General features: G+C 40.2%; 15 protein-coding genes, 2 long non-coding RNA genes and 4 other non-coding genes across 54 annotated transcripts; 9 read left to right on the forward strand and 12 right to left on the reverse strand.

Annotated features, from left to right (window-relative positions):
• The first annotated feature begins 68,304 nt into the window (after positions 1-68,304).
• On the forward strand, positions 68,305-75,896 carry LOC134537531 (uncharacterized). 6 transcript variants are annotated; one of them, XM_063378054.1, is made up of 6 exons: positions 68,305-68,952; positions 69,482-69,624; positions 71,797-72,401; positions 73,635-73,771; positions 73,863-74,066; positions 75,221-75,896. In XM_063378054.1, the coding sequence occupies exons 1-6, from the start codon at positions 68,729-68,731 to the stop codon at positions 75,444-75,446; spliced, it is 1,539 nt and encodes a 512-aa protein (XP_063234124.1). In that variant the 5' UTR covers positions 68,305-68,728; the 3' UTR covers positions 75,447-75,896. The 6 variants fall into 6 exon arrangements, 5 of the variants coding, with proteins under 5 accessions (XP_063234124.1, XP_063234125.1, XP_063234126.1 ...); XM_063378058.1 differs by lacking the exons at positions 73,635-73,771; positions 73,863-74,066 and having other exon boundaries at positions 68,331-68,952; positions 71,797-72,051; positions 72,130-72,195; positions 72,271-72,401; XM_063378056.1 differs by lacking the exons at positions 73,635-73,771; positions 73,863-74,066 and having other exon boundaries at positions 68,316-68,952; positions 71,797-72,195; positions 72,271-72,401.
• Positions 75,897-95,262: 19,366 nt separating this feature from the next.
• On the reverse strand, positions 95,263-114,194 carry LOC134537533 (alkaline phosphatase-like). Its single transcript, XM_063378059.1, has 9 exons — positions 114,004-114,194; positions 107,318-107,520; positions 106,464-106,656; positions 105,620-105,783; positions 104,033-104,246; positions 102,864-102,997; positions 102,135-102,342; positions 100,209-100,430; positions 95,263-99,395 (listed from the first exon to the last, which is right to left on the reverse strand). The coding sequence occupies exons 1-9, from the start codon at positions 114,092-114,094 to the stop codon at positions 99,220-99,222; spliced, it is 1,605 nt and encodes a 534-aa protein (XP_063234129.1). The 5' UTR covers positions 114,095-114,194; the 3' UTR covers positions 95,263-99,219.
• A 4,126-nt stretch (positions 114,195-118,320) lies between these two features.
• On the reverse strand, positions 118,321-131,272 carry LOC134537534 (alkaline phosphatase-like). The gene is made up of 9 exons (XM_063378061.1): positions 130,498-131,272; positions 128,825-129,027; positions 127,951-128,143; positions 127,226-127,389; positions 124,195-124,408; positions 123,543-123,676; positions 121,825-122,032; positions 120,735-120,956; positions 118,321-120,137 (listed from the first exon to the last, which is right to left on the reverse strand). Exons 1-9 carry the CDS (start codon positions 130,571-130,573, stop codon positions 119,956-119,958), a joined length of 1,596 nt encoding a protein of 531 aa, XP_063234131.1. The 5' UTR covers positions 130,574-131,272; the 3' UTR covers positions 118,321-119,955.
• Positions 131,273-144,226: 12,954 nt separating this feature from the next.
• Positions 144,227-168,497, reverse strand: LOC134537535 (sialin-like). Its single transcript, XM_063378062.1, has 12 exons — positions 168,061-168,497; positions 167,372-167,537; positions 166,823-166,900; positions 163,850-164,048; positions 163,104-163,337; positions 161,244-161,418; positions 154,414-154,541; positions 153,817-153,940; positions 148,035-148,168; positions 147,217-147,359; positions 145,569-145,689; positions 144,227-144,518 (listed from the first exon to the last, which is right to left on the reverse strand). The coding sequence occupies exons 2-12, from the start codon at positions 167,377-167,379 to the stop codon at positions 144,273-144,275; spliced, it is 1,590 nt and encodes a 529-aa protein (XP_063234132.1). The 5' UTR covers positions 167,380-167,537; positions 168,061-168,497; the 3' UTR covers positions 144,227-144,272.
• Positions 150,557-150,629, reverse strand: Trnak-cuu (transfer RNA lysine (anticodon CUU)). The gene has a single exon. It is a non-coding gene; the product is annotated as a tRNA-Lys (tRNA).
• A 1,678-nt stretch (positions 168,498-170,175) lies between the features above and the next one.
• Positions 170,176-191,282, forward strand: LOC134537537 (vesicular glutamate transporter 2-like). Of its 2 annotated transcripts, XM_063378082.1 has the most exons (10): positions 170,176-170,366; positions 172,249-172,429; positions 174,486-174,719; positions 179,313-179,487; positions 179,918-180,054; positions 180,238-180,361; positions 182,641-182,774; positions 184,281-184,423; positions 187,782-187,902; positions 190,464-191,282. In XM_063378082.1, exons 1-10 carry the CDS (start codon positions 170,362-170,364, stop codon positions 190,665-190,667), a joined length of 1,458 nt encoding a protein of 485 aa, XP_063234152.1. In that variant the 5' UTR covers positions 170,176-170,361; the 3' UTR covers positions 190,668-191,282. The 2 variants fall into 2 exon arrangements, with proteins under 2 accessions (XP_063234152.1, XP_063234153.1); XM_063378083.1 differs by lacking the exon at positions 187,782-187,902.
• Positions 191,268-205,466, reverse strand: LOC134537538 (beta carbonic anhydrase 1). Of its 4 annotated transcripts, none has more exons than XM_063378085.1 (5): positions 205,336-205,466; positions 203,514-203,598; positions 202,457-202,596; positions 200,258-200,497; positions 191,268-193,260 (listed from the first exon to the last, which is right to left on the reverse strand). In XM_063378085.1, the coding sequence occupies exons 1-5, from the start codon at positions 205,426-205,428 to the stop codon at positions 193,051-193,053; spliced, it is 768 nt and encodes a 255-aa protein (XP_063234155.1). In that variant the 5' UTR covers positions 205,429-205,466; the 3' UTR covers positions 191,268-193,050. The 4 variants fall into 4 exon arrangements, with proteins under 4 accessions (XP_063234155.1, XP_063234154.1, XP_063234156.1 ...); XM_063378084.1 differs by having other exon boundaries at positions 200,258-200,519; XM_063378086.1 differs by lacking the exon at positions 191,268-193,260 and adding an exon at positions 197,902-198,781.
• Positions 196,199-237,722, forward strand: LOC134537536 (uncharacterized). 16 transcript variants are annotated; one of them, XM_063378066.1, is made up of 14 exons: positions 196,199-196,280; positions 208,414-208,556; positions 212,358-212,414; positions 213,813-213,872; positions 217,594-217,808; positions 218,488-218,608; positions 225,458-225,711; positions 226,818-226,931; positions 228,073-228,233; positions 230,285-230,490; positions 231,468-231,705; positions 233,128-233,261; positions 234,728-234,983; positions 235,566-237,722. In XM_063378066.1, exons 1-14 carry the CDS (start codon positions 196,260-196,262, stop codon positions 235,683-235,685), a joined length of 2,100 nt encoding a protein of 699 aa, XP_063234136.1. In that variant the 5' UTR covers positions 196,199-196,259; the 3' UTR covers positions 235,686-237,722. The 16 variants fall into 16 exon arrangements, with proteins under 16 accessions (XP_063234136.1, XP_063234138.1, XP_063234133.1 ...); XM_063378078.1 differs by lacking the exon at positions 196,199-196,280 and adding exons at positions 205,725-205,840; positions 209,761-209,807 and having other exon boundaries at positions 234,728-235,972; XM_063378068.1 differs by lacking the exon at positions 213,813-213,872 and having other exon boundaries at positions 217,621-217,808.
• A 12,496-nt stretch (positions 237,723-250,218) lies between these two features.
• On the reverse strand, positions 250,219-289,722 carry LOC134537249 (glutamate receptor ionotropic, kainate glr-3-like). The gene is made up of 10 exons (XM_063377518.1): positions 289,626-289,722; positions 276,702-276,849; positions 273,375-273,545; positions 270,388-270,691; positions 266,488-266,591; positions 263,301-263,474; positions 257,361-257,584; positions 255,642-255,859; positions 253,599-253,858; positions 250,219-252,939 (listed from the first exon to the last, which is right to left on the reverse strand). Exons 1-10 carry the CDS (start codon positions 289,720-289,722, stop codon positions 252,627-252,629), a joined length of 2,013 nt encoding a protein of 670 aa, XP_063233588.1. The 3' UTR covers positions 250,219-252,626.
• On the forward strand, positions 281,769-558,444 carry LOC134537539 (spectrin beta chain). Of its 5 annotated transcripts, XM_063378088.1 has the most exons (69): positions 321,547-325,082; positions 340,386-340,505; positions 423,254-423,411; positions 436,437-436,604; positions 444,291-444,407; positions 445,331-445,439; positions 445,991-446,155; positions 447,445-447,557; positions 448,570-448,757; positions 450,162-450,387; positions 451,499-451,630; positions 453,114-453,335; positions 454,247-454,455; positions 455,773-455,950; positions 457,564-457,764; positions 458,425-458,637; positions 462,303-462,503; positions 463,591-463,816; positions 464,642-464,739; positions 465,408-465,557; positions 466,510-466,700; positions 467,500-467,691; positions 469,484-469,565; positions 470,084-470,161; positions 470,611-470,738; positions 472,799-473,036; positions 475,140-475,279; positions 476,449-476,719; positions 477,598-477,861; positions 479,139-479,269; positions 479,832-480,117; positions 481,670-481,888; positions 482,673-482,969; positions 485,797-485,942; positions 487,636-487,689; positions 490,638-490,869; positions 494,162-494,335; positions 495,850-496,050; positions 496,965-497,117; positions 498,377-498,667; positions 502,277-502,439; positions 503,656-503,843; positions 504,666-504,868; positions 509,953-510,181; positions 512,178-512,462; positions 513,267-513,536; positions 514,664-514,927; positions 515,889-516,173; positions 517,926-518,182; positions 520,174-520,360; positions 521,563-521,763; positions 522,883-523,113; positions 525,451-525,825; positions 526,544-526,726; positions 528,150-528,340; positions 535,333-535,501; positions 537,600-537,719; positions 539,191-539,373; positions 541,458-541,580; positions 543,713-543,810; positions 544,414-544,499; positions 545,573-545,794; positions 546,864-547,002; positions 547,546-547,684; positions 549,541-549,790; positions 551,229-551,348; positions 552,583-552,702; positions 555,826-555,857; positions 556,979-558,444. In XM_063378088.1, the coding sequence occupies exons 2-69, from the start codon at positions 340,409-340,411 to the stop codon at positions 557,174-557,176; spliced, it is 12,450 nt and encodes a 4,149-aa protein (XP_063234158.1). In that variant the 5' UTR covers positions 321,547-325,082; positions 340,386-340,408; the 3' UTR covers positions 557,177-558,444. The 5 variants fall into 5 exon arrangements, with proteins under 5 accessions (XP_063234162.1, XP_063234158.1, XP_063234160.1 ...); XM_063378092.1 differs by lacking the exons at positions 321,547-325,082; positions 340,386-340,505 and adding an exon at positions 281,769-282,012; XM_063378090.1 differs by lacking the exon at positions 552,583-552,702.
• Trnae-cuc (transfer RNA glutamic acid (anticodon CUC)) lies at positions 317,646-317,717 on the reverse strand. The gene has a single exon. It is a non-coding gene; the product is annotated as a tRNA-Glu (tRNA).
• Positions 558,445-567,875: 9,431 nt separating the features above from the next.
• Positions 567,876-714,043, forward strand: LOC134537540 (single-minded homolog 2). 2 transcript variants are annotated; one of them, XM_063378094.1, is made up of 11 exons: positions 567,876-567,996; positions 652,307-652,488; positions 673,203-673,285; positions 680,161-680,250; positions 685,508-685,622; positions 687,959-688,101; positions 692,634-692,833; positions 696,709-696,815; positions 702,812-702,959; positions 706,364-706,646; positions 708,635-714,043. In XM_063378094.1, the coding sequence occupies exons 2-11, from the start codon at positions 652,314-652,316 to the stop codon at positions 708,986-708,988; spliced, it is 1,698 nt and encodes a 565-aa protein (XP_063234164.1). In that variant the 5' UTR covers positions 567,876-567,996; positions 652,307-652,313; the 3' UTR covers positions 708,989-714,043. The 2 variants fall into 2 exon arrangements, with proteins under 2 accessions (XP_063234164.1, XP_063234165.1); XM_063378095.1 differs by having other exon boundaries at positions 687,962-688,101.
• On the reverse strand, positions 587,584-587,655 carry Trnae-uuc (transfer RNA glutamic acid (anticodon UUC)). The gene has a single exon. It is a non-coding gene; the product is annotated as a tRNA-Glu (tRNA).
• Positions 589,134-589,205, forward strand: Trnae-cuc (transfer RNA glutamic acid (anticodon CUC)). Its single transcript has one exon. It is a non-coding gene; the product is annotated as a tRNA-Glu (tRNA).
• Positions 714,044-734,605: 20,562 nt separating the features above from the next.
• On the reverse strand, positions 734,606-793,204 carry LOC134537541 (SR-related and CTD-associated factor 4). Of its 3 annotated transcripts, none has more exons than XM_063378098.1 (21): positions 793,045-793,204; positions 790,467-790,595; positions 789,673-789,834; positions 788,411-788,779; positions 788,095-788,217; positions 786,024-786,259; positions 782,556-782,709; positions 770,386-770,762; positions 753,865-754,056; positions 752,755-752,900; positions 746,465-746,673; positions 744,709-744,880; positions 742,242-742,625; positions 741,695-741,835; positions 741,014-741,256; positions 740,070-740,178; positions 738,989-739,744; positions 738,303-738,529; positions 736,879-737,535; positions 735,872-735,934; positions 734,606-735,295 (listed from the first exon to the last, which is right to left on the reverse strand). In XM_063378098.1, exons 1-21 carry the CDS (start codon positions 793,102-793,104, stop codon positions 734,814-734,816), a joined length of 5,391 nt encoding a protein of 1,796 aa, XP_063234168.1. In that variant the 5' UTR covers positions 793,105-793,204; the 3' UTR covers positions 734,606-734,813. The 3 variants fall into 3 exon arrangements, with proteins under 3 accessions (XP_063234168.1, XP_063234167.1, XP_063234166.1); XM_063378097.1 differs by having other exon boundaries at positions 735,872-735,931; positions 741,695-741,843; positions 742,241-742,625; XM_063378096.1 differs by having other exon boundaries at positions 741,695-741,843; positions 742,241-742,625.
• A 657-nt stretch (positions 793,205-793,861) lies between these two features.
• Positions 793,862-798,591, forward strand: LOC134537542 (uncharacterized). The gene is made up of 3 exons (XR_010076002.1): positions 793,862-794,098; positions 795,080-795,169; positions 797,823-798,591. It is a non-coding gene; the product is annotated as an uncharacterized LOC134537542 (long non-coding RNA).
• Positions 798,592-801,613: 3,022 nt separating this feature from the next.
• Positions 801,614-805,937, reverse strand: LOC134537250 (uncharacterized). Its single transcript, XM_063377519.1, has 4 exons — positions 805,849-805,937; positions 803,527-803,700; positions 802,099-802,513; positions 801,614-801,776 (listed from the first exon to the last, which is right to left on the reverse strand). The coding sequence occupies exons 2-4, from the start codon at positions 803,693-803,695 to the stop codon at positions 801,614-801,616; spliced, it is 747 nt and encodes a 248-aa protein (XP_063233589.1). The 5' UTR covers positions 803,696-803,700; positions 805,849-805,937.
• A 178-nt stretch (positions 805,938-806,115) lies between these two features.
• Positions 806,116-821,020, forward strand: LOC134537543 (acetyl-CoA acetyltransferase B, mitochondrial). Its single transcript, XM_063378099.1, has 10 exons — positions 806,116-806,218; positions 807,341-807,493; positions 808,835-808,949; positions 809,406-809,599; positions 810,392-810,596; positions 811,550-811,635; positions 812,948-813,136; positions 814,500-814,657; positions 816,066-816,182; positions 820,385-821,020. The coding sequence occupies exons 1-10, from the start codon at positions 806,192-806,194 to the stop codon at positions 820,644-820,646; spliced, it is 1,506 nt and encodes a 501-aa protein (XP_063234169.1). The 5' UTR covers positions 806,116-806,191; the 3' UTR covers positions 820,647-821,020.
• Positions 821,021-822,631: 1,611 nt separating this feature from the next.
• Positions 822,632-835,702, reverse strand: LOC134537544 (cyclin-dependent kinase 8-like). Of its 2 annotated transcripts, XM_063378101.1 has the most exons (10): positions 835,456-835,702; positions 833,922-833,997; positions 832,081-832,191; positions 830,817-830,957; positions 830,185-830,374; positions 829,889-830,102; positions 829,732-829,804; positions 828,519-828,616; positions 827,439-827,544; positions 822,632-826,658 (listed from the first exon to the last, which is right to left on the reverse strand). In XM_063378101.1, the coding sequence occupies exons 1-10, from the start codon at positions 835,584-835,586 to the stop codon at positions 826,419-826,421; spliced, it is 1,380 nt and encodes a 459-aa protein (XP_063234171.1). In that variant the 5' UTR covers positions 835,587-835,702; the 3' UTR covers positions 822,632-826,418. The 2 variants fall into 2 exon arrangements, with proteins under 2 accessions (XP_063234171.1, XP_063234172.1); XM_063378102.1 differs by lacking the exon at positions 822,632-826,658 and having other exon boundaries at positions 827,416-827,544; positions 829,732-830,034; positions 835,456-835,686.
• Positions 826,665-830,995, forward strand: LOC134537545 (uncharacterized). The gene is made up of 2 exons (XR_010076003.1): positions 826,665-830,480; positions 830,820-830,995. It is a non-coding gene; the product is annotated as an uncharacterized LOC134537545 (long non-coding RNA).
• Positions 835,703-841,237: 5,535 nt separating the features above from the next.
• LOC134537546 (cyclin-dependent kinase 8-like) lies at positions 841,238-852,572 on the reverse strand. Of its 2 annotated transcripts, none has more exons than XM_063378103.1 (10): positions 852,276-852,572; positions 851,802-851,877; positions 848,411-848,521; positions 846,963-847,103; positions 845,979-846,168; positions 845,683-845,896; positions 845,526-845,598; positions 844,120-844,217; positions 843,924-844,029; positions 841,238-843,136 (listed from the first exon to the last, which is right to left on the reverse strand). In XM_063378103.1, the coding sequence occupies exons 1-10, from the start codon at positions 852,401-852,403 to the stop codon at positions 842,912-842,914; spliced, it is 1,362 nt and encodes a 453-aa protein (XP_063234173.1). In that variant the 5' UTR covers positions 852,404-852,572; the 3' UTR covers positions 841,238-842,911. The 2 variants fall into 2 exon arrangements, with proteins under 2 accessions (XP_063234173.1, XP_063234174.1); XM_063378104.1 differs by having other exon boundaries at positions 841,239-843,133; positions 852,276-852,569.
• Positions 852,573-854,496: the final 1,924 nt, after the last annotated feature.

Below are 854,496 nucleotides of genomic sequence, written 5' to 3' on the forward strand. Positions count from 1 at the left end.
TGTACGCTTGCGCCGCATCTATCTCTCTTCCACTCGCTTGAAACAACCATCGATTTGACTTTTTCGAGGCACATTAAACTTGAAACACTCCCATTCGTTTCCTGCTTTTCCTATCATCGTCCTATCCTTAACAGAATAACACAGATTGGAAGAAGTTAAGTAGCAAACATGTATAAAAGTTAGAGTTAAAATTATCTGTTCGTTAAAGTAATAAACATATTTGAATTAATGAGTGCAAATAAAAGTAAATTTATCAATTAAATTGTAGATTTCATTTCACTCCTTCTTTGTATCCATACAAAATAGTGATAATTCAATAAAAAATGATTCAATTTTATTCATAAAAGAATGCAATCATTTCATCAATGGTTTGTTATGACGTTGTCACGTTAAACTATCGTCCGTAAACCGACTTTACAGACAACCAAATTTGTCGGTGAGATTGGAAGCACCGCGGAGAAACCCACTCGTTCCTCGCGCGCGGTAAAAACAACAATCCGGGTCGACGTGACCGCTAGCCCGCCGGGGACAGCGCTAGCATGAAGCCAAGCGGCAATTGTTTTTCCCTCGTTTCCCTGCGCCGTGCTGGAGACTTGAACGGTTGATTGGACGCGAAGCGGGAACAAACTCAGCGACACCTCGACCCCTCGCCCCGTCTCATCCGTCCGTCAATCACGTGACATTCAACCAATCAGGCGGCTCGAATAATCCCATTCATCCGTCCGTCGAAACCCCCTGCCAAGCTCTAACTTTCGACGTACGGTCGGGCGGATTAAATTATAACATTTAAAAAATATCTAAACGAATTTGTCTTTATTTAAAAAAAAAAAATCTTTTTAAGTTTGTTTGATTTTCTAAGCTGTTTCCGTATTGTTTTTAACTTATTTATAAACGTGTTTTGAGTTTTGTATTATAAACAAATATTGTTTTAGACACATAAGTAGTTAATAATGCACGGTAACTCGAAAAATATATTCGAATACATATTACGGAGTTTGTTTAATCATTTATAAGTCCTTAACGTACATGATCGTCAAACTGGTAAACCTTTACAAAATAGTATATTTACTCATAAAGATAAGCCCTTAATAGGTTTTGGGAGCATCCAAGTAGAAAAAATATTATGACAGACGTGTGGATCATTGTCGGTCCAACTTTGCGCCCTCAGCAGAGATTTGTAATGGCCAACTCTCACCTATGAGCATTTAGTTAACGTTGAGATTTTTTTCCAGTCATATTACCTATATACTACCATCATCAATTCAATTTCAGTTATGCTAAATTGTTTAATATTAATATAAAATGTAGGTAAAAGGTAAAAAAAAATTATGGACGTGAATGAGTGTAAGAAAAGGTGTATCGCCTTAGCCTCGCCACCAATACACTGTAATAAATTTTTTGTACTTTTACGAAGCTCTGCGTTGCAGTCTTACAATTGATATCGTTGGCAACTGAGTTAGCCAAGGATTTTCCTTGTAAGAGTACAAAAATGCGGAATGGTGCAGAGACGATGGAATAAGTGAAGCAAATAGACCGCGCAGTAACAAAGGAGAACCCTACCTCCCCCCCGGCGACTGTGGTTAGTGCCAGGACAGCGGCGATGAAGGCGGGTCGCGGTGTGTGGAGAGGCTCGATGGTTGGTGGAGGGGGGACCCCGTGTGGGCGGTTCACCGCTGCAGCGAGCCGAGTCGGGGCGGTACCGTTAGGCCCCTCCGGACCGGCGCGACGCAGGCCTTGACCCGTATTCCCGACACACACGCACACACACACACACACACACACACACGTGCGCGGCGTTGCGCTGGACATCCTGGATGGACCCCGGCCCTGCGCCCTTCCTTCCCCCCCCCACCCTTTTTAAACCCTCCCAGTGGTGGATCCAGGATTTTGGTTTGGGAGGGGCCTTGACCCAGCTGAGGCTAGGCTTTATCAAGGCAAACACTAAAACAATAGTGTACCCAGATGCTTTTGGAGGGGGCTTGAGCCCCTTAGCCCCCCCCCCCCTCTGGATCCGCTACTGGACCCTCCCCTGCTCACAACCACCCGATTTTTATTTGGAGGCAAGAGCGCAAACCAGGAGAGGATTTGCAAAGGAGGGCCCCGACGAAAATTCACTTTGTTGGGTGGAGGGTGGGAGGGGACAGAGAGTTATGGCGCGTGGGTTTTAACATACACAAGTCATCTCTGGATAGGGTGCTCGTTTGTTATGTACTGCCCATACATGTATTGGTCTTTATGCGCGCAATAAGCAGGAATCTTTAAATATGCATACATTTCCCGTAGAACATAGTTTTGGGCGTTTACTGTTTTTCAAGATTTTGTAAGCGCAAGCGGGCCCCCTCAGTGAGGGGTGCTTAATTCCAGGGGAACCCCTCCCCTCCTAACCAACCCCCGGATCTACACCTATCTATGTATATTCGCCGTAGGACGTACACAAAAATTCATAACGTTGAAAGAAACTTTACAGCCTGTGGGATAAAGGTGGACTCTTCGATGATCCGTCGCGTCTGTCCGTCAACGATTCAAAATGTTCCGCACGTCCATAAAATGCTTTTCCATTATATTTCTGCCAACTGACTAGAAAGCTTAGTGTTGAAAATTTATCTCATATATATATACATATATATGTGTGTGTGTGTGTGTGTGTATTTATTGGCGGCCATGAAAGTTAAGCGCTTGTAAATCATTAGACACAACTTTTTCCTTCGCTGTTGATATTTATTAATATATATCTCAGGTTTCACCTTACGTAATAAAGTACAATTCATTGTCTAGGTCAATCATCAAACATCAAACTTTAAAAGATGTTTAAACGTAAGTTTAAAACCTTTTAATGGAAGCAGTTAAACAAATAAATAAACAAATTTCAAAACCTTTTAAAGACAGAAAAGGTTGCCGGCAATATCTTTCTACCATTTTGGAGGTTCTTTTTATCCGTCCGTAGAGATTCAAATTCTTTTGACGGACGGATGGAACTTTAGGGTCTTCTGATTGGCTTGAGGTCACATTACGGACGGATGGGAAACGGACGGACGCGACGGATCATCGTGAGTCCAGCTTTAGTCGACGCGACGACTCACCAGAACGTAACAGATAGTGCAACGCTCAGGAGTGGGGAGCTCGATGGGGGAGTACCAAGTGAGAAGGAGAATAACGAATAAATGAGAGAGCCAAGCAACTGTATTACTTTTTGTTTGTGACCATAAATTGCAATTCTCTAGTGTGATCCTTTATTGTTTAGATTTATCGTGAATCAATTATATAGTATTTGGTTTTATCGTTCAAGTGGGTTGTAGACGTGATGTCACTTCTAACGGGTGTAATATATATCTTATTTGAGTTTGAGCATACACATACAACAGAAATGGTAATTATAGAAATCGTTTTTAAGTAGAAACTGGAAAAATTCGCGGTTTCAATTACCTCTAGACTCCACAATCCCCTACATACTCGGGCAAATTCCACTTGCTCATTGGCTACCGAATTGTGAGGCCTTCCAGCTGTGATGCTTGCGATTGATTATTTCTTTGGTTGAATGGTATTTCATTGGCTCAGAATCCTTCAGACAAACTGTGAGCCTATCACAGAAGCAACACGAAGGTACATTGCCTTTAGATTCTAGCATAACGCGAAATGAATCCGCGAATTTTTTTCGGTCTTAGTCATAAGTCGACATTTTTGTTAACCTGTCAATTTTATACTCTGATGGCTAGAGTTTTTCCAGGTAGCCAGTTTCTAGAGTCTATACGTAATCAAGCATTTTAGAGTTTTCATTGGTGGAGAGCTCCATCACGTCCTTCGACTGGTCACACGGGATCGGGCAACACCCGTGGAGGGTGTGTCAAGGGGACTGTAGACCAATCACAAACGTTAAACAAATGCACGTGTACTTCAAAGCTGCTTCGATGCACAATGAAATCACGATTGGCATAATCGTGGCCTTTTGGTTTCTTCGTTACTTTCCCGTATACCTTTAACTTGGGACGTCCGTCTCTGGTTGACCTCACCACTGGAATAAACCAGATCAAGCGACAAGGCAAGCAAAAAATCTAGCTTCCTTTAAGTACAGGCTGAAAAAAACATATTTGTAACAACTACTTACCATGACCACTTCGCCGCTACCCCCTACTGCTTTAATCTGTGTGTGAATGTGCGAGTGACTGGTTTTAATGTAGTAGCACCTATTTTTTTTAATACATTTTGCTGTATGTTTAATCACTTTCTTTTTTATGTACGTCTATGCTTAATTTTTAATTACTTTAAATTAGTTATGGTTGAATCTTTTGTAATAGCTTATATTTGAACATTAAGTAAAAATTTTATTTTGTTCTCTTAATATTTAGTCAACATCTGCTTATATCATGCTTATTTTTTTAATATTCCACTATTTGATGTAATTGCAGAAAAGTGTTTAAGTGTAAGAAAAGGCGTACCGCCTTAACTTCGCCACCATTAAAGACGATAAATAATTAAATAAATAAATATTGATTTCCGCGTGGATACCTCCTCCCCCCGCATCCCCTCCCCCGGAAAAAACTATTGGTCGCTGCAGGTTGGTAAGGAACGTTTGGGAGAGAGGGAGAGAGAGATAGAGAGAGAGAGAGAGTGGTAGCTCTTCTCGAGGAGGTGCGAAGGGGACCCGGAACGCCGTCCGTCGTTCCTGGAAAAGGTCTGAGCCACCGAGTCCCTGCGACACAGTTTCCGCACGTTGCGCAACATGGCGGCCGCCCGCTGACCCACTGCAGCCCGCCGAGGCAGAAGCACCCTCGCGAAGTAGTCGCCGGAATACTTTCTCGCGACGCCACGAATAAAACATTGTACATTTTTTTTTTAACACACTGCTGCACGGAAAAGAATTTTTTTCGTATTTTTACAAAAAAAAATTGGTTGTCTGTAAAGTCGGTTTACGGACGATAGTTTAACGTGACAACGTCATAACAAAACATTCATGAAATCATTGCATAATTTTATGAATAAAATTGAATCATTTTTATTTTAATAATAAAAGAATAAATACTTGAAATTATACTAGTAATCAGATTTTCAAAATGCAAGAATAATTAACCTTTATTGCCGAAATTGTTGTTGTAATAAGCAATGAAAACCACATTAACTTTTCAATTCACTTTATGAACAGTCGACGGAAACAGTTCACGTGTAGATGTAAGTTGCGTGCTGCCGCTGTATTTCTTCTCCTCGGACGCATAGGCCAATCTAGTGGAAGAGAGAGAGAGATGCGGCGCAAGTGTACAATGGGCGTAACGGGACACAGCGTAACGGAACAATGTGCGTAACGGGACACATTTTCGTGCGTGCAGCCGGCGTTCATCGATTTATTAGACGTTGTCACGTCAAAAAAACATTTGCCAAGAAAGATATTGTAACTTTGTACAACACGTGGCTATGGTTATTTTTGCATATATATTAAATACGTTTCTTACAGTATTTATTTCGAAAATTGACACATTATGTTATATTTTAATTGATATTTCATTCAAGAATAATTTTACTAAACCACGGGAAAAAAATGGTTATCGAATGTTCAATAATTTTACTTAGTTTTGTTTTATTATGATTATTATTGTGCGCAGTTAATACTGGAGAGCTATTCAGGGAACGGTTTGGACTTAAAGTCAACGCTAATGGAGGTACTTTGACAGCACAAACCATGAATTTCCGGTTCATAATACGGACCCTGTATTGCTGCGAACATTATTTTGTCTTCTCGACTGGGTATCTCGATATTCGAAACTTCTTCAGGCTGAAATTTTCTCATTGACATCACAGAGTCCTCCAGAATAATTGTTACCCAACAGCTGAATCTGCACAAAGATATAAGCATAGTTATGGGTAGGGACTGGAAAGATTCGCGAGCTGAACGACTTCTATGATATAATACACGGTACTTTGTATTCTTTACGTGTTCATTGGCTGCTGCCTGTCAGACGTATAAACTGGTGAGTGTGTGATTGGATAGTTCTTTGGTTGAGGGTTGTTACATTGGCCCTGAGTCGTGCTGATAAACTGTGATCCACTAGGAGAAGCAAAAAAAAATTATATAAGTTTGAATTTTTACCTACTAAAAAAAGTTTCCGCGAATTTTTCAGGACTCTAGTTATGGGATGACGAAAGTGATTTCTGGGAACCACACAAAACGCAAAATCAGTTGGGGTGGTCCGAGATTCGAATCCGGGACAACCACTGCGAGTCTAATACTCTACCATTGTGTCACCTCGTTCAGTATCTCTCTCTCTCTCTCTCTCTCTCTCTTTCTTTTGAACCGCTTGAGCGGGACCATTAGCCCAGGAAATAAAAAACTAACCTTTGCCACGCTAGGTTCGCCCTTGTAATCCAAACTGTTACGTAAACATTCCCACATAACAAGTATAAAAATAATTATTCTATTTTTATCGATCTACTTTGAATTTTCGTATTTTTTTTGGAAAGGTTTTCAACTTGTTTTGTCAGAAAAATGTACGGTATGTTGTCAAGAGACACGGAAAAAATGCGCGAGTTTCCGTTTAGCGGTAGGCTAAAATTCGAACAATTTTACCATTGGCCCACTTCCGCGATGGACATACAGTTTATCTGGTGAGGGTTGGGAATTGAATTGTTCTACTCTACAACTGTGCCAAAATAATTCGCATGTAGAAAACTTTGTCATATTCTTGGGTTACTAAACTGGAGCTGGGCAGGTATCGCTATTAGACTATTTTGCTTTTGTATTTTCATGTTTGTGCTCATGGTTTAAATATAATTTTTATAATAGCTTTATTTAATAGTTAAAACGATTTTATAAATTAAATTGTTTTTTTTAATGGTTTTAAGAATGTTAAAGGGAAAGTATATTTAAATCCAAGTATGAACTGAGAGAACATAATGAAATATTTTGCAGTTTTTATTAAAACGTTCGTGTGAAAGTTTTCACAAAAACATTTCTGGTTTTAGAATACTATAAAAAAAAACCTCTAAAATTCGGGTTTTTCTAATTACACAAGAACTCATGATCTACGGTTTTTTTTTTTTTTTTTTTTTTTACATTTATGAATGATATCCTTATCCTAAAAGTTTTCGCGTTAAAATCTACAAGGAAGTAATTATTTTTACAAATTTATAAAATACTTGATTAAGATTTCTCATTTCATGTTAAGATTAGAGTATAAATTGAACTTAACATTTTTTTTAAATAAAATAAACACTTACAGTATTGTATTGTTAAATAAATTTTAAACTATCAGCGATAGCTATATTATTAATTCAGTTTAAATAACGGGTAAAATCACAAAATTATGGACACAAATTAGATGGAATGTCATTAAGTTAGTCACAAATTGATGTGATACATCCTTGAGTTGTAGCATGTACTTTTCCGAGAATGCTGGCAGGTGGCAGCATCTTCCAGCTTCGTGAGATTAATTTCAGATTTACACGCACGCGTCATTCAGTTTCAAGATGGCGATGGTGCCCGATGATCTTACCAGAGAATAGCAGAGTGTCGTGATGTGGCTGTCAGCAACTCATAGAATTGTATGCGCCTGTTAACGTAGGCCTGATAAAAAAGATTGAGATGAGTGCATAGCTATTGGTGAAGGCTTTTTTTACAATTAAAAGTAGTTTTGGAGTGATAAAAAACTTTAAGTTATTTTTTAAATATATATTTGTGACTTAATTACCAGGGACTGGAAAAATTCGCGGGTTCAATAAACTCCGTGATAAACTCCACGTCACCGGTGATTGTCTGCTGACTCGTGATTCGACACTTCTTTGGCTGTGGGTCTCTAACAGTCCTCCAGATTAACGACGAACCAACAGCAGTAGCAAGCAGCACAAAGGTATAACTAGGGACTGGATAAATTCGCGGTTTCGACGGCCTTCAGGATAGACTACACAGTCCTCAGTATACTAGGGAAAATAACGCCTTTTCATTGGCTGCTGACTTGTGAGTCGTCTCAACTAGTTTGCTTGTGATGCGATACTTCTTCGGTTGAGTATTTCCCATCGGCCCAGAGTCGTCCGGATGAACAGTGAACTAATAACAAAAGCAGCTTAAAGGTATATGTATTTGGATTCTAGCGTATCGCGAAATGAATCCGCGAATTTTTCTGGTCTCTATGTATAATTATTTTAATTTTTTTTTGCAGTATCACGAAACGAATCCGCGAGTTATTTTTTTTTTTCCCCGGGCTCCTTTGACGACTCTCCGTCGTAAGTCGGAGCTGTTCGCCCAAGGGTCGACGAAGTGGCGGCTGGGAGTCGCGCTGCAGGGTTGCGCGGCGAAAGTGTTGGTGATGACGCGGGCAAACACGCCGCGCTCCGGGAAAGTAGTGCGGAGTGGGGGGGGGGGGGGGGAGGAGGATGTGAGACGTCCCGCCGGCAAAACCCCTCCTCCTCCCGTCTCCCGCGCATCAGCCACCCCGAAGACCCGCTTCCCACGAGCCGAGCTCCCGGGGAGAACACTCGCCTGTAGGCAGAGACCTGAAAAATTCGCGGGTTCATTTCGTGTTACGCTAAAATTCAAATAATCATACCTTAGTGCTGCTTCTGTCTATTGGTTCACTGTTGATCTGGAGGACTGAGGGCCAATTAGAGACCCTCACTCATAGAAGTGTCGAATCACAGGCCACCCAGTCGAGACGACTCACAAGTCAGCAGCCAATGAACAGTTGGCATTTGCCCGAGTGTGTGGAGGATATTGGAGTCCATCCTGGAGGTCATTGAACCCCACGAATTTTTCCGGTTTGTACCTATAGGCCTATCGACATTTTTTTTCTTATAGAGTCCTTCGTAACCTCCTTTACTCACCCCTTCCTCTACACAAGAATCCTGACTACGTCCTTGTTTGCGCGAAGAGATCCACACCATTAGGGACCGGGCGGTAATCTAGACTGCAAACGTGCATGCATTTTAATACCCTTACTATCGGAGTTTATGACGTGGAATTTAAGATCGAAACAAATGCTGGATATTCGAGTAAGTTCAATAATTTAAGATATTTTTTTGTTCATTTTTACCATTTAAAATTATTATTGGTTTTTCAAAAAAAAAGTTTACGTTTTAGGGGGAAAGGATGGGGGAGGATGATTCTCTTTTGGTCCTTCGATTTGTAAATGAAAAGAGCATGTATTGACAAGTTAAGTTTGTTCTCAACCTGTATCCTTATTTATATAATTGCTCCAACGCCTGGGTAAGTAGCTTAAACTAATACGTAACTACCTCAAAGCGGTCGCAAAAAAAAAAAAAACAAAGCGCTACGCTGGTTGCCTACGCCACCAGGGGAGGCTAGCGGGTTGCGGGCCAGCCAGGCGCAGGGGCTTTTCGCCGTCAGAAGCGAGAACGCGAGACGGCGCCGCCGAGAATTGTGTGTAAGCAGTGATTGCGGCTAGCCACCCACATTCCAGCCGCCACCAATTAGCAGTGCGCATGCGCCATGAGCAGGGAGGGAGGTTGGGGGTGGGTGGGGGGGGGATGTGGCACATCCTTTCACCGAGAATACCGTCTCGCCAGCTCCGGGCGCAGGATACGCATCGCCCACCCACGCAAAAACAGTGGGGTGCACGCTACGGAGTCTATTACGGACGCAACCGAAACTTAATATTTCAGTTGGGGTTCGCAAACGCTAGGTGGTGCTGAAGTAGCGCTCTTGACCAGTGTTTTTTCATACCCCCTCCCCCCTCCTTTTACCGTTCTAGATTAGTTCTGTTTACGTAATTTTTACACGTGCGCGAAAGTTAAAATGTATTCGGAAATGCAGTGCTTAAATGATTGTATTGATTGATGATTGGCTTTTAGTGACATAGTTTATTATGATCTGTGATTAACTTTTTTTTTCAGTAATTGTTATTTTCTAGTAATGCTAAATGAAAGACCCTGTTGTGTGCGGGAATGTAATGACCAAATTTCTGCGCGACCCCAATTTTTTATAAAGAACGACAATGTTTAAAATGTATGGTTAAAGAAAATTTTGAATCCAAAAATTAATGGTTTAGAAAACTGATACATATGTTGTATATGATTGACATTTTAACCAAGATTGCAAAAATGTACAATCGAAGTATCTTAAAATTTATTTAGTGACAACACAGTAAAAATATATCTTGTTTTTTTTTTGTATATTCATGACTTGTTTTCCAAATAGTCTCTTAGAGGGAACTGTTATAATCAAATATTTTAGCAGTTGTTAACCCATATAAACGAGTGATAATGTTAGGTTTGCTATGTTTAAAAAATATTAAAATCATGAGAATTTTTTGATAGGTTAGCCTAATTAATGCTGTGAAATCGTGTTTACGGTAGGTTAGCTTAGGTACATTAAAAGTTCCACGAAAATTTATGAAGTACCTTGAGCTAATAATGATGGTTGGTTCGATTAAATTAGCTGTATTTTAAATGGTTGAATTCTAACCAACTGTTCTAACAATGTTTTACAATATTTTGAATCTAGTTAACTTAACCAAACAAATTTTTCACACTATACTTAACAATTTTTAATGTAGCTAACTTAACTGAACAAACCATTTAATATTTCCTTTTATTAAAAAAAGGAAATTAAAATAAATTACAATAAACTTTGACTTTCTTTCTTTTTACGCTGGAATAACGTTTTTCATATATGCAAAAATAACCATAGACATGCGCTGTACAAAGTTACAAGAACTTTCTTGTAGTTTGTAGTATTACAAACTATTTCTTAGCAACTGGTGGAGAATTTATTTTTCTGTCTACCAACTAGTCAACGAGAATTTCCATTATCCGCTTGAAAAAGACTATATACCATATAAAACTGATGTCACAACAATAAGTTACACTGTTCTGTAAAATATAGGGATATATATACACCTATTCACGATAATTCATCGTCTCTAATGATGATTTATCAGAAGAGAACCTTTTATAACGAGTTATTAGAAGAGTTTGGTACAAAATTTGTGAATTTAATTCAGTTAAAATTGGCAGACAGCTACAATTTGAGGCTGTATAAATATGACCAATCAAACATTTTTCAGACTCAGTGATCAAACTTATATAACTTCCATATTATTTGCAATAATTTTTTTTAGATAAAATTTTAAATGGCATGGACCAGCCTTGGGAATAACTTTACACCGTCAGTTGTACTATGATTTAAAAGTTTTTTTTTTCATACGCCATTGATAGAACTGGACAAATGCGCAGTTTCAATTACCTATATAGGATGGACCCCACAACCCCCAAATGCCACCTGTTTATTGGTTACTGACTTGTGAGACCTGTCAACCAGGATGCTTGCGAATAGATACTTTTTTTGGTTGAAGGTTTTTTTTCCATTGGCTTAAGAGTCCTTCTGATGAACTGTGGGCTAATCACAGAAGCAACCATGAAGGTACAAGCGTTTTGATTCTAGCATAACGCAAGAAATAAACCCGCGAATTATTTTTATCAGTTTCTAGCCATCGCTGGTCGCACTCCATGTCATAGAGAAACCTCACTATTTTATTATTGAGGTTTCCCTGTGACATAGCGTGTAAACATAAATGGCGAAATGTCCCAAAATAAAATATTTTTAAATAAATCTTCCTCTTTGCAGGAATCATTCGAAGAAAGTTTTATTGTGATTTTATGGTGGAGGGGGGGGGGGGGAGGGGAGTTTGTGAAGCACCTGCAGCCGAAGTCTGACGACAGAGTTCTGACTCCACACTGTATAGCGAGCAGCACACGCATAGCAGCGCAGTCAGAACAGATCCCCTTGTGTCAGCGCGACGCAGCAGTCATGTTCCGAGGATGGTCCGGGGTGGGGGGGGGGGGGGGTGAGTGGTGCTTTGAGGTCTCGGGGGCGGGCATGTTCCAAAAACCCACAGAGGGCAGCCGGGAGACATTTGTCACGTCCTCGGGCTAGAGCATAAAGGCAAAAAAAAAATTATGTTTTGTTGCAGTGTTGACGTGTCAATGTCAACCTTGAGGCGAGAACGCGGAAGGGAAGATGCTCGAAGGCCAGGAGCCTTGCCGAGATGTTACGCCAAAAAAAAAAAAATTGGAAATAGGGGGGTAGGGGGTTATTCTGTCCCCGGGCCGACCGCCCGCGAGGGGGAGAAGTGAGGGTCCGGGGAGGGTGATGAAGCTCTTGACCCACTTCTCCGGCAAGGTCGCGCCTCCTCTTCACGTGGAGCCCTCCGCGGGGGACGTGGGAAGCACGGAGACATCCCGTCCCAGCCTCCGGACCTTTTGTCTCCTGCCCGTCCCCCTCCCCGTCCCCCTCCGAGGTTCCCGAGAGCCAAGGTCGCGTGCCGAAGTAGCTCAGAGCATATGCTCCTTATAGTCGGGGAAAAATTTCGCGGATTCACTTCCCGACATGCTACAGTTCAAAAAGAAAAATAATTGGTTGTCTGTAAAGTCTGTTTACGGACGATAGTTTAACGCGACAACGTCATAACAAAACATTGATGAAATGATTGCATACTTTCATCAATAAAATTGGATCATTTTTATTGAATTATCACTATTTTGTATGGATACAAAGAAGGAGTGAAATGAAATCTACAATTTAATTGGCAAATTTACTTTTTTTTTTGCACTCATTAATTCAAATATGTTTATTACTTTAACGAAGAGATTATTTTAACTATAACTGTATACATGTTTGCTATTTAACTTCTTCCAATCTGTGTTATTCTGTTAAGGATCGGACGATGATAGGAAAAGTAGGAAACGAATGGGAGTGTTTCAAGTTTAATGATGTGCCTCGAAAAAGTCAAATCGATGGTTGTTCCAATCGAGTGGAAGAGAGATAGATGCGGCGCAAGCGTACAATGAGCATAACACGGACAATGTGCGTAACGGGACACTTTTTCGTGCTTGCAGCAGGCGTTCATCGATTTATTAGACGTTGTCACGTCAAAAAAAAAAGAAAGTATACCTGTTGTGCTGTTTCTGATATCCACTCACGACGGATAATGGAGGACCCCCTGGACAATGACACATTATAAATCAAACAAGTATCAATTCACATGTCACCCAGTTGAGACTTTGCACAAGTCGTACAGCCAATGAGCAGGTGACATTGGCCCAATTTTGGAAAGGTCACTCACTGTACCTGCAATTTTTTTCCGGTCTCTAGGTATACTCATAGCAATTACGTACCCCGAGGGTTTACTGCCACAGTCTATATATATATATATAGTAAATATATATATATATATATAGTAAATGGAACATAATTATTCATGTTAAAATACATATATTTGTAAATTTGTACATTATATGAAAACAACTGTATCACTACAAGATTTGTGTTTGCAGTAATACTGGGCTCGGATTCTTACCCCTGGAATTTATGGTTTATGTTGTCCCAGTACCTCCAATAGTTAAAGTTATTTGCAATCCGTTCCCTGAATAGCTTTCCAGTATTTAGGTACTTCGTACATAATAAGCATGGTAAAACAAAATAAAGTCAAATCGTTGATTATTCGATTATCGTTTTCCTGATTTTAAAAAACTTATGCTTCAATGAAAAATAAATTAAAATAAAAAATTATGTGCCAGTTTATGTAAGAAATATGTAGAAAAACGTATTTCATACATGCGAAAATGACCATAGCCTTGTGTTGCACATAGTTACACAATCTTTCTTGTAGTATGACAGACTGTTTCTTGGGACTGTTTTCTAAAGGACTTAAAAATACAGAGGAAATATTTTTTTACCTCCAGCGTGGCATGTTGGACTTATTCACTTCCGTGTGCGTGGATATGTGTGCGAATGGCACGAACTACCTCTTGTGTTTTGGGTTAAGACAACGTCCGAGGAAGTAATGCCGGAAATTCGGGCTTTTCATTATTTCTCGCAAGTGACCTCAACCCAAAAACCAAGGAGTAATTAAAAACTCTGTCCACGAAAAGCTAACCACCGAGAATGGTACGAATGCAATGTTCATCTCTCCTACTCCCAACCCCTCCCCACCGTTGATCGTAATGCTTTATCTCTGTCCAACTGTTATCATCTAAATGATTGGCTGGTTGTTTATTTCTAAGGACCGAAAAAAATCACGTGTTCAACGATTTCTGCGATAGAATCCACAGTACGTTGTATTCGTGGAGAAAAAGCAAGTGTTCACTGGCTTCTGAAACTTTAAGGCGTCTAAACTGGGGCTCGTGTGTTGTCCCTAAGTCGTTTTGATAAACTGTGAGCCGATAGCAGAGGCTCCAAAAAATGCATAGGTACAGTTATCAATTATAACCTATTCAGAAATGAATCTGCGAATTTTCATGTCTCTCTTTATTACGCAATTACTTTACGTTTTACGTAAATATGTTATATTTTATATTGCTTGCTTACTGATTACATAAATTAGTTAAATAATACATTTTTTCAATTATAAAAATAGACTATATTTTGTTGTAAATTTTATTGTATTTTAGGCTAAATTTACTCTGCATTTGTCATCATAGTTACCAATTTAATGTTTTACAAGTGTAAATCAAGGCGCTTCTCCTTCGTCAGAAATAAGAACAAACTAATAAATGTGTATAACCTACATAGTTTTTTTTGTATAGGCCTAAAAATAAAAATAAAATGTTCCATTTACAAAAAAAAATAATTACAGTACAATCATCTATTCCGGTTCATGCTACACATCAACACTTTACCTCCTTATCAGTGTAATTATCTCGATTCCAATGAATTGATGAATCCAATTTATTTCTTTATTTAGTGTGAACGTAGCTTTCAAATAACCTCGACCACTTTGAAATTACAGCAAAGGCGTGCCGCTGTGCTCAATCGCTGATTCGCTGATTCGCGAACACGTTCGCATAGGCGCAGTTACAATAGAATTGGCGTGTCGATCAGTCGTGGCGGGTCAACCAATCAAGTGCACGGATGAAAGTGGTCGCCGTTATACAGGCATGGCTTTCTCTATGACCACATGCTACTGCTGATGTTGGGACATTAAAAATAACATATATTCAACTTTTTGTTACTATATAATTGTTTTTTATTTTATTTTAAAAGCAGTCCAACATAAAGAGGCAGGTTTATTATTAATTTACAATAATGGAAATTTCTTGAAAATAGAGAGAAGTGACTAAAATTCTATTTGAACTTATCCCTTTGAAAATGCTAGTTTCTTCATGTAAGTCTTTTGATAGAATTTCACCGAATATTTCGAGTGTTCATTCATTTAGTCAGATTCTAATTATGCTTTCAATGCATGCTAAGATTTACATCAAAATTTATTTTTAAGTTCAAGAAAACCATTAAAAAAATTTTTTTTAGTATAAACCACATTTTATTAACAATTAGATCTGGTTGTGTTAAGAATTTATTGAAAATATTAGAAGCAAAATTATTTAGGATTCTACCCCCGTAAGCCCAATTACATATATCATTAGTAGTATAGGTTGGGGTCTCCTGTCGCTGGAGTCGGAGTGAGATGCCTGGTGCCGGTCGCCATCTTGGATTGTGACGATCATGGATGACCCTGGACGGGAATTCTGCCGTGACCTTGATCTTTGACCATGAGTTCTACCTTTACATTTGACGTTGACCTTAACCTTAGACCACCGTATTGAATTTTGACATCACGTCCGCCATCTTGGATCCTGACGTCACAGCAACCATCTTGTTTTCGTCCGCACCAAGATGGGCAGTATTTTGATAAAATTCCTTGTCGAAAATGAGGTCCAAAGCCGGGGTTTCATCGGATCCTCATCTAATAGTTTAGAATTTCCGGTTGTTTCGTGCTGCCATCTGCAGTCGATGGTGGCAAGCAACGACTGCTATTCAGGCAGCGTATCCTAGCAGCGGGCGCAGAAAGTATGTGTGTGATACTCGTATCCAGAAATTTTTGGTATTTGAAAAATGACTATTTTATTTATCACGCTCGGCATTATTAAAAATAATTCTACGTTAAATTTCGTGTCCAAGTTAGGTATTTAAAGTTTATTTGCAAAGATGAGTTTGCTAGAAGTAGCTTGGCTTCTGGGTTGTAGCCGTGTCCTTGGCGAATAATTCACCCGACTTTTCGGTCGACATTGCAGTCGCCATCATCAGGGAGCAGTTACCTAGGTAGTAGCTACGCAGGGAGTAGGTAACTACTCACCGATGATGGCGACTGCAATGTCGACCGAAAAGTCGGGTGAATTATTCGCCAAGGACACGGCTACAACCCAGAAGTCAAGCTACTTCAGACAACGGCCGTGAAAGCCTGCGAACATTATTGATGAGTAGGGGCATGCAGATTTCGCGAAAAGATTTCGAGACTAGATGAAAGTTAAAACACTATAGCATCGTCTGTGTTTCGTGATCGGGTGAGTTTGTCAGGTACATGTCGATTGTAATAACACCAATCACAGTGATTCAGTGCGGAAGCAAACGAGTCCTGAGTGACCCGGTCAAATAAGGACACGACGGCTCTCACAGACGGCCGCCAATCACAAGGAAGAAACCACAGGTGCGGTTATACCTTGTTGCAGTCTAATACGCATTCAGATCTTTTCGCGAAAAATGCCTGCCCCTATTGATAGAGACCGGAAAAATTCGCGGATTCATTTCGCGATACGTTATAATTAAAATATATCTACCTTTAAGCTGCTTTTGTTATTGGTTCACTGTTCATCTGGACGACTCTGGGCCAATAAGAAATACTCAACCAAAGTAGTATCGTATCACAAGCAAACTATTTGAGACGACTCACAAGTCAGCAGACAATGAACAGCCGTTATTTTCCCGAATATATGCTGAGGACTGTGTTGTAGTCCATCTTGAAGGTCATCGAAACCGCGAATTTTTCCAGTCCCTACGTATTGATGAGCTTGCTCATTACCGAGGTTAGGTTAGATCTTTGAATATATATACTGTATAGAAGTCGCCAGCCCAGGTTAAAATTTCTAATACGGTTTTGAGGTAGTTGTTTAATTCACCGCCGCAATCGCCACCATCTCCAGGGCATCGACTTGTGGTGGTCCCTAGCGGACAAGTGTCGAACTCTTCGAACACCCCTTCCCCCTCCTGTTGAACGACCTTGAGCTGCAGTGAATGATAGGTGGGGGATGGGGGTGCGGGGGAATGACAGCGGGCGACAGTGCTGCGCTCTAACGTGTAAATGACAACCTAAGACGACACAGGGCGTTACGGCAGCGCACTGCAGCGGTGAAGTTCCCAAGCTGCTCTTCATACGCTCCTGAAAAACGTAGAGTAAATCCTATCCGCTCGCGACTTCTATACAGTATATATATTCAAAGGTTGGATGTACTGGAGTGTGCGGCGGCGGGTCAGTGACTGCGCCGGGGAAAGCGTGACCGGCCAGGCAGCGCCGCGACGCCGCGGCCCGCTGGTTCGCTCCCCCGCGTCGCCGCCGGACAACACGGCGTTCTGCGGTACCGGGAACCCCTGGCGATCTACTTCGCAGTCGCTTTGGATGCATGCACAGAAAATAAATTTGCTCTTTTACAAGGGCTCCGCGCCTAAAGAACCCCACGCTTAAAAGACCTCGCTCCTAAAGGGACCCGCGCTTTAAGAACCCCGCGATTTAAAGACCCCCGCATCTAAATGACCCCGCACCTAAAGAGTTCTGCACCTAAATGTCCCCGCACCTAAAGGGTCTCACTCATAAAAGACCCCACGCCTAAAGGTTCCCGGGCATAAAGAGCCATGCGCCTAAAATGCCCCATCCCTAAAAAGCCCCGCGCCTAAATGGCCCCGCTCCTAAAGAACCCCGCGCTTTAAGAGCCTACCTCTAAAGGATCCCGCACCTAAAGGACCTCGCACCTAAAGGACCCCACGAATAAAACGCCCCGTGCCAGAAGCCCCCGAGTTTTAAGGACCACGCGCCTAAAAATTCCGGGGACTAAATACCTCGCGCCTGAAGGACCCCGCGCCTAAATGACCCTTGCCGGCCCTTTTAATTTTCATTTCTTTGTTTGTTTTTATTCTTGTGAAAAATATATAAATAAATAACGTGGAAAGGGGTTCCGCCCCTAGAAAGTAAACGGTTCATGGCCTGCAGTTTCCAGGGCCAACACAGCGAACTGTAGATTCCAGGTCTGCCACTGTGAATTGCAGTGCAGGAGTTGCATCCTCGATGTCCAAGTCTACTTACCGCTAGAATTAGTTACCGGAACAGCTAAGTCGGCTATTGAATCATTTTATTAACAGTCTAAAATTTAAAAAGCATATACTGGAACGGCTCCTATCAAAGGCTCAAAAGACTCGGAAAAAAATACGAAACCCCCGGCTTTGGACCTGATTTTCGACAAGAAATTTTATTAAAATACTGCCCATCTTGTTAAAATTCACCAAACAATTAATACTATAAAGTTTTCCTTGTGTGAACGTTTGTTTGCGCCAACCGCCACAGATGGCAGCATCCGTGGTCACACATTTCCGTTCCATGAGACTTCCGTTCCAATAACGATATCACTCCCACCAAATGCCATATACTGATATCTAAGATGTTACGCATCAAAAATTTGGATTTCATCTTACCGCGAAATGTAATATATTTGTTTTTTGACGTGACAACGTCTAATAAATCGATGAACGCCGGCTGCACGCACGAAAAAGTGTCCTGTTACGCGCATTGTTCCGTTACACTGTGTCACGTTACGCTCATTGTTCCGTTACGCTGTGTTCCGTTACGCTGTCGGCGAGTGCAGTAATAATAGGTTATGTTACAATTGACTAAAAAATTACGGTGATTCATATAATTTATGATAGATATTTGATTACAGTTTATTTTTTATGAAAACTTGTTCATAATTATATTTAAACTTTATAGCTAAACGCCAGTTTTTAAAATTAATTACAAATCATCTACACGTGAACTGTTTCGTCGACTGTTTATAAAGTGAAGTGAAAAAAAGTTAATGTGGTTTTCATTGCTTATTACAACAACAATTTCGGCAATAAAGGTTTTAAATTATTCTTGCATTTTAAAATCTCATTACTATTATAATTTCAAGTATTTATTATTTTATTATTGAAATAAAAATGATTCAATTTTATTAATAAAAGTATGCAATCATTTCATCAATGTTTTGTTATGACGTTGTCACGTTAAACTATCGTCCGTAAACCGACTTTACAGACAACAAATCTTTTTTCCCCTGTTTTAATTTTGAAAAAAAAATTTGGTTTGCATTTCCGTCAAAGCTTTGCGCGCCCTCTCCTCCGGGCGCAGCCGCCGGAAGAAGGTTTAGAAAGTGACGGGGTTCGCACGAGGACGACACACACGCCCGCTCCGGCGCTGAGGCGCGTGTTTGAGCAACGACGGACGACCCGTGCATGAAGCAGCCCGTTTGCCCGGCGGAGGGGGGCGCGCAGTGACGTCACAAGGACGGTTCTTGAACCGGGAACCGAGCTCTGCAAGGCAGTTAGTTAGCCGCGGCCGCCGGAGTTACGTCGCAGCGGTTTTCGCAACGTGCCGCGCGCCGGGATCCACACACTAAAAATAAATAGAGACCTGTAAAATTCGCGGATTCATTTCGCGATATAGGATAGAGTCCAAATACTTTTGACATTATTTTGCTTCAGTGATTGGGCCACAGTTTTTCTGAAGGACTCTGGGCCAACGAAAAATCTTTAACAGAAGAATTAGCGAATCACGATCATTCCAGTCAACAGGTGCTACGAGTCGTTAACCAATCAGCAGATGTAATTTGCACGAGTGCATAGAGGATCATGGAGTGTATCCTTTAGGGATTTGAAATCGCGAATTTTACAGGTCTCTAGAAATAAACAAATAATAACTGTCATAGCTTAGAAACACAAAACTTTTAAACACACAATGCCGAAATACGCAACTTAGAAATATCATAACTTAGAAAAAACTAATTAGATCTGTCATAACTCAGAAACACACAATGCCGAACCACAAAAATGAGAAACGTCGTAACTTTAGAAAATTTTTACTATAATAACAAAGAAATACACAAATTAGAATTACCATAACTTAGAAACACTTAACTTAGAAAAATACATCGCTGAATTACATAACTTTGAAACATATTAACTTAGTAACACACAACTTAAAACAGCCATATCTTAGAAAATTCTGTCTTGTGTGATCCTCTGGTGTCTCGTAACTCAACGTCAGGCGATAACAGTTCATAGTCCAGTAATTTACGGTTCTGAATTTAAAAAAAAAATTTACAGCTACAGGCATTTTTGTTTCCAAAAATTTTTAAATCCTCAACCTGCACCAAATTATTAGATACTGTGACTACAAATGTTGAATACTTGGTCTAACAACTGTTCTCGGCTTGACGTTAGATTATGGGATAACTGTACATTATGATTAGAGACCAGAGATATTCCCTGGTTCAGTCACTTCTGTAACTTTCTGCAAAAAAGTATATCCGCACCAGCTGTTTCTCCCTTGTGATTGGCAGACGTCTGCGAGAAAAGTCATTGCCTTTTTTGACCGAGCCACTCAGAACGAGTTTCCTTCCGCACTGAATCACTGTGATTGGTGTTGTAACATGTTCCTGGAAGAAGCTCACCCAATCACGAAACACAGACAATGCTTTCGCGAAATATGCATGCCCCTACTCATTGACCGCTCCCTTGTGAGATGTCTCAATTTGGAAACTTGTGATTCGATGCTTCTCTGCCGAGGGTTTTGTCATTGGCCCAGAGTCCTCCAGATTAGCTGTGAGCCAACAGCAGCAGCAGCACAGGGGTATAATTATTTGAATTTTTAGCGCATCGCAAAGTGAATCCGCGAATTCATTTCGGTCTCTAATTATGAACATTCGTTATGGCGAACTAATGGTTTGAGTTTGGATGCAAAAATAATTAACTCTTACCTAGATGAGTCTTGGAGAAAAAGTGTTCTGTTATGTAAACATCACATCCGGGTGTTCTGTGTACTTAGTTTAAGTAATTACAAGGAAAAACGTGGGTGCCAACTTGACAAAAGAAGAATTGAGACCACACAATAGGAAAGTAAATATGACGAGTAGTCTTCATGTGATATCGAATTGTTCTCTGTGCAGCCAGATTAATACTGAGAAGCTTTTAGTCGAATCTCTGACATTGTGGTTTCCTAGGACATTTGAGTTAAGTTAGTAGGGACTGAAGGAGGTTTGTCAGTGTATTTGAATCCCTAGTTTAGAGATAGCGGGGCAGACGCAGAAATTGATGACAGGGAGAAACGTTTGAGGGAGATATTGATAGTAAAGTACAAGGACAAGAGCTAAGTACATACAGTACACTCCCGATTATCCGCGAAATTATGTGGCAGGGCCACCGCGGATAGTGAAAATCGCGGATAATCCGCAAAAGAGCCGAATATGGGAAACAGAAAAGGAAACATTAATTTCAATTTAAAAATCTAAACATTTATATACAGTAAAAGTTACAATTAACAGTAAAAAATGTTAAATTATGCTAAAATTTTCGTATTTTACTGAATAATTAACATGCAATACATTTTAGTAATGTAAACATAAAAGTGCTCAACCATACGATAAAAACAAAGTGCGAAAGAGACAAAAATAGCAACGCATGCCAGCCTACTGCGTGAGTTCCGAGAAGGCCTGTGGCGTTTTACTGTGTACTGCACGCAATACACTCGTCAATAGAGTACAAATTTGCTCACTTGTAATAAAATACAGATTTATGTATGTGCTATATTTTTTCGTAGCATGTACAGTACTGTATTTGTTATTATGGCCGATAACTAGGGACTAGAACAATTCGCGGTTTCAATGAACTCTATCATATACTCACAATACACTACACACCCGGACAAAAGTCACCTGCTTCTATGGCTACTGACATAATTCTTTGGTTAAAGGTTTTTTCAGTGGCTCAGAGTCCTTCAGATAAACCGTGACCCAATCACAGAAGCAATATAAAGGTACCATGCGTTTGGATTCTATTATAACGCGAAATGAAGCCGCGAATTTTTCCGGTCTCAAACGATAGCTTGCTGGTAGAAGTGTAGCTGTCTAGTTTCCATGTGCACTTTCTTGGGTACATTTCACTCCAGGCTAGACTTATCTGGCCTGTATGTATGTATCCAAGCGCGGACCGCAAGCACTTAAGGGCGAGGGCTTCTCTCAGTTTACAACGAGTTCAAGGTCGTCAGTGGAGTTTGAGAGCACTTAAGTACATTCGCGTCTTCATTTAAAGGAAAAACTGAAAATCTACTACCCATTCTTGACGTGCTGCTTCTACTAACCTGTATTTTTTTTTTTGTTAACGGAACAGAAATATTAATGTAAAATCAGAAATATTTGTAAATTTGCACGCGTCACAGCACCTGCATCGCTACAGAATAGTTTCGAAGTAATGCCAGGTTCGGATTATTACCCGGACATTTCAGCTTTTGTAGAAGTTATTTGTGGAGACCGGAAAGTTCGTGTATTCATTTAGCGATGCGCTAAAATTCAAATACTTATACCTTTAAGCTGCTTTTGTTATTGGTTCACTGTTCATCTGGACGACTCTGGGCCGATGGGAGATACTCGACCAAAGAAGTATCCTATCACAAGCAAACTAGTTGAGACGACTCACAAGTCAGCAGCCAATGAACAGGCGTCATTTTCCCGGGTATACTGAGGACTGTAGAGTCTATCCTGAAGGTCATCGAAACCACGAATTTTTCCAGTCCCTAGTTATTAGTAAACAAATTTCCCTGGATAGCTTTCCAGCATTAACAGAGAACACCAAGAAGCATAATAAAAGAAAAGAAAAATTCTGATTAAAGAACGTTTGATAATGTTTTCCCATTGTTCAGATTCTATCGCTTGGGTGAAACACCAATATTGAAATGTATAATTTGGCGGCAGATAGCGGTAGGAATGTCGAGTGTGAGGTAAGCGCAGCTACAGCGTGTTGCCCGGCGCGGTCTAGCCCCGGACACCGCGCCGTCCCACTGACCTACATGTCCGCGCGGCAGATGTCGTGGAGGGTGGTTGGGAAGGAGGGGGGGGGGGGCGCAGCATCCAGGGGGCGCCTGGACCGCCGGCCGCCGGGACGACACCTCGTCGGCCGGAGAAAGCCCGTCCCGTCCAGGCCCTGGTCTGGTCTGGTCTGGTCTGGGCACCCAGGGCTGCCCGCGCCTTCGTCGGCGGTTCTTACGGGCTCACAGGAGGAAAAAAAAAAAAATTTTATATTTTGCCAAGAAAGGTATATTATATTATAATTATATTATATTTTTATCTTTAATATTATACATGTTATATATATTATTTATAATATACAATATATAATATGTATATGTATATTATATTATAAACTTTGTACAACGCATGGCTACGGTTTTTATTTCGCACGCGTGAAGTACGTTCTCCAGTAGTCAATAAGCAGGTAGGCATTTGCCCGAGTATGTAGGGGATTGTTGGTCTATCATAGAGTATGACTGTACCTGCGAATTTTTTCCAGTCCCTATTCATGAGTCCTGCCTGGAGTGGAATAATTCGTTGCGCTCTAGTCCGCGAAATATTTTTTCCGGTGAACAGAATTAAATGTTTAAGTGGTTTTTACGAAAAATTTATTTAGGAAGAAATAGTTTTCAATGCTACAAAATATATATTTAACATTGTACAACATGGCTATGGTTATTTTACGAAATTTGGCGCATAATTTTTTATATTAATATATGTTCCATTCAAGCATAATTTTTGTACCATGGAAAAATATTTAGAATATTAAATAATTAAGAATCATTTTGTTAATTTATGGTTAATTATGTCCGAAGTTAATACCGAGAAAGCTATTCAGGGAACGGTTTACAAATAACTTCAACTTTTCGAGGTACTGGCGCACAACACAAAGCATAAAATGCCCGGGCAAGAATTCGAACCCAGAATTACCGCGGACACAATTTTGTACCGATACAGCTGTTTTCCGTGCAAGCGTACAAATTTACACACATCTGTGTAATTTTACATGAATATTTCTGTTCCATTTACAAAAACAAATGTGTGCAGGTGCCTGGCCCGCGTCGCACGGAGTCCCTAGCGCATCCGCGAAAATCCTCCCCCCCCCCCCCCAACCCCAAAAAAAATTCTATTTTTTGATTTACCAAAATATAGGCTTGTGCCACGCCAGAGACCTCCGAAATAGATTTAAATACGCTACTTAGAAGATGTGATATCCTTTATAACAGAACCAGAAAAAAATAGCTTTGATAAATTCAGCACTGGAGTTGTTCGGCCGACGACCTTTGTGGTTCGATGCGCAAGATCTTACCCCGTGCTGGCTGCGACGACGGCCCAGTGCCGAACCCGGAACTGCTTCACTGAAGCCTGTATCACACGACGTACATGCTCCGCTAGAAGCTTCCAGAAACAATGCTGGCCAAGCCTCCGTGGCGGCAGGTGTGGATGTTGCAACGGAAGAAACTATCACACGTAGAACTGTGACTGCAGTAGGCTTTGCTTGAGCGAATTATTTTGTTATTTTAGTTGATACTTTTTTATATATTTCACGAACACGGATGTTTCCCATAACTGTCGCGTAATGCTGTAATTGCATCGACAGACCTCCAAGGAAAAAACTTCAATCCCTCCTAAATAAATTAAAGTTTTCAACAATGGGGAAACACCACCACTTCATTCGCGTTCTACGAAACCTTCCACAGAAATTCGAACACGACCAATTCCAAAAATTTCCATGAAAACGGCCAGCGCTCTGCTATTTCTTCCACAGAACCGTCCATACCTGCTACCATGGAAGACCTTCCAAGGTAACTTCCATCGTGTGACAGGGTCTTAAGGGACCCGCCTAACACGGCACACATACGGTGCGTAGAGCTTCAGGAAAAAAACAAAAAAACAACGCGATTTGAAAACTACTCGAGATATCCGAGTGGGGGTCGGTTTAAGAGAAGCATTTAAGAATTCGCCGCGTGCCGATTTGTAGTTTCATTTCCGGATTAAGTTTTATAAAATGTGTTTTTAGTAGAGTTAAAATAGCTTACAGGCGTGTTTTTAGGAGTAATTTTTCAGGCGTAAAACAACCGGTGCAGATTCTGGAAAGCACGTAAAGTACTTGCATTACACCTTTATCTTCAATGCCCCGTCCATGTAATGTCAAAGTCGTCGCTCAGATTTCACAGTTGTCCCGTGGACGACTAGAAGACTGCGAGCCGGTTCAGAGGCGACACCGCGCTAGAAGCACCAGCGACAGAGTCAGAGTCACTGACGGGAATAAGGTTTTTTTTTTTTTTTAATTTTCCTTCTAATAAATCATATCGTTATTGTTTTCTATCCGTGTGATAAAACAATAATCTAACCAATGTAAATGTTGACAAAAGAACACAGAGTGCTGGCGTGTATGTATTGTACTAAAACCATGTAAAGTGTACTACTCTATAGGTATGTAGAGACCGGAAAAATTCGCGGGTTCAATGACCTCCAGGATGGACTTCACTATACTCTACACATTCGGGCAAATGCCACCTGTTCATTGGCTGCTGACTTGTGAGTCGTCTCGACTGGGTGGTCTGTGATTCGACACTTCTATGAGTGAGGGTCTCTAATTGGCCCTCAGTCCTCCAGATTAACAGTGAACCAATGACTAGAGACCTAAAAAATTCGCGGATTCATTCAGTGATAGGCTAGAATTCAAACATATATACCTCTTATATAATTATGCTATTGGCTTACTATTCATCTGGACGAATCTCAACCAGTTATAAACCCTCAACCAAAGAAGGATCGAATCACAGACAAACCAGCTGAGACGACTTACAAGTCGGCAGCCAATGAACTTGCGTTATTTGCCCAAGTGTACAAGGGTATGTGCAGTCTATCCTGAAGGTTATCGAAACCTCGAATTTTGCAGGTCTCTCTACCAATGACAGAAGCAGCACTAAGGTATAATTATTTGAATTGTAGCATATCACGAAATGTATCCGCAAATTTTTCAGGTCTCTATCTATATGCAAATAAAAAACTGTTGAGTTGAACCTTTGAATATATATAATGTATAGAAGTCGCGAGTGGATAGGATTTACTCTACGTTTTTCAAAAGCATATGATGAGCAGCTTGGGAACTTCACCGCTGCAGTGCGCTGCCGTAACGCCCTGTATCGTCTTAGTTGTTATTTACACGTTAGAGTGCAGCACTGTCGCCTGCTGTCATTCCCCGCACCCCCCCACCTATCATTCTCTGCAGCTCAAGTTCGTTCAACGGGAGGGGGAAGGGGTGTTTGAAGATTTCGACACTTGTCCGCCAGGTACCACCACAAGTCGATGCCCTAGAGATGGTGGCGATTGCGGCGGTGAATTAACCAACTACCTCAAAACCGTATTAGAAATTTTAACCTGGGCTGGCGACTTCTATACAGTATATATATTCAAAGGTTGAACTGAACTGGCGGGGCAGAGCGCGGTCTCCGACGGGGCCTAAGGCCGCGACCGTCGTTCACGCACCCCTGGACGGAACCAGACCGCCGTCCGTCTCGCTCGGGCGACAGCTGTCCGCGGCTAGAAAGTGTCCCTGTTTCCCCTGCAGGCGCGGCCAATCGCCGTACATCACCGCAGCTCTGCCCCGCTGGTTTTCCCACCCGCGGCCCCTTCCAGCGCCTGGGGATTATGGAAGGACGTGAAACCAATAGCTAGAGACCTGCAAAATTCGCGGATTCATTTCGTGATATGCTACAATTCAAATAATTATACCTTAGCTCTGCTTCTACCACTGGTTCACTGTTAATCTGGATAAATGAGTGCCAATTAGAGACCCTCACTCATAGAAGTGTCGAATCACAGACCACCCAGTCGAGACGACTCACGAGTCAGCAGCCAATGAACAGGCAGCATTTGCCCGAGTGTGTAGAGTGTAGTAGAGTCTATCCTGGAGGTCATTGAATCCGCGGATTTTGCAGGTCTCTACCAATAGCAACATTTCAAAACAAATTCAAATAACCCAATCACACGCGATCCCGCCGCAAGGTAAAATGTGGCGGCGGCAGAAGGACAACAGACGCCGACTTGTTTGCGCACAAGTGTGCACGGAGCTCATCATGTTTGCCTCAACACTCTTGTCTGCTGATAACTTTATGATTTAATTATTTATTTATCTATCCATCCTCCTTATTGGTGGCGAAGTATAGGCGATACGACTTTTCTAAAACTTTACCACATTAAACATATACTTTCCTCTACATTAACACTGCATATTAAATAGTTCCAACCTCGTCAAGAGGAAAACTTTTTAATAATATTTAGAGACCCGTGAATTTCGCGGATTCAATGACCTCCAGGATAGACTCCAATATCCTCTACACACTCGGGCAAATGCCAACTGTTCATTGGCTGTTGACTTGTGAGTCGTCTCGACTGGGTGGCCTGTGATTCGACATTTCTATGAGTAAGGGTCTCTAATTGGCCCTCAGTCCTTCAGATTAAAGAGAACCAATGACAGAAGCAGCACTAAGGTATAATTATTTGAATTTTAGCATAACACGAAATGAATCCGCGAAATTCACGGGTCTCTAATAATATTGTAACATTATAATAATGTTGAATCAGCTCAATAAGATTATGGGTTGTTTTAAGTAATTATATACAGTCTGATTATGGTCGTTTAAGCAAAAACAAATATAAAAACATATGCTTAGTTTTATAATATGTGTTTTAAAATGTTTCAGGTTAATATTTTAGTAATACTACAGAAGTATAACTTCTAACGTGCGCGGAAACTTTATAGTATTAAATGTTTAATGAATTTTAACAAAGAACAGTATTTTAATAAAATTACTTGTCAAAACTCAGGTCTAAAGCTACGGTTTAGGTTTTATTCAAGTCACTGTTTCGGTTTATGGGAGACGTTTCTATTAGTTCAAAATTTCCGTGCGTTTCATTCTGCTGTCTGCGCATGTTGGTGGGAGTCACCGTTTACGATTCAGGCAGCGATTTCTAGCGGCAGGCGCAGAAAGTGAGCGTGTGATTCGCGTGTCGAAATTTCGGTAGGCCTATGTACTCTAAAAGAGAATTTTTTTATTGATGTGTTTATTTATCACGCTTGGATTATTTTACAGAATTATACTTTAAACATATGAATTTGCTCGTTACCGTGGTTAGTTTTTCACGCATCACTGACTCACTCGCGTTTTTTTTTACGTGATAGCGTCTTATAAATCGATGAACGCCGGCTGCATGCACGAAAAATTGTCACGTTCCACCTGAGCCGAGCGTGCAAGAACCGGCCAACCACCGTGCGAGAAAATCTTCTATAATATCAAACAGGTTAAGGCGGTTTTTTTTAACTAATTGTTCGTGATTATATTTAAACAAATTATTTAAATTAAATTTGCAAAAACTGTAAATAATATTTGAAAATTAAAAAGTATGCAATTTTACGTAAATGTATTCTAATGACGTTATCACGTAAAATCATCGTTCGTAAACCGACTTTACAGACAACCCCCCTTTTTTTGTGTTTGTGAGAAGCCCGAAAGCCAACAAGCAGCGAGTGGTGGTAAACAAAAAAAAACTATTGTTCCAGGACAAACGGCCACTCCCACTGGCTCTGCTGCCTATAGAACTGGCCATCACTCTCTTGGACACAGGCTTCCCGCTGAATCACTCTTGCGTTGATGCTCGAGCTATAAACAAAACCCCCGCCGCCTATTGTCCTCCTCTCCACTGCTGACCCAATATCTCCACTTGGGAGTCGACGCTTCTGGCTGGGACGAGGCGGTATAGCTTCTTCCTCGTACCCGTCATCCAACCAGCCATCCGCTCGCTCGCAGACGCAGAATAAGAAGTCTCGCAGAAGCGAAAAATTGGCTGGAGACAATAACATTTCATAGTAACCATGAGACTGCCATACAAACAAACCTATCACTCTCTGGGTAAATTATAAAGAAAACTCGCAGATTAAACGACCTATAGGTTGTCTGTATACTCGGCCAAATTTCACCTGTTCATTGGCTGCTGACCAGAGACCGGAAAAATTTGCGGGTTTCATTGCGACATGCTAAAATCAAATAATTATATCTTTGTAATCCTTATACTATTGGCTACCGTTTATCTAAAGGAATCTGGGACAATGAAAAACCTTCAACCAAAGAAGTATCAACTCATGGTCTGTCCAAGAGGTTTGTCCAAGAGGTAATTGAAACTGCGAATTTTTCCAGTCCGTGTTGTTGGCTGAGTGGGATAGCGACAGCGGCGTAGGTAACGTATAATTAGTTCAGGTATGAGTAAAAAGCATTTTGAAACTTATTTTATTTAGTGTTTTGCTGGTTATGAATAACTAGAAGAAGTGGTTAGGTTACATCATCACTAGGAACTGGAAAAATTCTCGGTTTTAATTACCTATAGAATACCCTAAACGCTCGGGCAAATGCTACCTGCTGACTTCTGATACCTGTCAGCTGGGATGCGTGCGATTCAGTACTTCTTTGGTTGAAGGTTTTTCACTGCCACAGAGTCCTTCAGATTTAATGTTAGCCAATCAGCGAATCAATATGACGGATGTTTGGATTCTATCATAACGCGAAACGAACCCGCGAATTTTCCCGTTCTCTAATCAAAACGTGTAACCTGCCAAAATACGTGATCTCTTTACTGACCAACGAGCCGTTATAAAAAGGGCTCGATTATTTGTAGGCAATTTGAGTCTAGTCTGGAATGAATAAATCTGTGAAATATTCGCGCATCTGGTTACATTGTACGCCCCCAATGGGCGAGTAGCTAATAATAAACCTAAGAGAGTTGCGTGAACAACTCGTAAATGTTTAAGCAAACGACGAACTTGATTGTGCACAACTTTGGGGAGTCTACCTTGGTGCCGGGAAATAACGCGAATTCCACAGAACTCTAAGTGATTTGTTCGTGCCTGAAGACATTTTGTCTAAAGCGAGTCATTTTATCACAGCTGCAACCACTGTAGAAGAGCTGCTGTGATGAAGATTCGCCCGCAGAATGCCTCCAGAGTAGATCCTCGCATGATCCAAGCTATTCCCTGGCACCAGGCTGGACTCGACATTATTGTATGCAAGTCGGGACGGTGTAGCGTGTTGATTGACTTCTGCCACATCGTTACCTTCTATCTTGGTTACAAATGAGAGGGTTATAGTAAGAGGCATGCAGATTTCGCGAAAAGATTTCGAGACTAGATGAAAGTTAAAACACTATAGCATCGTCTGTGTTTGGTGATCGGGTGAGTTTCTGTCAGGTACATGTCGATTGTAATAACACCAATCACAGTGATTCAGTGCGGAAGCAAACGAGTCCTGAGTGGCCCGGTCAAATAAGGACACGACTTCTCTCGCAGACGGCCGCCAATCACAAAGAAGAAACCAAAGGTGCGGGTATACCTTGTTGCAGTCTAATACGCATTCAAATCTTTTCGCGAAAAAATGCCTGCCCCTACTGATAATCCTTCAGGTCGTGTCAGACAACACACGAACAATTACACAGAAAAAAAGTTTTCTGGTGCTTTTACAAAAGATTCCTTTGGAAACCAGTTGCTAAGATACAGTTTGTAACACTGCAAGAAAGATATTGTAACGTTGTACCTACTACTCATTGCTATTGCTATTTTTCCATAATATAAAATACATTTTTCGAGATATTACTGACTATTTCTTACGAAAATTGGCGCATAATTTTATATTTTCTTGATGTTTCATTCAAGCATTATATAATTTTTAAACATAGAAAAGATAATCGAATATTCAACGTTTACAAATAACTTTAACCATTGGAGGTACCGGAACAAAACAAAGCATAAATTCCCGGGTAAGAATCCAAACCCAGTGTTACTGCGAACACTATTTCGTAGCGATACAGTTGTCTGCGTGTAAATGTGCAAAGTTACAAATACCTTTAATTTCACATTAATATTTCTGTTCCATTAACAAACAAAAAATTGGAGTGTACTTAGGTCACCGAAACCAAAGAGCAGTTAGGTATGATGTCAAAAAAGTAACGCGCATTTGGCCGGTTTTACTCCCCCAGAGTGTCCAGGAAGTTAAAGGATTTAGCCCAGGAAACAAAGGTTTCAACCTGTGAAAAATTTGTCCAAAGCTGAATTTTTGCACAGTGGTAGAGTCGACTATGCTTAATAACATACCGAAAGTTTACCGCTGTAGACCTTGTGCGTATCACTGAAAATTTGCAGTTAAGTCCTAGATGACAGCGACTTGCAGCAGTTCATTAAAATGCTTCCCATTTTCCAACTTTTTACCGTAGACTCTCGATAGCTATATGAAAATAATCTTAAAGCACTACTACTCACATTTATAATGAATAAAGTTCTAAAAGTTAATATTGAACGTAAGAAAAAAATGTTAAATTAATGAAATAAGTTTTTTTACATCAGTCAAGGCAATAAAAAGACAATTAACTTACAAATAAAGGGTCTTACGCAAATATTTCTTTAACAAAAGTTGTTGTATAGTTCTTAAGCTTTACAGGGACATATCTCTCAAAAGTGTAGCTTAATTTATAGGATCACTAGAGACTCCCGAGCTTATCAATGTCGTCTACGCACTGCGACAGAGCCACAGCCGCAAGCGCTGTGGCCACTCTCTCCCACGAAATCGAAGATATTTAATCTTTGTAAAATTTGCTCCTAACTGAAATTTAAAACAGTGGTAACATTCAAGTTTTCTAGCAACATTTGAAATGTTTACCTTCGCAAACCTTGCGCGGAACACCGAAAACGAGAAGTTAAGTCCTAAATAATACTTTATTGACCACTCAACAATATGACACTATAACGTAATAACTATAGTATACTTTCAGAATAGAAAACCAAAACTTACTCAAAACATTATTCTCAATGATTAAATTTAAAAATTCTTTCACTACGTTTGACTAAATATGATATTTATTCAATAATATTAGAAGAGAGGTGTTCTGGAAAAAAGGGCACAAATGAAAATACGTATTACAAAAACACGTAGAGCCCGATGTGAAAACATTAAATAAAAGTAGTTGCAAAGTTCTTAAACTTTAAATTAGTTTATTTGTTGAGAGCTTGGTACAATGTGTCTGACCGCTAAAGCGATCCGAGCCGCGTAGTGTAAACTGCTGCGAGGTTGTCCAAGTTGGCTCGGGTCGGGACGAATTTCGCCGTAAAGAAACAAAGGTTATAATACATGGAAAATTATCCCAAAGAAGAAACTTTGTACAATTGCAGAATGAACGTTTCTTAGTAACATTTCAAAAGTTTACCGATGCAAACCTTGTGCGTCACGCTAAAACGAGCAGTTATGCCCAAAATGTCAATTTTTTGCAACGAGCCACAATAATGGATATTGCAAATGCAGTTTATGGAGTAGACTGACAGTATGGAACCCAAAATAATCTAGAAACATTGCCCTATCTGAGGATAGTGATAAAAAGTACAAAGTTTAAACATCTTTCTATAAAATAGACAATTTAAATCATTAAAGTTAACGAATTCACTTTCATTCAATTTTTAGGAAATATAAATACATTTTACATAAACTTAAAGAGCCCAAAATGGAAATTGCTTAGAGTAAACGTTGTTGCATATTTATTCATCTTTAAATTGGTATATTTTTTAAGTGTCTCATACAATTAGTCTGACCGCTGAAGCGATCCGAGCCGCGTAGTGTATACTACTGCGATGTTGTCGAAGTAGGCTCGGGTCGGGTCGAATTTCGCTGTAAAGAAACAAAGGTTTTTAATACATGGAAAATTATCCCAAAGAAGAAACTTTGTACAATTGCAGAATTAACGTTTCTTAGTAACATATCAAAAGTTTACCGATGCAAACCTTGTGCGTCACGCCAAAAACGAGCAGTTAAGCCCAAAATGTCAATTTTTTGCAACGATCCACAATAATGGATATTGCAAATGCAATTTATGGAGTAGACTGACAGTATGGAACCCAAAATAATCTAGAAACATTGTCCTATCTGAGGATAGTATTAAAAAGTACAGTTTTAACATCTTTATATTAAAGTAGACAATTTAAATCATTAAAGTTGAGAAATTCATTTTCATTCAATTTTACGGAAAAGTTAATACATCTTACATAAATATAAAGATCCCTACGTGAAAATCGCTTTCAATAAACGTTGTTGCATATTTATTCTTCTTTAAATGGGTATATTTGTTAAGGGTCTCATACAATTTGTTTGACCCCTGAAGCTATCCGAGCCGTGTAGTGTGTACTACTGCGAGGTTGCCGAAGTCGGCTTGGGGTCGGGACGAATTTCGCTGTTAAGAAACATGGAAAATTATCCCAAAGCAGAAACTTTGTACAGTTGTAGAATAAACGTTTCTTAGTATCATGTCAAAAGTTTACCGATGATCCCTTGTGATTTCACCAATAACGAGCAGTTAAGTCCTAAATGATAATTTCCCAAACGATCCACAAAATTGTGTTTCGTAAATAATTTAATAACTCTATAAATACTTTTTTTAAGTAGGCTCCCAGTATACAGCAAACTTGGTTTGTCCTCAAACGCCATACTACTACGGTAATAGGAATATGAAATCACTACAGACAAGATTTTGTTCCGTTTACTATGGTGAAACCAGAGCTAACCGAGATATGACCGAACGTCCCGGAAAGTTGTGATATTTGACGATATTGCGCGAGTAGCACACCCGTACGAGACTACAGAGAATGTATAGTTTCCTTAACCGTTAGGATGTCTGGTACGAACACCCTCTCACAGGCAGGGTCATAAAATACGGTCAAACTCTTGCAAAAACATCCACCACCGCTCTTTGCCACTAGCAATCCAACGACGTCAGCTAGGCGCAGCACTCAAATACATTAACTTATTAAAAAAAACTGAATATGTAATGCTACCTATACGTTTTACAACACAACTCGTGTGTTATTTATTTTATGGGAAAAAAAACCTATTATTATAGGAATTATGTTGTAAAAGTGAAAAAAAAACTCACTCAGAGTACATTTACGATGTATCGTTTTATTCAATTTTTATGTAGTAAACTGATTTTAAAGAAGTAAATATATAATTTTTCATTTTGTCGAATACAGGCTACATTAAAATTTTGCATTGTTCTGATCAAAAATAAAACGATGTATCAGAAATAAAAAAAATAATTTTTAATAATATAATTTTTGAAACAAAATAAATCCATGCAGATATAAAACCAGACGTCCTCTAGAGTTTTTCATTTACAAGTTCCAAGCAGAAATCGTTTATTGTTAATTTTATTGTATCAAAAAACATTCATATAAGAAAAAAAATGCATATCTCCTTACATGTAACATACACCCTCTCATATGAATTAGCTATGTTTTAAGTAATCCCTAAATAAGACCCAGTTAAATGAGTGTCTAAGTACGGAGTGTGTCGCAATGCCGCGCTGGAACGGCGCGGCGGTGGCCGTGAGAGATCAGTACGGCCGCAGTACACTGCAACGCTCGGGCCGCTTTAATGAGCCAACTAATTACGTTAGACTCTTTATAAATATACTGTCTTAAAGCTAAAGGTATAACCAAAAACATTTATTTGGAAATTTTTCGCATTGGACTCTTCAAATTGGTGTAAATAGTATTTTTATCTGAGTGGCAAAGATAAAAAATAATATGTCATGAATTAATCGCTTAATATCACATCTTTAATATTAACAATTTATGCTTTTTACAACATTAATGGCTGTATTAGAGTCTCAAGATTATTATGGTGGTTTTATGGACAGTCTAAATTAAAAACTGTACAAATGGGTAGCATTTTAATGGACTGATGTAAGTCGCTGTCATCTAGGACTTAAATGCAAATTTTCGGTGATACGCACAAGGTCTACAGCGGTAAACTTTCGGTATGTTATTAAGCATACTCAAATCTACAACTGTGCAAAAATTCAGCTTTGGACAAATTTTTCACAGGTTTGTGCCTTTTTAAGTCTTGGTTTCCTGGACTAATTTGGGAAACGCCGGGAATGTCGTGAGCTCGGGGTCCGGACGGATGCGCGAATCGGCGTCTACAAAGCCGCCGCGAAGGGCTCTTAACAGCGGACAATGGCCGCTGTCAGTGTGTTTTACAAGCGGGCCTCGTTCGCGGCTGGGCTTTTGTGTTTGGCTGCAGGAGGCCCTGGGTGTAGCGACCCCCGAGGGCTGCCAGGTCCAACAGCTCCGGCGGTTAACCTCCCCCTCCCTTCGTCACCGCGCGACAACCAGTGTTTCCGTCAACCCACTTCTTCCTCAAGCTGTCCACGCCTACGCAATAGCCTGCCATCAAAACAATGGACAGTATTAGGGGCAAGTATTTTCCCCCCTAACCCCGGATGTATTGCTTGTTAAAAGCACAGTGGAATCGTCCCGATGTTCGTGTGGTTGGTTGAGATTCTTTCAGGTACACGTCTTACTGTCGGCAGCATGGAGTTAATAACTGTCAGATGACATGCTGTGACGCATTTTGAAGTCACTTTCTACCTCATCATCGACGTATTCAAACGCCTAAAACATTGCGGGAATGATGCTAGATAAAAGTCACAGTCATATAATACAGCCTTTAAAAACTGCTAGCACCATACAAACGCTGAACTTAAAGTTGCGCTTTCTGTGATCAGCAAACATGGCACGGGTCATCAGCTTTTGGACTTCATTTATTTATTTATTTATTTATTTATTTATTTATCGTCTTTGTTGGTGGCGAAGTTCTCTTACACTTAACCACTTTTCTGCAATTACATCAAAGAGTTTAATATTAAAAACTAAGCATGATATACTTAAATATTAAGAGAACAAATTAAAATTTTAACTTAATGTTCAAATATTAACTATTGCAAAAGATTCAACCGTAACTAATTTTAATTAATTAAAAACTAAGCATAGCCATACATACAAAGGAAAGCAATTAAACATACAGCAAATAGTATTTAAAAAAAATAGGAGCTACTACATTAAAACCAGTCACTCGCACATTCACACACAGAATCAAGCAGTAGGGTAGCAGCGAAGTGGTCATGGTAAGCAGTTGTTACAAAGATGTTTTTTTCAGCCTGTGCTTAAAGGATGCTAGATTTTTTGTTTGCCTTGTCGCTTGGTCTAGTTTATTCCAGAGCCTGCTACTCACAGTTGCAAAAGATCCCGACAGACATTTGGATGAGTGCACTGGGATAGATAGCATTGGGTTGCGTGTGGATCGCGTGTCATGGCTATGGTAACTATGTAGGTAATTAATACTGGCTGACATATAATGAGGTGATACCTGCTGCAGCACTTTATAAGCAAGGATAAGTATGTGCATTTTGCGTCTTTGTGCGAGAGTGAGCCATTTTAACTGCTGGTAGTATTGGGTTAGATGATCACGTAATTTAAGGTTAAAAATGTATCTTACGCAGCAGTTTTGGAGCTTCTGTAGTCGCTTAGCTAGTTTATCAGTTAGATCAGGAAAGAGGACATCGCAGTAATCAAAGTGGGGCATAATTAATGTTTGAACAAACATGGTTTTAATACTAAGTGGAAGCAAATTCACTTCAAGCAGTATTATGTATTTACTAACGACTTTATGGGCGAAGTTAAGGTTTTTAGACTTCTCTTGCACTTAAGCATTTACCCTACTCACAAAAATCGCATTACATAATCTGAACAGAATTTAATCTAACCTTACAAATTAAAAACGTTATAAACATTGTACACAAAGGCATTGAACGTAAAATGATAGTAAAAAATGTAATACAATAATTAGAGTCCTGAAAAATTCACGGGTTCATTTCGTGTTATGCTAAAATTCAAATAATCATACCTTAGTGCTGCTTCTGTCATTGGTTCACTGTTCATCTGGATGACTGAGGGCCAATTATAGTAAGGGTCGAGTGGCCAGCCCCTGGCAGAAAGTGACTGGAGCTACGCCACAGCATGCCATCTCGTCAGACGAGTCCTGACTCCAAACCATAATTTTTTTTTATCCCCCTCGCCGCGTCGAGAAGAAGACCCCGGGACAAGGGAACCCGGACGCGCCGAGAAGTACCGTTGTCGCCGCCTTCACGGAAGGACGAGCGGCCGTCACGTTTGTAAACGCAGTGTATATAATTTTTTTTTTTTTTTTGGGTTTCCTCGACGACCCATAAACAGCCCTCGGCACAAAGCCCGCGGGGTGGGGATGTGGGTCAGTCCGCCGGACCATCTGGCGACCGCCTCGGGGCTGCCTTCGGACACGCCCCCCTCCCCCCCCCCAACTACTTGCTACGTCACGTCTGGGCGCCGCCACGGAACGAGCTAAAGCCCACCGCACACTGTACAATATTTTCTACCAGTTTGCTTACTAGAATGCTTACTGGTTTCTGTACTGTGTAGGCTACTAGCTGAAACACTTAGGTGCGCTACAAGTTCCTGCTGCACGCGATTCTAGCTGCCTTACTAGTTTTGTTAAGAGAATATTCTCCACAAAAATTTTTTATTATGATAATTCACATTTTTTTTACTGCATACAAACAAGGGGTTTTTCTTTGTATGCATTTATTAAAACTAGAAGTTGGTCACTAGTCCACTTCTTTCCGTCCATGTTTATCACGACATGCGCGCTTAAAGGTGTAAACAACCCCTCGTGCTGTTTTCGTGAGTTCTGATCGGCCACTCCTTAAATATTGGAACACACCAAGCAACGAAAATAGGACGCTGTCTATTACGCAAAACCAGTAGCCCAGCTCGTACAGCTACTAGTATCCAGTTTGAATTCCAGTGAAGAAACTAGTAGTAGAGCCAGTACGACTCCTAGCTTACAATATTGTAAGGAAAATTGTACCGTGTGCGGCGGGCTTAAGTGCCGCGCTGCGCCCCACGGGTTGCGATCACGTGTACACACCGGGGGAAAACTAGCGGTTCCAGTGACCACTAGGTTTGGACTTCGTTGATTGGTTTAGTTTTTTCCAAGTGCATGTGCCCCACCGTCGCCACACCAATCGCAGCTATTCTGCGTGCGGAAGCATGCGGGTTCTATCGCAAACGGCTGCCAATCACAGAACAGAAATTAATCACTGACGAAGAAATACCGCGTTGCAGTCTATTAATCGCACAGGTTGTTTAGCAAAAAAAATACTGCTTCTACTTATTGATTAGGTAGTTAGGCTTGCTATGAATTTTAATTTTTGACTACCCTTCTGTGAGTTTTATGAGTGTGCCCAGTGGTCAAACATACTACTAAATTATAAGAACCCTAGGTACAACCTGTTAGTTTGTCACTCAATTCATGTGGTTTCTTCACTATGTTGCCCATTATTCGGTGTTTTATTTTAATTTTGGGTTTTTTTACTGGACCATGGCTAGGGCACATTTATTTTCGCGAAAAAAATGAGACTAGTTGTGTGTTAAAACACTATAGCGTTGTCTGTCTTTCAGCTACATGTCCACTGTCAACACACCAATCAAAGCCTGTGCCGATACAAACGCGTTCTGAATGGCCCGGCCAAATAAGGCAATGGCTTCTCTTGAGGACGGCCACCGTTTACGAAGAAGAAACTGCTGTAGCGGGCATACCGCAGTGCAGTCAAATCGTTCAGATTTTTTCGCAAAAAAAATACAAGCCTCTAATCATAGCTAGAGACCCGGAAATGTCACGCAGGCTTGAATTGTTGCTGTTGTGTTTTCTTGAGCCTTTGTCATTAGTTATATGGCTGCCGCCTTCGCGAGAAGAATTAAGACTTTTCTATTGTAGATGGTTTGGATGTGATTATACTCTTAAGTTACTGTTGGTTTGTTATAGGCATAGACTACCTCAGTGCGTGCAAAACAACCGTGGCCCAATTGGAGACGTTAAAAACTGTTCCGTATATTAGCTGCTGTGAAATTGACACAAGTAACGGTCAGTTTCTCGTGTCGTAGTCATGACAGAAACGATAGTGTTATAACCAGAGGACGGGAAAATTCGCGAAATCGTTTCGCATTAGGTTAAAATGCGAATGAGTGTAACTTCTTCCTGCTCCCGCTATTGGCTGGCGGTATCGAATCACGTGCAACCCAGTTGAGACGTCTCACAAGTCAGCAGCAAAAGAACAGGCGACATTTGCTCGAGTGCGCACGCAGAGAACTATGGAATCCATCCTAGAGGCCCTTGAACCCGTGAATGTTTCGAATTCCTTGCTGTAACTGTAGGCTAGGGATATTCGCAGGTTTAATGACCTCTAGGCACTTGTTAACTGGCTGCTCATTCTAAAGATGATTACATACTTTAACTATTAATATATCCATCTATTGCAGAGACTGTGCAGCAATAATTAGCGACCGGAAAAATTCGCGGTATGGCGATCTTCAAAATGAACTTCATAGTTCTCTGTTCTCTCAGGCAAATAATGGCAGTTCATTGTCTGCTGACTTGTGAGTCGCCTCAACTGGTTTGCCTGTGATTCGACACTTCTCTGGTTGAGGGTTTCTCATTGGCCCAGGATCTTTCCAGATGAACAGCGACCCGACAGCAAAAAGCATCTTAAAGCTTGAACTTTAGCTTATCGCTATAGAGTCCCGGAAATTTCGCGGATTCCTCTGGCCTCAGGATAGAATTCAAAGTTATAGGTGTGCTCGACCCATGTTTACTTTCCCATTGGTTGATTTCTTAGCGAGAACATTTTTTATCCTTGTTATTTGGCACTACCTGATTCGCTTACTTCTCTCCTAGCTGGACATCGTTGGCTCACGGTCGTAGAGGGGCGTGTCCAGATAACTGCGTTACAATCATGAACACAGTGCGACAGTGTGGAGGTTTGCATTCTAGCTTGCGACTAAATGAATGCGCGAAAATTCCGTGGCTATACTTATCGCTTAAGGAATCTGCAAAGTTTGTTTCCTGTCTGCAGAAATAGTAGAATCAGCCCAAAATAAAAAAACGAAAATTTTTATTTCAGTTTGTCGCGAAATCATTTCGACCGGGACTGGTTTTTTCCTCCTCCGAGAGTCAGTTTACCGGCTGCGGCAGCAGGCGCTGCGGCAGCTGGAGATGACCGCTGGAGAAAGTGCGGCCGGAACGACCTTGCCGCCCCACTCCCCGTCATAACTCCCCCCTCGCCCTGCATCCGCCACGTCAACACTCGCCGCATCTGCGCCGCGCGCCCACGAGAAAGTGGCCGCCGCGGGTACCGGGCACCACACTCGGGTACCGGGTACCACACACAGGTGTCAGGCACCACACACACGGGTGCCAGGCACCACACACGGGTAACGGGCACCACACGCGGGTGTCAGACACCACACACAGGTACCAGGTATCACACATGGGTACCAGGTATCACACACGTGTGTCAGGCACCACACACGAGTATCAGGCACCTCACGCGGGTGCCAGACATCACACTCGGGTGCCACACGCGGGTATCAGGCAGCACACACGGGTCCCGGGTACCACACACGGCCACCAGGTATCACACACGGGTATCAGGCACGACACACGGCTACCAGGCACCACACACGGGTACCGGGTACCACACACGGGTATCAGGCACCACTCGGACCGCGCTGACTCCTCGCCCCGCTAGCGTCGTCGCCAGCGTGCCCGAAGGCTCGCCGATACACTGTCTTTTTTTATAAACGGAACGGAAATATTCATACAAAATTACAGATGTTTGTAAATTTGTACTTTTACATGAAAAAGACCGTATCGCTACAAAATATAGTTCGCAGTAATACTTGGCTTGGATTCTTATCCGGGCATTTATGCTTTGTGTTGTCCCAATAAAGTCAAATTGTCGATTATCTTTTCCATGGTTTAAAAAAAATTATGGTTGAATGAAAAATCACTTAAAATATAAAATTATATACCAGTTTTCGTAAGAAATGCTCAGTGTTATCTCGAAAAAGAGAATTTTATATACTTATGCAAAAGAAACAATAGTCATGTGTTGTACAAATTTACAATATCTTACTTATACATAGTATTTCAAACTTTTTTTTTGGCAACTGGTTTCCAAAGGAATTTATTTTCTGCGCAGCGCGGCAGACGCTATGCGACGGAAAGTATCGTAGTATTGATGACACGTCATTTTTAACCCAGCGGCAAAAATAGAAACAAACTAGAACATATGCAACCTTTATACAATTTCCGTCATTGTTAACAAGTTTGTTCAAACTGTCGTGTTGAACGAAATTTTTGCTTGATCCTGAACGTAATATTTATTCTGAAAAAGAAACTCTAGAGACCGGTTTGACGATTTCCGATTTCTGGACTAGACTCTGAAAGTCCTCTGTATACCCGGGTAAATGCTACCTGTTCATTGGCTGCTGACTTGTGAAACATCTCAACTAGGTTGTTTGTGATTCGTTGCTTCTTCTCAAAATATTTTTAAAAAAACTCCATACCCCATCTCTGCCCCCCTCCCCCCTTAAAAACTATCACAAGGGCGCCCTTTCACCTAAAAAAAAAAAAAGTATATAACATTGAGTTGAAAAATATTTTTCTTTTGTTGTGGGGGGGGGGGGTCAACAGAATATACCTATAGAGGTGTGTTAATAATGTTCGCAGGCTTTCACGGCCATTGTCACAAGTAGCCTGGCTTCTGGGTTGTAGCTGTGTCCTTGGCGAATAATTCACCGACGTTTCGGTCAACATTTCAGTCGCCATCGTCATTACCTGCAGTAACTGCTACCTGATGATGACGACTGCAATGTTGACCAAAAAGTTGGTGAATTATTCGCCAAGGACACGGTTACACAACCCAGAAGCCAAGCTACTTCAGAATATACCCTACTACAATATATGTTTTTTATTTAATCATCAAATATACATTATTTATTTCGGCATATTTTGATGAGGCAAAAAAAAAAACAACCTTTCTGTCAGTCCTCACTGAGCCTGCAGCGACGATGCGCACAAACACACCCCCCTTCCCCCTTACCACCACCAAATCACGCCGTGGCCTACACACGGGCCGGCGCGGCGCTTGAACTTGAGCTGCGTGCTGCCCCTGCGACGCCGCGCGACGCAACCCCCGCGACACGCGCCACTTTCTCCCGCGCGCCGGCGGCCGGCGGGGTCGGCATGCATGCGCGCGCTCTTTGACGGCTCTGCGCTGCGCCGAGCCGCGGCTCTGTCGCCGAGGGCTCAGGGAGTTGTGTGGCGGTCCCCCTGCACTAAACAAACCTGGGATGGCGAACCTTCATCGGCGAACGTGCCGTTCTTATGGGGGACGTGCCATAGAGGAATATTGACTTAGTGATAATCTTTATATATATATATTTCTTGTGTGCGTGTGTATGTCACTGAACTCCTCCTAGACGGCTGGACCGATTTTGATGAAAATTTTTTGTGTGTTCACGGGGATTCGAGGATGGTTTAGATTCACAATTGGATATTTTATCTCGATTCTGAGTTAAGAAAAAACTTTAAAAAACACGCTTTAAAAGCAAAAAAACCAAGCATTGTTGATAATTAGCCTCCATGGCAACGGGCTTTTGCATTGTTGTTGCCTTCTGCGTAAACATGGGAAAGGTTTTTGGTAACGGCAGTGGCGTGCCCAAGAGGAGGGGTATGTATAATGAGAAGATACAAAATGTCCAGCGTAGAAATACTTACTGCCATATGTACATTTGGGCAGGACAATGTATGTCGGGTCCGCTAGAAAGATATATAGAGATATATATGTAGAAAGATATATAGAGATAGAGATATAAATAGAAAGATAGAGAGAGTTATAGAGATATACATAGAGAGATAGAGAATTAGAGAGATAAAGAGAGATCCTTAGTATACGTTTAAAAAATTGATTGAGGCATTGCAACGCATGCCGGGCATTATCTATTAATGTGTAAAAATAAAAATAAATTTAATTGACTTAAAAACTCTTTATTTGCAACTCAAAATATGTAAAGCAAATCGAAATGTGTACTATTTTATGTTTATTTAAACTTTTACAAACTAGATGCTAAATATCTTATATTAGGGCTTGTACTTTGTTTATTTTAGCGATCAAGTACATTGAGACTTTAGTTATTGGCATGCCAGAATTATTTTGTCGTGTGCCATTGGTTCGCCATAGACTCTTTAAAACAAAGTTTTTAAGCCAACCAGTAACTTAAATATCGACGATGGTTTTTATTAAGATGTTAAAAATACAACAAATAAATTTGTTTTTAGCTTTATTTGGATTCAGATGATTTACGTTTACGTTATGTGATAAATCGATTCGACGATTGATTGACAACACTTTGACATGGCAGATGCCTCGGTAATGAAGAGTTGCTTGGAGAGAACCGCAGGTAAGTAGAATGGGTTAAGGCCCCTGCCTACATGAGACACTTACGGTGTACAGAGCTTTAAAAAAAAAATCATGCAATTTGAAAACTGCTCAGCATATCCGCTGAGGACGGAATGTGTGGTTCTGTTTCCGTATTTCGTTTTCAAAATGTATATTAAAAAAAAAGTGAAATTGGCTAAACCGCGTGTTTTCAGAATAAAATATAGAGATTCAACATTCGGTAGAGAATTTTAAAAGCACTCAAGGTAATAGCATTACTCCTTTATTTTTTCTTCATTTCTCCGCCATATAATGTTGTGGTCATTGTTCAAATCTCGTAGTAACCCTATGTAAGACGAGAAGACTGCGCGCCAGCTCAGAGGAGACACCGCGCTAGAAGCACCGGCGAGCGTCGCAGTTATCATTCGCAGTTATCAGTCGCTGAAACAGATACACCCGTGACTACACTGTTAGAAATTTACGGAATTTTTAACGAATAATTTACCTGAAATAAGCAAAAATTTCACTTGGAGATGAATCTGCGAATTCTTCCTGTCCCTACCTATTAAGAGGTGTTTATTTGTTATAACTAGGAGCATGCAGATTTCGCGAAAAGATTTCGAGACTAGATGAAAGTTAAAACACTATAGCGTCGACTGTGTTTTGTGATTGGGTGAGTTTCTCCCAGGTACATATCGATTGTAACAACACCAATCACAGTGATTCAGTGCGGAAGCAAACGCGTCCTGAGTGGCCCCGGTCAAATAAGGCAACGACTTCTCTCGCCAGACGGGCCGCCAATCACAAGGAAGAAACCACAGGTGCGGGTATACCTTGTTGCAGTCTAATAAGTGTTCAGATCTTTTCGCGGAAAATGCCTGCCCCTAGCTTTAACTGGCTCAAGTGTTCAGTACAGGACATAAAGGACACCTGCGGGCCACCCGAAGAAGCAGCAAGGAAGTCCGGGCTCATCGAGCCAATCATAGCTACGCCTTAACTAACTCGCGAAATTTCCGGGTCCGTAACCACACGTCTCTCTTCGGAGCTTACACGAGGATCGTGGGTTGCGGTGCTAGAGTCGAGAAAGCGTTCGGAACACGTGTGGAGATTGACCTTATCGACTCTCTTCTCTCGTGCAGCCACGCTCTTTGCCGAGACAGGGTCTATGAACTTTGTCGGGGTTGGGTGTCACGCAGGGCCGGCGCCAGGCCCATGCGGCACATGCGGCCGCATGTGGCGCCACGCGGGCAGTGGCGCCAACGGAGCTATCGGGAAAAAAAATACAAAAAAATTTAATTTATTTGAGCAAAATAGTTTTATAAATAAATAAACGCCATGAACATGATTATAATTTTATAAAAGATAGAGTGTTTCTGTTTGCTAATACAGCAATATGCGAGCATCGGTGGTGATGACTTGATGTAAGTTTTTGGACATACGCCATTGCTGAGAACTTTTTCTGTTGAAGAAAAACTAATAAATAAAATAAATAAAAATACACAAGAAAGACAAAAAACACACAAAATTAAGCAAACAATTGCTGTTGTCAACAAGAATATAAACACCACAAAATATTCCGAAACAGAAATATGGTCAACAAACAAAGAAAAAACAAAGAAAAAAGTACTAAGTGAACAAAAAATCTCACAAATGATGACAACACAAAAATATTGAAACCAAAATAATTCAGCACAACAGTTAAAACGAGACAAAAACACGACAAAACGAAAAGACAAATATATATATATATATATATATATATATATATATATATATATATATTATTTTTTATTTTTTTTTGTCTTTTCGTTTTGTCGTGTTTTTGTCTCGTTTTAACTGTTGTGCTGAATTATTTTGGTTTCAATATTTTTGTGTTGTCATCATTTGTGTGTTTTTTTGTTCACTTAATACTTTTTTCTTTGTTTTTTCTTTGTTTGTTGACCATATTTCTGTTTCGGAATATTTTGTGGTGTTTATATTCTTGTTGACAACAGCAATTGTTTGCTTAATTTTGTGTGTTTTTTGTCTTTCCTGTGTATTTTTATTTATTTTATTTATTAGTTTTTCTTCAACAGAAAAAGTTCTCAGCAATGGCGTATGTCCAAAAACTTACATCAAGTCATGCACTCCCATTGCACAAATCTTTTAAAGATAACATCGGTGGTGATGCGATGGCGATGACATGTGGTGGTGGTGCGCGCCGCGCGGTGCTTCCCTGCTTTCCTGTCACAACGTGAAGCCCTCCCCACCCTCCTCCCGCTGCCCCCGACCCCTGGTAAGTGCCTGCTCACTGCACCGCTCAGTCTCAGTGCTAGTGCTATCTGTCAACTCGACAAGTGCATGCACACGCCACTGTCCAGTTTGATATTATTATTGTGGTGGTATCATGGCGGACAAGAAGAAACCTACGGGTACTTTTTATAGAAAAAGAAAAAAGGACATGGAAAGAGAAAACGAAAAACAGGCGAAAGCAATGAGTAAATTTTTTGTTAGATCTGAAGTTGGCTCTTCCGTAGAGTCTGAGTCTCATAAGAACGACACCGCAGAACAACAAACAATGCAGGTAAGAGAGCAATTATTATATTTATCTGTACTTTTAAACTAAACGAAAAATTAAGTTTTCTCCATCTTACTTACAAATTTTCTCAACTTTTGTTGTGCATTTTCTATGGGATGATTTAGTATCCAACATTTGTTACATGTGTTTCAGGATTATGATTCCGAGGAAACTTTGGTTATTCCATTACCCAAATCATCTAGACCAACTGTTCAAATTGAATCTGAGAACATCGAACAACATCCACTGCAGGTAAATTTGAATATATTTTAGGTGCTTTTTGTTCAATTGTTTCTATATTTGGTAAGTAGCCGATCATGAAATCGTAGCTTATAGCACACAATTAAGGGAGGATGAACAAAAATTATTTTTTTAAAAATTCGTTTTTAACTTTATTATTAATGTTAATCCAAATCAAAAAACGATGTAAAAAAATCACAACAATTTTTATATTATTACACATACTTAAAGTGCTGATTTTGACCCTCTCGGTTTCCGACTAGACTTCTAACAAACATTTACAAACAGCTGTTTTAATAGAGTGGCGGGGGTTTTTGTTTTGTTATTGTGTAGCGCGGGCGAGATGACTGACTTCCCTCCCTGATCGCGAGCAAAGCCTAAAATTGATCCTAACCATATACTTTTTTTTATTTGTAGTTTTACAAGTTACGAATTACGTGCGTTCCCTTGCGTTCCGGCACTCTTGGGAGGTAAGGGAACGCCGTTATGTTGCGTTCCCACTGAAATTAACCACTGTGTTGATGTGTTTTCAGGATTTTCATCTCAAGGAAAACAGGAACGATCTTGACGACTGTGGAGAATGGCCGGCTAAAATCACCGATGACACCCGTCAAGTTCTCGTCGAGAAAGGCCCTGTGCAGGTTAAACATTTTAAATTTCCTGTTGACCATAAATCTGGCAGACGCTTCACAGTTGCCAATTATAAACAAAAATTGTCAAATGGAGAAGAAATCGACAGAGAATGGCTCGTGTACTCAAAATCGAAAAATTCAGTATTTTGTTTCTTTTGTAAACTCTTCAGTAATGAAGTTATATCTGTTTCTGGAACAGAGGGTTACTCTGATTGGCAAAACATGTCAACATTCTTACGCCAACACGAAAAGTCACCTCATCATATAACAGCTGCCATTTCTTATCGAGAACTTTCCCAGAGATTGAAGTCAGGGAAAACCATTGACGACGAAAACCAACGCATCATTAAATCAGAAACAGAGCATTGGTATGAAGTTTTGAAGCGACTTCTTACTATAGTGCAGTTCCTTGGAGCTCAAGGATTAGCTTTTCGTGGCACTAATGATAAGATTTTCCAAGAAAATAACGGAAACTTTTTGAAACTAGTGGAGCACATTTCCAGATTTGACGCTGTTCTCTCTGAACATCTTCGCAGGATAACTTCGAAAGAAACTCATGTACACTATTTAAGCAAAGAGATACAAAATGAGTTCATAGATGTACTTGCTCGTAAAGTTAATGAATTCATCTTAAGTGAATTGCATAAAGCTACCTACTATTCCATCATTCTTGACTGTACACCTGACGTTAGCCACCAAGAACAGATGACTCTAGTAGTCAGATTTGTTCACGCTATACCAGGAGAAAACGCAATAATCAAAGAATACTTCCTTGGGTTTCTGCAAGCGTTTGATACATCTGGAAAAGGACTAACAGCTCTTTTGTTGGATGAGTTGTCAAAAAGAGGAATATCTTTAAACAACATGCGAGGCCAGGGGTATGATAACGGGTCTAACATGAAGGTAAAACATGTTGGGGTTCAAAAAAGGATCCTAGACCTCAACCCAAGAGCCTTCTTTGTCCCTTGTGGAAGTCACTCACTAAACCTAGTAGTAAACGACGCTGCTCTTTCCTGTACTGTAGCCGTGAACTTTTTCAGTAACGTTCAAGAGATTTATAACTATTTTTCGGCATCCATCCATAGATGGGACATATTGAAACATCACGTAACAAATTTAACAGTAAAACCTTTAAGTGAAACCCGATGGGAAAGTAGGATTGACGCTCTTGAACCTCTGCGCTACCATATTGATGAAATATACGACGCTGTTTACGCAGCCTCTACTGATGCCAAGATTGATGTTTTTGGAAAAAATACAGCCACTGGTATTGCCAAAAAAATAACAGATTTTCGGTTCCTTTGTTGCTTGATCACATGGTATGAGGTTTTGTTCAAAATAAATTTGGTAAGCAAAACCCTTCAGGCAAAAGAAGTCAACCTGCAGAGTGCCATGACCCTAATTGAAAGCGTAAAGTCGTTTTTGATCAAAATGAGAACAGAAAATGGATTTAATAATGTTGTTACAGACGCAAAGGAGTTGGCTGATAAACTCGGAATCAGCTCTGAGTTTCCTAATGAAACGGTAGTAAGGGCAAGAAAGGTTAAACGTCAATTTTTGTATGAAGGTGTCGACGAACCAATTAAGACAGAGACAGGAAAAGATTCTTTCAAAATAAATTTCTTTTTTGTGATTCTCGATACAGCCATCAGTTCATTGTCCGAGAGATTTGATCTTATGCACAACCATAGCCAACATTTCCAATTTCTTTATGACTTGAAAAAATTAGAAAATGGTGAAGAAAAAACTATCAAAGGAAATTGTCAACGTTTGAGCGAAGTACTGACAGCAGGTGATGAAAGAGACATTAACGCAGAAGATCTTTTTAAGGAAATATCAATATTAATTCCAATGTTGTCACAAGAAGAGAGCTCCCCTCACACAACACTGAGCTATCTCACAACAAACAGATTAATAGACATATTTCCAAATGTTTTCATCGCGTTGAGGATTCTACTAACATTACCAATATCAGTGGCCAGTGGAGAAAGGAGCTTCTCAAAACTAAAAAGAATAAAAAACTACCTTCGATCTAGCATTTCACAAGAACGTCTTAGTGGTCTTGCCACATTGGCCATTGAAAATGAAATATTGAACACAATAGATACAGATACGATTTTAAAGGATTTTGCAAAAGCTAAATCAAGAAAGAAAGGTTTTCTGAAGTAGAACACTGCTGATGAACGAGTGTAGTTAGGAAGTTATGAGTATGTTGATGATGATGACCTTATTAATTGTTTTGTTATTGACTTTTCAAGAAACTGTAAATAAAATAAGATAGTTGTATCATAAATTTTTAGTCTTTATTTCCTTCGTTTTTATTACTACAGTAGGCTAGTGTGTATAAGTATATATATATATGTGCGTTTGCACCAATATATGAAGTCACTAATATGTGTGTGTGTGTATATATATATATATATATATATATATATATATATATATTGGCGCCAAATCCAGATCTCGCATGTGCCGAAAAAACTCCTTGCACCGGCCCTGGTGTCACGTGAGGCATTGCTAGAGACCTGCAAAATTCGCGGTTTCGATGGCCTTCAGGATAGACTGCACATACCCCTGTACACTCGGGCAAATAACGCAAGTTCATTGGCTGCCGACTTGTATAAGTCGTCTCAGCTGGTTTGTCTGTGATTCGATCCTTCTTTGGTTGAGGGTTTATAACTGGTTGAGATTCGTCCAGATGAACAGTAAGCCAATAGCAAAATTATCTAAGAGGTATATGTGTTTGAATTCTAGCCTATCACCGAATGAATCCGCGAATTTTGCAGGTCTCTGGGCATTGCTGTTTCCGAATAGTACCAAAGTACGAGGTGTCATAAAAAAATAATACGGTAAATTACTTTTTATAACAGCAGCTGCTGACGCTTCATCCACATTTAAAGTAATAACCCCGATAGCTTGAGACAGTCAATTTCAATTTTGAGCAAGTTGTTACTTGTCAGTTGGCTTCCAGAGCCGGAAGAATGAGGTCATTTTTACCGTGTCTGTCGCGCGGCATGGATAGAATCTCGGAAAATTTGTGGATTCGTCTGGCCTCAGAGTATGCTCACTCCATGTTTGCTTTCTCATTGGTTGATTTCTTAGCGAGAACAGTTTTATACTTGTTAATTGGCAATTATCTCCTAGCTGGGCATCGTTTGCTAATAGAGGCTCGTGTCCAAATAACTGCAGTCCAATCATGAACGAACACAGTGCGAGAGTGTAGAGGTTTGCATTCTAGCTTGCGACTTAATGAATGCGCGAAAATTCCGTATCTCTAATCATGGATTTCGAAGAACTTGTCATAATTAAGTTTTCTTTGCGAAAAGGAGACCAGAAAAAATGGGTCGAGCTGAAAGGAAAACGTTTCGACACTATCGCCGACATTAAGAGGGCCACAACAGAGCAGCTGAAGGCCTTCAGAAAAACATTCCAGAAAAGCTTCCAATCATGCACACAACATTGGGATGGGTGCGCACCGCTAGCCAATGATAATATTTTTAAGGATATTAGTTTAAATTTTATGTAAGCTTATTACTTTTTCGTAATAAAATTATTCTTCGTATTTTTTGATCACACATCGTGTGTGTCATTTACCGATGTACCCCAAACCAAATACCTAATTATTTGATTTCAATGTCGCATTCAGTGAGAAACTATCCATAAAATAATATAAGACGTCTTTCCTCGCTAACACAACCTAATGTATCAACAAAAAAAAACTTTTTCGTCAGTCAAATTTAAAAAAAAATATTTTTGTTTGCTTTTATAAATATATATTTTTAGGAAACTTTAAATTTTTACACTTGCAAGTTAATTATTTGACATAAAAGGGCGTGGACAGAGTTTTCGTGGCCAAACAACAGACTTATAATTACATATACATTATATATAGGTACATGTATTTTACGCGAAAAGATTTCGAGGCCAGTTGTGTGTTAAAACACTGTAGCATTGTCTGTTTTCGTGATTGTTTGAGTTTCTTCCAGGTACATGTCTACTGTTAGCACACCGATCACAGCTTTTCAATGTGGAAACAAAATCATTCTAATTGGCCCGGCTAAATAAGGCAAAGGCTTCTCTTTCAGACGGCCGCCAATTATATCGAAAGAACCGCTGGTGTGGGCATATCTTACTGAAGTCTTGAGACCTTTCAGATTTTTTTACGAAAATGACATGCCCCTAACAATAATCCACAAAAATAATCTTGGTATCAAGCTAAACATTTAATAACTGGTTAAGACTACTGCATGAACACAACTATTTATTCCACGTGCGGCTTTAATCTGTTTATAACCCCGGGGGTTGGGGGAAAGAGACAGAATTATGAAATAGAAACACAGCGTTCTTTCAACGATGACCCAGAACGTTCGCGTATTTGAGGTGAATTCTTCGCTGTTTAAAAGTCCGTAAATTTACTGAAATTTCTAGCAGTTTATTTTTCGTGAAAAATAAATGTTCCCAGCCAACAGGCATGCACGGAGATGCAAATTCGTGTTCCCGTCAGAGTCTTCGACCGTCGGTGCACAGAAAAATATTGGTTTTGATCATTTTCGCATGTATGAAATGCGTTTTTCCAGATAATACGCAGTATTTTCTACGAAAATTGGTGCATTATCTTGTATTTCAATTCATGTTTCATTCAAGCATATTTTTTAAACCATGGAAAAGTTAATCAAATAGTCAACAATTAGATTTGATTTTATTGTCTCGTGGTTATTATGTGCGCAGTTAGTACTGGAAAGTTATTCAGGGAACGGCGTACAAATAATTTGAATTATTGGAGGTGCTGGAACATCAAAATAAATAAATAAATGCCCGGGTCAGAAACCGAACACTATTTTGTAGTGGTTCAGTAGGGGTCAAGCATTTTCGCGAAAAGATCTGAATACGTATTAGACTTCAACAAGGTGTACCCACGCCTGTTGGTTCTTCCTTGTGATTGGCGGCCGTCTGCGAGAAAAGTCGTAGCCTTATTCGACCGAGCCAATTAAGACTCGTTTTTGCTTCCACACTGAATCATTGTAATTGGTGTTGTGACAATCGACATGTACCTGGGGATGAAACTCGCCCAATCACGAAACACAGACGATGCTACAGTGTTTTAATTTTCATCTAGCCTCGAAATCTTTTCGCGAAATCTGCATGCCTCTATGATTCAGCTTTTCTTCTGTTCCTTTTATTTACAAGTGAAGAAAAAATACAGTGTGACGACAGCGATAATCGGACTCGGTCGGGGTGGGTCGTTACCACAACGCCGAAATACCACAACGCCGAACTTACAATAACGCCGAATACCATAACGCCGAATGCCAAATTGACCGCAACGCCGACAGCTGGAAAACTGCTGTGTGCCACAACGCCGAAAAATGTTGTTGCGGGGAGGGGGGGCAACAGGAGCAAAATGAAAAACAACTGAATGAATTTGTGTGCTAACCTTACCTAACCTAACCTTAGTGACAGTCCCTGCAATTACATTTTTCGGGGTTAATGTATTTCGGGGTTGATGTATTTCGGCGTGGTGGTGCGTCCCCGGTCGGGGTCCGCCAGCTGGACAGTCACGTGGTCAAGTCAAGTCAACTGCGTGTCCCGGCGTGCGTGCGCGCCTCCCCGCCGGCGGAGAAAGTCCTCTTCCCCGGCGGTCACGTGCGTTCACGAGTCCTCCTCTCCGCCCTCGAGGCCCCCGGAGCCTTCCTCCGGGTCGCGCGGCTCTGACCTTCAGCCGCGGGCAAGTTCGCTCCCGCGCCGCCTCCGAGGGACTGCGCAACCAAGCTTGGCCCGAAGAGCCCGAGTTCCGAAACCAGGCCCATATGGTTCCCAACCTCCGCATATGGTTGATCTTCCTGCCACGTCCAAAACTCTTCCCACCTTGGACCTTCCCCTCTTGCCCAGTGATTCGATGCTTGTCTGATGGAAGGTGTCCAATTGGCCCCCAGAGTCCTCCGTTATTAGTAGAGACCTGCAAAATTCGCGGATTCATTTCGTGATAGGCTGAAATTCAAACATTTGTACAATTCTGCTTGTTCTGCTATTGGATCGCAGTTTAACTGGAGCTCTCTGGGCCAATGAGAGACTATCGACCAAAGAAGCCTCGAATTACAAGCTACCCAGTGGATTCGCCTCACAATTTAGTACCCAATGAACACGCGTGTTTACTTGAGAAATGCAGAGGATAATGGAGGCTATCCTAGAGGTCATTGAATCCGCGAATTTTTCCGGTCCCTAGTTATTAGCCGTGAGCCAACAGCAGAAAAAGCACCCAGGTATAAGTTTTTTATTTTATTTTTTTTTAAATTTCAGCAAATCGCGAAGTGAATACACAAAATTGTTTTCGGTCTCTATTTATTGCAGACGCGGAAAAATGAATGCCTAGGGTCTGGTAAAAAAAAAATCGCAGTTTCAATGACCTTTAGGATAGACTCCACAATCACCCGGGCAAAATGTCATCTCTCAATGGCTACTGACTTGTGAGACCTGGGATACTTGCGATTGACACTTCTTTAGTTGAAGTTTTTTTTTTTCATTGGCTCACAGAGTCCTTCAGTCCTTCCCGCGAAAAAATTATAGAAGGAAATATGGAGGTACATGTGTTTGGAGTCCAGCTTAACGCAAAAAAAAAAAACCTGTGAGGTTTTTTCCGTCCACGTGATGGCTTATTATTATTAGAGCCCACGATTATTTCGCAGATTCTTTTCGTTTCAGGCTAGTCTCGACTTGTCTGTGTGTAATGAAGTCGTTTTTGAATGATCTTTGGTTGATGATCTTTTGGAGGGTCTTCACGTGACTGGGTTAACTGGGTAAGCACTACTTCTCCTTGTTCATAACTGGCCCAGGGTCGTCAAGGGATTGCCAAGAGACTGCAGTACAGCCATCATCAACCCGAAGCGGATGGAAGTATATATGCTTCGAGTACACTTTGCTACCTTGTGAATCCGTAAAATAACCGTGTTGCATAAACGTATTTTCATTATTACTTGTACTTTGAAGCGGTATTTTTTTTTCCTTCCACAATGATTTTGTAAACAGATAAATTGCTTTTCACCAGGGCGATTGTGTAATAGTCCGATTTTTTTGCAAGTAGGTATATGGGATTTTCTATGGGTGCTTCCCTTACACCTTCCCACGAAAATCAATTCCGTCGCTGCTCTAGCCAACCAATTCATTTCTCATACCCCTCTTATCAAGGTGTTAGGAATTATTCGGAAATGGCTCGCTGTGAGATGGTTTAAGTAATTTGCACTTCACACTTTTTTTTTGTAAATGGAACTGAAATATTCATGCAAACTTAGACATATTTGCAAATTTGTAAATTGTCATGAAAACAACTATATTACTACAAATTTGATTGGTTTATATCTGAAGGACTCAGAGCCAATTTAGAAAAAAAAATTGGTAAACCCCAAAAAAAAAAGTATCGAATCGCAAGCATCCCAATTGAAAGATATCTCAAGTCATTAGCCAATGAGCAGGTGTCATTTTCCAGAGAATAAAGGGGATTTTGGCATCTAGCCTAGAGGTCGGTGTAACCGCGAATATTTTCCAGTCCCCAGTGATAACGTATTTCGTGTGTGATTTACGAAAAAGAGGCAGTAAAATGTGGATCTGGCGGGAGTGAAGGCCTCTCCGTGCGGTTCGAGACTTTGACAAATTTTTTTTGTTCCCATGGCCCCTGATACAGGTCCCAGGATATCAAGCATGCTTACAGGTTTTTGACAAAAAATTATGTTCGTGGTTGTTTTAAAAACAACTGCGATTTTGGACTTTGACCTCTCTCCTATGATCATTCACTCGGAGTTAGCTCCTCCTGTTTTAGTTAAAAATCTGATTATTTTGGGAAAGTGTATCCACCCATCGATATTGTCGTTTTGAGTGTATTAGAGGAACATCCGGTTGGCGAAAATTTGGAATAATTAATTGTGATGAACGCACGCGGGGGCTACATGCTCCACTTGTAACGGCTTCGGTGTCGACGGGACAGTCACACCCCCGCTTGTGGTCCATTCGTTCGCCTCGCCTTGTCCTCGGTGCTGGCACCTGTGGAACTGCTCGCGGCTGTTCCGGTCGGCGGGCCAAGCTGCCCCAGATTCTCACAGCCCCGGCCGCCTCAGATCACCGGAGGAGTTGATGTAGGCACGGACCGCCCGCCAGCCGGACTTTCACTGACCCCTCCCCCCTTTTCACACTCCTCCTCGCCCCCTTCTCCCGCTGACCACTCCGGGCCCCGTAACTTCAAACAGAAACAAAAACAAGCGGGTCGGTGGTTATCCCTCGCCTTATAGTCCAGGAAACCAAGACTTAAAAAGGCACAAACCTGTGAAAAATTTGTCCAAAGCTGAATTTTTGCACAGTTGTAGATTTGACTATGCTTAATAACATACCGAAAGTTTACCGCTGTAGACCTTGTGCGTATCGCCGAAAATTTGCATTTAAGTCCTAGATGACAGCGACTTACATCAGTCCATTAAAATGCTACCCATTTGTACAGTTTTTCATTTAGACTGTCCATAAAACTACCAAAATAATCTTGAGACTCTAATACAGCCACTAATGTTGTAAAAAGCATAAATTGTTAATATTAAAGATGTGATATTAAGCGATTAATTCATGACATATTATTTTTTATCTTTGCCACTCAGATAAAAATACTATTTACACCAATTTGAAGAGTCCAATGCGAAAAATGTCCAAATAAATGTTTTTGGTTATACCTTTAGCTTTAATACAGTATATTTATAAAGAGTCTAACGTAATTAGTTGGCTCATTAAAGCGGCCCGAGCGTTGCAGTGTACTGCGGCCGTACTGATCTCTCACGGCCACCGCCGTTCCAGCGCGGCATTCCGACACACTGCATACTGCGACACTCATTCAACTGGGTCTTATTTAGGGATCACTTAAAACATAGCTAATTCATATGAGAGGGTGTATGTTACATGTAATGAGATATGCATTTTTTTTCTTATATGAATGTTTTTTGATACAATAAAATTAACAATAAACGATTTCTGCTTGGAACTTGTAAATGAAAAACTCTAGAGGACCTCTGGTTTTATATCTGCATGGATTGATTCTGTTTCAAAAATTTTATTATTAAAATTTATTTTTTAGCAACAAATTTTTTTTTTTATTTCTGATACATCGTTTTATTTTCGATCAGAACAATGCAAGATTTGAATGTAGCCAGTATTCGACAAAATTAAAAATTATATATTTACTTCTTTAAAATCAGTTTACTACATAAAAATAGAATAAAACGATACATCGAAAATGTACTCTGAGTTTTTTTCACTTAAAAAACCAATTCCTATAGTAATAGGGTTTTTTTCAGAAAATAAATAAAACACGAGTTGTGTTGTAAAACGTATAGGTAGCATTACATATTGTTTTTTTTAAAATAAGTTAATGTATTTGAGTGCAGCGCCTAGCTGACGTCGTTGGATTGCTAGTGGCAAAGAGCGGTGGTGGATGGTTTTGCAAGAGTTTGACCGTATTTTATGACGCTACCTGTGAGAGGGTGTTCGTACCAGAAATCCTAACGGCTAAGGAAACTATCCATTCTCTTTAGTCACGTACGGGTGTGCTACTCGCGCAATATCGTCAAATATCACAACTTTCCGGGACGTTCGGTCATTTCTCGGTTAGCTCTGGTTTCACCATAGTAAACGGAACAAAATCTTGTCTGTAGTGATTTCATATTCCTATTACCGTAGTAGTATGGCGTTTGAGGACAAACCAAGTTTTCTGTATACTTGGAGCCTACTTAAAAAAAGTATTTATAGAGTTATTAAATTATTTACGAAACACAATTTTGTGGATCGTTTGGGAAATTATCATTTAGGACTTAACTGCTCGTTATTGGTGTGATCACAAAGGTTACATCGGTAAACTTTTGACATGTTACTAAGAAACGTTTATTCTACAACTGTACAAAGTTTCTGCTTTAGGATAATTTTCCATGTTTCTTAACAACGAAATTCGTCCCGACCCCAAGCCGACTTCGGCAACCTCACAGTAGTACACACTACACGGCTCGGATAGCTTCAGGGGTCAAACAAATTCTATGAGATCCTTAACAAATATACCCATTTAAAGAAGAATAAATATGCAACAACGTTTATTGAAAGAGATTTTCACGTAGGGCTCTTTATATTTATGTAAGATGTATTAACTTTTCCGTAAAATTAAATGAAAATGAATTTCTCAACTTTAATGATTTAAATTGTCTATTTTATATAAAGATGTTAAAACTGTGTACTTTTTATTACTATCATCAGATAGGACAATGTTTCTAGATTATTTTGGGTTCCATACTGACAGTCTACTCCATAAACTGCATTTGCAATATCCATTATTGTGGATCGTTGCAAAAAATTGACATTTTGGGCTTAACTGCTCGTTTTTGGCGTGACGCACAAGGTTTGCATCGGTAAACTTTTGATATGTTACCAAGAAACGTTAATTATACAACTGTACAAAGTTTCTTCTTTGGGATAATTTTCCATGTATTAAAAACCTTTGTTTCTTTACAGCGAAATTCGTCCCGACCCGAGCCTACTTCGACAACACGCAGTAGTATACACTACGCGGCTCGGATCGCTTCAGCGGTCAGACTAATTGTATGAGACCCTTAAAAAATATACCAATTTTAAGATGAATAAATATGCAACAACGTTTACTCTAAGCGATTTCCATGTTGGGCTCTTTAAGTTTATGTAAAATGTATTTATATTTCCTAAAAATTGAATGAAAGTGAATTCGTTAACTTTAATGATTTAAATTGTCTATTTTATAGAAAGATGTTTAAACTTCGTACTTTTTATCACTATACTCAGATAGGGCAATGTTTCTAGATTATTTTGGGTTACATACTGTCAGTCTACTCCATAAACTGCATTTGCAATATACATTATTGTGGATCGTTGCAAAAAATTGACATTTTGGGCTTAACTGCTCGTTTTTGGCGTGACGCACAAGGTTTACATCGGTAAACTTTTGATATGTTACCAAGAAACGTTCATTATACAACTGTACAAAGTTTCTTCTTTGGGATAATTTTCCATGTATTAAAAACCTTTGTTTCTTAACAACGAAATTCGTCCCGACCCCAAGCCGACTTCGGCAACCTCACAGTAGTACACACTACACGGGTCGGATAGCTTCAGGGGTCAAACAAATTGTATGAGACCCTTAACAAATATACCCATTTAAAGAAGAATAAATATGCAACAACGTTTATTGAAAGAGATTTTCACGTAGGGCTCTTTATATTTATGTAAGATGTATTAACTTTTCCGTAAAATTAAATGAAAATGAATTTCTCAACTTTAATGATTTAAATTGTCTATTTTATATAAAGATGTTAAAACTGTGTACTTTTTATTACTATCATCAGATAGGGCAATGTTTCTAGATTATTTTGGGTTCCATACTGACAGTCTACTCCATAAACTGCATTTGCAATATCCATTATTGTGGATCGTTGCAAAAAATTGACATTTTGGGCTTAACTGCTCGTTTTTGGCGTGACGCACAAGGTTTGCATCGGTAAACTTTTGATATGTTACCAAGAAACGTTAATTATACAACTGTACAAAGTGTCTTCTTTGGGATAATTTTCCATGTATTAAAAACCTTTGTTTCTTTACAGCGAAATTCGTCCCGACCCGAGCCTACTTCGACAACATCGCAGTAGTATACACTACGCGGCTCGGATCGCTTCAGCGGTCAGACTAATTGTATGAGACCCTTAAAAAATATACCAATTTAAAGATGAATAAATATGCAACAACGTTTACTCTAGGCGATTTCCATGTTGGGCTCTTTAAGTTTATGTAAAATGTATTTATATTTCCTAAAAATTGAATGAAAGTGAATTCGTTAACTTTAATGATTTAAATTGTCTATTTTATAGAAAGATGTTTAAACTTCGTACTTTTTATCACTATACTCAGATAGGGCAATGTTTTTATATTATTTTGGGTTACATACTGTCAGTCTACTCCATAAACTGCATTTGCAATATACATTATTGTGGATCGTTGCAAAAAATTGACATTTTGGGCTTAACTGCTCGTTTTTGGCGTGACGCACAAGGTTTGCATCGGTAAACTTTTGATATGTTACCAAGAAACGTTCATTCTACAACTGTACAAAGTTTCTTCTTTGGGATAATTTTCCATGTATTAAAAACCTTTGTTTCTTTACAGCGAAATTCGTCCCGACCCGAGCCTACTTCGACAACATCGCAGTAGTACACACTACGCGGCTCGGATCGCTTTAACGGTCAGACACATTGTACCAAGCTCTCAACAAATAAACTAATTTAAAGTTTAAGAACTTTGCAACTACTTTTATTTAATGTTTTCAAATCGGGCTCTACGTGTTTTTGTAATACGTATTTTCGTTTGTGCCCTTTTTTCAGAACACCTCTCTTCTAATATTATTGAATAAATATCATATTTAGTCAAACGTAATGAAAGATTTTTAAATTTAATCATTGATAATAATGTTTTGAGTAAGTTTTGGTTTGCTTTTCTGAAAGTATACTATAGTAATTACGTTATAGTGCCATATTGTTGAGTGGTCAATAAAGTATTATTTAGGACTTATCTTCTCGTTTTCGGTGTTCCGCGCAAGGTTTGCGGAGGTAAACATTTCAAATGTTGCTAAAAAAACTTGAATGTTACCACTGTTTTAAATTTCAGTTAGGAGCAAATTTTACAAAGATTAAAAATCTTCGATTTCGTGGGAGAGAGTGGCCACAGCGCTTGCGGCTGTGGCTCTGTCGCAGTGCGTAGACGACATTGATAAGCTCGGGAGTCTCTAGTGATCCTATAAATTAAGCTACACTTTTGAGAGATATGTCCCTGTAAAGCTTAAGAACTATACAACAACTTTTGTAAAAGAAATATTTGTGTAAGACCCTTTATTTGTAAGTTAATTGTCTTTTTATTGCCTTGACTGATGTAAAAAAACTTATTTCATTAATTTAACATTTTTTTTCTTACCTTTAATATTAACTTTTAGAACTTTATTCATTATCAATGTGAGTAGTAGTGCTTTAAGATTATTTTTATATAGCTATTGAGAGTCTACGGTAAAAAGTGCAAAAATGGGAAACATTTTAATGAACTACTGCAAGTCGCTGTCATCTAGGATTTAACTGCAAATTTTCAGTGATACGCACAAGGTCTACAGCGGTAAACTTTCGGTATGTTATTAAGCATAGTCGACTCTACCACTGTGCAAAAATTCAGCTTTGGACAAATTTTTCACAGGTTGAAACCTTTGTTTCCTGGGCTATTAGAGAAGTAGCTCACGGGGTGATCTTCGAGAATCGGTCTCGCGTACACCGAGTTGAAGTTACGTTTCCTTTGTCATCAGCGGGCACTAGAAAAATTCGAGGCTTCGACTACCTCTAGGGTATAAGTATACTCCGCAAAGCCCTACATGCTCGGGCAAATGCCGCCTGCTCATTGGCTACCGACTTGTGAGGCGATTCGATGATTCTCTCGTTGAATGGTTTTTTTTCATTCGCTCAAGAGTCCTTCAGATAAACTGTGAGCCGATCGCAGAGGCGATATGAAGTTGCGCGCGTTTGGATTCTAGCATAACGTGAAATGAATCCGCGAATTATTCTGGTCTGCACGTAATGCTATGCCATTGACAAACATTTGAAGAAAAAAAATTTTTAAAGAATAAAACAAATACTTGGAAAGCTGTTTTTTTTTTTAGGAAGTCAGGTGTTGGAGGGGGAGGAAGGGGTGTATTGGGAGACGGCGCCCAGTAGCCGCGCTGGGAGACAATGGAGGCGGGGCGTGGCGGCGCGGAGACCAATCAGCGGCCGGCCCATCGCTCACGGCAATTAAGGCTCCCGGCGCGAGGCAGCGGTGAAGATGACCCACTTCAGGCAGCTGTTGCCGGAACCTGTCCTTCGCCCTCCGCGGACAGGCACTTTACCAACTCCACGTGAAACAGTTGCCGGAATACTTTATGATTAAAGGCCGGAAAAAATTTCGCGGATTAATCTCGTGATGGGCTAAGAGTGAAACACTTATACCTAGAGACCTGCAAAATTCGCGGATTCATTCGGTGATAGGCTAGAATTCAAACACCTATACCTCTTACATAATTTTGCTATTGGCTTACTGTTCATCTGGACGAATCTGAACCAGTTATAAACCCTCAACCAAAGAAGGATCGAATCACAGACAAACCAGCTGAGACGACTTACAAGTCGGCAGCCAATGAACTTGCGTTATTTGCCAGAGTGTACAGGGGTATGTGCAGTCTATCCTGAAGGCCATCGAAACCGCGAATTTTGCAGGTCTCTAATGATTAGAGACCGGAAAAATTCGCACTTTCGATTATCTCTAGGATAGACTCCAAAAACCCCTACATACTCAAGCAAATGCCACCTGCTCATTGGCTATTGACTCGTGACACCGGTCGACTGGGACGCTTGCGATTCGATACTTTTTGATTGAGGGTTTTCCACTGGCTCAAAGTCCTTCAGATAAACTGTAAGCCAATGACAGAAGCAATGTTTGGATTCTTACATATCGTGAAATGAATCCGCGAATTTTTCCGGTCTCTACTAACGATTAGTCGGGCTAACTCTGAGCTAATAGAAGAAACAGCGATTTCATTGAATCGTGAAGCGAAATCGCGAATTTTCAACTAGCAATCTAGTTAGGAGGTGGGCCTAACAACTAGGGACCGGAAAGAATTCGCGGATAGACTCCGCAATCCCCTTACACACTCGGACAAATGCCGCTCTTGCTCATTCGCCGCTGGCTCGTGAGACACGTCAGCTGGGATGCGTGCCACTCGATACTTCTCTGGTTGAATGGTATTTCATTGGCTCGGAGTCCCTTCAGAAGACATGCGAGGGTACGTGGGTCTAGATCCTAGCACAGCGCGAAATGGTTCCGCGAATTTTTTTTTCCCCCCGATTTCAAGCCACAAAGTGTTTACGTTCAGGGTTGTCGTATCGGAATGCTGGCGTGTCGGCTCGTCACAAGTCGTTAGAAAGTCGCGCGGCTTGCAGGCGCGAGATCCTCGCCAGAGAGAGAAAGAGAATGAGAGAGAGAGAGAGGTTCGTGGTTATGAAGAAGGAGGGAGAGGGGAGGCGGGGGGGAACACGAAGGCCGCGTGGTCAGTGTCGTTACCTCCGCTTCCAGCAGCCACTGGAGCTGGAGAAAGTGGCGGCCGTCCGCCCGGTTCTAGGTCAGGGGTCAAGGGTCGGAGGAGTCCGCGTGCCGTCCTCGTCTTCGCCGCCGGAACCGTCATTAATTTTTTTTTCCTCCTTTTTTTTTAATGATCATTTTTCCGCATGCCGGATCCGAGAGAAAAAAAAAGCGTGCGACAGCTCTTGTAGATCTTTCCGCCCCGTTGTTAGCGGATCTCCGTGGACACACCTTCTCGACCAGGGGCTGGCCACTCGTCTGCTTGTGTGTGAAGTAGTTTCCTTTTGCTTCAGCTAATTGTTGCGCCGCATTGGTTAGAACGCCCGAAACATTCGCTGAAGTGGAGTTTTTTTAACGTCCTAGAAACAGTTTTGAATGGATTTATTAAAAAAATAAATAAAAGTAACCGTTTTTAGAGACAAGGATTCTAATTCATTCTTACTAACCATCATTTGACGTTATCAAGCACCGATTCCGCTATGTTTTTAAGGCGGGACAACATGGCGATGGCGAAATTAATAAAATGGACTTCAACCACGTCGCATCATTCCGTCTGTTGACATTTCCTTAACTCCGTGCCTTCTACCGTAACCGTACCGAAGGTTATTTTACGGGATAGTAACATTTGAAACCTACTCTGTATGCAGTTTCAGGGATTAATTCGTGATACGCTGAAACTCATTCATAGGGACTGGAAAAATTCGCGGTTTTGATTACTTTCAGGATAAACTACACAGTCCTCAGTATACCCGGGAAAATAACGCCTTTTCATTGGCTGCTGACTTGTGAGTCGTCTCAACTAGTTTGCTTGTGATACGATACTTCTTTGGTTCAGTATTTACCATTGGCCCAGAGTCGTCCAGATGAACAGTGAACCAAAATAACAAAAGCAGATTAAATGTATATGTATTTGAATTTTAGCGTATCGCGAAATGAATCCGCGAATTTTTCCGGTCTCTACTCATTCATGTTCTCGTAGATATGTGCTTCTTCCTGTACTGGCTCACGTGTCAATCTGGGGGACTCTTGGCCGATGAGTATGGACCAGAAAGTTTGGCGGATGTGATGATATTTATGATCGAATCCACAGTTCTCTCTGCACACTCTGACGAATGTCATCCGTAGGGGCATGCATTTTTCTCGAAAAGATGTCGAAACCAGTTGTGTGTTAAAACGCTGTAGCCTTGTCTTTTTTCGTGATTGGTTGAGTTTCTTCCAGGTACACATGTCTACTGTTAACACATCGATCACAGCTATTCAGTGTGGAAGCAAAAAAAAATCTGATTGGCCTGGCTAAATAAGGCAAAGGCTTCTCTTTCAGATGGCCGCCAATTATAACGAAGAAACCGCTGGCGTGGGCATACCTTACTGCAGTCTTGAGACCTTTCAGTTTTTTTTTGCGAAAATTACCTGCCCCTAGTCATCTGTTTACTGGCTGCTGAACTACTGAATGTCTCAACAGGTTGGCCTGTGATTCGATACTCGTCTAGTCGAGGGTTTGTCATTGGTTCAGAGTCCTTCATCTTAGCCGTGAGCCAATGACAGAAGCATTCAGACCGGTATAATTTCTTAAAATTTTAGCATGTCGCTAAGTGAAACCGCGAATTTTCCCGGTCTCCACCAATGAGAAACCCTCAACCAAAGAGACATCGAATCATTTAAGTGACTCAGATGCATGTGTGTTTTAAGTCTACTTTGCTCAGTGACCGACGAACTGTTCATTAGCTGTTAGAAATCATTCACAGGGAAAAAATGTACTTTTACAAAATAAAATACAGTCAAGATACAGTTTACTGTTACTACAATAAAGATATTATAACTTTGTACCTCCTACTCATAGCTATTGTTATTTTCCCATTTATGAAATACATTTTTCGAGATAATACTGAGTATTTCTTACTAAAATTGGCGCATAATTTTATATTTTACTTGATGTTTCATTCAAGCATAATTTTTTATACAATGTAAAAAATAATCGAATATTCAACAATTTAACTTTATTATTTTGTTAAGTTGAAGGTACTGGGACAACACAAAGTGTACATTCCTGAGTAAGAATCCGAAGCCAGTATTACTGCGAACACTATTCTGTAGCGATACAGTTTTTTTTATGCACATGTACAAATTGACTGTAAAGATTACATGAATATTTCTGTTTCATTTACAAAAAAAAAATACAGTGTAGTAGTAAGGAAAAACTTAAAAAATAAAATAAAATTGTAATTGGCCTTAACTTATCGTTCTCTAGGGAGGTCATTGGAGACGGTAAATGCACAACAACCCCCAACAGGGATATTGGTAAAGGAATGGGCCACTCACTGCCTCCAGCAAGGAGCCAGCCCTGCATTTACCTGGAGTCATTCCGGGGAACTACTGGAAGACTGACATCGGTATGGTCTGGCCGGTATTCGACTCCGGGCCCTCCGGTATGCGAGTCTACTTCCTTACTACTATGTCGCCTCGCTCCATACTACAAATGTTTCCCAATCAATATCTTGAGCCGTAACGTTTCCACATAGGGTCTTGACTCGTATGTGAACTCGACCAATCCAATGATTATTAATACTTCCTGAACAACCAGAATTACGCGTGTTCCCAATTATGTGTAACTGAACCCGGATTACATACGACCACACCAGAAATAGGAGTTTTAAACTTGGCGTATGTCCAACATGACTTTCGTGCATTTCGTTTCACGTGATGTTCGCCTATTTACCTGCGGTGATCTGGATTGTGAGTTAGAATTCTGGCCAAGGAATGGACGCGTGGCTCTTTCAGTTTGGTAAGTATTTATTGAAGTTATACTTCTTATACTTCTTTAGGCGCGTTATGAATTTTCGCGTTGCGTGCGCACTAAAAAAAGACATTTTCATAGGATGAAAAAATATATACCTATACATTTCTTTACACATGTTTACAATAAAATTGAATATTAAGTATTTGATTAATTTTTTTTAATTTGATTTAATTTATTATACCACTTCAGTCATTTTATTATTTTATTTATATGTATTATTTTCATGCAAAATTAAAGTTAGATTTTTATTACGCCAAGTAAGTATAACTTGTAACGCTCGTATATAAGTACACGCACCCAATTTTGTGTGTGTGTGTGTGTGTGTGTGGAGTAACAAACACCTTCCCCTCCTCCTCTCCTCCCACGCAACAAGCCTACTAACACAGACCAGGTTGTTAAAATGTTGTTGTCAAGTCTTCGAGGACCGGTTTGACACCCCTCCCTCTCCATGCCCTCATATCCTGCTCTAATCTTCTCATCTCCCCACAACTAGCACATCCTACATCTTCTTGTCTGCCTCTACACTTCTTGCTTATCCTATACTCCTTTCTCGGTCTCTAACTTGAGTATCTTCTCATGATCATGCAGTCATAAACGTATTTCCTCTTAACCATGTTTTATCTGGTCACAACTGAGCCGCGTTATAACACACCCTCTGGAAACGCTCTAAGTATATTTTTTTTCTTCCGCAAAAAGGATTTCGAGACTAGCTAAGAGCTGAAACACTGTGGCATCGCCTGTGTTTTGTGATTGATCGGAGTTCCTTTCATAGGGCCTATACATATCTACTGTCAGCACACCAATCGCAATAGTTCAGCGCGGAAGCAAACGCATCGTGAATGGCCCGGCTTAATAAGGCAATGTCTTCTCTTGCAGACGCCCGCCAATAAGAAGGAAGTAACTGCTGCAGTATAATGAGCGATAAAGATTTTTGTCACGAAAAATGCCTGCCCCTTCACGTGGAACATACAAGTGTGACAAACACTGTACTACGACAATACAAATAGTCTGTATTTAGGCTATTTAGGACGCGTTTGCTTCCACACTGAATTACTGTGATTGATGTGCTGACAGGAGACATTCACCTGAAAGGAACTCACCCAATCACGTTTTTTTTTTCAGCTACTCTCAACTAGTCTCGAAATATTTAGTTAGATACCGGAAAAAAACATTTGTGGATTCATTTAGAGATATGCTAATAAAATCCAAACACGTGTATTTTCATATTGTTTCTGTGACTGTCGCACAGTTTATTTGAGTGACTCTGAGCCAATGAAAAAACCTTCAGCCAAAGAAGTATGGAATCGCAAGCATCATCCCAGTTGACAGGTCTCACAAGTCAGTAGCCAATGCGCAGGTGGCATTTGCCCGAGTGTGTAGGAGATTGTATTCTAGAGATCATTGAAACCTATAATTTTTTTTCAGTCTCTTGTAATAACACTCCCTTGATTCTGCTATTGGCTTACACCCCGGCCAACGAAGAACCCACAACTTACCTACAAGTATCGAATCTCAAGCTACCTAGAGCAGATGTCTAAGAAGTCAACAGCAGCCAATGCACAAGTGGCATTTGCACATTTGCCCGAGTGTGGGGAGGAATATGTTTGGTCACTGTCTATCGCAAGGGGCATGCATATTTCGCGAAAATATTTCAAGAATAGATGAAAGTTAAAACACTATAGCATCGTTTGTGTTTCGTGATTTGGCGAGTTTCTCCCAGGTCCGTATCGATTGTAACAAAACCAACCACAGTGATTCACCGCGGAAGTAAACGCGTCCTGAGTGGCCCGGTCAAATAAGGCAACCACTGGTGTGGGTGTACCTTGTTGCAGTCTAGTTAGTGTTCAGATCTTTTCGCGAAAAATGACTGCCCCTATCTATCGCCAGAGACAGGAAAAATTCGCGAATTAATTTCGCGATAGGATGAAATACAAATAGTTATACCTCAGTGCTGCCTCTGCTATTGGCTCACAACTCACCTGGATGACTCTGGGCCAATGAGAAACGCCCAACCAAAGCTTTATCGAATCACAGGCTGCTACGATGGGACGTCTCACAAGACAGCAGCCAATGAGTGGGTGACATTTGACCGAGTGTACGTAGAACTATGGAGTTCATCCTACAGGTCATTGAACCCGCGAATTTTTCCAGTCCCTATCTATCGCTAACATGTTGTGAGTGTATAATGGTTTCAACAGGAACTACACGCTGTTTCTACAGGGTGGTGTTTTTTTTTTTTTTTAACCCGTTCCTAAATGCTGACAGGCACATTGGGAAGAAGAGAGGGCAAGCATCCCGCGGACAAAGATTCCCACAGTTTCGGCTCAGGTACGGAACCCTCGCGGATCCGCCCTCACCCACCCCCTCGCCCGGGGTCACCGACCTGTCCCCAGGTAGTGCTGGCCAACACCCCCGCCCCCCTTCCCCCTTCTCCAGCGGGGAAGCACGCACTTCCCGTAGAAAACATTGCGTCGTAAAACATCCCGGCTTTGTGACTCTTCTGCAGGTGGGACGAATCCTTAAAAAATAACAGGAGTGCTTCAACCCCCCACCACCCCCTTCCCCAACGGTACACCTCCCTAGCGGGTCTTTAGGATCGTGCGGAAGGCTGCGGGAAACCACATCGCGTCTCCACCCGTGGAGCGAAACTCTTGCGCGACCGCGGTTGGTTACAACAACTAAACCAATACAAGCATACGTTAGTTAGTTCATGCACGTTCTTATAAAGATTTCAGTGTTTAAAAAAGGAGGAGGGGGATGACTGGGTGTACATGCTCTAACTTCACAATAACGAAAAATTGAGCAATGAATATAATTTATAAAGTTTCCATATAGTTTCGCTTTAATTAAAGTTCCATGAAAGTCACATAAAATTTTTTGAATTATTGATGGACGGTCATTAAATATATTGAACAAAAATTTGTGTTCCTAACATAATTTTAATCACCAGGGACTGGAAAAATTTGCAGTTTCAATTACCTCTAGGGCAGACTCCTCAAATACTCGGACAAATGCCACCTGCTCACTGGCTCCTGAACTGACTTGTGAGACCTGCCAACTGGGAACTTCGCGTATCGATACTTCTTTGGTTGAAGGTTTTACATTGGCTCAGAGTCATTCAGATAAACTCTGAGCCAATCACAGAAGCAATGAAAAGTGCAAAATGTCTGAATTGTAGTTTTTAAGCTATTAGGTTAGTTTAGTTAAGTTGCATTACAAGTCTATGACGTATGATTTTTGTGTAGTTGTGTAATACTGTGGTTATCTATAAGAACGGCATTAATTTCGCCATTAAGTCAATAAATAATAATACAATGAATGTGTTTGGATTCTAGCATAACGCGAAATAAATCTGCGAATTTTCCCGGTCTCTATTAATTACAAACGTAAAAAATCTAATTATGTGCAACTAAACGACATTTTTTAACATACCTTTAAAAATATATACTGTTTCCAATTCGACATCTTATAACAAAAAAGACCATGATGGAATTGCATCCGTGGTTTTTTTTTTTACAATAGAGTTGCAGATTTTTAGCGACAGAATAATAATTGAACGGAATAAACATTCTATGTCAATAATTCCAGCGGTTCATTTTCGCGTATGTATTAACTAGATAGTTACGACCTACTGAAACATATAGTCCATCCACGGTAACCTCCTACTTTTTTAAACGAACCTTTGAAAAAACACACCAGGATGCAGCATGTTTGGTTCGTTTGCAAAAATACTTTCCATCATATGCATATTAAACATGCATTAACACTAAATTACCGTATAATGATGTTAAATAAAATTTTACAAAAAAAGTAACTATCTATGTACAATATTATTAATATTAATGATCTCGCATGTGTGTAAATGAAACAGTGAGAGAAGTGGTGTGTTGGCAATGATTAGAACGAAATAGTTCCATAGCCAAAATATATATTTTTTGACTTTCCGCGTGTATTTAAGAATTTGTTTGGGTATTTGTTAAGTTTGAACATTTTTTTAAATCTCTGGTGAAATAAAAACGTTATGTTAACGGTAAAAAAATATTACGTGCCGAAACCGTGGTCGCGCATTAATAATGTTAATAGTCACTTGTTTGTTTTCTCTTTCAGCCGCTTTCAGCAGCTCTTTAAGCAGTCTGCAGTCTGTACGCCATTTTGCAGTGTGTTTTAATATATTACTGACCGTGAAATAACGTACAGTTTGTGTTTCAGGATTTTGTGTTAATATTGTGTATTTTAACTTTGTTATATTATTTATTATCTACTATTGTAATGATGGAATTTGTTATCGTTTTGATATTTTGTGTGGTTCTTGTGATTGCTGTAATGGTAATTGGTTCCGGGATGGGGAAAGCTACTTCGTCGCAGCGTCAGATGGACATCATTAACGTCGCTCAGAACTTATATCTTTTAATTAGGAAAGGCGACTTGAAGAAATGTGACGTTACGCAGACGACCGCGTTTCTTCTCAACATCGCAAAGTCAACTGTTCTCAAGTAAGTAGGCTTTTTTCGTTTTCATGCACGTAAAAAAAATATCGACTGTGTCCTAAGTATTGTCGGCCTGTGTTTTAACTCACGAGGTTTTTTGTGTTTTATTTCCAATTTATATTTTTTGGTGTGCGACAACACCGCCATGTGGCGTCTCTGTTGAAAACTTAACCTAAAATCATATTAGGCCTACTCAGGTCCTAACAATAACAATATAGGCACTTTCAAGTATTTTTATGGGTGTGATACACGTTTGTTTATAACGATGTTTATAAACTTTATGATAGGTTTAACTATAACATAAGGGAGTGATTTTATAATTTGCATTTAATTAGTTTTTCATCTGTTTGGGAGATCACAAAATAAATAAAAAACACTTCATTAATTTCGTGGACAAAGTCTGTAATGTTTCCATTTAGTGACCACAAAGCAAATATTTGTGACAAAATGCCATATTTGGAACACTGCCTAACTGCGTATTGTGAACGGGTCCCCGGAAAAGTGTTATATGACAAATGTTTTTTTTTTTGGTTAGGTACTACAAGAAAGACATTGAAGAAGTTTCAACACCAGGAAAAAAGAGGAAAAAAAGGCCACAGGAAGGAAAGTCACTTGACACAGTCGACGATTTCACAGTAAATGCAATCAGGAATGCAATTTACAGGATGTACGCTGAAGGTAAAAATTTGATACTGAAGAGTAGTTTCGATATCACTGGGGTAGGCCCTACTTAATTGTATTCATTTCATATATCCATATGCAGATTGACCGGTTCAGTTTTTTTCCCGATATCATCTGTCCTTTAAAAATACTTAACATTTTTGGGTGGTTTGTTAGGTTTCTTTATTGATATGGTATTGATATATAGAATATTGTGCAACATATTAAATACGTACACGTCCTTTTAAGGTTAGGTTAAAGATAGAAAGAAAATTGTTACATTCTAAAACTACAAGTAATGTTTATATCGTTATACACAGTATACATATTAAATAACCTCAACTTTTATGATGTATCAGAAGGTTAAATAATGACTATTTCCAGTATCAATAATATCCAGTTGTGCGCTTTAGCAGTAATTGGTTACAAATTAGTGAGTTGTGGTCTAAGCAAGCATGGTTATTAAAAAAAAATTGGGATACTTAATTGGCTAAATTGTACTGTGTGGCAGGGTCCAGTACAATATATATTCTATTGCAAAATAGTGTCATGCCCCGCCTAACCCTTTAGAAAATATAGGGGTATTGTTATTTTATAAACAATAGTCCTACTTCATTGTAATGAAGTATCATATGAAAACACAACTTAGCCAGACAAACTGTGTGTTAGTGTATGAAGTAACAGAAGGTTATAAAACAGTAAAAGTTTAGTATCGCGTATCCGATTCGATACATTGATCCTGATCGCATGATCCTGCAAATATTGATCCTGTGATTGATGATGCTTGCTTTTCTAATTTATTACGTTTAAAAATCCTGTACAAAACCAAAAATAAAAACCTGTGATGTAGTAATGAGTTATGATTTAAAGTTGAATAATAATGAAAATATATATGTCTTATTAAACTTATGATAATTATTTTTGCTATACCACAATATTTGATTATGTTCAGGATCTTTGATCTGAATAAATGAAAAAAAACATGCACCACACGATCAATAGGATGTACAGGTTCATGCATAAAGATCTAGGGATCACATGGGATACACGATACAAAACATTTACCTACAACACAGTGTAGAGCTTGTAACTTATTGATTGCTAAATTGAATGCTGAAATACTAATGGGTAAATATTTACTTGGGCGGTATTTCCGAAAAAAAATGTTAAAAATCCGAAAATACCTTTATTTTATGCTCTTCAACTTCCTCTTTTCATTAAAAGTGGCGGAGATAAGAAATTCCAAATACTTTAGAAGATATCGAATTTTTAAATTTCATCATATGTAGTTGAGCGGTATTTGCGAAAATAAATGTTAAAAATCCGAAAATACCTTTATCATATGCTCTTAAACTTCCTCTTTTCATTAAAAGCGGCGGAGATAAGAAATTCCAAATACTTTAGGAGATATCAAATTTTTTAATTTAATATTTTAAAACTAAAATGGTCGATTAAGTCAGGTCAGTTACATTATAAATACTTTCAAACTAAGGTGATATTAAAAATAATGTGAATTAATTTTAATTATTCTTTAGTTTTAAATTATTTATAATGTAACTGACCTTACCTAACAAACCCGTAACAAAGGATGTACAGTAACAACTCACGTAAATTTTTTTGTTACTTATTACTTGGGCAACAATATCAAAATAACAAATAAGACTTTAAAATTAGAAACGTTAAAAACTCACCTAAGTTGGAGGCGGTAATTAAACACCGTTTTAAACAATAATTGAACTAAATAATCACGTATTAGTTCATTTGAATTCTGGCCTATCACGAACAAAAACGTGACATCATTATCCAATAAAAAAAATAGATACTCGTACGTAAACAAGAAACAATGGTGCACGCACGCCACAGGAATGCGCTGGTTTTGTGCTGAAATTTAAAAATTCGATATCTCCTAAAGTATTTGGAATTTCTAATCTCCGCCGATTTTAATGAAAAGAGGAAGTTGAAGAGCATAAAATAAAGGTATTTTCGGATTTTTAACTTTTGTTTTCGGAAATACCGCCCAAGTAAATATTTACCATTAATTTAAAAGTATTTTTGAAATGTAAGTTTATTAAAACTATTTAATAAATGTAAATTGTGCACTTAAATTATCTTCTACGGGGTTGTGGTTTCGCTTAGTTTTGTGTACCTCTGTTATTTCATGTATTGTTAATGTATGCAATAAATTTACAGGTTTGAATGTTACAGTCGACACCATTTTGAAAGAAATCAGGGAAAGACAAATAGATTATTATGGTGGAAGATCAAGTCTTCATAAATTGTTAAAGAAGATGGGATTTTCATGGAAAACTGTTGATGGACGAAAAGCTTTGATAGAGAATGAAAACATAGTATTGCAGCGAATAGATTTCTTGAGAAAGTATAAAGAAGAAAAAGAAAGAGGTGCCAATTTCATATTTGTTGATGAAACATGGATTTTCCAGAGAGGCAAGGCATTAATTTATTTGAAAATTTGTTCTGTGGTCCAATACAAAGTATTTCATTTCCATTTCATATATTTTTCAGGAACTGTATCAAAGTCATGGCAGGACAAGAGTCTACAATCTGCGAAGAGACGTACTGTTGGAGATGGTAAAAGGTTTATTGTTGTTAATGCTGGAGGGCGCACTGGCTTTGTGCCAGGAGCAGGATTACTTTTTGTTTCAGGTCAGAAGACTGCAGACTACCATGGCGAGATGAATGGGGAAACTTTCTTGATGTGGTTTGAAGACATGTTGGTGCATCTTGAGGAACCCAGTGTCATCATAATGGACAATGCTTCATATCACAGCACCCAGGTATGTGCAATGGTAAAGCAGTGTCTTTTTATTGCTCAAATTGTAATGTGAAAAATTTACATGTGTTTATTATTGTGTATAAGTACGAATATTCGAGACTAATACATTTTGCCAGCAATAATTGTTATCTTAATAGTATGCCTACACTACATTTTTATAAACTATAATGTTTGAGCTGAAATTGATTACACACACACACACACACAGATATATATATATATATATATATATATATATATATATATATATATATATATATATATATATAATGTAATTGAATTACATTGTAGTGCAAACTAATTTAGTAGAGGGTTTGAAATACCAAATAAAATTTTTTTATTGCAAACAGCATTTGAAAATGACATAATTACTTGTTTGGTAAAAGGACCCACTTTATGAATGCTCTGTTGCCCTACTTAATAAATTAAAATAATATTTTCAAAAAAATTTCTAGTCACTAAACTAACATGCTTTGTTAAATTTAGAAATTCATTACGACAATATGCCAAAACACATGTTTGCTTTGCATAAGTACAGTAGAACCCTGTTATAATTTGTTTTTAAGGGGCTACAAGAAAAAAAAACATAAGCAGGAAATTCAATTTAGTACTTTTTAGTGTGGATTTATTGCCAATGGACTCAACAAGCTGCATAAAGATATATTTGATGCTCCAATTTGCTTGTAGCAAGCTAAAAACAATTTTTCTTTAACATCATGGTGCTTCCAGCTTCTATCTGCTTTGTCTTTACTTACACATTGTCTCATTGCTGTAAAATTGTCATATTTCTGTATAATTGTCATAATTCACGACAGTGTTTACAGTGGAAATGCTTAAGTCCAGTTCTTTTGCCACTTGAACATGTGATTTAAGTGAATACATTTGAAAACACACAGAATGGCTTAAAATTTATGAATTTATTTGTTTTCCAAGGGTGTCAACAGGCAGTTAACTGCTAACATACACATATACATAGACAGTATAGACAAAGGCTTTTAATTTTTTTCGTCTTCTAAAATTTTATGAAGTGAACATTACAAGCACGAAACGCATAATTTGTGAAACATTATATCCAGGAATTAAATACATTGTCCTTATAGGGAAAATATTGTACTTGAAAAATAATACATTATAGGCAGGAAAACTTTATAAGCAGTAAAATTGTAACAGGGTTCTACTGTCATGAATTCTTATCAGCTACTTGAGTATTTAGTTAAATGTTGGCACAACGTAGGTTGAGAAAACACCTACAACGAACTGGACCAAGGCTGCACTGATCGCGTGGCTGGAGAAGAATGGGATAAAACATGAAAATAATTTGTTGAAAGTGGAGCTGCTGAGAATAGCTAAACAAAACAAGCCCCGAATACGGTATATTATTTCGTTTTTTTTACAGCATTTCTTTAAAAGTGAGATAGTTGCAAAAAATTACGTATACACCTTGTTCTAACACACTTTTCAGATATGAGGTAGACGAGTTGGCTCGTAACTATGGCCACGAAATTCTACGACTCCCACCCTATCACTGCCACTATAATGCAATCGAACTAGTTTGGGCTCAATGTAAACACCATTACAATAGTAACGTGGGGCGGGCCAAGAGATTTGACAATGATGCAGTTGCAGCCATCTGGAAAGAGGCTCTTGATGCTTCCACACCAGAGAGGTATTTTCATGTTGCATGACCAATGGGGTATTCCTTTTGAAGTAGAAATTGTTTTATTTTCCTGTAGAACATTCCTCAAGCTTCAGCAAAACCCTTACCATACATTTTTACATAATACGTAAGTATTGTTGCCTAGCAGCCTGGTCCTACCATTCCTTTTGATAACTTTGTGTGCTAGTGTGTGTATAGTGTGATTATCATTTTGTGTATATTCATATACCAGTAATACAGCTTTAAAACAATTGGTAAAAATAAGTGGTTTGAATTTGTGTAGTTGTCGTTTTGAAAATGTGTTGCATGTATGTGTTTGTGTTCGTGTTTGTGTTTGTGTTTGTAATTTTATTCCCATGTGATTCATACATATCTGTGTAGTTTCTAGATCTAACAGTGGTGACTTATTTGCAAGGTTTTTTTTTTTTGTAATTGCAGTCCATTTGCAATTGTTTCATTTCCATAAATAGTTTTGTATTTATTAGTAATTGTGATATTACTTTCTGTTATGCTTAATCTTGTGTCAATGACTTTAAAGTTATGGTGGGTTCAGTGCTGTAGGCAGATTTAAATATTCAGATAAAATTTCAACGTAGAGAATTTTGAATATTTTCATCTAGCGAACTTGAATAGGTATTTACACATGTAGTTCTTGCACATTAGTATTTTCAAAAGTTATGTTATTATAGTGAAATACATATACAGTAAATCATCAAAACTATTCAAAAAATTAAATTTTCGCTATATCTCACTGTTTTTGTCTGGGACAAATTTTAACCAAAAACAAACACAAAACTTATGAAATAAATATTTTATCATATGCATTCTAAGCCTTTATTGATAACATATATAATATTTACAGCTTTATTATATCTTGAATAAACCACTATAATTTTTTTTTTTCAGATAACATAAAACAAAACATGTTACTTCAAGTATTAAATAATAGCTTTGATAGTTGAGGAAAACACATTAAACGAGTTTTGTTGTGTTTAAAAATACTTTCTTGTGGAGTGAGTTCAAAATTGTATGTAATAAAGAGCATGCCATGCATTGTTTACTATGCCGTTTTGACAGAAACAAACATATTTTGTTATAGAGTGGTTTTTGCTATAAACAGGTCATTTATATAGAGGTTTTACTGTATACATTAATTTTTTTAGATGGGCGAGGTGTGTGGATCACGTGGAGAAGCTAATTCAAGCAGACTGGGAGAGAGAAGTCCACATAGACAGCGGCACCATTCCTCCACTCATCATCCACCTCGGCGAGGATAGTTCAAGTGAAGACAGTGACAGCGAAGAATTTGAGGTTACGACACAGCAAGTAGATGGAGACAGTGAAGTACTGGCAGTTCCTCTTGATGATTTACCCGGGTGTTCTTATTGAGGTCTGTATGTAATAAACACCTGGGCAACTGTAAGTATTGGGGTTTGAAACATTTTTTTTTTCTTTTATGCATTCCCATGAAGTATGTTGATTACTGGAACTTTATGTATTAACTTTATATTACACGTATTATGAAATGAATATTAAATTTCATTTCTGGATTCGTATAGGTGTATGTGAAACATTTTATTTTGTTGTGTGTCTTCATTTTTCAGTGAACTTACTTGGAAAACAAAAAGCCAGTCCCCATCCAGGGCCACAAATAAATAATGCATATAAGTGGTATAGAAATTACTGTCAATTCTTCACCACAATTTTACTGTTCATAAAATTATGATTTTGTCTAATAAGTATACTCAGGAAAATGTATATAACCATATTTTTATTTGTGGCCTTAACCGGCAAAATGGTAGGGGTTTATTAAATAAAAGAAGAAAATTCATTTTTAAATGTTTTCATCTGAATTTGTTAATTTTATTAAACCTTCAATCCTTAGTCTTTTCCAGATTGCTTAGATGGACAGCCATATGTATAATTTACAATACTTTTTTTTATATATTCTCCTAAAAATTTACTTTAAATTATATGTTATTTCTTTAGCTAACAAACTTATTTTTTAATATTTTTACCATTGGGTATCATAAATAATGTTATGAACATATGCATGTATACTTAGATCATATTCAAATTACTTTTATATATATATATATACATACATACACACACACATTGTTTTGACAGCTGGTGATTGTAAACAAACCATTTGACATTTGTCACATGGCAATGTTTTTGTTTACATACGGCGGAAGGATACATAGTGACATTAAAGTAGATCCGGTGAAAAGCAGGGCTTCAGAAAAGTAGGAGGTTACCGTGGATGGACTATAGTATGGCTGTTTCAAAGAATGCATCGTGGTCTTGAAGCAAGGATAGTTAGGCTGTCTTTTTTTTATTGCATTTGCAGCAGTTTATTTTTTATGGATCGTTTCGAAGCCAACATCAACCGTCCTACATCAACCGTTGCTTACCGTTTTTTTTTTGTGGCTGTTCTTTATGGCTCTGCGCTTTTGAGAGCGGGGTTGTTTTCGCCGGTCGCGCGGGCACAAAGCGGAGCCGCCAGCGCGTTGTTGCGGCACCGGAGATGGATTCTTGGTTTCCCGCACGAACGCAATACACTGCAAATCTGCGAAGTGGCGTTCCGTTACCACGGTGGCGTGCGCAGGCTTCCCCTGTCAAGCCTGGGAAAATTTCACACACTTTTTTTTTAAATAACAAATCTGAAAGTAAGATTTTTAAATATTCTGGTGATAAATGTATCTGAATTAATTAATTACTACTACATTTATACGTTAGAGAGATAATAACAAAATGCTGTTTCCTTTCTTTAATTGGCAATTTGAAAGTTTTTACTCTTATTTAATTGCAGAAGGTGAATGACTATACTTAATTCATAGTAATATATATATTAATTGTTGGTTGGAATTTTTAATGTTTATCTCTTCTTTTAACATTCAACTAGAGCTAAAGTTTTTTCCCAGCCTACTACTTTTTCAATTGTTGACTCTAGCTTTGTTACGTTAAATTGTTTCATTTGAATTGCTAATGCAATGTTTCTTAACTTGCAAGTGGTTAAGTGTAAGAAACCCATCTTTCTTACTTTTTTTTTTATAATAATTACATATTTCGTTTGAAAATGAAGTTAAAGGTACATAAATAATGTTTTATATTAAACGTGTACGGACCCGATACTTTTGTAAAGTGGAAGTCAAAATTTTATAATGGGCTTGGGACCAGGCTTCATAAAATCGTTTGGATGAATTAAGTTGTTGCTGCAATCGTTACGTTTATTACTGTGTGGCAACAGAGCATATGAACAAAAAATAATATTTAGTCCAAATGATGGTATAAATGTTTGTTGTCGCTGTCAGATTTGGTTTTGGTTGGACATGGACGCGCACTCATAAAATGTATTTCCTTGAAAATTTATTTTATATAATGGTATAATTATTAAAATTAGAATTTATATTATTAATGCAATTACATTACACCTCCTAGTTTGTTGGGGATAGATCGTAGGATTGCATAAGCAAATAGGAAGTATCATTCAGGTTGAATATGAGTTGGTGCGCTTGGTCGCGAGTAAACGGAACAACGCCTGCGCCGCACGGTGCGCGCACGCGCAGACACACGCTGTCAGGGGGACGGGAGAGGGTCGTCGGCCAGGACATAGCTGGGGGGGGGGGGGGGGGGGGTGGACGGATATTCTTCTCCAGGTGACAACACCTCGACCATCCTCGACCGCCCTCCCGACAATAAGGTCGCCATTGAGCGGGGTCGCCGAACCCTGCCCCTGTCACCTGTCCACCGGAGGGGGCACACGCCGCAACTCCCAGCGACCCCCAACTGTGCTTGCCCGCAAGCACCACCACGCCACCAGTGGAGTGGGTGGGGGGAGGGGGGGTGTTGTGATGTACGAGCCGTCACCTCACCTGTGTCTTCCTGGTTCGCGCCGCGTTTTCGGGAAAGCGAGGCGGCAGATTTATGTGGCGCAGCCCCCACCCCCGCTCGTGTCTGGACGAGACTCCGGGATTCCAGGACCTCTTCTATCGATCAGGGGGAAGATTCACACGCCATAGCCCAGATCTGCTTGTTAAAAAAAAAAAATTCGTAACGACAGGTGTTTCGTTTTGAGTTCCGTTCCAAATTTTCACGACAGATATTTACAAAACGTAACTAAAATAGTAATCAAAATTGACGCCCAAAGTATTCAATGTTCTGATCTTCGGCAGCTTAGGAAATAACTGGCGATAAATTGTGTGATTCAATTTGAATAGAAAACAGCGGTCGCTATTTACTGTGCACTGTAATCTAAGTGTGAGCCAAACTATAGGGACTAGAGAAATTCGCAAGTTCAATAACTGCAGGATATACTCAATTTCTTTTCCTTTCCATAGTCAAGTGTTTTGCTCGTGATTATTTAGTGACATGTTTATTGTTTTCACAAAGATGCCCTCATTAACAGCCAGTCGAAAGTAGTTGCAACACCCACAGTGAGTCAAGATCCCCTCGATCAAAGAAGTATCGAATCACACACTCCCCAGTTAAGTCTCGCAGGTTAGCAGCCAATGAACATGTGAGTTCTACACACGAATAAAAAGGAATGTGGATTCTATTCTAGGGGTCATTTGTCACATTACTTGCTTGCCAATGAGAAAGCAGCTGTTGAATTACGGAACGTCTGCGGTTATGCCTGTGCCAGCGGTTCCTTCCTTGTGATTGGTGGCCGTCTGCATGAGAGGCCATTGTCTTATTTGTCCGGGCCATTCAGGTCGCGTTATCTCTCAGCTAGTCTCAAAATCTTTTTTAATTAATCATCATGAGCGATACCGTTATTTTCACGGATTCATTTCGCTTCCGGTTTGGATACAATACCCTCTGCATACTCAAGCCAACATAGGATGCTCATTGCCTGCTGTCGTGGTCAGAAAAAATTCCATCGTTTGGACTGTGCTGCACATTATTGGGTAACGCTGCTTCTCTTTATGTTTATTACTGGTGCAGGGTCGTCCATTACGTGTTAAAAGTGCCTGTAGGCCAATCATAGAAGGAAAGCAGATGTACAAGTGCTTCACGTTTGCTCTGCTACCATGGCCCCCACAAGGGTGGGGCTGGATGGACCCCTTCAGAACCGGGGCCAGTCCTGTTTATTTTTATCTCAGAGTGTGAAATATACATACCCGCTGTGGTTATTTTAACGTAAAATAATTTTATAGATAAAGCTTAGTTTGGACTTATAAAATAGTAACCATAATTTTACCCTGTATTTTCAGGTTAAAAAACATTCTAAAATGAGTGTAGGTAAGAAATAACAATGCAATTATAATGTAGCGTGTGATTGTGAAATTGGGAAAGGGTGGGTGTCTCCGATCCTGGGTCTAGGGCCCGTAATCTAATGTGGAGGCCGTGTCTGCTACGGAATGATACCGTGAAACCCTTGTATACCTCTCTTCATCACGCCTGGTGGTTGGACATAGCCGGTTGTTGCAGGCGGCTGAGCGGGGCAGCCTTGCAAGGACGAGCCGCGGCAGCGTGGCGGGTGGCGCGCCTGGCGGCCAGCGGCGGAACTACACCGCCTCGCGCGCGCACACGCAGGTTGCACACCGGGGAGCCGGCGCTATCGCCTCTCTGGAATCTGCCCACCGCCGCCGCTCTTTTGTTTTGCGTCTCGCTTCCTCTTTCTCGCAACGCGAGCCACTTCTGCTCTCCTGCCCTCTCGGCGAACTGGGACAAACCGCGGAGCCGTAATTCACGTCCACCGAGCGACTTTCGAAATCAACCGTCCATAAAGAATCACTGTCCCCCCCCCCCTTCATATTTGAATAAACGAACGGGCTCACACAGTCTTTTGTGCACACCGCGTACGATTATAACGAACTTCAGCTTAAAGCAAGATTATTCTGTGAAAAACTATAAAACCGAAATGCCAATGAAAAACAAAATATGTGCAACGAAATTCACGTAACGAATCATTTTTGTGTGTATGCAGTCTAGGAATTTATTTTCAAAATTTAAACAATTATGTACCATATACAAATTATACTAAGTAGAAAGTAAAATGTTTAAGAAAAAATTCAAATCTAAAACTGTGTCAGTACCAGAAAGAAATTAAAGCTACGGGTCCATATATATATATATATATATATATATATATATATATATATATATATATATATATGTGTGTGTGTGTGTGTGTGTGTGTGTGTGTGTGTGTGTGTGTGTGTGTGTATATATATATCCCCCACTGGAACGGACCACTGTTTTGCTCCATAAAATGTTTATATATATAAAATTAGACTAATTATATACATTCATCCACGAGACTATATAGTCTTGCCCCACGCTTAGGTTGCAGTATAGAGTAAATGGCAGTATGTTACTACCTAGCTTGTCACTATTAAAAATATAATTTTTATACAATTGTTAACTTAATTAGAATAATTTTAATAAAATTTTAAATGTTAGTAATTTTTTTATTGTTTAAAACCATAAATTGTTTTATATTGAAAGTATTCTTACAGTTGTAATCATTCTGACAAAAAATAATAATTATACGTATTAATTCAATAATTAATAAAAATATCCTGCAAGAGAAACTATTTATTTGAAGCAGTCGCCAGTCGATCACTATTAATAACAAGGCATTAAATTAAATAATGTGCTATTGGACAAAAACAATTATTTCATTGAATGTTATAAAAATTGTTGACGCAAACCAACATGGCGTCTTTCAGTTTCGACTGCTTATAAATAAAATAATAAAAAAAAATATCAGATGATGTTTTTGAAATACAACTGGATAATGTTTTTCCAAAATTCTCATTCCATATATTACTTTACGAAATACAATGTTTCAAATAAATTTAATAAATTTTCATTTTAAATTACAACATTGTTTCTAAAACATTTTCTCTAGTTGTAGTCATTCTGAAGAAAAAAAATGTTCAACACAAATTATTATTCTGCAGGAGAAACAAACTATTTATAGCAGTCGGTCGATATTAATAACAACATTAAATAGTGTACAAATCGAACATTCATAAAATGTCATAAAAATATAAACAATCACAACGAAATTGGTGAAAATATAATAAAAATCGTACATAATCTTGGTTGACGCAGTTGTTTAAAAAGGTATGAATAACAAATACTTTTTGTATATTGCTTGGTGACTTATGACGGAGAGAGAACAGACAGTGAGAGAGAGCAGAGAGTGATTGAGTGAGTGAATGAGAGAGAGAGAGTGTGTGTGTGTGTGTGCGCGCGCGCGCATGCGGGCGAGAGAGAGAGAGAGAGAGAGAGAGAGAGAGAGGGAGAGAGACAGAGAGAGAGAGAGCGAGCGAGGAGGGGAGGAGAGCGAGAGAGCCAGAGCCATCTTCGACGAGTGGTGGCGTTCGTAGCACCTCCAGTATTAGGCGCACAGAAATGAAACGGAGGTAGGATATCAGTACGATGTTTCATGCCGAAAACGCTTCTATTAAGAGTTTATTAATTATATAAGTAATATGAAAGGAATATTGAACTACCTGTAAAAATCCATACATTCTTCGTAGCTTACTCAATAAATCTTTAGTTATTAAGTTTATTTTAAGTCGTTATTGGTAACAGCAGCCGAAAAAAAAAACTGGACTTTATAAAAAATATACATATTTTACGCCATTTTTCAGCATGGCCAATGGTAATGGAAAAATGCGTTTCTTTAATTATTGAAACAAGAGGGCAATAAATAATATTATCTTATCTGTACTGATTGACGCCGGAGGGAGTGGAGTGAGTGAGAGAGCTTGGATGGCGCTGCGGCCGGATTTGCGCGCGCTTCAGGTTTGAGGCGTTTGAGATATTAGGAGCTCAGAAGACGCAAAGAGGTAGTAGCTGGCTTCACTAGCACGCCGAGGGAGGGCGACCCGACGCGACGGTCGATAGTCGATACTCAGTCGCGTGCGCACGACGTATGTCCCCGAACGAGGACGCAGAAGTCCGCGGGTAACAGGAGACCAGGACACACATGGAGGTGTGTGCAGGTATAACGTGTCGCTTACAGTTTCTACGTGTGATGCGGAAAGAAATACTGCATGTACATGGTCACATCGTATCTAGCTATGGATCAAATGATTAGTTGCATCATCAGTTTTTTGGATTACTCACATAGTAATATATTTTTACGTAAGAAAATAGTTTTTTTTTTTTGTTTTAATCAGCTTTTAGTAACCGTCGTAGAAAGATTATATTTCCGTTTCTTCGTAAAGCGCTCTGATACAATGTGCTCTGTATTTCTATGAAGAAACCGGTGTTGCCCGGACTTAACCACATCGTGAAGAGACTACTCTTAGTTAGATAAATATTTACAAATGCAACAATTCAATAGCTGTTGCCACGGGAACAAAGAGAGCGTCAAAATTAAATTTGTGTACAACCTATTGTTGAAAAACGCGAAATTTTAATTTTTAACACCCCACAACTCCCCTTGCGAGCTGATTTTTTAGTAAAATCAGTTCTTAGCCTATGTACCTAGACCTTACAGTTCCGGAGAATTCTTCATGTGTCAGTGTGTTTCTGTCAATTATATTGTCAGTTTTTTTTAATACACGGGTTCAAATTGTGTGTTTTTTTTTTAATCCTTCCCACTTCTCTCTCTCTCTCTCTCTCTCTGTCCCCCCCCCCCTCCAAACAGAAAAAAAAACTTTCCTGTATCCATCAATGTTCTGAGCGAACTAAAAAAAAAAAAGAGCCGGCAGCACAGTAATGCCACCCGGAAAATAAAAAATGTTCTGAGCGCGAGTGACTCGGTCGGCGGCGGATCACAGGACGCTGCGGGCGGCCAACATCTTGTCCCGGAAGACCGCTCGTCCGACGTGACGTTTTGTTACCGGGAAGCGGATGTGGGTCGCGGCGGTCCAGTCGGGTTCCCGGAGGTGGCAGCCCGCTCCGGGTCTCCCCCCCCCCCCCCTCCTCCCCCCTCCCACCCCCCCTGGCCAGTCGCCTGCAGCCGGAACTGAACTCCTCCACGCCTCTCCTCACGCCGACGGCTTCAGGACGACTTTTCGGGAGGGGCTATAGCACAAAGAAAGGTCGTAGTTGCAAAAAAAATAAAAGTGGTTAGATATTGGCCTTTGGAATATTATTTACAAATTACAGGTTTCAAATACAGAACCTTAGTATAGCTCCGTGCAACTTTTTTTGAGATAAAAAGTTTAACATGTGAAATTAAATATTTAAGTAAACATAAATATACACTAATCTCAGGAGGGGCTATCGCCCCCACAGCCCCCCTTCTGGAGCCGCGCTTGCCTCACACCCCACCAACATTCTGTCTGGCGTGTCAACACATGAGCTCTATCGGCACGCTGCATTCGGCAGGAGCCACTTCGTGAAAAAATTGCGACGGAAGCCGATGAAACGGAAACGTGTCACAAAGATGGCGGGCCCTGCGAGCAGCAACATGAACCCCGCATGTAAAGTCACTTTCGTAAAAAATTTAAGGGACATACCAAATGCGTAGGTGTATACCAAAATGCAAATTAGACGTCCCAACTTTTCATTGAAGAAAATGGGGTTACCGTTACTGTGCGTTACATCAGTATGGTGAACAGCTTTTTTTCATACCTGATTTACAAAGAAGAGGTGTGGATCTTCAAGATTTGTAGTTTCAACAAGACGTGGCCACGGCACACACCGCCAGAGCATCTATTTTCTTCGTTACCTGTTTCCTATCCGTCTCATTTCGAGATTTGATGACGTTTTATGGCCTCCTCGGTCCCCTGACTTGTCCATATGTGATTTTTTTTATTTTCTGTGGGGATACCTCAAGTCACGTGTTTACGAGGCCAAACCTAGTAAGGTGAAGGCAGCGATCCGTCAAGAAATCACTCGAATTAACAAAAGAGTGGAGGCCAATTTTCGTGAACGACTTCAACAATGCATCAGCGAAAACGGACAACATATGCGAGGTGTAATTTTCCGTCATTAAGACTACTTGGAAACACAATTCCTCTGGCTTCTGTGTATAAGTCATGTCGGACTTAAATGGGGAGGAAATCGTACATTGTTGTAGCCCACTAGGGATTACAATATAATAGGTTACAAATTTGTTTTTAATATATAAATCATGTTAACACTTGTTAAACTTCCATACAGTGAAGGAATATATAACTATTTAAAATCAAATTATTGACAATTTTTTTCTAGTGATAAATATAATTAACTTGTAAAAATAAAGCACTGGGTGGAAATGTTTTCTATTGTTTTAAAATTTTAAGTTACATGGCTGGTAACGTCTTAAGAACTTAGTGTTTTATAAACGACTATGATTTTCTTGCGTTGGTTGCGTATTGCGCTGTTGCGTCTTTACATTCCTTATATTATGTAAATCCAGCCTTAGAGCCAAATAGGCTGGGACAGTTAAGAGTACTGACATAATGTAGCAGTGCACACAGACAGTGTTTGTAATCTACATTTAATAAATGAAACTGTACAACAGCGATGCGTGTCGTGTTTGCAAGCGTGTTCCGAGCGACGCGCCATCGGCGTGCCCGGGAGAAAGTGCGCGCGCATCTTCGCGTGACGTCACGGCCCGGTGGCGCGCCGCGCGGCGGGTAGGAGAAACACTCATGAGTCTCGGCGTCTCGGCGGTGTTGCCTTGCCGTGCAGCGGCTATTGCGACGGAATGCGCGCGCCAGCTGTGTAACTGTCACGAACAATCGAGCGTATTGTTGTAGCATGCTCGATTGAAACGCTGTAGTGGTTCTAAAATTCGTGTCACTCTGTAAGTGCGAGTTTTAACGCAGAAAGTGTGTGGTAAACAGTGAAGGTTCCAGGGACGTAGCCAGGGGGAAGGATTAAAAAAAAAAAAAACTGCAACTTAGCTTTATAATTTTGGCATAACTATCGAATACAGTGAAGTTAGTATTATAGATTTTATTTTCTGGAGAATATTCCTCGACTAAAATAACTAACGACAACCAGACAGCCAAAACATTACCACGTTAAAAAAATAGATATATTTCTAAACAAATTTATTATGTTCGTATTTAAAGATCTCTAGCAATGTTTTATTTGAATACCGGACTAAAGTTATATGAAGACTGTTTGAAGTTTCAATGGTTTCAATGGTTCAGTCAGATTAACTATAATCGTTGTGTTCCTATTTTGCCATAAACACATCAGCGACAAGATATTTGTATTCAACATTAATTATAGTTTCAACTAAGTGACTGACCAATTTTGGTGTTGATATTTTAATTCATAATGCCATAAAGACATCATTGACTCAAAACATACAAATTAAATATTAACATCAAACTAGGTAGCTCAGAAAAAGATATATTATAGTAACAGAAGGTTAATAAACAGGACCTCTAGTTAGTTAGTCATTTACGGATTTTATATATTCAAAATCATTTGTTGAGCCATCACTAAAGTCAAAAGATCAGTTAACATAAAATGTCAATGTCAAATGTCAATAAAACTCAAATTAGTAGTGAAATACCTATAACAAACAAACACAAACAATTAATACATGTACACTATAACTAGGCACTACTTGAATCTTGAAGAAAGCTGAAGTCATCCATCGTCCAATCGTCCGAAGAATGGACGTAAAATCTCAGATGGACATCAGTTTGTGGACGTAGTAGGACTTAACACTATCTTCTTATTATGCAAAACTGGATATAATATTCTAGTCGATTTGCACCCGGCTGTATCTCCGCGAACTGGAATCTCGAAGTTCTCGGAGGTACATTACAAATGAAAGTAGTATATGATACCGATAACTTAGTATTAAAACAGTCCATAGCGTCTTGAAGTGATTGTTGCAGCAAACATATTAACACAACCTTTACCAGTTCTTCTATAAAATAAATTAGTGTTGAACTCGATAATCTTCTTAACATCAGTAAACATTCTTGACTAACTATTGCTGCTTATTGATAGCATTAAAATTTGTGCACCGATTTCTGTTTGTTTATTTACGTAAAACAAATTAGAATATGTATTTACTTGCGAGGAATTTCTTTGTAGTTTATTATTCCTAAACATTAAAAACAAAACGTAGAAATTAAATGCTTGGCTTTAGATAAACAACCGCTTATGTAACTGATAGCTGATAAAATTCAGACATTTGAAATTGAAATTTTCGACAGAATTAAATAAGGGGGGAAAAAATCTGTTGGAATGATTCGAGCCGCTGTGTTGAGTGCAAATGTAGTTTAGTTTCGACTGTGCTGTTTGCGTGCTATCGCGAATGTAGCCTAGGTTTTAGAAATTATGGTTTGGATAAAATTGTAATTACGTTTATTCGGAAGGGGCGACTGAAATGCTGCCCCTTGGAAGAGCAGCCCTTCAGGATTTTTCTGGCAATGGTTTGTTTGTATAGCGACTGGAAGGGCAGCCCATCCAATTTCTGAAAACATGTTTCTTTAAGTGTTTAAATAATCCTGGAAACTTGCCCCTTGGAAGGGCAGCCCATCAGGATTTTTCTGACAGTAGTATTTTTGAAAGGTTCTCTGAATTATTGCCCCTTGGATGAGCAGCCCTTCAGGATTTTTCTGAAAGTGGTTAGTTTGTAAAGCGACTGGAAGGGCAGCCCTTCCAGTATCTTAAAATGTGTCTATTTGCGTAATTTTATAATCCTGAATTGTTGCCCCTTGGAAGGGCAGCCCATCAGGATATCTTTAACAGTGGTGTTTTTGAAAGGTTGTCTGAATTGTTGCCCCTTGAAAGGGCAGCCCATCAGGATTTTTCTGACAGTGGTGTTTTTGAAAGGTTGTCTGAATTGTTGCCCCTTGGAAGGGCAGCCCTTCAGGATTTTTCTGACAGTGGTGTTTTTGAAAGGTTGTCTAAATTGTTGCCCCTTGGATGGGCAGCCCTTCAGGATTTTTCTGACAGTGGTTAGTTTGTAAAGTGACCTAACCTAACCATTGCCAGTAAAATCCTGAAAGGCTGCCCTTCCAAAGGGCAATAGTTCAGCTCCCCCATTCGGGAAGTTCAGAGCTTTGTTTACATTATGGTAGACATTTTTTTTTATTGCGCGCCGAAGTTGCCAAGCGTGGCTGCAGACGTGGAGCGCCACTCAACACCTCTTGGCGCCACATGTGCGCCTGGTACCGACGGGCCGGCAGGGGGCCGTGGACGGCTGTTCGCCGGCCGGTGGTCGGGCCGCCGCCGGCAAGATCCGGACACGGCGGTGAACCCCGTCCGTCCCTTCACTGCTGAGGCTTTCTTCTCGGCCACCTCCTCCGCATCTCATGCTTCCCTGGTAACCGCGGGAATCAGAAACGTTTGTCGACCCCGTTGGCGTTCGACGTACGTCGGTCGGTCGGATTGTATAGGAAAAAAAATAATAAATAGTGCGTGGAGTCCCTCCGCGCGGAAGAAGTGAAACTTCGTAATGTGGAAATGAAAATAGGAAGGGGTAGAAATTTATTTTTAGTGAAAATCATATTGTTTCTTTAGGACAAACTTTATTAACATTGCTTACAATTAATTCACAATTGATCGCATATTTTAATTATCATTTTCGAGTGGAGAAATAAATATCCAAATCTATAACATTTACAATGGGATTATGATAACTGAAGTAAGATAAGAAATGTTTGAGTTCTATTTTTTCAATATTTCTTGAAAAAACTGCATCAATGGTAGTTCCTTCCCCCTTTGGTTTTCCCGACGCTCACACTGTTGTTTACTTCGCTGCATAGCAAGAATACCACGCGCATGTATGTGCTTGGGATCTACCGACTCACTCTCTTTCTCTCTCCTACTTTATACCTTTGTGTATCTTTCTTTCTCTCTCCCTCTTGCGTTGGAATATTGGACGCTACTCGTTGCTAACGCTCGCGCATGCGTTCGAGTGCCACGCATTCACTCTTATGCCTCCGACATATAGACCGAGCCAGTGGCGGATCCAGAGGTTCACCTCGGCTGGGGGAGGGGGGGGGGGGGGGGTACTCTAGGATTTCAGAATAGCCAGACAACAAATGTCTTAAAATTACTAAATTTGTATTTAATCTACTCACACTACACATAACATCCAACCACCAGATTTTATGATTCTACAAGAAATTCATTAATTATATTAAAATATTTTATTGGTTTCAGAAACAATAATTTTTGTCGGCAATATTACTAATGTAGCAGACAACTGGTTTTACGGAAGGGGGGGGGGGGGCACTTGCCCCTGGTGCCCCCCCTTGGATCCGCCCCTGGACCGAGCACAACAACTTCCTAATTTGTGTTCAATTGTTTAAGTCCAGCAAAAAATTCCAATGAACTAACTACATACATAAAAAAATGTCTTTACAAACAATTTACAAAAATATGTTCGTTAAAAACTCTTTCTATACGTACGTGTGTGCCATTATAATATAATTAAACAGATAAAATCGAAGTGTCAGTTGTGATATTTGAATTATAAAATTTTTAGAAGTTATATTTCTTTAAAGCGCATTATGAAAAGAAAAAAAAACGAGAATGAATGTTTACGATGTCTGCGTACTATGCAACGAAAATTTCACACGATGAAAAAATAGAAAGCTACATACAATAATGCTACATACAAATAAAATTTATATTATGTGCTTTTAAATCTTATACTACAGTGATTGATATTGAACACTAGTCTATACCATTAAAAACATTTTTATTGTGAATATTAAAGATAGAAATTGTGTTTATAAACTTTTTCAGGTGTATTTTTATACATGAGTTTATGTTCCCGTATGTATAACGATGCTAAGTACCTTGTAAGATTCCATTGTTGCTGGCAGGGAATGTCTGAGAAGGTTATGTCTCCTGGCCGTTTTCATGGGAGTGTTTGTGATGTTATGTTCCCGTATGTATAATTTATTTGCATTATAAATTATTGCATTATAATGGAATAAATAATTAAAATTAATAAATTAGAATAAATATGAGCATATTTATTGTTTTTAAATAGTAACTAAAATTTCTTGATTATTTATTAATTAAAGAATTAATTTAAACAGTGTTTATATTAATACTGAGTATTTTTTATTGATTATATATATTACCAATCGTATATAATATCACTCCAGTCGTTTTATTATTTCATATATATTAATTATTTGCACGCAAAATTAAAGTTAGTTTTTGTATAATGCCAAGTATAACGTCTAACGCGCGTACATAAAATACACGCGCTCGCTTTTTTTTTTTTACATTTAGAAAATTACAATATTTAAACCAAATATGACATTGTTTAAACAATTTTTGTCTGGATGTACGAATTGATTTAACCAAAAAACTGCTGATGAAAATCCAGTTGCCTCCAGTTTTGTTATCTTTATTTTATCGTGATATCTCTAGGGTTCCAAAGTTTTAAGTATATAACTAAATATCTTATTTCCTAAATAATTATTACAATGCGGAGTTATTTTACTATATTTGATTTGCGTTTACTCTGTGTGTATTAATAATAAAGTAGTTTACATTTAATTATATTTTTAATTTTACACGAAAACACTCTACACATAAAAATATTAAATTGTTAGTTTGAGGTTTCATTCAGTGTTGCTTGGCGGACATAGAGAAAGGCGGTGCCTCTATTTTTTTGTTTGAAAGTCTTCTGTTAATCATTACTTTTATTTTGGTGGTGTGTGTGTTTTTTTTTAATATTGACTTTCTACCAAAATAAAAGTAATGATTAACAGAAGAATTTCAAACAAAAAATAGAGGCATATATTCCAAATTCCCCGACGTAGCTCAAAGGAGCGAAATATAGAGAGCGTGCAGTACTGGGTCGGGACAGACTGAACCAATACCTCCTTGGCAATCATGTTCGCCGGATACCGTGGGGCAGAAATGGTCGTGGACCCGCTGTCATAAGAACCTTTTTTTTTTCCCCCTTCTTGTCTGTTCCTCCCTCCAAACAGTCTGGAAGGGAGGGTGGGGGTTTAAGAAAATAACGATAAAAAAAGCCCTCAGATAACTACGAACTTATTTATTATGTATTGCATAAACGAATCGACGTAACTAACACGTACCCGTATGAGGCAGGGGTACAGATAAAGAGATAATAAATAAATGATAAATTTTACCTGGCTCTGTTTGTCACCTTGTGACCTGCGTTTCATCCATGTATTTATTTTCCCTATATATTTTATAAATATTATACGTGTTACAAATGAAGGGAATAAATAATATTTTGTATGATGTACCGCAATACATACATTTGTTATTATTATTTACTGCAGTTAATGATGACTTTTTATTGCATTCTTTATTAGCCAATAAAAATTAAATTCCAGATAAGTTTTACCTGTTGTTACAAATAATAAATGGGCTGTTTGTTTACAGTACAATAATTAATGAATAACTAACCGGTGTGACGTTTGCTGCGCTGTGTAGATTCAAGGGTGGGGGAGATTGCAAATAAATAAATGATTTACAAACGGGAAGGGAACAAACAGGTAGATACAGCGATCCGGTCTCTTGGGTGGGGGGTGGGGGGAGAGGGAGAGCAGGGATGTCGCGTGACGTTCCTCGCCTGTCAGTTAGCACGTCCACATATGCCGCTTAGTATTAGGAGCACATGAAGCGTGAGGAGGTACCGTAGCAACGTTACCAGGACGGCAAGGCTGGCTGGACGGCGCGCCGAAAAAAAAAAAAAAATTGGTTGTCTGTAAAGTCGGTTTACGTGACGTCATAACAAAACATTGATGAAATGATTGCATAGTTTTATGAATAAAATTGAATTATTTTTATTGATGAATTATCAATTTTGTATGGATACCAAGAAGGAGTGAAATGAAATCTACCATTTAATTGATAAATTTACTTTTATTTGCACTCATTAAGTCAAATATGTTTATTACTTTAACGAAGAGATTATTTTAAATATAACTTTTATACATGTTTGCTATTTAACTTCTTCCAATCTGTGTTATTCTGTTAAGGATAGGACGATGATAGGAAAAATAAGGAAACGAATGGGAGTGTTTCAAGTTTAATGTGCCTCGAAAAAGTCAAATCGACGGTTGTTCCAATCGAGTGGAAGAGAGATAGATGCGGTGCAAGTGTACAATGAGCGCAACGGGACACAGTGTAACGGGACACAATTTTCGTGCGTGCAGCCGGCGTTCATCGATTTATTAGACGTCACGTCAAAAAAACTGCTTATTTCTTTTGAAAGATGTCAGACCATTAACGACATTAAATTATTTTAGAATTATAAAATTATAAATACAGCCTGTAAAAATTTACTTTTATTTTAGTTTTAAACGTTTACTTTTTGAATGGTGAAAGTAACAGAAATATCGTTAAGCCTAAAATTAAAATAATTAAGTCAAAATCTTTTGGCTTAATATTTGTTCGCCGTTAGAGCCGAATTCGCTCATTCTAACATTTTACAGCCAAATATCTATCAATCTAATTTTACTCTGACAGACGTGTACTTGCAAACACGATTTCGCCCCCTCTTCCCCACCCCCCCCCCCCTTCACACGAACGCTTTTAGGTATGAAAAATCTAGTTACGTAGAAATTGAAGGAGGTAAACTCATTATATTTAAGTCTTGAAATGATAACAATAAAAAAATAAAAGATGAAGAGCTCTGGCTATTTTTGTAAGTACTGTGTTCCATCTGCTTTCTTGCGGAAAATTTACAAGTTATTTATTATCTATAAAGAGCTTTTAAATTTTCTTGTTTTAAAATTGTATTTTTTTAAATATCTGTTCTACTTTAGTTTTTTTTTTTGTGACCAGTATTACGATGACATACGTAACAAGTAATACGAAACAAGCAAATCGTTTACTGGTACTTTTAACTTATTCATTCCGCATTCTTTGCTACGACGCTTCACATTAGCAGTTAAATATATGAATATTTAAAGCAAAGAACTGATAAGTTAGATTTTAAAAAAAATGTGTTCAAATGATTTTTCTACGGTTATTCAACTGTGATATTATGGTGTCCGTTAGTTATTTAGGCATGTAATTCAAGGAAATAGCAATTATCATATACAATATTAGCTATGTAAAAGGCTATAAATCCTGACAGTATTGTTTTCCGTTGTTAAAAATATGTCAAGAAAACATCGCAGTGTTTGTTTTGAAAGAGACAAATCTAAAAAATTTGGTTTTTGTTTCTTACGGAGTGTGAATTGGTGCTAATAATATATCGGCGTTGTACCTTTAGAGCTAGATTACGGTATAAAATCTTCTAAGACTTATCTTTATTACCTACCTTAAATTTACTCAATTCTCTTTTCATGATTCAATAACTATCACAAACTTTTTTAAATTGTGATATCCCAAAGTAGAAACACTGGCAAGTCAAAAGATAACAAAATACTTCTCAGCTAGACATTTCTTCTTTCCGGCTATGTTATGTCCAAATATCACGTGGAATGTAGACTTAAAACTTTAAACGTGAAACATGATACTGGCCAACTTTTCTATGAGTAAACATAAGATTCATATTCTTTAAGACGAATGTAATAGGGCTCATTGAAATGCATACATAAAGCTTACTCGTATCTTACTTACTATTTAGGTTTTATTTGTTCATTTAAATGATCGTAATCTCTTCATGATTAGATAATTATGTATAGTTTTTATAAACGAATTTTTCTTTTTGTTCAGCGTATTTATTATAAATCATATTTTTGTTATTTGAGCAAGCGATTTTTAAATTAGGTAGATACATTCAACATTAAAATTTTTACTGTAAATACTTAAAGAATCTATTATATAATATATAAAGTTTTTAATGTAAGTGCATAATCATAAACAAAAAATAACTAGAATGATTTCATGTCGTTTGACAAAGTTTGTAATCTTTATGTTATATACGAAGGTCGATAAAATTTAATAAATGTGCTTTGTTTCAGTCAAGAAGGTTTTTTAAATACGAAACCTTTGTCCTAATATTTGTCAAGTTAGTGCAGGTGTTAAGAAGGTAGTAAGTAAGTAGGTTGTGTAATAAGTCTAGTTGTGTGCAAGTGTTAAGAGTGAGTGGCTGGCTGTCTGTCATTCATTGATTTGATTTGATTGACCACGCACGAGTTAAATTTTTAAGTTCCTTCCTTCGTCTTTGTTCTCTTTCGATTTCGGCTTACTTCCTTCTGTTATTAGGCGCACATGACAAATAAAGAGGTCATCAGGCACACAAAACGAAATGTCAACCGTATGTATGGTAAAATAAATCAATGTGTATTGTGCCCCAAATCTATTCATTCAATTTATTTGCAACGTGAAATTATTCCCAAACATTAACTAAGCGAAAATCAAAGTGAAGTATGTTTATAGCCTGAAGCACCATAAAAGTTTTACATTCCGTTCCAGTTTATGAGCAGTCTATAATAAATAGATAGAGACCGGGAATATTCGCAGATTCATTTCGCGTTATGCTTTACGCATTTAGTTATACAGAGTCGGGCAAAAAAACTTAAATTTTTGATTTTAGTTTTTTTTCATTCAACGACAAAAGAGTTTTTTTAATTATAAGTTTATTTTATAATCTGTGTCTCAAAAAAAATTGTCGCCATGTTTGATACAGTTCTCATTATCAATTTTGTACTTGATTGTTTACCACAGCATTACAGCACTACCACAGAACTGCCGACATGAATTAATTAATAAAAAATAAGACGAAAATGGTTTAGGCTTACCAGTTAAAAATTATTATGGAATTAAATAACAAACGTTAATGGTTTAAATTTGGTAAGACATTCAATGCAGAATGCATTGAGTTAAAAACATTCAAAATATTTTCGCTACATGGAATATGAGAAAATGTTTAATCAATCTGGTTTGAATATTGGCGAACATATTGGACTTTTTTTTTTACATTAGTTACTAAAATGTTCCAGGAGTTTATAGGATTTTTTTAAACATTTCCTGAAGAATTAGGTACTTCGAAATCTACCTATGCCTACAGGTTGTGCTGAAAGGGATTATTTATAAATGGTTTTATCACTTCAAAGAGTGATATTTTAATGCTTTTTAGAACTTTAAAAGCCAATTTATATTTCAATTCTATCACGAATTGAGAATGAAATTGTGTGTTAGATAATTTTGAATCAACGTTTGTGTGGCATTGTTTAAGGGTATCATTTATAAATCAAACTTAAATTTTCCCTAAACCATGAAAATCTCATGTTTCATGGTTTTTTGGAAAAACAAATTAATTTATATTCCAATAAATTTCTAAAAATTAATTTTTAAAACGAAAAAAATACAGACAAACATTTATTCTTGGGTTTAAAAATAAACTGGCCTTTAATTTTCTCAATACCATTTAATAAACACTCTATAAGTTACCTATACACTTAAAATCACGAGCAAAAACTTGAAATGACATAAGCATAATAATGTAGGATACTTAAAAAAACAATGGAGCCTGTAGAAATTTGATGCTCATAAATCTAAGCCATGCTTGGGAATTGGGATCGAACCGATCATCTTCACGACGTTTATTGACCACGATTCGTACTATCGTGTAAGAAATATTAGATTAGCACGTGTGCTATAATATAATAACTACTGCAAATGAAAGAGGACTCTTTTTTTTAGCATGCTAAAGATAAGCATGACATTAATTAAAAAATTGGTTGTCTGTAAAGTCGGTTTACGGACGATAGTTTAACGTGACAACGTCATAACAAAACATTGATGAAATGATTGCATACTTTATGAATAAAATTGAATCATTTTTATTTTAATAATAAAAGAATAAGTACTTGAAATTATACTAGTAATCATATTTTTAAAATGCAAGAATAATTAAACTTTATTGCCGAAATTGTTGTTGTAATAAGCAATGAAAACCACATTAACTTTTCACTTCACTTTATAAACAGTCGACGAAACAGTTCACGTGTAGATGACTTGTAATTAATTTTCAAAACTGGCGTTTAGCTATATAGTTTAATATAATTATGAACAAGTTTTCATAAAAAATAAACTGTAATCAAATATCTATCATCAATTATATGAATCACCATAATTTTTTAGTCAATTGTAACATAACCTATTATTACTGCACTCGCCGACAGCGTAACGGAACAATGAGCGTAACGGGACACAGCGTAACAAAACAATGAGCGTAACGGGACACAACGTAACGTAACAATGTGCGTAACGGGACACTTTTTCGTGCGTGCAGCCGGCGTTCATCGATTTATTAGACGTTGTCACGTCAAAATGCAGAGTTGTAGAGTCTCTGAATATTTTCCTCACAGTGCCTCTTTAGTTTGTTCGTTACCATTGTCACGCTGAATAAAAGAAACAATAATCATAGACCCAATAATTTAATTTATTTTTAACATGTAGGATACACATGAGTAAATAATTTAAAATACTGACTTAGGAACTAAACAATTTTAAGAACTTTACTATAATACTGAAGTTGTATCACACACATTTTTGACATAAGTATTTTCCGGCGTGACAAATATTGAGATTGATAACATGTTATTAAAAAAACAAATTTTCAGTGTGTTACATTTATCACATTTAAAAACAATAAGAAGTTTTTTGTAAGTAGGGATCCTCCCATTTTGTGGTATATTTTACTACCAGGTTGTCCTTGAAATAAAATGTTTGTTTCTTCTTGGTGCGTAATTGGACGATTGACACTCTGACACGCATAGACGTAAGTAGAGAACGGGTAGGGTTGGGGGGGGGGGGGGCTAAACTGGTAGTGTAATTATTACTATAGATATCGTAGTGTTAGAACATTAGAACACAACAAAATGTTGGAGGGCAGATGAACTGAATTATTTGTTTTGAAAGATACATACATGCATATCGTTAAATATTTAAAAAATGGCAATTTCTTTTTCGCGTACCATTCAACTTGCAAGGAATTAAAAGTGAAATGACTGCAAATAAATCTATTTATTTACCATCTTGGTTAAATCGCGATTTTATTTGGAATAGTATAGTGGAATCAAATGTGTAGTGGTGATGTGAAGTGTTGTTGGAAACGGTTTTGGTTTGGTTGGTTTGGAAAAAAAGGGGTGAGGAGGCGGGGAGGGGTGGGGGGCAGGATGAGTTCTTGCCCCGGGTGGGGACTAGTCTAGTTATGTCCCTGACGTCACGCCCTAGAAGACCTCCAGCCAATGGGAACACGTAGCTCTCGGATGTGCGGACGCCGAGTGGTTCGAGGAAGATGACGTCCAACACCAAAGTCTGTCTCTCCCGCTTACAGAGCACAGTTGCCAGATTGATATACTTACTACCTTGCTTGTTAACGTTAAAATTTTTAAGTTTGTATATGAGTGATAATTAGGGGTATGCAGATTTCGCGAAAAGATTTCGAGACTAGCTGGAAGTTAAAACACTGTAGCATCGTCTGTGTATCGTGATCGGTCGAGTTTCTCCCAGGTACATATCGATTGTAGCAACACCAATCACAGCGATTCAGTGCGGAAGTAAACGCGTCCTGAATGGCTCTGTCAAATCTCTCTCCCAGACGGACGCCAATCACAAGGCAGAAACCGCTGGTGAGGGTATACCTTGTTTCAGTCTAATAGGCTTTCAGATATTTTCGCGAAAAATGCCTTCCCCTAGTGATAATCATAATAAGTTTTAACTATTTCATTTTACTCTTTGTTGATTTTTCTAATACCACAAAATAGTATCTCTTGACAGTATTATTACAGCTGTATAAATTCTGAGAGAAAAAAAACTAAAAAAAATATTACTATTGAACTGGAAAAATTATTTGTAGCAGTCGGGCACTGTTAATAACAAGACAGTCCATTAATTATGTACTATGGCCAAACAAAGTCAAAATTTTTAATATGAAATGATTTTAAAATAATTGATGGCACAAACGGTTGAATAGAGATGGTGTCTGTCAGTTAGGTTTTCTTAAAGGTAAAAATTTAATATCATCAGATGAAGCTCTTGGTGAAATAAGTACAAGAAAACGTATTTACAAAATTCTCATTACAGATGTTATTTTAAAAATATTTTTTACACGTTTTTTAAAAATTTTCGTTACATTATAAAGTTTCGTCTAAAACATGTGTATACTCTTTGGGCATATCTGGCAACATAGTAGGCCTACATGGAAACAAGGACAGCGCTAATAGCAGATACCACGCATTGTAAAGAGAGAGTGGATGCCCATTAAAATGCACACTGCAATTTGAAGATGAGAGACGCTTTATAGCGGCAGCCAAAGAATGGTTTACAATCTCTAAACTGTGCACCATCATGTTGCAATATCTCAAGTCACGTTCGCAGGTAATACCTCTCTTTACTGGCGAACTGGTACCAACTCTCAGTGAGCACAATAGTTTCCGCAGCGGGAGTGGGCTATCTCGGCTTGCGAGGTTTGGCAACGTCGGACCAGCGGAGTCACACCGCTGGTGTTCTCATCTGCTTGCATCGACTTGCTTCATGGCTGAAAGGGATCCGCCTAGTCATGGGTGCATCTGTGTCAGTGAGGCGGGATGATAGGTGCGACGCTCTGTGGTGCTTCTAGCGCGGTGTCGCCTCTAAGCTCAAAGCTGTGGACTCATGCATTCCACCCTTATCGTCATTTCTCGGCCATATAAATGGTAAGGCTACCACTGTGATGGCAGTTAGTGAGTGTTACCACTCACCAATACAAATACACCCCTGACGAGGCGGGACCCCCAAGGCGGATTAGTCTTTGAAATTTTAAATATTTTGATACCGCTTGCAATAAAGATTCCTTTTTTTTTTTTTAACTTTGACATGGCACAGGATTAGCTTTGGCTATTTGTGAACGGGTGTGATTATCATGGTAGTTGTGGTCTTCCGCGTAACATAATAAGTTATTTATTTCCACGCGGAAAATTTTGGTGCAACAATGCATAGAAGGCCTGGGGTATATAATTTATGCCTGACATTCCTAAAATTTGGATAAGTAGTTAATTAAATAATGGAACTATAAAAAAATGTAAATAATTCCAAATGGGGCCTCAATGGAGGCACAGCCTCCGTGCGGCTTTGCAACACTTGGCCGACGACAGCTCGACCTCGAGGCCAAAGACCGCGTAAGTCAGCAAGTAGGGCTGTGTGATAGGTCGTTGTATGGGTCACGATACGATATATATATATATATATATATATATATATATATATACATATATATACATATATTAAAATCTGATACGGTGTAAGGGGGGGGGGGGAGAAAAAAAGCAATAACAATCACGTGACATACATCACGATATTTTGAGGTTTAGATAATGTTTCCAATGCTCATCAGCAGTACATTCCCAACAAAGTTTCAAGGTTTTACTGCACCGTATTTGGTTCTTAGTGTCATTATTTTATTATTTTAATAAACTCGATTAGTGCTGTTGTGTTCCCTCCCCTCCTGATGGTGCGTTCCAGTCATCTGTTCAGGTTGTGTGTGTGTGTATTTTTATTCTATCTGCTAGCTGCCACAGCCCATGTTATATATTTTCAGTTTTACACTTTAGCACTTTAGGGATCATCCATTAATCACGTGAGGCTCGAAAGGGGCGGGGAGGGGGTCGGGAAAAATCACGAAATATCACAAGGGGGGAGGGGGGTGTAGAGAGATATCACGTGTATTTTTTTTTTCGCCCGATTTCTACTAAACCGAAAAGCGATGCGTGACCTTGACTCGCCGTAGCCAGGCAACAATATCCCCGCCCGCCACAACATGAACCACCCGGCTCGGCTTGCCAGTCGCCAGTAAGACTGTGATTTTGGCGCCGAATACATGCGTAAATCACATACAAGCCTTTCCTTTATTATTTTTATGCCAGTGAGAATAAACCTGCAACCTAAATGTGTGTCTGGACATTTTTATCACTGTGCTTAATTTTCCAGAATTAAATTAGATTACACCTATATTTAAAAATAATATTCCGAAATTTTTAAAAATATTTTGCACCAAAAAATACGCGTGATTTATTGGGGGGGGGGGGTTTATCTGAAATCTCACCACAAATCACTAAGGGGGAGGGGGGGGGGGGTTAAAAATTTGCTAAAAAAACATCACGTGACGACCCCTTAGCGGTTTCTGCCCTTGTTGTAGTGAACGATAGATCGCACGGGTATCGACGGTCGCGCGCGCTATAGAGAGACAGGAAGAAAGAGTAGAGAGGGAGAAGAGAGAGGGGAGAGAGAATGAGAGATAGAGAGAGAGAAAGAGAGAGGAGATAGAGAGAGAAAGAGAGAGGAGAGAGAGAGAAAGAGAGAGAGGTATCGCAAAGCCCCACTAGCCGGGCCGCACCAGCCGGCGTCAGAGCCGGAAGGTGACGAGCGCGCAGACGACTGTCGCCACGAGGACGGTCCCCGCCTGAGGCAGTCCCCGGGCCCCGGAGGAAGGGGCGTACGGCCCCAGTCGGGCCGCGTAGGCCATCACGTGGGCCACGTAGTTCTGCTCGTGCAGCGAGTGGAACAGGTGCGCCATCGGCCCTGGGGGCAGGTCCCGTACCACAGCTCGTCATTTCACACACTGGTAAAACAATTTCAGCTTGAATATACGTACGACGCTGGTTACAAAATATAAACCCACAAGAATCACCTCGGAAGTAGCTTGGCTTCTGTACCTACTGTAGGTAACTGCTCCCCGATGATGACGACTGCAATGTCGACCGAAACGTTGGTGAATCATTTTCTAAGGACACGGCTACAACCCAGAAGCCAAGCTACTTCAGAAATGGCCGTGAAAGCCCCTGCGAACATTATTAATCATCTCGGAACATTAAAAAAAAAAAAATATTTAAGAACTGGCTAAGATCCATGCAAAAAACACACCTGTTTCTTCCACGGGGATGTATACCCTGTTTATTCCGAAGAAAAAAAAACAGAATGTGAAAGTCGACATACGGGGTAAAGTTATCTGAAATTACTAATTGTTCGTTGAAATCCGTAAATTGACTGTAGTTTCTAACAGTGTGTTTGTATCTCGGAGGCATAAGACACTATGTCCACTCGAGGGCAAAATTCACTTTTAACCATAAACCCGACCACCGTTTGACGTTCTTTATACTGTAGTGGCACACAGAACTAAGATCTAGGATGTGCCAAATATTCACATATTTTGGGTAGAAAATAATTGAAGTACTATTTAAAATTCTTAAAACTACTCTCATGAAAAATATGGTGTGTGACATAATGTCATATGCCTCAGCGGAAAACCTTTTGAGTGGCTAAACGTCCGTTAGAGGCTACTGCCAACCTTCCAAATACAACGACTGTGTTTCCCCCGAGAGTCTAGCAGCGCACCTGTGGCGTAGACGGCGACGTCCACTCCGGCGTGGTGGGCCTCGTCGGAGGTTATGGCCGCCTGCTGGTGGTAGTGGAAGCTGGTGGTGTCCACAGTGCTGGGGTCCGGCCTGACCACGGTGCCGTTCGGCCCGACACTGTAGTTGTAGGCATGCAGGTCGCCCGTGGCGTAGGTCAGCGTCGTGAACGGCACGCCGTCTGCTTTGGACCTCCCGCCCACGCCTGAGGGCACAGAGAACACCAACCCACGACCGCGTGACCCTGCTGTGCTCTCTGACGTGACGGGGTCAGCGACCCCTACAGTCCCCTGCTCATTGGCGGCCTCTAGGACATTCTGCAAACGTCCCCTGCTCATTGGCTGCCGACCCACGAGACGTCTCAACTGGAAACAATGTGATTCGCACGTTTAAAAAAGATATTCCTTTGGGAACCAGTTACAAAGAAATAGTTTGTAATACTAAAAGAAATACCGTGTAACTTTGAACAATTTTTTGCATATATGAAATACGTTTATCGAGATAATGCTGAGTATTTCTTACGAATATTGGCACGTAATTTTATATTTTATTTGATATTCAATCATAATTTTTTTTAAACGACGGAAAAAAATATTTGAAAGTTCAATTATTGTATTTTATTTTGTTTTATGAGCCTATGCTTATTAATGCGCGCAATCAGTACTGGGAAGCTATTAAAGAAAAGATTTGCAAATAACTTCAACTATTGGAGGCCCGGGTAAGAATCCGAACCCAGTAAAACTGTGAACATTATTTTGTAATGACACAGATGTATTCACGTGGCTTCAGAGTATAGAATACAAAGTCTCAGGTGTGCTCAACCAGTGTTTACTTTTCCATTGACTGATTTCTGAGTAGCAGCCTTTTGTTCTTGTTAATCAGTGCTATCTGATTAGCTTACGTGTCATCACTTACTAGGCCTCATTGACTCACGGTCCAAACAAATGCGATTCAATGATGAACACAGTGCGAGAGCATGTAAGGTTTGCATTCTTAACATGCGACCAAAATGAAAGCGCGTTAGTTCCATATCCCTAGTGATTCAATACTACTAAGCCGAGGGTCCCTCATTTGCCCAGAGTCCTCCTGAAAAAACTGTGAGCCAATAGCTGAGGCAGCTTAAAGATAAAAGTAAGACAGCATTTGAATTGTACCCTATCGTAAAATGAATCCGCGAATTTTTTTCCATTCTCAACGTATTTGTACTGGCAAAGACAGAGACAGTAGATATTTTGCGACATGGTAAATTCAAATACTTTTATATCTTGGAGCTGCTTCAGATACTGGCTCACAGTAAGTCTGGAGGACTCTGGTACAACGAGATACCCTCAAGCAACGAAGATGTATAGAATCACACGTTACCCGGTTGAGATGTCTCACAAGTCAGCTGCCGATGACCAGGTGACTTTTTTTCTGCGTGTAAATGGGACTGTGGAGTCCATCCTAGGGAACAATGACACCGAAAATATTTTTCCAGTCCATGCTTATTGGTGTTAATTATCCATTATTTGGCTGCTCTTCTCTCGGAAGCCACTTTTGGCGATGACAGCATTTTTTTTTTCTTCAAAAGAATAATACCTTAAATTTGGGGTCCGAGTATTGTTGTATAGGTTTATTTGCAACATGAGAACACATCTCAGAATTTCCTGGTGTGATTTCATGGAACCACAAAAAACGGAAATCAAAATGGCCGAACCAGGAGTGACAAACCAGAGCTCATGGGGACGCGAATGTAATGTCTCACAATTGCGCCACAACGCTCCACTTGTCTTGGCATTTTGTCTTATTGTTCTGAGAGAGATAGAGATAGAGAAAGAGAGATGGAGAGAAAGACGATAGTAAAAGAGAAAGAGTGGAAAAAAGAAGAAAGAGAAAGATAAAATAGAGAGCTAGAGAGGCTCGTTCTCACCGAGGATGTCGTTGCCGCGGGCCGGATAGCCGTTGATGGACAAGGCGTGGGCGTGGTCGCTGGTGACGATCACCAGGGTGTCCGTCCTATCCATGAGCCGGACCCAGTCCAGGACCTCCTGCACGGCGTCCGACATGGCCGCCGTCTCGTTCAGGGCGCGGCTGGCGTAGCCGCGGTGGTGGGCCATGTCGATCATGCCGCCTTCGACCTGAGACACGGGACGTCGCGATACGAGCTCTTGGTCTCTTATGCCAAGCTTTTATGACAATCTCGCATCATCACCTTGCACAGTTCATCCACGTTTATCTGGATGCTTTTGAAGGAAAAAAACTCAAGAAAAAGTCACAGCCCGTAACTGCATATAATTCAACATAAACTCAGCCTATTCTACAACCTGTCAAGTTGGCAGTAAATCAATTCCCATACTTAACGACTTAATGGAAGTGCTACGTTAAAAAGGCTGGCCACGGAAACAGGTACAGTTTCGTTTATGAAGAATGTAGCCTATTATTCCATCATCATAAACCAAAACTAGATTTTATGGCGCCTTTTACTAGCGCAACAATGAAACTACGAGCGAAGAATTTCTACAGATGGAATTTTACAACCCAAATTGAATCTGAAATGTAATGGGAATTGAGACTTTATGCTTACCATTTCTACATGTTTATTAGACTTTTTTTCCATTATATATTTTGCAATGTTATGCCAGAGTTTTTCTTTTCTTACCATTAGGAAGAATCCTTTCTCGTTCTTGCTCAGGACTTTAATGGCAACTGAGGTCATCTCTTTCAGCGAGGGCATTCCGTCTGGACTTTTGTCCCTTTCGAAGTCGTACATTAGGTGTCCGTTGGCGAAAATACCTGTTGGATGAGAATAAGCGTGAGCTGAGGTTTCTGTATCCATTTTTCACTTTAACAGATGACCTAAAATTACTTCCAGGAAGTAGTGTGCCTGTATATAGTAAACAGTATACATACGCAACAATATACTTAATAAGAACTTATCCAGAAGGGTGGGGGAATAAAACACGGGACTAAAGAATTGTAACTAACAAACACAAACCATTTAAAAAATTCATTTTTTTTTCTAGAAAATGATGAGTTTCCTTTTGTTATTGTTTACTTTTGTATGGCTCAATGGACCTTCCTTACCCATGAAAGACACTGAATTCTGAAAAATGCCTAGAATACCATTCTATAGAATTCCGAAAAATACTCCCCCGCCCCACCCTCAATTTTTTTTCCTGTCATGAGTTGGAAATGTCCTTTGCAGGAGCATACGCAAAATTTCATTTGGGAAGGAGGAGGGGGTGATAAATGTAACTTATTTTCTTGCTGTTTGCATTCAAATTCTTTTTTTTTTGTTGGTGGGATGGAAAAATTATTTTTTAGGATTTCTTAAGGATTTCTGACAGTTCGGACTTATCAGTCGGAACTGAACAGTCGGAACTGCCGTGAGTGAGCAAGGACGTTGAACATATCAGTCGGAACTGATGGCCTGACCAAATGATGGCTTCCCCTCGAATCGGACTGTGGGCTAGAGAGCACTCGGTCCGAACTGCCGTGTGTGGGAACAGCGTCTCGCCAGTTCAAACTGTCAGTCCAAACAATCAGTCCATCAGCTGCTAAGTGTCGTGGCAGACATCTCTGTTAATACTATCGTTTTTGTCTAACTAAAAGTACAACAGCAACTGCAGCATACAAAATTTTCTTCCATATTCTCCGATGGAGCAATACATCCAACAGATCGTGTGTGGAAGAGGCTTCAGTTCAGTACAAACTTTCAGTCCGAACTGGGAGCTGGACCGATCGTGTTTGGGGGCCTTTGGGAGATCCCTTGGCTGGTAACATTTCTTCGCTGAAGGAGTGTTGACGCGGACGGGCGGCGGCACTCACCCAGGACGTAGTCGGTGTCGTCGACGTCCATCTGGCGCAGGTCGCGCGTGTTGGCCAGGACGGCGTGCCTCAGCCCGCGGGCCTCCTTGTCCTGCCTCCAGGCGGACACCAGCTCGCGACCGTCCTGTCGGCGGCAGGACCACGTGTCCAGCGGGTCCGAGGGCCCGAGCGTCAGGTTCGTGTTCAGGCACTGTCGCCCTCCGCCCATGATCACCTGCGTCACGCGAGGCAACCGCTCGCAATTGTGGCCCGAGATAGTTCATCACATGCGGTGTACTCAGTATGCTAAGTATCTTAAATGTCATTAATATAATCAAAATTCCACACACTTCTAATGCATTTTTAGTAACCTATTTATGCAGTGAATTAAAAACTCAAAAATCTCGTACTAAGAAAATTGTTTACAATGCTAGGTACAGCTCATCCCACTAGGATTACTTACGATTAATTGTTTCAAGGATTTTCTATTACTTTCCTATATTAACTGACTACAGGATTTGCCATAAGGTCGCTAGTCACCTCGAGCTACACTGAACGGACGTTTCATCCCGCCACTTGGAGTCACAATTCGGCGACCACTTTAAGGTGGGCATCATGTTACCACTTATCATGTGCAAAATTTATCAAGCACCAAAGTTTATCCCTTGCGGTACCAGCATATACACCCTTGTGTGAATAGGGCTGATTTGGCGTGGACCCTTAAGACGAGGGAAGTGGATATGCCACTTCAGCATGGTTCAGAGGTGTTTGGGAAAGGACTATGTCCAGAGGCTGAGGGGACTCATTCCAGCTTCGACACCACCACAACCCCTAGCCCACTCAGCAACCAACAGTGACTCACTGGCTAAGCCCCTCCGTCGAGCACCGAGGGTGCCCATGATCTCTGGAATTCCACAGACAAGAGGCAAGAGACCCAGAGAGATCGTGAACCGACCGAGGTCCTACCCAACTGCTACTAGCTGCCCAGGTCCTGGGCCTTGCTCGTACAGCTTTGAGGTGCGATTCCGCACCCCACAACCTGTGCGCCATGAGGAAATCTCAGAAGGGGATCTCCAATTACGAGTGGTCGTTCCGCAGTACCGCCAAGATTTTTCCAGCACTAGGTACTTTTCCGGCGTATTAGCCCAACGCACATACAAGTAGACCATCCAATGGGTTTCCCCCGGTTTTTTTGTCAACCTATCGCTCTTAGCCATGAGGCCTTGCCGCCCCAGGGCCTCCATGGGCGTGGATACGGATCCGCCGTATGCGCGAATCGGGAAAGCCGTTAGAGAGTCGGCTATGATGAGAGGCTGAGGCCACCCATCCCAGCATCATCACCACCAGCTGGTACCCGTAGCTCACTCAGCTAACTAGAGAGTTGTCTGTGTCCTGCTTCACACTGGGACTCCTCTGTCACCCAGAGGAGGCCCCAGCTGTCGAGGCTAGTACCGGAGCTGAGTCGCCGCTCACCGCGTCGAACCATCATCGGGCCAGGGAACCCTTGGAGTCTGCTCCAAGCGATCGGAGCACCACCACCAAGTACGAGTCCTACCCAATCAGAATCAATCAGAAGCACAGCGGGAAGTAAAGGGTGTCGGGAGTGACCTTGATGCTCCTGCCCGGCTCGTCCTCCACCAGCTGGCGGGCGATGTCCTTGCAGCGCGAAGCCGAGGCGGGCATCCTCTGCTCGCACTCCCAGTTCCTGTTGGCGTGGTGCGCATACAAGGCGCTGGGGGTCGCGTGCGTCACCCGGGTCGTTGTCACGAAGCCTGCGGCACAGCACGTCTCATTCTGAATGTCGTGTGGCATCTTTACGCATAACCCAGGGACAAGACAGGTCAAAACCCCTTTATCGTTGAGTCAACTAAAATTAAAATTGTCCAACAGCCGAATAATGCCCCACAACTGATCTGCTCGCTTATTGGACTGCAGTACGGCATGCCCGCAATTGGCAGCCGTCTGCAAGCGTCCTGTTTGGCCGGGCCATTCAGGACGCGTTCTCTTCCGCTCTGGATGCCTGTGTGTGGTTGGTGCGGCTGAAACCAGTTGCCAAGAATTATTTTGTAATAGGTACTACGGGAAAGATATTGTAACACTGTAGAACACTTAGCTGAGGTTATTATTGCATAAATGAAATATGTTTTTCAAGATAATATGAGGGTTTCTTACCAAAATTGAAACATAATTTTATATTTTAATTGACGTTTCATTCAAGCATTTTTTTTAAACAACGGAAAAGCTAATTTAATATTCGATAGTTTAACTTTAGGTTGTTTTATTATGCACAGATAATTAGGAAAAGGTTTACGAAATACTTTAACTACTGGAGGTACTGGGACAACATAAGCATAAATGCCCGGGTAAGAATCCAAACCCTAGGGCTCTAGGGCTGGCCTGGAAGAATATGCAGCCCTAGAGCGAAGGCCGTCTTCCAGAGACGAGACCTCACCAGTGTCCTTGCCCGCCTCGATGGCCCAGTGCAGCATGTTCTTCAGCCTCGCCTCCGGCCTCAGCGATGCCTCGCAGTCGTCCATCTGGACGGACTGGTCGACGCCGCCCGTCTTGTAGTTCCCCTTGACGCCGCTGAACAGCGCCGTGGCGGTGGACGCCGAGTCGGGGACCTGCCTGTCCGCATTGTACGTCTGCGATGGGAGAGAGGGCAAACCAAACGTGGAGTGCTTGCGCGTCATTAACACGTGGTGCCTGGTGTTGGACCACAAGAATGGCCCGTGCTTCCTTTACTGCAAGCTGCATATATGTACATAGTGGCCAGATTAAAAGGCGTGAAAGGGAACAATCATTGCAGAGTTCATCTCTATGACTTTAAAGTAAAAACTTGTAGGACAATTGTTACATACTATATATATATCACTATTTTAAAACTACAAATTTTTTTCCAGGTGAGAAACCAATGAAACTCAATTATATATGTATTATTATTATTTTATTTTTGCTTTTAAGTGGCTTTGACATTCGAAAACTCAACGAAACAAATCAGATATATTGAGGAAGGAATCATCACGGTTTTTTTTGTAATGAAAAACTCCAAGATTGGTCAGGAATGATTTCGGGCAGCTCAGGACAGCTGAGCCAAGTATCCTGAAGGTTATGAGTCCAACTGCTTCATGTTTTCAAAAGACCCATGGACCGAAATTGTTAGAGTAAGTTTTTGGATAAGTATGACATTTGAATAAAACTGCAAGGCTGAATAATAATTTGAAAATTGACAAGGACTGTCTTAACTGACGTTAGTGTATGAACCACTGAAGAGAGAGAGAGAGAGAGAGAGAGGTGTTGGTTGACCTTGAGCAGGCCGACGTGGGGGAAGTGCTCGAAGGCCAGGCGGCCCTCCTCCTTGGCGCGGTAGATCCTGGCCGCCGTGACGGTGCTCGGGCCCATGCCGTCCCCGACGAACAGCACCACGTTCCTGGCCTGGCCCTCGTTCCACCTGACCCGCAGCGCCGCCGTCAGCTCCTCCCGCGCCGCCGCGTTCCAGCTGTCAGCTCCTGAGTGAAGGAGGGGGGACTCGCCAGCTGCTTGTGCCATCCAGCATCGTGTTCTCACGTCGCAAACACACTTGTAACACGAAACTCGGACACCAAACAATTTCCTTAAAAATAATGACGAGCGTGAAGAATGTACGCAAAAATGCGTTTTCAACTGCATTTCTGGACGCGAACCACACGTAGTGTCCGCACCCGGCGCCAGAATCCGCTGTCGGAACAGCTACATCGACTGTCAAACCATTCCACTTGCAAAGCGAAATTTTAAACTATACTCCGATAAAAGCGACACAGAATTGCAAAAATACTAAACCCCGGCTTTCGACATGGATTTCTGCAAGGAATTTTTTGTAGAAAATACTTTCCACCTTGTTAAAAATTCGTTAAACAGTTAGTACTATAAAGTTTACCTTTGTTTGTAAACTTTTGTTCGCGCCATCCGCCACAGATGCCAGCAACCGTGGTTGTTGTTGCACTTTTTCCGTTCCTTGACTTCTGTCGCATTCACGCACGAAATTTCTCCCACCAAATGCCTTATACCGAGAACTAGAATGTTATACATTAGTGAAACGTCACACTTAAATTAATAACTCACTAGTACGATGAAACAAAACATTAAAGTACCTACTTTACACTATAGATTCAAAATTGTAACAAACACAGACATAATTGTCTTAACTGCAAAGATTCTTGCAGTTGTCGGTCTATGCTTTGTTCGTTATCTTCCCGCCCCCTTTTCCCGCCATCGAGCGCCCCACTCCCGAAAGTTGCATCTTTCGTTACGCTCTGATGACTCATATCGCCCCGACTTACCCTTCCAATTGTAAAGACTGCTAGTTTAGAAATCTTAGCTGCCATAATTGGGCCACTCAAATACCCTTTTAGTTTTCAGCATTTTATTTATTTTAATAATCTGATGTATTTATTGGTTCTTGTAAAAGCACCCGTTTTACCTTTACAACTTTACTAGAGCAACCTAAATCCCGTTTTGCATTTGGATTGTGTTACCCAATTCAAGAAAATACTATAAAAGTGATGTTACAAGAATGCAAAGGTGTTTTTTCTTTGGTCAAATCTCTGTGTCGTTATGGTTGCATTTTAATTTTATGGAAATTATTCTAATGCTGGTAGTTTCTTTATATATATATATATAATTTAAATGGTACTGTGGAAACATTACTCAATTCATAAGTAAAAAATACTTATATGCCTACTGCTACACGTTTCAACTTCAAGGCTTACGTATCTCAGCTGAAATAACTCAAATTGAAAGCAAAGCTTCCAATAATAGTATCTCAGCTGAAATAACTTAAATTGAAAGAATAGCTAAAAACAAAAAAAATCGTTCGCATTTAGACAAGTTTAGTTTTGTCTTGAGATGTGCAACTCTTAATACTAAAAACCCTCAACAACTTACTTAAGAGTGTCTTTGGGTTTTGTAGTAATCCAAGAGTAGCTCAAGAGACCGAAGATAAGATAGCGACCAGATAAAACTTAAGTAATGACAATGGTTGAAGCTTGAAGGTCACAAGAGATAAATACATGCGGATGTGCACGTTCTCAAAGAAACGTAAACCACAAAAATAACTTTAATCGTTCCCAGCTGATAGCTGAGAGTGCTTCCCCCCCCCCCCCTTTTCAGAAAGTGACCGAGTCAAGAGGCTGTACAATGATTTAGAAGAAATATTTCTCTTGAAATGGAAAAAAAAAAAAGTTATCCCAATATATTTTAACGAATAGCAAAAATTTTAAGCGAGATTCAATTTCATTTCCTCATCTATACACAATGGGCAGTTTATAAAAAAAGTGACCAGAGGAAGCAGGCTCACTTGAACAACTATATCATATATTCCCGTGAGAAAGTGAGAAAGTAATGAATTTATTAGCTGAGAGTTAGACTTTAAATACTTCTGTTCCTTAGAACCTGAGATATTTGATCAATGGATAGGTGGGGAACCAATTCTCTTATTAATATAATGCACACACACCTACATACATAAAACATGCATATATGGATATGTATATATGTATAATATATATATATATATATACACATAGGCGTGCGCAGGACTTCAGTAGTGGTGGTGCCAGATTACACAACAGCCCTGTCATTCACGGACCCCGAGCCTAAAGCAGGAGGTGGGGTCCTCCCCCGAAAAAATTTGGATTTGAAAGCGCAAACTGGTGCTATTTAATGTGTTTCCGAACAAAAACATTAAATACACAGATGTAAAAATCTTAACATTTTTTATGACAAATTATGGCTTTGAACGTTATAATCACCAGGAAAACTACTAAACTATTTACAGTTTTAAGCTTTGTTGAGCCATAAAGTAAATTGCACAAATTGTTTGCACGGAATTCATGCTGGTGGCTTTGCATAACCGTACTTAAATGTTTTCTGAAGATGCCAAATAAATGCTAGAAAAAAACATTCTTAAATGCTAAGTTTTAAAATCAACAAATCAAGGGAGTTTTTGTAACATACCTTAAATATGTAAAATATGTAAAATAATAAAAACACACAAATAAGAGTGGGCAAAAGTTTTAACTTTTGGAATACAACAAAAATGTTTTGTCGGCGACTGCATATAAGTCATCGAGTAAGCCTATCCTTTTAACTAACTAACCTCTCTCTCTTTTTTTAAATAAACCCTGGCGAACGGCGGCTATTATTCCGTGCGCCTGCCGAGTGGAGTGAACAGTGGACACCGAGCGCGCATTCTATGTAATTCGAGGAGAACTAGGAGAAGTATTTACATTTCAGAAGTTCTGTAGCCGCGGCCCGCGTGTACAACACAAGTAATTGCAAATGGCTTGTTTTCGTGTGTATAGTTGGTTAGATTGATAATTGATATACTGATAGTGTTATGAGCACATATCTGTAACTCGACACGATTGAAAAACATATTTTTTTTTGGAAATAATACGGATTTTTGTAAGTATGTATTATTTATGCTTGTAAAAAACAAAATAACGTTAACCCTAATGGTGGTGCCAAGGCACCTGTGGCACCTACCGTGCGCACGCGTATGTATATATATATATATATATATATATATATATATCTTACAATCACTATGAGAGCATCTAGTGTAGTTAGTGGTTCTGTAATTTACGTTCGATACGTTCAAACTAGGTTGAGTGGCAATTCAGTGGCGTAGCCAGGATTTGTGTATGGGGGGTGTTAAAAAGCATGGCCTCACCCCCTCCCCCGGGAAAATTTGGAATTTAAGGTGTAAAATAGTGCTATTTTAGCAGTTTTCGGTACTTAAATTTAAATATTGTAACGGTAAATTTGTTTTTATTAATTTAATATGAAATTTGTTTGAGTGATGAATAAGAAATTAATTAAAGATTTGGTGCTAAGGGGGGGGTTTGAACCCCTAAAACCCCCCCCTGGCTACGCCCCTGAGTGGCATCATTTAGCGTGATCGTATGTTAGCGAGTTTCCTAGGGTTAACAGGGTAGTTGACTCACATTGTGAGCAGACCGTTCAAGATCTGTGTTGTGTATATAGCTTTCAACCCACAATGAGAGCTCAAGAACAACTGGCAAACTTAATCCTCCACCTTTTTTTGTTTGTCTACTCAATAGTTCAACACTCAGTGGCCAAGGACATGTGGTCTCTCGCTGATGGCTTACGGCAAGAACGTTCAGTTCTGACCTCTTGCGTGGTAGCGGCTTCTATTAAAATTAACTTTCAATTAATGTTACGTGTTTTATCTTTCTGCCACTACGTTTATTATTCCTGAATGTCATCAACGGTACGTCAAAAACACAGCGAGGCAAAACCACACAAAAACTAAAAGAAAGTTCAAGTGAGAACAAGTTTTCCATCACCATCAAACTGAGACCGTGTGGGAGTATCGAATTGGTCAGTTTCTAATTTTGTAATTTTTTTATTTGATAGGTATTAATTAGGAAGTATTAGTTTCGGTCTAACAGCACCGCTTTGATGAGGTTAATATCTGACATTTTAAAATTTATATTTAAAAATTTTTAGAGTTAAAAAACCGTCCTATTTTATTAAGTAAATATATTTAAAGTTTCAAACGCAACGTTATAATTGCACCACTCATCATTGAAATAATCTAATACAATTTTTTGAGTGGGATATTGCATACAATTAATTTATTTCATATGTCAGAAATAATTTATAAGTTGTTAGAAACTATAATTTATTTTTAATAGTTAAAACTAACATGATGAATTCGTTATATATACAAATAATGAAAAACGAACCTACGAACATGTAGGTAATAATTTAAATTTTACAACAAAACTAACGGATTTAACAGTGTACATGGTACGTAAATTATGATTGTTTTTTTAATTCTCCCCCCTTTATATTTTTAACCCCCTGCAACAATGGTTCATCTTATCAAAAAGTGTTTCAGACAAAAGTTTTAGATAAAAATTATAATATTTATAAACAATTTGAACGGATTTGATAGTTTACCTACTAAGGGAGGTCTGATTTTTTTTTTTTAAATTCTACCTTTTATTTTTTCAACCCCTTGTATCAATGGTTCGTCTGATCAAAAATTGTCTCAGACAAAAGTTTTGATTAAAAATTATACGAACAAAAATTAATTTGTACGAATTCGCTGTTGTGCCTACGAAGGAAGATATGATTTTTTTTTTGTCCTCCAAACCTTGTTTTATCAACCTCTTACAGTTATAGCTGGTCGTATCAAATACTTATTCAGACAAAAGATTTTGGTATTACTCCTTCGATTTATAGTAAGTTCAAATGGATGTGATATTTTTCATATTATGGGAGTTCAAGCGATTTTTCTGTTTTTCCAAAACTTTCCCCGTTTCTATCCCTTTGGTCGGGTATTGCCCATTAACGAGCTCGACCGAGATTTTCCATTACTGGATTTTATGAATTAGATTGGAAGTGATTTTTTTTTAATTGCGACAGTTATCGTGTCCACAAAATTGTGATTATATATAAACTTTTGAGTTGACGATGGTTTTGGGGTCTAGGGACCATGAAACCCAAAACTATATAAAAACTTTCCGAAAGTCGCACCATGGTAACGGCTACAATAGGTAGTAATTCTTTGAAATCTACCAATAAAAAATCTGCCTAAGTGTTTGCGTACGTGCTTTGAAAACAACAAAAATTTGTACAAGTATGAATATTTCTGTAGGTTTAGCTTTGAAACACAATAGTATGCACACACACGCACACACACGCACACACACACACACACACACATATTGGAGCAAGAGGGGGTAAGGAGGATGTGGGATGCCATTCTACCCCTCGGGTCAAGTTAGAGGATGTGCAGAATGGACCAACCACATTTTTATTGGATCTCAAATATGTGTACGATTTAGGTAATACAACAATAAAAGTAAGTTTAGTTTTGTACTTTAACAAATAATTTTTCAATATTGTGATTTTATCATTGTACCACAATTAAAACTATGTGTTATTTATATGTTGTGTGTCTCCATTGAACCTTGAACACCACATTATTGCTATAAATGAAATTATACGTGAAATTTACACTTAAAAACTGGCAAGTACAAGAGATTTCATAAAATTTAACTTACAATTTTACAAATAATGTATATTCTTGCAAAAAATAATGTCTGGTACGATTATTGCATTGGGCGATGGTGATTTTTTTTTTATGTAAGGGAGGAGAAAAGGCGCCTATCACGTATACGGGCGAAATAAATCCTAGATCCGTCCATGGCTTTTTTTTCCCATATAATAGTAGTAGGCATACACTGGCGCGAAATAATGGCACATTTATAAAACTCTCTATTTTATATTTTATTTTGTGTCGATTCTATAGATTGAGTTGAATTTATTGTCAGGGGTTCCGCTCGTGTGTGTGTGTGTGTGTGTGTGTGTGTGTGTGTGTGTGTGTGTGTGTGTGTGTAATATCAAGGTGGTTTATAAAGTACCGAAGCGCGCAAGTCGCAAAACAACTAGACATTGTAAAACTGTAGAAAGCAAATCTCTCCTTCGGGCATCTGTTGATAATTCGCACATAAGACATTTTCAACAATTTGATTTCAATGTTTTATTTTCTTTCACTGTGCGAAAGTTGAAAAATTGTAAATGTGATTATATATAATCACATTATATATAATCATATTTATATATTTATATATATAATCACATTTACAATATATATAATATATAAACATATATATATAATCACATTTACAATTTTTCAACTTTCGCACAGTGAAAGAAAATAAAACATTGAAATCAAATTGTTGAACATGTCTTATGTGCGAATTATCAACAGATGCCCGAAGGAGAAATTTGCTTTCTACAATTTTACAATGTCTAGTTGTGGTGCGACTTGCGCGTTTCGGTACTTTATAAATCACCGTGATATTCTTGCTTTGGTAGCGTTTTGCGTTGTCGTGTGCCTCGCTTAATTTATTAAAAAAATAATCCTGCCTGAGTCCGTAGCTGGTTCAAATCGAGCGTCAGAAGCACACACTCACCTTCATTCGTGTCCCTGGCGGCGGAGCGCTGTACTAGCAGACAGCTGACGATCAGCAGCGGCGCGCGCAGGTGGCGTGATGTTGCCAACATGGCGGCGGAAAATCCTGAAGTAGCAACCGACTCGTTCCAGTTCCTCACGCGACACACATCAGCTGGCGGGCCGGGCGGACTGAACTGCCGCCGCAAAGTGAATACGTGAATACTGCGCCTGCGCGTCTCGCGGAGGGGGAAAAAAAAAAGGAGACAATAGAAATGCGAAAAGAAAAAACAAAAGAGACGATAAGCGATGAGTCACCCAGCCGGGAAGTTGGCATCCAACTGACAAAAAGCTTCGGAGTTTTTCAAAAAACAACGCGTGCACGGTTCGCACCAAGTCACTCAAGAGTCATTCCGAATCTTCGAAGTCATGCCATTTCACAGTTCACACAGTAAATTACAGGAAGTATATTAATGAATTTAGGACACGTGGACTTGTTAAGTTAAAACTTAAACAATTTAAGCATGATGGACGTGTACAAACACGGCATAAAATGCGTGCACTTTAAAAGCTCTATAACGAACATAGCTACGCGCTATTTAAACAATACGTGTTCCGGGATGTCAAAACTATTCGGGCCGACTTATATGTGGATGCATATGCACGTTTAGCTGAAACGTTGATTACATTTATTTTACTTTTGAACTTAATACAAATATCTATATAGTAAGTTTTAACGCTCTTATGAATATGCTTTTGATAAAACTTATAAAATTTATAACAGTATCTTAAGTAAGATAAGACAAAATTATTTAACAGTGTGTGTGTGTATGTATGTATGTATATATATATATATATATATATATATATATATATATATATATATATATATATATGGCACGTAGTAAAATGGCTTGCATTTTCAGTTTTTATTTTTTCAACAATATAATGATATATCAAAACATTATGACATGTTATGTGTTCTCATGTTGCAAATACGTTTATAAAACTTGGGCTTGGAACACGAAATTTAACATAGAATTCTTTAAAATAATGCCAAGCATGGTAAATATACGCAAATTATGTTTTCAACTACATTTCTGTACACGAATCACACGTACCTACCTAGTTTCTAGACCCGCCGCTAGAATTCTCTGCTGTAGATGCTATGTCGACTGTTGAGTCATTTGATTAGCAGACCGAGATTTTAAATCATATAATGAAACGGCGCCGATAAAAGCAAAAAAAGACTTGAAAAAAGCCGAACCCCGGCTTTGGACCTGATTTACGACAAGGAAAATTATTATAATACTGCCCACCCCATTTTTTTTTTTTTCATAAACAGTTAATATAATACCGTTCTCCGTTGTCTTTGTGGTCTTCGGTGGGTGGACGCGAACAACACGTAGTTTTCGCACTACCGCTAGAATTCACTGTCGGAGCAGCTATGACGACTATCGAATCATTCGATTTGCAGAGCAAAACTTTAAATTCTACGATAAAATGGCTCCTATAAAAACGAAAAATACTTGAAAAAAATACTAAACATCGGCTTTGGACCTAATATTATTAAATTACTGAACATCTTGTTAAAACTCATTTAACAGTTGATACTATAAAATTTCCGTTTTGTCTTTGTGAACCTCGGTTCGCGGCTCGCGCATGACACGCGCCTCATCGCCTCTACGCGCTAGGCAGTGCCGGTATAGCACATATATGGGATTTTAGCGATGACCCTGTAGATTTTCAGCCGATCCTATATTAATTAAATTATTATATATGTTACATTTCTCATACCTATGAACTACGTGAAAGCCCCCATTAAAGACTTTACGCTGCCAAAATACTACACGTTATAAACGAATACTCTAAACGAAAAAAATTGTAAAGGCAAGTGTAGTGGCTTTTTAAGTGCCGTTTGAGATCAGAAATGTCGAGAGTTTGCAGACAGACCCGAACAAGACACTTGCTCAAGGGGCGTCGCCCGCGTCGAACTGCAGCAGCACGAGGACGTACGACGAGGCGGACACGCACATGGACGCCAGCAGCGGGAAGTCCAGGGCGAAGAAGCCTCCGCCGCTGAACTCCACCCTCCGCCTGGACGCCGTGGTCGCGAGGTCCCTGAGCCGCAGGGACGCCTCGTCGCCGACCCCGGGGTGCAGGGCCAGGTCCTGCGCGGCTCCAGGGGTCCGCCGCGCCTCCCCCGCGGCGAGCCCGCAGGCGCACGCCACGGCCACCGTCTCGGCCACATAGAACCCCGACCAGGCCATCGTGGAGGCCAGGTCGCGGGTCGCCGTCGACCCGCGCGCGACGACGGACGCCGCCAGCTGGCAGCTCCTGATGAAGTTCACGAAGCTGGTCAGCACCGCGAACATGACCGGCACGCCGTACGCGTCGTTCACCAGGCCGCAGAGGGTGTGGAGCTTGTGGTGCGCGACCCCCAGACGGGAGATGCTCCCCAGCAGAGCGCGGTTCGAAACCGCCCACCGGCCATCAGGTTTCCCGCGGACCGCTCTCCCGCGCGTTCGAGGCGAGCCCACTCGATGCGGCAGCTCGTCGGCGTATATCGCCGGGACCTCGAACTGCACCGCGGACTCGCTCTGGGTCGACCTCGCCTCCAGAATCTCCAACTCCAGGTGTATCTTCTGGTTCAGGACGGCGAATCTCTGCCGCAGCAGCAGGACCACGCCGACGTAGTTGGATATCATCGCCACGATCACGGCGTCCGTCAAGTTCAAGCCCAGCGCGGTCATACAGAACACAGACCACTCGTGCTTCAGGAAAGCGTCGTAAGCGCCGTAAGCATTGCCGCTGCAAGCAGAGGCGGTTATTGCAAGCACTGAGAATACTCCGACCGTAATCCATTTATGACATTTCTTGTAAAACGCTTGTACGTTTTCCATTATCATGGGATCCACTTCGCTGAATATTTGGAGTATTTTTTCTCTGTCTCCCTTGTTGGTACACATCTTTATTCGCTCAACTAAACTGGTCACAAACATTGTGTTGATGCTGATTATTAATGTTATACTTTCTCCATTCGTAGAATATTTATCCTCTTTTTTGATGTACAGAAAAGTGAAGTATAAGTAAGCCGCAGCTGAGATTAAAGTATTTAATAGCATGTAGGTTATCGATCTAGTAGATAGGCTGAGTTTCCAAGTTACCTTTCCTTTAGATTTTTGTAATAAAACTGGTTCGTAAGGGTCGACACCAAATACTCTTGAAACTGTCTGCAAAGGCTTGAGACAGTCGCAAATAGTGAACTGCTTGGCGGTAGACATTTTACCTGGAAGTAAAAGAATTTCTCTTTTAAAAATAAATATTATATTTACTTATTTTAAATGTTTAATGACGTGTATGACTTAAGTAACGTTGTTTAAATTTAAATGTTGTATAACTTTGCCTAACCCGAAACAGCAAAAAAGAATTAAACAACAACAAGAATATACAAGTGAATAACAAATTACTTAAAAACATTCATAGCCTAAAGAATCAGAGGATCGTTGTCGTCAAAGAGCCATCGTCAAAACGGCATAAATTAACACAAAAACCATAATCATTCTCAATAAACGCAGATGAAGACGATAAAACACTGTCAATAATAAAATAAGGAATGAAGGTCGGTAAAAAAAAGAAACACCTGAATAGCACATTTCAAATCGTAACAAAGAGGTCAAAATTAAAATAAACAACAAAGTAAGATGAAAGGGAAACATCACACTATTTCAGTAAAGTCAGTGAAAACCGAAAGTCTTTCGATCTTTTAGCTAATAATTTGATGTTTACGTAAAAAACTGTTTTACTTGTAGAATTGTTGTGTGATATAATATTCTATGTATTAAACACAATAAATTAAATATTTTTTCTTTTATTTAAGTAATGGACACTCAAACTGGTTTTCCTGAACCTTATGTGAAAATATTCTACAACTTAGCTTCCATTAAAGTACTGTTGGATGAAGCTAAGAAGAGGCTGTTAATAATGGACACACACGCAGTATGCAATTTGAATTTAAATGGAATAACGAGTGGAGGTGAGCTTTTATAATAATTTTTGACGTGAAAGATAATGAAAAAAATAAATAAATAATGCGACTAAAAATGTTAAGAAGCCGAATATATATAGCCAACTGGATTACTTTCCTCTCGAAAACATAATTGTGAACAATCTGATGTGGCAGTGAATTTTGTGATTTTTGACGCTGATAAAACGTAGGGCAGACAAAAATCACTACTTTTAAATAACGCATTTAGAAGAAGCTGCCTTCGAATTCAATTATAAGCCCAGTTAATCCAATCGTAATCCATACTTACGTTTTTGTTATAGTCTCTTTTTTTTATGACTCTTCGTCTATGTGAAATGTTTTCTGTGCCTTGTGGTTCTAAGAGCTGCTGCTTTCTGAAATGTCCCTGTGTTGCGCTGCCTTGATAAAAAAAAAATTGTCTGGGAAGTGACAAGCGTCTGCGTCGATCCACTGCCATGGTTTGTAATTTTCACGTCACCCAACGTTCAGTCGCGTCATTAAAGCACTCGGAACACTCGCTTGTCAACGAAACAATGACAGCCCTCCCTGCCTTGCCTCGATAACTCACTTCTGATTGTTTCCCGTGCAGCACTCTATTGATCAGCTTCGACCCGTTACTATTAAATAAGTAATGAGAGAGTTGAGGCCAGGGCGTGCACATAAGGGTTAAGTAAATACATTTTCACGTCAAATATTTGAATTTTTCTTGCAATACGTGCAATTTTTTTTGTAAACATGGCAAATTATGTTATGTTGTTAATTTTGATGCTAAAAGGAACCATATATTAAAAGTTTCAGGATAATATTTATAAACTATTTTTTCCCCTAGTGATCAATAGAACATTTGCTCCTAAAATTTGTAGCTATTTTTTCTGGAAAAAATTAGTTGTAATTTTCAAATAAATATATATTAATCTTTGAGTCGATAAATTTACTGACGATGAGATTTCTCTCATTTTTAAGTAGGTTTGTTTTCTCTGGTATCATATATACATGCGTTTGCATTTTGGTTGTTCTTTATTTTTTATATATTGTCGAATCAATAAATACTGTATCTAAACTAAAATTTATTTGCTGTTTTAAAGTTATAAAAAAAATACCATTTAAAATAGATGTACATTTCGTCTCGTTTTTGTAGCATGTATATATATGCTTTAAGTATTTTTTATTTTTAATTAGATGAATAGCATAATTTAAATATCGCATTTAGGACCAAGAGTAGTTGTAGCACTCATGCACAAGGTTACATTTGTAGCGTGTAACATTTCCTGAAAAAAAGTGTAATTGGATAAAGGAAAGAGAATTTATTACACACACATAAAAAAAATTCTTTACTTTTTACAAGGATTCCTTCGGATAACAGTTCCTAAGAAATAGTTTTTAATAATATAAAAAGCTATTGTTACTTTGTATTACAAATGGCCATGGTCATTGTTTAAATATATGAAATACGTATTTTCGAGATAAAACTGAATTTTTTTTTTTTTACGAAAATTGGAGCATAATTACAATTTTTACTGATTTTTTTTCAAATACAATGATTTATTTTAACTATGTAAAATAAAATAAAATAATCAATAATTTAACTTTAATATGCCTTATAGTGCTTGTTAATGTGCTCAGTTAATACTGGAAAGCTATTCAGGTAGCTATTGGAGGCACTTAGGACAACACAAGAGCTTAAATGCCCGGGTAAGAATCCGAACCCAGCATTTTGTAGCGATACAGTTGTGTGTTCGAGTAAATGAACAAATTTACAAACACCTGTAATTATTTTACGTGAGTATATCTGTTCCGTTTAACAACAACAACAACAACCAAATTGTGCGCGGTGTGCAGTGTCCGCGAAATCATGGTATCTACTCGGACACTGGTCTTGACGTCAGCTGAAAATTTTTCGGAAGTCCTGGCTGTGGATCGCAAGCCGGTGCTGACCAGGATCGGTGTTTAAGTCCATCTTCGGCGGACCAGCGCCCTGAAGACAGTCGCCACGAGGACGGTCCCCGCCTGAGGCAGCAGTCCCCGGGCCCCGGAGGAAGGGGCGTACGGCCCCAGCCGGGCCGCGTAGGCCATCACGTGGGCCACGTAGTTCTGCTCGTGCAGCGAGTGGAACAGGTGCGCCATCGGCCCTGGGGGGCAGGTCCCGTACCACAGCTCCGTCATCCCGAAACTCGTTTCGCAACTGTGGGAATACTCGCAGCTGAACAATCTACAGTAAATTTATGTGTGAACTTCCTCGTCCGAGTCGCTCGTGTGCTCCACAGATACGCGAACACAACCCCGTGGGGAAAAAAACAAACAAAAACAGATTGAAAGTTTATTTTCAGCATGAGAACACACTAATTTGCTCGTTACCGAGGTTAGATGTTTACAAATCACTGACGGGTACTGAAAGACTCTATCAAATCATATATGTATAAGTTCGATTTGAGGCATGCTGTATCACGATCTTTATGGACACTATTCTCTTTGGATCCCAACCATGAAATTAAATAAGTGCTTTTGATTTTGAAATATATATGTGTATTTATTAAAAAATTATCAAAAGCCCCTCAAATGTTTTTGCTCATACACATTACATTGGCCATCCATTGCTACCTACCAAATTTTTATGAAAATCCAATGTCGTCGTCGGACAAAGTCACGTACAGACGCCGATCCCTCTGGTTTTTTTAGGGAGACCTGGCTTTGCTCGATGGTATACCCAATAGAGTCTAGCAGCGCACCTGTGGCGTAGACCGCGACGTCCACTCCGGTGTGGTGGGCCTCGTCGGAGGTTATGGCCGCCTGCTGGTGGTAGTGGAAGCTGGTGGTGTCCACAGTGCTGGGGTCCGGCCTGACCACGGTGCCGTTCGGCCCGACGCTGTAGTTGTAGGCGTGCGATTCCCCCGTAGCGTAGGTCAGCGTCGTGAACGGCACGCCGTCGTCCAAGGACAACCCTCCGATACCTGCGCGGTGCGACAACGGTCACCGCCGGGAACAAGAAGAAACGACCACGGGGTCAAACACCTCTGATGGGTGGACTCCGCAGTTCTTCCCAAGTCCCTATTTCTCACTGGCTATCATAACAGCACATTTCTGTAATAGTTTTACATGTTAGTTGTGGCCAAACTTGAGTTCAGACACAACATGATCTGTATACAGGACATTCCTTTAGATGAAATGTGGGCCAGTTGCAGAAGCAGGCCAAAGGTAAAAACAAAAATTGAATTTTAGTCCAACGTGAAATGAAACAACCAATATTCCTGGTCTTTAATGATTGACAAAGTGATAAAAGTACTGCACACATTTTTAGCTGCAATATCCCTCCTTTGAGCTTGCAATTTTGACTCAAACTTGACTCGAGTTTTTTCTGTAACAGTCCATAAACGACCAGCATGCTGCAAGCTTGTCACTACAAGACTGCGAGCTCAGGTTGAAACATTGAAAAACATTAATTGTAGTTGCGGTTGCCAATTTGTCCACATGGAGTTCTGTGGATAAAGATTACCACTGGCTAAGAGACTCGTGGGGTGTTTTTAAAGTATGCACAGTCCAGTGAAAACACCAGTTGTCCGCAAGCACATGTCATTGACTAAGAGAGCTCGTGGAGTGTTTCAAAGTATGCACAGTCCAGTTACAGAGGTGAAAGTAACATGGAGTTGTTTTTAAGTCCAGACTGCTAGTTTTATATTTGGCTATCAGTCTGGACTTAAAAAAACAACTCTAAGTTACTTTCACCTCTGTAACTGGACTGTGCATACTTTGAAACACTCCACGAGCTCTCTTAGCCAATGGCATGTGCTTGCTGACTAACCGCTGTTGTTCCCCACTCACCGAGGATGTCGTTTCCGCGGGCCGGGTAGCCGTTGATGGACAGCGAGTGGGCGTGGTCGCTGGTGACGATCACCAGGGTGTCCGTCCTGTCCGTCAGCCGGACCCAGTCCAGGACCTCCTGCACGGCGTCCGACATGGCCGCCGTCTCGTTCACTGCCCTGCTCGCGTGCCCGATGTGATGCGCCATGTCGATCATGCCGCCTTCGACCTGCATGGGGCCGCAGAGTCTCGTGACATTGGCAACCCTGATAACTTCGAGAGTACCTGTCCCATGCCGCAGCACAGCACTACAATGAATCAAGACATGTAATCCACTTGGACCAAGCCCAGATTATTGTAAATATATCCAGCTACACCCCGAGATTAATCAGAGATGCCATGGAAACAAAAAAAAAACACTCAGATAACCTCAAAAAAAAACACATAGAAATCTTTCGCCATAACCAGGCGTGAACATCATCCAAAAATTATCCTCAGTCAAGGCGACAGGACCTACTGAGTACACTCGTGCTGATTGGCCAAATCCTCCTCTAATTACGGCCATCTACAGGAACTAATCACAGCTCGAATGAGGTTAGGCTTTATAAACACTGTTACAGAACATCATGCCTTCAGTTTTTAGTCGCCATTAAAGATGAGTGCAACAAGTCATGACGAAGCGTAAGGGCACGGATATCGCCTCAACCAAGAAGCCACTGTTTCAAACCACTGTATAAATAATCTTACGGAAGCGAAATTGTGTGACGTATCATGTGATACAAGCACGCTCGGTTGTTTATTGGCTGCGCAGGACTTCGGAAATGGCCTGGTAACTGACTGGCTCTCCACCGCTGTGTAGAGCTCGCTTTTGGGTGGGTCTATCAGGACAAGAAAATTCCGCGAATTGATTTGGTGACAGCGCAAAATCCAAGGACTTGTGTGTTTGAGTTGCTTGTGTATGGAACGATAATTCATATGACACATCTTTCACGAATCTGAGCCAATGACATACCTACAATTGAATAAATGCCCTGATTGTTAGCCAACGAAGAGATTCTGTTAGTCCGAGTTTGCTGAGGTTTGATAAATTTAACCTACATGTAATTTAACCCACAAATTTTCCACCCTCTTTATATACACGAATACCTGGAGTCATACATTGTAGTAGGTAACTAAATGTTTAGAGGAAAAAAGTGGGAAGCAACCTATTAAAAACTCCAGATTTAATATAAACTTTTGTTATTTTTATCCAAAATCAGGTGACCATGGAAGTTCGCAGTACTATCGGGCAACAGACTGGACTCCTCAATGATGTACAGTACTTAATAGAATCTACGGCAGCTATATTTAAATGTAATACGCTTTTTGGTTAGACCTCTCAGAATTAATTTCTGCAAAGCAATTTTTAAGTGTTAAATACCTATAAAAAATGTCTCCGAATTGTTGTAGCAAAAGAAAAACCTTGCTTGTTTGTAATTGAAAACAGTAGAATTTCACAGTTCTAAGTTTTTTGGAGCTTAATGAATTTCACAGACCCCTGTAATCTTCGCCAGGATAACTGACTGATCAGTCGAGACTGAGTACGAGATTGACTGGGGCCCACCGATTCTAGATAACACATCGCAAACAGAGTTAAAGAGGATTTATTACCCTAAATCCTGCTGCAAAATGTGAACATAATATATTAAAATCGTTTGAATAAATTGCTGTTTATGAAATAGATAACCAAGATCACTCACCATGAGAAAAAATCCTTTTCTATTTTTGCTGAGAACTTTTATTGCGGTTGAAGTCATCTCGCTGAGAGAGGGCATGCCCATTGGAGTCCGGTCTCTCTCAAAATCATAGGCAATGTGGCTGTTGGCGAAAATTCCTGTTGGTAACAAATTTTGTCTCAAAATGTGGATGTTCTTTCTGAAATTTCTGTAAAATAAACTGCAGATATATACTCTAATATTTTAATAAATGATACATTGTTTATAATTAATCATTACTAGCATTTTTGAGGTCGTACATAAATCACCAATTAAGTTTCTGTTAGTCAAGTTTGCTATCAGCATTTTTGATCTCATATTGAATTCATCATTTTTGTGCAGATGCACGTGTTTTTTTTAATATAGTGCAATGAATTATAACCATTATAATCACCACTTCCCCATTTCTGTGAAGAAACATTATCACTATTAAAACTTCAATAGGAGTTCAAATTTATTTTTTTTTAATCTGGCCAAGTTTGTAACTGACTCATAGAATTGGCTTCTATAGTCTGTAAACTGTAACCTCATACTTCTTGTCCTGGATAAACAACAAATGATTATTAATTAAATTTATATATATTTATGTCATTATGTCATAAAACCTTTTTCGCCATGCAGGCTCTAAAAGACTCACCCATCACATAGTCTGTGTTGTTGACGTCCAGCTGTCGGAGGTCCTGAGTGTTGTTCAGGACACTGTAGGTCACCCCTCTCTTCCTCTTGTCCTGCTGCCAGACAGACGTTAGCTCAAGTCCGTCCTCTCTCCTGCAGGTGGAATTCTCCACAGGATCTGATGGCCCCGTTAGAGGGTGCGTGTTCAGGCACTGCCTTCCTCCACCCATTATGACCTGCAAGTGTGTTTCGAGGGTATTGACCTGGCCAAAATGTATGTTCTGATTTACATTCGTAGATCATTTATCTGGTATCAGTTTCCAGATAACTGTTCCCTGTAAAATACGAGATTGACTTCATCCATAATTCTTAATTGATTACATATTTGCTCCTCTTTGAATGAGCGAGAATGACTACTTGAGGATTTCACTAAAAAAGATTCTTACTTTGAGTAATAAAATATCATAAACAAAGTATGACCAAACTAATGAACATTAGAGCTTAGTGTGATTCTTTTGTATATCTTACAGATCAGTGAACGGTGTTATATTATATCGCTGTTTTTTTTTTCTTTTTTTAAATTTTGTATTGGGGTTTTATTAGGATACAGCAATCCAGTTACTTCAGCTATTGTATTCGTCTGTGTACAGAGAAGTATGTATTGATATTTGCTTTATTATCACACCCATCTACTTCGCTGTTGAATTCAGCGGTAGTGTGGTCAACATCATAAGTATAACTGGAAGAATGTGTAGATGCTGTTACTTTTACCCATTTAAGCCGCTCATTGTTTGCTGCTTTGGCAATTAGGAAGTTTTATTGTTCACTCACCTGAAAATGATTAATGAATTAATTACTAGGTGTTTATATTGGTTTATAAAAATAAAGTGGTATACTTTTTTATGATATACTTGCATAAAAGTTTATTTTGATTTAATTGTGTGTTTCAGCTGTCGTTAATCCAATACTCGACTCTGAAATGTCTGGTACTCGAATTGTTAGATCCCTTGGTTTGAGTCAACATAAGGAATAACTTCTCTCAGAAAAAAAAACAGCAGCGAACAACTGGACAATTATCATACATGCAAATGACATTATGGTCAAATATAGTGTAAAATGGTAGGATCCAAATCTATTAGTCGTGCTCGAGAGTGAGAAACATGGTGAATATTTCTGTGAGCTGGTAAGTTTCCTAGGGGGACTCTGGCTTCTTCTGTTAGCTCATTCTGTCGATGCTCCATTCATGTCGTTGTCCTCGGTGTCGACTATACATAAACAATAATTAATTCATCAATGAATGGAAGATGATGGGGTAACAGGGTTTAATCCTCTGCATCTTGAGTATTTAATATTAAGTTGAGGGTTGCTGGAAGTTTTTTGTTTTACATTAAATTTTATGATTCAAATAAGCTTAAAGGTCTTTTTGAAGACAGCTTTTTTGAACTGGTGTAAATATTATAAATGTTGTATTCGCCCGCATTAAATGATCAGTTATTTGTTCACTCGAAGTTATAACTGAAACCTGTTTATAAATGCCACATCGTGCCGGAAAACAATTGGGGTAACTAAAGATGGTTCTGACGTGTGATTATTACGGAGCTCGAGATAAGAGATAACAGGACGATTGTATTGGAACGAGAGGCGGAGGACTGGTCGGAAGATCTTGTAACCTGCTCGATGGATGTGGTAGAGTCTGACATTTTTTTTCTGAAACATGATACTAATGAGGTCATGAAGAACCAAGATACATGAAAATAGTGGAATAGAAGAGGCTTATCAACAACCATACCCTTGGAAATTGTAACTATAAACTGGGGTTGTGATGATAATGGGGGTGAACATGAAGATAGTGATATAAATACTGAAAAATCAGCAAAAAATGGGGCGTGGCTATGTCATGGACACGGTCGTGGGTTGTACATGAATACGTGTACGTAACAGGTAATATTTTCTATATTAAATACAACATAAACTAATTTATGTATGTTATAATCATTTTTTATTATGACACTGTATATATTCACTGTAACTATTTTACACAAATACTAAATAATGCCCGGCATGCGTTTCAATGCCTAAATCAATTTTTTAAACGTATACTAAGCATCTCTCTTTATCTCTCTAATTCTCTATCTCTCTATGTATACCTCTATAACTCTCTCTATCTTTCTATTTATATCTCTATCTCTATATATCTTTCTACATATATATCTCTATAATCTTTCTAGCGGACCCGACAGACATTTTCCTGCCCAAATGTACATATGGCGGTAAGTATTTCTACACTGGACATTTTGTATCTTCTCATTATACATACCCCTCCTCTTGGGTACGCCACTGCCGTTACCAAAAACCTTTCCCATGTTTACGCAGAAGGCAACAACAATGCAAAAGCCCGTTGCCATGGAGGCTAATTATCTACAATGCTTAGTTTTTTTTGCTTTCAAAGCATGTTTTTTTTTTTAGTTTTTTCTTAACTCAGAATCGAGATAAAATATCCAATTGTGAATCTAAACCATCCTCGAATCCCCGTGAACTCACACAAAAAATTTCATCAAAATCGGTCCAGCCGTCTAGGAGGAGTTCAGTGACATACACACGCACACAAGAAATATATATATATATATATATATATATATATATATAAAGATTTTCTCTGTGTAATCGATGTATTTTGACGAGAGCTGATGATTGAAACTCAAACGAACGTCGTAGCTTCTCCGAGTCAATAGTTATACTAAATGGAAATCTCGAAAACGCAGCAAAATGACCTCAAAATGGTGGCGCTTCCCCCTCCATCGCGCGAGATGCGTCATAGTCCTCACTTAGCGCAACGAATTCTTTGATCCTTTAGCTATCCAGTGGTGTGATTAAATTTTGGATGGCGATGATAGATATGTAGCTGCAACACCAAATTGTATCCCCCGATTTTGCTATCATTCGTTTTTTGAATTGCCTCCCACTACGGAAGCAATTTTAAAGATGTATTCATGTCAAAAAATAAAATAATAAACCTAGATGGGGAGGATTAACCTCTCTTGGGGATGCCTCACCTTGATGCTCCTGCCCGGCTCGTCCTCCACGAGTTGCCGGGCGATGTCCTTGCAGCGCGCCGCCGATGGGGGCATCGCCTGATCGCACTCCCAGTACCTGCTCGGGTAGTGGGCGTACAAGGCGCTGGGGGTCGCGTGCGTCACCCGAGTCGTCGTGACAAAGCCTGTGGCAGAGGAGAACCACAGCGTGACCGAATCGCCAGTCTGTGTTGCAGTCACGTATCGAATACCTGCACGGCGCACTCCAGATGATCCGACCACTTTTGGATTCTTCCTATGTGTTTTCTTTCAAGCGAGAAGTTACTTAAATGTAAAAGCACTCGTTCAAATATGTTTTCGGTTAGAATTGATGAAGTTTATGTATCAATACCAACAGTGCTGATATTCAATAGATGTACGTCCTTACCAGGCGAATACATCAGAGTTTATTGCCACATGTATTTCGTGTTATTGTCTGAGCTAACAATACGAACTCCAAGTCTTCCAAAGAGGCACCTTCCATTAACATCAGGACCTGAGCAGGCACCACTTAACATCCTACACAGGTGCTTTCTAGGTTGGCAGCATTACATCTCACAAGTAGCACGTGGGTAAATATTCTGGCAGGGAATCTCCGAGTGGTAGGTTCCAACCAATGCATCCACCCTGTTCCACAGAATGATAAAAACACAGTCTACAAATAGCCGAACCCCCAAAATTTCGGGCTTTTAACTAATTACACTTACCAGTGTCCTTGCCCGCCTCGATGGCCCAGTGCAGCATGTTCTTCAGCCTCGCCTCCGGCCTCAGCGACGCCTCGCAGTCGTCCATCTTGACGGACTGGTCGACGCCGCCTGTCCTGTAGTTGCTCTTGACGCCGCTGAACAATGCCGTCGCGCTGGACGGGGAGTCGGGGACCTGCCTGTCTGCGTTGTACGTCTGCGATGGGAGAGACAGGGCAAACCAAACGTGGACTGCTTGCGCGTCATGAACACGTTGTGGCTGGTGTTGGAGCACAAGAATGGCCTGTGCTTCCTTTACTGCAAGCCACCTATACATAGTGGCCAGATTAAAAGGCGCGAAAGGAAACAATAATTGCAGAGTTCATTTCTATGACTTTAAAGTAGGAAGAAACTTGTTGGGCAATTGTTACACACTATGTTTATAGATATATCACTATTTTAATCTTACAAATATCAATTTTTTCAGGTGAGAAACCCATGAATCTCAATTTTATTTTGGTTTTGGCTTTTACGTCGCTTTGACATTCGAAAACTTAACGAAACAAATCAGCGATATTGAGTAAGGAATCTTCACGGTTTTTGTTTGTAAGGAACCACTCCTAGTTTGGTCAGGAATGATTTCGGGCAGCCATTGAAATCTGCTATCAGGTCGGCTGAACAAGTATCCTGAAAGGATACGAGTCCAACTGCGTCATGTCTGCAAAAGACCCATGGACCGAAATGGTTTGAGTTCGACTCGCGAGTAAGTTTTGGATAAGTATGAAACTGGAGAGTATTCATTATGCAAGGCTGAATAATAATTTGAAAATTGACAAGGACTGTCTCAACTGACGTTAGTGATGAACCACTGAAGAGAGAGAGGTAGGTGTTGGTTGACCTTGAGCAGGCCGACGTGGGGGAAGTGCTCGAAGGCCAGGCGGCCCTCCTCCTTGGCGCGGTAGATCCTGGCCGCCGTGACGGTGCTCGGACCCATGCCGTCCCCGACGAACAGCACCACGTTCCTGGCCTCGCCCTCGTTCCACCTGACCCGCAGCGCCGCCGTCAGCTCCTCCCGCGCCGCCGCGTTCCAGTCGTCAGCTCCTGAGACAACGTCCCAGCTAGAGCTACCCAGGCTGTGCAGCAGCAGCAGCACCTGTCCACTGTGTTGCATTTCATCGTGCAGTAATATCCGTTTGAGCATACATAATCCCTTGGAAACTCCCCCTTGTCGGTTTACGCTGATTTGGAGCAGATGCCAGTTCCCGAAACATCTCAATTGTTTCGTGACAGATAACCTACTTCATCGTTGTGTCATCCAGATTCATCACTAGGTTTGCTGTGGTTCGCTGTGTCACAAAGGAAGTTGTGGTTTTGCGTATTTACTGTTCTTGTTGTGTCCGTCCCGTCTTTGTCAGCCTATTGTGTCCTTTTTTTCTGATTAAATTCCTTTCAAGGAATTTCAAGGAAGGATGTAACATTTTGACATCAGCTGACATTGGCTGGTCCGGTCCTGAGAATATTTCTATGGAAATTAGCGTAGACCGTAAAGGCGTGTTTTTATGTTACAATCGATCTTCCCCACTGAAATATTTCCCAGAACACACGAAGTAATTCGAGGCCTGCTTTAATCTTAGATGCCCCTTCGTTTTACATCTTTAGATGCACGATTGTGGAGATTAAACTTAAGGTTTAATCTACGGCCAAGGAAAACCACGATGTCTCCCTTACAGATGATCCCACCGCCCTTGATCTTTAGATTTATAGACAGGCGGCGTGATATCTGAAGATGAATAACTGATTTCAACTAGCGAAATTAAATTCCTTGGCTATCACTTACAATCGATACATATATAACTGAAAGCTTGGAGACAGTCGAACTTATTCCTTGAACAAGTGTCTATGTGTCATGTGTCATTTTAGGACGCAGGTATTTCCAAGTTTTGAGTGAGTCTAGAAAACTGATCGATATTTCGTTACAATTACTTTAGAACGTGTTATATATCCAAATACAAGTTGACATTTGATTATTTTAACAACTGCACGTGTCCGTTGGAGTACCATTTGAAACAAATGTAGTTGTCGTTACTTACTTCGGCTGATTTTGACAATAAAACGTTGTTCGGGGGGGGGGGGGGGATGTCTCCGTGAAGGAGTTTGTTATTTTGGGTGATGTAGAGTGAGTTATTATAACACCTGGAATCGCAAACCCAAAGGTAGTAGTAACGATGTTGAGAATGATTGCATACGAAACCATTCAAACTCCTTGCTATTTGCAAAAGATTTTTGAATTAAAAAATCTTATATTTTTTAAATACCCTCCAGAAATAAATCCCTTAACCCGCCACTGTAGATAGTTATGTATTTAGGCAAATCGTCTTTAATCCAGTGATGGCCCCACACATAGAAGACGAGCATCTCTGAATATATATCATGTTTAAACACACACTGTTCGTTGGACTTTTTTTTTAACGAACACGCTCGTTTTTATTTTTTAAATGGTTTAAACTTTGAATGAAGTAATATATATTTTTTTTTTTTAAATTTTTATTGTTGGCTCCCGTCGCGACTTGCCTTCGCCCTCGATCCTCGCCACGACAACTGCGGTGCAGACGACGACGAAGGCAGCGACGACGGTTGTCGAAGCCATCTCGGCAGCTCTCTCGGTGCCGGGCAGACAGCACCCAGGGGGTATAACACACTGCGGCTGTAGGGCAGACCTCGACCCCCCTTCCCCTTCTACTCCTCACCCTCACACTAGCCCCGGGCGTGGACGACAAGCGGCGATAGCGGCGAAGGACGTCGCGCCACGGATAACCTACTGGCGCGCGAAGGCCATTGACAGCAGAACCCATCCAATCGGTTTTATTTGCGGAGCGACGACAGCGTGATTATCATCGCCTTTATCGCTCGCCGCCCAAGCGGAGTATCATCAAAGCTGTTTAGTCTTGTTAACGATCGTTAAACTGTTTTTTTTTGCGGCGAAATCCACGTTAAGGGTTTTTTTTTTTATTATTATTTCCCGCCGGCTTAAGATAAGCGCGGCCATCAAAAGAGAGTGTTTTTTCACCGCCTTGCGTTGAAGGCAAAACCCTTGCAGATGATCCGTTGACTTAGCCACGTGCCTTGCGAGATAAACCAAGACGTTCGTAAAGCAGCGAGGTTCCGGGTCAAAACACATTACTGCCTGTGGAGCAACAGTGGATGCCGATTTCGCAACTGAACACGATTTATTGATTTCTCGCGAGAGATGGCGTTTGTGGGTCACACGTGAACACATCAAATGTAGAATTTAAATCTAATTATATTAATTGGTTTTATTTATTACTGGCCGATAACCCGTAACTTTGCTCGTACAGTTTCAGGGTATTGCTGACATTGCACCAAAGTATGTAATTAATTCCAAACTTGTTTTTTGTCTAATGAGATAGACGCAAATCGTCAGGAGTATAATATATGTAATATCTATTAAATATTATAAAAACCATTCATGAACTATATATTTTTAAATAATTATGAGTAATCTTTTTTTTTTAATTTTTTGTTTGTATTAAGTATCTGATTTTATAAATTCCCGTTTAGTGTTTTTGAGGATAAATTTAACTTGTTCAAATCACACTTACCTCCTTTCCATATCAGAAGGTAGCCATTTTAAAAAATTGTGAAACACACACATATTATATTTTAATTAAGATTATGCCATTATTTACACTTACACTTTCATTTATTTTGGTTATAGCTAAGCTTAGAAAATGACATAATTTCAAATTATTGCAAAGTCATTATTTAAAGATTTTTTTTTAAAACAGATGTACTTTTATTTGAAATGTAGAGTACAGTTATCAAATTACTTATCCAGAATATTAGTATAAATTAAACCAAATTTCTTTTTCCGCATGGATACTTATGTGAAAATTCAGGGCTACAGATTTAGTAAATATAGCAGTATCCGTTAACTAAATAAAAACTCTGGTTTGTCGCAATAATTTTTATCCTGCCCCGTAGCCTATAATTTACCACACAAGGATTACACAGATTAAATATTTAAATATGCCACATGGAAGAGATTGGACGACGCGTTGGTAGATCTGGTGATTAAATAATCACGTTCTACACATGTGTGACGCCAGTGCACCAGAGTTCACGGACGCGACAAACTTTTCGATTAAAAAAGGTTTTTCCCCCCTTTTTCCATCGCGCCGCGTATGAACGTCAGAGTTTTTTTTTTTTTAAATTTTTAGTTTAACTGATACACTGGTAATACAATCATTATTCGTGTTTTTTTTAAGTTATGTTTAGTAAATTCGTTTCTTAAATGATCTGACATAATTTTAAATTAGTATCAAACAATTTTTTTCTCAAACTGATCCATTAAAAACAAACTTGTAAACACTGATTGCTGTATGTAGTGCAAATATAAATGGCAAGACAACATTTTATATCTAGTTGTTGGTTTCTTTCTGTCGCGCAAGTTAACAATCATGTTGTAATCGTGACAGAACAACATTGAGTTATTGTGTACACGCATTTCCCACCTACGCTACGGGGCGAACAAATAAAGACTTTTAAAATGTTTATTGCCAGTACGCACGCACTGAACATATGACAGCCATCGCAATTGCAACGTTTATTTGAGGGGGGAAAAATCACCGTGCGTGTACACATTTTAGAGATTTCTCAAATACATTTAGTGAACAAAATCTTTGACAATACGCTAATAATAGTAGTATTACCAACGCACCAGTGAAAAAGTTCTAACGTTCTAACGTCGCGCCATATGTCGTGGATATGGCGGACGTTATTGGTTACAACAAAATTCGTGTCCAACGCATCGCTCTTATAGTCATAAAGCGTAAATATTGACTCAAAGTTATCCGTGTCATTCGTCCGTCACCTGTCTGTCCGTCGATCACTTGACATGCAGCCAATCACACGGCGCTAAAAATTCCATCCGTCCGTCAAAACCTTGCCAAGCTTTAGCTTTCGGACGGACTGATGAAATTATAACCTCAAAAATCTCTGAAAGGAATTTTCTTTATTTTAAAAGTTTTTTTTGTTTGTTTATTTGTTAAGCTGCTTCCTTACTTCCTTATTGTTTTTTTTAACGTGCTTATGAACACTTTTTTAGTTTTATATTTGACACAAAAATCGCCTGAGACACAAAAGTAATTAATTATGCATAATAACTCGAAAATTTATTGAAATCAATATCTTAGAGACTTTTTTTTATCATGTATAAGTGCTTAGCGTACATTTTCGTCAAACTGGTAAACCTTTACAATACAAATTGACTCAGAAATACAAGCCTTAATAGTTTTTGGAAGCATACGAGTAGAAACACATTATGTATCATTCTGAGCTCAGCTTAAAGCGATATTTTGCTGTCGCATCGCGATATAGATTGCAGCGTGGAAGTATGTAAATGGGCGCATTCTTTCTCTTTCCAACACACGCCGACTGCCGCAAGCGCTGAGCATTTGAAATTGAAGGTATTATATATTTTTATTTGTGTATCAAGTTAACATGACAATTTTTTTTTCGAACGAATGTGTGTGAATTGTTTCTTGTTTTAAGTAATAAAAAAGAAGAGGGGAATTTATTACAGATTTATGCAAGTATAGGCCTAAACATTTTAAATTACTAAAATTGATTCTTAAATTGCTTCTCGTGCACTGAGGATTCCGAAGGAGTACGTCCCCCTGAACTTCGTCGTGACGCGCCGGAGATCTGGCAACAGCGCGCGCCGTAGGCCGTGCACTGCAGATCTAGGGCCATGGTGCACTACTGCGGCCGCGACCACGACCGGCCGTATACGACCAATGTTATGCACAATGTACATGTACCAACGTGCACGTGGCCACCTGGCCACATCTGAGTCGCGCCGGCCATAAATATTTTCATTGGCCGTAAACCCGACCAATCGGCCGTTGCGGCCCCAAATGTGCGTGCAGGTGAAGGAGACAAAGCGCGCGGTACACTCACATTCAGTGCACGACCAGGTGTCGAACAGTGGTCGCGGATGAAATGGATTTCCGAACAGAAAATTTCATTTCGCAAGTGAAACGGCGACCTGCGTCATGGGACCTAACGTGAGACGAGTACATATATATATATAAGTGTGGAGACGGTCTGCAGCCCGGCCGGACCCGCGCAGGTTCAACGGCCGTTCTCCGTCGAGGAAGGCTCGCGATGTACCCGGGACAATGGCTTCGGCTGTCTCCTCCTCCCGTGGACAATCGCCCGCGCCCAACTCCAAAACAAACAATAAGTCACCTGGCCGTTTCGCACCGGTCTCAGCGGGGTGCGCCGTCCAACTTCCGACAGGTGAGATGGCTCGGAACATCCATTACCTGAGGCCCGTGTTCTGGCGAAACACCCCCCACCCTCCCCCCTTTCACCATTTACCACGCCGACAAGGGTCGCCTCACCGGAAAACTTCTTCGCAAAACGTTCTGTCTGCCCTAGCGCGACACGACTGCACGGTCAGGTGGACAGATACGCAGCAGCTAACACAACATTATGTGTGCACCACGTCAAAAATTGCAATAATAATAATAGGTAACTGCTCCCTGATGATGGCGACTGCAATGTCGACCGAAACGTCGGTGAATTATTCGCCAAGGACACGGCTACAACCCAGAAGCCAAGCTACTTCAGACAATGGCCGTGAAAGCCTGCGTACATTATTCACGTCAAAAATATTTGTAGATAAATACATTTTGCGTACGTTTATCACGCTCGGCATTATTTTAAAGAACTCTACGTTAAATTTCGTGTCAAACTATGAGTATACTTAAAAGATGAGAGAATACACGAATTTGCTTGTTGCCGAAGTTAGATGTATGTTTACACATCTCTGGTGAGTACTGAAATACTCGCTCTGATTTTTTTATTTATAATTTAATAATTTTAGCTATAGGTTACATTATTAGAGGTTAGATATTAGATTATTCAGACATAATTTAACGTAGGAGAAAGTAAAAACTTATCGCTTGGAGGAGTTGATATTCAGTTTTCAAAGGTGGTAAGAAACCTGGGAGTTCTCTCTGATAAACTCAGCCTTAAATTGGAAGGAGCAGGTAATGCAAATTAGCAAGAAAGTTCGTTTCTCCCAGCATTGCTTACGACGATTAATTTTTTTTTATCTCCCCCAGTATTGAAACCATCTTTATTCAGACCTTAATTATGCCTCACTTTGATGCTTTGTTTCCTGATAGGACAGACAAACCGGCAAAGCTGCTTAAGAAGCTCCAAAACTTCGGTGTAAGATTTATTTTCAACCTTAAATCACGAGACCAACTAACTCAGTACCCATCAGCAGTTTAAATTGTTGAAACTCAAAGACGAAATATGGACACACAGATTCTTACTTGTAATACACTGCAGCCGGGATGCCCTCGCTATCAGTTGACCTATTTAAATTATCTACACAGCTGTAGCCATGAGACATGATCCACAAACAACTCTGTGCTGGCAATCCCCGTACATTCATCCACAAGCTTATCAGTATCTCTTGCAGCCACAGACAGCAGACTCTGGAACTAACTGCACCAGGTGACAAGGCAGTCTAATAACCTAGCGACCTTAAAGCACAGGCTGGAGAATCCTGTCTTGAACAACAGCTCAGCATGATCACTTCACGGCTTACCTGCTGTAAGAATGCGTGTGCGAATGTGTGGGAGAATTAATTCTATTAATGTTATACTGTACCACATTGGCAACTGATGACTCTTAACCTTTAATTACATTTCTGCAGGCGTGTATACCAATCTCGAGTTAAATACGAATAAGTTTTCTGTTTATCTGTTATATAATTTATATATTTAGTTTACATTCAAGTTTGTTTCATATCAAGCATTATTTTGCTGTGATTTTTTTATGCAATATTAAAGTAGAGAAATTTAAATCTTTAATGTGGTAAAGTGTAAGAAAAGGCATTATCGCCTTAACTTCGGCACTAATAAAGACGATAAATAAAATAAATATACCCTCAACTCTTCATTTTTTAAATATTGGTTTGTGGTATTTTATTGATATTCTACAATAGTCATATTTACTGTTTGGGTCTGCAAGGCTACATTAGGTTTGTCTATAGTATATACAAGAGGATCCGTGGTTGATTACTAACGGATCAAAACCTGGATTAATTTTTTTTTTTGCAAGTGGTAAACGGGGTGGTCGTTGAGGTAAGTGGGTGGATTTTCCGGAATATTTCCCATGCTTTCAGAAAACAAATGCACTCCGTCGCTGTACCGTCTCACCGCTTGAGCCTTCACCCGTCTATGTGGGGCGACGGAAGACTGCCATACTGACAGTATTCCGCCTGGCCTCTTCGAAAAAGTGCCATACGTCAAAACTCAGATATTAAGGTTTTTAATGTCTATAATAAATTTTTTTTTTTTAGATGCTGAAATGCGAGAAAAATATTTTTGTGTAGTGTAGTTTGTTGGCACAGGGCAAGCAGCACAGGCGCTCTAGGGGAGACATAGGCTCGTGCATCGAATGTTGATGGGCTTTGCACATGCTTGCAGTCTTTAAAAAATAAACTCTGCAGAAATTTAAGTATTTCTTTTATTATAAAATAAAAATATATTACTTTGCGTAGCATATTATCCTGCTTTATTAAAACTGTCAGATCAAATTGAAATTCAGTTTTTTGTGCCTTACAGCACCTATAAACGAATTGACATAAAATAACAACAAAAACATACATCAATGTGACAAAACACAGAGATGGATAAAGATTGATAAAGTTCATGTTAACCGTTACTTTGGATTTCACAAAAATCTTAAACATAAACTAAAATGGTGTATACAAAATAAATATGTAGATTACAAAAGTTTTACCAATGAATATTTGTAGATTATTCAAAAGGAGTTATAATTTTGTACACATTTTATAGTTACTAATGGTTTTAATAGTGTCACTAATTCTGTAATTGCAAGTTGGAATTCTTAATCCACACCGAGTATATAATAAAAAGTGTAACAATGATCGAACGTCTAATAAATATAAAATGCAAATAGGTTATATAGGAATGTAGCATATTCCAAATAATTTAAATGCCTGAAATTTTTAAATATTAATTTAAGATCTTTTTCTGCATACTTTCAATTCTTTTCTCGTTAAAATATGTTGATGCAGAGAAAGTTTTAAATTTAATAAGTCCTAAGGATCTTCATGTGTTGCTAATAGTATTATCTACATGTTGGTGCAAAAAAAAAGCTTGGCATCAATATAACTCGAAGGTCTTAAAAGAGGACACCACGTTTAATGTCATTACTTACTATGTGATAATTCTGATTAATTATATTAGTTTTTTGACTAAAATGCTATCGTAATTCAGAGACGTTTGTTAACTTGAAAATCAGATCCGGACAGCTGAAATATCTTGCTGAATAGTTTGACAGACATACCTATTTCCCAATTTTTTTCTTCAGCATCTTTTATTGATAAATTCTTATTACAGTTTGAATATCATTTATTAAATATTAAAGAGTAGTTGAGATAAACTACTTCTTTGCGGAACACCTAATACCATGAAATTGCATTTGCAAAATTAACTGAAAAGCGTCTATTTGTAAGGTAATTAAAACATATATACCACGCATTGCTTGACGATGCCTTAAATTGATAATTTTTTAATCATAAGATTATGTTGGAAAGTATCAAAGGCATTGCTCATGTTGAAATAAATATATTATTTTGTTTACATCTGGATTTATACTGGTACAAACACACACACATAAAAAAAAAGCGTGTGTTAAAGACGATATTCTTGATTGAAAACTATGCTGTTTTACAGAAATAAAATTCATGTGCCTATAAATATTTTTTCGTCAAACACCTCCAAGAAAACTACAAAACAAAGGTTTCTGACTAAAATTTAACCGTCAATAATACTTCAACAAAATATATAGCGATAAATGGTTGAACACACAACCACTCACTGACTGATGCACACTTAATTAAAATATTTTTGTACAAAAACAAAAAAAATTTTTAATGTTTGTTTGAGCTTTATTTATAACATGTCGGAATGATAATGCTACAAAACTAAAAAATTTTTTTTTTTTTGCAAAACTCCGTTCCCCCGGAGAAACCCCCGGAATGGCCACCGCATGGGGAGCCCAAGAAAAGAAACGGGCTCCCCATTTGGAAGCCACCTGGAAGGTTTTTTTCTGTTCCACCCACCGTTTCTTTTGGTAGCCTGACTTGTTACAAGGGATTGTATTCCTACCAGAGAAAATGCCACCATTTTGTCTGGGTAATCCGCCTTGGAGGAGCCGGGGCGCGAACCCGGGTCCTACAAGTCACAAGGCAGGCGCTCTACCCCAGAACCAGAGTGGTAGAGCGGATACTTGCAGTCTTCTTAACACTGACATGTTGTTATTACAAGAGTTTACTGTAGTTTCGTGTGTCATTAACATCTAACCTCGGTAACGAACATATTTATGTATTCTTATGTTGTTCGTTCAGCATGAATTATGTAAATTCATAACAATGAAATATAATTTGTATAACTAGTCTGCCAATTTTTTTAGTTGATTTCCTGCAAAAAAACTTACAGTCCAGCTGTACAATTATTATATAGAAATATAGACTAGTAAAAAAAATATTCAAGAGCTTGCACTGTCGATGGTAAAGTTATTTTAAATAAATGTTAGATATTATAATAGTGTGTTTAGTTAAAATATGTGTGTACTTACAAACGTGAAGTTATTGTATAAACATTTTATTTATTTGGTTTTAAAGCCACAGAGAAGTTAACTTTTTTATATTACTTTTGGCTTTCATTTGCTTTACCGTGCTCAACGTACGTAGCTAATACTGGATAGCTATTCAAAAAACTGTTTGCAAATAACTAAATATTGGAGGTACTGGGGCAACACGAAGCATAAATGGAAACACTATTTTGTAGTGATATAGTTATTTTCATGTAAATGAACAAATAGTTAAGTGTACATGAATATTTCTGTTCCATTTACAAATAAAATTACGGTGCACAACGGCAAACAGAATAATCCAACGATGAAACTTAACAGAATAAAATTGAAAACACAACGTCTATACAGAGACACAGCGATGTGACAAAACAGAGTCGATAGCACAAACGAACACCGTAAGCAACAGTTGAGCGACAAAACAGATATTTTGAAAACCACAACGATGATAGCGCAGACTAACACAGTATATGATTCCTAAAAGAACAGTTGCGACGTTTCGGGAAATGTATCTATTCCCTTCTTAAGGCACAAACAGACTGAGGTTGGTCATGACGTACAATTTAATGAGTAATGACGTATGTCCGAAACTACATCTTGAATTAATTTACCTATTATTTAAAATGTTGTTTGTCAGTGGAAATATTATTTAATGAACTACACTGAATTTGTTGATATTCAAATAGATACTGACTTTATTTAAGCAGATTTGTGTTTTGTTGGTTTTAGTGTATATTTGTTTACACAGATTTCTGACATTTTTTAATCCTTTACTTGATAAATTAACTTAATACTGAGTCTTTAAACTTATTGTTGTATATGCACTATAAAGCGTGTAACATGCGGGTAAAAAACTGTAAGAAGTCATTTTAAGTTGAACTTTACCAGGAGGAGTGGGTATAGAAGGGGCGTATGCAGGTGGAATTGGGGGAAATATCCCCCTCCTCAAATTCTTAAAAAAAAAAAAAAAAAATCTATAAATTCCACTAATAGACGAAAATAATTTGAAAGAAAGTATTTATATCTCCCCCCCCCCCCCCCCGTTTTTTTTTTTTTTTTTTTTAAGAAAATGTTGATATGCTCCCTGAGGAAAGAGGAATTCGGGAGCACACCTCCTTAAAATTAAAACTACGGTTTTAAGCCAGCCTGGAACTTACATAGATAAAGACAATTGTTTTTTATAATACTTCTTGATAATTTTTAAAATTCTTATAATTGAAATGAATTACGTTCACGTTATATCATGAATAGAGGTCTGCAGTTCAAGGACGAACTTTTTACATAACAGGTGCACCGGTAAGAAAAAAAAGTGATATAGAGTATTATGCCTCCGAGGGTTAAAGTATTGATTTGAATGTATAAGTATATTCATATCCTTGAGTATGTATGCCATTTGAAGTATGAATGTGAAATATGTTTTGGACTGCGTAGTTTGCTCGTCCTCGTTGGCGGCAATTCCGCACGACCTCCCCAGCTTGCATTTTCGCCTAATACAAATGGGTTGCTACAGGCCGCTAAAAGAAGCTCCGATTAGACGAGAAAATCGACTCGGTCGGTCTGTGGTGGTGGGTGGACGATCTCGCTACGAGGGGGACGTCTCTATTGCAACCATAATTTTTTGCAACTAGAAATTATTTCTGTATACTATAGTTTGTGATACACATTTTACTTGTCAGAACTCGTGCATTTAATTAATTAACGGATGCGTGTTCGTTCATCTCGTTTCCCCTACAAACAATCAATCAATCGACTCTGTTATTCAAATTATTTCGTTCTACTACTACTAACTAGCCTCATAAGAAATATAAATATGTGTCATTGATTATTTTAATATTAACCTATCTCTTTTTCGGATTTACCAGTATCATTCATTCTTGGCGTAAAGCAACGAGGGCGGTAGGAGGAGGCGCCCCACGCCACGCCAATGGCCAACGGTCGGTATTTCTCGGGGATACCGGCGCTATACAAATGCCCCTTTCTACCAGGAGCACATGAAGGGAAAGGAGGTACTCGAACTGGCAAGAATGTTGCAGGTTGGTGCGCGCTTGACTTTGACACCAACAGATGGCAGCAGCAGTACGCAGTTTATAACCCGTGACGCCAAGAGATAGATAGCAGCACCATGTATTTTTAAAACGCTCGATACGTCATTTTATTACTCCGCGATTAAAGTTGGTATAGATAAAGCTCGCATTATTTTCCCTCGATGGCAATAGTTGCAATAGTATTATATAAAAATCCCAAAACTAAACTACAGTAATAAATTTTACTGTTTCGGTTAGAGCAAATTAGTTACTATTTACATGAACATCTAAAAATTAATAATAAATTCGAAAATTTAATTAATCATGTAATTTAACAAGTTCAGCTGAATTTTCGTATGTGTTCAAGGTTCAGCCTTGTTGAATGTTGAAACAGAAATTCATGGGAAACAGAAACATTATCATAAACATTTTGAGCATCAAATAAATTCAGGCACCGAGAACCGAGAAGTTATGAATAAATATGCAAATTATCAGTGAATACTTTATATTACCGTGTGAGCAGCCACGGCGCCTACAGCTACTACTGTATAGCCCCATATGCCAGTGTTGATTAAAGCTAACCAATAAAAATGTAAGTGTTTTGATACATGCGTTTAAAATTTATTTGTTGTCGTGACAACGTCTAATAAATCGATGAACGCCGGCTGCACGCACGAAAAAGTGTCCCGTTACGCACATTGTTCGGTTACGCTGTGACACGTTATGCACATTGTCCCGTTACGCTGTATTTATTCTTTTATTATTAAAAAAAAAGTAGCATCTGTCGGCGAAAACGTGTTCATAATTATATTTAAACGAAAAGTTAATGTGGTTTTCATTGCTTATTACAACAACAATTTCGGCTTTAAAGGTAAATTATTCTTGCATTTTAAAAATATGATTACTAGTATAATTTCAAGTATTTATTCTTTTATTATTAAAATAAAAATTATGCAATCATTTCATCAATGTTTTGTTATGACGTTGTCACGTTAAACTATCGTCCGTAAACCGACTTTACAGACAACCAATTTTTTTCTCTAATTTTTGTAGTTATACTTATTTATGTGCGTTAAGAAAAAAAAATGATTAGAGTGAATTTTTACGATACGCGCACACCATACAACGAAATTTTCACATGATAAAAAAAAGACAACATAAAAATAAAAATTATATAATGTGCTCTTAAATCTTATACTTTAGTGATTGATATTGAATACTGGTCATTACTCATTATCATTTAAAAAAAACATTAATTTTTGTGAATATTAGTGATGGAAATTGTTTTTATAAACTTTTTCAAGTGAATTTATGTGAGGTAATGTTCCCGTACGTATAATTTATTTGATTATAAATTGACATAAATTAATAAATAGTTAAAATTTCCAAATTAGAATAAACGTTCAGCATATTTATTGATATTCATTATTAATGATAATCTATCTCGAATAGTTTACTAAATTAAATAATTACTTGCATACAAGTGTTTGTATTAATATTGAATACTGAGTATTATTATTTTTTGATTAAATTTATACTTTACCAACCGTATTTATAATTTCACGCCAGTCCTTTTATTATTTTATTTCTACTAGTTATTTACATGCAAAATTAAAGTTAGTTTGTTTTATTACGCCATGTAAGTATAACTTCTAACGCACCCTTTTTTTTTCTTTTCAAAAACCTCATGAGCCCTCCCCCCTTTTTTTTTTCCTTAGAAATAAATCCTGTACCCGCCACTGGAGAATGCATTTGTTCCGTTTGTATAAATTCGGACAGCGATGAACTTATCAAGAATACGAAGGTCGCTGAAAGAGCTAAGTGAATTCGACCACGCTCCGAAACGTACGTAAAAATATATTATACCAACCAGGTGTCCACTGGGCCAAAAGCAAAAAAAAAAAAAGTAAATGGGTTTTGATATCTAAACTAAGTATGTTTTAATGGAAAACTTTCTGTATATTTCAAAATTTTCTGCTCATTGCATGCAACAGGCCAAAATATGGGAAGTATACGAGATGCAGGTACCATATCCAGAGATTACTTGTGACTAAGGCCCGTCTACAATAGCAATGTCCTAAACTGTGTCCGAAGGACACTCGTCGCTGATTGGTCCACGTGACCCTCTGACGTCATGCGTCATGTGGGCGAAGGTCCGAACCTGCCTGGTCCGAAGACATTCGTCAATTTGAACTTTTTTCCCAACCTGTGTACTTCGGACACAGAAAAAGAACAGAACACTCGCGATATTTGAATTACCGGTTCCCGTTTGAAAACGTGTTTGTTTTTGTTATTGAAGGAAATGGAAGGTGTTGTAAGTCAAGAAGAGCCCCTTTGCCGTACTGAATAAATATAGGTGTAATATTGAACTCCCATAACTTTCATAAGTTCAATCTCAAACTACAAAAGCATCAAAACAATAAACAAAAACATTTGGTTTGGCACATTTACTGCGCTCTGGTAACAACTTTAGAAATCAATACATTCGGACATCGGACATCGCAATTGTGGACAGGGCAGTTTTCGGTGAGACAATGTGACGTCACTCGCATTCAGATAAGGACACGGACCACGCACAGGTTCGGACTACTGTAGACGGGCTCTTAACCACACTATTTAAACTCTAGTGCCCTCTCCCCTCTCTCTCCACCCAACCCCTCATTGAGAACACGACAGATTTTGCGCCCCTGATTCGTTGCAATATGAGATTGACGTAACTTTTGGATTGCTGAGTGGTATGCGCGCTGCCCTTCGTTTTCTTGAGTCACCAGTGCGGGGGAGTGAAGTCCACGCATTTCGCGTGCATTGGCGAGCACAGATAGGCAGCGACCATCTGCAGTCTTTCCCGTCCAAGGGCACCTACAGTTGAGCAGGCAGCTGGATTACACATTTACCTGCTTTTCTAGTACATATAATGTTACGGTCACCGCTCAAATTCCGCAGTTGTCCTATGCACGAGAAGACAGCGCGCCAGTCCAGAGGAGACATCATCCCGCCTCGCCGACACACGTACACCCCGACTAGACAGGCCCCTTAAATGATTTTTTAAAAAAAAACTAGTAAAGATGGAATACGAAAATTGCAGCAAGTTAGCTTCATAAGGTTACAGAGAGCTTTATTTGGAATGGATATTGTAAACTTTATAGTGGGCTACAATAAATGCATCTCCTCTTCCATCCACGCCAACATGCCTCATACATAGCAGCGACAGGAATAATTTTGTTCCAGGTAGTCTATATATAATGCCGATTTGCACACGTGTTAAGTTGCAAGCACGTCTTTCACATACAAACTTGACATGTGTGGTTCATGTATTAAATAACATTTATATGTATCAATTCTTTTAAACGAAGACATCTAACAATTGACTTAACAAAACAATTTTTTTAAAAAGTAGGCCTAAATGAAAACCAAAATATAAAATGTTTAGTTTTCTTTTCTCGAGCAAAATCATTTCCAGGTGTAGACGTTGGGACTTCTAAACGTCTACTGTTCCCTGAGATTTTTAGTGTGACATTTTTGTTTTGTTTTTAAAACTCAATTAAAAAGACAACTTACTAAGACAAAATGTTTTAATGGTTGCGCTTCGCACAGTCCTGGCTACGACCCTGCCCGCGCGGCAATGCGGTTATTGGCGGCGTCTTCCTCCCCGGCCTCGGCCAGGAGAGGGGGGCGCCCGTCCGCGGCGGCCATCTTGTCCGCGGCGGCCATCTTGTCCGCGGCGGCCATCTTGTCCCGCGCCGCCCAGGGCTGCGTCTCCCCGCTGCCGCACACGCCGTACAAGATGGCGGCCAGCGTGTTCACCCCCGCCGCTATGTAGAACAGCACCACCCAGTCCTCGGCCCGCTGCAACAACGGAGGAGGTGTACTCAGAGTGGTGGCTCGATAGAAATCACCAACTTACAAAAAAATTTTTGACGTGACATTGTCTAATAAATCGATGAACGCCGGCTGCACGTACGAAAAAGGATGACTCGAGGTCCCGTTACGCACATTGTCCCTTTACCCTCATTGTACGCTTGCGCCGCATCTATCTCTCTTACACTCGATTGGAACAACCATCGATTTGACTTTTTCGAGGCACATTAAAATTGAAACACTCCCATTCGTTTCTTACTTTTCCTATCATCGTCCTATCCTTAACAGAATACCACAGATTGGAAGAAGTTAAATAGCAAACATATATAAAAGTTATAGTTAAAAATAATCTGTTCGTTAAAGTAATAAACATATTTGAATTAATGAGTGAAAATAAAAGTAAATTTATCAATTAAATTGTATATTTCATTTCACTCCTTCTTTGTATCCATACAAAATAGTGATAATTCAATAAAAATTATTCAATATTATTCATAAAAGTATGCTATCATTTCATCAATGTTTTGTTATGACGTTGTCACGTTAAACTATCGTCCGTAAACCGACTTTACAGACAACCAATTTTTTTTTTTGTGTTACATCCTAGCCATGGCTTCACCAGGGTGGGGCTAGGTGGACCCCTGGGTCCAGTGCCCGGGCCACAGCCCTATTTATTTTTTAATGTTTAACTTTCATAAGTAGTTATTTTGTAGCCAGCGTCTATGATTTTCATAGACACTAATTTTATTTTTCTGTGACTATTTTCATTTTTACGTCAGTGTGTGAAATAAATATAGGTACATACTCGCTGTGTGTTAATTTTAAGTAAAATAATTTTATAAATAAACATTAGTTTGTACTTATAAAATAGTAACCATAATTATACCCTGTATTTTCAGGTTAAATAACATTCTAAAAAGAGTGTAGGTGAGAAATAACCATGCACGGGAGCTTTACTGGCGTTATCAAAATATTGATCCCGCTCGAGCGACAGTTCAGAGCCTCGGCGACTAGGAACCTCCCAGAAGTGTCGCCGACCTTGCCCTCCGTGACGTAGCCGGTGAGGATGGGTCCCGTGGCCCCCGTCAGCGAACACATGGTGTGGTGCAGCCCCGTCAGGATGCTGGCGTGTCCGGGGGCGATGTCCAGCTGGTTCACCCTGCGCACAGCGGCGGGAGACCTCGATGTTTGAGTAGAAACGAAACTTCACGCTCCAGCGATCCACTTCAACGACAGAACAACATGTTCCACAATTATTCACAAGAACGATAAAACTTTTTTTTTTGACGTGATAACGTCTTATAAATCGATGAACGCTGGCTGCACGCACGAAAAATTGTCACGTTCCGCCTGAGCCGAGCGTGCAAGAACCGGCCAACCACCGTGAGAGATAATCTTCTACTTATAATATCAAACAGATTAAGGCGTGTTTTTTAAACTAATTTTTCGTGATTTTATTTAAACAAATTATTTAAATTAAATTTGTAAAAACTGTAAATAATATTTGAAAATTAAAAAGTATGCAATTTTTCATCAATGTTTTCTTATGACGTTATCACGTAAAATTATCTTCCGTAAACAGACTTTACAGAAAATCCTTTTTTTTTTTTTTTTTTTTTTTCAAGTTTGCTACCTAAACTGCCCATCTTCATCGTAGTGAACATAGACTATATAGTAATTCTCTTCATCTGAAATCGTTTGCCGTTTTTACTCCCAGGCTGCCTAAGTTACATCGTGGGTCTCTGCGTTCCGGATCTTGATAACGGCTATGCAATAAACACATTTATTTATTTTTTTTGTGCTATAAATGGCATTACGCTAAAGTGCAGAACAAAAGTCTTGTGTAAGTTTTGGCCTAAACATCAGAAACTGAAATAACTCACTTTGCCTGACAGCCTTCTTCATGATAACAGTACTTCCTGCACAAGTTGGAATCACAGCCTCCCATAGATGGCAGTTACAAACATTCGTAGTTAACATCATAAACTAATGTGTGGTATAATCAAGGTGTTATATGGGATAATAACTATGTAACTATATGTATGTATAAGAACTATGCATGTATAAGACGCACTACCTTATTTGTGTTTGTAGACATGTAATGTAAAGACATGATGCATGCTACCCCTCCTGCATGAATAAAACCCTGCATGAAAATACCGTATAGCTTCGACCTGAGACTCAGTAATAGTCTACCCTGCCTAGACCTCTCTTAAATTTAAACTAAGGTTGGGGGAAAAAAAATCGTCTTGGCAGAGATCTTTATCCGAGAGCAATCTGGGGGAAAAACCTCAACCGATATTCCGATAATAATTATTTCTCCTTTCTCTCTCTCTCATCTCTCAGCTAGCACTGCTAGTTATTCCTCTGTTAGTGCCTCCACGGAGACCCAGGCGCCGTCTATACGAAAATTGCGTGTTCGACTACATTTCTTGACGCGAACTTCCGCACCCACCGCTAGAATTCGCTGCCGGAGCAGCTACGTCGACTATAGAACCATTTGATCAGCAGACCGAAATTTTAAGCTATAAAATGAAACGGCTCCGATACGAGCGAGAAAGACGTGAAAGAAATGACAAAAACCCCGTCTTTGGCAAACCACAAAGTACAGAGTTATCCCTTTGTGTTGGCGCCGTCCGCCGCGGATGGCGGCACGCCTCGGGCCGAGAGGCAGCGGGCCACTCACAGCATCATGCTCCAGGCGACGCCGTCGAAGGTCTGCACGACGCTGAGGCAGGCGAGCACGGCGCCGGGCAGCCTGGCGCGTGCCACCAGCAGAGTGGCTCCCGCGATCACCAGCAGGCAGCCGCAGATGCAGACCTTGCGGCTCTGCAACCACCACGCACCCGGTGTTGGTCCCGCGATCAGGACAGACGACATTAGGACAAATTTTTTTTAGGATAAACGACTTCAGACGACGTTAGGTCAAAAATTTAAGGACAGTCGACTTAGAGACCATTGAAGCCCAGTGAAGCCTAGTGGAGTCCACTAAAGCCCATGAAGCCCAGTGAAGTCTACTTAAGCCCAGTGGAGCCCACTGAAGCCCAGAGAAGCCCAGTGAAGCCAAGTGAAGTCCTAGCCCACTGAAGCCCAGTGGAGTCCACTGAAGCCCAGTGAAGCCAAGTGAAGTCCAATCCATGAAGCCCAGTGGAGCCCACTGAAGCCAACTGAAGCCCATGAAGCCTAGTGGACTCCACTAAAGCCCATGAAGCCCAGTGAAGCCCAGTGGAGCCAATCACTGAAGCCCCGGGAAGCCAAGTGAAGTCCAAGCCCATGAAGCCCAGTGGAGCCCACTGAAGCCCAGAGGATCCCAGTGAAGTCCACTGAAGCCCATGGGAGCCCATAGGAGTTCAGTGAAGCCCAGGGGAGCCCACTGAAGCCCAGTGAAGTCCACTGGAAACCCATGGGAGCCCATTGGAGTCCACTGAAGCCCAGGGGAGCCCAGTGGAGCCCAGTGGAGACCAGTGGAGCCCAGAGGAGACCACGAGGGCGAGCTGCACTCACGGCGGTGACTCCGGCGAGGCGGCCCCCGACGACGGTGTCCGCGAGGTGCGCGAAGGCGAACATGAGGCTCACCTCGGCCAGGTAGGGCACCGCCGCCAGCATGCCCGCCTCCTGCAGGTCGAACTGCAGCACGTCTGCGGCCGAGTCACACACACCAAGCTCTTGCAAAGTACGAAGGACCATCGTAAATGTATCGTCGTGTTCCTAAATCTACGGGTGCTAAGTTCACATACTTTGGAAATTAATTCACAAGAATAATCTTGGCATGTAAGCAAAACATATAAGAACTTCTGAGACTACTACTAAAACTAAATTATTATTTCTTCCACGTGTGTGTTTATCTTATGTAGGCCTATACATAAAAAAAAAATCTTTGAAGTCGAAATACGGCGTTGTACGAAGACATAGTTATCTGTAGACACCCGGAAATTTCGTGGATTCATCTGGCCTCAGGATAGAATTCAAAGTTATAGGTGTGCTCGACCCATGTTTACTTTCCCATTGGTTGATTTCTTAGCGAGAACATTTTTATTCTTGTTATTTGGCACTACCTGATTCGCTTACTTCTCTCCTAGCTGGGCATCATTGGCTCACGGTCGTAGACGGGCGTGTCCAAACAACTGCGTGCCAATCATGAACACAGTGAGAGAGTTTGAAGGTTTGCATTCTAGCTTGCGACTAAATGAATCCGCGAAATTTCCGGGTCTCTAGTTATCTGAAATAAAGAATGCTACGTTTATTTCAGGTGAGTTATTCGTTGAAAAGTACGTAAATTTACTTATAACTTCTAACTGTGCTGATCCCTTTTATTAACTGAGCTTAACGTCTCGCCTACGTTGACTCGATAATTAGGGACGTGTGTATGTTTCGCGAAAAGATTGCGAAAAACAATTTCCACACCAGCTGTGTGTTAAAACTTCGTAGCTTTGTCTATGTTTCGTGGTTGTCTGGGTTTATTTCAGGTGCATGTTGTGCTGTTACTATTTTCATAATGCACAGAAAGTTATGACTTATTTTAATGATACTATTATTTATAAAGTCTTATTATTTTGATTGTTATTATTATTATTATGAAATTTTATTATTTAATTTGTATATTGTTCGCCCGCAAAAGTTATTTAAATATAGTTTTTATTAATTATGTATATCTACGAGAGCTATGCTCTATGACCTGAAATGGACTTATATGGACAGCCAATTGAGTATACCCCTCTAAGGACTAATGAACTTAACGAATAAACGATGATTTTATTCTGGGTATTACTTAAAGAAATTTTCATTGTTGGAAATTTTCGTTTTAAATTTACCGCATTTTTGTGTTTTCAATTGTATTAATAAGTGTTATTTACGGTATTTATATTGTAAATTACGCTAACCGATTTTGGTTTCGGCCAATGAGAGGCCGTGTTTTAGATGTGAGGCGTCTATAACGTATTAATTAGGAGGTTGGTTGTATGAAGGCGTCTGATGCCGACGCAAAGGCGCGAGGCCTATTTTAAATTTGAAATATAGCTAGCTAGATTATGCCATCCGACACTCAGGATGAGCTTAAACGACGTATAAATAAATAATGTGTAAGATTATAAGGGCATATTCTGACGGATATGTTATTAGGAGTGAAAATCTGTAAGTAAAGATCTTGCATTTTGTATCGCCCATAGACATACCCAGCTGTATGTAATTTCGTCGTAAATAACTCCGATTTGACTAAAAACTGATTAGTTTTCACGTAAAAGGTGTCAATTATCCTGAACTACGTCATGAATTATTAGTTCCAAGATTTAAATTATTATTTTATTTTGTGATACCCAGAGGTGAAATGGGAGTACAAGTTTCGTGTCTCTACCATATAAACTGAGTTAAGCCAAGGCAAATACGAACCCAAATATAAACATAAACAGTAATCATACTAATTATTAATTGTGCTATGATTTCAAACATTTTCTGGTATGTAAGAATGCGTCCGTAAAAACATCATTTGATTTATTTTCTGAACATACACTAACGAACTTTTGTGAACGATTCATGTGTGCTACGTATTTTCCTGATGTTTTAATTTACATAAGCGCATATCCACGAGTCATGTTCAGTATCGTTAGGATTGTTTTTCTGTGATTTTTTTTTATCTAATTATATTAATATTGATTTTTATCTCTACACGTATGTTAGTTGTCCCTGATGAATAGCAATTTTTATTATTAATAAAAACCTGAATTCTATCCCTATGTGTTGATATATGTTACCTAGCTACCTGTGTCCAAGAGTGTGTGTTTTATGATAAATAACATTTTTTTTTGCATGTTTCTAAGGGTCAGAGTACAAAAGCATAACAGTACCATTGACACATATATATATGTCTATATATATATTTTGAAAAATAGTGACAGCCAGTGTATATCGTCCCGACAACACACACACAACAAAAGGGTCTATATATAAATAAACGAGTACTATTAATGGTACTGGCACCAGCAGTAAGAACACACCGAAGAAGTTTAGCAGCAGTATAGTATAGAAAGTGGCGCCCAACGTGGGGCTCGAACCCACGACCCTGAGATTAAGAGTCTCGTGCTCTACCGACTGAGCTAGCCGGGCAAATACGAACCCAAATATAAACATAAACAGTAATCATACTAATTATTAATTGTGCTATGATTTCAAACATTTTCTGGTATGTAAGAATGCGTCCGTAAAAACATCATTTGATTTATTTTCTGAACATACACTAACGAACTTTTGTGAACGATTCATGTGTGCTACGTATTTTCCTGATGTTTTAATTTACATAAGCGCATATCCACGAGTCATGTTCAGTATCGTTAGGATTGTTTTTCTGTGATTTTTTTTATCTAATTATATTAATATTGATTTTTATCTCTACACATATGTTAGTTGTCCCTGATGAATAGCAATTTTTATTATTAATAAAAACCTGAATTCTATCCCTATGTGTTGATATATGTTACCTAGCTACCTGTGTCCAAGAGTGTGTGTTTTATGATAAATAACATTTTTTTTGCATGTTTCTAAGGGTCAGAGTACAAGAGCATAACAGTACCATTGACACATATATATATATGTCTATATATATATTTTGAAAAATAGTGACAGCCAGTGTATATCGTCCCGACAACACACACACAACAAAAGGGTCTATATATAAATAAACGAGTACTATTAATGGTACTGGCACCAGCAGTAAGAACACACCGAAGAAGTTTAGCAGCAGTATAGTATAATGTAAACTGTCAGCACATGAATCACAGCCATACAGTGCGGAAGCAAATGCGTCCTGAATGGCCCGGCCAAATTAGGCAATGGCTTCTCTCGCAGGCGGCCGCTAATCACGAGGAAGAAACAGCTGGCGCAGACATACCAAACTGCAGTCTCATGGGCGCTTGGATATTTTCACGAAAAAATGCACGCCGCCATCGATAATACACACCACGTATTAGTTATATAGGAGACGAAATCGGCAATTTTATTCATCTGTAGTAAGGAACCATCATTGTATCTGACTGAAGTGCTATCTGGAAACATTGGTAAACCGAAATCAAGTTTACTGGAACGGGATTCGATAAGCCCTGACCATACTTTATTTGATCTTTCTAATTATTTTACTTTTTTTAAATTTAAAGTGTTTAGAATATTTTATGATTTCATTAAATAAATATATTTTAGTGAAATTATAACTATGTTACAAAGTCGCCATTATCAATTTATTTTGACCTTCACTCTCTATTCGAATTAGTTTTAACTGTTCCAAATGAGTGAAATTTAAGTAATAATTACCGGTTTTTTTTTACTGAATGCACCTAATTTATTCGTCAATGGATCGTTACTAATTTTTTTCGGAGTGAGTCCAGGTCCAAAAGACGATACGTCAGATCGTACAAATTGTGTACCGGGAGTTTTGACTTGACTTGAAAAGACCCAAGATGTCGGGTATCGTCCTGCTTGACCTAAAAAAAATCTGTATAATATAGTGAACTGCCCTAAGTGTCGAATTATCGATAATAATCCGCATTTTCTGTCGTGCGAGGCGTTGTGGCACGTATGACACTGTTATCTGCCGTCTTATCGAAAGTCGTTCTATTTACAGCGCTTTTTTTTCCTGCCGAAAGTATATACAACTGGGAAATTCTGCCATTGGAGTGGTTGGTGTTATTAAGATAAGTGTTATGCCTGCGATAGAGATTCATAAATCCCACACGCATCGTGGATAGAGAAAGGGGAAATTCGCTGATCCATTTCATGAATAATCTTAAACTCATAAAATGTACTTAAACATTTGTGCTGTTTCAGCTATTGGCTCACAGGTTAACCTGGGAAACTGTGGGCCAATGATATACACCTCAACTAAAGAGCCGAATCTCAAGCTACCTACCCACTTGAGACGTCTTGAAAGTCAGCAGCCAATGAGCAGGCGATATTTTCCCGAGTATGGATTCCATCCCAGAGATCATTGAACCCGGGAATTGTTTTTTGATCTCTACTCATAGGATTAATCTGAACCGATTGAAAACATTTAGTAATGCATTGGTATAGTTCTCATAATGTAAGAGTACCAGTCAGTTGCCAAATGTTGAGAGTCCTGTCGCCAATAACTTAATTTTGCATGGCAGTGCAAAGTAAAACCCTTCCCGTTGTGCAAAAATACTGAAAAATATAACACAGCACCGTGTCATAACACCTAGTAGTAGGATGTCGTCAGTACTAAACACCATACAGTTATACCATCAAGCAGGACATGAAGAAATTGTAACCTGTGTTAATAAGGGTCATACTTCAATGTAACATGAAACTTCTGAGCCACTAGAAACATTCTACTGCTTGAGTGGCGGGATTCCGAGGGATTGAATAAAATATTTAAATTAAGTCAGATGACCCAATCTTAAGTATGTGCAAACTGACTATAGGGCTCTATTTAGAACTGTTCACAGAGTAACTGTTGAAGAAATGTGGGGGAATGGAGGTAGAAAGTTAGGGGTTGGGTAATTCTATTCTTTGTCATGTTAATAATTGAGGTCAAAATGAGAATTTCCCTTCACCTCGCTTCGCCATCTGGATAATAAATCATATTTTGGTTGTAATTAAGTTTAACGCTAATATAACTTGCTGATGTGTTGTTAAAATATTTCTTTGACAATACTCACTTCATGAAGGAATTTTTAAAATTCTTCTCGGGCAGTTATTTTCGAGCTACTTCTAGTAGAAACATTGACACAGCTACGGTTTGCTTTGCTAACCAATTACAAAACCAGAGTTTCTTCAAAATCAGAGCAGACACGCCCTCAACGGACTAATACCTCCACGTGTGGGAACATTCCTCGCTGCTGCAACTAGGGTTACCAGACACTGATAATAAAAAAGGAGGACATTCAGCTCGCAAAACGAGGACATTTCACTAAAAAGGAGGACAACATATTTTCTTAAAAAGCCATGAATTAATTACAATGGAGTACGATATTTTACAATGTTTTGGCATTTAATACAGTTTCAGTATAAAAAATCAAACAAACTACGCATATACAGCATATTAAAAACACGTGCTTCTGTCAAGCTGTCATAGAACTACTTACTAGTGGGGTGGCTGCGACAGCGCATTTGCGCGCACCGCGCGCTTTACTCAGAGTGTAACTGCAGGAATTATCTCACTTTATAAAAAAGCCGGACATTTTGGAGCATTAAGGAAAATCCGGCCGGACGCAAAAAAAAATACATAAAAAGGAGGACATGTCCTCCTTTTGCCGGACGTCTGGTAACCCTAGCTGCAACCCACCTTTCAAGTAGGAAGGCAGGTGCATGGCGAACGTGTAGTGGTTCCAGCAGTTGCTCATGCCTGCGGCCAAAATCGCCCAGACAGGGAGTGACGTCAGTATGGCCACGAAAGGGATGCGGCCTTCCTGGAACAGAAAACATTCGCAGGAACTCATTTCATGTTTCTTGGCTGTCGAAATCGTAACAAATTTGAGAATTTTGAAATGCCAGGCCAAAATTAATTATTATTTTCTGAGATAAATTCAAACAATTTCTTGAAGTAGCCACCTAAAAAGTTTCAGTTCTGCAATAAATTAAATTATCCTTATTATTTGTACAACCCAAAAACGATAAAATGTAACTTTGGCAGCTAATTATGCAAAAAGTATGCGCTGTATATATTTTTCATTTCGTGAAAGTTAAAATATTGAAAAAGTCTACACGTTTATCTGTAATAACTGTAAATATAAAACGGGACACAGCGTAACGGGACACTTTTACGTGCGTGTAGCCGGCGTTCATCGATTTATTAGACGTTGTCACGTCAAAAAGGGTCCTGAATATATGACAGCGTGTAGCGCCTGGATCACGGACACGGTGCGCGAGCTGAGGGACTCACGGTGTTGACGGCGGGGCCCAGCGACCGCCGGATGTAGTCCAGCTCCTGCGGCGAGATGCGCGGGTCGAGGTGCGGGTGCTCCTTCGCGCCCGACCACCAGAAGGCGAACCACGCCAGGCCGCACACCCCTGCGGAGACAACCAATAGCCGTCCGACCAACATCGCAACTCGACTGCGAGGCGACCTGGGCCACTGTGTCTCTGTCAGGACTCTATCTGGCACTCGCACGCTTAAACACAGCCTGAAATACGTTTTAAAACACTAGTAGTGTAGTTTAGCCGGTCCTGGGACAGGTTACAGGCCGCGGTGTGTGGTGGGGTCAGTGACCGACCGACTGACCTCTGACGTCACGGCGGCCATCTTGGTGCCAAAATGCATCAAAAAAACTCCAAATAAATAAAATACTCCTGTATTTAGGGAACATTTCCCGTTTTTGCCTTTGAAAAAACGAAAATTTCTAAAAGCACCTTAAGACTCCTAAAAGCTAGCCGTCCGAAGCCTCCTTCATTACATTGACCGGAATCTTGAAATTCTGTAATTATTTAGTTATAAATTTGGAAAATTTACAGAAAATATATAAAAAAATGGTTTACTTTAATTGTTGGGTACACATCGTTTGCCCTACAGGCGTTTGCCCTAAACGTAGGGCAAATGCCTGTAGGGCAAACGACTTTAGGGCAAATGCCGTTTAGTGCAAACGACTGTAGGGCAAACGCCGGCAAGCACTTATGTTTTGGATTAACGAAACCACACCAACTTTTAGGGCAGACGCCTGTAGGGCAAATGCCTGTAGGGCAAACGACTTTCGAAAAACTTCTTTTAGGGCAAACGCCTGTAGGGCAAATGCCGGAGCCTGGTCCGAATGGGATTATCAAACATTTTGTGTAAACGCCTTTAGGGCAAATGCCTGTAGGGCAAACGCCTTTAGGGCAAATGCCTTTAGGGCAAACGCCTGTAGGGCAAATGACTTTAGGGTAAATGAAGTTTAGGTTATTTTGGGTAATGTAGGTTTTTTCAATTATGTATCGATTCAAACAGTGTTCTTGTAGTTTATATTTCCTCCGCAGGTGGTAGTACCTCAATAAATGTTTTCCCTCTAAATGCAAAGTTTACAAAAACGTCGCTAGATGGCACTAATGTAAGCCTATATGGAGGTTTGGTGGGAATTCGTTTGGTATGAACTTCCTAGATTCACCAACAGATGGTTCCCTGCGCTAAGTTCAATGTTATCGAATATTTTTTCTGTAAAATATTTCGGAACATAAGGTGATGTAAGGTCTTCGACCAAAAAAAATCGTATGATAAAAAAAACAGTATTGGCGATTTAACAAAAATATCGCTGGAAAAAGGTTCAACATTTTTCCCGGGGCTTTGCTTATTTCAATTTCAGCTGTCAGACGTGCATTACGCTATCATTACTTAAAATATTACGAGCATATAGGTAAATAATGCGAATACTAGCTGTTAAACATTTTCTTAATTAGCATAATAGTACTAATGCGGTTAAACTCCTACATATTGTTCATACTATTTTATTTCGTAATGTGTACACAACATACAGCTGAAGTACACAATGAAGTATTCCAGTTCGTTTTGTTCTGGGGTTTCCATAATTTGCATTAATTACCTCAAAATCATATTCACCCCTTTTTAACCTCTTAGCGATTGCATTTCGCTAAATGATTATAGTTTGATTAGTAGTTTTTAAGTCTTTATTATTACTAACATTTCTTTTCTTTATACTTAGTTATTTTAAAAAAATATATATACTTATAACCCTTTTTCACAGCTTATGGCTTGAATTCCACTAAATGGAAAAATTGTGGTTGGTAGAATTAGTATGTTTATTATTGGTGGTCAATATCTTTTCTTATAATAGATTATTTTCACAGATAAAAGTTTTATTTTAAAACCATATATATGTACCCCTTTCACCTCTTTAGGGGTTGAAATTTGCAAAATGATAAAATTTTTGTTGGTAGTTTTTGAATGTTTATTATTAGTACCCATGGTATTTTACTGCGCGTTATTAGATTTGGAGATATAATTTAATTTTCAAACGATATTTATCCCTTTTTCACCCATTGGGGTTGAATTTCGAAATATGATGATTTTGTTGTTTATAGTTCTTGTGTGTTTATTATTGGTTCCCATTATATTTTGTAAAACTTTATTAAATTCAAAGATATGATTATAATCATGAACACAATTTTCACCCCTTTTTAACCGCTTAGGGGTTGAATTTAGTAATTAAAATTTGCAGTTATTAGTTCCAGTAAGTTACGTTTATTATTGGTACCAAATATCTTTCATTTTGCTACATTAAATTTGGAGATTCAATTGTTAATCTTAAAACCATATTTACCCTTTTTTCACCCCTTTAGGGGTGGAATTCCGCAATTTCATATAGCATAGTATATACGATATCCGAAGACCTTTGTTTGAAAAAAAAATTATCAAAATACCACCAGTAGTTTTCAATTGATGCCGGAACAGAAATACAGACAAATAGACAAACATTAAAAAAAAAAAATTAAAAACTATATTTTCTAGTTCACAATAACGTAAATAGGCTTTTAATAGTTGTTTCGTCAGTACTTTTGTATAGACTTTTCATCTCGAAAATAGATAATCTATAGATTTGGTAGCCGAGGTAATTTCCCATGTTTCAAGAGGTAAACAAGCTGTGTAACCTGACAGACACAAAACAAAAATAAATAAATAATATTGATACCTGAAAAGAACAATTAAACAAAATTACTAAGTTAAGTATTAATTGTGAAGCATACGTTATTAATAATAAAAATAAGAAAAACATAATAAGTAATTACTTACGCATATAGCGCCTATCTGAATTGTCAAAATGCATTAGTAGTGATGATGGTTAATGTGCGAATAATAAACTCAAAACGTTAAATTATATGTTCGTTTATACAATATTAATACTTTATATATTGTTAAATATATTTTTTACTCGATATTTGACGGTTATGTTCCGAGAAAGACAACTGTCAACTCCGTTGTATTGTTATTTAATGCGTTACATTATGTCCTTAGAGGGAGAAGGGGAAGGGGAAGAAAAGAAGGCACATAAAAAAATAAAAAAAGCGCATATTTGAATTCCTGATACAAATACTTTCGTTGCAACAATGCAAAAATGTTAACTGCTTTCATATGAATGTGACATATTGTTGGGCCGGTATCAACTACAGTCTATCAGTTTATACCGATCCATATTGTTTACGATTCAAATGAGTATGACACGGAAACAAAATGTAAAAGGACAAAAAAAATACAGCCTTTATCTTCAAAGCTTTTGTGAGGTTAATTACTTTCGATTTATCTAAGTCACGCTATTTATGTGTCGAAAGAAACTTGAGATGGATAATAAGTTACCTAGTATGAACTGTAGTAATTATACTTCACATACATGGGTAAAAGGAGGGGGAAGGGTACTGTTTTCCAATTAACCGAAAATGTTGAGTTTGTTAGTAACAAACCTGCCTTATATGCGACAAAATATATTCATATTTAATAACAAATATTAAAACATAAGTTACAAATTAAAATAAATTTTATAAAATATCGGGAAATTTTGAAACTAGCCCACGCAATTAGTAATAATAATATTCAACACATGATAGTAATCAATCACTTGCATATATATAAATATAAACAAATAATATTATGTTATATATAAGACATTTTCCGAACAATCACAGAAATTTCCAAATGTCGTCCCTACCACACTTAATTAAGCAAATCTCTGCCTAGTATGCCTACTAAGGAATACCCTAAAAACTATTAATTTGAAACATTTGTGTAACTTTATACATATATTCTTATAAAAAAAACTACAAATCGCGGTATTAAATAATTTTAGTAATAGTGTCCATGAATAAGAACGAAATAAAAACAAGTGAAGCACTGCTTTCTGCGAGTGGGATTTGATGACAATGGTTTCAAGCTCAATGCTAAACCGCCCTAGCTCTCAATACTAGGCTGCCGGGTAGGGCCTACATAAGTATCGCAATAGGGCATTCATCACATAGCACATAAATAAAATTTTAAGGAGTGAACTCTTTCAGCAGCATACACGAAAAAACCTTTTCTATTACGTAATCGCATATCACTATAAATACGGCTGAGAAACCATACAATTACCATGTTATGTGTACTAAGGTTGTATACAAATTGATGTTTTGTTTTGATTCATAAACCATGTCAAAATATGAAACTAAACTAATAAAAGCTACAAGTCATTTGTACGATTTCAAAGACGACACGTAGACAACATGGCATACACTGCGCGCTCAAAAATAAAACTGTCATTGCAATCTAGAAGTCTAGAAGTCTTTCCAGCACAGCATGAACATAGCAATGAGACAAAACAAAAATAACAAATAACGTATTTATTTATTAAACATAGGTGATGGTGAAAAGACGTCACTTGCTCCTACTAAGTTATGAATAACATATTTTCCAGTAAATTCTGTTTGTTTAATTGTTTTGAAAATATATTAACTATAATTGCACTTTTTTTGCGAATATGCTGATTCATTAGCATCTGAAACAGAGTTATAATTAATGATCTGTCTTTGTGTATTATACTTTTACGTAATTCATTATTGTACATTCCACGACATATCAAAATCGTTCCTAGTTTACACTCATACCTATGACATTCATTCAAATATTGTGGCAATATGGATGATATGATTAAATGCATTTTGAAAAGTTGTACATTTCATTGGATGTCACACATTAAATCAGTCTTTTATTATACTTCACTTGTTCCCATAAAACTTATTAGGGGTTAAGCTATAGATGGTCTGGGCGAATTAGCAAAATATGCACACTCTCGATGGAAGTATTTTCACCGCATTCTACAAACATATTAATAAAACGACAGATTCAGTTGGGCACATATTATATAAAAATTGAAAATAGGCATGAAGGTCTAAAAGACTATTTTAACAGTAACTTTTAAACACTGAAAATGTTTTGATAAATGCATATGTATAATCCTCTGCCTTAAATTATTTTAGGGTCATCGTTTTTTTGGACGACTTCAAGTGAAAATTCCAGCAGGCAAGGATAATAAAATTTTGTAAGCTCCTTTTGCTAACGCTTGTTTTTATATATAGCAGCAATATTAAATTAAGTTAATTTGTTCGCTAGTTACCCCCCCCCCCAACAATGTAAAATATTAAATCATCAACATCTCTGTTAAAAAATGATTTAAAAAATACAATCCAGTCACTGAGATTGGCGCACCATCTGTTGTAAGTAAGGTTCAATTACCAGCTGCATTCTTAGACTTCAACTTTGGGAAAGCAAACCGTATGTGCTGCCATCTAATTTGTGAATTTTGAACTTTGTACTCATTTGGAGAATGGTTCCAACATTTGTCAACAGGGGCGACACACGTAAAGACATCTATCTTCGAAACGGTTCGTAGGGCAAACGCCTGTAGGGCAAACGACTTTAGGGCAAACGCCGGCAAGCATTCATTTTCGGATTATTGAAAATTCGCAAACTTTTAGGACAAACGCCTGTAGGGCAAACGCCTGTAGGGCAAACGACTGTCGAAAAACTTCTTTTAGGGCAAACGCCTTTAGGGCAAATGCCGGAGCTTGGTCCGAATGTGATTATCAAAAATTTTGTGCATACGCCTTTAGGGCAAACGCCTGTAGGGCAAACGCCTGTAGGGCAAACGCCTGTAGAGCAAACGACTTTAGGACAAACGCCTTTAGGGCAAACGCTTTTAAGGCAAACGCCTGTTTGGAATGAGGAATGCGAGAATATGCTTCGAAAATGTGTTTAGGGCAAACGCCTGTAGGGCAAACGACGCACTCCCTAATTGTTTAGTTACTTAATTCATCTCGATCGTTCGCTCGATTTAATCTCATGTTCGATTTAATCTCATTTAATCTACTGCGAGACTGAACATGTAATTTATTAGTAAAAAGTTTTTTAAAAATTCTTAATTACAATTTAAATAAAAAATTTGAATAAAAATATTACTTACATCACATATGAAATCTTTTATTCTAGAACGTTGTACTTTTCGTTACGGCCGCCATATTTAAAATCCACAAATTTTATGCTAGAAAATACGGAAAAAAAAATTGAAACTAACAAAAAATAATTTATAAAATTTTAATTTAAAAATGCACAAGACGGGAGTCTTTGGTTCGAACCCGGTGAAATTATACGATTAAAAATGGCGATGGCTCCTTCCTCTACAGAAGCCACCGGCAGAATGACCTCGCACCACTAATGCCAAGGCACATATTACATCGGCCAGTATGATTTAATGGCGCCTATGTTGTTTTCGTTTTTTTTCTTATCCTACCATCTTGGATAGGGCTCCATAGCTACAAGAACTCCAAAGTTCCAAAGTGCTGCATTGCTCCAATTGCTCCTCTCGTGGACGTCCACCCACCATCCCCAAAGCAGCTCGATGGTGGGCAAGTGTTACCTGTGAGGTTTAAGATGGCAAGTCAGCCCAGGTTACCGGCCACCAGCCCTGACATGGAAAGCCCCACGATGTCGCCCCACAGGATGCCCGAACACTCAAAGGCCACTTGGCGACTCCTCTCATGGACCGGCACCCACCGTCCCCACAGAAGCTCGATGGTGGGCACATGTTACCTGTGAGGTTGAAGATGGCAAGTCAGCCCAGGTTACCGGCCACCAGCCCTGACATGGAAAGCCCCACGATGTCGCCCCACAGGATTCCCGAACACTCAAAGGCCACGTGGCGACTCCTCTCATGGACCGGCACCCACCGTCCCCACAGAAGCTCGATGGTGGGCACGTGTTACCTGTGAGGTAGAAGATGGCCGGCCAGCCCAGGTTACTGGCCACCAGCCCTGACATGGAAAGCCCCACGATGTCGCCCCATGGGATGCCCGAACACGCAAAGGCCACGTGGCGACTCCTCTCATGGACCGGCACCCACCGTCCCCAAAGCAGCTCGATGCTGGCCGACAGGAAGCCCTGTCACAGGATCACTCCAAAAACTACATGGACCACACCATCTCATTCATATATTCATTCATCAAATGGTGACATCTGGGATGCAAAAGAAATCTTGTTCATTTTCCAGACTTTCTGAAACAGATTATCTTCGGAGGTTCCACAGAAAATCTTTGAAGTATTTTGTTCACAGAAGCAGCAGCCAAATATAGTCACATATTTCATTACAGTTCTAATTGTTTCAGGACCAATGAGACAGGTTTTTTAAACCTTATTAATTATAAGCCAGCTATTTTTAGTTCTTTAAATGTTTCTTGTTGTTTAGTTAAATACTCATAACTTAAATTGACTTAATACTGCAACGAAACCCACTTAGATTCTTTTGCTATGAAAAAAAAATTATTCTTAGGTACAAACAAGGAACTATGAAGTGGAACCCTACCTTCCAGTCAATAATATGCATTACATGATTATTTTTATTGTTATTATTTTCTTATTAAATAATGAAAACATACTTTGAATTATCGACACTTGGTTAAGTGTTAAAAAGCGTGAGAAAAACTCATTTGCTGTGGTGGCCGCGAGGGTGATAAGGGGTGGGGGCTAGTTTCCCCCTTGAAGTTATGGAAAATCATCTGATATCTCGTTGAAGACATTATGTTATTTTGGGTGATGCAAGGTGGTGGTCACAGCACCTGAAAGTACAACCCACATAGGAAGCAGTGCATGATGATAATGTAACTGTTCAAACCCTATGTTGACAATTTCTTTTGATATGGAAATTATAATTTTATTTATTTATTCAAATACACTCTCGTGAAAATTCCTGTAACCACCACAACTCATACGAGATATAGCAGGACATTCATGTCAGATTAACTTGAAAAGTCTAAGGTGAAAGTGTTTATTGGGCAAGAAACTTGCTTGTAAGCGAGAATGTTATGTTTGTTTACTTGTTCATAGTGTTTTACGCCATACAATTATGCTCTGTTGATCGGCAAGATGAGAAATCCAAGACTATAATTGGCACCTAACCACTTGGGACCGAATATTCGTTCATAAAGTATTGTCATATCTGAGTGATGGTATCGAGTGGTGGCACCCCGTGCCACGAGAATGTAATGTGATAGCGAACATGGCAACGGAGAACCCTGAGGGAAGATGGGGGAGACAGACCTGCCTCATCCCAAACATTAGGTACAGACCAGGCGGGTCTGGGTTGTAGACACTCACCTCGTGGTGACCGCCATGAAGGCGATGCCCCACCCGAACATCAGGTAAGGAGACTAGCGTGTCTAGGCACATGGTTATCTCCAGGCGGGTCCGGGTCACAGTCACTCACCTCGGCAAGACCCTCGGCGAGCCGCACGGCTATGAGCAGGTAGAAGTGCGTGCGGGCGATGGCAGAGGTCAGCAAGGTGGTGACCGACGTGAAGATGATGCCCCATCCGAACATCAGGTAAGGAGACTAGCGTGTCTAGGCACATGGCTATCTGCAGGCGGGTCCGGGTCACAGTAACTCACCTCGGCAAGACCCTCGGCGAGCCGCACGGCCATGAGCAGGTAGAAGTGCGTGCGGGCGATGGCAGGGGTCAGCAAGGTGGTGACTGACATGAAGGCGATGCCCCACCCGAACATCAGGTAAGGAGACTAGCGTGTCTAGGCACATGGCTATCGCCAGGCGGGTCCGGGTCACAGTCACTCACCTCGGCAAGACCCTCGGCGAGCCGCACGGCCATGAGCAGGTAGAAGTGCGTGCGGGCGATGGCAGGGGTCAGCAAGGTGGTGACCGACGTGAAGGCGATGCCCCATCCGAACATCCTGTGGCCGCCCAACCTCATGGCGAGGATCCCTCCAGGCAGCTGCGTCAGCGTGTAGCCGTAGAAGAACACGCTGAGAAGCAGGCCCTTGGTGGGCGCGTCCCAGTCGAACTCCCGCACCTGCGCGACACCACCGACGCTATAGCTGCTTAATGAAGCAGTCCCGGGCCGCCATTGCTAAGAGCTCTGGGCTCGGTGCCCGCGGGGGCGTACCAATACCATCACCTCCAGTGAGGAAATATTAGAGCTACGGTTTGATTGGTTTATGTTAAAAGGAGAGTACTGAGGCCTTTTAGCTGTTTTAGTTATTATTGAGGTCTCAGTCGTGGCACGAGCCTATAGTTTTTAGTAAAAGGGAGAGTTTGGTGAATTTACTGTTCATGATTTAGCATTAGTTTTCGGGATAAGTTTATTTAATGTGCAGCTTATTTAATTTAGTGTTCTGGTTATTTTAGGTATCTGCGAAGAGGCATAAAAAACTGTTATTTATGTTACAGTTTAATTTTCTCGTTATTTAAGTACCAATGAGAAAAAGAATGAGGGATTGTTGCTTCTCCTAAAAATATTATTATTTTTTGTCAATAGCTCTTCAATTGATTGTAGTGTTGACCTGACACGTGGAAATTACGTACGTAAACCGTGGTGCCGTTCTCGGCGGTGACGGGGACCTCTTCCGTCATAGCGACGACGGCGACGTTCATGTTGACCCTGAGCACGACCTTGATCATGTGGCCGAAGAAGGCGAGCAGAGTGAGCATGTGTCGCCGTCGCCTCCAGAACTTCCAGGCGGCCCCCAGCCCGTCGCTGGAGCCCGGCGCGTCCGCGCCCTTCCTGGAACACGCGGCCCGGGTCCGGCCTGTCCGGCCTTCAGCGTTTCTGGCCTTCCCCTTTGGGCTGCGATATGGATTACTAGTACTAGCTGAAGTACCCAGCGTTGTCCGGACCCCTGGCGGATCTCGTGAGCGCGTCACTCCCCGAACCACCACGTTCACCCACGCAAACAGGCACCAGCATTCCACCACAGCCACCCCCTACCACAGACTCCAGAATCGCTTACACCCAAACATCAAAAACGTACACACAGACACATGCCAAGAGGTGATGGGCGGCACCCGCGAGCCCCCTGGATCGATGCCACAGACAGGCAGGCGGACCGGGTGGCTCCCTACCGGCAATGATGACAGTGTCAGTTCCGCGACGCACTGGTCTCTCACTGTGCTGTCCGCACTAGCAACTGATCTGAGCCAGCGTTGCCCGGGCTATATACAGATTTGCAAGGAACATCACTACCGAGTTTCAAGTCGGTACAACAATCACTTGTAAAAAGGGAAGTTTCGATTATTTTAAAGTCCCATTGATGGCACAATCTCGCTGCTTCAAGGCTACGCATCAGCAAAATCGGGACGCCATCTTCAGCTTTACATTTTGTGGGAAGGCAGGTAACTCCTAGGCAAAACGTGACGGACGCACCAAACGATAGCGCGTTAAATATTCGAGGTTATAAACTATACTGTCATTAGCACCTTTAAATCTCTATCAGCCACGAGTTTCAGTAAGCAGATGGGTTTCGCCAAGGAGAAGGATGTTACCATGTGGCGGACATAGAGAAACGACACAAACTCACTGTTGGTGTTTCTATGGCCTACATTCTATTATTTTCTATGATAAAACTGAATTTACGCCTTTTTCACTCCTTTAGGGGTGGAATTTCATAATTATATGTAGTCTATGTCACTCTCCTGCCCATGCGCTATCTATATGCAAATCATCGCGTCAACCCGTTGCTCCGTTGCTGCGTGAAAGGACAAACAGACTAACACACTTTCGCAAGATTGGTAAACACGTGCCAGCAGTTTCTTCCTTGTAATTGGCGGCCGCCTGCGAGAGAAGCCATTGCCTTATTTGGCCAGGCCATTCAGGACGCGTTTGCTTCCGCACTGGATGGCTGTGATTGGTGTGCTGACAGTAGACATGCACCTGAAATAAACCCAGCCAACCACGAAACATAGACAATAATGCGTACTTATACGTACAAGGGCGTAGCCAGGGGGGGGGGGGTGTTTGGGGGTTCTAACCCCCCCCCCCCTTAACCATTTTATTCTTATCTGAAAGCGGGTTAGCTATAAGCCTGGGTGTCTTACTGCTATCACCGGCCACTGCACTGGAGGGGAAGAGTAAGCGAGCCCTACCGATTCTCCTTCCCTTCCCCTACCCCTGTCGCGAGCAGAAGCTATAAGGTTGTGACGCCGTGACGGGTCCCAAGTTTTCAAATATCTTACACCTATTGTATTTAACCAGCGCGGTAATTATAAGCAGGTGGTGACTGGGTAATTCTTAAAGCTAAAGCTAATTGTTTCCAGGAATAGGCCAGTTCTGCCGAAACCCAACCATTTCTATTCCTTCTTTTTTGTATTGTCGAGCTTCGAGCATGATTTATGATTTTGAGTGGACGTGGACAAGGCACTTGGATTGATTAAAATATCTTTAATTAATTTCTTACTTCATCACTCAAACAATTCTTTTATTAAAAAATTAATAATAATTTTACCATTACAATATTTAAAGTTAAATACCGAAAAATGCTCAGATAGCACTATTTTACACCTTAAAACCCTAATTTTTCCGGGGGAAGACCCCCGGACCCCCCGCTTCTTAACCCCCTCCCCCCTTAATACACAAATACTGGCTACGCTACTGTATACATACATCTAGTCTCGAAATCTTTTCATGAAAAATAAATGGCCCTATCAATTGCGCGTCTTTTTACACCCATTATATTGCATTTAGTAAATAGCGGTTGAGAATATCAGTTACAAAAAAAATATAAGAGAGGTATCGTGTTAAGAATTTGGAAACAGCTCTTAAATAAAAGTAATGACCAGCAAATGAAAAAAAAAAATTCAACATGGGGTGTAAAACAGACCCTAAAACATGTATTAAGTTACTCAAACCAGATAAAGTAGCTGAGACATTAACATAGTGTGTGCTCTTTTATCAGCCCGACTTCGCAGCAGCATGAATCTACGCGTTTAAATCATGCGGGATTTGTGAAATACACTCGGACAAATGCCACCTGCTCATTGGCTACTGACTTGTGAGACCTGTCAATTATTGGGATGCTTGCGATTCGATACTTCTCTGGTTGAATGTTGTCTATTTATCTAAGGTCTTTCAAATAAAGTGGGAACCAACCATAGAAGAACCAGGAATGTACGTGTGTTTGAATTCTAGCATAACACGAAATGAATCAGCGTATTTTCCCGGTCTCTAGGCTTCACAAAGTAAAAAATTCACGTGGTGTGGATTGTTGCCAAATAATAACGCCAAAATTACCCCCATGACCATATTCGTGTAGAACAGCACAATTATCCAAGCAGAGGCGAGTTTAAGGTGCTATTTGGGCTTGGCAACACATAGCTGCAACTCCGAGCCAAAAACCCTCCAGTTCGCCATGCTATTTTTGGTGAGTTTTAGTTCTTTTCTTACTGTAACTGGTCTGAATCTTGTGGAGCTCGAAGGCCCTGAGTTGCAGCAGAGGTGGTACCGTGATGTCGTAAACTTTTCTTTTTTCCTGAGCAGAACGTGTCTCTAGAGTCGGCACTCACCCCTGAGGTTTCTCGCTGAGGACACCGCAGACCTCTGCACATTCTGCGTCAGGCGCTACGTCTTCAGCGCACCCCATCCTGCAAGTCAGTTCACAAGGAGACTTAACACTTCCCACCGTAGTCCCTCCGCTGTGCCCTTATTTTTTTTTTAATTGGTAGAGACCGGAAAAATTCGTGATTTCAATGACCTGTAGGATATACTCCATGATCCTCTATGCACTCGGGAAAATTACAACTGCTCATTGGCTACTGACTCGTGACACCTGTTAACTGGGACGCTAGTGATTCGATACTTCTTTTGTTTAAGGTTTTTCATTGGCCGAGTATCATTCAGATAAACTGTGGCCCAATCACTGATGCAGTAAAAAGGCAAACGTTTTTGGATTCTAGACTATCACAAAATTAATCCGCGAATTTTTCAGGTCTCTATTAATTGGAACAATAATATTCATGTAAATTTTTGCACAATGTGTTTTTTTTTTGTGAAAACCCTTTCTTTTTACGCGTTGGTCTATCGCGTCGTTTGCGTAGCGCTGTTGTGTTCCCTACCTCAACATCACAGAAGGTACATTGTTGTCTCGGCCTCCGTGCAGTGGTGCACAAAGGCTAAGATTATTTTGCTGAGTCCTTGCGCATAAAGTAGACTTGAAACACTTATACAACCTCTTCGCGTCGATGATCGGACTTCAATGCTGTTGACACTCTCTTGATCACGCTGGACCAGATATAGACCAGGAGAAGAGATGTTTACCAGATCACGTGTAGCTCGCAAAAAAGTTGCGACCTTGTTAACTATGGGTGGGGCCATGTATTTCCCGCGAAATAATCTGATCTCTCATTAGACTGCAATAAGGTATGCCTGCACTAGCGATTTTTCCCTTGTAATTGGCAGCCATTGCCCTATTTGGCCGGGCCATTCCACTCAGCTAACTACGAAACACAGACAATGCTACAAAGTTTTAACACACAAACTGATCTGGAAATATTTTCGTAAAAATTACATGGCCCTATCTGTAGGAACTGGAAAAATTTCATGGCCCTATCTGAATAAACTGGAAAAATTGCATCGTTCTATCTGAAGGAACTGGAAAAATTACATGGCCCTATCTATAGGAACTGAAAAAATTACATGGCCCTATCTGCAGGAACTGGAAAAATTACATCGCCTTATCTGAAGGAACTGGAAAAATTACATGGCCCTATCTGTAGGAACTGACAATATTCACGGTTTCGATTACCTTTAGGATGGACTCCACAATCCCCTACACACTCGGCCAAATGCCACCTGCTCATTGGCTTTTCACTTTCGAGACCTGTCGACTGGCATGCTTGCGATTCGATACTTCTTCGGTTGAATGATTTTTTCATTGGCTCAGAGTCCTTCAGATAAACTGTGAGCCAATCGCTGAAGCAATATGAAGTTACATGTGATGTAACTTGGCGCGAAATGAATCCGTGAATATTTCATTGTCTCTAGTCATCTACCAGTAGGCATTCTAAAGAACAGCTTGTGTATAGTGGTGTCGAGTCTAGCCTGGAGTGACGTTCATCCACGCAATAATCGTGGCTCTAAGTATGGCTACCTGTTTTTGTTTTTTCCCCCCACTCGGTGCCGATGGCACTCCTCACGCAGTTAAACGGGAACTGGGTCTCGCTTCGCCTTGGCATTCCCTCATCCCAGCTCTTATTCCCTGCCTCGCAGCCATTGTTGCTGCGGCGTTACAACCTTCGTTTTATTGCGGCGGCAAAGCCCCCTTTGCGTCTCTCTCCTGACAGTTCTGTGTTGCGCCGGAGAGGGCGTTATTTACGACCGAACACTTCGTGACCTCGACGTCAGACGCCTGCACGCACTCCCCGGTCCCCGCTCTTCTCGCCGAATTGCTGTTCAAACACGCGGGTTCAAAGGCATCCGGGATAGTCTGCACAGTCCTCTGCGTGCCCTGGCAAATATTCCTACTTCACAGGGTGCTCTCTTGAAATATTATTTATTTATTTATTTATTTTGTGTAATATCTCACCTCTCGGTAGGAGTAATTTCGTGAATGGAACGGAAGTCGCATGGAACGGGAATGTGTAACCACGGTGCTGCCATCTGTGTTAACAATTAAAAACAAAAGAATTTTTTTTTTTATAATATTACCTAACTGTTTAATGGATTTTAACATGCTGGGTCCTTGTTGAAAATCGGGTCAAACGGGGGTTTAGTATTTTTTTCAAGTTTTTTCAAGTTTTTTTTTTTTTTTTTTTTGCCGTTTTATTGTCTATAGTTTAACCTTTCGCTCTGCAAATCGAAGTAGTCGTAGCTGCTCCGGCAGCGAATTCTAGCGGCGGGCGCGGAAACTACGTGTGATTCGCGTCAATAAATGTAGTTGAAACACAGTTGCTTATATTTATTACACTTGGCATTATTTTTAAGAATGATACGTTAAATTTAATGTCCAAGTTTCGTATTGTAAGTATATTTACAACACGATGACACGTGAATTTGCTCGTTACCGAGGTTAGATGTTACTCATCTCTAGCGAGTACTGGAAGATTCGCTCACTTTCTCCCCCCCCCCCCCCCCCCTGGTTGATGTGGAGTCCTTCAATAATGTGGGCCAATCGCAGAGATGACAAAAGATAAATTTATTTGAATTGTAAGAACAGCAAACAAAAGTGTTCCGCCTAGAGTGAAGAAACGTCCACGTAAACGCATTCGCCGATGTTTTAGAAGTTCAATGAAAGAGAATTAGGAAAAAAATAATATAATCTTTATAGTCATGAAGAAAATCTGCATGTGTTCATAATTTTATTCCACGTCTTCATGTCCACACACTCGTTGATTTCATCACAATATACAGATTAGCAAAACATTAATTTCTTGTTGTTAATATATGTTACAACCGTCAAGCTAATTCTGTGTGTGTAATTTGAATTATAACTAACACACAGAATGTTACTTCAAATGATTGAACCAATTTGACTCATCAAACAACCATTCAATACTGCTTGTTCTGATTCGTCACTAACATCAACTTCAATTTGTTTGTTTAAAATCCAAAGAAAAATACAAAATGTTCAAATCCGTTATGTACAAATTACTCTTCCAAACACTGTGAGTTAAAAATATCCATATGTAAGTTTTGTTTAGAGTAGTCACACTTGAAGCGACCGCCTGCAATTGGAAAGTAATAATGCTTGTAGTTTTTCAAGGTGACCTGGTTGTGAGGCTAAATGTGTGCCGTTTTTAAAAACGTATAATCTCTAGATTATGGCAGTTCGCCTGCCAAACTAGTTTTTATCAACAACAAAAATGGTTTGGTGGCGAGGGGGGATGTGAAACACTCTACATACTTCCACGTTTTCGTTACTTTGTCAGAGACAACTAGAAGTACTGTAAACAGCGCCCACTATGGAAGCGTTCGTGTCCGTGGCAGGTCATTGCTAATGGGTTGAAAAAAGCGTCCTCCTACAGCAGGATGTTTAATGTGGCTGACCAAGCAAACTAACTGAACTTCATTCACTTAAAGTTCACTATTGTGCCAATACAGCAATAAAATGAGGTGAGTTTGTCTGTGCTTTTTAACGCGTTTGTATCTGTTAAATACGGCAAATATGTTGTGGTACTCGAAACCACGTTGGAATATAGTATTTGAGGGGGGGGGGGGGAGATGTATATTTGTATTTATACCGACTGTTTTCATCTGAACTATTATGCTTCTTTATTATTACACTTTAATATATAATTATATATTTACTAAAAAATTCAATTTATTTCAATATTGCGCAAATGAAAATAATGTATTATATATATATAGATAACATATTTGGCATAAATTATACATAAACCTCTTTTGTGTTATTAACAGATATTTTTGCATCCAGAAAATAAGTGACCACAAAAGAAGAATAAAATATAAAAATTCAAAAGGGAATATTTACATCAAAGTAAATCTGTCAAAAATATCTCGGAGATTACCAACATTTATACATAAAAGACAAAAATACCAACTTTTTAGAAATAAAATTTTAAACTTAAATATATAAACATTATAATAAAATAAAAAAATTGGGTGTCTGTAAAGTCGGTTTACGGACGATAGTTTAACGTGACAACGTCATAACAAAACATTGATGAAATGATTGCATACTTTTATGAATAAAATGGAATCATTTTTATTTTAATAATGAAAGAATAAATACTTGAAATTATACTAGTAATCAGATTTTTAAAATGCAAGAATAATTAACCTTTATTGCCGAAATTGTTGTTGTAATAAGCAATGAAAACCACATTAACTTTTCACTTCACTTTATAAACAGTCGACGAAACAGTTCACGTGTAGATGACTTGTAATTAATTTTCAAAACTGGCGTTTAGCTATAAAGTTTAAATATAATTATGAACAAGTTGTCGTATAAATAAACTGTAATCAAATATCTATCATCAATTATATGAATCTCCATAATTTTTTAGTCAATTGTAACATAACCTATTATTACTGCACTCGCCGCCAGATGCTACTTTTTTTAATAATAAAAGAATAAATACTTGAAATTAAACTAGTAATCAGATTTTTAAAATGCAAGAATAATTAACATTTATAGACGAAATTGCTGTTGTAATAAGCAATGAAAACCACATTAACTTTTCGTTTAAATGTAATTATGAACAAGTTTTCATATAAATAAATTATTGTGATCAAATATTTAACAAAACCTATTATTACTGCACTCGCCGACAGATGCTCCTTTTTTTTAATTATAAAAGAATAAATACTTGAAATTATACTAGTAATCAGATTTTTTAAATGCAAGAATAATTAACCTTTATTGCCGAAATCGTTGTTGTAATAAGCAAAAAAAAACACCTTAACTTTTCACTTCACCTAATAACCAGTCGACGAAACAGTTCACGTGTAGATGCAAGTTGTGTGCTGCCGCTGTTTTTCTTCTCCTCGGACGCAGAGGCCAATCGAGTGGAAGAGAGATAGATGCGGCGCAAGCGTACAATGAGCGTAACTGGACACAGCGTAACGGAACAATGTGCATAACGGGACACTTTTTCGTGCGTGCAGCCGGCGTTCATCGATTTATTAGACGTTGTCACGTCAAAAAAAAAACGAAGATTTCTGAAAGGTCGTAAGTACAAAATTAAAAAGATCATCAAAATATTTCCAGAGACACAAACTTACATTTTTAAAACGGGAGAAATGTTCACCGTTTTTCGTTTAGAGCTAAAATTTCTCAGCTATAAGCCTTAGTAATTATAAGGACCAAGGTGCCGTTGAAAAAATGACGACCATAACGAACACTTTAATCTGGGTTACTAACCGATGATTTTAGCAGCAAGAAATTAAATGACCATTTGTTCACTTGTTTTTCGGTGTGCCTGGCCCTGTAGAAAGAGTACAGTCGCGTGTGTGTTGACGTTTGCGCACCCAGCTGTCACCCGGACGGGCTGGGCCCCGGCTGGAAAGTGTGGCGGCGACGGCGGTTCGTGCTGGTGCTGGCGGTCTTCTTCGGCCAGGTGGTCAAGATGATCCTGAGGGTCAACATGAGCATCGCCGTGGTGGACATGACCGAGGAGCGACCTGTGCCCTCGGACAACGGGACAACTGTCCAAGTGAGCGCGGTGCCTGTTCTTCCTCTTCAGCAGCCTCGGTTTTTTTTGTTGTTTTTTTTTGGTTCATTGTAACTCATGACAACTGATGGTTAAGGACACCTGTATTTCGCGAATACATTTCGTGTCAGGCTATTTCACACATAACTGTAGCTTTTTTCTTAGAGGTTTGGCGAATTGCGGGCGTGCGGCAGTACGGTAACTACGTCCTCATTGGCCCCGTCAAGCGCGGGAAAAAAAAGCCTTCACCGACCACAGCCAAAAATTACAAGAAAAATCTACAGTGTTTTGTAAAATACCTTGACACGAAATGTATTCGCGAAATACAGGTGTCCCTAATAATGGTCGATTAGGTTAGGTTAGCTACGTTATAAATACTTTAAAACATTGTGGACGGTTGATTTTGTTAGGATAGCTACATTAAATATACTGTGAAATCATGTAAACTGTTTCCTAGCCCTGGATAGCTACATACATATTAAAAAGTTATTTGCTAAGCAACCATCAAATGATTTTACAGTATTTTTAACGTAGCTATACTTACCTAATAGAACCAACCATCCACAATGTTTTAAATTATTTATAATGTAGCTAACCTATCCTAATCGACCGCAAAATTTAATGCCACACCGGTTTATACAATGAGATAGAACGGAAAAAAAGCGAGCATGAACTTCGGGGAACTTCGGGGAACTTCGGGGAACTTCGGGTGTGGCTCTCTCGTCTGTGAATTGAAGGCTTCCTCCCTGCAGTGCAGGGGCAAGCCAGGGTTCCCCCGCCTATCGGGGCCTTGCGACGGTGCTTTCTCTGCTGGGGACTACAAGTTTCGAGAATTTCGATAATTCCCCTCGCATGAGGGGAATAGTTAGGTACCTACGTGGTGGGGGAACCGTTAGAGGTGGAGACGGCAGGGGAGAGGTAGAAATGACGAAGCATGCTTACACACTCGCACACTTGCATACTTGCATTCTTACACATTTGTATACTTGCATACTTGTATACTTGCATACTTGTATACTTGCATACTTACACACTTGTGTACTTACACACTTGTATAATTGCACATTTGCATACTTGCACACTTGCATACTTGCACATTTACATACTTGCATACTTTCATACTTGAACATTTGCATACTTTCACATTTGCATAGTTGCACACTTGCATACTTGCATAATAACACACTTGCATACTTACACATTTGCATACTTGCACACTTGCATACTTACACACTTGTATACTTGAACATTTGTATACTTGCACATTTTCATACTTGCACATTTGCACACTCGCACACTTTCATACTTACACACTTGCACACTTGTATACTTGCATACTTACACACTTGTATACTTTCTCACTTGTATACTTTCACATTTGCATACTTGCACAATTGCATTCTGCACACTTGCACACTTAAGACTTGCATACTTTCACACTTGCGCAATAGCATAATTTAGCGCTAGCATACTTGCTTATATATATATAATTTTTTGATCTGCAACCTCAACCAAAGAGAATTACGTTTATTGCACCTAATAATATAAAAAGCTTATAAAGTTTCACTTCTGTCTCGCGTGGACTCCACTAGCACACAATTTTATTTTTGTCTAGTGTTCTGTTTAAAAAAAAAATTATGGACAGTAATGGGACAATGAAAATAAAATTTTTTATTACATTTAAATTTTATGTTCGTGGTTTGTCCGATTTTTACATAACACCATCCAATCTGACGTTCTATCTGGAGGTGTACAAACACGACGTGTCAAAAATTCACGAATCTTAGTTAAAAAATAGTTAAGTAAATTTTTTTTAAATACTCTCATATATATATGTATGTGTATATAGTGAATTTGTTGTTTATGCATCAGAGGTACAGATATATAGTAATTGGACGGTGTTATGCATAAATGAGTTAAACAACCAAAGGAACGAAAATTAGTTAGTAACATAGCTTTGCATATTATTTAATCGACGTAATGTGTTACTGTGGCACCCAGCGCCCAAACACCGAGACCGATGCGCAGACGTGAGGAGCGCGGCGCGGTGTCTGCGCAGGCGCGGGAGTTCGACTGGGACGCCGGCACGCGCGGCCTGCTGCTCAGCTCGTTCTTCTACGGCTTCCTGCTGACGCAGCTGGCGGGCGGAGTGCTCGCCACGCGGCTGGGGGCAGCGCGGCTCTTCGGCCTGGGCGTGCTCGTCGCGTCCGCCGTCACGCTGCTGTCGCCCGCCGCGGCGCGCGTCCACCTGCGCTGCCTGCTGGCCCTGCGCTTCTTCGAGGGGCTCTGCGAGGTGGGGCCTCGGGGGCGGCCCGTCGTGACCCTGTGTCCAAACATGTCCCCGCGTCCGTCGTGACCCTGTGTCCATCGTGACCCCGTGTCCATCGTGTCCCTGTGTCCAAACATGTCCCCGCGACCGTCGTGACCCTGTGTCCATCGTGACCCTGTGTCCAAAGTGTCCCTGTGTCCAAACATGTCCCCGCGTCCGTCGTGACCCTGTGTCCATCGTGACCCTGTGTCCATCGTGTCCCTGTGTCCAAACATGTCCCCGCGACCGTCGTGACCCTGTGTCCATCGTGACCCTGTGTCCATCGTGTCCCTGTGTCCAAACATGTCCCCGCGTCCGTCGTGACCCTGTGTCCATCGTGACCCTGTGTCCATCGTGTCCCTGTGTCCAAACATGTCCCCGCGTCCGTCGTGACCCTGTGTCCATCGTGACCCTGTGTCCATCGTGTCCCTGTGTCCAAACATGTCCCCGCGTCCGTCGTGACCCTGTGTCCATCGTGACCCTGTGTCCATCGTGTCCCTGTGTCCAAACATGTCCCCGCGTCCGTCGTGACCCTGTGTCCATCGTGACCCTGTGTCCATCGTGTCCCTGTGTCCAAACATGTCCCCGCGACCGTCGTGACCCTGTGTCCATCGTGACCCTGTGTCCATCGTGTCCCTGTGTCCAAACATGTCCCCGCGACCGTCGTGACCCTGTGTCCATCGTGTCCCTGTGTCCAAACATGTCCCCGCGTCCGTCGTGACCCTGTGTCCATCGTGTCCCTGTGTCCAAACATGTCCCCGCGACCGTCGTGACCCTGTGTCCATCGTGTCCCTGTGACCAAAAACGTGTCCCCGCGACCGTCGTGACCCTGTGTCCATCGTGTCCCTGTGTCCAAACATGAACCCGCGTCCGTCGTGACCCTGTGTCCATCGTGTCCCTGTGTCCAAACATGTCCCCGCGTCCGTCGTGACCCTGTGTCCATCGTGTCCCTGTGTCCAAACATGTCCCCGCGTCCGTCGTGACCCTGTGTCCATCGTGTCCCTGTGTCTAAACATGTCCCCGCGACCGTCGTGACCCTGTGTCCATCGTGTCCCTGTGTCCAAACATGTCCCCGCGACCGTCGTGACCCTGTGTCCATCGTGTCCCTGTGTCCAAACATGTCCCCGCGTCCGTCGTGACCCTGTGTCCATCGTGACCCCGTGTCCATCGTGTCCCTGTGTCCAAACATGTCCCCGCGTCCGTCGTGACCCTGTGTCCATCGTGACCCTGTGTCCAAACATGTCCCCGCGTCCGTCGTGACCCTGTGTCCATCGTGACCCCGTGTCCATCGTGTCCCTGTGTCCAAACATGTCCCCGCGACCGTCGTGACCCTGTGTCCATCGTGACCCCGTGTCCATCGTGTCCCTGTGTCCAAACATGTCCCCGCGACCGTCGTGACCCTGTGTCCATCGTGACCCCGTGTCCATCGTGTCCCTGTGTCCAAACATGTCCCCGCGTCCGTCGTGACCCTGTGTCCATCGTGACCCTGTGTCCATCGTGTCCCTGTGTCCAAACATGTTTCCGCGTCCGTCGTGACCCTGTGTCCATCGTGACCCTGTGTCCATCGTGTCCCTGTGTCCAAACATGTCCCCGCGTCCGTCGTGACCCTGTGTCCATCGTGACCCTGTGTCCATCGTGTCCCTGTGTCCAAACATGTCCCCGCGACCGTCGTGACCCTGTGTCCATCGTGACCCTGTGTCCATCGTGTCCCTGTGTCCAAACATGTCCCCGCGTCCGTCGTGACCCTGTGTCCATCGTGACCCCGTGTCCATCGTGTCCCTGTGTCCAAACATGTCCCCGCGTCCGTCGTGACCCTGTGTCCATCGTGACCCTGTGTCCATCGTGTCCCTGTGTCCAAACATGTCCCGCGTCTGTCGTGACCCTGTGTCCATCGTGACCCCGTGTCCATCGTGACCCCGTGTCCATCGTGTCCCTGTGTCCAAACATGTCCCCGCGTCCGTCGTGACCCTGTGTCCATCGTGACCCCGTGTCCATCGTGTCCCTGTGTCCAAACATGTCCCCGCGACCGTCGTGACCCTGTGTCCATCGTGTCCCTGTGTCCAAACATGTCCCCGCGTCCGTCGTGACCCTGTGTCCATCATGACCCTGTGTCCATCGTGTCCCTGTGTCCAAACATGTCCCCGCGTCCGTCGTACCCTGTGTCCATCGTGACCCTGTGTCCATCGTGTCCCTGTGTCCGAACATGTCCCCGCGTCCGTCGTGACCCTGTGTCCATCGTGACCCCGTGTCCATCGTGTCCCTGTGTCCAAACATGTCCCCGCGTCCGTCGTGACCCTGTGTCCATCGTGACCCTGTGTCCATCGTGTCCCTGTGTCCAAACATGTCCCCGCGTTCGTCGTGACCCTGTGTCCATCGTGACCCTGTGTCCATCGTGTCCCTGTGTCCAAACATGTCCCCGCGTCCGTCGTGACCCTGTGTCCATCGTGACCCTGTGTCCATCGTGTCCCTGTGTCCAAACATGTCCCCGCGACCGTCGTGACCCTGTGTCCATCGTGACCCCGTGTCCATCGTGTCCCTGTGTCCAAACATGTCCCCGCGTCCGTCGTGACCCTGTGTCCATCGTGACCCCGTGTCCATCGTGTCCCTGTGTCCAAACATGTCCCCGCGTCCGTCGTGACCCTGTGTCCATCGTGACCCTGTGTCCATCGTGTCTCTGTGTCCAAACATGTCCCCGCGTCCGTCGTGACCCTGTGTCCATCGTGACCCCGTGTCCATCGTGTCCCTGTGTCCAAACATGTCCCCGCGTCCGTCGTGACCCTGTGTCCACGTGACCCCGTGTCCATCGTGTCCCTGTGTCCAAACATATCCCCGCGACCGTCGTGACCCTGTGTCCATCGTGACCCTGTGTCCATCGTGTCCCTGTGTCCAAACATGTCCCCGCGTCCGTCGTTACCCTGTGTCCATCGTGACCCTGTGTCCATCGTGTCCCTGTGTCCAAACATGTCCCCGCGTCCGTCGTACCCTGTGTCCATCGTGACCCTGTGTCCATCGTGTCCCTGTGTCCGAACATGTCCCCGCGTCCGTCGTGACCCTGTGTCCATCGTGACCCCGTGTCCATCGTGTCCCTGTGTCCAAACATGTCCCCGCGACCGTCGTGACCCTGTGTCCATCGTGACCCTGTGTCCATCGTGTCCCTGTGTCCAAACATGTCCCCGCGACCGTCGTGACCCTGTGTCTATCGTGACCCTGTGTCCATCGTGACCCTGTGTCCATCGTGTCCCTGTGTCCGAACATGTCCCCGCGACCGTCGTGACCCTGTGTCCATCGTGACCCTGTGTCCATCGTGACCCTGTGTCCATCGTGTCCCTGTGTCCAAACATGTTCCCGCGTCCGTCGTGACCCTGTGTCCATCGTGACCCTGTGTCCATCGTGTCCCTGTGTCCAAACATGTCCCCGCGACCGTCGTGACCGTGTCCATCGTGACCCTGTGTCCATCGTGACCCTGTGTCCAACGTGTCCCTGTGTCCGAACATGTCCCCGCGACCGTGTTGACCCTGTGTCCATCGTGTCCCTGTGTCCAAACATGTCCCCGCGACCGTCGTGACCCTGTGTCCATCGTGACCCTGTGTCCAAACATGTCCCCGCGACCGTCGTGACCCTGTGTCCATCGTGACCCTGTGTCCATCGTGACCCTGTGTCCATCGTGTCCCTGTGTCCGAACATGTCCCCGCGTCCGTCGTGACCCTGTGTCCATCGTGACCCTGTGTCCATCGTGTCCCTGTGTCCAAACATGTCCCCGCGACCGTCGTGACCCTGTGTCCATCGTGACCCTGTGTCCATCGTGTCCCTGTGTCCGAACATGTCCCCGCGTCCGTCGTGACCCTGTGTCCATCGTGACCCTGTGTCCATCGTGTCCCTGTGTCCGAACATGTCCCCGTGTCAATCGTGTCTCCGCGTTAATCGAGTCCCAATGCCAGTGTTTTTCATTTTTATTTATTCCAGTGAATCTTATTTGGGCGCGATCACAGTAAAATTTCAAGGCCAAAAGCATTGTTGCGTCACGTCCCTGACGCGAAAAGAACGGAGAACAGGTACTTGGCCAAAGAAAGATAAAAGACAGCGATTCCATTTTCTATGCAGGATAGGTAGCATGCATCATGTGCTAGTAGGAGGGGATTGGTCAGCCATGGCTGCGATTGGCGCCATGACTAACTCCCCTCACTGACTAAAACTAGATAAGTTGGGCCCAGGTAAAACCTTGCATAGACACAGGGAAAACCCTGGGCTCATTCATGCGGGGTGTGAAAATCGTGCTTTATGCGTGCGGGTTAGTTACGGGAAACAGAAGGATGGATCTGGATGAAGAGTTGGACAGAGTAGAAAAGAGTCTACCATGCAGGGGTTGGGCACTTAGATAAAAGACAGCTGTGAGAGCCTTAAATTTTATATTTGCTACCAGCACTCTTGCGTTCGACCTTGTTCAACCAGCAGAGTTAGGAACAGACAATAGACTTACATAATGCATAGCATGTACTCACAATAATGAGCCTTATTGGCGGTGTCTGTTGGCCGAGTAGCAATTTTAACAGATTTGATAATCTATTGTTATTCTTCCAGGGTTTGCTTGGTCCAAGCGTGCAGCTACTATGGGCTCGATGGATACCACTCCAGGAAAGAAACCGCGTGGTTGGGTTCTCTTTTTCTGGTAACTCGTGGGGCTACGTGGTTGGTTTCAGTTTGTCGAGCCTCATTTCAGAGAAACTGGGATGGCCTTCCATATTCTACTTTTCAGGTAATTTCACTAAATATGCAGTAGACAGTATGGTGTTATAATTCTTGCAATACAACAAATTTAAAACACATCTTTATTAATTCTTGAACTTGCATGTTTCCCAGAAGATGCAATGTATATTATCGTGATGTTATGCACTGCAGGTATCGTGCATTTCAATGTGCCGACAATTAAACCACTTTTAATTTATTTTATGTTATGCTAATTATCTTAGCAGATTATTTTGAAAACAGCAATAGGCAGTTACCTTTTTTCCTTATTTGCTGCACAGTGCACTAAGTGTTTACCAAACAAAATTAAGAATAAATAGTATGAGAAGTACTATAATTGAAAATTCGTGTTTGTAATGTAAGAGCATACGATGATTTATTTTCAAGGTAAGAGGGAAGGAACGTGAATATTCCAAACTATAGTCCTACGAATATTTCAGGTGCTGCTGGAATATTGTGGTTTGCTGTGTGGTGGGCCGTGGTGGAGGAATATCCAGAGAATGACAGACATGTTTCTCCACCGGAGCTGGCGTATATCAAACAATCACTAGGCTCCTGGGAAAACCACTCAAAACAGGTACGTTAAGTGCTGCACGCATAGCCGAACGTTCGGTATTTCAGCCCATTTTTTTTTTGAAAGAAAAGATTTTTTCCATTTCCAAATTTATTTTTGGTTAGGTTATTCGTGACCATTGTTTGTTGTTGTGGAAGCTGAATTTTCACCACGACGAAGCGTGGTCGATTTCTTTCCTTGTCGCAGGTGGCTCCCGTCCCGTACTGCAGGATACTCGCGTCGCTGCCCGTGTGGGCGTTCGTGCTGCCGGCGATGGCCGAGGCGTGGTTCACGCAGAACATGATCACTCAGCTGCCGGCCTTCCTCAGGGGTGAGGGGCCTTTCTCGGCCGCGCCTGGTTCCCGGTACAGCGGTGCCACGTTTCCACAGAGCACTCCGCGGTCATCCAAGTTACAATATTCCCGCTGCATCTTCACTGGGGACAAGATTACAAATAGTGAATTGCGATGAAACCGAAATAACACCGAAAAGCATCGCATAACACTGAAATGCAAGTTAATACGCCATAATAGCACCAAAACAGAAATTAACCATGGAATTAAGCAGCATTTAACCAAAAATTAAATCAAATCACAAAAATTGGTTGTCTGTAAAGTCGGTTTACGGACGATAGTTTAACGTGACAACGTCATAACAAAACATTGATGAAATGATTGCATACTTTTATGAATAAAATTGAATCATTTTTATTTGAATTATCACTATTTTGTATGGATACAAAGGAGGAGTGAAATGAAATCTACAATTTAATTGATAAATTTACTTTTATTTGCACTCATTAATTCAAATATGTTTATTACTTTAACGAAGAGATTATTTTAACTATAACTTTTATACATGTTTGCTATTTAACTTCTTCCAATCTGTGTTATTCTGTTAAGGATAGGACGATGATAGGAAAAGTAGGAAACGAATGGGAGAGTTTCAAGTTTAATGTGCCTCGAAAAAGTCAAATCGATGGTTGTTCCAATCGAGTGGAAGAGAGATAGATGCGGCGCAAGCGTACAATGAGCGTAACGGGACACAGCGTAACGGGACAATGTGCGTAACGGGACACTTTTTGGTGCGTGCAGCCGGCGTTCATCGATTTATTAGACGTTGTCACTTCAAAAAAAGTAATCTTTTCATGTTTGAAACTCAAACAGACAAAAATTGTACCAAAGTATATGGATCAGAAAAATTAATGAAACTTGTTTTATTGTGCATCTATTATTGAAGTAGGAAAACTATTGAATTGAAAATCATGAAGAGTATTCACAAAAAAAATATGTTCACTGCAGAATTTTAAGGGGATGTAAGGGCTGGGTAAATATATAAATATGTATTTGTTGCTGGTTGATGTTTTTTATAGCCTTTATAACACAATTTATTCCACCTGCAACGGAAAAAATCATGCAACTTACTACTGCCAAAGAATGCAAAAATTATTTCTCAGTATGATGAAAAAGCAAAAATACTATGTCACCTCTAGTTAATTTATTACTTCTTTATGTACAATTTGTCAACCTCATGACTTTATTTGCATGGATAGAATAATTCAATCAGGTTATTTATATAGAAAAGATGGACAATGATAGTTTATTAATATGTACACTTAAGTTAAAGTTACATTTAAGCTTCCCTGAAACCTACAGTTTTGGTTTTTCGTTCAGGAGCAAGCACAAAACATCTTGTGGACTCACTTCTCTACTTGAAAACATGCTCAGTATAACTGATTATTCACCTACTTGCTCTTAAGTTGACAACAATGAACAAATTAAAAAAAAACTTAATAATCCACCATGACTCAGGTTATTGTGTGGGATTTATTTATCATTTTACATACCAATATTTGTTTTTTTTTTTTTACTTTACAATTAAAATATAGTAATTATCTTGGTTTTAGATTTTGTCTCACGATCAGTAGTATTATAATTTCAGAAACATTTGCAATATCACAATAAAACAGAGACTAAATTATTCTTGTGGTTACTGTTACTATCTAAACCATGTTTGAATTTCTAGTTAATAGAGCTGGTGGTTTTTGAGTAAAAGCAGTTTTTACAGACAGACAAAAACTTTATAAAAGTTAGATTTGATTCAGGTAAATAATTTGTTAACATCAAAATATTTAATATGTAATAATTTAAAAAAATTATAGACACTTTGATTTAATTGATTTGTATTGATGTCTTCATTCATGCCAGCCAATCGAGATCTTCTTGAGTATTCGGCTGTAACTCGGAATTCAGATTCAAATGACTGTCTTACACAGCATCTTGATGGGTCCTTGGCAGCAGGGGTGCAACAACAGGGGGGGGAAAGGGTATTTTGTCCCCCCTCTGAAACCTTGAAGTGGGGGCAAACAGGGGCAAAGAAAGTGCTGTGTGATCAATTTTTAGATAATAAAACTGTTTAAATAGCACCATTTTCCACCTTGAAATACAAATTTTCCCGGGGGAGGACCCCCAGGCCCCCCCGCTTCAATAGGGCAGATCGATGATTCTTTATAAAAAGGTATATTGACCCCCCCCCCCCCCCCCTTTTGGAAATTTAGTTGTTGCGCCCCTGCTTGGCAGCAAATGAAAGACGGTTGTCCTCTGCTTCCAGACGTGCTAAGGACGGACGTGCAGAACTTGGGGCTCTTGTCCTCGGTGCAGCATGCCGTAATGGTGGCAGTCCTGTACGCCTTGGCCCCGGTCGCAGACGCCTTGACCTCCAGGAACATCCTCAGCATCACCACGGTAGTTCTCTGTGCCGTAGTTCCGCCTGTGGGGAAGGGCATTCTCACAGTGAGAACATCATGTACATACCCTGGTAATCACAGTGTTGTTTCAGCATCTGTGCAATACTGAAGATGCTACATTGTGCAGTACTAAACAACTTCCCCTCCTCTCGCAATAGCATAAACCGGCTACCTGTACATTTTCCTCAGGCAAATGGGGTGACACTTCACTCCACATCACCATTGATCGGAGGGTTTTTTTTGGGTGATATGAATACCTCAAAGCTAAACGGGAAGCCTGCAAATTTAAAAATAGATAGCAACACATGTTTAACCGAAAAGGAAAATGTTTGTTTTGGAGTGGGAACAAAGGCATGAGCATGGGCCCCGGAATTGAGCGTTTCTGACTTCTTCCTGTGGGGTAACCTCAAGGAAAAGGCTTTCAAACATCGTCCTCACACCTTGGAAGGAATGAAGATGTCAATTCGGAAGTGTGCCGAAATGTGCCGAAAAGCTGTCAGAGTTACAAAATCACCTTCATCAGTGCATTGCTGCTGATAGCCACCATCTTCCCGATGTGATCTTCAGAAATTGATTTTTTAAAAAATGGGGATGTATACTGACTGAGTCCAGTAAAATGAACCTCATTTCTGCAAGTTGTTCGGTTATTTTTAATATTTTTAATATCTTCAATGCATTTTGACTATTCAAAAGTCTTAATCAATACGGTTTTACCTGATTTAAGAGTAGTATATTTTAAAAATTACAAAAAAATAAAGTTGCACTAAAATTGTCAAAAAAACATTTTTTCATAAAAAATGAACAGTATTAAAAGAATATGTGTGTATTGGAGTAGCTAGATTATTACCTGTTATGCAACAAGTTTTATTTTGTTGTTTTAGGATTGCCCCCATAGCTTCTCTCACAGGACCGGCACTGCACATCACTGCCGTAATAAAAACTGTGCTCTCCCCTCCAATGACGGTGACAGTTTCCTCCAAGAAGCCTAAGATGTCCATCAAGTGCTGTCCCTGCCCGAACACGCCCGAATATTCACCTTCGGCCAACCTCGGGATTTGTTATATTTTTGCGCAGGAAAAATGAATTCAAATATTAAAAGTGGTCGGTTAGGTTAGCTACATCAAAACACTTTAAAACGCTATGGACGGTTAGTTAGGTTAGTATAGCTACATTAAAATAAACAGAGACATATAAACATACATAAATAAATCCGAAGTTGGCCGAAGGTGAATATTCGGGCGTGTTCGGGCAGGGACAGAACATGATGTACATCTTAAGACTTCCAGTTTCCCCCAGTCCTGCAGCTTCACGACAGCTGAGCGCAGTGGCGGATCCAGGATTTTGGTCTGGGAGGGGCTTGACCCAGCTGAGGCTAGGCTTTATCAAGGCAAACACTAAAACAATAGTGGACCCAGATGCTTTTGGAGGGGGCTTCAGCCCCTTAGCCCCCCTACCCTTCTGGATACGCTACTGGCTGAGCGCGGCACACGTGTCTCCCCCACAGGTGCGCAAGCTGTACATGTGTGGCTTCCTGGCGCTGGCGGGCGGCGCGATGGCGCTGACCGGCTTCCTCCGCTCCAAGGCCGCCATCATCGCCAGCCTCTCCGTGGCCCAGAGCAGCGTGGCCCTCGTGTGGAACACCGTGCTGTGAGTGGCGAGTGCTCTCGGCTGGGAACCCTCACAGCGACCACCAGATCTGCGCTTGAGGAATTGGTCATTACTAGAGACATGAAAAATTTGCGGATTCATTTCGTGTTTTGCTAAAATTCAAATAATTTTACCTAAGTGCCGCTTCTGCCATTGGTTCACTGTTATTCTGGAAGACTGAGCGCCAATTAGAAGTGCCGAATCACAGGCCACCCAGTCGAGACGACTCACAAGTCATCAGCTAATGAACAGTTGGCATTTGCCCGAGTGTGCAGAGGATATTGGCGTCTATCCTGAATGTCAACGAACCTGCGAATTTTTCCGGTCTCTAGTCATTACAGGTCTCAATTTACTGAACAAAAATATGAATCATTTCAGAATTATATATTTTTTTATATGTATTTGGTACATAGTTAAGACATAGCCTAACAAATTTACTAAATTACCCTTTTTTTTAATGATTTAAATACAAATTTTTAGAAATGAGGTAATATATATTTTTTTATTATAATAACATATGAAATACTGTGAAAACTATTAAATAAAAATAACATGGCTCAGCTACACTTGTAATTCACACATGTAAATATTTTAGTATTAACTGCATCAGTTTTTTTATCTTAGATGCAAAATAAGTGAATGCAGACTGTACCCAAATCCAAACAACAAAAATACAAACTAACTTATTCAAATTCAACCTAAACTTCTGGGCCCATCACTATTGTCTCAATATTCACCAATGTAGAAGATTCAACTGTGCTCAATTAACTACTATCCTCTACTGACCCTCCTACATACATTCTATCTGATTTGAAATATTGTTTGGTTATGTCATATCAGTACGCTTGAACCATTCAAACGGTTACGTTTTCATCACGTATGGCTCTTCTGTAGTGGTTACGTAGTCTATAGGGTAAAGCATAAAAACCCCCAATAAAAATGACTTCTGAATCTTTAACATTGATTCACTTGTAAAGCTAAGGCCAATTATTAAAAAAAAACAACTATAAAGTAGAAATCAATGTGGCAAAGTTCTATACTATCATCACAGGTGAGCATGTGACAATCTAGTAGCACGATGCAACATTTATTAATTTATTATTCAAAAAATCAAAAGCACTGGAGCTTTACTTTTTCAATAAGTTTGTATAGCGATTACTATTTTGGTATCGTAAATTTTTTAACAAATACAATGATGATAGCGCATACATCTGCCATCTATTGGACTGGTGTGGATGACGCCAAGTTTTTCACGTGCGAATACTGAAGCTATTTTATGTTGGTTTGCATGGGCGTAGATCCCGGGGGGGCCAGGGGGGCCCGGGCCCCCCCTGGAATTCATGGGCCCCTCCTTGGGGGGGCCCACTTCGTGATTTTAAAGTTAATGGTGTACACAACATATATATCAGATTATTATTTACAACGATGACAGACACTTTGACATGCTTTACATTCCTACCTTCGAGTTCCGTAGTTATTTTCCCCTACCCCTTCTGCGAAAGCCATGGTATGGAGTTTTCCAGTGAGAACTTTGAAACCCTTAATTCCTAGAAACCGTTCATTCCAAAGGACGAAGCTAGGGTAGGGTTCCGTTAGCATTTCCTCCCCATTGTTACCCACACTACCTTGTCCTCTGAAACGACAGTATTATAGGTTTCAGGTAGTCTGTTTTTAAAGTGGTTTTGCTCTCGTGTGCGCCAGTCTTCTGCTTTCTTGGCAAACATCAACATGGATAATTTTGTGACGCGGAAGAAACGGAAAACAGAATCTGATTCTCACCTGGTAAGCTTGATTGTTTTATAAGTAGTGACTATTATTTAGGTAATATATTTTATTTAAGTGATTATGTAACGTTATTTTTTCCAGTAAATAAACAACTTAATACTTTAACAGTAATTATAGCAGAATTTAGTTTATTTACGAACTTAAACTTATATACCATTTTCTGGAATTTTTTTAGCTCATCTCCATTCTGTAAGGCTAGCTGCTCTGTACGTTACATGTGAATATACAGGGAATAATTAATTCCTCGTCAATATGGAATTTGAAATCACTCCCCTTTTATTATCAAACGATAATTTTCACAATTCATGGCCGATAATCACTTTATAACATTTGTTATTTGATAACTGTAACACTGCACGAGTAAACAGAAGTAAGATTGAGAAAGAAGTATTTAAACGTTACACATCCGTAGTTAAGTTAATAAGGAAGCAAACGCGTCTCTTTAATAACTAATCAAGCGGTATATTTTAACTAAATAATATTCACTGCCAAAATACTGATTATACTAAAAATAAGCCGAGAAATGTATGTGGTTCAATTAGCTGTAGGATAAATTTCATAGTTCTATCACCGAGATTTTTCATTTGTGTCATTAAGTTTTTTTCTTTTTTACCTGGTTGATGCCTTTACTAAATAAAATAGTCTTTAAGTGTTTTAATATGATTCGTTCATTTGATGTTTATCCGTTTATTAGCTTTGGAGCTTTGGGTTTTTAGGGCGCATCAAAAACTGTGAACAAAGAATTTCACGAACAGCATTTGAATCGCAGTAATTATGTGATGCGAGTCAAACTCGCGCACAAAGGGTTCTGTACCATTATCTATAAAAACGGCAAAAAAAATCATGTCTGTTGTATGGGATTGGTAGCCCCACTTAAATATTTATTTTATTCTGTTTTAGAATTTCTTGTTATAGCGGCAACAGAAATACATCATTTGTGAAATTTTATTCTGTTTTCACGTTTGTTGTATGGGAGCCCCCTTAAATATTTGTTTTATTTTAATTTAATCATTTATTTTAAAGTGAATATATAACTAAATATTCTGTGAATATTTCAAGCGTCTACCTGTTGCCGTTTTCAATATCGAGCAAAAACGAACAAAAAAATCACGTTGGTTGCATGGGAACCTCCTTAAATATTTATTTTACTATGTTTTTAGTATTTGTGTCTAACTATCACGGTTCATGAGATACAGCCTGGTGGCAGACGGACATACAGATGGAAGGACAGCGTTATATTCACGTATATTATTTTAATAGATTTTTTCATGGATATTTTATGTATTTAGGTTAGCAAATTATTCAAACATGTTTGAGAGATCATTTCTTATAGTCATTAATTAATAATTACTAAAACATATGTTGCTCTGCTTTATTGTTAAAATCACTTACGTAAAAATTAAGTGTATAACATACGAGCTTATCATCCAGAGAAGACTTGTTTCGGTTGACCTCTAGCGCAAAATTTTTAAACCACAGAATTCACGGGCCCCCCCTGGAAATCCTACAGATTTGCGCCCATGTATGGTTTGTATTATATTTGATAAAAAATTTTTGTGTGTCCTTCCTATAGCGTTAATCAACTGGACCTTGCGCCCCAATTCGCCAGCATCTTGGCATCCTTGCAGTACACCGGTGCGTCCGTCTGTGCTGTCATGACGCCGGCTCTGACTGGCTTCCTCACACAGAACAAGGTACCTCGCGCCCTCGCTGAAAAGCTCCAAGCAGGGCCGGATTTAGGGGAGGGCAACCGGGGCGAAAGCCCCGGGGCCTCCACAAACGGAGGGCCCCCACAAACGGAGGGCCCCCACAATAGAGACTTCGGAAAAAAAATCTTTCAAATACCGACAAGTAAACACTAGTAAACATCTTTTCCTTTGATATTCTTTTTTCGCTGTTTTACCTTTACCCACAGTACTTTGTACATACATGATTATATTATTGTTAAATATTAACATAAACAATTTATCTATATTTGTTCACTCCAATCAGGCATTCAGTAAAATATCGAAATGCCTAGTCAGCCTATTCCCCGTATTTGCGTGTCGATACGAGATACGACGGTACCTGTTTCCCCAGTTTTTTGTCTGTACGATCCGTCGTAGCGTTGACAAGTGTCCGCTGAGTGGTGTGCTTGTAGCAGGGAATCCCGGAATTTGATACATTCTCGTGCGTCTGAGAAGCTACAAACTTACGAACATTGTGCAACAAATGTAAATCCTTTCGAATTTTTGCGGACGTATTTTCATCGTTATCTTGTAATCTACAATATAAACCGAATGTCGTATTTGATCGTGCAATTATGAAAACGTGTTTATCATATAATTCTTGTCTCCGATTATATTTATGTATGTTTTTTTAATACGAAGAGAATCTACTTGATTTCACAATAAATTATTTACTGGAAAACTCAACTGAAAAAAATTGTTCATTTTATTTGGAAAATAATTTGGGGCCAGGGGGCCTCCGCTCCTCTGTTGCTCAGAGGCCTCCAGACCTCTAAATCCGGCCCTGGCTCCAAGACATTGCTGTAACAACTCCAGTGCACTTTTGCCACGGAAAGAAATGGCACGTTCCCGACAAATCCAGCTAACATGTAGACTGTATCACAGCAGCTTAAAAATTCAGAATTTTCAGAACATTCAGCTAAATAATACACTTTTTATCAATAATGTATTTTACTACTAACAAAAATCATATAGGGACATGACTTATGCACTGTCAATACTACATATTTGTTAAATGGTTCTGAAATCACAAATGTAATTAATAAGACATTCGTTCAAAGGGGAAATGCCAGTTAAGGATTAATGGTTTGATGGACTATTGTGCAGTTATAGTAGCCCCACTGAGGTCGACATGCCTACCGACCCAATGATTGACGAAAAATTATGCTCGAAATGAACTGGTAAGCAAAGTGTTGCTGTTCATGATGATGCGTTGAAGCTTGTGCACAAGTTAAGTGCTTGTGTATACGTAAGTTTACGGAGAAATGCATCCATTGCATTTTATGTCACATGCTTAAGCACAGAGAGGTAACTTGTAAGATTACATTGGCCTTTGACCCATTTGGGTACCATTAATTATGAGTAGGGACTATATTGTATAATGATTTGTAATAATATCGAAATAACACCGAAAAGTAGCCTATGTCAAAACAGCAGAACACTGAAATGAAAGTTAACACACCATATAGCTCCCAAATGCAAGTTATATGAGACAGTGAAAGGAAAAGTGGTGTAAGTCACTGCTTTTACAGTATTGAGTTAAATACCTATCAGTATTCTCCATGATCAAATCTATTAGATGGAAAGATGGTGCAACTCATACCTCTCTTATTGACTGCATAGATAGCAACATGTGTTTAACCGAAAAGGAAAATGTTTGTTCTGGTAGTGGGAACAGTGGCATGAGCACGGGCCCCGGAATTGAGCGTTTCTGACTTCTTCCTGTGGGGTTACCTCAAGGAAAAGGTTTTCAAACATCGTCCTCACACTTTGGAAGGAATGAAGATGTAAATTCGGAAGTGTGCCGAAACGTGCCGAAAAGCTGTCAAAGAGTTCCAAAATCGCCTTCATCAGTGCATTGCTGCTTATGGCCACCATCTTCCCGATGTGATCTTCAGAACTTGATTTTTTTAAAAATGGGGATGTATACTGAGTCCATTAAAATGAACCTCATTTCTGCAAGTTGTTAGGTTATTTTTAATAGCTCTTCAAAACTGATACACACCTTTTGCCACGCCCTGTATAAAACAATGTGTAAATAATGTTGCAGTAAAAATAAAAAATTTCTCAATAAATCATCTTAGTCTCATAGGAGAAACATTTTTTTTTTTAAATAGTAGTGGAGGCCTTACTGGTAACAAATAATTTGAAAAAAATATTTAATTAGAATCTAATATCGAATTATGTATTCACAAATATAGAATATTTTTTGTGTAGTCGCAGACCCCTACTATTGATAAGATTTAAAGATCAAACAAAATTAAAAACCACAGAAAAAATAAGAATCGATTATGAATAAGTTATTGAACAGGGGTGTGTGAAGTCATTCAACCTGGCTTGATATAGGAGTTCAAAAGGGTTAGGAAACAGTATTTTATGTTACCGTGTTGGCCAAGTCATCTTGCCTAGGTAACATTAGTTACATGATTATGTACTAGGTGAAGGATTCTTGAACCGTATTCCACTGGAAAAGTTGTAAAGTGAAATTTCACTGTGAAAATCATTTCCTCGCTGGCCGGTGTTCGCAGACGGCAGAGGAATGGCAGTTGGTGTTCTGCATCTCCGCGGCGTTGAGCGTCGCTGCGGCCTGCTTCTACGCCGTGTTCGGCAGCGGGCAGCTCCAGCCGTGGGCCGGAGGCAGAGGTGAGATACTTCACGCTAGCCCCGAACAAGTGGTCTTGCAGAGTGCTAAACCCTCGGAGGAACTGTTACCTAGCCCGTCACAACAATGAAAACGCAAAAATATACAGAACTCAGAAACTAAAGAATGTATTTCCTCATGGGTGCTCCACCACATCAGTTCGGTCCCTAAGTGTACATTTAGAGGAAACTTCTAATTATCTGTTTAAAATTATTAATCTGTCAAATGAAGTCTTTTTACTATAGGCAAATATTTTTACATTATTTGCGTTGCCTTTAGAGATATAATTATTCCTAAGTGACTACAAGTAAGCCTAGTAACTGCAGATATGTTTTTAAACAACCGTTTTTTTTTCATGAATGTTTTCGCTTCAGCTTAGATTTTAATGTTCAAAGTATGAACTTTATTATATTTTTGATTTTTGCTGTTTTAATAAACCTTTAATTTTGTGAATTCATTATAAAAAAGCTGAGCTATTAAATTTTTCAAATACTATTCTTTTGCTAGATGTTTAAAGTGGATCATGTTTTTCATGATAAGTCGTAAAAATGTGTAATAGAACTAAAAAGTTCCACTTTTCTTAACAAATTTATGATAGCCCTTATTTGTCATTTGTACAGAACATTGAATTTTGTGTGAATTTAAAGGAATTTAAGAACTATTTACACAAATGTAATGACCCAATAAAAATTTACAAAATATAAAACTTTAATATTTTCAAATACATACAACAAATATTTCCATATAATCTGTAGTAAATTTGCACTTATCATAACAACATTATTGGAATCAACTGTTGAAACATATATGGGTTGTTTACTTCATACTCCAATCAAACTCAATTGTGACTGTGTAAACGAGATTATATTAATTTATGGATTGAGAACAAAAGATATGCATTTCCGTAATCATCTTGTGCCATCCGCAGAAACAAACGTTCGTGTTAGTGTAAATAATTTCACATCCAGGAGTAAAGACTATCTTTTGCAAGGAATGTGTGTTGGAGTGTATACATATAAATACTCGCTAGGTAGTGCCCCCACATCCCTGCAAGGTTTTTATACAACAGGTGCGGCAGAAAAACTGGTAATTTTGAAAGTGCTGTAAAATAAAATATAATCATTGTTTCATAAATTTATTGCCACTAGGAAAGTGAGGTCTGGTGAAACTAGGGGCCATGCAATATTCCCATTTGGAAATGCCATTTTATGTCCTTTAAGGTGGTAGAAGTTACGTTGTCTTTAATATTTACAGCCCTTTCAAAATTGCCCGTTTTTCTGCCGCACCTGGTACATATTGAATATGAGTATAGATTTGTGATTAAAATTTTTTACCTAATTCTGGAAGGGAAATAATTACGAAATTTGGCAGGTGTGTTGAAACTTACAATCATCAAAATCATGCCTAATTTGATGATTATAGATGCCCCTTAAGTATTAAAAATATAATTGATCATCTTGAAATTTTACACTTATTATGAACTTCAAATTCATTTATCTTTACATATTATATATCCTTAACAAGTTTGAATACGGTTAATTGGGAAAATACTTATTTTGTATTTTAGGTATATGGCAGCAAGTCATCAAATTTAGAAGGTACATTCATACATCTAATTGCCTAAAACCTGCCGAATTTGATGATACTATATGCCATGATGCACAGTTTTTCATTTTTTTCAGGGGTTTAAAATTTAAAAAATTTCTCCTATTCGGAATTTTCCCATCAGTTATGGGACAAGATCTATATATGTACTGTCAAAATTGCAAGTTTCTAGCTTGTATTGAAGTGGGTTAAAATGTGTATAGATGAGTCAGTCAGTGACTCACACTGAATTTGAATTATGAATGCTGAGCTACAAGCATTTATGCCCTATTGCATTGACTTTCCCTGAGACTGAAGAGGCAAATATGCCGAAACTAATATGTTACATTTGAGGAGTCTTTCAATTTTATTTCCTTTAGGCTTAGAAAAAGCGTAGATCATTGTTTGGAAAAAGGGCTCAAATTCTTAACAATAAAAAATATTCCACCCTAACTACTAAACATCACTTTGACTCACTCAACTAAAAAAAATGCATGCTTACGGGCTCCGTGCCAATGCAACGTACTGACGGTGAAGTTAAGCAACCTCTAAAGGTACATCAAAACATTAGTAAAACAAATGATGGAAATTAAAATAACAAAAAAAAATTTATAAACAAATGACTTGACATATTAAATTATTTGTAGGTATTAGTATCATAAAATTAAAACTGCACAAGGTTTTTGCACATTAATTTTTGTTGAAGTTTCTTATAATAGTAACTAAAAATTAGTAAGAATTGACGAAAGAGGTTGCATTCTTCAACATCAGTGTGTTTCTGCTGTGTGCAAACAACTGGATAAGGCAAGAACGGACAATGTCCTGGTAACGTGAGGTGATTGTGTTCCCGGTCCGGCTCGACTGCGACCGGCGTCGCGGGGGCGGGGGCGTCACGAGTAGTAGGTCTTGACCTCGAGCAGGAGCTGCTTGATGGTGTCCTCGCTGATCTCGACGAACCGCTTGCCCTGGCGGCTGAAGTAGTAGATGTTGCCCGTGTAGATGTCGAACCAGAGCGCGTGGATGTGCAGCTGGTGCCGCTCCAGCCGCCTCTTCAGGAAGCCGTAGCTCGCGATGTTCTGCAGCTGCTGCAGGCAGTTGATCTGCGGCCCAGACAAAAACAAGACACGGGGTTCAGGCGGGCTCTCTCACGCCAGCTCGGGGCTACCCCTTGGTGTCTCCTTGCCACGACCGTTATGAGGGGCTGGTCCCCTAGCGACCACCTCGCTCACCCCCCACCTCCCCCGAGCCTACAACAATGTATTATTATCATCATCATCATTTAGTTGAAACTTCACATTGTTTATTTTCATTATCCCGGGATATTTGTACTAACCATCCTTCACTAAATGTAACTGTTTACCCTCAGAACAAAAACAACTGAGTATTACATAACAACCATACTTCTGTATTAAACAAATTAGGTAGCACTATAACTTTTTGTAATTTCTAGGGACCATGAAAACACTTTGTATTAAACATGGTTTTTACTGATGAGGTTTCACTGTTATTTAAGTTTAGTGCTGTGTGCAGTTGATTACAGGAGCAGGGGTAACCAATGGGAAGCGAGCCCGCCGACCATTAGCAGCACTTGTTGAGTCTGTCTCTCTCTCCCCCCACACGCAGCAGGTGGGACCTTGGCTGTTGTAAGTTACTGCAGCAACGTCCAGCCAGGTGCATTTTCAGATGGGTGACCGCAACTCCACCCAAAACAGTTGCCAACAAGACATGGACGGCTGGGGGAGAGGGGGGTAAACGAGGAAACTGACGTATGCCGGCAGTTGTGGAGCACGGGTACTCGTCAAGTCATCACACGCAGTTGTTATGTCGAGTTCTCTTATTGAAAGTCTTATTGCCTTCTTTCTTAAATGGGGCTTGAAAGGGATAAGGGGTTATATAAAATAAGGTCTCGACCATTAACTTTAGTTCCACTTCAGTTTACTACTAACTATTACAATTGTCAACTCTGTCACCCGTCGAGTTAAATCTATAAAATAAATGTAAGTTAATCTACGTGCCTCGCTATCACACCTGCAAGTCTCTTACCTCTGCTCTCTTGTTACGCGCTCGCGGCAGTCAGGCAAGGCTGCCGTATTTGAGACCTTGGATCCGTGGCATCGTCGACAGTCTTTGTTTCTACCCCCTCTCCACCCCCCGTTCGCTTTTCGCAACGGTGGCCAGTCTCGTTCCGAAGCGCTGTCCCAGTATTTACGCTGACGTCGCAACGAGGCCAGCCTGCACGTATGCTGCAGGTGTGTCGTAACACAGTGTGCAGAAAACTGCATACAAGATCTGCCGACCCAGAATTTCGAGAATGTACGCTAAACTCCACAGGCCCTTTATTCCGAGATGAAATCTACGTCTAATCAGTTGCAGGTGCAACAGCGAGAATCAATTTTATTTCATCCGGGCAAAGTTGTCCATGATTCTGACACTCTTTATCTCCAGGTTTTTATACATGGTTCAAAACCAATAAAATGCTGTCCAATGACAAAAGCAACACGGATACAAAAATATTAAGCAACTTAATTAAAAAAAAAATTATTGTCTTTACTGACCTACTTATTCATCTGTCATTTCACACACTAAAATAAAATGATTGCAATTTGCTGAGGCTAAAGATAAAACATGAGTCATATTGCATGATATCTGAAGTGGTATTCTTTTCCTTATCATATTTCACAATTGGCAATTTTTATTCTAAGTCACACTTAATAAAACTGCGAAGTAAGGCTGTTGATAAGATAAACAATCACAAAATGTGATAAAATAGTGCAGTGACCCATCATGAACAGTTAGTCCAGTTAGATTTCAACTTTTATTACTATGTACAATACTTACCGTCATGAAAAGTAAGTATATTGTTGATTCAAACAGATTTTTAAATAATATATCATATGTATATGCATCATAAAAAATCATATAATACATAAGCTATTTATGACTACTCAGAATGTAAATATTTTCTTTCTAGTTTCTACTTAACTTTCTCTCCTTAACTGAGACTTATCATAAGAACATTGCATATGTGTATATTTGTGTGTGTGTGTGTGTGTGTGTATATATATATAAGAGAGAGAGAGAGAGAGAGAGAGATCAACTGGGGTAATAGGGGGGAAGGTCAGCACTGATAAGCAAAAATCATGGATAATCGAATTAAAATGTAATTAGGTTATTGAATACAGCAAAATTTTAAGTAATTTATACAAAACAAATGTACAAGTATTATTGACACTAATTAATAAGTAGTTTTTAGTTTTACTTCTTTCTTGTCCCTCCTCTAATGAATTACACTTCGCGGACTTGGTTTGCCCCTCCCCCACCCACAAAAAAAAAGTTTAATTTTTAATTGATATTATTTAATATTCCTCAATAAAATTTCCACTCAGCACTACGAGGAAAACATAAACCAAAGTTTCCACTTAATTCTAATGTACTGATTGTGTGAAATTCAATGTTAAGTTAAAATGCCTAAGGTAAGGTGAGGTAGAAACTGGAAATAAATTATATTTACATTCTGACCAGTGCAATAAGAAGCACATTGACATGGTCCTAAAAATTAGAGATACTTAACTTAGAAATATCAAAGATCCAATGAATGCTTTTTTAAATTTTTTTATTGTTTTCAATAATATTAAAAATCTGTTCGGTAATGACATGGACCCTCAGTTGTAGCGATAAGGAAACACCACTGCCATTCGAAACAGTTTACAAGGCCATCACAGGAGGGAGGCCGGTTAGTGTTTGCTCGCGTTAGCACAAAACGCCCGCGACGACAATTTTTTTGCCTCGCACGTCTCGCAGCTGTAGACCTACTGAATCAAGAGACGCGATTTAAGCAGAGCAGACGAACCGAGAGAGGAGGGGGTAATTACGTATCTGATGTGGCGACAGACAGCTGATAACTAGAAGGGGAAATGGGGCAATGAATCAGTGATGAGGAATATCCGAAACCGGGGCAAGGGAAGGATTCGCGTTGTTATGATAAACAAACGTCAACTGGGTCAGGTTGAGCTTCTTAAGCAACAGAAATCAGTCTGAAGTCGTCAGTTGCAGTCAGTCATTCCTTGTTCTGTGTCAGTCATTGCGAATCGATGCAACAATGCCACCAGGACGACAAACGGTGAGTGACTATGTCATAATGGTTCAACGATAACAGTTACGACCATGGCTAAAGGTCAAATTAGAGAAATTAAGGCTTAACGAAAACTTCTTGCTCTCCTCAAGAAAAACTAAAATAGTTATAATTAAAATCATTCTTCGTTTGAAACTACACTACAGTAACTTTATAAATGGTTGAAGTTCAATAAATAACTCAGAAATAATCGAAACGTAAAATCTGGGAGTAACATTAAGTTAACAATCACGTACGGGAATGATTAAAATACAGTTGGTACGACTGTAAGCGCACGATCCGCAAAAACAACTAAGGATAGGAATGCAGAGACGGAAATGGACGACAGCATGAAGTTAACCTAACCTCTTATCCCCGCTAGGTTCAAGTATGGTTGTTTAAACAGTTGTGGCTCTGTCGTATTAGTGTCAAAGTTTAATGTTGTCCAGTCCTGAAATGTTGATTAAACACTGCTCGTTGTTTTGAAGTTACGGATTCGTTTTTTAAGGGTTAACCTCTTCGTATGCATCAGAAAAGGGACTCATCACCCTTACTTTCTTTTAAATAGGTTAAAGATGAGTGGTGGAGAAACATCCCCCCAGTATTCTGATATCCACGTAGGGCCTTAGGGATATCATGAATCAGTTTAAATAACGATCCCAGTAAAATTCACCTCCATTCCCCTTTCCATCATATTCATTTCATTATCACTTCGCATTTCCACTTCCATATCCATCTTAACGGTCAATAAGTCGTCGGCTGTTACGATATTAGTATATGTGTTACAAATACATCATCTTACACAAGAAAGTATGGCGAAATTCAGACGTGTTACTGATTTGTTGGCTTGTACGAGGAAGATAGCTGTGTACTGAGGATTTCTTGAGTATGTTAAAGAACATGCACCATCTTGATGCTGCTGTGTGTCTTAAGTCTGTATCACACGATGGAAGGTTTCAGCAAAACTGCTAGTCAGGTGTCCATGGCAGCAGGTATGGATGTTTCTATGGAATAACGTATCACTCAAGTTTCACCCATAGCATTTACAATAAAAAAGTGAACTTCATTTATTGTGGAAATAAGTACTTTTGTTTACATGAAAACATGGATATTTACTGGAAAAAATATGATTCACGCATTTAGATATTTATAATCGATAGGAACATTTTAAAGATAGTTTTTTTTTAGCCTACAATTTTTGCTAGTTATATTCAACCTTTGTTTACATTTTTGTGTTTTAAATGTAAAAATTAATTTGATGTAGTATTTTATTCATTCAACAAGTCTTGTCAATTTGTACATTGATTTTTATAATCAATATAATACACACTAAATTGATACCTTTTAATGGAACGAATCATTGACAAGACTTTGGGAAGAAAATAAAAAGGTAAATTTGTAGAGTAGCGGCTTCTGGGAAATAATCTAGCTATTTCACAATGAACTGACGTCCCTCGGCTTCAGGTCCCCGTTTTCCCGTTGAAATAAATGTCCTGTTATGCCCGTACTGCCCTCGTCGGAGAGGTGTGGGTCCAGGCCAACGTGGCCGGGACCGGGAAAGGCGGGACCTGGAGGGAGAGTGAAGTGATTGCGAGGAATGTTGGTAGGTTGTCGCAAGCAGAACACGGCATTAACGAATTTCACGAGCCGTCTTTTATTAACGCTTATAAAGTCCTGCCGCAGCCTGGCGGAACCGTCGCGGAACAAGTGCCCTACCACGGCGACACGGACTCCCTGATGACGGGGCGGTTCTCAAATACGTTTCGGCGCGAATCGTAAAGTTTATTAATGCTAGGCTGACTCAGTGAGAGAGGGCCCGAAGACGGAGCGCTGTACATACGCGGCCCGTTACGTAATGTTCCGTGGACGGCGAAAAGTTCAGAGACTCGTAGCACCACGTTCGCGTTGTAGAAACGGCCCGCTAGACACGTCTCCCGATGACTCGTAAGTTAACAATGCTAAGCTGATTCGCGGTGGCAGCTCAGCTGCCGTGACCGACTGCGGACTGAGCGAACGTTCAATCCCGAGCGCAACGTGCGCGGCTCGCGGAGCAACGAACACGTCTGTCTCCGCTCGAGACCAGGACGCGACTGCCTCTCCCCGCTCGCCCGCGGGCCGGCGCCCGCGGGTGGCGGGGAGGGAGGGGAAAATCGGCCGGCGTGGGAGAGAGCTCCGTCCCGCGGCGCGCCAGGCTGCAATTACATACTACGGCGAAACACTTCAGAAAAAGTTATTGAATTATTTACAAAGACATACACGAGACATTAATTACACAGCGAACTTGCACAATGAATAATAAATAAAATAAGTTAATTACACACATTCAAATCCCTTAATCGTTTACAAATATATACACACTGAAATAAAAGATAAAGTCACATAGAAAAAACACTCGTTGGCATGCTAGGGCGCACGCGGGTGCGTCCCTGGCCGTCGCACACACTGGGGTTCACTGGGTGGAAAACAGGCCCCCTCAGGCCCGCGTCGGTGGCCAGGTACGGCCTCTGTATCTGGGAGGGTACGACGACTGTCGTCAGAACATTCTTTCAGCAAACTATAAAAGCAGGTGTAATAATAGCAAATGATATTGACATCAAGAGACGACGTATTTAGCAATCTCGCTATGAATATACGCACGGGTGTAAAAAGCCACAAGATCTCAAGCTGAGAGTGTAGCATACATTAGCTAATCTTATTAAATGATTATATAATTTATGTTACAGCACTGTCTCACACTCTGAGATTCTTATTTCGTTTTCTTTTCATTATTTATTCCAAAAGCTCTTGCATTTATGGTCACAAATTTTCTCAATAGAGATTTACAAAAAGGTATTTTATAGCAGTAAAAGGTCCCACAAGTGATAATAACTATACATACTTGCATGACTTTTTACTGCTGTTTGATAATATTTTATATCTCTTGAGAAAATTTGAGACAAAACAAAATCCACTAAGCTGTGATAAATTTAAAAGATAAGCACTCATATTATTGTTATGACAAGAATATGAAATAGCCAACATTGTGTGTAAGACAAGCCTTAAGTTTTCGTTAATTGCCTAGGTGCAAGAAAAACTGCCAGGTTAATTTAGACAAGTTGCAAAAACATAGCTAACCGGTTTCCCTTGTTCTCTAAAGAAAATAAGTTAGGTATTCCAAATCTTTTGGTTTGATTGTAAACTACTGTTTGCACGTGTAGGCCATACTTCCGATCTGTCATCACAAAGAAAAGTACCTGTAAAAATGTATTTTTTGTCACAAATATTTTGCTCAGATGAGGCTTTAATACATAATAATAATCTTTTGATAACAGTACAGTCTGATAGCCATTTGTACAGCAAGTGCCGGGAGGTATAACCCCGGGGAAAATCTTGGGTAAAACTAGCAGTATAAGTTTATATCGTTGCAAATTCATGCATATTTATCATGTGCATAGGTCTACAGATATTTAATAAAAAAAAATCTCTTTTCTGACAAACAAAATTATTTGGTACAGTCTTTGAGTGCCTGGGTTTGAAAAAAAAAACACTCTGCTGATACTACACTAATTGGGTCAGCTGTTTTCCCTTTCTACCAGGGCTGTCGAAAAAGGAAGGGGGGGGAGGGGGGGGGGGGGGCAAAATACCCATGGGCCTAGCACCACGGAGGGCCCAGTTGAGTTCCAAAATATTTTTTTTATGCTTGTGTTTACCACGATAGTAAGATGAAAATTACAATTCTTAAGCTAGAAAAATATTCATTGGAAACTTTATTTACAAGCTATGCAGTTTTTTTCAGGTCACATGTACAGTTACGGCTACTGGTTACTGTAACTTCAAGTTTTTAAATATTTGTTTTTGATTGCACATTATGTAATGGGGGCGACAAAATTATTTGCCCCCGAACCCTTAGTTTCTCTCGATGGCCCTGCTTGCTACAAAATAATACTCCCGAAAGTAAGTACCATGGTCACGACGGTCGCCGAGGGGCAGGGCGGGGCGAGGCTCACCTGCGACAGCTTGTCGGAGACGGCGAACCTGTCCTCGGGGTCGATGTAGGCCACGAACCGCCTCATGGGGGTCTCCGCCTGGAAGGTGAGCGGGGCGTGGAAGCCCGCCGCCTCGAGCTGCGAGTACTTGTCGAGCGACGAGCTGGCGTGCGCGCACAGCCACGCCCGCAGCGGCGAGATGCGCCGGTTCTCCTGCGACGAGAACTGCTCGTCCCGCAGCGCGTGGAGCAGGTTCATCGCCTGCCCTCGCAACACAGCGCTTCTACGTGGGAGAGATCACGGGCGGGCACGCCTTTCTAGTGAGGACAGGGAGGGATTAGAATAGGCTGGAGGAGAAATGCTGGAGGTGAGAGATGAAAGTGACCCGAGGGAAAGACTAAAGGTGGGGAGGAAAGTGCGAAAGAAGAGGACTACTTGCCACCGGGTGAAAGCCCAATCGCAAGTGAAATCAATTAATCAAAACCTCGTAGGGAACCGCACTGTTGATTTAACTATCGAAAATATAACAAGCCACTTAAAATTTGTTCAGTTCTGTTTGCTTAGCTAACCAGAAAAAAAAGTCACAACCTACTTAGGGCTGTATGTCTCCCACGCCAAGTAAGTTATTTAATTTATTATTAATAAAGGAATTTTCTTGTAAAATTATTGTGATAGCTCCCTTGCATTTTTTGTTGGTTCACAAAGTTTCTCACCAAACATTTTTTTTTTACCTGTAGAAAGTGATCTTAACTATGAACATTTGCATTGAGTTTTAAGCAATATTAAATAATACTTAGTACAAATCTGCAAGCAAAATTTGATACTAAACATAAAATACAAGAGATCTATCATGATGAATTTACAGTAAAAGCCAACAAATAATAGTAACGACAAGAAAATTAAATAGCAAACATGGCGTGTGCGAGTCTTAGAGTAAAGTTACCGCAACTTGGGTTACAGTGAGCTAATGAATTTTGACATTGCAGGCTGCTAATGCCAAATGCATCACTTTGATGTGGGTCGTCTGTGGCCATGATTGATAATGCAACACACTCATGTGTCGAGGTGTTTGGGTTCAGTCCCAATGCCCCATCATGACCCAAGATTATGTTGTCTTAAGCCTGTGTGCCTAAGTAACAACCTTCACACAGGGTCTTCTTAGCCAGGGGGAAGGTCTGGACCCGTCCCTTCCAGGATTTAAAAGAAATAAACCACAAGCGATGACAGAGTAAGAAGATCACAGCTACTTTGCTACATAAGGTTACAAAGATATTAATTTGGAAGGATTATTGTAATCCTTAGTGGGCAACAATAATGAATTTCCTCCACATTATAGTCAGACATGCCTCATACATAGAAGCTACAGGAATTATTTTTCAGTGCGTACGTGTGCATGTGCGTATACGGTGTGTAAAATGTTGATTAGCACACGTGTTACTGTAAGCATTTTTTTTTTAGAAAAAACTTGACATGTTTGTTAAATGTATTTAATAACATTAATAAATATGTATTTATGAATTTTTTAAAATAAAATCATCACGGAATTGATTTAAGAACACAGTATTGAAAACAATCAAATAAAAGCCAAGATATAAAATTATCTGTTGTCTTTTCTCAAGCAAAATCATTTCTTAAATTTCTATATGTAAACTTAGTTCTAAAAGCTTACTAAAAAGCTCAAACTTACTGAGATTTGAGTGCGTTAGTAAATTTTCTTTTAAAGTTCAATTAGTAAGAAAACTTACTCATTAAAAAAAAAAAAAAGGGAATTGTCAGTAAAGTCTGTTTACGGACAATAATTTTACGTGATAACGCCATAAGAAAACATTGTCGAAAATTTGCATACTTTTTAATTTTCAAATATTAATTATAGTTTTTGCAAATTTTTACTTAAATAATTTGTTGAAATATAATCACGAACAATTAGTTAAAAAGCCCGCCTTAACCTGTTTGATATTACAAAATGATTTTCTCGCACGGTGGTCGGCCGGTTCTTGCACGCTTCGGCTCAGGCGGAACGTGACAATGAGTCGTGATTTTTCATGCGTGCAGCCGGCGTTCATCGATTTGTAAGACGTTATCACGTCAAAAAAATTACATGATGGTTATATTGGATGGGGTTCTTCACGAAATCCCGGCTGCAGCCATGCGTTCACGTCGAGGAAGCCTCGTGACTGTGAAACCCTCTTCAGCAGGAGACTCCACCCGACAACCACTCACCTTGCAGTCCGAGTGGCCGCACACGATGATGTGCCGAATGTCATTGACGATGCAGCCCAGCTCCAGGGCGGCGGGCTCCGTGGTCGTGATCTCGTCCAGGAAATGCTGCGAGTGGGGTATCAGGTTGCCGGCATTCCGCACTGCAAGCAGGCCACCGTGCTGACTCCACACGCTACTGCATGTCGGACAAATCACATCCTGCCCGAGCAATCCGCATTCGAATTCACAGATTCTGATCAAATGATGCCATTTTCCAGTGTATTTTCTCAGAGTAGATACTCCTGTTTACCACCACAACTGTATTCCGTTGATGCCCCATTATTTGATTTTGTTTATGTCACGCTATTTGAAAGGCACATTGGCATATCCAAAATTATTCTATGGAAAGTAGTTCCTGGAAATGGCAAAGCTGCAGTACTTAGCTAGTGTTTGAAAGAGTAATTTTTTCCAATTGTCCGGGGGAGGGCCTCTATAAAAGTGAATAGACCAGTGCCCTGGTCTATTCACTTTTATAGAGGCCCTCCACTGGGGGAAATTTTAAAAAAATACCATTTCAAACACTTTCAACCCAACCTGGGACTTAAATTTCGACAATGATTTTGCTCATTTATCTTAGGATATTTTTATATTCTGTCATGATGATTAGGTATTCTTGGGTCAGATTTAAAATGCTTAAAATCAAATTTCTGATATAATCACATCATCATACGTGGGAATAAAATCTTTTGAAAGTTTTTCTAATACAAACTCATGAAATGAAACAGCACATTAAGATACAAGATAATAAAAATGTTATTTTCATTTTCCCTTTAATGTCCATATTTTTAACAGAACAATAGAGAAACTAAAAGGTGTGATGCGGGGCCCTACTGGTGCGGGGCCCTGGGTGATATCCCGGCTCGCCCTGCCGTGTCGTAATGTTTTGATAAGCAGACTTAGTCCCTCATGTGAACGAAATTGAATTTTGTAATGGCAAAGGGCATACCCCTACCAAACACCTTTATGTGTTTATCCCTTAAATTTACAGTTACTTTTAAGTGCATTTTAAAAAACTCACCAACAAACATGTCACCAACATTGGTTTCCGTGAATCTCGTTGGAATCATTCTACTGTCCATGCACGTGAAGAAAACAGCTTTTGGCTGTAAAAAAAAATCAGTTATTTAGTGTGATGCAGAGTTTTAAAGGTGGCAAGAAATGCTTCCTATCGAAACCAAAAGCCCGAATTAATTGATAATTATTAGCAAAGAACCAAGATGCACATTGCTACTGTCTTGCAATGTGTTTCACATGCAGCTCAATAGGACTAAAGAGTGTGGTGTATCGTCGTGTATACTTAAGTATTTGTTCCGTATTGTGTATCTGTTGTATTTTAAAGTGAAATATTAAAATAAAGTTAGAAATTGGCTGTGTTGTGATGCAAAGCTGTAGAATTACCAAAGATATTTGATTTTGAAAATATGCAAAAAAAACTCTTGAGGAGCATTGTTGTATCATATCCAACTGTATTTGAACATAAAATATTAAAATAAAGTAAGCAGTTAAATGTGTTTGAGATGCAAAACTGTACCATAACCAAAATATAATTGATTTTGAAAATATGAATTATAAAAATTATTCAATATAAATTGGATACACTATAAGGAACAATTACCCAATTAGGTGCTCATAAACTGAGTCACTCTGGGATGGCAGGGGTGTGGGCGTTTAGGAGACTGAGATGAGACCTCCTTTCCACCAGACCAATGCTCAATACCAAGAATTTTACAATTTCAAGAAGATTATTATATCCCACATCAAATCGGCCAAAAGTGACAAAAAATAAAATGACTATATCAGCAACAGCAATCATTTAAAAACCACAAGGCACTGCCAAAGAGAATGAATGTTGCTGAACTAAATACACTGTTAGATACAAATCTGTGCACACAGTAGGTATATTGTGTGACACGAGACCATAATTACTATGATGTTCAAGAGCTGCTTTGCAAAACTGCCATTATATGGAAATAATCATATAACAAATATAATTATTGGTGGAGGCTTATAGTTAGCAATATTAAGGATGTACAGTTCCCAGGTTTATTTTCAGTAAGGGAGTTTTTATTATTATATTTTTTAACTTAAATAATGCACAGTAGGTACTTGGTGGGGCCACAAAATTGTATAGATACCTAGTACCTACATTAATTCATGTTTATTTTTTTTGGAGAGGGGGAGAAAGGGGGTGATTGTGTTTATGCTTCTGACTCATATTGATAGGGTATTTTAAACTGTAAATGTTGAACTGTTGATAAGCTAGTACATTTTTATCTCAAATGTTTCTGGCTAATAAACTTTTTTATTAGGGTAATTTGTTTTGCAATGAATTCAAATAGTAAAAGGGTTCTGGTATCGAATCCCGGGTAAGGCATGGGTGATAATCTACGTACAATAATTTGATCGATGATAAGATATTGAATAAAGGCTCCGAATACGAAATGAAATGACCCTATGGCCATTGGCGCACGGTGGTAGGCCTCCAAAAATTAATGAAGTGCAGAGACAAATACCTACAACAATATATACATAAACTATAGTATAATGCATTATTATTTTCGAGTTTTCCATCAGTCATCAAAGTTCATAATTTCTCACAAAACAATGAGCATTACGTCACAGATCCGAGGGAAATGAGCGTGTTTATATGTGACGAAAACCCCAGCTGATTGTGACAAAACAAAGTAAACAAAAAGCAGGTGTAATAATAGCAAACGATGTTGACGTCAAGAGACGTATTTAACAATCTCGCTATGAAAATACGCATGCGTGTCAAAAGCTACAAGATCTAAAGCTGAGAGTGTAGCGTACGTTATTTAATGTTTATATAATTTGCGTACCTCCGGATGATCCCGCACTTTCTCGAACTGCGCGACCATTGTCTTCCGATCCGTGTGGCGATACTTCATTATGCCCCTTAATATTCTGTCCATTTCTACTTCTTGTCGACCAACTATGGCAGTGTTTTTGTTGTGGCGACGATGCAGACGCAATCTACTGGAGTCGCCACAGCTGATCGAGTCCGCGATAGTTGTGCGGTTTTTATCACAATACAGCCGACATTTCTAGGACATATTTGGGTTCGGTAGCAGTTTTTTTTTTTCTTTTTTGAGTTATGCGAAACATTCGTAACAATAGGCTAGTTTGAATGGGTTCGAACCGTTGGTTCGAACTTTGAAAAATGTGAACCATAGAAATGTTCTGAATGATTACAAAACATAGCCTATGCCGTAAGCAAATTGTACTGTTTGAAATTTTACGTCGGCGATAACTGCGATTTTACCTGGATATCTGGTCCAGTTAAACTGGAGTTTTGCCGGACTGAAAGGAAGAGGGGTGTGGTGTGTAAGTACTGGCACTGATTTAGCGTCAGGAACTACTTATATTATTCGCGTTTAATTTTTTTTTATCAATGAATACTTTTTAGATGAGGGGTTTTGTATTGTGAACATTTAATTTGTATAATTTTTTGTTTGCTTTTAATGTATTCAATGTAAGTATATATATTTTGGGTACAATTTTATAAAAAACTAGATTAATAAAGATAGATAGCCTTTATTATAAATAGACAGCATTGAGTAGAAGGAGGTCTTCACACACTACTATCCTTTGATTTTATGATCCATCACATTAATAAAGAAAGGGGGAAAAAATAGGCTGTGCCAATTCAATTTCAATTAAATAATTCACTGGCAATTGGGCTTTTGCCTGGTGGCGAGGAGTTTGCCTCCCTACATTACTCTCCCATTTTCTGAAGCTTCTTCCATAGGCCCTTACCACCTCCCATAGCCAATATCTTCTCTTCAAGACCATTCCATTCCACTCCCATCCCAACCTCACCAGAATGAGTGCTTTCCTCTTTCCATTTTTCTCCACTCCCTTTGGATCTTCCACTCAAGATATCTCCTCCTTCTGTACACCCCTCTATCACCCAGCTTCCCCCAACCCCTCTCCTTGACCATTTTAAATAGTCTTACCAGTCCTCCTATCTTCCTCCTCCCCTGCAGTGTCCCCCCCCCCCCCACCTATGCATTTCCCTTTCTTCCTCTTTCCTTCTCCGCCACTTACGCATCACCCATCTCACTGCCCTGCTCTGTACCTCCTTCAGCTCTTTCACTTCCATCATCAGGTACGGATCCCAAATCGCTGCCGCATACTCCGTCATTGGCCCCACCAATGTGGAATATGCATTTTCGTTTACTTTTGTTCCTGTTTCCTTTGAGGTCCTGCCGATCAGCCCGTCTTACCCTTCTTTATGACCCTCTGTACCTGCTTTCCCCATCTTAGGTTGCTCACCCACAGGTACTTCTAGTCTTCTGCCTCTTGTTTAGCCTATCCCTTCCGACAAAAGACTTCCTTCAACACTTTTCTTCTCGTAAACCTAACCAGTTTATCCTGTTGATATTTATCTCCATCCCATTTGCTCTCGCTCAACACTCAAACTTCTCCAGATACCCTGCAGTTGTGCCGTCCCACACGGTTTCATACATTGCGGTCGTCTGTGAAAATTCTGAATCTGTGTCTCATTCCCTCTTCTATGTCATTCATCGTGATAATGAATAGAATGGGCCCTAATAACACTCCACTGAAGTACCTCTGATGTCACTTGCCCCTCAGCCGACCTTTCCTTTCTCACTCTCGCCCGCCTATCCCGAAAGAAGTCTCCTGTCCAGTTTACCACCCTGCTGCCCTTTATCATCCTATACACCTTCTCCGTCACTTTCTTGTACATTTTGAAAATCAATAAAGATGATATCCACCTGTTCACCTCCATCCACTGCCTCAGTTGCAATGGGTGGTTGTTCACTTTCCTTGATCTCTTCATGACTAAAGATGCTATGTGTACTTAATTTTTAAATGGCCATCTGTAAAATATACACTGTAATACCCTGAAATTTTTTGTGTTACAGTTGGTACCTAGTTGATTTACGACCTCACAAACAGGGGCTTATGTAAGGAGATACTTATGTCACCCTCCAAAATCCTAAAAAAAATCTATAAAAACCTATTATTCCCACCAACAAAAGGAAAGAAATTTAAAGTAAAGAGCTGGCAAAATGGTTCTATTTTAACCTCATCCTCCCCCCACTCTCAAAATGGAATTCTGCGTATGTTGCTGCTCATAAATACAGTTAATGTAAAACAACCCCTCCCTTTTTTTCTTGCTTATATTTATATAATAAGCATTGTATTTTTTTTTGTTAAATGTTTTTACAATAGTATAAATTTGCATTAACCATTATGAAAATTATTGAAAATAAACACTTGATCATTAAAAACGATTTAGGGATTGAGGAGGGCATGTGACATATTTCCTTAGCCAAAGTGTACATTCATGAGTGAATTTGTTATTTTTATATGAAAACTGATACTTTATTTCACAACAATGTACTTTCAAGGGGACAAAGCTAACTAAGAGCCCTTTAAAGATTAATTTAGACAGATGGTATTACTCGATAATTGGAATATTGTGCAGTATGTAAAATGTTGAGTAATTTGTTTGTGTGTGTGCAAGAATTAAATGAAAAAACAAAGCCAGGTACGAAAAGGACTTTTTTTTTATATTTCCCACCTGCAAGGTCATCGAAAGCAACTAAGGGTCCGGGTGCAAATAATTTTGTCAGGCGCTCTTGTTACTTGACGTACAATTTTTCAAACCCCACAATTGAAAAGAAAGAAAAAATATAGAGACTGTAAATGTTACTGCGGCCTTAACTGTAAACATGATGTGCGCATATGTACATAACTTGTAAGGCTTCCAATTATATAGGCAATAGACTTGTAATTTCGTCTATCAGGGTAAACCCATACATATTTCGAAACTAAGCCATGCCATCCCTGGTGTCCGGGGCTCGTACCTGCCCCTATCTTTCCGACGGCTCTTCTGCACTGAGTGAAGTGCGCGTTCTCCGTTGCAGATGCTGTACGCCGCAATGCTGCTGTTCCACGTTCGCAGGATCATGTACACGTCGGCGCTGCTGTCCGCTGTGTACGTGGTCATCCACCTCATCAACGTCCTCCGCTGGGGCAGCTACGAGAGCTTCGACAGAGAGCAGATACTGTGAGCCTGCTTGTTTGTCAGTTTATCATTGCGTTGCTGCGTGGCGAGGGGTCTTCTCCCTCCGCGGCCAGTGTGTTGCATTGCTGCTGCATCCCTCGTCTCGAGGTGGAGCCGTGGATAAGACACGGGACTCCACATCCTGAGGCTTTCTATGGTTTTTTTCTAAATTACTCTAGGCCAGAGGTTCTGACGCGCCCTGGAAGATTTACCGGTGGATCCTGTGTGGTATTCCAGAGAAACATGTGTTCAGATACATACCATTTCAGTACCGATATACCACTCTTTTTGTTAACACCATTATTGTGTGTTTTTATTGAACGACTCTGCAGGTTTTGCTCGTTGATTTATTTCAGTACGGCTCTGTAGTCTCTCTGTACAGTTTTTATTACAATAATGGGTAATACTGCTTAGTGTAGGTGAAGATGTTAATTCTTAAGCATGAGGGAATGTCTGTCGGTGGGGAAAATAGGAGCATCCTGAGGAAACACTCTGTCGCCATGTTTACCACGTATAAGTCGGACTCCGCTGGGAGTTGATCCTGATTCATCTTGGTGGGAAGCTAGTGAGCTGACCAGTCAGCCTCTGAGGCTCCTCACTAGAGAAATGGAGTAAGTGTTGTTGTGCAAGGTCTGCCACTTATTTCTCCGCTCACATCCGAACCCATTCCCAAAAGTAGATTTTAAAAAATTCAGGACAATATGCAGTTGTTTCAATTTTTGGAAGGCTTTTACAGGAGTACTATGTCAATAATGTTAGGGTTACATCATACTCTAGTAGTGCAGTTTTAATGTCCTTTATATGTTTGTTTTATGTTTAATTTTGTCACAACAAATAGGAAAAAAAAGTTTCAGAAATTTTTTTGTTTAAAATAAACTTTATCTTTTCATCTATAAAGCATTAAAAGAAACTGTTTAGAAGTTATTATAATAATAGCTGTAAAAATTCATGTACTTGTTCAAAATTACGATTACTAGGGAGATCTTGTACAGCTTGATGGTGAGGAAATGAATTTCAGGATAATTTCTTAGTTTATGGCGATGATATGAATGTGAAATAACCAACTCTGTGAGACAAAGCGCTAAGACTCGAACTGTATTGTATTAACCATCTTTTTACCTCTATGAGCTAAATTTTAGTAAATATCTGTTAAGAAAATTTTAGACAAAACTTAATATGCAAGAGCGCTATTGTGATTAATTTACAGGAACAGCCATCAGTTAACAGTAAATACAAGAAAATGAAACAAAGTAAGTAAGTACATGGCATGTTGGACTCGTCTTGCAGATCTTTTAAAATTGTTTAATTAAGACAAAAAATATTTTTTTTTTTTCACTGTTTTCCTACTAATTCGGCTGGAAATGTTTCAGTTTCAATGATCTTATAGATTTATTTGTACCTACTACTATTAAAAAGGCTACAAAATATCCCCTATGGTATTCCAATCAACTAATAAAATCTCTTAAGAAGAAATCGCACTATCATAAATTATATAAACGAAATCTGAATCCTTTTTACTATTTATTATTCTCAGATTACCGCAAGGAAACTAAATCACTTATGTGTAGGGATAAAACAAACTGGCTTTGTAATATTAACAATAAAATTAAGCAAAACCCTAAAAAATTTTGGAATTATGTTAAAATAATGAGAAAGGGTTATAGTCAGCATCCCTCAATTAAAATTAATAACTCAATTACGGATAATAATTATTTAATTGCAAATTCCTTTGCTGAATATTTTTCAAGTGTCTATGTTACTACAAATAACACAAATAACCAAAACATATCTCCTTGTTGTTCATACAATATTCCAATGTCTAATATCTCGATTAGTTTAGTCCTATGGAGTATAAAAACCTTAAAATCTACATTGTCCACAGGACCTGATAACATACCAAATTTTATCATCAAAGGTTGCTCCTTAATCCTTGCTCCTCTCTTACAGCATATATATAATTTCAGTATTCTAAATAGCATCTACCCTGATAAATGGAAAATTGCCAAGGTTATTCCTGTACACAAAAAGGGCAAAACTTTTATTGTTTCAAATTATAGGCCTATATCCCTGTTAAATGGATTTGCCAAAATTTTTGACAAAATAATATTTAAACACTTAGCGTTTAACGTAAATAATAGATTGTCTGATTCACAGCATGGGTTCAGAACAGGTAAAACAACCATGACAAACTTAGTCTCCTTTCTTAATCCTATTTATTCAGAAGTCATCACACGTGGTCAAGTAGATGTTTGTTACTTTGATTTAGCTAAAGCTTTCGACACTGTTAATCATCAAATACTACTAAGTAAATGTTCCAAAATTGGGCTAAGTGATAAATATTTATCATGGTTAACAAGCTATTTAAATAACAGAAACTTTTATGTTTCAGTACAGAATATAAGTTCAGATCTCCACCCAACTCCTTCCGGCGTCCCTCAAGGTGGCACACTATCTCCTTTACTTTTCAATATCTACATTGATGATATAATATCTGGATTAAAGAACTCAGTTGGCACTCTTTTTGCCGATGACTTAAAGATATATAGAAAAATCTCTTCATATCATGACAGCTATCTACTACAATGTGATATTACAGAAATTGCAAATTGGTGCAAAAATAATTTGGTCAATCTAAACATGGAAAAAACTGCTATCATTACCTTCTCTAGAAAAACCTACCCATTGCAATATGAATACAAACTTGATAACTCACCTATTAAAAAATCTCAACATGTCAAAGACCTAGGAATTTTACTGGATCAAAAACTATTTTTTCATCTTCACATTGAAAACATTATCTCGGTATCTAACAAAATACTTGGTCTAATTAAATTTATCACCTTTAACACCTCCAATATTGACTCTATTCTCTCCCTCTATACAGCTCTAATAAGATCAAAACTTGAATATGGTTCTATTATATGGAATAGCATCAATAACACTGATATTGAAAAGCTTGACAGGATTCAATCTAAAGTATCTGACTATATTAACAAAAAATTAAATACCATCAATAACATAGATTTAAATTCCCTCCTTGGTTCATTATCAACTAGAAGAAAGATCTTAGATGCCATTTTTGTCTTCCATTGTTATTATGGTAATCTTATATGTCCTCATATATTTGATGTTACTGGCATTAAAATTCCTTCTTTTAATAGCCGTAACCCACCTTTTTTGTGCACACTTTTAAATACAAATGATATTATATATAGACTTGTTAACAATTTTAATATGTATGTTAATCACTTACAATCTACCAGAGAGAAAAAACTTGTTAAAAAAATTATTCTTTCGGCATCCAAAGATTAATTATCTTTAGGTTCTAATGTTATTACCTAAATTATTTAATACCAGATGTATTAATCTAAGGATACCAACTGTATTTATCCACATAATATTATATTTTCTGTACTTATACATTTATTACTCTCATGAAACATTTTTGTTATTTTAAGTACTTTTCAGAAGTTAAGCACTCATATGGATATTTGTATGTTATGTTGTCTTGTCTTTGTTTTTGTCCTACTTTTTGTTGTTCTTATAATTTATAATTTATTGTTTTGTTCTGTTACTGTATTTGTTTTTTTTACATGTCTTACATGTTGTGCCCACCGTTGGAGCCTTGTGCTGTTGGTGTGGCATGTAACAAATCAAATAAATAAATAAATAAATAAAAGTTTTAAGTCTTTAATAAATTTTTATGAAATCTATAAAGTATGTCCAAACATTGTGTGTACCCTCTCTCAGAGGCCACTGCATTATATTGTGTTGTTATTTTGTTTCCCTGGCTTCTTTTTTCAGGAGAGATATCGCGAAAAGCATGCATCCATCGTCTTTTGAGGCGTGGAAGAATTTGGCGTGAGTAGTAACATCTCGGCCATACGTTGAACTTGCTGTTTTAATTCTAGAACTTCTTTCCCTGCCAATGTGGCTGCTTCTGTTGGTCACCTCTCACTATTTAAAATACTTTGTGTAATCTAACTGTGGGCAGTCTGTGTGTCTATTATTTTTTTTTTTTGCAGTATGGCCATGCTGCCCAGTCTGTTTTCATTTGTGTCATGCCTGGTTCTACCACAAACAACAAATTAATTTTGACTGATTCCCAAAGTCAAATAATATCATTTTGAGCTTAAATTAGAGTTATTTGACTGCTTAATTTTATATACATAAAAAAACTAAACATTTAACTTTTAATGAAACAAATTTTAGCCTTCATTGTTCCTCTCAGAATTCACTGCAGGGTAACAACATTCAATTTAAAAAGTAGGGAAAAATCAAACAAATTAAATTTGGTTGATAGTAAAAATTTTAATGATCTGTTTCAGTGCTCAGATATAATGTAACCCCATTCACCATTGTTCAAGGAAAAGCATAGAAATTTATTTTTTTATGCTGCTCCAAAAACAGCTAAACTTTAAAATCATGGACCCGTTTACGAAATTTGGTGGGTAAAACAAATTACGCGGGCTGCTCTGATATACTATCCTCATTTGGCACGTTTTTCACCAACCCTTCCGACCCTTAAACACCTGCTCCTCTTCTGCTATCCTCCAGTCAGTTTCTTTGGTGTCCGTACCGTCCTTCTATTGGTCCTTCCATCGTATTCTTGGTCTCCCACGTGCTTTTTTTTCCTTTTCTCATTTTCTCGTGAGTACTATGGAGCGATGTGAGGTAGTGGTGAGAAACTAGACTGCTGTTCCTGAGGACCCGGGTTTGAGTCCTGGTCTGGCCATCGTGACTTTGGTTTTCTGTGGTTTTCCCAAGACAGCGCAAGGAAAATGCTGGGATGGATTGGCAGTGCTTTTCCCAGTACTCCTTATCTGTGTTGTGTGTTACTGTATCTAATGACCTCACTGTTAACCATACATTAAGGCCAGGTTGACAAAAAAAAATTGTGATTGCAGTAATACCTCAGCTTAAGCTACCCCGTCTTACGCAAATCTGGAGTTACGCACTTTTTAAATCTTCTCGTTGATTGCCAGACCTGGATTCGAACGTAAGTTTTATTGATTGTAATGTACTCTCTTTTTCTTGACTTCTTATTTATGTTTAGAGCCAGGGAGGGTATTTTCTCTTCTACTCTCGCACAGCTTTTGCACTTCTAATAGCACTTTTTATTTGCCTCTTTACTGTACTGTATAGCATGGCAAGGATGAGTTTAACGTTGTGGACCTGTTGAAAACATAAGTAGTAGTGTTTCTGTCTGTACAGGATCTGTTAGTGGTGCATGTTGCAACAAAGCATGCTGTTTTGCAGGATCATGGCATCTTGGTGCATCTATTCCCCTGTGGCTGATGGTGTGGCCAAACTGTGTTGGTAGGTAGTGTGTTTCAGTTTGATTTCTTCCTGGGACTGGTTTTGGATTGGTTTCTCCCCCTCTACTCCCTCCTCATCTTCCTCAGCATCCTGTGTGTGGAAAATTTTGCACATTAGAGGTTTAAACTCATAAGGTGGCTGTTTGGAATACACTTGTTTCACTGTACTTTTTAGGGTATCGTACAGTTTTTTTTAACACTCTTTTTCTAGTTTCAAAGTATGTACTGTGAATGTTAAAAATGGCCACACAACTCTCCTCCTCTTTCCGGTAGAAGCTAACATCTAATGACAAAAAAATGTTTTCAATAACTCATGCTGTATATGTGTAGCTGTAAATCTTTGTGAATCTTTTTCTGTCTGTCATAGCTTCTACTTTCCTGTGTATTGTGTATCCTTTTGCCATATATTGACATCAGTATTGCCATAGCTACATTAATGCATTGTTCACTCTAATCTCAAGAATTTATTATTGATATAAACATAAATACATAACACATTAATTGCTACTTTAAAACTGAAAAAGTCATTTTAGTGGCAGATACAAATTTTAAAACATATTTTTTTGCGAATGCTCCAAACTTTCTCTCTTTTTTAGTTGATATATTCTACGTAATATTTAATTTATGTATAGTAAGGGTCATAATATTTTTCAAAGCATCGTCTCGGTAATGGTATGAACACTATCAGATAACTAACTCTGGGGTGTTAGGTTCGAGTTCTGCTTCAGTCATAGCTGTATTAAGAATTATTTTTGTTCCCTGCATCCAAAAATAAAATTTTTAATTAATTTTTTCATAAGTTAAATTATTAAAGTTTTAATTAGGGTAGTACCAATATCACCACACTGATTACTGGACGCTGCTGTATTTAATATTGTTAGACAATATATTATGATTTTATTTTTAGGCCAATTTCTTTTTTAAAACAAGAGATTTCAGTGTTATTGTTTTCATTTTTAGTGAATTCTGTTTATTCATAAAAATGTCATTATTAAACAAACAGGACACATAAATGTTGTATGCTACTACTTAGTTCACCAAAACAGTGTCATTTTGACTGATAGATGATGCACCCGGGACAATCAAAATAAATTTGCAAGTACTTGTTTGAAAAATATACCGGCCTAGTGAAAAAGTGAGTTCGTAAGCAATTAAGATCAAAAAAATATTAAAATAAATTTTTTCACTCTACTTAGTACATACATTTTTGGATAAACTTAATGATGAATTTAATATGTTTAAAGATAATGTTTTTTTTGTGATGTAAGTTAAGTTTTGATTAAAAGTGATGAATAATTTCATGATAGTAGTTGCACTTCAGGTGCTTTATGGTGTATTAACTTACAGTTCAGTGTTAAATGGTGCAGTGACATGCTTTATGTCGTTATTTCGGTTTCACGGCAATTCACCATATATTCATGTCCCTAATTATCGTTCATCAGAAACCACCGATTATCAATACCAGTTATCAAACTGGACTCACATCTCGGAGGACTCTGGGTTTTCATGGTTCCAACAAACCACTTCAGGCAAATGTTGGGCTGGTTGTAGGCCAATTCCTCTCTCAGTTTCCTTGAATGGAGTTGCTGTGTTTATCGATATCCGATGCCTCGCCCAACCAGGCACACATACGGTGTGCAGAGCTTCAGAAGAAACCACGCGATCTGAAAACTGCTCAAGATAATCCGCGTGGGGTCTGTGTACGAGAAGCATTTTAGAATATGCTGAGTAGTTCTGTTTCTGTTTCTTGTTTTTTAAACTGCATTTTTAGAAGGGATAAAATGGCTAAAACATGTGTTTTCAGAATAACATATAGATGTGAAACACTCGGGGGCACTCCTCAAGGGACTTGCATTATATCTGTGACTTCATTTCTCCTCCATCTGATGTCACGGTTACCGCTCAGATTTCGTAGTTGGCCCATGCATGATGTATATAGTGAACGCCAATTCAGAGCCTAGCACTTAAGAGGCGATACCGTTCTAGAAGCACCAGCGAGCTTTGCAGTTACCATCGTGCCTCACTTACACAAGCACACCCCTGACCTGGCACGTCCAATAGTATTGTAACGAGAATAAATTACCAGCAGGGTGGCCAGCCAACCGGGAAATCGGGAAATACGGGAAATAGCCAGGATTTCTTAAAAAAAACCAGGAATACCTGGAATCAGCCAGGAATTTTTATTAGAACCGGGAATTTTTTTTATGAAGTAACGATCGCAATAACATACGGCTGTTAAATGAGCATGTTCACCACCCGTCGAAGCACGACAGTATGCTCGTGAGCTATATTTTGTGAAAGTTAATTTGTTCATATTGCATTTAAAAACTTTTGTAGTACGTAAGAAACCGTTAACAATTCAGACTTCCATACTTATTATGTTTCTGTATTCAAAAGCAACAGCATTTTGGCTGAAAATGTTGTTGTAGGGTGGTAGTAATTTCTCGCACGGCATGTTGGTAGCACTAGTTTTGTATGTATATTTGTTTTTATTTGCGCTCGTGTTGTTGCATCACGGTATCACGGATACTTTTCTCGAGTTTTTTTAAAAGTTTAGTTGTGCGGGACGTTGTTTTGAATTTTTTAATCTAACATGTAATTGGCGCAGAATATCAAAATGTCAACGAGTTCGGTCACCACATACAATGACAAATATACGGAAGAGTTTGAATGGGTGGAGAAAGATCCAAAGTGCAGGACAAACGCTATTTGCAATTTGTGTAATGTTAAAATCAATATCGGTAACATGGATGGGAAGAACAGCATTAGCCAGCCACGCAAGAGGGGCAAAACACGTGCGTTTGGTGTCAAGTAATTTTTGTGACGTGAGATTATAAATTTTTTTGTTGGTGGTAGGTTTTGTTTTAAGCAAGTTCATTGATTTAATTTTTAAGCCTATAGTTAAGTTGTCTATTGTTTAACGCCAATAAAACATCATATTGTGTGTGCTTTGTGTAACAAAAATACAAATTGTATGCAAATATTGATAAAAACCACCCTGGAAAAAACCAGGAATTTTATTATCCCAGAAGAGTGGCCACCCTGACCAGAGACTGATGCTTGTAAGTATTGGGGGATCCCAACTCCAAGAGGAGGGTGGGGAGGCTGAAGAGAGGAAGACCCTAGGCTTCGTTTACGAGGCGACACGCGAATCTGTTGTGGTGAATCAGTGTTCAAGGATAATGGTACTCAGACAAACATTATCGAGCAAATGAGTTACTTTCTCTTTATGATCCAGTGACAAATGTGTGCATATATTACTAATATTTACATAATTGTATGTTTACACTAATATTTCTTTGCAGACATACGTAGGCAGATTTTTTTTTTAATTCCTACTTATTTTTTAGTGTGTTAGATAAGATAGTGATAGCTTGTGTATAGTAATAAATAAATAAAGAATAGATAGAATAGATTTTTAACAATTTGGACTATCCTTCAAACTTGATACCTCCCACTTGTAACAATACCAATTGAGGTGGTTTGATGCTAAGGAGTGTAAGTGCCAGAATAAAGATATTACATATGGAAATTATTACGAATGAGTATTACGAAAGAGAAACTGTTTGGTTTTACTGCCATGTAACTTATTTTCTCGAAACTATTCTATAATGGGTATGTCCATATTTTGGAGATACTGATTGCAGAGAAATATCAGCCAATTCAAAATAATGCATATTGGGATGGGTGGCTCTAGTTGTGAATTAGCTTTGATGTTGTAGGGTTATCGGTGAGGTTTCTCCCCGCAGAGCCGGGGGCCAGGCGTGCCGGCACCCGCCCCTGGAGGTCCACAACCGAGACATCATGAAGTTCATGAAGCCAGTGCCGCCCATCGACTGTGGGGAGCGGCCGGACTGGGTGCGCGTCAACGGCAGCACCGCGTACATCACAGATGAGGCCCGCGCCCGCCAGGGGATCATCGAGTGTGCCTTCACAGGTGTGGGACGACGTGCTGTGCCCGGCATGCATTGCTATGCCTCTTTCATTTTGTTTTATAATTTGTTTGAAGTTGGGGCACATATAAAAAGCATCTCTCTATATCTCCTATCTCTCTTCATACCCCTATCCCTCTATATGTCCGTCTATAAATCTCGCTATATTTCTGTATGTATATTTATGTTTCTATCTCTATCCTAATCTATCACCCTTTTTATATATCTCTACATCTCTATATATCTCCATCTCTCTTTCTGTCTAAATCTTTACCTTTACAAAACAGAATACAAACACACACACATATATATACACACACACACCTATCTGTATTGTTATCTATCTTTTTACTTGTGACAGGTGTGACATAGGTATATAAAAAGACGTGTGTATTCAAGTACAATGTTGTATCAAAATTTCAAAGCAATCAAAGCAAATCAAAATCGCAGCCTGTGCAATGCATATTGTTTTTGGGTTTGTTCTTTCTAACATTGCACTGCTGTCATGCCACATGTATTTGAGCATAATCGTATTACAATCTCCATGTTATGCTGAATTCCATTTGGGATTATGTTTTTGATTGTGTTTTAAGAAACACCACCATGTACTTTGTAAGTTTTTTTTGTTTACTGTAAAAATAATGAATTTATTTTAAATAATGTCTTGAGCTCATTTTCTTGCAGATATAATACGGGGCAGTGACCACGTCACTCATGATGGAGTCACTACGCAGACTCACACGGAGTACCACCTTGAGGAGAGTGATTTTGTGAAGGTGCACTGCAAGAGTTCGAAAGGAGAAGAGTAAGTATCCATTGCCGGCCTTGCCTTCCTAGTTCACTGGTGGGGAATAGAATACTTGATTATTTTGGAATGCCCTGCTGGAGTATAAATGGGTCAGGTTGATTGTACGTCACTTTACAACAGGTGTAAAACAAAATGCAGCTACATGGAAGTATACTCGCTTTCGCTCATTGGGGCTGTGCATCCAAATTATCACTACTGAGGATAGAAATTGCAAACTTTTGTAGTTTGCAATTTTTATCCAGCTAACTTAATTTTATTTTATTTTATACTATTTGTATTTCAGTTAACCTTGCCAACTGTTTACAACATTCCACAGTATTATTTTTGTGGCAGTGACCCCAAAGGTGCTGGAATAAAGAACTTTCATGAAAAAACTGTTGCGGAATGTCTTTGAAAGCATTATGTAGAGATGATCATGTAATATGATATTGTAGATCTTGGTCATGAGTTTTCAATATAGCCTGAGAATTGAGAATATTTCCTAATGTTGAGTTTTACCAACGTCCTCCATGACATACAAACTGAGCACCGAGTTAGGGCTTAGTATCTAGTACAGTAAAACCTTTTTGTTGCGACCCCATTTACTGCGACCACCTCTCTATTACAACCCGATTCCGAGGAACCGTGAAAAAATTGCCGAAAATCCAAAGAAAATCGGACAGAAAATAAGTTTCTTGTGGTGAGTAGCGTGTTACTGTGTTTCTCTTGCCCAGTGCTGTACTGCTGTAGCCAGCGCATATCGAAAAATAGATAGCACTTCCTGTCGACCACTGTCAGCGCTTGACAACCCCCATTCCACATCCATTTCCCGGCAGGGTGCAGATAAAGGTTTTTGTGGCAACGTGTTTACGTTTAGCTTTTTGCGAGTGTCTAGTGTGGTACGCAGTTAAGGCAGAGCTACCTGCTGGATTTCTCTTGATTTTGATTACTATCGGTTAACAATACACAGCGACCGAGGGATGCACGCCCGCCTCGACTCGTTTTAACTGCCGCAGCGATGTTTATTTTGACAGCTCAAGCAATTATCTTTTCCCGTGGGCTGATAGAAAAAGGTCGCTTCACCCAGCATAAAAAAAGGCTACACCACTTATTCCCCATGCAGGAAACACACTGGCTGCCGTCTGTCTCCCCCGCATTTATCTTTCTTCTAACATTCCACGTCTCACCTCTCGCGCGAGCAATAACGAAGCGACCACGCATTGGACCGTTTTATGCTTTGTTTGGTGACAGCAGTTTGATTTTATTCGGTATAATTCCTTTTCATAGGACCCTTGCTATTAAAATACATTTATATTTAAGTTTGAAAGCTTGTAAATTCCTTGCCAGAGATGACTGAACTCGAACTTGGTGTGAAAAGTGACATATTTTGAACCCTCCCTCACCGCTTTAGTGCCCCTTTCACAATAGCCCAAATTTACGGGAGAAGGGAGGGTGAAGTGAGCATTTTTCACTGAAGGTTTTTCAAAGGAAGCGAAGTTGGGGTGTTATAAGGGAGGACACTAGATGGTTTGTGTGTCTGGGAGGGATGAGCTAGCCTTGAAGAATGTTAACGAGGGGAGGGAGGGGTGAGCTTATGCGTCATGAAGCCGCTACCGCCAGCCAGCCGGGCGAGCTTCGTGTGCGCCCACTTGCGTTGCAGAACCTACCGCAGCCATATTTTTTCTGGAAATGTCCCTTTTTTTTTTTGTTATTCTTGCATGAACATTTTTAGAGATATTAAAGCTGACACAAAAATACGCTATGTGTTAAAATTAACAGATTTAATGATCTTTCATTTCTTTTTTTTTTTTCTTTTTTTCCGATTTTCACATTTTGGTCAAAATGTCCAATTTTTTTGACAGTTCCCGATAATGTATTCGTAAAATCACTGCTTCGTTAAATCCGGGGTTCGTGACATCGGGGTTCTAGTGTATTGTTACGATTTCCCTGCGGGTTCGTAAAGGATAGCCCAATTAATAGATTTTATTTCACACACACAGTTTTATTTATTACCACTACTTGTCACTTACAAATAATCTTCTAAATTGGCAAATAATTAACTACACTTAAAGAAATGCCAATTCCCCAGTCACTCGTTTCACACACCTCGCTGGGCCGCACTTCCGGCGCAACTCTGACCGCAGCACCCCTCGTGGGTCTCCGCCGCGGGACTCCGTCGCCGCACTCCGCCGCCGCCGTCACACCCTTCGCCGAGATCCCACACGACGCCTCACTCGGAACTTCACTCGGCTCCGCCGCGCCCGCGACTCTATCGCCCGGAAACTCCGCCGCGGGAAAACTCCCGACTCCACTGAACTTACTCACTCCCTGCCCTGGAACCTTCGTCCAAGGACTTCGCCACTCTGCCGCACCTGCGGCACTATCGCCCGGAAAATCCGCCGCGGGAGAACTCACTCAGTCACCGACTGACTGACTGACTGCCCTGGAACCTTCGTCCAAGGACTTCGCCACTCTGCCGCACCCGCGGCACTATCGCCCGGATCTCCGCCGCGGGAGAACTCACTCAGTCTCCCTCTCTGACTGACTGACTCGAAGGTCGGCCCAACCTCCTTAAATAGCCCTTGGGTTCCCATCCAGAACAATCGGGCATGTCTCCGAGATATCTCGCGACCTTCGCCGTCGAAATGCCCAGAAACGCGTCGTGAGTCCTCGAAGGACGCGGTGGCTGCTCTAAGAATGCCGATAAAGGCGTCTGAGTCATTTTATTCCGCAGTGCGGCCTCTTTTAAGTAACCCGATCTGAGGCAGGTGCGCGCTGCGACGGTCAGGATGTAGCGAGATAGTATGACACGAGATACCAGGGAGAGGATGCGGGTGGAAGGGGGCGCAGACAGGCCGAACGAGTGCGGCGATGCCATGCACTGCAGCCAAGCGCGATCGTAACATTGCCCCCTCCTTAAACCTGTTCGTCCCGAACAGGTAATGCATCTCCTCCTGGAGGTCCCCATGCTACTCGAAGTTTAGGCCTCCTGCCTTTCCTCCATCGCGGGCTGTACAGTCTCACCAGATAACCCTCTCTCTCATTAGATGTAGCTTCTCTTGTCACCCGGCGACACTTCTGGGTCGCAGATTCCCCATGTCGTTCAGCCAGCTGCCCGAGATTGACCGACCATTGCCTTGGACGGACTCGATACTCTTGAGAGCATTGCTCGTTGCCTCCCAATGGTTCGCTTGTTTCTTCCCTTTTTCTCTCTGTTTGTTCTCTCGTAGCTACTCGTTCACAAAGCATTTCTTCCCAGCTCTTCTTCGTCTCTTCTTGGTTCCTCATTCCCTCTTTGTTCTTATGAATATCGTCTGGACTGTACTCAGTTACTCCTTGCACCATCTTCTTCACTCTTTGTGTTCTCATTTTCTCTTCTCGGTCTTTCTTCCCCTGTTCTTGGTCCTTCTTCACCTCTTCTTGGTCTTCCTTCGTTTCTTCTTTGCACTTCTCTATCTCTTCTTGACTCATGTACATCTCTTCTCGGCTTTTCTTCAGCTCTTCTGTGCATTTAGCCCTCTCTCTTTGGTTTATCTTCATTTCTCCTTGTTCAATATTCCTTACTTTGTAACTCATCTTCACTACTTCTATGCTTTTCTTCAGCTCTTCTTTCATCTTCATGTCCTGGCTGTTCTCCTCTCCTTGGCTAATGTCCTCTTCGCAGTGTTCTTCGCTGTTCTCTTCACTGTTCTCCTCTCGGCAGGTCTCCTCTTCACTGGTCTTCTCTTCACTGGTCTTCTCTTCGCTAGTCTTCTCTTCGCTAGTCTTCTCTTCGCTAGTCTTCTCTTCGCTAGTCTTCTCTTTGTTGTTCTTCTCTTTGTCGTTATTCTCTCGGCTGGTCTCTTCTTGGCTGGTCTCTTCTTGGCTGGTCTCTTCTTGGCTGGTCTCTTCTTGGCTGGTCTCCTCTTGGCTGGTCTTCATTTCTCTGTTCTTCTCTTCACTGTTCTCCTGACTGGCCTTCTGTTTGCAGTTCTTCTCTTCGCTGTTTTTCTCTTGGCTGTTCTTCTCTTCTATGCTTATCTTCCCTTCGGTCTTCATTTCATTCCTCATTTCTTCTTGGCCATGCTTCAGTTCATCCTGACCCTTCTTCATTTCCTCTAGGCTATTATTTGACCCGCTCTTCTTTTCTTCATGGTGGTTCTTACTCTCCTTCCTTCCACTCTTCATTTCTTCCGTAAATTTCTTTATACTGGTTACCATTTCTTCCTTAAAGTTCTTTGTACTAGATACCATTTCTTCCTGACCCTTCTTCATACTGGCTAACATTTCTTCCTGACCCTTCTTCATCTCGTCCAGCCTATTCTCCATTTTCTCCTGGCTATTCTTCATTTCATTCTTCATTTCTTCCTGGCTACTCTTCATCTCGTCCAGCCTATTCTCCATTTTCTCCTGGCCTTTCTTTATTTCTTCCCTGTTACTCTTCATTTCATTCTTCATTTCTTCCCTGTTACTCTTCATTTCATTCTTCATTTCTTCCTGGCCACTCTTCAGTTCGGCCAAGAATGCCAGGACATTCTTAAGCTCATCGGCAGCCATCTTTCTTGTCTACAAGCCTAAATATTTTTTTTTTTTCTAATACTGTTATTAATTTTAAATGACCTAGCCGAACCTTCTAATTTAACTAACAATAACTCTATTACATTCAAAACTAACACTGACTACAGTATACTCAAACTAACTGTAGAAAATTTCAAATTCACTGAAGTTCTAAACACTAACTATATTCTCGTAAACTAAATTCTATCCTTAACTTTTAATCTAATACTGTAACTGAATCCTAAATCTATTAATTAGGGCTATCCCACTTCTGACACCAAAATGTTACGATTTCCCTGCGGGTTCGTAAAGGATAGCCCAATTAATAGATTTTATTTCACACACACAGTTTTATTTATTACCACTACTTGTCACTTACAAATAATCTTCTAAATTGGCAAATAATTAACTACACTTAAAGAAATGCCAATTCCCCAGTCACTCGTTTCACACACCTCGCTGGGCCGCACTTCCGGCGCAACTCTGACCGCAGCACCCCTCGTGGGTCTCCGCCGCGGGACTCCGTCGCCGCACTCCGCCGCCGCCGTCACACCCTTCGCCGAGATCCCACACGACGCCTCACTCGGAACTTCACTCGGCTCCGCCGCGCCCGCGACTCTATCGCCCGGAAACTCCGCCGCGGGAAAACTCCCGACTCCACTGAACGTACTCACTCCCTGCCCTGGAACCTTCGTCCAAGGACTTCGCCACTCTGCCGCACCTGCGGCACTATCGCCCGGAAACTCCGCCGCGGGAGAACTCACTCAGTCACCGACTGACTGACTGACTGCCCTGGAACCTTCGTCCAAGGACTTCGCCACTCTGCCGCACCCGCGGCACTATCGCCCGGATCTCCGCCGCGGGAGAACTCACTCAGTCTCCCTCTCTGACTGACTGACTCGAAGGTCGGCCCAACCTCCTTAAATAGCCCTTGGGTTCCCATCCAGAACAATCGGGCATGTCTCCGAGATATCTCGCGACCTTCGCCGTCGAAATGCCCAGAAACGCGTCGTGAGTCCTCGAAGGACGCGGTGGCTGCTCTAAGAATGCCGATAAAGGCGTCTGAGTCATTTTATTCCGCAGTGCGGCCTCTTTTAAGTAACCCGATCTGAGGCAGGTGCGCGCTGCGACGGTCAGGATGTAGCGAGATAGTATGACACGAGATACCAGGGAGAGGATGCGGGTGGAAGGGGGCGCAGACAGGCCGAACGAGTGCGGCGATGCCATGCACTGCAGCCAAGCGCGATCGTAACAGTATTTAACTACGGCAAGCAGAAAACGTACATGTAAACTAACCAGTAAAAATAAACTGTCTTTTGACATATTTTCTTTAGAGGTGGCCTGTAGGGCGACGGACTTGTCATGATGGTTGAAGTGGGTTTAAAGCAAATCCGTCTAGCATTGTGAGTGACAGCATCCTGCCATTGTATGGTTGGTTTCATAGCGAGTAGCGGTTTGGGAAGGGAGGGGGGGGGGTGGGTTGAAATGAAGTGAAAATTTCGGAAAACATCTATTACGACCCTATTCCTGGGAACATTGAGAGGTCGTTTAAGAGAGGTTTGACTGTATATCCTAGACTAATAAAGAGTTGTAGACTAAAAAATTTACTTGTCAAAAATAATGTTTAAGGTTTGTTTCGATACTGATGCATGTTCAAAAATGCCTTCCGCGGGCAGCTGTCACATGACTCGCACATCGGAAGTCTAAATCGCAATGCATGAGCCTAGCAGTGAATTGAGCAAAGTGAAATTGTTATGTTGTTGGATATGTGAAATTGTTTGTCAGGGCATACCCAGGCAGGGGCAAGGGAGGGTAGCAGTATACCCTTCAAAACTAGGGGGGAGGAAAAGAAGAATAGAATTATAGTTTGAAAATATGTAACTTATTCTCACAAACTACAACTAAATTTTTTTAATTTTAATAATTGATGTTTTTCCTTTCGTCATTGCTTATTATTGTATGACACTGTAGATGCTCCTCCCCAACGAAAGATATTAAATTCCATAAAATCCCCGTCATTTTATTTTGAGCTGGGTAAGTTCTTGTTTCAATTCAATGTAAAATTTTTAAAACAAATTTCAAACCCAGCAAATGTTTCACAAGACGTTTATTGGAGGAAATAGTTTTCTTGATATGCTGCCAGCCTAACTAGTTTGGCCTTGGAATGTCCAGTTTATGGGCAGTTAATGTTTTCTTCAGCTGTTAGTTTCTGAAGTGTCGATGAACGTGAACGGACTGCGACGTCGACCGGGTGTGTGCCGGGCAGACAGGCAAGGGGTTTCTGAAAGCCGCGGAGCGGTGCCTGCCAGTGTCGGGGGGCGGTGGTCGCAGGTGGCACAACGTGATGGCCGGGGTGAGGCACGACCAGGAGGTGAAGGACCGCAGCGGCTGGGACAAGGTCCCGCGCGACGCCCTCCGCCTCAACGTGCTCATGTGGGGGTTCGACTCGCTCTCCCACAACATGTTCATCCGCAAGCTGCCGCGATCCTACCACTTCCTGCGCGAGACGCTCGGCCTCGTCGAGTTGCACGGCTACAACATCGTGGGCGACGGCACGCCACAGGCACTCATACCCATTCTTACCGGTGAGTCATCGATCTTGTGGTCTTGCCATGACCATCTAGTGTTCATTTGACTTTGTGCGCAAACAACCAACTCAGTAACAAAGTAAACTCTTATTACCACGTACCTGGAAAACCCCTCTGGTACTTAACAATGAAAGAGCATTATACGTAATTACCTAGTTAACCTAAACTGTAATTAAGAAGCCCGCCTAGTCATGAGTGTATTTGTGTTAGTGAGAGGTATGATAAGTGCAATGCTTGCTGAAGATTCTAGTGTGGTATCATCTCTAAGTTCAAGGTTGTGAAATGTCATCAGGCATAATATTTGAGAGGTAACCATAACATTATAAGGTGGAGAAATGAAGATAAAGGTGTAATGCAAGTCCCTTGATTGCTTCCAAGAATCTGTACTGGGTGTTTCATGCCTAAATATTATTCTGAAAACAATTTTTTTTATTTTCCATTTTCACTTTTCAAAAAATACAGCTTAAAAACAAAATATGGAAACAGAACCGTCCTTAGAATATTCTTAAATGCTTTTTGTATATAGACCCCACTCGGGAATCTCGAGCAATTTTTAAATTGTGTTTTTTTTTTTATTATTTCTGAAGCTCTGCACACCGTGTGTGTGCCTAGGTAGGCGGGGCCCCCAAATATAAAATGACTTGTGAGGTTTTTAAATATACTGCCTATACTTTAAAATGAAAAATGCCTTTAGTGTTGCAGTTTATGAGATACACTGAACTGTATTTTATTTGCCATATGGTGACAATTGTGATGAATGTATATTAGGAGCAACTTTCTTCCTACAAGATTTGGTTTCAAATCCAGGGCGAATCTAAATGTTCCTGTCATTTTGAGGTTTTCCTGTGGGCATAATTGCAATAAAGAGTTTGTAGGTGGTTTATTTGTCTAAAAAAAAAAATGCTTTCATGCTTTAATGACACTTGCAGTTTATAATGATGACTACGTAGTATTTTAGAACTGTGATACATTAAAAGTGGTTGTGTCATAAATAGTTTTTTGAATATTTTGTGTGTCTTTAACAGTCATGAGCTGTTGCAAATTCTAATTTAACTTATTCCTGGGGCTTGCATTAACTTACAACTAGAAGACTGGGTTTTCAGGAAAGACAGAACTTGAGCTGCCAGAGACAAGGAAAAGAATGGGGGACAAGGCGAGTTACGTGAATATCTACCCTTTCGTGTGGAAGGATTACCAGGACAACGGTTACGTAACTGGTACGTGGACGTAATGTACTGTTTGGTTTGGTCTCCTTCCTGTTCATTTGTGATAAGCAGGGCCCTACAAATCCTGGGTGCCAGTGACAGGAATAGCATCTAAACTAGTGTGCGTATATTTTATCTGTCATGCGCAGCACAACATGAGCTTGTAGATAAATTGAATACTCTGTGTAGATCAGACGCCAGCTTCCTAGTTGTGGACTCCCTCACCTGCAATTGCTGTGCCCGTGTGCCCCCAACGCTTGGCAGCATCGTGTATTTACAACTACATACGTAACAACCGAAAACATGTGCATGTGTTTACTTGTCTTGTGTGCACAAGGTGTGATAAATATAATCTAAATTTGTGGAACACTGTAAAAGTTTCTCCTAGAATTTTGTGTCTGGCTCCTAAACTTTCAGAGATTTAGTAAATGCTTGCTGATAAGCATATAATTTTTTTTTATGGCTACTTATCCAAAAACCACTTTTCTGTTGAGCTAAGAAGAGAATTCTGTTTGAGTAGAATTTTATTTAAAGCAGGATGTATCACCTTTTCACTAAAAAAAATTATATAAATTCCCCCCCCATTATTATCTATGTTATTAGGGACTTTGAACACCTGGTATTTATATTACTTTCTAAATTTTTCCTACTTTTAATCATCTTTGTCATTTTAATGCTTTTGTTATAATAGTATATGTAAATTAAAGTGGCAAAGGAGGCTGAAATGCCTCCATTATTTCCTAGTCTTCTGTTTATTTTGAAAGACTTATACTATACCATTTATACAATTAATCTATTATATTTTGATATGATATTGTAGGTAAAATTTGATATTTTACCGAATGGTCCTTGTTTGCATGTCTAGTTTTTTATTGCAACATTTATTTTTTTCTTTGTACTTTTTTTGTTTTGGAATCTATTTTACAAAGAAAAATAAATAAAAGAAAGGAAAAATAATTATAGTAACAAAATTACAATGAGTGGGTGATAGAATGTCATTCCAGCAAAATATTATTTTGCTGCTTTTTATGTGTTGCAACTTGAAATTCTGCTCACCTTCCTTTCTAGCTGAGCAGCAGTTTCATAATTCAAGGGAGACAGTAATTTTTGGGGCAACAAACCGTCAATGTGAAACAGTTGCCACTTTTTGCAGCTTTCATGGAGGACTGCCCCAACATCGGTACCTTCACGTATCGCCTGCGAGGGTTTGACGCGCCGCCCACAGACCACTACATGAGGCCGTTCTACGTTGCTGCCAGTTCTGAGTTCAGGAGCCACAAGAAGTTCTGCTTGGGGTCTGTTCCCAGACATAAGGTGAATAATTTGGCATTTCTTTCGTGGGTTTCCCCCCCCCCCCCCCCTCCCCCGTATTTTGAATTTCGTATTGATGAATGTGTCTTTTTTTTCGTATATTATGAAAGAAAAGACAGTCAGTTGGATGGGAAAGGTTAGACAGTCAAATTAAATCTTTCCAGCTTATGTTACTGGAGTCATTCACTGGTCTTTTTGCCTACATTTTTTTTACTGTTTCATAATGCAAATAAATTAAACATATGGGAACATAACCTCACTTATATAAATACACTTGAAGAAGTTTATGTATAAAAGCATTTATATCACTAATATTCACAATAAATACAGTAAAAGTCCGTTATAACGTAAATTTATAACGGCGCCAAAAGTTTATGTTATAGCAAATTTTCATTATAGCCAAAATTCAAAAAAAAAAATTTTTTAGCATTTTTATAATATATTATTTTCTCGCTTGTTTTTACTATGGAAATTCTCAACAAAAGTAAAGGAAATATACATAAAACTTACTAAAATAACATTTTTAAGCTATATCAGCACTTGCCGACTGCGAAATATGAGACCGCGTGGCCGTGATAAGGCCATCATGCACATCGTGGCTAAGCACACAGCTGTTTGTTTACATGGCAACTTTTTGTTTACATGGCAACGGGCGGGCGGGGTCACGCAAGGTCATGTCAGCCGCTTCCTGTTGCTTTGACCGCAGCTGGTTTGCTGGAGACATGTGCGCTGAGCTGATGATATCGGGTGCATATTTGCGGAGTTTTGAATACTTACTAACAATATGTAAACTTAAAGATGTAGTGAAATTTATTTTAAATTTGTCACTTTATTACTCACGTTGACACCTATGAATAATGTCAAACACAAAAAAAATTTTAAAATCTATACTTACGTTGGACAACCATACAAATTATATAAAATAATTTTTCCGACAGTTGGTCAGTAACTGAAAAATAATCACTCGTACAGACCCTTGGAAAATAACACAAAATTAAAAATCACTTTTTAAAAAAGAATCAATTTTCGTTTGCCTTGATTTCACTATACTTTCGGACAAAATAAACGACTGGACCTCTTGGAAGTTCATCAAATCTTTCGTCGAAGCATTTGTATGCTGATAAAAATGACTGATTGTATCAAGTGCCTCCATCATTGATGTTTTCGACGGAACAGATACGTCACTTGGTTCTTCGTCATTATTGTCATCATCTTCAGACGCCGCTTCGTTTTGATTCGAAGAGACGAGCTCGACAAGTTCCGTGTTCGTCAACTCCCCGCACACGTCAACATTATCATCAGCCGTGGCAAATTCGTGGAACGTTAATGGCACATGCAGTTGCATGGTCACCGTGCTTTCGTCGCCGCGAGGCAAGCTATGCTCGCTGTGGGGCCCCTCCTTGTGCGGTGTTGTTGCTTTTGTCGCCGCGAGCAAGCTATGCTCGATGTGGGGCCCCACCTTGTGCGGTGTTGCCAAGACGGCCACATCATGCGCGTTGTTTCATTTGCCGGACGCGTGGAATTGTGCGAAGCTGTTTCTCATTTATTAAGAAAATTGTAGATGTTTTCTCATTGTTTTAGAGCAAAATTACAGGTGTGTAATCTATCGCTATAGTGAAAATGAGCCTACACTGCATTCGTTATTTCCGAAATTTTTATCCTACGCAGCATATGCAAAACTGATGGTGCCGATGGCAATTATCGTTATAGCGGACTTTACGTTATAGACCGTATTCACTACAAGGACTTTCACTGTAAATGTTTTTAATTACATGGTCCAGTATTCAATATCAGTCACTAAAGTATATGATTTAAAAGCACATTTAATTTGTATGTAGCCTCTTTTGATCCTGTGAAAATTTTGTTGCATGTGTGCATGCATCATAAAATTTCACTTATAATTTTTTTTCATAGCATGCCTACAGAACTATAACTTTAATAACACCGAAATCTCTTTGTTTCAAAAATGAAATTGTCCTGAAGACAAAACCATAAAATCTTGTTCATTACTAGTGGCTCATTTGTCCCTATCTGGTAGCCTTCTCACTCGCCAGGTGATGATGGACTACGTCCTGAATCTGTTCCGGGTGTACCGCGACAAGCCCAAGTTCGCGTTCGCCTTCCACGGGGAGCTGTCTCACGACTCGCACAACCAGGTGGGCGCGGCCGACCAGGACATGCTCTCCTGGCTGACGGCGCTGCGGAGCGAAGGCCACCTCAACAACACCCTGCTCGTCGTCATGAGCGACCACGGATCGCGGTGAGCCGTCCGCCCGTGTCCTCGCAGGCGGGTTGTGTCAGCACCGCTGTTTCCCAACTAAAATTGCAATCAGGCTTTGTTTAGTAAGAAACATATAACTAGTTTTTATTTCTTACCGCACTTTTTTTGATTTAGTCTCGCCCCGTCTTAGCACTAAGCAAGGTTTAGTGGTCGGATCACTTGCCTCCCACCAAGTAAATCAAGTGGGAAGCATGGCAGACTTTGCCCATGAGCTTGTGGGCTTTCTCAGGGTGCTTCTGTTCTCTACACTCATTCATTCCGTAAATTCTCCATACCCATTTCATCTCCCCTAATAGTCTGTAATGAACTACGAGATAAGTTTTTAGACTCTATATCATTAATTCTTTAATTCATTCATTCAGTCATTCATTCATTCATTGGAGCACAAGATAGTATCACAGTGGGCGAAATACTGGACTCGCATTACAGAGGATCTGGGTTCAAATCTTGGTCCACCCATTTTGATTACAGTTTCCCAAGGTTTACCCGAAGTCGCTCCAGGCAATTGCTGGGTAGGCCAATGACTTTCCAGACATATCCGATGTGTTTCGTCGTGAGTTGCCATCTCTAATGATATGGTTTTCGACGAGTCGTGAAACCACGATAATATAAAACAAAATTGGTGCATGACCACTAGGTGTGTTGGAATTGAAAATACCACCTCAGTAATCCACTTGAATGACTAAACAAAATATTCACTAATTATATTATTTAACTTAACAATAAAGTACACAATGGAGGTTCATAATTGTAACAAACATGGCGACAAAATATTCAGCAAAGAGTCTTATGGTTGTCTGAAATTTATTTATTCTTCTCTCTTTTTTACTTGGATTTACCCTGCCGCCTGTGAAGAGGGAGGTTTAACTTGAAAATAAGTAAATGAATTAATTCACCAAGCGAGGGAAACAAGGATGGAACCTTCACCGCGAGGTCTCATGGGGTGGTGCCGGCAGGTTCGAGGACGTCCGCAACACACAGCAGGGCAAGCAGGAGGAGCGAATGCCCATGTTCGGCTTCGTGCTCCCGCGGTGGGTGCAGCGCGCACACCCGGAGCTCGTCGCCGCGCTCAGGCTGAACGCCCGCCGCCTCACCAGCCCGTTCGACATCCACCCCACGCTGCTCGACGTGCTGCACTACTCGGGCGGGGTCAAGGGGGACATCCGCAACCGTTCCATCAGCCTCTTCAAGGAGGTGGGTGCACCTCACGCGTCACCTGCTCTCCGTAATGGCGGTGAGACCAAACCATCGTCACTTCATTCAGGGCTTAACCTATCATGGGCTCCGAGTAGGGGAGACCTAATTAGGCTGTTGGTTGCAAAGCTCTCTAGATAAAGACTTTATGAGACTGAATGAAGCCCTGCCCAAATGTCTGATGCTCTGAGCATCGAGTTAGGGCTAGTATCTAGATCATGGATAAATAAAGAGTTGTAGCGTGTAAACTATTTATTTCTGTAAAAATAATATTTTAGTTTTGTTTCTATACTGATAAAAGCTCTAAAATAAAAATCCTTGAAAATACAAATACTGCGTGGATAAGTTTGAAAGCTAATAAATACCTAGTATGTGGTCCAAAACTACACGCAAATGTCAAGTTACTCTTTTGAAGTTCTCTTCAACAATAAGTTTATATTGGTCATATATTTTAGTTATGTATGAGAAAATGAGGTTTTTATATTACTTAACTGCCTAATGTTTACTGTGATTTTAAAGCATACAGACATAAATAACATTGCTATTTCTCAAGGGCAGCAATTTTGAAGGGGGAAAACATACATTGAAGACATGTGAATGGTTATTGTTATTTATGGTGTATGATATAGCAATGTAAAATGATAATGTGTAGCAACTGTTTCTCACAGCCAGAAACCTAACCATTTATCTCATCTCAGGGGAATAGAGCTTTATTAAAAAATTCAAATCCTTGCTCAACAAATTTTAAGACCATTTTTTTAATGTTTATTGAGTGTTGTATACATAAACATTTAACAGAAAAAAGCAAAATTTTTGACACAATAATTTAGAATTCGTACAAAGTCTGTTTTCGATAAATTTGAAAAGTTGCATAGTCTTGCTTTTACGTATGTTGATTTTAGTTTTGCCATTTTTTTCTTCTTATTTTTATTGACAAGCAGTGGCAGTTTGTTAGCTTGTGAATTTGTCCTGTTCTTCCTAAATGTGTGGTATACAGGATGTGCTGTGAACACTAACTTAACCATTCAAAATTGTATACATGGAGTTTTCTTAAAGTTGAAAAGTATTTAAGTGCTCTTCGAATTTGTATTTGGCAAAGACTATATTATATATTCATCTTCAACTTTGACTCAAAATGGAAAAAAAAATAAAAATAAAAAGTATTTGCACATTGCTAGTGTATTGTTCTGCTTTTCGTTGTTAAATGGTGTATTGACATGGAATTTGTGTTAGTTTGGTTTCGTAACAGTTCACTACATACTCATGTTCCTAGCTGTAGCAAAGAATTGTCTCAGCACTTGCCCGGAGTGATCTCAGAAAGCGTGGAAAACTGAACGGGAATGCCAGACCGGGATCTGAACCCAGGTCTTGCAACCGAGCGACCTCGCTCCGTGCTCGCAAGTGGCGGACGTCCCTTCGCAGGTCCCGCTGGAGCGCACGTGCGCCAACGCGTTCATCGAGCCCCACTGGTGCGCGTGTCTCGAGTGGCAGGAGGTCAGCCTTCATGACGACATGGTGAAGAAGGCGGCGAAAGCCGTCGTAAAGTTCATCAATGAGTGAGTGTGCGACACGTACGTTCTTCCCGCTTGTTCCTTGGGAGGGTCGGTTTTTTTAATAGTGTGCATTTGCATTGCCGCTCACACTCAACCCAACTCAGTTGGTGAAAAGAATTAGATGTTACTTGTGGTTAGAACTTCCTTCTTATTTTTATATCCTGTTAAAGCTCAGCAACACTTACAACTTTAAATTTTGAGGGATATTTTTCTTCTGTGCTGGATTTTTTTGAAGAAATGAAGAAATATTTTGAAAATGTGATAATGGGAGATAAGTTACAATAGTTATCCAGCTGTACAAACTCAGCAAATGAGTCTTTGGAGTGTGACCGTGTGTAATTAGTCTGGCAAAAAGTTTTAGAAATATGTAATATGAGTACATGCCTGAAGTTTTACAAGCAGTAGTAGATTAAGTACAGTAAGTCCTCTATTTACGTCGTACCGATTTACGTCGTTTCGGATTAACGTCGCTAATGTTTGAGTACTCATGTTTCAATTTAAGTTGTCGCCGATTCACAATAACGTCGTTTACAATGACCGCAAAATCTTTATTTTAACCAAAACACCGTATATAATTCGTTTATAATTCTTTGTTTCCTTCGGTAGTTAATTTATGCTATGTAGCGTAAGCTACACGTTCACCGCCTTATCTTATCATACATCATGAGGGATGCTTCCTGCTCTCCGCTGCTTTATATTTCAATCAATAAAGGTAATAAAGCAGCTGGTTAAATAACCATTCTATAAAGCTGAGAAGTACTAGTTGGACTTGTTTCCCATGCTGTCGGTTGTCATTTGCTGATAAAATTGCCCGTTGTCACGTCTGTATGCCAGCGCTTCCGGCCGACCTTGGGCCGTGGCCGGCCGGTGGCATGAAACATGGCTCATTTTGCGTCGTTTCTATTTACGTAGCGGTTTTCAGGAACGTAACCCCGACGTAAACAGAGGACTTTCTGTATACAGTATTTCCACGTCCTGGAAAGTCAGGGAAGTCAGAATTGGTCAGGAAATTTACTTGGAAGTCCTAGAAAATACATGGGTAATTCCACAGAGGTAACAATTTGTGGGGAACATTTCATGCTCCAGACTGCAAAGTTTTTTTTTTTTTATGGTATTTTAGTGCATAGTCTTAAACACATAAAGGTTCTGTTTTAATTTTAATTTTTGTTGTATAATTCTAGGCCAGCTATGGGAAGGGTGAAACTGTATTTTTTTTTTTTTTTTTTTTTTTTTTTTTTTGCAGAAACCCACTAAATAGTTCAATTATTTTTAAGAAAAAAAGATAAAGGAAATTTTAAATTTTGGTCAGGGAAAAGTCGGGGAAATTGTTTTGCAGAGTTGTATGGACACCATGGTGTAGCTTATATCTGTAAGAATTTCCCTGAATCGAAAATGGCATTCAAATGCAAAAAAAGAAACATGGTGAGGCTGTAGTGATTGGATGGCGTGGCGCCGCGTTGCCGCTCCAGATACACCAGCGAGCAGGAGGACCTATGCGCGCCGCTCTACCTCGACAAGGTGACGTGGGCGGCCAGGCTCGTGCCCAACCACCAGCTCCTCAACTTCCGCCGCAACGCGGACATGGACGGCTTCGTGGCGGACCTGAGCGCCCACACCCCGGTCGCCCAGGAGGTGTACCAGCTGAAGCTGGCCACCAGCCCCGGAGGGGGCCTCTTCGAGGTCTCCGTCCGGTACGACATTGCCGACGACACCTTCGCCACCCGGGTGAGTGCGGGTCTCTCTCTCGTCTTCTTCCCTGGCAGCTACGTCATTGCGTGCACTTGTTGGTGTCCCGAGCTTCTGTCACTGCCTGGCCAGGTGACGTCGGCACTGCTGCTGGCGTGCTTTTGTACTTTACCTCCATTTCTGATGTTGCACAACTACACTCGTGTATCGTCTCCCCCTTCTCATCTACAGAAGGGGACTTGTGTTGGGCGATGAAAAATGTTTATTTAAATTCATGTAGTACAGCAAAAGACCTTTATTCCAACACGTTCACAAACACAACCAAGCCAGATTAGAAGTTGTTTCGGATTATCGACGTCAATATAGTTTTAACGGGAATACCAAATGTGAACTGTAACCAGTTAGAAAATATAAAACATTGTAATGAAATGAAAACAGACAGTAATGTTAAACGCGGAGCAAATTATTTTTAGTTTACGAAACTTATTTTAAGAATCATTTTGCTTAATCCAAAAAATTTGGTGATCCAAAAAGGGTCGGGTCCCAGTCATTTCCAATTATCGAGACTCCACTGTACTTATTGCTTTAATTGAGGTCTCTTCATTTCTTGTTCTCGTGCAGGTGTCGGACATCAGCCGGATCAACAGGTACGGGTCGGCAGCGCACTGCGTGGAGGCCTCGGCGGAACATCTCCGCAAGTACTGCTACTGCAAGACCCCGGCCCCTGCCGACTCAAACTGAGGCCCAGCGATGTGTGCCTCCTCTCCCGTCACGGCTCCGCAGTGGGGCGTTGCCTTGCGGAGCCCTCGACCAACTTAATCTCATTCTGAATCGTCGTGAACCGACAACTCATTACTGAATTTCCTTGGCAGATGAAGGAAATCAATTGATTCTCGCATGTACTGATATTTTTACAGTTTGGTTCACGACCATGACATCACGTACTGTCACAGATGTGCACCACGTTTTCTTGCCTTCGTCAACTACAAAAAAACACTAATGCCAATCTTACCAAAAAATTGAAAAAATGTTAGTAAAAACTAGTAACGGACAGTTCCACAATTTAAAACCAAAGATTTTCAATTCTTAAAACATGCTTTAATGCTTTTGATACTCAATGCCTCAAGTGGGAAATTTTGAACTGTGGATGTAAAATTGTAACAAGAACTAGTAGGCTTGCTTTCAAAATGATAGAGAAGCATAAATCAGTTCCACATTGTACCTCATAGTTTCAGAGTGTATATTTCAAAATTTGCACAATATAACATACATATATCAGTAGTACAGTTAGTTCAGTAACACACAGAATGACAACTGTAGTAAATTTAAGTAAAATATCTGTGTCAAAATTCTATTTAAATACTGTACATTAGTGTACTCAAATCTGTGGCCTGCCAGATGATTTTCTTTTTGTAACCTGCTGAAAATGTTCCACCGAGCCTTATTTTTTTTTACAACTTCCACAAGTACGTCCAAAAAAAGATTTCTGGTGGCACTTTTTGTAACTTTCCTGCTTTCATCACTACACAGATCTGTTTCCAGTTATCACATTGTCGAAATGAGACATCACAGAAATAGAAGTAAGCAAGTATATATAAGAATGCAATCAATGCAGCTAAATCTGTGCTAAAAGATACAATAAAACTGATACTCTTTGAAGTTCAGCAAGGAAGTTGCTACATGATAGATTAGGAATGTTGAAAGTATATAATTTAATTGACACAAATTGTAATTGATCCACCTGTGCTGAGAGTATTTTGTTAAATTTTATGAGAACTAAATACACTCCCTCAGTCATGCATCCCACTTCGGTATGCATAGCATTGCTGTCGCAGTTTGCAATGGAGGGCTAACTTTGTATACCATACTGATATTAATGTGTATCTGAACTACTTGTACTTACGGCAGCAAGGTAAGAACAGTTTTGTTCATGACCTTGTTTACCAAGTAAAGATATTTGAAATCAAACTTAGTTTGTGGGATGATTAGAGAGAAAAAAAGAGACTTTATTCACTTCACAATTCTATCCCAGTGTGAATGTAGGCACATACTAACTGATCTAAGGTCCAACTTTACTGTGAATTTTGAATATTTCAGATCCAATGGAAATGTGTACAGCATATTTTCATTAGATGGTAAAGGATGCAAGCAATAAAATATGAATGGAGCTTATTCAACAACTGTGTAATATGACTTAAAGACAGATTTATGAGTATAGAAATTTTTATATTTTACTCAAAATATGTTGAAAAAGAACAATTTTCAAATCTTAAAAAACATGCTCGTTTCATAGTATCACTCTTTGGCAGTGCCTATATATGTGAACATCTTTCTCAAAAAAAAAATATGTTGAAGACCACTCTTGTACATTCTCATTTGTAAAAAAAATTTACATTCTAACTCTTTCGGTTAGCTATCTGTATTTCTGGTCAGCTATCTGTTAAAAGGAGTAAGCAATTGGCCGCAATTAATTTCCATCTGGTTGTCGGGAACTATAACTTATTCTGTTGGTGGAAAGAAAAGAAAGTGTAACATTCAAGTACAATATAAAATATGAGTTTAATAAGCATGTGCAATGAGCAGTATTTTTAGTTGTAATTTAAAATGATAGACATGTAGAACACTCAAGCAAAGGGGTACAATGGACCTAAATGTGATGTAAGTGCTGTGCAAAAGTATAACCCAGAACTCATTTGTTCTATAAAGTCTCAGACTTGTGTGTTTACTTGTTACATTTGTTCTGCAAAAAAATTGTCAATTATATTTTGTTGCATGTAATATTTATGGTTTTGTTTTTTTATCTATAGCTTGGGAAAACGTGACACAGTAGAGGCGTAGCATGATTCGTTACTTTTTTCCTGTCCAGTGTGTGCATGCTTGGTTAAGAAGGCGGAGGGAAGAGAAATGGAGACCTGCATCCCATCTGTCGCCGTGTCTTATCTACTAGGAAAATGTGCAATTGCATGTTAGGGTTGCTGAGTAATGGTGTGTGTTTGTGGCTGAATGTTTTACATCAGATCTAGACAAGTTTTACAGTCATCACCCCGTTTTAAACTGAACTAGTCATCGTGGTGGGCGGTGTTTATTGGCAAACGTACACAACTGACGTGAGGAATACGACTTGTACTAAGATAATGCTATGAGTTTCCTGCTATTAGCAGTAGAGGGAGGAAGTCACTACACAATTTATTATTATTTTTGTTACTTTTACATTTGAAGCTTTAAACCACCTTAATAATAAACAGAACCTACAACTGAAAAACTATTACTTTTATTTGTCACGTGAAAGACTGGAGGCTCTATTGCAGAATAAAACCAACAAAAAAATATATGTTAAAACGTGGACGAAACTAGACTAACAAATGAGCTCCTCTTTCTCCTTTTTTTTTTTTTTAAACTACCATAAGAAAATATATATATAAACACATTAAAATAATAATTATAAATTAAAATATGCATAAACAATTAAAATTCTCATCAGTATTTTTGTTGGTTGAGCACTGTAAAAACATGATCCTTGATTTAATTATTCATAGAGAACCTTTCCATTTCAGTAACCATTACTTTTATGACAAGATTCTTAATGTGTTCGCAACATAATACTGCTTCAATATGCATTCTGTGGTTTGTTTGTTTGTTTGTTTGTTTGTTTGTTTGTTCTGATGGTACTTTCCCCTGTATTCCACCTTCATTATTTTGGGCTAGTTTAGATTTTATGTTTTTATTATTATTACTACGCAATACATAAGATTTAAAAAAATTTACCGTAACTTCTTGACGGAACAGAAAAGCACAAAGTCATTGCAGCAAATAATAATTATTCATACGTAGTGGAAATAATATGTGCAAAATACCAAATTGTTCAACCAATTAAAAGAATGGCTAAATTATTTTTTCTTATGCATTGTCGAACCTTATTAAATAGCTTAGAATAAAAGTTCAGAAGAGATGGAAGATGCTCGAATTTACTATAGGCCATTAAGTGGCAATAGTTGAAGAAAATATCATCAGTTGCTACGTTCCTGAAGATGTACAGTACCTGGAAACATTGCAATCCTGTGAACACTTTGAATCCATTAATTTGCACAGGGTGTACCTGAAGTAAGTAATGAGATGTATCGAGACTGTTTAGTTGCATTTGTGGTTTTGCAGTCGTGTGCTTAGGCCTAAGCTCAGGTTAATGAAAAATGTTGTTATTTTGTAAATTGAATTTTTTACATAGTCTTGAAGGGAACTGAATTAATTATCTATGTAAATCCAATAATGGCAATTGTATTTAGATGTCTGTTCGACTTACAATTTGTTCATGTATTGCTTAGGTTTCTTGTTAATGAGTTTCTAAATGTTCTCAATCACCTATTGCCCACCAATTGCTTTTCCTTATACATTAGGGGTTGAACATTTCAATTTTCAGCATAAAAGAAATTTGGTTTCATAGTTCCTTTGTATCGAAATCTGCAAGATTTTTTTTTTTTTTTGCGCAAAAATGTCAAACAGGTTTCTATTGTTTTCAATAATCTTTTTTGTATTTATATATCTTGATAAATTGTAAATAAATTTTCACAGAAACATTTACCAAAGATTTACTTTAAATTCTATATGAATTTTATAAAAGCTTTTTTAATATGTACATTAAAATGTGTGTTGAAAACAAATTGTACATATGCATGCAGTGTATTTTTGTTTAGAGTTCTTTAAGAACATTACGATATTAATTTTTAGTTCTATATTATTTATAAAAGTATATAGATGTAGGAGATTGTTTGTTTCTTTTAGATCTCTTTAATATGTAGAAAGTGATTATTGTAAAAATAATATGAAATTAATGTTCAATATATAATATATTTGATATTTATATGTATACATAAATGACTTATAATGTACTTCCAACTAAAATAGGTTAGGAGTAAATATTTTGTAAATCACATTTCCTGATTGCACTTGCCAAGTTTTTTAATATTTTATTTAGCAGTTTTTGCAAGAATGTGATATATTGTGACCTTGACCTGCGACCAAGTTTGTGACCCAAAGATTCTGTTGTGCTCCGAGTGCGAATGAGGACTGTCATTTTCCTTGCCTTCACTTACCAAAAAATGTATTCTTATTAGGGTAAGCCAATTCACTAGTGAAAGAAAGGTTTACAAGTATCCGAAAAATTATGGCTATTGCATTCATCATAGTTAAATAGGAATGTCTCAAATCTCAGTTGTGATTCTCGGTACTTTTGAAAGATATAAGCCTCAAGTTATGTACAGTAAATTCGAGTTACGGTTTCATGGACTTTATTCAATAATGATTGTGGAATCGAAAACATGTAAGGCTCGACATTAAACAAAAACCTATAAGCAGTCACATACATTTTACGATCTTAAAATAAGATCAAATACTTAATAATTAACAGAAAACTTAATAAACCCATATTAACTGTGAAAAAACTACATTCATGAAACCAACTGAAATTTCATCACCTCCAATTTTTGTTAAATCTTTGGTCAACGAGAATCAATTTAAAATTGTGTGAAAATTTGTATACATAAATTATTAAATAATTACTTCTTTTTGGCACAACTATGCAATCAATTTCACACAGATTTTTTTTTTTTTACTCAACTTTAGCGAAATCAGTTGTTCTGTTACAAGGTAGGCTACGGTAGCAGTAAACAATTGCTCTCTTTCTGATTTCTACTACCTGAAAGTGCTCTGGGACTATTACAACACCGGGCCTTCAGTGGAAATGTTTGGTGATTGGAGAGTGAGTTGCTTTGCAGACACCGCAACAGAGCTTCTCGAAACTTATTGCGAACTCGCTCTTGCGAAACAATAGGTATCTTGTGGTTTTGATTTTGTAAGTATTATTGTTTATCTCGGCTCACACTTTTTTACACTTTGGGCCTAGTTTAGATATTAAAAAATATCCACTTTATTAGCACGGACTGTGTTTAAGCTTTTCCACATTTTGGGACTTATCCTTTGTGACATTTTAATTTTTTTTCTCATAACAGTATTATTTATTAGTGAGAGAAGCAGCACATAGTGGTATAAATTTTGTTATTTAGTTTTTTTGCACGTTTACGTGGTTATCACACACACTTTCTGTAGCCGAGCTCAAGCAAGCTATGTGATCCTCGTTGAAAATACTTTAATGGCCCAAAGTTAAATATACTAAGAACTTATAATCACGGACTCAATTGAGCACACATTTTACATTTTTTTGTTTGTGATACCCTTTGATCTAATTCATACATGGAGTCAAACTGTTGGACATGTCCTAATTACTAATTATACTAGGTCCTGTATGATTTTATGTTGGTGCACAGTTATTAAAAAAACTTTATTTATCTTGATGTTAATTATCTAATCTTCACTGTCATTTGTCCTCATTCTGAGATTTTCATCTAAATAAATAGAATACTTTTTTTTTTTTTTTAAATCCTACAGTGATTCAGCACATAGTTGTGCCCTGATTATAATGCATATAGTTAACAACTGAATAACATTTTAACGAACAAAAATGTAATTTTATATTTGTGCGGTTTCAGGTGAAATAACACTTTCGATTTAGATTACTTCTTGCATGGTTGATAGAAAAATTTTATTGTAAATGCAGTTAGTTTAATAATACTCAACTGGATTCTGTGCTCCAATGTTTTAGTGTATGCTGGTACCTAAAATGTTTTTAATTATTCTTTAGCAAGAGTGTGAAATACTACTACTTGAAGTATTGAGGTCAGTTGTTAAAAAAAAAATGTTAGTTCTTGAGATTATGATTTCTTAATTTAATTTTGTATTAGGTATATTGAGTTTTTTTTTATAAGAAGCCCACCTATTAGGTTTGGAAGATATTTCAGTATATATCTAATTAAACATAAAAAAGTGAACCAAATGAACTAGGTACTAAGAGGTTAAGGGGGTGCCTCCCATTTCAGGTCCAGATTTTATATTTACAGTAATTACAGACAAACATGTAGCCAGTGGCATTGCAGTTTCATTTTTTCAATAAATTAAATTATCCTTATTCGTACAACCCAAAAACATTAGAAATGTAACTTTGGCAGCTAATTATGCAAAAAGTACGCAATGTATATATTTTTCATTTCGTGAAAGTTAAACAATTAAAAGTCTAAAAGTTGATCAGTGATTAATATTAATATAAAATCATGACCTAAAATGGGAGGCATGCTCTTAATAAAATAAGCGTATAACTATTTTCTTCCCCTACTTAAGTTTACTATTGTAACACTAATGACATGGAAATACTATTTTTATTTTACTTGTTGCTGATCTATGTTTATATAATTGAATTAACCTATTTATTTAGAGTTTATAGGAAGTAATATATTCTTTGGTAGTACTATATCAAAGTAGTGTTTGTATTAGAGTAAACCTCTCATAAGTTAGGTATTGAATTCTAAAAATCATTTAGTCAGTATTTAAACATTTTAGTCTCTCTCATGCTAAGTTAATATCTCAGAACTGACACACATAGTATATTTTTGAAGCAGTGTCATATTAAGAAATGTTTGTGTCATAACTTATTGTAAAAATTTTTAAAGAGGCTAGGTATCCATAATCAACTAAATTAATGTGAATACTATGTAATAGGATATTGTCAATATTTTTGCAAAGTGTTATGCTGATTTGCAAAGATACACGTATTTATATGTGTGTGTGTGTGTGTACCTATTTATTATTTTCCCTATTCTCAATTTGCTCAAGAATTGTATTACAGTGTGTATTTAACTATTTTATTTAGCATTAGCAAGTCAATGTTGAACTGTAAACAATTTGTGATATGTAAAAATCTTTAGTGTGTCTAAACTTCTGAATGCTTAATGCTGTTGCAGACATATCAGTGATTGTAGCTTGCACATGTTAATTAGCAACTAGTTAATTAACTAAGTATTTGGTTGTTAATGGAGTATTTGTGGTACATTTTAGAGCAGTATAAATACCATAAACTTTACTCTGTGTGTTTTTAGATTTAAAGTTTTTTTAGGCTGTGTTGAAAATAATCTAACATATAATTTTTCCAAAGAAAATTTTGAGTATTATTTTTAAAAAAATATATGTGCGTATATACATATGTGTTTATGTATGTGTGTGTGCAGTAGCGGATCCAGAAGGGGGGGCTAAGGGGCTCAAGCCCCCTCCAAAAGCATCTGGGTCCACTATTGTTTTAGTGTTTGCCTTGATAGAGTCTAGCCTCAACTGGGTCAAGCCCCTCCCAAACCAAAATCCTGGATCCGCCACTGTGTGTGTTTATACATATACATATTATTGGAGCTACATTATATTGTACATTGTGAATCTCCACATTTCAATAGGTAAACTAAAAATTTTCTGTTACATGTACATGCTGTAGGTTGGGTCAATTCCAACTCAATGGAGTTGCCAGATTACATTGATCCAATGGAATCATTCAGTGTCTAGTGGTTTTGGAATTAAAGCTGGTCAATTATTCCTTTATATAAAAATCTCAAAATGTTGAGTAGTGTGTTATTGTAATAGGAGTATCAAAGTCAGTTTGTCAATATCTTTGTTTAAAATTTTTACCACTTTAGTTAGGCATTCTTTGATTAGTTAGGATTTTCATATACTAATTAAATAATCAGGGAGTATTTCCAATTTAATAGGGTTTTTGTTCAGTTGACAAGGAGTTTTTGCTATTAAATATGGGTTTGTTTAGTTTATCCAATTTTTTATCATTTTATCAGAGTTTTGATCAGTCAGTTAATAGATAATCCAGCCAGTTGATTGGAAATATTTTCAATTTATCATGGTTTACTATTTAATCCATTAGGATATTCTTTTATTGGATGAAAACAATTTAATTAATATATTTCACCAATGAAAATGTATGGAGAGAGCTTTAATAATGAATAAAATCTTTATATATATACTAGCTAAACCCGGCCACGCTTTGCTGTGGCACAGTTTAATATCAATTCATTGTTTAATTTAATATTTTACCGTGCATGGCTGTGGAATGTAATAGAAGAAATAAAAATGTGTTTAGCTTAAATATTTTTATTGTAAAGCTAATGGAAGGACTACATTCCTTGTTTTCCCATTTTTTGCATAAACATATAGATCAGATGGTTTACCGACTCTGGAGCACCCGACATATAACTGTCCATGAGAGAAGCATTCATTTTCTAAATTCAAACCGCACACTTGCAAAGATTGTCCTTGTGCTTTATTGATGGTCATAGCGAACGCAAGGCGTATTGGAAATTGAAGTCGTTTGAACTCGAACGCCATATCTGTCGGAATAAGTGGCATTCGTGGAAGTAATACGTCTTCACCTTTATGAAGTCCAATCAAAATTGTTGCTTCAATAAGATTATCCATTAATTTTTTAACTACTAATCGTGTACCATTACATAATTTAGGCTGACAGATATTTCGAAGCAATATAATTGGCACACCAATTTTCAAATTCAAAATATGTGGTGGTAATCCTGGAACATCGAGTGAATTGAGAAATTCCGTTGGAAAGTTCACTGCTTCATTTTGGTGCACTACTGAATCAATAGATTTGTATGTCATTGTTTCACCTTCGATTCTGTTTATAATACTATTGTTCATATCGTGTACGTCAACATTTTTAGCCGCTAGAATGGCTCTTTCGCTCAACCATGCATTATTTTTGAATTTTGTTTCGATGTTTTGGAATACCTTGTCTACTAATTCCTCTTTTGAATCTACGATGTTGCATAAATCAGATGATAAGCTGATTTTTCCTGTTTCTGGATTTGTAGGTACAGTGCCGTTACCAACTTCAATTAATTGTCTTGAAAATATGACTGCTGTTGGATCGTTCTGAAGTTTAACTCGCATATTCGTGGTTAAATGCATTTTTTTTACTGTGCTCCAAAAATTTGAATATTTTTTAATTTAAACGTATTTTTATCAATAGAGTCGAAAGAATATACTTTCAAATTAAATAAAGTTTTTTATTCTTTCTTGAAATATATATATATATATACATATTTGTGTAAATTATAGTCGTCAAGGCACAATGGTCGAGTAGCCTGATGTGCTTGAACTTCGACAATATGGTACAGCATCGTCGAGCGTGGTCACAACTAAGTTGGGTGACCATGATATTTAGTTATAGAAACTTTTTTTTCCGACTTTTCCGGTGGATTTTCCCAAACTTTTATTTCATATAAACACTCTTCTGTTAAGATGCAATGTTCTGTAAAAATTTCAATCCAAACCATCGTATACTTTCCGAGTTTTGCGGCCAAATACATACGGAAGCTAAATTTATATATATATATATATATATATATATATATATATATATATATATATATATATATATATATATATATAAAATTAGGACAAATTTTTGTAATAGCAAGTGTCATTACAACAACATTCTTTTACTACAATAGTCATTACACTAAACTGCCATTATTTTAAAATATAAGTGTTGCAGCAGGAATCCATTCTGCATTAAATTCAATCACATAATGCATTTTTGTTACAGTATAAAAATTAAAAATACATAAAATTTATTTAACATATGTTACAGCAATGTATTACAATTTAATTCATATTGAGGGTTTCAAATACCTAATTCAATTTTTGGTTCCCTATCTTATTAACTGCAAATAATAGCTCATAAATATTTTGTAAAGTAACATTGGTTTTTGTATCTAAGTGTACAAGTCAGTAGGAGTTTTAAAAGGATTATTTGAAGGAGTATGGAATGTGATGGAATTTGAATCTGCATATTTTTGGAACCGACCCAACATCAACATTCAGGTATATATTTGTCACCTTTTTTTTTTTTAACAGAGTGTTGGCTTATAACCGCACTGGCTGCAAAAATTCATGGCTGATCTCATCATATTGTGCACATTATACTGGAGTCAACACAACCATTAATTGTTTACATTTAATTTGAAGTTTTTTTTTTTTTTCTAAATTAAATAATAAAGTAATTTTTTGTTCAATACTGAAGGTTCTAAATATGGCCCACTAGCCAACTTGATGTTGGTAACACTTGTTTCCTAATGAGATGCCCACAGACTAGCCTCAAGTATGTACACAAGTCAACCATAGATGTGGTAGTCACCTGAGTGAAATTAATTTTCATACCCTGGGGGGTGGGGGGAGGGGGCCATTTTCAATACAAGTAACTTATGTTTGAATGTTTTGTTCTCCTTTTTGTATACATATATAATTTTTTGAGGTGCAATGAATAAATTTTTTTGCGCATCTTTTTGTACTACTCTCAAGTAGTGGATCAAAATGCAAATACTTCTTATGATGAATTGCGATAAAACCGAAATAACACCGTAAAGCATCCCAGTGCAACATGTACCTAACACCGAAATTCAACTTAATATGCCACTTTGCACCAAAGTCTAACTAGAAACTTAAATCAATTAGCAGTTTCAGAAAACTTAACTCAAATTACAAAAATTTTATCTTTTATCATGGAAGTAGTAATTTTAATATTTTTTAATTTAGTAATTAATTTATTCAGCATTAGAAGTAGTGCATTACAGAGATGTAATGGCTATGATATCGAGCAGGTCAGATAGGAATATGCTTGCTCACTCTTCCTGTATGGATCAGTGGCACTTGCAGGGTTCTTAAACTCTTCTTCCTGAGTTTTCCCTGTTTCACCATACTTTTTTCCCTGTCTCATCAATATATCTGGCAAGATAACATACCTATTAGAGTACAGATTATTATAAATATACATACATTTCAACACACATACGTATGTGCTGAATTGACTATAAAATGTTTTCTTGCACAATATACAGTTGGCACTATTATAATTTACGTCAACATTACGTAACCATCACTGCCAATCTGAAAAAGATAAAAATAAATTTGTTTGATCAAACTATCATGTGGTAGTGGAAAAAACTATGTATAATGTTCGATTGTACTTCAGAAATATTCAGTTCTTGAATCGGTTACATTTAATATTAGTGATACGGAATTAACAGCACATGAATTTATTATTCTACAATACATTCCGGTTTTACAACAGTTCAGTACTGCATACTATGAAAAATTGCTGATACTCTTGTAACTAAGATGATGTCAACTTCCTTGTGTTTTCCAAGTTTCAGAACCTCATTTTGAAAATCAAGTTTTTCCAGATTTCTGGATCTTCCCTGTCTGCTGGAACCCTGCAGCTGTTTCATCGTAATTCTGTTCCTAATTCAGTTACCCTGTTAGTCTCTTTTTTTGTGTAGTTAGCATTTCGCTGGATCACAGACTGGAGGATCCTTTACACAAACATAAAAACTGCACCAGCCACACCAATCCCACAGTCCTTCCTCGCGAATGTCGTTCACACGGCCGCCTTTAATCTTTGATCAAAAAATAATAATCCGGGTTCAATTTCTAACGGAGTGCGCAATTGGGGAATTTTTGCTATAGGGGAACATGGTGAATGTTTCCATGTGCCTGTGGGTTTTCTCGGAGCTTCCATTCACCCCTCGCATCCATTCCATCGGTGCTACAACAGAATATCGACACCTGGCCCTGATGTCAACATGATGGAAGTGTTATCCATTTCATTCCATTCAGTCTTCCTCTTTTGTCCCAGTTGTTTCAAGTCTTCTTCCATATGTCTCCTCCATCTGTTCTTCCTTGCATTTTTCTCACCGACAGGTGCAGGTTTTCCTTCTTTCCCCCTTCCTTTTCAGGTGAACAAATCTTTTCAGTTAGTTTTACTCCATTCTTTTTAGTATTTACCGCTAGTTAAATTCGGTAAGTGAGTTTAGTATTGTTTCATTACTGACGCTGCACCTTGGGGTTTCATCTTATTTTTCTAGTAGAATCCACATCATTGATGTTCAATTACAGACCAAGTCTGATTCAACTAGCGAATAGAATTTTACATGCAATAAAATTTATTGTCTGTTGTGTTTACCAAAACAAATTGAAAATAGGGACACTATTTTGCCATTCAAAGAAGTGTGCCACATAGCAATAAAGAAATGTGCCATGGGTTTTGCAGCCATGTTGTTAACCACTTTCAAAGTTGTTTTTACATTGGAATTTTTCTTGAACATTCAGCAAAGAAAGCCAGAGCGTTGTATTGCGCTATATACCAAAGTTTAGTCGTAAGTTAATCCAGAATGTATTTTGATGATGTATTGCTACCTCACCAATGGAAATTTGAAACAATAGAGAGTATTATGTGTACAGTATATAATAACATTTATAGCTCCTATATTCAATATTCAATAGTCTAAAAATGATTCAGTTAATTATTTGTAAATACTAGTATGATTTTGATCTTACTCAGATTTAAAAATATTTTTTATTTCAACTTTATAGTTGAATAATTTTCAAAATTTGTTAGGAATAAGCTCAGTTTTACAGTCTAGTGATTCTGGTGTTAATTTTTTTTGTTAAAATATTTATATTATTCATTAATTTTAAGCAATACTTGTTTTGTGTTTTTGTACATACTTTGAAAGTTGCATTTGTTTATGTTAACAAAACTTGTTTTTTAAATTGACGCTATGATTATTCTTTCTAGTGTTTACTTTGCTATATTTTGTTTGAAATGAATCCAAACACGCTATATTTCAATCCATGTTCCTCTCCTGTATTTGATATTTTGTTTTTCAATGCCATTTGTTTGTGAAGAGTGTTACAATTTTATACTTGCACCCGGGCTTAAATATATTAGAACTGTGTTTAGCACTGAGTGTACATTATTGTTATTCTATTAGCTGACAGTAGTAATTGACTGACGTATATTATTGTAATTGTGTATGGTAAAGATATATTTTGTGGGCTGTTTGGTTTAAATATGTATCTGAAACCTTAATAAATGCATTTTAATTACAATTTTTTTTTTTTAATTCTGTGGTACTAGTGAAAAGGGAATGAGTGGTCCATTTAAAAAAGGTCTTTAATCCGTCATTGTATGGTTTGGCACATTCTGTAACCCGGAATCAAGTGAGGCACACGCATTCAAATGTTTTCGAGTAGATTCAAAATGCTGCCAGGTGGCATTCCTGCGTTGCTGGCGTTTCTAGTTCCTTCAAAGCTTATTTTTTTTACAGTCACTTTTCATTTCAGTACAGTTTTCTCTGTTTGGAGTGGGTTACATTTCAGTTTGCACTGGTATGTTTCCATCTCTACGTAACTGGGCAATTCTTGGTGGCCGTAGTTCAAGACATCACGTGTGCTCTTGTGGTGAGGATTTTCGCAGCCATATTATTACCACTTTCAAAATAATATTTGTATTGGCATTTTGAAGAGAAATTTCTTCAAGCTTAAAATTATTATTTTATTTTTTTTCATTCAAATCATTACATTGTCTCGGTTTGAGTGTCAAGCCAGTTGCCATGTTTCAGAGCCCACTCTTACTGGAAGTTATCATAATTCTTTGTGTGCATAACGACATCATCACTGAAACCCAGACAGTGCCTCTTCTTTATTGTGTGCTGCACAGGGGCGTAGCCAGGGGGGGTTTTTAGGGGTTTAAACCCCCCCCCCCCCCTTAGCACCAAATCTTTAATTAATTTTTTATTTATCAGTCAAACAAATTTCATATTAAAATTAATAAAAATTTTACCATTACAATATTTAAATTTAAGTACCAAAAACTGCTAAAATAGCACTATTTTACACCTTAAAATCCAAATTTTCCCGGGGGAGGACCCCCGTAACCCCCCCCCCTCCCCCCCCCCCGCCCTTCTGTAGCAGCAGCCACGAGGGACGTCACGTCCAGTTCCCGACATTCCTGTGGTGTGGACAGTGTCTGCTTGCTGCAGGGGCGACGTCGTGTTCGAAACGGTCTGAACACGCTGGGGAGAAACTGGTTCCGGTCCCAACGGGGTCAGCCCCAGCGTTTTTTTGTGGTGCATGTTTCCCTTGCCTGCGCACTCTGTCTGTGCTCCGTTCTTATCTCGTGGGTCCTGATCATCTCTAGTGACTGCAGACGTCCACCAGACCTCTGCCAGTCGTTCACTCAGTCTGCATGCTGCACTGTTAATAGCAGCCAGGCTTTACTAGGCTTATTTCATCACAACGTAAATATGAAATGTGCAGCCCAACTACAGCAGTGGCTCTCAAATAATTTTTTGGCCAACGCACCATTTGTAGATTTCCGAGAAATGTGTTACAATAACTAAGACAGATATTACAGATACATACCGATGGTCAACTCAAGGCTTTCTTACAAACATGAACGAGCGATGCAGCACCATAATGAAATGAATCACTGTTCAAGCAAAACCTGCAGAGTTGTTCAAATAACACATAATAATGATGAGTTAACAAAAAAAAAGTGATATATCTGTAATGAAATTGTATTATAGAGTATATTTGGGCACACATTTGTCTGGAATACCACAGGGCATACACAACCTCTAAACTAGTATAGTATAGTATAGAGGCTTGCCTGGTGTTTAAGCTCAGGGACTTAGTACTGAGCCTGAAGGAACCTGGCAGCAGCAAATCTTAATGTCTGATGGTCACCAGACCATTGTCCGACAGACGTATTGTTAGGCCTCTGGGTGTGGCTGCTGGAAGGGACGAAAACAGGCATAGTTGCAGTCTGGACCGAGCCTCCGGATGCTGCCCTTTGAACAGTGCGTGGTAACACAGGGGCGAGAGATAGATAAAAATCCATGATACATGGCATTGTAAGTTCAATTACCAAGATACAGGTAGGTGTCTACATCTCATGTTTATGTTCAGGCTTAATATGAAGAAACGTCTGAGCTCCAACCAACTGGGATGTTGACTCATTGATTGCTCATAAATTGAATCTTCCAAAATTGAGATTATACCTGTAACATTATGTGATAGATTTGGTTACTCAGGTTTGGGATGAACATCAGAAGAAAATAAAATTTACAGTTATCGAAAAAAAATTATTTGCTACAAATAAGATACAAAAAAGGTTTGTGATTACAGATTTTGGATTTCGTATAAGAAGTTGGTGATTCGTATTTCATATGTATGTGAAACAATCACATTTCCTCATATGAGTTGTTTTATCTCTAGCCTGCTACTCTGATTTTTTTTTTTATCAAACACCTGTCTGATATGTGTTTCCACTTCCTTCACAAAAAGCAAATGCCTCGTACACCTTGATAATTGAAAGGAAAAGAGTTGGGGTCCTTTATGCCAGTTATGAGTAGTGTAGTTCTAACTTGTGAACTTTCTATATTATGTTATTTTTAGCTTGTGTTTGTTCTTACTTGTGTGTTTCCAACTTATGACATATTTCTAAATGATGTGGTTCAGCATTGTGTGTTTAAAAGTTATGTTCATATTTTATAACACTGCTAAGTTGTGTGAATCAGCTTTATTTGTAAGGTACTGTTTTTCTAAATTGTGATTATATTTAAGTTATCCTAATTTTTTTTTCTAAGTCACATACATGCTGATTTTATAAGAGTACACCTAGAGAACATCTTTAGCAAATAAACAAGTTTATATACTACAACACACTGGCAGTGTAATTATGTGCATACTACACCTAATACAAAGCACACCATTCATTTGTTTACTAAGTTTGTGGATTCCTCTGATACAGTGCTGTGAACAAGATAGTAGCAAACTTACAGTTTCAACCACATTATCTATTCACTCTTTGGTAATAATAGCAGATCTTATTTGTGTTGTAGTGAAAATCACTGTAGGTTGGCTTTAAAAAAATTAATTCAAAAAGTCTGTTTTATGTGTGTGACCTATTTCAAAAATAATGTTTTGTAAATTGTTAAGCTTAACTAGGTTATATATATAATGTTTTAGGGGTCTGATGCAATGACATCAACATGTATGGTGAAATGAGTGGTTGATTTAGATTAGTGGCAGTCCTTTGGCGATCGGCCGATCGCCTTTCCCCCCACCCTTTTTCTGCCCTCAATAACCCTTAATTAAATAAACTAGCAATAAAAAAACTCGATATCCCACAAAATCACCCTTCCCAAAATTCTAAGTTGGGTTCTCCCCTGATTTTGATTTTTTTTAATGTCTTGTCTCATCAAGCAATTTATTGGATCTATCAAGAATTCACCACACCCATACATCTCTGATAACTAGAGCTACAGTTATTACATGAATTTTTTTTTTTTTCTCCAGGTGAGGCTCAAATAATTTAACAACTCATCGAGCCAGTTTAGTATGCTTTTCGGCAGGGGCGCGCGCAGGGGAAGGGGGGGGGGAGATGGAAGGATATGTCTCCCCCCCTCGCTCTGGAATCTTAAAACATTTATCATTCAACAAAAAAAAAAAAAAAAACAGGAAATAATTTGAAAGAAAGAAGATGCCAGCTGTGTATGATATGCAGGGCCTACGAGAAGGATTGGCAAGGGGGGGGAAGGGAATCCCTGGGTTCTGGGCACCTGCCTCTGCCCTAATATTACCAATGCTTCTATCAATATGTCTTAAGATAAATCATCAAAACCATCATTGAAATTTAAATTATGCGTTGGCTTAGAAAAGTTGCTTTGAAAAGTTTTTATTTTTTCATATTTTCTGGAAGAGGACACCTGAATACTCCTTTTTTTTCTCTCTCTCTAGGACTATTCCACGCCTCCCAGTAAGATCCTACAAAATATTAAGAGCCTCGTGAAGTCTGTGCAGTGGCAAACCTTATAAGTTTTGTGATACAGATGACATTTACAATTATGACCACGGTCACAAAATTATTTGCCGCCCCCGGGGCTTTTAGTTTCTCTCTGTAGCCCTGATGTGTGTGTGACGTGGTTTGCTGTTTGCTACCGCGCGCATGTCGCAGATGTGCCTCGGACGCGCGCCGCTCGGACCCCTGGGACGTGCGGGCGAGCGGCAGTGGCGGACACAGACCTCCAGCAGGAGCGCCACGACGGCTGCAGCGACGCCCGCGCCCAGCACCGCGAGTATCGGGACCACGTGCGTCATGTTGACGGGGACCCAGCTCTCTTGCTGCCTCTTGGCAGGGGAGGTGACGAACGTCCTCTTGAACTTGTTCCTGATGCCCGTTTCCAGCAGCAGCATCAGGCTGCAACATGCCGGCGAGTTTTGTCACCTGAGTGTTTTTTTGTTTTGATTCAGGTTAGGTTAGTTCAGTTTGACATGTACCTTGTAAAACATTAAACGTAGTCAAGTGACAAGACAAAACAGGTACGCCTCAATTTGTTGGCCGGGTAGATAAAATAAGCCAAATAAAATAAATAAATATAGCCCCTACACATTGGTAAATACGTAACAGAATCCACCTAAACTTTATTTATTTTATCTTTGAAAGATTTGTGCAATGGGAGTTGCATGACTTGATGTAAGCTTTTTTTGGACGTAACGCCATTGCTAAGCACACGCATGTCTGTAGAAGAAAACTACAAAAAAAAAACACAAAGGCAAAAAACACAAATCAAGCAAAAAATTAATTTGCTGTTGTCAAACAGGAAATGTGGTGTTTATATTCTGTTGACAACAGCAATTTTTTGCTTGATTTGTTTTTTTTTTTGTCTTTTGTGGTTTTTTTTTTTTTTGTAGTTTTCTTCTACAGACATACATGTGCTTAGCAATGGCGTATGTCCAAAAAGCTTACATCAAGTTTATTTATTTTGATTGATTCCAGAGTATTAAACCACTTGTTGAATCGGATGCGTGGTGTTGGTATTCGGAAAGGTGAATGTCGGCGGCGGTGCCAGCCCTCACTAGTGGTTGAAGATGCCCTGGTAGGGGCTGTGCTTGGCGAGCGCGATGGCCAGCGACGTCTGGAACACGGCGGTGGGCAGGGACAGCACCCGGCACGGCAGGGAGCCCGCGCTGGCCTCCGCGAGGAAGCGCGGCTGCAGCACGGCCCTCTTGCGCTCGCCGCACAGCCCCGCCAGGATGTTTCCGCTGCTGGTCGGCAGCACGGACTGGTCCTGCAGGTAGCGGCGGAACACGGCGCGCATCAGGCTGTCGTTGGACGTCTGCGGGCCCCAGGCAGTCCCACGCTCAGCTCGAGTGTCCTACCACCCCCTGCTACTTCGTAGCTTTTTACAATGGTCATTTTTAAAAGAAGGTGAATTAGCAAACGTAATTAATTCCATGTAATTTTCCTTGTTCTATATATGTATATATCAACGGCGGCTCCAGGATGACTTTTCGGGAGGGGCTATCGCACAAAGAAAGGTCGTAGTTGCAAAAAAAGAGAAAGTGATCAGATATTGGCCTTGGAATGTTATTTACAAATTACAGGTTTCAAATACAGAACCTTAGTAGCCTCCATGCAACTTTTGTTGAGATAAATTTTAACATATGAAATTAAATGTTTAAGTAAACATAAACATACACTAAGCAATAAAATTGGTCTCGGGAGGGGCTATCGCCCCCACCGCTCTCCTTCTGGAGCCGCGCTTGGTATATATAAGTATATTCCACTCACTGGCACTGCCTCTTCACGAATTCTCCTAACTTTTTATTTGGAATGTGTACCTATCCCGTTGTCTACATAGCCATCCGTTAAAAATATATTTTTTACAAAATAATCAGCTCCCATCAGAGAGTTGCAGGGGCGTTAAAGATCACGTTTTACAAACAATTATACTTTCTTCGTCACTTTTTTAACGGCTATTGCATTGATCAATACTAGTTCATAGATTATATATATATCGAAAAGCAACCGAAGAAAGGAACGAGTATCTGTCAGGAAACCCCTGCAGCTGAAAGACAAATAGCTATCCGAGCGTCGGAGACAGCTGAATGATGGGTGTTTCGTCCACGGCAGGCGAGTGTGAGGGCAGGAGAAACTTAAAGAAACCTTCGCCCACAGTTGGAGCCTCGTTACTCCGCAGCCCTGGGTACTCCAGCCAGTAAACAAACAAACAAAACAAAAAAGTATGTAACATAACTTTAATTTTTTTTCTACTAGTTGGTAAAACTGGACAGTATCATTGTTTGTATAAGTATTTATTATTTAAGTTTTGTAACTTTAATCTAGAAAATGTTTATTTTAGACAGCTTATGCTATCGTTCCAAGAGTTCTAACAAACAGAAAAAAAAATTAATTTGAAGCTATGTATAGCGTAAAAATTAAGAACCAGATAAAAGTTTTTTTAAGCATTTGATGGTGGACCCAAGGTGTGTGAGGACTTGGAGATACAAAACATAAAATATAATGTTTTCTGGGGGAAAAAAAATTGTTCCTGATCACAAGTTAATAAAGCTGCCACTGCAAATTTTTGTATTTCGCATGAGTAAAATTATGTTTAACAAAGCCTTTTTATTTATCGGCATGAGTGATGATTAACAGCAGCAGAAATCACAGGATTTCAGCCCTGTTTTTGACGTGAAAACTTATTTAGCCACGTTGAGCGATTTTTTTATTTAGTTAATTATTATTATTTTATTAAAAATATAAATAAATAAAAAAATATATTTTATGTTTTCACTTCTGTCGGCAGTCCCCTTTACTTTTCTGAAGTTTGAACACACACATTATTCGGAAAAACTCAACCTAGCATGCTGTATATGTTGAAATACTCTTTCGACACAAATAGTCTGGCTCCATGAAGGCAGCTTAGTGGTGGAACAAGTTTTCTTTTCCCAGTAGCTTATAGTAAAAAAATAAAAATTTTAGGTTCAGAGAAATAGTCTTTGCATATTAACTGGTGTTATTAGTTCAGTAAGCCACACCAATATTCTTAGATATTCATTATTGCTTCTCAAAAGCAAAATTTTTGGAAGTTGCGTGCACGCAGAACCGGCAGGCACCTGGAACAGCTCGTACTCTGCGGACATCTGGCTGACGTAGAAGTCGTAGGAGCCGTCGCGCAGCAGGCCGCCGATGTCGGCGAAGGGCAGCGTGAAGGTCTGCTTGGCGAGCGAGGAGACCAGGGCCGCGGAGTAGGCCGAGTACAGGATCTGCATGGTGAGGTACAGCGTGAGGAAGATGGCGCGGCACGACCACGACCTCGGGGGGTCCTCCAGCCCTGGGGGCACACACGCGCGCGGCGCTCTCACGCCTCTGGGACCAACCTCGCCGCTGTCAACCTGCGACGTGGGAGATCGGGGCAGGCGCCAGCAGTGCTGGTAAAAGTCTTAGGGCACAGGACACAGCCAACTGTCTGGTCAGCTGAGCGAGATACGGCGACTATGCTGGGTTGGTGGCCCTGCCTTCTGGTCGGCGCTGAAGCTCTAACACCCTCCCGATCAACAACAGGGAGGGATCCCTAACAGTTCTGTAATTCAAAAAGCTCTGGAATGTTTTAAAACAGTTAACAGGAAGATACTCCCACACTGCCCTTCAAGGGCGCATATTGGGAGGGGGATCGTTGAGAAATGCCAGCCGCAAGGTCGGAATATATCTGCTGTTAACCTGGGCAGGAAACATTGTGTTAGTCCGGCAGCATATCCTCAACAACTTTCTGCCTTAAAAAACTGGTGGCTGCCACACAGTAAATATTTGTTCGCTTGCATTTGAATAAGTTTTAGCATGGTAGCAACAATTTTCACTAGGCTCCAAGGCAACTCTCTGTGGGCATGTCTTGTGCCATTGGACCTAGTGCCTGCCAGTCAGTAAAGGACTCTCCCGTAATCTAATTTATGGGTTACTATTATTCAGTCTTTTTGGAGAAGAGCTTATAATTTATTATGAATGCATTTTAGTTAGGGTGTTACACTCCCCTTTTCTTTAATCCAGTCCTTTCAGTCAGGCTGTGTTCAGTGGTCAGGAATACTGGCTAGTGTGCCGGGGGTCTCCTTCACTTCCGTAAACCAAAATGGTCACAGTAAGAAGTAATTCCAAAATTTGAAATGCCTAGGAAAATTGGCATTATATTGATTATAATATAATACATATTGTGCTTTACCCGAACGTCTTGGAATACCGTCCTTAGACCTCCATTTAATTATAGGAGGTATCCTCCAGTTATCAGCCCTCTACCCATCTACCTCCAAAACTCGGAAGGAGATCAGCTCGTGGCAGTCTGGCCTTTGAATATATATACTGTATAGAAGTCGCCAGCCCAGGTTAAAATTTCTAATACAGTTTGAGGTAGTTGATTAATTCACCGTCGCAATCGCCACCATCTCTAGGACATCGACTTGTGGTGGTCCCTAGCGGACAAGTGTCGAACTCTTCAAACACTCCTTCCCCACCCTCCCTCAAACATGCGTTGTCCTCCACCCCACCTCTAATCCCTACAGTTTTGTGACGCACAAACTCCCGTTGAACGACCTTGAGCTGCAGTGAATGTTGGTTTGGGGGGGTGCTGGGGGAATGACAGCGGGCGACAGTGCCGCGCTCTAACGTGCAAATGACAACCTAAGACGATGCAGGGCGTCACGGCAGCGCCCTGCAGCGGTGGAAGTTCCCAAGCTGCTCATCATGCGCTCCTGAAAAACGTAGAGTAATATCCTATCCACTCGCGACTTCTATAAAGTATAGGTATATGTATTCAAAGGTCTGGCGTGCACCGCCGGTCCACGCACCTTGCTGGCAGACGGGCCGCAGCACGGAGAGCAGTGCGTAGCTGTAGCCGTGGCGCCAGCCCCTGGCGCGCTCCCGACCGCCCAGACGCTGCGCGCCCCACGCCAGCGTCGCCACGGGGGGCAGGGAGCCCAGCAGCCAGCCCCACAGGCCGGCGGAGAATGGGGACGAGAAGGAGCTCCAGTTGAGCTCGTGGCCGCCGGGCGCCGGGATGAACACCCTGGAACTGCACTTCACACCTCGAGCCAGGGACGTCGGCCGGCTCCCGGTTCTTTCAGAGTCGAGTCCCAACTACTCTGATCCCAGTCCAGGTAAATCCATTTTAACAAGTTCCTCGAGGTTCTTACAAACTTAGACTTGCCAACAGAGAAATTTTAACCCTGTTAAATGGTTAAATTCTTTGTACATAGTATGTATGTAAATTCTTTATATAAACCTATTGTTAGAGACCCGGAAATTTCGCGAATTCGTCCGGCCTCAGGGTAGAATTCAAAGTGATAGGTGTGTTAAACCGATGTTTGCTTATCCATTGGTTGATTTCTTAGTGAGAACAGTTTTATACTTGTTAATTGGCACTAGCTGATTCGCTTACTTCTCTTCTAGCTGGGCCTCGTTGGCTCACAGTCATAGAGGGGCGTGTCCAAATAACTGCGGTCCATTCATGAGCACAGCACGAGAGTGTAGAGGTTTGCTTTCGATCTTGTGACTAAACGAATGCGCGAAATTTCCGTATCTCTACCTATCGTACAGGAAATTTTCAGTGGGTTTTCTCAAGAGTGTTTTAATGTAATATACAACAAATAAAAAAAAACATATTTCCTCTGGTTTGAAATATTCAATCCTTAACATTTTCATTTCTCAAGCTAATATATTCCAGAAAGAAAACTTTATTAGTAATTGAATTTACATAATTCCATATTAAGGAACAATATCTGGTGGGATGTAATAGGATATGTATGAAGAAAACAATTATATATAGTAAGCTTTTTTAATTTGCTCATTTCCTCTTTCAAAATGTTTGTTAATATTTTTCAAGTCCAAAAATTTCACACACTCAAGATTCTATCGTATTGTAAGGGCTGAGGATTCTTCTTTATTGTTCTATATAGTGTACCAATGGTAAGGGATACAAGGGTTTTGCACATTAATTTCTCAGCTTGAAGCACATATATCAGGGGTGATCAACCTCACAGAGTGCACATATTGGAATATTTAAATGTATACTTACAGAAGTATATTAATATAACTAAAGTATGTTTACTGTAAATCTGTTGTAAAACATAACCATACACAAATTGTCATTGGTCTATTGTTCCATTGGTCTATTGGTCTATTGGTATTGTCATGTCCACCATTTTGGCCTCGGCTGGTATAATAGCACAAGCCCCAGGTGTGCCACCCCTCCTACACACTCTATGGGCAGGACATTTAGTTCGCCACCCGCCCCTAGATGGCAGACAAAGGGGAATGTAAAGTAAGGGGACTTGGTCTACCTGCCCCGTCTAACTCAGGGCAAATATGTAAATATATGGTGTTGTGACAAGAAACTGTTAATGATACAAGTGAATGTAAAGAGTTTTGTAAGTCGAATATGTATGCACAGGAAGGGTGCAGATGTGCCCTCCCTACTGAATATGTACATATTTTGTATATTTACCCTGGCTGAGCTAAGCCAGGCAGAAAGCTCCTCCCAGTATTTCTGGGCCAATAAAAGTGACTGAATACTTGAGCAGTATTGTTTTAGGCAGCGACCTCTCTGGAGGACCGCTCCTCCCCCTTCCTTCCTCTGGTAGGCAGCGACCTCTCTGCAGGACCGCTCCTCCTCCTTCCTTCCTTCTCTGGTAGGCAGCGACCTCTCTGCAGGACCGCTCCTCCTCCTTCCCTCCTCCTCTGGAAGGCAGCGACCTCTCTGGGGGACCGCTCCTACCACTCCCTGCTCTTGGGCAGCGACCCCTGCTCGGGGACCGCTCCCGCTCCTCCCTGTGCCCCTCTCAGAAGCCCGGGACAAGTCAATTTGGCGCCCAACGTGGGGCCAGTCAGCTTGGATAACCTGAGGACCACGCCCTGCCTCTACGAGAGCTATCAGCACAGCTGGAGCCACATCCACTTCCAGGAGTGCAGAAAACACCTGGTGGCGCCCAACCCAACTGAAGGATGTCTTCTGGAGCCTGTGCCGCACCTCGCTGCAGTGCACCGGATGGACCCAGCATTCCCTGTGTATGCTGCAATGCCCAGTTTCACCTACAATGCCTTGGTATCGTGGAACAAGTCAGTGAACAGGCATATATCCACATATGCCAGCCCTGCAGACAACTTCTGGTAGAGAAGAAGCCAACAGTTCCAGCTCCCCGGCGCTGCTTCGCGCCAAACTGCCCGGAGACAGCCCTAGTCCTCGTCACCTGCCAGGCCTGCCATCGCGACTACCATCTCGCCTGTCTAGGCTGGGAAGATACACCACTGGACCTTGCTGGGATGTCGTTTACCTGCGCCCAGTGTAGAGTGAATCCCACTTTACCTTCAAGTACAGGATCTGCAAGTGTACCTCGGCCCTTTAGAGGGCAGGATCATGAGGACCCTGTGCAATCTGTCCTCCAATGGGAGCAAGCCCTACGGGCACATGCAATCCACCCCACCGAATGGGTGGACCAGATAGGTCCATTACTACTTGGGGAAGCCTCTAGATGGTGGAATAACCATGAAGGGCTGTATGACACCTGGGAAGAGTTCACAGGGGGCTTCCTGAACCATTTTGGAAGCCAATCAAGACTGGCAAAGCTTACTGCCCAATTATATGGTACCAAACAAAAGGAAGGAGAGGATGTCGAAAGTTTCTTACTACAGAAAAGGAAACTTTATAAGAGGCTACACCCAGGGAGAGACCCAAATGAATTTCTTCCTACCTTGTTGGAGCTGGTGCGGCCCAACCTACGGCCATTTCTACGGCATCCGCCTCCCGAGAATTTATCCGAACTTATGGTTCGAGCCACTGCCGTGCAGCGAGACTGTCTCGAAACTAGGGGCACTGTAACAAGTAAACCTTGTTCACCACCAACCCTGGTACAAGAATATTCTACCCCCAACAAAAGGTTGCCGAAGTGTTGGCACTGCCCTGAACAACACTTTCACAAAGACTGCCCACTGCTCCGCTGCCAACAGTCTGAAAGGAACAGCCTCAACACAGTAGACCCCTGGAGGGAAAGAGTGGTGCCAACGAGCCCTACCCCTACACCGAAGGTAGAAGACCTCAACTCCCAAACTCGGCTCGAAGGTAGACCGACCCCGAGCCTTATGTGCATACAGCACCACCCACAACAAGAACTGCCAAGAGTCAAGGTGCAACTAGACTCACAGCCCATTCAGGCTCTTATCGACTCAGCCGCCACCACTAATTATGTGCGCGAGAGTGTGGTGCAGATAATAGGGACCCCTATTAATTCCCAACCCCAAATGGCACAGCTTGCCACCCAGGGATCCACCATGACCTTACTGGGCAATGCTGTAATACAATGCTGCATAGCCGATATGGAGATGGAGATCCCATGTTTAGTCGCAAAGGACCTTCGAGAAGAACTTGTGCTGGGCCGAGATTGGCTCACGCAGCAGCAGGCGATATTGGACTTTGAAGATCAAACTGTACACTTTGGACGAACGTCCCGCCGGACTCTTGACTGGGGAACCAAAGGAATGGGTGACCTGAATGCCCCTAATCAAAGTGGTGGTAACCCTAATCCTGGAATATGCACTGAACAACACAGAGACCAACTTATGGTTGTGTTGACGCAAGGGGACCAGAGACCTCAAGAAACTCCTTCCCTTCGCTCTGCCACAACCAAGCTAAGCCTAAATAACTCGGGCAGTGGTTTTCAGTGGTGCCAGAAAGGAGGAACCCCAAAGGGGAAATCGACCATGCAGTCATGGAGACAGCCGCTGAGCGGCACCCTCTCAAAGGCAAGATGCCACTGGAAGAAAGAGCCTTTTCCAGACCGAGGAATATGGTTTCCCCAGAACAGGATTCACCTGCAGCCATGGAGACGGAAAACAGATCTGTCCAAAAACCCCGAACCCCAGGAACCTACTAGCCCCTCTCCACCAGGACAACTACCTCCAGGACCCTACGACCATGGAAACGGCTGGGCAGACCAGCCCGCTACCGACTAACCTCCGCGAAGTGTAGTGGCCAGTGTAGAGGAGCCAGCCCTGGGACTGAAGCCCAGCGTGCTGACTCCTGGCATGTGCAACGATCCCAGTCAAGGCCACAGAGGGAGGGGGGCGAATTGTCATGTCCACCATTTTGGCCTCGGCTGGTATAATAGCACAAGCCCCAGGTGTGCCACCCCTCCTACACACTCTATGGGCAGGACATTTAGTTCGCCACCCGCCCCTAGATGGCAGACAAAGGGGAATGTAAAGTAAGGGGACTTGGTCTACCTGCCCCGTCTAACTCAGGGCAAATATGTAAATATATGGTGTTGTGACAAGAAACTGTTAATGATACAAGTGAATGTAAAGAGTTTTGTAAGTCGAATATGTATGCACAGGAAGGGTGCAGATGTGCCCTCCCTACTGAATATGTACATATTTTGTATATTTACCCTGGCTGAGCTAAGCCAGGCAGAAAGCTCCTCCCAGTATTTCTGGGCCAATAAAAGTGACTGAATACTTGAGCAGTATTGTTTTAGGCAGCGACCTCTCTGGAGGACCGCTCCTCCCCCTTCCTTCCTCTGGTAGGCAGCGACCTCTCTGCAGGACCGCTCCTCCTCCTTCCTTCCTTCTCTGGTAGGCAGCGACCTCTCTGCAGGACCGCTCCTCCTCCTTCCCTCCTCCTCTGGAAGGCAGCGACCTCTCTGGGGGACCGCTCCTACCACTCCCTGCTCTTGGGCAGCGACCCCTGCTCGGGGACCGCTCCCGCTCCTCCCTGTGCCCCTCTCAGAAGCCCGGGACAAGTCAGTATCTTACCTACTGTGAAGTGATACTTTGTGCAAAAAAGTTAATATGCATGATAATTTTTTTCATACCTTGAATATCGCAATTTGAAACAGTAGCATTTCAAAATATGTACTGCAAACTACTGGAGATAAAAACAATGAAACAACTCTTTAAAATATATTTATAGTTTTATTCCCCTTTACTAATAACTGTTAGCAACCTTCATTTTGCATTTTTTTAAACAAAGAACATAAATTTATTTGTAATGATGAATTACTAACCACCTTGTCCAAATAAGCAGAAAAGTTACACTCGTTAGAACACTCCTAGGATTATGAGAAATACCTACATTGAGTGCCAATGATCTGTCTACTTTCAAAGTGTTTGAAATCCAACATTGCAACATTACAAATTGCAATTTTGTGAGGGTTTTGACAAAGCAACCACTACTGTTCATTTAAGTTGGAATTATCTACATAATTTGCCTTTAAGGGGCCCGCTTAGTCATAGGTGTATTTATGTTTGTGAGGTGGATGATAAGTGCAAAGCTTCCTGGTGTTTCTAGCATAATATCATCTCTACGTGCAAGGCTCTGAACAGGCGCGCAGTGCTTGGGGCAACTATGAGATTTGAGCGATGACCGTAACATTATAAAGTGGATAAATGAAGATACAGGTGAAATGCAAGTTCCTTGAGTGCTTTCAGGAATCTAAACCGGGTATTTCACGTCTTAAAATTATTCTGTAAACATGCTTTTTAGCCATTGTCAGTCTTCCAAAAATACAGTTTAAAAACTAAATATGGAAACTGAACCAATCATCCACCCTCCGCATGTTGTTAAATAGTTTCCGTAAACAGACACCACTCGGACATGTTGAGTAGTTTTCAAATTGCGTGGGTTTTTTTTTCTGGAGCTCAGCACTCCGTATGTGTGCCTGGGTAGGCGTGGGGTCTTAAATTGATTTGTAATTTTTTTTGCTGGACTGCAGTTGGAGTCTGTGACATGTGACACGTACCTGGTGGTGATTAGCGGTATGGTGAAGTCGATCACCGACTTCCTGATCCTGGACATCGTGAAGTCGCCCACCGCTGCGTTCACTTCGTTTTTCCTCAGCATTTCAATCATTCCGTTCCACGAACCGTGACTCTCTATGCCATAGCCACGGTTTTTATTCTCGATGTACTTGGTCCTGAGGGCGAAACAATCTTTTTATAATTGTCAGGCTTGAATAATCTGAAACATCGTGCCATCCTGGAAATGTTAACTTTTTTTATCTATATTTTTTTAAAACGAAGTGAAAATAAAAAGCCTTCTTGAGTGATAAAAATGGTAATTTATGTCTGAAATATATCTATTCTCTCATACAATGTAATGTCACAGTTTTTGATCAGGGAAGGGGAGAGGAGAGATATTATGGAGGAAATCTTTATCATCAATCAAAGAAAAAATTTTCCAGTATTAGTGGGACGAAGCTGTATGTGCATAGAGTACGTTCATTCATAATCTGGAGGCCATATTCGAGTGATCTACCGCAAAATTTAATAAAAGTATATGTATTTATTATTTTATTTTTATACTTGTCTAAGCTCAGATACCAACAAATCATCACTGTGTTAAGAGTAGTTATTCAGTACACACACGAAATGATATATTTCTGTTTTTAAATTAATCACTTATTATTTATTTAAATAATTATTATAGGTACATTTTTACTGAAACATGAATTTGTTGTGTTCATTTTAGTAGAATATTATACAGAGGTGCCCCCCCCCCCCCCCAAACGCTATGACTCACCCCCCCCCCCCCCAAACCTAATGATGCGCTACCCCCCCCCCCCCCCCCGAAATTTTTTATGCCATTTTCTCAATGATTTTATAATATTATACTTTTTTATTATTATATTTTATCACATTTTTCATTCATTAAAACTGATTTTCTTATAAAAATTTTGGTCATATTGACGTCGGCCCAAAGGCCTCCTTAACTCTTACAGGCCTATATGTCACGCCAATGCCTTCTCCTGCCGAGTGTTGCTTCGTGGAAGTGTTTCTACTCGCCGAGGGTGCAGTGTAGACTTGTGTTTCCTTTTGTATGTACTTATTTTGTATTGTATTTCATTTCAGATTAATTTGTTTTTATAGTTAATATTTCATTTATTTTATTGGTATTATTCACCGGGCGCCTAGGCCGTGGTTCTCCGCCTGTGGCCAATCCGCGCGTTCCGCGGGCTCGCGGAGGGGGGGAGTCAAGGTCGCGGCACGTGGGAGAGCAGTCGCGCTCGAGAGACGCAGGGAGGTGGACGCAGGGAGACGTCGCTCCACAGCTAGGCCTTTTTAGTCGCGATTACAGTACAGGTTGGACGCCCCTTGCAGTGTGCGGGAAAATTAAAGTGCGCGGAACCGGGCATCGCCCTTATTGAGATTGCCACAGGCGGGACCGCGGTAGCCCCATGTAAAGGGTATGTTTTATCGTGCATAAAACCATAAAAACTTCATTTGGACTTTATTTCCTGAAGTCATCCTGGGCAGGCTAGATCCCTTAGGCCACGAGGCACGAACCCTAATCTACTGCCCCTGAGCAGCCGGAGACGCGCCACTAATAACAGGGACTAGCCGCGGCCGTGTCAATATCAGGTAATATTTCCATCCTGAACCGACAGATGCCAAACTGCTTTTGTTGAGGAAAGTGCGGGGTTGCCAATTTGATTTACAAGATCCCTTTCAATTATCACAGCACCAGAAACGTATTTTCACATTAGAAGCTATAATTATGTAAATAATATATACATTTTTCTCATCTTTTAACCCCCCCCCTGAAATTTTAATGACGCAGTCTGCGTCGTTACCCCCCCCTTGTGGGCACCCCTGTAATATAACATTTTATGGAAAAAAAATTTGCAAATTAGTATTTATTGGGAGACAGCCCCATTGGCAGTTAGATGCAAAGAAAATTTTTATTTTAATTTTTTTATATTTAAATTCTAAATGGTTGCCATGCTTGTGAATGTTCAATGTAATCATGCCGATTTACCTGGTCTTGTCTGGGAATGCTATTTTATACTGCAGTACATAAGATTTAATTTTCTAAACTAGATTACACCACTGAAAAATTATTGTAAATATAATGTAGCATAAAAGATAATAGAAAAATTTTAAGTGAAAAGTTTCTTGAATGTAATTGCTAACTATTTATCATTAAAAAATGTGTGGAAATATTTATGATAAATTTTTCATATTAAAACTTTTCATAATTTTATATGTTGGGTAAAAAATCCTTCTGATAAGGCTTTTTATCATGTCTACAAAATATTATCTTATTTTGTGGAGCATTGAATATGTTAAAGTGTTTACGTTGTACTGCTTTGTTCCTATGAACATAAATATTCTGAACTGGAACTTTCTTTTCCAAACCTATTTAAAAAAAAATGTTATGTTGGAATATCACATTGAAAATTCAAGGATTTTTCACATTTTAGTTATTCATGAAGTACTCAAACCTGAAGAGTGAGAACGTGTCTCTCTCTGACGGACAAAGGGAAGCTTTTATCAGAGGTCGGGCTGGATACTGAGACCCTACGACTTTGGATTAACTCAAAAAAAGGTAATATTCTAAATGAAATGGTACGGAATGTTCAATACACAAAATTTCGGGAAACAAAATCAAGGGCAATATTGTGTTCTTGGCGTGAGACAAAAAAACTTCTTGCAGGAAACTACCACTCTGCAGTCTCTCTTGCAGTATGGCAGTCACATAAATTTGCGGAGGCTAACTTCCTATGCCCATAATTTCATGCTGCAGTGACTTAAATATAGTAATTATTATTTTTTTGATAATGCTGACTACCCACTATCATAAGTGGAAAATAATAGACTTCATTGACAATTTAATATACCATTTTATATTTTTTCTACTCATTGAAAGGAAGACCATTGCAGTGATAGCACAGATTCAGTTTCACATAGCTAATGAACACAAGTAATGAAAACTACACAGATAACTATTATTATAAGTGTGCCTGGAAACATTTCAAAATTATATGAAAGGCATTCCAAAATTGTTCTCAGTTTTAATATATAAGTTAAGCAAACAGCAAAAAAAATGCTGTTATTGAATTTGTTTTCCACGCAGCAAGGAAAACCAATAAATTGTTGTAACAGTGCAGAAATGACTTAAACAGTTCTTGGGTAGTAAATTATAATTACGTGAAGTTTGCGATATCTTCGAGAGTCCTCCAAAACACTGCGAAAAATCCAATTTTCTGTTTGTGTCCTGATTCATCTAAAATTTCTTCCATGACAAATTCTTTCTGCAAAGACAATACAGCAGGTGCTTGTTACTCCAGCATTATTACTTTCGACACATTCTGAAACCCAGCTCTGATAGATAGAGACCGGAAAAATTCGCGGGTTCAATGACCTGTAGGATGAACTCCATAGTTCTACCTACGTACACTCGGTCAAATGTCACTCACTCATTGGCTGCTGTGTTTTGAGACGTTACAACGTAGCAGCCTGTGATTCGATAAAGCTATGGTTGGGTTTTTCTCATTGGCCCAGTCATCCAGGTGAGTTGTGAGCCAATAGCAGAGGCAGCACTGAGGTATAACTATTTGTATTTTAGCCTATCGCGAAATGAATTCACGAATTTTTCCGGTCTCTACTGATAGAGCCTCATTCTTGTATACTTTTAACTTTAAAATTTGGGATTAGCCAACTACTAACAATTCCAACCTGGCATTTTAGGCAGAATATATATATATATATATATTTTTTTTTTTTTTTTAATAGAGGGTTGACCATGTCATCTTCCAATATATCACTGTGGTGTGCATGAAATGGTATGAAAATAATGATTAAAAATTAATTTTCCGACGACTCCAACCAAAATGTCACTGGGTCTTTAATAAATAGCAAGGGGAGCTGAAATCAAAGAAAACAATGATAAAGAACATAACTTATCAACTTATACTTAGAACAGTGGGAAATTGCAACTCTTAAGAGCACTTTCTAATTTAATATCATCTTTGTGTTCCTGAACTACTGTGCATGTGAGAATTTCTATAATTTATCTTTAGATTAAATGACTACAGCCTTAACAAGGGTCCTTATAACTTAGTTCACCAATTAGTACAGGATGTTTATGGTGAAAGTCATCACTGTGTGGCTTACTTAAAATTAAAGATTGAACTCCAACTTAAAAAAAAATCTTTACTATAGATAACGGATGTAGCCTTAAAACTCAAAAATCCTCTGATTAATGGGTCCACCTAGTCATGAATGTATTTGTGTTGGCGAGGCGGGATGATAAGTCTCTGAACTGGAGCGCAGTCTTCTCGTAGTTCAAAGGGCAACCATAATGCTTGAGCGGTGATCAAAATATTATATGGGGGAGATATGATGATGAAGGTGTAATTCAAGTCCCTTGAGAGCAGGTATCTTTACATACCTGCTGTTTCTTTCTGAAAACACGCATTTTAGCTATTTTCACTCTTATAAAAATATATAGTTTAAAAAGAAATACGGTAACATAACTACTTATCCTCCCGCAGTGCATTCTTAGATGTTTTAGTAAACAAACACCAATCCAATATGTTGGGCAGTTTTCAATTGGCCTGTTTTTTTGACGTGACAACGTCTAATAAATAGATGAACGCCGGCTGCACGCATGAAAGTGTCCCGTTACGCTGTGTCCCGTTACGCTGTGTCCCGTTACACTCATTGTAAGCTTGCGCCGCATCTATCTCTCTTCCACTCGATTGGAACAACCATCGATTTGACCTTTTTCGAGGCACATTAAACTTGGAACACTCCCATTCGTTTCCTACTTTTCCTATCATCGTCCTATCCTTAACAGAATAACACAGATTGGAAGAAGTTAAATAGCAAACATGTATAAAAGTTATAGTTAAAATAATCTCTTCGTTAAAGTAATAAACATATTTGAATTAATGAGTGCAAATAAAAGTAAATTTATCAATTAAATTGTAGCTTTCATTTCACTCCTTCTTTGTATCTATACAAAATAGTGATAGGTAACCCAATAAAAATGGTTCAATTTTATTAATAAAAGTATGCAATCATTTCATCAATGTTTTGTTATGACGTTGTCACGTTAAACAATCGTCCGTAAACCGACTTAACAGACAACCAATTTTTTTAAAATGCTCTTCACACCGTGTGTGCCCGGGTAAGGCCCGTTCTGCAATGACACGTAATTGGGAGACGGATCACGTAAACGTAACCGGATCTCACGGAACAAGAGTTTCCACAATGGCACGCGGACGAAGACGGACCCGTACTGATTGGCTCGCCAGTGCCGAGCTCTTCCGCTTGCGTTGCTCCGTGCGACCAATAGAAGCCGAGTAGCCATGTTTGTTCACGTATGTCCTAAATGTATTAAAAATGTTTTTTCAAGTACTATAATATATGGTGTTCTATTATTACTTAGTGGTTTATTGACGTGATAACATCTTATAAATCGATGAATGCCGGCTGCATGCACGAAAAATTTGTCACGTTCCGCCTGAGCCGAGCGTGCAAGAACCGGCCAACCACCGTGCGAGAAAATCTTCTATAATATCAAACAGGTTAAGGCGGGCTTTTTAACTAATTGTTCGTAATTATATTTAAACTAAATTATTTATATTAAATTTGCAAAAACTGTAAATAATATTTGATAATTGAAAAGTAGGTATGCAATTTTTCATCAATGTTTTCTTATGACGTTATCACGTAATATTATCGTCCGTAAACCAACTTTACAGACAAACCCCTCCCCCCCCCCCCCCCCACTTTTTTTTTTAAATTTATATCTTGGAATGCAGGCTCATTGGTTGCCATGTTTTACGGAGGCGACTGAAATGCTGCCCCTTGGAAGGGTAGCCCTTCGGGAATTTTCTGGCAATGGTTTGTTTGTACAGCGACTGGAAGGGCAGCCCATCCAATTTCTGAAAACATGTTTCTTTAAGTGTTTAAATAATCCTGAAAACTTGACCCTTGGTGAAAGGGCAGCCCATCAGGATTTTTCTGACAGTAGTGTTTTTGAAAGGTTGTCTGAATTGTTGCCCCTTGGATGGGCACAGGGCCGGCGTGTCCCTACAGGCGAACTAGGCAACCGCCTAGGGCGCCAAGTAGCGGGGGGCGGCGCAGCACGACACATAACAGCTGATATAATAAGTTTAACCATTATTGAAACTAAATTAAAATGGATTTTTGTAACAGTCTGGAATGATTATATTGATATAAGTAATTATTTAAAGTCCACGGTGACCTGTTTATCATTTGTAAAAAAAAAAAAAAACACAAGCCTGCTTACATTTGATTGTTGACAAAATCTTAGGCTTACGTGATGTAATTTGAGGCAAGGAAAATTTGTTTTGGGGTGTCCGGCCCGGTGGGTTAGGGGGGGGGGGGGGTGCATTAAGGTTTTTCGCCTAGGGTGCCAATTTACCTTGCACCGGCCCTGGATGGGCAGCCCTTCAGGATTTTTCTCACAGTGGTTAGTTTGTAAGGTGACTTAACCTAACCCAGTGGCGTAGCTAGGATTTGTGTATGGGGCGTGTTAAGAAGCATGCCCCCCCCCCCCCCCCCCCCCCATATTAAAGCGGGGTGTCGGGGGGCCTTCCCCCGGGAAAATTTGGATTTTTAGGTGTAAAATAGTGCTATTTTAGCAGTTTTCGGTTCTTAAATTTAAATATTGTAATGGTAAAAATTTTATTAATTTTAATATGAAATTTGTTCGAGTGATGAATAAGAAATTAATTAAAGATTTTGTGCTAAGGGGGGGGGGGGTTTGAACCCCTAAAACCCCCCCCTGGCTACGCCCCTGACCTAACATAACCTAACCCAACCCAACCTAACCCAACCTAACCCAACCCAACCTAACCCAACCTAACCAAACCCAACCTAACCTAACCCAACCTAACCCAACCCAACCCAACCCAACCGAACCCAACCGAACCCAACCCAACCCAACCCAACCCAACCCAACCCATCCCAACCCAACCTAACCTAACCTGTCAGTAAACACCTGAAGGGCTGCCCTTCCAAGGGGCAACAACTCAGCTCCCCCGCGGGAGCAGCAGGGAGGGCGGGGGCGAGTACCGGCGTGAAGGCGGCCCTGAGCACCAGCCCGTGCAGGCCGGGCCTGCGGTGGTAGCGGGACAGCAGCCGCGGCAGCATTCGGCCCGCGCCGAGGCGGTAGGAGCGGATCTGCGCGCCGGGCGACACGCGGTACAGCTCCTCCAGGCGGTACCCCCCTCCCCGCGGGCCCCGCGCGCGCCAACACCACGTTGCAGTCGAAGGGCAGGTCGACCCTGGCCAGGAAGCCGCCCAGGTCCGGGGACTCCCCCGGGGGCCGCAGCAGCAGCCACGCCGCGTCCGCCGGCCGGCGCGACGCCAGCGCGTCCTGCGGCCACGCCGACAACCCTAACCTCGCTGATCCGCACGTCCGGCACGGGAACAGGGTCTCCACAGTTAGTACTTTCGTACTAGATCTAGTACTTTTATAACTTTATTAGTGGTTTAGTACAGATCTAGTATATTTTTCTTTAATATAATAATATTATTGTAACTCCAATATGTTTTATTATTAAGCGTAATTATTTTTTAAAAACTATGGAATGTATGTGTGTGTGGTATGAAATTTAAGTTTGAGCATTGCAATGTCATTATAACTTCCTAAATTGTTAAAAACATAAAAAATTATAATTTAGTACTTTTTTCTAATATAGTACTTTTTTCTCGCCTAAGTTGGTACGAAATATTTTTTCCTTGTGGAGACCCTGCACGGGAATCCTTCTTTTCACGGACGAGAGAGCCAAACCACCGATCGTGCATCTTCGGTTTTTGAAGTGAAACTTCTAATGCGACTTCCAACAAGGTTGCGTTAAACGTTCAACGCTACCACGGAGGGGGGAATAGAAAGAGACAGAGCGGGTGTGAATGCGTGGCACTCGAACGCATGCGCGAGCGTTAGCAACGAGTAGCGTCCAATATTCCAAGCACATTGCGCGTGGTATTCTTGCTATGCAGCTAAGTAAACAGTGTGAGCGTCGTGAAATTAGCTGAAATACGTACTTGTTGTTCTATTTCATTGTTCTATTTTAATTTATAATATTCATTATTTCATTTACTTGTTTTTTTAGTTTAATTTGATACCTACAATATGATTTCACTAAAAATCAATTTTCACCCCTTCCTATTTTCATTTCCACATTACGAAGTTTCACTTCTTCCGCGCGGAGGGACTCCACGCACTATTTTTTTTTTTTTTTTTTGTTCATTGTAAATAAATATTTCCTTGTTGATAAAACGATACTAATGTTCAATTAGGTTAGGTTAGCTACATTATAAATACTTTAAAACATTGTGGACGGTTGATTTGGTTAGGATAGCTACATTAAAGATACGGGAAAAAAACATGAACTTCGGGGAGCTTCGGGTTTTGGCTCTCTCGTCTGTGAAAAGAAGGCTTCCCGATCCACTCGTCCGACACATGCTTTGACGTTTTTGCTTCCGTAGTGGGAGGCAATTAAAAAAAAAAAAAGATAACAAAATCGAGGGATACAGTTTGGTGTTGCAGCTACATATCTACAATCTCCATCCAAAATTTAATTACACCACCGGATAGCTAAAGGTTCAAAGAATTCGATACGCTAAGTGAGGACTGTGATGCATCGCGCGCGGTGGAGGGGGAAGCGCCGCCATTTTGAGGTCATTTTGCTGCGTTTCGAGATTTCCATTTGGTATAATTTTTGACCCGGAGAAGCTACGACGATCGTTTCAGTTTCAATCGTCGGCTCTCGTCAAAATCTATCGATTGCACAGATAAAACATTAGTGTAAAATAGTTACAGTGAATATATATGGTGTTAAATTTTTTTATATAATTTTTAAGATTTTGCCCAATTTCTCCGGTAGTAATTACACATTTTTCCAGGTGGCAACCGTAACGAAAAGTGCAACGGTGATGTACTTATATACTCTCCATGGAAAGAGTACAGCGGCATTGGTACTTGGTAATTTTTTCCATCATGGTAGTTTTCCAGTATGGCAAGTATTCCGTCGCCCCCTCCCGTGAGAGAATAAGGAGCAGAGTGACCTTTGAGCATGTTGCTTCCCCCCCCCCCCCCCTAAGCCCTAATCCAAGCAAGCAGGTAAGACACGCAAGGGCGGACCCGGCAGTAGTAAAACCAGTGGCGTAGCCAGGATTTGTGTATGGGGGGGGGGGGTGTTAAGAAGCATGCCGCCCCCCCCCCCCCCCCGTATTAAAGCGGGGTGTCCGGGGGTCCTCCCCTGGGAAAATTTGGATTTTAAGGTGTAAAATAGTGCTATTTTAGCAGTTTTCGGTACTTAAATTTAAATATTGTAGTGGTAAATTTTTTTATTAATTTTTAATATGAAATTTGTTTGAGTGATGAATAAGAAATTTAATTAAAGATTTGGAGCTAAAGGGGGGGAGGGGGTGTTTGAACACCTAAAACCCCCTACCCTGGCTACGCCAGTGGCGGATTCAGGATTTTGGTTTGGGAGGGGCCTTGACCCAGCTGAGGCTAGGCTTTATCAAGGCAAACACCAAAACAATAGTGGACCCAGATGCTTTTGGAGGGGGCTTGGGCCCCTTAGCCCCCCCCCCCTCTGGATCCGCTACTGCTACCCCCCTGAGTAAGACCTTTGAATATATGTACTGTATAGAAGTCGCCAGCCCAGGTTAAAATTTCTAATACGGTTTTGAAGTAGTTGGTTAATTCACCGCCGCAATCGCCACCATCTCTAGGGCATCGACTTGTGGTGGTCCCTAGCGGACAAGTGTCGAACTCTTCAAACACCCCTTCCCCCTCCCGTTGATAGAACTTGAGCTGCAGTGAATGATAGGTGGGGGGTGCGGAGAATGACAGCGGGCGACAGGGCTGCGCTCTAACGCGTAAATAACAACCTAAGACGATACAGGGCGTTACGGCAGCGCACTGCAGCGGTGAAGTTCCCAAGCTGCTCATCATACGCTCCTGAAAAACGTAGAGTAAATCCTATCCACTCGCGACTTCTATACAGTATATATATTCAAAGGTAAGACGGACCCTGAGGAAGCGCCTGGTGTCCTTGTCGGCGTCCCACAGCACGAGGAGGGGAGCCGCGTGGTGGCACAGCTGGCCCGCCTGCTCGAAGCTGGTCGCCTGCAGCTGCAGCGACGCCGCGGCCAGGCCGGCCTGGGACAGCTGCCTCGCCGTGCGCGCGAGCGCCGCCTGCTTGCCCGGGCCCGCGCTGCCACACGTCGCCAGGGGAGGGACAAATATGGGGACGCACCACAACGCCGACAGCTAGAAAAATGCTGTGTACCACAACGCCGAAAAATGCCATTGCAATCCAAAGGTTTTTAAGATTTTTCCCTTAAGTGAAACAATTGTTAACTGTAAATAAACTGAGTGTATATGTAACTTAAATGAAAAATATGTAATTTCCCGGCAAAAGAGCACTGAGTGCTGGTATGTCAACTCAACTGTATTTGTAAATAACTTGAAAAGACAAAACAAAGAGACTTTGAAATTGAATTGAATTGACTGCCACAAAGGTTAGGTTAGGTTAGACTAGGTTAGGCTAGGATAGGCTAGGTTAAGTTAGGTTAGGTTATATTACGCTAGGTTAGGTAAGGTTAGGTTTGATTGTGGTATTTCGGCGCTAAGGTACATTTAAGAAACACAAATTCATTCAGTTTTTATTTCGGCGTTGTGGTTACACAGCAGTTTTCTAGCTGTCGGCGTTGTGGTCAATTTTGACATTCGGCGTTGTGGTAACGACCCGGGCCAAATTATATTTTCTAATACAATTTTCGTACATTCAGAATTTAAATATTTAGTTGGTTTTTATTTGTAGTTCAAAAACCTCCAGTTATCTATAGCACTGCAGTAAAATAACACTTAAGTAAGTTTGGAGAAACTATGGTAAGGAATTAGGAGAAAATTAAATATATGTATACATGTGTGTGTGTGTGTGTGTATTCCACGTTCAGGGGAGGGCCATGCCGCTATGCCCCCCCCCCCTTTCCTCTTCTGGATCCACCAATGGTCACCACACACAGGTATGCCAACCACATTCCCGTCTGTCCGACCGTCTCTATATGTGTCACACTATAGCAATGGAAATATTAAAAAAAAATCTATATTTTAATCTATATTTTTACCTGTCACAGGTGTGTGACACAGGTATATAAAAACACGCGCGTATTCGACTGCAACGGTTGTGTCAAAATTCCAAAACAATCGGTGAAGAAATTTCTGAGATTTAAGATTTCGAACGAACGAAAGTTTACATTTTTATTCATACAGATAGATAGAGGTTTAATGAAAATGTGTATTGATGAAATGTAGATACACTGAGAGTTTAATTAAAGGATAATTGGATCAAATCTGTCTGTAAGAAACTAAAACGGCAAACAAATACGACATAATTGAGTCCCAGACGAAGAGATAAAAACATTAAATTAAATAGTTTATTAATAACTTTCGCGTGATTTTTACAGTTTGTTTGAACTCTTCGTGATACTCAATTGCGGATATTGTTCATGACGTCAGATGCAGATGGTCAATCCGTTCTGCCTGACCTCGGAAGTTCAAGTATTATTAGCACCTGACGTCATAGGTCACGTGAACCAATAAAATGTCACACACGCGCGCATCTGAACCATTAGCTCCGACAAATAAGACAGACGCAGGCCTGACATATTTGCCCATTCGATTTGTCTGATTTGTCCGACCATGCTGTCTGAAGTCCGTATTTCACGAAGGAAGGCTTCGTTCATGTTCCGCTAGAAGCTTTCAGCAAAACTGATAGCCAGGTGTCCATGGCAGCAGGTATGAATGTTTCTTCGGAAGAAACTATCATACGTAGAATTGTGACTGGCGTAGGCTAAGCTTGTAGCTCGTGCAAGATGAGATTGTAAACAAATGCTAAATTATGTGTGATAATCGACAGAAATTACTTTTAAGTGTGCCAGCAATAATTATTGCAAAAGAAAATTACTGCAGAAAGGCGGGCTTAAAAAAAGTATGGTAATGATACGATAATTAATATTTTTCGTATTGTATAAACATGTATGTTTCTCATCATTGTCGCTTAATGCTGTAACTGCTTCAAAAGACCACATGTTCTCTGCATTCCAAATCAATAATCAAGGAAACTCCAATCCCTCCAAAATAAATTATCGTTTTTAACACTAGGAGCACACTGCCACTTCATTCTAATTGGGCAAAAATTTCCTCCCACGATACCTTTCACAGGAATTCGAACACGGCCGATTACAAAAGCTTCCATGAAAACGGCCAGCGCTCAGCTAATTCTTCCACAGAACCGTTCATACCTGCTGCCACGGAAACATCCAACGTGTGAAGGTGACTTCATGGTTGTGTCCCGTTCCAGGTCATCCTTTTATATTTACGTTCCACGCGGTTAAAATGACGCCTTTAAGAGTGGTTGAATTTTCACAAAATAAAACATATGTACAATTTGAATATGATTTTCATAATTAGCTCGTCAAGTATCATTTTTAACGTTTCCGTGCAGCATGAATAGGGAGAATGAAATGGAATACAAAACTGGAACTTTTTTTATGTTTCAAAATCAAATTTACTGGCTGTTGTGTGTGGTATGGTTTAATTTCTTTATATATTTATTGTTTATATAGATATATTTATTTTGTTGAAGTTCTGCTTCTCAGAAAGTTTACAATCTTAATCGGGGTAAACGTAAAACTAAAATGATGACCTTGAAACGAGACCTACGCCCTTAAACTGGACTCACAATCATCCGTCCGTTCGTCAATCACATGACCTGCGGCCAATCAGACGGCCCGGGAATTTTCAGCCGTCCCTTCCGTCCGTCAAAACCTTTCGACGGATGGACGGGTAAAATAACCTCCAAAATGTTGGCAAGATACCTGTTGCCAACGACCTTTACTATCTTATAAGGTTTTTTAAGTATAGTTATTTAACTGCTTCCGTTAAATGTTGTTAACATAACGTTTGAACATATTTTTAACAACCGAAAATATTTTTTTAATAAATATCAGAGCTGAAAAAAAATTAAATTAAATTATTTATTAAGTGCTTAACTTTCATGATCAATATAATATAATTATACAAGATAAATTTTCACCAGTATTTAATATTTTTGGTCTGTTGGCAGTATTAAAATGAAAAAAAAAAAGTATTTGATGGACGTGCGGCTGATTGTGTATCGCTCGGCTGTTGACGAACGGATGACGGGGGTGGCGAATGGACTGGTGACGGACGGGTGGCGGGGGTGACGGATGGATGACGGTGGTGGCGTGGACGGGTGACGGATGGATGACGGTGGTGGCGGATGGACGGATGACGGGGGTGGCGGACGGACAGTGAGACACACTGAGACAGCACCAGCGCTCACCGGCCGGAGAAGACGAGCGCGACGCAGACCTTGTCGTACAGCAGCGCCGCCTCTCGCACCACGGCCGCCACCTCCCTGGCGTCGGGACGCCATGCGCCGCCGCCGGCCGCCAGCAAGAGCCAGCACGCCGCCAGTCCGGCCTGCATCCCTGGGGGTCACCGTCCTCTTGCAGGCCCGTTCTGCTGCGTACACGGAGACACATCTCATGCGCAGCATTTTTCACGGGGACGCACCACAACGCCGAAATTCCAAATTGACCACAACGCCGACAGCTAGAAAACTGCTGTGTACCACAACGCCGAAATACATTAACCCCGAAAAATGTCATTGCAGGACTGCCACAAAGGTTAGGTTAGGTAAGGTAAGGTTAGCACACAAATTCATTCAGTGGTTTTTTTATTTCGCTCCTGTGCCCCCCCCTCCCTTTCCCGCAGCAACATTTTTCGGCGTTACTGTATTTCGGCGTTGTGGTACACAGCAGTTTTCTAGCTGTCGGCGTTGCGGTCAATTTGGCATTCGGCGTTATTATACGTTCGGCGTTGTGGTAACGACCCAGTTTTCACTATCTCGTCTGATGCACGAAAACGAAAAAAAAATAAAAATTGATTTTTCCATATTTTTGCTATAGTTCTAATTTTGAACTACGTATCCCGATTTTTAAGCATCTCAAGTCATGAATCATATCACCTAAGCCTTTACGTAGACCGATAGTTTGTTAGCATTTGTGGTCGGGTCACGAATTTTCTCGCTAGATATATTTACTGAACAATATTTTAAAGCTGTAAAAGTTCACAAAAGTTATCATAATCACACAATATTGCGAATACTTGCGTGCGGCTGTTTACCGCTAATAGATTTTTTTATTTTTTATTTTATTTTTAGAAAATAATAATTTGAGACGGACATAAAATGCAAGAGAGCTACCGTGATATATTTTAGGTTATGATATCACAAGGTCTGTCCGAACTGGAAAGTAAGAACGCAAGTGTGCAAGTAAAAGAATCGGTATTATTCTTAACGTACTTCGAATGAGAAACGTAGTCATATAAAAATAACTTTTTGTAGTTTACATTTGATCCAACATTTAAATAATTTAAAGACTTTTAGAATTGTTTTCATTTTATATTTTACTGGTATTAATACATTTTATTAAAAAAAATATTTAATCATGTTTATAAGATTTGCATGCATGCACATAGACTGCTGATCGTAACTACAAAACAAATGTAAAATCTTTAAAATATAAATTGCCGTAAATTTGTGTGACAATAATGAAGAGTTTAAAAATTAGAAACTAATTTCAGTACAATATTTGGTTTCCCAATAAAATGCGAACAGCTGGTTCGACTGGCTTATAATGTTTGAAGTGTAACGTACGCTGGGCTTCAGATAAACACTCAATAAATCAATAAGTAAAAATAAGGCCTTAGAAGCGTCAGCCCACAAACAAAAAAAAAACAATAATCACAGAGGTGCCCAGACGTCGTACAAAGGAATTTACTTATAACCTACTAGAAACTCTAGGAGGCTATGTGGATCGAGGATGAATAATAATGAAATAAAAAAATGCTGGTTTGATTTATATAACTGCCCTTTTACTAAAATTATTTACTTAGCTTTTACTTTTATTTTTTAATTTTTAAGCACACATGTATTAAAATACATTAATTACAAATAGAAGGGAGTCCCGGGGTGAAAAATACATATGAAAAGAAAAACAACCATATCGGAACGGAACATTTGACTCGTCTGGAACCGTCAAGTGCGCCACGAGGGACAAGTGAAGCACGCAGCACGCAAGCACACAACCGCTGTGCTTGAAGTCGGACACGGCCCGAGAGGAACATCCCTCGCCCAGTAAAAATGACAAGATTATGAAACATGTCACTCACAGGCGGGAGACCACAAGCTGCACCCGGTAGTGTCTCAGTCATTCGAAGAAATCACATCAGCAAATTCAGCCTTTTGAAATGAATTACAGGCCTTTTAGAACTCCTGAAATAATAATGGTATAAATAAACAAACGAAATTGATAAAACTAGAATAAACCTATTAAAAACAAATAAATCAAAGTAATTAATTAAAATTATTCATACAAAAAGTATTTAAATTAATTTTAATCTTTAAAAATAATATTTCGTATTAGTGAACAGGAAAATTTATTAGCACCAGAAAACGAGTGCCACACGTACGTGTCCCAAATTTCAATTTGAGATTTAAAAAATTAATTGTGTAACTATAGATTATTATTTATAACAGATTCTACCAAGTGGTTATTTAATATGCAGTTTTGAAAACCTTTTTAAGGTTCCAATGAATTGAGAGCGAGGAAGATTCTGCACGGACTGTTGGAATGTTCGGCTGTGCCGGGACCCTGGCGAAGCTTCCAGACGTCTCTGCGCGCGCCGCGAGGACTGGATGTCTGTGCCCTCGGGAGCCGGTCTGTGTGTCCGTCTGGCGGTCAATACGCCAGAGGCCGAGCTGCTATGCTTTTGTCCTACGGCGGCCGGCTCCGCCCTCAACGAGTCTGAGCGGCCTCGATGCGGACTTGATAACTTGCGTTTCCCCGTGGATACCCCTACCCCCCCTCCCCAGCACTACAGTCCGTCGGCCGGAGTGACTGGCGACAATGGCAGTCGGGCCCCTGAAGAGTTGCCCACGCGTCACTCGGCGGAACAACTTGGGCGTGTTCACTGATTCGCCAAAGGAAGCCACGAGAATACATTTTTAATAGGTCTGTTTCTGGAGAAGGAGGAAGGAATAGTTATGGAACAACTCCGAGAATTTTTTCAAGGAGGTTTAGGCCTCGCCATCTTGCAATTTCAAGTATCCTGGATAATGCTTGCGATAAAGCTTCCGTGCTCTTTTTTTTTTTTTTTGTCAACGTGCCACATGAATTAGTTGTGGCTACTCGTTGAAGTCAACACTTGTGAACTGGTATGATTATCATGGTAGTTGTAGTCGACCGGATGAAATAATGTTAGTTCCTCGCGGCAATTACAGGAATTTTCTACGAGATGTAGAAGTTCTGGGAAATATGATTCATGGCTTGACATGGCAAAAAAAAATTGGATAAATAGTAAAAAATTATAACTACAGCGAAAAGAAATTAAAAATTCCTATATGGCGGGGCCTAATCACCTTTAAAACGCATTTTAGGGCTATCTGAGAACTTCAGTGTTTGTTTTTTTAAAAACCTGAAATTCCTAAATAAAAAGAGCCACGTAATCATGCGTTGAAAACAAGACCTTTATTTACTAATGCCTGTCCATGTCTTCAATGGAATCTGAAAATGGATCAATGGGTTTATGATACGTGAACTATGAATCAGATACTTATTGGAAATGCCTATACAAACTGCCACAATTCTAATGCTAACACTGGATCCAACCTCAGAGTTGAGGCAGAAGTATTTTGAAAACATTCAAAAGCATTTAAATTACATTAAATCATGTGCCTATGTAACTGGCTGTAAATATGTTTCTATTCAAAACTTTTTTTAAAACCCGCGCCATTGAGCAATATTTGTTACATACGTTAACTCCGTTACTTATTCACTTCCGTTAGCCTGTGATTATGATATTTCTCTACCGTCTGTAAAAAAAAAACAGGTGTCACTTCAAAAAAGACTTATTGGCCAAAAGAACTTTGTCATTTTTGATTTAGTTCGTTACGTCTTGATTCCAGCGCTGATAACAATAAAACCAGCCTTGGTGTTTATTTATTTTATTTTGGTAATTGACCATACAACTGTCTGCACACTATGATATTTGACACAATACATATAAAATTGTTAAAACTTACAAACATACAATGTCTGAAATATGTACAAGGCATAAAGCTGAAACAATAATCCAGTTGATGATATTACAATGACCTTTCGAACTATAGAAATTGTGCATGGACTAAGAAATAAATTAAATTTATAAGAAATAAATTAAATTTATAAGAAAACTCCAAGTCATAGTGTGCCACAACAGTGCAAAAACAGAAATATCGCCCAAGGATCAACATGCACTGACAACCACCCGGAGTACGTGTGTATATTTTTATTTATATATTTATTCAAACAAATGCCCAGCGCAGTACCAACTTACAGCCCATAATCAGAATAATTTACCCAAAACGCTACTTTTTTTTCCTTCGGCTTGTTCCAGAAACACTCGTTTTTTGTTAACAAAGGTGATTCTTATCACTAATTGCGAGCAATTTACCTTGTTTATATAAACTGCTGGCCACTTGGTAAGGTGAATTCAAATTCAGTGTAGTTAATTCTTATTTTATCCTAACTTCCGTGGTGGTGGTGGGGAGAAAGGGGGCAGAGCGTAATTTTACCAAACGATGCCCTTCTCTTTTACGCCCCCTGCCGCGTCTATTTTCTCGGTCGTCCCGACAGAAGACGTGTGGCGATGGCTTTGCCGCCGGGCTCGGAGGCGGTGAGGTGATAACGATCGTCTTTAACAGCTGCTGGCAGGCGGCGCTCGCAGATGGTATCAGCCGGCGAAGACAGGCGAGGCCACAGCGCTACAGCAGCGCCAGCCACACGGAGAAGGCACAGAAGACAATGCGTGTCGAAAACGCCCGTTCTACAATGGCACGGAAGCGTGCACAGGCGAACATAGACTTCGCGGGATCCTAATATTTTTGTTTATGAAAGGGGCCTTACCGAGGTGACCTTGGGGGGGGGGGGTGGCGGCCATTCCTGGAAAATTTAAAAAAAAAAAATCCCTTTCGCACAGCCTACAGGCGTAGTTAGATTTCGAAATACCTATTTATTCTGTAATTATTTTATAAACTTCCCGAACTTAATGTACATAACATATTTATGTTCTCCAATATTACAAAATGATATTTGCCCATTTTCCATGCACGTTAATAACAATTTCAGCAATGCCTCTTTGTATTTGCATGAGTAATGAAACCGCCAAAAATAAAACGCCAAGCTCACTGCACGTAGCTGATGCGCGCGAGCACTTAGTTCGACTGACACTCAACAGGTAGCAGCAGCAGTACCGCCAGGCGCGACTTTTCACGTGTACTCCAGAGACAAGCGCTTTTTTTGCAGTCCGCATATTGCATGCAGCTGACACCTGCTGTCGTGGATGCTGTGTTGATAGTCTGCAATCGTGTCCCGGTTTCGCTGGTGTATATAACATTATAATTCCGTGTGTTTCGTTCGACTGAAATTACCACACGACCAAAGAGCGTGACATCCGTGGACTGGAAGGAAAAAAAAATATATTATTTTCGTTTTTACTTCCTCACGTCGAAGAACTATGCGACACTTGTTGGATTCTGCCGTCGGTGTTGGGTGAGTGATTTGTTGTGGAGTTGTGAGAGACGTGGCGTGTGTTGGAATGTCAACAAAGGCACGCAGTGTGCGCGCCGAGCACGGCAGGAAATCACAGCGACGAGCCGTGCTTTTTTTTTATTATCCAACTACCGTAACCGTGGAAGCTGGAACAGTTGTGTAGTTCACCGCTCTTGCGTGGAATTTTTGTTGGATGTGTTTTTTTTTGTATTATATTATTATTGCGGGTTTTCATGGCGTCACGGGTAGACGAGTGTGACATGAAAATTATGAGGGGAAGGGGGAAAGTCATAAAGAAAGGCACTGTGTGCGTGCGTACCTGTCAGTGGCTGGTGACCCAGACTACGGGTATAGGTCATTGGCCACTCGCGACGAAAACCTTGGGGGCTTGCCCGTCACAATTCGGCGCAGCCAACCTTACCAGCTCGCGGCTGTAGCGCGGAGAGGAGAGCCCATTCGGTACGACGCAGAGGTGCATCTGCGAGAACCTTGAACGCCATTTTCAACTGTCCAACTTTGAGTCAACGTTACACATCATCATGTTGTATATATATTATTTTTTTTAACATTGTAGGGAAAATTTTAAGCGTGGTTGGTACTCTGTGTGGACAATCAGCTTATAGGTATCACGATGAGATGCGAGATATTTATGGCCTGTATTTCTTACAGTTAATTTTTCCGAGGCAGTGAATTATTATTTCGGGGGTGCACTACTTGCTCCTTAAATTTAATTAAACAATTCCTTAACATGTAAGTACGATAGTTGTTTCAGTTTAATAGGGATAGGCCTACATAATGTGAAAACCTACCATGAATGTATATATATTTTTCCCCAGATTCTTTTCTAACTTTTCTAATCACTAAAACTGTATAATCTACGTTTAAACAAATCTCTCCTGCCAATGGCATGTCGACGGGGTTTTACGGTGGTGTTTTTTTTTTTTTTTGGGGGGGGGGGGGGGGGTTGTGAAGAGGAAAGATGATTATAGCCCTAGGGGTGCGAAGTTTTCCCGGAGATATGCCTGGAAGAAACACAATTCTGGCTAACACAGTCCTTTCTTTTCATAATACATTTTTTCTCTTTTGAACGGTATATTCAAACTGAAGTGCCCATAACTAGGTTCCTAATCTGCTAATTCAACGTGCAACGACACGCGAATACTTGAACTACGCACTCATCGAACTGTACGTTGTTTATCGCATGAAATTAAAGTTGGCGTAATTCAACTGCGTGTAGTGGATGGGTGTTTAATTACGCAGTCTTGGCAAAGGCATATTGCACTGGCACTGTGCTGTTGTGTTGTGCTTACGTATCAAACTATAGATAAACCCACGCATTTTCACACGTTCAGAATAATCCAACTTCATTCCTGTGACTTACGGGAAGCCTCTTATAAGCATTTGTAACAGCATTAGCTGTCGAAAATACCAAATTACTGAAATAAATAGTAAAAAAAAAAAGACTTGGTTACATTGAGTACGTATATACAAGTATGTACGTACATCGCTAGGATAAGTTGACCCTCCATTGTCGAAATTCCTATGTAACAAAATAAATCTATCATTGATATAAATAACCCGCAAAAACTTCTTTATCTTATGTTATCCAACGTTTATATTATTGGTAACCCAAACCAGTGGTGTAGCCAGGATTTGTGTATGGGGGGTGTTAAGAAGCATGCCCCCCCCCCCCTGTATTAAAGCGGGGGGTGCGGGGTCCTCCCCCGGGAAAATTTGGATTTTAAGGTGTAAAATAGTGCTATTTTAGCACTTTTCGGTTCTTAAATTTAAATATTGTAATGGTAAAATTTTTATTTATTTTAATATGAATTTGTTTGAGTGATGAATAAGATATTAATTAAAGATTTGGTGCTAAAGGGGGGGGGGGGGTTTGAACCCCTAAAAACCCCCCCTGGCTACGCCCCTGACCCAAACGTCAAAACTGAACTGAATTATGTGCAAATTAAATATTCACACTTTATCTACAAAATGTCAACATCAGACACAGGCTTCTGCTTCAAACCCAACGTGACGGAGAATTTTTGAGAAGAATCTAAATTAGGTAATCTTATTAGTCATATTAGTAAAATATTTTACCACTAATTAGATCTACATAGACCCAATGAAATCAGTTTCAATTAGGTTAATACATCAATAATAAACCCTAGCCGTATGACTCACAAGATAAGAGTTTTAAAGAAAATCATAACTTAAAAATAGCGATGAAAATGGTGTTGAAAGAAAAATATATTTGTGTGTTTACAGTTATAAAAAAAAAGGTAACAGTTTTCCATCCACCATTGTGATGTATTGTCATAATGAAAAATTAAAATGTTTGAGTTAGCTCCGTGAAATAGTAAACTTCTGTAGTGCTATATGTTTTCAAATGTGTTGTAGGTAAAGCTCCAACTTTGTTTAACGGAAGAATTAGGGGGAAGGGAGGGTCTTCTACTTTCGCTCGTTCCTGTCATGTTAATGAGTCATCAGGTAAAAAAACAAAATTCCAAACAAAATAATTATGTACAGTGTAACCTGAATTTGAATTTAATATCTATAAATATTTTTTCTTTCCAAAGACAATCACTCTCTAACTTAAGGAAGATAGAAGAAACCGAAAACGCCATCTTTGTTTCACCTTTTTTCAAGCCATAATAATTTTGTATAGTTTAATATTGGATGATATTTGGCTTAGTTAAAGCATAATATGTATTTTAATGGAGTAGCTGAAGTTAACAATGACTGTTTGCTTCGAATTGTTTTCTGTGTGAAGTCATTGACACTTAGTTTCACATTAATTTAGGGAATTATTACAGTTGTAATAATGCTGTTAATTGACACTATTTAACAGCCTCGGAACATCTCTTAGGGCGGTATTCCAAGACGTTCGGGTCAAGATAGCGGATAGGCACTGTCTTGTTGGGATAAAACCGTGACCTAACTCGCAGGCCGTATTCCAGAACGTGTCCAAACCGAATTCCAGTAAGGAAACACATTGGCAACCGTTTTAATAAACGGTGCCGAAGCAAAAAAAAAAAAAAAAATAGAAATGCCTTTTAATTATTTCTTGTAAAGGCCGTTAAAATGTACAGAATGTATTTCAGGATAGTTTCGCTATCACAAAGTTTCATTCGGCACACCAAAACGGTTGGCCCGCCACCCGGACGAAAAAAAAAATGAAAAAAATTAGCTCTGCGTATGCGCGGAATTTGGGATACCAAAAATCCGTTCCCTAAAAATTAGAGAGGCTGTCCTATCGTGCACTAGAGATACAGTTCTGGTACAGGTGTAGCATATTTAATATCTAAACCCCCTTCTTTTTTTTTTTCTTTTTTTGTATCTGCCTTAACGAAGGTCAATTTTCAATGTGAAAAGATGAACAATGGTTTGGGAAAAAAATAAAACTCTTGAAACCAAGATGGCGTCCTATTTCTCCTCTTTTTTATTTTTCAAGTGCAGTTGGGAAAGAGAGTTTGGGAACGCGCACGCGCGGTGAAAGTGTCTCGCGAGCCTCCGGTTTCCCGCGCCACGCTGCAACACGACACCCGCGCCGGCGCGACGGGTAATTGATACAGCACGTATGTGTCGCGCCTAACGGCCGTTTCGCGCGATCGAATTCAAGCCACCACTATCTTTGGAAGATTTGTGCAATGGGAGTGCATGACTCAGCGGCGGATCCAGAGGTTCACTCTAGGATTTCAGAATAGCCAGAGAAAAAATGTCTTAAAAAATTACTAAATTTGTATTTAATCTACTCTCACTACACATAACATCCAACCACCAGATTCTATGATTCTATAAGAAATTCATTAATTATATTTAAATATTTTATTGGTTTCAGAAACAATCATTTTTGTCGGTAATATTAATGTAGCAGACAACTGGTTTTTCGGGGGGGGGGGGGGGCACTCGCCCCTGGTGCCCCCCTCCCCCCCTTAGATCCGCCACTGGCATGACTTCATGTAAGCAAAAATTGCTGTTGTCAGCAGGATATAAACACATAAACACCACATAATATTCCATAACATGAATATGGTCAATTTATTGCTTAATTTGTGTTTTTTGTCTTTTGGGTTTTTTGTAGTTTTCTTCTACAGACATACATATGTGCTTAGCAATGACGTATGTCCAAAAGCTTACATCAAGTTAGGTTACCACGTTCGATTGCCATCGGATCCGACCCCTTTGAATTACATGACGTCACTAAGATGCCATAATCGCGGCCATCTCGTCGTCCAGAAAGTAAAAAAAAAAAAAAAAATGTGCCTATTCATTCAAAAAACTTTGATTCGGGCATGTTCCAGATTTTCTAGAATTTTATTTTCAGCCTTCATTTTTAATGGCCGTCGAGTTTTCTCAGAGATCATGTGCGTCCCGTTAAATATATAATTAATTTTGAGAAATAATTGAAAACTAAGTTTTGTGAAATAAAAAATAAATAAATATTGAATTTTTTTTTTAAAGATCGAAAAGAGGCTAAAATACAGGATTTTTCTTCTCAGAAAAAAAGTTAAACCTGAAAAAAATTATTATGAAAGAAAAAAATGTATTTTTATTAACACATATTACAACTGAACAGTTTAAGTACGTGAATTGATTATGTAATGCCTTTAAATTAACACTTTTTTATTCCAAACTTTAACGTTTGTCATGGCCGACGCTGTTTGTGCGATGTTGACGTTATGAAGAAATCTGACAGTACTTCGTATGTGTGAGTTTTATTGCACGAGGTGCTGGATATTTCATTTGATCATACATTGGAAGCAACTGCAACTTAGCATAGTTATTTTAAGGTTTGTGATTTTTCGCTTATTTCGTATTTCTATTAAGAAAAAATATAGATTTGCTTTGATTTTTGGCCACACCCTCTGCGAACGCCGATGAGCCCATCAACAAGAAAAGCAGCGTGGTTAACGAGTCACGAGCCACCCTGTCCAAGTAACAAGCGGTCCATCAGGAGTATACCAACCAGTGACGAAGCATATTGGCTCAAAGAGCGGACTACAGAGTTCAGCCCGGTGCCAAGTGAATCAGCGAATCATCCGCTAATCTCAGTACGGTTCCAGTATACATGCTTTGTTGTTTTCGTTGAGCGTGAATAGTTCGTTATACGCGGTTAATAGGTGGTGTTTTTACAGCTTGTGTGTGACATGTTTTTTTGGCATCGATACACTTTTTCCATGTCGACATCAATTATCTTCGTTTCTGGCTTCGATCGATGAGAGAAGTTCTTCGTGTACTCGAATGAGTCAGTGAGAACGAGGCTTTGTGTTATGTAGATAGAGACAGGAGAAAAAAAAATCAGATTCATTTCTGGAAAGGTTTAATTTCAAACATGTATAGTAGTTAGGTTATGCCGATCCGGGGACAGTGGTATCCCGGTGCAGGATTCAGGATTGGTGACCTTTGACCTCCTCCTCCTCCTCCCGGTCGGAAATGACGTAATCCAATATGGTGGCCGGAAGTGATGTAATCCAAGATGGCGTCCGGAAGTGGCATAATGCAAGATGGTGGCCGTAAGTAACGTAATACAAAATGGCGGCCGGAAGTGACGTAATCCAAGATGACGGCCGGAAGTGACGTAATCCAAGATGGCGGCCAGAAGTGACGTCAGAGGTCAAAGGTCACCAATCCTGAATCCTGCACCGGGCACCACTGTACCCGGATCGGCATAACCTAACTACTATGTATACATTTTTTCCCCCCAATGCTTTGGAGCATTGGAGCAGTTGGAGCACGTTAGTCTTCATTGCTGATTGTGCATCGTCAAGTCTGTAGTGTTTTCATGATGTTCTCGTGGTTCGGAGATGTCTGGTCTGTACGTTTGACATCTTACGTGATATGTTCTAAATGTATTCTAATTATCGAAAAATATGGCATCATGGCTACTAACTGTATGTACCTATGCCAATGAGAAACCCTCCCCTTAACCAAAGAAGTTTCCAATCACATTCTCCCCATCTTATACGTCTCACGAATGAACATGTAACTTTTACCCACGAATACGAGGGACTTTAATTTACCCTAGGGGTAATTGAACCATATATAAAACTAAATGTACCCCTTTTTTTCACTCCCTTAGGGATGTAATTTCATAATTATACGAAATCTATGTTACTCTCCGGCCTATAAACTACCTATATGCAAAAAAAAAATTGGTTGTCTGTAAAGTCGGTTTACGGACGATAGTTTAACGTGTCAACGTCATAACAAAACTTTGATGAAATTATTGCATACTTTTATGTATAAAATTGAATCATTTTTATTGAATTATCACTATTTTGTATAGATACAAAGAAGGAGTGAAATGAAATCTACAATTTACTTTTATTTGCACTCATTAAATCAAATATGTTTATTACTTTAACGAAGAGATTATTTTTTTTAACTATAACTTTTATACATGTTTGCTATTTAACTTCTTCCAATCTGTGTTATTCTGTTAAGGATAGGACGATGATAGGAAAAGTAGGAAACGAATGGGAGTGTTTCAAGTTTAATGTGCCTCGAAAAAGTCAAATCGATGGTTGTTCCAATCGAGTGGAAGAGAGATAGATGCGGCGCAAGCGTACAATGAGTGTAACGGGACAATGTACGTTACGGGACACTTTTTCGTGCGTGCAGCCGGCGTTCATCGATTCATTAGACGTCACGTCAAAAAACAAATAATGTTGATACATTGCTCCGTTGCTGCGTGAAAGAAGTACAGACAAACACACGTTCGCATTTATGATAGAGTTCAGGACGTGCGTTTAACTGACGCATTGCTCTGGATCCAGAGTTCGCCACGGGCGCTGACGACCAGACGAGGACGACGACTCCTCCAGTGCAGGCGCCTGTCAGCTCTTGTGCAGATTGTCCCGACCTTACGGCCGGCATTCTCACTGGTCCCCTCCCACACATGCGCGCTATCAGGGTAGGGCGAGAGAAATTACCAGTTCGTTTCATACATTCCAGGGCAATACATTTAGGGATCACTCCCTCTTTTTGACGTGACGTCTAATAAATCGATGAACGCCGGCTACACGCACGAAAAAGTATCCCGTTACGCACATTGTCACGTTACGCTGTGTCCCGTTACGCTCATTGTACGCTTGCGCCGCATCTCTCTCTCTTCCGCTCGATTGGAACAACCATCGATTTGACTTTTTCGAGGCACATTAAACTTGAAACACTCCTATTAGTTTCCTACTTTTCCTATCATCGTCCTATCCTTAACAGAATAAACCTGTTGGAAGAAGTTAAATATCAAACATGTATAAAAGTTATAGTTAAAAAAATCTCTTCGTTAAAGTAAAAAACATATTTGAATTAATGAGTGCAAATAAAAGTAAATTTATCAATTAAATTGTAGATTTAATTTCACTCCTTCTTTGTATCCATACAAAATAGTGATAATTTAATAAAAAATGATTCAATGTTAATCATAAAAGTATGCAATCATTTCATCAATGTTTTGTTATGACGTTGTCACGTTAAACTATCGTCCGTAAACCGACTTCTTTACAGACAACCAATTTTTTTTTTTTTTTGTCGATCGTGGAAGATATTAGAGCTTCGGCAATGACCAGCAGCCTTTGGGCCACCGACCCAGCACAGTCGCCGCCTCAGCTGACCTGACAGTCGGCCGTGTCCTGGGCTCACAGACCAGCACTTGTACAGCGTCCCTCCTCCCCGGCGCCCCCCTGCAGTCGTGGGGCTTCTGGCTCGCATGTCGCGTCTTCGATACCGCGGCCGGTGAGGGCGTATCTGTGCCGGCGCAACGTTCGGTTACGGGCCCTGGACCCAGGATCTGAGACGCCCCCCCCCCCCCCCCAAATTATACAGTCCCCCTCCCCCCAATATTACAGTTCCCTCTCCCCCCAATTTTACAGTCCCCCCTCCCACCAATTTTACAGTCCCCCTCCCCCCAATTTTACTGTCCCCCCTCCCCCAATTTTTTACAGTTCCCCTTCCCCTAATTTTACAGTCCCCTCCCCCCAAATTTTACAGTCCCCCTCCCCCCAATTTTACAGTCCCCCGTCCCCCCAATTGTACAGTCCCCCATCCCCCCAATTTTACAGTCCCCCCTCCCCCAAATTTTACTGTCCCCCTCACACCAATTTTACAGTCTCTCCCCCCCCCCCCCAATTTTACAGCCAACTGCTACATTATAATTTCGTGGTTATTTCTTACCTACACTATTTTTAGAATGTTATTTAACCTGTTAATTCAGGGTATAGTTATGGTTACTATTTTATAAGTCCAAACTAAGATTTATTTATAAAATATTCAATATGTTTTTTTGTAAACAAAAATTTTATAATAGTTAAGCATTTAAATGTTAACCTCCAGACCCGGGCCCTGGACCCAGGGTTCCACCCAGCCCCACCCTTGTGGGGGCCATGGGCGTATACTTCCAAGTGGACTGGCGCGCTGTCTTCCCGTCGCGCATGACATTACACGGCGGGGGAATTAGATGAAGGTTCAATGCTAGCGCTTTCAAGAATATCTGTCGGGAGTTACATGGCTAAATAATTACTAGAATAACACTTGTTTCGGCTATTTTTACTATTCAAAAAAAATAATTAAAAACGAAATACGGAAACATTAACCACATATCCGCTCTCAGCGTATTTTTTTTTTTTTTTTTTTCGTAAACAGACAACACTAGATATCTTGAACATCTTTCCAATCGCGTTTTCCTTTTTCTGAGGACCTGCACACTGTATGTGAGGCGCAGGTAGGCGTGCACAGATTCAGAAGAAACCACCCAGTTATCATCTCACGAAGTCCTTGACTACAGTTTTATAATCTGAAATCTTTACGTGTCGGTAACGAGACTTGTCTGATAATTTAAGCAGCAACCCTGCAATTTCATAGTGGAATATTAAAGATAAACAGTCGCTGCATTTATCTGTCCTACCAATGCAGCACTGTGCATCAAATTTTTTCATACCAAAAAAAAAACTCCCGTGAATTCACAGTTTTTTTAGCCTTCTTCGCTAATACGCGTTCAAACGTAATCATGAAACGAAACTACCAAATGAAGAGCAAAGCGCGAGTGTATTTTCTGCTGCCAGACCAGACCAGACTTCACAATCAAGTTCGTTGTCGAGTGCATTGGCTGCTGTTCATTTTACTTGCTGTCCTCGTTGCCAATTATTTGGTCAGTGTTTTGTTGTTGACTTATGAACTGTTTGGGGCGTTTCGTAATAAATAGTTAGAGACCGGAAAAATTCGTGGATAAATCTCGCAATATGCTTCAATCTGAACACAGTTGCCTTTATATTTCTTCTGTGATTAGCTCGCAAAAAAAAAAAAAAAAAAAAAAAAACTCCAACCAAAGAAGTATCGAATCGCAGGCATCCCAGTTCAGAAGGCTGACTAGTCCGTAGCCAATGAGCAGGTGGCATTTGCCCGAGTATGTAAGAGATTATGGAGTCTATCCTAGTGGGTAATTGAAAATCGCAGAAATTTTCCAATTCTCTATAGCCTGTCGCCAAATTTCTAACGGGAATGGTGCAGGTCTTGAGCAATGCATGTTAAGTGCTTTTCGCACTCTTGAGCGGTTCGAAAGTGCCGTTTGGCTGCCTGCGTTTGGAAGATGTCAGAAGGTACAAATATTGATCCCGCCCCTCTGTTTTTAGCGCACCAGTACTCAAGCCATACGCGGCGTCGAAAGCATAGCCGTTTGACCCACTTGGGAGGTAGGTACCGCACGCATCCTCTCAGGACTGCTTGCTTTTACCGTGTTTGTAAAAGTCTTTTTTTTAAGGAGGGGGGTATGGCGGTGAAGGAAGAACCCCGTAGCGTGTCTTTGCTATTTCGAGACCTCCCCAGCCTTTTTTTCCCCTTCTACCGCCATGTTGGGCATAAACACGCGCGGGGACACACGTGTGCACGTGCCGCGTGTGGAGTGAAAGACCGAAGGGTTGGTAACCGTAGGCAGGGGGAGAGCGCGCTGGTTCCCCGTCCCTCCCGGCAATCCGCGACCCACTGTGGCAGCGCGGCGCGGCGCGGCGCGGCAGCCCGCGAGTCACCGTGGCAGCACGGAGCAGCGGCAGCAGTTGTGAAATTTGCTACATTCAGTGCCGGCGCGTCCATACAGGCGAACTAGGCAACCGCCTAGGGCGCCGAGTAGCTAGGGGCGACGCAGCACGACACATAACAGCTCATATAATATGTTTAACGATTATTGAAACTAGATGAAAATGGATTTTTGTAACAGTTTGGAATGTTTATATTGATATAAGTAATTATTTAAAGTCCACGGTGACCTGCTTATGATTTGTAATAAGTAAAAAAGTAAAAAATAAACACATGCCTGCTTACATTTGATTGTTGACAAAATCTTAGGCTTACGTGATGTATTTTGAGGCAAGAAAAAGTTTTTTGGGGTGTCTGGGGGGTGGGGGGAAATCAAAATGAGAGAGGTTTTTAAGAAATAAATTTAATAACTTTTATTTTGTCTCTAATCCTTTATTGAGTTAAGCTTGTGGCCGCCATGTTGCTAAGAGGAAAGTGTCCGGTTCGTTTGACACATGCTTAATCTGGGCTGTTTAATTTAATTTTTTGTTTTGTTTTCAAATTTACTCACAATTTTTGGGAACTTGGCTGCATACTACTTTCAATTCACACTTTAAAAAACATTATTTTAATCTACAGTTTTAACTGATTTAAGTGGTTCGCTGAATAGTTATTCTTCTAATTGAGTTGGTAGCATATCAAAAAAAAATTGTTCCTGGCTCAATATTGGGTTTTAATATATATATATATATATATATATATATATATATATATAATTTTTATACACTAGAATGTTATGTCTGACACTGAAGCAACATATATTTGTTTTAAAATGTTATTTAAAAAAAATTGATAACCCAATAAATGAAATAATTTATGTATGTTAGTTGCTAACTCAAAGAGCTAACTGAAATTTGCATAAACATTTATTCAGGTTAACAGTTTAACTTTGTACGATATTTTAATAAAATCATTGTATTAATGTGTCAGGAGTTCAGAAATAACAATAATTTGCTGCGGCTCTTGTAGAGTTGATGATTTATCACGAAATAATTCCACTGCTCGTTAAACTGCACTTTAAATTTCACGTCTCTGTAGAATTTTTATCTCGCATTATACATCGCCTGTGTTAGTAGCTCAAGGGCTTGAAAAAAGACCTTATCTTGCCGATCAGAGCCAACAGAAAATAAACGTGACCAATACGGACAAACTAAACGAATCCTATCGAGTAGTCGAATTTCCTCCCGATAAATCGTTATCTCAAAGAATAAGCGAAATAACCAGGTTCTATCTATCGACCAATGACGCCTTCTTGCAACAGTAGGACAAGGACCTAGTTTACGAACTATGCAAGAAAGAAACTCAAGACACAAAAAGTTCAACACGAAATTTCAAATACCCGTTGATACGCAAAAAAAACGCAGCTCTAGCATCGTACAACTTCCAAATTTTCGCGTTTCTGTTTGATACTGTATAATGAAACGGCTCGGATAAAAACTAAAAAAAACTTCAAAAAAATATTAAATCCTGGGTTTGAACCTTATTTTCGACAAAGAAATTTTATTAAAATAATTCCGAGCTTGTTAAAATTCATTAAACTATTAATACTATAAAGTTAATACTATAAAGTTTCACTTTGTCTCTATGGACTTTGGTTCGCGCCATCCGCTAAAGATGGCAGCACCGTGGTCACACATTCCCGTTCACGCGACTTCCGTTCCATTTACGAAATTAGTCCTGCCAAATGCCGTACGTCGATAGCTAAGAAGTTAAACATTAAAAAAAAATAGTTGTCTGTAAAGTCGGTTTACGGACGATAGTTTAACGTGACAAAATCATAACAAAACATTGATGAAATGATTGCATACTTTCATGAATAAAATTGATTCATTTTTATTGAATGATCACTATTTTGTATGGATACAAAAAAGGAGTGAAATGAAATCTACAATTTAATTGATAAATTTACTTTTATTTGCACTCATTAATTCAAATATGTTTATTACTTTAACGAACAGATTATTTTAAGTATAACTTTTATACATGTTTGCTATTTATCTTCTTCCAATCTGTGTTATTCTGTTAAGGATAGGACGATGATAGAAAAAGTAGGAAACGAATGGGAGTGTTTCAAGTTTAATGTGCCTCGAAAAAGTCAAATCGATGGTTGTTCCAATCGAGTGAAAGAGAGATAGATGCGGCGCAAGCGTACAATGAGCGTAACGGGACAACGCGTAACGGGACAATGTGCGTAACGGGACAATGAGTGATCCTTTTTCGTGCGTGCAGCCGGCGTTCATCGATTTATTAGATGTTGTCACGTCAAAATAGTCATAAGATTACGGTCATACGGCACAGTAGCTTTGTTTTAAAACATTTACTTGATTGAGAAAAAAGTGTTTGTAAGGTTATCACGATAATCAGTTGTTTACATCTCGAATCGATCGCAGTGTTTATGTAATATATGTTATGGTGTTTATTGGGATGGGTCTTTAATTGCGTGCTGTAAGTTATCAAATCAACACAATTATTCTGTATAAACGTTCACAAAACAAAATTTATTTTATTTGCCTTGATGATTTATCTGCCGCTGCACGATTCCCATTCGGCCGTATCTCTGGCTGTTGTTTGTTGACGTTAAACCAGCCAATCACAAGCAAGCATACCAATTGCAAACCCTGTTTAGTTTGAATGAGAAATAACCCCTGATTGAAACATGGTTATTACACGTGTAACTAGTTGCTGAGTTAACTGAAAGACGCCATATTGGTTTCAACTGTTATGTCATAAAAAAATTGTTATTGTCTAGTAATTAAAAATTTGCCTTCGTTGGCTGAAATCACATTAAGTGATTTACGAAGACTTTAACATGGTGTATATTGAAAGTATTATTACCGTTGTGTTGTAGTTATTCCCCCCCCCCCCCAAATAATAATTCAGTACTAAATGCCATTAACTTAACAAGGTATTAGTCATTAATAACTTCAGGTTTTCCATTGAATGATATATTACTAACTGCAGTACCCGGCTTGTACACATCGAGAAGAGTTTTCTTTTAGTTTGATGTTTACGTAAAATAAATATACTTGTGTAGTTTAAAGTTTGTAGAACATATACTTGAAAAATGTGAAATTTTTATCTTGGGAGTTGATTTCCGTAAAATCCTTTCTAGCGGGTGTCTAACTAGGAAAACATTATACGTGCCCGATCCATATCTCTTTGTTAAAACTTAATTTTTTCGTGATATTATTTGTTCTCGATATGTATGTATTTGTTAACTTTTTTTTTCAACGGTGACGTTGAACGTCACCATGGATACAAATGAAGCTTAAACAATGCATTAGCAAAATCAGTCCAGCCATTTTAGCACGAAGAGGTAATTACAGAACTGCTCTCCAGATCTATCTCACAGGGACCGTAGTACTCGGGCTTTTTTCCGACATACCTTGTGACTCTCCAGCCTATAAACTATCTCAACGCAAAAAAAAAAAAAAAGAAATCATGTCAATCCGTTGCTCTGCTGCTGCGTGAAAGGACAATCCAACAAGCCCAACAAACACAATTTCACATCTATAATATTATTAAATAAGTAAGGATGGTTTGCGGACTGGAACGCGGTCTTTTCGTTTCGCATGGGTCAGCTATGATATTTGTGTGGTGACCTCAACAATTAGATGGCGGAGAAACGAAGATAAATGTGTAATTCCTAGAGGCCGGAAAAATTCGTGAATTCAACTCGCGATAGGCTAAAATACAAATAGTTATACCTCAGTGCTGCCTCTGCTATTGGCTCACAACTCACCTGGATGAGTCTGGGCCAATGAGAAACACCTGACCGACCAAAGCTTTATCGAATCACACAGGCTGCTACGATGGGACTTCTCACAAGATAGCAGCCAATGTGTGGGTGACATTTGTCCAACGTAGAACTATGAAGTTCATCCTAAAGGGCATTGAACCCGCGAATTTTTCCGGTCCCTAGTAATGCCTAGAAATCATTCTGAAAACGCGCATTTTTTGCCATTTATCTCGAGCAGTTTTCAAATCGCGAGAATATTTTCTGAAGGCTCTGCACACAGTATGTATAGGTGGAACCCTTAAAATGTGTCGGTGAAAAATAGTTTATAAATCAATCTTCGCTGCAGCCAAGGATCACACGGGAACGCGCTGTTCCCCAGTACTAAAAGATGTTCCCGATGAAACGGACTGTCTCCGGGTAAAAGGTAACAAGTCACATTTTGTTCCAGCAATAAACTCTTAAGTATACTTAGAATATGTAATACATTTTTAATCATTGGCAACTATGTTGGTAAATATGTTGGTAAATAAAAGAACAATGCAAGAAAAATTTAAGTATTTAAGAGGCCACTCCAGTGTTTCAGGGCACTACGCAACCCGCGTTAACCTCATAAGATTCATGCTATTTTCATTTTGCTTATAACTAATTAACTAATATAGATTTCGAAATGATGCTTGCTTGATATGTAAGACAACGATGTTCTTATCAAAGCCCCTTTCTTCAAAAACGTGCTTAAATTAAGGTTTTATACTAATCTTTACTAATATGCGTAAGTGTATTGTCTAGGTTTGAACCATAATTTATGCACGTTTTTGAAGAAAGGGGCTTTGATAAGAGCATCGTTGTCTTACATATCAAGCAAGCATCATTTCTAAATCTATATTAGTAGGGAGAGCGTGCCGACTCTGGAACATAGGCGAGGGGGGAGCGGGGTAATCCGGGGATTATCCCATTTTTTATGGTTTTTTACGCATTTTTTTATGGTTTTTTATGTGCAAATCCAGTTTTTTATGTGCAAATCCAGTTTTTTATGCGCTAATCCAGTGGCTAATCCGCTAATCCAGTGGCTAATCCGCAAATCCGCAAATCCGCAAATCTGCAAATCCGCAAATTCGTAAATTCGCAAATATGCTAATCCGGAGATCCGCAAATCCGCAAATTCACAAATCCGCAAATCCGCAAATCGCAAATCCGCAAATCCGCCATTTTGTATTTCTAGAAATTTCCACCAACTTCGAATCGTGATGTCATGATTCTGTGTCGTCTGCTGGAGGCCGCCATCTTGATTTCTTCTGGCCGCCATCTTGTTTCGTCTGCTGGAGGCCGCCATCTTGATTTTTCCTGGTCGCCATCTTGTTTCGTCTGCTGGAGGCCGCCATCTTGATTTTTCCTGGTCGCCATCTTGTTTCGGCTGCTGGAGGCCGCCATCTTGTGTGACGTCATATAGTTCTGTTGGTCGCCACCAGGTAGCAGCAGGTATTATTTTATTTTAACTAAAATATTTTCAGTGCCGAGGCTGGGATTCGATCCATGGGACGTGAAAACGTCCAGGATGTCGTGGTTACGAGGCGGACGCCTTGACCACTAGACCACGAGACCAATTGGAATATGGTGGAATAAATAATCTATATATGCTACGTACTGACGGCAAGTTTATAATAAATGGGGGAGGGTGTTTTTGTTTTCCTTAATGCATACCTAAGGCGCCACATTTGAAATTAAAATTATTATACAGCCGCCATCTTTAATTCCAGCACAGACTACCAGATGGTGCCAAATTCAAAAATTAGTTGCCAGAGGCGCCGCCATCTTGGTTCTCAAGTTGGCTGGTAGATGTCGCTAGTATCGCGCGGCAAATTCAAAAATTAGTTGCCAGAGGTGCCGCCATCGTGATTCTCAAGTTGGCTACCAGAGTGTGCCACCGTCGCCATCTTTATTTCATATTTCAGCTGCCAGGGCGCAGCACCATTCGATAGGTCGAATGCTAATCGATATATTTACTTTTATTTCATATTTCAGCTGCCAGGGTGCAGCACCATTCGATAGGTCGAATGCTAATCGATATATTTACTTTTATTTCATATTTCAGCTGCCAGGGCGCAGCACCATTCGATAGGTCGAATGCTAATCGATATATTTACTTTTATTTCATATTTCAGCTGCCAGGGCGCAGCACCATTCGATAGGTCGAATGCTAATCGATATATTTACTTTTATTTCATATTTCAGCTGCCAGGGCGCAGCACCATTCGATAGGTCGAATGCTAATCGATATATTTACATTTATTTCATATTTCAGCTGCCAGGGTGCAGCACCATTCGATAGGTCGAATGCTAATCGATATATTTAGTAACAAGTGTTGCTACCAGAGGGCGCGATATTTAAATTTAAAAAAATATTACAACCTTTAAACAATTCTCCGCCATCTTGGATTCAACAGCCCCACCATCTTGGAAGCACATGATACACCCAAGGACTCGTTCCAATACATGCACAGAGTGCACCGAAAAGATTGTTCCCTTACATGCACAGAGTGCACCATATTGAATGATCATGATATGTGTTCCTTTATATGCATCAGAAGCAGGCATAAGAAATTTTTTCTTATAGGCATACTTTAGTGTTAGCTTTCCTGTAATGCATTTAATAATAGTGTAAGCTCATTATTATTATTTAGTGATAGTGAATTTATAACTATGATGTGTAGTCTCATTCTCTTCATCTCGACGTGGCGGAAGATTCTCTGGAGTGTAAGCTGAAAAAAAATAAATAAATAAAAACTTGTGTTTGAATTTATAGTGGTATGCTGCTTTCCACATCACCTTAGAGACTATGTCTCAGGAGGTACAGCATTAGATGCGTTAACTCCTTTTTTTTATACATGGCGAGTTTCCCCGAGAGGCCTATTTTCCATGTTTAACAAGGGCGCAAGCATTATGCTTCACCGTCACTCTCTCCGAAGCCGCTGTCCACTCCATCATCTGGCTCCACTTGCTCTTGAGCCTCCATTACAGCTTCAAAGCATGCTATAATACCGTTGTAAAGGTATGTTAGAAACTCGTATTCCTCTGGAAATGCAGCGAACAAATTGATCGCGGAGACCTCTAGATGGTGTACTATCGCATCTATATTCATGCCGATGCAAGCATGAAGCGCATATTCAATGCAATCGCGCATTTCCTCAAAAGCAGCCATGTTCATTATGGAATTGTCAGAGACAGAATGAAGACTATAGTTGACCTGGTCTTGACGGAAAGATGACATGCAAACCCGATGTCGCGCTACACATTCCAATGAGGCGCCCAGCGCGGGCTGACGTCACAGCTTGTTGATCCCAAGCTGCAGAGTGCTGGGTCGTGTTCAGGAAGTAGTCCACACATTATAAATACATTGCAGGAATAGAATCTCAACAACAGCCCACACAAACGATTCCATAGAATATGCTTCGATTGAGAACAAGCAATAAGGTAAAATAAAATGTGTATATGTAATCTTAAACTCCCATATCCTTTCTCTTTACCCATGTCCTCACGGTATCGGGAAACCCCTTCCAAGACACCTGGAATCTTTCACCACGCTTTCGATGAATTTTATTTACCAAGTATGTATCGGGGTATTTTGTAATTTGAATTTCTGAAGCATAAAAAACACCTTGTATTTCATTTCCATCCATATCACTCAAGTTATACACACGCGGAAAGCTGGACCTCATAGCTGTTACTTTAAACACTTCGTGAGACCAATTCGGTGTAAACCCCTTTTCAAAAACTTTCTTGTTTCGTGACACGCGTACATGATCCCCCACACGAGCCTTAGGTTTTCTAGGGTCAATTGTCTTTACATATTTGTAAACACTTTGTAGCAAAGAGTCATCCTTCACTTGATTCGGAGCCATGCCAATGGTGCGGTGGAATCTGTTATTGTAGACACGTAGAACTTGTGGTAAAATTTTAAGCCACTTATAATTTCCTTGAGCTGAAAACTCGCGAAAAAGCAGCGATTTTAGAGATCTATTAAACCGCTCTACCACACTTGCTTTAATCTCACTGTGAGTGGAATAATGATTAATATTTTTTCTTTTCATAAGAGCTCTGAAAGTTGAATTATAAAATTCTGTTCCCGCATCACTTTGAATACTTTTAAAACTTCCTGCTTCTTTCAAAATACTTCTCATGGCAGCAGTAACCATCACACCTGTCTTTTGTTTAACTGGAACTGCATAAGCACGTTTGCTGTACACATCTATGGCAGTCAGGATGTACTTGTAACCACTGTTCACTTTACTGTATGGTATCATTTCTACCAAATCAATCTGTAGTAAATCATGGAGTCCATATGTTAAAACCCTTCTGCGAGGAAATATAATACGTTTGCCTCGGTGAAGCTCGTATGCAATCCCACGCTGTGCGTCGCTCATTTTGCAATGTATCCTGATTCTTGTAACTCTTCAAGTATCGAAAGGATTTCGTTATTGTGTCCGGTGTGGCCAGAAGCCTGCGAGGCCATTAACAACCTGAGTCGATCTACTATCTCATTCGGATCATTCCAATAAATGAACTCTCGTTTACGACCTAAATCCAATGTTTTATGTAACAATCCACTTCCTCGTTGCTGCGAACCAATATGTGGAAACAGTTGCTTAATGATATCAAATTTCGCATGTGACGTGCTTTTATAGAGATTTGTTGCAGGATCATTCTTTTTAAAATAAGCATTTGTAAGCTCTAGTAGATTACCATATTGTTTAAGGGCCGATTCCGAGTACGTATGCGGCTCTCTGCGAAATAAAAGTTCAAATAAACCAGGAGCAGGTTGTATTAGTTCATCTTTAACGCGAATCATATTGTTATCGTGAAAAAATACTTCCGTGTCCCCTAAAAACCAGCGGTTATGTCGTTTAGATACACCATAGGTTCCATCACCAGAGCGAAGGTTGTAGCTCTGCAAATAAGACTGCACTCCACCTAAAGAATCATCATATGGAACACCGTGATGTTTTAAAGGAATAGCGGTCGAGTCATCACTGTCGCTTGATTCTAAATATTGTTTCACAGTAGCTTCTTCCGCAGAATCCTGCTTCACAGTATCGATAGACTGTGCGAGCGATGTAGTAGGTCCAAGTTTATCCAAACGCGAATTAACAGACTTGAATATTTCTTCATTAATTGCATCCCTCTCCAAACGAGCTCGTTTGGCAAGTAGATACTTTGCACGAACATTTTCTATGACGCGCTCCAACTTACTAGCCTCAAGAGACATGACTGCAGAGTTAGCGATAGCATATCACCCTTTTATATACAACTAGCATCAATACGTGAGTGATCTAGGCATGTCTAGAGCTTGATGGTTTTGGAGGTGCTGGTTTTGGAGGTGCTGGTTTTGGAGGTGTTGGTTTTGGAGGTGCTGGTTTTGAAGATGCTGTTTTTGCAGGTGCTGGTTTTGGAGGTGAAGGTTTCTTAGACAACACACCGCGAGAATATTCATCAGGAGTAATCGTCAAAACACCAACAGTGCGATTCATTTGTGAAAGCTGTTGTACAATTCCAGCATTAATTTTCAATACCATCTCAACCATGTTAGCATTTAGTGCATCATTTAGTTCCTCTATAAATGTTTCTGCGAATAAATCTAACCTGCTCTCCAACGAGGTGCACATATCACCCAACTTTGTCGACACAGCTGAAAGACTTTCATTTAATTGAGCAATTAAATGCTGTTCTTTAGCCTCCATATTGCGCAAGAACTCCATAATCCCCACTTGCACATCTCTTGTTACAGTAAGTGATCTGTTGATATCTGTAACTTGTCGTGTCATACCATCAGTCATCGAATGCAAAGCATGTGTAAAAGCCCCGCTTACTGCGTCAACATACTTCTTATTAGCAGCATCACCATCTTGTTTAGGATCACCAACTCTCTTCAAATGTTTCCAGCTTAAGTCGCAGTCCCCTTCACGAGTAAACGTCATGCATGAGTCGTGCGATCGTTTAAGTCCACCACCACCGAACTTTGACATCATGATTCATGAACCTATCACAATAAACTGATCAAAACCACATCTGTAACGCCCTTTATGTAGAGGAAAATCTTTAGCTATCACAATGAAACCATGCTCATTAGGACTGTTCCAACAGTGACCGCAAAGAGTTTTAAATCTCTCAAAGCTCATATCTGTACCGACATGGTCGGAAAACACATGTTTTAGATTAAGATCGTCCATTTTAAACAAAATTATTAGATTACAATTATCTCGCACTAATTGCTTTCGGGTTTGGGTATAAGTTTGTACCAAGTAGAAACAGTCGATCTTGTGGTGTCGCCCCATAGAATAATACTTTTGAACAATGCTTTGTTTATCACAAGCAACATCATCGAAGATTAGCACAGAGTTGGGGAGGGCTTGACTGGGGTCTAAAACATCAGCATTTTCTCGAAATTTAAAAAATTTCACTCCCCCGACATTTTCCAGCACATGGGCTAAACGTTGATATTTTGGTTGTTCTAGGGACTTGCTATATAAATACACATTCTCAAAACGTATCCCATTGGGGTGTTCTAGAAGTGAAAGAATAAGACAAGTTTTGCCAGAATTCGAAGGACCTGACACTATACACCGTATGGTATTTGGTAACAGAGATCCATGACGTTCTTCAGTTTTACTAAACACATCATCATCAATTAGTGAAATTGGTAAAGCGAGCTGTTGTTGAACAACCTCCATTCTTAATACTAAACCTAAACACTATAAAACAGTCATCCTTATAGTGAAACCACTCAGTGTCTTGATATGTCTTGTATGAGACGGAAGAGAGGTTCAGGCTTAGTTAATTCTGTTATAAATAAGCTACCATTCGAGGCACATCTTCCGGGCTACAATTTCTGTGGACCTGGCACGAGACTAGCCGAGAGACTAGCAAGAGGTGATCGTGGTGTGAATGCACTAGACGAGGCGTGTCGTCTTCACGATATTGTGTATGCGAATAGTAATAACTTGGCTGAAAGACATAAAGCGGATAAAATATTAGCTGACACGGCCGAGAAGATTAGAAAGTCTCCCGAAACTAAATTTGGACAGAGAGTATCCGCGTGGACCGTTAACAAGATTATGAGAGTGAAACGTAAGCTTGGTGCAGGTTTAAGATTTTCATCATCATCAAAGAAGAGAAACCGTAAATCTGTCAGGAAAGCCCTGGGGAAGAAGGGTGGTCTATTACCATTTATATTTCCAGCACTCGCTGCATTAGGCAGCTTAATTGGTGGAGCTGCGGGTGTTGCTAAAACTGTTTCCGATGTCCGGAGTCAGGCACGTATGCAAGCGATAGCACGTGCAGCAAAAAACGGTTCAGGACTTTATCTACGCCCCTATCCACAGTCGGGTGGTGGGGGAAAGCGAAGAGGAAGAAGAAGAAAGAAAAATCGCGGGAGCAGGAAGCGATAATCAAAAACTTACCAAAGCGAGCTCTTACAAACCTCGAGTTAATGAAGGCGATAAAAGAATTGAAAATACCATACTTTAGACAAATATACATGCGCGATTCGCTACCTAAGAAACCATTGCGTAATGAAAGTGCTATTTTGAATCTAGACTCATCCAAAGGACCGGGAACGCATTGGACTGCTTATGTCAAGACCGGTCCTAACGTTGAATATTACGATAGCTTCGGAGACTTGCCTCCACCAGTGGAACTGATACGATATTTAAACAAGTGCAACATAACCTATAATTATGACAGGCAACAAAAGTTGCATTCATGGAATTGCGGTCACTTATGCTTAAGATTTTTAGTATCAATATATAAGAAGCATTAGTGTTATCATAAGCCACATATGCGACAGAGTGTTTATAGAGAGACCACACACAATGCGAGACGCAGTGTAAACTAGACAAAATGTCAATAACATTAATTTTAACTGGGAAGAGCTCGATTATGAGAACCTACTACTTCCCTCCCTTGCAATTGGATGGAGAGTGGACAATGGCATTGATCGATCTGACAACATATAACTCGATACCGAACATTGATGAAAATAATCAAGTTTTTCGATACATCGCAAACAATGAACATCATGAAATGAAATTACCAACAGGTGCATATGAAATAAGTGACATGGAAGCTTACATAAAACAGAACCTACCTGCAGATTCAACATTTCTATTACGAGGCAACCCCAACACCTTACAGTGCATAATGTTCAGCAACAATATACATGTGGATTTTAGTGGAAAAAATACATTAGGTGAAATGCTTGGATTTTCTTCTCAAGTATACAAAGCAGGTGAGCTGCATGAATCGACAAATCCTGTAAATATATTCCCGTGAATGTTATACGAATTACAAGCAATGCTGTGGGACACACATACTTGAATGGTAAATTAAACAATACTATTCATGAATTTTCCCCCATAGTACCTCCGGGATATAAGATAAATGAACGACCTACCACGCTCATTTATGTCCCAGTTACCGTTCAATCGATATCGGAGCTCGACATTCAAATAGTCGATCAGGAAGGACGCTTAGTTAACCTAAGAAAGGAAGAAATAACTCTAAGACTGCATTTGAAAAAACAATGGGAGTGAAATATTTTTCTAAGCATAAATGGAGCGGTTCAGGTGTGTCCTTATCCAGTAGACGACGAGACATCAAGCGGCTAACATCTGTTAACGTGAGATTCCTTAAAAAACTTGGATTTAGAGTTTATCCTCATGGAGAACACCGTTCTTGAAGTCGAGCAAGCACCACAATTTGAGGATTCTATTTCAAAAACTGAACTGCATATTTACAAACCATACTTAAATGGACCCTATGCCCCCAACTCTGAAATCCGTATAGTGATTCAAAATCATGATGCATACACAAACATCTCAAAATCCTTTTTGCGTATACGTGGAAAACTCGTAAAGGCAGACGGACGGAAACCGGACCATGCAAAGATTATAAACAATGGTGTATTACATATGATCAATCGGATAGGATTTGAACTGAACGGCGTTCTTATAGATCAGACCAGATCACTAGGAGTGGTATCTACAGTGAAGAATTATCTTTCACGAACTCGTGATGAATACGCCATCAGCAAAATGGAGGGATGGTGTCTCGAGGAAAACTATAGCTTGCCTCTAACAGCCGATGGTGTTTTCGAAATCTGTGTTCCGCTAAGCCATCTCCTCGGCTTTGCTGAGGATTATCACCGTATACTTCTAAACTCCAAACAAGAGTTAATTATAGTTTTAGAAAATACGTACATTAACTCGATCGTAGATGCGAGTGCGCAGCCTCAAGCAGTTAATTTAACCATAAACTCTATCGATTGGGCCGTACCACACATCCAAGTGTCTCCAGCGGAACGCACGCGACTGCTTAAACTTGTGGAGAAAGGCAGAAATATAGATATAGCATTTAGATCTTGGTCTGTTGAAACATATCCCAGCATGCCACAAGCACAAAATGTCAGCTGGTCAGTAAAGACAAGCTTCTCGATGGAAAAACCACGATACATAATAGTCGGCTTTCAATCGGCTAAACATAATGTAATGGCTGCCGATAAATCGAGGTTTGACCACTGCAACATAAAGAATATAAAACTATTCTTGAATTCAGAAAGTTATCCATACACGGATTTGGACATAAACTTCGACAATGGATTTTACTTAATCGCATATGATATGTATTCAAATTTTCAAGAGTCTTACTATGGAAAGCAGAATGCACCTTTGCTTGACCCTCATCAGTTTAAGGAACTGGCTACGTTATTCATGTTTGATGTAAGCCGTCAAGCTGAGAAAATACCTTCGAATATCATAGATTGCAAGTTGGAGATCACAAGCTCAGACAACCTACCGATCTTAACACAAGCATTTGCAATAATATTGCACGACAGACTTGTCTCCTATAATCCACGAGACAAAGCTGTTAAAATACTGAGTTAAGCATAGTAGAGGCTCAGTCGTGTCTCAGCTTGACGGCTTACATCAAACATGAATAACGTAGCCAGTTCCTTAAACTGATGAGGGTCAAGCAAAGGTGCATTCTGCTTTCCATAGTAAGACTCTTGAAAATTTGAATACATATCATATGCGATTAAGTAAAATCCATTGTCGAAGTTTATGTCCAAATCCGTGTATGGATAACTTTCTGAATTCAAGAATAGTTTTATATTCTTTATGTTGCAGTGGTCAAACCTCGATTTATCGGCAGCCATTACATTATGTTTAGCCGATTGAAAGCCGACTATTATGTATCGTGGTTTTTCCATCGAGAAGCTTGTCTTTACTGACCAGCTGACATTTTGTGCTTGTGGCATGCTGGGATATGTTTCAACAGACCAAGATCTAAATGCTATATCTATATTTCTGCCTTTCTCCACAAGTTTAAGCAGTCGCGTGCGTTCCGCTGGAGACACTTGGATGTGTGGTACGGCCCAATCGATAGAGTTTATGGTTAAATTAACTGCTTGAGGCTGCGCACTCGCATCTACGATCGAGTTAATGTACGTATTTTCTAAAACTATAATTAACTCTTGTTTGGAGTTTAGAAGTATACGGTGATAATCCTCAGCAAAGCCGAGGAGATGGCTTAGCGGAACACAGATTTCGAAAACACCATCGGCTGTTAGAGGCAAGCTATAGTTTTCCTCGAGACACCATCCCTCCATTTTGCTGATGGCGTATTCATCACGAGTTCGTGAAAGATAATTCTTCACTGTAGATACCACTCCTAGTGATCTGGTCTGATCTATAAGAACGCCGTTCAGTTCAAATCCTATCCGATTGATCATATGTAATACACCATTGTTTATAATCTTTGCATGGTCCGGTTTCCGTCCGTCTGCCTTTACGAGTTTTCCACGTATACGCAAAAAGGATTTTGAGATGTTTGTGTATGCATCATGATTTTGAATCACTATACGGATTTCAGAGTTGGGGGCATAGGGTCCATTTAAGTATGGTTTGTAAATATGCAGTTCAGTTTTTGAAATAGAATCCTCAAATTGTGGTGCTTGCTCGACTTCAAGAACGGTGTTCTCCATGAGGATAAACTCTAAATCCAAGTTTTTTAAGGAATCTCACGTTAACAGATGTTAGCCGCTTGATGTCTCGTCGTCTACTGGATAAGGACACACCTGAACCGCTCCATTTATGCTTAGAAAAATATTTCACTCCCATTGTTTTTTCAAATGCAGTCTTAGAGTTATTTCTTCCTTTCTTAGGTTAACTAAGCGTCCTTCCTGATCGACTATTTGAATGTCGAGCTCCGATATCGATTGAACGGTAACTGGGACATAAATGAGCGTGGTAGGTCGTTCATTTATCTTATATCCCGGAGGTACTATGGGGGAAAATTCATGAATAGTATTGTTTAATTTACCATTCAAGTATGTGTGTCCCACAGCATTGCTTGTAATTCGTATAACATTCACGGGAATATATTTACAGGATTTGTCGATTCATGCAGCTCACCTGCTTTGTATACTTGAGAAGAAAATCCAAGCATTTCACCTAATGTATTTTTTCCACTAAAATCCACATGTATATTGTTGCTGAACATTATGCACTGTAAGGTGTTGGGGTTGCCTCGTAATAGAAATGTTGAATCTGCAGGTAGGTTCTGTTTTATGTAAGCTTCCATGTCACTTATTTCATATGCACCTGTTGGTAATTTCATTTCATGATGTTCATTGTTTGCGATGTATCGAAAAACTTGATTATTTTCATCAATGTTCGGTATCGAGTTATATGTTGTCAGATCGATCAATGCCATTGTCCACTCTCCATCCAATTGCAAGGGAGGGAAGTAGTAGGTTCTCATAATCGAGCTCTTCCCAGTTAAAATTAATGTTATTGACATTTTGTCTAGTTTACACTGCGTCTCGCATTGTGTGTGGTCTCTCTATAAACACTCTGTCGCATATGTGGCTTATGATAACACTAATGCTTCTTATATATTGATACTAAAAATCTTAAGCATAAGTGACCGCAATTCCATGAATGCAACTTTTGTTGCCTGTCATAATTATAGGTTATGTTGCACTTGTTTAAATATCGTATCAGTTCCACTGGTGGAGGCAAGTCTCCGAAGCTATCGTAATATTCAACGTTAGGACCGGTCTTGACATAAGCAGTCCAATGCGTTCCCGGTCCTTTGGATGAGTCTAGATTCAAAATAGCACTTTCATTACGCAATGGTTTCTTAGGTATCGAATCGCGCATGTATATTTGTCTAAAGTATGGTATTTTCAATTCTTTTATCGCCTTCATTAACTCGAGGTTTGTAAGAGCTCGCTTTGGTAAGTTTTTGATTATCGCTTCCTGCTCCCGCGATTTTTCTTTCTTCTTCTTCCTCTTCGCTTTCCCCCACCACCCGACTGTGGATAGGGGCGTAGATAAAGTCCTGAACCGTTTTTTGCTGCACGTGCTATCGCTTGCATACGTGCCTGACTCCGGACATCGGAAACAGTTTTAGCAACACCCGCAGCTCCACCAATTAAGCTGCCTAATGCAGCGAGTGCTGGAAATATAAATGGTAATAGACCACCCTTCTTCCCCAGGGCTTTCCTGACAGATTTACGGTTTCTCTTCTTTGATGATGATGAAAATCTTAAACCTGCACCAAGCTTACGTTTCACTCTCATAATCTTGTTAACGGTCCACGCGGATACTCTCTGTCCAAATTTAGTTTCGGGAGACTTTCTAATCTTCTCGGCCGTGTCAGCTAATATTTTATCCGCTTTATGTCTTTCAGCCAAGTTATTACTATTCGCATACACAATATCGTGAAGACGACACGCCTCGTCTAGTGCATTCACACCACGATCACCTCTTGCTAGTCTCTCGGCTAGTCTCGTGCCAGGTCCACAGAAATTGTAGCCCGGAAGATGTGCCTCGAATGGTAGCTTATTTATAACAGAATTAACTAAGCCTGAACCTCTCTTCCGTCTCATACAAGACATATCAAGACACTGAGTGGTTTCACTATAAGGATGACTGTTTTATAGTGTTTAGGTTTAGTATTAAGAATGGAGGTTGTTCAACAACAGCTCGCTTTACCAATTTCACTAATTGATGATGATGTGTTTAGTAAAACTGAAGAACGTCATGGATCTCTGTTACCAAATACCATACGGTGTATAGTGTCAGGTCCTTCGAATTCTGGCAAAACTTGTCTTATTCTTTCACTTCTAGAACACCCCAATGGGATACGTTTTGAGAATGTGTATTTATATAGCAAGTCCCTAGAACAACCAAAATATCAACGTTTAGCCCATGTGCTGGAAAATGTCGGGGGAGTGAAATTTTTTAAATTTCGAGAAAATGCTGATGTTTTAGACCCCAGTCAAGCCCTCCCCAACTCTGTGCTAATCTTCGATGATGTTGCTTGTGATAAACAAAGCATTGTTCAAAAGTATTATTCTATGGGGCGACACCACAAGATCGACTGTTTCTACTTGGTACAAACTTATACCCAAACCCGAAAGCAATTAGTGCGAGATAATTGTAATCTAATAATTTTGTTTAAAATGGACGATCTTAATCTAAAACATGTGTTTTCCGACCATGTCGGTACAGATATGAGCTTTGAGAGATTTAAAACTCTTTGCGGTCACTGTTGGAACAGTCCTAATGAGCATGGTTTCATTGTGATAGCTAAAGATTTTCCTCTACATAAAGGGCGTTACAGATGTGGTTTTGATCAGTTTATTGTGATAGGTTCATGAATCATGATGTCAAAGTTCGGTGGTGGTGGACTTAAACGATCGCACGACTCATGCATGACGTTTACTCGTGAAGGGGACTGCGACTTAAGCTGGAAACATTTGAAGAGAGTTGGTGATCCTAAACAAGATGGTGATGCTGCTAATAAGAAGTATGTTGACGCAGTAAGCGGGGCTTTTACACATGCTTTGCATTCGATGACTGATGGTATGACACGACAAGTTACAGATATCAACAGATCACTTACTGTAACAAGAGATGTGCAAGTGGGGATTATGGAGTTCTTGCGCAATATGGAGGCTAAAGAACAGCATTTAATTGCTCAATTAAATGAAAGTCTTTCAGCTGTGTCGACAAAGTTGGGTGATATGTGCACCTCGTTGGAGAGCAGGTTAGATTTATTCGCAGAAACATTTATAGAGGAACTAAATGATGCACTAAATGCTAACATGGTTGAGATGGTATTGAAAATTAATGCTGGAATTGTACAACAGCTTTCACAAATGAATCGCACTGTTGGTGTTTTGACGATTACTCCTGATGAATATTCTCGCGGTGTGTTGTCTAAGAAACCTTCACCTCCAAAACCAGCACCTGCAAAAACAGCATCTTCAAAACCAGCACCTCCAAAACCAACACCTCCAAAACCAGCACCTCCAAAACCAGCACCTCCAAAACCATCAAGCTCTAGACATGCCTAGATCACTCACGTATTGATGCTAGTTGTATATAAAAGGGTGATATGCTATCGCTAACTCTGCAGTCATGTCTCTTGAGGCTAGTAAGTTGGAGCGCGTCATAGAAAATGTTCGTGCAAAGTATCTACTTGCCAAACGAGCTCGTTTGGAGAGGGATGCAATTAATGAAGAAATATTCAAGTCTGTTAATTCGCGTTTGGATAAACTTGGACCTACTACATCGCTCGCACAGTCTATCGATACTGTGAAGCAGGATTCTGCGGAAGAAGCTACTGTGAAACAATATTTAGAATCAAGCGACAGTGATGACTCGACCGCTATTCCTTTAAAACATCACGGTGTTCCATATGATGATTCTTTAGGTGGAGTGCAGTCTTATTTGCAGAGCTACAACCTTCGCTCTGGTGATGGAACCTATGGTGTATCTAAACGACATAACCGCTGGTTTTTAGGGGACACGGAAGTATTTTTTCACGATAACAATATGATTCGCGTTAAAGATGAACTAATACAACCTGCTCCTGGTTTATTTGAACTTTTATTTCGCAGAGAGCCGCATACGTACTCGGAATCGGCCCTTAAACAATATGGTAATCTACTAGAGCTTACAAATGCTTATTTTAAAAAGAATGATCCTGCAACAAATCTCTATAAAAGCACGTCACATGCGAAATTTGATATCATTAAGCAACTGTTTCCACATATTGGTTCGCAGCAACGAGGAAGTGGATTGTTACATAAAACATTGGATTTAGGTCGTAAACGAGAGTTCATTTATTGGAATGATCCGAATGAGATAGTAGATCGACTCAGGTTGTTAATGGCCTCGCAGGCTTCTGGCCACACCGGACACAATAACGAAATCCTTTCGATACTTGAAGAGTTACAAGAATCAGGATACATTGCAAAATGAGCGACGCACAGCGTGGGATTGCATACGAGCTTCACCGAGGCAAACGTATTATATTTCCTCGCAGAAGGGTTTTAACATATGGACTCCATGATTTACTACAGATTGATTTGGTAGAAATGATACCATACAGTAAAGTGAACAGTGGTTACAAGTACATCCTGACTGCCATAGATGTGTACAGCAAACGTGCTTATGCAGTTCCAGTTAAACAAAAGACAGGTGTGATGGTTACTGCTGCCATGAGAAGTATTTTGAAAGAAGCAGGAAGTTTTAAAAGTATTCAAAGTGATGCGGGAACAGAATTTTATAATTCAACTTTCAGAGCTCTTATGAAAAGAAAAAATATTAATCATTATTCCACTCACAGTGAGATTAAAGCAAGTGTGGTAGAGCGGTTTAATAGATCTCTAAAATCGCTGCTTTTTCGCGAGTTTTCAGCTCAAGGAAATTATAAGTGGCTTAAAATTTTACCACAAGTTCTACGTGTCTACAATAACAGATTCCACCGCACCATTGGCATGGCTCCGAATCAAGTGAAGGATGACTCTTTGCTACAAAGTGTTTACAAATATGTAAAGACAATTGACCCTAGAAAACCTAAGGCTCGTGTGGGGGATCATGTATGCGTGTCACGAAACAAGAAAGTTTTTGAAAAGGGGTTTACACCGAATTGGTCTCACGAAGTGTTTAAAGTAACAGCTATGAGGTCCAGCTTTCCGCGTGTGTATAACTTGAGTGATATGGATGGAAATGAAATACAAGGTGTTTTTTATGCTTCAGAAATTCAAATTACAAAATACCCCGATACATACTTGGTAAATAAAATTCATCGAAAGCGTGGTGAAAGATTCCAGGTGTCTTGGAAGGGGTTTCCCGATACCGTGAGGACATGGGTAAAGAGAAAGGATATGGGAGTTTAAGATTACATATACACATTTTATTTTACCTTATTGCTTGTTCTCAATCGAAGCATATTCTATGGAATCGTTTGTGTGGGCTGTTGTTGAGATTCTATTCCTGCAATGTATTTATAATGTGTGGACTACTTCCTGAACACGACCCAGCACTCTGCAGCTTGGGATCAACAAGCTGTGACGTCAGCCCGCGCTGGGCGCCTCATTGGAATGTGTAGCGCGACATCGGGTTTGCATGTCATCTTTCCGTCAAGACCAGGTCAACTATAGTCTTCATTCTGTCTCTGACAATTCCATAATGAACATGGCTGCTTTTGAGGAAATGCGCGATTGCATTGAATATGCGCTTCATGCTTGCATCGGCATGAATATAGATGCGATAGTACACCATCTAGAGGTCTCCGCGATCAATTTGTTCGCTGCATTTCCAGAGGAATACGAGTTTCTAACATACCTTTACAACGGTATTATAGCATGCTTTGAAGCTGTAATGGAGGCTCAAGAGCAAGTGGAGCCAGATGATGGAGTGGACAGCGGCTTCGGAGAGAGTGACGGTGAAGCATAATGCTTGCGCCCTTGTTAAACATGGAAAATAGGCCTCTCGGGGAAACTCGCCATGTATAAAAAAAAGGAGTTAACGCATCTAATGCTGTACCTCCTGAGACATAGTCTCTAAGGTGATGTGGAAAGCAGCATACCACTATAAATTCAAACACAAGTTTTTATTTATTTATTTTTTTTCAGCTTACACTCCAGAGAATCTTCCGCCACGTCGAGATGAAGAGAATGAGACTACACATCATAGTTATAAATTCACTATCACTAAATAATAATAATGAGCTTACACTATTATTAAATGCATTACAGGAAAGCTAACACTAAAGTATGCCTATAAGAAAAAATTTCTTATGCCTGCTTCTGATGCATATAAAGGAACACATATCATGATCATTCAATATGGTGCACTCTGTGCATGTAAGGGAACAATCTTTTCGGTGCACTCTGTGCATGTATTGGAACGAGTCCTTGGGTGTATCATGTGCTTCCAAGATGGTGGGGCTGTTGAATCCAAGATGGCGGAGAATTGTTTAAAGGTTGTAATATTTTTTTAAATTTAAATATCGCGCCCTCTGGTAGCAACACTTGTTACTAAATATATCGATTAGCATTCGACCTATCGAATGGTGCTGCACCCTGGCAGCTGAAATATGAAATAAATGTAAATATATCGATTAGCATTCGACCTATCGAATGGTGCTGCGCCCTGGCAGCTGAAATATGAAATAAAAGTAAATATATCGATTAGCATTCGACCTATCGAATGGTGCTGCGCCCTGGCAGCTGAAATATGAAATAAAAGTAAATATATCGATTAGCATTCGACCTATCGAATGGTGCTGCGCCCTGGCAGCTGAAATATGAAATAAAAGTAAATATATCGATTAGCATTCGACCTATCGAATGGTGCTGCGCCCTGGCAGCTGAAATATGAAATAAAAGTAAATATATCGATTAGCATTCGACCTATCGAATGGTGCTGCGCCCTGGCAGCTGAAATATGAAATAAAGATGGCGACGGTGGCACACTCTGGTAGCCAACTTGAGAATCACGATGGTGGCACCTCTGGCAACTAATTTTTGAATTTGCCGCGCGATACTAGCGACATCTACCAGCCAACTTGAGAACCAAGATGGCGGCGCCTCTGGCAACTAATTTTTGAATTTGGCACCATCTGGTAGTCTGTGCTGGAATTAAAGATGGCGGCTGTATAATAATTTTAATTTCAAATGTGGCGCCTTAGGTATGCATTAAGGAAAACAAAAACACCCTCCCCCATTTATTATAAACTTGCCGTCAGTACGTAGCATATATAGATTATTTATTCCACCATATTCCAATTGGTCTCGTGGTCTAGTGGTCAAGGCGTCCGCCTCGTAACCACGACATCCTGGACGTTTTCACGTCCCATGGATCGAATCCCAGCCTCGGCACTGAAAATATTTTAGTTAAAATAAAATAATACCTGCTGCTACCTGGTGGCGACCAACAGAACTATATGACGTCACACAAGATGGCGGCCTCCAGCAGCCGAAACAAGATGGCGACCAGGAAAAATCAAGATGGCGGCCTCCAGCAGACGAAACAAGATGGCGACCAGGAAAAATCAAGATGGCGGCCTCCAGCAGACGAAACAAGATGGCGGCCAGAAGAAATCAAGATGGCGGCCTCCAGCAGACGACACAGAATCATGACATCACGATTCGAAGTTGGTGGAAATTTCTAGAAATACAAAATGGCGGATTTGCGGATTTGCGATTTGCGGATTTGCGGATTTGTGAATTTGCGGATTTGCGGATCTCCGGATTAGCAGATTTGCGAATTTACGAATTTGCGGATTTGCAGATTTGCGGATTTGCGGATTTGCGGATTAGCCACTGGATTAGCGGATTAGCCACTGGATTAGCGCATAAAAAACTGGATTTGCACATAAAAAACTGGATTTGCACATAAAAAACCATAAAAAAATGCGTAAAAAACCATAAAAAATGGGATAATCCCCGGATTACCCCGCTCCCCCCCTCGCCTATGTTCCAGAGTCGGCACGCTCTCCCTACTTATATTAGTTAATTAGTTATAAGCAAAATGAAAATAGCATTGAATCTTATGAGGTTAACGCGGGTTGTGTAGTAGTGTAGTGCCCCTGAAACACTGGAGTGGCCTCTTAAATTCAATTTTTATCTAAGAGTTTTTTTGTTTCTCCTGCAAAAAGTGAATTCTTGACTTGTTACCTTTTACCCGGAGAGACCGTCCAAACATTCCGAAGTGTCGTGTCCCGTAGGGCCAGGTTCAAGAGTGATGACGGACAGACAGTCGAATGCCCCCGGCCGAGCGAATGGTCGACGTCATAGGTGGTCGAATGGGCGTGGCGTGGAGGGGTGGATTCCGACGCACCTCCTCCTTGACGGACTTGTTCCCCGCCGAGGAATGCCGGCGGAGAGGTGGGGGGGAGGCGGTGGACTCGGTTACCGCTACGCGCTATGGGGGTCCCGGTAACGGTCGTGGATGGGTCGCCACCATCGAACCCTCCTTCACCCCTCTCCCAATTCGTGTACCCATACTCCTCATGTGGAGGGGAAAGCTGTTATATAACCTCCCGCTATTCTCAAGCCGTCTCGACGAATTATCATTATTTTTGACGTGACAACGTCTAATAAATTTATGAACGCCGGCTGCACGCACGAAAAAGTGTCCCGTTTACGCACATTGTTCCGTTACGCTGTGTCCCGTTACGCTCATTGTACGCTTGCGCCGCACCTATCTCTCTTCCACTCGACTGTTTATAAAGTGAAGTGAAAAGTTAACGTTTTTTTTTGCTTATTACAACAACAATTTCGGCAATAAAGGTTAATTATTCTTGCATTTTAAAAATTCTGATTACTAGTATAATTTCAAGTATATATTCTTTTATTATTAATATAAAAATGATTCAATTTTATTCATAAAGTATGCAATCATTTCATCAATGTTTTGTTATGACGTTGTCACGTTAAACTATCGTCCGTAAACCGACTTTACAGACAACCAATTTTTTTTAAACCTAACCTAACTTAATTCTAAGCGTACTTGGTTGGTAGCGGTCCGGGTTAGGGAAGACTCCAAGGGCGGTATTCCAAGACATTCGGGTGAAGATAGCGAATAAGCACTGCCTTGTTTGGGATACAACCGTAACCTAATTCACGGGACGTATTTCCAGAACTTGTCCGAACCCCAATCCCTGTTAGGTGACGGAAAAGCAACCGTTTTAGTGAACTGTGCCCCTGCACGAGGCTAGAAACTGATTTCAGTGCATTCTAGCGGATGTTTTGGCAACCGCAGATACATTTGACATGCCGAAAATCCTACAGATAGCAGCACTATCGCTTGAATTAAATGGTGTAATTTTAATTTCTTCAAGTACTTTTAAAGTGGCGATTATTTGTTTTTATGACCGTTAAAGCGTAGAAAATGTGCTCCAGGATAGTTTCACTATCACAAAGTCTCATTTGGCACACCAACACGCTTGGTACGTCTCCAGATGTTCACAAAAGTGACTATGTACGAGTTAATGGCGTCAGACGCGGGTCCGACATGTGGACGAAATCAATGAAAAAAGTGAGCTCTGCGCATGCGCAGAATTTGGGCAATAGAACGCCAGCGGTAAGGACACTGAAATCCGTTCCTTAAAAACAAAGGGACTTGCCGTGTGCTATCTAAGGGCCTGAGAGCGGTGAAGTGTACTAGGAAAATGGTTAGGGCACATTTGTGTAGTAGCATATTCAGAACCTAAACCCTTATTATTGTGTCGTGGAATACCGACCTAAATGCCCCGGCGGATACCTCTCACATAGTCACGAGCATAGAGTAAATAAACTACTAGTACAACGTGGACACTCAATGCTATTGAGTCTTCTTCATAATTATTGTGCTACTAGACCGCAAACTTGAGTAAACTAATGCAGTGTTATCACAATTTTAACCTACAATAAACGGGTCGCAAGTTATGAAATTATGTGTGTTATTTATACACTATATGTCTAAGTGCTATCCTTGTATGTAGGTATACAAAAAAATAGTCTAAATGTGTGTAAAATCTGTGTGAGGAAACTAGGAATTATTTCTTTAGCGTGTGAATTACCAGCCCTGCATTTTTTTTTTATTTTTTGCTTTGCAGCATTTTACGTAGCTAATAGAAGAATGGGAGAGTGTTCAAAGCATACCAATGTTGCTTAGTCTTCTGTTCTTTTAACATAACACACACAACACACATAAATTCACGCATATTCCATAATTATTCCGATCACTGAATACGATTCCTTGCATCTAGCACGGTCACTTTCATCACGTCACATTGTCTTCTTCGTTGTTCCGAGATTCAACACGTGCAACACGTAATAAAAATTAATAAAAAAATTTTTATTTATCATGTTCAAGAGTAATATAAATTTTTATAAAGTTGAAACTAGATGGAATAAAATACTTGATGTCTTAAATATAAGTAAAATACCATAGCTTTAAAACTTTTATTTACTTTTCCAAGGTTCGATTTAGCATTGAGCTATTATAAAAGCTGGCTCATTTTCCCCTGTAGTGTGTCCGCTCCCTGGTCATGAGCGTCGGATGCTGTCCTCGCGAATGCTGCATTTATTAGAATTGGTTTTCCATTTCAGAAAAATAATATCCCTATTGCAAATCTAACGTCCGTACGAAATGATTTTACTCAAAAACTGGCGATGCTATTTATTGACTTAGAATTTACACTAATTTTAAGTCAGAGAGTGAAACCAGAGTTAATTGAGCTTTTTTGTTGTTATATCTCAAAAATTATTTTGGAAGATATGGCTAATAATCATGTACTAAAAATTTAAATTTATCTATGTAAATAACGGTATCAAAATGTGGTAAAGAAAAAGGGTTGGATTTGGTCACAAAATTATTTCCAAATGAATTCTGTATTGTTTGATACACTTATTGTGTAAAAAGAAAGATCTTTAAAAAATTGAATATACAAGATCAATTTTAATATAAATTGTTCATATAAAAATATTGCTTTCCGGTACCGGGAATCGAACCCGAGCCTCCTGGGTGAGAGCCAGGTATCCTAGCCACTAGACCATACCGGATGATAATAAAAGTTGCTATATAATAAAATTATATGTACGCAATTTTAACATCTTATTTTTTGTCAAACGTCATACTATGAAAACAATTGCTCCATAAATATGTTGTTTGTTGTAACCTGTAAAATTATGATCGTGAAATTGTTGGCAGTTATTTTCCGGAGTAGTAAAGATGTGAAAAGTCGATAGCAAAAAGTTCGGAACTAGAACCAGTGCGTCTCTTAATTCATTTCTTTATAAATTATAAAGTATCAAAATGTTTTTCGTTTTTTATTCCTAGCTTTTCTTTTTTAACAGTATTAACATTTCGGACTTCAAATTGGGCTAAGTTTGACTTAAATAATTTTCAATCATACGAGTTTCTAATATTTGTGTGATCTTGTTTATTTTAAAATTTAAAAAAAAAAAATGGCCTCAGTGTTTTATGCAGATAATTTATGAATTAATTTAATGTTAGGTTTCTAAAATTTTAGAGTAATAACCCAAAAAAATGTGTAGCATGATAATTAATATCATTTGAAAATTATTTTAAAAAAACAGTGAACGAAAGAAATGTTGCAGATACGAACAGTTAAAAAGTAGCTACTGAGAGGCAGAGGCGCAACAACAGGGGGGGGGGGGGGGGGGGCAAGGGTATTTTGCCCCCCCTCTGAAACCTTGAAGTGGGGGAAAACGGGGGAAAAGAAAGTGCTGTGTAATCAATTTTTAGATAATAAAACTGCTTAAATAACACCATTTACCACCTTGATTCTTTATAAAAAGGTATATTGCCCTCCACCCCCCCTTGGAAATTTAGTTGTTGCGCCCCTTCTGAGAGGTGAGAGATAACACGGTAGTGAGAATTGAGAGCACAAATGACGTAACGAGGCATAAAGTGACGACGATGAAAACTGAAGTGCACAGAGGAAAGCCTGTTGATTTAGCTGACGAAGCGAACAAAAATATCCCCATACCCTGGCCTGCCTCGCGTCCACGCGGACAGACAGTTTCACGAGCTGTACTTGCCTCTTCTTCACACGCTTGTCCGCCGTCAGCGGCCATCTTGCTCTGCTGGGAGTCGAGTCAGAATCCGTTTTCTTACGACCTGTTTTGCGGTAGCCTACAACTCACGTCGTTTCGGTTCCCTACCACGTTCGTGCAACTCCGGATTTCTCTCAAAAATTGAAATTTAAAAAAATCGAAGGGTTAGGTTAGGTTAGGTCAGTCACAACATGCTTGAACTTTTGAGCGGCTGAAGTGGCGTTAATACCAAAACGCAAAACTTCGAAAATCTTCGGAAATTCTTGCAGGGAACAGAAACTACGTGAGTTGTAGGCTTCCCCCTGTTTTGCACTGCAGTCGAGTTTTTTAAACACCATTCCGGAGAGAAGTAAATTGATAAAAAAAAAATTGGTTGTCTGTAAAGTCGGTTTACGGAAGATAGTTTAACGTGACAACGTCATAACAAAACATTGATGAAATGATTGCATACTTTATGAATAAAATTGAATCATTTTTATTTTAATAATAAAAGAATAAATACTTGAAATTATATTAGTAATCAGATTTTTAAAATGCAAGAATAATGAACCTTTATTGCCGAAATTGTTGTTGTAATAAGCAATGAAAACCACATTAACTTTTCACTTCACTTTATAAACAGTCGAGTGGAAGAGAGATAGATGCGGCGCAAGCGTACAATGAGCGCAACGGGACACAGCGTGACGGAACAATGTACGTAACGGGACACAGCGTAACGGAACAATGTGCGTAACGGGACACTTTTTCGTGCGTGCAGCCGGCGTTCATTGATTTATTAGACGTTGTCACGTCACAAAAAAAAAAGAAGACATTTCCAGCATTTGTGTAGTGTTTAAACAAGTTAAGTCCATTTTCGTGTTTAAGTAGTTGTGATACGAAACTGTACGTTTTCGGGCCCGTTCTACAGTGACACGGAAACGTAGACGGATCTAACGGAACATAGTTTCCACAACAGCACGCAGACGGACACGGATCCGTACGGATTGGCTCGCCAATGCAGATACAGGAATTTTATTTTCCCAGGGGGGGGGGGGGGGAGGGATATTAAAAAAAAATTTAAAACATGTACATGCAGAGCCGGATTTAGAGGTCTGGAGGCCTCGGGCCAACAGAGGAGCGGAGGCCCCCTGGCCCCAAATTATTTTCCAAATAAAATGAACAATTTTTTTTTCAGTCGAGTTTTCCAATAAATACTTTATTGTGAAATCAAGTAGATTCTCTTAGTATTTAAAAAACATACATAAATATAATCGGAGACAAGAATTATATGAAATTATTGCGGGGGCGCTCCGTTTGTGGGGGCCCTCCGTTTGTGGAGGCCCCGGGGCTTTCGCCCCGGTTGCCCTCCCCTAAATTCGGCCCTGTGTACATGTATATTAAAAAAAATTATATTACTGTTGACTCTAACACATATGGGCCTACAGTATGTAGTAGTAGTAATCCACTTCAGCCGGTACAGAGGTGTTTGGGATAGTCTATGACGAAAGGCTGGGGGAACCCATCCCTACATCGACACCACCACAACCGCCTTAATATATTATGTAACCAGCAGTAATTCAGTGGCTAGCCCTTCCCCCCCCCCTTTCCCCTCCCCCTAGCGCCGACACCACAGTAGCATACTGTCTTAACTGACTTTATGCAAATTTTTTTTTATAATAACTTCGGGAAAAAAGGGGGGGGGGGGGATATCCCACTACAGCGTCTCATCTCGCGTCTCGGGTAATTTGGCCACCGCAAACACACTCCATGACACGTCGCCTTCCGTCTGCAAGGCATCAAGCACTACATACTTGTTTTGCCCCTTCTCGCGTCTGGCGTTCTTCCGACGACGCAATCGCTCCACTTGAAACGTGTTTCCTCTCTCCCACCCCCTTACATCGTCGGACTCTTTCGTACCCACGAGTCTTAGCTGATTAATCTGTTCCGAGATGATGCCATTACGTATCAGTTGACGCATCCATTAATTGAAAAGAAAAAAATAATTAATTCCGGAAGAGTCGTCGGCGGCCGTTATCGCAGACGCGTCACGCTCTCTTTTTAGCATCTGTCTCGGGTTCGATCTGAACTCCCGCTGGGCTCGCGTTTATGAACTTCAGTTGCTTCTGAGCCTCTGTGCATGTATATTTTTTTATTCATCATTTTTGTATCATTTTTAATTATGTAATATGCTAGTGAAATTTGTGTACCATAAAATATAAAGAACACGTTATCAAAATCAATATGCTTAGATTTCAAAAATCACTTCAGTTATAAACAAGGTTGTATTCGTTGGTCTGTAGCTCTCAATTCTGATATATGCACTAAATTTACGGCATTATTACCAGAGGGTAGGAATGTGAAGTTTGGGCGGTGTGTAGGGCCTCAGAAGAAACCACGCCATTGGATAACTGCTCAGCATATCCGAGTGGCGTCTGTTCACGAGAAGCATTCAAGAATGCGCTGAGGGCGTATTATTGCGTTTTTAAACTGTATTTTTTAGGAGAGTGAAAAGGGGTAAATCGCGTGTTTTGTTTTTTAGACTAACTTTTTTATTTTTGAAAGCCACATGATGTTATGGTTACCGTCCATATTTCATAGTTGCCCTTATGCACGACGAGTAGACCGCGCGCCAGTCTACAACAGTCTTGCGATTTGTAGACGACACCGCGGTAGAAGCAACAGCAAGCATCGTCACACTTATCACCCCGCCTCACTGACACAAGTACGAGGGAAGCCTTCTTTTCACAGACGAGAGAGCCAAAACCCGAAGTTCCCCGAAGTTCATGCTTTTTTTTTTCGTATCTTTTATGTAGCTATCCTAACCAAATCAACCGTCCACAATCTTTTAAAGTATTTATAATGTAGCTAACGTAACCTAATTGACCATTAGTATCCTTTTATCAACACCGCCATATTTATTTACAATAAACAAAAAAAAAAAGCGAAGATCGGGCGTTTGGCTCTCTCGTCTGTGAAAAGAAAGATTCCCCAAATAAAAGGGGCCCGCCTCGTCAGGGGTGTATGTGTGTCAGTGAGGCGAGGTGATAAGCGCGAAGCTCGCTGTTGCTTCTAGCGCGGTGTCGCCTCTGGACTGGTGCGCAGTCTTCTCGTCGTGCATAGGGCAAGTGGTAAGCATAACATTATATGACGTTTAAATTAAGATAAAGATGTAAAGCAAGTCCCATGAGAACTTTCCAAGAATCTGTGCCGGTGGCTTCATGCCTAATTTATTTACTGAAGGAATAAAAAAAAGTGTTTTCAGCCATTTTCACTCTTCTAAAAATACTGTTTAAAAACTACTTATACTATTGGTTATCCTTAAATGTTTATTTAAACAGACGCCACTCTGATATATTTAGCAGTTTTCAAATAGCTAGGTTTCTATCTGATGTAGGGCTCTTCTGGGCCTTATCGACTTTGACCTACCTCAATAAAAAAAAATCACTATAAACTTAAGTGCATGAATAAAACCAATGCAACGAATTATCATTTACAAATGTTTATTTAACGGTAGTGTTTTACTATTCGTGTTTAAATATTAAGTTTTTTTTTTTTTAATTTATTTACACATATCGCTTGACCCGCTGTAAATAATTGAGGAAAGATAGGAACATAAATCTGTCATATTAGTTTCAACAGATTTCAGGCGTTAACAATTTTATATTTCTGGATTTTAAAATTCTGGCTTCGTAAAAGCAGTGCCTGAAGATAACAGTGACTGACTGGCTGCTGTAAATAGTTTCCCCCATGAATTTGTGGGTGTTTAGTATTGAATACATATTTGGGAATGACTGTAGCTGCAATAACGTTGTCAGTAGACACTTTGCTGTGGTATTTGTAAATATTTTAATGTTTGACCTCTGCCATAACATTGGCATATTTTTCAATATTAAATGATGAAAAAAAAAAAAAAAAAAAACAACTGTTGGAACCAATATGGCGCAGTGGCGGTCGCATGGGAGGGGCTATGGAAGCTAACCCCTCCCCCTTTCACCCGTTAATCTCCCATAACTAAACATAACTGGCGTTATATAAAAAACAATTTGAAGATGTCAGAAGTTCGTTAAACCTTTAGGGCAATATTAATTTTCAAATTTTCTGAAATTCCATTTATCTGGAAGGTACGAGTATTTCAATACCTGCCACCCAAAATCTTTCAGTCAGCCACTTCCTTCATACCCAAATCGCCCTTCCCAAAATCCCAGGCTGGAATCGCCCTTGTTATGGCATCCAGGTAATCAGGAAAATTTACAAATTACATTTTTATTCTACAAGCATACTGTTCCAACAAAAATGGTTGTTGTGTAAACATATACACATAAAATGTACTTGAACATCCTATTGTAATGTACATCTAAGATATGATAAGTTCGCATTATGCATGTGAATAACATTTCCCTTTAGGTGAGGTTTTGTGTAAATAGACCATGCGTATTATTTTGATATATTATTTTCTTATTTTGACCGGATTGAAACCGCAAAATATTAATTTTAATAGACTATTTTAAAGGATAATTATATCACATACCTTATATTCACTTCGTGCCACCGACTGATATTTTCGTGGAATATAACGTATTTCCGGTACGATAAATATTCGCCTGAAATGTGTGCTAATACTAGAAAGGTTACGGTATATAACGTCACAAAGGCGTACGAAAAATGACGTGTTCAGGCGCGCGTGCACACATGCGCGCCGCAGCTGCAGTGCAGCGCGCCGCGAACAGGACTCGCGCCGTGTGGACGGAGCCTCGAACACGTGCAGAGCCGCCAGCCGCGCGCCGCGAACAGCCAGCCAGCTGTCGGTCTTCAATAGTGGACGTGTTCGGGGCTCGCTCGTCCGGCAGCGCGCAGGCAGCGAACACGGGGTGACGCGAAGATAGAAGTTTATAAAACATATCATTTGCTTTGGAATCCAAGTAATAAAGACTTACTACCAAACCCCCTCCCTCCAAAAAAAAAAAAAAAATGGTTGTCTGTAAAGTCGGTTTACGGACGATTGTTTAACGTGACGTCATAACAAAACATTGATGAAATGATTGCATACTTTTATGAATAAAATTGAATCATTTGTATTGAATTATCACTATTTTGTATGGATACAAAGAAGGAGTGAAATGAAATCTACAATTTAATTGATAAATTTACTTTTATTTGCACTCATTAATTCAAATATGTTTATTACTTTAACGAAGAGATTATTTTAACTATAACGTTTATACATATTTGCTATTTAACTTCTTCCAATCTGTGTTATTCTGTTAAGGATAGGACGATGATAGGAAAAGTAGGAAACGAATGGGAGAATTTCAAGTATAATGTGCGTCGAAAAAGTCAAATCGATGGTTGTTCCAATCGAGTGGAAGAGAGAGATAGATGCGGCGCAAGCGTACAATGAGCGTAACGGGACAATGTGCGTTACGGGACATTTTTTCGCGCGTGCAGCCGGCGTTCATCGATTTATTAGATGTTGTCACGTCAAAAATGGATTTGTGGAGGAACATTGAGTCGGGCAGTCAGAAGATGAAAGTAAGAAGAAAAAAAGATTACTTTACTGTCTCCTACGGAAGGGAGAAATCAAAAAGAATAATAAAACCTAACAGGGACGTGTGAAGATAAGATTTTATTATACCTATCATTGCTTGTAAAATAATGTTAATTTTAGGTAACATAATATTGTTGTACTGTCATTGAAAACTATATTTAGTTGTAAATATTTACCTTTAATTCTAATAAATATATGGAGAAAAAAAACATTGTTGTATCAATAAATTTATTTTACTGCACGTTGTAATAACATGTAGTACCATATTTCATTGTAAATTTTAAGCGTGATAAAACAGCACTGATGTTGGTCAGTTTCTTTATCTTATAGCACAGTTATCATGAAGAGAAAATGCGAAGAATCAGTTGTCCACTACGTACTAGTACTTTATTTACTTTGTGATGGCACGCACTGTGTGGTTGGACTCGGGAACCTCTACTACAGCTGCACCTGCGTGAGAGACGTTTCTGTTTCTGGCGAGGGAAGTGGCAGTTTGACGGTTGGCCGCCGAGGCGGGAGAGGGGAAGTTGTGCGTCTTGAGGAGGGGAGGGGCGACAACCAGTCCGACCAGACTCCAGCACTGTGAGGTCTCCCCCCTCCCCTGTACACTTTCCAGCTTCGCCTCAGTCGCGAGCTGGCGTTCGGCGCGGGGATACCGAGTGCGAAGGCGCGTATGGCGTGTGTTTTCTGCGCGTGCTAGAAATAAAAAAAAATTTAAAAAAAGTTGTGTTTTTTCGGTGCCGGTCGGAAGAGAAGTGATCACAGTGCCCGCGTGTTGTTTCGTTCGCCGGCTGTGATTGGTCATCTCGACGTCAGGAGCACCGGTAGGGCTGGGGCAACACCATCACATCACATTCCTGCCACAACATAACCTCCCGCCGACGATCTCCCCATGTTCCTATGCTCATCGTGCATTGCGGTCTAGTAGCTAGGTTCCCTCCCAATCGGACGTAGGACAACTGTAAACTTCCTGCTGTTCGGAATTCAAATTAACTCCGCGTTAAACGGTTTCATCGCTGTTTTCTTGCATTTGCATATCGCAACGTACATAGCCTTTTTTAAAACTTTTTTTTTGTATTTGTTTGTGACGGGTTCTCGGTGGACATACGAATCGGCGATATCATTTAAATTTGTGGAATGAACATTGAGTCAGAATCCAACGAGAATTGTGTTTTAATCATTTTTGGATATTCAACGCGAATTATCGACAAATATAAACATCAGGATGTTATATAAAATAAATACATTTGTTCATCTTTAACAGCTAAGCAGTATCCACACTATGGAAGGGAATATGGACAGAAACTTGTGAAAAAAATTTTCCGACTGCTCTAAATAATTTTGGGTGCCATGTACAAATATAAAACCATCCATTTGTATAGTCTTTATTGTTAAACCAGTAAATTGAAAGAAAGGGGATGATTTGTATTAGATTTTACTGCGTGAAGAACGCAATATGACATCGAATTCCAAATTATTACCGCGTTTGATATTTACAGCAGCTCCATTCCAATCGGCGATATGTAGGAACATATTAGTTGGGTACAGTTATGTAATAAATAAGGTAAATTAGGTGTAAAAAGTTGCTATTTTCATGTGTGGCTAATTGTGACTTGGATATGTCAGTGTTGACCTCAGCCGAGCGTGACTCCCCTCCCCAGAGAAAGCGCAGCCGCGCCACTGCCTCACTCGGCGTCACAGCATTTGTGTTCGCGTAGCCGCCGCCGCGCGGCGCTGTGATCGCTGACATCTTGTTCTCTTCTCCCGCCATCGGGCCGGCCCGCGTCAAAGCAGTGTGGACCCGGGCCATTCATTCCCTCGGGTCTCCCCGCTCCACGGCGGCTTCTCACTGGCCACTGACTTTTTTTTTTTTTAGCCATCATTCTGTCGGGAATTCTCGGAATTAAGATGATCCTGTAGTTAACATCTCAAGCAAGAGATAGCGCAGCACTCATACTTTAGAGAATCAAGAGAATTTGTTACCTTTATTTGACGCCATGTTGAATGGAAGAATGTATTTATTTATTGTTGTTAAACAGCACAGAGGCTAACATAATCACATAAAAATAAAACACAGGTTTCATACATCCAAAACTGACAACATTATAACATCGTATACATACAAAATCACCTTGGTATACATATATACACCATCCGACTTATAAGTTGGTATTGAAGTCATTGCTGTCTTTTGCATGACAAATAGTTTCGTAAGTGTTTCCTGAACATTTTTAAATGTGGACATTCTCTAATGTAAACTGGCGAATTATTGTATTCCTGGAGACCTTTAGCATAGATTGACTGTTGAGCTGAAGCGGTCCTCCTATATTGCAAATGGAATTTATTGCAATTACGTGTGACATAAGAATGTACATTTGAATTTTTTCTAACCTATTGCTTAAATAATTTGGCAAGACTCCAATATTAATCATAAATATAAAAATCACACAGTTATAATAAAGAAATTCACAGACACTTAGCAAACACAATTCCTCTTGCTTTCGTGATGTAATTGAATTCACTCCCTTCTCAACGATTATTGCAAGGGACATTTCGACTGTACAATAATTATTGTTCTGGTATGCTCACATGTAAAACATGTTACATGCTGCTTTATTCGAACAAAAATCACTCCAAATTCACGCGCTTGTATATGCGGTGGCATTTTATTTAGTTTGGTACACTTTGGAGTTTTTTTTTTATTTTTGCCTTCATGCTTGAATGAAACATCAGTTAAAATATAAAATTATGGGCAAATGTTCGTAACAAATATCAGTATCATCTCGAGAGAAAAAAAAGTAGCCTATTTCATATATGCAAAAATAACCATTCCCATGTGTTATACAAATTTACAATATATTTATTATAGTATTACAAACTTTTTCTTAAAAATTTTTTTAAAAAGGAATCTTTTGTAAAAGTACAGAAAATATATTTCTGAGTAGTGGCATGCGTCGTGATACGTGTTCGTTGCTGTCCTCCATCCATTTCCATACCCGGTAAACTCCGTCAGTACTGGGAATATGACCTGCATTTATATGACATTTTGCTCTAAATGGTGTAAGGAGGCTTCGTGCAGATCATCCCATGCAGTCTATCCACGGAGAGAAAAAAACTACGTAGTGTACTTTTTGTGCGTGCAATCGCATACCGGTAGGCCCTATACGTCTTTAGTAACTACATAGCTTGAGTTAAACTTCAATGTTAACAGTATCCAGGAAGCCTGCAAAGACCCGTATACAATAATTGCAATGTCCCGAATTGTGTCTGACGGACACTGATCAGTGATTGGCCCACGTGACCCCCAGACGTCATGGGTGGTGTGGGCGATGGTTCGAATCTCCCTAGACCGAATACATTAGTCAACTTGAACTTTTTGTCCCAATCTTTGTCTTTTTTTTTCTGTTTCCGGTTTCCGTTTCAAAAGGTAAACAGAAAATAAGGCACATTTATTAGCATTTACTTTTGTCTTACAGAATATAAATCAATATTATTTAACTCCCACAAATTTCACAAGTCGACTCAATATTCAAAACTTAGCTGCCTACACATTTAAAAAGCACGAAAATAGTAAAAATAAATATCGAAAAAAAAATATTTTGGCGCTCTATATTTACTGCGCTCTGGTGACTACTTTAGGAATAAGTAGATTCGGACATCGCAATTAACCCAGCTATACACTTATCACAATCAAAAACAGTTATCAGTTCTGTTACCATCTGAAGCCCTGTAGTGGCATGCAACACGGTGGAAATATCTGCGCCTGGCTCGTGGAGACGATGCCATTCTAGAGACCCGGAAATTTCGCAGATTCGTCTGGCTTCAGAGTAGAATGTAAGGTAATAGGTAGAGACCCGTGAATTTCGCGGATTCATTTCGTGTTATGCTAAAATTCAAATAATTATACCTTAGTGCTGCTTCTGTCATTGGTTCTCTGTTAATCTGGAGGAATGAGGGCCAATTAGAGACCCTCACTCATAGAAATGTCGAATCACAGGCCACCCAGTCGAGACGACTCACAAGTCAACAGCCAATGAACAGTTGGCATTTGCCCGAGTGTGTAGAGGATATTGGAGTCTATCCTGGAGGTCACTGAATCCGCGAAATTCACGGGTCTCTAGTAATAGGTGTGCTCAACCCATGCTCGCTTTCCCATTGGTTTATTTCTTAGCGAGGGCATGTTTATCCTTGTTAATCGGCACTACCCGATTCGCCTACTTCTCTCCTAGCTGGGCGTCGTTGGCTCACGGTCTCGGAGGGGCGTGTTTTAATAACTGCGCTCCAATCATGAAAACAGTGCGAGAGTGTGAAGGTTTGCATTCTAACTTGCGACTAAATGAATGCGCGAAATTTCCGTGTCTCTAGCCATTACTCGACGTGCTACTTTACCAGAATCGCCTTACCGCCTCCCTTCGCGTTCCTTTTGAAAGCCGGATCTCCGAACGCTATCGACTCGGGCCATTGTTCGTGCAGTTGCAGTTCTCAGCGCCGGGACCGTGTGTGAACCCCGCCCGCCGCATCCGTTCTCGCATATAGACCCATCTGCGTCGCCGCCGCGAAAGCCGGTCTCACACGCTCCCTTTGTTCCGCCCTCTCTCGAGCTGGAAGTGCTGCCTTTCGCCGCTCTCCGAACTCACGCAGAGCACGTGGCCGTACTTACCCGGTATAACCGCTGCTCGGGTCATAGTGACGACATCCCTAGTTCTCTGTCCTGAGAACGAGATTTGATTTCGGGAATAGTTTCTGAGAAAGTGCTGAAATGGTACATTAGTAGGGGCATGCGTATTTCGCGAAAAGATTCCGAGACCAGTTGAAAGTTAAAACACTGTAGCATCATCTGTGTTTCGTGATTGGGTAGTTAATTTCCTATTTATGTCGATTGTAACAACACCAATCACAGTGATTCAGTGCTGAAGTAAAGGCGTCCTGAGTGGCCCGGTCAAATAAGGCAACGACTTCTCTCGCAGACGACCGCCAATCGCAAGGAAGTAACCACAGTTGCGGGTGTACCTTGTTGCAGTCTAATAAGTGCTCAGATCTTTTCGCGAAAAATGCCTGCGCCTATACATTAGTTACACTCCATACAATACAGCAAAAATTAAGTTCAGAAGATCCCCAGTGTTGGCCGTTTCGTTTCAGTTATTGGTAGAGAACTGCCAAATTAGAGTTCCCCCCCCCCCCCCCTTTTCTGATAGCAGGATAAACTCCTCACACTTGTAAATAAAAAAGCCGGTGTCTGCCTTCTGTCCTAACAGCGTATGATTAGGTAATTTCAAAATGCCCATCCGAATAAAAAAGTCGTTTAAGTGCGTATTGGTATGAATCATAGCGAGGTTTCATATGATGCATATGATGCAAATGTTGCATTCCTGATGTAATAGTTTTTTTTTTTTGGTCACTGTGAGTATCTCGTACGCTTGTCTTCGTGTGTTGGCCAACTGGATGTGCCTACCTGCAGTGGTTTCACCTCAGGTAGAGCGTGCCTACTTTGGTGCAGACGTGTACCATCCATGACAAGCACTTTACACCATAAGTCGTACAAATGTTTTCAACTTATTTTGTCGTGATGAACCTGGAGTTTTTTCGGTCGAATTCAGACTCACCCTGTACATATCCCAACCGAACAACACTTTAAACTCTACACTTCAGAGTTTACAAAAAAAAATTAAGAAAGGCATCACCCACACTAACTCCAACATAACAGCGTTGATAGATCGTGAAATAAGACTTGATGTCTGTAAGTTATCCTACTTTTGAGATTTTATTAAAATAAATAAATACTATTTGGCCCCGCCCATCAGAAAAGTAATTTAATTATTGAGCGTAAATTTCCTGGTCTCAGGCAAATGACACTGCTCGCGTGTGAACGAAGGCGTTCTCAGCTCTGGCGGTTCCAGTGACTGTGTGAACCCGCCTTCATACTCTGTGTTTAGAAAAGGAAGGGTGAGTGGTCGGCTTGATATTAGCCCCAAGCTGAATATCCAGACGTTGTTACGTGCATAATGGGCTTCTGCGAAAAAAATATTGCGTCGATGTCTTGTCTGGCGTGAGTCATGGCAACGTATCATATTTGTTTTGTAAATAGGTTCGCCAAATTGGCCCCGCCTCCCTTTGTCAACCGCATTTCTCTCCCCTACCCTCCCCCTCCAACCATCGGCAGCCACGTAACAATACCGCAAGGTCGACCTCCACGATGGACGACTTTCGTGTTCAAGGTCTGGCGGTGTTTTCCAGAGCAGCCTTTTAATCGTCGAAGTGGGTTTACCAGCAGTGTCGCGGTCGTAAGCTCGGCGCTGAAATGAAACAACCTTCGAAAAAAGATCCTTGCTCATAACTGCCGATAATTTAACGCGGAACATGGTCTGGCGCTGGGGTTTAGACACTACAGAGCGCAGCAAGCCAGTTATTTTTTTTTCCCCCGGTACTACACGCTACATCGAACCTTGGGGAAAAAAAATATGCAACTTTAATAACCAACCTTACTGCCGCGTAAATTAATTTGTTTGGCTTACATATAAATGCCCAATCATTAGAGATAGGTACCGATATTTCGCGCAATCATTAAGTCGCAAGCTAGAATGCAAATTTCTACACTCTCGCACTGTGTTCATGATTGGACCGCAGTTGTTTGGACACGCCCCTCTACGACCGTGAGCCAACGATGCCCAGCTAGGAGAGAAGTAAGCGAATCAGGCAGTCCCAATCAACCAGTGGGAAAGCACACCTGTGATTTTGAATTCTACTCTGAGGCCAGACGAATCCGCGAAATTTCCGTGGCTACCGATCAGCGACTAGACGGCGAAGACGGTCTCTCTCAAGTTGACATTTGCCCCATTGTTGAGAGGACCATCAATTCTGTCCTGAAGGTTGCTGAACCCGCGAATATTTTTTTTGCAGTCCCCCACCAATGAGTAGAGACCTGAAAAACTCGCGGATTAATTTCGTGTTATGCTAAAATTCAAATAATTTTACCTTAGTGCTGCTTCTGCCATTGGTTCACTGTTAATCTGGAGGAATGGGGGCCAATTAGAGACCCTCACTCATAGAAGTGTTGAATCACAGGCCACCCAGTCGAGACGACTCACAAGTCAGCAGCCAATCTACAGTTGGCATTTGCCCGAGTGTGTAGAGGATATTGGAGTCTATCCTGGAGGTCATTGAACCCGCGAATTTTTCCGGTCTCTACCAATGAGCAGGTCACCATTCCACGAGAAAGAGAGAGAGTAGGAATGGCCGACGGTGAGGCGCGCCGTTGAGTCGACAGGGTTGGCAGCAGTGCCGCTACCTGCCGGTCGAGCATGGTTCTCTTTTTCGCCCGTCATAGGGATGACGCGTCATCGGTATGACGCTTCGCTTCTAAAAGCGAGCATGGATCTTTTTTCGCCTTCTGTAAGACGCCTTAGCTACGACATGCCTGTCATAGGTAAGGCGGGATGGTTTGCCCGTCGTAAGGCCGTCATAACCCCGTCATAATGCCGACTACGTGCGTAACTTTCATTTAATACTGGGAAATAATTCTTTCAAATGAGTTAAATAATATATTTTCGTGAAACTTAAGGTTTTGTCTCAATTCTATTTACTCATAAATTACGTAGGCCTATGTGAGATATACGACGTGGTATCTCAAAAAAGGTTATGTTTTTCTCTGAACAAACTTCGAAACAACTTGTTTCCGATAATAATCACGCCGCATAAATAAGTAGTTTCTATGTTTCGTGTGAATGAGACACATTAATTATTTTTTTCTCGATATTTTTAACTGCACAATACTCAGTTTACCAAAATATATCATACTAAAAAAACTGCCAATCTGCCTACTTTTGTCATATCACATAGTAAAAAAAATAAAGGTCAAGACAAAATAACGTAATATTTCAACAAGATAGAAGAAAACATCACATTAGTTAATTATTCTGTATAAAAGTTAAGTGTAAAACACCTATAAGCGTGTGGTTTATTAAACTTCTAAAAACAACTAATTTTTCCTTCAGCTTCCTTATGTGTAATAAAAAAAATCACTTGTAAAAATAAAATACATGCATTGATAAGGTTGAAAATACACAAGAATGCCGCTGATTAATACATAGTAGTCTGATGGTTATTTTAAACCTTCGTTTTATCCCATTTTAAACAGAAAGCATTTCCTCACATGATTTAGTGACTTTTAGGTTAGGCCTACTCCCCACCCTCGTTGGTGGCTAGGTTTGCTCCTGCTGTATCGCATATTGAAACGTATTTTATTCACCTAAGATTCGCTCAAGTACTGTCAGTATGATAAAATGGTAACAATGTAGGAATAATAGTGTCTCATGTAGAATTGAGGGGTTTCGTGTTTATAGTTAATACGAAAATCGTAATTTGTGAGAGGAGCGGCTTGTGTGAAAAGTAAATAATTCCGTTAAAGGGTATTTTTAGTTCCTCTACTCTTCTGGTTGTTATAAACTGCACACACAATACTGTCAACTACAATTTACTTAATAAATTATATTCAGGCATTTAATTAACAACACCGACTTCGTGTTATATTGTTTCAAGCTTGAAAGATGCTAAATAAATAATATTATCAGCGTATTCATCCAGTACATATGCTACGGTACAAAATAGTGTGAATAAAACTTGCAGTGTACTAGAAAATATGCTATAAACAAGTCTGAGGATAATGTAATTAAATATATAACAGTAGTATTTTTTTAACAGTCTTTAAGGGACGTATAGCACACCGAGTTGTTTCGGTACCTTCAAATCGGCAAATTAACTTGAACGGTGACGAAAATTACCAAATAATGATTAAATCAGGTCTAGTATTGTAATGTTTCACGTCGAGTCACAAGAGTGTTTTTAAATATTTTTTTTTTTTTCATCATAATGATCTTAAGTAGTAACAACTGACCATTGAAAACAAAATTAATAATAACGGGCAACACGTTTTATAAGATCGCTAAATAATATTGTCCTATTAAAAACTACAAACCTTCACAGTTTCTAATACACTCAACCTTTTTATATACTATTTAATAATCATAAACGACTTTGCTATGTAAAATTATTTTATTATATTCTGAGACTGAGACGTGACGGGTGTTTTACTGGGCAAAAAATAGTCTGTAAAACTTATATTTACGGAAAACCAACAGGCGTACAATGAAAAATGATATAAATATTGAATATAGTTGTGGAAAACATATAATTCGATAGACACATGCCTAAGTTTATGGATGTCCACAATCTTGTTTTCGTGTAGGTAGTTTTCTATTGGCTGTAAATTGCTAGCAGATACACCAACTGCCAAATAAAACACATCCTTTCTGTAAATTCACTGCCAACCTCTGCATATTATCGATTGCCAAGCCGTCGTAGGTAAGGCGCCTTAGCGATGACGGGAGAGATATGACGATGGGATCCGTGCTCGCATTTTCACGCGGCCGTCATAACTCCGCCGTCATACCGGCGACGCGTCGTCGCTATGACGGTGGCGAGGAAAAGAACCATGCTCGACCCGCTGGTGGGGGGGGGGGGGGACCGATCACCGCCCGGATGCGCGCGCACACCGGAACCACGCCGGCAGAAGCCACCCGCCGGAAGTAGTTGCGGGGGGTGCGTGGCGGAGGGAGAGTTGCGCGATCAAACGGGTCGTTGCAGGCGGGGGTCATCCCCCTCCCCTCCCAATCCCTCCCTCCTTCCCCGGCGCAGGACAGACACAGGAACTCCCCCTCATTTGCATCGCGCTTGTGTGCTTTCGCCAGGCGTTTAGAAAACAATTGCCAGCTACCCGGAACGTAAAAAAAGAAAAAAAAACTCAGACGCCAAGTTGGTTATTTTGTTTTCTTTTCATTACTATTAATAGAGATACGGATATTTCGCGCATTCATTTAGTCGCGAGTTAGAGTGCAAACCTTCACACTCTTATCACTGTGTTCGTGATTGGACCGCGGTTACTCGGACACGCCCCTCTGCGACCGTGACTTTCTCGCTAAGAAATCAACCAGTGGGAAAGCACGTGGGTTGAGCACACTTATGACGGTTTTGGAGGGGCGATAACTCAAATAGAGACAAATAAGTTAGTAAAAACTAGCGAAAGGCAATCTTAAACATAAAAATGTATTTAATGCTCATTATAATTATTTTTAAATTTTGAGATTCATTACAAAAATTTTTTTTCGAACGTTAACGTTTATAGCATCCACGCAACATTATTTTTTTTTTTTTTTTAAATAGTTCGTCTTTATTTACGTTGTTCTGAATATTCATAGATATCACGACTCAAAATAGCTACTTGCACATTAATTAGTACCACCAGTTGTAAACAGGTGGTGCTAGCAGTAAAAGTATTCGGATACCATACATCCATTAGAATTGCGTCCTTTGATTTTTGGCTGCATTTGCAAAGGGATGTTAGGACGTGTGTGCTATGGACGGATCCGTATGTGTTCGGATGCAGCTATTATTTATTTTTTTTTTCCACGGGTTCCCTGTAGGTTACTTGCAGGCGTCGCGGACGCTCCAGGCCGCTCCAGGTTCACGGGGAAAGGGGAAAAAAAAAAAGCATTAAAGGATGCTGTGCGAGCGCGGACTACGTAATTCTAATTTTAAAAAAAGCTTCCGGCGAGGAGGATGATGTTTCGTTCGGCCCCCACGGGAGGCGGGACCGTGCACTCCCGATGCTCATTTATTTCAGTCTCAGGGTCGCCGGGTCCCCATTCCCCGCATTTTTTATTTATTTTTTGTCCCGGAGTTTCCATTCCCGCGGTCCGTCACTGCTCGAGATTCTTCAGACACGTGTCCGGCACGTGGCCAGACCCTAGAGTGTTCGCGACAACCGTTCTCGGACAAATTCAAATTTCTTTGACGTGACAACGTTTAATAAATCGATTAACGCCGGCTGCACGCACGAAAAAGTGTCCCGTTACGCGCATTGTCCCGTTACACTGTGTCCCGTTGCACTCATTGTACGCTTGCGCCGCATCTATCTCTCTTCCACTAGATTGGAACAACCATCGGTTTGACTTTTTTCGAGGCACATTAAACTTGAAACACTCCCATTCGTTACCTACTTTTCCTATCATCGTCCTATCCTTAACAGAATAACACAGGTTGGAAGAAGTTAAATAGCAAACATGTATAAAAGTTATAGTTAAAATAATCTGTTCGTTAAAGTAATAAACATATTTGAATTAATGAGTGCAAATAATTATAATATATTATTAGACTACGCGGGATGCTTACTTTCGAACCCATTTTAGTCGTTTGGTATTTTTTTTTCCATGCTGCTGTACGTTAAACCTTCCAAAACTGAATACCTACAAACATCCGACCCGAGGCACCGAACTTTGTTACGCATAATAAATAATCTTGCGCGAAGACGCGTACAACTGTTTTGATAATAGTATGGATGGGGTCTACCAAATCCTCAAATACCATCATATTCTTAATATTCGACGGATTCGATATTCGAGGGAAAATATTCTAAGAAAAATATTACAGGTAATAATTTAAATTAAAATTTTCAACACTGATAGCCCTCTAAGGTTTAATAGTTACATTTTTTTCTTCATCCCTATCCTTTTACCATTTTCCAAGATATTGTACTTTTTAACATGTAACTATATGAATCAAGTTACAATATCTATTGATTTTGGAAACTTAGTTTAAATGTTTTAAGACCATAGTTGATATTTTTTTTTCTTTTCATTTCTTGTACATTATTTAATGTTGGACCCTTCAGACCTAGATTCGGATTCGAGGGGTGTATGAAAGTACTCTTTGGGTTTCGAATTCGAGATTCGGATTCGAGAAAATTAGGATTTGACCCATCACCAGATAAAATAAAATTTTGGGAGCTGACTGCGCACCATATCTAAAACATCCGTTTTTTCTTGTCTGTAAGAGAGCAGTGTGTGGATATTATGACTGTCGTATTGGGAAAACAAGTTGTTCGCTAGTTGCCATTCTCTATAACATGCTCCAAGTGGACTCTTCTCCTATGTCTTTAGGTTATACGTCCATGGTTTACCTATACTCTTGGAGTTAGGACCTCACCGTAGCAACACCCAAGACATTTCTTGACCACTTCTGGTGATGGTTAGTAAGTAGCCTACGAATTAGAATTCCCATCGTGAAACACAGCTACTTACATGAAACACACAATGCAAACATGAAACTTCGTCCGTTTACAGGCAAAAAGCTGTTTCACGCAGTATCCATGAAGTACTGGAATGTACTGGACACACGTCTTGCCACCGGGAACCCAGCGTGGTTTTTATGTACCTGGATACAATCACAGACTACACTGCCATAAAAAAAAGTAATAACGTGGTCAAAAGTGCGTGACGATTGAATGTATTATTTAAATAATCGATTCTCAACGGGTTTTTGAGGCACAATATAACTATTAGTCACGCATAGTAGAGTATTAATAATAATAGCCTCAAGATTTGTTTATTACCAGGATGCTCGATACGATTTCAGAACGCTTAAGGGTTTGTGTTTTGTTTTAAGAACAGTTCTTTACATTATAGACTATATTATTAGTACTAAATTTCATTTTCTTAAGTTATTATAGAAGCGTAACACATTACCGTAAAAAACAAACGCATTTTAACAAACAATAACTTTTTACTACTATTTGCTATTTAATTCCGCAATAAACTTTTAAATTAATTATAAATATCAACGCTCTATGAGTTCACAAAAGAACTAGCTGGCTATACCTAATAGCGCCATCTGTCGTGTCGTTTTGAAACACTGATTGGGTACATATCGGGAACATTCTACTACTATTTGCTTTTTAATTCCGCGATAAACTTTTTAATTAATAAATATCAGCGCTCTATGAGTTCACAAAAGAACTAGCTAGCTATACCTAGAGACCGGAAAAATTCGCAGATTCATTTCGAGATAGGCTAAAATTCAAATAAATATACCTTTAAGTTGCTTTTGTTATTGGTTCACTGTTCGTCTGGACGACTTTGGGCCAATGGGAAACAAAGAAGTATCGCATCACAGGCAAACCAGTTGAGACGACACACGTGTCAGCAGCCAATGAACATGCGTTGTTTTCCCGGGTATACTGAGGACTGTGTAGTCTATCCTGAAGGTAATCGAAAATGCGAATTTTTCCAGTCCCTAACTATACCTAAGAGCGCCATCTGTCGTGTCGATATCGAAACACTGCGTGGGTACACGTGGGGGCTGTCTGAGTTGCCACCGGGCCTGTAGCGCCGCGTGTCTGCCAGGCAGGCAGGCAGGCAGGCAGGCTGGTTGGTTGGAAGGCCCTGTTCCTGGGTCGCCCGCGCGGGATGATGGGAAGTGTAGCGACGGTAATGGATGGTCGGCCGCCCGCCCCGTCCTGACCTCTCAAGGTCATCCGGGCCGGGTCCTCTCCCTTCTCCCTCAGCGCCTCCAGAGCGGTATTCCAAGACGTGGACGCACCACAACGCCGAACGTACAATAACGCCGAATTACAAAGTGACTACAACGCCGACAGCTAGAAAACTGCTGTGTACCACAACGCCGAATTACCAGAACGCCGAAATACATTAACGCCGAAAAATGTCATTGCAGGACTGCCACAAAGGTTAGGTTAGGTTGTGGTATTTCGGCGTTAAGATACATTTAAGAAACACACACAAATTCATTCAGTTTTTTTTTTTTCATTTTGCTCCTGTGCCCCCCCCCCCCTTCCCTGCAGCAACATTTTTCGGAGTTACTGTATTTCGGCGTTGTGGTACACAGGAGTTTTCTAGCTGTCGGCGTTGCGGTCAATTTGGCATTCGGCGTTATTGTACGTTCGGCGTTGTGGTATTTCGGCGTTGTGGTAACGACCCTTCCAAGACGTTTCGGGCGAGGCAGCGAATAACCACTGCCTTGACATTCCGTTACCTAACTCGAGGGTCCGAATTCCAGAACGTGTCCAAACAGAATCCCCGGTAAAGAAAACAAATCGCCAACTTTTTTTTTAAATAAACGGTGCCCTGCGCGAGGCTAGAAACTGGTTTCAACGCATTCTAGCGGACGTTTCGTAACCACCGATACAGTTGTTCCTGCAAAAAATATTGGAGATAGCAGCACCATCGCACAAAAAAATATAACAGCTGTTCTGATTTTCTACAAGTACTTTTTTTTTTAAAGTTGCGATTATTTCTTGTTATTACAAAGTTTACAAAATGTATCCCAGGATAGTTTCGCTATCATAAAGTTTCATTTGGCACACCAACACGCTTGGTACGTTGCCAGATATTCATAAACATGACTATGTACGATTTGACGGCGCCAGACGCGGGTCCGTCATCTGGACGAAAACAACGAAAACGTGAGCTCTGCGCATGCGCGGGATTCGGGCAACAAATCAGCAACCGATAGGACACCGAAATCAATTGCTCTAAAAATAAGGGACTGGCCGTGTTCTATCGTTCACTAGGAATACGGTTAGGATACATTTGCAGTATATTCAACACACAAACCGTTATTTTTGTGTCTTGGAATACCGGCCTTAGCCCATGAAACCAGTAGACCTAAAACAAGGCGCAGTGGAAAGTCAAAGAAAAAACCATGAAGTTGGAAAAAGTCAGATTGTTTACTTGAAGTCCTTGAAAACTCTTGGAAATTCCTCATTAATAATTTGAATAGCAAATATATGCTCCAGTCTGCTATCAACCAAATGATGAAAGCGTGTTTTCCCCAGAGGGTGTTTTTAGTGCATAGGCAAATACACTTTGAAATGGCATAGCAAAATTCTGTTTGAACTATCTGAAGAAAGCTGTTGCGCCACTCTTCCTTGAATCAAAACACGAAATTTATTTTCGTAATCCTGAAGTTATTATTACTTGTTTTAACTTGACCGACAACTTCGACGAATGGCTGTGAACGCGAAATGACATATGTCAGTCACAAAAAGTGACACCTATTTACAGTAATTTTTTCGCATATTAAAATACATTAAATTACTTATATATATATATAAATTACTTATACATATACGAAATCAGTCTTTTCCTTGAATTGTGATGATGTGAGCATACCAGATGAGCTGTTGTTTGTGAGACACCAACATTTGGAAATTAGTTGCGGGAAGAGTTTTCATCGACTTTCGACTGTACATCCTTACCGCTGACAGGAAAACTGCACGAAAGTTGTAGCATTTCTGTTCCTTTTTCAACCTCATCTACCTCAAGCTTTTGCTATCGCATTAAAGTAGTTTTAGCGTACTTCCCCTTTAATGTTTATTGTAGATTGAACATGTTTTTAGCTACCCTCGCATTTATTTTAATACATTTGTTGTTTATTTAACCTGACCTACTAGACCGCAATGCTTTTGTCCATGAGTGGTATTGCATCTCTTAAACCATGGGTCATTCACATACGGTACTTGTAATTCCTACCAATAATTGCTTCTTCGCGATGGTCACTTAAAGAAACTAGTTAGTATCGTAAAGAGGCGATTGGAGGTGTTACGGATGCTGCGACTAATTAATGTAAGGACTTTTTTTTAAATTTTATCTTGAATTTCCAGCTGATGTTGGACACGTAAGAACCAGTTAATCTTCACTGAAATTTCATAAAACACCTCACATTCCCCATCGTGACCTACGGAAGGGATTTAAAGGGAGCTTATTGTGGGTTCTTAGGTCCATTTGGTTAAATTTCCAACAACCACCTCTTCTTCCCGATTGTAAACGACTGGAGGGATATAAAGGGAGATATATTTTTTTGGTGCCAAGGCCGGTTAAGTTAGAGGTGATTCAAATTTCGATACTTAAAACATTCCCGGCAACCACCTCTTTTTCTCGTATGTGACGTACAGGAAGGAGGGATCTTAAAATGGTAAAAAAGTTTGGTATTTGCAGGACCAGTTAAGCAAGAGGCGATGATGTTTTACTTTCTCAGTAAACATCTTCCCGATCGTGACGTACTGATAAGGATCTAAATGGGGGATTATTTTCGGGTTTGTCAGGATCAGTTGAAGATAGGAGATTGATTTGATTTTTGGATACTTCAAACACTCAGCAGCCGCCTCGTGTTCCCAGTCGTGACCCACAAGAGGGTAAGGGAGGGAGACTTGCTCCTGAGGAGCCCGGGGGCAGACAGCGGGCCGGCAGAGGGGAGTGTCCGTGGCGGGGGGGCTGTTGCAGCGGCCTCGCCGAGGTAGCGCGCCATGGCGGCGGCGCCCCCCGTGGGCAGCGCCATGTGGTCGTCGTGGCAGACGCGGGAGGTGAGCCGCTACACCCGCCAGCTCAGCACCGTCGACTTCAGTGAGTATACCTGTTCTCCCTCTCCAAACCCCCCCCCCCCCCGGGGGCGAGCTGAATTGTTGCCCCTTGGAAGGGCGGCCCTTCAGGATTTTCCTGACATTGGTGTTTTTGAAAGGTTGTCTGAATTGTTGCCCCTTGGATGGGCAGCCCTTCAGGATTTTTTCTGGCAACGGTTTTGTTTGTACAGCGCCAGCGGACTGGAAGGGCAGCCCATCCAATTTCTGAAAACATGTTTCTTTAAGTGTTCAAATGATCCTGAAAACTTGCCCCTTGTAAGGGCAGCCCATCAGGATTTTTCTGACAGTGTTTTTGAAAGGTTGTCTGAATTGTTGCCCCTTGGAAGGGCAGCCCTTGAGGATTTTTCTGTCAGTGGTGTTTTTGAAAGGTTGTCTGAATTGTTGCCCCTTGGAAGGGCAGCCCTTCAGGATTTTTCTGACAGTGATTAGTTTGTAAAGTGACCTAACCTAACCTAACCTAACCTAAACTAGCCACTGTCAGAAAAATCCTGAAGGGCTGCCCTTCCAAGGGGCAACAATTCAGCTCCCCCAACCCCCCACCCACCGTGCGTCCGGGCACACCTCTGACAACACTGCTTCATTGCTGGCGGCATGCATTACCACCAGAGGCTTCCCTTGACACGCCTGTGCTTGTGGTCTTCCTTACTCCGACACGCCACAGATAGGCACAAGAGTTTGTGGTGGATTGCGATAAAACCTTATAAAATAAAAAAAATAAATAAAAAAGAGTTAATGCAGCAAAAAAAAAATACTGAAATGCATCTACTACAATTAAATTAATCATTATTTTAAATCTAAACTTAAATCACAAAAATGTAATATTTAGCACGAATGTGATTTATTCCGCGTGATGTTTTTACAAAACAAAATTACAAACTAAGTAGATTGGAAAAAATGTATTTTACTTTTTTTAAAAAATCTTACAGCAGTTTAATTCATTTTGACATTACGATGTCGGTAGATTTTTCAAACAAATACTTGCAAATTTGTTTTTATTGTTCCGAAAGTGTCATATATAAGAGAAAATTATACTTTTGGTGAAATAAGTATTATAAAACGTTTATGTCATACCTATGTGTTAATGAATAAATGTAATTCATAAAAATTAAAAACAATCACACCGAAATATTCGGTTTTAAAAACGAAATTGGCCTAAAAATAAAACCATAAAATCGTGTCTCTACCCATAGAATATCATGAGCCAATGGTTAACATGTAGCTAGAGAGACTGAGAAAATTCGCTGTTTCATTTCGTGAAAGGCTGTAATTAAAAAAAAAAATCTTTGGTCTTCTTTGAAATGGGCCCAGAGATTTGAGTGGAGAACTCTGAAAACCAGAAACTCCATTAACAAACTAACTATCGAATCGCAGGCAGCCTATGAACAGGGGATAGTGGTCATTAAACCACGGAATTGTTCCCGTCCCTTCATATAGGCTTCGGTTGTGTGAATTTCGCGTGGCTCCAGTCAAATAAAAATGTTGTTACTGTAGACTTAAAAATTTCTGAAGGTTTTGTTAATATACCAAAGATGTTTTTTCTCTTGGATTCATATAAAAAGTTAACTCAAATGTCAGTAAATTTACGACTAGATAGCCATATATAATATAAGGGCATGCATATTTCGCGAAAAGATTCCGAGAGCAGCTGAAAGTTAAAACACTGTAGCATCGTCTGTGTTTCGTGACTGGGCGAGTTTCATTCAGGTACAAGTTGATTATTACAACACCAATCACAGTAAATCAGCGCGGAAGCAAACGCGTCCTGAGTGGCCCGGTCAAGCAAGGCAACAACTTCTCTCGCAGACGGCCGCCAATCACAAGGAAGAAACCGCTGGCGCGGGAATACCTCGTTGCAGTTTAACAGGCGTTCAGATTATTTTTTTTTTCGCGAAAAATGGCTGCCCCTAGGCATATACTAAGATCTATGGATAATTTGTGACCTGATTTCTTCGTGAACATAAGGTGAAATTTCTTTTTTGACAGTGCGATTGCTTAGTTTTTGACGTAATAACGTCTTATAAATCGATGAACTCCGGCTGCACGCACGAAAAATTGTCACGTTCCGCCTGAGCCGAGCGTGCAAGAACCGGCCAACCACCGTGCGAGAAAATCTTCTATAATATCAAACAGGTTAAGGCGAGCCTTTTTAACTAATTGTTCGTGATTATATTTAAAACAAATTATTTAAATTTGCAACAACTGTAAATAATAATTTGAAAATTAAAAAGTATGCATTTTTTCATCAATGTTTTCTTATGACGTTATCAGTCTAGAGACATGCAAAATTCGCGGATTCAATTCGCGGTAGGCTAGCATCAAAACAGCTATACCTTCGTACCGCTTCTGCGATTGGCCCAAATTTTATCCGTGGAACTGTGAGCCAATGGGAAACACTAAACCAAGAAAGTGCCGAATTACGGACAGCCTAGTTGAGACGTCTCACGCGTCAGTAGCCAATGAACAGGTGTCATTTCCGCGAGTATTTAAGAGACTGTGGAGTTTATCCTAGAGGTCAATGAATCCGCGAATTTTGCAGGTCCCTAGCTTATCACGTAAAATTATCGCCGGTAAACCGACTTTACAGACAACCCCCCTTTTTTTACAGTACGATTGCTTAGTTCTTTTTTATTTTTAATTGGCCTGCAATAAAAAGATTGGCCAACCCTGAGGCTGTGAGAACAATGACGTGTGTCCCGTCTCTTCATCACGTCAGCAAGGCGGGGGGAAGCGTCCGTCGGCGTTGCGGCGTCGCCCGGAAGTTCTGGCGACCCCGCCGAGCGTGTTTGGTCACGTGGTTTCCACACAGGGGCTCCTTATTGCTCCTCCCTCCCTCCCTCCCTCCCTCCCTCCCTCCTCCCCCCCCTACACACCCCCTCACGCGGGGCCGGGAAGCTGTGGCAACAGGAACAATCATAACATTGTACTGCGAGCACTTGTTGTTAGAGATAGTGATTTATCTCTTTTTACACTGCGTGTCTTTGTTTCTTTTCTCTTTTTTTTTGACACGTTCACTATTTTTGTTGTTGTTGTTGTAAATGGAACAGAAATATTAGTGTGGAATTACTAGATGCATGCACATTTCGCGAAAAGATTCCGGGACTAGCTGAAAGTCAAAAAACTGTAGCATCGTCCGTGCTTCGTGATGGGTGAGTTTCTTTCAAGTTCGTGTCGATTGTTACAACACCAACCACAGTAATTCAGCGCGGAAGCAAACGCGTCCAGAGTTGACTCGGTCAGATAAGGCAACGACTTCTCTCGCAGACGGCCGCCAATCAGGAGGTAGAAACCGCTGGTGTGGGTATACCTTGTTGCAGTCTAAAATGTGTTCAGATTTTCTCGTGAAAAATGCCTGCCCCTAGGAATTACAGATATTTGTAAATTTTTTTTCATTTACATGATACCGACTGTTATCACTCACTGCCACATTCGTGTTCGCAGTAATACTGGGTTCGGATTATTACTTCCCTGGCATTTGTGCTTCGTGTTGTCCCGGTACAAATAATTAAAGATGAGTGTAAACCGTTCCCTGATTAGGTTTCCAGTATAGACTGCCCACGATAATAAGCGTACCTAATAAAACAAAATAAAGTCAAATTATTGAATATTCAATTATTTTTCCCCATTTTTTATTTAAAAAATACGCTTGATTGAAACATCAGTAAAAATATAAAATTGTGCGCCAATTTTCGTAAGAATTATCTCGAAAAACGTATTTCGTATATTATGTGTTGTACAAAGTTACACTATCTGTCTTGCAGTATTCCAAAATATTTCTTGGCAGTTGGTTTCCAAAGGAATCTTTTGTAAAAGCACAAAACATTTTTTTTTTCTTCTGTGTGCTGCAAGAACATTCACACTTTTGAGAGGTGAATATCCTTATTACAACTAAACGAATTAGTTACTGATACATAGGGGCAGGCATTTTTCGCGAAAAGATCTGTACACGTATTAGACTGCAACAAGGTACACCCGCACCTGTGGTTTGTTCCTTGTGATTGGCGGCCTTATTTGACCGAGCCACTCAGAACGCGTTTAATTCCGCACTGAATTACTGTGATTGGTGTTGTTACAATCGACATGAACCTGGGAGAAACTCACCCGATCACGAAACACAGACGATGCTACAGTGTTTTAACTTTCATCTAGTCTCGAAATCTTTTCGCGAAATCTGCATGCCCCTACACATTTGATACGTCTCAAAAGCCGATGAACATGTGATATTTGCCCGAGTATGGGAACGACTCTGTGGTACATCACTTAAAGGTGGAGTTACGATTCACGGATTCATTTCACTCCATGACACTCAGATTGCGTATGAATACTAGAGGTGTAAAAGTAACGAAAAAAATGTGTACCCGTATGTATTCGTTACTATAACAATCAGTACTCGTTACTTTCGTATCGTTACTCGTTACTTCTGATACCGCATAACATGGCACATGCTATGTTATGTAACAGCAACGAATCGAGTCGTATTTCGTACGCGTACAGTATGACGTCGCGTAAATAAAAATAAATCGAATATAAACAATTGAAAATATTTGATAATTAACAGCTTTTGTTAACCAAGAAACAATTAAATCTTATTAGAGCGGCTTTATTATAATATATCTTTTAATATAAGAACATAAAACGTGAAAATACGCGATAATAAAAAACAAAAACATACATATTTATAATTTGTAAAAAATACTTTCTTACGTTGTTTCTGTTCGAATCTAAAACATTGTCTACACACACAATACCTTTAATAAACAGTAAAAAACTTGGACGACGAATTTCCAAATTATACTTTTATTAATAAACAAACATCGTTCTTTGTAACGAATAAGCGCGCGCATGCGTAAAACATACGAAAACATCCGAAAGATGCGAGTAACGAAATGCATTCGTGTGTAACGTTTCGTTACTCGTTACTAGATGCCGCACCCGTTACTCAGTAACGAATACATACGGTTTGCTACAGCTCTAATGAATACCCGAGCCATTTAAGAAAACTTATCGGTCACATTCTTTGGCGGCTTGCGGGTGACTGGGTAACAACTTCTTCAAATTTTGTAATCGGCTCAGGTTCGAAAAAGGGCGTGGCAAGATAAATCAACGTTAAGCAGTTTCATGTGTGTTTCAAGTCTACTTTGCAACTACAGTAATACGCGAAATAACAGTTAGTTTCTCTGCCTATAGGCCACTGAAACCGCTAATTATCCCACTCACTACGGATAATTAAACTCAACCATTTGTTTACAGTTGAGCGAGAGCAATTAGTCAGGTGTGCGGAAACTGCAACCAAGCCGAACTAGATCGGTCCCCCCCCTTTCTCTCTCTCTCTCTCTCTCCCTCCCTTTTCTACTCACGTGGTAGTGCAGTAAACGGTTCAGAGCAAATCTCTATGCGGCCGTAATTGTTTAAGTGCCGCTTACTTCTCAGCGGTGGAAATAATTGCTCGTCCAGGGAGAAGTGTGTAACAGGGGGGGGGGGGTGACGTTTCGTCGAAAAATGCCAGGAAGTGAACTCCCGAGAGCGAGTTATCGGAGAGAAGGGCCACTTCCGCGCACTCCCGCGCTATAAGGTCGACCTTGGCGGGCACGCCCCAAGCGATAATTGCCCCTCTGGACGCCGATTGCGAACGCTCGCGCAGACTTGAGGGTATCATCCACGCTCCACCGACGGGCTGAAATTATTTGTAATCGGGCAGGCGCCACTGGTGATGTTACTTTGACGAAACGTCAAATTTTGAGGCAAGTAAGAATGACACAGACCATTAAGGGTGTATGACCCGTTCCAGGTCATGATTTTAGATTTATATTAATCACTGATCAACTTTTAGACATTTTCAATCGTTTAACTTTCACGAAATGAAAAAAAAATATATAGTTGCATACTTTTTGCTTAATTAGCTGCCAAAGTTACATTTTTAACCTTTTTGGGTTGTATGTACAAATAACGAGAATTTAATTTATTGCAGAACTGAAACTTTTTAGGATTAACTGCAATGCCACTGTCTACTTCAAGAAATGGTTTGCATTTCTATCACAAAAAACTCATTTCATGTTTCTTGGCTGTAAAGATCATACAAATTTTGAGAATTTTGAAATGTCAGGTAAAATTAATTAATAATATATTCTGAAAGAAATGAAAATCATTTCTTGAAGTAGCCAGTGGCATAGCAGTTAATCCTAAAACGTTTCAGTTCTGCAATAAATTAAATTCTCGTTATTTGTACAACCCAAAAAGGTTAAAAATGTAACTTTGGCAGCTTACTATGCAAAAAGTATGCAACTATATATATTTTTCATTTCGTGAAAGTTAAACGATTGAAAATGTCTAAAAGTTGATCAGTGATTAATATAAATCTAAAATCATGACCTGGAACGGGACATACGCCCTTAAGAGAGTGGGAGAGAAAGAGAGTATCTTGGACGAGGACGGCAAGACACGCGACGACTGTCAACGGTCGCCGAAAAGCTACCCCCCCCCCCCCCCTTTTCCATTTTTTTCACTCTCCCCCCCCCCCCCCACCATCCACCCACCGGCTCAGTCACGGGCAGACGCGCCTCGAGTCTCGCTTCCAGCGCGAAAGTCGGGTGACTCCCCTCCCCCCTATCCACGACTTCGGCGCACGAAAGCGCACACGCGACCTCTTCGGGAGGAAAAAGCAGGTTATACCCCGGAGAAAAGAGCCCCGCTGAGACATTTCTTCGTGTGCTCGTGTGTGTGCGTGCGTGCGTGCGTGCGTGCGTGCACGACAGCACGGCGGGCGTATCTCGCATCTACGCGCCGCTCTACCGGCGAGCGGCCAGATCTACTGGCGGAACAGGCGCCGCAAGTATTCGTGATTCGCGGGTGCGCGGGAATAAGGGTTAAGTCAAATATTGGCAAAAATGGTTTTTTATGGTATGAATAAAGGAGAACAACCTATATACAAATTGGTCCACATGGGTAAAGTCTAGCACCCTTGTGTGTTATTATTCTATGGCACTGAACGTTTGGAATGATTAATTACTGATCTTGCATACTTGGAAGAACTTTAAATATTTAATATCTTAATTTAAGTAATTTTGACATATCCCCTTTTTTTCCCACGCACCCGCGATTTATCGTCACGACACTTGCTCGACCTTTTTTTTTTGCATGTGCAATATTATTATTTTGTGATAATATCTTGAAATCATTTGTGACAAGACAACAATTGAATTTTTTTTTATATATGGCCCAGTACTCGCCTAACCTCGGCAACTAGCGAATTCACGTGTTCTCACGTTGCAGATACGTTTATCATACGAAACTCGGACACGAAATTTGACGTAGAATCCTTTCAAAAACAATGTCGAGCGTGATAAATACGCGCAAATTGTGTTTTCCACTGCACCCCACATAGTTTCGTCACCCCGCCGCTAGAATTCGCTGCCGGAGCAGCTACGTCGACCATAAAATCATTCGATTTGCGGAGCAAAGTTTTAAACTATGTAGTGAAAAACTATTTTATTAAAATACTGCATCCCCCTTTTTAAATTCGTTAAAAGGTTAAACACTATAAAGTTTCCCTTTGGGTGTTTTATGAACTTTGGTTCCCGTTCCATGTCGACTTCCGTCGCATTCGCGGCAATGGCGGCTCCAGGAAGACCTCTTGGGCAGGGCTCTCACACACAGGAGGATGCAGTTAATAATCATGACATTGCCCTTGGGATATTCACCAAATATATGGTCTCAAATACTGAAATTCAGTATTTTCGTACAAATTTTGATTGAAAGAAGAGTTTAGCACATCAACGATAGTTAGAGACCCGTGAATTTCGCGGATTCAATGACCTCCAGGATAGACTCCAATATCCTCTACACACTCGGGCAAATGCCAACTGTTCATTGGCTGCTGACTTGTGAGTCGTCTAGACTGGGTGGCCTGTGATTCGACATTTCTATGAGTGAGGGTCTCTAATTGGCCCTCAGTCCTCCAGATTAACAGAGAACCAATGACAGAAGCAGCACTAAGGTATAGCGCTAAGGTATAATTATTTGAATTTTAGCATAACACGAAATGAATCCGCGAAATTCACGGGTCTCTAACGATAGTATTTAAGTTAACATTAATATTCCCTACAAATAAATAAGAAGTGAAATTTGGGCTCGGACGTGGCTGTCGCCCACTTCCGCCCTTCCTCTGGAGCCGCGCTTGATTCGCGGAGTTTCTCCCTGGCGCATTGCCGTGTAAGCGGGACTCAGCGCCGACGGCCGGCCTGGGGAATTGTGGGTTGCTTGTTTCATGCCTCTTGGCGGGCGGGGGTGAGGGTGAGGGGGTGAGGGGAGGACCCCGGCCTCCGCCAAGCTGCTGGAATGTCCTGGCCGCAGGCGAGGCGACGCCGCGGCATTCCAGCGCTCGCGCGTCCCGAGGGGGGCGCTTCTCCCTTCTCTCCCTCCCCCCTACCACCCCCAGGAACCTCCCTGGTAGCTTTGAATATATATACTGTATAGAAGTCGCGAGTGGATAGGATTTACTCTACGTTTTTCAGGAGCGTATGATGAGCAGCTTGGGAACTTCCACCGCTGCAGTGCGCTGCCGTAACGCCCTGCATCGTCTTAGTTGTTATTTACACGTTAGAGCGCAGCGCTGTCGCCCGCTGTCATTCCCCGCACCCCTCATCCATCATTCACTGCAGCTCAACGTCGTTCAACAGGAGGGGGAAGGGGTGTTTGAAGAGTTCGACACTTGTCCGCTAGGGACCACCACAAGTCGATGCCCTAGAGATGGTGGCGATTGCGGCGGTGAATGAACCAACTACCTCAAAACCGTATTAACAATTTTAACCTGGGCTGGCGACTTCTATACAGTATATATATATTCAAAGCTGGTAGCAAGGACGCGACCGTACCCCATCTTGCGGGCCTTGCTCCAGAAACGTGCCCCTTGGAAGGGCAGCCCTTCAGGATTTATCTGGCAATGGTTTGTTTGTACAGCGCCTGGAAGGGCAGCCCATCCAATTTCTGAAATCACGTTTCTTCAAGTGTTTAAATAATCCTGAAAAACTCGCCCCTTGGAAGGGCAGCCCATCAGGATTTTTCTGACAGTAGTGTTTTTGAAAGGTTGTCTGAATTGTTGCCCCTTGGATGGGCAGCCCTTCAGGATTTTTCTAACTGTGGTTAGTTTGTAAAGCAACTATGTTTCGGATATATTATGTAGTTATAATCTTAAGCTATGATAATAACATTACTAATTTTATTATCATAGACCAAAATGATGAAACAACGATTTTTCTTCCCATAGCCATAAACGATGATGCCGACTAGAATGTAATCAGTGACACGCACACATTCAAAGTTTGATAAAACTCCAGGTATCATCGAGATGAATTGTCCGTACCATGGACGAAATGACTGGAAGAGGTTGATTTGACTTTGTTTTGACATTGAGTAGGTACATAGAAGTTGTGGTCCGCAAGAGAAAATATAGCACACTAGCCGCTCGGTGCTCTAGTACCGAAACAGACGACCTAGTCACTGTTTCACACTTTCTGGTTCTCTGCTGGTGCTACACTAGTCGGCCTCCTTCCTCTGTACTTTTCACACCCCGGCATTGGGCGCGTGTGTGTTTTATTTTTTTTTGAAAAAGGGGGGGGGGGGTTGTATACCGGAGACTTTTATGTCTCTCGGCTATTTTAACGAACTTCTGACGCCTTGATAAGCTTAATACAGCAGCACTAAAAATACAGACAGAATTCTTACAAACATTTTGCACTAACGTCAAAGTTCAGGTGTGGTCTGGAGAAGATTATTTTTTTTTTTTGCTATCGCTCCAGTTTGTTTTTAGTTATAAAAGTTTTTTTTTGGTTGGGAAAAAAAGGGGGGGGGGGTGTGTGGTAAATTGGCCCCTATCGCGTTTCCAATAGGACCGCCACTGCCGCTAGTAGCCTTGTGGACCCCCAGCTGTGTCGACACACCAACACGTTACGGAGTGAGCGCGGCCGCGACTGTAGAACTTTTCCCAAGTTTCGTCACCGTGTTTTGTTCTCTCTCTCTCTCTCTCTCTCTCTCTCTCTCTGTCTCTCTCTCTCTCTCTCTCTCTCTCCTGGCCTCCTCCTGGTCCCGCGGTACTTCGGAACCTGTTCCCGTGCTCACATTCCGTTCTGGACGGAGTCCTGCTCGGGTGCAAGGACGTGGGGTGCTGTCACAACTTAGAAACTTGTGTGGTTCTGTGTTGCATGTTTCTAAGTTACGTGTTTCTAACTTGATGTAAGTTTTTGGACATACGCCATTGCTAAGAACTTTTTCTGTTGAAGAAAAACTAATAAATAAAATAAATAAAAATACACAAGAAAGACAAAAAACACACAAAATTAAGCAAACAATTGCTGTTGTCAACAAGAATATAAACACCACAAAATTATTTTTGTTGACAACAGCAATTGTTTGCTTAATTTTGTGTGTTTTTTGTCTTTCTTGTGTATTTTTATTTATTTTATTTATTAGTTTTTCTTCAACAGAAAAAGTTCTTAGCAATGGCGTATGTCCAAAAACTTACATCAAGTCATGCACTCCCATTGCACAAATCTTTTAAAGATAATACGTGTTTCTAAGTTGCGAGTTTCTAAGTTGTGATAGTTCCAAGTTATGACTTTTCTAGTTTACGACGTTTCTAAGTTGTGTGATTCTGCGTTGTGTGTTTCTGAGTTACCTGTTTCTAAGTTATGATCGTTCTAACTTATGACAGTTCTAAGTTACGTGGATTTTTTTCGAGGTTTCTAAGTTATGACTGTTCTGAGTTGTGTTTCCAAGTTATGTGTGATTCCCCAAGGACGTACATATCCCGCGGAGGGGATGACGAGGGTGCTGTGGTGGTGGGGGGGGGGGCAGCCAACCCCTACTCCCCCTCCCTTTTCTGAAGTAGGGGGGAAAAAAATTTATTCAAAATTTTTTTTTCTCAACTGCTACCCTGATGATGGCGACCTGACAACGTCGACCGAATTGTCGCCGATATATTCTCCTTCGACGCGGCTACAACACAGGAGCCAAGCAACTCCAAGCTTGTTAATTGGTTGTTTGTTTGAATTTTTTAAAATCACTTTTAAAAGTCACAGATGACGAAACAGACAATGCATCATCTGTGAGGAGTCATTATAACTACAACCTTAAGGTTCGGTTTCAATCCCCCCCCCCCCCCTCATATTAATTTTTTTTTGGTTCTTCGTTCATTTGCGGATTTCCATAAAGAACTGATTACAGCGGTAACTAAGTATGTGTTAACCAGCTATGGAAACCCAGGAAAAGAACTTCTAGTAAGTGACCGTGGCGTAATTAGTCAAACAAAAATTAGAATGATGACTATTTTTTTGACCTTTTTACAAATGGCATTTAACAAGTAGCGTATATCTGACGATAAAATTCGTTGCAGAACACAAAATTTAATATTTATAGAATAAAACATCTTAAGAAACTGTCGTAAATAAAAATATGGCATGAAAATGATGTAACACATCGTGGGTGGTAAAACCGAGTCTCAATACTTCTCCTCCCCCATGAATAAGGCCGAATTCCTAATAATAATAAAAAAAACTGTCCGCCTCCTCATAAAATATTGGTAATTTTTTTATAATTTACGTATTTTGATTATTAATTTTTTTTTTGGCGTCTATACTTACATTTGTTAGTGCTACTGATGTAAAGTGTTTAATTTATCTTAAAAATCATACGAATAAAGTTTTTCTAATGACTTTTCAAGACGTTGGACATTCGTTTTAAAGGACTTATATTCCCGAAAATTTCTGACCTCATATTTACCAACCAAAAAACTCCGTGGTCATCCGCCCTCCCCCAAATTCCCAGCTGGGTCCGCCCCTGGGCGCGAGAGACACCGAGGTCTGAGTCCCACACTTCGGTCGCTCCCAGTTCGGACTGCTCAATCCGAAAACTGACAGTTTGGACTGAACTGAAGCCTCACCCCCCCCCCCCCACACACACACACACACACGGATCCGTCTCGTGGTTACTGTTGCCGTCTGATCGTAGAATGTGGAAGAAACCTCGGATGTTGCGGTTGGGGATGATACACATCAAAGAGTACGAACAAATATATATCTGCCGCGACACTCAGCTGACTGGGACTAGTTGTTCGGACTGACAAGTTTGAACTGGCGAGACGCTGTTCCCACACACACACACACACACACACACACACACACGGCAGTCCGGACTGCTGAGTCCCGAAAAACTTGACAGTTTTGGACTGAACTCGAGCCTTCCCCAAAACACACACGATCAGTCTCGTGGTTGCTGTTGCTGATGTTTGATCGTAGAATGTGGAAGAAACCTCGGATGTTGCGGTTGGGGATGATACACATCAAAGAGTACGAACAAATATATATCTGCCGCGACACTCAGCTGACTGGGACTAGTTGTTCGGACTGACAAGTTTGAACTGGCGAGACGCTGTTCCCACACACACACACACACACACACACACACACACACACACGGCAGTCCGGACTGCTGAGTCCCGAAAAACTTGACAGTTTTGGACTGAACTCGAGCCTTCCCCAAAACACACACGATCAGTCTCGTGGTTGCTGTTGCTGATGTTTGATCGTAGAATGTGGAAGAAACTTTGGATGTTGCAATTGGGGTTGCACATTTAGTTAGAAAAAAGGATATATATATATATATATCAAAGCATCAAAGAGTATAAACAAAGATGTCTGCCACGACACTCGGCTGATGGACTGATTGTTTGGACTGACGAGACGCTGTTCCCTCCACACGCGGCAAATCCGGACACCGATGGCTCTCGAGCCCCCTCAGTCAGAATTGAGGGGAAGCCACCATTTGGCCAGTCCATCAGTTCGGACTGATCTGTCCACAGTCCTCGCTCACACACACACACGCGCCCTATAGTTCGGACCGATGAGTAGAGACCTGAAAAAATTCAAATAATTATACCTTAGTGCTGCTTTTGTCATTGGTTCACTGTTAATCTGGAGGACTGAGGGTCAATTAGAGACCCTCACTCATAGAAGTGTCGAATCACAGACACTCGGTCGAGACGACTCACAAATCAGCAGCCAATGAAAAGTTGGCATTTGCCCGAGTGTGTAGAGGATATTGGAGTCTATCCTGGAGGTCATTGAACCCGCGAATTTTTCCGGTCTCTACCGATGAGTAGATACCTGAAAAATTCGCGGGTTCATTTCTCGATAGGCTAGAATCCAAACACATTTGCCTTTTTTGCTGCTTCAGTTATTGGGCAACAGTTTATCTGTAAGACTCTGGACCAATGAAAAACGTTCGACAAAAGAAGTATCGAATCACAAGCTTTTCCCCGTTAACACGTGTCACGAGTCAGTAGCCAATCAGCAGGTGTGATCTGCACAAGTACATAGAGGATCATGGAGTCTATCCTAGAGGTCATTGAAAACACGAATTTTTCCGGTGTCTACGCGATGAGTCGTGATGGCGTGCGGGGGGGCCCCGCGTGTCTGCACGCGCGCTGCTCGAAGGGGGAAAGAGTCCTCGGGCACACACAGCGAGGGGTGGCCGGGACCCCTCCTGCAGGCAGACCGCGCATCTGTATCCGGGTGTAGGTCCTCTCGAGGACACCCGGCCTCCGGAGGTGAGGCACTCCGTCTTCTTGGACTTGACGCCAGCATTGCCAGGGGCTGGCATTTTTCGCAAAAACATCTGAACACTTATTAGACCGCAACAAGGTGTACCCGCACCTGTGGTTACTTCCTCGTGTGATTGGCGGGCCGTTCTGGCGAGAGAAGTCGTTGCCTTTATTTGACCCGGGGCCACCTCAGGACGCGTTTTGCTTCCGCGATGAATCACTGCGATTGGTGTTGTTACAATCGACATGTACCTGGGAGAAACTAGCCCGATCACGAAACACAGACGATGTTATATAGTGTTTTTAACTTTCATCTAAGTCTCGAAATCTTTTCGCGAAATCGGCATGCCCCTAGCCCATTGCAGTCATGCACTGTTTGTCATGGGAACAATCCATCAATGAAACCCCATCCCCCTCCCCCTTTTACAGAAAACAAGCCTAAATCAGCTGATTTCAAACAGACAGACCCAAAGATGAACCTAAACAGTAGGGACTGGAAAAAATTCGCGGTTTCGATGACCTTCAGGATGGACTACACAGTCCTCGGTATACTCGGGAAAATAACGCCTGTTCATTGGCTGCTGACTTGTGAGTCCTCTCAACTAGTTTGCTTGTGATATGATACTTCTTTGGTTGAGTATTTCCCATCGGCCCAGAGTCGTCCAGATGAACAGTGAACCAATATCAAAAGCAGCTTAAAGGTAGATTATTTTGAATTTTAGCGTATCGCGAAATGAATCCGCGAATTTTTCCGGTCTCTAATAAACAGGTTTTTTTTCCCCCCATAGGAAACCTGTGTTCGTCGGTGGTGTTGTCCATAATACCTGTTTTTCTTCGTCGTTGTGTTCTCGTATTTGCTGCTTTGTCCAGGTGTTGTCGTTCTACATTTACTGTTACTGTTGATGTTGAAAAACTGCCCTCGTCGTTATTAGCTTAGGAGAGACACATCAGTTGTTTCAAAATGGCTGGCAGGCCAAAGCATTCATTGTGGAGTGACCTGGGTTTTAAGTTAGTCAAAGAAAAAAACAAGTGTGTTGCATTTTGTACTGTGTGTCAGAAAACTTTAAAAAATACTTCTGCAAAACGTCTAGAATCACACAGGTAAGAAAATAATTCTATTGATCTGTGTTCGTCTGTGTGCTGTTGGTATTTTTTTTTTCATGACTAGATTCCTTCCACGGAATTCTTGCGCTGTCTGATATTTAAGTTTTGAATTTTTTTCGTCTGTGCTGTCGTTGTGTTATCCATAATACCTGTTTATGTTCATAGTGCGGTGTATCTCCTTGACATCCGCTGATTCAGACTTGTTTTCAGTGGGTTTAATTTTAAAAAAATTGTATTTCTTACTTATGAATTTTTGAATTTTTTTCCCATGACAAACAGAGCAAAACAGTGCAAACTAGCAGACCGCGTGTCAAGTCCACACAGCCTTGCGTACTGAAGAGATGTGCACAGAGACAGCAAATGATCACTGACGTCATCTCATTCGGATATGCTTCTGGATAACGTCCCCCCCCCCCCCCTTCTTGAGAAAATACACTCCTCGACTCATTGTTATAGATCGGAAAAATTCGCAGATTCATTACGAGATAGGCTAAAATTCAAATAAATATACCTTTAAGTTGCTTTTGTTATTGGTAGAGACCCGGAAATTTCGCGGATTCATTTAGTCGCAAGCTAGAATGCAAACCTTCACACTCTCGCACTGTGTTCATGATTGGCACGCAGTTATCTGGACACGCCCCTCTACGACCGTGAGCCAACGATGTCCAGTTGGCAGAGAAGTAAGCGAATCAGGTAGTGCCAAATAACAAGGATAAAAATGTTCGCGCTAAGAAATCCACCAATGGGAAAGTAAACATGGGTCGAGCACACCTATAACATTGAATTCTATCCTGAGGCCAGAAGAATCCGCGAAATTTCCGGGCCTCTAGTTATTGGTTCACTGTTCGTCTGGACGACTTTGGGCCGATGGGAAACACTCAATTAAAAAAAGTATCGCATCACAGGCAAACCAGTTGAGACGACGTACGTGTCAGCAGCCAATGAACAGGCGTTGTTTTCCCGAGTATACTGGGGACTGTGTAGTCTATCCTGCAGGTAATCGAAAATGCGAAATTTTTCCAGTCCCTAGTCATTGTGTCGGGTAACGAGCGTGAAAGAAGCCAGGAAGAGACTTTTTAACGACCTCCTTCAGCCGGGCCGACCTTGTGAGTTGCGCTCGGGACGTCTCGGCCTCCGCGGTCACGTGACATTCCGCAAGATGGCGCGCACCTAGCGGCGTGACTGGCTCAAGAGTCAGAACACTGTAGCGTCGTCCGTGTTTCCTTATTGGTAGGGACAGGAAAAATTCGCGGTTTCAATGACCTCTAGGATAGACTCCACGATCCTATTATGTACTCGGAAAAATCGCATCTGCTCATTGGCTACTGACGCGTGAGAACTGTCAACTGGAAGGCTTGTGATTTGAAACTACTTTCGTCGAGGGTTATTCATTGGCTCAGATTCCTGCAGGCAAACTGTGGTCCAATACTGAAGCAGCAGAAAGTTATACGCATTTGGATTCTAGCCTATCACGAAATGAAACCGCGAATTTTTCCGGTCTCTAGTTATTTGTAGAGACCGGAAAAATTTCGCGGATTAATTTCGTGATGTGCTTAACATTCAACTAATTATGCCTTTGTGCTGCTTCTGCCATTGGTTAATTTTTAATCTGGAGGACAGTGGGCCAATAAGAGACCCTCAATAATATAAGTATCTAATTATAGGCTACTCAGCCGAGACGACTCACAAGTCAGCAGCCAATGAACAGGTGGCATTTGCCCGAGTGTGTAGAGTGTAGTGGAGTCTATCCTGGAGGTTATTGAACCCGCGAATTTTTCCTGTCTCTAGTTATTGGTAGGGACCGGAAAAATTCGCGGGGTCAATGACCTCTAGGATGAACATAGTTCTACGTACACTCGGTCAAATGTCACCCTCTCATTGGCTGCTGTCTTGTGGAGGTGTCCCAACGTAGCGGCCTGTGATTCGATACAGCTTCGGTCGAGTGTTTTTCACTGGCCCAGAGTCGTCCAGGTGAGTTGTGAGCCAATAGCAGAGACAGCAATGAATCCGCGAATTTTTCCGGTCTCTAGTTATTGGCTGAGTTTATTTAAGATACAATGTCCACTGTCAGCACTCCAATCACAATAATTCCTGAACGGCTCGGTAAAATAAGGCGATGGCCTCTCTCGCAGACGGCCGCCAATCACGAGGAAGAAACAGCTGGCGCGGGCATACCGTGTCGCAATCTAATGGGCTTTCGGATTTTTTTTCTCGCGAAAAAAAGCCTGCCCCTATGCTGGCCCTCACTTCGACCTAGGCCGGAATTACAATAGCCCGTCGATTTCACAGGAATTCGATCGTTTGCATTTATAAAACCAACCAAGTATAAGTTATTAGGGAAAAAGATCATAATTTCTTAACACTAAATGAGCAAAACCGTTTACAAAATTTAAGTTACTGCTTGACTGAAAACAATTATTTAAAGCGCTTTATTTATTTATTTTTTCAATTTTTCCAGGTGAGAGCTTTCCGAACTTCATTTATCCTTGGGAGGGGGATATATATATATATTTATTATTTGTAAACCGATCCCCGAATAGCTTTCCAGTATTAACTGCGCACATTAATAAGCATAATGAACGAAATAAAGTTAAATGTTCGAATGGAACATCAATTAAGATATTTAAAAAATATATATATGCGCCAAATTTCATATGAAGCACTCAGTATTTATCTCTAAAATCGTATTTAATGTATGCAAAAAAATAACTTAAGCAAACTATTACAAAACTAAAGAAGCTTGGCTTCTGGGTTGTAGCCGCGTCCTTGGACGAATAATAAGTTACACCGACGTCTCGGTCGACATTGCAGTTCACCATTGATGATGGCCAAGCTACTTCAGACAATGGCCGTGAAAGCCTGCGAACATTATTACAAAACTACTTCTCGGTAACTGGTTTCCAAAGGATTTTTTTTTTTTTTGTAAAAGTACGGGAATTTTTTTTCCTGTGTAATAGAATGATGAGAAAACGGGAGGAAAAAAATTTAAAGAATTCTCACGGTTTGTAACATCACCTTAAGCTATTTATATGGCTGATGGAATGAAGTCGTGAAAGCAGCCGGAGGCCTCCGTGAGACATCGGTGCGGCGCGCCCGCAACCTGTGCAGGGGCCCCCCGTCCGCCAGGGAGACCCTCGGAGGAAGCTAGCTAGTTGCCTCTCGCGGGCGGCCATTGCGTAACGACCTTGGCGCCGCCCCACCCTGTCCTTCGCCCCCGGCCCCTGTGTGCCGCCGCGTCTTCTCCGCAAACATTTCGCGGCGCGCCACGCCCCTGCCTTCCAGCGCGACGACAATGCCCGCGACCCTGATCACCAGAGAGCCGGAAATTTCGCGGATTCATTTAGTCGCAAGCTAGAATCTCTGAATATAAGAAGTCGCCAGCCCAGGTTAAAACTTCTAATACGGTTTTGAGGTAGTTGGTTAATTCACCGCCGCAATCGCCACCATCTCCAGGGCATCGACTTGTGGTGGTCCCTGGCGGACAAGTGTCGAACTCTTCAAACACCCCTTCTCCCTCCCGTTGAATGACCTTGAGCTGCAGCGAATGATAGGTGGTGGGTGCGGGGAATGACAGCGGGTGACAGTCCTGCGCTCTAACGTGTAAATAACAACTAAGACGATGCAGGGCGTTACGGCAGCGCACTGCAGCGGTGAAGTTCCCAAGCTGCTCATCTTACGCTTTTGAAAAACGTAGAGTAAATCCTATCCACTCGCGACTTCTATACAGTATATATATTCAAAGCTAGAGTGCAAAACTTCACACTCTCGCACTGTGTTCGTGATTGGCACGCAGTTGTTTGGACACGCCCCCTCCACGACCGTGAGCCAACGACGCCCAGCGAGGAGAGAAGTAAGTGAATCAGGTAGTGCCAAATAACAAGGATAAAATTGTTCTCGCTAAGAAATAAACCAATTGGGAAAGTAAACATGGGTCGAGCACACCTATAACTTTGAATTCTATCCTGAGGCCAGAGGAATCCGTGAAATTTCCGGGTCTCTACTGATCACCACGCACCGGGGAGATTCACACTTTCGTTTCGCGACAGGCTAACACTCTAAAACACTTAATACTTAGGTCGCTGTTCCAAGTAACACACACAAAAAAAATAGGTTGTCTGTAAAGTCGGTTTACGGACGATGGTTTAACGCTAACGTCATAACAAAACATTGATGAAATGATTGTATACTTAATGAAAAAATATATAATCATTTTTATTTTAATAATAAAATAATAAATACTTGAAATTATACTAGTAATCAGATTTTTAAAATGCAAGAATAATTAACCTTTATTGCCGAAATTGTTGTTGTAATAAGCAATGAAAACCACATTAATTTTTAACTTCACTTTATAAACAGTCGAGTGGAAGAGAGATAGATGCGGCGCAAGCGTACAATGAGCGTAACGGTACACCGCGTAACTGAACAATGTGCGTAACGGGACACTTTTTCGTGCGTGCTGCCGGCGTTCATCGATTTATTAGACGTAGTCACGTCAAAAAAGGGTTTGGGTGGTGAATATGCCACAACTGTACCCTAACCGTATTCCTAGTGCACGATAGGACACGGCCAGTACCTCTTTAAAAAATCCACTTCTTCTTTGATTTAGGCCAGATGGCTGAATCGCACCTCCTGGCGCCATTAACTCGCGTATAGACATTTTACTATCATCGGGGGACGTACCAAGCGTGTTGATGTATACAAAAAAATAAGCTCTGTGAAATGAGTGGAAACATTTTTAGCTGCAACAGGAAAAACTCAGGGAATTTAACTAAAATAAGAGTTTGAGAATCTTGAAAAACGATTTTACAGTGTTCGGACAAGCATAATTCGCCGGTTGTGTGACCTGGAGGATGTACTCCACAACTCTATGCAAACTCGGGGAAGTGTCTCGTGTTTCATTGGCTGCCGACTATTAGGAAGTCTTGAACTTGGGCAACTTTTGATTCGATACGTCTCTGGTCGAGAGTTTATCATAGATAGGGGTCGGAAAAATTGGTGGATTCATCTCGTGATAGGTTAAAATTCAAATGTTTATACCTCGAAGCTGCTTCAGCTTTTGGCACACATGAATTGGTCCATTAAGGAACCCTCAACTAAATGATTACCGGATCACAGGCACCCAAGTTAAGACGTCGCACCAATCGACAGCCTGTGAACTGGTGACATTTGCCCGAGTCTATTTTGGAGGTAATTAAAAAAGCGAATTTTTCCGGTCCCTAGTCATAGAACCAGTATCACTAAGATTAACTGTGAGCCAATAATAGAAGCAGGAAAGGTAGAAGTATTCCAATTTTTAACATACCGGGTGTCTCCAGTGAGGGCTGAATCCATCAAGTCGGGCTCCCTGGAGCCACAGGGAAATGCATACGCCAGTTCATCGCGACTCAGAGGTGTATGAGGAGAGAGGTGGAAAGAGAGGCTGAGGCGATCCATCCAAGCATCGTTGCCACCAGGGGCGCAAGTCTGTTGGAGTCGCAACGGGGGGTGGTATACGCGGAAATTTTCAGGGGGTTAAACGCGTAGCCCGGAGAGATCTGCACGCGGGGTTAACTGACACTTAAATCTCTATATACGGTGCTTGCATGTTGTGTATACTGTCCATATTTTGGCCTGCTTGCATGCAGTAAGCAGAAAAAACAGAAAGTTTTCCACAAGACGTTAAGTTTTGACATCAAAAATCCGTTTCACAGTTCACGCTTTTTTCTGTGAGGGCAGGCATGTCCCTCCCTCAGTGACGGGGCTTCTTAATTATCTGCCCTTCATCCCCCTTCTGGATCTACGTCCATGCGCTTGCCACCCACTACTCCTCCCCTTGACCCGATTAGGCTAACCCGTGGTCGACTCAGAGTAAGAGCGCCACAACCTCGGGACTCCCCGGGCAACCCAGAAGAGCGCCTGATCTGGCCGGAGTGCATCCAGCCTTTGAATATATATACTGTATAGAAGTCGCGAGTGGATAGGATTTACTCTACGTTTTTCAGGAGCGTATGATGAGCAGCTTGGGAACTTCACCGCTGCAGGGCGCTGCCGTAACGCCCTGTATCGTCTTAGGTTGTTTATTTACACGTTAGAGCGCAGCACTGTCGCCCGCTGTCATTCCCCGCACCCACCACCAAGCATTCACTGCAGCTCAAGGTCGTTCAACGGGAGGGAGAAGGGGTGTTTGAAGAGTTCGACACTTGTCCGCTAGGGACCACCACAAGTCGATGCCCTGGATATGGTGGCGATTGCGGCGGTGAATTAACCAACTACCTCAAAACCGTATTAGAAATTTTAAACCTGGGCTGGCGACTTCTATACAGTATATATATTCAAAGATCCAGCCTCCGTCCAGGGGGAGTGCCCCCGGGTAAACAGTCGCCGACGGCACTTGTTTCGGATGACGAGCCGTAACACCCCCCACCCACCACCCCCCACGAGAGTTGCAGAAGGCCGCTCCGCCCACGGGCCCGCGCGCGGCGCAACAACTGACCGGCGCGGCGTGGGTCGTGGCGAGCGGCGAAATGTCGGTCGCCGGGCCGAACCCCGCAGCTCGCCAAGGCAGTCCGCATTGCCGGCCTCCAGGTACCCCCTCCACCCCCACTCCCCGTGTTGTCGCCCCACGTGCAGACACGCCGCGAGAGAACTGCCCGGCGCGCGTCTCGCCTCGGGAACAGCCGCGACCACGGCGCTGGACACCACAACACTCCAACTACATATACCTATACATATATACAGCGCATACGTTTTGCATTATTAGCTGCCAAAGTTACATTTTTTTTTTTTTTAACGTTTTCGGATCGCACAAATGAGGAGAATTTAATTTATTGCAGAACTGAAACTTTTTTTAGGTTTAAGCGCAATGCCATTGGCCACTTCAAGAAAATGGTTTGAATTTCTTTCAGAAAATATTAATTAATTTTACCTGGCATTTCAAAATTCTCAAATTTTGTTACGTCGCGAGCGGACTGTCCAGTGGCTGCCTTGTTCTGCGCATGCGCGAACATAAAAAAAAAATTACCAAAATAATAAATGCCGTTTTGTGTTTACAGCTGACTAGTAAAAGACTGTTTTTCATTGAAAATTTAATTTGAGCAAATATTCACTTGTAAAATATTAGAATTGAATTTTCCTCAATATCGAGTTGGATGCAGATCGATTATTGCTTTCATTACAAGAAAGATCCAACTTTTAGGAAATGGATTTCGGTGTTCTATCCGTTGCCGGTTTTTTTTGTTTGCCCAAATTCCACGCATGCGCAGAGCTTACTTTTCCGTTGATTCCGTCCAGATGGTGGAATCATGTCAGGTGCCACTAACACGTATATAGTTACTTTCGTGATCATCGGGGGACGGACAAAGCGTATTCGTGTGCGAAAATGAAACTTCGTGATAGCAAAACTATCATGGAATACATTCTGTACACTTTAATGTTCATAACAAGAACTAATCGCAACTGAGAGTATACATGAGAAAATTAGAAAGGCGGTTCCATTTGTATTTAAAAGTAGCTTGCTTGGCTTCTGGGTTGTAGCCGCGTCCTTGGCGAATAATTCACCGACGTTTCGGTCGACATTGCAGTCGCCATCATCAGGGAGCAGTTACCTGACGCCAGTTACATGGAAGAAACATCAGTCGATGTCACACCATATTGCGGTCTAATGAGCGTTAAGAATTCCCCCCCCCCCTTTTTTTTGTGAAAATTACATGGCCCTACTAACAGTTATAATTATAGTGTTTGGAAAAAATTCGCGTGGTTTCGATGACCTTTAGGATGGATTACGCAGCAGTTCTCGGTCATCTGGGGCAAAAATAACGGCAGGTTCATTGCGGCTGCTGACTTACGAGTCTCAACTGGTCTGCCCGTGGATTCGTTACGTCTTTGGCCGGGGGGTTTCTCGTTGGCACAGAGCGTCCGGATGGACAGTGAGCCGATGTCAAAAAGATTTGAATTTCAGAACATTGCGAATGGAATCTTTGAATATTTCCGGTCTCCGGTTATAATGCGGAATTATCTTTGAAAGATTTGTGCAATGGGAGTGCATGACTTAATGTAAGCTTTTGGACATACGCCATTGCTAAGCACTTTTTCTGTAGAAGAAAACTAAAAACCCACAAGGTCGCACCTGTGTTTTTCGTACCATGTGCGTCTCTGCCTGAGGACGGGAGCAGATAGCAGTTCCCGAAACGTCGCTTGTTTCTGTTTTGAAAACTATAGTGTTTTGTTTCATCTTTTCGTTTTGTTGTATTTTTGTCTCGTTTCAACTGTTGTGCTGAATTTTTTTGGTTAATATTTTTGTGTTGTCATAATTTGTGGGTTTTTTTTTTCGTTCTCTTCTGTTTTGGAAAACTATTGTGTTTGTTTCGTCTTAACGTTTTGTCGTGTTTTTGTCTCGTTTCAACTGTTGAGCTGAATTTTTTTGGGTTCAATGTTTTTTTTTATTGCTGTCATCATTTGTGGGTTTTTTTTCGTTCTCTTAGTCCTTTTTTTGTGTTTTTCTTTGTTTGTTGACCATATTCCTGTTATGGAATATTATGTGGTGTTTATATCCCGTTGACAACAGCAATTTTTTGCTTAATTCGTGTTTTTGTCTTTTGGGTATTTTTTAGTTTTCTTCTACAGAAAAAGTGCTTAGCAATGGCGTATGTCCAAAAGCTTACATCAAGTTATAACGCGGGAATTATGCTCGATGTTCGCGAATTACGGAGAACGCACAGGATGAAAGTTGCTGTCGAATGGAGCCCCCCAGAGAAAGCTGCGTCCCTGCGAGAAGAGAAGCTCTGTTGGAAATGTGAGACGAATGGGGGGAACTATGCGTTGCGCGGATCTCGCGGTGGAGATAAGACGTCGTTGAAGGCGATTCGCTCTTAGGCTCACGTACTTCTGGAGCTCGCATGACTTCCAAATCAGATCCCTCTACTTGTCATTGCATTGGCGTTCGTTCGATCACCGCCTTCCTGGGAGAAGATTTTCCTGCTAGCGGTAATTTTTTTTGACGTGACAACGTCTAATAATTCGATGAACGCCGGCTGCACGCATGAAAAAGTGTACCGTAACGCACATTGTCCCGTTACGCTGTGTTCCGTTACGCTCATTGTACACTTGCGCCGCATCTATCTCTCTTCCACTCGATTGGAACAACCATCGATTTGACTTTTTCGAGGCACATGAAACTTGAAACACTCCTATTCGTTTCCTACTTATCCTATCATCGTCCTATCCTTAACAGAATAACACAGATCGGAAGAAGTTAAATAGCAAACATGTATAAAAGTTATAGTTAAAATGATCTCTTCGTTAAAGTAATAAACATATTTGAATAAATGAGTGCAAATAAAAGTAAATTTATCAATTAAATTGTAGATTTCATTTCACTCCTTCTTTGTATCCATACAAAATAGTGATAATTCAATAAAAAAATTCAATTTTATTCTTTAAAGTATGCAATCATTTCATCAATGTTTAGTTATGACGTCACGTTGAACTATCGTCCGTAAACCAACTTTACAGACATTTTTTTTTTTCAAACCAAGATGTTCGGGCAAGGCAGCGAATGAAACACTGCCTTGTTGGGACACGACCGTAACCTAACTAGCGGGCCGTACTCCAGAAACTTGTCCGAACCGAATCCCAGTAAGGAAATAAACCGGCAACCGTTTTAATAAACTGTGCCCTGCTCGTGGCCGGAAACTGAACGTTTTTGAACCTTCGATACATTTGTTACTGCAAAAGAAAATACCAGATATAACAGCACAACCGCAAAAAAAAAATGGAACTGCTCTTTCTAATTTTCTCAGGTATAGTCTACTCTCAGTTGCGATTATTTCTTGTTATGAACATTAAAGCGTACATAATGTATTCCATGATAGTTTTGCTATCATGAAGTTTCATTTTCGCACACGAACACGCTTTGTTCGTCCCCCTCATTTCATGTTTCTTGTCTGTCAAAATCGTAACAAATTTGAGAATTTGGAAATGCCAGGTAAAATTAATTAATATTATCTGAAAGAAATTCAAACCATATCACGAAGTAGCCAGTGGCATTTCAGTTAAACCTAAAAAGTTTCAGTTCTGCAATAAATTAAATTCTCCATATTTGTACAACCCAAAAAACGTTAAAAATGTAACTTTGGCAGCTAATTATGCAAAAAGTATTCGCTGTATACATTATTCATTTCGTGAAAGTCAAACAATTGAAAAAGTCTACAAGTTTGTCTTTAATTACTGTAAATATAAAATCTTGATATGAAACGGGAGGCACCCCCTTAAACAGGCGCTGGCTGGACCGAGAACAGCCATGTGCGTTTCTTCCGCGTGTGCGATAGAGAGTCGATAGTTCGGCACGAACCAAACACGACCGCGAGCAAACGGAAAACATATTTTTCCGTGGGATTTCACGTGTCGGGCGGGTCCGTCCAGTTGTCTCACTAGTTTGGTCTTCCGCCCACTAATCCACGGGTGTACTCCGGCCAACCAATGGGGGCTTCAGGATGACTTTTCGGGAGGGGCTATCGCTCAAAGAAAGGTCGTAGTTGCAAAAAATGAAAGTGGTCAGATATTGGCCTTGGAATATTATTTACAAATTACAGGTTTCAAATACAGAACCTTAGTAGCTCCATGCAACTTTTGATGAGATAAAAGTTTAACATGTGAAATTAAATATTTAAGTAAACATAAATATACACTAATCAATAAAATTGGTCTCGGGAGGGGCTATCGCCCCCATCGCCCCCCTTCTGGAGCCGCGCTTGGGCTTAACGCCGCGGGATCACTTCCCGTCAAGTTTGCTCTCAAAACATGGGGTCCTACCCTCCGTTGAGCAGCCTAACTGAAAAAAAAAAAAAAAAAACCGTAAAGTTCATTTGTAAATAGAGCAGAAATATACTTGTAAAATAACAACGAGAGTATCACTACAATAAGTGTTCGCAGTAATACTGGGTTCGGATTCTCACCCGGGCATTTATGCTTTGTGTTGTCCCAGTGCCTCTGGTATAGAGCATCCCACTCTTAGATTGCAGTGTGGAAGTAAATGGGCGCATTCTCTCTCTCTCTCTCTAACACACGCCGATTGCCGTTAGCACTGTCCTTGTTTCTTCGTGCGTTGTTGCCAAATATCAAACGAAATTTAAAATTTTAATTTTTGGACCAAGCTTTTTTTCATATTGTATAGAATCAAAATACGCATCAGGCAATGCTTATTTTGAATACTTAACAATATTTTAAGTGTCCGAAAAAATTAGAAAACATAACTTATTCGCTGCGAACTGTTTTGAAGTATTCCGATATGTTTCAAATCAAAAAAAGAAAACCTACATGTGTATTTCATTCAGATTTTTTTTATTAGTGAATTAATGCCTTAGGACGCCACCGAACAAATGTTAAGACAAAAACTGTACTGGTTTCACTTAAATAATTTTTTTAATATATTGAAATTCAATTTCTCACAAACTGACACATCAAAAAGTTGACCCGCGGAAAATTTTTTTTCTATTAAAGATAGATGGGGGACGAAAGCGAGAAAAATGTTCACAATGAATTGAATTAGTTTTTAAAAGCAGCTCCATCTCAATTGCTTCTACAGTTTCCGTGGAAATAGCTGTTAAAGATGTGTCTTATCAGTACAAGAGCGCGCGCTGCCGTCGTAAGAGGAAACAGGGTCGTGTGTTTAGATAAGTGGGGTTCTGTCCTACAAGCAATTTCAAATACATGGCTTCCTTAGTCAACAAAAAATATTATAATCGATTCTTGAACATAATATGTAAAATGTATGAAATAAATACGAAGGAATTTAATAGCGATCATGGTACAAAATTTTGAATTATTTTTCTATCCTTCTCACCAAGCATCTAATCAAACATTGTTTTAGACAAAGTTTTGGAAAATAATTATGATATTATTACAAACAATTTAAACAGATTTGATAAGGTGTCTACTATGGCAGTTACGTTTTTTTGTCCGGTGAAAATTTTTTTCGAACCCATGCAGTTATGGCTGGTCGTATCAAAAATGTATTTAGAAAACATTTTTCGGCATTAGGTAATCCGAGTTATCATACGTTAAAACGGATTCGATATTATTCATATTATGGGAGTTGTTGCGATTTTTCTGTTTTTCAAAAAATCTTCCCCATTTCGAACCAGTTGTTCGGATTTTTCCCATAACATACTCGACCGAGAATTTCCATTGCCGTATTTTATTTATCATTTTGGACATGACTTGTCCAAAAATACGGCATTTATCGGGCCCATGAAAATGTGTGATATATATATATATATATATATATATATATATATATATATATATATATATATGGGATTTTTAGAACAGAAAAGAAAACTAAACGAAAATTTCGTCTACAATAGGTAGTTTTTATTTGAAATTTACATAAAAGTGGCATTATTACAAATTTATATGTGTAATAGTATAAAATATTATAAATTACGATATGATTTCTTAAAATGCTTCTTGTTCGATCCAAATTACAAAGACACGCATCTCCTGAAATTCGTAATGTGTTAGAGATTTGGAAACAGCGCGCGCCATAAGCCGTGTACTGCAATCTAAGAGTGGGACGGGCTTTTTTTTTTTTATAGTGAAAGTTATTCGTAAACTGTTCCCTGAATGGCTTTCCAGTATTAACTGCGCACAGTAAGAAGCACAATAAAACAAAATAAAGTTCTGTTATTATATTTTTCATGGTTTAGAAAAGTTATTCGTGAAATAAACATAAATTAAAATATAATATTATGCGCCAATTTTCTTAAGAAATACTCACTATTATCTCGAAAAACGTATGTCATATAAATATATGTTATACAAAATTACAATAACTTTAACAACATATATTCTTTGGCAACTGTTTCCAAAGGAATCTTTTGTTAAGTACAGAAAAACTATTTTCTGTGCAAGTTTTTCTTCAATCCATCCCGGATAGTTCGGGTGTGAGAAAGGATATGCCACATCTCCCTACCTCCCCCCTTCTACATTAAGCATGCGGTGAGGTCAGCACAGATGAGATTATTTTATCTATTTGTGTCAGTGAGGCGGGATGATAAGTGCGACGCTCGCTGGTGCTTCTAGCGCGGTTACGCCTCTGAACTGGCGCGCAGTATTCTCGTCGTACATAAAGGAAACGATGAGGTTTGAGCGGTTACCACAACATTAAATGGCGGAGATGTGAAGATAAAGATGTACTGCAAGTTCCCTGAGTGTTTTCAAGAATGTATAAATGGGTTTTTTCATGCCTAAACATTATTTTCAGTCTTTTAAAAATACACTGTTTTCCGGCCCGAATGCAAGCTCACCCTCCACTCCAAAAACCTGCACCCTTTAAGGGTAGTTTAGGAGTCAACTTGGAGATCTGCATAGTCCAGAGCCCATCATCTGGACCCAGCAGGCTTGGGAAACAGGTCCCCTCCACTCTGTCGAACTCGCGACAGAGACAAGGACAGAGCTTCATGGGAAGTCAGTATTAGGTTTCGCCCAACTGGATGGCACGGACCCTTCCAGAACGTACTAGAGGCGACACGAAGTTTTGCGATGTCCCACCTTCGGAATCCGGAGACCATCACGGATTCACCACCGGTAGGGCTTCCACCATCCGACTTGACTGAGCCACGTCTGGGTAGAAAAACCAACAATACAGCCCCCAGAAGCGATAGGCGCTACACACCCTCTCCAAGTACACCGTTTAAAGCGGAGGTCAAGGATAGTTCTTCAACCAAGGTGATCGGCACTAGCACTCCAGACGCCAAAGCCCGATTCCCAATGACAGTCCAGTCTGGACAGATGACGCAAGCAACCCCAGAATCCAGGCACTGCACGCCCTTTCCAATCACACCATTTATGGCTGAGAATCGAGAGATCTTCCTTCTAAAAAAATACAGTCGAACTCCGGTTGAAGGTCCAAAGTTTGATTCCCAGTTGGGTCAGAGATTTATTAAGTTGAAAAAATGTTCTCTAAAGTTCTGGGTGATGGGCTATCCCTTCACCTCCAAACTGCGGAAGGCAATGAATAAACACTGCAGATTGCACTGCAAAGCCCATATTGGCAAAGAGCTACAGCTGTCTCCCTCCAGAAATGTCTGGCACTGCACATATACGGTGTGCAGAGTTTCAAGAAAAACAAAGCAATTTCAAAACTGCTCAGTATATCCGAGTGGGGTCTGTTTACGAAAAGCATAACAAATCGTCGACAGCGTGCGACAAAAATTCAGTGATTCTTCAGACGTTTAAATAATAAAAAAAAGGTCGATACTTTCTTTCTATTAAATTAGTTTTGATATATTTTTAACCATCTTAATATTTTTTAAACTTTGATCCAGAGCATTTATTTATACGTCTACATATTAGTTCAAGGATAAACAAGTTTTTAAAGGTAAACAAAATTCATAACTACCCTAGTACGCATAATATGAAATTCGTTCTAAGCTATTCAATGCTGGATGTTGCAAGTTAAAAAACATTCCAAATATTTTCGCTGCTTGGAATATGAGAAAATGCTTTATTAATGTTTTTGGAATTTTAGACAACTATGGGATGTCAAGTTAATTAAGTTCTTCAAATTGTTCCAGAAGTTTAAAGAAGTTTTCAGAACGTTTCTAGAAAAAATAGTTATTTATAAATCTACCTACGTCTGTAGGGATTTTATTTTATATTTATTCTTAAATACGTTCCGTCCCCGTAAACAGGGAAATATTATAAACTGTTGGATAAGGTTTATTTAAAATTGCTATAAAATTGTTGAGATTCAATTAAAATATTAACATGGGGTAAAGTATTTCTTGATTGTTACATCTCTTTGCTGAGCTGTTATGCTGCCAGTTTTCTTTTAATAAGTGCAGATGAATGCAGTTTTGCCCTTCCTGACTTCCTATAGTCCTGCGACGTGATGCAAACGAATCGTAGTGCCCAACGGGAAATTTTTTTAGCGAGTCGAGATGGAAATTACGTTTTGAATATGGTGGCAGTACTGCGTCGTAATCTTTCGCCTATCGCGGCGACGGCGAGGCAGGTAGCCCCAATCCTTCTTCGTCTCCTCCTTGTCGCTTCTTCGCCTCCTCCTTGTCGCTTCTTCGCATTCCAAACTGGTTCCCGGGAGTCTCTCTTTGTCTCGTCCTCCACACATACGGTTCCCGCGCGCCCTGCTTTATGCTAGAAATGTGTGCAGCGCCGTCACAATACGAAGTTTACTCGAAAATTTTTCCGCGGTGTTCAAATTTCAATTTTATTTTTTAAAGGAGTTCTTTGGAACTCAGAATTATATAGCCTGGAAACTCAACAAAAAATTCTGAACATTAATTCTGAACATAACTTTCTTCGGTTTGCATATAGCACGTGATAATTAGTATTAGATATTTGAGTTCAAAATAAATTTCAAAATAAAACATACCAACTTAAAAAAAAGCCGTAAAAATAAAATAATACAACATGACGAGTGAGACATGTAAGCAAACTTCAGTGTAGAGGTGTAATTTAATCCACGCCACTCTGAAAATATTTCAGTGTCGCATTTTTAAGGTCGATCATGCTTCAAAGGCGGCTCAGAAACTGTGGTCAGGTTATTGACTTGTTTATTTATTTCGAAATCATTTCAAAGTCTAGACAACAAATTCCGCTGTTTTTGACAGTAATTATCCTTCGGTGTAGCAGCTTTCAACTTGCAATGACATTTGGTTTTTCCATCATCAACTGTTTTTTTTTATTTAAGGTGCGTGAAGGATTGTGAAGCAGACGCCCGCGTTTTGTTGTTTTTTGTTGCTGTTTTTTGTTTTTGTTATAATCTGCGGTCCAAGGTTGTTTGAGGCAGGCACAGCCGCCTTCGTTCCGCGTCGGCGTAGTTTGATTGTGTTGGCCAGCATCAAGCCGTCCGTTGTTGGCCGGGTTAGCCACGGCTGGACGCACACGATATTGCGGCTACGGCAACGGACGTGATGGATAACGTGGCGGTCGGACGCACTCTGTAATCTGATTGCGCGCTCGCTTTGTTCGTTCCCGGACGCGCGCAGCATCGGGAGTGAATCTGTTGTCGTTGTGGTATCCGGAATATTTGCGTTAACTATGTGCTGTTGTTGCTGCGTTGTCCAAGGTAGTTTTTTTGCCTTTGTATTACCTGTCTACTGTCAGTCTGTGCTGTAATATTTTTCTAATTCCTTCCACAGTTTTTTTTGTGATGTTTATGTTTTTTTTTTTTAATTTTTTTACTTCGGCTGATTTTAGCTGTACTGCATGTTCATAATTTTTTTCTTTTTGTATATTCATCTTTTTTGCACGTTATTGAGGTTTTTTTAATGACATACATTATGACAAATAATGGTGTTATGTCCAAAAATATATCGTCCCCTTTGCAAGCACTATTGTCAATACTCTGCCCAGACGGACTGTGTGGATTCAATAATTTGTGAAGATCTTTGAGTTATCCACGCGTCGAGGAGCCAATGAAACAATGAGCCATTTCCGTAGCGTCGTAGCCCATGGAGGATCCGCCATGTACACAGAAAACATATTTATGTACTTTTACAAAAAATTCCTTTGGATACCAGTTAACAAGAAGTAGTTTGTAACACTACTAGAAAGATATTGTAACTTTGTACAACACATGGCTGCAGTGATTTTTGCATAAATTAAATATGTACGTTTTTCGAGATAATACTGAGTATTTATTACAAATATTTGCTCATAATTTTATATTTTAATTAATGTTTCATTCGAGCATATTTTTTTTAAACCGTGGAAAAGATAATTGAATAGTCAACAATTGGATTTTATTTTGATGAATACATCTATTACGTGCGCAGTTAATAATGGAGAGCTATTCAGAGAACGGTTTATAAATAACTTTTACCTATTGGAGGTACTGGGACATCAAAAAGCAATGTGCCTTGGTAAAAATCCGAACCCTACTCGAAGACTATTCTATAGTGATAACAGTTATTTACATGTAAATGTACAAAGTTACAAATCAATATTTCCGTTCAATTTACAAAAAAAAAAAAAATGCCGTGTATAAGTTTTTCTTCTGTGAAGTGTTTTTTTTTTCTGAACCCGTGACACGAGAGCCGTGTAAAGTGTGTTTATAAGGGGGGGGGGGGGAACTGATGGATGACAGCTGGATATAGGATAGCTGGTGAATCACACATCCGTCATGTAGTTTTTTATCAGCTGTACGATATAAGGTGCGCTTGTTTGCCGCGTGTCACCACCGTCGTGTCTCCGAGTAAAACCCGATCGGGCGTGGGGGCCCCCCCGTATGGGAAAGGGGGGCGGAGTCTGGGAAGGAAACACTCCCGTGTGACGTGGGTTGGAATGCGTCGTTATCACGAGACATAGTTGGGGGTAGAGGGGCGGGCGGTGGTCAGCCTTGTTTGCCCTAGGAGTGTCGGGTGTTGCGGCGCAGTTGCAGCTGCGGAGATAAGCCGTCACGTAGGCGACGCGCTCAAGAGAAACATGGCTCATGTGGCGCGAACGTTATATATATATATACACACACTCACACACACATAAAATTTTTACCTTTTTTTTTTTTACACACGTGGCATTGCTGGCTTTCGCTGTATGTAACTGAGAAATCTCAAAGAACGACGGACAAAGATATTAATTAATCGACACACAGAAAACAAGCTAAAATCAGCCGAAGTCAAAAGTTTCCAAAACGCATCGCCTTAATCCGGCTTGGTTTTTAGTCTGTGGGTATGATTAATTTTCTCTTTGTCCGTTCGTTTTCTATGACGTAGAGTGTAAAATTTTTTTTTAAAAATTATCTTACAAATAAAATGATCATTTAAAATGTGTGTGTTGTATATATAAAAATTCGCGTTTTCGATGACCTTCAGGATAGACTACACAATCCTCAGTATACTCGGCAAAATATCGCCTGTTCATTGGCCGCTGACTTGTGAGTCATCTCAACTGGTTTGCCTCTGATACGATACTTCTTTGGTTGAGTATCTCCCATTGGCCCAGCGTCGTCCAGATGAACAGTGAACCAATAACAAAAGCAGCTTAAAGGTATGTGTATTTGAATTTTAGCGTATCGCGAAATGAACCCGCGATTTTTTCCGGTCTCTAGCTATACATGTGTGTGTGAAGGGTGGGGGAATCATTTTTTTTTTTAAGTATCGAAACGATCACTAGACACAATAACATATACCCGCAGCGTTTATTTCCTTGTGATTGGCGGGCCGTCTGCAAGAGAAGAAATCGCCTTGTTTGTCCGGGCCATTCAAGACCTGTTTTCTTCCGCACTGGATGGCTGTGATTGGTGTGCTGACACTAGACATGAACCTGAAATCAACCCAGCCAACCACGGAACACAGAATATGCTACAAAGTTTCAATACATAGCTTGACTGGAAATTCACGAACAAATCAAGCGTAACCAGAAAGGAAGGTTAACTGTGTCAGCAGCAAATGGACGAATGACACCGAATCGATTGCGTACAGGTTTGTGGAGTCTAACGTGGCACCGGGAAATTGAGGGGGAGAGGTAAGAAACGAAGTACGTATATTGGATTCAGCAGATTTTAGGTCATAACTATATTATTTTGGTTAATTTTAAGAATTTGGTTTCGTTAAGGTATAGTGTATGACAAGGGTAGTGTACACAAGGTAGAGAGGATTATGGATATATCATCCCCCCAACCCCGAAATCCTTTATATATATATATAAAAAAAAACATACAAAACCCTATCAATTCTCAGCAACTAAAGAAAATAATTTGAAAGCAAACAGGGGGTGAAGTGGTTCTATCACCCCCTCCCCACCACAAAATGAAATTCTACGTACGCTCTTAGTACGATAGTAGTGATTGACTGTTACAAATAGTTTTCCGTGTGAAGTCACTGGCAATTAGTATTTAAATAAATTTGGCAATTAGTATTTAAATAAATTTGGGAAATTACTATAACTGTAATAATACTGCTGATAGAAACTATGTTATGATCTTTGGAAATCTCTTAAATGTGCGATATAAGCTAACGAAAGCAAATTTGTAGTATATATTATAGGGTATTTCGGTTCCTATCTTTACATCTTAACCATGGCCCGCACAAGGGTGGGGCTGGGTGGAACCCTGGGTCCAGTGCCCGGGCCCAGCCCCGTTTATTTGCAAATGTTTAACTATTATAATTTTTTCCAAAATATAAAAACATATTAAACATTTTTATAAATAAAGCTTATTTTGGACTTATAAAATAGTTACCATAATTATACACTGTATTTTCAGGTTAAATGACATTCTAAAAATAACGTAGGTAAGAAATAACCATGCAATTATAATGTAGAACTTGGCTGAAAAATTGGTGTTGCGGAGGGGGGGGGGACCGTCTCCTATCCTGGGTCGAAAGAGGGGGCCATGCTCTTAACGAAAATGTTCCAAATCTCTATTTAAAAAAAAAAGGGCCGTGTATTCGGGCCGCGCTCGAAGTGAGTAGGAAGAGTTGGTGGGTTCTGGAGCAGCCGCTGGTTTGGGCAGGGGAAGTGTGGGCAGGGCACGTGGCGGGATTGCAGCGGCGGGATTGGTGGATGCGCGCGTGGCTTCTTTTCCTGTCGGCGGGCCGTCTCCAACGGACCGCAAAGTGGCCGCGTCCTGTCCCCCCTCCCCCCTTGACCCCTTTTACATCCTTTCCCCCCCCCCCCCTTGTGACGCGATAAGACGAGTTGAAACATCCGCGGGGCCAAGTCTTTCTCTCCTCCCTACCTTACACTCCCGATAACTAGGGACAGTCATTTATTCGCGAATAAATCTGAACACCTATTAGACTGCAACAAGGTATACCCGCACCAGGGATTTCTTCCTTTGTGATTGGCGGCCGTCTGCGAGAGAAGTCGTTGCCTTATTTGACCGGGGCCACTCAGGATCCTTTTACTTCCTCACTGAATCACCGTGGTTGGTGTTGTAACAATCGACATGAGCCTGAAAGAAAATCACCCAATCACGAAACACAGACGGTGCTACAGTGTTTTAACTTATAACTATTCTAGGAATTTTTTCGCGAAATATTCATGGCGCTACCAATAACCAATGTTTATGGCCAGGGGAGTTGCATGTGCGCCGACGCAGGGTAGAACACGTTTCATACGTAGAGATCCGGAAAATTCGCGGGTTCAATGACCTCCAGGATAGACTCCAATATCCTCTACACACTCGGGCAAATGCCAACTGTTCATTGGCTGCTGACTTCTGAGTCGTCTCGACTGGGTGGTCTGTGATTCGACACTTCTATGAGTGAGGGTCTCTAATTGACCCTCAGTCCTCCAGATTAACAGTGAACCAATGACAGAAGCAGCACTAAGGTATAATTATTTGAATTTTAGCATAACACGAAATGAACCCGCTAATTTTCCGGGTCTCTATTCATACGTCTCATATTATGCCTGTATTACAGTTCAAAGGTATTTTGACCTATATCTTAAAAAATAATAATCACATAGGGACCCGTAAATTTCGCGGATTCATTTATCTTCAGGTTAAAATTCACAGCCTTATGCATAATATACCGACGATTGATAGGGACTGTAAAAATTCGCAGTTTCGGTGACCTCCAGGATAGACAACACAATACTCGCATACTTGAGCAAACGTCACTCGTTCATTGGCTGATGTATGAGGCGTCCCGACGCGGAAACATGTGATTCGATACTTCTTTGAATAATTGTCTCCAATTGGCCCATGAGTCCTCCAGATTAACAGTGAACCTATAACAGAAGCAGCATTAAGGTATAGTTATTTGATTTTTAGCATATAACGAATTGAATATTCGAATTTTTCCAGTCTCCACGTATAAAGGTACTGTGGGAATATAACACTGCTCGTTGGCTACTAACACATGAGGTTCCTGTGGTTCGATACTTTTTTTGTTGTGGGGTTTTCATTGACTCAGAGTGCTTCGGGTAAATTTTAGTCCAATCACCAGAGCAGCTTGAATGTGAACGCGTTTTGATCCTACCATATCACGGAATGAATTTGCAAATTTTTGTAGTCTCTATTCCTTGGGAACGTTACAAATCATGAATCATGCATCATGCATTAGGCACAGGCCACTTTTACAGGCCATGGCCACTGTAACTTTTACTTGTCTTTAGATTCAATTTTTTTTATTATAACTATGAAGTGATGAAAAATTGTAAATTAAGTAATGGGGAGGGGGCCCGACAGAATTATTTGCCCTCGGGTCTTAAATGTTTCTCGACGGCCCTCCGTGAACATAAAAGTTTCCAAGAACGCAGTAAAAATTACATTTTAAATATGGTTCTAAGCCTTGTTTGAATGTATTTCCGCTAAAATTATCCACCTTGATTCTTGTAGTCACCTGTTGTTAATTTTTTTTTAACATAAGATGTTGCAATTCCCTGTTTTGTTTTCTTTTTCCCCTCCCCGGCCATCGTTAACGAACTCCAGTCTCGATTTGGAATAATGAACAGTTTATAAGCGGAGCAACTTTTACAGAATTTAGGACTATCGCCGATGCCTGTCTCAAGAGAGGTTTCCAGGAACTTTCTTAGCTGGGAGCGGCCTGTAAGGAGCAGTTTTGGGCACTCAAAACATTTGAACATTTATGTTTCTGGGATGCATTTAGACTATAGCTGTCGAGGGTCAATCAGTAGAGAGGAAAAATTCGCGGATTCATTTCGTGATATGCTAACATTCAACTAATCATTCCTTTGTGCTGCTTCTGCCATTGGTTCACTGTTAATCTGGAGGACCGTGGGCCAATAAGAGACCCTCAATCGCAGAAGTATCGAATCACAGGCCACCCAGTCGAGACGACTCGCAAGTCAGCAGCCAATGAACAGTTGGCATTCGCCAGAGCAAACACAGGATTGTGGAGGCTATCGTAGAGGTCATTCAATCCGCGAATTTTTCCGGTCTCTACTGATTAGTAGGGACCTGAAAAATTCGCGTATTAATTCGGTGATAGGCTAGAATTCAAACACATATACCTCGTAGATGATTTTGCTGTTGGCTTACTGTTCATCTGGACGAAATCTCAACCAGTTATAAACCCTCAACCAAAGAAGGATCGAATCACAGACAAACCATCTGAGACGACTTACAAGTCGGCAGCCAATGAACTTGCGTTATTTGCCCGAGTGTACAGGGGTATGTGCAGTCTATCCTGAAGGCCATCGTAACCGCGAATTTTGCAGGTCTCTACTGATTGGCCTTCAACAGCTACAGTCTCAATGCATCCCAGCGCTTGACGGAAGCACAGAGTCCGCTGCCAGCTAAGAAAGTTCCAGGGAAATCTCTCTCGAGACAGACATCGGCGCATAGTTCTTCAACGATTACTTTGAAATTTTGTCACAACGTTGCATTAAAATACGGGCGTGTATTAATGCACTTATGTCACACCTGTGACAGGTGAAAAGATGTAAATATATATAGATATACAGAAAGGTAAAGAGCGATATGTAGAGACTAAGTGATATGGGTAAAGGTATAGAGCTAGAGAGAGATAGAGAAATATAGCGAGATTTATATATAGAGAGAAATATGACGTTTATAGAGAGTTAGAGAGATATTGAAACAGGCACAGCACCGTACGTCGGGCATTAGTTAGTTAATAACTATACACCCGTCTTTGATAAGTATTTAAAATAAAATAAAAAGTCTAAAAATTCACTTGAGAAGGAAATTTCACGCAGTGCATCTTCTAGTTTTACACATTCCCGGGGGCAGAGGGCGGGAGTTTCGGGAGTGTAAGCCATGGCCCCCACAAGGGTGGGGTTGGGTGGACCACTGGATCCAGGGCCCTAGGCCCAGCCCTTGTTTATTTTCATCTCAGTGTGTGAAATAAACATACATACTCGCTGTGGTTATTTTAAAGTAAAATAATATTTATAAATAAAGCTTAGTTTTGACTTTATAAAATAGCAACCATAATCATACCTTGAATTTTCAGGTTAAATAACATTACAAAAAAGAATGTAGGCAACAAACAACTAGGGCCATGCATACAGACAGGAAAAATTCGCGGATTCATTTCGTGATATGCTAACATTCAACTAAGTATGCCTTTTTGCTGCTTCTGCCATTGGTTCACTTTTAAACTGGAGGACCGTGGGCCAATAAGAGACCCTCAATCGCAGAAGTATCGAATCACAGGCCACCCAGTCGAGACGACTCAAGCCAGCAGCCAATGAACAGGTGGCATTCGCCAGAGCAAACACAGGATTGTGGAGGCTATCGTAGAGGTCATTCAATCCGCGAATTTTTCCGGTCTCTAGCCATGCATTTGTCGCGAAAAGATCCGAGAGTAGCTGGAAGTTGAAACACTGTAGCATCATCGATCTGTGTTTCATGATTGGGTGAGTTTATTTCAGTTCCACGTCGATTGTTACAAAACACCAATCATGGTGATTCAGTGAGGAAGCAAACGCGACCTGATTGGCTCGGTCGGATGAGGCAACGACTTCTCTCGCAGACGGCTGCCAATCACATCAAGGAAGGAACCGCTGGTGCGGGTATAACTAGTTGCAGTCTAACTGGAGTTCAGTTTTTTTTTTCTCGCGAAAAATTCCCGCCCCTACAAATAACCATGCAATTATATTGTAACACGTGAAAAGGGGGGGGGGGGGAGAGCGTCTCCGATCCTGGGTCAAGGACCCGTAATCGAATGTGGGGGGGGGGGGGATGGTGTAAGCTCTCCCAAGATGTTAGAGCCGAGAAGCTGCTGGGCCCAGATGCGGTCTCTCGCCAGCCGGGTGAACAACAGTCTCCTCTGAAGCCCGCCGGAGTCAGCATAATAGCTGCCCTGGTGCCGCCCTGTGTGTGCGAACCTCTTCCACCGCCTTCTCCCCCGAAATCCAAGCCCCCCTTCCACCGAAACACACAAAAACACACACACACACACACAAACACACACACCATAAACGGCGTGAATGCCAGCGTGTGTCCCGGGCCCGAAGATGACGTCACACGCCTGCTCGGCATCTCGCCTTTATCAGCGCCGTGCGATCTTTATTTTCTCCTCGTCCGTGGGCGCTGCTTGTGGGGGGACACTCCTCCGCTCAAGGTTTGATCGTGCCGCGCGCACGTGAAAAAAAAAAATACTATTTCTGTAATTTTTACAAAAGAGATTCCTTTGGAAGCCAACTTGCCAAGAAATAGTTCGTAATACTGCAAGAAAGATATTGTAACTTTATACAAAACGTGGCTGTGGTTATTTTTGCGTATATGATTTTTTTTTTCGATATGAAAAATGGGTGTATATATTTATATTTTATTTAATGCTTCATTCAAGCATATTTTTTAAAAACCACGGTTAAGTTGAACGAAATTTCAATAGGAATTTATTTTGTTAAAAATGATTATTATATGTGCGCAATTAATACTAGAATACTGGAAAGCTATTCAGGGAACGGAACTGGGACAACACAAAGAATAAACGCCCGTGTAAGAATCCCAACCCAGTTTTACCGAGAACACTTATTAGTGATACAGTTGTTTTCATGTAAATGCACAAACTTACAAAATATCTGTAAGTTTACATACACACTTATACATATTTAGGTAGTATTTAAATTATTTAGTAGGAAAAAGCTGAAAAATGGCTGGGCGCAAGTGAAAGTGGCTATCTGTATGTGTGTTAGCGAGGCGGGATGATAAACGCTACGCTCGCTGGTGCTTCTAGCGCGGTGTCTCCTCTGGACTGGCGCGCAGTCTTCTAGTCGTGCACAGGACAACTGTGAAATTTGAGCGGCGACCGTAACATTATATGGCTGAGGAATGAAGATAAAGGTGTAATGCAAATCCCTCAAGTGCTTTCAAGAATCTGTAACGGTTGTTTTACGCCTAAAAATTATTCTGAAAAAATGCGTGTTAGTCATTTTAACTCTTCTGAAAATACAGTTTAAAAATTTAATCCGAAAACAAAAGTAATTTTCGACCCTCAGCGAACTTTTAAATTATTTTCGTTAACAGACCCCACTCGGATATCTTGGGTAGTTTTGAAAACGCGTTGTTTTTCGTGAAGCTCTGCTCACCGCGTGTGTGCCCGGGTGGGCGGAGGCCTACCAACCTGACGCACGTCATGAGCTACTCGGTCCCGCCCCACTTGGACAGCACAGTGTCCCGTCACACAGCCCGGCAACTGGGCCTCTGGTGGCGGGTCTTTGAAGCTTCATCTCGACGGCGTCTTTGATTGGGGCCCCGGAGAGCCAGACCGCACCCAGTGCGTCGGCCACGCCCCCTTCCAGCGGCCCCTTTCTGCGCAGTTGCGGCTCCGCTACCGACTGCCCAGTGTGCAGTGTACCATGGATAGGGACCGGGTTCAGTGACCTGTAGGATCAACTCCACAGTTCTTCGTACACTCGTTCAAATGACACCCACCCATTGGCTGCTGTCTTGTGAGACGTTCCAGCGTAGCAGCCTGTGATTTGATAAAGCTTTTGTTGGGTGTTTCTCACTGGTCCAGAGTCATCCAGGTGAGTTGTGAGCCAATAGCAGAGGCAGCACTGAGGTATAACGATTTGTATTTTAGCCCTATCACGAAATTAATTCGCGAATTTTTCCGGTCTCTAACCATGGAGGTATCAGTGCAAGGGGTGGCCATGTCTCAGGATTACATGCTCACTGCGTGAGGCCGCTGTCTTTCCTTCAGCTAATTGCTGCACCATATTGGCTAGACGCCCGAAACATTGGCTGGAGTGTAGTAGTGATTGCAGTGTGGAAAACGGTTTTAAGTGACTTTTTTAAAAAAAATGAAAGTGACTTTTTTTTTCAACGCCGGAGAATCTAATCAATACTTACTAACCATCATCAGCCGTGGTCAAGCACCATTTACACGATTTTTGGACAGAACAATATGCCGATAGCGAATCTAAAAACGTGACTTCATCTACGTCGCGGCAGGCCGTCTCCTGGCAATTCCTAACTCCATATTTTATAGATATTTATATTGGGTATTATATCATCTGGTGTCGAACATGATACATTTCATTTAAGGAATTTGATCTGTACAATTATTAAATAATTAATAATGAAATAATTAATTCGTGTTCATCATTGAATTTTTTTATTTCAGAAAGACTACAACTTTAATAATACAATCAGCTTACACTTTTTTTATGTTCTTAGAAAAATAAACAATTAGTAGAATAAAAAATATTTTAAATCTCATTAAAACTAACGCTGGTATTAAAATTAATATTTTAAATGTTAACAGGCCGGGCAATCTGCAACAGTGGATGACATTAACCTGTACTGCAAACTAAGCATGGGACTAACTATAGCTTCCGTACACTTGAGAAAAATTAACTACAGAGTATTTCTATGAATAGTGATGGTTAGAAGCAAATAGTCGAGACTGGTCAAATATCACCGAATCATTTCGTGACATACTAAATTTCTAACACTTGTACCTGCGTGGCTGCAGCTTCTATTGACCCACAGTTACTACGAAGACACTTGCACCAATCAAAAAAAATAAGTGGCGAATCACGAGTACCCACACTCGAGACTAATCATTACATTTGTATTGAATTAAGTCATTTTGTTTGTTAAATAAGGTTTCGATTCATTTCGGTTTATGTGGTTGTATTTCATTTCCATTGGTATCGTTTCAGATTATTTCGGTTATTTCACATTAATATATACCTACAGTTAGGTGACATTTACACACGTTTCAGTCTTGTCTTTTGATTTATTTCGTTACAATTCAAGCATTTAATCATTGAAATTCGATTCAATTAAAAAAAACGTTTATTTAATTACAAATGGGTTCTTTTGATGCTTTCTCATGTAATTTTACTTCATTTTATTTATTCTATTACATTTGTAACACGTCTTGCAGCCAACTTTCAATAGCAGGGTTTATGAGGGCAAAAATCTGCTCGTGGACTGAAAGTGTTTCTCGTCTATTCGTAAATTCAAATTGCCTGTCTCCTTGTATAGGTCGTCTAACCGCGGCATTTTTGGTTGTAAGGAGAGGGTGTGGGTGGTTTTCCTCGTTTCCCCCGGGTCTCCGCTGTCGGGGTCCGAATGCCGGCCTTCTTGGTCACCGGGAACCGTGACTAAGCGTCGATGCAGACGCCTTTTACGCCCGTCTTTCCTCTTACAGTCGTCGCGTGGGAGCGGCGCCAGGAAGGCGTCGAAACCTTTGGGTCGCCATTCCGAGGCGGGAGTAGCGCTTCCGTCTTCAGCGGTCTTCAGCGGTCTTCGCTTTCTCCGTGCGGTCATCCGTGGGCTTTATCTCGCAGTCTTCGCACCCTCTTCGCGTCTTTTCTCTTCAGGATCCGCGCATAACTTTGAAACCCACAACGCCGAACTACATGACTTAGAACCACTTATACAGAAGATTCCTCTGGAAACCAGTTACCAGTTTGTAAATTTGTACAACGCAAGGCGATGGTTATGTTTGCATATATGAAATACGTAGGGACAGGAAAAATTCGCGGGTTCAATGACCTCTAGGATGAACTTTATAGTTCTACGTACGCTCGGTCAAATGTCACCCTCTCATTGGCTGCTCTCTTGCGAATGTGTCCCAACGTAGCGGCCTGTGATTCGACACAGCTTCGGTTGAGTGTTTCTCACTGGCACGGAGTCATCCAGGTGAGTTGTGAGCCAATAGCAGAGGCAGCACTGAGGTATAACTATATGAATTTCAGGCTGTCGTGAAATGAATCCGCGAATTTTTCCGGTCTCTAGAAATACGTCTAGATAGTACTAAGCACTTCTCACGAAAAATTTGTGCATATTTGAATACTCAACAGTTGGACTTTTATTTTGTTGTGATCGTTAATACGCGCAGTTAATACTGGAAAGCTATTCAGGGAATGGTTTACAAATGACTTTTTAGTTATCGGAGGTATGTACCGGGACAACACGAATCATGAATGTCCGGGCAAGAATCCGAACCCAGTATTCCTGCGAACACTATTCTGTAGTGGTACTTATGTTTTAATGTAAATGTAAAAAATTTACGGTGCACATAACTTAGAATATAAGGTAAAAAAAAAATTCTATCTTGTGTTTTTATAAGTTCCGTGTTTCTGAGTTAAGACAGCAACCCCTTCTCTCGGACCCACAGCGTTCACTTCAAGTTGTTGGGTAACATTTCATCGAAAGAAGGTACGAAGAGATGAAAGTATGGACCAAGGACTGGGAGAGATGGAGGGACAGATCACGCGATTATACCTGCTACAGGCAGAGTGACAGATGAAGATGGCTGAAGATATTTCATTGACGCATAGACCTCTATAGAGACGCTCCGCGTAAACTTAAAAGTCCTAATACATGTGTAGCACAAACGTAGGTAGACGTTTTTGAAATCTAGTTTGCCTTAAAATGAGTCAGCGAATTTTTTCCTGGTCTTTAATATGTAAAACGAGTATTTTAAAAGTTTTTTTTTTAATTGGACATGAGAATTATGGATCATGAAAATATTATAGGGACACGTAGCAAACCTATGTCATTACGTGCGTACGCGGTCACCACTTTAAGACCGAGTTTTTAAACTGCACAAAACACGCAAGAACCCAATAAAATAAATTTGCAAAAAAAGTTACAAAAACCACGTTTTAAAATGCCCGTTTATAAATTACGCAAGACGCAAAAACGCCATGCAAGCATCGGCCAACTTTCAACGTATTCCTTTTCATATTTAAATTTAAGTTTTCCGAAAACTTTTCAAAACGCAGACGTTCTGTGCAACGATGTTGTTTTTATTGTACTTACATCACTTTTTTTACTTGTAAATTTTCGCGCAGTGAGAGAAAAAATAACCTTTAAATCAAATTATTGACGATTTCATATATTTTCAAGATGAACATGAATTACTAAAAAGCCATGACTGTTTTACAGTTTAAAGTTTCAGTTTGTAAAGTTGGTGACGTTTTATGACTCGTGTTTTATAAACGACCGTGATAACGACGCAGTGACATTGCGTTTTTTGCGTGGCTTACGGCTGCACGCAGCACGTCGACAAGATTACACGCCTTTTCGACGACTTAATAGCAGGGACCTGAAGGGGAATTGAAGCGCGCGCGAGTTTTTCCCGTACAGTCATAATGGCTTCCGTATGTGGGACCCCTTTTTTTTTTTTTAACGAATTTTCGGCCTATGTGAAAAGAGATTATGGAAATTTCGCGAGATATGTTTTGATGCAAGAAATTCTGCATCCACAATTTTTTTTATGCACAACAAATTTGACGTCGTTATACGGTATTTGATAGGAGTAATGGAATGGAAGCCGCATGAAACGGAAATGTGTAACAACGGTGCTGCTGTCTGTGGCGGATGGCGCGAACCAAAGTTCAGGAAGCCACAGGGAACTTCATGGTATTAACTATTTAACGTATTTTAACAAGATGAGTAGTATTTTAATAAAATCAGGTGAAAGCCGAGGTTTTGTATTTTTTTCAAGTCTTTTTCGCTTTTATCGGAGCCGTTTCATTATGTAGTTAAAAATTTGGGTCTGCCTATTAAATGATTCAATAGACGACGTAGCTGCTCCGGCAACGAATTCTAGCGGCGCGAGCGGGAACTACGTGCGATTCGCGTCAAGACTTGTAGTTGAAAACACAATTTGCGTATATATTTATCAGGCTCGGAATTATTTTAAAGAATTCTACTGCGTTAAATTTCGTGTTCGAATTTCGTATTATAAGTGTATTTGCAACACGAGAACATGAATTTGCTCGTTACCGAAGTTAGATGTTACACATCTCTGATAATTACTGAAATACTCGCTCACGTGTTTTATTTTTTATAAGGAAGCAATTTTTACTCCTCCTGTAGTTTAGACGCGCACGGTAACCAGTAGAGTACTAGTAAGTACAAAGTGGACATTCGGTGATATTGAATCTTCGCATTTTTTTTTCGTCCCCTTCAAAGTCGCTATACCAAATCGTGCGAGGCTATAAACTGGCTTCGACGCATTCTAGCGTACGTTCCAGATCCATCGATACAATTGCCACTACGAAAATACTAGAGCTAGCAGCATCATCGCAAAAAAAAAAAAAAGGTATCCCCTTTCTAATTTTCTTTTTAAGTTACTATAATTTCTTGTAATGACCATTTAAGTGTACAAAATGTATTCCAGGATAGTTTCGCTATCATAAAGTTTCATTTGGCACACAAACACGCTTGGTGCGTTCCCCGATGATCAGAAAAATGACTGTATACGAGTTAGTACAGATGAGCCATCTGGACGAAATTAACGAAAATGTGAGCTGTGCGCATGCGTGGGATTCGGGCAGCCGATCGGCGACGGATTGGACACCAAAATCCGTTCTGAAAAAAAAGGGACTGGCCGTGTCCTATCGTGCACTAAGAATGCGGTTATAATCCCTTTAGTTTATTTATTTTTGTCTTGGAATTCGCACACGGCCACGGTTGCAGCGGCTCTCCAAGACGCGCGCGAGATGCGAGACGTCTTGTTCGTGACACCAGCTTCGACTCTCCCCCCCCCCCCCCCTTTTCCCCTTCCCCGCGGCGCGTCAGCCCTCCCGCTCGGCTGCGCGTGCGTGTTGAGTTCCCGTCTACCTCCCCCTCCTTTCCAGCCCCCAACCGTCCCCCAGCTCTAGGGTCGGTGGAGGCGTGCGTGCGTCAGCTGTCTCCCGTCTCCTGTCTCCTGTCTCCTGTCTCCCGTCTGCGGGACGTGTCCTCTGGCTCCGCCGCGTCAGCGGGTCCAGGGTCCGAGGGCCCTGTGCCTGGGAACAAGATTAACAAAAAAAAAATTGGTTGTCTGTAAAGTCTGTTTACGGACGATAGTTTAACGTGGCAACGTCATAACAAAACATTGATGAAATGATTGCATACTTTTATTAATAAAATTGAATCATTTGTATTGAATTATCACTATTTTGTATGGATACAAAGAAGGAGTGAAATGAAATCTACAATTTAATTGATGATAAATTTACTTTTATTTGCTCTAATTAATTCAAATATGTTTGTTACTTTAACGAACAGATTATTTTAACTATAACTTTTGTACACGTTTGCTATTTAACTTCTTCCGATCTGTGTTATTCTGTTAAGGATAGGACGATGATAGGAAAAGTAGGAAACGAATGGGAGTGTTTCAAGTTTAATGTGCCTCGAAAAAGTCAAATCGATGGTTGTTCCAATCGAGTGGAAGAGAGATAGATGCGGCGCAAGCGTACAATGAGCGCAAGCGTACAATGAGCGCAACGGGACAATGAGCGTAACGGGACAAAGCGTAACGGGACAAAGCGTAACGGGACAAAGCGTAACGGGATAATATGCGTAACGGGACAAAGCGTAACGGGATAATGTGCTTAACGGGACAATGAGTCATCCTTTTTCATGCGTGTAGCCGGCGTTCATCGATTTATTAGACGTCACGTCAAAAAACAAAATAAAGTTTAACTTTTAATAAAAATTATATATTATAATAATTATTTTTGTGGCGTTTATGTATGGCATACATAATAATATTTAATAGTATAGTTCTAATTGTATGCATCAGTAGATCACATTAAAACGTTTCCCTGACTTAACAGATTTGTTTCAAATGGGTCGAGCGCGTTATAAGAATTATATTTTTGTAACGGTGTGACATTTTGTAATATGTAAGTCAGCAGTTTATTCGTTCTCAGCGAGTTAGCTATCCGCAGAAGTTAAGTCCGCGTACTAAGCTCGTATACGGAGGCATGATATTGATAAATACCCAGAAGTGTACTAAGTACCTATTTTTAATCACACCACGCCACCCTTTAATAATTAATTGAGCTGATATCTTTTAAACCGTTCTCTAACCTGTTTCGATTAAGTATTATTACATATCTGGTTTTTCGACTGTAACAAAAAAAATAAATAAAACTAATCATTAATAAATTTAAAAATGAATTTTCTTAATACTAATATCCAGCGAGTACATGTAATTACATGTCGAAGTCCAACGAACGGTAAAATGACGGAGTAGGAGTTATAATTTATTTATTTGTGATGTAGACAATATCATGATATAATGTTTTAAAACTAAAATAATATGTTAGATAACGGCTGTTTGCTTCGTTTTGTGTAGTTTGCTGACAAAGATTATGGCATGGTCAATTTGGAAGACTCCATTTGCCACGTCAAATCTGTCGGAGCTAAACATTTACGGGGCCGTTAAAAGTTTTTACTGCGTTAGGGAGTAAAATTTGACTTTTGTGGCCCTGCTTTGCGCTGCGTAGATAATACGCTTAACTTCAACCAGTTTTGTTTACCCTGCCTGTTGAATAAATTTGACGCATATGGCAGTCGTTTCGGGTACAGCGGTTTTATGTTTTTATGAATACCTGCCTCACAAGTCTCGCTCCAGGGTCTGGGGCAGTAAAAAGTCAGAAATAACTACATCACTAATATATGTTAGATAACGTGTGTGTGCCAAGTATTGTAATAGCTGCCGTGTTTCTGAGAGAACATTCTTCGACAAAGGAAGAATTTCTTACCCTGGTGGGAAAAACAAAAGTCATAATCGTCGACTAACGTTTCCGCTTTGGCAAGTCGTTTTGGACATCATTCATTCTCTCTCTCTTTTGATTCTTCCTCTTCTGCTATAGTCCCGTACTCCAACCTCCATGCCCTCTTTTACCTGGTTCCTTTGACGTGATAACGTCTTATAAATCGATGAACGCCGGCTGCACGCACGTAAAATTGTCTAGTTCCGCCTGAGCCGAGCGTGCAAGAACCGGCCAACCACCGTGCGAGAAAATATTCTATAATTTCAAACAGGTTAAAGGCGGGCTTTTTAACTAATTGTTCGTGATTATATTTAAACAAATTATTTAAATTGAATTTGCAAAAACTTTAAATAATATTTGAAAATTAAAAAGTATGCAATTTTTTCATCAATGTTTTCTTATGACGTTAACACGTAAAATTATCGTCCGTAAACCGACTTTACAGACAATCCCCCCCCTTTTTTTTTATCTGGTGCTTGGCTTTCCGGCCGGAGAGGGCATATTTAAAACTTTCTCCCTGGGTTCAGGACTGGGTGTTTGTGATGTTCCTTTCACCTTCATCCCGCCGAAGGCAATGGTAAACCATTGTGGTATCACCTTGCCTCGGTAAGCATAGGGTCGTTACGGATGTCATCATCGTGGAGTTGTCTGTGTTCACCACCCAGTAATCATCATCATCATCATCATCATCATCATCATCATCATCATCATCATCATCATCATCATCATCATCATACAACTCATAACAACATACACTTTCCTGACTTTATCTGTGTGGCTTTGCTAAATGGATAGCTGTTTGCACAAGCGGCAGCTAAATAACAGTTCTTCACGCCTCGAGGTATGTGGGGATGGAGATTATTCGCCAGGAAATTTAGGTACCATATCCACAGATAACTTGTGTCTGTTACGGGGGGCCGTCTGTGTCGGCGAGGCGGGATGATAAGCGCGACGCTCGCTGGTGCTTCTAGCGCGGTGTCTCCTCTGGACTGGCGCGCAGTCTTCTAGTCGTGCACAGGTAACATAGTGAAATTTGTGCGATGACCGTGACATTATTATACGACGGAGAAATGAAGGTAAAAAAAAGGTGTGATGCAAGTCCCTTTTAACTGCTTTGAAGAATCTGTACCGGTTGTTTTACGCATTAAAATTACATCGAAAAAAAAAGAAAGGAATTTTAGCTACTTTCACTCGTCCAAAAAAAAACAGTTTAAAAACTTAATCAGAAACAAAAATAAATTTTTTGGTCCTCAGCGAATTCTTAAATGCTTTTCTTAAACAGACCCCCACTCGGTTATCTTGAGTAGTTTCGAAATCGCGTTTCCCCCCCCCCCCCCCCTTCCCCCCATGAAGCTCTGCGCACCGTGTGTGTGTCTCTGGTTAGGTGTGTGGCCTTAACCCCACGTGAAATACTCTTGGGCAGCGAGGCCTACAACACGAGTCCTACAGACTTGCGCCCCTGGCCTTCTCGCCCGCGAATCTGCACGCGGGTGTCGTATAGCGGCCGCACGCGAGAGGCCAGTGGGTTGACCGACGCGACGGACATGTAGTGGAGGGAGGGGGTGAAAGGGGAGGGGAGAACAATGGACGGTCGCCCCGCTGCGCTCGGCCGGAGGGTTGGTAGGGTGGTGGGTAGGGGGGGGCCGCGCCCAGACGCGTCACCGCCACATTCGCGTCGCGGTAATTAATTACGGCGCGTCCGTCGCGCGCGCGCGGGGACGTGTTGGACCGCCGCGCGCATTGTGCGACGGCACGGACAGTGTTCCCTCTCCCCCACCCTCCCTCATCCTCCTCCTCCCTCCTCCCTCCTCCTCCCTCCTCCTCCTCCTCCCTCCTCCTCCCTCCTCCCTCCCCGCTTCGTCCCTCTTCACGTCGCCCTCGGCAGGAGGCCATGACGCCGTGTTGCGGCCAGCGGGTTCAGCGTCCTGCACACACGGTAATTTTATTTTTGACGCGATAACGTCTAATAAATCGATGAACGCCGGCTGCACGCACGTAAAAGTGTCCCGTTACGCTCATTGTACGCTTGCGCCGCATCTATCTCTCTTCCACTCGATTGGAACAACCATCGTTTTGACTTTTTCGAGGCACATTAAACTTGAAACACTCCTATTCGTTTCCTACTTTTCCCATCATCGTCCAATCCTTAACAGAATAACACAGATTGGAAGAAGTTAAATATCAAACATGTATAAAAGTTATAGTTAAAATAAACTGTTTTCGTCAAAGTAATAAACATATTTGAATTAATGAGTGCAAATAAAAGTGAATTTATCATTTAAATTGTAGATTTCATTTCACTCCTTCTTTGTATCCATACAAAATAGTGATAATTCAATAAAAATGATTCAATTTTATTCATAAAACTATGCAATAATTTCATCAATGTTTTGTTATGACGTTGTCACGTTAAACTATCGACCGTAAACCGACTTTACAGACAACCATTTTTTTTTGTCAATGGTACAGAAATATTGATGTAAAACTAAATCTCTACATTAAAAAGTATAACTACAAAAATAGTGTCCGCAGATATACTTGGGTTCGGATTTGTATTGTCCCGGTACCTCCATTGGTTACAAATTATTTGTAAACAGTATGTCGACTTCCGTGTTGTAAACGCTCTTGTAGAACAAATAAGCGTTTAATGTTTTGCTAGTATACCAAGATTTTTTTTCTCTTGGATTCATGTTCAAAGTCTACAAATTTAATACTGTAAATTTATGAAGATAACGGTAAATTTACGAAGATCCTAGGATAATTTGTAACCAGCGTTCTTCGTAATTTTAAGGTGAAAAATTTCAACAGTGTAATTAACGTTTTATTTATTTGACTGTAATGTAAGCTAAGAACTTATAAATCATTAAACTATTTTTTCTCTGTAATATTCATTAAATATATTTTAGAGTCACGTTTAGGTCTCGATAATTTTTATTCCAAATATCAAACATTAAAACGTGCTCTGTCACAATTTAAATACATAGTATGAAAAAAGCTATACAAATAAACAAACTTAAAAAAATATTAAAAAATAAATTAAATGCCTACCCAAGAGGTTTTTGAGGTTATGACTTCACTCATCCGTCCGTCCGAAAAAAAAGTTAAAAGCTTGGGAAAGTTTTGACGGACGTAAAGAAAGGAATATTCTAGGCCACCTGATTGGCTGCAGGTCACGTGATCAAACTCGAGAAGACCTGTCAAAATTTGTAGTCGAGTTAACACGACACACAGGTCGGTCTTCAGCAAGAGCAGCGGGAACGGGCGCTGAAAGTCGTGTCGAAGACCGCCGAGAGAGCGTGTTTCTAATTGCCCTAAATCCGAAAAAAAAAAAAAAAAACAATCGGATTTCTCCGCGGTGAATCATCGTCTTGTAGTGGTTATCGTCTTCTTCGGCGTCGCCCCGCTGCTCATCGGAGAGTCGTAGGTAACCGACCGCCACTCCCGCGGTCTCTCAAACGGCTTTTAAAGTATCCCTGATACGACGGCTACGGCGCCGAGGGAAGATGGATGATGGCCCGCCGGGACCTCATCTTCGGCCAGTCTGTCGAGTGGTTCATAGCCCCGGGATGGTTAGATAAGTTCCCCCCAGGGGCTTGTGGGGGGAGGGAGGCGGGACCGACACAAAGTGGTGCGTCCACAAGTGGTGACCTTGATCTCCCCAGGGCCGTGACCTTGACCCCGCGGCGCGGCGCGTGTGCCGGAAAGAGCGTTCTCTGCCGCTCCGACTCGCGCCAGAAGCCGTCTATAGGGCACCGCACCGCGTCCGTAGGGACAAAAACGTACATTACGTGTTTTATTTGCACAGAGAAAAAAAAAAGATCCTGTACTACTTCGGGAACCAAAGAAGAAGAAAAAAAAAAACATTGTAAACTTGTAAAAACACACGAGTCTAAAGACCTGTAAAATTCGCGATTTCAAATCCACTAAAGGATAGACTCCATGATCCTCCATGCACTCGTGCAAATTACATCTGCTGATTGGTTACCGACTCGTAACACCTGTTGACTGGAATGATCGTGATTCGCTAATACTTCTGTTAAAGATTTTTTTTTTCATTGGCCCAGAGTCCTTCAGATAAACTGTGGCCCAATCACTGAAGCAAAATAATGTCAAAAGTATTTGGACTCTATCCTATCGCGAAATGAATCCGCGAATTTTTACAGGTCTCTACGGTCATGACTATGGTTATTTTTTTCGTATAGAGACAATACTGAGTATTTCTTACGAGAATTGGTGCATAATTTCATATTTTAATTAAAGTTTCATTTTAACATTATTTTTTAAAACATGGAAAATATATTGAATATTCAACAATTTGACTTTATTCTGTTTTATAATACTTAATACTGGAAAGCTATTCAGGGAACGGTTAAAAATAACTTTTAACTATTGGAGGTACTGGGACAACACACAGCATAAATGCCGGGACCTAGTATTTAATTCGAACATTTTTTTAATGACAGTTTTTTTATGTAATTGTACAAACTTACAAATATCTGTAAGTTTACATGAATATTTCTGTTCCATTTATAAAAAAAAATTGTAGTGTAGCGACAAGATAGCTTGCGATCCGTTTTCGTTTGATTAACTGGTATTATAAAAATCAAAGTTTATTTAAACGCCTTAAATAGGAAAAACAGGGGCTGTCCTTATTCAGAGAAAGTAAAAAAAAATAAATCAGGGAATTTTCTTGAAATATTAATAAAGTCAGGATATTCCTGACTGGTAGTAATTGAAAGTGGAAATTTTTCATTCTCAAGTCTGGCATCACCCATACTGTAATTTTTTTTTTAATGGCATATATGAGGTTCTGTTTGAAATTGGGTTTTTGTTATATAATTCTAGGCCAGCTATGGAAATGGTAGAGGCCGTATTTCCGTTATTGACGTGACAACGTCTAATAAATAGAGACCGGAAAAATTCGCAGATACATTTCGCGATGCGCTAAAATTCAAATATATCTACCTTTAAGCTGCTTGGTTATTGGTTCACTGTTCATCTGGACGACTCTGGGCCAATAAGAAATACTCAACCAAAGTAGTATCGTATCACAAACAAACTAGTTAAGACGACACACAAGTCAGCAGCCAATGAACAGGCGTTATTTCCCCGAATATACTGAGGACTGTGTAGTCTATCCTGAAGGTCATCGAAACCGCGAATTTTTTTCCAGTCCCTACAGATTGTTTCGCAAAAAAAATTCACCGTGTCTATTAGTTTTAACTTCTTTTGACACGCCGCCAGGAAGTGCGTTAGTAATTATTAGAGACAGGAAAAATTCGCGGATTCATTTCGTGACAGGCTGAAATTCAAACTTGTGTACATTTCTGCTGGTTCTGCTATTGGCTAGCAGTTTAACTGGAACTCTCTGGGCCAATGAGAGACTATCTACCACAGAAGAGTCGAATCACGAGCTACCCAGTGGAGACGCCTCACAATCTAGTACCCAAATAAACACGCGTGTTTACTTTAGAAATGCAGAGGATAATGGAGGATATCCCTAGAGGTCATTGAATCCGCGAATTTTGTCCGGTCCCTAGTAATTATTTCAAAAATTCGGACTGTCCATTTATCAGCACCACTTGAGGAGGGACGCCGATGTGCAGAGCATGGGCGTAGCAACCGGGGGGGGGGGACGGGGGGGGGGTACACGTTCCCCCCAATAATAAAAGTCTTCAATTTCGTCCCCTCCAATAATATATTTAGTTTCGTAGTTATATTAAAAAAATGATTTCTGTGATATAACCCGTATGTTGCGCATGGTGCATTTAGTTCAATCGTGGTAATGTGAGCAATGTGTTTTTACAAATTTGTTCTCTGAAAATATTTTTTATAAAAAATAAATTATATATTGCAACCAACTATAATTAGAATATTTAGGAAAGAAAAATGCCTAAAAACCACCTTTTTGCACCTTCAAACCCCACAATTTCCCGGAGGAGGGACCCCCCCCCCCCGAACTCCCCGCCTTTCTTTTTTCTTCCAGGGGATGGATATTCCTCAACAACTAAATCAATTGCAGTGCCCCCCCAAAAAATATATCCTTGCGACGCCTATGCGCAGAGGAGACGCGCGGGCGTGTCAGGTGGGCCGGAGGAAGCAATCAGCGACCAGATTAGCGCCCGTTATCGCTCGAGCCAGGCCGGCCCCTGTTTGCCGTCGGCCCGCGTCAGTCAGTCGAGGCCCCGTCGCTGTTCCGCGGTGCGCGCGTCGCGCGTGTGTTCTCTCTCTGTAGCGACCGCGCATTAAGGAGAGTTCCCCGCTGTGGGAAAGGGGACGACCAGCGTCTGACCGGCAGCTGTGCTCGCAGCCTGGGATAGTGATCCGACGAGGGATAAGGGATAATCACCTCCGCGTCTCGTTGGTCCGGCGCCTCGATGCGGCGGCGACCGCCGGACTCCCCGCGTCGCTCCTGGCAGCCCGACGACGCCTGGAGACCCCGCAGCTCCGTCATCGCGCCGTCGCACCGGTGGTCGACGTCGACGCAGCCCTCGCCAGGTGCACCCCCGGGGACCTGGTCCCGCCCTGCGACCAGTGTCTCGAGGTGGCGGAGGTCCCGGTGTTACCGCGCCATTTAAAAAACCGGATCGATAGCGGCATGCAGATTTCGCGAAAAGATTTCGACACTAGATGAAAGTTAAAAAAAAAAAAAAAACTATAGCATCGTCTGTATATTTCGTGATTGGTAGGGACCGGAAAAATTCGCGTGTTCAATGACCTTTAGGATGAACTCCATAGTTATACACGTACACTCGGTCAAATACAACCCACTCATTGGCTGCTGTCTTGTGAGGCGTCCCAACGTTAGCAGCCTGTGATTCGATAAAGCTTTGGTCGGTTTTTTTCTCATTGGCCCAGAGTCATCCAGGTGAGTTGTGAGCCAATAGCAGAGGCAGCACTGAGGTATAACTATTTGTATTTTTGCCTATCGCGAAATGAAATTCGCGAATTTTTACTGTCTCTAATGATTGGGTGAGTTTCTCCCAGGTACATATCGATTCTAACAACACCAATCGCAGTGATTCACCGCGGAAGTAAACGCGTCCTGAGTGGCCCGGTCAAATAAGGCAACGACTTCTCTCGCTAGACGGCCGCCAATCACAAGGAAGTAACCACAGGTGCGGGTGTACCTTGTTGCAGTCTAATAAGTGTTCAGATCTTTTTCGCGAAAAATGCCTTCCCTCTAATTAAAAGTAGAGACCGGAAAAATTCGCGGATTGAATGACCTCTACGATAGCCTCCACAATCCTGTGTTTGCTCTGGCGAATGCCACCTGTTCATTGGCTGCCGGCTTTGAGTCGTCTCGACTGGGTGGCCTGTGATTCGATACTTCTGCGATTGAGGGTCTCTTATTGGCCCTCAGTCCTCCAGATTAACAGTGAACCAATGGCAGAAGCAGCACAAAGGCATAATTAGTTGAATTTTAGCATATCACGAAATGAATCCGCGAATTTTTCCGGTCTCTAATTAAAAGTGTCTTGATCCCAGAAATTCTCTGATTAATTTCGCAATATGCTAGAATCCAAACACACGTACCTCTGGCATAGACAAAGTGCTTTGGCCAGGGACTCTCCCACACACTCGGGCAAATGCCCCCTGCTCATTGGCTCCTGACTTGTGAGACCTGTCAGCCGGGATGCTTGCGATTCGATACTTCTTTGGTTGAAGGTTTTTCACCGGCTCAGATAAACTGTCAGCCAATCGCAATAGAAAAATACGAAGGTCCAAATGTTGGATTATAGTTAAGACCGGAAAAATTCGCGGATTCATTTCGTGATATGCTAACATTCAACTAATTATGCCTCTGTGCTGCTTCTGCCATTGGTTCACTTTTAAACTGGAGGACCGTGGGCCAATAAGAGACCCTCAATCGCAGAAGTATCGAATCACAGGCCACCCAGTCGAGACGACTCAAAGCCGGCAGCCAATGAACAGGTGGCATTCGCCAGAGCAAACACAGGATTGTGGAGGCTATCGTAGAGGTCATTCAATCCGCGAATTTTTCCGGTCTCTAATTATAGTATAATGCGGAATGAATCCATTAATTTTTACGGCGTCTACCTACTGTGGAAATACGGACCAGCTGGTTTTTTTTTCTTCCTTGCGGAAGCAAACGCGTCTAGAATGCTCGATAAGGCCATGACTTCTCTTGCAGACGAAGGAAGAAACCTCTACCTTAATGCAGTTTCATGAGCATCTATAATTTTTTGTACCGCGAGAAATACCTACTTCTAGCAATGACGCAGACCATTCAAATGCTCAAGAGTCTGTGTCCGTCGCAAGACAGTGACGCGAATTTCGCATGTCGTTGTCCAAGGCAGACAGAACAAGTTTGAACAAGTTGTGACTCGTCTGTCGGCTTCCAGAGCCGGAAGAGTGAGGTAGTGTTTACCGTGTCTGACGCGAATCGTGGATAGAGAGACCCTGAAATTTCGCGAATTCGTCTGGCCTCAGGGTAGAATTCAAAGTCATAGGTGTGTTAAACCGATGTTTGCTTATCCATTGGTTGATTTCTTAGTGAGAACAGTTTTATACTTGTTAATTGGCACTAGCTGATTCGCTTACTTCTCTCCTAGCTGGGCATCGTTGGCACTAGCTGATTCGCTTACTTCTCTCCTAGCTGGGCATCGTTGGCTCACGGTCGTAGAGGGGCGTGTCCAAACAACTGCGGTCCAATCATTAACACAGTGCGAGAGTGTGAAGGTTTGCATTCTAACTTGCGAATAAATGAATGAGTGAAATTTCCGTATCTCTATGGCCATGAATATTTCGCGAAAAGATTCCGAGAATAGTTATAAGTTAAAACACTGTAGCACCGTCTGTGTTTCGTGATTGGGTGAGTTTCTTTCAGGCGCATGTCGATTGTTACAACACCAATCACAGTAATTCAGTGCGGAAGTAAAAGGATCCTGAGTGGACCAGGTCAAATAAGGCAACGGCTTCTCTCGCAGACGGCCGCCAATAACAAGGAAGAAATCCCTGATGCGTATATACCTTGTTGCAGTCTAATAGGCGTTCAGATTTATTCGCGAAAAATGCCTGCCCCTACGTATCTCTAATCATGACCAAACAACCAAAGACACCCATTGTACTTACATTTGCAGTCTTGACTGTAACCAAATATGTGACGCAAATATTGCAGCTCTCTATGAATAAGCCTCTGACAGTAATATTGGCTGATGATGGCCTAAATGTGCATAGGTCACCTGATTATATCCTGAACCGAAATCATCCTGAAGAGAAAACATTTGTGATGTAATAGATATTAATTTAAAATTAATTATATTTGTAAATTCGTACATTTACATGAAAACAACGGTATCACTACAAAACAGTGTTCGCAGTAATAATGGGTACGGATTCATACTCGTCAATTTATGCTTTGTGTTTTTCGAGCACCTCCAATAGTGAAAGTTATTTTAAACCTATCTCTGAATAACTTCCATGTTTTAACTGTGCACATTAATAAGCTTCATAAAACGAAATAAGTTACAAATATTGAATATTCCTATGTTTTTTCCATGGTTTAAAAAATATGCTCGAATGAACCATCAATCAAAATGTAAATATTTGTGCCAACTTTTGAAATAACTACTGAGTATTATCTGAAAAACAAAAATGTTTTTCATATATGCAAAAATATCCAGAGTCATGTTTTGTACAAATTTACAATATATTTCTTTTAGCAGTACAAACTATTTCTTGACAACTGGTTTCCAAGCGAATCTTTTGTAAAAATACATTTTTTTTTCTTTGTAGTTATTGTATCTAGCTATTGGCAGATAGTTTATCTGACATCCCCAGAGGTACTTTGAGCCGATGATCATTATCATTACTCAACATGACAAACAAATGATGCAGATCTAATCTATCAGCAGCCAAATGACAGATAAGGCGAATAACTATTTCGATAATTCACTTGTTGAGCATGCTTTGATCACTTCAAGGCCATTTACACTCGAGCCAATATCCTTTTTTTTTTTTCCTGGTCTACTTGGCCACGCGTCTGCTCCATGATAACAACTGCCTGTAACTTTCCCAGGGCGTTGAAAACAAATACCTGAAGTTGTCATAAAACACTATAATTTTACGGACTGTATTATCGTTGAAAGATTTGTGCAATGGGAGTGCATGACTTGATGTAAGCTTTTGGACATACGCCATTGCTAAGCACGTGTATGTCTGTAGAAGAAAACTACAAAAAAAAATGACAAATGACTTAATTTGTGTTTTTGTCATTTGTGTATTTTTATAGTTTTCTTCTACAGACATACATGTGCTTAGCAATGGCGTATGTCCAAAAGCTTACATCAAGACTTTACGGACTGTTTCTATTTCTAAACAATAATGACTATATACAGGAATATTTTGCAGGTTTTGCTCGAAACACATGCAATTTGTTTTATTTGGGTTAAATTCTGGGGACCCTGGAAATGTCGCTGATTAATTTGCTGTAAGGCTGAAATTCCAAGTCCTATGAATAATTCGTCCAAAATTGGCTGATTTCTCACTGAGGGGGGAACAATCTTTCTTAAAACGGGTTAACTTAATTAGAGATTTCTACTGCTAGCTGGGAGATAACTGGCCCAGTTTTCGAGGGAACTGTCGAAACAATTGTAGTCCAATCATTAGGGGCAGGCATTTTTCGCGAAAAGATCTGAATGCGTATTAGACTGCAACAAGGTATACCCGCACCTGTGGTTTCTTCCTTGTGATTGGCGTCCGTCTGTGAGAGCCGTCGTGTCATTATTTCACCGGGCCACTCAGGACTCGTTTACTTCCGCTATGAATCACTGGGATTGGTGTTGTAACAATCGACATGTACCTGGGAGAAACTCACCCGATCACGAAACACAGACGATGCTACAGTGTTTTAACTTTCATCTGGTCTCGAAATCTTTTCGCAAAATCTGCATGCCCCTACCAATCATCGAAACAATGCGAATGTGTGCATGATTGCATTCTATTTTAGGACTAAAAAGAATATACTATTTTTCCGTATCTCTAGTTATTTCACTAGAGGTTGCCTGATACGCCCCTCTGGAGCATTGAGCCAATGGGAAGACCAGTCACGTAGCAAATACCATATCGCGGGAAAAAAATGCGAATCTAGGCTTCTTTGTTAATACCGACTACTTTATCACCTTGCTGGCTCTGTCCGGTAAAATAAGCTTGCGTGGCTTTCTAATGGGCCAGCTAGAATCGCCTGTTGCGTTACAGAACGTCTGTGACTCATTGAAAAATAACTTACTACTCTCATATGTCTCACACAGCCAAAATGGTAGACCATCTTTTACTCAAAAAATCTTCACAATTAGCAGAGGCTGAAAATATATATATATACTTGCGGATTAATTTCGGGTTATGCTAGAATCCAAACGGGTGTACTTTTATATTTCTTCTGTGATTTGTTTACAGTTTATCTGGAGGACTCTTGAGCCATTGAAAAACCTTCAACCAAAGAATTATCTAATCGCAAGCATTCCAGTTGACAGGTCTCACAAGTCAGTAGCCAATCAGCAGGTGGCATTTGCCCGAGTGTGTAGGGGATGATGATTGCAAGAACATGGCATCTATCACTTTTTTTTCAATAATAAAAGTCTTCAATTTCGTCCCCTCCAATAATATATTTAGTTTCGTAGTTATATTAAAAATATGATTTCTGTGATAGGCCTGCTATAACCCATATGTTGCGCATGGTGCATTTAGTCCAATCGTGGTAATGTGAGCACTGTGTGTTTACAAATTTGTTCTTTGAAAATATTTTTTATAAAAAATAAATTATATATTGCAACCAACTATAATTAGAATATTTAGGAAAGAAAAATGCCAAAAAACCACCTTTTTGCGCCTTCGAACCCCAAATTTTCCCGGGGAAAGGACCCCCGGATCTCCCGCTTTTTTTCAGGGGATGAATATTCCTCAACAACTAAATCAATTGCAGCCCCCCCCCCCCCCAAAAAAAAAATATCCTTGCGACGCCCATGCAGGTCTCTATCCATCACTTGCGAGACTAATGACGGTTCATTGACACGAGAACGGAACCACAAGAATAACTAATCCCGCCGGACAAACGGCTTTGGCGGATCTTTTGAGAAAGCTCGGCGATGATTGGGCCTGAAAAGCGGCAAGCATGCCCCTGGCCAGTAATTGGCCAATTGTGCTGCGTCGTATCTTATCTGCCACAATTTTCGGGCAATTTTGACGGCGTGAACGACCGGCGCACACGCGATAAACGAGGCATTTTCGCTTCTGATTGCAATGACGATTCTGTGGCGGCACACTGTTATAAAACACAATGAAATCACGGACTTTTCAACGAAGAATTAGCTTCAAATAAACGAAGATTTCTTCTTAATTTCAAAAAAAAAAAAACTTAATCTTCTTATAATCTGCTCCGCATATTGATTATCCAGTTTGTTGTATATTTCGTTCCAAACGAAGATAAACTAGCACGTAGACAAAATAAGAGTGTTCGTAACAAGTGTTTGAAAGGTTTGTTAATATACCCATAATATTAACTTGGATTTATATTCAAAGAAAGTGATGTTAGTGTCTGTAAATTTGCAAAGATCCCTGGGTAATGTGTAATTTCGCGAATTCGTCTGGCCTCAGGGTAGAATTCAAAGTCATAGGTTTGTTAAACCGATGTTTGCTTATCCATTGGTTGATTTCTTAGTGAGAACAGTTTTATACTTGTTAATTGGCACTAGCTGATTCGCTTACTTCTCTCCTAGTTGGGCATCGTTGGCTCACGGTCGTAGAGGGGCGTGTCCAAACAACTGTTGTCCAATCATGAACACAGTGCGAGAGTGTGAAGGTTTGCATTCTAACTTGCGACTAAATGAATGCGCGTAATTTTCCGTATCTCTAGTAATGTGTAACCAGTGCTCTTCGTAAAATAAAGGTGTACATTTTAACAGTGCACACTGTTAGAAATTGCAGTAAATAACCAACTGTTCAATGAAGATATAACCTCAAATAAACGAAAAGTTTTTTGTAATCTCAGTCAACTGGTTCTTCGTAGAAACGACACCAGGTTTGAACCCGGAGTTCTGTGTTTCGTTCTAAAAACAAGGTAAACACGTATGCGGAAAGAATTTTTTTTTCCCCTGTAGGCTCAACACATTTTTTTCTTAAATGTTTGGTTAATATAGCAAGATTATAATTAGAAGCAGTGAATTTTTTTTTCCGTGAAACAATCGGTTCGCTTACTACTTCAGTACTCTATTTCTGCGTCAGTAATCTCTGTTTTGTGATTGGCAGCCGTTTTCAGTAGAAGCCTTTGCCTTATTTGGTCAGGTCATTTATAACCCGTTTGCTTCCCGCACGGAATTGCTGTGATTCGTGTGGCAACAGTGGGCGTGCACTTGGAAGAAATTGAACCAATCACGAAATACTGGAAACGCGCTATTTTGGTATTTCAAATACCAAAATAGCGCGTTTCCAGTATGTATTTGTAATAACTCGAGAAAGTATTAATTATAACAATAAAACAATTGTATGACTGTGCCATGGTCACGTTTTAAAAGTTTATTTATTTATTTTTTCTACTGCTGAGAAACGCATACAATTTTATTTCTGAGGCTACATTCATAAAATTGGAGTTCACGAGGTCGTGTTTTCTTTTTCTTTCGAGAAAACGTTTCGGGACTAGCTGGAACGTGTTTTTAGCGATTGGTCAGGTTTTCCCTCCAGGCGCACTTCCGCTATCGGCACACCATTCACAACCATCCAGTACTGAAAAAAATAAAAATAATAAACGTGTCCTGAATGGCCCGGTCGAATAAGGTCCACGGCTTCTCTTGCAGGCGTTCGGTAATTACAATGAAGCGGTCTAATGAGCGGTCGGATTTGTTTCTCGCGGGGGAGGGGGTAAAAAAAAAACTTGCCCCATTTCTTTCGAGGCTTCAATGACCTCTATGATAGAACCTACGATTCTCTACAATACTCTGGCAAATTCCACCTGCTCTTTTTTTTTTTACAGTCTTGTTGAATGTTTTTCAGATAAAACTCTGAGCCAATTTGGATTCTAGCGTATCGCGAGATGAATCTGCGAATCTTTCCCGTCTCTATCCATATCTAGAGACCGGAAAAATTCGCGGATTCATTTAGCGATACGCTAAAATTCAAATACTTATACCTTTAAGCTGCTTTTGTTATTGGTTCACTGTTCATCTGGACGAATCTGGGCCGATGGGAAATACTCAACCAAAGAAGTATCGTATCACAAGCAAACTAGTTGAGACGACTCACAAGTCAGCAGCCAATGAACAGGCGTTATTTTCCCGAGTATATTGAGGACTGTGCAGTCTATCCCGAAGGTCATCGAAACCGCGAATTTTCCCAGTACGTACCCATATCATACCAAAAAAACAACAACAACCGCTGTGGGTGAAGTAGCTTGGTTTCCGGGTCGTAGACGCGTCCTTGGCGAATAATTCTCCGAAATACGTTTCGGTGAATTACCTACAGTAGGTGACTTGCTCCCTGATGATGGCGACAGCAATGTCGACCGAAAAACGTCGGTGAATTATTCGCCAAGGACCGCGGCTACAACCCAGAAGCCGAGCTACTTAAGACAATGGCCGCGAACGCCTACGAATAGGGACTGGAAAAAATTCGCGGTTTCGATGACCTTCAGGATAGACTGCACAGTCGTCAGTATATTCGGGAAAATAACGCCTGTTCACTGGCTGCTGACTTGTGAGTCGTCTCAACTAGTTTTCATGTGATACGATACTTCTTTGGTTGAGTATTTCTTATTGGCCCAGAGTCGTCCAGGTGAACAGTGAACCAATAACAAAAGCAGCTTAAAGGTAGATATGTTTGAATTATAGAGTATCGCGATATGAATCCGCGAATCTTTCCGGTCTCCACATGCGAACATTGTTAACGTTGTGGGTGAAGTTGAACTCAGGGGATTCAGGCGCCGAGGCGTCGCACTCCGTCGACGCAGGAACGGCCCACCCGCGGGGCCGCAGGAGGAATGTTCCGAGCGCGTGTGTGCCGGCACTTAGCAATCACCCGCGAACCTTCCGCCGCTGTCGGTTGGTTTGCCGTTAAAGGGGCAAGGGAGTGTGAAGGGGGGAAGGGGGCAGGCAGTTGTACGACGTCTGCCAACTCGCCGAGCCCGCGGCCGTTGACCCAAGCGGCCCGGAGGCGATCCTTCCCGACGCGCCTCGCCGATGAACCGAGGGGTCAAGGCCACACCCCCCCCTCCCCACACAACCCCCGGTGCCAATTTCGCAAACACACCAACCCCCCCTCCCCTCCGCCTCGTTCCCCCCCAGACGATCAGCCTCGCACCCGGCGGCGAAGTAGCTTGGCTTCTGGGTTGTAGCCGTGTCCTTGGCGAATAAGTTAACTGTAGTAACTGTAGTAACGTATGGCAGTAGGTAACTGCTCCCTGATGATGGCGACTGCAAATTTCGACGGAAACGTCGGTGAATTATTTGCCAAGGACACGGCTACAACCCAGAAGCCATCAAGCCACTTCAGACAATGGCCGTGAAAAGCCTGCGAACATTATTAATCCATAATTTTGCCCCACTCTTGGCTTGCAATGCAGAGTGTAAACTAATTGACGATATAGATTTGCTGGAGTCAGAGATGGTGACTAATTGCGATAATGTTTTTGGGGTTGTTGTGGTCTTAGAAAACACTGAAACTACTCCTTGCTGTAATGTGATAAATGCTGCGGACGTGAACAAAGCGTATTGAAGCCTATCAAACAGTCCAAAATTTCCCGCGATAAAGCACTATCCATTACTTTCTTGATTGATAGGAAATTGGCAGAGGGGATGCCTCCCATTTCAGTTCATGATTTTATACTTATTCTAATTACAGATAAACTTGTAGACTTCTAATGAATTACGGAACTGTTTCTTTCTATGCCAGCCAATAGAAAAATAAAGATACGACGTTGCAAATATCATCACATCGTGAAGTCCAGGCAATCAAAATTTTCGGCGTATTACAGTCGCCTGTACCTACTGCTCTGTTCGTTTTTTTTTTACATCGATGGGCAATTCTTAAATTGCATCGCGGATTTCAAGGCAATGCGGATTTTGATCGGGTTTTATGTATGGACCGGAACGATTCGCGGATTCAGGCTGATATCAAAATAACTAACCATATCTGTGTGCTTATTCTTATTCTGCTGTTCGCTCGCGGTTCTTCTGGTGGACTATCGTACCAACGGAGTATCGAATCACGGGCAATTTCTAGAGACCTGAAAAATTCGCGGATTCATTTCGTGATAGTCTAGAATCCAAAAACGTTTGCCTTTTTGCTGCATCAGTGATTGGGCCACAGTTTATCTGAATGATACTCGGCCAATGAAAATACCTTAAACAGAAGAAGTATCGAATCACTAGCGTCCCAGTTGACAGGTGTCACGAGTCAGTAGCCAATGAGCAGATGTTAATTTTCCCGAGTGCATAGAGGATCATGGTGTATATCCTACAGGTAATTGAAATCGCGAATTTTTCCGGCCTCTATCAATTTCGCAGACGTCGCACAATTCGTTTTAACAATGAACAGGTGACATGTTTCCCGAGAATGTAGAGGGGGAGAGGAGTCTCTATCCTAAAGGTCACTGAACCCCGCGAAATTCTCCAGTCTATAATTTTAACATCAGTACGCCGTGTTTTCCCCTGTTTATTTCTGAAACCGGTGTTGCAAACACGTAACAGGGACAACGCAATTAACGCATCCAGTTAGGAGGGGAACGTCTTTATAAATAACTATTTTTTCCCCTGCGAATGACTAGTTTCTGTGGACGTTGCGTAATGAAATAATTAATTTTGGGTGTTATTTTTTTGCGTTTCACACTCTGCTTAGAACCGGACCTTGTGCGCATCTCGACCGCGCGAGCGACGGGTCGTAACCGCGAAACCGGACTGTCTGGTTCGCGAAACCGGATGAACGGAGCGACGCCGGTCGCCTGGCTCGCTGATTGTACCGAGCAAGTTTTTGAGCTTGTTTCGGCTCGTGGCTCGTGTGTATGTATATTAAAAAAAAATTACAGGGAAATTTTGAAGTTTGCAGCCCGAAGCGTCACCCGTAATTAATTAATATCCAGTTATGTTTTCATAACTTGAAAGTTTATGATTTACAACTTATAATGTATGATGTGTTATGAGTAGAGACCGGAAAAATTCGCGAATTCATTTCGAGATACGCTAAAATACAAATCGTTGTACCTCAGTGCTGCCTCTGCTATTGGTTCACAACTCACCTGGATTACTTTGGGCCAATGATAAACACCCGACCAAAGCTTTATCGAATCACAGGCTGCTACGTTGGAACGTCTCACAAGACAGCAGCCAATGAGTGGGTGACATTTGACCGAGTATATACGTAGAACTATGGAGTTCATCCTAAAGGTCTTTGAACCCGCGAATTTTTCAGGTCCCTAGTTATGAGGTTGACTGTGCAAGAAATGTTGGTTTTAGTTATTGTTAGGGGCAGGCATTTTTCGCGAAAAGATCTGAACACTTATTAGACTGCAACAAGGCACACCCGCACCTGTGGATTCTTCCTTGTGATTGGCGGCCGTCTGCGAGAGAAGTCGTTGCCTTATTTGACCGGGCCACTCAGGATCCTTTTACTTCCGCACTGAAACACGGTGGTTGGTGTTGTCACGATCGATATGTTCCTGGGAGAAACTCGGCCGATCACGAAACACAGACGATGGTATAGTGTTTTATCTTTCGTCTAGTCTCGAAATATTTTCGCGAAATCTGAATCTCCTTAGTTATTTTATACGAAGCATTAGTATCTTTGTGGTTACTACGTTGTTCAACAGATTGATACTATACGATATATTGTACGGTTATATGTTATAATAAAGAAGAGGCAGCAGCATTGAGTTGCTAAGTATTGATATAGGTAGAGACCGGAAAAAATTCGCGGATTGAATTACCTCTACGATAGCCTCCACAATCCTGTGCTCACTCTAGCGAATGCCGACTGTTCATTGGCTGCTGCTGGCTTGAAGTCGTCTCGACTGGGTGGCCTACGATTCGATACTTCTGCGATTGAGGGTCTCTTATTGGCCCACGGTCCTCCAGTTTAAAAGTGAACCAATGGCAGAAGCAGCACAGCAAAGGCATGATTAGTTGAATGTTTGCATATCGCGAAATGAATCCGCGAATTTTATCCGGTCTCTTAGATGTTGGGAGCTCCGTTGAGTTACGCCGTACACGCACCGTCGCCAATACCTGCGGTGGAGCTGAAATCCGGGCCAGGGTTCAGGGTTCGTTGCTCGGTGGAGCTATCTCGCTCGACGACCACCCAGCGTCCCGACGCTCTCGGACGCCGGGCGTCGACGAGGCTCGACGCCGCTCCCCGTGACTACGGCGGCGGGTGGACGTCCAGGAACGGAAGGGGCCCCCCCCCCCTGTCGCGACACCTGGTTCCTCTCATTTCTAGAGTCCCGGAAATTTCGCGGATTCCTCTGGCCTCAGGATAGAATTCAAAGTTATATGTGTGATCGACCCATGTTTACTTTCCCATTGGTTGATTTCTTAGCGAGAACATTTTTATCCTTGTTATTTGGCACTACCTGATTCGCTTACTTCTCTCCTAGCTGGTCATCGTTGGCTCACGGTCGTAGAGGGGCGTGTCCAGATAACTGCGGTCCAATCATGAACACAGTGCGACAGTGTGGAGGTTTGCATTCTAGCTTGAGACTAAATGAATCCCGCGAAATTTCCGTAGCTCTACTCATTTCTAAGGACCTGCAAAATTCGCGGTTTGGATGGCCTTCAGGATAGACTGCACATGCCCCTGTACACTCGGGCAAAATAACGCAAGTTCATTGGCTGCCGACTTGTTGAGTCGTCTCGGCCGGCTCGTCTATGATTCGAGCCTTCTTTTTGGTTGAGGGTTTATAAGTGGTTGGGTTCTTGTCCAGATGAACAGTAGGCCAATAGCAAAATTATCTAAGAGGTATATATGTGTTTGGAATTCTAGCCTATCACCGAATGAATCCGCGAATTTTGCAGGTCTCTACTCATTTAAAACCCCGAGTAGAGTGCGCCGTCGGCAGTGGTTTATGCATGGTTCACGGGCTCGGCCTTCCCTGTTTGTAGCCGGCTGCCCTTGCGACACGAGTCCGCATGCGTCGTAGACCTTGAGGCAGGTGTTCCTCTTCTCGTGTCGACGGTTGTGGCATAAGCCCCTCGTGAAACAACACGTTCCACCATCGAGAGTCCACCGACCCTCGGGGGGTCCCCCCCCCCCCCAATACGCTGTCGGTGGCGTTTTTTTTTTTACGTGACCGTTCGCCCGAAAACTTCTTTCACGACCGGTTCCTGGCTTATGGCCAGGGCATATGACATTTTACTCCCGGGAATTTTTGTTGCCTCACGTTGATTACTTTCCGTTCTCCAAGTGAATGATCGCGTCAGATGTTCGAACGGTACTTAACAGTCAATCGAATCGAAAGTATGTAACGGCATTTTGCTAGTTTAATACATTAAAAAAATGTATTTCCTGTTGCGGTTATCAAAGACGTAAAATTATAACTTAATAAAAAAAACTAATACTAGAAACTATCCGCAGGAAGGAACTATTCATAGCATTTCCGTTTCAAAGCGCAAACAATGATTCATCACGAAAATGTTTGGTCAAAGTAGTCTACATAGCACAGAAGTTCAAAACTATTTTCGTTGGAAGAAATATTTCTGACAGGCAGTAGTTAAAAATTCATGTCAGTAATCCAACCACAGTGTGATGAGAAGTATTTTTGAAAAGAACTTTTTTTATATATATATATAATTAACGATATACGGGCCGCGTAGCAATTATGTAGCGTGGGGGGTTTCTAAGGTTGTGATACTTCGTAAGACAGGCTTGCGCTACTCGGCAGAGTTGTAAACTAAAGCTCTTTATCTGGTGGCATTAAGGCTAACCAATCACTGTCGCCCTTGTCTGCTCTTTTGTTTTTTTCTTCCTGCGGCGCAGTCGTGTTTTACAATTGGCTTATCGCGCGCGCGGTCGCAGGCAAAAGCTCGCCAGACTGACGGGTCGTTAAGCCTCGCTCACCTGAGCGCGGTGTTAACTAGAGTTTATAACGCTTTGTCACCGTCGCTATTCCTGCCTCACGCTTTGGCTGTTCCCTGTCGTGTAGAACGTGTCCCAGAATTCGTCGAGAGGACTAGTATTCTTTTTTGCAAAACACGCAGGAAACTTGTACTAGGATAAACCTTATTTTTATGTATTAAAACGGTGGTTAGAGACCTGCAAAATTCTTGGGTTTCCCTCCCCCCCACCTATATGAGGGTATATATCACTTCATAATTCACGTTATTTTCCAGAACGAGGGCAGATACCGCTTCGCAATTATCATTATTTTCCAGAACGAGGTCAGATACCGCTTCGTAATTCTCGATTTTTTTCCAGAACGAGGGCAGATACCAATTTGTAATCCTCGTTATTTCTTGCAACGAGGGTGGACACTACTTCGTAATTCTCATCATTTTCCTGCTCGAGGGGTAGACACAACTTCGTAATTCTAGTTATTTTCCTGCACGAGGGTAGACACAATTGGCAATTCTCGTCATTTTCCTGCACGATGGTGGACACCACATTATCGTATATAACCAGGACGGTGTAATTTGATGATCGGCTTCTGCCACATTGCTAGAGACCGGAAAAATTCGCGGATTCATTTCGTGGTATGCTATAATTCAACTAATTATGCCTTTTTGCTGCTTCTGCCATTGGTTCACTTTTAATCTGGAGGACCGTGGGCCAATAAGAGACCCTCAATCGCAGAAGTATCGAATCATAGGCTGCCCAGTCGAGAAGACTCAAGCCAGCAGCCAATGAACAGGTGGCATTCGCCAGAGCGAACACAGGATTGTGGAGGCTATCGTAGAGGTCATTCAATCCGCGAATTTTTCCGGTCTCTACACATTGCGCATTCCGACTTGGCTACTTACGAGTGGCTTCTAGTCCTTCAGGTTGTCTCAAGCAATACACGAACCAATGATAGACATCAGCCAACTAAATAGCAGTTTGAATTATATTCTGTTGCTTATTCAGCACATGCTTAAGAACATTACAAAAATGGCTGCGTGGCTGCCAAGCGCGTTAGAATTAAAAATTCGTGACAATTTGTTGGGTGTTAATATATATGACATGAGTGTATAAGTGTTCAAATATACAAGTGTACATGCACATGATATTATGATGTATGAGGTGGGCCCAGGTACACGGACACAGGGAAAACCCTGGACTCAGTCATGTAGGTCGCAGTAGGTCATGCATAGGGGCATGCAGATTTCGCGAAAAAATTTCGAGACTAGATGAAAGTTAAAACTCTATAGCATCGTCTGTTTTTCGTGATTGGGTGAGTTTCTACCAGGTACATATCGATTGTTACAACACCAATCACAGTATTTCAGTGCGGAAGTAAACAAGTCCTAAGTGGCTCGGTCAAATAAGGCGACGACTTCTCTCGCTAGACAGCCGCCAATCACAAGGAAGAAACCACAGGTGCGGGTATACCTTGTTGCAGTCCACTAAGTGTTCAGATATTTTCGCGAAAAATGCCTGGCCCTAGCTCATGCAGCGAGAGTGCAGTTCAGTACGAGACAAAAGAGGACTGTCCAGGGGAAGAGTTTGGCCGGGCAGGAAGGTTTCCATCATACTATCGGCTCACTGTTCATCTGGACGATTCTGGGCCAGCGAGAAACCCTCGACCAATGGATTATCGATTCACAGTGGCACAGACAAACCGCTTGAGACGACTCGCGAGTCAGCAGCCAATGAACTGGCGTTTCATGTTCCCGGGATAACAAGAGGACTGTGTAGTCCATCCTGAAGGTCACCAGTTCCTGCAGATGATCGATTTAAATCGCGAGCTGGTGCGTCGATACGGGGGGAGGGGGGCTGAATTGTATCCCCTTGCTGGAAAGGGTGCCTTTCATACTTTTGGTGGCGGTAGTGTAGCTGGGTATAAACTGGAAAGGTACCCTTTCCGATTTATTAAAATGTTTCGGTTTTAATGCACTAGAAAGATATCCCCTCGGAAAGGGTACCTTTCATGATTTTGCTCTTTCATAGCCCAATCAAAGTCATAACTGAATAATTAAGAAAGTATTTTGTTTTTACATTTCATTTGAAGTAGTTTTGAATCATGTCGTAAGTAACGATTCATAGGTTAAGATCATAAACAATATAAAAAAAACTTGAAAATATTGCGGACGGTTGGTTGGGTTGGTATAGCTTCATTAAAAATACTATGAAATCATGTGATACCTCTCCAGTGCATATTTGCGTTAAAACCGAAACATTTTAAGACATCGGAAAGGGTACCTTTCCAGTTCATACCCAGCTTCACTACCGCCACCAAAAGTGTGAAAGGTGCCCTTTCCGTGGGGATACAATTCTATCGTCCCTGTCGATCCACACCCAATACAACGGGCAACCGTTGCGTTGGCGATGGAAAGTGTCGGTGCGGGACTTCGCCCGACCTCGGAGGCCCCCCCCCCTCCAATCCTCCTTCTGTCCCGGGGTCCCTGCTTGTGGGCGTATCGCCAGGAGCGGAGAAGCCCCGTGCTGTATGTGCGGCGCATCTCATCCTTAGCAGCGTGCATTTCGATGGGCATTTACTTTCTCTTCCCAGTGCACGATATCTGACGTCAGCGTTTTCCTTCTTCAGATATGCGCCACCGAGCACAACATTTTCAGACACACTTTAACAATTTAATGAAATTTTTTTTAACATATCTTAAACATCGTGAGTAGTATATGATAGCCGGTCCGACGGCAGGATGCAGGATGTGGATGGTGCGGATTGTGATTGTCGGTCCGCCATCTTGGATTGTGACGTCACGTCGGCCATCTTGGACGAGCGTAACGGGACACAGCGTAACGGGACACGGTGTAACGGGACAAGTAGATCACGGCGGCCATTTTGGATCCGCCATCTTGGATGACGTCATTTTGTTTTCTCGAACTTTCCACCATTTTGTTTTCCGCCATCTTGGATTATGACGTCACCGTTGCAATTTCCGTTACGGCCGCCATCTTTAACTTTTTTATTTATTATCCGATTTTAATGAAATTTTTTTTAAATTTATAAAAAAAATTAAATTAATAAAATTTTAATAAAATATTTATAAATATTGAACTTTTTAGACACGGAGTTCGGAGTCCTCGGTTCGAACCCGACGAGGTCAAAAAATTAAAAATTGCGACCGATCCTTCCCCCTGTGGTGGCTGCTGACAGACTGCCCCCCACCACTTTTTTCAAAGCATATATATCGACAGTGAGCATGACGTCATGTCCGCCATCTTGTCTTCGATGTTGGAAACCATCATCATTGTATCGGCGGCGAGAGTGCGCTGACGCCTAGTTAGTTTGATTCTTACCCGCTAGAGTGCAGTAATCATTTATTACTGTGACACCCGCCATCTTGAAATTTGGCCGCCATCTTGAAAATCCGTAATTTTAATGCTAGAGATTCGGGAAAAAGTTCAAAATCCATTAAATAAATTTGTAATCTATATACTGATTGATTAGATCGACTAAGGTCCTTGGTTTGATCCCTGGCCGATACAAAACAACTTTAATTTAAAAAAATACTAAAAAAGTGACAGGATTGAGAAAATAAAAAACACCGCAAGTACTTTTAAAAACTTTTATTACATAAATTCAATACACTACTACAAGTACAAAAAATATTACACAGACATAGAACTAAAGTCTTGTGGATTTCTCGATTCAAACAGTCTTCCTATTGTATGGACTAAGTCCTTTACATGTTCGTAAATGTCTATTCAGTCTATCAGGTCGACATAATGGTACACTACAATTTTCACACAAAACCGAATTATCGACTTCATTAAAAGGACAGTGATATATTTCATGTTGTTTAGCACTTCGAATAGTTGTAAATGTTTTGTTACAAAATATACAGCTTGATTCTGATGAATGTACAGCCAGTCTATTACAATTCCTGAGGTGTCGTTTTAATCTTCCATAACGTTTAAACTTGCTTAAACACCTGTTGCACTGATATTTAATGCGTTCAGAGTTATTATTACAATTGTGTATTACATAATCACGTAATTTCAAGTTTTTGATCTTGTCACAGTACGTACAGTTGGGCGATGGAACACCGTTGGATGCTCCTTCCTTTATCAATGACACTGGAACTGTTGACAACCATTGTAACACTGCTGTCATGTTAACTTCGGAAGCCTTTGAGGTCTGCTCTGCAGAAGATGTTGCACGCGACGAAATCTCCTGCTGTGCTGAGAGAGCAGGTGTAGCTGTAGACGACGTAGTCATCGTGGTCTGCACTGATGATGGTAGACCTTCGATCCAGGTCGGTGTTGATACTGGTAAAGACGCCATCGAGGTCTCAAGAACAGCTAGTTTTTGGTCTATTATTCAAGTCTAACTACCCGATGCGTTCATCACCGCAGCCAGAGACGGACTAAATGTTCATATCACCAGGGTCTCACTTATATATATTCTCATCAGCTGGTACAACACATGAGTCAAAACAATAACCATGTTCATTATACTTGCACTTAACTGTCTCGGAGCATTTTATATAATGACGATGTAAGCTGTCGAGGCGTGAAATTAGTTTATTACACTTATTGCACTGAAATTGTATTGGTTTCAGTAAATTATTCGGACAACTGCTTCTTTCATGTCTGCGAGCGCTTGAAGTGCTAGTAAATGATGCGCCACAGTATTTGCACTGATGCGAAGTACGCTCTTCATTAATTGAAGTCTCCTCTGCAGTCGGTATCGGGATCTCCGCGACTGTCGACACCGCAGCCACTGAGCTCTCCGCTGTCGTGGTCTCCTCTGCATCCGGTATCGGAATCTCCGACTCCATCATCATTGCTGTCATCGAGGTCCCCGCTGCTGACGGTAAACAGTCTATCCCGGTCGACATTGGAGCAGTAACTACGAAATTTACTGAAGAGAGCAGGTCCGTACTGCACCGCGGCCAGAGGTATATTGAGGGTCCACTCGTCTGAACTTCGCTTATATACCCGCGGTCTACTGGAATACTACATTAGTCAAAATATTGTCTGTAATTAAAATTAATTTTTATTAGGTAGCTAAAAATTGTAGAAATAAAAAACAAACACAAGTTCAGGTTTTACACATTTATTTATAAAAAAATTACACAAATGCATGTTAGGTTAAGGAATCAAGCATTTTCGCAAGCAAAGTCTTTAATGCCGCACGAACTGCCTCTTCGACTCCGGTTCCAACTGGTTCGCAGGTCACGGGATCAGGAACACAGGTTTCCAGCTGGTCATCTTCTGCGATGTCGTCATCTCGAGCGAGACTTGGTCGATGACGTCTGTGACCACGTCTGCGCCTTGGCTCTACTGCAGTGCTTGTTGGGACAGATTTACTGCCTGAACTTCGACGACGTGACGCACGCCGTTTGGAAGTCTGCGTAGAAGCATCACAGGTAGCAAAAGGTTGCAACACGCTCATGTTTGGTGTTACACGTGCAGACGAGGCAACTACCTCAGCGATGCTAGCAGGAAGGATTGTGTGCGGTCTCATGTGATAGACGGCACAGTTTCCAGGTTCGCAACAATCTAATAGCTGCTGAGTCGGTTCGTAGGACACAGGAAAGTGAGCAAACCGCCAATGCTGAGCATCTCCATCACAGGTTTCTGTATATGTACGTAGATACCCGGAATCCTAGTAGCTGTACTCGACACTGCTGAAGCTAGGTCTTGCGCTCACGTACACGTTAGCAGGATGAAACGTAAACATCTTCTTGCAGGTTGAACGTCAACTGAAGACACGTACGTAGGTACGTCATTTATATATGCAGGCTCCTACTAACACTGTGTGTGCCATTTCTGCATTAACTGCGAGTTTGTACAGGCACAGACACGTTCAAACTTGTCACTTGGCTGCACATCGTATATTGCACTAAGCTTGCGCAGGGAAGGACAGCCATAGTCGGTCTGTAGGTCTTCAATTTCAACTGCTCCGTCATTACACAGATCTCGTAGCCATTTTTTCTGTTCAGGTCCGGCAACGTATATTGTTTCGTTTTGAACTAGTAAATCTTGAAGTGTGTTTTTCACTTGGTGGTATGGGATTTTTCCTTCGTCCCACTCTAGTCCGTGATAATATTTGCATAGCCATTCGTTCGACCGTTTACTTTTTTCGTCTAGTAGTTTCCAAGGATACGGAGGTCGGAAGCTGCGGGTTCGAGTCTTGTCTCCAGAGGTGACTGCAATTTCTTTGAGAACAAAGCCGTTTTGGCTCTGAAAACCTTGCAGGTTGCAGTACATCTTGTCGCTAGCAATGCTCGATCGTAACTGAATTATTATCGCAAACGAAACAGTATTTAAGTCAGAATTTTCACAAGTTTGTCTCGACAATTGTACGATGCAAGCCGATCGTGAAGTATCAGACAAAAAGCATAGGTGTTTTGTGGAATATTTCCGCTAGTCGTTATCTCGATCCTACAGTCGATGATGTTTGAATTTAATCGATCATCCTGTTTGGAAACGTCAAACACCATTAACGGAGCCTTGTTCTTGAAACTGTCGGGACTCAGTATCGGTGATTGTCTCCGTCCATAGTAAGCTTGCTGAAACTTGGCATACATTTGATATGCGAGAAGAAATCTTCCACTTTCAAAGTCCATGTTCATATCAACGTACGGATAACTTTCGCTGTTTAAAAATATTTTTACATTACGTAATTGACAGTTATCGAATAAGGAACGACTTACTCCTGCATTGAGCTGTCTTCCGGTCTGAAGCCCGACGATGATGTATCTTGGTTTTTCCGTAGCGAAGCTGGACTTTACTATCCAATTGATACGCTGACTATGAGGCAAGCCAGGATAAGTTTCCAGGCTCCAGGATCGGAATGGCACATCGAAGTTCTTGCCATTTTCTATGTTCTTCAACATCTTGACTCGTTCAACGGTGCTCACTTGGATGTGGGGCAGCATCCACTCGATAGACTGTAGTGTTAGCGAGACATCTTGAGGGTTTTCTGCAGCGACGACAATTGCATTAATGTGCGTGTTGGCTAGAAGCAGTACGAGCTCTTGTTTCGAATTAATGATTATATGCCTGTAGTCCTCAGCGAATCCAAGAAGCATGGACAGAGGAACACAAACTTCGAACTTTCCTTCGGCATAAATTGGAAGCTTATATTCATCCTCGAGAGCCCAACCGGCCATCTTTGCAGCAGTCAGTTCATTTGGCGTGAGCGAAAGGTAATTTTTCATAGCAGATGTTATGCCTACATCTCTTGTCTGGTCTACCTCGACGCCATTGAGTACATAAGTAATGCGCTCGATGAGGTGAAGAATACCATTGCAGGATATTGACGTCGTTGTCGGATGCGTACCATCCGCCTTTGTAAGCATGCCTCTTATACGTAGAAATGACTGTGAAGGTAAAGTACAAATATCTTGGTGCTGTACAGCAATGCGTACTTCCGATGGAAGTGCGTACGGTCCGAGCAGGAAAGGCTGGTACTCGTGCAATTCCATTTTCGTAATGCTGTCATCAAAAATTACCGGATCTTCCACGTTGAGGATTTCGTCTTCCATATTTATTCGGCACTTGTCCAATACTAAGAAGATACTTTATGTTGTCAGGTGTTAATGCACCGATGTCTGGTAGATAACTGTTCTTATTCACGTCAATACGACTTCTTTTATAACTGTTCGGTGTTACGAACTTTATGCCCATCGCTTCAAGTGCAGCCGTAATGTAATTTCTTCGTCTTGAAAATTCACCAATCGTCCTCGCTGGTCAACGATTCTGACGACGACTTCGTGTGCACACTTCACGACGACTGGACGTAAATGATACTTTGCGGTACTTCGACCAGTTTATATCCTGGCGGGACCATCGGCGAAAATTCGTGCAGCATGTTGCTTAGTCTTCCGTTGAGATACGTTCCACTTGCCAAATTACAGTTTATTCTTATGACATTCACAGGCAAAATGTTTACTGCGCGCGTAGATTCGTACGTTCTTCCTGCATCATACACCTTTGATTCGAATCCTAACATCGAACCTATGGACCCAGGTTTCGTAAAGTCGACAATTTCACTGCATGTTAGAATGCTTTTTTGAGTGTTTGGATTTCCACGCAGTTGAAAGTCTACATCCTGTGGTAACATATCCCTGATGTAATTTGCAATGTCGTCAATTTCGTAAGATCCAACAGGTAACTGTATTTCATGAGCGGTCCCATCGCTTTTCAGGAAGCAGATCTTGCAGTTTTCTTCGTCGATATTCGGTATGGCATTATACGTTTGAAAATCTACGAGTCCGATACACCATTCTCCGTCTAAATCCAGAGGCGGGAAATGAACCGCCCGCAGCTCAGATGCGTGACCTGTCAAGGTAAGTGTTATCGACATGACTAATAAATTATCATCACTGCACAACCTTTAAGTAGCAATTTTTATTTGTCAGCTAAATTATTTTTTTAGTTAAAAAGCGAAGACACAAGTGTCCGCAGTTTGTTTGATTAGGCCTCTGTTCCGTTTCGTAATTGTAGAACAGTGTAGTGGTCCGGCCCAGGTACCGCCTAAGTTCAGGCGGAGGTCTCAAATTACCGAAACTGTCGTAGTACTCGGTCATTTTTCCAGACTTTATATACGCTACCCAGTGCGTGCCGCGACCTGCAGTCGTGTCTAAATTAATTATGGCGCGTTCGTTGGTTTTTGGTTTGCTGGGTAAAGTGTCTCGCATAAACACGCCGCGGAAATTTGGTATTTTCAATTTGCGTGCGTACTTTATTAAATCTACGTTGGTGAGCGGTCGTTTCGGCAGAGAACTTAGGATTTTCGTTTCTTTTTCATGCCTCGGCCTGATTTGTGAGGACGTAAGTACAGTCCTGCGCCGTTTTTTTTACCGATGGCAATGGCTTCCATGCTTGCATTATGTCTACGTGCTTCTTTTAACTGCTTTCGCTCATTCTTCGAAGTGTTGACTGCCCGCACTATACCGCTCGTTGCACCGATGAGACCGCCGAGAGCACCCAATGCAGGCAAAAGCAAAGGAAGAAATCCTCCTATAATCTTCTTGTCGAGAGTCTGTAATTTTTGCTTGGCTTTTTGTATGCCTGCTCCAGTCTTGCGTTTGGTCTTGCGTGAGTTAGTCTTTGACTTGATGGAGCTGGCTTGACGAGCACCCAGTCCTAATTTCGTCTTTGCCTTCATGATTTTAGATACGCCCCAGGCCGTGATTTTTTCTCCTAGACCCGCGTGCGTCGATTTACTTATTTCTTCAGCTTCCTGTGCCAATATCTCGTCGGCCCGGTGCCTGGATTCCAGATCCTTGCTGAGGGAATACGCAATATCGTGCTGCTTGCACTTTTCGTCGAGAGAATTAATGCCCACGTCACCGCGAGCTAACCTTTTCGCTAGTTTGGTGCCGGGGCCGCAAAATCTGTATCCGGGAATGTGTAGCTCGAATGCCAGATTGTTTATCAGCGAGTTCACGAGTCCTGCACCACTGTGTTTTTTGTTCTTACCTCTTCGAGTCATTACGCGCAACTGACCAGAAAGTATTAATGTGTTTGATTTTATACAATTTATTTAGTACAATGCAGGTCGTCAAGCAAGATGTTTGTTTGCCCGTGCGCATTACGCAAAACGATGAAACTAGCGGTCGCGAATCGCGACATGGCTTACTGTTGCCTTCTGCTGTACGATGCATAATGGCGGGACCGTCAAACTGTGGCAAGACGTGCGTTCTACTGAGTTTACTGGAGGAGCCAAACGGTCTTCGGTTCGAGAACGTTTACTTGTATTCCAAGTCGTTGCAACAGCCAAAGTACCAGCGCCTAGCAACTGTTCTACGCTCGGTGGAAGGACTGGAGTATTTTCCGTTTAGCGATAATATCGATGTGGTGTCTACCGACGAAGCAAAGCCTAATTCCGTGTTTGTGTTCGACGATGTAATGTGCGAGAAGCAGGGTATTATACAAGAGTACTTTTCCATGGGCAGGAACGTCAAGGTAGACTGCGTATACCTGTGTCAGACGTACAGTAGAATACCCAAACATCTCCTACGAGATAATGCGAATGTTATAGTGCTTTTTAGCATGGACGAACTTAATTTACGTCACGCCTACGACGACCACGTAAACACCGACATGTCGTTTCAGGAATTCAAAGTCATGTGTTCCTTGTGTTGGAAAGACGAGCACGGATTCATAGTCATCGTAAAGGACTGGCTTCTATATAAGGGCAGGTACAGACGTGGTTTCGATCAGTTTATCGTCAAACATGAGTCATAGCATTTCGAAATTCGGTCGTAGCAGCAGACATACTGTATGCCCCGACTCTGATATCCGCAAATACATTATACTACTGTCTCAAAAAGTAGAAAGTGTGAAAAACGAAATAATAGAGTATCTCGTTGCCATCGACCTGCGTGTGGAAGCCTCGGATTCTCGCATTCGCGACATGATCGAAGTATCGAATGCACAAAGACGTGACGATTTGAGGACTTTTCAAAGTAGTCTGAAAGCATCACTATCTCACTTGTCAACTAATTAAGATTTTGCCACACACAAGAAAGAAGTTTCTGCGAATGAATAAAAAAGTATATAAAGAGGACTTGCAATACGTTTTCAGCCAGTACAATGTCAGACCTGGCCAGTGACCTTCATCGAGCTATACAGTCTGTTCGTGAAAAATATTTACTTGCTAGACGAACCAGACTTGCACGTGAGATGGAAAATGAGGAGATATTTAAACCAATCACTAGTCGCCTCGACGAACTTAAAAACATGGAAGAACCAGCTATCATTGTGAAGACAGAAGTTGAAGATGAAATGCCAACTGTAAAGAAGAGAAAGTATGAACCAGATCGAGAAGAAGAAGACTTAACAAGTACAGAGACCATGCACAAGAAAAAAATACCGAAAAAGGGACATCAAGTGAATGCAATGGTCCGACCATACCTGATATCGTTTACGAGTCGGAATAATGACACGACCTACGGAGTGTACAGAAAACATAATAAGTGGTTCCTCGGTGCTAAAGAAATAGACTTTCTACCAGGAAATATCGTTCGCGTAGAAGAGTTCAAAACGCGCGGGACTCCTGGTCTGTACGAATTGCTGTTTCGCAGGGAGCCTAAAGGATATTCTCACAAAGACTTACAAGAGTACAAAAAACTGCTAGAGCTAACCAATGCACATTTTCGCGATAACGATCCAGATAGTGGTGTATATAAAGACGTAGATCATGAAAAAATCGACATTCTCGCTAATCTCTTCAGTGAACTAACAATACATGGCGAAGGTTTAAAAAAGCTAGAAAGTGGTCAGATATTTGACTATGTATATTGGGACGATCCTACACTAGGCGCAATATAACTCCGAGCTTGAGCTACGTCACACATGAGGAGTGTTGACTGCAACACGTGTGGGGGAGTCGGGTGGATGAGGAGGGGGTATAAGCAGATACGGCGACCTTGCACAGCAGGTAGAGAAAAGCAGAAAACATTGACCACTTACCACTGACGTTCCAAGCACTACCTCAGTTCTTCAACGCCACTGACTGTTCCATCCGAAGAGTCTGATGTGTAAACGTCACTGCTGTCACTGTTTGCATCACCTAACTGAACAATCGCTTTATCAATTTCAATGTCAAAACGCACATCCTTATCCCAGTATTTGTTCTCGAGTGTCTTGACGTGATTGCAAATCGGAATCCAATCTTCTGGACCCATTCGGTTAAATATTTCCTCGCAAAGTTTTTTTACATTTGCCAAATTGCAAGTAACATTTTTTGAAGCGACTTCTCCTTTAACTTTAGCCCATATTCTTTCTATCGGATTCAAATCCGGATGATAAGGGGGCAGACGAAGTAATGTGTGGCCACTATTTACCAATAGTCTGTCTGCCGAGTACTGCACTAGCGAAGGTTTGTGCTTCTTTATGAGGTTATACAAGTTTGGTTTGAGCATGTCGCTAGTAAAGGAAATATTCTCCTTACTTAACCACTGCTGCATTTCCAATTTTGTCGAGCTGGAGGTAGGCGTTTTATTTATTTTTACATTGTGATAGGGAGCATTATCTATCATTTGATTTTGTATTAATTGTTCGGTGAGCCATTTTTCATATTGTTTTGTACAGTCGTGCGAGACACACCCGTCGCATTAGCTGTTCTCAGCTGTGCTTTCTCTAGTGAAATGGAGGGTTCCTGCAATCGCGCTTCATTTTCCATAAACTGCAGAACGTTATAGACGATTTCCCGCGCCTGCGAGTGCAGTTTTTTACTCTTAACTTTTGACAACACTGGAGGCATTTTATGTATAAAGTTGTACTTTACTGAAGTACTGCACTACATATGTAACACTGGCTCTGAACAAAAGTGATACACTACATGCATACAAACCTCAGATCCAAACTGTAAACGAAAACGTTTAGTAAGTTCCAACGTATTCGTCGGATTTCACCGAAGGACTAAGTTTTCACTCTGTGCAGTAGCGTGTAGCCCCTGTTATCAAGTTACGCATTATCTCTCACTGCCGCGCCACGTCTGCCTTCTCCAGTGTCGGGACTCACACACACACAACGATTTTCTAACCGTCACCCAGGCTCGGAGTTATGTTGCGTCTAGTATAATGAATTAGTTGATCGCCTTAGAATTCTACATGCTTCGCTTAGCGTAGGAAACTATTCGCACATCAACGAAATAGTCTCCATACTTGAAGAACTGAGGGAAGCCGGCTACATACAATGAGTCGAACCGGAATCGCTCACGAACTTCATGCTCCTGCTAGACGAAAATACCTTCGTCGCAAAGTCATAGTTCGTGGAATTGATGATTTATTCCAGGCGGACCTTGTTGAGATGATACCGTATTCCCGAATGAATAAAGGTTTCAAGTACATGTTGACAGTCATCGATGTTTATAGCAAGTTCGCTTGGGCTAGACCTGTCAAATCAAAGACTGCAACTGAAGTAGCCAAGGCCATGAACAATATTTTGCGTGATGGACGTGTACCGTCGCACCTGCAAACGGACCTCGGGAAAGAATTCTACAATGCAACCTTCAAGGCTTTGATGAAGAAGTATGGCATCAAACACTACTCTACATTTAGTAACGTCAAAGCCTCCGTTGTCGAAAGGTTTAACAGAACTTTGCGTTCCAAGATGTGGCGGCAGTTCACGGCTAACGGAAATTACAAGTGGCTTGACATCTTGCCGAAACTAATAAACGAGTATAATTCCGCGGTGCATTCTACCACGAAAATGAAGCCAAAGGATGTAAGGTACAATCGCCTGCTTCGAACAGTGTTTTCCAACATGAAGAAGAAAGATCCACGAAAGCGTAAAGCTAACGTCGGTGACATTGTGCGTATCTCCAAGCAGAAAGGTATCTTCGAGAAAGGTTTCACTGCGAACTGGAGTCCCGAACTTTTCTGTGTGACACATGTTCGTGAATCAGAGCCTAGGACCTACTACCTCGAAGATTTGGACCACAAACCTATCCGTGGCGGCTTCTATGCCGAAGAGATTCAGCCTACGTTGTATCCTGATATGTACTTGGTGGAGAAGATTATAAAACGAAGAAACGGACTGTCCTACGTCAAGTGGTGGGGCTTTCCACCTCGCTTTAATTCGTGGGTGGCAGATGCAGACATCGAGAAATCCACAAGACTTTAGTTCTATGTCTGTGTAATATTTTTTGTACTTGTAGTAGTGTATTGAATTTATGTAATAAAAGTTTTTAAAAGTACTTGCGGTGTTTTTTATTTTCTCAATCCTGTCACTTTTTTAGTATTTTTTTAAATTAAAGTTGTTTTGTATCGGCCAGGGATCAAACCAAGGACCTTAGTCGATCTAATCAATCAGTATATAGATTACAAATTTATTTAATGGATTTTGAACTTTTTCCCGAATCTCTAGCATTAAAATTACGGATTTTCAAGATGGCGGCCAAATTTCAAGATGGCGGGTGTCACAGTAATAAATGATTACTGCACTCTAGCGGGTAAGAATCAAACTAACTAGGCGTCAGCGCACTCTCGCCGCCGATACAATGATGATGGTTTCCAACATCGAAGACAAGATGGCGGACATGACGTCATGCTCACTGTCGATATATATGCTTTGAAAAAAGTGGTGGGGGGCAGTCTGTCAGCAGCCACCACAGGGGGAAGGATCGGTCGCAATTTTTAATTTTTTGACCTCGTCGGGTTCGAACCGAGGACTCCGAACTCCGTGTCTAAAAAGTTCAATATTTATAAATATTTTATTAAAATTTTATTAATTTAATTTTTTTTATAAATTTAAAAAAATTTCATTAAAATCGGATAATAAATAAAAAAGTTAAAGATGGCGGCCGTAACGGAAATTGCAACGGTGACGTCATAATCCAAGATGGCGGAAAACAAAATGGTGGAAAGTTCGAGAAAACAAAATGACGTCATCCAAGATGGCGGATCCAAGATGGCGGATCCAAGATGGCGGATCCAAAATGGCCGCCGTGATCTACTTGTCCCGTTACGTTATGTCCCGTTACGCTGTGTCCCGTTACGCTCGTCCAAGATGGCCGACGTGACATCACAATCCAAGATGGCGGACCGACAATCACAATCCGCACCATCCACATCCTGCATCCTGCCGTCGGACCGGCTATCATATACTACTATCGTGTTTTTAAAAGGATGAGTAAAATGAGAATTTTGAAAATATTATCTTGTACTTCATCAAAGGCATTATATTATATTATATTTAATGTTCACTTCTAAGGAGATGTAACTGAAAAGGGTCAACTTTGTTTTTAACCTTTTTGTGTCAACATTTTAAAAATATATTTTATTATTTAAAATGTTGGTTATGTTTGCGCATGGCGCACAATTTAACGAAACGCCTTGTTGTTAATTGTGACCGACTGATACAAATCGTTTTTTCCTGTGAAATAATAATTATTAATGTTTAGCATTGAAATATTTTTTTTCTTTCATACTAATAATTGCAATAATACTGTCAATATACATTATTTTATAATCTTAAAAAATAAAAGAGCAAAAACTTAAAAAAAAAAATTATATGTAAGCTAGTCTTTCAGTGTTCGCCAGTGATGCGTACACATCTAACCTTGGTAACGAGCAAATTCATGTATCACGTTGTAAATACATACACGTAATACGAAACTCGGACACGGAACTGAACGTATAGTTCTTTAAAATAATGCCGTACGTGGTAAAACACACGCAGTTTTGCGCACCCGCCGTTGAATTCGCTGCCGGAGTAGCTACCGTTGGTAGAGAGAGACCTGCGAAATTCGCGGATTCATTTCGTGATATGCTACAATTCTCAAAGATGTGTCGAATCACAGACACTCAGTCGAGACGACTCACAAGTCAAGCAGCCAATGAACAGGTGGCATTTGCCCGAGTGTGTAGAGTCTATCCTGGAGGTCATTGAACCCGCGAATTTTGCAGGTCTCTAACCGTTGGTTATCGAATCGTTTGTATCAGCAGACAGAAAATGTTTAAACTGTTCATGCCATTCTGTCGAGATTCACTAAACAGTTCCGCGCCACTCGGCCTTAGTTCCGTCGACGCGTCGCGGAGGGGAGCGGCGCACGTCTACAGCGCGGGTCGTCCCTGGTGTTGCAGCCCAGCATGAGCGCGCGGCGACGGCGGACCAGGCCAAGATGACGCAGCGCGAGGACGTGCTCAAGTTCGAGCAGGGCCGCATCCGCGCCCTGCAGGAGGAGCGCCTCGCCATCCAGAAGAAGACCTTCACCAAGTGGATGAACTCCTTCCTGCTCAAGGTCAGCGCCGCTTGCTCACCGTCCCCCTCCCTTCTTTCCTTTACACCATACCCTTACCCCTCCCGGCTCTACACCCCTCCCCCTTCAGCCTTCCACCTCCTACATCTATCCCCCTTCTCACCCTTCACCCCTCCCCAATACACCCTTACCACTTTCCCATTACACCCTTCCTCCTCTCCCTTCCCCCTACCTCCTACACCCATCTCCCTACACCCATCTCCCTACACCCTACCCCTAGCACCCTCCCCCTTCACCCCTCCCTACACCTTCACCCCTCTCCCTAATACACCCTTAAAACTTTCCCATTACACCCTTCCTCCTCCCCTCTACACACTTCCACCTACCTCCTACACCCATCTCCCTACACCCTACCCCTAGCACCCTCCCCCTCCCTCCCCCTCCCTCCCCCTTCACCCCACTCCCCAATACACCCTTACCACTTTTCCATTACACCCTTCCTCCTCCCCTCTACACCCTTCTCCTACCTCCTACACCCTTCCCACTACACCCTCCCCTTATCACCCTCCCCCTTCCCCTCATCATCCGCACCCTCCCCCGTATACCACCCTCTACACGCACTTCGTGACAACCCTTAGCGGCTGGGAAAACTCACGGGTTCATTTCCGCGAACGTGCTAGAATCCAAACACACTTTCTGTCATGCTTGCTTCCGTGATTGGCTCGCAGTCTACCTGCAACCAAAGAAGTGTGGAATATGCAAAGCATCAAAGCTGATATGTCTCAGTTTGCATTCCCCCTCCTCCCGAGTATGTAGGCGATTATGAAGTCTTCCCTTAAAGAGTTCAATGAAATCGCGAATGTTTTTTTCCCCAGTCCCTAATAGTCATGTCGAAACGACAGATATTCGTACTGACCGGGAAACTTCGAGGATACATTTCTGAATAGGTTGAAATTCAAGCATGTGCATATTTTTATTTTGCTGCCTCTGCTATCGGCTCGCAGCTTGCCAGAATGACTCATGGCCAGTCGAAAACCCTCAACCAAACTATTCAATCACACACTCCTTCAGTTTATACGTCTCACAGGTCTGCAGCCAATGAACAACGTGACTTTTGCCCAATAATACTAGGTAATGTGTATTATATCCTACAGTACAGATATTTGTAGTGACCGCCAGGATAGACTCCACAGTCCTCTGTATACTCTGGCAAATGTCACCGCTGATTGGTGATATTTGGCGATTCTTTAGTTGAGTATTCCCAATTAACTGTGTGACAGTAGCGGAAGCAGCGTAGTGGTTGGTCGTATTTGAATTCTATCGTATTGCGAAATGAAACCCGCGAAATTTTTCCTGTCCGCTAGACATTTGTAAATCTGTACATTTACACGAAAGCACTGGTTCGCTACAAAAAAAATGTTCGCAGTAATATTGAGTTTGGATTTTTGCCCGGGAATTTATGATTTGTGTTGGTACAGTATCTCCAGTAAAGGTTTTTTCAGGTATTAACTGCGTTCATTAATAATCATAATACAACAAAATAAAGTCCAATTGTTGTTATATATACAACTATATTTTGCATGATTTAAAAAATGTATGCTTGCACAACATATCAATCAATGTTAAAAATTTTCGTCAATTTTCGTAAGCGCAACAAGAAATATTCATTTTTGCTTCAAAAAAACGTAATTCATATACGCAAAAATAACAACAGATAAGTGTTGTCCAAATTCACAATATTTATCTTTTAGTATTAAAAGCTATTTATTGGCAACTGGTTTACAAAGGAATCTTTTGTAAAGAGTACAAACATTTTTTTCCCCTGCTATTAAATTGTTAATGCTTAAGTCACTTTCCAAACTTAATCCAATATTTCTGTAATTATATTTGCCATCATAATAACATGGTAGGTATTCCTTAAATAATTATGTATTTGAAGGCCTTTGAAAACGGTTGAATCGTTGATGTCATGTCCTTGGTTTATGCAGTATGTCCATAAAACAATGTCTCAGTTATAAATTTTAATAGTATCAATTGTAAGCATTGTAGTGTGTTGGTTCAAGGTCACAATCAAAGGTTAACTCAAACATTTTTAGATAAGCGCATGCGCGAGTACTGCTTTGTTGTTTGTTTGTTTTTTTCGCTAGAGGCGCCACCTACGCAAAATGGCGACTCCTAAACGTAAAGTGTTTTGTGTTGTGCAATTAGCTCAGAGTGAATCTGTAATTTACCTCAATTAAACGTGCGTTTCGTTTAAAATTTAATTGTGATCCTCCATTTGGCAAAAACATCCGCCGATGGTATAGGCAATTCGAAACGATCGGATGTGTTCGCTGGCCTCCACGTTCACCTGACATTTTCCTTTAGGGGCCTTATAAAACGACCGTGTCTACGTTCCGCCGCTATCTAATGAGGAATGATTTGCCAGAGTTGAGACACAGAATTGAAGAGGCCATTGCTTTCATTACTCCGGGCTCGTTAACTATAGTATGGGAAGAATTTGACATTAGGTTGCGTTGGATGTGTGTCGTATATCTAAAGGTGCACATAGAGAACATTTGTAAGAAAACTAGGTTAGTTTACCTTCAATTTGATGTATGATTTGTTGTAAATACTCAAAATTTAACTGTTATAATATACAATTGAAACTGGTATATAATTTTATGGACATACTGTATTTCTTCAGGTTATATTAGTTTTAAAGTTTTTTTTTAAATAAATAGGGATGGGAAAAATTCGCAGTTTCATTGACCTTCAGGGTAGACTACACACTTCTTTGGTCTCTCGGGCAAATGACGCCAGTTCATTGGCTACTGACTTGTGATACCTGTCAACTGGGACGCTTGTGGTTAGATGATTCTTTTGTTGAAGGTATTTCATTGCCTCAGATTCCTTCAGATAAGTAGGGACTGGAAAAATTCGCGGTTTCGATGACCTTCAGGATAGACTTCATAGTCCTAAATATACCCGGGAAAATAACGCCTGTTCATTGGTTGCTGACTTGTGAGTCGTCTCAACCAGTTTGCTTGTGATACGATACTTCTTTGGTTGAGTATTCCCCATTGGCCCAGAGTCGTCCAGATGAACAGTGAACCAATAACAAAAGCAGCTTAAAGGTATAAGTATTTGAATTTTAGCGTATCGCTAAATGAATCCGCGAATTTTTCCGGTCTCTACAGATAAACTGTGAGCCAATCACAGAAGCAGTAATGTTGCGCTTGGATTCTGGGAAAACGCGAAATGAATCTGCGAATTTTTTTTCCTGGTCTCAGGACGGCATGCCCTGCTCCGTACAGGTCCACACCACGTGCTCTCGTCCCGAGTGTTTGCCGTGGTACGCCAAACACTTCCAAGGCCACGGGCCGGAGCCAAGCATGTTGACACTGGTGATGAGTTTCGCGTTCCTATGCTCGTTAGGACTTCTAAAACAAGACTCGGCGAAGTACGTTGGAAAACACCGCGACAGACAACTAGACAACATTTTGCAGTACTTCGTACTGCATTGACTAGGTACCGTCACGCGGTCCTTTTGACGTGAAAACGTCTTACAAATCGATGAACGCCGGCTGCACGCACGAAAAAGCATGACTTGTTGTCACGTTCCGCCTGAGCCGAGCGTGCAAGCGAGAGCGCGGAACAAGCGATAGAGAGGCACGATCGGCTTGTGACGCATCTATCTCTCTTCCACTCCATCGGCCGATGCGTCCGAGTAGAAGAGAGACAGCGGCAGCACACAACCTACATCTACACGTGAACTGTTTTGTCAATTGTTTATAAAGTGAAGTGAAAAGTTAATGTGGTTTCCATTGTTTATTACATACAACAATTGCGGCAAAAAAAAAGTAATTAATTCTTGCATTTTAAGAATTTGATAAGCGATATAATCTCCTATATTTGTTCTTATGACGTTATCACGTAAAATTATCGTCCGTAAACCGACTTTACAGACAACCTCCTTTTTTGAACATCTGTAGGGACCCGGAGATTTCCGCATATTATTTTGGTCGCAAGGTAGACTGCAAAAATTATGCATTGCTTCGATGATTGGTTCAGAACTCTCTCGCCACTCCCCTTTTCTACCGTGGGCCAGTCAACTACCGGCTAGCGGTAGCTACGCAATCACGTCGACCCTCTCAAAAGGAGAGGTTCCGCTGTGAGGAATCAGCCAATAGGAAAACGAACGTGGGTGGAGAATGCTTAGATGTGAAATGAATCCGCGAAATTCACGAGTCTCTGTTCATGTGCAAAACAAAAGCGTGGGTCTTTTTTTTAAACATTAAAATGCAAATAAATAAATGTGTTATTCACGTCGTGTCAGCGTCGTATTTGAAACTTACCCATTGAAAGACCACACGTTTATTTTTATCATCGTACTCTTTATAGAATGAATTTAAGTGGATACAAAAAAATAGCCTATTTTCTGTAATGATTTGAAGCTTTCAACTAGTTTCTGTCCTATTTTACGTGAGCTGGTTGTAAAAAAAAAAGTTTTGGATTAAACGAAACCTTCATACGTAGAATATTACTAGAGACCGCAAAAACATTCGTCGATGTATTTAGTGATTGCCTTCAATTAAAATAATTTACTTTTGTGCTGCTTCTGCTATCATTGACTCGCCGATTATCTGGATGACTGTTGGCCAATGACGAAACCCTCGACCAAGTAGGCTGAGATTAGAATCACAGGCTACTGAGGTGAGACGTTTCGCAAGCAGATAATGAAAATTACTTAGAACCTAAATAATACGCGTCATTTGTAGAGATAGGAAAAATTCGCGTTATTTGGATTGACAGGAAACATTCGCGGATTCATTTTACGCTATGTTAGAATCATAACCCACTTACGTTTATATTTCTTCTGTAATTGACTCACAGTTTATCTGAAGGACTCTTAGTCAATGAAAAAACCTCAACAAAAGAAGTATCGAATCGCAAGCATCCCATTTGACAAGTCTCAGTCACATTAGCAGGTATAATTTTTTGTTTATAAATATGAGGAAAAAAATGGCTGTAAATTTATTAAAATCACGTCATAACAGCATCTATGATGACCAAATCATAGAACCATTTCAATATATTTCAATGATTTTCTTTTACATTTGCACTTAACATAATATTTAAATAAGTTAAATGTTGCTTGGAATTGTAATGTATTTATTTATAATATAATAGTGTTTTCGTATGTTATTTTAATAATTTTACAGATTTTTTTGTATATTTTCTGTTTTAATCTCTTATTTTATGTAAAATAGATTGCTAGTTTTTTTTTAAATCTTTACACTGTGTACATTAATGTTTCTGTAATTAAAATATTGTTGTGCAATAACAATTTTTTTGGACGTTTGACATTGAATGTTGCTTTCGTTAGAAACATAGACCACATATAAGGTGATTTACGACGCCGATAACATAGTGTCTGTTCATAGCATTGTTACAGCTTTAGTCTTTTTCAAAAGTGGGTTGAATACCAAACGCCAATGATTTCACAGGGAAGTATATTTTTAGCCTTATTCTATTAAATTATACACCTACTATGATTTAATAAATCCAAATTTCGAAAATCTAGTCATGATAAATGGTTGAGGCCTAAAGTCTGTTGGAACTATGATGGCGTTTTCACTTCTTAACTCACCCACCCATTAACTCACAACAAAACTCCACTTAAATATAATTAGTTTTTCTTATACTGGTTCACACAGGACGTTTCTTATTTTAACGTATTCACTGGAAGAAAAAAACTTGGCAGGCATCGGGACACGGAGTTAAGAATTATCAGCAGACGGCATGCTCTATCATGGTTGAAGTCACTTTTACTTAACCATCACCGTATTGCAACACCCAAAACATTGCTGAAATGATGCTTGACCACGTCTGATGGATAATAAGTGTGAATTAGTGTTTATGTCGTTTAAACCCAGTCGTTACCATATAAAATACAGTCCTTTAAAACTGTTTCCACAATGCGAACACCACTCAGTTTTTTAGGCGCCCTGTTAAATCTGCTTCACGCAGTGGCCATGTACCTATAGTGCGGGTCAAACGTCTTGCGAGCGGGGTATGTGTAGTGCGGTCAAACGTCTTACGAGCGGGGAGTTATAGTGCGGGTCAAACGTCTTGCGAGCTGGGATGTGTAGTGCAGGTCAAACGTCTTGCGAGCTGGGATGTGTAGTGCGGGTCAAACGTCTTGCGAGCTGAGAGTTATAGTGCGGGTCAAACGTCTTGCGAGCTGGGATGTATAGTGCAGGTCAAACGTCTTGCGAGCTGGGATGTGTAGTGCGGGTCAAACGTCTTGCGAGCTGAGAGTTATAGTGCGGGTCAAACGTCTTGCGAGCTGGGATGTATAGTGCAGGTCAAACGTCTTGCGAGCTGGGATGTGTAGTGCGGGTCAAACGTCTTGCGAGCTGAGAGTTATAGTGCGGGTCAAACGTCTTGCGAGCTGGGATGTATAGTGCAGGTCAAACGTCTTGCGAGCTGGGATGTGTAGTGCGGGTCAAACGTCTTGCGAGCTGAGAGTTATAGTGCGGGTCAAACGTCTTGCGAGCTGGGATGTATAGTGCAGGTCAAACGTCTTGCGAGCTGGGATGTGTAGTGCGGGTCAAACGTCTTGCGATCGGGGTATGTATAGTGCGGGTCAAACGTCTTGCGAGCTGGGATGTATAGTGCAGGTCAAACGTCTTGCGAGCTGGGATGTGTAGTTCGGGTCAAACGTCTTGCGAGCTGAGAGTTATAGTGCGGGTCAAACGTCTTGCGAGCTGGGATGTATAGTGCAGGTCAAACGTCTTGCGAGCTGGGATGTGTAGTGCGGGTCAAACGTCTTGCGAGCTGAGAGTTATAGTGCGGGTCAAACGTCTTGCGAGCTGGGATGTATAGTGCAGGTCAAACGTCTTGCGAGCTGGGATGTGTAGTGCGGGTCAAACGTCTTGCGAGCTGAGAGTTATAGTGCGGGTCAAACGTCTTGCGAGCTGGGATGTATAGTGCAGGTCAAACGTCTTGCGAGCTGGGATGTGTAGTGCGGGTCAAACGTCTTGCGAGCTGAGAGTTATAGTGCGGGTCAAACGTCTTGCGAGCTGGGATGTATAGTGCAGGTCAAACGTCTTGCGAGCTGGGATGTGTAGTGCGGGTCAAACGTCTTGCGAGCTGAGAGTTATAGTGCGGGTCAAACGTCTTGCGAGCTGGGATGTATAGTGCAGGTCAAACGTCTTGCGAGCTGGGATGTGTAGTTCGGGTCAAACGTCTTGCGAGCTGAGAGTTATAGTGCGGGTCAAACGTCTTGCGAGCTGGGATGTATAGTGCAGGTCAAACGTCTTGCGAGCTGGGATGTGTAGTGCGGGTCAAACGTCTTGCGAGCTGAGAGTTATAGTGCGGGTCAAACGTCTTGCGAGCTGGGATGTATAGTGCAGGTCAAACGTCTTGCGAGCTGGGATGTGTAGTGCGGGTCAAACGTCTTACGAGCGGGGAGTTATAGTGCGGGTCAAACGTCTTGCGAGCGGGGTATGTATAGTGCGGGTCAAACGTCTTGCGAGCGGGGTATGTATAGTGCGGGTCAAACGTCTTGCGATCGGGGTATGTATAGTGCGGGTCAAACGTCTTGCGAGCGGGGCTCCGTAGTTCAATGGACACGGAACCAAACAGTTCTGACTCGGCACAGTCCGGTTAGCACACCAACTTTAAAAAAAATCACTAATCGTCATGACGCTAGTGCACGTACGAGGTGTGATAAAAAAATACAGCGAATAATTTTATTACGAACTAAGTAATAAGTTTAAATCAAATATAAATTAATCTCCTTCAAAATCCTCTCCTTGCCTAGCGATGCGCACCTATCCCGATGTTGATTCCATGACTGGAAGCATTACTGGAAGGTTTTTCGGAAGGCCTTCATCTGCTCTGTCGTGGCTCTCTTAATGTCGGGGATGGTGCCAAAACATTTTCCTCTTCTTTTAGCACGACCCATTTTTACGGTCTCCGTTTTGCAAACAAAACTTAATGTTAATGCGTTTTGCGAAATTCATTATTAGTGATACGGACATTTTGGCATTCATTAAGTTGCAAGTTAGAATGCAAAAACATTCACACTCTCGCACTGTGTTCATGATTGGACAGCAGTTGTTTGGACACGCCCCTCTACGACCGTGAGCCAACGATGCTCAGCTAGGAGAGAAGTAAGGGAATCAGGTATTGCCAATTAACAAGTATAAAACGGTTCTCGCTAAGAAATTAACCAATGGGAAAGCAAAAATGGGTTGAGCAAAGATATTACTTTTAATTCAACCATGAGGCCAGACGAATCCGCGAAATTTCCGTGTATATCCACAATGCTCGACAGACACGGTAAACACGACCTCACTCTTCCGGATCTGGGAGCCGACCGAAAACTCACTTGTTCAAACTTGTTCTGTCAGAAAAAAGAATACTTTAATGGTTTAAATCAATGAATACCATTATTTCCATAGTAAATTTGTACCAAAGTCCATAGATCATCACACACACACACACACACACACACACACACACACTTTGATCGTGCATATCTTATTGATAGAGACCGGAAAAATTCGCGGATTCATTTCGTGATATGCTAACATTCAACTAATTATGCCTTTGTGCTGCTTCTGCCATTGGTTCACTTTTAATATGGAGGACCGTGGGCCAATAAGAGACCCTCAATCGCAGAAGTATCGAATCATAGGCTACTCAGCCGAGACGACTCACAAGCCAGCAGCCAATGAACAGGTGGTATTCGCCAGAGCAAACACAGGATTGCGGAGGCTATCGTAGAGGTCATGCAATCCGCGAATTTTTCCAGTCTCTACTTGAATTCTTTTAAACTACAGATGTTTGCCGATTAATTTTTATTCTTATAAATGTATCTCTATTAGACAAACGTGTTACGAAATTGTTTTTATCGTAAAAGTGCAGCATGTCAACTCACTATTTTCGTGGAATAAGTATCTCAAAAGAAAATTTTGAAAATTAAAAAAAAGAAAAGAAAAAAAAAGAAATCGCACTTAAATTAGACCGTGTAATCTCGTCTCTAGGAATCAGCAATACTTAGAGACCGGAAAAATTCGCGGATTCATTTCGCGATACGCTAAAATTCAAATACATATACCTTTAATCTGCTTTTGTTATTGGGTCACTGTTCATCTGGACGACTCTGGGCCAATGGGAAATACTGAACCAAAGAAGTATCGAATCACAAGCAAACTAGTTGAGACGACTCACAAGTCAGCAGCCAATGAAAAGGCGTTATTTTCCCGAGTATACTGAGGACTGTGTAGTTTATCCTGAAAGCCATCCAAACCGCGAATTTTTCCAGTCCCTAGAAATACTGGTCATATTATCCATGGAACTGTGAATGCTAGCTCGACGCCGGCGTAGGGAAGTGTTCCCGTTCGTCTGGAATGCACTGTACACGGGTTACAGCCGCGGCGGACCTGTTATCAGGGCGGCTCCGAAGTCCTGGAATGCGCTGATAAGATAGGCGCGCACGGGGGCGTTGCGCAACGCCCCGCGGCTTGTTTACCGCGGGACACCTCCAGTGCGCGGGTGTCCGCTTCCGGGAAGCGAGATGCGCCATCGGCGGAGACCCCGGAGGGGGAAAAAAATGTTGGTTTCATTTCGCGATAGGTAGGGACTGGAAAAATTCGCGGTTTCGATGACTTTCAGGATAAACTACACAGTCCTCAGTATACTCGGGAAAATAACACCTTTTCATTGGCTGCTGACTTGTGAGTCGTCTCAGCTAGTTTGCTTGTGATACGATACTTCTTTGGTTCAGTGTTTCCCATTGGCCCAGAGTCGTCCAGATGAACAGTGAACCAATAACAAAAGCAGATTAAAGGTATATGTATTTTAATTTTAGCGTATCGCGAAATGAATCCGCGAATTTTTCCGGTCTCTAGCGATAGGTGTAAACGCCTGTAACACTCGCGTTATATTCTGGTACCAGGAGAACTTCACGCTCTTTTACGCAAATAAGTCGGCGTCTATTGTTAGGAACGGGAAAAAATTCTCGTGTTTCATCGGCCTGTAGGATAGACTCCACAACCCTCTTCTTACCCGGACCAAAGTCACCAGCTCATTGGCTGCTAACTAGGGGCAGGCATTTTTCGCGAAAAGATCTGTATACTTATTAGACTGCAACAAGGTTTACCCGCACCTTTGGTTTCTTCCTTGTGATTGGCGGCCGTCTGGCGAGAGAAGTCGTTGCCTTATTTGACCGGGCCACTCAGGACCCTTTTACTTCCGCACTGAATCACTGTGGTCGGTGTTGTAACAATCGATATGTACCTGGGAATCAATCACGAAACACAGGCGATCTATAGTTTTTTAACTTTCATCTAGTCTCAAAATCTTTTCGCGAAATCTGCATGCCCTTAGCGATAGGTGTAAATGCCTGTAACACTCGCGTTATTTTCTGGTACCAGGAGAACTTCACGCTCTTTTACGCAAATAAGTCGGTGTCTGTTGTTAGGAACAGTAAAAAATACTCGTGTTTCATCGCCCTGTAGGATAGACTCCACAACTCTCTTCATATCCGGGCCAAAGTCACCAGCTCATTGGCTGCTAACTTGCGAAGCGTCTCAACTTGGTAACATTCGATTTCGATACTTGTTTCGTTGAGGATTCCTCATTGGCTCAGAGTCCTCTCATGTTAGGCGTTAGCATATCGCGAAATGAATCCGTGAAAATTTCCTGTCTTTATCTATTTATTGCTGTAATATTTTACCTTTCAGACGGATTTCATCTGGTTGGGTCATTTGGTTTTGTTTAAAATGTTGTTTTTGGTATCTTTGCCCTTCAGTGTGCGTTAAAAATATTTATGGTCCAATGAGAACGCTGTTATAGTGTATAATACCTATCTCTAAATAACGAAACGGATTGTGCAGGTATTTAGTGGTAAGCTATGATTCAAACACCTTTATACATTTGGGTTGCTGTTGTGCTATTAGCCGTCACTACATTTTTTTTGTCATAATACACACACCCCCTTTTTTCCTTTACAAATATTTTTTGGTGACAGCAAAATAATTATGTATTCTCAACAAAACCTGTCATTAGTAGATGCAAGATTCAATTTGTCAGTATGCTAAATTGCAAATACTTATATCTCTGTGGTACTTTTGTTATTGGCTCACAGTTTATCTGCAGGACTCTTGGCGAATGAGAGACCCTCAACTGAAGAAGTACTGAATCATAGTTAACCTAGCTGTTACGGCAGTTAATACATAACAATCCAAATGCAAAACTGCTATAGCGTAAAATGTGATATACAATAAAAATCATCTTTATTATGTTACACGACCTAAATTAAAAATGTTGCACATGATTCAATATAATACACATTGCAAAAGTGCCACACCTGTAGATGTGTCATGTTGTGATCTTTTAACCATGTAACTGCCACATTTATGTGGAATGTGTCAGTCATGTATTAGTGGGCAATAGAACTATAATACATAGTGTGGCATTATTGTTGTTCTGCATCGCCTGAAAAAAAAAATTGCACGCGAGCACATGCCAAATAAAAATACTTTATTTGAAATTCAACTTTTTTTTTTGCAAGTTAACAGACAACTTTTTGACAATCAAAATGTGCGTAACTTCAATCCGACAATTTTTTTTTGCCACCTTCTTTCGCCGAAAAGAGTCACTAAGAATATGACAAACGTTGCAGGTGCAAATAAGCGTATTGAAGCCTGACAAATAGTCAGATTTTCTCGCGATAAATCACCACTCCCATTCATCATCGCCTCTGGCGTAGAAAGTCCTGTGTGCAGATTATACTTTGTTAATGTTTTATCTGTTAATTTTTCTTTGCGCAGCTGGTAAAAAGTCTCTGCCCCTAGTTACATTATGACTTTCTTTTACGCCTTATGGATCACTAGAGACCTGCAAAATTCGCGTATTCATTCGGTGATAGGCTAGAATTCAAACACATATACCTCTTCGATAATTTTGCTATTGGCTTACCGTTCATTTTGGCGAATCTCAACCAATTATAAACCCTCAAGCAAAGAAGGATCGAATCACAGACAAACCAGCTGAGAACGACTTACAAGTCAACAACCAATGAACTTGCGTTATTTGCCCAGTGTACAGGAGAATGTGCAGTCTATCCTGAAGGCCATCGAAACCGCGAATTTTGCAGGTCTCTTTGGATCACAGATTGGTGGGGAGTCGCTCTCCACTCGAAAGACCGCTCAGGTGATCACAATGGGCGGGGTATCTCTCGCACCTCAAGTCAGCTGATTGCCTTGCTTGTACTGCCGAGTCACCGCAAATAAAGATAACGCATGCGTGCATGCGTGCGTGCGTGCTTACATGCATGCGCTATCCGCTGCTGGCGGCGTATTAGGTTATTAATTATTAACTTGCGGCGACTTTGGCGCTACCTACCAGCAAAATTTTGGAACAGTGAAGCGGCGATGACGTTAAAAAAAACATGTCCTATAACAGCATACGACACTTGCGACACCTAGCAACGAACTTCGGAAGTATGATGTTGGGAAGGGGCGGGGGAAGGAAGGGTGGTGGTGGGCCTTTGAAAGGGGGGTGAAGGTTGTGTGTGGAGAGAGAGGGTAGAGGGGGTGGGATAGGATGGGGGAGGGGGAGGTGGATGTGGAGGAAGGGAGTGGGGCCGGGAGGAGTGAGTGGTAGGGAAGAACTGAACCCAATGAATTCACGCCCTCTAATGACATAACAAATGGAGTAATGACTAATGGGACTATCGCTATACCTTATGCTGTATTAGGTGAGGGTGGGGGGGGGGTATTGTTGATAAGGGAAGGAAAAATAGAAGGGAATCGTCAGATTGCATTGTGGGTGAAAAGGGGGGTTGGTAGGGTTCAAAGGTGGATGAGGGGAGAGTGGTAAGGGATGTGGCTCGCGGGCCACGGTTGCAGAAAAAAGGCTGGTTTAGAACCGTTTCACTCCCCCTACTCACTTACAAAGGAAAATACGCTGGCGCTGCTATATAATTAGCGTGTCCCTATCGACGCGTGCTGCAGCTGTCTGGAGTACCGGAGTACTGGAGGACTGGAGGGAGGGGGTCGTGTTCGCAGGCGAGGATGGAGGTGGAGGACCTGTTCACGGACCTGGCGGACGGCCGCAAGCTGCTCAAGCTGCTGGAGATCATCTCGGGCGAGAAGCTGGGCAAGCCGAACAACGGAAAGATGCGCGTGCACCGCGTCGAGAACGTCAACAAGTCGCTGGCCTTCCTGCACACCAAGGTGGGTGCGAACACGCGGCCCCCCGCCCCTGTTCATCTTTAAATGTTTAACTGTCATTTTTTTTACAATCTAAAAAAAAGAATATTTTTTTTATCTAATGAAATGTTAGAAGATTTTACACACCGACGGCTAATTTAATTTTTTTTTCAGTTATTATTTTACTAAATTAAATAATTAATTTAATATCAATGTTTATATTGATATTGAATAGCGATTATTTTAAGTTTGATCGAATTTATACTTTATCAACCGTATGTTTTAATATCACTCCAGCAGTCCTTTTATCATTATTTTATTTATGTTAGTTATTTGCATGCAAAATTAAAGTTAATCGTTGTAAGTAGGTATAACTTGTAAACCGCGTACATGATGCTCGCGCCCTTCCCCCCCCCCCCCCCCACCCTCTCTCGATTGTTCTAAGTTTCCGTTGTGGTGAGTTACGTGTGGATCCAGATGGGGACGCACCACAACGCCGAAATACCACAACACCGAAATGCCAAATTGACCACAACGCCGACAGCTAGAAAACTGCTGTGTACCACAACGCCAAATTACCACAACGCCGAAACACACAAACGGCGAAAAATGTCATTGCAGGACTGCCACAAAGGTTAGGTTGGACTAGGTTAGGTTAGACTAGGTTAGAATAGGTTAGGTTAGACTAGGTTAGGTTAGACTAGGTTAGGATAGGCTAGGTTAAGTTAGGTTAGGTTATATTACGCTAGGTTAGGTTAGGTAAGGTTAGGTTTGGTTGTGGTATTTCGGCGTTAAGGTACATTTAAGAAACACACACAAATTCATTCAGTTGTTATTTCGGCGTTGTGGTACACAGCAGTTTTCTAGTTGTCGGCGTTGTGGTCAAATTTGACATTCGGCGTTGTGGTAACGACCCGATCCAGACCGGACCGTACCTGTCAGCGGATAACCCGGGGGGGGGGGGGGGGTTGTTGCGCAACCCTTGGCCGAGCCCGACACATGGACATAACGGTTCTCCTCCAGCGCCGTGTGGGGCCGTCACCTTGGGAGGAATGTTTGGTCCGGGGGGGGGGGGGTCAACTCCCCTCTCCCCATTCTTCCTTCCCCCTTCTACTATTTAACCGTCTACTACTCCTAGATAGAGGTGTAAAAGTAACGAAAAAATGTGTACCTGTATGTATTCGTTACTATAACAATTAGTATTCGTTACTTTCGTATCGTTACTCGTTACTTCTGATACCGCATAACATGCTATGTTATGTAACAGCAACGAATCGAGTCGTATTTCGTACGCGTAAATAAAAATAAATCGAATATAAACAATTAAAAATATTTGATAATTAACAGCTTTTGTTAACTAAGAAACAATTAAATCTCATTATAGCGGCTTTATTATAATTTATATTTTAAGATAAGAACATAAAACGTGAAAATATGCGATAATAAAAAACAAAAACATAGGCCTACATATTTATAATTTGTAAAAAATACTTTCTTACGTTGTTTCTGTTCCAATCTCAAACTTTGTCTACACACACAATACCTTTAATAAACAGTAAAAAACTTGGACGACGAATTTCCAAATTATACTTTTATTAATAAACAAACATCGTTCTTTGTAACGAATAAGCGCGCGCATGCGTAAAACATACGAAAACATCCGAAAGATGCGAGTAACGAAATGCATTCGTGTGTAACGTTTCGTTACTCGTTACTAGATGCCGCACCCGTTACTCAGTAACGAATACATACGGTTTGCTACAGCAATACTACTAGATCCTTCCCGAACACGAGAGAAGCAGCTGGCACGGAAGGGAATGAATGAGTCAGGTCCGAAAACACTGGAAACCAACACCGGACTGCTCTTTGCCATCAACAACGAGGGAGAGTAAAAAAAGAATAACCCTTGTGGCATGGAGTGACAAGACAATTTACTAGTTAATCCTTAAATACCTAATGTAGTTCATTATAAAGCGATATTCTCCCACTTCTCCCCCCTTTCTCCACTTACATTAGGAAATTTCAAGCACTAAAGGTTTCTTGTTACAATAAATTTTGTATAACGTCGAGTGGGGAGAAAAAAAAAATACTATCACAATGTTGGTATCGAAAATATTAAACATATTCCAAGGTCCGTTGAGATTTATAGACCTTGAACAAATTTTTGTTTAACCAAGGACAGTAATCAATCGAATCAATCATTACTTTAACAAGTGATTATTTTTTAATGACTTTTTGGACATTACCTTGTATTTTAATTTGCTGGTCAATAACTATTTCAATTCATGATTTCGTATTTTAAAAAAAATAGTTCCAAGATTTTATTGCCACGTATAATGACACGATTCTACCGGAAATTTGATCTTAGGCATTTGTAAAGCCGACCTGAGAATAATTTATCAGGAAAGAACATCAAAATATCCTAAAAATTGGCCAAATCATCATCGATATTTAAGTTACTCTTTGGGTTATTAATGCTGTTTGCAAAAGGTTTTTTTTTTTTTTTTTTTTTTTTTTTTTTTAAATTTTTCGTGTGAGGCCCTTCACGAAAGTAAATAATCACAGCAAATCAGGGCTGCTACTGACTACAGTACAAAAAAAAAAACTATCAAAACGTATTTCAAAGAACACGTATACGATGCTGAATTGACTATATAATAATGTTTTCCTGCACAATATGTACAGTTTTGCTCTGTTACAATTTTCATTACCTACTTCATAAATAATTAATACTACCAGTGTAGTTATATATTTTTGATCACATTTTGAAACATACAATAGATGGTTGACTGTCCTTCCAATTAATGCATACTTGTTGTGTACATTACCCACTAGACTAAAGTGAACACCGTGCGGGATGAAGGAAAGGAAAAGGGGGGGGGGGAAGCAATCAGAAGATTATGATGATTGGTGCTCAGGCTGAAGGCAGGTGTTGGTGAGGGGTAAGGGGAAAACCTCGACGCGCGCAAGTCGTTCGAGGGGAAAGGTGGTTAAAGCAACGGTTTACCGTTACCTTTCGTTAGTGTGACGATGAATGTACAGCACAACTGTCAGATTGGTCATTAATAAACCCTGCTTCATTTGACGAGGGTTCTCGGGAAGTAAGTACTAAGCCTATCCGTTTGCGGCTGTGATTCCTAGGAAAATTAGCATTGTCTTATTTTACGTCTCTAAATTCATAATAATAAATACTCAGCGAGTCTTTTTTTTTTAAGCTTAGAAAAAAAATCTGCTCCTTTCAGTGACTATGGTTTAAGAATATCTCTTGGACACATTTCTCAAAACAGAATGTCTCTTGGAAACATTTTTCAAAGTTCGGAGAATAACTAGTCTTGTTTCAGGAATAGGCAATATATGGACAATGGGTTGTAGCCGTGTCCTTGGCGAATAATTCCCCGACGTTTCGGTCGACATTGCAGTCGCCATCATCAGGGATCAGTTACCTACCGAGGTTCTAGAGTAACGGCTCCCTGATGATGGCGACTGCAATGTCGACCGAAACGTCGGGTGAATTATTCGCCAAGGACGCGGCTACTACCCAGAAGCCAAGCTACTTCAGACAATTTGCCGTGAAATCCTGCGAACGTTATTAATATATGGACAGTGATGCCGAAAAAATACTGCAACATATAAAAGAGGGCGTAAATAGTGTAGCGGTCTGCAATCGGCGAGTGTCTCAGAGAAACTCTATCTTCAACAGCTCGCGGGGGTCTCTATATACTCGACCAAGTCGCCGAGATTCATAAGGAAGGAAGAACCTTCTCAAACCTTCCATGCCCGAGTGGCAAGAAATACATTTTCCAGGCAGTGGCGTAGCTAAGGTGACTGGCGCCCCTGGCCAGAACTGAAAATGGCGCCCTGGATTAAAAGAGAGGGGGAGGAGGGTTCAGTAACGCCTTTGAATATATATACTGTATAGAAGTCGCCAGCCCAGGTTAAATTTTCTAATACGGTTTTGAGGTAGTTGGTTAATTCACCGCCGCAATCGCCACCATCTCTAGGGCATCGACTTGTGGTGGTCCCTAGCGGACAAGTGTCGAACTCTTCAAACACCCCTTCCCCCTACCGTTGAACGACCTGGAGATGCAGTGAATGATTGGTGGGGGGTGCGGGGGAATGACAGCGGGCGACAGGGCTGCGCTCTAACGTGTACATAACAACCTAAGACGATACATGGCGTTACGGCAGCGCACTGCAGCGGTGAAGTTCCCAAGCTGCTCATCATACGCTTCTGAAAAACGTAGAGTAAATCCTATCCACTCGCGACTTCTATACAGTATATATATTCAAAGGTAGCACTGCCTACCTCCCAGGGATGACGCACGGTACTAGCCACATTACTATAGACCTGCAAAATTCGCGGTTTCGATGGCCTTCAGGATAGACTGCACATACCCCTGTTCACTCGGGCAAATAACGCAAGTTCATTGGCTGCCGACTTGTAAGTCGTCTTAGCTGGTTTGTCTGTGATTCGATCCTTCTTTTGGTTGAGGGTTTATAACTGGTTGAGATTCGTCCAGATGAACAGTAAGCCAATAGCAAAATTATCTAAGAGGTATGTGTGTTTGAATTCTAGCCTATCACCGAATGAATCCGCGAATTTTGCAGGTCTCTACACATTACAAATAATTCAGGCCCACAATAAAAGACAAAAATTAGGAAGAATGTGAGGGGAAGAGGGTCAGTAGGCACAAAACACTAACAGTGTGGTTGTGAAGCTATTATTTTATAGCGGGTTGCAGTTGGTCGTCCCGGCAGCTGCGAATAACGGGTGACCTAAGATGCACATAAAGTTCTGCCATTCCCGATTACACCCGAACAATTCACCTTCGGCCAACTTCGGGATTTTTTTTATTCTTGCGCAGGAAAAATTGAATTCAAATATTAAAAGTGGTCGGTTAGGTTAGCTACATTAAAACACTTTAAAGTTTAAACCACCATGGACGGTTAGTTAGGTTAGTATAGCTACATTAAAATAAACAGAGATATATAAATATTAATAAATAAACCCGAGGTTGGCTGAAGGTGAATTGTTCGGGTGTAGTCGGGAATGGCAGAACTTTATGTGCATCTTAGGCTTCCCGCGAATAACGGCGGAGTTGACGTTTCCCGCCTCGCTCACTTGTTTCATGTCTTAAAATTTCGCCTCAGGCTTGTACTCGAGAGAGTTAAACGTTTGAAAAAGAAAAAGAAAAATTGAAGTAGCGGAAACGTTAATGGTTATTGGCTCAAACACCACCTCTTTCCTGTTCGCGAGTTAATAATCGGCATGTGCTTGAAGATTATTATGATTGGTTTTCATTTTTTTTTTCCCCTCTCGATAAGAATCTCTGGAGGGAGGATAAATAATTTAGTTATATGATAATTTATGGTCATAAAAGCCACAACGCTTAGTCTTTTAATACATAAGGAAATCAATTAGTATGCCTGTGATTTATCTTGGGGTAGGTATACATCTGCAATATTTTAAGATATTTATGAACATCATTTTGCAGCCTTTTTTTTTTCCTAATTAAAATTTAAGACTGCTCTGGCTGGTCTTTGTGACTTTGTTACTTTGAACTGAATTTAATGTTCCTGTACTGTATGAAAAATCAGCACATGGGTGTTTATTTTTCCGCACACGCTGTTGAATGTAAGATGAAAGCCATACAACGTCATATGTCATATGTCATTTAATACGCTCTCTTTAACTAAAGGTATCACTTTTTTTTTTGGAAAGTTGCATCAGCAAACATTACATCTTAGACGGCTGAATATTTTGACGTAATAAACAAAACATGCGCAGATAAATTTAGTACCAGGCTAGCTAATCGTGTATCAAAAATAGCATGAAAACAACTGTATCACCATAAAATAGTGTTCGCAGTAATACTGGGTTCGGATTCTTACCCGGGCATTTATGCTTTGTGCTGGCCCAGTACCTCCGATAGTTGAAGTCATTTGTAAACCGTTCCTCGAGTAGCTTCCCAGTATTATCTGCGCACAGTGATAAGCGTGATAAAAACAAAACAATCTCCTATGATTGAATATTCGACTATCTTTTTCCATGATTTAAAAAAATAACTATGCGCCATTTTTCCGTAAGAAATACTTACAGTATTATCTCGAAAAAAAGTATTTCATATTTGCAGAAATAACTATAGCCATGTGTTCTTCAAAGGTACAAACATGTGTCTGCATTATTACAAACTGGTTTCCAAAGGGAATCATTTGTTAAAGCACGGAAAATTGTTTTCTCTGTTTGGCGGGCCGTTAATCAAACGGTTACCAGCTGCAGCTGCCAATGAGTTGCTAGGAGTTGCCCCCTCCCCCCTTACCAGACGGTTTCCCGTTGCAACCCGTAACTGCCTCGGGCTAGCGCAAACATTTTCTTCTTCTTCTTCTTCTTCTTCTTCTTCTTCTAAACGAGCAGTAAAACCTGCTCGTGTGTTGTGGTCCACGCGGCAGTAAACACCGGTAAACACCGGTAAACACAAGTGCGGTCCGCCGAGACACTCTGCGTCCTCTCGTGTTGGTCCGCGCCGTATTCGTATAGGCTACACCCGCTCCTAAGTGCAGACATACGTGTACGTAGACGGATCACGCGAACGTGTTTCCTTGCTGTGCGTCTGTCCACTACCTTCCAACAGGGTCTACGGTATCGGTGGTGGTGGGGGCAAAATCCCCTGAGGCCCAGGCACCAATAGCATTTTGATTTTTTTTGACGTGCCGTCTAATAAATCGATGAACGCCGGCAGCACGCACGAAAAAGTGTCCCGTAACCCACATTGCCCCACTACGGATGTGTCCTGTTATGCTCATTGTACGCATGCGTGACATCTCTCTTCCACTCGATTGGAACAACCATCGATTTGACTTTTCAATCATATTTTCGTCGTTTGAATTATTAATATTATGTAATTTAACGATCGTCCACCGATTTTCAGCACAATCGGTACGGTTATTTAAAAGTAATGTTGAATATTCAAATACGTTTTTAACGAACAATGGTGTTTTACAGTTACACACAATTCAAATTACACCCGGGATCTTTTGCACAATGTATTAAAAAATATTGTAACACATTATAAATAAGTTTGGTGGACTTTACTTTAATACTAGTACGACGTTACAAGTTAATTTGCTGATGGACACATCATGCAATGCACCCAGTTTAAAGCCGTGGTAACATTTACAGTAATAAATTTAGTTTTTAGTTTGTGGGGTCTGAAATATTGCTACATAAAGTAATAAGGAGAAGGTGTGGGGGAGGGCAAACAATATTATTTCTCCCTTGGCCTCTTGGCCCGGCCCACCGAGTTATCATAATTGACAATGGGGTTATGTTTCTTTAAAGTGTCCCAGCAACTATTTTTCAATTCTGTCTAGCCAATTGTACCGTCTCTCTGTGTTTTATAGCTGTGGTAATAATCACTTGACCATAAAATGAAGTGTACAACATAACTAGGGTTAACAATCGATGAAACATGTTATTCTGAGTAAATAAACCGTGGCTAGAGATGACCATTTACACATAAAATTTTTTTTTCTTCCAATCACACAAGTAACAAGAAGTTACAGTGAATTGCAGACAATCTTAGTAGATAGTCTGCCAGCAAAAAAAATTTTTTCTTAAATTAATTGTATACATGCATGCATTCGTTTGCTGCTATTCAAACGATTGTTTGATATCCTTAAATGAATATTTGATTGAATTGTTTTCCCCAGGTTCGATTGGAGAGCATAGGTGCAGAAGACATAGTGGACGGGAATCCGAGACTGATCTTGGGACTCATCTGGACCATCATCTTGCGGTTCCAGATACAGGAGATAGAGATAGACGTGGTGAGCAGATGGCACTTGACATTGAAGTGTGCATTTCCTCCCGCGAAACGTGAAATACACGTGATCTTCGATGTTTCTTGCAATGGATGAACAGATGCTTTGTAATGGAATATGTCCATAATTTCTCACAAATAGTAAAACACTACTTGGATACTATTCTCTCCCCTCTAGATTTTTTTTTGTTCCATAGGCCATCCAAGTGTATAGACATTATGACGTTGAAAAAATCAAATATCAGTTTGTTACAACTTACAAATATTATGTGAACACTATACAAAATACATGCTGTTGTGCAACTAAAATCCATGTGATTACAACAATGTACTGTTGGACTACATATATTGTGTAGGACTATAGTCGATGATATCAACAACACAAAGTTTCTGTACATCTGCCACATAACAATGCAGAACTCTCTGGGGCATGTGCTAGAATCTAAATACAGGCTCTTTCGTCTGCATAAACCACCAGGCTTAATCTTAGAAGAACACTATTCACTTTTTAGTATAATTTAATTCAGTTTCATAAATATTACATAAAATTAAGTAGTAATTTATACATTTATAATAACATTTTACCCATCAGTAAGAATAATACTGACAAATATGAGAAAATACCTAAATAATTATAAATGAAGGTGGTTTTACTTATTCATATCTGTATACTCTACCTCATTAATCAAATATTATAGTATTCAAATTTGTTTTTTAAAATTATAATTTAAAAGTGTTAAAAGACATCCAGCAGGTGTCTGGTGAATAATTTAACTCAATAATATTATGTAAAATATTTTAGATACATACTTAAAAAAGTTTAAACTTGAATCATCATTATCTATATGATTTTGTCAGTTAAAATTGCATGTGATCATCATCTGTGTATTGGTCAGTGCACTGACAGTTATGAGTGGTTTTGTTTGGCAGGACGAAGAGAACGAAAGCAGCGAGAAGAAGTCAGCTAAAGATGCATTGCTGCTATGGTGTCAGCGCAAGACGAATGGCTACCCAGGAGTTAATATACAGGACTTCACAGGTGAAAATTATTGCATTTTCAGTTATTTTCAAACAAAATGTTACCAACAATACAATGCAGTGAAAGGAACGTTATTTTTTTTGTGGAATCACACATGATTTATTTTTCTGTTTATCATACATCATGCAGGCAATTTTTTGACTAGACGAAGCTATCCTCTTCAATGGTTTGAATCTGGTACAATCATGTGGGCACATACGTTTCATAGCTCATGGTCACGTTTTGTCCCCATTTCAGCTCCAGAAGAAATAGGCTACCTCAAAATCATTATTTTCAAGATCAGTGTTTTAAACATTCCAAATAAGTTTCTTGCATGGAATGTGATTCAAAATCTAATGATCATTTCCTGAACTTATGATTCCAGTTAAATTGAAATATTTTTATAGTACTTTCAATTGGCGTAGATGGTTATTTTTTTTAAGACATAAAGTCTTATTTAATTTTGGTGGAATCGAAGAGAGCAGGTTAACAATAGTAAGTTACGGTAGGTTTCCACACAGTAGTTTGGGGCAGCGCGACTGTCGTTATCTCGCTCCTGATGGCTGTCCCAGGTTCGTGGCGGAGTGGGCTGGGATTCAACGCCCTCATCCACGCCCACAGGCCGGACCTCATCAACTTCTCTGCTCTCCACCCCAACCGCCACATCGACAACCTGAACAATGCGTTCGACATAGCCAACAACGAGCTGGGGATTCCGAGGCTGCTCGACGCGGAAGGTGAGGTTATGTTTCTTTCTCTCGTCCTTTACCAGCTTCCTTCCCCCGGATCTGCTGCTCCAGTTCCACCTTTGTTGGTTGCATCTAGGACTCGTGACCAAAGGTAGTAAAATCCTCTTGTCCTGTTAATTTATCCTGCTTGCAAAATGCATGCCGTGCTTGCACGCTGCCAGACCGAGATCAGGGTTTTCCTTTGTCGATTCAAGTTTTACTGAGGCCCACCTAACAAGTTTAAGTCTAGAATAAAGACTGAATTGCTGCTATGACTGGCAGATCCCAAAACAGCCACACAATGCTTGCTATCTATCTGCGTGGTTGAAATCCCACATGTAGGTGTAGGTTGATAAGCACTTAGGTCCCTACATAACCCAGACCTCTCTCTCAAATCACTGCTCTATAGTTTTGAGTTCTGTTAAGAAAAAAATTAAATGACATCAATTTAATTATTTCTCTGGGTGTCAAGCAATATTGAGAATTTCTTCCAGAAGGTTTATTTGTCTGTCTTGTGATGTAAAGAAGTTGTAAGAAAAATATATTTAAAGGTTTTGATAATGTCCTAAATTTGGTTCACCAGGTATTCGAACATATTCTGTAGCCTCGAACTTTCCCGCACGTAACGTTACAACATAAATACCTTCTGAGGAATTCCTTCAGTAGAAACAGTAAGGGAAAGTGGCAACCAATACTGGGAAAATATTTTTTTTATAGTAATTATAGATGCCAGTTTCCTCTTTATCTTAAAAAAAAAAGACATGATTTTTTAAAAATTAATACTCTCCATTAAAAGAGTCTTTAATTTGTTTATTAACTATGTAGAGAGAAATCATGATAAAAAGTTTTTATTTGGACACTTAACTTCTTCTGTCACTGACAAAACTAAAGTGTAAAATTAGCATTATGTTGTTTTATAATTGTTAATAACGAAGGTACCAGATCCTTCCTTGGCCAGTAAGCCAGGGAAGGATCTGTGAATCTTCATTGTTTTACTTGTGGACACCTGTACGTATTTCAAAGTAATGAACACTTTGTTAAATATGATGTATGTTAATAGTATTTTAGGTTAATGGAAAACTAAATCTACTTATCCATTTCCTTGGGAAAGTGAATTTTCTACAAATTTTATATAAGTGATTTAGGACAAAATTGGTGTACATTTAATGACTATCAGGAAGCATGACTTTCGTTATAAGATACTGTATTTCATGGCCAGCACAAGTTGTTGGTTGCCAAAAGGTTTTCTTTGCCCCAGCTTGCTGTTGTGATCCGTTAACCAATGAGCAATGTTGCAGATGTCGACCAGGCTCGGCCGGACGAGAAGTCTGTGATAACGTACGTCGCCTCGTACTACCACACATTCGCACGCATGAAGAACGAAATGAAGAGCGGCCGGCGAATTGCAAACGTAAGTACTTCTCGCCCAGATAAATAAAACAAACAAGCACAGTGGTAAACGTGCTGCTTTGGGCAGAGTCAAAGCCTATAATCCCTGTATATACCTGAAGTAAACATGGTGCTTAGTTAGACCACACAAACTGGTCGTCATCTTGTGTTCATTGGATACTGCCACCACATTCTCTCTGGGTCCCACATGATTGGGTGTTGGAATTATTTCAGGGTGTGTCAATTATATGTGATCCAATGATGAGGGAATTTGAATGCAGACACAGTTTCATTCGGGCATGTGTCGTTTTGCCTAATTTTAGGCAAAAAACCGTTCAGGCAAAATGCTGTTAGGCAAAACGCCGTTAGGCAAAACACCATTAGGCAAAACACCATTAGGCAAATCGCCGTTAGGCAAAACACCGTTGGGCAAATAGGAGTTAGGCAAAAAGCAGTTAGGCAAAACACCATTAGGCAAATTGCCATTAGGCAAAATGCCGTTAGGCAAAATGCCGTTAGGCAAAACGCCGTCAGGCAAATCGCCGTCAGGCAGAACTCCGTTAGGGAAAACGCAGTTAGGCAAATCACCTGTTACTCTTTCATTCTACACTGTTGTCAATAAATATGCAAATATTGCAGGTTTCTAGTAAAAAGTGTAAAATTCCATCAGTGACTTTTGTATTTAAAAATTAAAAATAAAGTCATGAAACCACATACTTTACCAATAACTGCATTGTCAGCTATTTTTAGAGCCTTGTTTGGTGGTTCATACTCTTTTGTGGGGTATCTGGGCCAATGGCCGATGCAGCTTTAAATTTTGGGAGGGCAAATGGCCGGAGGACTGAGGGTGGTACGAAATACCTCCGAGTTAAAGGGAGATCCCGAAAATTTATGTACATTTTCCCTGTGCAAAGCTTCGACTAAGTGATCAACGTAGGCTCTTTTTAATATTCGATTTGACTGTCCAGGCAGTTGTGGGTAGGGGGTGGCGAAGGCAGTAGGACCGCCAAAGACACCCTTGCCCGGGGTTCCAGATCGTGGGGCAGATGATGGACGCGGACCGGATGAAGGTGGTGTACGAGCGCCTCACCAGCAACCTGCTCGAGTGGATCCGGCTCAAGATCGTGGAGCTGGAGGACCGCAACTTCCCCAACGCCCTCGAGGGCATCCAGAAGGAGCTCACGCGCTTCAAGGACTACCGCACCGTGGAGAAGCCTCCCAAGTGAGTTCTCGCCGGGGCCACACCGCGCCAGGTGCAGGGTGCTCGTGAAAGAATGTCCCATTTTCAATGGTATATTATAACAGTTTAGTTTAGAACATTTACTACAAATCATACATCAAATTGAATGTAAACGAACCTGGTTTTGCTTACAAATGTTCAATATGTGCAATAAGGCACACATCCAACCTTGAGTCCAATTCTTCCCACACTTTGGTCAACATGTCCGGAGTAGTGGAAGCAATAGCCTCTTCAATTCTGTGTTTCGTCTCTGGCAAATCGTTAGTAAGCAGCGGAACGTAGACATGATCTTTTATAAAGCTCCGATGAAAAAAAAAATAATCGCATGGCGGTATGTCAGGTGAACGTGGAGGCCAGCAAATAAGAGCTCTGTCGTCATGTGAACCATTACAATCAATCCCAACGGTCAGGGATTTTGAAGGTGAATATTTGGCATACTTATAGTTACATCCTTGCTAACGTAGTTAAAAATTTTTTTGTGAACTATAAAATGAAATATGTACAAATCTGATCCGGATCAGCGAGGTTTCACTGTGCCCCGCTGTGGTGACGGAACTGTCTGATCCGGATCAGCGAGGGTTCACTGTGCCCCGCTGTGGTTACGGAACTGTCTGATCCGGATCAGCGAGGGTTCGCCGTGCCCCGCTGTGGTGACGGTACTGTCTGATCGGGATCAGCGAGGGTTCGCCGTACCCCGCTGTGGTGACGGAACTGTCTGATCGGGATCAGCGAGGGTTCGCCGTGCCCCGCTGTGGTGACGGAACTGTCTGATCCGGATCAGCGAGGGTTCACCCCGTGCCCCGCTGTGGTGACGGAACTGTCTGATCCGGATCAGCGAGGGTTCGCCGTGCCCCGCTGTGGTGACGGAACTGTCTGATCGGGATCAGCGAGGGTTCGCCATGCCCCGCTGTGGTGACGGAACTGTCTGATCCGGATCAGCGAGGGTTCACCGTGCCCCGCTGTGGTGACGGTACTGTCTGATCCGGATCAGCGAGGGTTCGCCGTGCCCCGCTGTGGTGACGGTACTGTCTGATCCGGATCAGCGAGGGTTCGCCGTGCCCCGCTGTGGTGACGGTACTGTCTGATCCGGATCAGCGAGGGTTCGCCGTGCCCCACTGTGGTGACGGAACTGTCTGATCCGGATCAGCGAGGGTTCACCGTGCCCCGCTGTGGTGACGGTACTGTCTGATCCGGATCAGCGAGGGTTCGCCGTGCCCCGCTGTGGTGACGGAACTGTCTGATCCGGATCAGCGAGGGTTCGCTGTGCCCCGCTGTGGTGACGGTACTGTCTGATCCGGATCAGCGAGGGTTCGCCGTGCCCCGCTGTGGTGACGGAACTGTCTGATCGGGATCAGCGAGGGTGGTGACGGAACTGGGGGCGTGCAGGTACAAGGAGCGCAGCGAGATCGAGGCGCTGTACTTCCACATCAACACGCTGCTCAAGTCGCTGAACCAGCCGGCGTTCACGCCGCAGGACGGCCAGCTGGTGCACGACCTGGAGCGCTGCTGGGAGGCGCTGGAGCGCGCCGAGCACGCCCGCGAGGTGGCCCTGCGGCAGGAGCTGCTGAGGCAGCAGCGCCTCGAGCAGCTCAACTACAAGTTCGAGAAGAAGGTGCGTCACGCTCCCCGCCTCTCCCGTCGCCGCCGCCGGCTGTCTCACCCGCAGCCCAGGTCTGCTCGAATGTCTGAAATACTCGCATAGTCGAATCAAATTGCGGATTTTGTTCTTGGCGAATCTGTACATCACTTATTTTACGAAATACATGTTTGAAGTAAAAGAAAATTACTACTAGCTGGCTGTAGGAAAGGTTTTGATGGAGATTAAAAACTGACGAAAACTAGCTTCTACTGTGCAGCTTAGATACCCCCCTCCCTTCTTTGCGACAGAGAATTTCCGTCACTCCCCTCTCTGTCGCAAAGAAGGAAGGGGGGGGGGGTAACCTAAGTTGCGCAGTAGAAGCTAGTTTCCGTCAGTTTTTAATCCCCATTAAAACCTTTCCTACAGCGAGCCAGTAGTATCATTTTATGTTTGTAATTGCAGAGAAATTTAAAACCAAATGGCATATTTCGGTTCCTGTCTCTCTCCCCCCCCCCCCCCCCCCATACTTCCCCGAAAATACAGTTTACAACAGTTCTGGCACAAGTGACCGTTAGTTTCTCTCTAAGCCTGTGCGAAGCTTCGACTAACCGAATCATTCAAAGCTCTTTTTAACATTGAATTTGACCACGCCAGGAAATTTTTCTATTAGTTTTTTTATGAAGCTTCGCGTTTGATGTGAAGCTGGTCGTTTGTTGCGGAATTTTGAAACATAGAATTCTAATAAAATTTGCTGAAGAAAGTATTAAGTTCTTTTTTTCGCATATGTTCTGCACAAATAAAGTTTTTACTTAAAAAATGTATATTAAACGTGGCTCTCATGTTTTCTTTTATGAATGCTTAGTATTAATATTATTCATGCTTAGTTTATACTGTTTATTGAATGGTGTTATGTATATGGCCCATTTGGTTAATCATTTCATTATTACTAACATTAAAATACAAAATATTATTTTGTGTACCACAAAACAGTTTTTTGTATAGTAATTGTAATACAGCCTTAGTGGGAACAATACGTGCAACTCGCTTCGCACAGGCCTTGCTCAAGTGTTTGGGGGAAGTGTACTAGGTTGTAGTGGTAATAGCGCTGGTGATTGCTCAAGTGGAAGGTCCTCTTGTGTCGCAGAGTGTCCTGAGGGAAGGCTACTTGAAGGAGATGATCCAGGTGCTGTCGGACCCGCGCTACGGCAGCAACTTGACCCAGGTTGATGCGACCGTCAAGAAGCACGAAGCCATCGGCGCTGACATCATGGCCCGGGTGAGTACGCTCTCGTTTGCGGAAAGTACTGTAGCAACGGAGGGAGATATTTTTTTTATTTGCGGTTGTGAATTTTATCTGCCGGTTGTTTTTTGGCGTTCTATGTCTTGTACAAAAATTATTAAAAGGAACATGTTTGTGTCTGTGATTTTGTGCGTATGTATAATGGCCTTGATGTTTATTTCGGTCAGGGTTGTTCCTAAAGAAAAAATTTTTTTTTATAAATTTAGGAAACTTGTAATTAAAAATGATATTGCTATTACTATACTTATTTCTTTAGAAATATAGTCTTTTTGTGGTTTGTAATTAACAAAATTACTTAATTGTTATTCGCAAACAGAGACAAAAACTTACTTCAGCAGGTTTTTGACATTCTGGAAAGTCAGGAAAAAAAAGTACCAGAAGTGGAAATTTTTTTAGGTAAAGTCAGGGAAATCATTTTTAAACCTGGGAAAGTCATGGCACAGTGATAGTAATTTGATGGGGGAGGTGTCATGCTCCAGCATACCATCCCCCAGACTTTGAACACTTTTTTTTTCCTTCCAGGTGGTGTTCTAGTGCATGGTCGTACACTCTGTGAAATGGTGTATGCAAGGTTTCGTTTGAACTAGTACAGCTGTAGGAATGGTTGAGCCTGGATTGTCTTTATTTCTTTCAGAAAACTGCGTGATAATAACTCATTTTTTAAAAATTTTAATCGGGGAAATTTGTTTTTTTTTCCCTGCAGATTTTTGTGTATATACCCTGTTCAGTCACAGAAATAATTTAAATTTTTTTGAATGTCAAAAGTTTTGTGGTTTTTCAAATTTTAAGGTACAAAAGAAAATATTGAATTAAATCCTGTTTTGATAGTTTTTCTCTTGTATTTTTAAACATTATTGAATGTATTTAGCAGTAATAAAATAAAAAGTCATTAAGACTGCGTGCCAGTTAGCGTAGGGAAACTAGTTTGTTTTTTTTTCTACAGATTTGTGTGGATACCCTGTTCAGTCACAGAAAGTTGTTAAATATTTTTGAATGTCAAAGGTTTTTGTTGTTGCAAATTTTAAGGTAAAAAGAAAATGAGGAATGAAATCGGGGTATGACGGTTTTTCCTCTGGTGTTCTTAAAAACAATTGAATGTATTAGTAGTGATGAAATAAGGAGTCATTAAGAGGCCACTCCAGTGTTTCAGGGGCACTACGAAACCCGCGTTAACCTCATGAGATTCAATGCTATTTTCATTTTGCTTATAACTAATTAACTAATATAGATTTCGAAATGATGCTTGCTTGATATGTAAGACAACGATGCTCTTATCAAAGCCCCTTTCTTCAAAAATGTGCATTAATTATGGTTCAAACCTAGACAATACACTTTTGCATATTAGTAAAGATTAGTATAATACCATAATTAAGACTGTGTGCCAGTCGGCGTGGAGGCCGAGAGGCGCCACAGTGTCGCTCCTGGCATGGAAGTGGACTCGGACACCCGCTGCTTGCAGGAGGAGCGCTTCCACGACCTGACTGACATGTGCGAGGAGCTGGCGCGGGAGAACTACCACGGCAAGGAGCGCGTGACGCGGCGCGAGCGCGAGGTGCTGCAGCGCTGGAGCAGCCTGCTGGAGCTGCTGGACCGCCACAAGACCAGCCTGACCACGCTGTGCGCGCTCATGGCCATGCTGCGCGAGATAGACACCGTCATGGCCTCCATCGACGAGCTGCAGGTTCGTGGGCGCCCCCCCGCGGGTCCGCCCCTCAAAGTCCCCGAAACTCGCGAAACACCGTACAACTGGTAGCCGAAGTCCACTCCCGGCGTTAGACGAGGGCGCTAATCTGTACGATTTTCAAGGAAGTTCCTCAAAAATTTTGGTGGGTTGGGGGGGGGGAATTTTTAATGGGCGCTGCTACTTTTCATCAATTTTCAGGTAAACTTAAAGTTTGTCGTCTTGACGGAACAGATGCAGTGGGAAGCCTGGCGCCCAAAGTCCCGAAAGTCACGAAACATCGTAGAACTGGTAACTGAAGTCCACTTCTGGCGTTTGACAAGGGCACGAATCTGTATGATTTTCAAGGATGTTCCTCAAAAATTTTGGTGGGTTGGGAGTGTTGGGCAGTGTTTAATGGGCGCTGCTACTTTCCATCAATTTTCAGGTGAACTTAAAGTTTGTAGTCTTGACGGAACAGATGCAGCGGGAAGCCGGGCGCCCAAAGTCCCGAAAGTCACGAAACATCGTAGAACTGGTAACCGAAGTCCACTCCCGGTGTTAGATAAAGGGCGCGAATCTGTATGATTTTCGAGGATGTTCCTCAAAAATTTTGGTGGGTTGGGAGTGTTGGGCAGTGTTTAATGGGCGCTGCTACTTTCCATCAATTTTCAGGTGAACTTAAAGTTTGTAGTCTTGACGGAACAGATGCAGCGGGAAGCCGGGCGCCCAAAGTCCCGAAAGTCACGAAACATCGTAGAACTGGTAACCGAAGTCCACTCCCGGTGTTAGATAAAGGGCGCGAAACTGTATGATTTTCGAGGATTTTCAGCGGGTTGGGTTTGTTTACTGGGCGCTGCTACTTTTCCATCGATACCCGGGTGAACTCAGAGCTTGTCGTGCTGACGGGACGGACGGGGTCGTTTGCGCAGGCGAGCTTCCAGTCGGAGGACGTGGGGCCGCACCTGATGGCCGTCGAGGACCTGCTGCAGAAGCACAGCCTGGCGGAGCTGCAGGCAACGTCTCTGGGCGAGGCCCAGCGCCGGCTGGGGCGCCAGGCGCAGCAGTACGTCGCCGGAGACAACCGCGAGGCCCCGCTGCTCGCCGCCCGCCTCGACCAGCTCAACGGGGCCTACCAGAGGTTAGTCCGTGCCTCGGGTCGCCTCAGTCGCCTCGTCCGTCCGGTAGTGGCAACCGCGAACACAACCTCGGTCCAACAGCTTGTTTATTCATTCGCCTCTTTAACTCGTCCGTCGAGTACTGGGCCAGAGATAGCAACCATAAACATAACCTCGGTCCTTAAGTTTGTTTGTTCATTTTATTTTCACATGTCCACCATGACCACCAACAGTTGGGAAACTTATGAGCAGACACGAGATTTTATGGTCTTGTCTTTTTTGTGAAATCCAGTTTTTAGCATTCTGAAACACTTCGAAAAATACGCAGTATATGATATTAATATAAACAGTATGCATAAAATGAATTATTTAATTTCAGTAAGAAATAGAGATGAATTTTAATTAACAATGAAAACCAGTAAATATGTATGCTGAATGTTTATTCAGATTTGTTGATTTTAATTATTTATTAAATGATTATGTAATCATTTATAATTTCAATGAAGATAAATTATACGAACGGGAACGTTACCTCACAAACACTCCCCATGTAAACGACCAGGAGACTATACTAAACCTTCCACAGACACTCCCTGCCAGCGACAATGGAAGCTTACAAGCAATCTGATATCATTATACATACATATATACTTATATAAATACACTTAAAAAAGTTTTATAAACACAATTTACGTCACTAATATTCCCAATTAATAAATCTTTTTAATGATATGGACCACCAGCATTTCATATCAATCACTCAAGTATAAGATATTAAAGAACATTTATAATTATTTGTAGGTAACTTTTTTTTATGTAACTGTTTTTTAAACCTGTGAAAATTTAGTTCCGTGGTAAAAATTCAGTCACATAATTTTTTCATAACGTGCTTAAAGAAGTATAACTTCAAAAATCTATTTGTTTATATTTAAACTAGGCATGTTAATTTTTTTTTATATTTAAATATAGCATACAAATTTTTCATACATATTTGATCATAAAATTTCTCTTTCCTTTTGTTTTCAAATTTCGCTTTGTTGCAGCATAACAAACGTAGAGTATTTGTTACCAATTTAAAACATGTAGTATGTGTAATATTCGAGAAAATAAATCGCAATTGCACAGTAAATCAGCTTGACTTCATAGAGTAAAATTTTTACGCGAATGAGTCTCAATTGCTGTACCTATCAGTAACAATTCTAAATTTTTTTTTTTTTTTAAATTTTACGGGTTGAATCAAACGTCAGATCATTCAAAAATTTTAATTCGAAAATTGACGAGTGCTCGCAGACCCCTGGCTTGTGGACGACGGCGGTGTGGTGGGGTTGGTTTGCGCGCAGCCTGATGGAGAGCGGGAAGGAGCGTCGCGCGCGGCTCGAGGACGCCCGCAACTTCTTCCAGTTCCTGCAGGACCACGAGGAGGAGGAGGCCTGGCTGGTGGAGAAGCAGCGCATCTGCAAGGCCGGCGTCACGGCCAAGGACCTCCGCGCCGTCCTCAGCCTGCAGCAGAAGCACAAGGTGAGTCACGGCCGGCCTCCCCTCCCGCCCCTTTTGAGTGCTCATCAGGGCCCCCGCCTAGTCCAGTTGAAATTACATAGTTTGTTATTGAATTTCTGTATTAGGTATCATCATCATCATCATCATCATTATCAGGGGCGTAGCCAGGGAGGGGGGTTTAGGGGTTCAATCCCCCCCCCCCCTAGCAACAAATCTTTAATTAAAGTTCTTATTCATTACTCAAACAAATTTCATATTAAAAATCAATAAAAATTTTACCATTACAATATTTAAATTTAAGTACCGAAAACTGCTAAAATAGCACTATTTTACACCTTAAAATCCAAATTTTCCCGGGGGAAGGACCCCCGCCCCCCCCCCACCCACCGCTTTAATACGGGGGGAGGGGGCCATGCTTCTTAACACCCCTCATACACAAATCCTGGCTACGCCACTGATTATCATCATCATCATCATCATTATTATTGAATCCTTGCCTTTTTGTCTATTTGTTTGTTCGAGTACCGTGCAAAAACGTCTTGACCATTACGATGAAACTTTTTTTTTATGTTGAAATGCTTATATTTGAGATTTTAAAAATGGTATGCATTTTATCTCGCTACAATGACGGGAGCCGGAGATGTGACAATAAAACCACATTTTTTTCACAACCAGGTGCAACCAATATGAGGTGAGCTCCCATTCATACCAGCCAGCACCTACTTCTGCCGTTACTACCATGTACCGCATACTGAATCTAATTTATTTATTCTATCACAATTGTTTCGTTTGCAACTTATGACACTTTCGACAGCAAGCTGCGCCCGAACGAAGTTCTCTTACGTGGTAAGGAAGAAACGCTTGAGTACGTCCCAAAATGAGGCGCAGACGCGCTTTACCGCCTGGTCTTGTATTTGCCATGTTTTTTTAACTACACATCCCGCCGGTCCAACAGCACTTGGCGGGAGTTTCAAATGTCTAAAAGGCCATCAACAATCGATAACTATTTCATAATATTGATGATAACGTTCTTGTCACGTGGTGTGATAAAGGAAAAAAAAAATCACAGTGAGATTCGCACGGGGGACGCACACTAGTGCGGCTGTGACGGCATTTCCATTTTCCGTGAGAATGTTTGTCCCGGGGCGCCGTGGCCCTGGGTCAGTTAGTTGGTCACGCGGTGTCTGTATTCCGCGAGACCGCCCGCTCTTCACCCAGGGCCGGTGCAAGGTAAATTGGTGCCCTAGGCGAAAAACCTTAACCCCCCCCCCCCCCTCCCGGCGGACACCCCAAAAAAAATTTATCCTTGCCTCAAATACATCACGTAAGCCTAAGATTTTGTCAAGAATCAAATGTAAGCAGGCTTGTGTTTTTTTTTTTACTCTTTTACTTATTACAAATCATAAACAGGTCACTTTGGGTTTTAAATAATTACTTATATCAATATAAACATTCCAAACTGTTACAAAAATCCAGTTTCACCTAGTTTCGATAATCGTTAAACATGTTGTATCAGCTGTTACGTGTCGTTCTGCGCCGCCCCCGGCTACTCGGCGCCCTGGGCGGTCGCCTGGTTCGCCTGTACGGATGCGCCGGCCCTGTCTTCACCTGTTCCGTCGCGGTTGGCTCCCCAGGCCCTGCAGGACGAGATGAAGGTGCGGCGGCCCAAGTCTGACCAGCTGTGCGACGCCGGCCGGGCCCTCATCCGGGACAAGCACCCGAGGCTGGGCGAGATGCAGGCCCGCATCGACGGCCTGCTCGAGCACTGGCGCACCCTGGAGCAGTTGGCGGCCCTGCGCAAGAAGCAGCTGGAGGACGCTGCCGAGGCCTACCAGGTGAGTGCACGTGTTTGTCATTGTCGTGCTAGCGTGAGAGCCGGTTCTCTTGAGTTTTATAGCAGATTTTTAAGGCAATTTCTCGCTCAGTATTTAGTTTTTTTTTTTAATTGAAACGGATTCCTTTTTTTAAAAGTCAAAATGTAGTAAAGTTTTTGTACCAATTAAGGTTCGTAAAGAATATCTTAATTAAGAAATACTATTTGTTTTACCAAAATAAGCATATTGACCGAAAAAAAATTTATGATAAATTTCTGCATGAAGCTGACGGTACAAATTTTTTTTTTTACAAATAGCAGAAATGTATTTGCATCCCAGATAACAATAAATACTGAATGGTGTGTTGTTGCAAGCTTTTTTTTATGGAAAGCATGTTAGCTTGCAGTAAAGCTTGATTCAACCTAGCTAGTCTCTTACTTGACAAGCTTGGAGAAAGCTTGTTATATATGGCAAGTGTGTCAGCTTGCAGCAAGCTAACCAGTCTTCACGTGTCAAGCTTGCAGCGAAACCTGCCGAGACAAGTCCTTGGCAATCTTGCCGCGTCATCTAGGAGTAGTAGAGAGCAAGGCCAAATTTATGCATTCGGCTTGAATGAAGGTGATTCGAAATCACACGTAGTTGACAAGGTTGTGAGCTCGCTGAGTTGTGGTCGGTGCGCAGTTCTACACGGACGCCAACGAGGCGGAGTCGTGGCTGAACGAGAAGATGGCGCTGGTGGCGTCGGCGGACTACGGGGAGGACGAGCCGAGCGCCCAGGCCCTGCTGCAGCGGCACCGCGACCTGCAGGGGGAGGTGCACGCCTACCAGGGCGACATCCAGGGCCTCAACAGCCAGGCCGAGAAGCTCATCAAGGCCGGCATATCCACTCTGGAGGTGCGCTCCCTCGGCCGATCCTGCGTTTTCCGTGGCACAACCTGCTGTATTAGATAATAACCAGTCCTGTGCCAATATCAGTTCTTATTTTTTAATCAAATTTGAATACAAATATCTAGGGATGTGCGAGTACCCGATATTTTCGGGTAAGGTTCGAATCCACAATTACCCGAACCCGGAATCGTTGTACGTACATGGATTCGAACAGTATTACGAATATTCACAAAAGTTATAAATTAATTTAATACGGCTCAAAAATACTAGCAGTGAAAATAAAATTAGGCTACTATTACGTAAGTATTTATAATATGATGTATCCAAGAAAGATATGTAAATTAAATAATTAACACAGTAACATTAAAAAAATTTTGAGATTTCAAGAGCTTAAACTATAATTACGAATTTCCTCGTATAGCAAACTATAAACCAAAAACAATTACATACCTACAAGAAAAAAACATCTTGGCTATATATTGGAGAAAAAATGGTTTCGTTTGCTGAAACGTTTATAAAACTGAGATTTCCCTGTGGCATGCAATTTATTACGATTGAGTTGGACAATCGAATATGTTTTGGTTTTCATATTTTAAAGTGTTTATTAAGTTTACATAATTATAAATGTTTCAATCTCAGTGTAATAAATAATTGCCAGTAGTTACAGTTAGACAAAGAGAATGCAAATTATTTTTAAATTAATAAGTTATTTTTAATTATTCTGTGCTTAGTATTCGGAATCGGATTCATATCTCAAATATTGCCAGGGATTCGAATCGGATTCGAACCGAACTGAAAATCAAGGATTCACACATCCCTACGTAATATCAAAGTATTATCGCACTGGTAAAATTTTTCTAACATTTAATGATATTTAAAAAGTCATATTTGAACAAATGATTGTATGAAATTTGGTGCAATGGCAATAGATACTGAAACACTGCTGTAACATTATTTTTGTTTTGTATGTTTTTTTTCTTATTGTTAGCCTGTTTTAATTTTCCATGTTGCAGATCAGATTCTTCAACCATTTGAACGAAAGCATTTCTTTTAATCACAGTGCACATGTTATATGATACTAGGTGTGTGCGAATATTCGTAAACACGAATAGTTGCGAATAGTAACTAATGAACTATTCGCATTCGTAAGTCGAATAGCAAAATTTAAAACTGCGAATACCGTATTGGCCTGAATATAAGGCGACCTGCAGTTTCAGGAGGCCAAACAAATGTAAAAATAATTTTGGTAGAAATTAATGTGAAAATTCATTAGACATACATTTTGTGTTGATAAATCCTTTTTGCATTTATGTATACCGCATTTTACTTTCCGTTTCACAGCTACGTATTACTATTTAATAGTGTGTTAAACGTAACAAAGTAAACAAAGAATGCATCTTGCCGGAACAAAACCAGTGGCTAGCTGCCATGGTGAAGCATACGGCCATGAATAACTTCGGTGACGTTACCGCAAATATTTGTCCAATTACTCTCTGAAAGAGAGTCTCTGTCCTATGAATTTTAAAGAATAATCTAAAATAATTATGTTGTTTGAAAGGTTTTTACATAAATAAAGAGTGGATTACTGTGAAATTATTAAAATAGCTTTTGAAGCAACGTACCAAATTCCTGTAAAGATGGCGTCTTCCTGCGTGTTCGGCATTGTTCGTTTTACAACAAAGAAATATTGTGGGAAGACAGTTGGCAGCCGTGAATTTCCAAACATTACAACCGAAATGTTTTTAACATTTTCTGTTTGTAAATGTAAACAATCGTTCTGAAAATAGCTGTGATATTTTAGTATAAATATTTCCGTTAAAAATCTGAAATTAAATTAACGTAAATGTTAACACGCAATTGTACACAAAGTACAAATATGATATGTGTAATTAAAGGTTACCATTTTGAGATGCTTCAACATTCACATTTTTACTCAAGAACAAATATTTTAATTTTCAATTTTAAACAATTATGAATTACTGCAATATTGGGTGGATTTATCGTTTTCCCCGTGTGAGGTAACGAAGTTTTAGTTTATATAAAAAATTGTGAACATTTTGTTTAAAAATGTTTCTACTGTAGCTTTCAGCTTGGAACTAATTAATGTTTGTGGTGCTGACGTCTTGGGTGCGAAAATAAGGCGACTTCCAATTTTCTCATTTCTCGTTTATGTAAAAATGGTCGCCTTATATTCGGACCAATATTTACATCAAATATAAAATAGATAACAATTATTAAATATTATTATATATGAAATAAAAATTCATGTCCTCAATAACTCTTAAAAATACTATGTGAACTTTTTTTTTGTGGTTTCATTTCACAGAAAATATCTTGTATAAACTAAATATATGAAAATCTGCCATTTTGTAGTGTGGTAACATATAAAAAATATATATATTACAACTATTCGACTTTGAAACTATTCGCATTCTATTCGAAAATTTTACTATTCGATTCGAAAATATTCAACCATCAAAATCCACTATTCGCACACCCCTATAATGATACCCTTTAATATACTGAAATAGATACCTATGCTCAAATGTTTTTACTACAACAATAACCTAACCTCAATGTCTGTAGTTACTCCAGGTGATATGCAACAATATCACTACACTTAGAATACAGTTGAATATTGGTTATTTCAAAGTATAAGTAATTTAAGTAGGATTAAATGGGAAAAAAATTAATTATTAGTTTTGATATTTGAAATTTTGAATTTTCGCACAGGCCTAATATTAACCATATTGGTAGTGAAACCAAGGATGTTGCATCACCAAGTGGCTTACCATTGCCCATTAGGGGTTAAACCCCAATTGTCATCGTGGGAAGCCGACTTGCTTAGCCCATTACCATTGAAGCCTGGCAGTGTATAAATTACATTGTAGAATCTAGAATGGCATCCTTTTTTTATATAATCAGTTTAATGAGTTATCAAATTGGCAGGGTCTTTATAGTTTTTTTTTTTTTTTTTTTAAATTCTAAGTACCTATGACTTCTCTTATTACATTGTCCTTGGTATGGTAACTTTTGATAAATAAGCTAACTTAATTTTGATGCTGAGTTTAGTTTTCACCAAAATGTTCAAATATCATGTTCCATGGATGTATTTAAAATTTCTACAATTACAGTAAAACTCATTTTAAGATGTTCACACCCAATGTGATTTCCCGTCTAATACGGTCAAATGTTTTAATCCTGCCATTTTCTCCATAGGATTTACATTTATTTTTTTCCCATGTAAGAAGTTGCTGAAAAATTTTCCTGTATAAAACAATGTTTTTTTTTTAGATTGAAATATTTATTTGGTAGGAAATTACTGTTTACTCATTACTAGAGACCTGCGAAATTCGCGGATTCATTCGGTGATAGCGGCTAGAATTCAAACACATATGACATTTAGATAATATTTGCTATTGGCTTACCGTTCATCTGGACGAATCTCAACCAGTTATAAACCCTCAACCAAAAAGAAGGATCGAATCGCAGACAAACCAGCTGAGACGACTTACAAGTCGCGGCAGTTGCGTTATTTGCCCGAGTGTACAGGGGTATGTGCAGTCTATCCTGAAGGCCATCGAAACCGCGAATTTTGCAGGTCTCTACTCATCCATGATTGTTTTTAGTGAATATATTTTTGGCGATCCCGCCTGGTGTTTGCCCCGCAGCTGACGGCGGAACCCGAGGCCCCCGCGGAGGCGGACCAGGACGAGTGGGTGAACGAGGTGCGGATGGTGCCCCAGGAGGTGTGGGAGGAGGAGCCCGTGGAGCGCGTGGAGCACCGAACCGCCCTCGAGGAGCGCCGGGTCCTGCAAGTGAAGAGCCTGTACCCCTTCCAGGGCCAGGGCATGTCCATGGCCAAGGGCGAGGTGAGCACGGCCTTTGCGACTCCTGTTCGAGTTCAGCCTTCGTAGGCTCGGAAACACGAAAACACTTTCGAAGCACACAGATTACTGCTTTAACTGCACACGAGTACTACTAGCTCGCTGTAGGAAAGGTTTTGATGGAGATTAAAAACTGACCAAAACTAGCTTCTACTGCGCAGCTTAGGTTCCCCCCCTCCCTCCCTTCTTGGCGACAGAGAATTTCCGTCACTCCCCTCTCTGTCGCAAAGAAGGAAGGGGGGAACCTAAGCTGCGCAGTTGAAGCTAGTTTTCGTCAGTTTTTAATCTCCATCAAAACCTTTCCTACAGCGAGACAAGTAGTACATGTGTCCTGGGACTGTAAACTTTAACACGTAGTGAGGCAGGGTCAGAAAAGAGTCGTACTTACGGCGATATTATAAAGCTCATTTTCGATAAGTGCGTTTTCTAAAACAATCTTTTTTTTCAAGCTAGGTATTTACATATTGAGGTAGTGAGAGTGCAATGATGCCACTCAGATAAGACACGGCAGGTCTCGGGTCGATTGGAGTTAAAAGTTTGGCTGGGGGGATTCCGAAATTCAAGAAATATTTTGGGATCTGAAGGTTTTTTTTCCTGTCAGTAGAGAAAAAATATTCCAGAAATTTTTTTTTTTTTAGGGTTGTTAATGTGGAGGGCTTTTATTCTTCACTACGTTCAGCGAGCGACCTAAATTTATTGAAAATAAATAAATAAAAATCCTGATTTATAATGTTTATTCAGAGACCTAACTAACCACCTCCTTCATTATGGGCAAATTGCATTTTACCATAAAGACAGTTATAATGTATTAGAACTGTCAGCAAACAGATACGGCCTTGAATGTGTCTGTGGTTAAAAAAAAGAAAAGGATAAAAAGACATTACTATCATGTGCGTTGCAGCACCGACTTTTGTAATTTTAAATAATAATTTCCAAGATTGAAGTGCAAATTTCTATATATTGGCGATCTCGCCTTTTGCCAGTTTGAGTGGCATACCAGCTCCTATAATAATGTTTCTTCCAGCTTGGTTTAGCTAGCTGGGTGTTAGCAGGAGAGTGTGTTGCGCTGCAGGTGATGCTGCTGCTGAACAAGACGAACCCCGACTGGTGGAACGTGCGCAAGGCAGACGGCGCGGACGGCTTCGTGCCGGCCAACTACGTGCGCGAGGTGGAGCCCAAGGTGGTGCACGTGCAGGTGCGCCGGCCGGAGAAGGTGCGCGAGCTCCGCCGGGTGAAGAAGACCAAGCTGGTGCGCCAGGTGGTGCCCGTGAGGCGGGCGCGCTCCTTCAAGGCCCCCGGTTAGTCTGCCTCCCCCCGTTGGCCCGTTCCCCCGTGATCACTCTTTGGAAATAAACCCTTGAAAAAATTACTGTGTGTGACCACCTGCAATTTAACTATTGCTAGGGACACCTGTATTTCGCGAATACATTTCGCGTCAAGGTATTTCATAAGATACTCTAGCTTTTCTCCTGTGGTTATCAGCTGAGGTCGGTGAGAGGTGTTGTCCCGCTCTTGGCGGGGCCGATGAGAAAATGTTTTCACCGTACTTCTGCACCCTCGCAATTTTGCCGTGACTCTTAGAAAAAGCTACAGTTTTTTTTTGTGAAATACCATGACATGAAATGTAATCGCGAAATGCAGGTGTCCATAACTATTGCATACCCAGTGTTAACCATGTCAATTGCAGTAACCCGTCAATAAGTTTAGCACCATTACGAAATTCGAGCAAAACTTTCCTGTCATTTGGTTAAATCTTTTATAATACATTTTTCCAACATTATTTTCATAAATATTGGTTTTTTATAAATGTTTATATTGAAAAACAATTTATTTGTTTACGAGTTAAAATTTTTTAGGTTTTAGAAAAGCGGGAAAATATGTCGACATAATAAATTTTCTGGTATCTTGGTGTTAAATATTTTGTAATTATCTCATGTAATTACTTTTAAATAATAAATAATAAAAACTGCCTATAATTTTATGAAAAATAATTTTGAAATAAATGTTGAAAAATTAGCCTTAAATTGCCAAAACTGAAAAAATACATATTTTTTATATAAACTAAGCCTGTTATATTGGGAGTTTATGTATTATATAAATAATATATATATATTTTTTTGCAGCTAAGCCACAGAAGAGGAAGCTAGATAATGATGATGACGTAGAGAAAAGACAGAAGAAGATTAATGACACATACAAGCAGCTTTTAGACTTGGCTCAGGTAAGCAGATAGATTTGACGCTTAAAATAAATGATGTACTTGATTCCTAGGTTGGTTTGTGTAGATGTCTGTTTTGTAAAAGCAATTTTTAGCATTTTTTAAGAGAAAAAAAAGTTGCTAGAATGAATTTTGTAAATAACTTTTTTTTTTTTTTACTGTTACCAAAAATTTTATTTTGATATTTTCCTGGTATGCAATATACAGTTTTACAAGACATGTAGATAAAATGAAAGTTTTGTGGAATTTTTTATGCTATAATGTTTTTAGTCAGTTATAATTGTCTCATAACCTTTTCGAACAAAATATAGCAATTGCTTTTTTGATATCAAAACTTAAAACTTATTTTTTCAATAAGACCTTATTTTTATTTAAATACTTTTTTAGTGTGCTGATTTCAGCAGCAATTTATTCATAGGTAGTAATATATTTTTGAGTGAAAATATAGTTTTTCGGTGCTTTTACAGGTTTCACGAATCTTATGGTTTTTAAATGAATTTTCTAAATGTTTTTATAATATACGCAACATGTACCGATTAGAATTCTTTGTACCTTTTTACTGTTGCTTATTATTTTTTTATTTTACGGAAATGCAAGCCAGGGCTCTTGGGTATGCAGCATCACTGGAGCCACATGATGTAGTCTTGCATCTGTGTTTTTTTTTTTATCAGAAAAGACATGCCTTCCTGGAAGATGCCATCCACCTGTACGGTTTTTATCGAGAGTGTGATGATTTTGAGAAGTGGATCAAGGACAAGGAACGGATGCTGCGTGCAGATGACTCATCGGACAGCGTGGAGACCGCCAAGAGGAAATATGAGGTGAACATCAGAGCTCAAGGATAGTGGTGATTTTTGAAGTGAAACTTTACTTGCTGAGGGGGCAACAAATTTTTAGCATTACGAAAATTCCAATCACGTGAGGGGAATAGTGGTGGGGGAACCGGTGGAGCAGGAGAGTGTGTCAGCGGCGACGCCACTCCAACGCATGCACTAGCGGTCAAATGGGATGAAAATAATTTAGCTCTATATATATACCTAAAGAGCAAGAAGTTTCACTTCTGTCGTGCGTGGAATTCACACGCGCACAAACTTTTTTTTTTCCTCTCTTTTTCCAGTATTTTGATCATTTTTATGCGTTTACCAATTTTGGTGGATGCTGGAACTTGGTTATCGGCAGCGAGTGAAACTAGAAAATTGTTTGTCATGCGTCCGTGGGCAATGAACGTATATAAAACGACAGTACCTGGAGTGCTCGGAGAAGTACGAAGTCTTAACCTTACAAATGAATTTATGGTTTCTGCTCACAGGGCCGGTGCAACGTAAATTGGCGCCCTAGGCGAAAAACCTTAGCGCCCCCCCCCCCCCCCCCTTCCGGACGGACACCTTAAAAAAAATTTCCTAAGCCTCAAAATACATCACGTACGCCTAAGATTTTGTCAACAATCAAATGTAAGCAGGCTTGTGTTTTTTTTTTTTTTTTTACCTTTTCACTTATTACAAATCATAAACAGGTCACAGTGGACTTTAAATAATTACTCATATCAATATAAACATATTCCAAACTGTTACAAAAATCCATTTTCATCTAGTTTCAATAATCGTTAAAACATGTTGTATCAGCTATTATGTGTCGTGCTGCGCCGCCCCCAGCTACTTGGCACCCTGGGCGGTTGCCTAGTTCGCCTGTATGGACGCGCCGGCCCTGTCTGCTCGTCGCGTGCACGCACTGTAGAGTGTCTCGGCCGTCACGGGGGCTCGCCGGGGGTTGCAGAAGTTCCTGACGGACCTGTCGGCAAGCGGCAAGCGCGTCGAGGCGCTGGACGGCGCGGTGGAGGAGTTCGCGCGCCAGGGCCACAGCCAGCTGGACAAGGTCCGGGCCCGCCAGCGGCACATCCACCAGCTCTGGGACCACCTCAACTGGCTCAAGGGCCAGAAGGAGCGCAGCCTCGAGGGCGCGTCCAGGTAGGGCGGCGAGGTCTCCTTCTTGCCGCCGGCTCGGTGTCCGTACCAACGTAGCATTTGCTTTGTCACCGTTCCGAAACATGAGTTGATGCGAAGCTTCGACCAGGCAAATTAATCGTAGCCTTTTTTTTTAATGTTCTGTTTGACTTTACCAAGAAATTTGCTATTCATTTTTTTTTTGAAACTCCAGTTGTGATGTAAAGCTTCGTAGCTGATGTGAAGCTTGGCATTTCTTGCAAAGCTCTGAAACTTTAGAAGCCTAAGATTTAATCATAAATTTTTTTTTCTGTGTTGTTTTATTTTTTTATATTGTTTTGCTTGAATAAAGTTGCAAAGGGGGCACAGGATGAAAAAAATAAAATCATGCAAAAAGAAAAGGCTGTGAAATTATACGCTGTTGCTGCCATCAGTAAACGGCATCAGCATCCCTGTGCCATTGAGCAATATTCGTGTATCTCACGAACCAGCAATTACTCTCTGTTTCTTTTCCCCTTCCAAGGCAGCGTTAGAAAGTAAAGCAAATGTTAAATGTGAGAACATCTTATAAGAAGTATAAAATAAAAAAAAGTTTATGCTTATATTATTTGGGGGAGAAGTGGGATAGGCCTAATGAATGATTTATGAATAATTAATAGTGAATAAATAAAGGGTAAAAAAAAATATTAGAATTTATTTAGCCAAGATAAAATTGGTTTTAGGAACTGTAGTTAGTTTAGAGTGTAGTATGAATCCACATGAATCCCTGGTCTCCCTGTCTGCTGGGTCCTTGGTGAAGAGAGCGACGTATGTGATCCCGCAGCGTGGAGCTGTTCAACCGCACGTGCGACGAGGCGCGGGACTGGATGCTGGAGAAGATGACCCAGCTGGACACGGCGGAGCTCGGGCCCGACCTGAAGACAGTGCAGGCGCTGCAACGCCGCCACCAGCACCTGGAGCGCGAGCTGGCGCCCGTCGAGGAGAAGGTCAACCGCGTCAACCTGCTGGCCAACTCGTGAGTGGCGTCGTCGTCCGCGCGACCAGGGACGTCGGAATGTTTTCATGAGAGGGGGGTGGGGAGTGGTTGTATCACACTTTCCTCAGTCCTAGAACGGGGGTCCAGGGAAAAATTTGAAATTTTATATCCAAAATTGTGCTATTTAATGAGTTTCCGAACCAAAATATTAAATATACCATTCCAAGAATTTGATGACGTAGTATGTATTAAATACTACTCTGGCAGTAGATGTAGTACAATTTAAATAAAATACCATCTAGGAATTTGCAATCATTTTACAGTATATTGACAATCATAAATTTGATTTTCTAATCAATGTGATCACCAATGCAACGTTTGTAACTACTGGTTGAGAAAAATACTACTGGGACCAAACATTTATTCTGTGGAAAAGGAGGGGGGGCGAAATGCTACTCTCGCCCCCCAAGGAATAACAGCACGGGGGCGACTTGTCCCTGCAGCTCCCCCCCCCCCTTCCTTCCCTGTTCCGACGTCCCTGCGTGTGACCTCTCCTCAGCTTCAAGGGCTCTTCCAGAAAATTTTACTTGGTCAAGGGCCCCGTCTACCCGGGCGTCCAGAGCTTCGGGGAAAAAAACCATGTGAATTCTAAACTACTCAATGTATCTGAGTAGGTCTGTTTACGAAAAGTATTCTAGAATCTGCTGAGCGCCAGAAAGTAGTTTTATTTCCTGATTAAGTTTTTAAACTGTGTTCGTAGAAGAGTGGAAAGTGTTAAAAGGTGTGTTTTCAGAGTAGTTTTTTTTAGCATGAAACGATTGGTACAGATTCTTGAAAACACTTAAGGGACTTTCATTACACCTTTATCTTTTATTTCCCTGCCATATAATCTTACGGTCACTGCTCAAATTCCATAGTTGTCTTATGCACGACGAGAAGACTGCACGCCAGTTCAGAGGCGATACCGCGCTAGAAGCACCAGCGAGCGTCGCGCTTATCATCCCGCCTCACTAACACAAATACACCTCGACTAGACAGGCATGAAAGTTAATTTTGTCCATTTAAAAGCATAATACCAAATGCAGTGAAAGAATTTGTAATCCAGCACAAATGGAGCTGTTCATGTTCAGAATGTTTTGGATGTATTCTGACTTCCAACCTTATACGCCTACGCATTTTTAATTCTTTCAGAGTTCATTGTTACTTACGACTTTCATTACAGTGTTTCCTGTTGTCTATAAGGTTGCCTTTTCTATTTTTCTGCTAAAACTGCATCTTTGTTTGGTTTTTTATTTATGGAAACATTAATATTCAAAAGTTTTAATAGTTTTTTTTATCAGATGCAGTACACAGAATCATGCACTATTTAAAAAATACAAGGGTTTTTCCTTAAAAAATTCAAGTGTTTACACAGTATTATCGAGCAAATGATGTCACGTTACTGAGTAAATCAAGTTAATTCAACAAGTTAGAATTTTCTTAGCTTCTCACACCTTGTGTATGCCAACTATAGGCCGGCATTTTTAGCCTTGTGCAGATGTGACTACTTGCTATAAATGTAAAAATGCTAATGTAATTTTCTGAGCCTTTATATAAACTGAATGATTCTATTCATCTAGCATACTATCTATGTATCCCACTGCCAATTTTTCTCAGAAACTTTCTTTCCAGAATTTTCACATAGGTTTTTGCATTTCAATTAAATTTCTCTATATTTAACTTTATTCATAGTTGGTTTGATTAAAATGACATTTTAAATTTAGCATCTGAAAAATATGTAGAACCAGTAAGAAGGCACACATGTTATTCAACTTTTTTATTTTATTTTCAGGGTGAAGTCTTCATATCCTAATGAACGCGGCAATGTCAACACAAGACAGAAGGAAGTTCAAGATTTATGGGGAAAAGTCAAGGTTAGATAAATACTATGTGTGTGTAATAAATCAATTTATAGTTCATAATTTATAATTTATTATTCTTTTAAATCTCACACTGAGAAAATTAAGTACATATTTTTTTAACTGTAAATTATTCCAGTATGTTAGCCTCATTTAGTGTTTAGCAACATTAAAAAAAAGCTTAATTCTTTCAGTTTAAAGTTTTTGATTAGGTTTCCCAGGATAGAAAGTTAAATGAAATACACCATTTATGTCAAGTATGAATTTAACATTATTTTAATTTATGTTTGAAATTTTTGTAATTTTGAATTCAGTTGGTAAGACTGTCTTGTTTAACTTTTAAATGTATTATTTTCAGTGATATTGAGTGTGTGGGATTGGTCACAATAAAAATAACATAGCTGTAATAAACAAAATGTAACCAAAATATTAATCTAATTGTGGTTGTAATATTTGTACTCGTAATAATAGGGGTTTATATTATTTTTTAAAAAAATTGCTACAAAATTTTAAAATTAAATTGTGACTTTCAGGCAAAAGCAATTGAAAGGCGATCCAGGTTGGAAGATGCTGTGGGTCAGCAAATTTTCATGAACAGTTCTAAGAATCTGGTGAGTGTTGGCCACTATGTAGGATGATCATCAATATTGTGGTTGTTATTGAAATTACATTTATCTTATACAATAAAAAACTGTCTTAAAAATCTTTCCTGCAACATGTGCATTTTTACAGTGAATCCCAGCACTTTTGTGCAGTAAAAAAAATGTTTTTGTATTATGTGATCAAAGATATTTTTAATTTTTTTTTTCTTCAATTTTTTTATATGTTCAGTGATACAAAGTATTTTTTTAAATTGACTATTTGCATTAGTTATTCATATCATTTTATTATTGAGCTGGTTATGATTATTTATGAAATTAAAATAATTCATTAGAAGTATTTGTCATTTTAATTAAGTTTTATAGCTAACAACCAAACCTGCTAGTAGAAATATCAAAGCACTGCGATGGAAAGAAATAGCACAGCACCCCTAGGTTTCGATTCAACCTTGTGTTCACAGCTTGGTTGGTTAGCGTCGGTAAAGGAAGCCCTGAACGCAGACGAGTCCGCCCGGGACGTTGCGACAGCAGAGAACTTGCTAAAGAAACACCAGGAGCTGGGAGACGATATCAAAGCTCACCAGGACGAGTAAGCCGACTTTACAAAATCTTTAAAAAATCTTTATTTTGTATTGAAGCATGTGTTCTATTTGCATGCAAATCAGTGTGTATGAATAATACCTTCTGTTCACATGTGAAGAAGTCTGCTATAAATTTTTTTGCTCCACCCATGACAATCTGCAGTTACTAAGTGTTGAGAAAATAAAACTTACAGCATAACCACTTGGAGGAACACATATTCGTAGTATTAAAAAAAGTATCTGTGCTGTGTCAAGTTTTGCATGCATAACAAGGAGCAACTACTGAATTGATGGCATTTTGATGTGATTCCTGTAAGCACACTGTGGTATAGAAAGTGCGGTGATATAGGTAAATGGGAAGTACGTTGAGAAAACTTAACAGTTATTGATAGTCTTTGAGAAAGTCTGGTCTCGTGACATGCTGTTGAGGGAACCTGGGTTGTAGGCTTCTATGAATACAGTCTCCCCCCTCCCCCCTTCTCTTAATTCAAATCAAATTTCAAATTGAATTCGCGACATTTGAAAATATTTAAAATCAAATTTTAACATACAGTGAAATTTGTTTTCGCAATTCACAGGAGTTCAAGAAAAATTGATCCAAATTACAGTAAAATAAAAAATTAATAATAATTAATATAAATGGAACCATTACCAAGAAGTGTAAATTAAATTAAATTAAAAAACTGCCAATTCATTTTCTTGAATGAGTACCTAACTTTTAATTTTTGAAAGTTTTTTTTTTTTTTTTTAGCTGATTTAGTTACACACACAAAATGTAGTGTTAGTGATAATTTTAAATCGCAATAACCAATTACTTATTAAATATTAAAAAAAAAAATTGTGGATAATGTTGCAGTCTGAATCCGGCAATAAATAATCATCCTCGCCTCGTACATGATATGATTTAATTTTTTTTTTTTTCAAATGGTGTAGGCCTATCCATTGGCAGCAAATAAATTGCTGAAATTCTCGATGGGAAATTTCGAATTAAATATAAAATTACTCATGAATATCAAGTATCAAATTATTCACGAAATTCGAATACTTGTCGAATAGTCGCAGTCGCCCTTGAAAACGGCTGCACGAGACACGCCGAAACGTTCAGGCAAATCGTCACTGAAACAGACGGACGTAGCCTGAAATCAGGGGTGGAAGAAGTAGTTGGCACTGGGGACCACAGAGGAGTCAGGCGAATCGTCACTGAAGCAAACAGACGTGGCCTGAAACCAGGGGTCGAGGAGTAGTTGGCACCGGGGACCACAGACGAGTGAGGCGAATCGTCACTGAAGCAGACGGACGTGGGTGGGAGGAGTAGTTGTCACCGGGGACCACAGAGGAGTGAGGCGAATCGTCACTGAAGCAGACGGACGTGGGTGGGAGGAGCAGTCGGCACTGGGGACCACAGAGGAGTGATGCGAATCGTCACTGAAGCAGACGGACGTGGGTGGGAGGAGTAGTTGGCACCGGGGACCACAGAGGAGTGAACCGAATCGTCACTGAAGCAGACGGACGTGGGTGGGAGGAGTAGTTGGCACCGGGGACCACAGAGGAGTGAGGCGAATCGTCACTGAAGCAGACGTACGTGGGTGGGAGGAGCAGTCGGCACCGGGGACCACAGAGGAGTGAGGCGAATCGTCACTGAAGCAGACGGACGTGGGTGGGAGGAGTAGTTGGCACCGGGGACCACAGAGGAGTGAGGCGAATCGTCACTGAAGCAGACGGACGTGGGTGGGAGGAGCAGTCGGCACCGGGGACCACAGAGGAGTGAGGCGAATCGTCACTGAAGCAGACGGACGTGGGTGGGAGGAGTAGTTGGCACCGGGGACCACAGAGGAGTGAGGCGAATCGTCACTGAAGCAGACGTACGTGGGTGGGAGGAGCAGTCGGCACCGGGGACCACAGAGGAGTGAGGCGAATCGTCACTGAAGCAGACGGACGTGGGTGGGAGGAGTAGTTGGCACCGGGGACCACAGAGGAGTGAGGCGAATCGTCACTGAAGCAGACGGACGTGGGCCAGAGGAGCAGTTGGCACCGGGGACCACAGAGGAGTGTTTCGCGCCGCCCGCAGGTTCGGCGAGCTGCTGGACCTGGGCGGCAAGCTGCTTCGCCGCGACCCGGGGCTGGCGGGCGTGCGCGAGCGCCTGGAGCGGCTGGGCGCGGAGCAGCAGGCCGTGGCGCGCGGCTGGGGCGAGAAGGGCGCCTGGCTGCAGCAGTGCCTCGACCTGCAGCTGCTGAACCGCGAGGCCGACCAGATCGACACCTCCACCTCCAGCCAGGAGGTCTTCCTGGCCGGCACCGACCTGGGGGTGAGCTATCCGTCCCGTCCCTTGGCCCTGTGGCTCCGCCTCGTGTGATTCCTCTCTCCGTGCTTTCATCGGTCACCACTTGTATGGCTGCCTCGTGATTCCTCTCTCTATAGGTACTGTGTGTACTTTCATCAGTCACCACTTGTATGGCTGCCTCGTGATTCCTCTCTCTGTACTTTCATCGGTCACCACTTGTATGGCTGCCTCGTGATTCCTCTCTCCGTGCTTCCATCGGTCACCACTTGTGTGGCTGCCTGGTGATTCCTCTCTCTATAGGTACTGTGTGTACTTTCATCAGTCACCACTTGTATGGCTGCCTCGTGATTCCTCTCTCTGTACTTTCATCGGTCACCACTTGTATGGCTGCCTCGTGATTCCTCTCTCCGTGCTTTCATCGGTCACCACTTGTATGGCTGCCTCGTGATTCCTCTCTCTATAGGTACTGTGTGTACTTTCATCAGTCACTACTTGTATGGCTGCCTCGTGATTCCTCTCTCTGTACTTTCATCGGTCACCACTTGTATGGCTGCCTCGTGATTCCTCTCTCCGTGCTTCCATCGGTCACCACTTGTGTGGCTGCCTCGTGATTCCTCTCTCCCTGTGCTTCCATCGGTCACCACTTGTATGGCTGCCTCGTGATTCCTCTCTCTGTGCTTCCATCGGTCACCACTTGTATGGCTGCCTCGTGATTCCTCTCTCCGTGCTTCCATCGATCACCACTTGTGTGGCTGCCTCGTTTTTCCTCTCTCCCTGTGCTTCCATCGGTCACCACTTGTGTGGCTGCCTCGTGATTCCTCTCTCTGTGCTTTCATCGGTTACCACTTGTATAGCTGCCTCGTGATTCCTCTCTCTCTGTGCTTTCATCGGTTACCACTTGTATGGCTGCCTCGTGATTCCTCTCTCCCTGTGCTTCCGTCGGTCACCACTTGTGTGGCTGCCTCGTGATTCCTCTCTCTCTGTGCTTCCATCGGTCACCACTTGTATGGCTGCCTCGTGATTCCTCTCTCTGTGCTTTCATCGGTCACCACTTGTATGGCTGCCTCGTGATTCCTCTCTCTCCCTGTGCTTTCATCGGTCACCACTTGTATGGCTGCCTCGTGATTCCTCTCTTTGTGCTTTCATCAGTCACCACTTGTATCGCTGCCTTGTGATTCCTCTCTCTCTGTGCTTCCATCGGTCACCACTTGTATGGCTGCCTCGTGATTCCTCTCTCTCTGTGCTTCCATCGGTCACCACTTGTATGGCTGCCTCGTGATTCCTCTCTCTCCCTGTGCTTTCATCGGTCACCACTTGTATGGCTGCCTCGTGATTCCTCTCTTTGTGTTTTCATCAGTCACCACTTGTATCGCTGCCTTGTGCTTGTGATTCCTCTCTCTCTGTGCTTCCATCAGTCACCACTTGTATGGCTGCCTCGTGATTCCTCTCTCTCTGTGCATCCATCAGTCACCACTTGTATGGCTGCCTCGTGATTCCTCTCTCTGCAGGTACCGCGTGCAGGGGCGCAGCCAGGGGGGGGTTTAGGGTTTCAAACACCCCCCCCCCCTCCCTAGCAAAAAATCTTTTAATTAATTTCTTATTCATCATTCAAAACAAATTTCATATTAAAATTAATAAAAAATTTTACCATCACAATATTTAAATTTAAGTACCGAAAACTGCTGAAATAGCACTATTTTACACCTTACAATCCGAATTTTCCCCAGGGTTTGGACCCCCGGACCCCCCCGCTTTGATACTAGGTGGGGGGGGGGGGTCCATGCTTCTTAACACCCCCCAATACACAAATCCTGGCTACGCCACTGACCGTGTGTACTTTCATCAGTTACCACTTGTACATCTTGTTTTCTTCCAACCACACCATCACACGGTCCTATATACTCTTCCGTCGGGGAAGGCGACACTTCTCGATACATACAACATAACATAACCTAAAGAAATATAAGTCTGATTAAACATTTCACGCCTATCTCAAAGTAAGTTTTTTTTTTTTGGCACGATACACGTGTCTCGTCACTTCTGCTCTGATATATCAAGGTTATTTATGGATGGAATCTATTTTTATGTATTTCAGCTTGTCCCAATATATATTTTGTTCTTTGGTAGGGATCTCTCGATGATGTGGAAGCTCTTCTCAAACGGCACGAAGACTTCGAGAACACTCTGAGCGTGCAGGATGAGAGGCTGAAAGCGTTCAGCGAAATGGCTGACAAGCTTATCGCAGCAGGCCATTATGACAGCAAGTAGTAAGTTTGCAAGTTTTTCTGTTACCTAATAGTATGTACTCTTCATTCTGCATTACGCTGCTGAGGCTTTGTTTCACACATTAATCTGATTATTTCTTTTTATTGTCATTACTGTTAATTTATGGGTTTTTACCTGTTAATGTATTCAAAATTAAAGGTGCGGCCAATTCGCAGGGCCGATCCTTCTGTGGCCTGAATGGATATGAAACAATGATGCCTATTGTGTCTGATAATAAGTACAATGAATTCAGAAAATTTAAGAAACAATTTATACATAGTAATAATTTTTTTGGTAATGTAAGAACATTTTAAGAAAAACTTTGCTCAATTTATTTAAGTATGAGTATAATAACTAGGGACCCAGAAAAATGGCACAAAGCAAAATTAGTGAACTAACACTAAATTATAATTTATTTCACTAAATTAATTTAATTTAATTTTGTCATGTTAATAACTGTTACTGTCAAAAACAATTGTGTAAAACAATTATATATAAAATAATTTAAATTGTAAGTTAGTTGATTTGTAGTGTATTTAGACACTTTAGTAAAAATGTATCAACATTTACTATTTAGTAGTGTTCTGGCCTGTTATACATGTGCTGTATCTGTGTAACTAATGTAAACAATAATCGTACATAATTTTAATTCTGTGTAGACGGTTTTTATGTTTTTGAGTACACTGCTGGGTCCCATGATGTTAGGTTTCAATTGGTGTATCTCGTGAGCAGGGGTGTAGGAACCGGGGGGGTCAGGGGGGACCTGTCCCCCTGAACTTTTTGGGTGGAGGGGGACTTTCTAGACCATTATATTTTTATTTTATAATACTATTCTGGCCAACTTTATTTGTAATTTCTTCACTCTCAATTTTTATCTTAAAGAAACAATAATAATTTTAACATCGATGTATCCAATGGTTAGATACAAAAACTGCTTAAAAAGGCGCTATTGCACTTTTAAAATCAAAATTTTCCGGTGGAGAACCCCCGGATCCCCCCCCCCCCCTCAACTTTATTAACACAGCTATGCCAATGCTCATGAGAGGATGAAGTTACACTGGAACGGTAGGATCGTACGCTTCCACATGAATGTGGGCCAATGACCTGTCGTGTTTGTTGCGGTCGGTCGCTTGCTCCCGGACCCCGACGGTCTCGCTCCGTCTTTCCGCAGCGTCAGCGACCGGCGCGACCAGGTGCTGGCGAGGCGGCAGGCGGTGAAGGACGCCGCGCTCAGGCGGAAGGCGGCGCTCGAGGCGGCGCGCGACTTCCAGGACTTCTCGGCCGACGTGGACGACCTGCGCGGCTGGCTGGACGACAAGCTGAAGATGGCCGCCGACGAGTCGTACCGCGACCTGTCCAACCTGGAGCGCAAGCTGCAGAAACACGAGGCGTTCGAGCGCGAGCTGCGTGCCAACGAGGGGCAGCTCCGCCTAGTCAACAGGGTGCGTCCCCTCTTCTGTTCGTTTGGTTCTGTGTGCTGACGTAGGTACAGTATTTGAAAGTCAAGGATATCTTAGCAGGAATCTTGAAAGTGATAATTAGAGACCCGGGAAATTCGCGGGTTCATTTCGTGTTATGCTAAAATTCAAATAATTATACCTTAGTGCTGCTTCTGTCATTGGTTCACTGTTAATCTGGAGGACTGAGGGCCAATTAGAGGTCTTTACTCATAGAAGTGTCAAATCACAGGCCACCCAGTCGAGACGACACACAAGTCAGCAGCCAATGAACGGGTGGCATTTTTCCCGGGTGTGTGGAGGATATTGGAGTCCGTCCTGGAGGTCGTTGAACCCGCAAATTTTTTTCCCGTCTCTGATAATCCGGCGTGACGTGCTTGCGCTGCTGCACCGAGAAGTTTTTTTGCGGAGAAGCATCGTCTTTGAATATATATACTGTATAGAAGTCGCCAGCCCAGGTTAAAATTTCTAATACGGTTTTGAGGTAGTTGGTTAATTCACCGCCGCAATCGCCACCATCTCTAGGGCATCGACTTGTGGTGGTCCCTAGCGGACAAGTGTCGTACTCTTCAAACACCCCTTCCCCCTCCCGTTGAACGAACTTGAGCTGCAGTGAATGATAGGTGGGGGGGTGCGGGGTTTGACAGCGGGCGACAGAGCCGCGCTCTAACGTGCAAATGACAACCTAAGACGATACAGGACGTTACGGCAGCGCACTGCAGCGGTGGAAGTTCCCAAGCTGCTCATCATACGCTCCTGAAAAAGTATAGTAAATCCTATCCACTCGCGACTTCTATACAGTATGTATATTCAAAGGCGTCGTCGTGGGCAACGCGGCCGAGTGACGGGACATCCTGTCGCAGACGGGACAGGGCCTGCTGTCGGAGAACAACTACCGGCGGGCGGACGTGTCCCGCGCGCTGCAAGAGCTGAACGGCACCTGGGAGGAGCTGGTGGCGCGGTCCCAGGACAAGGGCCGCCGGCTGCGCCAGGCGGCCGCGCAGCACGCCTTCAACCGCACCGTGGAGGACACCCGCTTCAAGCTGGAGGAGATCCAGGCCAGCCTGCGGTCCCGGGAGGTGGGCTCCGACCTGCGGCACTGCAAGGACCTGCTCAACAAGCACCAGGTATTCCCGCTTCCAGCTCGAGGGTCTCTTACCCTTGTCGCTACACAGTACATAGCTGTCTGTCTGTCCCTATGCATGCTTAGATCTTTAAAACTACGCAACGGACTTTATTGTGGTTTATTTTAACAGATAGAGTGATTCAAGAGGAAGGTTTTATATGTATAATACATGCATAATATAGTAGAGAAACAATTATATTTTTAGAGGTTTCTAATGTGATGTCGTAAATACACACATTTTTTTTGTGCTTACATTGCAAACGCTGGCTGAACCCTACGAGATAGATCAAAATACGGATTTATGATTTCATTCTACGGCACATAAATCCATAGTTTTATACACTAGTTATGCTGTAATAAGCTGAGACATGGAACGTAAAGGCTTCACTTGTATCTATGGAACTCAACTGAAGATATTTGGTGGGACCCTTGTTTGAGGGTATATTAGAATTTTATGCCCAATTAATAGATGTGACATATATGCAATTTTGACCCTTGTGCTGGTAAATATGGTGCTGTTGTTGGTATTATTATTATTATTATTATTATTATTATTATTATTATTATTATTATTATTGTTGTTGTTGTTGTTGTTGTTGTTGTTGCAGTGATCATCATCATTATTATAATTATTATTAAATTTACTACTACTACTACTACTATTATTATTATTATTATTATTATTATTATTTATTATATGTACAAAACATTTCTGTTTATTTCAATAATCATAACCTAAAAATGTTTCGTAGTATAAATACTTGTACTATAGCATAATTTTGGCTGAGATACATAAACTAATATTTAATAAGAATGTAAAATGTCATAGTAATTAAAATTAATTAACAAGCATTTAAGTGTTGAAAAATTGTACATTTTCAGTAATGTAAAGATTGGTTAGTAAGAGATGCAAGATTTTTTTTCTAATTTATTGAATTGTCTACATTAAAATTTTTGTGATTAGAGTTAATTTTTATTAAAATACTGATTAATTTTATGATTATAGTTGCATTTCAGTGTTGTGTGGCATATTTGTTTTTATTTGTGTGTTACACCGCATGTAAACACAATTTTTGTTGTAAATTATGTGAAATTTACATTTTCTTAGAATAACCTTCTTCATAGTGTAACTTACATAGTTACAGAACTTGAAATTATGATTCAAGTTTCATACTTTTTTCCCCTTCATTATAAGTGTTATATTTCTAAAAATAAGTTAAATGTTCATATTTGGAAATAATTTCAGTGAACAGTACCTACTTTGGATTTTTGTTGAAGGCTCTGGAAAACGAAATGGCTCAGTTGGAGAACCGTATCGGGGATGTGGTGAATCTTGGAGAGGAGATGGCACATGAAGGCCATTTCGACGCTGACAACATTCTGAAGGCTAACACCAGCACCAAAGAGAAGTAGGTGTTTATTTAATTTTTTTTTATTTGATGTATAATTCATGTAAGCAAGTAGCATTTAACCAAAAATTAATCAAAAATCATAGAAAGAAATCTTTTAATGTTTGAAATTCAATGTATGCCGTATTTCCAGACAAATAATCGTACTAAAGTGCATGGATCGCAAAAATTAATTTAATGTGTTTTATTGTGCACCCTCTTATTGAATCTTTTTTAAACTCAAATTCTGTTTTTTTTTTTTTATTGTTCCGAGTGGTACCTGTTTTTAGACCAATTTGTTAACAAATTATTTTATCATAAAAATGCAGCATGTAAATAAATTTTACCCCGAAAATCCTCTGTTTTAACAAAATGATACTGGACTTAAAAATGAAACCATAATTGTTGCTTCTAGTTATAGCTCATTTGACTTTGAGACCGAGCGACAAATGGAAGAAATTGGAATAAATGTACAGGCAGATCCCTTGCCTGATGATGACGGCAAGACAGTGGAATGAGAGACTCGGGTGACCCCGAGTACTGGGCCGCTTGTGTGTTTCACATCGCGATGGTGTGGGGGCAGGTTCCTGGCCCTCCGGGAGCCGGCCCGTAGCCGCCGGGACGCCCTGGAGGAGTCCCTGCGCTTCCACAAGTTCCGGTTCGAGCTGGACGCGGAGCTGCAGTGGATCCAGGAGCACGCCCCGCTGGCCGCCTCCGACAAGCTGGGGCAGAACCTGCACCAGGCGCAGTCCCTCTACAAGAAGCACCGCAAGCTGCAGGAGGAGCTGGCCGGCCACCAGCCCATGATCGACCGCACGCTGGCGTCGGGCGCCGCGCTCACGCAGCAAGCCCACCCCGAGGCCCAGCAGGTCCGCGCTCCTTTCCCGAAACACACCCTGGTACCCTCTCCCGTGCATGCCCTAGTACCCTCTCCCCTGCACACCCTAGTACCCTCTCCCGCGCACACTCTAGTACCCTCTCCCGCGCACACCCTAGTACCCTCTCCCGTGCACACCCTCGTACCCTCTCCCGCGCACACCCTAGTACCCTCTCCCGCGCACACCTTAGTACCCTCTCCCGCGCACACCCTATACCATCTCCCGCGCACACCCTAGTACCCTCTCCTGCGCACACCCTAGTACCCTCTCCCATGCACACCCTAGTACCCTCTCCCGCGCACACCCTAGTACCCTCTCCCGCGCACACCCTAGTACCCTCTCTGCGCACACCCTAGTACCCTCTCCCGTGCACACCCTAGTACCCTCTCCCGTGCACACCCTAGTACCCTCTCCCGTGCACACCCTAGTACCCTCTCTGCGCACACCCTACTACCCTCTCCCGTGCACACCCTAGTACCCTCTCCCGTGCACACCATAGTACCCTCTCCCGTGCACACCCTAGTACCCCTCTTCATGAGGTGTGGGTGTGCACGTCACAACTGCAATGAATAAATAATGCCTACTTATTCAGGAATATCGTACATTTTTCAAATCAAATTTAGCTCTGAACTTAACTTTTTTTTTTTAATTTAAATCACAGGATACCAAAATCTAAATGCAGAATACAGTAAAGCCTGATTGCTTGAGGTATAGGTACTTATTACGGAATATGGCTGACAGACGTTAGTAATCTTAACGTGAAATATTATTGATTGCAATTTTATGACAATTTTAATTGAAGTATAAAAAAATCCATTTACATGAACAGTTGGGATTGGCAAAAAAAAATTGTGAAACCAGTTTAAAATGTCAAATACTTAATATTTTCACGTGTAAACGAACCCGTCCGGGTTTCCACAAAATAACCAAAGATATGAAGATGAAAGGTGTTTATGCCATCCGTGAGTGAGTGCGACCCCTGAACGGAGGTGCGTGTGTGAGGTGTTTATGCCATCCGTGGGTGAGTGCGACCCCTGAACGGAGGTGCGTGTGTGAGGTGTTTATGCCATCCGTGGGTGAGTGCGACCCCTGAACGGAGGTGCGTGTGTGAGGTGTTTATGCCGTCCGTGGGTGAGTGCGACCCCTGAACGGAGATGCGTGTGTGAGGTGTTTATGCCGTCCGTGGGTGAGTGCGACCCCTGAACGGAGGTGCGTGTGTGAGGTGTTTATGCCATCCGTGGGTGAGTGCGACCCCTGAACGGAGGTGCGTGTGTGAGGTGTTTATGCCATCCGTGGGTGAGTGCGACCCCTGAACGGAGGTGCGTGTGTGAGGTGTTTATGCCGTCCGTGGGTGAGTGCGACCCCTGAACGGAGATGCGTGTGTGAGGTGTTTATGCCGTCCGTGGGTGAGTGCGACCCCTGAACGGAGGTGCGTGTGTGAGGTGTTTATGCCATCCGTGGGTTAGTGTGACCCCTGAACGGAGGTGCGTGTGTGAGGTGTTCATGCCGTCCGTGGGTGAGTACGATCCCTGAATGCCTGCAGATCGAGTCGCTGTGCGAGGCGCTGCAGGAGGCCTGGCGCGACCTGCACGGCAAGGCGGCGGAGCGCCACCGCAAGCTGGAGCTGTCCTTGAAGGCGCAGCAGTTCTTCTTCGAGGCGGGCGAGGTGGAGGGCTGGCTCAACGAGAAGAACGACGTGCTGAGCTCCAGCGACTACGGCCGGGACCGCGACGCCGCCACCAAGCTGCTCACCAAGCACAAGGTGCGTCGCTCGGCGCCTCGTCGGACCGTGTGTATGGGGGTGTGCAAATATTCGCAAACACGAATAGTTGCGAGTGGTAACTGACGAACCGAAAATAAAAAACAACAGATACAAATTATGAAATATTATTATATATGGCATGAAAATTAGTGTCCTCGATAGCTCTTAAAAATACTAAGTGAACTTTTTTTTTGTGGTTTCATTCACAGAAAATATCTTGTATAAACTAAATATATGAAAACCCGCCATTGTTCAGTGTGGTAACATATTATATATATATATATATATTACAACTATTCGACTTCGAAACTATTCACATTCTATTCAAAAAATTTTACTATTCAAATCGAAAATATTCGACCATCGAAATCCACTATCCGCACATCCCTAACCGTGTACGTACGTACTTGTTTCAGGATACAGTAAACATAATACGTATATTTATCTTGGGGACGTAGAAGTGGGGAAATACGTAATTAAAATCCGCCGACACATGTCCAGAAAATTACCCCACCACAAGGCAATGTTCTCAGATTGCCTTGCGTTGGGAACGAAAACGAGTGAGACGACCACTAAGCTTGCCGAGGTCCCTTGACGGGGTTCTGGTCGGCCCACGTGTCGTCAGGAGTGAGCCGCGAGCTTATAAAGTTTATAGTTTCAGTTTATAAAGACGCGTTTATTCGACAAACCAAATATGTGGAACCAGTAAATGTAGGCACTGTAGGTGTGCGGAAGTAACAAGTAGCTACATGTTAAGATATATTAAAAGAGCGCGTGCCCGCAGGCCCTGGAGCTGGAGCTGGACACGTACAGCGGCATCGTGAGCGAGATGGGGCGCGCGGCCGCCGCGATGGTGAGCGCGCGCCACCCCGACGCCAAGGTCATCTCCGCCCGCCAGCAGCTGATCTCCCAGCAGATGCGCACGCTCCAGCGGCTGGCCGCTTCCCGCCAGCAGCGCCTCGTGGAGTCCATGTACCGGCACGAGTACTTCCTGGAGAGCGCGGAGCTGGAGCAGTGGATCCGCGAGCAGGTGCAGGCCGCCGCCTCTGAGGACTACGGCCAGGACTACGAGCACCTGCTGGTAATACGCCCGCCGTTCCGGCCGTCTGGAACAGGGGCGCAACAACTAAATTTCCACAAAGAGGGGGGCGATATACCTTTTTATAAAGAATCATCGATCCCCCTATTGAAGCAGGGGTCCCGGGAAAATTTGTATTTCAAGGTGGAAAATGGTGCTATTTAAGCAGTTTTATCATCTAAAAATTGATTACACAGCACTTTCTTTGCCCCCGTTTGCCCCCACTTCAAAGTTTCTGAGGGGGGGGGGGAAATACTCCCCCCCCCCCCCCCCCCCCCTTGTTGTTGCGCTCCTGGCCTGAACACACCCTTCACTGTTGCACGAACAGATGTGTATGGTTGCAACATTCGTAAGCAGCTACAGCTCGATTGAAAACGATGTCGCGGCAGTAGCCGACGTCCACCCACCACCGTGTTGATTATTGGACTGTCCTCTCAATGTGCGCAGGTGCACCAACCTACTTCCCGGCCCGCTCCAGGGTGACCAACCACAATGCCCTGCAGGGCGGGAAGTTTAAAAATGTTCAAAGTCTATACGCTACACTGAACATGCTCAAACTGTATACGCGACAAGTCGGAACACTTTACAATAGTCACGGATAACTATTCAGGGTGTTAAAGGGGTCTGCCTAGTCGTTGGTGTACCCGTGTTGGTGAAGCGGAATGATGCGACGCTCGATGGTGTATCTAGAGGCTGTGTCTCCTCTAAGCACAATGTTGTGGACTGGCAGGCAATCTTCTCATCATGCGTGAGATAGGAGCGGTAGTCAAAACATGATATGGCGGAGACATAAAACTAAAATTTCAATGCAAAGCTTTCAGAAATTTGTACAAGATGTTTCATGCGTAAAATTCCTTCTAAAAACACAGTTTAAAAAGGAAATATGGAAACAGATTTACTCATCCTCCTTCAGCATATTCTTAAGTGCTTTTTGAAAACAGACACCGCTCGGCTAACTTGAGCATTTTTCAAATCGTGTGGTTTCTCCTGAAGTTCTAAAAACTGTATGTGTAGGCATTGGGAAAAATAGGGGGAAACCTTTAATAGTCATAGAATTTTAAATTTCTGGGGGAAAACTGGATATATATTAGGGATGGGAATATAAATTTGTCAGATCAATAATTATACTGTATCACTTACTTATTAACTGTACCTTGCATATCTTATTTGGGCTAAGTCTTTGTTTGGTGCAATGTTGAAGTGTCAATTATTTCAAGTAGAACTGTAATTTTTAACTTGTGAGGCTATATTCCTTCTGTGATGGTGCCTTGGAGTGTGATGAAATAAAAATTACTCTGTATGTGTTTCCATGCTTTTTGTTGCTGTGTGAAGATTTTATCATGACATTGAAGAAGCTGTAAATGCATTTTGACTAGAGCAGGGTTTGGAAAATACAAAGATATCTAATTGGTTGCTTTTCATATTGATATTACTAGAGATGTTGATTTATAGCATTTAAAATAATAACATTTAGCATTTTGAATTTGAAATTTAGCATTTTGTAGCATTTTTAAAAACAAGATTTAGCCAATTCTCTCATTTTACATTACTGAAGAAAAGTATATTTTTAAAGAGCATTAAATAATACACATATTAATTATTAACAACCACAGAAATAAAGATCTAGCACAACTACAAAGATAGCCTATCTTGGCAGGTTTCCAAACAACTTTTAAGCACTTATGAGTACAATAAATTGATTACTTAAATTTATAATAAATATTATTTAGCCGTGTTCATGGCCATAGTTGATGTAGAGTGCACAAATAATGTTATTGAAACTCGTTTTTTTTCTTCTTCTTTTTCTTTTCTTCGTTTTTTCAATTTTCGCCTTCTTTTGGTTTTCGATCATGCCAGAAACCGTTGCTTGCCGTTTTACTGACTTTTTTCCTTCATCCGATTTCTCGGAGAATCTTTTTTTTTTTGCAGCCTGATCTCCCTCAGATTTAATGTGCTTTTCAAGTACATCCTTTTTTTTCCACTCCAAACGGCGATTACATAAATTGCACATTAATATATTCGTATCACTTTCGTAGAACTGTTCACTTTTGTATTCATTTAGGCGATCGCGAATGGAAATTACGTTTCGTCCCATTTTTACCCCGAGAAATAACAGTATACAACACATTCACGAGTATGCACGTATTTGTAAACACGCCACCTTCCACAGACTACACAAGAACGCGGCTTTCACGTGAAACACAGCCAGAAAATGTTAGCGCGGCAAAGCAGAGATGTTGCAATATGGTGGCCTAAAAACTTGTACTCTGCAAGATGACGGACACTCTTCCAGCTAGTTGTTCTTTGCTTTGTTTGCAATCGCGAGGCACGGATGGCCATTCTTCATTCAATATTTACGAACAATAGTGTTGTGAATGACGTGACACTAAGATACTTGTGCTGAATACGCCATAAAATGATGGTTTCTTTTGATACTGAACTGAAACGAAATACAATCGGTAAATAAATTGTGTAGAGTGAAGACGAATCTACGTTTTTTACCTTGATTTCGCATTTATCTCGGAATAGTCTACATTTCGCATTTTATAGCGGAATAAATATAATTTAGCATATTTTCGCATCTATTTCGCGAAAACGAAAAATCATCATCCCTGGATATTACCTATCTGTGCCTTTGAAGTAACCATTACAGGGATTACACTGACATTTATAATCTAATTTTTCCTTCTGGTACTTAGAAATGCTATCTTCACACTTTCTTTAATTTGTTCCTTGGCTGGGCATAGGAATGAACATTTGGGAAAGAATTTTAAATTCATTTATATTACCTTATTAGTTATTATTTAACATAATGATATTTATCTTGCAGATCTTGCAGAATAAGTTTGACGATTTCAAGCATCGCATCGAGGCAGGAGCTGAGCGGTTCAACCAATGTGAGGAGTTGGCTAAGAAGTTGATAGCCAATGAGAGTCCTTACACTTCGGAGATTGAAAAAAGACAGGAACAACTTAGGTAGGTCACGTAATGTTCTTTTGTCATTCCATTTTTTTACTCTTCCATTGTCTATTATTACAGCAGTAGATACTGTGATTGACAAATCGGAGTACACGTTTTTTTTAAATAGTGTTTTTGTATGCATTATCTTAATATTTTTCTGTTGGCACTTTTCAGTTTTTCCTGACTTGCCAAATTGGGTATTTAAAGAGAAAATTTTTTTTGGAGCAGATAAAATGTTAATAGTTAAAGACCATGTAGCCATGCTTAACCTAAATGAATAAACTTAGCCTTATGAGAGTTTTTGGTAATGTGTAATTTTTCAATGTATGTAAGGTATGTGGACACTAGACTCCCTTTACCTTTCATAGTCAGCATTTCAATGTAAAATGGTGATTGATTCACGATCACTGTTTTTTGTACTTCATCTTGAATGATTATAACTTAAGTAAATAACCAAATTTTTTTTTTTTATATAAATTTTTGTTCTTATTCTATGTTTACAAGTCAGTAAAAAGAAGGTGAACTTTAGAATCGAGCAAAATGTGTTTTAAAAGCAAATATTTTGGTGGTGGAACTAACAGTTTTGGCCAGTGTACTGTATTATTTGGTAGTGTTGTTTATTATTGTTTACAGCATTTAAGTGTTTGCAGAAATGATAATTAATAAAACCTTGTAGAAAATAGCAATAACATTAGTTTTTAACGTTTCTAGTATTCATATTTTGAATCATCTAATTTGAAAATTGAATGTTTTTATATTTAATGATGGTAAGAATATGGTTCATATGCAGCTTTTTCATGGAAGAAATATATTAATACAAAGAATTGTGGTAACTTTTTTGTCTCTTTTCATATTTGAATCCAGTATTTTTATTTCATTTCTAAAATAGTTGAAAAATTTAAAGATTTAATTTTTTGGCCACCACCTTACTAAAAAATTTAATTTTCAAATAAAAAAAATCTTAATAATGCTAGGGTTTTGACAGAATTAGTTTTATAGTGGGTGAATTCATGGCTGTATTTTGCAGGGTGAAAATTTTAATAGCATTCATTCAACTCTTATTTGTCATTGTGAAATTTTTAAAGTTTTCTGTTAAATTATTTTTTAAAATTACATTTTGTAATTTCTACCCTGATAACAGTGGAATGTGTTTCATGCATATTTATGCGAATATACCATTAAATTAATACTCACAAGTAAATTTTAGTAGTGGGGTAAAATTTATATTATTTTAGTAACTTCCTTTATTCACATTGTATTTTAATGGTTATGATTTATTTTGTTGATTACACACTCTTGGTGAAGGAACTGATAACTAGCACTAACTTTCGCAGACACAGTGTGTCTCTCTCCAGTGGCGTAGCAAGCGGGTGGCAGGGATGGCCCCACCAGGGGCCGGGGGAGGGGGGGGGGGGAGGGGGTAGCCGCGACGGTTTCACGTTACTGAACCCTCCCCCCCCACTTTCTTTTAATCCAAGAGGGGGCGCCGTTCCCAGTTCTGGCCAGGGGCGCCAGTCACCTTAGCTACTACGCCACTGTGTGTCTCACGCATGATGTAGCTAGGGCAGGGGAAGAGATGCATGTGGTGTGGTGTGGTGTGGTGTGGAAGTGGAAGTGATTGGCTCTCTGTTTTTGTCTTGCACGTTGGTTTGCTGGGTTCTTCTTGCTCTGTCTCACCCTCTTGCCCTACGTCGGCCATTTGTAACAGTCGTGCGGAGGACGACCCGGTGAAGGAGGTCGCCGCTCGGCACCAGCACATACGGTAAGGACCACCTCCTCCGCACGATCGTGTGACTGCTGCAGCCCATGGGTAGAGACCTGCAAAATTCGCGGTTTTGACGGCCTTCAGGATAGACTGCACATACCCCTGTACACTCGGGAAAATAACGCAAGTTCATTGGCTGCCGACTTGTAAGTAATTCTCAGCTGGTTTTGCCTGTGATTCGATCCTTCTTTGGTTGAGGGTTTATAACTGGTTGAGATTCATCCAGATGAACAGTAGGCCAATAGCAAAATTATTTTAAGAGGTATATGTGCTTGAATTCTAGTCTGTCACCGAATGAATCCGCGAATTTTGCAGGTCTCTACCCATGGATTATACAGTTTCTCTTCCTCCCTTAAGATTATCTCTCAGGTAATCAATTTGCAACGGAAATTTGGTGCATTATTTATAATTTTTTTTTGGAAATACTGGTCGGTGGTATATCAGTTTAAAAAAAAAAAAAATCATAAAAAGAATATATAAATTTTATGTATTAGCATAAAATAAATTCCAGATGCACTACTTCTGAACAAAATTTTTGAGATGCATTACTTACAAAATTTTCACCCATGAATAAATTTATTTTTGATTTCTGATCTGGGCAACAAAAGAAGTGTATTTCACAGAGTTTAGTGGTCATATTTGATGGGGGGGGAGGAAAAGTAGGGTATTATTTTACCTTAGTTATTGCTTGCAAAATAATCGGTAATATCATTCTTAACCCTTATTGAAACAATTTGTACAGTATCTTTACCATTGCCTTTTCACGTGTCTTGTTTTGGTGATGGTTTATTGGTAATAACTTCATTGTGAGCTAACTTTCCTTAACTAAATTTGGTATTTTCACATTAATCTCATCTGGTTATGGGTCCATTGTTATGCTTTTTTTTTTTACCTATTTTTCGAAACTAGTACACAAAAATAATTGTTAGTAAAGTTGTGACGTTGGCTAACTTGTGTCTGATGTAATTGTTACAAGTTGGAAAAAAAATATTCCTTTTATCCTTAAGTAGGAATACAGGAGGAAAGTTCAGCAGAAACAATAAGTTCTGAAGAAAGTTGCTTACGGAACTAGATGTGTGCAGTCAAATGTACACATAGCTGAAAAGCCTAACTTCGTACCAGAATCTTATCACTGTCAAAAAAAAAGTACGAAAACAAAACATTAATAAATATTAAAGATTTTGATTTTCAAATGATTGTACCTGTCTTCCATCACTAGGCTATTCTTTACAGAAATGTACATTGCCTGCCAAGTATTATGGATTTTATGTATTTGTAACTGATTTATTCCTCCAGTTGCAGGCTTACGGAGTGGTATTTATTTATTACGGAAGTAGAGAAACTTCAGAAATATTATGTGCCCATCAGTATTTTGTACGAAAAATCTCTTGTATATACATAGTTGGATGCGTGTTGGCTGCATGTATGACACAATAGTTCTAATAAAATTTTATTTAGCTTATTATGTGTGCTATAAATAATGTTTACCTGAAAAATGTTAAATAATCCAAGCATGCATTGCTTGGTTTATCAACTTTATATTAGAAGGAAGATCTTTTGAAAAGAACTTAACACACACACACACACACATATATATATAAAAATTAAATATATTTGTTAATATTTGCTTAGTTTTTACTTTCTTTGTTTCTGTGTACATTTAAAATTATTTAATAGAGGGCTTAACTCATTACTATATGTGTTAGTTATTCTGTACATTCTAGTATTTGGCGTAAACTTAATTACGTTTCTATTACGTGTCTTTTTTTGCATGCGCATATACAATTACTGATTGGTGTGCCTGGAGATTGGCACCACTGAATGTGCACACTAGTTGAATTTAGTTAGTTTCAGTTGAGTACACTTCATATAAAGCATTCATTGTGTTTTTTTGAGACATTTCTAGTATAGTTTGTGTATCTGTTATACACAAATTATCACGGAGATAACCTGGACCTGCATTTACATAGGACAGGTGTTTGAATCCTGGTCCAACCGTTCCGATTTCAGTTTCCCATTGTCTCCCAAGAGTACTCCAGGCAAAGGTCGTGGTCAATTCCTTTCTCAAGGTCCCTGTTCTGTGTAGTCTTTACTTCGCTGCCAACGAGATATTTAGTGCCCGATATCAGGCAGCTAGTGCTCTGGCAGATAAAACGTAAGGCTCCCCCCCCCCCCCCTTTTTTTTTCCTTTTCCCATTCCGCCCAAACATTATAAAATTTTACAAATTCAAGCTTAGTTGCTATCAGTTTTAAAACAGCACATTTTTCAACTTTATACTAAGGTTTTCCAAAGACATAGGAAATTTATGTATAGTATTTGACATGCATTTTTGACAATCAACTCATTAACTTAATTTTAAAAAAAACTTATTTTTCCCATTCCTCAATTTGTTTTGTCCTTTTTTTTTTTCCGCACCTCAAATAATTCTCCTACCCCCTCAATAACTGGCACTCTGGGCAAATGCCCGGTTGGCTCGTTTGTAAATCGGGGCCAGGAGATGTTAAAGCCAAATAAAAGTCGAGATGGAACTTAAACGCTACCTCGTGACAGTCGATACTAAATTGTCAGGGTGTCCACGTTTTGGAATGTTATGAGTGTTGAAATTGGTTGTGGAAAATAAGGGAACTTACTTGAAAATTACTTGAAAACTCGAGGAAATCCCCCTCGGTGATATTAATTTCAGGGGAAAAGGTAATGCTCCAACTGAAGTACATAACGCTTGAAAATTACGTTAAATTGTTTAATTAATAGCAGATTGTGTTATTACACTGTAGTAATAGCAGTGTAGGTAAAATCTTTTTCGTAAACTCACTATCAAAAATGTTTGGGGTCTCGTTATCTTCAGAGCCACGTTATTTTCGGGTAAACACGGTATTCCCCGGGGCAGATGCCGTGTCCGCAAGTGGACGCCCCTGACGGGCGGTGGTCGGGGAAACGTGCGCAGGGACTGCTGGCGGCAGCTGCTCGAGCTGATGGAGAACCGGGAGAAGCGCCTGCAGGCGGCGGGCGAGATCCACCGCTTCCACCGCGACGTGGCGGAGGCGCTCTCGCGCATCCAGGAGAAGAACGCGGCGCTGCCGGACGACCTGGGCCGCGACCTCAACTCCGTGCTGGCGCTCATCCGCAAGCACGAGGGCTTCGAGAACGACCTGGTGGCCCTCGAGGCCCAGCTGCAGGTCGGGCACCGCGACGGGATGAACTAACTCACCAAACCCACCAAAATGTCGATTTTTTTTTAATTTTTATTCAAGCATCACAAATTTTCTCTCCGAATATTAACTTTATCGACGTGATAACGTCTTATAAAATCAATGAATGCCGGCTGCACGCACGAAAAATTTGTCGCGTCCCGCCTGAGTCGAGCGTGGAAGAACCGGCCAACCACCGTGCGAGAAAATCTTCTATAATATCAAACAGGTTAAGGCGGGCTTTTTAACTAATTGTTCGTAATTAAATTTAAACAAATTATTAAAATTAAATTTTGAAAAACTGTAAATATTTTAAAATTAAAAAGTATGCAATTTTTCATCAATGTTTTCTTATGACGTTATCACGTAAAATATCTTCCGTAAACCGACTTTACAGACAACCCCCTTTTTTTTTAGAGATGTCAAATGTCTCGCAAGTGATCACATAAATGTTATGAATGTTTTAGATGAAGCATGTTTCAAGGGATGTTATATTTGCAACCGAGGTCACCAAAACACAAACTCACTGAGGTGCCATCTTGAGTACACTCTCTGAAACTATTTGTGCACACCACGTTATCATGTATTAATTCTCACAGCTGCCATTCTTTCATGTGTCCATATTACACAAAAAAACATTACATTCTTAAACAAATTATAAAATGTTTTGAAAATCATAATTTAATGTGATACTAAATGAGAAAGCAGTTTCTACTGAATTTTTAGAAAATAAGACAAGACTTTTGTGCTAGTTTTAAGAGCTTTTAAGATGATTCTTGTCTTTCATGACAGGTCGTATAATATGACTCTACTTATATCACTGTTGCATCAAACCAAACACCTGGCAGTACTTGCATTGCTGTTGCATGTTTCCGTAAAGGTGATCAGAAATAACAATTTTCAGAATGAATTGACTGGCTTAAGAGATATCTGTGTGTGTGTGACTTTGTGTGACTTTGTGTGATGATAACATTAGAACTGTTGATTGGATTTTCAAAAAATTTAATAAGTAGGAGTTACAGCAAATTCAATTTTTAAGATCATGTATAAGCATTGACAGTTGAGGGGTTTTTGACTATATACACATGTAGTTTTCAAAATCAAATGCATTAGTACTTTATTTCTGGCTTGGATTCCAAACATGATACTGTCCATAGAGATCATAATACTCCATGGCCTCAAAATGAACTAAAGAAAATAACAAACAATCAATTGTAACATAATTGTATCTACTAATTCTTTAAGAATGTACCTATGCATTGCATTGACTTTCAAAACATTTGCACGATTATCTGCGTTTCGTATTTTTTTTTGTTAGGTTATTGATGACATAGCAAATTTTAGTTATTAAATCAACCTATATCCTTTGTTTGTTTGGTTGTTTTATTTTTATGTATGTATATGTAAATTTTTAAGAACTACCTGAAATGTATGCATATTTTTAGTTGTCCTTGGAATTGTTGTGTAATTTAATTTGTAAATATTTGTTTGTAGGTTGGTAGTATTTTACTTCAAACTGTTTCATTGGTATGTTCTGATAGTAGTAGGTAGGTGGTAACTTCGGTCAGCACTTACGTACACTAAAAGTGGAACATCATCGCGAGGTCTCAGTTCGAGGCAAACTCAGGGCCGGTGCAAGGTAAATTGGCGCCCTAGGCGAAAAACCTTAAATGCCCCCCGCCGGACACCTGAAAAAAAAAATTGTCCTTGCCTCAAAATACATCACGTAAGCATAGTATTTTGTCAACAATGTACTGTAAGCAGGCTTGTTTTTTTTTCTTTTTCTTTTTCTTATTACAAATCATAAACAGGTCACGGTGGACTTTAAATAATTACTCGTATCATAAAAATTCCAAACTGTTAACAAAAATCCATTTTCATCTAGTTTCAATAATCGTTAAACATGTTATATGAGCTGTTATGTGTCGTGGCTGCGCCGCACCCCGGGCTACTTGGCGCCCTAGGCGGTCGCCTAGTTCGCCTGTATGGACGCGCCGGCCCTGGGCGAGCTGCTAGTTGTTCGAGTTGGTCTCGGACCGGTGAAGACCGCTGTTGGCGACGAGTGCTCGGTGTGTGTTCAAGTTAGTCTCGGACCGGTAAAGACAGCTGTTGGTGACGAGTGCTCGGTGTGTGTTCAAGTTGGTCTCGGACCGGTGAAGACCGCTGTTAGCGACGAGTGCTCGGTGTGTGTTCAAGTTAGTCTCGAACCGGTAAAGACCGTTGTTGGCGACGAGTGCTCGGTGTGTGTTCAAGTTAGTCTCGGACCGGTAAAGACCGCTGTTGGTGACGAGTGCTCGGTGTGTGTTCAAGTTGGTCTCGGACAGGTGAAGACCGCTGTTGGCGACGAGTGCTCGGTGTGTGTTCAAGTTAGTCTCGGACCGGTAAAGACCGCTGTTGGTGACGAGTGCTCGGTGTGTGTTCAAGTTGGTCTCGGACCGGTAAAGACCGCTGTTGGTGACGAGTGCTCGGTGTGTGTTCAAGTTGGTCTCGGACCGGTGAAGACCGCTGTTGGCGACGAGTGCTCGGTGTGTGTTCAAGTTGGTCTCGGACCGGTGAAGACCGCTGTTGGCGACGAGTGCTCGGTGTGTGTTCAAGTTAGTCTCGGACCGGTAAAGACCGCTGTTGGCGACGAGTGCTCGGTGTGTGTTCAAGTTAGTCTCGGACCGGTAAAGACCGCTGTTGGCGACGAGTGCTCGGTGTGTGTTCAAGTTAGTCTCGGACCGGTAAAGACCGCTGTTGGCGACGCGTGCTCGGTGTGTGTTCAAGTTGGTCTCGGACCGGTAAAGACCGCTGTTGGTGACGAGTGCTCGGTGTGTGTTCAAGTTGGTCTCGGACCGGTGAAGACCGCTGTTGGCGACGAGTGCTCGGTGTGTGTTCAAGTTAGTCTCGGACCGGTAAAGACCGCTGTTGGCGACGAGTGCTCGGTGTGTGTTCAAGTTAGTCTCGGACCGGTAAAGACCGCTGTTGGCGACGAGTGCTCGGTGTGTGTTCAAGTTCGTCTCGGACCGGTAAAGACCGCTGTTGGCGACGAGTGCTCGGTGTGTGTTCAAGTTGGTCTCGGACCGGTGAAGACCGCTGTTGGCGACGAGTGCTCGGTGTGTGTTCAAGTTGGTCTCGGACCGGTAAAGACCGCTGTTGGCGACGAGTGCTCGGTGTGTGTTCAAGTTAGTCTCGGACCGGTAAAGACCGCTGTTGGCGACGAGTGCTCGGTGTGTGTTCAAGTTAGTCTCGGACCGGTAAAGACAGCTGTTGGCGACGAGTGCTCGGTGTGTGAGCGCAGGTGCTGGTGGAGGACTCGGCGCGGCTGCAGGCGGCGTACCCGGGCCAGAACGCCAGCCAGCTGGCCCAGCAGCAGGCCATCGTGGTGAAGAGCTGGACGGACCTGCAGGAGCGGGCGGCCAACCGGCGAGAGGAGCTGCAGGCCAGCTGCGACCTCCAGCGGTTCCTCACCCAGGTGGGCCGTCCCCCCTCCGCCTCCCGCGCAGGGTGTCCACAGCTAGATCCAGTACTTTTATAAGTTTCTTTAGTGGTCTAGTGCATTTATGCTCAGATCTAGTACTTTTTTGAATATAATATAATAATATTACAGTAACTCCGATATGTTTTATTATTAAGCGTGATAATTTTTAAAAAGACTATGGAATTTATGTTTGTGTGGTGTGATATTTAAGTTTCAAGCATTGCAATGCCATTATAACTTCCTAAATTGTTAAAACCATGACAAAATTATAATTTAGTACTTTTTTTTTTTCAAATCTAGGACTTTTTTCTTGCCTAAGTTGGTACATAATATTTTTTTTTTCCTTGTGGACACCCTGCTCTCCCACGTCAGTCACCAAGGATGCTTCAGCCCCCGAGTAAAAAGGTGGTTGAAGCCCCGTACAAGCATGGAGTAGCAGAGTGTCTATACATTCTTGACAGAAATCGGTCGGAGTAGAAATTCTTTTTTAAAAAACCTTTCCAAGTCCCGGATAAGTTTATGGATGTTTCCGAGCGATTGTAGTTTGAGAGGGTGTCTGTCCTGTCACGCTGCAGTCTCTGCTGTTACGCCCGGACTGTGAAAGCTTTAGTTTTCTTATTTACAATATAGTCATGTGCACATTAAAATAGCTTAAGCAAAGTTCTGTTTATATATATATGTGTGTGTGTGTGTGTATACATACATATATATATATATATACACACACACACAAATGATTCGACGAAAGATTTGATGAAGTTCCAAGAGGTCCAGTCGTTTATTTTGTCCGAAAGTCTAGTGAAATCAAGGCAAACGAAAATTGATTCGTTTTTTAAAAAGTGATTTTTAAAAAGTGATTTTTAATTTTGTGTTATTTTCCAAGGGTCTGTACGAGCGATTATTTTTGTGTTACTAACCAATTGTCGGAAAAATTATTTTATATAATTTGTAAGGTTGTACAACGTAATTAGAGATTTTTTAATTTTTTTTTTGTATTCAAAACTCCGCAAATATGCACCCGATATCATCAGCTTAGCGCACGTCTCCAGCAAACCAGCTGCGGTCAAAGCGACAGGAAGCGGCCGGCATGACCTTGCGTGACCCCGCCCGCCCGTCTCCATGTAAACAAACAGCTGTGCGCTTAGCCACAATGTGCGTGACGGCCTTATCACGGCCACGCAGTCTCATATTTCGTAGTCGGCAAGTGCTGATATAGCTTAAAAATGTTATTTTAGTAAGTTTTATGTATATTTCCTTTATATTTCCTTTATGTATATGTGTGTATATATATATACACACACACAGAGAACTAGGCAGTTGTGGAGGCTGGGATTATCTTTATTTCTTTCAAAAAATAATTGCAAAATAGGTATGTAAAATTATTTGTAAATGTTAGCCAGTGAAGTCAGATGTTTTGCTTGTGATAAGTCGGGGAAGTATCATTGAAGAGCTGTGTGGTCACCTGAACCCGTCACCTACGAGGACGCCGGCCCCCTGACGTTGCGCAGGTTCGCGACCTGACGAACTGGGCGGCCGGGCTGCAGGCCGCCATGATGACGGAGGAGAAGGTGCGGGACGCGGCGGGAGCCCAGACCCTCAAGGCCGAGCACGAGGCCGTCAAGGCGGAGATCGAGGCGCGGGAGGAGAGCTTCCAGGCGGTGGTCGAGATGGGGCAGGACATGATCCGCGACGACCACTACGCGGCTCAGGTGCGTGATGCTCGGGGCCGATATGCCCCTCCTGGCGCGTTTCCCTCCTCGTGTGGCGTACCGTGGGAAAACTTGTAGATAAAAACGAGAATCTACACAGTACCAAGTGTTTTCACGTTTCCTATTAATCGCAAAAGAGCTGTAATGCTAAGTATATTTTTTAATACAAAAAACATATACATGTATTGAAAAAATTTTTTAATACAAACATTAGAGAATGGTATAAAGATACAGTTAATTTTCAACTAAATAATATTTTGTTAATACAAAAAACATATACGTACATGTATTGAAAATTTTTTTTTATTACAAACATTAGAGAATGGTAAAAAGATACAGTTAATTTTCAACTAAATAATATTTTTTTAATACAAAAAACATATACATGTATTGAAAAATTTTTTAATACAAACATTAGAGAATGGTAAAAAGATACAGTTAATTTTCAACTAAATAATATTTTTTTAATACAAAAAACATATGTGTATTGAAAATTTTTCAGTACAAACATTAGAGAATGGTAAAAATGATACAGTTAATTTTCAACTAAATAATACCTGACTCCATCCATTCTTTTGAGCTTCAAAGATACATAAAGTTTTAAATATAAACATTTATAAATATATGTAAACATTTTCAGACACCCCTTTAATTTGTGTAAAAAAAGGGGTGTACTGTATATAGTGAATTTTTTTGTAATCAAGTATAGAATGAAATTATGTTTTTTTTACTCTTATTTGTTTCTCTATGAAAGAAGAAAAAAAACATTATTAATTTTTTTTTTAAATCATCAGTTAGTCTATATTACATATTATTAATTTTTTTTTAGTAGAGAGTAAAGGGTTATAAGAGCTATGTAAGGTATTGGGTATTTTCGTCGAGTGAGCCCGGTGGTTGTTGTGTCGCGTGAGCAGGAGATAGAGGAGAAGTCCGCCCAGCTGCTGGAGGAGCGGCAGAAGCTCCACGTGGCCTGGCAGCGCAAGAAGGTGCACCTGGACCAGCTGATAGACCTGCACTTCTTCCTGCGGGACGCCAAGCAGATCGACACCATCAGCAGCTCCCAGGAGGTATGTACTGTGCCGACTGCCTCTCGGCCAGGGCTCCCGCGGCACAGGAGAAATATTGATCAGGGGCGTAGCCGGGGGGGGGGTTAAGTGTTCAACCCCCCTCCCCCCCCCCCCTTAGCGCCAAAATCTTTAATTAATTTCTTACTCATCACTCAAACAAATTTCATATTAAAATTAATAATTTTTTTTTATCATTACAATATTTAAATTTAAGTACCGAAAACTGCTAAAATAGCACTATTTTACACCTTAAAATCCAAATTTTCCCGGGGGAGGACCCCCAGACCCCCCGCTTTAATACCGGGGGGGGGGGGGGGGGGGGAGATTCTTCATAACACACCCCATACACAAATCCTGGCTACGCTACTGATCTGGATAACAGGGAATTCTCGGAGTATTGTAGTTTTTTTTTTCTTTCCAAAAAAAACCTTGACAGTTCAGGGAAATGAACAATTGAACATGTAAACGTTAACTTACACGCTCGACAATATATGCCCCTGTGCACAATAGCAGATCCATAAATGCCAGAATCAAGATTTGCATTAAGGGCCTCACCACACACACGCTATGTGCGGAGCTACAGAAGAATGCATGCTATTTAAAACCTGATCAAGCTATCCAAGGGATGTCTGTTGGAAAACATTTGACACGTTGAGACCAGAATGGTGGTTCAGTTTTCAGATTATTTTTTTTTTAATGTAACTTTTGGGTGTTTCCAGAATATATATTTTAGGCGTGAATCTTCCATGAGTATGAGACATTCATCTTCATTTTGACACCATGAAATATCAGGACCCCCACTACGACTGTGCTTCAGCTCATTGCCTTGTGGTTAGAGGTGATATTGCGATGGAAGCATCAGTGAGCATCGCACTTATCGTCCCCACCTCCAACAACACGAACACACCTGTGGCGAGTTCCGGCTTTAGCAAATGTGCATGTCGGGTCTTTCGTGTTCCCATAGGCAGATTCAATCATGTATCAGACCTGCAGATTTGATCACCTTTTATAGTCAATTTTGCATGTTCTTGGGTGCAACATATGTATATCAGAGACTTTAAAAAACAGTACGCTCATCTGTATGTTTCGATACTTATTACAACTTGTTTTAAATACCGTTGTACTGCATATTCATATATATGGACGCTCTATAGTCCTGAAAAACTCTAAATCTGGCATGGGCGGGGTCCCGAACATGCCGGATCAGAGACCTTTCACTGTGTTTGATCAACATTGGCGGTGAATGTTTGTGTGGGCAGGCGGCGCTGGCGAGCCAGGACTTCGGCACGACGGTGGAGGAGGTGGACGCCCAGGTGAAGAGGCACGACGCCTTCGAGAAGCTGCTGGCCGCGCAGGAGGAGAAGACCGCGGCGCTGCAGGAGCACGGGGACAAGCTTCTGGCGCAGAGCCACTTCGAGGGCGCCACCATCGCCCGGCGCCTGGCCGAGGTCGTGCAGCGGCGCGGCAAGGTTCGCGACCTGTGCGCGGCGCGCCGGCAGAGGCTGGACGACGCCCTACTGCACGCGCAGTTCGTCAGGGACGTGGCGGAGGTGAGTGGCGCGGCGGCTCCCGTCTGTCTCCCGTCAGCGCTCCCGGTGTTTGTTCACCCGCGATACGGCGCGCATTGTTCCAAAACACCGCCAACGATCGCACCCTTCCACTCGGATTGCATTGCGACGACAAGGACACGTTCGTTACTGACATTAGGTAACAACAACCACTCGACGACAACTGACTGTAGAGGGAAAAAAAGTCGCTTCCGGGCGCCAGGTGGACCACCTGTTAAAATCGAAAAGTCCTCAATTTCGAGGCAGGCTGGCCGACGTGACGGTTTTGTTCTTTTCTTCAGGCACTGCACTATTTACACTGAACACTTAGAATAATATGAAACCCGACTGCCAGAGAAGCGGGTCAAACGAGCAAAAAAAAAATGGCTACAGTATATCAGCAAATTAATTTTTTTTTTTTCCTAATGTGTATTTACGAGTTCACTCGGCTCTTTGATTCGGCATTTTTTCTGTTCGCCACATTCTTTTGATCTTGCAGCAATTTGAGCTGCTTGCATTCTGATTTTTTTCGAGGGGGTTCAGGCGTATGTTGTCCTTGTTGTGAAGATGATACCCGAGACTTTTTTTTAGAACAGTAACTTTCGTGTGTATTTTTTTCTTGCCATTAAGCATGTTATTACAGAATTTAAAAAAAATGTAATTGTACTGCATTTTAATTTTCCTTTTTTAATTCCCATTCAAATATATATACGTATTTACTCGCATATAAATCGCCATCGCATATAGGTCGCACCCATAATTTGAGGTCTTGAATTTGGTATTTAAGATTCCCCCCATATAGGTCGCACCGGTAATTTAATGACACGAACGGCCGGCGTGCCGTGCACGAAAGAGTTAACGGGTACTGTAAAACTCCGCTACTACGATAAATTGTTGTAACAACAAGTACTCGTAATAACCGAATATAGAAAATTGAAGTCAAGTTAGATTCCTGACTTCTTAAAATGTCTTAATTGTAAACTATAACTCGAAAACAGTGCTTTGTATTGAAAAAAATGGACAGAATAAAAGGTGTAGTAAATTTAATTACGAATAAAAAAGGCCTGTTATGATTTTTTATATCTACAGCGGTTTTCGTTATGGGTTCTGATAAATACTCATGCTAAGTGAATTCACGTCATGCGAGTTCGGCTATGCTAGCCGGCTGGTTGTTATTTTCGTTCAAAACGTGGCGAAGGAACTTGTGTGGATCAGGTAGAAAACATGCAGCTATAAACGAAAGATATAAGAACAATGCTATCCTGAAATGCTGTGACATGTTTTTGGAGTAGATAATCACAGCGACAGACCGACAGGATGCGCGCCCGCCCTTGCCGTCAGCAATGTTTATTTTGACAGCTCAAGCAATTATCTTTTCCACGACCCTTCACAGCGTAAAAAATAAAATTAAAAAAAACACGTTTGAATGCAGATGGAAAAGTAACTAAGCAGTAAAATAAATATATTTACGGCCCTGCTAAATTTTTCTATTCAATAAAATTCAAGGTATTAGTGATTTTTCAGCAGAAACTGCTGTGTGACTAATAAACAAGTTGTATCATAATAACTTATAAAGTATTTATTAACGGTGAAGGACAGTTGTATAAGCCCATAAAAATATTTATTTTACCGAGAATGGACTATACAACCTGGCTTTTGCCGCACGCGGTGTGGGAGGGGAGGAGGATGCTGACAGTATCTCACGCAGAAGGTGAAATAAGGGAGGGAATGTGTTGAAATGTTAGTTGAAAAAAGGGGGGGAGGTTGTTTTTACATGGTTTGTGGCTCTGGGAGGGATGAACCTTGAAGAATTAGCAGGGGATGGAAGAGGTAAGCGTCACGTCACGTATGACGTCAAGCCGCCGCTACAGCCAGCTGGCCGGACGAGTTTCTTATGCTCTCGCAGAAGCTACCACAGTGGCTTTTCGTGCGATAGTGGACGCGCCGAGCTCGGCTAGACACTGCCGCGTGGACAGTCTAGAGGGGTGGTATCAATTTTTAGCCTTATTTTGTATGCCTGCCTGCTTACAGTACAGCTGTCGCCAAGATAAACGTGAACACATAGCGCCCAACAAAGTGTAACAGACTTGTTTTTCAGCCGAATTTACTAAAATTTTCGACTTTCTCTGCTCAAATTTTTCACGGTTTCTCAAAAAACGGTTGTATAAACGGAAATGACGCATCAGAGGGGGGTCGCATTGGCGGAATTCTACTATATTGCAAAAAAAAAAATTTTCTTCACATATAGGTTGCACTTCATTTTTTCCCCATCAAATCTGGTAAAATTGCTGCGACCTATATGCGAGTAAATACGGTATTTGTTTTCCAGTAATTTCGCAAAATCATTAATCTAGCACGGTTGTAGTCCCAAACATGTCAGATTATAGAGACTTTGCTGTTCCTACATGTTACTGCTTGTGTTTCACTTTGAATTTTTTTTTTGTTTTCTTTTATTTGTTTGTATATAAAATATATTTCTTGTGTTGAATATCTGTTCATATTGCATTCCTTTCAAGACTTAAGCAATACACAGGTCAGCAGTTACTTTTGAGTCAGACCTGACTTACTAGATTTTGAGGTAGGTTAGTTATTTATCAAGTAAACTCTTTGGCGAACTTTGTGGAACTTTTTTTCTAGCCAGGAGCCAGAGTTGCGAAGATAACAAACTAAGGACTTTGTTTGGAAATAGTGATTACCTTCAATAGAATGAAATCAATTTCAAGTGTTGATTGTGAGATTTTTACATTCTTGAAGTTAATTTAAATTTTTGTAATAAATCTATATGTTCATGGAAAAATTCATAGGCCTAATCTTCATAAAAAAAAATTCTTCCTATTTCCTAAACATAAACGTCGTTGTGGCCACTGCTCACAAGAATGTTGGGTATTACTGTTTACACCCAACGTCTTCAATTGTGTAGATGTTATTTTGAGTTTGCTGGCCCATCATCAGTGCATAATGAAAATGGAAATCAGTAGGGCTAGCCCTTGGCTACTGGAGTTTGGGGAAGGTTTTGCCAAGTGCGTGGTAGGTGTGTCGTGATGGGCTGACGCATCCACCCGGCAGGCGGCTACTAGAGCTTGGGAAAGGTTTGCCAAGTGCGTGGTAGGTGTGTCGTGATGGGCTGACGCATCCACCCGGCAGGCGGCTACTAGAGCTTGGGGAAGGTTTGCCAAGTGCGTGGTAGGTGTGTCGTGATGGGCTGACGCATCCACCCGGCAGGCGGCTACTAGAGCTTGGGGAAGGTTTGCCAAGTGCGTGGTAGGTGTGTCGTGATGGGCTGACGCATCCACCCGGCAGGCGGCTACTAGAGCTTGGGGAAGGTTTGCCAAGTGCGTGGTAGGTGTGTCGTGATGGGCTGACGCATCCACCCGGCAGGCGGCTACTAGAGCTTGGGGAAGGTTTGCCAAGTGCGTGGTAGGTGTGTCGTGATGGGCTGACGCATCCACCCGGCAGGCGGCTACTAGAGCTTGGGGAAGGTTTGCCAAGTGCGTGGTAGGTGTGTCGTGATGGGCTGACGCATCCACCCGGCAGGCGGCTACTAGAGCTTGGGGAAGGTTTGCCAAGTGCGTGGTAGGTGTGTCGTGATGGGCCGACGCCTCTGCCCGGCAGGCGGAGTCCTGGATCGGAGAGAAGCAGAAGAAGCTGGAGGCAGAAGCGAGCAAGGGCGAGGTCAGCTCCATGGAGGACAAGATCAAGAAGCTTCAGAAGCACCAGGCCTTCCAGGCGGAGCTGGCTGCTCACAAGGGCCGCATCGACCACATCAAGGACAAAGGTGTGCTTCCGATCTTTATTCTTTGCCTCAACATTACAGAAAATGGCTGGTTCAAGTTCAAATCAACAGTTTTTCAGGAGACGTGCTTTGAATAAACTTTCAGTAGCCTTCCACCTTTGCCACACACATGCATGCATCTTCATGAGCCTAGTAAAGTGTAAGCATGCAACAAGCAAGGCAAAACTACTTCATTCTTCATAACATAATTTTTTTTAATATTATCTTAAATTTTATTCTAATGTACATCAATGAAAGTAAATCAGTTAGCTGCCACCAAATTAAAAATGAGAGTACACCAGGTTATGAATATATGTATATGTTCTTTAATCCCAGTTTTTTGGCCATAATTTCAATGGTTGATTTCAGAAGTGTTTAAATATGTTTGAATTAATTTCCATTTAGATGGAAAAAGCAAGATTGATAGTTCATGACCAACCTTGGGTATTACTCACCAAGGGTGTCCCTTCCCAGGTGGTAACAAACTAAATTGAATTGAGCATACATATTAGGATGACATTCATTGCTTCGCCAAGTTGGCCTTGTCTCAAGTTCCGAGCCACATGCAACGGCAGTAAAAGGCACAACAGGCAAGCAACATTGATAGACTGCATTTCTCACAGGTACTGATATATGAACATTATCATTCATGCTTTTTAAACAAATGGGTAGTAATGGCCTCACTGTTCCCACTTGTGTATGGTATACTCAAAAATGGTTTGTAAATTCTAGTGATGGATCAAATTTATACAAATCTTGAATTTGTTTCATCTCGAATCCAAATCTATACCGCAAGAGTCAACCTTTATTTATTTATTTTTTACTTTTTAAATTTAAAAAAATATATATACTTACATTTTTGGTATTAGGAAATTTCTTCCTGTTTAAAAAATGTTCCTTTTTTTTTATTTTTTAAGTGCAGAGCATTTTCACTGGTGGCAGATATAGATATGCCTTTGATAACTTCTGTAGAGATAAACGATGTACTCCTTGTTAACTAGAAAGGTGCTCTTGTTTGATTTTCTGAATACACCTTTGTCGAATATTTTTTCTTTGGAATATTTTCCTCGCATATTAAATCATTTCGGAATTTTGACTGGCCCGTTTCAAAATAGGTAACTCAATATGTGTATTGGAATTCAGCGTACTTGGCTTCCTCGAGTGTGTTTTACCGCTTCGAATAAACGATGGGGGAGATTCTGTGTGCGCCCTGCGACAGGAGAGAAGCTGGTCGCCAAGCGCCACAAGGCGTCCCGGGAGATAAAGCTCCAGCTGGACCAGCTCCTGAACGCGTGGCGCCGCCTGCTGCAGGAGTCCAGCAACCACGGCCGCGGCCTGGAGGAGGCCCAGGACATCCTGGAGTTCAACAACCAGGTCGAGAAGATCGAAGCCTGGATCAGGGACAAGGTGCGCGGGTCCGGATCGCGGGCTCCTCGCAGCTAACCCCCTCTCGGCTCCGGAGTTCGGGCCACTCACTCCCTTGCAAATGATGACGTGCTCTATGTTCTGGCGTGCCGTGTTTCAAACATCTTCAAGGGTTGTACGCAAGGATCTCATTACAAATTGCCTGAATTTATAAAGTATAGCAAAAAACCCTTATTTAAACGTTTCAGGGGGAAACAAAGGAAAAAGGTGTAAATTGAGGAAAAACTCTAAAATTCATCTTTGAACTCAGACTCTTTCACGTTTAAAATTGGACTTTAATGCAAATAATGCAAAAAAAAAAAATGTAACGGATACCATTTTAATTTCATGAAAGTACTTTATTTTTAAAGAATGCATGTTCAACAAAGTTTTATCTTAGTATTCAATTTTGAACTCTTGACATGCCAATTACCCTTAACGTGGGGAAAATTTCATAATAAACAGTAAGTAATTTTTATTGCGACAAACATTCGATTCCCATCTCTGCCGCTTTTAATATCTTCCCCTCCTTCTTAGCAGTGGCGGATCCAGGATTTTGGTTTGGGAGAGGCTTGACCCAGCTGAGGCTAGGCTTTATCAAGGCAAACACTAAACCAATAGTGGACCCAGATGCTTTTGGAGGGGGCTTGAGCCCCTTAGCCCCCCCTCTGGATCTGCTACTGCTTCTTAGTTAGACAAAATTTTTAAGGTACTTGAGACTTTTTGCTTGAAGAGGTTGCCTGTAAATGGTTCCATTCTGGTGCTGTGTTCGGCGGAACCGGGAGGGGGCAGCGATGTGCAGTGTGCGTCTTGTGTCGTCTGCAGGAGATGATGGTCCAGGCGGGAGACACCGGGAAGGACTACGAGCACTGCCTCGCTCTGCAGCGCAAGCTCGACGACTTCGACTCGGACATGCGGGTGGACGACTCCCGCATCAAGTCCATCAACCAGCTGGCCGACAAGCTGATCCGCCAGGGACGCAGCGACACCCGCTCCGTGCAGCAGCGCCGGGACGAGCTCAACAACAAGTCAGTCCCTCTCCCCCCTTCCCGGTACCGCAGCTGTCCTCCAGCTGTCCTTCAGTTGTCCTGGTTTGCCACCAACACGTTTACCTCACTTCACGTCCGACCTCCTTCGTGAAATGAAGTTTCAGGAGCTCTAGTTGGTTGCATAGTGTTTCAGACTTGATGTAAGCTTTTTGGACATACGCCATTGCTAAGCACATGTATGTCTGTAGAAGAAAACTACAAAAAAACACAAATGATAAAAACACAAATTAAGCATCATCATTTGTGGTTTTTTTTTCGTTCTGTTAGTCCATTTTCCTTTTTTTTTCTTTTCTTATTCTTTGTTTGTTGACCATATTCCTGTTGTGGAGTATTGTGTGGTGTTTATATCCTTACAACAGCAATTTTTTGCTCAATTTGTTTTTGTCATTGGTGTTTTTTGTAGTTTTCTTCTACAGACATACATGTGCTTAGCAATGGGGTATGTCGAAAAGCTTACATCAAGTCATGCACTCCCATTGCACAAATCTTTCAAAGATAATATAGTGTTTCAGAGCCCACTTTGATCTTGAAGATTTTGTAGCCTTAATTTTTTTTTTGTGCGTAGCCTTTCCGTTAAAATCCCCATTCTTAAGTTTTTGTGACAGGTCATTAATTTTCGAGGCTGGTAAAGACCTTCAGATTATAAGTTGTGTTGTGGTAGAGGCATCGAGGCTAACAGCTTTAGTACTATACATTTTAACTATTAAAGATTTAATTACTTGTGTTATGAACAATAATTGACGGTTTGGAATTATCTAACCTTTGAATACAATTTAATGTCTAGTATTTGCAAAATTCGAGATTCGAGGATAAACATTCAAAAAGAATGTTGGAGTTTAAAAATTCAACACAAAGGATTGATGTTATCTTTAAAAGATTTGTGCAATGGGAGTGCATGACTTGATGTAAGTTTTTGGACATACGCCATTGCTAAGAACTTTTTCTGTTGAAGAAAAACTAATAAATAAAATAAATAAATAACAATAAAAATAAAACAAAAATACTCAAAAAAAGATACAAAAAACACACAAAATTAAGCAAACATTTGCTGTTGTCAACAAGGATATGAACACCACAAAATATTCCGAAACAGGAATATGGTCAGCAAACAAAGAAAAAACAAAGAAAAATGTACTAAGAGAACGAAAAAATCCCCACAAATGATGACAACACAAAAATATTGAAACCCAAAATAATTCAGCACAACAGTTGAAGCGAGACAAAAAACATGACAAAACGAAAAAACAAACAAATACAATAGTTTTACCTAAACAGCAGATAGCAGTTCCCGAAACGTCGCTTGTTTCTGTTTAGGTAAAACTATTGTATTTGTTTGTTTTTTCGTTTTGTCATGTTTTTTGTCTCGCTTCAACTGTTGTGCTGAATTATTTTGGGTTTCAATATTTTTGTGTTGTCATCATTTGTGGGGATTTTTTCGTTCTCTTAGTACATTTTTCTTTGTTTTTTCTTTGTTTGCTGACCATATTCCTGTTTCGGAATATTTTGTGGTGTTCATATCCTTGTTGACAACAGCAATTGTTTGCTTAATTTTGTGTGTTTTTTGTATCTTTTTTTGAGTATTTTTGTTTTATTTTTATTGTTATTTATTTATTTTATTTATTAGTTTTTCTTCAACAGAAAAAGTTCTTAGCAATGGCGTATGTCCAAAAACTTACATCAAGTCACAAAGGATTGAATGTTTTTAACACCATAGTTGATTTTTTTATTTTTTACACTTGAAATCTAGATTTGTATTTGAGGGGTAGATTTGTGATTCGAATTAGAGATCAGCATTAGAGAAAATAATTTGATTCATTATTTCATACAAACATTGATTCTTAGAAAGTATCTATTTGGTTTTTATAAACTAAGACTAGGGTAAATAATTGTGTTCTATTGATATGAACATAAATAAACTTTTAGTTTCAAAACTAAAATAAAAAAAAAATGCTTTTATTGTTGAATGAACTAAAAATAAAAAAATTAAATTTCAATTAAATTTTTTTGTCCAACAGCTGAATAATGCACCAAAACTCTGTATAACTAAAAGCGATTTTTTTTGGTTTTTTAAACTATAAGTTTATTTTATTATTTTTAGTCTCAAAATAAACTTTCACCAATTTTGATACAGTTGTACTTGATTGTTTACCACAGCACATTAGCGCTACAGCACTACCACAGAACTGCAGACATGAATTAATTAATAAAAATTAAGACAACAATGGTTTTAACTTGCCAGTTAAAAATTATTATGAAATTAAATAACAAACGTTTGTGGTTTTGAAAAACTAATTCAAAGGAAAAATGATTATAATTTGTGAGTTATAGATAAAATGCTCTTGACTGTCTTTCAAGTATGTGTCTACAGGCTTGAAACTTGGCAGGGATTTTCTTTATATTACATACACAATACTAAGCACGGGGTGTTCCTACAATCAGCCTCCAAGGTGGGTTACAGGAGCGTTAAAGATTTTAGGGCTTTAACACCTCCCCCAGGCACATTTTCCACCATGGCCCGACCTTTTGGTTCGGAAACACTCCAAATTGAAAAAGTGTGGATTTTTAAAATTTTCACGATTTTTGGTGTTTAACCCCCTTCCAACCTCACGGCTACACAAAAAGCATGATTATTACCCACAGCTTGAAATTAGTTTTTTTTTACCCTCTAACCCCCTCATTCATCCCTTAACACTGTCTAAGTTATCAAAATATTTTATTGTCAAAGGTTCTTTATATGTATGCAAAATTTCAAGTGGGTAAAAATTGAATGCAAAGATTGTATTACATAGTCCATTCATTTATACGTACAGGTAAAGCTGATAAAAGCTAGGTAAAAAAAAAAATTCCGATAGATGTAAATATTTTTTTTGATCTTAATCTTAATCTTTGATTCCACGTCTTGTTTCGTCTAGAGACGTACGAGACTGTAAAATCCAGATAAAAACGACACAATTAATGAAGATGCACTCGCAAACAACTCGATTGGCAGCAAGCGTGCACGACAGCACGACTTACCGCCACGACGGTTTAACGACAACTGTTGCTTCGTTGCCGGAAGCTGCAGGGCTGCCCGCCTCGGCAGGCAGCCAACCTTGAAAAACTTGGCTCTGCTGGCAAGCAGCGCGGGAAGTTCAAAATTCAAATGTTTCCAAACACTATACACTAAATTACACACATTAGCTTTGTCGCGTGGCTGGCTCTTCTCTGGCTCCTCCAGAATGGCCTTAAGCTTCAATCCTTAGTTTGCTGCCTGGGTGCGAAGGGATCGGCCTGACTGGCGCGAGTAACTTCTGGCTGGAGGTTCCTAAGAGGGTTAGGTAGGATTCTCCCCCACCTTGGGATGCCCTGAAAGTGGCTCCCAGTGTCCCTCGTCGAATGCCTACTTACGGGCTGCGGCTGGTTTGGCTCTGCGGTCTCCCAGTAGTAGGGCTGACCTGCTTGCTGGCTGGCTGGCTGGCTGGCTGGCTGGCAGGCTGGCTGGCTGGCTGGCAGGCAGGCGGCTGGCTGGCTGGCTGGCAGGCGGGCGGTTGGCTGGCTAGCAGACTGGCTGGCTGGCGGCGGGATAGGTCCCCGTGGAGCTCCCTCACCCCGAAAGGACACTCTCAGATATGCGGTACGAGATTTATTACGAGTACTCGCGGTTGGTACAGACAGCCTCCCGATACACACTAACTCGCGGACTCGGTTGTCTGTCTTCTGCCCTTGGCTGGCAGGCTCGGCTGCCAGCGAAGGCGCGGTGAGCGAGGCTCGGCTGCCAGTGGTGCCTCGAGGGCACCGACTGACTTCCTGGCCCAAAGGCCGGCCTTATATACCCCTCCTGAGGGCCAGGGCGTGACGTAGGAAGGGCCGAGGGTTCCAAGAATCACGGGCGCTTCCAGGAATTCCAGCCGGCCTACGTGACTTGGACGGACCTCGGCTTGGTGGGTGAGGGGAAGGCGGGGGGAGGCGGCTGGGCAGGCGGAGGTGGGTGAGGAGGGGGAGGATGCGCGCGCACCCGCTCGGCCTGGCGAGAGAGGGGTAGGCGAGGGGTGGCGGCCAGTAGGCGGTGCTGGGTGGGGAGGGGGAAGCTGCGCGCGCACTCGGCTGGCCTGGCGAGAGAGGGGTAGGCGAGGGGTGGCGGCCGGTAGGAGTGTGCGCGCGCACCCAGCTGGTTGGCATGGCAACCAAGGACGCAGCGTGGTTGCCCTGGCAACGGCGACGCGGTGGTGGCCGGACGGTGACTGCTGTCGCGGCCGTCAGTGGCGGCGGCGCGCACACGTGTTTAGGAAGGAAGGGGCTGACGGCTTCGTGATTATAGACGTGCGCGGCACGTCGCACGTCAGCTTTAATTAAATATTTCATATGTTATGCTACAATAACTGATTCTATCCTCTCACTTTATTTAGCATTAATTAAGTCAAAACTAGAATACTGCTCAGTAATTTGGAACAGCATCAATATGTGTGATAATATGAAAATCGAAAATTTACAGAATAAATTAATAAATATTATTAATCAAAAACATCTTCCTCTACCCAATCTGGTATCTTCTCAAGTCGAAGAGAATTACTTGACTCTATTTTCATTTAAAACTGTTATACTAACAAACTGAACTGTAAATATATACTTGACAACACCGGTTTAAGAGTACCTCCTTTTAACAGTCGTTTAACTTCCACTTTATGTACATTTAACAGAAATAATGATCTTATCTTTAGGCTAATAACCGATTTTAATAAATTTGATAAAGACTATTAATTATTTTTCTTAGTTCTTAATGACCTTGTGTGTTTTAGTTCTGTATTGTCTAAATTGTAACGTTTTAATTTTGTTTTATTTGTCTTCGTTATGCGTGTTTTGTTTTTATATGCATTATATTGTATTGTTTTTGTGTTTTTCATTTATGTTTGTTTATTATTGTAAGTGTATTTTTGTCTAGTTGTGTGCCAACCATTAAAGGCTTTGTCCTGTTAGTTGGCATGTTACAATTACATATAAGTCCAAACACGTCTCGACTCTCTATGTCTCGTCGAGTGGCGAGGTGGGGGGATTGGCGCGGGAGTTGACGGGGTTGGTTCGGGCAGGTGGCGGGCGCTCCAGGGGGCGCTGGAGGCGTACCGGGGGCTGCTGGCGGGCTCCCTGGAGGTGCACGCCTTCGACCGGGACGCGGACGACACGGCCCAGCGCGTCGCGGAGAAGGAGCTGGCGATGCGCACGGACGACGTGGGCAAGGACCTGGCGGCCGTCGAGCAGCTTCAGCGCAAGCAGGACGTGCTGGAGCGCGACATGACGGCCATCGAGGGCAAGCTGAAGGTGCGGTGCGACACCTGCCCCGTCAGCTGATGATCACAGTTGACTAGTTGTATTAACTTTGTGAGCTTGTGCGAATACTAGTGTTTGTTTGGATGCGAAGCTGTTTAAAATATTTGCAAAGTTAAATCAAATTGCAAATAATGTGTGTGTGTGCGCATGTGCGTGTGTGTGTGAGAGTGTGACATTCTCTTTTAAACAATTCAAACCAAATATTTCCTGTGGCACTAATTAAACAATTTCATTGAATTTCCTTGTTAAATATATATCTAAATGACCCTATCATATAATAAAATAAAATAAAAAATGCTTGAAATTAGTTCATCAAGTATTTATACACGCCCATTTCCTTGCTTTGAGATGGTGAAGAAGTGGCTCGTAGTTCCCAATAATAATTGCTATAGTTAGAGGTATTTTCCTGTGTTAAGTTTATCCTAATAACTAGTGGTGCACCGATGCGGATACCGATGAATTGTAATCGGCGATTATGGGTACTTACCGATTAATCGTAATCGGCGATTATCTTAACGATTACTTTGCCGATTATTTACGTCCCGGCGTAATTAAGTAGGTTTTTACCGTGTAATATTTTGTTACACATTTTAGGACGAAATACGGTAATATTTGTATATATTACAAAATTCATCTAACTGCGTCATATCATAATTACAGATATTTCGTTAAGTTTAATAAATCTCATTGCCTCAAACAATAAAAAATACATTTTTCCTACACGTTTATTTTTGTTTCGTCTTTTCTTTAGTGGCCTTGTACATTACGTATAGCCAGAGAAGTAAAATAGATGGCACGCAATCAGAATACCACAAACAGTTGCAGTGGATTCTATGACAATCGATCTTTTCGAGTCGTAGTAGCGGTTCAAAATCGTGGTCCCGATACCTTCTAGTTTTTATCACTGCGTTTTACAAACTCGTTATGGGCGTCTTTGGTAACATTATCCGTTGTTGTGTTATTTGTATGTGACGTGAAAAGTGAAAAAGTATTTATAATTTTATATATTCAGTCAACATAAATAAAATCACATGTGCTAGAATTGGTTTTTAGTCATTTTTATATAATTATAGTGAGATGGCGAGTAGGGAGAAAAAAAAGTGAAGTGTGGAAACATTTTTTTATAAACTCAAGTGAACAAAATAAAGCAGCATGTTTACATTGTTAAACGGTAATTTTTTGATGCAACCTTATGTGATAGTCGATAATAATGCTAGTCTTCCGCAACAAAAACTTACCCATTGGAAATTACAATTATTAGACTGTAGTTCAAGTTGTTTACAATAACAAATATTTAAATAGAAGTTAATTTAATTTCCCCTTTCAATGACTTAATAGTGTATTTTATATATTTTTATACTGTTATTATAACTGTATTCTCAATTTTACCTAATCTTGTTATTAAATTCACATGTGCATTTTTACACTTAAAAAAATTTCTTCATTATAATCGGTAACTGAATCGGTATCTGCCGATTATTGCTCTCATAATCGGTAATCGAATCGGTAATCGGTAAAGTCATATCGGTGCACCACTACTAATAACACTTTTTCATTTTTAAGTTTCATCTGAAATTTTCTCAAGATTAATTTCTTTTTACTATCCAATACTGGTAAGTCACAAAATTGTTCGTAATTATGGTTACTTGCGTGATCTTATAGCACAAAAAAATTTTATCAATAAAATTTATGACCCAGCACAAGATCAAAAGAGCTATTTATGAACCGGAAAATTCTAGGGTTCTGCGAATATTCGAAATATCCTAAATTCGAGCTCAAATTTGTTTTGATATTCGATTCGTCGATTCGAATCGAATTCATTTTGCAATAATTCGACTTGCAAAATTCGAACTGGAAAATCACAACTCGCGGATGTCTAGATGTCTAGAATGTCCTCAGTGAATGAGGTTGGCAAGAATATTAAATAACGGAGTCGAGACGGGAGTGTCTGTCGAACCGTGCCGCGAGGGATGTTGGTGGCTCGCAGGAGCACGACCAGGAGGCGCGGCGGCTGGTGCACAAGTACCCCGACATGGCGGCGCCCATCCGCGCCAAGCTGTCGGAGCTGCAGGAGAGCTGGCGCGGACTGCAGCAGCTGGCGCGGCAGCGGCGCGACGCCCTCACGGCCGCCCACGCCCTGCACCGCTTCCACGCGGACCTGCGCGAGATCGAGGCGTGGGTCGCCGACACCGTCAAGCGCATGGACTCCTCCGACCTGCCGGCCACCGTGGCCGAGGCGGAGGCCATGCTGCAGCTGCACCAGGAGAGGAAGGTGATGCAGTCCGCGAACTCACGAGTGAAGCCAGTTTCCTTCCGCCCCTTTTTTTGAATCAAAGGCTAGTTGTTCCCTCAGGAAAAAGTGCTGCGTGCCACCCTGTATCGTTAGCTTTTATTAGCAGTGACTAAACCCTCATAAATTTACCGTCTCTTGCTGATTTTCCCATCATAAGAATATGTATGGAAGGCATCAGAACGTCTCTGTAACTGATAGTCTGTCTGCCGGTGCCAGGGTGTCGCACATCTGTCATTACTTTACCAAAATAATACAAACTTAAAATACAGGTATAAAAACAATACTTCAATTTAATAAATACTGATAAAAGATCTTTACATAAATAGTAACCTAGCAGTAAAAAAAATAGTTAAATGGCTTTTCTAAATAATATAACAAAATATCAGAATCAAACACCAGAATATTAAAGATAAAATAAATATGAAGAACTAGGCCAACATGACCTTGAACCAGTGTAACTCAGCTGATCCTTGTGAATGGCTTAAAAGCACAAATATTTATTCCTATTTGAAGCTGGGAACGGTGGAGTCCTGCAAGCGATAATACGAATAGTTTGCCTTGTCCTACTAAATCAGTAAATTAACACTGAAACGTTCTAATTTAAAAATCAGTATGTACCTATGAATAGTAGAATTTTTTCATGTTATGTTTGATTTTTATAAATGTTTTTGAAGAAGTCGTGAAATATGTTTTATCAGGTGTATGTGGTGCTGCGAGATTGTTCCAAGTGTTTCGAAAGCCCAAGCTGGAGCGACCGCTGGAGTGACTGTGGGCTCGTGGCAGGCGGAGATCGACGGGCGCCTGGAGGCGTTCAAGGCCCTGAAGCAGTGCGGCACGAAGCTGTGCGGGGGCGGGGGCGGGGCCCAGCAGGAGGAGACGGCGGGCAGCCTGGCGCGGCTCGAGGAGCTGAGACGCACGCTGCTGGCCGCGTGGGAGGAGCGACGGCACCGCCTCGACCAGGCCCGCCAACTGCAGCTGTTCCGCGAGCAGGCGGAGCAGGCCGACGCCTGGCTGGCCACCAAGGAGGCCTTCCTCAACAACGACGACCTCGGGGTGAGCCGTTATTCTCTGTCGCGGCGTGTCCACGAGTCGGGGGAAAGACAGGGAAGTCGTCAAAAGAGTGTCGAGGAATTTACGTTAAAAACTAGAAACGTCATGGAAATCCCTTATAATCCCTTATAATTATGATCCAACGTTTTAATTTTTTTTGTGACTTACGTAATGACATTTTCTTTCAAAACCAACATGGCTGTATGTCTTAAGCGTTAAGGTCCCTGCCTATCCTGCCCACACATTCGGTATGCAGAGCTTCAGAAAAAAACTGCACGATTTTAAAACTACTTAAGGTAATCCGAGCGGGGTCTGTCTGAGAAAAGCGTTTAAGAATGTGCTGGTGGCGGACGAGTTGTTCTTTTTACTGTATTTCATTTTTGAACTGTATTTTTAGTAGAGTGAAAATGGCTAAAATGCATGTTTTTAGAACAATTTCATGGGCAAGAAATATCCGGTATAGATTCTTGAAAGCACTGAAGGGACTTGCTTTTCAGCTTTATCATAATTTCTCCACTATATAATGTTATGGTTTACGTTAAAAATTCATAGTTGCCCTACGCATGGCGAGAAGGTCCACAGCTTCGTGCTTGAAGGCAGCACCGCGCTAGAAGCACCTGCGAATGTCGCACTCATCATCCCGCCTGACTGAAACAGATATACCTATGAATAGGCGGGCGCCTTATTTCCTGGTGTTTACTTTACTGTTTTCCTCTTTTCTATGGTCCGAATACCAATGGTAGCAAGCGAGTCGAGAGACATATAAAGATGGATAGAGAAATATAGAGAGATAGAGTGACTGTGCTACTTATCATCAGAGACCGGAAAAATTCGCGGATTGAATTACCTCTTAACGACAGCCTCCACAATCCTGTGCTCACTCTAGCGAATGCCGACTGTTCATTGGCTGCTGCTGGCTTGAAGTCGTCTCGACTGGGTGGCCTACGATTCGATACTTCTGCGATTGAGGGTCTCTTACTGAGTCCAGATTAAAAGTGAACCAACGGCAGAAGCAGCACAAAGGCATGATTAGTTGAATGTTGGCGTGTCACGGAATGAACCTGCAAATTTTTTCCGGTCTCTGCTTATCGTCTGTGAGCAGCGGTACTCAGCTTGGACTTTGCCGACAGGACTCGCTGTCGACGGTGGAGGTACTGCTCCGCAAGCACGAGGCGTTCGAGAAGACGGTGGTGGCGCAGTCGGGACGCGTGGAGGAGCTGGAGCGGCTGGCCACGGAGCTGGCGGCCGACCGCCACTACGACAGCGCGGGCATCGCGCAGCGCCTCCGGGCCGTGTGCGCGCGGCGCGACCGCCTCAAGGAGAGCGTGGTGCTGCGCCGCCGCCGCCTGCACGAGTCCCGCCAGCTGCAGCAGTTCCTGCGCAACATGTACGAGGTGAGCGCGACTCTCTCTCCTCCGACCTCTCGGTCCGTGTCGGTGTGGCTGGCACGTGCCGTTCTGTGTCACACGAGGTGCGCTGAGAGACACAGTTGCCTCTCTCCTCCGGCCTCTTGGTCCGTGTCGGTGTAGCCGGCACGTGCCGTTCTGCGTTACACGAGGTGCACTGAGAGACACAGTTGCCTCTCTCCTCCGGCCTCTCGGTCCGTGTCGGTGTAGCCGGCACGTGCCATTCTGCGTTACACGAGGTGCACTGAGAGACACAGTTGCCTCTCTCCTCCGGCCTCTTGGTCCGTGTCGGTGTAGCCGGCACGTGCCATTCTGCATTACAGACAGTGCGCTGAGAGACACCATTAAACCTCTCGTCCATTGGAAAACTTCTGAAAAGATCAAGCTAGTACATGGAAGTTTGTGAATTAACTAGAATCATCCAACCAGGATAACTTAATACCAGGATATTGTGCAAAAATTTTATATTTGGCTAACAGCGGAACCCTTTTTTTGTTAAATTATCGCTAGGTACAAGGAAATTGGTTTTAAAGCACAGAAAAATATAATTATGTATGGCGAAACCTTATACATCCTTCATTACCATAACTTCCATAATTATTGTTAAAAATTCAGGTAAACACAAAATGACAAATTTGAACTGTGGAAGCATTATATCATATGGTATAGTAGAAAATTGTTTAAAAATACAGGATGCTATTTAAACAAGGGATTTTGGAAAAAGTAGTTCCACTATATTAGTAGTACCAGCCGAAGATGTGTTGCGTTTGTGTATTTTATGAGACTATTAGAGCCATGAAATGTAGTACTACATCACAATTGGACGGTGGATGTTAGTGCCGTGGTGTCATGTGCAGGTGGAGGGCTCACCGTGGTGTTGTGTGCAGGTGGATGTTAGTACCGTGGTGTCGTGTGCAGGTGGATGTTAGTACCGTGGTGTCGTGTGCAGGTGGAGGGCTGGATCCACCAGAAGCACCAGGTGGCGGTGGACGAGAGCTACCGCGACCCCTCGAACCTGCAGAGCAAGATCCAGAAGCACGTGGCCTTCGAGTCGGAGCTGGCCGCGAACCGGGGCCGCGTGGCCGCTGTCACCGCCGAGGGGGAGAAGCTGATCGGCGCGGGCCACTTCGCCGGCATGGAGATCCAGGCGCGGCTGGACGAGCTGGAGGCCGCCTGGAGGCAGCTGCAGGATGCCAGCCAGCTGAAGAAGGAGCGGCTCAACGACGCCTACCAGGTGAGTCGCGGCCGGGAGGAAACCTGATCGGCGGAGAGACCACAACGCATCGTGGTTCGAAATATATATACTGCAGTTTCGCGAGTTCAGGGCAAGAAATTGTTTGTCACGCCCGACAGAAAAATTATGAGAATCATGGGAACGAGATAGGAATCGAAAGGAGCCATCTTATTTTCAACCGTTTTTTAGGCTAGTGCAAATTTTTTTATTCTTTGTTTTATTGATTCAGTTTCATTAAAACATAGTATCTAATGGAATATATGTAGCTAATCGTGACTAGCCGCTTAAAATAGTTTATCCTGTAAAGTCGCGGGCATTTAGTGTTAAATTAATTTTTCTGAATAACTACATCTGTAATACTAATAAAACTTGTCAATAAACGTCATGTTGTGGTCTTAGAAAAATTTATTATATGTCTGATCTCCACATTAACAATTTTTTTTTACCAAATGATAAAAGAATTGTTAAGGCTTAAATACTGTTGAAACTTATTTGTCATCTATTTTAGTTTCTATCTTTCGTCATTAAAATTTTTTAGTTCTTGCAGCCAAAGCTGTGCCGATACAGATCGGCCTGCTTCCTGCTTCTCTTCACTGTGGCCGCTGGGAAAGACACCCCTCCCCTCCTTTCACCCTCCCAGGGGACCACCCACCACTTCCGTATAATACCACATTCTTTGCTTTCTGAAAAATTACCTGTGAACTACAGTCATAAAAAACACATTTTCTTCTAACTGCAACCTTGGTGTTTCAAAAGAGACCATGTAAATCACTCTACTGACAAAAGTGACACCAGGAAGGGTCTAGTTAATGTGGAATAAATCTAATAATTTAAATAATTTTCAAGTGTCGTGCACTTAAATTGCGATCGCGAATCCATAAAGTCTTTTTCATAAACTTATATTAAAAAAAAGTGTGGGGTTGCATTATATTCAAAGTCACATTATTTTCAGGTAAATAGCTGTTTGTTAAAAAATGTTTTGGGGGGGGTGAGGGATGAGTGACAGCACAAAAAAAGATCTATGTTATATACTTTGCTTTGGGACACTTCATACGTGAATTATCTTTACACTTGGTTGGTTTAGCTCAGAGGAAGTATGGGGGAGTCTGCAGCATTTCCCTGGCAAGTTTAATTTTAAAGATTTACAAACAATTTCCCATGTCACATAATTGCTAAGAGTTTCTGTTCACTGATGGCTCAGACTAAAGTTGGAGGTTGGCCGTAGCCGGTGCTTTTAAGAGTCTGCCAGTTACTTACCATTTCCGTGACAGAAAATATAATTTTTCTGTGATATACTGCAGATAATCTATAACGTAGGGGTAATTTATTTTTCTCAAGCCGTGTTATACAGGAAGTCTACTGTAGTTCGGTTGAGACACAGATGCAAGAGGGGAATAGTAGGGGAATACGTCCCTGAAGTATTGAAAAAAAAAAATGGGTGAGATTTGGGTGAAGTCTGTATGTTATTTCGTGTGATGCCAAGGCGAGATGTTTCAACACCTAGGAATGAATGACGCGTGTGGAGAATGATAGCGTTGCAGCCCGTACTCCATGTTGCGACGTAAGTTTTTTATAAATTCCGAAACCACAATTGTTAATTCTATTTTTTCAAAATCGCCACACAGGTTAGTTGTTACAAAGTCCCAAAGTTGTGGTCTAGTCGGTTGGATGAGTGTGGAATGTGCCGGAGTAATGCGGGCGGAGGCGAAGCGTGACGGGGCGGTGTCCCGGGGGGTGGTTGTTGCCTGGCAGGCCCTCATGTTCTGCCACACGCTGGAGGAGCAGGAGGCGTGGATCGACGACGTGGAGGCCCAGCTCCAGTCGGAGGACTGCGGCCGCGACCTGGCCAGCGTGGGCCACCTGCTCAAGAAGCACGCCCTGCTGGAGGACGACGTGCACGGCCGAGGGGAGGCCATGGACCAGGTGCGCGCCACGGCCAACACCTTCCTCGAGTCCAGCCACTTCATGAAGGGGGAGCTGCACGCGCGGGCCGTCGAGGTCATCAACAGGTGGGCGACCACCGTGCGTCCCGTCCTGTCGTCACCTGCTATCTCCTGTCTCCCGTTCCCAACCGTCGTTTTGCTATAAAAAAATCTAGTTGCTTAATACAGTAGAATCCCGCTGATGCGACCCCTCACGGTTTCCGGAAAAACTGACTTATAAACGGAATGGTCGCAATAGAGAATTCGGGGTGTCACCGCATCGTCGGATACATCGTGTGAATGCCGCTCGGGCAGTGTCTAGCCGAGCTCGGCGCGTCCACTATCGCACGAAAAGCCGTCTCAGTTGTCATGTTATCTTACCCATCCACACGAAAAGCCGCTGTGGTAGCTTCTGTGAGAGCGTAAGAAACTCGTCCGGCCAGGCTGGTGGTAGCGGCGGCTTGACATCATACGTGACGTGACGCGACGCTTACCTCTCCATCCCCTGCTAATTCTTCAAGGTTAATCCCTCCCAGAGCCACAAACATTGTAAAAACACCCCCCCCCCCCCCTTTTTTTTTTTCCAACTAACATTTCAACACATTCCTTCCCTTATTTCAACCTTCTGCGTGAGAAACTGTCAGCATCCTCCTCCCCTCCCACACCGCGTGCGACAAAAGCCAGGTTGTATAGTCCATTCTCGGTAAAATAAATATTTTTATGGGCTTATACGACTGTCCTTCGCCGTTAATAAATACTTTATAAGTTTAAGTTATTATGATACAATTTGTTTATTAGTCACACAGCAGTTTCTGCTGAAAAATCACTAATACCTCAAATTTTATTGAATAGAAAAATTTAGTTGGGCCGTAAATATATTTATTTTACTGCATAGTTACTTTTCCGACTGCATTCCAACGTGTTTTTTTCTTTTTTTACGCTGTGAAGGACCGTGGAAAAGATAATTGCTTGAGCTGTCAAAATAAACATCTCTGACGGCAAGGGCGGGAGCGCATCCTGTCGGTCTATCGCTCTGTCGCTGTGATTATCTACTCCAAAAACATGTCACAGCATTTCAGGATAGCATTGTTCTTATATCTTTCGTTTATAGCTGAATGTTTTCTACCTGATCCACACAAGGTCCTTCGCCACGTTTTGAACAAAAATAACCACCAGCCGGCAAGCATAGCCGAACTCGCGTGACACGAGTTCACTTAGCGCTAGTATTTATCGGAACCCATTGTTTGGGGTATGCGAGTCCGAGGTAAATAGCATAATTCCACGCATTTTTTTTTGTTTAGCTGCGCATATGCGAAGTCAGCAATGTTATAGAAAAATATCCGAGAACCAAACATAGTGAACACAGCTTTGTGTGGCCAGTGACACCTGAGATGCAGCTGGCAAGATCACATCACACTAACCAGTCGCAAGACAAAGGCACGGGTCCGGGACGGCAATAGACGCGCGCGTAGATGCTATCAGGTGATGCGCGCAGTTTACCGGTATTGGCTAGCGTGGACGGTCTAGAGGGGTGGTATCTATTTTTAGCCGTCTTTTGTATGCCTGCCTGATTGCAGTACAGCGTTCGTCAAGATAAACGTGAACACATAGCGCCCAACAAAGTGTAACAGACTTGTTTTTCAGCCGATTTTACTCAAATTTCGACTTTCTCTGCTTAAATTGTTCACGGATTCTCAAAAAACGGTCGTATAAACGGAATGGACGCATCAGAGGGGGGTCGCATCGGCGGGATTCTACTGTATTAACTTAGCGTAATTTAAGCATAGCACATCCTATACATATAGTTATGCTTATCACTGACTTAATGATCGGGTAACGCTTCAGGCTATATAACTTTTATTGCTCTTTGCTAACCTGTACCTCCTAGCGTTGCTGCCGAGTCAGTGCCGCAAAAAAATAACATTTTGGCTACATTTTTGGGGTTGGGTAAGCCATTTTTCCTGCACATCGTCGGTGAGCTCAGGATCTTACATGTATGATTCTGTGTGTTAGTCGATTTGCGTGATTCTGTGTGTGAACAATCGTGTGTTGGAACGTTGGGCGGCGGCGTCCGGCAGGTACCACTCGCTGCAGCAGCCGATGCAGATCCGGCGGGAGAACCTGGAGGATGCCCTGCTGCTGCAGCAGTTCCTGCGCGACGCCGAGGACGAGCTGCAGTGGGCGGCGGAGAAGGAGCCCCTGGCGGCCTCCGCCGACCTGGGCGGCAGCCTCACCGCCGTCCAGAACCTGCAGAAGAAGCACCAGGTGCTGGCCGCCGCTCGCGCGCGGCAGCGAGACTGTCCCGAGCGTCTCGTCCGAGCTTCCTGTCTGCTCCTTGTTCCAGGGACGGACCTAGGCTTCCCTGTGCCCTCACCACCTACCCCAACCCAACTCTCTCTCCCAAATTCTCAACAGCCATGAACGTTTCGATACGTTTGCAACACATTAAAAAAAAAATGTTAATTTAAATTTTATCAACCCCTCGTATGATTATGAATAAGTAAAATAAAAATGTTAGTAGATGTTATATAGTAGTTTTTTTTATTCACCTTTCATTTCACACTTTTCGTAGTCTACATAAAAAATTTGTCGACCCATCCTGCACCTCCACTAACTGGGGACCCAGGGCAGAGGTCATCACCTTCCCCCCCTTCCACCTTTCCAATAAGTCCCTGCCTTGGACATCATAAATTGTGACCTCGTTAGGACACAAAAAAAAATTTATTATCCGGAAGTAAAGGATACTGTCTTTTTATTTTATATAAGTAAATAGAGTAGGCACAATCAACACATCAAACTATTTTCTTGATAATAGTAGTCTCATCTAATAAAAGATACCATGAATGATGCTTTAAAGGTTTATAAACTAGTTCCTATTTCTAGCAAAGAAACCGGAAGTAAATCTGAAATAAATCAGTAACTTGCACTCCTGTAAAAAAAATTTAATTTGGTTTTATTTGCCTTCAAGGAACATAAATACTAGCAGATTTTCTCTTGTCTTTTGAACCCCCCAAAAATTATAAGTAACAAATTTACTAGGATTTTTCTCAAAAGACTTGAAAATTAGTCTCATTAAGCCAGAAAATTGTAAAATTGTTAGCATACTTTGTATTCAAAATTGTTTAAAGTTATTAAGCATGAATACTTCTTAAGTGGAAACTTTTTAATTGCGGTTTCACTGTGGACAGTTTTTTGACATGGTGGTCTTCTTCCGAAGTAGAATACCATCACTTTAAAATGCAAAACATGTTTTTAAGTTTTGTGTTTTTTGAAGCAACTGTGCAAATTCACGACCTTGGCTATAAAGACATTTGAGTATATTCACGAGATCAGATTCTTGCTCCGGTGAAAATATTTTGGGATAACCAACTAGGTACCTTCCTTTTCTTGAGAATTTTTTGCATTTTTAAGATCATTCATTAAATCTCTTTGAAGATGAGCTTCACGGACTCTCCGCGTGCCGGCAGGCCTTGGAGGCGGAGATAGTGTCCCACGAGCCGGTCGTGGCGGGCCTGATGAAGCGGGCGCAGCAGATGGTACGCAGCAACCACTTCGCGTCGCAGCGGATCGAGGCGTGCGTCTCGGAGCTCACGGAGAAGCTGAGCCAGCTCAAGGACCTGGTCACCATCCGGCGCCTCCGGCTTCTCGACGCCGTGGAGTCGCAGATGGCAAGTGACGTTTTCTCCATCTCTATCATGGGCGTCGCAACCGGTGGGGGCCGGGGGGGGGGGGGGGGACACGTCCCCCCCCCCCCCCCCCCCCCAATAATAAAAGTCTTCAATTTCGTCCCCTCCAATAATACATTTAGTTTCGTAGTTATATTAAAAAATATGATCTCTGTGATACAACCCATATGTTGCGCATGGCGCATTTAGTCCAATCGCGGTAATGTGGGCACTTTTTAATTCGATCGTGTGTAAACCAAAATCAGGTCCGATACTGAGTACAGATGTGTTAACTTGTGTTTTTACAAATTTGTTCTCTGAAAATATTTTTTTATAAAAAAATAAATTATATATTGGAACCAACTATAATTAGAATATTTAGGAAAGAAAAATGCCTAAAAACCACCTTTTTGCTCCTTCAAACCCCAAATTTTCCCGGGGAAGGACCCCCCACCCCACCCCCCGCTTTTTTTTTCAGGGGATGGATATTCCTCAACAACTAAATCAATTGAAGTCCCCCCAAAAAAATATATCCTTGCGACGCCCATGATCTCTATCACTGACATTAGCGCAGCCAGGGTCTCATTGTCGGGGGGATTGTCTTACAGCTCGGCATGTAGTGAGGTTTCATTCGTGACTTTCGTTTTTAGAAATTGAAAATAAATTACACTTGTGTAATCTTTAAAATGCATTTTCAAACAATTATGTCATCAGCTATTGTATAATCCCTATGTGTAAACGTGGTAATTCCAAAAATTTTGCTATTACCTGAGATTGTGTGTGACAGTCAATTTATTTATTTTTTTAAATTTAGTTATAAAGAAAACAAACTCATAAAAAAGTAAGATATTACTAGCCGTGTGCCTGATGGGATTTCGTGAAATTTAATTTGCTATTTAACCCCCTTAGAGGATGAACTTTATAAAATGCTTTCTCGGTCTTCACCTACGGTATATAAGTAACTCCCATGCAAAATTTCAAGTGTCAAGACCCACCAGTTTTAAGTTGTGCGTTGTCTGTCTGTCGGTCGGTCAAGTGTTAAAGAGTTTTATCGAGTAGATGGTTACGATGGGAGCCCCTCCTGGCTACGGCCCTGGCCATACGGGGTGTTGTGGCCGACAGTTCTACGCGGAGGCCAACGAGGCGGAGGCCTGGATCCGGGAGAAGAGGCCGCTGCTGACCTCGGCGGACTACGGCAAGGACGAGGACTCGGTGCAGTCGCTGGTGAAGAAGCTGGAGGGCGTGGAGCGGGACCTCAGCAACTTCGAGCACACCGTGGGCAAGCTGGCGAAACTGGCGCAAGGGCTGGTGGACCGCGGCCACTTCGACAGCCTCAACATCCAGACCAAGCAGGTGGGCGGCTCCGCTCCACGCTGGGAGAACCCAGTATTGCCTCCCTGTCAGGGGCGTAGCCAGGGGGGTGTTTTAGGGGTTCAAACCCTCCCTCCCCCCCTTTAGCACCAAATAATTAATTAGTTTCTTATTAATCACTCAAACAAATTTCATATTAAAAATTAAAAAAAACTTTTACCATTACAATATTTAAATTTAAGTACCGAAAACTGCTTAAATAGCACTATTTTACACCTTAAAAACCAAATTTTTCCGGGGGAGGACCCCAGGACCCCCGCTTTAATACGGGGAGGGGGGGGGGCATGCTTCTTAATACCCCCCATACACAAATCCTGGCTACGCCACTGCTCCCTGTCACAACAGTTTACAATAGTGAATGAAAGTAACTCTAATTAAACATTTTTAAAAATATTCCTGCTTGTAACTTTATCAATTATCACTGTCCAAAATAACTCTATTCAAGTTGATAACAGATGAAGAAAAAAAAAATTTTTGTGGGAATATTTTGTAAATTTACAATTTTATGCTTTAATTTTTTTTCACATATACTGAACGGTAGATTCATTATATTGTAGTTTGATTAGTTTTGTAACAATTTTACCTTTTTCCGCAAATTACACATCCATAATGTTAAGGAATACAATAAGAATTTAAAGCAGTGGTTTAAACATCTGTTCATTTGACTTGTGAGCCAAATTTATTTTGAATTACCGTAATCACTCGTGTAATGTCCGCAGTAATTTGACCAAATTTGTGGCCAAAAAAATGGGGTGCGGACATTATGCAAGGAAAAAACAAAAATACAAAATTTTGTGTCTTAATTATTACTATAAAGGCACAAAACGTATCTAATATCAATTTGAATTTCACTAGCTGTTTTAAAAGAATATTGCTGCGGGATCGCTTGCAAACAACCCGGCTTAGACCATGTTTACTTTGCTGTAATTGCCACCGGTAACTGTCATGCACCCGCCGGAACATTAAAAAAAATTACGCGCTACACTGAAATAAGTGTGGTTACGTGTGCCTTATTAATGTGATTAATATGTGATGGATTAAAACGGCTATTAACGGCACGGCTGCAATATTTTAGCCGTACCATATCCTTACGTGCGGCGCGTAGGGAACCAGCGAGCTGGCAACAGTGCAGTGACTCTGACTCACCAGTTCCACATCTGCTGCGCACTGTACCCCCCCCCCCCCCTCCCCACCCCAACAATCTGATGGCCTTCGTGACTTAGAGAAGAGGAAGGGGAAGGAAACACTTAGAGCGTGAGAATGGCCAAGGGAGCGATTCCAACCAAATGTAAACAAAGAGGGGTTCTGTTCTGTCCTGACACGTAAAACAGGGTACCCACTAATTAAAGTTGACGTTTCTTTTACGCTGCGCTGCGTGTCTTACCTCAACAGAAAACAAGACTGATCCATGTCAGCAAATGTGATGTTAATTTTTTTTTTCCCGCGCCTTTACTTGAACCATTTCATACGAAACAGCACATGCATTACTTCTTAATTCACGTATATAGTTTAAAACTTTAACTTCAAGTTCTGGGAACTTCCCAGCCTTGGGTCCGCGAAACGCACGCCGTGTTGCATTTGTTGACTGCAATTGTTCTTTTATTTTCCGCCAATGACGAACACTTTTTTCGTGCACTTCAAACTCCCTTTCAGCAGCCCTGTTCCCATGCTCTTAGCATAACGAACATCTATTAAATTAAACCGCGCAGTGAAGGATTTATATTTACCCATTCTGTACTCTACACTACAAAACTCGACGCGAAACTCATGCCTTGAACTTGCGTGCGTGTTGGTCAGCTGTGTTTACCGTTACCGTGCTTTGTTCAGTTCAACGAATTTCCCCACCCTTTCAGGACAGGAGAGAAAGGACAGCTCAAGGTCACGGCTTTGTTTACAGAGCCGTCAACTTTCCATTCGTACTGCGTCCTTTAGGGGTGGCCAAAGTTGTGTTCCCCGCCGTAGACTGCTGCGGACATTATGCGAATTTTTAATTTTTTCTTTTAAGGATATATAAATAAAGGGTGCGGACATTATGCGAGGGCGGACATTGCGCGAGTGAATACGGTATTATTGTATGTAATGCCTATGATTATTTCCAGTGTATTAATGTAGGTAACTTATCCTAGCTTAACCACACCATACGTTAAGATGGTGAATTATTGGTTAAGTACTTGATGTATCTCAGTACTCTCTCAGAAAACAATTTTTAAACAGAACATTCGTTTTATAAGATAGTGTCTGCTTGGAGTCATTTCACTAACGTGACTAGGGCACAGAGGAAGCTCTCAGCGTGAACATTTCACACATTTTGCATCGCAGTCGCAAATCGAGGCGCACTTCTCGGAGCTGAAGTCGCTGGCGGCGGCCCGCGGCCGGCGCCTGGCGGAGTCGTGCAGGCTGTTCCGCTTCCTGCGCGAGTCGGACGAGGCGCTGGAGTGGATGAACGACCAGGCGGCGGTGGCCGCCTCGGAGGACTACGGCCGCGACGTGCAGCACGTGGAGCTGCTGATCCAGCGCTTCGACTCGTTCCTGGGCACGCTGGCGGCGAGCGAGGGCCGTGTGGGCGGCTGCCTGGCGGCCGGGCGCGCCCTGGCGTCGGAGGGCGGCCCCGAGGCGGGGCGCGTCCGGGCCCGCCTCGACGACGCGCAGCAGCTGTGGGACGACCTGCGGGAGCTGGCCCACGCCCGCCAGGAGGTACGGCGAGAGAAAACATCCGGCACGAGAAATATAACAAAATTCGGGAAAGCAGTACTGACAGTTCAATCCGAGCAAAATTTGTAATAAAACGTCTTAGTATAGTACTAGGTGGCTAGTGGTAGATCTGCGTATTGAAATATTAAAATATCCACACGTATATTGTGACTTAATTGTGATTAAAGACTTATAATGTTCAAAAGAACCCGCATAAAAAAAAACCATATAAATTTTACTTCCAGTGCTGATCGAGAGGATTCACGGCTTTGCATGGTCGCCTTTTATGACTCGTACACAACAAATCCATACGAAAACTTTGTAATATGTTTGAAGCCAAGATCATTTATTCATGAAATTCAAACATTGTTTTCTGTAAGACCGTACATACCTGCTTTTCATATGCAAAAACTAATCTGTTATTGTAATTCATAGATTTCTCTCATTTTGTCTTTTTTTCATTGCTGTATTTATCAGCGAAACCGTTTATAAAGTGCTGTTTTTTAAGTTTTTCGGTTTTATTCAAGAATTGTTTTGTATATTTTTTACCCTTCATAAATTGTTTAAGTTCTTTCCAAATCATAGTATGGATACACTGTAGAACTCTTGTTTACTTTTGAGGAATCGGTGTAAATTTAATGTTTTGAAGGAAGGAACGATCTCTAAATCTTTGGTCGGAAACTCGGAACCACGTGTGAGATTTTGCTCTCGCATTGCGCAGGCACTGGCGGGAGCGAAGCAAGTGCACGTCTTTGATCGCACGGCAGACGAGACCATGTCCTGGATCCAGGAGAAAGAAGCCGTGCTGTCGTCTGAGGGCTACGGGCAGGACCTGGAGACCATTCAGGCCCTCGTGCGGAAGCACCAGGGCTTCGAGACGGATCTGGCTGCTGTTAAAGAGCAGGTGAAAAGCAGGGTTTTCACACCGGGTTGTGTACTACTCATTGCCATACACAGAACATGTCACATGTACATGGTTGTCTACAGATGTAAAAAGTCCCAAAGAGTATTGAAACTGAACGAGAAAATAAACTTAAAATAAACAGTAATGTTGCTGTAAAACACAAAACTTTAATTTCCAACAGCCTTTTGCTAACCCTTTTTTATGCCTCACTTCATTTTATAGTCATACATTTAATACGATCATATTTAGTTGGATTCTATCTACTACAATCATATCAAAATTATCTCTGAAAAGGTTTAATTTTTCTAACACAAGAATATCTGTGAAAAGTAGATTTTTCTTATTATGTTTAAATCAGTACTATTTAGAAGTTGTAAGAAAATGTTTTTAAAATGTTCTGAAAAAGTCGTGAGATTGGTTCACAGGGTATTTTACGCCCTCATGTGGGGTAGAAATATTTTCACATTCTCACATGCCCTAGATGTAAACTCAGCTTTTAAAGGAACAGCCCCTTCAGTTAGCAAAAAATATGTGGTGGCTGTTATTTGCAGCTTAAGAGTTCTTATGACCTTGAGTAGTGCTTGTTTTATTGGCCTGGGGGGAGGTGTCAGAGGATGAAGCAGAGAAGAACATGTGAGCTTGGAGAAGAGAATGGTATGCCAAATCTCACCAGTTGATCTTCACAAGGGTGTTTTCTAGGAGAAACTAACAGCTGCCTCCTCCCTTTTTCAATGTGGGTAAAAAAAATTATTGTGTGGCACTATTAACCTTTTTCCCCAAAGAAAAGGGGTGGAGTGCTGAAAAATTATTCCTCCTCCTCCTCCTCCTCCTGCCCCCCGTCTTTTTACAAAATCCAAAAAAATTCCCCCAAATCATCTGTCATTCTGTTTTGAGCTGGATACCCCTTGAATATTCCAGTGTGTTTATGAAACTGCTGGTTGGCAGGCCGCTGGTCACTGATCCTTTACCCATCTTACCGGTCATTTTTCCGTCTAAATGATACTTATCTCACAAAGTGGTGATGCCTGCCTGGGGGCTTCAAGGTACATAGCTGTGGCAAGGGTGTTTTGAAGCAAAAAAAAAAAAAAATTCTGCTCTGTCCACCTTTTTCTCTACTTCCAACATTGGCTGTCAAGCTCAGGACTCTTACCTTAAAGTAGTCCCAGTAAACTTCGTATCTGTTTGGATTGGGTGGGGGGGGGGTTGGTGGCTGTTTGTAGCAAAAATTTGTTTTCTTTATTAGAACACCTAAACTGGAGCAAAGAACAGAGGTTCTTGATGTAAAACAGAACCGACCAATAAAAACTACAACCGCACATGCTTTGTCGCGAAGTTTCGTTTCGAACGCCCGTGGTGGCCATGCACGAAGCCTGGAGCCGGGAGGAGTCCTGACGGCCCCTGCGGGAACGTCTTGCCCCGGCAGGTGGAGTCGGTGACGGAGGAGGCGACGCGGCTCGCCGAGCTGTTCCCGGACGCGCGGGACCACATCGAGGCGAAGCACGAGGACACGCTCGAGGCGTGGAGCGACCTGCTGGACAAGTCGGCGCAGCGCCGGGACAACCTGCAGCAGGCCGAGAAGCTGCAGGCCTACTTCGACGAGTACCGGGACCTCATGTGGGTGGTCCGTGTATTCAATCCCTAGCTCTGAATGAACATGGCCTTCGTTGCGATAAACATTTGACTTGAAGTAAACATTAGCCATCGCTGGACAATTCTTTTACAAGGCTTTCATAAGGAAAAAATATTACCTACATTCTGTGATATTATTTCTTATTACTGAACAGCCAAAGAATCGATTGTACCAGAAATGTTAAGTTGAGCCATTATTAGTGTATTTTTTAGGTCTAGTGCTTAAGGGCTTTTCACAGAACAAGTAATTTTAAACTGTTAAGTACATGAAAATAATTAATAAATGAAAGAAAAGTACCTAAGTAAACAACTATTTTGAAGGTTTTTACACTTCGTAAGAAATCAACTATAGCATTGTTTTCAAAAATAAATAAAATCATACGGTGAAAATAATTAATATAGGAGTGTGCTGGGTATTATGTTTCTAATATTTTAGTACCTACTAGCTTATGTACCCGGCGTTGCCCGGGCTAAACACACGGGATCTTTATATTGTCTTGCGAGTTAAAAGCAAACTGGATAGCGTTACATAAAAGTGTGTTGGACGTAGAGAAATGTCACACGATCACTGTTTGTATGTTTTATGATCTACGATTTTTTTGTTTACCCGTGGTGATCGGTTATTTATTTTTTATTATTAATTATAAATTATTAAGACCATTAATCGAAATAAAAACTGTCCTATCTCTCAAGTTGGAAAAAAATTACACATAAATGCCAATTTTCATCGAAATCGGTTGACTTGGTGAAGAGTTCACTGGAAACAACATCAGGACACTGGATTTATATATATTAAGATGGTGTAATTTCAAACTGTTAATATTTGTAACATACTGTGTTTACCTGAATATAATGCTGTGATTTTTAACCAAAACTGTGGAAACTAAAATTTGGTGGGGCGGGGGCGGAGGGGGGGGGGGGGTCACATTAAAATCCCATACTTGTTTCTTGCCATTAGGAACATCGTAGTTGAAAAACTACAGGCCCTATCTCTTAAATGTTTCACTCAAGCGACTTTACACCGCTGCTAATTACGGCTTCCTGAACCTTTGCACAGTTGAAAAATTACACGCTCTGCCTGTAAACTGCGTTACTTACGCCACTTTTGTCCGGGACTTCCCGAACCTCTGCAGAGATGTCAGTTGAGAGATGCAGGATGAAGGATAGGGTGCAAATGGATTTTGCCACTGGGTTCTTCTCGCTTCTTGCTTCTCTTCACTGTGGCTACTGGGGAAGGCACCCCTCCTCTTTTACCCTCCCAGCCAACCACCATTTATCACCACATTCTTTGTTTTCTGAACAACCGCTTTTGAACTAGTCATAAAACACACTTTTTTCAAACTTCAATGAGACCATGTAAATCAATCTACTGTCAAAAGTGGCACCAGAAAGTGTCAAGTAAATATGGAAAAAATTTAATGATATAATAATTTTAAAGTTCTGTGTACTTGAATTGCAATTTTCGATCCATAAAGTTTTTTTCACAAACTTATAATTAAAATTATATTCAAAGTCTCATTATTTTCGGTTAATACGTAGAAATCTAAAAATATGTACTTTAATGTGACACATCCTTTTAAGGAGGAGAAAGAGAAACCAAAAGACACTATATTGGTTTCAACAGTTTTATTCCATAATAATTTTATATCCATTATTTTTGGAAATTTGCCTTCGTTAAAGCATAGATCACACTTAGATTTTAACAGGCCATAACATAGTGTCTACTGACGGTATTACCATATTAACCTGAAGAGAAGTTGACCTCAAAATCAGGCCGACCTATACTTTTGGGTGTTTCCTCCACCAAAAAATAATAAATTAATTTATCTTCTACATCAGGATTACTTTCACCATCTCGGTTTTTATTATAAATCCATTTGTTTTTCTACATCCTTTGCCATTGCACATAACTTTTATTGGCATGCTGCAACACAGTTGTTTTTTCTGTTTGGCATAGTGTACAACCCTGAGGTTGGAATTACTGTCAGAAAAGTTTCTTTCTTGTTGTACAACGTGAGAACCACGTTTTTTGACGCAATCACAAATAACAGGTAGATAATTGTAACTTTTACTGAAAAAGCAAAATGTAAGATTCCATTTTGCATGACATTTCTACCGTACTATTGAGGTCAGGGAATGGAGGTTAACGTTACTTAAAGAAGGAAAATATTTTAAAGCATAAACAAGCACACTAACGTGAGAAATAAATATTCATAGGGTGTTTACCTTTAGCTATTTAATTTTTCAGACTTTGTAGGCAGTTAGAAGTAATGGAACACACTCTGATTCAGTCACAATATTCTTTTCTTTGAAGATTGGTTATCCTGAAATCAAATATTCTATTTACATTTTTCTCCTGTTTTTGGATGAAAGGAAAAAAAATTTGCATACGGAAATTATATTAAATTAAGAATTATATATTAAATAAAGGTGATCAAGACATGTGGTAACTCAACGTAAGAAATTATTTTAACATTGTTTTATGGACTGTCTAGTGTCTAGTAGACATCTGCGAATTGTGATTTTTCAGTTCGAATCGAATTCGAATCGAATTTCAAAAAAATTCACGAGTTTCGAATTTTTTCGAATCGAATTTGGGAATATTTATTAAAATAACATAGATCATTAAAAATTTTTAACATACCACCTTTGAAAAACTTGTCACATAATTCACAGTTTAAATCAAGTAACTAAAATTAAAGTGAGACCATATTGAAGAAGTACAACCAGATATTCAAAAATTAAAAAAAAAAAAAAAAATTATATGTTTATAGCACTAACTAACATAAATCACTTCACAAATCATTTCAAATTGTCATGGAGAAAGGTGAGTTCATCGACATGGTGCGGCAACAACAATTCTCTGCGGCTGGTAACTATGTTGCCTGCTGTAGAGAAAACTCTCTCACTTGCCACCTTATTTAGCATGTTTGACTTTCAAGGATAAAAATATTAATAAAAATATCACAGAATAAGGAAGTGGAACAAAAAAATTACCGTTTTTACCGCTCAAGCATCGCACATTTTATTCTAAAATCAAGTTTATAATTAGGGGTGAGACCGTGGGTTCACTCTTAGCTGAGTTTTGAAATCAACAAACACCGTCGTATTACTGCGCCGCGTCAGCAAGTGATAGGCTGAATTCATCTTGCGCGCCAAGCACTAGTTGCAACACACAAAAATCAGTACAGTCGGTGCTAATAAAATAACGGAGAAGTAATATAACAGGAAACACCGTAGCACTTTGTTCAGCGTAGGTGGTTCATTTGCGAAGAAAAAACTATGCACTTTAGGCCTAATAGCCATCTTCACAAAATCATCACAAGTTTTGATAACAGGATACTCAATTTTCCTTTTCTTCCCGGGAGTTATTAATGCCCCAGTGTCCTGTCATTCTTTCCTTGCACGAAGCACACTGCTCTTTGAAACACTCGTAATTTCCGCAGTTAAACTCGCGATATCGTTCACACGACAATCCGGATATTTGTCTGAAAATGTTTTAAAAACATTCAACACAATAGTTTTCTGTGCACTTTTCAAAGGCTTTCCCGTTCTGTGCAAAACTCGGTCCGGCGTCAGCCATAACAAACCGTGCGCGCGCGAATCCGTAATACAACTGTTGCGCCGGGCATCAACTGTACACTACACACGGCGTCTGCTAAGATAATTGTAAGTAAATACTTGCTGACACATTAAACTGTATTGGATATTAATGGTAAACGCTATAATGCTATATAACAACAATTGTTATAAAAAAGGCAGTGTAAAAATACTTACAAATGGTACGTAACCAAGGGACTATTTCTGGCGAACGAATAATGTGCGCAGTGGCCGGCAGCCAATGAAAATGTTTGTTTACAAGAGGCTTTGTTTATTCCAAAACTCAGGTAAGAGTGAACAGTTAATACTATTATGCAAAAAAAATGTAAAGTAATCCATAAAAACAAAACCTATTCATGGAAAGTACATTTATTAAAAAGTAGACTTTGCGAAAGCAAGCTAAATAATTTAAATTAATGAGTGATGCAATAAAACAATTTTATTCAACGTAAAAAAAAAAAGAAACCCGTAAAAAGAACGTGATTTGTAACTATACGCATAACGATTGTGCGGGTTAACTCGGTCTGACAGAGCGCGCGCGTGCATGCAGTCTGCGAGCTATCGATATCAATCTTAAGACTACGTGCGCTCTCTCTATATTGTAATACAGGAATCAACACAACCAAACTGGCGCTGCGTACGTTTTTATAAGCGGTATAAAGCGACTCCCGAGACATTAAAGATGAAGTTTTTAACTTTTAAAAAGTCTTTAAAACACGATTTACACATCAGATTACTTTGTAAAAGGATTAATTAAGTTAGTAAGCAGTTTTATCAGAACGAACGGCGTAAACTGCGTAAAGCAATAGGCGCGTTGTAAACAACGGGAATTCATTGCATTACATCAAATGAGGTTAAAACGGGACAGAAATAAAATGGTTCAAATAACGTGAAAACGTAAATAACGGTGATGTAAATACGAGGGTTTGGATGTATAATTTTTTGTAAGTGGAAGATGTAATCGTCCATTTACATTTCTTTTAAAAATGGGGGAGGGGGATGTCTTATATTAGTGTACCCGGGCAAGATTTTGCAAGTCGAATTATTGTAAAATGATTTCGATTCGAATTTACGAATCAAATATCAAAAAATTCGAACTCGAATTCGGAAATTTCGAATATTCGCACAACCTTAGTGTCTAGTAAAACTCTACTTGGATTTTTAAGGGCGCACGAAACCAGGCCTATCTATGTTGTCGTAAGCTGTTTTTTATGAATAAAAACCTCTGCCTCTATTTGGGTTTATGCGGTATTATTGTTGTAGTCAGTTCCAAAAATGAATTCAATACTAATGATAATGACTTTGCAGGAAAAACTATTTGTAGCAGCCGGTCACTATTAATGTTAGGCATCCCACTAAATTATATAGTAATTTTTAAAATAGTAAATTTATAATTAATTAAAGACTGAAAATAGTTATGGCCTGAAAACTAATGAAACAGAAAGGGTGTCTTTTGGTCCATATTTGCTCCTCCTTAAGGTGATCTCTCACACACCATGATATTATTTATTTTTAATTTTTTTGTCATTAATTAAGGGCTTTTTCTGTAAATTTAACACTGTAACTCTCCTGCATTTGTTCTGTAACTAATATTTAAAAATATATATTTATTAAGTGAAATATCTTGGGTGTGAAAAGACCCGAGTATTAATAATTTCAAACTTTGGTATGAGGTTCCACTGTAGTTCATAATAGAGTGCACCATGCTCACGCCATGTTGAATTGGTCAGTTCGCAGTTTTGTAATTTGTGATTTTGGCAAATTATTAATTATGGCGCATTTGTCATTCACTTGTTTCTTACTCAATGACTCTGACATTGATAACAAACATTTAAAAAATAAATTGGTTTTGATTAAATACCTCTCGGAAATGCTTTCAACGTAACTTTGTTATGAAACATTATTATTTCCTCACTAATGTTTTTTTTTTTTGCCTCAAAAATAATATAATCATAAATTTAAATTTTTTTTTTTGGAATTTTGTTTAAAATATTATTAAGGAAATAATTTTTATTTTGTGTACAAAACTGGATCGTGTGACCATTTTATTGACTGTAATTGGATCACTCTTGTCAGTACATGTAGTATTGTTTAAGTGTCTTACCACAAATTGTGGAAGCAGTCCATCAGTGTAATAAATTGTGCTTGATATGTGCGTTTTTTATTTTTAATGGCGATAAAGACAGAATCCACTATTTTCGATGACAAAATGTAATAATTGTTTATACCACCGTAAAATCTTGGCTCTACCTATTAAAGGACTTGTACTGTAATGGTTTTATGAGAAGGAAGATGTAAACAGGAATGTCGTGATGGGGTTATCATTCCGCACTCTGGCAAGGTGGCTTGATATGTGTGTTTTTATTTTGTAATGGCGATAAAGACAGAATCCACTATTTTTAATGACAAAATGTAATTGCTTATACCACCGTAAAAATCTTGGCTCTACGTGTTAAAGAACCTGTACTGTAATGGTTTCATAAGAAGGAAGATGTTGTAAACAGGAATGTCGTGACGGGGTTATCATTCCGCACTCTGGCAAGGTGGCTTGATATGTGCGTTTTTATTTTGTAATGGCGATAAAGACAGAATCCACTATTTTTAATGACAAAATGTAATTGCTTATACCACCATAAATCTTGGCTCTACCTGTTAAGGAACCTGTACTGTAATGGTTTCACAAGAAGGAAGATGTTATAGACAGGAATGTCGTGACGGGGTTATCATTCCGCACTCTGGCAAGGGCTTGATATGTGCGTTTTTATTTTGTAATGGCGATAAAGACAGAATCCACTATTTTTAATGACAAAATGTAATTGCTTATACCACCATAAAAATCTTGGCTCTACCTGTTAAAGAACCTGTACTGTAATGGTTTCATAAGAAGGAAGATGTTGTAAACAGGAATGTCGTGACGGGGTTATCATTCCGCACTCTGGCAAGGTGGCTTGATATGTGCGTTTTTATTTTGTAATGGCGATAAAGACAGAATCCACTATTTTTAATGACAAAATGTAATTGCTTATACCACCATAAAAATCTTGGCTCTACATGTTAAAGAACCTGTACTGTAATGGTTTCATGAGAAGGAAGATGTTGTAAACAGGAATGTCGTGACGGGGTTATCATTCCGCACTCTGGCAAGGTGGCTTGATATGTGCGTTTTTATTTTGTAATGGCGATCAAGACAGAATCCACTATTTTCAATGACAAAATGTAATTGTTCATACCACCGTAAAAATCTTGGCTCTACCTGTTAAGGAACCTGTACTGTAATGGTTTCACAAGAAGGTGGAAGACGTTGTAAACAGGAATGTCGTGACGGGGTGGTCTGGCGAGGTGGGTCGTGCGCCTCATTGCCCGTCGCTGCCCCGCAGGTCGTGGATCAACGAGATGATCGCGAAGGTGACCGCCCCCGAGCTGGCGCAGGACGTGCCCGGCGCGGAGGTCCTTCTCGTGCGCCACGAGGAGTACCGCTCGGAGACCGACTCCCGCGGGGACGCCTTCGCCAAGTTCTACCAGACCGGCAGCGCCCTCATATCGCAGGTTCGGCCCGGGCGTCGGCTCGTGCCTGGTCTCTCGGGGAGAGTCATGACCGGAGATGCGGGAAGTTCGCGTGTTCCTTTTTTGTCGTAAAGTAGACTGCAAAATAGAGCTGTACCAATACGAATCGGCAGAAGCCGATTTTGCCGATATTTAGTTGAATCGGCGTTTCTGACGATTTCCGATACGCTTGTTAATTTTCTGCTGATATTACTGAAAAACGAAAGTGTCAGCCATAACCTAAAAATCTACGAGTACCCTTTTCATTTTTCATAGTAGTACTGCATTCTTTCAACTGGCATTATTTCTTAGAAACATGTGCCAGCCGTTCTTATCAAAATTTAACATTTTTTTATCAGTAATGTTTTTTTAATTTTAATGCATCATAAATAAATAACTACAATCACGGTAAAGATAGATATAAAAAATAATTATTTGTTCACATCATAGCTGCGGAAAAAAAATGCTTGACCGGGAAGTTTTTTTAATAACTCATTTCAAGTTTAAAACTTAAATTTAAAAGATAATGGAAATCCACAAGTATAAATTAACATAGAACAAAGAACATACAACGTGTAATTTACCCATTATACATCTCAGTGTCACGGTAACTATAGTGCAAATGTGGTAGCTTATCATGCTTCTGCAGTAATTACGGTATTTTCACAGAATCTTGTTCTTTTTAAGATAATTATCTTAAGGTAAATATTGGGTTTTGTGCTGTAGTTATGGTAAATCTTCTATGATTCTTCGTAAGTTGCTATTCATTTGTCTTCACATTTACGTGCACCATTATTGTTTTGGACAGTTAAATATACAGATGTTTCTTACTATTGTTTCTCAGTTATACATGTTTTGAATATTATTTATGTAAGAGAGGATATTTAAAAGTATTTTAAGAAACTGCTTATTCTACAAAATTAGAGTATGGTGCTTGCAAAGAAGTTACACCTAATTTTGGTTTGTAGTAGGCCAAAGGTTAATGTAAACAAAATTAGGATGGCAATGCACTAACTTAAGTTACCACAAATACGTCCAAACAAAATATAAAATATAAAACTGTATGAAATTATGCAAGATAATTAAAGTAAAGCACGTGTAATTTGTGGTGCTGTACGATCATGTGGCCGGGGAAAAAAAGTGTTTTCCCTTGTATCGGTTCGGAATAGGCGTATCGGCAACATCTGTGTGTGTTTATCGGCATATCGGCGTATCGGCAAAAATTTGTGAATCGGTACAGCTCTACTGCAAAACATGCGTAATTTCGGATTTATTTGAAGTTTGGCCCACAATCGTCACGACACGACAGTGGGCCAGTTGTCTCCCGGCTAGCAGCAGAGAGCCCGAATCATTTCAACTCATTTTAAGAAGGAGGGTTTTCACAGCAAGGAATCAGCCAATAGAAAAAAAATTGTAGACATATTATTCATAGAACTGTGAATTTTAGCATGACGCCAAACAAATTCGCGAAATTTTCGGGTCCCTAATTGTAATTAGTAAAATCTCCTTACAAAACACCTTGAAAAAAATCTTCATTTTGTTGTACTGAATATTGACAATACTTTATAGTGATAATTAAGTAATTTTCTTTGTAATTAGATTTCACTGTGACAAGAATGAGTCCAACCACTATATTGCTGATCCTTGATCATATGTAGTTTCCCCATCTCTTCCATTAACAAGGTGTGGAAATCAGGTTTGTAGGAACAGGGAAGAGGGAGTGAACTGTGTGATTGCTCCACCTTTAAAGTTCATTTTGAAAGTACAATATCTTCTGGAATGGTAACATCATAAATATGAAGGAAAAAAATTGACCTAGTTAACTTGAAAGGTTTTTAGTGTGGAATTCTTTGATTTACTTTATTTCATCTAATATTTTTATTCAAATATTTTTTCTCGAATATTGAATTCCTTAAATAATAAGGCTTTGATGGTATTTGATGATTTTATTGACCCATCCATAGTAAATTTCGTTATGTGACCCAGTGCACTGAATCCAAAATTCTCAACCACCCATTGCTCGCGTGTTTTGAAGTGTCTGTATGTTTCATATCAATATGATAACACAACTATCAGCATTTTTTGCTAAATTTTTTTGCAGGGCCATTTCCTTGCAAATGACATTCAGGAGAAAATAGCCATCCTCAAGCAGAGAAGACAGTTCCTGAACGACACGTGGGAGAAACGCAAGAACATCTACGAGCAAAACTTGGATACGCAGGTTTGTGAAAATTCTTTGACCTGTGGTGTTCATTAAAACATAAATAATTGATAACCAAGGGGATTCTGTTTTTAGGATGCTACTCATAGTAAGTTATATTTAGTAAATCATGTTCATGTTATTGATTATAAACTTTAATAGAATGAACATGCAACTTAGTTAAACATGAATTTTGGAATTTTCTTTTCAGTCTGTATAAGTAACCTTTCTGTACACTTAGTACTTTATATTATTGTATATATATTTTTTTCCCAACAAGTTTGATCTGTTAATAGTTATAAATTTACTTTATTTACTTACATTTAGTTATTTACACATCAGTATTGGTTATATACTATTTTGTTGTATTGTTCTCACTTTTTTTTGTAGTAGGTCACTGTGTTGTTTTGGCAAATGTTGTTGCTGTTAGATTCATTTATATTTGTGTATTTTGTGTCATTTGTGCTTGTGGCCTTTGTTGTTTTTTTTTTGTCTTTTAAGTGGTACCTACCCCTAAGGTGATAAACTGTTGGTAGGCATGTTAAAAATAAATAAATAAGTAATATTATGTAAGTAAAAATGAGTTGATAATCTTGCGATGACTCTGCTTAACGTTGGCATCTGCCAAGCCATGGCCTAATGATTAAAATTTAAAAAAAAGTATTAGGAATGAAATAGCAGACAGTTTATATTTTAATTCAACAGCTATGGCTGTAATTTTTGAAATGCCGTCCCAGAGCAGTTGCGGCCCCGGACTCTTCGGAGTCCTGGGCCAGTACTTTAGCCAGAGCCTGGTCAGGGAGCCACCCCTGACCCAGACATTAATACATACAAGGAAATGTTGATGGAAAAATTAGCCTGAGTTGGTAAAGCATGCGGGTTTGATGATGAAGTGTCCTGTTTACAAAATGTGTCATTTTAGTATTATGGCACTAACATTTTAAGAGGGTGGTGTGTTCCCTTTGGATTTTGGCCAGTTGTTTGTGTATTCTAGTTCGGCCAATATTTCACTATACCAGACTTGTCTTTGATATTCTAATAACTTTATTTATAGTTAGTGACTAATGTTAAGCCAAAGCTGGTATTAAAAATCTCATGAATTTTATTTGTTGATTTGTTAGATTGTCATTTTTTTTTTAATGCTTTAGTCAATAATTAAGTCATATAATTTTATTTATTTATTTTTTTTTTTTTACTCCTCATTCTTTGATTCTTCTCGAGCCTTCACTTTCCCACAATTTTTCTCATATTCTATTATTGTAAACTTCATGCTATCTAAAATAATATTGTATAGACATTTAAGAATCCAAAAAAAAAAATTTTTTTACTAAATTATAATTTTAAAAATAAGTTCATATTCTGATATAAAGTAAAATAAACATAAGAAATAAAAATATTAATATAAGAACTATAAAAATTTTGAAAGTGTGAATATAAACATTCAAATTTACACTCTTAAAATTAATGTTAAATATGTCTGTTGGGCTGTTAGATTTTCAAGCGAGATGCAGACCTTCTGGAGAACTGGATTGTGTCTCGAGAACCAATTCTTCACGATGAGAAACTGGGAGAGTCAATATCTCAAGTGGAGGAGCTGATTCGCAAGCACGAAGACTTTGAAAAGACTGTCGAGGCGCAAGAGGAGAAGTTGAACTCGCTGAGGAGAATCACGCTGGTCAGTAATTTTCAAAAACAGTAAAAAAAAATAGTTCTTGTTTGAAATGTTTTTTACTCCAGGTGACTGGGAGGGGAGACAGAAGAAATAGAAATATGTTGCTTCATTTAAGAATTTATTTCAGATGTGTGCACTCTCTGAGATCTTTGGGTTTTTGCTTCTTATGCCAACATGTTAAACCTAATTTTCAGAAGAAATTATATGGAAAAAAAAAATATTGCATCTATTCTAAAGTTTCAAATTTTTCCGGTCCCTACTGATAGGGCTGGGTCCTCCGAAGCTGTGATTGCTAGTGCTTTGTGTTCAAGCGGCGAGAACTGTGGTTTTATGACAACACTTGGTGTTACTCAAGCTTATGAGTGCTGAGTGTACGCTCAAGTGTTGTGAAGCTCACTGTAATGTTGGAGGCCTCATTGCCTCGAGGGGCATCCACCCGGGCACACACACGGTGTGCAGAGATTCGGAAGAAACCACGCCGTTTGAAAACATCCGAGTGGGCTCTGTTTACGAAAAGCATTCAAGAACACTTTCAGGGAAGATGGTGGTTGTATTTCTGTTTTTAGTTTTCATGCTGTATTTTAGGAGTGTGAAAATGGCTAAAATGTATTATTTTCTTTCAGAGTTATTTTGTAAACATGAAATGCCCGGGGAAAATTCTTGAAAGCACCCAAGTGGCTTGCATTACACGTTTACCTTCATTTCTCCGCCATCTGATGTCATGGTTACAGTTCAGACCTTATAGTCGCCCTCTGTGCAACGTGGTGACTGCACGCCAGTCCACTGCCTTGCGCTAGAGGCGACACCGGGCTAGAAGACGCGGCGAGCATCGTGCTTGTCATCCTGTCTATCGTCCTGCCTTGCCAACACGGATACACCCCTGGCTAGGCGGGTCTCTTAAACCTCCGTTCGAAAACTGTATGGTGTAAAACTGGACTCTCATTCCAGAGGAACTGAGTTAGATCCTGTTCTGGTCATTCTAATAAATTGCAGTTATCAGTGGTTTTTGGAAATCTTGGCAGACAGTCGCTGGGCTAAGTTTTTACTGTGGACCATGGCTGATGTCTTTTCCCGTTTCCTTTAACTGTGTTAGTTGAGTTCATACGTTTTTAAAAACTTCACTGTCGAGACGTTAAACCCAAGTGAAATTAAAATAAACGTGTAATTGTGTACGCTCTTTAGAAGTTACACTTTTTTTCTTAGCATCAAAAGATAATCCAAATACATAACCAAGCATTTATTTTTACCAATCATGAGCCAGAGGTAGCAAAACATTTGTGACCTTTTAACTGCAAACTTAAGTGTGACTAATAAACTAAAGCTTATAGTTAAAATCAAAAGGAATGTTCATCATATTTAAGAGAACCAATAAAGTGGTAAGTACCATCAACAGTATGTATGTTCTATGTTTAAAGTTTTCTCAGCTGTTAAATCATAATTAAACCTGAAGGAAAACAATTCTCAGAAACTGTGCTTGCTGGTTAAAAAAATTAAAATACTAATGAGCTTATATTTTTTAACCTGTATGTCACATGAACTATTTTTCATTCGTTCAAAAACGAACCATGTGCTATGTTGTGTATCTTGTGTTTTAACACAACTTGCCAAAATTAGGACTTAATCCGCACACACATCTTCGTTGCTTGTGAAAATTTATTTCTCAATAGGCTTAAAGATGAATAACTTTAAAAAAAAAAAATTGTGTATGTATTTTTTACGTAATGTAATAGATGTTTTTATACATGATCCAGGGGCGCAACAACTAAATTTACAAGGGGGGGGGGTAATATACCTTTTTTATAAAGAATCATTGATTCCCCCCCTTTTGAAGCGGGGGGGGGGGGGTCCGGGGGGTCCTCCCCCGGGGAAAATTTGTATTTTCAAGGTGGAAAATGGTGCTATTTAAGCAGTTTTATTATCACAAAAAATTGATTACACAGCACTTTCTTTGCCCCCGTTTGCCCCCACTTCGAGGTTTCAGAAGGGGGGGGGCCGCCCCCCCCCCCCCTGTTGTTGCGCCCCTGACGTGACGTAAGACGTGCTCCGTTGAGGGCGAGCTGACCATGGGGCCCGAACGGCTGTTGCAGCTGGAGGAGACGTTCCAGAGGCAGCAGCAGGAGGAGCAGGCGGCCCGGCAGGCCGAGAAGGAGCGGCTGGAGCGAGAGAGGCTGGAGGCCAGGAAGAGGCGGGAGGTGCAGCGCATCACCGACGTGAGTCGCCACACTCTGTCATTTTGTTTGTATCGCGATCCTTGTCTTTTCGTGTTTTATGATGACGTTACAGACTTGAACTAAATAAATTTTTTAAAGTCCTTTTCGTGGTAGTGAAATGTTCTTGATAAATTTTTTATAATGAAGTTGCGGAAGAACTAATGACGTTTGGTGGCCTGGGAGAAATGATAATAATAAATAATGTTAATGTTGTTAGTTCTAATAATGGAATCATAATCAGAATGTTAGTTAGTAAGTTATTTCTTTATGGGTATTTAAGGATTGTAGAGGACGTGGAAGGTGCCACATCTTTTGTCATCACTAATTATTTATTTTCTTGATAAATGTTATGTGTTCTATTGTTTTTAGAGTTATCTTATTTTTCTCAGTATCCTGATTTTCAATTCTTGTATAAGAATGAGCCTACTAAAAACAGTTTCCTGTTACTTAAAGCTCCATGGCTGGTTAAAGTTTTGAGTTTATATTTATCTGAGCTACATTTTGAAGAATAGAACGCCCCTCCTGAAAGTGAGACGTGACAGATATGGTGTCTTTCAGCACGTCTTTCACACAACTTCCGTCGTTCCGCTCCCGAGCTCCGCCCCGTCGTCGTAGATCTCAGTGGACGGTACTTTTTTTAAGAGTTCTGTGGTTCGGGACATTTTCGGTAACCTGGCACAAGACGAGCAGATTGCATTCAGATATTTATTTTTTCCGACTGGATTCTGGCTCTTTGACCTCGCGCTGTTGGCGTTTTTTAGTTTTCATTTCAGTGCAGTTTTTTCTAGCGGGTTACATTTCACATTTTTTCATTCCTTTTAAAACTAAATTACTTAATGTTCAGTAATCTGTAGGCCTATGCAAATACTAGTTTTTTGATGCGAAGCAAAATTCAAAATCCAATATTTAAAAAGTTCGCGACATGAATCGAAGTGCGAAATATTGTCCTCGGTGAAGCTGTGTTACACTTTTTTTTTATAAAATACAGGATTGAAGTAAAAAATAATAATTATTTAGTGTTTTGTAATGTTTGAACCAATTAAGTGATTGACCATTTAGACCCTATGTATAAATTTGTTCAATAAAAATTATAAAATAACCATGCTAAATATCAATACTGAGCATTCATAAATGCAAACTGGGTGATTTTTTTTTTACGTAACCGACTTTATTCAAGTAAAACGTATTCAACAAAAAACTTAATACTTTTATGAGCGAATCATAGGCTTCCAATGTTTTAAATATTTGCATCATATGCAAAGCTTCACAAAAGACGCAAAATTTTTCTTCACAACCGAAGCTACAAATAAAATGAATAGCAAATTTTCTGGTGAAGACTAATTGAAAATTAAAAAGAGCTTCGACCAATCATACAACCATAAACCAAAACTTTGGTGATTCAAGCACATAAATGATGCATCAATTTGGCATCTTTCTGTTTTGATATTTCATCCCTTTAAACTTTAATATATTATGCATGAAATTAGTTGTAAATGAAGTTTTTAAATAAATAAACAGTAGATACCTGGACTCTTGTTAAAAAATGTTAGTTTATAAACCAACGTAACAAATTCCTGTAAATATTACATGTTCGCCGATGCTCATTTTAATAAAATAGAAATGTTTTGGAAATGCAGTTGGCAGTGGCACCACTGAATTTCCAAACATTGCAACAGACAAAATTGTTTAAAAGTCATTGTGTTTGTTTAACAGAATTAATTCCGGTAAAAAAAAACTGAAATTAAATAAATGTTGACATGCGATTATACACCAAGTCTGAAAAATAATTATCTACGGAAAATCTCACCATAACAAAGTGGACATTTTGAGATGCTTTATCATGCACATCTCTTACCCAAGAACTGAAGATTTCATGTTCAACTTTCAACACAGGGTAACTGTTTCATATCACGTATTCACGTTCATCCCATGATCCTGATGTCATGTTCCTTTATACAATAAAAACGTAAGCATCTCTGACGTTTTATTTAGTATCATAATGAGGGGTTTTTTTTTTTTTTTTACCCCTCCATTCTTTTCTCTTGTACTGTCTAGAATTCAAGGTTCTACTGTACATGTTGAGGCTTGCATTCAGTGACATGAAGTTGTGGGATCGCGGGGGTGTGTCGCAGGAACGAAGGAGGGAAGACGAGCGTCGCAGGCAACAGGAAGTGCGCAGCCCTCGGGACGAGATCAATGGAGCTGACATTCCAGACTCCAGCACTGCCAGGTTGGTACAAGTTGTAGTAGTATTGTAGTGTGCACACTTACGTCCTCCATGTTAGTGTTTCAAAACTCTCCAAATTCAGGTACTAGCATTTTATGTTGCGTGTATCTTTTAAATAAATAATTAATTGTGGTAGAGAAAGTGACATATTAAGAACGGAAAAGGGGGGGGGGGGGGGGGGGTTGCGAGTGATACATCCCATCCTAGAAATATTAAAAAATCTTATCATTCCCACCATAAAAAGGAAAGAAATTAAAACTAAAACAGCGGGAACATTCTCCTCCCCCCCCCCCCCCCCCCCCCCAAACGTCCACAAAATTAAAATTCTGCGTATGCTCCTGGGTAGAGAATAGAATTACTACTGTAAAACAGATTTTTTTACATTTATTTTCGGGATTTCACACTTTCATTTCTTTTACACCATTTTTCTGTGGTCACACATATTATTAAGTCATCATAAAGTTCCCTCTTTTTACTCCCTTCTCAATTTCGTGAAGAGTAAGAATGTAACTATAAAGTATCCTCGGAGTGTTATTTTATTTAGACTTTATAATAAATCATCAAAGTTAATCTTAAATGTGAGATGGTGCATTTGTAACTTTCCAGAGTCCCAGCACTGGAAACACCTGAACCAGGCCCACTGCAGAAGTCTGGCAGCATTTCGCAGCTCTTTGGAGACCAGATGAGGCGGGGTGAGTTCCATCAATCAGTATTCATGTTTCTTTTAATAAACAAAAATTATCTTAGTCCAACTAACAGGTGATTAAATGGAAGAAGTTTTTAGTCAGTTTTAACATGTCTTTTTTAATTTTTTTTATAGTGGTTTGATGTCAGCATAAATATTAATACCCTAAAAAGTTTCAAAGCTTCATGTTTGTGATCCTTGATTGTGGGCCATTTGGAGAATTTTTTGGAATTAAAGTAGTAAGTGTGTTCTGTGAATTTTTTGTAGAATTTTTAAGTGAAAATTCCCTAAGTGCTAAATGGTTTCCTCATTCCCCTTCCCCCCCCTTTTCCCTTTTCAGGCATAGACAGATGGGGGCGTAGTAAAAGACACTGACTGGATTTGTATTTCAGAGGACCCGGGTTTGAATCCTGGTTCGGTCATTCTGGTAGCAGTTTTTCATGATTTACCACCAAACTACTCCAAAGAAATGGTGGGACTACTGAACTACAGGCCATGATCAGATTCTGCCTCAGTTTCCTTGAACTCTGATTTTGGGTGTATTTGTGTCTAATGACCTCGCTCTTTCGACGAGATGTTAAGCCCATGTAAAATAAAATACAAATAAAAAACACGCTTGTAACCACCACATGCAGTAGAAGTGAAACTTCACAGATAGAGGTATAAGTAGGTATAATTTTGTGTGCAAGTATGCAAGTGAGCAAGTATGTAAATCTGCATGTATGCGAGTGAGCAAGTATTCAAATATGTATGCAAGTGAGCAAATAAGTATGTTAGTGCAAATAGTATGCAAGTGAGCAAGATGCAAGTGTGCAAGTGAACGAGAATGAATGTGAGCAAATATGTTAAGTGTGCAAGTATGTGAAAGTATTCAGATGTGCACAAATGCAATTAATCTGTAACGTGAACATGCCGTGGAGCGTTCTCTGTTTAGTCCCCTCCCCCTTTTTCCTCCACGGAACGCCCCGCTCGTGATGGTTCGCCCCCTGGGCATTACGCTTTCGTGCTCTGACGATGTCATTTACACGGCTGGCTGTGAGGAAGTTTCGCCTTGTAAGTCGTCTCCCCCGCCCCCGGCAGACATAAAGCGCGCGGAGAGCATGAAGGTGGAGATGAAGAAGCCGAAGCGCACGCCGAGCTTCACGACGCGGCGGCGGACGCAGAGCTTCCGGAAGCTGCAGCGCATGGACCAGCTGAACCAGCTGCCGCCGGTGGAGATCGAGGGCATGCTGGACCGCAAGCATGAGCTGCAGAGCGGCGGGAAGAAGGCGCCCGTCCGCTCCTGGAAGACCTACTACACAGGTGAGCCGGCCACTTCTCGTCGGGGCCTCAAACACCATCACATCATTAGTATTACGTTCGAGGGCAAAATTGGAAAAATAATACATATATTGAAGGAAAAGTATAATATTTAAAAGATCATCATTCGTCATTAGAGTTAAGATTTGATTGAAAATGCTGATTAGTTTAATAATTTTATTGCATTTCAGTGCTTCGAGGTGTATTAACTTGAATTTCGATGTTATACTTGTTACCGCTCACCACATTCCGGCTAGCTCAAAATTAGGTGATGAGAGGAACATGCGGGTTATGTGGCAGGTCACGAAGAAATTCTTACTCAATGTTCGATTTTTTTTTTTTTTTTTTTTTAATTCTTTTGAAAATCACACTATAATCCGTACAACCGAATAAATAAAAATTAAATGTACATTCAAACAAAGATACAACCCAAAGCCATCTCCCGACCACGGCCTGCTCGGCCCAGTGCCCGAACGACAACCGTCCGGTCCGGTGATCAGACAATGACTGAGCTTACAGCCTTCCTCCCCTATGTGCGGGCAGTGTCCTGGGCTTGCTGACGTAGTTCTCGGCCAATCACGGCGCATGGTAACGGAAGCTTCAACGAAATTCTTACTTCTGTTCCCACAACGCAGCAATTTTTTGTCTCTTTCTCACACACCCGTGACCGTGACTTCACACGCCTAGCGTGTGAAACAAAGCCTCGGTCGTGGGGAAAAACGAAGGAGAAAGACGTCAGCATGCCTTCCCACACAAAGAAGACCACAAAAAAAAATACTTCAAAATATAAACTTATGAATTTTAAAAATAAAAACAATAAACCCAGTGAAATTTCGTTCACAAAATCTTCTAAAAAGAAAAAAACTTTACATCATTTGAAAACCTAACCTGAAATATTACAAAAAATTTGTAGCAAATGATTATTACTGGATTGCACGAGGAAGGCTGTAATCTAGATTGTTATATACTGTGTATTGATACACTTTTTTGGTGTTATTGTGGTTTTTATCGCAACTCGCTGTGTAATCGTGTCCCCAGTGAAGGGTGGTACAGTTGAAACGATGTTCTCCAGTGCTGTGCGGCCAGCTGCTGTGCTTCTTCAAGGACCACGATGACTTCCTGGCCAGCAAGGCGGCCACTTCCCCGATCATCGTGTTCAAGGCACGCTGCGAGAAGGCAGAGGACTACACCAAGAGGAAGCATGTTTTCAGGTTAACATCGTAGCTTCAGAATAGTCGCCTCGTGGATGGAGATGGGAAAAACATGCGAGTTCACTCGTAGTGGTTTTTTAGGCTCCAGTGAATCCTGCATTCAATTCAATATCAAATTTTTTTTTTGCAGTTATCAAATATTTTTCTAATTAAATCCAAACGTGCTGCATGCTGCGTACATCTTTTATCTCTACGCCGTCAGCCCCTCTCTTCCTAAACACTTGTGCGCATACCAAGGCAGATTGACGAGATGGACTACATTCTCACGCAGCTGCATTCGCTTGTTCACATATCACAGGAGCCCTGTGTATTATTGTTTGTCGCTCTGTGTAAGTGGTCTTTAAAATTATGCAGATGAACAATTTTAGTGTTTTTTGCCTAATTTATTTTCCTTAAATTGTAGCATTATCATTTGGAAACGGAAAAAAAACAACTTATTTTGTAGTCAATGTATGCAGGATTCTTTTTTTAAATGACTGTACCAGGTCAGCAATGGGGAAGTTCACCGCACACAGTTTGTGACAGTCGTTCTCTCTTCAACAGGTTATGCTGCACTGATGGATCCGAGTTTCTGTTCCTCGCGGAAACAGAGCGACAAATGGAAGATTGGGTCAACAAAATCATGTTCCATGCGAAGTTGCCACCTAATTTGCAACTCATGAGCTACGATGATTCACATAAGGTGAGCGAAAACAGGTTCAAGTTTGTCCATTTTCAATATTGCTTTACTGTTTTTATTGATAATAAATCATGTTTTTTTTTTATTTAAACTACTATTATGCAGATAAAACCCTTTTTACACTTTTTAAAACACCTGGGGAAATAATAATTCAAAAGACATCTGAGTAAAAATCAGGAAATATTAAAAAATGAGTTTTTAAGTATTTATTTATGGGTGTGTGAAATATCATTAAGAAATAATTACATGCTTAAAAATCTTTGCCTTTTGTTTTAAGAGGTTTGCATGGCTGATATCTCTAGAATATTTTGAAACTCAGCATGCAGTTTTATTATCTGATTATATGTTTCATTAATCCATAGGTTATAATTTAAGTTCATTTAATTTTCCAATGAAATCTATTTTTGATGTAATAATTAAAATAATGTAATTTGGTCATCACTTTTTTTAAAAACTACCTTTTTCTTTTTAATTATTGAGACCATGTAATACTAGTTCCTAATTTGCTGTCAATTTTATCAAAGATTGCTGGTAAGAGTATTTGACTTTTTCATGTATCAGGGAGAATGTTTCAGTCAAAAGGGGGTGTGCAGAGCACAGTAGTCAAGGGATCAGATATCACTTGTCTCCCGTCAAGACGATCCGGTTTCAGATTCCAGAAGGAGTCAAATACGGATTTTTCACAATGTGGAGGGTGTTTCCTGTGTCTTCAGTTCTTCAGGGATCTTTCATTTCCCATATTCAGCCGCTCCACCATCAATTCTCTGACCTCGTATCTTCATCCCTTGTCGTGCTTATAAAGTCACCGATATCGACAGGACGTCAGCTGTTTCTGCCTGATGACAGGAACAGATGCCAGTTTCCCGAAACGTCACGACTGTTTTGTCACATAGGAAACATTCTGTGTTCGTCGGTGTTGTCGTCATCATGCTGCCCATAATACTTGTCTAGGTACATCGTTGGGTTTATCTGTTTGACGACACAGCTGATTTTGTGGGTTTATGTTTTCATCTTAATTACTTAATTTGCATTGTTGAATTTTTTCCATGACAAACAGTGCAAAACTGTATGTCCAAAAATTGTGTTAAAAGGACGTTGTTTGTTTTGCTCGGAGAGGAGGCTAGTAGGGATGTGCGAGTACATGATATTTTCGGGTATGGTTCGAATCCACAATTGCCCGAACCCGGAATCGTACGTACATGGATTGGAACAGTATTATGAATATTCACGAAAGTTATAAATTAATTTAATACGGCTCAAAAATACTAGCAGTGAAAAACAAAATTAGGCTACTATAACGTAAGTATTTATAATATGATGTATCAAAGAAAGATATGTAAATTAAATAATTAACACAGTGAGATCAAAAGAATTTCGAGATTTCGAGAGCTTAAACTATAATTACGAATTTCGTCATACAGCAAACTATAAACTAAAAACAATTACATACCTACAAGAAAAAAAAACGTCTTGGCTATTTATTGGAGAAAAAATGGTTTCGTTTGCCGAAACGTTTATAAAACTGAGATTTCCCTGTGGCGTGCAGTTTATTACGATTGAGTTGGAGAATCGAATACGTTTTGGTTTTCATACTTTAAAGTGTTTATTATTAACTAAGATTACAAAATTATACACATTTCAATCTCAGTGTAATAAATAATTGCCAGTAGTTACAGTTATAAAAAAGAGAACACACGTTATTTTTAAATTAATCATTTTTTTTTTAATTATTCTGTGCTTAGTATTCGGGATCGGATTCATATCTCAAATATTGCCAGGGATTCGAACCGAACTGAAAATCAAGGATTCGCACATCCCTAGAGGCGAGGTTTGCTGATGCGTGCGGGTGCCTTGTCCAGAGCCCGTCCATGCAGGGCCGCCTGCCCACGCTCGGCAGCGAGGCCCACGACGGGGACGCCAGCTCCGCCTCCAGCCGCGGCTCCAGCCCCGAGGCGCGGCGGCCGGCCGACCTCACGCCGCAGACGCGCCTCCTGCAGCAGCTGGAGCGGTCGGGGGAGCGGCCGCCCGTCCCTCCCCGCGGGGCGCCGCCCCCCGTGCCCGCCCGCTCCCCCTCCACCGAGGTCGTCACGCTCCGCCCCAAGCCCGCAGGTCTGTCCGCGAGCTGGTCCCGCCAACCTCCTTTATTACATTACATTACTGTAATACCTCCAGGCAACTTCCGGGATGGTCTCTCGCCGCTGGTTTTGCACCCTGCCGCAAAATTTCACGAGGGGAAGTGAGGGCAGCAAGAGTACGCGCGTCTAAACTTTGTGCCGGCAGTGTAGGCGCCATTTATTATTCCCCCCCCCCCCCCCCCCCACCCCACCCCACCATACCACCCACCCCACTCCCGCCCGTGAGCGCCGTTGTTGTTCTTCGGCCGCCAAAAAGCCCGAGCGTCGCCCTTCTTTCGGAAATAGCCCGGACCCACCCTTTTCTCCCCCGACCACCGCCGGCGACACTCTGGCTTCGGACGGCATGAGGACTTGTTCCGTCATCGCGAACGAGGCCACCGCTTGCAGTACAGTCTCTGTGGTAACGTGGCTTTGAGCACTTGTTCACCAAGGTATTAGATACGATAGGTGCAGTTTCTCCCGTGGAATAATCCTTTATTTTTGCTGGTTGGTGGTGCCAGACTGTTGATATTTGAGTAAACATCAGGTGGTGTTGATGTGTTTTAGCTTGATTAGTAGAGACAAAACTTTATATAGTTTTATTTTTATAAAAGCTGTTTTGTGATAGTTACTTTACCAAAATAGTGGTAAATTTTATATACTACATTTTTACAATAAAATAATTTGTAACATATTGGTCTAAAACAGATGCATTCAGAACAATAAAATAAAAAATTAGCTAGCGTTTGTTGTTTAAAAGTTATTCGCTAAGAAATGCTTGCAAATAATAATAAAAAAATATGTTTTTTAACCATGCACTTTGGATAAAAAAATTTTGTCTGGAAATTAGTCCTTGAACTTAAAACATTAAATGATAATGTTAATAATTCAATTATTGTAACAAAGTGTTCTCATTCAAGTCAACATTCATAATTTCGTGGCATTACTGTTATTGTAAATAAAATAAACAATTTAACCATGTCTGTAATGCTAGCAGTGCAATGGTTTTATTTAAACTTTTGGCCTGTTCTCAGTACATTTTGTTAACATTTTTTTTTTTACTCCTGAGAAATGTGATTTGCAAAGGTCCCTCTCTAAGAGATTCAAGCAAACTTTAAAATTTTAAGAGATTTGTTATACTGGATGTTAATTTGAAGGCAATCAATCACGTGTTAAATAATCATGTTAGAGTTTATTATTCTTTGTTCAAAAAAAATACTTTAAATTTTAAGAGAATTAAAATATTTTAGTCTGTATTTATTTATTGCAGATGCATAAAAATTTAAAAGTATCAACAGGCAAATACCTTAAAAAAAAACATACATAAAAAGACCGATCTTACTAAAAAAAAAATTTTTTTTAACTGTTAGAGCTTGACTGTCTGTGGCTTCAAACTCGTAAATGTTTTTTTTTTTCCGCTCCCCCTGGTACAGAGATGGAACACGTAATATCGTCTCGGCCGCAGTCCTACCAGCCTCCCAGGTCCGCGCAGAACGGTGGCCCGATGCCTGACACCTGGCGGAGGAGTCACTTGGAGGGTGGCCCCGCACAAGGTGTGTGTCGTCCGTGTGCTGCCGACACGCGCCCTCGGCCGTGTCGGGACTCATTCTGAAGCTGTAAATAAGCGCGGAGATGTTCAAAATCACTATTAATTGGCTGTTTTTTGTTTTAAGCTCTGTGAGTGTGGTAAATAAGCGTGGAAATGTTCAAAATCACTATTAATTGGCTGTTTTTTGTTTTAAGCTCTGTGAGTGTGGTAAATAAGCGTGGAAATGTTCAAAATCACTATCAATTGGCTGTTTTGTTTTAATCTCTGTGAGTGTGTCCATACTGTCTTTTCTTCGGATGAATGGCCCAAATGTGGTCACAAATTTGAGTGATATTTGTTGATTTTGTTGTGTTTGATCTTTTTTTTTTTTGTGCTGTCTCTTTTAATGTCTGTTCTGTTGTAAATTGTAAATATTATTTTCCAAAATTATTTACATTCGAAAGACCAATATAGATTTAAGGAATTACATTGTTTCTGATGTTTGAACTTATTTTGCACTGCTCCTTTCTATTATCCAACTAGCCATTACTTTATTTTTACTTGACACATTCGTTTTTTTTTTATCATGATTTATTGTAAAACTTTATTATTTTATTTGATAAGTAAAATATTTATTAATGTTTTTGTGACGAAGGTAAGAAAAGAAAACTAGCTTGTGAATGTTGTAAAACCTCTTCGGCTCAATGGTTCAGCTATTAATGGTTAAGAGGCATTAGTAGGTCTTTCCATCTTGCAGGTACAAAATATTTTGGTACAGCTTGCAATTCTGTATTAATTTTTTTTGCCTTCATATGGCTTAGGACTTGGATTTAACTACGTGTTGAAGTCGACCCTTGTGAACTGGTGTGATTATCATGACAGTTGTACTACCCCGCGTGAAATAATAAGTTATTTCCTCACAGCACTTAACAGACTATAGTCTTGTCAGTAAATATGTGGTTACAAAAAGGTGTAGGATGTCTCAGAGATTTCATCTATGCTTCGAAAACATTGGGATAAATAGTTCAAAATTATAATTATAGCGAAGAGATGAAAAAAATCCAAGATTGTGGGGCCTAATCCTCCTTAATTATGAGTTGTTTTTTCAGCGACGTTAGAACCGCTTTCATTTGTGTGTCGTTCATATGTATTGTTTGTGTTGTTGGCTAGTAACCTTGTAGTTTGTGGGCGAAGCTTCGACGCGGGTTGGCAGTGTTTGTGTGCTAGTGTCGCTGCTCACAGTGTTGTGTCGTCCTTAGAGCTGCCTCCCCCCTTGCCCTCCTCGGCGCCTCCCAGCCAGGCGTTCACGGACGCTCGGGCCGCCTGGACGCTGGACCATCACCACCACCACCAGCCGCCCCAGGGTCAAGGCAACGCAGGTGTCTCTCTCGCCCTTCTCCCCCCTTCCCGTCCTCAAGAGCATGCGGTGTGGCCGGTTCGCAGCTGGTCAAACATTTCTCAAAAAGCCTACCGTGATCTGATTGTGTGTCTTCCCCTCCTCGTGTGCCGGGATCCGAATTACTGGAAGGTCTTTAATCCGTCACTCCGTGGTTCGGCACGTTCTCCAACCTGGCACCAATCGAGACGATCGCGTTCGTAATTCCTTTTTTCCGACTTCCAGGTTGCATTACTGAGCTGCTGGAATTTTTAGCTTGTTCTGAGTTTTTTTGTCTGTTATGTTTTCGACCGCAGCTGTGGGCCGATCGGAGCGTTCCTTTTTTTTTTTCTTTTTTTTTTTTCTGGTTGGCCTTTTGGTTTGGTCAAGTAGAGGCAGGCTGCAGACCTAAGTTTTGAAGATTTCTGAAGAACGGTTCCCGTATTCTGCTTAATTTGTATCCATTTTCTCTATTTATGTTCGCGGGTGTTTTTTTGCCAAACCCTTCCCCCCCCCCCCCCCCCCCCCCCCCCCCCCCGAGCCAATCACAGAAGCCCAACTACGATTGGCCAAACCAACAGGCCAAACAGAAGAATGAAAGGAAGGCTCTGATTGACCCACAGTTTCAGCCAATCGGGAAACACTTCCCTCTCAGGCGAGAGTATCAAAAGGCAGGAGAAACTTGCAATAACCTCAGTAAGTAACTGCTCCCTGATGATGGTGACTGCAACGTTGATCAAAATATCGGTAATATATTCGCCTATGGCACGGCTACAACCCAAAAGCCAAGCAACTTCAGACAATGAACACAAAAGCTTGCGATCTTTGTTAACCTTTTACTGTACTTTTTTCCACCTGTCAACCACCTAATACAGTGAAATTTTCAGATAAATAACTTTATGATAGTGAAACCCCCTAGTGAACCTGAAAATTTCTACCATTTATGTGTTGTGTTATTGTCGTAGTCTTTATTATCCATCAATCAATTATCATCCATTAACATCCATCATTACTATTGAAGTATGTAATTGAATCAGAGTGAATTCCTTCTTTAAGTAAAGTAAAGGTACCTCTTCAAATGGTACAATATTATAAACTTGAATGTTTAACTGGGTTTATATACATTCTGTGATGATAGTACCATTAAAAAAAAGTTGAGTTTGTAGGCATGTTAATACCTGTACAATATTTAAAAAACTGAGAAATTCAAAACTATTGTTCTCCTTATTTGCTGCTGACTAGACTAGGCGTAATTGAGACAGTTTTTACCTTGTATTACTGCATTTAAGTGTTAAGATTTTTATTTCAGTGGCTCAATTGAGAAATGTTTTACTAGCTGTGAATCAACCACATATACCCACTGCATGTCGTAATTATTCTGTGTGCTTGGGGCGGTATCCAGGGCACTATCTACATACATTAACTAGAGCCCAGAATAATATTTACAAACTACATATATCTTCAGCAAGAGTTATAAAACATGTACTTTTAGGTTCAATACGAGGAACAGACTTGTGAAGAGAAATAAGATGATATCAGATGTTTTGTAACTGAGGACATTTTCCAGGTATTCTGTACTCATAATACATGTACATTCTCAATACTTGTGTAGTTTGGCTATAATTGATTTTGCGGGCCACCTTAGAACTATAGATGAATGATAAACTTCAGGTAAGCAGGAATTTGAAAACTTTCAAACTATAAAAAGGTATTGCAGAATTGCCACAAAAATATTATTTGCTGTTTTTTCCAGCATGCAACATGAGATCTGAATGCAGGTTTGAAGAGCTTAAAGCTACCCGTCTTGAATGACCTGTCGTTAAATCGGTGGCAGACCCAGTCTAGAATTTTAGGAGGGGCGGATGACCAGGGAGATTTTGAGGGTATGGAACACCTCCCAGTTAAAAGGCTATTTTAACACATTTCTGGCATCTTGAAAAGTACAGTAGCGCTAAAAAATTTTTAGAATTTCACCTTTTTTTAAAAGAAAAAATTAAACTTCTTCAAATGTTAGGTGCTGTCTGGAGTGGATTATTTTGATATCCCTCCCGGCTTATTTAGTATGTTTTTTTTTTTTTTTTTTGTTGCATGGAGTCCATGCACTCGGTGGTATGTATGCTGCTGTAGCACTATTCTGAATGTAGTGGTTTATAAGAAAAAAAAATCTGTGAAGAAGATTAGAATGATTTGAGACTCATCATTTCTTTATAATATGCCACCCAAAAATACTTCGATCTCATACCTGCCCAAGACCAAATGTCCTTTTTTTATTACTGAAAGCTAACTTCGTTTCACATGCTGGGAACTACCTGCAAATACAGTACAAAACATTTTTCGTGGTGCGCACCAGTTTTGTTTTGGAAAAGAGGATCAATGGTGTTAATATGTATAACCTGGCCTCTTTCGAACTGAATTTCCTGTGCATGTTGCTTTGTGCAGACTTGTATCTGGGGTACAGCATGTGTGATGCATGTTCTGGTTAGCTGCATGTGGAGGAGTTGGAGTGTTGGCTGTCATGTTTCATTGCACGCACAGAACTAATCCTGAGTCTTTGTTGCCGATGTTGCCAAATTGATCACAATATCTAATCTTGTTTACGAAATTGTTGACATATTTCTTAATTAAGTATTTATTTTGTGGTCTGTTATCAAATAGAACTTTACAAAGCATAAGTTTTTTTTTTTTTTTTCGAAAACACTTAATCACCTTCTGATCAAATGATGGTTCAATTAACTAATTTTGAAGTGATAATAATTGTGTGTGCAGATCTATGTTAGGTAATGACGTGTGTGAAATTCAATGTGTTTCAAGCAAAAATTAAAAAACTTCCAAAAAATACCTGTAATTTTTACATTTTTAGCATTGACAGTACTTTTTAACTTACTTTTATTCACTTTTTTTGCTAAGTAGCATCAGTAGTTCAGGGTATGTGTTTTACTATTTGGTGTTAATGTTGTTGGAAGATGTAAATATTTTATTTCTCGATTTGGTTATGTTTGCTTGTTCAATGTACTGCCTCAGTTACAATTTTATTTTATTTTTATTACTATTGTTTTGTATTTTAAAGTACACCAATATGGCTGTTCAATAATTATTTTTTCATTTTTTTTTTTTTTTTTTTTTTCAGTTTATGGGAACACAGTTTCATTAGCTCGACAGGTAATGCATTATTTACATAATATTTACATGTTAAAGTGTAATTTGTATCACTGATAAAACACAAGTGCGAGACCAATTGTCTATTTTACATCTGTTTCCATGTTAATCATTTGTTATCAATATTGCTGATTTTCCTGGCTGATAGACAGTTCGGCATTATAACTGTGTACTGTTTCATTTATATGGGTGATACCCACGATCTGGGAATTTAGCGAGGGGAGTGTGGGGTAATGATCAGGGAATGATAAACATAGCAACAGGTGGTTGCTCCACAGACATACTTTGAAAACAGATACTCATTGTTTATTTCTTTATTGTACAACTGATCCGTTAGCTTGTGGCTAAGGTCTCTGCCTGCCAAATCCAAGATGCTTATGTCTCTTGATTCAAGCTGGTGCCACTGAAATTAGTAGATTTTTATTAAAAATAACACCAGCGCTCCTGATAACATGAACACCTACCTTCAACCGGACGAACCAACTGTGGCATCACCAGCAGACTCCGAGAACAGCGCGAGCTCCTTGCCACGTGTTATATACAGAGCAACAGGCTGTTGCTATGATTATCATCACTGACCATTACCCCGCTGTCCCCTTTTTCAAACATCCAGAACTCTGGCGTTGCCCCTACTTACATCATAACATTTTTTTTTTAAATGTCAAGGTGTACTAAATTAAGTTATCTACGATTTAAATGGTGACAAATTGTTGATCTCAAGATTAACACAGTTAATATTCTTCAGACAGCTTCACAATTGATTCACATTCCGTTTCATTGTTGTGTTTTGTATTAATTAAACGGGTTAGGACAAGTGAGAAGTAATATTTTTCTTGTAAGATGTGATATTTGAGTTTAAGGTACATATTATGTTGTTTGATAAACATTTCTCGTTGTCTAGCTTGTGTGGAGCTATCACTCAACTCTGCAAATTTAATCCCCATGATTTCTGAACGTTTTGTTTACCATACATTATGTAAAGTTGAGTAAAAGTAGATCTGTAAACGAAATAGAAAATAACTTTGCTTTTTTTTTTTTCTTTCATGAGCTGAATGCAAGGCTTCAAAGCGAAAGAGGATGAGTGTCTAAAGTCATGTAAGTCACGTGCCTGCGTGTGTGCGCAGAACTCCGACGCGGGCGGATCGCGGCCGGCGTCCCTGCCCCCGTACGTCTCCCCGCCCCCCGCGTCCGCCGCGTACCAGGCGAGCGGCGACGCGCAGAGCTCCTCGGAGAGCGAGCACCAGGCCCCGGCGGCGCGCAAGGACAAGCGCTCGGGCGTGCTCAGCAGCCTGTTCCGCAAGAAGCGCGCCACGCACCTGTAGTCGTGCTTCCCGGCGCTCCTCGCGGAGCGCGCGCGACCGCTCGAGATCGCCGTGCGGCAGTCCGGCGATGTGTGCGCGTCAGGGGCAGATCCGAGGGAGCGGGAACAAGGGGAAACACCTCAAATCCTCCCCATGCCGAATCTAAGGCTTTTCTTCTGTTCATAAATTTTTTTTTTAGTAACCATGATAGCATCCAGTCTTATTCAAGAAATCATTTAAAAACACGTTATTTTATGTAACTGTAAGTGAAGAATATTGCCTCGCAGTGTTAAATAAAGTGTACAAAGTATTGAGTCACTTTGTAAGATAAACTGTATTTCCCCTCCCGCAAAGCTGCTGTCCGGGTTTGCCCTGACACTCGGGTTTCCCGTGAATGTTGTTGCTGGATGTCCAGACACGTTTCAGTTCATTTTGTCATCCTTTGTCATCAGTATTATTTATTTGTTTTGCGAAAGCATTTGCACTGAATATTTATCCACGTATCATTTTTTTTTTTCTGGGAAATTTATCTGTGGCAACTAATCAATGTGTTCACAAAATTTTATATTTTTTTTTTTTTTTTCAATCTTGCTGAATACAGGCACTGGATATCCAGCATTTTTGATTTGTTCTCAACTCATTTTTCATTTAGTTGGTTGTTCATTAATTTCAAGTAAAAAAAAAAAGACATTTAAATATCTTGTTCACCGAATGATAAATTAACTGACTTTCATCGAAAACTGGTCTTCGAACACCAATCGTGACTCTTTGATATTTCAATTTTGGCATGACTTTACAATATAAAAAAAAATTGTTATTGACCTACAATATGTTTTTAACAAGTTTCAAAACCATAACATTATGAAGGCAAAATAATAAATACATTTTGTACTTGAAACTTGTATCGTGGATATAATTTCATTTTTTTTAATTTTATTAAACTTAACATTACGTCAATATATTTAAATACTTTGGCAGCAAAAAAGTAGATGTTTGTTTCATTGAGGGAGTGAAATGATGACGGCGGTAACTGGCCGCGCTCGGCCAGGGATAGCAACTTGAGTTGGTGGTAAAGTGCCATCGGGACATTTAAATGGACTCTTCTCGCCTATCAGTTACTTTTGTGTATAGATGCAAAAAAAATGTTATTACTGTAATTTGTAAGTAAGCATTTGTATAAGAACAGTTATAAGTGTATTTAACATAAATTGTTGTATAGACAACTAACTTCAGTTATGGTACAAATAATGTAAAGCTTATGATACTGAAAATAAAATATGTAGTATGTGTAAGATTTTTTTTTTATTTATTTCAACAGAGTTTTCATTGGAAAGTGGCTTTAACTTTTGAATACTTTCAGTAATTTTTTTGAAGATTACTTTGTGTACTTCCTCCCCCCCCCCCCCCCTTTTTTTTTTTTTCTTAAATTTTATTTAAGGATGAGTCTTGCTCATCAGTGATTGCACTTCTCACAGTACTCAAAGTTGTTCAGTTGAAACTACACCACAAATCTTAACAGAGTCTGTATTGGAATACGACAAGAAAGCACAGTGAGGCCTCTCATTTACACTTCTAGTTTGGTGGCGAGATTTGCTGAAAAAATGCAGAAAAGTGTACAAAGAAGAAAATATGTACAATGGATCCCTGTTTTTTTGGTTTTAGTGTACCCCTAACTGTTTCATTTTTATTACAATAGTTTTATTTTATCCCCTTCCTGTATTATTAGTAAAATATTAGCCTGTAATTCCAAATTCCTTGGTTTTTTCAAAAATTTTAAAACAAGAATTTCCATTGAAGTATGTTAGCATTATAAGCAAACACTGAATTCTCATTTGTACAAATACATGCAACAGACACTGAGTACCTGTACATTGTTCAGTAACTAGACAGTAGGTATTTTTATGTCATTGCTGAAAACACTTATGTTTGAGACATGTAACATAATTTTTTTTATTGATATGTATTTTTTTTTACATCCTGTCAACTTTTTTTGCATGCTGCACGCACATCATAAAATCACACTCTAATCATTTTTTCATAATGTGCTTAAAGAAGTATAACAAAAAATATGATGATTTTAGATGTTTGCATGAAAGTAATGAATTAAAAATCTATTAAATTTATAGTGGTTGCTGAATATACTCAAAAGTTATATTAGTAATTGTAAATGTGTTGATAAGATAAAATATTTTTGTTACATATTACCCAAGGAAAATACACTGTGTACTAACAGGATTTTTCTGAATAACACGGACAATGCCGTAAAGTGATATTTCTAAAGGAATTGTGCAACTTAAAAATAAATTTTGAGAACACTTACTTGCAGCGAAGCAACAATTTTATGAATAAAATGCTTGAAGTAAAAATGAAAACATCCCCCACCCCCTTTCCTATCTGCATAGCAAAACAATGTTTTGATTACAATGAAGTTCAACGCTTATTTCCTGCTGATGTGTTGGTACTATTTTGTTTATCAATATTCACTTCATGATGGAAGCTTTACGATTCTTCCTATAGAGAATATTATAGCATATTAGCCTTTATACAGCTAAGAATTGTTTTGCTATCCAGTTGCTAACCAGTTGACTTCAAGTTCGGAACAGACACCCACTCCATAGACTAAAACCTCCATGATTGACAAGTGCATCGAAATGAACACAAAACATGGTCGTCTTGAAACAATACCTCAAGTAGGCAATTTTTGCAAAAATCTTACATAACTAGAGACCTGCAAAATTCGTGGGTTCAATGACTCTACTACACTCTACACACTCGGGCAAATCCCACCTGTTCATTGGCTCATGACTTGTGAGTCGTCTCGACCGAGTGTCTGTGATTCGACACTTCTTTGAGCGAGGGTCTCTAATTGGCCATAATTAATCTAGATTAATAGTGAACCAGGGGTAGAAGCAGCGCTAAGGTATAATTATTTGAATTGTAGCAAATCACGAAATGAATCCACGTATTTTGCAGGTCTCTATACATAACAGTCAGATGCCATTCTTCATCCTTCACTTTACTCCAATCTTCTCCTCTCTCCTGCACTCTCACACTCTGTTGCTTGGACATGCGTGACTGCGTGTTAGCAGCTAGATTGTACACTTGGTCATTCGAAAACATAAAGTTGTGTAATGTTAAGAGTTTTGTTCCATGTCTCAAGCCAAAGCCTAGACACCTAGTCATGCTGGGGATAAACATGCAGTTAGAGGGCCGTTCATCGTGTTCTTTGCTGAAATCAGCATCTCAATCGTGCACTATCATCCATTGTGGACCGGCCAAGAAAAACAAGAGTTGTCTTTCAATTGCCGAGGTCCACATTGCGTTTCATTGGCTCGCTGGCAGGCCGAGCTTTGTAATTGTCACAACCATTATACATTCTCGCATCCACAGCATCATGAACTTGGAAAAATACAACAACCAATCCTACACCTACCTATTCTACACTGCAGAAATTAAATTATCAACACTGGCGTAGTGTGTGCCTAGCAGGCGGCACAGAAGAAACTGCATCCACTGGGATTCAAACCCATTTCCCCTGATCTCATTAATTTGCTTATTTTGCCATTTTAAAATTGTACTTGGCAAAGCACAGGTTTGAGCCCTGACCACAAAGCCTCCTGCATGTTTTTATTTAGTACACAGTTTGTCACATTCCAGGTTGACCCGGCTAAGCAACCCAGAGTTGTAACAAGACACTTTAATCACTTGAAAAGTTTATGTTTATATATGATGATTCTGAAGTTTCATTTTTAATTTTGTTTAGTTGCCAACATCAAAGATAAATTATTACCTTAGAATAAAAGTTTATTATGTGGTTGCATTAAAAATGAAAGAGTTCAAGGCAGAACGAAGTTGTCTTCCCTTACAAAGGTGACAACAAAGGAGAGACAACCAATCACAACATAGATCCACAAAAATGACCATATAAGGAGAAATACTGGAAAAATGTTTTTCTCTGAAAATCTGGGAAGACACTTCACACCACCTCAAGGCTCGCTCTGATTGGCTGGCGAGGCAGCACCCAGTGAAAGTTCTGGTTCATTGTTGCACAGTCATGCGCTGACGTGCTGGTTTTGCCAATAATTTGAGGTGTGAAATATAACTTGCTGGTGACGGAGTGTTGCCTGTGTCTTCCTTCTTTTTTTACTTTTTTGGAACCTAAAATGTTCTAGAATGTTACAGTCTTACTACACATAATATTCTTTAGAATTTGACAAAATGTGATTAATACATATGTTAATTTTAAGTGATTAAGTAAATTACAGTGAAACAAATAATAAAACACACTATATTGAGCTTTGTAGAACCTAATCCAAATCAATATTAATATTAAAGAACAAACAAAATAAATGACTAAAATTACTATACACTATAGATGAAAGATGAGTACAAAATAATGATCAAACATTAAAAAAATATCAACATAAAACATTCTCAGTCAAAGTGTTATTGGTAGTAGGGGGCAGAAATTCTTCGATGTTAAAAGTTAAAGTCATTTTCCTCATCCAATTTACCATCATCCTTATTTCACTTCGACACTAAAGACGATAGCAACTGCTATGACCAGTACAGTTTTCCTTCAGGCAGTAAGAAACTGAAAATTTTCATGAAATTTTTGTTTCTCTTATATCCACTGAGAAAGTATAAACAAATAACAATATTTTCTTTAAAACATTTATGTTTTTAAATTCAATTGTAGGCCATTTTCTACTAATATTGCTTGGAAGTTAAACATATTAGACAAAAATTTTTATTAATCCATAGATCGGCACTAATGAAAGAATTAATACATACATACTAGCTAATAACCTGCAGCTTCACGTTGTGTAATTTCAGGGTATTACTGATATTTTACCATTGTAAGAAAAGTATGTTATTTATACCATTGAATATTCACTTTTTATACCAAACATTTTTTTCTAAAGAAATGGACATTAAATTGTCAGGTGTATAAAAGAATTAATTTAAACAAAACAGTTTAGGAATGATTTTATCTAAATAAAGTCATCACCTAATTATTTTTTACCCACGACTTTGTGTGGACTTCAGAATTGGATCCAGAGGGAAATAAGATAGATGAGTCTGATTTGTACTGTATGTAAGTTTTGTGCTACATTGCCATGGTAGAGTCACAGAATGTATATTGTTTCTTGATCTTCATAAATTAATGCAATTAATTATATTTATGTAGATAACATTATATGAATTATTATTTTCCTCCAGTGTGTTTAAATAAGTTTTGGGCACTCGATCGATACTCTTGAACGTACAGCTGACCAGGCGAGAAGCAGGGAGTGTACAAATGAATTTCTGTCACTTTCAATTTTTTGGCTGTGACACACTGTGCTAACTTTAGTGGGAATTGCAGCCTCTTAAATTGTAATGGCAAATTACTGGGAATTATTGGGATGTAAGAGGAATCAACAAACACAAACTAGCTACTCCGATGAGAATAAAATAAAGTCCGTTCGCCAGCACCTTTCACATACGTATCACCAAAATTGGTACGCCAACCCTCAGCTCCAGTTTGTAGGAAGACAGGTGACAGACGCACCATTTATTTAGCACATTTCTTTCAATTTCAAAATGCCACATCCATCACTTACTTTTTTTTTAGGATGACCGAAAAAGCTCAGCTCAGCAGCTCACAGTTAGGACACCGCAAGTATCAGGCAGTCATGACCAGCAAGGAGGTAGCCAGGCCGTCCGCTTGCAAGCTACCTTCACACCTGCTTATAAGCGCCTGATACTTTCTGTTACTTGGGCATCGCCAGCTAAAATTTAAAATGGCGACGGTCGCTTTTCGACGCCGGGCTTAACTCGCTCTTTCGTCACCGGGTGTACATCATGCTTTCACACGACGAATCCTAGGGTGCAGTGTGGCCAGGAACGTGAATTAATTTCCGGTACACCCGTTTATTGACGTGGCTCGCGGCAACAAACCGCTGCCACTTCGCTCTGGTATCAGGCGAACATGTCGCAGCAGGAGGTTGGTTCATTTCCCTCCGCGCCAGAGCGATATTCTGGTGCGTGCGCAGTAAGTATACGTGCAAGGAACTATTCTATTACTGTACGAGTGAAATATTTATGCTACACGTCCACCAGTAGTAAGTAAGAGGTGAAGTAAAAAGTATCCAGTCAAGTATTTTGTTACAGTGCAACTTGCTACCACAAGTCCTTATCACTTTAATTATTGGAAGTAAGCATAAAGTAATAAATACTTTTTTTCTATACGGTTTTAAAGATTATGTAAGGGAATTTTATTTTAAAAAAATTGTTTTAGCCATGAAATAAAAAAAATTGCATTTAAATCACTAATATATATTTGGAAGTTGTTTACTTATCTTCAGTTTCTTAAATGGTAACCTAGAGCAGACAATAATGAAAAAAATAAAATGTGAGTATTTCAGTACTTGCCAGTGATGTGTAACATACAACCTCGGTAACAAGCAAATTCACGTGTTCTCATGTTGAAAATACACATATCATACGAAACTTGGACACGAAATTCAACGGAGAATTCTTTAAAAAAATAATGCCGACCGTGATAAATATGCGAAGATTGTTTTTTCAACTACATTTCTCGACACAAATTACACGTCCCTGTAGTTTCCGCATCCGCCGCTAGATATTCGCTGCCGGAGCAACTACGTCGACTATCGAATCATTCAATTTGCAGAGCGTTTATTAAACTATGTAATGAAACGGCTCCGGTAAACGCGAAGAACACTTGAAAAAAAAAACTAAACCTCTGTTTTGGACATGATTTTCGACAAGGAATAAACAGTTAGTACTATAAAGTGAACTTTGTGCTTTGTGAAATTTGGTTTACGCCATCTGCCACAGATAGCACCACCGTTATTACACATTTCCATTCCATGCGACTTCCGTTCTGTTTACGTATTCCGAGAGCTAAGACGTTATACATCAAAAATTAACATCTTTCGTTCAACATCCAAGGTTTAACTAAGTTACCTTAAAGCAGTCTTAAAAGGGAAACTAACCTGGAGCGAGACATATTTAATTGGTACCTGGACATTAGTGGATGCAACAAAAACTTTTTTCGTACTCCAATATGACCCCCTTCGTTACCTCGCTGTTGTAAATAATTACATTTGAGTCAGTGTTCAGTTACACTTCGTGGCGTCACACCAGCGATGTCCTGTGGCGTATTTGCATCTCTCTTCTGTACCTCGTAGATTTGCAGTGTTCTTCTTGCTTATATGACGCTGAATTGGCTTGGTGTGGATTTTAAGTCTTGTGAGGAAAACTTTACATTCTTTGCACTATATGTATGGAGTATAAAAACTATTACCATCACTTAGTTAACAAAAATATGGATAAATTTTTGTACTTCATCACTGTTTGTTTATTATACTTTTTGTGCATTCGTTAAATAGTATATTAAAAGTAAAAAAAATTATGTAAAAATTAAAATAATATCCCACTCATAAAATAGGAATCAAAAGTTGTCCTACAGTTGATGTGTAGGTGACTGATAATAAATAAACATGTTCTAATTGTTTTACAGCCTACTTAAATTTCTTGTGGAATTGTAATAATAATCTTATACCTAATAGTAACAAAGCATAAAAAAAACTTTTTACGTCTAACCAAAGACCTTTTTTTTCTCTCTCCCGCATGTGTGTTTATCTTGTTTACAATGTAAAACATAACTCGGAAGTCGCAACTCAGCGTAGTTTCTACGAAAATACAGTTATTTCGTTTATTTCGAGCTATTTCTTCTTTAAAAAATTGGTTGTCTGTAAAGTCGGTTTACGGACGATAGTTTAACGTGACAACGTCATAACATAACATTGAAGAAATGATTGCATACTTTTATGAATAAAATTGAATAATTTTTATTATATTAACACTATTTTGTATGGATACAAAGAAGGAGTGAAATGAAATCTACAATTTAATTGATAAATTTACTTTTATTTGCACTCATTAATTCAAATATGTTTCTTACTTTAACGAAGAGATTATTTTAACTATAACGTTTATACATGTTTTCTATTTAACTTCTTCCAATCTGCGTTATTCTGTTAAGGATAGGACGATGATAGGAAAAGTAGGAAACGAATGGGAGTGTTTCAAGTTTAATGTGCCTCGAAAAAGTCAAATCGATGGTTGTTTCAATCGAGTGGAAGAGAGATATAGATGCGGCGCAAGCGTACAATGAGAGTAACGGGACACATCGTAACGGGACAATGTGCGTAACGGGACACTTTTTCGTGCGTGCAGCCGGCGTTCATCGATTTATTAGACGTTGTCACGTCAAAAAATTCCGTAAATTTACCGTAATTTCTAACAGTGAATAGATCCGGAAATGAAGTGGATCCATTTGGCGTCGGGTTGAAATTCATATTCCTATCTATTTATTCTCTACCCGCTTGAGTTTTCCTATTTGTTGATACCGTACAGCGGACTTTCCTGCATTGAGAGGTCGGAATGATCTGGGTGACCACTGCTATCATCAAAAGCAACACAAAGGTACAAATGTTTGCAGTCTACCTTTTGAGCAAAAGAATCTGCGAAATTTCCGTGTCCGTGAAGGAGGGTAAATAGCCTAGGGGCTAGGCAACCTGTGTACCATAGCTGTCAAACTGGCTGCTCACCGCACAGCTATGGCTACTGAGATAACTAAGAAAATCAGTACGTGTGATAGCAATACATACATTATTACCTATAGCCTGAGTCTATGCCAAACGCAATGCAGAACACTTGTAATGGTAAGTGTTGATGCATGTAGGAGGATGCACAGTTCTTCGTTATTTCAGATAACTGGATCTCTATGAAAAATACGCTGGATACCGACAGCTGAGTTCTGTGTTTATTTGTAAACAAGGTAAACACATAAGTACATGAAAATTATCTTTGCTGTAGACTCAACACATTTTTGAATGTAATACATAACATAATTATTATTGTTTATTAGTGTTCAAAGTACGTGAACTCAGCGCCCATATAATTAAGAGTTCCAGAAAATTGGAAGGAAAAAACTAATTAATAACTCTATGAGTTATTCTTGTAGTTCATTCGCATGTAGTTTCTTACCTTTAGATCTAGTCGATTCGGAAGTATCTATGCATTTTTTTTTAAAACCAAACTTATTCCTTTTACCCGCTCGGGCCAAGATCTCTCAAGGTGGAAAAATAATGTCCTTATCATACCAAAGGTACGTATATATTCATTCTTTTCAGAGATCACATATTTTTAAAAAAAACTTAAAACTTGCCTCCTTTTAACCCCCTTGAAAGATGAAGTTCTATAACAAACAAAAAAAAAATACTCTATGTAATTCTACATGCAAGTTGTTCTTTCTTATTTTCTAACCCCTAGTTCTTACAGAATCGGAAATGTTAATTTTTCGTTTTAAACCCATAGGTACTTAACCTTTTTACCCCCCTGAGGGGTTGATTTTCGTAAAATGGTAACATAGTGGTTGCGATTTTTCGTATGTTAATTACTGATGCCAAATACTTATTTTATGCTTGATTATATTAGGTGGTGTAATTACTACAGACCGGAAAAATTCGCGAATTCATTTCGCGATAGGCTAAAATACATATAGTTATACCTCAGTGCTGCCTCTGCTATTGGCTCACAACTCACCTGGATGACTCTGGGCCAATGAGAAACACCCAACCGAAGCTGTATCGAATCACAGGCTGCTACGTTGGGACGTCTCACAAGACAGCAGCCAATGAGTGGGTGGCATTTGACCGAGTGTACGTAGAACAATGGAGTTCATCCTGGAGGTCATTGAACCCGCGAATTTTTCCGGTCCCTAGTAATTACTTATCTTCAAACCATATAAACCCTTTTTTCACTCTTTAGGGGATTAATTTCTTTAAAATGGTAATTTTTTGGTTGTTATTTTCGTATGTTTATTATTTGAACCTAATGTATTTCCTCTTAGTGGATTAGATTAAGTGATATCTATCTTAAAACCGAATTTACCCCTATTTCACCCCTAAGGGGTTGAATTTAGCAAAATGTTAAAATTGGGTTGGTAGTTTTCGTATGTTTGTTATTGGTACCCAACATATTTTTCTTATGCTTCATTATATTCGGATATATAATTAAATATCTTAAAATCATATTTACCTTTTTTCACTCCCTTACTAATGAAAAAAAATATTCATCAAAATTCGTCATCTGGTTTTCAATTGATGCTGGAACGAATAGATAAACAAACAGATAAAAAAAGACAAAAAAAATTAAAAACTATATTTTTGAGTTCTAAATAGCATAAACAGCACCAAGGGTATAGGTATTTGAATTTCAGCCTGACGCGGAATGAATCCTCGAACTGTTTCCGGTCTCCGGGTGCGAGACAAACCTCTTGTGCAGTCTTGGAGCCGCGGCGTTCACTGAATAGCCGGTATCTCCGGGAAGAGATCTGGGAATAACCCCCTCCCCAACTCCCCCTTCCTTTTTTTTTTTTTCAACTTCAGGGAAAGAGGGGGGGAGAGGCGTCCCGCCATTGGTCGGCTGCATGTGGGGCCCCACCCACCCGGGGCGGTGCGCGACCAATCGGCTCCCGGCTGGGCGTGGCTTTCCTAGGAGAGGCGGCCTCCCCTCCTCCCTTTTCCAATGTCTCGCGCCTACCGTTTGCTCGGTGATTGGGGGAGGGGAGAGGGGCAGGAGGAGGAGTGGAGGGGGGTGGAGCGACGAGCCACGGCCGGTCCCGCCACAGAGCCACCCTCAGTCGTCCACGAACCTCTTGTTCGGCGGCACACCCCTTTGTCCGAGTGAACCCGCGCGCGCCGCTAATTAGCTCTGCCCGGCGGGGGAGGCAGTTCTAGAGACGGCCACTCGCGGCGCCACAGGTGAGTGACGTTACAGTCCTTGTGTCTTACAGTCTTGTCCGCCGACTGACAGAACAACTTTACACACACATTGGAACGTAATTCCGAATCCCTTGGACAATGTAAAAAAAAACTACTGAATTTTATTATATCTCCATATGCCTTTTCTTAAATTTTAGTGACGATGCCTATAAGTAGAGACCTGAAAATTTCGCGGGTTTATTTCGTGCTATGCTAAAATTCAAATAATTATACCTTAGCGCTGCTTCTGCCACTGGTTCTCTGTTAATCTGGAGGAATGAGGGCCAATTAGAGACCCTCACTCATAGAAGTGTCGAATCACAGACCACCCAGTCGAGACGACTCACAAGTCAGCAGCCAATGAACAGTTGGCATTTGCCCGAGTGTGTAGAGGATATTGGAGTTTATCCTGGAGGTCATTGAAACCGCGAATTTTTTCGGTCTCTTCCTATAAGGGACTATATAGTAGGCTATACGGACCCAGCGCTGGATTTTGCTATGGAATTCCTCGATAGGAAAAACTGCAGAGTCTTCCCATTTAATTAGTTTGACTAGTTATAATTTTTCACTTGAATTATGAGCGCTTTATTACCGTATTATTAACATTTCGGATAAGATTTCCTTTTATGAATACAATTTCAGTTTTATCCAATATTTTGTCGTTTTACCATGCAACCGATAAGCTGTTTTAATGCTTGCTCTAAACCTTTCCCAAATATTGACTTCAATAGTTCCTGCCTTATTTATATTTGAAAAATAAATGGCCTGGTGTTATGCTATCTTAGGTTTTTAGGTGTTTTGGATCTTTATCATTATTATCTAAAATGATAGCTACTACTTCGTGAAAATTAAACTGGCACACATATTCTACATCTGAGCCAATCTGGTGTTTCCGGTGAAACATATATTCTGTAGTAGGCTACTGTTCGCCAACTCTCGTGGGCTTATTTTTGCAGCTTTCGCAACCTCTTAAAATCCTGTATTAAATACAAAAATGAAGATATTACACTCCAGTTCAGCGCTTTGCGAAGTTAGGCCTTCAGGGACGAAGAGTCATTGCACTAGTATAGGTAGGTATGTCTTCATGCGTCAATCTCACAAAATAATATATTCTCCACTTATTAATGTTGGTGGACACCACAGCTTACAACTTTCGGGTTCATCCAGAGCCGGAAGAAAATTTATTTAAAAGTATGTATTTTAAACCTATATTAAAATATAATTATTATGAGAGTATTTTTAGTAGATCATCAGTGCAATTTTTTGTTTATCTATTAGATTTATTTATTCCGTGTAGGCCTACTACTTCAACATTTATTTTTTAGCGTAACTGTTTCGTACACTATAGGAAAGTTCTAAAGACGAAAAAATTCTCACTAGAAAATTTCTTTTCAAGACTACAGATCAATAAGACAAAGTGGTAATCACTATACTTTGTGAAACGTGCTTCAAACAATTTGGCATTTGATTTGATGAATAACCGACGGTTCAGTATTTAGGCGCTGTGACTTATGACTTGTTTCTAATACAGCATATTAGAAAAATTATATAGGTATATCAGCCACGTTAACCAAACACATCATCTGGCCTTAAGGACTTCAAACGTGCAAATCAAATTTTAGGCCCATATTATGGCCGCAATTACACATTTGAAACGTTGCGTTGTTGCTACATTTCAAACTATTCTTTAGAGAAATAATTATTCCTTAGAGCAACAGCTGCTAATTTTGCAGCACTATGAAATGAAAACAATGTATCATATTTCATAACACAAATTTTTGTAGACTTCGGGTGATTTATTGGTAATCATGTGGTTTCTGAATACGTATATAAGTATAGGTAGCCTAACGTAGTTTCGAAATTTATGACAAACTTATAGTTAACAGAAAAGACGTATGTTGAAAAATTACAAGATATATGTACTTTACTTGTACGTACTGTTCAAAAAAGATTTTTTAGTTTACATTTTGTAACTGCATCACATAAGTTATATCTATCCTTCTTTGCCTGAAAGAATATTAAAACGAATAGAAATAAAGCCTATTAAACCAAATGTTTAAAATTTGAGTTCTAATTGAATTTAGTGGCATTTAAGTTCATGCTTTGACCTACATATAACAATGTCATTTCAAAACGTTTGGCTAGATTTCAGATATAAAACACTGATGCACTGAAATATATTTTTCAGGTATATTTTCTCAAATTAATATTTTGAGTTAGGTTTATGATTTTTGCTTGAAGTTAAATCGTAATTACAAACAAGGCAAGTGCAGAATTTCTATTTAAAGAAAATCTTGATAATTTTATGTAGGCTATTTATACGAAAAATTTCTATAAGAATCATACTTCGAGATTAAAATAAAAAATAAAACATTCGCAATTTATTGAAACGCATACCTAAGACTCGTCAAAAGTTGGAAATTATTTTCTGTTACACAAAAATTATTTTTGTAAATGGAACTGAAGTAATCGTGTAGGCTTATAGTCACATGTATTTATAAATTTGTACAATTATATGAAAGCGATTGTCTCACTAAAAAAAAAAAAATTCAGTAATACTGGGTTCGGATTCTTACCCGGGCATTTATGCTTTGTGTTTGACCCAGTACCTACATTAGTTCTCTGAATCGTTTTCCAGTATTATCTGCGCACATAAATAAGCCCAACAAAATTCAATTCAATTATTCAATATTGGAATTTGTTTTAATCTATGCTCGTACGATATATAAATCAAAATTTAAAATTATGCGCCAATTTTCGTAAGCGTGACTAGAAATAGCTTATCAGTATCTATTGTTTCCAAAAATGAATTTCAAAAAATATATGCAAGCTTATCCATCGCAACGTTCTGTACAAATTTACAATATATTACTTGTAGTCGGTAAATTACCTATTTCTTGGCAACTGGTTTACAAAGGAATCCGTTGTTAAAGTACAAATAAAAAATTATGTGTAGATACTGATGAAGTAGACTATTGATGATTTTAAGTAGATATTTGCTATCACGACACATAGTCTACTTAAAAAGGAAGACTAATGCTTAGTTAATTGTCTTAATTTTAAAGAGACGCGCCCAAGCCACTTCAGAATAGTCTAGATACTACTTATTATGAATATCTACCAAAAACCGATAACATATGTAGATCAGAGATCATCTCCAACCTGTGCGATTAAATTTTTGTTATTTTTTGTGCTTACATATATTACCTACTTACAAACCCATACAGTGATGATTAATAGAGATGAATTCGATATAAGCTTATGCCTTTAGCATAGGTATTAAAATTAAGTTCTCATCTGAAAGTCAAAAGTAGAGTGTTACGTCGAGCAGTCATGCACGTTTAAGGCCCAGGACCTATAATATTATCCACAGTAAAAACATAGCTATGTGCACATTTTACAAGGAAATTCCTGCCAAAAATAATTTATTTGAACCTTTTCTAACGCAGTGCAGTGGGACACAGCTACTTAATTTTTGCTCTAACTTCGTGTTTATAATAATTTGGGTTTAGGAGAGTATAACATTTGTTTAGTTTCAAACAGTATTTTGGACATAAGCACGCATAGCTGGTTCATGCTGGTTTTCATACAGTAAACCTTAGGAGTGGATAACACATACGAATAGCTTACATAAACTCGCGGTGAACATGTCAATAACAGTTGATTTTAAATGTTACGTACTTCTACCACACACAGGAGCAAAAAAATTCTGTGCCTTTTACAAAAGATTTCTTTGGAAACCAGTTGCCAAGAAAAAATGTGTAATGACAGATATTGTAACTTTGTTATTTTTGCATAATTAAATAAGTTTTTCGAGATAATCCCGAGTATTGACGCATAATTTAATATTTTAATTGATTTTTCAATCAAGCGTAATTTTTTTTTAAAAATCATGGACGACTGAGCGAACCAGATTTCCTGTCCTTATTTTTGCAGTAATTGCTTGACCCAGGAGACCACAGTTAAACAACTTCACTTGTTCGTAAACAAACACCGTGCGATGCTTTGGAAGTGAACGGTTTACAAATAACATCAACTATCGGAAGAAATGGGACAACACAAAGCATGAATGCCCGGGTAAGGATCCGAACCCAGCATTACCGCGAACACTATTTTGTAGCGACACAGTTGTTTTCATGCAAATGTACAAATTTACAGATATCTGTAATTTTACATGAATATTTTTGTTCCATATTATAAAAAAAATACCGTGAACAACACTTGCTTTTTCAGTTAAAAAAAATATTTGTAGCTACCTATACGTATTATATACAATTTGCACTGTTCTCTTTGTAGATTCATACAAGAAAATGTTTTGGTAACTTTCAGTATGAGACTGCACAAAAGAGTTTACAACTTCAGTTGGCTTCGAGCCACTACCACCCTGCATCAGAGCTAATGAAGTGAGTATTCATACCAGCGGTTGTGCGTCGAACCAACAACCATCGCTACGCGAGCGCGAATTTTCAGCGAGCGCGACTCTACAACGAGCGCGACTCTACAATTTTGGAAACTTCACAATAAAATAAAAAATATTAAAAATTTTAAATAGCTTATATTAACGTGAACAGTTTTTTTTAATTAACATTTTGAAAAAGTTGCTACAATAAAAGCGCAAGAACTGACAATATCTTCCACCGAGCGCTGAGGCAAATCTGAGGAAAACAAGCACAGAAGGAAAGAACTGTTGTACTTACAACAGTCATGGAGGAAGAAGTTAGGGAGAAGGTGTGTGCTAGCTTTGCCATGTTAATAATTGAACTTAAAATTGCATCTTCGTTTGCACTCCCCTTTCCAATCTGAGTATCAAACCATGTTTTCTTTTTACAATGCCGTTGAATGCTAATTCGTTGCAGATGAGTTTTTATCATGGTTGTTTCGATTATTCATAGCCAGTTACTTTAAAGATTTTAACAATCTCCTAGCATTAAGTATTCTTTAAACAGCTATAGTTTTTAAAGCTAAACAGTAACCTTGGATTGGATATTTTTTTTATTTGAGTTTATTTGAGTAAAACATCCAATACAAGGACTAATTCCTTCATTAACACAGCTTTGTAATGATTATCCGTGGTGGAAGTAAACAACCCTCAGCCCCAGTAGTGTAGTCTGCTGACTTTAATTTGTAATGCTTCTGTGTGCCATTAAGTCATGTCTACCGTCGTTTAAACAGTTCGTAACTTTTGTTGGCTAAAACACTTTTATTTTTATGTTTATAGTTTATATTAAATGCCATAGAACACGGGAAAGTATAGCACACACAGTAAAAATAATATATCTTTAACAAGATATTTTGCAAACTGATTGAAAAAAAAAATAGTTTGTTCTCATTCACGTAAATATTTGTAATTATAATCAAATTTATTTATTGTGTAATGCTATACATCTTTGTCATCTCATATTCTCATATTAATAAGCAAGGGCTTCGTTAGTAAATAAAATATGTGATAGAACTTGCAGCGTTAAAAATAGTATTCTTGACACGTTGCAACAGTGGTAACGTATTCCTTTGAAGCCATACAGTATGTATGTGTGTGTGTAAACGGAGATGAAACGTTTCTTGTAAAAAATCAACAATTCACAATCCAAACAAATGCATAATTTGCGGGACAAAAAATACTTTTGTACTCTCAATAAAACTACTTATTAATTATACAGCAAGATTTTGCTGTCTCTAATAGCGGTAACGCCAAGCAGCAATTTCGTGATTTCGACGGAATTATTTGTTTTGTCAAAACAGAATATTTCGTAGGGTTTATAATGATAAAAATATTTTGTGGTGGCTAAAACAAAAAAAAAACTTTCTTTTCAGTGCAGTAAAGACCATATTACATAATATGTCTTCTTTATATAATTTAATGATTTCGCTTATTACTTTAAATGAATTCATATTATAACTGTAGTTATATATTATCAATGGTTTTAATTTTATATTTTGAGTGTTTATTTAATGTTTTTAAGAAGACTTAAAGACTGTCTTATATTTTAATCCTGGGCATGAAGTTTTGTTTATCTTAGAATCAACCGTTCGTTTGTAGCCTTTATTGTAAAGCTCTTTTTATTTTTTAGGGCGGACATTATTCATAAATCAATAACAATCGTGGTTTTACCAAAATTCTAGAAATATATGATTTCGGAGTTTTGGTATAACCACTTTTTATTTATTTATGAATGATATCCTAAAAAAATATAGAGTTTTACGACAAATTGTGTGTAGCCTACAAACAGCTCCCTAATTCAAAGCTGTAGGTAGCCTCTACCACACGATTTCATGCTCTTAATAAATTCATGCTTGGATTGAAAGTAAATTTGGTATTTCGTTTCTCGTAACCGTTAAATTAACACTTTATTAGAATGATAAAACTATAAACAATCATCCATATTTTGCCGTGAATATATTTAGAAGCGCAAGAAAAAAAATACAAAATTAAGAAGCAAAATTATTTATGAAACTATCCCCTTTATAATCAACAGTAAAAATTAGTCCTATATTTAAAATATGACTGTGCATACTACGAGTGTAGGAGTTGTGGTTAATGATTGTCTCACACGACCAGTTGACCTTACTCATAAACAATTACTACTCTCGTATACATAGAGTAATAGTACCTATTTTAAGGACAGGACTTATTCTTACTGTTTATTCTTAAGTACTATCTTAAGGACGGGATTTGTTCCTACAGTTTATTGTTAATACTCAGTCGTAAACTAGCCTTAATAGGACTATCATCCGCAGTGATGTCAAACTTCTAATTCTGCGTTTGTATGTTTTAGGTCCATCTCCAGTTGTGTGTGTCCAGGATTAATTTGCAAACCCCACTCTTCTAAACATAACAATCCTCCAAAAATAATTAAAATTGTTTGAATGGCTAAGAATATGCATAGTTTGAACAATGTTACTACTAATACTGGGAGGATAAATCATTTAACTAAGAACAACGCTAATTAGGAAGGTCGTATCTGTTTACTGCGAAGAAAAGACGTAGTTAGTCCAGCTCTATAAAATTTTGAAGGAATGGACATGCTAACTGATTAACAAAACTCTCAAGAATATTTTTCAAAAACCAAGTTAAATTTTGCAACTGCTTTTATATAAAAAAAGTCTCTGTTGTATTGGTCTATACGTTTGTCACACATCCTACCTATAGGTAGCTATATAGCCTACATTTGTTTTATTTACGTCTGATGTAACTGTTATACATTTTTGCTCACAAATTTTTAAAATATTTTTTTTGTAGATGTATGAAAGTAAATTGCTCTGTGTAGATCTAATCAATTGTATTATTTCTCACGGAGAACGATTTTTTTTATGGTGAGCGTGAAAGTATTTAACAAACTATTTTTATTATTTTTTTAGAAAGTTATTGCAAGTATAATTCTTGTTCCTATTTTACTGATTCTATTCACGATGCATGTGAAGTAAGTATATATAATGCTTCAAATAATTGAAACATCAGGCTTTCACGGCCATTGCCTGACATGTAGGCTCTAGCCACGTCTCGAGGCAAATATTTCAGTGACGTTTCGGTCAAACGTGCAGTCGCCATCTTCAGGGTAGCGGTAATCGACTACCCTGAAGATGCGGATTGTAAGGTCGACCGAAACTTCAGCAAAATCTTCGCCTTCGACGCGACTAGAACTCATAATCCAAGCAACTTCTTTGAAATATTTTGTTGTCCGATTTTTTTTTTTTTTGGCCTAAGCGGGCTTTCGCAGTAGCTCGAACGGGTCTTGAAAAGGAAAGATACGAAATCTAAGTAAAATTTCTTAGTAGCACCTTACTACTGACATTCCTCCTTGGCGCATTGAAAAAGCAGTATAATTATTACAAATTGGAATGTGTATGTTTTACTTACTTATTATATTTTGGGAAAGGAAGCCCGCAGAAAAATATGTATATAGGTATTTTCTGTATTGCACTACAATGCGTTTAATTTAAAATGCTATATATGTGTAGCCTCGACTAAGTTACAACCATATAGCCATTCACAATAACGAATGATAAATTATGTCTTATTCAGCAATGTGTAAATATCACAGTGGAAAATATTGTCATAAATTTAGAGACCTAAATTTCGAAAATGAACCCGGCGTAATGTATATATAATGTATTTTAATTGTAGATTACAAAAGTAGGTTATGCGAAAGTTTTTATCCTTTGGGATTTCAGTTGTAAAGGATTCCATTATTTTTTCTCCGCCTATTTGTTGACAGTTTTTTACGGACAGTGTCACTCAAAAGTAAACAGAATGCATTCTAGAGACTAATGTAACGTTAAGGTACATTTTGCTTTAAGTAGAACTGTGTTTGCTTTGCTATCAATAACAATGCAAGTCTCGAGATGGATTGAAGCATGTTAGATTTAATGAAATTTTTTTCGCCCAAATTAATTATTAACATGCATAGGCCATATATGTTCTAGGAAGAAAATGAATACACAGAATCGGTCATTCTTTTATTTAAGGTTTTCGTGTATTTAATCCCTAACTCTGAATGAATATGGCTTCATTGCGATAAACATTTGACTTAAAGTAAACATTAGCCATCACTGGATAATCCTTTTACAAGGCTTTCATAAGGAAAAATATACATTCTGTGATATTATTTCTTATTACTGAACAGCCAAAGAATCGATTGTACCAGAAATGTTAAGTTGAGCCGTTATTAGTGTATTTTTAGGCCTAGTGCTTAAGGGATTTTCACAGAACAAGTAAATTTAAACTTAAGTACATGAAAATAATTTATAAATGAAAGAAAAGTACCTAAGTAAACAACTATTTTGATGGTTTTACACTTCCTAAGAAATCAACTATACTTAGCGTTCACACAAGCATTGTTTTCAAAAATAAATAAAATCATACGGTGAAAATAATTAACATAGGAGTGTGCTGGGTATTATGTTTCGAATATTTTAGTACCTTTTTGGCTACAATATATTTTACTATATAGGCAATTAAATATAGTTTTGATTAACGCTAAAAACGTTCCTCGTGACTTTAGTTACGAGGAAGCGAATATGTTGAGTAATTACAAAATTTCAGTACTTAACACATTTAACTAAAATACTCCCCAGCTTCAATATATATTTTTTTCATTTCGGCTGACGACGTTTGTTTTAAGTAAGAGAATCATATTCTTCTTAATACACGGTAGACCACAACCTTATACTTACTAAGATAAATTTAGTTTCTCTACAATTCTCTCGTAGTGCTTGTATGTGGTTCGAATCCTATCTTAGCTGTCGTGTTGTCATAGATATCTACGCGGTTCCCAATATCAGTAGATGTTCCTCAGCCCCATTTTTTATTGGCTGTTTTCATGCCTCAAAAATTGCCAGTACCACATGTATACTGATTATGTAAGAAATACATATCCGTACCAAAGAAACTGATACAAATCGTTCAATTAGTTATGCAAATGATGATCTCGCTTCTCTTTCTAAAATAGACAAAAGTAAATAAACTTATTTTGAATAATGATAATAAATAAGACCCAGGCTATATTTATTGGTTCCTCTCATATGATACCAGAAGCAATTTTTAACAAACGTAGTAACTTATCGCTTGAAAGTGTTGATATTCAGTTCTCTAACGTTGTGAGAAATCTGGGAGTTATGATAAACACAACTTGGAAGGCAGATAATACAAATAAACAATAAATAATATAGTTCTCCATACTACGACGATTAAATTATTTGCTCTCCCCTAGTATCTACCTATTAAAACCATCCTTTCTGAGGCCTTAATTCATTAATCCTCACTTTTATTATTGCGATTTCATTTTTCGTGATGTGACAAATAAACTACTAAAGCTACAAAACAGCTGTGCAAGATTTATTTTTGTCGTTACATTCCGAGACCATCCAATCCAAAGCCATCTGCAGCTAAAATGGTTCGAACTCACTCAAAGACGTAACATGCACACCTTATTCTCGCTTACAAGGCACTGCAGACGGGATCACCTCATTATCTGTCAGCCAATGTTAATAACCTACACAATTAGGCTACCATTGCAGTGACACACAATCCACACACAACTCTAAACTCTATGCTGGCAATCCCCGTACATTCATCCGAATCGGGATTTGTTTTATTTTTGCGCAGGAAAAATGAATTCAAATATTAAAAGTGGTCGGTTAGGTTAGCTACATTTAAACACTTTAAAACACTATGGATGGTTAGTTAGGTTAGTATAGCTACATTAAAATAAACCGAGAAATATAAATAAACCCGAGATTGGCCTAAGGTGAATATTCGGACAGAACTTGATTTACATCCAGGGCCGGTGCAAGGTAAATTGGCGCCCTAGGCGAAAAAAGCTTAATGCCCCCCCCCCCTCCCCCCGGACACCGCCAAAAAAATTTTCCATGCCTCAAAATACATCACGTATGCCTAAGATTTTGTCAACAATCAAATGTCAGCAGGGTTGTGTTTTTTTTTTTTGTTTTTTTAACTTATTACATATTATAAACAGGTAACAGTGGACTTTAAATAATTACTTATATCAATATAAACATTCCAAACTGTTACAAAAATCCCTTTTATCTAGTTTCAATAATCGTTAAACATATTATATGAGCTGTTATGTGTCGTGCTGCGCCGCCCCCAGCTACTTGGCGCCCTAGGCGGTTGCCTAGTTCGCCTATATGGACGCGCCGGCCTTGTGTACATCTTAGGCTTCCCGACTCAGTTTGCCGTTTCAGAGCAGAGTTTCCTGCTTGAACAGTTCCACAGTTGGTATTCCTGTGTAAACTGTATCGACGTTGCCGTGGTCTCTTGCGCGCCGCCGCCAGAGACCGCCGTGACGTGTGACGTGTGACGTGTGACGTGATGTCCCCGGCAGGCGGGGCTCGAAGGCAGCCGCGCGCCGCCGCCAGAGACCGCCGTGACGTGTGACGTGTGACGTGTGACGTGATGTCCCCGGCAGGCGGGGCTCGAAGGCAGCCGCGCGCCGCCGCCAGAGACCGCCGTGACGTGTGACGTGTGACGTGTGACGTGATGTCCCCGGCAGGCGGGGCTCGAAGGCAGCCGCACGCCGCCGCCAGAGACCACCGTGACGTGTGACGTGTGACGTGTGACGTGATGTCCCCGGCAGGCGGGGCTCGAAGGCAGCCGCACGCCGCCGCCAGAGACCACCGTGACGTGTGACGTGTGACGTGTGACGTGATGTCCCCGGCAGGCGGGGCTCGAAGGCAACCGCGCGCCGCCGCCAGAGACCGCCGTGATGTGTGACGTGTGACGTGATGTCCTTGCAGGCGGGGCTCGAAGGCAGCCGCACGCCGCCGCCAGAGACCGCCGTGACGTGTGACGTGTGACGTGTGACGTGTGACGTGATGTCCCCGGCAGGCGGGGCTCGAAGGCAGCCGCGCGCCGCCGCCAGAGACCGCCGTGACGTGTGACGTGTGACGTGTGACGTGATGTCCCCGGCAGGCGGGGCTCGAAGGCAGCCGCGCGCCGCCGCCAGAGACCGCCGTGACGTGTGACGTGTGACGTGTGACGTGTGACGTGATGTCCCCGGCAGGCGGGGCTCGAAGGCAGCCGCGCGCCGCCGCCAGAGACCGCCGTGACGTGTGACGTGTGACGTGTGACGTGTGACGTGATGTCCCCGGCAGGCGGGGCTCGAAGGCAGCCGCGCGCCGCCGCCAGAGACCGCCGTGACGTGTGACGTGTGACGTGTGACGTGTGACGTGATGTCCCCGGCAGGCGGGGCTCGAAGGCAGCCGCGCGCCGCCGCCAGAGACCGCCGTGACGTGTGACGTGTGACGTGTGACGTGTGACGTGATGTCCTTGCAGGCGGGGCTCGAAGGCAGCCGCGCGCCGCCGCCAGAGACCGCCGTGACGTGTGACGTGTGACGTGTGACGTGTGACGTGATGTCCTTGCAGGCGGGGCTCGAAGGCAGCCGCGCGCCGCCGCCAGAGACCACCGTGACGTGTGACGTGTGACGTGTGACGTGATGTCCTTGCAGGCGGGGCTCGAAGGCAGCCGCGCGCCGCCGCCAGAGACCGCCGTGACGTGTGACGTGTGACGTGTGACGTGATGTCCTTGCAGGCGGGGCTCGAAGGCAGCCGCGCGCCGCCGCCAGAGACCGCCGTGACGTGTGACGCGAGACGCGAGGTCGAAGGTAGCCGCGTCAGCAGCCCGCGTGTCGCAACCCCGTGTCGTGTTTACAACCCCGCGCCGCGGTAACTGGGTCGCCGGCTCAGCTGCCCGTCCTTGACCTTCATTCGCCCGTCTCCGCTCTCGAGACGGCCATTTGCATTCATTCAACACGACGTTCTTCTGCAACAAACTTTACCCAAGTCTTATAGGTAGAGACCGGAAAAATTCGCGAATTCATTTAGCGGTACGCTAAAATTCAAATACTTATACCTTTGAGCTGCTTTTGTTATTGGTTCACTGTTCATCTGGACGACTCTGGTCCAATGAGGAATAATCAACCAAAGAAGTATCGTATCACAAGCAAACTAGTTGATACGACTCACAAGTCAGCAGCCAATGAACAGGCGTTATTTTCCCGGGTATACTGAGGACTGTGTAGTCGATACCGCGAATTTTTCCAGTCCCTAATTATAGGCTATCTGTGCTTGTTGCGTAAATGGGGTTAAGTAACAAACGATTAATACATAGTGATATTGAATTATTTACTTTTAAAATTGATAAGGGAGATTAGAGACACTATTTTAAAACAATTAATGAGTTTCCAAAGATCTAAAGCAGTTAATAAAGCTAAAAAGAAACACTTCAAGAAACCTGATAATTTTAAATCGCGATTTTCTCAAAACTATGATTTTGGACTTAACCCCTTTTACGCAACAAGCACAGATATAATATGCGTAAAAAAAAGAGCGTAATTTCTCTCACTTGCGCTAATTTTTACAGCTATTATATCACACTTGGTAAAAAAAAATCTCTTGTAGGGCGATATTCCAAGACGTTCGGGCAATGTAGCGAATAATAATGGACTATTTGGGATACGACCGTAACCTTACTCGCGGGCTGAATTCCAGAACATTTTCAATCCGACACCCGGAAAGGAAAGAAATCGGCAACCTTTTTTTTTTTTTTTTTTTTTCTTTCAATGAACGGTGCCCTGCGCGAGGCTAGAAACTGGTTTCAACGCATTCTAGCGGACGTTTCGCAACCATCGATAAAATCGTTAAGGCAAAAATATTATAAATAGCAGCACCGTCGCACAAAAATAAAACTGCCTTTCTAATTTTCTCAAGTACTTTTAAAGTACTGATTATTTCTTGTTATGGCCATTAAAAGGTAGTTTCGCTGTCATAAAGTTTCATTCGGCTCACCAACACTCTTGGTACGTCCCCCGATGATCACAAAAGTGACTATATACGAGTTAAAGGCGCCAGACGTGGGTCCGCCATGTTGACGAAAACAACGAAAAGGTGAGCTCTGCGCATGCGCGCAATTCGGGCAATAAATCGGCAACGGATAGGACACCGAAATTCATTCCCTAAAAATAAAGGAACTGGTGGTGTCGTATCGTGCACTAGGAACATGGTTAGGGTACAGGTGTAGCATATTCAACACATAAACCCTTATTTTTGTGTCTTGGAATATCGGCCAGAGTGTGAGTTTTACAGAAATTTCCCTTGACTAATGGTAACTACGGGAAAATTATATATATATATATATATATATATATATATATATATATATATATATATATATATATTCACTTGGCGTATGAGATCTCATCACAAACTTAAACTTTCGCTTCCAACACCTTCCAACAGTTTTGGTTTAATAACGTTGGATGGTTATGACGTCACTGAAAACGTCACTAACGCATCCATGATTGTTTACCATGTTGGGTGAATTGAGTTTCCATAAAATATATTTTCAAATAGGACGGGTTCTTAAATATGTTGAATGTTGGACGTATAATCAGACGATTAGAATTCTGCCCAGTTCAAATGGAAATGGTGTGTTTCCGTCAGAAAGAATCTTTAAAATGGCGAAGAACATATATGCCCATGGGCGATTAAGGAGGTTATAAAAGTGAAATTATTAAAATAGGTAATTTTTATAAGAATGTCGAATGCGAAATAATTTTATATGTAAAAAAAATGAATTGACGTGTCTATAACTTTAAAAGCACTTAAAATAAATATTTTGTTTTAGCGGGTATTAATGTGAGACTAATTTATAGATGTTTCAAAAGTTTAAAAAAGAACCAAAATTTATAAAAAGTTCGAAAATTTCATCTAGCACTGGGATGCATTAATTAATTTCAAAATGAGATTAAAATTGAAAAGTTCGAGATACCTCAGACAAAAAAAAAACTTCAATAGTGTGACTTGATGTAAAACATATTTGAGGTTATCTGTCCTCTGTCAAGTACAGCTGAAGAAAAAATTTGACTGTGTAAAAGAGCCTTTACATTGCTCAGGTGTTTCTGCCCACAGGGAGAAACTCAGGGAATTGTAAAAGTTCCCTTAAAACCTGTAAAGTACAGGGAAGTTGACAATTCTTTATTTACAGTTTTTCATAGTACGCTACGTACGTACAAACAGGGGCAAAACTAAGAGAAATTGGTTGAAATAAGAGTGAGGGAAACTGAATACTTACTTGTATGATATTACAAATCAAGGTTCGTCATTCCACACAGGATCCCTTATGATGAGTTTTCTGGCGCTGTTGTAGATCGAATTAACTGTGAAACATAATTTTTTTTAAGGCAAAAATCTAGAAAGATCAAAACTGTTATACAACATTTTTACCGAAATGAAACAAATGACAAAATCACCGATAATACTTAGAAACCACATGGTTGTGGTCACATTATTTTTTCTTTGGTATCTTTGCTCTGTTTGGAAAGTAATAGGCCTATTGTTTTACAGGTTACAATAATTTGGCTTGTAACCCAAACTTCTCTTTAGAGTATCTTTTGTTTCATAATGACAGTGAAAGATTTATTTTACTGTAAATAAACATGACAAACAAAAAATTTGTTTTCATACATGAAATTTTTGTTAGTAGCAACAAACCATTTTCTGTGGCTAAGAAAGTGATTTATTTTTCTTTTTAGTGTGACATGCAGACTTTGTCATGCGAAACAAAAAAAGAAAAGAAAAATTAGCTATTTTTAACTATCGTTGTGAACGTGACACATTTGATCACAGTACAAATTAGATTATAAAAAATTATCAAAGAAACACTAAAATGAACTTTTGCAACTAAAATAAGTTTATAGTTATGCTTTAATAATTTTTATCAACTACGTTGAACTGCAAATAGATTATATTTAAAACGTAATTAATAAAACATAACTAATAACTATCTCTCTCTTTTTGTCTCACACGACAAAGCCGTGTCCTACAACATAAGATGTTTAAAAATGATGAAATCGCTGATCAATTAAATATAAAATGGAAGATCTCACAATGTGCTCCACGTTATCTGGCAGTAATTGGGTGGAGTACAACACTTGGGCACTAAATCAATCGTCTATGAAATCTTATAAACGAGTTAGGTCTACTCTCTTGGATCAAATACTGTAATTTATTGGACCATAAAACATTTATTTAATAGTTTAATAGTAAAAATTCGGCCGACAAACATCTGTTGCGGGTTAATTTCGTGAATAAATAAGTTTATATATATATGTATATATAGGTATGTATATATAGGTATGTATATATAGGTATGTATATATATACTCAAACACGACTTATATATAGCCTTAAGTGCTTCTCAAGGTTGGTATACGCTTTTGAAGTTGGAGTAGAATAACTTTACTTTTTGAACATTTAGCGGATGGTTATTTAATGGCAAAAAAAAATCTGCAACCAAAACCACCAAAATTGACATTGTCGTAAAATTAATTTGATTTAAATAATAAATTGGTGGTAACAACAGGTTAGAAAAAAAAGTATGGAAATGAATGTAGTTATGCCCACAAATTATTTCAATGAAATCATTTTACGGCAGCGACGAGTTTAGCGGTCGCTGTGGAACATCACATAGCCGCCCAATGCTTTCTTTCAAACACTTTCTGTACCTATTATATTATCCGTGGTAAAAACAGAGGTAAACTCTAATTAGAAAGGCGTGTAGTGTACTAGCCCCGGAAAGTTGAAAACATGAACTTTTATTGACGTGACAACGTCTAATAAATCGATGAACGCCGGCTGCACGCACGAAAAAGTGTCCCGTTACGCACATTGTCCCGTTACGATATGTGTCCCGTTACGCTCATTGTACGCTTGCGCCGCATCAATCTCTCTTCCACTCGATTGGAACAACCATCGATTTGACTTTTTCGAGCCACATTAAACTTGAAACACTCCCATTCGTTTCCTACTTTATCCTTAACTGAATAACACAGATTGGAAGAAGTTAAATAGCAAACATGTATAAAAGTTATAGTTAAAATAATCTCTTCGTTAAAGTAATAAACATATTTGAATTAATGAGTGCAAATGAAAGTAAATTTATCAATTAAATTGTAGATTTCATTTCACTCCTTCTTTGTATCCATACGAAATAGTGATAATTCAATAATTCAATGATTCAATATTATTCATAAAAGTATGCAATCATTTCCTCAATGTTTTGTTATGACGTCACGTTAAACTATCGTCCGTTAACCGACTTTACAGACAACCAATTTTTCCCCGCGATGAATCGGCGGCAGCTGTTTGTCGGCCGACTCCTGACTCACCCCGTGCAGTCAGCACAGCTGACTCTGTTTGCTTCGCCAGCGAGCCAGAGCGCGAGGCTGTTCGGGCCGCCCTGCCCGGTGCAAGGAGTGGCAAACTCTCGCCGGCCAGGCGAACATGTTGTCGCTGCTCCACTGCGAGTTGGTCTGAATCTCACTCACGTCACTCTGGCCCAAATACCTGGAAACACTTATCATTTTTGCTACGTTTATTCACTTAAATTCATCCACTTCCTAAATATCACAACCGATAGACTCGGGTCGAGCCCATTACCTAGGCCGAAAACAGTATACCACAGCATACCACATTAAATCAAATTATACCACAGTAGACACGAAAGACCACAGCAGGCCACATTATACCACAGTATATTACACTATGCCACATAATGCCAAGGTATACAGCAGTATACCAGATCAGACCACATTATATTACAGTATACCAAAACAGACCTACTATACCACATTATTATTCCAAAGTATACCTATTATACCACATTATTATTCCAAAGTATACCTATTATACCACATTATTATTCCAAAGTAGATAGACCTATTACCTATACCACATTATAAAACAGTAAATCACAGTTATCACAGCAGACCACGTTATACCATATCAGACTGTAGCAGACCATTATTAACTATTACTGTCATTAGAAAAAAAAGGGAAACGATTAAGACGCAGCTTAAACTCACACACAGCTTGTTAAGCTAAAATTTGTATGTTTACATCGATTAAATTTACAAAAAAAAATTATCTTTCAACGAAACAATTCTTTGAAACAAACTAGACTTTTTTTTTTAAATTGTAGTGCTATAAGAACAACCAACATGTTTATCAAATGCATACCTATGCGATGCATACCCGTAAATAAATATTCTACAGATACGTTCATATGTACTTTACATTGTTCTATTGCAGATTTAGATAAGAAAATAATTTTGGAAATAGATTTCCAAACGAGTTTTTGTACAATATAATTTTTTTTACAGTAGGCTTTATACATAGGCTATAGGTATATATAATTTTTGGCGTCAATTAAAAAAAAGTATAAACATGCATGCACAGTAAGGGCGTACTTAATTTAACTAAATGCCTCTAGCTTCCTGTTCTGACAATATCTCAATAGGCACAAACTAAGAAAGCAATTTATAAGTGCCTAATTTATAAGAACCTTACCATATTTTATACTGTAATGTGTTTTTTCTCGAAAATATATTATTTGACTGTTGGTTATGAAATGGTTAGGTCCGTTAATAGCATTATTTAACTATTTTTGCTAAGCAAAAGAAATATTATTTGTTAAAGCTTTTAAGTATTTTAATTTACGTACTAAGTGTAGGTACTTTTTTTGTCGTATACAAAATCCATTTTATTGTAAAAATTGCTAGAATTTTTTTTTCTTATAGCTATCGGTGTAAAACCATTCAAATAGGCCTAGGCCCTAAATTTCAATGTGCTACGACAAGGTTTTGGTTACTATATATACTGTGCCCTCTAAATATAAGTAAAAAAACTTGTTCTGCAGTAGAATTCTGTCGTACTATTTATTAATTAATTTATTTAATTTTTGTTCTGTAGATCCCATATGTAGGTAAGGACTCCGGGATATAGAACAAGTCAATTAATACAAATATATACATATATACAAACAAACTGTACAACCGCAAAAACTAAATATTACAGAGTACTTTTACATTTCAAAATTAAGAAAGAGATTAAAAAAAAGAACATGGGTACATAAAAAAGAACCTGAGTACGTAATAAATTGTATAAACTGAGGTCTAAAGCTCAGAGTGAAGAGTTAGTTTACAAAACTCAATATTTTTCTCCTCGTTTTGTGATGTATTTAACCGCAAAATAAAAGTTTGGTTACTGAAACTGCAGGCCTACGATCTGGAGGTTGCAGTAACAAATCAAGTCGCGTACGACACCTCGAGAATATGTCGGTTACGGCGACAGGGATAGTGTCAACTAGTTGTCAGTAGCGGTTGAGTGAACTGACCACGTAATGAACTGAAAACTAAAAGTGTATTTGTATGTTTATGTAGATCTATTTAACTTTTTATATTTAAAAATTTTACTACGGACCTCAGATGAATTGCCATTTAATTTTTTTTATATATTTTTAATAATTTTTTGAAAGAATTTAAGTTTTGTTGTATTTGTTTTTAACTTGTTTCAACAATGGTTAATTTTTTTTTTTTTAACACAGGAAAAGGAAAAGCATGTTGTATGTTGTCAAACATGTAGTTGACTTTATTTTTACATTGGTTTTGTATGCATTATATGTAACTAAATATAATAAATACAAAAAAAAAAGTGTAGATGCTAACACGCGCGTAGCTTAAGTGTCTTTGCGGCCCCATTCATTCTGGCGTGGCTTCCACTGGAGTTCCGCACTTTTAATTCCGAGTACCAACTCCATTCTAGACTTTTTGTCCGATCCATTATCTTCATAACGCTTATTCTATTTATTTTTTAAATGCATTCTATAAAGTCGCTTATTCCCGGTCCTTAGAAAGAAAGACCCGCGAATGTACAAATTTGCAAAGAGCAGAGCCGTTAACTAATTTAAATTTACTTACTCCAGGTGTGATCCAAACATAATAAAGAGAAGCTGGAATAATTACATTCTGCTACAGAAAATTGAAAACGAGCCTTTTTTTACAGCAGTAAATTTTTATTTATTCACAGGTTGTTAATTAATTTGTTAAGTACGCTGTTTTGATAGTCACGGACTTTATAATACACATAGGTATATAATTATACTCTATGTGAAATTTATCATTACTTTCAAAACATTCGATTTGATTTTCTTGTTTCTCATGTGCAAATTAGAAGAAAAAAAATAGTTTACAACCAGGACAAAATTTCAAACAGAAAACAAGCATAAATATACATTCCGGTACCGGGGATCGAACCCGAGCCTCCTGGGTGAAAGCCAGGTATCCTAGCCACTAGACCATACCGGATATTGTATTTTAAGTTGATTGTTTATATTATATACATGTATGCATACGAAGTGTTAGGTATAGCGAGGTCATGGCTTCGTAAAACTTACAGAATCTTCATGACCTACATGCTTTGAAATACGTGAGACAGCCGCTTGACCAATCAGCGTCCAGGACGTGTGGTGACGGTAAAGAAAACGGTGTAAGAATGTTCGTGTCCTACATCCTGCATCTACCGTGAGACAGGCGGAATTGTTTCCAGGAGATATAGCCCTGATCCTGTGGTTCACCAGAGATCCTTAGGAATACAGCGTAGCCGAGACTGTTTTTTGACGTGACGTCTAATAAATCGATGAACGCCGGCTACACGCACGAAAAAGTCCCGTTACGCACATTGTCCCGTTACGCTGTGTCCCGTTGCGCTCATTGTACGCTCGCGCCGCATCTATCTCTCTTCCACTCGATTGGAACAACCATCGATTTGACTTTTTCGAGGCACATTCAACTTGAAACACTCCCATTCGTTTCCTACTTTTCCTATCATCGTCCTATCCTTAAAAGAATAACACAGATTGGAAGAAGTTAAATAGCAAACATGTATAAAAGTTAAAGTTAAAATAATCTGTTCGTTAAAGTAATAAACATATTTGAATTAATGAGTGCAAATAAAAGTAAATTTATCAATTAAATTGTAGATTTCATTTCACTCCTTCTTTGTATCCATACAAAATAGTGATAATTCAATAAAAATGATTCAAATTTATTCATAAAAGTATGCAATCATTTCATCAATGTTTTGTTATGACGTCACGTTAAACTATTGTCCGTAAACCGACTTTACAGACAACCAATTTTTTTTAAAGACAGGGGTTGTTTAATGTCAGTATGTTACGGCCGAAACCAAGACAGTTTTCAGCCCTAATATTTTTACTCCCTGATTAGGCAGTCTCGGCTACGCTAGAATAGCAAGAAAAAACTCAAATTAGGGGATTTTTTTGGCATGGGGTAAGAAGAGACCAGAAAATAGAACGTCACTATACAAAGCACAGGCAATCCCGCTAATATCTGGTTGAAACTGTCTCGGCTACGCTAAAAAAAAAAAAAAAAAAAAAACCGCACAATATGGCGTCGTCTACGTCATTCTACAGGCTACTATACCTAATGTAACCTATAAACAGCAATTTCTCAGAAACCAGTACGAATTTTGAAACGCTCTTTTCAGGGTAAATACAGAAATGTATGTGGCGTTCGAGAAAAAGAAAGACCTTTATTGAATTGTATTAATATTTTTACGGAAAAACAGCTAAAACTGAAATTTACCAAAATGTTACTTTATAAATAATTTCAAAAATTATATACAAACGTACGTTCATTGTGTATATCTAATAAATACGAAAGTCTTGTGCGGACACACTTTGCTATAGCACTACTTATTTAGGACATCATTCACACCTTGCATACCATGCTACAACAAAAACTAGAGTTCATGCACCCACTAATCCGGTATGGTCTAGTGGCTAGGATACCTGGCTCTCACCCAGGAGGCTCGGGTTCGATTCCCGGTACCGGAAGGGAAGTATTTTGTGGGTTTTCTTTATAACTTATTGTCGCAAAATTTTGGGTGTAAAAATTCTCTTATTCCAATTTGTGCATAAGAAACAAAAAATTATATTTTTATGTAAATGGTAAATTTAACATGACCATTTTGAATAATATGAATACAATTAATTATATTATACATATATTTATTTTATTCAAGTACGTAACTATTAAAATAGAGTACTTAAGCAAACATTAATACTGAATACATTGTCTATTTTTAAGATTGTAAAAATAAGTTTTGGTTAAATTTTCAGTTGCGGAATATATTTATTTTGGCTTCTCTTTATTCTGTTTTAATGACTGCTGGAGTAAGTTATTTATAACGGTTAACGGCGCTGCGAGTTACAAAGTTGTAAGTATATTCGCGGATCTTTCTCTCTACGGAAAGCGAATGCGCGACCTTATAGAATGCATTACAGGAAATAGCGTTATGAAAACAAGCTCCGTTCTGCAATGACACGTAAACAAAGGAGGATCTCACGGAACATTTCACTATTGTGTCTGCTGCTTCCACGATGCACAGAAACGTAAAATATGGTAGCCAATGAGACTGTATTTCAAGGTTACGAAATACGTATTTCTGTTCTGTCCTATGACGAAACAGAAGGCGCGCGAAGGCGTATGTTGTTTATAGCGTAGTTACAACCCAGTGTTAGTGTTTTATTGTAAGGCACAGACATATTTCCTAACAAACGCAATTAATTTAATTTTTTTTGAGTAGAAAATAAAGGGTATAGGCCTGCCTAGTTTTAAATAATACATCTAATGGACTGAGTTTAGTATTTAATAATATTATAGAAATAAATCCAACAAATAAAATGTATTCATATATATTTTTAAAGCACCAATTTTAATAATCTAGTACTCTTTTATTAGAAAAGTTAAAAAAAAAAAGTTTATTTCAGTTATGTCGTTTGGAACCCGTCAAAAATTCCCCCTTGCGCTTTGTAACCGCACGTTTCACCGCTGTGTTATCGGGACAATTGGTGTCCAGTACATTCAGTAAGTACATATATAAACCTGTCATTTAGAACTACATGAAGAACCTTCTGTTCGAAGTACAATCTTCAACTAGGAGTCAGTGAAGGGAAACCTCAATGCAGTTTTTAACTGTAAATGAATGCGAAGAAGTGGACGGAAAAACAGGTGCACACAGTGTGACATTACACGCACAAAACTCAGCACCGAGTTGTTTCTAAAAACAACTGGTACATTCACGCAAGGACCAAGGCTTCGTCGCTCGTCCGAAAAGTCCAGTCGCTAGCGCTGCATTTTTTTTTTTTTTTTTATCTCCCCTTACGGCGCCTACAAGAATAAAGAAATAGCTGCTGACGCGTTGCCACTCCTTCTTGGGTTCGCCTATTGAGGAGTTGGTGTGGTATTGTGTAAGGGAGGAGTTGGGGTGGAAGGGGAGAGAGAGAGAGAGAAAGAGAGAAGGCGCAGGAAATATTACGCGCATAATTTTTCGTGCGGGGCGGCCGCCGTGACAAAAATTGTCGTAGTTTATTTGACAGCGAGAGAGGTTTGGGGAACGAGGTGTCTCTCTCTCTCTCTCTCTCTCTCTCTCTCTCTCTCTCTCTCTCTATTTCGTGTGGTCCCGAACACTCCTCTCCTTTCAGCTCGTTGTTTCGTAGTTTTGTTTTGGTTTCTTTATACTCCCCCCATCCCACCCTTCCGTCGCTCGGACGTCGAGAAGTCGAGACCCACCGCCGCAGAGACGTCGTCCGTCTGTCTGTCCGACGGTCCACGACGCCTCGTGGGTCGCGCGTCGCCGGGGGGGGGGGGGGGGGGGGGGGGGCGTATCCGAGTCGGCAGAGAATAGCCGCGTCCACCTCCCCTCCCTCGGGAAACTCCTTTCCTAAGGGTCAGCGCACTCGATGGTCCTGACTCTTCCATTTTTTTTTTTTTTTTTGGCGTGACAACGTCTAATGAATCGATGAACGCCGGCTGCACGCACGAAATAGTGTCCCGTTACGCACATCGTCCCGTTACGCTGTGTCCCGTTTACAAATAACTTTAAGTATTGTAGGCACTGGGACAACACAAAGCATCCTAAATGCCCGGGTAAAAAAATCCAAATCCAGTATAACTGCTAACACTTATTTTGTACTGACACAGTTTTCATTTAAATATACAATTTTACAAAGTTGTGTGATTTTACATGAATATTTCTGTTCTATTTTCATTATATTTCTGTTCTATTTATGTTCTATTTACAGTTCTATTTACAGTGAGACTAAAGCCGGTATTCTAATAAGGGTTTAGGTGTTGAATAATATGCTTCCCATGTACCCTAACCGTATTCCTAGTGCACAACACTTATTTTTAGGGGACGGATTTCGGTGTCCTATCCGTTGACGAGCTGTTGCCCGAATTGTGCGCATGCGCAGAGCTCACATTTCCGTTGATTTCGTCCAGATGGCGGACCTGCGTCTGGCGCCATCAACTCGTGTATAGTCACTTTTATGATCATCGGGAGACGTACCAAGCGTGTTGGTGTGCCACATGAAACTTTGTGATAGCGAAACTACCTTTTATTGGTCATAACAAGAAATAATCGCAACTTAAAAAGTACTTGAGAAAATTAGAAAGGCGATTAAATTTTTGTGCTGTGGTGCTGCTACTTCTGGTATTTTTGCCTTAACAATTAATTGAATCGATGGTTGCGAGATGTCCACTAGAATGCGTTGAAACCAGTTTCTAACCTCGCGCATTGAAACTTTTACCGATTTGATTCCTTGCTAAGATTCGGTTTGGACACGCAATGGAACACGGTCAGTGCCAAACAAGGGAGTTTTTAATTAAATCTTACAAGTATTTTCGTAGACCTATTACAAAATCACAATCACAAAATTTTTCAGGACAATCTGTAATGGGGTATAAAGCTGTGCGGGGCTAAAATAAATTATTTGATACTTTTTAGTGTATACTTGGTGTACGAACAATTATTTAATTATTATTTATGAATAAAAGAATAACCGCAGTTTAAAAAAATAAAACCATGGAATATGGTCACTGTTGGGAAGCCTAAGATGTAGGCTACATCAAGTTCTGTCCTTGCCCGAAAAACACGCCCGAATATTCACCTTCGGCCAACCTCGGGTTTATTTATATATATTTATATTTCTCTGTTTATTTTAATGTAGCTATACTAACCTAACTAACCGTCCATAGTGTTTTAAATTGTTTTAATGTAGCTAACCTAACCGACCACTTTTAATATTTGAATTCATTTTTCCTGCGCAAAAATAAAACAAATCCCGAGGTTGGCCGAAGGTGAATATTCGGGCGTGTTCGGGCAGGGACGGCACTTGATGGAAATCTTAGGCTTCTCGGTCAACACTGTCAATCGTGTTCGGAATAGAGAAATACTTAATCGCTCGCGGTGAAGGCGGGAGTCCGGAAGGCCGTGCCTGGAGGGGAGACCTAAGATGCACATAATGTTCTGCCATTCCCGATTACACCCGAACAATTCACCTTCGGCCAACTTCGGGATTTGTTTTATTTTTGCGCAGGAAAAATGAATTCAAATATATTAAAATTGGTCGGTTAGGTTAGCTACATTAAAAAACTTTAAAACACAATGGACGGTTAGTTAGGTTAGTATGGCTACATTAAAAATAAACAAATAAATATAAATATATGTATATAAATAAACCCGAGGTTGGCCGAAAGGTGAATTGTCCGGGTGTAATCGGGAATGGCAGAACTTGATGTGCATGTTAGGCCTCCTCGTGCCCTGGAGGCCGCGGCCCGCCCGCGCGGCAGAATGCAGAAACCCGGCCGCTTGTTTTGGAAGCAGCGCGCCCCGCGAGGCCGACCTTGCTCGCCGCGGGGTCGCCGCGGCCTCGGCGGTCACGTGACATTCTGCAAACACACGCCCGCGCGCGCCGCAGGAGCCGGCCGCTAGCACAGTCTGTGGACCCCGCCCCGCGCACACACAGAGAGCTCCAGGGAAAAAACAAACGCTATTTGAAAACCACTCAGCACATCCGAGTGCGGCGTCTGTTGACGAACAGCTGGAGACCGAAAAAAAAATTCGCGGATTCATTTCGCGATAACGCTAAAATCCAAATACGTATACCTTTAAGCTGCTTTTTTTTTTTTTTATTGGTTCGCAGTTCATCCGGACGACTCTGGGCCGATGGGAGATACTCGACCAAGGAAATATCGTATCACAGGCAAACTAGTTGAGACGAAACACAAGTCAGCAGCCAATGAACAGGCGTTATTTTCCCCGAGTTTACTGAGGAGCTGTGTAGTCTGTCCTGAAGGTCATCGAAACCGCGAATTTTTCCAGTCCCTACGAATAGCATTAAAAGAAATCTCTGAGGGGAGAAAATTAAGTTTTGATTTTTAGGTTTAAGGTTTTAAACTGTGTTTTTAGAACGGTTCAAATGGCTAAAAAAGTTTTCGGAGTAATTTTTTTAGGCGTGGAAGCACTCAAGGAAATTTCATTACAACTTCACCTTCATTTCTATGTCAATTAACGTTGTGGTCACCGCTCAAGTCTAGCAGTGACCCTACGCACGACTAGAAGACTGCGCGCCAGTCCAGAGGCGACACCGCGCTAGAAGCACCAGCGAGCGTCGCGCTTATCACATCTTGCCTACCATCGACGCAACCAAAGTTCTCACCCCGACAGTCCCAACCTTTTAAGCTCCAATAAATACTGAAGTGGTTTGTTTCATTCATTTTGTTGCGCCGAAATGAAAATGTTGTGTACGAAATGAAATATAGTAATTTTAACAAAATTGACGTTGCTTTATTTTTTTGACGTGAATTCAATGAACGTCTTACTTGACGGTCGGGCAGGCCACACGCCAGAAAAAGTGCTTCACCAAACCGCTACAAACTCGGTCCATCGTTCACAACCACTGGCTCAACTGACTCCACATCAACATCAGAATCATCAGAGAGTATATATATCCACGTCCACTACCAAACAATTTTCTGCCTCCCCCGTCGCTTCTCGCGAGGTAGACGGCTGAGGCTCTTGTCTTTGAAAGATTTGTGCAATGGCAGTGCATGACTTGATGTAAGTTTTTGAACATAAGCAATTGCTAAGAACTTTTTCTGTTGAAGAAAAACTAAAAAATAAAGAAATAAATAAATAAAAATACCCCAAAAAAGACAAAAAAAACACTAAATAGGCAAAAAAATTGCTGTTGCCAACAAGGATATAAACACCACAAAATATTCCGTAACAGGAATATGGTCAACAAACAAAGAAAAAATGTACTAAGAGAACGAAAAACCCCCCACAAATGATGACAGCCCAAAAATATTGAACTCTCGCTCGAGCGCAAATTGCGCGCCTCGTTCCGGGGATTGTTTTTCCCACTGGCACATTCATCTCGGGTACCTTTTGCCTCATTCGATACCCACGACACTTCTCTGAATTTTACACTGCTTCCGCTCGGGCGGTTTCGCTTGTTTTCTTTCTTTTCTCCAACATCACCCGTTTCCGCTAAGGCATTTTGAGATTGACGACTCCAAATGACACCAAATTCAGTAACTTGATAGTTATTCCACTCAAATATCACCACTCAGCGCTCATTCACGAGTAAATTGAAGTTTAAATCGCGCAAATCGGTCCATTACTTTCGGAGTTAGAGCTCTCACCGACTCCAATTCGAAGCTCCCCTCACCAACGCTCGTTACATCATCACTGCAAATGTTAATCGGGTGAGTCATATATTATAGCGACCACGAGCAAAATCTGCTCTGCTGAGACGTATCTACTTCAACTCTGTGAAGCTTTCATAGTTTACGGGTTTTAAGACGAGATCAAAGACCAGGGCCGGATTCAGGGGAGGGCAACCGGGGTGAAAGCTCCGGGGCCTCCACAAACGGAGGGCCCCCACAAATCCTTTGATATTTATTCTTTTTTCGCTGTTTTACCTTTACCTACAGTACTTTGTACATACATGATTATATTATTGTTAAATATTAACAGAAATATTCATTAACACTAAAATTTAATTTCATTTAATTCTTATCTCAGATTATATTTATGTATGTTTTTTTTTTTAAATAATAAGAGAATCTACTTGATTTCACAATAAATTATTTGTTGGAGAACTCGACTGTAAAAAATTGTTCATTTTATTTGGAAAATAATTTGGGGCCAGGGGGCCTCCGCTCCTCTGTTGCCTCGAGGCCTCCAGACCTCTAAGTCCGGCCCTGTCAAAGACATTCATATTCCTGGCTTCTCACGCAGTTCGCATGTTTGAATGCAGACGTGGGCACCCCTGCGAGAAGCGACAGGTTCGAGACGTGTTGCCATGACGCAGACAGGCGCAGCTGCTGCCGCGGTAGGCAGAGTTCCGTGACTGTCGCACGTGTGGCCGTGTGCGCATGCGCGCGCCGCCGGCTCTTGTACATGAGGGGGGGGGGGGAGGAGGGGCATCTCAGCTGTCACCAGACAAGCTTCGAAGCCGGCTCCAGCCTTTTGCTTCCCACCGCTGATTGTGGTTGACAACTAACTTTCACACTTCACGTAATTATCCTCGACATTTGCTTCCCACTTCTGATTGTGGTTGACAACTAACTAACATTCACACTTCACGTATTTATCCTCGACATTTGCTTCCCACTTCTGATTGTGGTTGGCAACTAACTAACATTCACACTTCACGTATTTATCCTCGATTTTTGCTTCCCACTTCTGATTGTGGTTGACAACTAACTAGCATACACACTTCACGTATTTATCCTCGACATTTGCTTCCCACCTCTGATTGTGGCTGACAACTAACTAACATTTACACTTCACGTAATCATCCTCGACACAAAATTTAATTGAGCCAAGTTCACACCGCAGAGACATGTGGATTCTACCCTCCTCCCCTGCCGCCTGGCCTTGGAGTCATCGGTCGAATGGTAACAAATGGGTGTCATTGTAAACCATTCGAAACGTACTGAAACAATTCCGTTGGTGTTGTGAAAACTTTGAAAATAACCTTTTTCTTTTAGACCCTAGGAAGGTTAGCTACGGAGATTAGGATGAAGATAGTTGATGCTGAAATTCCCATAGTTAAAGGTGTTAAGGACGGGCACTTTTGGACGAATACACCTAAAGCTTTTCTTGAATTATTCCCGACGTTTGCCTATCCACCCCCCCCCCCCCCTTTATTTCCTGGACTATATGTTTGATATATCATCGGGTAGAGCTGAATTTGACAGTTCTGCTGGCGAATCGCAAGTCAATGTTAGCCTCTTGCGCAGAAGACTAAAGTCGGTCTACATACGTCATAACTCTGTGGTAAGGAATCCGGGATTGAAGCTGTCGGGCATGGAAGTGTTTATTAAGTGCGCAGTCTTCTCGTCGTGCATGGAACAACTATGAAATTGGAGCTGTTATAGCCATTAACATTACATGGCGGAGAAATGAAGATAAAGGCGTCTTTCAAGTATCTTGATGTGCTTTCAAACTATGCATTTAAACTTTTCTGAAAACACGCGGAGAAGTTGAAAAAACGAAATCCGGAAACAGAACTACGCATTCTCCCAAAACGTATTCTTGAATGGTTGTTGTGATCAGACACCACTGGGATGTGACGCTGTGCACACCGCATGTGTGGTCAGGTGGGCGGGGGCCTCAACACGGACTGGTGCACCCCTCTGGTAGCCGAGGGGGCGTGTACCCAGGCCGCTAACGAGGGGCGGTGCGGCGGGTGCAGATGTCTTCCTGGGTTCCTGGGCAGTGTCAACAAGTCGGTGTCATCTGGAGGGTCGTTAGCGCGCTGCCTGCGGGCCTTTCCCCCACACCGCAGGGGTCGCTGTCTGACATAGAAACAGACAACACAGAATTTTCTAAGTCGTGCATGTTCTAAGTTGCGTGTTTCTAAATAATTACCATTCTAAGTTATGTGTTTCGGCGTTGTGAACTAAAAGTTTTTATGTGGCCTTTATCGTAAATATCCTTTTTTTTTTCCCCTTAATGGCGTATGTCCCGTTCGAGGTCATTATTTTATTTTTACGTTTGACACGGTTAAATATGTAGATTTTTTTAGTGGCTGAACTTCAAAAAAATTAAATATATATAATGCATAAGTTTTGCAAAGTTCAGTTTTTAAAATTTCTGTGAATTATGGATAGGAAGGACCAAATTAAATGGGTTTAAATACAATGCTGATGGCTATTGTATGACATTGTTTAAAATTCTTTACGAAAATTTATTTAATTTTATTTAGCCTTTCAAAATCTTAAAAATTCCAATGATTCTAAAAAGCCAGGTAAAATTTTTTTTTTCCCCTGAAGAAAACTACAGTAAACCATTTCACTTAGAAGCCAGTTAAAAATTACTTTAAACCTATAAAGTTATATTTTTATATTCAAAATCATTATCCTTATCTATACTGCACAAACATTTTTTAAAGCAACTTTTCCAGCTAATTATGCAAAAACTATGATATATATTTAATTTTTCGAAAGTTCAGCCACTCAAAAAAAGTCAGCAAGTTTAATTGTAGAACGTAAATATTTAAAATATATCAATATTTCCCCTCCCCAAATTTCTATAAATCTGAGATTTTCAGGATATCTTTGAAACATTTTGTTTTGTACTGTTTCGCGATTTCAACTCGTAGGAGTTTGTGAGGTGTTGCTACGCGCGTGTTTTACAAACGACCGTGATGATGAGGGACCGGAAAAATTAGCGTTTTCAATGACCTCTAGGATAGACTCCATGATCCTCTATGTACTTGTGCAGATTACACCTGCTGATTGACTACTGACTCGTGACACGTGTTAACTGGGAAGCTTGTGATTCGATAACTCTTTTTGGCGAACGTTTCTCATTGGTCCAGAGTCCTTCAGATAAACTGTTGCCCAATCACTGAAGCAGCAAAAAAGGCAAATGTATTTGGATTCTAGCCTATCGAGAAATGAACCCGCGAAATTTTCAGGTCTCTAGTTATGATTAGAGTCCCGGAAATTTAGCGGATTCCTCTGGCCTCAGGATAGAATTCAAAGTCATAGGTGTGCTCGACCCATGTTTACTTTCCCATTGGTTGATTTCTTAGCGAGAACATTTTTATCCTTGTTATTTGGCACTACCTGATTCGTTTACTTCTCTCCTAGCTGGACATCGTTGGCTCAAGGTCATAGAGGGGCGTGTCCAGATAACTGCGGTCCAATCATGAACACAGTGCGACAGTGTGGAGGTTTGCATTCTAGCTTGCGACTAAATGAATGCGCGAAAATTCCGTGTCTCTAGTTATGATACTTGCGTTGCTTCGCGTGGATTGCGTTGTGGGCGGCGTGGCGCGCTGCCTCTAGTCCTTCTGTCGAAGGGGTACACTGTCCCCCCCCAACTCCCCCCCCCCCTCCCGGGTTGACGGAGGGCCCGCGCCCGTAAATCACACGCTCCTGGCATTTACTGCTGCGCCCGGGGCGTAGTAACACCCCCGCCATCACACCCCACCCCCCTGACCCGGCGCAGACCACACAAACGGGAAGCTACTGCAGTCTCGTCACATCTCAGCCCTCGGTGTACGGGTGCTGCCGTCTGTGGCGGACGGCGCGAACCCAAGTTCACAAAGACAAAGGGCTCAGACTTGTTGCTTAATCAGGCAACACCGCCGCAGGGTGTAAGCTGCAACTGTACTGTCATCACATGCCAGACACTGTTACCAGAGCCTAACATGGGTTCCTTGAACCGGGAAATAGATTCACCATTTCTAATCGCGGCATGTTACTGGAGAGCGCACGGCTAGGTCGAGAGGTTGAGGAGACATGTAAAAGCAGGGCAGCAACTAGAGGCTCTGGCACCCGGGGCATGAATTGATTCATGCGCCCCTCCCCCCCTCTTTTTTGCACATACCACACCAATAAAGCGGGGAGTCTGAGGACCCTCCCACGGAAAAATGGTGCTATTTAAGCATTTTCGGCACCTACATGTAACAGTTTCTGTGCTACTGTAACTTCCATGCATGAACCCACTAGTAGGAATTACAATGCAAGCGATTTCGGCGCCCCCACAGCTTTGCGCCCGGGGCGTATGCCCCGCTTGCCCCCCCCCCTTCCTAGTTGCGGCCCTGTGTAAAAGACCCATCTTTCTCCTAACCAGGATTATGCCCTAACGGGATTACCTGCCTGGGGGAGTATTGATGCAAATTTGAGGTGTGAATCTAATGTACATGTACTGTCATCACAGCCATTGCGGGCCTCGAGGTCCGAATGCCAGATCCGGGCATCGAACCGCGGGCCCGCGTAGAGTTCCAGGCCGCGGATTGCCGCCCCACTACCTCTAGTTGTGAAAATAGATATTAAGTATTAATGGTGATGTAGATAACGGATGTATGGTGACCCTGAGGTGTTGTGAGTTGGGTGGTTTGGCGGGGTTGCAGTCAGGACTCGAACAGGGAAAATTTACAGTATTAACTGTTTGATGAATTTTAACAAGATGGGTAGTATTTTTTTGTTTTTTAAAAAAAGTCGTGTTTTTTTTTCCTAAGTTTGTAACTGGCTCGTCAAAACTACCCAGTGTACCAGTGATAAGAGGCCATTCAAAATGTTTCTGTCGCTAATTTAAAAAAAAAGTTGTAAGGCCTACAAAATTATTAGGGCAGTAATATTTTTTAGCCACCAAAAATTATTTTTTCTATTTATTTTTTAGTGTTCTCTGAGAATGAGGTAAGATATGTATTTGGGTAACGGTTAAGTTTTAATTTTTATTTGTATTCTCTTTTATTGACGTTTTGTTGACAACGGTGACTTACAACAACGCAGACCAGAAAAAATTAGGAAATTAATCGGTCATGCCCTGTGTGCTGTAAATGGTCTTCATATGTAACATGAAATAAATGATTGACCATTTAAGCCTAAAAATATATATAAGTATATCAGGGTTTGGCTCTTCGCAAGCTGTTGCGTTCGGTGCAGGAAACGGAACACAATCCCGAGGATGTTTGAGAGAGAGAGAGAGAGAGAGAGAGAGAGAGAGAGGGGGGGGAAGGAGCAGTGGTGGAGGGGAGAAGTTAAGCGGCCCACCGGGGCCGAAAAAGGCTACTTCCCCTCCCTCCCTTTCGTCAGACATTCGCACCGTGAAGTCGTATTGTTCCCTCAGCACCGGCTCGTCGGAAACGCTTTTAATTATCGTTCGTAACCGCTCAAAAGACGCCGCCGGGAACACGTGGCCACCCCGAACAGGAGACGGGCGGGAGGGGAAGAAAACAAACAAACAAACAAACAAACCAACAGCGCGCATAGCTCACGGCTGGGTTCGCGCCGGAAATCGGGCGGAACCATAACACGGGACGGTTCGGCGATCTTCCGGGAAACATATCGAACGAGCAATATATTATACTACCGACTTTATCTACCGTGCCTCGAAAAAAAAAAGAAAAAAAGACGCAGCAAAAAACTGAGCGACAGTCCTAACTTTAAATATTTAACATAAGTTACATATATAATTAACAGAGACCCGGAACTTTCAAGGGATTTCAGAAACGGTACCGTCTCGAAATGAAACTGAATTATTTTTCTAATCTCTAGGTATCATATCATTAAAAATATAGCACCGATTTGTGCAATTCATCTATTCTAGATTTCCATTGCTTTCCTCACCACATAAAAAGTGCATTATTCTTCATGAACGAACAAAAAATATACATTGCATCAGATATAACTGCTTCATTCTTGACTACAAGGTTGCCGTCTTTTTTTTATTTTTATTTTTTAGATATTTTAGTTTTTGTCACTACTAAAAAATAACATTGAAATATCGGTTTGGAAAGATAATGCAGCGAAATATAAAAAAAAACCTAGAAAACCAATACTTATATTTTAATTCAAATATATAGTATTGATAGAGACAGGAAAAATGAGTGGTTTAATTTCGTGATGTGCTAAAATTCAAATCATTATACCTTCGTGCTGATTCTGTCACTGTACTGGTTCACTGTTAATCTGGAAGACACTAGGCCAGTCAGAGACAGTCAAAGAAATGTCGAATCACAAGTTACTAGGGGCAGGAGTTTTTCGCGAAAAGAATTGTACATTTATTAGACTGCAACAAGGTATACCCGCACCTGTGGTTTCTTCCTTGTGATTGGCGGCTGTCTGCGAGAGAAGTCGTTACCTTATTTGACCGGGCCATTCAGGATCCTTTTACTTCCGCACTGAATCACTGTGATTGGAGTTGTCACAATCGACGTGTATCTGGGAGAAACTCACCAATCACGAAACACAAGCGATGCTAAAGTGTTTTAACTTTCATCTAGTCACGAAATCTTTTCGCGAAATCTGCATGGCTGTACAAGTTACCCAGTGGAGCTGGAGCCGCCTCATAAATCAGCAGCCGATGGAAAGGCGACGTTTACCCAAGTATGCACAGCGTCGTGGAGTCTTTCCTGGAGGTCATTGAACCCAGTCACTACCTGATGACGAGAAACAAGTGAAATAAGTGCCTCTGCTGTGGTGCGAGCAACAAGGAGTTAAGTGTCAGGGGGTCAGGCGGAACGGCAAAGTTACAGGAAGTTAAACGACTGACGGGTCTAACTCCGTGTCGCACGGGACCACAGAGGATTTCTTGTTCTCGTATTCTTCTCTCAGGTACAGCCACTACTCTGGCAATCCAGCCAGCCAGTGACGACGCGAACGAGTGCTTGGAAAAATTAAAAAAAAAAAAGACAGGGTGGGAAAAAAAAAGGGGGGGGGGGGGGGGGGGCAAACTGTCCATTACGGCGCCGCGCCGACAACACTCTTTTCAACCGCCGATCGTTTACGAGCGTAATTTCCTTCTTGGACTTTATCTTCTGTCTCCCGCCTCCAGCACAACACTCACGGCTTGAATGTCCGTGCAAGGAGAATAGAACAAGTTTCCCCGTAGCGACACAAAAGCCTTGGACCCGTCTGTTCTATGCCTAATCAAGCCACCTGATGTACAGAATAAGGCCATCATGTAATAATTTCCGCGAAAAAGATCTACATCCAGCTGTGTGTGGAGATTTTGTAGCTTTGTCTACGTTTATTTAATGAGCGCTCAGATTTTTTTTTTTTTTTTCGCGAATAAGACATTCATTCCTTTACTTATGTAGTGTTTATTTTTCTCACTAACCAATGCTAATTTGACGGTTGGGTTAATTCGGGATTTTTCGCTACGAGTTGCATGTATTTATTATTTATATATTTTCCGCGAAGAGATGTTTCGAGACCAACACGTCTGTGCTTACGCGAAAGGTTAAGTTTCTTTCAGGTGCATGACGGGAAACAGACTCGTCATTTGTTGTTGTTGTGGCAGCGGGGACCAACACTGTGATATTTCATTTGTAGTGTAAATAATACATACATAATAGGAAATGTTTTTAAAATTTTGAATTTCTAAAATTTGATGATGCCAGCGGGCATTATTTGCGTTTTCCATAATTAATGGGATTTATTGGTCGGGATGAAGGATAGATAGTATTCCGAAACTCCTATTGCTTGCTGCTCTGACGCAATCAATCAATTCAATCGGCGAAAGGAAATCCACAGAGAATGCCAAGTATTAGGAGCACATGATTCTCGCGGAGGTGAGGGAATGATGTCGCGTTTCACTGAAGCAAATCGTAACAGAAGGATGTGAAAATTTAATGAGTTACCACCAATTATTTCAATGAAATAAAATTTTCGACAGTGACAAAATTCGCGGTGGTTATATAACTTCATTCGGTTGAACATAATCCAGACACTCGGTGTTCCATCTTAAATACTTTCTCTATTATTTGTAATAATATGTTCAGATTCAAATTCAAAGACTTATGCCAACTTTTGGAAACATTTTAGACCATAAGTAATATATAAATATGATTATTTTTTTAACTTATTTTGTCGGGATGATACGATAGCTGAAGTTTGTAAGTCGAATTCAGACTTACTCTGTTTATTATAAATATTTATTACCTCTTTAGGATATATCTAATCGGTTTGATTTTCCAATTGGCTTAATAATAAAGGAAAATAATGCACGTGTCCCTATAAAACGTTTAATATTTGTTCTGGGGTGTGACTGCCAGAAAACAAATGGTAAAATTAAAAGTTTTAACAATTATCACTCTTAGAAAAATTCTCATTAGAAACGAAACGATGTAATATCTGTAGCTCAGAGCTAAACGAGCGTAAGTCCAAATTTGGAGATTTTGTTTTATTGCAGTTAATGTGTTTGTAAGTTCAATTTATACTAACCAAAGCATCGTAACTCACCCAATTTTTTTCCAAATAAATTAGCAAGAGCTATAAGAGCCTAAGTCTAAGGCTTTAGATGAGCCAGGGAGGGAAACATTAGTCCAGTTACTATATTATGTACCTACCTGTGGCTAATTGTCAAAGTACCCATTGGGAACGAATTAATTATAATAATTCTTCGATTGGTTCTTACAATTGTGGAAATTTATTTAAAACAATGGCTCTGGGCTTTATTTACACACATCTGAATAAAAACAAAATAAATATTAATAATAGGCATGTGAACAGTGTACTCTGAAGTTAAGCAAACTGGCAGGTTGATTTGCAAAATCGCGATGTATCTACGTATTCACGAATAAAAATTTGTAAGTCTTTGATGTTTCTGAAACTATAAATCAGTTAATGACAAAACAAATCTGTTAAGATTCTGAGCTGATGGCGAAGACGCATAATAATGAGTACGGAATTAATAAGGACATGTGTTTTTCTGCAAAAATATTTCAAGACCAGATGTGTGTTAAAAAAAACACTTGCAGGGCCGTCTTTGTTTCGTGACTGGTTGAGTTTATGTCGCATGTGCATACGGGTCACAGCCATCCAGTGCGGAAGCAAACACACCCTAAAGGCCTGGCAAATAATGACTATTACAAGAGAGAAAATATATATATATGTGTGTGTGTGTGTGTGTGCTTTTAAATAATATACTTAGTGATTTATAATGAATACTGGTCCATCTAACTAAAAACATTCATTTAATGTGAAATTTAGTGATGGAAACTGTGTTTATAAACTTTTTAAAGTGTATTTACATTGTATTTACATAATTTATTGATGTTATGTTTCCGTATGTATAATTTATTTTTTATAATTTACTTTATTATTAAATAAATAATTAAAATTAATGAACTATAATTAAAATTCAGTATATATATAATATTTAATCAAAACTTATCTCGATTATTTTACTAAATTAAATAGTTTAATTTATACACGTGTTTATAGTAATATCAATACTAAGTATTTATTTAATTTGACTGAATTTATACTTTACCAACCGTATTTATAACATCAGCCCAATTATGTTATTATTTCATTTCTTTTAATTATTTGCATGCAAAATTTAAGTTAGTTTTTTATTACGCCGAGTAAGTATAAATTTTAGCGCGCGTACTTAACTATACGTACGTACCCAGTTTTTTTTTAAACGAAACTGAAATAATAATGTAAAATTTCAAATGATTGTAAATATGTACATTTACATTAAAGCAACTGTACCGCTACAAACAAATGTTTGCAGTAATACTGGGTTTTTATTCTTGCCTGGAATTTTATACTTTGTGTAATCCCATTACCTCCAATAGTTAAAATTATTTGTAAACCGTTCCCTGATAATTTCCCAGTAAATCTGCTCACATTATTAAGCACAATAAATAAAATGAAGTCAAATAGTTGATTATTCCATTATATTTTCCAAGGTTTAAAAAATATTTATGCCCTTTTAAAATATCAACGAATAAATTTAAAATTATGCGCCAATTTTCGTTAACAGGGCAAGAAATATTCAGTAATTTAAAATTGATGCCCCGAGATTGTACAAACAATGGGAATTTAAAATCAAAATTTCCCGTTTTTTCAAGTGTGTGTCCTACATACTTGGAACTCGGTGGTGTTGTTTCTTACATCGTGATGTGTTTAAGCCCAGGCAACGCCGGGTACTTCAGCTAATGTATGTGTATATATATTTCTTATTACCGAGGTAGTATGACGAAGTTAGAGTCTTTTGTAAGCTTTTTCTTAAGACCCGGTCTCACACGCAATGTCAATTGTTTAAATGTTATCATCATTAGCTTTATTCATTGGTAATTGATGAAATTTTAAACACGACACGTCTCTCGCATTTGTTATTCTGTAGCTATTATTTTTCTACAGATATTCATTACGTGTAATTAAATGGGCGTGAAAATCACGACAAAATTCAAAGATGTTATCGTGTTAGAATTTAATAAATAGCCCTTGAATAATAGTAATGACATAAAACTTAAAAAAAAATCAACATTTATAAGACAGCTTTAACCTTAACATTATCAACTTCAATTAAATCTCTAACAATTACGTATTTGCCTGATTTCGTCAAGACTTATTACAATACTCCGTGTACGAAAATCTGTAGACTTCCCAGGGGTGAAAAAAGGGGGAGAGTGGGATTCCCATTTCACAGTTACTATTTCACAAGCGCAAATGGGGCCCCCGTAGAGAGAGGCTTTTTGATTCCGGGAGAGGGGGGCCTCTTGCCCTTCCCAGGATAATCGCCCATGCAGTACGCTAATGAACACAATAATTTGACCCAGTATACAGAGTATTGAAGTAAGGCCTAAAAGTCATAGATACCGGAGTAATATCCGGATTCATTTTGCAACATGCTAAACTTAAAAAAAAAATACGTATACTTTTGTATTGCATGTGCTATTAGCTCGCAGCTAATCTGGGGGAATCTGGGCCAATGAAAAAACCCTCAAATAAGCAGACATCGAGACTTCACACAGTCAGCAGCCACTGGACAGATTATTCCGACCTTACGGCCGGCATTCTCACGTTCCCCTCCCACATATGTGGCCTAATAGGGTAGGGTGGGAGAACCTTCGAGTTCGTTTTTAATAAATTCCAGAGCTTATTTAAAACAGAACTGCTAGGGATCGCTTCCTTTTGTTGATCGGGAAGGTATTAGAGCTTCGGAAATGACCAGCGGCTGGGGCCACCAACCCAGCATAGTCACCGCCTCAGCCCCGTACCTCACTCAGCTGACCAGACAGTCGGCTGTGTCCTGAGCCCTGAGACTTTACCAGCACTGCTGGCGCCTACCCCGATCTCCCACATCACACCGGGACCCCTCGAAACACCCAGTGAACCCGTGGTCCGGTGGAGGCATATCCAGCCTCTGCCAGCTGACCAGTCTAGTACCGGAGCTGTGTCGTCACTCACCACGTCGACTCCGCATCGGGCTAGAGTCACTGAACAGGTGACATTTGTCCGAGTGTGTAGAGGGGTGCGGAGTCCATCCCAGGGGTCATCGAACCCGTGGATTTTTCCAGTTCCCCACCCGCAGTTCATACGAATGAATCAAACCGCGTGTCTGCAAAACGGCACTAATTTCAGCGCAAGACAGACCAAGGCCGTGAAAACAGCGCTGCAATTACGGGGAACACGACACGATATTTAATTACTCCTCTTCAACATAACGGCCTAACGTAGAACGCAATCAACTCCTGAAATTTCTCTGGTCCAAATTTACGGCACGTGTAAGCGAATGGAAAATCTACCCCAGTACGTTTTTAACTGTTTACAGCGACCGGGGGGGTTCGTTTATTTCAATCATAAAAGACATTCCCAATTTCAATTACGATCCCGAGCGGTGGAAATTATTGGCGCTGCGGCGGTAGTTGGCGTAATTAACGGGAGCTTACGACGGAGGGTTCTGGTTTCATTATTGTTTTATCGGAGTGGAATATTGCATTTCGTGTCTACGGTTACGAGCGAAGCCAGCCAGCGAAACACTTCATAAGGCGTGATAACCCCCAGGATAATTTTCCTGTTTATTCATTTGTAGGGGCAGGCATTTTTCGCGAAAAGATCTGAACGCATATTAGGCTGCAACAAGGTATACCCGCACCTGTGGTTTCTTCCTTGTGTTTGGGGGCCGTCTAGAGAGAGAAGTCGTTGCCTTATTTGACCGAGCCACTCAGGACGCGTTTACTTCCGCACTGAATCACTGTGATTGGTGTTGTCACAATCAATATGTACCTGGGAGAAACTAACCCAATCACGAAACACAAACGATGCTACAGTGTTAGAACTTGTATCTAAATCTTTTCGGGAAATATGCATGCCCCTATCCATATTAAACTCATTCTTGGGAAAGAACAATATGGCTTTCACTACAGAATACATGCACAGAAAAAAAAATTCAGTCCTTTTGCAAAAGATTCCTTTAGAAACCAGTTGCCAAGAACAAGGTAGTAAAACTACAAGAAAGATATTGTAACTTTGTACATCACATGGCTATTGTTATATTTCATATATTAAATACGTTTTTTTTTCGAGATAACACGAAAATTGGCGCATAATTATATATTTCGATTATGTTTCATTCAAGCATGTTTTTTTTTTAAAACATGAAAAAATAATCAAATATTCAACAATTTGACCTTATGTTGTAACATGCTTATTATGTGCGCAGTTAATGCTGGAAAGAAATCCAGGGAAACGCGGTTTACATATAACTTTTAACTATTGGAGGTACTGGGACATTACACAGCATAAATGCCCGGATAAGAATCTGAACCCAGCATTACTGCAAAAAAAAATATATATTTTTTGTTGATACAGTTGTTTCATGTAAATGTACAAATTTACGTGAATATTTCAGTTCCATTCACAAGAAAAAAAATACAGTGTGAGTTGTTCGTGATTCAACACTTTTTTTTTCCTGCCGCAGAGATATCTACATGAACACACATACGTACAAGAGAAATGAATCCGCGAGTAATTTATTTTTTCCCTCCTCTGTCTTGGATGATCTCCCATCTATGCGAGACTAAAACTCCTCAACTCTCGCGAGATAGCCGATTCTTCCACCACGCGGGCTTCACTCCCTCGCAAAGAATGGATTTGGCACGCCGTAGTAAAAACTCTACGCCTTCCACGGTGGTGAAAAAAAAAAAAATACATTTTCTTCCGAGGCTATTTCACACTAATAAACATGGTCCTACCCATAACTCTCGACTTGTTCCTCAAAAAAAAAAAAAAAAAATCCCTTCCAGGTGGTTTGGGCCTACACTCGAGGATTTCTGTAGTTTTGTTGTTTTTTTTTCCCTTCCCTTGCCGTGTAGCGTCGGTTCGGTCGGCCAGGATGTTACAGATGGATTGTGATGGGCGTGGGACGCCTGTCTGCGCGCGAGATACCAGCCCGAGGCGATGCCCCATTGTCCGGGGCTCGCAGCACCTTCAGGCCCCGTCAGCGCGTCCACGGGGCGTCAATTACACAGCGATCTTCCTGGCCAGTTCGCCGGCGTTTCGGTCGGCACCGCGGTCGCCATCCTCAGGCTAGCAGTTTCTATGAACGTTTACTGAAGCGCAAAAAAAAAAAAAAAAACAACAAACTATAATGATAAATTAGAAAAAAAAAAATAAGAAAAGCCTTAAGATGTTCATCAAGTCCTGTCCCTGCCCGAACACGCCCGAATATTCACTTTCGGCCAACCTCGGGATTTGTTTTATTTTTGCGCAGGAAAAATGAATTAAAACACTTTAAAACACTATGGACGGTTAGTTAGGTTAGTATAGCTACATTAAAATAAACAGAGAAATATAAATATATATAAATAAACCCGAAGTTGGCCGAAGGTAAATTGTTCGGGCGTGTTCGGGCAGGGACAGAACTTGATGTACATCTTAGGCTTCCCAAAAAAATAAGGCGTGGCTAGAATCCGGGGAATTTCGCGGCTTCTTTTCTGGGCCATTGAGAAATCCCTCAACCGAGGAAGCTTAGAATCACAGACGACCAGCTAATAACTGGTATTTTCCCCGAGATATCAGAGGACTGTGTAGTCCATCCTGGAGATAATTGAAACCGCGAATTTTTATTTTCCCAGTCCCTAGGCATACATTTTTTAATTAATAGTGATTCATCGAAGTTAAAAGTAGGATGAAAATAATGAGTGGGGCCATGCAATCAGTCGTAGCTGGGCCAAACCAACAGGTCAACCAGAAGAAAGGTAGGCTCTGATTGGCCCACAGTTGCAGCCAATCGGGAAAACACTCACCTCTCAGGCGGGAGTATTGAAAGGCAGGAGAACTTGCAATAACCTCAGTGGGTTAACTGCCACCCTGATGATAGGCGACTGCAACATCGACCGAAACGTCGTTGACATCTTCCGCCTTTCGACGCGTGCTGAAAAAAAACAAGACACCAAGCAACTTCAGACAATGGCCGCGAAAAATTGCGAACTTTGTTAATTTATTAATTAATAGCCTAAATCAAACTTAGTTGAAGCTTGCAGGCTTGTCTTGGCAGGCTTGCTGCAATCTTATTTTTGCAGACGTGGACGAATGTAACCAGCTTAGCCAGGGGAGTTGGTGACAAATAGCAACCCCCCCCCCCACCCACCATAACTTCTCTCCCCTCCCCCGACGGCAATTCACTTAGCGGTGGCACGGATCATCTCGAGCGATGGTGTACGGTCATGAACAGTTCATGTCGCCACATATACATAGTAAATGGAACAGAAATATCCATGTAAAATCACATATAGGTGAACATGTGTACATTTACAAAAAAACAACTATGCCTATCGCCAAGAAATAGTGTTCGCAGTTTTATTTGTAAATCGTTCCAGTATCAACTTCGCCACATGATAAAGCATGACACAACAAAATGAAGTCAAAATCGTTGAATATTTTTTTAATATTTTCCGTGGCTTGAAAAACAAAATTATGCTTCAATGTAATATCAATTAAAATATAAAATTGTGCGCAGGTTTTTCGTAAGAAATACTCAGTATTTTCTCTAAAAAAAAAAAAAATTTGTGTATGCAATAATAACCATAGCGATGTGTTGTAGTATATAATGTTCGCAAGCTTTCACGGCCGTTGTCTGAAGTAGCTTGGCTTCTGGGTTGTAGCCGCGTCCCCTTGGCGAATAATTCACCGACGTTTCGGTCGACATTGCAGTCGCCATCATCAGGGAGCAGTTACCTACAGTAGGTAGCTGCTCTCTGATGATGGTGACTGCAATGCAATGGCGGCTTCAGGATGACTTTTCGGGAGGGGCTATCGCACAAAGAAAGGTCGTAGTTGCAAAAAAATGAAAGTGGTCAGATATTGGCCTTGGAATATTATTTACAAATTACAGGTTTCAAATACAGAACCTTAGTATAGCTCCATGCAACTTTCGATGAGATAAAAGTTTAACATACGAAATTAAATATTTAAGTAAACATAAATATACACTAATTAATCAAATTTGTCTCGGGAGGGAAAATTGCCCCCACCGCCCCCCTTCTGGAGCCGCGCTTGGTGCAATGTCGACCCAAAACGTCGGTGAGTTATTCGCCAAGGACACGGCTACAACCCCAGAAGCCAAGCTACTTCACGTGTAGTAGCTGACAGCTGGTTCCCGCAGGCATCTCTCGTGGGAGCACAGAGGTAGAGCTGTAGTATTCGGTACTGAGTAACGGGTGCGCCATCTAGTAACGAGTAACGAAACGTTACACACGGCTGCATTTCGTTACTCGCATTTTTCGTATGTTTTACCCATACGCGCGCATATTCGATGAATTTACGTTACAAAGAACGGTGTTTGTTTATTAAGTAAAGTAAGTATAATTTGGAAATTCGTCGTCCAATCTTTTTACTGTTTATAAGAAAGTAGGTATTTTTTAAAAATTATAAATATGTATTTTTTTTTATTATCGCGTATTTTCAGGTTTTTTTGTTTTTATCTTAAAAGAGATAAAATAATAAAACCGCTCTAATGAGTTTTAAATGTTTCTTGGTTAACAAAAACTGTTAATTATCAAATATTGTTAATTGTTTATATTCTCTTTATTATTATTTACGCGACGTCATACTGTACGCGTACGCAATACGACTCGATCCGTTGCTGCAACATAACATGGCATGTTATGCGGTATCAGAAGTAACGAGTAACGTAACGATACGATAGTAACAAGTACTAATTGTTATAGGAACGAATACATACGGGTACGCTTTTTTTTTTGTTGCTTTTACACCTCTACACAGAGGTCCATGCCCCGCCGCAGAGAACAGGCGAGGGGGTTGCTACCCCCCACGTGACGTCACGACCACTGCCACGGACCGGCGCGGCGTTCGGGGGAACATAATCCCCGGCCGCGGACGAACACACAAATCACTGCGACATTACCGGGCGCAAACATCCGTCCCAGTTCTGGCTGAGGCGCGCGGCGGGAGACCTTGGAGTGGGTGTCGGAGTAGAGGGCTCACACGCCAACTGCGCATTTCCCGAATTCCCGACGTCGCACCACTTATCATTTGCCGACAGGATTGTCAGGAAAAAAATTGGTTGTCTGTAAAGTCGGTTTACGGACGATAGTTTAACGTGACAACGTCATAACAAAACATTGATGAAATGATTGCATACTTTTATGAATAAAATTGAATCATTTTTATTGAATTATCACTACTGTATTTTGTATGGATACTTAAAAAGAAGGAGTGAAATGAAATCTACAATTTAATTGATAAATTTACTTTTATTTGCACTCAATAATTAAAATATGTTTATTACTTTAACAAAGAGATTATTTTAACTATAACTTTTATACATGTTTGCTATTTAACTTCTTCCAATCTGTGTTATTCTGTTAAGGATAGGACGATGATAGGAAAAGTAGGAAACGAATGGGAGTGTTTCAAGTTTAATGTGCCTCGAAAAAGTCAAATCGATGGTTGCTCCAATCGAGTGGAAGAGAGATAGATGCGGCGCAACAGTACAATAAGCGTAACGGGACACAGCGTAACGCGACAATGTGCGTAACGGGACACTTTTTCGTGCGTGCAGCCGGCGTTCATCGATTTATTAAACGTTGTCACGTCAAAAAAAGAATTGAGTTAAAGCGAGGAAACTAACTTGGGATAAATGTAACTGAAACTATCATGTAAATTTACAGATATTTGAACATTTACACGAAGACACAACTGCGTCTCTAAAAAAAAAAAAAAAAAGAGTTCGCAAAAAATACTGGGTTCGGATTCTCACCCTGGTATTTACATATCTTTGTGTTGTTGTCTCAGTACCTCCAGTAAGTAGTTAAAGTTGTTTGTAAAACGTTGAAATGAAATGCAATCTAGTGACCGAAAATCACAATTCCCTGACAACCGACGGTTAAGTAAGTAAAATACTGCATGATTTATATTATGTGTTTAAAATTCCACGACAGATTGTCTGTGCTGTAATAATACCAATTCTGTATATGTAATTTTCTGTGCTGTTTTTTTTATATGTTTTGATGTTCTCTGGATTTAGTTTGTTTTCTTGTCTGTTATTGAGGTTTCTTATGACGTACATTCTAATCAGCAAATGTGTATGTCCTAAACTATATATATATATATATATATATAAAATCTCCCCTATTGCAAGAACTATTAAAAAAATTAATTTATTTTGTATCGGAAACCCGTACGTTTGCAAAAAAAAAGTATATAAAATACATATTTTTTCGTAATAATCTCAAAATATCAAGTGTAGTATGTATGGAGTATTTAATTTCATAGCGATATTATTGTTAAACTGAAGGAAAGGTTCGAACACAATTTAAAACAAAAAAAATTATAAGAAAAGTGAAATCTCTTGTAGGATATTTACTTTGTACAAAATATTTTTTTGGACGGAAATAAACATAGACTACAAAACCATTAGATGTACTTTTGATACTGTAACAGTTAAAACATAATACATGTTTTATACTATTATACTTAGAAATATTACACAACCACCATAGCTATACAAAACACCGTATTCCAACTTTTGTTCCAATTAAAATTACAAATAATTAAATAGCGATATCACTGCGATGTGCACAAATATAAAAAAAACTTTCTGTTGTTGTGTACTCAAAAAAGTTCATGTTTAATAATCCCGATGGTTTAATTAAGTTTCTGAGGGTTTCATTGTATGAAATAAAACATTTATGCCCCTGATTAACCCTAAGGTAAGCTATTACCAAGAATTCTGTAAGCAAATCTCACAATACTAGTTAATTAAATTCTTCGTCTTCAGAAACTGATCGTTTTAAGGTCAGTACTATTACTACCTGAAATTCCGGCGATGTAAGTACGAAAATGTATCGTTTAATTTGACATCTCCAAAACTATCATAGATTTAGTACTTAATTTAATAATTTGAAAACGCATTTTTGCAAACAGATGTTTTAATAGCTTTCCAGTATTAGCTGTGCATATTAAGCACGGTAAAACAAAAGAAAGTATAAAAGTGGTATAAAGTTAACTTTTCTGTGCCTTTTAAAACCAAATAAATAAAATGTTTATACAATAATTTCATGCTTGTAAGCCTACACATATTTTAACTAAACACACTCTTTTAATACCTAACATTTATTTCAAAATAACTTCACAATCTTACATGTTTTTTACTAGTCTATATTTCTATATAATTATTGTACAGCGGGACTGTAAGTTTGTTTGCAGGAAATCAACTAAAAATGGCCAGACTAGTTATACAAATTATATATCACTGTTATGAAATAACATAATTAATGCTGAACGAACAACATAAGAACAAATAAATTTGTTCGTTACCGACGTTATATGTTACTCATGTGTTAATGACACACGAAACTACAGTAAACTCGTGGAATAGCATCATGTCAGTGTTAAGAAGACTGCAAGTATCCGCTCTACCACTCTGGTTCTGGGGTAGAGCGCCTGCCTTGTAACTTGTAGGACCCGGGTTCGCGCCCCGGCTCCTCCAAGGCGAATTGCCCAGACAAAATGGTGGCATTTTCTCTGGTAGGAATACAATCCCTTGTAACAAGTCAGGCTACCAAAGAAACGGTGGGTGGAACAGAAAAAAACCTTCCAGGTGGCTTCCAAATGGGGAGCCCGTTTCTTTTCTTGGGCTCCCCATGCGGTGGCCATTCCGGGGGTTTCTCCGGGGGAACGGAGTTTTGCAAAATATTTTTTGTAGTTTTGTAGCGTTTTAGTTTTTAGTAACAGTAGCATTATCATTCCAACATGTTATAAATTAAGCTCAAACAAACATTTAAAACATTAAAAAAAATTTGCTTTTGTACAAAAATATTTTAATTAAGTGTGCATCAGTCATTGAGTGGTTGTGTGTTCAACCATTTATCGGTATATATTTTCTTGAAGTATTATTGACGGTTAAATTCTAGTCAGAAACCTTTGTTTTGTAGTATTTTAGCAGGTTTTGACGAAAAAATATTTATAGGCACATTAATTTTATTCCTAAAAATATTATTTCTGTAAAACCACATAGTTTTCAATCAGGAATATCGTCTTTAGTACACGCTTTTTATTTATATGTGTGTGTGTACCAGTATAAATCCAGATGTAAATGAAATATTCTATTCTATTTCAACATAATCAAAGCCTTTGATACTTTCCAACATAATCTTATGATTAAAAAATTGTCAATTTTAGGCCTCATCAAGCGTGGTATATATGTTTTAATTATCTTACAAATAGACGCTTTGCAGTCGAATTTGCAAATGCAATTTCATGGTATAAGGTGTTCCGCAAAGTAGTAGTTTTAACTGTCATTATGGTAGTTTTCCAGTAGGCTGTCTTCACGCCCCCAGCCAATCAACAAGTAGCACTGTCCTGACTATACAATAATGTGTAGTCTTCCCTGTGTCAGAGAATAACACGGATCTTCCAGGTCTGCAGATACAGATCGTCCGTGATTCGCCTGAAAGTAAGTACCCCGTGATAAAAATGTAATAAAATTTTGAGGCTGAAAAATAAATTCGCGGATTCATTACTTCGCGACAGGTTTCAATTCAAGCGCTTGTATGTGAGTGCTGTAGCTACGGTTGATACGCAGCTCCTTCGGAGATCTCTACGCCAATAAATAGAGAGCGGAAAAGTTCGCTGGTTCAATGACCTCCAGAATAGACTCCAATATCCTCTACACACTCGGGAAAATGCCAACTGTTCATTGGCTGCTGACTTGTGAGTCGTCTCGACCGAGTGTCTGTGATTCGACACTTCTATGAGTGAGGGTCTCTAATTGGCCCTCAGTCCTCCAGATTAACAGTGAACCAATGGCAGAAGCAGCACCAAGGTAAAATTATGTGTCTCTACCAATAACAAATCTGCTACAAAACAAGTGCCAAATAAATGACAAACTACAAGTCTCACAAAGTCAGCAGCCAATGAAGAGACTACATCGACACGAACAAACAGATGACTGTGGAGTCTATTCTGCAGGTCAGTGAACTCACGAACCAAGCATTTAATTCCTCATGCCTTGATGTGATAAGTTACACAATGGTTTCCAAACTATCTCGAGGGAAAAAATTGCGATGAATTATCAGAGAGACTGAAAAAGTTCGCGGAGTCATTTCACGATAAGCTAAAGTTAAAAACCATGTATATTTCAGCTATATCGAATCACAGGCAAGCAAACCAGTTGATACGACTCGCATGTCAGCAGCCAATGAACTGGCGTTTTTTTTTTTTTGCCCGAGATAACAGAGGTCATCGAAACCGCGATTTTTTTTCCTTCATTTACTATGAATGATTTATCCTTTAGTTATGTTGCACTCTTCAGTACGATATTGATATTATAATTTCGTGTGAGTATATATAATGTATATTGGATTCAGACCCTCGTATGAACGCAGCAAGGGACTTGCATGAACACAATGAACTCCAGACCGTCTGAATACCAATTCTGCGGTCAAGAATTTGATTCATTCTATGAAAAATAAACAGTTTTGTGACTGCCTTAAAAAAATGTATATCAACCATAAGCCCTACCAAATAGTTTGAAATAAAGACAAGTTAATTTTCTAGCCTTAACGAAACAAAATTTTAGTGACAAAAAAACGTTATGCTAACAGCCCCTCATTGACAAGACATGAAAATTAAGGTTTTTGTTACCACAACATGTTTGGTGGTGTTTATACTGAGGCCGGTTGCAATACGTTGGGAGCAACGTGAGTCGAATGATTTGCTAACCAATCACGCTCGACGCAACAGTGACGTCAGCGCGACAAACATGGCGGACGCGACAGTCTCTCCTATCAGATGATATATTCTATTTCCATGCGTTACAGGCGCTCCTTTAACGAAATGTGCGTCAGATTTTGGTTTTCAAAATACGTAGGGTTAGACTGGAGCATTGATAATAACACTATTACTATTTGGGTATATTTGTAAAGTGTTATTTGTTTAGTTAATAATTTTTATATGTGACGTCTTTGAGACGTGTTCACGCACAGTGGCTTATCCGAATGAAGTTTAGAAATTAAACTAAGCATATGTATTTCGATCATAACGGTTTGGAAAAAAATTGGTTGTCTGTAAAGTCGGTTTACGGACGATATATTAACATGACGTCATAACAATTGCATAAAATTGAATCATTTTTATTGAATTAACACTATTTTGTATGGATACAAAGAAGGAGTGAAATGAAATCTACAATTTAATTGATAAATTTACTTTTATTTGCACTCATTAATTCAAATATGTTTATTACTTTTACGAAGAGATTATTTTAACTATAACTTTTATACATGTTTGCTATTTAACTTCTTCCAAACTGTGTTATTCTGTTAAGGATAGGACGATGATAGGAAAAGTAGGAAACGAATGGAGTGTTTCACGTTTAATGTGCCTCGAAAAAGTCAAATCGATGGTTGTTCCAATCGAGTGGAAGAGAGATAGATGCGGCGCAAGCGTACAATTAGCGTAACGGGACAATGTGTGTAACGGGACAATGAGTCATCCTTTTTCGTGCGTGCAGCCGGCGTTCATCGATTTATTAGACGTTGTCACGTCAAAATAACTTAAAAATAATTATGTCTTTGGTGCGTTTATTGTCGTTTGTCGCTAGGGTGAAAACAAAATGTTTGCAATAACGCGATATTTCGCTGTCGCTATCGTGATTCCAGCGTTGATGACGGAAACCACCGAGAACTTTTAATATATTTAATGGTCCTCTTGTTAACAACGTTAAGGCCCAGTTTCCTTGTCCGCGTTTAGCGGTGTAATCGTTAAAGGGCTCCCGCCTTTATTCCGGGGGACAAATCCACTTAGAGCGGTAAATCTGAGGGGCGGACATTCCTAAGCTGCTATTTCCATAAAGCACTCGTAACCAGAGTCTCCCCCACCACGCCTTTCCCCTCCCTTGTACTTGCCTAGCCGTGCGGGTGGAGGGGGGAGGCGACAAACGACGCTCGTCTCGGGGACAACAGCTGACGAGCGGAAGTACCAACCTTCAACAATAAAACAACATCCCTCCAAATTCCCCTTCTCCATCCAATTCGCACTTCATCCGCGACCAGCGACCAACCACTTACTTACTTGTCTTCGCCACACCAACGAGGTGGATGGATTACTCATGCGAGCATCAGCTGGTACCGAAATGCAGCAGGCTTCCTCGCTGGCCTTCCCCGTGTTGCGTCCAATCGCAACGAGTTTCCTGTTCGCGAGAAAACTCTGGAAGCGTTCTCTGCTCCCGGTTTTACCAGCACTTACTTCTTATGAGCACTCAGCGGCTCGCCTGCTGCACGAATCTGCGCCTGAGTGTGTGAATGACCTGTAATTTTTTAAAGACTAGAGACCGTAAAAAAAAAAAAAAAATTGCGGATTCATTTCTGGTCATACGTTAAAATTAAAAAAAAAAAAAAATATCCCCTTCTGCTTTTCCTATTGGCTCACAGTTACATACTTGAAATGACTCAGGGCCAATGAGTAGGGACCGGAAAAATTCGCGGGTTCAATGAACTTTAGGATGAACTCCATAGTACTGCGTACACTCGGACAAATGCCACCCACTCATTGGCTGCTGTCTTGTGAGACGTTCCAGCGTAGCAGCCTGTGATTCGATAAAGCTTTGGTTGGGTGTTTCTCATTGGGCCAGAGTCATCCAGGAGAGTTGTGAGCCAATAGCAGGGGCAGCACTAAGGTATAACGATTTGTATTTTAGCCTATCGCGAAATGAATTCGTGAATTTTTCCGGTCCCTACAAATGAGATATACTCGACCGAAGAATTATCCAATCACATTCTATCACTTCAAGGTATATTTTACCACCAGGCTCTGTTCTTATTCTATGGTGATTTGTAAAGCCATATTTAATTTTTCGCGATAAACAATCAGTTCGATTACTTCGTTTAATAGAGTGCAATATGGTATTACTTGGCAGGTAATGCAATAGAAACCTTTACCTTATTTGGCCAGGACATTTAGAACGCGTTTGCTTGCGCGCAGAAATGCTGAGATTCGCGTGGCGACAGGGAGCGTGCTCCTGAAAGAACTAAACCAATCACCGAAAAAAGGAGATGATCCAGTGTTTTTTTTTAAAAATGTTTTCGCGAAAAATCACTGGCTCCATTGTTGGATCGTTCTTAATTTGACACGCCCCAAAAGACCTCACGATAGTGGCAAACATTTAGCCTATTTAGTCAGACACTGTGTAGCGGTCCGAGTATGATGAAGTTTGCAAAGTCGATCCAACCTGCAAGTCATTGAACTTGCCAAATTTACTGGCAGATTAAATAAACACATAGCCAATCGTGAAACATAGATAATGCTGCCAAGGCTTGACATACAGCTGGTCAGGGAATCTTTCCGTGAAAAATAAATTATATTTTCAAGGCAAAACTGTTACGTTGTTTGAAGTATATAAAAATTTTATCACGCTAACTCTAATGATAATGCACTTTAGGAGCCACTTATAATCAATACAGGACATTCCATAAGAGCTTGTGTTGAGGAAAGACTTTTGTTGACGTGCTTGCAACCCGAACTGGGCGTATACCAGAGCATAGCACATGCTTTAAGTTCCAGTTTAACGACGGCTGCTTTTTTGTCCAGTTGATGTTGTGCACCATTTTTCCGAGATATAAAAAAAAAACCAGTCATTGGGACTGTCAACAGAAGTGAAAACTTAAAACTTTGTTTTTAAATGTGTAATATTACATCATTTCTACGTCAAATGTACGTAAGAAAATGATTTTGGTATTATATCAGTACGATGTCAGCATTATATAATTTATCCTTAAATCATTTTTTAGTCACAACAGATGTCAATGGTATGTAAAAATTACGTAAAAATTCATTACCTAGCTATGACTTATCAGTGATGTCAGACCTAGGTAATGTATTCACTTGGTCAAATTAACTTCACTTACTGCTACTACAGCACGTTGGTGATGCGAACTCACAAAATTTTACCCATCCAAAAAAAATAGTCCAACACGCACATGATACAGTCGAATATATGCAATGTATTAGCTGCGCGTCGCCAGTCTGGCGCAACACGTCACTAGCATGTCGGTGACGCGAACCCATAAGTTTTTCCCCTACCAAAAATCGCTCAACGCTGCTTCTAAAGAAGTTTTGTCTTAAAAAAACAAACACATGGGGTGAAGTGAAGTGTTTGCATCGTGGATAATGATTCCAAGTACCGCTTTTTAGATGCATACGCCCAATCAGGAGTGCGTTGGTGTTTATAAGATGTTGAGGGGGGGGGGGGGGGTTAATTACGAAGCACTCTGGTATCTCGCCTGAGCGCAAGGCAGTCTTCCCGTCGTGCCCAGGACAAATTCAAGATTTGAGCGGTGACCATTACGTTAAAATGACGGATAAATGAAGATAAACGTGTAATGCAAGTCCCAGGAATCTCTACCAGGTTTTTTCATGCCAAAAAAACTTTCTGATAGCACGCTATTTAACCAATCCCACTCTTATAAATATGCAGAAACAGAACTACTCAATGAATCCTTAAATGTTTTTTTTTGTAAACAGACACCACTCTGGTATCTTTGAGCAGTTTTCAAATCGCGTTTTTTTTTTTTTTGAAGTTATACTTCTAATGCGACTTCCAACAAGGTTGCGTTAAACGTTTAACGCTACCATGGAGAATAACGCTACCATGGAGAATTATTTGCATGCAATTAAAAACTATTTTTTTAATGATGCCAAAGAAGTATAACTTCTCACGCGCGTACCTAAGTACCCGCACCCATTTATTCTTCTTCTGAAGCTCTGCACACCGTGTGTGTGCCCGGGTGGGGGGATTATTTGGGTGTTTCGGCGACGGCGAGATAGAGAGAGAGAGTGACTGGAACCACGCCACAGGACTCCGTCGGCGCTTCGCTTCTGCGCAGTCGCTCGTTCTGCGTCGCGCCCCGCCGGGAGGACGGAGGACGGCTGTCGGTGCAGGCTGCGGTGCAGTGTCCAAGGCCACCCCCCCCCCTCCTCCCGCTGCACCACCGAGGTGCCCGATAAGGCCGGCACACGAGGCGGAACACGCCGGGCCGCGCCGACCGCGAGGCACGAACATCACGCCCCATTTGACCGTCCACCTCCTCCCCCCTCCACAGCCAGCCCTGTGGGTGAGGGGAGGGAGCGACAGATACACAGCTGCAGTAGTGTCTTTAGTGGGAGGGGAGGGTGTTGCAGGTTCGTTGACCTCTGGGCTTCCCTTGGTGGGATTGTTAAGTTACCCAAGGAAATTCTTGTAAGAACTATCACTAGGGGCATGCAGATATCGCAAAAAGATTTCGAGACTAGATGAAAGTTAAAACACTACAGCATCGTCTGTGTATCGTGATTGGGTGAGTTTCTCCCAGGTACATATAGATTGTAACAACAACAATCACAGTGATTCATCGCGGAAGTAATAGCGTCCTGAGTGGCTCCGGTCAAATAAGGCAACGACTTCTCTCGCTAGACGGCCGCCAATCACAAGGAAGAAACCACAGGTGCGGGTGTACCTTGTTGCAGTCTAATAAGTGTTCAGATCTTTTAGCGAAAAATGCCTGCCCCTAACTATCACCAGAGACCCGAAAAATTCGCGGGTAAATTTCGCGATTTGCTAGAATCAAAACACTGGCTCACAGTTTATCCAAAGTACCTACTCTCTGAGCCAATGAAAAACCTTCAACCAAAGAAGTATCGAGTCGCAAGCAACCCAGTTGACAGGTCTCACAAGCCAATAGTCAATGAGCAGGTGGCATTTGCCCAAGTGTTTAGGGGATTGTGGAGTCTATCCTATAGGTCATTGAAACCACGAATTATTCATGGACCTAGTTATAAAATGCTTTTCGTAATCAGACAGCTAAAATAAATACTAAACGACAAAATTGTTTTCTAAGATTTTTTGGCGATGACAATTTTTTATCGTTTAATTTTCGTAGTTTTTTTTTTTTTTTCGTTAAAGCATTGTGTATAATGTAATAGTATGCCAGTTTATAATGACTGCCTACTAAAAATGGTTTCCCTTGTGACGTCATTGGCGTATAGTGTTAAATTAATTTTGTGAATGACTACAACTGTTTTAATACTCTGAAATTGACACTAATATACTATGGCTTTTTAAAATGTATTACGGTGGTATCTGAGCCTAATAGAAGGCAAATTTTCTAAATACTAGAAAAAAAAATTCAAAGTAAAAAAAAATGTTGACAGCTATATGGTATTTTTCCCTTAAGTTTTCCTCGCCATGTTACCTATTTCGTTTTCTTGTTATTATTACTGCGAACACTATTTTTTAGTGCTACAAGTTGTTTTTACGTAAATGTATATAAACATCTGTAAGTTTACGTTAATATTTATGTTCCATTTACAAAAAAAAATGTTCAGTGTAGGAGGTCGCGTCAAGCAAAAAAAAAAAAAAACTACGATCGGAATGTCTCGCTGAAGCTATTTCGGTAGAGCTGCTGCGCTCTGTTGGCGGGATGTGAAACCAAGAGCACGAACACCCACGAGTTGAGTCGTCGCGCCCCGATACTCGCTCCAAGAAGGCAACACGGCGATCGCCACAGCATCGAAGGTCTTGCGACGGTACCTATACCTAGTCTGTCTCGAGTTCAGACTGCAGCGCAGAGCAAATGGCGACCAGTGTTGCCAGATTTCAGGAGTTTCTTGACGGTTCTTCTCGCGTTTACACGTAACACACCCGTCTGTCAGGCAGTAATATAGGTAATACTTAGGAGCAAGTTTATATAAGTTAATACAAAGTGAGCAACCAGACATGAAGCTGCACATAAATAATTAAACCTTTATATGACGGAGACTGATGACTATATAGTTTTAAAAAAAAGAAGTTTATCTAGAATTTACAACAAATTATTAGGGACTGGAAAAATTCGCGGTTTCGATGACCTTCAGGATAGACTACACAGTCCTCAGTATACTCGGGAAAATAACGTCTGTTCATTGGCTTCTGACTTGTGAGTCGCCTTAACGGTTTGCCTGTGATACAATAATTCTTTGGTTTAAGTGTTTCCCATTGGCCCAGAGTCGTCCAGATGAGCAGTGAACCAATAACAAAAGCAGCTTAAAGGTATATGTATTTGTATTTTAGCGTATCGCGAAATGAATCCGCGAATTTTTCCGTTCTCTACAAATTATGATCACTGCAGTACCCCCGAATGTTTTGGTGTTAGTATTTTAATCCTTGTAATGATTATGTAAATATATATAATATCTTCAAGTATAACCTAACCAGGGATTACATCTTGAAGAAAGAAGATATTAAAATTTTAAAGCCAGCTAAGTTAGAATAATTCATTGCCAGTTAGATACTACCCGCCTTGTTAACTTTTAAATTATTATTTTGTATACTATAAAAAATTATACTAAGTTTTAGTATATTTTTAACTTTACTATTTGTTGATTTTTCTAAGACCATTAAATAATGTATTTTTATGGTAAAATTACAGTCGTATTAATTCTGAAAAAAAGGAAAAAAATAATTGATTCAAAACACAAATTATTATTTAGCTGGAAAAAAACTGTTTGTAGCAGTTGCTCAAAGTAAATAACAAGGAGTTCTATTAATTAAGCCATAAGGTCAAACAGAGCCAAATTTTCTAAAAATTATAGGATATAAGTTATTTAATGACAAAAACGGTTTTAACCAACATGGCGTATTTCAGATACGTTTCCTTAAAAGTATAAATTGAATATTATCAGCTGATGCTCTTAATGCAAAACAAGAAGACATATTTCCTAAATTCTCATTCTAAATGTTGAAGTTCATTAAAAAAAATATATATTACATTACACTATAAAGTTGAGTGTAAAAATTTTATGCTGTCAGAGCACGCCGAAACAAGGAAAACTAATTGAAAAAAGAGAGTAATTGTTAGGGACACGAAAATTTCGCGGTTTCAATGACATCCAGGATAGACTCCACAGACCTATAGATACTGAAGCAAATACATCCCGCTTATTGATCGCTGACTTGTGTGACGTCTCAACTGGGATTCCTATGAATCGATACCCCTTTGGCCGAGGATCCACAATTTACAATTTATATTTCTGGAAAATTAGAGGTTTCTGTTTTTTTTTTCCAAAGTTAGGCTAGTTGCAGTTATTTAGGCCAGTAAACATGTCAATATTTTTTAATTAGGAACATTCCATTGAATTTGGCATTCAGAGTTCTCCAGGTGAACAGAGAACCAATGGTAGATGGATCGCGAAGACGTAGGCCTCGGAATCCGCGGATTATTCCTGCGTCTAGCGACTGTACTTGAAGGGCGGGCCACGCCGTGGCTGGCGCGAGTCTGGCGTCGCGCGCCCCGGGAGTGTTTGATCCCCCCCCACGGGTCGGGACGTGCGGATTGCGCAGTTTCCCGAACGGGGGTGTTTACAGCGGCCGGCACGACCAGATAATTCCGGAACGTGCCCGCAGGCGTCGCGGGGGCGGGCGTCCTCCCGAGCGCGGCGCTGTTTGGAAACCCGCCGCCGTGGCGCAACGCTCCGGCCAGCGTCGCCAAGGTCGCGCCGACAGCCACGCTCTGCTACCATGCCTGCCACTTCGCCTCCCCTCCCCTCCTCACCTGGCGTGCTGGTTAGGAACACACAACAGAGGGTTGTGGACAGAGCTTTTTGTTTCTCTTAAGTAGCTTGGCTTTTGGGTTGTAGCCATGTTCCTGGGCGAATAATTCACCGATGTTTCGGTTGACATTGTATTCGCCATCATCAGGGAGCAGTTACCTACTCGGATATGTCGACCGAAACGTCGGTGAATCATTCGCCCAGGGACACGGCTACAACCCAGAAGCCAAGCTACCTCGGACAATGGCCGTGGAAGCCTGCGAACATTATTAATTTTTTCTTAGTTTCAGATGATACCGTATATATTTTATTTTATTGCAGTTGTTATTCCTTTAGGCCAATCGAGGGACGGATCACCGACTAAACTATTCTACATTTACAATTCAAGAACGCCGCAGTCGGGAATACCTCGCGACACAAGTTGGCACTTCAGACGGCGGGCGTCTCCGATGTCGGGGTGCGGTTTTGGATCTTGGACCTATTTCTGACCATCGAGTCGTGATCGACATCCGGCGCAGCCCCTTCTCCTCTCCCCCCGCCCCTCGTCTACACGTCAGCCACTCGGAAATACGACGCCCGCGGTCCTAGCGGCGCGCAGGACCTGATTTACGTGCGCGCGCCTGTCCGGGCGTCGCTGCGCCTGCGCAGAATGACCGCGAACTTTACGACCGCGGAGAGCGTGGCTCCAATCACGTGCGCCGGCGACCCCTTCGACGTCAGCTCCTGGGTCGTCCATTCATTGTTTACTAGCTCAAGTACCCGGGAGACGATCTTCCCAAAAAAAAAATGGTTGTCTGTAAAGTCAGTTTACGGACGATAATTTTACGTGATAACGTCATAAGAAAACATTGATGAAAAATTGCATACTTTTTAATTTTCAAATATTAATTACAGTTTTTGAAAATTTATTTTAAATAATTTGTTTAAACATTATCACGAACAATTAGTCAAAAATCCCACCTTAAACCTGTTTGATATTATGGAATATTTTCTCGCACGGTGGTTGGCCGGAACGTGACAATGAGTCATGCTTTTTCGTTCGTGCAGCCGGCGTTCATCGATTTATAAGACGTTATCACGTCAAAAATAAAACTCATATAAACAATCGACTAATCCAACCCGAACCGCAAGCAACCGATGCAATGGAGACGCAGAAAGCCCGTTACCACGGATACAAATAAAGCTTCAACAATGCAATAGCAAAATTTGTTCAGCCATTTTAGCATGACTATTTCATCAGGAACAGGGCTTTTTTTTTTTTTTTCGGGATAAATGTAGCCTCTAGCCTCGCGCAGGGAACCGTTTATTAAAACGGTTTGCCTATATTTGTTTCCGTACCGGGATTCGGTTTGGACACGTTCTGGAGTGCGGCCCGCGAGTTAGGTTACGGTTGTGTCCCAACAAGGCGGTGCTTATTCGCTACCTTGCCGGAGCGTCTTGGAATACCACCCTTCTACAGACTGTCGCCAGCTACAAGGAAGAAGCGTGGACATAATCTGACTGCGGTCTAGTGAACAAGTGGCATTACCACTGGTACTGCTTCTGAGAAAACACGTCAAACTCGAGGCAAGTCGCGTGACGCATGCTGTACCGACCTCGCGTCAGCTGCCGCTCCTTGGCTGGCGGCGACGCCGGTGTTAAGTCCTTCGCCGCGGGTTCGTGCCGCCTCAGCAGAGAGGTGACGTCACCGGCCTTTCTTGGGCATGCCTCTCCCCCCCCCCCCTTCTCTCTCTCTCTCTCTCTCTCTCTCCGACACTCCTCCCACTTACAACCCTCGCTACAACAACCATGGGCGTCGCAAGGATATATTTTTTGGGGGGGACTTCAATTGATTTAGTTGTTGAGGAATATCCATCCCCTGGAAAAAAAAAAAAAAGCGGGGGGGTCCGGGGGTCCTCCCCAGGGAAAATTTGGGGTTTGAAGGTGCAAAAAGGTGGTTTTTAGGCATTTTTCTTTCCTAAATATTCTAATTATAGTTGGTTGCAATATATAATTTATTTTTTTCTAAAAAATATTTTCAGAGAACAAATTTGTAAAAACACAGTTAACATATCTGTATTCGGCATCGGACCTTATTTTGATTTTGCACGAAGATCGAATTAAAAAGTGCTCACATTACCACGATTGGACTAAATGCACAATGCGCAACATATGGGTTGTATCACAGAAATCATATTTTTAATATAACAACGAAACTAAATATATTATTGGAGGGGACGAAATTGAAGACTCCGTCACCTCGGTTGCGACGCCCATGCAACAACCCAACATTATTCTGCACGGCAACGGTCCTTCTTCAGTAGAGCGACTGCTCTGCACCAAAACTGCACAACGCCACGGAGAGAATCACGTACACAAGTTACATGGACATACAAGATGGACAGATATATTATATTGTTGATTTGCGTGTCCAATAAAGTTAGAGCGGCGTGGCTTACATATTTTATAAATGCGTGTGCGAATTGTATTTTGTATTGGCAACGAATGATTTTTTAACCTTTAATTACATTCCATCAGGTGTATGCCTACATATGCTTAATTTAGAGTTATTTATGAATTCGCATTTAGTTATCAATTAAGTTTGTTTTATAGTATGTATTGGTATTATTGGTTTTAATATTTTAGTGGCATCACCTAATAGAAAACATTATACGTATACTTCTTACACCCAAATTAGCGACCACACTGAACTATCGTTTAAAAAATATATATTTTAAAAGCAATTTAAAAATCCACAATAACTCACGTCGTCTCCTGACAATTCCTAACTCCGTATCTTTATCGATGGCAAAGTTAAGGTGATACGCCTTTTCTTACACTTAACCATATTAAAGACTGTCTACCTTAGCATTGCATGTTACAAAATGAATCAAGATAGCTAACAAAAAAAAACCTGATAAAAGTATTATCCATGACAGAAAACAAACCTCAATGTTAACTAAATATACAAACATAAAATATAAACAGAAAAATAATTAATATGTAACTCAAAAACAAGGATAGGCGTGGATCTGGAATGTAATTAAAGGTTAAATCTTAAAAGACATTATTGCCAATGTGGTAATATGAAATGGTATCTACTACATTAATGCCATTCATACACACATTCATAAAATATGTAATTCGCGGAGTAATCATACTCAGTAGGTGTTCAATAGATTCTTCAGCCTTTGCTTGAAGGTGGCTATAGTTTATTATATCGCCTTTTTGCATGATACCTCTCTCAAAACAAGTTTGATTCTGCAATCTTATCGTTAGGGAACGGAAAAATTCGCGAGTTCAAATACCTGTAGGATGAACTCCATAGTTCTACGTACACTCGGTCAAATGCCACCCACTCATTGGCTGCTGTCGTGTGAGACGTTCCAGCGTAGCAGCCTGTGATTCGATAAAGCTTTGGTTGGGTGTTTCTCATTGGCCCAGAGTCATCCAGGTGAGTTGTGAGCCAATGGCAGAGGCAGCACTGAGGTATAACGATTTGTATTTTAGCCTGTCGCGAAATGAATTCGCGAATTTTTCCGGTCTCTACTTATTGTTAGGGACAGGCATTTTTCGCAAAAAATATCTGAACACTGCAACAAGGCATACCCGCACCAGTGGTTTCTTCCTTGTGATTGGCGGGCCGTCTGGCGAGAGAAGTCGTTGCCTTACTTGACCGGGGCCACTCAGGACTCGCTTACTTCCGCACTTAATCACTGCGATTGGTGTTGTAGCAATCTACATGTACCTGGGAGAAACTCACCCAATCACGAAACACATACGATGCTACAGTGTTTTTAACTTTCATCTAGTCTCGAAATCTTTTAGCGAAATATGCATGCCCCTACTTATCGTATATTTTTTTTATCGTCTTTTGTGTACGTGTTATGCTTATTTTTTGTAAAAAAAAAAAAAATTCAATGTGTGATGTAATAGCGGTGTGATAAAAGGCGACCAGTGACCAGGCAGTGTTCTCCGGGCATTGTCAGGGGGGGGGGGTGGGGTGGGGGAGGGTGGTGAGACCTCTGGCTGCCGGGCATGGGTCGAGGTGCTACAACCATCAATGGAGTTGTGGGCGGTGGAGTTGGGGTGGAGGGAGGGAGGGAGGGAGGGAGGCGTGTAACGCGACTGGCCCCTGCGGCCCCACGAGGCGACCTCCCGCGCGTGACCCGTTGAATGAAGCGGCCCGCGGCCAGCACTGCACTTCCTGCGCCCAGGTAGTGCCTGGGGGGAAGTTTCGCCAGGTGGCTGCCAAGGTAACCCTCCCACCCTCCCACCCCCCGGGGAAGATATTTACAACTCCCGCGGGGCCGCCGACGCTATGCGGGATTGGAGGGCGCGCCGCCGGCGTGACTGACCCTGTGCAGTCGTCGTGTCGTGTCGTGTCGTGCTCGAGGAAGGGTGGAGGGGGGTCCTCAACAACAGCGTCAGTGATGCTGCGAGAGGCTTGTTGCAAAGAAACACAACATTCATCGTGATTATTAGAGACCTGAAAAAATTCGCGGGTTCATTTCTCGATAGGCTAGAATCCAAATACATTTGCCTTTTTTTTTCTGCTTCAGTGATTGGGCAACAGTTTATCTGAAGGACTCTGGACCAATGAAAAACGTTCGACAGAAGAATAAGTATCGAATCACAAGCTTCCCCGTTAACACGTGTCACGAGTCAGTAGCCAATCAGCAGGTGTAATCTGCACAAGTACATAGAGGATCGTGGAGAGTCTATGCTAGAGGTCATTGAAAACCCGAATTTTTCCGGTCCCTAGTGATTATACATTTATTATATGCGGGTGATTCTTTGTGACTTGCCCAAACCGGTGACCTTGAAAGCACTCTCCCAGAGACGAAGACCGTTGCTTTCCCGCGCTTGTTTCACACACGCATGACGAAAAATGAGAAATGTTCCATTTTAAAAACTCTCGTAAATATTTATTCATTGACTTACAGTAATGACGCCCGCTCTTAAGCTTAACCACACTTCTTAACTACACAACTACACAAAAATCGTAAATTATTACATCAAACTAACCTAATAGCTTAATAAGCAAAGACGTAGAGGGGGTCAAACGGGTTTTTGACCCGGGGGGGGGGGGGCTAAACTGGCAGAGTAATAGGGTAAAGTAAGGTAATTTCGTGACACAGGTAATTTCGTGACATTTTTTATGACGTTTGTAACGAAAATACCAGCGGTTTTTTGGAGCTGAATTTTGGTCTGGTAGTTTCAGCGTTCTCCGCTAAATAGTGTGGTATGTATCGTTCGTGTCTTGGAATGCGTCAACGTCACAAAACAAAAGTTTTCGTAAAAGTGAGCAAAGTTTCGTTAAATATGAGTACTCTTTTGCAGGTTTAACTTCGAATATTCATAAAAGGATCCATGTACATGGTATGTTAGCATTTAATACACAGTTTTGTAGAGAATATAAACCTCTTAAAGTGTGAATAATTGTATGATTTTGTGCTTCTGCATACAGTTGTTATTGCTTATGTTGTTCATGGCGTTTCTTAGCATTTTTGTCCTTGCTAAAGATAAATTTTCAAAGCCTTTAATATGAATTGATCTTGTAAGTTTTCTAAGCTTGTTAGAACAAAATTATTATGAGAGTTTGTGTTGTAAATTAAGTTTACAATAACTTAGTTTCACTTAGAAAGCTAATTATAGTGTGTCACGAAATTACCTATATCACGAAATTACCTATATCACGAAATTACCTATATGCTATCACAAAAATACATTGGCTATTTTTTTTATTTTAAAGTTGAATGATGAATAAAGCAAGAAGTAAATACAGCAAATATGACTCCAGACAGTTAATTGCAGCTGCTGAATTAGTTAAACAACAAAATTGTTCACTTTATAAAGCCTCCGAGGAAATGGGTGTGCCATGGAGTACACTAAGAGACTATTTAAAAAATATCCCCTGTGAAAACAGAAATGAACCTCTGCCAAAACTAGGAAGACCATTCGCTCTCACTTCAAACCTAGAAATTAGTCTGTATAATTACATCATAGAGATGCAAGAGTTAGGATTTGGTTTAACTGTTTCTACAGTAAGGAAAGTAGCACATGAACTCGCAAAAAGTGCCGGCCGTGAAAATTTATTAAATTCTGACTGTGAAAGTGCTAGCAAATGGTGGTGGACAAATTTCAAGAGTAGGTACAACCTCTCATTAAGAGCTCCAGAAAACCTTGCAGCATACAAGGCTTCTATGGCAAATGAAGAAATCATTTGGGATTTTTATATTAAATTAGAGGAATTACTGGACCGATTGGATATCAAAGAAGCACCTGATAGGCTATGGAACTGTGACGAAACAGGTCTTTCGTATGTCGTGAAAGCAAACAAAGTTGTAACAGCAGTGGGAAAGCGATATGTTTATAAGAGAGTTTATGCATACAGGGGAGAATCACATACACTTTTGGGATGTGTGTGCGCAAATGGGACATGGATTCCGCCTATGATTATTTTCAAAGGTGTCAGGTGGAACGATAGGTAACCTAAAGAGAGATTGTTTGCCTAATGCAATAGTGAAGTTCTCTCCAAAAGGGTGGATTAACAGTGATCTGTTCTTTGAATGGTTCCAGTTCTTTGTAGCCTCCATTCCTCCTGCTCGACCAGTCATCCTCTTCATGGATTCACACGCATCGCATATTAACCCTGAAGTTATTTCGTTTGCGAAAGAAAATCAGATTTTTTTATTTACTTTCCCAGCCCATACAACTCATTTTTTGCAACCGTTAGATGTAGGAGTTTACAAATCCTTAAAATCACATTGGGTCAACGTCTTAACTCCTACATGAAGGAAAATCCAATGGAAAAACCAAATAGAACAAATTTTCATACGATTATGAATACTGCCTTTATTGGGAGCTTCTGCACTAAGAACATTACAAATTCTTTCAAGAAAATGGGAATTTATCCATTCAACAAGTGTGCTATTCCTAAGGAAGCTTTTGAACCCTCCAAACTAACAAACAAGCCTCTACCTCAAGAACAGCTGGAAAAGGATCAGATATTGGTAGCTGACAAGATCTTGGTCCTGCCATCAATGTCAAGAGACACACTCATTAACAAAGGAAAGAGAAAGCGAGACTCAAGTGCAAGATGCCTTACTCCAGTAGACCTGCCACTTCAACTTTAGATGCTGCCCTACTAACATCGAATCCTGTAATGTCATCATCGAAGGATATCTTATCAACCACAAAGGCTACCCCATCAACGTCCAAGGCTACCCAATCAACTTCCAAGGCTGTCCCATCAACTACTAAGGCTACACCATCAACTTCCAAGGCTGTTCCATCAAATTCCAAGATTGTCCCATCAACTTCCAAGATTGTCCCATCAACTTCCAAGGCTGTCCCATCAACTTCCAAGATTGTCCCATCAACTTCCAAGGCTGTTCCATGAACTTCCAAGAATGTTCCATCAATTTCCAAGAATATCCCATCAACTTCCAAGGCTGTCCCATCAACTTCCAAGATTGTCCCATCAACTTCCAAGGCTGTTCCATCAACTTCCAAGATTGTCCCATCAACTTCAAAAGCTTCGACACCAACATTAGAACCGTCCATATCTGGTCCAGAACTTCGCGAATGCAAGACAAAATCAAAGGAAGTCCAAATTCTTGATGAAGATTGGATCTGTGGTATGTGCGGGAACAGTTATTTCAGAGACGTTCAAATAAGAAATGGCGCTAAATGGCTACAATGCTGTTATTGCTTGATGCCTTATCACGAAGAGTGCCAACCTGCTGATTCTGGGGAACTAGTTTTCATGTATGATAATTGTGCTAATGCTGAAAGTGAGTTGAGCGATGTAAGCATCTAAATAAACTAGACTAAACCTAATTTTTCGAAGGTTATTTGAATTTTTTTTTATGATGAAATGAAGAAAAAAGCAATTAGAATGCATGTTACAAGTTAAAATTATATTATTTGTTATTATAGTTGGTAATTGTTTGAAAATATTTGTATTGTTATTGTATCACGAAATTGCCTAACCCCTATCACGAAATTAGATACCCATATCACGAAATTACCTGTCAAACCATTTAAAATTTGAAATTAAATTTTGTGTTGAAAAGATGTATATAATGGTAAGTATATTACTTATAATGTTAGTATTACACAAATGTTAAACAATTTTGCCCAAATACGACAGTAATTGTTGAATAAAACAATATTTATTAGCGAAAAATTAATTTTATCACGAAATTACCTTACTTTACCCTATTACCATAGATTTACTTGGATATAATAGTGTTAGAACTAGGGGTCGCAATCCGGCACAAATTTCAATCCAGCTGGATTCAGCCGGATTGGTCACATCAAAACGATCTTTTTTTCGTTCCAAAATCAACTATAAAAAGTGTGTGTTAAGCAAGTGTAAGGTAAGTGTGTTATTTGAGTGTATCATAAAGTTTATAAAAAAGACCGTTTATTTCTTAGGAAATCAAAGGATTATTTATTCTGTTATAATGCTTATAATTAAGCAATAATTACGAATAAAGTAAACTGAAGATGTAGCCATGGTATGGTGGTTGGTGGCAGTTTTTTTATATTATGTGTGGCACGACAATAGTGTTGTCTTCATGTGCAAAGCTGAAAAATATTGCGGTTTCTACAGAATTTACAGATCGTCTGCGCTGGTTCAGTACAAATTGTCAAGTTTGATTTCTTCGAGTGGTTCACGACTCCATTGGATGCTTCGTGGCCGTTATTGTTGGATTTCGACTTCGTCCGCAAAGTATTTTCTTTGCCCAATTATTTGTTTATTTCTAAAACACGTATGTATGTTCGAGTTTTTACAAAAATATTTTATGACTTCTGAGGGAAATTCTACGCGTATGTTTAAAACTTTGCCTGTATAACTTTCTTGAAGATTTGTGTTTCTCAACTTTATATATATATATATATGCCTATATATATATATATATATATATATATATATATAGGGGAGACCGGGGCTGGTTGTAACAGGGGCAGGTTGTAACAGGGCGAATAGTTCCACGACCAGCCACAAGAGCGTATCATCGTTTCAGCCATCAAGGCACATTATGATGCCTTCAGTGCGAGTGGTAACACTGTGGCAGTCGGACGATTTCACTGGCGACAAGAAGGAAAAATTTGTTTTTGGACGAGGTAAGTAAATATTGTTTGTTTGACTGACATGCGTATTGTACGTAATGTATAGGGAGTTTAGAAAATGTCTTCGGGGCAAAATAATCTTCTAAGCTTTAGGTTCTGATATGTTTTGTTGGCATTGGAAACAAATACAAACTATATGGTAAAATTAAATGTGTTCTATAATGATGTCACATGGGGTAGGTTGTAACAGCGAAATTAATCTGTTACAACCTGCCCCACGTACTGTTACAACCTACCCCGTGACCACGTTTACCTAATTTATTGTTCCTTTTAAGTCTTTTATGAAAGAAAAAAAATACATTTTAAACGGTTTTATCTTGTAGATGTAATTAATAACTTCCAGTCAAATTTTAATTTCAGATGCGTAACTACAAAAGAAAAACCGACAAAGGAAAATATTCTATTGACATGTTGGAGAAAGCAACTGAAGTTGTAAGAGAAGGAAGATCTGTTAGGCATGCTGCGAAAACGTACAACATCTGCCATGTGACACTTGGGAGGTACATAAAAAAGAAAAACAAACGTAAGTTGCATTCATTAATGAATTTTCTTAATTACATCTGCTTGATTTCTAACATAAATACGTCTCAACAATGGGTTGTAAACGTTTTTTATTGTATTAGTACAAAAATATGGTTTTGCGTAGTTTAGATTTTCTTATGTGAAAACAGGAGCAAAATTAACATAGGCCTGTATGGTTTTTCTATTGTTTCAGGTTTAAATGCAGTCGATATTAATTTTCGAGAGGAGTGGAAACCTTTGGCTGGTTATTATGGGAACAGACAGGTATTTACACCTTTGCAAGAGATCGCTCTTGTTTCCTACATAAAAACATGTTCTGACATATATTTTGGACTCACTCCACGTGATGTACGTCATCTTGCATTCTTATGTGGGAAGAAGTATAATGTTCCCATGCCAAACACATGGAGTGACAAAGAACTAGCAGGTGCAGATTGGCTCTCTTCCTTTTTAAAGCGCCACCCAGACCTTTCCATTCGGACTCCAGAGGCAACTAGTTTGGGAAGGGCTTCTAGTTTTAATCGTGCCAACGTTTCACAATTTTTTGACAAACTCTCTGAAGTTTATGATCGCCATTCTTTCACAGCTAATGACATTTGGAATGTAGATGAGACCGGGGTCACTACTGTCCAGAATCCTTCAAAAATCGTAGCAAGAAAGGGGGTAAAACAAATTGGAGCAATGACATCATCTGAACGAGGGCAGTTAGTTACTCTAACTGCAGCAGTAAATGCTGCTGGAAATGCTATCCCTCCTATGTTTATTTTTCCTAGGGTAAGGTATTATGATCACTTCATCAGAGATGGTCCAACTGGATGTATAGGTGCTGCAAATAAGTCTGGCTGGACTACGGAGGTAGAGTTCTTGCTTTTTCTTAAGCATTTTGTTTCTTGTATTCGTTCGAGCCCAGAGAAACCTATCCTCCTCCTTCTAGACAATCATCAGTCGCATTTAGCTCCTGACTGTTTAGATTTTGCCAAAGAAAATGGCATTGTAATGTTATCGTTCCCACCTCACTGCACTCATCGCCTTCAGCCACTTGATCGAAGTGTTTTTGCCCCACTCAAAAAACAGATCAATACGGCAATGGATGCATGGTTGAGGAACAACAAAACACCAGAGAGCACAGTTAAGCCTATGTCAATCTATGATATTCCCTCAATCTTAAAAATAGCTTTTCCCACTGCCACAACGCCAAGAAATATCCAACAAGGATTTGAGAAATGTGGAATACATCCTTATAATAGGGAAATATTTCAGGATGCCGATTTCGCTCCTTCGTTTGTGACAGACAGGCCTGATCCAGACTTAGCACCAAGTTGTTCACACGATGTGTCCAGGGATTCACAAGGAACACCAGTTCAATCATTTTCTAACTGTTCCCACACACCAGAGAAGTTTTCTCCAGAAGTGGTTCTACCTCTTCCTAAAGTCGCTCCAAGGAAAAGGAAAGGAGGAAGAAAGACCAGGAAAAGTGCCATTTTGACGGATACTCCAGAGAAGAAAGCCATTGAAGAAGAATTTGCGAAACGAGGAACACCACGCTTGATTAAGAAAAAAGGGAATGTATCACAAACGCGCATGCCTGCAAAATCCACGCCCAAACGTTCTCTAAAACGAAGATCAGCAGAGTGCAGCTCATCAGAGGAAGAAAGCGAGTGCTTTTGTTTAGTGTGTTTGGAATCATTCTCTACAAGCAAACCAGGAGAGGAGTGGGTTCGTTGTCTAAACTGCCAGTTATGGTCGCATTTTTCTTGTGCAAAAAAATCTAAAATGTATATTTGTCATAATTGCCAATCAGATGAAATCTCTGAGTGAGGACCACTGTTCATTTAATATTTGACAAACTGAAGTTAAACAAGTGAAAAAATAATAATTTTTGTTGAAATATATTGTATAAGTAGTAATTTGTTATAAGTAATCCTAGTAAAAATTATATTTTACCTTGTAGTAATGTTGTTACAACCTACCCCAATGTGTGTTACAACCAGCCCCGCCTCGGGGCAGGTTGTAACACTTTACACTTCCGAGGTTTTAGATTTGTACAGAAAAATATGCTAGAGGAAAATTTATGTAAAAATTGTTTTGTAAAAGTAGAATAACTACTGAATAAGTTAGCTCAGTCAGAAGTGCCGTTTATGTTATCCATGATCAGATAAAAAATAAAATAGCGAAACTGTTACAACCAGCCCCGGTCTCCCCTATATATAAATTCAGGAAGTTTTACTGCATTCATAAAATTTTGAATTGAAATAATTATCTGTCCACATTAATCAAATTCAGTCAATGTTTCTCCCTTCTCGTTACTCGTCTGTATGTAGAAACACAAAAGGTTAGAACGTTTAGCTCTAAAAATGATGCGCTACAAATCCAGCCACATACAGTACCTATGTCAAGCATTCCATTGTTAGAGTAGCCGTGAATTCATTTTTTTTCTCTCTGTTAAAAGATGAACGTGTTGTTAAATCAAGAGAAGACACGTCGAAATCAGGAACTTCCTTTCCTCCACCCTCGACAGTAGCGTGTAAGAGCTGTGCAGTCGGGCAGCTTTCAGTATCATCTTCCTCGTCTATTACTGTGGTTTTGGTTCATTGCAATGACCGTAGATGAATGTTTTCCTAGTACATGCGATTTCAAACGGTACACAAATTCCAATGGCGTAGGATTACCATACGTGTGACTTGTGGCTCTAGTAAAATAAATTTTCAAGAATATATTATTTAATATTACACGTAAATAAGTAACTGACACTGTTTTTCTTTCAAATATGAAAACAAATTTTGAAGAGAGTAAGAATGTCATTTTTAAAACTTAGTTGGATTTGCAACTGACCGCTGGAATTGTTTCTACCACTTCGTCAGTTTGTTTTTAAAAACAATGTTTTGTTCATATTCGTGCACTCTATTAACTCATTTTCCTTTTATTTACAATAGAGATGACTTGAATTAAATATGTCAAACCAATTATTGTAGTGATTCGGACATCCCTACACAGCACAATTTGGCATTCCACCTGCATAAAGCAGTCGCGATTATGCACCAACAATAGCAAAGTTTCGCGTGAAACGTAATGAAATGGACGGCGCTTGGAGAAAGAGCGATGGATACAACAAAGGTGAGGTAGTAAGAAAGCGCGTGATGTTGGGTTGGGGGGGGGGGGGGGGACCTGCGCACAGTTTCACCTCCCCTTCTTTCCTCCATGGACGGGGCAGGCCGTAAGCGGGTAATTTTTTTTACCGGATCCGGTAGACGTCTGATGATGCCGGATTACCGGATCCTTTTTCCCGGATTGCAATCCCTAGTTAGAACACAAAAAAAATTGGTTGTCTGTAAAGTCGGTTTACGGACGATAGTTTAACGTGACAACGTCATAACAAAACATTGATGAAATGATTGCATACTTTTATGAATAAAATTGAATCATTTTAATTTTAATAATAAAAGAATAAATACTTGAAATTATACTAGTAATCAGATTTTTAAAATGCAAGAATAATTAACCTTTATTGCCGAAATTATTGTTGGTGTAATGAGCAATGAAAACCACATTAACTTTTCACTTCACTTTATAAACAGTTGACGAAACAGTTTACGTGTAGAGACTTGTAATTAATTTTAAAAACTGGCGTTTAGCTATAAAGTATAAATATAGCCTAATTATGAACAAGTTTTGATATAAATAAACTGTAATCAAATATCTATCATCAATTATATGAATCACCATAATTTTTTAGTCAATTGTAACATAACCTATTATTACTGCACTCGCCGACAGCGTAACGGAACACAGCGTAACGGAACACAGCGTAACGGAACAATGAGCGTAACGGTACACAGCGTAACGGAACAATGAGTGTAACGGGACACCACGTAACGGGACAATTTGCGTAACGGGACACTTTTTCGTGCGTGCAGCCGGCGTTCATCGATTTATTAGACGTTGTCACGTCAAAAAGTTAACGTGAGCATCGGCCAACTTTCAACTTCTTGCGTTTCGGCTCGCGTTTCCGCCTTCAATTTTCGAAGTGAAGTGTTCCAAAAACTGTTAAAGACGAAAAGTAATGTGCCACGATGTGTTTACTATATACATCACGTTTTAGCGTGTTAAACTTCTGCGCAGTGAATTAATTTATTTACGTTTTCATGCTCCGTAAAGATGTTTTTGTACTTTCACAAGGATAGTCCTTGGAAACCGCAGTCTCCAACGATACCACTTGTAACATTTTAAGGCAGGTCTTTGTAAAATATGCAACTTTACAAAGCTCTGCATTGTAGTTTTACGAGTGATATCTTTGGCAACAGAGTCTCCAAGAATTTTCCTTGTAAAGAATACAAATATTTTTCACAGTCTACTGTCATGGACTTAACGTTTTAGTGTTGGTGATTTCTTACGAATTTCGTGCTTTATAAACGACCGTGATTTTCTTGCGTTGGTTGAGTCGTTCGTTGTCCTACTCAGAACTCTCCAAGCACTATACACTTAAATGAAGTTAGCTTAGGAAAATCTCTACACGAATAAAAAAACTCAAAAAAATACAGCTGTGAATAATCGGATATATATATATATATATATATATATATATATATATATATATATATATATATATATATAAACCTGAGCAATTTATAGTGGTCTCTAGTAAGAATCTCTATAGCATTACTGATAATCTTACTTCTGGTAGTACTAAAAAATGCTAATTGGTTTCAGAATTCCTTATTTTGGGGGACTTACATTTTTCTATAAGAGTTGTCTGCAGCCAGCCATGTGAATTTTTGGGGCTCGCCGAAAATTTTATATTTTTCTAAAATAATTTAACCTTCCTAAATCTAATACTTTTATTCGTTCGGATGTAGTTTATGATTTTTTTAAACCCCGACCTGCACCAAATTATTAGATACTGCGCCTAAATGTTTTGGTTACACAATCTTAAATAACCCTACTATTGGTTCAAAATTAAAATCAAACATGCTTTTATTTTAGAGGGGAAATTATTTGGAAGACTGGCGTGGCAAAATATTTGAAAATCGGTTAAATTTTACTAGTTTTAGTGTAAAAAAAATTACTTTGCTAGTTATTTGAAACGATGTCTAATTAAAACAAATAACTTGCTAAGTTATCAAAGTATTTTTTTTTACAGTGTGAATAGTCAATTTTTAGCCGATTAAAAATTGTTGCCGCATAAGTCGTGCAAATAAATCCCCCCAACCCCAAAGTATGGTAAATTAAATTTTATTTTGAATTTTTTTTAATAGTAGGGCCTACGTCTATTTATGAGACTGCATAGCAAAAATTTTAATCTCAGTATTTAATAATTTGGTGCAGGGTGGGCATTTAAAAACTTTTGAAAAATAAATGCCTATAACTCGGAAACTACGAGACTTTTTTTTTTTATTTTTGGTTTGTTTAAATCAGAACAGTGATTAATTGGCCTGTCAACTGTTTTCGGCTTGCCGTTGAGTTGCGAGACATCACGCATGACTAGAGACCTGCAAAATTCGCGGGTTCAATGACTTCCTGGATAGACTCTACTACACTCTACACACTCGGGCAAATGCCACCTTTTCATTGGCTGCTGACTTGTGAGTCGTCTCGACTGGGTGGCCTGTGATTCGACACTTCTCTGAGCGAGGGTCCTCTAATTGGCCCTCATAAATCCAGATTATCTGTGAACCAGTGGTAGAAGCAGCGCTAAGGTATAATTATTTGAATTAATTGTAGCATATCACGAAATGAATCCGCGAATTTTGCAGGTCTCTACGCATGACGCACAATGCACGGGCGAGGTGCGAGCGGCTCGCTGCAGTCTTCTTGACGGACCACAGAGGACCTGACGGGCTGTCAGCAGCCCCGGTTCCCTCCCCGCCTTCCCCCAAATCCGACCATTTAGGGGGTTGTCCGCGAGAGACTTGGGGGTTTTTCCCTGACTCTCTCGACAATGGCCTTCAACCCCCTCCACCCGGGGTCCGGCCGACAGCTATTAGCGCCCTTCATCCACCGCGGTCTCTTGCACCTCGCCTGCTGCTGCGACTGGGTACTCCTTCCTCACACACACACACACACACACACACACATACACGATCAGTCAGGACTGATCACCAGTCGGAACTATACCGTGTGTGAGCTGGTAAGCCTAAGATGTACATCAAGTTCTGGCCCTGCCCGATTACACCCGAACAATTCACCTTCGGCCAACCTCCGGTATATTTATATTTCTCTGTTTATTTTAATGTAGCTATACTAACCGAACTAACCGTCCATAATGTTTTAAAGTGTTTTAATGTAGCTAACCTAACCGACCACTTTTAATATTTGAATTCATTTTTCCTGCGCAAAAATAGAAACAAATCCCGAAGTTGGCCGAAGGTGAATTGTTCGGGTGTAATCGGGAAGGGACAGAACTTGATGTGCATCTTAGGCTTCTCGTGTGAACTAGGACGGTGGACTGTTCGGTCGGAACCGATGGACTGACCAATATTGATGTCTTCGCTTCCAAAATCGAACTGTGTGCTCAAGAGCCCTCAGTCCAAACTGTCGCGTGTGGAGGTAACAGCGCCTCACCAGTCCAAACAATCAGTCCATCAGCTGAGTGTCGTGGCAGGCATATTTTTTTATACTCTTCGGCTGGTTCGCTATTCTTCCCCTTATACCACCCTTCATTTTTTCTAACCAAAAGTGCAACAGCAACTGAACATCCAAAATTTCTTACCATATTCTGCGACGAATCCGTACATCCGACAGCAACAGCAACCACAAGAATGATGGTGTGTGGGGGAGGCCTCAGTTCAGTCCAAAACTGTCAGATGTTGGCTGAGCGGTCCGAACTGGGAGAGGGTAGAGACAAGCGTATTTCAGTTGATTTCCCAGTCACAAGTCCATCATGATCAGATAGAGGAGGGCGGAAGGAGAAATTCTCTCCCCCCCCCCCCCCCCTCAAAAAAAATTGTTTTACTATTATTTTTTTCTTTTGTAGTGCTCGTCCAAAATTAGCACCGACGTCGGTTTGCCAGGTTTTCGGAGCCTTTTGGGACCTTGGTGAACCCGTCGTCCAAAAAAAAAATTAAATAAAAATTTCTGTTTTTTTTTTTAGTTACATTTCGGAACGTCGCAATTCCTCGTGAGCGTGCGGCGCCGCGCTCAAAGAGCTGGGGTATGCCTCGTCACCTTCGGGGGCAGAGTTTTACAACCCTCCCGACCACCCGGCTTTCGCCATAAACCCCCCGGGCTTCTTCGCTCGGCCTCGCGGGGCTGCTGGTAAAAACCCACTCGCCAACACACCCCCACCCCCTGCCACCCCTCTACACCGAGGCCCTGCAGCCCTTGTTTCCCCAGCAGCGCGTGACGTCATCCTCGAGTCTCCCCGCCGAGCGCCCGTGCCCCTGTCGGCTTGTTCAAGCCATCGTCACGTGGTATAAAGACCTCAATATGTAGTGATATTTATAAAAGCGGCGTATTGAAAATCAAATTCAATAGGTTTTTACTGGTCACAAATTTTTTTTCACTTTACAGATTTGGTATTTACAACGAGACATCCCAGCACTCAGTGCTCTTTTTGCCTAATATAATTGGCACATATATACAGTTTCTACAATGAATTATTTAAAACATCATTTGGATAAAAGGAAAATTAAAAAAAAAACCTTTCATATTGTCTTTTGGAGACTTTTTTTTTTACTCAATTTCTTGGTTTTGATGTTACAGATATTACAATTTTACCAAGGTTCCTGCAGGCAGGGGAAAAATCTGGAAAAACTGGGAAAGTTCAGGGGGATGTGAAAAGGTTTCTTCTAGAACCTGAATTCCACAGGGAAATTGACTAAATGTTATGCTACAAAAACTGGATTAGTAATTTTTGACACTCGTGTTGAGAGTGAATTCTTACAATGCGCCGCCGCCGATCCATCATATTGCCATCCGGGGCAGTTAGTGTGTGCGAGACCAGAAACCGAAGTTTCTATAACTCGCTTAGTGCATTGTAAATCAGGTGCACCCCACACTTTTGTAAAATCACTTGGATCAACGGGCGGGGCGCGTGTCTTGTTGGATAGGTCTGGCACACGGGCCTGTGTGTGCGCTGGTAGGTTGTGTAATGCTAGAAAAGTTACGTGTACCTAATTCGGCGGGGGAGAGAAGCTCCCCACCAGCTAGATCGGCTAGCTGGCGTGATGTAGTGTCATGTTGGTGTGCATTAGAGGCTTGAAAGTGTGCTGTATTTATAAGTGAACTAATTAAACTCGGGTGTGGCGTGTACTGTAAAGCTGTACGAGCCACTCCTCCGAACCCCTGGGAACACAGAACATGCATGGGTAGTTAGCCCATATGTGCATGTAATAGGTAGTCCTGGCCGACACTCGCACAGGCATATCATCGTGTGGTCGTTACAATGCGCGCGCAACGCGAAACAAAATTTTCACAGGATAAAAAAAAGCTACATATACAATAAAAAATATGTATATGATTTAAATCTTAAACTTTAATGTTTGATATTGAATGCTGGTCCATATCATTAAAAAAAAATATTGTTTATATTAGTGATATAAATTATGTTTATAAACATTTTCATGTGTATTACGAATATATTTATATAAGTGAGGTTATGTTCCTGTGTGTTTCATTCATTTGCGTGATGAATTATTACATTATGACTTAATAAATAATAATAAGAATTTTTTAAAGTTTTATTATTAATTAAAAGGTACCTATTTCGATTATTTTACTAAATTAAATAACTAATTTAATACACGTATTTATATTAATATTGAATACATAGTATTTATTGAAAATTTTTAATTTGATTAAATTTATACTTAACCAACCATATTCAAAATATCGCTCCAGTCCTTTTAATTTTTTATTATTTATTTGCATGCAAAAATAAAGTTTATTTTTATTACGCCAAGTAAGAATAAATACTAACGCGCGTACATAAGCATATTACCCTTTTTTTCATTGCCCCTTTAAAACGGCGTTTGGAATTTATATGGCACCTACCCAACCAAACCAACTGTTATCGCGATTTTACAGTTCTTTTAAATTTGACAAATCTAACCTAACCAAACGTTAACACAATTAAATTTAAAGCTAGTTTAACCAACAGCCAGGCGTAGACTGCATTCGCGATTGCACGCGAACAGCATATGCCACAGTTGCACCTGCACAGCACAGAAGTCAAAGCTACGGTAGCACACAACACAGCAATTCGAATCATTCCAACTTTTTTCTTTCTTCCTTTTTTACCTGTCGAAATTTTCAGTTTCAAATATTTTAATTTTGTCAGGTTTTATTTGCAGAAGCAATTGTTTACCTGACTTCAAGCATTTAAATCTCACAGTTTTGTGTTTAACTTTTAAGAATTATAAACTACAAGGAATTTTCTCGTTTCATTTTTTTATTATTGAAATGCACATTTCAAAACAACATTCAGTTATTCTATGCCGTTAACGTAGTGAACGCTGTAAAAAAAAAAAAAGATCACAACACAGAGAAAAGCTAGAAGTTCGACAACTTTCTGTGTGATGTGCGTGTGCTACTTCCCAATGTGGCAGCTGTTTTATGTTTGTGTACATCAAAATCCGCGCGTCTGTGCAGCTGTGCGCGTGCTTTGCAAATGTAGCCCAGCCTTTACACTCTTGTACAGGCATTCGTGGCCACTGTCTAATAAACATGCCTTGGCCTCCGAGATTCAGACGCGTCGAAATTGAAGATTGTACCGACGCGTCGTTGAAAATTCGACCCTCAAATAGTGTTCAAGGTTTATGACTAGAGACCTGTATAATGCGCGGATTCATTTCGCGATAGGATAGAGTCCAAATACTTTGACATTATTTTGCTTCACTGATTGGGCCACAGTTTATCTAAAGGACTCTGGGCCAATGAAAAATCTTTAACAGAAGAATTAGTGAATCACGATCATTCCAGTCAACAGGTGTTACGAGTCGGTAACCAATCAGCAGATGTAATTTGCACGAGTGCATAGAGGATCATGGAGTCTATCCTTTAGGGATTTGAAATCGCGAATTTTACAGGTCTCTAGTTATGACGTCACTGAAAAGTTACTTAAGCAGTTATGTTTGTTCGACAAGTTAGATAACTCGAGTTTCCATTAAGTATTTCGGATATAGGATTGGTTCTAATACATGTCGGATGTTGAATGGAATCGGCCATCATAACCGTGCAGTGTAAACGGAAATAGCCTGCGTTTCCGTAAAAAAGTGAATGTTCAAAATGGCGAGGAACAGAAGAAAACATGGGCGAGTTATAACGGTGAAATAACATAAATAATGCGTCTGTAATTTTTTAAAATAACTGAACATTAATTTGAATGTGTAACGAGTATAAACGTTAGTTCAATTTATAAACGCATAAAATTCGTAACAAGTTCAAAATTTCCATCCATCACTGAGTTGCATTGTTTAGTTTCAAAATGAGACTAAATTTGAAAATCTTTCAGAAAGGCTTGGATGAAAAATTAATCTTTGGTAGTGTGACGTACATCTGAAGTTAACTGTCCAACTTTAATTTTCCGGAGAAGATTGGAAGCTATTTTTCGTCCAGTTTTACCCCTCAAGTGGAATATATTTGGAGACAGAATGTCCCGACCTTACGGCCGGCATTCTCACGTTCCCCTCCCACATATGCGCCCTAATAGGGTAGGGTGGGAGTAGCGTTCCAGTTAGCTTTTTATAACATTCCAAACCTTCAAGAAAAACAGAACTGCTAGGGATCACTCCCTGTTGTTTGATCGGGAGGGTGTTAGAGCTTCGGCAATGACCAGCGGCTGGGGCCACCAACCCAGCATAGTCACCGCCTCAGCCCCGTACCTCGCTCAGCTGACCAGACAGTTGGCTGTGTCCTGAGCCCTAAGACCTTATCAGCACTGCTGGCGCCTACCCCGATCTCCCACATCACACCGGGACCCCTCGAAACACCCAGCGAACCTGTGGTTCGGTGGAGGCCTATCCAACCTCTGCCAGCTGACCAGTCTAGTACCGGAGCTGTGTCGTCGCTCACCACGTCGACTCCGCATCGGGCTAGGGAACCCTTGGAGCCTGCTCCAAGCGATCGGAGCACCACCACCAAGTACGAGGCCTACCCAATCAGAATCCAGGGCCTTGGAGGAAACCTCAGCGGGACACCATTCAAACTTTCACGGATTCTTCCCGTACTACTACCAACTTGGCGTTGATTCGGCAGACTGTTCGCCAGCTGCTAACCGACTGCCACTCTTCAGAGTTACTCCACAGGATGTCCTCGTCTCCTCGGATTAACCTCCGACCTGCCGTACCTCGGCCCGACAGATTTACAGCCGATTAAGGACCGGCCTTCCCCGAGACAAGTGTGACAGGGCCTTCCAGAAGTGTCTGCCGGCGGAGTTGCAGTTCCGTGTGCGGCGACGTACGCGCGCTCGCGTGCCGAGTAACAGGCGATTTGCCTAAAGGCGGTTTGCCTAAACATGAATTCGTTACGGCGATTTGCCTAAAGTCATTTCGCCTAAAGGCGTTTTGCCTAACGTCGAATTGCCTAACGGCTATTTGCCTAAATGCGATTTGCCTAAAGGCGATTTGCCTAACGGCGTTTTATCTAATGGCGAATTGCCTAACGGTGTTTTGTCTAATGGCGAATTGCCTAACGGCGAATTGCCAAACGGTGTTTTGTCTAATAGCGAATTGCCAAACGGCGTTTTGCCTAACCTAACCTAACCTATCCTACCCTAACCTAACCTAACGGCGTTTTGTCTATCGGCGTTTTGCCTAACGGCGTTTTGCCTATCAGCGGTTTGCCTAACGGCGATTTGCCTAACCGCGATATGCCTAACGCCGAATTGCCTAATGGCGTTTTGCCTAAAAGAGGAAAAAGCGTTTTGCTAAACGGCAAATTCCCTCATGGCGATTAGCCTAACGGCGTTTTGCTGAACGGCGTTTTGCCTAAAATTAGGCGAAACGCCTTTAGGCAAAACGACGCATGCCCCGCGTGCCGTGTCCGGCGGAGTACGCGGCGGGCTCCCGCGGGGTGTGGTGGCGGGTTCCGGGAACTCGCCGGCAGTTCCGCGCGCCGCCGCGGGAGGCGCCAGCTGTGTTGTCGCTACACGGCGGCGCGCTGATAGCGGGCGTCACCGCACACCGCCGCGCCGGGCTTGCAGCGTCAGCAGACCTGCGTCGCGACGCGTCTGTGCGCGCGCATCGTGCAACCAACATTATATATGTGCTTTTAAACCTTACACTTTAGAGACTGATATTAATTTAATACTGATCTGTATCATTGAAAACAATTATTTATTGTGTTTATAAAATTTTTCAAGGGTATTTATATATGTGTGGTTACCTACCTGTATGTATAATTTATTTTCATTAAAAATTATCATTATTAGTTAATAAATAATTATAATTGATACATTAGAATAAACATTCAGCTAATTTATATCATTATTAATTTAAAATATATCTCGATTATTTTATTAAATTTAATTATTAATTTTTATACTCGTGTTCATATTATTATTGAAGACTGAGTATTAATTTTAATTTTTTTAATTTGATTAAATTTTTTACTTTACCGACAAAACTCATAATATCACACCAGTCCTTATATTATTGTATTTCTATACCAACAAAGATTCACAAGATTTTTCAATCATGCGACAAGCAAAAAAAATAATAATGTAAGCATTTCTTTTCTTCCAGTACTCGCCAGTGATGTGTACATCTAACCTCGGTGACGAGCAGACTCATGTGTTCTCATGTTGTTCATCCTGCCAATAAACTTAAAATACGAAACTTGGACACGAAATTTAACGTAACAATTTTTTTAAAACAATGCCGAGCGTGATAAATAAAATAGCCTACTTAGTCGCATTTCAAATACCAAAAGTTCTGGATGCGAATTACACACACATTTGCTTTCTATACGCCTACCGCTCTATATCTATTTCTGTGCACATGTAGCCTATATACCTACCTTTATATCTCTCTTTATATCTCTCTGTTTATATATATATATATAGCCCCTATATACCTATATTTATTAATCTAACTATAGCTCTAGCTCTGTATATGTCACTGCATAGCAATGAAAATATTTAAAAATTTATGTTTTTACCTATCTCTATTTTTATCTATATTTTTATCTGTCACATGTGTGACAGGGGTATATAAAAAGACGCGCGTATTCGAATGCAACGTTGTGTCGAAATTTCAAAGCGACCGGTGAAGAAATTTCGGGGATTTAAGATATTGAACGAACATTTATATATATATATATATATATATATATATATATGATATACGCAGATATGACTCGTGCACCAGTCCTGCCATGCTTGGAAAACAAAACAAACTCTCACTTCGATAATGCTGGGATCACAATGGGTGCGAGTATTTTCCAAAACCAACCCGTGACGTCAGCGCGACCAAAATGGCGGACGCGACAGGACTTTTCGGCTGGAAAGAGTGGTGACACTCCAAATAAAATTAAAAAAAAAAAAAATATTGTTTCTACGAGGTAACGCAAGTTTTATCAGGTATTGTGTGGTTTCCTGCCGGTGTCGTTGCTGATGCTCTTTTACGCCCGCTGATGGGGGGGGGGGGGTGGGGGGGTCGACAATGCAGCGGGGAAGGGGAGCTGCGCACTTGAGTTCCCCGGGCGCCAGACAACCGAGCATCGCATCATGAATATTCCTCGCGGTGCTTGGAGGGGCGTGTCCGGGCTGGTGGCTGCTGCTCTCGACAATCAACCAGAACACAACCGCCGCGCTCCTGACGCCGGCAGAGATGGCGAGGGTCTGCTTCTGGTCCCGCCGAGAACCGAGTTCCGAACTGCAACCCTCCGTCGTCCGTCCGTCCGTCCGTCGGCGGTCCGAATTTTTTTGACGTGACAACATCTGATAAATCGATGAACGCCGTCTGCACGCACGAAAAAAAGTGTCCCGTTACGCTCATTGTACGCTTGCGCCGCATCTCTCTCTCTCTCTTCCACTCGATTGGAACAACCATCGATTTGACTTTTTCGACGCACATTAAACTTGAAAAACACTCCCATTCGTTTCCTATCATCGTCCTATCCTTAACAGAATAACACGGATTGGAAGAAGTTAAATAGCAAACACGTATAAAACGTTATAGTTAAAATAATCTGTTCCTTAAAGTAATAAACATATTTGAATCAATGAGTGCAAATCAAAGTAAATTTATCAATTAAATTGTAGATTTCATTTCACTCCTTCTTTGCATCCGTACAAAATAGCGATAATACAATAAAAATGATTCAATTTTATTCATAAAAGTTTGCAATCATTTCATCAATGTTTTTGTTATGGCGTTGTCACGTTAAACTATCGTCCGTAAACCGACTTTACAGACAACCAATTTTAATAAATATTTCGTGTATATTGAAATAAAGTGTTTGTTGTATTCATCTTTTTTTTTGCACCCTCCGTGCGTTACACGGGACTCGAACCCAGAAGTCAGCTCACCGCAAGCCGGATGGTCTGCAGTTCACAGGGATGGAAGCCACAACAATAACCCGTACAGTCCCGAAGTTTACCGAAGGGAAAGGTTATGTTAAGTTAGGTTCGCAAGCGTAATAAATACTTAATAAATTTTTCTTTCCCTGGAGGGTAGGTTGGATTAGACCAGCCTAGGGGTCGGCAAACATTCGAGTGACACGAGCCAAATATTAAGTGAAGATATTCTCCAATTTTTTAGAGAGCCGCAAAATATATTTTCTCTTTATCTGCATGGAATTTTAATACGCTAACTAAAAACGAGATAAAATCACAATATATTATTCACAAATTCAACATAAAAGATACTTAGGAAAAAAACATGTAAATGTAAACTAAAACAAAGAAAGGTTGTCATTAGCGGAGCTCTAATGATGGACAAGCAAATCTAAATTATTTTAATCAATTAATTATTAAAACAAAAAGCTATATTACTGAGTTGTAACGGTGACCCTGCACCGCTTTCGTAAGCTTAGCTATGTCTGGCAAGTAACTACTTATTTTTGGCACGATTTAAGTTGTAGAGCCGTGAAATCCTATGAAAAAAAAGCTACATGCGGCGCTGTGGATTAGGTTACCGTGACTTAAACGAAAAAGTTGTTTAGGGTGTGTTAGCGTTATTTAAAGTACTCCATGACCGTTAAATATAAAAAAATCCTCGCAAAATGGTGGTTTTACACGAGTGACCAAGCAACCTTCGGAGAACACCGGAACTGTTCGGGCGTGGCTCTCATCGCTGTGAACTGTAACCGACTTCGCCATGGAGATCGGCGAGCGATTTATATTTCAGGTCTCTATACAAAGTGAATCGCCGTAGAGACCTGCAAAATTCGCGGATACTTTTGGTGATAGGCTAGAATTCAAACACATATACCTCTTAGATAATTTTTCTATTGGCTTACAGTTCATCTGGACGAATCTCAACCAGTTATAAACCCTCAACCAAAGAAGGATCGAATCACAGACAAACCAGCTGAGACGACTTACAAGTCGGCAGCCAATGAACTTGCGTTATTTGCCCGAGTGTACAGGGGTATGTGCAGTCTATCCTGACGGCCATCGAAACCGCGAATTTTGCAGGTCTCTAGATATCACACAACACAATACCCGCGATGCCAGCATTCAGCTATAGTTCGCTTCAAATGGGCCGCTATATTCGGGTCCCTGACGGCTTGGAGGGGGTCTTCGCACCCGAGTTATCAGCATACAAGTGTCGTTCCAAATCGACGGCTTACACGTCTGAGGCACGCGCTGATGAACAGATTCCGAGTCTGTGGCGGCGGCGCGGAGTTCGCAATCTCGCCTCCTTGCGTAGTTGCACAGACACGACCTTCACGTATCTCTGATCGTGTCTGGCGCGACAAAACCAACGGAAAAAAAAGTGTGGCTGTGTCATGGACACGGCCGTGTGTTGTACGTGAATACGTGTACGTAACAGGTAATGTTTTCTATACAACATAAAATAAGCTTTTTTTTTATTTTATTTTAACACCAAATATATTCACTGTAACTATTTCACACCAATATTTAATACTATGCAATCGATAGATTTTCACGAGATCGACGATTGAAACTCAAACGAACGTCGTAGCGTCTCCGAGTCAAAAGTTACACTAAATGGAAATGTCGAAACGCAGCCAAAATGACCTCAAAATGGCGGCGCTTCCCCCTCCACCGCGCGAGATGCGTCACAGTCCTCACTTAGCGTAACGAATTCTTTGATCCTTTAGCTATCCGGCGGTGTGATTAAATTTTGGATGGAGATGATAGATATGTAGCTTCAACACCAAACTGTATCCCCCCCCCCCCCCGATTTTGTTATTAGTTTTTTTTTAATTGCCTCCCACTAGGGAAGCAATTTTAAAGACGCATTCACGTCAAAAGTGAGTTCTGCGGATCGCTTAATTTGGGCGACAGATCGGCAACGGATAGGACACCGAAATCCGTTCCGTAACGATGAGGGACTGGCCGTGTCCTATCGCTAGAGACCTGCAAAATTCGCGGATTCATTCGGTGATAGGCTAGAATTCAAACACACATACCTCTTAGATAATTTTGCTATTGGCTTACTGTTCATCTGGACGAATCTCATCTCAACCAGTTATAAACCCTCAACCAAAGAAGGATCGAATCACAGACAGACCAGCTGAGACGACTTACAAGTCGGCAGCCAATGAACTTGCGTTTATTTTCCCGGAGTGTACAGGAATATGTGTGCAGTCTATCCTGAAGGCCATCGAAACCGCGCATTTTGCAGGTCTCTACCTATCGCGCACTCGGAATACGGTCAGGGTACATGTTTTCGGAGGCCCGAAGGCCAACGCACCCTCCTTACGCCCCTCCCAAATGTGCGCCCTTTAAGGGTGGATTGGGAGTCTGCTTGCAGATCTGTATAGTCCAGAGCCCCGCCTTCTGAAGCTACCAGATCCAGAAAACATGTCCCCTCCACCACTTCAGCACCCGCTGGGCTAGAAGAGTGGCTTCACAGGAACCTGGAGGCTGAAATCCCCAGGTGGAGCCACATCCGGGTAAGGGTTCAAGTCAGGTGCTTCCACAGCCTAGCAAACTAATTACCATGCGATATATATATTTTTTGAATCCACTATATGTCCATTATATATTGATTATATGTCCACTATATGCCCATTATATGTCCATTATACTTATTGCCAGACATGCTTCAGCACACTGCTACCCATCAGTCAATCCAGGTATTCACGGTCAGGGCACAGGTGTAGCTCTCGTGTGTTGGAATGCCGGGGGGAGATGAAGCTGCTCAGCAGCGCAGAGTGAGTGACACCCGTGGACCCAGGGCAGCCGCCGACGGAGCGGCGAAGGGCGTCTGGGGCGCGCGGCGAGCTCCAAGGCCCAGGATGTTTGTCCGCGGCAACCGCCTCGATTACAGCTGTTTGCCCGCCGCGGCGGGGACAGCTACTTATCTGCCGCCTCCGAGCGCGGGGGCGGCGGGCTGTTCACCTGCCGCCGGAAACGTTATTCATGAACATGTTCTACCGGCGGAGACACTACCAAATAGGGTTCGCAGTATATTCGGGTTACACGTATACATAACGGTAGAGCAAGAATTTATGCACGCACCATTATGAACAGTTTTTTGTATATTTCCAGGTCGCAGTGAGGGGTGTGCCTGACTCGAGTGTGTGGCCACCCTAGTGACTGTCACGTTGAGGGGTGTGACTGTCATGATGAGGGTGTGACTGTGAGGACTGTACTGTCACGGTGAGGGGTTTTGACAGTCCAGGTGAGGGGCGTGACTGTCACGATAAGAGTTATGACTGTCACGATGAGGGATATGACTGCCACGGTGATGGGTGGAGACCGGAAAAAATTCGCGGATTGAATGACCTCTACGATAGCCTCCACAATCCTGTGTTTGCTCTGGCGAATGCCACCTGTTCATTGGCTGCTGACTTGTGAGTCGTCTCGACTGGGTGGCCTGTGATTCGATACTTCTGCGATTGAGGGTCTCTTATTGGCCCTCAGTCCTCCAGATTAACAGTGAACCAATGGCAGAAGCAGCACAGAGGCATACTTAGTTGAATGTTAGCATATCACGGAAATGAATCCGCGAATTTTTCCGGTCTCTAGTGATGGGTAGGGACTGGAAAAATTCGCGGTTTTCATGACCTTCAGGATAAACTACACGGTCCTCAGTATACCCGGGGAAAATAACGCCTGTTCATTGGCTGCTGACTTGTGAGTCGCCTCAACTAGTTTGCCTGTGATACGATACTTCTTTGGTTGAGTATTCCCCATTGGCCCAGAGTCGTCCAGATGAACAGTGAACCCAATAACAAAAGCAGCTTAAAGGTATAAGTATTTGAATTTTGGCTTATCGTTAAATGAATCCGCGAATTTTTCCGGTCTCTAGTGACGGGTGACTCACGATGAGGGGCGTGACTGTCACGATGAGGGGTGTGACTGTGAGGAGTGTACTGTCACGATGAGGAGTGTACTATCACGATGAGGGGTGTGACTATGAGGAGTGCACTGTCACGGTGATGGGCGTGCCTGTCATGATGAGGGGTGTGACTGTGAGGAGTGCACTGTCACGATGAGGAGTGTACTGTCACGATGAGGGGTATGACTGCCACGGTGATGGGTGAGGGACTGTGACTGTGAAGGAGTGTGGTGTGCCCGCAGGCCCGCCATGAAGGAGAAGAGCAAGAACGCGGCGCGCAGCCGGCGCGAGAAGGAGAACGCCGAGTTCCTGGAGCTGGCCAAGCTGCTGCCGCTGCCCTCGGCCATCACGAGCCAGCTGGACAAGGCGTCCATCATCCGCCTCACCACCAGCTACCTCAAGATGAGGCACGTCTTCCCGGACGGTGCGTACAGTTCCTCTGCGCTCTGCTGCGTCTCGCGGCACGCGGCTGCCCTGCCCCGGGCACAGACCTGGAGCAGCGACGGCCACGGCAACGTCAGTCACGTTCGCAGTAGTAGTAGTAGTAGTAGTAGCAGTAATAGTAGTAGCAGTTTTTTGGGAGAGAGGTTAAAAAATCTTCAAAAGACAGTAGCAGTAGTAGTAGCAGCAGTTATTTTTGGGAGAGAGGTTAAAAAATCTTCAAAAGACAGTAGTATTAGTAGTAGTAGTAGTAGTTTTTTTGTGAGAGAGAGTTTGAAGAATTAGGTGGAGTTGGTAGTGTGGGATTTTTACCCACTAAAAACAAATCCCCTCTCTTCTAACCCTCGCCTTGGGCAGAAGGGCGGCCAGACTGGAAACCGCTCTTGCATTACCCAACTTCAGTCTGGCCCCTGGTGCGCGCATTTGCGCTCAGCTGTTGTTGGCTCTAATTAGTAGTAGTAGTAGTAGTAGTAGTAGTAGTAGTAGTAGTAGTCACAAGTCACAAATATACGTGGAAAATAAAGACGGTACGTACTTCCAATTATTTCAATGTACAAATTTTGCTACAAAGACAAATTTCCGGGTGGTTGTAGAATTTTATTCAATTGAAAATAATCCAGAAGCTTAGTGTTCCACCTTAAATACTTTCTCTATTATATATGTAAATACAAATGTATAGGCCTATGTTCGTTCGCTCAGAACCTTAAATCTCCGAAAGTTCTTGACCGATTGCTTTTGAAATTGTTACGTTGCATTCTAATACGCGCGTGTTTTTACATACCTGTGTCACTTGTGACAGGTAAAAAGATGGATAAAAATATAGATAGGTAAAATACATTTTTAATATATCCATTGCTATAGAGTGACATAGGTATAAAAAGATGTATATATATATAGGTGTATAGAGAAAAGATATAGAGATATATAGGTACAGATATAGGTATAGAGAGAGAGATAAAGAGCGACGGGTAGATATATGTATTTAGATAGAGATATACATAGATAGATAGAGAATTAGAGGGAGAGATAGAGAGATGCTTTGTATATGCGTAACAACGTCAAGAAAATTACAAAAAAAAATGGCGGAGGCATTGCAACGCATGCCGGGAATTAGCTAATTTGCATTAAAAATATGTTGTACAGCCCCAACTTCGAAGACGCATACAAGCCTTGGGGATTACTTTAGACCATACGTCGTACCTGAAAATGTTCTCAACTTATTTTTTTTTTTCCGTGATGAACGGGCAGGCGAATTTCTTCTGTCGAACCTAAGCTAACCCTGTTTAGTATCTGTGGTAAATAAAACGATTTCTGGGCCTGGAAGAGAAACCAAAGCACCTTTACCTACTTGTTTATGTGGAGCGACTGAAATGCTGCCCCTTGGAAGGGCAAGCCCTTCAGGATTTTTCTGACAGTGGTTAGTATGTAAAGCGACTGGAAGGGCAGACCTTCCAGTATCTTAAAACGTGTCTATTTTCGCAATTTTATAATCCTGAATTGTTGCCCCTTGGATGGGGCAGCCCTTCAGGATTTTTCTGACAGTGGTTAGTATGTAAAGCGACTGGAAGGGCAGCCCTTCCAGTATCTTAAAACGTGTCTATTTTCGCAATTTTATAATCCTGAATTGTTGCCCCTTGGATGGGGCAGCCCTTCAGGATTTTTCTGACAGTGGTTAGTATGTAAAGCGACTGGAAGGGCAGCCCTTCCAGTATCTTAAAACGTGTCTATTTTCGCAATTTTATAATCCTGAATTGTTGCCCCTTGGATGGGGCAGCCCTTCAGGATTTTTCTGACAGTGGTTAGTATGTAAAGCGACTGGAAGGGCAGCCCTTCCAGTATCTTAAAACGTGTCTATTTTCGCAATTTTATAATCCTGAATTGTTGCCCCTTGGATGGGGCAGCCCTTCAGGATTTTCCTGACAGTGGTTAGTTTGTAAAGTGACCTAACCTAATCTAACCTGCCCGTTCATGTTCCCCCGGTAACCCCCACGATGTACTCAAACACGCGCGTGTGTATGCCACATGTGGCCTTGTCCTCCGAGGGCTGAGTCACAGCGCGTGGCGCGCGGTGGTCCAGCCTGCAGCATCCCGGGGCTTAGCGCGCGCGCTGAGTGCTTCCTCTCCCTGCTGGTTGTTTGCCCACGTGACGAGCCGGCCCAGTGGAGGGGATAGGTGGCCAAACACTGCAGCTCCCCGCCAGATTATGCCCGCCATTACGAGCGGTAAATCTGGCCGTTCAACGGGAAGGGGGGGGGGGGGCGGGGGAGAAGTGATGCCTGGTGCTGCCGCGTCGCGGCGTCTGCACGAACTACGGCGCGTCGCTCCACGCAGGCTTACAAACGTAACTCTCCCAGTTCTAGTTATTCCCAAGTTCGTAAAAAAAAACACCCACCCCAAATTTAGACGAGTAACAGGCGATTTACCTAAAGGCGGTTTGCCTAAACACGAATCCGTTACGGCGATTTGCCTAACGGCGTTTTGCCTAACGGCGTTTTGCCTAACGGCGTTTTGCCTAAAATTAGGCAAAACGCCTTTAGGAAAAATGACACATGCCCATTTAGACCACAGTTTCACGGGATTTTGCACAAATTCTTTGGAAAATATATATTTTTTTTTTTACTCAGATGCTGGCTACACGCTTGCGTGCTACGTGAAAATATTCCGACACTAACAGGAATCCTAAAAACGTACATTCCAATATTTAGTTTGAATGATAAATAGCCCTGATTGGAATATTTTCCGGAAAGCATTTTCCAACGCGGGGGGGGGGGGGGGGATACTGGCGGTCGATCTATGCGAGTAGGTACTTCATTCAACTACGAGCTCATGTTGTGCTGTGCACCGCAGATAAAACATAAGGTAAAACAGGGTGAGTTGGCGCACATCTCGTTTTGATCGATAGTGCAAATCGTATGATTAAAAAAAAAGTTGCAACAATATATACGGCTTGTTACTGTTACACTTTATTTTTATGAAAAAATGCCTCACAGCTAAAATGTTTCTATCTCTTTCTTTGTGTCATCTCTACTTGGACATTTGGGTTGGATGGTGCAGTAGATGGGACGGATGGCGCAGACAATAAGACTTATCAAAACATAGATATTTATAGCTAAACACAGCACATAAAAACACTTATTCTTTGCTAACAATAGGGGGGAAAAAAAGGTTCAAAAAATTATAGTTCTTCGTAACAATTCAAACATAAACTAAAACGAAGAACTACAGAAAAGTAAATATTTTCCTACCTAAATACAAACCATATTTGGGCCTTTTTTTAAGCCAACTTTCAGTATGATGTAGAGCACGGGGTCACATGTAAAATGAACACAATAAAAAAGTTTCAGTTTGTAGACATGTTGACCGTATTATAACATCAATGTACTTTTGCATCTTTAGATGCCCCCCCCCCCCCCCCCCAACACCAAACACACTTCATCCCTACCACAATCGTTGCAGCCACTCACAAAGATAGTACGTGTCTCTACAACCACTTTCCGTTCTTGCAACACTTGTTCCAGTTTGCTTTCTTCTGAGAAACAAAATAGTTTTCCCCAGCACTCTGCGCAATAATTTGTGTCATCCCAAACCATATAACCATATTCACGTGGTTCGTCACTGATATTAATTAAAATATTTAATACTATAAAGTTTCCCTTTTTTCTTTGTGAACTTTAATTCGCGCCATTTACCACAGATAGCAGCACCGTGGTTGTTACACATTTCCTTTCCTTGAAGTCCGTCGCATTCACGGAATCACTCCCACCAAATCCCGTAAACCCAGAGCTAAGGTGTTACACATCAAAAATTTTAAAACAAAACTCAACCGCAAAGACGCTTGCGATGTTTCTTGTCTAAGCTAATTAGTGCAGGTATTCCAATTTGATGACTTGAGGTTTTCAGTACTTTGAGAGCACTCCACTTACATCCGTTCAAGGAAAGTGATTAGTCTCTTCGGCTCTATCAGCCAGGGGAACCCACCAGAAATTTTTGCTTTTCCGATCGCTTGAACGTACGATTGTTTCGTACAGATCCCACTCGGGGGGAAGCCTTCATTTCACAGACGAGAGAGCCACACCCGAAGTTCCCCGAAGGTTGCTTAGCAAATAACTTTTTTAATATGTAGCTATCCAGGGCTAGGAAACCGTTTACACGATTTCACAGTATCTTTAATGTAGCTATCCTAACCAAATCAACCGTCCACAATGTTTTAAAGTATTTGTAATGTAGCTAACCTCATTAGTTATCATGAGTTGTCCAAGATAAAAAAAAAACCGAAGATGCACGATAGGGCGTTTGGCTCTCTCGTCTGTGAAAAGAAGGGTAGCTGGGGCGAATGATGCTTGTATACAGAAAACAAAACATGTGTGTCATTTTGCTAACAATTATAGCTGGACTTACAAGACGTAGCTGGTCCTAAGAGCTACCATGGGTGTATATCAGGGGGCAGGGGGGCCCGCCCCCCCTCCCCCAGGGAATTAAGAAGCCCTTCAACGAGGGAACCCGATTTGCGCTTGCAAAATCATTACTGTGAAACGGGGTTGATAAACGTAAATGGAAAACTTTCTGTACAGGCTTCCCCCCAATCGGAAGCGAAATGTTTGGAAAGCTGAATGGGAATCCCGCCAAGAAGAGGGTTGAGGAGTTGGAACTGGGGCAGGCGACCCAGTCACCAGGGAGCGTGGCGTTTTTGGTGTCGGCCTCGTGTCGGGACGATCCCGAGACAACAGCTTTTTTACACCCTCGACCCCGACCCTTCCACACTCAACCGTTGTGTAAATATTTGTAGCTTTGTAGCTGGGGCGGGAGGATATCTTCAGGTGGGAAACGGTTCGCCTTCCGCACCCTTTTCCCCCCGCAAACTGTTGGTCGCTGCGATTGACACGGGACGTTAGCGAGGTGTTTAAAACAACTAACGGTACTCGAAGAGCGATGACTGGCTACAACAACTGTTCCGACGGCGGCCTCTGGAACATTGTAAAGATCGCAATATTAATTCTCGTTTCCAGTAGCAATTTTTTTTATCGCTTTGGGTGCCGGCCAGCAGATCGCTCAAATCACTAACCAAATCCATGAGGGATGGGAAGTGGGGGAATACACGTGTCGAAGAACATTACCAGCATTCTCCTGGAGTACACTGCTGGGAATCGCAGTAAATTCTCCGGACTTCTCAACGAAGGATCAACCTAAAATAATTAAGGGTTTGTGTAGTCCATATAACTGTATATTCGTAGACAACACTGTTGTAAACAAAGTAATCAAACACGTTTAATGAAGGAAAAATGTCTTACATGATTTACCATATTTTGATTACACTCCAAGAGACTCTTTTGAGTTCGTGCTCAAACCAAGTAAACTGGGCATCCGTAAATTTACTTCAGATATCCGTAAACTCACGAAAATCCCTTAAAAAATTTTGTAAAGTGTCCTTCATAAATTAAATGTGAAAATTTGGAAAAGTTAAGAGGATTGGAGAAATCACTTTTAGAGTAAACGCTGTGAAATGTTCGCTTGACCAATTAGCATCAAGGATAGAGAAATGGATGCACACTGAAAGCTGAAATAGATTATATTTCGCGTAAGCAAGCTCTTGTCGACGCATGACTAAACTATTTATGCACGAGTAAGACCTGATAAACTAAATCATTTTGTGTGACTTGGACTAAATGTTGACATTTCTTTAGACTACCATTTGCACGTTAAAAGCACAAAATAAAAATTCTTGACATTCGTACTTATGGAACTTGATTTCATCTAACTTGATTTGAATGCGTAGGATTAAAAAGTGTAACAAAAACTAATTACATTCACGTTCGAGCCCCAAAAAAAATTATGTCTAGAAAACCAAAAACCAAAATATTTAAAAACAAGAGTCACAGATTACTTAAATAGCTTTATTACTCAAAATCGTGGTAATATTCGATTACTGCATTAAAATGGTAATGGAAATCATTATTATTTTTTCTATACACAACACGTGATCAGTGACGTATATCATGGCGAGACTAAACTCTCACTACCTCTCTAATCACTTACGATGTTCACGTTTGTTACGGTGTCCACAAAAGTCTGCCAGGGCGAAATATCTGGACCGTGGTTCAACTTCAGGAGCAACATAAGCGCAACGTAATTGACCCATATTTAGTCATTACTATTATTCTAGAACCCAGCAGAGATCACCTTAATTTAATATTACATATTTACATAAAATCAATTTCATTTGCAGTTCGACTAATTTTTTTTAGGAAATATCGTAAATTGCTAATGCAAAAACAAGGAGTAAACCGTAAGGAGAGAACAACAAGTGGATGCATTATACGGGTGTGTGACAGAATTACTATGAAAGAGGGAGGTTCCATTAAAATGCAAACAAGTGCTGTACAATACCTACTATGTGTCCATAGTCACTTGTGGAGCTGAGACTTGGACGGTAGATAAGAGATATGCTGGGAAGATTAGGGAAATAGGAATGGAGTTTATGAGGAGAATGTATTTTTAAAAAAATACACTGTATTGACTGTTTCTGTAGATTCAGATCTCCGCAATGAAAATATCTAGCCGACAAAACCAACCCCATAGAATTCTGTCAAGTCGTTCAGATCCTATTATTGTTTTTATATTATCTTCATTCGAGCAACTTGATATCTATCCTATCCTCTTAACGAAGACAAATTTTCACATCTAAACGATTAAAAAAAATTGTTATGCCATAAACACTGTTAAAACCAATATGGCGTTTTTGGTTCCATCCCTCCCACTTAGGCAAGTGGACCTATGCTTGCAAATGCTCCTAGGAGACACGCCACAAAGCTCCTTTGTTTAGGAACCACAAGCAGCGTGTAGTGCACCTTCGTTCATGCGACGATACTCGTCCCATCTGACTTTAAATCCATCACGCGTCAAGTTTGTTGGCGTGATTTATCACGAATTTTATTTCCTGTTTGTCCATTTTTGTCAAGATTAAGAATATGCGAAACTCGCAACAAAAAAAAAATCCGCACCATAGCGAACGTTTTGAACCTAATATATATATTTACATTAAAAAAAACCTGTAATTATACCACAAATAGTTGATCAGCACAGCACATCGTGCTGTATCAAGGGTCTCGAACAGGTAATTAATAAGCAGCTAGAAAAAAAAGGCAAAATTCTGTACACGTCTGTTGAGGAAATGAAGAAAGAGACAACGGAATCTTGAAAGAAAGAAAAAAGGAAGGAAGGAGGGTGAGATGATGTTTCGTGAAAATGTATTGGGTGATCTTGAAGTTGATTGGAATGACAGATGAAGTTCACGGGCAGACCGTCGCTGCCGGACCCCGCAGCAATTCTCTAATCGTGACGGTGATCGCGACAGACCGCCGCGACTTCCCCTCGATCAACGCGGTTCCGGGTAACAAGCAGGAAGCTGAAGAGAGGAGCGGGGTTGCATTGTGCCTCCGATTTTTCGGCAGCCCCGAAGAGATGGTTGCCCCGAGGGGGGACGTACGTATAAATTTTCCTTCTTTCTGGTCGCTCACCGCGATCGGTTAGTAGGGGGAGAGAGTCGGTTCGGGGACACGCATGGAAAAAAAAAGAAAAATAAGTTTGTCGGTGAGGAGGGAGGGGGGGAAGTGCACTCGCCTGGGCGCCAGCGCTGCGATACGGCACGCGCGTCTGAGGGGAGTGGCGCTGCTTTTGTGACCCCTGTAACTAGGCCACTCTCGCGCCCCTCGCCTCATTAGGCATGGCAGCGTCGCCCGAGGGACCCGGAGGAGGGGAGGGGGAGGGATAGTGAAGAGGAGGAGTGGGGGAGAAGGAGCAACCCGAGATGTCGATGCGGGCGCCCCACCGGAGACCTGACGCCTCTCCTGTTGCCGCGATAACGTCTCTTCTCTCTTGCGGGATCCCAAGACGCATTGTCTCTTTCAACACATGCTAGGGGTTTCCCCGGCCAACACGGCCCCGCGGACGCCGACACAAATTATGTGTCAACAGCCCTCGTTCCTTGGGTGGGCCGGGGTCCGTCCTCTTGTCATCCGGTGTTTGGTTCCTTTTGTTGTCGCTGTTTGGGAGTTCCCCCCCCCCCCTCCGGCCCTCTCCCAGTAGCACGCCCCTGCGCAAAGGGCCATCGTTAGGCTAGGGCACGACGCGATTAAAATCGATTATGGACGAACCCTGTGGCGCACTTTTGTTGTGACGTCATATTTCGCTGGGAAGAGTTCTCGATCTTGATTTAGAGTCTCGCTTATCAATGGATGATTCTGCGTCTTCGTTTTGTACTTTTATAGTTGGGGATACCAACTCCCCTTCCCTTGACTATCCAACAGGCTATAGGAATAGGTGAGCAAAATTAAATGTAAATAAATTTTGAGGCTAACAACATAATCGTAACTTTGTTGTCAGCAAACGCAACGAAGGTTTTTAACGTAGAACCTCCCATCGTAAAAGCTATAGTGCAAGCAAATGAGCTTACAAAACCATTTGAAATATTTTTTTTGTGTATTTTAAAGCATCTATATTAACTTTGTTTTCGTGAGCTAACAGTCTAACATTTCCATTGCTCTTTGCTAACATCCTAGTATTGCTGCGGAGTCCGAGGCACGAAGACAATTTTTTCTAAGGATGTTTTAAATTTTAACTTTGTTTGCAGATTGCTGCATTTAGAGAGAGACTTCTTGGCTTGCATGGCGGCATAGCGTCATATTTTAATGAGGCTGATAGTTTCGGCACATTTCAGTGATAAAGTAGCGAGCCGTGGCACGTTTTGGCCGCCGACGAGTTTCAGTGTTACATGCAATATATTTGTTGTGTCAGAAGACATATAATCAGGCCGATAGAGAAGTTTAACTTCAATGTTACGTCTTGGTATTGGGTAAGCACTTTCCTGCACATCATTATGTGAGGTAAGTCTATCAATATAATTAACGCTACCGCACTTTTAGCTACTGAGACTGGTTGAAATAGTTGTTTCGTGCATTATTATTATTATTATTATTATTATTATTATTATTATTATTATTATTATTATTATTATTGTGGCCAAGACCATGATTGACAGTCGGCAATAAAATTTTATTGCAGATCGCGACTTAATAACATAATATTAAATGTTATAAAATAGTAAGACCTCGTAGGTACCTAGCTTATTTTCAGAGGTATTGAGAACTGAAGTCTCAATGCTTTGCCGATATTGAACTAACGCGGCATATTAAAAAAAACTATTTTTCTGGGAGTTTAATGTAGTGTCATATGGAAATTTAACAAACATTTCTGAATTTCACTAAAAATATAAAATTTTGATCATTTGAGATTTTTTATGTGCCCAACGTTTAACAGGATCGAATAGGTAAATTAGTGGAATTTGTATTAATGTTAAACATCGGGATATTTTCTTACCTACCCTATTAAAGTATGTTATATGTATGATTTATTGAAAAATTGTTAATGTATTTGGCATAAGAGTAGACTATTTGTTTGTATGTAGATATCGCCTACATATCAAAATGTAATTAGGGTTAGATTTTTACGAATATTCATGGTTGAGAGGTTTATGTTTGGTTTTGTTTTCCATATAATTACAGTAATTTTAATACAAAATAAACAGAACTTCCTCCTCAAGGATCGTTATCACGAAATTTTAAAGCTTATTTTATTTTTTTTAGTCCTAATTCAATTATTGTATTAATTCGTTACCAACACAGCTTTGTTTATTATAACTTTAATTTTAATTTTTAGCACTAGTCTTATCTTAGATATTTGTTCCAACATTAACTATATATGTTATAATTTTTTTTTTCAAAATTTTATTCCACGGTAACATAAAATGTGGGAACATATCTCTCAAATTCTGTCAATGTCTCATATTTAGTTCACAAATTAATTCAGTGATCAGGCGTGTTTACACATACAGAGTGGATTCATGTGGTAGCAAGCATGACGCGCTTTCGGGTTGTGGTGAGCAACTTCAATCGATTCAACTACAGTTGATTATTCGCTTACTTTCGCCACCTAGCAATATTATCCCTAACTTACAGCTTCTCTTGACAGCACTAACCTTAACTTGGTATACTCTAAGCAGCGATGTTAATGAAATAAAAGTAAAGTTTAGAGGATATAGCAACAGAGAATTATGGCCTCCTTGACACTTAAATTTTGTAAGAAAACAGCCATAGGCTTCCAAAAATATCAAAGAAGTAACTCAATATTTTTCTTTATTCTCGCAAACACTTCGTTTGACGCATTTATTAGTGACTTTTTAAGCTCAAAGTTAATTGGTTTTGAAGCACTTAAGGTCAACTAATTAAAAATTTATTAATGCAGTTAAATTGGTTATGAGTAATGAGAAAACCTTAATACATTTTTTGAATGTTCGCAACTTATGTTTTACACTTTTATCGCAAGTAATTATTTTCTACAAATAGAGAAATGTGAAATACCTTTATCAAAAATAATATTAAAATAATAGTAATTAATAGTTATTTTATAATTACTTATATATTCTCTTTAAAAATAATCAAATTGATATTTTAATACATCAATGAAATGCTCATATGATGAAATATTATTATTTCAATATGTGATAGAATGTAATTGCATCAGTAAAAATTGTCAGGACATTTACCATCAATGCAATACTCCCATTAAAAAAAAATTCCACATCTATAGACAATAAAAAAAATCCTGAAGATAGTTTAGTAGCATTTGCTTGTCATTTTGTATTTCACGTCTTATATAACCTCACATTCGTACATTTTATTTCATCAGCCCACCATTTTATCCCGATAGGTATGATCAGTAGCCATCTTCGACACAGCCATTAAGTTAAAGACATTAGGATGCGCCATAACTAGAGACCTGTAAAATTCGCGATTTCAAATCCCTAAAGGATAGACTCCATTATCCTCTATACACTCGTGCAAATTACATCTGCTGATTGGTTACCGACTCGTAACACTTGTTGACTGGAATGATCGTGATTCGCTAATTCTTCTGTTAAAGATTTTTCATTGGCCCAGAGCCCTTCAGATAAACTGTGGCCCAATCACTGAAGCAAAATAATGTCAAAAGTATTTGGACTCTATCCTATCGCGAAATGAATCCGCGAATTTTACAGGTCTCTAGCCATAACGTACCATAGGGCTTAGAGAATCGCTCTAAAAAATGTTAAGGTAAGTAGCATGGCAAATATACATAGTTGAAGTCATTCCCGAATTTGAATTCAATATAAAATGCCAATGACTTCAGGGGAAACTATCTGCATCAAACTGTTACTATTAACTTCAGGAATCGCACTAATTTATGTACTATGCTTTAACAGAGCCAAAATTTGATAATTACAAGACAGAAAATTGTGTTGGCCTAAAAACTGATGAAACCAAGATGGCGTATTTTGGTTCTTATCCCTCCACTTTAAGGCTACCGAACATCCAAGATTACAGCTGGCTCCGAAACACATTTGGATACCAACCCGATCCTGATAAATAAGCATTAAATTGCATATCTCCTTCAATTGGACCTAACGCCTTAGAGGTCAGGGCCACTGAGAACTCAAGCCTAACTTAAAAAGACAAGCGCTAAACGCATTTCGAAGGGATATCCGTATTAAATTTTCTGCAAACCATCTTACACCGGATATTAATAGAAAGGAGAAGTTTGTCTGTAGTTCGCGTAGCGCGAAGATTAAACGACGTATAGCCAAGAATTGGGTAGGGGGTGTCTGCACATCAAATAATTTTTTTAAATTCTTAATAGTTTTTTATTAATTTTCAAAAACGTTTTTACTACTTTTTCCTGATAATTCCCTGGCAACGGTTTTTTTTGCATTTTTGATCCTTTCTTCGTCTCCTGGTAACGGATATTGCATTATTAATCCTTTATTTGACTTCTGGCAATAGCTATTGCATTGTTGATGCTCTCTTCGTCTCATGGCAACAGCTATTGCATTGTTGATGCTTTCTTCATCTCCTGGCAACAGATATTGCTTTGTTGATGCTTTATTCGTTTTCGGAATATAATCCAGTCTTTCTGTAGTGTGCCATCATGTTGACACGGGATTGGTTAAATTAATGCGAATTGTAAAGCTTTTAAAAACTGTCGAATCCAGTATGCCGTATTTGGGTTGTAATATTTTCCAGCTCATCTTAGTTCTATATATAGTTTCTTTTTGTTTCATAAGTTTATTTTCAAAATTATTCGAATCAGTTTTATTTTCTTTCCGTTCGAGGCGCTGCAGTAGAGGCATGTACAATGATCAGTGCAAGAGTGTTATGCCTATAGAGCGCCGTAGCGGGCGCATCAGCTCATTCCTCATGATCATGGCCTGGTGTCGTTCGCTGGTTGGTTTCTGCCCCATTGTACCATTTGCGCTTGCTTCCTTATGAACCGGCTCACGTGTATTTTTTTACAATTTTGTGATTGTTTTCTATTATTTCACGGAGGTGGTGTCGATAACACATAATCCAATGAAATCTGTTACTGAAATATATAAAATCTTGCATCGCGTCTACGTCACTTTGTTTGAAAACCGATTGCAGGAGAGAAAAAATATATAATTATTAACCATGTTTAGAAACGTAATTTTAAAAAATCTACCAAAGTAGGTAATTAGAAATTGCTAGGGGCAGGTAATTTTCGCGAATAAATCTGAACGCCTATTAGATTGCAACAAGGTACACCCGCACCAGAGGTTTCTTCCTTGTGATTGGCGGCCGTCTGCGAGAGAAGTCGTTTCTTTTTTTGACCGAGCCACTCAGGATGCGTTTGCTTCCGCACAGAATTACTGTGATTGGTGTTGTAACAAATGACATGCGCCTGAAAGAAATTCACCCAATCACGAAACATAGGCGATGCTACAGTGTTTTAACTTATAACTAATCTCGGAATCTTTTCGCGAAATCTGCATGGCCCTAGAAATTGCAAATGCTAAAGATATTTTTTTTTCATTCTATTGTATTGGAGTGAACGTGGGTTGGATGAGGGTTTTTCAGCAGCTGCTATTGTCAGTCGGGGCTTCGCCGAGCCGCCGACTGTTGTTTTGACAAATCACGCGCGCCGTTTACCAACAAATGCCTCGCGGCGACCTTCGGGACGCCGTGTCTGCGTCCTTGCGCCCGCCAAGGCCTGCGCTCTGCTGGCGAGGGGCAAGGGGGGTCCCCGCCGGCATTCAAACTGGGGATTAACATTGGATCAGAGGTGAGACGGGAAGCCTGAGATGTACATCAAGTTCTGTCCCTGCCCGAACACGCCCGAATATTCACCTTCGGCCAACCTCGGGTTTATTTATATTTCTCTGTTTATTTTAATGTAGCTATACTAACCTAACTAACCGTCCATAGTGTTTTTAAAGTGTTTTAATGTAGCCAACTTAACCGACCACTTTTAATACTTGAATTCATTTTTTCCTGCGCAAAAATAAAACAAATCCCGAGGTTGGCCGAAGGTGAATATTCGGGCGTGTTCGGGCAGGGACAGAACTTGATGTACATCTTAGGCTTCTCAGGTGAGACAGAGAGAGAGAGAGAGAGAGAGAGAGAGCCCGCCACGTTTGCCAACTGCTGGAAATCGCTCCGTTCTAATCCACACAGTTGGCGTCCTGAAACTGTAATTATTTCTTCACCAAATCACGTTCGCCGATTTCAAAATGTTGCTGACTTCAGTCACGAACTAGGATTGGTTGTTGCCCCAATGTTAAAAAAAAAACTGTTTCAATTTTTTTTTTTAGATAAACTTGAAAGCATCAGCGCTGTGTTTGTTTGTATTCGCCGGGAATGAATACTTTATCGGTCACGCGGGCTACCAAAGCAAAAAAAAAAAAATGTTGATTTTCAGTGGTCGTTCTCGTGACCTTGTGTCGACCCAGGGAGACCGCAATGTCCATCTGGAAGCTTCTACTGGGTGCATTTGCGCCGACGATTTTAGAACAATCCCAGGTTAATTTATAGACAGACGTTCAATCATATGCATGTGTAATGTGGACATATACTTTTCTGTTCTATCATTGTATTACATTCGTTGTTATTTATTGTGTTTGTTACTTTCGCAGTACTGCCAAGTATTGCGGATTTTCAGTAATCGTTGCTGATTTAGAAGTCCAGTTACGGAATTACGAAAGCAGAGATACTTAAGGGATGTCTTAATATCAGCGTTTCTTACCATGAATATCGCCCATTTAGCTCTTGTAAAGTACTTAACATAAATATGAAAGGAACTTATTTTGGCTTTTTTGATTATTAAAAGATTTGAAAACCTGTATGGAAGTGGTTTAATTATTTTGTAGAGTCTAGTACCTGGCGTAAACCCGTCATGGTGATTGTTTAGAGAACACAACCTATGTTTGTTTGTTATTTAGGAGTTTTTAATGTTTTAGTTCGAATTATGTTTAGTATAATCATAAGATTATGCAATGTGATTTTGCGTAGTGAGTGGTTAAATTTTGATAGCCTTAATGTGGCCATAAAGTTGGTTCTAAATAAAATGTGGGGGTTCGAAGTAGGGTTTAAAATCGATTCCCGGTGTTCTATCGGTACTTTCGGGACTCGACATAGATAACATAATTTTCGTTTTTACTTGTGCGCTGTGGTTACTTTCACTTGATATTTTCCTCTGACGAGGCGATCTTTGCAGGTGGGGTGAGAGGGGTGAGAGGGGTGAGAGGGGTGAGACTGCCGCTCCAAAGTCGGCAGTCGGTATGGGCGCTACTGCCTGTGGTCGTCAAGCCAATACTCTTTGAATTATAACGATAAATTTGTTACGAAAAGAAAAAAAATGTTATTTTAAGTTAATAATCACGTGCTTTTGCATGCGTTAAAACGATTATTTGTTGAAATGTTTTCTTTACGTAATTAAAGATTGAGAGTAAGACTGATACTAGTTACGTTTTTTGCAATTTAAAAAAAATCAACACAAGTGTTTATCTTTTAACTTTTAATCAATAATAAAACTTGTTTAAATCGTTCAAAACTAACCATTGATACTTTCAACCATCGACTGCTGCACCATTAATTTTAAAAAAAAGAAGAAGAAATAAACTACCGGGTACCGGAAAGTACCGGGAATTCTCGGTTGCTACGAAGACTTAGTACCGAAACTCCCGGGTGTGTGAATGAGTCGCAGTGCCGTACGGCCTGGTCCGAGGCCGTGCCGCCGACGCCGCGCTGTCTGCGGAGAACCTGGTCCTCGAGGGTCGCTGACCCGAAGGGAGGCGGGGGAGGGTAGGGAAACCCCCGGCGGGCAGGGGGTGTTCCGCGCCGGCGGCGAAGGAAAGGAGGAGTGGCCCCGTGTTTTCGCACCCCCCACCCCCTCGCTGCGGGCAGGCCCGTGGGAAAGGCTCTCTGGTTGGGGGAAACCCCATCCCCGCCCGCCGCATTGTTGTCCGCGGGAGGTGTTTAACTGTAAAACTGCTCCGGCGAGGACCTGGAGTGGGGGGGGCGTGGCCGCCTCCGCCGCTGACGAGACAGCTTCCGTCGCATCTCCTCGTCTCCCTGCGCTCCTGGTAGCTCTGGGAGGGTGTCGACGTATGTAGGTCACGAAAGTCACGAAATTGTAAGATATCTGAAGGAATGGTCTCGAATTTCACGAAAATATTACGAAACTGAAGGACTAGTCTCGAATGTCACGAAAAAGTTAGGAAACTGAAGGACTGGTCACGAATGCCACGAAAATATTACGAAACTGAAGGACTGGTCTCGAATGCCACGAAAAGGTTAGGAAACTGAAGGACTGGTCACGAATGACACGAAAAGGTTAGGAAACTGAAGGACTGGTCACGAATGCCACGAAAATATTACGAAACTGAAGGACTGGTCTCGAATGCCTCGAAAAGGTTAGGAAACTGAAGGACTGGTCACGAATGCCACGAAAATATTACGAAACTGAAGGACTGGTCTCGAATGCCACGAAAAGGTTAGGAAACTGAAGGACTGGTCACGAATGACACGAAAAGGTTAGGAAACTGAAGGACTGGTCACGAATGCCACGAAAATATTACGAAACTGAAGGACTGGTCTCGAATGCCACGAAAAGGTTAGGAAACTGAAGGACTGGTCACGAATGACAGGTTAGGAAACTGAAGGACTGGTCACGAATGACACGAAAAGGTTAGGAAACTGAAGGACTGGTCACGAATGCCACGAAAATATTACGAAACTGAAGGACTGGTCACGAATGACACGAAAAGATCAGGCAACTGAAGAACTGATTACGAAAAGGTTGATAAACTGAAGGACATTCGTGACCAGTCCTTCAGTTCATCAACCTTTAATTGCACATGGACATCATCTCTGAAAATGTTTTACCTTTCCAACTTGAAAATGGGTACGTTCCTGCGGATTGTAGAAATTTTCGAATCACATTTACTCTTGTTTAGTTTTGGTTACATATCCATATTTAATAACACACATTTATAAAATCACTCTTTTGTAATTTTTTAAGATATTCAGATGAACATCTGAAATTGGTTCACTAGGTATTTGTAGATACTCTGTTTCATTGCCATCATGACTGCAAAAACATTCTTTTAAGGGTCATAAAAATTTCCTATCATTTATGGTTGAAATTCGACTTCATTAAAACTTAATCACGACATAATTTAATGTTATGCCTGAAGTTGACAATTACTGGATGCAAAAAATTTTACTTTCTGGTTTTTGAATTTTACTTCTTTAGGAGCGTTGAACGTGGTGTGCAACGAAAAGGCACAAGAAATTTAACAGGATGAAGTCCAGCGCGCATGCGCAGTTCGTCTATTTGTGTTCAAACGCAAGATATAAATTGTAGCACGTGGTATATTTTCAAAAGAGTAAAAAAAAATAATTAATGTCAATAATCACGCGCTCATGGGTTTTCACCAGGTATTGAACAAATATCCTTTGGATGCCCTTTTCAATGATCATTTTGGCTAAAGTATCCATCCTTCCGTATTCGGAAACAGCTTTCATCCAGTGGGACGTATTTCGGAATGTGGGAAATCGAAAAGAGGCTGTAAAGGCGGTATTCCAAGCCTTGTTGGGACACATCAACTCGCGGGCTGTTCCATAACGTGTCCAGACCGAATCCTGGTAAGGTGACAGATCGGCAATTGTTTTAATGAACTGTGCCCCGCGCGAGGCTATAAATTGGTTTCAACACATTCTAGCGGAAGTTTCGCAACCATTGTTACAACTGTTACGGCCAAAAACACTTGAGATAGCAGCACCATCGCACAAAAATAGAACCGCCTTACTAATTTTTCTCAAGTCCTTTTAAAATACTGATTATTTCTTGTTATGGCCATTAAAGGGTAGCTTCGCTGTCACAAAGTTTCATTTGGCACACAAACACGCTTGGTTCGTCCCCAGATGATCACAAAAGTGACTATGTACGAGTTGATGGCGCCAGACGCGGGTCCGCCACGTGGACGAAATCAACGGAAAAGTGAGCTCTGCGCATGCGCGGGATTCGGGCAACAGCTCGTCTACGGATAGGACACCGAAATCCGTCCCCTAAAAGTAAGGTAGTACTGGGCGTGTCGTGCCGTTTTTATCGTGTATTGCAATCCTGTGTGCTATGGTATCCCTTGTATATTCATTCGTGTCATGTTCTGCAAGAAGAGACAATGGAAATAGCGTCTGGCATTGCAGCTGTGTGTACGTGCAGTGTTTATTTATTTACTAATAATGTTATTGTATTTCTTGGCTTGTGCCATATGTAATCTCTTTCCGCTAAAAAAAAAAAGGATTTACAAAACCAATCCAAACCTACCGTGCTATTGGAAAACGGTTAGGCTACAGGTGTGTGATCACAAGCACTAGGCGTGTGATCACAAGCACGGAGCTAGACAAAAGAGCGCGGGGAAGGCCGTGGTCGCGGAATGTTTGCCGAGAGACAGCGGGGAGCGGGGAGCGGGGGAGTGTTGTCCGGCGCAGCAGCGGCGACGAGCGCGCGCGCCCCCGCGACTGTTTGCTCAGGATGTTCCGGAGCTCGGCTGCAGGCTTAGCGCGCGAGTGCCGCTGCGCCGCTGAGCCACTGAGCCCTGCTGAGCCGCGAGTGCGCTCTCCGCCTGCAGGACTCGCCAGTCGCTATGCCCTTACAACAACAGAGGGGTCCGGACCCAGGATCGGGAGGATATTATATTTGTATTGCACTCTGGATTCAAAATCCCCAGACTGTGGAACGGCAGTGGACAAAAATTCGTTTGATCGACAGGCAGTACAGATAACAGTCAGTCTGCCTAAATTCGTTTGATCGACAGGCAGTACAGACAACAGTCAGTCTGCCTAAATTCGTTTGATCGACAGGCAGTACAGACAACAGTCAGTCTGCCTAAATTCGTTTGATCGACAGGCAGTACAGACAACAGTCAGTCTGCCTAAATTCGTTTGATCGACAGGCAGTACAGACAACAGTCAGTCTGCCTAAATTCGTTTGATCGACAGGCAGTACAGACAACAGTCAGTCTGCCTAAGTTCGTTTGATCGACAGGCAGTACAGACAACAGTCAGTCTGCCTAAATTCGTTTGATCGACAGGCAGTACAGACAACAGTCAGTCTGCCTAAATTCGTTTGATCGACAGGCAGTACAGACAACAGTCAGTCTGCCTAAGTTCGTTTGATCGACAGGCAGTACAGATAACAGTCAGTCTGCCTAAATTCGTTTGATCGACAGGCAGTACAGACAACAGTCAGTCTGCCTAAATTCGTTTGATCGACAGGCAGTACAGACAACAGTCAGTCTGCCTAAATTCGTTTGATCGACAGGCAGTACAGACAACAGTCAGTCTGCCTAAATTCGTTTGATCGACAGGCAGTATAGACAACAGTCAGTCTGCCTAAGTTCGTTTGATCGACAGGCAGTATAGACAACAGTCAGTCTGCCTGAGTTCGTTTGACCGACAGCCGAAACATCCCGCTGAAACCGCTCCAAACTAGACTGCAAATTTGTTGTAACTATTACTCCACTTGTTTATTTCCGTGACTGAAGCTTTCTGATTCATTAGAGTTTTTCGCTACTCTTCAAGCAGAGAATTTAAGGAAGAAAAACGCTAACTTACCAGAAAGTAAAAATGAATCAGCAGAACTTATAGTCTATATAATTTCGACGATTCAGATTCAGAGAACTGTTAGGAGCATGGGCGAAAATTTGTACTTATGATTCCCAAGGCGGGCTCGCGGAATAACGTTTATCATTTCCATTTCATAGTTACAATTTTGCAAGCGCGAGCGGCCCCCCTCAGAGAGGAGCTTTTTTTATTAGGAGTGGTCCGGTTCCCCCCTCCCTTTTCGAAAACTACGCCCATGGTTATGAGAAAGGGGCGTAGCTCAGCATTGCAAATAAAGGTTTTGAAATTTATCAGCCGAGTTGGTTTCCGGACTCAGAACTAGAAATACCACACCTAATTGGCTGGCATTATCTTTGAAAGATTTGTGCAATGGGAGTGCATGACTTGATGTAAGCTTTTGGACATACGCCATTGCTAAGCACATGTATGTCCGTAGAAGAAAACTACAAAAAAACCAAAAGACAAAAATAGTTAATTTGAGTATTTTGTCTTTTGGTTTTTTGTAGTTTTCTTCTACAGACATACATGTGCTTAGCAATGGCGTATGTCCAAAAGCTTACATCAAGTTAATTGGCTGGCACTTGGGTATGATGTGTGTGTATGTATGTATATATATATATATATATATATATATATACACACCTATATACCTATATATATATACACATATATATATATTTGTCTGATCTGTGGACGCTGAAAGCAAAACCATATACGTCAATGCAAAACATTTTTATTTTGGTTGATGTTTCATAGTTACGCCAAGGTAACCAACAAACTTCTAAATTTACTAATTTTTTATTCATGCAAAAATAAGAAAAACCAAAATGACTTGATAAATATAGGCATTAATAACAAAAAAACAATTATAATCACCGTTTATTTAGATACAATTAACACATCAAATAACCAAAGAAAATATAGCACAAACTTTTTTAGTTTAATAATGCTGTACGTTTCTTTATGTTCCTTCTTCATCAGTTTAAAAGAGTGGTAATTTTCTAATACAGAATTAGAAATAAAACGCTCCTAGTTGTAACTGAAGACTTTACAAATGGATAACATTATTCAGAAAGGAATCAACCCACTATATGATAGATAGATATAAAAATTAAACTTAAAACTAAACAAAAATTAAATATGAAATTTATTGCTTCAAAATTAAAAGTACATTATCAAGATCTTATAACTTATAACTTTGTACCTGTAGTTTACTTAAATACTTATTATTATTTAATTATATTTTCATTTATTCATGTAACAATGTTATAATTTATACGTTTTTTTGTTTATACATAATATTGAATTTTAATAAATTATTATTTTTAACTTTCATCTTTGTATAACTAATGTAAAGTTTCTTAGGTTATATTTTATATATTTATTTCTCAGTTATTATACAGTTACAAATGTTTACAATCGTCAAAATACCGCATGTAAATTGAAGTGACTATAAGCACTCACATACAAGCTTGCTTTCGTGAGTGCTAAATTTCCTGGTGAAAATTGTTAACAAAGTGTAAAAAATGGGAATTTATTATTATTATTATTATTATTATCATCAAGATCTTGTTTTAACTCCATTTTCTCACATAATGTGCATAGCCTACGCGGGTTGGTTCCTCTCTGTGAATTTCCGTCCGAGAACTGTGGACGTCTTGTGACGGGTGTTTTGTTGTGTTGGCAGGCCTGGGGGACGCGTGGGGGGCCGCCCCGCCGCCCGTCAACCCTCAGGAGTCCATCAAGGAGCTGGGTTCGCACCTCCTGCAGGTAACCACGCCACTTTCCTCTCTCTGCCCGTGCCCGGGCGCGCATCTCCAAACCCTAGGTTGATTCGCCTGCTGGCCCTTGGAGTGCTCTGGGATTGGTCGCGGCACTGGCGGGGTTGGAGGAGGGGGTTTACGGCCAGGGTCACCGTGGGAAGGGGGAAGCCTTTCTTTTCACAGACGAGAGAGCCACACCCGAAATTCCCCGAAGTTCATGCTCGCTTTTTTTTTAATTTTCCGTTCCATCTAATTTTATAAACCGGTGTGGCATTAAATTTTGCGGTCGATTAGGATAGGTTAGCTACATTATAAATACTTTAAAACATTGTGGATGGTTGGTTAGGTATATTAGGTAAGTATAGCTACATTAAAAATACTGTAAAATCATTTTATGGTTGCTTAGCAAATAACTTTTTTCATATGTAGCTATCCAGGGCTAGGAAACCGTTTACATGATTTCACAGTATCTTTAATGTAGCTATCCTAACCAAATGAACCGTCCACAGTGTTTTAAAGTATTTATAATGTAGCTAACCTAACATTTTACAATGAACCAAATAAAAAAACCGAAGATGCACTATCGGGCGTTTGGCTCTCTCGTCTGTGAAAAGAAGGCTTCCCGTGGAAAGGTGGTCCCGCTCTGGAAAATTTTTATGATGGTAACTGTTGTTTTGATCTTGGAGGGGGAAGGGAAAGAAATAGTCGGCTTGAAAAAATTAATGCAAGCTAACAAATATGCGAGGGTGAACATGTGTACTGCTGCAGGTTATTTCAATAAACTCCGACGGTGCAAAATTCAAAATGGTTAACAATGAAATGAACAGTGCTGGGAAACTAAATGTGACGCAGATTTGGAGTGATAGCTGCAATTGTTAGATGAAGAGTTTCTCAGACATTAATAAACCAGATATTATTAAAAAATATTTAATTTAAAAAAATTTCAAAACGCATTTTTTTCAGAATTTGTGGTGTTTTTTTTTTTTATATATATTTTTGATCCAAACTAATCAATACTTCACGTTTTAAAAACTACAGTTAACTTTTGGAATAACATCTTGTCAGTATAAGGAAGATTGCAGGTAGTCGCTCTACTTATGACTCCAAGGCGGAATGTCTTGGGCAAATGGTGGTGGTTGTCTGATAGGAATGCGATCCCTTGTAACAAGTCAGGCTACCAAAGAAACGGTGGGTGGAACAGAAAAAAACCTACCAGGTGGCTTCCAAATGGGGAGCCCGTTTCTTTTCTTGGGCTCCCCATGCGGTGGCCATTCCGGGGGTTTCTCCGGGGGAACGGAGTTTTGCAAAAAATATTTGCTAATATCCCACCATGTATACTTCTTTTTTATTCAAGACACTGAACTGGCTTTATTGTAACAAAATTATGTATGAATTAATTATTTTATTTAGTTAATTTTAATTAGAAAATATATTCTATTTATAATGGCAAAAAAATTATTCATACGGGAACCTCACTTGTATGTTTTATATGTAATATTGTAATATTGAAAATGCAACATTGTAAAGTATTAAAGGATAGTTGTACTACTTTTATTATGTTTTATTTTTACTTAAGTGAAATTTATTATTAATAATATTATTAATATTATTGAAATTTGATAAAAAATAAAAAGAACTTGCTTAAAGCACACTTAGAGTGTTCCAGTAATCTGCAATGTAAAAACTTTTCCACTACCGACTTATGAACCACGTTTCTATACTTTAATATCCGCGCACTACGTTACGAAGCCTGAAGGAAGATTGTTTGGTTTTTTTCAAACTTTAAATAACTCTTTACTATGACTTTTGGAATTATGTTTTTAAACTGTATTTTTAAAAGTGATCAAATGGCTAAAAGGGGTGTTTTTTAGAGTAATTTTAGGCGTAAAACAACTGGTACAGATTATTGCAAGCACTTAAGGGTTCGCATTACACCTTTACCTTCATTTATATGTCATATAATGTTACGGTCACCGCTCAAGGTTCACAGTTATCGTGTGATGATGAAAGACTGCGCGCCAGCCCAGAGGAGACACCGCGCTAGAAGCACCAGCGAGCGTCGCGCTTATCATCCCGCCTCACTGACACACATACACCCCTGACGAGGCGGGTCACTTAACCCAACATGCGTTACAAATTATAATATTCTACTTGTTAGTTGCTGCTTATTAAAAGTCAGACAAATATTCACAGTTTAAAATTTTTTTCGCCTGAATAACAGCGCCGCGGTCTCACAAGAACGTAGGCTATATTTTGTTTTGTGTCCACATCTGGATAACACATACAACTCTACTTGTGCGCTATTATGAACTATTTATGCACGATTATCAAGGATCAGCAAGAACCAAAAGTAAAATAAGAATACAACATGGCGGGTGATACCGAGCCTCAAGTGAGAGAGGCTTAACACTGATAAAAATTTTCAGCTTCATTTTCCGAAGAATCCAGGGATCTCCATCAACTTACGGACCCTGAGTTCACTTACTTTGAACATGAATTAAAAAGAATATTCTGGTATATTAACAAAATATTCAAAAAACTGGTTAAGTATGCAGCAATAACTCTCTAATTTTGTCCAAGTTTGTGTTCACCTTTGTTTAGAACGAATCATGCAACTCAGAGCTCGAAATACGGCGTATTTTACACGAAGATTCGATTGTTTTAAATTACGAAGAACTTTTCGTCATTTCAGTTAAATTCTTCGTTGAAAAGTACGTAAATTCGCTGTTAATTTGTAACGGTGTAGAACACGTAAGTTCGAGTCTCCGTAGAAGCAGTTTATTTATTTATTGCCTTATTTCAAGTGGCGAAGTTAAGGCCTTGTATGTATTACACTTAACCACATACATATTTACTAACTAGGTACATGCAAAGTAAACCTCATAAATTTTATAGCCTAGACATACCAAAAATTGTCACAAATACATTTAAATAAAAACTGTATTGACATGAAACCAGCGGTAAGCCCTCACGGCGCTAGTTTCATACAAGGCAAGCAACTGTATAACCCTGCATGTTCTGAAATCAAAATCTTTCTAAACATGATTGTTTATTTTACCATCACGTGGTTGTTATCTCTTTAGCACATTCAATGACATTTTCACATTCACTACAGGAACTTGGTTACTTATTTTTGCACAAAAACGCAATAAGAAAGTTACATGTTGATTTACACCGGGCTGCCGGCTCAGACATATCAGTACAAATATGAAAATAACAAAAAATTAGCATATTAGATACACATAAGCTATCTGAAGTAGGCTATAATATATGATAGGAATACAGGCCTCGCTGTGTCGGTGCGGTCAGCAGTACGTGTGCACTGCAGAAGCCAGGTCCGAGGTCTTGTAGAGGGGAGAAGGGGGTTGCAACATTGTTCACGTCAAGGTGTGTAAACAAGACGCGAGCGAGTCTCTTCAGTACTAGCCAGAGACGCGTGACGTCTAACCTCGCATGTTCTCATGCTGCAAGTAAACTCATAATAACAAAACTCGGATACGCAATTTAACGCAGAATTCTTTAAAATAATACCGAGAGTGATAAATATAAAAAAAAAAATGCCGTTTTCAATTACATTTCGTTGCCGAAGCAGCTCCGTTGACTATCCAATCTTTCGATTTGCAGAGCTAAAGGTTAATCTGTACGTTCAACAAAGCTGCAGTACCCGGCTTTGCCTCGGGCTGAACACAGGTCGATACATTGTCCTCGAATTAAAGCAAAATGGATAGCGCTATATGCCAGTGTGGTGGACACAGAGAAATGACACACAATCATTGCTGTTTGTATGTCTATGCCCTATGATTTTCTGTTTATCCATGGGGGTCTGGAAGCAACTGGGGAAGCCTAAGATGTAACTTACATCAAGTTCTGTCCCTGCCCGAACACGCCCGAATATTCACCTTCGGCCAACTTCGGGATTATTTATATATATATTTATATTTCTCTGTTTATTTTAATGCAGCTATACTAACCTAACTAACCGTCCATAGTGTTTTAAAGTGTTTTAACGTAGCTAACCTAACCGACCACTTTTAATATTTGAATTAATTTTTTCCTGCGCAAAAAATAAAACATATCCCGAGGTTGGCCGAAGGTGGAATATTCGGGCGTGTTCGGGCAGGGACAGAACTTGATGTATACATATTAGGCTTCTCAAGCAACTGCAGCAGTGTCCGTACACTGGCCGGTGTATAGTTGCGAGTGTTCGGGAAGTGTCCTCGTCGCAACGCGGCGAGAAGTGGAAGGTGTGTGAGGTCGCGAACCTGCGACCTCCAGGCTGTCTCCGAGGGGGATGGGGAGGTGAGGAGGGGGGGGGGGGCTGTCCTGTCATCACTTGTTTCACGTGACGGCGGGCACGGCAACCCCCCACCACTGACCCCCTACACCGGGCAGTCTGGAGATAAGCGCGCGCAAACAACTCCCGGAAGTCCCGCTCCACGCTGCCGTGGTCAGAGGACCGCCAGCATCCAACACCGCTCTCCCCCCTGCATGCCCCCCCCCCCTTGCAGCAGAACCAAGCTCTCAGGAGAACTGTACACCCGTCGGAACGACCGGTGGCGGCCCCAGACCTAGGGGCAGCCTTCTTTTCACAGACGAGAGAGAGCCAAAACCCGAAGTTCCCCGAAGTTCATGTGTTTTTCCCCGTATCTTTAATGTAGCTATCCTAACCAAATCAACCGTCCACAATGTTTTAAAGTATTTATAATGTAGCTAACCTAACCTGATTGACCATTAGTATCTATCCTTTTAACAACACCGCCATATTTATTTACAATGAACAAAAAAAAAAAAACCGAAGATGCACGATCGGGTGTTTGGCTCTCTCGTCTGTGAAAAGAAGGCTGCCTCCCAGACCTAGAGACACCTTAATAATATGGAGAGACGCCTTATCGGCGGACTTCAGGGTATGTAATAGCTCCCCAAAGGATGTCCAATACTAAGAAGATACTTAATGCTGTCAGGTGTTAATGCACCGATGTCTGGTAGAGAAATGAAGATCTTATTCACGCCAATGCGATTTCTTTTAAAAACTGATTGGTGTCACAAACTTTATGCCCATCGCTTTCAAGTGCAGACGTAATGTAATTTCTTCGTCTTGAAAATTCACCAAGCGTCCTCGCTGGTCAACGATGCTGACGACGACTTCGTGTGCGCACTTCGCGACGACTGGAACGTAAATGATACTTTGCGGTACTTCGACCAGTTTATATCCTGGTGGGACCATCGGCGAAAATTCGTGCAGCATGTTGCTTAGTCTCCCGTTGAGATACATTCCACTTGCCAAATTACAATTTATTCTTATGACATTCACAGACAAAATGTGAAAAAAAAGTGGGGTTAGGGAGGCCTCCCCCGGTGAATTTAAAAAAAAAAACTCTTGAAAAAAATCGTTTTCAAGCCAACCTGGAACTAGATTTCGATGATGAATTTACTAATTTTTCTTAACAACTGTTGATATTCTTTCCTGATAAATTATCACTGGGGTAAGTTTCGTATACAATAACGATCAGAATCGGTGAAATCGCGTTATTACAAGCGGAAACGAAATCTTTGAAAGTGTTTCTAATACGAAATCACGAAAAACTGAATTGAAATCCAAACGTTTTGACCATTACTTTGAATGACGTGGTAATAGCAATTAAATAGACTGCTTAATTTTCTCATTAATGTCACTATATTTTGCTCACAAAGCTAGACAAACAAGAAAAATAAAAATAAAATAAAAAAATGGCCCAATCTTCGTAGTTTACGAATAGCTTCGTAGAATAACGGGCTCTTGAGTTTACTTCCTTTTGAACCCGAACTCCCGAGAAACCTCTTTAATCAGTAGGGACTGGACAAATTCGCGGTTTCAATGACCACTAGGATAGACTCCACGATTCTCTATGTACTCGGGCAACTATCACCTGGTCATTGGCTACCGACTCGGGGACACACCTGTTTACTGCGATTCTTATGGTTCGCTACTTCTTTTGTTGTTTGCCATTGGCTCGGAGTCCTTCAGGTAAATTGCGGTCCAATCACTGACGCAGCATTAAGCTAAACGAGTTTGGATTCCAGCCTGTCTCGAAAGGAATCCGTGAATTTTTCAGGTCTCTATTAATCAGTGACGAAACCTTCAAAAACTAGCTAAATACACAGCAAACACAACGGAGCACACAAAGTCCTGAGTGGTTTATACTGAGATTCAATTTTTGGGGAACTACAAAGAGCGCTTCCAGCGAGGCGGGATGATAAGAGCGACGCTCGCTGGTAGTTTCTAGCGCGCTGTCGCCTCTAAGCGCAAGGCTGTGAACAGGCGCGCAGTCGTGGAGAACACCACATAACTTAGAAAGTCACAACTTAGAACTGTCATAACTTAGAAAACTTGGAAAAATCCACCTTACTTAGAAATACACAACTTAGAAAGATCATAACTTAGAAACACGCAACGCAGAACCACACAACCTAGAAACGTCATAACTTAGCAACTCATAACTTAGAACTGTCATAACTTAGAAAATTCTAAGTTATGTGTTTCTAAGTTGTGTGTTTCTAAGTTATGACAGCGCCCCGCAGTCGTGCATGTGGGCAACTATGATATATTTGAGAGGTGACCGTAACATTATATGGCTGAGAAATGTAGATAAAGGTGTAATGCAAGTCCCTTGTCGTTCCGGCCACCTGGAGAATGCGCGAGGTATGAGATGAGATCGGGGTGTGGAGCGGCGACGGAATGAATTGGCGCAGGGAAGCGGGAGCACCCCGAGGTAACCCACAGACCGACCCCACCGGGAGTCGAAACTCCGGGGTCGCCTTGGCGGGAGGCGAGTGTTCCTTGCAACCGCGTGCGTGTGGACAGTCCGTGCGTTGATGTCCGTGTTGTTGTTGTTGTTGTTGCAGACTCTGGACGGCTTCATCTTCGTGGTGGCGCCCGACGGCAAGATCATGTACATCTCGGAGACGGCGTCCGTGCACCTCGGGCTGTCTCAGGTGGGAGTGGGAGTGGCTCCCAGCACCTCTGCCCCCCCCGCCCCTCTCGCCCCTCTCGCGGCGGTCGCTTGCCTGGTGCCTCGCGCCGTCTCTGTGCGCTCCGCAGTTCACACAGCTCCTGCAGTGCAGTGGTGCAAGATATGCCTGTTCGAATCACTCGTCGAAATTTCTTAATTTGTACAGTCATCGTTTTAAAAGCGTCAAAATAAAACCTAATTCCAGGCATTAATGAGAATGATCTTCCGGTAGGTGGATAAAAGTTATACGGTTTATGTTCAAATGACTTCGTTATTTTTTTTTTAAATTTTGCCAGCTATCTAATAGTTCATTTTTTTTAACTACATACATTTCTGTTGCTACGTGAAATTGACGGATTAAAAAAGAAAGAAAAATACACATGATATTATTTTACAGTCAATATTTGATAGGTCTTCATTGACAATAATAATTATTATTATATTTTTTTAATTTATTTGCAGTGGGCACTTTTTGATAAGGATAAGAAGACGTCGTCAGTTCAGTAGCTCGCAGGCTATAATTCACAACTGCGTGATTTTGGACTCAAATTCTGGTGTGTCTGCGCTCGAAATTGCCGAAAGGGCTCCTTACAACGGGACATGCTCATTAATTTCCCAATGCCCCTGACCTGTAAGCTGTATGCCCTTCGCTTGTAACCCGGTGTCTACGGGAGTGAAAAATTAATAAAATATTTTTAACACGATTCTGTGCACCTAGCACATGCGTGGAGACCACTATCGTTAACCCAAAAGTCCGACAAAATTAGTCACAACGGAACACCGAATCAACAACTTGCCTGTTCATTTCTGAAAAAAACATAAAGTGAATGTTCGAAGTTTTTTTTTAGCAGTGCTGTTTTAGTTTTCAGTGCTTTATCGATAAGTCACTGCCTTGAAAGTAACGATTAACAAATTAATTCGGGCTGTAAGCCCATGTTTTCTGCTACGGCCAGATGATTTCGTTGGTAAATTAGTTGACGATGAAAAAAGAAAAACTCTTAATTTCGGAAAACACTGAGACAGAGTTAACAAATTGGGAAAAATCAGAGGCACATAACTTGTTTGTTTGTTTAATTGGGAAGGAAGTTCAGCATAATTGTGCGTTTTAAATTTTCTGTTAAACCCGCCTTGCGAATGTATAGAAACCATAATCCAGCCCATAAATATAAGGTGTGATTAACTCATTTGCTTGTTTATGAGCCTATTAAGAATGATGGGTAACCGTAAATGATGAAGGAATGCATTTAAATAATAACTGCAGTATTTATTAATGTATGTTATAAGTGCGTAAATAATAGTGAAAACCATCAGCTAACTAAATTGACTAACTAAATTAACTAACTTGTTGAAGTTTACACAAGTTCCTGAAACAGATTTTTTTTTGGGGGGGGGGGGGGGGGGGAGTTAAACATATATTATGAGTTTTTTTTTTCAAGTTGTAAAACCTCTGCTTGAAATACAATTATTTTTATATTTTTGAAAGTAAATAGTCGTAGGTAAAAGTGTACTGAATGTGTTAACAACAATATTAGTGTTTGTGTACATTGTGTGGATTGCAGCTATTGGATACCCGGTAACTGGTGATTCCATAATGTATCATTTTTCTGCTCGCATGAATCTGTAGTAATTGAACGTATACAAACAAATATAAGTCTAGGGTTTGCATATTTTAATCCTGCAACTGTTTCGCAATGCTAAATCACTGATTTTGATTTAACGGCGTAGGAGCCAAAATTTGAAACAAAGTTTTATTGTTTTAAATATCCACCTCCTCTCTCATGGAATTAAAACGTAGTTTCGTGTTAGAAAAAATATTGTTTTTAGTGCAAAAAAGAGAAATACAACATATAAAAAAAATTCCCCATTAAAATTCCAGAAACACAGTGTTAAGGTTTCTAGTTCAATGGCTCTAAACTATGACCTAGTATCTGCCTTTAAAAATAAGTCCCTCAATGAACGAATATTTTGCCTACAGATGCCTTACAATGAACAGCTTATGGCTATTAGGAATGGGATGGGAAAAGGATATTGTTTATCAAGACTGCACAAACACATACAATGCATGCCGCTACAGTAATCCAAGACGCGGCCGTATGCGCGGAAGTAGACGGAAACATTTTTTAACATCAACTGTAAAATATTGAGAGTAGGACCCCCCAATTAATATGGCACATTTTGCTCCGAATCATGTAAAGAATGTGCTCTCTGAATAGCGATAACTCTTCGCGAACCATGCTGAATGGTCCGTAGATATTAGGCTGGATTTACAATTGGAAAAATAACGGTAACAGGAGGGAAATGAACTAATTTTATTTCTGTCATACACATTTTGGCGAAACGGCCACTGAGAGCCATTTTCGCTGCACTACAGAACTGTTCGTATTTACCTATCATGCGGTTGTAGGAATTTATTGAGATATAACCTAAATATGTTCCGGTAATGATTCGTATGAAAATATTATAATAATAAGGTTAATGATATAGATACATAAAACAGACAAAAAAATTAATTTTAGGTTTCTAAAATTTTATTAACTAAAAAAATTTATTTGCCATTTTATAACCTAACAAAATTTATGAGTTGAAAAAAGTTTTTTGCAGGCTGCTGGTTAGTTGCCGTGAGAAAATTTTCATCACGAAATATCTTCGGCTAAAATTAACACATAAGAATTGAGTCATGAAACGATCTGACACAGGCAGTGTGCATTGTCTGCTACGCACTCCACACTCGCCGTGCTTTTTTTTTATATCGTGAATCCAGCCTTGCTTGTTCCGTGGCCCGGCCTGGACGGGTTAATGTCACAGGAGAGGGGGGGGGGGGGGCGGCCAGCGCCGCCATCTTGCTCAGGAATACCGCCGCTCGATACAGCCGCCGCTCCGGGCAAGTCGTGGCCTGCGTTCCGTTACCGCCTCAGTGCGCACCGTGCGTCGCTGGACCGCGTCAAACCGTTCCCTTTCACGGTCTCCGTTCGAGCAACTTCCCAGCGGCTCTCATCCATCGCTCCAAGATGAGCTGAATAAATAATTTGCAGCGTTACGTTTGAGCCTCTGTACCTACGCTAGGATAAGATGGGGTGTATCCGTGTTGGGTTTAATCAGAGGTAAAGCAAAAAAAAAAAAAAAAACACTATTTTATATTACTTAGATTAATTTTAAAAAAACTTTTTGAGAAAATTTTGCCGAATGTACAAGCAGCATTCTGTCTGTTTTTAACTAATCTAATAAGTTTGTTCATGTGTGCCAGTCAAGAGAAACCGAAACATATATTTTTACTACCACTTGGAATTTTTTTGCTACGGTTAGTAAGACTGGCCGACCGCAGAGTTCACCAATTCACAGTACGATTTTAACTGCGTATAGTTGTTCTACACACACACACACACACACACACACACACATCTATATGCTTGTGATTTAAATTGTATTCATAGTGTATGTATGGTTGATTATCGTATTAAAGGTGGTAGATATAAATAAACTTAAAGACGCATTTATATGTCGACTCTAGCACACGAAGTATAACACGTAGGTAACATGTGTGGGATACATGCAAACTAGCAGGCCCGATATTTCAGCTCGAGCAAGCATTTTCACCTGCGGTCCCAATCCGACATTGTGGGTTCTTATCCCCCCCCCCCCTCCCTTTTTAACGATAACTTATTCTCCGTCAATTTTAGTTCGGTTCTCAGCATCTTCACCCTGCCTCCTGATTGGCTACGGCAGCGCCGCGTGCCAACTGCATGTGCCACGACTGTCGAATAGTGATAACTCTGTCTCCCCACCAAGGCGGCCTGGTATGCATTACCGGCGGAGCACCGTATAAAATGTCCGTACGTTAGTGAGATTTTTTTCTGGGGGGGGGGGGGGGGAATTTAGTTACCAGACAGCAACTAAAAATAATTGTTCTTCCTCTAACACATTGGTTAGTAATGCACAAAACGTTAGACTTTAACACTATCTGTTTCAGATAAACCATTATTTTTATAGGCAACATTCATATATTCAACAGGAACGTATTTTGAAATGAACACTGCTTTATAGCAGCTGTTTTCTAAAAGATTTTTTTTTAATGTTTGCAGTAGTCAACGTTCTTTAATCCGGCATTCTTCCAATCGGAACACTCTGTAATCCGCCACAGATCGAGCCATTCTCGTTCTGATTGTTTCCCCGGGGGTTTGCTGTTTTCCAGAGGGTTACATTATCACGTTAGCATAACATCACAACTGTGTGCATACAATTTACAGCCATGCAGTAGCTTATTACAACTATATTTTTGTTTAACTATTCATATTAAAACTATAGCTATTTAAAATTCGACAATCCTGTAAAAATTGTTGTTTTGTTACCTCAATTGTTGGATTTAAGAAGATTTCTTTGTAAAATTTTAAAGAAAAAAAATAGGAGTGAGAATTTCAGTACACGCTAGCTATATGTAACATCTAGCCTCGGTAAAGAGCAAATTCATGTGTTCTCTTGTTGAAAATCGAACATGAAATGTAACGTAAAATTCTTTAAGAAAAAATAATGCCGAGCGTGATAAATACTATACAAAAAATTTAGTTTTCAACTACATTTCTGGACGCGAACCACGCGTAGTTTCCGCACCCGCCGCTAGAATTCGCTGCCGGAGCAAATACGTCGACTATAGGATCATTCGATATGCAGAGCGAAATGTTAAACTATATTATGAAACAACTCCGATAAAAGCGAAAAATACGTGGGAAAAAAAATTACCAAGCCCCGGATTTTGACCTGATTTTCGACAAGGAATTTTTTTATATTAAATTACTGCGAATCTTGTTAAAATTCGTTTGAACAGATAATTAGAGACCGGAAAAATTCGCGGGTTCGATGACCTCCAATATGGACTGCAATATCCTCTACACACTCGGGCAAATGCCAACTGTTCATTGGCTGCTGACTTGTGAGTCGTCTCGACTGGGTGGCCTGTGATTCGACACTTCTATGAGTGAGGGTCTCTAATTGGCCCTCAGTCCTCCAGATTAACAGTGAACCAATTGACAGAAGCAGCACAAAGGCATAATTATTTGAATTTCGGCATAACACGAAATTAATCCGCGAATTTTTCAGGTCTCTATACAGATAATTCTTTTAAAGTTTCCGTTTCGGCCGCGTGGACACTGGACGGACGGGTCGCGTACACGAGAGCCCGGGCGTGCATGCGTGTTTTCTCCGGGTGCTCCCGGCGCTGCTCTAGCCGCCGGCTCGTGTGTCCACAGGTGGAGCTGACGGGCAACAGCATCTACGAGTACATCCACCCGGCCGACCACGACGAGATGACGTCAGTGCTGTCCAACCCGCAGCCGGTGTACTCGCACAACCACCTGCTGCACGGTAGGTGGGCCTATGCCGAAACCCGGCCAAGAACTACACGGGTAGGTGTGCTCTCACAGGAGGTGCCCGGGTCAGCTGCGTACACAGAGGAAAAGGTTTGTTTGAATCAAACAAATGTTTGTTTATATATGGCAAAACAAATATTTACTTGGTGGAACAAAATATTTTGTTGGCTTAACCAAACTCGGTAAGTAACAAAAAAAAATTGGTTGTCTGTAAAGTCGGTTTACGGACGATAGTTTAACGTGACGTCATAACAAAACATTGATGAAATGATTGCATACTTTAATGAATAAAATTGAATTTTTTTTTTAATTATCACCATTTTGTATGGATACAAAGAAGGAGTGAAATTAAATCTACAATTTAATTCATAAATTTACTTTTATTTGCACTCATTAATTCAAATATGTTTATTACTTTAACGAAGAGATTATTTTAACTATAACTTTTATGCATGTCTGCTATTTGACTTCTTCCAATCTGTGTTATTCTGTTAAGGATAGGACGATGATGGGAAAAGTAGGAAACGAATGGGAGTGTTTCAAGTTTATTGTGCCTCGAAAAAGTCAAATCGATGGTTGGACCAATCGAGTGGAAGAGAGATAGATGCGGCGCAAGAGTACAATGAGTGTAACGGGACACAGCGTGACGGGACAATGTGCGTTACGGGACACTTTTTCGTGCGTGCAGCCGGCGTTCATCGATTTATTAGACGTTGTCACTTCAAAAAAATTTTTGTTACCCCTAACCAAATATACAGTTGAGTTGAAAAATCATTTTTTTTTTTTGGGTCAACAGAATCTTTCCTACTACAAAATATTTGTTTGAATTAACAAATTATATTTATTTACCATATAGGCTACGAACAAATATTTAGTTGAGGCAAACAAACCTTTCTCTCGGTGTACTGCCTGTCTCATCGTCAACTCCATCTTTGCAATGTCAGTTAACTTGCAGAAGTGGTTAAGTGTAATAAGAGAATACTTATGCGTAAGTTCGCCAACTACAAAGACGTCAAATAAATCAATTATAGCGCGAGGAATCCTCAACATCGTTGTTTCCTTGCACTGAAACATTTTTTAAAGTACTATTTATCGGGTCAGATAAAAATAATAATTATTATTATTATGAAATATATATTTAAGTTTGATGAAAGTTATATTTGTCAATCACCATTGAAGATGGCTGCAACAAAGCGTCGGGCAAACCTTAAATTATACAGACGCGGTCTCGCACGCCATCTTGTTTTTTTTTCTTTCTTCGTCGTTTCGTTTACTTAAGTGATATTTCTATAATTTTAACTCTATATTTGCGTTTGTTGTTCTGCTACAAATATTTTCAACAGTTATCCATTTAGTGTAATATCGTGGTTGTGAAAAGGCGCGCGATCCTTCGTTAATTGTCATCACTTGTGCGACTCCGTATACCAATGATTAGGGACCGGAAAAATTCACGGGTTCAATGACCTGTAGGATGAACTCCATAGTTCTACGTACACTCGGTCAAATGCCACCCACTCATTGGCGTCCCAACGTAGCAGCCTGTGATTCGATAAAGCTTTGGTTGGGTGTTTCTCATTGGCCCAGAGTCATCCAGGTGAGTTGTGAACCAATAGCAGAGGCAGCACTGAGGTATAACGATTTGCATTTTAGCCTATCGCGAAATGAATTCGCGAATTTTTCCGGTCTCTACCAATGATACCACACTAAGAGAATATCTGTTGAAAATGTTCGTGGCAGAACAACACATGCAAGAGTAAAAATCGAGTTGAAATTTTAGAAATATACATTTAAGGCCCCCGCCCACCCGGGCACACACACGGTGCGCAGAGCTTCAGGAAAAAAAAAAACGCTATTTCGAAACTACTCAAGACATCCGAGTAGGGTCTGTTTACGAAAAATCATTTAAGAATAATTAGTTTTGTTTCCCGATTAAAATTAAAAAAAAAACTGTGTTCTTAGAAGAGTACAAATGGCTGATAGGCGTGTGTTCAGAGTAATTCTTAGACAGATTCTTTGAAAGTACTGAAGGGAACTTTCTCCGTCATGGAATGTTACGGCCACCGCTCAAATTTCATAGTTCTTCCACTGCGCGCCAGTCCAGAGGAGACACCGCGCTAGAAGCACCAGCGAGCGTCGCGCTTATCATCCCGCCTCGCCGACACACATATATGTACACCCCTTAAATAAAGAAATAACGAAAAGAAGGTGAGGGGAGGGGGAATCAACATGGCGTGTGAGAAGGAGACATTGTGCGGTAGAAAGTGCTCTGTGCTGTGTTGTTGTTGTTGTCGTGGGTGATGTGTGCAGCGCTAGTGTTGTTGCGCATGCCAGCAGGCTGCATGGACGGCGACGGAGACAGCATAGTGTGCTCCATGTGCTCGTGTCCCGAGTTCGAGTTCGAGAAGGCCTTCTTCCTGCGCATGAAGTGCGTGCTGGCCAAGAGGAACGCAGGCCTCACCACGGCCGGCTACAAGGTGACCATACAGGCCTCCCTCCCTGCATGATCGCTGCGATCACCTTCCTGTCTCTGAACACCCGGTGCAGGCGTCTCATGGGCGTCGTAAGGATATATATATTTTTTTGCGGGGGACTGCAATTGATATAGTTGTTGAGGAATATCCATCCCCTGGAAGAAAAAAAAACAGGGGGTTCGGGGGTCGTCCCCCGTGAAAATTTGGGGTTTGAAGGTGCAAAAAGGTGGTTTTTAAGCATTTTTCTTTCCTAAATATTCTAATTATAGTTGGTTGCAATATATAATTTATTTTTTATAAAAAAATATTCAGAGAACAAATTTGTAAAAACACAGTGCTCACATTACCGCGATTGGACTAAATGCACCATGCGCAACATATGGGTTGTATCACAGAAATCATATTTTTAATACAACTACGAAACTAAATATATTATTGGAGGGGACGAAATTGAAGACTTTTATTATTGGGGGGGACGTGTCCCCCCCCCCCCCCACCCCGGTTGCGACGCCCATGAGGCGTCTGCTTTACGTATCCACTCACTCGTATCCGTCAACACGCTTGGCGAGTTATGAAATGTTACGTGTTTAAATATACTTTTTTTTTCTTTATTTATGTGGGGGAAAAAAATGGTTGACACCACAATTCCGGTGGTATTTCCATGTTTTGATTTTTAAATAATTATGTTGTTTATATAGTTTTATACAAAACTATTTAAAAATTGGCTGTGTTTACGATTCGATCAGAAAACTAGATACTCAAAACAAATATGGAAAATAATTATTTTCTTTAAAATTCATGTCTAGAAGTAATCAAATTAAAATAGAATAATGATGTATTGTCTCTACATGATTTTCCCACGCGATAAAAAGTCCCAAATTTTTCATTTTTTAAAAAAAAAAACCTGTAGAATTTTTGAGCTTGCAAAATAACGAATCGATTTAAAAAAATGTCAATTCATATACAAAGTGTGTGTTGGTGGATACAGTGGTGTAAAATTGTATGATAAACGACTCCATCTAGTGTTTAAAGACAGGAACGTATTTGACCATTTTCGTGCCAGTGTGTACTGTATTGTACCCTGTATGAAATTTTTTTTTGTATTATTCATCCAAAATTTCGGCATTTGAGGAAATAAATAATTTTTTCCTAACCCTTATGAGGTTTTTAGTGTGTGATATTTGCTAACAGTTTTACTACCTGCAGCTGCTAGAAAGTAATAAATGACTTATTCCGCCTTACGAGCAGATACGTTTACGGTTACACTAGTCCACAGTGTTAAGAAATCTCAACCTCAAATTTACGAAGAAATCTGGTTACAAATTATCCAAGTTTCCTTGGAAATATACTGATATCTTCAAAAATGCACGGGTGGGTAGTGAGTTTAAAATACTTTCAACATGAGCTCACAAGAGTCATCTTGGAGTGTCAACAAAATCTTAAAAATATTGTTATATTTGCAGCCAGAGCACCCTTGTCCCTTCAAAAAAACGCGTTTACCCTGTCTATGACGGAACACTGAAATTAACTGTAATTTTTTTTTTCTAAATGGAAACGAAATAATCATATAAAATAACAGATATTTGTAAATTTGTACATTCACATGAGAGCAACTGTATCGCATCACCATCATGTTCGAAGCCAAACTTCACACGGCATTATTTAAAACAACTTCCTGGGCACACGCTATTTCTGGTATCTATGCACCTCAAGGATGGACAATGTAGACAAATTCATGAATACAAGGAGAAGAAGCCAACATCGGCTGGTGTGAAATGTCAAATGTCTGGACAGCACAGAGAATTATGTGGAAGGAATTCAGTCAGAAAATAAATAAATAATGTATGGTACAGATGACCACAGAGGACTGACAACGGCTAAGACAGTTGGAAAAAATATATTGGGAAACACAACGACTAACAAGTCGAAACCAGCGATGAAATTTAACAGATATTCTGGAAAACACAACGAAGACGGCACAGACACACACACGGTGTCCATTGAAATTGTTTGAAATCACTCGCCTGCCTCGCCTGAATCTTTCAAAGAACACTCACGACATGAGTTACCGTCAAATGTGTGGGCTTCAGCAACCAAACTATGAGTTATATATATTTTTTTTAATCGCAGATTATTTTTACAGCGTCAAGTGTTTTAACTTTTCTAAACGTTTGCGTTGTCGTCTGGACGATGGCTTCGTGATCAACAGGGGACAAATTCTCAAAAATGTTGGAAGGAGTCAGGGACTTTTAAGAAAACACACCTGACCACGCTTCCCAAGATGGAATGTCATCTACGAGGAAGAGAGGCAGGGTGTACCTTGGGGAAGTAAAATAAAAAAAAGAACGCCCTTGGAGGGACGGCAGTTTGGTGTTTGGGAAAGGAAAGGTGGAAAACCTGGCAATGGCGTAGGTACTCTCCAGACAATGCAGAGTGACCGGTTTTGTTCCTCCAATGAGCGAGCGTCTCTCCCTGGACTTCCCTCCCCCCCTTCCCCTAACCGCTCCGAGGGGGTTGGTGGGGGTTCAAGTGCCCGCTATACAATACTCGACTCCGGGCCGTGACTTTCCAGGTGTACATAAGGGCATACCTGTCCCTGCCGGGGCGCTTCTCATTTATCATTTACCCAAGGAGCTGGTGGGGAGGGACACCCCTATCCATTTCATTCGACAACAACCACACACCCCTCCCTCCCCCCCTTCAAGCAAACCTTTTTTTGTTCTGCTCGGCCTTGTTTCTCCAAATCCCCGGCAAGCTTTGTGCAGGTCACGTCCGGGGCTATGCGCGCGCATTTATTAGCCGCGGGGCCGCCTGGCTCGGGCCGGATAGGCAACCGCGCCTCACAGACGAGGTGCGCGGGTCAGTGTCGGCGATACCGCAGGGGGGGGACTCGCTTAACACGACGTGGGATTAAGGCGCTGCTAAACTGTCGAACTATAATTTGACAAAAAGGGCTGGAGGGGTAGTATTGGACGGGAAATGACTTCCAATATTCTCCATCAAATAAATTTGGACAGATCACCTCAAACATGTTTTAAACCATGTCCCACTATCAAAGTTTATTTTTGGTTGAAGCGATCTCAAAATTTTTCATTTTTAAATCTTATTTTAAAATTTAAATTTAGCATCACAATGCTGATGTATTATTAAACTTTTTATTACTTTTGAGGATTTTAAAATTTTTAAAGCATATATAAATTTAACATAATGAAATAAGTGTTCAATTTCTTTACTTTTCCAGACACGCAAACTAATCTCTTTACCTTAGATATTATAAAACACCTAATTTTCAGCCTTTCCCAGTTACCACACGAAAATACGAAGTTACAAAATCGGCATATTGAATTCAAGTTAGAAAAATAAAACCACGTGCGTGCTACTAACGTATCCGCAAGTAGGCCGAGGGCGTGGTAGCCAAAACATAAATCACAAATCTTTTCTAATTCGTACAAGGAGCCATAGAATTCTTTCACCGCAGTCTTTCCGCGATTTGTAAGCTCCAGGATAGCATAGCAGAACACAAGTAAAAAAAAAACATCCCTATTTGCCCTTCTTGTAGGGACACGAGAAACAGTTCAGGTGTGTAACACCACGCAGAATCAGACTAGCAATCACGAATCTCGCTTTCATCGACCGATAACGACAGGGTCGTCGTGAAGACAGATGACGAGAATGTTCGCAAGGACACGGCTTCGATCACGTTTCACCCTCGATTTTGAAAGCGTCTGAGGACGTAGTAGCAAAGTTTACAGATGAAGAAATACACACTAGAAAACTTAAACAGGATATCAAATCAAACCGCACGAGCGGGTGTCAGTAAAGCACGCGATACCTCAAATGTACGTAATAGTACACTGTTGAATTTTTTCATCTTCAATTTTCGAAGATCTCTAATTACAAATTATCCAAGGATCTTCGAAAGAATACGGGTCTGAGTTTACTTTTTAAGAACATGAATCAACAATAATAATAATATTGTATTAACAAATCATTCAAAACCTTGATGAGTCATCAGAAAAAAAATTTTCTTCCGCGTTTGTGTTTACCACGTTTACAGTGAACACATAATCCGTAGAGACCTGCAAAATTCGCTGATTCATTCGGTGATAGGCTAGAATTCAAACACGCATACCTCTTAGATAATTTTGCTATTGGCTTACCTACTGTTCATCTTGGCGAATCTCAACCAATTATAAACCATCAAGCAAAGAAGGATCGAATCGCAGACAAACCAGCTGAGACGACTTACAAGTCAACGACCGATGAACTTGCGTTGTTTGCCCGAGTGTACAGGACAACGTGCAGTCTATCCTGGAGGCCATCGAGACCGCGAATTTTGCAGGTCTCTAATAAATCCGAGAGTCGGAATCCTGCGTAGTTTTTACGAAGGTATACAGTAGTTCCGTAACTTGACTGTAATTTCAAACAGTGTGCTGTTATTCTGCCAGCTCGATGTGGTATTGTGACCAGAAAAAGCAGGCGAATGAAGTGAAACAGGGAGGGCTAGGGAGTGCAGTGTGGTCATGTGGGCGCAGGTGATCCACTGCTCGGGCTACCTCAAGGTGAAGCAGTTCTCGCTGGACGGCTCGCCCTACGACAGCTGCTACCAGAACGTGGGGCTGGTCGCCGTGGGGCACTCCCTGCCGCCGTCCGCCATCACCGAGATCAAGCTGCACTGCAACATGTTCATGTTCCGCGCCTCGCTCGACCTCAAGCTCATCTTCCTGGACGCCAGGTGCGTGTGTCTCTCTCACACTCCAACACACAATCCCCCACTCACACACCCACTCACACACACACACTCACTCACGCCGTCGACTGTTTTCTTGGTAAATGTGAGGCGGTGACCCTTGCCTTAATGTAAGCTTTTGTAATGTAAATTCTTGTTTGTTTTGTTTAAATTCCCTTTCGGCCGCCACCTAGAAAATTTACGTTTGAAATTAATTGAATAACTTAACTTCACCTTGCTTGTAACTGTTCTCCCCTGAGACGTCGGCGAGCGTAAAACGTAATTTTATTGATTTGTTTCAGAATGTAACTTACCCATGTAACGCGCATTATGTAGTTTAAATTCCAACTTTTCGACTTTGTTGTAAAATGTGCTGTTCTCAATGCGTCTACCTTGTGACGCCCCCTTTTGATGGCCCGTAATGGGACCGCGCAATGTTTCGCGCAAACGTAAATGGAAATCTGTTCTTTAACTTTTGTGGCCTTGATAATGGCATTCACTTGCAAGTTTGCTGTATGTATAATCAATGCACTTGATTCTGGATATCTTTGTTGTTGTTGTTTCAGTATTCAATTTGTTTGTTTTTTTGGCCTAATTAAATAACGTATTTCATAACTATTGTTCTGTATGCAAATACCTATCCTCAATCCTTGCCATGCTATGGCCTCCTTCCCCGCCTCAATGCTTATAGGCATTACAACGGAAATAATCACGCAAAACTACAGATATTTTAAAGTTCATAAATGTACAAAAAAAAAATGTTCGCAGTAATACTGAGTGCCCAAGTTATTTCTAAACCGTTCCCTGAATAGCTTTCCAGTGTTAAGGGAGCCCGTCTCGTCAGGGGTGTATCTGTGTTGGTGAGGCGGGATGATAAGCGCGACGCTCGCTGGTGCTTCTAGCGCGGTGTCTCCTCTGGCCTGGCGCGCAGTCTTCTAGTCGTGCACAGGACAACTTACTGTAAATTTTTAGCTGTGACCGTAACATTATTTTACGGAGAAATGAAGATAAAGGAGTGCTTTCAAGAATCTGTAATGGTTTTTTTACGCCTAAAAATAATTACTCTGAAAACATGCGTTTTAGCCATTTTAACTCTTTAAAAAAACACATTTTTAAAACTTAATCCGAAATCAAAAATACTTTTCAGACCTCAGCTAACTCTTAAATGTTTTTCGTAATCAGACCTCTTTCTGATATCTTGAGTAGTTTTGAAATCGCGTTGTTTTTCCTTAAGCTCTGCGCACCGTGTGTGTGCCCGGGTAGGCGGGGGCCTTAACTGCGCACCAATGGTTGAATATTCGATTTTATTTTCCATGGTTTAAAATATCTATGCTTGTAAAAAAGAATCTATCAAAATTTAAAGTTGTGTATGATTTTTTTTCGTAAGCAAAACGAGAAATATTTATTAAAAAAAAATAGTATTTCATGTATGCATAAATAACCATAGCCAAAGGTTGTACAAACTCACAGCATTATTGTTGTAGCATTACAAACTATTTCTTGGCAATGTAACCTTAGTTAATAAAACGTTTGATGACTCCCAACTTAGTAGATTTCACTAAGAAATTAGTCTGTCATTGTATCTTACATAACTGATTTTGGTTCATACATATTGCATTCAAGATAGTTAATTTATTTTTTCGTGAATTTTATTTCATGACATTTATTTTATAAGTTAGTAAAAAATCTCCGCCAGACTAGTAAGACTTACAAAAAGCAATTTTATTATTATTATTTTTTTGGTAGTTTCTACTTTTTGTTAAATATAGCGTGCTAGTGCGTATGATATAGAAAAACTGAAACTATATAAAATTAACTAAAAAAAATCAAAAATCCAGATGCCAAATAAGTTGGGCCGGAGGGGAAGGGGGGGGGGGGGGAAATCAACACTTACATCATTTTAAATACTTCAGTTGGATTTCACTGATTTCAATTCGGCTGTTATAACAAATTTCCATATATTTTTATGTTTTTTTTTTTCTGATTGTCTGTCGTCTGAAGCGTGAAGTGTCCGCGACACGAGGTTGCTGGAGGGGAAGGGGGAAGGGGGAAGGGGGAAGGGGGTAGGGGTGGTGGCGGGAAAGCAGGGGCGTAACGCGATCCTAAAAAGAGGATAGGCCGATGCTGGTGGCCGCCAGGGGCGCTAGCGTGGGAGGCCCGCATGTGTTCAAACACCCGCCTCCTGTCCTTCTCGCCCTTATTCGCACCACGTCATCTCTTCTCATATTCATTACATTAAAAAAAATTTTTTTTTGACGTGACAACGTCTAATAAATCGATGAACGCCAGCTGCACGCACGAAAAAGTGTCCCGATACGCACATTTTCCTGTTACGCTGTGTCCCGTTACGCTCATTGTACGCTTGCGCCGCATCTATCTCTCTTCCACTCGATTGGAACAACCATCGATTTGACTGTTTCGAGGCACATTAAACTTGAAACACTCCCATTCGTTTCCTAATTTTCCTATCATCGCCCTATCCTTAACAGAATAACACAGATTGGAAGAAGTTAAATAGCAAACATGTATAAACGTTATAGTTAAAATAATCACTTCGTTAAAGTAATAAACATATTCGAGTGCAAATAAAAGTAAATTTATCAATTAAATTGTAGATTTCATTTCACTCCTTCTTTGTAACCATAAAAAATAGTGATAATTGAATAAAAATGATTCAATATTATTCATAAAAGTATGCAATAATTTCATCAATGTTTTTTTATGACGTTGTCACGTTAAACTATCGTCCGTAAACCGACTTTACAGACAAACAATTTTTTTTTCTTAAGGCTCGATTGTCATTTCTGCTAATCAACGTGTGTTCCTGTAAATTCATTCCTGTAGCTTTTTTGTATTTGTTGTTGGGTGAAAAAAGCTTGTAACCAGACATTCAATAAATTTATTTCACTATAAGATAGCAATAAGTGAACATCTGTTGAGAAAATTTAAAACACAAAATACAAGAGTTATCATGATATTAAACACGTAAAGCCCTTCAAGTAACAGAAATGCGACAAGGAAATGAATTAATCAACACGGTGTGTGAGAAAGCCTGAAAGTAGGGACTCACAGAAATCTAGAAAATATTTCATAACTGTATTTAATATGTGTACTCAGAGTCAAGCGAGTCTAAGTCCAAATTTGGCGAATTTTTTTAAAGCGCGGATCATGTCAGAAAAGTTCGTTTTCTATAGAGCCATAACGTTGTTACTCGCTTAAATTTTTTCGAAAGAATGTTATGTACCGTGTCTTGCCGGTCACACGCAAATGTAGGTTGATGGAAAATATAGTATCAGTGAAATAGCTGTTATTTTACTCTCATGTATATTTTCCCAATTTGGTTCTGAGGTAGATGTTAAACTTTTGAGAGGAAAAAAAATACTTATTTCATACTTAAATTGAATATATATTCCAAAAATAAATACAAAATTGAAAAAAAAACCAATTACTTTTGTATTGAATAACTTATTATAGTGATTTTTTTTTCATACAGAAATATGTAGGCCTATTGATAAAGGCAATAAAGTTGCAAAGGGAATTGGATTTTTTTTTGTCACTAGCCTCATTTGTCTGAAGCAAATTTTTGATCATAGTTTAAAACATAGTTGTTTTTTACCTGCAATATGCGTTACCAAACAAAATAAAGGTCTTAGGCAGAGCTGAATCGCAACTATCAGCATTGATGCAAGTCTTGAGAGATGCATGGTTGCATCAGGAGGGAACATATATTTCCCCCCCCCCCCCCCCCCACAATTGGTGTGAGGTACTGGAAGCCTAGAGTCCCGTCACTCCAGGCTCGGTTACCGACTGTGTTACCGACTGTGTTACTGACTGTGTTACTGATCGTGTTACTGTCTGACTCGTCTGACTCTGACTCGCAGGGTGGCGCAGCTGACGGGATACGAGCCGCAGGACCTCATAGAGAAGACGCTGTACCACTACATCCACGGCTGCGACATGATGCACATGAGGTTCGCCCACCACACGCGTGAGTACCAACCCCCCATCCCCCCTCCCTGCTCGTGACTTGTAAACACGCCGCTTGGACCCACGTGACCACAGCGCATGCGCAGAAGTTCCTCCGACGACTCGGCGATGGAAGCTGCTTTCGGGGAACCAAAGCTTTTGGGTTCCGGGGGGAAGGATTTTTGCAAAGCTGAAACTTAAAAGGAACTGACAACTGACGGGGAGGGTGCCACCAGGAGTGGAGCCTGCGGCTTGGATTGATTCAGCACTGGACACGTCACCGCCTGAAGGATGGACAGATTGATAGCTCTTCATTGGGGGTGCATTACCGTTCTTAGTTGGTGTAGCAATTGAAAATCCATGCGATCGTTCAAAATTTGAATGTTTCTAAGCATTGAAAAATCCAATATGCTGGTTTCTAAGTTATAAATATCTAAGTTATGACCTCTCTGAGTTACGTGATTCGGAGTAGCGTGTTTCTAAGCAATGGTTTGTTACAAGTTTTGTTATTTATAGGCTATGGACATTTCTATTTGTGTGGTTCGCTTTTATGTTCCTGGTTTGCGTGTTTTATGTCGTGACAGTTCTCTAAATCACGTGTTTCTAAATTATGATTTTATGAGCTACGGTTTTCTAAGTTATCATGATGTTAAATTGTGTGTTTCTAACTTATAACAATAGTTCTGAGGATTGTGCATTCTAGGTTATAACTTTTCTGTGTTGTGACTTTCCAAGTTTTGTTTCCACGAGTCAATGCCTCTGTTCCCAAGGATATGTCTCCACTGGTACAGATAAACCTCCACTCTCCCTGTTGTGGAGAACAGAGCCCATCTATATGGAATATTTTTGCATCGTTCTATAAATTCCTTCCCAGATATCATATTAAATACCTAAGCTCATCACGGCATGCATTGTCGTCTCATGGCTAGTTGCACCATTCTGCTCTTCGATTGGCGATCCAATGATCTCAGCCCAAACGTGATCTTCGGATCACTCCTCTGAACGTAGCGCCAACACGCACTGATTTTACGCCATCGTCTCTCACATGAACTGAAGTTAATAAATTTACAATCTGCAACAACAGCTGCAGTGCCGAAGAAAGGTTAGGTGCATTTCTATTGGTGGAATAGAACTATATTAGATGCTACAATCGATTGTGACAAAGCTAGCCAATGATTAATTATCTTCACATAAGATGGCAGCACATGCTGACTAAATTTTAAAAATGACTGGAAAAAAAAAATATTGTTTAAACGTTAATATAAATCAAAGCAGTCTGAAATATTAATATGTCTTGACTAAAAAAAGTCTCAATATAATATAGAAAGTAATTATGACGAAATGAAAAGCCTTATTAAAGCATTATACAAAATAAAAAGCATTTGAAACACTTAAAATAGGGTATTTCACGATAGAAGTGGTTGTAACATTAGAATAAGTAGCAGTTTCGATTCCTGTCTATGAATGATCTGAAATGTAGTAATTAATTTAAAAAAAAAGGCTCTAATATGATATGTAAAACGTTAAAGATATTTTTTGCGATATTTGTAGCTACAAACACTTAGTACTTAAAATTTCTAGTCCCCTCCTGAAAAGTCCTACATAATTTCGACAACATGGACGCCTGCCAAATCAAATGTAAAAAAATATTAATGCCCACTCTGTTTTCACTGTTTTGACTGAGAATTCTACGCGACTTAAGATGGCGGACGCGAGATCAGATGGAAATAACCTTTATTTGTCAGCAAGGAAACGGCATACGAATATGTACCGGGACGTTAGAAGTGCATATCTACAAGCTAAAACTAATCTGTGATTGCAATAAATTGATTAGGAAACTAATAGTATAACGATGTAACATTATTACTCAATCGTTAATCGTATAGATCATTTTTAAATACATTAAAATGTACTTAATTTTTGCAGCTTTGATTATTTTTAGTTTCTTACACACCCAATAAAATTTTAAGAATTTGGTTAAATAACTTTTATACGAGATTAGATTTTCACTTGTATTTTAAAAATTATTTGACGATGTTAGATGGGAATGTGGCGTGTGCGGAAGAACAGACGCGCCAGATCCCCCCCTCCAGGAGACGCAGGCAGGAAGAGCTCCCGGCCACAAATCACGGTCTCGGATTGGCGCAAGGGCGACGGCGGTTGGTCCCCGCTCACAAAGCATCGATTTTCCGCTCTGCCGCGCTCCCCGGCTCCCCCCTGCTGCACACCCTGCCCCTGGTGGGCGGGCCGGCCCGGCGCACAGCGCTCACGCGAGCCGGACGAGTCCAACTGCTCCGGCGCGGAGGGGTGCTGGGCATATCGGCGTCTGCTCTGCGGGAAGCCTTCGTTTCACAGACGAGAGAGCCACACCCGAAGTTCCCCGAAGTTCGTGCTCGCTTTTTTTTCCCCCCGTTCTATCTCATTGTATAAACCGGTGTGGCATTAAATTTTGCGGTCGATTAGGATAGGTTAGCTACATTATAAATACTTTAAAACATTGTGGATGGTTGGTTATATTAGGTAAGTATAGCTACATTAAAAATACTGTAAAATCATTTTATGGTTGCTTAGCAAATCACTTTTTAATATGTAGGCTATCCAGCGCTAGGAAACCATTTACATGATTTTACAGTATCTTTAATGTAGCTATCCTAACCAAATCAACCTTTCACATTGTTTTAAAGTATTTATAATGTAGCTAACCTAACCTTTTACAATGAACAAAAAAAAAAAACCGAAGATGCACGATCAGGCGTTTGGCTTTCTCGTCTGTGAAAAGAAGGCTTCCCCTGCTCTGCAGTTGCCACGACCACAACACGAACACAAGTAAAATATTAGGTTAGGTTCGTTCAGTGTTATAAATAATAGTTCTTTTTTTTATTCGGGGAGGGTAGGTTAGGTTAGGTAGTCGTAACTAAAATAAAAAGTGTGTTAGGTTCGGTTATAGTTATTTAAAATACTCTTTAAGAACGTAAAATAAATACGGTGTTTTATCACGAGCGATCGGCAAACTTCGGAGAACTCCGGAACTGTTCGGGTGTGGCTCTCGTACCTGTGAGCTGTTTCGATGGAAAACCGTCTGTACATTTTAAAGTCATCTTCCTGGTGCACGTACATAGGCCAAAATATTGACAGTATGCAATATACAAGCACAGCATCCAGAGCTAGCATTTCGGTAAAAACCCGCGCGCTAAACTCTTCTCTTCCCCCACCCCTTCTAGGATCATACAGATTTGCGTCCCTGCTCAGACATAACGGCGACATAACGGCATGATCCAAGACTTCGTTTTGAATGTCGCTTAACCAAATATCGTTATACGAAAATGTGGGAAACTCTGGCCAATTATCAGTGACGAAGCGCGAGACAATTTATTGCATTGCTTTCAAGCTATTTTCACTACGCGTTGCTAGATGCCACTACTCTAACGCACTCAAAACACATTGTAAAAAAAAAAAACGTAGTTACACTCCACGCCACCAGGTTCGATGACATCACTTCTTGTCTCGCGTATTTCTTAAGAGTTTTATACCTATATTGGCCCTATTACAATATTTGGCTTAACGGAGAATTCCAGTGGGTCCAGTACCACTTTAAAATTCTCCGAGACAAATAAGACCCTAAACTTCAAGCGACGTGTCCAAAACGTAAAGACTGGAGAAATTCGTGACGTCAAGTACCTGCGGGTTTGATATCGGGGCAGAACAAGCCACGCCGACTGTGTGCCAGTGTAGGGGAGAACACAAGGAGGGAGGTGATGGGCTAGCTCCCCCCCCCCCCCCCCTTCTCGTCCAGAAATAAACGCTCCTAGGCCAATGGTAGGCCGTCGCAAAGTAAAATCCTCGAGTTCCTCCTGTCTCTGCTGAAATTGTAAACCAGTGCCGTAGTGAGAACGTACGTGAGCAAGCGCGGCTCCAGAGGAAGGGCGCAGGGGGGGCGACAGCCCCTTCCGAGCCCAAATTTCACCTCTTATTTCTTTGTAGGGAATATTAATGTTCACTTAAATACTTTCGTTAATGTGCTAGACTCTTCTTTCAATCAAAATTTGTACGAAAATACTGAATTTCAGTATTTGAGACCATATATTTGGTGAATATCCCAAGGGCAATGTCATGATTATTAACTGCATCCTCCTGTGTGTGAGAGCCCTGCCCAAGAGGTCTTCCTGGAGCCGCCATTGTACGCGAGTGTGTATCGCGGTTTGTTTTTTGTGCGTGGCGCTGGGGCTGCTTGTACAGTGCACTGCCAGTGACCCCCGTAGCTCGTGTCACGGCTGGGTGTTGCTCCGTTCTCTGGGCCACCACGTGGCCAACTGCCCCTTCCCCCTCCACTCACACACGGTGCGCTGCAGTCTATCGCAGCGGCGTCTGCGGCGTTTGTGTTCGCGAGGGTCCAAGTCTAGTTTCACATCCGGACCTTCGCCATGCGACTACCGAAACATTTTCCATTTCCAATGTTCACTTAACATCCACTCAATTCTTGCTTATGACGAAAATAAATGGGTCTTTGCAGTATGTTGCAGCATCACTTCTCTTTGCGTCGCGAACTTCGTATACAAACCGCATTTTGCACTACCCCTGTGGTCACAACTCTTAAATTTGAAACAGTTGAAACTGCTTCATTTCAGTGAGTGAGTTCCCGGATTAATTGATTAATTTTCACTGAGTTGTCACTTTGTCAGTGAATTTAACATCCTTTACACAGATTCATAGCGAAGTTGCCAGTCAGCAACAACTTGTTAGCAGAATTTTAGGTTGTGTAATTTCACTGGTTTAACGTCATGTTAGTTTCATTTCTCTTTTTATCGCTATTAATTTAGGGATTTCCCTCACTAAATACTTAATTAACGTTATTTTCTAACTGTAAAAGGTCTCGTGAGCGATCATAATTTATTAAGGGCACTTGCGTGACTTTTTAATGATATCAGATCATGTAAAGTAAGTAGCCTACCTGTTGAGATAATCTGAGACGAAACAGTAAATGAAAAAGCACTATCGTGATACGTTTCCAGGAAAAGTCCTCGCATAAAGGTTACGACAAGGAAATTAAATAAGCAAGATGGCGTGTGACCGAGCCTTTAAAATAAGATTGAATGTGGACTCTCAATTATACGTCGCGTCCGTCAGTCAAACACGTTTTCATTTTGATTCTGCCAGCAGACCAGAAGGTTTAAATAGTTTTATAGGTATATTATATTGAGAATCATGAATGTTACGCGCTTAATATATCATTGAACACAATTTTTTTTCTTTCTGATTTTTATAAAAATATTTTCAGTTGTTGAAAATGTGTTCAAACGTAAGAGCTAAACAAATAAACATACATAAAAAAGGGGGTTGTCTGTAAAGTCGGTTTACGGACGATAATTTTACGTGACAACGTTATAACAAAACATTGATGAAAAATTGCATACTTTTTTATTTTCAAATATTATTTACAGTTTTTTGCAAATTTAATTTAAATAATTTGTTTGAATATAATCACGAACAATTAGTTAAAAAAAAAAACGCCTTAACCTGTTTGATATTATAGAAGATTTTCTCGCACGGTGGTTGGCCAGTTCTTGCACGCTCAGGCTCAGGCGGGACGTGACGATTTTTCGTGCGTGCAGCCGGCGTTCATCGATTTATAACTGCAGAGACCGGAAAAAATTCGCGGGTTCAATGAACTTCAGGATGGACTCCAATATCCTCTACACACTCGGGCAAATGCCAACTGTTCATTGGCTGCTGACTTGTGAGTCGTCTCGACTGGGTGGTCTGTGATTCGACACTTCTATGAGTGAGGGTCTCTAATTGGCCCTCAGTCCTCCAGATTAACAGTGGACCAATGGCAGAAGCAGCACTAAGGTATAATTATTTGAATTTTAGCATAACACGATGTGAACCCGCGAAATTTTTCAGGTCTCTATTTATAAAGACGTTATCACGTAAAAAAAAAACCCCATTTGACGATACTGCAGGTTGCCGGCATCAGGTAGACGGTTGGAGCGAGCTCTGACTCGTGCGGGCGTGTTGCAGTGCTGTACAAGGGCCAGGTGACCACCAAGTACTTCCGCTTCCTGACCAAGGAGGGCGGCTGGGTGTGGATGCAGAGCTACGCCACCATCGTGCACAACAGTCGCTCCTCGCGGCCGCACTGCATCGTCAGCGTCAACTACGTGCTCAGGTAACAACAACCTCGCCGTCCGCCACCACACTTCACGAATACAACACCACCAACGATATGTAGGGACCGGGAAAATTCGCGTGTTCAATGACCTGCAGGATGAACTCCACAGTTATATACGTACACTCGGTCAAATGCCACCCACTCATTGGCTGCTGTCTTGTGAGGCGTCTCAATGTAGCAGCCTGTGATTAGATAAAGCTTTGGTCGGGTGTTTCTCATTGGCCCAGAGTCGTCCAGGTGAGTTGTGAGCCAATAGCAGAGGCAGCACTGAGGTATAACTATTTTATTTGTATTTTAGCCTATCGCGAAATGAATTCGCGAATTTTTTTCCGGTCTCTAACAATATGGCAGTATCTTGATAAAATACCTCTTCTGAAATCAGACCCAAAGCTGGGGTTCAGTATTTTTTTCCAAATCTTTTTGACGTGAATACGTCTTTAAAATTGCTTCCGCAATTGGAGGCAATTAAAAAAAATCGAATGATAACAAAATCGGGGGATTACAGTTTGGTGTTGCAGTCATGGGCGCAACAACAGGAGGGGGGGGGGGCAAGGGTATTTTGCCTCCCCTCTGAAACCTTGAAGTGGGGGCAAACAGGGGCAAAGAAAGTGCTGTATAAGTCGGATATGTTATTTCCACTAGCTGTGTAATCAATTTTTGGATAATAAAACTGCTTAAATAGCACCATTTTCCACCTTGAAATTACAAATTTTTCCGGGGTAGGACCCCCGGACCCCCCGCTTCACTAGGGGGATCGATGATTCTTTATAAAAAGGTATATTGCCCCCCCCCCTTTGGAAATTTAGTTGTTGCACCCCTGGTTGCAGCTACATATCTATCATCTCCAAACCATAATTTAAATACACCACTGGGTAGCTAAAGGATCAAAGAATTCGTTTGCGCTAAGTGAGGACTGTGACGCATCGCGCGTGGTGGAGGGGGAAGCGCCGCCATTTTGAGGTCATTTTGGCTGCGTTTCGAGATTTCCATATTTGGTATAACTTTCGACTCGGAGAAGTTACGACGTTCGTTTGAGTTTCAATAGTCAGCTCTCGTCAAAATCTATTGATTGCACATATAAAACATTACTGTAAAATAGTTACAGTAAATATATATGGCGTTAAAATAAAATAAAAAATAGCGTATTTATACCCATTTTGTAACGAAAATATTACATGTTACATACACGTATTCACGTACAATACACGGCCGTATCCATGACACAGCCACTCTCCATTTTGTCGGCTTTATCGGAGCCGTATAATTATATAGTTTACCATTTCAGTCTGCAAATAGAATGTTTCGATATCTAAAACCTTAAAAAAAATAATATAAAATTTAAAAAAATTGTTCGGGAATAAACATTGTCAAAGCTATTATGATTTATTTCGGTTCTTAACACTCCTTCTTCAGAAACTATAACTAGTTCCCATAATAATGACTATATATTAACTTTTCACAAGAGTAGTGTATAACATTCGGTACAGTCCCTGGAGACGGGTGTGGAGCCGGGGACGATGTCCGCCATCTTTGATTGTGATGTCACGGCGGCCATCAGGATGACGACCTTTAACCTTGACCTTAACTCCTGCCGCCATCTTGAATAACCTTGAGCCCAGCCGCCACATTGGATTACCTTGACCCCGGCCACCATACTGGGTTCCGCCAACTCGGATTTTGCCATTTTTTTTTCTAGAACGTTCAGTCCACTTGGATTCTGCCATATTGGCTGATGTCACAGCCGACATTTTGTAGTCAGCTAATTTTATTTTAAAACTTTCCGCCATATTGGATGATGACGTCGTATCCACCATATTTTGTTCGTCTTCTGGAGGGCAACAAATAATTTTCGTCTGCTGGAGGTCGCCATCTTGAATTACATAATGTTCGACATCTTTGTTTCTGCTGTTTGTTCCTAGAGTGCGACAAAATCGCTGTCTCGTGTACATAAATTTGATGTCACATTACCTACCAGTATTTGTTATGACCCTTGGAAGAAGATTTCAATTTAATTTTTTATACAAAATAGGTCGGAGGCAAGGTGATTCGAACCATGACGGTCTGGTATGGTAAATATGTCTTTAACTACTCGGCCATTTAGACATACCCGACTAAGAATATATATATACACAACATGTAGGACTTGTGTTTTTTAATATGAAGGAATAATAGCAGCACCTGTTGAAGGCCAAGCTGCCATCTTTGTTTTAAATAGATACTTGCTACTAGAAGCATTAGTGTCGCATATTGCACACACCATCCGCTAGAGTGCGCTGCCACCATCTTGGTTTAATTTATACCCGCTAGAGTACGGATATAAATTATGTTAGGTAACAAACTGTCGGAGCATCCGCCATTTTGTAGACCAACTTGTCGGCTAAATTGAAAATCTCTAAATGTCGATCCAAAAATCCGGGATTAATTATAAAATAATTTTTAAAAGATACCAATTATTGAATTGATTGATTTGGTCGATCCATGTTCTCGGTACGATACTTGATCGTTGAAAAAAAATAACAATATTTGCTCAAAATTATTTATTCAATTAAATATGATGAAATATGCCCAAAGAGGCTTAACTTCCCCATCTACTAGCCTCAGTAAACCACCAATGTCATATTGTTCACTATGTTGAAAATCAATAATTATTAACCTAGAAAGTCTAAAACTCATTTTTAAAGAAACGGAATATGGCTGTGTCATGGATACGGCCGTGTGTTGTACGTGCATACGTTTACGTAACAGGTAGGTAATATTTTCTATACAAATAATAAAATACGGTATTGTTTTTATTTTAACACCATATATATTCTCTGTAACTATTTTACACTAATGTTTTATATGTGCAATCGATAAATTTTGACGAGATCTGACGATTGAAACTCAAAAGAACGTCGTAGCTTCTCCGAGTCAAATGTTATACTAAATGGAAATCTCAAAACGCAGCAAAATGACCTCAAAATGGCGGCGCTTCCCCCAGAAACCGCGCCCGATGCGTCACAGTCCTCACTTAGCGTAACGAATGCTTTGGTCCTTTAGCTATCCGGTGTTGTAATTAAATTTTGGATGGAGATATGTAGCTGCAACACCAAACTGTATCCCCCCGATTTTATCATCATTCTTTTTTTTTAATTGCCTCCCACTACGGAAGCAAATTTAAAGGCGTATTCTCGTCAAAAAACAACTGTTATTTCGTAAAATTACAAAACAAGTTTCCTGCCAACCTTATTACACATCGTTTCCTGCCAAACGTATCCCATCATATCCTGCAAATCTTCTTCTGTAATCACTGTTGTTATCCTTGTTTCTCGATCTTGAGTTTTGCTTCTGACGTTGAAATCTCGTCCGAACTTGCACATACTTCATGTGAACGAGAAGGTGGTCGGCAATGTATGTCGCAGCGAGCTGGAGGCGAAGGAGCTGGTGCTGAACGTGGAGCAGTTCGCCGGCCGCGAGGACGCGCCGGTCGCCGCAGCAGCAGCCGCAGCAGCAGCAGCAGCAGCAGCAGCAGCGGAGCCGCAGCAGCAGCAGCAGCACGCCGCCAAGCACCGCGCCTCGCCGCCGCCGCGCCCCGCCAAGTACCGCGCCCAGCCGCCGCCAGTCCTCGAGGACGAGTACAGCGACTCCAGCGGCGGCCTCAACAGCTACGCCGACTACCCGGCCGTCGCCTCGCAGTTCCTGCAGGTCGGTGTCCTCCCCCCTTCCCTCCAACCCTCGCACACGACATCACCGCCACACCGCTCAGTTACGTTACTTCTTCCCGCATTCTTGAAATGACATTTTTTTTTTGTCGTGATACTCCTTCAAAGATGGGTTATACATAGGGGCAGGCATTTTTCGCGAATAAATCTGAACGCCTATTAGACTGCAACAAGTACGCGGTTTCTTCCTTGTGGTTGGCCGACGTCTGGCGAGGGAAGTCGTCGCCTTTGTTTGACCGGGCCCACTCAGGACGCGTTTGCTTCCGCACTGATTCACTGTGATTGGTGTTGTTACAATCGATATTGAACTTGAAAGAAACTCACCCAATCACGAGACACAGAAGACGATGCTACAGTGTTTTAACTTTCAGCTAGCCTCGGAATCTTTTCGCGAAATTGTATGCATGACCCTAGTTATATATATATATATATGTATATATATATATATATATATATATAAAGAGCGCGTGTAACTCAGTACATGTATGTGATAGAAGTGAAACTTATTTGGCAATTCAAACCCCGACTCGTAAGAAATTCGTAAGAGGTTAAATGGCGCGAAGAGCGAGAGAGAGAATGATAGAAAGAAGACAATTTTCTAAACAAATATTACTGACTGTTGAAATGCCCGCACCATTAAGAAAAACTGTTCTATCGTAAAATTACAAAACATGTTTTCTGAGTAGGATTATTTTTTTCGCCCATAATCAAATAAAAAATAATTTAGTTTATCATTGTTCCTGGTATACTAAACAGCCAGATTGTATGTTATCTCTAAAAAGGACGAAACAAATTCGCCGTACGCGTCTATATGTTTGTCAGCTTACTTCTTCTAAACTACGCAATGGATTTTGATGCGGTTTTCACTTTCATTTAGAGAATTTTTTATTCAGACGGTTTATGTTGAGGTGTAATATACCTATTCATATTAAATTTTATTATAGTAGAGATATGTCGATGTTTTGTTATCAAGCTCTTAGCGTGTGTGCTTTTCACATGTACAGCTATATGTAGTCCTTTCGCGTGTGACTTCTTGTGTTGTCTCGAGAGTAAAAAGCTGTTTATAATATTGTTTATAAAGAAATTTGTTAGTTATGAGCAGTACGTATACAGTCTGTCCATAAAATAATGTCCTAGTTAGAAAATTTAATAGCATTAACTGTAAGTGTTGTAGAGTGTTGGTTCCAGGTCACAATTAAAGATTAACACAAACAGTTTTAGACGAGCGCATGCGCGAATACTGCTCTGTCGTTTTCTAGCTTGCAGCGTGAAAGAATGGCTCTTTCCCCAGTTAGTAGAGGATGAACTTGTAGACTTAATTTGGCAACGAGAAGGTTGAACGTCGAAGTCCCTGACCGTGGTATAGGTCGTAATGGTCAAGACGACAGAGCTCTTTTTTTCGCTGGCCTCCGCGTTCACCTGACATAACACCATGCGGTATTTTCCCTTTCTTTTGGGGCTTAATAGAAGATCGTGTTTACGTTCCGCCGCTGATGACTTGAGACGCAGAATTGAAGAGGCTGTAGCTTCCATTAGGTACTCCGGACGTGTTAATCAAAGTGTGGGAAGAATTGTACTTTAGGTTGGATGTTAGCGTACATGTTGGTGTATGGTAGCCAGCTGTGGCGTAGCCAGGAAATGTGTATGAGGGGTGTTAAGAAACATGCCCTTCCCCCCCCCCCCCCCCCTTATTAAAGCGGGGGGTCCGGGGGTCCTCCCCCGGGAAAATTTGGATTTTAAGGTGTAAAATAGTGCTATTTTAGCAGTTTTCAGTACTTAAATTTAAATATTGTAACGGTAAAAATTTTATTAATTTTAATATGAAATTTGTTTGAGTGATGAATAAGAAATTAATTAAATATTTGGTGCTGGGGGGGGGGGGGTTTGAACCCCTAAAACCCCCCCTGGCTACGCCCCTGGTAGCCAGTGTGGCGGTGTGAGTGGAGGATGGACGTGGCTGGCTGTCCGCAGAGCTACTCGGAGGAGACGGGCGTGTACTACCCCGACCTGTTCTACTCGTACGCCGACCCCCTGGCGAGCGCGCAGCGACCCTTCAGCTCCTCCTCCAGCAGCTGCAGCAGCTCCGAGAGCGACCCGCAGCAGGCCGGCCTGCCGCCGCTCCACTCCGTCTTCTGCGGCGACCCGCCCCCGCAGCAGCAGCACTTTGACCTGGCGTGCGGCTTCAACAACAACCACCAGCACCACCAGGCCGCGGCGGCCTTCCACCACCACCAGCCACCGCCCGCCGCCGCCGCCGCCGGCTACACCAGCGTCATCGTCGACAACACGCAGCAGTACCAGCTGGCCAACGAGTTCGTGCACTGACGCGCGGGGCGCGGGGGCGGTCGCGCTGCCGCCCCCAAGCAGCCGTAGCTGTCTCCCTCCCCCGAGCCCTCCGGCCTTCGGCAGTGACCTCCGGTTGAACGACTCTCACAGACCTTCCCCAGACACCTGCAACAAGTCGAGCAAGTCCAGCAGTAAGCACCATCGGCGTGTGTTCTTCCAGAAATATTTCCAGCCGAAGTACTCTGGCGTCACCAGCACAAGGGGCAGATTACGGAGGGACAGCCGAAGTACTCTGGCGTCACCAGCACAAGGGACAGACTACGGAGGGACAGCCGAAGTACTCTGGCGTCACCAGCACAAGGGGCAGACTACGGAGGGACAGCCGAAGTACTCTGGCGTCACCAGCACAAGGGACAGACTATGGAGGGACAGCCGAAGTACTCTGGCGTCACCAGCACAAGGGGCAGACTATGGAGGGACAGCCGAAGTACTCTGGCGTCACCAGCACAAGGGGCAGACTACGGAGGGACAGCCGAAGTACTCTGGCGTCACCAGCACAAGGGGCAGACTATGGAGGGACAGCCGAAGTACTCTGGCGTCACCAGCACAAGGGGCAGACTATGGAGGGACAGCCGAAGTACTCTGGCGTCACCAGCACAAGGGGCAGACTATGGAGGGACAGCCGAAGTACTCTGGCGTCACCAGCACAAGGGGCAGACTATGGAGGGACAGCCGAAGTACTCTGGCGTCACCAGCACAAGGGGCAGACTACGGAGGGACAGCCGAAGTACTCTGGCGTCACCAGCACAAGGGGCAGACTATGGAGGGACAGCCGAAGTACTCTGGCGTCACCAGCACAAGGGGCAGACTATGGAGGGACAGCCGAAGTACTCTGGCGTCACCAGCACAAGGGGCAGACTATGGAGGGACAGCCGAAGTACTCTGGCGTCACCAGCACAAGGGGCAGACTATGGAGGGACAGCCGAAGTACTCTGGCGTCACCAGCACAAGGGGCAGACTATGGAGGGACAGCCGAAGTACTCTGGCGTCACCAGCACAAGGGGCAGACTACGGAGGGACAGCCGAAGTACTCTGGCGTCACCAGCACAAGGGGCAGACTACGGAGGGACAGCCGAAGTACTCTGGCGTCACCAGCACAAGGGGCAGACTACGGAGGGACAGCCGAAGTACTCTGGCGTCACCAGCACAAGGGGCAGACTACGGAGGGACAGCCGAAGTACTCTGGCGTCACCAGCACAAGGGGCAGACTACGGAGGGACAGCCGAAGTACTCTGGCGTCACCAGCACAAGGGGCAGACTACGGAGGGACAGCCGAAGTACTCTGGCGTCACCAGCACAAGGGGCAGACTACGGAGGGACAGCCGAAGTACTCTGGCGTCACCAGCACAAGGGGCAGACTATGGAGGGACAGCCGAAGTACTCTGGCGTCACCAGCACAAGGGGCAGACTATGGAGGGACAGCCGAAGTACTCTGGCGTCACCAGCACAAGGGACAGACTATGGAGGGACAGCCGAAGTACTCTGGCGTCACCAGCACAAGGGGCAGACTATGGAGGGACAGCCGAAGTACTCTGGCGTCACCAGCACAAGGGGCAGACTATGGAGGGACAGCCGAAGTACTCTGGCGTCACCAGCACAAGGGACAGACTACGGAGGGACAGCCGAAGTACTCTGGCGTCACCAGCACAAGGGGCAGACTATGGAGGGACAGCCGAAGTACTCTGGCGTCACCAGCACAAGGGGCAGACTATGGAGGGACAGCCGAAGTACTCTGGCGTCACCAGCACAAGGGGCAGACTATGGAGGGACAGCCGAAGTACTCTGGCGTCACCAGAACAAGGGACAGACTATGGAGGGACAGCCGAAGTACTCTGGCGTCACCAGCACAAGGGGCAGACTATGGAGGGACAGCCGAAGTACTCTGGCGTCACCAGCACAAGGGACAGACTATGGAGGGACAGCCGAAGTACTCTGGCGTCACCAGCACAAGGGGCAGACTATGGAGGGACAGCCGAAGTACTCTGGCGTCACCAGCACAAGGGACAGACTACGGAGGGACAGCCGAAGTACTCTGGCGTCACCAGCACAAGGGGCAGACTATGGAGGGACAGCCGAAGTACTCTGGCGTCACCAGCACAAGGGACAGACTACGGAGGGACAGCCGAAGTACTCTGGCGTCACCAGCACAAGGGGCAGACTACGGAGGGACAGCCGAAGTACTCTGGCGTCACCAGCACAAGGGGCAGACTATGGAGGGACAGCCGAAGTACTCTGGCGTCACCAGCACAAGGGGCAGACTATGGAGGGACAGCCGAAGTACTCTGGCGTCACCAGCACAAGGGGCAGACTATGGAGGGACAGCCGAAGTACTCTGGCGTCACCAGCACAAGGGGCAGACTACGGAGGGACAGCCGAAGTACTCTGGCGTCACCAGCACAAGGGGCAGACTATGGAGGGACAGCCGAAGTACTCTGGCGTCACCAGCACAAGGGACAGACTATGGAGGGACAGCCGAAGTACTCTGGCGTCACCAGCACAAGGGACAGACTATGGAGGGACAGCCGAAGTACTCTGGCGTCACCAGCACAAGGGGCAGACTATGGAGGGACAGCCGAAGTACTCTGGCGTCACCAGCACAAGGGACAGACTATGGATGGACAGCCGAAGTACTCTGGCGTCACCAGCACAAGGGGCAGACTATGGAGGGACAGCCGAAGTACTCTGGCGTCACCAGCACAAGGGACAGACTATGGAGGGACAGCCGAAGTACTCTGGCGTCACCAGAACAAGGGACAGACTATGGAGGGACAGCCGAAGTACTCTGGCGTCACCAGCACAAGGGGCAGACTATGGAGGGACAGCCGAAGTACTCTGGCGTCACCAGCACAAGGGACAGACTATGGAGGGACAGCCGAAGTACTCTGGCGTCACCAGAACAAGGGACAGACTATGGAGGGACAGCCGAAGTACTCTGGCGTCACCAGCACAAGGGGCAGACTATGGAGGGACAGCCGAAGTACTCTGGCGTCACCAGCACAAGGGGCAGACTATGGAGGGACAGCCGAAGTACTCTGGCGTCACCAGCACAAGGGACAGACTATGGAGGGACAGCCGAAGTACTCTGGCGTCACCAGCACAAGGGACAGACTATGGAGGGACAGCCGAAGTACTCTGGCGTCACCAGCACAAGGGACAGACTACGGAGGGACAGCCGAAGACTGGCGACGTCGAACTCGAGGTCACGCATCCCTGTTCTGGGGCCCCGCGAGAGATACCGCAACTCCCAGGGGTGGCGCTGAAGCCAGCCGACCGCCGCGGACCTGTTGCGGAGGACTCAACCCCGCGACGATCCATTTGACAACAGCGCGTTTTGAAAGCAGCGTTCGTTCCGCCGGGCATCATCGTGTCCAAAGAAGGACCACTGACAAAATTACGCGGTGCATTCGTAAACCATCGGCGGACGTAATTCTTGCTGTGTCATTTTGTATACGAATAAGTTCACTCGCCGCTGTTAGAATGGACCTGGAATACCGCGCGAGCGAACTTCAACGGCACGGATCAGCTGTCTGTGGTGGTCGTGTTTCTGATCCAGGCACAGGCCAGCACGAGTAAAAGTTCGGTTCTCAGAGAATTGGAGGGTTTGAAATGCATCCATCGTAACTTCAACCACGTTTCGTGTTCGCGTAGAACATCATTTTACTGGCATTTGTATGCAGTCTCGAGTGTCGAGCAATTCAAAGATAAGGTAAAAAAAAATGTTTGTCCTATTTGCAGTTACCCTGTCTATTAAGTATGAAATTTATATGAAAGATTAAGTTGAAACATAAATATATTACACATAAAAAAGAAAACAGACTAGAAATTCTTCACTAAATTTCATTCAAACCTACATGTTCGTCAAACTGTCGATAACATTGTAGAAGTTTCTAGTTTACTTTTAAATAATGTATTTAGACTTTTCCGATTCCACTTAAAAATTAGAAATAAGCATAGTTAAATTGCAAACATATTCCACTGTAAAATTTATAATCAAATTTTGGAAGTTAAATATTAATACATATTAAATTAGGCTTTAAAAACCGCTTATTTGTAAAATTATTACTATGGAACTTCCATGAATTTATTTAACAATAGTGAATATCATTCACTTCAGTTTAACTAATTTATGTAAAATAAAATTGTTAAATGATATGGTAGGCATACCCAAAAAAAAAATCAGAAAAACCCTCCGATATCTCTGAAAATCACAGTTTTTACAAGTGTATCTCAAAAAAAAATTCTGACTATCCAGTGTCTTGGACAGTGTTTTAACAAAAGATTTATTTTACAGTTGAAGAATAAAATTTTTCATTGCAGTTTGTGAAACTGGACACGATTAACACTTTGCAACCAAAGAATATTTCCTCTAAAGAAATCTACATGTGTATACCAAAGAGGTAAAGATTTGACCTCATATTTTTTTCTTTCTATTTTTAAGGTGAAAACCGTGTGATGTATCGAGAGTGTAAAATATTTTGTAAAAAATTTAATTAATTCGAAATGTTGTAATTTAATGTATTATATATGCTTGAAACAGAAGGTTTTATGAGTATTGTTATATCATAAAATATGTGTGATTTTATTAATGTACCTATAGTAGGCCTACTTTAAGGACAGATTTTCAGAGAATTGTTATATATATTTTTCATATGCAAAGTAGCTTGCAAACTGATCAGTCTGTTCGAAAAGGCCAATTATAATTTTTTTTTCAGGCGATTAGAAAAAATTAATTCGAGAACCTTGCAAGAGAGAGGCAGCTCCATTGTTACCAAATTGTGGGAAATTAAATTAAACTGTACTTAAAAAAATATTCCTCGTGTATTAAAAATTTTTCGCACTGTAAGGTCAGGACCTTTTAAACTATTATTATGGAATAGTATCAACCTTTACTAGAGTGCGAAATGGATTTACAAAATTTGAAACTGCCTCCCTTTTGCACCAATCTGTGATAAAAAATACTTAAAATAAAATATATAACTTGTATAATAGTGTGGAAACATGTGGATAAATAAAGTAACATATTACTCTACATAATATATGCGAGTTAATATTAATAAAATGCTTTAAAAAATTATTGGTTTTTGTCACATATCGCTTACTGTAAACAGTGAGAATTAACAAAATCAAAGTTGTTGCGAACTTCTTTAGATATGTGTTTAAAACATTTCTTCGTAATGAAGCTGACAAACAAACAAATTTTTAAAAATTATAACGAAATATAACCAACCATTAAAACATTCTTGGAATATTTGTCAATAATTGAATCTGCCTCTTAGTCTTGCACCAATGTGGATTGAACGGTATTTTTGGAAATGAAAGGTTTTGCTGTGAAAAAAAAAAAAAAAAAAAGAAGAAGAAGTTTAACTTTTTCGCCTCCTTTGCTTCGTGTAGTTTTCTCTTTCAAGTACCCTAAATATTGATCATCCTTCATTTCATGGAGACGTTTCTGTTTCTTTATCTCACTTCTTTCATCTTCACGAAGGTACGTAATTTTTTACGTTATTGTTTAATATCACACTTATTGCATGTGTCTAACCGAGGGGACAAAAAAAATATTTGAAATTTTGCTTGAAGTACCGATAATAAAAGTTATGCGATATGTTATGTTTGAAGTTTGGGTAGGTTTATTATCACTATTTGAACAATACTGTTAATACAGCTCTGTTCACGTAAGCACTGTTCGTACGTTCTTTTTATGTTCAGTTCTGGAGATAAATAAAAAACGAGAACTTTTATGTCTACCATAGTGGAATTCCCTGTGAGTGAAACTTCTAATGTGGTTGTCTACGTGAGTAGCCTAATCGTCTGGTTGGCTCTATTTTTGTACCTGCGGTGTCCATCTTTCGGCGGTTAAATGCATGGCCTTAGCAACATTATCAACTATTTTACTGATATCCCTACAATATACACTCACTGACTATTTCCCGATTTTTATTTTATATTTGTGAAAACATTCGTGTTTTTTACCATTGCCATTTTTAGATCTAACATTATTTTTGGCGTCTGTTTCAATTTAATCTTCCAAGTAAACATTTTGGACATTCCTGTCTTCTAAATTATTTTACTTGAACATTATATCTTTACTTTCCCTTTATTAAATATTTTTTTTTTCAAAACATCCTATCTACAATGATAGTCAGGTCATGCAAACACGGAACTGTTTAATTGTTATAAATTTTAATAGTTCACGCTAAAAGGTTTTTTCCTCATAAAGCAAGAAAAAGTTTAAAGCTTTTTGTTTACCTATGTAAGAAAAGTAAAATTGTCTAAAGAAATTACAAACATGTATGATATAATACCAATCAACTTAGGGTTGAAAAAATTAAAACTACAGTGAAAAAACTGCACATCATATTCATTTGTAACTCACAAGACAAAATATGAGTTGAACTTCCCTGCCTTTGCAGTTAATATAACAGCTTCCTTTATTGATAGCTTCTTTTTTTTCCATGCCCAGCTTTTAGGTTTTGCACTTTTGCTATTTTTCTTTAAAAATACTTCACCTTCTGCATTTCGCTCTGATTCCATAATGACGCCATCTACACCATAATTTCGTATTCTCTGATTCCTTTCTGCATCTTCACATGTTTTCAACCTCTTATCGTGGATGTTTCCTTGTCTCTGAAGAACAACTGGTTTCCAGAATGTGAAGTTCACAAACATCAGATGAACCACTGCTGATATCTGACTCTATAGTGGTAGTCATATTGACAGTGGACAAATAGCATAACTATATATTTTCTCAATCAGAGAACACTGAAATTTTAATACAGCTAACAGTCAGCCACTTCTAAACAAAACATAAATATAAACAATAGCATGCTTCTTAACTGGTAAATTAATAGCTGTTCATACTGCAAACATCTACACTACAAACAAACAATACTTCCTGCTGTATATTATGCTAAGAGGATCAATCCAAAACATCAAATTTCCTTAATGTTTGTAAAAAAAAATATCTAAAAGTGTCTTCTATTTTCTATTCCAAAAAATAAGGAACATAGGTGGAAGCTAGAGAAATAATAATACGGCTTCCCGAAACCACATATTCATGTATCACATTTGGATATTGAATTGGCCTTTGTAATACAGCCAAAAAATACTAAATATCTCTAGATTTACGAACGCCATCATTCATGCCACCTTCCCCTCAATATATATCTCGCTTCACATCTATAGCCGAAAATACTTCATATATTATTATTATTACCATATATTGTCTGTTCTATTACTAAAGCAGTACTAAACCATACTAATAATCACTTAGGTGGATATTTTACACAGGAAATCATATCACTCATAACGATACCTAATGTTGTAGGATGGTACAACATTGGTGTAAACTAGAGGCATTGACCCAGCAACCCACTTATTACATCAAACGCTGGTAGGATGCAAGTACCAAAGATCTTATAACTTGGGTATGGTTGTATGAATCTGAATCGGTCTTGCACCAAACAAAAGGATCAGGATTTTTTTTTTTTACATTAGATACATCCTACACCTCGATAAGGACTTCAAGTGGAGCTGCCTCCTTTTTGCAGCGAGGTCTTCAATTACTCCGGACAAATGAACTGTGATCTGGCTGATGCATATTGGGAGAGATTCAGAAGCGATATAGGTATAAATGGTATCTTCAGAAGGAACTTGATTCAGCGTCACTAGAGCGCATTCATACGATAGAGTTAGTAAAAAATAGGGGGGGCGGGAGATGTGGCCTTTTCCAACAGACCGATTCAAATGTGTGAATGTTTCTGATAATATTTACGAACACTGTACGAATGTGGCGAAACCACTTTATTGTTACTTTTGTTAGCGGTTCTAATTTTGTTTACTGTTTGGAAATTCTACGAGACAAAATTTTACATAAAAAGGGTGTGGTAAAATGACCTTTTTAAAACAATCGTCTTAGATCATCAGCAAATCTTTTTTTGAGACTTAAAACTTAACACATGTAGAGATACTTGCTGTCACAACACATAGCCTGCTGTTTAAATGGAACAGTTTTTGGACTTATTTTATGTTTTACACTATTTGCTTCTTTCTATGAGTTTAAGGTAGTAGAATTACATCACTATGTTTTTATGCGTTATGATAAAGTTTATGGATTTTCAAACTTCAAAAACTATAAATCAATAAATATTTTAAATGGATACTAATAATTTTATATTAAATTATTTAAGTTTTCGTAACAAAATATATTTGAAGCATCATAACAGGATAGTGATAGTATAAAGCGAGCATAAAGCATTGACTTTGGGTAAAACGTATTTGTATTGAGTACGTGTGGTTTCTTTTAACGCTATGATATTATTATTAAGCATTAAGGAGTAATTATACATCAGGAAAGTACGAGTAATCATAGTCAAGTTAACTGTTAATATGTAACTCAAGAACGACTTATTGGAGCCATTTATATGCTATTACATTTAAATATTCAGAGCTAATCATTTTACTTAAAAATTTGAATTCAGTGAAATGAAATTAATTTTTCTTATCACGTTGAGTCATTACACGCCATAGAATGTCTCGAAGAAGAAAAAAACTATTACAGTGCTAATTCTGAAAACATACAGGAATATTTTTACGTGGTTCCAAGATTACCATAAAACCATTATTGCTAACTTAGACTAGTAGTTCCTAACAAGAGACAATATATTTTTTGTCAAAACAAACACGAGACTGTTTAATTGTTAATTATTTACATTGAAATAGTTCACGCCTATAAGGATTTTGTCCCATATAGCAAGAAAAAGTTCAAAACTTTTTGTCTACCTGTCTAAGAAGATTAAAACTGACTAAAGAAGTTACACGACATGTATTCCATAATACCAACCAACAAAGGTTTGAAAAAAAAAAATCAGTGAAAAAAAGGCACAGAGTATTCATGTTAAACTCTCGATTTAAAAAAAAATTGTGAGTTTTAAATGTAAATAAATATAGATTTTATGTCGTATGAAAATAAACGTATTTTCTCTCATGTGCTCGCGTATTATTGGTAATTCGGTCTCCCGGCCACTGATGTGATAAGTGTCTTCATTCATCTGAACATACGTCGGTGTTCAGACGCTGCAGGGTTGGCCAAGATTGTCTGTCCGGGGGCCATTCACTGCTGCTCCGACGATTCATTCCGTAGTGTGTGTCGTTGTTCTCTTTCCTGACTGACATTATTTTAAGCACTTGCTTTGAATAGCCTTAACCTTCCTTCGGGCAGGTGGCAACATATTCAATTTTTGTTGACCGCCCGAATAGTCGGAAGAATATATATAGTTAAGAACGCGAGGGACAAGACCGCGATGCGCGCCAGGTTCGGAGCTGGCTGGCGGCCACGCACGGCCACTGACGTCACGCGCCGTCCATTGACGTTAGGCATGCCACGTGTGCCTGGCCGGATTACAAGGGTCCTCGCGCACCGTCTAGCCTCGGGCTATTGTCACCTTTTAGTGGCCTGGTAATTCCGGGCTCACGGAGGCCGCCCCGAGGAGTGGCGTGAATAAGCGTCGATGTTCTGGGTATTTCGGGCGTCGACGCGACACGTCACAGCCGCTCTCGTCCCTTCGAGAAGGACGCCCAGGGCATATAAGCGACGACGCCGGCCTCCGCGGGAGTTCAGAGGGTTGGGATAGTTCTGAGAGCAGGAGAGAGAGTTCACCCCACGGGGAGTGATACTGGCGATACCCGTGCGATCAGCGAGAGGTGAAGAAGGCAGGTGGAGGTGGCCCTTGCTGAGCGAACCGGACCTATCAGGAGGCGATACCTGAGAGTGAAGGCCTGGCGAGCGATAGTTGGGGACTGTACTGCGGCGCGGCGTGGGCGAGTGTGCGAAGGAAGCGGACAGAGGCGGACAGAAGAGCGAGCCACTGTCGAGCCAAGCTCCAGTGGAAAGTATCAATGTTTCAATGATCAGCGTAAGACTAATTGTTGTGGACAGTAATCTTGACTGGAGTAATTAAATTTATAGTGTAGACATCAGTAATAAATAATATTGTACTAATTAGATATGATATCCCTTAAGATCCCAGTTTATTCCCCAAATTATAATCGCAACAATATAGTGACCTCATCACTGACTCGCTGAAAGACTGTACCGCTGCAAGACGGGAAGCCTACGATTCACTCATCCTTCTGGACATACCCGAATACTCACGTTGGCAAGCCTTCTTTCAACAGACGAGAGCCAAACCCGATGTTTCCCAAGTTCATGCTCGCTTTTTTTTTTCCGTACCACAACAGGTGTATTTATTTGGGGGGGGGGGGGTGGAAATTCGCGGGCAATTATTCTCCAAATGCGCGGGTTTAACTTATAAGATGTCATTCATAAAATTAGCAAGAAGTAATAATAAATACTTTAAAACATTGTGATGGTTGGTTATATTAGGTAAGTATAGCTACATTAAAAATACTGTAAAATCATTTTATGGTTGCTTAGCAAATAACTTTTTAATATGTAGCTATCCAGCGCTAGGAAACCGTTTACATGATTTCACAGTATTGTTAATGTAGCTATCCTAACCAAATCAACCGTCCACAATGTTTTAAAGTATTTATAATGTAGCTAACCTAACCTAATTGACCATTAGTTATCATGAGTTGTATCTTTATTTACAATGAACAAAAAAAAAAGAAGATGCACGATCGGGAGTTTGGCTCTCTCGTCTGTTGAAAGAAGGCTTGCCAACGTGAGTATTCGGGTATGTCCAGAAGGATGAGTGAATCGTAGGCTTCCCCTGCAAGACAGCGCCTACCTGCAGAATGTCTGCGTTTGGCGGGAAGTCACCCACCAGGGGTCTGAGGCCGGCACCCTGCAGGTAGCCGCACTTGCTGTTTTACACACAGCAACACTTTCATATTTTTCTAATATGAGTTAAGAAGTGCAATTGAAGTTTTCATCAAAAGGTGACAACAGAAGTTACAGAAAATAAATAAATATATTTTTGTAAATTAGTGCGTTTCTAATAATTCGTTTACTTTTCGAATTCTTTTCGAATTAGATTAATTAAACTTCACAAAGTAAGTACATATTCAATTTATCGCTGAAAATCAATTTTGATTATGTCAGTATATCGTTATAATTAATTAAATATTATTGAGATAATTCACTCGCATTGCAGTTATTCAAGAGGTTCTTCATTAAAAACAATCTTTTTGTCAAATATTTTTTTATCGTATACGTACACCAGAAATAATTTTAATTTGCATGATATCAAAAGAAATTGAATTCTAATTAATATTTTGTGTACATAAAATAAAAGGTTTTGTTGTATTCGTCATTTTTCAACGGGTGCTTTAGGCACCTTACAACTAACTAGTCAGTACAGAATCGTTCAGGCGCTTTCTTTAAAATAAAAATGACGCTACGGTGTATTGCGAAGCCAGTCAACTGCTGTCTTCGTCCCTTTATGGTTAAATTATTAACATCAAAACGCGTAGAATTTGAAAATTGACCCAGAGTGCAAATTTGTTAACACAAACAAATGTCGGCCGAAAATATATTTATTTTTTGGTACACCAGGATAACCTTTCAAGGTTAGTTTCTCACTAAATGCAGTTTTGAAATTAATGGATCCTTTGGTTAAGGAATCGGCAAAGGACACAGCTTTAATAGTATATTCGGAAACAGAAATAAACCAAGACATTCGCTAATCCTACTTTCTAGTACGATGGATGTCCTGAAAGACAATCAAATTGGTAAACGCAATGCTCATAAAACACGCAATAAGATAAACGAAATTAAAAGTATTTTATTTGATATCTACTTAACAAAATATTCGCCTGTAATCCATTACTACTGTGAGAAAATAAGGTATATCGCTCAACTGACTTAAAAAAAAAGTCTGAACAATTGAAATACGTTAATTAATTCAAAACCAGCGAGACAATAGTTAGGATGCATTGTAAGATCACACAAGACTGTGCGATTCGGAATCTTTCAGACGTACTAGTGAGATTCACAAGTCTCTAAATACAGTTGGTATCCCCTCCCTGGGGGCACCAATCATCGCTGTACGCGCGCCCTTTCCCACCCCCGGCTGGGGGCCGCAGTCAAACGTCGCCGGGTCGCGTGGCAGAGCAAAGACCGCCCCCTGGCGCGCTCCAGCGGCACGCGTCGCAATTAACCGTGGCCGCGCGCCGCCCAGTAGTTAGTGGCTCCCCCGCTGGGAGCGCTGCCTTGCACCCGCCGCCATTGTCTTCACGCGCGCTTTGGCTAGCAAACACCCCTGATTTGGGATTGTTTCACTGTGCAGCGGGGAAACTTACAATAGTTTCGCCACGCGGGGCACATAATCTTCTGTGTTTTATATAGGCCTACAACTTTGCGTGAAACTCGGATTATAATTTCAAAACAAAGATTCAAGGTAAAAAAAAAAAATTCTCTAACTGTATTTATACTGAAATACTTCCCTGTTGCACGAATTATATTGAAATGCATGAAAAAGTTTTTGAATTTGACATATGAATATTTAGGTTGCAAAATGGAAGAGATTTAAATTATGCGAAGATTACTTTGAAACGCGTCTTAACCACACAATTGTGTTGTGTTTTTGAAAGTTTGACGTAACATCGAGGACAAATGACTGGCAACAGGCAACAGTTCAGAAAGACACAACAGAAACAGCATAGACAAACAGAGTTGCGAAAACACTCTAAAAAAAGACGACATAGGCGAGCTCAGTAGGCTTCCTGTGATGTAAAAGGTGCAAACGTTTCGGGAACTTTGAGCGGAACCCATCATACATAGACACTCAACAAACGAAAATATGGGGTTCACATAGCTTTGACACAGTCTCCTGTCACAGCTAACGAACAAGCATGCTCCGTTTGCCTTAAAATTAATATATCCATTCTTATTACAAAAATTATTTATACAACACGAAAGAAAATTTCTTTAATCGTCTCATTCCAGAACAATGCTAAGCGTCGTTAACAGTTTCTCGCGCCTTGCGGGTACGCAATTCCTCATACAACCAACAACCATATTCTGCATATTTCTCAAGAAGATATGCTGAACTTTAAGTTATGCGAAATTATAATGAAATGTTTTGCATTTGTAATGTAATCAACGACAAACTGTGCTCCCCTAGTCATGCGACTATTGGTGCAACCAAATATTCATTTATTAAACGATGATTTAGACAAATAAATAGAGCACAATACCTCATAGATATTACTCTAGAATCGCAAAGTGACGCCTGTGCCTAGGTTTTTGGCTACAGTTTGAGAACCATCAGTCACTCAGATCAAGTAGGCCTAGATTAGTCATGCCGCTGAAATCTGCATTGAACGTTCTGCAATAAAGATAGCAGGATTTCGCGGCCATTGTTTGGAGTTGCTTGGCTTCTGAGTTGTAGCCGCGTCGAAGGCGAAGATATTACCTACGTTTCGGTCGACGTTGCAGTCGCCATCTTCAGTTACCTACTGAGATTTTTGTTTAAGTTCTCCTTCTTTTAAATACTTACTTTTACCTGAAAGGGGAGTGTTCCCCGTTTGGTTGTTTACCGATTCCCGACTGGTTTCTGATTGGCTCACAGCTGCAGCCAATCAGGAAACACTCCCCTCTCAGACGAAAGAATTCAAAGGAAGGAGAACAGCAGTAGGTTAAATGCTACCCTGAAGATGGCGACTGAAATGTCAACCGAAACGTCGGTGATATCTTCGCCTTTGACGCGGCTACATCCAGAAGCCAATCAACTCCACGTACAACAATGTTTGCACAAGTCATTTTTGTCTAATTTCATTTTTATTTTATTAGTTATCGCAATAATTTTCGGTGTTCGAATAAAAAAAAATTAATTTTGTGTGATAATTTGTTTTCTATAAATACGAAGTTTCATTATTTTTTTCGTTTAAACTGCACACGCGTGTGTTTCTTATCGTCTCCTCTTTAATTTGAGACCAATCCGAGTGTAATCGGACTATCGATTGTGTCACAGCTTGAGAACGAGTTAAACAATATTGAATTGTGTGCCGTAAAATAAACTTTAAGGGCCTAAAAACAAGGATACAAACATGAAAAAGTCTGAGTATTTCAATATGCTGTTCAACAAACAGTAACACTATGCCAAAATTCAGCTTTACGTTTGTTCGTTTTTTTTTTTTGCCCCCGGGGTTCGGGTCACTTTAATTTAATTTGACCGGGATACAGTTAGCACCGCATTACCCACGGGCCGTCTTCCGACGGCTGTAAGCGCATAATATCATATTTCAGTTGTCTTGTAGATGCCAAAACACGTATAGTAGCTAATAAAATTTAAGGAGGAAGATAGTTTTTAGGTATGTAGGTTAATCCTCTCAGAGAGAATAATATAAATGGATACATAATGTTCGAACTGTCAGTTGTGCTGGTATTATGTTTCCGTTTTTTTTTTGTTTTTGTTGACGTGTCATTGGACGACGCGCGCGAACTTTGACACAAGCCGGTAGCACAGCCAGCCGTGATGACACAGGCCTTTGTTGCCATGACGACGGCACGTCCGACCATTCACCTCCCCTTCCCCTCACCCGCTCCGCGAAACACCCCGGGGGCCGACACTTCCCTGCAGGGGTGAGATCCGATATGTTTGTTCAACGATTTGATACCAATTACTGCGGAGGATTTTGCCATTATTCCGGCAGAGTGCCTTACTCGTGACCCCTCCCCCCCCCCCTCCCCGGAGCCCTTCAACCCCCACCACGCCCTTCGCTGTTCGCGGGCGGAGGAGAGACAAGGCAAACAATTACGGCGAAGTGGTGAATGAGGGGGCCGCCATTGTGGGGGACACGCGCGCTCTCACGCGGCGGGCAACTGAACTACTGCAGGGTTGCCCCTCCCGGCGATACTGCCCGGGGGGTGGGCGAGCGACATCTTCCCCCCTCATTATACCGACCATTTAATGGGGCACGGACACGAGATGGCATTGTTCTCATGATGAAGAGGTGGGGAAGGGAAAAAAAACACGAAGGGGAACTACGTGCAGCATCGACATTTACGGCATTCTTCCAAAAAAAAAAAAAGAAAAACATTTCAAACATTAAAAACCTAAAGCTATATAAGCTAACTCAATTGAAAAGTAGAAAAAATGTCATGGAAAAACTTTATCAGTTACTACACAGCCAAATTTCTGCCACGTCACCAGCTTAAATTAGATCATAAAAGGGCACGAATAACATTTTGTCAGAAAGTAACACTATATATTTTTTTGTTTGTTTGGGGGAAGAGTGAGAGAAATAGAATGGAGTGATTGAGTGAAGGCGCTATTCCAAGACGCTCCGGCGAGGTAGCGAATAAGGAATGCCTTGTTGGGATACAACCGTAAACTAAATCGTGGACTTTATTCCAGCATGTGTCCAAACCGAATCCCAGTAAGGGAACAGATCAGCAACCTTTTCAATAAACGGTGCCCTGAGCCAGGCTAGAAAATGGTTCCAACGCATTCTAGCGGACATGTCGTCGCATCCACCGAAACAATTGTTACACCAAAAAATTCTAGAGATATCAGCAACGTCGTAGAAAGATGGATCCACCTTTATAGTACTTTTTAAGTTGCGATTATTTCTTGTTATGACAATTAAAGTGTCCAAAATATATTCCAAGATAGTTTTGCTACCATAAAGTTTCATTTTGCACACCAATATGGCAATATGCTCGGTACGTACGTCCTCGATGTTCACGAAAGTGACTATATATGAGTTAATGGTGCCAGACGCGGGTCAGCCATCTGGACGTAATCACATAAATAGTGAGCTCTGCGCATGCGCTGCAGTCAGGGAACAGATCGGCAACAGACGGGACACCAAAAACTATTCTCTAAAAATAAGGGAATGACCGTTGTCTATCTAAAGCCGGTATTCTAAGACACGAACATACGGGTTTAGGTATTGAATATGCTACACATGTACCCTAACCTTATTACAAGTGCACTAAACAGCTCCCAAACCTTTAGAACGAATGATTTGAATCTATGTAGTATGTAACTAGATGACTAGTTATAAACTTAAACAACTTACATACCTACGTATCTGGTTACACATTTAAATAACTACTGAGTTAGTCAACTATGTTAAAATAAATATTAGTTAAAATTTAAATGATGAATTAAAACGTACTAATAAATTAAATTCATTCTACTTACCCAAATATTTTTTTCTTTCTTTTTCATCGAGTCTGCACTTCCAAATATCTCAATCACTTCTTCCCAACTAGACGTCTTCAAATTTGTATCCCACAGTATAGGTCTCTTTCCTACGAAATCAATGAGTAAATTAACTTAACACCAACATGGCGAGTCTCCTAAGAGGTAGAAAGTACGTCCTCCACGAAAGCGCGGTGTTAAACTGAACACTAGGTACTGCGACACGCGCGTTGGAACCGGAGTAGAGCGCAAACACGGGTTAGCACGTGCGCCCTCTCATCTACACGCGCGCCACGGCGCTCCGTGCGCATTAGACCTCGGAGTCCACGGCCTCGCGCGGAGCATTTGACGGCGCTGCGGTCTCGCGTCCTCTCAGCCACTGGAGAGTGCTTCGTGCGCCGAGTTTACATTTGGCGTGCTGCTGTTCAAGCCTGCAACTTTCCGGACATATATTTCTTAACATAAATAGCTTCTTTAAGATTTCTTACCACACCTAACAGCCATTAAATTTAAAAATTTCCCCTTTTGCACAGAAAATTACTTCCAACTTATTATTTGAATAAAGAGATGGAAAATACCGGCCAAGAGTTTGTTATGGGCAAAATCGGAACCAAGAGGTTTACCATAGGGAAGTATATTTTTTTTTTTAACTAAAAAATTCACTACAAGTCTATTACTTGAGATTTCCCTTTGAAATTTTTTTACCTTCTGATTACAAAACCAAAAAATTTGGGTTAGAAGGTATTTTGATACGACCAACTTTTACGACAAGGGTTGGAAAAAATACAAATTAAAAGTAAAAAAATTAATCCTTGGTAGGACAGTATCAAATACTTTCAAAGTATTATCTTAATACTTCCAATTTTATTTTTAAAAAAATTAAATAAAAACCATTTTGAATACGACAAACCCTTATGGACGACCAAAATGAGGTCACAGAACAAAACAATTCTTAACTCTGCAGACACAGCATCCAGCTTTATCGAAACGGTAGTAAATATTTTGAACGTAAGCCAAATCTTTGGTCTTAAAAATTTTTTTCTGCAACCATTAGCATAATGGGCGAAAAAAAATTGTTTGAAGCTTAGCTGATGGGAGTTTTCACTGGCGGCACAGCAAAGAACATACCAAATTACACAGGCTGGCTAGCCGGGTCATTGCCAAGCTCACGGCCATTTTATTCTTATAAAAAATATTATAGACATTCTACGAAAATGTTAGGCGATCCTTTTGGAATATATTAGAACAAATATGATGCCTTGCACATAAAAACTCCACAACGTTACAGATGTTTCTAGGATATTCTAAAATAAATATTGTTACAAGTGGGTAAACAGATCCGGAAAGGATAACCCAATTCATTACTTGAAGTTCTGTGTACTAACTAATAATTACACTATTTTTTTAAAAATTAGAATATTCTAAATGCCCGTACACAAAAAGAAATAACACTTTAAGAAGCCCACTATTTAGGACTTCGACTAGATAGTGGCTCTCACGACTGCTCGTCTCTTACCGCACACCTCGGTTTCAACAAACTGCTTCTCTCTACTCACTCGTCCGCCGAACACACAACACCGTCCCCGATGCTCCGGTCTTCGCACACGAAGCCCGTCTCTCGCCGCCCGCCATCGCTCGCCAAGAGGGGATCACTCACCCTCTTCACTCCACTGCCCGAGGATCCGCCGGTGTCGCCACCAGCCTTCTGTAACTCCCTCGTCGCACCGTGACACCGCCATCATACACCTGCCAAGTCTTGTAGTCCTCAGAAGTGCCGCGTCGTCAGGGTCCCCGACTCAAACACCCGAAGATACGAGAGCAGTGGCGTCCTAGTTACACCACTTCTCGCGACGGTGCTCTCGGGAATGCGCAGAATATACCAGGCGGGACAGGGAGAGACACCCAGGTAGGGTTACCAGAGACTGATAACAAAAAAGGAGGACATTCACTAAAAAGGAGGACAATATATTTTTTCTAAAAAGCCATGAATTAATTACAATGGAGTACGCTATTTTACAATGTTCTGGCATTTAATACAGTTTCAGTATAAAGAATCAAACAAACTACGCATATACAGCATATTAAAAACACGTGGTTCTGCATGTGCTGCTACCTGTCAAGCTGTCATAGAACTACTTACTAGTGTGGTGACTCTGCGGACAGCGTATTAGCGCGCACCGCGCGCTTTACTCAGAGTGTAACTGCAGGAATTATCTCACTTTATAAAAATGCCGGACATTTTGGAGCATTAAGGAAAATCCGGCCGGACGCAAAAAAATACATAAAAAGGAGGACATGTCCTCCTTTTGCCGGAAGTCTGGTAACCCTACACCCAGGACTCTCTGGGAAGGCATTCACTCGGATTTGCGCGTCAATAGGGGAGGGAACAGGCGCTACCTGCATCGCGTCCTTCCAGCAGGTGGTGCGCCGACCTGCCGGCCAGCCTCGTCGCCAGCAGTCTCGTAACAATATGATCTTCCAAATCAAAGATCATCGTCGGCTTCGAACCAATAGGACATCGATTCGGAGCTCATTAGTTTAAGTCACGCCAGGTATTGGCGAAGCAACAATTGAAATATATATAAAAAAACAAATAAAAGATCATTATGTGTTTAGAAAAATGAATACACACTCAGTTTTAATCAAACACTCTTAATTAAAATCATTTTTATTATAACATTTATACTATACCTAATAAAGGATAAAATAAATAGAGATGCTTGAAATTGTTTTTACCAAATCTCGTGTTATATCAGGAAAAATAGTTTCACAAAATATAAGAGGCTTCTAACTTCTTCTATTAAATTTGTGAACCCATTTCAAACACTTAATAGATTCTACATTACATACAAACCATACATTTGAGATATATAGGAGGTAAATAAATAAACCATGGCATGACAACGTTCACTAGGTTCTGCTGTTCCATTAGATATAACCGCGATACCTTTTTTTTTAAATTTAAAATTTTTGCTAGTAACTTATAAGTAATAGCATTAATTAATTTTAATGCAGTAATTACACCTGAGCATTGTTATATCTCGATAATTTCTTGACACAATATAATTGATAAATAAAAACAGTTCTTTAGTCCCGCCAAAATGACTTCCCACTCTTCTCTCATTGGTTGTTGCGCCATGCGTCCGTAACACACACACACACAAAAAAAATTTCCCTCACGCGCACAGTCCATCGAGCATGGCGGAATATGGCCACTAACGATCTGTGCTGTTGAGAAATGCCAACATCAAAAATTAAGTTTTAAATATAAAGTAAACACAGAAACCTCTTAAACATAATAACTTAAATAAAATGTATCTTTACAATCATTCTAAGTTCAGAATTTATGGAATGGTGTGTTAACAGAGTGGCGTATCGAGTATAATGGCAAAATAATATTTTTTGGAATAATTTTTTACAATGTAGATTTATCTTGGTAGCAATGAAATACGCATGGTTGTCATATGCACATGTGCAGATGTCGGCCCGTGTGTATTTTTTTTTGTGCAATTTAAACTGAGATTATAGTTTTCAACATTTTTAGTTTTTGAAACAAAAGATAAAGTATTTTAACATAGTGTTATGGTTGTTATGTATTGAAGAAAAAAACTTTTAACATTTATTGTGAATATTCCCAGTGACGCCAGCAACGAACGATCACAGAAAAATAAAACAAAATAAGGTTGCCAACATCTACTTTCAAAACGTTAAACACTTTTAGATTGTTTGGTTGTCTATAAATAAATATATAAATAATAAAAAATAAAAGAGCGTTAGTTCTATGTTTAGTTATAGCATTTGGTTGCGACGCTTCATCTTCCTGCTTTGTGGTCTATATTTTTAAAAGTTTTCGGAACACTTTACTTCAAATATAGAAGGCAGAAACGAAAGCTGGAATGCAGAAAGTTGAAAGTTGCCCTGTGCTCGCACTTTTTTTTTTTGCGTCTGGCGTAGCCTGCTGTATACATTTTTACAGCTTGCGTATACACGGGCATTTTAAAAACTCGTTATTTAAAATTATGTCTTGCGTTTCTTGCGTGGTTAATAAATTCGGCATAAGTCTCCACAGAATGAAGAAGAAAAATAAAGTGGTGTAAGTGGCTTTGGACCTATACTCGAAATATGGATTGTTTTGAGGCTATATTCTGATAATTTGGAATAGGAACTTTGCAAACAATATTTTGAGCAGGGGCGCAACAACGTGGGGGGGGGGGGATTTTGCCCCCCCCCCCCCCTTTTCTCTGAAACCTTGAAGTGGGGGCAAACGGGGGCAAAGAAAGTGCTTTGTAATCAATTTTTAGATAATAAAACTGCTTAAATAACATCATTTTCCACCTTGACATACAAATTTTCCCGGGGTTGGACCCCCGGACCCCCCGCTTCAATAGAGGGGATCGATGATTCTTTATAAAAAGGTATATTGCCCCCCCCCCCCCCCTTCCCCTTTGGAAATTTAGTTGTTGCGCTCCTGATTTTGAGTACCTACCTATGTACTTGCAATGAAGTTCACAATTTTCTTTAAATATTTGCCTTAGTCGGAAGACATTCGCTAATCTAATATTAATACTAGGGGGAATGGTCTATTGGCTCAAGAAAACCTATTGTGCTCGTACTTCGCATTTCCGTTTCTGCTATCCCGCAAACCCTTTGTTGAACTCAGTGCTTACCTGTTAGATCAATGGTGTTGAGCAGGTTTGTCAGAAAACAGTAAAATATGTTTAATTAGCAGGGAATAAATGTTTTCCCAGCAAAATATTTTTGACTTTCCAACCTGTCCCATTAAGCTAACGAACTCCCGAGTCTTTTCCAATCCCCGCGAAGCCTTTTCAAACTATCTCGGCGGTCCTGGCCATGGAGTTAGGAATATTGTCAGGAGATGGCATGATGTGACTTAGGTGAAGTACGCTTTAACCTCGCCATCGCCATCTTGATCCGCCCAAAACATTGCAGAAATGGTGCTTGAAACGTTTGACGTTGTTGAACAGGGGTGGATCCAGGATTCACTTCTGTGAAGGAGTGAGGGACTAGTTAGTAGCATTTATAACATATTACTATAATAGCTGCATTGATTGTGAGAAGAAATACACCGGGCAAATAAATAATTGAATAATTAATTTTACTTTGTTACCCCCATATTTTGTGGTGTTGCATACCAGAAACACGGCATCTATTATTTATACAGAACATATTTTTAAAACGTCAGTAATAAAGTGTTTCTATGCACAGTAATTAGCTTCCACTAATCAACAATTTCACGGTAGTTTCACCACCAAAGCTAGCAGACATGGACTGTGTCGCAGTTCTCAGATTGCCACCCCACTGATAGCGTACAACTAGAGCACAGCCTTTTGGAAATTGTGTGAACTATTTGCATCACTCTGGCAACGTGCTTTCACTAAAATTCACTAGATGTCAGGATTTTCCAATCAGTCTTATTACCTAATAGTCTCTGCACCTTTAAATATTTTACCACCTAAACAAACTTGGAATGTATTAATCACATGCAGAAACTATAAAGTTTCTTTTTTAAGAAAAAACATTTGGCTGATTATGAAATGGGATCAAAACAATCTTTTGAAATCATTTAAATTACTATTAAGGTGTATTCTAGTGTTGGGTGATTACTAAAATGTGCCAACTGCGAGTTCCATTACCTTTCTTTTTATGTCTGCAATTCTTACATTTAAATTCCAGCATGGTCCATAAAGCTTTTCACACCCCTCTTGTTTTATGCACTTAAAATACAAAAACCATATTAATTAACTTGTGAGTTCTAGTGTTTCTTATAGCATTTTTATAATACAATTTAGAAAAATGTGTTTAGCAATTCAATTTCAGAGTAAAACATTGCTGTAACATATTCAATAGTGAAATTAAATTATTATTATAGCACTTCAATACTTGCAGTTAACAGATTTGAAAATAAAGCATTGAAAATATCAGATTAATCCCAAGGTTTTGACATAGGCACAAAAATTCACCAATACCAGTGGATTATAAATACTTCAACCCCATTAAAATATATGGAAACAGCCCATTCTAGAACTGAATCAACATAACAGTACTGGACTCACTATATCACAAAAAAAAAAAAAAAAATCATGATGGATAAAACCTAATTTCCAACTGGGTAAAATTGCATAGGTAGAAGTATATTTATATTTCCATCACAGATAGAGCAAAAGAAGCAAAGTTACAGGAAGCAAATTTTAGCAAAGCTGAATAACTCGTACCATATTAAGAGTCATTTACAATCCTCTCATAAATAGAACCACAATCATAAACCATTCATACTTATTTTTGTACTTTTCATTAAAAATTTATTTAAAACAAACACTTATTACAATGTTCTGAAGCTCAGGAGTGTATGCAGCATTTCATTAGGAGGTTTGGGGAATAAAATGCTTTGTCCAGTTTGCTTTCATTCAAATATGGGAATGTTAGATTTTTTAATAGGATTTTTAAGGGTCGAGGTGGGGTTGGGGAAAATCCCCTCCCCCTTTCCAACCTGAAACAGGATCATGCGGGAGACTAAATATAAACAGATGTTACAGCCTCACTACCTCAAGATGTGCAACGTTAGGTCCAGCCTACTTCCTGTGAGTGCAATTCTGCCAGTGGTTTATTTAAGGTAAAAATGCTTATTACAGCTAAACAGCAATGCCATGTGGAAGTTTACTCATAAAGGCATTCTTAACAGCAGAAAACATTAACCTGTTGCGTGAGGAGTATCCGCATGCAACACAGATCACAAAAAACTGTGGAAGTTTCTTTACTTGTGTCGTTTAACTTCAAACGAATGAAATATTGCTTACACAAGGCACCAGACTTTTGTCAAAGGGGCATTTTCCTACGCTGTGATGCACATCTCTGGTTGAAATAGTCATCTTGGCACATTCTAACTTCATATAATAATTACATTGTCTGTAAAACACATTTCCTTATCTTGCGATTCATATAAATGTCCACCTTCACTTTCTTCAACACAGCCTCCCCAAGCTATTAGAAGATGTGCCACAATGTGTGAGGCAATACAAGTGGTTTCTGCACAGTGGTGTGCTACAGTTGCAAGATTGGTGGATCGTGGTGGTCAGGTAGCTAGACTACCTCCAGACTTTGCTATAGAGCTACACTAAAACCATATCCCACGTGATCGCTTTCATAATGCACCACAAATTTTCACACTGGAGCACGTGACGACATGCTTCGCCACTGCAACGCCTGCGTTGAGGCTCTGGGGCGGCACTCCAAACATGTTTGACCAGTGCAACCCACATCACCCTGATCCCACTGCGCTGGGATCGCACATCTTCTCTCGGGCACTGGGGTAGCATCTAGATACGCAACTAACTCAAACATGCACACTAAATGTTCACGCCTGTAACATGCAGGGTTGCACTTCCAGACCTACGTTCCGTAACAAAAACGGCTTGTTTATGCATTCCCTATCACCTATTATGTTTACGCTCAGATATTTCTGATCATGCATGTGTCAATTTTTTTAATAACATTTAGTAAATTATCTCTACCTACCCAGCTAGCTGATACGTTTTTATTTATTACCTTAAATTGTTCAAATTAGACACCAAAATAGTGAAGTGCTGCTGGCATCATGTAAACCATAGCAAGTAAAAACCACAGTAAATAAACTAGCCCACATTTATTTCAAGAAAAGTAAAACCCAAGATGAGTGTTACACACTTCTACATATTGTACAACTCGGTACTTAATATAATACCTGCTGGATAATACTTAAAAATTACTAAATGATCATTAAATTAAAACCTGTGAACATTTTACCAGTAGAAAACATACCATACATACCCGAATCAAAGATGAGATTTTTTTTTATATAACTCTAATAGAATCTTAATTAAAATGTAGAATCTTGGGGACAATTAACTGACCCCAGCAGCTATATGAATACATTTCCTGTGAACTTAATTTGGTATCTGAATAACATGAAATAGAGGCAAAGTGTATGGCTGCATGGCCAAAGCCTTATTTCAGTTCATATTCAGTAGTAATGTTACAAGCTACTATACAACTTAAAAAAACACACAAATAGGATTGAGGAATAAATTTGACAAAAAAACTGAGTTTGATAAAAAAAAAAATGCGATTGTGATTAGCTTTCAGGCTAATAGAACTTTTAACTAAGTACAAATGTTGTCACCTTCGATTCGGGGTGATTCAGTATGTGTATGTTCACTTTAATAATACAAAAACTAAACAAGGAAAAGAAGTACTAAGAAATTAACAATGCCCACAATATTATATTCCAGTGTACAGCACAACATAATGTATATCCACCTCAATATTCATTACTTTATATATAATTATGCAAGCACATGAGATTATCATAGTTAGTCATAATATAAATGTGTACATTTGTTGTTGAGTGTTCGACTAGCGAGTCAGCCCAAAGAATACAGGCTGAACTGTAATTTATACAATCTGATAGTCACTACATACTGTGCTGGCACCTGTGTGTTACAATAATTATGATCTACATTACATCTTATCAACAAAAACATGCATGATGATAGAAAGTTGTCTGCAGAAAAAAAATAAACTGCTGAAGAGATGCAAAGGTAATAAAATATACATAATTCATAGTCCAGCACATTGCCACAAATACCTACTTTCCCATCACATCATATTTAAATTTTAAAGCCTAAAAAGAGACAGAAACTAATGTAATTATAAACCCCTCACCAGTTCTAAAAAAAATACCATATTTATCATAATACACCAGCCTATCAATCGCAGAGATAAAAAAAATTACAAGATTTTTTTTTCATACCCAAATAGGCAATTGTAAATGAAGAAGAGCTAATTTTTATAACAAAATGAACAGAAAACAAAATTGGCAGCAAAATAATTAACTGCTTGTTGCTCTTATTTCCTTGTTTAGGACAAGGAAAACTAAATGATAAAAGAAAGTGGATGGAGTGAAGACTATCGAGAAGGTGTCAGATCTGCAGACAACTTGAGCAAAGCACACGCACAAATTGTTTTCGTCCAGCACAGAGGCATATTTACACGACACCAAGCCCAGTTCGCGAGTCCTCTTGTTAGCCAACCACCCAAGTGGATAAGCACAACAGTTCACAGTACCTTGCACTTGACACTCCATTTGAGCGCAAGCGCGAGCCAAGTCCCACTCGCCGGTTGCTCTGCAGTCCGCCCACTGCCTGGCGCGACACCTACCTTTAGACGCAATGGGTGAATGTGAACTTTTCTGTGACCTGAAGACATCTGTACGGAGTGCTTGCCCCCTTCCACACACGAGATCAAGTGTCTCGTGGGAATGCAGCATCAGTACAGAAAAACTACTGAATACTTTGAATTGTAATTTATGTTGTCACCAGCAGTGATAAAACACGCAGAATATCCTACAGGATTATATTAGCTACGTATCTACAACAAAAATGCAGTTAAATTACAAGGAGAGACGTCGAGCATCAAATAAAAATACTCTACATCAAGAATTTCTTTTTTAATACGTAAAAATATAAAATTTGCTTTCATTGGTTTTTCAAATCACGAAACCATCAACAATATGTTCAACTCATATCGAACGAGTGGAAAAAGAAGTAAAACAGTACACGAAACACTTGTACACGGTGACGAGCAACAACGATCAAACAGGTTCACATTCACTCGCATCGAGTCTAACCGAGTCGCGACCGTCACTCGGCATCGGCCTCGGTCTCCGCGGCGGCCGCCTGCCCCGGCTTTTCGTCCGGCGGGGCTTCCTTTTCATCGTTACACGGGGTGCTGTCCCCCTGCGACGCGTCCATCACGCTCTCCTCTTTGGGCGTTCCCTTCGACTTCAACTGGACCCCGTCCTCCGTCATCACGAACTCGGCCTCGTCATCCTCCACCTCCCCCGACTCCTCGCGAGCGGGATCCTCGCCGGCAGAGATGACGCTCCAGCGGGACTTGCGGCCGCGGCCCCCGTCGTGACGGGGCGCCCAGCCTCCGTCGTCCCCTCCCCGTCTCCTGCCGAACCCCGGGAACCTCCCGTCCTCGCGAGGCCTCCTGGGGGCCCAGCCGCCGCGGTCCCGGCCCCTGCGCTCCTCCAACGCCGGCCGGCCGAAGAAGCCGTCAGGACGGCCGCCCTCCGCTCGCCCGAACACCCCTGGCATGCCCTGGCCCTCCATCCACACACCTGCAACATCACAATCAGCTGTTAACTTCCTCCCGACGATGAACACACTGCAACCCTACAATAAAGTCAGTCAACAAGAAAACATTTGGTGCCACCACCACTTAAACCAAAACTATTAGTACTTTAAAACAAAGAGTGCATAATTTCAAAACTAAAACTTCAATATTCTATCATGTTGAACAAAGTCAAAAGTAACCATATTAATAAAAAAAATATACTTTAAGACAACATGGACACCTTAAAAATTTAACAGGAAAGACAATCAGTGCAGCTCATGAATTGAGGATGGAAAAGAGAACAGCAAGGATGCAACGGGAAGAGGAAGTAGCAAACCTAAGAGGAAAGAAGAGAAAAAAACTGGCAAGACTTAACCCAGGAGGAGGTGTAGAAAGATGGAGGATAAAAAAAAAAGACCGCTAGCCAAAGCAAGACAAGAGAAAAAAGGTACAGGTAGAAAAAGAAGAAGCTGCAGTAGCAATAAATATGGTTAGTGGTATACAAGACCAATTAAAAAATGTGTATTCTCTAAACTGATGGAGGCTGAAGCCTGACAGCGGTAACCAACGAGAAACTGACCTGGCCGGGGCCCTCTCATGCCCATGTGGCCGGGCGGGCCTCGATGGTGGAACATCGGAACTGCTAGAACAAACGCAGCAAAGCATTAAAAAATCGGCACACAACATGTACTTGTAAAACGTAAGGCTAACAACTAAAATTAATGTGTCAGATGATGGACCTGAAAAGGAAGAGGTTGTATGCTATGCAGTAGCACAGGAATTCGTAAACTGGTGCTTCTACAAAAATAACAAGAAATTAGAAGGAAATCACTTTTACAGATGCAATGATTTACTGGGTTACTTCAGCTTCCTTAGGTAGCAAGTAAGGATGGTGGCAACCTACAAGGTTCAAACAAGAAGAACTGAACTACTGCTGCAGACGAAGTTGATCACTTACGCCTGAAAATGAATATAAAAATGTTTGGTACTACCTAGATAATGCAAGAGTTTTTCATGTGTTCTACATTTGTTATAGTTTGACCATCATTAATATCACCAAAACAGGAAACTCACTTAAAATTACTGTTGAAAAAAAAGTGCTAAGGAAATAAAATTTAATTTTGTGAAAACTTGGCAGTAAATCAGTAAAATTAACTTCTATAACATAAAAAAAAACTTTAAGTGTTTATACTAATTATTGATTTAGTCAGTATACTGCATTATTAATATTGAATTAATGATTATTTAATCACAATGTTAGAAGTGATATGTGAATAGGTCAAATATATTTGTAACACATAAGCTTGAAATAAAAATTATAACGAAAAAATTAAAGAAATGATAGATTACTCGCATAAATACATAACTACAATACGTCACCAACTGTAACCAAACACATCCTGGCAAGATGAATACAAGCAACCCTGAGTTACACCTCACTTCTCATTTGTAGGCAGACATTTTGCCTTGACTTGAACTAGCAAAACTTCATTAAAGCAAATTCAACAATATCCATTCAAATTGTTTTGTTGGCTATCTACAAACATTTACATTTGAACAACACTGCACTTCCCATGTTGAACTCACCGAGTCCTCGTGGCCCCATGTACGGGCCCATCATAGGTCCGCGTGGCCCGTGACCCATCAAGCCCCTCGGACCGGGCATGAAGCCGTCCCGCTGCGGAGGGTAGAATTCATGCCCAAAAGCTTCCATGGGTGGGGGCGGGCCCCGGATGTCAAAGTCGTCCGGGTGTGCCATCCTGGGGTCGAACAAGTCCCGGATAGGACCCCGGTGCTCAAAGCCGTCCGGAGGACGATGGGACATCAGTTCAAAGTCATCTGGACGTACATTCCTGTCATTGAAGTCATCTGGACGTACATTCCTGTCACTGAAGTCATCTGGACGTACATTCCTGTCGTTGAAGTCGTCGGGTCGTCTCTCTCTCAGCTCAAACTCTGCCTGGTGCCTCTTGCGCACCTCAAACTCTTCCTTCTGAAGGGGCAGGATGTCAAACTCATCTGGGTGGGCCGGCACAGGAGGGAAGTCTTCAGGAGGGTGTCTCGATCCATCGTGGTTCCTGGGATCGAACGCCTCTCTCTCCCGCCGGGGATCAAACTTACCCTCCCTCTCCGGAGGGGCTGAGCCCCTGGGGCCAAACGAGGGAGGTGGCCGGAAGTTCCCGGGACCTGGCGGTGGTCTGAACATTTCCGGAGGAGGGCCCCGAGGACTGAAGCCCGGAGGACCTGCGTCACCAGCCATGCAGCACGATTACATGTGGTCCACAGTTCACAGAAATGCATTTTAACAAGTTCTACTTAACTGTGAATTAACAGGGCTCAACATACAACTGGTGAAAAATTATGAAAATTTTACAGACTTTAAAATAACTTTTTTTTAAACTATTTGTATTAAAGAATCATTTTTATGAATAATAAATAGGGACCCCAGAAAACAGCAAACAAAACTGACTAAAAGTGGTGATAAAATAAGGCAAAAGCAGCACAAATTATAAGAATTAAAACACAGAAGTGGTGCAAAAAGTCAGTGTAAAAAGGGGGTTGTCTGTAAAGTCGGTTTACGGACAATAATTTTACGTGATAACGTCATAAGAAAACATTGATGAAAAATTGCACAATTTTTAATTTTCAAATACTATTTACAGTTTTTGCAAATTTAATTTAAATAATTTGTTTAAATATAATCACGAACAATTAGTTAAAAAAATTAGCCTTAACCTGTTTGATATTATAGAAGATTTTCTCGCACGGTGGTTGGCCGGTTCTTGCACGCTTGGCTCAGGCAGAAAGTGACAATTTTTTGTGCATGCAGCCGGCGTTCATCAATTTATAAGACGTTATTGTGTCAAAAATTTATGTTACTTATAAAATCTGACACTAAATATTATTCTTTGGATTTTAGTTCCTATAATTTTGTATGATTGAAAAAAAAAAAAAAAAAAAAAAGTCAAATTCATCCACCTTTGCTTAAATGATATTCGATAGACACATACCTTGGAAAGGAGGATGGGGTGCAGCGGCAGCCTCCCCTGGCACCCTTGGCCCAGGGAACCTCAGCAGGGGTGCGACGGGAGATCCCTCCACCGGCGCTCTCTCCGGGGGCTCCTGCTGGGGGGGAGGCATGTCTAGTGCCGGCGGGGGAACGCCATCCCTGGCCCGCGGGTCGCGGTCCCGGCTTCTGTCACGGTCCCCACTGCTGCTTCTGTCCCGCATACTCATCCTGCACACACAGTCGCTTCTCTAAACATGGTTACAACCAGCAAACAGTCATGTGGACCATGTATGGCTATCACTACATGCTCACATCATATACATCTACATTCTAGATAGAAAATGACACAATATAAAATCATCTACTTGAGAAAGTGTAGGAATCACAGATTATTGACACATACATACAATGCTGAGGAATTTGTTAAAAAAACTCATTGGAAAACAAAGTGTTTCCCTTTAGTTAAGCATCTTTGTAGGAGGTAGCTTGAATTAACATTCCAATTTACGACTTCACATAGTTGGAAATTTGTGCATGTGATTGTCAAAAATATTAGAACATTCTAAGCTCAAGGCTAGGAAAAAAATTGACCAATAAAAACATTTAAAAACTGATCACTTGATTCAAATTTTAATTTTCAAACCCTTAGGCCTACTGCTGAACAGAAACTAAGAAGTGCTCTCTCACCTGTCATCCTTGTCCGGGCCAGTGTTAGTGTGGCCGTCGTTAGCCAGGCTTCGGAGCCGGTCCAGCAGGCTGGGCTTGTCCTTGCCTGCGTCTTGCGGCTCCACCAGCGACTGTACCGGCAGCCAAGGCGAGATGGGCGTACTTTCTGCAGCAGCGGGACGACCCCTGTCGTCATTGTCCTTCCAGTCCCTGTCTCCACCACGCTCCTTATCTCGTTCCCTGTCGCGCCCACCGCGGCGATCACCGCGGTCCCTGTCCCTGTCTCTGTCCCTGTCCCGATCCCGGCGACCACCGTCGCGATCCCGGTCTCTCCGAGTGTCACGGTCTCTGTCTCGCTCCCTGTCTCTGTCCTTGTCCTTGTCCTTGTCCTTGTCCTTGTCCTTATCTTTGTCCTTGCTTTCCCTGTCTCCGCGGTCTTTGTCACGTTCCCTGTCTCGTTCCCTGTCCCGCTCGCGATCTCTTTCCCGGTCTCTCTCGCGGTCGCGGTCCCTGTCGCGATCCCTGTCCCGAGACCTGTTCCTATCTTCTCGACTCTTGTTCCTCTCCGCGTCGTCCTTGGCCAGTTCTTGGCTGGCCTTGGCCAGCGCCGCGCCCAGTTGCTGCTGGTGCTGCTGCTGATGAATCTGCTGGATCTGTTCGTCCGACAGTAACGGCGGGGGCATGTTCCCCTGGTAACCAAGCAGACCCTGGCCGCCACCCATGGCGTTCCTGAACGACTGAGTCCCAGAGATGGCCGCCAGCAGCTGGTCACTCAGCCTGAAACCATCACGCAGATAGCTACACTATATCACCTACTTATCATATTCGTTGTCAAACCTGATGTTCCACAGCAAGAGACTGCATGGAATATAAACTAGCTTGCTTTAAGTCTAAAAAAAAACTTCCCACTAGGCTATTTAAGCGGTATAGAAATTTTTCGTGGAAAAGGAGGCAACACAGATGTTTTATCCACTTTTTTTTTTTCCACTGGGATATTTCTCTACAGTTTATAAAAGCAAAGAAATTCAAAACTATAATGTCTTGAACCCAAATCAACCAAATTGCTACCAGCTGAAAACGTAGCATGCAAGTAACTTCTCACCTCATAGCTGGCTCATGCTGTGTCCCTTTGCTTGTCTGCTGATCATCACTGATGTTCATATCAACAGACATGTCATCTTGCTTCATTGAAGCCAGTCTTAATTGGTGTGCTGAAAAGCACAAACAGGCATATAAATTACAGTACTCTTCAGAAAAATGTAAATATCTATCAGACCAATAACAACCAGATGCAGCTGTGTAACTTAACTAATCATTAAGACATGAAATCCCATTAATTTTTTTGTTTTGTGTTTAATTCGCCAATTTTATTATTTTTTATGTACAGTTTCATTCCGGTATGCCGATAAATAAAGCAGAAACAAAGGAAAAAAAAGATTGAAAAACGCAGGGGTTGATATCAAAAGGTGAAGTTTCTTTGCCATACTGTTTATAAATGTCACATTCCCTGGCAGTTGTACACTGACGTAGTACACTGATGTACTGCACATGAGCATACCTGCCAACACCTGACAAGTACAACACAGTAGAAGGAAACCACACCAGCATGGGATGATGAGACGCGGATATCGCAGGCTAAATACAAACTTGCACTGCAAGACCACATTTATTAAGTTATATTTTCACCTTGTAAGCAATACTTACAGGTACATATGTAGTCACACAGCTCAAAGTTTTCATCGCTAGAGGTTTCAGAATATGACCATTTATTTCTTCATACTTAATTAATAATTTTCTCTTTAATTTTCTCAGATATTCCTACCCAAAATTTTTTTTAGCACATTAGTTGCCACAAGTCAGATTTATGTTAAAATCTTTCTTATTTCAAGCATTTTCAAATTTGGGTACATATAGTACTTATCACTTGAGAAACAAAATAAATGTCCACAGTATTTAATTTAACATTTCCCATAAAATTATAAATGGAAAACGAAGCAAGGCTTAAGGCTTGTTTATTTACAGACAGTTGCAGAAAGCTCCACACACCTTGCTGTAATTGTGGCAGAGCCCCGAACTGCATGAGGTCACTCAAGCCTTGCCGAGTGGCCTCGGAAACCGGTGTCGGCATAGAGGAGGGCATGCTTGTAGGCGGCATGCCCATGCCCGTCGGCAGCATGCCTGCATTGGGTGGCATGACCACGTTGGGGGGCATGCCCGTGGCGGGGGGCTTGTCCTGGGGTGCCCCTGGAGCAGGCAGTGGGATCTGGGCTAGCATGCCCACAGGTGCACCTGGCAGAAAAAAATCCAGCGTCAAGCACCCGTCTGCTACACTTGCACATGCAGCAAACTTTTTGCCACTACTGATATGTGTATGTGTGTGTGTGTGCGTGTGCGTGAAATCTACACAGAGAAGTGAAACTTCTTCTTGCTTATTATATTAATACGTATAGGAATCATAATTCTCTTTGGATGAGGTTGCAGATCAAAAAAAAATATATACAAGTACGTGAGCCTTAAATTATGTTATTGTGCAAGTATGCATGCAAGTGTGCAAGTATGCTGCTTCATTTCTACCTCTTCCCTGCCGCCTCTCCTCTTCTACCGGTTCCCCCACCACGTAACTAACTATTCCCTAAATGCAATAGTAATTTTGTCCCCCCCAGCAAAGAGGTTTCACTTCAAAAGATCTTCAAAGTGAATATAAAAATGTTCCCGAATGCAGCTCACCTGGGTTGAAGGGAGAGTTGACTGGAGGGGGCACGCCGCCCATCATCTGCTGATGCATCATGAGCCCCTGCATGCCGGGGGGAGGCACGCCAATGGGCACGTTGTGCACCATGCCTGGACCCATGTGCATCCCCATTGGAGCTAAGAGGCCAGCAGGGCGGCAAGCAAACAACACAAATCACGAACACATCCTTACAGCAGACGCACGGCGGATAAACTCCCGCCATAATTAAACATGCGTGCAGGAAAACATGAGAAGTCATTGCTTTATGGTCCAAGTAACCTCAAAAACCATTTTGTTTAAGATAAAATTATTACAATTAGTATTAATAATACCTAACCTCTAAAGTTAGAATTATCATAAACATCCAAGGGGGAAAAAAAATCACAATTTTTTCCTCTCAGCCTCAGGAATTAAAAAGCCCCTCACTGAGAGGGCTTGCTTACACTTTTAAAATGGTAACTGTGAGACAGGAATGATGCAGACCCCCTCCCAACTAAGCAACCATGCTAGTACACCACAGTTTTCAAAACAAGCGCAACTTACGAGGTACATTGGGGATGGCGAAGGGCGCAACCATCTGCATGGTCCCGGGCGGAGGCACCGCAGCCATGCCGGCGGGCATGCCAGGCATGCCCGGAGCTGACAGCCCCGCGGGCGTGGGCAGTGCGTCGGGCGGCCGCAGCGGGGGCGGCTGGGTGGTGTCCACCATGGACTGCTGCCGGGACACTGCGTCGGGCACCGCGATGAAGCCCGGCGGGGGAGCGTTCATGTCCGCCGGGGTCATGGACTCCGTGGGGATGGACGGCGTGGACTGCACGGACGAGGCTTGTGAGGACTGCTGCTGCTGTTGTAGCTGCTGCTGCTGCTGCTGGAACTGCTGTTGCAGTTGTTGTAGCTGCTGCTGTTGCAGTTCCTGCTGAGATTGTGCTGTGGACACATGAACGGCTGCTTTTAACACATCTTCCCTCGCTCTTCAACCAATTAAGAAATAAATGATTATTTATGTGAGTCATCACATAATTATATACAGTAAAATATACAACTTCCTTGAACCCCTCTCTAGTGGCATGTAATATGACAATGTCACACTTGACTTAGCAAACCCACAACACAACTGTTACTTTCATAGAAATAAATACTTTATATAAGTGACCTTTAAAAAAAAAGGCATAGTATTTAAACTTTTAACTAAAGAATTTATTTTTTAACATTAACAAATTATATAGAAATTTTTTTTTTTAATTTCCATTAACCTCCCTTTGCACAATAACAGTGTCTATTATACAGTAATTTGTAGTACTTTAAATCTTACCAGTCAGAGGAGCTTTCATACCTTCACCAAAACTTAATCATACAAGCAACACATGATTTCATTTCTTATAAATGGATTCAAACCCAGAATTCACTTTTTTAATGGAAACCAAATGAAATTGTGACCACAAACAATAGATCACTAAATGTTTTGTAATAAAATATGTGCCAGGCATAACAAACAGCTATTTTAGCTGAGTCACACTACACATGTATTCTGTAGGCAGCTAAGATATAGTTTACTGTGTTTATTAGAGCTTCTATAGTAGAACCCTGTTATAACGAATCTGAAGGGAGTAGTTTATATGTTCACTATAGAGGGGAAACTTTATATCTGGGAAAACTTTTATATTGGCAATACATACTCAAAAGCAAAATCATAACTACACATAGGCCTAAGCCATGAAAAGAACGAATGAAAATACCTAAAGCAACAGTTTTATGAGCAAATGCAGATAATATTTTTAATGAACTACACTTTCTATTACCTAATGGTTCTTGGAAATCGGCGTATTATCCTTTTTTCGGGCATTTAATACTCTGTGACGTTATCGCAGCTTGAGAAAGAAGATGGTTCAGCTTGTTTAATATTGTACTTAATGTGGATGTTGCAATTCCCAGTTCCTTTGCTATTAACACGTGCGGGACAGTGGGGTTGGAGTCTCCCTTTTCAATAATGTCCAGTTTATCTCGCACAGATAGTGCCTTACGTTTTTTAACGCGTTTTTCACATTTTTTATGTACGTATTTCTTATTGAAGCACATTTGCAGCTTAATAACACGTAATTATTTTTACCGTCAAAAGTAAATAAACGAAAAATAACGAGTCTGGTGCATCAAAGATTACAACGTATCATTTAGTATCGCAGTTGCTAAAGCTGGAACGAAATTTTCTAACTTTCTATGGAAAAATTTTGTCCACAGAGTTCTATCTAGTGGTAGTCTTACGAACCTTACCCGATCAAAATGTCCGAAACGTGAACGATAAAAATGAGACGTAAAAATATTGAATTTGCTGCTATAATGTACATACGTATTTGTGTGGCGGTAATTTATTTATAATTTTGATAACATAATAAATGTACACGTGTTTGCCCATTCTTTAACTATGCAGGGAAAACTATTTTTTATTTTCACCAAACTGGTCACCATTTTTGGCTACACGTAGCCTACCGAGGCCACTCGAATACGACTTGTTTATAATATGAACAGTGGACAATCGAGTAGCGTATTGCTGAGAGAAACTTCAATGTGATCTAGAATAGACGTTTTGTGAAAAAACTTTTAATTATATGAAAATATTTGAGATAAATGTGCATTATGTCGGCAAAATTTGTTCGTGGTACACGGGAAAACGTATCAACATTGACAAAAGTTGTGCGCTATATCCAATAAATTAATACATAACCTCAAATCATTTTGCCGGGACTGAGACGGAAATTCACAATAAACGGGAATTCATTATAGGCGGGTTCACTATAAACGGGTTCTACTGTACTATTACAGCCACTTTCTGATATAATACTGTTACACGTTGTCCCCAAAAATAACTAAAATATACTTGATAAATCTTAGTTTCTGCCATTTTTTTTTATCTATCCAGTTATCGTTATCTTATTTTACTAAAAACTATTAATTGCAATGAGCTAAAAAAAAAGTTTAAACACAGATACATTTACAAGAAGAAAGGGGTACTCACATTTCAACCAATCTGGAAGTGTATCCTCGTCAATCATGCCTCCATCTTCAAGAACATCAACGTCAAAATCTTTCGGGAGCTTCTCCCACGGTATGTAAGAGACTCCGAGATCCACCTCCCAGAAATCTTTCCACTCTTTGCCCTTTACACCCTTTCCTGGAGCCCATGCCAACTATAACACAAGGACCATAAACTTAAATAATTAAGGTTTTTATTTTTAATTCTATACAAGCCAGCCACACTAGAATGATCCACATTGCAATGCAATTAACATTTAAAATCTTCTAAGTAATCAATAAGCAGCCTAGAAAATATTTCATAGAGATGTCAACAAATTTTGGCTCTATCACAGTAAATTTACACATCTTTAACATATTTGCTATATGCTTATATAACATGTAAACTACCCATTTTCCCAACAATAAATTCATACTGCCGTACTTTTTGAAACTTCCGCAACTAACAAAGGGAATCAAATTATTTCTACAAAAGTTTGAAAAAAGTTAAAGCCACAAGAAAAATGCAGTCAGAATTCTAAGCGCAAATAAAAATTTGACTGGCCCAAGACATAACTACTAGTGGTGCACCGATGCGGATACCGATGAATCGTAATCGGCGATTATGGGTACTTACTGATTAATCGTAATCGGCGATTATCTTAACGATTACTTTGCCGATTATTTACGTCCCGGCGTAATTAAGTAGGTTTTTACCGTGTAATATTTTGTTACACAATTTTTAGGATGAAATACGGTAATATTTGTATATATTACAAAATTCATCTAACTCCGTCATATCATAATTACAGATATTTCATTAAGTTTAATAAATCTCATTGCCCCGAACAATAAAAAATACATTTTTCCTACACGTTTATTTACGTTTAGTCTTTTGTTTAGTGGCCTTGTACATTACCTATAGCCAGATACGTAAAATATATGGCACACAATCAAAATACCACAAACAGTTGCAGTAGATTCTATGACAATCGATCTTTTTGAGTCGTAGTAGCGGTTCAAAATCGTGGTCCCGATACCTTCTAGTTTTTATCACTGCGTTTTACAAACTCGTTATGGGCGTCTTTGGTAACATTATCCGTTTGTTATTTGTATGACGTGAAAAGTGAAAAAGTATTTATAATTTTATATATTCAGTCCACATAAATAAAATCAAATGTGCTAGTATTGGTTTTTATTCATTTTTATATAATTATAGTGAGATGGCTAGTAGGGAGGAAAAAAGTGAAGTTTGGAAACATTTTTCTATAAACTCAAGTGAACAAAATAAAGCAGCATGATTGTTAAACGGTAATTTCTCGATGCAACCTTATGTGATAGTCAATAGGCAACAAAAACTTACCCATTGTAAATTATAATTGTTAGACTGCAGTTCAAGTTGTTTACAATAACAAATATAAATAGAAGTTAATTTAATTTACACTTTGCAATGACTTAATAGTGTATTTTATATATTTTTATACTGTTATTATGGCTGTATTCTCGATTTTACCTAATCTTGTTATTAAATTCACATGGGAATAAAAATTTTTGTGTGCATTATTACACTTAAAAAAATTTCATTATAATCGGTAACTGAATCGGTATCTGCCGATTATTGCTCTCATAATCGGTAATCGAATCGGTAATCGGTAAAGTCATATCGGTGCACCACTAATAACTACATAAAACTTGCTTAGCAAAGCACTCTTGTTGCCACCCTAGGTGGATCATTACAGCTTTTCCTATGCCACACTCACAGTTATAGCCTTCCCTTGAAGTTTGTTGTTCTTGAGTTTTTGTAGTGCCCGAAACGCATCCTGGCGCCGATTCATACACACAAATGCACATCCTCTTGGTGGGATCACATTAATCGACACTATGTCCCCGTACTCCCCGAAAGTGTCCGATAGTTCCTCTTCATGAACAAGCTTCGACAAGTGTCCCACCCACAGTGTTGTGCTGCACACTAAAAACAAAGAAACGTGAATGCGAGTTATTAATGTTCACACTACAGAAAATTTTGGTAACCTACGTAACACACAAATCCAAATCTGTACAAAATCAAGACTTTCTGATCTCAAGTTGGTTGGTAAGATGAAATGTACTTCTAAGTTTGAAAATGAAAACTCAGAAAAAGAGCTGGATCCCAAGCTAATGCAACATAAATATTTTTCTGTGAAACATTTGTTAAAAATTATTTTGTCAATATGTATTACCTATCGGAAACAATACGAATATACCAACAAAAAAGTTTATTTGCACTTATTATTAGCGAAACACATTTTTCTTAAATCTCAAAGTCAAGAACCTTTTTTTTCAGAATTATTTAAAATCATGCGATTGTTCACAATTATTATCACTCCCTTGATAGCTTGGAAATACAGTTGACCTTTAACCAAGGTGAAATTAATGAAACTCCAAATGTAGTGCCCAGGCATATGGGTGGAATGGAGCTGATGTCTCCCGAAGGAACAGATCTGATGTTCCAGCCAGCCTGAAGAAGACATGAGGGGAGGGCAAGGCAGGTGTGGAGCAACGGAATGCATTGGCGAAGTAAAAAAAGAAAAAGTCCATGTGTGATTTTTCTGCATCACCAACATTGGAACAATGAAGGCAAAACACAAATATAATCAACTTTTTTCTTGCAAGATTTTGGAAAGAACAGAAATGAGCACGTTTCTGCCTTGCTGTCATCTTGCCAAATATTACTTCGCTGCCATTTAGTTCTCTATATCCCAGAACAACTATATCTTAAATAAAGCAAGAAAACTTGTACGGTCTACTTCTAATGCGGCCATCACAAACAATGACAACATCTCAAACTGAGACCATGTTATCTTGCAAAATTAATGATTGACACAACATTATTAATTATGCCTACATCTTAATTTTGCGTTTCGGTTTTCAGTTTATGATTTGAATCCAGTTATGCTATTTTAAAGAGAAAGTTTGTTGCCATTCGATACTTAATTCACACTTTATACAGTCAGTTATTATTTCCAAATTTTTATTTTGCACAAATACTAACAAAGAGTACATAATTATTTTTTTACTTCACAAAAATTATATACTTTAAAACCATCTCATTCAAGATAAAGAAGTTGGAATTTTGTCTTCCTGAACAGTGAAGTCATTAAAAATGGCCACATACAATGAACAAGATGCTTAGATAGAAATTGAGGAACAATTCAGCAATGGGTTTTTCAAAGAAAATGTTTTTTATATTCTTCCTACCAAACTTGTACATCATGACACTGGGTATCAGAATTTTCAATACAATCCAGTCTACGATTCACTACACCCTGATGCTTCTGTCCCAGCTACACCAATCTTTGCACACTAAGTCTGCTACTCGCCATCCGCTGTCGCTCACCAAGGGGTCACTCACGCTCTTCACTTCAGTGCCTTCGCAGGCCAGTCCCTCTATTTATACACCTACCAAGCCCTGCCCCGGAAAGGACTCACAGCACTCGCATACCTGCCAACTTGTTAGGAGTCCAAGCAGTAAGATTTCCAAATTAACAAATCTATAGCGTAAATCAGGCGCGATGTTTAAAATAAGTGATCCGGAAAACACGTGTTTATTTTACAATGATAACACCATGTCTATACCCAAAATACGAAAGTTAAATAAAAAGTTACTGTAATTTATTAAAACTTTAACAGCTTGAATGCAAAATAAATGATTTAATACACATGTACACAAGTTAATGTGTGTGTGTGTGTGTGTGTGTGTGTGTGTGTGTGTGTGTGTGTGTGTGTGTGTGTATGTATGTATGTATGTATGTATGTATGTATGTATGTATGTATGTATGTATATATATATATATATTTTTTTTTACCGAGATAGTCCTTTAGTTTCTTCCCTTTGCTTTTCTTTTAATACAGAAATAACACCATTTTTAACTCCAACCATAACTGTTGCATTATCACAGCCAAAACCTATACAATTATGAATTGGCACATTCATACTTTCAAGTTCTGATAGCAATAACTGGCCAATATTTTTACCAGTAGAAGCACCTTCCAATGAAGGTATGGCCAAAACACAACTAGTAACTAACCTGCAGTCAGGGTTGTAATAAGTTACCACGAGAGGATATAACTTATTACTTGTGTCCATCAGTAGCTAGTGTATATGGGCCACTTTGCAAGCACTTTACTACTGAAGTAGTAGTATTGGAATCCATTTCTTTTACTATTGCTGCAGTTTTAGTGCGCCCACAGCTGTACATTTTTGTGATATCATACCCTGGGAACATTTTTCGAAACAAATGCCCGGCGTGGTCGGCGATGCTGAATGGAAGGTTATGTTCCACTAAAAAGCTTGTCAAATAACATTCCGCCCTAATCACATCCCTGTCACGGTTCACGGAAAAGAAACTACCTAATTATTTTTTTGTTTTCTTCTGCAAGCTTTGCATTATTTGCATGTTTCAAGCTCTTGACATGATAGGAAATATATTGCTTGCCGCCATGGGAAACATTAATGTCGCAACGACAAACACTACAAAACGCAAAATTTCCTTTTTCACTCTTAGTAATGAAAGGAAATAATTATGATTTAAGATGACAGAAACACCTGTCCATATTGATTTTTACTACTGGTAGCCATTATGAAATCATATTATCTTACGTTTCGTACAAGCACTAACTTTTAAAATATTTACCGCACTCGTACATAAACGGTTAAGTCGTTATCACTCGTCTCCAGCCAACCTGCTGTGTACCAACAAAACTCACAAAAATTACTTTCATGACTCTTCCGCACAAAAGATTAGCAAGATCAGTTGCCATACAGCCTGCTGTGTACCAACGAAACTTTAAAAAATTACTTTCTTTTCGGAACGATTTTTCTCTGACTCCATTATTCTCATATTAACGCGGACTCCATGTTAAACAATAACAAATGCTGCTCAAACGGTACATTTATATGGGCACTAAAATATTATACTGCACTATTGAACAGACAAAAATCGTAAGATGTTCCGAATTTCCGTACAATCGTAATAAGAATTATTTTCCGTACAAGTTGGCAGATATGCACCCGTGTCGCAACATCAGAATCGCCAAAATTAACACTGGAAGCTCCGAGAACAATGGCATTCTATTTACGCCACTTCACGCAGACAGGGCTCTGGGAACATGCCGGACTTTAGAGAGCTGCGAATAATTCTCTGGGCTCTACGGGAAAGCTCATTGTCGAAGGGGGGACGGCGAGGCGCCGCTGCTAATCAGATTAGGCGTGTAGCAGTGGTGTAGGGATGGGCTACCCGCATCATGGCCCTCCCGCAAGCTGGCGAGCAGGCTGGCTGGCCAGCATCGTCGCTAGAGTACTCCTTACAATAATATAATATTCTACATCATTAAAAAATCATTTTTTTCATTAAAAAAGAACAAAAGTTTAGAAAACCATACAAAAATAATATGTATAGGGTTTACTGATTCAGGACTCTAACCCAGACACTGCTGAATGCTAGTCCAAAGTATTACATACTATGTACTAGTTTCTTTTTCAGGAAGTAAATTACAGCAAAAACAATATATTTTCATTGATGAAAATCATTTAAACCTTAAATCTTATTAAAAGAATTTCTAAAAAGACACCACATAAATAATGTCAGTAAAAAGTCCATGTGTGATTTTTCTGTATCACTAACATTGTAAACAATGAAGGCAAAATACAAATATAATCAACTTTTTTCTTGCAAGATTTTGGAAAGAACAGAAATAAGCACGTTTCTGCCTTGCTGTCATCTTGCCAAATATTACTTCGCTGCCATTTAGTTCTCTAGATTCCAGCACAACTATATCTTAAATAAAGCAAGAAAACTTGTATGGTCTACTTCTAATGCGGCCATCACAAACAATGACAACATCTCAAACTGAGACCTTGTTGTCTTGCAAAATTAATGATTGACACAACATTATTAATTGTGCCCATATTTAATTTTTGCTTTTTGGTTCTCAGCTTATGATTTGAATCCAGTTATGTTATTTTAAAGAGAACGTTTGTCCCCATTTGATACTCAATTAACACATTGTAGGGTAAATTAATATTTCTAAAAAATAAAATAAAATACTAGAGTCCATAATGATTTTTCTACAGCAAAATCGTAAACATTGAAAACAACTCATTCAAAAATTAAAAAAAAGTTGGAATTTTATGTTTTTTATTATTTATTTTAACAAAGAGATAATTATAAGCTGACACAAAAGAACATGATATTGAATACTGATGCTTATTTCTGAGTGTGATGACCTCAGATAACACCGTGATGTGGAAGCCGCAACCCACTTGATGGTGTCATGGAAAGGTAATTCTGCTAAGGTGTGGATTGCCTTCTGCATTATACAATGTACATAAATAATGCTCAGGAATTGAGGAAGGAATCAGCCATGGTCTTTAAAAATACAAAATTAAATCATCTCTTTTCTTGCAACATTTTAGAAAGGACAGAAATCAGCATATTTCTGCTTTGTGGTTACCTTTCCAAATACAGTAAAAACTCTATTTAACAAATCTCAAGGGACCAAAATTTGTTGTGTTTGTTGTAAAGGGGTTTGTTAAATGGAGGTTTCGCACAATATATTTCTAGTCATGATAAAGCTTCACATAAATGGCTAGAACTTTCTTTCTGGCTGTTTAATACGATATGAGGAATTAAACATGAAAAAGTACATAGAATACACTTGTTTAATGGCCAACCATTTTATGCTTGGAAATTATCAATTCCCATCCCCAGTGCTTCCTGGCATGCCTTTTCTTGTAAAATCGGCCCAGAGACGATGTTAGATGCCCTAGCCTCCATTAACCAGTCAAAAAGTATCTTGTCCAAATCATCATTTTTACATACTTTCACATGTTTTCGATTTGTTCCTACCAGAGAAGCGTTGTTTTCGATCTGTTCCCGGTTGGATAATATGGTCGAAAGTGTAGACGCCGGGATGTCTAAACGTTTAGTTATATCACTTTTTTTCCCCACATTCATCAACCGCATTTAAAATTTCTAATTTTATTTTAACGTCAATCTGTCGCCGCTTTTTAGGATTAGAATTCATTTTACAGTAGTACCGTGTTGATTTCCATAACTACGTGTGGAAATAAATAAACAACCGTGAAAACTTAAAAAACGGAAATTGTACTACACCATAGTTGTAAATATTTGCGGATGCGCATCTTTAACCATAGAAACGCCAAATATACTAGTTGTTCGTCTTGCCAGAGCGATGGTACGAGAGGTTTCCGCCACTAGCGCTAAATGTACCCACCATTTTGAACAAAGTGTGGCATGTATACACGACGTGTGTTATCCCTGATGCTTTGTTTATTTATTGTCTTCCGCGATGGTGCATATTATTTTAGGTTAAACCCACGTATTTTTAAGCAGTGAATGCAAAAAAATTAGTGGATGTCTTGTAGGATATGTTTATTTTTGCGTGTTTTCAAAAGCGGCAGTTCGTTGTAAAGGGAATTTCTCTATTTCGGAACAAATAAAATTCGGTATTTAGAGGTTAAAACAGCATTGATCTTATGGAGGTTCGGCGGGACCAAAATTTTATTTCGTTGCATGGGGTTTTTCGTTAAATAGAATATTCGTTAATGGAGGTTTTACTGTATTAATTTAATGCCATTTATTTATATGGATCCCAGTAGAACTAGTCTACTCCTAATACTGCCATCACAAACAACAGAATCTAAAACTAAGACCTTGTGGTATTGGAAGAATAAAGTTTGAAACATCATTAATAGTGCCTGATTTTCTAATCTGGCCACTAAAAGGGTCATCGACAATGAATGGCCTAAGGCAGGGTCGTGAGACGGGAGTGGAAAGGGGGGTAGTGGGTAGCGAGGACCCTTTTAATCCGGCCAGGCATGCGTGTCATGCCTTACGCTAGTGGACGACGCATGACGAAAGTGGCCGCACATGGCCGCCAGCCTGCCCAGGGCCTTGAGCGCATCGCTGTCCTGTCTGCGTTAACACTATAATAACGTATACCATAGAAACACACACACACATGACACATCAAAAGAAGAATAACTCACCACTCAAGTGCTCTTTCTTGATGGGAGGCAAACCCTTCTTCCTCCTCTCGCGCTCCTTCTCTTTTTCCTTTTCCTTCTCGCGTTCCCGTTCTCGCTCGCGCTCTCTTTCACGCTCTCTATCCCTCTCCCTGTCTCGAGATCTTGACCTGTCACAATAATCATGCACTTTGTCACAAATGCGTGTATACCTTCTTAAAACTAACCCCCTCCCCCCCACAAAAGTGTTTTGAATGTGGACACTAAATATCACCTCTGATATTCCAGCTTATATGTTTATGGAATGCTACAATAGGTTTTCTGCTGCTATAGGTACTACAACCACTGAATAGCAGTCAAATAGCATTAGGTCTAGCAGAAATTTACTAGGAAATGTCCTAAAAAGCAGGTTGCTAAAATAAACAATACTGCTACAGAGAGCTGTAGAACATGGTTACCTACATGGTGAAATTTGCGGAGACTAGCCCATGCATAAACTTCACACAGTACAAACTTCAAAAACGCAATATTTCACTTGTTGCTACACTCAAGTTATTTAAACTGAAATTAAAAGTACAGCATTAACTATTATTTTATAATCTTAAAGAAATTATGCTAAAAATAAAAGAAAATAGTTTAGTAAATAATTCATATGATGATTTGGCATGAACAGTAATGTTATATTTTAGGTACCAACATTAAATTGCAGGCAGATTAATGCACTAAACCAAAGGGTGATCAAAAATCTTTCCACCATTTAAAGCAAAAATTTGGTACTTCTTGATGAAAATTTGTATACATGACATGACATGTCAATAAAAAAAAAAATGGGAAAATTCAAGACGGCAGGGTTTAATCTTACCTACGTAATCTGAACTGAAAACACTTATTTTGTGAAGAAAAGTGGTTATCTGTCACAATATTACGAATCTGGAAAAAGTGGATGTGGTAAATGTGGGGAGAGAGGGGGAAATACTATTTGTAAATGTAAAACTGTCAAAAAAAAAATAACAAAATTAGTTTGTAATGCGGGTAAACGTTTACATTAAAATGTGTTGTTTAGCCAGGACCTAATTAATGGTTTGTAGAAGTGAAGTATTCGTTAAATCTGTATATTCAGAACTGAAATATTACCTCCTTCTCTTGACTTGCTTCAAGCGTGATTCATCCGACAGGGAGCGAGAGCGGCTCCTTCTGTGTCGCCGGTCTCGCGAGCGTGACCTGCTGTGCCTTTTCTTGAACCCCTTGGCGCCGGAGGGCGTGGGACTCCGCGACCGGCCAGCGTCCAAGTTGATGATCTCCACAGAGTTGTGAGAGTCTTGCATCCTGGAAACAAAACACAACCTCTGTGTTGGTCTCTACACCAGGGGCCGGCGCGTCCATACAGGCGAACTAGGCAACACCCTAGGGCGCCAAGTAGCTGGGGGCGGCGCAGCACGACACACAACAGCTGATATAACATGTTTAACGATTATTGAAACTAGATGAAAATGGATTTTTGTAACAGTTTGGAATGTTTATATTGATATAAGGAATTATTTAAAGTCCACGGTGACCTGTTTATGATTTTTAATAAGTAAAAAAGTAAAAAAAAAAAAAAAACAAGCCTGCTTACATTTGATTGTTGACAAAATCTTAGGCTTACGTGATGTATTTTGAGGCAAGGAAAATTTTTATTGTGGTATCCGGCCGGGGGGGGGGGGGGGGGGGGGGGCATTAAGGTTTTTCGCCTAGGGCGCCCAATTGACCTTGCACCGGCCCTGCTCTACACTAACATCTAACAACTGAAATATTGTACATCATTACAGATACATGCATAAGGGAGTACCTAAGTGAGGAACATGACTTTTACCAGTCACAGAAAACCAAGGCTGATAGACAAAACATACTAAAATATACTGTGTTTGTTCATACGTTGTGTCATCCAGAGCTGTTTAACAATTGTCAGTAATTTCGTCCTTTTTTTCCATTTTTTTAAAATCATTTTACAGACTAAAACCATTCTCCGGAATTTTGTGTGTGAGAGCGCGTGAGTACTAATTTTTCTCCGACAGTATCTAGCCATGATGTTTTTTATCAGTATTTTACACAGAAATTTACATATCCATAATTTCTCAAAAATTACTTACACCCACAGCAACAAACTTTTAAAGCTAAAAATTTGACAAGCCAAATTTCAATTTACTTTAATATTCCTGCACTCCACCTGAAATGTAAACCACAAATTTGTTGCCCAGGCACATTCTATACATTTTGTTGCGAATAAATAAAAGCTAAGCCACAAACAAAAATTAATTTGAGTTATAGTGAAAAGGTTTATCATAACATTAGATTAGGGCAGCCCACATTATGAATACTTTGGTGTCCTAGACTGATTTCAATGTTTTTTTAAGAAACAGCCTAAACCTTAGGTGCTTGGTTGGACAATTGATTCCTTATCACCCAGGCATTATTCTGTCTTCCAAAAAAGATACAAAGTGTGAGGTGAGATGATTGCATTTTTCGAAGCACCATCAGAGTGGAAATTGGTATGTACAACATGTAAGTGATGAAGATCCCATCTCGGTGATTCTCCACTATTCATAAGACACACCCCAGCTCTCATCTTTAACACTTCTACTTTGCAGGATTTGATTAGGGGTGATATTGGCTAAGTTAAGTTTAAGTTTCTCAGTATTCACAAGCCATAGTCAGTAGCAAATCTTAAAGCTCATGAAAATGCGGAAGAGGGACCCTAGGTCCACACACAACACTTCAGCCAATTTAAACACATTTTTTTTATACCTGGTCAGATATGATACATGCCCTGGAATAAAACTGTAGCAACACTGCCACTGTTCAAAATATCACCCCTTTTAGGACAATCGTACATATTTTTAAATATATCAGAGGCATGCTCAAAAGAACAGGGTCATTACCACACACTTCGAAGAGATTGACAGTTCTGGACCTATTTTGTGTTAAACACTGGTCCTTGCAGGTGGTGCACATATGGGGTGCTTACGGTCATGAGTATCATTCCTGTGTTTTAAATCCCCCCATTTCCGTTGCTGTTCTGCTTCTTCGTCAGCACTCACTCCCAAGAAACGAAAGAGGGCTTGCTTTAAACTGAAAAGATTGATCTATACGGGCACCTCCCATAAAAATTTCCAGTAGTGAAACATTTGGCTTTGATGTGCTTTGACCCAGTCCAGCCCTCCTAAATGTAAGTGATCACATCATAAAATCAACATTGCTTCTTGGTCCCTCTAAAACAGTAAGCTTGAGGGTGTAAACATACTTGGTTACAATGTGTGAAGAACTTTATTTTATTGTCCAGAGGCAACATTTCAGAATCAATGTCCCTGAATTTACTTATGAAGTAATTGCTATTCTTGTAGATGCTAGAATGACCCTTTGCGAAGTCAACTTCAATGTCAGCTGCACCTTCAGTCACAATGCAGAACAATTCTCTCTTCTAAACAATGTTTATATCTCACTCGTAGACACAATCTTCTAGTCCCCATGAAAGTCTTTAGTTGAAATACCACTTACACTGATGCTTAGTGTTGTACTGAAGAAAGTTTATATTGTGAACATTGAAAGAAGTTGACTGTCACTCATAAAATATATCTTTGAAGTCTCACTAACTCTGACGACTTGTTCTATTGCCGGGAATGTCGATTCTGGTAGCTGAACAATCCAGTGTTCAACATCATGATCCAACTAAAACTTCACCAACTATCTATTCATAGAATAAAAGTATTAATTCTTCTTCGTTGAAAAACTAGTTTGAAAATCACTTTTATCTGTAAATTCAATTTAATTACTTACATATAAATGGTACTAGCCAATACTCAATATGAGTTTTATGAGCCTGATATTTCACACAGCTCTCTTCGAAGAGTCAAAACATTCAATCAAAAGTTTCTATAGAACAAACTTACTGATACTCTTACATAGCAGTTGTTTGCCAAAAGGAATTTATTAATATTTCTTTAAGGTATAAATTTTTTTTCACAAAGGCCGTCAATTGCAGAAGTACAAATGAATTTTGATAGTATTCAGTTATGCAGTTCATAGATTAATATACAATTTCTGTGATAAGAAGACAAACTTAAATAAAATTGTCCTTCACTACTCTATGAAATTTCCTTAAAATAAGAACGTGAAACCTAGAGTGACTCCAATTCCTCAGTCCTGCACCACATTAAACACAAGGTCTGGACTGCCTATAAATATCAATGCTTGCCACTCTTAAAAATTATAACATTTTAGCTATTTATATCAAATATGATGACCCGTCCACAACCAACTAAGAAGATTACTGGAAATGAGTACCTTCATGATAACCATTATCCAACTTTAGTAGGCAATTTGTATCAACCTGCATGTTCAAATGCTTGGAAAGGATAAGCAGTCAGTCAGCTGTCAGTATAAAGAATTCACAGCAAATCAATGAAGAATTGAAATATATGTACACACATACACACACGTGCGTGCCCCTGAAACCGCTTCCCCCCCCCCCCCCCAAATCCAAAAAATTTCGAGTGCATGCATGCACCAACCCGCAAATACACGCACCCACCCGTGCATGCCCCCTGCAAACCCTCCCCCTCCCCCCTCACAATCCTGTGTGCGTGCTTACATGCATGCATCAACCTGCAAGCACACGCACCCACCCACACACACGTATGTCCGCACACGCAAACACCCAATGTCAGCCAATGGTAAAATAAAACCAATATCGGGTATCTAAAAATTTGGATATCCTGACATGTTTTCCAGCTAGATAATAAATACACAACGAGCCCGACCGGATGTCAGCATGCTTTCACTTCCCCTCGCCCTAAAAACTGCAGCGGTTGTCCACGTAACAGCTCAGGCAATTATATGTTTTCACAGACTGACAAACAAACAAACAAACAAAAAAAAAAAAGTTGCTCATGTCATGGGGGGGGGGGGGGGGCAAAAAACCATAACACCTTCTACATAAGCACGTGTGTGTTGAAGGGGGAAAAAAAAAAAAAAAAAGAATGTGCTAAGCTTTTACTATCTGCTGTTATCATACTCAGAAGAATATAAAATACGGATTCTACAATTGCATAAGGAGCATGATTAATTTTTTTTTTGTTTTTAATAGTTTTTCCTCACTAACAAAATAAGTTGTACATTTTTGCAGGACCGGCAACTGGAACAGATAGAAATAAATTGCTTATTCTGAATTACAGCAAAATATGTACTTTGTACAAAATTTTAAGACTATTATCTTTACTTGGTACCGAATAATCATCCATTTAACAGAGATAAAGCTAAAATTAGTGACATAGTGTTTCAGAATTTGCCCAACACCCTGTTTTTAAGAATTATTTAAAAAGCATCTTTGAAAAATTGTTTCATACTCAAGTTAATCTTGCTATTTTTTTTTTAAATAATAATAATAATCCTGTCAGTTCCCCTATGTTTTCGTTTCAGTTCCTCTTAAATACCCGACCCAAAACTGACTTTCCAATATTTCGATTTCAGCCCTGTGTATTTTTTGTATGTTTCCCTTTCCTCACGTATAAGTTTTCAATGTGACCAACATACCATGATGTAATAATGAAAAATTGAATAGAGTACAGATAAGGTTTTATTTCTTGCACTGTGCTTGTGAATTTTATTCGTTATAACAAATACCCGCATCATTGTATTCTGAATATACTAAACATATTGCTCTGATGAATTATTACCTCGTTTTATCTGTAACATTCTTGTCCAGCTTTTCAGTAAACAGTAATATATTGTGATAAAATATTACATATTCTATTGGTAAGGTAAGATCTTGTCTGAAGTTACTATGTATTTACAAGAAATATGTGTAACCCAATAAAATTTTCAGTTAGACAGCTTTTAATGAAAACATCAAAATTAAATAATAACAAAAAAAAAGTTACTCAATATATCTTTAAACTTAACAAATTTGTTAGAAGAAATTTGCTGAAACTAGGTTTTTTAACACACTTGCTAATAGAATATAAATGGTTAGGTGAAATATTAATTATTGGAACCTACAAAGGAATCAGTTTTTTCCCTTTAGAATTAGGCTATCAATAATTCATGCATCTTAGTATTGGAGCATAACCTCTTGGCTGACGATATCATGATTTTAAACGGATGATATGGACTGATAAAAACCCAATAATAGGTTAAAAATCATGTATGCTCACATTTTTAATCACTTTCTTGCAGTTTTAAAACCCTAATTATCATATAAATCAATGTAGATTTACTTTTAAACATAAATAATGAAGTATTTGAGTTTTAGAAAATAGGTTATCAGTTTTTTTTTAAACAGAGAAATTTTTTTCTGGAATGTCGTTCATGACAATATGCCTCATGACGCCCTTGTGTTCTCTAGCAATGAGGCTAATTTTCCATCTTTCTGTTTGCATGATTAAGCAAAACATGGCTGAGAACTTCATGAGCAACCCAGGCATACAGAACGATGGAGTGTTTGGTATGTAATGTCCAGGTTTCATTGGACCATGGTATTTTGAAGAAAACAGACAGTTTTGGTCAATGTTTCTTATGTCCACATGACTTGAGTATTTTTTTTTATCAGGGCCATTCCCTGCTCACCACTTGACACCACCACTCGACGAGGCAACAACATTATCATCTTCTGCCCGACAGCGGTTTTAGCCTTTTTTCAAAATTACGATAAAGAAGTTTCATGGCTCCGCACATTTTACAAAAACTTAAATTTAATGTTACTATGCCCGAGGGAAATTTCTCCTTGGTCAGTGTTTTATGCCTTACGATAATGTATGATGGTAATTTGTGTCCACCAACAGTCACTGCTAACATTGTGCAGTAATGCACAATTTCTGTTACTGCCGGGTGTTTTCATCATTTCTGACTTTGAGCCTATAAATTCGACAATGGTGTTGCTTGGCATGTCAAAGTACACCAGCGTTGCCAATCTTGCCATGAGATATTTGTGTTTCTTCCCTACTCACAGCACATGTCGTCAGTAAGACCTGCTCCTCTGAATGCCAAAAGTCATCTGTATGTACGTTAATGTGTATCATAACTGTATCACACTCCTATAGACAGTGTTTGTTCCTCAAATGTAAGATTACCAAGATTTATCACACAATCATCACATTTGCATAATTGAAGCACAGTTGTTTTAGGGAGTAAAAAGCTTTGAAAAAGGTTTCTCACATAAAAGTTGCACTGTTTTTGGTCTTACTGATTGATTCTGAGCACTTCTTGTAGGTAGCAAACATGACATTGCCAAAGATCACAAGACAAAGCATCGTGCAACAGCAATAAGTTTTCTAGTTGCTGTCAGGCCATGCAGTAAATACAAAAAAAAATCTAAGAAATTCCCACTCAATAATTTTTTCTGACTAATACAGTCAAAAGTTACGGTCCTGCTATCTTCTTCATAAGATGTACATTATTATTTTTGAAATAACAAGATGCCCGAAAACTTCGTTTCCCGGATAAAAAGATTTTTTTTTTAAAAATGGTAATCTATTTTTCACTAGAAAATACCATTTTCTTATTAACAGCAATACAAAGTTGCTTGATGTATAGATTCTCTTTCAGAAATGTTTTAAAATGTTCCACCCTATCTGTTCCCCCTACCCCTGTGTAACGATAATGAAAATGTAGCTAGTGCTAGGTCGGCATCATGTTTGATGAGGGGGCATCCATTAATTACAGGAGACTTGTTGTTGTTGTTGTTGTTGTTGTTGTTGTTGTTGTTGGTGGTGGTGGTGTTGTTGGTGGTGGTGTTTTTGGTGGTGGTTGTGTTGTTGGTGGTGTTGGAGTTGTTGGTGGTTGTGTGTGTGTGTGTGGGTGTGTGTGTGTGGTGTGGGGGGGGGGGGGGTCCAATGGCCAATATCATGTTTTTTCTTTACTCAAGCAAGCGAGGAGAAATTGGGTTAAATTAAGTAAAACATGTTTCTCCACTAAAATAGGGCTAAATCCTACACAATACTATTGATTGCAGTTATGCGAATGCCACAAAGTAACTACTCTAGAAACCACACTAGTCCCAATGGACTGAATCAGAATGAATATTCTTTTTAACGAATTTTAGTAGTTCCTTTTTAAGTAATTTATTGTTCGATTTTCTCACTGTGATTCTTCACTACATTCTGCCTTCAATACCAGTCTTAACTATCAAATCAAAATAATTAAGTAAATTGTGTTTTTTATAAATGCAACGCAATTAGGCACAGATTAACGTATTTACACTAAAAATAAACATTTTGAAAAATCTCACTTGAGCCAAATCTCACCCAAGGGGAGGGGTGGGGGGGGGGGGGGGGGGGGGAGGGGGAGATTAACCAAAATCACCTCATGTAATTAATGGACGCTCCCTTATGTTGATTCCTGAATAGAGTATGACACACAGTAAAATATCAATACTGGTAGCTCGCCGATTGAATGCAATGCTCCTACTCTGTCTCGTGCCAAGTAAACTACACCAATCCCTCATTCAGCACGACTAATGCATTTCTAAAAATGTTCACCATGTTTAAATGATAGCATATTCTGAAGCAATAGACTCCCTAAATAGCAAGGCTAATTTATTTAATGTATTCCAAACTGTGTAGGGAAATATTCTTTACATAGTATAAATGTGTAGAATAACACTCAACGATAAATATGTCACACCATTTATCTTTATAAGCTTCCTATTGAATACTTTGTATGACAAATAAAACACAGCACAACGAAAGATTGTGGTTGAGTACTTTATCGTCAGTCTGCTGGCTGACATGCCCGCCTGGGCGTGACCTCCAACTCACGTCACGTACCTTTCCAAACCATCCTTTATTGACAGTAAAACCGATATAACTGTCCGGATAGTTACATTTTAATTTTTAATAAATTAAAGATCTTGTTCGCGTATCACCGCTTAGTTAACACCAATCTTGTCAGGCCCATGATTTTTTTTTTTCATTGCACCATTCATTTAACAATCTTTTCCATGTGAATCATCTATTCATTTCTGTTTTGGTATCTTATGTCACATATATTCCCGCTAGTACAACCAACAGCACCAGACTTATATAAACGTTTGATAAGAGTCCTTATTTTGTACGATTGTGCGCATAATGTGGCCTTCATGACATTCTGCATGCCGTAATACTTCTAATTTTGTCTCAAATACTTGAACACGATGCATTACGTTCTCACATGGAAGCTATGATTCCAACTGCAGGTGCTTATGCACGTATAGTTACTAGCAGATGAATGGGCAGATGTTGCTTTGTGTTTGTTTTTGTGCGTGTTGAGTTCCCTGCCACAGGCTAGACTTGGAAGTTCATCACGGCCCGGTCTGTGGTCAGGCGACAACAGTACGGCCCGGCAGACATAAAAATATTTGATCTTATAAACTCTTTTACACTCAATAGCAGCGACTGAACTCGCCATAGATGATGTTTGTACAACAGCCGATAGTGTAGTTAGACCGGCGCGCATCTCTTCCCTCCTTGCAAGAATAACTGTTTGCCACGGTACATAAGTTAAAGCAGACTTCGTTGCATCATGCCAGACCTATTTTTTTGCCTGTGGCGATTTCGTGCTAACTGAAATTTACACATGTACTATTCAAGACCGGGGCTGTAAAATTAACATCGCGCTAAAGGAATTTGTGCAATTTAAAGACGTGCCAAGTGAGAGATTGGTGAATATTTGATAGCTCGCACTCTTTCATGGTTTGTTGTACCACAACTAAAGTTATCAAAGGCTACGTTAGTTGTGTCTCATGTTTGGGTCACAGTTTTTGTTGACAATTTTAAAGTTGATACAAAATATATTTTTGTTTTGTAATATTAATTTACCAGTAATATTGCATCAACTAAAAATGGGGATTAAATACAAAATTGGAATTTGTTTGACGAGAATTGGAATTTGTTTCAGAAATATTTCAAAAACAAGGTGTCTACCAAGTTCCAACAGCAAAAATCTGTAATTTTTGGGAACTTTTTAAAAATTCTTTACGACCTAAAATTTTATGAACGTATTATACATTAGACTTATTGTAATAGGGTACACAAAATGTTTCAAGGTTTTCACTATTGTATAATCCAGTCTTTGAGCTACAAGAGATTTCTCTTGAAGATTTTCAACAAAAAATTTTTTGTTGAAAGTTAAATTTCTCTCTACCGCTGCATTTCCATGGAAACAAATTAAGAAGCGCTAGAAGAATAGGATGTGCATCTTGCATCACTGAGCTGATCAAATTAAAAATAAACTTGTTAAAGATTTTTTTTTTCAATTAAAAGATTTTGCATTTTTCAACACCTTAGGCTGTTCACAAAAATCTCTGTGAGCTCTCTAAGAATAATCTCTCTATCAGCAGTTGCCAACTGAATGAGTGAGATAAGTTCCTGAATGGCAACCTTAGCTCTAAGAACTCTGAGTCTCACACAATCCTCTTTCTCGGAGGACTCTTGTCATTAAGTATGGCAAATAAATATAAAATGTTCCTGGAGTCAGCCTTAAATTTCAGGGAGTCAAGCACCTTTGCCTTTTTGAGACTGAAAGTTTCACGAAAACCAATCTCTATGGAATCAGTATTTCGTAAGATATTCTCATTCTTGACAGCCAGACTCTTCAAATGAAAAGCATTTCTAAAAAATTGTCCATCACATTTTGCTTGAAAACCCTTCTGCCTATGTATTTCATCAGTAGAAAATACTCTTAGTGAATGATGACAGAAAATATTTCCAGTTAATTGGATAGATACGTGACTGATATAACAACACCTAGATTACCTAACAAACCTCTTATTTATTAACCAAACCCTAGTCAATTGATAAAACATCAATAAATAAAAACACAATAAAATAAAAAATTAACATAACAGCATGATTAACTGTTGCCAGATTAGTGGGGAATCGCACAGTGATGGAAGAGTTGACAGATTAGTCCTGAAATGCTCGATTAGTCAAGAAACACCTCATCAATCTAGAAAAATCTTATTAGTTGGATGAAGATCCTCACTAAAGTAATGCTCCTATTTAAACAACAAGTAACTCCTAATTCCAAAATTTTGATGTAGGGGAAGAACTAACCAGCTTTGAATATAAAGCCATCATAATATGAATCCTTCGACACAGTGGAATCAGTCAATTCCTAAATCGCAATCACCCCAATAATGCCAATATCAGTTACCTAACTCATTTTCTTCTACTTGAGTCCTTAAACTTACTATAAGAGTCCAGCATCAGCTTTACAAGTACAGTTTATTATAAATCACATCCACGTGCATCCGAAAATCCCTATATTCACATCCAAGTAAATATCATGATAGAACAATATGGGACACTCTAGCCAATTAGCATTGGTGAAGCGCAAGATATTTTCTGCATCGCTTGTGAACTACTTTCCACCCCATGCCGTTAGATGCAGGGTGGCCACTACATTTGTGATAAAAAATTCCAGGTTTTTCCAGGTATTTTCAAGATTTTCCAGGTTTTGCAATATATATACAAAATGACATGTTTTTATTTATGTAATACATTATACAAAGCACACATTTTAAAACACGGAACTGTATAGTACTAAATATAAAACAAAAATGCACAAAATGTGATACATACCCAACTAAAAAAACAGGTGGCAGTTTACTAAATATATATTTGCCACATAACTTTAACCTTTTTTGTGTTTAAAATTTCTTCGTCTATGAGAGCGGTCTGTTTTAAGGCATCACTCATTATTTTGACTCTTTTTGCCTTGGTTCTTTTCTGTTTTTTTTTTTTTTAACCAAATATATTTGGTATATTTTGTGCGTATTAAACAGGGCACAACACTGGCCGGCTGGTGGTTGTTTTCATTCAAAACGTGGCTAAAGAACTTGCATGGATCAAGCTGAAAACATCAGGCTATACGTGTAAGTTATAAGGAATCTTATTAGTGTCATGAATTGAGATATGTTTTTCGAGTAGATATACACATCGACCTACCGGATGCTCGCCCGCGTCTTGTTTTAACTGTCGCAGCGATGTTTATTTTGACAGCTCAAGCAATTATCTTTTCCCGTGAGTTGATAGAAAAAGGTCGCTTCACACAGCATAAAAAAAGGAGCTACGCCACTTATTCCCCACGCAGGAAACACACTGGCTGCTGTCTGTCATCCCCCGTATTTCCCCCTTCATTTCTTCTAACATTCCACGTCCCGCCTCTCGCGCGAGCAATAACGAAGCGATGTAGCAGTTGCACCACACATTGGGTCGTGTTTATGCTTTGCTGGTGACCGCAGGAGGTCCAACATGCTTTTATTCGGTATATATGATCTTTCATTGCGTTTTTTTTTAAATATTTTTTTCTGTTTTTCACATTTTGGTCAAAATTTCCAATTTTTTTATGGTTCCCGAGAATGTACTCGTAAAATCACTGCTTCGTTAAATCCGGTGTTCGTGAAATCGGGGTTCTGGTGTACATAATAATTATATGTTTAGTATTATTATTTTACAAATTGTAAGTGAACATACATTACCGACGTTAAAGGTAAGTTAATGCGGAAGGTTTATCGGCCGGCCTCAACACGCTGAGAATATTTATAAAAAAACGTGTTGTGTCGTTAGTTACTGGACATATTTGACAGTTTATTGATAAGCGATGGATTACAAGACGTCGTAGTTTATAACACCGCTAAACCGTTGGAAGCTACTAGTATAAATTAAAGTACTAATAAAACTTTGTTACAGGAAGTGTGGGCTTCATCCTGAGCAGGTTGAGTGGAAACAAAATTCTGTAACTTGCAGGTTTCTTGATTGGTTAACTTATTTATAACTCTATTGTAATTCTTAGATTTGGCATGGCTTGTAAATGCTCCCCTACCCATCGTATCGATCTTGAAACTTTTATTGCATATCTTGCATCTCGCACAAGTTCTGTCTTTCGCATTCTCAGTAGCCCATGGAACCTCAAGACTCATAACGACAGGAATACCTAGTAGACATTGCCGCAATAGCTTCCTAACAAACTGCACAGCGTAAGACTAAAACCGCTCGAAGACTTGTACTGAACAGAACAAATTAGAACAACACCCCGTGTTGCACGCCGTAGTGCGGTTCATATTCCCCCTCCCCCTCCGCCTCTTAGTGACGTATTGCGTCTATGAGGAAAGAAGAAACATGACACGCCTGGGAACACCACAGTCGCTGCCAACATGACACTGTACAGATTTGCCGCGTGATTATCAGACGCCGCGATGTACGTCTTATATAAGTTGTGCGCATTTACACCGCAGCATTTGCCCAGGAAAGAAATAAAATTCCAGACAGTTTCCCGGTTTTACCCGGGCCCTTTCAAATTCCCGACATATTCCCGGTTTTTCCCATTTTCCCGGTTTGGTGGCCACCCTGTAGATGCCACTACTGGAACTAGTTTCACGTGCTTTAAACACATACCAAAACGCAGGTACACACCACGCTGCCAGGTTCGCGAACATCACTTGCCCCACGTATTTCTTACCAGTTTCCCACTTTGTCCCTATTACGATATTGGATCCAAGTCAAACTGAAGATATCTTATTTTTTGACTTGACTTTTACTACTTCAAATGTCTAATGTTATATTATAATATATATATATATAAAATAAAAAAAACCGACAACCTAATTTTATATAGTACAACCAAAGCACATCTCCCCAACAGTTATGACCACTAAGTATTATACGACTGAAGTGACTATCCACAACAAAGTCCACTTCAACAACCTCACCATTACATACAGGTCTATTTCAATTGGTTCTCACATCCACATAAACACAAGCACTCACAGCCATATCTTTTTTAACTGCCTCACTAGCCACACACATGCTCACCTAAATTCAATCCAAATACAGTGAAACCTCGTTTATTCGTTCCCGCATTGTAGAATTTCCCGGTTTTATTGTTCAATGTCCGTGGTCCCGAAAAAATCCCGCAAGAACAATTAAAAAAAACATCCAGTTTCCATCGTTTACGAATATTTTTTAACCCGGTTTAACGGGTTGTACTTTACAGGCTTTTTACCGATTTCACATTCAAATTCCTGAGAAATATTCCAGTTTACGCGTGTCTACACGACACGCAATACCAATATTTACATATGGCGGCCATTACTAAAAGAAAACGAATAAAGTGAGCATGACGCTGTTGCTAACAGGTTCACCAACTTCGATAAAACAACAGACGAAAGCTAACGCTCGCACGATAGTTCTTGCTTTGTGCGATAATCGACACAACAATATAACCGTGGTCGATATACTGTACATACTAGCCCAACGTAAACACGTTTCTATTTAGCGACAGTGAAATCCTGCGAGAAACATAGACGAAATTGTTCATCCTAGCGTTTCCGTAGCCGGCCGTATATGCGCGAGATTTTCTTTGTTTACGGTAAATTAGCTTTATGCATTTAACTCTAATGCACGTGTGAAATTTGTAAAGGTTCATTGATATGTATCGGCCTACAAAAGAGGTTAAAACCATTAAAGAGCGTTTAGAAATTATAAATGCCGTTGAAAAAAACCCAGGCGAAAAACGGGTTGATTTGGCAAAGCGCTATGGTATTACCAACACCAAAAATATTTTGCTGCATAAAAACTCATCTTATAATTTCTCTGCATTATAAATAAGAAAGAAGTGTGCACCTTATAACATGTGGTGAGTATGTACCTTTTAATTTTGAATAATACATACATAATTACTTGCTTAAAACATACAAATTTGAAGTTTATTTTGTTTTGTTCATTTAAAAAAATTAAGGAAGTATAATTTTCCAATATTGATAGTGTATATACAGTGTACTGCTGGTGTCAGTTTATGGAAATACCTAACTGATTCACAGAAAGTTTTTGCAATAGTACATACATTGTGCATTTGGTAACTTTAGAGTGTGTTCCCACATTGTAGGATTTCCTGGATTATCCGTTTTTTACTCATGGTCCATTGGAAAACGGATAATCAGGGTTTCACTGTACCCACAATGCATATCTCCAAGCACTCATATTCATTTACTCACGTATACTTCAAATATCTCGGTTCTCGAGCAGAGATGCAGAATTTTGGTTCAGAAAAATTTTAGGTGGGAGAAAAAACACAGCAGGAAAAGGTTCAGGATCTGGAATTCGTATTCAATTCAAATTAAACAACTTATATTCGCACAGGTAAACTAACTACCCATCCACATCTACCTGATTTCTGTAACTATTCAGAAGGAACCCCAAAAAATAATGATAAAGTTAGAAATTCCCGAAATACAACTAAATTCAGCAGTTTTTAAAGTTTCTCGCATTTCAACACCAAATTAATCTAAACCACCATGAATAAATTCAGCAATTGGTTTCTCGTTGTCTATACACCCATAGTTACATAGAATCAAGATTTCCATGCTTTTATCTCCAGAATTATCTGTCTATATGCCTTTATTGAGTCCAATTGTCTTGTCTATTTGTCCTTATATACTGTTCTGTCATATCTTCTGGTCTCTATGTCCATCTTAGTGTCAGTGTCAATTAATGCATTGAAAAATTATAGACTTTCAAGGAACCAAATAATGGCTGTCTTATATTATTTACAAATTTTCATATAAATTGTAATAAAAAATTAAAGAATTTCTAGCACTAAAGCTTAATTTCTTTTAAAGATGTTAGTGATTAAATCCGTCTCATACGGTCAAATGTTTCGGTCCTGCCATTTTCTCCAAATTATGTGGGTTATTATTTTCAGTGTAGGAAGGTCCTTGTAAAATTAGCTTCCAATAGAAAACAATGTATTTTTTTTTTAAGTTGATATGCATTATTCTTTAGAAAATTACAGTTTACTTCTTTAATCAACAAAAAATACGTAATTGTTTGAAATGAAGATTCTTTTTAGGGCATGTTTTCAAACGTTACGATCTCGATTTGTTCCACGTCTGCCACCATGAAGCCAGCGCTGGTTGATATTGTGCTAGTTAGGTTGATGCTTGTACAGAGTGCCTGCACGAAGTCGATTATTGGCATCGATAGCTCACCGCTGCGCAGTGGTGGTTGGCACCATGTTTGCTTAGGTTGATGACCGCATAGAGAGCACGCATATAACTCGCACATTGCTGCACAACGTTTGCCAAGTAGTATTATTATTTTACAGCCCATTATGTTAGTGCCATCTTCCACCGGTGTTATGGTTTTTGCTAACTTAAAGGTGATAAAGTTGTTTTTTGTTTGTAATAATGGTATTATTAACTAAGAATATGATTAAACGCAAAGCGTTTTCATTATAAGAAAATCTGGACATTGTAAACAAAGTTAATTCCAACCCTAAGGTTCCACGAGTGGTGATCGCCACAGAGGTGGGAATACCACCATTAAAATTGAATACCATTGTTGCCAAACATGATAAAATACGTTCCGAAGCCGGCAATATTTCATCGACATGTAAGAAAAGGAAGAGCGGAAAATATGAAGAGATTAAAAACCATTGCTTGAATGGTTTATACAGCAGCGTGCACAAAACATCTCATTGAGTGGCATGATTCTAAAAGAAAGAGCAGAACAGATTGCTTTGACACATAATGTCGAGTTCAAAGCATCAAATGGTTGGCTTGACCAATTTAATAATAGGACTAGCATTGTGTACCGGGCAACAGGTGGAAAATCTGAGAGTGTGAGCGGAGAATCAATAGATGCATGTAAAGTATTATTGCCTCAAATTCTATCCGAGTATGAACCGAAAGACATTTTCAATGTGGATGATTTCGGCCTCTTTTTCCAAATGCTGCCTGACAAGACATTTGTTTTGAAAGGAGAGGCTTGCCATGGCGGTAAGCAAAGCAAGGAGAGGCCGACTGTTCTTGTGGGGGCCAACATGGATGGGTCCGAGGAGCTTCCTCTTTTTTTTATAATTGGGAAAACTCAGAAATGTGAAAACTTTACCATGTAGGTACACAAATAACAAAACAGCATGGATGACTTGTTGCATTCTTGGAACAATATTTGGACTCCTGGATGCCAAAATGTGAGTAAAGAACAGAAAGATTATTGTGTTTATGGATCACTGCCCTGTCCATCCGAAGAATGTAGAAATGAAAATACAGTTTCTTCCTGCTAATTCCACATCAGTATTGCAACCCATGAATCAGGGTGTGCTCAAGATACTAAAGTAGTATTACCGTAAGACTAATCACAAAAATGAATCACGCAACGCCCGACTTTCCACCACACAAAGAGTATGCACTGCATTTCCTTTCGGCTTCTTGGGGATTCGTTGGTCTCGACCATCATCGCCAACTGCTTTCAGAAGGCAGGCATTGGAGGCGACGCAACCCCAACTGATGAGGGTGCACGCGATAACGCACGGAAAAGTTTGCAAGGCAAACTAAAAATCAAGTGTAGTTTTGACGACTTATATTGAAGCCGACAGCTACGTCCTGCCTTGTGAGCCTCAGGGTGCTGAAGCGATAGCAAGCAGCAGAAACAATGACGAGGTTTAGACAGTCCCTTGAAAAATGTCTTAACAAGAGTTCGTTTACCAACCTGTTATCGTGAAAAAAAAAATAATTCTATGATTTCGCATCAAGAGAAACGGTTTTAAATAAACATCTAATATCTGATGGTATTCAATATTAATATATTTTGTAATGCAGTTATGGCTTTGGATGCTGGTACCAGCTCGTTACTCGCCGCAACTCACCCCTGATATTCACTTCCCGAGTCCACGTGCTCCCCGTCCTCCAGCGAGTCGTCCTGCTGATGGGCACCCGAGGTGTAGCCGGGCGGGGGCTGGGTCATGTCGGCCACGGGGTAGGTGTACGCGGGCTTGTTCTGGTCGTACTCGAGGGGGTCGTACCGCTGCTGCTGCTGCTGCTGCTGCTGCTGCTGCTGTAGCTGCTGCTGCTGTAGCTGCTGCTGCTGCTGTAGCTGCTGCTGCTGCAGTAGCTGCTGCTGTTGCTGCTGCTGCTGCTGCTGCTGCTGCTGCTGCTGTAGCTGCTGGTGGTGGTGATGGTGGTGGTGGTTGTGCTTCCCCTCCGACGACGGCTTCAGGTCGCACTCCGACGCAAACGGCAGGTTCTGCGAGGGCGTGAAAGTACATTCACACAATGAGCTAGCACAAACCAAAGCAGAGGAGCTAACACCACTAAAAAAATACGCAGAAAAAAAGTGCAAAAAGGATTGAATGTACAACATTTTTTTTGACTGATCTCTGAAAACGCAAATGTAAATAAATCTATAGGAAACAGGACAGTGTGACAAACACCACTGAAAAAATACGCAGAAAAAAGTGCAAAAAGGATCGAATGTACAACCTTTTTTACTGATCTCTGAAAACACAAATGTAAATCTATAGGAACTGCAAAATTATTTTAATATTTAACATCGAAAAAATAATTAAGGTCTAGGACAGTGTGCATTACTTAAAAATTAATTGTAATTGATTACAAAGTCAGTAAAATTATGACGGTTGTAATTATTTATTATTGTTAGAAAGGTCTGTGCAAAGTATGGTTGCAACAATTACGATGCTGCTATCTACTCTAAGTTGTTCTAGCAGTTAAACTTCTTTAGGCGTGTTGGTGCCAAAGACGTCTGCATGTGGAGGGATTGACCTATTTATTATACTATACACTTATATGAACATCGGAGGACATATCAAAGGTATCGGTGTGCAAAATAAATCTGTGTGAGCAAAACTACTCTGGAATACTTTTAATAAACTTAAAAGTCACAAAAAAGTAGAAACTTAAAAAATACATAATATACTGAGATTACAATGTTGATATATTAATGTGTTTATAGTATTACAAATACTACAAAATTAATTTTTTTTTACATTAAGTCAGTTTCTCCTACAATACTAAGATGGCCTAGCTTGGTATTTTCGATAGTTTTTTAAAATTTATTTGGGGTTTAAACCTATTTTTTAATTTTTTCCCTATATCTATGCGACACCTAAAATCATCCAATTCAGCATATTTTTGTAATATGAAAGTGCAGATATAACTGCAGACTCCATCTGTCCTACAAACGTGGAAATAAATAATTTAAATATGTAAAAATACACAAAACATGGATTTTCAAAAAAAAAAAAAAAACAGCTACAGACCCATGAGGAGGTTTGGGGGCGAATCTACCTATGAGCCAAAGTGAGCCTATACATAAAAAAAATAATGTTTCTTTGTTCGTCAAATATGCGTTCCTATCTCCATTCATCCAATTGCCATGACACTTTGGTGCAATTTTATGCGCATGCCCGCAAAGGGTTCCGAGTAACTGCAACCATTTTACAACAAGTAGCACACAAATCGTTTCAACAAATATGTGTATTTCATATAGTTTAGATGGAGTTTGTGTGTTTCCGTTGTAAGAGTGCGCACGCATGATAGATCTGGATTTAATTAAATATAAAAGAGAGTTTGAGAGATAAATGTGTGTGTATACACACACACATAAATAAGTATTTAAACAGAGAGATAGAGATAGAAGGATATGTTGAGAAATATAGAACTATAGCTATAGAATTAAAGCGATATAAAGAGATGCTTCAAAATTAAGTGTTCAATGATAAACTATGTTTTGTCTTCTGTAAAATATTCATGGCTTCCATGTAAAAATTAATTTTTTTATATATATTCATATCGCCAGACAACACTTGAATGCTGATATGCATCTTGTGACCAATGAAACTCTAAGGCTGCTTTAGAGAAAAACATGTGGTTAGTTACCAACATATGATGAGTTCACATGACCAAAAATGGAAACTTTTAGATGTATAAATTTGGAAATAGTTTTATATAAAAAAACATAACTGTCAAAAAGATAGTAGTGTCTGACATTGGTAGAAGAACATAAAACTGGATTAAACAAAATCACTTGACATATGATTCCTTGAATGATTTTTTTTTAAATATCGCAACAGTACCTAATTCATGCACACTGAAACCAAAATTTTTCCTTATGTCATTAATACAGTGAATTAGATTAAAAAAATATTTTAATAAGCTATTTGTTAGATCCAATGTAAAATAAATGATTAAAACCCTTACAAATATAACACAGTCGCAGAGCTGTTTGCTTCTCCTAAACTTTTAGAACCTATTAATTTGTAAACATAACAGCACTATACTGGAGGTCCTGCCAAAACTAGACTAACGTGCACTTTGACTCAGTCCCCACACTTAATTTGAAATGACTGAAACATAAGACAAAATTTATTTATCAATATCAAATGAAAACTTGTGTGGGGCTGCCTGATGTGTAAATATTTGTTTCGTGTTTGTTTCTTCTTTTCAATCTGCTCATTTAATTTTTCCACTCTTAAATTGCTGCTTGGAATTTTTTTGAAAATCTCATTTTGTCTCAGAGGTCAAAACATGCACAAACTTGAATTTCTTCTTGCTCTGTTTCTTCTTAAAACTTTATTCATGCTTATTTCCACATTAATTGGCTCTGATCATGGCTCCACTTGCCCCTCCAAATCATTTCACTTAAATCTTTAGACAGTGCTTCTTAAGGCCTCTGTCCTGTACTTTCAAAGACATTCTCTCGCTTTTCATTCTCTAAACACATCAGTACCATCCACCCTGTCCAGTTTTTTCCAGTACTTCTTGACATGTCTCTACTGATATATGCCAACATGTTCATCTTCATGTCCACTGTATGCAATTAAAGGGCCTTAACCAGCACTTACTTCAATTTCAATGGCATCCCCTTTATCAACTCTAAATTCTTCACATCTTTCTAATAACCAACTTGTTTTTGCCTTTTCTCTATAAAACACCTATGGTTGCAAAATTATCTGCCTATCAACAGCATTACTGACAAATTTTAAATGGTACCCAGAGCACTTCAATATTGATTGGCACATTTTGATTTTAGTAGAGGCCCTCGTTGATAGTACAACTGATGTTCCAATCTCTTTCCACTACAAAGAAAACTTTAACATTTGTTAAATACCTAAGTACATAACATTCATTAATAAATCTTCATTTCCTAAACCACTAAAAAAAAATGGGCATCATTTCTGTTTCAAATAATGAATCAATAGTTCAATTTACAAAAATTCCACATAAGCTGGTTAACAGTGGACTATATTTGAAATATTTGGTTATGTCATAATGATCCAACAGTTTTAAGTTTTACACGTACTGGAAATTTTTTAAAAAAATTTCCAATTTCAGGACTTATGTGGCAGCTTATCATAAGTGGGAACAATTTAGCCAAGTCAACTACTCCTCAACAGTGACCACAGAAACCCAAAAATCAATGGAATATTATCCTTTGCTTTAAATTATTCGAAGTATTTTTAATGAAAGGAGCGCTCTAGAAACCTAACACTTTACTTAAAACTTAATGTCTTCCATGCACGAGGTATCTGGACATAAATTAAAAATGTATCAGCTTAATTCTGGAAAAAAGATGATTACGTACAACAAAAAATGTATTAAATTATAATCATTTTATGAAAAACTAGAATTCACAATCTTTCAAAAAACCAACTGGTGAATCTTTCATCTCACTTCACAATGGCAAAAAAATAACTGCAAACTACAAAAAAAAAAAGGGGGGAGGAGGCAGGGGAAGAGGACAAAGCAAGGGAAACATCTTTTTGGCTAACAGCTAGTCTTTGCAACATCATAAAACAGCTAACTTTGCAATATTATAAAATCTACAAATGAAATAAATAAACAAAGCAGTATTGCTCTTAAGAATTAATTTAGCATAATGCAGAACATATACAAAAATGTCATGCTCTAGCAGTATGAGTTTTACTGTTTTACAGTTTAATGAAATTACTTTTTCCCTAGGGTCCTATATAACTAAGAGATTTCACTCAAGTTACCAAAGAAATGACCACAACACAGAAAAACAAAATATAGGAAAGACATAAGCATGTATGCGATACTCAGCACTCAGGTAATGCATATACGGACACAAAAAGTTTAAAAATTCTAAAAATGTATGAAAAGTATAAAAATACATTGACTTGTCAATTAGCAAATTCAGTTTTTTTTTCATTTAAATTCATGAACAACAACACATAGAGATTCAGTCAGAAAATACTAGTAATTGACAAATGTCAGCAGGTACAAAGTAAAAAGCTATTATTGGCACATGACAAACAAAATTCAACATAGAAGTTCACTTTGTTTTGAGTATTTTTTTTAATGATTCATTACTTATGGCACATGATGCAGTTAATCACACTTATTTGCCTTGACAAATATTGTTATCTCACTTAACTGACACCAACTGTCTGACCTGCCTTTAACTTCAATTTCTATATTTGCATAAACCCAATATGTCACATGAAGTTTAAAAAAAAAAAAAAACTATGCATAATTTGTTTTAATTTTCAATACAACTCTTATTAATACTTAATAGTCAAAAATTTTTCTCAAAGAAAAATTAATACTATTCACCCCAATATAAATATTTCAGAAAAAAATTCTGGTCTTAATTTTTAAATGCAACATACATTGACACAAAAAAAAAGCTGAAAAAGAATTTGAGTTAATGTGTTGATGTCTGCTCAAGCCGACCGTGGAATAAACTGACATCAGAATCTATCTGAAAAAATCATAACAATTGTCAAATAACTCAATGGCAGAACATACACATTCACAAACTTCAGTTATAGTTATTAACATTTTTTCTTAGCTCTGCACAGCTACTAAACACAACAACCAACATACACAGTTGACACTTTTATCATTAAGGCCACAAATTATTTCAAAGACGCAATAACTGAAACTAAAATATATAATTGTGTGAAACATCTGCCTTATTAGATGTACTCAACTTTGTTTTTTTAATGATAAAAGAAAATAAATTTCAAACAAATAGTTTTAACTCTGCCTGTTAGAAACTCAATCTTAAGAAAACAGATATAAAAGGTACAAACACTCAAAGAAAATTTTAAGACTAAAACAGTTGTCTTAAACAGTGCCAGATGAATAAAACTCCTGCCATTTTTGAACTTAAATCAATGAATATAATAATTTATGAAAATAATAACCAAATACAAAAAAAAATATCTAAAAGGAAGTCTTTCTCAATATTGTTGGAAAAAATATTAATAATAAAAATAACTACACTAATAATAACTAATAGCAAAACAATAAAATTTCACAGGACAATATTACAACCTTCAAACATGCTAAAAGAGTTTTTAAATAACACTTTATGACAGATTAATTACATAAAACTTAATCTTTTCTTGAGTGCAATCTCAACAAGACAAAACATAATATATCAGATTAAACAAACACAAGTCTGTGGGGCATAAGTGGAGGTTGCAATACTGTCCCATGGACAGAGTCAACGAGCCAATACCACAGCATCAAAAGCCTGCATATTGATAATTTACAAATGCAACATTAAAAAAACTCATTTCTGCAAAAATATTGCAAAAAATATTTATTAATAAAAAATAGAAAGCTGTGAAACACTACTTGTATAAAAATATTAAAGTCTTCAATTCAGAATATAAATACAGTACTACCTAACATAAATTCCCGATAAATCAAGTTAAGTATCAACAGATATTTCTGTCACTCTCTTAAACCTAACCTGTTCAATGTCATCCTCTCTTCCACTTCTCAAGCCAACCCTACAAGCCATAGTCAAAAATCACGTCATACTTGCTGTTGTGTCAATGTGTATTACAATCTGCTCGAGTCAACATTAAATTGTAGATCACGCGTCTAGCACTTCAAACAAAATCACCATCAAACCTCCGACATCAATTTAGCCAACGATTTTTTTTCCAACATAGCCACTTGGCCCACCCTGGGCACCACTGCAGACATTCGGCAAACAAATCTAAATATATCTGGAGCCACCAGGCCCGCAGACAATCGGAGCCATCAAACCAGCAAATTGCTGGAACACCAGGCTCACTAACCAATGGAGCCACCCGGAACCACAAACAACTGGTGGAGACATAAGGTTCGTGAAATTCTGCTGTGCAAGTGGCAAGCCTACCACCAATACCAATAATTATTACTCTTTGTACCATCGCAAACATAGCTAGCAAATACTTGCACCACCCATCCAAATAGTTTACATACCACTGTCTTTGAGTGCAATTTGTTAATTCTTTCAGGCAAACTTAACAATTGTAGTATATGTAGTTTTTATTTTTAAGTAAATCCTGCAAATTAATGAGGCCTGGATTTTAGAATTATAACAATTTAATTTGAAACATACTAACCAGAACATGCAATTTACACTACTAACCTATTAGATAATCAGTATTTCAATAAATGAAATATAGAAGCAATTTACATCACCTTCTTTATTTTTATATATCATAAAATAAATTCTATGCCAACATTTCGGAATGCTTAGCATACTAGTTCTCCGGTTTTACTACAAAAAATTTAATATCTTATTTGAAACTTAATATCCCAAGTACACTGAAGGTGTGTTATACATATTTATTTTCTCCAATCAACGTGATGGGAAAATTAGAAAAGTAACTGTGTTAAGTTGCTGTCAACAGTCAACAACAAAATTTATCTAGTGAAAGTACTTTTTGCTAACTTTAGTAATAAAACTTCAGCAATAAACTAAGAAATTGAAGTTGACTTTTGAAAATTTTATCTAAAGACAAGCGCATGTTCTACTACTCCATGAAGATATTGTTTAAAGTTTTATGAACTCAAGAAAAATATTACTAATATTTGCTTGAAAATAACGATTTTATAAGGTTAATTGAGCTAGATAATTTTTACAAATCAAAGTAAAAAATATTACAATATTTTGCCCCCTTCACCAGAAAAAAAATTGTATATTGACAATAACTGATGCAGTATTAATTTGGTGGTTTAGAAAATATGATTGTAGAGGTAAAAATTAAGAAAGACACAATATGTATTAATTTTCACTTACCGTTCAGCTTTAGATGTACCACAGCGACCCACACTTCCACAATTTAAGTACATTTGTACCCATAGTAAATTCTTAATCATATAAAGAAGCAAATAATTTTTAGCATATTGTGCTGCTCTGCTATGATTTAATAAAGCCAGAAATTTACTTATTATTATACTATGACCAAAATGTTAAAAAAAAAAAAAAAACTAAGAAATTTAAAAATGTTCATTAAACTAAGACTCAGTTTGAAATCAAATCTATAACCTGAAAAACGATCACTGCCTCTAATGAAAAATAACGATTACTGTCTACCATACTCAAGACGAACTAACATAAAAATTAAAATTTATACTTCAAAAAGTTTCACATTAACTTCACAAATATAACTTAGTTTTCCGAAAAATGAATTTTTAATGTTGAGATAAACCATTAATCAACTTGATTTGAGCTCTGGCAAAGTTCATAGTTCCAAACAAAACCTCATATAAAGAACACTGAATTTCAGCATTTCTATAATCAAACTTTCTGTGCAGCCTCTACAGCATACATACTACAATAAGTTTCCAAAGACTGTCTAATTTACTGTGCCACTTTTCTGTTTTTTTAAACGATGAAATGCCTAGAAACCACGTAGTATATTCAACATCTTTTAAGCTTGAGCTATTCATTATACATTTACGTGCTGTAGTTTAAGTAAGAGGTTCACTCTCTCTGCAGTTTAACCTTGATTTGAGTTTTGATCTCAATGGATTCAAATCAAAATCACAATTTTCAAGTCAATACATAATCATAGAAACTGTGTGGTAAAAAAAAAATGCATTCATCGAAACTGCAACATACCATTAACTCAAAAGGCTGTTTAATATCAACTTTTGATTGAATTGTGACTCTGTCATTAACCTAAACGCAAATTGATTCCTGCAAAGACACACGTGTATGCTCTAGGAAACTGAAAGTGGCTATGCTATAGTAAAACATGAAAACAGATTCAACTGACTCGAATGGCATGTTAACGAGATTTTGGGGAAGCACTTTTATTAATATAGTACACTCCAGATTATCCGCGAAATTAAGTGGCAGGGCCACCGCGGATAGTGAAAATCGCGGATAATCCGCAAAGCGCCGAAAATGGGAAACAAAAAAGGAAACATAAATTTCAACTTAAAAATCTAAAAATATATGTACAGTAAATGTTACAATTAACAGTAAAAATTTTTTTAATGATGCTAAAATTTTTGTATTTTACTGAATAAAATTACGCATGCCAGCCTACTGTGTGAGTTCCAAGAAGGCCTGTGGCTTTTTACTGTATACTGCACACAATACACACGTCAGTAGAGTTCAAATTTGCTCACTTGTAATAAAACACAGATTTACATATTTGCTGTATTTTTTCGTAGCATGTGCGGATAATAGGGAGTTTACTGTAATATCCTTCTGTTATGCGTAAAAGGCTGCACAGAAAAGAAACGGCAAAAACTGAGGTCTTACCTGATGGCTGGAACAAAACCACAGTCGATCGCTGGGTGCGGGCCACAACTGTCAGCAGCACCGCAACCGAGCGCGCACGGACAAGTTGGTAGAGCTACATTACCTTCCCTTACTTGATCTGCTTTGGTTAATTTACCATCAGTTGTAGCACGACCACAACTCTTATGACTCAACCGGACTGAAGGTGCTTAATGCATCCATTTCCTTGTGTTGATGTTAAAAAACTTACGGAAAGGTTTCACCCAGCAAATATAAGCAGATTAATGCAGTAACATTGAAATCACAACTCCAGGTAGAAACTGTCTGCCTCAAATACAATTGGGGGATGACTGTTTTGTATCCAACATGCCCAGGACCACTTCGAAAATAATTAATTTTTTTTAGGCACTGCAGTAATTGGCTAATTCTTAAAAAGACCCCTAAAGAAATTTAAATACTTAGACTTTTTAGGGTTTTTTAAATGCCTTTCGTAAATGGCATCCCACATTCTCTAGCAAACTTAAAAAAAAAGAAAAAAAAGAGAAGATTGAGCGGATTTTTTTTAGCAAGATGCAAAATAATAAACACTTTGGAATAATAAATAACATTTTAAAAGCTAATGTCACATCATGATAAAGTGCTGTAGGGCACTTTTTTTTCTCGAAAGACACAAGGCACTTCACCAAAAAAAGCCATTCACTTTAAAGCTGAAGCTGCCAATTGAATGCACAGTAAATTGGTACAATTTGTACCAAATCTGCCTACTAGAAAACTGATGTCAACATAACCTGTTGAACAGAAACCTTTGCTTATATATTGAGGTGCATCCAAGATTCACATGAAAATTTTTATTTTAGAGCAAACAAAAAAATTGTATCAAAAAGATTATTCATTTTAGTCGTAACTGTACCAGAAAGTTGCTAAGCACTATATCCTATCCTAAGCAAGATATAAATTAGAAAAATAAATTTTGATACAATCCTAGAAAATGTACGTTCCACTTTAAGTATCAAATATTCTAGAAACCACAAGAAACTTAGCAAATTTAAACAAGAGAAAAAAGACAATGTCCACCAGTGGCACTTGCATAATTATGAATTCTTTTGATCCATCAAATTTGTTTACATTAACTGTGAGGTCACTGTTAAAAGATTTCACTAAAAACATTGGTTGTCTGTAAAGTCGGTTTACGGACGATAGTTTAACGTGACATCATAACAAAACATTCATGAAATGATTGCATACTTTTATGAATAAAATTGAATAATTTTTATTGAATTATCATTATTTTGTATGGATACAATAGAGTGAAATGAAATCTACAATTTAATTGATAAATTTACTTTTATTTGCACTCATTAATTCAAATATGTTTATTACTTTAACGAAGAGATTATTTTAACTATAACTTTTATACATGTTTCCTATTTAACTTCTTCCAATCTGTGTTATTCTGTTAAGGATAGGACGATGATAGGAAAAGTAGGAAACGAATGGGAGTGTTTCAAGTTTAATGTGACTCGAAAAAGTCAAATCGATGGTTGTTCTAATCGAGTGGAAGAGAGATAGATGCGGCGCAAGCGTACAATGAGCGTAACGGGACACAGCGTAACGGGACAACGTGTGTACGGAACACTTTTTTCGTGCGTGCAGCCGGCGTTCATTGATTAATTAGACGTCACGTCAAAAATAAAAGTACTGTAGTCAGAACTTGCATGAATGATGCTAAACTGCATTTGATTAGTTTTCTCTATGCAGAAATATGCACAGCATTCCATGACTTTCTAGGGGACACGTTGGCAATTGCACTTAAAAATATACAAACAAACCTGCACTACTTTAAAAACATTTTGACGTGACGTCTAATAAATCGATGAACACCGGCTGCACGCACGAAAAAGTGTCCCGTTACGCACATTGTCCCATTACGTTGTGTCCCGTTACTCTCATTGTACGCTTGCGCCGCATCTATCTCTCTTCCACTCGATTAGAACAACCATCGATTTGACTTTTTCGAGGCACATTAAACTTGAAACACTCCCATTCGTTTCCTACTTTTCCTATCATCGTACTATCCTTAACAGGATAACACAGATTGGAAGAAGTTAAATAGCAAACATGTATAAAAGTTATAGTTAAAATAATCTCTTCGTTAAAGTAATAAACATATTTGAATTAATGAGTGCAAATAAAAGTAAATTTATCATTTAAATTGTAGATTTCATTTCACTCCTTCTTTGTATCCATACAAAATAATGATAATTCAATCAAAATGATTCAATTATATTCAAAAAAGTATGCAATCATTTCTTCAGTGTTTTGTTATGACGTCACGTTAATCTATCGCCCGTAAACCAACTTTACAGGAAACCAATTTTTAAATTTTTTTTTCAGATAATACCTTCATTGCGATTGATATACTAGCTAGACTAGACAACTGTTATGACTGAGTAACTACATTTTATTATTTTAATAAATTATAAGTCATCAATACAAACAAAATAATTTATTTCCTAAAAGAAAAACATCCAGATACAGTAAATATCTTATTTATTTTTTCCGAACGTAGGTGTTTTTTCCCATGATTGAATTCAAGTCATGCAGCTAACTAAGAGACAAAAATTTCAAGCATGCATTCTCACATCTAAAAATTAATTTTATATACCAAGTGCCACTTGAAAGCACCACGTAAGGCAAAAACGTAAAACCTTGCTTCTTGTGCTGTGCAAAGTTACACAAATTGTTTTGGAATTGATGAAAACATTTATGAAAGGCTAAAACTTTAGTTTTGTCAGAAAATGGTAGGAAATTACTGAGTTAACCTTACCTTAGTTTACATTTCGTGTTACATCACTTTGGCCTTTTAGCAAGATGTACGACACATACCGATGCCCAGTCACCCACAAGCACAGTTTTCTGGCAAGACAAACCCAACACTTTCAATATTTTTTTTAAAAAATAATTTGTTGCACTTTAATAAAACACTAACAAAAATACTGAGAAATTTTTTTGAGTTCAATTGTAGTATTTGATAATGGTGGACAATTTGAAAGAAGCGACAACACAGATGGCCAAGGGATACATGCCTAGCCTACATTAACAGTAATAACCTACCTGGAAACCCAGCCTTGCTTTGGAATAGGGCTTCGATGTTATTAACCGTTAATCAAGACGCCACGAATACCTCATGAAACAATTTCCGGACTGTTTCAGGTCCTTTAAATAACGTGCAGATTTTTATTTTATAAAGCTAAGAACATGTTCCGTTTGATATAAATTATTTATACAAGTATTAAGGTTTCGTGACTTCCAATTCAGTTATTGTATATTTTGGGACTTTTTGGGACTTTCATGACCAGTTCTTCAATTTGGTTTTTTTTTTGTGACATTATTCGTGAGCTGGGTGTGGACACCATGTTATCAGGTGCTTTTTTTTTTTTTTTTTGCCATTTTTAAAATGAAAAACCGACTCGCGGAAAAGGCAGGCAGGGAGACAACGAATCGAGCAGCACTCACAGGCACTGTCTGGGCCAGGTGCTTGTCGAACTCCTCCTCCTGCTGCTTCATCTCCTGCAGCTTGCGGATCTTCTCCTCCATCTCCACCTGCTGCTGCGACATCTGCAGCTGCAGCGTCTGCAGCTGCCGCAGCACCTCCGGGTTGGACAGCAGCCTGCCGCACACACCCGCACGCGCTGGTCCGAGAAGTTCCTCCCACACAGTCCCGTGTCACCTCACCTCTTTGTGCATGCACCGATACTGGGAACCACTTTACAGCCAATGTACAACATAGCATACATATTGTGAATTATATTATTTCTATGTGATATTTTCAGATACTGATTCAATACCTAAGATTGAATGCAAAGTTCTTTAATATATTACTTTTAATAAATCAAAACATTTTGCAAACATGATGTAGATACATCACTCTTTCATAAATAAATAAGTTTTTTTTTTAAATGGACATGTTGAACAATGTTATCCATTCAAAGGCAAGAGAAAATGATCTCCTTCTACTGAATAGTTTAACTGTGTACTAAGAAATTTGTGCATTTAAAAAAAAATTAAATTCCAGCACAACATACATTCAGAATAAATTCACTTTTTTTTTATAAAAGCAAAAGTATTTCTTAAAATTTGAAGCTATAAATGATTAACTGTACTTTCTGGTCCACACACATGGCAATTATCACACTGAAAACAGACTGCCAAAATTGGTGATTATTACTAGTTTTCATTAAAAAAAAGAAAGAACAAGCAATCGGACTCATAACATTTTTTTTCAAAGCTAAAAACTTAATAAAGAAGTATTTAACTGAAAACAAGCACCAAATTAAATTTATAAGAAATCCGCTCACGAAAATGTGTCACGTATGTGGCAAATTTAATAAAATTCTGTGTGGTGGTGACAAAAATAAAATGACCTATTTTGTAAATTATCTTTGAGATTTTAGTGATGCAGGGAGCGCGAATGAAAGAATTGTACAGACCTAGAACTTTCCTGATCACAATAGTATTCTCAAGTAAAATTCTTAGCTCAATGAACTTTATTTTTAAACTCCTGACTTACTGGCAATTATTCGAATTCCTTACTAAAAGGGGCGTGCAAAGCTTTGGAGAGTCGAATTCAAAGACTAAGTTTCTTTGACTTAATCTTTAGGAAAATTAAAGAACTATAAAGATAAAGGTGGATCTAACACTTGTTTGGGGCCATGAATAACATCCTTGTGTCTGCTAACTCTGTTTATAGTGGAAGAGAACTACTCAATCCGTCAAAACGGTGGGGGGAATGGAATGCTCACTCCTAACCCCATTTACCTAGTGCAGCAATAATTATCTTTTGACAGCTCAGACAATTATCTCTTCCACTTTGCTAACAAAAAAAAAGTTCATTCAAATCCCACAGACCAAAAATATTTTGGCACCTTACACACATGCACACAGACATTGAAAGAAAAAAAGGTAGTAGATTTTAAGTTAGATGATGAGACTACCAATTTCCATGTTAAAAAATTATCTTTTGTGTTCAATCCTGAATAGCCTTACTAATCATTGGGGTGAAAAAATTTATTTGCACAATTTATGAAACTCGGCAAACTATTTTCAAAGACTGCTCATCCAGAAAAAATTTCCAAATGGAAATTTGTAGTCAAAGTATCTAATAAGTGAATATTTTAAAAATTTTGGAAGAAAAAAAAGCCTATAATTTGAAAACTTATGACTATTTTTTAGATTCAGACAGTCATTAATTGACCTTTAAACTGTTCACAGCTTGTATGTAGAGTTCTGCAACATCCTGTAACTTTACACTTTAGTCTCATTTCATTACCTACAGAAAAAGTTTTAAATTTTTTGTGACCCAGCAATAGCAAATACTATAGAACTTTTAAAATTCTTTGATGATTTTGCAGGGGAAACATTTCAGAGTGATTCAAGCATATAATTTTACATGTCAGTTTATGGGGATGAATGAAACAGTACTGCATTCTTTTGCACTCAGTGATTATTTCAGCTATAAATAGCACATAATGTGTCACTTTTGCAGTGCATCTGATACATTATCAATTTGTCTCACTGATAACACAATGCTACCCGCTGCAAGAAAACAAACTCAAACCTTTGAAAACACAGAAAATAATCACCATAATTCTTCATCATGCAATTATTCATACACTAACTAGAAACACTGAAGCTGTAAAACTAGTTCTTCAAATAAGTTTAAACACATGTACTCTGTTTTAATATTTACTAACTTTCATAACCATAACAAATCTCCTTTAATCCTACCTTCAAAAAACCTCTTGCTAGGAACGCTGAATGCAGTGGTTTCCATGATTTTTAGTGTTTATCTAATATTGAGTTCTATAGTATTTAGTAATAAGGAAAAGATGATAATATAGAGACAACTATTCTTTCCAACCATACACACTGCTATTTTTCCCCTCCTCTTTGTACCAACCATATACAACTTCTCAGGGTGACAGAGCGCTATTAACAGAGGATATCCTTTCACTACGCCATTTTTGGACGAATTACTAAGGGTTTGTTAAAATTAAGCTGCAGTTGCACAATATATGTATAGAAGAGCAAGAATCTACTAATTGCATGTAAGTAAAGTTTAAATTGTTCCAATTCATTTAAGCTGTATACATTTAAGTGTTGTTTACATAAGTTGAACAGAAAAAAGCAAAATTCTTGACATAGTGTTACAGCCTGTTTTCAAAATATTTAAAAAAACTTATTGTTAGAAACTTATTGTTAGTATATGCGATAACTAATTGTAACGTGTTTAAGTATTAAAAGTACTTCATCTTCCTATTATGTAATTCTGGTTCTACAATTTTTGCTTTTTATTTACAAGCTGTGGCTGTTGGTAAACTTGCTAAATCTTTACAACATGTTGTTATTCAGTGTATGGTATAGATGATCTACTGATTGATCACGTACTCAAGCATTCAAAGTTGGACTCTACAGATTTTTCTACATTCATCAAAATATTTAAGTAATGTTCGACTTTGGCTTGGTCTTTAGTAACGACTTAGAATAACTTTGATTCAAATTTGGGTGTGTGTGTGTGTGCGTGTTAGTGTGTCTATAGCGCGCTGTCATTCGACTGCATGAAATTCTGCTTACTTGTGGCATGCATTTTTCATCCTACGTTGCTTTGCATATGTGGCTAAAATTATTTTTATTCGGTGCTGCCATTTGTAAAATGCATGCCTTGAAGCGTGTGCATTTTTTCTCTCCCCTTAGAAGTACATATTTACATATTGTGTACTATTTCTATTTCTCCGAGTTGTTTTTGCCAGCAACCCTTGACAGCTTGGCAGAGACTGGGTAAACATTGCATTTCCTTTTTTTTTTTCCCGCAGCAAAAGAGTTAATATGACCGAGACGCACATAAACAGACTGTTTGTGTGTTTGAATTTCCGTGACAAAGCGCCAGTCACCGCAGTACGCCAATACGTAGCGCCCGGTACTCACGTCTCAAGGCCGGCGGCGGGCGCTGCGGCGGCTGGGGCCGGTGCCGGGGCGGGGGCAGCCCCTTGCTGCGCCGAGTGGGAGTGGGAGTGGGAGTGGGAGTGGGAGTGGGCGTGCGAGTGGGAGGAACCATGGGACCCAGAGTGCTGCTGGCTCGTGGAGGCCGACTTGGGCGACGTGTTCTCGTCGTCGTCCTCCGACCCGTAGTCGAAGTCCAGCAGCTTCTTGTCAAACTTGACCTGCGGCAGCAAAGCCGGCCCCGATTCCTCACTTTGGCAGTACAGACGTGCGTGGTCTGTCCACGTGTTTCATCTCAAAACATTAGGATATGTGACTAAAGAAAATTCACTTTATAGAGCAGTGGTAACCACCAACCCATGGACTGCAGACCATGTTATTGTGCTTTACAATGGTTCGATGGTGGCCTGCCACTTTTACAGGCTGCAATTACTTGACTGCTACATAAACTGCAATCAAACAAGACTGTAAATTCTTTATACTAAAATTTAAAATAAAATAGTTTGCTATAGATGAGAGCTATGATTCTAATGAGTAACGCTTGTACTTATTCATTTATTTATCACAAACCAAAATTAAAATTAGTCTCAAGTAGAAGGGACAAGGAAATTTTTTATAACATTGCTGAAAACAAATTCAAAAGTTATGTATGTACATATATTTCCAAGAAAATGATATGCATAATGATTAGCTTCAAAATTAAGAAATAAACGTGCAACGAATTGATCTGAAATGCAACCACAAAAAATAATTACTACTTTAATAGTTTGCAGTTTCATTGGAATACATAGCATATGTTGGAATTTTATATTTGTATTAATTTTAGTGTTTATTTGAATGAAATTGAGTTACAGGTTATGTTTGATTGAACAATTAAGAAGGACAAGACAAAAATCATCTGGAACAGCTGCAATTGAGCAGGACTATCTTTTTCTTTTGTGACACACACAAACAGTGAAAATATGATTAAATTTTATTGTAGTTTATGTTTCTGAGGGTAATTTGAGGTCTACAGACAGGCATTAATACACATAAAAATATGGAAATATTTTATGTAGGGCAGGAAGTCACTTTCCATGTTATTGTTTTAATTTGTTTAGTGTATGTATAACATGGCTGATGAAAGACATGTATCTGGAACTACTTTATAGAAGCAAACTGTCAAATGCAAGACATGGAGTAAAAATGTTTAAACTATGGTAGCATATCACAACATCCAAATGCGAAGTTAGAATATGAGATGTAGCAAGAACTGTTACGGCCACGGCCAGTTAACACTGATGCTTCACCACAAAGCCCATCAAAAAAAAACTTATTGAAGATAGCTCTTGTATACTCCATTTTTTAAATAAATGTACTTTCTATGAATGAATTTTGTTTTTATGAATAACTTTACCTAACAAAAAAATTTTTCCCGCATAGAAGTCACACCCCTACTTTTCAAACTTGATTTTAGTATAAAATGTGACGATATTGCGACAAAACAAGGTAATATTCTGGGGAATGGTATTTGAATAAGTACAAAAATGAACATACATAAGCCTAGTAAACTTTTGCCAGTGTTGAATCTTTTAATTTACAGTTTTTACTCAAACATTTTTCTTAAAATCTTTTTCTTCAAATCCTGAATCTTTCAAATACTGGAGGTTTGATGAGATTCAATGATTCAACAATTTAACCGGCCCATTCCTACTTATAATATATTTCCCAGATTGTTACACATTTTCCAAATGAAAAATGATTTTTCCTAACTATTAGTGAAGCAAAATTTCATTTTCTGCACACTTGTAAATAATAGTGAACTAAAATTCAAGTTGAATGGCAGCCGTTAAACAACCAAAACAGGTGAAAAACTAGATTTTAAACTTTAATTATTGGCTTATTTCGTCACTATTTAATACATTTTTTAAAATGCCAACCTTTTTTGTGAATTGGTTTGAAATTTCACTGTTTGCACAAATATCCTGTCCTAACTGATGCACAGACATATTCAAACAACAATCATGCCACAGGATCAAAGGAAAATGCACCAGGTAGAAAGGAGCCGAAAACTCACCTTCGGGGACTCCTGCTGGGCAGCTATCTCCTGTTGCTGCTGCTTCAGAAGCAGCTGTTGCAGCTGCTGCAGCTGTAAGATGATGTTGGCATCCACGCTCTGGGCAGTCATCTGGACCGGAGTCTGTACACATTCGACACGTGCTTTGTGAGTGTCTCACGACAAATTTCTTTCACTGCTTACAAAGGAAAACGTTACGTAAGTAAACCCGAGTAGTATTAAACTTATCACCCTCACGAAAAGAAAAAAATTATTGGCCTGATTACATGCACTGCTGCACACAAGAGTGACATTGTTCAGAAACAGAGGGACTCACGGTGGGCTTGGGGGGCGGAACGGCGTTGCCGCTGGGTCCCGCCAGCTGCTTGACCGCGTTGCTGGCCGCCTCTATCTGCGACTGGGCCAGGGACAGCCACACGGGCTGGCCCGCCTGGTCCTGCTTGCCCGCCGCCTGGGCCTTGCCCGAGCCGGGCGGGGCCCGGGAGGGGGCGACGCCCGAGGGAGGAGGGGTCCGCCCCGCGGAGGAGGCCCCCAGCCCGTTGCTGGTGACACTGGCCGCCGCCAGCGCCGCCTGCTCCTGGTGGATGGGGTGGTTGGGGTCCGCCAGGTCGAACAGCGGCTGGATCACCTCCGATTGGAACACAGAGTTCTTCTGCCACAGGTTGAGCACACGGATCACCTTGCTCTGTAACAGAAACGCAGGGTCTGGTCAAATCTAACTGTCGCAGTACGCATCTATTTTACAAGATATAAAGAGAAAAACTCTAAAACTATGCTAAGAAGTTGAATAAATGATACCTGGTGGTAATCGCCAGCCACCAATAGCAGTTCACACCGCAATCACAATGTGTATTAACATCTCTAACATGACGTGCGATGGTGTATATCAATAAAAATTAATATAAGTATAAGCTAGAGCAGTTACACACATATAAACATTTAATCATGTTCTCATAAATCATGTTACAATTTTTTAAATTGCAATTTTCCAGACATTTAAACTATAAATAATTTTATCAGGTTGAAGAAATTAATAGGAGATTCTAAATTTCTAAATTGTTTATAATGTACATTTGCAAGAATTTGAAATATTGTTCGCACTCTCACTAACTTGTTTGCTGTGTAAAAATTTATGACAGCTGATGGATTTAATAAAGTTCAGAATATGTTTTGTAGAATTAATACTAAAGCAAAGGCCTTTTAAATAATGTGTTAAATCTTATATTTGCAGGTTTGTAATTATGTATTATTTTGTGTCCACAGAAAGTTGTTGAGGAGTACAACTGTACTACAAAGACCAAGTATAAGAACCACACATGTTCAATGTTAATGTGTGTCTCAAAATTTAATTTGGAAAAAAAATTATAGTTATGCATAGCACTTAGCTATCCTGCATTGACTCTTGTACCAATTCATGGTTAGAATAACATTCTACTATACCTATCAAGATATAAACAGCAATTAATTATTTAAAGCATAAGACATCTACAATTCTTATGATTACCAGGCTTCTTTTGTACTAATCTTACAAAAACACCAATCACCCAAAGCAGCTACTGAACTCAGCAGTTTACATACCTTGTCCTCAGGAGGGCATTTGAAGAGGTTCACAAATGTACTCTGCAGGTTTTTCGAGAACCTTGGAGCAAACACATCCTTTTCTGCTCCAAATTGGTGCCTTGACTGTCTTACAATGGAGTCGATTACATACAGGCCAGGAACTTTGTACTCAGGTTTGCACTAGAAATGAAATAAAAAAAAAATGTTTTAAGATGTAGCAACAAAAAGACAGACTATATCTCCTAAAAGTCATACCTTCAACAGGTCCAGCAACAATTTTTTTTACATTAGCTAAAATTACTTATATTGTAAATTAGTTTCAACTCAAGTAAATAAACATGAACACCTTTGTTTTGTCATGGAAGAAAATGATGTCAAAATCAATTTACTGATAATGCAATTTTCTGATGGAAACATAAAAGACCCAGCCTCCACCATCCAAAACCATAGCTGGTCTAATTCTCTCTCCACTTTCTTTACTTCAAACAGAACCTTGGACATGGCATGTTACAGTTTGTATGAGTATGACTATGCACTAAAACACCATATTAAAAAAAAATTGCTTTCAGTCTAGGTTGTGTTAGACTGGATCATGACATTTCCCCCTAAAATTACTATCATTAGGAAATTTTCATGGCATTTTCCAAGATCTGAAGTACATTCCCTGAACTATTCCAACTTACCTGAATTTACAGAATATGGACACACCGCTACTTCATTGTTTTATAGAGTTAGTTTAATTCATTTCAGATGGTTGGCATTAAAAAATATAGTTTGTAAACACCTCCATACTTAATTAAAAACCAACTCACCTTATGTATAAATTTTTCCACACTCTGTACTACGTGCTTATAGAATTTTATGGCCTTGATCGCCCCCCTTGTGATGGCAGTCATTTTTGCTTTGGATATCGGGGGCTTGACTTCGTACAAAGACGATAGCTGCAAAACCAAACAGTAACAAATTACTGCATGCACACTATGATGCAGGATTGATAGTTGGATATAACAAATAATTATATATTAGGTAACAAAATAGAATCAAGTGTAAATGCTTTAATATAAAGTTTTTAACTCTAAAAATATGCAAGTCACATAACCCAGTCCCTTTCAAATCAGCAAACTTTTAATTCAAATTCTACTGGGCCTTATTAGCATTCAATTATTTTTTTTGTAACTTACATAAAAAAAAATTATTTTTAGAAATTTGGGGTTAGTTGTTTTTTTATTAATTTGCAAAACTTGGCAAACAAACAAATTTAGCATGTTTCTAACTGAACAAAATAATTGTCACTCGGAAACGATTAGTGTTAGTAAGCTCAAATTGGTCCCATTAAAAATCTTTTTTTATAAACTTTCGTATGAGTATGACATAAAACTTGATATGGGTTACTAAATTAAAAAATAACAAAAAATGTGACAGAATATTCCAAATTAGGTTTTCTCAAAAAGTGACAATTTTAAAATTTCAAAATAATTCTCAAAAATTGATTGCACCATTCTCATACACCTATTTATGGTCATTCATAGTAGATTTGTTTGTTTGATACTGTTTTATTTCCTGATGGAAGCATAGTTGGTGCAGAGCTGCCAACCTCAAATCACACCCATCAGTAATGGCAATTAGGTATATGAAAAAAGTACGCGTAAATCATGCACGATAAATTTTTCCTGGGGCATTATAACACACTCACAAGATAAAACAACGACAATAATATGCAAAAGAAAAAGAAAAATATGAATACAATGCAAATTAATACATAAAAAAATCTATTTGAACAATACAATCATCTGAATATGTAAGAAATATTAATAATTTTACTGGATATTTTGAATCTTCAATTCAATGTATTCAAAGTTAAACTTTAAAACAACTGTCTTTTTATTTGCTTCTTTTATCCTGGTTCGATAAGAAATGTCATGTAAACAAACAAGACAAACACAAGGACTTGTAAACAATAACTGCGTTCGTTACTTTCGTTTCTTCAGATGTAGCGAAAAAACGAAAATATAGATTTATTGCTAGTCACGGCTTTAAAATGTTCTGCATGTTTCTATGATTCAATATGCCGTCTACAGTCATCCCTTTCACCATGTGCAATCGAAAAGTCACACGCGCATACATTACAAAACCGTGGCGTTCCAAACATTTAAAAACGACAATCATGGCCATTCTTTTGAATATTTAAGTGGAAAGTTCTGAAGTCTTGCGTGTTTTTTCCCACAGATGCACATTATTCTGTCTCACGCTTCATTTCTACAACCGGCACTGAAGAACACAACACTATCGAAAAAAATAAAAACATTTTCACGTCTGTAGACACGACAAAAACCGGACAAAAACACTATGATGAAAAAAATGGCTTTCAAGAAATAAATTAATACAACACAGGTTAGCCAAAGTACCGTACAAAAATTATCGTGATGTAAGTAGCCTTCAAACGATAAGTCCGAGGATATGTACTAGTTGTATCGTACAACGGACGTAATACCATCCCATTATTATTTGAAAACACGAGAATTAATTTACTTATTTCGACAGTACATCGTACATGCGCACACTTACTAGTTCCGTTATTTGAGCAACCAACCGAAGTATTCAAACAGCGTTCACGAAACACGCACAGCAGAAACGTAAATTTTTCCGTTACCATGCAGCACAAAGCCTCGTTTCCGTAATAAACTAGCGATGTTCCGTAATTCCGTAATTCGGGGTTAAAATCCGTAATAATTACGGAAAATCCGTAATGGTTGGCAGCTCTGGTTGGTGTTTCCGTGAGTGTCCTGTGATGAGAGGCATATTTTACATCGGATGCATACCTGCCAACCTAACAATCTTGAGATTTGTAAAAGAAGACCTTCAACTTCAGCAACTATTTTTTAATCAGTAAAATACGTTAAATACACATTGCCCTGTACCGTTATCGTGGCCAATAAATACATACTAGGCTAATAGTCAACCACTGCACATTTGATGGCAGGGCAACTAAGACTCCCAGGAATGGAATGGGTCCAGGAACAGAATAAATATCCACCTTCATTGTGTCAGAATATCAGAAAACCATCAACTTCCCATTCACAAGTACCTATGCTACACAGCAATACGAAGTTATCTCACAAATTAAGCATTAAAATTATTCTAAGAAAAAAAATTAATTGTAAGAAAATAGTAGATTCACTATCATGCAACAGTACAACGCAATATAGACAATTTAGCGTTCTAAAAATAGGTAAAAAATATATCTAAAAATTAATTTAAACGCCAAGAATAATACATAACACTATCTTACATGCACTTACAACAACTATGTTTTAATATGTGCAGAATATATTAAAATAATCAATGCAACTTAATTACTACTACACTCAAAATTGTAACACAAAATCTAACCTCGCCATTAAACGATTTCACTGCCTCCATTCCCCCGGAATTTAAGTCTGTTAGATTCATTTCAAAGTATTTTATTGAAAATTAACTATCAACATCCCTATAAACAGAAAAACATTGCTTCTGTGATAAAACAACAAACACCGACTTCATTCATTAAAATTAAGATGGCGACGGAAGAAGATGATCAAACATCAACCGGAAAGACAAAATATTTACACCAACATAACTTTTCAAAGGCGTTTATAAAGTTACTAAAAAAAATGTATTAAAAAACTAACTACAAGAAAATCACTAAAGAAATTTTAAAATTATAACAGAAACTTAATTTATGAAATAAAGGGTTTAGTATAAAATATTAAAATATTTAAGACATTCAAAAGACTACTTTCCAGAATTTTAAATTGTGCTTCTACTAATGTTTTTTTAAAAAAATTATTAAACATTAGTTTACGATTGAAAATTAAGAATTATAAAATAAGATTTAAGAATTATTCGTGTACTTAACTGATGACTCTATGTAAACTAGTGGAAAGGTTTATGAGTGTCGTGTAAGAATTTAAGGGTCGTGTGTTAACCACATAATGACTTAAGATTCTGTCTGCCGACTTCCGTAGCGTAGTCTGCTGCACACCGGCTTACGGTGCGAGGTATTCTGGGTTCGAGTTCCGGGTAAGGCATGGGTGTAAAAGATATACATATTCTCATATTTGATAACGATTCGAAATTATGATTCACGCTGCATATAATGACTCTTTGGCTATGGACGAAAGCTGTAGGCCACTTAACTATATAAAAAATAAAAAATAAATAAAATAAGATTCTGTCTCGCGACTTTGAAGTGAGAGGGTTTTATGATAGGCTGCACTTTTCGAAGTTAGGAAGTTTACTAAAGTACATAAATCTACTTACCTAATGGTGCCGTGGGTTTGCTGTACTTTTAACTCTATACACATTTTGAAGATAGAACATGGAACGAAACAAGATTTCTTCTAATGGGTAACAGTGGTGGTAAATGGTCCCAATGGGGGACTCTGCCGAATCTACCGACCACCAGGTCAGTAAATAATCAATCCTACAGATACATGACACATGTACAAGTAAAAAAATCGACTTCAAACATCACAAACTTTAGACGTATCTTCTCGACTTTGCAAACCAATGAATGACATGCCGTCACCCGGCCTCTGTAGAAGGCCCGGGAAGTACCTGACGGACGCTACGGGCGTCGCTGTACTGCTGTTGTCCGGGGGGCGCCAGGCTAGTGGGACACTAGACCATTGGTGATGGGCCGTGGGTACTCTGCCCCCACGTGCCCCGCCACGTACGCGGCTTGAAATCTATCCTGAACTTCCCTAAGTACATGTGGTGCGAAATAATCGTAAGCGACACCATTTATGTTAATTTGCGTTTAATTCATGGACTTCTCCGGTGGTACGCATGCAGGGGCGCAACAACCTTGAAGTGGGGGCAAACGGGGGCAAAGAAAGTGCTGTGTAATCAATTTTTAGATAATAAAACTGCTTAAATAGCACCATTTTCCACCTTGAAATACAAATTTTCCCGGGGGGGGGGCGGACCCCCCTGCTTCAGTAGGGGGGATCAATGATTCTTTATAAAAAGGTATATTGCCCCGCCCCCCCTTTGGAAATTTAGTTTTTGCGCCCCTGTACGCATGGATACGCCGTACTCCCTATACGTACACTACACGGTGGCAGAACCACTACAAAAACTATGCAAATGCACTATGCGGCGTCTGAGCCGTTGTACAGTTACATTAACACACACTGATTACAGAACAAAACACAACACTAACATAACACTGTGAATTTGCAGCAGCAGTCTCGCGGGGGCGCGGTTACTAGTGCTCTGGAAACGGCCAGTACCGAAAGTTAACTGTCAGTGAGCGTGATCCTAAATTACACTTTACACTTACTTGAGGTTGCAGTAAGTAACGTGCGTAATAATTATATTAAGCATTGTGCGATTATTAACTAAACTTCTTAAAGGACTGTAAATAATCATGTTTTTGTTACAGGTGCAGATGATGTATACAAGAGCACATGGTTTGCTTTTGACAGTTTGAAATTTCTTTTTGACAAGAACAACCCACGCCAGACTGAGCAGGGTAAGTACATAAACAACTTTAAGCATAATAATATCCTTGTTTGTTACCTACACACTCGGTCATGATTGACGATTGTTTATGCGTACTTTTCCTGCCACTCAACTCTTCCCTCGTTTAGGAAATTGTCAGTTAGTTCCTGCCGTATTTCCTTAGCTTTTAAAGACGACCGCCTAGAGACTTTTCTGAGTGCGACAAATAACGCAGATCTTTCACTTGTCTGTACTCGCCAGCTTCCCTCAATCACCTCACCTTTTTCTTCAACATCAAAGGTTCCAGGAGGGGTGTATCGCAAAGATGACAAAGGCTGTCGTCTCAAGAAATTATTTAGACATGCAATCGTCATCACAACTAGCTGAGCCTTTTCAGGTTCCAGAAGCATTGGTTTTATCAAGACACGGAAAATTGACGATACCACACCAAATACATTTGACGTCGACCCAGAGGCCACCCTAGCTCCTACAGGCTGTTATGGCGCGTCACCGCCTTCTTCTGTGCGCGGGCGTGTGCGGGAGCCAGTGGTGCCACCTTCAATAAATCAGTGTCCCTCCGACGTAGTTTTTTATGTATATTTTCTTTTCTTTCAGCAGGACATAATTTTTATTGTAAAAACTATAATATCATCCATCATGTATAATTTAAATTAGAAGGGTAAATAACATGTATTTTAATATGCACGGGGTGAACAAGTCGCGGGTTCCCGTCCACGAGGACGTCAGATGCTGCACGAGACGCGCGCGGGGAGGGGGTCGGCGCGAGCAGAGGGGAGTCGCGTCTGGAGAACCGCGGAGGAGTGACGTGTCGGCCGCGAGCTCTCGCCAAGACGAGTGAAACGGGTGAGCATAGAGGCCTCCGGGCTTAACGTCAGTGACGCGGGGAATAGATCAGCAACAGTCTTCGAGTCGTGTCAGGCAGTTCGAAACTATGGAGATTAGTATGTAAACTATTGCCAAGGGGTCGCCTTATTGTAGATAGTTTAGTTTTCTTTTTATTAGTGTTTCATAATTTTTTCCTTTCCTCTCGTATGTATGTATATATATATATCTTTATTCGCTTGTATAGTCATGCATTGCCTAGGATAAAATAGTACCATTGTGTCATGGACGAGACCTCGCCATTTTAATGGGACATTTCAGAAACTGTGTCCGCAGGTAGTGCTTGCCTGAATTCGCTATAGGACAGGAAATCAAAGCCCTGCCGGTTTGGGACAAACGCCATCGGTTAGCGCCGCGACGCCGGCGCCTACTACTTCCCATAGGCGGCCGTGTAAGGGGAAATTCTCGTGTAGTCAGGCCTCACCTAAGAACGGTCGTAGGCGGGAACTGCGATAGCCCCGTGCCAGTGCAAATAGTGGCCAATAAAAAGAGTGAGTGCCACGAAACCCTATGTAGTTTCATTATTAGCAGGCTAGATCCTCTTAACTGCCACGCGGCCCGAAACCCACCCCCAACTGAGCTAGCCCAAGAACCTACACAACCAATAAAGGGATCAGCCCGCTCGACGACACATTTTCCACTATTCTTCGTGTTCTACTTATCCTGTAGTTGTAAATGCGCTCTTTAGACCCTTTGCGATACAACCCTGGGTATTGTTTCATCATATAATCCGTCAGGGCCAAAGCGTCATCACCTACGAAAAAAAATGGAATACATTTGTTTGAAACATTAGTAAGAGGTTTAGGATGAGGAAGGTTTAATAATATTGTCCTCTAATTGTTTATACAGATTGGTGTTAGCGAATACCCCGCCGTCTGAAATCCGTCTTTGGCAACCCACATCTACAAACAAAAAGTTGTAGTTTGCATCTACTACGTACTGCAAACAACACAATACTAAATAGATCTTTGTATGAATAAAAATCGCTGCCACTTTTGATCGGACACTGTATCACCACATGTTTTCCATGAGGGAAATTCCACATTTCTTCGAACTGATTCGATACTTCCAACCATTCCTCCTCGGATTCTGGCACCTGGAAAGATAAAATGTATTTGGTTCATAAACGACAAACATTACAATAAGTAAATATCGCCTATATTTGAGGAAAGCACAAAACAGTAACGAGTGAGAAAATTTTTACCGTCTAAATGTAGGGCAAATGTAGCTATACGTAAATGTTCCCTATATGTGAGGAATGCAAATAACTGAACAAGTGAGGAAACTGTGACCATACAAATTATAGGGCTAATGTGCACAGTAAAGTACACAAGAAAAATTTTCAAAAAAGCAAGGGTAAATTAACAAATAAAAGTAACCGACAGTGCGACCGACCCACACACTGTACGAAAACCAATTACTAGTAGTAATAGAGCGAGGTTACGCAACATTTAGCACGTTGGACTCGCATTCGAAAGGACTCGGGTTCGATTCCCGGCTCCGGCCATCCTGATTTCGGTTTTTCCATCCTTTCCCAAAATCACTCCAGGCGAATGCTGGAATGGAGTACTTAACATAATGACATGGCCTATTCCATCCACAGTTCCCTTTTAGTTGTATATGTTGCCGTCTGTTGTACATCATCTTTCTTCAAATCATTGCTAATACAAATTAACAAATCTAGCAACTAACAAACACAACATAAACATTACTATCAAAGGAATATTGTACGACGATGTGGAGATCATTGATAATATATTACAGTTTTTTTTTTTTCTCAGATGGCAACCGGTGACGAAAATGCGACGACCTGAAAATGAACAAGTGCCACAATCCCCTGGCAGCAGTTTTTCCGAACGCTCGGGAATTACTTGAACGCCACAGCCCACACCGAATAACCGCAAGAGAAAATCTGTCAATGATGATCGTCTTGACAAAGCGTTCAGTATTATTGCAGCTTACAGCAATGAACAGAATGATGAATGCCAGTCATTTGGTAATTTTGTCACGATGAAGCTTCGATCATTCACTGACGACGAGAGTACGCATCTACAAGCGGACATAATGACATTGTTTGTTAAGGCAAAACGTGGGTTCTACAGCTAACCTGCCATGGCCAACCCCCCTTCAAACTTAAAAACCTCGTATCAACGTGGAAGTTTCAATGAACCTTTCATAAGCACTGTACAACCACTTCAGTCTTTTGCAAACATTTCTGCGGCGGCCAGTCCTGCTTCCGATTCTTAATCTGTTTCAGAGGACAGCTTGATCATTACAGACCTGCTGTAAATAGGTTTTCGACCATATGTCTAGCATAATTATTATACAACATGGGTAATAAATAATCAAACATGATAATGTAAACCTGTTATTTGGTTTGTGCAAACTAATTTACCTCTCCTACGCCTAACTGCAAGGCAAATAAATTTTGTACTCACTTGTAGTTGCTATGAGAATAATGTTTGATACCATTTTATAAAATACAATACATTTCTTTCTCTGTGTATGTGTTTGTAAAGACAGATTAAAAATTAATAACCTGATGTTAAACATATTTTTATTTCATTGCATAATGTTCAAATACATACCTTGATCAACTGTATACATTCTTCTACCAGCGCCATGCAAACTTCGGGGATGATTGTGCTGATAGCTTGCTTGCTTGCTTACTCTGAACAGATATTGTAGGCTTGCATACAAATCTCCTGTTGCCAGGAAGCGCAAGGTTATAGCTAACCTATCTTGCGCTGGGATCACTTTTCTGAATGTTGTGTCCTACGTAATCCGCTCTCCAATTTTGGTTAACAGGTATTCGAACTCTGTAGGCGACATGTGGGTGAAGTTTTTATACTGCCCACTTACCGACTGAAAATTCAAGTCGCGTAATAAACTTGAACCGCCATGATTTTCTCTGTTGACAAACACACGTTTCATCCACCACCTTCGTGAACGTTTCGACTTATTTTTCAATAAGTACCTAATGTATTAAAATATAGCTGGCAGCAGCCAACTGCAGCTAGTGCGACATTGTCACTACACTGACTTACAGATGATACAAGGTTAGTAGGTGGAAAACTGAATAGATACGCATCCAAGATACAGATACGTGATACAGAGTGGGCTGACTTGTCTTCAGATGGCCGAATCATAATCGCGTATCATTTCATGATACAGATACGGTGATCTGATACAAGTGTGGACGCGGCTTTAGCGATGTTCGCTGTGTTCACTGCACCAGGTGGCCAGATAGATCAGTCTAGTTCGCGATGTCAGAGATATGCATGTAATGGGTTTCGAAAATGATTCTAATGATGTAATGAATACCATTTTCTGCTGGCACACACAGTATGTAAACATAAAAATAAACTGGTTCATGAAGTAATCCAAAAAGAAAATAATTTGAAGAATTTCATAATTTGATAGAGCAGTTGTGTGAGGAAAAAGCTAAATTTATGGATTATTTCAGAATAAATACAACTCAGTTTGAATGAATTCCCTTGGAATCAACTCCCAAACATTGTCCTGCAAATCCTGCCTTCTACATTCTTCTATTGATTTATTTAATAAATATGGATGTTTTTGTATTTCTTAAATGAACTTCTCCGTCGACATGACTATTTAAAGCACAGTACTGGGCAAAACAAAACTTTAAGAGAAGTCGCAAACCAAACATCTTGTGGTGTCGCCAGGACATATCGAACACAGCTTGTGGAGTCCATTGACACCTGAGATGCAGCTGGCCATGATTTACTTGCCTAGCGAACATTGCAAACACAGCGAGCAAAGTGCTGTGTGTGGCCGAAGCTTCACTGTTTCCCGGAAAATATCGGGATGGTTCCTTACTATTGACTGTGGCCAGTTCTCTCCCAGTGTCGTCTCACGACCTCGTCGAGACATGAAACCCTGTGTGGCCGTATTCGTCAACGCATCATGCTCAAGCAGCGATATCAGCACCCTGGCACGACCCTTATCTATGAGCACTGGGTTGGTGAGTGGTGCGTTGCCCACTATGATCCTCGAGGTCCCATTGCGTAGCTCGTGTGCATATCCGTACAACGTAACAGCATAAACAAACACGAAGCCCAAATTAATACTGCTAAATTATGGAAATAAATATTTATAATTTGTTTAATACTCACATTTAAACAAGTTGAATGGGTACAATTGCAAATAAATGAGTTTGTAATCTTCCTGATAGAAAAATATAGTAAAATAATCAGCAAAAAAATTATGACATTGTCTTAGTAGTACTTGTAGCTTTCAAATTTGTTCTTCTTATTCTAGCCATAGCAATACGATTAAAACACTCAAATACATACATAAATACTTTGTGTAAGGATATATATAAAGTTTGGCAAATGGTAAAATAACCTATGTACTTAATAAAATGAATATGTTTTACAACACTTTAAAATAACAAGGAAAAAGATGGAAAGTTTAACAACACTTTAAATTAACAATATGGTGTATGATTCACGTCCACTAATATACATAAGTAAATATATTTCAAAATTTCTCCCTGTGAATTCCAGAAAACTTGGCCGATTTATCTTTTCTGGCAGTATTTTGGCTTTGAATGGAAAAGTAAATAAGTAAGGAATCTTGGGGAAAGTGGGGAAATATGATAAAATTTAAAAGCATACAATTTGATGGCTGGATAATGATATTTAGCTGCAATTGCAACTGTAAACTCTCCACTTTATAGGTATTAATAATAATATATATTAATATATGTATATAATAAAATATTTCCACTGCTCTAAATCAAAACTGTCATTTTGTTACTTTACAGAATTCGTGCTTTGTCATTAAGATATACTATCCTGACTTTCTTTTACTATTTTAATTTTTCTCGTATTTTAGTGTCTGAAACTGATTTTTTTACACAATATGTAATTGAAGTCTCACAATATCCATGTTTCAAACTCAGAAAGTCTCTTATAGTTTCTTTTCTTTACAAAAAGAAACAAAAAACTAAGACAAAAAGTAAATAAATAAAATTTTAATAGAGTATGCCATATTACCCGATCATGTACTGTTTCCAAATAATGCATGTATTTAATACTCATTTCAAATTAAATCTAATTCTAAAATATATCATTATCAATAAGCACAGATGTATTTACTAACTTTCATGTGCATTTGATCAAATTATGAATGAGAATTAAGATACCTTTTTACCAAACAACAACAAAAAATTACATGAAAGCATTACAGAAACTACAGTCTGTTATAGCTTGACCACAAGCACAATTAGTGATACATCATTTTACACAGGTTGTAGCACTAGAGTGCAGCACCATTCATGCTTGTAGTGACTCGATGAGAAACAGATAAGCATTGTGTTACCCGCCGCACCATATCACCCCACTCTCCCCTAATCATAAATAGGTCTCGTCGACTGTGGCTGGACAGACACTTGCCTCAGTGTTTCATTGTAGTTACCAAGGAGCATCCTTGAGTGTTTTATGCCATCTGTGAAAACCAAGTATTGGGCGGGGGGGGGGGGGGGGGGAATTTATGTTTAATGGAAGGCACACACAAACTGCGTTGAGCCAACAGCTGCACTGCACTAATGCGAGGTAAGGTTCTGTTTCTTGTTGTGGATGGAGTAGGCCACGTTCATCATCTGCATCACCGTCTTGTACTTCTCCAGTTCGTAGCGCTCGGGATCGCTCGCTGTGTGGACGGCACTGCCCGCCGCTGGATGAAGCATCAGTTCGAAACCATTTGGTCTGGGATCGGTTCCACCGGGAGAGTGAACGTCACCTCTGGAAACAGACGGTGAGAGTTCGCTGGAGGTTGCGAGCTGCGGAACACACGACACTGAGCCCACATGCGAGGGTACCTGGACCTGGATTCAAATCCCAGTTGGTCCGTCCATCCTGATTTGTGGTTTTCCGCAGGCATTAAAAATTATGCCAGGCGAATGCTGGAACCGTTCCTTAAAATAAGCTGGGATTTATAATTTCTCCAATTTTTCTCATCAACGAGATGTTGAACCAAAGTAAATGAAACTAAGGACATGTCTGTCGCCACCCCTGTCGTGATACGTACAGGAGAGAGCAGATGCTCGTGGAGAAGGTATCGGCCACCTGTGCGTTGCCCGCCTGGAGGCGCGCGGCGGCTGCGTCGGTGGCCTTGCAGAACTGCGAGGCGGCGTGCTCGTGAGCGGCGTACAGGGCGGCCTGCTGCCGCTCGAGCGCCGCCGTCGCGGCGGCCAGCTGCACGCCCAGCCCGAAGGAGGCCACCTCCACCGCGCCGCGCAGCTCCTCCGGGCCCGCCAGCGACATGACCACGGCCTCCCGGAACTCCGCCTGTGCCTCAAGCACCCGGGCGTGGCACGCCTCCGCCTCCCGCGTGTACGCGTCCGCGGCGACGGCCGCGCCCGTGCGAGCGGCCGCCACGGCGGTGGTCGTGGCCGCGTGGAAGTCACTCAGGCACCTGGTCAGATCTCTCTCCGACGCTGCAACTGTGGGGGCGACTTGCACAGTTCTCATCAGCACGTTCCCTCCCTCTACCGAACAAATTACTAACCGTGATTCTGATAACCATAATGGTTGTAAACCCAGAATTATAAGTTATTTTTAAGGTTTTTTTAAGAAAATACTAAAATTTGAGGTTCAGAAAAATTTTAAATCAGAGAAAAATATTTATAATTGTAATTTAATCATCTACACGAGGAACGGTGGCTGAGATATCAGAACACTTGTCTCTCGTCACGGCAATCCGGGTTCAGTTCCCGGCTTGGTCGATTTCAGATTTTTTCGCAAGTGGGAAACGTGAGCTTGTGGGTTTTCTCGGGGGTACTCCCATTCCGTCACTGGTCCATGCCCGATTTCATCTCGCTTAACGCATTCTTCAGGCTGGCTAGGACAGATCTGTCCCTTGGGTAGAGCAGCCGGTCCCTATGAGTGTCAGTCCCATTCCATCCATGCAGACCCTGATTTAGGCAGGAAGCCACATATATATTTTCATATATACATAATTATATACTGAGTGTATTATAAAAAAAATTAACAGATTTTGTGCTATCTACAGTATCTCTACAGTATTGCTTGGTTAAAATTTTCTTTAAACCCAATGAGTTTACTTTCAGTGATTTTAAATCATTTTCTTTCTAGTGTTAATATTTTTTGAGTTTTGAGAGCACAGGTATATTATAAACAAATGTGTTAAATGACGTAAGATTTGAGCATTAAACGGAACAAGTTGCGCTGCAAAGGTATGATACCTTGTAATCTGGGGATGTGGGTTCAAATACCTGTTCAGACACCTTGATTTCAGTTTTACATGGGTTCCCGAAATCACTACAGGCAAAGATGAGATGGCCGAGGACGATTCCTTCTTCAACATCCTTGAAGTGTGTCTTTTAAGTGTTACAGACTTTATTGACATCAACAAGAAAAAAACACCCAAATTCAATAAATAAAAAATTTGAGCATGAAGGTGCACAGAAGCATACTGTTAACACGTGATACGTACTGGCATCATGAATTTTAGAATCAAAGAAGAAGTGTTCAGGACAAGGACTGCTGCTGGGTGAGCGGGATGGGGCGTTGTCCTCATCATTGGACTTGCTGACAGCACAGTCCATGAACAGGACATTGATGTTAGGCAGCTGAGGGACACTCGTGGAGTGGTTGCCATCCATTTCGCCTGGAACATTAGTTGTGGCACATACTGAGGTGCTGTCAACCTCAGCAGATAATTTACATTTGATTTTTTTGGAGCCCTGCTTTCTGAGCTACTTTTATATGCTGAAACTAGCAATCACTGGGCCTGATTGATAAATATAAATACAAGGTTAACATTCAGTGAATTTTTTCAAAAGCTGAACTTAAAAGTGCTCATCAGGTTCATGAGTCTACGAGACCTTCTAAAAGCTCTGCCTGGTGCTTCCTTTGTGCCTTATGCATAAAATTTATTTGGGGTTTAAGACACTAAGCTGTGTGATTTAAAAACTGTGTTTTAAATACTTTTTTTAATAAATGCATTATTTTTTTTAAGTTTTTTACTACAATAAATTTCGCTTACAATACTTTCAGCCGTGTTTTGCTCCATATGTCTAAAGGCAGAAAACACTCGCTTTACTTAATACACATGCCTTATCTCGTGGATACGCCAATGCCTCACCTCTTTTTTTAAAAAAATAAAAATAAAAAAATAGAATTTTGAAAATCAACTCATGAAACAAAAATAAATCATTAAAACTAAAATAACCAGAAGAAATATGGGATTAAAACATTTTCTAATTTCCTTCAGGTTCACATTTATTTAATAAACAATATCTAGGTGCAATACCAAGCATTGCCTGGCTAAGAAAATATTTGGAACCAATTTATTGTGGGTGGTTTATAGTTTAATGATAGTCAAACTGTTAGCCAACTTCACTGGAAATTGTAATCGTTTCAAAATTAAGGGTATTTTGGTTTCATTTATAGGTTTTTGTGATACGAATATCAGTTCTCATTGTTTCTTTGCCAATTATGCTTGATTCAATGATTTTATTCTGCAGACATTTAATATAAAGTCATTACATGATTTCAGCTAACTCAGATTCAACACCAACATTATATATGAACCAACCTTTGAGGCAGTGCAAATTTAAAAATTTAAAAATTGGTTAGGAAACATCAACAATGCAATAGCAATTGTTATGGAAACAAAGGAAGCATCAACAATGTAACAGCCATTGCCATGGAAATACAAAAATTAAATAAATCAATGCAAGACCAAGGGCTATCACCTCAACCATGAGTGGAAGGTAATACGTGATTGTGAAGGAAACTGAGAATATTTATAAAAATACACATTTTACTTCTACATATATAAATTAGTACCTTTAATAGGTAATTCAAGATATCTCATAACTGGTGAATACTAAAGCTATTTAGCATCATCCTTGCCTCAATCGTTGCTTCCACCTACCAGAGAGAGCAGACGATTGTGGCTGCTCTCTCTGAATCACTTTGGGTCGACCAAGCACAATACGTGGTCCACTACCTCAACTAAGCCTGTTACGTGCCTTCAGACAATTTGTACAGATCCAGATGATTTGTGTTAGTGTGTGGTGTGCTTTAAATAAAAGTGTTCTGGAAACCACATTTCCCCCATATACAGCATGAGAATTTGCACGACGTGTGTGAGGCCTGTGGGACGCCTTGAAAATCAAGTGGGAGTAAATTCAGCATCCCCGTCATTTAGAGTAGGGCAGGTTTTCAGCATCACTAACAGACATGGAGAACAATCTCAAGCCACATGGGTGACGTCAAACCTTGAGACAGTCTCTCAGCCAGGTTTCTATGCCTGTTAAATCCTAAAGAGTGGTGCCTAACACTGTAAAAACACTGACATGCAAACTTTCTTGAGGGAATTTTGTGAATATTCAACGTACGTTTAAGGGTGCCAAGACAATCTAGACTCTTTAACGATAATGGGTCATCCTTTATTAATTTAAGTAAGACAGACAGACATTGTGAAGTGTTGGTTATTTTTTTGGGTAGGTCACCCATTTCTTTTTCCCTAGCACTTACTGCAAATAACTGAACTAACATACAATATGTAGACTAAAGAGTGGAAACTAGTTAAATGAAAAAAAAAAAATCTGGAAATTTATTTTGTGTTTTTTTTTCCTTTAATTTATTCAACCATAGACAAGATCTGCATTACAGTATGAGTGCCCTAGAAACCTTCATGAAGCTGAGGCTAGTACTCTGTAAACTGTATTATAAAGGAAAACTAAATTGTGGCACATTTTTCCACAGTTGATGGAGGAAATGAATCCAGTGCCATAAAGTAATTTACCTTCACGTTACAGTTGCACAGGAATGTTGATAAAACTGTGGGATATGTTGTCGAGGATTAAAGAATACTGTGTTTAACGATTCGTTTCGTAGTGCCTATTTTCAAATTTCGAACGTGGCAAAGTTCAAAGTTCATCCCGCCGTGCCGTAATATATGATGACAAATACTTGAATCAGTTTTGTTTTATTTATTAAAGTTAATTTTTATAATTATATAAATATTTTTAATAATTTAGTAAGTTCTAATTAATATTAAATTAAAATAATTCAATAATATATATTTTTTACATGTTTAAAAAGTTCGAAGATCGGAGAAAATAAATACATTACAAAAAACAACAATCATGGCGCTTTTGAGGTTAAAATATGTGGTAAGTTAAAATTTTAATTCTACAACTATATTAGTTTGAAATAAACAATGTTTACACGAATCGCAAAAATTAAAACATTATACCGGTAGGCATTTCTTATTGAAAATGAACCAGTTTTATTATGTGATGACCACACGGACAAAACTGATCTACGCGTTAAATCGCTGATTATGGCAATTTTGCTTTTTGTCAGATTTTTAACATGCGATGAACATGAACTATTGAAGAAGGGCAGGGAAGAGTGCTCCCAGTTGGCATATCCTCGACAACAGCAGAACACGTAATTGAATTGCTAAATGCCACGAATGAGAAAATTCTAATGGCGCGGCTTTTCCATAAATAAAATAATAAAATTCCGAAAATAGTGTTTTTCAGGACTACATACGTTCCTTGTTTTATTCAGCAAACAGAGTTTATAAATTCTTACTGATTTAGGAGAAATTACCATTTGTAGGTTACATTACACAGCCTGTGCATTGACACGACTGCTGCCATTTTGTGCTTTAATTGCATCGCTGATCCATACATCAAATCCCAAGCGTCAACCCTTGATAGGGATGGTTTTTTGCAGTTTGAAGGTGTGGCACACCAACTTGATAGTGTGATACCACCTAATATGATGCAAAAATTGAATCATCACGTTTGATACATATAATGACAATTCCTGTTTTACGTCAGATTACTTGCTGTCACACGTAAGAAGTCGGCACTTTGTGCCTCTATACTGCAAAAAAAAATAACCTTTCAAGAGTTGATGCTTGCATTTGGAAGTACAGTAGGAACTCATGAATTAAAAAATACTGTCACAAAATAAAAATTAAAAATACATATGTACTTAAATATAGAGAGCCACAGAATCAAGTTGTACCATGGTGATGGCCGCGTCACTGCACAGCCTACGGTAAATAGAGCTTTAGTGTTAGAAAAAACAATTTTCAGATTTTCATTTATTTACGGACGTTACAATTTTACCCTGAGCAGCACAGATTCAGTTGTTGCAGTGGTAAAACATGCTTTGGTAAAGTTTGTATTAGTTGTGCTGTATATATCAACATCTTTGATAGTTGTATCTTGTCTTGTGTTGGTCTTGCACTCTGCACTGGTGCGCAATGCACGACGCAGGTGGCCTGCAGCCGGAGGGTCCGCGGGTACTCCTCGCCGGGCGCCGGGCTCAACGAGGTGGTGGTGGTGTCTGCCGCTCGCACGCCCATGGGCTCCTTCGGCAGTGCCCTCAAGTCCTTGTCTGCTCCCAGGCTCGGGGCCATAGCCATCCAGGTGAGGCCCTGGCAGTGTGGGCGCGTACTCAGTCGTGTACTGCTCGAGAGTCTGGTTGTTTCACTTTGTCAATTCCCTCGTCGTGGGATACCCGACTGAATATACACCTACACATGTGTATTTTTTTTTATAAAAAAAGGGGGGGTGGGGGGCAGAGGGGTTGTGATTTTCAATTCCAATTCCAGATGTTTTTACTAAAGTACACTGACACGTGCGTCTAGCCATCGCCTATATATACACCCTTCTGAGCTAGAGCATATCCCCTCCACAACAGGATAATGGAACTTTCGAGAATGTTCCAGAAGTGTCACAGTGTTACAGTGTCACAAGCAAGCATTCCTGCTTCTTTAAACTTTTTTTTTCTTTCAAACTAACATATAGAAAAATAATGGGTACATTGCCACTGCACTACTTAAAAGTGAAATTTTGTACTTCAATAATCCACTTGAACTGCAAAAGGAACTATTCGCTAGTTTACTTGAATTGTAAAACTAAAAAAAAAAAAAATTCACGATTGATGATCACATACGTTACGAACATGGCAACGAAAAACCTGCGAAGATTCTTACAGTAGTCTGACTTCGTACCTTATTCGTTATTCGCACCTCCCCTCTGCCATTGAGCATCCCACTCCTGACCATCGCAATTATTCGTTACGCTCTGGCGAGCCATTGCACTACTGGCCGTAAAGAAGTTTCACTTCAAAAAATCACTGGTCTTTAACTAGCAATGAACAAGTGCGTTTGTTGTGTTGTGTGCTCATTAAGGTCAACAGTTATCTTATTATCTGTTTTATAAATATCTAAATACTTTGTACCACAATCAGTAAAACTCTTATGTAGACTACTATTAGTAATAACAGATTTGTTACTATGCTAATTATGATGAACAAAAAGTTCAATTTAATATGTGATTACTTAAATGTTAAATGTTTCACACAACTTATATTGTATGGTTTTAAATATTTTTAATGTATCTTTTAAGATGCTTTAATTGTATACAAAGAAAAATATCCAACCCAACAACAATGGGAATATACAGGATCATTGGTGGCACTGTGTTACACTTATGCAGCAAGGGTCGTGGGTTCAATCCAAAGGCCTTGGCACGGCTAAAATTTGTGAGTACTTAAGCCTCTGAGCATAGCTGTGCGACGTTAAACTCTATTAAACAAACGTTGGGTATAGCTGGCCATTTAACATGTTTTTATCTTAGCCTTTAATATTTATTTCCCATAGGCCTGAGCCTGTTTACCGTCAGTTGTATTCTTTGTTACTAGAGATTGTAGTAAGTTCATTGTGTATACTGTCCTTGGTCAGCGATGCAACTTTGTTGCTTTAGGCGGCGGTGGAGCGGGCGGGCATCCCCCACGAGGCGGTCCAGGAGGTGTACATGGGCAGCGTGTGCCAAGGGGGCCAGGGACAGGCCCCCGCCCGCCAGGCGGCCATCTTCGCAGGTGAGCACCGGGCCGCCCCCTTGCCTCGGAGCCTTGGCGGTCTCTGGGTGTGGGTCATACAACACTTTACTTGCCGTAACTCTCTTACGTCATGGTAGATCTTCATTACGTTTATTAATTGTTGTTAGTACGGTGTGAATACCTTCAAACATGCTGCAGTAGCAGATTTTCAGTTTGCTCTGTTAGTGCAGTAGAATTTTTTTTTTACAGCCTTTGACGCAACACTTTTTTTGTTTTATGCCTTTTTGCGTTGTTCAACAAACCTCTAATACTGTCGAAATTTCCTTATTTGATTTATTTTTCATAACACTTTACATTTTCCCTTATCCGCTTAAAATTAATTAGACCGGATGGTTTCTCCTTAGCAGGGAATTTTCTGAATTAGTGAGTAACTTTCTGAAACGTTGCCACAACCCCCAAGCTGCTGGAAGTGGTGTGTGGTGTGGGCGAGCGCAGGCCTGCCCACCTCGACCATCTGCACGACGGTGAACAAGGTGTGCTCGTCGGGCCTCAAGGCCATGATGCTGGCGGCCCAGGCGCTGATGTGCGGCCACCAGGAGGTGATGGTGGCCGGCGGGATGGAGTCCATGAGCAACGTGCCCTTCTACCTGGCGCGCGGCGAGACCAAGTACGGCGGCGTCACCCTGCAGGTACGCACGCTCCCTCCGTCGGACACTGGGGACTTGGACGTCCAAGCACCTAGCTGTCAAAACTGTGTGTGCTCTTAAGTTGAAAGGGTAAGATCAGTCCACTTACTTGTCCAATCTCCTTGTCAAATGGATGAGCTGCCCGTAGCAATCTTGTGATTCATGCACTAGCTTATTAGTTTTTTTTTTATTTAGGTGTTAAATAGTATATTTGTTGTTAGTTCAGGTAAATAAGACGAAGAAGAAAAAAATTTTATTATTTGTGTTAGCAGTCAGTTCAAGCCATGTTAATATTAATGTTGGACATGTGACCGAAAGGTACATTCTTTGGCAGGGATTTCAAGAGTGTTTCATCTACGATAAATCTACGGTGACGTGTAGATTTTTACAGAATGTGTGTTGAACGTTTCACACATTGTGTACTGCATATTAAGGGTTAATTGTGATGGAACCAAGAAAATGTGCAAATGTGAGCTAATACGCCAACATGTAGCTGCTTAGCAACTGTTCTTACTTGGTTCTGAAAATAAATGTGCCCTGAAATGCCCCAAATAATGAAAAAAGTATGGATGTATTTTTGTAAGTAATAATGTTTTAAAAAAATATACCTATATTAATATTATAACATTAAACCAGCTACACTTTTTTTTTTTTTTTTTTTAGTTTAGTTTAGTTTAGTTGAGTTTAGTTTTAAAAATAAAATTAAGCTAAAATTAAAACCTTAAATATTGTCTGTTGTTCTAAGCAGACTCTCTCGGTGTGCTGAACAGCCAAACACCTGTGTTCACTCGGCAGGATGGGATCGTGTTTGACGGGCTGACGGACGTGTACAACCACATCCACATGGGCAACTGCGCGGAGAGCACGGCCAAGAAGCTGGGCATCGGCCGTGACGAGCAGGACGAGTATGCCCTGGGCAGCTACAGGCGCAGTGCCGAGGCGTACCGGAGCGGAGCCATCAAGCAGGAGCTGGTACCCGTGAGAGTGCCGCAGAGGAAGGGTGAGGACGCACCCGCCTCCTGTGTCGCTCGCGACCTCTAGACGAGTGTTATATCCCGTTATTACTCCCATAAGTGGAATTGCACAGAGCATAGACACCATGTAAAATATTTCGGAGCATTTAAAACAGTCAATTGTAATCCTTTGCTAATCTTCAGCTGCAATACCATCTGTCAATAAGATCATTAACGTAACTGTCATTTCTATCATCTATCAAAAACCAATTATTTTTCCAAGTTATCTCGACTTCTTTTAGTTTTCACAAACTGCTTGATGCTACAATTTCATCCCATCTGCAATCTTCAAATATGAGCAGCACAGGTGAAAATATGCCAAAACCGAATGTTGACAGCAAATCAAAAATTCCTTTTTCTTTGTCCACTAAACTTAAAGTGAGGTGCGGATATTCAACATTTCAAGTCTTTCTAATTGTCATCACCCATGATAAAACAACACTAAGGGAATATCTACAGAAAATATTTGTGGCAGAAAAAGCAAATGCAAGGGATGTATCAAGTTTAAGTATCAGAAATAGCTCATAAAAAAAAAGACGGAAAACGAAAAATCAACATGGTGTGTAAGACTGAGCCTATAGTGTTGATTAAAAACAACTTTCAACACCACCTGTTGTTTGTACATTTCAAACCAAGAAAGAAAGAAAATTCTAATGCAGTAACTTCAAATAAAATATGCCTAAGCTCATTTCAGTTACTCTTCAAATTATTTTATATTTATTATTTAAGAGATTCATAAAAATTATTACAAAATTAAAAAATAAATCCATGAAAAGTAAACTTTGTACAAAAATAATAACTCCTTCATAAATATAAAATAAATCTTTATTTCCAAAAAATAATCATTCAACAAATTTACCCTTTGCAACTTTTGCATTTTTTCTCTCTTACCCCCTCAGATGCACTCTCGAGCTAGTTTGCTTTTGATTATTTGTCACAGGTCAGCCTGATGTGCTGGTAACAGAAGACGAGGAGTACAAACGGGTCAACTTCGACAAGTTTAAGAAATTAAACACCGTTTTTCAGGTGAAGTAATTACTGCATTTTATCATTGTGCCTGAAATAATTGAGGAAAATGTTTGCGAGTGTTAAAGCAAAGAAATATTTCAATGGTATATATTTGTATAAATTTTCCTTATGCAAAGAGGTATTAATGAATGATAACTTGAAAGTGATATTGTAGTTTTACAAAGTTTATGCAGTCAATAAGTGTATGTACTTTGGAGTTGTTTGGGGCCATGTATTTGACTGGTTAGATAATTCACCTCTGACCAAGGCAATGCAGGTTCGATGATCGAATCCTAGTGGAAAACGTGGCAGATGTTGCAGTGTGCTGTTTTTTTTTATACTTGTTTTCCCAGCAATGTATTCTGTCAGTACTCCATTCTCATATCACTCTTCGTATTTTCTGATGATCCCAATGTCCACAAGGTTTTAAGCCCTAATCCATGCAACCATCCATACATTTTATTTCCTTAACAATATTTTCAAAGTTGCTTGCTGCCCGAGTGTCCAAAATTCCTTTCATTTTTTTCTCAAACATGTTCATTGCCTACAAGTTGACGAGGTATGAACAACATAACCACAAGTTGTGCCTTATGTTGGTTTATTTTATATGAACTTGTTTCTGTTAAAGTAGAAATGGAAATTTTAAACTACTATTATAGGTAGCTAAATAATTTTTTTTTTTGCTAGTTGTAAGTTAGCTATTTTCTTCCAGAAATTTTTTGTGAAATTATAGTTTTGTCAAATCATATATTTGAATGCCTTTTCCCTCGCAGGTGGCCAGGATATCTGGCTGTGTGGCTAAAAATCTCAAATTCAGTTTGTAATCAAGTTAAGATTTCAAGACAAAATGTTTCCTTCGGAGAGCTCAGGACTGGATGCGTGTCATCCTTTTAGCTTCATGTCGCGGAAGCAGGGGCGAAGCCAGGGGGGGTTTTAGGGGTTCAAACCCCCCCCCCCCCCCTTAGCACCAAATCTTTAATTAATTTCTTATTCATCACTCAAACAAATTTCATATAAAAATTAATAAAAAATTTTACCATTACAATATTTAAATTTAAGTACAGAAAACTGCTAAAATAGCACTATTTTACACCTTAAAATGCAAATTTTTCCGGGGAGGACCCCCGGACCCCCCGCTTTAATACGGGGGGGGGGGGGGGGGACATGCTTCTTAACACCCCCCATAAACAAATCCTGGCTACGCCACTGCGCTGAAGGCAGTGGCAACTCATCGCAGAGTCATTCTGCCTGGCTTGCCACAGTCGTCCCGCAACGGCAGTCCCCCGCCAACGTTGGTCTCGTGTGAGTGTGTTCTCTGGACGCTGCGCAGAAGGAGAACGGCACGGTGACGGCAGGGAACGCCTCGACTATAAACGACGGCGGTGCAGCGTGCGTCATGATGAGCCGCCGGGCAGCGGACCGGCTGGGCGTGAAGCCCCTGGGTCGCGTCGTGGCGTTCGCGGACGCCGAGATAGACCCCATCGACTTCCCGCTCGCCCCATCGCACGCCATCAAGAAGGTATGGTTATCGAGAATGAAAATACAATTCAATTTTAGCTCCTCTGTAGATATGTATAACATTCGGTAATTAGTGACACCCATTCCTTGGTATTATGTACTTAATGAACTAAAAGTTTCCTTTGTTAGTAAACTAGCAGCAATTATTAGTGAACAGTCATTTTATAATTTGACAGTGTTATAAAATCAAACACTGAAACACTAACTAAAGAGGCCTGTATGTTCTGAAGTTGACTGCTTATATAGGCTCATGGGAATATTCAAAAAAATTTTAAATAGCAAAACAAATATTTCATTTGTTGTATTTTTTTATTGCATCTGTATTTAAAGTGCTTACACTTAGAAATTAAGAATGTTTGTGTTCAAAGTGTAGTGAAGTTATTTCATTTCCTCTTTTGTTCAGATCAATTTTTGTAAAATATAAATATGTACATCGCAGTTTCAATATATCAATGGGTCCATTATAACTACCAGAGTTTATTCAAGTGCACAGTGGATAGCAGGGCTGCTACAATCTGTTATTCTGAAATTTTTTGACAAGTGGAAAGCAAGACAAGCACACAATATGTTGTTTGCTACCACTGCTAAATAAAATCCCTAAATTTTCCAAAGCATACTTCTATTATAATTGTGTTACCTAAAAGATTTAACACAATCAATGTGAAGAAGTAAATTTAAAAATATGACTTTAAAACTATAAAAAAAAATGCCACTTATAATTCAAATTTGATATTTCAGATATTTGTATTCAAGAAAACTTGATAGTTGGATTAGATTTAGATTCAAAATAGTAACTGATGTTTGCACAGGCCTAAGACTTCAACATGCTAGGATTTTTCCAGTGTTCGTTTGAATTACGTGAGTGTTGGCTTCGACGTGTCCCACAGCCCTGCGTTGTGCCTTTGAATACATATACTGTATAGAAGTCGCGAGTGGATAGGATTTACTCTACGTTTTTCAGGAGCGTATGATGAGCTGCTTGGGAACTTCACCGCTGCAGTGCGCTGCCGTAACGCCCTGTATCGTCTTAGGTTGTTATTTACATGTTAGAGCGCAGCACTGTCGCCCGCTGTCATTCCCCTGCACCCCCCCTCCCCCCCGTCCATCATTCACTGCAGCTCAAGGTCGTTCAACGGGAAGGGGGAAGGGGTGTTTGAAGAGTTGGACACTTGTCCGCTAGGGACCACCACAAGTCGATGCCCTGGAGATGGTGGCGATTGCGGCGGTGAATTAACCAACTACCTCAAAACCGTATTAGAAATTTTAACCTGGGCTGGCGACTTCTATACAGTATATATATATTCAAAGGTTGTGCCGAGGCGAGGCGAGGCGAGGTGAGTGTTGGTTCCTGTGTGTGTGTGTAGCTGCTCCAGCAGTCAGGGGTGTCCAAGGACGAGGTGGCACTGTGGGAGGTCCACGAGGCGTTCTCCGTGGTGCCGCTGGCCACTGCCAAGCTGCTGGAGCTGGACCCGGCCAGGATGAACGTGCATGGCGGGGCCGTCAGCCTGGGACACCCCATAGGGTAACTCTCTAACGCAGGGCACGCCACTTCACGTCGCGACATTTCGTCCGACAGTAGTCGACTCCCCGCGAGCTCGCACAAATGCAGTGCGTACAGGATGAGGTGCGACACGACGCCGCAGAACTGTAGCGATCAGGCACGAGGCAGCAGGATCGAACGACTGCTCCAACTTGGTCGCCACCAGACTGTCTGATGGCTGCGCAAGGGAGAGTATAAAGAACGTGCCATCAAAGTTCAAAGACTGTTTTTCATTGTTGCTCTAATTTGAGTCAATATTCACTTGTAAAGTATTATGTTTTTTTTCTTTAGTATACTACGTTAAAACTGTAGACTATAAAGAACAAATTACTTTTGAATTGTAAGAAAATGTATATAAATGAATGCCAAAATTGCTAAACCAGAAAATTACATAGAATGAATCTTCGCCATCAGGATTTTGATGCCAGATATGATTGGCCGACCCATTCTAATGTTAAGAGGTTAGTTTTTAAATACCCAGTTAACCTCACTCATTCATATTTAGTGTTTATGTATTTATTTATTTTTTTGCGCTATAAGGACTGAAACCGGAATCGAGGACTGAGGTTCTTGATGTAAAACCAAACCGGGACTGAACTGACCAATAAAAAGAAAAAACCAGATCTTCACAGCCCTAGATGAGGCCTGTATTATTTTTCCTTTACCCTACAGCAACAGACAAAAATATGTTTGTGTTTGCCACCAGCTACAGTTGTATTACTAAAAATAACATACATGTGGACTCCAAACAGATGTATGTATGTACGTCACTCTCTAAGGTCCAGCCGTAATGTGGTGCCCAGTGTTTAAACTTTTAAACATTTAGCACTTGGAAGTTATGATTTCTGTGTGCCAACGGTAAGGAGAGAAATAGTTGTAATAATGATCTTCAGTCAACTGTGAAGCTAAAAATGAACGCAAAAGGTAATGTAAAATCATTGAATCTGTACCTGTAAGCACTATATGTTACCTTTGAAAACAAGCTACCTACCATCGTTTTTGGTGACGAAGTAAACTCAACAGGCATTTTCATTTTGTTTCAGGACTGTAAGTAGACTGATTCAAAGCTGTGATTGCATGTCTCCACGTGTGCCTAGGTACCTTTGTAATATGAAACTTAAATAGCACAATACCGGAGACTCTGACGCATTGCGAGACAGAATGCCGGCTGGCAGGGCGGATACATGAGTGACTTCTCGGAGGGGGAACGAGACTTAGTATCTAGATTCTAATAACGTAATCGAGATATTAGTTCCAGACTAAGTATTTTGATGAGGAATGTATTACGAAAAATTGCCCAAAATTATCTGTTGAAGCTTGTATCCTTCCGGGAAGGAGGGAGGGGGGACGTGTCACTGTGCTCCTTATCTGTATCCGCCTGTGTCGGCAGGATGTCGGCGACGCGCATTGTGCAGCACTTGCTGTACTCCCTCCAGCCCGGGCAGAAGGGGGTGGCGGCCGTCTGCAACGGAGGGGGCGGTGCCTCCTCCATCATCGTCGAGAAGCTGTGAGTGCTGGTGACACGTTGCCTCGGCCTGTCTTCCAACCTCCCAGCTGCCTGACTACTTTCTCGTTGCTTCACACAGTTTGTTCTCCTGTAATCAATCAATCATCAGTTGAAGTCTAGTTATTCCTCCGTTTTGAGTTTAAGATTTTTTTTAATTCAACGATTTCCCTCTTAAAAATTTTAATTTAAAGTGATTTTTTTTTTTTATAAAATGAAAGTAAGGAAAAAAGTGTGCCTTATTGTAAAATCCTTGAAAACCTTTCTGGAGCAGCATGGCAGAACCCAAAACAGGATTTAATACATGCAATCTCAACGTCTATCTTCATTTCATCAAAAGTGATGTCTGAAGTGCAGTTGAATTTCATTTTGAGGTCATTGTTGTAAACATCCAAAACTATGTTACATTCAAATATGGTTGATTACAAAAGACTGCCAGTTGATATCAGGCATTGCTTCTGTTCAAATTCAAGCAGTAAAAAAGACTGAGTAAAAAAGTAAAATAGAGTAGCTTTGAAAAAGTTGCCAAAAAGTGGCATTTTGTAGTTTTGATTTTGATCTGTAAGAATTTGATAACCATATTGGCCCTGAGATAGGCCAACCTCCTTTTCTGATTATCTTATAATTAGGAAATTTTTCAACCCTAGTTAATATGTTAAAAAAACAACTTATTCTAATATTTTTGATTTGAAATTATGCTATGAAGTGATTTAGTTTAAATATTATTATACTTATAAAATTTTGTACATCTTGTTTGCAATTTGATTAGACTGATAGACTACGCTGAACAAAATATTCGCGAATTTTTCAAGCATTCAATTTTATATTCTAACTGTTGTTCACACGGTCCTACCTTAAATATAATGAAATTTAACCCAATTAAAGAAGTTATCCAGTTTTATAAATCAAATTATTTAATCCTGTGAGAAACTGAACAGTTTTACTAATATTGTTTCTTTTATTGAGTACAGGTTGTTATTTTTTTATTGTAAATGTTAAACATTAGTGATGTACCAATGTAATTGTTTTTGTCAGTATCGGTAGATATTCCCAAGTTTATGGATTTCCAATATAATTGTTTCCAACCGATACTTGTAACCCTGATACATACGAAAATAGTATAATTTGTCTATTCAGGTGTCATTTTTTTCTATTTACCTTGTTTGTAGGTACGTGAGCATCTTTCATGCCAATTTTTCTGTAATTTAAGCTATACTTGAATGTTGTGTTTGTTAATTAGTCAAAGCATAATGTGTATTGTGCTGTTCACAAATTATATATGGTAAAATATTTTTTTTGTCATCTACCATAAATCCTTAAAGCAAATAATTCTAGTTAGATACTGACTTATTACTTAAAAATATTGATTTCATGGAAACTTGCACAGTGATTATTTACAAAAATAAAAGTCTTGTATTGGTTATAGGATCGGTTAAAGAAATGTATTGGTAATTGGTTCGGTATTGGTTTTTATTCATATCACTCATCAGTCATCACTATTAAACATTGTTCCTTTGCAAGAAAGGCTCACGTTGCTTCTGTATATCAATGTTACTTTTTTTTATTCTTTGAGGTTGCCCACACTACATTTTGAGATTGCTGAAATCTAGGCCTATTTTCAGAGCAATATGTTATATCCTTTTTTTATGTAATGATACACATATTTCATTATGAAAAGGCTGATTTTGTGTGCGCGTAGGCATAGTTTGTGGCATACCTATATATTAGTGGATGTTATTATATGTTGTAATGTTCTTAGTTAAAATTTTTTTGTCATTTGGGGACTCAGATAATTTTATTCACTGTAATAACTGTATTTTCTACATATATTTTTTTAATAAAGATTTTACAGCAAACATTGAATTGAATGAATGTAACTAAGATATACCTTTGTGTGGCAGATACTGTATTTACCCGAATGTAATTTGCCATCTATACTAATATATATATATATATATATATATATATATATATATATAATTGTAAAATTATAAAATAATATTTTTTTTTATTAAGTTTGTGCCAAAGAAAAATGTAACCCATGAATATATGATGTACTTCAATTTGAATAACATATGTGTCTGTAAAAGTCAATCAGGGTGTCTACATTCTGGAAAGTCAGGGAATTTACATCAAAACCTGGAAAAGTTATGGAAATTCCTTAATGATAGTAATTTGAGGGGGAAATGTCATGCTCCGGTATGCCATCACCCATACTTTAAACACATTTGTTTTTCAGAAGGTGTTTTAGTGTACAGTCATACACACTGTAAAATGGTGTATGTAAGGTTCTGTTTGAACTAGTACAGCATGCTACATGCATTTCGCAGCAAAACAAATTGACTTTATAACAGCATAGTCACATCAGCTGTGGCGAGAGCCTCAATATCCATGGCAAGCAACGGCTTCAAACAAAAACTTGGCTCTTAAGGAACATGTGAAGCAGCAAGGAAATTAATTTCAGTGAAACCCCATTACAAGAATTCTGCAGGGCTCAACGAATTTCAACTTTATGTGAATGACAAATTTTGCTAACAGGGTAAAATAATATTGAGAATAAAGTTTGAAAACCAAATGAGAGAAACTCATTAAACTGAGAAAGATTTATAAAGGGGAATTTCATTACAGGGTTTTACGGTATTACGTATGTACTGGAATGAGTGAGGGAGCAACACACTAAATAAAAGGAGAAAAAAAAAACTTGACTATGAGAGGATGTGAGCACTAGACAGTAGAGGAAAAATGTTTAGAAAAGAAGCACATTGTTTTTTAATTGCAAAATAATAATTCCAAATTTATCAAAATTTTTAACCATCCCTAAAAATTGATATTTTGATGGTAGTGAAAGAACTATTTTTTTCCTACATTGAAAATTCTTTGTAGTGGTAGAGTAAGCTAATGTGATGACTAATCACAACGCATGAAAAATAAATTCGCGGGGGGGACTGAAGGGGGATAATATTGAGTGCTCTCTCACTACTCTCTGGCAAGTATTAGTGAAGCAATGCTATAGTCCTGCACTTTATATTATTTTGGATACAAGAAAGATTTTTCTATTAGAAAATTCAACTAAAAAAATGTGAAAATTGATTTTAAGTGTTTTCAACAAGAGTTTTTTTTATTGCATGCATTTAAGTGTAAAATCATTCATTAACAGTTCGTAGTTCCAACATTGTGTAATGCACTAACCCCCAAACTTTAGTTTCATTTCTTTATATGCATATAACTGCAAATGGAAATGTGTACTGTCATTCCACACTGTCATATTTATATGAAAGAAGATGAACGAACCAAGTTTAGTGCTTGAAAAGATGGAAACTGCATTATCAACCGAAACGTCAGTGAACACATCGCAACCCACGACGCTATGACCCCCAAGCCAAGCTGTGATGAAGCAAGTTCAGTTCCCTATGAGATGCCAGTTCTCGTAACCCTGACGTAGACTCCACACCACTCACTCATCAAAATATTCAATCTACTTAATCACTTTCCCATAGGGCCAAAACTTTCTGGTTTGTACAGACAAAATTAGGTATTAATTCAAACAAAACAATCTTAAAAAAGTGATCACTTTTAATGCCCTGAAGGTCACAAATTTTTCATTCACTGTTCAGCTGCACACGATAGACCAACGTAAGCTAAACATGGAAAAAATCAATTAGAGAAATAAAATGTTTACGTAGATTATTTCTCATCATCTAACCGAGTAGAACAAGCTGTTATAATTTTAAAATAGTGAACAACCATTCAGGAGGAGCAGACTTAGAATCCCAAGCCAACCTTTCAGAGTTAAATATTCCAGGGATTCAAAAAAAAAGTAGGGATAAGGGGAGCACGTGACCTTGAAGTTAATCCAGAACTAGCTTGCTTCCTCTACTTGTGTGCTTTTTCATCGCAGTACACTCATTTTAACACACTTCCAGAAATGGTAGGGGGGGAAAAAAAAACACATAAAAAAAGAAACATTTAAGCATTATGTATAAGTGTTACTATATAAGTACTCCTCGATATTCTTTCAGCGTCCTCCACCTTCATCTGAAAATACGATACTCATACACTTGCACACTTGTAACCCCAGGTTTGGGGATGCGCGAGACTACTGATGAAACGTGGGAACGTGCCCACTCGAAGGTCCTCAGCTAGGGCCTTCAGCAGGCGATGTCGGGCATCGAGAAGGTGACGGCACGCGGCCCGGGTGTGCGCAGGGCGGCGGGGCGAGGCGACGGGCCGCCCACCCTCACGCTCTACACCAAGCACCCGTGCCCGCTGTGCGACGACCTCAAGCGGCAGCTGCAGCCGTTCAGGCACAGGGTGCGTCTGGAGGAGGTGGACATCGAGGCCCCGGGGAACGAGCGCTGGCTCCGGCTGTACCGCCACCAGATACCGGTGCTCTTCCTGCAGGGGCGGTACCTGTGCAAGCACAGACTGGACCCTGCGGTGCTCCTCAGAGCTCTGGAGGACCGCTGAGTACGCTCCTGGGCACCAGGCGAATATAACCTCACCGTCATGTGAAGAGAGTCGATACTTAACTATCGAGATTTTTGGAACTAAAACCAAAATAAAACTCCATAAGTTTAGATTTATTGTAGATAATAGCAAAATTGGAAATACTGAAAAAGCAATTTTTTTCATGAAACAGTGTTTTGGTGTTCATATTGTAAGCTTTCTGGCCAGAACAGTAAGCCTTCAGTTTTTTATTGATGGGTTGCAACATGGAATGCTGAAACTTTGGGCACATCTTTTTCACTGACCATTTTCGACCCAGGAGCCAAGAAGAGCTTAATTGCCTTTTCGTGATTGTAAATCCTTGCTTCAGTTCTGCAATACATATATTTCATGCGTGTCTTGTTTTTTTCCATGCTGGTTGATGAATGGCATCAGTTATCTTGGTTGCACGCCATCAGGCTAAACAACCGGTAGCTGCATTGAGTGACTGGTATTTGGATATCGGAGCTCGCCTTACTGAAAATGTGATGGTTATCGCTCTGAATGTGATAGTGATCTCTCGAGGAGACAATACTCTGTAACTTGGAATTTAATAGTAACATTTAATGGAAATTATAGATTATAATATTATAAACACAGATTTTTTTTTTCCAGATGTGCAAAGCTTTGTGCCCAGTCTAGAGTAATCATTTTAAGTCAGTTTCTAGAGGTACCTCAGATATTGTTTCCATTTCTTAATAACTATTGAAAAATGTTCACTGGAGTGGAACTGCTGATGCTAGTGTTAACAGGCATGGCAAGCGGGACACTGAAGAACAACTTCTCCTGAAAAAAAAAAAAATGGTTGGAGGGTTGAAAGAATTTGGCCACCACGGAGGAACGATAAAGACAAGTGTACAATAATGGACTAATGGTCGTCAGTTGCGACATTGTTGTGCCCGTGAAGACCTGGGAGCTAGGGCGAGTTCACAGAACAAAGAACGTACCACCAAGATATTTCCTTACTTATCTTTCCTCCCTGCTTGAAATGGAAGATAATAGCTTTAAATGAAAAAATTTCCTAAACTAATGGAATAAATTGACTTCAACTGATACAATACCATAAATGATGTAACGTTATGCACTGAATATTCATGTTGGTTTTTCCTGGACTTTTGTTGAGATTGTTTATAACAAAATTAAATATGAATGTTCTAAAAAAATTATATTGTTGCTGCTACAGAATATTCACATAATCTTAGTTTCCACTTGGCAAAATCCCTTTAATGGTTGCGCACATGGTGAAAAATTATTCCAGCTCTTTATGCAGGAAATCTTAGTTTGGAACTTGATAAGTTTTTTTATTGTAGTTACAGAAAAAGTATATGTTTTTTTATAAATTAAACTGTTGTTTCATACAAACTATTACATTTAATATTTTTAATATGCAAAGTCACTAAATCAACCTTTGTGTTGTTTGGCACCTAATACTCAATCTTCAGCTCACTATAAGGAGAGGAGAAAAAAAATTGGCACAAATTTTTTTATATTAAGAATTGAAATGAAAGATCATAATTGCTTCTGTTTCTTAATACATTTAGGTCAACCAAGCTGTCAATAAATACTACCTCAACTATTTGCCGCATCAATTAGTTAAGAGAAGAAGTGTGCAACAATTCACAATTTTTCGACTACAGGAGGAAAAGTTCCAAATGAAACTTTTCACAACAAAGAGGTACAACATTACGCTTGCACAGGTACGTTGGGCGGCGAACAAAAGAATTAGTTTCAAACTTACAGCCGCTTGCCAAATGATACAAGAAAAAATATTAATTTTTGCTACCTTCTCACTTATTTTAATATTTTTAAGAAAAGTTTCTTACACTTATAGTATACGGTTGCAACAGTTTGAAAACTACAATCCCAGCTTTTGCATGATAGTCTGAAACTGTTCTGACCTTTTAAGGACATTTTTAAGGCAAAGGTAAGAAATAAAAACTGCAAACCTTTTATTTTAAATGATTTTTTTTTTTTTTTAAATATTTTGTTAATATTTTTTTTTTAATACATTTTAAATAATGTTAATTTTCTTCACAAACAAAAATTGTAAAACCTCATTTTTTAAGTGCTAAGAACAAAAGGATACTAGCGTAATATAATTATGTAATTTCAAATTATTTAATGTGTTGTGTTACACACCAAAATTTACAATGACCAAATAGTGCATAGTGAAATAACAGGATACATTATATGAAGGTACAAGGTGTTGTTTAATCAAGTAAACTATAATCCAATTTCAAATATGTACCTGTATTACTTCTTTTCACTACAAACAGTTACCTAAAAAAAGTGATTTTGCTATTACTCTATTGTCCACGTCAAATGTCTTGGCGGCTAGCACCACTAACGGTCACTGGTTCTCGGAGCGGCACTGATTTTTGTAGCTGACACTTGTGACGGCTAGGGTGCACATAGACACATAGAACAATACTATTTTAAGGCAGCCTTGCAAGTCTCCTGTGGTGATACATGCCCGCACGAATTCTCACCTGTCAAGATATTTGGTGCGGACAGTAATGGTAATATTAACTGTTGAGGGAAAATCAACAATAGAGATTAAGTACAGCATCAATAAATAAACATTATTAGAATAAATATCATTGCAAAGCACATCATGACCTGCTGTCTTATGCACTAAGAATGATACCTATGTATCTTTAATCATGTAGATACAATTTTTACCAAACCAATATAAAATCAATAAGGCTTTACAATATTTTCTTTGTGCACATATCAAAATTTTCTACAAAACCTATTAACTGCCATCTCTTGTGAATATTTCATTATAAAATCCAAAATAGCAGTTGTTAATGCAACTTAATCTTATCAGTCCAAATAAGAAGCTAAAAATACTTGGCAGTGCAATAATCAGTCTGGTACAACATGTGATTCTCTTGTACCGACCACCGATGTAAAAACTGTTGCAATTCAAAAACTTGCGATCACAACTTAAAAATACATACATACCGGTATATAAAGTGTGGCTTCTTATATATTACACATAGTAACAGCATATGCATTAGTTCCACAAGATTCAAATTAATGTTTATATACACAATCTTGTCATGTAGTTCTTTGTAATGTGGGGAGAGACACGGATGTTACCGGAATTTGTACATAGTTCTTACCATCTTAAAGTAATTAGCAGACTTAACTGAAGACTGACTATGCAGGGTGTCTACCCGAACTTTTTAATAAAATTCTTACTTTTCTTGAGATTTAATACTTTTTGAAACATCCAGTAAACTCTTGTTTAGATATATGTATTAAATTTTTTATTGAAAAAATATTTTATAAGATTGTGTATTTAATAATTGTCACAACACTGATAAAATACTTCTCTAAAAAGAAAATTCTTGAAACTTGTATACATTATTCCTTAATCATGCTATTTTAGCTTCATGTAAGCTATGTTTTAGACACCTTAAACAGAACAAAACAAGACCTAATACAGTAGAACCCTGTTATAATGTTCCCGCATATAATGTTTTCCTGCTTATAATGTCATATTTTTAAAGTCCCAATATTTCCCCCATAAGGACAATGTATTTATTTCCTGCATATAACATTCTTGAATAGTGTAATTTCCTGCTTATAATGTTTGCTTTCTAACATTCAATAAATAGGGAAAAAATGTTTTAAAACCAAATTATTCCAACACTTATGATAAAAAGTTTCCTTTATGTATGTTTATGTTTACAATCACTGCCATACAATACATGAAGTTTGTTAAAATACTATTTTATGCAATATACTGAAGGTACACAATGTTCATAGTTACGTGTCAGTTGGCACCCTTAGTCAACTCTTCTCTTCCTTGCCATTCCAGTGGGTATTCAGATGCACGTACATAGTCCTACGATATTTAAGTTGCCAAACATTGAGCGAGGGCATAACTAAAAGTGTTTTCTATTGCTTACAAATAATTTTTTTTTTTCATTCATATGTAGGAATCCCAAAATTAAACATTTTCAGGTGTCGAAGGAGTAGACGTTCTCACTCTTAATGTTGTCATCATGAATCGTGAGACAATTTTACAAAAAATGTGGCAGTGTATCTTTAAAGACAAACAAAATTTAACCAGGGAACAAGACGAAGTTGAAAAATTGTTGGCTTCTTTAAGATAATTCATGTTTCAAGTATACTATCTTTGGTTTTAACATTAAAGTTGTTTACATAGCTTGGTGAGTCCATTGGTACAAAGCTCGAACATTGTTAAGTGCTAAATTGAGATTTCCTGCTTATAACGTTTTCCTGCTTATAATGTTTTTTTCTTGTGCTCCCTTGAAAAACATTATAACAGGGTTCTACTGTAATGAAATTTCATCCACTGCAACAGACTTTTCACTAAAACAAAACCACGTTTAGTCAACAGTTGACAATTACATCGGTGCATACTATAATAACTCGATTCTAAGACACATTCCTCTTTCAGTCCGAAATTTCTCTTAAACAAAATTAGCTATGAATTCAAAAAGCACTTCAATTTAACCAAAATATATATGTTTCTTAAAAAGATAACTGGTAATTTTTAGTATGTTAGTTCTCAACTCTGGTCGTTGGTTATGGAGCCAGATGGCGCATGGCTGAGACTCTGAACTCACATTAAAAATAGCTCGTTAACCCCCTACACAGTTCCTGATTACTAATTTGGGGGGTCAGATTATATAGAGTGACCATGTGTTAACATATTCGATGGCTTCAACTTTAAATAAGTACTTGTGTTTGACATACTAGGTGCTTTGTGTCTTTCTGAAATGAATGAATGGACAAATAAATGAATAAAGGAAAAATGAATAAATGAATGAGGGTGTAACATCTCATTGATTACAGGGTCATTAGAGATAACTAAATGTGATGAGATGCAAATGGAATGGAGGGCTGATGGAATGAATGGATAAGGTAAACGGTATAATTCTGAGAAAATCCATCACTTTTCGAAATGAACAGTAGTGTCTTAAAACTACACCATGGTTCATTAGTTCCTGATCTTAATGTGAAAGCTGACAAACCACTCCTGTTTTTCAAGAAATGTCCTGGATTATAGCTTCACATGAAATGATCTGCTTGATAAGTTTACTTGTAAATGTAGGATTTACTGAGAGTATGCTGTTTTAATCCATTTTCAGATCTCAAAAATCACAACAAAAGTGCAGCTTGGCGAATCACGTAAATCGGGCGATCGCAAAACGTAATTTTTTGTAAAACACATCCCACTTCCAGAGTAGAGAATGTCATCAAAAAGGACGCATCTAATAATTGTGACAGAAGTTCCATATCAATGAATGTACGTGAACTTTTGTGACTTTCCCAAGAACTCTGTGACTGGTAGACACCCTGATACTATTTAATTGCAGTCCTACAATCAATTCCCAGCAGTTTTTTTTTACACGATGCAAAAAACTGAAAACTATCCAATAAGTAGAACCTCCCTATAACAAATATTAACACCAGCAATATCAATCGTCTCTGCAGCAAATTTTCGATGCGACTTGCATGCAGTTTCACTGTCCATTCCCCTTCACTGCTCTTCACTGCTGTAGCAAATGTTTTGTCGCGGAAACAGGACCGTACTCGTTACAGCGAGGATTCCACAGCTATTTCCCAGACGTGTGTTGGCCAACTTGTGACAAGCAAAGGGAGGGGGTGACCGTTGCGGCGATCGTGCCATGTTCCAGATGGCACGAGAGAGAGAGATGGAGAGAGAGAGAGAGTCTACGGCAGCGTGCAGGGGTAGCGGCCGCGCCCCGCGCATCAGGTGAACCTCTGCACGAAGGTGGGGCCCGGCTGGGTGCTGGCCGTCGACGTGAAGATCATGCCCTGCTGCTGCTGCACGTGGTGGAACTCTGCCTGCTGCTGCTGCTGCGGCTGCTGCTGGGGGGCCATGCCCCCGGCCGAGCTGACGGGGTGCGGGGGGGCCAGGCGCACGCGCTTCGCGTTGGGCCCGTGGTTGTGGTTGTGGCTGCCCTGGTCCGTGCCTCCGCCCTGGTTGCCCTGCCGACCACATTCACGGAGCGCTGATGGGATGACTGAGAGGGGAAAACAGAGCACCTCCGAGGAAACCCATTGGTGATCCGTGGTCCTTTCTCAGTAAGGTGGTAGCAGTACATTGCAATCACCTGCCTTTCACCATCTGGCTGTCAATCTTGGTAGATTCAGACCCACGTTTTTCATAAATGGGAGATTTGGAAGATGCAGCCATAGACCAGCAAGTCCACCCTTTTGCTATTCACGTATAGTTTATTGTCAATTAAAGGGATGACATCTATCACTTCAGGAGATGTTACCCACACCCTCATTAAATAATTCATTAATATACCTCATAAGGCTTGATCACTAATGCATGGCTATCATGAATTCAGATAGTATATTTAATTACTGACGCATAGTCTGTGACGTTTTTAGTCAATTATTACAGGTTACAAACCGAGTACCAAAACCTTCTCATGAATTTAAGCCTCTTTTAACCATTTTTAAATTTGCTGTTTATTGTTGTGGTGATACAAAGCAAAATTATATACATACTTTATTTGTTTCTTAACTAAAGTAGGCTATGATAATTAGGTTAAGTAAACTTTGCCCTTTAAAGATTTAGATGTAATTTATTAATGTACTGCTTTCCCGGGTATCTAATAATTCTTAATCAATACATATTCCCACACACATTCAACACCATTTCTTACCCCAGATTTCAAAAATCCACACAATGTTGATTGTTAATCTAAATTATTGGTATTGATTTTAAACTAAATTAGGAACAGTAAAGGTTCTTACATTTTGTCCTTGATTTTGGCGAGCTTTGCTGTCTGACTTGTCTTCGTTATCATCGTCTGTCAGGAACTCTCTCTTGGGGTAAGGGATCTGGCAACCTGCAAAAACACTGTGCAATGCGCAAGTTAACGAAGCGTTCTCCCAAATCCAGCTACGCCACTACCACGGGCGAGTGGGGGAACCAACATTTTAAGTGCCAAAAAATTGTGTATACAAAAGTACACATTTACAGAAATCTTGTAATAACAAACTAAACAAATACTTAATCCACGTATTCGTCTCATGAGTGAACACTAGACATGGCCGATATAATAGTTTTGACTTTTTTGTTCATGGCCCGTAGGCAATTCATAAGAACTGTAAAACCTTACTGTCTTTAGGAATCCACACCTTTTGATTTTCTCGAGGAAACATAGCAGCATCTCTGGAGATGGTCTGCAGCTACATTGTCTGCCTTTGTCCCCCTCCTGCTAGCACACACTGCTTCCCTCCACCCCCACTCGATGTTATTACCCTTACTTCCCCTCTTTTGCTTGGATGCCTGGAGGAAGTGAAGAGCGCTCTCCATTCCCTTGCTGCGTATAAGTCTCATGGCCTAGACCTGAGACCAATTTATATTTAAAACAATTCATGTCGTGTATTGAGAATCGAGAAGACGTTTGCTGAAATTAGTTGTTAAATACACTGTTTTAACAACAGATTAATTTGTAATACACGTGCGTTCATTGCTTGCATAAGGGAAGCCAAGCAATGGTTTGGTTCCTCAGCCTGGCCTCGCTGGTATTGGGTACAAGTGGAAATCGCAAAGATAGAGCCTATCTCTTAGCTTCAGCGTAAGAAACGGAATACAGACAATGGATCACATCATTAAAGAGCAGTGTGAAGTACGTTGTATCAAGAATTCAGTGTGTTTGTTTTGAAAATTTTAAATGTCACTGAAATAACATATTTCAATAACAGATTTAGAATCTGAAAAAGTAGGGGAACTGACCATTTCCTTAGTTCCATTAAATATCCTCCAATTTTTTAGTTAATTATGACCAGGAATATAAGTGCCCTTGGCCACTGCGCCCTGATACTCACTCCGGCGTAGGCAGTGGCTCTTCCTGGAAATATGCGTCTTGTATTGCCTGCTCCGACGTGATTCTCTTGGTGGGATCCATCAACAACAGCTTCTGCAACTATCGCCCACAACACTGATGCACTTAACGCTTGCAACAGCAACATTACGTGTACTTGATCTCCCTCAGCTTTGCAAGGATTCATCACTGTATAGAATATCATATGCACTGTTATAACATCTACATAGTTACAGAGAACAAAAACCATAATTGGCACATAAAAATTTTGATTTAGATGACAAAAATAACTGTAACTGGAACACTTCTCCTTCTTTAGCAGCAGATTCAGCAGGAATGAGACGCTCAACCTTTATTTTCCTTGTCATAAATTACTAGAAAATACTAGGGTTGCCTGAAAAGTTACCAACCTTGACATGAAGATGGCAGCACTTGTCAATAAAAACTGGGGAATGTGTTTGCTCGATCTTTGGAATATACTCTCTGAAATTTCAGCCAATTTCAGCTCACTCGCCACTGATCAGGATAACATTTTGCACGCTAATAAAATGGGCAAACACAAACTCTGGTTAGTTTATTTTAAAATTTTTCCCGGTGTTCCTTTCTCTAGCCGAATGCCAGCCAGTCACATCACTTGCCGAGTACCTGCCAGGCCGATGGGTAGGTGGTAGACGTAGCGCAAGAGCCTAACAAACCTGGAGATGTGAAGCAGCAGTCAGGGCATCCCCATCTGGTTTAAAGTATGATGAATTTTACAGCTGAGAGGGTAGGAGATACGAAGGGTCAAAGGGTTGAACCAAACAGCTTCCTGACCCGTTATAGGGTAGAATGGCCGGAGTGCTTCAGAATATGAAAAACATATACGTAGTTTAATATAAATACAGATAACTCGAAAACTGGAAAATCTAGGCCCAGATAATTGAAAGTTTATTATAAAAACACTGTTGTTTTTTTTTTATTAATGACAAGGAATATAAGTACTGAGCTGTTCATCCCCGCGGACTGTTCCTAAAGAAGAAATACCATGAATGTTATAGTTACATAAGTTATTGGAAATAGTATTAGTATGTGCCAAATATTGTTTTCATTGTCTCTGATCAGTAGTTATAATTATGCACCAATGGTTATAATATATTCCGGACACTACTGAACCGTACAGACAATTTTATAACCATATGTCTAGAAATAAAAAAGAGGAGCCACTTAACGCAACTCACCAGGTGGAAGGCTTTGCTGTCCTGCTTGATCTTGTGCCTGTCCATGTACTTGAGCAAGGAGCAGTTGGAGTAACTGCAACACACACCACTTCCCCTTCACGACCCGCTCCAACAGCACACGCCCCACCGCCAGTAGCCCGACAAGACTGCCACTCACTTGCCCCTCTTGAAGTCCTTGAGCAGCGTGGGGTGCTCCGGCATCTTCTTGATGTCCTCCCACTCCTTCTCCTGCGGGAAGCCCATCACGTTGAATATCCTGTCCAGCTGGTCGTGGTGGTACGGGTTGCTGGTCTTGATGTCCTCCTGCCGGCAGTGGAAGATGGGCTCCGAGGTGAGCAGCTCCGCGAAGATGCAGCCTATGGCCCAGATGTCTGCGGACAGGAGACGAGCCGGCACTGCACCTCGTCCTCGTCTCCCGCCCTCGTCCTCGTCCTCGTCTGCCGCCCGACTCACCGATGGCCTTGGTGTAGTGCCGCGCCCCCAGCAGCAGCTCCGGGGCTCGGTACCAGAAGGTGACCACCACGGGGTCCAGGTCGGCCAGGGGCTTGAGGGGCGCGTTGAAGAGCCGCGCGAAGCCCATGTCCGCGATCTTCACGCGCCCGCGCTCCGGGCCCTCCCCCATCACCAGGATGTTGGCCGGTTTCTGGACACGGAACAGACTCTGGCAACCACTACTTGGCAAGCTCTCTCCACAACAGTTCTAGATTTGTAGCCTCTTCAGTCCTCTGCTTACTTAGGAGCATATGCAGGTATAAAAAATATGAGTATGTATATAGTCTGTAAGTATCAATGCTTATAAAACCAAAGACTGTAGCTAAAATAATGACAGTATTTAAGGCGTAAACTTCCACGTTGGCCTGCAATTTGTATGTGTGTGTTTGGACCCTCGCGCATGTGTGCATTAGTCGTGAGACAAAAAGATATTCCTTTGCAGAATAGTGTGGTAGTTTGGGTTCTGTAATATAACATTTATCACTGTACGAGCCACTGAAATACTATAGTGTCATTGTGGGATACGGGTAAAGAATTAGTGTACGTAGTTCTTAATGTGCAACTAGTGGTTCTAACTGAACGCTCTGACTTACCAGATCTCGGTGCAGGACCCAGTTGGAGTGGAGGTAGTGTATTCCGTCGAGGATCTGGAACAGCAGGGACTTCACCATCCCCTTGGGCACCATCACCGGCTTCTTGTTGGCCTTCGCAGCCCGGTGGAACTTGATTATGTGCTGTTCAAAAATCACAGAAATACATTGAATGATACCAATTTTATGGTGCTCACTTTGTTTAGAAATTAAGGCAACCAATGTTCTGCTAATGAAAATAGGCTACTATACAATCTACAGTTCTGTACTGCTCCAAAGCAACTTACTGGTGAGAATATAAAACCTGCTAAACATAAAGACACAACTGGCAACATTCTACAAATACTACTGTAACTTGTCTTCTAAATGCACTTTTATTTGTTAATGACATGTAGTGCCAAAAATGTCTGTGCAGTTCCTCAAAGTACTGCTATTAATTTAATGCTATTTTAGAGACCCTACTATCACTAATTAAATTATAGTCTGAAGTAGTACCTTATAATTAACCTTATTTTATACAATTTATAAACAAATAAATTGTATATTCCATCCCAATTTGGATCATAGTCTCCCCAAATGGTAGAAATATTAGTTTCATGCTAACACTCTATCCACAAACACCAATCAACATTCAGTTACTTAGCAATTGTTTACAGTAAGCTATCCTTCAAATCAATGACAGCTCTACAGAAAACATGAGAAATTTTCTCAAAACAAAAGAAATGTTAAGCCAACTATGCAGTTTCATTCCTCAAGTAAACTTAATTTAACATTTGATACTATTTACTAAGCAAACCTTTTTCTAATGTAATCCTGAAACTGAATTATTCATAGATGTCTAACGTTCTACACTGATACAAACTGCACATACATATTTTTGTTTAAACATCCATTCCTATGCCTAAACTTGATTAACCCCATTTTAATTAGCATTCTATTTTGCTGGATATAAATAAAACACTACTTCGAGAAGGGATATACTATCTCTTTGCAGTATCAAACAACATAATAGCAAATAATGACCCGACCATTTGCCTGCAAGCTATGTATGGCAATACAATGTGCAACATCAAATGCTTGTGGCATAGACTTGTGTTTGGTTAGCTATGTGCTAGTGCAGTCACGCCCAGGGCAAACCTTATTGGTAACTCAACAGGTTAACAAGTACCTAGAAATCACTAGCTAACAGGTAGTGATCACAGAAAGTTGTAATGCATTAACTAACGAAACGGCTCGAGTGATATCCTGAGCTGCAACGAGCTCTCACCCATAAGTCGTGCTCCGCGTAGTCGAAGAGAAGCCACACTTTCCTGTCCGTGTGCGACAGGAAGACACGGATCAGAGTGACCACGTTGTTGTGTTTCAACTCCCGCAGCAGCTGGGAAAAAAATTTTGTTTTAAATATTACTTATTTAATTTAAAATAGAAACCTTAAATATAATTCTGTTAAACACCATAATAAAAAAGATTAAAAATATGTACCCTTAATCACATCATTATGCTAGCAAACTTATCTTCAGATAAAAATTCTGGAGTGTTTCAATTATCGTGAAAGCTGATTGAAAAGCAGGTATATGGATGATACTAAATTAACCTTAGTTAAAATAAACAAGTGCAATATGATCATCATAGTCTAGTATACCAATTAGTGAGCAAGTGGTGAGGTGAATTAGTAAGTAAGTGAAATAAGGTTTATAAGGTTTAATATCTTGTTAGCAAAGAGTTCAATAGAACTGGAAGAGGTGTTAAATAATGCAATGGAGCACCGATAGAATGCGCTGGTGGGGGAAATGGACACACCCCAAGAAAACCCACCAACTCACTGCAACACCCACCACGTCTCCAGGGGCGGACTTGCCTTAATGCCGACTAGGCCCAGGCTTGGGCAGCCAATCTGACCAATATCTGCTCGGCAACAGAATTTAAGGGGCAGCTGGTACTAAACGGCCTAGGGCGGCCAAGACTGCTAGTTGGCCTCTGCACGTCTCCTACTTCTGGAAAATCTGGGTTTGACCCTGTAGCATAGGAGTAATTTAGAAGTGGGAAGGGGTGGCAATTTCACCCCAGAATTGTCCAACCCAGTATTTTGTGATTTGCAGTGAAAATAGTCTAAAAAAACTAAAAAACTAACAATTAAATGCTAGTTTTTAAAAATTTCCAGGGGAGGGGAGGAACCCCGGACCTCCTTACACGCAGGGTACATTCCAACCCCCCAGACCCCGATATGCCTTGCCAACCCAGTTAAAAAGCTGAAATTATGCCTCTGCCCTGTAGGGACCGAACCCAGATCACTGTGGCGGGAAGCAAGTTATCTGACCACTCAAACACTGTGACTCTGTTATATAAATAGTATTTGTAAATCTGTCGGTTTAACAGTTACTGGTTCTATTTGTCTTGAGTTTCTTCTTGCAGCAACTGATAGGTTCTTCTAAAGAAGTACCGAGGAGGTTCGGACGAGACAGATAATCAATGGAAGTAACAGGATAGAGGAAATGTTTATGGCTAGGATGCAGGGGAGGAACTGTTTACAGAGAAGGATAATGAAGAAGAAAAGGAAGAGAGAAAAAAGAAAATGAAGACACAGGATGCTGACAAATAAAAATCACGCAATATATCCTTGTATCATTGATGAAGGAAAATTCACTCCAGATAAAGTTAGAAAATGAAATGCTCCAATCCAGGCTATGATGGGTTACCAAGGTACCATTTGGATAATTAACAAGAGACAAGATACATCTAAAGCACACTAATCCTGAAAAGTTGTTTACAAAATCTTTTCAAGCACATTAAACACAAGCTGAGTTAATGAAAAGATTTACTTTGGTAACTCGCTTGCAGATCTATTATTGTACATAAATAGTTTATGGCTTCTTTAACAGTTAAACTATGTTAGACATGGAGGCATTAATATATTTTAATATTAAATCATCATTATTATCAAATCTATTAAATATTATTACCTATCTATTTTAAAACAAATTATGATTTACTATTAGATCTTAGACCATAACTTCAGTGAAAATGTCTGACTTACAGATGACTATATCACATTAAAACTAGCACATAACACAATCTCAAAAGGTCTATATATGACAACTATTCCCTTACAGCAATTTCTCTGCATGTCGACATGGACAGACCAGTTCCTTCTATCTGCTTCAAGGCGTAATCTTTTGTGTCCGACCTGAGAAAAAAAAATACAATGTCACACTTGACTTTTTCTAACTATTTTCATGGTATTTAATTAATAACTACTATAAATTAACATAAAGTATGTGCCACTTGTTTAATCTTCATGCCTTTTCCAGTAGGTAGGAACCTATTATCTTTGAAATATTTGTGCAATGGGAGTGCATGACTTGATGTAAGCTTTTGGACATACGCCATTGCTATGCACATGTATGTCTGTAGAAGAAAACTAAAAAAAAACACAGGTAGGAAGGAACCTAATAACCAATCTTCAGAAAGAATGATTCAATATCTTACACAAATAATCGTTTTTGTTTTGGAGCATTGTAGTGTTCTTGTTTTCTTAATATTAAAACTGTTTTCTACTTCTAAAAATACATATTAATCCCAAAGTTTTTTTCATTCTATTTATCAACAATAAACTACCTGTACTCTATGTTTACATTATAATTTCTGGGCGAAACTTAACTGTAACCAGCTCCTTGCTTATGACAGAGTCTAATCAGCAGTGTTTGTGTTTGTGTTTATAGTGTTAATATTTCACTCTAGCTTGACTTGGAACCACATGTTTTTCAAGTTTTTTTTTTTTTTAATTTTTGTGCTGCGCATCTTTAGCTTTTGATAGTCCAAACCGTTTTCTTAAGTTATGATCATGTAAATATGTGAAAACAGTATATAAAAGAATAGTTATAAAGTCAACAAATTTGTTACTTTTCCCACAGTTGGCACAATTGCTCAAAATACAAATTACAATAACATAGATATCACTGCTTTCAATATGGCAACAAACTGAAGTGATAAACTTCATGCATTTACAGAATCATCAAGCATAATTAGATGAACTAAAAACTACCCTCTACAGTATTTTATTTCTCTTCTGGGGAAAGCTAGGTTGAACAGAGGGCTGTATCGAGGAAGGAGGGATCATGAGTGGAAGATTCAGAGGGAATGGAGACGGACAGAGAGAGGAAGGCAGGTATTCCTTGTGAGGACAGGATGAGAGTGGAACGAGATTGAGGGGAGGACACTGGATGTAAGAGGAGGGAAGGACTTATGAAGGAGGCTCCAGAGGGGGGAGGAGTGAGGGTAGTTGGGGGTGGTAAATCCTTGCCACCGGGCGGATGCCCAATTGTAGGTGAAAAATATTATTATTATTATATTAGATTCCAATATGTATAATCCCTGTATTTACTACTCTCCACTGTCATCTCAGCAACAATAACAGGGTACCAGCATTTTGCGAAACAGTTAACCTATCCTAAAATCTTAAATTAAAACATTTTTTTTCTACACAATAAGAACAAGTAGTTTAAGCAATACATTACCATGACCTGTAAATACATTTTGTGTTAGTGGCTGTCAGCACCGAAATATCATATAAACTCAGTATTAACTCAAACCATTTTGCCTTGTACCTCTACTGGAAACTTGTGAATAAAAATAGTTTACGAACCCATCTTTTCTTCTTGCTTTATAAACATGACCATAAGTTCCGCGTCCCACTTTACAACCTTCGAATTCAAACAAATCTTCAACTTTGGCACGTTCTGATGCAGTTTTCAATTTGAATTCGTAGTCCATCATCAAGAAGATGAATTCTTATTTTGCCTGTAACACAGTCTTTCAAACGTTTACCAGAAAAAAGCTAACAAAAAACACGCAAACTGACAGGTTGTTTATTTACTTCTACGCTATTGTTTATTTGTTTTTCAAGTTTTCAACATTTTTTGTTGTTATTGTACAGCTAAGTGGCTTCCGATACTCATGTTTATCACTACCCAATAATTATAATTTTATAATAAGATCTATATACAGAAAACAACTCCCAACGTGTTATGAGAGATCTGGTGTAACATTGTCTGGTGGATACCGAAACTTTCCGAAGCTAAACTGGTGGTTTTAAATATTTACGGATAGGAAAACTTGAGTTTATAAATGGCAAATACTACAAATGACCGACACGTAAACCTGTAGACAATCTCGTATATTTGTGGTTGATAACGAATAAATACGGGAAGGGGTAAAAATGCTATGGTTGTGGGAACAATAGGGGATTAAAAATATGTTAGATGAGGAGTGTTTATTATTTAGTAGTGTGGTTCAGTTCCGGAGAATAGTGAGAGAGAAATAGGGATTTGGCTTGCCACCAGGGTTTTTACTCATTCGCAGCAGTAAGCTAAAGTATATGTAAAAAATGCTAAACTTCATCTATAAAAGTGGCAAGCTGCTGGTGACGTCACTCGTCACGGGGCCGTGGTGGGTTTTTCCTTGGTCGGGGCAGCTGGGGCAGCTGGGATGGGTTGTTGTTGTTGTTGTTGTGGTTGTTGTTGTCTTCTGTTGCTATTATTGTGGCCCATCCAATTTTTCTTTGGCTGCTTTGGTCGCGGCCTGCGCTGCCAGGGATTGTTGGCGACGACAGGGAAGTCCAGCTCGTTGTAGCTGGGTACGCTGTGGTGTGTCAGTGCGTCGAACATGTTGTTCGTGTACTGGGTGAAGCCCGGGGGCGGGGAGTGCCTCGGGGGGCCCCATGGTTGTGGTCTGGGAGGGCCGAAGAAGCCCGGAGGGGGTCGCTGTTGGGGCGCGGGCTGTGTCGCGGCTCCCCTTTTCTCGCGGATGTCGCGGCGAGACTGCTGTTCGCGTGCTTTGCGGACCTGGGGGGGAAGGTGTCTACAGCTTTCCTTTTTGTAGGCACTGCAGGCCTTGTAGTTGGCTCAGTGCTGTTTCTGGCAGTGAGCACATTTTTTGTGCTTTTGTTGCCCGGCCAGAGGGCAGTCGAGAGCGCGGTGCGGGCCACTGCACCACCTGCAGACGGGCGTGGCTCTACAGCCCTTGCCGACATAATTGAACCGCTGGCAATTGCTGCACTGGCTGGGGCCTGAAGGGCGGCGGTAGTCGTCGATGTGGATGGCCTAGCTGGCGAACTCTTTAAGCGAGAGAATGCGGTCCGGATCGCAGTTCTGTGTGGCACTTTAATGACTAATGCATCGTATTTTTCGCGGCACTGCCGGTTCTCGAGGAACCAGCAGTTCTGCACTGGCAGGTTTGCGGTCGCAAACTCCTGTTGTAGGAAGTCTAGGGCGTATGCCAGTGCACACCGCGCAGCACGAATTTGCGAGGCATTTCGTCCCGCTGTAAGAGCACGGAGTGCTGGGCTCCGATGGCCTAAAGGGCCTTAATGGCGCGAAGGGCCTTAATGGCGCGGTGGTACTCTGTTATGCTGGCTGTGTGTACCAGCAGTTCATCTCGGCCGTGGTTCTGGCATACAAATTTTTCTGCCAGAGCTTGTTTCAGGGCATGGTACACCCTCGGGTAGTCGTGTCCCTTGTCGAGGAACACGAAGAGAGGCTTAACTTTCGGAGCTCTGGCCGTCTGCGCTGAAGGCACTTGGGGGGCGGGAGTAGGGGCAGGGCCCTCCTCGTCACTGCTGTCCGCGGACCGATCGCTGCGGGCACGCTTCGCCCTCTTGTTCGTCACTGTTGTCCAGCCTAACTGGTCGGAACTGCCTGAAGGGCCTTCGTCCATGTCGCAGATTTTGGTCACTGGTTTGTCAATCCTAGCGCTCAGTTGCAGCCATTGCCCACTCCCCCGGGGCTTGTTAGCCGGGTTTGTGGCTAGGCTATAGGAGTTCTAACACCCCGGGTGTCGCTGAGTTTGTCGGCCGTCAATACTTAACCTGTACTGCAATAACTGTAACCGCCTGTGCGCACGAGGCACACAGGCACCTTTCTAGACTGTCTTCTGCCAGCTGTGACAGCACTGAGAAGTGCTATCAACATCTTAACAAGCTAGACCGCAGGAGTTGCTGCGGGACACGTCAGTCCTCCACCGAAGCGCAGCTGGAACTCCCCTCGACCACAACGAAGTTAATACCAGCACAATGAGTATATATAGGCCTGGGTTGGCCTTTAGTCTTCGGAGAGACGGAAGTGGAAGCTCTCACACCCGACTATGTCCCCCTGCCATCACACTACTCGACGCCACATCGAGATGCATGTTAAACTTAGCCTCAGAAGTGAGAAAACTGAACTTTAAATTTTTCGCGAGTTCGGAGTAAAATGGTCATTTGCCAAACTGTTTCCGGCAATTAAAATGCGCAAGGATGCTCCAAGAGTTTAAAGTTCAAAAAGAGACTTCGAGTAAAGCACTAATAATTCGTCTTTTCGGGCAAAATGATTTCGTTATGTTGGCTATGTTAACCAATTTGTTTATGTTTTGAATGAGAATAGCACTTTTTCTTTGATTTTTTGTCAATTTTCTGCTGTTGATCGTCGAATGGTAATTAAAGGGCGTTATTTTTCTTGAGAACGTGAGACGGAAAAGATGCACTACATATAAACTACTTTACATTATTGATATAAACGTCGATGGATTTAGTCTTTTGCAATGTGTTTGCCGGCGAGTGTGTATGGAATCAATTTATATTTGGGAAATCTCGGACATGGAACGTAAACAAATGCCCGGGTAAATTACAAGCATGTATAATACACATTTCTCACAGAGACGCGATTGCACAGATACCCAATTTCGTTGACAAACACAACTTCCTATACTACCGCAATGAGGGAATTTTCCTGAGCGGTCATGTTTTTTCGGCGTTTACAACTGTTGTGAAGCTTTCAAGAAAGTTCAGGGAACGTTTGTTGAAGTCGTGCAACGAAGTTGTGAATTCGCCTGCACTCAAGATCAGAAATCGCCAGTTTATAGTACTCAGGTTTTACTTGGTGCCTTGTAAGCAGCATGTTGATTATGCATGGGGTGTAAGAGTAGAAAGACTTGTGCAGGAAAAAATGGAACTAGGGAATACAATGTCTTGGCTGTCAACATTTGGTGGTGCATTCTCAGCGTTGGGAGAGGAAGTGAAAGACTGTGCACTTATCGCAGGCCGTATTTCGGTGAAGCAGTTGTCGATTGCGCTACAGCTGGGAGACCCCCTGATGGTGTCCCGATGCAAGCTGTATTTAGCACTTAGCTTGATCCAGACGGGTCGCCTCCGCAGGGCGAAACACATAATCCAGGAACAGTACAGGCTCGTGAAGAGCTTACCAGTGCTCGACAAGAGTGTAATCAGAATGTGTCAGGGAATATGGGCTAAACTTAAGTATAGCTACCAATTACAGAAGTGTCACCATTTTAAATCAGCTACCAAAACCAAGTTTATACATTTCCACTCAAAATACTCCTAAGGAATAATTCAGATTGCATTTTTTTTTTTTTTTAAACACATATTTGTGTTAACAGTATGTCTTCATTTTTTGTGCTATTTATACATAAAAATTGCTAGTGTTATTTTTGTTATACAGTGTAATTTCAATAACTAGGTACATTGAAGATGGCTGTGATTTATGTATTCATGTTTCTAGAATAAATTAGAATAAAATATTGCTATTATGTTCTCTGTATTCTTTGCTACACTAGAATTGTAAAATTTGTATTTTCTTGTTTTTATTAACTCTGTTAATACTGAACTTTATAACTCTTGGGCATACTTTTGAGTAATATGTTCTTGGAAGAGAACAGCAAAAGGCATTAAGTTTTGTACTTATTTCCCACTGGAAAATGATGAAATGTAAGCATTTGAAAATAAACATTAGTAGAGTAAGAGCAATCATTTTGCCTTGATTCAAAGCCACATTCATCATTTGCAGAGCTCTCAGATATCTTGTGCACAGTACACTGGTACTCGCCTGGTCAATTTGGCAACACAGGAGAGGCAGTTCTGTGCGAGTTGCCAAAAGATGCAATATATGGCTTCTATATTTTTTTTTGCACATTTATTTAAGTAACAAGTGATTTGCTTGTCTCTTTGAAATTAATCATAATTTTGTGTCAGTTTCAACATTCAAATTAAAAAAAAATATATATATATATATATATATATTTGATTTATTCCAACTAGACTGGTTAATTCCTGTAGCAAATGAATAATTTATATGTCTTGGGCACCAGAGTTGGTTTTAAATATGCAGAGAATAACTGTTAGTAAAATAATAAATGTTTTTTTTTAACCTTTTAACGGTAATGATATATAATGATAATCCTTCTGAAAATTAACTCTTCCTTATAACCGGTAGCAGTTATTTTGAAACTACATAAGTCTTGTTATATAATATATGAATTTTATATACATATATATATATATATATATATATATATATATATATATATATATATATATATATATATAATCTTTTTAAACACATCTAATACTCTTCAATTTACAGAATTATTAAAAAAAATAAAATAAAAAAATCTCATCCACAGAGATACAAATCACAGAATTGTCACAGCCAAATAAAGAAATTCGGTGACAGGTAAATACTTGAAAATTAAACAAATATTGCATTAAACTCTGGCTAACAAAAATATGTGTGTTTATAAAACAGGGTGTTAACTGATTTGTCACAGAAAATGGGGCCAACAACTGCGAGCTTCCGGACACAGACCTCCATGCACCGGGTTCAGCTACCCTACACGCTGTATGGTTGCAAAAACACAAATACTTTGCTGCACTCTCACATGTGCCACGTGAGTACGTAGTCTTCCTCCTGGTTCAGTTGGTGCGAAAATGCTCTCAGTGAGGTCAGTAAGCCAGCTCTAACTTCATCCACACAAACTTGAGGCAGTGCGGGTCGATGTTCCTCAGTCTCGTTTGGAAGGACGTTAGTTATCCCTGCAAGCATGTCCTACAATACCAGCCTATAACCTCAAAATCAGCTGTAGAACAAAAATCTTGCTATAGGTGATAGTCTTCCAGAATTATATAGCACATGCTATCAACTGATATAATCACGTATCCTGACTACAAAAGATAATTATCAACCATTTGAATAGTAAAATTGTATATCAGGGTTTGTTCAGGTACAAAAGTTACAAAAAAGTCCCTAAATAGCCAGCAATTGTGCTGGAAGTTACGAAACTACATATAGTTTACAACAGCCTTACATTTTGTTTTTTGACACCTCGACTTCAGTCTATTATCGCACATGGAAATCATCTCTGAAAAAGATTTAGCTATCAACTTAAAAATTTGTAAGCTCCTGTGAATTGTAGAAAATTTCATACTGTATTTGCTCATGTTTGGTTATGGTTATATACATAGATTTAAAAATAATATTTTGTTTAAAAAAGAGAGAGAAAAACTTGTAGGGATATTTTATAAAAAGGTTTTGAAAAGTCTTGAAATTGGTTCACTAGGTATTTGTAGACATCCTGTCTCTGGATCATCTGTATTTGGATCATCCTGTATTACTAGCACATCAAATAAACACAAAGGAAGATTATCTTAAAATATGTTTATTAAATCCAACACTAGGAACTGTTACATTTTGATATATATTTTTTTCTTTTGCACCACGTGATTAACAATCAAGGCACAGTCCTGTATACTGTACATTTATATACTCTCCTCAGACAAATTTTTAATAAATTTTGGCAGATGTAAGATTTATTTATGATTGTTTTGGGTGCCAGAATGCCTCATGAACACAACAGCATCCTTTTATTTTGGTTAACACGACAGTTTGTATGGAGCTGTAAATAACATTCTGTCAAAAATTACACACTTTGGTACTAACAAATAATTATTTTATAATTTCATGCTGAACCAAATTGAGTAACCATTATAAATCAAAAGACATCAAAATCTGTCATTAAAGTTATCATATTTTACAATTAATGTTCTATTTAATTATGAATTATTAAAATAACTCAATCCTATAATAACATGAATCAAGCATAAATTAATTAACATTTGTCAGAATGTTTTGAAATTTACATTGTATCTCCAGCAACCTTTGGGCCAAAAAGGTTAAAGGCAGATGCTTAAAAAATAAATCACAATAACTTATGTTTATGCCTTATAAAGACACTACTATTCTAAAAGTGACATTGAAACCCACAAACAAGCAGTCTGAAACACACCATAAGCACTCCAAATTAAGTGCTTGTATTTGATTTCTCATGTCATTCTTTATATGAAGAATATGTAGGACACAGTACAGGACAACCGCATAAACATTAAATACAATTACCAAGTGGTCGCTACCTGGTCAGTTTTTGCAATTACCATGTTTTATTGCACATACAATCACTCTCGCCTAATTGCAGCATCATTATTTTCAAATGCCAATAAAGGTAAAAATAAATAAGCTAGAAAACATCAAACAGAATTTGTGTGCACTGTTATTTTTTCAGAACAAGCAATACATGGATATTGGCCATAAGCAAACGTATGTCATCTTCTCCACCATAATAACTAACTTCCTGCTACTTTGGAACGTTCGTTGTTTTGTTTACTTTCAGTTTGCCTGTTGCTACACCAAAAGTCACGTAATGGAAACACACAGCAGTTACACTGCTGGGTTTAAGCTGGAAGTAAAGTTTCCTTACCGAACAGTAAGGCGACCGGACAGCAAGTTGTCGTAAAAACCTGAGCTTAGGAATTTCAAAGTTGAAAGGAAAACATTTTGCAGTCCGGCACATGTATAATTTCCAGATATCGATGCTCATGTGCTTAAATTTGTATGGGAGTTAAGGAAAAAGGGACGGGAATTAGTATGAAATGCTGAAGTAGAAAGGTTGTGAAATTACAAGACAGAAAAATATACCAAACAGTCAGTCCTCCAAACTTGAAAAAAGTGAAGTACATATAGTTTTGTAAATCATCTAAATTGCTAGTTTATTTTAATATTTAGAGGTGGGTTTGTTTTTTTTTCCCCTTTTTTTATTATTTATTTTCTAGAAAGTCACACAAGATTGCAGTGTGAGATGTGCTACATGCATGTGTGTGTGTGTGTGATAAAACACGGTAGTCCCGGGACGCACAAGGCGGTCGGCCCACCTGCAGTTATTTCTGAGTATCACAGCTAAGCAAATGCCACGCCAGGTTCGGGACGACGCGAAGACGCCCGTCAGGCGAACCTCTGCTGCACGAAGGTGGGACCCTGCTGCGAAGTGAAGATCATACCCTGCTGCTGCTGCTGCTGCTGCTGCTGCAGGTGGTGGTACTCCTGCTGCTGGTGCACCATGCCCCCGGCCGAGGCGGCCGGGTGATGGGGCGCAGCCAGGCGAACCCGCTTGGCGCTGGGACCGTGGTTCTGGCTGCTCTGGTCAGGCCGCCCCCCTTGGTTTCCCTGCTGAAGCCAGGCCGCGCGCATAACAGCATCCACACCGATGTCGCAGTTCGTCACAATGTCAACAAAAACTAATGTGATGTACGTGAGAAAGTTGATAAACTGCTGCATGCCATTTGGCATTTACGAGGGTTGGAATTTTAGTAGTGGCAACACTGCTACAGAGATGCCATGCAACGGAACCCTGACTAACTAGTCTCTGTGGCATAATTGCAAGCTGGTCTCTGTGGAATATTTGCAAGCGAAACATCCAGAGAAACTTGATTAGTATTATATATCTGGATAAAAGTTTCAGGTAAATCTGGAGCACCGTTTTGTTTCAATGTTTTTCCAAAAGTGCAAAAATTATTATTTTGCACAGTCATCTTGCAATACAACATAAAAGCATATGATAATTAGGTACTGCACCATCACCCAACATAACACAAAAAATTCTTTGTGAAAGAAAACGTTCTAAGGACATACAAAATAATTTTCTGATCCAGAATTACAGTCACAACTCAAAAAATGCCAATTTTATTAAGACTACAGTGAAAACTCATTATTATTTACCCGAAAAAGAAAAAAAAAAGCTTTGGTACTTAATAAATAAAAAAAGTGTTTCAATCAAACTGAATAGTAACTATATTTAAACATATAGTGGGATCTGAATATCTCTCCTTCTCTCTCCCTCTATATATATATCCCAAAATGTGTGGTATATTTATTAATCAGATTCCAATGTACTACATGCACTAAGTTATATTTAGTTCTGGACCAGTGACACAACTAATTCCCCAAAAATTCTTACATTTTGCGCTTGGTTTTGTCGAGCCTTGTTGTCGGACTTGTCTTCATTGTCATCATCAGTCAAAAATTCTCTCTTTGGGTAAGGAATCTGACAGCCTGCAAAAACACTGTGCACCAAGAAGATAAAGTTGCAGTTTTTCTGTGGTGAATAAAACAACAAACGTAACCAAACAGTTGCACTGCACTCGGGTACTCACTCTGGCGTCGGCAGTGGATCCTCCTGGAAGTAAGCATCTTCCATTGCTTGCTCCGACGTGATTCTCTTGGTGGGATCCATCAGTAGTAATTTCTGCAACTATTAACATATGCATGCTGCTTTATCACTATGGACAAGATTTTATAGTGAATTGCGATAACACTGATAACATGTCAATACACCATACCATATAACTAGAGACCGGAAAAATTCACAAATTCATTTCGCAATAGGCTAAAATACAAATAGTTATACCTCAGTGCTGCCTCTGCTATTGGCTCGCAACTCATCTGGATGACTCTGGGCCAATGAGAAAAAACTTAACCAAAGCTGTATCGAATCACAGGCTGCTACATTGGGACACCTTACAAGACAGCAGCCAATGAATGGGTGACATTTGACCGAGTTTAAGTAGAACTATGGAGTTCATCCTACAGGTCATTGAACCCGCGAATTTTTCCGGTCCCAACATATAACATTGAAATTAACGTTCATACACCACAAAGCACTGGAATACAATTACACTAACCAGCATTTTCAATCGAAACATAACTCTAATTACAAAAACCTTAACTTTTAAACATTAAATCCAATGAAAGTAATTTTTTTAGCATTAAGTTTCTACCACATTTTATGCAAAAAAAATTGGAAAAAGTTTACTTCTTTTTAATCTTGCAACTGTTATTAGTTACACATTTTTACATTACAACATTAGTACATTTTTCAACCAAAAAATAATAATTAAAGAGATTTATTTTATTTGATCCAAAAAGAAGTGCTTATTACAAATCATTATATAATAAAAATGCATCATTTATTGGTTAAATTGACACTGTTTAAGAGTAATTGTGTAGTTATCATGGAGTATTTAAGTGTCATATTTGTTCAGTAATATACTATCTTTTTTTAATAAACAAATTTCATTTAAAACAAAATGAATAACACCGAAACCACCAGTTTAAAAATGAAATTGGCCTGAAAATAAAACCATAAAATATTGTGTCTATTTATCGGATAATGCACACTGAACTGAAATTGAGATGTTCTTAAATCCTAATTGAAGCTATTACGAAACTACGTACTAAGATTACATAAAACAATACTCTCGATATCAAGGTTTGGCTGTAGGTGAGAATTGTCTGGATTAGATTCCAAAAACAGTGGATTCTGAATCCTTATAATCAACTTGCATTCATGGAATGGGCCGATATAATCTAAAATTAGCAACAGTTTTATTTGTTAAGTATAAACTATAACTATCATTCACAACATGCTCTTTACGAAAGAAGTCAGTAAAGTAGCCTAGATATTTTAGTGTTCTAAGTTTCAGCACATTAAATATTAGGTGATCTTTATAGGAGCTAATAAAAAATTTTTAATGCTTAGAAGACATTTAAAGCTACTCACCAGGTGGAAGGCTTTGCTGTCCTGCTTGATCTTGTGCCTGTCCATGTATTTGAGCAAGGAGCAGTTGGAGTAACTGCAACACACACCACTTCCCCTTCACGACCCGCTCCAACAGCACACGCCCCACCGCCAGTAGCCCGACAAGACTGCCACTCACTTGCCCCTCTTGAAGTCCTTGAGCAGCGTGGGGTGCTCCGGCATCTTCTTGATGTCCTCCCACTCCTTCTCCTGCGGGAAGCCCATCACGTTGAATATCCTGTCCAGCTGGTCGTGGTGGTACGGGTTGCTGGTCTTGATGTCCTCCTGCCGGCAGTGGAAGATGGGCTCCGAGGTGAGCAGCTCCGCGAAGATGCAGCCTATGGCCCAGATGTCTGCGGACAGGAGACGAGCCGGCACTGCACCTCGTCCTCGTCTCCCGCCCTCGTCCTCGTCCTCGTCTGCCGCCCGACTCACCGATGGCCTTGGTGTAGTGCCGCGCCCCCAGCAGCAGCTCCGGGGCTCGGTACCAGAAGGTGACCACCACGGGGTCCAGGTCGGCCAGGGGCTTGAGGGGCGCGTTGAAGAGCCGCGCGAAGCCCATGTCCGCGATCTTCACGCGCCCGCGCTCCGGGCCCTCCCCCATCACCAGGATGTTGGCCGGTTTCTGGGAGAAGTCACCCATTCATCAAACAATTGGAATTAGTCCCATTTGATTGTGAATGAAAAGTATATGCACTCTTCCATTATATAATCACATAAAGGAGTAATAATCTGTATCAAATAAAGTGGTTTATAAAATTTAATTTATTCTCCTATGCCCTGACATACTCACAAACTTAAAATTCCATTTTTCTGAATTTGTTTAGCTAACATTCCAAAAGTCAGAAAGAATAATAAAAAAAAAATTTATTTTTAAACCTAAGTTTATAAAGTTTGTATTACACAAGACTGAACACTTGGGATTTTAGCTAATAATAATAATATAACTTTTTAATATTTCAGTCTCCTTTTACATTTTAACATTATTCACACAAACTCTCCAATTAGCAAGTTCAATACACAAACAGGAACACAAACAAAACTTCAAATAATAATATTTATTTGTATGAAAATTTTTTTTTTTTTGGGTGGTAAAGTTTTCCAACCATTTACTTAAATTTAAAAATACTAATACACACAAGTGACATTTAACATTAATTTCAGAGGTACGTACCAGAATTTACGTTAATAAATTTTTTACTTGCATCACCTCTTGTATGCTTTTAGTTTTGACCTCTTTATGTATATAAATAAGCATTTGCTCCAAAAAGGCAGAGCAGAGAGCACCCATTGTTTCGACAAGTAGCCCCATGTGCCCGCCTTGCTGGGGCCAAGATGAACTGCCTTGGGTGGGAGACTACGCACACATTCCCACTTCGTCAAATATCTAAGTCTGTACACAGTGGGAGACGGGTTTACCAGATCTCGGTGCAGGACCCAGTTGGTGTGGAGGTAGTGTATTCCGTCGAGGATCTGGAACAGCAGGGACTTCACCATCCCCTTGGGCACCATCACCGGCTTCTTGTTGGCCTTCGCAGCCCGGTGGAACTTGATTATGTGCTGCAGCGTGGCATGTGACGACACGGTGGTTAGTCGAACTCATATTTAACTCAAATCACTCTAAATTATCATCTATTTCTATCTCTTAAACCGATAGTGGGGCCTCGGAGGCCAAGTGGTCAGATCACCTGCCTCCCAACAAGGCGATTCAGATTCAATTCCCAGCAGAGTCGAGTCAAACCCTGACTTTTCACAAGTAAGAAACATGGCAGATGTTGCCCATTCAAATCGCTAAACCACTCATCATCTCTTTATGACCTCAATGTCAACGAACCATTATACCAATAAATACTTTAATTCATTCTTTCATTAACAAAAAAGGTGTCAAAATAATTATCATTAATGCTTGTCTTTGACATAAACAAAGTACATAATTTGCATTAGATCCATTGCTGAGCTCCGAAAAAAATACATAAATCTATAATTACTTCATACTGAGTCAATACACTATATTTCAAAATTTTAATACAAATTATCCACACATTTTCTAGACCAGATTGTAATCCACAACAAAAATTTTTTTAACTATTTCACGACAAACATAGCATATCAAAGAACCTAAAATATAAGCAATTACATATTCTTTTGAGAAGGATGTTAAAATCTGTCCAGGAAAATATCTTTAACTACCCTCACAAACAACATCTTTCTGGCATTTTGAACACAAACAATAAGAATGTGTGAGTCCCTGCCCATAAGTCAAGCGGGTCATTTTCCCTACAGAAAAAAGTGTGGCTCTAATTTCCTGAGAGAGCAATCATTTTCAAAAACTGATTCTGAACTGGTTTGTAACTAGCAGGGGCGCAACAACAGGGGGGGCAAGGGTATTTTGCCCCCCCTCTGAAACCTTGAAGTGGGGGCAAACGGGGGCAAAGAAAATGCTGTGTAATCAATTTTTAGATAATAAAACTGCTTAAATAGCACCATTTTCCACCTTGAAATACAAATTTTCCCGGGGGAGCACACCCGGACCCCCCCCCCCCCCCTGCTTCAATAGGGGAGATAGATGATTCTTTATAAAAAGGTATATTGCCCCCCCCCCCCCCCTTTGGAAATTTAGTTGTTGCGCCCCTGGTAACTAGTTATACAAACTTTTTTTTGGTTTGGATATACTTGTGGGCCAATGGTTCCTAGCCAACCTCCTAAAACCACTCACAAATATTCATGAGCACACAGTCTGTTTCGAGCCCATTCAACCTCCTAGGTCCCAACTCATCCTAACCTCCCTTCGCACAGCTGCGAGATGCACATCACCGCACAAGCACGCACTCAACGTACACACAACACGCACTGACGAAGCTACTCACCCACAAGTCGTGCTCCGCATAGTCAATCAACAGCCATACTTTCCTGTCCGTGTGCGACAGGAAAACGTGGATCAGAGTGATCACGTTGCCGTGCTTTAGTTCACGCAGAAGCTGCGGGCGAAAAACAAGCAGGTCACTATTTGACAAGCAACCAAAAATATTATATTAAATGTGCTGTACCTACCACAATGTTTAAGCTTTAGTTTATGACTACTTGGAAGATTCTAAATAAACATGTTGCAATGATATTAGGGCCTACTCCAAATACTTGTGTCATTGCAGTTAAATTATATTATCTCAAACAATTGTTTTTAGTTCAAATTAAACAAGTATTAAATTTTTGAATCAAAATGCTATGTAACCTGGTGGATTAGTTGTTACAAATCAAGTCTATGTTTCTCAACTATTCTTGATTGTTAACTGTAAATGTATACTAGTATTCACAAGGCATATACTATGTTCCATTGTACGAGAATAAAATAAAATAAAAGCTAAGAAAGGAAATAAGATTGCATTAAAGGATAAGTTCATAAATACAGTTCAAAATTTTAAGTATAAGAAAATTTCTTGCAACCAAATCAGTAATGTGATTAACTGAAGTCCTAGTGTCTGAATAATAAATTGTACGCTTTGTAGATTCCTCATTATTTGAGGTTGTGCGTGCAAGTTATTTTTGGACATTCAAATAATTAAGTAGCCTATCTTTATGCATGCACAATAAAAATGATTAAAAAGAAAAGACAATAATAATGTACTAAGCTGTGCTCACGAACCTGGGAGCAGGTAGAAATCAATTAGACCTACGGAAAGTGTTGAGAGTAGCCTAAATGCTACTTCTTATCATACAACCCTAAGTGCTTCTCTGGTCAACTGTGATTAAGATTACTAAGGAGTCATGCTCACATGTAAAGGGTTGCTGGCTCGATTCCAATCCTCAGTGTATAAACTGATTTTTTAAAGTTCTTGCAATTGGGCATTGGCCCAGTGACAAGGAGGTTCCACCTCTATTAAATATCTCCAAATCTCCTCCCAAGCTCCCACACCTTTTGGCCTCAACCACCTCACCGTATGCTCATTCCACACTCCTTCCCAGACCTCACCAAAGAGTGCTTCCCTCAGTCTGTCCTACAAACTCTTTGATGGACATGCAAGAAAATCATGTAAGCGTTAGAGTCGTCCATATTCCCTAACCCCCACCCCCCCTGATAACCCCTTTTTTGTAAACGGCCTCTCCTGCCTCTCTATCTGCCTCCTACCCTGCAACGTACTTCAGCCCAGATTGTCAACCGCCACGGATAGCCTGTGCATCCCCCCCTCCCTTGCTACAGTACGTCAACACACACCTGCCAAGCATCTTGCTACTTTCTCAGATTCATGCACTTACCATAACCCCCTCATATCCAATACTGTAACAGCACACTCCCAGTGATGTGACTAGACTTGTTTCCATCCGGGGGGAACTCATCCCCCTCCTTTTTTGTTAAACCAACCAAACCAAAACCTTTCCCGGCTACACCCAATATCGCCACCACATATTAATTCCACCATGGCAAAAATTTTTGATTCAACTTAAAAGGTAAATAAAGAGATTTATTTGCAGTCATTTCATTTTTAATACAGCGCAAGTAGGATAGTACACGGAAAATACCAGTTTTTAAATATTTTACGATATACATGTATGCATCTTTCAATACAAATAATTAAGTTCATCTGCCCTCCAACATTTCTTTATGTTCTAACACTACGATTTTAAGTAAATATCTATATTAAAATGTGACACCTGGTACACAAGGGCCCCCCCCCCCCCGACAAGGTTACGCCCCTGCATACTCTAGCACTGGCCTGACCAATGTGCTGTATGCTTTAAACTTCAGCTTCCTGCCCGTCCACTTCAGGATCCTCCTTTGTCCCTTTTTCACCGTCTGCTGAACTTCATCTTCCCATTCCCACCACAGTTATTTATAACAATCCACCTCTCCTGCCTCCTCACCTTCTCAGCCATTATTTTCTATCACAGCTCATTTCTTACCAAATTTCACAATTTTTGTCTTGCTTAACATCCCATCTAAATTATGTCTGTTCAGCACCTTAACCTGTTCAAAGTCTCCTAGAAATTTTTTTTTTTCCCAGCTCAATTTTACAAGTACCAAGTCCAATTGACTGGGTTCCAATCATGTATCACCTTGGAGGACCTCGGACTGCTGCAGTGCGAGGTTCATCGCAACACAAAACCCTAGCTTGTATGGCTCTTAACCACAAATACCATTAACTTTATTAACTAGGTAGAAGGTATGATGAAGGCTGAAATATTTATGCTGACATCCTAGAATCCTAGAATTTCTTTCCTAACTACATATTAGCTACAGGAAGAATAAAACCATTATCCCTTGTCAATGAATCAACGAATGAATAAGTGAATGGGCTTAATGTCTAGTCGACATCAAGGCCACTAGAGACTATCCCGTATAAAAGCTAACACATCGTTTGAAAACTTCAAACATGACCTTTACAACCGGTAGCTGTACTACAATGATTATTACTAACAAGCTTAGTACTAATGACTATTCTACAAAGGTGCACAAAGGACCATCCGTTTGATTAATTTAGCATCAAGGGGTTTCACAAAGGCAACGCAGTGCATCGAGCTTTACCCAACCAGATTTGGCCCTAGCAACCGACATTGTGAGCGTTGCACGAGCATATGCTCCTTCGCCAGCGCCTGGGACTGCTTGCCAACTTCTCACCACAAAGCACACGGACAGTTGAGGTTAAGCCTGGCCTGCACCCTCCATGTTGGCTTTTGCCTTTTTCACAAAATTATTTGTGTTTTAGATGCAACTGCTATGGATATTTTACCATATATGCATTGCAAATTTAATTATGTCATTAAGTTTCACACCAGACATATTTTACACATATTACCTAATATTTGTACAAATTCAGGCAAATATTTATAATTAAATTTTTGCCTAACTAACAGCATTACTGTTGCTCACTAGAAGTTTATTTTCTGTACCGCATTTGAGTAATGGGTACAAATTTTCTTATATAATTAGTCCCATTTTATCAACTTTTAAACAAAATCTAGTATTAACAAAAAAAATCCTATGAGGTGGAAAATGCTAAAACTTAAAATGTTCGTAGCAGTGAATCTGTGTAGTTAAGTTAACCTGTTTTCAGAGGTAATGATACTAGAAAAGTAAAATGGATTAACTGCTGAGACATATGTTAGGCCCTTTTGGCAATATCCTTTCATATATTCTGGCAGCTATGACCAAATAGCAGCCAAAGCTAGAGCAATCAGAACAGATGTGTAGCAGGCCACTGGCAATAACCCATTTTTGGCTGCAGACATTGGGCGCCCAACACATTTATTTTGGAGCAAACTTACAGCAATCTCTCTACATGCAGACATGGATAGTCCTGCTCCTTCTATCTGCTTGAGTGCATATTCCTTTGTGTCCGTCCTGAAAGACAAGACATCATGCTGCATTAATATGTTGGTTTTTGGTTTTTTGTGTTAAAAAAGATTACAACTGAAAGCAAGTAATCAAATTAAGTATTTTTGCTAGCCATTTACATGTTAACACCTCACAATACAAAAACCAAAGATGGATATGTTAGCATGATTTTTTTTTTCCAAGCTAGGCAATCGTAATACAATTACATCAAACATTTAAGAAATGTATTTGAGCGTTAGTTTTGTTTTCAGACAACACTAACAATTTCAACACAGTAAATGTTTACGAAACTACATGTTTAATTAATTACAATAGATTACGAACCTTCAAAACTTGACGAGCCATGCCGGTTCGAATAAACAACTAAATATTTACAATAAATACTCCCAAAATATAAAACTCACCCATCTTTTCGTTTTGCTTTATAAACATGACCGTAAGTACCTCGCCCTACTTTGCAACCTTCGAATTCAAACAAATCTTCAACTTTGACACGTTCCGATGCAGTTTTCACTTTAAATTCATAGTCCATTATAAAGTCGCCTTCGAAGTAAATAAATAAGTAGTTTATATTAGAATAATATTTGCTCTCCTTCCAAGTAAACTGCAAATGTAAAGTATCAAAACTCACAACTCCGGAACGGATATACGGATTACAGTACAACTTCAAATGTTTGTTTACATTAAAGCAGCTGTGACCGAATGGTCATAGAGTAACCGGACAATAGAACATGACGTTGCCAACCTAAACATATATCGCTTTCCCTTTTCTACTGTTAGCAACTAATAGTACTGACTAAAGTTTATTTATTTATTTATCAATTTTTGTTCTGTAGATCCCATATGGAGGTAAGGACTCCGGGATATTGAACAAGTCAATTAATTCAAATATATACATATATATACAAACAAACTGTACAACCACAAAAACTAAATATTACACAGTACTTTTACATTTCAAAAGTAAGAATGAGAGATTAATAAAAAAACATGAGTACATAAAAAAGAACATGGGTACACAAGTAATTGTATAAACTGAAGTCTAAACCTCAGAGTGAAGAGTTAGTTTACAAAACTCAATATTTTTCTCGTTTTGTGATGTATATTTAAATAAAATTTACCGGAGTTTAGTTTTGTTATCTGTTATTAGGTCAAAGAATTCTATCAGAGAGTAGGAAGGATGTTCTAACAGAACTTGTTTGATTGTTCTTTTGAATATAGGTAAATCGGTTATATTTGTGATATTTTGTGGCAATAAGTTGTAAATTTTTATGCCTATGTAATTTGTGCCCTTTTCATACTGACTGGTATTTCTACAGCTTCACTACTAAGAAATATTACTTTGTAGTCTCTCTATAAAGCTGCCGAATGTGAGGGATCAGGTACTTCACATTATGAAGTGATGGTTTAAATTAGGGGGAATATGATGCAAACTGATTCTTCTCTACAATTAAGGAAAACAAATGACACCATACTTGCCAAGAATTTGCGTGAAAAGCCACTTACTTAACAGTAAATTGAAATTCAGTGAAGCAGTTCAACATATTTTCGTAGGATCACGCTGTGAGATTGTTTTGCTTTTCACATATTTAAGTAGTCAGTGGTGTAGTAATGCTTATAATAGAGAAATTACAGTAAAGATAAGAACTGATGAGTGCTGAAACAAGCTGCTGAGAAATACTTTGGCAAGGCAAGGATGATCATTGAGAACACCGAACTTATGGAGATTTGAATATGGTGTAGGGTCAGTGATGTCAAACTTTTGTATGCCATTCTACTAGAGAAATAAAATTTACTTAATCGTTTTGGTTAAATATTAACGAAAACTATTGAAAATCTAACACAGTTTTTTTTTCTTTTTTTTTTTCTTTTTTTTTTTCTGCAAGTGATCATTTGATTTCATTCGTCGTGATTTCAGTGGCTGAACAAGAACGGAACTAACTTTCCTTTCATCTTCGTTCTTCCCACCCCATCCTCTTCACTCGACTTAACTGTCGCCTACTGTTTTTCCTCGACAACTTTCATGAAGTATAATCTCCAACTAATGCTGCTCTTCTAAACGAAATGTGAAATAATACTTTACACTAACACACTCGTTTCGTCGCGGTCGCCGAGATATTGGTTTCGAGTGGAGAATACTATTTGGTTGTTAGATTTTTAAATAGGTACACTTTTCATATGTCCATGATGCATTAAAATAAAGCATCTTATTCAAATAAAAACAGATAAAAAATTATTAAAAAAATGCAAAATGTTTTATCCACAAGTTCGCCCAATTCTACATTTTATAAAAAAAAATACAAAGATATAATTCAGTTAACGCTGCTTAATTCAGAATCACGGCGGCACATAGTTGTTTGTAATCAAACCCACAAAATTGTGCATATAATGAATATTTATAAATTATAAAAGATAACATATAGGATAAAGTTGTGTACGTGTCCTTTCAGAAGAACGAATTGTTTCAACCATCCACTATCAAGCCGAGCAGTGACACGCCCCCTCGAGACACGCCTCCATTGCGACAGTCTTTTTCATAACGTCATGATTGCGACATGGGACGTCGTCTGCCCGCGTGTCAAGGTGCGCGGGCTCTGCGCTCTTATGTGTTTAGCAGGCACTCGT

Source organism: Bacillus rossius, chromosome 12 (genome assembly GCF_032445375.1).
Source record: "Bacillus rossius redtenbacheri isolate Brsri chromosome 12, Brsri_v3, whole genome shotgun sequence".
Lineage (NCBI taxonomy): Eukaryota > Metazoa > Arthropoda > Insecta > Phasmatodea > Bacillidae > Bacillus > Bacillus rossius.

What these genes read in the sequence shown, in the direction of transcription:
- LOC134537543 (XM_063378099.1), top strand. Translation starts at nt 806,192, where the DNA reads ATGGCGCTTTTGAGGTTAAAATATGTG. An exon ending in ACGGCGGCGTCACCCTGCAG is followed by an intron (nt 809,600 to 810,391) that starts GTACGCACGCTC and finishes TTCACTCGGCAG; the next exon opens with GATGGGATCGTGTTTGACGG. An exon ending in TCCATCATCGTCGAGAAGCT is followed by an intron (nt 816,183 to 820,384) that starts GTGAGTGCTGGT and finishes GGGTGTGCGCAG; the next exon opens with GGCGGCGGGGCGAGGCGACG.
- LOC134537540 (XM_063378094.1), top strand. Translation starts at nt 652,314, where the DNA reads ATGAAGGAGAAGAGCAAGAACGCGGCGCGCAGCCGGCGCGAGAAGGAG. An exon ending in TGCACCTCGGGCTGTCTCAG is followed by an intron (nt 680,251 to 685,507) that starts GTGGGAGTGGGA and finishes GTGTGTCCACAG; the next exon opens with GTGGAGCTGACGGGCAACAG. An exon ending in TCACCACGGCCGGCTACAAG is followed by an intron (nt 688,102 to 692,633) that starts GTGACCATACAG and finishes ATGTGGGCGCAG; the next exon opens with GTGATCCACTGCTCGGGCTA.
- LOC134537536 (XM_063378063.1), top strand. Translation starts at nt 196,260, where the DNA reads ATGCCACCAGGACGACAAACG. An exon ending in TTCGACAGAGAGCAGATACT is followed by an intron (nt 208,557 to 212,357) that starts GTGAGCCTGCTT and finishes TTCTTTTTTCAG; the next exon opens with GAGAGATATCGCGAAAAGCA. An exon ending in GGACAACGGTTACGTAACTG is followed by an intron (nt 226,932 to 228,072) that starts GTACGTGGACGT and finishes CACTTTTTGCAG; the next exon opens with CTTTCATGGAGGACTGCCCC.
- LOC134537538 (XM_063378084.1), bottom strand. Translation starts at nt 205,428, where the DNA reads ATGGACAGAATATTAAGGGGCATAATGAAGTATCGCCACACGGATCGG. An exon ending in TGTTGGTGACATGTTTGTTG is followed by an intron (nt 202,597 to 203,513) that starts GTGAGTTTTTTA and finishes GCCTGCTTGCAG; the next exon opens with TGCGGAATGCCGGCAACCTG. An exon ending in GCGGCCACTCGGACTGCAAG is followed by an intron (nt 200,520 to 202,456) that starts GTGAGTGGTTGT and finishes TCTCCCACGTAG; the next exon opens with AAGCGCTGTGTTGCGAGGGC.
- LOC134537539 (XM_063378088.1), top strand. Translation starts at nt 340,409, where the DNA reads ATGGCGGCGGCGCCCCCCGTGGGCAGCGCCATGTGGTCGTCGTGGCAG. An exon ending in TGTCCATGGCCAAGGGCGAG is followed by an intron (nt 462,504 to 463,590) that starts GTGAGCACGGCC and finishes GTTGCGCTGCAG; the next exon opens with GTGATGCTGCTGCTGAACAA. An exon ending in AACACCAGCACCAAAGAGAA is followed by an intron (nt 479,270 to 479,831) that starts GTAGGTGTTTAT and finishes GTGTGGGGGCAG; the next exon opens with GTTCCTGGCCCTCCGGGAGC.
- LOC134537544 (XM_063378101.1), bottom strand. Translation starts at nt 835,586, where the DNA reads ATGATGGACTACGAATTCAAATTGAAAACTGCATCAGAACGTGCCAAA. An exon ending in GCACTACACCAAGGCCATCG is followed by an intron (nt 830,103 to 830,184) that starts GTGAGTCGGGCG and finishes TCCTGTCCGCAG; the next exon opens with ACATCTGGGCCATAGGCTGC. An exon ending in AAGGACTTCAAGAGGGGCAA is followed by an intron (nt 829,805 to 829,888) that starts GTGAGTGGCAGT and finishes TGTGTGTTGCAG; the next exon opens with TTACTCCAACTGCTCCTTGC.
- LOC134537250 (XM_063377519.1), bottom strand. Translation starts at nt 803,695, where the DNA reads ATGGATGGCAACCACTCCACGAGTGTCCCTCAGCTGCCTAACATCAAT. An exon ending in TTCTAAAATTCATGATGCCA is followed by an intron (nt 802,514 to 803,526) that starts GTACGTATCACG and finishes TCGCCCCCACAG; the next exon opens with TTGCAGCGTCGGAGAGAGAT. An exon ending in ACGAGCATCTGCTCTCTCCT is followed by an intron (nt 801,777 to 802,098) that starts GTACGTATCACG and finishes AACCGATCCCAG; the next exon opens with ACCAAATGGTTTCGAACTGA.
- LOC134537535 (XM_063378062.1), bottom strand. An exon ending in CTCAGCGAGAAACCTCAGGG is followed by an intron (nt 164,049 to 166,822) that starts GTGAGTGCCGAC and finishes CGCGTGTTCCAG; the next exon opens with GAAGGGCGCGGACGCGCCGG. An exon ending in GTCGCCTGGAGCATGATGCT is followed by an intron (nt 145,690 to 147,216) that starts GTGAGTGGCCCG and finishes CGCTGTGCGCAG; the next exon opens with GGTGAACCAGCTGGACATCG.
- LOC134537533 (XM_063378059.1), bottom strand. Translation starts at nt 114,094, where the DNA reads ATGTTGGCAACATCACGCCACCTGCGCGCGCCGCTGCTGATCGTCAGC. An exon ending in CGCCAGGGACACGAATGAAG is followed by an intron (nt 107,521 to 114,003) that starts GTGAGTGTGTGC and finishes TCCTTCACTCAG; the next exon opens with GAGCTGACAGCTGGAACGCG. An exon ending in CCCACGTCGGCCTGCTCAAG is followed by an intron (nt 106,657 to 107,317) that starts GTCAACCAACAC and finishes CTCCCATCGCAG; the next exon opens with ACGTACAATGCGGACAGGCA.
- LOC134537531 (XM_063378054.1), top strand. Translation starts at nt 68,729, where the DNA reads ATGATGGAATTTGTTATCGTTTTGATATTTTGTGTGGTTCTTGTGATT. An exon ending in CTTCATATCACAGCACCCAG is followed by an intron (nt 72,402 to 73,634) that starts GTATGTGCAATG and finishes GGCACAACGTAG; the next exon opens with GTTGAGAAAACACCTACAAC. An exon ending in CAAAACAAGCCCCGAATACG is followed by an intron (nt 73,772 to 73,862) that starts GTATATTATTTC and finishes CACACTTTTCAG; the next exon opens with ATATGAGGTAGACGAGTTGG.
- LOC134537546 (XM_063378103.1), bottom strand. Translation starts at nt 852,403, where the DNA reads ATGGACTATGAATTTAAAGTGAAAACTGCATCGGAACGTGTCAAAGTT. An exon ending in ATGCGGAGCACGACTTGTGG is followed by an intron (nt 847,104 to 848,410) that starts GTGAGTAGCTTC and finishes GCCACGCTGCAG; the next exon opens with CACATAATCAAGTTCCACCG. An exon ending in GATCCACTGCCGACGCCAGA is followed by an intron (nt 844,030 to 844,119) that starts GTGAGTACCCGA and finishes CTTGGTGCACAG; the next exon opens with TGTTTTTGCAGGCTGTCAGA.
- LOC134537537 (XM_063378082.1), top strand. An exon ending in TTCCATATTCTACTTTTCAG is followed by an intron (nt 179,488 to 179,917) that starts GTAATTTCACTA and finishes CGAATATTTCAG; the next exon opens with GTGCTGCTGGAATATTGTGG. An exon ending in GGGAAAACCACTCAAAACAG is followed by an intron (nt 180,055 to 180,237) that starts GTACGTTAAGTG and finishes TCCTTGTCGCAG; the next exon opens with GTGGCTCCCGTCCCGTACTG.
- LOC134537534 (XM_063378061.1), bottom strand. Translation starts at nt 130,573, where the DNA reads ATGGCTTCGACAACCGTCGTCGCTGCCTTCGTCGTCGTCTGCACCGCA. An exon ending in AGCCGGGCAGGAGCATCAAG is followed by an intron (nt 124,409 to 127,225) that starts GTGAGGCATCCC and finishes ACACACTTGCAG; the next exon opens with GTCATAATGGGTGGAGGAAG. An exon ending in CGTCGCGGTCTACGCCACAG is followed by an intron (nt 120,138 to 120,734) that starts GTGCGCTGCTAG and finishes CCTGCCCCCCAG; the next exon opens with GGCCGATGGCGCACCTGTTC.
- LOC134537541 (XM_063378096.1), bottom strand. Translation starts at nt 793,104, where the DNA reads ATGAATCTAACAGACTTAAATTCCGGGGGAATGGAGGCAGTGAAATCG. An exon ending in CAGCATGAGCCAGCTATGAG is followed by an intron (nt 739,745 to 740,069) that starts GTGAGAAGTTAC and finishes TGATGGTTTCAG; the next exon opens with GCTGAGTGACCAGCTGCTGG. An exon ending in CATGAGAGGGCCCCGGCCAG is followed by an intron (nt 735,296 to 735,871) that starts GTCAGTTTCTCG and finishes GTGATGTTGCAG; the next exon opens with GTGTGTGGATGGAGGGCCAG.
- LOC134537249 (XM_063377518.1), bottom strand. Translation starts at nt 289,722, where the DNA reads ATGCGAGCCAGAAGCCCCACGACTGCAGGGGGGCGCCGGGGAGGAGGG. An exon ending in GCGGCCCGTCTGCCAGCAAG is followed by an intron (nt 255,860 to 257,360) that starts GTGCGTGGACCG and finishes GTGTGCCCCCAG; the next exon opens with GGCTGGAGGACCCCCCGAGG. An exon ending in CAGGGCATCTTCAACCACTA is followed by an intron (nt 252,940 to 253,598) that starts GTGAGGGCTGGC and finishes GGCATGTTGCAG; the next exon opens with CCTGATGCTGCTGCTGGAAA.